This window comes from Ursus arctos, unplaced genomic scaffold, assembly GCF_023065955.2.
Source record: "Ursus arctos isolate Adak ecotype North America unplaced genomic scaffold, UrsArc2.0 scaffold_14, whole genome shotgun sequence".
NCBI lineage: Eukaryota > Metazoa > Chordata > Mammalia > Carnivora > Ursidae > Ursus > Ursus arctos.
The window spans coordinates 42,782,735-43,754,975 of record NW_026622808.1 but is presented as its reverse complement, the minus strand read 5'-3'; the positions used below and the strand labels follow the sequence as shown (position 1 = coordinate 43,754,975).

The following is a 972,241-nucleotide window of genomic DNA, read 5'->3' as shown; positions in this document are numbered from 1 at the left end:
AAGTGAAAGGTTGTCGATAGCAGTGAATATATATACATATACACATACATATATACACAATGCGCATACATAATGGATATATAATATATATTTAAATATGTATTCTTAATTACATATATATTTAAACATCCACTTAATTTGATATCATATACACTTTCAGGAGTCAGAGAGAAGAGCGCACTAAACTTGAGTGGGTAGAGACTGCAGATCTGCTCTTTGGGGAGAATCCCTCTGGCCTAGGAGCGGGTATTTCCAGATTTCCAAATACGTAGCTAATGTCCTCTGATGTGACTGCAGAGGGGATTGGGAGGATTCTGGAAATCATGATAGGTTTGCACCACCGCCTGATTTCTCCTCTTGGCTGCAAAGCCGGCCGCCCTTGGCTTATGGGCGCCTCTCGTGTTCAAGGGTGAAAACCAGTCTGTGGGTGCATTGAGATTTGCAAACTAGTCCCCGAATGCAACGGGTGCTACAAAACCGCCGCCGGGTGCAGTGGGACGGGCGCTCGGCCACCCTGGCTGTGGGCGCCGCAGCCTCCCTGAGGACGCGGGCAGATGCAGACGGCTCTGGCCCATCTGTCCCTGGAGGCCCGGGCCCGAGACTGTGCTCGCGCGCTCCGTGCCGGTATCCGGAACCCGGGAGCTCTCCGGGCGCGCCCAGCCTCGCCTGGCCGGGGCATCGGGGGCTCTTTGTCTCCTGGCCGCACTAATCCTGCAAACCGCGCGCACCGAAGGCGGAGGCCCCCGAGCCTTGGACAAGCCCGCTCCTGGCAAGCCGGTCCGAATGTTTTCAATAAAATGCTTCCTGGGGGGGGGGTGGAAAAAAAGAGGATCGTAGAAAATTTTCTCTTCAGAAGTTCATCTATTTTCAGCGGTTACGCGTGGCACCATGTAAATCAGGTCCTAAATATGCCTTTAGAAAGAAGTAAGAAAGGGAGGGAGGGAGGGAGAGCGCTTCAACCATCAAGTTTGATTTGGGGTTTTTGGTTTGTTTTCCGAACAAGTTACGGAGGAGCGGGGAGAAAACATCGAATCTGCCCGGTGGGTGTTTCCCCAAGCCCAGCAGCCTCGAGCACGCCGCCTGCCCCCAAGCTGCTCAGCTCCCTGGGGAGATGGCAGGAGGCTGTATTGAGTATTGCAACCTAATACTCAGGTGAGAAAACAACAGTAATAATATTTAAAATAATAGTGCCTCTTGTCATCTAGAACCAGCAGATGCAAGCGACCAGGGCTGGAGCTGCCGCACCTTTTCTGTAGTGGAAATGCTCGCCTTTTCCCCTGGGTGACGCCAGCAGCGGTGCAATGTGAGCTTTTGCTCAAGAAAGGGTTTTTCCCCTGAGGTTGTCTACACCCCGGGAAGGCGTCTGCTAAGTAATTTGTCGTAAAGTGAGGGCGATTCCTGGCATTAAACAACAACAAAAAATTGAAACAAAAGTCATCATTACAGTGTTGGGGTTAGTGACCATAAAAAGGCCAGAGGGAGGGGGCAGGAGGAGAGGAGAGGCTGTAGCAGCGCCAGTCATATTTAATATGCTTCCCACAAGAGAAGCCCTTGCAAAATCAATAGACAGCCGCCAGCTGTGCTTAAACCTGCGATTTCAATTAAAACATTGCGCTCCAGTCCTTGGGGTTGAGCCTGGATCCCCAGTCAGTGGTGTGCGAGTGGCTTGGCACGGGTGTGGCGTCCCACGGCCGCAGATCCCGGAGGTCGCCGCGTGGGTCAGGCCCAGCGGAGCCGCGGAAGCGCCTGGCCTTGGCACCCTGCTCTGCAGCGTGGGAAGAGCCCAGGCCGCCGAGGGGCGGCAGACCTAACTCTGGCGGGGTTTCCCTACCGTGGCCGAGGTGTTGAGGACCAAGCGTGGGCCAGATGGGCCGAGGCGAAAGCGTCTGGCTTTCGGCTGAGGCGGCGGAACAAGAAGGGTCCGGAGCTGAGGCCTCCGGGCGGAGGAAGACCCCACGGCGGGTCCAGGCCTGGCAGACCAAGAGCAGTGGGCGGCCGTCCGCACCGTCCAAGTGCGGCTGACCGCCGTGGCCCTCAGTGTAGAAGGGCGGCTCCGAGCGGAGCGCGCGCTGAGGCCTAGTGGGCCTCGCCTGGGCCAAGACCGCGTGCCTCCCGGTGAGGCGGCTTGCTCGGTCCAGTTGCCCACCCAAGGCACCTGCGCCTCCAAAGTGGAGCTTGTGTACCAGTCCGGACTGGGGAGAGAGATGGGACTTCTCATACATCACCACAGTCTTGGCCCACTTCTAACCTTTGCTTTGAGGGACAGGACTTCTCTCAGAGCAGGAAGCTTTGGAAAACTTTATTTTCCATAGAAGGATTCACATCCCTGAAACACCTGCTTATCCCTGGAACCTCCTGTTGCCCTTCACCTGGAGTTATTTTGGGTCCCCCCCCCCATCGCTGAAAATGTGTAGGTAGAAAAAAAGTGACCCCTCATCTCACAGAACTCTGACATCAACTTCATAAAATTGTCAAATTTTCATTCCTATGGTTGTCCCTCTTTGTTTTGTTTTGTTTTAACATTTCAGCCTCAAAAAAAAAAAATGCTGCAAATGAGAATGAATTTGAAGGGTAGGGGGGGCAGCGAATGGAAATCTCAGCACTCCCTCCACCAAGCGCCACGTTTCCCTAGTCCTCTTTTATTCTGCCTGAAATCATCTCGTTTACAGAAAATATTTGTTTGCACTATTAGTTGGTACTGGAGTTAATTACTCAATGTGTTAACGTGAAGTAATATGTATAAAAGTAGGATCAGTGTTTATTGTGTGGGTGAGCTGTTGAGCAGTGCTTGAATAAACTGCAATTAGGGTTAGATAGAGATTAATTAACATGTGAGTGGCAAGGTGTAAAATAGTCTCCAACCCTCCACTTCAATATAATCTGCGGGCGAGGGAAGGAGAAGTTTGTGGAAGCTAATTAAATACTTTTATAAAAGCCCGTGTATTCACCCAACATTTGGAAAGAGAGGCACATTAGGGGCAACTTGTTTTTACCCAAATGTTTTCTTTCTGTGGAGGTAGCACTCCTTTGTGATGCCGGGGAGAGCGGGATGGCTTATGCAGTTACAAAAAGCGCTAGGGATGGCCAGGCAGGTTCACGGAAAGCCTTTGGAAGCCTTTCAGCCTGATGGAGCTTTCAAACCAGCAGATCTTTCGTGCTGCCGAGATCAACAATTACCCAATTTGGAAAGGGGGTTGGGGTGCAGTGCCGGTGACTGAACGAGACACGCAGGAAAGTCGGGATAGAATTTCGGGTTTTGAGCCCCTGCGGGTGTATTGATACTATTTCAATGTCAGGGTGAGTTGTTGGCTTGTTTCATGTTTGGTGGCGGTGGTGGTGGTGTGTGTGTGGGGGGTTGCTCTGTATTATTTTCACACTAACATAGGGATGGGGGTACACTGGGTCTGGAATTCTGCCTTTCTGAACATCTAAATTCAATGGGCTGTATATGGAAAAATTTTTTTTCAGCCGAGGAAGCTTCTTTCTAGCTTCAAAATCTGGCAGTTTGGGGAGAAGGGTTTTAGGGGGACAGACTCGTGCCTGCTGAATTGAGGGGCAGTAGAGGCGGTCTCCCAGCTTGGCAGGGTGAGAAAATCAACCCACTGAGGTCGCCTTCCAGGCCACTTTCCCTCGGAGACATCTCTTTGTTCCTTCCCCTTGCTTTCCAAGCACACTTTTCCTTCCCTCACCTGCCAGGTCAGTATCGGGTCTGAAATTGCCCGTCAGAGAGGGAGTGGGTAGTAGAGAGAAGTTCTGAAGGGGAAAAGGATGCTTTGCCTTCAGCTAAAACTAGACCTTTCCCATTCTTTCCCTGATGGTTTTCTGGGGTGTTTTGCAGCTGAGAGGCCTCGGGCAGGATACTCAGTTTCTCAAGACCTGTTCCTGAGTGAAAAAGGAAAGGGTTTCTTCCAGTAGCATTTTCTTGGGCTCCACAAGATCATGTATCTTTGGAGATAAAATTCACTATCAAAACCTCAACCCTGTTTGCTCATATTATACCCACCGTAATCCTCTTAAACTGTGGTTGCGGCTACAAAGCTCATGGTCTTGCAAAAGCCGGCTGGCAAGATATAATTGTCCTGCAAACAAAACTGTCCAAAAGTTTTTTAAAACCCCTGCACCCCCTCCTCCTTCCTAAACCTAATTCTCTCGCTCACTCTCTCTTGCTAGCCGTTCCCCCCCCCAACCCCCCATAAGAACCCTCAGCCTCGACCACTTTTGTTGTCGCCAAGAGCACCAGGCCTGTTGAAAGTGCTGGAGCGTCTTTGAGCAGTTTGTTGTGATACGCAGGTGGAATGGTCTGCAAACAGATGAATTCAGCCCCTCCAAACCGAGCGTGGAGCGCGCTGCTTTTGTGCGCCAGGCACAAAACGCTGAATTCCTCCGAACTTACTTGGGGCCTGTCTAGAAAAGGGCCTTTTCTTCCCTCTGCTTGTACCTCTGGCCACACTAAGTCTCTGCCCGCCCCCCTTCAAGCCCCCTCTCTCTCCCCTCTGATAATCCTTCTCTTTATTTTAGAAAAACACAAAACCCGGTTCCACGCGGTGCTTTAGTGGCTAAAAGTGAAAGAGCTGCCTTGGCAGAATTCAGCTCTATGAATCACTTCGGAAAATTGGTTCGACTGAATGGCCTTAGGAGGAAAAACGTTTTAATAGGATCCAGGGGAGGTTCTGCTGTTTCAATCTGCTCCTTAAACAGGTGGAGATTGGACCTTCTCAATTATACAAACAGTAAGTACCCATCAGCAGGGAGAGCTGCCCTCCGAATCCTCCCCGCACGCAGCCCTAAACCAGCAGCGGAGCCGGGCTTTGCCTCAGAAACCCGATCACAAATCAGCGATTCTGATCGATTAGGATCTCAAACAGTCCTCCAGCTTGCTGTGCAGTCTCCCCCAGCCGCGGGCGGGGAGTCGGCCAGAGAGGGGGAGGCGCACCCGCCGGGCGCCGAGGCCCCCGGGATCTGGGCGCGCGGCCTTGCTCTTCCGGACGCTACGGGGTCGTCCTTAGGCGGCGGGAGCTCTCTCCCGACCTCCGACGCCAGCCAAGGAGAGCTCGTTGTTTTTGCATAAATTAATATTTCCCCATTAACAAGTTCCCCCCTCCAAACGCGGCGCCCGCGTCCATGCGCCACATCCTAATGAGGTAATTATCATTTGCGCGTGTTCGGGGCTGGCGCCGGCTCCGTGGGTAAATGGCAGTTTATTAGCACGATGCCCAGCTCGGCTGCAGAGGGCTAAGGGATAGTTCAGCGACTAGACGGACACCCAGGGGCCCTTTGGGGCGGCGCGTGCAGGACCCTCTGCCCTCCCCGCGTCCCTCAAACCTATAGGCCCCCAAAGTTGTGAATCACGCACAGAACTCTGCCTGGGTTTGGGCTCCCCCCACCTTCTTTCCACCGGCAAAACCATCACGATTCCTCCCCCTCCCCCTCCCGTCTCTTCCCTCCTTCCCGATTCGCGAACCGCTCGCACTTTCCCGAGGGGAGCGCGGGCGCCAGTTGCCTCCTTTTAAAGTTTGAGGGGCGGTGGCGGCGGCGGCCGGCAGGCGCGGGGGAACACAGGGGCCGCTACGGGAGCCGCGCCGCCGCCCATGTCATTCCACTTCAAGTGACTTCATGTGATGTCAGCTGAATGTAAAAGACAGTGATCTCACGCGGAGGGGAAGATGTTTGCCATCAAAATGTGACAGAGGAGACACGCTGCATGGCTCGGAACGCATCTCCTTGGCGGTGGGGGAAAGAGGTAAATGCGAGGTGGCTCTCCCGGTCCTCTTTAACTTTGCCCCTTCACTGTCCAGCTCCCCGCACGCGTGGCGGAGGCCAGGGTCCAGGGAACGGCTCAGGGGGGGTTAATTTGAGGCTCTTTTCTTTCTTTCTTTTTTTCTCTCTCTCCTTTTCCTTTGTAAACCCTCCCCCTTCTTCCCCCTTTCAAAGTCTCAGGGCAGGGGCTGGTGGGTTCCTTTGCGCGCCGGGTTAATGGGCGGTAATTTGGTACCCTTGGGTGCACTTTGTTCTGCCCCTGTTCATTTGAATGCAAATGGGTGACCTGGACCCGACAAGGTGCTTATTAAATTGCGGTTTCCCTCCCTGCCTTTTCCGGAATGCAGACTTAGAGGAGAGAGGCTGCGCCCTGGCCCAGTCCGGCACGGCAAGGCTCGGCTCGGCGCGCCATGGCCAGCTCGGCTTCCCTGGAGACCATGGTGCCCCCGGCCTGCCCGCGCGCTGGAGCGTCGCCGGCCACTTCCAAGACGCTGGCCTTCTCCATCGAGCGCATCATGGCTAAGACGTCGGAGCCCCGTGCGCCCTTTGAGCCCCGGCCGGGGACGCTGGAGGCAGACGGCGGCCAGGGCAAGAAATTGCTCAACCTCTGCTCGCCGCTGCCCTGTATGATCCCCCTCCAGCCCCTAGGCTACGAGGTGCCGTCCAAGACGCTGCTCAGTTACTCGGAGCTCTGGAAAAGCAGCCTCCGGGCGGGCGGCGGTGGAGGAGGAGGAGGAGGAGGAGGCGGCGGCGGCGGTGGCGGGGGGGCCCCGGTGTGCGGCGCCAGCGGCTTGTGCAAAACCAACTGTGGCGTGTGCTGCAAGGCCGATCTGGGCCTGGCGCCGTCTGCGCTGCCGGCGGGCAGGGTCATCAAGCCGCAGGTCATCAACCAGGCGGTGGGGCTGCCGGCCAGCGGCTCGCTCTACTACTTCAACTACCTGGACTCTGCCGCGTACCCGCCGTCTGAGCTCCTCGGAGGCCACCTCTTCCCATCCGGCCTCCTCAATGCACAGGCCCCCGCCGCCCTGGCTGCACACCCCAAGCTCTTTTTGCTGGAGAACGCCAAGTTGGCCGGCCTGACCGCGGACAAGTTCCCCCATCCGGCCCCCTATGCCCATAAGGAGCGCTTGCCCGCGCCACTGGAGCAGGTGCTGAAGGAGAACTCGGCTCTGACCGCCGAGCGCGGCGGCGTCAAGGGCCACAGCAAGCTGCCCGGGGGCTCTGCGGACGGCAAGCCCAAAAACTTCACCTGCGAGGTGTGCGGCAAGGTGAGGCCCTGGGTCCTCGGGGGCTGGGAGGGACGAGCAGGGACGGCTGCTTTCCTGAGGCAGCCTGGACCGCCCCGTTCTCAAGTTCAGTATCTCCCCAGTAGCTATCTACTACTCACACTGGGGGGCCTAGTTGGGCCTCAGTTTCCCATTCTGTAAAATGGGGATGTCGTTGTCAGCGGCCACACGGGACTGGCGTGCGCAGTGGGTTGGGAAGCGTTTTGCGGAATGAAAAGGGCTCTGGTTTCTGAAGGGAGTGTTGGTTGGGGGATGTAGGCTGTGGCCTCCCAGTTTGATTCTAGTCTCTCTCGGACGGACACACCACAAGGCCCCCTCGTGTCCTTCCATAGGTGTTTAATGCTCACTATAACCTCACCCGCCACATGCCGGTCCACACCGGAGCCAGACCGTTCGTGTGCAAAGTCTGCGGCAAAGGCTTCCGCCAGGCCAGCACGCTCTGCAGACACAAAATTATCCACACCCAGGTACGTGGCCCCCGGGTCCAGTTCGGCCCGCGCGCAACACCCCGCGCCTGAGCGACGGTGTTGGGAGAGGATGGCAAGGGTTCCCCTTACCCCTCCCGGGGGCCCCGTATCCCTTCAAGTTACCCCTTCAAGGTGCCCCTGAGGTGGCCTCTCCTGGCCCGGGCCTTGGCCTCACTGTACGCGCGCCCCTTTCCGCAGGAAAAGCCGCATAAATGCAACCAGTGCGGCAAAGCCTTCAACCGCAGTTCCACGCTCAACACGCACATCCGCATCCACGCGGGCTACAAGCCCTTCGTCTGCGAATTTTGCGGCAAAGGCTTTCACCAAAAAGGTAATGTGCGGGGCGAGGCCCTCTCCTCACCTCTCACCTCGGGACTCGGCGGGTCACTGCGAGCGGGAAGGCAAAGAAGGATCCGCAGAGAGGGAGCGTGAGAGCTGCAAGCTCGGGCGCAGCATTTCTTTGGAATCGGGTTGTGACCGGTTTGGGTGGAAGCTCTCCGGGCCGGGTTAGTAGACCTTGCTGGAGTCAGGCTGATTGCACGGGGAGACTCCGAATTCGGAAGGTGGGAAGGAAGGAAGAGGCCGAGGGAGAGGAAGTAGGAGAAAGAGAGGCTATGGCCCTATAGAAAAAGCTTGCCTTTGTAGCCGGGACACCCCTTTCAGATGAAAAAAAAAAAAAAAAAAAATCGAGGCAAACTCCACCTCCTGGGAATAACAAGACTGGGGGAAACCCTTACTGTCCCCTGCACCTCCAGGCCCGGCGCCCGGCTTGGGTTTTCGGAGGCGCTTTTGGATCTCCAGGTGGTAGCCGGGGGTTCCAGAGGGAGTAACTTTTAAAATGAGAATATAAACAGAAAATGAGGGACGAAGCCCGGGCTCGTGCGAATTTCTTCCAGCGAGGCAGCAGTCGGGAGAAGGACCCGGTGCTTCTCTGGGCTGTGCAAAAGTTTCCCGGCCAGCCGAGCGCAGCGGGAGGGACGCGGCGCGGGCCAGTGCACCGGGTGGGGCAGGGGCGCGGGGCGGCTACGCGGGACTCGGCCCTCCGTGCTGTCGTGAGAGCCTTCGGCTTGACGCAGACGAAGTTTGACAACTTCTTCACTCGGAGAGGTCGCGCCCGCCTAGCCAAGCGTCGCCTTCTTTGCGTGGGCACCTGAGCCAACCCCGGGACGCTCGGGGGGGGGGGGGGCCATCCTACTTCATTCCCCCCCCCTCCTTTTTTGTTTTTGGTCTCCCGTAGGGAACTACAAGAACCACAAGCTGACCCACAGCGGCGAGAAGCAGTACAAATGCACCATCTGCAACAAGGCCTTCCACCAGGTCTACAACCTGACCTTCCACATGCACACCCACAACGACAAGAAGCCTTTCACGTGCGCCACTTGCGGCAAAGGGTTTTGCAGAAACTTTGACTTAAAGAAACACGTGCGCAAACTCCACGACAGCGTGGGGCCTGCTGCCCCCTCCACAAAGGACCTGACTCGGACAGTGCAGAGCTGAGAGCTACTGCCTCGCCCTCCCTTCCAGCCCCATCCAGCCCCAAAACAGATCACACGTATAAACTTATTTCTAAAATTAAAAGAAAATTAAAAAAAAAACTATAGCAGAGAGGCTAAAATCTATTTATCGAAACCAGCATATTTTTTGGAAAGCTAAACTGTTTCCTCGATGACTGGCAGCAAACGCGTGGCTCCCACCTTTGTGTATTCGGGAAACTTATTTAAACCCAGTGCGCTGAAACGCATTTCCTTCCAGGCCTCCGCTTCTCCTCGGGCGGCGGGTTTTCACCCCAGCCTGTCACGTGAACGCCCCGGAAGAGCGCGGCGCCCCCAGCCATCTTTATACAGCCATGTAAATCCTCCTGTACAAGCGAACTCGGAATATATACATGTCTAACACAATAAACAGAATCGCTAGTGCTCGTTTTCTTTCCCCCCTCTCCCCTCGCCGCCAGGTCAGCTCAGCAACCCCAAAGAATGAGAAGGAAATAGGCGTTTATAGCATTTCCCTGTCCAAATGCGGCTTCCTTTGGGGTGCTGGGGCCAGGGCGAAGCCAAATCGGTGTTCCTGCGGCGCTTGCATGTTAAGAGCCCCCCCACCCCCATACACACCCGGAGTGAGGGAGCAAAGGTCTATAGCGGCCTACACGTGGTGCCAAGTTTTTCTTTGGTGACTGTTCCGACGCTTGGGATTCTGGGTGTTGCCTTATTTGGGTGAGAAAATTAAAAAAAAAAAAAAGGAGGAGGAGGGGTTAAAAGTGGCTGGGTGTAGGAGAGCTGGTTTAGGTGCATCTTTCAGCAAATCGCCTTGCGGCGCGAGGGCAAACGGCCAGGGCAGTGCCCAGCCGGGGAGCTTCTGGGCATGTTCCCTTTTCTGGGAGACCTCAGGCGCGGGGGCAGGGAGACTCTTCCTCCCAGTTTTTTCTGGAGACAAGAGCTGGAGGCCAAGGGTCCGCAGCCCAGCCGGAGCTCTGGGGCTCCCTGGCCGGTGCTGTGGACCCGAGGCCAGCCTCCGGATGCTGTGCGCCCTGCCGCGGGAGGGCGCACCCGGACTCCGGGAGCTCGCAGCCGCCGCCTCCCGCGCCCTGATTACCGCGCAGTTAGCCCATTTTCTGAATAGCTATCTCCGCCGCCGAGCTCGCTGATGAAATGATCTCACGCTTGCTTCCTAAGTAATGACCCAAATTAAGAGAGAAAACAGAGACCCTTCAAACAGCATTACATTAATCATCTAATCATTCCCAGGAGGGGGTCGGCCGCCGCCGCCCCGTTTGATTCGAATCTGGATAATCAAGAGCTCAGATTACTGGCTCGGCGCGCCAGACCTCCCCCCACTCCACATACACACTCTTAATATTCGCGCCGCGATTCAGCCCACGTCTTCTGGAACAATGTTCCCCGGCGTGGGGAGAAACTGTGGCGCCGGCCCGGGGAGTGCGCTCCACGCAGCCTCGCCATTGCAAGGGCTAGGGCGGCGGCTGGCCGCCAATCCCACGCGGATTTCCACGGCAAGTGGAGGTTATTTGGAGGGAAAGATAGTTGATGCAAAAGGAAACTCCCTCGTAACTTTGAAAGTGACTTGAGTGCCGGTTATCCCAACACCCGGTATACAGTAGGAGCTCAGTGCTGCTCGCGCCAGGGGGCTTCCACGATCTTACACATTTCCCGAGGGCTTGCTCCATTCCAGGCACTCGACACACGTGCTTTCGAATGTTCACAACAACCCTCAAGCAGAGGGTGAGTTACCAACGAACAAAGAAATTGAGGTAGAGATAAGCCAACGGACATGCCTAGGGCCACAGGACTGGGTAAGGCTGGGATTCGAAATCCGGGAGGCTGTTAGGGAATCCAAACTGCCTTCAGTTCTCGTGGGTGGGGGATGAATCTCCAGGTTGGGACCCGCAGGAAGACGTTCGGCTGCTGCGTGGACGCTCTGTACGGGTTACAGCCAAAGGTTGAGTCCCGCCCCCCGCCCAATTTGCAGACCCATTGCGCAGGGGAGGAGAATTGTCGATTTTGTTTGCACAGAGGACGGCGACAGCTTCCTCAGGCTGTCGCGGGAGTATTTTTAGTACCTCCGATTCAGAAATAGGAACGTGTACATTAGAATTCCATTTCCTGAAAGGAGAGCGTCCTCGTTTTTGTAATCCCCCCCCCCCCCAAGTCTGGGAAGACGCAGTGAGGGGAGGGGGAACGAGGAAGCGGGGAGGAATTTAAATGTTAGCTCGTTCTGGCTGCAGTTCGCTGAGGAGAGATTGGGACCCAGAGGGATATGCAGATTTAACTCCGAAATCTCCATGGATGCCACAAACCCCAGGAAACCCCAGGATGGGCGAGGAGGACTTGGCGGCTAAGGATATAGAAATACCGCCTTGCTTTTCCCAGACATCAATCCCCAGGGGGATTGCGGGCTGGTTTGAGGAGTCAGCTTTCCCCCCTATGCTCGTACCAGGTTTTATTAGACCCTCCTTATACACACACACACACACATACACACACACACCCTCCCCCATTTTGGGAGATCCGGTGCCCTGTGACAGTCCTCTTAACCAAAATCCTTTCCTTCTTTCATTCCTGAAAGGATCCTTTGCAGATTCACTTCTTGGAGACCAGATAATGGGCAGGACAAGCCCACCTTCCTTTTAGGTAGTTTCAGAACTTTGGGCAAGGGGCAGACACCACAAAATTTAGTGCGAATCATCCACTTGGAGAATTGGGTTAAAAAGTTGGCCTGTATGTGGAAATCGTGATCAAGTTCTCTTCTTTCCCTTTAAGAAGAAAAGATTAAAAAAAAAAAAAAATAGATGGGGCACCCCATCCAGGGAAATCACTTCCTAACCTTCAAGGGAGAAAACTTTGAGAAATTCTTCTTTACTAAGTTTTCACAGGAGAAAGACTAAAAGTGCCGCCCATCTCATAAAACTGGAGAAATCTGTTTCCAGGTGACAGTTCTGAAGATGGTGTGCTTGCAAACAGGACAGCAAATGAAATCAAAGTAATGGGTGGAGCAGAGGCATTTCTCTCCCGGACTGCTCAAATCAGCAGTCAGGGGGAGGCAAGTAGCTGTGAGTCTGAGGTTCACCTGAGCAGAGCGTCTGGCATGCTCCAACCTCCTGGAGGTTGTTTCCGCAGAACCTGATTGTTACTTAACCTTCACACCAGCTCCATCAATCGCTGTCACCTGAAGAGGTGTTGTTTCACATCTGGCAGTAATTGCAGATAAACAGAGAATTCTCCTTTATCTATAGGGCTTGGCTCTGCTTTCCACAGGTTTGAAGTCACTCCTCCGGGTTTATGAGGTCTGCCTCAGGTGTGGGATTCAAGAAAGGATTCCTTCACCTGCAAAGGAGTACAAAGAGCAAAGGAACCTTCTGCCTGAGTGACTAAACACCTTTCACAGCCAGCGAAGGTTCTGAAGCCAACACTAAGCCTTTCAGTAACCATCTCAACTGAGATCCTTCTTAGCTATTCACCATGCATCGGAATTGATGGGTGAAAGGCTCTGTTTTCTGATTTCCCCCCTCTTAATATTAAACTGTTTGCATGACTTGTAGTTTGCAATATTAATAAATGACTTAAACAAGGTAGTCATCAGCTGCATATTAATATTCTAACCTTGATTAAATTGAAGAGGCCGCCCTTAAAAAATATTTTTAAAAAAATCAAATTGCGGGGGAGGGGAATCCTGTCACAGACACAAAAAAGACTCCAATTATCTTTTCCCCTTCAAGATGTTTGTTCTGTCCATGACTGCTCACACTTCAGCAATCTTGCCAGCAAGACTCAAAAAAAAAAAAAAAAAAAAAAACCCTCCTTCTTCCAAAGCCACAGCCTTGTACATAACAGATTGTACAGTCCTATTGCCTTAGGCGGGTTAGAGGTTCCTCTCTGCAAAGAGTGACACAGAGAAGTTGCCAGCATCCAGACACATTTTGGGGGGTACTGTACTCATTCTTGCCTTGGCTGCAGAAGTGGATCTATGTGGTCCCCATTTTGCTGTTTGGCTCCCAAGAGGATAGGAGGCTGCCTGAGCTCAGTTACAGCACCAAGGGATCCAGGTGTGCTGGTGGTGAAGGGGTTGGGGGAGGAGGAGGAGGGGGGAATGAGAGTCTGGGTGGGGGGCTGCTAAAGAGAGGACAGGAGTCTTGAGAAAACGCTGGGAAATAAACAACCTCAAGGCAGCTGCGTTGCCCTTTTCCCTGCACTTCCCTCTCAAACGTCTGAGCAACCAGTTTGCTCCTAGAAACATGTTAATTGCCAACGGAGCTCATTAAGGCATGCACATGCAAAACACAGCAAGAAAGATTAAATGGACAAAAGCGCAATAATGAACTGTCAACAATCGGGCCCATCTACGACCAGGATCACTCAAGAATGAGGCATTTAGAGGCAACAAAGGATTGTCTGGGACAGGAAGAAAAGACGACCTAGACTTTTGTTTAGTCAACACAATTGATTACAAATGAGAGATTAACAGGATAGCTTCAGATTTTTTAAAAAAGAGGCAGAAAAGAAAAGTCCAATTAAGTCCACCGAATGTTAACTACATTGCGTTCCATGCCTAGCCCCAAAGAAATTCTCATTAAACCATCCCTGGCGATCCCTTTTGGAAAGTAATTTGTCTCCCTGATGGAGCAGAGAAAGAGAATCGTGTAAAAGAAAGCGTTAGTTCTTGGCACAATGAGCTTAGGAGACACACTAGAAAGAGCCAAAGGGGGAGTTAATGAGCATCTGACAAACTGCTTGGATTCAGGCCTAGAGAACAGCGATGAAAAGATGAAATTGGCCAACAACTATTCTTTATATCAAACATAAAAAGGCCAATCTGAAATGGGGCTGCTCAAAACTGGTTGAAAGTACATAGCCCAAGAAAAGGGAGCTGCGGCCAGGCTCCTTGTTGGACACCGGACACAGAACTCAACGGGCCAGGAGCTAGGAAATACAGAAAGGTGGACTTTCCACCACAGAGCAAACTTCAGCCGCCGGCCCCGGGCTTTGAAGATGCTTGTCTGAAGCACTCCGTGCCTACCCCCTGCCCTCTGGATGTTTCTTTCGTGAGTGAAAAATGTATCAGGCTAGCCTTTAAGGGTTCCCTAAAAGTTCTGGTAATCTGGTAATTAGTCCCTGGCATTCACCAAACTACTTCTCTCTCTTCTAGAGTCATCGGCCCCCCAGAAGCACCATATGTCACCCGTTCACATTCAGTGCTTCCATGCTCCCTCCTGGTGACCATTGGAAACCCTCCCCACCAGGTGATGGCCTTCCTGATTTTGCAGAGTGTAGAGGTGGCGAGGAAATGGAGACACTGATCACACAGGGTTTTATGGAACTGGTTAGGAAGTTTTAAAACTGTTTCTTATCGTGGTTCATCTGGCTTTAAGAATCCACTTCATTTTAATGTTTCCTTTTTTGAACAAAGTAGGTCAATGGTATGTGTCTATATGAGACATATATTACATCTTAATTAAACATAAGCGTCCAGGCTTCCTAACAGCACAAGTGATTGGAGGTTCTTTCACACCGAGTGCCCAGAGCCAGGTAAACAGAATCTAGGAGTGAGATGGGTTTTCAGTTCAGTCCACCAGCTAAGGAGCACAGAACAAATTTTGTGGGTTGTTTTTTTTTAATGCCTTATTTATTCCATCTTTGACGTGGGACCAGTGCCATCTCAGATACTAGAGTGCAGCATTTAAATCTTGATTCTAGGTTTTGTATTCTTACTCTCAGATCCTCGGTAACAGCTATCACATTTTCTGAGGGCTTGGCTTGCACTTCAGGCTTTGCTCATGCTTCATGGAAAAAATATATTGGTGTCTAGAAGTAAAGAATGAGGAAGAAGAAGTATACCAATTCAAAATAAAAATAAAAACAGTCATCTAAGATTAAAGACTAGTTCTGGTTTTCAAAGTGCAGAGGTGTTATAAAATCTAGAAAGGTGCATTTCAGGAAAAGGGAGGAAATGAGACTTTTCTACTGCGGATGAACCAGAGACTGAAATAGTTCGTTCTTCAACCAAGGCATGACCTGACACACCATTGTCACTGTTTCTCTTCTCTCTTCGCTGTTTTTCAGTCCAAGGCCATATTTGGAGCTCCTTTTCCTCCAAGAGTTTCACTGTCCTCATTTTGCCCCCCAAAGTGGGTGGCGGTGGTGCATGCAAGCCTAGGGAATGATAACATATTATCTATAAGCAGAAAGTAGAGTCAACGGCGTCTGGCATCAAAGCAGCTGAGTTCAAATCCTAGCTAGCTCAGCCATTTTTTATCAGAAAAAATGACTTTGTCTCTGTTCACTCATGTGCAAAACAGGAATATTAGGTGTACCGAAACAAATATAACGTTTGATGTCAATTATACCTCAAAAAAGAGCGAGAGAAAGAGAGCGAGAACCTACCTCACAGGGTCAGTGTGAGGCTAACATGAGTTAACACGTATAGCTAGAACTTAGAACAGCACCTGGCACATACATCGTAAGTATTCTAGAAGTTAGTGATTATGATTACAAAAACTCCAGCGGTGAAACTGGAATATAGCACTTTATACAGAAACTTTACCTGTGTTACCTTGTTTTTTTCATTACATATGTATTAGGCAGGTTTTCTTAGCCCCACCTTAAAGAGGAGTGAAGGAAGTTGCTGAGAAGGTATGACTCCCTTTAGGTCACACAGTGGGACACAATGGCGTGCGGACTGCCTCAGGTGCTTCCGTCTGACTGTGCGGCCATGGTTGTAACAGGAACGTGCACAAGAATCACAAGTTTTTACTAAACATGCACCTGAACCCCATTTACTGAGATGCGGAGTCAATAGACCTGCTTTGTGGCCCAGGACCCTGTATTTTAACGTGAAGCAGTTGGTTTCCCAGACTACATTTTAAGAAACACTGTTTAGCATCGGTGTTCTTTCCACCTCACCATGATGCTGTCTTTGATAGAAAAAATAACACCATCAGCTTTTCATAATTTAATGAATACAGTTGATCATTCATTCCACAAATGTGACGTGAATTCCTCCAATGTGTCCAACCCTACGCGCGGGGTGCTGGAATTACAGGAAGAGAAGGGCAGAGCCTCTGTCCCAGAGTTTAGAGTTTATGAGAAGAATCACAGACAACAAAAATCCCCATACGAAACTTAGTTATGAAGATGAAATTGGGCATTCAATCCAGCCTGGGTTTGGGTGTGTAGTGGACATCTGTTATTTTTGCCTGCTGATCATCATTTCCCCGTCTGGTAACAACATCCAACATTTCCTTTGGAGACGTCACCCCTCCCCCATTCTCAGTCCATATGGTTAAGGTGGGGGCTAGTCCGTCCCTCCACGGTGGGCATGTGACCCAGGCCTGGCCAATCAGAGCTCAGTATCTTCCTGGCCGCAGTGAGTGGCTCAGGACTGGGCACCTGACCCAAATAGGGCCAATAAAAGTCCCACTCAGGACTTTTGCCAAAGGGGAAGCCTCTTCTCTGGGTTTCCTAGAAGGTTGGTCGTCAGTTTGGGGATGTGGTATAGGCATATTTGCTACAATGTTAACAAGAGACCGTCCGCTCCTGAGAGTGGAAAAGGCGGAGAGGGAGAGACCTTAAGAGTCCGCTCTAAAGACCTCCGTGGACCCCGGTGTGACTGAGGGCCGATGTGCACATGGACTTCATGGCTCTTTGCTCTAATACAGAGCTCTGCTCCCTCCCTAAGACTTCCGACTGCTACTGGGCAGAAGCAAGGGAAGTCTGAGATGCCACCGTAGGGGAAGTGGTGCCTGATTTGAGTCTTCGAAGACCAGGAGCTGCAGGCTATGGAGGAACGGAGGAAGAGCTGTCTCAGGCTGCCTGAGCGGAAGCCCAGAAGTTGAAGCAACGTGACGTGATGCAAGTAGGTGGTGTTTGGGATGGGGTTTGGAGATATGGTATGGTTTACTATTGGTAGGTGTGCCTCTGAAACCTAGTTCTGCCTCTGAGCAGCTGTGGGACTCTGGGCTGGAGGCTTGCCCTCTCTCAACCTCAGGTTTCTTGGCAAAGCGGGTTATTAGGAGTCGATGCAGTGGGGCAAGTCGAACACCTGATTCTGTTGCAGGCATTCAGGTGAGTGGTGCAGTTGTTATCACCCGAAGCGGAGGCACCTTAGGAGGGAGTGACCGGTTGGCATTCTGAATTGCCTGCATGGTTTAATGGAGTGGTCTGCGGGAGCGAGTGCTATCTTAGGGCAGAGATTTCCACCCTCGGACCCTGTCCGCATCTGCCTGGCTCCCGAAGCCTGCCCGTTTCTCAGGGAAGCAGGGTATGTTGAGGCAGGATTGTCCGCTTTGGAGTCACCGAGACCAGCTGATTTCGACCCTCACCAGCTGTGTGACTGTGGGTGCTTCCACATAACTTTCTGAGACCAAGCTGCTTCATCTTTAACGTTACCTTGGTTGTTAGAAGGATTTAAATGAGATAATATATGTAAAGTGCCAGGCACATTGTAAACGTTCCATAACTTATAGCTCTTTACTCTTACTACTGATGACTATTAGGATCATCACTGAAATAAATTTGAGATCCTTGGTCCGCAAAGCAAGTAGGACTGCAGTATTCTTTATTTTAACTCCAGTAGAGTTCACATACAGTGCTATATTAGTTTCAGGTGTATGACATAGCGTTTCCACAGTTCCATATATCACCTGGGGCTCATCCAAGACTGTGGTATTAACAAAAAAGTGTTTTGTGTGCTACAAGGGCGAGGACTGTCTGCTTTGTTCACTGCTGTGTGCAGAGAGCTTGGCACGTAGTAGGTGTACTAAAATTATAAGGTGGATATCCTCTCTTTCTCCTCCCCATGGGTTGGAAAGGTACCCTGCTCAGTCTAGGCAGACACGTGCACTCCATTGTGTACTGATTCTGTTATAAAACAACTATTTATGGAAGGCTGTGTGCCAGGCACTGTGGTGGGGAAAGAACTGTAAACAAGACAAAGTTCACCCTGGTAGATCTTTATCCAGCGGTGGAAGACCAATGACGGAGAAGCCAAGAGTCAGGAAATAATTTCAGATTACGTAAACACCAGGAAGGAAATAAAAGAGAGTGACATGATAGGACTTAATGTAGGAGAAGGCTGCTTGGAATAGGTGGTCGGCACCAGCCCCAGTGTGGGTACACACCTCTTGCACCCAGGAGCTACGAGAAGCATCCACAAAACTCAAGTTGGACCCTAGAATTAACCCATTTGTACTTTAAAAAAAAAAAAAAAAAAAAAAAAAAGCCTCTTCCCCACAGCTCCAAGTACCCATTGGTTGGTCCAGCTCAAATCTGCTTGGGACTCCAAAAAAGGGTTTTCCAAGGTATGCTACAGAAAAGAAAAAGCATCCCTGGGCAGTGGGTGCTATAGGCCATTGACCCACATACCATTTTTCCTACTGAATGGCATGGTAATTGATCAAAGTAAAAAAATTTATAGAAAGAGATACTGCTGCCATGTTTTTAAAGCCTGTGTTTCCCAGCCAAGTCTCCAGATGGAATCACCGAAGCAACACATCCTTGACTTAAATGTGACTGTTTAACAGTTATATTGGGTAGGCCATATTTTTCCACAAGGAGGTAGTTGCTTGTCTTAGGAACTTGAGACTCTTAACAGACTTTTGGGTGAGAGCTTTCCAGGATACCACTCTTTCTCTCACACTTCCTGAAGTCACAGGAGTCAGAGACCTAGCTATAGTGTCAGGAGAGGGGAACGATAGAGTGAAGTGTTATACAGCTCATGGAATGATGAGGTTTATAGGATGTCTTTGTGCCAATCACTGCCACTGTTGAACAGCTCATAAGCATAAAGATGGTTCATTTGTTTGTTTTTGCCAGACCATCATCCCCTTTCCCTTCTTCTGCTTATCAGCATTCTGATTTTGCTTTGAGGGAGCGGCCCTCTTCCACTGAGCACAGACCATTATAACTGTGAAGAAGGCTTCCCAAGCCACATCCACTGGCCAAGGGATAGACATGGGGCGTAAACCAGGTCATAGAGATGATTTCTTTAGAATTTGACCCTTGAGCAGAGGGATAAGATTACAGAAGGAGACTGTGAATCAGCCTGCTACTTACACACACCCTGAGTTGCCCTAATCCCTGCCCTTCCAAACCTGGTATTACAACTTTTTCTTTGTTTTATTAGGTCCCACATAACCTTCCAATGAATTAATTTTCCACATAAATTGGCTAGAGTTGTTTTCTGTGGCTTACAACCAAAGATGCTGACTAGTAATCTTCCCACCCATGACTCACCTTCTCCTTTTAGTCTTTAGAAACAGAACATCTGAAGTTAAAGATGAGATTTTTCTTGTCCAGCATTTTTATGGTCTACCTGAATTTCATCCTTTAGTTTCAAGAATCTTCCGAGTGGATATGGCCTACTTTGCTATATGAAACAATTTTGGAGGAAGAAAATCCTATAGCCCTACCTACACCCCACATTTCATATTCAGAATAAAAATAGAGTATTCAGGGTGAGGTGGGGCTGAGGCTGCCACAGGCAGTTCGGGGAAGAAACAACTTAGTACAACACAACAATGGTGAGGTGTAGGGTTATTTCGTGTAGAAAGACCTCTTGGGGGAGGTGGGGGAAGAGTGGAAGGGGTGGGGAGATGTTTGTCAAAAGATACAGGCTTCCGGGGCGCCTGGGTGGCACAGCGGTTGGGCGTCTGCCTTCGGCTCAGGGCGTGATCCTGACGTTATGGGATTGAGCCCCACATCGGGCTCCTCCACTATGAGCCTGCTTCTTCCTCTCCCATTCCCCCTGCTTGTGTTCCGTCTCTCACTGGCTGTCTCTATCTCTGTCAAATAAATAAATAAAATCTTTAAAAAAAAAAAAAGATACAGGCTTCCACTTAGAAGATGAATAAGCCCTGGGAATCTAATACACAGTGTTGTGAATATAGTTAATAGTGTATGTTATACGTGAAAGTTGCTAAGAGAATAGATTTTAAATGTTCCCACTCCCCCCCCCCCACTGGTACTTATGTGACGGGATGGGGGTGTTAGCTAAGGCTGTGGTGGTAATCCTATAGGAAAATATAAGGGTAGCACGTCGACACCTTGTATGCAATGTTACATGTCAATTACATCTCAGTAAAGCTGGGAAATAAAAATAGTCCCCCACCCCCACCCCCACCCCTGAAAAGGAAGGAAGAACACTCAAGATATGATCTGGTTCTTTTTTTCCAGCATTTCCATAATGTGGGAACAATTTGTTGAGTGTAGTACACAAAAAAAGAGGATGTCTCAACATAGACTTTAGGAAGAAAGTTGGCTGAGGTCAAGAAGTGAGATGGGAAGAAGGCTGGCTTTAATTTCTGGGGCTCTGAGCCTGGAAGAACACAAATCCTGAAACGTAGTGCACATTTGGGGCAAGAGGCATTATTATTTGTCCTTTTCCAAAAACAAATTAACATAATTTTACCACAAACCCACAGGTGGTCAATATAAATAGAAAATCAAGGTAACAAATAGAAAAAGATATGAGCTACAAGGGGTAGAGGACTGGCTTGGACAGACACCGAATCTTCTGGGAGCTAAGGCAAAAAGGGAACGATAGTGGTTTTTATTCTGCTGCTGTCTTCAAGAAACACCAGAAAACAAATAGAACAGCTTCCTTGATCAGATTTTCTTAGAGATTTTCCTTTCGAATTACCCCTTCAATCTTGAATCTTGTGAAGTCTGCGCTCACAAATCCACATATTGATCAAGTTGTTATAGGTTAGCATCAGTTGGGTTGTGACTGGAAGGTGACAGCCAATTCATTCATGGCACAGGGTTCATGGAAGAAGAAATGCGGGAAGCCAAAGCCCTCTGACTACTGTGGCTGGTTCATGAAAATGCATGGCTTCTAGTGCAAGTGTCCTCTCGGCCAGACTTTTTCTCTCCTATACATTTCTCATATGTTATACATCTACCATAAAATTTGCAGGTTTTCTCTGGGGAGGAGGGCAGAGCAGAGTTGGATGTCTTGAGCGAGCCAGAGTAAATGTGGGATTTGACTGTAGAGCTAAGATTAATTTGAAGAAGATGCACGGGGTCTCTACGGTTTTCTCTCAGATCTATAAAATTGACATAAGACCATTGACTATCTACTGCAAAGGAATATTGTGTTGGAAAAAGAATGTACTGATGTTTGCAATTGCACCCCTCAAGGGGTGCTTTGTAGGACACACAAGTGGCTGCTCTAAGCTTAAAGTACTCATCACATCACTTCTGGTTAGATCATGGGAAATCAATAGCTTTGCAAGGCAGTGTTATACATTCCATCCTCTGGGAAAATAAATGCCAAAGTGTCTGCTAGAGAGGAGAGATTTGGGAGACTTTCATTTCCCCATGAGTTTTTTTTGTTTTGTTTTTATGTTTTTTTTTTTTTTAAACTAGTGGCTCATTTCTTTTTCCATTTGAGCTTTCCCACTTCTGGTATTGTGTATATGCTGTTCTCTGTACTCAGCCCACGGAGTGGCCTCTATCTCACTCTCCTTGTGGCTGGTTCCTTCTCATCCTCCTAGCATGGCTTATTTCAGAAAGGCCTTTCTTGGGAAGGACGGGGTTCAATAACACAGACTGCGTCGCAACAGTAGGGGTGGGTTTGGTCTGCAAAGAGGCTTATCCTGGGAAAGAGCTTATGTCTCCCTCACTCCCCTCATTAACTTAGATGTTCTTCCTCTGTTCTTCCTGCTTACTCGCTGCCTGTTTCTTCCCTTCCTGGGAGTTGTGCAAGTCATGTATTTACTTGTTCCTTTCTTGTTTGCTCTCAAGTACACTGGAAGGACCACAGTCATGTTGTCATGTTGTCACGAGCATACGTCCAGGGCCTCGCTCCATGCCTAGCATGTTGTAGGCACCCATCACATCGTGGGGAGATGAAGTCACATACCTCCTCCTTGCAAACATCCTGTGGAGAATGAGATGCAGGGTTTGGATTGTGGTAGTCTCTGCTTGTAGGCTCTCACTCGGTGGAGAGCAGAAAACCAAGAGAATTTATATTCTACCATGAGAACTTGAATTTAGTTGGCATCTTCTATGTTCAGGGAATTTTATCAACATTATTTTTATTTCTCTAACCTGCAAGGCACATATCCTATCACTTGGGGGAGAGGAGGTTCTGGAAGGCTCCAGTTTGGCCCTGTTGTTAGTGGCTAAGCATGAGAAGCCACATCCAACTTTGCCTCTTCCGAGGAGCTCTCCTTCCTGCCTGGACGTGGCTAAGTTCTGTGCACCCTCAAGGTTTGGCTCAACACTACCTCCTTCTGCCAAATGCCCCATGTGAGTTGTCTGTCTTAAACTCTCACAGCTTTTTATCTATAGCTCTCTTATGATCCCTGTTTTCTACCTCAGGTCACGAATTTCTAATTCAGATCACTTTGCTTGGGCTTACCCATCCAGCCTGGTCTGGCTCCAGACTATGGCTATACTTGCCTCCTGAGTAACTCTCTCCTCCATGCTTTGGAGGCTAGTTATACCGGTTTTCTTTCTGTCCTTGCAACAGGCCACTACTTCCATTTCTTGGACTCTTGAGTGTGTGGTTCCCCCTCCTAACATATTCTTTCCTCCATGGTTCTATTTAGCTATCTCCTCGGCCTCCTCTAAGACTCTCCTCCAATATTGCCACCTCCAGGAAGTCTTCCTTGATGCCCGTACCCAAAGGAAGCCTCACGGTGCACTCGCCTCACCTGTCTATCTGTATACAAGGTCCTTGATGTGGTTTTCAGCATTATCACAACTGGCTGTGACTTCTGTGAACCAGCTGACTTGCTTTTTTTGGTCACTCGGATATAAGCTCCATGAGGGTGGGGACCATGTCTGTCATGTGCATCAGTATATACCCAGCACCCAAGTAGATGGCCTAACACAGTGCTTGGCCTACAGTAGGTGCTCAGTTGAATATTTGCTGAAAAACACGGGATCATGTTACTCCCCTGCTCACAGTTCTCTAACGCTTTACCATTTAGCGCTCAGAGGTTTAAAAAAAAAAAAAAAAAAAAAAGGCCTTATAGTGACCTACAAGCCTCCTTCCCCGATCTCCTTGAATTGATGTCTCTGAGCTCCTCTGCCTTCTTCCCCTCACTTACTCTACACTCCTCGATGTTTCTCACACATGCCGAGCAAGCTCCTGCCTCAGGACCTTTGCATTTGCTGTGCCTTCCTCTGGAACCCTCTTCCTCGTGGATCGTGGATCGTCCCTCTCTCCCTTCAGGTACTTGCTCAGGTCTTGCTCTATGAAGGAGGCCTTCCTCTACCAATCTGTTTGGAATGTGAAGCTTTCCCTTAGACGCCCACAGGCACACTTACTGTCACACATTCCCTCTGCCCCTTCTGTGCTGTATTTATTGTCTTATCTCCCCACCTACTAGAGTGTAAACTCCCATTAGGGTGGGATCTTTATATATTTTCTTTCACTGCTGCATCCCTGAATCCCAGAACAGACCCTAACACATAGTAGGTGCTCAGTAAATGGGAAATGAATGGCTGTCTTGCCGCATCTGATCTGCCCCATTGTTTTTCATTGCCCTCGGAGCAGCAAACCTTCATTGAGTCTCACTTCGAAGGGTGAATGACTGTCACTTAGATACTAAATATGGTCCCTTCTAAGAGTATACCAGACACATGTGAATTAACTGCAGCTCTTCAGCAAGCACTTGCAGGACTTTCAAGAGAACTACTACTGAAATAACACTGCCAAGCCTTAGCTTTTTGCTTTCTGCTGTCCTTGGTGAATCGGGCTAATTATTAATGAAACAAAATGTCTTTTCTTGCCATCTTTTGTCCCCAGTCACTGCTGACGTTTCTCATGGCTCCCCCTCTGCAGACTCCTGTTTCTTTTCTGGGTAGACCCTCTCTGGGCTAAGGAGCTGGCTTTCAGGGTGGGGCAGTTCTCGTAATCCTTGGGGTGTGTCTATACTTCTAGGTTTCTTTCTACTCTTAAAAGCGGAAACAAAAAAGCAATCAGAAGGCATTGAAGAGAATGGATTTATGAAGCGTTTTTCAACCTTATTCATCCAAAGCTAAATGTTGCTGTTCAAGTGTTACCTTAATTCGTATGGCTTTTTAATAACGGCAGGTCACAAGGTGTGGGATAGTGCCTGCTTCTTGCCAGCTGGGCTGTGTGGTTCTGCCATATTAAATAGAGTAGACTGAGTTTTTGTTTTTGTGTTAAGAAGCAGCCCCTCCTTTGAGTGCATTAAAGCTTTTCCTTTTGCAGAGATCGCAGGACACTTTGCTACCCCCAACCCCCCCCCTCCCCCAGCCCCAGCACCTGGGTGCTCTCTGCTGCAGTACGTTTCAGCCTCTGCCTCACGCTGGTTTCCTCCTCTGCCCACAAGCTTCCTGGGCACATAGTAGGGGTTCCAAAAAAGTTCATTGAAAAAAATGAATGAATGAATATAATTTGCTCTCCCCTTTCCCTTCCATTAGCAATTTGGTTTGCTAACTTTCACTTGACCCAAATGTGAATCACACTGGAGCTACTCTTCTTAGATAATTGGTAAAGAGAAAATGTCTCATTTCAACTTTTCAGGAAATTTAGACCAAAATCTTTGCAGGATCTGTACTCACCTAATCACCCTGTGTTTTTTTTTTTTTTTTTTTTTTTTAATAATTACATGCTTAGAGGGAAGCCTGATTAAGAAAACCCTTCTTTAGCTTATATTATAAAGTATGAAGCTAAAAAAAATTTTAAGGATTAAAAAGCCATGAATTTCTGTCAATACTCACCTTTTGTTAGATACAATGCCTCTTAAGCCAGATAATTTCTAAATCCTGCTCCAGAATTTGCTTCTGTTCTGTCGCACTTAGACTGATCAATTTTCAGAAGTTGTAGGAGAGAAAATAAATTCTGTCTCCAAATGATGTTTATAATCTCAAATCTAAATTAAAACATGTCGATTCCACAGCAATAGTCACTATGGAAATAGAAACATATAGGCCTCGATTCTAAATCAAGAGAGTGTTTAGCTGGGTGGTATATATTTTCCATCATGTTTTTGAAAAATCTGTTACAGTGTATGCATTTTCAAAGGCTTAGATTTGATAAGCTTCTAAGAAATAGTACATGTGTGGGTCACATTAAAATTAAATGTACTTTGTACATGTTTGAGATGTGGTTTATAATGTCCTGCCCCTATCAGTGAAAATCCTGTTAAGGTATTAGACTAGACTTATGGAATTAAAGAAAAAAATAAAACAAAAACCCGTTTGAAATAAGTCCGTGGAAGCCTCTATAGCAGGCAGATATGCCTACACATTATCTCCATTCAAATTCTTCTAAAATTCAAATGTTATATTAAGAATACTAACAAGTATAGAATGGATTTGAAAGAGTTTAAATAGAATTGCCACTCACATCTCAATTTACACCTAATTATCAAGCTTCATTTAGTTTTAGAAACTGTTTAAAAATATATTTGCTAGTTTAAAAAATTGTCAGCTTAAAAAAAACCCCATAGGTAATAATAGGAATAGTTTATTCTGAAGGTATATCGTACAAAAAAGACTTTAAGCTTATTTGAAAGTTTTAAAAAGTTGAAAAGCTTTTCCCCCTCTGTTCAGACAAATAAACAATATCTAGCCTTCGTCTTCTTCAACTTTTTTTCTAGTAATTAGAATGGTCCGTCAGCCGGGATCTGTGTGCCTACTAGGTGCTAGGCTATGTTCTAAATTCGAATACCACTTCTCAAATAATATAAAACAAACATATGCTGCAATCATTTTGCTTTAAATACCATAAGCCAAGCATATAACTCTTTTACATAAAATACATAATTATTCTTATTTTAAAATTACATAGCTCCTTTCTTTCAAGGAGCCCGTTTTTTTTTTTTTTTTTTTTTTTTTTTGAGTCAAAACCACTATCTTCACGTTACCCTCCTACAGTTAAGGGAAACCAAGCGCGACCTACCTTTTCTTGCACCAGGCATGCCTCTCTAAAAATTAAAAATGGAAAGGAGTGATTGTTTCCTTGCCCAGTGCTCTCTCATCAGTTGCAGAATGAGGGTGGCCTAGCCTTCCCCTCCCCACAAAAGGATCTGTTGTCAATACTCAATCTTCCTCCCCCCCCCCCCTTCTCTCTGCAAGATGAGATCAGCGTCTGCTTCTGCTTATATACCCTGTGCCTCAGTACCGTGTGATGAAATAGGTCAGGCCATCTCGTGTCTGCTCAGAACTTTAGCCGTTTGGACATCCTTTGAGGTGTGCAGCTTGTCTCTAATTAGCCAGAATTCTAAGATCCTTCTCTAGCAGCTGACACCTTAGAGTCGTGCCTCCAAACGTATTAGGGATAATGATGTGTGAAATTCGGATGTGTGAGAGTTCTTTTTTTCCCCTTGTTCTAATAGGGTTAACCGAGGCATCCGTTTTCTTGTCTACTTTTTTTGCCCTATTTGACTTTGCCCCATTTGCTAGAATACTCCTAGACTTCGAGAGTTGTGCCATTGGGGTTTTTCCTTGATACCATACCAACTGATATACTTACACTTTTTGTTGTTGTTTTTGAGGTGAAAAGACCAGCTGTTTTGGAGTCCCACAGGTCTGCTATTAGTTGAAGTTCACAATCTGCTTAACCAATAAAAACGGATATGATGTTTTGCCTGGAATTTTAAAAAGCTAATGTATCATTTAGAGCTCTTACTTTCAAGTTACATGTTAGGTGGCTTAACTGACAAGGAAATCGATCATTTCATATAATGAAGTCAGAAGTAGGAGCCTCAGGTCCATATTTGTGTGATTTTCTTAGATTGGCCCTCCCCTGTGTGAAGTCTCTTTTGAGGCTGGTGAAAAGATGCTGCAGGAGTCCCCGCCCCATGTGCAGGCCAGATGATGTCCAAGCGAACAGTCTTCTGTCTCTCAGGAGCAGGAAATTATTTCCCAGACACCCTCCTGGCTGACTTGCTGTCCTGTCTCATGGGTCAGAATTTTATCACAGAGTTCATTCCTAAACCAGTCGATGGCAAGAAGAAGGGGATTAGCTTGACCGGCTTAGATAAATTGGAGTGTAGCCCCTGAAACTACCTGTTAGGGTGGGGCAGCTTCCCTGAAGTACTTAGTCTTGGAGAGATGAGATATCCAAATAAAACCAAGTTGAGTCAAAAAGGAGGTCGGGGCCCCTGGGTGCTTCAGTCAGTTAAGTGTCTGACTCTTAGTTTCAGCTCAGGTCATGCTCTCAGGGTCCTGGGATTGAGCCCAGGGTCAGGCTGCCTGCTCAGGGGGGAGTCTGCTTGTCTCCCTCTCCTTCTGCCCCTCCCCCTGTTTGCACTTCTCTCTCTCTCTCTCTCTTTCAAATAAATAAATATTTTTAAAAAAATGAAAATAAAAAGGGGGTGGAGGAAGCAGTGACCGGAGTGCTAGAAAGCCAGCCTACAGTGTCTGCTACACATAAATTTGGGAAAGAAGGTAAGAAAGAGATTAGAAGGTCAGAGTGGCATTGTAGAGCTGAATGATGATTTCCCTCGGTCAGCAAAAGGAAGGTAGAGTGTGATATATACATCTTTTGGATCATAGGTGTTTTGTTTTGTTTTGTTTTTTAATCCACCTCTTAGCACAGTGAAAACACTGGGTACAGATAGACTTATTTAATGTTGGAAATTCCCACTTAGAACAAAAATAGAATTAGTCTTTTTTAAAAAAAATAGCAGCTTATACAATTAATTCGTTTTGTAAATTAGCAACTATAATTAACAACGGAACGCATTTAATAACCTCCGCGTCCAAAGTTCAAAATATTATCAATGGAGATAATTAATTAGCTGAAGTCATCTGAAATACTTTGTAATTTGTTTTCCTCTCAATTTGATTTGACATTTATATTAAACCCAGATTTTGAAAAAAAAATGTTTTTGATGGTACTTGGCATATCTTTGTACTACATTATGTGTTGCTGTAGAATTTACAAGATCAACATTTAGATGTCACCAGAGAGACATGTATCCTTGTACTGTGATAGACATTATCAGGCACTCCCAAAGTAGCAGCCGCTATTTACATTGAACTTAAATAGACAACTATGGAAATGTCAAGAAGCATTACATTTTTAGAAGTTGGAAACATTGAGGAGAATTAGGCTTTTCGTTTTTAATTTGCATTCAAGTGACCAAAAAGTGTCTTTTGTGTGAGAAGGATCCGTGCGGGCAGAGCAAAGACCAAGGTTGACCGCAATCTCAAGCCGTGCATCAGGCACCTTTTAGTGTATCATGAAATCAACATCCGGGTCATTACTAGCATTTTTCCCTTTCTATTGTTTAAATTAGAAATGAACAGAAAACATCAAACAGCATTATATACAGTAGGGGGAAAGAGTGGAGTGGATTAATTTCATTCGAACTTAATGTTTTTATTATGAAAAATTTCAAGCATATGCAGAAAGTAGAGAGAGTAGTAAACGGAACCCATATATACTCATCACCCAGATCCAACTATTATTAAATAGATTTGTGCCATATCTTTTTTTTTTTTTTGGCTGATATATTTTAAAGTGAATCCCAGACATTTCACTCCTGTATATTTTAGGATGTACTCTTAAAAAATTAGAGACCTCTTCTTATATTACCACAATGTAATTGTTATCAATCTCAATAAAATTAACACTTATTTAATATTATATAATATCCAGTCTCCAGAATATCAAAATATTCTACTTTACCTAAAGGACTCTTTTTAAAAATCTTTTTATAGTTGGTTTATTTGAAAATAAAACTTTTGTTTATGTGTCTGTATATGTATGGTGAAATAGATTTCTTAATATAGGTTATAATTAAAAATATTCTGGGAAGTCGTTGCTGAGAACATTGACAAGTTTTGTTGGAGACTTAGGAACAAACTTTTCTTCTTGTAAACAGGAAGTTTCTATAGATGCTTAGAGATCCCATAAGGTAAAAATTTCAGCAAGCAATTGCTAGTTTCCTCTAAGCAGAGCTGTAACAGTGCTGTTTTGTTGTTTTTTGTTTTTGTTTTCCCAGCTGAAGTAGGAGTTTTCTTACTTTATGAATACACAAGCCATTCGTTCTAAAGAGGCTATTGATTTGACTCTTTGTGGTACTTGATTACATAATACAGACTGAGGAAATGCAGCTTTAGGTTTGAGTCTCTCCTCAAGCAAATAGTGGATTTAGAACCTTGTTCTCTACTAAAAAAAGCATTATGTGGGATAATATGGCAATGTTTAAGGATGTGATATATTTAAGGTCCATCTTTCTTCAGGTTGACAAATTAGGGAATAGTACGAAATAAAGTTTTCTCAGCAACCATGTTCTCAAAGGTCCACTGAAATATCTGCATTCTACCTTTCCAGCCACAGGACCTTTGCATATGCGATTTCATTTCTTAAGAAGAATTAACTTCTTTACCCATTACTGCTTCTCCTGGTTTTTACTTTTCTTCCTTTAAATCTCCATCTCCCCTTTCCTAGCAAAGCCTTCTTTGACCTTCTTAAGTCATATTCCACCATTATGTGCTTAAACCACCATGGGCCACTCCTTTCTAGAACTTATTAGTGTTATAATTTTACATTTCTCTGTTGGAACGATTCATCTAATATCTCCTTACTTGCCTCGTCTGTGAGCTTCGCAAAAGTAGGGACTTTCCTTGCTTCTTCTTGTAGCCTTAACACCGAAAACAGTTGAACTCAACAGAAATTTGATGAATGAATGATGTGCTGACTGATGAACTAAATGCTTTTACCATAAAGCAGTTAAATATTCAGGCTGACAACATCTTTATAATTAAGCATCCTTTGTCTTTTTTTCAACTTAAGAGTTTTCCTGGAGTTTCAAAGAAGTGGGACATGGGCAATTTATTAGGTGCCAAAGTCAGTCTGTGTTGTTGTTGTTGTTGTTGTTTTTAAATGTCTAAGCTAATATAATGATATTAGCTGGACAACTTTTATAAATTAGGAGAGGAGTGTATAGATAATGACTATTTTTCAAGGCTTTACAAGAATGTAATGATTTCAGATACATTTAAAAATGTGTGAGGTCAATCTTGGCTACTGAGAACTTTCCCGTTGTTCTCAAAGCTATGATTTATGTTAGAGACATGAGTGAATGGTGTAGAATCATTGGCTAAAGTCCATGAGACTTAGCCCGGCCGGCAGGACTGTTCACAGTTTGCTCCAGGCAGCCTTTCTAGTCTCCATTTCTGCCACTTGTTGCTTCCGTCTTGATGCTCCAACAATACAGACGTATTTATTCTTCAGATACGCCTCTTTCATGCTTTCCTGCTGTTAGCTCTGTTCTGAGCACCAGCCCTATCACCTAGTTCTCTCTGTCAATTTCCTTATACTTTAAAATACATTTTCACATGAATTCCCTGTGAATTATTAAAGTGTTACCTATAAAGATATGGTCACCTTTGACAGTTGACTTGCTTCTGTGCCCTCCAGCATACACGTGCACAATACCTCCTTGTAAGGCCTATAGTAGTAACTCTGTGTGCTCCTATTTTTTTTTTTTTAAGATTTTATTTATTAGAGAGAGAGAGAGAGAGGACAAGTGGGGGGTGAGGAGCAAAGGGAGAAGGAGAAGCACACTCCCCACTGAGCAGGGAGCCCAACTTGGGCCTCAATCCCAGAACCCTGAGATCATGACCTGATCTGAAGGCTGATATTTAACCAACTGAGCCACCTAGGCATCCCTATGTGCTCAAATTTTTAATAGAAATGGTATATTGAATAATTCTGCATTTTGCCTGTTTCACTTAGAGTGTGTCTCTGAGAGGAGTACATATTATTACATGTAGATTTATCTCTTGCTAGTTAACTAGTGTGTATTATTCCATTGTATGAAAAGATAGTGGGGTTTTTATCCATTTCTCTACTGAGGATATGCACATTGTTCCTAATTTTTTTAGTACTACAAACTAGGTATTCTTTTATATGCATCATTGTCTAGCTGTGTGAATGTTTCTCTAGAATATAAATGGAAATGTTGGGCCACAGGGAATTCCCCATGGGAATTATGGGGGTTTATAGATAGTGTGAAATTGCCCTGCAACGTGGCTGCCCCAACTTACGCTCTCCCCAGCAGCATACAATGGGACATTTCCCCCTTCTCTTTACCAACACTTAATGATATTAAACGTTGTTACTTTTTTCTTCCTGATTTCCTGATTCTCGTTGATATTTCCTGATTATTTCTCCCTGATTTTGCTGTTGTTGAGATTTAACATTGTTTCTTGCCTTGCTTGGCTCTTGTCATTTCCTTTTCTGTGACTGTCTTGCTTCTGGCTACCCTCTCTGGTTGCTTCTTGTTTGGGTCCTGGTTCACGGCTGTGGCTCCTCTGCTCTCACGGTTTGGGACTCTCTGCTGGCATTTCCTCCTGTTTTTGAGCAGGGCTATATCAGTATTAACTTCTTTCTCTTTTAATTCAAAACATATTCATCAAGTGCCTGGTAGGTGCCAAGCACCATGATAGGGGCCGATGATGTGGTGACAAGATGGACTGTCTGCCGTCACGGAGCTTGCATTTCAGTGAGAGAAATAGACAACACAACAATAAATGGTACATAGTACAGTGTCACGTTGTTATGAAGACAACTCAAGTAAGATGAGAGAAGTTATGAGGCATGAGGGAGTGTGTTATTTTAGAGAAGGTGGTCAGGGAAGTCGTGTGAGCCAGAGACCTGAATGGAATGAGGATGAGAAGAGCCTTCCAAAGAGATGCCTTAGCAAGTGCGAAATCACTGAGGTAAGAGGGAAGAATGGGAAGAAAATTGGTGTAGCCGGAACTCAGAGGTCAAGGGGCGGAGTGTTAGGAACTGATGTTGAAGAGGTGGCCAGGGTCCAGATCATGAAGGACTTTGGAGGCCATGATAAAAATTCTTTATTTTATTTCCAGGGTAATGAGAAGCCTTGGAGGTTTGTGGGGAGAAGAGTATCATTTGGATTATTCTAGTTGCTTCTGGTGAAAAGAAGGACAAGCGTCAAGTGGGTATTGCCATAGTCCAGGCAAGGGTATCCAGGATCGTGGTGATTGAGGTGGTGAGGAACAGGTGCGGGTGAAGGTGAAGCCAGAATGACTTGTTGGTGGATTATATGTATGGTGGGTGGGGGAAGAGTTGGGTGATGCCAACATTTTGACCTGCACTACTGGAGGGGTAGTGATGGCCTTTACAAAGATGGAGGAGACTGGGCAGAGTAGGCTTGAAGGGAAGAAACCCAGGGTTCCATTTTGGACGTGTTAAATGTGAAGTGCTTGTTAGATATCCAAGTATTGAGTGGGCATTCAGCTCAGGGGAAAAATCAGAACTGAGAATATATATTTGGGAGTCGTGCCCTTCGGGGGGCCATATTTAACACCATGGACCACTTGCTATCAATGAGAGAATAGCTGGAAAGAGGAATAGTGTGAAAGATTGAGCTGAAGGCCACCCAATGTTGAGTCAGAGACTAGGAAGAGGAGCCAGCAGGCAGGAATTGTCGGGGTTCTGGAAACCAAGTGAAGACCCATTTCAAGAGTGAGGGAGTGCCTCATTGTGTCAGATGCTGCCAAAGGCTTGAGGAAGATGCATGCTTAGAGCAAACATTGGACATAGTGTGATAGAAGCGTGAGTGACCCTAGCTGGAGCAGTGTCCGTGGAGAGAGTTGAAGCAAATCGGAGGTGAGGAAGTGATTTGTATGAATGAGGGGCGCACACTTATATACTGCTACAGCCAGAGAACTGTCAGTATCGTGTCTCTGAGATCTCGAAGTTGCAAGTCTCTTGGCTAATTTCTACTCTTCTAGCAGATATACTTAAATGTAGCACTGGTTTCTTTCTCTGTCCGAGCCTCCCTACCTTCTACACTGTCCCCTGCCTCTCCCAGGCTGTGATAGATGTCCTATGTTGCCCTTTCTACAACACTCTACTTCACCTGTATGTGTATGGCTGACGACCCAAAGACAAGAGGCTCAGAGGCAGCTGCATTGTTTATCTCCTAATCCCTGGTCCCTTCCAGGTCTCAGGAACAAATATTTGTTGAATTTTATCTGACTTCTGGTTCAATTCTAAAAGGGAGAGTGAGGTAGATGGAAGCTTTGCTGTGGTTACAGGGGAGACTGAATTTGATGTAGGAGAGTTAATAAAGAAAATAAATTCTATTAGATGAGCAAACAACTACCTAATTGATGCAGAAATAGCATCATTTCTCGTGACATGGTTATTGCCAGTAAGAGCACAGCACTTCAAGGACCTGGGTGTGTGTGTGTGTGTGTGTGTGTTTAAAGTTAATTTTGAATGAAGGTTAATACAAAGGTCTGCTCAGAGCCTTTACCAGTGAGTGACAATGATTTTAATTCCATTTTGGACTCAACCTATTAAGTTTATGAAGTTAAAATACATGCTTTGTGAAAGCAGTGTTTCCTCTCAACCTAATTTTAACTGGTAATTACTTCTCTCTGGTTCCTCTGGAGAACCTGTTGGTGTGGCCCTGGAAGCAGGGGAGAAGCAGAAACTAAGAATGCTTGAGTGCCCAGGTGTAAGAGTGGATCCCCTGATGTGACTTTGACAGTCACTAATGTCACACTGCTTCCATTTCGCCGTCTATAATTTGATGATTAATAGTATTTGTCTGTAATGTACTTTTCCCATAAAACATGCTTTGTTATCACCAAGTATTAACATTGCCACCAGTGATTAGCAGGGTCCTCTGAGGAAAAACAAACCTTTGATTTCAGTATCCAACTTCTTTTTATTTTGTACTGTAAGAAAACCAATGCCAAGTTATTTCATCTGGCTAGCGGCCTGATGCTGTTTCATCTTTAATTAATGTTCTCATCAAATGTGCTTTAATTAAGAGTTTGGTCAAAATGCAAGTCCTAGTTTTAATATTCATCGAAAACTATTTATTGAGTGCCTAATATCTCCTAGCCATTGTGTTTGGACTTGGGATTTTTAAATGAACATACATCTTCGTACAACTCTGAGGACAAAACAATATTCTACTTGGCTCTTGTAAACTTTCACTTAACTTCTGAAGTATTCTGTTGGAAGTGAAATATGAAAATGTCAATTAACTACTTAACCTTAAAATTTCCCTCAAATTCAATAATTACAGTCTTTGCTGTTAAATATGAGAGTGGATTTTTAAAAATGCTTGTAGGGGCTCCTGGGCAGCTCAGAAGCTGGTTAAGCCTCTGACTTTGGCTCAGGTCAAGATCTAGGGTCCTGGGATCCACCCCAGCCTCAGGCTCCCCACTCAGCAGGGAGTCTGCTTATCTCTCTGCGCCTCCTCCTCTCAAGTGCGCTGACTCTCAAATAATCTAGAGAAAATGCTTATAAAGTTTCTGATGCTGGGAGTTGCTCATGCTCTTGGAAATTGTCTAGTTTAAAGCTGCTCAGTAAAATAGAGCACAAGTTTCATATGCAATTAGAATTTTCTAGTAGCTACTTTAGAAAAAGTAGAAACAAGTGAAATTAATTTTAATAATATATTTAATCCAATATATTAGAAATATTTCAATATATGATCAATACAGAAACTAAGAAGCTACGTTCTTTTGTTCATACTGTCTTTAAAATCCAATGTATATTTTATCCTCGTAGCATATCTCCATTTGGAAGATATGGAAATGCTTGATCTCTATTTAGATTTCATAAGACTTAGTTGAAAGAGTACATTCCCATACCCACCTTGTTCCAAACATACTTAGTTTTTCCAGCAATTGAAATTAGGTCCAATTAAGTTTCTCAGTTAAGCCAGCTCCATTTTAAGAGCTCAGTAGCCACAGAGGCTAGTAGCTGCCATATTTAGACAGTGCAGACCTAGAGCACTTCCACCATCATAGAAACATTGGTTTACTTCAACTCCCTGAGGAAATGGAGGGCAGTACAGACCTGGGACTAGAAACTTGTCTGTAAGGAGTTTGATAGGTATTAAATGATCTGGAATACCAACGTTTCAAAAGACCGGCGGTCCCATGAATTGGAATACATGGGGTGTAATGCAGTAACTCTTGATGGAGACGTTTTCTGGGAGGAATGAACCTGCTTATATATACTTGGTTGTCACACATAACGAGATTGAAGTGAAATTATGGAAGTTCTCAGGGTATGTTTAGTGAGGAATTTTTAAATTGTGGCAACATATGCATAACATGAAATAGGCCATTGTAACCTTTGTTAAGTGTAAATTTCGGTGGCATTAAGCACATCCACATTGTTGTAAAACCGTCATCACCATCCATCTCTGGAACTTATCTTCCCAAACTGAAACTCTGCTCGTTAAACTCTAACTCCCTAGCCCCTGGCAGCCACCATCCTACTCTCTGTCTCTGTGAATTTGATTACTCCACGTGCCTCCTATAAGTGGAATCAGAAATACTTGTCCTTTTCTGTCTGGATTAATCCAGTTAGCACAATGTCTTCAAGGTTCATCTGTGTTGCAGCATGGGTCAGAGTTTCCTTTTTAAGGGCTGGATAAGATTTCATTGTTTGCATATACCTCATTTTTTTTATTGAGGTAAAATTGACATATAACTTTTTGTAAGTTTAATATGTATCCTCTGTTGCTCTGATATATTTACATAGTGTAATATGATTACCACCATAGCTGTAGTAATAACTCTATCACTTCACATAATTATAATTTCTTTTTCTGTGAGAACATTTAAGATGTAGTCTCCTAGCAGTTTTGAAGCGTGTAATACAGTATTGTTGACTATAATCACTATGCTGTGTGTTAGATCCCCAGAACTTACCTTTCAGTTGAAGTTTGCAGTCTTAAACAATATCTCCCACTCCCCACCTCCTGCCCCAGACCCTGGTAACTACTGTCCTACTATTTCTAGGAGCTTGGCTTTTTTCCGACATGATATCATCTGTTTGTCTTTGGCTTATCTCACTAAACATAATGCCCTCAAAGTCCATCCACGTTGTCACAAATGAAAGAATTTCCTTCTTTCTTAGGGCTGAATAATTATTTAATTGTATGTGTGAATATATTCATATATATACATAAGTACATTTGTATACATGTGTGTATGAATATATATACACGTTTTCATGATCCATTCATCTGTTGAGGGACACTTGGGTTGTTTGAATGTCGTGGCTATTGTGAATAATGCTGCGGTGAACGTGGGAGTGCAGAAATCTTTTTGATAATCTTTTTTCAATTATTTTGGTTATATGCTCAGAAGTGGGATTGCTGGATGGGAACTCCTTACTATTTTCCATAGCGGCTGAACCACCTTACATTCCCATGAATAGTGTACTAGGGCTCCCTTTTCTTCACACCCTCTCCAACACTTGTTATTGCTTGCCTTCTTAACGATAGCCTAACAGGTGCGAGGTTAATACCTTGCAGTGGGTTTGATTTGCATTTGCCTTTTGATTACTGATGTTAAGCACCTTTTCATGCACCTGTTGGCCATATGGATGTCTTCTTTGGGAAAATGTCTATTCAATTCCTCTGCCTGTTGTTAAGTCAGATTGCCGTGTTGTTGTTATTCAGTTATATGAATCCTTTATATATTTTGGAGTTTAACCCCTTAACCAGTACGTGGTTTGCAAATATTTTCTTCCATTCTGTGTGTTGCCTTTTCATTTTGTTGGCCATTTCTTTTGCTGTGCAGAAGCTTTTTTTTTTTTTTTTTTTAAAGATTTTATTTATTTATTCAACAGAGATAGAGACAGCCAGCGAGAGAGGGAACACAAGCAGGGGGAGTGGGAGAGGAAGAAGCAGGCTCATAGCAGAGGAGCCTGATGTGGGGCTCGATCCCAGAACACAGGGATCACGCCCTGAGCCGAAGGCAGACGCTTAACCGCTGTGCCACCCAGGCGCCCCTGTGCAGAAGCTTTTTAGTTTGATGTAGTCCTACTTGTTGATTTTTGCTTTTGGTGTTCTATCTAAAAAAAATGTGGCCAAGATGCGAGCTTTTTCTGTGTTTTAATCTTAAGAGTTTTACCATGTCTGATCATAAATATAAGCCTTTCATCCATTTTGAGTAAATTTTTCTGAGTGGTGTACTATCAAAGTCCGATTTCATTTCCCTGAATATGATTATTCAGTTTTCCCAGCACCATTTGTTGAAGAGACTATCTTTTCCCTTTTGAGTTTTCTTGGCTCCATTGTCAAATATTAGTTGACCGTAAATTTGGGGGTTTATTTCTGGGTTGTCAGTTCTGTTCTGTTGGTCAATATGTCTGTTTTAGGCCAATACCATACTGTTTTAATTACTATAGGTTTGTAGTATAGTCTGAAATCAGGTTGTATGATACTTCTCTGGCTTTGTTCTTTCTTAGGATTGCTTTGGCTAGTCATGGCCTTCTGTGGTTCCATTCAAATTTTAGCGTTGTTTATTCTAGTTCTCGGGAAAATGACATTGGAATTTTGATAGAAATTGCTTTGAATCTGTAGATGGCTTGAGATACTTTGGACATTTTAACAATATTAGTTCTTCCAAACCATGAACATGAAGTCCATTTTTTGTGACTTCAGTTTCTTCCCTCAGTGTCTTGCAATTTTTATTGTTCAGATCTTTTGCTTCTTTGGTTAAGTTTATTCCTGTTTGATTATTTTTGATGCTATTGTGAATGGGATAATTTTCTTTATTTTTTAGATATGTCATTGTTACTGTGTAGAAATGCACCTGATTTCTGTATGTCAATTTAATACCCTGTAACTTCCCTGAATTTGTTGATTAGTTCCAACAGTTTTTTAAGGGTTGAGTCTTCAGGATTTTCTCTCTCTCTCTCTCTCTTTTTTTAAAGATTTTATTTATTTATTTGACAGAGAGAGGCAGTGAGAGAGGGAACACAAGCAGGGGGAGTAGGAGAGGGAGAAGCAGGCTTCCTGGTGAGCAGGGATCCCGGAACGCTGGGATCATGACCTGAGCTGAAGGCAGATGCTTAACGACTGAACCACCCAGGCGCCCTGACACTTCTACTTCTTCTTTTCCTATTTTGATGCCTTCTATTTTGTTCTCTTGCCAACTTGCCCTAGCTAGGGTTTGTGAGAGTGGACGTACTTGTCTTGTTCCTGTTCTTAGAGGAAAAGCTTTTAATCTTTGTCATCAAGTATGATGTTAGCTGTGGGTTTGTTGTATTTTGCCTTTATTATGTTGAATATGTTCTTCTATACCCAGTTTGTTAAGCGTTTTCATCATGAAAGGATGTTTTATTTTGCAAAATGCTTTTTCTGCATTTAGTGAGTTGATAATACGTTTTATCTTTCATTCTGTTAATGTGGTGTATCACGTTTATTGATTCATGTGTATCGAACCATCCTTTCAGCCCAGGGTTAATTTCATTTGCTCTTAATGTATGATAATTTTAATGTGTTCATTTGGTTTGCTAATATTTTGTTAAGAATTTTTACATCTGTATTCATCAGGGATAGTGGTCTATAGTTTTCTTGTGTATCTTTATCTGGTTTTGATATCAGAGAAATGCTGGCCTTATAAAATAAACCTGGGAGAGTTCCCTTCTCTTAGATTTTTGGGAAGAGTTGGAGAAGGATTGATATTTTTTAATGTGTGGTAGAATTCACCAGTGAAGAGATTTTAGAATACTGATTTAATTTTCTTAGTGATTACTGATTAAGATTTTCTATTTCTTTGTGATTCAGTCTTGGTAGGTTGTATTTCTAGGAATTTATCCATTTCTTCTAGTTTATCCAATTTATTGGCATGTAATTGTTCATAGTAATCTCTTATCCTGTATATTTCTGTATTATCAATTACAATGTCTCCTCTTGATTTCTGATTTTGAGTCTTCTCTCTTGTGTTCGTCTAACCAAAGTGGTGTCAATTTCATTTATCTATTGAAAAACACTTACTTTCATTTATCTTTTCTGTTGTTTTTCTGGTCTCTAATTTATTTATTCTCTGATCTTTGTTATTTCCTTTCTTCTGCTAACTTTGGGCTTAGTTTGTTTTCTTTCTAGTTCTTGAGGTTAGATTGAGATCTTTCTATTAATATATGCACTCATCACTATAAATGTCCCCCTAAGAACTACTGTTTCAGTATCCCATAGGTTTGGCTGTGTTATATTTCTGTTTTCATTGTTTTGAGATTTTTTAAATTTCCCCTTTGATTTTTCCTTTGGCAGACTGACTGTCCAGGAATGTGTTGTTTAGTTTCCATGTGATTGTAAATTGTCCAGCTTTTTCTTACTGATTCCTAATTTTGTCCCATTGTGGTCAGGAAAGATGCTTGATGTGATTTCAGTCTTCTTAAATTTGTTAAGACTTGTTTTGTGGCCTATCCTATGATCTATCCTGGAGAATGGTTAATGTGCTCTTGAGAATGTGCTCCTCTGCTGTTGGCTAGAATGTTCTATAAATGTCTGTTAGGTCTGTTTGGTCTAATGTATGATTCAGGTTCAAGGTTTCCTTGCTAATTTTCTGCCTAGATGATCTGTCCATTAGGGAAAGTGGAGTGTTGAAGTTCCTATTATTATTGTTGTCTGTTTCTCTTCTGATCGATTATTATGTGCTTAATATTTGTAGGTGCTCTGATGTTGGGTGCATATATATATATTCATGATATATTTTTCTTGATGAATTGACCCCTTTATTATATAATGACCTTTTTGTCTCTTAGTATTATTTTTGGCAGTAAGTCTATTTTGTCTGATGGAAGTATAGCTACCCCCACTTTCCTTTGTATACCGTATTGTGTTTATTCACTAAACCAGTAGTGTGCATTGGGTTCTTTCCATTTTTGGGCTATTGTGAATAATGCTGCTGTGAACACTCATGTAACAAATTATCTACTGAAGTAGTGAGGATTTCATACTTTATTACAAATCTATCCATTAAGCTTAGACAATGTCCAGATTAGTAGCAGGGAAAACGTTGCTTCATTGGAAAACCCCAACTCAAGATCTTTGAATGGGGGGGGGGGAGTCTTCTAGTCGTATTTTCTAAGAAACTATGAAATCTTTGTTTTCTTGCATTGAGAAGTTATTTTAGGTGTTCATACTATATTAGATCTTATCACCATCTAATATATTATGTATTACTTGTTCGTTTGTTTTAACCTGCCTTCAACCCTCTCTATCCACCACCCCCTCCAGAATGTAAATTCCAGAAGGACATGGATTTGAGGGGCAGTTTTGGGTCCCGCTGTATCTCTGGTGCGTAGAACTGTGCCTGCTACACAGTGGGCAGTCAGAGCTGTTGAATGCATGAATGAATGGTACTTAAATGTTACCTAACTTTATGTTTTCCTGGATAGCATTTTAAAAGGCTCTATATTTTGCTTCTTTTGTACGTCTCAGTATTATTGGTTTTCCTGGGGGTAGAGCATTCTAGTACAAAATGTCTGTGTTACAGACCTTATAAATGGTTGGAAACAAGGTACGAAAAAGGATTATGTTGTATTGGGAGAGGAAAGAAGATAGAGATGGATTGGACAAATTGTATACATGGAGTTCTGTCCCCCTCTAATTTGACTGTAGTGTCCCCAAAGTGATAACATGCAGAACATCAGAGACGCTTGTACATTGATAACCCAGATTTAGGAAGGAATAATAAAAAATCGTTTGACCATAACAGTGGAGGTTAAATAATCCAACTATCAGCAAAAACACAGAAACAAACTAAATCATCCCTTTCTTAAATGAGAACACTCCATTGTTTCAGTTCAATGCAACTATTTATTGATTTGTACTAGTCAGTCTAGATACTGCGTTAGCAGAGTCTCAGTCTCTGTCTTTGAGATACAAATTAGAGTTTTTAAAATAGCAGGAACTTTGCAACATTACTGTAGAGTAGGGAACCTGGTCCTTTTTCTCTTGTTAAGCAAGGAAACCTGACTCTGAGAGGTAAGATGATGTCCGGAAGTATTTTTTTAGCCTCTGTCTTTGTTGGAGTCCTTTTCCTTGTCTTGGATTTTAGTAAGGATATAATCTCAGATCCAGTTAGAAAAGGAGATCTCAATGCCAGGTGTCAAATTCACATATCAATCCTCTCCTTAATTGCTGAAGTTTGACACGTCCCTATGTTTGTCCCAGAAAACTCAAAACGTTCTTTTATTAGCAGTAGGGAATTAAATTTCCTATGGAGACAGATTAACTTCTAAATTATAAGAGAAACAAATAAAAACACCAAGATAAGTGGGGGAGGGGACTTCTTCAACTTAAAGCTTTCTCGAAGTAATTTCTCTTCCCCTTCTCCATATTTTCCACAGCTTGCTTGCTTTCTCTTTCTTTCTCCCTTCCTCCCTCCCTTCCTTTTTTTTTTTTTTTTCTTATGTTGGAACTCACTATCTATTTAGTACCTTCTGTGAAGAGTAAATTTTTAGTCAGGAACTCTTAAAAAATATCTTCGAATCCTCATTAAAGTGGAAGAGGTCAAGCAGACTGTTGAAATGAAGAGTGTTTTTTAAGCCATGCAGCTTTGGGCAATTCTAGAAACAGGGAGGGTGGAAACTCTTTAGAAAGATTTAAAACTTTTTTTTTTTTTAAGTTATTTTTTTTAAAAGTCTTTTTTAAAAAATATGAATTGGTTTAGAGAAAAAGGCTAACAATAAGGAAGGAAAAGGAAAGAATATATTTTGTGGATAAGCCCAGTGCATGGCCTTGTGCACCAGCTTTTATACTCTAAAGCCTACCTGGCAGGGCCTCATTCTTGTGATTGCAAACCCTGGTTTTTCAAACCCCCATCCCCCACCCCCAGGCTTGTCTCCAGTTATCTTAGAAGTGACAAACTAATCTCCAAGTAAGTTTAATTTTGATTCAAAAATACAATCACATATCCATCTTTTTTTTTTTTTTTCTTCCTAATGGCAAAGGGGATGAGGCAGAGAAGACCAAATTGTGAAGAAAGGTAAAGATTATTACAGCCCTCTAAGTCTTCAGTTGACAAGCGAAAACACCTTGTATGTAACGCAGAGGAAACACTGTCCATTTGACCTCGTTTTCATTCACACTGCTCCCAACGCCCAGGAAAGACCAGATGTCTGGTTCCTAGAGTATTGGGCTTTTCCCTAGTAAAATTTATTTTTTTGAAGTTTGGAGAAAAACTGCAGCTCCTTCTGACCTCGGTATTTTATGGTTTAATAATTTCATATACTAAAAGTGTTCCGGCATAAAATGAGCTTTGAGTATTTATGCATTTGCAATAATCCAAGAAAGGCTGTGCAAAGAAAATCTTGAAACGATCTTTATTTTGAAAATCTTGTTATTATAAAAAAACCAAAAACCACAAATTCGTAGTTTTCATGAATAGGAGGTACAGTGTAGCGTATGGTAAAGGCACTGAATTGGCGGGGGGCAGGGGGGCGTGGGTAGTATGAGTAGATGACCTTTCTTTTTCCTTGAATGATTCCTACTAAGAGCAATACAAAATATACATTAGATATGGTATTTCTTCCCTCCTTACAGAAAACAATAGTTGGAAATTCCTATGTAAAGCTAATCTGCCATGAGGAATATAAAGCCCTTTAATGGGGTATCTAGGTCCCTATGGAAATTTTTTTTAAACATACACCATGTGGTGCAATCTGTTACAGTCGACAAGGAGGGAAGGGGGGGAAAGCTCTGTGGGGGCCAGGAATAAAGTCATCTGTGGGAGTTTTTGAGGTATTCACTAGTAATGGGGGAAAGAGTACAGCTAAAACCTAGAAGTGACATCCCTTCTGCCCTAAGTCATAACCCAGGGTATATTAAATGTATGCTCTTTTTAGAAACTATTTAGCAAGTTAGTCAATTTAGGGGAGAAAAGAAACAACCTTTTCTGAGATGGTTAAATTGCTATTCATTTTGTATTTTAATCTAATCTACTGGTGATTTAATTTACAGAACTCAAAGCAAGTGTGCACTCAAATATTTGAGGATGTTAACGTATCAACCACTGTTTAATTTTGGAATGTGCCTACTTGCTTGACACAATATTTTACCATCTCAACAAATGTTTAGCCTTTTTTTTTCACTTGACTAAAGAGAAATAAGTTTCACATCACTTCATTCACCTTCTTATGTGCATATGCTGGGAAAGATTGGATGTTAAAAAAAAAAAAACTTCCTCATGTTCCTTTCTACTCCATCTAAATCTGTTTACCAATTCAAAGCTGCTAAAAAGCCCTGTATTCTCCTGCTAAATCAACTGGATGGCTAGAAACCAAACTGTGATGTAACAGGAAAAAAAAATTATCAATTTATTTTCATGTCAGAACATTCTTGAGAAGGTATAAATTGTTCTGGTCTCTATGCCAGTTTTCTTTTTTCTTCCTTTCTCTGTTTTTTTTTTTTTTTTTAAAGGCTTTCAGCTTTTAAGCCGATACTTTTTATAGTTATATAACAGTTCTAATATTTTGTGACATTTTGTATTGTGACACTATAGATGAAATTGTCATCGGACTGACACTCTGTGCTGTTTATTCCTTAATTACAACTGTTAACACTGTAGAGAAGTGTGCTAATCTGCCAGCGCGTATTATGAAAACAACGTTATTGTTACCCACACCAACACCCACTCAACAGGGTATTTCCAAGATGGTAGTTTAAAGGAACTTAACAGCACAATGGACGTTTCAATAGTTTTTTTTTTTTTAAAGCTCGTCCTACTGTCTTCATGTAAAAACACGCACCAGTTTGAAAATTTTAACCTCTTGAATTGCAATGAGCATGGACTCCCTTAGTAGCAGGAGCTGCCTCTATAATCAGAAAAATTTAAAAACATTTTTTTGAGTGCTCCAGCAGTGGAGGGCTGAGGAACCGCAAAGCTTTCTGACAGTTGTTTCAGAAGTAATGAAAACAGAAAGCAGAGGGAAGGGCAAGTTTAAAGATGAAAAGATGAGAGGAGTTACTTGCATTCACAGGGTTGGTAGTCCTTAAATAACCAAGTCAAAATCCAATAACCATTCTCAGCTCTAATAGGTGACCTTTTTCAGAACCAAGTCTGAGCTCCCCTGAAACTGGCCACTTCTTGAATGCTTTGTAGTTTAGTTGTTTCCTCCAGAACCTTCAGAGGTTTGATATCTATGAGGGACAAAATCCTATGAATCCACTGTCTAAGAAATACTATACTGAAGTAGTTAAGTGCCTCTGTTTTTTCCATTTGTTTAAAGAAACTGTAATGGCCAACAGCCACTTGGATCCTGTGCTGACCCCGATCCCCATAATAAAATAACCAAAACATTCTAGAAAATGTAAAATCAGGACCACCAGTATTCACTGTTCAGATGAGAATGACCGTAAATGATTAAAAAAAAAAAAGAAAGAAAAGACACACATAACACTTATTTAGCGACTTACTTAATGAACAGTCCACCTTTCAATATTAGCCCTTAACTCTCCATGGGTTTGGGAGAAAGCAGATTCATGACTCTGAAGTAATGGTAGGTCTCAAAGTGATAGAACCTGAGACTTGTCAGCAGATTCTCCTATCTTCACATCATCGAGGAGGTAATGGGACAATACGAACATATTCGATTCCTAAGGTGCCCGAAATGACCCTGCATATTCTTTAACATTCAGCTGTGCTAAACAGGTTTTTTTTGAAAAGAGTACGTGAAGAAGTTATCACTGCGCTTCATTCTGAACGGTATTTTCTGCTTCATTTTCATTTTCAACACCGATAGGATATGGTGCTCTTCCTAAAAGAAACTGTTCCCATTTGGGAATATATTCTTCTACTGATGCCCAGTAAAGAGTCTGGAAAAAAAACAACATCCAAAAGTAAAAAAGCATATCAAGCAATTGAACTTGGCTCTTCATAATAGTCTAAATGTTTATTCACTGAAGTGTGTGTGTGCGTGTACACACACACACATACACACATATACGTAGAATGCACTTCCTCTACAGAATATTTTATGTTAATTTTAGAAAGAAATCTGGCTACTTACTAGTGTTAATTTTCAAATTTCTCAGTAAAACCAGAGCCTGGCAGAATTACAGGTTTTGGGATTTTATTGTGATTTTACACGCCCTCTGGTGGCCAACCGTGTGATTATTACCAGTGGTATCATTACGGCTACAATCATTAAATGTTTTTGTTTACTCTTCCACATCCCATACCAAATAGATTACCCATACTAAAATTATTACAATGAAATGATTAGACAGGAACAACTGCTTTATAACTGACATAAAAAGATTTTACCTGGGATGAGATCAGGAACTGAAACATAACTAGTATGTTATAGTACAGGACTCAGGTAAATTGACTCCTTAATTGTATGGGGAAAAACACTTAAAATATGCATCCACTCTGTCTTTTAGAAGAGCACTCGATATGGTAAACTGTAATTTCTTCCCAGAGGTTTTTTTTTCTTCTTTTTTTTGTATACTGAGAAAATAATACCAATATCACGTAACGATTTTTAATTCCAGTAACTTGGAAGTTGAGACACTGTATTATTGGCCTGACTATATAAAGTCTACAAGCTATAAAAGCTCACACAAGATCACCATTTAATATCTACAAACTCTGATGGTTTTTTTGGGTGACTGCCCTAAAGAGGCCAAAGAAAAGTAAACTGCCCAAAGCTGTGTACCCTAGGAGGGCATCTGAGGTTGGATCATCACTATCAATCTCATTCTGGGGAATTCCGCCAAAGAATTACATAGCATTGTGAACACATAATGATTCACTCTGCACATTAAGAAGGAACAGGAGTTCTGAAAGTTGAAATTGTGAGTGGTTCTACATATCTATCCCTCTGTGCATGTGGTCTGAGAAGTAGCCTGACACACTTAAAATCGAGGTCATCCTGCTGTGCAAGACCAGCTAAGAAAAGTACCAGCCAAGGCCTGTGGTTGGAAGTTTCTCCACCATTCACGGCTGGATTAACCCCTATTGTGTGGGCCCCGTATAGGCAGAGTAAGGTATTGGAGAATTCAACAAAGGAAAAGACATGCCCAAGGCACAACTTTGTACCACAGTTCTTTCTATTCTTGATCACTGCCTTTTCTTATTACTCTAGATGACACAGAAAATTGAAGGGCAAATTCTCAGCCTTCAATTTGGAGTCTATTCACATCCCTGCTTAGGCAACAAGCAAAACTGTATTTGAAAAAGGTCATTAAGAATATAAAATGAAACTATTCTATATGTAGTAAATTTCCTTTCATCACAGATATATTCATATACCAAATAGGGTTTATTTTTGCCAACAGTCTTCCCAATCTGTTCTTGAACTGAGCAAAATAAAACAGACAAAAGCCACACTATACTGCATGATAATATGCATTTAAATAGCTTTGGTTGAAATTTGGTGAAGGGACTGAACTGCTAACATTAGCCAACAGGAAAGGCCCTTTGGTTAAGCATGCTGGCACCTTAAGATTTAGTGCATACTGTCTACTGTTTGTTACGGTTTAACAGGATAGGTGTTTCTAGATGAAAAGACACAGGATCTTTATAAAATTTTCACTTGATAAATTTTTAAAAATCAAGATATTCATCAACTACCTACTGTGTACAAAGCATAGCATTGTGGATATGTAAGGATCAATCAGACACATCTTTTACTGAATAAATAAATCTGGGAAACACACACATATAACCACAGATAATTTATAATACACTACTAACAGAATGGGGTCTCTTCCTATACATTTGTTCTGTAAGGTTCTCACCTCAAGAGAAACCACCTCTGGTGATGGAATTGGGTGAATCCTGGTCTGTAGAGACTTTTCTGCTGCTTCTATATCCTATAATAGGTATCAGCGTTTTAGAAACAAAATGTATTGACATAACACATACAAATGGCACCTGTAATAGCAATGTCTGTATCCTAAATCTCAACTCTTCTCTGGATATACAGTCTGAACTGAAGGAAGGGCATTGAAATAGGAGGACTGATCATTACTTAATTAACCAGTTTCAAATAGAGAAAGCAGCATTGCTTGTTTTAAAATAAAAAGGGGGAGGGCGCCTGTGTGGCTCGGGCAGTTAAGTGTCTGCCTTCCGCTCAGGTCATGATCCCAGAGCCCTGGGATCGAGCCCCACATCGGGCTCCTTGCTAAGCAGGGAGCCTGCTTCTCCCTCTCGTCCCTGCTTGTGCTCTCTCTCGCTATCTCTGTCACTATCTGTCTCCCAAATCAATAAAATCTTTAAAAAAAACCCAGTAAAATAAAAAGTGGGGGTGGGGTGGGTGGGAATTTGGAGGTCTTCGTTTTCATTTAAAATAGTAAATGCCAATAATTCTTGCAAAAAGGACTTTCTTCCAAAACTGCTCAGGACCCTAACTTAGCTCTAAAACCATTAAAAACAGCCGGATGGATAAAACGGTCAAATGCTCAGATACTAAAAACAGTCAGATAGTCAGCCCCACACTGAGCTAACCTTAAAAGTGAAGAGTTCTAGTCCAGATCATGCAAATGGTGTATTAATGTCACACATTTCATCTGTTCAGTATTCTATTTTTTAATTTTATACTTATGCAAATCCTCCACATATTCAAAAGAAAGTCAATGAGGTCCTTCAGTTCTTTGCGACAAGAGCCTTTTCACTGTACTCCAGATTCCTGGGACTCGATTCTGGGGCACTCTCGGTGGCCAGCTTTATGGCTGGGTCGTACATCATTCAGCTGATGACATTTAAGCCCTGTGCTTTAATCTGTAGTGTGACTTGCGGGTGTGTGCATTTTCTCTCACGGTTGTAGAAATGCAGGGGTAATTACACTTAATGCACACCCGGGTAAAGATGTAACCTTGATATGTGGATGAAGTACAGGCCCCGAAATGTAGGAGTCTCTAAGTTGTTCGTGAAACACTGAGTTCTGTTTCATTCTCCCCAAATTGGCACCTGTGTTGTCTTGTGCTTGCTTATGTTTGTCAAGTTCACAGAGGCCTTGGCTGGAGGCCATGTAAATTTTGTCTCTCCTTTGAGCTTAGTGAGTTGATCGAAAAGAGAAAGTTCTCTGATCCACGTAAAAGCATTGGAGCAATCTAAGTACAGGGCTGTTGGACAGACGGAGAGAGATGGAAAAGGACGTGGGAGTGGGGTGTGAAGAATCCAATGCTGAACAGGAGAAAAGAGCGAGCAGATGGCAGTGGCGGGAGCAAGGAATGGGTGTGAAATGTAAAAGGGAAAAACAGGAAATTCCCTAAAGGGACTCCCCAAAGTTGCACAACCATTAATGCACCTGCTGTCTCGAAGAAGGTGATTTGAAGGAGAAAACCATCAATTTAAGGATAAAAAGCCCATCTATTAGCAACGTCTATTCCCTACCAGAAGTTTATGGCCAAGACGCACACTAAAGCGCTTTTGATGCCAAATGCTACAACAGATAGCGAAGATTAACTCTTCTGTGATTGCGCTGAGATTTTACAAGGTCCTGGGAAAATTATTTCTTACTTTTATAAATCAAACAATAGACTCACAACCTCACTGAAACCATTATAAGAACAGTTGCAAATTTATTGTTGGTGGTAGATCTGGGTGCCACTAGCACCTGTAGACAAGATGATAAACACTTCTCTTAAAGAGCAGAAAATAAGGATATTGGATCTCTCCCCTAGAAGAGCGGATTTGTGGTGAAAGAGTAGATATGAGCAGGGATCTATGGCCTGGTAAAACAGGCCTATGGTTCGTAACTTGACTGTCATCTCTGCAGCCTGTCGACAAGGGATTATCACCCCTCCAGAGAACTTCTTTCATAAGTGAGATTTTTACTTTCTTAGATGTTTTGCTTACCTCTCTGACTCCTACACTTCTCTTTCTCCTTAACTGGCTCCTTTTTCTCTTCTTAATCCTAAGTGTGGGCTTTCTAAGATTTGTGACATCTGTCCTCCTCTTTTTACTTTCTCTCTCTCTAAGACTATCTCTTATCTAGCTTCAACTATTACTGTAAAGGGATAGATGATTTTTCTTCCCAGCCCTTATTTCTCAACCTAATAAAACTAAACTTCCCCTTATTCGTTCTAAGTGTGCTGAATGTACAATAGGGGGAATTCTACTCCCCCAGATACCTATGCTGTATCTTCTACCTTCAACTCTTCTTACTCCTTGACATTTAAAAATTCAAAGGTCTATAGATGATTCCTGAAGGATGTCTCCTCTAGCCTGTCCCTGACATTCTTAGTGCTGTGGTCTCATTATCACACTTACTTGCTCCACAAACATGTACTTGGACTATATCTCATTTTACCTTAACCACACATGGAATTCATTATTAAATATATCTTTACATAGATTAAAAAAAATAGAGACCCACTACACAGAGGATAAAGTATGAATTCCTTAGCCTGACTGAAAAATCTCTGCCTTCTGTAGCGGGTTATATCCCATTACTTCCAATTAAGAACCTTCTGTTTGACTATACGCTGCCAGAAGGTACGGACTGTGTCTTATACAACCTTTAAGCATCTGAGAATCTAACGAAGTGCAGGGTATGTACTAAACACTTAAATATTCATTATATAAATAAATGACTAAGGTGTCAAAAGTTTCCTGAGTATAAGTGAAAAACTGAAAAAAAAAAAAAAAAAGTACCCAGGGGGATAGGGGGATGGGGGGAGAAGAGGAAAAAAAGCAGATGAGGAGAGAGGCTAGACTTCCTGACCAGACCCTGTTATCTTGTCTTATAGATCTGCCACTAGACCATTTAAAAATTTCTACAGTTATAGATCAAATGAAAAAGCAATCCCTAAAAATTGAAAACAAAAGGAAACAAATCTGACTGCCATCTAGTTGGTGGCATAACCACATAGAGAAAAAGTACATCAGGTGGTCTTAGAACACAGTATTTTGATGGAGAATCTGTAATGAGATATACCCCAAGGACAAAAGGAATTGTGAAAAGTATCTGACTGAAAACCATACTCAGTAATCATATTGTTCCTGATAGTGCTGTCTATATCATGGGATAAAGTAAATGAGTAGTTACATTAGTATTGGAAAATTATTTAGGAACTGAGACTTTTGGATTGAGGGGAAAAAAGAGGTAAAAGATTGATGATTTTAAGTTAAAAGTCTTACAATCATGTAATCAAAATGGAATTATTGATATGAGCTCTTGATGAATTTTATCTTTAGAAAAAAGTTGTAATAAACATCCCTAGAGCCCAGATGAAGGGCTCTAAACATATATTCCCATCAAAAGGATCCAGGGCTCCTTGGAGCAATGGCCAATTCCAGGTCTAAGTGGCAAATGATGGCCTGGAAAATATCACAGCAGAAAGAAAGAAAACTATCAAAGACTGTTAAGATCATGTTAAAGGCATTCAGGAGCTAACAGGGGGCTCCCACTTGGTAAAAATGGACAATTTAAGCATCACTGGGATGGGTTGAGACATTTCAAATCACAGATGTATTTAAGAGCATCAGCATCTAATTGGTCACTTTTGGAGGATACTAGAGAACCAACCTATTATTTTTGAAAACTAAGTACAGAGAAAGAATCAAGCACTCATCATGCTTTTTCAAACTCTATGAAGTGTACTTCAGCGTAAGCAAATAATTGATGAGGGGATGTTTATCTTACAAATTATCAGCAACTGAATGAGAAGGAATAGAAGAATTTGAATATCACTTTTTGCAACCCTTAATGAACACATCTAGGCCATGATCATCAGTGACTGCTAACATTCCAGAAAGAGAGACGACGAGGCTTTACGAAGTGTTCCTCCCCAAAACACTGAACCCGAATCTGATCAGGCCGCTACGTCTGCACTGTTAATGCAGTATCCATTAGGCTCAGTGGCCGGTGAGCACTTGAAATGTGACAAGTCTGAGTTGAGAAGCACTGTAAATGTAAACTATACACTGAATTTTGAAGGCTCAGTGGGGGAAAAAATCATAAAATATTTATTAACTTTCAACAGCATTACATTTGAAATATGAAATTAATTTTAGTACATTTCATTTAATCTGTTTAACTTTATTAAAAGTGGCTGGCTCAGTTGGGAGGAGCATGGGATGCTTGATCTTGGGGTCATGAGTTCGAGCTCCACGCTGGGTATAGAGATTACTTAAATAGATAAAAACTTAAAAGTTGTTACTAGAAAATTTAAAATTATTTGTATTAGATTCCTGTTGCATAACACAACTTCTATCAATTTATGGGAATTACAGGGAACAGAGGAACATATTAAGTGATACCTCAGCAGTGTCATTAGCCATATCCTGAGTATGGGAAACTATAGGAAAAACGAGCCAATTCTTTCAACGAATAAATCAAAAGGGGGTTAAAAAAAAAAAAGGCAGAGGGAAATTTAGAGATTTGAGAGACCTATCAATCAATTATGTACTAGACTTTATTTGGATTCCGATTCAAACAAATGTAAAAACAGGTTAATCAGGGAGATCTGAATCCTGACTGAATATTTGAGGAATAATTGTTAATTTCTTAGATTGATCATGGTATTGCGATTGTACTTAAAATAGCCATTATCTTTGAGTGATAAACACTGATGAAAAAGACGTGATACTTACAGATGAACCAATGTGATGTCTGAAGATTAGCTTCAAATTAATTTGAGGGGCTGGGGGTGAAGGTGTAGATGAAACAAGATTGGGTGTGTTTTGAAAATTATTGAATCTGGGTGATAAGCACATGGAAGTACATTTTTCTATTCCCTCTTCTATGTAGGTTTGAAATATTTCGTAACAGTTAAACAAGTTTCCAGTTTGGATGGTGGTGTAAATGTTACTCTATGGCAGGATTCAGCAGCCTCTGTAAATGCATTGACTCGTGATTAGGAAAGGTAAACTATGAGCACAAAGTCATGTACTGGGATTTATTCCTTTCCCCCTCCCTAGACATGTCCCTTCCTCCCAACCCAGCAATATATATCTTCCTATAAAAATACAGTGAAGCCAGCCATGACTGGGTTGGATTTACTCTTTTAATCTGCTGAAGGGGCAATTTCTGGGATTGAAAAAAGAAGATCCGAAAGGATGAGATACAGGGTCAGTGGTTCAAGGAACCTTTGAGCATTCATTAAACTTGCTTTTCATTGAATTGGAGAAAGTGAGAAATGTGAGGAGGAAAGAGGAGAGACTTGGTCCTGTAAGTCATTGGCCCTGGGTGGGGGTGGGGGGGCTGCAGTCTGTTGAAGGCTGTAACTGCCAGCTGCCCCAAGAAGGCCTCCAGGACCCGCCTTAATGGAAGCACTCGGCGTGTCTCTGATCTGCTGTAGCACATTCCTGTTCTCACCCTGGAGTGTTCGTCCAACTTCCTCATGAGATGTTCGCTACCACAAAATTGCCTTTTTGTGTTAAACTAAATTTTGTTGGTGGGGATGGGGTGGGGAAAGAGGTTGAAGAGATGACAGTTTACATCATAGAAGTATTTATAGAAACAAAATTCTCTTTCTCTTCCAAATCTGTACCAATTATGTTTGTTTTTAAAAGGCAGACACATTTTATTTTATTCATAAGAGGGAAACTAGCAGAAACTAACAATCCATTATTGTCTGTGATATTTACTGACTAAACCCTCAATTTGGGTTTTCTTCATTACCTAAATTCATGTCCATTCTTTTTTTTTTTTTTTTAAAGATTTTATTTATTTATTCGACAGAGATAGAGACAGCCAGCGAGAGAGGGAACACAAGCAGGGGGAGTGGGAGAGGAAGAAGCAGGCTCCTAGTGGAAGAGCCTGATGTGGGGCTCGATCCCAGAACGCCGGGATCACGCCCTGAGCCAAAGGCAGATGCTTAACCGCTGCGCCACCCAGGCGCCCCTCATGTCCATTCTTTTACTATTATGCTTGAACCATTGGGATTAGTCTTTTTGTTATTGTTCCCATTTTTAAAACATTCTTTTATTTTTTCCAAATACATTTAGGGAAATTTTGTTGGGTTTGATGCAGGTTTTGGTGGGGTTATTTTTAAATCTAATAATAACACTGTGACTGATTTTAGAAAAATAAGTTTTCCCCGTCAGGATTAAGCCATAGATTTCCATTTAAATTTTAAATTTCCTGTTGAAGTGTAAGAATTATCTTTATACCAATCATGCATATTCCTTGTTAAGAGCATTCTCAAGTATTTTATAATTTCATTGCTAATGTGAATGTGATTTCGTATTTTCCAGTTACGTATGTAGGACTATTAGAGATTTTTGAATGGTTATGTTTTATCCATTAATTTTACTCAACTCATAATATACTAGTTTTAAACAACTTTGGCTTTTCTAAGTATATAGCCTTATTGATTAAAAATACTAGGGTTATATCTTACTTTCCAAAAATTAAAGCTCACTCCCTGTTAGTGTTTCTTATATGGGTCAGAGCATCTAAAAAAGGTCAAATAATGGATGGTATTAGAGCTTATGCTTATTTTGTTAATATCTTCGTAGGAATGTTTCCAAGTTTCAGTGGAACCATTTTAAAAGTGTATTCTATACCTAAGCACATATCCTGATGTAACTGAACCTGTTCTTGACAAGGGGTATTAGGAGTAGTCACTTTATGGTTTTCCTCATGTCTAAATTAGGAGATCAGTGCAGGTCAGTGGTTTTCACCATTCTTGAAAGAGAATAGAGCAGGCAAGGAGGGGCTGAAGGATGGGTCTTTGACCAAAGCAGGTCCACTTAGTTTTTATGCTAAACAAAAAACAAAAACAAAAAACTTAAAGCCTTAAGTGAAAATCTAATCTATGTGCTTTTTTAAGTTTCTCCCAACTGAAAATTCTGTGATCAAGTCCTATTTAGGTCACTTTCACAATAGCCTCCATGGTAGAGCCCTTAATAATTATTTCCAAAGTTTAAAACAAAATAAGAGGGAAAGCAGGATAAAAAAATTTGCATATACAAGTATTCAAAGTATGTTAAAAAAAAAAAAAAGGGAAGAGATTGCATGTCCAACAGCAAGCACCGTATCTGGGATACAAGAGCTCAGTAAATGCTTATTAAAAGACTAAAGGGAAATATACAAAAACATTAATTTCAAGCTGGGTGGGATGATGTGGAAAGTATGCTATTTCGTTTTCTTGGCTCTTTCCAGTTTTTTACAGTGAGAATATATTGCTTTTATAATCAGGGGAAAAAACACCATCTAAACTTGTTTCTAATGACGATGAAACTAGGTCCATTGTCTTCCTTCCAGATATGGCAATGATTTCTTAGCTATTCTCCTTAAATCTAATCTCCCCGTTCTGCAAATCACATTGCATCTAAATAGGAAATGAATCTTTCTTAAATACCCATATGCTTCTTATATAAGTCTCTATTTTTCTTTTGCTCAAATACTTTTAGTACTGTATTATCCCTACATATCAAGTCTCAACTTCTTCAGTAGGTCTTACAAAACATATCCAACCTTGTTTCCCGTGACTTTGCAAGCTAGTTAGCTCAGGATCCCCTGGACACTAACAGGGCCACCATTCTTCTGGTCTTGGTTCTTCTGTAAGAATGCAATGCAATATCTTGCTTTCTGCCTATTCAAACACAGCTCCAGCTTAGCCTCCCCTCTCAGACATGTTAGAATATTCTAGCTTTTGATGATTTTTTTTTATATGCACTCCCAAACTGCTAAGGATTCCGCATAATTTAATGTTCGATCAACTAAGGTCTCATGTTGTGTGTGATAACCTTATGTCATCAGTAAACCCTGTTAGCTATTTGATGTAAAGAACTATGAATTATTTTGTTAACTCCACTTTCTGCTTAGAACTAGCTCAGTTGTAAGGCCCCTCTGGGCATTCACCAAATACTTGCTCACTAAAAGGAAGATACTTGAAAAAATCCAAATAGTACCTGTACTTGTTGCAGGTGAGTAGCGATCAAGCCTTCAAGCCTTCTAATTTAGTTTTTCTGACTTTTCACAGCAAATTCCAGATTATCCTATATATTTCCATTTAAAAATAAATATTGCAAACACCATTGGGCAAGTAAGACATATGGCAACATAGAATGCTTTGGTAGCACTATGGCTGTGACTTAAATTACTGTGGATCAAACTGCCAGAAGCTGAGAAGATAACTGAATTTTCCTCTTCCTTTATCCTTTAGTGACTACATAAGATAACTATATCATGCCTATCGATGAAAATATTTAACAATAAAAAACTGAAAACACTGCTTTATAACTTAAATAATATAGCCTTACTCCCAAATGTTTTAGTCATAGGATCTCTTGGAAGCTTGAATGGAAGCAAACTTTAGGGTTTTAATTATGGATGAAGCCATACAATTCTGGAAGCAAAGTATAGCAAGCAGCCAAAAATGTTACACATATGATTTTACTCCAAATGGGCACATTGGCCAAATGGTGGGGCCCTGCGCAATCACATACTTTGACCACCTCCTCCATCACTATCAAGAGAGATCTGGGAAATCTGTTATCTTAGATATGAATTCTACGTGCTGACTGTGGCCCCAGTAGGGCAAAATCAAATTGTTCTTGTTTTTATGATGTTAAATAGTTTTGAGTTGGATCTAAAAACGTTATAGGTACTTCATGGGGTTTTAGGATCTCCCTATAAATAAAAGAAGATGGAAGATGGAAAGCTACATCTTGTATTTATTACTTCTTGCACAAGGTGACCTTTAAATTCCTTCTATGGTCACTGGTTCTTCTGGTTGATTAAAAACACTTAGGTTAAAAAAACTTCCATTTTTTTTTTTTTCATTTAAAAAAGAATCCATATGCAACTTCTCCAACTAACATGGGTTTAAAAACTAGATGGTACTTCACTAATTGTATTTATTACTCAAAACAAAGTTTATATATAAAAATTATGAAATTCACTTAAAACAATTTTTTGCAAAGGTGGGAAAAAATCTTTATACTCAAGTCATGGAAACTTACCATTAAAAGACTAAGGTTCCTTTTAAAAGCAGTCTCAGCTGCTTGCATCTGAGATGCCTTTTCCTTGTTTTCATCTATAAATTTATTCTCCATTTGTTGAAGTAACATTAATCTTTGTGATACTCTAGAAAAAAATGAAGATTATATAGTTTTTTTTTAAAGGGTACATTTTTTGCTTGACTAACATAGAAAATTTATTTCTTAATTGTACCTCACTTCAAGTTCAACCTATTTTGAAAACCAGTTACTATGTCAATTAATAAGACAGTGGAAAACTCAGATAGTTCAAAAAGTCTTAAATCTGGGTAAAATTATTCTTATTTTCATTAACATATCTATCGTAAGTACATGCTTCTGTTTTTTTAGCCTCTATGGTCTTTGCAATTATTTTAGAGTGTTAAAAACATGTTTTAATTTTTGGTGAAAATGCAAACTGTAATACATATCCCTTTGTACACATACTTATATATACCTCCCCACACACATACATTGATATAACTTGCTATACGAAACCTTCTGCTTAACACTTCAATACCCCTGAATCTCATGTTACACATTTAGAATTGCGCTAAACTTCCATATGTTTGAAGAAGCAATAAAAATATTTTTTTCCTCTTTTTCCAAGAGAAAGATGATGGTTCCATATATGAGTGAGAGGCTGTGTGTATGTATGCATATTCACAACAAGGTGAAACAGTAATTGAAGAAAGATGTAAAAAGTTGCAAGTAAATTGTCAAACTACTTTGTTATATATAATATACTTTAAAAATTTCTCATTGGTCAAATGCTCATTTTACAAGTTTTTTGGTCTTAAATGATTAACAAAATGTCAGACGATAAAAAATACATGTGGTATATATAACAGTCTAACCACTTTCCAGATAGTTGTGGAGATTCTTAAGAAATGCTATATTTCAGAGGGCTGTTCTTGAGGGTAGCATTAAAATTGAGTACTTTCAACATTTTTATAAGGGAAAGATCTTAGAAAGCCAAGGAAGAGGGCCTGGTAATTAAAGGAAAACATCAGAACCCGCAGAAAGAGGTAGAGACGGTTAATATCAAGTATAAGTGAAGGACTGGTTATGTAATTTGTAAGACCTAATGCAAAGTGAAAATGTGGGGCTCCTTGAAAAGAAAAAACTTAGGAATTTCATGACAGCAACATTAGAGCATTAAACCAAGTGCAGGGACTGTGAGTACACAGGTCACATACTCATGAAGCTTAACCTGGGTAGGAGGTGTACAGAAGTCCATGAAATATCAGTGAGGAAACTATAAAAAGGTGAGAAGGGTGAATTTATCTAGATAATAGTAATAATTGTAAAGAGAGAACATGACTATACCTTTTAATATTTGTTATTCTTAAGAGACAGTGACATTCCCTAACACCAAAATCTCTCAAGTGTCAGAAAATTTAAATGACGCACTTTCAGACTTTTTAAGTCTTCTGTGCTCACAATATTTCACTAACAAAGCCAGTACCATTTATTCATTTAGATAAGCCCTTTAAAAAAAAACTTACATTTCTTCATGTCTTTTAGAGAGGCGAATTTCTTGAGCAAACAAGGAAGTCATCTTTAGTCAAAGCTGCCTTATAAGCTTTCTGCTAAATAATAAAAACATTTAAAGTTACTTTAATGTCCTCAGCTTTATAGCAGTTGATTGTTTTATTACCTCAACCCATTGGTTCTCTCAGAAGAGAAAAATAAAAATTGAGATATAATGATGTGTAAAATGAAAGAATGCATTTAAGACCATTTTTACTTACGATGCACAGTTTTTCATGTGCCAGACGCATCCAAAAACACCATGAATCAGGTAAACTCAACATATTTCACATTTCCTCCTTTTACTTCCTCACACTTTAACCTTAATTTGAATTGAAAACAAACAAGCAGCTGGTACTAAGACTAGTAAACATTTTATTGAATCAACAGAAAGAAAAAAATCCACTCTGTAAAATTCAACACAGGAATATCATCCCTTATGCATGTGCACACACACATAGAAAGGCAAACAAGTATAAGAACCAACTGGAAACTCATGGTCTTTCCTTTATTGGAAGACTGCCCAGTTCTACCATCCCTTTTCCAAATAAAGTATTTTTCATGTATAACTGCGGGGGAAAGCCCAACTGGTCTATTCACCTTACCCTCGGTGCTCAGGACTCCCATTTGGGGAGTTTAGGAAAGCCCATTTTAATGGCATATGAGCAAACTCACCTTGACTGAAGAGCCTGGACCAATACAGATAAAGATCAAGTGGAGTGCTTTGAAAGCTCACAGTCTGAAGGTAAATCATCTGGTTGTGTGCAAAAGCTAAAGGTGACTGTCCTAAGGGAGAAAAAAAACAGGAATGAAATTCTTTTCCTGGAGCGAAGCACTGGCTTTCCTAAATTTTATTAATTAAACACTGTCGCTGATCTCTGAGTGTCCAGCGCTGATAGACTGAGCTCTTCCTTCAGGGCACATACATGGAGGTGTAGGGCACTGAGCCCAGCCAAGGGCAAGGAAACATTGCCCTGCCCTCAACGGGTTTCCTTCTAAAGAAACCAATGTCTTGCGTTCAGCACCGCGGACAGCAATCGCTCGCCGGTTTGCCCACAAGGATCTAGTTTCAGATACTTATCCTCTAAGATCACTACGGACCAATCGTCGCCGGCTTCCTCCCCCTTTCAAATGCAGAGTCGAATAAGCCTCGGAAAGTTAGTCCACGGTAACTTCTTTTCCGTAAGGCCCGCCATCAGCACTCCAGACAAACCCCAAGATAAATTCGGCCTTTCGAACCGAAGATTCGCACGGTCTCAGAGCCTTCAACCCTGCAACCACTGTAACTCCCTGCTTATACCCAGAGGACTCACGACCTTTCCTCATCACCCCAGTCATCTCCCTTTAACAACATCCTGTCCACCGACCCTGCGACCACTTGCGCTGCTCTCGGACAGTCAGGGAACCCACCGGCAGCCCGTTACTTGGTGGGACTTCACTCACCCAGTAGCACTTGGACCTTTTCCGTAAAGGCGGCTGCTACAGTGCGGACGCTGGGTCCCAACACAGGCCTGGGCGTGGTCACGCCACCATCTTTGCGCACGCATGACGAGGTGACGTAATCACGTCGCTATAAAAGGCGGGCCTCTGGCTCGAAAGGTGACGGTGCTGCGCTCAGGGGAGAGATCCCTGAAGGGGTGGTTCCGAGCACTGTGAAAACATTTGGTGGTAGCTCAGTTTTGAGGCCTTTTGAAATAAGACCTGAATATGCTTTAGAGAGGGAAGCTAGAATGTCACAGAGTATGGAGATGGGGAAAAATCTTTCAGAGTACTCCAAAGTATTTGAATGGTCTGCACAGTCCGTAAAAGCTCTTTGCTTTAAAGAGCTTCACCCAGTTGGTCAGGTGCAGAGCAGGAGCGTAGCCTCTGCCTGCACCCGCATAGGGACAGTAATATTGATCGTGGACGTTTTGAGGGGTTTGTGTGCAGGTCGCTGTGTTTAGGGGAATTACCTCAGCCCTTTCCCGACAACGCCTGGTGACGTAGGTACCATCATCCTCGTTCGACAGAGGAGCGAACAGGCTTGGCCGTTTATCATTTTGGAGCTTAAAGTCAGCAGAGCCTTGAGGAAATTTCCCACAGCCCTCAGGTCACACACTTGGGAATAATCCCTTTGTGCTGTAAAGTGCGTTCTTAAACCTTTTTTTCCCTTTGAAATAACTTGGCGAGACACGAAGTACTATCCTTAATTTCAGAGGCAGAAACTGGAATTCAAGGAGGTCAAGTTGTTTTCTTCCTACGGGTTACTGAGCTAGTAAAGGGCGAAGTGCTAGGACTCCAGTCCAGGTGTCTTTTATTTTTTAACTCCCAGAATATCTACATGAAACCCCTCTTCTGTTTTGGGATTCGGGCACTTCATGGTTCCTTTGCTTGGAATAGCCTTCCCCAGAAATGCACATAGACTGAGTGCCTCATCTTTCAATGCTACTTCCTGGAAGAAGCGTCCCTGGACCTTGAATATAAGATGGCAACTCCATTTCTTTTCTCTCTGTCCTCCTTCTCTTGCTTGGTTTTTCTCCAGAACACGCTGTTCCATACGTTTTACAATCACTTGTTCATGTGTTTATCAGTGCACCCCTACTAGAATTCGGACATCCTAAGAACAAGTATGATTTGCTGCTGTATCCTCAGCAACTAAAAAGGCCTTGAAATAATCCCAGATGGAAATTCCATCATCATTTAAGAGAGGTCTGTCTTCAGTTGATAGGGCCTTTGATTTGGCTGTTCCATGGTCTTCCTTAGTAAAGATGAAAAACAGACCTTTGAATGGCCTTGTGCTCTAGGAATGAAATAGAGCTTTTGCATAGTTACGAGGCATTCTTACCTCTTAGGTAAATTTACAAATAAGGATTTTTCTTGAATTGGTAATGGGTTGCATGAAGTAGAGAACCGAGAAGCTGTACATTAAAGCGTGTGTATGTTGTTTAAAACAAACTTTGTTCCCCTCCCTGTTCTATGTAAGTTTGCATAGTGACACAATTGGGACAAACCCAGCCCTTTTAACTTTGAATCTAGCTTCTTTAGGTCGTTGTCTGCCTTGGAGTGAATCAAGGAATACCTTGGAATTTTCTTGCAATTTTTAGGAGAAAGGTAATCAGGAATACCTCACAGACACTTAGAGATTATCTAGATAGACTGTGATAATACATCTTACAGCATCCCCAAAAAAGTATTTTCTACTTAAAGATCTGCTGTCATAGCTCCCATCTTCATGATAGCCCCCAGTTAATCTTTTCTGTGAGACACTTGAGAAGAAGTGTCTCTGGCAATTGCACAGTCTGTCAGTATACAGCTTCTCTATTTATTAGGTAAGTTTGGGTACTTTCTGGAGTGAGATATTCGCCGTCTACCATGCAGATCATTAGAACCTACTAAGTAATGCCTGGCTCATAAGGGGGCATTCTGTAAATGTACAGTGAGGTTGATATTTCCTAACCCTGGTTCTGTATGTTCGTCCACCAGCATGCTAAAATTGTCCCCTTAGCTTCATTATTTAGCGTTGTGCTCCTTAGTCATAAATTCTTTAAGGATGTATTTATTAAATATTTCTAAGATGTAGTCCCTTCCCTCAGGAGCATAGAGGAATCTTAAGGTATATACAAAAAGCTAGAGGATATTGGCTGACAACATAAAAATGACTAATATTCATCAAGTGCTCATTCTGTCCTAGGCACTGTGTGTGATTTACCACATCGAATCCTCATAACCCTGTGAGCAAGACAGGGTTGCTTGCTAGCTTACTTACTATCCCCATTTTTATAGCTGAGAAAACTGAGGCTTAGAGACATGACTTGTGATCACACTGTAAGTAAATGAGCCTTGGCTTGTTTGATGTTAGTATTGTATGTAATTACATACAGTATATTGAGAATGTGTAACTAAAAAGTGTCCTGCAGAGAAGAGGGTGCTAGAGAAGAAAGGAGAGAGCACCAAGAGCTGAAATAGTCTAGATAACATTTTGGAAGGCTGAGGTGAATTTTGAAAAGTGGGTGGAGTTTGGAGGTCTGCTTTTGTAATTGGGTGTATGAGGTGGCAAGATGGGCGTGAAGTCTTCTAAGTGAAGGAGGCATGTGTATGTACCGATGTGTGTGCGTGGTCATACCTCTGGGATGAGGGCCAGTGGAGAGGAAGCATTGAGAAGAATGTTTTCTCCTTATTTCCCCCAATTTTGAAGATTTCATTTCTGGTGTCAGAGACTTAGAAAACAGTTTTGACAGTAATAAAGAGGAGGTATTGGAGAAGGTGAGACTGGTAAGTAAAGAATAGAAAGGCTTGAGGGGCGCCTGGGTGGCTCAGTCATTAAGCGTCTGCCTTTGGCTCAGGGCGTGATCCCAGGGTCTTGGGATCGAGCCCCACATCGGGCTCCCTGATCTGCTGGGAGCCTGCTGCTTCCTCTCCCACTCCCCCTGCTTGTGTTCCCTCTCTCTCGCTGGCTGGCTCTCTCTCTGTCAAATAAATACAATCTTAAAAAAAAAAAAAAGAATAGAAAGGCTTGAGGATGAAAAAGGAAGGACAAGCTTTAAAGAGTAAGAAACAATTAAAAGAATCTCAGGATCCTTGACAGTTTCAAAGACTTGAAATTACTAACTGTAAATTCTGTTATGGTTTATACAGAGGCCTTCTTTTTATACTTCCTTTGGGTGTACTCTGGGTAGACAAATAATAAGAAAATGAAGAACTCATGCCTGAAATAGAGTTAGTTTTTTTTGTTTGTTTTGTTTTTTTTCTCGTTTCAGGAAATCCCAGATGAAATTTGGCAAAGTGAGTCCAATTGCTTGTATTTCTGCTTTTCTTCATTTTGAAATAGTCTCTACTCATAATATCTCTGAAATACTTTAAATTGGCCCTGGATGGATTTTGACCAAAGAGAATTTGCAACCAGATACTTCTTTAGGATCTTTTGTCAATGATTCAGCTACCAGTCTAGGTCCAATTAGTAAAACTCTGCAGTAGAGAAATCATTATCACAGCTGGTGCCTGCATTGTAGACAATCTTAGCTGAGAGAACAAGACTGTGCTGATAAAACTATGCTCATTCCTTGAGATTTCCAGTGAGAATTTGCATAAGCTTTTTCCTTGTTGGGAGAGCAAATTAAAAACCTCACTAGTTCTAAAATTCACTTGAGAACACATTAGAATTTTAAAATTGAAAGCACAAATGATAATTCTTAGCAAATCATTTGTATGTTGTATACATAGTAAATACATATATTTTCTCCTTCCCAAATTTCAGTAATTTAAAGCTCACACAATCCTTTTTTCTTAAACTGACACCGTTCCAGCTGTGTATAATTTAAAAGGCTTTTTTTTTTTTTAATCCTGGTTTCTTGATTTCCCAGCAGCTTTCAATTTACTCATTGGTCTCTGTAACTTTTTAGCTTTTCTTGAAGTAGGAATTTTCTCTTTCATAGCCCTCCTGCCTGTTTATTTTCTTCATGTTATTCCCCCTTTTTGCTCTTAGGATCCTGTAAACAACTTTATCAGTCCACTATTGAGTAAGCAATTAAGAATCTTTTTTTTTTTTTTTAAAGATTTTATTTATTCATTCGACAGAGATAGAGACAGCCAGCGAGAGAGGGAACACAAGCAGGGGGAGTGGGAGAGGAAGAAGCAGGCTCATATCAGAAGAGCCTGATGTGGGGCTCGATCCCAGATCGCCAGGATCACGCCCTGAGCCGAAGGCAGACGCTTAACCGCTGTGCCACCCAGGCGCCCCGCAATTAAGAATCTTCTTAATGCATACTTAACTACTTGGAGCATTGTATTCTGTAGTTTCCATCTTTTTGTGATACTCTGCGACTGTGTTTACTAAAAAAAAGTTTGAGGCTCTTTGCCCAGCCTCTTTTTCGTTTTCTTTTTTTTTTTTTTAAGATTTATTTATTTATTTATTTGACAGAGATAGAGAAAGCCAGCGTGAGAGGGAACACAAGCAGGGGGAGTGGGAGAGAAAGAAGCAGGCTTCCAACGGAGGAGCCTGCTGTGGGGCTCGATCCCACAACGCCGGGATCACGCCCTGAGCCGAAGGCAGACGCTTAACGACTGAGCCACCCAGGCGCCCCCCAGCCTCTTTTTTCATCATTATTGTTTGCTGTATGCATCCGCTTGAAAACTTATAATTTCCTTTGAGAGAAAAAAGGTTGCAGTTTTACCACATTGCAACTTCTTTGCTTCAGAATCTAAAAATATGTAAAGATACTGTCAGAAAATTCTGTTTTGGGGCGCCTGGGTGGCTCAGTCGTTAAGCGTCTGCCTCCAGCTCAGGGCGTGGTACCAGCGTTATGGGATTGAGCCCCGCATCGGGCTCCTCCGCTGGGAGCCTGCTTCTTCCTCTCCCACTCCCCCTGCTTGTGTTTCCTCTTTCGCTGGCTGTCTCTATCGTTGTCAAATAAATAAATAAATCTTAAAAAAAAAAAAAATTCTGTTTTGGATTAATGCATTTGGGACAATTTTTTAAAAATCACCCATATCCTTCATTTATGAGAACAGCATGAGACAATCTAGTTTTTTGAACATTTCATATGAATGCATTTCTTCTTTTGCTAGAGCACCACATCTTGCTTTCAAATCTGATTTTTTCCCTCAAGTATCCCTTTGGTATTGCTTTTCAGACTTTATGCTGTGTTGATTGTAGTGATGGTTTGTTCTTACAAACCTTGAATATGAATGTTACTTTTAATGTAAGAATATTGAAAACTTTAGTTAAATATACACTTGGGATTTGGCTGATTTTTATAATTGTATTTTTCAGAGGTTAACAACATGAAATAATTTCTGAACATATATATGGGTCTGCTTTTCTTGAGCTCTGAAAAAAAATACAAGTAGGAAGCCACAGAGAAAGATGGCAAATTAATTTCTTCAAGTTTTTAGTGTATTTCCCCAAGTCCAAATGTGTATTAAAGTACTAGTTTATACATTCAAAAGATGTTAGATTCAGTGTGAGCTTTAAGTTCTAGTCAACCTAAAATATTTTCAGCTGGTGAAAATATTAATGGTACTTTGAAAAATTGGATAAAGTTGTCCTTTACAGTTTTGTTGTCCGAATAGTACTTGTTTGATATGAAATAGAGATTAAACGTGTTGGCTTATATGCCTAAAATTTTGAAGAAAAGTAGTAGAAGGGAAAAGAAATGGATTCATTTTAACTCTAGATGGCAGTTAAACACAGCTAACAAAGACCAACTTGTTTGAAATACAGAAACACAAAAATAGTAAAACACACGCACATTCTGTTCTACCATCCAGTTAATTATATTCTCAAAATGATGTCTTGGATTGATATTACTAAACAAACATGTATAAGATGTAATTACACACAAGTGAAATAAATAGTGTAGGCCTGTAATTGCAAGATTTTTTTTCCCACTGGTAATATGGCATACACCTGTGCAATGGCTTATAGTGCCTGTGTTTTATTTTGTCATTTTTACTAACGTTTAATTCAGCGGTTTTATTTTATGTACAGTTATTTACCAATATCAATTCAAACCATATGCCATTGGGAAAACTATTACATATTTAATGTCTTGAAATGTTAAAATATAAGTAAAGCCTATTTTCATGAGGAAATGTGTTCTATATCAGTCCATTCCAAAAGCTGGCATAGATATCCCTGTGTGTACATTTGAGATTACATTTTATTTTACTCTATCTATTTTTACATATAAGTATTTAATTCACATTAGCTTGGTGCTTTTGCAGGGGTACTAAATTATGTTTCTTGTAGTGTTTATAAGAGAAAGCAAAAGCTTGGTAGATCATACTTTGCTCTCTTCTCATGGTCTCAGCTCTTTGAGTAGACGCTATGTTCTGTAAACTTGTGGAGCACAACTATCTCTGGTGTATGATAATGTTGATATGGTGACTGGTGAATAGAATAAAGAGGACTTAAAGTAGACCTAATTTGTCCCATCTGTCTTGTCAGGTGGCTTAGAAAAGGAAAAGATGTGGTATCATTTTTTAAAAAAAATGTTGTATTGCAGGTTTATATGAAACAACTAAATTCTTTTGAGAGGACTTATTTGATTGACTTTTGTTTCTTGTATTTAGCAATTTATGACCTGAGTCTATTTTCAAATAGTGGATTATGGCATAGGTGACAGCTGATATAGTTCCAAAACCTTGGCAGCCTTGCCCTCAGGGAGACAGGGGTGAAGTGCCTCTCAGCCACAAAGGTGTGGAGGTTCAGGGCAGCCTACTGGAAGCTGGACTTCCAACACCTCAGATCTTGGAATTAGCATTTGCCTTTTGAGTTAGTAGAATTAATGTTCAATAGGCTCTTCAAGAGAGATGACGACATTGTAGAGAGTTCTTATGCCCTTGGAGTTACTATCCTAGACTCCAAATTCTTATTAGCAGGTGTTGGTTCATAGTAGGGCCTTGATAAATGCTTGTCGGATATATTTAAGTTGACAAGGATAGTTTTTAAAAATTATTTTTATTTTATTTTTTAAAAAGATTTTATTTATTTGAGAGAGAGAGAGCACAAGCCTGGGAAGCAGCAGAGGGAGAGGGAGAAACAGACTTCCCACTGAGCGAGGCTCCATCTCAGGACCCCGGGATCATGAACTGAGCCAAAGGCAGCTGCTTAACCGATTGAGCCACCCAGGTGCCCCAGGACTTTTTTTTTTTTTTTTTTTTAAGCAACATAAAAACTGTCCCATGTTACTCAAAAACAGAAGGAAAAGAATTTATCCATTTATTTTTGGGAAGTTTCTACTAGAATTTTATAAAGATTAGTGTAATTGCTGCTTATCTCTAACAGACTGTTGCCTTGCATGGATGTGGAGTTGACAGAGCTTCTAATTTTTCAAGGGAAGATAGAAATTTGGATTTTCATGTGAAATCTTTTGCGTTTTCAGTGTTAGCAACTATTTCAAATAAAAAAACAACAAAAAATACAATAGCAAGCTGATGGTTTACAACCTTCAATGTATACCACTCTAATTTTTTAGCTCATTTAAAAAAAAAGATTTTATTTATTTGAGAGAGAGAGTGTGGACAAGCAGGGGGTGGGGCAGAGGGAGAGGGAGAAGCAGAGTGCCCACTGAGCAGGGAGCCTGATGTGGGGCTCGATCTCAGGACCCTGGGATCATGACCTGAGTCGCAGGCAGATGCTTAACTGACTGGGCCACTCAGGTGCCCCTCTTTTTTTTTTTTTTTTAAATAATATATAAGATTGATTGGCTGAAGTATTTTAGTTATGGTACAGTCCATTTGTACTTGCTTGAGGTTACACTAGTTATTTTTTTTTTAAGACTTTATTTATTTGACAGAGAGAGAGACAGCCAGCGAGAGAGGGAACACAAGCAGGGGGAGTGGGAGAGGAAGAAGCAGGCTCCCAGCGGAGGAGTCTGATGTGGGGCTCGATCCCAGAACGTCGGGATCACGCCCTGAGCCCAAGGCAGACGCTTAAGGACTGAGCCACCCAGGCGCCCTCCTACACTAGTTATTTTAAATTAAATTTTGGGGTCTTTCTGGAAGTCTTCAATTTCATGTCCACCATCAGACTCTTGAATATTATCTGTGGATATCTGTTCCCATTCTTTGCATTTTTATCCTTTCTAATTTCATTCTCAAAGAGTAACCTTAAATTTTGGGAGTGCTTTGCTGTAGTTACCATGTACCGCCTACTTTGGTCCAAAAATGCAAGTCCTGAAGAAATGTCTGATTGTCTCTTCATTAGTTTTTCTTTTCCTACCTTTTCCCTTTCTACAATCCTCTCTACAGTCTGATTTTTTTTTTCAAAACATAGAACTCATAACTCCCTTCCTCAAATCTTGTAGTGCCTTTCCATTGCCCTTAGAGTAAAATCCACACTCTTTTGCGCATAGTACAAGGTCCTGCTTGATCAGGTCCTGCTTACCTCCCTGACTTCCTTCTTACTAGGTTCCCCTCATTCACTCTGATCTTGCTGCTGCATACCAGGCTCAGCCCCATCTGAAGCAATGTTTACTCTGCCTGGAACATCTTACACAGAGCTTTATATGCTGTGTACATGTCACTTCCTGAGAGTGTCCTTTTTTGCCCACCTCATCAAAAATGATCTCTTTTCCCATCATTCTCTGTCCTCTTACATTTTTTTATAGTTTTTTTTTTTTAAGATTTTATTTATTTGACAGAGAGAGAGACAGTGAGAGAGGGAACACAAGCAAGGGGAGTGCAAGAGGGAGAAGCAGGCTTCCCACGGAGCAGGGAGCCCGATGCGGGGCTCAATCCCAGGACCTTGGGATCATGACCTGAGCCCAAGGCAGATGCTTAACGGCTGAGCCACCCAGGTGCCCCCTCCCCTTTTTTTTAATAGTTCTTACCTCTACCTGATACAAATTTGTGTGTGTGTGTGTGTGTGTGTGTGTGTGTCTGGTAAATTTGCTTGCATGTTTGTTGTCTTCCTCTTCCACTAGAATATAAATTTCATGAGGGCAGGAATCCAGTTCATCTTGCTGACTGCTGTACCTTCAATACCTAGAACAGCATCCCCTCCTATTCTCTTTAACAGATCTGTAAAATAAATAAGATCTAGGCAGCCACAGTAGTATTGAGAAGTGAAAGGAAAGGGGTACAGGGGCAAAGCTAGGAAGACACTGTAAGTTATGACTCCGATACCTCGTGTGCTGTACTTTTGACATATGTGCCCATCGTTGTAACCCATGGCCTCAGTAGCTTTTTTTCAGTTTTAGAAATTTGACTTTCTATGTTGTGTGATAGAATTTAAAAATGGTACGTTAAACATGCTTTGTAGAACTACATTCATGTAAATGACTTACTAAATCATAGTATGATTTTTTTGCGTGTGGATTACTATATGAATACAAAATCTAGTAGAAAGTTACCCTTTCTGAATCTATGCTGTAATGTTTACATTTGAGGGTCACAATAAAATCCTGGGGATGTGTTTCATGATATTTCAAATTGCTATCAGAGAATTTAGGATTCAGAGAAATAAAATTAAATCATCATTTATATGGTATTTTTCTTCGCATTGTATCTACTTAGTGTGTAGAAGTTCTTGGTGGAGAGGTAGTTCACCATAGACACCACATAGAGAATTTGTTAAATTTGGACATATTTTGGCACTGTTGAAATGATTTTCTTGTAGTTTTTGTTATAATTCTGTGTTGCACGTGAACTTTTTATCTATTTGTATGAGACAAGGATTCCTAAAAAAGATGATTTAGGAGATTAGCAGTTGAACTTCATTTATCTCCTGTGTTCCAATTTTATTTATTTCCCAAAGGTGTATAATTTTATGGTTCAGATGAAAATCTGACCGCTGTGAATGCTTTCAAATTCCTTTTAAGATCACCATTTTTGTTTTCATTCATAGTTTAAATACAGTCTGTTGAGAGTACTTATGTGAGTTTATGGAGAGTTCTGTGGGGGAAAAAACCTTATATAAATTTATTTTTCTACACACTTTGCTATACATTAATATATCCATATAAAATTTTCACCTTCATTAAAAGTAGACCACCTTTAAACAAAGTATGCAGGGAAAAGGAATATGAAAGTAGTAAACTCATCTTCCTATCCCAGACATCATAGAAATTTTAAACCAGTTGATGCTGTGAATTAGCCTAAAAAGTTTGACCTTCTTGACTGAAATGCACTGGATATTTGCCTTGATATGTGCTGGAGAGGCAGGGTGGAGAAATGGTGATATCGCTGAATTAGAGCACATGGATTCTAGCTCCAGATTTGCTACTTAAGAACTCAGTTTCATCATTGGCAAGAAAGGGAAAATATTAACTTTCTTTGTCTAATTCACAAGATACTCGTGAGGACCAAATGAAATAATGCATATGATAGTGCTTTCAGAAATGAAAGATACTGTGAAGTGTGAAGTTTTTACTTTTGGGGGCATTAATGATAGAGTAGATCTATTTTATTAGACTATTATTCTTTAGTATCATACGTAGTCTTGTTATGTGTGGTTAAAATCTTATCATAAATTGCTTAACTTGGAATGTGGTTCTATCTCATGGACTCATGATAGCAAGGCTCTGGTGTATCTTTGTTCCCATTTAGCTCATGAATATCCAGTTAGTATCTTTTCAGAGATAGTATTTTCTCTCGTCTCTGGGATAGCATGAGCTGTAAAGACTGAGAAATTTTAAGCTTATTTAGTAGGTGAATAAAGGTATTCATACATTTATTTAATATGCAAATAAAAGTAAATTTTCTTTGAGTAAATCTTGTAGTAGTGTCCTTATGTCATGTACGTTGCTTATTAGGCTTTGTGAACTAATTTTCCCATGCTCTTTAGACTCAGAATTACTGTGTGTTCATTTTTCACCCTGGAACTTATAAAAATTAATTCTCAAAAGTCACAATAAATAATTTAAACTTAATTTTAAAATGTTTTTAAATGTACAGAGTAAAGTTTCTCAGGAGAGTAGAATTGACAAATCTATTGGACTTTGAGGTATTTCCTAAAAGCACAAAATTGTAATACCATTTAATCCCCAGATGTATGAAAAAGATTCAGCTATTTCTGATTTAGTGTTAAAAAAGAGCCATACTGTTTGTATTTAAAATATGCAATCACTCCTAGGGCCACTTTTAGTAAAGTGAGCCTGGTCTAAAGCTGCATGAGAAAATTCAGGTCTATCTTTGAGAAGAGCTATGTTTTCAGGAAAATTATTTGAGTTAACTGGACTAACCAAGAAATGGTTTGTTATGTAGTCTTTGTTTGGCAGTAATGTTATTGATATACCTACATCTTCAGTGGCTCTCACCTTCAGGCAAAGTCAAGTCCAAACTCTTTAGCCTAATATTTAAGGTTTTCCATGGCATAGACTTCAACCTCCTTTTCCAAGCTCATCTCATTTTTTTAGATGAAAATTTTGTTTATTCAAGACTTACCCCAACATTCACATAAACTGAAGGTTTTTCATAACTTATTTTGTCACTCAGTATCTAGCCATCTTTTCAGGTTCCCCTTCAGCGTCATTTCCTTCTTAAACTTTTCCTCTGAATTGCCATGGCACTTGTTTATGTTAATACTCCTAGGCTGTTTTCCACCTAGTGATAAACTGTCATGTATTGTTATTTACCATTCAGATCTGTATATATTTTTGGTGTGTGTGTGTGTGTGTGTATAAGAGAGACTGCATACATTGTTTCTATGTTCTACCAGGCTTAGAATATGCAAGAAGTATATAAAACATGTTCAATAAATGTTAAAACTGTTATGGCGGTTGCTTTCCCTAGTTTCGTAGTTATTGGTTGAAGTCAGACTTAACATTTAAAAGATGGACTGACTGGGGTACCTGAGTGGCTCAGTCGGTTAAGTGTCGGACTCTTGGTTGTGGCTCAAGTTATGATCTCAAGGTGGTGGGACGGAGCCCTTGCTCAGCAGGGAGTCTGCTGGAGATTCTTTTTCCCCCTCTTCCTCTGCCCCTCCGCCCACCCCTGCACCTGCTCATGCATGCTCTCTCTGTCTCTCGCAAATAAATAAATAAACCTTTAAAGGAAAAATAAAATAAAAGATGGCCTGACCTCCGGTCCACCCCTACAGCATACTTTTTGAGCATGAGTATTCTCTATGTATAACATTACTTAATTCTGAAAAAACTCGGACAAAATATGAAAGATAATTTAGGAACATAAATAATCTTTAGTCATCATACATTGTCTTTATACAGCTCTCAGTTACTGAAAGCCCCCAGGTCATAGAGTCATAATTGAGAGGTTATCTACTCCTCAGCTTATAATGTTAAATGGACATGACTCTAGCCAATGCTTTTTGGCGGGTGTTGCCCATTTTATCTTTTTATGCTTGTTTCTCCTTTCAGGGTGAGATCTATCTCATGTCCTCATTCTTCACCCACCATCTTTAACTTCTCAGGAACAACTCCTGTGTAACAAGATGAAGAACAGATTTAGGACAAATTGTCAAAGCAAGAGTATAAGAACCAAGGGGTTCATCTTAAAACTTCAAGGTTAACTAATCAGAAATAGTTTCCAGGAGAAATCTGAGCACTGGATAGGAGTGAAGGAAGAGCATTCTAAGTGAGAGGAGTGACTAGCAAATGTCTAAATATAAGAATGAAACAGTGAGTCTTTGCATCAGTGAGTGAATAGAATGGACTTTGCTAAAATAGGGGTGTGAGTTTAAGAGGAGAAGAAATACAAGTTTGGATAAATGGTAGTAGTAAAGGGAGGAATGATGACATTAAAGCCAGGAATTAATGTCTGATGTGATACAGAAAGAAAGCGATTGAATGTTCCAAGGAAGATTGACAAGATTAAATTGGTTGGTTTTTAAAGGATATTAATTAAGAGTTTTGTTCTTGCATTCTCTAAAAATGTTTTTGAATACATTTGTTAAACATATTTTCTTTTATCTCTTTAGCACCATATCTCATGTGGCTTGCACGTAGCCTGCCTCATGCAAACTCAACAATGTACTTTGATTTCTTCAGATCTCAGCCAAAATGTTTTTTGAAGACGCACTGGTTATTCTCCAATAATGGATTTAATCTTACATTTTTTATTTCTTTTTCTCTTGTTGCATAATATGGATATAAATCTGGGTGTAGTTTTCTGTTTCTTTGGACTCTTTTAACAAAGCAACATAATCTTATTTTAATGGCAAAGGATAATTGTGATAATATAATAACAGTCTCTCTACTAATTTTAGCTCAGTTTTTAGTTGGTAGTTTTACATGGGGATTGTACTAACTTTTCCCCTAAAAAAAATACTTAGACAACTCCTAACTAGGATACCATTAAATCATATATGGTGAACATCATCAGGAAAATACATCTTCAGCAAGTGTTAACTTTCATTTGGAAAATAAAAACAGCCTGTAAGAGTATAGGTCTGGGGCACCTGGGTGGCTCAGTCAGTTACGCGTCTGCCTTTGGCTCAGGTCATGATCCCAGGGTCCTGGGATAGAGTCCTGCATTGGCCTCCCAGCTCAGTGGGGAGTCTGCTTCTCCCTTTCCCTCTGCTCCTCCCCCTGCTTGTGCTTTCTCCCTCTCTCTCTCTCAAATAAATAAATACAATCTTAAAAAAAAAAAAAGGATAGCTCTAAATAGAAAATAAGTTTTATCCATTTATATGAATAATTGTGAAAGAATAACTTATTCACTAGATATAGAAGTTGAGGTTCACAGGTTTTTTTTCTTTGTCACTCCACTGTTTTATGGCTTGAATCGTTTATGATAAGTCTGCTATAATTCTTACTCTCCTGGTGCATAGTGATTGCTGTGTAAATATTGGTTGAGTGCTGAAAGACGGTGGTGTGGTTGATTGCTAACAAATTAGTGGAGTTGAGGGGAAAGAACAAGGTATTTGGAGAACTTAGAGTTGTGGGATGCTTCTGCTGGAATCCCAGTTTACACAGGTTGAGAAAATGGAAGAAAAGAATGTATCTTGTCACTATAGACTGCTCCCAAGACGTTTTGTAATCAGAGGGAAACACCAAATGAGATGCTAGTCAAAGGATTCTTGGCATCAAGAGAAGGTTTTTCTAAGGTGGTGATAATAGAATGTATATATATGCCAAAATGAATGATTCAGTAGAGAGAGCAAGGTATCACCTGACTCAAGTTGCTAGGAAAACTAATGCACAAACGCAGTCCTTGAGAGGACAAGGATGGGCCATTTACAAGTCACGGAAGATGAAAGGGCTGTCTTATATAGGAGCGAGGACACCTTCTCTGCTGTAACGGGAGGTAGGTAAAGATCATGAGTTACAGATATAGGGAAGTCGATAAGATTTTAGTTTACTTATGCCTGAATTACTGGGTTAAGCAGCCCTAAGTTCTTTAAGGTTTTTTTTTGTTTTGTTTTTGTTTTTAATTGTAAACACAGTTGTCAGTGAAGGTGTTACAGTATACCATAAAGTGACTGTCTTTATTTTATTTGGACTGCCTTTGCGGTTTCATGGTGTTTATGGTTTATAAATAGAGAATATGATAGGGATAGGAAAAATAGATTACAGCTACTGCCAGCTGAGCGACCATTATTCATTTGCTCTGGTATACACCCTTCTTTAGGGATATGGGTTATCTATGAATCTAACCCAGAGAAATTTTAGAACATTGATCAAAAGGGGAGCTCTTGAGGGAGATGGCGGTGGGGTCAGGTGCCACAGCATTTTATGTTTTCCTCAGTACTACTTAGAATTTTAGGGGATCATTAGGCCCAAATCCTTTTTGAAAATAGCAGAATTCTCCTTCATCACCTTTTAAAAACCGTGAGATAATTTTTAAAAGCCAAGGGATAGCTTTGGAACTATATGTCCTGGATGCTTACATGCATACACCTGCCTGAGGCATTTAAAAAATAAGGGCAAGGATGCAAATAGATTTTTTTTTCTAGTAGAGAATATTTGATTATTGGTATGGTGAAAGCTTAAAAATTAAGAATCCTGGACAACCTGCTGGGAGGTTCTGACACAAAATGCAGTTCAAACATTCTTTCTTTTTATAATTTTATTTTAGAGAGCATGAGTGGGGAGCAGGGAAGGACAGAGAGAGAGGGAGAGAGAGATTCCTCAGCAGGCTCCACGCTCAGCCTGGAGCCCTACACAGGGCTCAATCTCACGACCCTGAGATTGGGAGCTGCAGCCAAGATTTGGAGGCTCAACTAACTGAGCTACCCAGGCACCGCTCTTTTTTTTTTTTTTTTTTCCCTAAAGATTGTTACTTTTTAAGTACACCCAATGTGGGGTTCAAACTTACAACGCCGAGATCAGGAGTTGGATTCTCTACCAACTAAGCTACCCAGGTGCCCCCAGTTTGAATATTCTTAAGCAATGTGAGAATTTACTCCCAATAAGAGGTGTCTTAATAAGTAGTGAGTATCAATAAATTGAGCTTAAGTTCACATGATTAATGTGCAGCCTTCCATGAAAAATGTTTCATACCTAGGATCCCATTATAACATCCCAATCTATACTATTTTTTAAATGACCAATTTTGAAACATTTTTAGGCTGTACGAGTTATGAAAATGTTAGCTATCAGAATATACATATATATTTTAAAGATTTAATTATTTTAGAGAGAGGCTGGTGGGGGAGGGGCAGAGATAGAGAATCTCAAGCAGATGCTGTGCTGAGCTCAGAGCCCGACAGGGGGCCTGATTTCATGACCCTGAGATCAGGACCAGCAGAAACCAAGAGTTGGATACTTAACCAGCTGTACCACCCAGGTGCCCCTATCAGAATATATATTTTAATGTATTGCTAAAGCACCAAAAGTTGTAATATTAAAAAAATCATAATTCATCCTGATGTGTCTTCCTTCAATAATCAACAAAGTTTTGGCAGAGGAAACAAGCTTATTTATGTAGGGTGATACTCTGAAATAATACTCAATACGCTTTAAGACTCTGTTACCAAATCAGGAAATGTCTCTAATTTATGGCCCTTTCTTCACAGTACAGTTGTCAGTGGCTAAAGAGGCCAACTGTGGTCTAGGGCGAGGGAAGATGAGGGTTGATAATGAGAGCGGTATATTGAAAGTAGCGAGAGCTATAGAAGATAAAAATTGGCTGAGGAAAAAGGAATGATCACTTTCATATGAGTTTATAGGGTTTGGAGTTGAGATAGGGCATTGTTGCTAGTGTAGAAATGTTCGTCTTTATCACAGTGCTATGGAGTAGTCTGTACTGGGGTTTGACAGCAACTAATATGTTGGAGTTTTCTCAAACTATGGAGCTTTTTCTAGAAGAAGTTCTTAGAATGCACTGAGAGATTTAAACCATTAGAAGAGAAATATTCAGCATATGGGGCACTGTGTACATGTGTTCATTCCCTGCTTCTGGCACTCTTGTTTCTGGACTGTAGGATACGTGGGCTACTCTCATTGTTCACGTTCATCTCCGCATCCCTCCCTTGGATCTGCTTGGAGGAGGTGCGCGTCCTCATCAGTGAAGGAAATTTCCCAGTATTACTATTTAATTGGGTAAGCTCAGGTTGTTGACATTTTGTTTCATGAGTGACAAATTCTGCTAAGCAATAAAAAAAAAAATAAAGCTAGGTGATAGGATCGTTATAATGGCTAATGTAATTTACCGTCCCAAGGGCTTTGCGTGCATCTCATTCACTCCTCACAGCAAGTCCTGGGAGGTAAACATTGATTTCTCTGTTGTACAGGTGAGGAAAATGGCATGTTGAGAAGTCAAGCAACTAGCCCCCAGTCACTGTCTGTCAGTGACAACCTTGACTGGACCCTTTGGCTGTTTGTAGTCCTTACTCTTTTTTTTTTTTTTTTAAGATTTTTAAAATTTATTCATTTGAGAGCGAGAGAGAGAGAGAGAGAGAGAGAGAGAGGGAGAGAGCACAATCAAGGAGAGGGGAGCGGCAGGCAAAGGGAGAGGGAGAATCAGGTTCCCCGTTGAGCAGGGAGCCCGATGTGGGCCTTGATCCCAGGACCCTGGGATTATGACCAGAGCAGAAGGCAGACGCTTAACCAATTGAGCTACCCATGCACCCCTATAGTCCTTATTCTTTAACATTTTTTTCCCCTGTGGGAAAATGCTAAGTTCCAGAGGCAAGTTTAATATAAAATAGAGTTGCGTGAGCAGTGTATAAGTTAGGGAGTCCGTGGTTACAGATTTTACTGCTTTGCTAACAGTGTTGCATAATTGTCTTTTGTACTCCATCTCTATGATAGAGCCAAATAAGTATTTTTGAGTAAACTGAAGAATGAGTTTTTAGGATTAAGTTGTAACTTTTGCCTCATCTGACTTGAAATGCCTCTGCCAACAACTTTACATTCTGTACAGGGTATAACTAACATGTGCCCTGTGATAGACATTGAGCAAATGCTTTTGGGATGAATTTTAACAGAATGCTAAATTTATTTAATCTACAATTTAGAATGTTCGCCTAAGCTTTGCAAGGCCCACTGGCTCTTGCCATGAAGTCTGACTTTATGCTTTGCAGAAGTAGAGTGTGGGGAAGGGAAGGAAGATAATTAGTTTATAGGCCAGGAACTATTCAAGTCAAATGCTTTTCAAATTACCATAAATCAGATAAAGTTAATTTCCTATTTTTCAATTTTTGAGCAACATAATGTCATCGTTAGGTTCAGATAAACTGCTAATTATCTTTCTTTCTTTTCTGATTATCGTTCTTGCCAAACTTCATAATCGCAAAAGCCAATTTTACCTTGCCAGTCCCCAACTTCTAGTTCTTATTTGCTAGTGCCTTTATGCTCTCTTACCAACACAGCCATAAATATAAAGCCAATGTCCTTAATCCCGTCTCTGAATCTAGGCATCGTTACTAGTAACTTGTTGCTAAATCTTAAAGTTCTTAACCATCTGAATTAAAAAAAATTTTTTTTTTAAAGATTTTATTTATTTATTTGACAGAGAGACAGAAAGCCAGCAAGAGAGGGAACACAAGCAGGGGGAGTGGGAGAGGAAGAAGCAGGCTCCCAGCGGAGCAGGAAGCCTGATGCGGGGCTCAATCCTTGGACCCTGGGATCACACCTTGAGCCGAAGGCAAACGCTTAACAACTGAGCCACCCAAGCGCCCCTTAAGGATCTGAATTTTAACTGTTAGAAAATGGGAGTTTTTGCAGTAGCTTTTTGCATTCTTGTTTCTTTACCCCATTCTTGGTAGCAGAAATGAGGCTTCTTTGTCTATTTCTATTCTGGACCGTAAAAATCATGTAGTAGAGAATTAATTTGGTTAACTATTTTGAACACTTATAACTGCTTCTGCATGGAGCCACCTTGGGTGGAATTAGAAATAATTAGGAACGTGGAAGCCCCCTTTGCCCATGCTGGTTTCTTAGCATTTTAATGATGGAAGATGACCTAAAAAATTCTTATGCAACTGCTCATAGAATCCAGGCAGGTTATTTAAATGGCTGACAGGGGGCAGACATAAGGTGACAGGAGAGATGGGGAGGACTCTGGTGAACTGGAGAGTACAAGCATCCCCTAAAAGGGGTAACCGTGATTCCTCTCCACCTTGTTAGTGCCAGGTGAGAACGTGAGCCTGCTGTGTTAACATTGTCCACATTTTTGAAAGGAGTTTCAAATCTGAATCTTAATGTGAAAGTGTCTATTTCTTAAGATGTTGGTAGGTAGCTAATGTGAATTTTTAAAATTATGGACCAAATACCATCTATCTGTGGATGAATACAATCTGTGGGCCATCAGTTTGTGCTGTGCTCTGTGATACAGAGTATTGAGTCTTTGTGGATGTAATCTGGGGAAGAGTAGTGTTTATCATCAGAGAGATTTGTTATTTTTTTTGCTGGAATTGGTCTAAGAGATAGAGATAGAATAGATTAGATCAATACTGTTTCTTAAATTCCCAGTTACTCAGGACAATGAAATGTAAGCTCTTCATCCCCGTGGAAAGAAAAACTGGGGCCCTGGCAGTAAGAATTGAACTCTTGATGCGAGCCTACTGAAAGTTCACAGAGAAGGGGCCCAAGCTGCAAAGTTTGAGACCCTCCCTGTTTGGAAATGTCAAAATTGCTTGTAAGTAGAAGCCATTGTAGTGGTCCTACATACATCTCATAGATTCTCCTGTCGTCTTGGCAGGATACATCCTTCATCCAGCATGATAAATAATTAAGAGGGAGAAGTGGCTATAAATCTAGTTGATAGACTGGAGAAATTAGTAATTCTGCTTATAACTTAGCAGGTTCATAATGTAAATAAGGTTTGAGTCCATAGGTAGGTAAAACTTTGTCATTCTTCATTCTTTAAAGATGGAAGAACTCAGAAAAGACATTTCTTTCTGGTTTGCTGCCTATGTAAAGATACTCTTAACATTACTTTTACTACCATGAAAACTAAGACAAAGAGTTGGCAGGTATAAATGTGATCTGTTAAGGGAGACTAGTAACCGAATTTTATTGGACATATTTTCATAGAAATGCTCAGCACTAATGAATACATCAAAAACCATACTTTATTTTATGTATAGCAATACAATTTACATATTAAATAACACTATAATAGAATGATTTGATATAGTTTTAAACAGAAGAAAAAAGGGAAAAATTTCAGGTTACAAAACCCCTCCCCCCTGAACAAATTAAAAAAAAAACAAAACCAAAAACCAACCACTTTTTTTCAAATGGGTCAATGTAACGAGTGTATTCAGTGACTAATTATGTCTAATTCCTATTGCACAAATGGTCGATGGAATTAAAGAAAACCCAATTTTCACAATCACTGCCTGAAAGAAATTACACAGGTTGGATCTTTTGGAATGCAAAGATGATTCTTGCTACTTCAATACACAGAAAGTTGAATTCACATATCCACCACAAAAAAACCCCCAAAAAACCAAACCAAACCGAACCGAACCAAAACAAAACAAAACAAAACTATGACGGAGTTGAAACTAGAAAAAAATTAGCTTTATATGAAAATATAAAATTCTATGATTATATACCATAGATACAAAGTTCCCAGAAGATGCTTATCCAAGCAACAAAATATTTACAGGTTTAATGATTTTAGCTATTTCAAAATGAAGTGAAAGAAACATGAATTAACATGAAGGCTGAGGTTTTTTTTTCTTTTTTCTTTTTTAGAAACAATGGCTGCTTGCTAGTTTCAAATGTCCTAACAAAAAAGGAGTCACTACCCCAAATGTTGGAGAGTTGCAACATTTTATAAAATTGGCTGTCTCCTTTTCTGGAGATGTTTATTTCTTAAAACTCAAGATATTTTTCTTGAAATTAATTATCCTCTGTAGAAAATGCTTCCCTTTGCAAATATTTAACAAAAATACTAAAAACAGTTTAACAGCTAAGACAAAGTAGAGGCCAAATACTATTACAATTCCTTCCTATTTGTAGCATGCCTTCTTTCTAGAGATAAGTTAAAGCCAGTACTGCATGTTAATGGCAACTAAGGGAAAGCGCAAAGGGGTAAGTGAAATTATAGCTGTTAAAAAAAAAAAAAGCAGGCATTTTCCCTTCATATAAAAATTCACTGGCACCATTTGAACATAAACTTCAGAACACAGGAGTCGAAAATGCATTTTCCAGTATAACTGCTAAATTCTTAAGACAAACTACAATTTTGATTATTATTTCTTAAATTGTGATGAGTTTGGGTTTATTTTTTGCTTAGAATTAGTAATATGTATCTTTGGTAAATTGGTATCTATACTTTAATTTTTAAATATAGTACATATGCATTTAAGAAAAATTTATAACAAGGCAGTTGTGCTGTGTCATTATAAAATAATTAAGGTTATTTGTTGATTTCGGTATATGTCACTCTGGGCTAAAATTTCCAACAGCCAGACCTTGAACACCATAACCTTCTTTGACCATGCTGGACTCTTCAACTTGAAATAGACTCTAAAAGCTCCAAGGCATAAAAATTTAGGAAAACCGGTTCAATTAATCTTATTCTTGGAATTCAGAAGTAATTTTTTTTTAACACACACACATATATAAAAGATGAAGTGGCTCTTGGATGCAAGCATTCTCCTGGTGGCAATACAGGTCCTCTCTGATGCCCACCATGGCCACTTGGTCTGATCACTGCAACTCAGTATTGTATGATGTGTGCATTTTGTTCACCTAGAGCTAAATCTATACACCCTATAAGCTTATTTTATAAGATAGCACATGTTAGTCTGCAATAGCTGTATCCCTTCCCCCTGAGTGCAAGTGGTAATAACCTTGTGTAGTTAAGCAGTGTGTTTATGTCTCAAAGAAAACACCATCTTTGAAACTCTGCCTCTGGAAAGATGGAAGAATATTAATGTCCATCACAAATGAAGAATACCATTCAGGATACGCTCTCTGGGGAAAGTGAGGAACTGCTGGATAGAACTGTCCTCGTTGAAGTGTGTTTGGACCACTTTGGCAAGACGGGCAGACAGCATTTGCTCAGATTTCAGTGTGTCAGGATGTGTAGACTAGTTTAAGACCACTGTGGACACATACTTAGAGAACTTCAAACCATCCTTTTAAATGTTTCTATTTACTAGCTATCTTTCTTTTATCATGACTATGATCCCTGTGTCAGGAATGGTCACAGAATTGCGTTGGAACCTATGCCTTTCCATGACTGGAGCCCGCTGTAAATAGCACAGAAGGAAACACCTGTGTTTTCCAACCAACATTCACTTGTAGAAGAAAAAATTACCAACGGACCAGGAGCCCCAAAAGTCCAATCTGTGCCAACTACTAAAAAGAGTTCACTCCTATCGATGTATAAATGAAGTGTAATCTGCTTAATGGACTGCAATGATCTGGCTCTTGCCATGATCTGAAACCTTGTCCTTCCTGCTTCCCCTCGGCCTCTGGCAGTGGTGGTGTTCCTGTGTTCGAGCTTGTTTCCTCCGGTGTTCAGTAGAGCTTCCTGGTATTACCTGTGATAGCAGAGGGGCTGCAGAGGTGTTGCTTTCCTCTAGCACATGCCATTCTGCAGACTGCTCACTTGCACACCTTTTCTTAAGCCTCACCTACACGGTTCATGAACAATGGACTGTTTTCCGTGTTGCAGAATTTCTGTGATGAAAACATGAGATTAACCCTGGCCGGTTACACAGTTCACGAAAACTCCATCAACCTGGCCTGTGCACTGGAATCCCCAAACTTGGGCCTGTAGCCTCTCCTTAGCAGCTTTGGTTCCACAGCACCACTCTGACAAACTTCACGGACAGCCAACTTAAGGTCAGCAGAACCTCAGCACTGGTCACCATTAATGTTCCAGAGCCTACCCGGATACTATGATAGTAGCCAGTATGGATTTTTTTGTTAAAGTTTATTGACATAAAAATTAACCAAAACCCTTTTCTTCGTGACAGGCCCAGTTCTGGTGATGATTTCACTTCTAACAGCAGTTATCCTTCAAATGCAAATACGCAACAGAAGAACAGATCTCAGTAGGAGCTTATTTTTCTAACTGAATTGAAATTTCTTATTAATGCTCCTAATTTCCCAATCATGTAGTTATGGCAGGGTAAATGGCTCCAGAGGCTAGATCAAATGACTTCCTTGGGTTGTGTGTCATGATTATCAGCCTCTCTGAGTGAAGTGTGTCTGTTCTTGGGGCTCTAGAACACAAAAGCACACAAAGCCATCTCCTCCTTTTACAATCTATTTGAGAATGTTGATCTCCCCTTAAGTGTCTGATATCCTCTCTCCGAATCAGACTTATTCACGTGTGGGAATCTATCCCAAGACTTTTGATAATCCAGCATTTTCACTTTTATCCTAAGTAGAAGAATATATGTAATTATGGGATTTATCAGGAAACATTTGGCAAAAAAGGGAAGAAAAGAATGTTAACTAGATAGGTAGTTTTTATTAGATAGCTATACGAGTAATAGGGATATTTTAGAGGACTAATTTCAAAACTACACACCTGCAGAAATTTTCATTATTCTACCTGCCATGAGGTGTGGTATTAGAAACCAAGAAGCATGAACGGAGAGTTACTAAAGAAGAAATAGGTGAGATGTGTAAAATATTGCCGTATCTCTACTGTAAAAGGTAGCCCTCCTTGGAGGGTGTAGCTATTTCAGAGGGTCAAGATGGAAATAACACACACCGTTCACATAGCTACTGTGAAAACCGTAATACAGAGATATCCTTTATTTTGACACAGTTGGGCATTTTTTTAGGCTATGAATATAACTTTAACTAATAAGTGATGTTCACATAAAGCTCTTAAAGCCTTCTAATTTCTTAATGGATACCTTCACCATCATAAATGGAACTGTTTCAAGGCCATGAGGTTGACAGACTATCTTAGTAGCTCTCAGGAACCTACTACTCCTTAAAAGAAAACAATGCCCATCCACTCCATTAAAATACAGAAGGCAGACAGTATGGAGCAGTGCCTGAAAAAAATAGGAGAGGACTGAGGAAAAGCTCAGCATTGCCTGCTAGGAGGGTGCAACTGCTTTAGCAATAATAATAATAATAATAAAATAATAAAACCAAGATCCACTGTCATAACAAAGACCTTCACTGTACTGAACTAAAAAAGTAGCATGTATGTTGTCATGGAATGTCACATCAGGGCTTGCTTTAGTATTAGATTATAGGCAGTAACACTGATCATATAGTGCAAACTAGGGAAAACTGCGTTTCACTGTGTGAAATGAACAGAGGTGCAAATGCTCAGTAGGATACCATTAAGACATAAAATGGCAAAAAATAAATATCAAAACTTTTATCAGTGTAAAAAAGTAACTGGGTTATTGTATAACCTAGAGTCTGGCAAAAAAGGCCTCAAAAAAGTTCTCAGTCTTCAGAAGTTTTACAAATTAAGCGCCCTTTCGGGATTCCAATCACACCAGAGATTCCATGCTCTCGGCAGGGTCTGATTCATCTGCAATGAGAACAGCACCATTTTTGTCCACTGTCATGGGACCATTTCCATTTTCTTTAGTGCTGACCAAGCTGAGCATTGCTTTATAGACAAACTGGTATTGTTCCTGAAAAACAAGAGGAAGATCATCTGAGACAAAGAAGAGCTGAGTCGTTTCATCTAAGGTAGCTAAGGTAGCAAGACCAATTAAAAACGTGATTGTAAAAAACAAGGATGTACGTTTATGCTAAGGAACTTTTAAACAATGACTTGGAGCCTTTATAATCAAGACCTATGCATTCGGCATGTCACTTTGATCGTTGTTAGTTTGGAACTAATTCTGTTGACAGTGGATTAAGATCATACAACATCTGTATGTTGTAACTGGAGAGTACCATAGTCTAGAAAGCGGAGTTTCTCTACCTCAGCATTACTGACGTTCTGAGGCAGACCATTCTTTGCTGGACAGATCTGTCTGATGCATTGCAAGAGGTTTAGCAGCATCTCTGGGCAGGTTCCAGGGCACTTTCCTACAACCAAAAAGTCTCTAGACATTGCCCAACATCCCCTGGGGGGCGAAACCATCCCCAGGTGACAACCAGTGCTCTCATTCAAGTGTGAGCCTGGGTTTCAGCTGATGACAGAACAGGTTTCACAAAGAAACAAAGTACTTACAATGTCTGTGAATACTCCAGGCCTCATAAGATTAATCATTTTTGCAACCTGGAAAACATCCACGGCATTTTCATTCTCCAGTTGCTGGGACAGGGTGGTCAGGGCACACAACATTCCTGCTGAAACTGCTCCATACCTTGGAGAGGAGGAAAAGAAAAAAAAAAAAAGATGCTATTTCAGACTTTCTAAGGGATTGAATTTTTGGAATGAAATTCATGTCATATATTTGCACAGAAGCTATGTAGACTGCACGGACATCTCTTCTTGAAATGAGTGAAATGCTGACCAGGGGGAGAGAGGTGGAGGCTAGCGTAAAGGTGACATTCGTTCATGAATGTGAAATCGCCCAGACTGGCTTATCAGATGCTCAACTTGCTATCCCAGAGGAAATGAGAGGTTCACTGTTAGACTGGGAATGGCTACAGAAGACATAATGTGGGGATGAGGTGGGGGACATCATAGGAAAAAAAATACGAGGGGCCTAACCCCAGGCTCCTGGATGAGTAGAGGTGGTGAAAGGATCTGAAAAAGATTTTTTTAACTGTCCCAAACAGCTAAATTGAAATTCCAGAATGGAACTCTAGGGCTCAAAGTGCAGTCTGAAAATTTTCAACATGAATTTCATATTAGGTAATTATTTTTGGCACTGAAGTGGAACTTTGCCAGTAAGAATACCTTCAATAAAAGTCTTGGAAAAAATATGGCACATACTCTTTCTCTCATACACACACACACACTTAGAAGGGTAGACTTCCTCATCAGGCTAGGTTGGCAACCCCATTTTTTCCAGGAACCTGTGGTGGCATATCAGTGATGAGAAAACAGAGGAATAAATGAATTGTTCCAGGTGGTGATGCTGGGAGAAATGAAACTAGAGTTTTATACCCTGTGCTCACTATTCTGTTAAACACTATCAAATGTGCAGTTTCAGCTTATTGTTACGTAAAATCAAACCACTACAGATGTCAAACATCTGTAATACAGAAAGCCCAGAGTCTCCAACGGGAGAGGTAACCTACGAAAGGGTAAAACTTGTTATACATTTAGGTCCAGCCGCCCAGAGTTTGGTGTGTCGGTACATTTTGGTCCAATTCATGACTCCGTGGGCTGCATGCATACTGGATGTACTCTCTTCCCTGCAGATGGGCACTTACGTTGTTCGTATCTTGTGTGCATCAGCAGAAGTACTGTGAGTAGGAGAACTAGGTCACAGATACACCCATCTTTAGTTTCAAAGATCCTGGATATTGCTCTCCTAGTGGTTGTTACCTGTTTCTCTCTCCCAGCATGGGAATACTTGCTTTTCATCATTTTTTAAAAAGATTTATTTATTTGAGAGAGAGACAGAAATATAGAGGGAGAAGCAGACTCCCCACTGAGTAGGGAGCCCGACTCGGGGCTTGATCCCAGGACCCCAAGATCATGGCCTGAGCCAAAGGCAGACACTTACTGGACCGAGCCACCCAGGTGCACCTCTCATCATTTTAAAGTAGACACGCTTCTGCGAATTTGATGGGTGAAAAATCATAGCTAATTTTGTTTTAATTTGCTTTTTCTCTATTACCAGGGAGGTGGGGAATCTTCTGGGTTTATGGCCCATCTCTGTAGTTCCTCTTCTGAAATTGTTTATTAATATACTTTGGCCATTTTTCTTAGCTTTGTCTCTTTTATTTGTAGGATAGGTTATAGATATTTTTTTCCAGCCTCTAGTTTCTCTTAACATGGTTTGTAGGCGTTTTTGTTAAACTGAAGTATAGTTTACACATAATCAAATTGATCAATCTTTTATTTTGAGCTTTATTGGAATCTTGAGAATGCTTTTTCTAACCCAGCATTCTAAGAAATTCTCCTACATTTTTCTGTATATTTTTACATTTCATTGTTTAATTCGTCTGAATCTTATTTTGATGTAAGGTAAAGGTCTCATTTTAGTTATTTTCCCCATGGATAACTACTTTTTAAAATTGGATAGTCTCATCTTTTCTCATTAACTTGAGCTTCCTTTGTATCATATGCTAAATCCTCATACATGCAGGTGTGTTTCTGATCTCTCTGGCCCTTTAATCTGTTTTTTGTGTTTCCCCATATTTGTCTTAATTCCCATAAGGTTTTGGTAAGTCTTGACATCTGAAAAAGCAAGTTTCTACAGTAGTCTTGGCTATCTCCACATTCATTGTTTCACTTTTCTTTTGTGCTTCAAACATTTTCATTTTCATTTGTATACTCATTTCCAAATACCTCTATCCCTCTATCACTGCCCATCCTGTTTTATATTAATTTTGAAACTGGATTGTCAAGAAATACAAGTTTTGTTGGGATTTTGGTTAGCTTGTGCCGAATACACACACACACACACACACACACACCCACACCGGTCTGAAGAAAGTAACATCTTTTTGAGTTTTTCTGTTCATGAACATGAGGTCTTTTCTCCCTTTGTTTAGGTCTTTTGTAGTTTTCAATTTTATTTTATAGTTTTCTTCATTGTCTTTGCCACTTTCATTTTAGGATAATTTGTAGGTGTTGGAGTTTGTTACTCCTCTAAGAATGGCCTCTCTTTATGACATCTTGCTTGGTTTTGGTTGATATATAGGAAATTTACTGATTTTCACATGGTGAACTTGTATCCAGCCATGCAGTTAAGTTCCTAGTAACTGGCGGATTCTCTAGGAAGTTGGCTACATTTTGTCTACCGATAATATCAGTTTTGTCTCTTCAACTTTCATATTTCTTACATCTTTTGCTTTTATTGCATTGGCTAGAACCTAATAGTTCTGCATTCTAACTGGTATTTGCAAGGAGGTATCATATTGTTTTCTTTAATGGTAAAGCTTCTAAGTTTTTAGTATTAAAAACGTTTGCTGTAGACTTCCAATAAATAACATTTATTAAGTTAAAGAAGAGGCTTTTGACTTTCAGTTTGCTAAGAGTGTTTTTTTTGGGGGGGGGGAGGGAGATCATGAGTGAGTGTGATTTTATTCTGCACTTTCCAACATCTATTGACTTTCCTAGAAATTCCTTTGTTAATGTCCTGCATTCACTTGAGAGAACAGTGGTAACATTTAACCACCTCTCTAAGCCCTAGGGTAAATCTTACTTTTTCATGATAAAAAATCCAACACACTGGATTTTATTTGACAGTATTTTACTTAGATTTTTACACCCATAATAAAATAAGTAGGACTGCCCTATACTTTTCCATTCTGGTGCCAGTGTTTTTTTTTTTTTTTTTTTTTTTTTTAATCATGGTTACATTAAATTTCCTCTGTGTTACTGTTCGAGGGTAGCCTGGTGAGGACTTGGTGGACCTTAACAATTTGGGAGCTCACCTGTTTATTCAGTTCTTCAACATTTATTAGTATAAAGACTTTCAAGTGTTTATTTCCTTTAAAATATTTCTATTTTTAACCTTTTATTATTAGAAAACATCAAATGTGGACAAGCACAGTCCCCTTCACGTAGCCATTACTCAGTTCCAGTGGTCATGGGCTCATGGCCAAACTTGTTTCACATCTACTTCCTCTCCCATATACGTTGCAGCATATCCCAAGTATTTTTTTAATTAATATTTTCATATAAGAATTAGAAGGATTTTTAAAAATATGTAAACACTGTCAAGCCTAAGTTAATAGTTATCAAATATTTTTAATGTAACTACAGATCAATGGTAGATCTTTTCCTTCCCAATGTTATTTTATGCCTTCCATAATTTTTTTCTTCACCATTTTCCAGAATTGTATGTTTTATGAGACTTTACCCATCCCTTTATTCACTTCTTAGAAAATCTCAGCCATTATTTCTTCTGTAGTCTCTTTTCTCAACATGGACATTGATCACCTCTCAGACATATGTTAGAACTCACCTAGCTTCTGTAATGGAGTTTGATTTCATTTCTGTCTATTCTACCACTAGCCCATCTCTTCTTTTTCCCATTTCTTAGACTCTCATTTGTTCCTGCTTAATAATAACATGTTTCTGATTCATGCCACAGTCTTCTTTTAGATCTCAGAGCATATATTTTTAAATTCTCTTATAACTGCTCTAGTAACTGATTCACTGTATTTTGTTGTTGTCGTTCTTGATTTGATCATATTGGCTTTCCTCACATTCTAAATTGTACGAGTATACCTTCTCATTTTAGCATAACTAGGTGTTTGTTTTTTTTAAATCATCTATACTTTTTTTTTCAGTAGGATAAAATCTAACCTTTGCTTACTCTGTTCTAGTGAAACTGGTAAGACTCAGGACCCTTTTCCCCCCACTTAATCTTTTTCTCAGAGCTATCCTATAGCCATTCAGATAGACAAGTCAGGTATTACATATTTTATTATTTTATTATATATTGTATACTCCCTGTAGGATGACACTGACCTTTCCTTGAATTGCCTTTCCTAGATTTTGCCACTCTTAAATAACTATCTAAACTAAAAGGAAGTACCTACACAGTAAGATTTCAAACATGACTAGAAACTAAGTCAAATTAGTCTACTATATGGATAATTTAAGTATCTTCTCCATACCAAGCATTATAATGAAAACAGGAGGGCCATTCTCAGAAGTTTAGGAATAAGTAGGAGCAAAGGATGATTGTCGAGTTTCATGGATTTGCACTTCAAACGACAAGGACTTGGTGAGAAAGTGATACAAGTAGTTTATAACCTAGATAAAACAAGAATAGTGTATAAATACACTGGCTTTGGTAGTTTGTTTGCCTTTCTCGAAGGGCCCATTGAAGGCAATGTTTATTTAGCGCAGTTAAGAAAAGAGCCAAATGTATTTTCGTCTTTCCTTGCCTGTGCCTCAAGAAAATAAAAGTACTTTAAGTTCCTGACGTAAGTCATGTTTTTAAGTGCTCTATGTTCATTTAAAAACATATTGGGGTTCCTTGTTTTGTCAGTGTATATACCTCTGCCCAATTAAGATACTTTTTACTGTTCCATATAATTACAATTATTCTACCTTTGCTTTTAAGAGGTTTTAAAAATCATAATCCGGAATGAAATTTAGAGTTATAACACTGTCACTATGAGGAAAGTGAAGCTTCCCTTAGAAATCATTATGGCACGAAGGAAAACAGAGTTAAAGCTTGAGTAATTCATCAGTCCAGGGGAATAAAAGCAACACAAAAGCCTTCCCCAGGATTTTAGGAAATTAAAACTCTGGATGTGAATGAGAAAATAAAGTACTTCAAAATATATTCAAAAATAAAGAATGAGAAAAAAATGCAGTCTGAAAAAATGAGTGAGATGAGTGCAGGAGTGCTTCTTGTGACAACCAGTGGGAGGCGGTGTTAAGCAGGATTCGATGATAGATCTGGATCTGACGACAGCAGGGCCGGCTTCCTGGCTTCAATCTGTGTAGTTGTGGACAGTCCTGCACTTAGTTTAATGCTGTGTTGTTGCCATCTGTATGTTATTTTTCACTGAAGTATAGCTGGCATACAATATTATATTAGTTTCGGGTGTATAACCTAGTGATTTGATAAGTATACATATTATGAAATATTCACCAAGATAAGTGTAGCGACCGAAGTTATTACAGTATTATTAACTATATTCCCTATGCTGTACTTTTTCATCCCTGTGATTTACTTATAACTGGAAGTTTGTACCTATAATCCCCTTCACCAGTTTTGCCCATCTCCCTGCTGCCCTCTGACAACCACCAGTACGTGCTGTGTATTTGAGTTTATTTATGCTTTTTAGATTCCACACAGATGTGAAATCATGTGGTATTTGTCTCTATAGGACTTATTTCACTTAGCCTAATACCCTCTAGTTCCACTCATGTGGTTGTAAATGATGAGAGTGCCTTCTTTTTTTTATGGCTGAGTAATATTCCATTGTATGTCTACACCACATCTTCTTTATCCACGCACCTATTTATGGACACTTAAGTTTCCTTCCATATTGTGGCTATTATAAATAATGCTACAGTAAACCTAGGGGTGCTTGCATCTTTTTCAATCAGTGCTTTTGTTTTCTTCTGATAAATACCCAGAAGTGGAATTACTGGATCACATGGTATTACTATTTCTATTCCCGTTACTTTTCTGAGGAACCACTGTATGGTTTTATCACCAATTTATATTCCCACAAACAGTGCACAAGGATTCCCTTTTCTTTACATTCTCACCACTCGTAACTTCCTCTTTTTGTATTAGCCATTCTGACTGGTGCGAGGTGACCTATCACTGGGGTTTTGATTTGCTTCTCCCTGATCATCAGTGGTACTTAGCACCTTTTCACGTGTCTGTTGGTCACCTCTGGATATCTTCTTCGGACGAAGTTTGATTCAGGTACTCTGCCCACTTTGAGGTTATTTATTTTTTTTAAGTTTTATGAGTTCTTCATATATTTTGGATATTAGCTCCTTGTCAGATATATCATTTGCCAATGTCTTCTCCTATTCAGGAGGCTGCCCTTTGTTTTGTTGGTTTCCTTCACTATGCAAAAGTCCTGTAGTTTGATGTAGTCTCAACTGTTTATTTGTGCTTTTGTTTCCTCTGCCTGAGGAGACAGATCCAGAAAAATAATGCTAAGGCTGACGTCCAAGTGATCACCGCCACTGTTTTCTTTTAGGACTTCTATGGTTTCGGGTTTCACATTTAGGTCTTTAATCCATTTTGGGTTTATTTTTGTGTATGGTGTAGGAAAGCGGTCCAGTTTTTGTTTTTTTTTTTGCCTTTTTATTTTTTGCATGTAGCTGTCTAGTTTTCCCAGCACCATTTATTGAAAAGATGGTCTTTCCCCGTTGTATATTATTGCCTTCTTTGTTGTAGATTACTTGATCATATAAGTGTGGGTTTATTTCTGGGCTCTTTATTCCGCTCCATTGATCTAGGTGTCTGTTTTTGCGTCAGTACCATACTGTTTTGATTACTACAGCTTTGTAGTATAGTTTGAAATCAGGGACTGTGATACCTCCAGCTTTGTTCTTCTTTCTCAAAATTGCTTTGGCTGTTAGTGGTGTTTTGTAGTTCCATGCAAATTTTAGGATTATTTGTTCTAATTCTGTGATACGAATTGCATTGAATCTATAAGTTTAGGTAGTATGGACATTTTAATAACTTAAATTTTAAGAATGGTATATTTTTCTATTTGTGTCATCTTTAGTCTCGAGTATAGGTCTTTCATCTTCTTGGTTAAGTTAATGCCTAGTTATTGTGTTCTTTTTGATGTGATTATAAATGAGATTGTGTTCTTGTTTTCTGCCACTTCCTTATTATTGTATAGAAACACAACAGATTTCTGTATATTGATTTTGTATCCAGCAACTTTACTAAATTCATTCATTCTGTGTGTAGTACCATCTGCAAATAGTGGCAGTTTTACCTCTTCCTTACCAATTTATATGCCTTATTATTTTTCTTGTCTTCTTATAGTGGCTTAGACTTTCCAGTACTTTGTTGAATAAAAATGGTGAGAGTGGACATCCTTTTTTTGTTCCTGATCTTAGAGAAAAAGTTTTTAGCTTATCATCATTGAGTATAATATTAGCTGTGTTTGTCATATATGGCCTTGATTATATATTAGGTATGTTCCCTGTAAACCCCTTCTGTTGAGAGTTTTTATCATCAAGAGTAGATGTTGAGTTTTGTCAAATGCTTTTTCTGAATCTGTTGCCATAATCATAATTTATATCCTTCGTTTTGTTAATGTGGTATATCGTGATTGATTTGTGGATGTCAAACCAACCTTACCATCCTCAGAATAAATCCCATCTGATCTGGAGATCAGAACTGAATTTAGTTTGCTAATATTTTGTTAAGGATTTTTGCATCTGTGTTTGTCAGAAATACTGCCTGTAATTTTCTCTTTTTTTGTGGTATCTTTGGTTTTGGTAGCAGGGTAATGGCCTCTTAGAATAAATTTAGAATGGTTCCTTCTTTTTTTGGGGGGGGGAATAGTTTGAGAACAGGTATTAACTCTATTTTAAATGTTTGGTAGAGGGGCACCTAGGTGGCTCAGTCAGTTAAGCATCGGATTTCTGATTTCAGCTCAGGTCGTGATCTCGGGGTGGTGGGATCAAGTCCATTGTTGGGCTTCATGCTCAGTGTGGAGATCTGCTTGTCCCTCTCCCTCTGCTCCTCCCCCCACTTGCTTTCTCTCTCTCTCAAAGAATATGTTTAGTAGAGTTCCCCTGTGAAGCCATCTGGTCCTGGACTTTTGTTTGTTAGGAGGTTTTCATTACAGGTTCAGTTTTGTTACTAGTAATTGGTTTGCTTAGATTTTCTACATCTAATTCAGCCTTGGAAGTTTTTTCTAAGAATTTTTCTATGTCTTCTAGGTTTGTCTCATTTGCTGGCTTATAATAGTAGTCTATAATCCTTTGTATATTTTTTTGGTGTTATAATTTCTCTTTCATTTCTACTGTTATTTGAGTCTGCTTTCTTTCTTGAGGAGTCTGGTTAAATGTTTCTCAGTCTTGCTTATCTTTTCAAAGAACCAGGTCTTGGTTTCATTGATCTTTTCTATAGTTTAAGTCTCCATTTATTTCCACTCTGATCTTTATTATTTCTTTCCTTCTACTAAATTTTGGCTTTGTTTGTTCTTTTTCTAGTTCCTCTAGGTTACTAAGGTTAGATTGAGATTTTTCAAGTTTGAGGTAGGCCTGTATTGCTATAAATTTTCTTCTTAAAACTGCTATTGCTGCATCTCAAAAGATTTTCAATCTCAAAGATTTTGTGTTCACATTTTCATTTGTCTCCAGGTATTTTTTGATTTCCCTTTTGGTTTCTTAACTCATCCTCCATATGTTTGTATTTTTTCGTTTTTTTCTTATAATTTAGGTTTATGCTGTTGTAGTCAGAAAAAATGTTTGATGTGATTTCAGTCTTTTTAAATTTATGGAGACTTGTTTTATGCCTAATATGTGATCTATCTTGGAGAATATTCCATATGCACTTGAAAAGAATGTGTATTCTGTTCTGGATGGAATGTTCTAGATGTATCTGGTCCAATGTGTTGTTCAAAGCCAATTTTCCTTTATTAATTTTCTGCCTGGATAATCTATTTTATTACTGTCAGTTTCCCCCTTTGTTAATATTTTAATATCTTTAGGTGCTCGTATGTTGGGTGCATAGATACTTTAATTGTATATCCTCTTGTTGGATTGATCTTTTTTTTTTTTTTTAATTTTTCAAAATTTATTTATTTGCGAGAGTGCGCACAAGCAGGGGTGGGTGCAGAGGGAGAAGCAGACTCCCTGCTCAGCAGGGAGCTCGAGGCAGGGCTCAAACCCAGAACCCTGAGGTCATGACCTGAACTGAAGGCAGATGTTTAACCTACTGAGCCACCCAGGCACCACTGATCCTTTTATCATTATGTAAAGCCCTTATCTCATTACATTGTTTTGAAGTCTCTTTTGTCTGATATAAATACTGCTACCCCAATTTTTTTCATTTCCATTTGCACAGAATATCTTTTTCCATCCCCTCAACTTCCAGGCTGTAAATTTGTTTGAGGCTGAAGTGAGTTTCTTATAGGCAGTGTCTGGACAGGGTTTTTGTTTGTTTTTTTGTTCCATTCATTCACCCTATGTCTTTTTTTTAAAAGATTTTATTTATTCATTTGACAGAGACAGCCAGCGAGAGAGGGAACACAAGCAGGGGGAGTGGGAGAGGAAGAAGCAGGCTCCCAGCGGAAGAGCCTGACGTGGGGCTTGATCCCAGAACTTCAGGATCATGCCCTGAGCCGAAGGCAGACGCTTAACGACTGAGCCACCCAGGTGCCCCCAACCTATGTCTTTTGACTGAACATTTAAACTACTTAAAATAATTACTGAGAGGTACGTACTTACTGCCATTTTGTTCATGGTTTTCTGGTTATTTATTTTTATAGTTCTATGTTCCTTCTTTTCTTGCTCTTTTCCCTGTGACTGATGACTTTCTTTAGTGTTATGTTTTCCTTTCTCTTTTTTATGTATCTGTTATAGGTTTGGGGTTTATGGTTTCTCTAAGGTTTGTATATAACACCCTTAGTGTACAGCAGTCGATTTTACGTTGGCGGTTGCTTCAGCTCAAACACATTCTAAAAGCTACTTTTACTTTACCCCTCCACCTTTCATGTACATGATGCTGCATGGTACATCTTTCTGTGAATCCCTAAACTAATTCTTTAGATAGAATTAATTTCACTGCTTTGGTCTCTTAACCTTTATACTAGCTTTACGACTGATCTACTACCTTTACTATGTATGTGAAATTTTTTTCATAATTTTCTTCTACTTACAGCCTTTCCTTTTTCACTTAAAGGGTCATCTTTAGCATTTCTTCTAAGGCCGGATTAGTGGTGATGATCTCTTCATTTCTGTTCGGTGAACTATCTCTTCTTCCATTCTGAATGTTAACTGGGTATAGTATTCTTGGTTATAGGTTTTTCCCTTTCTACACTTTGAATATATCAATCATGTCACTCTCTTCTGGCCTGCAAGTTTCTGCTGAAAAATCAGCTGAGAGCCTTAGGAGGCTTCCTTTCTAAGTAACTAGTGCTTCTCTCTTGACGCTTTTAAGATTCTCTATCTTTGTGACTATTATGTGTCTTGCTGTGGACTTCCCTTGGTTCATCTTGTTTGGGGGTCTCTGCTCCCTGGACTTGGATGTTTGTTTCCCTCCCCAGGTTAGGGAAGTTTTCTGCCCCCTTTCTCTCTCTCTTCTCCCTCTGGGACCCCTATAATGGGAATGTTAATATACATGCACATCCTGTGATTCCCACTAGTGTATTTTTCTTGTCAGTTATTGGTTCTTTTTGTATTTCTTATTTCTTTGTTGAGGTTCTGAGTTCGTCCACTCTTTTCTCAAGTCTGGTGAGCATCTTTATTCCTTTGAACAATTCTTAATTTTTGAACAAGAGTTCCTGCATTTTCATTTTACATGGGACCCCCACAAATTACATTAGCTGGTCCTGGCTCTGACACTTACTGTTTGTGTATACAGGCCCTATTCACTTCACACTGCCTATTTTCTCATGTGAGAAGAAGGGATCCTAAAATTACCCTCCTAAGTATAGTAATGTTGAAGTTCAAACGAAAAACAGAATTAGTTATTTGTGGGTATCTTTGCAGGTGATACAGAAGGCAGTCATATAGCTCTGCATCTCCTATGGCTTATCTCAGGATCAAATGAAAATAAAAGGTTATTGGTAATCCTCAAAGAGCTTTTGCTTATGTGGGCTATATGTATCAGTATTTACTTTACCAAAAATTGGAACTGAGATAATGTTAAACACAAAACCATGCAAGCACACATTATGGTAGCCATCAGAGTGAGAATGAACAAGGCAAATGGTATCTTTGCATTATTATGAAAATAGTTTTGACCTTTTAAATCCCCTGGAAGGGCCTCCTTCCCAACCCGCAGTCTTCAGGTCATACTTTGAGAACTGTTAACGGTATTAGCCTTCTAGGAGATCTAATAGGGTGATAGATATATCTCTAGAGGGAATAACATTAAATAGTTGCACAAGACACTGTTCTGTGAACATCTAGGCTTATGAGACTGTAAAAACTGTGCTTATCTTCCAAAATTCTTCTGTAGGAACGTAGTCCCTGCTTAAAAAATCGGACAGTAATGCTGATAGATGAATCTCTGAATACAGGATGCTGTAAACAAAGCAGTTTGTATTTGAAGACCAGCACAATCAGTTTACTTTTGGGTGTGGAATTTTATCTAGAAACTTCATCCATCTGGCACCCAGCTGAGAACCCGGAGAGTAGTTGTTAAGAGATCTCTGTGAAGACTCAATAAATAGCAACTCTTTGACTTGAGTGCAAGCAGTTAGGCCTTCTCTCCAGGCCTGCTCAATTCTACCTTCGACAGAGCTTAAGCATTTGTAAGTAGCAAAATAATGGTAAACAAAATGCAAGGCACGAGGCTCCCTGGAGAAAGCTCGTATTCAGGATACCGTACATACCCCTAATGTGTAGGTCGGTTTGAAGTACAATACCCACCGTGTGCCGGGCATTGAGCTTCACCCAGTGGAGACTGGGACAGATGTGTTACCTGTGCTGGTCTCAGCAAGGTGGGGGTGACAGTCCTGTGAACAAGTCGTTGCAATAGGATATGCTGCACAGGAACAGCATCGGTAAGAATGTGATGTTCGTTAGTATTTTAAATGATCACCTCAGGGAGGAGTTAGGAACAGTTCCAAAGAGAGTGACTTTTAAAGTGTTGACTGAAGGAGCCCTCTTTCAGGAAACAGTATTTGCAGGGGCAACGGGGCCTGCAGGAAGTCATTCAATGGAGGACTGCTTCGACCAGACCGTAAAGGAATTTGAAAAGTGTACCGAATGAAAGGGCGACATCAAGTAGACTCGTGGCCAGTGAAATGTGGAGGTGAGGGGGCATACCGAAAGGACTCTGGTATGTCTCTGGTTTGCACAACTCTGTGGCTGGGGACAGGCGGGGAAGATGAGTTTGGTTTTAATTTGTAGGCCATCAGGAAGGGATAGTAGGTCACATGGAAACCGAAAGCTAACTGGTGTTCAGAACACCACACTCCTTCTAGCAGTGTTAAAAAATTTCAAATTTGCTGGGGTCACGTGGAAAAATAACTTCTGTAGAATTGCCTATCTCTCCACCAGTGGATAAGGGAAGGAACATGTTTCGTGCTGATCTAGTTCAGAATTAATTTGCTCTTTTCTTATGTAGGCCTGAGAACAAGCGGCACTTGATTCATTTCAGGTGACATAGCACGCGGCAGAAAATAAAAATCACTGAATAAGACAACGTACCCCCAACACTGAATACAAACAAATCGAATAGTTCTTTTTAAATGGTTTCACAAGTTGCTAGTTTTTTTCTTTCCCACATCCCTTACCATGAAATATAAGTTTAGCTGCATTACGGAATTAAGCACAAAATAATAGCAAAATCAGTCACAGAACTGGGCGGCAGCATTAGATTTCAGTCTGAATGGGCAGAAGCTGGCAAAACCCAGAGGTATTTGGAAGGCTAATACAGATTAGTGGGGGAAAAACTATAGAAGCAGCCCTAATTTTATACTATAACTGCATACCCCAAATTTTCATAGACCAGTAATAGCTGCCCAGTTATTCTGATGCTGGCTATGCTATTTAAACACTGCTGGCAGGTGCCGTGTTTCTAGGCATCTCAGTGTATTTAACTAAAGCTTTGACTATAATGTTCCCCCCCCCCCACTAACCTTAATCTAATTAAGAGTCGGGCCAACATTTTGAAATAGTCATTATTTCCTAAAAAAGAACATAAAAATCTCTGGAAGCAGCCAATAATATGGCCATCTTCAAATACAAGGAAACCATGATTTGAGGTACAGGTGCTGACCCAAGCTGAAAGTCTGTGTTCACTTCATGTCACAGCATTAACTTAGAAAAAAAGACTTCACAATAAGCTTTACTTTCAAACTGACTAATCACTATGCTTCCAGAGTAGCTGCTAATTTAATGAACATAATGGATACACTGAGAATTTGCTGACCAAAGGAGCTCCCTTGGAAGTGAAACAGAAATGAGGATACAGGGGCGCCTGGGTGGCTTAGTCGGTTGAGCGTCTTACTCTTGGTTTTGGTCAGGTCGGAATCCAGCCCCACTTGGACTCCATGTTCAGGGGGGAATCTGCTTCTCTCCCTCTGCTCCCCCCTCCAAAATAAATAAATATGTTTTCTTTTTTTTAAAGAAATGATCTATAATTGGTGCCACATTAGCTAAAAGCTTGTGAGATTCTAAACAATCTGGGATTACACCACTAACTTACAGGTCAATCCCAGCCATGAAGCTTGACTCCAAACATCCACATACCATAAGGTTCATCTATGACTAAAGAGGAAAGTGTCTGGGTTTGAATACCATGTGGATGCCTAGAAGCTCTGACACCAGGAGCCAATGATTTGTTCTCTTTGAGAGTCCTATTCTTTAAACTTCAAAACACATTGTAAACTCTAAATTCATCATTAATAGTAACTTTTTCACCCCTAATCAACTAAACCATATTTAAAAAGTTTTCTTCTCTAATAAGTGTTTGCTGAAATTCACTGTAGGGATATAAAAATACATGTAACTATTAAGCTATTAATTAACTATTTACATGATCTATTTAATTAGTGTTTTGGAAACATAAAACCTCAGAAAGCTTGCAAGTCTACTTTTGTAGGCTGGTATAGTGCTTTGACCTTCCAGAACATACATTCCAGGAATACCTGAAGCCTGGGAAGGGCCTGACACATTACAATGCAAACAGATCTACAACAGGCCCCTGTACACAGTGGTCCCTGTACACAGTGGTACCACAGAATGGTCACGATCTTCCCTTTCCACTCCCTTAGCAATTCAACAAGAAAAATGTCTGAATTTTAGAATTGAGAAATAGATACATACTCATCATGAACAATGGTGGGGCCATCCCTTGTTAAGGCCTCTTCCTTGATGACATTGATAAGTTCGAAAGTACTGCTGATGGGGGCATCTGGGTTAGGCCATTTGGGACACTGGAAGTGCCGAACCTCTAGGACGTAGTCATCCTGTAACCAATGGAAGAAGTCATAGCCCATCCTTTATTTCCTGACACCTGTAATCTGGGGACTAGAACTTGCTCCTAAGAAAGTATGTATTAGAGATAACTGAAGAATGCCAAATACTAGGGAGGACTGCGTGCCCTTAAAAAATGACCAGGTCATGATAGTAGAATCCTATTTTGTTCAGGGAACAATAAAATTTTAAGAGACTTTATAGCCTATTCTATCTTATCTGTAAATTTAAAGGAAAAAAAGACAAAGGGTTAGATCATCACTTAAGTTATTAATATACAGTAGCTCCTCTCTTTTCCACTCCATAATGTTATTACACATCAAAATGTCATTTACTTAAAGTCTTACTATTATCATCTGTAACACACTGCAAGGTTTACATATCTGGTGGCAAAGAGAATACTGAGCTCTAGTATATTGTTTTCATAATTAGGTCAACAGACCTATTTGTATGCATGCTCAATCCGAGGAACTGTTACATTTCATCTACCCAGCTGGAAAAAGCAAATATTTGAAGGAAGGAAAAGGGAAGTGTACATATTTAAAATTAAGTCATACTCAAACGCCTGGGCTTGTCTCGAGGGTGGCAAGTGATCTTATTATTACTTAGAAAGATGATGCAGGGCCCAGGTAGGACTGTTACTGAGAAACAGAGATTTAAGTTACCTGTGTAGCTTCAAGGATAAAGTCATGGATGATAATTTGTTCTTCATTAGAGAGGCACAGTCTGTCTTTGCTGATAAGGGTGACGGTAAAAGCCTCACAGTTCATGGATTCTTCTCGACTTGGCCAGTATACGAACTCATCTTCTGCCTATGGGAACCCCCCCACAAAGAAAAAACTCCTCTGCAGTGCTGTCAAACATTTGTTTTTGAATTTTCTTGCAAATTGATATATAATGTTTGCCACCTCCCGTACCTCCCGAGTCACCATTTAATCATGCCCAGTTCACCAAGTTCAGTGGTGACTGTAAAATATACTTGATAGTAACCATTTCCTAGCACTTCCCACCTAGGTCACTGTAACAACCAAAAATGCTCCCTCTAGAGGTGATATATTAAAATTAATCGACCTAGATCTTTTTTTTTTTTCCTTATTATAATACATTCTAGAACATTTCTCAATTGGACTTAGTATATTATTTCACCCTTGCTTAAGCAACTAAGACATCCTGGTTTTTACTTCCTATGGATTATGAAAACAGTTCTACAGTTGATTAGGATTTTGTCAAGGAATTTCTTCAACATTATCTTAATTTTTACAATATACTAGTGAGGTAAGGGGTTTTTATCATCCATCTTTACCGAGGAGAACATCAAGGCTCAGAGAAGTCCATACGTTGTCTCAAATCACACTGCTACTAAACGGTAATGTGTGGGAAGAGGTTGAGTGTAAGTAAGCTTATGTTGGCCCGAAGTACAAAGTGCTCTTTCAAAGACAACTTAATCTATCCATGTTAGGCTTCAAATGGAGATTAACATAGAAAAAGGCTTTCAGCCTTGAATCCGGCAAGCTTTAAATGTTCATCTATTTTAGGATTAAAAATAAATATTCAGGCGGGGTACTTGAATTCCATCCCTGAAAACTGTGGAGACTTAAGAAAAAGGTAAGGGGTGCACAGATTGGAGATTTTGTGAGAAATACAATGATTAGAATAAGACCCCTGACCCTCACTGCTGTGCTTCTTTTTCTCATCAGTTCAAATGGCAAACTCTACTTTGCCTGGCATATTTACATTTCTACGGGCATTTTCCTGAAAATGCTTAGATACTACTAGTGAAGTCAGAAATAATTCTGAATAATGTTCAAAACAAAGAAGGTTTTGTTTAATCTTACATTGTTGCATCAGAAATGAGCCAACAGTCCAATAAGACTTATCACCCTTTCAAGTTTCAATATAGCTTATTGCCAAGTACATTTTTATTTTTAAAGCTCAGCATAAGGGGAAACAGATTAGCAATTGGGTTTAGTCTATACAAAAGAAGTCTGTAACTGTCAGGGGTTTTAATACATTTTGTCCAAGGAAATGGAAGTAAGAAAGACCCTTTTAATAGATATTAAAGATAGGTAATAATGGACAGGGCCTATACATTTAATCAATATGCACAGGTTAAGCTAGGATTTAGGATTGGATGTGATCCTGAATAAATTGATCTGGGCCTTAATTTTCATATCTGAAAAGTGGGAATGACAACATTACGTACCTCTAAGAAATTAACATGAATAGTAAATTATCAAATTGGCCTAATAACTGCCAAAGGGATTTTAATAATGGTGGAAGAAAGGCAAAAACAAGAACAAAAAACAAACCCCTTCTGAATACAGACAGCAAACTAGGGAATAACTGATCATCTTCAAAGACTATGAAAAATACATGCTGCTTCTTAATTCAGCAGGAACTCTGGTCTCGTGGTTATTTTGCTTACAAATGTATTTGTAGATCAAAGATGCCTGTACCTATAACAGTGCTTTCTGAACCAAGAACCAGTGACTTTGGGCTACTCACAGCATCATGGTCTTGACAAGTTATTGCAGTGATAAATAATAAAGCAAACAAAGAGAATCTACAGACATTTTTAGGAAAAGTGTTCACTAATAAACCTGACTTTCAACCCCAGAGCTGAGAATGCAGACATGCAGGATTCTAGCCAGGTCTCCCCCAGCCTGAGACACAGAGATGACCTGTTCCGGGGCATGTCAAGGTCCTCACTGTCTGCAGAGCTTGTATGGACTCAGGTGGTCCAGCCTGCCCCCTACAAATGAGCCTGTGGGTAGATGCTTTTGGTGACTGTCCCGTGTTAAGTGACAATAACAAAATACTGACTCATCCAGCAAATGAACGTTTTAACAACCCTAAGTGCCTCCAATTTCCACATGCCAAACAGAATAGACCCCTATTGCCAGCTAATTTGAAAATTTACACTCCAGTTTTTAGCTTAAGATTCTCAATTTTGTTGCCATTCTATCATACAGAAGCAGTCTTGGTATTCTGAAGCTGGAGCAAAATGCGACAAAGTGAAGAAGTTCCTACCGACTGGGCACACAGTCAAATGCATGTCATCAAGACTAGGGGTTCAATCACAGGCTGTTCTTTCTTGATTAAAAAATTCACTAATCTGATACTCAGGGAAGCAGCTCCTCATTGGTTTTTGTTTTTGTTTTGTGGGCTTACATGTCCTCATAATAACTTCTGAAGACCCAACTAATTCTGAAAGTTAAGCTCATCTTGATAAATTTGTTCACCCTTCTTTTATATAATCTCGAGACACAGGGGAGGAGAGAAAGGGGCCGTAGCTCCGTCAAGGTCTTAAAAGCACCTTTACATTGGAACAAAATAGCCTTTCTGTACCTCCTTCCCTGTAATGGATGTGCTCTGCCTATGGAATGGGGGAGAAAAAATGATACGTTATTAGTACTTTTGATATAAATGTGTTTTGGGAGAGGGCTGGGAAACCTTTCTCTGATGTGGGGGTGAGACGAATAGCATAGCAAAAAAATTAAAGGACAGGTCACTCAGGTTCAAATCCTGCCTCCAGTTATTTGTGTATATGCCCTTAGGCAAGTTACTTCCCTCAATTTTCTTAGCTATTAAATGAAATGATAATAGTCCCTGTGTCATAAAGTGGTGGAGAGGATTAAGTGAGTTAATTCATGTAAACACAGTTCCATACTTAAATGTTAGCTGCTATTTTGTTTTTCACAAGTGACACACGGAGACTGAGAGGTCAGGTTAAGGTCATATGTTAATGAGGTTACTCAAAGGCCCTTTTCCAAAACCTTCTGCCCTGCCACATACTGCATGAGAGAATCAAGTAAGGAGTGGAGAGGGACAGTAACTTTAAGAATACAAAAGGAACCTATTCAGACTTAAAGATAAGTCTAGATGGGGGGCGCCTGGGTGGCACAGCAGTTAAGCATCTGCCTTCGGCTCAGGGCGTGATCCCGGCGTTACGGGATCGAGCCCCACATCAGGCTCCTCCACTATGAGCCTGCTTCTTCCTCTCCCATTCCCCCTGCTTGTGTTCCCTCTCTCGCTGGCTGTCTCTATCTCTGTCGAATAAATAAATAAAATCTTAAAAAAAAAAAAAAAAAAAAAAAAGATAAGTCTAGATGCCCCTCCCTTGCACATACAGACAGTGGAGCCCTGTGGGAAGGTATCAAAATGATTTATGCTATGGCCTCACAGGCTCATTAATATATCGCAGATGTGCTTTGCTTACCAAGCTCTGGTTGTCTGGCAGCATGACAATGATCTGTGCGTTATGATCCCAAATCATTCGCCAGAAATCTTTCGTAGTATGTGGCAGAGGGTGCTGGGTTATAATAAATTCATTGCTCCTATAATAGCCCTTCAGTTAGGGAGATGGAAAAATCAGCAGTTAGAAACATTTTATTCTGACGTTGGTGGTAGTAAAACACGTTCCTGAGATAAGACAGCATTGTTCTGCCCCCACTTAAACCACTGAAAAAGGCAGTCCGTACATGTGCTAATTTTTAGATAAATACGCTAACACGTGCGGATCATTCCCTCTCCACGCACAAGTCCCTTTTAGTTGCCCCTGCTGCTTTTACTTCACAGCAATTTCAACATTTATTCCAACACTAGATGGGTGAAATTAACAAGAAAATTAATTCCTTAACACACACTTTTCTTTAAGTATTTCTGTACCCCCGCTGACTAGTAGGAGTCTTTTGTTAGAGGTCGCCAGATACAGAAATCGCTCTAATTTTTATATTACACATCGAGAAATTATTTGAAAAATGCAATCAGCTACATAGGTGGTATCTGCTCTTTAGCACCTTTTAGTTTAATTGAATTTATTTATAATTAACTGTTGACTCTCACCATGATATAAGAAGCATTAATGTAATCTGTTCCTTTCATTCCAGGCAACGGTGCAAGACCCACTCGGGCACGCTCGGCTATGGTATGGAAAAAAAAACACAAAAACACCACATTTGCCTTATAACACACACAGAACCAATAACGCTTCCTGAGGTTCACTTGGTGAGTAATCTATTTCCCTGGCTCCCCTTTCATTTTAAAACTCACCTATATTTTTAACTGAGCTAAAGTGTCAGCTAAGGCAGAATGTAAATGGAATTTTGCTGCACATTCCCAGAAGGGTAGAGGCATTACAGGAATAAAATCTTACTGTGAGAGAGGTTTTCACAGCAGATCACGAAGAGAACACTCTGTGCAGAGATGACAGAGGATTTCAGATAATTTTTGGCCCTGCTTGGATATTCTTACAATTATACCAACACATTGTACTTTTGCTCTTTTGCCATTCCCTTACCCATATTTTTTTCCCTGTAACGTGCTTAGAAAATGGTGGCCTTTGTCAGTAAAGAGACTCTCTCCGGTGACCACCCATGCTTGTGTCTACAGCTCACTCAGTACCCTCTGCTAGGTCCCGAGTTATTTATACAAAGGTTCCCATCTACCCCCAGTGCCTTGATCTCAACACCAGAATAATGGAATAATGCATTCCAGTTGTACAGATTAATCAGAGACTCTTCAGTGTTCTAGGGGTATTAATGCCACAGTGATCATGGCTTTACTTTATTTTTTTTTTAAGTTAAAATGTAGAAGTACCATAATTCTTGAATTTCGGGGTGAACGGAAGCTAGACTTCATGTCACACTGACACAACAGTTTGCTGGCACAGACAACCCCCCTCCTAGTTTGATCAAACTGCCTTCATCCGCCTGGCCTAACTATTCCCCTTGGTAGTTGCGGCCTCCTTACATAATACATAAAATTCAATGAAAAAATACTAACACACTCTATCAAGTCAAACTGATTTTAAGATCTTACACGGCACGACTGAAGAGTTTCGGTTCTTTTCTTTGTTACACTCTTTCTGAGCACTAAAGCACTCCACATACTTGGCATTACATTGTGTGACCAGCTGAAAGAAAAGCAACATTTTAGTTTTCATTCATTCACTAACCTTATTGTGATAATCGTTTTGTAATAGATGCAAGAATCAAGTCATTACTTTCTATACCTTAAATTGATACAATGTTACATATCAGTTACATCTCAGTAAAGCTGGGAAATAACAAAACAAAGTTATAATTGATAGCATTTGCTTGATCTGGCAAAAAAAAAAAAAAAGCCAGTCAGTAACTGGATTACTAAAGAGCAAAAACATTTTTCTATCCCAAAGAATATATTTTTGTGTTTCAGTAGTGGTTATTTCTGTCCCACTACTGTGGTTATATGTAAGCTTGTCTTATTTCTATCAGGCCGTAGGCTTCAGGCAACAGGTTCAATGTGGGCAGCAGATATTTTTTGAATTGGTCTGGACTTTTCTGTTGAAAATGTCACTACTTTTTGGCATTTGTCTTCCGTAACTTCTCACAGGCACATGAGTCAGGTGGGGCTACACTAGAAAAGACTGCTTTATGGTCACAGGAGCTAAGCGTACTTTCTTGACCATAACTGACTAGGTTCTCAGTACCTTTCTGTTGAACTAAACTAAACATTGTTCTAAGGCCACTCTAAGTAGCCCAGTAGTTTGGTTATTCTTCCTCTTCTTATATAGCTTGGTCGAATCCTGTTTTGTTTTTTTTTTTAGCAGGGAGAGGGTCCATTTTAACATGAGGGAACGACCTCCTCTGAACGCTTTACTACTGCTGTCCAGGGCCCTGGGTGTAGTTTTCAAGTTTTGGATCCTCGTTTTTTTTCCTTTTACTTAAGTTCTAAAGTGGTTAGTGCTTACCAAAGAACCAATTACCAGGTTTCCAATGGAATGAAGAGATTTCTCTTAAAAAATTCATCAAAATATGTGGAAACAAATATTGCAGAAATAGAAAAGGCAGAATTTAAGAAACGGTGGGTACTTAACTTTTTTTAAGAAGTAATTTTACATACTTAAAATGAGATACGATGTCCTCATTATTAATTACCTCAATGGTTTTTCGAATAGTTAGGATGTTATAAAAGGAGAGCTAGAAATTTAAGATCGTTATGGAACGAAAAACAGATTAATTTTGCTCGTTAATTTGCTTGGCAGTCTCAATGATTCAAATGATGGTTTCACAATCTATGGAAAGTTTTACCGTGAAAAGTACAACTGCACAAATTCACCTCATTCTATCTTGATACAAAATGAGAAATTACGTATGGAATAATAAAAAAAAATTTAAAAGACTAATGAGAGACTAGTTAGTAATGGGAGGAAAAGTATTTGAGGTTAGGATAAAGGACAGTTCTTACTGATCTTAATCAATTACTTTAATGTCCTTATAGTCTTTTTTTTTTTTTTAACCTTTCCCTCAGTTAATTCCATATAAAGCTTAACTGGCTTTAAACTCCTTCATGCCCTTATCCAAGCAAAAGAAGAATCCTTTTGGGGAAAGGTAGCTTCTCTCTGGTATTCCTTAGTAACTCTCTTTTAGTTTCTACATTATAGTCTTTCGAGTAGCTTATTAGTTAACATACTGTCCTAAAAATAAATCATTCTTAAGGATAAGATACGTTAGTTCAGAAAAAATACAGAGGCTATTTTTGGACTTATAATTAGGTCACTGTGGCCCGGGGGCCGATGGTGTTTACATTCAGATGAAGCCCTAAGTGGCTCAGAAGGAAATACAGCACCGTGCTCTCTACGTGAATCCCAACAGTTCATACACAGGTTGAAACTTACTTTATTTTCTTCTCGTTACATGTGAAGAATGGAAATGGTACTTCCTTTCAGTCTGTCCATTCATGCCAAAAAGATAGGACCCCCAAACTCAAGCCATTTCTTTACTCTTTTTTTACCCCAGAGGTTTATTCAGAGAACTACCTTGAATTGCTTCTCCAGCCGTGTCTTTCCTCCAACTCCTGGTATCAGGATGCTGTTGACATAGCTGTGCAGCTGATTAGAAGATACTTCAGTCTCCTTTCCTAGAATGGCTTCCAACAAGGCATCGTGGATGAAAATGTACTGCTCCTACAAGGGACGGAATGAGGAGAGCGGCTGAGGGGGTAGCCACCTCTCTCCGCGTCATGAAACCGACCTCAGATCAACTCTTCCCGCGGCGACTCCCCCGTGCACCCCTTCAAGCATTTACAGCGAGGTGGCTTGCTCTGACACTGACTGGTTTATCCCTCCTAACTTACTTTAGGGTCAGGACCGTGTTTCCCATACCATGCCCCCAACAGTAGGTTCAGTGCAGCAAGGCCGGGGAGACACGTGTCGAACGGAGGCTGTTAGAAGCATTCTACTTCTGAGGCCCGACGACACGTTGAATTCCCCACAGCGTCAAGCACAGCACCAGACACGGCTGCACCTGCTTCCGAAGTGTGGGTGAATTACTGAGAAACCACAGGTAAGATCCACGCAGAAACGGAAAACTGGGAGGCAAAGACTAGGATCGTGGTCAGCGCAGCTTCTGATACAAACCTGGACATCCCTTCAGGCCCTACGAGAATGAATTTTCTCCTCAGTACCATTCGACTTGCATTGAAAGCACGCGCCAGAATCTCTCGAGCGCGCCCGCAGCCGCTCCTCACCTCAGTCTGGACGAGGTAGTTACGCTGTGTCCTGATATGCTTCAGGAACCCCAGGACGTTGACTGTGCTTTTGTCTTTGATCTGCTGCAGCATGCTGTCTATGACAATGTAGGTGCCTGTCCTGCCCACGCCGGCGCTGCAAGAGAGGGCGACACTCAGCTGCTACCGCGGACCGGAAAGATGACCGTCTGGGTAGCGCATGAGCTTAGAAACCACCTGGTTGTTTAGATAACCGAGGAGAGTTGACACAGGTTATCCGTTGTGGACGGCATCCCAAAACTTCATTAGGACACTTCCCACGAGTCTTGAGGGGGAGCAAAGACAGCCTTTTTAGAAATACCACAGCAGCTGGAGTAAAATGTTGCATATGTATTTGCTTTCTCAGCCCCACTTGCGGCTCAAGCCAAGCATGTAAGTCAGGGACGCCAGGGACGGAGAGCGGCCCTTCTTGGCAGAGCCATCCCCCCACCGGAACCCCGTGTGCTGAGGCCCCCGGTAGGGAGTTTGCATCCTTGATGCCTAAGTTTGTGCCTGGTACTGGAGCTCCCATTATCCTTTCAGTAAGTCCCCTTTCTGCGCCCCTCCCTAGTCTGTTCAGTATTAACAAACTTCCCAGCTAAAGGGTGGCTTCCTTCAGTCAGCCCAGTATGGAATCAGAATAGGACGCCTGCAAAATCTGGCCTCTTCTATTCACACTTCCTCATTGTTAAAACACAAAACCAAAACAGAAAAACAACAGTCAGGAAGATGGGAGTTCTGCCGTACTGATGAACAAGAATCCCCCAACAGGTTCCCACCTCACATGGCTACTCCATGGATACCCCGGCTCGTTGACAGACTTTCATGTCTATTTTAGCGATTCCTCAATGGGTTTGCAAAAAAATGTACTTTTCATGAGGCTTTAAGCAGGAGATGGGTTCCAACATCTGCCAACGACTTGCTTTGTGATCACATGTTATGAACAGCAGCCCAGAAAAAACGCTTAGAAAATGCCACGCAGCTCTGGGACATAGCTCACAGGAGAGCGAGCATCTATTTGAATACCGAAGTTAAAAAAAAAAAGCCAAGAATGCAATTACAAATGAAAGATAATAAAAGTACTTTTAAACCACGTACTAAAGTTGTTTAAGGTAGTTAAGAAGGGAAAAAAGGCTTTCCCAGTGCTTTGAAAAAGGTCCTTCTTAGAGTATGGATCAACTAAAAAAATTAAAAATCTTTGCACTCCTACAATAAACTTTATTATTTGGAGGAGCCCTTTACAGAAAACCCATATGCAAAGCCTCAAACGCTCCAGTGCAGAAAGCCCTGAACTTGTGTTTAAGGTCAGACTTCTGTGTAATAGGAGTAGCTTCCAGATTCCCTATAAACAATTGGGGATTTTATTAATAATAGATGTTATAAAAACTGGAGATTCATTCTCCAAGAGCAGATTTTGTTGTAGCCCCTGAAATAGCGGATGATTTCTGAACGTTCTGAGAATGCAGTGATTTTACAGAACCCCAACAGGCCGTACTGGTCCCAGTTTTCAGCGGGAGACTCCGTTTCTAAATCAGACAGAGCAGGGCCCCAGCAGTCCACATCCCCCACTCTGCCCACTTCAGATGTTGGCTCCCAGGCACAAGAAGGAGAAAGATGCTGGCCCCACCTGCAGTGCACCAACACAGGGCCCATTTCTGGCGTCCGGGCTGCCGAGGATCTCCTCACGAAGGTCAGGACCGGGAGGGCGTACTCAGGAACCCCCATGTCAGGCCACTGAGTGTAGTGATACTGGATCACAACCCGTTCGTTCTGACGACCCTTGGGATTGCCCTTCTGACCCTGGGAGAAAGGCGGAGAGAGAGGTCTTTAAGCAGACAGTGGGCATTCTGGATTTAAAAAAAAAAAAAAAAAAAAAAAAGAACGTAGGAAACACGACCTTCCACTTCATGTGCCCTAAGTGAATGTTCCTGGCTAGGTACTTCCCCCTTGGTGGCCCTCTCATGCCAGGAGTGGAGATATCGTCTAGCTGGATGTGAAGTATCAGACGTCTCCGAGGAGAGAAAATGGTTTAAGATGTGGAACCATCTCAAGCACTTTGTAATTTGCCTACACAGCCTCCGTGTTCTGACTTCCTGCCCCGACTCCAGAAGGCCGTGGTCCTTTGCTCTCAGGTATCTGACTGTGGGCCCCGACTCCCATCCTTTCTCTGCTGCCTGGGTCAGACCTTCAGGAGCGTGTGTGCTGGCTGCTGCTGTGCGTCCTCCAGGAGGTGATTCTCAATCTCCAGCGTCAATAATAAATTCAGAAATTCAGAAATGAAATTTTCAGAGTACTTGTCCTGTAAGTGGCTGAGCTTTTTACATTTTAACCATTTTGGATGAAAAATTTCCCCCAATAGGAAACTTGCTATTGGAGGTTTTTCTTATAACCAATTAACCAATGAACTTATAAATATCTGAAAATTTCAATTTTTTTTTTCGATGACTCTAGGTCATTAATCAGCTAGAGCACGTAAGGTGTTCGGCCCTGGGCTGAAGAACCCTGATGGCTCTGATATCCAAACTCTTCCGTTAACTCTCATTTTCCTGTTTCTTCCTCTTTTTCAGTTACTACTTTTTCCTCTTGCATAAAACCCCTTAAAGTTCCTATATGACCTCTGTGCTCCAACTTGAGTGGTTTGTAAGGTAAGTGGGCAATGTTTAAATACCTGAAGGGTTCAGTGGGCTTTATACACATAAGCTGGTCATCGGTTACTTTAAGCCAGCTAACGGCTCTATTAGAACAGAAATACAGTGCAACTTGACTTTTATATACTTCTGCCATTCTCAGAAGAAAACTAAACATAGAAGAAGACTGTTAACCTTGGATCACAGATGGGTTTTGAAGCCAACGAAATTATATATAAAAATTTGAATAAATGTTAATTCTTCTGGGGCGGGGTGGGGGGGAGCTGTAGTTTTATCACATTCTCAAAGATGGCCAAGACTTAAAAAATATATATATATACCCATTGCTACAAACAACTGCCATTCCTAAGTCTCTCTAGAGCAATTACTTTATATTTTCTTAATGAACATCTACCTAGAGCTCCTAGTAGTGCTGTCATGGTCCATGAATCTTGATGGAACAGATTTTGAACAATAGAAACCGAGATAACTTGGAAGCAGCATTTTCCACAAGGTGTGGAAATTGGATGTTAACAGGTTTATAGGAAAGGGTAATGTTGAGTTGTATTAGGACACACTAGGCAAAAAAACTGAATGCATATTATGTAGCCTTCATTTTCCATACTTATTAAATAGCAGAATCTCCTTTTTGCAAGCATCTTGCAGGGTTAGCATTCCTTGGAACATGGTTTGGGAAAATAACTCTTGAAAACTGTCAGAAGGTTGCTACTGAAAAGCTAAATCCACAAACAGATGCTGTTCTAGTTGCTGGTCACCGAGACCTAGAACTACCCTTTTTTTTTTTTTTTTTAAATGAAGCCTTTACGAGGAGATTAAAGAATTTAATCAGGCCAGTTACATTCTATTATGTGCTCTGCCAGTATCTTCCACAGCATACATTGATGTCAATCAAAGGAGCTGTGAAAAAATGTTTTTTAAAAATACTTTTTTAAAGCCAAGTTGGTTCTGAGAATTGGCCTTGGTTGTACAGTAATTTTCATACAAGTTTAAAGAGAGATGCCCTGGCAGCCCACCCATATTCCTTCAATACCTTTTTCACTTTTGTATTTCTGACTGAAAAACGACGAACAGTGTAGCAGGCATGTACTTTTGTGCTCTTCAGTGTGACAATAATGTTTCCATACTCCTCACTATTCTCTGTTGGCCAATACTGATCACATTTTCGCTGCAAAAAGGAAAAAGTTGTCAGTTCCAACGGCAATTGATGCCACAATTGTACTGTTGGTAACGTGATTTCCAGCGTGTTTAGAACAGGTAGTACCATCATATAGTTGAACCGAAAAAGAAACACATGGCCTGATGGCTTAGAGGTGGACATGCCTCTGAAGAGGTTAATCTTGGGACACCTTTGGGCAAGATCGCTTGTGAAACGGGTCTCGTATTCATGACCACCTTTCAACAGACAACGTACTTTAAAGAGGGCCTCAGAAAGAAACCTGTATTTGGCCCGTAAGAAATACGGCTGGCTACGTGAGGAGGCTGGGCTGCCTTCCGAGTTGCAAGAGAGTCTCGTTACAGTGAAAACCTTCATTTTACCACTTGGGTCACCAAAGGTGACACAGGGACTCCACAGTCAAGGTGAAGCTGTAGCATTCCGAGCAATGAATTTGAGCCTTAGCCTTTTACTCCAGGCTAAATCCGCATCATAGAATGTAAACTCCTAATCTGTTAACTCTAAAATATTAATCGTCTTAAAAAAAGGTTCTCTTAATGATGGTCAAGGTGTTTTCAACAGTGTTTCCGCACCCCCCACCCAAACTATCAGTAGTTCCCCCACTACACTATGTTTCTTCCAACTTCCCTATTGTGCTTTCTGTCCTGTCTCTTAGAAGGTCCTTCTGTAACTCCACCCTCCTCCCTCCTTGTTCACAGCTCACCTCACGTATTAGCTCCTTTACAAAATCTCAGACCTGGAGGATGTATCCATCCCTTTACAGCATCCCCATTCAAACACTCTATTCATCCCCCTTGCCACATTTAATTCCGACTTGTAAGCGCTCAGCTCTTTCCCACCAGACCACAAGCGAGGTAGGGACAAGAGAGGAAGCTTTTCATCTCCTTAACTCTTTATACCTGGTCAAGTTCCTACCCTACAGCAGGTGCTCCATAAAGAGGTTTTGAATGAAGGTACATGATTTAAGATATTAAGCCAAGAGGCTCTTACTCTTCCTTTTTCCACAAGGTTCGTAATCATGATAATGATTCCAGTGTTTTGTTCCCAAATCATCCTCCAGAAATCTTCAAACGTAGACTTTAAAGGTCCCTGGGTGGCGATATAGGCTTTCGCTTTGTTGTAACCCTTCAAAGATGATACAGCACAAAGTAAGTTGAAAGCAATGCCACAGACCAGTTAATAATTCAAGTGCCTTCCACATTGAAGAGGCTGTGTTTTTAGGAAAAGCTCTGTGCAGTATTAAAACACGTTCAACAGTCTCTGTGGCACTCTTCGACAATGCGAAACAGGTTTATAAAAACATTTCTGACTTACATCGACATAGTTTGCATTAATGTAGTCGCTGTGCTTAGAGTCTTTTCCTGGTAAAGGTCTTAACTTCACCCTACTGTGATCATCTATAGAGGATAAAAAAAAAAAAAAAAGCAAAAACAAATGTGTAATTCAAACACTGCCAGCATTCTAAAGCAGAAAACAAGGCAAATAGGCAATGTGGCATCTCCCAGAGTGCCCCAAGAAAACTTTTGTCAGAACAAGAGCTAAAAATTCAAAGATACAGCAATGAAACCCATCTTAAAAACACAGGGACGTTTCTACATCATGCTCGGATGTGGGAATGCCGGAGAAATGCTAAATGAAGTCCTTATTAGTTCACGTAAAATGATCTCAAGTTGCAACCCTACAAAGTGTCCTTGTCCTGGATTTTAAAACCAAGGCCTTTGATTATCCATGGCTGTGTCTCTTTTCCATTAATACAAATGTACAAAGGTGACTGTTATATTAGGTTCAGAACAACACCTATTTGTTGAACATCTATTTTCGGGAGACTACTTTGCTAAATTCAGTTAGACTCCCTGCTACCCCAGTAGAACCTAAGTAACTGAAACCAGAGCTGTTCCTGAGAGTAATCTCATTGCAGGACTCTGGTAGGAATCTGGTCAATGACCAGATTTTAGGATCCACATAACCTCAGCTTATGATCACAAAAGGGGGAGTGGGATATAGGCCTCTTGTTGCCCAGCAAAGTGAGCTTGAATTTTTAGGACAGCAAATGAAATAAAAAGAAGTGAAGGTCACAATTTTATTTTCTCTAGCTAGGAACAGAATGGGCAAAAGTAAATGTACATTTCTGCTTATAATCATAAAAGGCCAGTTCAAGGAGAAGTCCAATGAGTGGTTTAGCCTAGACATTAATGACCTCAGACTATTTCTCAAGCACTTTTTGAAAGCCCTCTCCCTTCTTGTGACTGTGAATTGCGTTTGTTGTTCTGACAAACTCTCAGACTATACTTGCTATGCAGAGGGGCCACCTGCTAGAAATAGGCTCCAAATGACAATTTTCCTCCAAGTTATCTGAATACAAACCACTATGCCTTAGCTCAGTAGCACTATAATGCCTATTATTTTTCAGATTGACAAATAAGAATACATTTTCAAGTTGCAAAATTCATATTTAATCCAAAAGGTAGCAGCCTCTCTAAATAGATCAATACAGGAGGTGGTCCGGTAGCACCCATATATACTTGGAAGTTGTAATGGCTGTGTGAGAGAAGGAGACATTTTGTTGCCTGCACAGTAAGTTGTTTCAAGACATCTCCATCCCAATTTTTGCTATTCTAAGCCCTTAATATGGGGGTAGACCAAGATGACGGGTGATAATGCCCAGAATCTGACCAGGTGTCATGAACACCAGAATCCAACTTTCTGAACTTAGGAAAATAAAACCACATCTCATCTGAATTTGTGACAGTGAAACCATAAATGATGTGGTGAGAGTACAACCATATCAAACCACAGATGGTACACTTTCCAGGCAACACCATGACCCTTGGGCGTATCACGCAGACGCTGCTTTGATTTCCTCCCTCTTTTTTACCACATACTTTCAGCCAAGCACTGAGGTCACCAAAGTAAGGACTGCCACGGTGGAGAGAATGCTATGTGTGGATATACTCAAGGAACACATGTGTATGTATCCCTGCCTGACTTACATGGTTAGAAATGAGGTATATAGATGGACACATCCTTATATAATCTCAGCAAGGTGAGCCTTGACTGATTTGGCCAACAAATACTGTCAGAGTCCATCCATTCAAAGACTGGAGAGAAAAGTAAAGTTTGACTCTTCCTCGTTCCATTTGTTACCTCTTCATTCTCTCACATAAGTGGAACCAATACTCTTATTCAAAAATGACTTGTGGTCCTTTTAAAACTTTAGAGTTAGTAGTAAAACTCTATTAGTAGGTGACATTATCTTGTATATAAAAATTCTAAGGAATCCACAGAAAATAATTATTAGAATAAATGAGTTCAGCCAAGGTTGTAGGATACATGATCAATGTTAAAAAAAAAAAAAAATTGTATTTCTATACACAATGGAAGATCTCAAAATTAAGTAAACAATTCCATTTACCATAGCATCAAAAAGAATGCTTAAATTCAACCAAAGAAGTGTAACACAATGCAAACTATAAAACATCATTTAAAGAAATAAAAGATGACCTCATAAATGTGGGAAGACATCCCATCTTCATGGATGGAAGACAGTACTGTTAAGATTAATCCACAGAGTCAATGCAGTGCCTATCAAAATCCCAGCTACATCTTTTGCAGTAATAGAAAAGTTGATCCTAAAACTGATAAGGAAACACAAGGGGCCCAGAATAACCAAAACAATCTTGAAAAAGAAGAACAAAGTTGGAGCATTCACAGTTTCCAGAGTTCAAAATATACTACAAAGCTATACTCTGTCATTAAGATGAAGCAATACTGGTCTAAGGATAGACCTATAGATCAATGGAAGAGAACTGAGAGTCTAGAAATAAACCCTGACATTCGTGGTCAGTTGATTTTCAATAAGGGCACTAAGACAATTCAGTGGGGGAAAGAAGAGTCTTTTCTACAAATAGTGTAGGACAACTGGCTATCAACAGGCAAAAGAATACACTTCGACTCTGCCTCACATATATAAGAGTTATTTGGATAAAAGACCTAAATGTAAAAGCTAAAACCATAAAACTCTGACAAAAACAAAGGTGTAAATCTTCATGATCTTGGATTACGCAGTGGTTTCTTAGATATGACACCAAAACCACAGGCAACAAAAGAAAAATTATGTTTCACCAAAATTAAAATAATTTATGCTTCAAAGGACACCATCAAGAAAGTGAGAAGACCATGCACAGAATGGGAGAAAATATTTGTCAAATGTTTATCTGTATAAGGGATTCGTTTCCAGAATGTATAAAGAACTCCTACAACTCAGCAACAAAAAGATAAGTAATCTCATTTAAAAATGGGCAAAGAATCTGAATAGTTATTTTCCCAAAGAAGATCTACAAATGGCCAATAAATACATGAAAAGATGCTCAACATTACTAATCATTAGTGAAATGCAAATTAAAATGGCAATGAGATACCACTTCACACCCATTAGCAAAGCTATATATATATATATATATATATATATATATATATATATATATATATATATATATATGTCTATCTATAGAGGTAGATATATAAAAGTAACAAGTGTTGATGAGAATATGGACACTGGGACTCTCATATATTGCTCGCGGGAATGTAAAACAGTGCAGCCACTTTGGAAAACAGTATGGCAGTTCTTCAAAATGTTAAACATAGAGTTACCATATGACCTAGCTATTCTATTCCCAAGTATATATCCAAGAGAATTGAAAATATATGTCTGCACAAATGTTCATAGCAGCATTATTCATAATAGCCAAAAAGTCGAAACAACCCAAATGTCCGTCAAATGATGAATGAATAAACACAATGTGGCATATCCATACTGTGGAGTATTTTTCAGCCATAAAAAGGAATGAAATACCGATCTAAGAGACGACATGGATGCATCTTGAAAACATCATGCTAAGTGGAACAGACCCAGACACAAAAGGCCACATAGTCTAGGATTCCATTTATATGAAATGTTCAGAATAGGCAAATACATAGAAATAGAAAAGTAAGTGGTTTCTAGGGGTTAGGGAAAAGGAGGAATTGGGAATGACTGCTAATGGGTATGGGGTTTCTTGTTGGGGTGCTGAAAATGTTCTAAAATTAGGTAGTGGTGATGGTTGTACAACTGCGAATATACTAAAAAACACTGCAATTCAGTTTATATTTAAATTCCCATTTAAATATAAATTAACTTTAAATGGGTGAATTTCATATGGTATGTGATTTTTATCTCACTAAAGCATTATAAAAAGGTTTATCTACAGTAGCATTCAAATTTAAATGGTTCAATTTAATGCACTATAAAATTCTATGGAATGTGTTCCTTACCGTAGTGTATGCTAACCATAAACATGTGTGCCTCTGCCTTTAGTATCAAAGCATATATTATCTGCCAGTGACCCAAACCCCCAGTGTCTATAAGAAGCAGCACTATAGCCAGAAGAAGACTGTGTTCCTAGAGTATTCCCGTAAGGTTCTATAAGAAGAATGCTTACTTGTTTGCTTCCCAAACGCCAGAGTACTCCAGACCTTGGAAAGATGGTAGAAAGGACAAAATGCATGGGCCCCAAGGACTGGTGCCTCCATCCCTGAAGGTATAGCCCACTGAAGGTACACTACCTAGTCTTAGAAATTCAGTTTATTGATCCATTTTCAGTATTCTTTATTTTATTTAAAATCTTGGCTCTCCCCACTTAAAAGCAATGTCAAGAGAGCCACAGGACATTCAAACTTTGGTTCCCAGCGTCTGGTATGAAGCCACTTCACAAGAGAACCATGAAGCTCAGAACATTTCTTCCAACCACCTTATTCTTAGGTAGAGACCTGACAGCTTAATGAAAGACTCAGGGGGCTGTAAATGTCCCCACTTCTTCTTATCCACTGTTGAAGATGGGCTAACGAGAGGTTAACTGGTGAGTGTAATTCTCTCTTGGCATTCCTGATTGCTTGGCTTTCTGCTCATCCCCAGCATGAAGATTTAATTTCCTCACAGTTGAAGATAGTTTAAAGTTTATTACTTACATGCTAAAATGTTGATGTATCTGTTTTTGTGCTTGTTATCTGGATGATTGGAATGTTCTGCGGTGATGTTCATATCGGCAGTACAGCGCTGGACTTCCTGGTGAAAAAAAAAATCAAAATTTCAAAAATTTTAGACACACTTTCAATGTCTAGCAAGGGTGTAGGAAGAAAGGAACTATATATCCAAAAGCATGAAGTATTTACTTGCTCCCTAGCTGCGGCCTCCCCATTACCTCCCCAAACTCAACTTCAGAAATAATTGACATGTTCATGTAGGAAGGATGTGAAGAAGATAAAAGGATTTCCGTTTTTACTAATTCATCAATCATCTACTTCATTCCAGCCTGTGACCTAGGCATAGGGATTACAAAACATCGTATCTGTCTTTGAATATGTCACAGCCTGATGGGGTAGGAAAACATGCCAAGAGACAATGACAGTCAAATGTGGTTAATAGAAAAGAGTCCTCAAGAAACTATGGTGGGAGCACAGAGGAAGGCTTCAGGAAGATCATTTGAGTTTTAAAGGATGAACAAGAATTTTCCAGGCAAGAGTAGAATCTCCGCCATCATTTGCAATATGCTTATAGACCATATAGCTCCTTTTATAACTATCAGTGCAAGTTGATTACACTCCGTCCGGAAGTGACGCTACTGTATTAGCCCAGTGACCTGTCCTGTGTGGCCCAAATATATAGAGATTTGATGAATTATTTGTGAACTCCAGTTTCATTTAAATTCTCCTTTAGAAGGCAACTCTTCAGCTACCTTTGCCACGAATGTAAACATCATGCATTAGCGTAATACAAGGTTGCTGTAAAGTCAAATTTTTCTACGGTGTATGGTTCAAACCCAAGAAAGTACCGGAATTAACTAATAAGGGAAGTCATTAGCAGTGCACAGCTGCTACAAAGAGCAGGAGCAAGTGACAGAAAATTATCAGGAGAGAAATATTTTACACGTAACAGATGTAAGAGTTTAGGTGCATGTAGACTCCCCCCCCCCCCGCCAAGGAGGTGCATAGCAATTATGGATGCTTTCCATAACATTCACATTAGGAATAATGAAAACGAGGAACTGGTTGTCTTTTATATTCACAAAGTACTTCCCAGTGAGGGGTCCCTCTCTTCTCTCCATGGAGGAACCAACTCACTGTAATCAAATAATTTAAAGTCTAAAAACAAAGGGTCACAACCCATGCAAAGAGACCATACTCATGAACCCCTGATTCTTGGAAGTGGTATGTTCAATTTTTCATAATTGCAGACCTTCCCAGTTGTCCATTAAAAAAAGAAAGAAAAAAAAAATCCACAGGTATTAATTCAACACACCTCTTGGGGAAAGTGTGTGTTTCACAATTCTTACTCTTGTTATGTTTACTAAATGTGATAAACTCTATTTTCTCTTCTAAAATGGTTTATAACCTATGGTTTCACAAATGGTGGTTTAAAGGGGTTTCAGGCTGCCTTTGGTTCTTTTTTCTAAAGTGAGATAAAGGGTAGGCATCACGTGATGAGTCTGATATCTTAACATCTCCAAAAACATAAGCAATGCTACCTCTACTCAAAGTACGTGGGGGTACTGGCCTTTTAGAATTGCCTTGAACGCCTGAGGCATACACCTTTGAATAGTTTCAGGGGCAGAAATCCTTTGAAAACAGATTTGTATTCTGGAAGACATTAATTCAATCTATACATAAATTCCTGAAATAAGCTGACATCCTTTTGTTTCTGGGTTTTGAAGGTCATACTTTGGCATACTGGGTTGCTAAAGCATCTTGTGTTAAGAGATGATAGCTTTCCGTATTTTAGCTTGAGATTCACTTGGTTGATTTTTTTTCCCTATTGTGTGGATCTGACCACCCCAGCTATGGACTGAGCTCAGGCCTCTATTATAATATAATGCAATTGACCAAGAGTCCTTGGGAGCAGCTGTCTGCACTGTTTAGAGCAGTCATTCAATATGGCCAATCAAACTCTTTGTTATCTAAAACCGTGGGTCTGATCTGTTGCCTCTATTTCACTTTTCCAATTATATGAATGACAGAAAACAAAGAATAGTCATAAATAATGTTAAATCTGATTTTATGAGAACCCGAGGGGTTTGCCTAAGGCCTCCTGATTTTGTCTTGTGGATAATAATGTCATCTGTAATTCCTTGCAGAACTGTTTGCCTCATTTAGATGCTGGTAATATCATCTGATCCTGGAGTGGCTTTTCTCCATCAGGACTGGCATTTCAAAGTTAATGTGATTTTAATAGGTGTTAAAACCCTTCGAAGTGACACTGGCTGATGGAGTGTGTGTAGCCAAGTTACCTATTCGGCAGTCTGATAAACAGTGTAAGATTTAAGCTTGTTCGTATTTTACCGTCCATATAACAGAGTTGGAATTCTCAAAATGGGTATCCTGAGTATCGACAGGCACAAAACCACAGAAAAAAAGCCAAGTGAAAACAAGAGATTTAACAATAAAGTAAAACTTAAACAAAAACACCGCAAGTTGGTATATTCAGCACTCTGGGAGACCGAGGAGGCGAGATCGCCCGCTGCCTGGGGTCAATGAGTTGAGAAGTTATCGACAAGGCACGTGGAGACCTACTGTCCTACCATTCTGTGGCTTGATGTGAAATCATGATGGAATAAAAAATACATCTGCAAATCTTTCAGATTTCTCAGCTTCCCAAAGAAGTTGAGAAGAACCCACTTAGGACCAGGTGACCCAGTGTTAGAGCGAGTATATGGACACTTCCAGTGTGTGGGTTCAGGCAGCCTACAGCTGTGTTACGGGGACTGTGCTCCCAAAGGTGAGCACTTTAGGTCGTCACTATGGCCTGGTGCTCTGCCTCGTGGCTGACACACAGCTGGCCCTTGCTGGATACTGGTGACATGCCATCTTCCCGCTTCTGCTCAGGCTACCAACTGCAGCCACATCGAACGTCTTCAAATGCTGCTGCTTTGACCCTGTTACTCTCTTCCCCAGAAACCTCTAGTTAGAACCCAGATTCCCTAGCCAGGCTTTCAAGGTCCCACCTTATCTTCACCAGCTCCCTTCCCATTGCCAAACAGCTTTACTTCCGTGCCCTTTGAAAAGGCCATAGGATTTCCTGCAGTGGGTCTGTAAAATACAATTATTTTTCATACACTATTGTGAATTCTGGCTAGCTGTCTCTTCACTCTTCATAAAAACCTCAACTATGGTTTTCTTCATGCTAAGGGTTTAAAAATGTTCTTAAGACATTTCAGACCCTAAGTGGCATTTTGTCACAGGGACTCAGAGTTCTTTTCTGCCATCTTGCAGGCTGCCATCTCATGCAGCATGACCCTCCCCCCTCCCTGGGGTCTGGTGACACCCTATTATGAGTCGATGGCAACGATGGAACGCTGCATCTTGCATAAAGTGATTGTGGCCACGGATCCCTCGAGCACATGGGCTCAGGTGGACAAAGCTTTGTTCTCCTGATTTAAGACGAGCAACTGGCCCAAATTTGGCTCAGCTGGAGTTAATTGTAAGCGAGGCGATTCCCCCAAAGGATCTTGTCAAGGGGGTTGGACCTCTGGCCTCGTCTCCGCACTCAGCCTTCCAACTTGTGACGCTCCTGACCGCTGCCTATTAATTCTATCGACCCACACGGCCTCAGAGCCCTCTCCTTTGGAAAGATAACGCTAGCACTGTGCCTTTGGAAGCCTCCTGGATGAGGACTGAGGAGGCCGGGGAAGAGTGAGGTTCAAGTCAGCTCAGGTAGCCAAGGAAACAGAGTCATCGAACGCCATCCTGAGACAAGGATTGATGTTATTTCCAGTGACTGCAGAATCTGCTAGAGGTATAATGTTGCCAGCTCTTACCAGTCTCCAAAATTTATCTGACAAGGACAAAACGCTGGCTGCATCACCTCTAGCCAAAGACTCAAAATTACCAGTGAATCGTTTTTCTCATTCTCCTCCAAGCAGCAAAGTTCTGAACATATGACAGCTATTCACCAATTTTCTTTTTTTTCACTTCCATCCAAGATTTTAAAACAGGATGGGGCAAATAGAAATTCTGGTGAAATAATCAAAATGTATAGAAGCCTTTCTTCTTCTTTGCCCTCCTCCGGAACTTTCTATCCGTATTGAGCACGTGTTTTGCTTTGCCCACTCTGGTCTCCATCCCCCACCAGACTGAACTCCTTGAAGGCAAGGTCTCAAATTCAACTCTACACTTTGTATTATGTCCACAGAATAACAGGTACTCCGTAACTGTCAGATGAATTGCTTTTCTCAATTCTTAATGGCCACACATCAATTGTCAAATAGTATTTATAATTTTAAGATGAGTTCTTTGACTAACTTTAGGCCTCTATGCAGATGTTGTTTAAGATTTTTATAAGTCAGATTCTCAACTAGCTGGAAGGCTCTAGGCCATAAAGGTCATGGAGTGGGCTCTCAGTACTTTTAGTGGGTGGGGAGCTGTTTCCTCTCCTGCCCCCCCCCTTTTTTTGCCAAGGCAATTGTTGGCTTGTCAGCTGCGTGATCAGTTTTAGACAATCATTGGTAATCTTGGTATTTTTTTCTCCTTCTGACTCCAGGTCACTACAGGACACCACTTTAATGAGAGCGTGGAGGGTCTCGAGGTTACACATGTGGGCTTGAGTCTGTTGGCCTGGTCTTAAAAACCTAACTTCTGTCATTTCAAAACGGAGTCAACCAAAGCCTCAGTTTTCCCATGGAGGAAGTTTCCTCATCTGTAAAACGGGAACCATAGACTAGCACCCCGTCGTGGGGTAGTTCCGAGGAACAAGTGAAATAATCCACGTGCCCTGCTAATAAGTAAATGCTGGCCACCCTTCTTGCACTTAAAAAGATCTGGAAATCTGGGGTTGACTTTACTACTCTCCTACCATAATGAGGGTTCTGTTTTGTTTTCCTTTCCTTTTTTTTTTTTTTTAAAGATTTTTACTTATTTTTAAGTGATCTCTATATCCATCGTGGGGCTCAAACCTACAACCCTAAGATCAAGAGTCACACGCTCCACCGACCGAGCTGGCCAGGCGCCCCAGTTTTGTTTTTCTTTAAATCGCACAAAAATCTCTTTTCCTGACCTTTTTTAATAGCCTGTTCCTATCTTGTTTATAAAACAGCCTTAATAATTCCTTAAACAGCCTGCTACCAGTTATCCTTTTTAGCAGAGCTGCCGAAAACGAATACCACTACTGTTGTAAAATACTTCGAAATCTCCCTCAGTGAGAAGAGGACAGTATCTTAAGGACTTGTTCTGTTTCATTCCTCCCTTTACGTTGCTGCCTTATTGTTCTTTTCAGAAGACAGGACAGTCTTCCTATTCTGAATAGCTCTGACGTTCTACCTTCAGACCAGGAGGAACTGTGAAACGACAACCGCAGAACAAGGCCTCCCTTGTCCCTGCCCTCCTGCACCCCTCCCTTCACCACCAGCTAGTAAGACTTAAGCTATAAAAGTTCAATATAGGAGACAAAAGCTTCTAGCCACTTTTTTTTTTTTTAAGGATAGAAACAGGGTGCAGATGCCCAGAATTTGTTAACAGGCTTGATTTTGATGCAGCAAAGCCCATTTTAAGTCAGATCGAGTTTATAGAGGTGTAGCTGATTATTTTGAATAATTAAATGGTGTCAAAACCAGCTGTAATGAATAGCACCGGGGTCTCAAATCATAAATAATTGAGAAACTGGAGTTGCATTTGGTCATCCCGATCTAATTCTGTTCTCCAGAGGATAAATGTTTGTCCTGAATACCATCAACATTGTTAAATGCCTCAATATTCTTGCTCAGTCATCCAGCCAACAGTCAATTGAACTAAATCACTTCAACAGCACACACATTTGCTGTCCTCATGAATACAAAATGTTTGACTTTAAACCATGTTCTTCGTACTTGAATGGGCACCTCTTTTGGTAAGCATCTAATAGTCACATTAAATACCTGACATGTTTTTGTTTGTCCCATGATACATAGGACTTTGCCGAATAAATCAGAGGGTCCCTTCTCTCTCCCACCTCTGCTTTGGTTTGCTCAGAAAAACAAAAAACTAACAGAAAGACTTCCTTTCAAACCAGTTGTCAGAATTGCCTTTATGATGGCCTCTGGGGACTCTGAATTTGCACAGAGACGGGGGCTTTGGGTCCCGTGTTCATCTCTCCCTGTGCCTCCTTTCCATGACACCATTTAAGCCCTGAATCCCACTTTGTGAAAAGAGGTGGGCAGTTCAGCAGCACCATCGTCATTTCCATTTTAAAGGAAGAATGAGCGAGAGAAAGGCACCGACTCACCCACAAAGCTAGAAGACAGCTGAGCTGCCATGAAAACTTGGCCTCCTCGGCACAACTCTTGCTGCCAGAGATGTGCCTTAGTTAAGCGCCTCAGTGAAGAAAAGGGCAGTCTGTTTAATAGCTCCTCATTGACACCCTGTCACTGATGCACTGGCAGGGAACCCGGAGCTGGCAGGGCGGTGCGTGCTGCGCTCTACCTTGTTTCCTTTGCCACAGCTCTTAAAATCACAGGGCTGTGTTCACGCACGTCTTCTCCCCAAGGATTAATCATCACGAAAACCACCATCATCCGCCTTTGCAGGGGCTTACCAGGTAACCCGGCACTCTCAAGGACGGGCATCATTCCCTTTTCCCAACTTTGGGATGTCAGTGACAGGCGTGCCATTTCTAAGAACGAGGAAGCTGGGCCATCGGAAAGGAAGTGACTGGTCCAAGGAGAAGGAAGCACACTGCCTCCCACGGAGCCAGCTCCCCGTTCCCCAGACTGCAGATCTGCTGCCTTCTCTGCACTTTGTGCAGCCCAGACACACGGGCCCTACCACTGTCCCAGAGAGGATTACGATGAAGACAGAACCTGGGGGCTGGCCTCTCTTCCACCACTAAGTCTGTTCTTTTCTGGAAGCGCATGTGCAGGACATGGGCAACCCACCCCCTCTCACCTAGTCTTTTGGGGGAAAAGAAGTAGAAGTGTAAAGAAAAAAGAACACTCTCCAACTTTTTCCAGTATTTTTTTTTGTTATGCTTGAATGGATTCATTTCAAGTTTATAAAAATCCTTATAAAAGAAGAGTTGGGTTTCTGGAAATTAATTTCCAGTTTTGAAACATACCTCAAAATCCTCGGAGAACCCATGCTGGTTATTAGAATAGAGCTCACCAATGTGTTTAACAAACTGTTTGACAGGAATGGCTTCCATGTCATCTGTGGGGATAAAATGACATTCAGAGTCACACAGAATATACTTCAATAAAACAAGGGACACCGATAAGGGATTATTAAAGACAGACGTTTGACTTTTGTGGGGAGTGGAAGGACTGTATCACCCGAAGTAGATGTCCTTAAGAAAAGTCTCAGGATGTGTTCTACTTTTCTGTCTCACTAGGATTTTGAGTGCCTAGAAACTAGGTTAAATACAGTTGTTGTTTTTTTTTTTAAGTACCTAGGGAATTCATATATATATATTTTTTAATATTCAAGGCAATTTACATAGTTAAATTACCACATCATACTAATAACTGAAAGTCTGAACTTCCTAAGGGTACCTATTTGTCAAGAAATTTTATCACAACCTAAGATTTTTTTTTTTTCAATTGCTCTTCAGTGAGGTCCTGCTTGAACTTGGAGCAATGAAGTTCTATTTCCAGTCTCTGAAGTCGCAGCAATCTTTATACACAATTACAGGGAGATGCCATTGTACCAGCTGGCTTGGGTACAATGCCATCTATGTTTAAGTGTTCAAAATTTTAGTTCAAGACAGCTGTGTCTACACGATGCCAAATAATCAGTTTGACTGAATTAACTGGATTTTTTGGGTGTTGACAGACTAGGTATAGATTCAGGAAGACTCCACATTCCAACTTATTGTAGTGTTGTCACTTCAGAAGGATATTTGCAGTTCATGAGCCCAAAGTGTGTTTTGGGCGGATTTTTCCAGATCTGGTCCGATACTGGAGTACCGGCCACAAAACTGCCACACCCCACGAACTGGAGCTCCCCAACCGCCTTCCCTCGACCCTCCCCCGCAAATATTTCTTTAAAAATACTCTGCTGAATTTGAGATAAACAACAGACATGACATTTACTTTATTCAGAGTGAAAGATCTTTGGCAAACGCACAAACATCTAAACTGCCACAGATGCTTTTCTTAGCAAAGGGTATGAAGATCTGTATGTGTAAATGAGGTCCTACTTTGGCAAGAATGTTATAGATCCAGGCCTGACAATCTGATTTCTCTTCATCTGGTGACAGTTAACATTGACTATGTCATTCCTTCTCTACTTTCTTTCGAGAGAGCAAAGCTCTAGGGTGGCTTTTTGCATCTATTGACATTTTCAAACTTGAATCATTCTTAAGCGGAAAATAGCATCTCTTATACTTTGTTTAAGGAAGGTGACTTACATGTTCATAATCCAAACTGCTCAGCACAGAAATGTTACTGATCAAATACATGGCGCTCTGGAAGCACCAATTCTTTCTGTGTGGACAATTAAAGACCTAATCATTTTAATAGGCCACCTTATGAAAAAAATTGCCAAGTTATTTACAAATATTTCAGGATTGAAGATGTTCATGAATATGCAATCATTCTGCACGCCCGAGAAATCTATAGCTCCCATAATGATGTCACCAGCATTAACAAAGTAAGCGGAGCCAAAACGTTTCCCCAGAATATTGAGCAGAATGCACAGTTCAAGAAAAATTTCCAAAATTATCTGATCAACTTCGCCTACAATGTTTAGAAGTAAGCAAATCCTACAATCAAGATCAAGTGGCAAAGAAATGATCTGAAGTTGAGATAAGGGTTAATAGGTACAAAATCGGGAGTCTTGAAAAGATTAACCCAAAGAAACTCCTCTTTGGACAAGAGGCAAAATGAGCGAGATGGGACACAACCTACCCCCGCAAACACTTTAGTATACAGACTGCAGCATTTCGTTCCAGCTTATTTAGAAACCAAACACAACACTGTTTCCGAGCGGGACATCGTTAATACCGCAATAGGCCGAGGGCAACATTTATCCCATGATAACTTAGAATTTTAGAATTCCAATAAATTCATGGCGCATACAGACTCTAGTTCAAAATAAGAAAACACGTCAGCTTTAGAGATATTTTACTCTGCAAAGTCAAAAACCAAAAAAGGCAGAAAACATGGCATTTTAAAGGCCAAAGCCCACCTCGAGTCATTAAAAAAAAAAAAGGTTTTCAGGGTAACAATTTATTATTTATTTTTTTCAGCCAAGTGCCCAAGTATAATATCCCAGCTAATGCCATACATGTCCAGAAATCAGTCTGCCTGCTGTCCCCCCCGCTAGATGCTGGAAAAATCCAGCAGAGCTCAGTAGGATAATCATGGAAATATATGACTCACTAGTCTCTCCAATTAGCTTCTTGATCCAGGGAAGTCTAACCACACCCCTCTGGGTTTCCAGGCACCACCAGTAACATCATAAAACTACCAGACAGGCAGACAGACAGGCAGACAGACACACACATGCAGATGCACGCACATAAGCACGCGGTACGGACCGCTACCAGCAACCCAATAATACACTGTCTTTCAATCAAGATAAATGAAGCTGAAGGGTCACAAATCTTTTTTCTCAATATGAAGAAGAATATAAGGCTATGACTAATTAGAAGTCCTCATAGTTATTCCTCTTAAATAGTTCTTCATTAAATTTCTCGCAACATGAGCCAGATAATTATAAAATGACTGTAACTAGCAGAAGGCCAAACAATTAGGACCGTGTTGTAGACCTGATCTTGTCAGATTTTGTCTGGCAAGACCCCGTGGTGTTAGAGGACATCCACGTGAAAGATGGCATTTCACTTACATATCTGTTGCATTAACGGACACAGAGACCATCAGCAGCACTAACCACGGGCCAGGCACTCTCCACGCCCTTTAGGTGGATTACATCTACTCCAAACCTCCCAGTAACCCCGCGAGATGGGTACTATTTTCCTACTCATCTCATAGTTGAGAAAATAAGCTCAGAAGGATTAACCGAAGGCCAGACAATGGCAGAAGCTGGCCGCAGACCCAAGGTCAAGAGAGAATGGCCGTGGTCTGGGTCAGAGTGAATGGGAAACCACTGGATGAGGCATTTACCGAGCACCCAGGACTCAGCCAGGCATTAGGGAGATGGTCTCCGCCCAAGGGCACATTTGTGTTGCAGAAGCGATGAATATCAGCAGGAGTGAGCAAGGATTACATGGTGAAGATGCCAAGTGTCATGAAAAGGATGGATTTGATGACTCAGGTGAGAATAAATGTCACCAGTGTAGTGGTGATGAAGAAAAAAAAATGTGAGCTCGAATCAAAGGGAGAGGTTTTCACTAACTACAGGTTAGTGAGGGAGATGGTGAGGATATAATTGAAACGGTCTCAAGAGAGACTCCACAGAATGATAAGAGAATCACCATGTATTGCGCCCTTACTGGTCACCAGGGACCGTGCTAAATGCTTGCCATACATTCAGCTTTACCAGAACTAGGTGAACACTGCTCTCCTCACATGCCACACAAGGTAATGGAAGCAACATGTCCAAAGTGACCAATAACTCCGCAAGCAGAGGTGTGATCTGAAGCCCGGTGTGTACCGCACGGGAAGACCGTGCTGCTCCACAATGTGACCCCCGGCTCGTCTTCATTCTCCAAGTACAATTTCCAGGAAGAACAAGGAATGAAACAAGAGTATCTCGGTTAATTAAACAGAGTATCTTGGATAAAATGTTCCCGTTTAATTTTGTGCCAATATTTTTAGTTACAGAATTTTCAGATACCAAAGATTTAAATTAGGCAAAAATGAGAGTGCTGCTGTTATCCTTAAATCACCCCATTAGAAGAGGTTTGGTATAGTCAGTTGAGAATCAGCACCTTAAGAGTAAGATTGTTATTCCATGTTGTTATTTACACTTTGTTCCAAGATTTCAGCTCTCGGTGGTTGGAATTAAACTTCATATAAAAGAGGCCTTTTACTGTGGTCAGCAGCCTTACGAACCACTTCTGATGACGTCTGAAGTTAGTCTCTGGTTTGCAAGGTACCCAAAGAGGCACATTGAGAGAGGGTGAACATCTACTAAGAAGAAAGTACCAAAGACGAGAGATTCCATGGAGGTAAAAAAGAGCTCGAGATTATTCACGTTAAATAAAACATAATAAATAAAGAATAACGCATTGAACATAGAGAAAAGCTGCTTCCAGAATCTGGTTATGTCTCTGCTGTATTTGCAATTTGGAGCCGGGTAGAGGGAAATCACCCCTATATTGGTCTGTGGTTCTAACCTTGCCTGTGCTCACTTCACTTTCTCTTCCTCTTCAGGAATAACATAAACAGAAAGCGAAAACTTCACTTGCTTGTCTTTTTTGATATTAGAAAGGAAAAAATCAGCAGCCGAGGCTGTTGTTGAACATCATCCCCAGGGAGGTGCCGCAGAGGGCTCAGCCCATCATGCAGCTCCGTGGCTGGGTCTTCAGCCTGTCACTCAGTAAAACTGTCTAGCTGTCATTCTTGTTACTGATGGTAGAAAGCATCCCGTGTGCCAGGCATGTAGGGGCACTGGTGTAAGTGGAGAAGCCAGAGCCAGATGGCCTGGTGGTAGGACTTCACCCCTCTGTAATTCCCTTTCCTTATCTGTAAAATGGGAATGATAATGACTTTCATAGAGAGTTATGAAAAGTCAACAGATGACCGAAGCAGTTACAAGAGTGCTTGGCATTTAGTAAATGCTTGATAACTAGGATGTATTGTTGGGTGCTAATTGTGTGGCCTTATGATTTGGGGCTGTGATTACCCATTTTACAGATGGGGAGACTGGCTAAAGGAGACCCAAGAGCTTGGCCAAGGTCCATTATCACGTGGTGGGGCCAGGCTGACTCTGAAGCCTTGTGTCTTCCATTTTTTGGGACCTCTCTCTAGACCTTAAATTGAACACACGTGGTTAGAGAGGGCAGAAAACCACAATATTTAAAAAAAAAATAAATAAAAAGCATTTATTTGAGAGAGAGAGAGCACAGAGGGAAAGGGAGAAGCAATCTCCCTGCTGAGCAGAGAGCCTGATGTGGGGCTCAATCCCAGGACCCTGAGATCATGACCTGAGCTGAAGGCAGATGCTTTACTGACTGAGCCACCCAGGCGCCCCCAATAATGCTTTTTAAAGAAACTTTCTGACTTAAAAGGAATGAAAGATACACTTTGGCTTTAACAGTAAGCTTCAGTCAACCTAGAAAATTCACATTGGTATTCTGATCATGTTGATGATGTCAGGTAAAATGAAGTGTTGCACGGTTTACCTTCCTGCCAAGATGCTTAGTGCTGGGGTTGACTGGTTTAACGTCCGTTTAAGAAAGTATCCGTATCGGCAGGGTGCAGGTACATATATAATCACCATTACCAGCCCAGATGGCCTTCAGTCGCCTACTCTGCCACCAATCTCTGTGAAGTTCATTTAACCCATAGCAGTTCCCGCAACCCTATGCCAAATCCCAACCAGTTCTGTCCCTCAGCAGGGGAAACCTCTAAAGCCCCAACACAGTCCCTGGGTCAAGTCCCTCCTGCTCAGACCTTACACCCCTACTCCTCCAAGTCCCACAACTGGGCTGTTCACCACCCCTCTAATGGACAGACCTGGATTTCAGGAACTCAGTCCCTTCTTGCCTGCCCGCTCAGCTCCCAGAGGCCAAGTTCAGGCCTCTCTCTGCACTTGGTAAGACCTCTGTGTCCACTTAGGAAGATAAAGCAAACATGAAACGAAAGAACATTATTGGGATTTTCATTTCCGCATTAGGGCACAACAAATAGATTTTTGTCTAAATCAGACTCTTTGGATGCAAGGAGTGTTGTGGAGATTGGAACATTTTATTTCCTGCCATAAAAAGAAATCTCTTTTCATTTATGACACAATGAAGTCAATAAAGAAAAGGCTTCATTATAGTCAAAAGACCAATGAATCTCCTTTGGAGATAATCTCTGTATAAATAAAATATGCCAACAAGGTTGGTTTAATCCCAAGGGTTTTAAACTGCATGTTTAAAACCCCTTTATATGCTGGCACCCTGCTGAAGCCAGTGACCTTCAAATTATTAAGATGTATTTTAACTGCTGGAAAGGCATGAATCATTTCTGGATTTCCAAGCTCCCGGTTAGCAGCAACACTTTGTTTTGTAACGCTCTTATTAGCAAGTTAGATTCTCTAATTTCCACAAACAAAGCATTTCTAAGGACATTTGTGCCTGACAATATGCACATTTGGAAAAGCCCATACAACTTAGCCAATTATCAGGTTAATTTCATAAGCTAAGTTTTGATTTTAAAAAGCTGTAATATAATGAAAGTCTGAAAGAATACTACAATGCAGCGAAAATAGTCTGTAGATGGTGTATGTTCGTAACGCTGCAGTAACGCAATGAAAAGATTATTGAAGTGTGTCTTTTAAAATGAGTACCTCCTGATTGGAAACTCTAGGTTTTTAAAAGTACTTGCAGATGTGAAGAATAATGTGGATCTTAAAGGAACTGTGTGACCACTTCAGTATCTTAAAAACGTCACAGAAATAAGTATTACTTAGAAAGCATTACAGGGGACTGACCGCTAAGCTCCTGCAGTTAATTATGCTTCCCCCTCCCAGGGTAACAATGGAGAACCCATAACCATGCAACGTTCGGTTCTGAAGAACCTTTAGTGAAAAGTATTACGAGTCAGAGTCCCTTTTATTCTCCCGCACAAGTCAGAGTTCAAGTTACCAGGAAAACCAACCAACCAACTAACCACTGTTCCCATATATGGAGCAGATAGTCTAATTCCAAATTTTCCCAATGAAAGAATTGATGTCCCTTCTATAGTGATTGGAACGCAGCTTCAGAAGCACTTCTTTAATTTCTTTCACATTGGATAAATATTCTTGTGTTAGAAGAGTTCTTTCTAACGTAGCTAACCAACCTTGGCCATCATATTCACATCCTCTAGCATGTCTACTTTTTAGGTAAGTGCAGGTGAGATCAGGAAGAAGCAATGTCTTCATTCTGACAAGACTGTCTTTGCTATGTTAAATCAGGAGAACATACTGAAGATTTCAAGTCAATTAGTAAAATGAGTAACTTAGAATTCCTCAAAAATTCCTATAAATGGCTGTGTCTAAGGGACGAGTGATCAATTAACAAACCTCTCCTTAACCATTTGGGTATTTTATAATACTTCTTAAAAAGTTAGTGTAACTTACTGATTCTACTTATACTTTGGGATTTAAAGACCGGAGCTGTTTAATGAATTTCAACCACAGCAGAATCATCCAAAAGTTTCAACAGATTTGTGAATTTCTCCCTAAGTCATTTAAATCACATAGGCCTATTTTTGCACAGGGAATGGAAGTATAGGTGGGTAGAGCGTCTTTTTCTTCAAAAGTAAGAGAATAAAAAGGACTAGGGAACAGAGTAGAGATGAGTTTTTGATAAGGAAGAAACTTCAACAAAAGAATAACGAAACTATTCAGCGGGCTGTAAGAGAATTCAGCGGAGAGGCAAAAGGTCAGTGCTTGGTGGAAGGTCATCATCAAGAACTCGGGGGAAAAAACTACAGGGGATATTCACATGTATTTGAAATGCCTTGATTTAGAGAACGGATATCCAAATGAGGTGCCTGAAGTCTTGAGATATCAGAACTGTCAGAACAGCATGCCAAGGGGTGGCAGAGCCATTTCAAAGCATCTGTGCTTTGAAGCCACACAGAGAATTCCAGAGTTAGCTCCACCCCTCCCATCAGCTGGGTGAATTAATAGGGTCTCTGAGCCTCAGGTCCTGCAGCTGTAAGAGGAGGCTATCCACTGCACCTGTCTCTACAGGACCGACTGCAGTGAAAATAAACCATGTCGTCAGTAAACACTCAATACATATTGCATAACGTTTTCTAAAAAGAATGGTTAAATGTAAAGGAAGTTCTAGGAACAGAGCTTATTCCATATTCTAGTGATGACCCCAAAGCTCTATTTTACAACAGCGTGGTGCCTGAGTTTTCATTCTTACCCTGCTGCATCCATACATTTTTAACCAGTACAATGGTTCAGTTTACTAGAGTCGTTGTCTGGAAGTATCTTTCTTTTTAAACAATCAGTTATAGGAAATAAGGAGTTCAAGTGATAACAGTTGATAAATCGGAAGTCCAGTAGTCCTGTTATTAGGTTTTGAACAAGGATAAGATATAACTGAGGTTGGGTGCCTGGGTGGCTCAGTCGCTTAAGCACCTGCCTTTGGCTCAGGTCATGATCCTGGGGTCTTGGGATCGAGCCCTGCATCGGGCTCCCTGCTCAGCGGGGAGCCTGCTTCTCCTTCTGCTCCTCCCCCACCCCTGCCTGTGTGCGTGTGCGCACTTTCTCTCTCATGAATAAATAAATAAATATCTTAAAAAATATGTAACTGAGGCCTGGTGGGTAGAACAAGTACTCGATATGAACTCTGTAAATATCCTACTATTTTTGGAAATAAGAACAATGAGATAATTCCTAGGGTAAATCATTCAGAAGGACCCCAAGGAGGTCTCCACTAAGGAAAAGTTGGGGTGAAAGCTTTACCAGAGTGAAAATAACTCATGAATTTATTAAAAAGTGTTTCTCTTACATTGAATTTCTTATGCATGACATAGTTGGATGCTAATAACCAGAAGAAACCATAAGAATAGAGAGAATAGTGGATCACTGAAGTGCATCATAAATTAGAAAATATTTTACAAATGGGACTATTAAACAGGTCAGTGGGGGGTTTTGTTTCAGAAAAAGGGAGAGAGTGGGATTAAATTGAAAAATCTTTAAAGAAAGGTCATGGGGAGTAAGTTCTTCCCAGTTAAGGGTGAAATGAGTTGATGTGTCTTGGCAAGGGCCCCCCAAGAAGGCTGTGCCATCTGGGAACAGAGAGAGAGAGCAGCCTCGCTCTTGGTTTCTTTAGGTCCCTCACCGTCACACCGCACTGTAGCATTCCAACTACTTCATTTTTACAGTCGTGTCACGACTCCTCAAGGCTGCATTTGCTACGTCCAGTGAGGTACGACTGAACACAGATTTCTCAGTCAGTGGAGAATTTAAAGCAATTTTCTTCCCAAGTACTTACACTACCAGCAAGTATGAATTAGGAAAAACTCCCATTTCAAGAAATGCCTTTGGGTGGTGAGTACAGGAGTCCCCCCTCATCTGGGATTTTAGTTCCTTGCACTCAGCTGCGGTCTCCAGACGTATCATCAGAAGGACAACAGTAGCTGAGTGCTACGTCACATGCCTATGTCATTCCCCTCACTGCAGCTCACCACACAGGCGTTTTATCTCACACCATCACAAGAACGGTGAGGACAGTATAATAAGATGTTTTGAGAGAGACCACATAACTTTGATTACAACATATGGTTATAATTCTTCTTTTTTATTATTAGTTATTATTGTGACTCTCTTACTGTGCCTGATTTATAAATTAAACTTTCTCACAAGTATGTACGTAGAAAACACTCGAAAGCCTTTCTGGTCTGAAACACCTACCCAGAGGTGTGGCAAGGCAGGCACAACGGACTGGCATTTTCTCAGGATTCCAGTGAACTGAAAATCCTCAAGTCCAAGGGAAAGAGCAAGGCGCGGCGGGCCACCCCCAGTGAATGCGGGGCGATCCCAACCTGAGGACCGGGCAGATACTCGTTCTCCACAGCTGCTGGGGTGAGCGATACCGTGATTTCGGAAAGAACGCTTCAACAACTGACATTTCTGGCTCACAGTTTCCAAAATGCTTCTCATCTGAGTTTTAACACTGCCTCGAGTGCAGGTAAGATCGAACATCCTGTTCCTTTTACAGAGTTTGGGAACTAAGGCTCAGAGAGGTCAAGGCACTGACCAGAGGTTTCACGGCAGAGGCAGGGCGAGATCCTAGGTTTTCTTTTCTTCATTTTTTTTTTTTTTAAGATTTTATTTATTTATTCGACAGAGATAGAGACAGCCAGCGAGAGAGGGAACACAAGCAGGGGGAGCGGGAGAGGAAGAAGCAGGCTCACAGCGGAGGAGCCTGATGTGGGGCTCGATCCCATAACGCCGGGATCACGCCCTGAGCCGAAGGCAGACGCTTAACCGCTGTGCCACCCAGGCGCCCCGAGATCCTAGGTTTTCTGATTCCCAATCCAGTGGGAAAAGAAAATAAACACTGAAAGACAGCCCAAGTAGCAGCTCACCATCTAACCTTCTAAGATAGATTTCAGGTACCCAACAGCTTGTCTGTCAGAGGAGTCCGTTCAGAGGAGAGAGAAACTCCTAGGCATTTGCCAGAGGTCCACACGTTCTAGGGGATGCAAGAGGAAAATGATTCTACACACGTGCTGGTGCACGAATCCTGCGGATTCGACAAAACGACCTACTCCGCGCAAGTGGAAGACTGCGGACTCCTGTCTGCTTCGGCTCCTCTCAAAGGCAGGACTAGTTTCCTCCACCAAGACTCAAGGGTGAGGGTCAGGGAAGAACGGAGGGGAACACAAAACCTGTCCCGTCTGTCTGGGAATGGGTTAGCAGCCATGAAATGATCCAGTAGGAACGTACCCAGAGCCTCTCTGCTACCCCTCTTGCTTCTGTGTGACAAGCTTCCGTGAGAGAAGATGACCAGAACGGAGAACACGGGGCCAATTCCAGCAATCCCTAACGACTTCGCATAGACTGACACATAAAGGTCCCATGAACCCCCCAACTGTGACCGCACCTCGTGAAGGTTTTTACACAACAGAAGCATTCCGTGGCACCGAGAGAATGACTGTACCTCCGAGCTTCACAGATACAGCCTCTGAAGAACTTTAAGAAAGGTTCGCTGACGTGAATTCATTTGTTCCGAGAATTAAAGAACGCTAACTCTGTGCCGGTGTTATCCTAGGACTAAGGAGACATCCGCTTGCCTCTGTGAAGCTCTCTTTGTCGGAGGAGGAGACAGTAAACCAACAAGAACAATACATGGCGTATTAGACAGGGAAGACCTTTCTGGAGAATGAGGGGAGCTGCAGGTGTGTGGGACGCAGCACTAGGGGAAAAGGAGTGCCTCCATTTAGAAAAAAACAATGAATGTCAGGAGGGTGGACGTCAGAGATATCTAAAGATAGATATTTACCAGGACATCCAGAAACCCAGAGGAAGAAAGTTCAAACCTGGCAAAAAGGAAGGGATGCCAAACACACATGGTGGGAGCCACCTTCAATTCCCACACCCCCTCTCCTACAGCTAGGCGGCTGCCGAACTTCCCCATGTTTATGGCATTTGTAGGATTCACAACAGTGTCTTCCACCAGTCCCCACCCGAACACTAACCGAGTGTTTCATCTTTCACCTGAGGACCAATGAAATAAGCCCTGGACCAAGAGTGTAGCCCTAGACTTCCCCCACAAAATCCTAAGAAGCAAAACTTCCAACGCTAAGATAAAGTATTTGCAGGGTACGGAATCTTAGGAGACAATTCGAGAAAACCGCATTACAAATTGTGATTTAAAAAAAAAAAAAAGTAAGTGCAAATTGCCTATCAAAATGAAACCCGGTCCACGTGGATTGCAAATATCTATGCTTTCCCTTTTGTCTGCCATTACTTCCCTCCCTGCATGTGAGTCTATCCTGTATTAACTCCTAGTTATTTGTTCCTCTCAAAGAGGACTTCATCACACTGCAGATATGTAAAGGAGCAAAGATTTCATTAAACCCCCCTTAGTTAAGGATCTTTTAGGGCAAGCTTTCAAAGGCTAGGAAAATAATATTTTGTCATGGCTGTCACACAGAAGTACAAACAAAAGAGAAAAACAATTAGCCCATTGGAAAGAAGAGTGTGTCTTACTTACCCGGAATAGGAATAATAGGGATACTTTCATTGGGGACCACCCGAGGTGAACTGCTATCTTCCACATAGAAATGAGCTGTCTGAAAACATTTTCTGTGTAGGAAAGAGAAAAACATGCAAACAGTGAGACCACAGAAATACACTTGGAGTTCATTTTTCAATTCTTCCTTCACAGGTTTTACCAGCTTTAAATACCACACAGCACTGAGTGCGAGCCCGTGGAAAAGTAACATGATTTAAGAAGGACAACATTCCGTCTATTGGAAGAATCCCCAATAGCTAAGAATATTTATTTTTTTATTGCACCATACCTCTCCTGAGATTCAAAAGGGAAAAGCTTAGTAGTGAACCGCTCAAATCCACCAACACTTGGCATACACAGGGCAAAACTTGCTGCACAAACCGTTAGGAGGACCCCCCACAATATTTCTAAATTTGACCGGTTACAGAAGAGTAATAACTTGGTCTTCCAAACCTCCAGCACCAAGTTCAAAACCACACCTCAAACGCACTCATCAAACAGCCCCAAGTACACAATAGCATCACATTGTTAGTGCCCAGCAAAGGCCCCCGAAGCTACAGACAGCTCTTTAAGAGGGTCAGAGGGCTTGAAGGGGGCAAGCCCTCAAAACCCGAGGCCCTGGCCACACAACATCGGAAATAAGAACCTGACGCTCGCAGGTGTCCGCTGCCTGTTTTCTGCGGTATTTTACCTGGACTTCAGGCAAAGCAGGGAGCAAACACTGGTCATCATAGGACAGGCAGTGCACAGAAAAGCCATCAGCAGCTCACTCAGCCTCTGCCTACTGATGCTGGCTGGCCCTCGGCTTTCCAGCATCCACGTCACTGCTCATTGCGGCCCTAATGAGCTGCCGGAAGCACAGGCTGAATATTTAATGAGGCTGCTCAGCGTGAATGGCTATTGTGACCAGAGAAGGGTCCCTGTTCATCTGGCGGAGGGCCTTCACAATAGCTGGCCCTACTGCTGGGTCTTTTAGCCAAGCAGGCGGCATCCTTCTGGTGCTCGGTGTCCCTGGGATCCAGCCTGCTCCTCTGACGCCTCACACCAAGCCCCGATTACACACACTCCAGCCTTGCTCTTCCTGGGGGCTGCATTCCAACCGCTAGAGTCAGTCAACTTTTCTTCAGAGTTGTCTTTAATCGTTTAATCCAAAGTATCCTGGATGATTCTGCTGGGCACGGCATTTTTCTTTAAGCAGTGCCTGTTTCCAGACGGAAAGAAGCTCTAACCGATTGTACATTTGGGCACTGTTCTAGAAAGCAATCTGGACTGCTGCTCCATGCCATTAGGGGGTTCTGAACATAAGTCACTCCTACTCGGCACATGTCTTGCAGGACTGCTCTTGCAGAGGGCTGAAAATGATTTTTTTCCTCCTATGAACTGCCTGGCATTGGTAACATAAATAATAAAGCAAGTTTTCATCACTCATCGTTAGCTGCCTTTACCTAAATCTCGAAAGAACGTCCGTCAGTCCGACTTAAGCCACATGGATATGAAATGCACACAATGTTTTAGGGCTCTGATAATAACCGGATCTTCTACTGAATGTGAAGATGATGGAAATCCATGTGAAAAACACACACACATGATTTTCTTGTCTGAGGGAGTAGTTGCTTTCTGTTTCTAAATCAGTCATCAAGTTTGCTAATCTTGGATTCTTCTCTCCCTCAAATTGGCAGAGATTTCCAGAAAGTAGCATTCAAGTTAAAACACAGGTGACGGACTCCACAAATGAAGTAAAACCTTAACTGCCGAGTGTCGTAGCTAGGCAAAACCTGCTTTTGTTGAAATACTGGACCATTCAAGAACTTACTAACCCAAAGAAATGCGAACACTGAAACAAATGACATGCAACTCATCAGGTCAGACTTGAACTGGAAACACACACACACACCCCCCCGACAAGTAAGTCTCCTGTTATAAGACATAATTACTATACCCGTTAAATTTCTAATATATAAAACTACTAGTACAAAGAATTGCTATTGGCCAAGGTACTGTTCAAGTCAGGAGACTCAAAGGATAAACCATATTGTCGATTCTTTTTCTGGAAGAAGGCAGGCAGACTGTTCACTGTTACATGTGGAGCTAACGGCTCTGCATTCTCTTTGGGGGAAAAAAAAAAAAGGCGGTGTGTACCGAAGCACATCGCACCCCAGTGCCCCATGTGCTGCTGTTTGTAATGGATTTTCCCCGGAGCAAAATAACCCTGCGATTGTCAGAGAAAAGCACACCACTGCGGATGAAGGTCAGAAATCTGGGAGACACGGCTCTCCACATCTGCACCTTGGTGCATGTCCTACCTACTTTCCTCCCACGCGAGGACTCAGGTGGGCAACGACCTACAGAACTTTGGGGAAATACCTTCCCTTAGAATAAAGGTTTCAGTGGACTCAGCAACCACTGATTCAGCACCCGCCGCTCACAGAGCCTGCAGATAATGCCTTCTCTCTGCAATTGCCTGGAAGCTTCAAAGCCACTTCCTTAAGCCCAGAGAAGCATTCGAATTCCATACATAATACATGACGTCAGCAGAAAAATTAGGAAATACAAACGAACGAAAGGGAAAAGCAATCAATTAAAGTTACTCCAAATCCTCTGCCTAGTGATCATTACTATTAATATTTGGGGGGGCATATCCTTCCACACTTTTCCGCTTTTATTATTGTCCCTCGATCACGGGCGACGAGGGGGCCAGGGCGGTCTGACCAACAAGACAGACGAGGCGCCTCTGTTCTCATGGTGGAGATCTCCAACAGACAAGTCAACAAGCGATTTCGAATGCTCAAGGGCTATGAAGAAAGTAAGGCAGGCTGAGGTGCCCCTGGAGCGGAGACCGCCTGAAGAGGAGCAGCCCCGGGCAGGTGTCGCGGAGCAGCGCCCTGGGCAGGTCAAGCAGCTCGTTCAAGAGCAGAGTGAGCCTGCATGTTGTAGGAACTGAAAGGAAGCGTGAGGTGACAGCAGGGAAGGGCAGCAGGAGGAAAGGGTGGAGGGGTGGCCAAGAGCCAGATCATGGCAGCTCCAAGGCCATGACCTTCACTGGTATCTACGGGAGATGGGAAGCCGACCAAGGGCTTTCATCAGTGGAGAGGCACAGCCGGACTCGTCTCCTTCAAAACACTCATTCTGGCTGCTGTGTGATGAGCATGGGGATAGGGCAGCAAAAATGGAGCAAGGAGGTCCATCAGGGGCTACTGTGGTCTTCTCACGCACACACAGACAGGCTGTTTTCTTTTGTGTTTAACAAAGTCAAATCCTACTGTACCTAGCTCCCTTACAACACATAGGAACTGACGTACCCATTCATGCTGGCTCCCCCCCATTTTATGGATGTGTCACATGATTAGCTATTTAGCCCTTTAATCACTAATTACTGGAGGTCTGCTTTTTATTTTTTAAAAGATTTTATTTAATCATTTGAGAGAGAGGAGAGAAAAAGAGAAAAAAAGAAAGAGCACAAACAGGGGGAGGGGCAGAGGGAGAGGGAGAAGCAGACTCCTCACTGAGCAGGGAGCCTGACGCGGGGCTTGATCCCAGGACCCTGAGACCATGACCTGAGCTGAAGGCAGACGCTTACCCGACTGAGCCACTCGGGCGCCCCTGCAGGTCTGTGTGAGTGAGGGACTGACCCTGGTACTAGTTTGGTGTCCACTTTTCACTACCATTGACCATACTGAGGTGAACCCTTCTGTGTGCAAATTAGACATTGTGGGTTTAATACCTAAGAAAAGCAGCTGGTCCAGGGTCAATGTCACATGACATTGGGTCTGAACGAACTCCTTTCAGAGAAGTCCCACGAGAGGCTGTTTTTGGCCTTCAGCAATGCCCAGGGATAAACAAGTAAAGGCAGGGATTTTGAAAACGAGGGAAAAGAAACACAAGTTTTCATGCCTCTAAATGTTTCCACTGTGATGTGTTCAAAGAGGCAGGACTGTCTCTCATTTTGAGCTCAGGAGAATGGAGACAGAATTTCTGAAAATGCTCAACGGGTCACTGTGCATACAATTTCAAATGTCTGTCTAGGTCCGATTCTCTTTCAACTAAGTTACTCTAAAAATGCCTCCTTGAATGAAACAGATTCTGGATCATAAAGGGCCATTTTCTAAAATTGTTTCTTCACAATGAACATTTGTTTAGGCAAATACCTTAAAAAGAGAAGGAAAACAATAAAGTGGACCACATTTGGAAAGAAAAATACATTTACAAGTTTAAGTACCAATTACAGTCTGCTGGATCCCCACCATACACTTTATGTTCTTCTTCCCTTTCCCCCTTTTTTCCTTCCCTTCCCTGTTGTCCCCTGAACCCACCAATATGTCACCCTTAAGGAACGGAGAACAGATAAATTTTTTCCAGTGACCCTGACTGGCTTAGTAATGATCCAAATTAGGGAACTTTTGCTTCCCGTCATCTACCTTTGCCACATGGATTCTGTGGACATTCTGAGTGTCCCAATTTAGGTACAGCTCCATTTTGGAGGGTCCTGAAGTCAGTCTCTCTCTCTCTCTCTCTCTCTCTCTCTCTCACACACACACACACACACACACACACACGTCAGTAAGGTTTCAGTCGAGTGGTGGTTATCAACGAGCAGTACCTACGTTATCTCTTTGGTCTGGGGACTACGCTGGATGAATCCCACTCCTCATGATTCTAGCTGAGCAGTCCCAGGGTAGGGGAACGGGCCTGTGTCATCTGGAAAAATCCCCCCAAGGATGCTGGTGTGTGCGGCGTCTGGTTAAGCAGCACAGTGACACAGGGAAAGTGGCTCCAGAGAGTCTTCAGTACTCTAAGAAAGCCACTGAAGAAATAAAACAGTCTCAGATGGCACGTGCCATAAAAGTGACCATAAAAGTAAGCATCTAGAATTTACAGGGTCCCAGATGGGCTAAAAAACTGTAGTTGAGAATTCAAGGATGTTAACATAATCCTCTCAAATACAGAAAAAAATAAACTGCATCTCACATACTTAAATAAGAATTTGAAAGGTCTTCTGCTCTGCTTCTGTTGGAACCTAGGTTCTCGGAGAGAGGATGGCATTTCCTGAAGCTCGAGCACTGTGTTCTGCCGCCCGCGTCGGACAAGTGTCTTCTCAGCTCACAGATTTCTCAAGTGAAAGTTTTTCTCCTAAAACGACCCTTTCAGCCACCTTTGTGGACTGCTCTGCTTATCTGCCAGCCAATTAAATTGTACTTTCTGTCACGGAATTGGATTTGTATTTACTTATTAAGTAGCTCATGGATATTCTGACGTCCTTATCCCAAGTGTCCGCCACTTGAACAAAACCGAAAAACACTGAGTTAGACGGGTCCCTCAAACTCATCCCCATGAAGAAATAACAAGATAGAGTTACGTCAAACATTCAATGAATGCTTCTAGATAGGAGCAAGAAAGACACCCCAGTGGCCATGAGGTAATTTTTCCTCAGTTCCAGCTCAAGGGGTACGGGGACCAGAATGCAAACACGTGCTGGTCCCAGAGTTGGCTGCACTCCTTACGTGCCTCTCATAGAAAAACCGCCTCTCTGCACTGAACGACAGTCTACCGTTTAAACGTATACATTTTTCATAGAACACAGCTCCTAAGTCCAAGCCACGTGTTTCTCGTGCTTGACCGAAGATGGCCAACCTGTTAGACACCCATCCATCTCACGAAAAGTTCTAGTATAACACAATGCAAACATGCTTTCTGCATCACTCTCCATTCATTCATCCATTTTTAGAAAACTAATGTGGGCTCTTAAATGTTAAGACTTCTAGGAAAGGCCTGACTGGAAGTCAAGAGGATAATGGGTGATACCCTCTCTAGTAGCTCATCAAATTGATATGGATTCTGGCGAGCAGCTCCCTCGGTCTCCAGCCCAACCCCACGATCTGTGGTCCAGGCCCGTGCATGGATGGATTGGCCTAGCCTGTAAAACGCCCGTGGGCACAGTAAGCGGACAGTCATGAACATCTGGTCTTGGACTAAAATTTCTAAAAATAACTTCTCATTCCTTTAGGTAAGGGAGAGATTTTGAAGAGAGAAGCTTTTTCAAAAACCAAGGATTCTATGCCTGAGAGGAAGCACAGCGCATGTCATCAGGATGGTAAACATCGACCGGTATCAGCAAGCCATCAATGGTGCTTCTCCGAGCTCCCCCTACAGCACACATACTCCCAGCACCGGCAGGCCCCGGTGTTTAACTGGTTCTCTTGAGGGAGAGAGAGAGAGACAGACAGACAGACACACAAACACACTCCCCGACCGAAATACTTCATCAATAATTACTCAAGTTACAGAGACTTATTTAAATAAAATGCAGCAAATGAGGAAGATGAGGAAGAAACCTCTAGACTTGCCATTCTCCCTCCCCATCTCCTTCCAGGAATCAGACACACCCAGAATGACCAAAGTTCTACAAGGAGACTTTCCTTTATGTTGCTTCAGTTTTTTTTCCCCCAAATACTTGCATAGATAACATTTGCTATCTTCATTCTTACTTACATCTCCTTCTGCCCCTCTGACAAGACTCTGGGAATAACTGAGGTGATGGAGACTTTTCAAAAGCAAACTGCTAATCTTGAGTCCAGAAAGACTGAATATTGGAAAGGTCTAGAATGCCACTTAGCACCACCGTATATCGAAAAGGGTCCTCAAAAGGCAGCATCTCCAGCCCTGTTTACAGGACCAGAGGTTTCTGAGACGTACAGACATCTGGGTCAAAACGTACATCCTTTTGACAAGTGATGAGAGGTCCTATTGTTCTCATTCCGGGTCGCTGGCTTATTACCCCACTGCCGTCCACATCACCACAGCTGGGGCCCACGCAAGAGCAGATCACAGCACCACTGCTAGAGTCCCACCCAAACCTGGGATGACAAAACAACCAAACGATGTGTAGGGATCAGAAGCCCGGTCACTATCTTCCAATTAAGCTCAACGGTTTTATAATCGTATCAGGGTGCAAGGAGTTTGTCAGCAGTGTGCAGCTCAAAATGCTAACTGCAGACCAGAGCGGGCAGTTGGCTGAGCTGCTGGTGCATATTAATTAAGCAATCTTAACTGATTTATATACGCCCTCATTTAAATTTACAGTGCCATGCCTGCTAATAATCCCATTTATTTTCATGCTGTTGAGTACAGAAATCACATTAATATTTACTTTTGTGAACGGATCTGTTGTAGTAAACCACGTATGAATAAGAACCACTGATAAATAGGAAGTTGAGAACATTCACATGCCTTTAAGGAAGATGACTGAGAGCTGTGTGAAAAAGATGTGGATTGATTTATTAGAGCAAAATGTTTCTAGAAATTGAAACAACAAAGACAACAATAGAAGGAAAAGCCTGTGGGCGTTGTTAGGCTTTTCCTCAAAGAGGAGTGCCTGCTTGAAATAACTCAGGGGTCCCACTTGGAAAAGAGCCCACTCTAAGTTCTGAGTTGAGATTTTTTTCAGATGCAACCACTCACTGTTCAGCTTCCTTCACTGTATGTGAAATGATTCTGTTTGTACAACTCAGTTTATACTTGTATTATCTTTCCAGGAAGGAATCTTCTAGAAAGAAGAATTCAGAATTGCACTGCTCATTTTCATAGTCTCCAAACCTTGTAAAAGGCACATGTGATCTGACAAATATCAAAGTACTCTTGGGAATAATCAAATGACATATTTCACATCAGGGCAATTCTGGAAATCCTGGCACATATGGTTGTCATACCTTGGATAAATACAGCCTGTCAGATGTGAGGAGGAGATGAAGGGAAGAAGGAAAGAGGAAAAGGGAAACCAAACCACGAAGATGGATGAGGTGTGAGAGAGGATACGTGTATTAAACAAGGAGAAAAGGTTTCAAAATATTTTGGATCTCACATGGTCAGGAGAGATGGCCCATTCGACTCTTGTTACAGCTGCAAGTGACAAAAATCTGATTTCTGCAGCGAGAATTTCACTGGAGGATACAAAGTGCCTGCAATTAGCATCTAAGGAATGCGGGAGGAAATTAAATTATGTACACTTAAGTGGTTTCAGCACAATACACTTGCATGCTAAATATTAAGTTTGCCAAGCAATCCTCGGAGAGTCCTAGGAATGACTAAAATACTGCTGATGCTTTCCAGGAGATAAGACAGCAGAGGTCATTTCATAAACCACATTTTGATCGAACGAGATCACCTGAACAGGGCAGATTTTACGTCGTGGCTGGCTGTAAGCAGCTGAGCTCTAGACAGCACTTCCCACTCCTCCGAGCTCTTACCCAGGAAAGAAGGCTTCAAGTTGGGGGCTTTGAGGTAGCTGTCCCACAGTTAGAATGCCGGCCTGGAATGTTCTGAGTTCTGGACTGAGGCTTAGGGGACTCTTCACTTCCTCAGATGGAGTCGGTTAATGGGGACATGATGGTCCAACTCCTTTTGGGCAGGAGGTGGGAAATGAAAACTCACATTTTATTCACTGCACATGATTCAACATCTGTGACATGTTCTCGTAAACCCTTTTTGCAGACTATTTCATTAACAGTCCGTCAGACTTCAGCTGGAAGAGTGTTATTTTAAGCATCTAGTGAGGTATGACACGTCTTTTCACTAAACACCCCTACGGCAGTACTTTTTAAATACCTGGGACCATCTCGGAAAGAGAAAAGTTGATTCAGACATCACACTATCAACCAGGTCAAATTCCAAACTATCTAAGAATTTAACATTAAAATTTGAAACCATGAAAGTACTAAAATAAGTCATCTCAGAATGGAGAAAGACTTCCTAATAAGGACTCAAAATCTGGAAACCAAAAAAGAAAAGTTTATGGATAAACGTGATTCTATGAGGTCGAAGAAAGAGCAGGAATATAGTTCGCAGACAAACCACAGATTAAAAAAAAAAAAATTTTTTTTCCTAAAGATTTTATTTATTTATTCGACAGAGATAGAGACAGCCAGCGAGAGAGGGAACACAAGCAGGGGGAGTGGGAGAGGAAGAAGCAGGCTCATAGCGGAGGAGCCTGATGTGGGGCTCGATCCCATAATGCCGGGATCACGCCCTGAGCCGAAGGCAGACGCTTAACCGCTGTGCCACCCAGGCGCCCCGGAAAAAAATGTCTGCACCCCTTATTGCCGACCGTAATCTCTCTCAATTAGAAAAAGGCCAACCAGTGCAAAGGAAAAACGAGCAAAAGACCAACAGTTTAGAGCAAAAGAAACCCAAAGGACACAAACATGAAAGATGCCCTGCCTCACTCATGATAAGAGAAAACACATTCCAACTCTACTAACACACCACTGTTCTCCACCCATGAGGTCGGAAAAATCACCCCCATTTGACAACACACCGTGCTGGGGAAGGCGTAGGGAAAGGGGCTCACGTGTTGCCAACAGAAGCCGCCCGAGGTACAGGCACCGGGGAGGGCAATTTGGCGCCATCCGTCAAAATTACAGATGCCTGTCGCTCCTGACACAGCCCGTCTCCTGACTCTACCCTAAGACAGACTTCTCCACTTGCGCAACGACATCACGGTATTCACCTTGGTATTGCTTATAATAACAGAAGACTAGGAACAACCAAAATGACAGCCGTGCAGGAGTGGGGAAATAAATCCGGACAACTATACGAAGGAACAGTGTCTTCTGTAAAAATAGAATGAGGAAACCACAGATGCAGCGAAAAATCAAGTTGAGCGAAACAAGTGAGGTGCAGCATGGTGTACGCAGTGTCGTGCTGGGTGAGAGATGGGGGGACAGAGGTCCCTACTTGCTTACACACCCCGCCCCCAGTGTCTGGAGGAAGAGATAGCAAACCCGCAGTGGTGGTTACCCGTTTGTGAGGTCAGGAGTCAGGTGGGCAGGTGACCAGATGGACGTATGCAGATCAGATGGAGGGGCATACAGAATATTAAGCTCTTTGGTTTTCAACTGTGTTAAGTGTTACCTATTCAAAATTTATTTATTTTTATTTTTTTAAAAGATTTTATTTATTTGACAGAGAGAGACAGCCAGCGAGAGAGGGAACACAGCAGGGGGAGTGGGAGAGGAAGAAGCAGGCTCCCAGCGGTGGAGCCGGATGTGGGGCTCGATCCCAGAACGCTGGGATCACGCCCTGAGCCGAAGGCAGACGCCCAACGACTGAGCCACCCAGGTGCTCCACCTATTCAAAATTTAAATCAACTACTTTTTTTAATTAAATACTTGGGTCTGATTTTTTTTTTTTCTTCTTTGTTCTGGGGGGATAATCAGCTGTCACTTTCTGCAGCCACTGTCCTGCTGTCCCGGGTTCTGTCCGCCCTCAGACAGGCCTCCTCCTCCCCCCACCGTGGGTGGGGACTGTTCAAGGCAAGTGAGGTCAGACCACATGGGCAAATGGATATTACCCTGGGGTTTATGTGCATAGACTTTGCAACTGTTTGGAGGGTTGCTATTTGGGCAGCTTTTTGGGCTCTTCTGATTCCCTGCCACATTTTGGATGGGATGCAGACCAGGAGAGGAAATGAGAGTGGATAAAAAGAGGCCGAGGCAGGAGATGAGAGGCTGACGGCCCTGCTTCCCTGATGGATATGCAGCCTGGTAGAGGAGGGAGGGGGCCCTGTTCTCTGGGAGGCTTTTTATAGAGCAGCAGAGGACAGAACTGGGTCAGGAGGCTGCTGCCAACGCTCCTGGGATAAAGAAGGAGGGAGGAGAGGGGAGAGGGGGCTGGTGGTCTTCAGCACACACAGCCTCGGAGGAAGGAGGAACTGTAGGCTCTGGGAGAACAGAGTATGGCAGGGCAGCCAGCGGAAGGAACAGGGTAGATCTGAGCCCCCTGAGGACAGGATCTCTATCTGGTCCACTCTTCATCATGGATTGATTAGCGGAGCCCACCAAGCAGTGAGGAGAAGGGGCACTTCTCAGGACTCAGACTACCATGGTCTGTCCCAACTCAGCCACCCGAGCAGGGGAGCCCAGACAAGGAACTTCTCCGAGTCTCTGTCTCCCCATCCTCTGGATGTGGGAATGTATCACATACACTAAACACTTCACAGGCATCACCTATTTGCTCTTCACAACAACCCCATGGAAGAGAACTGTCATTGGACCTACTCTTGGATGATGACATCAAGGCTCAGAGGGCTGTGTTCAGTTGCTTAAGGTCACACAGCCGGGAAGGGGCAGAGCCACCATGAGGACCTGTCTCTCCCTGAGCCAAGGGCTGTCTGCTTTGCTCCTACATTATCAACGAAGTAAAATAAGGGCTCATAATCAGGTGGATTCTAGAAACACTTGTGCTTCCCAAGGTGGAGCTCAACTTCTAGATCTAAATGAAAGTCACTGTGCCCCCCCCAAGCTTCCGGCACTAAAATACATCTAGAATAAGCCCGCTCCCACACGGCAGGAGGAACATAAGTTAGATTAACCACAGGCCACCTGGCTACGGCATCACGTCTGCAGGGAGCGTAGACCTCAGAGGGGCACCATCTGTGCCGTGTCCGTGAGGTGACCCACTTTTTAACGTGTTACAGTCAGAAACACATTATACTTATAACAGACTGGGCATGAATATTAAGCATTTACATGATGTCGAAGGTACTCTCTAAGCTTAGAACTTGGAATCTAAAGCTATACAGGGGGGGTTCAATTTCAGTTTTCACCACTGGAGTTTTGGAAACGGATTAGAACATTGCAGACTTCACTAAGTAAAAAGTTCGTAGAAAAAATAATTACATTCCTGGTATCAGCAGTTACCCCTTTTTCCCGACAAGGCCCAAACCGCACCATATCACTTAAGAGACATCATAGAATTTCTCATTCATCTTCCACAATTGCTGTACTCTACCTTCTCAGATCTCATAAACGTACCTGCTTAGAGTCGATGGGTATCTAAAATTCCATCTCAATAACCTGACTTATCCTCAACCAAGGGAGGCCAATCATTCCATGTAAAACTTCTAAGGTAAACAGTATAAATTGGATCATTGAAAGTAATAACAAATTACTCACAACCCAATATTAGTGAATTATCCTAATTGGCAATATTAAAATATTAATTACCAGATTAATATTAAGTAGAGTTTGCCCAGAAAAGCCTTATAAAAATATTATCAAAAGGCTCATGTACGGTGATTAAGATTGCATCATCAGGACTTCTAAAGGTTTACTGTAAATCATTCCAGGACAATTTTTCCCCAGTATTCAAGCTATCTAGAATGTGTATGCTTTCATTTTTAAAAAATTTCACTCTTATGGGAAAACACATGCTTTTCCCCCACTTGCTCACTTTTCTCTTCCTTTCCTACTGTTCTTCCTCAGTTTATTTATACATTGAGGTTTCTTTCTTTCGTTCTTCCTTTTTTTTTTTTTTTTTAAAGATTTTATCTATTTGACAGAGAGAGAGACAGTCAGCGAGAGGGAACACAGGCAGGGGGAGTGGGAGAGGAAGAAGCAGGCTCCCAGCAGAGGAGCCCGATGTGGGACTCGATCCCAGGACCCTGGGATCACGCCCTGAGCTGAAGGCAGATGCTTAGCGACTGAGCCACCCAGGCGCCCCTATACATTGAGGTTTCTAAAAGGTATTTTTCACTTGTAAGGTTAAATGCATGCTTTTTTTTTTTTTTTAAGCTCTGAAACATGCAAACATCTGAAATTTTGGAAAGATTAATGGATGCAACAAACACACCAACACAGAACATTCCAGTATGTCCCCTTCTAGAAACAAAAGCGCCCCCCAAAACCGCCAAATAAAGCAAAGCAAGCACACACGGGACATACCTTCGTTGCTACCAGCTACCCGCAAGCTGTGCTGGGATTTGCATTTCTTACTTCCGGGAGTTGGGGTAAGACAGGTAAGTTGCAGCAGTGTGCTGTCTAGAGGACTTTCATCCCCAGGGCAACAAAACAAAAATCCAGCAAGCCAGGCCCGGCCAAAGAGGCACCCCCCTTACGCCTGACCGCCCCTCACCTGCTCCCCTTCTCTCCTCTCTCCCCAGAAGAAGGCACTTCACGGAAACGTCTGGGAAAGCCCTTGGACTTTATTTTGTTACACCCTCTAAACAGACAAAAAACAAAAGAGAACAGGTATAGAAGACAGTACTTTCAATTGGCCACCAAGAGTTCCACACGAATCCCACCCTCCCACCTAACACAGACATACCCATCATCGGTCCCAATTTGGGGCATCTGCAAAAGAGAAAGCTTACACACAAAGGGGACTGGGTTTTTTCCAGGATTTTTTTGTGCATAGTTAAGAAAGAGGACATGGGAACTTTGTTCTTAAAAGCGTTCGTTATAGGTTAGAAACCCGTATGACTCCTGGTGGTAATGGTAGGTAAGGGTTATCTCCATCCAGTCATGATTGGGTTTTCCCATTCGCATATCTAACCTTCCACCTTTGATGTGATGCTCTGGCAAATGCGACCATTTAAAACACCATTGAAGTCAACAGAACTCAGCAGGAATGTCCTGGGGATCATCTGAACCTCCCCTCCGTCGCAAATGTATGTGAATGTGGTGCCCTTAGACCAATCGGGGTTTTGTCTTTTCCCCACGCATGCCTCTCATCTCCGGACACTTCCCTGATTCACAACCCAGACCCGGGAATTGGTGGGAGAGACACCTCAGAGAAGCAGTCGAGTTACTTCTATGTACGACGTCTGATGTTCAGTTTCCCCTTAACACTTAATGATGGCAGCATCTGAGTCTTGTTTCTAGCTTTTGAGACATACTTTTTTGTCCCACAGAACACTGGAAAAGTCTTTACTTAATTATATTTAATCCCTTAACGATGTAGGCTATAGGATTTCACACTGGAATGATTCCTATTCTTTCCAAACTCTGTTGATAGAACAGCAAAGGCAAACTCGCTTGTAGCAAAGTTTTCTTTCTTTGGAAGCTCCGCTGAACCCGCTCAGAACTCTGAATTCACGTGTGGGATTCCAAAGGACGCTGGAGAGCTTCTGATTGACCTGGTAGTTTTTACTCTGGGATGAATGAACATCTTTGAATTCTCAACTGTTCGGTTACTCTTCTCTTTTAATACCACCTTTCACTTACTTTGATAACTATTAGCCTCTATACTGGGTAAAAGCGATTGGCACAGGAACCGCAATTTGGAGAAGCCGCAAGTTGGGAATATGATTAAAATGCGTGTGTGGGTCAGGGTGGGGGGCAGGGAGCGCGCTGTAATTCAGAACTCCCTGTCTCCCTCTACTGAGTACATTCTGGAACTACAACAACTGTCCTCAAAACATCACCAGCGTACTCGGTGCAGCGATAAACATTAATCTGAAGAAATCACGAGCGTATTGGAGTGTTTTTGCAAATCTTCATAGAAACTTGAAATTTGCAGCTTCCTACAATATTTAGACTTCTTCTCAACCCTTAGCCCTACTCTGAATTCTGCCAGATTCACTCTTTCGGGAATTTTGGAGCGGAGCCGGCTATCTCCGCAGCTTTTCCTCACACACAATCACAGCCGCTTCAAACTACCACCCGTAAACTGACAACACTTCGCGGAGAAGCAAATGCCATAAAACCAATAACTAATATCTTGAATAATGGAGGGGGCCACCTGAGCAAGCCCACAGGACAGACGCAACAGCCCTGGGAGAGAGGACACGTAATCGTGAGCAATGCCAAGACAGGTGCTGGTTAGGTAGCAGACTCAACACAGGAGTTTCCCTTTCCTGAAAAGTCAGTTTGCTTTAAAAACTGCACACATCCATTTCCTCCTTCACAGAAGCAATCCCTCAAGTATCATGGAGGATGTTTAAATGACAACCTTCAGCAGCGAATCTCTCCCTGCTTTTGTCTAATGACTACGTGTTAGCCTGTTCCAAGAGCTTCGACTGGCATCTCAGGGCCAACTCGACAGCAGGGGGCCGGTTACTATAACAACTGACAGTTCTTGTGAATTCTGAAAGGTCCCCGAGTAGCCATTTGGGAAACGGTTATTGAGCAAAAAGTTGCCTGGGATCGGCAGCATTCGCGGTCACGTGACCCGGATCCCCAGCACACAGCTGCAGGGAGAAAGGAGACACAGTGCCCATGCCTCAGGGAACAGCTGGGGACCTCCGAAGGCTCCCCACCCCCACGCCTTTGAGCAGCTCAGAGCACAGACAGCTTAGTACCACCGTGTCGTCAACTCAAGCCCTCCAGGGCAAGCCCTATCTTGGCATCATGCAACACGCTTTAGCTCTACCCATGGCTTGACACGTTGTCAGGATTTGAAGAGTGGAATTGTAAAAATTATTCCTAATGATTAAAAAAAACCTTGAAATATGGCCACAGATACAAGGTTCCAGAAAGGCATGAGGGATATGGGCGGTCACCAGTTTTAAAAGAAAAAGTGATGCCTGGAACACTAGGGGTCCGGTGAGCAGTCTGTGTGCAGAAGAGATAAAGGTGATGGCGCAAAGCTACCACAACGTGTGAGCTAGAAACCTGGATTTTTCTAGACTTGAGTAAAGTATACAAACCTACTTTTTGTTCCCATTCCCTTCTGCACACAAGCCACGTTAAGAGCACGCTGGACAAACCCAGTGCCTTTGTACAGGCCGAATCCCCTAGGAAAGAATCGGATTCTACCCACAAAAGCGGACTTTGTTTTGCAGGGACGAAGGGCAGCTTGAGAGCATCTTCCCTCCGGCAATACTGATCATGCAATGACCGAGGACTTCGCTGTCAGCTCGGACACAGAGCTCTGCCTGGAGCGTGTGTGGCTTTTCTCTGTTCTGTGAAAATCACAGCTCAACCTCCTCTCCTCCAAGGAGCCTTCCCAATGAGCTCGATCTCATTCCCACCCCACCCTGGCAGTGGTCAGAGCCCATTCCAGAACACAGTCTCCCTAAGTCATGACTGCAACTCAGGGGAACCCCAAATGCAGGGGCCAGCCAGGGGGCTGCAGGGAGGGCAGAGACGGACAGGCTGGTTAACTGGTGCCCTTCTCCCCCAAAAGACGTCCTCGTGGTTAACCCAGCCCACTAATATCCCAGGAGAGCACGACAACAATGTTACCACCTCATCCAATTTATCACGAGAACCCAGACAGCTGGGGTTTTAAGTAAAATCTGCCTATTTTCTAAACAATCCAGACGTTTTAAAACAGTTTATCAGCTCAACAAAACAGGTCTGGGACCTGCATTTGGGATTACCTTTCTTTACCTGCTCATCTCCCCCATTAGCCTACAAGCTGCCTGAAGACAGGAACTCGGTCTCCTTGCCTGGCACAAACGAGATGCTTTAAAAACATCTTTGAATGAACAAGCAACTAAGGAAAGAATAAACAGACCAGCCATAAAGGGTCCCAGGTCAACAACACAAAACCCTAGATTTGAATACTTCTAAGACATACCAGCTCTGTGATCCTGGGCAGTCATTCCTGTTCTGGAAGAAGGTGATGCAGTCCTGACCCTTTAGCTACCACCCAGGCCGGCTAGGAGGATTAAATAGAACGTTCGCTTTGTATCAATTCAGTAGTTACTGGTTATTGTGATGAGTGTTTGCCCTTTGCTATCTGTTCACGGTCACATGCACGGGAGAAAGCACTCAGTGGCATCTGTCTCCGTTGTGACTTCCCTGGGATGGCGGGGGACAAAGACTTAGACTGAATGCAGTCGTCGGGGAGTAAAGTTGGAAGTGCTGGCTGCTAGAGCAGATGCGTGGAGAGCCTGTGCCTGGGCTCACAGCAGCTCTGTCACTGCCGCTTCTGTGGGAACCCAGGAGGGATCCGTGTTCCACGGGGGACACATGCTCAGCCACTCCTTGAGCAGGAAGAGGGGTATCACCACATGCCCATATTCGACATTCACATGTATGTTTTCTGGAGCTTTCACTGTACCAACATACTCCCCCTGCCCCCAAATTTGGGGTTTGCATCCCCTCCAATTTATTACACTGTCTCCCACTGAACATCCAGGGAAGCAAAAAAAAAAAAAAAAAAAAAAAAAAAAAAAAGGCAGTATACACAAAACTCACTTGTTTTGGTGAATCGCATTCTTAATGAGGAGATGCCAGCACATGGCTAAATTTCTCCAAGTGTAAAGGTGGGAGTAAGAGAGACCTTTTTTCTCTCTGCCAAGGAGGGGAAATTGGTGTTGACTGATCTGCCACAGAATTTACAGATGGCTCAGTCATGTGCTGAGGGGGGACATAAATTTCTCATTTCAGATCGTGAAACCCTTCCAATACCGAACTAACACACCTGGGTCAGATGTTACAATAACCACTCAGAGTTTCCCACTTTCTGCTCCAGAGTCCATGTAATTAACTCAGCCCTATCTGAAACTGAGAATTAAAGCTGCTCGGGGGATGGGGGTGGGGAGCGCCTGGGTCGCTCAGTTGGTTAAGCATCTGCCTTCGGTTCAGGTCATGATCTCAGGGTCCTGGGATTGAGTCCCACATTGGGCTCCCTGCTCAGTGGGGAGCCTGCTTCTCCCTCTGCCTGCTGCTCCCCCTGCTTGTGCTCTTTCTGTGTCAAATAAATAAATAAAATCTTAAAAAAAAAAAAAAGCTGCTCTGTTTCTGGAAAGTTCTTCAAGCCAGGATTATGGTCACTAAGATGCTCAATTTGTCATGAAGGTACTATAGCACTGATTAGCTGGAATAAGACATAATATACAGGTTATCTGATTCAGCATCAAAACTTAAACCCCTGAAATTATAGTTGGCCCTGCAGAGTTTTCTTCCGCATGATTTTGGCAAATGCAAACCATAGAATTTTTTTAAACAAACGTGCTATCAAAACAGGCCGTGAAGGGAAGTAAATGCCTCCAGACATGCTACTCCTCATTTAGGCAAAATAAGGTAAAGATTAAGAAAGTGGCTGGGTTCAAATTCAGCATCCACCAAAGATTAACATGTGATGCGGGCATGTCCCCTGATTTCCCCAAGCCTTGTTTTCTGATCTGCAAAATGCAGTAATTCCTAGGATCTGAATGCTGATTAGGCGACAATGTCATCTGCTAAGCACACACGCAGTATGGTGAAGATTCCAGAAAAGATTCTTGGCTACAAAGGCCTTAAGATAAACGAAGTCATTTTAGGTGTGAAATTTTACTCAGAAAAAAAGAGCTACCTTCAAAGCAATGTTCCTCCAGATTCCAGGAAAAATTTTTTTAAATGACTTGTCAATACTCCCAATTCTCAGTGGACGCTGCTGTCCTGCTCGCACTAGCTAAACTACGCTTCAGAACAAGTTAATACACAAGCTGATGCCCAGGCAGTGACTGGGCCGCCCGCACGAGCTCCTTGCCAGCCTCGACCTCAAGTTATGCTAATCAGAAAGAAACCTTCCAGAATCTTCCTCTTCTTTCTGAGTGGCAGCAGCTGTGTGGCTCCCGGTCTTTTCAGGAACGTCAGCACATGGGTGCCATGTAAACAGCTTGTCTTGGTAAGACGGGATCTGGAGCTCTTGGAATGCATTTTCTGACTGGTAGTAATTCAAAAGGTGCATTTTGTTTTCATCCTGAGTGGTAAGGCCAGGATGGCGCACTTCGAAAACCATTCGATTTATGGCCTCTCCCTCATCTCTATAGACTCTTACAGCTCTGAACTGTCGCAGGGTTGAGATGGATTACAATATCTAAACAGCACACACAGGGCACTCTTTGCAAAAGATACAAACCGGGACTATGGATTTTTCATTGATTTTATCTTTTTAGCTGCCCTACCACCCCGACCCTTGCTCCAAAACATTCTGCATGTATTTCCGGCTAGCTTCATGGTAACTTCTGCATGGTTAGGATTTCGGTCCCTGCAGCCCCTCAAAGCCGACCTTGCAAGGAGCACTTAAGAACTGTAACCTCCTCCCTGTAACATCTGAGCTCACCGATACTCAAGAAGAAGTTTCTTCCGCAGATCCATTTTGCTGCCTGTAAAGATGCTGCTCAAACAGTCCCCAGTGGGCCTCTACGAATCTTCTAGTCGGGGAATGGGGGGGAAGAGGTCCCTACCGTATTTTCTAGTTTGGGCCAGATGTGAAGTAATGAGACTCCTCTACGGATGGACCTGCAAAGGTGTTCCTTTAAGGAAACCTACTTTTGCTAAATGATGCCAGTGGTCTGCGTTCTTAAGGGTACTTCCAGCCACTCAAGGAATACCTGTGTGCTCTCCACCTTAGCATGTGTCCTTGGGGCCGTGTGACCATCTCTGGCCCACAGTGAGCAAGTGGTACTGAGGGATTCCACTTCTGGGTCGTGCGGTTGAGAACGAAGCGCCTCCTTGATTTTCGACCCCTGCGGCAGCCATTTGGGAGACACGGGTCCCAGAAAGAAGCTGCAGGTGCACGAGGGCTGCCCAGCTCTAGCAGACTCCCCACAGTGACAAAGAAACTTCGTGTGGTGAGGCCACTGCTGGATGTTGGGGTGCGTCTGCAGCAGCTAATGCAGCCCGATCCTCGGTGACTGAGGCTGACCACTGGGCTTCAAAGCGGGGTGGGTGCTGGGTCAGTCATGTCTCTAACCTATTTAGGGATGTTCCTCTGGAATGGCCTCGAGGCCCACTGGGAGCATCGCTGGAACCCATTTCATTAACCTGTCCTTTTTTGGCCCAAAGTGGTTCTTCTCAGTTGGTTCACCTATATTTATGCTATAGTTAGCTCCGAACACGTGACTTTCAGCTATTTCTAGGATAAATACTTGGCACTACTGATGGTCAAAAGAATGAACTCTAGAAGGAACTTCCAAAAGCTATTTTTAAGCAATGTTTGGAGCAAGGACACATGACTGGCAAGTGTGCAGCTATACACGGGTTACATTTCGGGGACAGCGCTCGTTTAGGGCTGTAAATCTGAGGTTATCGAAGAACAAATTTGCAGGCACACCAGGACCCAAAATTAAAATGTGATTTTCCCCTAACGTCAGGGATAACCCAGCGATCACTGCTTACCACCTGCCAGGCCCTGGGATCACCCTTTCCCGTAGCAGACACCTACTCCTCATGGGAGCCCGGCGGGCACATTTCTTCACTGTTTTGCAGCTGGAGAAGCTGAAGGTGGTGAAGTCGGTTTGTCAAAGACCCAGTTTCTCCGTCCTTTTCCCCCCGGCACCTCTCCTAAGGGGCCATTTTTAAAGTTTCTATTTTAATTCCAGGGAGGGAACGGAATGCAGGGTTCTCTGTTTCAGGCGTTCACTACAGGGATCCAACACTTCCGCACGGCGCCCGGTGCTCACCTCGACGCCACACTTCCTGAGGGGCCTTCATACACCGCTTCCCAGTCACTGCCCCCCCGTAAAACTGTCCCACCAGTAACATGCGTGCGACATACCTGTGCTTTACCTATAAAAGAAGTTTTGCTTTTGCTTTACCTCCCAAGTACCCATTCGCACCCCTTTGGGAAGAACTCACCCCTGCTAACGACACTTGCTCTGAAGCCATGGGTAGTGACGGTGGGGCTGGCCCGGGCTGCCCCCTCACCTCTACACAGCACCGCCTTTTTCTCCTCTTGTCTTTCTGTAGCATGGTTCCTGTATGCCTTTCCATCATGCTTGGGGTAAGCTTCATTTCCCTTTAGGCGGCACCCAGGACCTTCAGGATCTGGCTCTTGCTGTCTCCACGGGTCCCTGCTTATGAGCGGCCCGATTCTCTCCAGCCCCTTGCCTGTACACCCTCTTCGCTCGTGTCCAGCTGCTTGCTCTCCAAGCCCCAGCTGGGGCATCAGCCCTCCAAGCAGCTTTCCCCTGATCCTGCCCCTACCTTTGTGCTAGCAAAGCAGCTTGGATTTCATCCTCCAAACATCCTCTATACTCGATTTTATGTACTCGTCTGCCTCCCCCAGGGGGCTGCAAGGACCTTGGGAGAAAGGAGCTTATCCCCCAAATCCCCAGGCCCAGCGTGATGGGTGGCAGGTGCGAAAGAAGCAGCACATGAACAGAGGAAGTTGCACGTGGGTCCCGCACCCAAGCAACAGAAGAAACAGCTTTATCATTTCTTCAACAACACAACACTTGTCGACTGCTGTAGGCACTCTGATAATCCTGCAGCTGGGATGGAACTGGAAGGGGCCCCCAATTTTCCATGCATTCATGGCACCCGAGTCCTCACTAAGAATCCGAGGCTGACCAGGCTGAGCTCAGGTGCCTACCTTGTTTCTTTCCTACTACTCGCACGGGTCATTCTCTGCTATCCAAGTCTGAATTCTCTTTTCTCAGCAGAAATCCCTCTCCTCCTCATTCTAATTTCCCAGCTTTTTTTTTGGAGCTGGTGCTGGCTGCTTCTGTCTGCCTGACACCTGCATTCGGTCACCTTTCTGGGTTTTGAGGGTCCTCTGGGAAAATATCCCTTGTCCAGTTTCAGTGCATGGGGATTGCGATGGCAAAGACCTCACTTCTGGGCTCCAGAGTTAATCGAAGAGCCAGGCCTGACCAAAGTCTTTAATACCTCTGCTCCAGAAGGTTCTAGGGGTGAATCAATGACCTGAGTCTGTCCTAAGAAACACCATCTGGGGGATTTAAATGGAACTGTTATGGAAGAGAAATTCCCTCTCTGCTGGGATGGGAGGATGTAGGTCTGACATGGGCCAGAGGCCACCATGTGGAAACAGAGGGCCGCAGAGAAAAGCCAACACAGGGACAACAGACCCCGGAGACGAAGAGGGAGACAAACACAGGAACACAACACGAGCCCTGCTGTCCTCATTCCATTTCTCCCGTCTAGCTGGGCCTGATGCTCCAAAGTGTTCCGCTCCATGAATCAGCCGATTTTCCCCTCCTTGTGCTTAAGGCACTTTGAAAGAGATTGTTGTAAATTCCAACACAGTGGATGCGATCACTGCACACTGCTTAGTCCAGAGTGGGCCTTCAACAAACATCTGGTCCTTTACCTTCCCTGGTCACAGCTAGCAGGGGAGGCTCACAGGAAGGCGGTGGCACAACAGGCCCACTAATCCCACCTCCGGTTGACTTTGCTGAACGTCGGTCATGCTCAGCTTTCACAGTATGGAGGGGGGAGACCGGCATCTTGGTGCTTCAAAAAGGTTATGGATTCTAGAGTGAAGAAGTCCTATGTTCAAAACCAGGGTCCGTCACTTTCTACAGCACCTCCAGGAGCTTCTAGTCCCTTGTTCTTAAATGGGATAATAGTACCTGTCCTAAGGTTTACTCGGACAATCACAGGAGATGGTGGTACCTGAGCACTTGGCCTGGTGCCCGGCACTTAAAAAGAGACTCAGGAAACATTAGCAAGCATGAACATCCTCGCACAAGGGGACACTGGTGGAGAAAAAGAAATCCGAGAGCTCAGGTTTCATTTCTACTGTTTCACAAATTCATTTGATGGCAGGACTCTCAACACACTCAGGAGCCAGGAGAGCTGCAAAGGGTCAGCCCTCGGTTGCAGAAATGGCCTCCACAGTGAGCTGTTTGAACCCCCAGGTGCCTGGCCTGCCCCCAAGGACACAATCCAGAAGGTTCTGATCTGCCTCAATGCTCTACGTATGTCAAGTCTGTCTGGCAATCATCTGTTCTCGCTGTGCCTCAAAAGGCAGAAGAGCACTGAGGTCCTAGCTTCAAAACCACACCGCCAACGGGACATGCACGTCTCTTCTGCACTTAGCGATTTTCTGTGAGCCCCCCAATGCCTCCTCCTTGCACATTAATAAGAAACAAAAAAGTTGGACAGAAATAGTCCTTATCTCCTCTCGGCCGTTCTCCTGCTTAGCCAGCTCATCTGTCCTAATGCTAATTTTAAGCTCCTTCATCTGTAACAGTGTTCCTCCTATTCCCTTCTGCGGGCTGGCAGGAAGAGTCTAGTGAACGCTCGTGTGCACAGGTCACTACGTTCAAACTTCTGGTTACTTTAAATCAAGCTCTGAGTACATACCAACTGGTAGGTATATCTAACCATCATAGATTTTAAACACATCAAGTATTATTCAAGACATTTTCAGACGAACCATGAGAGACTGTGGGCTCTGGGAAACAAACTGAGGGTTTTAGAGGGGAGGGGGTGGGGGGATGGGCTGGCCCGGTGACGGGTAGTAAGGAGGGCGCGTGTTGCACGGAGCACTGGGTGTTACACGCAGACAAGGAAGCACGGGACACTTCATCAAGAACTAATGATGTGCTTGTATGGTGACTAACAACTAAAAACAAAACATTTTCTATTCAAACCGAGTTTTTCAAAAGTATATGCAGTTGTCATTTTCTAATAGGAAAACACATCTCGAATGGAAGGTCTCAAAGTTCTCTTTACTGTTTTCCACAGGCCCTCCCTCTGTGTAGCCTGTAGTGTCAACACCCATGTTCTGGCCGGCCTGGTCTCCACGGACACCGGGCCACACAGCCCTTGCTCCCAGCGAGCTGTCTGGGGGGGCGGGGGGGCGGTGGGGAGGCAGAGGACCAAGCTGGGCCCGTCAGAAACAGTCCTGAGGTTTTTGCTACGACTGCTTAGGGCAGGAACTGGTTCACACCAGGGCTGCTTAGCAACAGTGTCCGGTCTGGGGGCAGCTGCGCACCCTCTCTGCTCCTCCGTGCGGAGGGTCTGCCACTAAAACCACACGCACGCACGCACGCACGGTACTGAGCAGAGCCAAGAGAGGAGTGTGCAGACCTTGTTAGTTCCGTGTGCTCAGCTAAACCCAGGTCAGGCAGCTTCCCATTTTCCAGTGGGCTCCAGACCAGCATTTGTTTGCAAACCACTTTGTTCTAGGGAAGGCACAACAGGGAGGTGACTCACCCCCAAACACCAAGATTTTCATGATCTAGCTGGCCTGCTGTATTCACACAGCTACAGGGGCCATCAGACACCTGGGGAGGCCAGAGATGAACCCTTCCCTATTCCCTGGTTCTACTGAATGGAGAATGGGCCCAGGGACCCACAGCCTTTCTGCCAGCAGATCCCGTCAATCCCACCTTCAAAATATGTCTAAATCCAACCGATTCCTACTGCCTGCACTGCTGCCCCCTCATCACCTCCTCTGGACTCGTCCAGTCCAGCTCCCCTTGCTCTGCTGCTGCCCTATCCTCTTCGGGCTTTTCGCAACACAACAGCTAGGTGAACCAGAAGTCAGATCACAACACACTTCTGTAGCAAACCCTACTTATCTCGGGGTGAAAAGCGATATATGCACAGCAGCCCACGAGGCTGTACAGGACATGACTCCCTGCTACCCCATCTCTTCCTGATCCTCTCTCCTACCCCTCTCCCCAATGCTCACGTGCTCCAGCCACACTGACCTTTTCACTATTCCTGAAACGTGCCGGGCACACTCCTACCTCAGGGCCTTTGCACATGTGGTTTCCTCTGCTTGTCACCTGCCCCCAGTGGAGCCCATCTGACTCCCTCCTGCTTTAGGTCTTTGCTCAAATATCACTTGCCACTTAGGTTGAATATTCCGAGTAGTTAAGGAAGCTCTAAGTCCCAGACGGCCCCTCCCCTTTCCAGATTTAGTTTTCTCCATTACACACTTACCATCACTTTAAGTATCACATATCTTACTTATGGGCTTTGTTTATTGCTGGTCTCCCCCACTAAAAAGTAAGCTCCAGGAGGTAAGACTGCCTGGAACATAATAGGAGTCAAAATTAACTGAGTGAATGGCAAGAAGAAAGCATGGGATGGGGATAGGACACTTGTTCACCATGGAGGAAGCTCGTTCAAGGGCAGAAGCGTCCCACAGTAGTCGGAGAGGTAAAGGTAGCCAGGCCAACCAAGAGGTCCAGCCTGCCTCATTCAGTTAGGCTGCCTCAGAGAATGCAGCTGGAAAACAGAACTTTTAAACAGAAGCTGCAAACAGGCTTCCCAGGAGGAACAGTGAGAACCAGTTCAAGGGCAATGATAATTCAGGGAGGACTTAAAAATCAGCTGTATCTATATTACGTGTATTAAATGCCACATAATGTGCTAAATGTTTCCCTATCATCTGATTTTCAGCAAAAGGCTTTCACAGACATCTTAAAGTCAAGAAGGGTCATTATGCAGACACAACAAAGTGAAACATGGCCCCAGAGAAGGTGGAAATGCTGGGAAAGTTATACACTCATTTTGCAGGTTCAGAAACGAAAGCTTCAGGTGGGAATGGGATTTGAATCCGGCAAGTACCAATGCTGGGGTCTGAACCTGGATGTCCCGGATCCCCAAGCAAAATCTCCTTCGGCACGCCATCTCAGGAGCTCCTCCATCATGGCTCTCGCCTACCAGCTGCTTCCAGATAAAGCAGATCCCCCAGGTGGTGACCCTAGACCCACTCCAGCTGCCTCAGCTTTACGAATGAGAGGCCCCACCCCGGGCAGCCTGCTTACAGCAGGACCTAGCCCCCCCCTCCCCCCTATTAGGTGCAGCCTGGCTTACTCACCTCCAGTAAACTAGCACAGCAATGAGAAGGATGAGGCACACGAAGGTCAAGGCTGATACCACAATCAGAGGGATGATCCACTCCATCCTCCCTGGAGAAGGACGGCTTATCATTCCAGAGGTGTTCTTTTCTGCTGCAAAGAGAAACCGTGGCAGTTAGAGGACAGGGGCCAGTGGAGAGGGGGAGCGGGGGGCCGGAGGAAGACACAGAGCTCCGTCCCAGTTTGGGGTGGTTTCCCGAGGACTGAGCTGCCTGCTCTGGCTGCCCTAGGACAAGAGGGGCCATCGGCGGTGGGCGCCATCTCCCACCGAGTCCCCACCCAAGCGAGGCTTATTCCCTAATTGCCAGGGGGCTGGACGCACAGATACAGGGCAAGATGTTCTCCCAGAGAGCTGCACAGAGAGAGATATCAGCTTCACTCCAAGAACAGTATGACCCGGGGCAGGTTTTGGATACACTGAAGAAATGGGCTCAAGTCTGAATGCAAAAATCACACTTGCGTCTGGAAAGGGACTGGAGCGGTGGGAGGTGGCTGGGAGCTGCTCAGGTTCGCCAGCGCCAAGGCCGGAGGGAGGGCAGGAGGGCTTTTGCTAAGATAACCAGCTGGGACAGCAACGGTTCTATTCCTCGCCTGCTTAGCACCCAGTTCTGTTTGGGGAAAGCACCTCTCCCTAAAAGATAAAGCCGTAGTGGGACAATCATCCAGACGGGGCTCCCAGTCTCCCGGGCAAGGGTGGGGCTGGGCAGGGGACTCCAGGTAGGGCAGCAGCTCTCCCCCCCGGAGTCCCAGCCAGCCACTCAGACTCCATTACAGCACAGTCCACCGGGAGCACCGAGATGCTTCCGCCCAGCAGTTCCCACCCGCCGGACTCCGGAGAGCCTGCGTCTCCAGCTTTCCCTCTTATCCCATTCCTCCCCACCCCCATCCTTCTAAAAGTTCAAAGACAACCGGAGCGAGGAAGCCATGCCTCGCTCTGCTCCCAGCACACGTCCGCCTCTAAAGAGCAGCCAGTCTACAGGTTCACAGGCAAGTCTGAAGCGACCCGGGATTCTCTCTGGTCCGCAGGTACCTCTTACCCAAGCAGCTCTTTCCTCTGGCTCTCGCAGGCCCCGAGGAGCGTCCCAAGTCCCCAGGAGCCTCCGGAAGGAACCTACTCTCCTTTATACCACGCGGAAGATGCCTGGAAATCTCCAGGTGGTGCAGATGAGGCTCCTATGGATGCCGAGCGGGGCTGGGAAGGGCAGGGGTGCTCACGGACAATCATGGGAGGCAGGTGGCGAGAAAGCGAAGGTTAGATGTGAGCGAGGGGAGAAGCCCCGGGAAGAGCCTACAGCTGGCTGCAGGCTGCCTTGCGCTCAGCAAAAACGAGGCCAGCGCTCCGCCAGCCCAGAGTGTCCCTCTGCAGGGCGGCTTCCACACGGGGCTCATCAGACTGGGTTTCCAAGGCGGAGAAGATGGGCTGACCAGGAAGGAAATAATTGGCCCTGGGAGCGGATTTGTAAAGAGGCAAGACTCCTGAGTAATGAAGAAGCGTGTTACAGAGCTTTTCACCGGCTTCTTCCAGCTTCCTTTGATCACCTCTGTTGTTTCACGCACAGTCCGGGCATCCCACGGGGCCAGACGGAGGCCAGCTCACGGGTAAGGAGATAGAGGCAGGCAGGCAGGCACACTCTGATGAGACACCATTAACACAGCACTTCACGGTTTATAAAGTATCTTCCTAACCGTGCCAGCCCATTGCTCCTGACCTCTTGCTCCACAGTTTCTCATTAGATGGCTATTTGCCAAGTCCCTAGTGTGTGCCCGACACGGTGCTAGGGGATGGGGAGGCGGCAGGACGTCAGGCAGAGACAGCCCTGTGCTGGGGGGTGGGAATCACTGGAAGGGAAGAGGCAGACGCTAGAACAAGGAGTTAGGATAGGATGAATGGGATGCCACGGATACAGCCCAAGGGCTACGCACAGCGGGAAGAGCTGTCCTAGCCTAGCGGTTCTGGAGGCGGCTCCTTGACACAGGTACCTGGAGGGTGAAGGGGAGTCAGCCAGGCTGAGTGCAGGGGAAGAAGTGTGTTCTGGACAGAGAGCATGAGAAAGGGGGGACCAAGATGGAGTAGGGGAGGCCACATCTGCCAGGGCCCTGTAAGCTGAAGTAGAAGAGGTTCTAGTCCCAAGAGCGCTGGAAGCTGAGGCTTAAGAGATCAGATGTACAATTCTTCCCCTTGACCTAATGTTTTAATAGCAAAGCTCTAGAAGAAGCAGTTACAAATGAGAATAATCGTGCTGGGCTCCAGCAGGGGGCAGCCCAGCCAGGCAGCTATCCGGCTGATGGCTGGGAAGGGCTGAAGGACTGGAAGGTCCTGTTAATGGAAACTATGGCAGGAGCACTGACATTACGGGCTACATGTCCAGTGAATTCGGTACCCACCCTGCGAGGCATTGGCATACTGGGGGACTCCCAATGTCTTATTTTTCTCCCTGTCTTTTTTTTTTTAAGATTTTATTTATTTATTTGACAGTGAGAGAAAGTGAGAGGGAACACAAGCAAGGGGAATGTGAGAGGGAGAAGCAGACTTCCCGCCGAGCAGGGAGCCCGAAGTGGGGCTCGATCCCAGGACCCTGGGATCATGACCTGAGCCGAAGGCAGACGCTTAACAGCTGAGCCACCCAGGCGCCCCTCTCCCTGTCTCTTGACAGAAGAGGATTCTTGCCTATCTACTAACATGGTAGATGGGCAGGGGCAGAGGCAGAATGCAAACTCCAGGCCCTACTCATCCCGAAGCACTGGAAAGGACCCTTGGCCAGAGGAGCCCCTCACACCCATCTCTCTAAACTGTCACTGGAAACACCAGCTCTAGACTATCTCTGCCATCCGAAAACCAGCAAACAGCGGCCATTCCAGCATGTCTGGGACTTAGGAGTCACGGTCTAGTTGTGAGGGTCAATGGCATATTCCATGGCCCCAGAAATCCCATGTGTCGGCCGTTACGTCTGTCCCTCTCTGGGCCCCCACAAGGCGAGGGTGCAGGTTTTCATTAGATTCTCGGGGAGCCTCCGGTCTCACTTGCCAGAGGACAGCATGGTGTGCAGATGGGTCTGGAAGCCGTGGTGCGCCCGGGGCCGGGCTCGGGGCGACCTCAGCGTATGCATGACTGAGGCATTTCTCTAACATTTCCCAGTGCTCGTGGGCGACCTTGGTTTTGAAGGGGTGGACAAGTGACCCTCCATCAGCAACACCTTGAGGCATGACAGACCTAAGAAAACACGGTTCCACCAGGCACTGGCTTTGCCCGGGGCTTCGCCCGAGGCCAGGCAAAAATACGAGCGCTGCTGGATGTCCACCTGACGCATGACAAAGTAGATTTCATCGTTGCGTTCCCGGTCCTGCTTTGACTTCATGGTACTAGGAGCCTGGAATGTCATCGCGTCTGCACACGACCACGTGAATGCTGCTCCTGTCCCTCTCCTGAGGAATTCCGTGCTGCTCTCAGGGACAACGAGGCCTCCCATTATCTCCTGCGGCTCCCCACCCCTTGTGTTCCAGGAACACCCATCCAACCAGTGACCATGCTGGGCCACGGTGGGTCCCCCTTCTTGGCCTTTGTCCCTGTCACCCCACTGCCAGGAATGCCATTCCCACCCTGTCCCCAGAAGCGCCCATCGACCCCCCCAATCCTGGTTCGGGGCTGCTTTCTCCGTAGCAAGGCTTCAGGCTGTGCTATCTCTGGAGGGCTGAGTCAAGTTCAGATCACAGGTTCAAATCCTGGCTCTGCCACTTTCTATGTGACTTTCAACCAATAACCTGAATCAGTTGGGCCTGGAGTTCTTCCTCTATAAAAAACCCTGCTTCATAGGGATGGTGGGAAAATTCAATGGAAAGATGTGCCTGGCGCTGAGTGGTGCTGGTACCTACTCTTGTGCTCACCCACACCCTCACCGTGCACTCCCCTCACTGTACACGTCACACTCAATTATACCTGCTCTTTCATTTGCTACAAGGGTCCCCAAAGGGAGGGCTGACTCTCATTTGTACACGGAAGCACAGTAGTGAAGCCCTGTCTCCTACTAGCTCTGCAACCCTGGGCAAATTACTTAACCTCTCTGTGTATTCTTTTCCTGCTCTGTAAATGGAGACAATAATATTGCCTATTACCCTGTGGCGTGTGTGGATTCAACGAACTAGTACCTATAAGACACTCTGAATGTTGCCCAGTAGCCACTGGACAGCTGTTCACATCATCGATGGGGGTGATCACCATCCCCATTCACCCTCTCTGTCGTCAACACCCCAGCAGCACAAGGCAGATGCTGAGTGTGACCGCCCTGTACTATCTGAGACCATAAGTGGCAATCACACAGGAGCTCAGACGAGCGGGGCACGAGCACTCTGCCTGTGCGGGGGCAGAACCTCATAGCTGGCCCTGAGACCACACGCACCCCACTTCTTGCTGTCCTTCAGAAACGCCCGTCCTGCTGCCCGACTCAGTCTGGGGCCCGGCAGGCCCTCGGAGGAGCAAGTGTGATACAACGGTGAACTGCCAGGAACTACTAGGCACATGTAACATGCTGCCTGGGCTGGGTATACACTCGCCTGCTCCTGGACCTTCAGTCCCCCGACAATCCTCCCCATGCGAAGGCCTCCAGAGACTGGAACATACTATGAACTATTCGGTACAACCAACATCATGCACTTCAGGGCCAAGCAGACCGGATGACAAATTCTGGCTCAGGCCCTGCTGGCTGTGTGGCTTTGGGTAAGTGACTGCCCATCTCTGAGCCCCTGGTCCCTCCTTTACCAAAGGGAGACATGATGATGCTCACCTCTCAGGGGACTTATAAGGAGTAAATGAGATCATCCACGGTGAAGAAGATTGTGCAAATTACGGCCACGTAACTTACAGAACCAGATGCAAAAATGAAACCAGGGGGCCTCCTGTTCACAAGCTATTAAAGAGTCTCAAGATGGGGACAGCAGAGCGTGGAGGCCAGCACAGGGCCTTCTGAGCACAGGTCCCACTCTTCTGAAGCTGGCCTGAGCAGTATTAAGCACAGTGCCTGACACCGACGAGGCACCCAGAGAGTCCATTCTTCTCTTCCTTCCAATGGAACCAGGCACCGGTGCCACCAGTGTGGTACAATGAGCACTCCCGATTGTTGGGAGCAGCTCCCTTTCATTCAGAGCTTCACTTGTAACCCAGCTGCCTCCTGGGAGAACTTGGCTGCCCAGTTCCCGGAGGGCGTGCTCCCCTCCCCGATGCCCAAATCCTGACACCAGAGTAAGTCCAGGACCTTTGAGTTAATGGAGCTTTTCCTCTCATCTCCATCTCTGATTGTCCAGATGGTCTGGTTTTCCCAGCAGAGCGAGCTTTCGATTCCTGCCCGCCATGGGTTGTGTGAACTGGCAGCCCACACGTGCGCCTGGCTTGGCACCCCTCCCCCACTAATTATTATTAGATTGTGAGGTAGCTGCCAACATTAATAGGCAATAGAGTTCACATAAACCAACAATGGAATCGCCAACCAGCAATGTTTGGAGTTGGCAAGGCTGGCCTGAATTCCCACACGGCAAACATCAGCTGGAACCCAGCAGCATACTCTGCTCTGACAGGGCATGTGTCCCTTGTTTGCCACAGTCCTCGCTGCTCCCTAATGTCACCCACCAGACCTACCGTCCTCACCCCTGACCCTGCTGGCAGCTCACTCTAGCCCATCTAATTCCAGGCTGCTGGGGGGCACTCTGACCCAAGGAATGAGCAGAACAAAATGGACTTGGGTCCCTTTTCCATACTCTTTCCACAGCTGCATCTCCTTGGTCCATGTGTGCCAGGATGAAATGGGATGGGGGTAACAACTTACACCCACCTCTCCCTCCACCCCCACGGCTGCGATAAAGGGCTGCTGGGAAGGTAAGAAGAGGGAGGCCAGCCAGAGCTGGGACTCAGAAAATGAGCCTCCTTCTGAAACGTCTTCCAGATAAAACTTAGAGCAAGATGCGAACTAACCTGCTCTGAGCATTCGCAGGAGAGAAGCAAGGATGAATGACCTTCCCCACATCCCCTCCTCCTCCCAGCTTTTCTTTCAGCATCCAACAGAATCTGAGTAAAGTGCCTCCATTCTGCTTTAAAAAAAAAAAATTAAAAAAAAAAAGAAAAGAAAAACAGTTTTCAGTGGCATATGTCATCACTGAATTAATGCTGTTTGCCTTTTACTGGCTTGGCTCTCATCCCAGTAGAAGCAAATAAAAACGGAGTACAATGTACTAGAAATGCTACAAGCAGTGATGTATCAGATGGATGCATCTGAAACGCTTCCTACCGCACGGTGAGGACCCAGCTTCTGCTGCAGGACAACAACCCCTACGCCGTCAAGACTAAAATGGGCCTGCATGCAAGAGACCACTCTCGGGAGTAGGAGAAAGCGGCACGCTTTCACTGTTCAGGAAAGATCGAGAGAAGGACACACGCCGGGTTCAACTGCGGGCAACTTGACGACATTTGTTCTGAGTAACACCACTCCTTAAAAACCACCCACAAACCGTGAATTAAGACGGCTGCTTAAAAAAAAAAAAAAAAACACACCACCACCCAAAAAACTGTGGTTAAAAAACACGTAAAACTTACCGTCCTCACCGTTTCTAAGGGGCGGTTCAGTCGCGTCAAGTGTATTCACGCTGTTGGGTAACCAATCTCCAGACCCTGTCTTTCACCAGCAAAATGGAAAGTCTATACTCGTTAAACCATAACCCGTCTCCCCACAGCCTCTGCCAACGACCTTTCTCCCTCTGCCTCCATGACTTTGACGATTCTAGGCGCCTCATGCAAGTGGAATCCTGTTTTTGTCTTTCTATGACTGGCTTATTTCACAAGCATCACGTCCTCAAGGTTCATCCGTGTTGCGGCGTGTATCGGAATGTTCTTCCTTCCCGAGGCTGAATGACATCCCACTGTATGTACGGACCACATCTTATTCATCCGTTCAGCTGTTTGGGTAACAACCCACACGTGCATCCCTCGGCTGCTGGAAATAATGCCGCTATGAACGTGAACGCACAAGTATCTCTTCGAGACCCTGCTTTCAATTCTTTTGGGGAGACACCCAGCAGTGGGATGGCTGGATCATATGGTAGTTCTATTTTTAGTGTTTTAAGGAACCACCATATTGTTTTCTACAGCGGCTGTACCATCTTACATTCCCACCAACAGTGCGCGAGCGTTCCAAATGCCCTACATCTTCGCCAACGTTTGTTATTTTCTGTTTGCTTTTGTCATTTGCATGGTAGCCCCCCAAGCAGGTGGGAAGTGAGAAGGTGGCTGGCTTTTCACAGGGCCACAAAATTTGCCTTTATTTTTCTGGCGTCCCGGCATTACCTAAAGCATGGTGGCAGAGACCCGACTGTCAGTTACAAACATGTATATTCTCCTGCAAGGGGCCACGGGCTCTGGGCTCCCATTACGGTGCCTGAGCTGGATTGGAGCATCGTGTGTTTTCATTTATATTACCACCTGGAGTTCCTGGGAATAAGCACTCCTTATCCCTTCACGGAGAGCTCCCCTCATCACACTCAGACAATCAAACAGTCTGCCGTGTCTACTTCAAGTAGGCGTCAGGAAACTGAAGGTGTTTGATAAATCCCAATTTCATTCTAAGCCCTATAAATATGCTGGTCCTGACTGCCACCATAGACACTTGGTTGCAACATCGTGTGGCTTGGCCATCAGCGGGGACAGAGCCTGTACACTGTCTTACGTCAAATACATACGACAACCTGAACGCCTGACCCCAGCCTTCACGGAATGTTCTGCTTGTTCTCAGTGGGGTCTGGTTTCCCATACCAAGAGATACAGACTCTGTCCTAGTTCAAAGATCACTTAGTGGGTGGGGGGGAAGGAAACTTCCAAGGGCCCAGACACTTTCTCAGCAGACACTAAACCACGCCAGCACTGAACAACTCCTTCGAGCCACTCCCAGCCGATGCTTTCTGACCCTCCCAGGAAGAGGACAGCCAAGAACAGGGACAGGCGGGATAATCTAAAAAACACCTCCAAAAAAGGGAACCTGACCCACAAAACTAGCCCCTGGCTGCCAACTGCTTTGGAGAGTCCAAATGCCTGCCATAATTTATTTTACATACAGCACCTACGTTTCCCTCCACCTCCACACACTCTGGCTGAGTATCCCATTCATGATTTCTGCCGTCTTCACGAACCTGTCCTAGCACTTATTTCTGTCCAAGTGAACTTGGAAAAGGAAACTTTATATTAACAGGATAAATCCGAGTTTCTCAAGCACAGCGCCGCTGACACTTGGGACCAGGCTGGTCTTGGTTGTGGGGGGCTAGTCTGTGCTCAACAGCATCCCTGGTTTCTACCCAACTAGTTGCCAGGAGCAGCCCCTCCCCAGGCACGGCCACCAGAAATGTCTCCAGATATTGCCGAATGCCCTTGGGGAGAGGGGGACAAATTCCTCTCTGGCTGAGAACCTGTGCCAAAAGCGGAAAACTATTTTTTCTAAAGCACACATTCAAATAGTCACTTGATAAGTAACATGTCATCTGAAATCTCGTCTTGTGTTGCCCGCTCGGGGAATAAGCCCAAAGCAGAAGGACAGCAGCACCGTGGGGGGAGGACACCCCTGGACTCTGCAGTCGGGGCGTGTGTTGGAGCCCTGTGTTGCCCGGACATGTTTCTTAGCTTTCTGAGTCTTGGTTCCCTCACTGGCCAAAGACAACAAGGACAGCACAGCCTGAACAGGGGTGCTATTGGACTACAGACACACAGCTGGGCTTTTAGCACAGGCAACACCAGCACGGAACAAATGTTACCCAGTACTGCTATTGTTTCCACAATCAAAGGTTTTCAAGGTGGGTTCCTCAGAGCTCGAGGGTTTCAAAGGGGTACCTTAGGGTTTGCCAAAGGAGTGGGGTGGCGGAGCTTAGCGCCCTCCACTGTGGCTCAAAGCAGAACAGCAGGGGCGCCTGGGTGGCTCAGCAGGTTAAACGACCAACTCTTGGTTTCAGCTCGGTCATGGTCTCAGGGTCGTGGGATCGAGCCCCATGTCGGGCTCTGTGCTGAGCTCAGAGTCCATTTGTGACTCTCTCTCCCTCTCCTTCTGCCCCTCTCCCCGGTCTCTCTCTCTCCCTCTGAAATAAATAAATCTTAAAAAACAAAAAAACACCAGAACAGGAGGCCCCATGAACTGACTCTGACCATTCTTAGCTCAGGTCCAAACAAAAGGAGGCCGGGAGACTGTGGTAGGCTGAGCCCAGAACTGGACCATCCTGTAAGCACCTGACTCAGGGCTGACGGAAAGGAGCAGCTGTAAGCACTCAGGGAAGGAGTGTTTATATACTGGGATTCTGAGCAGGATTCAGTCTGAGAAAGGACTTTCCCTGATTTGAGAAAATGAAAACGGAAAACTGTAGCACTAAATGATTGTTTTAGAGACCATGCCCACCCTGAAATGCTTCCGCTAGGGTCTGCGGTCGTGCATACCACCCCAAGAACATGTTATTGTATCAACTGGCTCCTGGGGGTGCCTGCACCATGTGCTGCCTGTGGCTCCTAAGAGAGGGGCCAGGGCGGATTTCCATGTGCCACACGCCCCGTCGAGGGCTTCACACTAGCAGATGTTAGCAAACAGACACAGTGGCTGCATGGAGGCCTCTCATCCTTCCCATCGGCTTCCAGAGCAGCTGGAACTATCGCAATCAACTCTACAGTCAAGGCCAAGTACCAGTGGTTCCTACCTCCCCGGCCCAGGGATGTGTTTAGTTTGGCATACGTGAAAACAAAACAAAAAACGAAAGAAAGAAAAAAGAGAAAATGTTTTAAAAATTGGGATTCATTTAAAAATTGGGAGATGCTGCACAGACTTGGGTTTCTGCCTCGCGAGGCATCTTCAGTGGCTACAATCAGGGGAACTGAGTGAGGCTGTCCTCTTTAGAAAAGACACGTGCATCTGGTTTGCTGTGGTCCTCAGTCCTCCCTAATGTCCATCACATGGCCCTCTTCTCTCAGTGACACCACCTGTCTGCTTTCTGTAGTTCGCTGCTTCTCCCACAGGAGGACTCCTTCCTTGTGGATTACTACTACGCACGAGACTTAAAAAGAGGTTACCAAACATCAAGGAATTTAAAACAAGCCTTTTGGAGATGCTGGTCAAAACATAACATAGTCTATAACTTTAAACATGAATGCTTGTTTCAAAGAGACTAAATATAGGGGCGCCTGGGTGACTAAGTATCCGACTCTTGATTTCGGCTCAGGTCATGGTCTTGGAGTCCTGGGGACTGAGCCCCATGTCGGGCTCTGTGCTCAGTGGGGAGTTTGCTTGAGATTCTCTCTCTCCCTCTGCCCCTCAATACCTTCTCTCCCTCTTAAAAAAAAAAAAAGGCTAAACATTGATTGTTTACTTACTGTGAAGAAAACGAAATGAGATTTAAAGAAACGTACATGCAAAGTCTTTAAAATAACCCACCAGCAGCATGAAGGCTTTATTTAAAAAGTAAATGCCAAGCTGGAGGAGGCAGATGGGGAAAGGCTAGAAGGGCTGGAAGCGAAGCGAGGCGGTGGGGATCACGGACTGATGTGGGGTTGGGGAATTTTACCCTCGAGTCACTCATATCCCTCCTTAACTAACAAGCACACACGTATTTCGCTTAACCCAGGGGTCGGCACGCGCTGCCTCGCAGATCAAACCAGGCCCACTGTCTGGTTTTATATGCAGCGTTTTGCTGGAACTCAACCACATTCGCTCACTTACATATTACTTTGGCTGCTTTTGTGCTACCTGGCGGGGCTGGCAAGTTTCGGCAAGTCTCGGCAGAGCCCGATGGCCCACAAGGCTTTGAGACATGAACCTTCACACTAGATGAACGTGGTGAGGGAGTCGCTCTGGTTTACCAGTTTGGGGATAGAGCACAGTTGCCGGGGGGCATTTTGAATGCCAGCTAACTGGGGACCAGAGTCCTGGCATGCTCCTTAATGTCCACGGAGGAGTACAAAAGAAAGACCCACTAGGGGCCTCCTCACGGTCACCATTGTGATTTTGTGGCCTTTGGGCTGCAGACAGCTCCTCCTTCCTTGTGACTGACAGCAAGGGTGACTCCCATTTATCTGCACCCCCGTCTGCACCGAGAGCTCTTGTTATCCCCACTTTACAGATGAGAACGCTGAGCAGAGACCGCCTGAGGAAGCAGAGTGAGTAAGGGGCAGTGGCTACGGGGGTGACCTGACTCTAGGAGCAACTGTGCCAAGATGGCACACGTGGATGCCTGACGGTTGAAGCTGGAGACCCACACGCCCTGGGCTGCAAATCCCCAGGGTTCACTGAGTGTTTCCCTTTCCCTGGAATCGACTCCAATCCCAGTGACTCACTGCCTCCCACCTGGAACAGGCCCAGGTCCCGCACTGCACTCTAGTCTTGCGAGGTATGAACACTCCCAACCTAAGCTCCCAACAGCCACCTTTGTCAGAAGTAGGGGCAAAGAAGTGTTTCGGAGGAACAGGCTAGAAGACCACCTTACCAGAGTCTGAGTCCACAATCAGAGCCGCTCAAGCTTGAAACTCAATCTCGACAAGGTCTACCACTGGTCTTTGGAGAACCACCACAGGTCCAAGCCATCACAGCCATCACCTCCTCACTGGGCTTCTTGTGTCCACTCCTGCCTCCCCTGTATAATCTCCACAAAGAGGCCCGAGTGGTCTTTGAAAAAGGCTAATCAGATGAGCGAGTCTCCCGCTGAAATCCACCACTGGTTTTCCATTTCAGTTAGAATCAAATCCTCAGCATGGATGACGAGCCCCCTCCTGGTCTGAGCACTGCCCTCCTGGGAACTCACCCCCATCCCCCCTCCCGACTCTCTAGGGTCCACACACACTGGCCTTGGGATCGCTCCTCAGCCACTCCAAATGAATCCCCACCTTGGGTCTCTGGACCTGCTATTCCTTCTGCAGCCTAGAATACTCTTCCAAGGATCTCCACGTGGCTGGCTACCTCCTCACCACTTGGGTCTCTGCTCAAATGCCATTCCTTGACCACTCGATGCCACACTGCCCCCCTCCCCAACCATAACGCTTCCCACCACTCGTGCACGGGAATATCCTGAAGCTCCCCCACAAGAACATAAACCCCCGGAGAACGGGAGCCTGCCTTGATCTGTGTTCTATTCCCCATGCTTTGTGCGGTGCCTAGTGCGCGGTGGGTACTCCATAAATATTTCTTTAGCATCTTCAAATACAAGAAATCCTACTGTCTCACAGTAATTCCTAGAGGAAATGTCACCGTTCATGTTGCATGGCTTCAAACAGCTTTATAAGCGGCCCGATATTTCCTTCACTCAACTCCACAGAAAGCTACTCTACACCTTTCCCCAAAACCAGGACAGACTGAGCAACACCCATAGGAAACCCAAATTTCAAAAAACGAGTCCATACCAGCTTTAAGGAGGAACGTAATTCAAAACATGAAAATTTATTCTAAGTTGTATCTTAACATACGAGATCTCAGCTTTAGATGAATTTTAATGTTTACAAGTGCAAAAGCAAATAAATATTTACCAGTTGCTTTTTTTTTTTTTTGCACTCTTATAACTCCACAACAGCTTAGATGCAAAAAAAATTGTTGCTAAACATCTTGTAGTCTGGCAAAAAGAAGAATTTCTTATTAAGAAAACCCCTCACAACAATAACAACCCCTCACGCTCACGGCTGCCTCGCAGAGACTCTCAGGATGGTTCGCTAGGATCTGAGCGCAGGAGAGAGGGACGGATCAGCATGGGTCAGAGTGACGGGGACCCCTTCCCGGCGGAGGCCAGACCAGCCACGCCCTGGTCTCGCCATCCATACGCTGGGTAATGCATACAGCACACGGGGCTCTGGGACAGCAGCCCCCTTGCTCGGGCGAGGACGGGGGCTAACACCAGCTCTCCCCATTCTGGAGCACCTCCTACGTTTGGTTTCAGTGTGCAGGTCGCTCCCCCAGGTCGGCCGACGTTCGTGAAGATGGGTCTGCCCTCGTCACGATTCTCTTCATCAGTACCCTGCTGCTCTCCTGTTACCGCGCACCGTGTTCAAAGTCATCAGCTGGGTTCCCGGTTAGCCAGCCCACCTGCTCGCTCGCTGGCTACCGCCCTGCTTCCCGGCTTCCCAGAGGGCGCACTAGCTCAGGGTCCCCAGCGCTATGTCCTTTAGGTGGCAAGCCTCAAGACGCAGGGGCTGTGCTCCCCGGCGTGGCACCCGCCGTGCCCAGCACCGAACAGTCCCTACACACAGGCGCCGAGCGAGTGAATAAGGAATGAGATCTTAATGAAGAGATTTCTTAAGATCGATGTCCTCTTTTGTTCATTTGCTTCACTGTGTAGTTTACTTATTTTTAAAGATTTTATTTACTTATGTGAGAGAGAGAGAGAATGAGCACAAGCAGGGGGAATGGCAGAGGGAGAGGGAGAAACAGACTGTCTGCTGAGCAGGGAGCCCAAGGCAGGGCTCCATCCCCGGACCCCCAGATCATGACCTGAGCCGAAGGCAGCTGCTTAACCAACTGAGCCACCCAGGCGCCCCTCACTGTGTAGTTTAAATCCTTAGAGTTATTCTGAGGCGAGTAGATTTTGTCAGGAAACAAATACCACAGCGGATCTTATTCCAAGGACAATATAGGAGGTTATTCTTATTAGAATAAGATAGACAGATACACGCACATGCACCTTTTACGCCAGGGACATACACAATTTCTAGGAATATTAAGCACTTTCTGGAGTCTCATCTCCCGTCCCATTGTTTTAAAGGGCGAGCCGGCTCACGGCGGCATGGAGAGCCTCAGACGAGGACTGGGCCACTTACCTGGATTAACAGTGATAAATTTGCTATCCTCGGAAAATCGGTCCCCTCGGGACACGGGCTTTTTCGATGGCATCTGGGGCCTCCTGGGATCACTCCCTTCGAAATGCTCCTCTGTGACTGTGGGGGGCACTTGGGTGGAGGTGACCGAGCCGGAGTCCAGGCCAGGGCGGGCATCCCTCGCGTCATCGGGCCGGTCCGTGGGGACAGCAGTGCGGTCCTGCCCAGGCCCGGGCAGAGTCTGATGCCCACCCTCCTCGGCAGTCCTGTTGGGAGATGAGGGGGTGGGGGTGGGCTCGTCCTGCCTCGGCTCCTGGGCAGCGTGGGTCACCCCGCTCTTCTTCTTCTCAGAGTCCTTCTCCCCCTCGTCCTCGTGCTCCCGCTCGCCGTCCTCACTCTCGCTCTTCTCATCCTTCTCCCCTTCCTCGGTGCCCTCGCTGTCCTTGGTCGGTGCTGAGTCGCCGTCGGGGCCCGGGGAAGCCAAGGCCTCTGTGGTGGCCAGGACGGGCCTGACGGCCTGCTTGCTGGCGGAGGCGGCCGTGGGCAGGCGCGTGGGCCACACGGTGCTGGGGAAGGAGGGGATGCCGCCGCCACTGAACCCCAGGCCGGCCAGGAGCGTGCTGGTGACCACTGAGGCCACGGTCGCCTGGCTGCCGCTGGAGGAGGGGCCCATCCCAGTCGCCATGGAGACAAACGAGAAGGGGATGCCGGAGGATGTCCAGGTAGAAGACCCCGAGCTGATGGGGGCCATGTCGGCCGACGAGGCGGGAGACGCCGTGGGCTTCAAAGGGTCACCCGGGAAGGGGGTGGGGGGGGGACAGAAGAGAAAGCGAGTGGCGTCAGTCATCAGGATTGGGAAACAGGCCCTGGTTATGACCCTTAATGGGTTTTACTAATCTTTCATTTTCCTCCCAGGCTTTCTCAAAGAATGGTGCCAAAGCCAACACGAGGTGACCACCTCTGGTCTTCATGCTTTTACAATTACTTTGAGTGCATTAAAAATTTTAACTAGCATATCAAACCCAACTTTTCACCGCTACTGCTTAGGAGGAAGCCAAGTGTCAAAAAAAAAAAAAAGTAAGTACCATTAAAGCTGGCGTAGAAACAATATCAACTAAGTAATAAACTGGCAACACTGGATGGTTGAACGATCCTGGGGTGACACTGGAAGAGACAGGGGCCCTTACTTTTTCATATACCAGTGGCCCTCGTGGAGAGCATACGGCAATTAGGTCTAGAACAGGCCTCCGGAGGGGCCACCCATGTCTGCAGCCGCAGGGTCAGAAGCAGGAGCCACACTCAACACCGCACACTTTGGGAACTGACTGACAGCCGCCACAACTTCCGGAGTCTCTGGGTCTATCCACGGTGAGATCTATGCCCATGTATACGCCAACAGGAAGAATTCCACTTAACTGTGTGCCGGGCCTTCCCACCCTAGCCCGGAGGCATGCAGGATCATCACCCCATTTTACAGGTCAGGAAACCGAGGCACAGAGATGTTAAGGGCTGGAGAGAAGGCTGCCTGTGTGTGAGCCTCAGCTCATTCTTCCCACCATACTAAACTGGGGCTTATGTGTGGGAGCCACATATGGTACCTTGGGGAAAACAAGAAATGTTGCTCCAAGTTATCCACTTAATTTTAGTTCTTCTAACCTGGTATACAGAATCCAGAGTTCCATCCCATCACTTCAATGGTTCAAAACAACACAGCCAGAACAACTTTGATTTTATAACATTATCACCATATTGTAGTTGGGAAACTTTGTAGTTTAAGAACGGTCGAGTTAGCAAATGTTAGGTGTTGAAGTTGGTCAATGAAATGCCAAATGCCACATAAGATAAGGCACCCAAGACAGAGAAGTCAGACGGTCCGGGCTTGAGTTGACAACCCTATCTGGGGGATGCTGAGTACATTACTTTTAACTCACTAGGCCTCAGTTTCCTCATCCGTAAAATGGGAACAATAGTAACATCAATCTTGTGGGATGTTGCCAGGAGTAAATAAAATAATCAAATAATCTGTGCTTAAAACCCAGGAAATGCCTGTAAATTTTAGGCAACTACTGTTACCCCAATACTGTGATTAATATTACGATTGTTAGTTACACTAGAAATGGCAAAGCTTAGATATTAATTGAGGCCCCAGCAATTTGCAAATCCACATAATGTTGGGAAATGACAGCCTTTGAACTTTAGCATACGTCCAATGAAGGGCTTGAAAGAGACCTTTTCCACTCCTTTGCGAGTACTCCTACACTGTATGATCCCACAGATGATAAATAATTTAAAATCTGGAGAGTTTTTACCTTGATAAGAATTACACAGTATAACGCAACTGCTTTAACTCTGTTGCACAGCTACATTTCATAACATATTGAATTATAAACAGTGAGAAATGTAATTGTTTCTGTATTTTCACCTCTTCAAGAGCAGTTTAACAACATCATACTGCCACCTGGTGGTGACAGTTTTAACTGCATGTGAATTAACCACAGGCCACGACAAAGCAATTACCATCTGCTACTTACCACTCCTGTTTTAACAATTCTGGTCCCTTGGAATATTCGAGTAGTATTAGCTGAAATAAAGAAATTACACTGTAAGCAATATACCTTTTTTGTTGTTCCAACAAAACTTTAAGCTTTACATATAATTTCTGCATGTCCCGAGATAGTATTCCTATGCCAACTTTTCCCAACTATTTAAAAATGTAAAACCCTTCTTAGCTCGTGAATCATTTAAAAACTTTAAGAATACTATATAGTTTGCTGGCTCTTGTCTTAAGCTATTAGTTCAATTTTTTTTTCAATTTTTATGCTTTTCTGTTTTGAAGTGCACACTTACATAAACAAATATACAAATCTTTTTTTTTTTTTAAGATTTTATTTATTTATTTGACAGAGATAGAGACAGCCAGCGAGAGAGGGAACACAAGCAGGGGGAGTGGGAGAGGAAGAAGCAGGCTCCCAGCAGAGGAGCCTGATGTGGGGTTCGATCCCATAACGCCGGGATCATGCTCTGAGCCGAAGGCAGACGCTTAATGACTGAGACACCCAGGTGCCCCTAAATATACAAATCTTAAGTGTATGGTCCCATTAATTTTCTCTGTAAAGACCTGTGTGACTACCAGCCGAACCGAGACACAGAGGGATGTTCTCCAGGACCCCAGCAGGTGTGCATACGTCGCACTCAATACCTACCCCACCTTTCTGAAAGGTAACCACAATTCTGACCTCTGTTAGAGTTTTCTCCATCTTTGAACTTCACAGAAGTGGAGTCATAATATTCCACCGTTCTTATTTCTTATCTTTCTTTAAAGTTCATTATTTTTTTAGTAATCTCTACCCCCAATATGGGGCTTGAACTCACCACCCTGAGATCAAAAGCCACATGCTCTTCTGATCGAGCCACCCCCCTACCTATTATGTTTTTGTTTATAATTTCTTATATTATCCATTCCGTCATTATAATATGAATCCTGAATTTACTATAGTTTACCTTAAATTAGCACATTGACCACTTGCTAAAAACCCAAGAACTGTATAATAATTTAACTCTATTTGCCTGCCTCACCTTTTCTGTATTGTCATCCATTTTATTTCTACTTAAGTTTTGAAACTCTGTAAGATATCATTGCTCTAAATGGTCAAATTCTTATATGATCCACATAATACTCGTTCTGGTGTTAGCTCCTTCTTGCAGTTTTCCTTGGCCATATGCTAGTATTGTAAACAGTATAACTGAAAAAACAAGTTTAATTATGGCAAAATGCACAGAACATAAAACTTACCGTCTTAAGTACTTTGAAGTGTGCAGCTCAGTAGTGTTAAGTATATTTTCGTTGTGGTGCAACCAATCTCCAGAACTTTTTCATCTTTCAAAATGGAAACTCTGTACCCATTAAGCAATAATCTCCCATCTCCCCCTTTCCCCCACTCCTTCTATATGTTTGACTCCTGCAGCTACTGCATGGAGGTGGGACCACACATAACTGTCTTTATGTGACTGGCTTATTTCATTTCACATAATGTCTTCGAGGTTCATGCATGCTGGACCATGTGTCAGAATTTCCTTCCTTGTCAAGGCTGAATAATGTCCCGTTGTATGCATACACCACATTTGTTTATGCACTGTCAGTAGACATTTCAGTTGCTTCGCTATTGTGAATAATGGGAAACAGTATCATAAAAAAAACAACAACTGCCTCTTTGTGGTTATCTCAAAAACCAGTAGTTATATAAACTAAAAGTTTACTTCCTATACATACATGGCACTGAAAAATCAGCAAAAAAAAAAAAAAAAAAAAGGCTAAATGCCAAAACAAATAATATGTGTACCTGTTGTAAGTTTTTACCCAAACCAGACGTGGCAATGACTGACATAGTTTTTTGTTTGGCCTGCAAGCTTTTTTAAAAACTGAATTTGTTGCAACAGCCTTCAACCTAAAAATCCCAATTTCCTGCTTATCCTGAAAAAAATCACAATATTCGGTAAAACCAAACTCTCCTTCCTGCTGGGGCTGCGCGTCCCTCACTTCCTTTTGGTGGACGTAGGATCTCCAGCTTCCCCTTGATAACCCTCCCCTCCTCTGTCCAGGCTCCCTGCGCGGCCCCAGGGGCATGCGAGTCTGCAATGATATGATGAAATGAAATGAAATGAAATGAAATGAAATGAAATGAAATGAAATGTTCATTTTGCACAGCTGTGAAGTCCATTGTGTGAAGAGACGGACGTGGAGAGGAGACCTATCTAGACGTCAGTGCAACCAGGTCTAACACAGCAGCCTTGGAAGCGAATAGCTCTTGCCTGGGACTAACTTAGCTGGTTCAAGCCAGGGTGACTACGACGTTTCTCTAGGACCGTTCGGATCCAAAGCACTGAACCTGGCGCCCATGGGCCTAATGGGATCCAGGGACGGGGGAAGAAAGACATCTGCCTTCCCACTAAGCTCTCACGGACAGGTAGTGCTTCCTTCCACCATGAAAAGCAGGCCACAAATTTCGGCCACCTGCTAGCAGAACCTGTGACTTGGTCTCCGACCTATCAGATGTTCTTTTTTTTTTTTTTAAAGATTTTATTCATTTATTCGACAGAGATAGAGACAGCCAGTGAGAGAGGGAACACAGCAGGGGAGTGGGAGAGGAAGAAGCAGGCTCATAGCGGAGGAGCCTGATGTGGGGCTCGATCCCATAACGCCGGGATCACGCCCTGAGCCGAAGGCAGACGCTTAACCGCTGCGCCACCCAGGCGCCCCTGAGTCAGATGTTCTTATACGGCTTTAGAACTGCCATAGTTATCTGGAGTGTCATTTATGTCCGTCACTACTCAGAAATCACAGTAGCCAACAGACCCACTGCTTGTCACTCAATGCTTTAATTAAGAAAAAAAAAAAAAGCATCTATGACTACATTCCAAATTTGTTTGTTTAAAATATTTTGACAACTGTGTTTGGATGTAATTGGTTCCCTTTTCTATATATTTTGCTTATGTATTTTAAGCCATGCGGAGAGAGGATCCGTTGGCTTCAGGCTGCCTGATGGGTCCGTCCGTGGCTCAGAGAGAAAGCTGCAGGACCGCAATTTTCCAAGACTGTTCAGAACTGCAGACAGGCTTTGAACATGCAATCAATGTTTTCATCTGTTTTGTTGAGTTACTGGGGGTACAGGGTAATATTTACTCTTTAGGGGTGGTCTGTTGCTGTGTTTAAATGACTGGGCTTTAGAATAAGAAATTCAGACCTCGCTTAGTAGCCAAGTGATTTTTTTTTTTCCCAAGTTACTTGACTGCCTAGAAAATCACTTCTCCATCTGTAAAATAACACACACATTACAAGCTGTCATGGGGTCAGTCAAATGCCATAACTTATGGGTAAACGCTCTGTAACTGTGAGCCATTCGGCAGATATCACTTACTATTATTACTGTTATTACATTTACCACACCGAGGCAAATAGGTAACATTTATTATGTTATACAGAACATAGTGTTATATTTACTGTAATGTAAAGAGTCCACCTGGCTTTCTCATGCTCCCAAACCAGATGTAAATTTCATCACTGGGAAACCCAATTATTCTCAGCAAGACTTTGGTGACATTCTCTACGCTTTTTTCCTTTCCCTTTTAAGACTGAAGTCCTAATCGTTGATCAGTGTTGGGACACTGGGCCCTACTGCTCAAAAATGCATACCTGGCTCCCAACGAGAGGTGTGCTAGCCTCCCCAAAGGTCTAGTTGGTACACCCCCGTCTGGCTGCTCCAGGCAAGACGTGAAAGCCACCTCGGGGAGGATGGAGGATCAGGCCCCTTGGTCAACATACAGGGACAAACACCAACACATAAAATGAGTCAACTCACCTCCACCTCTGAACAAAGTGAGTCCGTACACAAAGGAGACACTGGCCATTTCCAACAAGTCTCTGTGATCAGACATTTTAAACATCCCATGCTTGGAATTTATAGCTGACAAGGCCTTTTTGAATTACATTACATTACAAACATTTAATTCTTCAAAGTCCACGCGGAAGCCAGCAAGCTCGGGGGCCTATTAATCAGGAAAGGCAGCTCTGCAGAGCCCAGGTTCTCGGCTGGAGCACACGGGAGGCCTATTCATGATTTATGTGTCCGAAGTTCCAGGGCCCCGGCCTCAGCAAGCTCCCACTGCGGCCTCCCATTCTCTCTCCTCTGGGCTGGCACAGACCTGGCCTTGGCCCCATGGACCCTCTTCGACGCAGGCAGAGCCGCCAAGACACTCAGGGCACAGGTGGACGCGGCGAGCCTGATTTATGTGTGCAAAAAATTCAGCCACGCTCATTTCAATTAGTTTAAATGGAAGGGTGACATAATGTGAACATGAGCAAAGAACAGTTAAAGGCCAGACTGTAAAGCTAGAAGGGATCCCTAGAGGGAATCTAAGGCTGGAGGACTTCTGGCCCTGGGTTCAGCATTTATTATTTTTTGGATCAAACCGAACGCTCAGGGGATATTTATAGTTGGTACCAGGTGCTAATTACTTAACACGCTTCATCGCGTGTCATGGCACGAGGCCCCTGTGAGGTGGGTACTGTCACTAATACCAGTTTTCAGATTGGGACACTGTAGCTCGGAGAAGCTTATAAATATTCTCTGAGTCCCACTGAGGCCGAGTGGCAGCCGGACTCAAGCCACGGTGGGGCGGTAGCTCTGGACCAGCACTTCTGTCCTCACTGGGCAGCCAGTTACCTGCGCCATCTGGTTAGAACTCAGACTCCCAGCCCCACCCTTAGAGATGCTGAGGGAGTCGTTCTGGGAGGGGCCCAGAAATGGGCATTTCTCATAGGCTTCGAGATGATGCGATGCTGCTGGTCCACAGACTATGGGGTTCATGGGGCCCCCGAAGTTGTATGCAAAATTCTGGCATTTTTTAGGGAAAAGGTCCAATGCCCTCATCAGATACGTGACTCAAAAAGATGAAGAACCACTGGTTTGGTGTGGAGGTTTCTCTGCAATTGGGGATCCCGGAAGGAAAGGACCTTATCAGAGAGGCCCTCCGACTGGCAGCATAGGGCCCCGTGCCTTGGCCCTCCCCTCCTTGCTGGTTGTGATGTATGTCCCCAAACCAAGTCAGCGAACTGTGGTCCACAGGCTGGCTGCCTATTTTTGTAAGTAAAGTTTCAGTGGAACTGGGGCTGGGATATGGCTGGGACAGGTGAGACAGAGTGGATCCTATCTTTATTTAGAATTTAGGTATTTTCAAGGACCTCAGGTCATGACCTCGGGGTCCTGGGATTGAGCCACATGCTTCTCCCTCTCCCCCTGTCTGCTGCTCCCACTGCTTGGCTCTCTCTCTCTCCGTCAAATAAATAAATAAAATCTTTAAAAAAAAAAAAGAATGGGTATTTTGTCCACAAACTTTTTTTTTTTTTTTTACTGATTTTGCTTCTAAAATTTTTTCATTAAAATATAGCATATCTTGATGACTGAGTTTTTTGATGCTCTTTAAAGTTTTGCACCAAAGTAAATGCCTCTCTTGCCTCCCCGTCCTGGCCCTGGAAATTTCTACTAGACCCTGTATCACAGGTACATGGATCTATTTCTCAAAGGATCCTATAAGCAGGGCTCACGTCTGTGCCGTATGTTTGGGTTCTAGTTCTGAAGAGAACAGCTAACTGAATCAGGCTAGAAGTCCAAAGACGATATTCTACGACATGACTGGGAGGTGATTTTGTGATGACCGTGTTAGACAAATACTTGGTTTCCTGAAGTTGGAAAAATAGCGATAGTCAAACAATAACACTTTGCTCTTCTCCCCCCTCTTCTGGCCTATGATACCCCCAACCTAAAAGGCCTAAATCCCTGAGGCGCTTCAGGTGGGATTTAAAACCCCACCCTAATTCTTAGGCCAGCCTTATTTTTCTTTGTCCAAGTCCCTTAACAGGAAAAAAGATAAAGCAGCATAAAGAAGGAGGAGCACAGGGGCATTTGGGGCCAGAAAGAAGGGAACCAGCCTTACCTTGAAAGAGCATCGTCTGGCTGAAGTCACTGCGCATGTCATTCCGACACACGGCCTGGACTCGGAACAGGTAAAGGCTATCAGGTGACACGTGGCTAATGGTGGCTTTCTGCAGGTGAAGAAAGAAAAGGCAGTGAGTTGGTTTTGAAGGTCACTGCACGCTTTACCTTCTAAAGCCGAACCTAAAATCAGCTTAAGTATTCCTTTTAGGTTTTTGGGTCCCATGGCCAAGCCTGAGAGCCATGATGCTTCCCTACTGACCAAAGGCTCCCTTTGAAAGGGAAGGAAGTTCAGATACAACTGGCTGGGAGTCTGTTTTCAACAGTGATATGTGCAGGGTAAAAGATTTAACAAAATCGTCTCGACTCATTGTCAACTGTGGCTTGGAACATGTTTCTAGCCTTCTTACTACTCACCAAGCTTGGACTTCTTCCTTAACGACCATACCTTTCGTATAGTTATAAACTATCATTACTGATCCAAGACAGCCTCTAGAATTACCAAGTATACTGAATTTTCAGAACCATGCTGAGTTCTTAATATCAGTAACAAAATCTTGGTGTGTAGGTTTCTTTGCAGTTCAAAGGCCTCATTGTACTTTGACTGATGGATAATATGGCGCATGATGCCAGAAGAGATCACCTGACTAGAGGCCAGATGTCACGAGATCTACCTGTGTCACACCACTCACTAGAGGCGTGATTCCAAGTCAATTGCTCACTGTCTTTTGGCCTCTGCTAGCTTCAACTGTTAAATGGAAAGAGCAGAAGCAGCCTCACAGGGTTCTTGTGAGTGCTCCGTGACACAGGCCATGCAAAGCTTGTCCACAGGTATTCCACACCACACAAGAGAAAGAATGCCCCTGGTCTAACACAGAGGTCAGCAAGCTACAGCCCACAGGCCAAATCCAGCCCACTACCTGTTTTCATAAATAAAGTTTTATTAGCACACAGCCACACCCATTCATTTACATGGCAACTGTGGAAGCTTTCACCCCACAATGGCAGAGTTAAGTAGCTGCCATAAAGACCTTATGGCCTTGAAAGCCCCCAGATTTTGCTATCTGGCTCTTTCTAGAAAATGCTTTGCCACTCCCTGGTCAAGAGTCACCAGCCAAATCCAGATCCCCACTCCTCAAAGTTTTATTCCAAGAGCCTCTGAAAAGGAGAAAATGGAAAATTCCTAAAAAGCAGGCAGCCCTTGCTTCCTGAAACAACACACAACAAAAGCAACTGATTTTCAAAGACTTCCCAATGGATGAAATGTCCTGTCACTGAAACGTATATTCTGCGCCAAGTATGGAAAGCAGCTCTGGGAGCTTAACCGCTGAGTGGGTTTCCCCGACACGACTAGTGAAACGCTCTGAACAGGTGTGCCCATGTGACGGACTACACCGGCTGCTGTGGCCTCACGAATGGCTCCCCAGGGGCAGCACTGGGTTGGGGTCATGTTACTCCACGTTTTTTTCTTTTGGAAAAGGCAGGTAAAAGCACCTGCCCCACAGGTGTGCAGCGAGGCCTCGAGAAAGGACACAAGCTGGAAAAGGCTTCACAAATGTTAAGTGTTACTTTCAGGCTTCTGAGGCATTGCCACCGTTAAGTTAGAGAACAGCTTTGTCGCCACTAAGTCAGCACTCCTGACTTCTTGAGGAATTAAGGAAATTCATTTTGTGTGTCCCCGAAGAAAATAACGACCCTTAGAAAATTCTGATAAAAAAGAACTTGCTGTCAAGGCATGTTTTTCTCGCCATCTCTCCCTTTCTCTGAAACTAATTTATGCCTCATTCTCTAAACCTCTGACCCCTGCTCTGTCTTCGTTCGGAGCAAAATCTTTGGTCCATCAATGCAAGGGTTTATTAGAATTCACTCCCAGCCGGTATCTATTTATCTTTGTGTGTTTAATTATTTTCCACTTAGAACAAGAAACCGCATAAGCACCTAGACGGTTTCTGCTGATTAATGCAAGTCATCTTTACTCCAGAAACAGAAAAATCCCTTATGGACATCCAGTGGCGACAAGAGAAAGGTTAAAACACATCATAACCTTGGGTGCCTTTCAATAGATTTCTCTCTGATTTCATGAAGCTCATCCTTCCCTAATGTGACCCAGATAACAATGTCTAGTGGGGAAATTGAAAATATAAATGGAAATGAAGTAAAGGAATCTTCATCTAAAAGAATATGAAAAGTATTATTCCATAACTGATTGAATGGGCCCTGGGGACTCTGTATCGGGAAGAAAAAAAGGGATACTCGTCATTAAGAGCCCCACTTGGTGCTATTGCATTTTCATGCACACATACAATTCTAGTTTCATTATGCCAGAGCCTTTTTTTGATTAACAATAAGTACAAAGGCTTTCAAACCCAAATGTGTCACTTTGAGTTTCTGGGCAAAGACTTCAAGCCTCATGCTTGTTGGGAGCGTTTGCTTTTCCAGCGGAGAAGACAACATCTGCAAACATCTGTTCGGAAGGGCCCCGTTGGGTGTTGCCCACTACGCATTTATGTGAATGTTCACATGAGAAGCTGACTTGGGCGTGGAGAGCTCAAAGTGACGGCAGATATTCTAGGGTCTGAGAGCCTGAGAACGGTGGTTAAAAATCACATGGTCACAGGGGTCCCGAGTGGAATGGTCATGTATAAGGCTGGTCAAATCTGACAGAAGGAGTGGTGGGGGCAGTGGACAGCTGCCTGGTGAAGGGGAGGAAGAGGAGGAAGGAGAATTCTAGTATTAATAGCCTGCCTTTATCTAGCACTTACTACATGCTAGGACCTGTCCTGCGTTTGCATAGCTCATTTAATATTTACAGGAATCAGATCCTCTAAAAAGCGCTTCATGGATGCTTTGTGGTTTTTCCAATGAAAGAACAAGCAGTCCATTTTGAAGAGTCTGATTACAAAGAAATGACCTAGCTTTTCCTGGTGGTGTCCTTAGGAAGCGTTAAGGGTGCACCGCGCCCCGTCAACCCGGGGCCCCATCTACCGCCTGCAGCCACCGCACGGCGAAGCCCAGCCCGGGCCCGCGGGCGCCCTCCGCAGGCGGCAGGAGGCTGTGCTGACACAGAGAAGGGACCCCCGGCACGCTTCGTGCTCGGCACAGAGACACGGCAGGGGGCCCGTCTCCCAACTACGAGGGCAGTTCTGACCACAACAAGAAGCTTTTACCAAGTCCTTGTCGCTGTCCTTCGTGAACGTCTTCTCCTTCTCGTCCTCGTTCTTGGTCCAGCTGTAGGAGATCATGTAGTTCATGATGGGCGGGTGGTAGATGGTCTCCGGCTGGCTCCACGACACCTGCAGCGCCGTCTGGTTCAGAGGCTGCACCTTCATGTGGATGGGCGGGGAGCTGCAAACTGAAGACAGCACACCACGCTCAGAGACGCCCGGCACAGCACGCGAGTCCGTCCCCCGCCCCGGAGCCCTTAAACACGCCAACCTCAGAACGCTGGCGTAGGAGCACAGGAAACCGCCGTAGTCCTCCTACCGAGGTTCGCCTACTGCGAACAGCGTGCACCTCTGCGTTCTCCCCCCCCCCCACAGTTGTTTTCCTGCAAAATCACGGAAAGCAAGTCGCACACATGCTGACACCTCACTGCTTAATACTCGGGCCTGCATCTCTTCGGAATAAGGCCTTTCTCTTCTATAACTGCATTGTGCTGCACACACTTGCACCCCGCTCCCCGAATTCACATGCTGACACCTCCTCCCTAATGTCATGGCATTTGGAGGTGGGGCCTTTGGGCGCCAACTGGGTCATGAGGGTGTAGGGCTCATTATGAAGGGCATTCCTGTTTTTAGAAAAGAGACCCCAGAGAACTCCCTCGCCCCTTTACCGTCGGAAAAGACAGCCGCCTATGGGCCAGGAAGCGGGGCTCTCACCAGACCTCAAATCTGCCCGTGTCTTATCTTGGACTTGCTGGCCTCTGGGACCGTGAGAAAAAAGATTTCTGTCGTTTATAAACCACTCAGGCTATGGCATTTTGCTGTATCAGCCTGAGCTAAGACAATAACCATAACAGCGTTATCATACCTAAGAAAATAAACAGTAATTCAATAATACAACCTGAGGGGCGCCCGGGTGGCGCAGTAGCTTAAGCGACCACTCTTGATTTCTGGTCAGGTCATGATCTCAGGGTCAGCAGATCAAGCCCTGAGCTGGGCTCCCTGCTCAGCAGGGAGTCTGATTGAGATTTCTCTCCCTTTCCCTCTGCCCTCCCCCGCCCCCGCTCTAAGTAAATAAATAAATCTTTAAAAAAATAATATTATCTGATACATAGTCCATATTCGAATTTCCCTAATGGTGTGCAATAATTATTTCTAGCCATTTCTCCCCAATCTCATGTTCTATTTAGTTGTCACAACGCCTTAGCCTCTTCAAATCTATTAGAGTCCCCTGGCTTTTTTCCCATGGTGACTTGTTTGGAAAAGCCAGGCCATTTGATTTGTGGGATATTCCAACAAACTAAAATTGTAGATGAAAATTTTCTGTAAATAGTTCAGAGTATAAACAAATATAATTTAGAATGAGATTTTAAAGAATTTTAAAGCAAAGACACAAAAACAGGGATGGTTTCCCTCTGGACTAGCAGTACCTCGTGTAATTACCCTCATGTGGGGCATGAGGAAAGCCAGGCCAATTCTCCTTTTCACTCCTTGTGGCTGGCAGGTTTGAAGGGACAGGTAGTTCTCCATCTATCTCCAGACAAGCCCGTTCAAGGGTTGACACTATCAAGCTGGCCTTTAATAGTGTGACAATTTAGGCCTTCAAATGTGTTCTTCCCCAGTGGCCACCATTCCTGCCTCCAGGGGCTCTCAGAGTCTACAGCAGGGTCTCTGAGCCTCAGCATCACTGACGTTGGGCCAGACAATCCTTTGTTCTTGGGGGGCTGTCCTGTCACTCCAGGATGTTTAGCAGGGTCCCTGCTCTCTACCCAGTAGATGCCAGGAGCACTCCCTGCCCCAGTGATGACAATCAAGAAGGTCCCTGCATCATGCCAGATGTCCTCTGGAAGGCCGGTTGCCCCCAGCTGAAAACCACTGGTCTAGAGGGGCAGATGGGAATTCAGTGAAGAATGACACTTGCTGCTGGTATTACACGCCTGGACGGAATGGATGGACATGAGGAGAGGCACGCAGTGTTTTCCAAGCACATCACGGGAGGATCTGACTCAGGCTTTGCCAATGACTCCCATGAGGAAGGCGCACCTGCCTGAGAGCTGACCTGTGAGTGGAGACGAAAGGGGTGGGAGTCAGGGGAGGACGGGAGGGCAGGTCAAGGGACTACAGCAAGGAAAAGGCCTGAAGGGCCAGAAGGAAGCCAGCAGGGATAGATCCAGGCCCGGAGAACCAGGCAAGAGGCAAGCAGTGACTTGTGCACCTGGCGTGAGAGGCCTCACACCCCAGATGCAAAATCTGGTCTTTATTCTATGAGCACTGAGAAACCACTAGAAAGATCTGAACCAGAGAACGATGCAAGCAGGTTTGCACTTTTCAAGATCGCTTCAGCTTCTACCTCCAGGTAGAAGAACGTGGAGGAGGCAGGAGTGAAGGAGGGAGGTGGGAAAGAGGTGCTGCAGGGGGCTGGCCCTGCAGACCAGAGAGCAGGTACTAGAACAGTGGGTTCTAGAGCAAACACAGGTGAAACAGAGAGGCTGGATGATGTGCTGGACTAAGTACGGTGTGAGGGAGAGGCGGGCAGTGAAGACCACACTCAGGTTTGGGGTGCAGGTGAGCCACACTGGAGGACTTGGGTCAGGGACTGTGGCTGGGTTCTGGCATCTCCCAGAAGATCAATTACACGGCAAGCAGCCCACTGCGAGCCAGACTCCCGTATTTTCTAACCCAGAGCCCCAAGTCCAAGGCTGCCCAGCATAGCAGGACGGCTTTCCTGCCAGAGAAGCACGGGCCCAGCCTGAAGGACCTGGCTGCTGGAGACAAGAAGAGATTGATTTTGACAGGGAGGCATCCTTTTGCTCTTCAACTGCTAAATCACGCTTCAGCCGAAGAGATTTGCTTTGTGTGACTGAGACAGGAAGGCAGGGATAAATTAATGAGGCATTCCCACTGTCCCGCAGAACCCCGGGAGGCATCGTGCTGCTGCCCTGCAAATGCCACCGGGGCAGGGACGTCAGAACAAGGAATCTGAAGGGAGGCTTCCAGCGAGACAAGGGGGCATGCAGTGACAACATGGGGACACTAGGTGGCACTAACATACCGCTTTTAAATACCCCAACTTAAGTGGCTGGTAGTTTCTCAAGACCCAGCATGGGGGCAAGAATCAGGAAAAGATCTACACCCCATCTTTCCAGGTGCCAATAATGAACCGAGGAGATTCATATATTGGAAAGCTTCCATCCCTCACAATGACAACCGTGTCAGATTTCCTGATTTCTACCTCTCTTCTCACCTCCTACCATGTTCTTATTTCATCTCCCGTATTCTGAAGACATCACTCCTCTTCTCCAATTAGTGGTGAGCGGCATGGGGATACATATATCTTCAAGTTCCATCATAACCACATAAATAATTCTATCACCCACAGGCAGATGCACCCATTCTTATTTATTCTTTGAAATTAAAATAGCTCAGTTTTCCTTTTGATTAAGATGATTCAGGTTAATGTGTTTAAAAAGAAACCCAAGTAATACAAAAAAAGAAGAGAGCCTAAAAAAAAAAAAAAAAAAAATCACCCCAAATCCCAGAATCTAGAGATAACCATTGTTCACCTTCTGGTGATCTCATATCCAGGTATCTCTCTGCACACATGTAAAAGCACACACATACAATTTGATGTAAATGGGATATGGTTTTACATTATAGTTGTTATGCTGTTGTTGTGTTTTACCCAGTAAATCATGAAAATATTTGCTTGTCAATAAAGAGAAGTTGGCATCACTGTTTTGAATGAAGGTATAGAGGTACAGAACTCCACTGTCTCAATGAACTAGAAACAAATATATACATATATATTTATATTTAAAATCAAAGCCATTTACTTGGAACTAGCACTTAACTTTTTAAATGCTGAGATTCTCATTTTGGAGAATCTGTGGATCACATGACAACTAGGGAGAATCTCTGTCCCATAGGACCTTTGTAAAAAAAAAAACATTGTTTACTTTTATTTGAGTAGAACTGACATACCATGTTACCTTGTTTCAGGTATGTAACAATGTACTAGAAAATACTGAGTGAAGCTCGCGAAAGAGGCGGGTCTGGCCTCTAAGGAGACCATCTACTGGGACTGAAATTCAGTAACTGAGGGGTCTCCAAAGGTCCACGCTGGTCCCAGACCACACACTCAGTCTCTGACGTGCAAAACCAGCTCAGGCAATATGTATAGGAATGAGCACGGTTGCACACCTGTAAAACTTTATTCATGGACACTGCGTTCCGATTTCATATGATTTTCTTTTTTCTGTTTACTTGCACAGCTACTATTTAGATATCAAGTCATCTGTATCAGTCACTTTTTATTCAATTTATTTAAACTTAAAAAATAGTTCACACATGGATTTTCATGTGTTGGGAAATCTTCCACCCCCTGAACTGTTTAAAATAAAACAATTGTTCCTGGCTCGTGGGGGTACCAAAGGTTGTGGCCAGGTTGGTTCAAGGGTCAGTGGTCTGCTGATCCCTAAAGATAAAGGGAGGCCCGACTTTTATCTGAAGCACGTTTATCACCTGCATTTGCATTCTCAGCACGGGATTGTGCTAAGAATCCTAGTTTTGCTAAGAACTTGAGAGGCCCGCCCCTCCACAGAGCTGAGACTCTTCCGAGCACTTACTACCGTGTGGAATTATATTACTGACTTCGCTGATTAGCTGTAATAGATCTACCTCCCCAGTAGAATGCAAGCTCCATGAGGCTGGCACCTTTTCTGTCCTGTCTGCCACACTATGCCTGCTGCTTACAGCAGAGCCTGGCAGAGAGCGGGCCCTCGGTAATAGCGGCTGAAGGAACTGCACACTGGGGGGATGGAGTAAGGGCCTGATTCCCGGGATGCACATGTCCTGGGTGCCATCACCCCCTCCATGCCCGCCATTTTCCTCCACTCTTCTCTCTGGCCAGCAACCCCCCCACCCCGACCCGGCCTCCTGGAAGATCTGGATTCAGCCTCATGCTTCCCCTCGGCCGTCTCTGTGCTCCCAGAGCTCCCCACCTCAACCTGCCCATCACGCGTGTCCCCATCGGCAGCCCACCTCTCCGTCTCTGTGACGGGGCTGTAGGCGCCTCCAGGGCAAGGGGCCACACTCTACATCACTCGTGCCCTCAGTGGGCCCTCAAATTTCATTCACGGAACGAGGGAAGGTATTCTGCGCTTCAGTCAGGACCACTGATAAAGTTCCCATTTACAGAATTCGTGCCACACAATCCATCCCCGGGGTCACCTTCAGGAGCCTCAAGTCTGGGTGAAGACCCTGTCCCCCGGTCTTTAACTCACAGCTTCGTCAAGGGGATGTTCAGTCTATGGAGGTGACAAAACTCCCAGTATGCTCAGTGGCTGGGGGAGGTGAGGTGACCAGATGCCCTCCAAACAACAGGCAAATAAGCAGACAGCACATTACTGTGCTCTGTATTTCCAAGTTTTGCTTGCTTTTTCAGTGATGGAAACTCTTTCCCCAAAACCTCCTTTAACGTGCAAAATATAAAACAGAGCATTAAAGAATCTTATGGAAGAGTTTGGAAAAGCTGGTATAATAAAGCATGAGCTTTGGAGCCAGACTCCTACACACCCTTGTGTTCTCATCTATAAAATGGGTGGCTGATACCTGGCAAAACCCTCCCCACAGCTCCTCAAAGGGTGAGGATTATAGAGAATAGTGGAGCAGAACAAGGATCTGTGAGGCTCAGGCCCAGGGGCAAATACAGGGAGAAGCCACTGGGGCTAGACAGTGTTTTTAAAAATTGGCATATTTTACATACACTGCTGGATTTTTAAATTGGGCCTGCATCTATACCAAGCAGCCGAGCAGCCTCCCCTTCAGAGTGGGGGAGGTGCTCACTTTTGCCATAGTCCCTACCACTCCCCATTGCCTCTCTCTGCTCAGCCCACATCACCCACAGCTGTCCGCCCCCCAAGGCCAGCTGAGTTTTCCGCTGGTCTAAAACGAGCACCAGGAGCCCAGTCCTAGGCATCCAACAGGTGCCCAGGACCCCTGACGATGGCCATTGCAAGCTGCACCAAACCCCGGGAGCGGGCCAGTCATCTTTTACACAAAATCGAAGCCTTTTAACCATGTGTGAGTGCCATACCTGGCTCGCTAAACAAATAGTCCCCTCTGAGGTGTTCCTGACATCAGCCTTCCCCTTCTCAGCGGCCTGATTACGTTCTCACTGGTGTCTGATTGCTTTCCGAAGGCATCTCAGACGATGCTCGGTGCCAGCTCCGAGAATTTCTGCCTTCATTCTGAACCACCTTTAATTATGAGCCCAGACTTCGTTAAATAATGAAGAGGCTTCTAGCAGGGCACCCAGGGTCCTCTGATTCTAAATCAATGTCAAGGATATTTTCTCAGTGGTTCTTAGAAAATGGTCGTCTCCCCCCAGCCCCACCCCTACCCCTCTTCCTTCTGGGTGGTAGATAAACTGATGTGACAGGCTCTGTTCCAAAGTCTGTGGTAACTTGCAAGTGCCTTCAACTATTGAAGGGTCTCCTCCCTGCACCCCGCAGCCCGAGTTTCACAGGAGAGGCAACGGGCTGATTCCTGATCGGGGTCAAGGGGCCAGCACTCTCCAACAGAGCAACTTGGCGCAGATTCACGATTTCACAATGCTTTCAACAGAAATCACCCTGTGCCTGGGCCAGGGGGGCCGGGGAACGGGGACTCTGTGACATCATCTACCACACAGGGTGGGCGTCCAAGGGCCCTGCCTGGCAGGGAGAGGGGGCAGGAAGTAATAGTATCTCCTCTTGGAGCAGAAGGGACGCACTCAAGTGGCCCGGAGCCACGGAGCCTCGCCTCAGACAGCTTAAATGCCTGTCACTTCCTTATCTTCCCGGCTCAGCTCAAGAACCCTTGAACATAAGACTCCTGTAGGGGAAATTTCCAAAGAAATGGCCTCAGGGAAGGATTTTTCTTTTTGAAGGGCTGAATCAAAGAGGCCTAGGTAAACACAAAATCCCCCAAAGCAGACCACGTAGGACTTCAAACCTGGAATCCCAGTGCTCTGGGGTGTCACCTCCCCCACCCCCAGCCAAGAGCTCACAAAAGGGAAGCCGCACAGGGACGGTGACAGAACTGGGAAGGAGGCCCTCAAAGGCGGGCCTCAGCTCCGGCATTTTGGGTTTTTATGACATCCGAATAATGTCCGTTTGGAGCTGCCGGCTGCCCAGCACATGCCAAGGGCCAGGCTCGGTGCACTCATCTCAGATAATCCACGCACGCATAACTAAATCCGAGAGGTGGGTTCAATTATTCTCCCCATTAAAGATGATGAGGACATGGGGTTCAGAGAGCCCAAGTCACTGGCTGGGCCAATGACTCAGAGAGGGAGGAGGGTTCTGAACCAGAACCCAGTCTGTTGCTCTTTGAAACCAGAGTGGGTGGCGGGCGAGCCACGGGAAGGTCATGAGCATTCTAGTCACATCCATCTCCCACATGGGCTTTCCTATCTGCAAGATGGTGATAAAAATGTCAGGGGTGCTACTCAGGTTTCAAAGGTGAAACCGGCCCCACACAGGCACTAGGCATCGCTACTTCAGCCTCCTTCTGCCCTCGGCCTGCCCCATCCTGTCTGTTCTCAATGAGACAGGAGAGTGTGAGGTCTCTCAACAATTTCCACAGCAGCCTCCAAGTCCTTCGAGGCCCTGGATGGATGGAGCCCTATCACCATTCTCCTCATCAGAAATGCAGTCTCAGCTTGCGGTCCCCCAAACCATCCTGGGGATGCTGGAAATATGGGGGTGGTGCAGGGCAACCGCCCCCAAGGCCTTTACTCCGTGCCGTTCGCGCTGGCGTTGCGATAGTAACATGTCCTGTCTGATGAGCCTGGCCCTGGGCTGAGTTAGTGCATTTCACAAACCGCGGCACGAGATCCTCTCTGTAATTCTCTCGGGCTCCTGGCTCCATCATTACCCCTGTTTTAGAGTCAGAGACCCAGGAGGGTCATCCATTCACTTTTTCACTTTGGAGGCAGACTTCTGCTTTGGTTCTGGACGTACCAGCTGTATGGTGTTGGATAAAACATGGGGTAAAACTTTCAGGATAAATAATGAAATGCACAAGCACATTCTGACTGACGTATAGGAAGTGTGCTATAAAGAGTTGCTATTGTTAAATATTTATTGAGCACCTACTAGGTACCAGAACACTGACCAGGAACTAGGGATAAGCGGGGGGGGGGGGGGGACGGACGACACAAATTGACATGGTCCTTGACCTCCTGGAGATTACAGCCCAGAGAGAGAAACACAACCACTTAATCCTCCTAAAACACAGTTCTTAACTTAGGGCTTCTTAGGGGCTCTAGATAGAATCCACAGAAATCTGTGAACATGGATGGGGAAAAAATATACTTTTATTTCCACTGATCTCTAACTAAAATTTAGCATTGCCTTAAATTTCAAATGCTAGCAACAAAAGTGCAAGCAGTAATTAGCAGGACCTACGAGACATCAGCAAAAGAAATCATAGATATATTCCTGTTAGATTACGGTTGTTGCCAAGATCTCAAATTTTTCTTCATGTTCATTATTATTTCAAAATTACAATGGTTATTAGACCTGCTGCTAGATTTTATAATTTAATGCCTTCATCAAGAAGCAGATAAATTACTATATTACAATTAAAAATTTTTTTGGTAATATCTAAGGATAATTAGCTTCCTTGGTAATCTATTTTACTTTATTTTATGCATCTAAAAACCATCAATATGAAAAGAAGTCTGTGGGATTCACCAGAGGCCTGCAGGGGTCCATAGCATCCAAAATGTTAAATACTCCCAGCGCTAAGGATTCTGTAATTACAAAAATATTAGTTATTCTGTACCAAGGTTTTTTTTTGTTTTTTTTTTTTAAGATTTTATTTGAGAGAGAGAGTGTGAGAGAGAGCGTGTGTGCACAAGCAGGGGGGCACAGAGGGAGAAGCAGACTCCCCGCTGAGCAGGGAGCCCTACCTGGGGCTCGATCCCAGAACCCTGAGGATCACAACCTGAGCTGAAGGAAGATGCTTAACTGACTGAGCCACCCAGGCGCCCCTGTACAAGGTTTAATGAGGGACCCTGACCCAGGTCTGGGGGTTGGTTAGGAAAGATTTACTGAGCTGAGTGATGTCTGACCTGACATCTGAACAAGAGGAAGGTTTATCAAGTGAACAGGAAGAAAGGAGGCTTAGATATGTCCGACAGAAGAAACCCAGCTTGTGCAAAGGCCCTGCGGCTGGAAAATTGGAAAGAAAACTAGATTGGCTGGCAAGCAGAGAATGAGGAGAAAGGGTCCAAGACCAGGTCTAAAAGCCAGTAGGTGTTGGAGCCAGGGTCCATCCCTGGGTGGGTCTTACTCAAGGCCAGCCTTTGCTGGACAGCCACTTTCTCATGATGGGAGAGACTCTGGTGCACGGTGGCCCCACGTTCTGCCAAGCACAAGAACAACTGTTTTTGGGTTTTAAATCGATGGTGTCTTAACTAACGCAAAGGGCATCTGGTTATGGGTAACAGAAAACATACACGTTCATCTCTGCCCTGGTTCCTGGCACAGAGCTCCTAAAACCCCTGCAATTGTCTGAGTGGTAAGAGCACAAGGAGAATCTCTTGTTCTAGTGTTTGCTTCTGACCCCATCCCCGACAGAGGGCTTCTGAAACCCTTGTAAATCTCTAAGTGATAACAGGCTAACTCCACAGGGACAGAAACTCCTACACTGGGGAGCCTCCCAGACCTCGCCCTCTGTTCCTCTTCATCTGGCTGTTCATCTGTGTTCTTTATCACATGCTTTGATAGATTGGTGAGCGTAATTATGTGTTTCCCCAAGCGAGGCACTCTAGCAAATTAATCAAACCCGAAGAGGGGGTTGTGGGAACCTCTGATTTGTAGCCAAGTCGGACAGAAGACTTTGGTAAGCTGGGGACCTATTATTACTTGTGAAGCAGGGTGGGCACAATCTTTTGGGACTGAGCCCCTAATCTTGGGATCTGATGCTCTATCTCCAGGGAAATAGCATCAGAACTGAGTTAAGTTTGTAGGACACCCAGCTGGTGTCACAGAATTGCTTGGTGGGGACTCCCCTTCCCATTTGGTAACCAGAAATGCCCAAAGTAAGGTAATTAGCGTAAAAGTAAAGAACTGGGGTTTCCCTACGCAGGAGGAACTGTAAGTTTTTCTAATCTATCTGTGGATTTTTTTCTACACCACCCAATGGCATCCCCTCCATTCCCATGAACAGGCCCTGGTGTGCGATCAGTTTCTCAGCCAACAACTGAGGATTAGAGGCTCTGTGTGGCAATTACCATGGAAGACAGCAAATCTGAAAGCGTTCTTATCCCATCAGCTGTCTCTGCCATGAATGTGTCAGAGCCCCACGCTCAGAACACAGCCGCGGTGGCAGCAGCCAGCGTCCGGGAAGCTGCAGCAGAAATTCACTTCTCCAGTCCTCCAAGCGTGTGGTTCTGACTTTCCCACATTATGCTCTTCCTGACTTCTCCTACCTCCTTGGAGTCTTTTTTTTCTATGTGAGAGCCCTCTTCCTCTGAGAGTTAAAGGCCATGGGAGGTGTCCATGTCCTGTGCAGGAAAGAGCATTGTTCGGCTTGGCGCTCGGGGAGGTGGCAAAGTTCAGAATGATGCATATTCCCAGCTCCACTTGACAACAGCTGCTTCTCGGACACTGGGTGGTAGACTGGACTCCCCGGACTGTGAGGCCCTCTTCCCTCCCTTTCAAGTTGAAGACGCCGTGATTTCCTGCCAAAAGGGCAAAGTGGACCCATCCCACTTTAAGTGAGCACAGCACCCTTTCCAGACAGAACTTCTATCTTCTTCCTCTGCCTTGCTCTGGGCACGGGCTCCAAAAGGAGGTCTGTACCAGGCACCAGGGGCAGGGCTAGGGTCAACAGAAGCCCAGTGCCCTCGTGCGGGAGCTGGGTTTTCTCTGGCTGGGTCTCCTATTTGCCACCACTGAAATGATGTTATGGCCTCGCTGATTACCAAGAAATGCCCCGGTCACCTAGAGTTCTGCGGCTGCCCTCAGCCACGTGAGAGTTCTTACCTAAACACCACCGAACACCTAAGATCCCATGCGCTGCCTTTATAAGTGATTCCAATAGCCATGTCAAGAGATCAACTAATGGGGGTGCCTGGGTGGCACAGCGGTTAAGCGTCTGCCTTCGGCTCAGGGCGTGATCCCAGCGTTATGGGATCGAGCCCCACATCAGGCTCCTCCGCTCTGAGCCTGCTTCTTCCTCTCCCACTCCCCCTGCTTGTGTTCCCTCTCTCGCTGGCTGTCTCTATCTCTGTCGAATAAATAAATAAAATCTTAAAAAAAAAAAAAAGAGATCAACTAATGACCCATGCTGATAGGTTTAGCCATTGATTCTAGATGATTATGATTCGATAGGTCAGGGTGCCCATATTTTTTCAATTTGGTTCTTACAATAATTTTTCTCTTACAAATAGGTACCCCCAAGGCTGGGTATCTACGAGGTTTGAAAGGGGTTTCTTGGCTTCTGCCCAACAGTCACCTTGTTAGCTTTAAATCTCTGCCTTTTGGGTGCCTGGGTGGCTCAGTCTGTTAAGCATCTGACTTTGCTTCAGGTCATGATCCCAGGGTCCTGGGATCGAGACCCACATGGGGCTCCCTGCTCAGCGGGGAGTCTGCTTCTCCCTCTCCCTCTGCTCGTGCTCTATCTCTCTCAAATAAAATCTATAAAAAAAAAAAAAAAGAAAATTAAACCTCTGACTCTTGCTTGGCATCTTCCTCTTATCTGATCTCAGTCATGGCTCAGGGTATGAGATCCACTGTTTGGATTCCAACCTCGTTTCGACCCCCAGATGCGGCGTCTGCACCAACTGGCCGTTTGGTTAGGTTGGCCCTCGATGGGATGGTTCCAGCGTCTCTGGTACCTGGGGACCGGACTCCAGTAGCCACTCCTGGGCCTGGCCAAGAGGACCCAAGAGGAGAGCAGGAAGCCTGCCACTTGCAAGGAGAGACCAGGCTATGAACAGGTAGCGCCCCTGGTGGACCCCAGTGGCAAATACCTGCTCAGCACACAGGAAGGACTGAGCCCCCTTGGTCTCTTGGCTGCCCCCGGCTTATCGATCCACATGCCCTGAGGAGGCACATGGGCTTCTAGCTCGTTGCTGGAACCATCGGTTTTAAGTGGTCAGTACACTCCTCACTGAGAAGGCTCCTCTCTTCTGGGCAGGCTTCGCTGGTGCCAGCCCACGAGCATAGAAACCGCAGGGCTCCTCGCACTCGATGATACCTATTATCGTTTAGTGTCAGACGTGTAGACAGCACCTTTTCAACACAGGCAGAGATCTGAAATGGGAGAGCCACAATGCTCATTTCAAGCGCTCAGACCATTGCTTTGCAATCACAAAGCCACGGAAGAGAGGGCCCAGGAGGGAAGCCCACAGCCACGAGGACCGTTGGCTGTGCTGGGAAGGCAAGAGAAAAAGATGCTTCCAGAGGATTCAACACAGGCTCCCCCTATTGTGCCTTTATAGACGGGTCTTTGATTATCAGGCCCCAGGGATGGGGGAGGTGAGGGGTTTCTTGTGGCTTGAGAAAGCCAAGGGTTCGGCACACGTTCCTTGTACCTGAAGAAAAACAGCCTCAACTAAAGCATGTTTGTTTGCAGAATAATCAGCAGGAAGAACGGGGAAGATAAACAGTCTGTCTCCCAGCTACATGCCTCCAGTGACTCCATGGAGATGCGCGTGAATGTCTCGGAGCCCTGTGCTTCACGGGCCGTGAATGCTGGCAAGCTAGGGAGAGGGGATGTGGGTCACTCTGGGAGGAAGGATGCTGTTGGCCTTTATTAATTTCTAGATTATTGTTCACCAGCTCCACCGTGTCCACACAAACAAACCCGATGTCAGGGAAGATTTTTCTAGAGAGCAAAGAAAAGCTGAAGCCGTAGGAGGGTTGCTAAGTCGGCCCTGAACATTGAACTTTGCCTATCTGCCTGGGGACAGCAAGGATTAAGTAATTAGGTAATATTTATAAAGTGTGACAACGACAGACGGCCCCTGGTGTCCGTTACCGATATCCGCTCAACAGCTCTCAAGCCATAACACAGTTCTGCCAGGAAGCATCCTGACACTGGTGCCTACGCCATGTTAAGTGTCCATTCTCTGCTTTTCAGTAGATAGGCTGGCTGTTCCCTAGGTCAGAGGAAAGCCCTCTCACCATGGTTTTCTGAGATGAACACTTCCACCTAAGTAGTTTATGCTCAAAGTAGAAGATGGCTTCCCAAATCTCGGGAGCCCCTCCGATGTCGGGGACTGGGAATGGTATGGAATCCTACTCTAAATGTCTAGCTATGCTCCTCCCATAAGAGGAGCCAGTCTGGCCTAGATCATAAATGCCCCAACTGTGCCAACTCTTGAGGCAAGAATCCTTTAACTTCTGGCCACCTGGCATGTATGGATTAGTTTAATCCATCCAACCATCCCTCCCTCCTTCCCACCCACCCCTCCTCCCATCCATCCATCCATCCATCCATCCATCCATCCATCCTCCCACCCCTCCTCCCATCCATCCATCCATCCATCCATCCATCCATCCATCCTCCCACCCCTCCTCCCATCCATCCATCCATCCATCCATCCATCCATCCATCCATCCTCCCACCCCTCCTCCCATCCATCCATCCATCCATCCATCCATCCATCCATCCTCCCACCCCTCCTCCCATCCATCCATCCATCCATCCATCCATCCATCCATCCTCGCATTCATCCATCTAGTTAAATATTCACTGAGGAGCTAACAGTGAGCATTGTACCCTCTCCCCAACAAAAAAGAAATAAAAAGACAGTCTCACCTTTCATGGAGTTTATGGGGTGGTGGGAGAGCTAGACATTAGGGGGAAAAACAACTGGACATAAAATTCCCACTGTGAGAAGTGTAACCAAAGTCCTGGCACCCCAACACAAGCAGTAGGCCAAGGAGTTAAGAAACTTCCGTGGGGAAGGTACCCTAGAGCAGAGCTATGAAGGATGAGGAGGGGTAGATGAGGCACAGAGGTGAGGCAATGGCTTTCTAGGCAGAGGGTACAGCCTGCTGGGACTGGGGGTGCAGGTGAACTGACATGCAGGATGTCAAGGGAAGTGAAGTTCAAGATGGGGCTGGGGAGGGGGCCTGGGCACCACATAAGGATTGTGGATTTCACTGGAAAGGCTCATATTTCTACCAGGAAGAGAGCCTGGTCCCCTTATTCTGAAATGTGTTCTCCAGTGATCATGTCACATAGAATAGTTTATTCTGAGCACACAAAGCAGCCACTGTGGACTTACTGACAAGAAAGTATCATTATTTGCGGAGAACTTTCCATGTCCCAGGCTCTGTACTCTTTGCGCGAACAATGACTATATACCCCCTATGTCCTAGGTGCTGTGTCAGGCGCTGTTGATCCAAGGATTCACAAGACCCTCAGCCTAGGAGGCCCCAGCGTGCAGATCAAGGGGGTGCACTGGCCCTCCCAGGGAATGACCCTGTGATCAAAGCCTCAGTAGCCTGTGCCCTGAGCACCCAAGATAACCCTCCAAATGTAAGCCAAGCAGATAAAGACTGAGCCCAATGATTTCTTTTCAGATGATAAGCTCAGATCTTTAGGAAGAATACCCAATCCCCATAAGTATGTTTATTTTTGAAGCTCTTTTGTTCAGAGAAGGCGTAATACACTGTGTTGTTCAAGCCACCTAATGACATTTAAAACAAAGACATCCTGCTTGTAGATGCATTTGGAAGCTGGCAGTCCCATGGAAAATAGAAAGAATGTTGCATTTGGACATAAGAAAACCTTGGTTCACATCTCAGCCCTCCCATTTTCTGGCTGAGAGGCTCTGAGTCTCAGACTCCTCCCATCTGTTAAAGAGAAACAGTAATGCTATGTTTCTCTTTTTGCTCACCCCCGCCCAGCCTCCAACCAAATGATGAGTAAAATCCCAGAGGCTCTATTCCAAACTCCATCCCTAATGGATTGTGTCTACCTCTACCAGGATCGCCATCATGCAACCACTGTCACCCTGCAGGGAATATTTCTATCAGCCATGTCCTAGTCTTGTAAGTTCCAACCCAAGTCCTCTGCAAACATTTTTCACGTAACAGAGAGACGGGTTTAAAAACCTGTTCAGATCATTCCACAGCCCTTCTTAAAATCCTCCAAAGGCTTCCCACTGCCAAAAGAATACCAAGAAAAGTCTTTTCCAGACATGATAGTAACCCATCTCTCCAAGCTGGTCCCCATGCCTCAGAGCCTTTGCTCTAAGAATTTTACAGGGCTGGCTCCTTATCACCTCTTGCCCTACTCAGGGAAGATCTCTTCCCCACGCCTTCACCACCTCTACTACGCTTAGAATACTGCCTGACTGGATCTTCAGAACACTGAAGCTTCATCATTGTCAGTTGACTTGTTTGTGTCTTTCTCCCCACTGAAACACAAACTCCACGATGAGGGACTCTTCCCCCTTGTTACCTTTATTGCTAGCGCCTAGAACTTGTTCATAGTAGATGCTCAACAAATATTTGGTAAAGAAAAAGTGAAACGAAAAGTGGTAGAGGTGGTTTTCGGGATTAAAGAAGACATACGACCAGACGAGGCCAACACAGCATCTGGCACATAACACCCCCCACACAGCCTGTCTAACCCCACTGGTGCTTTAGGCCAGCTCCCCAACAGCGCCTGAAGATGTCTCACATGTGAAAAGAAATTCACGGACTACAAAACATGAAGCAAGAGGAGTGAATGTTGCATTAAATATCTACGAAATATCAGCTTCATGTCAACCAATCAAAGGCAAGTTATACCAGCTCTTTACATATTTACATAAAGTTACCATAATCAGAGGATGCCTGAACAGGTAAAAATGTTTGATACAGCAATGGCATGACCTTCAAAAGAATGAGAACCTAGGATGCTGGAGAATCCTAAAAACAACCCGACTTTTTGGTCTTCTTTTTTACTCACTCACAAGGTTAAAAAGTAATGGCTAGTTGACCATTATTTTTAAAAGAAGGGGGGTTGAAAACACTCTCTGGGGGCTGTGTTAAAAGTGTTTTTTTTTTCTTAGCACTTTTCTGTGCTGGAAGTTTCTGAAAGTAACAGGATAACTTTTTGGAAGAGTTTCTGGGAGGACAGCTGCCTACAAAGGAATTAAGTGCTCTTATCAGAGCTTCTTTTAATAAGATAAAGTAGTTCAAGCTCATTAATCTGGTGAGTAGAAATGATTAAACTGAAAATAGAACAACATTAATGTTTTCTCCCAAAATAGCGAAAAACCATGAATTTAAATGTCAAACTCTTTTTAAAAGCAATCATGGATTTACTTCTTTGTTTGCTAATTTGGGTGGGAAATGAGATGCTCTTTCTCAATGTGTTCTGATTTAAAATAGGCTAGTTACTTAGACATTCTCACACAGTGGTACATGTTCTTAAAAACCTGCTTTTAACCAAAACAGGAAGCAATCTTTACCATTGAAAATGTAGCTGAAAAAGAGATCCCTCCATCAGCAGAAGCAAAGACCGTCCTTCAAAAAACACGGCATGACTTAGGAGGCCGGAGGGGCACACGGGCAACCCAGTGTCCTCACTGTTTCCTTTGCTTTTATTATATTATGCAGTGCCACTTTAATTAAGCCATCAAATCAAATTATCAGATCAAGTGGTTTTGATTCCACTGTGGTTTGAACAGGTTTCGTTAAATTAATAAACCATATGTTTCATGTTGTTGGAAGGAAAGTTATTTTTCCTCCGTTCACTGTTCCAAAAGTCTTCACAATAGACAGTATTCAGCACTTAATCACCAAATGCTCTTCCATGTGCCCGGGATGTGTTGCAGAATAACTGAAATGACAGCCCATTAAATCCTAAAGTCTGTCCAAGTTATTTACCGACAAAGGGCAGAGTGGCAAATTGGATGTCCCTTGAACAATCCACGGAGCCTAAATATTGTTTCCATTTACTGGAACTAAAGCTTTATATTTCTTATGGATGACATCCATTATAAGTCTTTCTGCAGCAACAATACAATATTAAGATGACTTTTCCCCCCTTTCCTTTGGTGTTGTACATGGCCATGTGTCTAGTGCTGGCACTGAAAGGCTTGATTCTGTTTTCTCTATTCCAGTATGTCCAATCATCCTGACAGAAGGGCAAGATGGGGGCACATTAACTCAGGCATTCCTCACTGTGCTGCTCAATGAACACCAGTTAACGATCACAGCCAAGGGAACCAGGGAGGTGCGGGGCTGTAATCAGTCCACCGAGGCTCTGCTTCCACGTCTGCTGTGAAAGACGACCAGGTATTAAGGTGAACTGGTAAGTGGCTGGGTACTGAGTTAATAAATATCTAACTGGTCCTAAGGTCTTGTGGTGGAATGGAAAAGTGGAACCAACCAAGGCTTCACGGTCATGGTCACCGCCATCTTGAAGACAGAAAATATTTACCTTAAACTGAGCCTATAATTGAGTTTCTCCATCTGACTTTGAGCCATCCCCTCCAGCACCAGTTGGTAAATGTGGCCCGCGGCCTATATTTGTGAGTAAGGTGTTTTTCCACACCTATTTTCCACACCTATTCCCTTGTATATTGTCCACGACTGCCTTCATGCCAGAGTGGCAGAGCGGAGTGAATAGTTGTGACAAGAGACTAAGTGCTCACTATCTGGTCCTCAACAAAGAAAGTTTATTGCCTCTTTCCTTATATAATTAATTTATTTTTCTTTCTTCTATAACAATAGCACAATAAATGCAGAGCTCCATGATCAACACTGTAGCTCTCTTAGGCACTGAAAATTTCCAATAACGATCAGATAGAGAATGCCAATCAGACGGGCTTCGTTTTTTTGAATTACCTGAAGATTATAGGTCACCATCCTTCTCTTTCAAATCTTTTGTGCAGAAGACCGGAGGAGAAAAAGGGACTCTTTCTTTCTATTGGTACTCTTTATTGCATAAATGTCTAAGGTCAATAATCTATGCCCTCTAGTCTGCCTGCCTGATTGCCAGCATTTGTGACTGGCTTTTGGCCCATTGTGCCATGGAATCACCTGCATTTTCTTGGGGTAGAAAAAGGAGGAGCATTTGGTAGACCATGATTCCATGAAATGTGCATTTAAAAACAAACAGGGACATCGTCGGTGATTAAGGAAATGCAAGTCAATACTACTTCACCTCCACTGGGATGGCTAAAATTAAAGACATATAGCAAGTGCTGGTGAGGATGTGGAGAAACCCCATACACTGCTGATGGGAATGCAAACTGGTGCAATGGCTTGGGCAAACAGGTGGGTGGTTCCTCAAAACTGGAAAAATTGGAATTACCATGTGACTCAGCAGTTCTACTCCTAGGTATACATCTGAGAGAACTGAAAACATATGTCCACACAAAAACTCAAACATGAATGTTCATGGCAGTATTACTGACAGCAGCCACAAAGTGGAAAAAATTCAAACATCAATTGATAAGCAGATAAACATTATATGGTATATCCATACAATGACGTATTATTTGGCCATCCAATGAAGAATTCTGAGATCTACTCCAGTATGGATGAAACTTGAAAATATTATGCCAAAATACTATGCTGAAAGAAGCCAGATACAAAAAGGCATATATTATATGATTCCATTTCTATGAAGAATCTAGAATAGGTAAATCCATTGACACAGAGTTGCCTAGGGCTAGGAAAGCGGCAGGGATGGGAGAAAGAAAGGGAGGAAGGAGTGAGTGACTGCTCATGGGGATGGACTTTCTTTTGGGGGGTGAAAACATTGTTCTGGAAGTAGGTCGCAGGGAAGACCGCACAACTTCGTGAATATGCTCAATTTCACTGAAGCGCACACTTTAAAAAAAATGAACTTTATGCATGTGAATGAAATCTCGATAAAGCTGTTATTAAAAAAATAAATAGGGATGCTAGCACACAATAAAAAGGAATGATGGACGCTACAACATGGATTGATCTTAAAATCCTAATGTCACGTGACAGATAAAAGCCGATCAGAGTGGCCTGCTGTTGAGGGTAGGAGAAAGAATTGAAAGAACTTTCTGGGGTGATGAAAATGTTCTAAAACTGGGTTATATATAACTATAAACAGAACTATAACTCTAAATTTATTATTATTATTATTTTTTAAAAGATTTTATTTATTTGGCAGAGAGAGAGACAGCCAGCGAGAGAGGGAACACAAGCAGGGGGAGTGGGAGAGGAAGAAGCAGGCTCCCAGCGGAGGAGCCTGACGTGGGGCTCGATCCCATAACGCCGGGATCGCGCCCTGAGCCGAAGGCAGACGCTTAATGACTGCGCCAGCCAGGCGCCCCTATAACTCTAAATTTATTAAAATGATTGAAGTGTACATTGATAATAGCTGTATTTTATGATATGCACATTATGCCATAAAAAAACCAGGAAAGCCTGACCGACTGCTGGCAAGTGTCACATAGTACATACAGTCACCCTGGGAAACTGCTGAGCGGAATCCAACCAAATCTGAGCATCTATGTGTACTCCAGGCGGCCGCCACTGTACCCCTAGGTTCCTACCCAGTAGACGTGTCCAGATGCTCATCAAAAAGCATGGTCAAGAATTTTCATCATCACCAAAATGTGGAAGTCATCCATACATTTATGTATACTGAAGTGGATAAATAAATGCAGGTGGGGTCTCACGATGAAATTCAGCAGTACGAACACACCACCAACGACATGCAGCAGAGATGTGACCCTCAAAACCAGGGTAGAGTGAAAAAAGCAAGATGCAAAAAAGGACAGAGTGGATAATTCTATTTCTGTGAAACTGAACAAAAGGCAAAGCTAATTCACGCTCACGGCTACCCTCGGGAACAGACAGCTACTGGGAAGAGGGAGATGGAGGTGCTCCTGGGAAGCCCGTGATGCTAGGTCTCTTGACCTGGGGGGTTTGCTACTCAAGTCTGTTTGGGGGGTGAAAACGCATCAGTGGTGCATGTACACTTTTCCGTATGTTACAATCCAGCAATATGCTTAAAACACAAATAGAACTGGACCTACATCCTTCTCTGCTTCTAAAAAGATCACAAAACATTTCAGTATTCACACATTTTAGGAGTCAGCATTACGCACCATGATAATTGCAACAAAACCTTGTAGAATGAAGAACTGATTCCTTATATTTCAGGAAGGGTGAATGGCTCTGCTCAAATTCAGAGAAAGTCCATTCAGTAAAAGATCCTGCCCCCTATGACAATTTAACGCGACAGAAACCATTATCTTCTCTAACTTTTTGGGGTAATAAGCGCCATGCATTCCCTCTGCACAGCTGATGTATTATATACTCAGCCCATCTTCCAGGAAAGAACTTTGTGACCGTCATAACCTCAGCATTCTGAGCTACCAGATCTTGCATTCACTTGTGATATGAATTCATCATCCCCCACACATCTTCTGTATTCACCTCTCACAAAATACTCAATCCCTAAGAGATTCTTCTTTTCCCAAGCCAGTTCTCTTGGGAGAAAGCTTTCGAGCTTGGTCGTTCTCTTTATTTTTAGCTTGGTGAGAAAACAAAATTAGCCCAAGCGAGGTCTGCTATGCCAGCCAACCTAAGACATTTCCCAGGTTTGCGTGCTTCTTAACCCACCCATTGTTCCCAGCTGACAAATGACGCCCTTGACAAAGGGTCGGCTCCAAATTACTTGAATCTCAAGCGTTTCTTGATGGCATCTGGCCAGACTACTTCTCTCACCATCTTCAGACAAAACCACACAGACAGGAAGGAAATGATCACATTCTTAAGCTCCTTTTCCTCTTCTGTTAACTTTTCAGATATATGAGCCTGGAAAATGGGCTCGTTCTTATCATCAAAGTGCACATCAGTGCAGTTGTTTGTGGAATATAGTCGCATCCCTCCTGTTCCTACGAAGGTCATGTGCCAGTAAATTGGTCCTTTTTACTGGGGGTGGGGGCACTCTTGAAAACAAAACATCCCTGTGTAACTTACCCCCTAAAATACCACAGTCTGTGTCCAGTGTTGATTAATGACACAAGCCCTTCCCATATTACCCAAGCTCACAGTTTCTGAGAGGAGAGCACTGGCTTAGGAAAGAACCATCTCTTCACACCCAAAGAAAACTCCTTCTTATTCCTTCCTCCCTTCCAAGTACTGGAATTTCCTTAAAAAAAGATTTCATTTATTTATTTGAGAGAGAGAGAGAATGAAGCGGGGGGGGGAGCAAAAGCAGGGGGAGCAGCAGGGGGAGATGCAGGGCTCGATCCCAGGACCCTGGGATCATGACCTGAGCCAAAAGCAGGTTAACCGACTGAGCCACCCAGGTGCCCCCAAGTACTGGAATTTTGATCAGCCTTATTCTCTAAGTGTTTGCCAAGCTCGAAGCCACAATGAGGGCAAATTACAGAGCCTGAAGTTAAGCTGTGAGGGTAGAATCCGATTTTCTAGTTTCCGGGGACAGAAATTTATGTTCAGTTCACATGAGAATGTAGAAATGGAAAAAGATTAAGATACCTGAAAATAGTAAACTCATGTTTAGTGGGTATGGAAATCAAACTGTTAAATAATGGTTTAAAAAAGGCCACGTGGTTGTCTGGTAGGGGGTGGAGGGCCGGAGCCAGAGGTCTTGCCTGGTACAGAGGAGGTCAGTAAGGAGGTAAGGGCGTGCTGCAGGGTGGAGTGCTGGGGGGCAAGTCGAAGGTGCGGGTGCCTGAAGTCAGAGACAGCATCCCGATCCCAAGGGCAGGGGCTGGAGGGGCAGGTGCAAGGTAAGACACCCAAGAGCTTCTTTTAGACATCCCCCTTTAGTGTTGATGTTACAAGGTGAAAATACCAGCAGAATGACTGACATATTACCAGTCAAAAGGGCAATTCTGAACATATCTATTTAACTGAAGTTATTCCCACAACTGCTTCTATTTATCATCCAGACAAGTCTCTTTTAGCAGAGAAACATATGCTCTTAACACCAAGTTCCAACTCTTGGCTGGTTTGGAACTCCTTTTAATTTAAAGTAATTGATGATAAGGCATCTTCCTCAGGCAAGGGCACTTAATCCAAATATACCTTTAGAGGCTTCTGTCCCCAGTGGGTTTTCTAAGAAGTCTGTCATGTCGTGGTTCCAGGCGTCGCGAACCGCAGACTTGGACACCACCCTGCCATTCAGACCTTGCTGCGGTCGGAAGTTATTTCTCAGATACTCCACCGACTTGACGTGGTCTTGCTGCTCCGTGGTGAAGATGGAGTAAAAAGCCTCGAGCTGAACAGAGAACCAGAGAGGGGAGGGGAAGAAGACCAAGAATGAGAAAAGCGATGCGGTACAACACGGGCAGGGTACGTGTAAGTGTGTGTGTGTGACAAGGACACAAAATGGTGGGACGCGCCCAAGGCCCAGGCTGACAAACCCAGCAGGACACAGGCTGCCTGCTGGAACCACTGTGCACGGGCTTATCTGGCTGCGGTTTCTGTCCTGCTGGCGAGTCGGGAGAACATTCCGCCAGGGGAGGCCTGTACAGAACTCTTCTAGTTTGTGTCTCAGAAGAGAGTTCCCGTCTTTCTGCTCTGGCCCCCGGCAAGACCGTTAGTCTTCTGGGAAGGAGCACGAGGTTATGGTGCAACTGGCAGGCTCCGCAGCCAGACTACGTGGATGGAAATTCTAGCTCCGAGGCTCACCCGCTCTGTGGCCCCGAGGAAGCTGCTTCCCTGCTCTGAGCCTCAACGGTTCCTCAGTACAAGAGTGATAATTATGGCAGCACCCACCCCGATAGGGTTTGCGCCGGGACTCAATGAGATAATCCATGGGCAGCGCCTAAAACAGTCCCTCGCCCAGAAGAGCTCCGTCAGAACTCGTGAGTCAGTCCTTACTAAGCACCTTCTTACGTACGTGCTAGGGGTTCGGCTGAGCAAAGTGGCAAAGGCAGAAAGCTGCTGCGTGCATGGCTTGTGAGGTAGACTGCCCAATGTCCACACTTCCCAGATGGGTAATCAGTCAAACCATCAAAGCATCAGTAACTCAGTCTCTGTCAACATCATAGATACTTTATACAAAACAGATATAATACTAGTAGCTATCTTATAAAGTCACTGGAGAGATTAAAATATACCTAAATTATTTAGCAGCCGTTAAGTCCATGGTAAAGATTAGCTGCTATCATTATGATTCGTATTATTAAAAAACACTTGCCACCAAGATCACAGACCAAACGTTTACAGAAAAGCAAAGAAAAAAAAAATCAGGACTCTAAGATCATATTTCCATTATTAAAAAGGACTCTCTGTGGCCCTCAATCTTCTGCTCATTAAAAAAACACACACACACGGAGTAATGTTTAATATAAGAGAAATGAAGCTGAGGCTGGATGCCAGAGACCTGTTCTCAGTGGATCACAAAGTTATTCTGGTCACCAAAGAAATAAAATTAATCCAAAATGCCTAGCCATGGAAAATACTAACTCCTTGAAGTGGGAGATGAAAATGGAATGAAAAAGAAATGGAATCAACTCTTTCTGGCCCATTTGGCTCCTTGAGTACCCAATCAGCATGCTTTCTGCAGCAGAGAATCATAAAGTGAATGATGTCAGATGCTTCCCAAGTAGTCACTGGGTGGCCGCCCTAGGCTTTCGGGGGCCAGAGGGTGGCCAAAACCAATGTTAAATACACAGGAATATTACTACGCTCTCCCTTCCTTCCCTCCTCCCTCCCTCTTTCTTCTTTTCTTTCTTCCTTTTCTTTCTCTCTCCCCTTCCTCCCTCCTTTTCTTTTCTCTTTCTTCTTTCTTTCTTTCTTTCTTTCTTTCTTTCTTTCTTTCTTTCTTTCTTTCTCCCTCTCTCTCTCTCTCTCTTTCTTTCAAGTAGGCTCCACATTCAATGTGCAGCTTGGACTCCTGACCCTCAGATCAAGAGTCAGACGCTCTACCAACTGAACCAGCCAGGCACCCCCAACCTGGGTTTCTGGATGGTCATCTTGAACCCTGGAACTAACCCCAGTGTTTCTCAGCCTGCTGGATCTGAAACTCCCTCCCTTTGCACGAGAAAGCAATGAACGTGCACAGTGATCACAGCCAAGACAAATCATTTAAGCACCTCAGTTCACCTATCATTCCACCTCCCCTCCAATTCTCCTGCAAATGTAAAGTGATAACAAACCAGGAAAACTTTCCTGCTTTTTCCTGAAGGTAATAGAGCCAGAATGACCGCTCAACCAGCCTAAAAGCAAAGGTAATCTGGTCCTGTGGTGTTACTGCAATTCCCCACCAGTGGCGTAACTTCTAACAACTCCTATGGCGGCTATTCGAAATTGCCTTCCTTCCCATTCTTCCTTGCGGTGTTCCTTCTTCCTTTATCGTGAAGAGAGAAAGGCAATACAAGCAGAAAAATTAAGAAAATTGGACTCTTTCCTCTGCCAAACGTGACCCACTCAGATGGAGATAATTGGAGGTATTGAAGAAACCCAAGCTCCTCAACCTGACAACGTGAACTCACTTGACAGGACGACCCTACTCGGAACCGAACACATCATACAGGAGAGAAGGTTTCAGAGTTTCCTTACAGAAAATAAATTCTTAAAATTACATGGAAGGAATGAACAAAGACTCTCTGGAGACCGTCTAGGGAAAGATCAACCGAAGTGATTACAGAGACAGGGGCTAAATCCCGTGTGGAAAGCTTAAGGGAAGTGGGAAGTGTTTAGCCTGAAGAAAAGGCAAGCTAGGAGTAATTTGATTAAAGGCCCTCGTATGTGGAAGATGCTGACCAGCTCTTCTCCATGTCCAGAGAAGGCCGAAAAGAGGAAATTGGTTTAAATTAAAGCCTTAGAGACGAGAGTTATATAGGAAGAATTCCTTAACTTTCAGGGTGATTTTTTTTTTTCTTGTAGACGGCCAGGCTGCTATACATAGCAAGTTAGACCGGAAATTTTCTGGAAGAGCAGCCATCTGTCCTGAGATAGTTTAATCTCTGAGATGCCAGAAAAGGATGGCCTTGGAGACTGTCTCGGCAATCCGACTCTAAGGTTTGTTTATTCTCTAGAAGACTTGCTTCTTTCACAGCTAGCATTTAGTTCTCCTAAAAAGTTTATTTCTGATGCCTCAGGAAAGAATTAGTCATATAACTGTAAAAAGAGGCAGGTTCTGAATTTAACACAAAAATGCTTTTGCTTAAATTGCTCTTACAGCTTAATGACATGCTATGGCTTAAAAGCTCGGCTGCTTCCTTGTCATTAACTCAACTTGCCCAGAGATTTCCAAGGAAGGATGTGACGGTTCTCAGAGTGAACTGGTGACCTGGATGATATTATATTGTCAGCTGGATCATAGCTTCGCTTGACAGTCATACAAAAGAGGAAAAGGAGGTCAAGCTTAGCAGACTCATCAAACGTCCTTCGGTAGGTTGGCAGCATTCACTAAAACCTTGTCATTCCTCTAAGCTGAATGAAAATTACCAGAGGTCTCTCTCGTTGGTACCTCGCATGTTTGGCCATTGAGTGGAAACCACCATGATCCCTGGATTGGCCAGGGGAGTCTACGTTTTCACTTTGGCAGGTGAACAGTGATACTCTGGCTGAGAAATCCACTGATAAATCATTACCTACTACTTCCCATTGTCCCTTGATCCTTACCCTGGCCTTGTAACTACGTTCGATAAAGGTGAACCCGACCACCACCCAGACCTCTACTTTTTGATTCCAAGGGATGTCATTTATAAAGACTACAATGAGGAGGTGCCCCCTAGAGTTGTGCGGCATGGCAGCACCGCCTAACTCTGCAGCCCCAGGACAAACTGTCAGCCCTTCTAGGTCTGCTTAACAGCCACACAGAGATTTTCTTAAAATGTACAGGATGCCATCACGCCTCTGTTCAAAAACTTTCAAGGGCCTCCAGTTCTAATGGTGGGGCCCTAAGGATCTGGCCTGTGCCTAATTCTCCAACCTCAGAACTCTTACTCTTGCTACCTGGGTTCAAAACCCTGTTTTCAATCCCCACTTACTAAATGTGTGACCTTGGTCAAAGTATCTGATGTTTCCTGTGCTTCAGTTTTCTTAATTGTACAACGGAGATAACATTAATACCTACCCCATGTGGTTTTTTTCCCACTATTAAATGAGTTACTATATATGAATGTGTTTGGGATAATTCCTGGCACACAGTAGATATTCACTAAGCATTATGAACATTACTATTATTATTCTTATTTTATGAGGACTGTGGCAACTATGACTATATTATAAACTTCCAGCAACTGTTTCTTCCTCCTTTCCTCCTTGGAATGTGTACTTATCAAATGCATTCTGTGACAGGTACTTTGTTACGGTATTCACAAACATTCCTTTGGTTTCTAACGTGTTTTAGTTTAACGTAGTAACAGAAGTAACATTGTTAACACTATTATATCATTAACACTAGCAGCTAATAGTTATTGAGTGTTTATTATGTACAAGGCATTGTGATGAGAGTGTTATGTGCTTTCCTTACTTCCTCACAGAAGTCTCATAAAGTTAGTGGTATTATCATATCATTATCATTATTTGTGACTGATGAGGAAACTGGGCTTAGAGACTTTACATGACCGGCCTAAGATCACAGAGGAAACAAGAATTGAAGTGACTGGGGTGCTTGGTTGAGCGTCCTACTCTTGGTTTCGGCTCAGGTCGTGATCTTGGGGTCGTGGAATTAAGCACCCCCCATCAGCTTCTGAGCTCAGCTCTGAGTCTGCTTGGGATTCTAACTCTACCTCTCTCTCTGCCCCTCCCCCTGCTCATGCGCACTACCCTCCCCCCCCCCTCTCTGTTGAAGTGAGGATTAAAAACCTAGGACTGTATGACTGTCATGCTCTCAGCCACTTCATGTCACATGCATAATAGGCCTGTAGCATTATTCAGGAAAAGAGTAACATTGCAGTGGAGTTACTGAATGGATAATAGAAGTCCCCAAAGAGTTCCTCCTAGCTGACCCTGAAAGACCACTCATGCAGGGCACCCACCATTGGCAACATAAATCTATTTGCACTTTTCTGCACTCTGGACAGAAACAGCTTATGGCTCAATGCAGAAGGAACCGGGAACCAGGAACAAGATGGCGGGCACAAGGAGGAAAAGCTATGTACCACACAAAGCCTGCACTTATTCACCTATTCTTTTCCAGAGGCAAGTAGTAAACACACTTGGATTTATCTTTACTTTAACATAACTAATGAAGTCTTTATCATTTAGTAAAAATAAATGAAAGCTTTTATTTCTATAATGTAAAATTGACTTTTTAACTTCTGAAGTGAACATGTAAAACAATTCTTTCTTTCATCCCTGCTTGGGGAGTTGTAATTGCATTTTAACTGGTGCTGCTTCAAGAACAATTTTAACCTTGAATTGCAAATGTGTTGGCTGGAAGTGTATATAAATCATTTCAACTTAGTTTTTATTATAAAAATATTACAGAGAATAATTAGTTTTTAATCTGTCGGTTCAAATCAAAGGGAAGTTGAAATCTATTCATGTTATTGCGTGCAGCAAGAGCTCTCATCCACGAGATGCGGGGAAGGGACCATCATGGCTCAAGGGGAAAAATGAGAGAAAATCAAAAGTAATATAATTATGAACCATTAAAAGGCTGATGTGCACAATGTGTTATAGGATGGGCATATAATGGCCTTTAAACAAAACCAGAGTCCATTATAAACATCATAATAAATGCCGGGGTAAGCATTAAGAACTGAAATGTCACACCTAAGGTCACGGGGACACTTCAACTTCACCACACATTTGAGGGGTGACAGGGCAGGCCCTGTTGTGTTGCCTCATTATTAAACAAAAGTGATGGAATATTAAATTCCCAATAGCCTGGAGCATCCAAAGTTTTACTTATTGAACCATGGCTGTAAAAATAAAATGCAAGAACAGCTAGCTAACTACAAGGACATGTCCCTCCTGCAGCATAGACAGTTTTGCATGAGGACAATTATAGAAAGGCCTTCTACAGAAAGAAACGAATTTAACCATAATTACCACCAAAGAGCTGTTGGGATTAATAATGACACCGTAACCCCACCATTTAAAAAATCCTCTCTATTCACATGCACTGTGCATTATGAGGTGTTGGAATAGGAGCCTTCTGAATTATGGGATTCATTAGTTGTTTTGGCCTTGAGATAAACGTGACGGCTGCAACAGCCAGGAGCCAAATATAGCTGTTCCACCAGAAATGTGGTGAGCTCCCTATGTCGAAATGATAATAACTTGGATATACTGGGTTAAATCAAATATAATATTAAAATGAGCTTCACCTGTTTCTCTTTACATTTCTTAATATGGCTACTAGAAAATTATGTATGTGGCTTATGTTTTATTTCTACCAGACAGAGCTACCCTAGAGCCTTGGTGATCATTTAATAATAGCAACAAAAAAAATCCACCTAATATGTCCTGCACATGCCCTGAGGTGCCAGGCACTCGTCTAGGCATGCCACACACATTCTATCATTTAATCTTTATAATGACTCCATGAAATGGGTGTATTCTTAACATCTCCATTTTACAGATGAAAACTGAGGCACAGCGTAAGCAGTAGGGTCGCTCAATCATTTGGCTGAAAAACGGAGCCAAGAATGAAACCCAGGCAGTTTGGCTCTGAATAGAACATGGTCTTAATTCAAAAGAGTTTCTCTGCTCTTTATGATAGAGATAACATTGGTTTAAGAAAAAAAAAAAGTATTGCAAATAAACCTTTCCTAACCACTCCAGCTTATTGTTAGGAAAAAAAATTAAATATCCCAAAGCAAACAAACTAGACATCTTCATATTTATTTATTGCTTTTTTGATAGAGCCTCCAAGAAGCACTTAAACAAAATTCACACTAGGAAAAATTATAGGCAGTATCATATTTTAAACTACAGGAGGCAAACAGTCCTGGAAAGGGAAGGCTGGGATAGTTTCCAATGGCCAACGGACCATCATTTGAGAGCCACTGTTCTAGAATAAAACGCATCCCTGTATACTGGACTCAAATGATCACGTTCTCTGATTGATCAGGAACACAACACAGGCACCATCTCAGTGCGCTAGTTTTGCTCCTCTGACCTTGGAAACAAGCACTGAGAGTGCCGCCATTTTGTTTGGATGATACAGTCACGACATGATGTTTGTCTACTATTCACAGCAGATGTTTAGTGGAACCCACCACCTAAGCCACGCTGACTGCTGGCCAACCAAGCCAACATGTGACTCCATTAGCAACTGTATTTAGATTAGGATTATCACCGGGCCAGAGTCAGAGCTCACTGGCTACAGGGCTGGTTTGAATGTCCAAGGAGACTCACAAAAGAGGCAAAGTAAGCAGTTGTTCCTATCTGGAAGGCTTCAAAGAAATCCACATCATACAAGCCATCATACAAGTGCTACCCACACATTCTCGTTTTCACTGCTTACAGGCACCCACACGGTATAAGGGGGAAGAGAACAGAGGAAACAGTCTTTGGAGAAAGAGAAGGACGAGGAACTAGGAATGTTTTCTTTCTGACAGCAGCAGACATGGGATTCTGTCTACTTGCTTTTCCGCATTGGCTGTCTGCCTTTCTGAAATGAACATTCTGTGCTAACTTCCGAAAGAATGTTGGCAGGGTCAGGGTGGGAAGGTCTGAAGTGATAATACTTGGATGGCTAATGGTTTCCCTTCTGAGCACTGACACCACTGTGACCTCCACGCAGTGTGCCAGCAAGGATCCCGCTTGGCCACGTGAAAATGAGCTGTTGTTCCTCCCTTGGGAGAGACAGAAAGAGCGAGGGATAGGTGAAGCTGTGTCTGATAAAAGTATTATCTAAGGATGGTTTATAGTAAAGAAACTGGGAAGCCAATATGATTAATTGATTTCTTCACTATTTCCTTGAAACAAAACTACCTACAGACAAGTCATATACTGCAAGTCACAGAGAAGAAATCTTCCATTACTACGTCTCTCCGAGTGTTTGAGTGGCAGGGAGTGAAGGGTAAATAGATGTTAACTAAGCATTTTCTAAGACGCCCAATTACCCAATGTCAAAATGCTTCTAATTGACAAACACTTGACAAGACATCCAAGCCTACAACTCTGCCTCTTGTTTGGACCCACAAAATATTTGAAATTCTAATAAAACCCAGTACTACACAATTATTACTCTTCGCCTCTCCCCTTCACAGAGTGTCCTACAAAAAAAAGTGGCCAGACTTGTATTTCTTAGCCTCATTATCTCAAGCCTTTATATCTTTGAAGACAAAAGCATCTATATTAATGGACAAAAAGCATCTCTTTTCAAAGTCCCCTGCCCCAACCCTGGGGATATAAATATTTGGACTGCAATTTTACTTTATTCTAATGAAACAATGCTGGCTTCACCCTTAGGAAGAAAACTCGTTTCCTATTTCATTATCTTCTTAAAGCTGGCAGATCCTGTTCGGCAACCAAATTGCTAGTACTTCTTTTGTCATCAGAGAAGAATTAAAGGAAAAAAAATTTCTCGAAGTAGAATGTTTGCCAACAGCAGTGAGGCCAGGTCTGTCTGGCCTAACTTAGTGGGACAACGTGTCTCAAAACAACCTGCTCCATTTACCCTCAGAGCGGCAACAATGGATGACTTAGGAAGCTACCTGGTCCCTCTGCTGACTTATTTAAGGATGGACACGTGACCCAAGGCCAGCCAAGCTGTTGGCTGACCAACATCTATTCAGATCTATCTTCTTGAATATTTGAAATAGGACCCTCACTATCGTCAGTTGGTAGCTGGCTCTTGAAAGGTCACCTGGTACCAGGGCAACCATATTCGGCCAGGTAACCAAAACGAAACAAACTGGGAGAAGGCACGAGAATTTTGCAAAAATACAGAACCACAGAACGATGGCAGAAACTCCAAGATTTAAGAGCCTGCATGGCCCCTGAGAGAGAGGGTGGGTGCTTTGCTTCCCAGTTACAGTTCGGGTTACGACGGCTCCATCTCAGGATGCTTCGCCCACTGTTTCCTTAAAATACTCCCTTACCTGAGCTACCTTGATGTGACTTTCTGTTTCTTAACTCCAGAACAGACCTGACCAGGACACCATCCAACCCTACTCCCCCCACTCCCTGTTCTGAACTCTCTGCCTTTCTTAGGAAAATCTTTGAACTATCCCCATCACAGCCAGATCCATAATCTTGCTGCCTGTGTCTTCAGTTATATACCGATGCTATCACAGAACTCTAGAACTTCCCCTGGCCCACGACAACATCCCTTTTCCTACCTGTCACACTCTGGGAAGCCATTTCCATGAGGAGCTCTGATAAGAACCTTCCATTTTTAGACAGTCCTGCTTAATGACTCAAATCCCCTTTCTTACAGTCCTACCCACTGTTGCTGACTGCGCTTTCTGAAACTAGGGAGAAGAAAGACACTCTTCTACTTCAGCACATGCTGCATTACGATGACTAATATATCGCCTCTTGAAATTTTCTCCTTCCATCTATTATCCCCCATGAGGTGATTTCGAGGCTCCCCACCCCTTCCTACTCCCACTCACTCAGTGGCTCCTCTTCCTCTGACAGAGGCCCCAACCCCATCTCCATTTCACCAAGTTCTAAATCCACCCTCCTAGGAAACCAGCCCAGGCCACACTCAGAGAGAAGCAGTTTGGTGTAATGGTGAGCAACATGGGTTTTGGAATCAGACAACCTGGGCTTGGTTTCTGGCCTCAACAGTCATCAGCCATGAATTGTTGGGGATCACTAAACTGGCCATATGTAAAGTGCTTAGCACACAGAAAGAGCTCAATGGTATTTACTCTTTCATTTCGTCGTGTACACAAATGTCTCCCTTTTCTGGACTTCGGGTAGGTTTAATGGTTCAGAGCGTGATCTTTGGGAACCAGACACTATGGCTTAGTAACCGGTTGTGTGAACCTGGGCAAGTTAGTTCACTTCTGTATCTCTTCTCTGTAAAAGGAGGTACAAAGAGGACTGCTGTTCGTGAGGATTAAATGGGTGAACACATATGAAGAGCTCAGCAGAGTTTCTGGCACAAGCTGTCATCATCACAGAGGACAGCTCTTCTCTCCTCAAGATCGAATACCTATGTAACACCTGGTCTCATACCTGCAATTCTCCTCAGCCAGTTAATTTGTGACTGAGAAAACATGCGACAATTCTTGGGTTCAAAAACGTGTTTGTTGGAAAGACAGAAGGAATTGATGGGGAACAAAGGATCAAAAAACAAAACAAAACAAAACAAAACATCTTTACGGGTGTGTCGCGGCCATGTTAAATGGTTAAGTCAACGCAAAACGAGTGAACACTGAGGGCCCACGTGGGGCTGAATAGCTACCTGATGGTAAGAGATGGGGACAGGCCTCCGGAAGACGATCCACTCCACAATTTCGCTACACGGTGGGGTGGTCAGAGAGCCCGTGTACCGGTAATAGCTCCCCAGCGATGCAGGCAGGAGGTCCCGGAGGACGAAAGGATCCAGAAAGGTCTCCTTCTCTGTGTGGAGGAAGAAGGAAAAGAAAGGCACAATGATGCTAAGTCATATTATGCTGCAGACACACACGCAAACCCCCAGCATGCTGGTGCCGCATCACAAGCCTTCTGTTTGTTTACGTCCTGAGAAGCACTGGCATTTGGTGGTGGGAGGGCCACGGCAAACAAAGCAGTGCTTCCCGGGGGGTGTTCGGGGGCACCACGGTGCCTTGTATCTTATGAAAAACGGGTTCCATGAAGAGCGCCCCTGGGCAACCTGCGGTCCCTCCTTCTCCTCCACTCCCCCAGGGAACAGACAAAACACGAGCATAGTCAAGTCTCTGAGAAGTCCTGCAGAAAAGAAATGGACTTGATTTTATGTAACCCACCCCTTCCCAATCTTGCTCTGCCAATCGAACCCTTCCCCATCTGATACTTAGGAACTAACAGTCAGTGGCATAAACGCTGGGAGACCCACGAGAGACTTGGCGTGAAAAGAAAACTGTCAGCCAACGGTAAAGTTCAATTCTGAAGTTGGTTACATCTGATTAAGGTTTCACCCAGCACCTCTCCTTATCAAAGTGAAACCTAACCAACATACAGCCCAGAGCTTATAAAATGGGGCCCTGAAAATAGGCTGCTTTTTTTTACAAAAGCAGAGGGGTCTTTCCTTAAGTAGAAAGAATGATATTTCAACCAAGACCTAAAAATGATACCTGACAAAAACTCTATGAGGAAAACAAGGTGTGGAAGGGGTTAGTGCCTGCCCAAGGTCACATAGCTCCTAAGTGTCAAAGCTGGGATTCAAACCCAGGCATCCTGACACCAGAGCTTGCACAGCCCTGACTCAACCAATGAAAAAGATGAAGTTAACTTCAGTCAATATTGAAGGGTGGGGGCAGAAGAGGAGAAGAGCATGTGGAGCTGTGGGAACAGCATGTGTGAAGGTCCTGAGGCAGGAAGAAACAGTGCAACAGAGTTTAGGGGCACTGTATTATAGTTCTCCCAATCAGGCTCAGTACATCATCCAGCTTCTTTCCCAAAACAGAGAAGGCTCTCCTCTCTCTCTGGGTCTCCAAAGGTCTAGCCCTGAATTTAAGTCTGGGATCCCTTCCTTATCCCTTTTCAGGATGTAATAAAGCTATTGTAGTCCTGTTCATGGTTTGCCTTGGCTCCCTGATGGCCTCCACCAAGGCCCAAGGACATCCTTGGGGGGACCTCAGGGCTCCAGGTCACTTCCTTGACACATCTGTGCCTACAGGAGTAGTCCTTCCAGGCTCCCACCCCCTCCTTCCTCTTCTTCCATGCAGAACAACCAGTACAGGTCTTTGGGTAAATGTGTATCGACGGACTCGAGAGATCTTTGGAACTGGGGGATATGCAAAAACACCAACAGAAATCAACTCTTTTTAAAATAATTAAAATGGCAATTTTTTGGGGGGAGAGATTAACTGAATAAAACTTAACATTTATTTAGCTTTATTACTATATGCCACACTATTTTAAGGGTTTACATGTTACAAACATTTAAGCAGTACTTATTGTATGTGCCCGGCCTTGTTCTTAGAGGTTTATAAAGATTAATTTATTTAATTCTTAAAATAGCCCCATGAAGTCATCCTATTATTATCACCAATTTACAGAGCTCGAATGCACAACCAGGTAGTTGAGAGTAGAATCCAGGCTTTCACTATTTAACCACCACTATATGCTTTTTCAAGTTAACAGCACTTTGGAGCGTGTACTTTTAATACTCCCATTTTGCAGATGTGGAAATCAAGGCACAGAGAATTTAAATGACCAAGCCAAAGATCGCTAGGGACTGGGGAAAGAGAAGTAGTTATTCATGGGGCTCAGAAACCTTGGCCGATTCTCATACGGGTTTTCAATTCTATATTTTTAAGGAAAGATTAAATATTAACTAATAAATGCCAAAGTCTTCAAATTATAAGGTTCTATAACCAAAATGACAAAAGCAGGTTCTGTTTGGACAAAAGGCTGGAAATCACCGAATTGCCCCTCCGCCCACTGGCAAGTGTGGGTTTTAATTTGAACCTGGTTACCAGTAACCTAATGATGGGGTAAATCTCTGCTGGCGTGCTTGGCTGCGACTGGGTTGGCTGGGAGCAGGAAAAATGTTGGCCTTTGCTCGCTGCTTTTGTGTTTCCTGAGCTACGTAAACAGCCAACACAAGGCCCCAAGCAACAGAGGGAGCAGAGGGCCTGGCATCACAAACCACAAAATCACCATCTTCATTTTTCCCTCACGTTGTAGGTGAACTTGGCGTCGCACCCCAGCATGCGAACCTGCCTTAGGATCGAGGGCTCCAGGCTGAATGACGGGGAACTCCAGAGAGTTTTCCCCTGGGAGCCTGATCCAACATCAGGGCTGCAGGGAAGCACGCTGTAGGCAGAGAGGTCGTGACAAGACCGCGCCCGCAAGCCCGCAGTGGCAAAGCCCGCATCTAGAGCAGCCACTGGAGGAAGAGGCCTCGGCTTTTAGGAACATAAAAAGATAAAGCGGAAACACCTGCCCCACCAATCTGAGGTGACTGGATCTCACCAGGGCACTTGGTTTCGGCACTCCTGTAAGTTCTTGTACGGGCTTATGAATTCGGCAGGGACTACTGAGAATTGCAGCAGTGACCACTGCTACAAAGGCAGAAGGGCTTTTTTTTTTTGGTCCTTGACCAACCCAAGGGCTTCAGACGTAGGTTCTGGCTTTAAGCGATTAGCAGGTCCAATCAGACAGGTGGCAGGGCGGGTAGACATGGGGTGGACAGAGAAGGAAGCTTTGCTGCTTGTTGGTCCCGCCACAGTCACTGCCATTGGGTTGGAATTCTGAGACCTGGAAGGGGCTTAGACCACCCTAGTTCAGTGGCTTTGGGAGCCAAGCAACCCTTTATTCAAACAAAATCTTACAAAGGAGGCAGCCAACTGAAACAGCTCAAACACAGCCACCGCAGCTGAAGGCGAGCTGGGAACCTAGGGACACCGGAAACCACCAATTTAGTCCAATTCTTTAATTTTACTGCTGGGAAAATGGAAGACTAGAGAGGAGGCCAAAAACTTGAGAACACAGAAACTCAGATGGGGTCCTTTCTTCAAGAATCCACTTAAGATCTGGAAGAGTAAGCCTGGGGCAGGGAGGACCACCTAGGGGCAGGAGCTGATAACTGAAATCCACCCATCGCCTTCATCAGCACCTCATTTCTCCATCCCTACAGAAGTTGGGGAAGAGAGCAGATTCTCGGACCCCAGGGTTCAAATCTCAACTCCTCCACCTGTAAGCTCTGTGATCTTAGTTACCGAAGCTTCCCAGGCTGTTGAGAGCTTGAAACAGAGTAAGAGCATCTCATAAATGATAGATACTATTCTTATTCTAATTCTTATTGTACTATTATCACTATTATTACTTTTCTAAACTACCAAGGCCTAGCCACCTACACCTTGCATAGCTATACACTTCCTCTAAGGCTTCAACGTATGTTGTTTTTTTTTTAAAGCTGGATTACTAGTGCCTTCAAAGTGCATCACGTCTGCCATATTCTCCATCAACCTGAGCAACATAGGTTAGAATTTTCCTTGCCAAAGTTCTAGTAAGAGCTTAGGAACCAACTGATATTTAACAGCTGTGCGACTTTAGAGAAAGGTCTCAAGCTCTCTGAGCTACTTCCCTTATCTGTAAAATGGGAATTCTGAGAGTATTTACCCCTCAGGAAGGCTGTGAAAATTAAGCAAGCTCATAAATGTAAGGGGCTTAGCAGAGTGCCTTGGGAGCCCTGATTTATCAAGGCAAGCACTTGGCTGAGAGCAGACCAGCTCATTTTGTGTTTTAAGCCAGGGATTGGCAAATGTTTTCTGTAAAGTGCCAGATAGTAAATATTTTATGTTTCGCAGGCCAAGAGGCAAAATCAAAGATGTTATAGGAGTACTTATATTAACAAACACATTTCCACAACCTTATTAACGATATTCAAAATGCTAATAACAACGGAGGACAATTTAAAATATATACATCTACTAGGAGAAGAATAGAATTCTTTTGGGGGGGGGGATAACATTTCATTTAATTAGAGTCTGAATGTAAAAACCTTTCTTAGGTCAAGGGTCATACACCAGGAGTCAGTGAAATGGATTTAGCCATCAGGCCACATTTTCCCCTACCCTTTTTTTTTTTCTTTTTTTTAAAAGATTATTTATTTTAGAAAGAAACCATGAGCGGGGGGCAGGGGGGGGAGGGGGTAGAGGCAGAGAGAGAATCTTGAAGCAGACCCTGGTGAGCTGGGCTCCATCCCAGGACCCTGAGATCATGACCTGAGCTGAAATCATGAGTGGGCCACTTAACCAAATGAGCCACCCAGGCACCCCTTCCCTGCCGTTTTTTAAAGCAACTGTTTGGGGGCGCCTGAGTGGTACAGTCGTTAAGTGTCTGCCTTTGGCTCAGGGTGTGATCCCAGCGTTCTGGGATCAAACCCCACATTACGCTCCTCTGCTGGGAGCCTGCTTCTTCCTCTCCTACTCCCCCTGCTTGTGTTTCCTCTCTCGCTGGCTGTCTCTCTGTGAAGTAAATAAAACCTTAAAAAAAAAAGCAACTGTTTGGGGGCGCCAGTGTTAGAAAGTTACCATGAGGGACATGTGGGTGGCTCAGTCAGTTAAATGTCTGCCTTCAGCTCAGGTCATGATCCTGGGATCCTGGGGTCAAGCCCTCTGACACTCCCCCCTGCTTTTACACTCGTTCGCTCGCTCTTTCTCAAATAAATAAATAATCTTAAAAAAAAAAAAAAAAAGAAAGTCACCATGATAGCCAGAGCTACAACTGGGGTGTGTGTTGGGGGGGTAACTTTACATGTTATGGGGCCTCTACCACTGATGAACATTTCTTTTGTGAACACACATTACAGAATTAACTCTTGAGTTTTCTTTTCTTTCTTTCTTTTTTTTTTTTTAAAGATTTTATTTATTTATTTGAGAGAGAGAGAGAGAGAGAGAGGCAGCGAGACAGGGAACACAAGCAGGGGGAGTGGGAGAGGGAGAAGCAGGCTTCCTGCTGAGCAGGGAGCCTGATGCGGGGCTTGATCCCAGGACGCTGGGATCATGACCTGAGCCGAAGGCAGACGCTTAACAACTGAGCCACCCAGGCGCCCCTCCTCTTTGAGTTTTCTAGTTCAAAACGAACATCAATTTTTACTCATCTTTCTGAAAATCCCTTTTCCTGCTCATTCCCACAGGCCGTGTTCCACTGACGAAGGGGGTGATCGCAATGCTTAGTTGTAAATTAGAAATAATTTTAGAGACAGTAGCCCTCGACTTCTGGCACTGGCCACAAAGCCCACATAAGCCACGGGGCGCTCAACGGGCTGGACCCAAGACGGGGACTTCCTGAGTACAGCCACTGGAAAGAAGGAAGAAGGCACTTTCTTGGTGAGAACGTCAACTCCTGCTGAGAAAATCTTCATAAATGCAGGCATTATAAAGCGGAGGGTAGTGCTAGAAACAGGCCCCTGGGATTTGAATCCTAACAGGTGTACTTAAAGGTCTCACCTAAGACAAGTTGTTGAATCTCTCCTGTAACTGTATCCTCATCTGCAAAATGGGATTATGATAGCATCGAGCTCCTAAGCAAGTTAGATGAATAAATGAGTAGTAAGTGCGTTAACGTGAGTTAAGGGCTCGGGAGAGTGTCTGGCACAGGATAAGCACATATAAGTGCTTGTTCAACGGCTCTTGTTCAAAAAGGGCAGTTTGACTCTGAACCCGTCCTGATCGGGGCACGCTGCCTCCAACTTTTATCCAAATTAGTAATTTGAATTCAAAACATTCCTATCCCAGCCACTTACCTAGTTGAGAAAAATATTGGAAACACTCTATTTATACCACCATTCATTCCATTAAACCATAATAAGCAGGTTCTGTGCATTACTAGATAAAAGAATTGAAAGGGAATGAATCTCATATTCCACTTTCAAGGATCCCAGTGCTGTATGCAGACAATATTATATTTTAATAATTAATTGTTCATCAAAGAAAAAGATGAAGAACAGGGATGCTAAATTCAAAGTTATTCAAATTGCAAAAATGAATAATGTATGACTTTTATATTAAATACACACTGTATTAAGTAGTCTACATTTCACCCAACTCTGTCTTTCATTTTTAAGCATTTTGCACGACAATATGAATAATCAGTTAGGGGAGGTTTATTTAGAAAAAGAAATACCTTATTTGAATGCAAACGGAGTATATCCGAAGATGATTAAATTTTTCTTATCAATTAGGAAATTTTGTATGAGGGCTTTAAAGTCATGGTCAACCATTAAACCCAGCACAGCCCAGTTATCCTTTCAGTTTCCTTTCAACATTAAATTATATCTGGCTCGATTCTGTTCAATTCCTTATTTCTGATAGCAGTGCCAGGAGGCAATCTTTAATTAAAGAAAATTTGAAAGATTCAAACATGCATAATTGGATTAAAAATGTGATCATTAAAACATTAGATGATAATCATCTGATTGATTGCATTTTTCAGTGTGTTAATAACCTAATATTTTCAATGCTTTGGTTGTATAGGAAGAAAGAAAGCCCTTTGTAAGATACGATGAACAATCAAAATATAGATGAGACCTATGCAGTAACCAAGAATCATGGAATTATACTGAAAACAAACACAATTGCACATACCCCAATGAACAAAGTATTACACTGGAAAGTGTATGGGGCAGAATGTGGCGGTCCCCAGGGAAAGAACATCTGTGCCCCACCCCCACCCCCAAAAGCAGTCAACCAATTTTAGGGAAGTGGGTAAGATAAACAAATAAAAGAAAGCCCAAGCTTCTGTTTAGTTCCTTCGGGATTTCCCAAAACTTTTTATAAGGAAAAGCTATTACATTTTCCTTAACCACTTAAAAGCACTGGGGTACGACTGGTTTTCTGCTTTGTCTTGGAGGGTAGGGAGAGAGTAACATTGGACAAAACTGGGTCACAGGTCACTCTAAATGGGGGAAGAAGATTCCTAGCAGCACTGCTCAAAGCTAATGTTCATGCACATCACCTGGGGAGCTTGTTAAAATGTAGATTCTGATCAGTAAGTCTGGGGTGGGGCTGAGAGTCTGCATTTTTAATAATGCTGGGCATATTAGAGTAGCCAGTTTCTGTAAGGACTGTATAAATGGGCCCCACACTGTTTGCAGCCTCATCCACTGCTACTTTCTTACTCTTAGGTACAGCCACACTGGTCTCTTTGCTGTCCCATGATCACATTACCCCAGGGCCTTTGCACTGGCTCTTCGCTCTGCCTGAAACATTTCTTCACTGCTCTGTTCATGGCTGGTTTTAGACCAAATGCCTTTCAGCTGCTAACAAATTAGACATATTTGAATGACACATTTCTCAATGAGGTCTCTCCTGACTACATTCTGAAAACAGCAATTTTAAGAGCAGGCTCATTGAGAAGGAAGCATCTGATTAAAAACCCAAAGGCAGAAAAGTGAGCCGTGCGGCAACCTTGAGAGAACATTTCAGCAGAGCGAAAAGCTAGTGCAAAGGGATTCTGCCTGGTGTGTGGCTGGAGTGAAGTGAGCAAGAGGGAAGATAGAAATAAAAGTTCAAGAGCCCCAACTCTGATGGGCTCTAAGAGGAAAAAAAAATCAGCTACTGGTTAAAGTACAATCTGGAATTCAGCTAAAAATTGTGAAGATGTCAAAACACTAGAACAAAGAGTCAGCAGCTTGGGGTTAAGTCTGGATCGGCCATGAATGGGCCGTATGATCTGGGAGGAGCTTTGGGTGTGATGAGCTCATGACTAAAGGGTCTCCTGACCACAGGAACAGAAAATGGAGGTCATGATGGAAAGAGAGAGCCTGAGGGCCGGAATCCAGGGAATTTGGGAGCGTGGCTTCTGGAAGCCATCACAGAGGTCAGAAAGCATTAGATTATAATTAAGATGGTGACAGAAGCCTCCCAGAAGGAGCCAAGGAATTAATTTTATGATCTAAATACAAGCAATGAGGGGCACCTGGGTGGCTCAGTCAGTTTAGCATCTGACTCTTGATTTCAGCTCAGGTCATGATCTCAGGGCTGTGAGGTCAAGCCCCGTAAGATTCTCTCACCCTCTCCCTCTACGCATTACCCCTGCCCCCTTGCTTGTGTTCTCTCTCTCTCTAAAAATACATACATACATACAAGCAATGATACCGGCTCTATGTAACTGGATGTTGGCTGTCAGGAAGGAATGGGAAAGATGGACCAGTGGAATTGGGCCTGGCCCATTTTCAAGGTGTAGCTATTTACAAGGCTTCATGATAGATGATTTTAAGGAACAAGCCTACAGTTCCAATGAGGGGATCCTGGGAAAAGTCCCCCAAGAATCACAAAGCACACCAGGGTTCCAAAGAGTTACAGAAGACATTGGTTCCATTTCATTTCACAAACGAGGAAAATGAGGTCCAAAGTGGAAACGGGACCGATCAGGAGTGAATCTGGGCCTCAGATGCCCAGCCAGCACTGCGCTCTTTCTAGCACCCCACTCTGGGTCCCAGGGCTCCAAGTCCCTCACTTGCCCTGATGTAAACACCAGGAGGTGAAAACTCACGGAAGACTATGAACTCTTCTAGCTTTTGCAAACATTAATCCTGACACTGCGCAGCTCAAATCCCCCAGCAGCTTCTCACTTCACTTGGAATAAAATCCAAACTCCTCACCGCGGCCACGGGGCCCTACAAGATCTGTCTACCTCTGCAGCCCTTCACTCTGCTCTCACCCTTGCTGACCACCCACCTGTGTCCTCACCTTGCTCTTCCCTCGGCTTAGAGGGCGGCTCCCCATCGCCACTCCGTAGGGGCGATTCCTTTTCACCCTGCGGGGACTCAGATCAAATGTCCTCTCCTGAGAGCCCACCCCGAACACCCCATCCTGTATGTTCCTGCCGTCATTAACTCTATCACACCTAGTTCATTTCCTTCCCAACGTGTGTCTACTCATTACTGTCTGTGTCCCTCAAGAGCCTGACTGTTGTACAAGGGCAGAGACCCTGCCTTTCTCATTCACTCCATACACCCAGCAACTAAACCACTGCCTGGACCATAGTAGGTTCCTAATAGTTATATGAACAGAGAATGAAGGAACAAACAAGCATGGTAGTTGGGGTATTCTAAATAACCCAAAAATCCTGGATATTGTATTTCTTTCATATCTAAGTCACTAGTGATTGTAAGATGCATCATTATTTCAAATACCATTACTAAGCGCAACACGTTGCTAATTAGACAATGACATGATATCAAATGTAAGGTGCATCCTGACTTTAGAGTTGTTAAAATATGAAGAAATGAAAAAAACCGCAACTGTGTGTGATGAGGGATATTAACTAGACTTGGTGTGGTGATCACTTCACAATATATACATCTATCATACCATTATGTTATATACCTGAACTAATGTAATGTCATATCATAAACATATGACAAAAAATTGATGAAGAAATGAGAGTCATAGAATTGAGGACATTAAGATACTGACATGATGTGTTCAACAAGATTCACATTAAAGGACCCCATCATCCTTACGAGTCTACGAGAAGCTGGGTCACGGCCTATTTCATGGGACCACAGGGAAGAGTGCTCATAGGGCCAGGTAGCAGCACTGACTCCTACCTGTTCACACTGATCAGGTTCTCTAGCCTCAGTTTACCCTTCAATGACCTGAACCCCGAGACTGCATTCCATAGTACAGGACGTTCTGCAGTCCACCTCTTTTTTACCAGCGCACATTCATGGCGTGTGAACGCAGGGTTGAGCGCTGCTGCAGGTTTTCTCGAACGAGGCCTCCCAACTTCGTGAAGTGGGTATCAACATCCTGATGAGGGCCGATAGCTTGCTCACGGTCACGGCTGTACAGACCTCAGTCTCCTCACAGGCTGTGTAACTGGTGGGTAGCGGTCCCCTTTCTTTAGCAGGCAGGAGGCTCCTTTAGAGCAAGACCGCAGCATCTGCCTATACCCCAGGACACAACACAGTGCCTTAAAGAGTAGGTCCTTCATACGTGGCTGAAAAAAATGGGTCAAAATAAGTCACTAAGTAACTCGACGTCAGAAGTGGCCCAGGGGCCAAATCTAGCCTCATAGCTGTTTTTGTAAATGAAGTTTTATTGGAACACAGCCACGGCTATTTGTATACAAATCGTCTATGCCTGCTTCCAGGTTACAACTGCACAACTGAGTGGCCACAGCACGGCATGTACGGCCAGCAATGCCTAAAATATTTGCCATCGATCCCTTTACAGAGAAAGCTTGCTGACCTGTTCCTATATGAGAAGTAGGACGTTTAGAAGGGATGGCAACAGCAACCCCATTCGAGAATTAATGGGGCAAACTACATGGGGCTGTAGAGGTGTGGACTTTATTTTTGCTTCTGAAACATTCCCCCCCAGTGGGCAGAGAATTAAATTCTTACCCTTCGGCTTTTTTGACAGGCACAGTCCAGAGAAAATCCTAGAGGCCCGTATTATGACATGAACACCTAGTGTTATTCCAGGTTCTGAGCAAGGGTAGCTTGACTAGGAGACAGCCTACCTGACTAAATGGATTCTTGTACTCAAGCACCCAGAGAGGCGCTCCAAGGTCGTGGAACAGCCATTCCACCCTGGTTCAAGGACATCTAGGCTCCTTGAGTTTACTGGTCTTTTTAGTTGGTCAAATACGGCATTTTGATTTAAGGTTGACATTTGAATGAAACATACGTTGTCATTAATATTTCCAAAGAAATATAAAGTGTTGACAAAAAATTGTCAACAATTAAGGAAACGAACATGACACTTACATTATACAGATTCATATAGGGACAAAAACCCAGTGTTGTCACCAAAGAGTTCCACTGCTGTCTCTCTCCTTATAGGGTGGCCATAACTGTGACAGGGTATGTACAGTCTTTTAGCTCCCTACTGATGCTCAATCAATGCCCTAATTCACAGAGGAGAAACTGAGGCTCACAAGAATGAGATGGTTTTGACAATAATCAGGAAGCTAGTCAATGCTGGACACAGAAACTGGCCCAGCAGAGCTGGTAAGAGAATGGATTTCAGAATCTAATACAACTGGGTTCAAATTATTGTTCCACTCCGTGAGCTGGGACAAATTAGCCAATCTCTCTGAATCTCGGTTTACCCCTCTGTAACACAGGATTAAGAATTTCTACATCACTGTGCTACTGGCTAGGATTAATTAAGATTATATATACAGAATATCAGGGCGAGACTAGGTCCACAGCCAAGCATTAACAGATGAAAGGCCACTGCTTCTTCGTTTCCCACACTTTCTGATTCCTTGCCCCTGACCCTTTCCCCTGATCTCAAAGGGACTGGTTACTCCAACTCACTTGGTGACCACTGTCTTCCTCGTTTCATTTTATTTTGTGTGACTCAACTAACTCAAGCAACACACATTCTATTTCAACACCCAGGTAGTGATGGCGGCAATACTCAGGGGTCCACCATCACTTCCTGTCACCACATGGCCTCTCCCAGATGCACGTCAACAAAGAAAAACAGGAATGGGGATGGTGGTGGTGAAGGTGGGAGTGAGAGCAGCTGACGCTGAGTGTTGACCGCGTGCTAGGCTCAAGGAGGTATGAGAAGTCACTGCCTCCTGGGGACAAACCAATAAGTTTGGCATTGTTATTACCTCAGTAGACAGTAGAGAAAACAGTCACAAAAAGCTGAAGTGATTTGCGCAGGCTATACGACTAGGCCCGAGCAGAACTGGTATTCACCCCAGAGCCTTCACCCTTGGCCATGACACCACAGCGCCTCTCCCACACCAAGGTGACATGGGTAGAGCAAGGTGACAAAATCATACAAAGTAGCCCCAGGTACTTCAGCGAGCACCTTGCAGTAGATGACAGGAGACAGTTTCATCTCTCTCTTTGCTCTCCACATCCCATGGAAACAACCAGGAAAAGGGCATTTCCTCGGGCTCCCGTGATCCTGTTCAAATGATCAAACACTGACAAAGAAGGCTGGCCAAATGACGACTGCCTCAAATTCAAATCCGACCTGAAGGGAATCACTTTTGAAGTCTTTTTCTGTCTTACCATTATTGTTCACAACACTAGGGGTGATAAAATAGGAGCCTCCCAGCATCCCATTTCCTGGCTTTGGCTAAGAAAAGAAATGCAAATGGCCCACATCTATGGCGGTGGTTCTGACACACTGAGGTCCAGGAAACTGTGGAAATGGCTTAAGTGTGCCTGTTTCTCGAAGATTGGAGATCAAAAGTGTTCAGATAAGCATCTGCCCTTCCTGGATCCATAACAGATGTGAGCCAATTAGCCAAGACCAGAGTACTGCATATTTATAGCACACTTCAGGAAAGTCCACGTAATTAAATGCCGGAGACATAAACTTCAAACGGGAAATTTTGTCGCGTGTTAAGATGTTCAAAACTATCAGTGGGGCTGCTCAACAATATAGCATCGAGCTTCCCATTCAAAAGGGAGAAAATAATTTGATTTCTTTCTTTGAGGTAAACATTAAAACACAGCCCTCCTTAATTCAGTTGAAACACATTCGGATTGGCTGGTGATTTGGGCAAGATCAAAAGTGAAGCCCATCTCTGTAAATCTATCAAATGGAAGGTAGGTAATGGCCCGAGTAGGTATTTACATTGTCCCGACATGAACACACCACTGGGAGGGGGCAACTCTCCTACCAGAGCTGCTGTAACTGCTCCCGCTTAGGCATGGCGGGGTTGACAATTTTCCGTAAAGGGCCAGAGGGTAAGCATTTAGGCTTTGCAGGCCAGACAGTGTCTCTGTTACAGCTACTCAACTCTACTATCATGGTGATGTCATAGACAATATGTCAAAAAATGAGTGTGGCTGTGTTTCAATAAAACTTTATTTACAAAAGTGGGCAGCAGGCCAGATTTGGCTCACAGATCGTACTTGCCGGCCGCCGATGTAGAGGACAGTGGACACATGCCAGGCGCCCTTCCTTTTCGGTTCTTCCCCTATTCTAATATGTTTAGCATTAATACCTACAGGACAGGTACTTCCCTTATCCCCATTTTACAAGGTGGAATGCCAGGATTCAAAACCAAGACAGCTGGAATTCTGAAGCACTGTTCCAGATCCTTCCAGAATCCAATGTTCCCAAGGGTCACATACCATTTCTTTAAAAATATTCCATAACACAGACTTTTCAAAAAACTCATTTCAAAGTTCTAATTGCTTATTCATATGAACACAAGAGATTACTTTGCAGGTGAAGAATATATTAGCCTTTTTAATCTTCAGCAACAAGAATGGGAAGGCCAAAAAAATAAAAAAATAAAAAAAGGGGGGGGATTCTCACGATATTAAAATTTCCCTAAAGTCAGGGAAAAGCTTGTTCACCATTTTACCCTCAACGCCTTGACCAGCACTTATCAGGCCTTCTACGGATGGGACAATGGTTAGACCCTATGATTAAAAAGGCTTCAAGTTCACATATACAAAACAGGCAAGAACCCCCAAAACATATCAATGCATCTCTGCCCCATCTTCTTGCTGCTGGATTGTCACGACACAGACTATTTCTGCCTAATAGTTTAATTTTCCCCCAAAGTCCCTTGTTCTGGGATTTGCCCTTTTCTTCCAAAGTTTAAGCAATATACTTTTCAGGAACTTGAACCACTTAGCCTCAGAGAAAGAGAGTTTATGTCCAGACCTCAGACCCCTGGGATAATCACAATGGCGCTAGAGTGGCTATGACAGACTATGGTCCTGTTAAGTACTTCTTCACTTGCCGCTTTCACAGTCTACGTGATGAACCTGAGTCGAGGCTGAGAGAGGCAGGTGGTGTGACCCTGGCAAAGAGCAGAGCAGGAGATGGTCTGGGAGTCATGAGAGCCAGTCTCAAGTCATGAAGACCTTGGTTCAAGCCACCCAGCCAATGCTGGCTTTGCTTGCCCTTCTATATAACGGGGGGCATGAGAGCTGTGTCTCAGAGGCTTTCTGGGGGACTCAGTCGTGCCTGCTGGGCTAATGAGACCCTTGCCTGCTGCAGAGACAGCGTGCACTGGCACAGCAGCAGTGGGGAGCCTTTGTGTTTAGACCTGAGACCCGATTACCCACCCCCTTTGTTTCTGATTTCCTGTTTCTCAATTCCAAAAGGAGTTATTGGCTCTCAAAGTCATCTCTCAGTGATAGAATCCCAAGGCAGCCGCAGTTCTTTTTTTGGCCTGCAATCAATTTGTAGAGAAACAAACAGCCTGTCAGGGGTACTTATGGTGAAGTTTTTTTTTTTAAAAAAGTGCTGTCGCTCCCCCTCTTTGCTTGTTGTAAGACCCCTTGGTACTTGATGTGTCCCAGAGGAAAGCACTGTCAGGATCTCTTACTTTCTAAAGCTAACGACTCTCCTTGATTGTGAAATTTAACACACATGCAGCAAGGTGCACAAGACATAAATAGATAGCATAAATATACTGGTGACAGATCATCCTAAAATGGACCCCGGAGTGACCAGAACAGAAGCCCTTGCCACCCTCCCTGGGCGGGTGCCTCATCACATTCCCAGCCTGACTCAAGAAGTGACCACCAACCTCTTTTTAAAAGTAATCATGACTTTGCTTTTCCTCAAGTGTTACCCCCTGCACCTGCACCCCTAAACAATATAGGCTGTTTCCTCATTCCATGCATTCCATGCATTCTTCAGACTCTCACTTCACCTTGTGGTTCTCAGGTGCGCTCAGGTTGTAGACAGGCACAAGATTCCACCCCTTTCCATCAGGGTGAAATCGTCTCTTGGAGGACTGCATGGTGTTTCTCCAGCTTGCTGAGGACAGGCATGTGAGGCATGTCTAGGTTTGGGCAGCCGGGAAAAACAATGCCACTCACATCTTGTACATGTCTCACGGTGCACTTTCATCTGCGTTCTCTAGGGGACATACACGGGAGCTGGTGTATTGAATCAACTTGGCTGGATACCACCAAACTGTTTCCAGAAAAGTATGAGAGTTCCTGGCATTCTGAGCCTTGCCGACACCGGACTCTGTCAGGATTTTTAATATTTGACTATGTGATGCCTGCTCCCGATTACGTGTGAGCTTTGGGAATGTATTATCTTTGAGAAGTCAATGTGTAATACACGTGGGCTATTCTTTCATTTACATACAGTCGAAAGCACAAATCTAAGGGGACAGTGTGGTGAATTTTTATATTATACCTACGTCATCATCCTCCTGATCAAGACATATAATACTTTAATCATCCAAGGAAATTCCCTCATACTTCATCTCATTTACTAGACCCCTCCATCTCAGTATACTGGCTTTTATCACCAAAGAATTAGTTTTGTCTGTTCTTGAACTTTACAGAAATGGAATCATGCAGTAGGTGCTCTTCTGCTTTCACGGAAATCAAGGAGCTCATTATTTCTCATTGCCACATAATATTCCACTGTCTGGTCATTCTAAATTTGCATATCTAGGCTCCCACTAGTGGACATTTGGGCCGTTTCCACTTTGGGGCTAATATAAGCAAAGCTCCCATGGACAAGTGTTTCTGTGGACGTTCCTCTTGGATACACACCCGCATGTGGACTTGCCAGCTCAGAGGGTAAGGCACACGTGCGACTTTGGCAGAAATGGCCACATGGCATTCAGAGAGGCTGCACCCTCTGCACCCCCACAGCAGCTGTCCCAAAGTGCCAAGGGTGCCATGACCCGGGCTGTTTTCTTTTTAAATAGTGCATGTGCTGAGTGATGCATCAGTAGTTGTGTAAGACAAAGCCTGTCCACGGTTTTAGAAGAAATGCAGATTGCTCCAGGTCCGGAGTCTTTCAGGTGATTCTTGATTATAGCAACCTCAATCCTCGCAAGTGGACTATGGAAAAGACACATCAGCTCCTACCACCGCACAGAAATGTTCGGTCAGGTAGTCACTTAAGTTCGCAAATTTCCTTTATTTCGTCCCTTTCTGCCAAATGTGTGGATTCAACTCTGGCTTTGTCCATAGATTTGGTGAGTTGATGAATATCCCAGGGCAGGGGAGAAAATGGGTGTAAAACACCCCAGAAATGAACCCAGTGAATAAACCAGTCAGTTGGGGAAGCTATTCTGCAAAGAAAGTTTTGATCCTGTCACAGCCCCAACTTCCATCACTGAAAAACTTGCAAGAACCTCGTTTTGTGACTTTCTTTAATTGAGGGGTGTTCCCAGGTGATAATTTATTTGTACTTTCACTGACAAGAACCTGGGGAGGGAGGACAGGGGGATGAGCCCGTCTGGCTCTGGTCTGGCTCTGGACGGTGTCTGAGGCAATTTCTAACTGTCCCCCTCACATTTCCTCTGGAGGAGGAAGGTACCGTCCTGCTCACTAAGGTGATACATTCAGTGGAAGATGATGGTGAGTGGGGTGATGGGAAAACATAGAGAGTCAAAACCCAACAACCAAGCAATTGCTACTAGAAAGTTTCCTTGCAAAAATAAAACTTGGTCTCTCTTAGGTGACTGACAAGAGGGAATGATGAGGGTTTTGAAGCATTTTCGCAGTATTGCAGAATATATACAAAACAGCCCGCTAGATTTTCTTTGGGTGATATTATAAAAAGAAGAATGGAAAATCAGGTAATCCGAAAATGCAAAAGGAAAAAAAATACTTTTTAACTGACATAGGATATAATGTACACTTCTGAGCATTGGTCAATTGGGTAAAACTAGTTGTAAGGGACGGTTGTGTTTCTATACCAATTCACATACAAGTTGGTTTGGGTTTTTTTTCCCCCCTTAAATGGGTTTAAAAAAACACACACACAGAACTAGACTAGGTTTTTCAGAACCAATATTTCTATCAGGTGTGGCTTCTCTTAAATGCCGGTTCCTGAATATAAAAAGGACTGTAAATGACCGAGTCAATGCTGTGACTTGGATTCAATTTCTCCCTAAATCTTTCCTCCCTGGTGGATATTGGTGGGAGTGTGTAAATAAAACAGCTGATCAGATACATGTTAGTGCTTCCATCTATTGCTCAATGGAGAGACGAGACCAGAATCAACGGCAATCACATCTCTCCATTCTATTTATATTTTTTCATGGCTCTCAAGTTTGTAAAAATCACAATTTACATAGGAACGTGAACACATAAGAAACAACACTTCACGTTTGCCAAGAGGTTTCTAGATCTCTCTCGCCAGCCGTAAAGAAGCAATGCTGCCGAGCACAGAGCCTCACAGATGCTACATGCACTTCCACCACCAGCCACACCAGCGACCTCCACCGACCTCCAGCGACAGTGGCGCGGCTTGAAACCTTGGCTGCCCGCTTCTTCGCCTGCACGGTCTCTATGCACCTTGAGGTCTCAGTGGTCACTTTGCCTGAAATGCCTGCTGAAGAGCCCCAAGTCTGAGTTAAGCCTGCTGCTCCCCACTCTTTAACACTATGACAATGCTCAACTGTATGGTCCCCAGAGACTTTATAAATGCAAGGCGGGCAGGTCTACGTCTGCTCTGCAGGCCCTGCCTAGTTTCGTGGTGTGCCTCGGTTAGGCACTTAATAACTGCACGAAAGGACCAAGAACCTAAGGACCTGTGAGCACTTTAAGAGTGAGAGGACCAAGGCAAAACCTCTTTGGAAATGGGATTAGGAAGGAAGATGTGAACCTCCGTGCCAGCCAAGGGAGGTACATGCCCGACTCTTCCTTCCAGGGTCAAACTGCCATGAGGAGCCTCGTTAGCTGCCCACTGATAGCTGCTGTCCCTTCAGGGCTGAGCGGTGCTCTCACGGAGGCCGGTCTTGATGGGACGCTCTAGCCGGTGAGTCCACATGGCAGGGGAACCCAACACAGGACGCCTCTCACAGGCAGTCTTGGCTCTGAGGTGCTTCAATGGCCTGGCCAAGAATTTGAGAGCTGCCTTCAGGCAGTCCTCCTAGATTCCCTCCCTATTCGGAGATATCAGACCTGTACTGTGGTGCCGACACTGTCCCCACCTGGCCCTGCTTCTTCCTCTCCTCTTTAGCCCTCCTCCCACCCCCCGCCAACAAATTCACCTGCACCAAAAATGCTACCTTGCTGTTTGCTTCACGGGGTCCCTGACAACCAAATGCCAAGTACGACTGGCGGAGGTGACCAGACTTCTCACTGTCATTTCAGCTGAAAGAATATATAAGATTCTTCCTATTAAAAAGAAACAACTTTCACTTAATGAGGAATTAATATTCTAAGATATGACTCCCAGAGCTGAAGAAATAAAACCAATTCTGGACTGTTACAGAAATCCATATTGATTTTTCCTTTTTCACACATTTCTATCATCATTTCCAAGCCAGAGATTCTGTGAAGGGCACGATTATTTATGTCCCATCAAATTAACAGATCATTCAAATCCCTCACAGGACCTTCAACTTGAAAATGCTTCTAGTTCCAACAAAGGCTGTTTTAGCCATTTCGAATGTTCACTCTCTGTTGGAAGAACGACAAAAGAGAGGAGCGCTATCACAATGGAAGTCAGCAACAGCCTGAGAACTGGTGGCGGGGAGAAAGTCAGGTTTCCAAGATGTACTCTTACTCCTTTCTCTTCCTAGTCAAAGCAAAACTCAAGTGGCCTTTGGTTCCTCCTCCTCTTCTCCCAGTTTTATATTTTGATGTTTTCACTTATTTGTAGGTTTACCTAACTCACTGACTTGGCTAACATTTACTGAGCATCTGTTATTTGCCACACACGCAGGGGGTCTTGCCCTCAGGAAGCTGACACTTTAGTAGGTAATACATGAGTAAATAAAAATAAAGTTATTTCAGATACTTTTAAGTGTCCAAAGAAAGGAACCTAGGGAGCCATGGGGCTGGGAAGCGGGTGGGGCATTTGATAGGATAATTAAGAAAGAACTTTGTGAGGAGGCACAAATCTGAACTGAACCTGAAATAATAAAGGGAGACACCCTTGTGATGAGCTAAGGCAAGAACTTTCTGGACAGAAGCAGCAGAAACAGCAAATACAAAAGCTGGGAGTGATGGCACTCCAGGCAGTCTGGAGGAAAAGAGAGGTGGCACCTCACCTCACCTCACCTCCCTTCCAGACACCTCCCTGCGTCTCTCAATCACACACAGGGGGCCTGCCACACTTTGGCTGCATAAATAAGTAAACTCTGTTTTGCAGGGAATTATTTCTGGTAGGTGTCCTCTGACTTCTCCATTAGGAAGTAGTGTTGAAACCACATCCCAGGCATCTCTGCCACCCTCCCAGCGCCAGGTAAACATAGAAGGGTGTACACAGAACAGCCTCTGAGAGGGTAATTGTGGATAATGAGCAAGGATAATACGATTATGCCAGCACGGAGCCCATGAAGCAAATGATGACTACACAGCGAGTTTACAGAGATTTGGGGATCTGGGAGCTAACAGAAGCTTCTGCTTCCCTTTAACATATGGAATCTCCTTCATTTACCATTGTGGAAATAAGAACACACAGATCTACTTAAATGCCATAGCTGGTAGAGTGCTTCCTCTCTGACCGAAGAATAGGGACCTGTTTCGAAGATTCTAGACCTCTCTCCATGGTGTGTTTGTCTTAAAACAGGACGAAAAGTCCGGGGGCAAGGAAGATCTATTCATCATTTACTACATTTCAAACCCCCAAACTCAGTCGATCCTATGAATTTCTGGAAGGAGTTTCATCGATAGAGTACCCAAGGGGATCTTCTGGGAGAGGAGCTCAGAATGCACAACACGTTGCCCCATTTCGAGGCTGCCCAGAGGACAAGGTGAACGCCCCTACTGCCCCAAACCACCACCACCGTTACCAACAGCAAAACACAGACGTGCAATGCAGAAGCAGTTTTGGCAAAGGTGCTCTGTTCTCTGCAGGAACCGCCACACAGCCTAATCCCAGCTCCGTGCGAGGGCTTTGCCTGAGACACACAAACTGAAATTGAGAAGAAGCCGTGGGAACTTGCCACCACGAAAACCTCTAGGCGGGTGTCTTTGGCCACACTATTTTCCTGCTCTCACTCGGTTTGTTATTGTTACCTGCTGCACGACTGAATGGTTCTAAGAGCAGGACAATTAATCCCAAATCCTACTTGCTTCAACTGCACACTGACAACTGCTTTTAGTTTTCCTGAGAGAAATGGGGGAAGGTGTCTGTTAAGCTCTGCAGAGTTGGCTAATGTCGAAAGACAATCCTCCCAGAAAGGTGTGAAGATGTTTTATCACAGCTGTGGAGATGAAGGGGAGATTTATTATGGTTACTAATGCTACTTCTGTCAATGTCTTTGGAATTCTAATTAGATTATTAAAACTTTGCAAATCATTACATTACCTCGAAGACTCCACACCTCCCTGCGACAAGGGTACTTTTGAAATTAGAGGATCCTGATGTCATAGGTAATGATGCATCGCCGATAATAAAGTTGCAGGGAAATTCCTCCAATAAAAACCAGTTGGGAAAGACAGAACCCATTTATCTTACTTTCTCTCCCAGTTTTACGTTTGAGGATAAGACGTCTGCTACACAGACCACGGCCTAGCTTTTTCCATGCTAGGAGCTGATGATGCTTGCTCACACGCAGCAAAGTTTAATGCCTTGTCACAGCTACTTAAATTTTTTTCCCTAAATCTGAGAGGCAAATCAAGAAATTTATTAATGCAAAGATACTTGAAAGAAGACTATTTTTAAGAGAGACATGAGACAGTGGCAGGTTCAGCGCATACCAATGGTACATCTTAGGGTGCTTTGATTTATAACATACGCATTCAGAGTGGTACCTGAAGAGAAACAAATTGCTTACTGTGAACCCAGATCCATTTGCAGGTAATAAACGGGCGTGCTCTTTACCCATCAAATGATGGCTCTAATGCCCTTCAACATCACTGGATGAGGAATGGGTGTCACCCTCTGTCCTCTGCAAGATAACCCCATTCCTTTAGGTGGAGACCTTAGCTCTTCACATCCCAGTAAAAAGAAGCGTACATGGCTTACTTACCATGATGGACGACACCCTTCAACCCATGGATAATAGGATCCAGTGCGGAATTGTCCCTTGGACTGACCTACATGTAAAGGAAACATGATTGGTTAAATCTATGCTGGCATCAGACACAACACCCTCAGTTTAATCTTCTGAAGAGAAGGGGGGAAAATAGATGTTATCTAGCAGGCTGTGTAGGTCTTACATAGACCACGGCTCTCACCAAACACAGAAGATTTATGACATCATAAAATCGAGTGAGGAAGTCTAAATCAAAAGAAAGAAACTTCTCAGAATACATTAGAACGGGAGAGAAATACCACAGTCCCAGTAAAACCTTAAAAAGCAACTGCAAGACTTCCCTCTTGCTTTTGTTTTATTAAAAGTACACCCGGATCTGCTAAAAAGTCATTGAAAGTCATCAAAGAGTAATCCATCATTGACTGAGTATTTCAATACCTTCTTGTGATGTGTTTTTTTTCTCTCCTTTTTAGAAAATGGATCTGTGCCCTGCCAGCCTCCTCTCCTTTCTAAGGCTCCCAGTCTCCTGTGCTTTACCACAAACTGTAAGAGGAATTTCTTTTTTTTTTTTTTTTAAAGATTTTATTTATTTATTTGACAGAGATAGAGACAGCCAGCGAGAGAGGGAACACAAGCAGGGGGAGTGGGAGAGGAAGAAGCAGGGTCCCAGCAGAGGAGCCTGATGTGGGGCTCGATCCCGCAACGCCGGGATCACACCCTGAGCCGAAGGCAGACGCTTAACCGCTGTGCCACCCAGGCGCCCCTGTAAGAGGAATTTCTAAGAGTCAGAGAAAGAGAGGAGAGGACAGGACAGGAGGGGAGCCTGAAAAGACAGTATCTCCTAACTTCATTTCCACCTGGGGTTTTTAATTCCCCCCAAAGTCAACCCTCTTACCCATTCTCTCCCTAACGTTCTGATATTAGTCAGCACTAATTCTCATTCTTGCCCCTTCTAGAAGACTACAATTCTACCAGCATACTGTAATTTTGGTCTTGAGGTATTTTCTTTTAGACACGTTATTGAAATATTTACAAATGAAATGAAATGATGTCTAGATTTTCTCCAAAATAATCCAGGAATGGATAGCCGTTTGGGAAGTGAGCAGGGAATGGATGCAGCAAGACCGGCACTCAATCAATCATTTATGACCTTAAATGATGAGTACTGAGTGAATCTTGATATAATTTTTTCTACTTTTGTGGATGACTAACTTTTCTCAAATAGTTTTCCAAAATCCATTCTCTGTGGCCAGCATATCTTCTGAATTCTTTCTAGGAGTGATATTTATATTTAATCCACTTTTTTTTTTTTTTTAAGATTTTAGTTATTTATTTGACAGAGAGGGAGAAAGCACAAGCAGGGGGAGGAACAAAGGGAGAGGAGCAAGGGGAGAGGGAGAAGGAGGCTCCCCGCTGAGCAGAGAGCCTGATGAGGGACTCGATCCCAGGACCCCAGGACCATGACCTGAGTCGAGGGCAGATGCTTAACCAACTGAGCCACCCAGGCGCCCCTATTTAATACATTTCTAACATAATGAAGATATTGAGATATTGGTGAACCTTTTTTTTTTTTTTTAAGATTTTATTTATTTATTAACACAAGCAGGGGGAGTGGGAGAGGAAGAAGCAGGCTCCCAGCGGAGGAGCCTGATGCAGGGCTCGATCCCAGAACGCTGGGATCACGCCCTGAGCCAAAGGCAGACGCTTAATGACCGCGCCACTCAGGCGCCCCACTGGTGAACCTTTCAACGTGTAGCAAGACCTAACCTGATGTCTCCTAGTTAATTCAGGGCCATCTTAGGTGAAAATTTTAAGGTAACTAAAAATTTTCCACATTCCTTCCCCCCCCCTCACAAATCATCCATTGGGTAGCTGCTCCTAGTTTGCTCTCAGACAATACCCATACTTCACACATGAGTAGTAGTTCTCATCTGGAGGCAGACTTTACCTATCTCCCCGCTCCTCACCCCCACCCAGGGGACATCGGGCCATTCTGCAGGCATTGTTGGTTGTCACAAGTAGGGTTGAAGAGGGAGGCACTACTAGCATCACGTGGGTAGAGGCAGGGCTGCTGCTAAAAATTCCATTATGTTCAGAATAGCACAGAATAGCACACCCCACAGAAAGAAATTACCTGGCCCAAGGTGTCAATGGGGCAAAAGTTGAGGTTGAGAAATTCAGGTTACATGCTCTATGAGGTAACGGTGATTACCTATTAATGTCTCGAGCCCTGAGTTATGACTAAACTCAAACACTGGTGTCATTATGTATGGTGTTCTGTTTACAGACTAATAAAGTGAGGTGAAATTTGGTACTACATCGTAAACACTACAGGCACTTAAAAAAGGATCAGTGAATAGGAACCGAGTGAGTATCAGATCACGGAGGGGGAATTCTGGGAGTTGGCATTAGCGTACCTCCAAACTGCCTGACAGGAAGCCCTAGCCAGGGCTTTAACATGCTGGTTGAGCACAGAACATTCTTGAAAGGCAAACATTCACAAAAAATACACCAAAATGAAACATTCATATTTACCAAAGCAAATACTTATCAACATTTTAAAAACTTGGTCAAAAACGGAATCACAACTCAAGAATGCAAGATAAGTGAGTCCACCAGTAAATGTGGCCAAGTTTCAAAAGTGAAAGAATAAAATAAGAGCTGAGAGAAATATCCCATATCAAACTGAAGTTAGAGACAAAAATGTGATCTTCCTTCTCCCTTCTCCAGATTCAGTCTGGCAGAGAAGTTTATGCCAATTCAACTATCTGTAGTCATTCTCACACCTGCAGGAAATGGCGAAAGGGCCACAAACTCCCGCCAGCCCTGTCACACACACCTTTGTGATTTGAGTTGGCCACGCCTCCCATCAAGAGTGTCTATCAGTGGCACCCTCTTTGAAACTGGGCTTCGGCACATGACTTGCTTTGGCCAATGGGACATTAGCAAACGTGATGTAGGGAGCAACTTCCACAGGGCTTGCCTGCCAGACGTTTATCCTCTCTTGTTACTCTTTGAAATCCTGAGACCACCAGCTGAAGAATCCCAGGCTAGTCTCCTGGAGGGTGAGATGACATGGAGCAGACAGGCAGTCCCAGCTGAGGCCATTCTACACTCACCAGCCTGCCAACTGTCAGACAGGACAGTGAGTCTGTCCCAGACCACCAACCTCAGATGGACTACCCGAGGTCTGCAGAGACCACCCGAGCTGGTCCCAACCAGACCTGACCAGTTAACCTACAGAATCATAAGGCAATAAAATAATTGTTGTGCTAGCTAAGTTGGATTGTTTATTACAGCACAAAATTTAACTGTTAGAGTTTCTATGAGTGTGTGTGGAACTGGAGGATTGGGCACAGACTATGAGGTCAATGATTTTCTGAACCAATACACTTTGTTTATGATTTGTTATAAAGGTTTCTCGGTGAGATTCCACATACCAAGACACGGCATTTGCCGTCAACCCAATTAACTCGTGTTTCTCGAAAATCATGTTACCCCTCCTCTACCAGGGCAATATTTCACAGATACTTTAATTTTCAATCCCAACTGTGTGTGTGGGGGGTGTTTTGTAGTTAGGGGGACCCTTTAATGCATTCAGTCTTATTCGATGATGAGAAAACTCAAAGAAAATGTTCCTAACCCCCCATGACTTACGCCCACCGATAACATTTGCAGCTCACGCAAGAGGAAAATAACCAGGTGACCTACTCCAGGTTTACTCTCTGACCACTTCTGGCTACAGTATCTGTGTGTCTGATTACTCAGGTCTGGTCTCATTCAAGCTCAAGGGCGTGACCCCAGACTCTAAGCAATCCCATACATGAAAATACCTTCTACAATGCCCATTCACCTCCACAGCGCCCCCATTGCTAGTTTCCATGGCTGGAGTTGAGAAGATGGATCAGGAGAAGGGGAGAAAATAACGGAGATTACTGGCTTGTCCAAGTAACTTACTAATAAGACCGTGCTTACTCTCCAGTCTGTGTCTGGGTTCCAAAACTCAGGGTGGGAATCCAAATAGCATGCTAATAAGTGGGTTTGTTCCAGTAAAGGCACAACCCTAACTGAAATAATCCCTTCCATTTACTGTTTCAATCAATTTGCCACTTAAAGAAAAAAATTCATGAACATAAGCTAAGTAATTTGGACAGCTCTGAAATATGCCTACAGTGAAGAAGACTGTGTGAGCAACCCGTATTTACATTCTGGTCTCCATCCAGAGCAGAGAGGGCCAAGGGGTGGGGGAAAATGAAATTTTGAGTCAGGGATGAACCCTTAGAGCGTTAGTGTCCTCACCTGTAAAATGGGGATACGATTTCATAAGCTGTCCTGAGGATTACATGAGCAAAGCTTGGAGTGTCATGCTGAATCCAAATGCAACATTCAAGAGGGATGGAGGGCACTGGCAACAACCTGACCCAAACAGTCACATTTAAATGAATGTCAAACAACAGCAATTTCATCCCTGAACTTCTCCATGTACTTGGCTCTAAAAGTAATACCTACTTGAGCTCACATTTCAAAAGATCCAAATTTATGTTTTATTTGACATCCACTCAATTTCATAATACGCTGCTCCTTTTAAAGCCACATGAGGAGGTTTCCTGGCTCTTGAAATTTGCCACCTTCCACTCCGAGATCAAAGGAGTTGTGCAGTAATACTGAGAAGGTGGCAATTGCACAAATGAGCTTAAAATGGCCTCGAAGAAATGGAATCCCCCCCCCCCCCCCGCGGTTTGTGCTCTCACAGCAAAACTTAGCTCCTGGTCCTTCCATTTCCGAGCAGCTTTCGTGGCATTAGTCATTTTCAAAAGAACGGCATGCCCGCGACAGAGGGCTCTGAATTAAAGCCTTTAAGTTGTCCTTAGATATAACGCACCACACAAAGACTGCTATTAGCAATACAGGAAACCGTGACACGTAGGTTTGGGCAAAAGGCCAAATTCATAGGAATGCCTGATGAAATCTAATCTTCCTAACATTCTCTTTCCAAAAAATAGACCATGTTAAGGACTTGAACCAACTCTCAGATTCATGACCGCGTTGTCAATAATCTCTAGAGCTGTGTCTGGAATCCAGGCCCTCTGGAGGACCTGTGGTCTCTCCTGCTGGAAGCAAGAAGAAACGGAAGCAGAGAGGCCCCAGCAGACTGCCCGTGCCTGCGTTCGGATATCCGCCGCCATCCACGTTTCCAGTCCACCGTGCCATTTGGCCCTTGCCCTGGATCCTGATAACCTTCCATCTATCAAGTCCTGGCCATCTGCTAACTAGGATGGCCAAGACAACCTACTTGCCTTGAATCTGACATCGCCAGCTGCTCCTTTAGTCCTATAAATGTCACATCCAGCCAATATCCTCTTGAGGGAATAAGGATTTATGCCTGCTGGGAGTGAATGGCTAGACCATGAAACCATGCCTGCGAGGGAAAGTGACAAACAGCAGGACCAGAGACTCCACATGGCCTTGCTGAACTGCAGGGGACGATGATCCATCCCCTCCGGGGGTTAGTGGGGAACTGTGTCCTCTGATCAGGACAAGGGCAGGCCCTTCTCATGAGATCTGATTTCAGATCTGATTCTCCTCTTCCTCCCACGGCTCTTACCTAAAGAGCCACGTAGCAAGGATGCCTCAGTTTCTTCCGTTCTGACCTCAACACCTTGGTTACCGCTCATCACATTTTGATTCAAGTTGCTGTCAAGAGCTTCTTGGCTCAAACTATTTGTAACCTGGCCATGTTCACAAACTGCATTTCGGCTAGGACTGACCCAGAGATAGAACAAAGACCAGATTTCTTTATGAATAAAGCAAACACGGTCAATAATTTAGGAAATGTGTCTATGTTCAAGGAGACAAGCATAGCAGCAAACCACTAACCTCCTGATCCACACTGAAAACATTGTTCTTCTCTTGACTTTTTTATAAATACTCATAAACATGGCTTTTCTTCATGTACAGCCTACAAGCCTCAGTTTCTGATGGGAGAAATTTCTTTTTTTCCCTTTTGACATCCCCACGATGTTTTCTATTGTCTCCCGACTGTCGCTGCTTCCATGGGATTAGAGAAGGCAGAATCAGAGGTCTTGGTGCATTTAGTGTCCCAAATTGGCATGGAATAAAGTCAGAGAGAAAACAGAGACCCAATCCAGAATGAGGCATGGCAAAGGAAAAAGGAGCTCTGTGAAGCTATAGGGACTTTCATGGAAGTCCCTATAGGGATTTTAGTCTCCTAGCAAGCTAAAGGCAAGTCACCAAGAATGGACTCCTGGCCAGGAGGCTTGGTTTAACTTTGAATAATAGGTTTCCAGAATCATACTTCAAGCCTAATCTCACAGATACGCAGAACATCACAGATGCATCTCACAAGAGAGGCAAGAGCTCCTGTATGTGTCGGGGAGGGGGGAGAAGGGTATGGCCCCATATCATCATCTATTTCCCGGCACTTGACAGCACACCCTCTTGGGACTGGTTTCCATCAACAGATGAGAAAACTCCGAATTCCTCAGCCACGGGAAGGGACTAATATGAAAAGGCAACACAATTATAAATGCTAATAGGCTTCACCCTCCCCCCTTCAAATGGAGCTGGAGCATTGACACAGCTTACTTACTGTTAATTCATAATATTAGTGGAAACCAGTCAATTCACAAGTTATTCATCTCCGGAGAATTGAGATGCATGGACAGAGAAGGCCATGGAGGAAATGAATTTAATGCTCTTGGTCTACTTCAACTGACCTTCTCTATCCCTCTGCTCCCACCACTCTTGCTCACCAGAGTATTTACCACTTAATTGTCAGACTTGGCTTGGAGGAGTCTATTACTGGAAAAACCAACCCAGCAGGGTGACAGCGAGGCCCAGTAGCAAATGTGCACTAGTGCGGATCTTGCCAGCAGCAGCCTTGCCTATTGTCAACACAGGCGATTTCTTCTTTTCATGAGTATCAAACTGTCCCAGACTGAGTAGACAATGCCATTTCCTCTGGCTTTGGACACACTCAAAAACTCAATTTCAAAGCCAAGGCAGGAGAGAGAGAGAGAGAGAGAGAGAGAGAGAGAGAGAGAGAGGGAGAAAATGGGCAGGCTGGGGCACCTGACAAATGGAACTTCCACGTGGTGATTTTTGTCCTTCTTTGTCTTTTTAATGCATTGTGTTTCAGAGCCAAGAAGGTTGTGGGGAAGCCTTTACAGCAGTTCCAAACAGAGACGCAGAACCTGCCTGTCCCACCCCTGCCAGACTTCTCAAAGTAAAGGTTGCTCTTGAACTGCAAAAAGGCAAAAAAGAAATTCCAACCTAGCAAAGTAGGACTGAGAGACTTAGGCTAGAGTGTAAACCATTTCACACAGATATTGTTATGATTTTTGAATTTAAGGGGAAAAAAAAAGGGCATGCAATCTGGGGAAGCCTGGGGCAACAGAAGCTTATTTCAGGTTCAGTGACTTGCCTGCAAGTTTCTCTCGATTCAGTGTGGCAGTGCTGGACAACTTGGCCTTTCTCTTGTTAATAATTCCGCCATGCACCGAAAAGCCCCAACAATATCAAAGTCTTGGAGGAGAAAGCAGAGCGGACTGCTTCCATAGGGAGCAAGTGGCTTCAACCAAAACACAGTACATGTGAACTCTCACCCTTGCTTTCTCATTCCCCAGAAGCAAAAAGCTGCTCAGGGCAGTCCATTTACAAAAGACTCTGAATCCAAAAAGCACTGTGTGGGGACTGCTTTAGATCCCTACCATGTGTGCAGCAAGAAAAATATAAAAGATGAGGCATATTGGATCAAAGGGGTCACCAGACTGATCCTTCTCTTGAAAACATTCCTCTTTAGAAGTGGGTTAAGGTCATCACGTTGGAAATAAATGAAGCATCCACATGGCAGTATGAGAGATGGGGGAAGACTCTGTAAATACCATGTAGCTATTATATATAAAATATTAAAATGACATTGCTCATCTTATAGTTGTATAAAGAGGTGATGGGGGGGAAATGGAATGATGCCCTTGGCCTAAATGGTAAGAACCCAGGTCTTATACTCATTCATTCAATAAATATGTCCCACGTGCCAACTGCATGCTGTGGTGGGCTGTCACTAAGATGGCCCTCAACGATCCCCAACTCCAGGTTTTTAGGCCCCTGTGTAATCTCCTCCCTTTGAGGATGGGCTGGATCTAGCAGCTTCCTTTTAACAAGCAGTATGTCGCCAAGCCAAAGAGGCACCCCTTCGATGATTAGGTTATAAGAGATTCTAACCTCCATCTTGTCTCACTGTGTTTACTTGGCTTACGCACTTTGGTGAAGTAAACGGCCGTGCTAAAGCAGCCCATATCGTGTGGAACTGAAGGTGGTCTCTGGGCAACAGCCAGAGGGAAACTGAGGGCCTCAGTCAAACAGCCCTCGAGAAAGTGTCTCCTTCCCCAGTTGAGCTTTCAGATGAGACCTCAACAGTGGCTGATACTTTGATTGCAGCCTGGTGAGAAACCATGAAGCAGAGGGTCCACAGAAACCATGAGATGGTAAATGTGTGTGGTTTCAGCTAAGCTTGTGGTCATCTGTTACGCAGAAGTAGATACCCACATGCTGAGAACTGGGTGCTGAGATATGGCACGGAAAAAATCACAGACCTCCTCTTCACAGACCTGACAGTCTAGTGCGTGTTCCCACAGGGAGACGAGGGTGCTGGCCTCCCTAAACAATCCACACACCACCACTTTCCTTACACGGCTGCATCAGCTCTTCAAGGCAGTCCCCACCCCTCTAAGTAGGCTCTTGCCTCTCACAGACCTGAAGTGCCATGTTATATCACAGCTTCTAGAGTTTGAGGGGAAGTGATATGTTTAGAATCCAAGTTCCAACCAGGAAAATTTGGCAAAAATAGTGAACAAACCCCAAATGGAACAAACAGACATCCATAATCCATTCTGGGACAAAGCGTTTTCAGTAGCTTTTATGTTTTGAACAAACATAGGAAACCGATAAATTGCAGCAGCAAACTCGAGGCTCTCTCAGAGAAAGATGTCCCTGGGCAAGGTGCACGGCGAAAGGCACCGGCGTGAGCAGCTGCTGCTTCTGAGTCACAGCAGCCAAGCTAAGTACAGACTCATTACACACTCCACCTTTCCTCTTTTGTTTGGAAGGGGCATTTCTACTCTGCCTCCTTTTGAGCACTGAATGACTGCTCCCATGGTATAGCCTCTGAAGACTAAGTATCAATCTACTCTTTCCAAGCAATACCTCATGGGGCATTCCCCATTCCAAACCACACACTTACATGAAGGCTTTGGTGTCCGATACTGCGAGTGGGACCTTATGTCATCACTGTCCTCAGAAATCAATCCATTCGCTCATCGAAACATCCCATGTTGTCCACCAACCAACCCATGAAAATTGTTTTCAGGATACTATCATTAAAGTTGGAGCATCTGATTTAAGAGCCTTCGTTAAGCAATGTTTTGGGGGATACAAAAAAATTAATTAAGTGTACAAATGTCTTCAAATCTAAAATTACGAAAATTCCTTTCAAGTACATGATAGTCTGCAGGAGGGCCAGCCCCATCTCAAGGAGGACACAGATTAATGCTAACTGAACACTTCAGCTTTGTATTGAAAATGCACCTGAGTTCAACAGAGGATAAAATTAAATTGCAACGAGGAAAGACAAAATCTTTCCCAGCAGGCCTTGATTGATAGAATGTGTTATTTGTAGCAGAACAAAATGGAAAACCAGAAAGTTTGTTCCCAGCAATCATTGTCTCACTGGGCCAACTTTCTCTCCTTTGAGAAAATAATATGATTTCTTCATAGAGCATGTAGTCTACTTATTTAGGCAACAGTGTTCAAGATCTTCCAATTCTTCCAGCAGCTCACTTGAAAAATACGGACCCAGTAGGGGAGGTATAGGTAATATTTAACCAGGAAGAGGTTTATCTTGTGAAAACTGTCATTGATAATGACCTGAGAATAAGTCACTTCTTGGAAAACAATGAGCCGCATCTCCTGTGACGAACTCTCTGAAGCTTGCGTGTCTAAGACTAGCACAGGGGATAAGCAGAGTTTTTGAAACCAGGTTGGTAGACCCAGGTTCAAAACGCTGCTCTTCCATTTGACAGCTGGTGATCATGTGAAAGTTAATTACAGTCTCACTGTGCCTCAGTTTCCTCATCTGTAAAAAAATGATTACTGTCCCCTAACCCCACAGGTTGTTAAGAGGATTAAATGACTGTTCAGCATGGTGCCTAACATACCCAGGTTTATATAAAAGTAGCCACAGCCACTTTTTCCCCAAAGGGGCAGGCCTGCCCTGCTGGTAGCCAGCCAGGCATACACAAACACGCACAGAGATACAAGTACAATTACTTCTGCTTACAGACAGACCAATAGTATCAGGATTCCAAGCTAAATCCAGCCAAGCACAAGCTCCCCGACCCCCACTCCCACCCCAATCTTTCATTTCAGTAACATGATGACATCTTTCTTCCGCCCAGTAGACCAGGAATTATTTCCCACCCAACCCAGGGATTACTTTCTTTCCGCACCCATGTGGGTATGATGACATCATAAAGTCCAGAAGATTCTACCTCCTAAACATATCTTGAATCCAAAGCCATACACCACGTCTCTCCAGCTCCTCTATTCTGCTCCCTAGTCCACCATCACTCTGAACCTAAATGACCTTCAACAGACTTACCTAACTGGCTTCCCTACTTTCTCTACTGTACCTCCAAGAACTCTGCATCACCTTTAATCAGCTTTAAAAGAACAAGAAAAACAAACAACAACAATGATGAAACACTGTTCTGACTGGCCTGAGGGGGGATCTGGGCATCTGGATGTTTGAAAGCTCCCTAGGTGATTCTGACAGTGAGAACCACGGGGTTAGCATGATCCTTCAAAAGGTAAATCTATGTAATCACAACACACGCCCGCTTAGCAGTTCTCCAGGATCTGGGCCAAGGCCCTCTGTAGATTCATACTGCCATGATTCCCATGTGTCACTACAGTCCAGCCATGCCAACCTCCATCCTTCTTCTTCCTCAGATACTCTTGGGTCTTCTCATGTTGGCCCTGGTCCTGTCCCCTCTGTCTAGAATGCTCCTCAATCAGATCCTTTCAGGGTGGGTTCTCCCTCTTCAGATCTCAGCTACAAGAGGCTCTCCCCCATCACCCCAAACAAACTGGCCCATCCCAAGTTATCTGCTAACTCCTCACGCTCTTGTTCCTCCCTAGCACCAGTCTCTGCCTATCACTACCTGAAGCTCAGAGGGCAGCCCAGGTGGTTGGTCCACTGAGGAAATCCAGGCTGGTGGGGGGGGGGCGGTCCTCAAAGTTTAAGCAAAGTCAGAGGTCCTCATCCCCTCCAGTGTCACCAGGTGACCCCTGTAATGGATCCTCCGTCACAGGAGGACGTGCTTAAACACCTGCCTTCCTGGTCTGCTGACAGCTTCCTGAAGGAAGGGCTCATCCTTTATTTAATTTGATTTTCTATTCCCAGCTCCATCCACCTGAGTACTGGCACAGAGCAGACACTAACAAACGTTTGCTTTCTAGAAAGAACGACAGGTAGCTAAAAGGAGGCAAAAAGGGGGAAAGAAATAAGAGAGAGAGAAAAAAGATAAGACAAAATTTTAGCCAAGAAATCTGGGATTTATGTCCAAAGAATCTGATTCCAGTCCTGGCTGTGTATTGGCTGTGGGACCTGAGTTCCATGACTGATGCCTCTGGGCAAGTGGACAATGATTCGCACCTCCCGGGGTGGGGGTGGGCCTGCAAGTGCAGAATGAAACGATGTGAATGACAACAGGCATCACATTCCACAGCGTGCAGACCAGGGGACTATTACCATGAGGTGAGCTTTGGTTTTATTTTCTTCCAAATTCACAACTGAAAAGTAGTGTGGTTGATAAAGGAAGACTTTGGAAGGAAAGGAGAGAGCAAAATAAACAAGTAAACAGACTAAAATAATTATTAACAAAGACTCTTAAAGCAAATTTCCTTTTTCTTTTTTTTTTAAATTTGTTCCTAATTGGTTAAATACATTGTCTTCAAAGTCACATTGCCTTGGTTCAAGTCAACATTTCATCACTGATGAGGTGTGACAGGGGTCAGCAAACTACGGTCATTGAGAAAGTTGTACCCACTAACTGTTTTGTAGATAAAGTTTTATTGGAACACATCTAAGCCCACTGGTTTACATATTGTCTGTGGCTACTTTCTGGCTACAATGAAAGTTGAGCAGCAAAGCCAAAAATACTATCTGACCTTTCTAGAGAAAGTTTGCCAGTTCTGGCTTCAGGTACACAAATTACCTCACTTCCCTAAGCCTCAGTGTCCTCAGTCTATGAAATGGAGATACTAACCATATGTCCCTCATAGGGCTGTTGAGAAAGTTAAGTGAGATAATCCACATAAAATACTTTAACACAGTGTCAGGCATATGTATGAAGAATTTGATAAGTTTTGAATAGTAAATATTTTTGTTAAATTATCAGTGCTAAACTCTCCAATCGACCAACTACCTGCTTATTCATTAATTGACTCATTAACTTACACAAATCAACAAAGATTGTGGCGTCTGCCTGGCTCAGTCAGTACAGTCTGTGAATGTTAATCACAAGGTCATGAGTTCAAGCCTCACGTTGGATGTAGAGCCTACTTAAAAGAAATCAAATTAAATCAACAAATACTTACAAAGCACCTAATAAGTGCCAACAATTGAAGTAGGATCTCTTTTGCTGCAGCTATATCTATTATGTACAAAAGCAAACGAAACACAAGAATATGAAAGTTTTCTGTCCATAATGTTCTCAAAGCCTATGAGCTATGCAACAATGACATGAATAGGTGGTATAGTATTGGTACTGTGTCAACCAGACTTTGAGCTTTGTTTTGTTTGAAGAGGTATAAGAGGAAGCCAATGGCCTCTTCCGTGTTAAAACTTCAAAAAAATCATTTGGGGAATGGCTGATTGATTGATGGTTGTTACAAAGAGTCCAACTGCAGAGCAGGGAGGTTTCCAATGACAGCACAAAAACTGCCCAAGTTTTATGGCCCAGGAAATGAACTGTGTCCATCTGTAAACGTCACATGAAAATCTCCTAAAATCCAGGAACAGTTTTTGGCAGGTGCTGTGCTATTCAGACCTTAATATCATGGCAAAAGCAATTCAAAATGCTAACAGTGCACCGGGAAACGCGAGAGTTGCTTTAGAATGTTCAATGTGTGAAGTCCAATACTGCTTGCTATATGAGGCGCAGAGCAATCATTCTCTTGGTAGAAGAATACAGAGAACGAGCCACATAAAGTGGTTTGTCAGCTGACAGGGAGGGTCCCCTTTTAGTTCCCAAACTTTCTTATAATTTTGGATAAAACCTTTATAAAATGTATTGGATGCTTTAATAAGAGGTTTTATTAACCATCAACTCTAAGATGCAGAGGTCTTTAGATTAAAATGGCCCTCCCATGGACACTGAAGCCCCAGATGAAATGTGTGGTGTGATTTACTTTTTATCTGGATTTTAAATTGAGATACAACATGAACAATAAAGCACACAAATCTTAGGTGTACAGCTGTAGGACTTTTCATAGATGCACGCACCCACGCCATCTCAGTGCAGACGAAGACAGCATTCCCAGGATCCCAGCAGGCTCCCTTATGACCCCCCACCAGTCCGTACCCCCCATATTCCATATACAGAGAGAATAGAATCATTCAGTCTCTCGTGTCACCTGCTTTCACTCATGGCAGTATCAATGAGATTCATCCACGTTCCACGTGGCAATAGCTGTGTTCTTTTTTATTACTGTAGAGAATACGATCATATGAATATATCATGATTTATTCATCCAACATTTGCCATTTCAGTGGAAAATTATGTCTCTTTCTGTCCTATAAACCATGACCAATTTGATGTAGTTTATGGGAAGGTTTTTGGCCAATAAAGCACCTGAGAGTGGGGTACAAACATCCTGGGAAAGCAGGCAGCACAGCTATGATACTGAATTTGAACTGTATTCATACGGCACCAAAGGCATGGCTGATAACTATGACAGACTGACCATCTGTCCCAGGACCAGGGGAGTCAGCAGAACATCATGGTCAAGTGCAAGGTCTCTGAGAGTTGGGCAGATCCTCAGGTTTCAGTTCTGGATATCAGGCTGACTTTGGGCAAGTCATTTAACCTCATTGCAATTCTGTTCTCTCAACGTCAAAATAAACACAGCTTTAATAACCTCTTAGGGCTATCATGAGAACTGATGCTATAATCCACTTATGGATTAAGCACCCTCAAATACTATTATCACTGTACCATAGTGATACAATATATAAAATGCATTTGGAAAAGTTGTACACAAACTCTGGCTAATTAAAAACATCATAGTAAGCTTATTTTTGTACTAACCCTCCCACTTACATTCTCTCCCACTATGAGAATGTGTCTTGGATCAGTCAATACTGTGCTTGGTGCACTTGTGCTCTCTAATTAAGTTGAAATTCTTAGATAATAAAGAGAAATTAATAATACTTGAAGCACACATACAAGTGACATATGAAATCTCTTCTTTGGGCTGAGCTGTCAAAGAGCAAACATGAGTTTCAGAGTCTTTCCTCCATGATCGATCATTTTTCACAGAGCAGTAACCCACCTGCTTATATACCCAACCCCTTGAAAATCTGTTGTATAACTCAAAACTAAAGAACACAATTTTAGTCGGGAGTCTGTGTCAGAGATAAACATTCTTTTTAAACTCCTGAGGGAAAGGAAGAATTTTCATTTGTGATTTTTAGTCCTTTGCATTAGTGTTGGCAAGATAAACCTACAGGAGGTTAACTATGAATTTGAGATCCTCTGAATACCACCTCCCATGAAACCGAAGGGAGATTAAAATTCTGTCTGGTTGGAAGTCAGGCCACTGGGGTACAGAAGAGGCGGGAAGCACATGATAAGAGACAAACGTGATCATGGCCTGGAAATCTATATTTTCCTGATGGCTTGAAAATCTATAAGCTTTCACCGTGCCTCTGTAGAACTGAAGCGTTTAGTCGGATCCCATTTTAGCAAGCTTATAACCACTACTACTAGACTAAGAGTATAAACTGCTGTATTTGTTTTGGATTAAAAAATTGGTTAATTTTAAATTAACTTCGTATGTGTAGAGCTCAACATTTTTTTGTTGTTGTTTCCTACTGCCCTTCTAATACCCTTTCAACAGTTGAAATGGGTGACGTCATTAGGCTACTACAGATAGAAGAAAGCAGGAATGAGACTGAATAATAGCACAAAAACTTTGTACGTTAAAATAATGACTTCCCAGATCAAAAATGCCCTGGGTTGATGAGAAAGTTGTCAAGTAGGTGTTGGCATACTTGGTTCGAGTAGTATCATCTGTGACAGCCTAACAACATTAATAGTGGGCATACTCATTGACCCAGGAAATCTACTAAGAATTTATAAAAGAAAACTTGGATAGGTGGGTAAGGGCCCAGACAAGTGACTATAACACTTTGGTGCTGCTTGTTACAGGGAAAATTGGAAACAACTAAAAAAAAAAAATCTATCAATAGCTAACTGGTTAAATCATGGTATCAGTGTAACAATATAAAGTGGTTAAAACAGGACACAGAAAATCTAGATCTACCAATATCAAGACATGGCCATGACACCCTACTAGGGTCAAAACCACTTTATAGGAAAGTTTCATCCTACTTAGGTGACAAAGATTTATAAATGCTTTTAAAACTCCTGACTGCTGGGGTGCCTGGATGGCTCAGTCTGCTAAGCATCTGCCTTCAGCTCAGGTCATGATCCCAGGGGCCTGGGATAGAGCCCCACATCAGGCTCCCTGCTCAGTGGGGAGTCTGCTTCTCCCTCTGCCTCTCCCCTCTGCTTGTGCTCTCTCTCTAGCTCACTCTCTCTCACAAATAAATAAATAAAATCTTAAAAAAAAAAAAGAATTTAAAAGTCCTGACTGCAGATGGAATAAACATCAGCAGTTCTCTTCAGAAGGTGGGATCAAGGACATCCCAGTTTTCCTTTCTCCTTAATGGGCTCTGCCCTCAAGCTGTTTGAAATTTGTACAACATGATTATTTTTAGAATCAGAAAAAAATTTAATTTGCCTTTTGAGAAAACAGTGCATTCAAATGCTGATCTATATATATCAATTTTGATAAATTTGTATGTAGATCGAATATTCACATGATAAAAAAATTAATTCATATATGCCTATCTTAAAGCAAGTGTTTTGGCAAAGACAACCCAGGGCAAGTGAGGCCAAAAGTGTTGCCTTGGCTTCCAACAGGTGGCTGTCTTTCTGATGCACCGTCCAGAGGTTGTCAAACCAGAGCCCCAAATCCCAAACCACTTCTGTTGAATCCCCTCCTCCTCCCGTGGGGACCTGGATGGGGACAGAAAATGCCCCTAAATGAACATCTCCATGGACCTGAACAAGCCCTGCCTCATCCTGACCTGGGCGAGGAAAACAAAGAAATATTTGGCTAAGCTAAGCATAAGCAGCTGTTTTCCCAAACAGGCGCAGAGTGAAATCCACTCCGAGACAGGAATCATTGTTTTTATCCCGTGAATCGTGAGGCCCGTGATTCTCTCTACTGGGATCGGATTTCAAGTGACCTGCTCTGCGCTGAAGGGCAGGTGCTCTGCACTGAGGAAACACACCCCAGAATAAAGCTGGAGGGACATCACAGCACAAGGGTGGAAAAGAAGACACGTGATGCCCAGCCTTTCTGTGAGCTGCTGGGTTGTTTTTTTTGTTTTTTTTTTTAAGATTTTATTTTATTTATTCGACAGAGATAGAGACAGCCAGGGAGAGAGGGAACACAAGCAGGGGGAGTGGGAGAGGAAGAAGCAGGCTCATAGCGGAGGAGCCTGATGTGGGGCTCGATCCCGTAACGCTGGGATCACGCCCTGAGCCGAAGGCAGACGCTTAACCGCTGTGCCACCCAGGCGCCCCGAGTTGCTGGGTTTTGTTTCCATTCCTCAAGGATCCCTCTTTGCACATGTGAACACACACATACACACACACACACACACACACACACACACACACACACGTAAGGGACGTGGCAATGTTTCTGGCTTAACCTGGTATCCATCAGGATCTCTTCCATTTCACCAGCAGCACCTCTGCAAACCTAGTTCAAAATGATTTCGGTCACTGCCTCTATCACGCCCAGGTAGGCTCTACAGAGGACCATCCCAAATGCGGGCCACCATCTATGCTTCCTCAAATTAGGAACAGTTAGTATCCAGCCGGAGGGGGTAATGCCCCACATACTACACCGTTTGCTTTACGTTCATTATTTCACGTTGCCCACGACAAACCTATGACATAAGAACAAGTAATCATGCTCATGAAACAGATTTGGCAACTAAGGCTTTAAGACAACCCGTGGTTTGTCAATGTTATAGCCGGAAAGTGGTAGGGCTCCAACTGGAGGCCATTGCCTTTATCATAATTCCTATACTTCAAATGCATGGTTCCCCTTCCAGGCCCCATGACCATTTATCGTGTCCTTCTAATTCTTAGGGATGGCAGGAGCCACCAAAAAAAAATTTTTTAAAGCCATACAGGTACACACACACACACACACAAAGGTGGGTGAAGGCTTTGAAGACAGATACTCAAAAACAACAGCCAGATTCCCTAATGAGTGTAGAGAAAACAATATTTTGGTGGGGCAATCGATACTTAAAGGAAGAAAGGATCCAGCGTAGACAAAATTTCAGGAATACCTTGTTAGAAAATGACAGGTCCCTTTTATTTTAGGACTTGTCAGAGAACCTTTGTTATGCTAAACTGCACTGTCAGTGTCTAAGAGAAGGAGGATATTCTAGACTAGGTAGCATTTTCCAGGACTCGGCCAAGGTCGAGCATCTGCCAGGACCAGTGCTCCTCAAGGCCTGTGCTGGCAAAGGCTGGCCTAGCACATTCCAGAGCACTGGCTTCACCAACAGTTCAGCGTTCCGGACACCGAGGTATTGCTTGTCCGTGTGATCTAACGTCTCCGCATGAACTGCACAGAGAAGGGGACACCTTATTCCGTACAGGACACATGTATGAAGGGACACCAGACTCTCAGACTGGCTCTAGGAGTTTTGTCTGTGTAAAGGTTCCAAAAGTTGAATGGGTTCCCATGGAGTCCTACAATCTCCAAACTACTGACATTCCAGGAAGCACTCCTGCCTCAGCCTCCACAGCCGGCTTCCAGTAATTTACACAGTAAAAGAGGTAACTCCTCGAGTCCCAAAGTGTGCATAGTCAGACACCATTTCAAAGACCTGGTGTCATAAACTATTTTCATTGATTACAGAGGAACCACCAGTTTGCAGCCCTTGAAATTCCTACCAGCACGTACTGAGTATGTAGGGAAAATGGAAAATAATTGAAAAGACAAATGAACGCCCATGCGCTTAGAAATGTGAGCGGGTTGTACAGAACAGAATACTGTGCTCTGCCACATTACTTAGTCTGGAAATATGAAGCAATACAAATGCTAATGGGCCTGTATGCTGCCTTGAAAACTCTTACTGCACTGTTGGTTGACTCTCCACACGCCCCGGGCCCGTCTCCCTGACGAGCTTGCAAGGCCAGGCCAGGGTACCACTCCTTTTTTAGCATCTCCTCCGGTGCCAAGCATGCCGACACTTCTGGATAAATCTCTGCTGAGTGGATAAATGCCTTCATGTTATGGAGGCATAAAGGGTATTTACTTATTTTGTACTCAAAGCGGAATGCTGATGGGCACATTCAGCACCTGATTATGGGCTGTCTGATGTAATCCATACTAAAATAAAATCAGTTATTAAGCACATTGAAGAATATAGAGTGTTGGTCATGAGCTGGCAGTTCAGTACCAATTAATTCGTTTTGCAGGTGGCTTTTCTCTTGCCCCTTCTCGTTCGGTCAGGGTCCGGTTAGGGGACAGAAGCCTCATCAGTAATTTGAACAGGGAAAATTTAATATGAAGAATGGCTAATGAGTCAAAGGTGGTTAACTACCAAAAAGCTTTAAAAAAAAAAAAGAAAAAAGAAGAAGGTTCTAACGGTAATAAGAGAAGCAAATGCAACCAGTACCTTCTCAAGAACCTCCTAGTCTTAAATGCTTCTCGAGGCAAGTAAACTAACACATGTCCAAAGGCAAATAAAATCAAAGGAGGCTTTCTAGGGGCTCTGGGTGGCTCAAGCATTTGGGTGTCCGACTACTGGTTTTGGCTCTGGTGGTGGGAATCGAGCCCCACGCTGGGCTCTGCATCCAGCATGGAGTCTGCTTGGGATTTTCTCTCTCCCTCTCCCTTCCCACCCCCCCCAATATAAACAAACAAACAAAACATAAATGAAATCTTAAAAAATGAAAACAAAAAACATCTATGCGATGTCTGTATTAGGAAATCCTTGCTCTCCTATAGACACTGCGGTTTTAGAGTTGTTGATTTTAGTTGTCCATATTAGAAATGCATTTGCAGCAAGATAGTTAATACCAATCTTGAATACCCTCAAATTTTAGTTCCTGGGAAAAAAAGTCATGTCAAAGTCTAATAAAACTATGACAGTAATTAACCCAAATCATACACCAGAACATTACTATAGCTATTTGGCCACCACAGCTAATACAGATGCCCCAGAAATACAATGAATTTTCCCACCGACAATGACTAAAGCATGCTGTTTGTCTTGGTGAAACTTCAGCCATAAATATCTGTGGGCAATCATTTCATTCCCCCAACTGCACAGTAACAATGAAGTTCCCACATCTACTAATAAAAAATATCGGGGCTCGAAATGCCAAAGTGACCACCCTTCCTGCACTAAGGTGTTTTCTACTGTCAATTGCAGGAATTTAAAAAATACTCGGGCAAACTAGGAAAAAAAAAAAAAAAACAATCGAAATCAGAGTTTTTTCTATCATGCACATGTAAACAATGTTAATATTTCGGTGTGTAGACTTCTAGTCTTTATTCAATGCAATCTCCAATCATTGTTATCATTGACATTATTACAGGTCACATTTATTATGGGCTAAATATTGGGCTAAGGACTTTACATGAATGAGCCCACTGATTTTCACAATGACTCTATGTGATTGAGAAACTGAAGTCAGAGTCTTAGGTGCCCCCAACATTTTCCTGTTTCTCAAATGTGTGAAAAGTACATGTACAAAAATAGCTTCATTTTTTCTGGTTATTAAATATTCTTCAACATCACTTTTTTTTTTTTTTTTAATTTTAGAGAAAGAGAGAGAGTGTGTGTGTGCAAGCCGGGAGAGGAGCAGAGGGGGAGGGAGACGGAGGGGAAAGAATCTCAACTACACTCCAAGCTGAGCACAGAGTCCAACACGAGGCTTGATCTTACCACCCCGAGATCATGACCTGAGCCAAACCAGAGATCAGATGCTCAACCCACCGAGCCACCCAGGCGCCCGCCAACGTCATTTTTAGTGTCTGTGTATGATTCCACTGCATAGAGACAGACCACAACGTATGTAACTCATCTCATCATCAGACACAGAGATTATATTCAATTTTTCACTGTTTTCTTTTAAAGTTCAAATGAACATCTTTACAGCTATGTGCATATGCATGTTAATCTCCTTAGGATAAACTTCTAGAAGTTGTGAAAACTGTGTAAAGCTACAATTTTGGACTCATGGTCACACATGGCACTGCAGATAGTTCCAGATTTCACTCCCACAGAGCATGGGAAGGCCTTCTCCCGATGAAGTGTTTAAGTGAATTCTGTTCCTCACCAAAAGCAACCTGATGAGGAAACAGAATTATGCTCAAGCCCACTATTTTATATGGTCCTTAATACCATAAACGCCAACACCAGTCCACATTTCTCCACTGGACACTGCAATTGCTATGAGATAATCTAATAGTGTCTGGGGGCATACCAGGTATTTCATCCTAATTTACTAAGTGAACGACTGACTATACAAGTGAATAAAGCCAAAATCATTGCCGAGAGAAGGACAATTTCCCGATAACAAAGACAAGGAACTGAAAGCTCTTCTCAGTATCATTAAGAGTTGCTACTTAATTTTGGCTATCGGAGAGGGATTCTGGAATATCCAAAGCTGCAGGATTTCATGCCCAAATCTCATTTTTGGCTCACAAAACAAGACAATAACTGCACATCATGGGAGCAGGACAGGACATACATTAAACAATGCACATATACGATCATTTCACCAGGATGCTGTTCCTGCGTCGATGCGTTGGGTGGCACAGCCCCAGAACAATGTCCTAGGTCCTTCTGCCATTTGTTTAAAAAAAAAAAAAAATCCCTGGAAGGTTCCACACTATGGTTGCCATAAAGTGCATTATGTGTTTGGATAGAAAGCAGAGCAAGTAGGGCTCCCTCCCACGTAGCAGAAAGTGTGGGCTGGAGCACAGTGTGTGACCTGAAGTGGAGGACATCATACAAAAGATAACTTGAGCGACATAAATAAGCCACAAAGCTTCATATTCAAAACCAGCCAAGGCTCATTCTCTGCTGGTTTGGCCAGAGAAGAGCAGCCCTGATGAATCAGTATTAGCAGTTAGAGTTGGAAAGCTCTGTTATCATCTGGGAATCTCAGAATGGACTGATGGTGACATTCAAGCGACAGTAAGTAGCTAAACTTATATGCAGACACAGACATGTGTATCCATGTCGTTCTCTCTCTCTTCCCCATCTTTCTCGATATATGTCAGAACAGAAAGTATTAGGAGGCCAACAGAAAGACAGCTGATCCCAGAGAAAATTTAAGCATATTCCTCATCTCTTTTGTCCTCTGTCAAAAAACCCTGTCATGTCAAGAGGTCAAAATGATCAGTTCTCCTATTTCTGCAGTCCCCACCAGAAGGTCAGCTCGGCAACAAGTCGGGGGTAGGTCTTTGCTGGTGGATCACTTTAGGTTGGATAGTTCAGCTGACTTGAAATGGCATGCACATCGGATAAGACATCACCTAGGGAAACAATTCCAGCTTACTCTCTTTACCAAAGCATAGTTCTAAGCAGTTACACTGGAGAATAAAATCTATACCTAAAATTCTAGAACCCGAACTAACAACCTTGGCTAATCACAGGGGTGGCATAATGTTGACTGTGCTTTTATCTCATTGATGATTTTATTGCACAGAGTCCTGCACCTCACGGTGGGAAAGTCAAGCAAGAGAAAACATGAGTCAAGTTATGAGCAACTCCTGTGAAATGCAAGCTGCTTAACCATTTGGGTCTAACTACAAAATCACATCAAAACTGCATAAGCTCCTGAGACCCCAGTACACGCCTCAGCTAGTGGGGCTTCCAGGTTGCCCACGTCCTCTGCCTTGTCCCTGGACACTATCTCAGTCTGTATGCCTAGATTCTCCAGTGACAGGTGTCGTCAAAATGCAGACACAGATACTCTGCCACCTGGCCTGGGATCGCTGCTTTTATTCACCATCTGTCACCAAATGACACCAGAATGAAAAGAAGGAGAAAGCATCATAGGCTTTGATGGAACGAAGAATTGAGGAGATGGAACGAACTGGCAGGGGAGGGAGGGAGTAATCAAATATTCCTTTCTAAGGTTGGCCTTTCTAGGTATATCTCAGACTGTGGGAAGAGGGAAGATGTTGTTTTTTTTTTGTGTGTGTGTGAAAATAGGACTGGAATCTGAGGTGTTTGAAATGGATGACTCTTACTTTACTCTTTCAGAGGAATTACATGCACACATGTGGCAAGAGAAGGCAAAGCTCCGCTTAGCTCTGTAAGTGGCGGTGACCTGGTGAGAGCTGAGTGACACAAAATTTCATTAAGACTGTGACGTAATGGACATCTACCCAGGACACTTAAGAACCTAAAGGACTGGCTTCCTCAGGTTTTAACAGAGTCCAGGCATGCTACAGGAAGATACAGTCTTTGGGTTCAGTGCTCAGAAGCTAGAAATACAAAGTGAAGGAAATTTGATCCGAAATAGCTGAGAAACAAGATTTATGAGAAAATCTCTACGAAAAAGGGATTTTATAGGACCAAAAATTATGAGGGAAAGAAGGGAAGCAGGAAACGACAAAAGGTGGGCCAGTAAGAAATAACACAAAGCGACGTGCCCGGCTGGCTCAGTCAGTGGAGCATGCGACTCTTGCTCTCCGGGCCGCGGGTTCGAGCCCTACATCGCGTGTACAGTGTACCATAAAATAAAATCTTAAAAAAAAATAACAGAAAGCATCTGATTTATCTCTTAATGTTTAATACCAAGATTGAGAAATGGGGAAAAAAAATGCCACTAGGATAATCTTGAGCAACAAGCTAAAAAAAAAGTCTTCCCAAACTGTGTCAATCATACTAAGTCTTTAATTAAGATGACGGCATGAGTGCAAGAGAAATTACTGGTGAGTGTGATGTCACACAATCAATTTGCACATCTCAGCACAACGCTGTTTCTTTTCCTACATGATGCTCCTGGTTATGAAAGAGCACAGCTCACAAATCAGAAGGACAATTATTCCTGCATTACAGCTACTGGCCTCCCGGAACCCTCCAGGGGTTTCCTCTCGGAAGCACTGATGAAAAAACAGATTTCCTAACAACAAATGTTATAGAAATTCCTACTCAAAACGGACACCTATTCTATTCTACGCACATCTGAGCGCCTACCCTGCACTAGACACCAGACCAGGTACTGCGAATGCAGAAACGGGTCCGAGAACAGGATCCTCTCAGCAAGTTTACATTTGAGAACAGAGGGTGAGCCTGAATCCTGCTGTAAAACAGTGCTATGAATATGATAATAAAAGACGGGCATTTAGGAACAAATACATTTTAAATGGAAAAAAAGGTGAACGATAATGAAAACCTGGGAGATAGTCATCCTCCACGATACTTTTTTTAAAAAGGAGACTTTTGGGGGCCTGGGTGGCTCAGTTAGTTGGGCAACTGAATCTTGGTTTCGGCTCAGGTCATGATCTCGGGGTCCTGGGATCCAGCCCTGAGCCGGGCTCTGCACTCAATGGTGAGACTGCTTCTCTGCCTCTGTCTCCTCCTCTCTCTGCCCCTCCCCCCCATTTACATGCTCTCTCTCTAAAATAAAAAAATAAATCTTTAAAAATATAAAAAAAATCAATAAAAAGGAAAATCCCCCCTCCTCATATCAGGAGAGATACTGAAAAATAATAACGCCTACCTTTTGTGGATGGTGAAACGGGCACAGTTACATCCTTGGTAGGAGCACACAGGGCTCCGTTCAGAAGACTATTTGAAACTGAGTATGAAGAGCTTTCAAAAAGCTCATTCTCTTGACTATAGGGTTCCATGTCTAGGACATGGTTTGTAATCGAAGAAATCAATCTGCAGGGTAGGTTTGGGCCAGACTCAAACACGGATTTTAGGCACAGGGAAATAGAGGTCCACTGTCAAGTTCCAGGCAAGGATCATGAGGAAGGAAAAGTGCTACCAGTCTCGAGGGAACAGGCAGGCTGGCCTGGAGGGCTGAGAGTCTGAAGTCCAAGGCAACTCTTCAGATACTTGCACAAAAGTCCATGCGTAAGAGAGTAAGGGCTTATACAAGGCTTACAGCTCAAAAGCCATACTTACCCATATCAAACCTACTAATGTGATTACTGTAAGATTAGCTGAGTTGAAAAAAACCAGTCAAATTATTCTTTGGCATGGTTAAGCCTTGTATGCAAACAATATGATAGACTGTCAGAATTTTTCACATTTCAACTGTTTGTTTTGGCATTTTATAGACTAAAGTTCTATGTAACTTCCCTGAAAATTTCCCTTTCAAACGACATTTGTTGCGTCTCATGATGCAATGGAATCACCAGGAGAGTAGTTAGGTGTCTGATTCCTTTTTTTGATGATGACAATGTTTCGACATGAACAAAACTGGGAAGAGTAATGTACTCCTATGTGCCCATCACTCCCCTTCAGGACCAATCTTCTTTTGTCTGTATCCTCACACTTCTCCAATTATGTTGAAGCATATCTTCAACCAATGTTTTATTGGTAGCTATCTTCATACGCATTTTTAAAAGACAGGGACTCTTTCAAATGTCTTTGAAGAGATTCCTTTAGCATTTTGGCTACGACTTGATTATTGCAAATTATAGTTTATAAAGACAAACACTGAAAATACGGTTTAGCAGAGGGGCACCTGGGGGGCTCAGTCCGTTAAGCATCCGACTCTTGATTTCGGCTCAGGTCATGATCTCAGGGTTGTGGAACTGAGCCCCACATGGGGCTCTGCACTGAGCGTGGAGTCTGCTTGGGATTCTTTCTCTACCTCTGCTCCTTCCCCCTGGCTCGCGCACCTGCACACTCACTCTCTCATAAATAAATAAATAGGTTCAGAAGAAAGTCAAGTAAAAAACAAAAGAATCCTGATTCTATTTTTTACCAGCAAAAGACAAAGACCAAAAAAAAAAGGACTGCATTTGAAATAGCATAAACAACCCATCTGTCCATAGTTTAATGGAAACAGTGCACCATTTGAAAATGCTTCCCATTATTTATTCCATGAAGTCTTTACTAGTATTTGTTCCATGGATAAACTGCCCATGCATTTAGCCAAATCAACTAAAAATTACGAGATGGGATCTGAGGGATCCAGAACTCAGGTCATATATTCTCCCATGCCTCCGGGATTTTTGCATAGAACGGCAATGCAGAAAAATGTCCGGGCAAATTTGCAATGTGTCCAAACCCACTCAAGTGTATGGCATATCATGGTAGAGGCAGCCCGGCCACTGTGGTCTGACTGCACAGAAACTGGAAGACACAGAAATGACAGCGTAGGGGTGGGTTGTCACTCAGCGACAGGAAATTCTGGAAAGTGTAAAGAAGGCTCCCCTTCATTCATTTATTAAATTGCATTATGTCCTAATAACAAAATAGCACACACTCTTTAGAAGATACAAAAACACTACAATGAGATTAAGCCATCCAAATTCCCACCACGCAGGTCACCAGAGCTGGAAACTGGGTCCCATGCCCTTCCAAATTTCCCATACACACATGCCTATGTGCAGGTATATGGAAGAGATCACTTGTGACAAACACTACAGTGGGAAGACCAACTAGAGTGGTTTGAGTTCAGAGGTTCAAATCCGCCCTCCTTCACTTATTAGCTGTGTGACCCAACATCTGGAATCCAGTTTCCTCATCTAAAAAATGACCAAGAGTACTTCCCTCGTAAGTACCAGGACTAGTTACCTCAAAGTGATGTGATGTCTGTCAAGTGCCTAGATGAGCACCTCATAATACATTCCGTATGTGTGTTGGTTCTTCTTAAGTGCTTTGTTTAGTCACGGTAATGCTATTTTATCAATAATAGTATTATTTAATAATGTGGTTTTTGTCACTTATGTCATTCAAAGTCTCCATAAGGCGGAACTTTTAATGGCTACATAATATTCCAACTTCAGGATGGGCCTGATTTATATCATCACGCCCAAAATACTGGGCGTATGGACTTGTTCACGATCATAAATAATTTTAACTATCATAAATAATAGTGTGATGAACACTTTTGTGCCCAAACCTTGCCCACCATTGGAATGCCTTTCTCAGGATTAAGTTTCAGGCCTAAAATACCATTTCGAAAGACTAATGTAAGTAGGGATAGGTGGTAAAGAATCACCCCCGCCATGATTCCACACTGAGGGTTGTTTCAGCCAATAGCTGTGGTGAAATGGTTTTGAAAACCCTACACGAACTCGACTGTGGATTCTGGCGCTTTCCTCTGAGTCACAAGTCCAAGCAAATCCTCTTAGATAGTTCTATCCCAGACAGGGATCCCAACTCCAGCACCGATGGTGAGAATTTCTAAATGTGGAATTTTAGGAGTATATCAGAAAACACAGCCTATGTATGCACGCTGAGGGCTGTCAGAGGCACTTCCTGTCTCAAACAACACTAAACTCTACATTCTAAAAGTTCCTCATCTCAGAATTTGCCCAGTGCCAATGAGATACGCACTTTTGTTTCTAAGACATTCTACATGTTCAGTGCCTCCTCCCTACAGTCAGAAGACACTCTGTGGCTGCAACCCTTTCAGTGCATGGGTTCGATTCAGTCCTATCACCTGTTAACAGTGAGTTCGAGGCATGGAAGGTTAGGAACCATTAAACCTTGCTGCCTTCCTGGGTGTAAATATAAAATTACTTACCATGCCTTTCAGAATATTCACTGAACCTGTCACCCACGAAACCTAAGAGAAGGCCAACAGTTGTAGACACATCAGCTTTCCTGGAAGGAAGTAAAGAGTACGGGCACAATAGCTAGTGCCAGCCAGTTCCAGCTTTGTGATCTAGGGCACGTCACTTAGCCTCTGATTTTTCTTTCTCCAAGTCGGTTAGGAAAAATCGCCAGAAAAGAAGCGAGGGCCAGATGGGAGGTAGGGCTGTGGATTTCATCTTACAATGCCTTATTTGCGTACTTGTTGATCAAACAATGTGAGTAAAGGCAGTCGATGAATTGTCAAGCCCTATAGAAAGGTAAAATGATATTAAAATATTTGTTCTAGTTCTTTTATCGATTAGTTACATAATCTCTCAAACGTTTAGGACCCATAAAGAAGATAATGTCTAATTAGGTTAGTAAATCTCTAAGGTAGCGACCGTTCAAACCTGGTAAAGTATGATGGTGGTAATTATTAGTCTGAGATATTTACTGCCTGCTTTAATGAATGAAGTTAATTTCCTAGCATTATACTACGCTTTAAAATTTTTTTTTTTTTACTGAAAATACTTTTGAGAATCCCAAATGCCTCCTCTTCCAGAGAGTGCTTTTTGAGATAATGATGTTTGGCCATGCTTGTCATTCCACTTAACAATATTTCTAAAAACATAAATAATATACTTTGTGTTCTTTATAAAATAATACAAAATTGGAAGAGGACTGGAAGAGGAAAATCAACACCATTTCTCTGTATTAAAAATACATAATTTAATTTAACTCACGTTTCAAAATGGAAAGACTAATGCAGGATAGAAATTCCATGGAAGAGATCCTTGAGAAAGGTCTAGTTTTTAAGGATTTTCTGACCATATTAGTTCATACTTATTCTTTATTAAATACATAATTCATTATCATTTTCATTATTATTTAATACACAAAACAGTGAATTTAACTTTTGGACTACTGCCGGCAGGGGGGGGGGGCGGCCGGTTTCTGAAAAGTCTATATCCTGAGCATTTAGGATACAGAGGGTCCAAAGGTCTGAGTGAAGTTATTTCATACAAGGGATACCATCTAGAACTCAGTTTTCTGAACAGATCCCTACTACGCTATGGGATTTTCTAATTTGGGGGAGGGCTGCAGAGGACTTCCCTTTCGCCCCTAAAGAGGCGTGCCCCCAAATTCACATTCATATACTAGCAACATGAGCATGTCAAAAATGCAGCATTACTCCCGACAGTGTTAATTTATTTATGTGGAAATGCTTGCTCAGACCAGGAGTCCTTTAAAGGACACTAGGTGCTGTTGTGGGGTTTATTTAGGTTTGCATTTGCTGGAACAGTCACAGGTCTGGAGTAATATCGCCTTTGGCAGAACATCCTGAACTGTATTTAATAGGAGTCATATTCTCACTTTGCAGCAGGAAGATTACACGAACAAGATCTAAAGGAACTGGGAAGGCCATCCTTTACCAAGTCATTTTATACCATTAGGTTTTACAACCAATATCTCCTTTATAGTACTAAGTGGAACAAGGCAATCAGTTACAAAGAGAATCTGAGTTTGCCCTTTGCTTAAATGCATGATAACAGTAACGACGGGCTAGGGGCTTCTTTGTGCTTCTGACAGTAGGTTCCTGATGGTGTCATCTTAAGCCAGCTTAGCCCCATAATTTCACTTTTCAGATGGATGGCTTTTTGCTTTGTGTTTTGAAGATGAGCTGGGAAACTGCGTATGTTTCAAAATCCTGTGCCATAAAACAGACCTAAATGGAAGGTCTTTTAAACTGTAAATTGTAACAGAGTATAAGTGTGATTGGCATTAAAGGCCACTGTAACTAGGGACCATCCACCTAATTTGGCCTTTTATTGTGATAATTATAATCAGGTTTCAGTCCAGTCATCAATCTGTCCTGAAACAGAGGGTGGAGAGAGAAAGTGCTATTACGAATGACGACTATCATTTTTATATATTAGACATCTAAGAACTATTTGCAAAACACACAACCGAATTCCCCCGCAAAAGGTTCGATCTGTGGGTTTCCAGGTTTTGCAAAGCGGCTGCAAAATTAACTTTCATAGCGGAAAGCAGTTGGTTGAATTTGCAATGACAACACCCCGGTAAAATGCACCTATGAACCGATAATCACAATCACGGCCCTGTCCGGCTCTCCACAATTAAAATGGAAGCTGAAGAAGACAGAAGGCCCATTCAGTACACTCGTACAATGTCCATAAAACAAGTAAGAAATAAACACAACAGGAGAAAACATCAAATGCAAAAAGCAGTGAAATTACCAGTATCAAAACCACAATGAGGATGTTTCTACAAGCCCGATCGTGAGCAGCATTTGCAAACCCCTCTGACCTGCTTTCTCACCCCAGACGTGTTATTTTCATTAGTCACCACGTTGCTTCAAATGCATTCTCCTAGAGCCTGAAACTAATTTTCTTCCTCCTCCATAAGAACATAAAATTCCTGCAATCTGGGTAATAGAAAGAGATCATTTTTCCCCAGGTTCCAGCTACCACCATCTCTTTTCTTTATGACAAACGGATGACAGCAAATCCTCCTAGGCTTCTCTCCAGCTTAAAGCTCACCACGGCATCCCTGATCGGCTCCAAAATGCTAACCAAGTGGGTCCCCTGTCCGGGCCAGTTTTTTGATGGCTCCTGGATAAAAGTCCAGAGTTGATGGCCTTCAAGGCTCCGTGGGGTCCAGCTCCAGCCCTAGCACCTTCCTGTAGGTCCACGGGCACCCTGTTCTCCCACACTGGAGTCATCACACATGCTGTTCCCTGGGACCTGAGAACTTCTTGAGGCCTGTCATGTGCTCTCAAAGCTCTGACTCCCTCTTTCCTTCGCTGGACTTCACACAAGCTGAATTATGCCTCCACTGGCACATTTCATGAGTATCTATTCCTCTAACAGACTATGATTTCTACAAGGGCAAAGACCACATGGTGATGTCTTTACCAGGGTAGCCCTTGTGCCTGTCAGAGAGACTGGCATACACTTGGCTACAAGAAATATTTGGTGATGGGGCGCCTGGGTGGCTCAGTCGTTAAGCGTCTGCCTTCAGCTCAGGGCATGATCCCAGAGTCCTGGGATCGAGCCCCACATCAGGCTTCTCAGCTGGGAGTCTGCTTCTTCCTCTCCCACTCCCCCTGCTTGTGTTCCCTCTCTCGCTGGCTGTCTCTCTCTCTCTGTCAAACAAATAAATAAAATCTTAAAAAAAAAAAGAGAAATATTTGTTGAATGAAAACTGAAAGGAGACAGATAATTCTATACAGAGAAGCTGGAAAGACCGAGATACTAAGAGTGTTCCTTCGCGGAGGATGCAGAATGGTCCACGATCTGCTGGACTCGGGGTGTAGAGTCCACTATGGTCATTTGTAAGCAGAAGCATATCGGAAGTCCTCAGGCGGCATCCAGACCAAATCGTAAAAATCTTTTTAGACATCTTTCTCTGGCTCGCTGAAGGCCACACAGGGCATGTAGCTTTGACACTGCTGACGACTGATAGCATCACCGCCTAACAGAGGCCCCTCTGACACCAAGACCGTGTCGGCTTCACAGCTTGTGACAGTAAATACTGCTCTCACTTTGCTTTATGGCCCAAGAATTTTTAAATGAAGCTTTTACAACAGGGATGTAATTGAAGGCACAGTACTTTGCTGGGTGTCCGGGCCGATTTTACACATTTGCCTGACAGAAAAACACTGCCACATTTCATGATTTATAAAGCGAAAGGAGGGGAAATTATTACGTTGGGGCGTCGGCAGATAAAGGCACGGAAAGTACATTATCATTCAGATGGGCAAAGTCCGCTCGTGGACAGAAGTGCTTCCCTGCAGCAGGTCACAGCCTTCCTCGCCTGGAAGCATCAAACAATGCCTGGTGTTGGCAGAACACAGCTAAGACGTGAGCGGAACTGCTTCTGGGCTTCTGCAAAGTTTCATCAGCAGCGGAGAGGCTCAGTCAACGGAGAACCCCCGAGACCTCCTGGCCCCATGGGTTCGTGAGGCTCGGCATGGGCCCTGGATGGCCTCAGCAGGGACATGGGTCATGGGGGGCCTGGCTCTGGTACTGAGAAGTCTAGCAGGGGCTGCCGGAGCTTGGAACTTTTCAGATCCAAAATCTTTCACGGAAGCAACGGGACTGAGGGAGCTGCATGGCACCAACCATAAAAATCCAATTTTGGTGGGCTTGAAGCTAGGTTCCAGAGGTAGCTAACTAAAATCACGTGCTTTGGAGGCAGGCTGGTGGAAAACACAAAGCTCTCACCACCTCAGCATCATCCAAATTTTACAAGAGCTGCTGGCAGGAGAAGCGGTTCAAAAATACAGGTTTCCCCAATGAAGACTTTCCCTTTAGGTCCTAACTGGGTCAGGTCCTGAGAACAGCCACCAGGACATCCACCCCAGGTCTACACTCCTGGGGAGAAGCGGGCTATGGAGTTTACGGGATGGTAGGAAGCGGCATAATATTGAGGTTGAGAAGAGAGGAAGAGCCTCCAGTGTAAGGAAGCCAGGGGTTCAAATCCCACCATCTTCCAGTCCTGTGACTTCAGGTCAATCATCAAATATGGCTGTTCCTTGGTTTCCTCATTTGTGAGGCAGGCATAGATGTTCCTACTGTACACACTTGGGGCATCGAAGAAGGTAACAGGTACAGACCGGCCGGCAGAAACATAAAACTCTCCTCCGCAATATTATTATTCGTCAGAGAAGGAGCAGAAGGACAAAAAGGGGAGGTACAGACTTGCTCTCTGTCTCTCCCACATTCCCTCCAGGACTCACCAGAAGTGGAAATTTGTACTAACACGCATTGATTCACAAGTACCGGGAAGCTCTCCCTTTCCCTTCCAACTTCCTACTCTCAGCTGCCCTCCACAGGCTCCTCCCCAAGGGAAGGGCGGTCCTCCCTCCTCAATGCTGGGCCACTCCAGGAAAAGCAAGCACCGCCCTCTCCCTTGGAGCTATCCTAATGCCCCAGCCATCCGCAAGCCAGAGGGGATGCCCATGTTTCTAGCCTCCAGCACTAAGCAAACTAGCCGGCTAAGACAAGACCCCCCAGTCCTAAGCCCTGGCTGCCAGGTTAGTGAGCCGGTCTGGCCTTACTCTGCTCAGCCTCTCCAGGGGCAGAGGCAGCTAGACTCATGTGAGCGCCAGTCCCCCTCCTATCGCTGCATCTGCCTTATCACCGAACAACTCTCACACTTGCTCTTCCTTCCGACCCAAACTAGGAGGAGGCACAAATGACCAGGCTCCTCTACACCTCTGAGAATTTTATGGCTTCGGATAAATACAACAAGGCAGAGTCACCAACAGAGGGCGGCCTTTCCCGAAACCGTTCCTTGGAACACGAGAACAGAATCCACGTGGGACTGGTGTTACTCTGAGAAGTGGAGCAAAGGAGGCTCAGCAGGGTCTCAGCAGTTCTCAACAGAAAACGAGACCCCGCAGAGTAGGGCCTAAAGGAATCATCACCTGCTACGCAGAGGGCTGTCTGGACAGGAGTGGGGGTGGAGGCCCCGAGAGGCAGGCGCTGGCTGTGCCGGTAGATCTCAGCCTGCCCTGCATGTAAGAATCACGAGAAGCTGTTACAGATACGGACGCTCAGGCCACCTCCCAGACCAACGACATCGAAGTCCCAGGAGAGGGACGCAGATGTCAGGTTACTTAACACTTGCCCAGCGATCCCACCACACAGCCACTGCGAAGGACAACGGTCCACGCCCTTTCGGCCCATGAAGTCTAGAGAAGAAGAGAAAAACCCCACAGATAACATGTCACAAACCCTGTTGAGGTGAGCACGCCTTGCCTCTGCCACACATTGCAGGCCAACCACTCCACCGTCCACTAACTGTGACTGCATCAATAACAATGCATTTTTACCATTGCATCAATAACAATGCCTGCTGTTGCTTCAATGACCACGAAAGCTAACATGGACTGAGGACTGCCTATGTACGGGGCACACAGTCATTTCACCCGTGTAAACTACTACAACCCTCGCAACAACCCTTCAAAATAGGTCTCTTATTGGCTCCATTCTCCAGATGAGAAAACCGAGGGACAGAAACGCTGATAAGTGAACCTGACTGAAGTTCACTGCTACTTCTGGGTAGAACTGGGATTTAATCAACCATCCGGACCTGAGAATCCATGTCCTTTATCAAGCAGACTCTCAAGTGATGTTTCTTGCTTTCATTCAATATCTTTACGGTCATCATTGAGAATATTAACACCAAACAAGCAAAGGTCCTTGTCTTAGGGAGCTTGCAGGTGTGTGGATATGTGCATGCTTCTCTGTGCGCACGTGTGTGTGTGTGTGTGTTCATGTGTGTTGAGGGAGAGAGAGAGAGCACAGAGTAATCTCCTCGACAACAGGGACCATGCTTTATTCAGTCCTCTGGACACTGTGCTGACCGCCGTATATGGGACACCATCGTGACTCCATGACATTGCAAAGGGAATTCACAAAGAAGCAAGAGAAGGGCCACAAGAGAGAAGGAGAGAGGGACATGTGTTCGGGGTTATCTCATTCCCCTTTGATGAGGGGAAACAGCCACAATCAACAAAATGCAGAAGGGAACGCACTTCCTACTCACAACGCTCATCTTCAGTGCGCATCAAACACAAGGACGAATGAAATGAATTGCCACCACGGGCAATAACTCACATGCCATAGTATTTAAAAATTGGTAACGATCACATCATTATTTCTGGCAGTGTCTCTAACCAAGCAGACACTAATAGGGGAATCTCACAAACGAGGATACATTTCCAGCGCAAATAAGGCCACATAAAGGCTGCCTGGTTTACAACTTTGACACTGGAGAGAAACTCACTACCAGGAATTAAGCAGTCACTGGGGGCCAGTGGAAAACCTGATGAGGCCCTTTTACTTCCAAATGGCCTCCCCACCATCTGCAGGCATCCAGGGCCATGTCGTATGTTGCTTGTCTCTCTCTCAGATGACTGGAGGCTCCAATTAAATAACTATTTATTTCACCAGCCAAGGTGTTATATAACTAATTACTTTAGCTCCTCTTGAAAGTAGTAAGAGAGACGTGTCGCTGCTCCTTAAGGAGATCTGAATTTGGTTACCTCCTCTTGAATTAGTGAGTGACAGCACCAACAACAACCCCGGAGACTTCAGAATCTTGTCTCCCAGCCAAGGCCATCCAAGAACTGAAACGCCCCCCACCAAAATGCAAGTACGCTGGCAGGAGGCACACAGCTGAGGCCCCGAGAGCAACAGGTTTATTTGAATGTTATCGGTTCTGGGCCAGGTATGCAAAAATAACAGTTTGAAGTGTTCCTTTTTATTTTAGCAGGTCAACTCTAGTCATTACTAATTGCCACCATCATCGTTACTATTTAACCAATTGTATAGAGTGCTTCAAAGTCTGAGCCATGGTGCTTTCATATATATGATCTCATCTGAAGTTCTCAACAAACCCATCCGTTATCAATATTTCCATTTGATGGACAAAAGAAATTGAGGCAGCGAGGGAATAAACAGATTTGTCTAGAGGAACGTGCCAGTCAGAATTGGAGCATACTTAAGCTTTTCACACCAAAACCCCAACCTTGTTCAGCGGTTTTCCTAGATGCTGATTTCGTCATCAAAGGGAATCTAAGCATCTGCGGAAGGTTCTGGAATGGCAGCCTCCTTCTCAGAGGGCTGTTAGGAGCACTGAGTGGGATAATGTATGTAGAATGCTTGACAGAATTGGCAGAGGGCCTGACACATGACCAGAGTCCATAACTATCACCTATTTTAAAAAATTATTGTTTATATTCAAAGAGAATCAGAAACTGGAAATCTCTTTCTAGAAGACTTGTGATTTTATCTGTCGGAACTGTTTTAGTGGGATGAGGACATCTATACAACGTAAAATAGAGAAGAACCAAAGCTTTAGGTTGCTTGCCATTAAAAAAGGGGGAGGGCTAGTCAGCCTCCCAAGTTCAGATGTGGCCCTAAATATTCATTTCCTTTCCTGAAAGATTGAGGAATTGGCTTTGTGTTAGTTAGCTGCTTGTATTTCTGAGACATCTGGCGCTAAACCCTATAACTGGTTGTTTTTTTTAAAAAAATAGAACCAGTGCCTGGCAGCCACCTTTGCAGAGTACCTAAAAATAGAAATAATTCATGAAACCCCATTGGAATGGTGCTCAAGGATGCCAAGCTACCAGGGAAAACATTGCAGAGAGTCGAGTAAGGCCTTAGTAATAGAATCTAGAAGTTCTAGGACCTGAGTTATCTAGAGTCAGAACTGGGTATCATTTCAGAGAGATATAATTTTATTTCATACATGTGGTGCAAACGAATTTTCTGGTAGTGCGATTTTAAGAGTACTCCTCACCAAACCCATTTACATGATATATAAAAGTTGTCTGTTAGAACCAAAGGACGGATATCAAATGAATACTACATAAAATCGGTTGATAATACTCAATTGATATACTCAGATTAAGCAATTCTTCTCATTCAATGTTGTCTATAGGGCTGATGTGCTTAATTAATGCTTTCTTCAGCATCAGTCTTGGCTTACCTCAACTTTGGACAAACCCAAATTCCAGGTAAGCAAGCTCTAAGTTAATTAGTGCTATCATATTATTTTGTATACAGCTACTTGGAATTTGCATGCACATCAAAATCATGTAATTTCATACATAGTCAGAAAACACAAAGGCTAAGAAAAACAGAATCTGCTTTACAAATGTGTCCAGATGAGTCAATATAGAGGTATGTTTCCCAGATCTCACAAAGAAATCCCAAAACAGGGGGAGGATCCAACGCTAATAATTTTCTCACAAGACATGTGGGCAGTCTTAACGAAGAAAGGAGGTGAGCCCCAACTATTGTGCCTTTTACTCTATCCCGTTTGGACACTTACTTGTTACAAGTTAAAAGGCAGGAAGGATAAAATATTTCTATTTTGGAAGTTCTCCCCCACTGTCTCTGTCTCCTAATCCCTCACAAACCAAAGGAGTTGCATTCCTGAAAAATACCATAGTTAGCCAGTCTTACCAAGATCACGGTGTCAGAGGAAAGGGGGTTACTTGGAAAATCATACAAAGTCTCACACAGATGGGTGAAATTCAGTTTCTTACTGGTTTGTTATCACATCCTGTAAAAATGGTTGAATGGACTTCCACTACATAGCAAGGATCTATGCAAACTGGTCTGTCTTAAAACACCACCCAAATGGTATGCGACATGTGCTCTGAGAGTATGAGTCAGAGGCACCTTCCAGAAATAGGCTCTGGGCTTCAGATGGGTACAGACATACCATGTGTATCAAGAGGCTACAGACAGAGAAAACAAACAGTAGTTTCAATGTAACCCCTAAACACAAAAGAAAATCGCAAGCTTCTCCTATGGGCATGCCCGTGTTGCAGCCCACAGGTGAGTTGCATCGAGATTCATACAGTTAAAGATGGTTAATCATTCCTCTGGGACGATGCCGAGATGCACAGAGAGTAACGAGATTTTCGGAGACAATAACAAACCTCTAAAATAAAAGCGACATTAATAGTTTTAGAATCCTGCCCTGGGAAATTATTTCTACAAAGCCGTGGGACCAAGGTAGCGCTGTGATTTGCAGAGAAAGATTCTCCTATAACCCCCACAAGGGAGTGCCACTGATCTTTGAGGTTTTCAAACCAGCTCCCACTGATTTCAAGGTCAAAGGCATTTGCACATGCTCTTACCTTTGTTTACTTTTCTATGTCTGAGGAACTGTCTTATCAAATTGGTGTTCCTTTCACAAACCATTGTAGTATCTGGGAATAAATACCCACATGGGCTCTTTAATTTAAAGGGGCATAGGTGAGCCTGGAATACTGGGGCTGACTTAAAACAGGGCCGATTTAAATATTGTGGCATGTAAATCTTCATACCTTGTCTTTAAATCCCAGGGTATTCAACCTTGGTTGACCAGGGACTGGGGACTTCTCAGGCATGACATTTTTAGTTATTCCTATGGCCATCAACGCGCAGAGTAATGCAAACAGCTCCCCCATCCGCTGAGATTACAACACTGAAGTGTCCTCAAACACTTACTTGATAACCATGGAGCGGGGTTTCTCAATCTCAGCACTGACATTTTGGGCCGGATACTGTTCTGCTGGAAGGGGCTGTCCTGTGCATCGCAGGACGTTGGGTAAGTGTTCCTTGTCTCTATCCATTAGATGTTAGTGGCATTCAAGTATGACAATCAAGTGTCTCCAGACATAGCCACAAGGCAAAACCCGCCCCTCCCCCCCAGAAGAACCACTGTCATTAAAAAAGTTAATAAGTGACTATTTAAATCTTTACCCCATCCACTTATCTAACTACACCAATCATTCAATACTCCTTATACCTTTTTATAAAAAGGAGGAAGCAAAAAAAAAAAAAAAAAGCTGTCATCAAATGCATAAAATAATTATAGGCATAGAGCTGAAGAGAATTTAGAATAGGATCAAAGGTTTTCATTATGGGCAGAAAGAGTTAAGAACACAGTTTTAAGTCACAAAATAATAGCTCTTCAGGTACCAACAAAATTAAGAGAGGCCCTGAAGCACTTCTATACACGTGATAATAACTGGAACCAATGATATCGACTTCTTTCTCTACCCTTTTGAACAGAACATCAACTCCTCTGATTTAGTATTCCACTAAGAACACAGACCCTGGAGACGGGCTGTTGCTGTTGAAATACTGGATCTAACATCTACTGGCCTGTGTAGTCTTGCGAAATTGATGTTGAAAAGAAGCTCCAGGCCTCAAGCTTCTACATCTGTAAAATGGGTATAATAATACCTTGAGGGGTCCCAGTAAAGGTTAAATAAGAGAATATCGAATATAGGCACTTTATTTCGGCATTTTACATGAATTAAGTCCACAATAGGTATTAACGTTGATTAGCAGTATTTGTATTCTATTTATTTGTTTTAAAGATTTATTTATTTTAGTGAAAGAGTACGTATGCACATGCGGGAAGCAGGGGGAGGGACAGAGGGAGAGAATCTCAAGCAGACTCCTTGCTGAGTGCAGAGCCTGACATGGGTGGGGCTCAATCTTACAACCCTGAGATCACGAACTGAGGCAAACGAAGAGTCTGACACTTAACTGACTGAGCCAGCCAGGCGCCCCTGTATTCTATTTAAAAGCACCTTTTCAATGAGGGGAGGAAGAGGAAAACGAATGGCCACTTGCTTCTCTCCCTGGGATGCAAAGTGCTTTATCTGTATCTCCCAAAAGGTGTAGTCAGTCAAAGCGTCGACGAGATCACACTCCAGGAAGAGAAGGCTAGGAACAATGAGAACTGGATCAGGAGTCATGCAGCTAGTATTCTCTTGTCTCGGTCGATGCCAAAGAGGTAGAAGGTCCTGGTCAACCTCTTAACCCCTCAGAGCTAGGTCTCTGAATTGTCCTGTTTGGTGGATCGCTGTAGAGTTCCTAATATTTTCTCTCAGACTGTGACAATCAGATTCTATGACTTCTCTGTTAGAACAAATGGCCCAAAGAACTAAATTCTAAACTAAATGACAGATTCTAAAATATTTTCACTTAGTGATACACAGAGGCAAAGTACTTGGTAACCATCCTTGAAGTGCAATGATTTAATTAAAGAAGATTTTCACACGGTCTTTTTCAAAGTCTCTTAATTATGTGATGCTTTGCCAATTATTAAATTGTCCTCCGTAATGTCCGCTAAGAGGGAATTTGAATTACAGGCCATTTGCAGACAAGAGATGTACTGAAAACACCTGATAGGCTATAAATTCAATGTTGTACACCCACAAATCTACTCCAGAATTGCATCCGAACATTAAAAATGACTCCAGCCTTCACTTAATAGTAAGTCCTATGAAATCAATTAGCTGTTAAAATAGTTTAATTGGAACATATGTATTTTAATTTGTGTGTGTGTATAAAAAAAGTCTTCCTAATCAACCCAAAACATTCTGAAATTACACTTCTAGGTAATGTAGTGAAAGAAGTGAACTTATAACTGGATAAAAGCAAGGATGTGGAAAATGTGAGAAGGATGATATTCAAACAGCAGCAACTGGCAAGGAATAAATTAAGAATCATATCAGTGTACTGCAATTATCCTGAAAAGCAGTCTAAGAAGGAAGTTTTACAACTCACCACCACTCGCTGACTCAAACTCACAAGTTCTCCCACTAAAGCATAGTTACTGGCTTTTGGGGTGGGTGTTGGTAGATGGGTATAATTAGTAATTTCTTTTCTCTTTTAGTTCCTTCCCTCCCCCGCTTCCTCCTCCTTTCTCTCTCTGCGTTCCTTCCTTCCTTCCTTCATCTGTCCTTCCTTTTCTTTCTTTCTATGCAGTAGGGGCCCTTGTTTCACATTCCCAAACAGGAATGGTCAAAAGTAAAAACATTAGAACTACCTATAGCAATGATAGCACATGTATTCTTCATTTAAAAAAGGAAAAGTCTCCTAGGGGATGGTTAAAAAAAATAAAAAGATCGATTTAGGTCACCATGCATAAAAGGGAGGATTTATACTTTCACAGTGGTGTTTTGCTTTGTAGAAAGATGGAGGAAAGAAAAAAAAATGCAGAAAGGAGAGCCCTGTTCTAAAATTCACAAATAGGAACTTCATACTTTAAAACGAAATATTTACCATTTTGAAAATGTGCACAAGATATAATTGCTGTATTTTTTCCTTGATATTTCATCCCCCTTACCTGACCTGCCTTTCCTATTCCAATAAAATGATGATACCATTGAAGGAAGGCTTCAGATGCCAACTCTTTTCAGAACCTCCAGTTCCCCAATTACTTTGTGGGCAGGCTAGGGTTCTGAGGATACACTGACAATTTTCATAGAGAGAGGCACAGAGAAGGTGCTTAATAAATATTGCAGAATGAACAAATGAGTTAGCAAATGAGCACATGAATAAATAAATGAGAAAATATTACATTTTGTTCAGTTAGAGAAAATGAAGGAGAAAAAGGGGGACAGAGGAAGAAAAACACGGAATAGCAAGAGCATGAGAAAGCAAAGAAACATACGTATAGGTGCCCTGAAACACACAGAAACTAACCCATCAGCTATCACAAAGAGACCCCAGAAGGATATAAATAAGAAACAACCAGAGGCAAGACAGAAAGAAATACAGCAAAATAATCTGCAAAAGCCTCTCCATCGACCATCTGAGATAAAAGTATTTTGGTAGGAAACTTTATTTATTTTTTATTTTTTTAAAGATATATTTATTTATTTGAAAGAGAGAGAGAGAGAGAATCTCAAGCAGATTCCCTGTAGAATGGGGAGCCTGACACAGGGCTTGATCTCACAACCCTGAGATCATGACCTGAGCCGAAATCAAGAGTAGGACTCTCAACTGACTGAGCCACCCAGGCGCCCTAGTAGGAAACTTCATAAAAAACATTCTCTGGTACAGATATATCCCCATATTCTTGGCACTGAAACACTCCTTTGAGGCCTCTGAATGTACTACTACTTCAAGATTTATAAAGCCCTGGGGCTCCTGGGTGGCTCAGCTGTAGTGTCTGCCTTCGGCCCAGGGCCTGATCCCAGGGTCCTGGGATTGAGCCCCGCATCAGGCTCCCTGCTCTGCTGGGAGTCTGCTTCTTCCTCTCCCACTCCCCCTGCTTGTGTTCCCTCTCTCGCTGTCTGTCTGTCAAATAAATAAATAAAATCTTAAAAAAAAAAAAAAGATTTATAAAGCGCTGTTGCCTTTTCACAACCACAGGCATAAAGGGAGAAAAATATTCCTTTGTTGGCATGTTAGACCCAATGGAGCCCCGTTACCATCCTCGGTGAATCAGGAGACTCGTAGCCTTCACGTTCATGTCCTTGACCATCTCAAGAGATGGTCTTCAACTTCTATATGACCACAGCCCCTTTTAGGTGAAGCTTACACAACCACTAGCCATGCTCATCCACTGCCCAGATGACTGACGTTGTGGTAGGACCCTGAGAGGTTTCCTATAACTTAGCCCTACTCAGTATATATTTCCTAAAGAGTAACTAAGGTCAAGACTGATAGAAGGGCAAGGGCAAGGTGGGTGGTAGGGACACACAGAAGAGGAACAAGACATGGACCTCAGCCTCAAAGAGTTTCCGTTCTAATATTCTCAGGTCCCTCACCTCCCTGTACCTGATACACCTTAGCTGACAGGCTATCAGGCTGTTCCTCTCCATTCAAGATGATGTAGCCTAAGTATGTCTCCACTGAACTCAGGTATTGGCACAACCAAGCCACGGTGTTAGTCACTTGCAAGAGATGCAGTGATGAGTAAGCGTAGACTCCCAGTCCTCAATGATCTCACACTACGAAGGCAGAAGCAGGCAAGTAAAGTAACAGCTTTAATGCACGATGGGATGCTCACAGAACAGCAGGTTAAAGGAAGGACGAATCCCATCTACCTGCAGTGGAGGGGGGAGGGAAGGTGGAATGCAGGGAAGTGGAGAAAAAGCCTTCCTCGCCAGCCCTAGATAGATGAGTCATCAAGAACTCCTCCTGCCTTCTCAAGGTCTATAAATAATCCTAGGTGCTGCCATTTCATTTAATTACTAAGCCTCTCCAGATGGAGAAAAATAATTAAGCAGTCTGTACCACCGACATGATATAAAGAATGGGTTAGCAACTTGTGAAACATTTGAGTTTTGAAGTTTGCTTTCGACTCTGAAGTGAGGGCAGAAGTGAAAAGGGGGCAACCACTGAGCCGGAGGTGTTAGAGAAAACCAAGCGATCGCGGTCATATTCTGGGCAGAAATTTAAACAGAAATAGAAAAAAAAAAAAAAATACCGGGACAAGGGGCCTCAACGTTGCCAGGAGGAGCGAAACTGAAACATCAAATGAAGAAACCTTATTGAAGAGCAGTTGTCAAAAAGAAACACTTTAAGACAATCTGTAAATAAATCAGGATGCAATTTATTTATTTCTTAAATGTACAAGGCATATGCCATTGACTGGGCCGCCGGATGCAGACGTAATAAAAATTTTATATCCTGGCGTCTGATGCAAAGATTCAGAAGAGACTCTACCCAGAAAGGTCTACCAAGGAGGCTGGCGAGAACATCACATGAGAAAAGTTTCTAAATGTAGCTGCTCTTCAAAAATCATGCATTTATAATTCCATAGTTCAAGGGAATCAGGAAATATAAATAAAATTTTAGGCATTCCCACAATGACTACTAGGTAGTAAAACAAAGGAGATGTCCCCCTCACATCACGATTAATTCAGCAATAATCATGTGCTTTTTGAAAAAACACAATCATCAAACCCGTAAACCCACAGTCAACACAACTGCGAAAAGCTGGGGGATACCAACTTTGTAGAAGCATCAGATGGAAAGCCAGGAAGAGGTTTGCACACGAAGAAGCCACGTGGATTCTGACGGGAAATGGAGGGGAAGTGTTCAACAAGGAACAGTGAAGCAACAGCGGTAGAAAGAAAAACCAGTTCAGATGGTGATGATGGAAGACTTCTTGGTCTAAAAACATACAGGCCTACTTAAGGAAAGGTCATTCTGAGTACCTGGTATTCTCGACTCAATAAACTTAAGCGGAGCCAATCAAATCCTTTTGTGTGTTGTTTTCAAAGCAAAGCATCCTTCCACAAATTACCCAATCATTCCCCTGTCATTTTAGCTCTCCTGTCAATGTAAGTTTTTCATATTTCTTTCTTTAAACAGATAAGCTAGGTAGAGTATTATCAGAATAACAGAATATTCTTAAACAGGATTTTAATGGCATTTGGTATTTTACATTTTTACAGGAATTCAAATCAGGCTAACCGCAGAGAATAGTAGAGATTTCTACTTCAACAAAGAGAACACAATTATTTTAATTTCTGTATTTCTATAAATTAGCTACAAAAGCACTTACTCTCTTTAGTGGTTTAACAACAGATATATCCATCCCTTGCCCATTCTATTTTAATTGATTTGCTTTAAAAATCCTTTAAAATCAACCTTCCCGCTTGCCGTTCTCCTAGATCTTCTAGAGGGCTGCTGACCCAAAGATGTGTGTGAACTAGAATAAAGGTGGTCTTTTCTCTAGACACATTACTCGCCAGTGGCTATGAAGTGAGTGCACCTTCTAGAATTGTGTAGCCTCACATGTGCAAGAGCATCCGCGGATGCCGTGATTCATTATTTTCCCTACATGGAAGCGGTCCTTCCTTCCTGCAATGGTGTTTCTACAAAGCACTCGGGGGAGACCTGGCTCACCATCTTTCGGCATTGATGTCGGGGATGCTGGGTGGCTTGCTCAGTCGGTTAGGTGTCCTACTCTTGATTTTGGCTCAGGTCAGGAACTCAGGGTCATGTGATCAAGCCCCAAGTCAGCTTCATGACGGGCATGGAGCCTGCTTAAGATTCTCTCTTTCCTCTGCCCCTGTCTCCCTCCCCCACTCAGCCCCTGTCTCCCCCTCCCCACCTGCCCCCCTCACTTGCTCTCTCTCTCTTAAAAAAAAAAAAAAAAAGTCAGCCACCATTTAAACTACTGGTGCTCAGGTTAGGGGTCATGATCTTAAGATCATGTTGACATGAAGGCATGAAGATTGTGCTGCAATGGGAATGAATGCTCCCTCCGAAGTAGACAGACAGCCCCTATTCAGGTCTTGATCAGGACATTTTACGTAACAGCTTCCATATTTAACTGAGAAAAGAACAGTAAACACTATGTAGGTTCAACAGTCATGCCTGTGAGGTACAAGAGAACCACCTGCAGGCAACCTCTAATCTAGTTCCTTGGTCAACCATGTGCCCACTTGACTTGTTTCAGTGCTTTGGAAACATTAAGAACTTTATAATATCCAATCACAGCAAAGGCAGCGGGAGAGCTGAAATTAGGCAGAATAACAGGCACATAATGGGGAAGAAAAAAGAAACAAAGATATTGAAAATTAAAGGTGTGAGAAAATTATTCTAGGGTACGGAGTAAGTTAACATCAAGACAAAAACATCTACATGGAACTCAGCCTTGCCTAGACATGCGCTTGTCATTCACGTCATGTCACTCTGGATAATTAATATGTGGGTTTATAAGCACCAAGTCAGCATACAGCCTCTTTACAAATGTAAGGGTTTCTCCACTCACCTCTTTCTAGCCATTATCACATGCAATTCTGACAGTGAGGTCCTTGTGGGCAGGAGCTGATTGCATTTATTATATTTAATGTAGCAACTAGTGCCCTTCCTGGCACTGAATCAGTGCTGAATAGATGATAAATACTTCTTCAATACCAAAATGCAAGATACCAGGTTTGAATCTGAAAATATATATAAAGATTTATCTGACTACTTGGGGGAAGAAATTTAACATTCTTATAGGAAGACGCAAACTACAGAGATCTCAAAGTATGGAATGTTACTAGACTGCCAAATTAAAATAACAGTAAGACCGTCTTCCTCTCCATTGCGTGACATAGTGTGAACAAAGATGTATAAATGCATATGTGGACTTAGAAGGAAAAGAAAAAAAGAAGCAGCTCAACACAGCTGGTATCTAAAAAAAAAAAAATTCTGTTCTATTTTACGTTATCTACCTTCTATGTTGTGTATATAGGGCAGCAAGCCAAAATTTTTAGAAGGACTCATCAGATGAAATGTATCTTTGTGTGTGCACTAGTAGTCATTTCCTAGAAATACTTTAAAAATTTAAAACCTACATTTCACACTGAGGTGTTTTGCTGGTTTGTACACCAATGGGCTTTGCCTGCTTAAGACTCTAACTGGTCTTACATTTCACAAGAGTTTATAGAGCTGGAAACACAGAAACCTTCTGGTAGCATATACTGTGAACTGGTTCTTCCAGGACTCACAGCAACATTTTTAAAATTTGTTTTTCTCTAAGAAAGGTGACCTAGACAGTAGGACCGATTGGGCTGGGCATGGGGTGGGCAGGACAGGAGGAGAGGGTAGATTTGATGGTGCAGCTACACGAGTAGAGGAATAGCTACAAGAAAAGCAGGATGCCAAGAGAACAATCACAGAAAACAAGGGATTAACCACAGAAGTGGGCACTGTTTAAGAATGACTCAAGTGACCTCAGTATTGCATAAGGCAAACCAATCATGGTTTAGATGCAGAAGGGGTACAGACAGAACCCAAGGAAACTGCCCACAAGGCAGTGCCCAAAACAGACTTCTGTTGATGCAAAGAAGATATATAGGTCTCCATCCCATAGATAAAGAACTGCATGGATATAGATACAGACTTTATTGGGCATTGAACAAATGTCTACTATGTGCCAGAGCCCATGTTAGGGGCTTCATTTAATGACTACTTAAAATCTTACAATCTTGGTGGTGTAGACAGAAGTTGCTATTCCCATTTCACAGGTAAGAATACTGAGGTTGGAAAGTTTAAATTACTCCATCACCACTATGCAGTATTAAGTAGAAGAGATGGGACTCAAAAGCAAATAGTTTTGACGTTAGTGAGTGAGTTTTTAAAACACTATGTTCAACTGATTTATGAACGTAATCAAGGAAAAGAGATGTGTGAAAGAACAATGGGGAGATCAACCAAATACATAAACAGAGAACTTACAAAATATCAGACCATGAGCCATGGTAAGAAATATGTTTTATAACATGATCAAGTACATACCCACTATACTTCTCCACATAAAAGTAACTAAAAAAAAGTTCTGCAAAAATATTTACCCTTACTATGAGTAATACACTCTGATATTTTCCGATTATTTTTTCTATTCTATCATTATTGTAAAAGTGCTGGCAGGATTTACTGAAATTATTTCACGGCCCACTAGTAGGTCAGAACCCACGGTTCGAAAACCAGTGCCATAACCAATCCTAATGACCACCACTCTTACTGTTTCTGAGGTTTGGGTAGAATATTGGGTTTTTCAATTTTTCATATATAATCTTCCATTTGAACTTTTATCCATGAAAGGAAAGGGGGGAGAGGTAGTTAAGAGGAAGAGAGGGCGGTGGATAGAATTGTCCATCATGGGTCACACACTAAGAAGAGTAGTGAAATTAACATACTCCAAACAAACATGGCTCCATCTCAAAGACAAAGAAGCCTGCCCCAAAAGGCAGAGTATCAAAGACCCATGGTGGAGAAGATTCTGATGTCTTAAATATTCCTTTGAGTTGTCAGAAAGACATCATTGTCCAACAATGACTCACTGATGAAAGAACAAGGCTCCATAGTCTTCAGGCGAATTTTGAGACTGAAAGACAAGTCACATGCCACTGCTCAGGTTACTTTCTGGCCAAAAAAGCACCAGGTCTCCTCTCAGTTACTATTGCAAGACAGTCGATGGTCGACACTACTTTAATTTGATGTGACTTCTTAAAAAGCGTGGACAGTATTATCCCATGGAAGGATACAAGGTTTGGCTTCTACCTATAGAAACCAACACATGAACCAGAAGAAACGCTCACTACAAACACAACGAAAAGGAGAAAGAAAGGATGGCAGTTCATAAATATATTAGCTTGGAAATGGTCTCAGTGAAAACTTTAGTTACCATGGGGACTTCTGGGAGGGAAAGAAAAGGGGTCTCTTCAGGGAAGTGACTGATGCTATTTATTAATCTACTTGTAAGTAATGTCAAATTTTAAAGTTGCTCCGAAGACAATCACCTTTTTTTTGCATCAGCCTTTTAATATGCTGAAGGAACCTGTTCAAAACGCTTCAGTAGTGAAGTAACTTAGATGATAAATGTGTTCTTCAATCTGTGCACCAGTCAAGTAGCAATAAAATCAGAATAATTCATGCAAAAATTTTCATTATATTTCTAAACATACTTATTTACATTTTAAATCACACATTAGACAATATGAAATATCTTTCATTTAGACAGGTGTGAACTAGAAAACAGATGCATTCATTAAACATAGAACAATTCAGCGAATTAAAAAAAAAAATACTCGGAGAACTCTCTGGTTGAAGTACTTGCGCCACCATTAACTTACTTGAAAAAATATGGCCATGGCTCCGATTATTCTGTTTTCAGAAATCGCGGTTTGAAAGCTGTCAAAGTCATCTGGATTATAAAAGAAAATCTGCATCTGTAAAAGAACAATTAAAATATGTATTAGGAAAAACTTCAAGCCTACACAAAAGTAGACAGACTAGTACGAGGGACCCAGATTCTTCACTTCCTAAGATTTGGCCAAATGTATTCATCTATCTGTATTTTTCCTCTGCTAAAGTATTTAAGGGCAAACCCCAGACATCATATCATTTTGCCCCTACAAACCACACAATCACACATCTTCTCAAATAACCAGAGTGCCTTCATGCTACCCAAAATAAACAACGGTGTCACCTTCTGATTGCCTGATATTCATGTCACGGTGAAAGTTCCCTATTATGAAGCAAGATTTTAATGGAGTAAAATATCTTGAAGTGAAAAAAAAAACTAAGCCTGTGAGATTCAGTTCATATGCTTAAATTATAAATACTTAAATGGACACATCTTTATAAGCGACACTCTTTCGGAGGAATTTGAAGGGGTCAATAGCCCAAATGGAGTATTTCAGTGAATCCACAAGAAATTTAATGGTAATAATAATGATAATAATAATTCATTTTCCAGCTTGCAAAACTGTACCATTCATTATTCCACTTAATTCATCGAACAACCCCTGTGAAGACAGGGCAGAAATGACTACCCTCAGTTACAGATGAAGAAACGGTGCTTCACAGAAAGTTGATGTTAACTTGGCTAAGACTGAACATCCGAGGAAAACTATAAAATCCAGGTGCTCTCATTGCAACCTTAAATACTTCTCTTACACTTGGGTAGAGTTTCTTACTCAAAAAGCAGAATATAGACAAAATCAACTTAACATCATTATATGACCTTAATGCTTGAATAGTCTTTGATATTTAGTACAATGTAGAGAACAACAATGGACCATGGAATGTTCTCAAAAGAAGACATATATAATAAAAATAACAGATTTGGGTTTCTACTCTAGCTTCTTCATTTACTTGCCTGTGAGACCGCAGACAAACAAGCCTATTTCAATGTATCAGCTTCTTCATGTACAAAATCAAGTATTTATTTACCTTTGGTGGTATGGAGGTCAAACGACTCATTGTGGTATACAGAATGGAGTAGCGTCATGCCTCCACTTTATCCGTGCTCAGCAAATCACTATCATCATCATCATCATCATCATCATCATCATCATCATCATCACTATCACCACCACCATCATAATTTAAGGTTAACATTTGCCAGACACCTTAAAATTTCTAATAAGACTGTGATTCCACTCAGTCTTCTGGAAGGATCCTACCCCTTACAGAAAATCAGATCTCCTCTATCATCCATTACATCATCCCTATTTCCCAAATGACATGATGCTGGTCTCCACAACAAACCGAACCACCACACCCCAGAGGGAGTCTGGAGATAGGACACTGAAGGATAAATTCCCAGAGAGGAAAGCTAAGTCAGAAAAACTAGCTGCAGTATAGGTCAAAGGTTAAACAGAGCTGAATTACTTGAGCCATCAAGAATAAGGTGACACTTCTATTCTGAAGGGTAAAATCAGGTGGCCCAATCAGGATACTTTCTAGGAAAAGTCAGGCACCCAAGTGGATGAAAGAAGGATGGGCAGATTCCTTTGAAGGACTTCCTTTCTTACAGTGAATTATTTTTCTTACACTGTGAATTCTTACCGATTCAGGCAGCCTCTTACAAATGTGTTGCCTTTAGGTTTGGACAGGTTTAGACATCATGCATTTACATTGACAAAAATCCACTCAATGAGGTGCAGATTAAAAGAGTTTAATACTTAGGTGAATTGCTTTGGGTACAATGCTACGAATGCAAGAAAGAAAACTCCACACAAGTATATTCAGAAAATACACTTCAGTTTCCTTTTCAAACTCAGGCCCTCAAATTAAGAAGGTTCACAGAAGTTTTTCTTACTCCACAGTCCACGAGCAGGGGTGGCACTGTTTAATGCATCACCTGAATAGTGTGTGATACAAAATACTTTAAGACCTCTTCAAGGGCATTGTCATTTACGACCGGGTGAGGAAATTCATTTTCAGAAAATGTCTTTGAGTCATGGCTCCACCCAGCAGGATAATAAAATGTCTCATAAAGAGAACAGTAGCAGAAGTCTGAAATATCAATTTTCCTTGCTTTTTCTCTCAAGGTGTAGTCTACTTCATTAAGTTAACTTTTGAAGCTATCTGAAATATGAAGAGTAAGAAGTGGATGGAGTTTTTTTTTGCTGAGTGAACTGGACTTTAAATCACTTTGTTGTTATTGTTGACGAGACGAATTGGGGCAGAAGCTGGAAAACTGTTTCCCAAAACCATCTTTGGGAGGTGTTGGGGTCGCTACTAAATGTTGTCGGTAGCTCACTGGCTTTCTGTATCTGCTCTCAAAAGCCATACCCAGAGTCTTCCCTCTAGCATCACCGTGTTCTCCCTAATAAAGCAAATCTCAGTCATGCTTACTTTGTGTATTGGTCTTCCTCCTGAAGAATCAGGAAGGAAAAGATCAGGAAAATCTGGCAATAGAGAGATCTATGAACTTCCACACAGCCTTTACCAGCATCCCTGATTATTTACATTTTATCCCATTTGCATCCTCTCTCTCTCTCTCTCTGCGCACAGAGATACAGAATTTCTTTTTATGAATCACCGCGTAGTAAGTGGGAGAAAATATGCCCCTTTACCGCTAAATACTTGAGTGTATAATTTCTAAGAATCAGGAAAGTCTCTTATATAAACACAGTATAATTATTCAAATTAGCAAATTTCACATTGATACAATACTATTATCTCATTCACAATCCATTTCGAATTTTGGCAAATGCCCAAATAAAGTCCATTACAGTCATTATTCTGGTTCTTAGTCCAGGAATACAACTTAGGATCAAACTCTGCATTTCAGTGTTACGTCTCTTTATACCGACCCCTCCTGCCCCCATTCTCATCTGGGACAGTTACTCAGTTTTTCTTTATTTGACCAGTGTGAAGTGTGCAGGTCAGCTGTTAGGTAGAATCAGGGTCTGTCTCACGGTTTCTCACGATCGGATTCAGGTGACGCATTTGGGGCAGGTTTCTACAGGAATGCCATCGCCTTCTGGGCGCACCATATCGGGAAGCGCATCCTGTGGATTTCTCCCAATATAAGGGGTGCTTAACTTGATCATATGTTAAGTTGCTGTCTGGCAGGCTTCTCCACCATAAAATCATTAATTTTCCTTTTATAATTAGAAAGTACTCTGTAGGGAGCTACTTGAGATTACATAAATACATTGTTTGTCATCTAATGTTCGTCCGTTAGTATCCACTGAAGGTTTTCTGACTGCACTATCCCTTCCATATGCATGAATGGATTCTAGTGTAAGCAATAGCTTTCCCTTCTTCACAGTTTATTTATTCATTCATTCACTTATTTAAACCACATGAACTCATTTATGTTGTTTCATTCAATGGGTTATAATCCATTACCATTATTTATTTTAATGTACAAACTGTCTCACTAGGAGACCTTTTGCACAGTAGGAAACCCTCCAAATGGATTCCTCTGTCATTTTGCTAGGTCCCCATCATTTTATACTTTTTAGCATCTCCTTATTAGCTGACACAGATGTTCTAGACTCATCTTGTATTTTTCCTGCTCCAGCCTTAACACTGGTCAAAACTCGGGTGAGTTCTGGTTCCTTTTAACAAGGAATGGTATTTAAAGACATTATATCCTTAAATCAGTATTTTCCAAACATGTTTGAGATTAGAACATTTGGTTCTTCAAGAAAATTATACTGCTTAAGGCTCAGTGACTCTATTCCAACCAGAACCTTCCTTGCAAGGGAAGGAAAGCTGGACCAACTTTGTATAAATGGATGTCGCTCTACCACGCCGAGCGCCATGAGACATGGAAGTCTCCTCAATCACCGATCTCCTTCAAAGTCATGAACAAGCCTCACAGACCTGGGTGGATCATTTGATTCTACCTTGTGGAATGGCTGGACTGGAAAAACATCCAGCATTTCTCTAGCCAGATCAGGGTGATAGACAAGATAGAGTATCACATGGCCTAACCTGACATTTGTAAAATAGAATTTTACAAAGAGAAAAAGCCCTACCAGTGACCAGGAGGCATATGCCAAAATATAGATATGGGAAGTGCCTGAATGAATAGCAACACCTGCAAGTAATGGGAGCGGGATGAAATGGATAGTGCGAGCACAAGGTTGACAAGGTCAATGCTCTATTGTTGAAGGGTACTAGCATGATGCATACAGAGTCACAACAAAATGCCCACTTACTTCCCCTTTCTCTTGCCTTGAGCCATTTTCCCCCCTCGTACTTAAAATGACTCTAGGTGCAATTTGATATAAAAACTATCTTTATGCCTGGTTTCCAACTTGAATCACTAGTGTTAAGCTGAATGAACGCAAAGCAACAAATCTGAAAACTAGACCTTCTACATTTTTATTAATGTTATTTTCCAGACATCTAGGGAGTGCTTACTGTATGCAAGGTACTGTATTATCATTCATGAATACTCACTGAGGTAGGTACCACCGTGATCCTCATTTTATAGCCAAAGAAATCCAGGATTTCCAAAATTTACAAAGCAGTTAAGGAATGGTAGGGGGGGACTGTCATAGGAACTTAATCTTTCCAATCCTAGAGTTCAGGTCTTAATTACTGGGCTTCCCTATAATGGACAAGTGTATTTGCTTACTACCCATTACATATAAGGTACTATGACAGACGAAGACACAGTTTGTGCTTAGAAAGATTGAAATATCAATAAAGAGGGACGGCTGGGTGGCTCAGCTAGTTAAGCATCTGCCTTTGGCTCAGGTCATGATCCCAGGACTCATGAGTCCCGAATTGGGCTCCTTGCTTGGCGGGGAGTCTGCTTCCTCTCCTCCCTCTGCCCCTCCCCCTCTGCTCGTGCTCTGTCTCTGTCAAATAAATAAAATCTTCAAAACAAAAAAAGAAAAGAAAAGAAATATCAACAATGAGAGAAGGCTAATTCTTTTTTTTTGAATGCCAAAGTTAGAGTTGTAGGTAAATGTACCAGAAAAAAAATACGGCAATGAATGGCTCTTGGACAAGTGAGGCATATAGTAAATGAATGCTAAAATAATGTGGGTGATGGGTTAGAAAGGACATTTCCTTGAAGGTGGACTTTCTATCATCTTATGTTACAGTTATGCATAAGTCAGCTCTCACATCTCCATGATAATGGAGGCAAGAGGCAATGACCCCAACATGAGTGGAAAAATCCAACAGTGACTTCTTTGGTGATTTAGAAAACTCTACATTTTAATTTCAAACAACTGGTATTTCTACAACATGCATCCCCCACATACCTACATGCCCAAGCAAAAAAATGATAACTTAAGTAAGGAAACAGCATGCAGACAGTTCAGAGGAAAGGCAATCTGCTGAGACGTGCCCTAGACATTGCCAGATACTGTTGGTCATCTTCAGTGGAGTGGAAGTACACACACAGGAACAGCTACAGGAGAACAACAGACGGAGAGGAAACGTAAACGGGACAAGATAAAGACGGTAACAGGAAAGGCAACAGCGAAATTAAAAACGACAGGAGGTGGCAGCTAGCAGGACCAAGGAGGTGAAATGTACTTTTCTGATCATGCTCGGCACCAACCTGGAGTAGGCCAGCTGAGAACACGGTGGAGGACTAGAGACACGTGCCCAAGTATCAAAGCGTGCAGTAAAGGAAAGCAAAATTCCACACGCAGTTAATGATCTGCTGGGTCCACTTGCTGGATCACTTGGAGAGGATGATGTCAGAATTGAAACTGTTGCATAATAACTTCTTAATCTAACTTGATTTGTAGAGTGTGCTGTACCTTAACTGCCACGATGCCAGGTCATACTCAACACCGCACGCCCTACTTCTTTATCCTGCCATTGCCATCAGACAGGAAGATCGATGCAGGCAGGAAGGACATCTGCTGAGTCAAAGCTAGGTCTTTAAGAGCACTGTTCATTGTAAACTGCAGTAATTTGTTTTTGGCGTGAATAACACAGGTGGGGCTCTGGGTGGCTGGAAGCAAGGACAAATGATAAATCCAGAAACAATATAATGAGTTTCTTTCTATATATAGGAATAACTAACTAAATGAGTAGCAAGGAGGGACCAGAATACCAAGAGAATGAATAGATTTAAATCACTGGAAGATTTTCTCAGGGAAGTGCAAATATACGCCACAATCACTAGGAAACGCTAAGTGGTCCCAGGTATGGTTCTGCTAGAGATTATATTACTTTCTCTTCAATCAAAAGAAATTCAAACCATTTTCTACCCAAGTAAGTAGCCTGAAATTCTGATACTTTAACAAAAGAAAATCTAGTCATGTAAATTATGGAAAGCATGATAAATACGTGCTATATATAGTATATAGAAGTAGAGAAACACAAACACTCTGAATTCAGAACCATTATAGGGGCATTTTGTTTTCTATCAATGAACAGTTTTTACCCCCAATTACTTTTTAAAAGGGTCATTATTATATTTTTACCCTCGTGATTGTTAATTTTATGTCAATTTGTCTAGGCTGTGTTGCCCAGCTGTTTGGTTAAACATTATAGATGTTGCTATAAAGGTATTTTTTAGATGTGATTAATATTTAAATCTGTAGACTCTGCATAAAGCAGATTACCCTCCATAATGCGGTGGGTCTCATCCAATCAGGTGAAAGTATGAAGTGTCCCTAAGAGGAAGGAACGGTTTCTGCAGGTTCTAACACAGAAATGCTGCCTGCGTTTCTGGCCTTTAGACTTAAGAAAACAAAATCAACTCTTGGAATTTCCAGCCTGTTCTGCACATTTTGGACTTGACTGCCCCCACAACTGAATGAGACACGTACCCTCAAAGGTCAGGACCGATTTTAAGCATCTACGTAAATACAGGTATATGTGACTACGTATCACATTCTAAATCCATTCTGCGAACCAGTCACTTTTGCAGCTTCCTTAAGCTCTGAGCTCTAGCATCTTCATTCAGTTCTAACAGGGCTCTCCCCTGGAGAATAGAGCCTCTGTTAAAACATAGTCCACACTCTCGTGGCTTACAGCAAGGTGGCCATGAAGTTGGCGGACAACATGACCATGGATGACATAAATGGAGATCCAAGAGCTTGGGCTCTGAAGTCAGACCTGACTCAAATATTGAAGACACTTGATAGCTCCAAGGCTCAGTGTCCCCTTCTGTCCAACAGGGGTATTACTTACCCCATCACATCCATTAAGCACATGCTTTGGTAAAGTAAGAACACATTAAGCACCTCCCATGTTTTATTATTACATATCTTTATTACTTTACGCCCAGAAGGAATATATGAATTAAGATGAAGATGAATTGTTTCCACAGGCCAGCCAACAACCCAGTGAGTCATGCCATAAGGTACAGCAAAGAAATGTGTGTGTAGGCTTCACCCAGCCTTCACTGGAAGACTATTTCTAGAAGAACTGTGCTCCAAAGAACAGCAGGTGTTCAGCACCTTTGTAGGCAAGGTAGCATTTAAATAAACATTCTGAAACATTTGCTTTATACAATATCATTAATCATGGAGTACGCTAATCCTTAATTATTTCCTTTTTTTTTTTTTCCCCTTACTTTCCCTGTAACATGGAATTATCTTCAACTACTTTACAGCAGGAATCCCCATTTCTGGAGCAGAAGAATGCAAAGTGCGCACTAGGGCTATGACTCATATACACTGAGGTGCTGGGATGATTTCTGGGATTCCTTTAAAAAGTCTCTGTGTGTTACCTGTTTGTGCCATTCTAAATCTATTCATCAGTTGATCTTTAGAATTTCTGGTTCGATGATGCATCTGATTAGTCACATAAATATTTAACCTTTGTATTTTGCCCTTGGTAAGGAACTATTCAGGCTCTGGCTTACAGTATTAAATTGAGTTTTTCAGGGATTTACTACGCCTGATACACGAGTTATTTCTTACAGTTCAGCCTAAGTTCGGACACAAAGGAGGTGGGTTCAACATCTGCCTGTATGCTGGCCAGCTACCCTTTCCATGTCCTCAGGAAAGGGAGAGGTAAGCTACAGCTCTCCCACCGAATTAGCTGTGTGACCCGGTGGAAATCAGTCGCCCTCTCTGAGTCTTAAGATCCCCATGAGTAAACGGAGGATAAGACATGCACCACTGGATTACAGTGAGCATTAAACAAAACAAGTCAAGGAAAGCACCTCCCACAACGTCTGCCATCCTGTAGACCCCAAATGATTCACACGTCTTTAACAATTAGTTAACAGGAAAAAAAACTGGAAAGAAGTTAGTGAAAGGATTATTTGCAATCACCCCAAACTGGAAACCAAACACTAATCATTAATGGAACTGATAAACAAATTGTGAGAGTCACACTGTGGAATATGCACTATAATTACGGGTAACAATATAGACGTATCTCACAAACAATGCTGAGCCAAATAAGGCAGCAGAAAGAAAGAAAGAAAGAAAGAAAGAAAGAAAGGAAGAAAAAAGAATTAAAATTAGAAAAGAAAAAAAAAAAGAAGTTCACCATGTGATTCTATTGAAATGGAAGTACAAAAAGTAGGAAAAATTCATGCAGTTAGAAGCCCACACAGTGGTTACCCATGGGGGCAGTAAGTGGAAAAGGATTTGGGGGGCTGCTAATGAGTGCTCTTTCTTGATCTCAGGGATGGTTTTCATACAAGAGTATGAAGATTCATTAACCTGTATTATTATTATTTGTTCATTTTCCTCTTTGTATATGATATTTCAATACCAAATAAAATTCAGGAAATGCTGTGCTTTTGAAACTGGGATAAACAAAAGCATAATGCCACCTAATAAGGAGAGCAGGGAGGAGTTTGCATCCCTGTGTGGGACCCATTCTCCCTCATGGAGGCCACTCCAAATCTGAGGGTGAGGCTAAAGGTAATGTATCTGCTGGACAGAGCAAGTTAAGGGGACCTTCCCTGAGCGTGCAGAATCAGGCCAGCCTAGGACCGCCTAACAACTGCCTGCACCAAGCATCACTTCTTCCCCACCCGTTCCCTCAAGGCAGACATGACCGAGGAAGCCCAGAGGTAGCATGTCCATAAAACATTCCAAGAGCCACTTAAATGTTTCAATTCGTATAATACTTTACATCAATTAATTCTTTTCATCCTTACCATTATTTTTTGCGGTACTAGGTCTTGTCTGAGTAGTAATAAAGCTGGGATTCAAACCCAAGCACGTGATTGCAGAACCCACACATTTAAAATTCTCTCTATAAAACATCTGGATCAGAATTCCCACTAGCAATAAGGAGTACCTAACAGTTATCTCCAGGATCCTCGCACAAAGTTTCCAGAGAAGTGGTTCTCAACCATGGGTGACTTTGGACTCCAGGGGACATGGCCGTGGCTAGAGTCATGCTGGGTCTCAGTACCGGAAGGGGTCCTACAAGCATTTAGTGGATACAGGCCAGGCATGTTGCTATACACCCTACAATGCATAGGACAGCCCCGGAAAGCAAAGAATTATCCTGCCCAAAATGTCAATAGTGCTGAGGTGTAGACACCTTGTCTATACTCACTGTCACATGAAACCTGGCCAATGGAATTGGTAAAGCATTTTGTTTTTCTTTCTTCCCTCTTCCCACTACTACTGATCTCTAAAGGGGGAAAAACAAGGCCATTGTCATGGGGCCCAAAGACTGGGAGAGCAGTTTTACCCCCATGCATAAACCAGTAAGTTCAAACCACTTTCACCTATTCTTGGAGTTACTGTAATAACTTTCTTTTCTATTAAAACAACCTTCCCTTGCCTGCGTAACTACATTACACATAAGGCTGATTCTGAAATGCAGTGGAGCTTAACACCTTGGACGCCGTGGAGGGGGAGGCGACGCCTAGGTGCATCTGGAACTCATTTGTATTTCAAAAACACGAAAATAACCACCACAGTGTTTGTGCTCTTTGTAATATGAAACTTTTTAGAAATTGCTTTGTACTTGGTAGTAACAGCCACATGATTCACCATGAAATGAAGTCTGGAAAATCATTTTGGATAAATGGACCTATAAATTCAATAGAATTTCCATGACAACATAGACTGCAGCACTCAACCACAAATAAAAGGTTATAAATCATTCAAAACCAACTAGGAATCAGCAATACGGCTCTCGTTTTGAAATATAAGAAACCTGAAATATAGTTTATTTGTTACTTACTCACCCAAAGTTCCCATTATAGTTCTTTCCTCACTTTCTGATACTGTATTTTCTACCCTGTAATAGTTGTTGGGAAAATGATTATGCAAAGAATTTGCAATTAAGCTAAATAAAATTAACACAGGTATAGCGCTGGTGGTATTCCTCCCTTTCTCCTAGCCAGAACCCTGCAAGAAAGCTCACGCACAAAGAAAAGTTATGCAGTTTTATCCAGAAAACTGCAATTTGCCCTACATAGCTAATGCCACCAGATCAGGATATCTGTAAGAAAAAGGTTCGTGCAAAACATTTCTGAGAACACACACGCAAGACAACCTGGATGCTTCCTTAATGCTTCGGAGTTCTATAAATAAAAATCAAATCCTCTAGTGTTTTGGGGACAATCCCCACATTGAAGGATTTTTTTAGATTAGCTGGGTCAATCCAGTTAGAACATCTGTTTTATTAAACAGCTCTCTGTTCCTCGGGTTACCTGTTTAACTCTGATGGAGAGTCCCTTCTGATGGACTCTCCTGGATACAGGATGCTGGGACCTCTCCCCGTGGGAGATGCCGGCCCCAGGACCAAGCACGTAGCAGGCAGTCACGCAATGACTGTGGAGTAAGTGAAAGGACATTATTTCTGACACTGGAGGAAATGCACTGCACTGCTCCATTCACAGCCTCTCCGAACCCTGAGTCTCCCCAATACCCAGCACCTTTGGGGAGATGACTGGTAGAGCAGGGAAAACAAATTTATGGAGCTATGGCTTTGGCTTCCAGAAGGGCTGCCTGAAATGCGGCCAAAAGATGGATATGTGTGCACTGGACAGTGTCTTTCATTTTCCATCAGATGAACTCTGCCGGTTTCATCTGCTACCATGTGCTGATATCTTCAAGATACATTTTCAGCCCTGATTTCACATGGTCTACGGCTTTGTCAAAATCTTCAAGGGCTCTGCAAGCTAGAAAGGTTAAGAATCAGGGCTACGGGGGAAAAAAAAAAATTGAACATGCCCTCCATGAGCACAAAATCCTTTCCCTAGGACAGATACCTAGAAGCAGTTCAAACCATCCTCTGAAAATTGTACACACCTTTTAGATTCTAGTCAACAAGGTGCGAGAATACCAATCTTCCTACACCACTGCTAACACTGGATTTATGAATCCTTCTTATTTTTTATTTTTTATACATTGGATGAACACATCTGTTCTTATTTTTAATTTTCTCAATAACTAATAAGAATAAGGATCTTTACTCATTTTTTCTAATGATTTTCCTTTTTACCATTTAGGAAGGCTCTTTAATAAGAAAATTATGACTTTGCCACAAGTGTTGCAAATACAAAGGCAAACATATTTGCACCACCATTTTTGGTATCAGGGGAGTAAAACGGATATGCATAGTAAATAGGAGAAGTGGTAAAATGAACTCTGGAGGGGAGAACAGAAGTTGACCAATAGGCAATGACACTGAACGTCCTCAAAGATATATTGTTAACGGAGAAAGTCAAGATGCAAAATAAATAACATTTGACTTAAAAAACACCATAAATCAAAATACTTTTCTTGTGTATGTATCTGCACAGACGTACAGAATCAGGAAAGTGGGGGGGGGCAAGGCTCTGGAAAATAACACAAACCAATAACCGCGGTTTTCTCTAGGGAGGGGGCTCGGATTGGTTTGGGGCCAAGAAAGATGGTTTGTTTCATCACAACTGTTTAATATACTTGGTGGCTCTAATTAATCGCACATCCAGGGGGAAAGTCTTTTTTAAAATGAGAGAGAGGGGAAAAAAAAGAAAAATCGAAAAGGAAAAGAACAAAACCAAAATCCCCACCACTGCTGCAGAGGAAGAAGGTGAAGCTAATGGATCAGTCTGGGGACCCAACTCAAAAAACCAGCCTTATCAGCAAAGTGCTCCAAAGGAATGAATCTATCAGCCCCTAGTGACAGACAGCACAACATCACACAGGCTGTGATCCTGCTTTATCCCTGATATCACTTTGCCACGATTCACTCCTCATTTATTTCTGCCTGCAATGAAACATACAACCATTCAAGCTAACACTCCAAAACAGAGAGGGGGAAAAAAGAAAGAAAAAAATGGAACTCTGGTTTCTGATCCACACTATTCAATCTAGTCACTCTGTTGAAAAACAGATTTATGGAGATGAATAGCTTCCCACCTACTTAGCCATAAAATTATAGTGTGCACCTAGTAAACACAAAATACCAATTCTCTCAGACCACATCTTTGGTCAGAAAGACACCAGCAAATTAGGGAGCAAAACAAGGTTGCCCAAAGCCAGGCGGAGTACCAGCTTTGCTGATGTACTTTTTGGGTACGACCTGGAAGGGATGATTTTGGGAGAGGCTTTTTTTTTTTGGATGATTTTTGGGAGAGGTTGACAGCCTTAGTGGCGAAGACAGAGCTCAGAGCTCTGCCACCAACATCACAGTGATTATAGACCAAAATATTCTTGGCTGACTGATCTTCCTTTCTATGAATTCCCCAGAATACAATTTTAGATGAGTTTGGAAAGAATCCTGCTGTTAACACCTGTATTTCAGCACCCAGATTCTACCATTAACATTTTAATACACTTGCTTTATCAAGCAACCGTCCATTCCTCTATCCATCCATTTAGTCAGGTACACGTTTTCGAGGCAAAAACCCACCGTCATTCTCCAACAGTCAGCCATTGTCAAACTAGTAACCTCAACATTAAGAGAAAGCCAAGCAATATATTCCAAGCTTTGGGTCCAAGCCAGAGGACGCCTTGCTGGTTTGCAAGGGGGTTAATAATGCTATTAATGAGAACATCTTGAGATTCTGATAGCTACATCTCAGCAGGGAACTGTTAATAATTAGGAATAAAGACAGAGTTTAAGGGAGGGGATAAAAACAACAAAATATCAAAGCCATGGTTTTATGAAGCCAAGAATCTACAGGAGACAGTGTCAGCCAATAATGTTATTGGTTGGCTCCATTCATGTCCCTGGTTAGCGGACATTAGAACACATCCAGACAGACTATACGTTAAATGTAACTGTGCTCACACACTTGTTTGTTTTCCTTGTCTTGAACCTCTAACATGTAATGGAACAGTGAACACACTCAGAAGTCTACCCAGGAAACCTGGTCCATTATCTCCAGAGCCATGCTCACAGAAACCCTAGCCCAAAATCTTCACGAAGAAGGTGTTCTAAATCAAGAGCAGCTGAAGTCGCTGTCTCGTCTGCGATTTAGACAGTGTCACAGATGTTACGAGGGAGATGCATGGAGTTCAAGAAGTATTATTTATGATATCAAGATACTGTAGACAAGTTCACTGTCAATCAGTGGGAGAATGACTAAATCAGGATGCATCCAAGCTATGGAATATTATGCAGCTACTAAAATGAATGATGTCAATTCTGTATCTGATACGCAAGGACGCCCACGATATATTATTGAGTTAAACAGGCAACTTATGGTACATCGATTGTCTCATTTTTCAAGTAAAGGGAAACAAATACCAAAACATACACAGGGATGGAAAAAATCCTGGAACAATCTATGAGAAATTTAATTGTGGTTACCTCTGAGAACTGAAAATGTAGGTAAGTACGAAACAGTGGCTTCCATTCTGACTCTGTGTTCAGTACTATTTAAAGATTTGTCAATGAGAATTTCTTCTGTAGATATTTGAAATAATAAGTAAAAGACAACAACCACAAAGAAAGACTAAAGAGGAAACCAAACAGCACACGGATGGCAAGATTTATCAAACTTTACTAAGTACTGACATACATACAGAATAGGGCCCATCATAAGTGCACTCACGGGCAATCCTGACCACATTTCAGAGGAAGCACCCCCGTGTAAACCTTCTGGCCCTCCAGAAACCTTGTGTGCTCCCACTGGGTCACCACCTGCAACCAAGAGTAACCATGTCCTGACTTCCAACAGCAGACATTCATTTTTCCGAATTTCCTTTTAAGGGCATTCTATGCATGAGATTCTATGATGCTTTAAAGTTAATCCTCTCAGATCAGGCAAAGTCCGTATTTTTACAAGGCTGACAACTGTGAGATCAGTCAGTGCTTGTTTTATGGATGACGGGAGTTGGGTGGAATGGTAACAGAGTCTTCAGAGGCAACTTTTAGTAGATCCATTTTGAAGACGACTGCCCATAGGTGGATGGCATGAGGTCTGAGGAACAAGAATTTGAGAGCCTCCCACTCCAAAAAATCAGAAACTATACTTCACAAAAGGAAGGGGATTTTATCTGTGTGGCCTCACTGTGAGAGGTACTGCTGTCACCCCATTTTAAAGGCTGGGAACGGGAGATTTAGAAAAGTGAAGGGATTGCTTCAGGAACAGCCAGTGAGCAGCTGGGGACCCAGACTTGCTCCTCCTCAACAGATCAGATACCTGGGGATGTGGTATACCCCATGGGGCCAACCAGACGACTAATCCTGGAGGATTATTCACTTTGGCCCATCAAGAGTGGAGCCCCTTTGGTGCGATGATCACTCATGGCCAAAGGGCAAGACACACCCAGCAGACAGCATAATGCAGTTCGGAGCAGGAATGAGCCTTTGCCTTGAGATCAGAGCTCAACTTCAGAGGGTCCTATCACAGGGATTCTGCTTTCTTTCTTCAGGGTCCCTGGACCTAGTTTGTCTTAATAACAGTTTGGGCTAGAATTCAAACTCTCTCCAATCTGCTAGATGCTTTCAGTAACTCTGCAATCAACTTGGTCACTACCCCCTACGAGGCACCAACGGTACCTGGGCATGGACTGCAGCCCAGTATAGATACCTTGCCCACAGACTCAGCACACAAACTTCCCAGGGCCATAAATGCAGGGCAAGAACAAGGACCAGCAGAATCTATTGGAGATATTACTTGGATACAATGTGGGAGAGGAGGCAGGCTTTAGAATAAAAAAACAGACACATCTAAACTGAACACCCAAACATCACTGTGCTGTCAAGCTCCCTTCCCACCCTAAGGCAACTTCTGCTCACTTCCAAAGTTACTAAAGGAGAGGTCAGGAATGGAGTCCTTCTACACAGGGCACAGAAAGACGCATAGCTAATGGGAAGAACGATGGCCAGGTAAGCACAATTTTCTGTGCTGCTTTCTGAACTGCACAGAGAAAGGCTGGATCAATGAAGATCTGCATGCTAGGAGAAACACATCTGCACATTCACTGTGAGCTTTCCAAAGGGGTCATGGGTAGGGGTTATATTTTTATTCAGAGTATTGTATTCCATCTTAACATAGCCCTATGTCCTGGGCTAAAGGTTGGAGTATTGGGCTTTATTATTTCTTCAAATGCCTACACCTCAAGTATTTTTAACATGCTGGCTCAATAATTCCTTCCCACAGATCCCCCCACGTGATCGTCTATTTGTGCCTCACGGAGATGCCCTGTTTTTCGTTCCTAGTCTGGGTGTACGGGGTAGTGTGGAACACAGAGCTCTCTGAGTTTTCTGTGTCTTAAACAGCACATGAGGACCCCTTGGGAGTTCTCAGGCATTACCCTTCTGGAATGTTAACTGCAGAGCAGATGGATTTTTTTTTCTTTTTTGAAAAGCATCCTATTGGGCTTTTCCAGGCCATCAACACAGTGGCTCTCGAAGCCGCAAACCTGTCCGGGTACGGCTTTGGCGGAGCTATCTTTGTTAGTTGGCATTCCTTGCAGGAGAGCGCTGAGTTCATTCTCCAGTTTTGTGAGCTGTTACCAGGGTACACAACCACTGTAATGGTTGGGGCCAAGAGAAAATGCACCGGCTGATGGAGAGGCCTGATAACATCTAGGGTGTAACACCCAGCACATCTTGGGAAATGGTGTCCTGTGGGTGTCCCAGCAAAGTGACCCACAAAGAAGCATTTCTCTGAAAAGAAGAGCAATACTCCATCTTCTTGAGCAGTAGAAAACAGTGTGGACTGTAGGTTGAAGGATGTGGGTGAGCTTTAGGTCAGAATTTCCTGACGATTTGCTCCAGTGTCCGGCTGAGAATGACCACGGCTTCTTACCATAAGGACCAGGGTAAAAGACCTCACAAATGTCCTGCAGGTGTAACCAGGGTAAACCCCTCCCTTTCCCTAAGACAGAAGGCCCATTAAAGCCCTGATCTCGGGGTGCCTGGGTGGCGCAGTCGTTAAGCGTTTGCCTTCGGCTCAGGGCGTGATCCTGGCGTTCTGGGATCAAGCCCCACATCGGGCTCCTCCACTGGGAGGCTGCTTCTTCTTCTCCCACTCCCCCTGCTTGTGTTCCCTCTCTCGCTGGCTGTCTCTGTCTAATAAATAAACAAATAAATCTTTAAAAAAAAAAAAAAGAAAGAAAAAGAAAAACCTGATCTCAATGGCAGGTATCTCCGAAAGTAGAAACACTAACTTCTGGTCTGCCATTAGTCATTTGCTTTTTTCTGGAAACATGGATAACCCCTTAACGTTCAAATAAAAGATCTTTCCATGGGGCTCCTGAAAGCTCAGTCTTTAAGCATCTGGCTTCGGCTCAGGTCATGATCCCAGGGTCATAGGACTGAGCCCTGCACTGGGCTCCCTGCTCAGAGGGAAGTCTGGTTCTCCCTCTCCCATTCCCCCTGCTTGTGTTCCTTCTCTCGCTGTCTCTATGTCAAATAAATAAATAAAATCTTTTTTAAAAATTAAAAAAAACCCAAAACATCTTTCCTATTATCTCACATTTATTTCAAAATCACTACCTTGCTTTGAAAAAAAAAAAAAAAAAAAAGAAATGACATTGTTCTGAGAGCACACAACGTGCTTTGGGTCTTTACCTCTCTTTACCTCTATTGTCCTCCTTCTCCTGCCCACAGACACCATGAAGCTTCAGGTAAATTCAGCAAGGATGGCTTGTCTTCCTCCCTCTCTCCACTGGCAACCACCTAAATAAACATGAAGTCTAGGCAGAGCAAAGCAAGCGCCAGGCCACATGCTACTCCTCCCTCTCGAAACCAGGGATTCTCAAACGGAGGTGATGTCGCTCCTCAGGAAACATTTGGCAACGTCTGCAGACATTTCAGGTGTCACAACTGTGGCAGGGGTGCCATCGGCATATAGGTAGAGGCTTAGGATGCTCGTAAACACCCTACAATGCACATGACCCAACAGAGAATGATCCAGCCCAAAATGTCATTGTCAAGGTTGAGATGCTCTGTTCTCTTTAGACTAACAGGCAATGTGACTCATTTGTTCTCTGCACACAGAACGAAGCACTTAACATATCTGAGTGGAGATCAAAGCCCTCCAAGTCCATGAGAACTGGATTTAACACTTCTTACCAGGACACATTCCCAGGTCAATCCTGTCTGGACAAGATGTTCATACCATGATGTTTGCTAACTGACTGCTGAATTCAGAAGTGCACGATGTATTTGGATATGAATGCATTTCCCAAATGTTTGAGGCACAGTTGCTAGAGCCTTGGGCTATGGAGTCACATGGACTTGAATGTGAATTCTATCTCTTCTGGTTTCTAGCTGTGTGAGCTTATACAATGCTATGGTTTGTGTCCCCTGAAAAAGATGCTGAGGGTCTAACCAGGAGGACCCGGGAATGTGACCTGATTTGGAAACAGGGTCTCTGCAAATGATGAAGTTAAGATGAGCTCATTAGAGTGGGCTCTAATGCAATATACTCTGATCTTATAAAAAAGGAGAAATTTGGGCACAAAGACACACACAGTGAGAATGTCATTCGTAGACGAAGGCCAGAGACTGCCAGCAAAGCAGCAGAAGGGGAGAGACTAGCACAGGACAGATTCTCTTTCACAGCTGTCCGAAGACACCAACATGGCCAACATCTTGACCTGGACCTTTCTGCCTCCAGGAATGAAGAACAGAAAATTTCTGTTGTTTTAAGCTCTCTCTTGTTGATGGTACTTGTTAGGGCAGCCCTAGAAGACTAGCACAGGGGACTACACTCTCGGGTTTCTAGAGCTGTTATGTGGTACTAAACAGGGTAGCGTCTAGATCTAAGGCTGCTGCGAGATGCAGGGAGACGCAAAGGGACACCGAGAAGCCGCGCCACCCACACTCCTGCCATTGGATGGGCAAGCAGCAGCCTCCGTCCTGTTAGCCTGCCTCGCCTCAACGACATTAGCCATGATAGCTCTACTTCTGTAGCGCCTTCACCCTTTTTTAAAGCACATTTTGCAATTCTAATCCAAAATTTAAAAAGAACGGTGTCATCCTTAAACTGAGTGTAATGCTATAATCACAGTCCTATATTAATTACTCTCTTAAATCTTGCAATGCGGTAAAAGCACGGACTCGATCCCACTAATACTTGAAGCATAATTGGGCCTTAATTACAATATTAACCACAATAGCAATCTGTGATGGGAGTGTATCAATTCAGAACAACCGGAAGCAGGAAAGCCTGAGAGCTAATTCTACCCAGAAAACTCCCACTCATCATCTTCCAAGATTACAGATGCAGTTACCCGCTACGGGAAGTTTTTCCTGACCAGGGAGCCCTCAATCCCCTACCTGCTTCCCCACAGAACCCAGGGGCACGGACCACTTTCTGCTCCCAATATAGGCTATCGTTCGGCCTTTATAACTTGTCAATAAACTTACTTGGCAACATACATGCATCTCCTGTGTAAGTGCCATATATGTAGAAACCACATCTTTTTCATCTCTGAATGCCTTGTCACACGCTGCCACATGCTTAATAAATGAAGGACTACACAGTTCTGTGAAGACTATGACATGTGATTTTTGGGGGGGGCGCCTGGGTGGGGCAGTCGGTTGAGCGTCTGACTCTTGATTTTGGCTCAGGTCAGGATCTCAGGGTCCTGAGATTGAGCCCCCATCCTGTTCCCTGCTCAGCGGGGAGTCTGCTCGAGAGTCTCTCCCCCTCTGCTCTGCCCCCTGCTTATGCACTCACTTGCGCTCTCTGTAAAAATCGATAAAATATTTTTAAAAAGACTACAGTATTATTTTTTAAAGGTTCAAACACAATAGAGATCCCCATTTTTGTTTCCATTTTCATAAACTTGGAAGGATTCAAATATCCCAAAAAGACCTAGGCAGCTGCCCCAATCTCCACTGTTAACTTTGGCTCTTCCTCCCTACACGGTCTTGCCTAGCAGACAGGTGACCTCGAGAGACACTCAGAAGAACCACTGACTTTCTTGATTCTCTTCATCGAATTACCACGCTTCTCTCCCGGGAAGGCCAACCCACTGCCAAGGAACAGCAAGCCGGTGGGACCCAGTGATCCTCACAAATGCGTCTGCAGATACTAACACCTTAACAAACAGGTGACAAGTATATTAAAGGCAACTGGAGAGAAAGAAGACCAAAGGAAGGATAGAACTGTAATCCAAAATAGTAGCTAACTCGTAAGAGATGCCTGAGTACTAAAGAAGGCCTGCTGCAAAATTCCGATAGGACTTTTCCTGGTTCAGAGCTATAGATGCCACAGGAGTTTTAGTATCCCTAGAATAATATTCTAATACACTAAGAACTGGGATATCAGCAGTGATTAATTTTGGTCATAAACGGGCAAAAGGGGACAGGAGAGGACCCAAGTCAGCACAGTGATGGCTTTGGGGTGAAGAGAGGTTCCTGAATGGAAAGGGGCCCCAGGGAGACATCAAGGGGGATAGAAATATTCCATATCTTGATCTGGATGGGGGTTACATGGGTGTACATGCCTGTAAAATCCATCAAGCTGTACACTTACTACCTAAAAACTTTACTATTGGCATGCTATACTCAATAGAAAGTTTCAGAACTCCAGCCCCGAATGAACAGCAGGCTTGGCAGAGCTAGGAAGCCAAATTACCTAACCACCAGTTTGAGCCTTCTGACCCTTTAAAAGCCTTGGGAGTGAAAGAGAATCGGAGAGAGAAGGGGTGTCTATATTTTAGTTTACATTTGGATGAGAAGGAATCTCAGAACGGAGACCATTCCCTGAAGACCCGGAAGGCCCTGAATATAACTTTCTGCATACTTTTATCCCCACCACCACAGGTGTGAACCAGATGTCATGCTTATCTTTCCTACAGCAAACAAATCCATGCCTTCAGAATATTAAGCACTAGCTAGAGAAATTTCAAACATATTAAAAGCAAGGCAGTGAAGTTCAAAATACAGATAATCGCTTACAAATTACTGATTTCCTTTGGAGAGTGATTACATTTATAAATATGAATACAGTCTATATTAAACCAAGAAAAATGACACTCAAATATCTGTCAAGAGTTTGATGCACCCTTAGGGGAAAAAAAATTTTTTTTTTTTTTTAAGCCAGAGAACACGCCCTAGCGCATCCTTTTGTCAGACGGCATTGAAGCTGGAAAAGCAAACGGATTTAAGAGACTCTGATCTGAAGGACAGTTTAAAAATTAATGTGCGGCCTGAGCTGAGCTCCCTGGCTACTCTGGGTATCTCCCTCTTTCCCATCAACAAAGCAATATGCAAATGAATCTGACTGAGCGAAGGCCATTTATTAACATGTAAATACGGATGAGGTTTCCTTACGGCTTAGCTCTAACACTAAATGGCAGTTTATTTTTGATTCTTCTCTTTTGTCTTTTTAAAGTCAAGCAATAAGGAAATGAAAGACTAGCCAAATATACCATCAAAGGGGAGCCAGAGCTCCAAGGATGGTCGTTTATTTCTTTTTTTTTTACAGAGCACTGGTCTCTATATTTTTAAGATCATGGGCCTACCCCACTGGTACAAATTTTTCTGTGCACATGCATTCCCACTCTTTTTGTTCACTGATAAATGATACACCTGTAATCCCGTACTAAATAATACAGCACGTTCATTCTAAAACACACACAAAAGTAGAAATAAAAAATGAATACCGGAGGGTTGAAATAAACATGATTTCAAAATATAATGCTCATTCTTACATTAATATTTGGTAAATTCACAAAATGTAACTTTAGGTGAGGCTGATGATGGCTAATGACAAGGGACAGAGAAGCACATATCAAATTATCTTGATAACCTATCGTTTCCTTGTCTGAGCCAATTAGAGCCTAATTAATTTTTACCCAGAAGATGGCTGACAGCGAGCATGTTGATGAAGCCATTTATCTATTTTGGGAATGGCGGTTTAGTTACAAACATAATATTAACACATAGATGCACTTATACAGGGATACATAAAATGCAATTGACTACAATATGCTGAAAGCAATTGAAAGCTCATGCATTTTGGCACACCTTTCTTTCCACTGGATATCTGCCACAGAAGACATGACCACCTAGCACATAGACCACGTGAGGGCGCCAGCTGCCATGTATATATCCAATATTAATACAGCTTTCTTTTAAAAAACATAAAAATAACATTCTAGCAAATACTCTTCTCGGAGCCCCAGTGGTTCAAGGGTATGCAGCTCACTTCAGAGAATAATTTTATCATGTATCAGAATTCCCCTGAGTAGCTTAAAAAAATATAGATTCCTAAGCCTAAAATCAGAAATTCCTTTAGGGGTCCTGGAATCTGGAAAGTTTAACTCCAAATCAGGTATTCTATGCCCTTAGCTTTGAGAAATTCCAACTCGGTTTGCATATATGATAGAAAATAATCTGTAAATGACTAATAGAAAGACATTTTTTTCTGCACTTAGAACACTCCTTTCTATCACAGTAGTTAGTTCCTCATCAGGAAGCCTGTGGAGGGGGCACCTGGGTGGCACAGCGGTTAAGCGTCTGCCTTTGGCTCAGGGCGTGATCCCGGCATTATGGGATCGAGCCCCACATCAGGCTCCTCTGCTGGGAGCCTGCTTCTTCCTCTCCCACTCCCCCTGCTTGTGTTCCCTCTCTCGCTGGCTGTCTCTATCTCTGTTGAATAAATGAATAAATCTTAAAAAAAAAAAAAAAAAGAAGGAAGCCTGTGGAAAGAGCACATTTCTGGGCTCCTGTGCCAGAAATTCTGATCTAGCGAGTCCAGAGGAGCTGTGCCCATGGCAGCCAGCTTTGGACACTAGTAGCCTAGTGTGTCTCCAATCCAAACTGGGATCGATTTGGTAGTGAAACTTGCCGCTACCTTCTATACCTTGCTCACAGATGACATGTAATTGTTTGTAGGATTAATGGTCCCAATGGAAAGAACGGCGGCCTGATGTCATAGAGTCAGGACACCCGGAGGTGAGCATGAGTTCTGCCCGAAGTAGCCTTATGTACCGCCTCTGGGACACCTGGAGGTTTGACCCTCACCTCTGACAACCAAGCTGTGGTTTTCTTTGGATAGCGATTCCCTCCCCACTCTTAGAAGAAAAGTTTCCTATGGAGCCTTGGATTGATGGAAATGTGATCCGTTCAGAGGAAGACAAAATTCAATACAAAATTTCCTAGAAGTATTTAAGGAAGAATTCTCTTTTCTATGAGATTTGAACCTAGGACGACATTAGCTGGAGTACAGGCACCCCCAAGAAGACTGCCTGCTTGGGAAGACGAGCCAGACCATAGAGAGAGATACTTTAAAAACATTTTTTAAAAAAGATTTTATTTATTCATTTGTCAGAGAGAGAGAGAGAGAGAGAGAGAGCACACACGCAGGGGGAGCAGCAGAGGGAGAGGGAGCCTGATGTGGGGCTCGAACCCAGAACCTTGGGATCATGGACCTGAGCCGAAGGCAGATGCTTAACCCACTGAGCCACTCAGGTGCCCCACAGAGAGAGATTCCTGATAACTTGTCTTTATGGTCATAAACTGATCCTACCCCTGGACTTTGCACTTAAGTGAGCCGCTAAATTCCCAGATTTTTCTTAAGGCTTCTGTAGTTCCCAATCAAAACGATGGTAACACAACTTTGCAAGCCATTATTATCCCCGTTTGTTAATTTTCTTCCGTAAAAAAAAAAAAAAATCAAAGCCACCGGGTTGTCTCTCAAGCAGCTGCCAACTCTGTATTTCTATTATTTTCCATACAAGTCAAGAATCACTGTATCTTATTTTTCTTCATATAATAGATTTATTGTGTTTTACCTGTTGTACCTCTTTTAATAATTTCCCTATTTAGATCTTATCCTTCTTCTGATAGTACTGATGTCCACTAAAACACTGAACAAGCTTAATTTTTCAGTCCGTTGTCAGCTTTAAAAAAAACTCCTTGGTGTCAATTTAATCACACATTCAGTTATTTCTAATATTTTCCTACTTTAACACCATTCTTGATGTGTTTCAACGTCCAAGAGAAACAAGATAAATTCTACAGAAAGTCACGTGAAAATTACTTCCCAACACCACTGTACTTCAGCCAACAAATTTTAGCTTTCCTCAGGATTTATCTCAACAGCTCAGGAATATTTTTCTTCTCTGCTTTGAATTCCTTTTGACTTACCATGCAAGCTGAGTACTGCAGAGTTCATAAAGGGTTCTACATCTAAGTTTCCCTAGAAGTTTTCCCATCAACCCGTCATGGTATTGCGAACCCATGCAAGTTCAAGACCAAATTACCTCCTGGCATCTTTCGCTACTTATCTAGCAAAGATAAGCAAAAACCTACAAAACCAGTTGATGATTTTAATGGGCGCAAGACAGTGAAAATCGTGCATATCACTTAGAAACTTACTGAGCAAAGATGCATTTGATCATGTGCAACAGCGAGCATCTTCAAAGTAAACTCATTAAACATGCACTGCCATGTAAATACCTCAAATGGGAAAGACATTTTTTACCAGACTGAGACATTCAAAATTACTTCTGAACAAACTCTTCTCTACTCAGTATATCAAATGACTAAGCACCTCATTAATTTATTTGGAAATGGAGAAATTCTATAAACTAAAATGCATTTTCAAGGCACAAAGAAGCATGCATATGGGCACCTGGGTGGCACAGCTGGACAGACGTCCAACTCTTGGCTTCAGCTCGGGTCATGATCTCAGGATCGTGAGATTGAGGGGGTCGGGCTCCACACTCAGTGTGGAGTCGCCTGGAGTTTCTCTACCTCTCCCATCCCTTCTGCTCATCCACCCCCACGCACTCCCTCGAAAAATTCAATAAATCTTAAAAAAAAAAAAAAAAAGGCATGTATAATCTGGAGCATAGCCTTATAAACGCAAACATGCTGTTCACATTACTGTCTTCCCTCCTTATTCATGGTTTTGCTTTCCATGGTTTCAGTTACCTGTGGTCAACCCTAGTCCAAAGCAGAGGATCTTTGTTCTGATGTATCATCAGAAGGTCAGTAGTAGCCTAGCACTAGGTCACAACGCCTGTGTCATTCATCTTACTTCATCTCATCACATAGGCATTTTATCATCTCCCATCAAGACACAAAGAAGAAAGAGTACAGTACCATTAGATATTCTGAGAGAAAGAAACCGCATTCACATAACTTTTTTTTACAGTATATTGTTATAACTTCTATTTTATTGTTGTGGTTAATCTTTGTGCCTAGTTTATGAATTAAACTTTATAGGTATGTATATATAGGAAAAAAACTTAGTATATAAAAATGTTCAGTACGATCCATGGTTTCAGACATCCAGAGGGTCTTGGAATGTACCCTCCAGGAACAAGGGGGGACTACTCTATATAAATCTCAAATCGAGAGGAAGTCAATCAATAGTGAGTTAGAAGTATACAAAAGAGGTCCAATGAGAGAGTCTTCTTTTCCTAGATCCTGTTTTTTAAAAAGTTACTTTTCAGGATCTTCTCTTTCTCACACTGTTTTTCAAGGTTATCAACTTCAAATTTGTGTCAAAGTCATTTCTCCTTTTTTCTGTTTCCTCATTCAGTGCATAAAAATTCAGTTCTACATTGTATCCCTCTGAAAAGGGGAGAGACAGGCAGTGGGCCACTTGTTCAAGCTTATCTTAAACTTCCTTTACTCAGGCCTTTAATTAAATGAAAGTTATGTGCCTTCACTGGACCAATTTTTGAATTATACATATCTCTGGCTTTGTTCCTTGCGAGAGGGGAAACAGAACGTGTTCACCTTTACAGATCAAATAAAATGTGATGACACAGCAATTATGTAATGCTGGTAACTTGCAAGATTGTCGATGGAGAATAGAGGACCACAACAGTTCCCTTCAATTTCAGTCTGCATGTGCTCCAGGGGCTCCCAGGGACTCAGAGAGACTGGGTGGTAAATTTAAAAGGTGGTAAGAAGACACACATTTACAAAAGTTACCCTTCCTGTTGATAACATTACAGTGTTTTCCTACCACTCAACTTTATAAGAGGTGATAAAAAGCTACTGTAGTTTTCCGCTGAACAGACAGAAGGATTTACTTCTACCTATTATGTCTACACTTAGTGGTCACAAAATACACATCTCAGGAGAACTAGACTGTTCTGTCCCCCATACCCCCAACCCCCTAAGAGTCATAGGCAGGTAACAGTAAAGTTATAAATTGCCAAACGAGCAGGTTACAACACCCATTACTCACCTGCACCTGACTAGATTTGGGGTTTTTTTTGGCTTATGTGTAGACGCTGCCTCATGTGGGTGTGTTTTCCCTAATCCTGGGAAAGAGCAACATTCATTGTCACCTTCTTTTCTTTCTTTTTTAGAGCAGGCTTTTTTAACATCAGTATATAATTCACCCTCTTTTCTCCATAAAACAACATTATTATGTTAACATGTTATATTAAATATGAAACACTCAGAGGCAGCTTGCAGAGGTAATTGTCTTACTTTCAGCAGGCTTCTAAGAAAAGCGAGTTTCACTTCCCAATATGAAATATAGTAATTAATGGAGTGTCAGGTTGCTAATGCACATTGACAAAAATATGAGTGAAATTAGCTATGCATCCCACTGTTGTAACTGCAGACTGGAGCTCAAGAACTGTGCTGGCTTTTTTTTTTTTTTTTTTTTTTTGCATTCCTGTAAGTCTCAACCTGAAATCTGTTTTAAGAAGGCAGGGGAGGGAGTGGTAAGGAGAGGAAAAGTCAAGCTTAATGTACTGATGAACTCAAAGGCCTCTGCTAGAATGATTTATATCTGGGACAAAGGGGTCCTACCATCCTGACGCATGTGCTATCTCTGAGGAAGCCAACACTGACATCCAGCATGAAAGAGAGAGGGAAATGCATATTATATAAGGTGACAGCTGAATGGGGTAGAAAAAACTTGAACTTCATGCAAGTCTGAAACTGTGAGCAAGGCATTCAGGGATACTATGTAAATAATAGGAAGCTGGGCATGTGAAACAAGAAATCCAAATAAATCCCTGCATTCAGCACGAGGCAATGAGACAGAAGTCGATGGGGTTGTGTCAGACAGTGTATTTTAAACAGAAAAGAGTAGGATTTAATTTCGAGATGAAGATGCAAATCCAGCAGATAGGGGTTTTAATTCTGGGCTCCGATTATCCTCTCCAAGCCCCACTTATATCATCCATAATACGGGATGGTAATATTACCTACTTAGCACATTTATGAGAATTAAATGCCATGATGTTCATAATTAGCTCAGCACACAATCCCGCACCCAGTAAGTGCCGAATAAAGTGTGGTGGTTCTTATGAGCATATTTTCCCAGTGCACACAGCAGGTCTACAACATCCTACAAGGAGGGGTCGAAACGAGCCCAATAACTAACCAATATCTACTACTAAACTCAAAGATGATCTTCCCAAAAGATTTTTTCAATATTCTTCCTCCGAATGAAATCACACAAAAGATTTTTTTTCCCTTTGAGGTGTAGCTGACACAGACAGAGATTTTTGGGAAATCTGTGACTAGTGAGGAAATGTAACTCGTTCAGATTGAGGTGATACATGAATTCTGAGAGTCTGATTTTTTTTTTTTTTTTAAATCAGCACATAATGGCAAGAGACAGAAAGCTCCCCCAGGCTGAACTCGGGAAGAAAGAGTTGAACTTGAATCAAAGGTAGCAAATAGGTTTAATGTAGCATGCGCATGCTGACTAATTGTGGTGGCTGCTTGGCTCCAATCTTCCAGAAGGATTAGGAAATCCTATTAAACTCAGGGGAAAGGATTCTATGATCAGGTAGTGAGGTCTAGCATGGGCTCAGGAGCTATACACAGAAGGCACTTACAATTCTTCCATCACATAGTGCTGTTATCCTTCTGAAAGAGAAAAGGTCAGTGGAAGGTGGACAGTCACATGGAAGAGAGAAAAACCGAAGAAATCCTGCAGGGTATACCCCGGCATGTACCTTCAAACCATAGATAGAGCAGAGGAGACGCAAATGCACAAGGACATCTTTTGGAGGAAAGAGCAACATGAACCGATCTTAAGTTCTGCCCCAACACCACTCTCACCCGACAGGTGATAACTGGCCTTCTGCAGAAGGTCTGTCATGGAAGGTGCCCTGGTGAGGTAACTGAAGCATCCCGTAGTTGATAGATAAGGCCTTCAATAACAACAGCGGGAGGCAAAGGCTGCTTTATGCAACCATCTCAGATGGGGAAGGGGAGGAAACAGAGAACCTCTCAGATCAGCCACCTAATGAAGAACCCAAGACTGTGGTGGTCCAGCTGGAACCCTGTCCCTGAGATGCCCTGGCTGGACAGTCACTCAGTCTTTGGCCCTACTCCTTTGTCTCACTTTGCCCAACTACAGTGTAACTCAGTCTCATTTCAAAAATAGCATCTACTGCTAGGTACTTACCCAAAGGATACAAACGTAGGGATTCAAAGGGGCACCTGCGCCCCAGTGTTTATATCGACAACAGCCAAATTAGGGCAAGGGCCCGGATGTCCATCGACAGATGAATGGATAAAGAAGATGTGATACGCACACATGCACACACACACACAATATGGAATACTACTCAGACATCAAAAAAATGAAATCTTGCCATTTGCAACAATATGGGTGGAACCAGAGGGTATTATGCTAAGTGAAGTAAGTCAATCAGAGAAAGGCAATTATATGACGTCATTCATATGTGGCATTTAAGAAACAAAACAGAGGATCATTAGGGGAAGGGACGGAAAAATAAAATGAGATGAAATAAGGGAAGGAGACAAACCATAAGAGAACTATAGGAAAGAAACTTGAGGTTGCTGGAGGGGCGGTGGGTGGGGGGATGGGGTAACTGGGTGTTGGGCATTAAGGAGGACACGTGATGTAATGAGCACTGGGTGTTATATGCAATTGATGAGTCACTGAACTCTACCTCTGAAACTAGTAAGACACTATATGTTAATTAACTGAATTTAAATGAAATAAATTTTTTTAAAAAACAGCATCTATTGGTGGTGGCTTAATTGGTTGGGAAACCGACTCTTGATTTCAGCTCAGGTCACGATCTCAGGGTCATGAGATTGAACCCCATGTTGGGCTCTGTGCTCAGAGGGGAGTCTACTTGAGATTCCCTCTCTCTCTTCCTCTGCCCGCTTCCCCACACCCCCTCTCTAAAATAAATAAATAAATAAATAAATAAATAAATAAATAAATAAATCTTCTAAAAAAATGGCAACTATGAATTAATGCAAAGCTTGCACTGTAAAAGATAAAGCTTGAGTACATTTTTCAATGGAACTTCACTAGGTTTAGGGGTAGGGAGGAGCTCAGAACCATGAGTTATACAGGTCATGACCTAATAAGAGAAAATTAACATATTTTATTCAAGATAGTGACTGGGGAACATTGGTAAGTGCTGAGTGACTGTCCCCACTCTCCATGTACTAAAGTGTTACAATTCATGACTAAGGGCCCTTGACAGGGTAGAGAGAACGGTAGCTTTCAGAGATGTGCCATCTACCTACACGCGCCATTTATATGCTTTCTGACTTACAGAGATTCAAATCTAAAAACTGGACAAAATGAGGTTGGACGCTACATAATTCTTGTCCTTTGAAGAATTAAAAGGAATAAAAAAGTCCAGTGAGGAGAAAAATGTATCAGTTTCCTTTTCTGTTTCTTGGCTGAGGGCTGTCGGCTAACCCGACACCAGCCTTCGAGCCTCCAAGTGGGTAAATTTAAATTTCCTTCAGATAAATGTTTTCCCAAATGAGAAAATGCTATTTTTAATGAAACCAAATAGCCTTAATTGGTTGTGATGGGAAGTAAACTCAGAGATAAACACTGCATAAATAATTCAAGGCTTTCCATCTGGGGAAACTTCTTCCTGAATTGGATAAGGAATATGCGACCTAAGACAGAGTTTGCATCATTTGAAAGCTAACATTCAAACACACGGCTAAGAATCAAGGTAGCATTCTGGGACAACTCTTGAGGATTTCACGAAATGGCTGCCCTCATCCCCAACACCACCCCCTCCCCATTCTTGAGATGAAAGCAAATTAAAACACTCATCCGGGTTACACTCTTTTATCCTCTCCTCTACCACCATGCTGTTTAATTTAAAATAAATTACTTTGCTCAGCCTTGATTAAAAGGATGGGTAAGAAATGGTCCCAAGTTTCCAGGACATACATAATAAAATCCATTAAGTATTAAGGGCTATAATAAACATACAGGAAAAAGTAAATAAGAATACAGAAGGGTAATTAATTCCAATGGGTGACGAGGGAAAGCTTAATGGAAGAGCTGGCATTTGGGTTGAGCAATGACATATCTGAGACTAGAAGGATATTAACAATAATGACAATATGGCTGCATAATATATGCTATTGATTATTTTTATTTTTTATGAATAGCCACAGCTAAGATTTCTGAAGTATTTACTGTGTGGCTGGCCCTGAACTAACTGCTCTAAATGCCACAGCTCCTTTCATCCTACAATAATCACCAAAGAGAAGCACCACTATGAACGTTAAAGATGGGGAAACTGAGCACAGAGAGGTTATGTGACTTGCTCCCTACTGCACAGCAACTAAGCAGCAAAGGTGAGAATCTGCATTCACAATCAGATTCCGGCCATCCTGCCTCCGAAAAGGGGCAGCATTTGAAATGTGATAGTCACTCTGACAGGTTGCAAAGAGAAAGCCGAAGGAGAGAAAGAGGGACTCGTGGCTGGATAAGAGGGTGTTGGCTCCATTATCCCTGGGAACGGAGTACCCCCGCAAATGTCTTACCCAAGTAAAGTGAAAATTCCCACCTCAATCTTACATGTTGCTTCTAGCTCTTTATACACATTAACTCTGCACGCTAGCCCACCATGATTTTCAACAAGCTGCCCTGTTTTCTAACGGGCTCTGACAGAGATTTCAAAACTGCATTTCGCTGATAATTTTGTTTTCTCTTTCATGTATTTTCTAACAAAATCATACCACCCCTTGGATGCAAGTGGGGTCTTTTTTTACTTTTTTGGAACCCATGAGAGGCTATCATGATCCCGATAATAAAACTGGCAGAACCTTAGAAGTAAAACTAAGCCCTGACGTAAGCTTGTTTTTCTACACCTAAATCAAGATGTCCTAAATTCTACACACACACGAGTCCCCTAAGTTGCTGAATTTTCAACAGAGGGCCAAAAAAGACCTTTTAAAGCACAGGACAATCTTATCTGTCCTTTAAAAATAAAACAAAACCACTTTCCTTCCCTGTTGTGTTTCTTTATGCTCTCCTTCAAAGGGCTCTGTAGTGACTGCGTAAGAGGACAAACTCTAATTGCATTATCCCAAGGCAGATATAAAAATTCTTTAATAAAATAAACACCACCACATTAAAATCATTCTGGAATAGGCAGAAAAGTCATTTGGTGATAATTGAATGTTGATTTAAAAAGTCTTGATGTGTGCTGCTGGAGAGAGAAAATAGGATATGAAAATAAACAATATTGCATTTTGGAAGGCAAAATGCTGGAGGTGTACCTACAGCGTTGATTCTACAAAATAAATATAGAAGCCTAATGAAAAAACATATTGGGCTTCCTTGTATTTGTCGAGATAATCTTATATGATCAAATTAAACAGAGTAGGAAAATGAGTTTTGCTTTTCCTTATGCCTTCTGTCTGCTAAAAATGAAAATTTCAAACTGATGAACTTATTACCCTCATTACCCTAATAACCTCCTTGACACATGTTGCTCAATGACCAAAAAAAAAAAAAAGGTATACCCTCAAGAGTATCTTCCAATTGGAAATTTATTTTTATTTTTACTACATCCTGGTTAACTGTATGTGAGTAAAGGATTTGACCCTTTTACAATGTGGGCCTACGATAAAAGGTAACAACCTTAACTCTTTATCCTATGCTCCTTAAATGGTTCAGAGACACAAACATGGCATGAATTCATTCAAGGAGGCAACTAATATTTACCTAGCACCTTCCTTGTACCAAGCCCAACGCTGAATGCTGAGTATACAGGGATGAATGAGGGCACAACAGTTCCCATCTCCAGGAAGCTCATGGTCTCAAAAGAAAGACAAGGAGGAAACAAGCACACCGTGACAGAGCCTATGAAAGGAGAAGGTGACCCAAGAACACTGAGGAGAGGCACCCGAAAAGGCAGTTGGAGGTCTAAAGTTCTCTAGAAGAAAGCAGCTAAGCTGAGATGCAGAGGAAAATTAACAGCGAAGATTGGCCACACGGGGTGGGAGAGCAGGGGAAGAAAATTTCAGGCAAAGAAATATCAGCCTTGAGGGCCAGGAATCCAGAAAGAGAGCATGAGGTCTGGACTGTCAGATGATCAGAGAGTTTAAACACAGCAAGAGTTTCAGCCTAAGAAGGATGTACTGTAGAAATCACAGGTCTTTAAAACATGGACGTAAACCATCATGGGACTTGTGCTGAAGCCACGTGGCCACTTGGATCCCACCTTCAAAGCCCAGGCTTACTCCACATCGATCCCTGGGCAGGGCTTTAGAAGGGGCCATGTTAGTGTTGGAAACAGTGTTCATATCTCTGCTTCCGTAAGTGAAGGGGAAGCTCCAAGACAAATGTGCCCATCGCTGAGCTTAGCCTAGGAGCCCCAGAAGTAACTGGCATGGCAGCCAGGTCAGACCGTCAGGAACTCTCTGAGGGTCAGTACACAAAGCAATCAGGAGCTGAGGCAGGTCTGGATTCTGACCTCAGCATGCCATTTCTCGCGTTAAAGCCCTAGGTCAACTAAAATCTGCCCATTAAGAGGGATGATATGATAGGGAATTAAGAAGAAGGTTACATGAGATAAGGCAGGGAAAGTACTTAGTGCTGTGACTATCACATGGTAACAGTAAACACAAGGGCGCCATCGTCAAAATCCTTATGACCACCTCCCTCATCATCACGCCCAATCACCACAAATACCTCCATCACCAAAATCACCAGCATCACCATCACCACCACCACCACATCTGGGCAAAAGGTCTAATGGAAGATTTTGCAGGCAGAAATGAGAAATTCCTTTTAGCTCACCACTTTAATCCAGGAGAACCTCCCAGAATGCCAGATGTGGGGGGCGGGGAGGCCAACAGGTGATATCTAAGGACAGTGGGGAAAATCTGGATATTCCAAGTAAGGGGTCATAAATTTATCTGAAGGGAGAAATTTTGGAGAATTCCCTTGTATTACAAAGGGTAAGGAATCTAAGAACAACCTCAATCTTTTGTCAATTTCAAACTGAGAGTCCTTTGTGTTTCTAGAATTCACGTATGGTATCATCTCAACCTTCCGACCACAATGGCTCACACACGGGAAACTATGCCGGTGCTGGTCAAATGCTGTATGAGAAGAAACCACCTTTTGTGTCCTGGACTTATCAAATTTGGCATCCCAGTAGGCTTCTAAGTCTCCAAGTCAGTCCTTCTCTGAAACAATGCTGCAAAGAAGGAACTCTACTGTTTCACTGCACACATACACAAAAATACAACAGCGGTACATATTTCATGAATACTTAATACAGTGTGGGTGCTGCACGGAAAACTTCCATATACATTAGCTCGTTTAATCCTCATGACAATCATGAGAATCAGATATTACTATCTACATCTTACAGAGGAAGAAAATGATCTAATGAAAGGTTAAGTATCTTAATCCAGACTGTTAACAGGCAGGGAAAGTACTTAGCACTGTGACTATCACATGGTAATAGTAAACACAAGGGTGCTGTCATCATCATCAAAATCCTTATGACCACCTCCCTCATCATCACGCCCAATCACCACAAATACCTCCATCACCAAAATCACCAGCATCACCATCACCACCACCACCACATCTGGGCAAAAGGTCTAATGGAAGATTTTGCAGGCAGAAATGAGAAATTCCTTTTAGCTCACCACTTTAATCCAGGAGAATCTCCCAGAATGCCAGATGTGGGGGTGGCCGGGCCTCGAAGCTCAGTCTGCCACCCATCATCACCTCTGCCTAATCTCTCCATCTGCCCCCTGCAACATGTCAGCCCCCAGCTTAGCCTGAGCGAGCCACCTGATCAGAGTCAGCCAGATTATCGAAGGTACTGTACATGCCGAGGGCACACGGTGGCTTTAAGGACGATAAACCGCAGAGGCCTCGGATGGAGTGCTCTCAGGACACAAATCAAGGGGTGCACTCATTCCTACCCGATGTCGCTGACCAAGCTCTGAATTCCTGAACTTCGCAGCCCTATGTTCCCCTTTAAAACTCTACTCGTGGGAACCATGTACAACTTCAGATAAAACTCAGTGAAGACAAATTGACTTATCCGTAATGTCTCAGAGAGCTTCCATGGGAAACAAAATTATATGTCTTAATCATTACCCACAACACATTCCCTGTAGATGCTCAATGCTGGATAAATATATTTCTTCAATTGTGCCTTTGTGTCTGGTATCTTACAAGACATTAAAACTGATATTTGGGGGAAAATTGTCTCCAATTTGTGAAACTTGGAATCTACTTTGGTGTATGAAATATAAATATGCTCAGAAAATGAAAACGCTTTCTTCTTATGTTCATTAGGAGGAGTCTTTCAAAATTTAGAGGCAATCCTCATGTTATATTTTATACACAGATGCACCAAGCAGCTATAAAAGCAACTTTTTAAATATTAAACGCTTGGAACTGGTTGTCGGCTGGAAAAGTAACTACCTATAAAAAATACTTAACACTGAAAACCATCAGAAACCAACGATTTCTTATTAAATCTATTTAATGTCAAGAGTGTCTCACTGAGTGGAATAACTTTTTAAAATATTTAACACATGGAGTCACTTGGAGTCTGAGAAGGTATTTTTTATTAAACATACTTAATGATTAGCCCTGCTCTAATGCTGGGGGGAAAAAGGCAAGTGCTGTAACTGTTACAAAGCTAAGATGCCGAGTATCTACAGCTGTGCTGGCAGCAGACAGGACTCCGTATCAAGCATATTTAAGGATCACCAGCTGGACAAGTCCCTACAAAGACCATCACCCCAAACATATTCTGTAATCAATTTAACACACAGCCACATTTGTTTCTATCATCCCCGAAATTAATTTCTTGGAATGGTAAATAACAGTTCTGTACATAGACTCTCTTGCGATCTACCCCAAAATTGATCCGAAGTTCAAATCTGCATTGATTATGATTTGCCTTGAGAGAAGGAAAATGTGGGACAAACACCGAAGTATGTGGAAAACCTTCTATGCTTTCACATGGCTATTACTCATCTTGTTTCCACGACTTCATTAAAGGAAAAGAGATTTTCCCCCCATTGCATAAAAACACTGATTCTTTATGGTAAGGAAGTTTCCAGAAGTTTCCAGAAGTTTCTTACTAGCTTAAAAAATTTTGTTTTACATAAGGTGTACACATAAACACTTCTACTTTTTTATTAAAAAATATATCTCTCAATCTAGACCTAGATCTATCTATAGATAGACAGATGTATCCCCATCCATGTGCCTTTGCCTCATTTCAGCTGTGACAATTCTGGTGCCGAAGTATTAAAGCACAATTATTGACTGGATAAATTATAACACATTTAGTCAACTGCTCTACAAAGACTACACCACCGTCCTACAAACTTCAATATCAGTGTGTTTTTCCACCTTTGAAGGTAGTCCTGGATCAGCACCTAGGGTCTGTGTGGTGAGGCAGATTTCTGGAGAAAGAACAAGAATCTCTTTCCTGTTAAAAATTACACATCTGGGGACAGATTGTTTCTTTTAATCTCCAAGCCAAACCAACAGAGTTTTATCTCTATTTAGCAAGTCAAGAAAGAGGCTAAGAAAGGGTAAGCTGGAAGGACAGAGATCTCCCGTCTTTTGACTTCATCCTCTCTCTTTATTGTTCCAACACATCAAGGCTCAGTGCTATCCACCGAATGGCTGTGTCCCTTCAAATTCTTATGTTGAAGCCATAACTACCACTGTGACAGTTTTTGGAGATGGAGGCTTTGGGAAATAATTAAGAGTATAGGGCCGTCATGATGGGATTAGCGCCCTTACACAAAAACAGCCCAGAGCTTGTTTTCTCTGTCCCAGGTCAGAAAGAAGGGGTCATGGGAGCACAAGGCAAGATGCCTGCTGCCTACTAAGTCAAGAGAAGAGGCCTCAAAATGGAACCTACCTTCCAGGCTCCTTAATCTTAGCCTGCCAGCCTCCAGAACTGTGAGAAATAAATTTCTGTTGTTGAACCCTCTCAGTCACTGGTGTTTTGTTATGGCAGCCCAGGCTAATACACTCAGCCACAGCTGAAAGTTCCTAGATGGACTGGAAATTTGACTAGAGATGAACAGTCTGACTTGAGCACATGAGAACAAGTCTGTGTAACTGGAGCATCAAGACCAGAGGTTCTCACATGGAGGCCATCTTGCCCCAGGAAGAACATTAAGCAGTATCTGTCCAAATGTGGGAGGAGGTGCTCTGGGCGACTAATGAGAAGAGGCCAGAGATGCTACTGAACATCCTACAAAGCACAGGACGGCCCCCACAACACAGAATTATCCAGCCCCAAATTCGAGCAGTGTTGAGTTCGGGAACCCCTGTTCTGGTGCACTCCCTGGCATATATTACATCTTCAATAAACACTGTTGCATGAGTATGTGAATAAATGCAACCAATACTTAGAGAGCACCTTCTCTGCCAGGCAGGCCAGTGGCTACAAGAAAAACCAGGCACTGGTCCCTCTGCAGGTGCGTTCCTATTCCTGAACTTCCCGGGAGCACCAGGGAAGTGGTAGGTAGGGGTGACCTACTTTATCAATAGGCATAAACTCTCCAGGTGAGAAAGGAGATATCCAAGCATAGAGGGCACATGGATAAGGAGAGACAGATTAAAGTCAAGCGTGAGAACTGGAGATGCTCGCTTACACCATCAAGAGACACACTCCATCAGCCCTATAACCTGGCACCAAGTGAACATAAAGGACGTAATGGATATAACTGGGTGTATTCTTGCATGACCCCTGGGGCCAGACTGACTGGGTGTCCACCCGACCCCTTCACTTAACCAGCTGTGTGGAATAGAATCGCTAAATTAGCAACATGTGGCCTCCGTTTCCACATCTGTAGACTGAGGACCTAAAAAAGCCCTTCTCTAATAAGGTGATTGTGAGATTAGATAATGCCCAGAAAGATTATTATCATTAAATAATTACCGTTATTGGCATCTGTACTGCAGGGAACACTCTATGTGTGGTACTGAGGGTGGTGGGGAGGGGTGGCAATTAAGCGTGAGTTATCCGAGGGCAGAGCTATGCACATGCGTGCGCCGTCCCACAGCCGCAACAAAGAGGAATGGAGAGTGCCCCGGAGGCCCTGATGATTTGCTCACGGCCATTTAATCAGAGGATAGTACAAATTACCTGGCATTTGTCTTCTGGCTTGTTCTGAAGCACACCGCCTCAGCTACTGCTTTTCTTGCTGTTTATTTACATGTTTCTTTTTGGACCAAAATCTCCGTAAAATCGCTCTGGGGACATTTTTATCTTTTCCCTTCCTACGAAGTTGCATATATAAGTGAGCCATTAGAACTGAATCAGGTCAGTGAATCACAGTGAACGCCAATAAAAGTGAGGCAAAAGCACGCCTGACGCCAACACCCGCCATTTGTTTAACTCTTGAATGGATCTCAGGACACACTAGAAGCAACACACACAGATGTCACATTCTGAAGTCTCCCTGTTTCATCCAGTTCCCCTTGAAGTGAGGAGTGACAGGAGGGCTGGCCGCTGTCCTCAAATATTGCCGGGGGCTTGGATAGAAGGAAAGAGGACTTAGAAGTTGGAAAGAAAAACAAGAAAGGATTTTTAGTTTCCAGCAACCCAGGATTTAATATTCCCCAACACGGATTTTTCCCCACCTAATCCGGAATTCCTTGTGAGAGCTCTGAGATCTCCCAGGTCAGACTCACCTCCCTCGAGGCTTTACTTAAATGTCACTTTCTTCATGAGGCCTATGAAGCTGTCACCCCTGATCCCCAACAAATCCTGGATCAACTGATTTCGCTTAATGTACACTCTTTTTCCCAGAGCACTTTTCACCTTCTAACATATGATACTTTACCATGTTTTTTGGTCTGCCTGCCCCTTGTTGGAATGTAAGTTCCTTGATGATAAGAATTCTTGTCTACTCACTGATATATCCCAGGTGAGCAGACAGCGTCCAGAGCACACAGAAAGCACATCACAATACGTGGGATGCAGCACTGAATTAAGAGAACATCGATGCTTCACCCCTAAAGCCTAGGGTTAGAAATGAACAGCGTTCCCACCAACTGCCGGACAGGAACCTACGATGGTGTGAGATGTACACGGTCTCCAGAGAGAACAGCTACTCTCAGCAAGCACTGCATTTCAAACGAGGGATTCTGCATTGGATGCACCCGCCAACTTTCCACCTAGAAGCTTATAGCTCCTCCATTAGAGAATGATAAATGTCATTGTCATCATCAGAAATTTTCTGTGGTTTTCAATATGCTGGCTTTTACGCTGAAAGCCAGAGCATTAATAACGCAATGGAGGGGGTAGGATTATAAGTCTATGTCAGTGGCAAGGTTTCACATGTGTCACTTTGCAATAATAAAGGACTTCAGAGAGAGTGCTGGGGACGAGGCAGAACAGAACTACTTGCTTTTTTTTTTTTTTTTTTTAAACAGAGGATCGTGAAGACAGGACCAAAAGCAAATAAATGAGAAAAATGAGGGCAAACTCAATTAATCATTCCCCCTACTGACATTTTAATGCATTATTGTTATAATTACTCTGAAATGTCCTGGAAGAATCTACACCTTCTCACCCCACCCCGTCTATTTGTCAGGGCATGAAAGCTGAACTACAACCCTTTTCATTGGCTTTAATGTTTCAAGGAACTACCTCCCTGTTTCCAGGTACTGCAAAGGTTTTTTTTTGAAATATCAGCCTTGACTGATGACCAGGGATCATGTCACTCTCTTCTAGCTTTGACTTGTAGGTGGAGAAGAGAAAACAGTCTTCAAAATGCAGGGTCTGAATACAGTGCCGTTTTCAAGGTCCAAGCAGAGCTTTGATGTTCAGATTTCAACTTTAAATCTGCCCCAGGGTTTTGCTGTTCTGATCCAGTGGCACTAACTTAGTCAGAGGCTGGGGGTCTGCCTTGGAGGAGCCCACAATGTAGGGTTCCTGTCCTGCCTCGGAACGCTTAATATCCTCATCCATCACCCGAATCAATACGAAGCAGTCCCGCTCTCCAAAACAGAGCCAGGGTCGAGGACAGCCACACAGATTAAGTTAATTTAAAAGTAATAGAGTCAGATCGCTCCCATTACATTTATCCAACCAGCATCTCCAGCGACTGGCTGCTGTGGGGGCCAAGCCCACTGCAGACGATCATCCAGAAAACCCAGCAAAGCCACAGTGTTGATTTTATTTATTTTTAAATCATTCATAGTTTTCTTCTGCTGGGACGGATACCTTTAAACTTTCTTTGGGGGGAGGGAGTGCTGCCGAAATTCCCGTCTCTTGATCCCGTGACTAGCCTGGTCACTATCGGAAGAAAGCAATCTACACTTGCTGCTCAGAAGCTTCATGGATGTCCACCGCGAAGTACGTGTAACCGACAAACGAGGAAGTTCAGCCAACAGAGGTTTGAAAGACATCCTAGCACGAGACTCCGCACTCCGCTTCGAGCAGCTGCCCTTCAACAGACTCCACCATCAGAGCTCAGAGAGGACGCCACTCCAGGGTCGGAACAGCATCATCACCACCCTCTGCACTTCCTAGCTAGGTGACCTGGGCTGGTGACTTAACTTCTTTGTATCTCAGTTTCCTCTTGTGATGTGCATGAAGACAGTACTGACATCAGAAGGTTCCCGTGAGAATTCAAACGATCCATATGCTTGGCACACAATGAGCACTCGATAAACATTGTGAGAATCCTCCGTTAACAAGAATGGTCACTGGAAACCTCAAGAGTGGTCAAAGTGGTGGTGTTACCAAATTCTCTCCTTTCTTCCCTCCCTCCCTAATTTGCATTCACTCAAAAGTGCAGGGGACAATAAGAATAGAGGACAGGGACGCTAGAGCTCAGCAAGGAAGACTTCATCCCAAAGTGACATGTGCACTGAGACTATATAAAAAGGGGAGAAGTCCGTTCAGAAGTAGGGCAACCCAAGAGAGTAGGTCCAGCCAAGAGAGTAGGTCCAAAGGTCCTGGGGCAGGAAAGGCAACTGTTTAACCTTTAAATGGTTAAAGGAAAAGGGTCACTGAAACGAGTGGAGAAAGAAAGGGAAAGAGTATTCCCAGTGGTGGCCAGGGGTGGGAGGCAGGAGTGGGGGTCATGCACATATAATACTTTTATAGGATGTCTATGCCAGCATGTCACAGGCAAATTGAACATCCAATGTGAGATTAAAACAAGATGAACTCATTGCGTCTCTATCTTAGAACTAGGTCGGTCATTCAACCATTTCAATATTATCTTGCAGGAGCGAATTTATAGATAAGCCTGTGCAAATTCTGCCATCTGATTCCCTTTAGCATTAATAGTTCTGCCTGACAAAGCCATCTGCACCGGCCTCACACTCCACTCTAACTCTCTTATACATGAAGAGGCGTCATGATTTTTCACTGATCTGAAATTAAAATTTCCAGCCATAAAAAATATATTTAGATCCAAGGCTACATGTCACTTCTGAAATCTTGTCATTTAAATCACGTTAGGCGTTGAATGAGATATAGGTGAAATTTAACTTTCACTGCATTTTAGTCTCGATCATGGCAAATTTATAACCCAGGAGTAAATCTTGCTGTCAAGGAAAATGTCTTCACTAAATCAGATTTGTTGCTTCCCTCCTTCCTTCAATACTTCTCTAAAATTGGAATGCTTTTCAATAAAATTCAGTGGTTCCGTTCCTTCCTGGCCACAAAGGGTCTATGGGCACCGCCAGGTTAGCTGCTGGAAACTTCAGAATCTCCTCTAATAGCGTATTCAGTATTCGGGTTTGTTCAGCAAATGGGGTATTGAATATTTCTATTTAAATCCATCTTGATTAAATCTAAAGCAACTGCTTGGGGAATGGTCACCAATCAGTTTTCTCGTAGCTGAATTCCATCACAGCTCTTATCCCCATGTGGCTTTGAAGGGAACACCTGACACTGTTGGCTCGTCTTTCTCAAACAAGTGTGTCCCCTGCCCTTGTGAATGCAAGTTTTCCTTTGACTTCTGGGACTTTGGTCTTCTCAGCAGAGTCCTCCTCCCCCAGGTGTCTCCTAAAGGCTGGTGTCACTCATGGCTCATGACAACTTATTTTCACTCAACCACACTGTCTCCGGTCACTTTCATCAGCACTAAGGCATTAATTTGTGCAACCATGAGAACACTTATTGAATCTTTATTGCCAGTTCTGACTTGTCTCCTGAGTGGCAGATGCATCTAACCAATCGGTTTCTGAGACACCTCCCCTTGTTTGTCTAAAACAGAACGAATCTCAGGATCCAGTTGTGTAAACCAAAACCCTTAACATCATCTCTCTGTCTGCTCTCCACAACCCGCATCAAGCCTCGTCAATCTCATTTCCTAAATACCCCTCAAAGCAGTCCACTTCTTTCCCTGGCCCTCGTCTCCAGTCAGAGCTAGGTAAGTAACCGTCACCACTTACCTGTGTTACTCTGGGCGCCTCCAAGGTGACCTCAGACTGCAGGCCTCCTCCATCCATTCCACCATCCTCCCCATAGTCCCGGTCACTACCTAACAGAGAACTCTGATCACCTTGCTCTCTCCTTCTTCATGACATTTTAGGGCTTCTCATTTCCCTTAGGATAGAATACAAACTCATTACCGCCCACATCTCCAGTCTCCTCTCTTACACTTTCACTCTGTCCATGAGCTGTCCTGGACTTTTTTCCTCAAATGTGCCATTCTCTCCCTAATCTCTGGGTCCTGACGTGTTGTCCCCTTTGCCCGAAACCCACGGTTCCCCTGGCTCCCCCATCCAACTCTTCCATATTCTTCAGGTTTCACAGAGTCTGTAACTCCTCTCAGGAAGTCATCCCTGAGGTTCCAGGCTAGATAAACCACTCATCTTGCTTTTCTTCCCACAGCCTGCAGGTCACCTGTTGTCCTTTGACTGCAATGAGGGCACTGGTTCCACTCTGTTCACCGAGCACAGAGACTGGCATAGAGTCAGTGCTCTATACACCTTTGTCAACTGTTACAGAGGCGGTGGGGGTCAGTCTACATTCCTACCCCGTTCCAGAGGTGAGTCAGCCTTCATCCTGAATGAAGTCAATGACAAGTTCCTGTCTCATTCAGACTGTTGCACCACTAATCCCATTAGAGACACTCATGTCATATCCTTGGATTTGTCTGCAACTCAACAGTCTTCATTTCTTACTGTTCGCTGTTCATTAACTGTTCGTGAGCACATCTTGCATCCCAAACTGGACCTTCTGATTTATGAAACCCCCACCACTCCCAGATCTACGCCTTAGTACTTACTTGAAAGTCCACTGATGGATCAGTGATGGCATTTCCAGTAAAAGCCTGATTCCCTTTACCCGTAATTACGAAACATGCTGCAGCTGACTAATACCCATTTAACCACAATTTTACAATAAATCCCTAGGCTGAAAGTTTTAATTTATAGAAATGTTGCACCATCTATTAAAAAATACTAATTAGTCTTATGTATATTTTGTCCTCCTACCTGCCTCGAATTCCCTAAAGCACTATTTCAATTAGACCGTTTTTACAAGCAACTCATCTATGATGATTTTGACAGTCTGACATGAGGGTTACTGTATAAATATCAGTAACAACAAAAACATTTTTAATAAACTAAACTTTTTTTTTGGTAATGTGCCAGAACAGACATGGATAAAAGAAATGCAGAAAATGACTGAAGTTTTAAAGAAGGGAAAAATGTCTCCGTCGTTCTAGAACTGTGTGTATACACAGCACGTGTATCTATATCAAAGTTAAACCTGTGTTTGGACACACACGATTTCACTAAAAGCCTCATGTAATTTAAAACTTGAATAACTCAGAATATCCAAATGATAGAGGCAAATTGTAAACAATATATTTACGCATCTAACCCATATCCTCTAAGAGAACGTAAGGATAATCATGAAAGCAATTTATGAAGTCATTCAAGCAGAGCCAGAAAACTCAAGTTGGAAAATCAGATGGGACAAAGTCTTGTGACAGGTGGAAGGTGGCCAGGCAAGAGGAAATGCACCGTGTTATTTTAGGAACGTGACTCTTGCATGGTATTCATAACTCACATTTTCTCATCACCTATAATACAAAGTTTAAAGTAAATGCAAGGGCTTATGAAGGAAGACCTGATCTCACCGAATAAATAAGAACAGATCTATCTGTGTGCATGCATTTCCCCGTTTTCCTCCCCCCTTTTTGTGCCATCAGAATAGGAAATGCTGTCTGGGATAAAAGGGAGTTTGAAGGTCACCCACATTATAGTCAACTTGCCTTGGATTTTAATTTATGTGTTTTTTAAATGTGGACAGCATCCAGATGGTAAGTTTTCCAACGGAGATGGATAAATTAATAAATAAATAACCCAGGCATCCCTTCAGAGGACATGCTGCTATTCTGACTTGTTCATAAATAATACCTAGTGTTTTAGCTGTTTTTGAGGGCGTGCTAGGAATGTGAATGGTAGCTAGGACACCCCTGGTCACCTTTAGATAATGAGCCCGCCTTTAAACAACAGACACCTTTCTCTTTTGTTCTAGGAGGCAAATTTGAAGCATGTGAAAATGGAAGAATGAAGTAATAAGCAAGGTCTCCAGATTAACTCTAACTCAGACCTGTGTCAGTCATGCTTGCTAAGCCGTGTCTAGATGATACATGCAGAGTTCTTGCAAGACCATCACTTGAGATCTGATGCTGGCCCGGATACCCATAGTCTTTCAGAGGTAAAAATGAAAAAGTTCTTAGTGTGCAAGACAAGGGACATTTTAGGGACTCTGCAGGCCCCCTTTTCTCTGGAAACATCCACACAGAGGACCACAGGATAGGCCCATGCCTGCCATATTGCTCTTACTCCATGGCCATAGCCAACTGGACCAGGCATGAACTGCCTGAGCCAACTGGACCAATCAGTTTATCTTTCCTGGGTCTTAGGTCTTAGGCCCAAGGGACCGTCAGCACCAACCCATAATCTATGAACTCAAGAAGGCTCAGGAACCAGTATGTATCACAATGACTGAGAGAACCTATTTACATCAGAAGATACAAAGGAAGAAACCAGAAAGATAGAAATGGGGTATGTAAAATAAATAAACAAATTAATTAACTAATTAATTAATTATGTCCACTTTCTAGTCCCTTTCTTGCCACAGTGGTGCTTTTGTACTCCATGAGACACTCCTATATATTTATGATCAACTATTCTTGTGTGTGTCAGCTGACCAGAATGGATTTCTGTTCTGTCATGAATATAAACAAAGCCACAGCATATGACAATTTTCTGATTTCAAATTGTGACATGACTTCCTTTTTTGATGGCTACCCGGCAATAAAACATAATATGGCGTCAGGTTTGACTACAAATAGTAAGGTCTGTGCATATTTGGAAATGCAATCATAATACCTCAGCACTCCTGTTCCTCTGTTTGAACTAAATAATTTTCTTCTGACTGAATTAACAACAGGATTTAATGAAACCACATATTTCATAATGTGGTTGGTCATGCATTTCAGTTTTGTTTGGAACCAGAATCACTTCTCTCCCAGAATATGACAGATTAAACTATTAAAAATGTATAGGCAGTAATTAGTTTATCACTGCCAGAAACACAAGAATATTTTCTAGTATAATACGGATGTCATCAGAAAAAGATCACTTTGAAAGAACTCTTCTATTAAAAAAAAAAAGGCATAACTTTCAACAGGATATTAAAAGGGTATCGTTAAAAGTGCTTCTCTTTTCAATGGAGGACTCCTTTTCTCTCCTTCAGAACAAAGAACCATGCAGATTCTGATTTCCAGTAAGCCACTGACTTATCCTTTCAGTAATTAATGGATGCTTTGATACTAAGGAATCCTAAAGAACATTTTTCAAGCCTTAAATGCAGGGTGAGCTGATTCACACATAGCACATCTAAAAAGATCTGGGGAATAAATAATCACGAGTTGCAAACACTTGCCCGGAGCATTTGGGTACCAACCAGATTTCCAACAAGGGATGTGATTTTTTATTATAACAAGGAAAATTACTTACTGAAACACAAAAATGTGCCTCTCTTCTAACCCCTGGCCTTGTCCTATAGACATACACACACACATTCCCCAGGCACTCATTTAGCAAATCCTTACCAAAAAAAAAAAAAAAAAATCACATTGGCTGTGGGGCACATTTTTTTTGACAGATTCGGAAATCTGTGCTCACGAAGAAAGTTTATTTCTTTGGCGAGGCCTCTGACTATGTTAAAATCAGATTAAGCTAGCCTACAGGTAAATTTTTGTCAGTTGCTTGGCTTAAAATATGAATTGGCACTTGAAAATACTTGGAGACATTAGATTTAGCACGGTAGAGAGGCTTTTTCAGGTAAGGAACAAATTATTTTTAAGCAGGAGTTTGCTCTCAGTGAGGATCCTGCACATCTAAGACTCTGTCTGCTGAATGGGGATCTGAGGAGCTGATTTACTGGGACACAAGCCCACTGGGTGCAAACTGTACCTCCCAGGACAGGGGTGGGGCTGGACAGCTGTGGCTCTGAGGGGAGGCTGTCAGCCACCTTTTATGACCAGAAGCAGAAAAAAGCAGAGGCAGTGAAAGCCATTTTAAGGGACTGTTCCGGGGACAGTCAGGGCACTGGATGGTATACAGAGAGATGTCCTCACCCTCACAATGCTCTCCGGAGCCAGATCTGCCCAGAAGGTAGGTCTTCTCTGCCCTATTAATTAGTGATTTTTAAAAATCTTTTGGAGAAAACCCACTTTGGATTAATATAATGAGCTCCATCCCCAACTGACCCTATTAAATAGCTCCTAGGGGGGAAAACACTATGATAAAAGGAAAAAAAACACCCTAGAATTTAAATTTTCCTAAAGAGAATACAATACCCATGCCGACTCTCAATGACTGCTGTGCATGAGTCTTGTTTCGACTCAGTAGTAGGAATAAGAAGAGCCGATAATAGTAACAATCATTGTCAGGTACTTGTCTGTATGCTGGGCACGCTGCCAAGTACCGTCAACACATACTTGTTCTGTTTGATACAATCATCTTCTATGTATTTTCGTTCCCATTTTTAAGATGAGAAAACGGAGACTTGCAGAAGTCAAGCTGTGTGTCCAGGTCACACAGGCAGGAGCGAACGGGCTGTCATTCACACTCACGTCCACGTCTGAGTTCAAAGCTTTGGAGCTTATTTACCACATTGTTCTCTGTGTCTCTGAGATGAGCAGAAAGGGGGTGCTGGTGGAAACCATAACTCCACCGAGGGACAAAAAGATACCTGCACGATAAGGACTTGTCTAGGAAGTAAAACACATGGGCGAGTAGTTAATGTGAAAAAAAAAATTGAATGTCAAAAATAACTCATTTTCAATCTTTTAAGTATGAGGTTTCTGAAACCTCTGTATCCGAGAAAGACTACGGCTAATCAAAGGCCAACGTTTAACACAGTCATCATCAAACCCTTGTATGTGATAAAAGCTGCTTCAGCCCTAACGGATCAATTCCATTATGGCTATTTATGCAGTGACGCTAGTAAATCTATGAGAAATAAACCGGCCTCACTTACATCATTGATTACCAAGTCTGAAGACAGATAGCATTGCATTCTTTAATGCATGGGTTGCAAAATCATTTTTTTCTTTAATAACATGCTCTATTGAAAAAGAAATCATTTAAGCATCATGACAATACAGCATTGCAATTTCTATTAACCTTTTTGAAAAACCTGTGATTATAAATAAATCAGTAAAATATGAGAAAGGATATAAAAATGGTTTGCCTTTTAAAAGCCAATACTTAAGGAAGACAATGCTTGAGGTTTTCTCTTATAACTCAGATAAAAATTAATTAGGTTATCACTGAAAATTCTACATAGCCTATCCCGACTATTTTTTTCCAAGCAGATTGGTTTTATTGTGCCTTTACGCTAAAACATTGATAATTTTTACATTGTTCAAAAGAGGGTGGTTCTGAAACTTGATTTTTAAGGATGGGTAGATACTAAAGGGAAAAAATATTAGAATAATTGAGGTCATATAAAAAGAATTCAAATGGGAAAGAAATTACTCCAGAATGGTTATGTTTTACATTTGTCAAGAAAACAAAAATCTTGGCTCCCTTTTGAAGTCCTAGTAACTTAAATCTCAATTAAAAAATAATAGATGAAAATTTGGTTACTGTAATAAAGGAAAAATAGTCACCAAAAGAACTAGAAAAAAGAAGAGGTTTTCCATCATACCGAATTGAGAATTCCTAAAAAATAATTGTAGGTAGAAGCACACATACACCACACACTGTCAGAGCGCTTCCCAGTGCTTCTGCCAAGGTCACACAACTAGATTCTCGAAGGCCGAAGCAAAACGTAAAGCAAAGTTCCCCACGATAACATTAGTACATCTGCATCAAGAATATGAACGTTGCTATATATATGCATTCAGACCTATAATTTTTTTTACAATACGCTCTTCTCCTAAGTGCAGAGGTGGGTAGTGACAGCTACGACACCACATATTAAAAATTTTTAGTGTTGCATCCCACTCCCTGTTACAGCGTCTAACTCTGGCTTCACTGCCCACATACACAAACCTTCTGGTCTAACTCCCAGCCTATTACATAAACATCTCTTCCTAACGGGGGTCACAAGCATGACTTTCACACTGCAGGAAGGTCACTCTCGTACTAATGAACAACAAGAAAGTGCTTTAAGTGTAGGTCTTAATGACAAAGGTAGCAACCCGCTCTTCAAGACTGATAATTATTGAAAATGTGGTAAATAACTGATACTGGCAAATAGGAAAATCTCCTGTCAAGACAGACAGACACAGACACAGACAGACACAGACAGACAGACAGACAGACACACACACACACACACACACACACCAAAGTCTAATTCATGATCCTAAGCCCAGTAATAAGAATTCTAAAGCATTTATCAGACCTACTGAGTTTAAATTCATTCATTAATTGATCAACTTTTATCAGATAACGCAGTAGGGGTTCAAGAAGACCTGCCTCCAAAAACGTTTACCTTCTTTCTTCAAATACCCACTTGATATAAAGGTAGCAAGCAGTGAAATGCCGAAAAGATTCCAGAGATGTGAGTAAAGTGGAAAATCCACACACAGCTAATGAAACTCAGCTCAACTCTGATCTGAGTCCACCTTCCGTTCCACCCGCTGACATACAGGGGGTGCAGCCTATCTCAGTCTAATGGAATGGGAAATCAAAAGCGGTCTGTCACAGTAACACAGCCAAATACACTTGTGACATTGCCTGGAATTCAAAAAGGTGTATGTTCTATAACTTTCTTCTAGCAAACACACCACAAAGATAAAGTAGTGGATTTTCATTATAGCTATTGCCAAAATAAATTACATCAAGGAAAGATGGAGACATGGGGGATCAGTAACAGTGTCTTAAAAAAATTTTTTTTTTGAAGATTTTATTTATTTATTTGATAGACAGTGAGCGAGAGTACAAGTGGGGAGTGGCAGGCAGAGGGAGAAGCAGACTCCCTGTTGAGCAAGGAGCCTGATGCAGGACTCCATCCCAGGACCCTGGGATCACGACCAGAGCCGAAGGCAGACACTTGACCAGCTGAGCCACCCAGGCATCCCAGTAAGTGTTTTGATAGAAAAAGAAATTCATTAATGACTACCACCAGGTTCAGCTAAACCAAAGTACTGAATTAAGGCACAAAGCATTTGGAAAACGATGAAAGTAAATGTCTAGAAAGAGTTGACAGGTACCACTAAACAGACTCTCATAGTAACCTTATTTCATTTGTCTTTTCAATAATGACCACACTCCGACTTCGCTGAACCTCTTCATGCCTGAAAAGACAATTATGATATGTCCTAAGATAAGTTTTTCATTGAGGATTCAAGTATTCCTCAATATAAGTGAGGTTAATAACACTGTCATTGAAGGATTATCACACAGTATTTTGTAATATTTTTTTAAAAGATTTATTCATTTATTTGAGAAAGAGAGCCCTCGTGCTTTGGAGGGAGGAGCAGAGGGAGAAAAAACTCAAGTAGACTCCAAACTGAGCGTGGAGCCCAATGGAGCTCAATCTCACAACCCTGAGATCACAACCTGAGTCAGACGCTTAACCGAGTGCGCCCCCCAGTATCTCGTAAACTTATCTGTATTTTTTGATAAACCTTACATTTATCCAGGTTCTAATATGTCCTAAAATACAATAATATCCGGGGCCTTCCTTAATGTTTACCAAAGACCAGGAAAGTAAATTTTAACTTCTTCATATGCAAGACTTGGCATTGCCAAAGTTGTCCCTGGGATCTCAAAACAGTCTCTCTGGGTTTCCATATCAGTTAAAAAAGGAAGATTTTCACACCATCTAAAATTCAGAAATTTTAGTTATTTTTAGTAACCGTGCCTAGAAATGACTGTTTTGTTTACGGATTGTGTGTTTTTTGTGTATTTATCCAAGGATGATGGAGAGGAAAGTAATACGTATTCAAAAACAATACTTGGAGAAATGCATTAACAATCAGAAACATTCCAAACCAGATGGAGCCCTTCCTAATAACTAAAGAAAAATGGCTGAATACAGGGTGCCTGGTTGGGTCAGTGGGAAAATCACGTGACTTTTGATCTTAAGAGTAGTGAGTTCGAGCCCCACATTGGAGGTAGAGATTACTAAAAAATAAATGAAGTTTAAAAAGAAAAAAACAAGAAAAAGAAAAATGGCTGGAGAAATCCCAGCAAGAAGATATAAGGAAAACTGAGAGACCAGAGGTGGGGGGAGGAGGGGTCTTTGGCTAAAATTTCCAAGTGGCTGCACACTGGGAAAATGTACATTTGTATTAGCACTAACGGACAGTTCAGGTGAATGTCATCATAAATGACTTTGATCAATTCCATCTTTAGCAGAGGAAAAGTTCTGATTTCCGGACGGACTATGAAGGTAAAAACCTTAACATCTGCTTGCTAATATATTCATATCTGAGATTGATTCAGGGTTGTGTGTAAATATAACACAGAGGTATAATTTACTAAATAGAAAACAGGCATTGTTACTGTTCCTTTCTGTTTTATTAAACTATTTAGAAAAGGTAATTTAACCACAAATATGTAGCAGTAATGTTAAGCTGCAGTCTTTTGAGGTCAAATTTAATTAATTAGTGGAGTATCTTCCTAAGTAATGAGATCATTTTGTTTTGAATTTACTTATCATATTATTTTAATAAACATACAATAAGAAGGCTGAAGAACAATTTAAAAAAAGGCCAAGAAAAATAAGAGACTTCAGATAAACAATATATTACCAAGCAATCAATTACCTATTTTTATGAACAAAATAATAGCTTTTATTTCTGCAGAAATAATAGTTCTACAGAAAAGCCACTTAACAGCTTATGTGTAAAATGCCTTTGAAAAGCTAGTGCCACTAGGTTTGTTATCTTAAGCAGTTGCTGGGGTGAATTTCAGACCCAAAAAGTGTATCATTCTAGCTCTTAGCAAATCGATTTACTAATCCACCCAAGACTCTATCAATCCTGAAGCCAATCTTTCTTCCTATCACCAAAAACCAGGGTTCCATCCCCATTCATAAGATCATTAGACACGTCAAATAAATTGGAGGTCCTATTCAAATCCCAACTCCCTGCCAGTTTTCATCTCCACCTCCATCGTTCACACTGTAAGCTACTTAAATTGAACAAAGCCTGTTGGGCAAGACCTGCTGAACTTTCCACCCTCTCCTGAGCCAACGGAAGGTGACAAGCATTGTGCCTGCCAGTCAGTATGTCATAACAAAATGCCCATCCATACTGATTCCGGTGTGCCAGGGGCTGGCCCTGGGACCAGATTTCACTAAAAGATAGAGACGTCTTATGAGCTAGTTCTTGTGAACCTGAGCTCCAAGGCTCCTTACATGTCTAAATTAACTATGATAGAGAGTAGCAGATGCATTCCTTTATTTTACAAGAAATTTAAATAGGTCACCTGCAAAATACAAGGTTCTGTGCTTGGCAGTGAGGTTAAGGAAATTAACAAGAGAGTGATGGTTCATGCCCACTGACACTGGTAGAATAGACACGTACATCAGCCTTCACTGTGAGCCTTCAGGACTCTAGAAAATTCACAAGAGTACTAATGAGGGTATGAATAAAATTTTATGTAAACTTTATATATTCTGTACATTAGAAAGTAGAAGACTAATTAGTCCTGTAGAAAATAAAAATCTGTTCCTTTCTCTCCAGATTCTTTACTATTTTGGAGGGGGATTCAGGGGAGCACAGAAAACAATACCAGAGTCTAAATGAAGCCCTTAATCCAAGAAAAAAGAAAAACAAAAAGGAAAGAAAAGACACCTAAATTTCAGGAAGTTTATTAGCCCCATATTAGGAACTTACATCTGGTGGGGGAGAGTAATTACTATTACAGACAGTTTCAGAATTTGTATACAAATCCACCAAATTATATTATCATATAATACCGAAGTTTGTATAGCACGCTGAACATTTTTTTTTTTTTAATGAGGTGGAGGGTGGGGAGGGGCAGAGGGAGAGGGAGAGAGAGAGAGAGAATCTTAAGCAGACTCCCCGCCTAGCATGGAGCCTGATGTGGGGCTCAATCTCAAGATCCTGAGATGATGACCCAAGCTGAAATCAAGAGTCGGACGCTTAACCACCCAGGCACCCCGCATCCTGAACATTCTTAATTCATGAAGGTAAAGGCAGACACGGTGAACTGTAACACAAAAAACCTTAGCTCTGAGATTAAACACCCTGGATATGAACCCTTAATTGATCACCAATTCTAGCCCAACAGTAAACTGTGAAAGCCAAGACAGTGTATTTTTTTTTTCCCAAGACAGTGTATTTTACATAAAGGATGTAGTACACAGATGAATACAGAGATTATGGCTTTTTCAAACAGAGATTTCCAGCTTCTTTTGGAAAAAGCTGGACGTTCTGACTAATGTTGGCTTATATTCCCAAACGTCAACAATCCAAAAAGCATTTTTAGATAATTCCCACCTTTCACCTCATGTCATATGGCTGGTCCCCAGAGAACCTCAGTTTATCCCAAATGCACGCTCTACAGAGCTGTGATGGTTGTAACAGGGAGAAATGGAAACACCCAAAATGTCCACCAATGAGGCATTGCTAGAATAAATTATGTCACACCCACACGACAGACAAAAATTAATCAACCACTCTGTGATACTCAACTAGGCACTTTATAAATATTGTAAGTTTAGGTCCTCCAAAAACTCTCATGAGGTAGACATTAGTATTAAATGTCAGTTTACAGATAAAGGAACAGGTTAAATAGAAGCCCAAAGCCACACAGCTCATAAGTGGCAGTGATGAGATTTGAACTAGTGATCTGGCTCAGGGTCTCAGTGACGCAGCATTTAAGTATCATGATGCAGACAGCTACTTACTGACAACAGAAGACTTCCATCATCTAGTAAGTGGGGATGAGCCTATGAAACTGTGTGCATTCTATAGGCACGAAGTATATGCCTATAAAACTGGCATTTCTAAAAAGGATTATGTATTTGCAAGATAAACATGTCCTTTCTTCTTAGCTCATGTATTGTTTGAATTATTTTATAATGAACATATATTACTTCGATAATCAAAAGACTATGAAACTATTTGCACTTTGAGAAAAAAATTACGTTTTATGTTTTCAGGGGCTGCCTTTGTACCTGCTTCTGCTTAGAAAAAATAAGGTCTCTGAAATGACATTAAATTACTCATTGTCTTGTTATTTTCTTCCCTGATCTTAAAGTAAAATCTGTTGATTCTGAAAAATTTGTAGAATGCAGCAAGGTTCAAGTAAGAAAATTAGATCTCCTTTTTTGAAGGAGTGAAGAATCTTTCAAAATATGGAAAATATTCATAAAACGTGAGTGGAACAGGCTATGATTCACTTCGATACTGACTATAGTTGTATCTTCCCCCCTCCAGCCTCTGCCAAATATTGGAAGTAAATAGTTCAAAACGGTAGCAGGGATCATTCCGTGATCACTTGAACATGGCATCTAATCTCAGACCACCGAACTCCTGAAAATTCAGTGTGAGGCTCTGAGATTTCGTTCACGATGACTCTCTTACCTCAATTTTCTTTCCTGACAAGAGATACCAGTTCCTAACCGATGTTTTTATGGAAAAGATGTTTCTAACACGTGATGATTAAATGATGCAATGTCTACAGAGGTCTCTAAGTACACACAGTGGGGACCTTTTGAAGACCTACCTATCTTTATTACCCCAGGAGTCGTTTTGATAGAAGAACTATCAAGATGGGGAACTATCTTTTACTTCTCCACACCTAATGCAGGAGGTTCCCAGAGGGACTGAGGGAATACGATTTTGAAAATCTCTTCTGAATGATGTGGCCAGGGTGCTACGCCCCAGCTGTAACCCGTTTCTTCCGCAGAGTTTGCTTCTATAGGTCCTGGTTCCACTTTGTGCCCCCAAAGACTAAGGGGATTCCTTCTTCCACGAGAGTCCCTTTGAAAATCTCAAGACCCGCTATCACATTCTATCTGCACACCGCGGTTCATGCCAAGCATCTGCTCTCCAGATGAGGCAGGTTCGAGCACCGGCATCCATCAGTCCCGTGTGTCTTCCAGATCTGATGCTTCCTCTTCCCAGTCCGCACCCTCGTTCCCACGGTATCTGGGGCCTCCTTCTTCCCAGGTTAGTGGCTCATCCAGCCCACTGGGTCCCTCAGAGTCTACTTCCGACCCATCTTACTCCAAATGAGGAGTGGATCAGATAAGTTTTATTAATGTGTTCAACAGAGATAAAACTTTTATACTTTGTTCTTTCCCTCACGTTAGCATTTAAGAGGCAACAATGCCTTAACTCAAACGGGGGAACTTCAGGCACCCTGGACACTGACTTAGCCTCAATCCTTTAAAGAGACTGGTCTGGGATACCTGAGTAGCTCAGAGAGTTAAGCATCTGGCTTTGGTTCAGATCATGATCCCAGGGTCCTGGGATCGAGTCCCCCATCTGGCTTCTTGCTCAGCAGGGAGCCTGCTGCTTCTCCCTCTGCCTCTGCTGCTCCCCCCCTTGTGTGTGTTCGTGCTCTCTCTCTCTGACACAAATGAATAAATAAAAACCTTTAAAAAAAATAAAGAGACTGGTCTACAGGAAAGAGGGGTCCATTTCCCAGAGTCTACAAATCATCTAATATTTGGCTCCAAATCTAGTTCCTGCGCAAATCATGGGATTCTAGTTTTTTTTTTTTTAAGATTTTATTTATTTATAGACAGCCAGCGAGAGAGGGAACACAAGCAGGGGGAGTGGGAGAGGAAGAAGCAGGCTCACAGCAGAAGAGCCTGATGTGGGGCTCGAACCCATAACGCCGGGATCACGCCCTGAGCCAAAGGCAGACGCTTAACCGCTGTGCCACCCAGGCGCCCCATGGGATGCTGGTAAACACTGCAACTCTGAGCATGGTGGAGAGGCATGGTGTTCATACATGAGCATTTTATCCGAACATGGAAAAGCAGACTGATAACGACTGTTTCTGTTTTGTTTTGTTTCCATGCACCAGTAGTAAGGAATGAGTGAAAATTACATAAATTTGATTTTAGAAAAATTGCTTGATTTTGAAGTAACTTCTAGTTAAGATTCACCCTGCTGGTCTCTTAGGTGTCATGAAGTCAAGGGGCTTGTTTGTTTTCTTCCCTATGAAATTCCCAAATGCTTATCGCAATGCCGGCTTCTCAATGACTACAGAGGCAGGCACTGGACTGGGATGGGGTGAGGTTGGGCCAGAGGACAGGCAGCTGGCAACCTCATAAACTTTTCTGTATAGGCACTGGACAACCTTCTAGTGAATGAATCGGCACAGAAATGCAGTGCATAACTCTCAGGGCTCCTGCCTTAGCTCATGAATGAAACTGATAATCTCAATCTAAAACTCCCAAAGGCACGCCTTTTAACTCTGCTACAGTAATTGCTCATGTACATATTAGCAGCTCTCAAAAACCTGGACCTCACTGACTAATTGGAACAATCTGTCTTGATATGCAGATGTAATGGTTGTTAATAGAAGAGCTACACTCTGGAAGAACAGACCTTAAAAAGATCATTTTTGTGAGCTGCACGACTAACCCTCAGCCTCACAGCGTGAGGCAACAGGATGAATGTGTTTATCTGGGAGTAACTAATTTATTTGGGCCTTTCACATCCTTAATACGAGAGGTAGTTTTAGGGGAGGATTTGCTTCTTTAAACGTCCTTTTTATGAATGAATTACATGTTTTTCTTCTCAGGATTTAGAGCTCCTTACCCTTTAAAACCACTGAGACAAGAAGATGAAGAGACAATACGAGAATGCTGGGTTCTTAATACATATCACTGCTTACTCTATTATGGGACTGTATCCACAGCAGCAGACACTTCGCAGTGAACAAGACAGACAGGGCCCCCTCCCCCCCCAGAAGCTGACATGCAGCGTATGGGGGTGGGGTGAGGGAGGCCAGTTAATAAACAAGTAAACAAATCAATAAGTAATTTCAAAAAGTGACGGGTGCTATGGAGAAAATGAAGCTGGGTAATAAGAAACAGAGGGACTGAGCTGAGAGGAGAGAGCGTGGAATGTCCTGATGGGTAGGATTCAGAAAGGAATGAGCCACAAGAAGGGACAGTGGGGGAGAGAACATTCCAGACCCAGTGAAAATGAGGTGGGGAGGTGGAGGGGTGGGAGGGGTAGGAGCCACATGTGGTAAGGCCTTGTAGGGAAAAGTAGGATTTGGGGATTTCTCCAACATGTGACCGGAAACCACTGGAAGATTTTTTTAAACAAAGCAAAAATGTAACGCAATGCGAGTGTCTTGAAGAACACTCTGGTTACTAGATAAGGACTGGATGGTGGGGGGCAAGAGAGAGCTCTCGGGAATCTGTAGCAACGGTCAAAGGCGGACACGGTGATGGCCCGAACCAGGGTGAAAACAGTAGCAAAGAAAAGAAACAGATGAATTGAGGATGTGCTGTGCAATGTAAGTAGAGATCCGGACACAACACCAGCAGCTAACACCAAGCGAGCTCTTAGCTTGTGCCGGGTCCTGCTCGAAACACTGGCGTCTCTCAACTCAAAGTAAGACTCCGAAAAGGGGCTTTGTTTTATTATTACTGTGTTTCATCAATTCACTAGGGGACATTCTTCTTTTTTCTAAGATTTATTTATTTATTTGAGGGGGAGGGAGGGGCAGAGGGACAGAATCCTGAAGCAGACTTCCCTCTGAGCACAGAGCCCAATGTGGGACTCGATCCCAGGACCCATGATACCATGACCTGAGCCAACACCAGGAGTCAGACTCTCAACCAACTGAGCCACCCAGCTGCCCTGACATTCTTCTTCAGTGTACAAGAGATAGTATGTAATCAAAACTGCTCCATAATCCATATAACACAAATAAAATTTGAATATTACATAATCAACAATTTAAAAGAATTTTAAAAAATGAAACAAAGTGCTATAAAATATTACAGACTGGTCAGTGATCCATGCTTTTTTATCCTAAACTTGCTTTTTTTTTTTATACAGGAAATATAAAATTTATCACTAGGGATAAGCATCCCTATCTTATCTCTCTTGATTAGCATGTATGTCCCTCAAAATAATCAGAATTCAACCTCTTCTCTGTATATCTCTAGCACAGGCCACCATCACCTCTCTTGAAATATAATCACCTTCTGACTTCAGTGTCCACAGGTGTTTCCTATGGTCAAGTGCAGCCAGAAGGATCCTTCTGAAACATAAGGCAGATAATGTCCACTCTCTGCTGAGGACATTCCAAGGGCTTTCCATCTCGCCTGGAGTAAAAGCCACAGAGCTGCCCATGGTCTACCAGGACTCATATCATCGGGACCCCAACTATTTTGCTGACTGCACTCCTATCACTCTGCCCTTTGCTTGCTCAAACGTTCAGGGCAGGCTTCTGCCTCAGGGCCTTAGCACCTACTGAAATAAAAGCCGCTTGAGGCCAGGGCATTCTTTGTCCTACACAGAGAAGGCTCTATTTATCAACTGAATGAAGACTGTTGATAATTCAGAAATGAAAGAAGAGTGTAAGAATGTAATTTAAACATTTTATATAACATCAAGGCATGGAAAAGAGCTCCCCACTGAACTATGTTGGGGGTATTTCCCCCATGCAGGCAATTCTCTCATCATTAGCCTCTCAGGATATTACCAACCAAAAAAAAAAAAAAAAAAAAAAGAGAGAGAGAGAGAGAAAGAAAAAGAGCTCCATGGTCAACTGAGTTTGGGAGATTCCTAGTTAAATGAAAATTGAGTAAGTTCTTCTGCTGGAGTATTTGTTAATAATTTTACTTTGTTAGTCCATGATCAAGCTATAAGAGAAAGGTATAGTAGGCAGCATTTCTATCTATACCTGACCATAGATACTTTTTGTGCAGAGTATTTAGGCCAACTAACAGAATCCAGAAAATGTACCAGGGGCTGCTACATATGGTTATGATGTTTTAGCCCACATTTACCCTGCCAATAAATAAATTTGAATAAATAAGGTGATCACAAGCAGAGACAGAGACTAGAGCAAATGTAAAGGCAGAAACAGGCTGAGAAATGGAAGGAGGTAGTGGGATGCCTTCTTCCACCCCTAGCTTCCCTGATCAGGGAATGGTGAACACTGAGGCATATAGTAAGAAGACTCCCAGAAATACTGAACTTTATAAACCAATGCAGTAAAGGTTTTAATAGGGAGATTCGGAAATCAAAGCTCTATCTATCTAGTAAAAGCTGGGACTTAGGAGTCATTTTACTATTAACCCAAATATCTTTCATATATTAACCTGAGTTTTAAAGCCCTGTCTTCTAAGATCTCCTCAAACATTCAAGAGATGAAGTTTGTATTTTTAAGTAAAATTAGGTTTTGGTGAATTTGCCCAGCTGGTCTCACTGTATCGTAGTAAATGTGCCCAAAGCTAGATCTGTGCTCAACACAGCGCCGGGCCACGCAACCGGGGAGGGAAGCTTCAGGAGTTTCCTCTCCCTTCTATTAAAGGGTGGGGTGGGGAGGAACTATGAAATTCTACCCTGGGGATTTAAAGGGGAAATAGACTTTCTTTCAATCCTGACTTCTTTCTATTCCTTATAAATCTTCCTCACTGCTCTTTCTGAGTGGCGGCATTAAAGAACTTGCTAAAGGCTTTAGATTTAAGATGGCTTGAAACCTTCCTGCTCAAATTTTGACAGGACGGGGGAAAAAATGCAGGGGTGGCGGGGGGAGGTGTCTCCGAGCCTTACGCCCATAAATCCGCCTGACCCTGAATTTACAATCCATCGGATCCTGGCCGCCTGAGGTCTCTACCTTTGGTGCACAAAGGTCTCCCTGAGCCAGTTTTATTTGTGTGCCTCAGCTTGGAAATAGATTCTGAGAAGAACAGTGTTCAAAGCCCCGGGAACAAACGTTGTAAAAATAAATAAATAAGGGGAAATACTGAAAGCTTATAAAGAAAAAAAACCCTGCATCACATCTAGGTGAATATTTTCAACAACCAGGTCAGATTGCAACGCAATGCTAAACCGTGTATGTTGTTTGGTTGGGAAAGAAAAAAAAAAAAAGTGAAAATTACCACAAATTCGGCATAAAGATTCCTCCTGAAGACTTTGTTAGTCCTTTGGCTAGTTTATCATCTGAAGTCCATGAGTGCAGCCTGGAGCCCTACGCCTGCACGTTTCAGGTACGCTCTGTGGCACCCGGCGTTTGAAAATTGGCCAGTCTGAATTGAGATGAGCTGTTAGCGTACAATACACACCGGACTGCAAAGACAGTTCCAAAGAAAAAGATGTAAAATAGCTCAGGAATAACTGCTTTATACTGATCACGTGCTGAAGTAGTAATATTTTGATGTATTAGGGTAACAATAATAGACTGCTAAAATCAATTGAAATTTAATTGATTTTATAACAATTATTATTATGGACCACAAATTGTATAAAATAAATTATTCAAATCAAGTAAAATCACTAGTTCCTTTTTACCTCTTTATTTTTTTTAAAGATTTTATTTATTTATTTATCTTTGAGAGAGAGAGCACGGAAGCATGCTTGCATGAGTAGGGGGGAGGGGGAGGGAGAAGCTGACTCCCCACTGAGCAGGGAGCCTGACAGGTCTCCATCCCAGGATCCCGGGATCATGACCTGAGCCGGAGGCAAACGCTTAACCAACTGAGCCACCCAGGCGCCATCTTTTTACCTCTTTTAATGTGGCTACCAAAAATTAAAAAGTATAATGAATGGCTCAGACTATATTTTCTATCAGTGCTGTTCTACGTGATCAAAAATAGACAGAAGTGGCCGATCCAGACAAAATGTGTAGTTCTCCTACAGATACCTCCAGGCAAAGAGCTGATAGCAATTCCAACTTCCCTCACCTCTCCCCTCTGTAGGTTTTACTACTGGTTCAGCCACTCCAAACATATGAAGCCCTTTGATTTTTTTTTCCCTTCCTGTTATCCAATAAAGAGCAGTTAAGATTCCAACAAAATTATTTCTACCGCATCAGTGATTCTAAAAACAACCTAAAGCAATGACAAGAGAAACAAGGAAAGACTTATCAAATAAAAAGAATGCTGGTTAGGATTTTGTAGACACTGAAGGCTAGATTCTCAAGTACTAACAGTAAATCTCAGCCAAGCCACTTACTTTTGCAGAAGCTCAGCTGTCCCATCCTTAGGGTACCCCTCTCATAAGGTAGGTGAGAAAATTAAATGAGGTAACATCTAGAATGTTCCTGACACAGGTAATGCTTATTAGATGGTGTCTATAGTATCGTCATTATAATCACAACCACCAGCACCACCTCCAACACCATCACCACCTCCAACACCGTCACTACCACCTCTCCACCTTCTTTTTGGTTGTCTGAGGGCTCCCCTCAAGTTTCTAGACAGAAATGATCTCCAATTTAACTGGGTTTTCTTTTTACACTGTCATCTGCTTTTCTGTGATTCTCAGTAAAATCCAAGCCGCTATCAACCCACCACATGTCAGTGACACACCATCAAACATCCCCGAGCCAAGTTCACATCTAAGGAAGACTCTGTGTGATGAGCACTGAGGGACATTGTGGAGGCCAGGGGCCCAGGCGGCTTCTGCCTCGGTCGGTTCTCCGGCTTCCTACAACCAGGCAGTACTTCTCCACTGAGCATACGCTAAGTACTAGGGCCCCTTCATATGTTCTCCTTAATTAACCCAGGACATACACATAAAAGATCAGCCAGATGGAAATCAAGTATTTCACTAGCAAAGGATGAAACATTCTGCTCTAAAATGGAATCTTTATTTCAGTAAAGTCACTGATTAAATTTTAGCCAAGTCCCTCACCATTTAATGGAAGTCACCACAGAGAAAAACACGACTGGACCCACCACAAAGCAACAAACACCAGATAACCAGGGACAGCGTCCGTGACACTTCTGGTGTTCATTAGGACTAAGGACAAGGAAAACAGGCAGTGCCTGGAACACACCCACAAAGGACTCTCTAGGAACAAAGCAATTGTTCAGAGAAAACTGCAATAATTCCAGGAATTTCAGTAAAGTACAAAGCAGGGTGAAAGAAACAGCATCATGTGGCAAAACTTATTTTTAATAGAAAATATCTCAATCTTCCTCTATTTTATTTTGAAGTTTTATTTATTTAAGGATCTCTACACCCAATGTGGGGCTCAAACTCACAACCCTGAGATCAAGAGTTGTGTGCTGTACTGACTGAGCCAGCCAGGTGCCCCTCAATCTCCCTTAAGGACAGCTCTCTCTAATGACAGACAAAACAAGACACTATCAAGTTTAAAACAACAACTGTTTTGTGAACAAGCCAAATTGGTTTTACAGTTTTCAAGATAAGTGAAATTAAAATCATCATTGGTGTCTTCTGGAAACATTTATTTGAATGGGATTCCATTTCTTTCCTTCTTTCTTTCTTTTTCTTTCTTTTTTTTTTTTTTAAGATTTATTTATTTTAGAGAGAGAGAACAAGCAGGAGGGGTAGAGGGAGAGAGAATGCCAAGCAGACTCCACTCCAAGCATGGAGCACCATGTGGTGCTCGATCTCATCACCCTAAGACCATGAGCAGAGCTGAAACCAAGAGTCAGATGCTTAACCAACTGTGCCACCCAGGTGCCCATCCGTTTCTTACAAGGAATAAGGAATAGAGCAGGACAGGTAAAAGTTATAAATCTCATTTCCAAAAGAGTGATACTGCTAACTTAAACTGAGGAGAGAGCGGGACATGGGCTAATCCCAGTCTGGACAAAAACTGAGTTAAATAAAGGGAAACATTTTTTCAGTGGCGAAGAAGCCTTTAGTATTGGCCAACATATAAAATACATCTTCAGGAAGGCATTTTGTGTCTACATTTATTTCCAGCAGAAAAGAAGGAATCCATAAAGGAGTGCTAGCCAACCTGAACATTTAGTCCGTGCTCCAGAATATCAGACTACAGAAGCCAGGGGTCGATACGGGAGCTCAGCCTCTGGCGGACTGGCCCATGCCTGAGTTGTGTTGTAGCCTGCCATGCTTGCACGAGTGTGGAGAGTGACGCTGGGGAGGCCTCTGTGTGTGCACGACTGCATGAGCTCCCCTGGGAGGAGGAAGGCAGATGCAAGGCACCAGGAACAGAATCTAGGGGTCCGACAGAAAGATAAGTGTCTAAGCAGAATGTAACAGAAACATTCGAAGAACCAAGATCCATTTCATAAAATGAAAGGCGTTAACCTCAGCCTGACTCTAGGCAGGAAGATAGGAGCTGGGCGGACAGGAGGGAAGACAGGAGCAGGTCAAAGTAACCCGCCCACAGACATGGATATGGAAGACAACTGCAGGCCTAAGCAGAATGTTAAAACGGGCAAGAATCAGAGAGCAAGGTCAGCCTTAAAGAAGTAAATCCTTGCCCCCTGAACAAAACTTAACTCTAAGAATGCCGTTACACCACCACTGGATAGTTCCTGCATACGCTGGGCCCACCAGGGAGACAAATAATCCAATGTGTTTGTGTCATAGTTGCAACTAACCCATGTTCTCAGGAAGCTAAACCAGTGGAGCCATGCTACGGATCCAGTTTTTTTTTTTTTTTTTTAAAGATTTTATTTATTTATTTGACAGAGAGAGAGACAGCCAGAGAGAGAGGGAACACAAGCAGGGAGAGGAAGAAGCAGGCTTCCCGCGGAGGAGCCTGACGTGGGGCTCGATCCCAGAGCACTGGTATCACACCCTGAGCCGAAGGCAGACACTTAACTACTGAACCACCCAGGCGCCCCTACGGATCCGGTTTTTAAAACACGGGTCCATTAATTCTTCATCACTAATGATGAAATCTCAAAGGCTTTCAAGACAAAAGGTGTTTTGTTATTATTGTTATTTACGATTTGCAGGAGAAAACTAATTTGGTGGTAAAACCTGATGTGAAGAGAGGTTAAGCCGTTTAGAATACTGAGATTTCCCACTTAGCATGAATATTCACCTGCATGTTGCAGGATTATTGATGCATTCAAGGACTAAAGTGTCAGACCCCACTATGTGTCCTTGGTAATATGTATAGCATATGCACCATAATACCTTTCCAGAAAAAATCCTGAATTCTGAAACTTCTGGCCTCATGAGTTTCAGCTAAGGGCTTGCAGGCCTGTACCATATGGTAATGTGTACATGGTGTATATTAGGGAAAATGCCTTTGCTTCTATTCACTTGCTAGGATGCTCTAAGCAGAGCTGAAATGAACCAGCTGTGAATTTCACTGGAAAGGGCGCACACAATCAATTTGGATCATTTAAGCTTATTGAAGACTTCAACTCATAAAGTACCAATAAGTCTGAATCAACAACTCCTGCTATCTCTTATTGTAATAAACAAGATTTTAATTACCTTAGACAACAAGTATGCAATGAACCTCCACTTTAATCTCCAGCTTTTATCTGGAGATTTCCCTTTGCATTAACTCCAACTTTAGTTAATAGCGGAAACACCGCATGATTCAATCCTATTAGTGTTACATGAACCTTTGTTTAAGTTACCAATCACAGAACAGGGACTAAGCAGGGGCAGAGAGAAAACTTAGGATATTGTAGAAGCTGCCATAGACAACTGTAGTCGCAGAGGTAAGGTAAAGGTGAATAGCCATGGAAGAACTAGAACAGGACACAGAACTGTTTTAATCACTGGAATGTTCTGAGCCTTTTCACATTAAGGATACTTAATCACATCTAAAAAATCCTTTTTGCCATGCAGAGTAATAAATATATTCACAGGATTCAGGGATGAGTATGTGGACATTTTGGGGGGGGGGCACTATCCTGCTTATTAAAACCCCCAATGATCTCTCTTTATTCCTTCAACTTACCAAGTGGCTCCTGCCTCAGGGCCTTTGCATGTCCCCGTCCTATGGGCAGACTAGAACTCACCTCCTCCACCTTGATAAATATAACTTAATAAATATATGCTAGAGGTCTTCCATATCTCATGACAAAATATTCCTCTCCTTCAGAGACAGTATTACAACCAAAATAACACAGCTATATTTATGTGACTGTTCGCTCAATTTCCATGTCATTACCAGAGTGAAAGTACCTTAAAGGTGGGGGCACTGTCTTTCTGGCTCATCTTTATAACCCAACACCTATATGACAGTAGGTACTCATGAAAAATTTGCCATTTGGCAAGGAATAAAGCTGCATCATAGGAGGAGAGGGCCTCTGAGGATGCAAATTGGGTCTAAACTCCTAAGCATGGCATTGTAATCTAATTCTGACTTTGTTTCCTAACTTACACTGAGCTGTAAAGAAAGCCAGCTATTGGAGGCCTCTTATTTTGTTTTTATAAGGCCATTTATTTTTCTATTAGACGGGATGTTTTTATGTGTAGGAACTCCAAGAACAAGTCCAGGATCCCAGCCAGGAAAATGTGGGGAGGTCTGATCCCTGGATGTGTACGAAGTTGTTATAGGTGACCTCAAGGAATTCCCGGGAAGGAGCAAAACCTACAAAGTTGGGTCTGTTGCAACTGACCCTTGGGGAGCAGGTCCAGATTCTTGCAGGGCACACACTTACAAGTCAGCCTGCAGACCTGGAGCACTGAGGCAGCTGCTGAAATCAACACCCAAGGTCACGACTTTACCTCAAGTGAGACCTCAAGGAAGCAAGACCAGCAATGCTCTTACCCATCAGGAGAGGTACATTTCCTCTCTGAAATCCACAAGAAGATGGAACAACTTCTCAAGCGGGAGTCCTCAGGATTCAAGCGTACTTCAAGTGATGCCACGCAGATAAAGGAAGACTCGATTCCAACGAAACGCGCCGCATTCTCTACTCCACAGTCTCACAACTGCGACGTTTTGGGCAGGATAATTCTTGGTCTGGGGGCTGTCCTAGGAGTTGGATGTTGAACAGCATCCCTGGCCTCTACTCACTGGATTCTAGGAGCATACCACTGTCCCTACTAATGACAACCAAAGATGTCCCCCGACAATGCATCATGTCCCCACCGGCGAGGAACTCTCTCTGGTTGGGAACCAGCGCTGTGTTCTACCAGACTCTGCAATCTTCAACCACAACTCTTCTCTGACTCTGTATACAAGACAGCTTAATAATGTCCCCAATGCTGATAAATGACCCCATGATACATTACAATTTTCTTACTTTCATTTCTTTAAAAGATATATTTTTTAGAGAGAGAGAGAGAGAGCAAGAGAGAGTGAGCATGAGCTGGGGGAGAGGGTAGAGGGAGAAGGAAGAGAAAGAATCTCAAGCAGACTCTGTGTTCAGCATGCAGCCAGAGTCGGGGCTCAATCCCACGACACTGAGATCATCACCTGAGCCAAAATCAAGAGTCAGAGGCTCAACCGACTGATCCACCCAGGTGCCCCTTACTTTCATTTTAATTTCTTAGAAAACAACATAGTTACATGGGATGAAAGAAACCAAGTCTGAGGTGTTCAAACTGTAAGAACATCAGGGAGATCTCCTGTTGATAAAGAGCTCAAATAAAGCAATTTAACATAAAGTATTACAGACATGTTTTGGGCAAAGGTGAGCAACTTTTCCTCGCATATTTTAAAGTTAAATTTGATCCCATTACCTTTGATCTCTGAAATTCCAAGTTCCTCCAAATACATCCACTAAGTAATTCAACATGTTTATCACATTAAAACAACAACAACAACAACAAAGCTACAAACCAGATGGGCCTCGATGAAGAACCCAATTAACACAGGCAGCCTTACCATCTGACATTACTTAAAAGAAATAAATTCAAACTTGGTTGAACAATAGGTCTGTGCATTGTAGCTGCCATTTCTAATTAGCTTCTGAATTTCAGAGCACTCTTCAAGTAAAAGAAAACTGAAATAGTCACTTAAAGTAGTAACTGTTTAAAAGAATATGCATCTAGTCTCTGCATTTTTCCAAATATGAATGGAATAAGAGGAGACAGGCCCGTCACCACATTAAGGGATGTAATGAAGAATGAGGCAGAAGTGCCCAGTTCCCAACTCTAGAGCTCTTCTTTACCAAGGCAACTGCCAGAATAAGTTTTCAATCTTTCAAAGCACAGATCTTTTGTTTGAACAACACTAGATGAACAAATGGCAGCCAAATTCTGAGAGAAAGAGGCTTTTGCGAAAAACCAGCTGGACACAAACTATCCCTTTCCACTCACACTGCCAATGGGAACGAGTCAGCAAGAACAGAAGGAAAACCCGAAACGTTTAAAAAGATGATACAATTTTGCTTCTAGGAATCAAGTTTTCCGAGTACCAATAAAACTAAGATCTCTAAGAAGTAATTCATTCAGTACAAAAGGAGGAGGAGGAGAGCCCATTAGCAAAAACCCTACCTAGGAGACCTTTAATTAGTATAACTAGTACAAAAAAGTCCCACAGATAAAAGAATCTTAATACCGGGAATTTGTTAGCTGGACAAGAAAAAAATGTGAAGCATTTTCTCAGAATAGTTATCTCTGGTTTCTCCAGCAATCACAGATAAGAAACAAATTTATATATGAATACAAGCATCTCTCAACAAAGAAATACTACTGATTTCCTCATCTTATAGGGATTCTTCACTTATGCTTCAAGGACGCCTAAATGGTCCATAAATGGGCTTGAGGAGCTAGGCTGAATGATGAAACCCTATAAACTATGTGCAAATCTGTGTGCACATCCTGTATTTCCCCTATTGGAGGGGATCTCAACTATTCCTCAGATAATCAAAGTAGGTCAGGACTTCATGGGAGTTATAAAACACTGAGTTGCGGTTCCATGTTGGAGTCCAATCATAGGCTTGACTGCACACCTATTTGGTTCTTCCTCAGATCTTTAACTCTTACCACGTGGAGAGCCAAACCTAATAGACCTCTGTGCCCCAGTTAAGAGAGTAGGCAGGTGCTGCCGCTGATGAAAGGTAAAAAGAAGGTTAGCAATGGAAAGAGTGTGCTGCCCCCACCCAACATTAAGGAAGGAGTTTGGATCCTTGCTTTCTCTCTCCCTCCCTCCCTTCCTCACCAAAAAAATACAAACCATCTACTGTACCCACAACTTTCTTCTCTCTAGCAGCATGGGTCTTTGAGAAAACTGACAGAGGAAAGACAAAATGTCACCATTGATCCCAGCAATGTTAACTGAGAGTCATACCACCAATGGCCGCAGCCTCTTTCTCGACAGCTGGCAGGAGAAAACAAACCTTACAACAGCTTCCCCACTGAGAGAAGGTTCTGAGATGCCTCTTCATATATCAACTAACTTTTCTCTCTTCTAAAGGGTGGAAACAGTCACCTGAGTTTTCATACAGAATTTCACCTTTAGAAAGTGGGACTTCAGAAACAGAATAAAGAAATTGTGTCAAATGAAACAAATGGTTGAAAATCCTTGGCTAGGAGTGAGTCTACTCAAACCATGATGCCCCCGACTTCCCCGTGCATCTCCAGTCAAAGATGAGAAGCTCCAGGGGGAATATACACCTGTCAAGCTATATATAAACGATTTCCAGAGACAAAGGTATGGACGGTACAAGTTTGATTTGCAAAGTCCCTGGGGGTAAAGACAAAGCATCTCATTGATGTGAAAACCCAAAGCGGGACGACACTTGACATCTCGACCTGTTCTCACCTCCACAGGAAACCGCCTCCCGTTGATGCTGTGTTCTGAGCCCGCAGAACCATTGCTGTGTCCCCAGTGAAATTCCACCTTCTCGGCTTTGAATCTGCCAGGCAGGCCAGCACCGCTGACAAAATAGTCGTCCTTTAGCAGGATGGCAACTGTATAAAATGGAAGGGAAGGAGAACAAAGTGAGTCTCTACGCAAAACTTGAGCGACTTCCTCCGTTGCTTCAAATAAAGTTCAGGATTACATGATGTGAATTATTTCCTCACGTTCCTGTTTAAAAAACAAGTCAAAAACACTAGTTTGAATAAATTAGCACAATCTAGCTGCAGAATGTTCTCAAGCTCCTGTTCACTCTAAATCATGAAAAGTCTCAGGGAATGATCTCAGAATTTCTTATCCATTTCACAGATGGAAAAAAAAAAAAAAAGAAGAAGAAGGAAAGAATGGAGACGGTCACAGAGTGAGATGCTCTGAATCACGGTCTCCCGAGTCCACTCGATGACCAAAACTCTCTGGAGAGGGAGATTTTTCTTTTTGTAAGCACTGACTCCTGGGGCTACCCCAGGGTTCAAGGTCTGGAATGAGAAGGGAAAAACATATGATAAGCCAGACGTGAGAGGCACGTTTCTTTGATTAGAAAGCTCAGGCAAAGATATCAGGAAATAAAATTTGCAGGTTCTTCCACTTTTAAGGGAATGTCAGTGGGTGTATGGCCAAGGTGGGGGTTGCATTCATGGTTTTTTGAAAACGGTACCCAGGAAAATGCTGGCAAAGTTTTATTCATTAGGTCATTCAAATAATTGCAGATAACTAGATTTAATAGTTTTTTTTATTCCATGTATAGGAAAATTTTACTTAGCCCATCCAAAAAGAACATCTAAGAATTCCAAAACATAGGAAACCTTCATCAATTTAAACCCTAACTTTCAAAAACATTCCCCTCCTGAAACACAGGAAAGAGAAATTGAGAACAAATAACTTGGATTTATACTAGCATAACGATTATTTTCCCCAAAGGAACGTAGTGTCCAATGCATGCCAAACAGATTTTATTTTATAAGTGACATACTCCTTTTTTTGTTTGTTGGTTTTCTAAAGTGAACTCACGCATTCATTCAACAAACACTTACTGGCTGCTAAATATGGGTAAGATGTCAACCACTATACTTCATGGTTTGTGATCAACAGCCAAATTTGTGTAAACCACAGAAAAGCTCATGTATCGTCATTGTCTCTTCTTCCTAAAGAGATCCCAGTTGGAGCTTTAGAGAGAAATCCTGCATGAAAATTAGGTCTCCATAAAAGATAGGGACTCGGCTAATGACCCATTTCTAAAACAGTGCAATTAGTTTCAGTACTCCTCCAAATAAAGGAGGCATTAAAAGCAAGTAAAGGAACCCTGCTTGTATAAATCCCTTTTTATTGCATTCCAAAGACAGTTTTTCTCCAATTTCTGAAAAAAAATACAGTGAATGTTCAATTAGTGGGACGGCGAATTAAGAGATGAAACCAAGTCAAAGCAGGTGTTTCCTGTGCCGATTAAACATGCTATGGGCCTGTTTCACCTTTGCTGTGTGCGAGGCATGTTTTAGAAGGGGCTGGCAAACGTTTTCTGTGAAGGGCAAGATAGTAGCTATTTAAGGCTCTGTGGGCCGTAGGATCCCAGTTGCAACAACCCAACCTAGTCTCTGTAGCACAGAGGCAGCCACACACAAAATGTAAATGAATGCTCCAATAAACTTTATCCAAACTAAAATATGGATATAATTTTCATATGTCATGGAATCTTATTCTCCCTTTTGATTTCTTTTTTCAACCATTAAGAACACAGAAACACGCAGGGGTTATCATTTGGAGATCCCTAAAACACTGTACGATATTTTATAAGATATATCAAAGCAATTGTATGCCTTTAGTTCTAAAGCCAAAATACCTATGAATTAGCTCAGTAGTGTCTTAAATACTGTTGATTACTCTCATCCTGTTATAAATTCTATACATAACATTTTGCATCCAAAGGATGAAGGCAAAGCATTTTGAGCGCATCTGTTACAATACACCCAGGGACTCAGCGGCATCTTATAAATATTTGATTCTCCCTAAATCATTAATGTCTCTGTCAGGGGTCATTTTACTTGTTTTATATGAATAATTAAAAGCATAATTAGGGAACTGTACAATCTGAAACATTAATCTTATTTTTCATTTTACTGTATTCCTCACTAGAGCATACAGCACGCTCCGTGTTCGTACTCCCCCTTCTGAACGTGGCTTCTATTTTTGTTTACCTACAAAATCGGGAAGTGAGAACTTTCTCAGCTCTCACAGAACCATTTTCTGATGCCCACTGAGGACACGGAGCTGTTTGGAAACAAACTAAAGGTACTTCCTACAGAACACAGAATACATTAAGAGCCAAGAGCTCAGAAGATGGACAGACCTGGGCTGGAAGCCAGTCCGGCTACTTCAGAGCAGTGTGACCTTGGGCAGGTTACCTGACTTCTCTGTGCCTCGGTCTCCACTCCTGTTCACATGGCACTAACAGGGTCTAAGAGGCAAGGCTGTTTTGATGCCTGAAGGAAATCACACAGGGAAAGCCCGGAACAAAGCGAGGCCAGAAAGCCAGCAAGCGCACGTCTGGTGCAGACGCCCGTCAGACTGCTCTGCGGAGGATGGACGGGGCTGATGTACAGCACAGCGGCGCCCACACAGCTGTGACTCTCCTTTCTCAGACAGAGTTCTGTTTCGTTTTGTTTTTTAAGATTTTATTTGTTTGAGAGAGAGAGAAAGCGTGCGCACAGGGAGGGGGAGGGGTTGGGGGAAGGGCAGAGGGAGGAGCAGACTCCCCGCTGAGCAGGGAGCCAGACAGATTTGGGGCTCCATCCCAGGACCTGAGCCAAAGGCGGACGCTTAACCGACTGAGCCACCCAGGCGCCCCTTGAGTTCCATTTTATTTTATTTTTTAATTTTTTAAAGATTTTTTTATTTATCTGACAGAGATAGAGACAGCCAGCGAGAGAGGGAACACAAGCAGGGGGAGTGGGAGAGGAAGAAGCAGACTCCCAGTGGAGGAGCCCGATGTGGGGCTCGATGTGGGGCTCGATCCCAGGACCCCGGGATCACGTCCTGCGCCGAAGGCAGACGCTTAACGACTGAGCCACCCAGGTGCCCCTTGAGTTCCATTTTAAAGCAATATTGACTTCCCCACAAAATAAAGTGTCCTAGGACAGGGACCACGGCAATACTTGAGAGAGATCCTAAGTGCCGAGTAGATGCTTTGAATTCATTACAACACAGACTAAAAAGGTATTTCCTCTTCTTGATTATTTCTATGCTTTGGTCATATCAAGGGGAAAAAAAAAATCTCAGTTCGGTGTAATATGCTCTCCACACTTCCCTGATTATTCATTCATTTCCCCCTTGTACCCAAGAGTAAGTATTATGCTGAATTTAATAACTTTGGTGATTTGATTTGTTTTCACAGATCACAGACATACAAGCTTATATTAGTCTATCCATGTCCAACAGCACGGGTCTTCCCATTAAGGTGCTGGTAAAAAGTTTTCCTTTATAATCAATTCCTTTAATTAAAATAAAGAGGGCCAGTTGAAAGAAAAAACAGTAAGTAGACAATACCATAATGATAATAAAGGGGCTCCTCGGTGGCCCAGTCACTTGAGCATCCCACTCCTGATCTCAGCTCAGGTCTTGAGCTCAGGGTTGTGAGTTCAAGCCCTGCACTGGGCTCCACGCTGGGAGTCATGAGTTTTAATTTCAATTTTAAAACAACAGAAGTAAGTTGAATCTGGATGAGGAGAAAATTAGGAAGTTAGCAAGCAACAGCTAAAGAATGGAGACTGATAGGAAAGGAGGGGCAAGCAGGAAAGGTACATGGGAGTGGACCTTCTAGAACAAGGCCCTCTGGTTGTGAAACTGCTACTGTGGAGTGGGATAGAATGACAGCAGAATGACAGAGGGAGTGGAAGGAGCTGAGGCTTCAAATTCGGAGTTTCTTAACCTAGAGTTCATAGTCCATGGCAGGAGCCATCCATGGGCTTCGGGGGCTACACCCTCCTGAGACAGGAAGAAAGATGCTGAGCATGGGTGCAGAGATGAAGCCAGACTCTGGAGCCAGTCGAGGCTGAATCTGACTACTACCATCTGTCAGACTCCAATGGTGGGAAAGGCATTATACTTCTTGCTGCCCCGTTCCCATAAAACTGGCATAATACAACAGGAGCATCACAGGTTTGCTAGGACATCACAGAAATGACAAATGAAGAGTGCTTACAACAGTAATTGCTATATGACATTACAGCATAAAGATGACATTGTATAATTGCATAAGTGTTGTTTATAAAGGTTATTATCCTAGGGAGAGGAGCCCTAGTTTTTACAGATTCCCCCTGTGTCTGACGCTCCCCCAAATGTGACAATACCTCAGGCTGTGCACAGGGGGAGGGGACGGGTGGGAGTCAAACGACGGATAAGGAATCAGATTTTTCCTCCGAGCTCGAAGGGATAACTGAGTACCTGGCATTCACGGCACTGTTTGCAGGACATCCACCCACTGTTTATAAATTAAACTCGACATGTCTCTATGATGCTGGGCTAAAGCAAATGTTCACACCAAAATCTGAGTAAACAGCAGTAGGTGCCAAAAGTTAAATAAAAATGGATGGGAGGGAAACTAGCTGCTTGCTATCTTACTTCCTCTACTCCCAACCAGTTTTTAACACTATAAAATGAGAAAAGACCACCATGACTGGATCTTAATGGTGGCACCCCTACCCTTACCCCCAGACCACCCTCAATACAGCTGTCCATTAGGGAATGCTTTGGGCCCTTGGTAAGAGGGAAATGTTCTGGTCTGGAAGTCAAGAAACATGAGCTCGAACACTGGCACCTATTTCTTTAAGCATTTACCAACTTATTACTGGGGAAGAAAAGGTTAGTAAATCAGGCACAGTTCTCGCCTTCGTGGAGGGTACAGTTGGTGGGAAAGACAGGTCCTGGCAACCAAATGGACAGCAGAAGCAGCCCAGCAGGTGGGACAGGTGGAAACAGGTGAGAATCCAAGCCCAGACAGGAGAAGAGGACTGGTGATATTACATGAACTAAGAATTAAAGGAATAACCTTGGGAAGTGCTGACAAGAGGGGAGCACATCCAGACAAAAGAAGCTCATGCAAAGATCCTGTGGTAGTGGGAGTAAGTAAGAGGAAGCCAGGGTGGTTGGTGCCTAAACAGCAGGGTGTGACACAGAAGTTGGGGAATGAGGCAGGGACAGTGATCAATCTGTCTTTATCCCCAGGAGAAATGGAAAGTCCTTGATATGGCTGAAAGTGAGAACAAGAAAGAAAGAGGATGAGACAGAAAGACAGACATGATCAGATTTGGTAAATAAAATTATTCTGGCTACTAAGTGAAGAAGGCCTGGGAAGAAAGCAACACTAGTTGGTAGGAACAAAAGCTGGGAGGTTACTGCAGTCATCTGCTAATGAGGGACTGGACACGTTAAGTTGGAACAGCCTCAGATATTGAAGAGCATTCAAGTCATGGGATTATCCTGGGTCTCAAGTAACGCACTGCTAAACTGAGCAAGACAAAGTGGGTAAGTTGACCCTTTAATCATACAAGATATGACAGATGTCAATCGAGCAGAGAGTCCTGTGCCCTAAAAAAGAAAGCCTTCAAAAATGACCCCCCAAATTAAAAATTGACTTAAGCCTACCTGTGTAAAATAGCACTGGTTTCCCCATTATCATTGGTTATGTGATTGGTATGTAATTGGCTTCCATCTACCCCAAAACTAGTTTCTACCACCACGGCACAGGGGCTGGGGCTGTGGGATTCAGAGAAAAGAAATGGAGCTGAGCAGACATGAAACAGCTTGTAGTGTATCTAGCTGAAGACAGACCCAGTGAAATAGCTCTGACTCGAATTCCGGGCTTCAGGGAAGACTGAACAGTAACAGCATGAAAGAACGCAAGAATTTGGACCTCTGAAATAGGAAACATGTTATTTATTTTTTAAGTTTTTATTTTAATTGCAGTTAGTTAACATACAGCATCATATTAGTTTCAGGTGTACAATATATTGATTCGACAATTCCATACATTACTCAGTGTTCATCGTACGTGTACTCTTAATCCCCTTCACCAATTTAACCCATCCCCTACCCTCCACCCCTCTGGTAACCATCAATTTGTTCTCAAGAGTCTGTTTCTTGATTTCTCTTTCTTTTCATTTGTTTTCTTAAATTCCAAAATTGAGTGAGATCCTATGGTATCCGTCTTTCTCTGACTTGTTTTATTTAGCCTTATAGTCTCTAGCTCTACCTGTGTTTGTTAAAATGGTAAGATTTCGGGGCGCCTGGGTGGCACAGCGGTTAAGCATCTGCCTTCAGCTCAGGGCGTGATCCTGGCGTTCTGGGATCGAGCCCCACATCAGGCTCCTCCGCTATGAGCCTGCTTCTTCCTCTCCCACTCCCCCTGCTTGTGTTCCCTCTCTCGCTGGCTGTCTCTATCTCTGTCGAATAAATAAATAAAATCTTTTAAAAAAAAAAAAGGTAAGATTTCATTCCTTTTTATGGCTCAATAGTATTCCACTGTATACATCTACCACCTTACCACCTCTTCTTTATCCATTCATCTATCGATGGACACTTGGGCTGCTTCCATACTTTGCCCATTGTAATCTACCTTATTTTAGTAATTTAACAACAATTTCCTGAATCCATGGATGCCAGACACTGCGGCATATGCAGACAAACAGGAAAGAATGCAGGCAAAGAAAAAAAAACCACACAGTGAACAGATACAAAGTGGGAAAATGGAAGTAAATGAACGCATGATGACAAATGCCTTTACTCTTCGTCCTTGGTGTGGAAGGAAAGAAGAAGTCGTGAAACACCAAAAAGCCCTCCAAATAGTTAAAATTCACAGGAGCCCATGGCTTATTAACATACATCAGAAGCACCATCTCAGTCTTAAATTCTGATCATTTAGCTAGAAGCTAATGCTAGGAACAGCAAGATTATCTTGAAATGTTCTTGATGAATGCATTATCTTTTCATTCTACAAAAATGAAAGAAAGGGAAATAACTTTAGATGAAATCAAATGAGAAGTGGCACAGTAGACAGTTACAGCTCCTCAGGAAGAAAAAGAGAGATGCTATCTGTCTTGTAAAGATATTTTAGACAACTTTCGAGAAGTGGGCTACGTACAACTAACTTGCTCTATTGATTATGCTGGATTGGATATATGGCACTCTCAGGGGTTAAGACAGATACGAACATTAAAACTGCTTTATGGGAAAGTTACTGTCTGTATGTAATAGGCTGCTTTAAATATTAACTTTCTATATTCATATTTTAATATCCAAAAGACAGTCTATTTTACAGATAAGTGACCTGTAAATTTCCATCACAAAAAATAAATACTCTCTACTGAATTTATTTTCTGGAAGAACAAAATTCAAGAAAGGATTTTTGGAGAAAAAAAAACATGTGTTGGTTAAAAATGAATGGAGAAGGGAAAGGGAGTGTTTTCTTCATCTAGGCATCCAAGATAAATATAAAATGAAGAACTGGAACAAAGAAAGACCGTGTGGCTTATGTGGGGCTTTTCTTTAATTAACCCTTTAATTTTCCTGGTGATTATAGATTTACGGGCAATTGTAAGAGATAAGACAATGGTCCCGTGTCCCCTTTGACCAGTTCCTCAAAAGGGTAACATCTTGCAAAACCACAGTTCAATGATACACGTGTTTTGTATTTAAAAAAAAAATTTTTCTGGAATGCCAACAGATTACTCAGAAGCAAATGTTACACTTTAATAATAGAAAACAACCACAGAGAAGTATTGTGTTTTTCCTCTATTATATTAGCAAATACACAGAAGAGCAATTTAAAAAATGGATTTACTTCAAAGTATGGGTTCTTACACCCATGAACACACACCGTAATACTTGTCAAGGCTCCTAAAAAAGCACTTAAGCCTGGGGCTCATTTTCGGAGAAGGCTGCAAAAGGGGTCAGGACCTGGGTATTTTTAAAAAGCCCTTCAGGGAGTTTGGATGTTTCCTTCTGGTTGACTCTCTGATTTTAGGTCAACTGGGGAACTTTGGGTTTTCTGGGCCAGGCTTCTGGGGTGTAGGGAGCTTTTCTTGCAGATTTACTAGGAGTAGTGAAGAACTTGGCCTCTGATTTTTGGGAGTCTGGTGTGGGTCCTTTTTCCCCAATGAAGAATTTCTGTCTTTCTCTCCCTCTTCTTTGATTCTTGGCTTCTTCCTGGGCCTTTACCTAGGGTCTTGGGCTCTTCAGCTTCTGAGGTCGCCAAACCTGGGAAGGCCTTTCTCTTCCCATGAGCTCAGTTGGAACCAGGACTGAATTTTGGAGACTTTCCTGTGGCATGTTTTTGCATGCTGCTGGTACCAGCAGAGGGATTTCATCTTTGGACTTTTCTGGCACTTGGCGCTTTTCCTCTGGTGGCAACTTTCTCCTCACACTCTGAGGTCTCTTCTTTCCTCAGCCGAGATTCCTTTGCTGGAACACCACTAGATGTAGGTCAACCTCATCTTTACTTAGGGCTGATGATATGTGTGTTTTTCTAAACTGATGGTAGCCAGGTTCCCTATCGATACTATTCACCGGGGGTAGTATCGATCCTCACCCTTAATTTAGACCCAGCACCCTGCATTATATGTATACTGCTGTTCAGTTGAATTTATAGGATCCATGCATAATAGACAAAGCAACTGAATCTTCATTTCTCCAAAATACCGGAAAATTCATGAATTCCTTTGGCATTTTAAGAACTACAGAATGAAAGAAGTTTCTAGGTTTGTGCTTATTTAAAAAAAAGAAAGAAAGAAAACGAAGAAGAAAAACAACACAGTGATTTCTGCACCCAAGTTTCTAAACCACCATACACTGAAACTTAGGAGAACAGAAAAACCATTCCAAGTTCTTGTTTAAAACTGCACATACGTGGTTGTCACTTTTTAGAAAACGGTCCTGGAGAATCATCTTAGATTATTTGAGATATAGTCTCTCCAGGATGATGTCACGAATTTACAGTAAGTATAGTTTGAGAAGTAACGGGGATTTATTTCTGCTTCTCAGAAAGGTGTGCTTCTTCTGAAATTTCTGAGACAGACGTGCTCACATTCGGACGGCTGCGCTCTAAGCCCAGGTGCACACCCTCACAGATACGCAACAAGTTGCGGATCACTCCAGGAAGTCAGCACAGTGACAGAGATTGATAATCAGCTCCTGGAAGACCAAGGTCATGAATCAACTTGCATCGAGTGAACCCCACACTCATCTAAAACCTGTCATTGGAGATACCAAGCTGAAAGCTGTCACTGAAACGTGTTATCTTTGCAGAAGGCTGTCAAGCGTCGCAAGTCACGTAGAGAACTGCATCGGAGGGCCCAGAGAATTGCCTTTGGCAGGCTTCCGGAATGTGGCACTGAGGTGGCACTCAGCTCTGAGATCTGATTACACCCAGTATGGCAACGCTCCTGTCCACCACATTCAGATCGTCGGGGGAGTTAATATTCCCATCATGGTTCTCCAAAGGATGCTCACATTGGAAATATAAAGCAGGACCACTGGTGGAGAGACTCTGAATTGTAACAATAAATGTACAATCTACGCTGGAGAACAGAGGAAGTGGTGAAAAAGTGTGTACAGATGACCCCACCAGTCACACATTTTTCCGAGCAGCTACCCGGATGGACGACTCAAGGTACAGGAGAGGGTAGCCTGCGATGAGGCAAGAAGGAGAACTGATTACGAAAACACTACGATGAAGAGCCCAAAGTCAGGAATCATGGTGCTGACTGAGCGAGAAGCAATTCTATGAACAAACCAGGCCAATCCAAAGCAATCAGCCATGAACAATCTCAGATAAATGTTTGTTTGGAGAAAGAAAATGGATCCTCCCAAAGTAGTCCATGCAGGCACTAGGTTAAAAGAAAAGGGAACTCTGAGGCACAGCTGGTTGAGTACCAACTCTTGGTGTCAGCTCAGGTCTAATCTCGAGGTTGTGAGATCAAACCCCACATTCAGCTCCACACTCAAAGTGGAGTCTGCTTGGGTTTCTCTCCCCCTCTCCCCCTGCACCCCTCCCCCTACTGTTCCAGGCTCTGGGAGCTCTCTAGCTCTTTCTAAAATAAATAAATAAATAAATAAATAAATAAATAAATAAATAAATAAATAATTTTAAAGCACACACACAAAAAAAAAGAAAGAAAGAAAGGGAAAAGGAAAAAGAAAAAGAAAAAGGCAGCTCTGTGACCCATAATAAGAATGAAACCAAAGGGCTGACAGTGAAGTCATTTCAGCCCAGTGTGGGGGCTGTGGCCAGCCAAGGCTCTTGAAAGGCAATACTAAGAGTGGTTTGTAGTGACATCCTTGGTTACAAAGGGATCATTTCAAAAAAGAGAGAAAGAGAGCAAGTTTGTTTTAATGGGTTAGAGTTGTAAGAGTTAAAAAATAAGATATGAAAAATATATTTAGTACCGATAAAAACCCAGGTAGCACGAGGCACAGATATAACATAACACCCCTGTGTTTATTTTCAGATCAGACAGTGGAGCACAGCAAGGCACTAATTCTATGGACAATCCGAAACTGATAATTGCGTAGTGAGTGATTAAGAGGGAGGCAGCTCTTTGTTTCAGCAAAGGTGAAAATATGATGTTCTATATTCATAAATTTCAAAAGAAAAGTGAGGGTGATGGGAGTAAAGAAAAGCAGAAGAATCAAGTTGCCGGCCTGATCTATACAAGGACGAGAATGTGTTCCTCCGTGCTCTAACATAATAGGAAGTATTAAAGCAAAAACTCGAGGATGTAAGAATTTCACTTCCACCTGTGCATTTGGCACAGAGCTGTCCAACAGAACTTTCTGCAATGATAGATGGCACTCTATCTGCTCTGCCTCCCTATGGTAACTACTGGCCATACGTGGCTACCAAGCATTTGAAATGCGGCTAGTACAATACTACCCATGATCTACAAATTCAATGAAATCCCTATCAAAATTCTAAGGGCATTTTTCAAAAAAAAAAAACAAAAAACAGTAAAAACATTCCTAAAACTTCTACAGAACCACAAAAGACCCTGAAGAGTCAAAGGAGTCCTGAGAAAGAAGAATGAAGCTGGAGGCATTTCAAAGTATGCTACAAAGCTATAGTAACCAAAACAGGGTGATAGTGGCATAAAAACAGACACAGACCAATGAACAGAATCTAGAGCCCAGAAATAAATCCACACATATACAATATACAATCAGCAAATATTTGACGAGAGCCAAGAACACTCAATGGGGAAGGGTAGTCTGTCTCTTCCATAAATGGTGCTGGGAAAGCTAACTATTCACATGCAGAAGAATGAAGTTGGACTCCTACCTTACATCACTCCCCAAAATTAACTTGAAATGAATTAAAGACTTAAATGTGTGACCTGAAACCATAAAACTCCTAGAAGAAAACATGGGGTAAAAGCTCCTAGATATTGGTCTTAGCAATGGTTTTTTGGACACCCAAAGCACAAGCAACACAAGCAAAAACAAACAAGTGAGACCATATTGAACTAAAAAGCTTCTTTCTCCACAACAAAACAAACGATTTAAAAAATGGAAAGGCAAAAAATATTTGCAAACTATACATATGATAAAGATTTTAATGCCCAAAATACATAAAGAACTCATGCAACGTAGGAACAAAAAACAACAAAAACCCACTGTGAAATCCAAAAAACAAAACAACTAAATAACCCTGGTTAAAAGTTGGCAAAAGACCACAGGCATTTTTCCAAAGACACATGAAGAGCCAACAGGTACATGGGAGGTGCTCCAGGTCACAAAGCATCAGGGAAACGCAAATCAAAACCACAATGAGATACCACCTCACACCTGTGAGAATGGCTATTATCAAGAAGACAAAAGATAAAAAGTATTAGTAAGGACGTGGAGAAAAGGGAACCCTTGTACACTGTTGGTGGAAATGGAAATTGATGCAGCTGCTACAGAAGAGAATAGGGCAGTTCCTCAAAACACGAAAAACACAACTACCATAGGATCCAGCAGTTCTACTTCTGGGTATGTATCCAAAGGAAATGACATCACTATCTTGAGGAGACAGGTGCACCCCCATGTTCACGCCACCATTATTCACAATAGCCGAGATACAGAACAACCTCAGTGCCCGTTGACTGATGACCAGACAAAGAAAATATATATTGGAATATTAGTCAGCCATAAAAAAGAAAGAAATCCTGCCATTCGTGATGACCTGGTGGACCTTAAAGGCATCATACTCAGTTAAGTAAGTCAGACAAAGACGAATACTCTATGTTCTCACTTACATGTGGAATCTAAAAAGGCCGAACTTATAGAAACAGAGTAGAATGGTAGCTGCCAGGGGCTGAAGCAGCAGTAAATGGGAAGACAGGATCAAAGGATATAAAGCTCCATTTTAAGAGAAGTAAGTTCTGGGGATGTCCATCATGGGGACTAGAATCACGACACCTTATCGCATACTTCAAAGCTGCTAAGAAAGTATGTCTTAAATGTTCTCACCAAAAGATAGGGAGGGAGGGAGGCCTTAGGGAGGGAGAAAGGAGGAAACCGAGGATGTGAAGTGATGGGAGTGTTAACCAACTTAATTATGGTAATCACTTGGCAATATAAACATGTCTCAAATAATCACATTATATATATTAAACTTACCTATGTTAAATACAAGTCAAGCGACCTCCCCCCCAAAAAACCCGCACAAAGATCTGAATGTGTATCTTCTGCTTTCAAACATTGCACATAAATGACCTAACAAAGTCGGGGGGAGAAAAACCAAAAAAGATATGTGGCGATTACAACTGAGGGAGTTAACGTTAATCTTACTTACTGACTTAATGGTTAAATTTTAATAGCCCCATGGGGCTAGTGGCCACCATAATGGGTAGAGCAGATTTCTGAAAGTCCATTCTATATACGCTTTACATATATGGATTTGCTAAATCCTTACAACCCTATGAGGCTGATATTATTTTATTATGCACCGTTATTGTATTTCTAAAATCTGAGGCACAGAGTGGTTAAGTAATTTGCCCCAAAATCACACAGCTCCTAGAGCAAGTGGCTGCTTCTCGAACCAAGACTGATTCCAAAACTCTCACTCAGCTATATGTTCCTCATAGCAACATGCACTACTTAAGGAGCAAATCATGCGTAAGGTAAATACTAGAGACATCCAAAAATATTTCGCATTGATTTGCTGACTAGTAAAAAAGTCATTGTCTACCTGTTTTCCCTGTGTTTTTCATCCAGGTTTTGTTAGAAGACTCATTGTCGAAGCCTTCAAGTTGCAGTTCCTGGTACTCTTCGCCGACCCGTGCATGCTGGTCTAAAATGTCTATGGGAGACTGGTGACGACCCCCACAGCTGACACTAGACGTGACCCAGTGCTCAGGACCATAGGCACCTGTTAAAAGAAAACAATACTTCAATCCTCATGACTCAAGGGTTAGGGATGGAATGAACAGGACATAGGAAGCCAACCACTGATCTCTGAAAGTACATTCCCCCCACATTTCCACTCCCAAAATGTCAGTCCGTTGAAAACTATGGATCCAAGCCATTTGCTTGATAGGGCGATAAGATTTAAGAAAAGACATGTTCCTTAAGATAGTTCTGCTTCTTGATTTGTAATCAAACATTTGCTACTTTATCCATAATCAGATTAAGAAAGCTGAACAGAAGGGCTGTCAGAGTTGTTCACATTTTTAAAAAATTCTAAGTAAGTCTTCCAAAATAAGCAAGGCATTTATTCACAAGAAAACACCTTCCTCTGTTCAGCATGTTTTGCTATCACCAATGCTATACCCAAACACGACTTTCTTATTAGCTGCTAGGCGTCTGTGAGCTGGAAAAAGAAAAAATTGAAAATTAAAGGCAACATAACATGGTACGAGAGTCATTACAAATAATGGGGCAATGAGGCAGGGTTTTCCTTTGGTTAATCGTGGAAGATTTTTCAGTTTGGCCAGAATTTGTAAATGTGTGTCTTCAGGCACACCTCACCTTTCCAATCCCTCCTTGGCAGAGGAGATGGGGGTATAAAGGTACCTTTAGACTGAATGCAGTTCTCATATAAACACAGGCTTTTGGGGGATATATGAAGCAGGAATAAAAGAGAATGCAACAGTAGTGCAGAACCCTACCGGGTAACAAGCAGGCCTTGGCAGAGAAAACAGACTGCACCCACCTGTCTGCACTACTGGGACATGAAATAATCTGAGGGTCATGTCTATTAAGTTGATAACAGGCTCCGAGATTTTTCTGCACCCACCCTTTAACCTTCTTGACATGACAAAGCAGGAGTGGTCCGTTGAAAGGAAACACACTTTGCTAGAGAGACTAACATGTATCTCTTTTTAAGAATTTGATATGAAATAAGTATAAACTTTACAATTTTTAGGTTTCCCAACTAATAAAGTATAATGTGTGTATATACATATATGTACCTATAGAGCCCTAGATTTTATAGCTTTAGATTTCTTCACATAACAGATAGAAGAAGATGAATGGCCAAAGTGACCTGAAGAGATCAACCCAGCAACAAGCAGTACCTCACTCTATACCTAGCCTTGTGTGATGGAGGAATAGAGACCCTGTAAGTCTCCCTGCTGCTGAATCAAAGCCCACACACCTGTGCCCAACCCAAGGCTATGCTCGCACAGGCCATGAATGTCCCCAACGCCCTAACCCTATACAGCTCATAGCAGATGTGAACAATGGTCCCATGAAAAAATAGACAACCACAGAACATCTTTTCAGTCATGGAAATGGAAGCGTCAAGGCTGCAAAGGCAACTGATGTGACCCCCTAAAAATGATGCATATTCTTACTGTCTATCTGGCAAATAACCTGGCTTTCTTCCATGCCTGGGTCATTTTCCCTAATTCTCATCCCAAACAGTAAGATAAAAGAGACTATCAGAAAGAACACGCTCACTGCTTGGCAAAGATTTAGCAACCTCAGGGTACTTTTCAAAATCATTTACAAGTGTCATAAGGCTTTCTAGAAAAAGTTCACATCACCATTTTCTTGACTGTAAGACTCCTTACTGAAAGAAGAAACATCGAGGGCTTTTCACTCATGTTTCTTCACCTCTTGGTCAAATTCCCTAAGACTCTGATGAGTCATAAAGGAACAGAGTGTGCATTTGCATATATTCTAGGCAAACTTTATTTTCATCTTGCATCATTACATGTGAAGGAAAAAAGGAGCGAAAAAGGGACATAGGGAACGGCTCCATTTTTCCTGTCCATTCTTTAAATGTTCTTCCAGATAAAGTGATTGTTGATGTGTCTCATGAGCCTGTATGTTCAAATGATGGAAACTAATGTTTTATATTATTTTTTAAAAGATTTTTGTTTATTTGTCAGATAGAGAGAGAACGTGTGCATGAACAGGGGGAGTGGCAGGCAGAGGCAGAGGGAGAAGCAGGCTCCCCGCTTAGCAGGGGGCCCGATGTGGGACTCAATCCCAGGACTCCAGGATTATGACCTGAGCCAAAGGCAGATGTTTAACCCACTGAGCCGCCCAGGCGTCCCAAGATTTTTTTTATTTATTTGACAGAGAGAGAGCGAGAGCGCGAGCGCACAGAGACAAGCAGGGGGAGCCGCAGGGCTGGGCTCCATTCCAGGACTCTGGCATTATGACCTGAGCCAAAGGCAGGTGCTTAATCGACTGAGCCACCAAGGCACCCCTGGTAACTACTGTTTTAATATCGTGTCTGTGTGTGTGTGTGTGTGTGTGTGTGTGTGTGTAATGACTTTTAGAAACTCACTGGTATGATAAAATTATACTCAATGGGGAAAAAATGCACAGTAAAATAAATCCAAGCATGTATGACTCCAAAGAAATAAGAGTGCAAGCTGTCATTTGTAAAAACACAGACACCTCGTAATTATCCTACTAATAAAGAAAAGTACTCTGCAACCTCTGCAAAGTACTTTCCATTCATATTATTTCTCAAAACCTTCTAGACATGGGTGAAATATAATTTAGCACTCTATACAAATATAATCAGGGTTCGTACCAGTGGGATTCATTTATTCACTGGTAACAATCTGAAGATTTCAGCCAACTACATGCTTGCTTTCACACTTCTACCCAATGTACATTCAAGCGCAATTTTAATTGAAACTGATCTTCCACTTCAGATTTTAAATTAATTTTTCTTTGGAGTGCTTCATGCTCCAGACACCCTTGCCTTGCAAAAACCCCTATGTCATTAGTGGAGGAAATAGAACACTTTTCCAAGCTTGGAGGTATTGATTACCTATTCTCACATAGAAGCACCACCGCCATTCCACACTGTATAAATCTCTTCAGTGTTAAGACACTTTATAAAGCGCTGAGAATTATATCATTAATCATTTGCAGCTGTACAACCTCACAGTATTGAATACTTTGTTTTTCAGAAGTTTGAATAAATGCTTTTAAGTAAAAAACATGACACAAAATAAAGACCGTGGTTAACTTAAACCTAGTTTTGGGGAGAAAACCAATCAGCAAGAAGCCTTCCGCCCTCAGGTAGGACATTACCCGTCTAAAATAAGAAGAAAAGTCTTTTGCTCTTGTTTCCCCTTACTGATTCTTTCTTAGAATGAGCAGAAGATGTGCAACTGGCAGCTGGACCCATTTTCAACGTTCACCAACATGGCGACCTACTATACAAGGCTACCTTCTCAAAAGGGGCAGGGTGGCGTGGGAGGGTAGAAACCACGGGGCAGTTGGGCTGCCAAAAGTAATTTACCATTCACCTGTTGAGAGTCTTGTGGGAATGAGATCTTAATGGAGACACACCGCCAACATATATGCAGCAAGAGAATCTAACAGTGGCAGTCGAATCTTACTCAACCCGTGATGAATGAAAAGTACTGTCTTCTTAGTGACTTCCATGAATGCATTTAAAATTCCTGCCTAAAGGTTTGATGTCATCGTAAATACACACTTGTTGGGGAGGTTTCCATGAGGCATGCACAAGGGTCATGTACCATCCTGGCAATGGGCGCCTGTGTTCCTTGGGACATCCTATCACTAATGTAATTTGTCGTTTATTCTTTAATGTCTGTCTTCCTCATTAGTTTAGGACTCTCTGAGAATAGGTTCCTTCTCTGTCTTGTTCAGCATTATTCCTATGCCTAGCACAGGGCCCTACCTACGGTGTGCTAATATATATTTTGGGGCACAAATACATGAATTAGAAGACGAAATTAAGGGGTGCCTCAGTGGCAGTCGTTAAGTGTCTGCCTTCGGCTCAGGGATTGTTCCCGGTGTTCTGGGATCAAGCCCCACATCAGGCTCCTCCGCTAGGAGCCTGCTTCTTTTCTCCCACTCTCCCTGCTTGTGTTCCCTCTCTTGCTGGCTGTCTCTCTCTGTCAAATAAATAAATAAAGTCTTAAAAAAAAAAAAAGACGAGATTAAAGAATTGCATAGTTGTGTCTTCTACTGACACTACGGTACTATTTTGGTTTTAATTTTATACTTCTGCCTGCTGACTTCTTACTAAGTCTTCCTGACTCCTTTGGTCTCAAAAGTCAGGATGTCAACCTCCTTCATTTCATCACTAATAGGTTAAATTAGTCTGAATGCGGAGAAGGTAAAATAGGCTAGAGATATAGAATGTGGATGATGGAATTTGTGTGCAAATTTAACAAGCCCTCCAAAGGCAATTAAAGTTTTTTAAAGAAAGGAATGTGACAGAACTTGGCTTTCAATGCCCTTAGTGAAGCATGATTATTTTTAAGGCTCTTATTTTTTCTATGCTTTAACAGAGTTCTCTATTGAAAGAAGGTCAGTTAAAGAGCAAAAACAGTCTTGTTAATCAGTTCATCACTATAGACATTTTTTTTAAAGATTTTATTTATTTACTTGACAGCGAGACAGACAGCAGCGAGAGAGGGAACACAAGCAGGGGGAGTGGGAGGAAGAAGCAGGCTCCCAGCAGAGGAGCCCGATGCAGGGCTCGATCCCAGGACTCTGGGATCACACCCTGAGCCAAAGGCAGATGCTTAACAACTGAGCTACCCAGGCGCCCCAACCGTAGACATTTAAATATGGACTTGACACCTGCTTAGTAACAGGCACACTTGCTATGAAATGGGTGCCAGCAGGTGGAGCTGCCACGGTTTCCCTGGGGTTCCCTCGGACAACTGAAGCTGCTGGAGGCTCAGTTTGCTCATCTGTACAATGGGGAAAAGTTAGCGGTGCCCACATCAAAGGCTAGTTTTGAGGATTATATCAGATAAGCAATGGAAAGTACTTTAAGAAGTGCCCAACAATGGGGCGCCTGGGTGGTTCAGTCAGTTACGCATCTGCCTTCACCTAAGGTCATGACTTGGGATCTTGGGATCAAGTTCCACATTGGGCTCTCTGCTCAGTGGGGAGTCTGTTTCTCCCTCTCACTCTCCCTTTGTTCTCTCTCTCTCTCTCAAATAAATAAATAAATAAAATCTTAAAAAAAAAAAAGATGCGCCCAACAATGAAAACTCAGTAAATGGTGGCTATTCCTACTGCCACTGCTTTTGTGTCATAAAAACGTGCAGCAGGCCCTCAAGAACTTGACTACCTAATGAAGGAAACAAATGTGCAGTCCACTCAAGGGCTCAGGTAGGTGGATGCAAGCATTTTGTGATACACAGAGAGAGAGGAGGGCAGGACTTTGAAGGTGACATTTCAGGAGAGTCACTCCTTGAAATGCTGAGAAGTGTACTGGGGCCTGGTGCTTCTCACTTTGGAGAATGAGAGTCGAAAGCACAGCTGATCCTCCAGGAAGTGGAGCTTAATCCCATCACCAGCTGGACTCAGTGCCTAGCTTTCAAAGAACAGACAAGGCAAAGGGAAAAAGCAACTTCCCAGGGGAGAAGCCTGGTAATCCCACCTTCACCAGGAGGTGACAGTTACCATCACCTGTGATGCCATGGACCATCATGCACATCTTGACAGATGTGGCAATAAGAAGGGTGCATCACCTCTGTGGGGTTCTTTCTAAAAATAAATCGTCTCTGTCTCATCATGAAGAAAACATCAAACAAACCCAAACTGAGGAACATTCTATGAAACACTTGGCTGATCCTCAAAAATGTCAAGGTCATGACCAACCAGGAAAGACTGAAAATTGGTCATAAAACAATGAAGACTAAGGAATGGTGACCAAAAAAAAAAAAAAAAAAAACAACCAAAAAACAAAAAAAAGCATGGTGGTATTCTAGATTGAGTAGCAGAGCCAAACATGGAAATGAGTGGGAAAACTCATGAGCTCTGAATGAAGTTGAGTCCGTTCATGGTAATACACCCATGTTTGTTTTCTGGTTGTTCTCTGTCTGTACAGTCATTTTCCTGTGGTTACTCCGAATGAAGAAATAGTTATGAAACTGCTCGGAAGGCAAATAAAATCTAAGTTTTGTGAATATCCAGATTTTATTGGATTTACTGTTATGCATTTGGGGGCAGGTCTATGGCAAAACAGAAAAAGGTGATGCGCACTGGTTTATAGATAATGCTGGGATTGTTGTCCTAAGCTCTTTGCACGAATTTCTACTGAGCAAAACCAAAGGAAGAGAGAGACTGGCTTGAAGAAAACACAGCAAGCTTGTGGGTGATATTTCATTATTTACCATTATATAAAAACATTATAAAGTTGGAGAAATTCACCTTTAAAAACTGTAGTTAAGGAAGAACATTATTAGCTTAATTTACGGCTCATTTGTGCATTAAAAGAACCCACTTCTACCTCCCTGGTGTACCATTAACAAGTCACTGTATTTTTCTCATTTTGAGATGCTACAATTCAGTAGACTAGCATCAGGAAGACGTATTTCTACAGTAAGGTGAATAAATCACACAACTGGAGTTTAATTCCAACTGGCCTGTTTAAGGCAGACAGAATTCCCCAAGTGAAAACAATAGCAAATACTGTAAATCTGGGCTCACATCTGAGATCCCACTTTAAATCCAGGGTCTCTTTAAGGCAGATTTAACCCAAAGAATTTGGTCAATATACATAAATTTTGGACCAAAACTAAGTTATTGTGTTCAAAGAAAATACAAATAAAAATCTCAGAGAAACATCTAATTTTGACCCCTACTTCCAGCAATATTATTTGAAAAGTCCAATATGAACAGATACAAATGTTTAGCAATAAGACTTTTCAACAATTTAAGTAAACCATCTCATTTATTTTATTTTTTTAAGATTTTACTTATTTATTTGAGAAAAAGAGAGAGAGCGCGCAAGTGAGCACCAGCAGGGGGGAGGGGCAGATGGAGAGGGAGAAGCAGACTCCCTGCTGAGCAAGGAGCCCTAGTCCCAGGACCCTGGGATCAGGACCCAAGCGGAAGGCAGATGCTTAACCAACTGAGCCCCAGGCGCCCTAAACCATTCTCATTTAATTATAGTTCATTATTAATACCTGACTTCAAGAAGAGATAAAAATGCTATTTTTCGAGCATACAAATCATACTTTTACCTAAAAGTGAGGAATTTCAAATATCTATCTAGGATTTGTGTTCCAAACTATGATTTCTTTAAATACCTAAGAGATTCTTTGCAGAAAATAAGCATACACCTTGAATTTATTTTACCATAATACATCCGAATAACGGTTTCTGTTCACTAATGAAAAGCCATTAAAAATAATGAATTCTGTCTAAATCTAATTAAAAACAAAACTAATACACATGTTATGTGCTGTTTCTAGTCAAATATGTTTATTAATGCCTCCCTCAAGGAACTTATATTAAAAGTATTACCTGAATCCACGCTTATTACCCTGCATCTTGTTGTCTACTTTTAACCAACAGCAACAGTCCAAAAATATTAGTATTCATTTTTTTAACCTAATATTATAATTAATGCTTTTTCTCCCAAATCTAAAACACATCTTAAAACTATTCCATTTTTTAATGAAAAAGCTTTATGGGATTTAGCTTGAGATTCTTTTGCATTCTCCACTACCAGGAACTTAATTACCTTCTGTGCGTTTATTGCCGTATATATGAAACAAGGAAAAAGTGCTAAAAAGCATTCATACTGCTGATCTCCAGTGTTTCCATTTTTTATGTATGTATAATTATGAAGTTGTTAGATGTTATTCACAGGAGTATTCTAATTTTTAAACCACTTAAGAAAAAATAAATTTTCCTTCCAGATAATAAAATAGTTGGGCGAATTTTTTGTTTTTCAATTTTAGGTATAAAAACTTCATTCCTCCATTTCACATCAATGGTGCGCTTTTAAGGTAATATCAGTAACTAACCACAACACCAGAAATAGTATCAGACAATAACATGAGACATGGGAACTACTTTATACTTTTTTTAATATCAACTATTATTCATTTTATTTCGCAAGATCTCTATCTTAGTTAGGACTAGATGTTAAAAGTGGAAAACAGCACAAATCTCTCAATTGAAGGTCCCTGATTCTTTCTTTCTTTCTTCTTTCTTTTCTTTCTCCTTCCTTCCTTCCTTCCTTCCTTCCTTCCTTCCTTCCTTCCTTCCTTCCTTCAAGATTTTTATTTATATGACAGACACAGTGAGAGAGGGAACACAGCAGGGGGAGAGGGAGAAGCAGACTCCCAGCTGAGCAGGGAGCCTGATGCGGGTCTTGATCCCAGGACCCTGGGATCATTACTTGAGCCAAAGGCAGACACTTAACGACTGAGCCACCCAGGCGCCCCTGAAGGTCCCTGATTCTAATCCTGATGCTGAAGATCTCTCTGGAGCCTATTATATTGTCCTTAAAAATGAGAGTATTGTGGGACACCTGGGGGGCTCAGTCAGTTAAGCATCTGCCTTAGGCTCAGGTCATGATTCCAGGGTCCTGAGATTGAGCTGTCATTGGGCTCCCTGCTCAGCTGGGAGTCTGCTTCTCCTTCTCCCACTCTCTCTCTCTCACTCTCCCTAATAGATAAATAAAATCTTAAAAAAAAAAAAAATGAGGGTATTACCTAGAGTAAGGATTCCAGTAATGACTACCTGGGAGTTCTGAGCCACAGAACTCAAGCTGAGTAGAGGCTCAAAGGGATTGGGTGATTGATTAGTGATGTCTGCATGAGTATGTGGGAGGACAGCAATAAAGCAGGCGTGACGCAGGCGTGCAATTCACAGACTAGAGCATTCTGGTCCTTCAAAGACGAAGTCTGTAACGATGCATGCTTAGACATACCTGGGATATAAAAAATTGTATCTTTCACGTGGAATCTACCCTCATCCAAACATGCAGTCAAAATTCCTACTAATAACTGAGATCGTTTATTCACTCAAAATCTAACAAATACTGTTTAAAGTTGGGCCAGCTTCATTTCTGCTTCTCGTAGATACAACAAGGAATTGGTTACAAAAAGCATCTGAGCTATTAACAACAACAACAACATCACAGTTCTTACTGTCAATGCAAACACCTCAAGTGTTTATCAGCTCCAGGTAAGTCTGCTCCAGAGGTGAAGCTTCCAACCCTCAGATCAACTCCATCTTCAAGAAATCAACACTCTTCACGTGACAAATACCTGTTCTTTGAGAATTCTGATCGCCTCCCACAGAACTTAATATAAATATCCAAGGATGAAAATGGCCATGTGGCGTAGTGGAAGGAGTGCTGGGTAATAAGACTAGCCATTTGAGTTCTAAATCAAAGATGGCCAATAAGTTTTAACTCGCGTGTTAGCTCCAAATGACTGTATGATTACTTATCAGTATAGGACGGATCAGTTAGCAATGCTTGTCAAGAGCACCAGAGAAGCAGGTGGTGACAGCCCTGCCACAAAATTGCTCTTTTCATTCCAGTCTCAACTCTGGAAGGTGGACTTGAATGTGGCAGCGGTCGAGTCTTAAATTACTCAATTTCCTTACACACAAATTACAAGATTGTATCGGATTATTGCTAAAACTTCATAAGAGTTCTACATTCACAAGAACACTTCCTGTAACACCTGGAAGAATGAAGGAGGCACAGAAAGTATTTGTTAATAGCCTAGCCAAAATTCACCCTTACTGTATACATTCCTGCAAGTGGACCACAGGGATGTGATGAGTATTAAATAGTTATTACACATACAGCATGTCCCACAGTACTTGTATCTGTTCAATAAACACGATTTTGCATACTTTCTTCTGGAAGCTACATTCAAACCCCAAATTACGGAAAGCCTGACCCTGTTTCTGGCTCTGGAAATAATGCCTAATTGGTATTTGGCCATCAGTTTAATTTCATCCTCCTTAACAAGTAATTGGCTTGGGAAAGGGTGTTAACCCAAGACTAAGCCAATTAGCACATGGGATTTCCCTGATCAGAGGGAACATTTTAGGTTGGTATGACTCAAAACAAGGCTCCAGACTTTTGCTCAGACCCTGAGGAAAACCTACCCTCCTCCCAGAATGTGAATGAACACGAGGAAGGGAGCGGACAGAACTTCAACCAAAGGAATCAACCAGAGGCCAAAGCTGGCAAGTACAAACAGGAGGAAAAAGAGGAAGGGAGGGAGGGAGAGGGAAGAGAAGGAGAAGGTTGGGGAAGGGGAGGGGAGGGGAGGGGAGGGGAGGGGAGGGGAGGGGAGGGAAGGGAAGGGAAGGGAAGGGAAGGGAAGGGAAGGGAAGGGAAGGAGGTAGGAAGCAAGCCTGATCAAACCATTCTTGAAATTTTAATTTCACTCCTAGACTTTTCGCTTTTATACGTTTTTATATTACATCAGCTCGAGTAGGCTTTCTGCTATTTTTGACTAAAAAATACAGGATATAGTCAGAATATTTGTTCACAAAGACCAACAATTAAATTATTCAATGCATTTGCTACATTCATCACTGAGGCAAAAATGTCTAATTATAAAGATAAAAATCAGAAATACATGCTGGAGGGACTCCATATAAGGATAGCATCTCCTGACTCCCCGGCCTCCCTGTGTCTCTAGCTATCCTCTTTCCCTGTAGGAGAGGGATAAACTTCAGTGAGGGTCTAAAAGATCTCATTTAGACGAAAGGAAAGTGAACAAACTCTGAAGTCCCTTGCTGTAAATTCTTACTCTTGGTAACGGAGGGGTCAGGGGTAAGAATCTCTGAAAGCCTTCATTGGAACAGCTGCCTCTCACCAAAGGCTTCTGCCTCAGACACAAGCCACAGTACAAGTCATCAGGTAGGGAAGACGACCGGGGTGACCATGCTTTATTCCTACAGGTCGCAGCCACATCCCACCAAGGAGACAAAACTGACAGCTGAGGTCTGGCTCAGACAAGGCTGGGGTTTCCTGTCTTGGGCTGGAGGGCCTTTTTCTCACCATGACTCTCTAATGCCAGCGTCACACTCCACATGCTCAGGAGAAATCCCAATCACCAGTAGGAAGAGGGAAACCTTCCCAGAGTTTGGGAGGGCTAAGAGACTATGTGACAACCCACCAACATAAAGGCTGAGAGGAAAAGAACAAGAAATTAAAAACAGTTTTATGAGGCACTCACTCAACAGCTGAAGGGCCTGGTGTGGAGGGGGTGTGCGGGATTGGGAGGCGCTTTGGAGGGGGCAGACAGGATGATTAACACACTTCCTGTGGCAACTATAAAAGGAGGAATGTATGCTCTAAATGTATTAACTATTAAATGCTATCTGGGGGGATGTCTAGACATAAAGCGACACATTTATGAGGTAAAGCCAAACAACATGACAGATCCTGAGTCTCTGTCACACTGTGAACAGTTTGCTGTAACTTGTACTTTTCTCTAGTTCAATAAATTTATAGTGTAAGTAACTTCCAATGAAGGGGATGGAGAAGGAAAATCGGAGGGATTCAGCAGACGTGACAGTGACAAAAAGAACATCAATAACTCCACTTCCCCTCCTCAGAGGAGTCCTCGCTAACCTAGCCATCTGAATTAGCACTCCCATCCACATTCCATTTCCCTGACCTTGTTCACTGCTCTTCCTTGTACATAGTCCATGAGAAAATAAGCTCCATGATGTCAGACACTTGTCTGTTTTGTTCATAAGGTACACAGAAGATAATAAATAAATATCTGCTTAAAAGGTGTAGGATTAGGTTGAGGCATTCACCAAAACCTCAGCGATCAAGTGAAATAACTTTTTAATGTAATATTGTAAAGTTAAAAATGTATGCCAGGCATTACAATGACAAGTTTTATTTTATCTTCTTTGATCCTTTCAACAACTTGTGTCAAGTTATGTGCTAGTTTCCCCCATTTCAAAGATAAAGAAATTGAGGCCCAGGCGCTAGGAAACTTACCCTCACATAGTTAAGTGACAGACCAAAGAGTCAATTCCAGATCTATGGGACTAACCTATATACTACAAGGGTTTGCAAAGTATAGCATGCAGGCCAAATCTGGCCCGTGGGTTATTTTTGTAAATAAAGTTTTATTGGAAGATAGCCATAGTCATTCATTATATATTAACTATAGCTACTTTTGTGCTATGAAACCAGAGTGGAATAGCTGTGAAAGGGACAACAAAACCTAAAACATGTGCCATCTAACCTTCTGTTTATAAGATGAAAGAATTGGAAATAATAAAAATATCAATCAATGGAGACTTGCTAAGGAAACTATAGCCATTACTTAATACTATTCAATGGTTCAAAAGCAGATCATCTTACTCTCAAGATAAATTCCAAATGGATCCAAGGTTTAAACACTTAAAATAAAGAAGTAAAAGCATAAGAACCAGTTCTGGGGAAATCTGGAGTAGGAAAAACGTTTCTACATATCATGTATAACCCCGAAGTCAGAAAAGACTGATAAAATCTAATATATTCAATATTTAATTTTCTGATTGCAGAAAACACCATAAGAAACATCAAAAGATGAATAATCATCAAAAACATTTGCAATTCATACCACAAAAGGGAAAATTCTTTAGTATATACCTTCTTTAGAACACTGAGATTCTAGAAGTCAATAGCCCCAAAATCCATATAAAAATGGGAAAAGGCTATGAACCAATAGTTCAAAAAAAGGAAATACAAATGCACCCTAAATGCAGGAAAAGTTGCTGTGCCTCATTAAGAATGAGAAATACAAATTAAAATTTTATAGATGCATTCTTTCACCTGCTAGATTAGTAAACATCAAGATGTTTGATTACACACTGTTAGCAAGGATGTATACAAATCAGCACTTCCATTTATGGCTACTGAAAGATTGACACACTCTTTCTCAAAATCTGGCAATAAAAATTAACGAATGTGCACTCCTCCTTTGACCCTGGTGTTATTTCTACAGATATATTTGCATTTGTACAAGGTTAAGGTTAGTCAAGGCAGCATTGTTGGTACTTTCCAAGACTGTAGACAAGATAAACATCCATCACCAAAGGGCTAGTTAACTAAACTAAGGGCAATCAACTGCAATGAATAGTGTGGAATGGGAGACGACAAAGAAGAAAAAGAGAGCTCTTTAAGCTGAAATGGTAAAACTTCCAAGTTACCTCTTTTTTCTTTTTTAAAGGTAAACTCTATCCCAAAGGAACTCAGGACCCCAGAGATCAGGAGTCAGATGCTCTACCAACTGAGCCAGGCAGGTGGCCCCCAAGTTACTTTTTTTTAGTGAAAAAACTGATATACATTATAATCATGCTACGATTTTCATTTAAAAATGAAAAGGCCATATACATATTTTTTATATGTACATAAAATGCCTTCAGAACCATATTTAAGAAACCATAACACTAGTAAATGAAGAGGAAAAGGGATGGGAGATTTTTTACTTCTTCCTCCTTTATGATTGAGGAAGATATTTATTTTGAGAATACATATAGTACTTCTGTAATTGACAGCAACGACAAAACACTTATTTAAAAAAAAACTGAACATACACATCTGAGATCTAGACCTCCAAATATTCTCAATGGACTCTGGAATTCCTGAGGTCTTAATATATTATGGGATGCACTCTGAATAGGGGTAATGTTGCCCCACTGGGAGGAAGTTTGTTCTTGGGGGCAAAATGTTACTCTAAGCTTTATAGCAAAGATATACATCGAATCCATAATCATATATACAGTCTACCTATGTTATTAAAATTTCATGGGCTAGGTATGACTAGGGACAGAAATGTCTAAAAAGGCTGCCTGGAGGAGGGGGCAATAAAAGAAAACAAGGCTGAGAAAAAAAAGTACTATGCAATTATGTGGGCAAAAAAGATCCTTGGATCTTTGCCCTATGATTGTTAAGTCAGATCCTTATTAAAGCAGATATTCTATTTTAACCTTAAAATGAGACAACTATAAAAAGAGCCAATATTACTGAGAAGTCATTATGTTCCTCACCGTTATATGCAGTGGCTATCGCAAGCCTTGAAGTTGTGATTTGAACAACAGTCTGTACAATTTCTCCATATGGCCACACTCCCTGTTGCTTCTCTTCTATATATTTAATTTCCACCCACCATTCCCACCTCTCGGGAGCAGGGGAGATCCTGATTTTGTCATCTAATCTCAGAACTGTGCCTCCCGTCAGGATTCCATTCGCCAACTTAATAAATCCATCTCTTCCGTCAAGTTGTTGATAAAAATACTCAAAAGGCCAGAGCCAAAGATAGAACTTTCCATCATTACAGTGGTGCATTATCCAAAATTCCCTGGGAAGAGTTTTTCAATCTACTATGAATCCTCATTTCTCCATCTCAACTCTGAGAATATCAAGAGACAGTCTGTCAAGACTCCCTCCGAAATCCAGATAACCACCCCCATGTTGGTCGTACCTGAAAATCTAGTAATGTTTTCAACACACGGCAGAGCTTAAAACAGGGAGTAGCAAGGAACCTCCCTTGCAGAACATTAGAACATCTGAGGGCAGGACACGCTTGAACTTCCTCGCCCTTGTTACCCCCATCTGGCAGTGCAGGCACTGGATAAATAAGGATGCAGGACACGAACAGGGCATACGAGGGGAATATTAAAAAGAGCAAATCAGGAAACACACCAAAATGGTCAGCTCTCTTGTTTTTTATTCTGTCAAAAATGTGTGATCAAAACAAAATGTTTGATGGGGAATTTAATAAATCTTGAGAATCACTATTATATTTTAGGAATGAAATTGATCACTGAAGAAGAATAAACAAATGCAATTGCGAGAGTTATAGAGGCAGGTTAACTATATTGACAGCAAAGGCTGTGGTCACCATAAAAAAAAAAAGCATCCTACAGAAAAATACCAACAATGTTATTTGTAAGTCCACTGTAACTTCATCTCAGGATTTAAGTGGCAAGATGTGGCAGCCCACTGATGGCTCTGGTGATGATGGGAACAGTGGTCCCAAATGCTGAATCAAAGACAAATGCTGGGCTTGGTGCACCAGAGAAGTTCAAGAAAAATAAAATTCACATTCCTGAGCCTCCAATATCAGCACCTTCAAGGGTGGGGGGGGGGGTGTCAAAGAAACTCTTTTGAGAACAGTGAAAACAGCCACAAACAGTCCTAAGACATGACACTGAGTGCTGTTTCCAGACATTGTGCTAAGTTCTTTACAAGAATCATCTCACTTCATCCTCAAATCCACCATCAGCTGTAAACCCCACTCTTACCCTATCATACAGATATGCACGTGATGGTGACAGCGGTCCAAGACCACTTCCTGGTAAAAGCAGCTTTTAACCTCCCTCTTCACACCCATTCTTTATATATATATAGCTTAATACTTACAGGTCAGTGACAATGGCCCAAAGTCCCTGGATTATTTTACTCATTCCTGGCAATACTATTCCCATTTTATGGATGAAGATAGTACGCCTAGAAAGGTTATTTTGTTTGGTATTTAGATCACACGATTAAGCAGAAAGGGGAAGCAGTATTCAAACTCAGGCACTTAGCTCCAGGGACTCCCCTCACCCTTTAAAGATCCTGCTATAGTAATATTTAAATGGGTAGAGACTTCTGGGCAGTTCTGATGTAAACCAAACCTGGAGGTCAATTTCAGCTTGGGTTGCATGGCTAGAGCCAAAAAGCTGCTCCACAAAAGGACTGACTGTCTCGGTCAAGGCCACAGACTGGGGAGAAGAGCCTATTGGTAACCTGGACCTTGGTTCCTCAAAATCAGCGAATAAAATAATTATCAACATCAAATGTATTAACATTTTCAATAACACCATGTGTTTCTAGTTGGAGCACAAAGCTAAGTAGGCAGATAAAGGTGAATGGAGGAAGCAAGGGCTTTTGTTGTCTACAGACGGCCATTCACAGGACAGAAGGTCCCACAATTACCACACTACATACCACTAATACTGCAGAATTAAGATGGATGGAAAAACTGAGGGGAAAAATCACATCTACAACTCATTAAAATCACACATCCTTTTGTATTGAGAAGGTCTTCCCTACTTAAGATAACAAAAGATCTAACAATATTTTAAAACAATATTAACCCACTTTAAAGAAAACAGTGGCGAGGTATCACTGTGAATAACTGTATTTCGACGAAAAGAAAAAGCTCTGCTTGAGGTGTGGCTGGTGGTGTTGGTTCTGTAATCCTTCCACTAGTTAAGTATCAATACCATGAGGTATACTAAAAGCGACAATTAAGAAAACAAAGCACAATTTTACAGTTATACGGTGGGACTCCTATATCTGGGACTCTTCAAAGAAAAGAAGAGAAATTAAGCACTGTTTAGATAATACAACAAAGAGTCTTATTTGGCAAGATGCAGAAACAGGATTAAAAAGAAACTGAAGTGACTAAGCAGGAGACAGACCATACATTTTCCCTCTGGGTTCGAGAACTACAGCCCTGCATGAGGCAAGTATATGTCAATGCCTGTCCACCATATTGATGAACTTAGCTGGAATTTTTTTTAGTTTAGGCACTCACATCCCAGAGAAAATGCTTAGTGATTTCCAAAACAGTAGGAACCTGGTTGTGAAAAACAAGCTCTCTAATTAGCAAATTAGAAGTCCCTTCCTTGCAGATAAAACTGCGAATGCAGACAAAGCCTCAATATAAAATAATCTTATTCAGGAGATGCTGGGCAAAGAGGAGGAAACATGCTCTCGTCAGCTTTCATTCTCTTTGTAGCCTTAGTACTCAACTGTAGGCCCACTCTTTACGGGGGGAATTTAGACCTTTTGGGTATCGAGGTAAGAGAGGTTGTTTTCATTTATTAGCATTAAAAATTCTCCCCAAAGTGCTCCAAAAACACCTAACTCAGAAAAACAAGAGGGAAAAAGGAGTTGATTAGGAATAGATATTTCTTTAAGCAGTAGGTTCTTAACCATGCTTATGGGGTCATATGAATGGACCTCTAAACCACCGTGATTCTGAGCAAACTTAAAGTCATGGACTTAATGTTTTACTCTGCATTTGCTTTACAACAGGCCAAACTAGGGCTGCCTAGTTTACCTGGAATGGGTAAGATTCTAGGTAAACCGGGTAAGATTCTAAAGAGAAGTAATTGGTAGGACACCAAGAGAAATCAAGCTACTCCCCTGACTGTTCGTACTCTATCAAAATCAGTAATGAGTAAAACTTAACACCCATATTGCTTTTGACCGGAAGTCCTCATTTGCCCAAAAAGTCCTAAGCCCCCAAGGTCATGCATGCGCCTTCTGAGACTAGGGGTGGAAAAAGGAATCAGCAGTACCTTCAGCCTCACACTTCTCTGCACGCTTGGAAGGCAGCTGTGGTTGAGTGCAGGTGTTGATTCCAATCCCACAAGATAGGCTCGGGCAAAAGCTACTAGCCCATGGGGACATCGGGTCACAAAACCCCAGTCTTAAATCCATCTGTCTACTCCACATCTTTACGAGTGACTAGTGCGCATCTCAGATTTCACGTGTGCAAACCTGAAGTCCCAGATCTTTCTTCCATCCTGAACTTCACACAGTGTGGTCTTCACCATCTTACTGGCATCCTTCGAGTACTCAGGACAAAAATCTTGGTGTCAACCCTCACACCTTCTTTATGTTATTCCTCAGATACAGGAGCAAATTCTAGGATCTACCTTCACAGCAGGTCCAGAAGCTGACCTCTTCCACCTGCTCCCACTCGGGCCCACGCTGCCATCATCTCTCCTATGGATCACTACCACTGTCCACCCCTAACTCCCTGACTCTCCCTCCCTTCCTTCAGTCTGTTATCAAAACAGCAGCCAATGATCTTGTTAAAACATAAGCCATCGACTTAAAAACCTCCAAAAGCATCCTTCCTCATTTCGAGAAAAAGCCAAAGCCTTGAAAAATTGTGTACAAGGCGTTACATATCTGCTTCCTGACCCCAATTACCTCCCTGATCACAGTTCCTACTTCTGTCCGTATTGATCCCACCATGGAAGCCAGATGGGCCTCCTTGCTGTTCCTGAACATGTCCAGCATTTGCCTGCTGTCCTCTCTGCCAATCCAGCGTAACAAGTAACCCTTCACCTCCCCAAGATCCTTCCTCACCTGTCACTTTTTCAAGGAGACCTGCTTCACCACTCAAATTACATCCTTAGCTCAATGTGCTTTCTTCCTTTTATTTTTTCCTCCAAAGCCCTCACCTGCTAATATTTTAAATACTTGTTTTGTACATTGCCTGCTATCTACTCATCGCCCCCACTGGAATGCAAACTCTATAAGGGCAGGGGTCTTCCTCTTACATGTACTGTATACATACAAAGGTCAGGAAATATTCTAGCAAACATAAACAGCAATGTGGTTTCAGTTTAAAACAGAGAGGGTTTTAAACAACTTTACTGAGGTATAAGATATATGCTTAAATTCGACCATTTCAAGCATACAATTCAATGATTTTTAGTCAATTTATTGAGTTATACAACCATCAACACATTCCAGTTTCAGAACACTTCCATTTACATCAAATGATTTGGAGAGAAATTTGTAACTGGAAAGTACCTACATTACATCTCCTCCCTTGTATTACAAGGCAATGAAACTTCTAGGAAAAGAGTTTTTAATAAAAGTAACTTGGTCATGGACCACTGTTACTCATCATTTTATGATTTCCTTTTGTTTCAAGATGCAAGCATCTTTTTAGTTTATACACAGTATCCAGCACCGTGAGATCAATGGAAATAACAGAGGAGTAGAATGTGAATTGTGTTCTTTTACCAGAAACACTGGGTAACATACACAGGAAATCAATATACAAATATGGAGTTCCCGGCACTGTCACCACCAAATGTGGAAAAGATTTTCTCCTCTTGATATAGTACCAGTGGGACCAAGTTCCTCATCAATGGGCTCTCATTCAAATACAACCAACTGTGTCCTTCCATGACAGCGGACCTATAACTAGCAACCTTCACTTTTGGAAACCAAAAGCTCCTTGAAACTACCACCCCAGCACAGTAATAAACTAACCAGAGGAGAGAGAATAAATAAAAAGTTAATCAACATCACATAGTTACCCTTAGGGTTTTAGAATGTTTTAGGAAATGTAGCCAAAGGGGCAGGTATAATTTCCCATACATGAGCTAACTTGGGTCTAATTCATTTACTGGGGTTCCTCCCCCTCACCGGCCGCCGCAGACCTACCAAGTTCAAAGCCAAGATATAAATATCACTTTAAGATTCAGATTCAGATCCTAAAATTTTTGCTGAGAGTTCAAAATAAATTCTGATCATCCAACTTAAAAAATCACAATTGAGATACCACTAGTAATCTACAGTTACTATTGATTATATCAAATAAGCCCTTCTAATCCCAAAGGTGTTTTTCCCTTACATATTTATGGAAAATTTGTTACACATTAACACATAGAATTTCAAAGCAAAACACACAGTGTGTCTGTCCTTTCAAGTGTTACCTATAATTTGCAGGCACAGATGTTAAGTCAGCTTTAAAAGTAGCAAACTTTAACAACAAATTTGAAAATAAGGAGACTGTGTTTTCTTCAGACCTCACTAGATATTTCTGTTCTCTGCATTTCTTTGTTGGTAATTTTTTAAAAACAAGGACGAAAAGAAAACACCTTAAGTCTGGTCCTCTTAACCCAAAAACTGCTGGCAGATGACGAAGATGCTAAAATCATTCTTTCCTTTCCCTCCTGAGAGATGAAGTCTCTCAGCATCATCCGAAAGTCCCCCAGATCCCCTATACTAGCGAATCAAAGTAACCTGAATTGACATTATAAACACAAACACCTCGAAGATACACCTCACATCGTTCCAAAAGCTGGCATTTCATTAACTTGTTCAAGAATATTTACGAACAGAGGGGTGCCTGGGTAGCTCAGTCAATTAAGCATCTGCCTTTAGGTCAGGTCGTGATCCTGGGGTCCTGGGACTGAGCTGGCGTAGGCTCCATGCTCAGGTGGGAGTCTGCTTCTTCCCCTCCGTCTGCCCTCCCCCCACTCGTGTGCTCTCTCTTTCCTCTCTCTCTAATAAATAAGTAAAATCTTTTTAAAAAGAAATACTTATGACTGAGGTCAAATGAACAATTATCCACGCTAAAAAGCAATGATAGGAATCTATGGCTGGAGACAGGCTGACCTCAAAATTATCCCAAACTTACTTTGAAATGTAATCCCCCAAAACAAGCTCGCTGGTGTCATATTAATTTGCACACCCATGTAAATACATCTACCCGACAGATAGAACTGAGAAGCACATGGGTTTGTACATCTCCCCACTGCAGCTTTCCAAGGGGAAAAATATTCTGTAACTTTCCTCCCCCACGGCAGCCAGAAGACACGCTAGGCCAGGTGGTTTGCTCCCTAGGTTGGCTATGTGCAGCTGCAAGACGCCGTGTGTTTTAGTCCCGGATGGCCCGGACGGCCAGATGTGCTCACCAGGGGCCACAAAGCACGTGAAGCACGTGCAAGATGGAGGGAATGAAGGGCACCGAGTCTGCAGTGCATCTGTGGAAAAAAACCTCATTCTAAACAGTGTGGTTTGCAGAGCCCAGACCCGCGTCCCCTCTTCATTTTATTCCCTGATCACACAGCACTCACCGCCTTGCCCAGGTCCTGCCCCTCTCCTTCCTCATCTTCTTCAGTACTTTTTCTGAGAAAGACAACTTGCACCACACAATTCAGTATTGAACTACTGTGTGCCCAACTGTTAGCTTCTATTTCACGTATTTAATTAAAATTCCCCAAGAAGAGGAATTAATTCACTCACCACATATCGATAATCATTTGTTACTCTTACTCTGCATTCACTGACGCAAATATTCATTCGAGGTTTTCTCCAGGGCTCATTGTTACCAAGCTCTGGGTTCTGGGTGCGCTGGAATGCTGTTGAGGGATAAGGTTCTGTGCCACAATGGAGAGCACATTTCCTGCGCACACAACCGTCGCCAGTCTTGCTGTGGTCGTCGCTACCGACCGTTAGTGACCCATTCACTGAACCAGGCAATGGGCCTGCATTATTGCATTTCACTCCTCATCCTGCCCAGTGTCCAATATGGTATTACAGTCCCATTATATAGACGTGCAGACGGATGCATGAAGGAGTTAAGTCACACGGAGTGGGAATACAAATTCTGATAAATCTGAGACTCATCTGTACTCTTTATCGTAATCATACTTGACATCAACTTTGAATAAAACGTGCAGAGAACAGACACCATGTCTCAGAAGAATGTAAGAGTTTATATCAAAGCAAGCTACAAGAATAATGACCCTACAAATGTTCTTTAAGGTGGACCAACTGTGTTACCATTTATTTTCTTTGTCTAATTCCCCTGAAAGAACAGCCTCAATCCCAGAAAGTACAACAGCAATCATCACCCTTTACCATACCCTTCCTCGACACCTGTGTAACAGGTGAGGAAAGCAAAATTGAGGGGCCTTACATGAATAACCCAAAGCCAACTCAGAAATAGCAGCACCTTGACTTTACCATGTTCATAATTTCTATCACACAAATATTCCCACACAGGAAACCACTAGTGATTTCCACAACCACGAGGGCAGAAGTGCTCTCAGTGCCAGAGGCACTACAATGTAGCACAAATATTTTGGGGAGAAGTCTCACAATACATATTGTGTTAGCAAGTTTCAAATTGAAACCCACGGAGTCTATACGTGGGAATCAAAGGACTCAAGAAAACCCAGTTTAGTAAAGAAAGACAGCTATGCGTACCTACGCTTCCTATCCTTATTCTTAATGACAAAAAGGAAGAACCAACTGCCTGTCCCAAAATGAGAGAGCATCCCCACCTGGTGGAATATAACATACTCTGAAACAGAGGAAATGATTATGACTAGGGAAACGATGATGACAAGCAGGAAAAGTAGGATATGAAGTCAAATATCTACTATGATTGTAACAATGGCTAAAACCATAAAGGTTTGACAAAATAAGATTCTTCACCTTTAAGGGTTCAGATCTTTTTTTTTTTTTTTAAGATTTTATTTATTTATTTGACAGAGAGAGACAGCGAGAGGGAACATAAGCAGGGGGAGTGGGAGAGGGAGAAGCAGGCTTCCTGCCGAGCAGGGAGCCCGATGCGGGGCTGGATCCCAGGACCCTGAGATCACGACCTGAGCTGAAGGCAGACGCTTAATGGCTGAGCCACCCAGGTGCCCCATGAGTTCATATCATTTAATAGTGAAATGCAGTACTTGTTTATGATCAAAACGGTATCACCAACTTAGCTCAATGTCAGAAGAAATTACTTCATGGAAGAATCAAATGTTATGGGAATTTCTCCATGTTTGGACTCACCTTCCAATAAAACAGGCTTGATATATTTTAACATACATATTTCCCACTCCTAGCTTTCCACGGAAGACCATGATCTTATATCTAAAGTCAGTCAAACACCACTTGTATTATTACTGAAAATACTTCATTTACATGCCCACTAGAGAAAATCTAAAAGCCATTTGTATATACAGAAATACATATGTATTCACAAAACGCATATAATCTTTCATTTATAAATACATCATTAAAAACACCCATTTGCTTTGACCCAAAAATTCCACTTCAAAGAATGTTTCCCTCCAACAATAATCAGGGATACAGAAGCTTTTTTTTTTTTTTTTTTTTAAGTAGACTTTACACCCAACGTGGAGCTTGAACTCACGACCCCAAGATCAAGAGTCCCATGCTCCACCAACCAGGCTGGCCAGGCACCGCTTTACAAGGTGTCTTAACCAACGTGGAAAGCATTTATTTAAATTAGCTAAATTTATAATCCGTGTTGGGTGACAGTCATGTGCACGAAATCTGGAAGAATGTCACTCACTTCTAATCAGAAGGCCATGATTATCAAATATTATGTCATTAGCCCTTTTCTGCCTTTAACTGCACACCTTTCCTTCCTAGTAAGGGGATGAATTTAGACATCGAGAATGCAGCGAATACAACACTGAGGGTTTTGATGCATCACTAACATTTGAAATGAGCCTTGAGACCATTCCTATGGTGGGATAATATTTCTTACTACTTCTGACAAGTAGAGCAGAGATTACGGAGTTGGAAAAGCTGAGATGAATTAGAAGTCTTGCTGATAAAATGAGTAATAATAAGGTTTTTCTAATGGAGGTTTTTAACGCTCCATTCTGCCTCGTTTGTTAGAAAGGCTTTAGAGTTCAATGTGAGAGACAATCAGCAGCTCCCTCCAGACAGGCCCATCTCCCTACCAGGAATATGGATACAGGTCAGCCCTGTGACACCTGCAGTAGGCCTTATGTCTGGTCTAATAATGACCCAGGTCAGGCCTAGGATCAGGATCACGTGTGAATTACAGCAGAGTAACGTGTTCAAGGAATACCTTCTTGGCCCCCCCTTCTAGGTTGACTTTTGTCAGAGGCTTTGGGAAACCCCGTTGCTTTCCTTTTAGTACCACTGCTCCTAGTTTCATTCATTCACTTGGAAGATTTGGGGCCTATAGTGTTTGTGACAATTCCTACTTCCCACCAGAACCAAGAATACATTTCATGGCCTCTCCAAGAAATAGCCAGGAGAGAACATTGGCTGCAGACCTTCCCCAACGTCATGTAAATAAACATACAAGCTAAGTAAAGGCCAAGTGCTCGCTATACCCACGCTGCTGGAAGATAAATCCTGCTGGCTCCAACTTCCACCCACACTCTAGTGGCTGAATCTTATACAGAATTGTAAAGCCACCTGTCCATTTTGCTCCCTGTTGTCCCCACTGAGCATAGCAGAAGTATCTGGCATATCATAGGCACCCAGAAAATCTTTCTTGAATGAGTAAAATGAAAAACAAACTGACAAATGAATGGGAACTGAGCCAGTGGCTCTAATCATCTTAACACATTTTTTGCATGAAACTGATGTGGCCTTATGAATGCTGAATCCCTGTCCTATAACGCCACTGGTGCCACGAGAAGTCAACCTCTCATCAGTGCACCTACTTAAAACAATGGTTTGGTTCACAGGCTAAACATGCCATCAGAACAAGGCCATACGTGGCCTTCTTGACATTCCCCATTTCCTACTCATCAAAATGACTCATTAACAGCCCAATTTCGGGTGTCTCAAGTAATGTCTCATTCTCCGATTGTGGGGGGCTGCCTGCTTGCAGCACTGCCCGCTGTGCACACAGGTAATTAACTTGCAGTGCTCCACTGGCTCTGACACATTCCATGGCATTGAACATTTCACCAGCAGGTAGTTAAGCATGCAAGCTGCTTCCCAAGTTAAACTCCATAACCAAATATCAGATGTAAGTGTCAGTCAATACGGAAGACCTTGTTGACACACAAGGCACATGTCAGGTGCGGAGGCATGGTACCTATGGTTAAATCTCATTCCTTTGAACTCCATTAACTCGGATTCTGTGGTCACGCAGAGTTAGAATAAAGACTGGCTTTTTTGCTAGGAAAGGTTTGCTTTGTGAGCCCTGAAAATACAACAGTATGGATCAGGTTGCACTAGGTGAGAAGTTCAACAAGGAAAGAAGACGCGCAGAGCCTAGAGATAAAGACCATGAATTTTAGAGCCAGACCACTGGATCTCCCCTTCGCCACTTGGTGGGGAAGTGACCCTGAACAAGTTTCCTAAACTCTCTGCACTTCACTCTCCTTGTTTGTAAAATGGGGATAATAATTGTAGGTACCTCGTAGCACTAGAACGAGGCGGAGTGCTTAATATGGTGTCTTGCAAAGAGTGAGGATACTAACCAACTATTAAGTATCAGCTATTAATTCTCTAAGCGTTATTATTACATCATACTGAACACACAGTAGGCCCAGGAGATGACTGAGCATACCAAAATCTCTAGGTTTTTTTTAAAGGAACCCAATTACAAAGAACTTGTCCATTTTCTACTCATGAATACGAGTCCCTCATAAAAGCTTTAACTTAACATCATATTTATCCTGAATTCTTTACTAAAGACACTATTATTTCATTTTGGCTGGATTTCTTTCTTTTTTTTTTTTTTAAAGGCTGAATAATTCAAACACACCTAATCTACACTACATTTTCTTCTAAAATTCTAGGTCGGTGAGACGGTAGGTGATCAAATGACAACAGCGTGGGCTGGAACTACCCAGCGACTCATCAAAAAGGCTTTAAAAAAGCAGCGAGAACAAAGCCTCGAGCTCAGGTGACCACGCGTGTAAAGCCGTGACACAACAAGGACGGACAAAGGAACTGTAATAAAGAGTGGAGAAAGGGGGCCGAGGCAATAAAGACAAGAGGAAATTCACATGAATGGAGAATTATTGGCTTTATAGGCGCCTGGAGAAACACAGAACAGGTCATATCACTTTCCTTGTAGTGAATGGCAGTTTAGCAATTTGGAACTCAACAACGTTGGATACGGGGTTTTGATCTCCAACTAACATTTTGCTATGACAGAGACAGTGGGGGAGGGTGTTCAACTCATAATCCCACAATAAATAAAGACATATGATAATACGGGCCAGAAGTGGACACTATGGTGGGGGGGGCGCGAACTGCTCAAGAAAATCCTCAAATGTACAAAGGGGCTCTTGCCCATGACACTTCCCACCTCACTCACCATTTTATACCTCAGTGGCGATGACTGATTAATTTCATCCTCTCAAAGTCATGGTTTATGTTATAAAGCCATCCTGCCAATATCTTTGGGAAAATCTCCAAACCACTTTAGCGATTATAGGATAAAATGGTTCTCTCTGTCCCATCAACTTAGTTTTATATTCCTGAAAAGATAACACATTAACCATTGTGGTCTACACCTCCTGAAACAGGTTCCATGTGATATTTGCAATTTCGTTTATATTAATAAAGCTTGCTTTCCAGCTTTTTATACATTCCCCGGAAGCATTCAATGAGCTGCTGTACTGTGATTAAAGTACTGTGTAGGATGCCATTTGAAAGAATAAGTGAAATCACAAAATCCACCTATTCATATGCTGGCTTCTTGTCTCTTCTCTTCATCTCCAAATTAGAAGAAAGCACCATAAAAGCACGACTAGTCGGGATAGCTCTGTGTTGTTCCAGTCTCTAGAAGAGTGCCTGACACATATGAAGCCCTCAAAAGCCATTAACTGAAAGTGTGAGTCATATTGGATTTACGCTATGCACATAACAGATTAACGTATGAATTAACAAATACATGGCTTATTGATTAATCAATAATAAGTTCACAGTTTTGACTATACTTCTGAATGTGTTCATTCTTCAGAAAAGCCAGATAGACGTGATTGCAAATGAACCTGGAAGCTAAGGACACGCTCACTTAACCCTCACCACTGCTCTCTGAGCTGGGATGAATTATACCCATTTCACAGATGAGGAAAGCAGTGTTCAGAGAGGCTGAAGATGTTCACTCAAACCACACAGTTTCAGGAGCAAAGCTGAGATTCTGCAACAAGGCAAACCTGATTCTAAACCCCAGTTTTCTGGTGTACATTGAAGAGCTGATTCCCTTATACCCTAAGGAATAAAATTACTACATTCCCTTCAGACAGTCTATTATCCTTGATCTTGTCTTGAGAGTCAACACAGCTGTCAACAGTCCTCCGCAATGGTAAACACACTCTTCAAGACCTACCCCTCTCACTGTGTATTTCTCCCTTAGACTTAGAGACACTTAGGGGACTTCAAAGCTTAAGGTATCAGATCTGTTTAAAGCAGAACATAAATCAACAGACATATAAACCAACTCTAAAATCCATACCGGTCCCCAGCCATAAATGCCTGTAGGTACCAGGAAGGTCGTTTAACTCAGAGTCGAGCCGGGGGCATGATGACAGGGAAGGGTGGGGACTGTGGAGAACGTCAAAGCACAAGCTGACAAAGAGCTTCTCCAACACCCCAGGCAAGCACCACCGCAGAGGCTTGAGAAAGGCCGCTGCCCCCACCTCACAGCCTCTACCTTTAGAAACCCTGGAATGGGATCTGGAGGGTGAGTTTCTTAGACGATCCCAGGTGCTGCCGCTGCTGCTGGTCCAGAGACCACACTTAGAAAACGACTGGGCTAAGGACAGCAGCTTCGCTCTCGACGCCACCGTCGAAACGAAGAAATGTAGATCCAGAGAAACCTTACCGGTTTTTTGAACCAGGCTGGGTTTTTCCCATTCTATTTTTACTTTTCAAGTAGCATGCCAATCAAACGGAAGCAGACTTCAAGGGGAGCGTGTCCAACCCCTGAAGAACGATGCACCTAAACTTTACTATTTCGGGGCCAAAGCAAAGCGTTAAGCCTCATTTAACCCAAGAAAACAGAACACAATCTGACGTGGGCGACAAAGTGAAGTAAAGTGGTTTATTTCTGTGGTGCTTTGTTAGGCAAATTTTAGAATTTTAAGATGCCCGTCTGTACGTAAGCCATAAGGTATCACCACTGCCGAGGGAAAACCACACACACGCCTGGCCCCACGCCCAACCCCTAAAGATGTCATTTGGAAACAATAAGGAAAGCTCAATTCGAAGCAATGAATAATAAAGGAATCCGTGTGTACGGATGTTTATCTCGCCCAAAATACTGCTTGTGCGTAGAAGTACCACCTTTCCCCCTTCCTGGCCTCCTTCCAGGTAACATTTGTAGCACCTTTTAAAGGTCTCCCGGAGGCATGAAGATAAGGGCAGTGATGACAAAGTTTTATAAAACACCTCACTGTCTGCCTTTGTGTTGAGAACACATAGCATCTTTTTTTTTTTTTTTAAGTAGGCTCTATGCACAACGTGGGGCTTGAACTCACAACCCTGAGATTAAGAGGTGCACGATGTATTGACTGAGCCAGCCAGGCACCCTGAGAACACAGAGCACCTTAATGAATCCTTCTTGGATCCCCGCTCAAGAGATAATACTATTATCCCGATTTTACAAATGAAAAACAGAGGCTAATGGATCACGTAACTTCTCCAAGATGACACAGCTGTTTGGTGAAAGGGCAAGAACTTGAACCTAGTCCTGTAGGTGTGTGAGTTTTTACCCACACCCCTGGAAGCCCTTTCAATTCCTCGTAAGAATTTTAGAAGCTGGGGGCGCCTGGGCGGCTCAGTCGTTAAGCGTCTGCCTTCAGCTCAGGGCGTGATCCCAGAGTCCTAGGATCGAGCCCCACATCAGGCTCCTCCGCTGGGAGCCTGCTTCTTCCTCTCCCACTCCCCATGCCTGTGTTCCCTCTCTCGCTGGCTGTCCTCTCTCTCTGTCAAATAAATAAATAAAAATCTTAAAAAAAAAAAAAAAAGAATTTTAGAAGCTGGGTACCTGAGTAGAGAAAACACTAGGTGGAACACAGGGGTGGGCGATACCTCGCACGTCCCACTATAAAGCTGTGATTTCTTAATATCATAATTAACAGGCCAAAACCCATCTCATCCTCGAATACAGAAGGGAGGGGAAGAAAACTCTTAGCTTGCTCATCAAGAAACTAAAGCAAGAATAAAAAAGCAAACACCTCTGTCATATCTGGACAATTAGTCCTGCATCTGGGAAGCAAAAACAATGGCTGTGGTCAGCTGTCAAGCAGAGTATATTAAATTTCTGGTTCCTGAGACAGATCCCATTGATCTATCTTACTTAGACTCAGTCTCGAGAGTTGACTTCATAACTTAAGTTTATGACTTGATCAAATGATGCAGAAAAACAACCCCAAAAGCTAAATGATTATATTATGCACATTATGGAGCGCTATGTTCATGGCAGGACAGCTGACTGCACAAACAGGGAATTTATCACCCTGATACAGATGGCCTCACGCGGGGTTCAGTTTCAGTCGCTCCAGAGGAGGCTCTGCTGCATCTCCGGGAAATGCATGGCAGCCCAACCACTGCATGTTAAAGAGGCATTTATGGGGCTCCTACTGTATACCGAGCACTAGGATTCAAGGGGGACAAGGCAGAGGCGGCCTAAGGCTACAGAGGCTTGCATTCCAGGGGGTGAGAAGGGCAGTAAAGAAGCAAAAAAGTACAAACATATTCAAATGCACCGAAGGAAAAGACTATGAAATGAGTGAATGCGCAGTAAAACTTTCAGGGGGGCTCCCCGTAATACAGGGCCTCTGGAGCGGGTGACATTTTAGTGGAGCCCTGATGGATACATAAAAGAGAGGGAAGGGCAGTCTGGGCACACGAACCAGTAAGAATGGAGCCTGCAGTGTAGAAGAAAAGGACAAGGAGAACGCAAGGAGCTGGGGAACAGGACGGGGCTCAGTCCAAGCACATACGAAATGAAGGGAATGGATAAATCTCAAAAAGCATAAATGAAAGACAAGATCGTTCTGGGCTCCAGTGGTTCAGGAAGAGAAAAAGAAACCTGTCTCTTGGGTCTGAGAGACACAACTACAGTCTCCAACAAATTCCCACCTTTGCCGAAAGCAACTTTATGCAGATTTCCCTTCTTGCTACCCGATAATCCTTGACCAATACAAGGAGAGGTCAGAGGGTATTTAGTCTAGAAAATCAGACTATCTCCAATTTCACAAGTAATTATCAAGTGCATATTCTCTGTTCTGCAAAGCGAAGCAAAGATGAATAAGACTCCGTTCCTGTCTCAGAAGGCTTTGCCATGCAGTAGGGAGGCAATCATAAAGGCAAGTTAAGCAAGGCCGACTCATAAAAGAACACAACAAAGGAAAAACCTGTAATGAGGGAAGCATACAAAACAGGGTGATCAATTCAAACTAGGAGAAGCAAGGACGGCTTCATAGGAGAGGCAGCATTAACAACCCTTGACCCTCATCTGTCCTCAAATGCAAGCAGTATCACTAAATTGCTTTTATTTCAACTGATTCAAGAAAATTCCTTGAAGAGTTAAAACCAGCCCAACAACATGCAGAAATTAACTAATAACAAGGTCTACAATGGTTTACTTGGGGTAATGGAAAGTGTATCCAACAAAGAGACAAAACACATAAACTTCATTAAGGCAGATCCTCCAAGCTAGATACCGAAAGCAAAGTACAAGAGGCACAGATTATTAACTGGCTGCAGACATCTGCTTTCAGATTAAGAGAGGGGTGTCCAAACCACCTAAGTGCCATTGTTTCACCCCAAAGACCCTATCTGAGACTTGCAGGTGGGCTGACTCAATAGCGTGAAACTTACTGCTGAAAAGTTCATTAAATTGGCATTGCATGAAAATAGGGATCTTTACACAGATGCCAAGGGAAAATACTAGATTGCCTGCAAAAGACAAAATAAAGTTCTTTTGACCAGTCACTCCAGGAATCTGTGGAATGAATTTCTCCCACCTCCCCATAGAGAAGCCACTGAATGATACCTACATGAAGAGAGAAGACAAGGCATCCCATTGCAAGCATAATGATTACCTAATTGTTCTCAGGGATGGGAAAGAATTGGCAATTACCTATACCAGAAGACCTACGTTTAGCGATTACATGTTTGCAAGCTCTCCGTAAAAAATGCTGCATCCGAGTCAATAAATCTGTGGAGTGCATTATACAGCACAGTGCATCATTCACCTAGAACTGCAGAGCCCAAGAAGAGAGCAGATGGCAAGTGAGAAAGAAATATTGATCACAATGAATAATTTTTACTAAAAAGCATATAAAAACTGGATTTTAAAATATTTCAAAATAATTTATTCACTGTGGTCTCACTGTTTTACATTTCTGTTTATAAATATTTACAATGCACTACCTTCATAAAATAATTATTATTCAGTGTTCACAGTAAAGAGAACGGCATCGGAGACTGACTGTATGACTACACTAATCTGTGTGACAATATTTTAATTTAGCATTAATTCTCAACTCTTCCCAGTTAAACATACACGGCTTTATTTGTTCTGTTTCAGGTGATATTTATAGACAAGCAACATGCAACCGAGTATAAGTTTTTATTTGTAGTGATTTAGTGATACAAGGGAGAGAGTTCAAGTTAATATTCCTATGGAATGCTAACAAGGTCTCGACCCAACTTCCTATATACCTTAAACCAGTCAACAGAATAAAAGAAGCAAATCAGAGAATTGGGTATGGACACAGAGCAATTTTATTAATGAATGTTTAAACAGAGTACGAAGCACATGGAGGTACTATTCCAGGACAAAGAGAGATGGTTAAATCACCAATGACTAAAAGTCCTTCCTGGAGGTCACATAACCAGTCCGATCAGAAATGTGATTACAGAGGTGCCTGGGTGGCTCAGTCAGGCAAGTGTCCCACCCAGGATTTTGGCTCAGGTCATGATCTCAGGGTTGTGGGAGCGAGCCCCATGTTGGGCTCCATGCTCAGAGGGGAGTCTGCTTGAGATTCTTTGTCTCTCTCGGCCCCCCCCCCCCCCAGCTCACGGGCTCTCCTTCTCTCTCAAATAAATCGATTGATCGATAGATCAATAGACAGATAAAATCTTTAAAAAAACAAGTCACGACATCCTGCAATGGGTTCTGAAAAGAAAGACAGGCCACTGTACTCTACCACCACTGACCAGTAAAAAATCTCAACACACAGATACGTAAGTTTTAGTGTATTTCTCACTTTAACATACCAGTAACAATGCTCTTTTGCCCTTTGGTTATTTGCTTTCAGTTTCCCTACATTCAACCTCTAGTTTTAGTGTCTGGTACATCCGTGGAGTTGAATGTTGAGATGATTTTTAAAACAGGAATTGGTAAATGATCAGTCTTTCCAGATCTCTCTAAACTAACCAGATTGTGACCTATTGGGTCCTCGTAAAATATCTTTGCAACGAAGAGCAGGGCAGAGGGGCAATGATACGCAGAAAGTCTGACCAAAAGTTGCAATAAGAAGGCTGAGATGATTGTGCACAAAACTGGAGTAGTAGTATCAGTAATAGTAACTTCTTCTATTACTCTCCTTCCCTGGAGAACAAATGCGTGAGTACGCGGTAAGCATGTGCGTGCGTGCGGTGCATATGAGAGCTGACTTACGGTGATATATGCAATGTAAATAATTAATGGAACAAAAATTAAAAATAATTCCTCATGGCACTGTTTGGAGGATGGGAATCCCATATCTGTCGAAAATGAAGACATACAACACAACCTAAGACAGAAAATCCCATCTTTAATAAATACATTTCGTGAGTTCACACGCTCTTTCATCTTCAGGTTAAACGAAGGGATGAGTATTTGTTCCTTTCTCCAGAAATAATGAACATGGCAACTGTCTCTGAAATTGAAATTCTTTTCTCTAATGAGCGTAACATGTTATGTTGTGTTACCTAATTGGGGAGTGAAGAAGTAAAATAAGAATCCCGTGACCTTCCACAGTGATAGGAAACAAAGCCTTTTTATTTTATTTCAGACAATATTAAAATCATCTATTGTTAAAAAAGAACTTCTCGAGTACATTTCTATGTACACATAGATACCTGCATGCCCGTGAGTGCTAGGATTTCAGCGGAACTAAAACATAATATAAATCTTTAACTCTTCAGGGTAACCCAATATGGTAATCACCAAGCACATGCCCCTGCCCAAGTAAACTTAAGACAAGGATATTTTTAATAATGGGTAACTAACTGTGGGGGAATTGGACATTCAGTTACAACTGAGCGGGCAGATTTCTAGCCAGATACCTATATCGCAGGGAGAGCATACATATAAACAGACTTAAGCCATAGTTGTACTTTTAAGCCATTTTATTCCTACCGCCTAATTCACATACATTTATGCAGATGTTCATAAATTTTTCCTAAGTTCAAAATGAGACAGCATAGTATTGCAGGTTATAAATATTATTTTAAAATTAAAAACAATTTGAACATTACCCTCGTCATTAGCTAATGGCTTTTATCTTCCTCTGGGACAATAAAAGCATTAAAATTCAATTTGTACAACATTAACTTCTCATAAAAAAATGGCCATTAACATTTCCCAGTTTAAAAACATCTAATATCTATCAGGTCACAAATAATAAAGATTTGGGTCTCATAGAGGAAGATGTGAAAAAGACTGAAGTAGGAAAATAATAATAAAAAATTCAACGATATGAGATATATACACAGGTCCAGAACAGTCAGTAATTCTTATCCATCATGTTTTCAGCCAAAACCACAGCTTACATCCAAGAACTAAGATGGGGGTTAATGTTAGATTAATTGCTGGGAGATGCCAGTATGCATGGTCATTAGATTGAAATAAAATAATACTATGATTCTAACAGTGTATCACAAGCTGATTCGATTAGACCATTATTAGGGAAGTTTCCCAGGATATGCTGGTGTTGTTCAATCAAACTCTGATGCCTGCACACCTTTTAACTGAATTGATTTCTCTTCAAGCATCTCCTCTCCCATCTGATTTGTTAAGTCTTCCATTCCACATCTCATTGAGATGTTGTCCCCTGCACATCTCCTGATCTTTCTACTTTATATGCTGCGGCATTCCCATAATTTCGCCACGAAATATTCCCAGTGAGTCACTGCTACCCCCTAGCTCAAGAAAAAGTAATGCATGTAGTTTGGGATTGCGTAAGGGATAAAGGAAAACATCTTATGAGTGTCAGTATCTGAAAAATCATCTTCAATTCTCCCCTTTGCTTCTCTTGAGTCCAGTCTCCCCTCTCCAATCTTGCCTGCCCAAAGTGTGCCATTTTTCAGGGTTATAAGAAACATCTCCCCCATGAATCTCTGAAGGTCCCTATTGCTTACTTCATTAAATAGAGAAGCTCTGCAAGACAACCTTGCCTTTATCTATCATTTTATCATATACGGTCCATCAAGGTGATGGAAACATATGGTATTTATAGCTTTTACCAGCCCTAAGAGTCAGGGATTCTATAATTCAACACCCTTGCTTGCCCAGCCTCTCTCAACACTGTAAACACACATGTGCAAATTGACCACTGCTATTTTCCCCCACACATCGTCATTACAGATTATATACAGTGACCCTCAAACCAGAGAAGCTCAGCAGGGAACTATGCACGCACTCACACCGGGGCAGAGGACCAGCACATTTGGTGGAGGGTGGGAAGTTAGGCAAGGATGGGATTTAGGTGCTAAAGTCAGCACAAAATGAAACCAAGTAGAATATCATCAAAACTACCCTCCAAAATCCTTTAGAGAGACAACCGGAAGGCCAGTCAGCCTGTCCTCTACCCAGCATTCCAACCCATCTCTCTTTGTCTGGGGAGCACTCAATGGCGTAGCTGGCTTACAACTTGACCTTGGGTAGGAAACAGACTTATCTTGAACTTCAGGATTGCATGCAGTAAGTCACCATATGAAGAGGCTGCAGCATATGGGAGACCAGTGGAACTACATGCAGTATTTAAACGCATGAGTCTTTGTTTCTTTTCCCCTTACTCAGTGTAGTTGAATACGATGAGTTAAAAGAGTGTAAGGTACATCTCCACAGTCCTTCTACACTGGAGGAGAAAGTTCAGCAGTGAGCCTTGGGGCTAGAAATTATGTTAATTAGAAGAGCAGCAGCAGGGAAGGCACCCTGCCTGTGAGAAGAACCTCCCCTCCCCAACAGAAAGACCACAACAATCGCGTTTATTACACTGCTTAATTGCCACTGCAATACCAACATTAATTTACGAGGGAGCCCTTAGGTAAACCTGCAAACATGCTGCCTGGCATCCAGAAGGGTTCACATCCCTACAGAAGCACTGCTATAGGGGTTCTTCTATAGGTTTGGGTTTTAGAGCAGTTCGAGGTTCACAGCAAAACTGGGAGGGACGTATGGAGAGTTCCTATATATCCCTGGTCCCCACACATGCATAGGCTCTCCCATTCTCAACATCCTGTACCAGATTGGTGCATTTGTTACAACTGATGAACCAACCTACAGTGATACATCAATATCACCCCAAAGTCCACAGTCTACCTCAGGGTTCACACTTGGTGTCGTATAGTTGAAGAGTTCGGACAAATGTATAATAACAAGTATCCACCATCGTAGTATCACACAGAGTATTTTCATCGCCCAAAAATCCTCTGTGCTCTGTCATTCATTCCTTCCCCAGCCACCAACCCCTGGTGACCCCTGATTGATACTGTAATTTTTATTTTATTTATTTATTTGAGAGGGAGAGAGAGAGAGAGAGAGACAGCATGCAGCAGGGAGGGGCAGAGGGAAACAAAGAATCTTAAGCAGATTCCACACTCAACGTGGAGCCTGACATGGGGCTCAATTTCATGACGCTGAGATCATGACCTGAGCCAAAATCAAGATTTAGAGGCTCAACGGACTGAGTCGCCCAGGCACCCTGATCTAGACTATGCTTTTAACTGTCTCCATAGTTTTGCCTTCTCCAGAATGTCGTATAGATGGACTCATACAGTAGGTAGCCTTCTTAGATCATGCCAGATTTTTAAATACTAAAGTCAAAGTCAACAACAGCAAGGCATACCCTCAATTCCTTTTCTAACCATTCCTTTCACCTGCATACCTACACTAGCACCTCCTTCCTCTCTCTCCCTTTTGTCCCCTCTCTCTCTCTCTCTTTTTTTTTATACCCCTCACAAGTAATCCTTAACAATCAAACAAAGGTGGTGCAGGGTGTGGGGAGAAGGAGTAAGGCTCTGACCTACCTGGGGGTGGTGATGTAAGCTGAGTCCTGATGCATGAGTTAGAGTTTAACAAGTGACAGTAGAAAGGCAAAACTGGACATGGGGGCAGAGGGAAGGAGTTTCAGGAAGAATCAGCTGCAGGTGTAAGTGTTGCAGGGACTGTGGGCTTGAGCTGGGCCACAGGAGACAGGCACAGAGAGATCATGAAGAAAAGCCTTGCTGAGGGTGCCTGGGTGGTACCCAACTCTTGATTTCGGCTCAGGTCATGATCTCAGGATCCTTGGATTGAGCCCTGAGTCAGGCTCCCATGCTCAGTGGGGAGTCTGCTTGGGATTCTCTCTCTTCCTCTGCCTCTGCCTCTCTCTCTCGCTCTCTCTAGTAAATAAATGTGAAAAAAAAAAAAAAAGAAAGGAAGGAAGAAAGAGAGAGAGAAAGGCAGGAAGGCAGGAAGAGAGAAAGAAAGGAAGGAAGGAAGGAAGGAAGGCAGGAAGGCAGGAAGAGAGAAAGAAAGGAAGGAAGGAAGGCAGGAAGGCAGGCAGGCAGGCAGGCAGGCAGGAAGGAAGGAAGGGGCGAGCAATCAGGCCGGCCACTGCTGGATCCCGGAGGGTATCTTCAGACTGACGGAAAGCCACAAAGGGTGTCAACATGAAGGTAATACAGTCACGTTTCCATGTAAAGGATACTCCAGATTTCTGTGCAAAACACAGTGGGGGTCACAAGAAAGAAAACCTGGAGAGATGCCCGAAGGCTTCTAAGTCATCCAGGCCAGAGATTATATATAGACTTTGAGCAATGAGGAAAACGGATTCCAGAGACACTCAGGGGTAAAACTGACACATGTTAGCTAAAGGTTAATGAAGACAGAGGGAGAAAGGAAGCCCAGGTTTGAGGTTGATGCGAATAGACTTATGGTTCTGCCATTCCTTGGGACAGGAAGGACTGGAAGGGAGCAGGTTGAAGGTAAAGAAGCAGAAGGGGGGCAAATACCAAGCTCAGTTTTAAGGTGTCCTGAGGAAGAGGTAGGCTATACAGGCCTTAAGATCAAAGAGGAGATCTCAGCCAGAAATATCAATTTGAGAGTGCTCTTGGAATAAATGGTAATTTAAGCCATTATAAGGTTGCCTGGGGAGACAGAACACAGAGTAAGAAGAGAAAGAACCTCCGTCTGGATCCTTAGAGGAATTCCAACAGTTAAACGAATTTAATCACTGACAATGATTCGACCCTCTTATCATTCAGAGCCTTGATGTGGTTAAAATGATGGCTTGTCACTCCCAGATCCCAAAACTGAAAAGAATTCCCCTTCACTGCTCAAAGCAAAACTGCCCACAGAAAGTCGACAGTCCTGGCTGAGAGGCCAGATGCCAAGATGGTCCTGGGAGGTCAGTGGTGGCTTCCTGGGGCCCTGGGGTGGCAGTCCTTCTGAAGGCTCCTGAGCATGACCTGCCCCCACTTCTGAGGTCTGAGCAAGGATGAGACTCTGAGTCTACCATTTTTACTTTGGTTGGAGTTATTTGTTAATACAGTGAGACAAGGAGGACTGCATGAAAACCACTCTCTCAGCAGCAGAGCACAGGCTTTACGCACTTCGTAAAAACCGGTCCTTAGTAAACCGTTGCCCAGAAGAGAGCCTTGCCCATTTATTCCCCTACAAGCACTTTCTGTAGCCGGCCTCAGAGATGGTCAGTGAAATGGGCATGGGAGACACACAGGAAAATTCAGTGAGTTCTCTGCTCTCAGGAAGACCAAAGAGGGCAGATTGGGATGCATCCCGCTGCTGAATGATCCAGATCTAAACATGTGAAGAATTCCCACCACTATACAAAGACGAAGAATGTTGCTGAAAAGGCTGCCTGAGGAAAATAGGCAACCTTGATGTGACATCTATAATAGTAAGTGAAAGGACAGATTTCCAAAATAGCACAAAGACATAGTCTAAATAGGTTAAAGAAACACGTACGACAAGCAAATTTTGAAAAGGCAGAATTGTTATGAAACCAAGAACACTAAAAGCCACAGCTGGAGGAGATACCTGGTCCAATAAGAACACTTCCTAAGTTGTTAGAGACGAGGCCCCACAGAAAACACTGGACAGCCCAGATTAGAACTGGCTGTCACTTCCAATTCTAGTAACTAGGAGAATGTGCTCAAATGGGAGGGGAGAAGACTCTTTTCCAATAGAAACGATAAGATCATAACAGACTGAAAAGACTGAAGCATTCCTAAATTCCGCATGGTACGTATTATCACATCTGACGATTACTGTCTTTAAGAACTATGGAACAATCCACAGCCTCTTACGCTACGAAAGAAAACGATTTTTTATCCAGTTCCAAGTTCCTACGATGCACAGACAGTGAGCTGGAAGGGAAAGATGGCATGGCTTGGAGACTCTGGGGTTCATCTCCACAGGAAGTACTTGTCCACACCACAGGACAAAGGATTATTGCAAACCCACCTGATTCATCCCAGGACATTCTAGTCTTTCACCTGAAAATGTTTATGAATATAGCATGCCACGTAGCACCTGAGCTCTCTTTCCAGTTTTGACTCCTTGTATTAATAATTTAAACCTAAGATTCTAAAAACACCCAATTTCACAATTCCTGGGGCAGGCACAAATATGGTGAAGGAATTACGAGGACTGAGTCGGTTCAGGTACGAATCAAGATTTCCTCGGTGAATGAAGATTTTTTCATCCAACTACCAGAGACGCAGAAAGAAAATGCACCCTGGCCCTAACACAACCATAGCAAACGAACCGTTAGTCAATGATTTTTTTTTTAAGATTTTAATTTCTTGAGAGAGACAGGGAAAGGGAACGAGGGGGGTGGGGAGGAGCAGAGGGAGAAGGAGACAAGCAGACTCCTCCCTGAGCCTGACACGGGGCTCAATCCCAGGACCCTGAGATCATGACCTGAGCAGAAATCAAGTGTTGGACACTTAACTAACTGAGCCACCCAGGCACCCCTCAATGATTTTTTAAAATATTAATAAAAACCATTTAACATGATTGCTACTCCTAAAGTTCTTGAGGCTTCAATCTGACAAGAGACACCAAGAATTACTTACCCGCTCAATCCTACCATTTCCACTTTTTCATTGAGCATATACTTTACTGAATACCCACTATGTGAAAAAAGAAACAACAACAACAAAAAAAACCCCACAAGATATAACTTCTGCAAGACTCAAACTCCCCAAAGCTCCCGCATGGAAAAACACCACGGGAGGCATAATTTCCATAACAGAGATATAAGCAAAATCACATGGGCACGAGAGGTAACAAGATGGCAGCCGCTGGGGTGGTAGAGAGGTGGGAGCAAAGTGAATGTCAGCAAGGACAGAACGATTCAGTGTAAGCGTGGGAACTATCCACAGCAGCTGCTCCAGAAAGAACTTTGCAATCCATGTGAAGTAATTTAAGACTTTATCTTAGTGACCATGCAAAGCTATTCAGGGAATCCCTAGAGGCAGGGTCCTGCCCACCTTTGCAAGGTTTAACCAGATGATTTGAGATATTCAAGGCAGTCGTTAAAAACCAAAGGCTTAGAAATGTCCCGGGTTTCATTGCCCAAGTTGCCATTTACCAGCTGTGGAAACTTAGCCCCTCAACCTCCCTCTGTCATAAATTCCTCATGTGTAAAATTAGGACACTGTTGGTTCCCAGGAAGGGTGAGCTCTACAAAAGGTAAGCTACAAAAGGCCCCTGTGAGGCGAGTGGCACATAGTTAATGCCACACAAAGTCTCACCTGAATGATGGTTTCTCCCCCACCAACACTCAGACCCTGGTTCTCCTCCACATATCTGATTTCTGATGCTACTATTCTTAATCAGACAGCCTGTACCAGATCCTCTCCTTTATATTCCCCCTCAAAAAATAGTGCCAGAATCCTCATTCTGTTTCCATCAACAAGAAAAACTGTATTATTTTTATTTCTACATTTGCTCACTTAATCCCATTTTTTCCTCCATTACAGAAAGCTGTAGCACACCTGTTGTTGTCATTGTTTGTAAAGTCATCAGGTCATGCTCTGAACAACAGAGATCGGGGGGGGGGGGTGGAATCAGGCCACTGGTGAGGCCATTTTAGTGGCTCAGTCGGTTAAGGGTCTGCCTTTGGCTCAGGTCATGATCCCAGTGACCTGGGATGGAGCCCCGCATTGGGCTCCCTGCTCAGTGGGGAGTCTGCGTGTCCCTCTGCCCCTCCCCCTTTGTGTGCAAGCACTGGCTCTCTCTCTCTCAAATAAATAAATAAAATCTTAAAAAATAATCTACCACATGTTAGAGTCCTGTGGCATTATTTTGCTTATATTTTTCATTAAGTACCTTTGCTTTTTCTTTGGCGTGCTAGCAAGTTGAGCTCTGTTACTGAAAGTGAGGAAGAAATGCCTTTCTCTTTCCCTGACAGCTATATTCCCACTGTGACAAAGATAATCATAGACATTAACAGTGGTAACGAGCTATTAGATCATCGACTCGGTGCTTCTTCGAGGGCAGGCAAAGCATCTAAAATAACACAGTATCACGACTGCATCCTCAAAGGTAAATACATTAACTCTCAGTCCCAATTAACAAAAAGGCTCTTTACACACATACGCTAAATCCCTCTGCGCTTTAGAAAATACTCCAGGTACCCGCCCTTAGTCTCCACTTGAGGGGTATTCAAACCTCTCTCTATCCTTTCTCTCCTTTTCTCTAATACACCCAATTTCCACTTCCCTTGATTATTTGTGGCATTCCAGAACCAGTCAAACCCTCTGCCCTTCATTGTATCTATAGCAACCATCACTCCGTATTTGGAGAACGTACTCCATTCTTGACCCCTCCAACAATAGCATGAAAATGTAATAAGCTCCAAGAGGAAAGGGATTTGGGGAGTTTTTGTGCACTGCTGGAACTCCCAACACCTAAAACAATCCCTAGCCATAAGGGGTGTCCAACAGTTCCTTGTTGAAAAGGTGAGTGAATGAGTGACTAATCAGACCACAATTTCCTTCCTGATCCCTTTAGAATAGGTGTTGTCCCTGCCTAGCCTGCATCAATTCCTCTCCTTCTGATGACACACTCAGATTTCCCTTGGGAGAACTATCTCCTCGATCCATACTCCATCTTTCTGAAAAAGGCAAGCAAGGTGTCAGGACCTCCTCTGAAAAAGAAGGCAGGCAGAAATCCAGAACTAGCCATTAGACATATTTCTCTCTCTGGATGCAGAGACTGACTGGTCCCAGGATAAGACTTTTGCAGGAAATGTTGGGGAAAGGCGTTTTTATTCCGTCAGTATTGAAAGCCATAAGGATGTTTTAAGCCTGTGGATGCTAGAGTCCTTTACAAGGAAAGGACCCACATGCAAAGGAAGCCAACCCAGGCAGAGGCACACAGACCCAGTCAAGCTGGAACCCGGAACCAGGACCAGGCCGTTCAGTTACTCCTGTCTATAAATTCCCATTTTTGCTACAGTCCAGTTTGTCCTGGATTTTGTTGCATGCTCTTGAACAAGTCCTCATGGAGATATGCACCTCCTGACCTTCGTCGGGGCAACCCCCATCCGACGATTTCCCAAATGTCACTGGCATTTGTCCCTAGACCACCTCACCTGCTTGTACTTGCTGTCAATCTGGCATTCCCATGTTGTTGAGCCACGGGTCTGAAACCACTGCTGCTAAAATCAGTCCACCCCTGGGTCACATATGTTACATTCAGGGATGAATCAAGGACTGGCTGCTCCATTGTAAGGCAGCTTCATGTACTGCGGTGGATGTTTTGAACAACTGTCTATATACATTGAGGAGATGCTCATTACACAGGCCAAATACAAAATTGACCTTGGTCCACAAAAGTTTATCTCCTTTCCAAGCCCACAAATTAGCATGGGATCAAAAGCCCAAATGCTGACATAATTAAGCCGGACTAATTGTCACCACTAATAAAAGCAATGTCACCCTGGACAGTCCACTTTGGTGATTTTTTAGCCTTTTCTCTAAAGGACTAAATCTCTGCGGGAAACCTCTGAAACCCTTCCTGAATTAACCAGAGCACACGTCCCCCAAGAAGGGATCTGAGCAGAACAGTCTTCCCTGTATTAGGAGCTGTCATTTCTCATCATACCATGTCTAAATTTGTTCAAATGTTTTCACTAATTTTCAATAATTTAGTAAAAATGTTCTAGAAGAGGTAAGATACCGAAAGGAACTCTAATGTAAGAACGAGCTCATGTCCTACAGATTTCGCGTGCTTGAAAAGGTCTTTCAGAGTGGAAAGTAAACAGATGTCTTCAAATTTTTGCAACAGAAAAGAGCAGTGCCAAAACAGCTCATCGACGCAGTACGCCATGCTAATTACTGAGCCTAGGTATTTCTGGCCTCTCATTTACAAAATCAAGACGGAGCTAATTCCATTCCATGGCAGTGAAATGTCCCTGGACTCGCCGTACCTGTGGATAAGCAACTCATCTGGATAAAACATGCACGCTACAACCCAAGCGGGCAAAGAGAACACCTCTGAAGGGGAGAGAGCGGGCCCACTACCAAACAGTCCCAGAGAAAAGCGTGGGACTTCATTCTTCTTAATTATAACCTAAGTCTTTATGAAATCATCTCTGAATTAAAATCCTTCTCTCTTCCCCATTCCAAACCTCTCAGGCAAGGCAGGAATTAACATTTTTATTTATCAATGTTAAAAAAAATGTATGTTGGGGCGCCTGGGTGGCTCAGTCCTTTGGGCATCTGCCTTTGGCTCAGGTCATGATCCCAGAAGTCCTGAGATTGAGCCCCACATCAGGCTCCCTGCTTTGCGGGGAATCTGCCTCTTCCTCTCCCTCTGACTCTCCCCCTGCTTGTGCTCTCTCCCCCCCACCTCTCTCTCTCTCAAATAAATGAAATCTTTTTAAAAAACGTATGTTGTTCTCAGCTTCTGCCACTTGTAGCGTTATTCTCAGAGCACAGCCTGGATCACAGGTCTGATAGACAAATTTGAAACTTCTTATCCCATGAGATTTTTATTTCCTGCTAGTGAGGGGAGAGCCGACCTTGGGATTGGATGTGGAAGACAGAAAATACTCATCCCCAGCCCTGACTTAAGGACGTTCCAGCAAGATAGGTTTTTACTTTTGTGCTATTTGAATATTCAAGAACTGAATCACACGTCCTGTAGTCACGGTAATAATTTATAAGTTTGATACAAGGGGTAAGACAATACTGAAAATATAATGAATGAATGAATTCTATCAATCAAAAAACTTGGCGAGGCAGAGGGGAGCTCATTTCGACAGTGATGTTTACTAACCACACAGGTTGGGCAAGCTACTTCGCATCTCTGTGCTTCATTTCTCCCTCCTCCGAGACAGGAAGAGCAATCATGTCTACCGCTGGGCTCACCTTCATGGTCACTGTCGGTTTTAATTTTCTATTCAGGGCTCTCAGGACAGTGCCTGGGTATGCATTAAGCGCTCAATAGACAGTAGCCCCTGTTAGCTTTATTAATTTAGCAAGATGACCTGAATAGAGCAAACAAATGTATGTTTCCAGCATGAGGTCATAGTTTCCCTGAGAATTCTGTAGATGAATCTTCAGTGGTTCCGGTAAATTCATGCAATCTCCTAGATGTGCTCCAATGTAAAGTTTTCCTTCTAGAACTTTCAGGGTCCGCTGCATCCGATGTTTCCACAGACGTTTGTCAAAGTATAAAAAAATTCCTGGTACTTTGCTTACAATTTGACAAAGACTGTATAGCTTAAAACATGAGCAGATATTCTGTTCTACAGTGGGTCTCAAGCTTTGCCCCTTTGCTCTCCACTGCAGACATATTTCACAGAAGAGCCAGGTGAAGAAAAGAGGAGAAACATACACACTCCGTGGAAGTCTTCAGGACATACATTGTAGCTTAAATATAATTCCCTTCTTTCTTAGCAACCACTGCAGTCTGTAAGATACATCTCAGGGAACACTTTACAAAATACCTTTAACACCAAAGGGAATTTCCGCTAAGGAGCAGGGGTGGGTCTGGAGGAAGCCACCTGGCCAATGATGCCATTTTGTCTGGGTCCCAAAAGGTTTTAATTCAGCAGCTAAAATCACATAGATAAATGCTAATCATGTAAGTTAAAAAAAAAAAAATTTTAACCAGACCCAGTCTATTGTTGGTAACAGCACATTCCAGAGGAAAAGATTATAGATTAAAATTGAAAATATTTTTTTCCAGGATTGTACTTTGGGAAGTCATCACAACCATTCCCCGATAAATTTAAAGGGCTCAAAATCAGTTGATTTTTGTGTACCATGATGCTGGCCCTTTGGAAAAGAGAGATTGAGTCTTTCATAAAGCCACAGAGTTCTTCAAACTGGGAGGCACGTAAATTCACCTTAATCTGGTCTCCAGACTTGCACTGCAGCCAGCCTGTTGTGAGCTGAGAACAGAGCCGGGGGAAACGATGGCTGAAGAGTCTGCTCATCTACTATCCGATGCCACCCACACACCGGGAAGACTCACTCCTGCCACTCATGACTACAGGAGGTCATCAGTTGTAAGAAGCGCCCCAACGACAGGGACACTGATACAGAAAAACCGTGCATCATAAACACAGTTGCCCTTGACCCAGGGTGTTTTGTTCCCCAGCGGACATCTGGACAATGTCTAAAGAGATGTGACTATCGCAACTGCAAAGCAATGCTCCTGGCATCTCGAGGGCAGAGGCCGAGGATGCTGCTGAACCGCCGAGAATGCACAGGACAGCACCCACCAAATGTCACTAGCGCTGGGGTTGAGGAACCCGGAGACTACTGATGAAATATGGCTGTTTTGTTTGCTGCTGTTTCCCACGCATACAGCACTTGCTCAATATATATTAAATGAAAAGATAAAATGACTTTTAGTGTAAGGGAACTGAAGGAAGTATAAAGAGATAACCCCAGATTTGACACTACCAGTGAAACTCCTGCTTCTTCATTTTCTCTGTGTCTACATTTGGGACTGGTGATGATCTCTACCCCATCAGCTAAACATCAGCTATCTTATCCTGCCGAGAGCACGAGTCTGCTCATTTCATTCATGCTTTGTTCACAGGGACTCACGCTAAGTAACTGGTAGGAAAAAAATTCCCAAATATCCCATCAAAATATTTTAGGGCAAAATGATGATAGTGGTTAAGTCAATGACATGATTAAAAACTACCCTTCATTAGGGGCGCCTGGGTGGCACAGCGGTTAAGCGTCTGCCTTCGGCTCAGGGCGTGATCCTGGCGTTATGGGATCGAGCCCCACATCAGGCTCCTCCGCTATGAGCCTGCTTCTTCCTCTCCCACTCCCCCTGCTTGTGTTCCCTCTCTCGCTGGCTGTCTCTATCTCCGTCAAATAAATAAATAAAATCTTTAAAAAAATAAAATAAAAAATAAATAAATAAAAACTACCTTTCATTAAAAATTTATTGATAAGGTACCTGACTGGCTCAGTGGGTACAGCATGCAACTCTAGATCTCGGGGTTGTGAGTTCAAGGCCCGTATTGGGCGTAGAGATTACTTATAAATAAAATCTTGGGGGCACCTGGGTGGCTCAGTCCATCGGGCATCCAACTTTTGATTTCAGCTCAGGTCATGATCTCAGGGTCCTGGAATGAGCCCAGCATCAGGCTCCCCACTCACTGTGGAGTCCGCTTGTCTCCCTCTCCCTCTTCTCCTCCCCCCACTACAATAAATGAGTAAATCTTTTAAAAAAAATAAATTAAAAAAGAGAAATTTAGTAATTGCTCTGTGTTCTTCAGTATTGCATAAGCAATGTAAACTGAAAGGATAAGAACTATAATAGGTATTTTTATTAGCATTTACATATCAGTATTTTTTAAAAAAGCAGACTTAGAACAATAAGATGATATGACTAGGATAGGGTTAAGCCTAAAACCCTGTAACTCCATCCCCTAACTCAGTGCTCTTCGCACTATGAATTATCATTTTTAGTGTATCTTTTTTTTTTTACATGGGGATTTTTCAGCATCTGGTGCCTCAACATCAGGAAAAAACTTGAAATGAAAACACAATTGCTTACACACAAATCACTTGAACTTCGAAATGATCTGTCAGCGTAGCTGGAATATTTGGTGTCGCAAAGCAAAGTCAACATTCCGCATCTGGCCCACAGATCTGCTACCAGCCACATGACGAAGGTCTGTGCACACCACTCTCCACATTCCAATTGTGAATACTGCCCTTTTTACTACTGGCAAACAATATTCTGGAAGTCTGAAGTGTCTACTTGAAGGAGATTGCACTTACTTCCACAATCATTCATGAAGAAAGCTTGCTCCAAGTATTATAAGAAAGTCACCCTTTTCTATACCCTGGGACAGTTTTAAAAAAAAAAAAGATACTTAATGGAGGAAGAAGTAATGTTTTCTTGATTATTTTCAACATAATGGTAATAAAAACTGACTACATCTTTGCTTCAAGATTTGGTGAAACAGGGATAAAAATAACCGAGAACTACCTAGGTCTCGGGGTGAGGCCTAGCTCTTCTAATTAATAGCTGTGTTAGTTGAGGCTAGGTCACAAACCTCTCTGAGTCTCAATTTCTTCATCTCTCAAAAAAAAAAAAATCTAGCTCAAAGATTGGCTGGGAAAATGTAATGACATATGTGAACATACCTAGCACAGTACTTAGCATAAAATGGGCAATAAATATTTGTTAGGCTGGATTTTGGTCCCCAAATTAAAGTCTATAAACTAAAAGGGATCAAAGGGGCCAAGTAGTAAACTTAACTTGACTCCATAAGGTCAAGGGAAATCCTGGCTGATCTTGGCCTAATTTTTGTTTTCCCTTATTTAATAGTTATATGAAGGTAACAGGTACTTCACTTCTTAGTTCTATTTGGAAAACAACAGCATGTGGGTGGGGCGACAAATAGCAATGAACACTGGGCCTCTGAGTTACAAGGCAGTAGGGACAGATGGGGACCAGGCTAATGCAAGAGCATACATCCAGGTAAAGAGAACAATACCGACTTTGCTCGGGCTAATTTTTGTCATGATGTAAAATGTTCTGATTTTTTCGGAAAAAGAAAAAAATCTATGGTTTTACATGCTAGATAGCATATCAAACATTTCGTTAAAAACAAAGTGTAAATCAACAAAGTATGAGCCAAACTGTTTAAGAACCATATACAGCCAAGACGGGCAATTTAAAAACGGTTGTAAAAGACAGAAAAAAACAAGAACGAGAAGCAGGGAGAGGCTGGTGGCTAAACGTAAGCAGTCAATTCACCACTAAGTCATATTCTATGGTACCCAGTGATTCACTGGCATCTTGATCACTTGGCCTCATGAGAAAACCCCTCGAGAGAATCCTAAAGATGTGAATCACCTATGAATGAAGCACTTGGGACATCACAGGACAATGGTTCCTACAGAAGCATCACTGGCTCTCATCTCTGACCAGCACAAGTTTGTGAAATAGGACTTTTCTTTCCTATTTAGAATGCACAGGGCTGTCAATTAATTTGCCGAAGAAGTGCCGATGCTGGTCTTGGGATTAGAATGTCAATCTGTCCAGCCTCAAGTACAGAATTGTGTCCATCAGACCACCATCTGTTTGACCACCATATAATAAGCACCTATGGAATCCATAGGACTCCATAAAAACCAAAATAAAATTTGGTCTTTCCCTGAAAAGAAAATGCAATATCCTACAGACGTAACAAAACTGGAAATAATCACATGACATGTAAATAAGCATACACCAAGTCAGATGCAGAAACAATCAGGACCGAAAACAGCAACTAACCAGTAAAGTGAGAAAACATGTCAAAACTGCTTTGAAAGTATTCTCTAAGAATTGAGATCAGAGGTTCTGAAGTCCGGCATTAATCAAATTTCTTCATTCATGCATGGATGTCACTTACAGCTGGTGCCCCAATAACCTACCTCCTGCATGATTATTTCCTCCCTATTTTCCCTTAAAATGACTTGTTTAAAATTTAAAGGAGGTGCAGAGGAATTAAGTCACACCAGCACCGCAAAAACAAGTGGGTGATGAAGACAAGACGTGGACCCAGTCCAGACTTCTCTTCATTCAATTCAAAAGGTCTCTGGCATTTTCTTTTGCTTTACCTCCCCATCTACCATGGGGGGACACACAGCAAACGCACTACGGTCAGGAGGCAGCTCATGGAGCCTGCATACACGATTCTAGGGGCAGAAACTCCGCCTCTTCACAAAAAGGCAAGCTAGAGTGTTCTATTTAGCTTTCCCAAATCGAGAATTATTATTTCCTAAATAATAAAAAGTCTGCATTATCTGGGCCCTTGAATGAAGTTAAACATGGCTCTCTCAATGTGGCAAAGCTAGGTCAACATTCTGCATCTGGCCTTCCAATCTGCTACCAGCCACATGAAAACAAACTCAAACACACCTCTCAAACCATCGTATGTACTATTAATAACAACCAGAAGTCCATGACTTCCGAAATGGGAATATGGATTATTTTGTGGTGCCTTACTCCTTTCAGATGCCTACACCTCAAAGAAAAAAAATCTTAGAAAGTCTTAGGCAATTTCTCTTGTGTTTGCTTGGCATTTTGCTATGACAATAGATTTAGCAATATATCTTCACCCTGCAATTTCATTAAGCATTGGCTTTTTCTTTAGGTTCAATCGCTTATGGCTTTTTATGAGCTCTGCACATATTTACTCAATTTTGCTCTGTAAGCATCCTCTTCTTAAACTTATCGGAGGTAAGGAGCTTGTTCGACATCTGCTTATGGTGTAAACGTCAACCTGAAAGCAAGTTATTCCACGAAGCTTCGTGATCCGTGCATGAGTAAATATAGAGCTGCTTTGCATCAGGAAACGATGTTTTATTGTTAGACGTTTCCTTAATTTGTGTAAAAATTACTCCCAAATGCCCTGCAAGTGTGATGACCTGTTCGGTCTAACCTACACAGCATGCAAACACTTGCCGTTTTGAGCACTGCAGCTGTACCAACGTCTGGGGCGCCAAGAGCGTCAGTAATTTCCACAAGTTCTAATTGAAATGACACATTTACACTCAACTTCAGCGGGCCATTTCAAGTAATCATCATTGATGAATGAATTTACTTTCCATTCATACATAGATAATAGGGAATTAAAAGCCACTTTTTATAAAAGTTTTCATGCCCAAAGCCACCCTCTGGACACAACAACAGTTGGATCAAAATGTTAACCAATGCTAATAGTTCTTTTCATTCCCGAAGATCTACCTGTTTGCATTTTCTTTCTTTTTTTTAAGATTTTATTTATTTATTCGACAGAGATACAGACAGCCAGCGAGACAGGGAACACAAGCAGGGGGAGTGGGAGAGGAAGAAGCAGGCTCATAGTGGAGGAGCCTGATGTGGGGCTCGATCCCATAACGCCGGGATCACGCCCTGAGCCGAAGGCAGACGCTTAACCGCTGTGCCACCCAGGTGCCCCTACCTGTTTGCATTTTCTAGCTAAATAGGCCATGATAATAAAAATTATCGTTCTCCCTTTTGAATTCCATTTTGTGTGACGTATAGAGCAACGGCACATATTTCATCTGACCACATCCCAAATGACAAACTAGTAACAGCTTTGATGGGCAGGTGCCTCGGACGGGGTGTTAGAAAACGCCACTAATGTAAGTAAAACACTTGCACACTTCCTGTTCCATTCATCACAGAACACCGAAGACTGCATCGCTTTCTCTTCTCTACTGGTATTTACAGATACCACCAAAACAACAAAAACAGAACTTAATTCGTAATACATCTCAATTTACATAGAAGTCCAGAGAAATGTATGAGGCATACCGAAATCCCTTTTCCAAATCAGAAAGTCTCTGATTTTCAGGATAAGATGATGCATTAGCTCTCTTGAAACTGATTTTTCAAAGTTTATGACCATACAAAATGTGTATGCACCATACCATATGGTTTCTCAGGTAAATCTGGAAAATAACTTAAAACTAAAAAGACCACCTGGCTCAGCTGGTTAATCACCTGCCTTTGGCTCAGGTCACCAGGATCGATCCCTGCATCGGGCTCCCTGCTCAGCGGAGAACCTACTTCTCCCTCTGCCCCTCACCCTGCTTGTGCTCTCTCTCTCTCTCTCTTTCAAATAAATAAATAAATAATCTTAAAAAAAAAAAAGAAAAGAAAGGAAAAAGACAGGACAAGAGGGAAAAGCTGCCCAGGCGAAAGAAAAAAAACAAAGAAGAAGAAGAAAAAAAAAAAAAAAGAAGAAGAAGAAAAACCCCATCACATTAAAGCTTTGTTAAAATGAATCATTCAGATTTGGTTAACTACGGAGAAAAAGACATTTAGATTAAAAGGAACAGTATTTTTAAAACCTTTCCTAAGATAAGACAGATCACTTCAAATGCAGTCTTAGAACAGTGGGAAACCTTAAGTCCAGACAGAAGGAAAAGGTGGTACTATAGTTTTAAATTCCAATAAAAGTACTCATGGCAAAATTCTCTTCTAAGATAAATTCACAGAAGGGGGGGAAAAAAACCCAAGATCAAATGCAGGATTGTTTTTCCTTTTCATTTACAGCTTAAAAGCTTCTTGGCAGCACCAGTGATCTGTCAGGAAGGGTGAAAAATTGTGCTTAATAGATAATTTTAAGACTTTACTCAAAAAGATGTTAATAAATATAGTGGGGCTGGGACTTGGAAGCGGCACCAGCAGTTCGATGAGCACAATGTTCTCCTTTTGCCGTCACCTGTTATAAATCTAAAAATGTGATCACTCTGACTGCATGTTTCTTGCCTCTAAAATAAGCAGGGAGCTGTGAAAATGTCTCCAAGTTTCCAGGCCTCAAAGAAGAGAACAGAGAACCCATGAAGGGAAATTTCTTCAGCTGCCTTTATCAAAGACGAGTTGCTTTTACATTTTTTAGCATTTGCTCTGAATAATAGAAATACGATCAGCTTGAAATCCTCAATGACAAGAAGGGCATTTTCAAATGGCTTCTATGACGTTGGATCTGATAACCAGTTTCTAAGGGTGGTCTGGCCTGGACTCCGGGTTTGGTTCACAGGACGGCTGCTCATAATGTCCATGATGTGAGATGTGGCAGCCAAGCCTTGCATCCGCGCCCTCGGTATTCAAAAGGACAGCGTGTGACGGTGCTGAGCCCCAGGGTAAAAATGGAATGGCCGGGGACTCTTCATCAAAAGGAACTGGCAGGAAGGCAATCTGGCATAGTCAGTCCCATACTTGCTGACTCCCAAGAACGCAGTTCCTTTCGCAGATCAGGGGTCCTCCAAAACTTGGGACTTTCAATGAAAGTCTTTTGCAATTGAAATATCCAGAGTGCCTTTCTTGTTTTTAATTCTACATCTCACCTAAGCGACAGGAGGCAACAATGCGCTGTCTTTAGAGAAGGTTCCTATTTTAGTTCAGAACACCCCAAGGAATGTCTAAAAAGAAAGCCTGGGGCTGTCTGGCCACTTGATTCACAAGATACCTGTGAGGCTAAAAGCAAGAATTTCGTAGGCGTACTTCACTTTTCTGAACTTCTTCAAGGATCCGGTTTTGCTTCTACACCAAGCATACCTTAGAGTGGCTTTTTTAAGGAGGTGCTTGTGCGGTGGTTGTTTTTTGTAAAGTAAAATCGCAGAAGGTATTCCCTCCTGATTCTCTCCACGGGTCAGGTGTAACAACACATGATCTCCACGTCCAGAACTCAAGGCTCTGAGATATAACCCCGAGCCCTCGCAGTGTTAGAAAGCACTCCAGTGGGGTTACCCCCATTTTGTGGCAGACATGTAAAGGAAAAGCGAAACAACATGATTTGAGCCACGTAGCTGCAGTGGAAATCGGTCCCTCTCAACACACAGCTCTCCATTCTGGGCGTCACCGTATCTCCAACAGATTGGGCTCGGTTCTGTTTTGACTGGTGTGTGCGTGCACGCTCATATGTGCACACTCGGGAGGGTGAAGGGAGTCTCTGTGACTATTTTCTGGCTTTCATTTATTAGTTACTTAATGTACACTAAACTATAATGACAGCCATGGGATACCTTGGTAAAAGCTGAGTCACAAGTGAATACGGTAGAGCTTAATGATGGCTCAAGAGCCTGAGGTCTGCAATCAGACCTCCCAGTGCTGAATCTCACCACTGAAAAGGAAAAATGGGCAAGTTAACTTGCCTCATTTAGCGTCAGTTGTCTTGAGGAGGGTGGAAAGGGTACCTACTCCAAAGGGTTATTTATTCTAAATGAATTGCTTAGAACAGTGCTCTGGTCCAACCCAGGGTTAAGTGAAAGTGGCCAATATTAATATAATTTTAAGACATCTATCTTTAATATAAATAGCACCTGCTTGGATTTGAGACATCTTGCAAATATGTAGAAAATACAACGCTTTTCTCCAAAAGGTAGGAGCATTGAGAATGAGGGTAAGGGGAAAAAAAGATGAAATTAGCAGCAAGCCAGAGGTCAAAACCCTTCTTCCAGCGTCTAGAGAAGGATAAGGAAAGTTCATCCCTCCTACTTGCTGTGAAATGTACTGAATGTGTATTTTTGGAGGGGTAGCATGTGTGGGTGGGGATATATGCACACGCTTGTCTTGGCCACTTCTGTGCCACACAGAAAGAAGCTGCAGTCAAAAGTTTGGAGAAGACAGGGTGTCCATCAAAAGCACATGAAGCAGAGTGCTTTCTGTCCATCTGTTACTTGCAAAACTGAGAAGCTGCGCTCCATTCTGTAGATCACACTTTTAAATGAGAAATGAGCAAAACTGGAATGTGCTTGGAGGTGAGAGACAAGTATGGGGGAAGGACCTCAGCTTACAAAAATGTGCAACAGTAAAAAGAAATGTGGGTGCTGGGCCTGGGGGGGTGTGGGGGGAGACAGGGAGAACTATACTTGGCAGCTATCTTGAAACCAACTAAAGGTACATACACGGGATGAGGAATGGGGTTGTTCGGTAAACCCTTAGAATAGGAAGAAGAACAATGAAAGATTTGTGGGGAACTCCACGCTCAGGTTGCAAAGATGAGATGGTCTCCATTTCATCCATTCATTCAAATCATACATGTCACACAACAGTGATGTGTCAGCCACTGATCTGAGCACCAGGGACATGACATTCAACAGGATAAACACGTTCCTCACAGTGAGAGGAACATTAGTAACAGAACCCCTAAGTTTTACCCAAATGGCTACACACACTGAAGACATTTCCCAACCCCCCTTGCAGCTAGGTGTGCACATGGGAATAAGCTGCGACCAATAGGACAAGAATAGGAGCAGAATAGACAATTCAAAGTACTTGCTCTTAAAGGGAATGGGACATACCTTCCACTTCCCTTTCACACCTTCCTGGCCAGAGGACAGATAAGATGGCAAGAACTGGGGTGCCCACCGGAGATCACCAGACATACTGTGTCGGGCAGAGTAACAAGATAGAAGCAGCCTGGGTCTCTGAGGGTGTCGTCATATCAACGCTAAATTGCTTGAGTGCACTATCACTTGAGAACCAAATTCACTATATTGTTTAAGCCACGGTTACACGGGCCATTGTCATAGCAGCCAAATAGGATAATACGATGTCTAGATGATATAAACACACATGTCCAGAAAAGATACTTGGATTTTGTGAATGGTAGATTAATACCATTCCCTTGCTTTCCTCAAATTCATATTCCACCACGTCACATTTACAAAAGACCTACATTAGCACCTGTTTTTGCTACACGAAAAACATTAGAAGATTTTCCCTTTTACCAAAAGAGGTGAAAAGCAAAAACAGCGTCCGAAGTTTGTGTTGCAGCAAACCCCTATAAAGGCAGCACACACCCCGTGCAGCCACAGCGGCCCCACCAAGCTCTCCCCGAGCTACACGCAGCCTCTCGGCATCAAGCTGCCATAGCCCTGAATTGTGTCTGTGAGCATGTGTGCTTTATCTCGATTTCTTCTTTGTATCCGTTCACAAGATGTATCGTAAGGTATCAGAAAAGCCCAAAAGGGGTTATTTTGGGGGTCTGGGAATGCTCAAAAATTTTTCGATATAAATTAATGGTAATTACTGCTTCATTTTATGCCATTCTGGCTTATGAAAGGTTTCATAGGAACTTTCTCATTTCAGAAAGCGGGGGAGGACTGTACTGCAAAGGGGGCATTCTGACATATATCAGAATATGCACTGCCAGTCATTCTAATTCTCATTCACATATAAAAATATGTAAGTATATATACACACATCTACATACATGCATGTAGAGAACTTAGTATGATGAGAGCTGTGTTTCAGACTGACACCTTACTTTTTACTCTAACTAAGATATATAACTTGGATACATTCCCCCGCACCACTAAGAATCAAAACACCCAGTAGAACAAGCTAAATGTTCTCACAAAGCAAGGTAATTATAACTGCATCCATAAAATATTCAGGCATGAAAACGCAGGTGCAGGAATGAAAGACGAGGCCCCAGCCCAATCCGCACATGGCTCGCTTGCAGAGAGGAAATTTGCTTTCCCTGGGCTTGATGGCACAGTTATCTAATGGAGTGAATTTCTACAGTGGAGACTATTTTCAAACTAGCTGATCTACTGATTACATGTTTGATATGAATGCCCAAGAAAGAAAAGACTGGCATCATTGAGGAGACAGGAGGGAAAGCTGTTGGATTATCTTATCATGTCCTTTTGCTACTGGTGAGATACAGTCTGAAAATGTAGAGAAACAACAGGATTAAAAGAGCAGCAGAGGTCACCACTGTCAATGGGAATCATACTTTGATAATCTCAGATATTCTTTTCCAAAAGTTTATTGCTACCCAGTTAAGCAAGGAATGACGTAGCAGGAATCAATTAAATCAATAAGTGGAAACTATTGCTAACAATCAACATTTCAGTTATCACTTATAATCACCAGACATTATAAGTAAAGTGCACTTTGTGTAGAATCTCATTTTATCTCCTCAACAACCCTGAGCTGTGAACTGACCATTGGTTATCATGGCCATTTTACAGATGGGGAAACTGAGGCCTACAGTTTATTCACAACAAATTCAATGAGTGCTTACAGGGTACCCTGTACAATTACTAATTAAAAATATAAAAGAGTAAAAAAAAGATAAGGTCTCTGCCTCCATAGACTGACATTCTAACTACAGAGAACACAAACTTGTATCCCGGCAACATTCTTAAAGGCCATTAAGTTTTTAAAACCTTATTGTTACTCTTCTAACTTGAAAAGAGAATGCACCCTTCCATGCAGACTTAGGCTCCAACATTCCCTACTCTCTTATGCCTTCCCTGGTTTACATATTAATAATCCCTGCCTGGCTTCCTGCAGATATTTGCTTTTGGGACCCCAATCACAGAATTATAGCAGAGGCTCTGCTCGAACAGTTTTGCTGGTCTGACCACAAATTCTTGGCCATATGGGTTTCATAACTGGCAGTCCCCTCTCCAGACCAGCATCACCATTCTGGACTTTCACTCCTTTAGCTAAAAGTAAAGTAGCAAGTATGTGGAGGGGTGGTAATTGCTTTTTCCTAGCTCCCATCTTGACCAAGTGACTTGTGGCTCTCAGGGACGGCCTGCCTCTCAAGAGATCCTGAGGCATGCTACGCCCAAAAAATCTGCAAGGGAAAGCCAGTGAAGATCAAAGAAACAGTGAGACAAGTGCATTGTCTCTAACTACCTGACCAGGATTTCCAAGGTGGTGGTGGTGGTTATGAGTTTTGGGTTCAAAGCATGTGCATTCAAATCCCAGCCCTTTCTCTTCCTGTGCAACTTTGCCAAGTCTCATGACCTCTCTGGGCCTCCTCAGTTGTAGAATGAGAATGTAACACACTGCAATGTTAAAGACTTGCTGTGATGAGGCAACTGAAACCTGCCTTGCACACAGTAAGAACTCAGCAAATGATGGTATTACATGTTTTTGTATTTGACCCTTTTAAAGGCTAATGCCAAAAGCACTTGGTCAGCTTATGCTGGGAAGCTCATAATACGTTTAACTATTCATATTTTCCCACATCTTCCTCCTAGCTAAGATGCCTGAGGCTGCCAGAAATAATCACACTATTTGAGATCCTATGTTTATGCAACAGAAACGAAATGGAATTTTATGGTCTGCTGTGTTCAACACCAATGTGCACATTGGGATAATTCCATGCAGTGCTGTGTAACAAGAATTTATGCAATATCCAACCAAAGGATGCAGCTCCCAGGCCAACAAATCTTTACCAAGCTATCAGCTTAAGAAGGAAGCAAGCCAGCCCCACATCTGCCGACCTCCCATCACATGCTTTCGGGGGAGCACTGAATTGACCTGGAGAGTAAGCAAACGGATTTTGGAGGGGGAAATACCTTCCACAGAAAATATGTTTCAAATCATAAAAAGGAAGTGAAAAAATGAAAATACAAATGAGGAATAATTACTATATTGGGGGTAAGATAGTTTTGTTGGGTGATCAGAAAGGAAGACAACAAAGAAGAGCAGTGTTTCAAGGGTAATCTTTAAAAACATGCAGCCCCAAGGGCTCACTCTGGAGAGGAGAACAGGACCGCCATGTTGTTCACAAAGGTGGGAGTTTGCTATGAGAGCCATTCGACAACCCCCACGGATTGAACCCTGACAAATATTAGGATGACCACCACTCTTGAACAACGTACTGGCATTGTTTGGGTTTTGTTTTTATTTTTCCGATAGGGGTATATTTTCTTTTCTTTTAATCTACCGCAAAGTTAAGAGCCTTGACTCCATTGCTAGTTTGCTATCCTCAAAAATATAATCAAGGTGGATCATAAACCGAATACCTGCCTGGGCTGAGGGAAATGAGGACACATCATGGTCAGAGGTAGCTGGGAAGGCCAGGAGAGGGAGGGCTTGTCCCTTGAGCAATAACCCTCTGGGGCCAGGCACACATAGTGTCTTTCCAGAAGATCCAGTGAGTTTAGCTTACCTCCAGAGGTGGCATGGAGGGCAAGGCAGTCACAACTGAGTTAAGAAAGGAATAAAAATGACTGTAGACGCGCCATCGCCCCGTGGTATAAAATGGAAAAGAAAATCAATTTGTCTGTGCTGAACGATATTTTATTTATCGAATACTGTCAAGCAGAATTCCAGAAAAATGGATGTCTACTCCTTTAGACATCCAAATTACAACAATCTAAATAATTTGGGGTAGAAAAATTAGTCATCCATTCAATAAACATTTACTGAGTGCTCACTCCATGGGGCGGGTGGTGGCAGAGCATGGGGGATAGTGGATAAGGAATGACAAGTTCAAGACAAGTTCTTCCCTCTAAGAATTTACCTTCAAGACACAGCAGGGTCAAAAATAATTCTAAAGCAACTGAAACAAGATAACTTGGAATTAGCCACAACTAGGAATGAGCCTTCCAGTAGAGACACTGGGAGTGACAATGAGCTCATCAAGGCCAGAGCCAGGAGCAGAGAACCAAGGGCAGGTGAGAACACTGCATGATGAAGCAGCAGGGAGTACAGCTGAAGCACGAGGAGGAAGGGACAGGCCAGTGGAAGATGAAGAGTGGCCAGTGGGGGCCGATCGTGTGGTCCCTTGGGCACAGGGAGGTTATGGGTCCTTACTAAGCAATGGATTACAGCTGCACAGCCTTCTTTTAGGATCTCCTTCGTAGCGATTCAACAGCACAATAACCAACTTTATTTCTTAAACTATTATCTAATTCTGAGACACCCAGAGAGAATGCCCAGGAAGATGACTGGCTCCACAAAAAAAAAGAAAAAATAAAGAAAGGAACCACAAGCTACTATACTTTCGGAGTGTTGAGGTCTTTTGTTTTACCAATAATGTTCAGTATTCTCCCTCCTTTTCTGCTTCTAATTTTTCCCTAACCAACTGATGAGGAAAATAGTTCTTAATAGTAAGTAAAAAAGAAAGAGGTACCATGAAAATTCCAGCCCCAAACCCCAAAGTGAACTGATGTGATGATTCTCCTTGGGCTGTTAACTTCTTAGCACTTCCGGATCAGAGAGAGAGAGAGAGAGAGACAGAGACAGAGAACGAGAACACACACAAGAGGGCGCAACAACTCCGATCTTCAGAAAATCACCAAGATTCCTCCAAATGGAACTTGTTGGGACTAATTCTCTGGTATCCCTGGGTCACCCTTGAAAGTAAAAACTTGCACAAAATACAGAAACTAATTTACATAAACATAAATCTTTTATATTCAAATCTTCCTAAAAACACACACATCGCTACAGTCAAGATGGCTGTCACCATCACGGTTTGTGTGGCTGTATTTACAGACACAGTGTAGGTACCTCCATCTTTATCTTCCTCTATAAATACTTACACTGGCAATTGTCAACCTGATCATGAAGAATTAAAAGCAATTTGCAGAGCAAAGAAATACCACATTCTCTGTTATTCTATCACTAAGTATGTCAATATCCAAGTTCCAAGCACAAGAAAGGGCATTACTGATAACTTTAATTAAAACCTGATATTTCATTACTGACAATTCAGTGCCTTTTATTTAATAGAAATGGGTATACACGAATCTGTATTCACAGGATACACACAGAGAAAATAAAAATCAAGAAGCGGAAACTATACACACGAAAACTTTAATGCAGTTCAAGGTCAAAAGGATGTCACTTTGCAAAGAATCCACACAGAGCTCTGCCTACTCAAACACGGCAAGCTGAAGGGAGAGAGCAGGCCTTAAATGCCTGTAATGGGTCTGAGGTGTGGTGCTCAGTGTGTCCAAACAATCCCTGCTTCATTCTTCAAGTGCATTTCTGTTCATCTCAGGTCACAACTAAAATGAATCTAACAATTCCATTCATCGTCTTTTGGGCAGTGATCCACAATGAAAAACCCACATCGAAGGACATTTGACTCAATTAAGGGGCTTTTCTCAAAGGAAGCTCACGATGAAAAGCATATGGAACCAGAATGAGCTATTCATTTTACAATTAAATGTTGAGGTCCAGTCTAGGAAAGGAATCTCAGGACTGTATATGGGATCATTCAAAAATCACTGAACGGAAAAAGAAAATCACTAAAGAAAAAGTCAGTCCTGTAAAGCAATGCGGTTTTTAAAAACTTAAATGTAATTCTTCAAAAAACTAGAATTTTATAATGTGAAATAGTACTTCCGCCTTCATTCCCAAAGAGAGAAAAACCTCTAGGAAACAATTTGGCTCAGAAGGCTCAGGCTTGTTAATTTAAAACACAATGCTTTTTGCATGTGATAAATGGCTGAAACATTTTTGACATGTTTTTGGTGATGTCTTAAATGTCACATTAAATAACAAAAAGCTCAGGGGCAGAACCTTTGGTTTTGGTTACGCTATTCCAAGGTTTCTCAACAGCAGCACTACTGACGCCTTCTCACCATGTAATTCATTGATGTGGGATCTGTCCTGTGCATTGTAGGATCGCTGGCAGTATCCTTGGCCTTCACTCACCAGATGCCAGCAGCGACATCCTTCCCTGTTGTGACAACCACAAATGTCTCCACACATTGCCAAATGTCACCCCCTACCAGGGGGTAGGAGGTGAAAGTAAATCACCTTTAGTTGAGAGCCACCGTTCTACTCCAATCTCACTGTTTGATAGAGAAATGACATTTTATTACACATCCAGAGACTGTCACAACGTAGTCGATACCTTTATATAAACCTATCAAGCCTGAAAAGAGATTAGACATTTTCAACCTCTTTATCGCCAACATCTTTGTAATTTCAAAAATAAATCTAAAACTTTTAAAAAATAGAAATAAGAACTAAAATGGAAAAAAAAAAATTAAACCACCAGTGCTGTGGTCTTCTCCGAGTCACATTATCACGGGGTGGAAAAGCTCCCAAACAGCATTCTATCATGTAAAAGCAACTTATTCTAGGAAATGTTGGTCCCATCCATGAGAGTAAGTCAATCCCTCTACGTGCAGTCTGACGACTGCTATGATTTCTCTTTCGGTAAATTCATGTAATTTCCTCTTCCCAGAAGAAATTAAGGGATACAAAATGGACACGGAGGCAAAAGAACAAGTGTGATTTGGAAAATGTGACTGGGTTTCAGGCCCCATCCACTCGAGATGGAAAATGGTCACATTCTGTGTGGCTGGCAAACACATTCACGTTGCCTCACTGTTTCGCCAGCTCTCGTGCTGAGGCTGTCTTCTTCAGGAGGCGAGACCAGGGATCTCGTGTGTTGTCATACCTTCAAGGTGTCCAGGGCATGTTCCCAGGCACAGAGAAGGGGGACAAAGAACCACTGGGGGGGTGACTTAAACAATTAGGTGTAAGCTATCAGAGCAAGCTCCAAAGGCCAGGCAGCCCTGCTTTGAACCCCGCTGACAAATGACGAGACTGTATGTCAGTCACTTAACCTCTCACTCCATACTCCTTATAGCAGAAGGATGGCATGGCGGGTAATCTATCATCCGGCTAATTTATCTTCCTCCACACCTTCATGGAAAACTCTCCTTCACACTCAGATGGGTGGCCAACACAGACAAAACACCCAAGTTACAGATGGCTTCCTGACAACCCCTTTCCCAACACCCCCTCCCCAACACACCCCTCCCTCTTTAAGAAAAGTATACTTCACCTGGAGAGAGGGAAAATGTCCAACTTCACCAAACAAACACTTATGAAATCTTTACAGAGGAATCTTATCTCCAGTTTCTATTAAATATTAAGCTACCACCGTTACAACAGAAAGATAATCCGATTTATAAACCATAGAAGTGACACAACTTTAAAGGAGGCCTCAATTTTATAAAGCAAGAAAATCCTATAGTGAGCTTTTAAAGCTTACAGACAAACCACACCAAATACAGCCCCAGGGTTATTTTGTCCCGGTCATGCTTAAAAGGCATCATTTTGCAGACTCAGATGGTTAGCAGCAAACCACAGTGAGTTCCCAAATGAAATCATGCACTTCTCAGAACCCAGCCAGCATGGCCGCATAAATGGGATAGAGGGCTTCTGGCCGACACTCGTGGCCAAGTTCATCCTGTTTCAACAGTACAGGATATAACTATCCTCCAAACAGCCAAGTGGGAGACCTGCCCAGCTGGCAGGAACAGTCTTCAATAGGCCTCTCCCCATATTTAGCTCACGACAGCACACCAGTTAATGAAATGCCAAGGGACAGTTGAGAGCTCTGCCTTAGAATGCACTGCAAGTCTTACAAAGATGACCACAGGCTAAGTAAGACCTGTTGGCTGGGACCGAAAGATGTACCATGAGACCAGCCACATTTCCAGTTAGTCAGGCTTTTATTTCCTGGGGAAGCCCTCAGCACTCTGAGCAGAATACAGCTGGAAGAAAAAACAATCTTCATGCTTTGGAAGCTAATGTGCCTACCAATGGAAAAGATCAAATGAACAAGAACAAAAAATAGAAATAGAATTCTGAAATGGAATTTGGTTGCTTAACTGTGGAGTTTCCTGTAGTCCAAAATAGAATCCAGACACTTGACAGTCATAGGCACTCATGCAGTTGCCCACAATGAATGATGGAGAATCGTATACAAAATAAATACAAGAAAACGCCACATCACCTACATGCACTCTCACACGGGTAAAACAATAATGTGTTTTTAAAAGATTTATTAATTTATTTTAGAGAGAGAGTGTGCATGGATGCGAGTGAGGGGAGGGAGAGAGAGAATCCCAAGCAGACTCCCTGCTGAGCAGGGAGCCTGACTCGGGGTTCAATCCCATGACCCACGTGATCATGACCTGAGCCGAAATCACAAGTTGGACATCCAATTGACCTAGCCACTCAGGCGCCCCAAAAGAAAGATGTTTAATAGACCGCTTTATTCCCCGGACTTGGTGTTTTCTTTTGTTTCAATCTCCTAATACCATGAACACAGCTAGGACTTGCTGGGGGAAAAAAGGAATGAGATGGATCCTCTAAACAACTGTGGTTCACTCTGAACACTCAGCACCATAAAATGTACTAAGATTTTATATGTTAAATATTACGAACTGGAATTATAATGGCATCATATCAATAGGAGTCAAGGTGGCCTACCAACCATTCAATACACTCTTTCTCCAATCTCAGTTTAACCATCCTTAAAATGGCCCTTTAGACCAGCACTTCCCAAATTTATTGTTTCTGCCAATCACCTGAGGATCCTGTTAAAATGCAGATTCGGTTCTGATTCACTAGTTCTGGATGAGGTGCGAGGTTCTTCAGTTCTAATAAGCTTCCAGGTGATGCGACGTCCCAGGTCAGAGGATCAAGCTGAGAGTAGCCAGGATTTCAGTTCCTATGGAAACACGGTGGGCTACCTCACCACCAGTCTTCCCCTCTCTTCTGACTCAAATAACCCTGATTTCACTGGAACAGCAGCACACTCAACCCAAGGGTTGAGGTCATGCTCAAGCCAGCTAGTGCTGGAAATCCCAGGCCTCTCTGCTAGATCCCGGCATAGGGGTGGGAAGATGATCCAGCATTGGCCAATGATTTGTAAGGGGATGTCAGCTGAACTTCCTGTGATGAAAAACTTGTTTTCCTTCCTCCCTTAATTCCTGCTTTGGCCTCTGCCATGGGAGGCTGGGCGCTAAGAGGCTGAGGGAGCCATCTTGAAATTACCGCTGTTTTCATAAATAAAGTTATACCTGACACCACTGTATCCATTTGTTCACTGCTTATGGTTGCTTCTGTGCTACCATGTACAGACGAGTATCAGCAGCAGAGACCTGGCTCCCAAAGCCTAAACATATTTACTACCTGGCCCTTCTCAGAAGAACTTTGCTGACCCTTGGCCTAGATCATTAAAGCACCTGTCCATATGCTTTATTCATCCTCCACTTCACCTTGACAGCGCTTCCAAACCTAGTAATTACTGCTTCAATAGCTGTCTTCCTTTTGGACAGTAAACTCCTTCGCCATCTTGCTTATTACCAGATGCCACTCCTTAGCGCAGTACCAGCCATAGAGGAGACACTCAACGAGTGATGGAAACTGTAATCAAACCCATACTTTTTAATCAAGATGTTTCGAAGTTTCCTTTCCTTCTCTGACTCTTCAGTGTAAGGCATTTACAGTACGCGAAAAATCACAGTTCTTCATATAGCCTCCTATTAATAACAATAACCCGCTCTTTGTCCTTTACAAACTCCGTTTCCTTTCTCTTAGACTGCTTACAGGCAGGACAGAATGGAGTTTCCAAATCTGGACTCGCCTTATCCAGAGGCAGGACACCCTGAGACCTGGAAATCCAGGTCAGAATCTGCATGATCCCCAGACCCTGGGCAAATGCGCAGCAGACAGCCCGTTTTGCAGCCAACTTGAGTCCACAGCAGAGAGAACACACAGGAACGGGCAGCCTTTTATAAGCCCAATAGGAAACATAAATTTTGAATAAAGGAAGTAAAGGAAAAAGAAGTAGAAGATCGGGGATGATAAAAGCCCCAACTTCCTACCGCATATGAGCTACTACAGGATATCTTAAAGAGACCTCTAAACATTTCATAAAACTGTCTTATAGCAAAATAGTATGACGGAAATAGATGCTTACTAGTTATTTTCAAAGATGAAGAGTTTCCTTGATAAAACTTATAGTCCATATATCCCCTCCATGCTATTTCATAGCGTAACACAATGATGAAACAAAAACACAGACCATGGAATCTGAACGTGGCTGGAATTCCTGCTTGGGGACTTATATAAATCATCTTACCTTTCTTTCCTTTCTTTCTTTCTTTCTTTCTTTCTTTCTTTCTTTCTTTCTTTCTTTCTTTCTTTTTTTTTTTTAAGATTTATTTATTTTTGAGAGCGTAAGAGTGTGCGTGCATGGGGGGGGCAGAGGGAAAGAATCTCAAGCAGACTCCCCACTGAGCATGGAGTCCGACACAGGGCTCAAACCCAGAACCCCGAGACCATGACCTGAGTTGAAATCAAGAATTGGATCCTCGGGGCGCCTGGGTGGCACAGCGGTTAGGCGCCTGCCTTCGGCTCAGGGCGTGATCCCGGCGTTATGGGATCGAGCCCCACGTCAGGCTCTTCCACTATGAGCCTGCTTCTTCCTCTCCCACTCCCCCTGCTTGTGTTCCCTCTCTCGCTGGCTGTCTCTATCTCTGTCTAATAAATAAATAAAATCTTAAAAAAAAAAAAAGAATTGGATCCTCAACCGACTGAGCCACCCAAGCGCCCTTCATTTGACCTTTTAAGCCTCAGCTTCTAATCCATTAAATAGGAATAACACGAATACCTCTCTTGCACATTTGTCAGGTGAATACTTAATTAGATGATAAGATATTCTTGTTGCAGTTTCATTTTTAAAGCAAAAATATGGAAAATCATCCCATACGTTACCTAACAACTCTGCCCTTTTTAAAATTTAATTGCCTTTCCCTACATGATATTTTTTCTAAGTAATCTCTACACCCAACATGGGGCTTGAACTCACGACCCTGAGATCAAAAGCCACATGCTCTACCAAGTGAGCCCGTCAGGCGCCACTCCCTATACACTATTTTGACACCAAACCCTTTGTTTTCTATGAGAACCTCCTCCATCCTGTATTATTTGCTTGTTCCTGAAAAAGATATTACAAGCAGTCTATAAGCTGAACCTTACCAATCTATTGCAGGCTTGTCTGAATATTCCTCCTCAAGGGAACATGAATAAGAAACAGACAATTGCACTACGAGGCCTCTCCTTTTGGGAAAACACCAACGACTTCACTTAGCACGTGAGAAATACGTGAGAACAGCAAATATCATGTATCTTTAAGTCCGCCGTTAGTACTATTCTAAAGCCGTTACATAGCTCAGGGCCTCCCCCTACACACCAATAAAACAGAAGTTAAGTTTTGTGATGACTGGGGGAAAGAGACAAGTAGTTTAAAGGGCTCAAATGACATGATATGTAAGCATTAATGAACTTCATCAATTTTAATCAGTTCTTACTAGGCTCTACGCACTAGGAAAACAACAGGGTTCGAAGGGTTAAGTTCTAACAGAGGAATATGACAACAATGGCCGGTGGGATCATTTTTCTGAAGAAAATTAAAGGAAGTTGGGAGAAAGGAATAGAACGTGACAGAAGTACTGTTTTACAGAGGCTTGTCTGTAGGTCTCCCTGGGAAAGTGAAGTTTGAAGAGAGACCAGAATGGAGTGAAGGAGCAAGTTACATATGGGGGGGGGGGGGGGCAGAGGTGGAAGGGGGAGAGGGAAGCATGTTCCAGATGGGAAACAGTAAGGGCAGGCCCCCAAACCTGTTCCAAAGGAAGACAATCCTTGGGTCCTACAACAATCTCTCTCTCACACACACACACACACTCTCTCTCTCTCTCTCACAACAGGAGTATGTGACGAAGGATGTAGAACATTTCCAGACATGGCCTCCCACAGGCACAGCATTGGAAATACTCTGGAAAGCACATCTGACAAGGGAGGAGGGTTTGTTCTAGGACTGAGATGTGTGGACATGTCCAGGCATGCATTATCTCCATATGGAGGGAAACCTCTCTTCATCAAGGGAACATTGCCCTCTCTCGCAACAGAGATCATCACACCTCCTGAGACTACCCCATGGCTGGAACGTAGTTGAGTTTCACACTAACCGCACCTCCTGTTATAGGTGAGAATCAAGAGAATTTCCCAACAGGTGCCTAGGATGCCAGTAGCACCAGGTGACGATTTTTCTTCTTCTCATGGGTAACTAACACGATTAACATAGACAGAGAGGACTGGTGACTGCTCTTAAGGCAGGTCCCGGGAGATGACTGTACCCCTGTGCTAAGGACAGGCTGCAGAGGGAAGAGGGATGGGTGAAGGGAAGAAGGGATAACACCTTTTCATCCAATTTCTGAAGCACTTTTATTTAAAAAGTGCAGCTTTCATACACCAGGTGGATAGCTAGTGTACAAATAACAAGTGAGGCATACTACAAGTGTTAAGAGTGTATTTGAGCAGAAGTCCATTCGAATGGGGACACACCAAACCGGAAGTGGTTAGGAGCAATCCATTAACAGGAGCTGGGGAAAGACTTATAGAGACAAGGAGGAAGTAAGGAAGGAAATTACTGATTGGCTATAGCTTCCAGCCTCATTGGCTGCTTGTGACTGGTTGTCCTTTGGTGTCAATTTCATAACCTTGAGGCATTTATAGGCTTAAGATATGGTTTGTGATGTAGGCCACCATGACATTAGCGCCACCTCAGTCTAACAGCCTCCTTGTTTAATTAACTTAATAGTAGGTTAGTGGACAACTAGGTCCATCGACAAATGAATCTGGATATTGTCTGGCTTTTTTTTTTTTTAACGATTTTATTTATTTGTTTGACAGAGAACACAAGCAGGGGGAAGAGCAGACGGAGAGGGAGAAGTAGGCTGCCCACCGAGCCAGGAGCCCGACGCAGGGATCGATCCCAGCACCCTGGGAGCATGACCTGAGCCAAAGGCAGACGCTTAACCATCTGAGCCACCCAGGCGCCCCTGGATATTGTCTGGCTTTTTATTTGCTTTCTATTTGTTGCAACATAAACAGAGAGTAACCCTTTGACCATTCTCTAGATGTTCTCCTACTACTGTCACATTCTTAACTTTGGAGAGGCCCCAAACACTCCCCCATTCCACCATGCAGGATCAACTGCATTTGCGTCACCAGCACTCCACACAGCACTTGGAACGGAGCAGGAGACAAGCAATTATCTGACGACTACCCTCCACGCAAAAGCAACACTCCCTTTGCAGCTGGAAAGCTGTGCCGACTGAGGACAGCACTAAGTCTAGATCACGTGTGGGCCTTCAAACACAGGCCGTCACAAGAATTACAAGCACCAATGCCTTGACCTTTGGGAGCATTTCCACCACTGGGAACCAAGTTAAAAACCAACTCACCTCCTACTGTGTGGGAGCAGACTACAGAGATTCTCTGGTTCCATTCGTACAACCAGTGAATTCCCAAGAAGCCATGAACAGCATTTACAGACGGATAAAAGGATATTTACAGAACCAGGCTTTCCCCAGGAAATGAGGTAGCCTTTTTGACTCACAGTGTAAAAGAAATCAATGAGGATCAGTTGGCTAGCTATATAAAACGTATGTTAGACAAAAGGAAGGAGAGGCAGAGAGAGATGGTTTAAATCACCACCATATTCAGTGCATGGCAAGGGCATTTCCTGCCCCTGGCCCCCAATCCATTCATGCTGTCTAATCCAAATCCCATCCTTTCAAAACCTTAAAGGGGCAGAGGAAACTGCTCCAGGCACCTTCCTCATCCATGTGATTTCTGTGCTTACAGCTGAAATAAACAGTCAACATTTACGGGTTTCACTAAATGCAAATAGCATTTACATACTGTCTCCTACCCTCACTACTATTTGTACGGGGGGCGACGTGACACTCATTTATAGATGAGGTTCGGAAAAATTAATAGGTGTGTCTCTGGTTGATGTGTCACACAACTAGGAAATGACGCAGCTGAATGTCAGATCCACGTCTGGAACGCGGTGCTATTTCCAGAGCACCATGAGCCACCTCAGAGTCATTAAAACTCAATTAAAAAAAAATATATATATATCCATTCAATAATTGTTTTCCCCCCTAATTTATAAACCCGACCAGTCTAAACGTATCTGTGTCCTTATGACATCAGTTAGGAACAACTCATTGTTTCTTTCTGAGTTAATCTCCCCAAAATGTCTCACTTTCATATTCACATCAAAACTACTGCTCGCAAACCCACCCCACCACATCTAGAAACCACCATTCATCCTGGACTCAGTGCAGGGACTTTTTGTTCAGCATCATTCTTGGATGATCTCCACCATGCGCCTCTGCCCCCTTTCTCCCCCTCTTCTCACTTTTTACTGGCCAAGTTATGGAAGCGGGGAGGGGGCAGGCGGAGGGTGGCAAGAATTTCATCAACTGCTTCCTACTGCAAACTTCTATTTTACTGATCTCTGCAGGGCGTGGTCTGTTCCTTGCAGGATGTTACCACCGCTTCATCAACGCCTGTTTGGGTTCTTTCCTTTGATCTGAGAAGCAATCATAACTCAACGTCCCTTGTTAGCAGGACTCGTAACCAAGATTTGAAGAGGAGTGTGTTGAGCTCTAAGGAGTCTCCAAATCCCGACACACCAAAAGAAAACGTGCATGAGACAGGTGTGTTACCGAACTTCATACATGGCTCGCACCAAGGCAGGGCATCATTTTAGCAAGATGCTAAGGACCTGCAAGACGATGAGTTAGACACGGAGGAACTGCCAGCAACGTGGCATGTTCATTGCTTAAACACTCCATTTCATTCCAAGGTACCAAAACGATAATAGACTTTATTCTAATTGGATTGTCTGCAATGAGCCAATTTAAGTGCTAAATGCTGCGAATTATTCAGCCTGACATAGCAATGCACTGATGTGAGCCGCTGCAGGGCAGGAGGCTTGTGGAAAGTGTGAGTTCCCGAAGCATAATGAGGAGCTGAGAGTCTAACTTGGCAGACCTCCACTGCACAGATTCATATTGTCTCAACAGCTGCGGGGGACACAAAAAGCATTGGCTGCCACCTTGACCCAAAATGCATCTGCCGTCAGCCAGTATAGCTGATTCTGTAGGATTCGAGCTCCGGCGTCACTGGGATGAAGACAGGTCGAAGGCTTAATAGGAGAATGGCTCAGAACACAAGAAAATATTATCCACAAGAATGGGCATCATTCACCATTATGGTGTGGTTCCATTATTTTGACACTTTCAGAATGTTGTAATATTTAAACTTATAAAGGCACAGGCTGGAGTTTTATAAACAGTGATTAAAAGCTTGGGATCTGGAAGGGAAATGATCTAGCACCCCCAGTTAAATGACCCCATGGCGAGTCATGTAATGTTCTTATACCCCAGTTTCTTCATTTTAAAAAAGGGCATGATAACAGTACCTAATTGTCACGTGACTGGTATGAGGATTAAATATACATAGGAATTGTGAACATGTATGGAGCTCAATCCAAGTTACAAGTTAAGTAATTAAAAACATATAATGATTAAAATGTGTGTGTATAAAATAAAAATAATATGCACTTATTAGTTCTTTTCCAGAACAGATTAAAAGAGAAATGAGTAAACAAGCATCTATAGAGCCCTATCTTTCACCTAAATTGTCATTATCTCATATCAGACATAAAAAAGGACCTTATTTGAAAGTGAGATTTGTTTTGCCATGGCTTCACCTCTAGAAATCATTTATAAGAAAAACCCAGGAGGTCAGACAGATGGTCTCTTGGGTGCCATCTAGCACTAAAATTAGGATTTTCAAAATTAATTTATGACTATGGTAATCCTGTTACTGAAATAATTTTAATAGTGCCCTATTTCTGGACTGAAGTATACCTTCAATAAATATTATGGCTTTATAGATACAGCCAAAAATAAGTCTAGAATGCTGTGAAAAACTCAATTTACAAATGCCAACAAAATAAACTACAGAGCCAACTTTTAATGGCTCAAGAGGAGAATGTTCCTTCAGCTTCCTGACTGAAGGGTGAGTTAAAATTTCTCCCATGTCCCATGTCAAATATAATGGTCTCCATTTGGGCTGAAGGGTTAAAGGGTCATAATATTCATGTCTGACTTCACGGTGTTGAGTATATTTTCTATTCATAAGAATTAACAACAGTTGAATCATTTACTTGGTGACTCCTCCCTCATAAGTGCTAATTCACACAGGCCCAGAGGTATTAATTCCGGAACGGGCTGGAATTGTTAAAATTTTAAAAATTGTGTCCACTTAAATTATTTTGTAAGTAACAGATGATCATTGTCAAGGAGTCAAACAATACAGTCTTATTTGGTGAAACAAAATGCACTCCTTATCTTCTTCCCAACCCATACCCTCGTCCTCTTCAGAGGGGACGGAAGGATGCCTTAGGCTTATGTATACCCTGCCAGTTCTTTTTCTCTAATGTATATATCCAGGGAATCAGGTCTGCTCTGTAGAATCAATAGTTTATTTCCTTGGAAATAAGTTAGAAAGCAGATTAAGCTAATGAAACAAGGCAGAGATTTCACTCTAGAAAGGAAAAACGAATGTCATTTCAGAATACCACCTTCATCCATAAAGACAACCACCATTCAGACTTACTTAGGAAGAATACTTTCAGATGCTTAATTGTGGAACAGGAAAACAAGGGGATGGGTAAATATCCCCCTCCTACACTGCCGTCTTCATAGCAGGAAAGAGACAGAGACAGTGATGACTACCAGATGGCAAGGAATTGCCAAATATGGCTGAGAGTCCCCAGCACACTTCTCTAAAAACGAGCAGAGAGCAGAAACCCAAAGTTCCCAAGAGGACATTGATTTAAACTGAATCTTAAAGAGGAAGACTCACCTCTAAGAATATCAAGGAACTTTGTGTCTTACACCAACATGGAATCAAAAGGAAGAAATGGTATGTCAAGTGACATGAATCCTTTCCAACACAGGAAAAGTGGGTCAAAGAATTCAAGAAGCCAGAGGCCAGTGGAATCTTTACCATGACCATCATCTGATTTGTGATCGCGACATCAATTATGGGAACATCTGCCTAAAGTCCTTTCCCACTGAAGATAGATGCTGGACGGGAGCTCCAAAGGAGAAGAAAAGAACTCCATGACCCACCGTTTCTCTTCAGATGGGAAATAAACCAGATCCTTTGTGATTTCACTGTGAAATAAACTCAGGCTGAAAAAGGGGGGAAGTTCTTTTGTTAAGAGTACAGACACAAAAGAAAACTCTTTAGTAAACTTCTACTCATCTCTGAGACCCAAGCTCTTCTCTAAGAGAATGCCTCTCAATTTACAGAGCTTTGAAAAACTAGACATTCCCACAGATGAGAAGCAAGCCCCAGAAAGAACTAAAAACTAGGGAGTATTCCCTCAGGTTAGTAACATAATGGCATACACTCATTTGAACTTAAATGGACAGAGTAATGCTGATCCAGCCAAGGGTGCTGATTTATTAAGGAATACACCATAAATGGGGGGAGGGGAGGCCCACAACACTGGATATCCCTTCATGAAGATCAGAAAAGCAAGACTATAAAAGAACAAAAGAAAAGAAAGTCACATAGAAACACAAAACCTAGAAAACGCTTAGCAACTACTAAGCTCACACATCCATCATGGTAAAATGCAAATGTACCAGCAGAGATGGCTACCACCTCACAGAGAGTGTCTGTGATTTGGGAAAAGGTACCCCAGCTCTGGAATGCAGCCACCGCATGCCCTTGGCTAGCACTCTGGCACTGTGAACATCCTGCTCGGCCGTCCACTGCAGCCCTTCCCATGAAAACACGTGTGCTATTTTCAGCATGAGAAAAACCAGTGAAGAGAAAAGAAATTGGAACAAAAAGAAGTATTTTTAAATAGCGAAAAAAATAACACCTAAACATCAAGCTCGGACTTGCTTCGAGTTCACACAGTCCTTTTCCTCCCCATAAACCAAACTACCCTTCATCAAACCACTCTTGAAATAATTCTAGACTCTGCATAATTTAAATGCTTTAGAAGAAACCCCGAACTGCACAGAGAATAAAGAAATGCCAGCCTCCCAATCTGAGCTCCCAATTGACAAGAATAAGGGGAATTAAATATCAAAACTATGCAGATTATTCAAGTATATCAAACAAAAACGCAAAGGATCAAAAAAAAAAAAAACAGGCATGAAAGTTTTTGGAAAAGACTGCCAGTGTTCTGTGCACAAGAATCAATCATAATGACAAATTCTGATGGATTTTTTTTGCCTCTTTTTTTTTTTTTTTGGTACATTAAAGGGTAATTGAGTCACGCTTAAGTGAAGTTTTGCAGTTTGAGTTCAATACACAAAGCCTAATTCCAAATGATGCTGGGACACCGCAGAATATAAATCCATAAATAACTTTGAAATTTAAAAGGGAACCAAGAAAACACACTCTCCATGCCATGCACGCCTATCTTTTTGGTGGAATATTTCCCACCCACACAAAGAGAAGTGTTACTGCTTTGGCTTGGTTTTAGCAGCGCTCAGGGGCCAAAACGACATTTAAATGGGAATTACTTATAAAGGAGGGGTAATTCTAAAGCTGACTCTATTTTGTTGCATATTCTCTTAGAGTAATAAAGAATATTCTTAGAAGCCAATCCTGTAAGGTTCAAACACTATTCCCAAAAACAGTCAACAGGAAGGCAAGATCCTGACTACTTGCTCCTTATGCTACTCACAAGAAGAAAAGATGTGATTACACTAGGAGGACATCAAAAGATACGCTCTTGACAATTTAAGCAGAGGAAATTGAAGGCGTAAATCATGGCGGTGAAAAATGCACAGATTTACTGGCAGAGAAAGAAACGCAAATTGAAACAACTTTAAAGTTACACTTCAGAGCTATTAAAATACAATGAAATTATAAAACTCAATTTTGGTGGAGCTCCAGGTAAACAGGTAAACCCTGCCTAGCAATGAAACCAACTTCAATCTTTCTAAACAATCTAGCAGCCTTTAATAAGAGCTGCTCAAAACCAGTAATTCCAAAGAAATAACTGGGGGGAAAAGAGAAATTAATTTATACCACGAAATATTATATTTCATTATAAAGTAATGAAATTGAAAACAATCTAATGCTTCAAAATAAGGGGACAATTATACAAACCATGACATAGCAGCTCAGTATATAATGATACTTAAGCTAATAACATGCACACACACAAGCCTATTAAAAATAAACCTGGAGGGGCGCCTGGGTGGCACAGCGGTTAAGTGTCTGCCTTCGGCTCAGGGCGTGATCCCGGTGTTATGGGATCGAGCCCCACATCAGGCTCCTCCGCTATGAGCCTGCTTCTTCCTCTCCCACTCCCCCTGCTTGTGTTCCCTCTCTCACTGGTTGTCTCTATCTCTGTCAAATAAATAAATAAATAAAATCTTTTTAAAAAAATTAAAAAAAAAACCTGGAGACAATGTTAACAGAGAGAAATGTATTTAAATGTATCTATTCAATCAACAAGAAAAATGCAATTAAATATATTCATGCACTAAATGTAAAAGGCAGAATCAAAGGTAGGTCCCGACTGACTCATCAATCTAAACGTTTAGCAAAAATGCGATGCAAAACCAAAGTGACAGAATTAGCATTTAACGTACACTTTTATCCTTCTGTCGACAAACACTAATTCTGCTTCTATACCTTCAGTGCTAACTAGATGCTTGAGATACAGTACAGACAAACAGACACATTGGTACTGACCTCATGGAGTTCCCAAGAGAAATGCTTTTGCCCCCACCCTTTTGCTTTTAAAACAAAAAATGTATTAAATACCGTAAGTAGAGCAGGAGTTGCAAAGAAAGAAGTAGAGGTGGCCATGAGGCCATTAAGAGACCTAACGTAGTGTGAAGAAGATCGGGGAGGCTTTACTGAAGATGCCATGGGAAGCTCCAGGAAAAGGGGGACAGCCACAGGAGCAGCCTGGACTGAGCCAGAGAAGGCCCGGGAAAGGTGAGGAAGAAGTCTTTTGTGGCTGGAACACAGCACAGGGGAGGACCAGAGTCAAGGATGAAATCACAGGTGGGCCTGGAGGCCCAGCTGATTCAGACCTTGATCCTCAAAGCCAAGAGAAGCCACCGAAGGTCTAAAGCAAAGCAATGACCAGAAAGCGTTTGCTCTAGTTTGCTGGACTGCACTGCAGGGAGGCAGGAGTTCAGGAGCAAACAGCAGGTGGGGAACAACTGCACAGGGACAAGCAAGTCTGGAGGTTGTTAAAAAGGTGAAAGGAAATGCAAGGAGTAAGCTAAGATGGCAGCTCACCGTCCTAGAGTCTGCCCCAAGTACAGCAGAATGATTTCATGCAAACTTCTCCAACATAGCTCAGAAAACACAGGAACTACCACGAGAAAAGAAAGGGAAATGCAATCTTCAAAACAGAAACCGGGGGCGACTGGGTAGCTCAGTCGGTTAAGCGACTGCCTTCGCCCAGGTCGTGAGCCCTACGTCAGGCTCCCTGCTTAGCAGGGAGTCTGCTTCTCTCTTTGCCCCTCACCCTGCTTGTGCTCTCTCACTCTCTCTCTCTCAAATGAATAAATACAACCTTAAACACACAATTTAAAAAAAAAATTAAATTAAAAATTAACAACAACAGGGGCGCCTGTGTGGCACAGTGGTTAAGCGTCTGCCTTCGGCTCAGGGCATGATCCCGGCGTTCTGGGATCAAGCCCCACATCAGGCTCCTCCGCTGGGAGCCTGCTTCTTCCTCTCCCACTCCCCCTGCTTGTGTTCCCTCTCTCGCTGGCTGTCTCTATCTCTGTCGAATAAATAAATAAAATCTTAAAAAAAAAAAATTAACAACAACAACACCCCAGAAACTGATTTGAACAGGTCATTTCCAGAAGGGGAAAATCTAATGGTTAGATATACAAAGTGACACTCAACTTAAGTAGCAAGAAACAAAAGCAAAATTAAAAGAGTCCGTTACCATTCTATACCCACTGGATCGGCAAGATTAGACTACCAGGCAATGCGAATTATCGGTAAGGTCATGGGAATCCCATACACAAACGCTGGGGATGTGAAATGGTGCAGCCATTCTAGGAGGTGATGGAACAGACAGGTAAAATTCATGAATTGCCAAACTCACTCTATTTGTAAACTTCAAAATGGACGCAGGGATGGAGGGATGATGTACGCAAATGTACAAACACGCACGCACGTGTAGAATCATCTGTACACACACATACACGCACAGCTTTATATATCAAGATCCACAGAGCAACAGGTATGAAGATGCTTATGGTAGCACTGTCATGAAAGCAACAGGTTACACACAGCCAAGGTGTCCTTCCCTCTGGGAATGGAAAGTGGAATGGGATGGATGGATTCATGGAATACTACACAGCCATCAAAACTAATGAACGAGATGTACATTAAAAAATGTGGGTAGACTTTCAAAGATGGTGTTGATTAAAATGACAATAATAGAGGGGCGCCTGGGTGGCACAGCGGTTAAGCGTCTGCCTTCGGCTCAGGGAGTGATCCCGGCGTCATGGGATCGAGCCCCACATCAGGCTCTTCTGCTATGAGCCTGCTTCTTCCTCTCCCACTCCCCCTGCTTGCGTTCCCTCTCTCGCTGGCTGTCTCTATCTCTGTCAAATAAATAAATAAAATCTTTAAAAAAAAATGACAATAATAGAATGAGTTCTATAGCACAAAAAGAGTTAAAAATACTGCTAGTGAAAATCTTTGGGGGGAAAAAGAATGGAATCAGACTGAAGGAGGAAAATAATGAAAGAAGATAAAACAAAGCATCGGGGGCCACTTCACAAACCAAGGATGATAATATGCCGCAGATGATACCTTCTGAATCTTATGCCCAAATCTCAAAAATAAAATTTTTAAATGATTTGGAAACAAACTGTAATCTTTAGCAGTGATAAAAGCTTCACTTGATACTTTAAAGTAGACAAGTCTCGTGACAGCAATATTCGCAATTACATTTTTCACGAGTCTTACCAATTCTAGTTGTGTTGTAGTTTGTTGTTGTCAATGATCGTGCCACCTCTCCATTTAAACTGCACGGTCCTAAAGATCTAAAAACCTGAGTTAACAGAGATTCATATTAGCAGGCTGGAAAGGGCACACTTAGTCTGAGAACAGCATCTTTACCTTCCAGGAAATACATACGTAGGTTGTATCACTTGCTTGACCTCTGATAACAGGACACCTGGAATCCTCTGAATTTTCCACTAAAGAGAATGTGGACTCCCAAGTGCTCAAAAACTTATCACGACATTGGCCAAGAAATGAAGCCAAGAATAGCGTTGCTATTTAAAGTACGTGATTATCAAAAGGGGTGGGAAAACCCATTTCATTTCTACTCTTAGAAAACACAAAAGCCTTTTTAGTCTTTCTGAGAAAAGGTGGCATTATTTAGTGAAAGAGCAAGTCAATGAAAGCAACACCGGGAAATTGCACTTGGGACAGGCAGGGCAATGTTTTAGACCCACATCGGCTTCCCCGTCATGTCCAACAAATTCAGAGACCTGAGACCCTTCTGTGTAAGCAGAAGCCCCGGAAATGATTTAAGTCGGCACTGAGAGCAACATAATTAATGCTCTTTCTCTTAATGTCAGTATTATTCATTTTTATGTAGATCGGTGGTAACTTCTGCCACACCAACAGATTCTCATTATGTCTGCTTAAGCACATAAAATCAAATTAATTCATGTTTGCATTCTTCCTATCTGCCCTTAATTCCTGCAGAGAAGAAACAGAAGCAGAAGCTTCCAGGGTTTATTACTGTGCTGAGTCACTAAATTATACAGGATTGAACTGTGGATCCTAAATTACTCAAAACTCTAACCATGTCCCCCAAAGTTTACATGTGTAACTGGGGCCCAAGGCAGCCAGTGGCCTCCCAACCTTGATTTCAGAAAGCCGATTCGAAACCATACCTGGGTCTCTTTTCAAAACTTACAAAGGAAACAAGTCCTTCAGTTTTACCACAATTGAGAAAGAAATTCCACTGACAGTCTGCCTTCAGATAACATCAGAATAACTCAGGAGCTTCCTGGGCAGACAGCGACCACTTGTATCCTCTTAATTACAGGAGCTTCGATGTGCACTTTTCTGATGCTTTTACTATGGTGCTACAGGTCCAGGAGGCTAAGGTGTTGGAGTAACCCTCCAAACCAGAAATAGAAATTCCTGGAATAAAGAATTTTTCTGTACTTCCCTTCAGCATTGGGCTTTGCCCATAAAAAGACCTTCAATATAGATACTCTCATTCAAAAATGACAAAGTTCATGTTGACATGACTGATGGAGGCAGGTTGCAGAGCTGTGTTGAAAAGACCCGGGGTGGGGTGGGGTGGATATCTGGGCTCTGCGAGGAAGACTGATCCACTGGCGATGTCTTCCATGAGCACAGCGAGAGATGAAATGCCCGGAGATCCAGATTGAAGGCTTTCCAATCACTGAGTTTTAAACTAGTCTTAGGTTTGAGTCACCCTTAAGCTTTTTGTAGTAACAGTACAAACCAGGCATACTTCATAATGAATACTTATTAGAAGACGTCATTAACGTAAAAAAGAAAAGAGGGAAACCAGAAAGGTGGCAGGACCCATAGCAAAGGGTGGCAATGTTAGCCCCAACAAAACTGCTCAAGAAAATGCTCTGCGATTTCAAACTTCATGTGTTTAAGTCGTCCAAATCAGAAGTGCAATAATTTCACTCATTGGTTCAAGTAATTCTGCTTTCTATTAAGGAAGGAAAAAAAAAGAGCTCTTTCTCAAAGACAAAGCGGAACGCTTTTCATAATGTTTTAGCCAGGAGCAACAGCAGTCAGAACTTTAAAAACCTAATTCAAATATGTTAGCATTCTACAACAGGAACACAAAACTATAGTTTTTAAACCCCAGGTCTTGAAATGTTTTCCTCAAATAGGCTTTCACTTTCTCCATGGCAGGAAAGAATCCCTCTAACTTTAATGAGGACACATGCAATCGTGGAACTAAATGAAAGTGTAAAAATAAGGCTAAATACGTTCACAGCTCTCTAAAATGAAACACGCTGATGAAAAAATTAAAATCCACGTGATTCGTGCGGAAGAACAGATTTTTGCCAAGACACAAAGGACCTTCCTCCTGAAGACACGATGAATGTGAGTGTTACAATATTAAGTACGCTCCATGTTTTCTGGAGGAGAAATATTTGGAAAGTCAAAGGGACAGAGATGAAGAGCGAAGAAATACTTGGGCTCTTATTTTAACTTGCATGGACTCAGTTGAAAGTTTTCTAGTATTATCTCTGTTTATTCCACCAGAGTAAGACTGAATATCCTACAAAGTTGGACAAACATCTGAATGGGCTTGACTGATTTCAGAAGCTGTGTCTTGAACGTGTGGGTCTTTCACACGTTTGAGTCCTGGGGGTTTGTCTTCAGTGTCCAACAAAGAAATGGGTAAACTAGAAAACTGTGTCAAGCCACTGCTAAAAACTGAGCTACTGAGAAGAGGAAAGTTGAGTCCAGAAAATGAAGTTTGGATAGCAAACAAAGAATCCTGGGGATTGAAGGAAGTGTCAAAAGATGGTAAGGGAGGTGATCCTCAAGGACTTAACCAGCCACTGGATATGGTCTTCGCAGATTCTAATGCGACTCCTGGAAAGTGCGTGGCCAGACCACTGAAAGGAGGGGAAATGAAGCTTGGAGTCCTGGGTTCACCACATCCCGGCTCTGTGATCATAAACCGGCCTCCTATACCACTCGAAACCTCAGTTTACCCCCACGGAAGCCTGGGTGCCCTGTCTAGCTCTCACGGAATAACTAACATAGATGTGAGTGTAATATCAGCACAGTCAGGTGATCAGAACAACCTTCTAATTATTACATCTGTAATTCTGCTTTCTATAGTTCTCGACAGTGTGGCCATCTTTTGAGCAGGGAGGAGCCAGTTTCTTAAAAAAGCAGTTCCTTTGAGGTCTTCTATGTGCTGATAAAAAGCCCTTCCTTCATCAAAGTGCTAGAACAGGCAGACAGCAGGAGCCAAATGTACAATTTTCCATCCATTTACAACTTTGCTCTTGAGCATCAAAAAGAAAGCCTTTCTGATTAAAATCAAAGATCACTTTATCCTTTGGTCCTATTTAACAATTTACTTTCCGGGGTTGAAAACCCAGTATAAAATTACTTGGTTGATTTGTGGCAGCTGAAAAAAGAATGTACGTGTGAAATGCCAATACACATATTGAAATGCCAACGGGATGGATAGATATATATATATAATATATATATACATATACATATCTATCTCATGCCTTTTACAGACTGGATTTACACCTTTTTAAGCCACCGAGGGAATGGCTTTTTAAGAAAGACTACAATAAAATCCGAGTAACACTCTCAACGAAGTGAAAAACCCAGCTGTATGCGTGGGGCTTATGTAAGAGTGAGAAAGCTGACCACAAAACCAAGTAGATAGGAGCCGGAGGCTTGTGGGCATCTGAGAGGGAAAGCTTTCCATCCCATAAGGGAGGCAGTCTATAGTCACACCGTAAGCAGTAAAATACTGTATCACAGGAACTCTCAAAGGATCCCAGGCGGCTGCATCGGCATTGCCCGCATTTGCTCGGGCCTGTAGGGAGATGGTTAGTCAAATGACATTAAAAAAAAAACAACAAAAAAACAAAAAACAAAACAAAAAAAAACCCAGAGCAGCAGAAACCACTGGCCCTGCTTCAGAGGCAGAAAACAGAGGGTGTTTGCACTTCTTTCTCTTGGCACACAATTCTTCCTTTTCATGACTTTCACAGTCTCTTGAGTCCCAAGGGCGGGGGGTGGGGGAGGCTAGCTCCTTCTGGATGGAGGCTTAGCATCACAGCAGGGCCCAGTTTCAAGTGGTGGGTACTGGCAAGTCTGAAGCGGATGAAGGGCCCCACAGCTGCACTTGGGTGTTGAAATGAGGAAGAACAGGATGAAGTTATGCCAAAGCGGAGGCACAGAGCAGCACAGGCGGGATCTGTCCTGAGGGTAGAAAAAAATACCCAGAGCTCCTCAGATCCTCTCAGCCCCAGCAGGAGAGACCGAACACCCAGATGTGAAAAAGACTATTTACAGAAGCGTCTCTTCCTGCCAATACCTGAATGACATCCATCTTTCTGGCTGACAGGTTTAAGTCGGTCCAGAAATGTGAGAAGATAGAACAGATACATACAAAAGGAAAGAGGTGGGGAGAGCCTTCAGATTTCCATGACATGCTTCCTTGTAAGGAAAATATACACAGAATTGAGTAAGTGCAGGACTGCCATGGGACCCAACTAGAAGGCCCTGGACTTCATTTGTTTGAAACAGAGAGTATCCATGTGTGGAATTCGGTGTGACGTGCTGATAGGCATTCATAAAAGCTATTCTTGTTCGCTAGGCTTCCTTCGGGAACCTCCATTCCTAGGGCTACAGGACCGCGTGGGCGGAGGCCAGCAGAAGCGAATGCAGAGGAGCCCTGGGCGGGAAAGGTCCGAGACCATAAATTCTGTTCAGATGGAAGGGTTAGGAGAGGCACCAGGCAAGAGGTAATGCCAAGCTGCATGTCCATGGCTGAGGGCAGGAAATGCCAGGGGGAGAGAAGACTCAGCACGGGAAGACGCAGGAGGTGAGGCATGGCAGGACTTGAGCGATCTGAGAGCAGCGATCTGCTCAGCCAGCACGCAAGGCGCACAGCAAATGCTGGAGGGTAATGAAACTGTAAGGAGTCTGGCAGATCTCGTATGCGTACATGCTATGCAGTCAACCCAACGACATGGCCAAGAAAAGCAGGTCTTGCTGGTGGGAAAGAGAGCGGAGCACTCGGGGGCAACGGTGCTGGTTACGGAGGCGGCGGGTCCCTCATTATGTCTACGAGTAGAATACCAGCTCCGCCAGCACTAGGGCTCATGTCTCCTTGTTCACGGATATACCCCAGACACAAAAAACAAGGTCAGATACATATTATGCGCTCCGAAGAGATTTACCAATTGAGGAGGAAGAAAACAGCACTGGGAGAGACAAGTAAGGGAAGAGACTTAATGATTACTGAGTGCTCACTATGTGTTTGGACACCATTCCCATATCACGGGTCTTAAGTGCTACGGTTCTCACACATGTTTGCGGTGATTGCTTCCGTATTTTCAATTCACATCTTCATCTCTCTGAAAGCAGGAGAGATCCTATAATTGATGGCATCCTTAGCAATATGTCATGGTTAAATTAGTAATGAAATTTATTCCTTAGCGGTACATAAGAGAGTAGTAAGTTTCATACACAATGGGGAGATAAAAGTGCTATTAATCATCTGCTTGATGGAATGAAGTCTTAGGCATCTCAAGATCCAGGTGATGGAGACTAGGGCTCCATGAAGTTCAGTTTGTCCTCTTGGGCCCAGATGCACCTGTATCTAAGCACGCTCCAATGCCTGATGCCACTCAGCTCAGCACTCCTAACATCCACATCACACTCTCCGGATGTTCTCCTACCTGATGCTTTCCCCACAAGCCAGCAGACAGACTCTCTGAGGCCACCCTGACAGCCATGCCATCCCTCTTCGACCTCAATCCACGCAGGAGACAGAGAAGAGAAAGGCTCTCTCTCTGCAGGCTTATAAAGCAAGCCAGCTGGTCAACATGGGGTATACCACAGGATGGGTGAGACAGGGTAAATCCACACTGGGTGATAATCTCTCCTACCAAGCTGGTAGGAAAATACCTTCTCAACCAGTCTGTTCTTTATTGCCATGTTTCCTTACAAGATAAAAATCTTCATTGAGAAAAAAAGGGGGGGGCATAAAAATAGGCAATCATAGGGGCGCCTGGGTGGCGCAGTTGTTAAGCATCTGCCTTGGGCTCAGGGTGTGATCCCAGCATTCTGAGATCGAGCCCCACATCAGGCTCCTCTGCTGGAAGCCTGTTCTTCCTCTCCCACTCCCTCTGCTTGTGTTCCCTCTCGCTGGCTGTCTCTCTGTGTCAAATAAATAAATAAAATCTTTAAAAAAAAAATAGGCAATCATAACTATGAGGTAATAGTATTTTAATATGTCTGTTTTGTTAAACAGATTCCTTTTGCTTTTTAATAGTGCAAGTATCTGGCAATGGTATCAATGTTTAAAAAAAAAAAAAGAAAGAAAAGAAAAAGGCATTCTACAAAAGTGAATCCTTGGGGCACCCGAGTGGCTCCATCTTGATTTTGGCTCAGGTCACAATCTCAAGGGTTGTGAGATCGAGCCCCATGTCAGGCTCCACACCAGCTGTGGAGCCTGCTTAACATTCTCTCTCCCTCTCCCTTTGCCCGCCTCTCTCTCTCTCTCTCTCTCTCTCAATAAAATTAAAATTGAATCCTCAATTTGTCTAAAATAGGATGGTTCTGACCCCAGGAGCAGGTGGTCACCCTCGGAGAGCAACTGGCAAATTGGCTGATCTCAGACACAGTGTGAAAAGGCTCTAAGACTCCTGGACTGAAGATTCTGGGATGCTATTAACACTTACTGTAGTCTCAACGGACAGTGCAAAAGGAGACCACGTCTCTGTGGGTTGAAGGATCTCCAGCTGAAACTGGGGAGCAAATAAATTTGTGTGGATATCATGCAGATTCACCTTCTGAGTGATAGCACCCAAGGGAGCTAGAGCACCACATTCAAAGCTTTTCTTACCTTATTTCCAACTCTACCTGATCTCAATGTATATCACCCAGAGTGAGTAACTGACAAACTATCCTATCATCAACAGTCAATACAAACACCCATTGATGAAGACAACACTTTCCTGTCATCTGCAGTCAATACAGACATCCAGTAACATTTTGCAAAACAAAAATTTTAAAGGGAGGTGGCATTCCAATTTAACTTTCTTTCCCATTGCCTTATAAAACCACACTGCAAATAACCACGTATGATTATCACTCTGTGTGCTTTTAGGCGTACCAAAAACTACAAACGTTCACTGGAATGGACACAAAATATAATTGAAGAGAAAATCCCATGAAAGGTAAGCAATACATACAGATGCATTTATTGGTTTCTGGGTTTAACAATGTTTAAATGCAGACTACTCCAACCTCTGAGATCCACATTCATTCACCTGGCTCGCCTTCTATTTCTACAAGGCATGACTGCATTTATCAGGAGATAGAATGCTCAACTGTGTGGGGCGGGACCCAAACTAAGAGTACGCTGATTTCCACTGAGCTTCCCGGCACAACTATGAGATAATTGCTATTAGCATCCCCAGACTAAAGATAAGGCAACAAAGGGGCACCTGGGTGGCTCTGTCAGTTAAGCAGCTGACTCATGATTTCAGCTCAGGTCAGGACCTCAGGGTTGCGGGACTGAGCATTGCATTGAGCTCCACACTCAACATGGAGTCGGCTTGAGGATCTCTACCTCCCTCTGCCCCTCCCCCCTCTCGTGCTTGTGCATGCGCGCACGCTCGCTCTCTTTCTCCCAAATAAATAAATAAATAAATAAAATCTTAAAAAAAAAATAAAGATAAGGTAACAGAGGTTAAGTGAGTTCAGATCCCTTGCCTAAGGCCACAAAAGGTCCAGGACTTGTACTTGGCCAGTCCAATTCCAGAACAATTACTCTATATGACCATCTACATCTTTTTTTAACTACAAAACATGAATATGGTAACAAGTGCCTAAACTACAACGTTCCGAATTTCCATGGACTCTCCCCTTGAACCTCATTTTTGTTCCCACCTCAACAACACTGCCACCGATTTTTGAGGAGAAAAATGAGTTTATAATCCATAAATCCCAAGCCTACATCACATATCTCTGCATTAATGGGCCTCCTTTTGTCTCATCCTTGGAGAAAGGGTGGTTTGGCAACTGCACGGTGGCAGATCTGAAGAGGCACAGATTCGGGAACTCCTGTGGGGATGCCTGAATGACAGGAGAGCACGCTTTGCATCGGGGGACGGGGCGGAGAGAGGCTTCGCCAACTGTGCAGGTGTGCATCAATTTACAGCCTCTAGCAGATCCACAGACGTGTCTGTGACAGGAGGAGCAGGCCTCTAATTGAGAGCCTGGGGGAGGGAGGACGAACAACACAGCAGCAATGGTCAAAGTCATTTATTTTTCTAATTAAATTCTCAAATTGGTGGGAGTAGCCTATCAAAAACAGAAAACAAACCGGATGGGCAAATGTGGATTTTAGAGGCTAGCATCAGCATTATTTTTAAACGATGATACAGATAAAAAGAAGACATTACCACCTTGTGTTGTTTCCTTGTTGCCTCCAACTTTGGGTTCTGGACATCATGATACCATGTCATCTGATACTTATAATTTGAGCTGATGCGCTCAACAAGACTATTTGTGTTTAAAACTGTGTTTGAAAATTACATTTCTTTAAAAAGGCATTTATAGAGCAATTTCTAGCTGCAAAGTGCTTTCCAGTTTTGTTGTTTTTTTTTTTAAGTAATTCTGAACGACAACCATGTAAAGTGGGTCAGAGTTTTTATCCCTTATGCCTCCTCTTTTCTTTTTTTTTTGAAGTAAGCTCTGTGCCCAAAGCGGGGCTCAACCTCATGACCCTGAGATCAAGAGTCACTTGCTTTACTGACTGAACCAGCCAGGCGCCCCATATGCTTCCTCTTTCAAAAGACTGAGTCAAGGAAGGTACAGAAAGGTTAAGTGTTTTACCGGGGTTGCACACCGAATTGGTAGCAGCATCTAAAAAGCAACTACAGCTGTGGTACCTCACGTGGTGACTTCATCCCCTTGGATCTCATTTCCCTTTCAACTCCGTTTCAGAATTTACTGGGATCTTTGTCTCAAAGAATCCATACAGATTCCCGGGCCCTCCTCCAAACCCACTGACAAATCCACAAAACAGGTCCTGAAAATCTGTTCACGGAACTGGGCTCCCCCGATGAGTCTGCAGGGCCATCGAGTTTGGGACCTGCTACTGGCGGGTCTTCTGGAAGCCTCCCCCCCATTTCCCTGCAGGTAGGACTAGAACACACCAAACCAGAAACTGACAAGTCTCCTGTAGGAAGGTGCTTTAACAAGCCATTAGATATGACTTTCAATTCACAAGTTTTTGTCATGTTCACTCTCAAAAGCAATGGTTTTGGGCATTTTCGCCTTTTCCCGGAAAAAAATTCCCCTTCAGTTCCTTTTACCTAATAATAGTAGCAATTCCATATCAGCATTCATTCTACAACCACCATTTTTCTTCCCTGCTAGAATTATCCACGCATTCCATGTCCAGCAACACCATGACCAGAACTAGCCAGCGTTGATGAAGAACGCACAAGGTTCCTAAGGACTGAGCAGTGATTGTTTTATATTATTTCATTTTATCTACCTGAGAGATGTTCCCATTTCATAGATTAAAGAAACACACACACACACACACACACACACACACACAAAAGGTTGAACAGATCAGGACCTACTAATTCCCAGAACTCAGGTTCAAGCTAGATTAATCCAACCCCAGAATCAATACAATAATTTTCTACTTTTCTCAGTTTTTTTAAAAAGTTCATTTTGTGGCTCTTTATTCCCCTGTATTTAATCACTTTGCAGCACAGAAACTATCAAGAGAAGACCCTCTCACCATATAAAGTCCTTCCCCATAAGCTTTGGCCAATCCAAAAGAGAATCATTTAAAAAATCATATACTAAGGAGTGAAAATACCTGCAAATAACAATGCAATGTGGTATGTCTCACCTATTTCCACTGCCAAATCAGAAAAGTTATATTTAAGTATGAACTCAGATGATTGAAATGTATGAACTAACAGTACTAATCCAACTTTTCTGGCCTGGACTATCTGAAGCATAATTTGTAGACACATAACAAGAGAAACAAAGATAAAGACAGAACAAGAGGAAGACAGAGAAATAAAATGGGCATGAGAACAAACAATGAAGTGAGCGCACCTCTGTGTAATGCTTAAAAAGATGTAGGCTTCCTGACTCCTTCCATAAACCCAATGTCATGAAAATAAAATGTGAAGTTGAAGAATTAAAAAAAAAAAAAGACATAGGCATATAATCCTCCGTATCAACAAGCTATATAAGAAAAATCATTTGATCATACCAATTGCTACAGAAAAAGCATCTGACAAAATCCAATATTCATTCATGATCAAAATTCTCAGGAACTTAAAATAGAAAAGAATTACCCCAATGTGAAAAAGGCATCTACAAAACAGCATCTACTGGAGAACCTGAGGGGCTCAGTCAGTTAAGCCTCTGCCTTCGGCTCAGGTCTTGATCCCAAGGTCCAAGGATCAAGCCCCAGTTTGGGCTCCCTGCTCAGCAGGGAGTCTGCTTCTCACTCTCCCTACCCCGCCCTCCCCACCCCTGCTGGTGTGCATTCACACTCATGCTCTCTCTCTCTCTCTCTCTTAAGTAAATAAAATCTTTAGAAAAAAATTTTAAAAAAGAAATAGCATCTACAGAAAAACCTAGATCTTACATAATGATGGAGGACTAAATGAATTCCCCTAAGATCAAGAACTACATGTTTGCTCTCATCACTCTTATTCAACAGAGTACTAGAAGCGCTAGCCACTAAAATAAGGCGTGAAAATGAAGTAAAGGCATACAGGAAAAGGAAAACAAGAAACGAAACTATTTCTCTTTCAGATGTCACAACTATCTACACAGAAAATCCCAAGGAATCTATCAAAAGAAACCATCTTAGAACTAACAAGTGAGTTCAGCAAAGTCACAGAACAAAACACGAGCACCAAAAAATAGATCCCATTTGTATAAATAACAATGAACAGAAATGAAAATGATACCATTTACAAATATCTCCAAAGAAAATTAAATACTTAGGTATACACTAAACAAAACACATACGTGATCTGTATGCTGAAAATTTCAATGATGTCGAAAGAAATCAAGGCAGACCTACATAAACAGACACACGGTGTTCACGGACTGTATGACACAACACAGTAAAAACGTCAGTGCTCCACAAACTAATCTATATTGTTAATGAAATTCCTATAAAAATCCCAGCTAACTTTCTGTAGACATAAAATACCTTATTACAAAATGTATATGGAAAGGCACAAGCCCTACAATAGCTAAAACAATCTTGACAAAGAAGACTAAAGGGGGAAGAATCACTCTGCCTGATATTAAGACTTACTATGCAAGTCACAATAATCAAGACAGTGTGGAGGGATAGACACATAAATCAATGGAATGGAAGGAAGAATCCAGAAAGAGACCCACAGAAATATGCTCAACTCTCTTTAATGAAGATTTAAAATTAATAAAGACAGGGTAGGTAGCCTTTCCAACAGATGGTGCTGGAATAGCTAGACATCCATGGGGGAAAAGAAAATGAACACTGACCTAAACCTCATACTTCATACAAAACTTATCATGCGCTTAAATACAAAATGTAAAACACTAGAACTTTTAAGAAAAAAAAAAAAAACAGGAGAAAATCCTTGGGATCCAAGGCTGAGCACAGGGTTCTTGGACTTGAAATGAAAAGCATCATCTGTTAAGAAAAGGCTGATAAACTGAAGCTAATCCAAACTTCAAACGTGTGCTCTGTGAAAGCCCATATGAAAAGGATAAAAAGACAAGTTACAGAGTGGGAAAAACATTCACAAATCAAAAATCCAACAAAGGACTAGCATTTAGCATACATAAAGTACTCTCAAAATTCAGAAGTCAAAAGAAAATAAAGTCCAATTAGAAGAGAAAATGGCCAGCAGACATGAAAAGATGATGTACTGAAGACAATATACAGATGGAAAATAAGCATATGAAAAGATATCATTAGCCCTCAGGAAAATGCAAATTAAAAGCACAGTGAGATTATCTCTACACACCTACCAGAAAGGGTGAGATTAAAAAAAAAAAAAAAAAACAGTGACAATACAAAAACGAGCTTGAATGCAGAGAAAAGAGATCACTCATACAATGCAGCGCCAACGGAAAATGCTATAGGGTCTCTCTGGAAAACCATTTGCCAGTTTCTTATAAAACTTCACAGGTAACCACCACATAAACCAACAATTATACTCTTGGACATTTATCCCAGGGAAATGAAAATTAGGTTCCCACAAAAAGCTGTATGCGAATGTTCACAGCAGTTTTATTTGTAATAGCCAAAACCACAGTCAGCCCAGATACCCTTCAACAGGTGGAAGGTTAAACATCAGCACACACATACTTGGGAGTACTACTCTACCATAAAAAGAGACAAACCACCGACACATATAATTTAGATGAATCCCCTGAATTTACCCTGAGTGAAAAAAGCCAATCCCTAAAGATTACATACTATAAGATTCCACTGATTTAACATTTTTGAAGTGGCCATCTTTTTTAGAAATGGAGAGATTAGGAGTTTCCAGGAGTTGGGGATGGAGGTCAGAAGGAGGTGAGTATGGTCGTAGAAGGGAATTTTGACAGGTCTTTATGGTGTCAGAGCTATTCAGTTCTCTCGGCTGTGATTGTGGATACCCGGACCTACACAGCTGATGAAACTGTACAGAACATAATACACACACACGAGAAAGTATACATTAACCTCTGGACATCTGAATGAGATCAATCGATTGTATCAATGTCAATATCCTGTAACATACTATAGTTTTGTAAGATGTTACCCTGGGGGCAAACTGGGCAAAGTACACAAGAGATTTCTCTGTATTATTTTGTATAACTGCCATGTGAATCTAAAATCTCAATAAAAATTTAAATCAACAGGAAAAAAAAAAAAAAAAAGACATAGGCTGCTGACCAGGACAGATATATTGCTCAAGTGTGGGGATCCTAAAAGATAAATGGATTCGCTTTTAAATGTATCAAAGGCAAGCCTAAAGTAGTGGGGGTTTTTTAATTGTTTCATTTTGTTTCTCCAAAATAGTGTTTTGAAAAGCAAAGGACACCTTTTTATGTGAAGGCTTTGCCTTCCCAATTGAGAGTTTGATAGAACACACCAAATACAGAATACCAGCAGAACTCACCCAGAGAACGAACTCTTGCTTATCTGCAGCAGCAAGAGGTAAGTCACACATAAAATCTAAATTGCATCACTAAACCCCAAACTTCATTTTTATCAATTGTTCTAGCCCCTATTCGTAATAAAACTTTCCCTTAAATTGCTACCAAGAAGCCCAACAAACAGGCATTTGGGAACACAAAACTTGACTTCCTAAAATAAAATGCCTTCCTGGTGATATTTTCAAAGTCAAAAGGGAGCCTCCCCTGTCTTAAGATATGTGGATAATTGCTCCTCAGTTTATAAGGTCAAAATCCTACACATTTATATGCACGGCATGCGATTTTACAAGCTGGAAAACCTGGAGCAAATCATTAGCTGAACTGTAAACTTAATCACTGGCAAGATAGGCCAGCAGATCAAAGGAAGATTAAAAGGACAGGGAGAAAAGCATTTAAATATCCACAAAGGTACTATGCTCGTTGCTAAGTAGGAAGGAAGCATGGCTGGCTTGTAGAAAAGGATGTCAGTATCATCTCTCTGTGACCACTTCCTCTAAAGGATGGTCCAAGAACTAACCCACATCAATCACTTTGCAGATTCCTCAGCTCCTACCCAGACCTACTAAGACAGAGTATGCTTAAGAAAGAAAGAAAGAAAGAAAGAAAGAAAGAAAGAAAGAAAGAAAGAAAGAAAGAAAGAAAGAAAGAAAGAAGCCACTGTGAACAAAATATCAAGTGACTTTATACACACCAAAATCTTAGAACCCATGACGAAATAATTCCTTGCTTACAATTTATTGTTCTCTTCATCATACAGAGTAGTCTAGAGACATTTTGGTTGTTACAAATGGGGGCTACACTATTGGCCTCTGGTGGGTAGAGACCAGGGATACTGCTAAACATCCTACAATAGACAGGACAGGCCCCGTAACACAGAATTATTGGGCCCAACACGTCGGTCACGCTGAGGTTGAAGGTTACCGACAGAGAAGAAAGACCTGTGTTGGGTTGAACAAGAAGAATAGTCAACGGAATAAAAACATGTGGGAACAAACTTAATAACTGTGAGCTACTAAAGGGAACTGAACCCTCCAAGGTCAAAGGAAGATCTTACTCCCTTCATCCTCTTAAGTCTGGTTCATCCCAAGAAAGAAGATTTTCTTTGTGATCACTAGGCTTTAAGACCATCAATTCAGGATCCACAAAGTCGAGGTCGGAATCCCAGTTTTGCCACTTAATATCTGTGACATTCAACTAGGTAATTACCTTTGGTAAGTCTCAGTTTATTGTCTGGGGGGGGGTTCATGACTGCTCTTCCCTCTAAGAGCTGTTAGGAAAACGAAAATACGTAAGATACGGCTGTCTCAGAGACTCAGCAGAGATCTCGGACAAGAAATGTGTTTTGTTACTGTTAATGGACCTTCTCCCATTCTCACCCCATCTACTATTTCTCAGCTGCCAATGGAGTGAACCACTTCTGATCCTACATCTTTCTCGGGTTGAGTTTGGTTACTTTTAAATTGATCTCTTCTCCTGCAGCACGAGATAAGAGCAGGCCATTTCTAATTAATCTGTACACTAGGTGGCAGCTGCTTTCTCTGTGGATGACCTGGCCAGCATCTTTACCGGCCACTTCCCTCACTCCACGAATACTCATACAAAGGATAACTTAACTAGGCAGAAACCACCTTTCCCATTACGTAAGCAGTAGTTCACAAGGCTAACACCAAAGAAATGTAGGCAGATATATGCCCTAAGAGTTGTTTGTATAACAAAATGTTTTTTTGGGCCCCTCGTCACACAAACCACATTTCAGCTCAGGAATCTAAGTCTGGCCAACAAATTTCTATTACACACACTGAGAGCCTGGCTATGTTGGGTACTAGAAATAAAACAGTGAACTAACAGACATGGCTCCTTCAAGGTTTAGAGGGAAATGTTTGCACCTAAAGACTCCAAAACACACTCAGGCAACTAATTAGATATAGGAAAACCTTTCTGTTAAAGGGAATATTATCAAATCTGCAAATGGGTCTTTGTAGGGGGCATCAAGCCAGAGGCAGCTGAAGTACAGTGGTCAAGAACCCAAACACCATTTGGCTTTCCCAACCACAATCGATGTAACCGACTGCACTTTGTGTCTTAGTGGCTCAGAATATTAATAACAATAAAACAGTATATACCTCGTGGGGGTCTCATGAAGATTAAATGAGTTATGACATACAATGCAGTCCAACAGGACCTGGTACTCAATTAATAGTGCTTTTATGATCCTCACTAGTAAAGGAATTTGAAAGTCACAACCTCGCATCTTATAGTTCTGGATTCTTCAACGTGTCTACCTTAACATCTCTCAACAGCTTGCAGACTCATTTTCTCCAAATACGCTACCTCCGAAAACCTTGAAAGACCTTGATAAGTTCTTCCATTTTCCGCACTCAGAGCACTCCAATGAGAGCTCCCTCCCCAGCGGCACACGGCTCCCAGCAGCAGTCACCTGCACTTCATCAGTCCTTGCAGATAATGATGTGCCACCGATCAAGATAACGGTCCAAATGCAATCACATCTGTTACATCCCTGTTAGAAACTGTTAGAAACTGGGAATGGAGGCTTTGAGCACATCAAGTTTGATTCTTATTCTGTATTATACCTTCTCCTTAGCTGTTAGCCAGCCCAGACCCTTAAGACCACCTTGTTTAACACTGCACAAAGTATGCCTGGTTTATTATTTCAGTAACTGATACATGTAGATATTGATAACCCATTAGAAAAGTCCAGGTACGTACCTCAGCATTACACTCACACCGTGTGGGTTGGAAACCTAGTTTCTACTACTTGAACTTTAGTTGGATGGATTAGAGAGCGTCCCTTAAGCTGAGATATGCTTTCTCATCTAAAAAATGGAGATTTACAATACTACTAACGATGTCACAAAGCTCTGGAGAATACTGAATGAAAATCATTCTTAAAAATCGCACAATGCATAGCACATTATCGGCACTCAGTAGATTTTAAGCTACTATTACTTTCCTAGTGACAGCCATGAAATTATTTTTAAAATCAGCTAAATCCATTTACACTGAAAAAGAATTACCAGTTTGTGTTAACAATTGAGAGAAATCACACAAATGTTCTTCGAAAAGTGCCAACTTCCAGAAGGACTGCCACTTGTGGGGGTGAACATCTTGCATCAACTATTGCTGACAAAGTGAGACAATGATCATAATAAGTTAAAGGGTCAAACAAGCTGTAGTAAGTACCTGTTGTATAACAAATCACACTGACCTGTCCTAGAACCATCCCTTTAAGAACTTAGATGGTACACCATTTTCTATGGTAAAACCAACCTCTGGCTATCTCTCCTGTTCTCAGTGACTCCATGTACTCTCCAGAAGGTAAATGTCTACATAAGAACATTTTATGACCTAGAATTTTATTTTCTGAATTGTGTATCTGTCCACTATTAGGTGAACGTCAGGTTGACTCACCAAAAAAATGGCTGACTGAAAGGATTTTTTAAGTCTACTGAGCTATGCTTCCACTGGAATACAAAAATTAAATGGTTTCCACATTGACAACCACCATATAGACTCATGTCATTCAGAGGATTCAGAAACAGGTCTCTCAGAGACTAGATCTGAGCCAGGTGACCACAAATGCAGGGTGGGATGGAGGACGAGGAAGGTCCCGACGATATTAAGTTTAAAAATTTTTAAACAGATAAAGCAGACACCTGAAACCAACACTTCCTACCCACGAAAACACTGAAATTTCAAGAGCCAGTGTAATGATTTTAAACTGCTCAAGGTTTGTAAAAGTACATTACTAATTCTAAAGCAAAGAGCAAATTTTGACACTGGTGAAAAGTAACAGGGTAAACACTGTGGGGACATACCCCATTTTCTCTCATACTGACATAAGCAAACTCTGACTGCAATAGGGCTCACGTCAGGGTTAGATGTAAAAAGCCAATTTGTATACCAAATACCCTTTCTCAAACTTGAAAGTTGGAAAAGGAGACTTGATTTCAACCCTCTGCATGTTGAGAAGAAGAGATGAAATGTAGTAACACTGCCTTCAAGGAATGCCTGTAATTTCATTGCTGCTAAAGCTTCCAGATGTCTTAGTTTGAAGACTACAAAGCTATTGAGTTAGGACCTGAAAAGAAAATTGACAAAACCTGACTATGACAAGGGAAAGAAGAAGGAGGAGGAGGAGGAGAAGGAAGGAAGGAGGAGGAGGAGGAGGAGGAGGAGGAGGAGGAGGAGGAGGAGGAGGAGAGGAAGACAAAGAAAGAAAAACCAAAATACCTACCAATACTTCCATCACCCATCACCTTGTGTGGGAAAATGCAGGCTAATACAAAAGACTAACATAGGTATTCACTGCGATGGGAGAAAAGGAAAACCCAACACTTGAAATGATAAGATCCTTTGCTAAATTGTTCCTGTAGTTAAATTTGACAATCCAGTTAACCTTAAATACCAAGCTATGGATTATCTTCCATCCAATAAATACCTTAAGGATAATAATTGAGTCTGCTTTTCAGTTTGAACTTCAGACTGCAAAATGAATCATACTCTGCTACCAAAAAGAATGCAACAGCTGTCCCCATATCCCCTGCAGAAAAGCTTAAGTGGGAAAAACTGAAAATATCTTTCTTCAATAAGTATGAGAATAGTTATGTGCAAAATCTCATGATTTGGCTGTCCCTTAGCAGAACACTTGCTAAATCATCTCCATGTGGCTGACAGAGAACCCCCCCAATCCTCAGTTTCTCTGACATTGATTTTTGTTTGCAGGTATGGCTCTGTATTATAAGGCTCCATTTTTAATTAAATCCAGATTATGGATATGGGCCTGCCACTGAAGTGACAAGGGAAATAAGCTAAATATTAAAATAACAAGAAGGAAATACACATGAAATCACATCTGCAGTTCATTATGGAAATAGTTTAGCTGGGCATGACTGATTTCTGGGGCAGAGCGTGATGCCATCCCCTTAAGAATCATCCACTTATTAGAAGATTCCATTTTAAGACGATATTAATTAACTTTAAGTAGACCATAATGTCTAAACCAGCTAACAATTCAAATATATACACCAGAAATAAGAACCACAGCCTTTTGTGTGAGCAATGTGAAAATACTGATAGAACAAAGCAACATTATAATGGTTAAAATTTTCACACACTGGGGTGTATAAATATTCCACTACTGTGTTAAAATTTAACTTTTCTAATCAAGTTAGACATAATAGGGACATGTTCAAATGACACAGGAATTAGCTTGAAGGGATCCCACTAGCCAAAGCTTGGACAATCAATTAGAGCACCAAAATAAGGATTTTAGCCACTGAATAAAAGCAAGAACAGATGAGTTCTCATGATATACATCAATGAGTTAATAAACAAGTAATTTGGGGAGAGAAGAAAGTACTTCCTTCCAGTAGAATGCCAACTAATGTGGAGAAATAACTGTAAAGGAATCACAGAGTTAGAAAAGCACCTTTTGGCAATTGTCACAGTATCACCAACAATGACCAATGGATGTTAAAACTAGTGGGTAAAGGTCTGATGAAAAAAGGTCAAATTTACCCAGATACACAGTATCATTCAACAAATCATTTATGAATAATAACCTGAGAATATAATAGCTTCACAGTTGAAAAAGCTGGTGGGTACCAGATTTAATCTTCAGTTTTAAAAAATATCACTTGAGGGGGCGCCTGGGTGGCTCAGTCAGTGACACGTCTGACTTCAGCTCGGGTTGGTCGGGGTCCTGGGATTGAGCCCTGTGTCTGGCTCCATGCTCAGCAGAGAGTCATCTTGTCCCTCTGCTCCTCCCCCCCATGCTCTCTCTCTCTTCTCTCTCAAATAAATTAATACAATCTTTAAAAACATATATATCACCTGACATCCACTGCTTCCCAATTTGATGCACTGAGAAAAACACAGTATCACCTATGATTATTCCAGCCGAAAATGCATGACCTAAATCTAACCATAAGGAAATATCAGAGAAACCTAATTTGAGGAACAGTTTGCAAACAAACAAACAAACAAAAAAACCCCAAACACACAAAAAACAAAACAACAAAAAAGCTCAAAAAACTAGCCTCTTCTCAAGATGCCAATTTCAGAAAATGCACAGACATGCTGAGGAACTGCTCCAGAGTAAAGGACATTAAAAGAACATTACGGCGGATGCGCTGCACGATCCTGGATTGGAGAGAAATCTGCCATAAAGGACATAATAAAGACAACTTGTGAAATCTGAATATGGAGTGTGGATTCAGATAACAGTATCACACCAACATGCCATTTCCTGATTCAGACAATTTACTTTCGTTATGTACAAAAATCTTCTTTTTCTCAGGATATAGTGAAATATTTATTTATAAGTTACTGGGCATAATGTTTGAAACTTTATAAAATAAATACACTGAAAAAATGACTTAAAATGGAGGCATCTGGATTAAAGACACATAGATAGTTTTGTACTGTTTTCTCAACTGTTTTAAGTTTGAAAATACAGAGTTTTCCAAAAAACTCTTAAGGGTGTAGGGAAAGACACGAATAATTTACTCAGTCACGAAACCACATATTTGAGCATCATCTGTATCTCAGGCTCTGTTCTTCAAAAAAAAAAAAAAAAATATCTCCCTTATTTGATATCACCTTAATCCATTTTGGTATTCTGCAGAACTCTCTGACTGAACCTATAACATTGTTCCTATGACAAATCAGATTGAGTAACGTTCCTCTAATATCTTTGCATTTCCAGGAATGTTACCTCAGCAGTATTTAGATAAGTGTTGTATTAATTTTTGTTGAAGAGTAAAGAATATATGCAGAGATACTCCGAGGTCCTCTTTTTGGCCCTAAATAAATATGGATGATTTAACTGTCAGCCTTCCCCACCCCCCACCTTTGTTTAGCTTACTGAAAGCCATCATCCGTAATTAAAGCTTGTAATATACAGTTTGGAATTTGCACAACAGTAGTCCAACCATACCATGTGATTACTGTCCAAAGCCACCACACAGCAAACAAAAGGTTAAAACAGCAACTCACATCCAAAGTTCCAAGAATTTCATTAATTTGGTAAATAACATTCCCTTATGGTATGCGTACGTTTATTTTTTCCTAGCCTTAAGAAATCTGAATACACTTCTCCACTGGGGACATGACTGTAAATAGTGCATTGGGAAATCTCTAAGTGAGAAAATCTTCAAAGTTTTGCTGGACTCTTTATTCTTAGCATGTGTTTTTCACTGTGTCTAGAGGTCTTGTTAAAATTGGTTTAATGGCTGTTGGTTCGGGTGAAGAAACGACAGCCAGGGGGTTCGCAATCACAGCAGAGTCTCGTCCCATAGATTTGTTTTCGACTTTCCTTCCTCTCCTCAGGAAGGACTGAATTTGTTTTACTAGGCTGAAATGAGTATTTAATGATGGCACTTAAAACTAAGATGCTAAGGTTATTTATATTTTAAAAATAGTATTTACAGATAATGTTTAAGTGGAAGACAATCAGAAAATTGGAACTGGAGAGTTTTTCCTCTTATTAGCAGAGCACACAAGATGCTTCATTGCTTTGCTTGATCGCCCATGAACACGAGCACTGTTGGACTTCATCCCTAATCAAAACTTCACTTAAAAAAAAAAAAAGAAAGAAAAGTCCAGTTCTCTTGCTGATCAATTCCCCAACAGCAGAAAAACGCCACAACACCAGAGTCTGTGAAGCAAACATGTAATCAATTGTTTACACTCAATTAAGCAGAAAATAAAACCCTTCTATTTGGAAGAAGATTACCTATGAAACACAAATCTGCAGAGAAACATAAAATGCAAGCGTAGTTAAGGTAACTCCAAATGATCCTGGGTCATGACTAACTAGGAAGTATTTCCCCAGTAACATGTCTAGGGTCAAATAACCCTTCCCATCGGCTTCCCCATTACCTAATTCAAGCATTCTACCTTCCCCTCTGACTTGCGCGTGTTGTAAGCTATAGGTGGGCTCTAGCAGGCACACCAGACAAGCTGCAGAATAACCAACATGAGATGTCAATGTCCTTGAACACTCTCCTAATTACTCCAGGTCACCCATCTTTGCAATGGTTTCCGTGTGATCTCAAATCACAATATTCAGTAAAACGAAAACATCACTCCCCACAAAAAGGAATAAAAAATACAGATAAATTAGTGAACTATTAGGTAGCCATTCAACATAACATTAAGATTTGGAAATCAAACCGGAAATGCTTACTTTTATGCGTACCCTCAAATGGCCTGGGAGGAAAGGATTCCATACTCCATCCCTTATAAAAGGTCAATAACGATTTCTCCATCTCAATCACTTCATCCAGGTCTCTCCCGAGGAGGGAGATGGACTTTCTGATTTGGAACAACTGAAAGGAGGACCACGTAGATATAGTGAAGTAACTTATAGGTTTTCTAGGGATAGCGTGTCTATAATAAGTTCTCTCTCTCTCGCTCGCTCGCTCGCTCTCACTGGTATGCGACCTGTACCTGCAGGGTGGTCTTCTAGTTGTCTACTGCCTTAGACCTACCTTGCATGCCCCATCTCCCCACGGATAGGCCCCAAAACTTAGACTCAAGAAAAAGTATAAAGATGGCCCACTTGTAGATCCAAGAAGTGCTGTGTAATTCAGCATTACCAATGATGAAATGGATAGTTTGATCTGACACTTGGTTTTTCTCTCAATTAATGGACACTCACTGGGGGATGGGGGAGAGGCAAGAACAAAGCAGGATAATAAAATTGCACACGCAAGAGTTTCTGCATCAACCAATTTGAATATGCACATACAGAAAAAGAAACTAGAAAAGAACATACCAATAACACCTAGTTCTTGGAGGAGAATGGGTAATAAATTTTGCTTCTGTAGGCTTAAGTGTGTTTTCCAAATATCCCACAGTATTCAAAAGAATTCCACACAGGTGAGTTTCGGGGAGTTTTTTGGGGTTTTTTGAAACAGAACAGCAAAAGTGAGATTTACCGGCAAAACTCAGGACAAATTTTGCCCAGTGTCTGATTCTAAGCAAAACTGTCACAGTTGGGGCACCTGGGTGGCACAGCGGTTAGACGTCTGCCTTCGGCTCAGGGCGTGATCCCGGCGTTATGGGATCGAGCCCCACATCAGGCTCCTCCGCTATGAGCCTGCTTCTTCTTCTCCCACTCCCCCTGCCTGTGTTCCCTCTCTCGCTGGCTGTCTCTATCTCTGTCAAATAAATAAATAAAACCTTTAAAAAAATTTTTTTTAATTAAAAAAAAAAAAACTGTCACAGTTTACCGTTAGATGATCTATGAAATTCACAAATTGGTTGAAAAGACAGCAAAAACTCCACCTCTACACCTCATCTACTTGTATTTTCATAAAAGAGCATGGTTTTCAAATTGGCAGAGTAAAATAAATGACATTTTGCTCTAGCCGACAATGAAAGCAAACGCCACACGTCAACATTATTTACTGACTACAAAGGCAGGACAGACCTATATACGGCTCTGGGCATAAGAGCAGGTATTCTGATGAAACCTGAAGCATCCCACTTTCCCAGGCTTTAACCATGCTTTTCCTCTGGGGTTTTCTTTTGCTAGGGGCATTTTAAATCTGTCAGGAACCAAATTTGGAGATCACTTCCCTCGAGTTTAGTAGAAGTGGCGTATGAAAACCTTGAAGCCCCATGTAGCCTTGTATAGACACCTGCTTCTTCAACTCAAAAAGAGAGGAGGACCTTCAAAGATGTAAAGTTCATGCCTTTAAAGAGAATTCCAACTTTCCCACGAAAACCCTCTGAATTATTATTCCAATAATATTTGGACACTCCTCACGTCTTCAAACATATCAAGGTATCGTTAGTCCTAAGGCCTTTGGGTAAACTGTTCTCTCTGCCGGAAACAACACCCTACTTCAACAACCAAGAAAATCTCAAGTCTTCACACTTTTTTGTGGTTCGGCTTAAATACAATCCTGAAAAGATCTTCTGCAACCTCGACTCAAGGCAGATCAACTGTCTCAAACTTTCTCTCCTCCAGAGGGCTTTATACAATTTCTAACCAGTTAACGCATCTGTTTCTTACCTTTTGCAGACTACACCGCCCGCTAGACTAGGCTCTGAGCTCCTGAGGGCAGCCCAACATCTCAGATAACCTCAATACTCATTACAGCAAGCTGGCACACTGTGTGCTTCATACAAAGTGAATGGTACCAACTTTAACTCAGTTAATAAATCCCTATTCTGTCTCCTACAGCATTTGACTGCAGTAACATTGATAGAAGCTTAGTGACCATATAGGTAAGTTTCAAAAGGGAAGTCAGGAGGAAAAAATGGGAAACTCCCAAAACAATGTATTAGAGGTGAGAGGAGGGAAAGGGCTACAAATGCCCCAAAGATAGCACATGTTTTTTATTGTCTTCTACCATTTTAATCACCAAAAACTTGTAAGTAAAGACAAGACTGTAACTAAAGTGGGAGCGCCTGGGTGCCTTAGTTGGTTAAGTGTCTGTCTTCGGTTCAGGCCATGATCCTGAGGTCCCAGGATCGAGCCCCACATCAGGCTTCTTGCTCAGAGGGGAGTCAGCTTCTCCCTCTGCCTCTGCTGCTCCCCCTGTTTGTGCTCTCTCACTCACTCTGTTAAATAAATAAATAAAATCTTTTAAAAATAATATAACTAAGGTGGAAGAAGGTGGTCAAAAGGTAAAGATTTCCAGTTATAGGAGAAGTAAGTCCTAGGGCCGTCATGTACAACATGATGACTGAAGGTAACACTGCTGTATGCTCTACACGAAGCTGTTAAGAGCCTACATCCTGAAGGCAAGGAAAATAATATACCTCTGGATGTTTTTGTGGACCTATATGAGATGGATGTTAACTAAACCTAACGTGGTAACCACGGCATGCTATGCGTAAGACAAATCATCACGTTGTACAGCCTACTCTTAGAGCTGTTTGTCAATTATATCTCAGTAAAACTGGGAAACTACATACATACATACCTGCATACTAGAACGGCAAGGAAAAAAAAGGAATATAACAAGTGAAGTATTTCAACCCATTAAAAACTATTCCAAACTTGATGACGTGCATTTTTATATTAATCTTACTGCTGGCCCTGTTTTAGATCCTGACCCTCAAAGACACTGGTTTTTGTCCCCATGGATTTCTTACGAATTCTTCCATATCCCATGAGCTACCTTAATTCCTTTTCTGGAACACAGTGAGTTTTGATTTACTAAATGCGGAATATCACTTTAGAAGTATTCTAAAAGGATATTCTACAGACGTAGTGAAGAGAAGGGCCATATGCACCCCAATGTTCATAGCAGCAATGTCCACAATAGCTAAATCGTGGAAGGAGCCGAGATGCCCTTCAACAGATGACTGGATTAAGAAGCTGTGGTCCATTTATATAATGGAATATTACTCAGCTATCAGAAAGAACGAGTGCTCAACATTTGCTGCAACATGGACGGCACTGGAGGAGATAATGCTAAGTGAAATAAGTCAAGCAGAGAAAGACAACTATCATATGATTTCTCTCATCTATGGAACATAAGAACTAGGAAGATCGGTAGGGGAAGAAAGGGATAAAGAAAGGGGGGGTAATCAGAAGGGGGAATGAACCATGAGAGACTATGGACTATGAGAAACAAACTGAGGGCCTCAGAGGGGAGGGGGGTGGGGGAATGGGATAGACCGGTGATGGGTAGTAAGGAGGGCACGTATTGCATGGTGCACTGGGTGTTATATGCAACTAATGAATCATCGAGCTTTATATTTGAAACCGGGGATATACTGTATGGTGACTAACATAATATAATAAAAAATCATTAATTAAATAAAAAATAATAAAATAAAAGGATATTCTTGTAGGAGAGATTATGCTGCCCGGAGAAATCAGGAAAAGATTTCCAGATGATAGGACTTTAGTGCTTTGCAGGCCTTGTGGAATGGGCCAGAATGCCCCAGGTGGAGAACTACAGGGAAGGGCAGAAGGAACGAGGAACAGAAGGATCCTCGCTGGTACACAAGAGAGGCAAAGAACCTGACAGAGGAATGAGCGCAGAAAGAAGTTGAGGGATTGTTTGATTAGAAGACAGGAACATAGTTCAGCATGTCAATTTTACAACATATTTCTTTTTCCTCCCAAGGTTTTATTACCTTGACAGTGACAATTTTAAAAAATTTTAAATCCCCAAGAAGGATATACAACCCCACAGCCCAGCCTCAAATGCTATCCATATAGACTGCCATGGCGCTGAACTGTTGCTGACCACCTACAGACAGCAGCAGCCTTGAGAAATTCAGAACATTGGAGGTGAAGGTTATAAAATGACTTCTGTCTTCTAAGAGGAAGAATGGCATCAGGGTGACCATTAAGCATCTCCTAGAATCGTCCAGTCAAAATGGAAGAGCCTCGAGAGGGCAGCAGATGATATGCAAAAGGGAGGGTAAGTTCTGAAAGAGATTGTGGAAGAAGAACCGAGGAGACCAGGACACTCAAGTAATAGCAAACATCGGCTGTGTGTCTACTTTCTTTAGGGTCATGCGTGAGAGAGAAACAGACAAAAAGGGGCCCTTGGGTGGCTCAGTCAGTTAAGCGACTGAGTCTTGATTTTGGCTCAGGTCATGATCTCAGGGTTGTGAGAATGAAACCCAAGCTCAGCAGGGAGTCTGCTTGGGAGTCTCTCTCTCCCTCTCCTTCTGTTCTTCCCTATGCTCGTGATCTCTACCTCTAAAATACATAAATAAAATATTTTTTTAAAAAAAATGGAAAAAAGCAAGTACAAAAACTGGTGCTCAGGAATACACCATCTAGCAGGGACGACAGAGAAATGAACAGGTGACTGCAACACAGTGTAACAAGGATTCTGACAGAGGTAAACCTAGAGTGCCCTGAATCCAGAGAAGAACACTCTAAAAATTAAGATGTCAACTAGTATGAGGAATAAGATATTTAGATGCATAAATCTATGACTTATGAATTTTGACATTCAGGGGAGTGTGTGGGACTTCTAACCTTTTCTGGAAAAATACAGTTAAGTGAAATTGCACACTGCTCAAAAGTACCTCATTCTAACTGCGTCACCGAGATAGGACCAAGCCAAATCCACACGACCAAGAGCAACAGCCAATCTATCCAATGCAATTAGGAGTAACTCCATAGTAAGTGCATTAATGGAACTTCAAAGTATGTCACATCAGAACGGCACAGTTTCCAGGATATTCTGGTTACCCAAAGGGTATAAACCTATTTTAACCACCCCAATCTTTCAGAAGGTAAATCCATCTGAGTAAACCATTCAGTTCAGGGGAGACAGCTTTCCAACTAGTGGCTGGCATTGGATACACAGCCCATGCAGTTCACTGACCCACAATTTATGAGTTACTCTGATGCTCTTTAATTACGTTTCAAAATCCCAAATGATTTTTCCATTTGGAAAACTGCTCCCAGCTTATGTTCTCAGGAAATTAAAGATTTGGCAAGTACCTTATTGAGAAGGACAGAAGGACATTCCCAGTACTAACGCCATGTAACAAAGTTAATCAAACGTGGAAAGCCCATCCCACAAAGCTCTTACCCCCTGCGTGAGACTTCAAGAGGAAAGCAACGGCTCTGTTATATCTTGTGTGTTTAGATGTGCAGTGATTGAGGATGGGGCTGGGAGGCTATAAGAGTGTAGTTCACAGGAGTGGGTACCACGAAAGGTGATTAACGCTCTGAAATAAACATGTATTTCAAAGGAGTTACAGGAACGTTCAGAATAGCCTGCACGAAACAACTGCAGAAACAAACACACTAACAAGCCATCCAATCTATTGTGATGTTCAGACTCTGTCTCTAAGTTCTATACTGCTGCATACTTTGTCTACATTTACTTTCATGAGTCCTGTGAGAAAGGTATTCATAAAATCCACTTTACAAATAAATCATGGAGGAGTTAAATACATAATTCCCTAAAGTTGATGCATCATCACGAAAACCTGGTAAATACTCTTTGATGTGTACTGAAGACTAAAAAGACATAGCGAAACTAAAGTAGAGCCAGTGGTTTTTGACCAGGGCCAATCTGGACACCCCTGCCACCCCCTGGACATCTGCAATGTCTAGAAACATTATGGATTGTCACAACATGGGGAGGGACGTGATCCTGGCGTCTACTGGATAGAAACCGGCAATGCTGCTAAACATTCCACAACGTACAGGCCACTCCATACACACATCAGTGATTTACACAGCCCAAAACGTCATGGAGCCAAATTCGAGAAACGCTATTGTAGAGGAATGTAGATTTCAATGATTATCAAAGCCAGTGATTTTCCACATGTGTCCCATGGTCCTTAAGTGGCCTATCAGGAACTATTTAAGGAAGGAAAAGGAAACTAAGAGGACAGGGCTGAGACGAAGATTCTCACTTCATGTCTACATATTGGAGGTAGGGGGTAAGGAGGCGTGTTATGAAAGATTATTTGAGTGAAGTGTTCTGTACCTAAAAATAATAAATCTAGCCTACTCTATATTTCTAAAAAAAATAACTAGAACTTTCCTTTGAAGAAAGGAGAGATCACATTTACGATCATTGATTTCCTCCTTATTCTGCTTATGAACATCTCAAATAGCCAGAAAAATCCCACTATAAAATGATATGATAAGGACATAAATGATATGATACAAATGTGAATAAGATAACAAATGAATTAAACAGGCAAAATGGAGACAGTAGGGAGTGATCGGGACTATGGCAAAAAAAGATAGCATGCTTTGTCAAACACAGCCAGTGGCTACACAGTGTAACCTGTTGCAATGAAAGAAACATTGACCCAGTGGAAATCTCTTGGTATAGAGACCGAAAATCTCTCTTACTCCAACTTGCACCTGCTGGCCACCATCTGAATGGTAACTAAAATGTCACCGTGTCCCGAGGGCAACTAATAGCAACCTCTAACATGGACCTTCCTTCTTTCCTCATGCATATCCCAAGATTCTTGGCTAAAACATCATTCAATCACTCCCTCATTCTTCTAGCTCTTCCACACATTACATGGTTTCAGACCTTCTCACCACGCCATATGTCAGTCTGTGAATGCATTTGAAAATAGCAATTCTAGGAAAGGTGGTGGGGAGGAAATAAACAGTCTAAACAAATTTTATATCTATCAATTTGATAGTTAATTTGTCTGCAAGTAACCAGACTCTCAGTTTCTTACCAACTGCTATTTTTCCAGAACGTCAGCTCTGCCTGGTATTGGTAAGCAGTCATTAAATATTTGGTGAGTAAGTGAATTAAGTTACGCATTTGCCTGATGTGACTATTCTTTTAATAGGGCCAAAGATTGTGGAGTTCTTTTTCACACTACAATGCAGCAAAGATGCATAGAAAACAATCTGTCACTGGAACCATCACTGGGTCAGTTTTCATATGACCACATAACAAACCAAATTCAGAAAAAGAGCAATGTGCTGCAGTGGAAACAACCACCGGTTCACTCTTCTCCAACCTCAAGCAAAAAATGAATTCCAGGGGCGCCTGCGTGGCTCAGTCGTTAAATGTCTGCCTTTGGCTCAGGTCATGATCCCAGGGTCCTGGGACTGAGCCCCGCATCAGGCTCCCTGCTCCGCTGGGAGCCTGCTTCTTCCTCTCCCACTCCCCCTGCTTGTGTTCCCTCTCTCGCTGTCTCTCTTTGTCAAATAAATAAAATCTTTTTAAAAAAAATTAAAAATTAAGGGGCGCCTGGGTGGCACAGCGGTTAAGCGTCTGCCTTCGGCTCAGGGCATGATCCCGGCGTTATGGGATCGAGCCCCACATCAGGCTCCTCTGCTGTGAGCCTGCTTCTTCCTCTCCCACTCTCCCTGCTTGTGTTTCCTCTCTCGCTGGCTGTCTCTATCTCTGTCAAATAAATAAATAAAATCTTTAAAAAAAAATTAAAAATTAAAAAAAAATGAATATCAGTTTGTCTCATTATAATGTAAAGACTTACAAAGTACCCCATAAGATTATATATCCGGTACAAGGAGAAGAAAATACACCCGAAAATACATTAAGAAGCCAAGGATGTCCACTCTCACCAGTTCTATTCAACACTGTACCGGAGTTTCTAGCCAGAGCAATTAAGCAAGAAAAAGAAACAAAAGTCACCCAGATTGGAAATGAATAAGTAATACTATCTCCACTTGCAGATGACATGATCTTATATATAGAAAATCCTAAAGACAACCACCAAAAACTGAACAGAGTTAATAAATGAATTCAGCAAACTTACAGGACTACAAGACACAGATCGATATACAGAACTCAGTGGTTTTTCTATGCGCTAGCAATGAACAATCCGAAGGTGAAATTAAGGAAACAATTCCATTTAAAACAACATCAAAAAGAATAAGACAAATGGGGTGCACACGTGTGCATATGCATGTGTGTTTTCGGTTCTCAGACGTATATGAAAATCTGCTAGATTTGTGATTTTAATAAAATTGTTGAGGAATTTGAAAAAAATGACAAGGAAAACAAAAAAAGAGTAAGAGACTTAGAAATATATTCTATAAAAGAAGTAAAAGACTTCTATACTAAAAACTACAAAGCATCATGGAAATAAAGACCTAAATAAACAAGACATCCCATGTTCATGTATCAGAAGACTTAAAATTGCCCTAGTAGTCAATTGGAACGGATCCTGAAGACACAGAGATATGCAGCCTAGAAGCCTTATCTAGCTTTCCATTGCCTCATTAATCATCACCCAAGTCGTTAGACCGTCCAGTGAAGTAAACTGTCTCATCCTAGAGCTCACACTTCCCAGTTATTTTTGTAAGGAATTTTTTAGAACTTGGGTTTACTTCTTACCAAAAAAAGAAAATGAAGTGAATTCCACAGGCTTTAATCCAGGTGGAACCTATGTTGGGTTGATTCTTAATGATGGCTGCTTTTCAGTCTTTTATAAAACTTTTGATATTCTTTCTTGTACTCTATGGAAGGTCAAAAACACCAAGGAATTCTAGTACACACAAGTTAGTGACCCTGAAGACTAGCATTCACTACTGGTGAAACCACATCACTTGATACACCTACAAACTATGAAAGCACAGGACAATATCCTGCTCTCCAACCCCAGAGCTGTCAGGACTCCACTGTGTTTTACAAACCTGGGGAAAAGTCAAGTCACAACCAAAACAGGCATGCAAACGAAGAAAACTGGTATTCCCGTTTTGTATTTCTTGCCATGACTCAGCGATAAACAATTAAGGGAAAATCCAAACCAAGCGATGAAGGAATTAAATCCTACGGATGCCCATTTGCTACCCAAGTCACTGAACAAGGAAGACTCTGCTGGGCAAATGGGCTTGTCAGGTCTCCAGAAATTAATTTCTTTCCATGTGATTGGGCAAATTCCCCAATAGTCATAAAAGGCTCCATCAATAAAACTGAAAATGTTAAGTGATTCGGTGAGTTTTGGTGATAAAGGCCAGAATATGAGCAACAATTCAGATACCCTGACAATTCCAGTGAAAATTATCTCCTACACAAAGTCCCAAATTTAACAACAGAGATCTCAGGAAGTACTTCTCTCACTTAATAAGCCTTGGCAGCATTTCAAAATTAAATATTCTATTGTGCAAGGAGCTAATTATGTTAAGATTAAACCCAAAGAATGATAGGGACACTGACTGTACTCTCCGTAATTACGCCAGCCTTCTATATTCAAGAACACAACTTGTTCTTCCTAATTTTGAAAGGTGTCACCACGAACACAATAAATTCCACAACATGAACAGCTTGTTTGGAGTTTAAATATTTGGGAACCAAAGAGATATTTTCCTCCCCCAGCTAGTATTCACTTTACCTTTTCTCCCTGTTTTTGCCATCATTTTCATTTATATCAGTCCCAATGCCTCAGAAATGCCTATGGAAACATATTAGCATCCCACACACGTTTTTGACGTGCAGCTAAACCATGACCGCCTATTCTACCAAGACCTGCGCCCAACTCCTGAAGTTCATTCTCCTTAGTGTATTTTTATGAACCACTCAAATATGATAAATTTCTGAGAACTGTTTACTCAGCTGTTTCCCCCTCCCTTCTGGTCTCCTGATAAACTACAGAAGAACCGAATCTAGGCACCTGTGTGGCTTCTCTGTGGTTTACTTATTAACCCCTTACCGAGGGCCTAAGCATGTATAGTAGAATATAAAAACACAAAATTAACTTCTGAAGGCCAGGCCAGAATTCGCACACACTTCTCTCCTGCTCGATAGCATCCGCCTTCTCAGTACTTAGGAATAAATATGCAAACACAAAGTCACACTTCTGAGCTCCCTGCAGGTCCACACTGGTCTAAAAATTCAATAAAAGCTGGAAACCACAGATTTAAACATGACTTTGCTTCTTTGCAGATTAAATGTAAAATGTTATTATATTTGGACCCAGACATTTGGTGTCTAGGAAGTTACACTGTACATACAAAATAATTAAAAAGGAAAGCAAAGATTGCAGAAGGCAAAAAGACTCCACACTCTCTTTCTGGTACAAAAATATGGGCCTGAATTAAAAGCTACGTAAAAAAAAAAAAAAAAAAAAAAAAGGAATGCAGAGAGAAGAGATGTTTAAACATTTGGTGAATGAAATCTGGAAGACAGATGAAATTACCATAAATAAGTAGATGAATGAATACATTATGGGGGATCCAAAAAATAATATTTTATAGCAGATAAGGTAGAAATACATATACCTAAGAAAGCCCTGAGTTACAGCACGATCTCATTCTGCTTAATAGATATTTCATAGACTTAGGCACTTGGTGAACTAGAAATTCTGGAAATGTCTGCACCTAACTTTTCACAATGGAAGGTGGCACAGAGATAATCTCAGGGGAAGTGGAGAAAGCAACTGAGAATAATACTCATCTCTGCTTTATATTATTTAAATGTTTACAGTGAGCCTAATTACTTTCATGAGAGTTTTTTAAATGCCAAGTACTAACCTGAAAAAGTTTAACGTATCCTCTCAATTTAAAAAATAAATTTGCCACTTAATATTTGCAACCGATACTTTCATGGTTTTATAATTCATAAAATACCTTTGCAAACTATTTATGTTAAGTGCTATTTAAATTGCTACCTGGATGAGGGAAGAACAGAACCTGTTTAACATAGTTTGGTTACACATACTAATTACTGCTTCTTTAAAAACACAAATTTGTACTGAAAAAACTTTTAGAATTACAGAAAAGTTCCAAAAACAGCAGTTTCCATATACCTCTTGCTCAGCTTCCCCAAATGCTAACATCTTACGTAACCAAAGTACAATGATCCAAACCAGGAAGTTAATATTGGCCTGATACTATTATCGGAACAACAGACATTATTTCAGTTGTACCAGGTTTTCCCTTAATGTCTTTTTCTAGTTCCCAACGCCATACTGCACTGAGTTCTTTCTCCTTACCGCCTCCTGTCTGTGACAGTTCATCAGTCTTCCTGATCTTGACAAAAGTGTCCTCGTTAGTTAGTGTAGAAAGTTTCTTTTTTTTAAAGATTTTATTTATTCATTTGAGAGAGAGAGAGACAGCCAGCGAGAGAGGGAACACAAGCAGGGGAGTGGGAGAGGAAGAAGCAGGCTTCCAGCAGAGGAGCCTGATGCGGGGCTCGATCCCAGAACGCCGGGATCACACCCTGAGCCAAAGGCAAACACTTAATGACTGAGCCACCCAGGTGCCCCGACTGTAGAAAGTTTCTCAATTTGGGGTGTCTGATGTCATCCCAAGACTGGTATGAGATTATGCATTTTTCGGCAAGAAGGCCATGTAAGTAATGTTCTATTCTTCTTAATTACTGATTCTAATTGTAAAAAATCTCTTTTATTGACATAAGGTTAACAAAAACGAAAAATTGGGGGAGGGGCGCCTGAGTGGCTCAGTCACTTCAGCTTCGGACTCGGACTCGGTTTCGGCTCAGGTCATAATCTCAGGGTTGTGAGATGCAGCCCCACATGGGGCTCTATGCTCAGCAGGGAATCTGCTGGAGATTCTCTTTCTCCCTCTCCTGCTGCCCCTCCCCCCACTCACACGCGCTCTCTTGCTCTTTCTCTCTCTTAAATAAATAACATCTTTAATAAACCAAAAAATTTTAAGCATTACTTATAATGCTTTTAGTCGAACATGATTAAGACTTTTTAAAGTAGGGATTGGATTTCAATTATAAGGTCTCCCCACTGCCAGTTACGTCTCTCATCTTGAGTTCTTTTTTTTTTTTTTGGAAGATTTTATTTATTTATTTGAGAGAGAGAGAGAGACAGCCAGCGAGAGAGGGAACACAAGCAGGGGCAGTGGGAGAGGAAGAAGCAGGCTTCCAGTGGAGGAGCCTGATGCGGGGCTCGATCCCTTAACGCCGGGATCACGCCCTGAGCCGAAGGCAGACCCTTAACAACTGAGCCACCCAGGCGCCCCTCTCACCTTGGGTTCTTATCAAAGTGGGTCAAAAATGAAATAGAATCTGGCCTCTCCTTCATCTTGATGCTAGGCCGAGGGTAGAAGTGAAAACAAATTCAGCCGTCTCTGTAAGGTTTGTTCTCCAGTTACATCCCTGTGAGAAACGATGGCACTTTTCAAAGTAAGAATAGAAGGACCTCAGCAAAGGCATGAAGCCAGGCCACACAATCTGTGCATCCGTGTGTGTGCGTGTGCGTGTGTGCAGCGGAGGCACAGCTCCAAGCAGACAGCCCTCCATCTGAGACATGTCTGAATCACTAGCTCTCCAAATCCCAAAATATAAACACAGAGCAAACAGCTCTTTCAAGCCACTAGGTAACCTTCATTTTGAACAATTCCCAGTTCCCTTTGCACAGAAAGAGTTTACGGATTCATCAAGGAGCCTGTATAATTCACATTAAAAACATGATTTCTTTAAAAAAGGATCCTCTCTCTCTCAAAGCCTCTGCCTTGCAGATGGGGTTCAAGTGCTTCTGATTCGACCCCCCACGGTGCCAGGGCCCCTCCTGAAATGGCTCCTGAATGGCATCAATAGGAAGTACTTGAGTGTCAGTTGCTGAGCCAGAATGCAGCCAAAAGAAGGTTCCAGCCTCTATTAACACTCGATATTCTAAGCAGGTCTGCGCTTTGACATACGATTTCTACCCTCTGAAAAGGGAAGAAAATGAGAAGAGGGATCAAAAGACAGAGCAAAACAGATTTCTCAAGATCATTATCTACTCCAAATCTCCCTTTTTCAGATAAGTGCGCGTGGCAGAGGGAAAAGAGGGAGAAGCATTTCTAAATGAAGCAGTTCTCTATTCGGGCTTATCCTGGACACCTGTTGGGAGTCCTAAGCTGGGTGTGGGGACCGCGGGGTGGGGGGGGGCGGGACACGTTGCTTAACAGGTTTGCTCCTCCCCTGGCCTGCTTTGTCTTTGGCTTACCATCAGTATTTGATGCCAGATTTATTCCATGCTGCAACAACACTCATGTGATAAGGCCCCAAAACATCCCCGGTGGCCCTCAGTTTACAACTCTCATTAGGCCCAGGGCAGAGATTCACAACCTAACCACAACTGAGTTTAGGGCTGGAGAATTCTTTGTTGTGGGGCCTGTCCTGTGCAATATAGGGTATGTCACAGCAGCGGCAGCCCTGGTCTCCGTGCACCAGATGCAAAAAGCCACCACCCCACCCCACCCCCCCGCAAGTCCTAACAGTCAAAATTGTCTTCAGACCGGGCACCTGGGTGGCTCAGTCGGTTAATCGTCTGCCTTCAGCTCAGGTCATGATCTCCGGTCCCGGGATCGAGTCCCACATCCAGCTCCCCTGCTCAGCGGGGAGTCTGCTTCTCCCTCTCCCTCTGCCCCTCCCCTCCGCTTCTTCTCTCTCTCAATTAAATAAATAAAATCTTCTTAAAAAAAATTTGTCTTCAGACATTATCAAATGTCTACTGGGGGCACAACCACCCCTGCTGGAGAACTCGGCACATAATCAAGTCCTACAAACTTAAAGGGAGTGTGTCTGTGTGGGTTGCATCCCCGACACTGGAAACACGTGCACGACTAGAGAAGAAACACATATGATGAACCACGGTCAACGTGCAGATCATGAACTTCCCCACGCTGGCTGATGGAATCCGGCAAAGGCTGCCAGGCCAACCCCACATCGCAGGGCATGGAACAGACAGAGGGGCAGCAGTTATTTCTTAGAGTGCCCAGGGAGAGCACAAGCTGCAGAGACAAGCTGAGTAGTGGGGAACCGGCGAGGCTCAGCGCTATCTATGGGCTCTGAGTTCACGGGGCTGTGACAGAGTGTCACGCAGAGCCTCTGTTCTCCGGCCCTGCCACTGCCTTGTGCGGGTCTTTTCCCACACAAACTGTAATAAGAAAAACAGCGAACATTTGCTCTCAAACACGGTCGAGTGTTTGAATCAACAGAAATAACCCCATTCACTGCCTCCGACTCCGCTGGACATGGTTTTATAGACAGGCAGCAGGGCGGAAGGCTGGCTCTCGGCCTCAGACCCCACAGCTGGGAGGGGCAGGAGCAGAGACGGACACCCAGAGGGCGGGCTCAGCACCCTGCTCGCTCAGCTCCTCATACACGCCGCCTTCTCAACACTGGAGAGCCCACGTGGGGGGAAAAATGTCTTCATGGTAAGCGGACAATGAGGTTAAAAAAAACCACCCCCGGGGCGCCTGGGTGGCACAGTGGTTAAGCGTCTGCCTTCGGCTCAGGGCGTGAACCTGGCGTTCTGGGATCGAGCCCCACATCAGGCTCCTCCGCTGGGAGCCTGCTTCTTCCTCTCCCACTCCCCCTGCTTGTGTTCCCTCTCTCGCTGGCTGTCTCTCTGTCAAATAAATAAATAAAATCTTTAAAAAAAAAAAAAAAACCCACCCCAACACGAAAAATTCCCACATTCACACAAAACACTTTGTTTTGTGCCACACATTACCATTATTTCCCTCCAGAACTTTACCTAGTGACCCAACCATTAAGGGACAGAGGCAGGACTCAAATCCACTGTCCATCTAACCACCAACGTCCATACGTTCAACCCCTCGGGTCATCTTCTGCCATGCCTCTTTTTATAACATAAAAATAAATGCCCAAGGCAACCCATGACCCCTCCTATGACGTTGGTTCTCTTTTTTCTACCAGCTATCTAAAATTAAGAAACATTTCAAATACGCAGAAACAATATGACCGACAGCCCTATAGCCCACCACCATTATTTAACAAGATTTAATGCTTTGCCCTTCTTGCTTTCGATCTCCTTTAATATTAAAGAGAGGAAATGTTACAGTAAAGCTGAAAATGTGCCTACGTTGATAAACTGTTCCTGCTTATTCATTTCAGCAGCGACATGGTCCCCCAAGGGATGAATAGACCACATGTATTTACTTCCTGCCTGGTGAAAATCATGTTAGGTTTGAGCCCGTGTTTCCCTCTCACAAACTGCGCTGTTATGAAGATTCTTGTACGTGTCGCCCAGGCTACGTGTATCAAGAGTTTTCTTCCTTAAACTACCAACAGAATGACCTGATCATAAAGCATATACATCTTCCACTTTACTGAACGGCTTCCCCAAATGGCTGCATCAATTTTCACCCATCCAATGAGTCTTCTAAGGAAGGAGAGGGGGTGACAATCACATTTTGTAACTCTATTATTTCATTTGTCAACTCTTCATCATTCCCGTGATGGGTGAGTCTGAGCCAAATCCGACTCCTCAGATTTTCTAATGATGGCTCTCAAATGAGGAAGAGAATGTCAAGGAATGCGTCTTCCATCCCAGACCTCGTTGTTTTGCCAGGTTATTGTTCTCCTGCCATGACTTCTGGATTCTTCTGGGAACCCAGCCTGGTCACACAGAAGTCTCACATACAAACGGGCCCAGAGACTGTTCACCTCTCCACAAGAGCACACTGGTGCAGCTCACTGAGGCAGACGCCTGGAAAGGCTCCCCAGGAGAAATTACGAGAACCCTTTCTCTCTATGTGATGATACACCTCACAGATAGCCAAGGGGTGAGGGAATTATGGTCATGCTGAGTGAGCATTTACTAAGGGCCAGGCAAAGCAAACACTGCCTGCATTATCAAGCCATCCCAGAGCTAAGCGTGATCCCCATTTCATAGATGGGGGCTCAGGTAAGGAATTTACCCGAGATCACAAAGCTGGCTGGCTGCAGAGCCAAACACTGGCAAAGCAACTCATCCTAACTCTAGAACCAACATCCTTATTGCACTTCAAATACCAGCTACGTTAGAGAGACTGCCCTTTACTACCCGTGTATATGCTGCTTTCCACGGGAACTGTATTTGTTTGGCCCAATCCTCTCCATAACAAGACATTTTAAAAGTGTTTCCCTTTACTGAGGTTTATCCAGTAAATGGAATATATGAGAAAAGCTCTGTTATCCTAAAATCAGCTGTTCCTGCGTCGGCTGAATAGAGCAAGTGGGTATTTTCAGCTGAGAGCTTTGAGCTTGGCTTCTGAAATGTTGGGCAAGAACACCCAGCTTTAAAACACAGATCTCTGGATCCTTAATGCCTCTGGCCTTTAAAGTTAAACAGGCTTGCTGAGAGGCGGACAGAGAGAGAAAGAGAGAAAGATAGAGAGCGCCATTTATCTCCTTCAAAAGAGAAGGCAAACAGGCGCTGTTGCTTGGGAGCTGTGATTCCAAAAGGCCTCGGTTGATTTCTAGAACCCGCTGCCCTGACTACCAAAGCTACTACCCCGGAATCAATGGAAAGTGGGACGCAAGATGAATTCTAAAATAGAAGGCTAGAGAGAAACAAGTCTTTCTCCTTTTCCCCCGTGCAAACTTGTCACTTTCAAGGTAACTAACCTGAAACCCAGTGGCTCTGAACAGAACAGTCAGATCCTGGCAGAAGAGATAAAATAATTTTTTTAACACATCAACAAATCTTTCTTCTTTTCACGGAAGTTACTACAGATTCCGTCAAACAATCCATCCCGTGATCCAATTGCCCCCAGAGGAGAAATTTTTTCTATTAGAATCAAATACCCAGTGGAGAGTCAGCATTTTTATGCTTTTTAACAATAAAAGGGAACGCGGGGAAAGTGGAGTGCTGGAAGGAACCTTCAAGATACGCCACTTACTGCCCCTTCATTCTAGAAACAAGGAAACTGAAGCAGAGAGACTGACAGTCTAAAAAAAAAGTAATCTCAGTTTTCCCCAAAACCCGTGATTTGCATCTTCTTTCACAACTACATTCCACTGCTAATTTCCCAAAAAAAAAAAAGAAAGAAAAAGAAAAATTTAAGTCATAATCGTTAGTGGAGCTTTCCATACATGATCTAATTTATTTCTCAAATGGGAGCCTAACACGACCTAGTTATTATTGTTATGACTGCCTCTATTTTAACCAACATTTCAATGGAACTTTGTGGTTTATACAGCACTTTTGCAGATTTTATATCAGATGATTCATCTGATACTCAAAATAAGGAGGTAAGAATCCTTTTTCCTACTTTACCATGGAAAATTTAGCATCAGCAAAGTGCATTGTGAATAAAAACTATTTATATGTGTTCCCATCAAAAGACAAGAAAACAATGATGTTTATACAATAGCATAAATGCTTTCTTTTCTAAAATGATGGAAACGATAATGCAGGGCATTTTGTATTTCACATGTACTCTTGCTTGGATGATTTTAAATCATAATATTATATTTTCATTAACTAAGACAATATGCATCATCACTGTTTACGCCCTCATTTAAAAAGACACTTGAAATATTTTCAGAATTATGTCTTTAAGTGTTTTATTTTTAAAGCCCTAATACGCACATATCTAGAATAAAACTCCTTCACAATGGCTCTTCAGCACTCTCAAATACAAACATGCCAGTGCCCTCCAAAGTCCCCTCATAAATAACACTTACATATCGAAGAGAAATAAAAATCCATACACAAATATAGTATTGACACTTAAGTTCACAGCAGTTTTATTCACTATAGCCTCAGGCCAGAAACAACCCAAATGCCCATCCACAGAAGAGATAAATAAATGGTAATACAAACATACAATGACATAGAACACAGCAAGAAGAGGGACCAAATCACCGGTACACGCAACAGCACAGACAAATCTCACAGATAGATGGGAGAGAAAAATCCAGGCACATGGACGTACCTATCATACAATTCCATTTATAGGAAGATCGAGAACAAGCGACATTTATCAGTGGTCCCAGAAGTAGAACGGCGATTGCCTCTGAGAGAGGGCAGTTTACAGATAAGGAAGATGTGCAAGGGAATCGTTATAAGGTGCTAGAAATATTCTCGGTACCCACGTGGGTAGTAGTTATGTGCATTTCAGCATATGTCTCATTGAGCAGAGTGCAGGTGAGTGCACTTTACCCACATATGTGCTAACCCGTCATAAAAAAAGTAACAAAACTAATTTGCAGAAGCATGCGGTAAGTGGCATAGTATTTTTACATGACCTGATTGATCCCTCGGACAAGGGACAGCGTTAACGAGTCTGAGCTCAGGGAAGGAATAGCCCCTGAAAAGCCAGAAAGAGCTCTGTAAATAGTTGAAACATTTATTTGATCAACATACTCCTTGATGTATACAAAGGCTAATAAATAGGCACATGTGTGTTTTTAGTCCATAACATTAATAAGTGAGAGTCTATCCATTAATTAGCATTTCAATAATTACAAGTCAAAAGAAAAGGCAGATTGAATGTTTTGTTTAATAGTTATCAATCTATTAAAGACCTATTTTAGTTCCTATGTAGTATCATTATTCTTTCAAATAATAGAGCCTTTCCTATCCTGTTATTTGGTCCTTGAAATAGCCCTTAAAAAAATACTATTAGCCACATTTTCTTAGGAGAAAGGGGAATGGTCAAATGAGTTGATGAACGGGCCAATACATCCTTTGCAAAATACACAGAGGTTCAACAAAGAGACCTTAGAATTGGGTAGTAAGGGTTCAAATCTTACCCCTGGCACTATTAGCTATACATTCTTGGATAAGTTACTTCATTCCTCTAAGCCAGAACTGAGCAAACTAGAGTCTGCAAGCCAAATACAGCCCCCCTCGTTCATTTATATATGTCTCATTGCTACATTTGTGCCAGAGAAGCAGTCGAGAAACTGCGGCGGAAACCATAGGGCCATGAAGCCTGAAATACAGTCATGCATCCCTTATTCACAAGGCGTACGTTGCAATCCCCTCGCAAATGCCTGAAACCATAGACAGTACCAAACCCTGTATATACTATGCTTCTTTTTCCTACACGTACCTACGATGCAGTTGAATTAAAAAATTAGGCACAGTAAGAGATTCACAACAATAATAATAAAATAGAACCATTATAACAATACACGGTAATAAAAGTTATGTGAATATGGTCTCTTTCTCTCTAACAAAAGATATCATTGCAGTAGATTCACCCTTCTTCTTGCGAGGATGTGAGATGATAAAACGCCTATGGGATAAGATGATTTGAAACCACAGAGAAGGGGGGGAACTACTGTATTTGCCATCTGGCCCTTTCCAGGGAAGGTTTACTCATCCCTGCTCATTAAGCAGGGGTGATGTCGAGGAGGAGGGGTGGAGGACCAGGAGGAGCATGGGGTCACGGGGGCACCAGGGATAGAAAAAGGAGAAGAGTGTCACAAGGGCGTTCAGGTGACAAAATCAAGAACAGTGCCCATGGCCCTGGAGCACACCACAGATAACTCTGTTATGTTCGCAGGTCAACACATTAAAGAATCTACTGGCACACTGTGAAAAGCGTGCAGCCGCCTGACTGAAAAGCAAATGTTCATTCGGGGTTTTGACTTTTATTTTTAGTCACAGAGCCGAAATACTGAAACCTGCTTTAATTTCTCACAAAGGTCTGCCTACAGACTGACCACAAGATGTTCATTTTGTTCCATGCCACCTGCTCAATAGGACCACACCCAGGGATTTGTGCGAGGACATCCCTAAGTCAAAACAGAAAATAAATTCTGAATTACATGGAGATGCTTCAAAGTGGGAGACCCGTATGTAGAGAGCTCTGAGCGCTGTCCATCGTCTAAACCCAGTCGCTCATGGACCACACATTGCCTGACGTGGAACTGACAGATAAGCTAGGACTAGGGACCACGCACAGATACCTGGGAGCAAAACTAAAATTCAGGGTAGGTGAAATCCTCACCATCCGCAAAGCAGGGAGGCCACACAGGAGACCAGACCTGCTCTACCAAAAAAGATCCTGGAACAGGTCTTAGTTACCAACCCAAAGACCAGAGATCCCATGATGCTGCTGAAATCTTAAAAAAAAAAGCCTAAGTGAGTTATCAAAGACAACCTTGTTATAAATGTGCATGTTGAATTAAATATGAGGCTATTTCAGGTACGAAGAGTGATGCCCAAAGGAGTCCAAAATACTCAATACGAAAACTAGACAGCCTGGCCCTAGAAAGTGCGAAAGCTTTAAGGAACAGTATTTGACACTGACCCTGGACTGTTTGCCTTCGTCGTGCTTACTCAAACAAAAAATCCATCCCTTCACAAACAATGTTCTGCTACAAATTAGCCTCAGGGCAATTCTATAAGCCAACTCTGTTCACGGTGCCCATCAAAACCTTCAACAGCAAACTCACACGAGAAACATTTAACAGAAGGAGCGGGGAGTCTGAAATGGGGAGATGCGCAGGGAAAGAGAGAGGGAGTCAAGAGAGGGCATGAAGGCCGAGGCCCCGGGGGGGAAGTGTGCAGCACATCGAGGGACCGCAGAGAGGCCAGGGCGCCGGGGCAGAAAGGTAGGAAATGAAGTCAGATAAGCACGGGCGAGATTATATAAGGCCTTTCTTCTGGAACTCGGGATTCTGGAATCTATTCTGAGAGGCAAGGAACCACAAGAGGATTCTGAACAAAGAACGGACATAAAAGCTCACCCTCTCTGATCCCAGGACTCTTCCACCAAGAGAGAAGATGGAACACAATCCAGCGCACAGCGTTTTTCTGCGGATGACAGGATGTAACATTTTATATATTTTTAAAGATTTTATTTATTTGACAGAGAGCAGCAGGGGGTTGGGGGGAGGAGCAAAGGGAGAGGGAGAAGGAGGCCAATGCCGGGCTTGACCCCAGGACCCCAGGATCACGACCCAAGCTGAAGGCAGATGCTTCAGTGACTGAGCCACGCAGGCGTCCCAAGACGTAACATTTTAAAAGCCCAGTCCGGCGCGTGGCACAAACCCAGATCTTAAGACATGCCCCTTCTCTTCTCCTTTGTACTTCTTCACTTCGTGTAGGGAGACATCAAGGGCAGAGCGAGGAAGACGGAGTGAAACGGGCGATGGGACGCACACGGGCCTACCTCACCAACCTACTAGTGAAGCCGCGTCTCCAGGGCAGCCACAGAGGAAGCGAACCACACCGGCGTCTCATGCTCCGGGCTGCCTGGAGAAAGGTGCTCAGGCCAGCGCCATCCCAAGCCCCCAGGCTCTCCGCAGCGCTCAAACTTGATAACCCAAACGGAGGCCGCAGGCTGAGGCTCACCGCTGGGGTCCACACAGCTCTGGGCTTCCCTCACCTTACAAAAGGTGGGCAGCATTTGTTTCTGCCCCAACAGTTGCATTTATAGTTCCCTAAGGAAAGACCTAGGTCCTTAACACCTGGAACTCCCTCACAACCTGGCACAAGATGGGTACTCAGGAATCCCCAAGCAAGGGAGGGAGAGAGAGCTACAGAGAGGAGTCCCACAGAGCATTCCCCGACCCAGCTTCTGTCACCAACCAAAACACGTGACCTTGAACACACGTCACTTTACTTCCCTGGGCCTCCATTCCCCTATTTTTAAATATGAATTCAAGAGTCATGAAAAGATCAAAAGAATACTGGGTGCAAAGAGCTTAGTTATGGCTCATAGAAAAGCAATGAATTGCTGAAGTTATTATTATGAAACACAAAGAGGAGAAAGAAGAGAAGGGGAAAGACTGGAATTTTGGAAAGGTTACCAGCCCCATTATAGACACAGGGCCCCTTAACTAACCAGCTACCCAGCAGGGACCCACTTCCCTGGGCTTTTTGCTTCCATTAATTACCCATTTAACCATTCTCACTTCAGGCAACCACGGAGCTCAATGGGGGCCGCTGCTTTGCCTCCACATGCAGTCACTCCTTGGCCATGGAGGAAGGCTGCAGGCTGAGGGAGGCAGGAGGTAGGAGGCCATGCCAGGCACCCGGTGGGGGCGCCATCAACGCCTGCTGTTGCTGAATCACAGTGACAAGAAAACCCTGCTCAGCTCCAGAAGGAACTTCTGGGGCCAGGAGGCCATCTGGTAGAGCTTCCTTCCCAATCCTGGGCAATCTGAGGAAGGACTACTGCTGGCTCAAAGGCTGACACTCTTCACAGCCAGTAAGAAGCTTTCACTCTCCCGTCTAGCCCTCCCTGGAACTCCGGCCCTAGCACTCCGGTGATATCTCTTCCATACACACCCAAGTCTCCACCAGGACAAAGGAGCAACCTGTTCCAGAGGGGAAAACTTCGAATAAATGTCATTTTGACAGAAGGAACTATGCCCACCTCTCTCCCCCAACTCCCAGCCAGGTGCTTTAAGATGGGGACATGCTCCGCCTTTCTCCGTCTGGTCCTCAGTCACAGCCCCAACCTCACACCACCCTGGACAGGGGGGGTCAGTCAGAAGCTTTCCAGATCCCAACCGACGTGATTTTCTGCTCCTCCGTGAGGCCGGAGTTAAGGGAAATGATCACGGTGACATGTGAACAGCAGTGTGTGTTACCGTGGGGAAATGAAGAGCTTTTCTACATGTGCATCAAGACTGGGGATAGGGAAATACAGGTATTCCACAGGCAGTGTAGAATGACACAACGATATCCAAGGAAAGTAACCGGAGGCAGTGTCCCTAAAGAGGAGACATAGGAAAGTCAGCCCATCTCCGGATGCAGTGGAGATGGCGTTTGCACGCGTTACTTGGACCAGAGGAGTTTTCCTGGTTCATTCACAACGGACGCAATCTTGGCACTATCCTTACGTTGGCCCATTCGAAAGAGTTAAAGGTTATACCCATATACAACCCAGAGCGGCTGTGAGCAGCAAAGGAAGCCTGTATCAGCAACGACTTAACTGCAGCCTTGTGGTGGCAACAGCCTGCAGGATGATAATTAGATGTCAGTGCCCTTTGAACAACTGCCGAATCCCGGCATTTCCTAGAAGAATCCAGATAAAGCCAGCAGAAAATAACCCGGCTACAACACCCCAGGCCTTCTGTGGCCGCCGAGGCTACATGGCCCTCAGAGGCAATACATTCTATCCTTGCGGCGATGGGCCCGGAAACCTCGGACAGGGGCCTGGGATGCACATGCAGGAAGAAAGGACTCAGTCAGTGAGAAGGCGGCGGGCTCTGCCATGCTCACGTCGTGGAAGCAGCTTGCTGCCACCTGCCCTGTCAGCATGGGGGGTGCCCAAGTCCAAAACAGGATGATTTTATTAGCTCAGGTATGAGGCCATCTGTATTAGGACATCGCTCCTACCCCCACCTACTCCACAGCGGAGAATAACAGTCAAGAAGGACCCACAGTCAGTACAAACTCGAGTACAGGGGAGAGAGGGCCTGGGTTTGAATCTTGGCTTCACCGCTTATAAGACAGGTGCTTTGGACTGAGACGCCTAGCGCTCAGTTTTTTCAGCTAGAAGATGCTTGGGGGGGGGGGGCTGTATTTTCCTCATGGGACTTTCAGGGAATCAAATGAGATGATCCAACAGTGCAGCTCTCTCACTGGTAGCTGCTGTGACTATTATTGTCATTGTCACTATTGCCATGCATGGATACAGCTGACGTGGATAGAGTGGGGAACAGACACCAAATGGCAACTTTCTAATCTGCATCCTATCTGCCCCCACAAATACCCTGGCCATATACACAAAGCAACTCCCCAGTCTCCCTCAGAACAAAAGTACCATCATCCCCACTGATCAGCAAACATGACCTCTGGTCTCTGGACACCCAGATGCAACTTGATGCTTGAGCATGGAACAGGGCATGGAACAAAACAGAAAATGCTCTCCGCGTGGGTGAACGAGGGAACGGCTGTGTGCGCCTGTTTGACAGTGGCATGCTGACAGGGAGGACCCTTTGAAGACACCGACATCTCACAACAGAGCTTCCGCAGAACCACTAAATAGCAGTAGAACACTCCGGTAAAAATGAGAAAACAGTTGCTACACAGTATGAGGAGCTGGATCCCGTGGTCCTCCCTGCCTCCTTCTGAGTGATTTCCTAAACTGTGGTCTCCTCTCAATTTCCAAAGCACAGATGTTGAAGAGGAAACCTTAAAATGCCCGGGTTATAAAATGCTCCGGGTGGCTGGTGAACCAGTTTAAAGACGTCAGTGGCAGCCAGAGGATGACGGCGACAAGGTGAAAAATTAAGAGCCGAAACAAATTCTGTTCACCATGCAGAGCTGAACTTGACAGTTTATTAGAGAAAGATAAAGTGACAAGCAAATGACTCTGGTTTCCTAATACTCCTGGGATTTGCCTTAATTCTCCCAGAATCCTTGAGATGCTCAGCTTAGCTATTTTGCTTACAACTGGGCTGAGAACCTCTACACCCAGCAATCAGGGGAATGGGGCGGGGGGCGGCAAGTGCACTATTCACTTGCCAATATGGCTGACAAAGATGGCCATCTTTACAGATCGGTGTCACAGGACGAAGCCCCCATGTGTCTGTGAGAAGAACACCTTTGTCTCCTGGGGTATTGGACAAAATTCTAGGTAAATAAATAAAGGAGGGAAATGATAGAATAGGTCTTAATTCGGTGGCAAGAATTCTACGATCCCAGGTAACATTTATTGATCGTTATCAATGGCAGGTGCAAAGGGATTATCATAGGGATTATTTATTTTGTTTTCATAAAAATCCCATGTGGTAAGTAACTCTACCATCCCCATTTTACAAATGAGAAGAACTGGGGATTCAGAGAAGGTAAGTGACTTACCTAAAGTTCCCTAACTTAGGAGAGGGTGAACGCTCAGATTCCAACCCAGGGCTATGTGGTTCCACTGCTGTCTTCCTTAACCAGCATGAACCCAACCTTAGGCAGCTTGTTCAGACTTGGCACTGATAAATGAATTCGCTAAGTACATGAGGCAACTCTGAGGTTCCTTCTAGGTAATTCTCTTAACTGCTGAATTCTCTTTTAATCAAAGTGGGGGGAAAGTTGAATTGTACACTCACTACACACGTAAAACTGGCCTTTCCTTTCACTAATTTAAATGATATGTTGAGAATTGAATGATGACCTGGCGAGGGGGTGGGGGTAGAAACAAAATCATGCAAGGCTTGCAAAGAACAGGAGGGAGGCAAGCCCTCTCCCAGGAACCTGGGGTCATGCTGCCCAAGAAAACATGGAGAGTCCAAGCCTCCAAGATGAAAAACTGGGATAAACAGCCTCACACAAGTAGGCAGAGAAGGTAAGTAAAGATGGGGATGTCCCTCACCCATTACAAATTCCTGCCCTGTAGACACCTGTCACTCCACAGGAATACCATGAAAAAGAACCTGAGAATTAAGTCTATGCTACAGGGACCTGCAGTTAAACACACACTCTCATTTGCTCCCAAAGTATTAAGCAATGAAATTCCCCCCTGATCTTTTTCCTATATGTTACAATGAAAATGTTCAAATATACACCAACATTGAAAGAATTTTCTAGTGAACACCTACATGCCCACCACCTAAATGCTTGCATTGACATCACCAAGGCAGACCTTGCAGATGAGACAGGTGAAACCATGCTCACTCAAGCAGAGGATGGAGGAAGGTGATTCCATGGTACAAGTCCACTGTTCCCCAAGTAATGTGAAGCACCCCGCCTGGCCCTAAGCACCAGAAGCCAAATGAGACTGGCTTGTTCCTTTCATGAAACAGGCAGTTCCTGAGTCTATGCAAGAAGTTGCATGTAACCCCCTGTCTCATCAATCCCAGGTCAGATAAAGGCGGCAGGTCTTAAACTTTATACTCCCAGATTTTGTTGACTGCTACAACTGCAGGGGACTTTGGGGGTCATCAAGTGAAATCAAATCTTTTACTTTACAGTGGAGACAGTTAAGACCCTGAGAGGTTAAATATCAGGCCCTGGGTCACATATTAGGAGACACCTTAGAACTTTCCAGTAAACCACCTTGAGTCTTTGCGGAAATACAAAATGAGCTGAGGTCAGGCAGAAACTAAGGAAACAGGAAGGAAATCCCTTGAAATAGATTTTTTCTGAGCAGGCCCACAATGTGAAGCCCAGATAAGTATAAGGTAACTGTATTCTACCACTCTTTTAAGTCTGGGAAACACCCACATAACCAATAACTCCAATAATTAGTATAAGACTCTAATTAGACCCTAATATGAATTATGATTCCTTGGGCAAAGTTCAAGGGAGGCCATCATTCTAGGCGATGACATCAAGAAGTTTCAGCACATTTATTACATGATGGTACACCTTTAAAGGGCATTTACCCCTTCAACCTCTGCTGGTGTCCTATCTTCATTCTGCCCCAATAAAACTCTCTCCATCTAATTTCACAACTCATACCGCATGTCTCAAACAGCAGTGCACCCCACCATCAGGATACATGGCAGAAAAGTTAAATAACACAATCAAAGCCCCGGGCATCCACGTGCACTAACTGCCCTCTGAGGCAATGAGAGCAGAGGAGTGCCGCAGTCTACAGAAAGAACTCCAACCTGATCGCGTATGCCAACACATGCCCTCCCTCGCCCATCTCTGACTAATTAACACCACGCTAGGCCTTCCTATAAGGCTTGTGAAAACCACTGTGACTGATCTCAGCTCACCTGGAGCTGAAAATTACTTTGCCAATAGCAGAGAACAATACTTTCCCTCATAAACAACAACAAAGACAAGCCTCTTTGGTGGCCTCTGCATCATGTTCTTTTATGTGGAGCATTTCTCCAAAGCTTTGAAGACAAAGGACAGGCCTCCACTAACAGCCAATGATGGCAGCCAGTAAAAGGAAGACAGCTTTTTCTGCCCTCAAGGACTTCCTCCTACAATGATATCTTTGATCGATGTCTTTGCGGGATTTTGTTTTGGGCCCCCAGTTTGACAAAAGCTTCAAGGAGAGATGTCTGTGCCATTTTTTTTTTTTAACTTAGAAAATAAAAAAAAAAGCTACTCAGTGGACACTCTGGAGAACAACAATTATAGCAAAAAACCTGCCTCTGACACCTTATGTCACTGAAACTACCATAGGAAAGCTTGCTTCCTAACAGATTGTCTTAAAACAACAGTCCATATTTTTTTTTAAATTGGCATTAAAAACAAGCCACTTATTGATATATTCAACAAGCTGGATGACTCACTAGAAAATCAGAGATGAGTAGAAAAAAGCCAATTCCAAAATGTCACTGATTGTATGATTCCATTCATATGGCATTTTGAAATGACAAAATTCTAGAAACGGAGTGGTTGCTGGCGACAGGGGTTAGTTAGGGGCAGGGCTGGGAAGCTGAGGGGAGGGTAGGTAGGGATAAACAAGGGCAACACAAGGGATCCATCTGGTGTGGGAACTGTTCACTGTGGTTGTGGATACGTGAACCTATATAGGCGATAACACTGTATAGAACATTACATGTGCGCACACACACACACACACACACACACACACAAATGAGTCCAAGAAGTCTGGGCAAACCTGAGTAAGACAGGCACATTGTATCAATGTCAACAGCCTCGTTGGGATATGACCCTACAATTCTGCAAAAATGTTACTTACTAGAGGAAACAGTTCCCCGGTTACAACTACATGTAAAGCATCGGTTATTTGAAATATTTTAATTTTAAAAAATCAGCTATACATCTCTGCTGTAAGAGGAGAAGCCATTTTTCCCCCTAATGGCAGACAGGAATCATCTGAGTCAGTGACAGCTGAAAGGATAAGTCCAATTGTCAACGAGACGGGTTATGACGACTGGGGGGCACATTAAAATCTAGGGAAAAGATTTCCTTCTCAGTATAGCACTCTTCCCAACTGTTTCAATTTCACATCCTGCCTTGAGGCAGAACGTGTCACTCAGAGAGGTACAGAGAATATTTTCTCCTCTGTATCTCAACATCTTTAGTAACATGACAAAGCAATCACGCACGATTTTACGGACTGATGTACAAACCAATATCCTTTAGTGTTCTTCCAGAGTTTACTAAATTTTAAAGGGAAATGCTAGTTACAAATGATGTGCTCTATTGAACAGAACTGAGGACACGAGACAAGATAAATCATTCGGTTCAGGTCATTAGTTCTGCATCTATTCAATATGCTTGCCATTCACCAGCCTGGCCATTCTTATATTTTCTTGCTTATTCAAAACAAAACAAAACAAAACAAAACACAAAAGTCTTGACCAGTTCAGTGGCTGACAGATCAAACTCCTCAGGGACTGGCTGCTATAAGTACGGACTAACTTCCACAGCCTCAAGCAGAAGCTGTCCTTTTGTCTGTTGTACACGGGGCTCCCATATGATTTTACTTGAACAAAGTTTCCATACCTAAAAGGAGGAGGAAGCCGGGGACAGAGGTATGGGAAGAAATAAGATTTTATTCCCTGCCATTTGCAAAAAACAGATGGACAGAGAGCATATTCTGCTAAGTGAAAAAAGTTAGATGGAGAAAGACAAATACCGTATGATTTCACTTATATGTGAAATCCAAAAAAATAAAAAACAAAACAAGACAAAGCAAAGAAACAAAAAAACAGAAATAGATGCACAAAAACAGAAAATAAAATGTTCGTTGCCATAGAGAAGGTAGGTGGGAGGATGACTTAAATAGGTGAAGAGTGTAAACAGGTACAAACTTCCAGTTATAAACAATGAAGTCATAAAGATGAAAAGTACAGCATAAGAAATATAGTCAATAATATTAAAATAACATTGTATAGTGACAAGTGGGAACTACACCTACCACGGTGAGCATATCGTAATGTACATAACTGTCGAATCACTATGTGCTACACCTGAAACTAATATAATATTGTATGTCAACTTTACTTCAATAAATAATAAAAAAAAATCTTTAAAGATCAATGTATAGGTCTGTCGGTGTTAGCATCATCCAAACATTCATTTCAAAGTTCCCCATAAAATTTTCACCTAATGCTACAAACACATATTGATGACTATTGTTAAAGCCATTGTTTCTTTAGGGGTTAATAAATGGTGATTTTTTACTTTCATGATGGCTCTGTTTTTTTCCTTGCTGTGACATTCTATGATTTTTAGATAAAGGGTAATTTAAAATCAGACCTGGGTTTGAATCTCAGCTCTGTGATTCAATAACACTGTGATGTGAGCTACTTAATAATCCTCCCTCAGACTCAACTTCCTCATTCCTACAAAATTATTATATGGATTACAGTAAGAAAATGTCCCTTAGGTCTTAGACAATGCATGGCACATAGCAGGTATGTAATAAATGATCAATAATATTCTAATGATTAAAAAAATCCAAGCACCTTTAAATATTTTAAAACATGAATACTAAAATGTACTTAAAATAGGATTACTTTGAAAAAGATTATCACTCTTTTTGAAAGTCTCCACTAGATTAATCTTTATTCCATTCAAAGTTTCTAAGAACCAACTGCAAAACACCTCAAAGGACACAATCATAATAATGCAAATATTCATTCAGAGAATTTCATCTCCATATTCTAATTTTCTCATCACAACATGGATACACATAACACTGGAAGTGTTGTTTACTAAAACAGGAAACGGGCCGTGTTTATTTTTAAATTTATCAGTGTACAATTTATTAAAAAGAGCTTAAAATGAACTAGTCTACCATGCTAGATATAAGTACCATCGTTATAATCTTTAAAATTCAATGTATAGTCTTCCCCAATTATACACAAAGACACCATTATAAAAAGTTTAGGGTATTTTACTAGTAAAGCAGGCACTGGGCTGCACTAATTTGAGCTCCCTGCAGCTCTGCATCTCAGGCCCTGTTTTCAACAGAAGCCATATCTACTAGTGAGCTTCCTCATTAAAGTATTCACAGAGAGTGAAAATTCATTTACCTGTTAAAAAAAAATATACACGGAACACCACTATCCTAGGAAAAAAATTTTTAAAAACGTCTTTTTCTGTACTGCACTGAGAAGATAATTGACACATCAAAGTTAATTTGGTTTAGTCCCATGATGATATGATCTTTCTATTATAAACACTAGAGTGATTATAGGTTTGTTTTTTACACTAAGTGGCAAATTTGTACTCATTTTTAAGAATAAAATTGGCTGGAGAAGCACTGTGACAATAGAACATCCTTTCAAAAGAAATAAGATAAAAGAAGTTGGCAATGTGGTTAATAGAAATGGACTGAAAAACATTCGCTCAGGAAACGATGTCCTCCATCCACTTTCGGAAGTAGCTTCTGGTAGTAGTGCGCCACCTATTGTTGCAAAATGAGCTTCTATATTTGTGGTTTTTTCCTAGCCAGTACTATGGTGAAGCCAAGTGTCCTACTGTTTTTCTAAAGATAATGAGTTTATTTTCCTTCATGTTTTCCTGTCATTTCTAACACCTGAAATACAAATGGACCAGAGAAAATAAGCTTTTTAAATAATTATTACAACCCAATTAAAGCATGCATGAGTTTAAGCCAGTGGATCTCAAACAGCGGAGATTTCGCCCCCAAGGTTTTTGGCAAGGCCTGGAGAAATTCACAGCTGTCAGGACGGCAGTGCGGGGCTGCGGGTTTCTCGTGGGTCGAGGCCAGGGATGCTGTTAAACACCCTGCAAAGCACAGAACAAACCCTCACAATGAAGAATTATCCAGCCCCAAAGTCCACAGTGCTGAGGGTGAGACAGCTGTGTTTAACCACAGCCAGTGTCATTTCTTCTAGAGGAAAAAGAAGGTCTTATTTGATTGCAGGAAAAAATGAATAAGCCAATTCCACAAACATATCATTCAAGAGTAATATACTAATTAAAAGTGCATAAAGTTAGGAATGATATCAGCCTTGCCAAGATGAGTAAAAAAGACACCAGTAACAGCACCAATTAGCAACTTTAAATTCAACCACTTAAGAAAACTTCAAGCAAATATTGGCTACCTAATCTCAAAGGCTTGTAACACATTAAGACCTGAACTTGAGTTTGTGACGGGTCCCCAGGCTGACTCTTGCAACCCTTTAAGTATCTGGTTAAACTCGAGAATTGTCCCCATCAGCAGAGGACACTGGGGCACGGGTGAGACATGACACAGGTAACACCACTAGTCAGCCCTCTTCTTCTACTCATGGCAGATACCAGATACCACACCATAATGAGTCCGAGTTTCAGATTCCTTCTCACATGGTGCTCCAGCGCGTGGGACCGGCCCGGAGAGGTTGTCTATCTGGTATTCATACAGACTAGGATTTCAGCAGGGGTGGGTTCAAGTCTTGCCTTGGCCAATGGAGGGCTGTATGGACTTAAGCAAGTCACTTGACCTCTCTGAGTCTATTTCCTTCACATTAGACCTTACAGGGGGCTTTCAATTTTAACTCCAAGCAAGATGTCACAATATGAGATTTTTTGGAGTAATGAGGTATTATTCATAGCTCAACTGCAAACTGCCAAATACTAAATGTCTGAGGCTCTGTGGTGGGAATGAAGAAGAGATACTAGACACACACAGGAGAAGGAGAATAGGGTGAGAACTGACTAGAAAAAAGAAATGGCCAACAAACAAAGGTCATTTTATGTTTAAAAGATAAGGAAACAGCGTGCAATAGCACAAAAAATCCACTAGAATTAAATCCCTAACACTGAAAGTGAGTAAGAGCATCACAGAGCAGTACTGTGTCTGACTTAAGATAAATGACCTAACCTCTCTCTGAGGGTCAGTGTCCTAATATACAAAAGGGGCTAATTCTACCTGCCTGGCCCTCCTCACGGGAGTTCCTCCAGATTAATTACTAAATCTTCAAAGGGCTCCCAAGAGTAGCATGACCGAGTAATTTATGGACTGTCCACACTACAAAATACTACAGAGCTGCAGAGTAACTCAGTCGAAGCTGTTTGCACCGATGTGGAGAGATATCCACAAAGTATGTTCGAAAAAAGGCAGTTGCTGAGGAACGCATTCAGCATAACCCCATATTCATAAGGAATAAGAAAATGAATCAAAGATATGTGAATATGTGTGTGCGTGCAATGAGAAAAAGTGGAGAAGGATACACCCTAAGATGTTGAGCACCGAGGCTGGGGTGGTAAAAAGAAGCATAAAATTGTGGGTTAGACTGTGGGCTTTGCTTCAACATAACTCATCCTTTTGGCTTGTTCTTACGCTATCTATAGCTTGAAAAGTTAAATCTTATATTTTTAATATCCTGCAAAAATCCTTGGTCTTAGGAAGTGGATGAGAGGTTGCCAGAAGCTGGGAAGTGGGAAGCTGAGAATGATTGCTTAATGGGTATGGAGTTTCCATTTGGGGTGATGACAAAGTTCTGGAAGTAGGTAATGGTACTGGTTGCATTATACTGTGAATGTACTAAATGCCACTGGACTGTACAATTTTTGACGGTTCAAATGGCGAATTTTATGTTATGTGTATTTTACAATTAACATCATTCCTGGTCTTTTTTTTTAAACAGTTTTTTAAAAGATTTATTTATTCATTTATTTGAGAGACAGCGAGCTAACGAGCAGGGAGGGGGGAGTTGGGAGGGCAGAAAGAGGGAGAAGCAGACTCCCCACTGAGCAGGGAACCCAACTCAGGGTGTGATCCCAGGAGCCCAGGATCATGACCTGAGCCAAAGGAGACACTTAACCAACTGAGTCATCCAGGCACCCCAACATCATTCACGGTCTTAATGTTCTACATGAGTAGAAGAGATTGAGACCATCACACTTGACCACGATCACTAACACCTACGCCAGCAGACTTGGGGCAATAAAGCCAACAGTGGTAGGAAGAAAGGAAAGGAACTCTGAAAGTTCCTCCAGGGGTAGGAAGAGCTATGCCTAGGGGTGCCCGGAGGGGTTTACAGATATTTGCTTCTCCCTAATTCATGGGAAACCCAATCCCAGGTTCCATAACACCCTGATCTCCAGCAGGTGTCTCTCCCTAAGCTTTCTTGGTTTAATGTCTATCACCCCCCAAGGTCTTCCGGGACGCCCAGCAAGACCTGTTCATACAATCCGAGGCTCTCAACCACAGCAAGCTTCCTATTATGAAGCCTGAAGCAGTATTCAAACCACGAACATGAGTAATAAAAGTAAGAAATTATTATAATTATATAAGTGCTTTACTTTAAAAAGGTCTACCTTACCATCGTATTTTATGTTCCCTAAGGAGTAAAACATTATAGAACTATAAAGTCTACTTTCACATAAACTTTTTAAAGCTATTTCAAGTCTTTTTTCAAACGGAGTTTTGAAGTTTTACCCGAAGACCAAAATATAGAAAGTAAAATTCTGTTAAGACTCCAAGAAGCCAGAGAATTCTAGAATACACTTGGAAAAACCATCAGACTTGGGCAAAGATCCTGTTCTTTTAGAAGGGGTATGACAGCATCTCTATCTAAACCATGAAAGCATAGAGGGGATTAATTACAGAAGATTTAGCCTTGTAAATTACAATGAGATGATCACAAAACCCGTGGTTTTCAGAGAACCACTTGGGAAAAAACTCCTACAGGAAATAAAAGGGCAGAGATGAACTATGAGAAGAGTTAAGGTTGCCTGGCTGTGAAAGCTTTAAATCCTACTACTACTGGGGCGCCTGGGTGGCACAGCGGTTAAGCGCCTGCCTTCGGCTCAGGGCGTGATCCCGGCGTTATGGGATCGAGTCCCACATCAGGCTCTTCCGCTATGAGCCTGCTTCTTCCTCTTCCACTCCCCCTGCTTGTGTTCCCTCTCTCGCTGGCTGTCTCTATCTCTGTCAAATAAATAAATAAAATCTTAAAAAAAAAAAAGAAAAAGCATTGCATGGAAATGTTCTTTACATTTGCATGCTTTAAAAAAGAAAAATAAATAAATAAATAAATCCTACTACTACTGTCACTCCCTACCTGATCATGCCTTCAGGTCAGCAGCTGCCGTGTTAGAGAGCTTAGAGATCTTTTTAGGGCCCTGACCGCAAGTCTGGGCACAAAACAGGCAAAAAAATGCTCAGCACCAAACATGAAAATTGTTCAGTAACTGTGCTCTCCTTCCAATGCAATGACAGTAAGAACAATCTAAATCACAGCCAGCTTAGACCTCTATAACCAGCAGCTCTCCAGCTTTACTAGAAAAAGTAATGCAAATATCTGATTGAGTCAGTTAAGGGAGAAAGAAGCTAGAACAGATAGAGTTTGGAATCTCAAATTTAGAAGTGTAACATGCAGATACACTGGTCACATTATCTGGTAAACCAGACGTATAAAGTACCCCTCTGGATAGCAGAGTCGACACTGTTTTTCTCTACACACCCCACGTCACAGATTGTTAGGGTGTGTGGTTCTCCAGAGCGGTGTTCTTACCTGACACCTGGTGTAAACCTCAGGTAAGTACTATCCACCCAGATGGCTTACAGGACAGAAAAAGACCTGTTTGAGTCTTATCAATTTCCCTCCATAGCAAAGCTCTCGAGAAGTCTGCAAATTCCTACTGCTATCCATATATTCGAGTGCACTCAGCACAGTCTTCCCAATAGGCAAGGTTAAAAAAAAAAAAAGTGTGCGTGTATCTACACATATTTACACATGCATATATACGTACAGACCAATACATAGGTTCACCTTTTTGTTGTTGTTGTTTTTCAAGAGGCACAGATCTTAATTGGGGGAAAAAAAAAACCCTCCATGTTTTGAAATGGAGGGTAGGTTGGGGTAGGGGAAATGGAGTTAAACAGAAGGGACAGAGGAAGGTCTCTGCCTACCTTCCCCTGTCACCGTCTCACGACAGACAGACTGAAGTAGGTAAAATCAGACCCATTTTGTGAAGGAAGGAAGCAACCCCCGTTAGAATCCTACTTCTGGGCAAAATTTCCCTTTAACGATATACACAGTTTAGTATTTATACTCTAGATTTTTCTACATGTTTTGTTTTACCTGCCGGTTTTCTTAGCTCATGAAGACAGACGTCATGTGTGAGACATCTTCCCGCACATCTCCCCTGCTGCCTGGCACAGTGCTTGGCCTCTAGTAGTTCAGATGCTCAACAAATACTTGTTCTGGAAGGTGTGGTTTAGGAACTTGGTGCCGAGTCCTGCTATTGGGTCAGTATCCTACGGAAGTATTTGACTGATGGAACCTTTTTCCTTCCCACTGCCCGGATTGTATATTGCCTTCAGGTGCCAAATAAATGCTCATATTTATTTTTCAAAAAATCAGACCCATTTTATAGATGAGAAAACCAAAATGAAACAAATCCACCTCAAAGTGTCTTAAAGAAAACAAAACAAAGGGGCAAAGGAGTTAATTGGCTCACACACCTGGAATGTCTAGGGGTACACCTTGCGTCTATGGGCACAGTGCTACTAAATACAGAATCCAAGTGCCTCATCGCAGAGCACTCCCTCCCCTCTCCCTGCAACTCAGTTCCTCTTTCCAGTGCTGGCTTTGATCTCAAGCAGCCCTTCTTCCCCTCCTGACGAGTCACCAGTAGCTCCTAGCTTCTGTTCCTATCAGCACAAAAGCCTCAGCATAGAAAGGTCTTTGGGTCATGGCAGTTTGAGGAAAAGTATAGAACTGAGTTTCCTTAGATGGGCTTGGGCCACACGTCCATCTCTGATCCAGTCAAAGCAATCATCAGACCGTGAAGGTCCAGGCCCGGGTCACATAGCCATGCCTCGAGCCCAGAGGGGGGGAACAGCTCACTCCAGAACCCATCAGCTTGGAGAAAGGAAAGAAGGGCACACGTATTTCCCCAAAACCTTTTAGGTGAGGACTTTCCTGGCACCCTACACTGGTTATCAAGCGCCCTGTAGCAAAATCCCCCCAAACTCCGTAGCTTAAAACATCCATCAACATTCACGACCTGTCATAGTCTCCACAGGTCAGTATTAGCAAGGGCTGAGCTGGCTGGTTTTGGCTCAAGATTTCTAATGAGACTGCAGAGAAGAAGGCAGCGGGGCCTGTAGTTTACCTGAGGCTTAACCTCAACTGGAGGTCCCATCTCCCAAGTGCTTCAGCCACATGGCCGGCAAAATGGTGCTAGTTGTTAGCGAGAGACCCACTTCTTCCCCAGCGCCTCACGACATGGTGGCCAGCTTGTTCCAAAGGAAAGCATGAGGCTTTTCGGGCCCAGTCTTCTAAGGGATAAAACAGTGAACGAAACTTTAAAACTCCCCACCTTTTATGACTTACATTCTATTGTGGGATGTGCATGATGAGTAAGATCAATGAATAAAATAATTCAAAAGGTGTTAGGTTCCAAGGGGTAAAAGTTAAAGCAGAAATAGGAGAAAGCTGAAATTTTAGATAAGGTGTAGGCCAGTCTTAAAATGGCCCCCAGTGATCCTCACTTCCTGGGACTCACACCCTTTGCTGACATGTTCCCCCAAAGAATCCGAGGTAGTTTGTGGGACCAGTAGATGGTGGCACAGATGACTGTGTGTGACTTGTAGGAGTTAGAAGTCCCCTCACCTGTCTGGGACTCAACAGTGCTCGTAAGGAGCAACGTACTTGTACCTAAGAACTCATCTCAATAATTATAACATCACTGAAGCTAGAGGCTGACAATATATGAGCGTGTTTTTAAAACCGTGCAAGTAACAACATAAGAATTGTGGAAGTGGGTACATCTAAACCTAGACCTGCATCTTAATGTCAGATTCTGTTTTTAAGTTGTTATCCTAGGTACCAGGCCCATCTTATAATCACTGTACAACATGCTGGAAACGTAACCCACCATGACAGATTCTCAAGAAAGGTCAGCGTAATCCTCATTACAACTTTAGAACTGACCATGAAGAGAGAAAGACCTCTTGGAAAAGCACGATGAACAACAAGCAAAGTGCCTCCTTTACAAAGATGATGTTTAGGGAAGGGCAGAGGCAGAGAGAGAAAACGAGTATCCAGTTTGTCCTTAAACATCTTCGAAAGAGGGCAAACACAGCTGGTTTTGTTCAATTCTCTAAAAGCAAATCCCCAAATCATCAGAAATATTTTCCCACCAACCAAAAATACAGGTCCAAATGTACTGACACTGCGTTTGTATTGGTTATTGCATAATAAACGACCTCAAAATCCAGTAAGTTGAAGCCACTGACATTCATTACATCCTAGTTTCTAAGGGTCGGCCATCTACATAATCACAACCTAAAACATTAGAAAATGATGTAGCTCCAATTTAAAATGACTCCTTCGTCACCACACCTTCTCATTTTTTGACATTCAAAACGATGCTATTGAAGGCAAAAGAAGAAAGAACCGATTGTGCCAGCCATTTGAGAACCCTCATCAGAATACATTTCTATCATTATAAATAAGTAACCACGAACCCATCAAGAATAGTCTTATAATCCCGAGCCTCTTGATGCCAGTTCTTGGGCATCTGAAAATTCAAATGTGTTTTATGTCCACTTCACCTTCATCTAATTGTTCTTTGAAAATGGATACTTTAATTCAAACAACCAGTTCCCCCACCATGGCAGTAAACAGGCACTACATGTGAAACCCAAACTTTGAAAATAGTGGGTATTAATAAAATAGGCTTTGAAATATATTGGTAAAATTTATTCAATGGCAGGAGATACTATGTGTCTTCTAACAGCCCAGCTCTGTGTTCTGCCACCTGCTAAAAGCAACTGGATTTCCTTTTGCGTTTCCATGTTTTCCCCACTAGATCTTTTCAAGCAAGGTATTCACCATACCCTAGACTAGCCCCATGATATAACCAAGAGACTTTAGACACACTAGTGAAAGCAAGCATGGGGCAGATTCATCCCTGAAGCTAATCCTTTCTGAGCTGGGTTTTTCAGCTTTCCCAGAGTGTTCCCCAGCTCCCCTATCTTTCTGCAATAAAGTCCATCTTTCCTTAAGCTAAGCTAGAGTAGCCTTTTGTTGTCTGTGACACTGATACACCGGAAGTTAATTTTTATATTCTTTGTGAATTCAGTGCTGGTGTCATACAACCAGGGCACTCTACTCTCAGTGAGCAGACAGAAGAGGGGTCGTTGTTGTTAGCATGCTGACAAGCCCACCAAACGTGGCACCAAGCTCATCGGTTGCAGTAAGCGCTCAGGAACCTAGCACAGTTGCTCCCTCTTATCCATGGTTTCAGCTACCCGTGGTCAGGTGCAGTCAGAAGCTGATGATCCTCCTTCTGACGTGCATCAGAAGGTCAGGGGCACCTGGTGGCTCAGTCAGTTGGGTGTCTGCCTTCAGCTCAGGTCATGATCCTGGGGTTCTGGGATCGAGCCCCGCACCGTCTCCCTGCTCAGCAGGGAGTCTGCTTCTCCCTCTCCCGCACCCCCCGACCCCTGCTCATGCTCTCTCACTTGCTCTCTCGCTCTCTATCTCAAATAAATAAATAAAATCTTACAAGAAAAAAATAAGTCAACAGTAGCTACGTCACAATGCCTACATCATTCACCTCACTTCATGTCATCACATAGGCATTTTATCATCTTATCATGATGCAAGAAGGGTGAGGACAGTACATTAAAATATTTAGAGAGAGAAACCACATTCATGTAACCTTTATTACAGTATATTGTTATAACTGTTCTATTTTATTGTTGTTGTTATGAATCTCTTACTGTGGCTAATTTATAAGTTAAACTTTATCATAGGTATGTATGTATGTATTCATGTATAGGAAAAAAAGATAGTACTACCCATGGTTTCAAGCATCCACTGGGGGTCTTGGAACATATCCCAGAATATCAGACATTGAACAGGGAAGCAAAACTGAGATCTACCTTTAACTATATCCTTTTTCACATAAAGGCATGTTTTGCTTTGCAAAAAGCATCCCTAAAATTTGATTAAATATGCCACTCTCATTTTTGCACTCTTAAAATTTTTAACGTGCCTACCATAAACAATAGCACAAGTGTATAAGGAGGTATGTAGACAGATGTCCAGTCAAGTACAATTCTTAATGTCAATAAAATATAAACAAGCTAAACATCTAGTAACGGAAACGTAAGTAAATACACGCTAATGTGGACAACATATGCAAGACACAAACAGGGCAGTAGATGTTTAAAAGCATAATATTGCATGGTGCACTGGGTGTTATACACAACTAATGAATCATCGAACTTTACGTCAAAAACCAGGGATGTACTGTATGGTGACTAACATAATAAAAAAACATTAAAAAAAAGTATAATATTTAGGGGCATCTGGGTGGCTCACTGGTTGAGTGTCTGACTCGGTTTCGGCTCAGGTCATGATGCCGGGGTCCTGGGATCGAGCCCTACATCGGTCTCCATGCTCAGTGGGGAGTCTGGTTGAAGATTCTCTCCCTTTGTCCCTCCCCCTGCTCACGCTCTGTCTCTCACTTTCTCAAATATTTAAAAAGTATAATATTTATAGACACATATACACACAAATATATATACCTTCTATACTTACAAATTAGGAAAAAAAGGACATAAATATTTCCCAAGGAGATATGAAGACCCACATATACACATTAAAGGCATACTAGTAGCTAATATACACACAAAACCAGTGATATCTTTCATTTGAGAGGAAGAAAGAAAAGGGTCTGGTATTAAGGAACAAATGAGAGATTGACGTTTGCACGAAACATTTCGATTTTTTTTCCTATAAGAATATAATCAGTTATTGCTTATAATAATTTAAAATTCACCATAAAAATACAGTAGCCTAAAAAACTTCAATTCAGCTGAAGTCAATTTGGCTATCCGGAACTTTGTAGAAACAGACCCAAAATATCAAAGGAGTTCCAACGGTTACGGAAAGAGGACTCCGTGCCCAAGGATTGGGGTAAACTCGTTGAGCACCCCAATTCTTTCAGATCCACCATGGGTACACCTGGGATTTGTTCTATGAATAGTTTTGGCTACTGTTCTTTGACAAGGAAAATGCAACGTCTAAATGGCAGTCACTTTTTGATTACCGGGTAGACTTCTCTCACATATCATCCCCTATCTCATTAAGCTCGCCACATTCGCTCCAGTCACAATTAGCTGGACCCAGGCTTTGGGTAGCCACGGGAAATCCTGTTGTCATCACTTAACAGTGCAGTACCCTATTTGACTTCAAAGCCATTTTCCAAGGAAAGCTTTCAAATAGCTTCAATCATATAGCGCTCTTTTGCCTCAACGAGACGTATCTTTTTGCTGCATTTCCAGTTTATAAAATAAAGCCCGATAAAATTACTCATGAATTTCCCATGCAGCAGTTTCCAGTAATTTATTCAGGTAAGAAACGCGTAAATGAAACCATCCACCGTGATGCTGATTTGAAAGCACTAATTGTGGCAGTGGTTTTATAAAGAATGTTATCTATTTCCATCCTGTACAAATTTAGGAGAAACTGTGGTTTCCTGTTCCAGGGTGTTGTCCAAAAACGACTCCACAGAAGTCTGCAAAAATAATCCTTGGCGTTTTTGTTTCAAGAGGAATACTTGGAGTGTTTCCCACTGAGAAAGGAAATGGGCTTGTCCTGACTGCAAAAGGCCCCGTGTGCTCCCAAGACTGCAAGAACAAACACAGTTTAGGTTTTAACAATGTTTCATGAAACCACTCTTCCACACGCTCTCTTGGAGGGGGTCTGTACCATGATGCCTGATAAGCTTCCACTGTTCTCCAGCCAGTCGATCTGGTTAGTTGATTTCCTCAACCTCAGTTTCCTTGCCTTCATTACAAAACGAGGGTTACACCTGACTCTCTATAAGATTTAGCGCAAGGATGAAAATGAATGCATTGTGCTTAACAGAATGCCTGGCACACAGTAGGGCACAACAATGGTTTTATTTATAACATACATGTAAATATTTTTTTTCATAAAGAGGATTAAGTACAAAACAACTCAAGAAACACTATACTGAGCTATTTAAGGAGGAACAGTAACTTATGTTCTATATTCATTATTGCAATGACTTCAGCTTAACAAAACCCTAAATGAATAAAAACAGTCTGAAATAACAATTCTAATATGAAAAGATAACTTTTCAAGATCATATTAGTTGCTATAAAAGGTATATTAAAGATACTCTAAAGCATAAACCCGCTTTTAAAAGAACACCCTTAACTTAAACAGGTAAAAAAAAAAAAAAAAAAAAAAAAGGCAAATATTCCTCCGGCATTTCCCCTTCAATTCTGACTCACGGAAGGCCACCTTTGCCAACAGAAGTATTTCAGGGCACTGAGGTCAGGTGAACAAACTGTCCTCACTTGACCGAGGACCCTAAGAGCCTGACCAGCATTCAAGGTACAACCTCTTGAAAAGAGGACAAAGAACGCAGAAAGGACGGTGACTTCGCCCCATCAGGGGTCACCAGGGCAAACCGCAGTCCCCATCCAGGAGGAGGGGCCTCCACGCCAGGGAGGTTTTAGGGTCTAGTCCAGGGCTGAGAGGCTTTCCCCTGCCAGCCGGGTGACCTGAGCCACTCCCAGACAGGTTCTCTGGCATCCGCACTAGGGCCAAAGGAAAGGCTGCACACGAGTTTCGTCATATGTCCTCGGCCACGGCCGGGAACGGCCGGGAACGGGGGAGGTTCTGCGACCCTGGTACATCACGAAGCAGTTACAAAACGACAGTGGCAATCCCTCAGCAGCCTGGGTATTTGCAGCTTGCGGTGGGGGGCAAGGAGTCCTTGCAAACACTTTTATGTAGCCTGAAGAAGAAAACAAGGGGGAAAGACAGGGCTGGATACAAAGGGAAGCTCTATATATAGAACGTAATTATGTAAGAGTGTAACGGTGGAAGCAGAAGCAGAGATTCATCCTGCACATGAGACAAGGGTGTCTTGGCTTCTTTCTCCATCTCCGCCAGAACAGGAAGTCCTCCTGAATATTTGGCTGTCTGACCAGCCCAGTTTCCAAGGGAGAGTTTTCGGGGTTTTTTTTTTTTTGTTTTTTTTTTTTTAATCCTTGATGAGTTTTGCCCTGGATTTCAGGACAAAGAACATACTTCATAAAACCCATTCAATCTTTTGTACTTTAAGCTTAAACTCTTAAGCGCTGTGAACAGCCTGGAATCTCCCAAAGAGTACTGTCCAAGCGAACTTTCTGCAACGAGAGCAACATTCTCTATCTTCACCTCCCAATACAAGAGCCACAACCCACATGGGGCTTTGAAACATAGCTAGGGAGACTCTGTGCATTCCTCTGCTCGGGCTGCGTAACAAAGTATCACAAACAAGGTGGCCTAAGAAATTGAAATTGACTGTCTCAGGGTTCTGGAGGCTACAGGTCCAGGGATCAAGGTGTAGGGACGGTTGGTTCCTTCTAAGGGCTGTGAAAAGACTCTGTCCCGTGCCTCTCTCTCCCAATGTTTAGTGGTTTGCTGGGCACCTTTGGCTTTCCTTGGCTTGTAGAGGCATCACGCTGGTCCCTTTGCATCCACACGGCATTCCCCCCGTGTGTGTATCCGTGTCCCAATTTCCCCTTTTCATAAGGACCCTAGTCAACTGGGTTAGGGGTTCATCCTACTCCAGTATGTTCTCATCTTAACTAAGTATATCTACGATGACCCTATTTCCAATTAGGATTATATTCTCAGGTAGTGGAGTCTAGGACTTCAATATACAACTTCTGAGAGAATGAGATTTAAACCAAAGAACTGAGGAACTTAGTTTTAATCGTGTTTCATTCTAATTAATTTGAATTTAAATGGCCACAAGTGGCTAGCAGCTACGATATTGGACAACAGAGCCCCAAAATATTTTATCTAAATTCAGAGAGGCTAATTACTTGTACTTTTTTCAAGGTCAAAGAGCCTCTAAGTCAGGGTGAATCAGAATGTGGAATATTTTTACTCCAAAGCCTATGCTTTGAGCTGATCCAACAGCTGTTTCCATTACAATTTAACTTCTGTAACTCTCCTGGGATAAGCAACAGTCACATGGATGACTATACTCCTAGCTGCCTCTTCTGGGGAGACAATTCATCGCTCAGATATTAATTGCTATTATAGGGATTAATTACTTGCTATTGTAGCTTTAGGTCTTAACAATGTAACAATAATTATCTCTTAAATAGTACATGCATAAATAATAAAATATGGCAATTCAAGTTTTTATAGCATTTATCAGATATTATACACTGAAGTGAGTGCTTTATACAGATATCCTCCAGTCCTGGCATTAATTACTCTTATTATCCCTATTTAATAGATGAGCAGACTGAGGCTTTCAAAGGTTAAGCAATTGGCTCCAGGTTGCAGTGCAAATGAATGGTCCCCAACTGGCATCTTTCAGGATTCCAAAACTCTCTCCCTAAACCATTCTGCCATTTGATTTCATATAACTTATCAATATATATGCTTATGTGCCAGTAATATAATGGAAAATACTACACGATAGGATAGCAAGTTTCTCACAGCCTCCAAAGGGGTTCACCTTGGAAAGAGCCCATGCCATGTGCCACAGAGAACCAAAACATGTTCTTTTCTAATCTTCCACAATACACATCCTTGTGTTCCTAGAAGATATTTCTGGTGAGGAAGGTTTCGCTCAAGTAATGGCTTTGCATGAGAGTTTAAGGATGAAGTATGCGATTTTAAAAAACATCATGGCTTTTCATGGGGAAAATTGAAACGTTATTTCAAGTCCCCAGATAATAAGATCAATAGACAACTTCCCAGTGGAGGCATTTGCCTTTGACTAACTAAAGCAACAGTCTCTGCAGTGCGCCTCAAGAGGCCACCCCACAGTTTAATCGTCCTCACTGCTAGGCTTTTTTGTCCTCATCTATAGCTTAAAATTCTTTCTGTTAAATTTCAACATGGTAACCACAAGCTGCTCTCCCAAATAATCGACCTCTCTCAACGTTTTGCACCCACCAAAACCCCTTGATCAGTAACTGTTAATTCATGGAGCTCCTACCAGTTACCTACAAGGTGCCTTTCAAATCACTATTGCTTTGAAAACACAAAAAAAGAATATGAAACGATCTCCACCCACAAGATGCTTAAAATGGGTTGCCGGGGAAAGGGTGACAAACCGAAAAAGAAACACAATGCCAAAATGAATGGATCAATTTCCCCTTTATTCATAAACAATCATGTGAGAAATGGATACTGAGTACTTACTGTGTGACAAGCACTATAACAAGATTAGGGACAGAGCAACAAATAAGTCAGACACAGCCTTACCCTAGTTTACGGAGACTTAAAAACCTTTCAACATCACCCTATTTATTGTAGTTTTATCTCCAAACTATCAAGCCATTTAATATCCTTTTTAAGTTACACGAATAATATAGTTCCAGAAACCAGGGTTGCCAGATTTAGCAAATAAAATACAGATGACCAGTTAAAATCTGAACCTCAGATAAGGGACAAATAATTTTTAGTGTAAAGTATGTCCTATATTTCATCTGGCAAACCTAACATATTGTTTGGCCAGCAATATTAGGTTGCAAAATAAATACAAAATACCGATTTCTACACCAGAGTTCTCATAGTTAATAAGCTCAGGCAGATTACCATGCAACACTTCTCATCTTTGAGTGTGGAATGTGAAACACAACACGACAGTTGTTGTGAATGGCACCCCGCGGCTGAACAAAAAATGGAAGACCTAGCTAAAATTTTGTTTATGAGGTTGCAGTTTCTGGTTTTATTTGATAAGCGCAGTTACAGGAAACAATGCAGCGTTGAAGAGGGGGAAGAGATAAATAAGTCTGTCTTTGAGTATGCTATCACACCCTGTCCCGCATTTAATCCAAAAAAGTCAAGGTTAGAAATCCGTCCCTCCACACATCTATCAATACTACGTGCATCCATCACTCGGGAGCAGTACAATTTCTTACTGTTTCTAGAGAGAACGCCACACTCCTGGAAGGCAGTGCATTAACGCCAGCATATGCACATGCATACCTAGGCATAAACACACTCACACATTCTCTCACCAGCCTGGTGAGCAGCGTTCCTAGGCTCAGCTCTTCAATCTTGACCCTAGTCAGTACCAGAAATACCCCAAGGCAGGATGGTCCAAATCTACCTTCACTACCCATGGCCCTTGTATTCCATAGCCAGAGAGGCAAAATCCTGAGGGCCCACATTTAAGCAACCCGATGTATATTTAGCATGTTCAGGGCACTAACATGCTGCAGGAGAGTTGTCTTCTGCTACAACGAAACCTGTTTCCTTTTCTTCCTGATGACACATAAATTTCCCAAACTCCCTCACTGCAGCACAGGAGCGGATAAAAGAAATCATATAACTCAATGGAATGTGGCGAAGTCACGTGCGCCACTTCTAGGCCTGACCTATACTATGCTCCCAAGCTTGATGGGGATTCAGAGCTACAAACAGAAGGAGCCTGGGTCTGTGACTGACAACCTGGACCTGCATTCACATGAGTTTAATGCAAATTTTCTTATTCTGTTGAACCACTGAGATTTGAGAACCTATTATAACCACTAGCATTATTAATATATGCCCAAGCCTTTGCAATGCAAATAGAAATCCTAATTATATTTAATGAAATGAAATTTAATGAAATCTCTCCACAATTCTGTCACTCTAACCTGAAATATAACACGTCTCTACTTTAGAGGGAAAAAAAAAAAGTCTCTTTTATCTCAGTTTCATAGTGACTCATTCTGGAAAAAAAAAAAATCCAGTTTCGCTACACATGTCAATTTAAATTTTCATCTGTCATGTTACCACCACTATTTGGAAGTTAAGTCTACAGTTCGTCTTGAACAAGAATCACCAGAAAGAATCTGCAAGAAGGAAAATAAATATCAAGGATTTGCATGATAAGAAAAAGCACACTCTACACTGTGGTACTGCCAAACAATAGATAAAGATAAATAAAATATATGTGCAGGGCCTAAAAACAGACCCATGTACAAATGGAAATTAAGAAGGATGTAAAGAATATAGGATAGTACCTACCCTCAGAGAGCATTTGGAGACAACTCACAGGGGAAATTAACCAAAATGCTTAGGTGAAGAAGCTAAAATGCTGATTGGACTGGACTGTAAGGTATCTTAATAATTTTAGCAGTTCCCAAATTCTTCAGTTCTTCCCAAGTCCAAGAGGTATATCCCTGAGGCAATCTTCCTCCCTTCTTTATTACCATACCAAAAATATTTACTTTATTGGCCGGATTCCACTGACTAGTAAAGATTTTTCCTTTAAAACGTGAAACCTTAGCTCAAATCCTTCCCTAACTGTTGTTAAGTGAAATACGTTATTAGCTGATGCCAACACCTGATACCCAAGGTACTCTAGCAGAAAATCTCTTTAAAAATTGAATGTTTCATTAAAAAAATAAAGTTCTCCAGGTTATCAATTCCGTTTCACTTAGAATACTGCAAAACGCAGGCACAGTAAAATAATACTGTGGTTTACGCTCATGTCATAGATCAGGGAATTTATATTTGTAGCTACTAAGGAATACCTTTCCAAGCCCTCCTCTCAGGCATAACTTCAAAGAGGAAGGGAGGAGGTCTAACTACCTCTCATTTTCATTTTAACTCAACTTATGTGATGTACAATTTACATAAAATAAAATCCACTCGTTGTTAAGTGTACAATTTGACTATTTAACAAACTAATATAATTATACAACCAGCATCACGATCGAGTTACAGAACATTTCCGTAACCCCGGCATAAACCCTCATGCCCCCTGCAGTCAATTTTCTCCCTGGCACCTGTAGACAACACATCTGATTTTCATCATTATATAGTTTTATTCTCCTAAAATTTTGTAGAAATGGAATCATACATGCCGTCATCTTTTAGGTCTGGCTTCTTGGAGATGCACCCATGTTGTTGCATGTATTCGTGGTACATTTCTTTCTACATTCTCTACAGCTGAATCTCCTATATGGATGTACCATGTATTGTTGACCTACTCACCAGTTAATGGACATTTGAGATGACAGTGTCGGCGTACAAGTTTTTGGTGGACCGCACTGTTCTGATTACTGTAGATTTACAGTAAGTCTTGAAATCAGATAGTTTCAGTCCTCCAACTCTTCTTTTTTAGATTATGTTCAGCTAGTTATGTCCTGTGTATTTCCAATAAATATTAGAATCAGGTTGCCAATTTCTATCAAAAGGCACGGTGATTATTTTGATTAAGTCTGCCTAGAATCTGTATGTCAACATCTAGCTGTAATCGTAAAGAGATTCCCATGTGTAGGTTCCCAGGCTCTGTCCATGGCTGGCATAGAGTAAGGGTAGTTCTGGGCATCCCAGAAGGCTGGACTCTTCTCTTTCAGTTCTCACTGCTGGTCCAAGCCTTCCACAGGACTCCTGCACTCCCCAACTACACAGCCCTTGACTTTAACTTAGGGGGCAGCCCACACTCCCTCCTTGGTTCCACCAAAAATGATTCACCCCCAACTGCACCTCAGGAAGCTCCCTTAACGCTCTAGGTTCTCTGCCTCCAACACCTGGAAATATCTTCTCAGGGAGATCATGCCACCTACTAGGCTAGTCTTACACTGAGGCAGTGAGCAGGACTACAAGGTCCTACCATAGTGAGCCCCCTTCACCATGTGGCACATCCATTTATGGTCCTTTCTGTACACAATTACCTGTAACCAAGCAAATTCACCAATCTACAGTACTCTTTTTGTCCTTTACCTTTAGTTAATTTCACTTAGTAAAATGCCAGGGGATGGAATGCCTAATTGTTCCTTTTTGATGTCATTTCCTAGGCATGAAAACATTTCTCAGGGTCAACAGGGTGGGGGAAGGGGGGCTGAGTTTAATCACATCTTCTCTGACTTGACAGTCAAGGATTCAATAGAAAGGTTTAAAAAGAGTCCACCTTGTACCTCCGGTTAGTTCAATGCCCCATTAGTCCGAGTAATGACTTTATACCTACAGGACAAAGATTTTTTTTCCTCCTTTTAAAAGAAAAGAAAAAAAGAAAAAACCTCACAAAACTAAAATCAGTGTAAAGAAAGCAAGAGGCTCTTAATTTCTCCATCTGGAGTGTGCACTGGAAGTCCTCACTTTAATTCATGTCTTTTCAACAACCATCTGAGTTGGAAAGCCAAATAAACGGTATTTCTCCCCTCACTATAACAACCTTAACTACATATAAACCACCTCTTTAACATTCTTTGATTTAACTTCTATAAGAGTCACAATATATGAGATGACACTTTTTTTTTCCATTTATGCTGTACTTGGCAAAATAATCAGTGGATGGATAAAAGGTATTATGGGAAAACAACAGAGATACCTATGTGAAAATAACCGTATCTTGTGTGTTTGCTTAGCTCCATTATTGTCTTTCTCAACACTAATCCTCCCTCCTCCAATGAAATAAAACACATCCTCTGTCCCATTCATCCATACCCAAAAAGTGCCTCCCCAGGATTAGGCCCTCAGGGATTCTTTGGTGAATAAAAGAGTATGTATCCCATGCTTAAATCAACATGACCACAGCAAAAAATAGTTTCACAATTCACACTTCGACATCATTTCTAATAAACCCCAAATCGTCCTCATTACACACTTATTAACTGCTTATTAAATCACTTAGTTTAAGAGATGAAAGCGTTTTTTCGTTGTTGCCTTAGACGATACGATACATCCTCCCAAATCATAATTCAATATGTAAGACATTCACTTTTTATATAATTTGAGCTTAGAACCCTCAATATTCAAACTTCAAAGATTCAGTAACTGGAAGAATACAGATCAAAATGGTTTCTGGATATTTAGACAGAGAATTCACAAAGAATGTTCTTAAGAAAGTTAATTATCTTCCGTCACAAAATTAAAAGCAACCTAAATGACTACAACAAAATCATATCAATTAAGACGCAATCACACAAATTCACATGGGTTAGCCATTATAAGTACTGAGACCTTACTACTACTGGGGAGTGCTTATGATATCAAGGGAAAAATGCAGGCACACGTCTAAATATATATATGCATATAAATTGTTAAGTGTATATATAAATATATGTGCGCTATATTCCCTAAATTCTAAGACTCCATGAATTCTGAAATACACAGTCATTTTAATAGCAGCTTTTTTGGAGGAAAAAGAAATAGCACCACATAAAATACACACAGCTCTAAGATGCATTAGGTTTACAAAATAAACCAAATGTGCGAGGAGGGTGAGTTTTATTATGAAAAAAATGCTGTGGAATAGGTAGGGGTACGAGGGTGAGAGCTGAGACAGTACCCAGCCAGAGAAGAGCATTGGAATAAAACCCACAAAGTGTCAAAAGCGACTCTTTTTCCTTCATGTAATTAATTGTTATTTTTACTTCTCTAAGTTTTTCTTTACTTTCCAGCTTCTCTATATTGAGCACACATTGCCTCTATAATTTTAAAAATAAACTTCATCAAAAGATATTTTTACAGCATTTTTTTCAAGCCAGAAAAGTCATGTTGCTAGGTAAAGTTGTGTTAGGCAAATTGCTATCTTTTCCTTTTAAGCCCCAACTCTTATCAAGCTCGGTTTCAAACATCTCTGGCTGAAGCTCTTGGAGCTGGTGCATTCCCCCTCTTCTGGCAGCTGGAGAATATTTACTGTTTTATGTTAGTTTATTTCTGCATTTATCTTCCTGGCTGACCTGGGTCTTCCAGGAGCTGGAAGACATTTTTTAAAGACACAGAACATCTTCGTGTCCACTGCTGTCTGTGCACCTGAAATTACTTCCATTCTCCAGAGGCCAAACTTCAGATCTATCTAACAGTAAATACATTTCAGGCGTCATCAACTCAAGAGGTATTTAACGGAGTAAACGAATCAAATAAGCTTTTTCTGCCACCAATAAAAATGATAATTTCTTGTGAAACAAGCATCCTTATGTCTTTCCTCAGTGATGTTTCTTACTACAATTCAGCTTTTTTAAACCCATCAATGAAAGATATTTATTATCTTACAGAAGATTTACCTTGTTGGGTTTAGATCTGCTTACATTAAAAATTCTCTGGTAGTAACATATTTATCAGAAACCTGCATACTTCTCTCAATCCTTATGGAATTCCTAAAGCACTCTGTTCCCAGACATTTTAATTAATATGTGCTAACTTCACACTATTGTTCACTTAAAGACCAGCCCATTAAGCATGAAAGGCTTAGATTTTTATATAGTTCCTTTTTAAATGCAATCTTTCAGAATTCTGGAAACAAAGACACTAATAACATGCTATCAATTTTATTTACAGAAACACAAGACAAGAACTAATTCCAAATGACAGTTTTAGCAGGAGAAAGCAAATGGAAAAGAAAAAGCTCAGGGAGAAGAGTAAGATATACCCCTTTTCTCACTTTCTGACCAGTCATTTGACAACGCATATTATGGTGTTACTGAAATAAAACTTAAGTCAATTTTTAAAAAGATTTTCCAGCTTGGTATTTGGTTCAAAAGGTTCAGTCCACACCAGCAAATTGAAGTACCTCACTTACTTAAGGGATCACCTTTACTTAAGGGGTGTGTGTGGCCCCAACTGCTACGAAGAGTTTTAAAGGAAAAAGCCTTTCACCATGCGGGCCAGAACACATCTGAGGCACTCGGTTGTCTCATGGAAGGCCAGGCCTCCAAAGCAGTTAAACTGACTGAATCAAGATCATCGACAACTCAAGGGCGTGCTGAAATTTACTAAAAGGTTAAATCTGGCAATGTTATTTTCTAATTAAATCTAAAAGGGATCTTACAAAGAAAAAAAAAGTACATATACCTGGGTGGCCTAAGTTTACAGTCAGGCCAAACCTCTAGAATTAATCATTTAATACAAAGAACAAGTCGTCTTCAACTGATCTGAGGTAGGCCACCCAACAGCAAAAGCTTTCCAAGTTAACGGCATCTCACATACTAAGCTGAAGACAATGGTTGTGATATCTTCATTTATTGTGGATTTCTGACCTCTTGGCCCAGTTCCCACCCATTTACCAAATCTGCGATTTCAGGCCAGTCATTTAACCGTGCCTGGTGTTAAGAACTTAACTGTGTCCCCTCCAAAATTTGTATGTTCAAGGCCTAATGCCTAAAGTGATGGTATTCGGAGAGGGGATTTAAAGAGGTAATAAAGAATAAATGAGGTCATGTGGGTGGAGCCCTAATCCAGCAGGACTGGTGTTCCTGTAAGAGGACACACAGAGGCAAGAACACAGGAGGACATAGGGAGTCGATGGCAGTCAGCAAGCCAAGGAGAGAGGCTTCAGGAGAAACCAAACCTGCCCACCCCCTAATCTTCAACTTCCAGCCCCTCTAACTATGAGAAAACAGGATCTGCTGTTTAAGCCAACCGCTCCGTGGTATTTGGGTATGGCCGCCCTAGCATGCTAATGCACCTAGCTGCAGTTCCCTCACCGATTTGTGATGATCCCTCAAAATCAAACCCTGAAAGCATCTCCACATTGAAAACTGAAAAGACATTAAGCAAGGTGCGTGGAAGATATTAAGAGCATAGTAAATAGCAGCGGCCATACTTTGTATCATTATCCCTAAATGAAGCTGGCAGGCAGGAGAAATGAAAAGGTAGTGGCCTATTCTAGAATTGAGCCTATCACCCTTGCATACCAACCAACACCAGATCCCAGAATATCACAATGCAAACCACATTCACTTCAACCATTTATTTCCTAGCACTTACTATGTGCTATGTGCTCAGAAAACAATGGTAGGTGAGGGGTGCCCATACCAGCGAGGATGAAACAGACAAGAGGTACACACTCTAATAAAGGCATACACAAAGAAAAGGGGCTTGGAAAGAAGAAAAGAGACTGGGAAGGTCTCACTCATGAATGGTCCCCAGCCACAGCTCTAAGAACAATGCCTGAAAACGCCCAAAGAGTCATGAACTTGCAGTGGGCCTCGGAATCTCTGTATTTTCATCAAATGCTCCACAGTAATCCTGATAGAGAGCCAGGTTAGAGAGCCACTGACATAGCCTTCAAGATGCCAATAGGTCAGACCATCAAAGACTTGAATGGTGGCAATGCCACGATCCAACTGAGAAAGACAATGGACTCCATGGTGGAACACTAGAGGCAAGAAGGGCTGAGCAGCAGCTGATGTAATAACCTAAACCCTTTCTTCCAAGAGAGCCCCAAGGTAGAGTCAAGGAATACAAGTGCCATAAGCACAACACCTGCCCTGCCAATGCAAGAGACCTGGAAAGTACCAACCTTGACAGCATAATTCTGAATACAAGTGTACATAACTTTGGGGCACCTGGATAGCTCAGTCGGTTAAGTATCTGCCTTCAGCTCAGGTCATGATCCCAGGGCCCTGGGATCACATCCTGCATCAGGCTCCCTGCTCAGCAGGGAGTCTGCTTCTCCCTCTCCCTCTGCTGTTCCCCCTGCCTGTGAGCTCTCTCTCTCTCTCTGTCAAATAAATAAATAAAATCTTAAAAAAAAAATCTTTAAATCTTTAATCATAACCTGACCCTTAGGATACTGGACCTTAGGTGTATTTCTGTATTTAACTGGGTTAAAAATGAGGGAAAAGTAGAGTCGAAAGGAATGTCAGTGTAAGACAAAGCCCAAAATATGAAAGAAAAAAAAAAAAGTCTAAAAGTTAAGCCTTAACATTGGCTTAGAATGACAGTCTGAAATAAAATCCAAGTGTCTAAGCACTGGGCCCTGGATTCCCGATATGTCCATTCTGAAAAACTTTCAGGATGAGAAACCAAAAAGCAGCATCACACATTAGAACCAGATTTTTAAATAATTTCAGCTCAACAATAAAGAACATTCTGTACTATAAACTGTCCCCCCTATCAGGGAGAATAATTTGTGAGAAAGAAATCTTCTTAAGGTCAAAAAGAAATCATCATGAACAAACTTGACAATAAAAATATTCCAGATGATTCCAAGACCAATTTTTATCATAGCTCATTCCAACTATTATAACCACAGGAGTTTTTTTGTTTTTTTGGTGAAGAAATGACTTGCGAGAAGAAAATATGTCAAAAGCAGAGGCTACAACAAATAATTTCTTTTCAAGGCAAATGTCTTTTTTGACAAACAAGCTAAAAGAAAGAATATAAGAATAAGCTATCTGTAATGTTTATTTGCCAAAAAAAACCCCAAAAAACAAAAACCTTCAGAAGTCCTAAAGCTGACCTTCACTTCATTAATCATATGAAGCCACAGCATAGCATCTAATTGAAGCAAAAATGTAGATGAGAAATAAAGAAAACCCATAACCTTGTGGATAATAATACCTAATACTTAGAGTTCTCCTTTTATAGATGTGCTTCCCTGACACTTCAATACTGAAGGAATGAGGAATCGGGGAGAAGAGGCAGGGGATAAAGGGACATACTGGGTACACAGGTTCGGTACAAGCTTGCAAGGTCTCTTTCTATGAGGTGCAGAATACCCGCAAATACCGTCTCAAGCGTAAAATCTAAATTTCTGAAATAACCTAGATTAAACCAGGAAAAGCTGGTAACAATCTCTTGTGATTTCTTTTGCTAGTTTCTAAGTAGAGTTGCTCTATTAAAAGTATGCATGCTTAATTTTGATAGATGGAGCAAACTGCCCTGCAAAATGATGGGTATTAAAGTATATGCCCTACAGAATATTTGGGGACTTGCGTGGAATTTATTTAAACCTTTCAATCAAGAGATTCCACCTACATTTCAGCCAATTCCGCTTCATCTGTAAATAAAAAGAAGCAGGAAAATAAAGAAAAGAATACCAACGTTCTCATCCCAGGGAATTAATCTGAGTTTTGGTTTTGTTAGCTGTAAAATGAAGTTAACGATACCCCCACCCCACGCTGTAGGAGCACTGGGAAAACAGGCGACATAAGGTGAAGTGAGGGTCTGATACCCTGAGGACAGCATCCCAGGTGGTTAACAGTGCCAGGAAGCCTGGGTTCAAGTCCAGACCAGTCTCTAACCAGCTGTGCGAGCCTGTGCCAAATGCTTCACCTCCCTATGCCTCAAGATTCCCGCCAAAAATGAGACTGTAACAATACCTACCTCAGAGGATCGTTAGGTGAATCAAATGAGTTTATAGGCAAAGGATTTTGAGCAGCGCCTGGCACATATAACATTTGGGGGAAAAACGATAGTCATTATTTCAGGCAGCAAATTCAATATTCCAAACCCTATCTCCAAATCCAATAATTTTGAAAGTGGAGCTTCCATCGCCATGTCAAAACTAAAAGCACAGCTGTGGAGAGAATACGCCTGCTACAGTGACATGGAAATGGGAATTCATTTGCATAGAGTTGTGCATGCAAAACACCTCCGTCTTGTTAGGCTGAACAACATGATTACACTTACTCTGCCAGATATAATTTCTTGATTGACTCTTTCTGGGATATCTTATAAGATACAAATATATAAATCAATGTATAAATGAAATTCTTCATCTGGAGATACTTTGTAAAATATTAAATCTTTTTTTTAAAACAAATATGCCACCTAGAATAGTTATAAACAATTAAGATGTGAGTGTATCCTCTTTTCTCTCTCAAGTAATTCTTCTAGTTTTCTTGTCTGAAGCACTTACAAAACTTTTACCACTATTAACTTCCGACACAGGGATGTATATATACGTATGTACATACTGTTCGAACCAACAATGCCTATTAAAAACCTATCTCCTTTTCTCCGTGGGGGGAAAAGTCTCAAAAATATCATCTCCCATAACAGAGAGAAGCCAAAAAATACCCCAAATTGGGTAGCACTTTGTCTCGGCATCCATGACCACTGGCATTATGCCAACGCATCCATTCCTGAAATTCCCAAGTCATTAATGGGGGGAAACACTTACACACGGAGCAATCAGATTAGCCTAGTAAAAGATAATGGATGGATAGAGCCACGGGAGAGAATGATGGCTTGGGTCCAATTCCACTCTCACCTGTGTTGAGCATCAGGCAAAGGGAGTGATATGGACAGAAAAGAGGGGTCACCTAAAATAAAAGTTAAGAAGGTTCATTCTGTTCACGATATATTTATAATAGGTAAAAATTACCCAATAGCTCCAAGCAAGTTATAGGAGTTAAAATCGCTCACTTCACTGCTTTGCTTTTTAGTAGCTTATTCCTTCGCTTCAGCATCACTGGGTATTTTTTCCTCACGAAGTTTGTGAGACAGATGTTTCTACTCATGATTAATATGTTTCAAGGAAAAGGTCTGGCAATTAGTAGCTAGGAATATTCTGAGCTACGCGCCGACTGAACCCTCCACAGAAACATCCTAGGTACATGGTGGGACCTCAGCTTTCAGCACACGGCCACGAGAAATACAATTCGTAGCTAAATAAATGCCCATCACACTCCTGATAAGCCTTAAAAACTTGAAAATACTAGACTATGTGAGGTAAGGCGTCAGACATTTGAACCAGAACATTTGCTACTCAAACATTCTCTTTAGGTCCTAAAACTGAAAGAAAGCCACGGCATAAAATTAAGCACAAATTTCACTTTGGCTCCACAGATCATGATGTGCTGTTAGCTCCCAAGGAAGAGCACCACCGGTTTTAAACCATGTAGACAAATTGGGGCGCCTGGGTGGCACAGCGGTTAAGCGTCTGCCTTCGGCTCAGGGCGTGATCCCGGCGTTCTGGGATCGAGCCCCACATCAGGCTCCTCCGCTGGAAGCCTGCTTCTTCCTCTCCCACTGCCCCTGCTTGCGTTCCCTCTCTCGCTGGCTGTCTCTATGTCTGTCGAACAAATAAATAAAATCTTTAAAAAAAAAAAAAAACCACGTAGACAAAGATGAGGAGAAAACTGTCAACGTATCTATCAAGGATCAGCAAACCTAGAGAGAGCCTAACGTCGGCTTTCCATCGTTTAAAACACACACACACGCGCGCTTAATATTAACATATATGTTTTCTTTTCTGTTTATGGTTGGAGTAAAATCATGCAATCAAATTAAGCATTACCAACCTCGAAAGCAATAGCATTATGAGAGAGTCACCGCTCACAACGGACAATTCCAAAGCATAGCAGTCTCAAAACTCACACAGTGACGCTTCCAAAAATACAGGAATTCTGCTTTGCTGCACAGGTTTCCAGAACGGGCAGCATTCCCAGGGTTAGGCCAGATGACATCACAGCATTTCTCAGAGCCGGCTTTTAAATACGTTTTTCAGTGAACAAATCTGACCAGCCTTTGGTGTGAATTTAACTTTTAGGGTCAAACACTGTGTGTGCAGCCAAGGTGCCAGCTTCACACGGCAGTACTACACTCATCCCGTGCAAAGGGTTTTGTCCGCTTTTCTGTAAGACAGGCAACCACGGGGAGGCTACGAGAACCCCATGGCATTAACCAAAATAAATCAAACGAAGGGGTCTTCCCCAGCTACACGCTAAACCAACAGAACCAAGCACACCACGAGCAAGACAACTTTTTACTTCCCATTCAGGAGCCTGACAGACTGGCTAATTAAGTGATTTTCTGGGCTGCAGGCCTCTCACTTGAAGGGTGGTAGAAATTTCCAGTGGGAATAAAAGGAAGCCCTGCCACACAGAAACAGAGCAGCACCAAAACCCTGCAAGAGTCATCAACGGTGGGAATAGACTCTTCTTGAGGATTACTACCCTCTCTCCCCGACACCACTGTCAGGTGATCTGATTCAAGGCCTAGTGAGTCACATCTGAGAGCGAGATGGAGAGAGAAGGGGAGGAAGAAAAACAGAGAGGCAGCAGGGAGGGTCAGACAATATTTACTTTTGAAGTAGTTAACCCACGAAGGCTTTCCTCTGGAATGATCCTTTAAGCCGGAGTATTTCCCTGGTGGTGTCGTTGAAGGCAGTGATGGGCTAAGTGAGGCATGATGAATAGCCCCCAGCCTGCACCAGTGGCGACACGGGCCCGTTTGGCTCTGGCCACGGAAACAGAAAGGTCATTCATTACCCAGTGTGAACAAACAGACTGCACGGTTGTGATAAATAACGGTCATTATTGAACTACAATGCTCTCTGGGAATTCCTCAACACTTCCCTGACATTAATGTACTATTCATGGAGGGCTCGGCGAGGCGCTCTCAATATTATTTAGTGCTTCATGTTTTATGTGGGATACCATAGAGACATTTACTTCTCCTTTGTTGGGATACATGTCTCTGAACAAACACCAAGTATCTTTTCTTCTCATGCTGCATACCTCCTTGCTCAAATGTGCGAGCATGCAAACACACACACACTCTCTCTCTCACACACACACACACATACCACGTGCAAAGGATGTGTATCTGTATCAAAGCCAGCAGATACTAACCAACGTTAATCCTGTAAGTATTGGAGAAATGGTCTGGGCTTTGACCTCTTCTGAGCAGAGGCTCAGTCACATACGTAACTGCACTATACCTATGACCAAGAGAATAACAGAGGAAATATAAAAGATATTGGCCCAAAGAAAGTCCTCAGGGAAATGAAAACCACAGCTCACCTTTTTTCACATCATCTTTGCCACTGTGCCTTCACACAAGCTGCTGTCACTGTAGGCAAGACTTGTCACTCTCACCCACACACACACGGAAGTCCTCACCAAGCCAACTCCTGCTGGCTCAAGTCCAATACCACCCTATCTGAAGCCTTTCCAACATATCCCACCCCAACCACGTCACGCTTAGTCACTCCCTCCTCGGGGTTCACACAGTAGCCCCTTGAGAGGCTAGATGAAGCACCTGCTGGAAGGCATGGCAATTATCAGCCACAGGTCCCTGCTTTCATTCACTCATTATTAGTGTTGACCATGTGCCAGCACCGTGCACATGCAAGGGTCAGGCCATGTACAAAACAGACTTTGTCCACCTTGTTCCCAGTCCCGTTGCATTCTCCCCATGGAGCAGCAAGGACTTAGGACTTCATGTGCACATTTCCAGATGCTGCTTGCTATGTCCAACACACTGGAGCAGTACAACACATGTGCTGCTAGATGAAAGGATGGACAGATGGACAGACAGAGATTAAATATCTTTCCAATTGTGTCACCCAGGTTTGATTACTGCATATGGCAAAGTGACTTATCCCTTTGCAAGCCCAGGATTTTAAACTTTTAAAATGTGAATGATGATTATTTTGTTTCATAGTAAAGCTTGGAATATAAAATCCATGTGACATGACTTGATATACTAAGAAGAAAGGGCATGTAGAAGAATAAAACCACACGATGAGCTACAAAAATGTAGCAATGACTCAGTACTAAGAGCAAAACAAAAACTAATTATTATACATGGGACAAAAGCAGATAACGCATAACTGACTTGATCCAAGGGTCATGAGTTGATTTAAGGAAAAGATTTAAGGAAAAATATATGATAATGGTAAAAAAAGTACCTAATATTTCCAAATAAATGGAGACTAAGTATGTCTCCTCAAGTAGTACACATGAGCTAATGTGCTATCTCATTATCTCTCAATATAGATATTTTTAAGGTACTATATAGTGAGCACAGCATGTACTCTACTCTTGACATAATTCTACATAGTAGATAATATCTCTTTAGGCCTCTGAACTAGCTATACAGGGGTGCCTGGGTGGCTCAGCGGGTTAAGTGTCTGGCTTTGGCTCAGGTCATGATCCCACGGTCCTGGGATCGAGCCCCACGTTGGGCTCCCTGCTCAGCAGGTAGCCTGCTTCTCCCTCTCCTCTGTCCCTCCCCCCGCCTGTGCTCTCTCTGTCTCAAGTAAATAAATAAAATCTTTTTTTAAAAAGCTAACTATATGAAGATAGGACTACCAGTGACAACTTGTATTTTAGAATAGAAGATCTTTGTATTTTATCTACTTGATATAATATTTGTATCATTTTGGTGATTATATAATCTAATTCTGGGAAACAGGTACATAACAGAGGATGATCGATCCTTCTAGATAGATATATGCATATACACACACACACACACACACACACACACACAAACATACGTACGTAAGTACATACATATACACATAAATATGCAAAGAAACTACCCCTATAGCCAGGGGCATTTCCATGTACTGAAAGGCAAATCAAGGATGTCATAGGGTGCCAAGAAGCCATGGGAAGAATGTCTACAGTGGTTCGATGGCACCCAAAAATGTCTACCCTTTGATCCGCGAGTAAACCTTGTATCTCCAGATTCTGTCCTCCTCCCATTTGACGTGGGCTGTTACGGTGGGGTGCAGAGGGAGAAGTTGTAGCCCAACTAAGAACAAAGTATAAAAAGATCACAGTGGGAAGTAGGAATCAAAACGTGTATTAAATTATATTAGGGACTAAAAACAGAAGTCTTATTTTTATCTCTTATTTCTCAGGGTAAACTAGGTTATGCTCCCTAAACAAACAGTCCTCCAAAACAGAAATTTCAAACAACAAGACGGTTTCTTGCTCACGCTGCAAATGTACCGTCTAGGAGATGAGGTTCCTCTCCGTCACTCAGGTACCCAGGCTGAGAAGCTCTACCCTCACACTTCCCTGGCTGCAGAGGCCAGAAAAGGGTACACAGCAAAGCATGCACTCACTCTTAAGGCTTCCACCCAAAGAGAACACTACTCACACCCACTCACATCCCAGATGCCTGGTCCAAGACTCGGAGCCGCACTCAGCTTGGCCAGGCGGCGTGATACTACACGTACCTAGACATAGAGTTAAAAAATATTCTTTGAAGCACAGTCACTACTACTTGTCACCAAATGATTTCAGGACAGGTTAGGTTTGGCCACCATAAGACTCATTAAAAACAACAGAATAAAACTTTGCCTTTTCAGAAAATTTTGCATTTGAGCATTGTGTCTAAAGGACGTTAGACCAACAGTACTTAACAGATGGAACACAGAGGAGTCACTCATCTTTGCCTACACACACACACACAAAAAACACACACAAAAGGTGATACAGAGTGGTGGAATAAACAAGTGGTAGGGTAAGAAGCAAGTATTTTTATCACCATAAAAAAAAAAAATACTTAACTCCAGGCTGCTACTTACACAAACATTAAACATCCACCCATTCCTACATTTTTAACAAGGTAGCGGCCGCCAAAAGTAGAAACGGGGAAACTATATAGACATCAGATTTTTAAGTTCTGAAAGATGTGGAGAAACGGACTGAGTGACCCCAAGATTACTGTCAAAAACTTTTGTGGGTGTGGGAGGGTCAGGTGAAAGGACACATGCATTTCCCATGATCCCCAGTGGCCTGCATTAATCACCAATAACCTCCATGTCATTATCCTGTCAGATCTGCTTAGCATCACTGCCCATTAGTCTCCTGGCGCCTCCCTGATTTGAATGTATTTGCATTGTTACTCACCATATGCAACACACCATGGGGAAGAGGGGGCCCTTTGACAGAAAAGGGATGAATGTTTTACTCATATAGACTCTAACTCTCCAGGAGAGAAACAAATGAAGAGGCTTCTGCAGGCCACGCCACCCAAAAACCACACTCATAGATTTTAAAAGAAAAAAAAAATTTTAGTTTTCAGGAAAGATCTGTATCCTCTCAAAACTATAGAGCTAGTTGTTAATGAGAATAATGGCCAGGAAATTTTTGAGTACTCTCTGTACCATGCACATTGCTAAATAATTTACATGAATTATTTCTACGACTCTTAACAAAACTGTTACTATTATCTCCATTTTATTAACAAGACCACGGAATTAGCAATGATAGCACTGGCATCAAATCTGGTCTCACTCCCAACTTTGTGAAATTTAGCTACCACATAATATTATCTCTTATTTAAAAATATTTTTAACTGTAATATACGTTATAAAGTCACCAAGTCAATACATATGGAATACTAAAATATCCACATTTAGTATATTCTGGTCTTTACTGTATATATCTATATATCTATAGGTCTTAATCAGAAGCAAACTTATCTCTTAAATGACCTCCAGTACACGCTTACATATTGATTCCGTGTTCAATATGACCAGTCCTCTACATGAAGCATTTAATTTACTGGGCTTCAAAATAACACCTAGGAAGACAGTAAGCCCACTCACTGGGTTTCTCTTAACTGGTTGATCCCTAAAAGCGCTGAGACACATTGATGTATAATGCATTTGAGTTCTGCCAAACAATCCAGAAGGTCTCTGCAGACCATGTAAATATCAGTGGTAGGCTTTGTGCTGCATCTTCAGCGCTCTGATCCTTCTCACAAATCATGCTCCGAGCAGACAGAGGAGCTGGGGTTAGAAGGCAATCTCTTCTCTCTACTCTGGAATACCTCCCTTAGCCTTGCCATTCCAACTCTCCGGGCCACACCTCATGAAAGCAACTAGATGTCAAGCCCCGTTCCTCCACCCTCCGAGGCTCTCTCTTAAGTGGGTGCTTAAACCTAAGGAAGCCAGGTGGACCTTGCAGGGGTTATGGACGTGAGAAGCAGCATAGTTAAGGTGTTTTGGCTTACCTTGTGCAGAATTTTCCTGAATGTAGAGAAATCACAACTTTACTTAAGCTTCTCACTGAGACTAAAAGTTCTCAACAGTGGAATGAACTTCAAGGGGAGTCACCTTCAAGGGAAATTTGGGTTTGCTTCTATATAACTACCCTACCTGAACAGCCTGGTCGTAGAAGGCTCATGGGGTGTGTGGGTAAAAGCTGCTTCCTGTCTTAGGAAGTATAATCTTACCAGCCAAGGAAGCAAACAAATGAAAATGCAGCCTGGCTTCCCAGGCAGAATGAACATGGTCATCTATAAATATGACAAATGTTTTCTACAGAAAATTCCAGAAATACTTAAAAATAACTCAACAGGAATATTTAGTCTGGCTTGTGAAACTATTTAAAACACTGAAATAGATCATCAGTAAATCAGACAAATTCAAGAATTAAAGATGGTTTTCCATTGTCCCACTTTATTAATTTCTAATTGCATTATGAATCCATGTGACTTTTATCTCCATGAAGAACAGGGTTTTGGGGGAAGGGGTGGTTCTATTTTGTAGCATCTTAGTATCTAATCTGCAAGATAAAAGTAATATAAACAACCATAATAATCTTTAAGTTTTCTACTACTTCTGCTAAGTTAAAATCCATCCCATTTTAATTGCACAGATTTCATATTCCAAAAGTGCACTGCAGTTAAGTTCTACTTACTCCTTTGCATTAAATAATGATTTTGCTAATTAACAGACCTTGTGCAACTGGTACGTTAACTCCAGCTCTGTCAATCTCTTAAAGCAACCAAACTTTCAGGAGCAAAGAGCACAGAATGGGATGGGGTGGATGGTGGAAGATATTCAACCTGAGGGAATCAAATGCCTCAAGAACTCCTGACTGGGAAATATAACACAAAGAGTAACACAGGAATGTTGACCCTCGAGAATGGACCCTCCCTTGTTCTTTTCCCCGTGAAGAGAAACGACGCATAGGTGTTCTCAAACACTCTCAGCCATGTAAAGGATCTAAAATAAATATTGCCTTCCCCATGTCCCTTTTGGAGGAAGGTCTGAGAACACAGTCGGAAGAAATTCTCCTCCTGTGTACGGCTGGGAGAGTCAAGATTGCTACACCACAGACCAGCAACTATTTTAGCACCAAAAATACCCTATTAATGGCCATTTTCACATTGGAAAATTCCTCATTGCTTAAACTGGAAAGAAAATCTCTGGGCTATTAGAATTTTTATAAATATAACACTCTCAAGGATGTAGCTCCTTTCCTTCAAGTGCCTGATTTATTTTTCTGGTCTATTTGGTTTTTCCACACAGGAAGGATCCCTGGGAGAACAGAAAAGATTTTTTTCTTTCCTTTCCTACAGAAGGTCGCTGTTCTACGTTCATTAGCAGAGCTGGCCGTGAGTGCTTCCATTGGTGAATTATTGCAAATAAAGTTCAGGGACAACATTAACATGTTACTCCTCATTAACGGAAAAGTTAAGTCTGAAGTCAAGGACAAGAAAAAAAACTTCCCTAAACATCAAGCCAACATTCCCCACAGACCAGGATTATTTTCAGGCTCCCTATTCTCTTTTCCAATTATCACATGAAACTCAACCATTACTTTCTTCATAGTAGGGATGTGGCTGGAAAGTGAAGAGGCGAACAGTAAGAAACAGGCAAGGAAGTCAAAGAAACAGTACTGAAAAGACCAGAATGTTGCCTTAGAGAAGCTATTCCAAAAACAAACTCACTGAGCAGAGTTATAATGTTTCCCAGTCAGTAAACAGAGATTCTTTTCTTGGCTCTGCCATTGATAGAAACGAAGTGCTGAGGGAAGTTACTTAACCTGTCTGGGCCACAGTTACCTAACCCCTGAGAGAAGGAGTGCGACACATTACTACAATGTGTGGGGAGGCAGTTAAATTATGGGGTCACAGTCCCACACTGACTGGCGAGGCCAGCCCAGTGCAAGGCTTCTGGCTACTCATCTTTTATAGATGGAAGTAGCGGTGGTTACCTCAAAAAGCTGCCCCGATAATCCTGCGGTGTAATGCTACAGAAGCCTTACCGTGCTTCCTGGGAGAATGTTCTCTACCCTTAACATCAGGAGTACAATCCTCACGTATTTGTTATTCATATTCATAGCTTATCACTCATCACACCCTACTGGACATACCTCTTTAACTTTTCTGTCTCTTCCCTCTTCTTATGCCTCTTTTTTTGTACCCTTAGGGTCCTCCTAACTTTCCCTCTTTGGCTTTTCTTTTTTTTTAAGATTTTATTTATTCGACAGAGATAGAGACAGCCAGCGAGAGAGGGAACACAAGCAGGGGGAGTGGGAGAAGAAGAAGCAGGCTCATAGCGGAGGAGCCTGACGTGGGGCTCGATCCCGTAACGCCGGGATCACGCCCTGAGCCGAAGGCAGACGCTTAACCGCTGTGCCACCCAGGTGCCCCTTCCTCTTTGGCTTTTGACCCATAACAAGTCACTTATCATGTAAGCCTTGGTTTTCTGGCATCCAAAATTGAAAGAAATATGATGTACCATAAAGGATTCAATAATGTAAAACAATGCAAAATTTCTCAGGTTTTCTATCAATTTGAGGAGAGCATACAAAATGAGAACTGACTGAGAACAAATACGATTTTGTTATTATTATTATTACTGTTTATATTAGTGAAAAAGTTAAGATTCTTAAGACTGAGAAGTAGCTGTCAACAGCCGGAATACATCTACACTGAGATGAACAGTCTAACAGACAAAGGGAGTAAGAAACACACCCTTTAAAAGTTCTAAGGAAAGCAGCATTTGAAATGCTTGGTATACAAAAAGAAATAAGCCCGTAACAGTTCACAGTGAATCCAAAAAAAAAAAAAAAAACCAACAACACCCCATGTCTTACAAAGGCGTTAGAGGTAACAAGTCAAGTTCTCCAAGGGGCCAGGAACACTAGGAAATCTCACATACGATTTCCCACTACCCTAACAGGAAGCGCGAAAAAGGAACCCCTGAAGATGAACACTGTAGCTGTTACTTGAACGATCCCCCGCGACCCCGAGCCTCAATTTACTCAACAGCAAAACTCGCTCTTTCCATTTTGATGACCACAGTGATTCCACACCAATAATTACTGTTTGATTTTCTATCACCAAGAGGACAAAAGGAACACAAGACTGAAAAATAAAAAGAGATACCTCCCATGGTGATGGTTAACTTTATGTGTCAACCTGACGGCCCAAGTATTTGGCAGAACATTATTTCCGGGTGTGTCTAAATGAGATTAGCATTTAAATCAGACCGAGTAAAGCAGAGGGCCTGCCCCAAAGTGAGTGTCAGCCAGTCTGTGGAGGGTCTGACTAGCACAACAAGGCTGAGGAATAAACAAGTCCAGCTCTGCCCGACTGATGACTCTGACACTGGTCGTCTTAGGCCTTCTGACTCAGAACTTATACCACCGGCCCTCCTGGGTCTCATGGGATTTTTCAGCCTCCATCATCACATAAGCCCATTCAATAGAACAAATCTCTATTTTTATTTGCTTGGCTTGTTTTATTTTGATTTATTTATATCCTACTGGTTCTGTTCTCTGGAGAACTCCATTACATCTACTAAAATCTCGAGTTATTCAGTATCCCGTGTTCACTAATTGGTCACTCAAACTTTTTTTTTTAATTTATTCTTTTTCTTCGTTAGTAATAAAAATCAGGGGCGCCTGGGTGGCTCAGTCAGTTAAGTGTCTGTCTTTGGCTCAGGACATGATTCCAGGGTCCCGGATCAAGTCCCGTGTCTGCTTCTCCCTCTCCCGCTGTCTCCTCCCCCCTGCTCATGCTCTCTTTCTCTATCTCTCTCTCTCAAATAAATAAAATCTTTTTTAGAAAATTAAGAAATAAAGATAACATAAAACACAAAATATGAACTGCGAATTCCTAAAAATCCAGTATCCACATTACCGTTTTTTCTATTTTACAATGTGTTTGATTCAGGATCCCAAAACTGTCCAAACATTAAGATAAATCAATGTATTCCTAAATCTATGGGTTCCCCCTTTTGTACTGTTAAGTTTCCCATGGTCTGGATTTTGCCAGTTTTGCTCTTTACACCCCCGTGGTGTGATTTAACATGTTACCCTATTATTTTCCGTAAATTTATAGATAGACCTAGAAGCTTGATCCAACTAAAGCTCCATGTCTCTTTGGCAAAACAACTTCACAGGCAGTGTTGTTCCATAAAGGAAGTACGTCATGTCTAGGAGTCCCCTTATTTGTAACGCACTCCACATATTATTGCCTGGATCCATAAATGGATTCAGGGTAGTCAAACTAGATCATCACTGATGCAATCTTCCCCGAACCCACTGGACACTAAAATCATGATGATCTCAAGGTAGAACTGTGGCTCTATTACCTGAAATACTTCTGTAAAGAGAAAGATCCTACATCAACCATTTAGTTACTCACTTCTCCATGTTTTAAGCTTCTCTAAAGCTTATTCTCTACTAAATTCTCCAGGAAGAACTTATAGAAATAATATTCCCTGATTTCTAGCACATTGACAATAATTTGTCTCCTGGTTGATATCTGAAGATCAGTTTGGCTGGTTATAAATTTCATGGCTCACATTTTTTTTTCATGATTATCTTAAATATGATACTCCATCGTTTTTTGTTTTTTTTTTTTTTTTTTGACAAAAAACGTTGCTGTCAAAAAAAAGTCTCATGAGAATCTGATTTTCTTTCCCTTACAGTAATAAAGTTTTTTTGGCCTGGATGTTCAAACGTTGTTTTTTTTTTTTCCCCTTCATTAAGGATCATACTTGCACTATACTATGTATCTCAGTAATGATCTGAGATGATTTTATGAGGGACCAAGTGGGCTTTTCAACAGCTAAAAGGAGTCTTCTTTCAATAAGGTTTTCTTATTCTTTTTGCTGTTGAACTTCAGTGTCCTTGAACAGGACTCCTCTTATACATATTTGGTTCTCTTCTGGATAGCTTCTGGATAACTTCTCTGGAAATCTTTTTCATTCCCATACTTTTGATCATTAAAATGGTCCACCTCCTCTGCTTGTGTCTAAGCATTAACAATTGCATTTATTTGCTCTTGCATTTTTTCTATTACTCTTAATTTCCAAAACTATTGTTTTATTTCTACTTTTGCCTGAATTCTGCTGTCTCTCTTTTCAAATTTTCATCTCCGACTTTCTCTAATACTGATGTATAAGAAAGCCTCTTTCATATACCCCCCCCATCATGTTCTCAGTATTTCTGTCTCATTTTAAAATGTCAGGTATACAGTTGTCAACTCTTGTGAGTACCGTTCCTTCCTTACTCTTCAATTATAATAAATGTGTACAGAGTTTAACTGCAATCCTCTTGCTGTTTCTTATTTAAAATAAATATTCCCCAACTTTGTGGGGAGGAGAGTTGATAGTTGAGATTCTCTTGTTCAAAAGTCTGGTTCTGCTGCTTTTACTGTTCCTACCGAGCAATTCTAAAAACTGACCTACCTTCACGGGTCTGTCTTTTCAGCTCTGACACATTTATCTGAGCCTCTCTTCCCTTGACCCTCTCTGCCCCATCTTGATCAGTCTGGGTTCTACTCCCACTACATGCTTCTGGATGCTGAGTTTTACCTTGGAAGGGACATCCAGTGTGTTCGATTATAAAACAATCGTGCCCAGACATCACCAGACCTTGCTACATCATCGCCGGCTGCTTGCCCTCACCCAGGAACCAGACACCTGTGGAACCGCTCTGGTTTGGGAGGCACATTCTCTCTGGGCCCGCTATATGTTCCAGGGAATCTGTGGCTGATTTGGGGAGCTCAGATCTTCCCTCACTTCCATCTAGGGCCATCTCTACACAGGTCTTGAGCTGTCCAGTGGTTGGTCTCATCCACACATATTCTGAGAATAACGGGGATACCTTGTTAACCTGGTTTTATTGCAGATTATTTGTGGGTTTTGTAGTTTAGCTTTCCCATTGTTCTATTTTTTATTTTCATGGAGAAATCTGAGATTTAAAAACTATCACCACTGGCGGTCTCTTCCCAGAATTCACTGCAAACTCAAGTTATAACGAGTCTACACCAAACCATCAGTTACACTTCTTATATTACTTATAAATATATTAATAGGTACATACAAATATTTCAAACTACCCTCAAATCAAATAGTCCCACCTACCAATGTTTTCTGTAAAATCTTTCAAGCACTGTTTTTATTGTTTTTCATGGAATAATTTTAGAGATTTAAATGAAAAGGGTTTAGCAATACTTCTTTCTTACATTATTGTTAGCTCTTTGTAAACATATCATAAAATATATACATACAAAGAGAATTGATTAATGAAACCCTCATGTACTTACCAATAAGCTTTCTACCACTACACTTAAATTAATTTTATTAATAAATTATCTCCCCCAAAAGGCTCTATTTCCATTTGGATTTACAAGTGAAACTGTTTTGATTAGCACAGCAAGGTGTCAACTGAGTCCAGCAAAGCCTTCAAATCCCTTCACTCCTACCTCCCCCATCATCCCCAGCCAACCTTCATCCTGTCTCCCAACGGCCACTGCAAAAACTGCCATCTATGGCCCTCCTCAAACTGTTTTTTAATAATGTTATAAACAATCTGAATATCTGTAGACATGGGGAGCTTTCAGGGAAGAGGATGTCCAAGGAGTCCTTTGGCCCCCAAAAGTTATAACACAGAGCTATAATCTGTGTAGTAGTTACATGGGATGCAGTCAATACCAGTAAAGCCGGAACTGGATAGTAGTTAAGATGAGACACAGTTGACAGTCCACCACTTGCTGTGGGTTTCTGAATTCTGTTCGGGAATACCAAGACACCAAAGAACAGCAAGGTAAAATCCCTACCCACAACTAAGTTGCTTTGCTATTTGAATCTCACCTCCCTGGGCCTCAATTTCCACATCTGGAGCTTGACTAGATGGTCTTGAAGTTATCCTTCAGATTTCATAACAAACGTCAAAGAGCTGATTCAACAGGCAAGGAACATTCAGCAGACCAAAGGCATCCATTCTTGCTATTAAAAAAATCTTCATTTGCAGTGATATTCTCAGGGGTTAAAACAAGTTAGTAACCACTGCTTTTATGAAATAAAATAGCCTACGACTAAATAAAACTAAAATAATGAGAGGTCCATTCTAGAATTCTCCAACTCTAGTTACTTTTCTTTCTTTTTTTTTTTCTTAAAGATTTTATTTATTTATTCGACAGAGAGAGACAGCCAGTGAGAGAGGGAACACAAGCGGGGGGAGTGGGAGAGGAAGAAGCAGGCTCCCAGCGGAGCAGGGAGCCCGATGCGGGCTCGATCCCAGGACCCTGGGATCATGCCCTGAGCTGAAGGCAGATGCTTAAGGACTGAGCCACCCAGACGCCCCTCTAGTTACTTTTCTAAGCCAAATCGTGAACCTGATCTGCTTTGTGCACCGTTGTAGCCCAGTGCCTATAACAGTGCCAGCATGTAACACGAGCTTTATAAATATTTGTTGGATGGATGCATGGGCCTCCCTTAACCTAATAAACAGTCACGGTATCTTTCACCTTGCTTGGTAATGACTGACACCGTAGAGCAATATGGTTCTCAATAAGCACTGGCAACAGAGAATGGATAAACTATTTTTGCTCGGTAAAACAATGAAACCCCATCATCTGGGTCCCTACAATCTTGCCAATATAAGCTCGTATTCTCCTATTAGCTCAAATGAGAGATGACACTGGGAAATGGTGATCCCCCTTGTAATGTATGCCATCTCTAGGCTGCATTGGAAAAAAAGATTACAGCCAGCAAAATGAAACAATGGGATTTCTTTTAATAATAAACAAAACTAAATCTGAGAAAGCGGCAGCCGTTAATAACCAAACTAGCAGGCAGGTCACATAGAACTGAGTCTGAGGTGGCCCTCCGGGGGAAAAAAGTACCAGAATTGGAGTTAGGCGGATAGGAGTTTGAATTCCATTTCTACTTTGGCCACCCTAAGCCTCAGCATCTTTATTTATAAAATGGGGCTAAAAACTATAGTTGCTTGAGACAGTTGCTGCCCAGAGTAAATGAGACCAGATACGCAAAGCACGCAGCAACCTACTCAGCACAAAGCAGTCATGTAATGAAACCTATTTTCTCAAGCCCCTCCCTGTCATCCTAGGTAAATAAAAACAAAAGAGAAGGGGCGCCCAGGTGGCTCAGTCAGTTGAGTGACCAACTCTTGATCTCAGCTCAGGTCTTGATCCCGGGGTCACGAGTTCAAGCCCTGTGTTGAACCCCATGCTGGGCTTGGAGTCTCCTTAGAAGAAAAGAGAGAGAGAGAGAGAGAGGTAGAACACAGGAGAGATACCCTACAAGGGCGCCTAAGTTTTTACATATGTTCTTTCTCCTTTTGCTTATCCATAAAGACCAGACAGAGTCAGGTAGCTAAATGCTAAGTTAGAGAATTTTAAGCAGCCTTCCAGGTAACGCACAATTCCCTGAGGTCTGAGAAGACTTTAAGAGCAGATCTTAAATGATAAAACAAATGAACAAACAAGTGGAAAACAGATACGAGATGACCAGACTGAGGGCAAAGTACAGCCAGTCAAACCCCAGGAAGCAAGTTACCACCCAACATAGCTCTCCGGGTCAATCTCAGATGTGTTCTCTGTTAACAACATGCAAAGTCTGTCCTTGGATCTGTTCCTTTACACACGAGGTGGAATAGTGTAATGGCTACTGACTACAAGCTCCTAAGCAAGACGGTTCCAGAATGTATCCGAGGGCCATGACTACGATGGGCTGGTTATCACCTGGGCTGGTTATCACCGGGAACAGTTAGGGAATCCACTCTACAACCAGAGGGCCCAAGTTCAAAGCCCACCACCACCAACAAACTGGGACTTTGGACAAGTCCCTTAACTTTCTCCACCTGAATTTCTTCATCTGCAAAAATAATCGGTCGTAAGATTTACATAAGGACTAAGGTGACAACTAAAAGGCAATTAGAAGAACGCCGGGCACGTATTACATACAACACTACATCAATGTTTGGGGCACAAAGAAACCACTCTCCCTCTTTTGTCAGATGAGAATTTTAACAGCCCCTTCACTGTAAGATTGTTGGGATAATTTGAACAGGATAGCAAGCCAGGAATCCAGTTTACATTCAAAAAATGACTATTAATACTGCAACTACAATTCAACTATTACTATTATATTAAAGGCATCCAGAACTCTTCAAATTCTGATGGCTGATAAACAAACCACTACAATCACACACACACACGCATGCACAAATGCACACACACACACACACAACAGCAGATTTCAGTTATTTTCCTCACCTAAAACCTTGGACACCATAACTCTGCCATTAAATTGACCCCCACCTAATACCTCATGCTAGATTTTTACTATGTTTTACCTCACTGACCTGTCCTAGTTTCTCAAGACCCTGATCATTGCTTAACAATAATGGATGGAAACCTATTTAAGGTAATCTAAGCTATTATCCATTGCAAGTAACAGAACTGCTTATAGGATTTAAAATTTAAATGTCTCCATTAGGCATGGGGGCATTTAAGATCCTAAAACAGGTATACACATTTAAATGAATCCAGCATCCTCAACCAGTAGGTGTCCATTAAATATTCATCAAACCAGCACAACAGTTGTTCACGCCATTTTTTTTTAATCTGCCAAAATGCTCTCAAATACTTCCCATACTCCCATTCACAACACCCGATTTAATTCGGGGCTGGCCCAACGAGGACTACCCAGGTCTACCATGGGTAGGTATCAGGGGGGTCCTAAGAGCACAGCTACTTACACAGGCCTACACATATGGTTAGAATAATCCTCAGCTCCTACTGCAGAAAGCAGCTAACCAAGCCACTGTGCGGGAACTTCGGAAATTTAACCTGACAAATCTGAAATAAATCTGACTTGATATTGGTGCGTTTTCGCTGTATTGTAAAATGTACATATCCATTTTGAATAATCTCCAACCTTGTGTGAAAGATGATTGCGTACAAAAGGAAAATTGATCATGCCCTGAAATGAAGGTGGAGAATAAATATTTGTTGAGTGGCTGACAGATGAATTGACACAGGTGAACGAATGAATAAATGTCAGGACCACCGCTCACTTACCTTTGAGACAGTAAACCTAAAATTATGGTTAGGACACACTTTAAAAACAAAAACAAAACTAAACTAAAGCTACCAAAAAGAAGTTGCCAGAAAAATCGGTTCTTTGCAGCAAGGATGTGCTATATCAGGGTACAAGCAACTCTTTACCCTGCAAAAGCACACGTATTTCAAAACCTGTTATATCCTAGCAATATTACCTCCCGAGACACTGAGGATAAACTCATGGTTTTCCCCCACTGCGTCCTCAAGCACATTTTGAAATAAAAGCTTCTTTTGAAGACCGGGCCTACAAATAAATTAAATTATTTCTGTTATGTCACAACTAATGGAGAGAAAGCGCAGAGCTCAAGATGAACAATAACCTGAACCGTTAGATCTGATTTGTAACCTAATGATATTCTGGCACTAGCAGGGAAACAAAACAAAGCCTGAGTGATAATAGCAGGCAAGGTGTGCTGTCAGCACTCTTCAGGGAGTTTTTATGTTTTGAGCCTCTGGGAATTTGGAAAAGGTCCACTGGTACTGTTTTTTCCTTCTGTGACTGACACAGCCGATTACACCTTTAAATTAAGTCTAATAATGCCTATTGCCATTATTAATCAGAATATGCAAGCCGAAGTTGTGTTTTGTGAAAAAGCATATCATTTTACAATACGGAAAGCAGGCACGATTGAACAGGGCACTTCCCTGGAATTCAGCTTTGGTCAAAGGGAGGACAGATGATGTGCTCCTGGGAGCCACGGATTCATTTCCCACACTGCTGACCACTCTAGCTCCTCAGTTCTCTGGACGAAGAGCAGATACGTAAGTCCATGCGGCAGCTGGATAGGTCGGATTTCTGCTACAGAAACACCGTGACGGGGAAAAAAAAAAAAGGTAAAAGCATTTTGATGGTGGATAACAAGAAGGGTTTAGTGTCTCACCGGGGTTCAGGTGTGCTCGATGGCCGAGCAGAAGCCGCAGGTTGGGGCCAGGAGGCTGCCCACACATCTCTCTCATTCTGGGACCAGAAGCTGCCAGGGAACCTGGGACATGCTATTCTCACAGCAGGTGGCGGGGCAGAAAGGCCAAGTCAACCATGCAAGCACGTTCAAGGCCTCTACACACACACTTCCACTACATTTCCACAGATCAAGAAGAACTACAAGGCCCAGGCCAAAGTCAATGGGGCAGGAAGGTGTCCGCCCACTGGAAGCAGAGCAGCGTTCCGAAGCCAAGGGGGCTGCAGGGCAATTATAGGGAGGGTATACCTCACCGGCCCTCCTGCTGAGTCTCCCAATCCCCACCACGGGTAAGTGACAGGCTAACAGGGACTGTCGCTGGCCAGTGGAGTGGCCACAGTGCAGACAATGGAATTTCTATACAGATGGAGCTGAAAGGAGAAATCTGCCCAGAAGAGGTGGGAGTGGGGGTGGCAGCCACACCGGAACTCGTCTTCTAGCTGGGCGTGTGTAACAAGCACGTTGCTGTTTTTATGAAGGTCACATGCCTTAGAGGAGATGGAGGCTAATGGAGAACACTGGCGGGGGTGGTTTTAACAATGTTAAATAAGGCCCCCCTTGGCACTGCCGCTGCACATGACAATGTCCCAAAAAAGAAACCATTCCCTTAGCCCTACTATTTGGTTCTTGTCCATTCCTCTCTACTCTTTCCTTACTTGGGAATCTCGGGGGTTCTTTGCAACCTTCCAAGCAAATGATTCCCAAATCAATACTTCCGGCCTTGTAGTCTGTCTTTTTTTTTTTTTTTTTTAAGATTTTATTTATTTATTTGAGAGTGAGAAAGAGAGTGAGAGAGCGAGCACGAGCTTGGGGGAGAGGGACAAGCAGGCTCCCCACCAAGCAGGGAGCTCAATGTGGGGCTCGATCCCAGGACCCTGAGATCATGACCTGAGCCGAAAGCAGAGGCTTAACCGACTGAACCACCCAGGCACCCTTCCCGCCTTGGAGTCTAATCCTAAATTTCTCTCGCCTATGGATCACTTCTTCCTGGAAGTGATCACTTGCACCTGGAACTCATGTTGGGTCTACAACTGAATTTAACAGCTTTTTACACACACCTTTACCTCTTCCTCTGTTTTCTGTGGCGGGGGATTTTTCTTATTTTTTCTTGTGCCTCCTATTGAATACACTCTGGGCTCCAACATGCCATTATGCTCCCAGTGACAGATATTGCTGGTTGCCTGGCCATCCTCCAAGTGCCATTCCCATTACACACAGAGAGCCATCTTCCAGCTACAGAGACACAACAGGCTGACCACGTTTCCAGACACACGCATCTACGAAATGGGCCTGGGAGCCAATCCCAAGCAAACTTGGGTAGATCCAAGGTAATGTGTGCAAAGACGCTTCTGGAAAAGGTCTAATTCCCTGATAGAAAGAACGGTATGGAGAGAAACTTCTTTTTCTACTATTCCCTGAGGCATCGTACTGAAATCAGGAGAAGAGACACCTTCAATGTCTGTGCACCTGATCAAAAAGCTTCCATGGCTCCCACCTGTCAAGCGAATAAACCCCAAACTCCTTAGCTCAGTATTAAAATGTCTTCATCATGTGGTACACATTTATATTGCCAGCTGATGTCTTTCTAGTCCCCTTCATACCAGCAGAGAATAATGACACACTAGCCCCTGGTATTTGGGTGCTCACAACGTGCCAAATATCCCGTTAGGCAAATTACATGTAGCATTCACTCACTCCATGCAGCCCTATGAGCTCAGTGTCATCGCACCCATTTCATAAAAGATAACAGGACCAGAATTCGTATGTCAGTTTCTCTCCATGAAGCGCCGTGCTTTTCAACCATTATTTCTTGGGTATCCCGTATGTGCCAGACACTATTTTACTCCACATCCTTTCCTCTTCCAGTGAGTTCTTCTCTCTGTCCCACTCCGTTAGGCTCTTCCCTCTAGGCTCAGCTCAAAAAGCCACTTCACGAGGGATGCGATGCTTCCTATCACGCAGCAGAAAGTCCTAAGCAAACACCTTTTCCTCTGAAAAACTGGCAAATCATTTTCCCTTCTTCCCTCATAGCCTTCAGTCCTTCCCTGCTTGTACTATGGTAATTTAATTACACCTTATGCCAAATTTGAGGCTGCGAGCTCTTGACTAAGGTAAGATCTGTCACTCATTCATTTTGTAACTTCCCCGCCCCCTGTGACAACGATACGAGACAACAGTTACTGAGCCTCTGCAACATGGAAGACGGTGAGCCAACACTTTGCACACTCCTTCAGTCTGTCTACTTTGTGAATTCTGTTACCCTCGCTTTACAGGTTACACAACAAAGTGTGGCAAGATGAAGTCACCTGTCTAAGGTAGCGTACCTCATAGATGGCAAAGCCAGATTCACATCCAAGAGGTCCCGGAAGTAATAATAAAAAAATGTTTAATGTTCTATTACACCTCAGTTTTCATCAACTAAAATACAAAAGGTCTAACTCTAAAGCATTTGGACCAAAAGGCTCCATTAGGAGTGGACCCAAGTTTAAAAGCCATATTCACTGCCAGATCTGAACAACAAGCTTGGTTTTGAGAATAACCTTCACTGGGATACCCTGGCCAATTTCTGTGTGGGAGGGCAAGCGAGGGAGGAGTTGAATTCAGTATTATCTAGGCCAGTGGATCTGTGCCCAATGGATGACATGTCCCAAAGATTTTAGGCCTAACTCGAAATCTTCGTGTGTTTTATGAAAAGGATGGTCTATCTTACGTAATTAAATCTGCTTTAAGATCCAAAATCACATTATGGAATTTAACGAACATATTCAAAGAAGTCAATTCCTGCCTGGGAAGGTTACGATGAGGTTGATAACCTATTTTAGGGGTTCCCAAACTGGATGAAGGGACAACTTGCATAAGAATTATCTGGGGTGCTTGAAAAAAACAGATTTTGCAGTTATGGAATAGGGATGGGAGCCATTTACAAAGGTCCCTGGAGTTTCGGATGAAGTGCAAGATTTGAGAACCCCTGGATTCCAGTCCATTGCCTATCTCAACTGCTAACACTTCTGTAACTCACCAGTTTAAAAATAACCATGAAAAAAAAAAAATCAATGGATTTTGTCATCATTTCTGGCCTTTGTCTCCAACAACTACAATTGTGAAAAGGTCCAGACTGTGAATGTTATGTCTCCTACGTATTTGGTTACATTCACACAAAGGCCTGAAGAACCCATTCGATGAGTTTCGGCAGCGTCTACTGAGAGTTCTGTTTATGAAATGATATCAGGACGGTACCCAAGTAGGATGACATATACTCGGGAAGCAGGAGGCACATTCTGAGGAAAGCAGCTTGCCTTTCAATAATCTGATAAACAGGCGTTAACAGAAGCACGGCAAGTGCTGGGTGCCTGAGCCCGGGTGCCTTCGTTGAACCATATGTCAGAGTGCTCCTAGCTCTACATGAGATCAAAAATGCCGCCTCTCAGATAAAGTCAGTCTCTGAGCTTCTTGCTGGAACAAGAGGGAAACAAAGGGCTCTGCTAAGAAGAAATGTATAAATAGTCTCCATGTGCAGCTCAGAATTTGAAAGGGGAAGTATCATCCTGATAACATTCAATCATAAATGCATACACACACACACACACACACACACACACACACACACACTTGATTCTGTTAACAACATGGTATTTACCCGTGTATATATTCTCCCTCTCTCTCTCTCTCTCTCTCACACACACACATCCCTTGTTTCCTGGCAGTCTTAGACTATTTCAACTTGACTCCATATCGGCTAAAAAATTAATTAAAACATAAAATAGTGCACAATGAGTGAATAAAATAAAGCTGACTACTGGAATTTAAACTGATCAAGACACAGACCAGACCACAACGAAAAGATATTCATCAGCGCCTAAATGATGAAAGGAGAACAGAGAGAGCGTGAAAGAATAACACACAGCTCTCGAGGTCAAATCTAAGTTTTGATAATGTCGCTGGCATAGCATACCCTTCTGTCCCAGGGACAGAGCACAGGCAAACCTGAGCAGTGACAAGTAACTTTAATTAAACTCTCCATCTGCTTATAAGCTTGATAAACTTCAAAACGTACTTGCTCACCAAGTCAGGGTCTCTCCAAGCGGTAATCCTTTCTTATTAATCTTTGACAAACTATTAAATTCCCCATTTTTCCCCTGACCAATGGTACAATGCCCTCTCTCCCTATGATTTACAAGTAGTCTCAGAAATTAGAAAGTGATGTACAGCTCGTGCGATTCATTTTAATAGGAATCTGAATGGCTTCTCTTTCCCTTTTTCAAAATACAATATCCTGGATTGTCCTCTCCATGCATGTGATAAATAACACGGGCACAGAAAATGAAGAATTTTTAAACGGCAAGATAAAAGGCATGATTTTATATTCTCTGTTTATGAAAGGCCTGCTCTCTGGAGTGATAAAAGCTTCAGTCCTGCTGTGTTTCCACCTGCAAAACTCCTATTAAATCTAATAGAACTTAGAGGGGTACACAAGCCGCCGAGGCTGAAACCTAATTTCCATCGCGGTTCATTTGATTTCCTAAAATTACATCAACAGCAAAATCAGATAGATGGTGGATGCTGGTTTTATGAGGCTTCTAATAGGTAAAACTCTATTTTAGTATTTAAAGAATAATTACCACTCTGTGAGATTCAGCCTATCAGAACCTATTTTGTCACTTCCTTTTCCTTCGTTTGCCCACAGACATAACCAGCACCACCCCACTAAGCACTCTATCACATTTCTAATTTAAGAAGAAAAAAGGATTTTCTTTAAGATGCGCTGCAAATTCGGAAGCGTAAAAATCACAAGAATTTCCACGACTCAGAAATCAAAAGGACTTAATCATTAAATTCAATTTTCCACTAGTTGCATCTAAAATGAGTCACAGAGTGGACAGGGTGGATGTATCTAGAACTTGGATGAGGTGGACTGGTGAAGCAAGGTCTTTAACCCATCCACTGCAAACACCCTCCGAATACTCCAGGAGACATGGCCGAGATGCACTTACACCAACAGACGAGTGGGTTCACGGACTTTACAAACCCAACTCTGTTTCTTGTCAACACCATTATTGCCCACAAAGTCCATTCTAAGATTATTCAATCCAGCATGCTTGGTATAATTGGATCCTCTCTCTCTCTCTCTTTCTCTCTCTCTCCCTCCCTCTCGCCCTCTCTCCCTCCCTCCCTCCACTCTGAAAGACCAAAATCAGAGTGCTCAAGCATCATCTATCTCAGACCCATCTCATGAAGCTCAGGCTAAAATCAGTGCACGAGCTCTGGCAGAGACCTGGGCATACAGAACCGTGTGTAGAGCCCTTGATACCTGTCAATTCAAAAGAAATCAGCTCCAAAGGCCTGGCCCAGAACCTTAGCCATCATTGGACCAAATTTTGTCACCGTGTCCTAAAATCTGCAAAAAAGGCCCGTGTGTTCTTTTTTAAATGGCAAAGAGAAAATGTGATCGACAGCTTAATAGAAAACACAATCCACAATATAAAAATAAAAGGTCACGTCATACTTTGCAAAGCACAAGATTTGTAAATTCATTTCTCCTCCCTCTTGCCCCCCTATCCAGCATCTACCCTTCATAAGGAATCACATTTAGTGAAAAATATGAGTTTTTCTCTGGTAAGAATGACTAAAAAGCACTCCTTTCTTTTCCTCTCATCAAAAAGTAAATACACCATGAGATTTAATTGCAGTTTACACCGTCATGCATCCCAGCGGGTTGGCCCATCTGGGGGATGAATCTCTGACACCCTTTAGCTTAGACTTCACAATCTTCTGGGCTCTGTTAATTACCCTAACCCAGAAAATGGTCCTCTGAGGGAATATCATCAGTGGGTCACTCATACCACAGGGCCACTTTGATATTTTTTTCTTTCCTTTTTGCAGGAAGAGTAGGCCTGGGATTTTCTTGGAGACAATTTATTATGACTATAGTTGGTGGCTTTTCGTTTGTTGGCATGTTTTTAAAAACAAAAGAAAGAAACACACAGGCCACAGCTCAATCCTAGAAAGCATCCTTTATACCTGGATTTCTCAACTTCAACACCGCTGACATTTGTAAGCAGATAATTCCTTGTTGGTGGGAGGCGGTCCTCTACATTGTAGGATGTTTTAATAGCATCCCCGGCCTCTATTCATTAGATGTTGGTAGCTCCAGTCCCATTGCAACAACCAAAGGAGTCTCCAGACATTACCAAATGGCCCCTTGAAGATAAAACTGTCCCCAGGTGAAAACCACTGCTTTAGAGCAAAAGAAAGTCCCTTTACAATTACGAAGGGCGGTCCTGGCTTTGTTGGCCAAGGAATGTTGCACGTCTGTCCAGCTTCCGTGAGTTTCCAGGGCCTGTGTCCCCATCACCAATGAAGCTGGGAGCCAAGATCACCAGCAAATCTATCAATAGACCTTTATTTCAAAGAATCTGTCAAACCCTTCATAATGTGCTACCATAAAACTAAAGCCCAAAAAGGGAAAATGCCTGTGTCTGCAAAGAAGGGAGGAGAGTTAGCATTGATACATCAGGAAAGGGGGAAACCTTATGCTTCAGAACTGCTGCTTTGGCAAATGCCTGATTCTCTGAGACCTATTTTTAAAACTTGGGGTGGTGGGGGGAGTGGGCAAGGAAGCAAAGAAACAGAAAAGTCAAAGTATGTTTATAACATCTTTTCATCTTTTTGACATATCAATGAAGTTTTTTTTTTTTTTTTTGAGAGAGAGAGAGAGGGAAAAAAAGTAACTCCCGCAGTAAAAATAAAAAATGAGCATATGAGGAAGTAAAGCTAACCATCAGCACTTTTACTCTCTCTTTAAACAGAAAGACACTGATGAGACAGATTTATTTTAACCCCTTGGTAGGACAGGTTGCCAAATTCGGTCTACCACAAGGTACCACTGGGATAAAGAAGATTCCAGTACCATTAGGGAAAAGCAAACGAAGTCTGGCAGTTTGAAAGCTAAAACCTGAGATGACCTTCCTTGCCCCGAAAATTGGGTTATTCAGGTGACAGAGCTCACACCCCAGGGGAGAGGGTGCCAATTTAGTTCTAACCATTAGCACCAGATTGCCCCCCAAAGTCCACGTCTTTCTAACAAAAGAAGAAAGGCGGTCTGGGCCGTTAAGTCTTTATGCATCAAACATCAAACTACAACGGGAATCTGAAACTAATCCAAAAATACCTTTAACAGAGAGTTGCCCCGGGGTAATTACCACTGCTCCCCTCTCTTGTGTGTAAGATGCTCCAAGAGCACGCTGACGTTACTCACAGGAAACTCATGGGCGTGTAAGTGACCGAACGCTTTTTCCCAGGGGCCTTGGAAACGGTTATTTTTCTTTACTTCAAACCTACCTTCCAATCTTTCTCCGCGAACGAACGTGGTCTTGTTTGCACTAAGCATTTTTCAGAATTTCTCGCTGAACCGTAAATCAACTCCCAGGGAAAGGTAGTGATTAATACAACAAATGGACCTAGCCACAGTAGATTTCTCACACCTGACAGCTATGTCTTGGAGGAAGGAGTACAAAACACCAGGCGCTGCAACTTTTAACTTTCCAAATGCCTGGCAATTATTCCAACAGACCCAGAAGTAGGTATTTTTGAATCTCTTGAGGGAGGAACGACCTGAGAGCTGGCAGGGTGGCATGTCGCCCAGGGACGGGGCCTAGCTGACCACCACTCACACTCCAGCACTGAATTCTTAGAGAACAGCAAGGTTCAAGAAGCGGCAAGAAAAATTCGTTCAGCAGAGTCTCATCGAGCGTGCTATAAAGCACGAACACAAGTTGAAAAGGTATTGTGAGTTGCCGTCTGCTCAGAGAAATGCTTCAGGCGGACCTAGAACCGCAGTCTCCTACGAGAGCGGCTACTAGCCACATGTGGTCAAGGAGGCACTCGAAATGTGGTTTAGTCAGAATTGCGATGTGTCACGGTGCAGAACACATGCTGGATTGCAAAGCCCTAGCAGGAAAAAGGGAACATAACATATCTCACTAACAATTTTCTTTGTTGATTACACACTGACATGATAATATTTTGGAGATGTTGCGTTGAACATACTATTAAATTTAACTTTGCGTGTTTCCTTTTTACTTTTTTAATGTAACCACTGAAAAAATTTCAATTATGTATGTGACTGACATTTACGGTTTACATGGTATTTCTAATGGACAGCTCTGTTCTAGAACAGGAGTCTGCAAACGTTCTGTAAGGGCCTCATAGTAAATATTTCAGGCTCTGTCTCAGTATAAAGAAGCCATGGAAAATATGTAAGCAAATATGGGTGGCTGTGTTCCAACACCATTTTCTTTACAAAACAGGCAGAAAGATGAGAATTTGGCCTGTGAGCTCTAGCTTGTCTACCTGGGGTCTCGACCATTAACAGTTCCCTATGAAGAGGAAGATGAATACACTAGGGTCCTGTGATACGAATTCAGCCTGCAAATACGTTTTTGTATCCAGCATGGGTTTTGAGCAAATCTGAACTTGAATGCCTTTAGACTACGCCAAGGGGGTTCCAGCTCCCACCATTCCCTCCCCTCCACCATCACTCCCCAAGTCTGGCCTCCACACAGTAGCCATGCGCAGTTAGCATTCCCGAGGTAAAACTGGGGTTATAACAAAAGAGCTGGACAGTCATCCAAACAGATAACAGGTGTTTCTATCAGGAGCTGATGAGTTAGTTGACCATACGACTTACCACCCAACAAAATCAACTTTGAGAATGAACACAGGCATAACTGATAATTACATCTGGATAACAGGCTTCCATCAGAATGTATACAGTTATGTTACTGATAAAAGAAGCAAGGCCTGTAATTAAAATACTGGTCAACTTTCTCCAAAATGCAGACATAAACAAAGAAGGGAATGTTCAGCGCCATTTCCTCTGTAGCACGTCGTGTTACTATTAAACACACCCACCTAACCCATCTAACAGGGCTGGCCTGCCTTACTGTCTATGCAATGAACACTGTAGTGGGCTTCACCTCTTTGGTCAGCTTCCCAAGCTTTATTTCACCATCTCTGGGTAACAAGCCTGGATTCAGTCTGGGAGGTCATGCCTTCCCTATCCAAATCAAGAACTAATGATTTTTAACAAGTTCCACCTAGGGGCACGTGGGTGACTCAGTGGGTTAAGTGTCCAGCTCTTGGTTTCAGCTCAGGTCATGATCTCGGGGTCCTGAGATTGAGCCCCTCGGCAGGCTCCGCAATCAGCAGGGGGTCTGCATGAGAGTCTCTCCCCCTCCGTCTCCCTCTGCCCCTCCCCAGCTCATGCGCAGGCGCGCATGCACACACACGCTCTCTGTCTCTGTCACTCTCTCCTTCTCTCTCTCTAAAATAAATACATGTTTAGAAACAAATCAAAGTAAAAAAATTTTTTTTAAATAAAAATTCCACCCAAGCTGGGTAATGAATACACAGGGGCATATTACACTATTCTCTCTACTTTTGCATATTACTGATCATTTCCATAATTTAAAAAATGTTTTTTAAGGTTCCACTCAGACTTCAGAGTTGTAACATGAACCTCAATTAGCTTAAGATAACCAGTTGCACAAATAATGGAGCTGGGAGGCACCTGACACAGTCTGGAACACTGAGCCACCCTTACTCACTTGGGAGTGCTCTTGCTCCCCAACCACGCTTCCCACTTCCTGCGCTGCCAGGATAATGCTGTTGCGGGGGGGGGGGGGGGGGGGCAGAACCCAGAGCCCGAAATAAACCCCATCCCTGAGCATAGTCTTAGGCTGCTGGAGCCGACCACAACAGAGTACAACACAAACTTTATTCTTTTCCTTTACTGTTGAAACCAACTTGAGTTGAGTTTCTGCAGCTTGCACCTGACATAGGTTATTCTTAGAATCATCACCTTCTTTTGCCCAGACTGCCCTCCCCTTTCTTCCCTCCCCCTCTTCTCTTTTCTCTTCTCTCTGTGTGAGTGTAAAAATACACACCCCACACACACAAATACAGATAGCCTCCAGGTACACACCACTGGGGAGTAATCATGAAAATATGTGTGCTTCTGAAGCAAAAATAAGCAGTCAGAAGCCATTTCCCACCTCGCAAGCACTCCCCTGAGCTGCCAGTGCATCTGTTTTGTGGAAGCAGCTGGTTACAGAGTTTTTACCTCCCCGGGAAGTCACTTCCCACAGGGACGCTGAAACGGGCGGTGCTGGATCGGGGCGGCACCTGAGCAACACTGCAAACCAAGCTTTTAACAGACAGATATCTGCTTCCCGCCCCACTCCTTCCTCAAGGGAACCGTTCAGAGTGAGGTCCCCAGCCCAGGTCACTCTCCTTGCCCCACTCCTATCACCTCTGGAAAACTCACTTTCTTCTTCAGCCTGCAACACCGACCTGAGAGGCAGGAGACGGCACCAGGACGCCCTCACGGGGAGCTCAGGCTTCAGAGGCAACACGACATCCTCCCCAGAAGGAGCAACCTCTAGAGTGGCCAAGATGCCAAGAGGCCACCCTGAGAATGTCCCCAGGTCTCCCTGCCTACGGCTCTTCTAAGAAAAACTCTTTATCCTCTGCCAGGGTTCAGGAGAGGTTTAAACCATACGGTTCCGTGTTTGATCGTTCTGATTGTTGAAATCGGCGCTGGAGCAGCAGGACATCTGTCTTCAACTCACCTGGAAGCCCTCCCACCTTCCACAAAGATGGCTCTATGGAAAAAACCCCAACAAATGCATTTAAAACCAATAGTACATGTCCCCCCCCCACTCCCAGACACACACATACACACACAAACTAGTCTGTTTACTACATAATCTCAACAATATTTATTAAGCGGTTACAATTTGCCGGGCATTGGGCTAAGCATTGCATAGATCATTTCATTTAGTGTTCACTATATTCCCATTGTCCGCCCCCTATTACACAGGAGGAAACTGAGGCACGGACAGTTTAAGTAACTTCTCTAGGGAGCAAAGCTAGGAAGTTAATAGAGCTGGAATTCACACCCCGGCTGGTCTGGCTTCAGTGCCCACACTCAAATGTGTGTAGTGTACATACCATCTCCCAAATGGAGAACTATCCTATCTCAAATTAGGAATTCGATTTCTCGCTAACACTTACTGTTCTGGAGAGGAAACGTTAGGTCATGCTCTCAAGGGAAAGACAGCATAACTCCCTACTCCTTAGGTATGGCTGCTCATAGTCAATTTCCTCCAAAGGATACACTGTGGGAAAGCAGGGGGTGAAGTAAAGAAACCTAAAAACACCCCAGGCAAGCCAGGTGATCAAGGTCAACATCAACAGGCATAAATCGTGTCGATAGCATGTGCCTTCGGATAGAATTCGGTGAAAATGCCGCTTTACTTCTGTTTGCTTCTACCCAGAAACATATAATCCCAGAGTGTAGTCATGAGAAAAACAATCAGACAAACCCAAATTGAAGGATATTCTACAAAGTATCTAAGGAATCCTCCCCTCCTGTCAAGATCATCAAAAACCATGCAAAGTCTAAGAAATCATCACAATCCAGATGAACTTAAGGAAACGAATGTAATGTGGTATCCTGGATGGGACCCTGGAACAGAACAGAACATTAGGCAAAAACGAAGGAAATTTGAGTAGATGTGAACTTTAATAACAATGTATCAACTTTGGCTCATGAGTTGTGACAAATGGTACCAAACTAATGGAAGAGGTCCATAATAGGGGACACTGGATATGGGGGCTGTGGGAACTTTCTGTCCTATCTCTGCAATTGCTCCATAAATCTAAAACTATGTAACATCAGTGGTTTACCGTAAAATATGTTTTTGTCTCTAATAAGTTGGAGGAAAGGTGTGAGAGATCAAAGAAGCCCTCAGTTTCCAGTTCTAGCAATGAAGGGAACCGTGCTCAGGATCGGAAGGCTGGCCCCAACCCTGTAAAGCTCTGCCTCTCAACAGGCACCCCAAAAGTCGTCACGCTTCTAGTCTGTTCCACAGACTGCTTCATTATCTAGTTGCTACTCAACCATAAAAGCAGATTATTTAATTCCCACTCTTCAGCTATCTGAGCTATCAGACTGGCTATTTTTTTTCAGCCAACTATTAACTGAAAACATTTACAAAACAAAACAAAACAAAACAAAACTGAAAACACTTATTAAAAAAAAAACCCACAAGAAAACAAAAAACAAAAACCAAAAAAAAACCTTCATTAAGGGCCCCTTCCAATGCAAAGGTAAAAATGAAAAGACTCAAAATCATAAAAAGGTTTTTAAAAAAAAAAAAAAAAAGGCAACTACCACAGCACTTGGAGTGCCTTAGGATGGTGGTAAAGAAAACGATTTTTAAAAAGCAATGTGACTGAAATGTTTATTCTTTTCTGGGAAATGATTTGTACAGAAGCCTCAGAGGAAGAACAGTAAGTTGGAAAGGATTCTGGCCAGCACTACGCTGACTGCTACGTTGATCTTATTTTCAACACCCGAAGAATTCTTCTTAACCTATCAAAAGAGCTCTTCCTCAGGGGCACCTGGGTGGCTCAGTCATTAAGCCTCTGCCTTTGGCTCCGGGCGTGATCCAGGAGTCCTGGGATCGAGCCCCGGAGCCTGCTTCTTCCTCTCCCACTCCCCCTGCTTGTGTTCCCTCTCTCACCGGCTGTCTCTTTCTCTGTCAAATAAACAAACACAATCTTAATAAAAAAAAAAAAAAAAAAAAGAGCTCTTCCTCATTTAATATCTTGGTGAGAACTTATGGGGGTGAGGGGGCAGTAGAAAATATTGAGTTGAGATTTACAGTTACAGCTATATTCATTACTTTCCACAGTCATCTTTCCTAGATCCCCGCTACCAAACTCTTTAAATGTCCCGAACAGGGGGCGCCTGGGTGGCTCTGACAGTTAAGCATCTGACTTCAGCTCAGGTCATAATCTCAGGGTCCTGGGATCAAGCCAGAGTTGGGCTCAGCAGGGAGTCTGCTTGTCCCTCTCCCTCTGTCCCTCCCACAACTCGTGCTCGGTCTCTCTCTCTCTCTCTCAAATAAATAAATAAAATGATGGATAGATAAATTTTTTAAAAAGCCCTAGACAATGCTGAGCAAGGCGAACCTTTGTGGAAAAAGTTTATTCTTTTGAGAAGTAATTCATGCAATCATCTGTATGTAAATACAGACAAATATTTTAAGAAGAAAGAAAGTATGGGGCCGGACTACCCCAGAGGAAGTACTCTATGTTTGGATTCAGTAGACAGTCTCAGAATCCGACTTCTCTTATTTTATGCTAGGAAGAAAATTCCACAGCCCATTTTTCCCTTCTTCTCTTTTTTCTTTTTCTTCTCATCTTCCTTCTTCCCTCACTCATCCTCTCTCCTGCTTTCTGACACTGACAATTGGAGCTGCGGTGCACGGGCCCCAGGAGTGGAAATACAGGGCACTGGTTAAGATGCCTCCTCCACACATCGCTCCCAGGGGGCAGTACGCAACGATTCTAACATCTGCCCACCGACCCAAGGCTTGGCTTCACAGCTCTGAACGCAGAGCTCCAAGGAGCCACTGGCCATTGATGGCACCGGACAGGAAACCTGTTTGACAACCCAGAAAACCAAAACCTCAATTTACAAAGGAGGGCAGAGAGAGGTGAGAGGGCTAACACTTCACTGGCTGAGACTAGAAGGGAAAGAACCCACCCAGCCTCCCAGTTCCCAGCTTCTGCTTCCACAAGAATTTGCCTTTCTCATGGTGATGTGGTTTGTGAAGGAGGAAAAAAGATAAGGAAACAAACATTTCATATACACCTAACACAGACACACCTCCCCTAATTACCTGATTTCATGAAGGTGAAGACACCGCTGATTATAAGACTTGTCCCAATATCAGGGATGTTCAAATGTGAAAAAGACAACAACACCCAATAACCATTTTCAAACACACTAAATGAAAATTACATTCTGATTTCAGAGATGTTAAAATGTGAAGAAGAAAAAAAAAAAGAAGAAAAAACAAAAACATCTCAGCATCAGTGAGATCTACGCTATCATGTAATGCTCAGGGGACGCCCCTAACAGGGTAAGCATCCTCCCTGCATTTCAGACGAAACGGAAACGAGGTGCCAAGAGCTGGTGATGGACATGCAAGCCGCTGGGAACCGCGGGAAGGTTCACATGATCCTCCACCTTCAATAAACCTGATAGAAACCACGCTCCCGTTCTATCCATCCTTGCTATCGGTCACTTGGTTTCTTATTTCCAGGCACATAAAGATGGGTCCAAAAATTAGCCCTTCACCTGGGAGAGAACAACACCTAAAACATATGGATGGAGTAAACGTGTTCACGATGTGCCACCTGGCCCCATGTGAAGCCGGAGGAGGTGACGGAGAAACGGAATCCTTGCAATGGGGTTAAGTCACAGAGACGGAAACAATCAACAGGTTAATAGCAGCAGCACAAAGAAGGTGATGGATTAAGTTTAAGACTGCTCTCAAGGGGCCACGCCTAAGAATCCACATTTAGAGAGAGGGGATTCAGCCATGAAAAAAAAAGCAGAGGGAACAATGCACACAAGGGTCCAAAGGTTTGGTCCTTTCTAAGCAACTACACTGCTTCATTCTCCCCAAGGAACCAAGTTCTGCCTGTTCAGGCTCTAGGACCAGGACCGGCAGCTCTTTTCTCTCCAGGCTGCTGGATTTAATGACTCATCGTCAATTACCTCAAGGGCCAGAGCCATTAATTATTACAGTCCTCTTTTGTTTGGAGTCATTTAGGAGGAAAAACTATCAATAATCTTTGCTTTGGGACTGCTTTCTACAATCTTCTTTTTCTATTTCTGCAGCTAAGATTAAAGGGCCACAGATGCTCCGGAAAACCTAACTCGAGTTACCCGAGTGTAGACTACAGGATTAATAATACCAGCCAACGGACTCCAGGGCCATCACTCTCTTTAATCTTGCTCAATGGTTAACATTTGGGAAACGCTCCCTTGTCTCCCAGAGACATTACTTTCAGTTATAAGCTATGAGGACGTCCCCCCTGGTTATCAAATTTAATGTGATGATTATTAAAGAGAATTTGCTAATATTAATGCCCACTTTCAACTTGAGGGCCTGAGCTACAAATGTCTCCTCATTTTGGCTGGTGGGGAACAGGCCAAGGACGAAATCTGAATAAAGTTAAGGAGAAATCTGCTGCTGTTCAATTATTTAATATGTCATGGAAGACAGAGGTAGTGACTCATTATGTACCCAAAGGTAGTGTTTAAAAAAAAAAAAAAAGACAATAGGGCCAAAATGAAACCACCTGTGCTAAGCTCCCTGCCAGCAAACCAAGCCTTAATATCTAACCTAATTCACTTTCAGCCTCTCCCAAGGGGTGGAATTTTAAACCAATCAGTCTGGAATTTCCTGGTCAGCACTAGTGAGGTAATCAGTCCGATAAGATCCCCTGCCTTCCCCTAAAGAAAGGTAACTTTGCCTAAAACAATCCAGTCTTGTAACTTCCTTGTCCCGCCCTCCTTCTGTCTATAAAAACCTTCAATTTGTACAGCCTCGGGGAGCTCCTGCTACATGGGATGCTGCCCAATTCATGAATCATTTAATAAAGCCAATTAGATCCTCCAATTTACTCAGCTGAATTTTGTTTTTAACAGTATGATTGCACACAAAGCCACTATGAACATTTACTATTCAGAGACTTCTGGGATGGGGGGCAGGAGAACACGAATCAATAGCCTTAGTAATGATGATGATAATGGTTGATAGCTTGAGCACTTATCAGCTAGGCATCTGTGCTTTACCAATTACCTCTCAACACTTTGAAGGTAGATACTGATTCCGTCTATTTTTTTTTTTTACAGATGAAAAAAACCTGTAAGATTTAGTGATGTTAAGTACTCATGACCTTCACAGTCTGTACTCTGAAGGCCTACACCACAAGGAAATGCAATTCAGAGGCTCAGTCCATTAGCAATTGGACTCAGAGCACCAAGACTGAAAATCCCAGCTCCACTACTTATGAGTTTTATGACCTAGGAAAGCCAGTTAACCACTCTCGGCCTCAGTTCCCGTGTCTGTAAAATGGGACCTTCACAGGGATTGAGGTATACAGTTGGCTGAAGGATTCAATGAGACACCTGGCAGGGTGTCAGGAATATACGAGGCATAGAGTGAAGGTTGGTCACTGATGCTACTCAAACCACTGCTTTCCTTCTCGATTTTACAACATCATTAACTATTAACTTATTTTAGCCATTCATATTATAATCAAATGAGTCCACACACCCATCGTTAATACAACACGAAGCAGAAATTACAGAGCATAAAACACACCCGATTCCTTTCTCATTCCCACAGAGAAGCAAGCGTGAGCCCTTCCCCAGGGAAAGTCCTGTTGTAAACCAATCCAAAGAGTAAAAACACCAGTGTTTAGATATGCTCCAGACACAACAAAAACCTTCATTATAACCTGATGAATTTAAACTCATTTCTCAAAGTACATAACCTGTAGATGATGGTTAAAATGCAGAAGGGGAACTGGCTCCATGTTTGAAAGGCGTTTACATATTCAACTTGCAGGCAGCAATCTGCTCTGGTATAACAAAGCATGCTATCACTGACGTCTTACATTTCAATTTTCTTTACACCCAAACAACAAAATATTTAAACAGTTAACATCTGCTCAAAGACCTAGGAGACGAAAGACTTCAGAAAGCATAGGCAGTGTGTTGACTGCAGAAAAAGTCAAATTACAGAGGGGCCAGATTTTTGAAGGCCTGACCTATTGTGTCAGAAAAGGGGAGCCAAATGCCAGAAAATGTATGGAGGGAAAAACTGAAACCATAAACAATCTGAGAAAATTTAAACGAACAGATGGCAATAGGAAAATAAAGACAAGGAGAATTTTTAAAAAACAGTAAATCTAACATATCCTTAAAAAAAAAAAAAAAGATACCCTAAACACAAGTCCATCATCATAAAGCAAAATACATTATATTCTGAGTTTTAAAAAGTAAAATGGGGGTGGGGGTCGTATCAGGGGAAAGTAGTAAAAAATAAATATAGGATGCAGATAAAAAGCATTTATCCAAAATCATCTTCTGTGCTCAGAGAGTGCGGAGGCACCTGAACACACTAAAAACAAAGTGAGCCTCCAGCATTAAGCAGATACACCAAAAACTGCGTCATTACCCACTCTGGGGGATGTCACCTCCTCCACGGCCATCGGTTGAGTCCAACGAGCTCTCTGGTGGGAACAGCTTCAACATGCCATGGAAAAACATCAGTTCTGCTCTAACCGAATAATCAAAAAGCTGTTTATTTCTGTGTGGCAGGAAGAAACAGAGAGCAGATGATTTGCACAATTCTTTCTTTACAACCTAACCAAACCAGGAATTAACTTTAGTCCTTTTAGCTAAAGGGAAACCGGCATGGGGGCAGGGGGCCCGGGGGCAGTGACCATAGCGAAGACAAGTGGACAGCATCCAGAAAGCAGTACCTAAACTCCTGTTGATCAGCAGGTTAAGGCCCTGTGCTAAGAACAATAGCTTCTGCTTGTTACTGAATCAGTGACTTTTTGTGCCCCTCTTCCCCTTGGGTATTACTTGGGTACCTTTTCCTTGAAAGGGTCATAAATCTAGCCCTTTTCCAAGATAAGAAAAAAGGAATTAAATGACCTGGGATTAAATAATTGGAAAGTTTAAGTAAGGCATGAGGCTTCAGGTATGGCTGGTTCCAGAGGCAACAAGAGGTGTCATCATGGCTTTGATTTCTCTTTCTAATCCTCAGATCAAGAAAGTTGTCCTCACAAAGCCAAAACCTAAAACACACTCTCCTTTGGATGAGAGACACATCCAAAAGAAGAGAAACTCTCTGGGTGCACCTGGCTGGCTAAGTTGCTAGAGCATGCAACTCTTGACCTGAGGACAGTGAGTTCAAGCCCCACGTTGGGTATAGAGCCTACTAGACAGACAGACAGACAGATAGATAGATAGATAGATAGATAGATAGATAGATAGATAGAAAGAAAGGAAGAAAAGAAAGAAAGAGAGACTCTGTTTGCGAGGGGTCCACCTAGCAAACTAAAGGAAGACACTCACGAGGCCTGCCTGGGACGTACAACCAGTCTTCAAATCACTACTATGGCTATGTACTCTGATAACCCTGGGTGTGACATCCCCATCCATGTGAAAGCCACCCGTCTAGGCAACTGGCCAGCACCAGCTCTGATCACTGGGATGGACAACCCTGTAGGCACTGTGTAGATTGGGGTGCAGAGAGCACCTGGGGAAGGGATGAGCTGGACCAAGAGGGACGATTCTTGAGAGGCCTTCAGTACTCTCACACCCGCCCAATCCAGGAGACGATTTCCTCCACATGCTTATATTTCTTGGGCCACCCTCCAAGCCTCTATTCAGCCAGTGAATGGTAAGCTGTGGCCTGGGAGAAGAAAAGAGAGAGGAAAACGCTCCACGGGAAAAAGAATTAAAGAAGATGTGAAAAGCACACCTTAGATTCGAACACAGATTCCTGAATTCCTCGGGGGGAAGAGGCCCAGAACAGAGAAAGGCAGTGTGTGCCAACATGAAGCCCCTAAAGGTAGTGTCATGGGTGAAAGCAAGCCATAAAGTCTCCGGTGCTGGGGAAGGCAAAGGGCTGGGCATGCCTGTGCTCGCCAGCTCCCCCTTTGGTTACGCTGTACCAACAGTAAGACTACAGACCCTCTCGCCTCTCCTATTGGTCCTAAACAGTCTGTATGCTCTGAGCGCACAGCAACCCAAGCAGAAAGCTGAGCTTTAGTAACTGAAGTATTCTAGCCTTTAGAACTCAGGATCCAGCTTCTTATTCACGAAGATGCATTAAATACGTACCTTTCTGCCTTCTTCTCTTAAAGCTCTGCAAACCATTCACAAAACCAGAAAAGTGAGATGAGATTACAACTAATTCATCAATACATAGTTCCTCCTAACCCAAAAGAGTACCTTAAACAACACCCGACTCTAGCATGGACACTTGTGGTGTGGAGACTAATCACTGAGAAAGGATTACAAATACAGTTATTATAAATAGAGCAGTCCCGGGCATCTAGAACTGTTCCAAGTACCTGCCCCATCTCTGCCTCAAGCAGATCACCTACATAATGGGATCATTTCAGTTCCTCAAGACAACTGATGACATTGAATCAAAGGCGGGAATGACATGTCTCAAGGAACTGATCTTTACAATAAGAAATAATCTCCCAGCCTCTGTGGGAGCAAGCCTGCATTGCAAATCTAAGAAACAAGACATTCTAAGTAGGTAAATGTTCTTGGTAAATGTTCTTTTTGTCCTGACCACTGAGAAATGGCTTCCCAAAACTATCCTCAAAGCCTGAGAGCTAACAGCTCTGGATTAATTATATATAAATATATGTAGAGAAGTAAAGTCAAATAATAAAAGTTACATCATACTTCTTCCCCTGTTTCATGAATAATTTACCAACATGGCAATAACTGATTGGATTGCTGTTGTTTTAAACTGATGACCCACGCCTCATCTTAGCACAGTAAGAGGAAAAAAGTGGTGTTGATTTATAATTCGTTTCAAGCAAGAATTCCTTTGGTAATATACAACAGATCAAGAGATCAGATTTTACATATACTCAATCTTATTGATATACAAAGACTTATCTACCAATCAATCATTGTACCTACCAATGGCATAGATGAATGGCTTCTTCAGGCATACTTTACCAGATAAAATAATTAAATCACAAAGTGAATAATTGAATTTCAGGGAAAAAAAATTACCAAAAAAAAAAAAATTCAGACAAGTCAAAGAACTTTAGAGATGGAAGGGATTCTGGGGCTGAGCAGTTGTCTTGGTGAATAAATAGCTAGAAAGATTCTGCACCACTACTTGGGTCACATGTGGATGTAGCCAAAGCAGACCTGGAAAATCTTACCCAAAATATTATATCCGTATTTTAATCCATGAAGGTCAGTCACACATCAATAACAATTCTGTTCTCTGTGGTAATTCTTATCTAGCTCTCAAAGTTCAAATAAAGCCACTATTGATGTTTGCAGTAAAATAGCATCTGATCTGCGTTTTGTCATAAAGTTTGATTTTAATCTAAACCACTGGACTAAAAACTTTTTCACTCCAATGCCAAGTTCATAATAGGCTCTCAGGGTAGCTATGAAGACAAGGTGGGGGGGGGGGGGGGGCAAGCAACTGTAGGAGATGAGGACTTTCTAAATTAATAGAAAAGCAGTCAGGCCTCAGGGCTCCCCCTATGCAGGTGTGAGATGGGGAGAGGGCAGCAACCCCCTGTCCTCCACTGGCCGTGACAGTCATGGCTACGTGCTCACACCGGTCACTGCGTGCATGCACACAGGTGCAGCCCGTGAACTCTGCAATCTCAGGGTAGGCACCATCCATCTGAGTAAATGCAGCAAATGAAAAACCCACTAGCCATGCTGACCCTGATGGTACCGGGAAAATGAAGTCTTATATAACCCGCTGTACAAAGTCTCAACTAGGACAGCACATGCCAGTTGCAAAAAAAACCTCACTTAAACTCACTTTATGCACAAAATTCCCTCCCCCAGATGAAAGAACTACTTTTCTAGCATTATCTTTACCTCACCTTACTTAAAATAGAAGCCTAAAATAATAACCAACTCATATGGAACACAATATATCCAATGTAATATGTTATCTCCATCTGTGAACAAATTTACATTACCATAATCTAAACATTTAGGATTTTTGAGCTCTCTGCCCTTTTCAAATTAAATACTTATGTAAATGAAGACATGGTGATTTTCAGATACACGGGGTCCTGAAAAGAAGGAAAATCATCCATATAAAATTTTAAGTGAAAAACGCAAAGAGGTCTTGTGAAGGAGGAATGTGGTATTCTATTTGTCTTCCCCTGGTTCCAGTACCACTCACTTCATGCTTAACTCTTCTAACACTGGTAACACCCTACTCAGAGTGACCCATCTCTGGTCTCCCTAACCAGGAGGAGGTTTAGTCAGGACAAGGAGTATGTCTTGATCACCTCTACATTGTAAAGCAGACAGACATACCAGTGCTCAAGCCATACACCTGTTATATTGAACGTACAAGGAGTGTAAGGCCCAGCATCCAAACACAAGTGATAAGAAAGACCCACGCAAAGTAACAAAGAATGGTATCGATGATTGCGTCCCAAAGTGAGAATCTGTCAGCCAAGACAGGGGGCTGAGTCTCAGCGAGAGCCTTCATCTAGATCAGGGGTCAGTAAACCAGGTCTCTTTTTCTAAATACGGTTTTCCTGGAACACAGCCCTGACCATTCATTTAGGTATTGTTTACAAGTACGTGCACGCAGCAGAACTGGACAGACCAACAGGGGACTCCATGCCCTACGAGGCCGGAAGTGTTGACGATGTGGCTCTTCACAGAAAAAGCGGGTGACCCCTGGTCTAGCACAACATGTAGTTAGAATTCCAGTCGTCTGTAGACTTGAGATGAAAAAAAGAAATTAGTTTTATTCTCAATCACCTCACACTGGTTGCTGAATTTTAGCACTTAGCACTTCCTTCAATTTATGTAAGTCGGGTAACCATAGTACGATGAGCGGCACTTGAGAGTTTATCATCATCAGAAATCACTCACCTCACAGTTTCCTCAAAACACCACAGGCATTCATGACGACTTCAATGTGAGGAGAGTTGTTAGACCTGCTACTAGAATCTTGTTGTGTCATGCGTTAATAAAACGGTTACGTAAGAGCAAGTCACAAATGTTAAGAAACTCTCTCAACAATGACTTCCCTCTGTGATCCTATGGACTCGGACGCATGCAGTTAAAATAGTGAGGATAAACACAGTCGTCCTCGGCACCTGAACTTCTTTCTCACCCCCAGGAGAAATGGTAGGTCTTTGTCTTGATACTGAGCCTGTCCCATGCAGTCCAGCCAGATGCTGAAAATAGCACTCTGAACCATGGGAATACATTGCTATTAAACTGGGAAAGGAAAAGAAGTTGGCCAACGTGGCTAATTTTGAGGACAGAGGAAGAAGCAAGCAGCAGGAGGCTCTCAAACTCGGAGCTACTATCTTTAGATATTCTGCCTATTGCGACAGAACCTTTTTTTTTTTTTTTTTTTTTCATTCAAACCCACATGTTGGCAGTTTCCCCCACATCAGGCGCCATCTTCAAGAATGTACAGCAGTGGAGATAGAATCCTTGGGGAATCAACGGCCTAATTTTAGGACTTTGAACAGGACTCCACTGGGTAACGAGGGGTATTACTACGGTCATCGTGGGCACAAGTGCCTACCTAAAAAGGCAATTCTCCTAATAAACGGAAATAGCTTTACAGCCCATCAAGTCAATAAATCGGCCTTTTAAGAAGTTTCTAAGAACAAATTGATTTTAACAACTCCATAGGAACCATTGTGATATAATTGTGTCCATCACACCAAAATTAAAGGCTTCTAATAAGGAATGAACATTAAGGTCCAGAAGAGGCAAAGGGAGACATTTATGGTCCATGGGGTCAGTGATCAAGCAATTATGAGCTCTCCAGAAGGCCCTAATAAAGCAGACCATGGCGATTCGGTTACTGCCTGTATGAGTAAAAAGTCCTGTGTTAAGGAGGGGCCTTTTACTTCACAGATCACAGAAAATCGGAACAGGAACACCACCACTCCCAACCTTCACGGTTTCAGAACACCAGTGAGGTAACCCATCCACCGAAACCAAACAAGGGAAAGTTTTTTCCGAACTGAGACAGTGTGATTCTACCAAAGCTGCCTTAGGTCCACTCAAGAACAAGGCAGACAGAGAGACGAATCATCCCATTTAAATAATTCCACGTAGGGAGCTTTTCGTGTTTCTGGGTTCTTTCCAAAATAATTTCCTCAACTTTAATCATCAACCAGAAATACAAATGGACACTGAAAAGCCACTATGAATTACGCATCGCTGGGATTCGCTCTTCACCACCACCTTATTAGAGGTGGGATGGGAAGCAACACACTTGAATGTTAAACTCAACAAGCTACTCGATTCTTAGGTTAAAGAATTTACTCCCCCCCCCCCCCACCTTTCCCTCACAAACCAACCAGCTCTTAGGAAAAAAATTAGAGATTCTTTCAGTCTATGTTATAAAACACATTTGAAGAAGCACATTAGATCACCTACTATTTTCCTTTTGGGGAAATATGTTAAAAACTGACACTGTACTTTGCTTAGAAAAACCAGCAGTGAAACATGGAAAACCATAGTGGTAATTCAGAAAGAACGCAGAACACATCTATTTTTTTCCCCCGTCACTTAAGCACAGGTGCAGTGTGTATGGCTTCTAGTCCTACAGAGACATTTCAATGATACCACGCTAATTTTCTTGAGTTTAGGATACTCTGAATCTACGTGATCGAATCAGAGAATCATCTTTTTAAAACATATTAGTTCCATAACTTGATAGATATATGTCACTTCTAGTGTTTAAAAAATTATTAGACAAATATAATAGTAAAAGGACCACAAAGGTAAAAGCAGGCATTTCCTCCAAAAATACCATTCCTGCCTTGACCCTACCAAACGATACACACCCGTCTTTATAATGGATTTCTTCCGTCTTTTCCAGATTTTCCCTACCTTAACTCTCCAGCCACTCTTGAATTCCTACAACAGTAGGGAAACCAGCCTAGTTGTTTCAAAATTTTTTTTCAAGCTCTCCAAAGGTGAAGGACTACATCTAGTGACCAAATGATAATGAAATAATGCCATCCGGGGCTCAGCTCTCAAGTGAACCCACAGCTAAACACTGGCTGAGCTAAGCTTTGCCGTATCGCGGGCCTTCTTGGTCAGGAGGTGAGCCTCAGCTACAGTCTGTGTTCTTTTCTCACTTTAAAAGCAAGGAACAAACAAGGAAGAAGAAAAGGAACAAAATGAATTTTTTAGAAGCTAAAATAAAGTGCCAATTGCCCGAGGCAAATCTTCCTCTTTTAATTTCTGAGCAACTACTCTGACAGGCACGGCTGATAAAACCACCCCCTCCACCTCCTTCAGATAACAAGGGAAAATAGGCTTTTTTTTTTTTTTTTTTTAATTCCACAGTGAATGGGGGGGGAAAAGCAAGATACACACATGATTTGGGGAACCTAGAGATGACGTTCATGGAAGGTGGCATTTATTTATAAATCTAATTAGTAGTCGTCCCTTTCGGTTTAGGGAAGGGCTACAAGGAAAAGGCTAATGGGTGGCCAGAATCCGGAGGAAGGGTTCTTTACAGGAGAGGGGGAAAGTACAGAAATCAAAGGAAGGGAAGGGGTTGCAGAGTACTGAACCCTGCTCTGTGTGTGTGTGTGTGTGTGTGTGTGTGTGTGTGTGTGTACACAACGGACTGTTCACTAGGATATTATCATCATAACCCTACGCATATGTTCGAACCTGTTCACATGACTTCTAATGAAATCTCTACGGTTATCTATGCATATCTGGATATACACGCTGAATCCCAAGAAGACTGGTCCATGAGTGGCCAGCATGCTTTCAACTTGCTGTGTAACCTTCTATATTCCCCATTTCATTTTCTTCCGGAAGCACATCTGTTTATCAAGTGTGCACTATCACCTGAAGCCAGGTCTACACCAACACCACAGAGCAAGACTGACACAACTTATAAAGCTAATTTAACACCCAAAATACTGTTTTAGCCAGAAACATGCAGCTAATGAAAGTCTAAGGATTTGGGAAGGACTTTACTTAGCTTGAATTATCTGGATAATGACATTGATTTTTGCCAAAGTAAATTCATTCTTAATTGGTAAAGCTAATTATATAAATATATACCTCTTCTACAATTTTCTAGATTATTCACTCCAAAGGGTTTCTCGTTTGATTTTGCTAGGTAAGTGCTGAATTCTGCACTTCGTTTTACATTTGTATAAACAAAACCCTGGTGTGGACATGACCTAAAAAAGCACGTATATCTCCTGCATTGTCCTCCCTCTAATTACAACGTTCTGAAAACCAAATACGGCAGAGGTTAATGTGCAGAACCCATACTTAATTCACAAACATGGCTTGGAAAAATGGTTAGCCGGCGCCTGTGAGAAGCACAGCCATGAAAATTTCTGTCGCGCTTCTGCATGTAATTAGCCCCTTTTTTTCCCCTCAGCTATTTATAAATGCATAAATATACCTGCGCTCTACGTAACGATGACAGACAGTGACAACATATTGATATACAGTGCCACTTCGTAGTTGGAAATGAATATTTCATTAGCTGAGTTATCACTGCTGGGTTACGACCTTCAACTCTCTAATTTTAAATTCATCCGTTTTCAGACTATTAAGCTGTTCTTCAGCACCCCACAGAAATTACAGATGGAGAGGTAAATTTTCAAGATAATTTTTAATTCCAAAAAAGGTCAAGGATATGCATACTAAATTCTTTAAAAGAATTGTATCTCATAATGAGAGCAGACGGGTCATTTTGGTTGTTAATGATATTTGCTTCTACATGTAGAAAGGGAAAGGCAGAAGAAACAGATCACGATCGCTAAATGAAATTATCAAGCTCCTAGCTTCCCAGTACCGGGCACAAGAAACTTACAAAGGTCACCTAGAAGATCGACCAGCTCCACTAGCCGGTGCCTCACAGAAGCTGACAGTCACAGAGCTTCGAACACAGCCTCGATGTCCCCATCCACAGAACCCCATCCAGGAACGAACTCTAGGATTCCATTTACACGCACACACTCTCTCTCTCTCTCTTTTTCAACCACACACTCTCTCTGTATCCCTCTTTCACACTTTCTCTCTCCATCTCTTTCACACACACACTCTCTCCCTCTCATACACATCACTCTGTCTCCCTATCTCACACACATACACACACTCCCTCTTTCTCTCTTTCTCTCACACATACACTCTCTCTCCCTCTTTTACATACACACTCTCTCTCTCCCTTTCTCATACACGTACTCTCTCTCTCGACACACTCCCTTTCCCTTTCACACACAGACACATATACACTCTCTCTCCCTCTCTCTCTCTCTCTCTCTCACACACACACACACACTTTCTCTTTCACACAATCTCTTTCACACACACGCACACACACACACTCTCTTCCTCCCTCTCTCTCTCTCCCCTTCTCTGTCTCTGTCTCTCTCCCTCACACACACAAACACACTTCTGAGTTTAAAAATACATCCTTGTGCAGCCCAGTCGGCACCACCCCCACCCCCACCCCCGGGCAGCTGTGCAGTTCGGGTTTGCCACCGAGAATAGGGTGACAGTCTCCTGTGAGTGAGGCGCTCCTTACAACTTCCCAAGCAGTTTCTGGCTCACCCCAACACTCTAAATTCACACTGTACACCACCCCTAGCCTTTTTGGGGTTCCTCCTCCCTTATCAGCTCCTAAAGAATTGGCATTTCTCAGGGGGCTTTGCTCTATAAACTCTCCTTCAGCCATCTCAGCAAATCCCAAATCTTCATGCCACCCTAATCTTCAGGCTCAAACAGCCAGTGACTCGCTGGACTCTTCCAGCAAGATATCCTCTGGGGGCGCCTGGGTAGCACAGTCGTTAAGCATCTGCCTTCGGCTCAGGGCGTGATCCCGGCATTCCGGGATCGAGTCCCACATCGGGCTCCTCCACTGGGAGCCTGCTTCTTCCTCTCCCACTCCCCCTGCTGTGTTCCCTCTCTCGCTGGCTGTCTCTCTGTCACATAAATAAATAAAATCTTAAAAAAAAAAAAAAAAAAGATATCCTCTGACACCTCAGATTAACTCAGTCAATCCCTGGCATGGATTGTTCTCATGGCTCTCCATGTCAAATTCCAAAATGTGGCACACAGGCTCTCCATGAGGAAGCCCTTGCTTGGCAATGCAGGCTCATCGATCTCCACTCCCTGCCCTCAAGTTCCTTCAGGGCTCACGATATGCCTGGGGCTGCCTGGCAAGGAGCAAGGCCAGTCTGTTCACCACACCTTGTTCACACTCTGCTCACTGCATCAAACAGGCTGCCACCAGCTCCACCCAACCCAAAAATCTCAATCTCTATCCTCAACACATACCACCTTCCTCTGCCAGATGGACTCAACGGATTATGATTCAGCACAAGTGCCACCCCCTCCCAAAAACCCTTCCCTGTCCACCCTACCACACCTCAGGATAGATTATAGCTAGGTCCCACAACCAAATATACGCTTGCCTATTACTGCAGTCACCACATGGGAGTATTATATGAATTGTCACCTGTATCTCTCCTACCTTAACTACAATGAACACCCTTTAAGTGCTTTAAGTACCCAGGAGAGTGTTTAACACAAAGTGGATAATCAATAAATATCCTTTAAAATGTAAATTACAAAATGAAATAAACAACCACACTCACGTAATTATTGCCTTGGAAGAAAGAGCAGACCCTGGACATAGCCTTCAGCTTAAATATGAATTGGCAAGAGAGGGCTCCACAATGCCCCAGTTCAACTAGATTGCATATTCCTCTTAAACAATCTATGGCCCTTGTCTCTCTAGACCACTGTCTCAGTTAACACCACTAGCCTCCTTAAAACTTCACAGTTTCGGGCTCACCCAATACTCTTGTTCCGCCACACACCAAACTTCTTTGCACACATCACGCTTTTAAATCAATGACTGGTGAAATGATTTGTCTCCTGTCTGTTTTTCATACCAACCATAGGCAGGGTTCATCAGCCAGGCTGATAGTTCACACTCGATTTATTGACTGATTTAACACATGACTCCACTGATGAATAAAGCACTGTCCTCGTCTATTATTAAATTAGCACTGACTGTTTGTCAAATTAGCCTAGTGATACCTGGAAAATAAACATCTGACATTGAAGAGATGGTAAATGAGGCATATTTCTTTCATTTAAAGTAAGTTTTAATGAATGCCAAAGGAAGAGGGAACCACAGTGCCTGGCTTCCCAATCTCGTAAGGAGCCTACACAAAATAACTGCCTATTGCAGATGGAATTATACTCACTCAGTGAAGTAGCAGACGTTCTGGCCAATTTAAATCCCATTTATTAAGAAAAATGAGAATAATTAATGATTTAATAAATTCGCTAATTTAAATAATTGATATCCTCATAATAATCCCACTGAAAATCAACGGTTTGCCTTTATCTAGAAGTGGAGGGTGTTAGCATGCTGACAAGAAGTCTACCATGGTCATGGACAAGATTTCTGCATAGAGTGGTCAGAATGTGGGAAGAGGTAACATGAACCAAATTCCCTGTTTCACATAACACACAGTATTTCTCATGAGTTTAAAAAGAAAAAAAAAAAGAATAGATTTGAAACATTGATCACTCAAAGGACAATCATCAAACCAAAGATACACAGTTTTCTCCTACCATTTAATCCCTAGGAAAGCAGACCCTATATGCATATGTATATACCCAGTCACCCTTCAGTGTTTTAACTGAAAAGTGCACACAAATCAACCTATTTTATATGAAACATTTGCAATTTCATTTCACTGACTCTTCTACTCCTAAAGGTTTATGAACTTTTTAAATGTAGGTGGGAGGAGGGAATCAATCATGAATTTCCCAACAGATACAAAGACAGGGAATCCTTCCTCCTACAGAGGTCATCACTGAGCAGAAATTTCTCCCCAAACCTGTTTAACTTCTCCATCTCCCCTCAACCTTTTGGCAGACACTCAGAAGTCTTCTGAAATTAGCTAACATAGCTAAAGAGACCCGAGTCTGATACTCTAAGAGCTACATAATTACAAAAATACTTCCCCTTTCCCTCTCGAGGCACGTTCTGGGAGAGAGGTGAGCTAATCGATGTTTTTGTTAACAAAATCCCATTAACTTATAATATCACACCATTGAGTAGGTCACCCTCTAAAACAAACAGGATGGACACAGGCACACATTTTAATTTCATAGATCTTTTATCTCCGTATTTAAAGCTAATTGGCAAGAGCGCCTAAGAATTAAGTTTTCAACTAGTTAATGAAGGGAAAACAAATTCTCAGATCATGGATGCAAATTCAACCGTCTCACGGGGCCAGGCAGATAATATAGATGGCAGAGCACAAGAGATTACAGAGCAGCAGGAACTGACTGGAAGGAAGCATGGCCTTCATACAGGAATGCGGGCTCAGCATCGCCAGACCGCCTGATTTTACAGTTTCAGTTAGAATGTGTGCACTGTGCATTTAATTTAAGGAAGATATTAATATTGGCCTTTTAAATTGAAATCCCTAATGTTTAAAAGTTGGAAATTAATTCAAAGACATACAAATAAAATATTTGCTGACCAAATCAGAGACGAATCTAATTTGCCTCTGATATAGTCTAATGAAGGAAATTTGCAAAAGTTTCATTAAGCATTCCCAAAATTTTCACTGAGGGCCTGCCTCAATGCCTTGAATGTCCCCCACTCAATATTTTGCTATTTTCCAGCTTCATAAAATGGTCCTTCGTACTTAAAAAAAAAAAAAAAAAAAAAAGGCAGCATCTGATTGTCATAGTCCAGAGCTGCTAATTAAATAACTGATCTCAAGTAAATCGTCATCACGTGATTACATTTTATGTAACAGCTCTGACTTTGTCTTATTCCCAGAGACATACTTAGATTTCCTATGTGACTTCCCTGTCTGGTAATGAAGTTCTGTGGACATTGAGTTGTTAGATCAACTTTTCCTAATGTAGAGTATCTTAGTTTGGGGTTCCCCAGGAACAGATCCAGAGACAAAGATTCAAGTACCAATACTTCACTTGGGAGGTGACCCAAGAAACAACAGGGGAGGGGGAAGGACGCAGGGAAGTACTACCCAACTCTGATCAACCAATGGCTGACAGCTGTTGGCAAGGGGTGTGAATTTCCCCTGGCTCTTCCCAACTGCCCCTCGCAGGTTCCTGTAGCTCCAAAGAGCCCTCGAGCAAAAATTTACAGATGCCAGCACATAGGAGAAGAGGAAATAGGGGCAGAATACAAACAGCTTATAACCTATCTCAACTTCTTGGCATACCCTAGTGATAATGAGCAAGGGCTCAAATAAGAAGGTAAGAAATCAATGTTCCTCAGGCTGAAAGGTGTGGTGGGATGTGTGCTCTCGGATCTGGCTCGCATCTACCTGCCTACAAAAGCCCCTTCACTAACCTACACCCCTAACCTCTCCTGTCTCCATCTCCACTGCCTGTGGGGGCTACGAACAAAAGGTTCATCCTAGAGAGATATTTTAGTCTAGTGTCTTCGGGGACAAGTCGTCTGTGATGTGTACCATGCCAAGCACCAGGCCTTCAGTCCACAACACCCACATGTGCAATTAGGAAGGCAATTAGGAGCAATCACACACTTCTGGCCAATTACCGCCTCTCGCAGGGGGGCTCACTCTTAAAATGAGACCTGCAGGCGAAACCTACTTGTGCAGCATTATGTCCTCTATGTTTGTCTCTCCAAGGATTCATCAGATGTTCCCCCAGTTTACTTTGCTTCAAGCACTCCCACGAGAATACAGAACCCTGTGCAGTTTCTTAATGGATTTTAATGTATGGCCAAAAGAAGGGTATCTCAAAATAGCAGTGTAACTGACCACGGTGTTCCGTAATTTCGCAGAGGGACTAAAATTCTACAAACTCCCCTTCCTCAAAATATGTTGAGTGTGTGTGTCTCTACGTAACTCTTCTTGAAATGTTGCTCACCTTTAATGATTTCTCATGATCTCCAGGATTCTGTGTTCTTTCTACATCCTACAATATTCTGTAGCCTCTTGACTCCTGCCTTCCCCTTTCCCTCCCTCTGGGACCTCATCTCACAGGACTTCCATCTCTTTCTTACCTCACTCCAAGCTCCATGATCTCCTGTCAGATGTCAGAGCAAGCCAAGCACTTTTCCTACCACATGTTCTTTGTTCCTAAAACAGACCCCGCTGGCTTTTATCTAACCCGGAGGCATTCATTTCTTCACGGCTAAAACAGGTCAGTTTTATCTATTGATATTCACCAATTTCTTGCCTGACTGCCCCACGAAGATGGGTGTCATGAAACCCGGGACCAAAAGGGTCACGTTCTCCAATGGAGCCATTGTACCTGGCTTCCACCAAAGCACCAAGTGGTCGCTATATAAATAAACGAATGGATGTAAGTTTCCTGGGCGCCTTCCACATGGCAGGTATTACGGTAGGCACTGGAGAGTCAATGATAAGCTAAATACACCTGATGCCTGAAAACCTTGGGAATTTAAGCATCAGGACTCTTGGCTGTTCTAGTCCTGCCCCCAATTCAACAGTTTTAGCTGCAAACAACCCTTGGCTTAGACCACCTTCATCTATGTGTCCCCAATTCTCTGTTTCTCCTGACAGTAGCACACTTACTATCCTGCTTGAACGAGTGCTAGCATCTTGCTGGTCTCTCTACACTACTGTGAGAGCCTCCCGAGACCTAGAATTAACGAACTCTCTTGGTATCACCAGGGCCTAAAAATTGTCTTGTCACCTAACAGGTGCTTTAAAAAGATTGCTGAAATGAAAGAGGAAAAGACTCTGATTAAAACAGTTCTTTCTCTGCTTGCACTGTACAATACAGCAGCCACTAGCCACACATGGCTATTTAAATTGAAATTAAATAAAATTTAAATTCAATCCCTCATCCACACTAGCCATATTTCAAATGTTCAATGGCCACATTTGGTTATTGGCCACCGTGTTAGGAAGCATAGAACAGAACATCTCCATCATCGTGAAGAACTCTCTTGGACGGCGCTGGTATGGATCTTTACAAAATAAAGCTACCAAGTAAACACTTTATTATTTATTGACTAGAAGAAATGTTATTTCTGTGTTCTCCAGAGACACGTAATTCAATAAAATACTTCAAATATTTACTTAGGAACTTCTCTGTGTGCAATACCAGGTTAGGCCCAACTGAGATTCAGAGAGGCATGAAACACAAAGTTCGCCCCTCAAGAATCTTAAAAGGCAAAAGCGCATCAGTCAGTGGTTAGCTAAACTTCAGCGCAGACATAACAAATAAGGAAGTCACAGAAGCATACAATAATTAATTCAAATTCGGAGGATGGAGCAACATGAAAAATCTGGCAACATTTCGGCAAAGAAGTGGTTTCTGAAATACGTCTTGAAGACGGGGAGGATTTTCACAGGCAACAAGAGACCATCCCAGATTCAAAATCTGTGTAAATTAGGATTCAGCTGCGGGAAATATGAGAGAATGTTCAGGAATAACAAATGTCCCTGGTGCTGCAGTAGAAGTCTAAGAGAGTGTGGCAAATATAATTGCAACTGGAGATCAGGGAGAAAGTGGAGCCTCCATGAAAGGGAAAGCTTTTCTTGTGTAGAAAACACAGAGCTGCCCTAGCAAGGCCCACGCGTAGAAGGCTTACTACCAATGGGAGCTTCCCCCAGTCTTCTGAGGCTGACCAACCAGTCCGATCAAGAGAAAATAATTAACAGACATGAACTGGTATGTTCCATAACCATATCGAGTGATCAGTGGGATTTCTACCCATGTTTGGCAAAGGGGAAAGCGCCTGTGCTGATATCCACGTGCTCAATAAAATTAAATTTAAAATTCCAACAATAATGGGAACTTGGGGCTCCAAAAACTCATCCACCTTTGAAGGCAGCAAGTCAGCCTCAGGGCTCTCCTTCACCCAAAGAAGAAAATGGCAAAACGCTTCTGAATTGGAGAGTCATTCCAGTCCCTTATCAAACAGTACCACTTTGCCACCGAATCACTGCCATGACAAAGGGAAAAACCTGGAGATGTGAACATGTCAGACCAACCTAATCTACTGATCCCAGAACCTTCAACCCTCAGTCAAGATCTTCACTGTTTGTCAAGGTATTTTTAAGTCTGTCAAGCATTTGATAAGACTTGGTTTATCTTTTTTATCAACTAAATTATCAAAAGCAAGATTTCCTTTATGCAGTAAGCATTTGTCTTGCAACATTATTTTAGTACTATTAAAAAGATACACCCATATTCAAGGAATAAGGCAGGCCGTGTTGCTATGTGAGCATTCCTACAGCCTTGCAAGTTTAAAATGCTGAAAGAATTTTCTTTAAAAGATAAAATGTCACACTCAATCGCAAGCTGGTTAAAATTATTCCTGAGGCTGGGGGCTGAGGAGAGGGCTCCTACTGGGGAATTAAGAATTATAGAAAGTACAGGAAAGGGGGCCAACTTGGAACTGGATGGAGCAGGTGTTCTGAAAGAATAAATTCTCCATTTTAGGGAATGGGTCAAACCCAGTAATCCCTGGGCCACTTGGACATTCATTTCAATCTCATTTTAACCATTAACCTTTGCTAGGGTTGTGTTTTCATGGGAACCCGAGAAGCTGATCCATAGCCACACGTGGACAGAAAGTGGGGCTCAGATACCAGGGGACAAGTGCCCTTCCCTCTCCACGGCCTGCATGCACTGATCCTGTCACATTCCTCCTGAGTCGATTATATTGGTGCTCATTATGAAACAACATTTTTAACTTTGAAATCTCCCAAGAGAATGGTCAAGACATATCTAGTCTCACACACAAAAAACAAAGTGGAACAGATTTGATATTTGCATCAAACTGAGACCGCCAGAATCCGCGTGCCCTGATGTCCGCTGGCGCTGCTCTGGTTAGGACTCCTTATGCAACAGCTCCGGTACCAACTGTCACATTACTTATATAAAAAGCCAAACTTCCAAGGGCCAGGAAACAAATTCCAAATGGGGTATTTATATCCGTACTATCTTCTGCAAAAAGGATTAGCTGAAGCATACAAATGAATAGCTACACAGTCTGGTCCTAGGCACACGTTCCCAGTGTACCAGCCGGAGGAGCGTGAAGATCTCTCACTATGGAGACCCCTTGGTCACCAAACTCATATAAACTTTGCCCCAGTGAATTAACTGGGTTTTGGTTTGTTTGGGGTTTTTTTGTTTGTTTGTTTGTTTGTTTTAATCTTCCTTGTGTCAAGCTTTGTTATGTTCTGTATGGTCAAATTTTGGGAAGGACTGCAATCTCTTAGATACTATCAAAGCCTTCAATGGATGGACAAGTAGGCAGGCAGAAGCTTTGAAGTATTTTTACACATGGAACAAATTTTTATTACCCACATGATATGTTCTAGCCCCTTTTCTAGGATCTCAGGATACAGAAGTGAGCAGAAAGCAAGTTACTTAACCCTAAGTTCCTTGATTTTCACACCTATAAATAACACTAATAACCATACCCTCATCTCAGAATTGATGGGAGAAATTTAAAGACATTAGTCACTTGAAATACCTTTATACAAAAGAAATGTTCAATAAAGTATTACTTATCAACTAACCATCATCCATCCCCAAAATGTTTGATTTTGGCCACATGTATCAAACTCCCAAGCTACAGTGTCCCTGTAACTTTCCACCACACAGGAGTCCTTTACTACTTTGCTATCACTGGTCAATAGTTAGGTATCAATGCGTCCTCTTCCTCCCCTTTTCTTCAGCTCAAAAAATAGTTCTCAAACCTATAAACAATATATAACAGGGCAAGCAAACCACTGGATCTGGTAAATTCTGGTAAATTTCCATCTCCTAAGTCTCTAATTTTAAGTAGTTGTTAGATATGGTATTTGCCACTTCTTTTCAGAATACTTTCCACAGGACAACATTTGTCCAGAAATCCTTCCAAGGATTTTATAGAATAAATTTCCCCCAACACAACCCTATCGTACCCTACCCTACACCAGCCTCAACATGCATATTTATTAAGACATGCACCTGCGTATTTTAAATTTCAGCTCAGCAAACCAACATCCAATGTTTTAAATGTTGTCTTTGGCTATAAAAGCAATTCTTTCACAGTTGACCAATTCACTTATTTTCAGTCTATATATAATGGAGTTGTTCCATTCATTTCTCCCATTCTTTGTGATAGAGAAATAATCAGATCTGAAAAGCCCTGTACTAAAGTGCATGGGAAAAAGTGACTCCATATCCTTGATCTCGCACCCTTATTTTTGATGATCTCTCTAACAAAAAGAAAAGCACAAGCATGTAAGGATGAATTCTGAAGCCCCTCAGGAGTGTCCAAAAAGCTGGACACAATGCAAAAGCCCATTATTAAGAAAATGTTTGAGTGACTTATGGTACATCTAAATCTATATTATGGAATGAAATGAGGTTATTAAAAAAACACGGACCTTTATGTATTGACTCAGATGAAAATCTACTCTACATTGTTAGGAGAATAATGTTAGCAAGAAAAGCAAATGGTTTAAAAAAAGAAAAATGCTGTGTGTGTGAACAAGGATTAGAGTAGTTACCACAGTTTTCTTATCTGCCCAACCCTACTATGGTTCAGCAAAGGAAAAAGGGTGGGGGGTGCCTGGGTGGCTCAGTTGGTTAAGCGACCAACTGTGTTGATTTCCGTTCAGGTCATGATCTCGGGATTGTGAGACTGAGCCCCAAGTTGGGTTCCCCACTGAGTTTGGAGCTTGCTTAAGATTGTCTCTCTCCCCCTCCCCTCCCTGCTCCCAAGCACGCACAGGCATGCACACTTTCTCTCTGAGAACAAAAAACCAAAAAGCAAAAACAGAGGAGGACGGGGAGGAGGAGGGAATATCATTTTAACATTGTTCCCAAAGTTCACTGTTATAGGAGCACATTAAGCCAAAGTATGAAAAATGAGTTGTGTAGGTCCGACAATTATTTTTGGTATTGGATTTATATCTCATCTCCATGGTAATTAAATGGAAAAACAAAGTAAGTTACAAGAGAAGCCAACAGATTAGAGTAATAACCCTCAGCATCCTAATGATCTTTAAATGTTGAGTTGACACATAGACAGACGTCACACCTAAAAGACAGCTTGTATGGTCCCAATGAAACTCAAGACAACTACCAGAATACGAAATTAACATGCCTTTCAAATTACGTAGAAAGTTAAAAAAGAAAAAAAAAAAAAAAAGACAGATAAAGTGCTCAAGTTTCCACAACCCCTTTTTTCTCCCCTCTTAGGTATGAAAGCAAACCTGGGCTTGAACAAAGAGTTTGGCTGATTTTCCAGCCTCCAGTCAACATCATAAGAACTAAAAGCTTCATTATGATCAAGTGTCAAAGTTTCATCAGAAACTATTTTCTCTTTCTTCTGATTTTTTTAAAGGCACTGTACGGTGTAAAAGAGGTAAGAGTCCACTTTTCCTTTCACTAAACTTGACTCCCTCCACCTCACCAGCCTCCCCAAACATGAAACACAAAAAGTTGGTCAAAGAAAGGAGTCCATGGCAAATGTGAGATGCAGCTGCCCCGGGAGAGAAACACGAGTCAGAGGTAGGGATAGCTTCTCTAGATCCAGTGGGAGGTAAAGAGGGAGGAGGGAAAAGTCTGCCAAACAGAATTTAAAAGCCCAGGACACAAGGGTAGAAAGTAAAAGAAGGTGTGACGAAGGGTACCATCACCCATGCCAAGGGGGGAAAAACATTCCTTGGCAGGCAAAAGAAAAGTTTACAAAGCTTGCTTTCTGCTCTGAAATGTAAAAGGCCAACTTTTAATTGCTTTAAAATACAAATTTGAAAATAATATTACGAGTTATTAAGCTATAATTCTAGATAAAATTCTAACCCGGATAAATGCAATTTCCATTTTTAAAAAGATCTCAAATCACAGCTCATTTTAAATGCTTTATGAAGCCATTTCCACAGAAATTAGAGATGATCTGAATGAAACAAGATTAAATGTTGGGTGGGCGGGGGGAGTGTATGCAAAGTTAAGAAAATCATTCAAAGAATTAATCCTCCCCACTCCCAGACATAATATATAAATATATAGTGATATGGTATGTCTGCATATGTGTATATATATTCTGCAGGCTGACTTATTCAGATAATTAACATTATGGCCTTGTCTACTGTTTTGACTTAATTCAGGCAGCATCTTTAATTCTTCAGACAAGCAAATGCAGGACGAAGTGCTAGAGCTATAATCCTCCTAAGGAAGACAATGTCTAAAAACACACCCAATCATTCATCCCTAAATACTAATCTTAAACTGTAAGTTGTACAAATCAGAGGCAAACACATATCCCATTAACAAGGCAACTTCTTACTGCTCTTCATCTTCCATCTGAGTCACAATCAACTTCATCCACGCTCTCCAGGGCTGACACAGCACAAATCAAGAAGAAATAAAATCCATGCCACCACATTTGTTATAACAAATGCGAAGACACACTTAAAATCGCCCACTTGCAATAAGGAACCTTTGACAGTTACCTAAATAAATTTGTCAGGCCAAGATCATGGCCAACTTTACCATCTAATAATCTTCACCACTGCACACTATTACTACCGATTATCATCATATCTTCCATGCTCTATAGCAGCGACTCTCAACCAAGAGCGATTTTGCTTTGCCTGCCCCCCCAAGGGACATGTGGCAATAACTGGAAACATGTTTCGAGTTCGTGATTGGGGGATGTACTAGTTTTCACACTCAGGAAAAACAAAAGTACAATGAGAGAATCAGGGCCCTCTTCTTTCTCTCCATCCCCACTTCTTTTCCCTCTCTTTCCCCATACTACCCATCCTGCCTTCCTAAAATTTAATATCCAAACTTAATCTTCCCGGGCATCTTCACAGCTAAGGCCCAATTATGTGTAGTCTGGTTTGACAATAGCCTTTAATTCCATATTATTGTAAATTCCCTTCTTAGGGGGTTTATTCCTTTCATCTACCCATTTGTTGGTAACAATTCTATTATTCCCAAATTCAATACAAAATAAAACCATCCCACAATACCATATATCATCACCCTCTTAAAGAAGGTATTATACAAAACACATGTCCATAAATCTAAATGTAGTCATTTCTTGTAAATATTTTCATTTATGGTGACTTGAATACATATTTTTATCACACTCAACTAAATGGCATTTCGTCCCCCGAGGAATTCTCTTATACACGAATATTCCATTTCCACTAAGTAAGGAAGAGAGTGAGAAATATTTCTGCTGTACATGGGAATGGTTTTTCCTTTGAATAGCGCATATAGATCTCTGCACTTCATAGCGGATGTGTGAATCACGTGAAACTCATCCTTTCCAACTGAAATTCCCCTATAACCATACTCTAGAGTACCAGCATGGCCCTTTCAAAGCTCTTAGGCAATAATGATGGCAGAAGACACGGATCCAGCTCCCGAGAACCAATCTCCTACCTAACCTACACACACTATGCCCCCACACACCCTTCCCCTCTCCTCTGAGTACACGGTGAAGGTCAAGTGTCCAAGAGTGGGATATTAAAGTTTCTGGTAAGTCCTGCAATAAAGAAACCAACATTGCCATGTCTCCCCAAGCAATTCCCCATCTTCCTTGGCCACAGGACCTTCCTGCCATAGAAAGTCTTTTAACAGCCCACTGATTTCATGTTCCAGGCACAAACTACGGAAACAACCCTGAGCAACCACCGCTATTTATTAGCCCCCTGACGAGGACTTCTTACCCTGAGACTCAGTACTGAAGTAAATACAGAGATACTCCAACAATTCTGTTCTAAAGAGAATCTTCTTTCCGCTCACAGAAACTCTACTTCCAGAGGCTAATGCCAAGAAATCAGTAAAATTGTTTAAATCTTTAAGTAACAGTTAAAATGGCTATAAAAGTCTCCCAATGTCTAAAATTAATTCCTGTAGTAAACGTCCCTACCAAAAAAAGGCATACATCACACCTGTGAGTTACAGAGATATAAATTCACAATTCGTTGTGATAAATGGTAGGACTAGTGTCTTTTTTGATGAATAACTCACTCTCTGAATCAAATTCCAAGACCATAAACATGGATTCTAATAACCATATTTATGACTAGTATTTTACAGACAAAAATCTGAAATCAATTAATATATGTCTAATTATTATATTTCCTGTCCTCCCAATGCATAAATCTATTCTGTTCTGTAATGGGAGCTCAAAATCAAGTATCAAATATTCATCTGAACTTGTATTTTAAGCATTCAACAACCCACTGAAGTGTCTTTGAACCCTGGAAGTCTGTATTTTCCACTTTTTATATGATAGCTGTACCTAATTTATTAAAGTAACTGAAACCACCTAAATGCCAAGCAATTAATATGAAAGAATACTTTAAATGCTCTTAATATCCTGTAAAATACATTCTGCAAAGGGCAGTGCTCAGTGAAGCAACCTTTAGACAAATTACTTAAATGAGAATCTATACATTTTGGGTTGTCTACCTGAGGAAAATTAGGAGAAATTATTTACTACAGTGAAATTATTATGTATTTGAATAAGCCACTAGAAGACAGAGTAAAAGAACACACTGTAGCTTTCTTTTTTTTTTTTTTTTTAAAGATTTTATTTATTTATTTGACAGAGATAGAGACAGCCAGCGAGAGAGGGAACACAGGCAGGGGGAGTGGGAGAGGAAGAAGCAGGCTCATAGCGGAGGAGCCTGATGTGGGGCTCGATCCCATAGCGCCGGGATCACGCCCTGAGCCGAAGGCAGACGCTTAACCGCTGTGCCACCCAGGCACCCCACACTGTAGCTTTCTTACCACTAAAAAATACTTATTAAAAAATGGATTGGGGGGGGGGAGTGGTAATTATTCTAAGTCACATATTTGAAAATTGAGTAGCTGTTTTAGATCCAGAATTTTTAATTAGGAAACTATATTTTAATATAATAAATGTGTTAAATAATACATTCGTGATAGGAACATACTTTCCTTTTTATAACACCAGAAATTTAAAATCCCGAATCCATTCCTTTTCATATGCACATGGGCACCAAGGCAATGTGGAATCAATCAGACATGTTAGACTCAAAATCTAAGAGAAAAAAATTAAAAGAAAAAAATACTCCAAAAATAAAGTCTCTTGTCAACATCAATGACTGAGGAAAGTCCTTTGGAATTAGTTGGGGATGTGAGAAAGAATACAAGGTGGCGGAAAAGAAGCTAAAATAATTCCAAAATTTCTTTGGGCAGAGAAGTGCTTCTCACCATCAACAGGCCTCTGGACTTGAGCTTCCGTTTGTGGGGACTAAGGGAACCGTCACAACACATGCCCGAACATAATCTGAATAGATGTGTCAATCCTTTAATAAGGTGTTACCATTCCAATTTAAAGAAAGAAGATTTAGGGGCGCCTGGGTGGCTCAGTCAGTTAAGCGTTGAAGTCTTGATTTAAGCTCAGGTCAGGATCTCAGGGTCAGGAGATGGGCCCTGCGTTGGGCTCTGAGCTCAGCAAGGAGTCTGCTGGAGATTTTGTCTGCCTCCCCCAGCTCCCTCCCCTCCAAGGGCGCTGGCTAGCTCTCTCTAAAATAAATAAATAAATCTTTTTAAAAATGCCTATATAAAGAAAGAATATTTCTGGGCCAGCCTGCCACGAGAGTGATCCCACAGCTTTTCAAACTCTCAATAGACCTACCATAGCAGTATCAGGATAAATACATTAGACCTTGGTATATTTAACCTTCAGTGTCACTAACATTAATCATTCATTTCTGAAAGAGAAAGGAGAAAAAACTTTGAGCTCCTGGGGTCAGCGACCATATAAATCTGTCTTTAGATCTAAACATTCACAAGAGGGCTCGGGACAAAGCACATAACAGCCATCTGCTCTGTAGAAAAGTCCAGGGCACCACGACTTGGCTAGATGAATATACCCGCATTTACATGCCCCCCCACGATATGATTATTGTTTAATCCACCCACAGACAATGAGGAATCCATGGCCATTATTATAACGTTATTATAACTCGTACCACATATTAAACTGCTGACACTTGACAAAATGCCGGCTCATGGTGACCTGCCAGTCATCCTTCGTAGTTCTATTTTCCTTTCCATTCCCTCTGTGAGAAGTGATCTCTTAAGCACATGTGCTATGCTCTGCCCAGCTAGGAAGTGACTTGTCAAGTTTCACCCGGGATAACTATAAATTTTCTCCTGGCACTTGATCAGCGACTCTGGAGGATGCTTCATGGATGGCAATCCTAAGACAGTTATTAGTTCATGGCAGCCCCTTAGATCAAAGGGTTGACACATGGAGTAGTCACCAAGGACCTCAAAAATAACACAATAATAATAAAAGCAATCTCACCACCTCTTGACTGCAATGCGGCCATCATTCATTGCCTTCACGTGACATGACAGGTGGGCTTTTCACCACGACCAGGGTTGTGATTCATCGCTTTATAATTTCATGCACAGACGCCTAGAAGGGTCAACCTGCCAAGCTTTCCATTCCTCCTCTCCAATCGCCAAAGAGGACTGAACACCAGGCCGCTCACTGGAGTCCGTAATGGCTTCGCCAGCCGTCATGACTCGGCCTGTTGCATTCTTGCCACAGAAAGCTGGCGCAACTGTCCACATTTGAGCATGTGGATCAATACCGAACGAGAAAGGTGGAATTCTCATCACATCATGGCAACAGACTGTGTAAAAGCAATGAGCTCTGGCGAGCCCCTCGCACAGGGTCTCTCAACCTTGACACTATTGACGATTTGGGGCCAGATCATTCTTTGTTGGGGAGGCTGTTCTGGGCAGTGTAAGGCATTGTACAGCAACCTGGGCAGATCAAGATTCTAGAACATGGCCCAAGTGAAATTAGCTCAGTGATTTTTGGTCCAACATTTAACCGTTTTGAGTTCCACTGTCTCCTTTCCTTGTCTCGCCTAGAATGCCTGCCCCACAGATCCCCCAAGGCTCAGTGTCTCATTATATTCAGGTATCTCCTCAAATACCACCTCATCGGAGAAGCCTTCTCTAGCTTCTCCTTTTGAAATAGTACCACTCTGCCCTTCATCACTCTCGATGGCCTCGCTTGGCTTTTTTATAGCATTATTTGATGGGATTACTTATTATTTTGTATGTGCTTCCCCGTCAGCCTCCACCAGGTAGGAATGGCATTCTATTCTGTTCTCTGTTGTAGCCCGAGTGCCTAGAACTCAGCCTGTCTCCTAGCCAGTGTTTGATAAATACTCTTTCAGTGAACAGCTCAATGAATTGAAGACTAGAGGGAGGAAGACACACACTCACTCACTCACCAAAAGTTCCTGATTTCTTTAGCCAAATATATAGAGTCTCAGCAAAAATAATGCTTAGGTCCTGGGGTACCTGCTTGGCTCGGCCGTTAAGCATCTGCCTTCAGCTCAGGTTGTGATTCCAAGGTCCCGGGATCAAGCCCCGCATCAGGCTCCTTGCTCAATGGGGAGTCTGCTTCTCCCTCTCCCCCTGCCTGCTGCTCCCCCTACTTGTGCTCTCTGTCAAATAAATAAATAAAATCTTTAAAAAAAAATTAAAATAATGCTTAGGTCCTAAAAAAGTACAGCTCCCCAAGACCACCAAAGGGAAGGGGGGCCTACATGGGGCCTTTCTGGATTTGAGAAGCATAGACACTTGGAGTATACGCAAATTTTTTCAGAAAGATCTTAAATCAACATCTACACCTAATGCTTTTCATTTAAGAGAATGTTTGCAAATATCAGGTTGTCCCACTTCCAAACTTAGTTCCAGTGGCTGGGGAAGGCGGGCTGGTGCACAGACAGGCAGGTGTCACTGTTCAGGAGAGGTTTCCAACTTGCTCCCTAGGAAGCCACTTCCCAAGTTTTGCCTTTCTGCAAAAAATGGCATTATCTCAGAGGGCTGGTTTTTGCATCAATTAAGACAGAACAATATGCCCAGTGCCTGAGACAGTCTGCACTCAATAAATGTACCTGCTGGTTTCTCTGTAATGTCTAAATCTCTGAACAGCACTGTCCAATACAGCTTTCTGCAAGAATGGAAAACTTCTATATTTTGCCTACTGAGAACCTGAAATCTCACTGTCATTTTTATCTAATTTATTTAATTAATTTAAATGTAAATAGCCATGTACGGACAGTGGTGAGAGAACTGGAGAGGGCGACCTTGAATACTGTAAAGCCCCCGAAATTGGGGAAATTTTATTATTTTATGTGCAACCATGCCGGGCTTCTAAAATCACACTTTCACTTCAAAAGTAAAGAAATTTCTTTCCTGTCATTTCTTCCCTTATTTAGCGAAACACTGTTCCTTAGCTTTTGAGATCTGGAAAAGATAATGAAGGTAGCAGGGACCATGGGCCGTTGGCCATCCAACAACCAGCCATTCCTCCCTAGACCCTCGGGTAAATCCTGATGGGTCTAAGTCAATCCTGTTCATTCCCTGTCTCTTGCCAGTGATTGGATTAAGCATGACCATGTGATCCAGTTCTAACCAATGAGAGAGAAGGGCTGATTGGCTGGGGGTGGGGTGCCTGGAAGAAGAACATTTCACTTGTGCTTGAATAGGAACACCGGGAAGGGGTACTTTCTCTTCTTTCTCCGGACTTCGTACCTCAGCTTGTGACTTCTGGGGCTACTGAAGCCGTACGAAAGCCATGAGCAAATTGACTCTAAGAAACAAGCCCACGGATGGTAAAATATAAACAACATGGAGTATACTTTAAAGATGGCAGAGTACAAAGATACTGTCTGGAGGTGGCCTGCCTCTAGAGGGCTATGTTAAATCATAAATTGCCTTTATTATTGAGCCAGAGAGGCAGGAGGTCTTTGCCAGAGGTTAAAACATGGTAAGGGATGCAGACATGTTCCCGGTTAGGACTTCTGTGTGAATATGGGAGAAAAAATCCTGGTAATACTGCCAGCAGCCAGGAGTACTCGGAAGACGAAGGAAAGCAAATCTTGACAGTTCTTTCTGGCACAGCAGGTATGCGGTCCAATTGGCCATGAGTGTTGAAACTTCCTTTTCGCACCCTAGTGGATGGCGAGAGAAAGGGCAGTCTTTACAGGAAAACGATGTTACAAGGTAGCTCATTAAGAGGTGGTGTAAGAATGTAAAAGCCACAGGACCTTCAAAAAGTGTCAAAATCATTCCCCAAGAGGAGAGTGTGGACTATGTACTTCACAACAGTGAGGAGAAAATACCGCCATTATCACAGTGAGTCCCAGAAACAGAAACATGCTACAAATGGCTCCTCTCATCTTCGCAGATACTACTCAAACAGCCTAGAAGAAGCTCATGTTTTATTTTCCTGCTAAAATTTCTCAACAACCAATCAATACCAAATGTACTAATGGCATGCACGCCTGCTAGAAGAAAGAACATTGTCCTAACACTTGGAACTAGGGTAAGGGTGGGACAGAGAAAAATGGGTTCCAGGGGGGAAGGAGGCCAATAATAATTGGGGCAGAGCAACTAAATGTTACCTTTGGGAGTAGGAAATTTTCATGCAGCTTCTAGAAGGAGCTTGTTTTGCTCCCAGAAAATGGGCCTTCCAAATGGGAGAACGTAGATCTACATAAACAGGAAATCTGGATCAACGGGCTTCCCAAGCCCAGAGAAGATGTCAAGGTTAACTGAATTCACTAGTGGGCTAAAGAGCATAAAACATACCCTACCACACCCCACCCTCTTACTCTGAAATTCCATCTATTTAAAATATTTAACAAATCAGAGGCAATAACCAGTAATAAGTGATGGTGGAGGATGGGTCCACTGTTTGATCCTGGGAAGGTCTCAAAATGGGAGGAGTGGCCAAGAGGTGAAGGAGTGGTCAAGAAGCCAGGGAGGGGAAATTCAGGGGGCTTAGCCCACTTTGTATTTAAAGATTTTTAATAATCTATATGGCTGTACTAGAACCAAGACATACAGTGAGCCACACTTTATCAATTGGGCCACTAAATATCTTCCTTACTTTTTAAGCCACTTCATGGAAACTCCAGACCCTTTGATTTTTCGTATCACAGATATAGTTTGATTGTATAGCATGCAATAAGGCTTTCAATTCTTCTGTGATAGTAACAATATCTCCTTGAGAAGAAGATTTATTTTGCCATATTGCAACACCAAGTGTACAAATGCTAAGTTTAAATTTTTCTTTAAACTGGCTCAGTTTTTATAAAATCTTAAATATATATAATTAACAGGAAATTTAACAAACCAGAATGGAAAACTAGCATGGCCTGCTAGATATGAAGGGTACCAGAAAATAATAAAAGCCACAAGATCAAATTCTAAAATATTCTCCCAGCTAAAGGCTCTGGGCAAGACCTGTCTCTGTTAAAAAGAGATACTGGCAAGTGACTGAAGTATTAAAGACCTATTAGCTCCATGCTGTGAGTTTTTACTTGATAAACAACTCAAAAAGAAATGACTTTATTATGTTAAAAGTCAGGTTCTTATACTGCAGGTAAAGTCATTTCTCATATGACATAAAATCACATTCAGTACTCCACTCAGGGAAAACATTATTTATTACACACTATAGTTTTCTTAATGAAAAATAAGGATTCCTAACGTTACTACAAAGTATTTCTCAAGAAGGCAAGGTTCTATGATACATCCATTACCACTAAGTAAAGCCTTAGTCACATGATAGAAAATGGGGTTACCATAAATGAAATAGAAGACAGGTTAAATTTTAATAGCAAAAAAGACAACCAAGAAGATTCACTACCTTTAATGCTGTTGATTTGAAGTAGGGTTACGGGAGATTACCAGCTGAAAGGTGGAGGTGAGATTAATTTCAGGATCACTTAACAAACCATTGAAGGCTAACATCACCACTTTCCACTGTCATCAGACTGAAAGAACACTCAAGGTGGACTGACCACAACTGGACTATGTAAGACTTGTGCTCAGGTACAAGATTAATTACACTTGACCTTGTGGACTGAGTTCCCTTCTGCATTTAAATAAACAGGGAGAATATTCAATCTTTAAGCACATATTAGACACTCATACCAGCTATGTACGAGCAGTAATAACAGTTCACAATTCACAAGACAGCTTTCCCTTTTATATTGCCACCAGGCCCACCCCAGCAAGAGAACAGACAACAGGATAAAGAACAGGAGTGCAGTTCAACTTAATAATTTCAACCCAGGGAAGGCCAGTAAAGTGTTACTCATCGTGATACACATCAATGACATTTTATTTGCCAAAAAAAATTCATGTAACATTGCTTAACAATATCCAAAGGGAAAGACAGAATATTTCCCTGTTTTATAGAGTCAGGGTAGTGGCTTTTATGAACCAAATCACATATAATAAATGAGTACATAGTGTCAGGTTAGAAAAAAGATGAGTAGCCTTTAAGTAAATCACACAGCACATTCAGATAATTGCTTTCCAATTTTTTTAAGGCACGTATAAAGCTAGGTATATCTTCTCTCTGAAATTTTAAAATAATAATGTTCTTCCACTAACCCACACTCCCCCCACCCCTGCCCCCAACGAGCTAGTTTCAAAGGAGAGAACATCATCCTTTCAAATTTGAAACCAGGAAAAAAGATACTTGACTTTGATCCATCACAGATATGAAAAATAGGTACTTATAGATAATTCTGTATGCCTTCTCTAGACACTAAATTTATAGATTATTGAATATTAAGATTTATGTTGTATCAAAGCAAATATTGACCTTATCTCTGCCTGGGTCAATATTTACTGCTTTGCTTAATAAATCTTGATGTTCATTTTCAAACTGAGTCAATATCAGTTCATTAATTTCTGCATGGTTCATATCAGCATTTTCTAAAATTTGAAATGCCAGTGAAATGCTTCACCTAAAAAGTCTGAATACAGCCAATTAAAAAGACAAAAGGGCTTGTGCTTCCCTTCTGGCTTTCCTTTTAGTTTTTCCTTTCTTCCTCTCTCCTCAAAACTGTCAAAGAAAACTGCCTAAATTTAATACAATCCAGCCACCTATCCTAAAATAAAAGGTTACTTTAGGAAATATTATGAATGTACTGGTATAAGAAATTAAAATATTCTAGATATAATTCTGTAAGATATTAAAGTATTATAGATATAAATGTAAAAAAGACAGAATTCCCTCATTTCTCAATAATAATCACAATTAGCGTCTGTGTATAGTCTCCAGGCCTCTCAGCTCCATTAATAAGACTCTGCTAACCACATTATTTTAATATGCCTTATACCTATCTCATTTTGGTGGATGTTTAGTATGAATTTCATCGTAAGGATATGCTACAATTACCCAATTACCCAAGTCCCTACTTACGGTGACTTAGGCTGTTACACACAACGTCACGCTTGTGTGTTTAGAAACACACAAGTGTTTCTAAAAGACAAATTCCCAGAAACAGAAGTGCTGAATCAAAGACTATCAATATTTAACATTTTCACAGATATTGCCAAAGAGCCCTCCAAAAAGACTCTACCAACCTGTTCCTTTCAGAGTCCATTTAAAATCCAAACTCTCAGGTTTCCTGTTAGCTGCATTTGAAATGTCCCATCATAGCAACAATTGAAATGGTTATCACTGATACATATTACTTGGTACCAGCACAGCATTGAACAATAAATACTTCATCTTCCTAAGATGCTTTTCCAAGGGTCATGAGGACCCTAAGGAATTTATTGATGTCCTCTTAGAGCATACAATAGCATCCATTAACTTTGCAAATACTTGTGAAACCATCTCCAGAGAGAAGACACCAAAACCTTTAGAAATCAGGTGGCAAACATTAGAAGAAAGTTAAAACAAAAAGAAGGAAGGAAGGAAGGAAGGAAGGAAGGAAGGAAGGAGGAGAGGGGGAGAGAGAGAGAAAGAAAAAAGAAAGAAAGAAAGAAAGAGAGAGAGAGAGAGAGAGAGAGAGAGAAAGAAAGAAAGAAAGAAAGAAAGAAAGAAAGAAAGAAAGAAAGAAAGAAAGAAAGAAAGAAAGACATCTCTAAGTTACGAGAACAGTTTCTTTCAAACGGGAGGGGGCAGGGGAAGCCAAACTCCGCCAAGTATTGAAAAATGCTCAAGGTATCTTAAGCATATGGCAACACATTTTTCTCTTTTATACATAAAGTCCTGATTAGTGTGTGACCATATGTGTTTTTTCTCACCCTATCCAGCCCTGTAATCACAGATCATGTGTAAAAGAAAAAAGGGGACCTATAGGAAGAAACTGTTCTACAATGTGTTCCCTACCTTGAGGTCCTCCTTATTCCAAAACATTTAAGAAAAAACAGGGAAATACCAAGAGTAATTACAGAAAAAGTTTCCGTTCAAGGAGGAGAAAGTTTAAGAGTGTAAGAAATATGGACAAAACACTATACCGTATCTTAATAGGTTCAAATCCAAAATGTTTACCTTCACAACCAACCCACCACTCCTCTTTACTCATTTTAAAATTAAATGCAATGCCATCTTCAATCATCCCCAGGATCATCCTAGACGATTTATTCTGCGTTCCCTTCCACATACTAATGGTAACGAATTCCCATGAACTCTCTCCTTTTAGCTCTCAATCTCTGATGACACAACATCATCATTTTTCATCCTGCCTTCTTCCCCCAATGACCGATCCTTAACCCTACAACCAAAGGTCTTACTCAAATATAAAACCAACTTAGTCCATTTCCACCATGAAACCCTTAAATGCCTCCCTATCACTCACAGAGATGTTCTAGATCACTAGTAGAATACTGTGAAGACCCTTCATGGTCCAACATGCTGCATTACTCCCTCAACTTTCTCCACCCTACCATATGCTCTAGACTTACTGAGCTCCTCTGAGTTCCCCAGTCACTGCCAGATCATTTCACGGCTCAAGGCCTCCACACATCCCAGCAAACACCTGCCCATCTTTAACGGCTGGGATCTGGCAGCAGCAATTTGGGGAGCTTCTCTGACCCCTCCCATTATAGTACAACATCTGGCATAGAGCAAGCAATTAATAAATGTGTTCAATGAATTAATAAGTGTGTTCAATGAATAAGTATCTTCTTATAACAGTAAATAGAGTAATAAGGAATTATAGAGAAGAGAAAAATCAATTGTAAAAAAATAAAGGGAGACTATCAGGGAGAAAGGGATCAGGCCAGGCATCAGTGGGGACTTAACTTCGAGCTGGGACTTGGGAGGATGAATCTCAAGACTGATTCTTCCCCAACAGTATGGTTCCATCAAATCAGAAACTCTACTGCAAATGCAGTGTCTCTAGGGAAATGATTCCCTTAAGAAACTTCACAGGAGGCATTAGGAGGAGAGCAAATAATACAATATTAATATCAAACTCTGAGGTTCTACAGTGGCTTCCATTGTTCTAAGGACAAAGGCAGACTTCTGCAGGCATGTATATTTGGCTTTGCCCTTTATAGACATGATTAAAAATAAGCATGGAAATGATATTTTAGGAATTTAATTATATCTTAAGTTCACCAGGGGAGCTGATTACTTAAAAGGATCCAGGGGTGAAACCTTTTGTAAATCACCCACTGCTTTTATCTGAATTTCATGGCAGGATCCCCTTAGTGAGTTCTCAAGCCAAGACTCTGACATGAGTTCATTTATCTGTACATCCATTCACCCACTTGAAAAATATGCACTGAATATGCACAAAATGAGATACTCTGACACACAGCAGGGGGGAAAAAAAGCACAAGGAATTATAAACTATAGTCCTTGTCCTCAAGGATTGGACATGTAGCCGGGGAAATGAAACATACACCCACACGCACCACATACACACACATGTGCGCATTATAAAGCCAGATGTTTACATGAATAATGTAGTGGGGTGGCATATAATTAAGAGCCAAATGGGTAATACGTACTCCACTCCAGAGTGGAGGCCAAGCATTCCACCAGGAGCTTACATAAGTTACCTCTAATCCTCAAAGCCATCCAGCAAGGTATGTCCCTCTTTTTATCTCCATTTTACAGCTGAGTAAGTCATCAAGCCCGGGACAATTAAAAGGGACCTTGGATGTCTCCTCCTACAATGTCCTGGTCACAGCTGGAATGCCTCTTAGAATAATCCTGCTTGGCCTCTACTCAGCACAACACCAGACACTTCTTACAGGGAATTCTGATCATTACACGTCTCAATTTTGGATTCCTCTAACAATGACAATTGTTCCCCCTTGTATTGATTCATAGAATCTTTCTATACAGAAGGAACATGAGATATTGATTATTCGAAATGCAGAAAACCAAAAGGGGGAAGTAAAAAAAGGGTGGGAGGAAAAATCACAAGCCGTTTTTATTCCAAGTTTCTCAGGGGGAGGAGAAGAAACAGATAGCTTTATAAAAATGCCTCCAATTTCCCCTTGAACTTGCTCCAGATTTGTTTCTCATTTCCCTTTCCGGGAACAATGACCTACCTAGCATTTGTTACTTTTTGTGTAATAATTACAGAAGTTCTGGGCAAATTCCAAAATTCATGAGCTGTCATCACTTCAAGTAACACAGAAAAATACCTGTGTCTTAGTCCAGTGAAACTAACAGAAAAATTGTTTTAAGATTTCCAGTGAGAAACTCTTATTCAATCTATTGGGTTTTGTTTTGTTTTTTTTCCAGTATAATTCTGTATGAAATATATAAAGAGGTCCTCCCCTTTTTTCCCTGTCTTGGAATAAGGAAAATAAGCCCAAAGACATAAAGTAATCTTGAAATCACAAAGCTATTATTAACAGTTAGCGATAATAATATCTTACATTTATGTTCCACTTCCTGTCTCTTATGCATGATACTTTCACACTGAACTCAGATATTATGACCCCCTTTTTTACAGTAGACAAAATGAAGAACCAGAGAGATAGCCAATCTTCAGATGATCCCAATGGGACGAGAGCACATATTTCCAGGCTCCTCAATAAACAGTCCTCGACGCTAAAGCTGAAGCTGTTCGCAATGGCATTGTCTAAGAAGCCTACAGAAGTAACGATTTTAGCACCTCAAATATAATGAGGATGTGTGCATTATCCAAAGTGATACAAACTGAAATAACGGGGTTAGTCCTAATGTAAAAGTTACACTAATATTAATGAACTACTGTCTTGACAATATCCTAACAAGCTATCCACAACTCAAAAACTTCTGCACTTTCCTCAAGTGACTGGGGGCGGGGGGCGGAGGATGCCAGCGGGATAACTGGGGTCAGCATCAGGCGCCAAACCCCACCCACACAAAGGCAACCTAATGAGCAGGACACAGTAACAGAGGGGCAGGGGGACCCGGAACCGCCAACACCCACCCATCTCCCTGATCCATTTCCTGAAGCACATCCCACTCCACTCATATCTTTGTTCCTCCCAAGTCCCTTCCAAAAGCAGGATCACCCAACTCACTCTGAATGCTAACTAGGAGACTTGCTGAGGACACTCCAGCTCTGGAGAAAATGCAAGGGAGGGGGAAAAAAAACAGACATTTTCCAAATCTCTGAACAGTTCTGTTTATGAGTCAGGCTAACATCTGCTCAAACACCCAAGCGATCTCAACGTGAGCAAGAATTGGTAAATCTTTTCTCTAAAGAGCCAGATAAAAATATTCTAGGCTTTTTGGTCGAACAGTCTGTAGCAACTACTCAACCCCAGCACAACAGCAGCCCTAGACGATACCCGGAAGAATGGGCATGGTTGTGTTTCAACAAAACTTTATTCACAAAAACAGCCATGGTTGGTAAGGTTTGCCAAGCTCTGAATGTGAGGATAGCTTGTTTAAACCCTCATTCCCAAATACCAAATGGTGAGTTCTTAGGAATCGTAAGTGACAAAATTCAGCGTACTTAGCTCTCAAGATAACATAGTGCCCACGCACTGTCCATCACAGTTACCCACTGAGAATCCCCAGGACATCAACAGCAGTGAAAGTAATAATAGTACCTAAAACAGCAGGAATATCAGGCACTCGATGCAAGAGACTGTGTTACATTTTTCACACATATCACCTCATCGCATCCTCAAAACAACTCTATGAGGGAAGTGCAGTTAATTATCCCACCTCAAAGATGGAGAGCCTGAATCTCGAAAGAATTAAACGTCCTCCCAACGTCCTAAAGATGCTACGAGATAAAACACATTTGAACCACAGTCCATATGATTTCAAAATTCATACACACACTATACCCCCAAAGCACCAACAGTATCTTCGGAGGAACTAAGACAAATCTGTGAATGAGAGGCAGGAAATTAAAATCTGGACCATTAAACCCATCTTTCAGAAATGCCCTGCTTCACTTTTGCTAAATTTAAAAACAATTCCCTCTACAAACAACGAGCTTTCGGCAACCCCCCTTTCCAAGTAGCACTTACGCCTAGAGGTGTAAGTACCTGCAGCTAAAAGCCGACATCTGGTTTCAAGGCCTTGGTCTTAGTCAAAAGTGACAGGCAACAACTCCTTCCTGCCCTGTCTTTGTCTGTTGGCCAAATGCTAAGGAATGTCTCTGATGCACCCTAGGTCTTGCTGACACGAGAATCGCTATTCCACCACGTTGGTGTGAAGCAACCACTGACACTGTGGAACTTTCAGGAAGAACTGTTGAAAGCATGAGGACTATGTACCATCAACTGATACCTGTCTCATTCTTTCCTTCTCCTTTTACGCTTTATCTTCTCCATTTCATCCTTAAGCAAGTGACTTCACTGGTTCTTCCAAACCAGTCTATATCCTTCTGGGGGATTCCTCATATGACCGTCTCATCCCATGCAGAAAAAAAATCAACTAGGAGAATGGCTGACAAACTCTATAGCTTGTGGCCCCTATCGCACGGGCCACCTGTTTTAATACAGCCTGTGAAGAATGGTTTCTGTATTTTGAAATGATTGAGGAAAAAGAAGTCAAAAAGAAGTATAGTATTTTCTGACACATGAAAATTACATACAATTCAAATTTCAGTGTTCATAAATACATTTTTATGGAAACCCAGCCAGTTCATCTACCATTATCGATGGCTGCCTTTGCACATACTGGCAAAGTTGAGTAATTGCAAGAGAAACCACACACCCTACAAAAGCCTAAGATATTTACTGTCTGGGTTTTTACAGAAAGAGGGTGCCAAAGCCTACAGCTGAACCATTAGCCCTTCCACCTATTGAGACAGTTCCCAAATCCATTCCAGAAATGCATTCCAGAAATGCAAAATGGAGACTCATTAAGCCCACTCAAGTTAAGGGTATCAACAATTGCTCCATTCCAAAGACTGCAATACTAATGTCCATTCTTAACTGAGTAATGGGAAAAGTTTTAGGACTTCCATTTCTTCACTGTCATTTGCAATTGGAGATGCTGATGGGATATAACTTTCAATTTCCTGACTAACAGCATCGTTATTCTAAATGGATGAACTGTAAATAGCAGGCCACTTTACGTCTCTCCTAACTGATATCAGAGCCACAGAGCACAAAATGATAAATTTTCTTCAGGTTTCTTGGCAAGAAGCTATATATATATATATGTAATTCTGGCCTTCATCTCAAAATTCCCTTCATTTATCAGAAATGGTGACAATAAGGCTCTAATTAGATAATTCTAATCCCAAGGAGTTGGGTGTGATGGAAGACTTCAGAATCACTATCTGTTCCTTGCAAAACAAAACAGATAGGCTATTCTCCCTGTAGGGGCAGGAGATTTATCAATAGACAAAAGGATGCAAAAAGCCAATAGATAAGGTGTAATTAAAGATCAAGCCTATAAATTTTACACTGACATAAATTTAACAAGATTTGCAGGTGGAAATTCAGGATTTAAAACCAGAGCATCATTATGAAAATAATGTCTCTCAATTCTATATGCAATGACATTGCATAAACACAGATTTATTATTAATACTAATACCCCGTGCCTTCAAGCCTTTTCAGACAAATTATTTGAATTATTTAGTGCCAAAGTAATTTCCAAAGTGGTCTATCTTCCTCCACCATTCCTCCTTAATTAGCTACAATACATTTTCCATATATATTGGAGCATCAAAATCTCTTTTAGAAATAATAATCCACCTATCATATTTTTGGTAGTTGTTGGGAACATAATCCAGAAACATCTGTATATTCTTGTAGGCCTTCATTTTCCCCCCTCAGAAAGTAAGAAAATTATTTGCAATGTAATAGTCAACGAAGCTTTAACAATGCTCTCAGTCTTCACTGGCTGGAAGGCTAAAAGTTTAAAAGCAAAAATGAAAAGAACTGCAGAATACCACAGAGGGCAGAAATATAGTCAACTAACGAGATCTGATTTGAAAATAAAGTTGTATTTTTTATATTAAATTTAGCAGACATTTAGCAGCTGAAGACTAGCCTTGTATTTTCTGCTTTCTGAAATCACAGGCACTGAAAAGACAGAAAACAAAAGGATGGATCTTTTGGGAAATTACAAGTTTGGTACGATCACTCATTAACAAGTAAAGTTCAGAAGTAAATGCAAATGGAGGGGGGAAAGCAGGTTAGGAAAACAGGGGGGAGAGAAATTAAGTACTTATAACCTTGAGGAAAAAACAGGCTTGAGTGTCTCAACTTTTAGCAAACTACAAAAGGTCTGAACAAACAGGTTCGGCGTGAAAGCGATTCGAAGAGTACTTTCTCATGAGCTTAATGGGATGGTCACTGGCCGCTGTGGGAGCCCGCCCGGACCACATCCACTCACCCGAGTAGGCCCAGTACGGGTCGCCTGAAGCCTTGCGCCTGCGGATCTGGGCTGAGCTGCCGTGTCTGTTCTCGTGCAGGGCCCCGACGTAGCCTTCCGTCAAGGCTGGAAGAGAGGGAGAGCACAGTGAGTAGAAGTCTTCACTCCACTGGACAGGGGAAGGGTGTCAAATACACCACCGGTGACTTCCCAGAAGCACACACTTCGGGGATAACGGAAGAGACCCTCCTGATTGTACAGAAAAACATCTCTAGGATAACCTAGCAAGACTACCAGGATTAATATTAATACTAACAGCAGCTTTACAATGAGCCTTTGGACCACCAAGCACGGTGCACTAAGCATTTGATATATACTATCTTACATAATTGCAGAACACTACCAGGCAACAGACCCAGTGGTCACAATAGATAGATAAGCAAACCGAACCTTCGAGAAGTTAAGTAACTTTAACTTGCCCAAGGCCATAAAACTAGTAGTAGAAGACTTGGAACCTGAGGTCTTTGTTCCTACTACATGTATAAGCCTATGTATTTGCTGCAAAAGGCCTCTGAGCCTTATCTGATCCTTCTAGAGCAAGGCGTCATTCCATGTCTTTTACAGGTGGAGGAATTAAGGCTCAGAGACACTAAGTAACTGGTCCTGGGTAACACAGGCAAGCAGGCAGCACATCAGAGAACCGAACACAAGCATGCCTACATCAAAGCCAGTGCCTCACTTCCCACGGTGAGTACCAGTCCTCACATCCTTTGGAGCCCAAACAGTCACCTGTTACAACACCTGAAGATGTGAAACACTGAAACCCACAAGGCCGACAATGCTCAGAAAAGAAACTCTAATGATGTATTTTTTGAAAACTCATAATGAATCCCATCTTCTCCGCCATTATAGAGAGCTTCCATCTGCCTGCCAAGTGTTCAAAGTCCTCCCCTCCCAGCCAATTCATGAATGTAAATTTCTTTTCTTGTGAGCCCACACCCGAATGCACTGACTTGTAAGAAGACAAATACCACAGGTGCCCAGAATCCAAAATGAAATGGAATTACACTTCAAACAATACATCCCAGCTGTCTATGTTAATATTTAAATGCACCCAAACAAAATCAAGTGTGCTTTTAAAAAGCAGGGGAAAATGGTTAGGGGAACTGTAGATTCAATTTAGGATTAAGATGGCACCAGGAAAACAGTACATTCTCCATTCTGAATTAGTCCAAGTAATGATAATGATGTCACCATGATGGCAAATTAGGAAACGTGTAAAGTACAGATAGTCCCCAACTTATGATGGACCGTCCTAGCAATTTTTCATCTTTACAGTGGCACAAAGATGATATGCATTCTGGGTGCCTGAGTGGTTCAGTCGGTTAAGCGTCTGCCTTCAGCTCAGGTCATGATCCCAGGGTCTTGGGATCGAGCCCCGTGTCGGGCTCCCTGCTCAGCAGGGAGTCTGCTTCTCCCTCTCCCCTTGCTCATCCCCCCATTCATACACGCTCTCTCTCTCTTTCTCTGTCAAATAAATAAAATCTTTTTTAAAAATGACACACATTCAGTGGGAACCGAATCTTGAATCTGGATTTGGATCCTTCCCCTGGGCTGGTCGTATGTAGAGTAATGATGGGCAGCAGAGACCCCAGCTCCCAGTCAGCCCCACGGTCATAAGGATCAACAACCAACCCACTTAAAACCATCTGCACCCCTACAGCCCATCCTGTTTTTCACATTCCATACAAACTCAGTGAATTACAGGAGATATTCAACACTGTATTATAACCTAGGCTTTGTGTTAGATGACTTTCCCAACCGCAGGCTAATATAAGTGTTTTGAGCATATTAAGGCAGGTCAGGCTAAGCTATGACATTCAGTAGGTTGGGGACATTAAATACATTTTCACCGTAAGATATTTTCAACTTACAATGAGTTTATCAGTACGTAACCCCATCATAAGTGGAGGAAGATCTGAGTTTTATGCTTGCATGGCACTCCAAAGACTGGCTTTAAAAGAAAAAATGCTTGAACTAAGAACAAAGATATTCCATAGACATGGGACCCTTAGAGGGAAACAGGGATCTTGTAAAATTCAAACACACATCTAAAAGTAAACCTGGCATCATTTATGTCTGCTTTTTGGTCATTTTTAAAGTATAACTTTATAAAGGTTTAGGTGACCACCATCCAGTCCATCCTACAGTCTGGCAGAAGAGCCATGCAGAGCTCCAAGAAGTTGACCATTCTAAGCTTCTAGGGATCAAAAATAAAATTTTCCATCTCCTACACTCCTAATCTATTTTTTCCCTCCACTAAAGCATGCTACATAAATAATTGTTCGGCTTATTTATTGTCTGTGCATGTGGGAAACTTCTTTATGTATCTGTTTAACGTGCTTCTTAGAGCTAGTTCACTCTAAATCATTATTCCCAAATAATCCTTCCTCTATCAAGGTAACGAGTAAAGCACTGTCTTGAACAAGGAAAGGGGACTTCCATTAGGGTACATGGTTGAGCCTCAATTTCCTTGCCTGTTAAATGGAGCTACAAGTAGCAGCAACTTCACAGCATTGTTATAAAAACAACACAAGACACTGGGAGCACAGCAACTAACTCAGCAGTGGGCATGGAGTGTTTTAAAAATACCTATTAGAGCAGAAATTTGCTGCAGAGACTCCATTTTTTGTAATCATCATACTCCACACCCCACCTACCCTGAAGTCATACAGTGCATAGCCATGTCCTGTTGGACCATCCCTGCCAGCTCCAGGGGTGGGCCTTGTTTGGCTTAAGCTAGCCAATCATTGTAAACCACGCCCCTGGTGCCAGTGACCTGGTTGGCAATGGAGACGTCAGCCAGAGATTCTTCTTTCTTCCTGCCAGTGTTTGGACAGAATCCTGAAGCCTCAGGAGCCTGGCTGGGGTCAAGCAGAAGATCGGCAGAGGAGTTCAAAAATGAAACCACGCCACAGGAAGCAAAATCTATAGGTCAATTCTGTTGACAAAATTGAAGCCCATGACAGAGGTAATTCAAAAGTGATCCTGTGGGATGCTTTACATTTACACGAACCAATAACTTGCCAAAGCTCCCTTTTTGTTCCTTGTACGGAAAAGATCCCCAAATGGCACTCAAGGTGACCTTGGTGACCTTCAAATGAGGCAATTCTACACCTGATCGTCAGTTTCTCATTAAAGGACACTGTTGGACTAGGGCTCTAATTCTCAACCTGAATGCTTTAAAAATAAAATAAAACAAAACAAAAGCAAAACACACAAACGAAAACAAAAAAATCTATGCCCTGGACCCTACCACCAGAGATTCACATTCGATTGACCTGGGGTGGAACCACGGATATAGGATACAAGTACTTTAAAAAAAAATATTTTTTCTTTTTGTTCGGGTGATTCTATTTTGAAGCCAAAGATAAAAACCACAAACTTCCTTGCTGAGCTCCGCCCCAGGTCCCATTCAACTTTGACATTCTCAATTCACCCTCACAGGCTGGAACCTGACAGGCTAAGTTAACCCTGGGAAAAGGCTGGCCAGGCAGAGATGCACTGCCTGCTGTAGAAATCACACCAATATGGCATCAATCTCAGAATTAGCTAAATCTGAACTGAACCAGAACACTCACAAATAAAAGTAAAGGAGGAATGGAGTTATCCTCAAGGATATTCATTTATACCCTTTACAAAAGATGTTATCTAGACTCACAATCTCCACAACCAGTCCCCCATTTTTTTTCCTGAAAAGGCGGTGCTTTTCATTTTCCGGAAGCCTTGAGAACACCAGGGTAGGGAACAAAAGAGGACAAAGGCTGCCAGCACCATCTCTCACTGGAGAGGCTTTCGTGTGGGCAGCTGTGTTACCCATCCTACTGGAAAAGCAGAGCAGCGGAGTCCAGAGCTCCGTGAGGTAAGCGTGAAAACCTCCAAGTCCTTAGACTACAACTGTCATCAGTCTTTAACTAGACTTGACAGAGGCCATGGGTTTTCAGGTCCCACACTTGCCAGCTTCCCAAGACCCCTACACCTTTTTCAGTGGAAAAAGCAAACGTACAAAGATATATCCAATTCAAGAAACAAGGGAGGCAAACATCAGAACTCCTCGGACACTGCAACATCACGGGACCCATGGCCCAAAGGGCAGTTACGTTCCCAGCCGTCCGTACGCAGCGTACTGTGGCATTCGGGGTCTCAGCGGAGTGGCAGAACTATCTAAAGAAAGTTCACTTGGGACAAAAGCAAGAGGCATGGTTTGGGTGGACACAGACCAACGGACAAGAGGTAACAGAGAGCAGGGCCATCCCAAGGAAGGTGGGTTAAACCCTGTCTTCATCACACCCCCCAAAGTACTGAGGTACGGTGTGGGCTGCAAAACGCAGGTGAAGAATGCATAAAAAACCCTGCTTCTGAAGGACATGCTGCATGGCCTATGAGGAGCTCTAAGCTCCCTGGAGATAAGAAGCGTCTCCACCTACCAGCCATGAGGGCGTCTGGAATATGGCAGGTATTCAATAATCCGTGAATGAATATATATATACACATGAACAACATAAAAGCTGATTGAGTCTGTGTTGGGGTAAGAGTGTGCGCATGTAAATGTGTGTTTATATAAGCCACAAGCAAAACCGCGACCTTCTCCCCACTGTCTCACTTTCTAGTCACTGCCCACCCATCACAACGGCAAACGTCTAGAACGTGAAGCTGTTAGGAATGATCCCCAAGTACCTCATAAGCAACCGTTTAGAGAGGCAACTCAGAAATGAACAGGGAAGCAAAGGACTTTTATCACCCTGGCACCAGATTTCTTTGAGACACATCAACTATCCATTAAAGATGACTACGTTTGGTTTTCCCTTTTACTCCATCTAGATCAGTAATGTGTGATTTCTTTTTCCCTAAGAACATAATCATGTATGAATGGCACTTGCATAATTTAAAAAACAAAAATTTTAGTCCCCTCCTCAAATGTATTTTAATCATATAATAAGGTATTTTTTTAAAAAAACAACTTTTAGAAATTACTTGAACTGCAGTCAAAAAAAATGTATATTGAGTATATTAAGCAACATAATATTTTATTGGCAAGGAGCAGAGATTTGCAAAATGAAACAATCTGTGGTTCCCAAGGAAAGATACAGACTCAGCATACCAAATTCAATCAATTTTAATACTCTTTGTACTCTTCTAAACTCTAACAGCCAACCAACAGCAGCATGGCAATGATATGGTAAGGCTATGAATCATGCTATTGATTTTCAATATCTTCTGTGCAGAAAATTAAATTATGCAAATGCATGCCTTTACGGATCCTTACCTTCATATGAAATTGCATACTTGCTTATGTCAGCAACTTAATTACACAATTAAAAATGGAGCATGCTTAAGAAAATATGTATTTTCATTCTTCGGAATAGACCGTAAGTATAAATCTGCCTGTGGTTATCGTGGGACTAACAAGAGGGAGGAATCGCTGTCCTGCAAACATATATTCTATCAAGTTCTACAGCACCAAGCCTCCTATGGTTAATGGAGCTGAAGTCATCTGTCAGCAGAAAGCTCAGGAGGGCTTTTAGTGTTGTGATGATGCCTCAAGGAATTGGGATCAGAGTGATGGAACAAGGGTAGAAGACACAAAGGACGTCCAATAATGCACAACGCTACAGACTCCACCTCAAAAGAGGTCGCCTCCAGTGTGACTTTAACCAGCTCACCAACACACACACACACACACACACACACACACACCCCTAACACACCTAGGCATCAAACCAGGGCAGGAACATCAAACCAGGGCAGCCTTCGAGGGTCTAAATGGTATAATAATAAAATGAGTTAAGAAAGTTAACACCCAGGGGCGCCTGGGTGGCACAGCGGTTAAGCGTCTGCCTTCGGCTCAGGGCGTGATCCCGGCGTTATGGGATCGAGCCCCACATCAGGCTCCTCTGCTATGAGCCTGCTTCTTCCTCTCCCACTCCCCCTGCTTGTGTTCCCTCTCTCGCTGGCTGTCTCTATCTCTGTCAAATAAATAAATAAAAATCTTTAAAAAAAAAAAGAAAGAAAGAAAGTTAACACCCAGCTACTCCCATCATCCAGGAGAATTTGAGCCTCTCAATTTTGACAGGATGAAAGTGAAGATTTCGAAACCAATAGCATTAACTAGCCAATGACGCTTACGCCTCTCTCAGCAGGAGGAAGCTTAAGACAGGTTGGTTGCTATGCAGAGAGCAAAATGAGTGACAGGTATTTTCATCAGGGAGATTTCATAAATTCTACCACCTCTCAGAACTTCTCCGGAGCCTACCTCATTTCCAGCCAGAAGCAAAAAAAAGATAAAAATGTTTCCAGACCCAAAGGCCCAATCCTTCGCTATAAAAATATCCTAAGAGTTACCTACCACGGAAGATATCAACAGAACTGTTTCCTATGTGCATGATTTAATTTCCTAGAGCCACCGGACATAGTTTATAACAATAAATGTTTGTATTCTGGGAATATAAAAGCAGATGTGTATCCCATCTGCCTTCCCTGTATCTTCGGGAGGATTCTGTGTAATCTTGACTCTCAGTGTTTTACAGAAATTTTGACTTGGGGGAAATAAAGAAGGAGTTTCAAGCTGTCTGAACTCTACTGTGTTAATCGGCAGGTTGAACATTTTTCTTACGAAGAGACCAGCCCCTCTAAACATGACATTAAATAACATTCTCGACATAGCATCTTTTCTTAGGCTCTACTTTTGGAGAAAAGGGTCACTGACTCTATGTGGGATAACACTAAATGTAGTTACGTAATGATGGAAAATATTTTTCTTCCAAAACAGCAAATGTGTGAACTGAAACTACAGAGTACAACTATTGGCTTGTTTTTTGGACAAAGGTGGTACGTTCACATATGCATTTGTGTATCTGAAAATGAGTGCAAGTCTGAGATGCCCACCAAGAAAGGGAGACACACGGTCACTATGCATTTCAACACACCCACAGCATTCCTTCACATTACTGTTTTCACCTGGCCGCATGGAACCAACAACGTCTACTTGATCCGAGCTACGTCATGATCCCCTACAAGTGAAAGTAGTTGTATGCTGGAGGTGAAACCAGAGTAAGTTTATGATGAGAACAGGCCAGAGCTGCATCTGTTACATGGTCTCACACATCTTGTACCCAAAGCAAAGTAGTACAGTGACATGTGACGGTATTTCCACGCAACTCTATGTCCAGCTCTAGGTCATTCCAAAGGACTTAGAAGCCTAGAAGAATGGGTCAGCTTCCATCCAAAATTGAAAACATCAGAACAAAGACATTCCAGTTCCCTAGTGCCAGAATGAAAATTACTTAAGATGATGGATGAATGGCTCTGATATAGAGTCCTAGTTCTCTGCCAGAGTCACTGCCGAAAATAAGCCCACTAAAAATAAGTACAGGCACTCACATTTTCACATCCAGAATGCGTATTTCCAGAATGGCAGACAAGCAGTTAAGCGGGCTGTTTATATCTATTATAACTGCTCATACAACAAACAAATTAAAGATCCCTCAAGGATGGCAAAATCTCTAACAAGCATAATTTTCTCTGAATTTTAAAGAGCACTTAAGAACATTAAATCCCACACAATAGTCTAAAATGAATAAATCTTTATCTTTTTTGTGCCTACAATGGGCAAAAGTATCAAATCATAGTTAAAGTAATTAAATATTCTGATCAGCCTCTCATCTCCTTTGTGCCTGTATTCCAATTACTCGTAGTAAAAATGTACTTAGTGAGTGTCCCAAAAAGTAGAATCAAGAAGTACATTCCTTTGTAACTACCGCATTGCAAATGGTCCCTCCAGTTGTTTGTGATACTGAGCTAACCTCAAACACAATAGAGTATATTACAGTAGATTACCTATTTTATCATATTCAAATGATATTCATCATCTAAAGTGATAAAGAGACCTAATATAGAGCCATGACTTTTTTTTTTTTTTTAAGTAAAACAGATTGCAATTCAAGGCAAAGAGGAATCACATAGCAATGTAGTATCCTAGGGGAAAAAAGAACACAACATAGGTTGTAAAAATGAGTGTTCAAGTCAAGTAGAGAAGCAAAAGACGGAACTTCTCTTTGTCATTTTACTCTAAAATAACACTGATGACAAAAGATAGAATCTATTTTTTTAATCAGACATGACAAAAAAGAGTCAAAACATAAATACATCTAACTATGTCCTAGCTTAAAAACTTCAGAAATAAAAATAGATGCTTCCCAACAAGTCCAAGAAGAGGTACACTTAGAAAACAGATCTATAAGGGACTCATTAGACATTTGTCATAAAAATCTGAAATATACTACGGTTCACGCTTCCTCAGTCACCCTTCTAAAACAGAACTGGGCTTCTGGCTTCAAATATTCTGTAACATCAGAATGAAGTAAATCAACCAAGTCTTCCAATCCCACTTTAACACTGTTTGGTTCTCCAAGAATCAAGTCTCTTGATTTTATAAGATTATCAAGAAACGAGGCTTAGTCATAGGTAGGGTTGTGGCGATGTCAAGTGACACAAATCTGTACTGCCAATTTTGCAACTGTGCCAGGACTTTGAAGCCTTAATGATCAACAAAACCGGCAAAAACAAATCAAATATTTCACCCTGGTGGCCACGATGTTGAATATAGCCATCGACCAATCCCTCCAGACATTCTGTTTCACCTGTGGTATAGTATAATATGGTATGGTGTGTGGGGGGGGGTGTTTAATTGGTGGCCAGCATGGGAAAATCTGGAGAGAATCCCAAAATCTGTAATTTTTTTAATGGGATCTGGACTTTGATTGCAACAATATGCTATGTGAATAGCAAGTAGCTCTTTCAAGAAGAATCATAACCCCACCCAGTCCTACCTTATCATTTATATTTCCTATCTAGTCCCTATGCCATCTGAGCTTACCACCCATGGTCCCACCCAATGAGAAATTATTCACTAACTCACTAATTGCTTATAAGGCCAACATTATAAAAGTAACACCAATACAATGGCTTGGGTAATTCTTCCAATAATCTTGCGGCTTAGGAACAATGACTCAGAAACGATATATAACTTGTCCAAGAACACAAAGCCCTGAACCAGATACCACTCTCAAACCTACACAATTAACACTGTACTACAACTATACTCACGAACTTGAATTTTAGGACTCATAAAAATATCTGTGAGCTAACAGCTACTACACCTGTTTAAAAGTGGGAAAAAACGGAAAAAAACTTCTACGTGTGCCTCGGAAAACCAAAAACATAGTAATTTTTTTTAAAGGCAAGTTTATGGTTTGTTTTTTTTTTTTTTTTTTTTTAAAGATTTTATTTATTTATTTGACAGAGAGAGAGACAGCCAGCGAGAGAGGGAACACAAGCAGGGGGAGTGGGAGAGGAAGAAGCAGGCTCATAGCGGAGGAGCCCGATGTGGGGCTCGATCCCAGAACGCCGGGATCACGCCCTGAGCCGAAGGCAGACGCTTAACCGCTGTGCCACCCAGGCGCCCCAAGTTTATGGTTTTTTAAAGGTTTTATTTATTTATTTGTCAGAGAAAGAGAGAGAGAGAACAAGCAGGGGCAGCGGCCTGCAGAGGGAGAAGCAGGCTCTCCGCTGAGCAAGGAGCCCTGATGCGGGACTTGGTCATGACCTGAGCCAAAGGTTTAACCAACTGAGCCACCCAGGCGTCCTTAAAGACATAGTAATTTTTGTTATTTTTTTTAACGTAAACTCTACACCCACTGTGGGGCCTGAACTCGTAACCCCGAGATCAAGAGTTACATGCTCTTCTGCTTGAGCCAGCCAGGCAACTCTAAAAACATAATAAATTCAAAAGAAAGAAGTTGTCTAGGCTACTCTTCCCACCATTACTGGCAATTGTCTAAGATAAAAACATGTTCCGATAATACAAACAGAAAAATACAGTGATTTTTCTAACATGATGTGGAGAATATCCGATTACAATTACATAAACATTGGTCATTGTCTATAAAAAAGAAAGTCTCTTCTAGTCAAGCACAAATAAATATTAAGTTACAACTTGAGTTAGGGAAACAAAGTGATACAGATTACTAAATTCTCTTCATTCATATTTTCTTTTGTTTAAAATCTGTCATTGTGACTACCTAATAAATGTTTATCCTTGAGAAATAAACGATAAACTTCATAACTTGGGTCTTTGATATAGTTGAGTCATTTATACACACACAGTCCCTATGAAATATCGAATGAAAAATATTGAAGGAAATGGGTATTTTTTTACAGAACAAAAAGGACAAAGAAAGCTGATTTAAATATTACTGGCGCCTATTTCCAAACCATGGCACATCTACCAACCCTAGGAAAATGTGCGCAGTGACAAAAATACGCACCACAATAATACACAACCACGGGAGATTGTAGAAAACACATCACAGGCGCAAGCCCTAAGTGCTGGGCTTGCGGATCAAATACAGAGGGCACTCCAACCACGACACTCTTCTGCTCAAGACACCAGTCATGGTGGAGACAGATCTGACTAGCTTAGTAAACCCAGAAATCTGTGACTTCTAGGGCCATGTTAAAGATACCACTTGAATCCTAGCCAGCCTGGATCTTCAGAGGCCAATAGCTATCTATTGCCCAGAGCTTTGTGCTTCTGGTCAGCAAAGTACCTAGTCTATCTTCACACTTACTCTGTTTAAATTGTTCTTCACTCCTCTGGCTAAAAAGAGAATTTCTCAGGAGTTTGGTAAGATGTAGGCAAATATTCATGTTCTTTCCATGGCAGGTTGCTACATCAAGACATTCAACAGTATATACCCTACATTGCTCCTGCCCTCTTGAAGTTTCCAGTTCACGCGGCGGAAGGGGGGGGGTCAAAAAATACACACATTCTAATTGATATGCATGGTGAAACAAATATGAGAGTTAAATGAAACACACACGGTACAAATCAGAGAGAGTACAAGTAGAGAAGGAATGTACTTAGAGTAGTCAAGGAAGGAGATTTAGCTGAAGGCATTGGCAAGATGGGAGGAAAGAGTCCGAGGTAGAGGAACAGCAAGTATGAGGATGTTGAGGCAGAAAACAGTATGGGGATAACAGGCCAACCTGGCCGAAGCTTGGTGAGCTGGCTGGGGGAGAGAAAAGAGGTTGAGGATAAAGAAGGGCAGGATCCTGCAAGACCATAATGGACTCTGAAATGAGCTTGCGAAGGCACCCAAGGACACCAAGGGGTCAGCCAATTAGGTCTGATAGTGCTTTAAAAGAAAGCAAGTTTTATTGAAATGTTAATAGTTTTTAGTATATTTACAGAGTTGTGCAATCATTACCATAATCTAATTTTAGGACATTTTTATCAATGTATGCTTTGAAAAGGTGACTGTGATGTGCACGGAACCGACTGGAGGGAGGCAGGCAAGAGCAAAACACAGTGCCTCATCACCCGGACCCCCAGGGTGAGCAAGACAAATCATTCATTAATTGTGTACTTGCACCTGCGGGCAGGGAGCCTGTGCTCCTGGAGGTAACATTTTGGAGAGCAAACCATGGCCTAATATTTACAGCAATCTGGCCAAAAGCCTACTCAACTCGCTTTTAGTTTTATTTTGCTAATATTTTCTATCGTTTCTTCTTCGCCTTTTCCATCTAAATTAGGATCTGCACTAATGTGATCAAGTAATTAATTGCTTATACATGTCAATAAAAACAGGTAACAGTTAATGAGAAGCAAGCCAGATACAAATGTTTACAAACAAAATGAGGAAAAGAAAGCAAGATGCTCATTATCGCTATATTTTCTTTTGGAGCTATATACTGCATAAAATTATACCCTCAATATCACAAAAGAAAAATAACCACCTCCCTATGTGATACCCTGGAGAAGTACACAGTATATCACCATAGATTTCAGAAGAAACTTAGGTGGGTTATTTTTTTTTTAAGGACAATTTTATTATTGCTTAAACATGGACACATGCACGGCTTTAAACCCAATCTGACTTCTATTTCCCCAAACAATTCTTTTTTTTTTTTTTTAAGATTTTATTTATTTATTCGACAGAGATAGAGACAGCCAGCAAGAGAGGGAACCAAGCAGGGGGAGTGGGAGAGGAAGAAGCAGGCTCACAGCAGAGGAGCCTGATGTGGGGCTCGATCCCATAACGCCGGGATCACGCCCTGAGCCGAAGGCAGACGCTTAACTGCTGTGCCACCCAGGCGCCCCTCCCCAAACAATTCTTAAAAGAAACCTCTCTCTCCCACCAGTTAGGTGTGAGTGATGGAAAAGTGACCCAAGTAAAGGATAATTAATAAATTCAATCTACGGTAATTCATCTCTGCACAATGACAAAGATTTTTGTCTTAGCAACTCTTCAGGATTGTCTATAAACACGAAAATGTATTCAGGGAAAAATACGCTTTGTGGCAGGTCAGGACATAGATTACCACATACATACCTCTCTCTCTGTTGTTCGAGTCCATAAGACAACTTCTCCCTTCTAAAACACTGAGAAACAGGCCTCCCATAGGCTTTATTTGATTTAATCAATTAGACTGGATCCTGAAATTTAAAAGTAAAAAGTATGGGGCATCTGGGTGGCTCAGTTGGTTAAGTGGCTAACTGTTGATTTCAGCTCAGGTCATGATCTCAGGATCCTGGGACTGAGCCCTGCATCTGGCTCCACGCTCAGTGAGGAGTCTGCTTCAAGATTCTCTCTCTCTCTCTCTCTCTCTCTCTCCCTCTGCCCCTCCCTTCCCCGTTCATTCTCTCTCTCTCAAATAAATAAATAAATCTTTTTCTCAAAAAGGTAAAAAAATAATCCAAGGAATTTAATGTTGCTGGTCAGAACATCCCAGGGCTACAAGTTCATTTTTGTTCTCTCTATTTTTATTAGGTGTTAGTTTTGCTTCCTTTCCAGCAAGAATGAGGTTTGCTTTGCTCTCTTCAATTGCACAAAGAAATCATCAGAAGAAATATCGTGCATTCTGCTTGCTTGAAGAGGAGTTATTAACTTGAAATAACACAATGCAAGTCTCAACGAAAATAATTTGAAAGGGCTATTACAATCTTAAATAAAATGATTTAATTAAAAATTCCAACCACATAAAAATTGTCACCAGATCACATCAAGACGGCTAAAGCATTTCTAAGTCTGCTTTAACTAGCTTTAAAAGCAGTTGCTTAAATTAATTATATGGGGGGAAATTTTTTCCCTTTTTTGGAAAAGAAGCTATTTAACCAAAAGTCCTTTTCTGGTGAACAAATGGCAGCTATTAAATAAGTACAGTTTGTTTCTTTTTTCTTTTTGGTTGTGTTTTTTCCAAAGCTTTCTATGACTGACCAATGATACCACAAGATCCATCTAAAGAGTCAAATGGAGAAACAGTGTTATGACTTCACCAAGCTCAACTCTAAAATAGAAAGTTTCAATTCAATATCGCTTTTTTCCCCCTCGGTATCTATTTGTATACAAGGAGCTGAATGAAATCAATTGCAAGGAGACTTTTCCACTCTGAATTTAAATCCTTTTATGCTTCTGCAATACAGTCAACCAAACTGGTGCTGGGAAGGAGAAGAGAAGGGCAGTTTCCCATTTTAATAAAAATAAATAAATATAATGATGTCAAAAGGAAATTCTGTATCTTTGGAGGCTTTCCTATTAGGCAAAACTGAATGAAACAAACCGTTCCTCTAATTTTCAGAAAACAGATAAGGAGGATGGAGCATAAGCAACAGAAAACTCTGGAACAAACCGGTATGACACATGTACCCAAACTACAGGACTGCAGATCACAGAAATCCTGAGTGAATTCTGGAAAACAAACACTCCTTTCAATATTACTTACAAAGGTTTATTAATCACATTTGCTCTTCAATATTGCCTCTGTATAACCAGTGAGTGAGTACTGAGAGACAAGGATGGTGTTAGAAGCTGCTGGAAACCCCAGGTTCTCCTTTTGTGCCAGGTCCACATTCAGGTTAATCCATTCTTTGTTACTTACCACTATAGAACCAGAAAAGTTGCAGATTTCAGGTGTTTCAGAAATCATACATGATATTTGAGGCTTATTCGGGGATCATTGTTTCTGAAACAGAGACGATACTCCGTGAAATGCATTCAGGACTTTTCCCTTCCCTCTGTGAGGTGTGGGGTGGAGGGTCCTTGAAGAGAGATGCTCTGACCAGAGTTCTTTTAAAATATTTTCCCCCAAAGTAAAGAAATGCTCAATCCCAGGACAGAACAGTGGACGGAATGGGGAAATGAGGCTAACGATATCGTGGCAGAAACAAAAATCTTTAACATATGTTTCAGGAAGAAGAAAGGATTTTTTTTTTTTTAAACCTTATCTCGATGTCAGAGAAACCCATTCATTCCTAAAATTTCCCCTGTATTGCTTTAGTTTCTAAAATTAAGATAATTAGTGGAGATGCGGAAGATAGCTATTACTTCTGTAGCACCTACTATATGCTGTAAGGCACTGTGCCAAGCTCCTCGGCGGAATTATCTCATTTAATCACCAGAACGTGGAGGGGTCAATCCTCCCAGCATCCCCCTTCCCAGAGGCACAGAAAGGCAAGGTACATCACCCAAGTCACATTACATGGTCCATGCAAAAGGAATTCAAACCCAGACACTCTGAATGCACAGAGGACAGAAAAACTGAGACTCCCCTATAAAGTCTGGGGGGCTGCAACATGGAAAGGGATCCTGCATATTTAGGTTCTTTTTAAGATTTTATTTATTTACTTACTTACTTATTTTACAGAGAGGGAAGGAGGGAGGAAGGGAGCGCACGCGCTCAAGCATGCTCGGGAGCAGGGGAGGGGCAGAGGGAGAGTGTATCTCTCAAGCAGATTCAGCCCTAGTGCGCAGCAGGACAAGGAGTTCAAGTTCACAACCCTGAGATCAAGACCTGAGCCGAAATCAAGGAAATCAAGAGTGTGACGCTGAACCGACTGAGCCACTCAGGTGCCCCACATATGGGTTCTTTTAAGAAAACAGTACAAAGACCCAAACATAAAACACTTAACACAGAACCTTTTGCACTGATACAAAGTGACCTCTGAAACCATACTCTCCCGGACAAATCTAAAATCTCATTTTACATCCTCTGTCTCCGGGACCCCTCTTTGTTAGTTAGATGCCCCAACCCTGCGTCCCAGAAGAAACAATGTGGTTTGGTTTGGTTTTGGGGTTTTTTGACTGTCCTTTTAAGAGATTTCACACTGAAAGAATACCCACTATAAAAACTTTCTAGTTGCAACTAAAAATACTATAATAAAAGTGATAATTCCTCAAAATTATTATGAGGCTTGCAAAGAGAATTCTAACACTACAGCCTACACAGGAAGGCATTACGCTAACACCAACTAACGGCTGAGAAAACAATTCACTTTCTCTAAAACAGAAAAAAAAAGAATGTTCTATGCAGGCATATGTTCACATTTTAACGGAGACGGTGGGAATTAGAAGAAGTGTTTCCAATACAGTAGCCACCAGCCACACAGAGCTACCCTGAACTGTGCTGTAAAGATAAAATACACTAGAATTTCAACACAGTATAAGAAGAAATGATTGCAAAATATCCCGTCATTCTTTTTCATTTTAATTCATGTTCAAATGATATTTTGGATATATTAGATAAAATAAATCTGCTCCATCTAAGAAGTCCAAAAAGTGTTGTTTTAAAGATTTCAATAGTATGGTGACAGCCAGCTGTAAGTCCCTTTTGCTCCTATGCCAAGAACAAAATGTGACCTGGAACACTTTAGTGAAACCCTCCTTCTTCCTTCTATCCACCACCTTCCCCCCACACGATAAAAATTCAACTTCATTTTCATTCTTCTATTGAAGCGACTATTAATTCAGTTGGGGGTGGAGTGGGGGGAGGACTTTCATAGAGACATACGGTCCAATGGTCTCTTCATTGCTTTGGCAATGGAAACAGAAGGTCATAAATGCATCGGGAGGTCTAATGGCTTGGCATTGAGCACTGCAGGAACATCGCAGTATTTGGCATGCAGGCCATTCTATGTCACAGAAGGAACTAAGTTTTGAGGACATACAGATCTACAAAGAGAACGATTTCATTTTAAACACCACTCTTGCTGGAAAACATAACCAAATGAATCACCACGTTCCACTTGGAAATACAGTTTCCGTTCTTACAATGACCATGAACATTTTCCAGGTAACATGATTTTAGGACCTTCCCCAATATCTCACACCCAAAAGCAAACTTTCGAAGAAGCCGAGGCATTCCCGGGAGTGCCCAATTCACCACATAACCGCTGATCTTGGGGTCAGCTAACCCTGTGCCCACCTCTTTAAAAGAGAACAGGATGTCCCTTTGGGCCATCTGCCCTTAATGCCTAAATCACTGGTTTAAATGTCGGTGCGAGAATATACCCCGAAGGACCTGATCCTCTTGGTCTCCAGTAAGCCTCCAGAATAAACTTTTACACAAATTCCTTTTGGGATCAGATGGAGGTGGTCAACAAACCGCATTCTGAACAACACTAACCTGCTCAGCTTTTCAATACTATAAATCCACCGCTAATGCAGAACACGGAAAAGGAAACTCTTTTACAAAATAACTAGAAAAATATTCTTTAACAAAGCCTTCGAAAGAGACCTGTCTGCAGAAAGCCTGGCCTTTTGCATTTCTTTCTGCTCTTGGTTTTGAAGGTCATGAGACTCACAACAGATGTGGCCTGGTTTGAACCATAAAGGTCTGCATGGCGCATAACAGTTAGTGTAAAAGCACCACGGCTGAGCCACTGTGGCTTCAACAGTTGGTGGGCTCCAGCCCAGCAGGGCAAGCCCCCAGCTCTGCCAAAACAGAAGGCATCCCTTGCAGGCAAGCTGCCCAAGAGGAGAACCAGAAACTTATCTGCCCCGTGGTGACGGAAAACCCATTTCATCAAAGAAATTACTGCAGACCTAAAGACGACCCATCTAAACATATCTAAGTAGCACAATAAGATCCACCCCACCGTCATTTTCCTGAAGCAAATGAAATACTGAACCATTACTTCGTTGGCAAAAATCTTGGAAGCCTGAAGCAGATCAATAATCATATTATCACATATCTAGGCATTTCCACAATGAAGTCTGTTTTTAATAGCATTTATCGCTTCTCCTGATTAGAAAAGCAATAAATATCCGTTGTGTAAGCACATTAGGCAAAGTACATTAATGAGCAGAGTACATTAAAAAGATAAGACAGCAAATAAAATGCATAAACAAGAAAATAAAAATGACCATAAAAAATGACCACTGTTAAAATTCTGGTGTATTTCCCTCCTCTGTTTCAATAATCAATAGGATTATTTTTTTAAATGCACAGTAATCTTTTTTTTTTCAAAAAAGAGTGTTTAAACAAACAACAAACAAACAAGAGTCCATGTTAAGGACAGCATAGATGGACCTAGAGGGTATAATGCTGAGTGAAACAAATCAAAGATAAATACCATACGATTTCCCCTATATGTGGAATATAAAAAACAAAATGAACACACACAAAAAATAAAGACTCTTAAATACAGAGAACAAACTGGTGGTCGTCAGAGGGGAGGTACGTGGGGGGACAGATGAAATAGACGAAGGGGATTAAGAAGTACAAACTTCCAGTTATAAAATAAGTAAGTCATGCAGGTAAAAAATACAGTCAATAATACTGTAATAATGTTATATGGTGACCACACTTACGATGAGCATCGAGTACTGTACAGAATTGTCGAATCAATATGCTGTACACCTGAAGCTAATAACACTATGTCAATTATACTTTAATGAAGAAAAGAAAAAAAATACTGTTAAACCTTATATCTCCCAAAGTGGAAGAATATGTACACGTAAAGTCCATTTCCATAAAAATTAAAAGTACCACCACAAACAGGTCCTGCCACTTTGCCCTAACCAACTATCTTGTCTATAGAAGCAGGAGACTGGAGAAATGATTAACCACTTCGGTCACTTCAAGCTCGGACATGGTCCAACGTGAACAACTTGACCTTTCTTATTGAACAATCTACATCGACCAAGAGCGAACTTGGCAAACTGGTGCCCCACTATACGGAGCCCATACACATGACACGTTATGCCAATCAGTTGCCAACATTTACAAAGGAAATACATAGGACAATCCAGACTTTAGTCTTCTCTTGCAACAATTTTAATATAAAGCTGTACTGAACCATAGAGCAACAACCGGCTCGAGACGTAGGGCTGCAGTCACCTTCACCTAGTGTGAACTCTGCCACCATACCTGCTGATCGCAAATCTTTCCCCAGCTGGGATGCCGGGTATTACGTGCCAGTTGTCCCTGCTCCGAAGCTTGATCTTGTAAAACCCTTCAGTTATTTACAGCATGCCTCTCCGGTCCTTTTACGCACGGCGCTTTGCAATCCTTTAGAGAACCTTTAGTATGTAAAGTAACAAGATACAAGTATCTATGTTTGTAGGCATCATTTTTACCTTTAAGCCTATCATCTCTGCAGTACTGCTACAAGATAAGCACCATCATCCACCCCACTTTAGAGGACCAAAAAACAGGCGTAGAGGTTGAGGGATATGCTCAAGGTCACATAGGTAAGACAAGGCAGAGCTGTGTCCAAGCCTAGGGCAGCAAAGTAATTTAAATTGTTCGGGAATCTGCCCATTCTTTTGCCAGCACACTCAGTAAATAGGAGAAGCATAAATGCATTCTACCAGGATGAAAGAAAGAAGTGACGCTGGAGGTGAGAATGGAAGTGCAAAATGCCAACAGAAAAGGAGGAAAACAATGAAAAATATCACCGAGTTCAAGGGTAAGCTTGGAAAGTGCGTTACCAGGCAGACCAGCCATCAACACTAGCCAAAAGCACAACCGTAAAGTAGGTAAAACCCAAGCATTGTCGGTTTTTCTGAAGCTTCACAAAATGCTGATGTGAAAAATTACCCAAAACATAGAATAAGGAGAATAAAGAGAATGCAGAAGTCCCTTTCGATGTCACATTGCAACTGAATTCAACAAACTCACCCAAAATAATTAAAGTAACTAGGGGAATGTACCCTTGTTCAACTTGCTGTTCACTATCAGTCAAGGCCGGACTTGGTGAAGTTACACATTAACCTGGAGATTTCTATGCAGTTCAAAAAAAAAAAAAAGCAAAAGAATTGGTTTATGGTTTTGTAACTCTGTGGGAGATTAACCATTGTTGGAGCTAACCTAGCAACCATGGTCTGACATTCTTCATTAACTAAAAATACCCACGTCCTCCAACTGCTCTTGCAACCAGCATTACCATGGTATTGTCTGTCTCATTAATGATTTGAATTTGATATGTATTAACTCCGTTCGTGAAAGAGTCATGTTTTTAACTGCTGAAAGTTAAGATTTGACACTGCAATAATGTAAACAACCTGGGCCCCACGCCTATCCCCCTCGTCTTTTCCATTTCCAAACTAGTACGCTCAGAAACACGCCACGGAACGTCAAATTAAATTCTATAGCTTAACATAGCACAAACTCAGGGAACAGACAATCTAATAGAGAAGATTTCTGGAGATGCAAATATACAATAATAATGACCCAGATGGTGAAACTTTAGGCATCAGAACAGGTGATTCAGAGGCACTGAAAAAGATGTAATTCAGCCACCAGTCTTGAATGGATTAAAAAATGGTCTTGCAGACATCGTCAATATCCTAAGTAGGAAAATGTCTACTCACAAATATGTTTAGCAATATGTTGGTGTTCTCCATTTAATGGTAGTATATTTCCATTATAAAAACTGAGCTTTTAATAATATATCCCCCAAAAGTTATTCATCCATTTTTCTAGATACTAACAACCAAATCCTTTATATTTCAACCATTAATCCACGCATTATCTCTACCCATGGTGAAAAACATCCCACCAAATCAGAAATGCAGCTCTCCTCAGATTTATGTTACAAGGTCATAAAGTATACTGAATCACCGGAAATACTTAAACTGGAGAGGTTCGGTTAAGTATGTGGGGAAGGCTTATCCTCTCCCACCCACCCCAGCCAGAGTCATCAACTTCTGGCTCTTCTCCAGAAAAATTCCACAGTACCTTATTTGGTACCAGTAAGCAGAAACCCACCATTGCGTTGCCACCATGTGCCTATCCTAAACCCAGGGTAGATATCACTCAAATTTCACAAGAGTATCCTGTTGAGCTAGACCTCATCTTCTCAGTCCTGCTTAAAACTGGATTCCAGAAAAAGAATTAAGTAAACAGTATTATAATAGACATCACCAATCCATTGGAATTGACCCTAAGAATAAAATGTGCCATGTGAAAGTGCAGACTTTTTTTTTTTTAAGTTTGCTTATGTTTTTAGTAATCTCTACACCCAACATAGGGCTTCACTCACAACCCTGAGCTCAAGAGTCACATACTCTTCTGACTCAGCCAGCCAGGCACCCCGAAAGTGCAAACTTCTTGAAGGGCATTGAAGTTATTTACATTGAACACAGTGATTGGTCCAAGCAACAACACAGCGGGAGATGGGCAGAGCATCAAGTCTTTAAAAGAGAATGCCATGAAAAGAGAAGAACAGAAAGTGCAGAATTACTCTACCCCATCGTAAAACTGGTTACACAGCTACGTCATCAAGACTGTGTGGACTTAGCAGACACACGGACGCACAGAACATAGAGAGTCGAGAAAAAGACCTGCACAGCATAGACAACTGATTTTTGACAAAAGTGCAAAAGGAATTCAATTGGAAGAAGGAGAGCTTTTTTTAAATCAAATGGCGCTCTATAGAGCAATTGAATATCCTTAGGCAAAATAAAAAGAATCTTGACCTAAACCTGATACCTTATTACAAATATTAACTCAAAATGGATCATAAATTTTAATGTAAAATGTAAAACCATAAAACTTTTAGGAGATTGAACAGGAAAAAAATCTTCCAGACCGGGGCTCAGTGAAGAGTTCTTGGAAGTAACACCAAAAGCATGATCCAGAGGGGAAGAAATGAGTAAATCACATTTCATCAAAAACAAGAAGTTCTGCCCTGTAAAGGGCCTTGTTGAGAAGATGAGGGGAGAGGCTACAGACTGAGAAAAATATTTGCAGGCCACATATCCGACAGGAAACTACTATCCACACTATATGGAGAACTCGCAAAACTCAACAGTAAAAAAACAAACAATCCAATGAGAAAGTGAGCAATGGACATGAGGAGACATTTCAGCAGAGAGGATGGCAAATAAGTACGAGAAAGGATATTCAGCACCATCAGTCACTAGGAAAATGCAAATTGCGACACCAATGAGCTCTCACTGCACATGTAGCAGAATGCCTAAATTAAAAAACAGTGGCACCCACCAAAATCTGGTAGGAATGCAGAAAAGCTAGATCGCTCATACACTGAGGGTGGGCCCATGGGATGGTACAGGTATTCTGGAAAATTGTTTCTTAAAATAAACAAAACAAAAAGAAAAAAACCACATGCATTGACTATATGACCCAGCAATTGTACTGCCCAGTATTTTTCCCAGAAAAGTGAAAACTAATGCCCCTTCAAAAAATTGTACATAACTATTAATAACTGACTTTGTTTTGAAGCAGGGGAAGAAAATGAAACGCCCCCCAGAAGGTAAACAGTTCTACAAACTGTGGAGTGCCCATGCCATGAAATACCTCTAAAATAAGGCTGAATAACTATGGTGAAAACAACAACCTGGGTGGAGGTCAGGGACATTATGCTGAGTAAAGAAAAGCCAACTAAGCACCTGACCATTAGGGAAATGCAAATCAAAATTACAATCAGATATCACTTCACATCTGTTGGAATGGTTATTACAAAACAAAAAAAACAAAAACCCAAGAAATAACAAGTGTTGGTGAGGCTGTGGAACAGAGGGAACCCTTGTGCACTGTTGGTAGGAATGGAAAACAAGATGGAGGTTCCTCAAAAAATTAAAAACAGAACTACCATATGATCCAGCAATTCTACTTCTAGGTATTCACCTGGGAAAAAAAAAAAAAAAAGAAAGAAAGAAAAGAAAACACTGATTTGAGAAGAATTATGCATGCCTTTGTTCACTGCAACATTATTTACAATAGCGAAGATATGGAAGCAGCCCCAACAGATGAACGGATGAAGAAGATGTGATCTAGAGACACAATGGAAAATTACTCGGACATAAAAAGAATGAAATCTTGCCATTTGCCACAATACAGATGGACCTAGAGGGCATTACGCTGGTGAAATAAGTCACACAGAGAAACACAAATAACATACGACTTCAGTTACCTGTGGAATCTAAAAAACAAAATAAAACACAGACTCAGGGTTGGGGGGAGAATTGGATGAAAACAGGGGAAGGGGATTAAGAGGTACAATCTTCCAGTTACAAGATAAGTAAGACACGGAGATGTAATATACGGCATGGGGGATATAGTCAATAATACTGTCACAACTTTGTATGGTGAGAGATGGTAACCAGACGTACTGTGGTGACCATTTCATAATGTATATAAAATGGAATCACTATGTCGCATACCTGAAACGAATATATTATTGTATGTCAATTATTCTTTTAAAGAAGGGGGGGAGGTTAACCTCAAAAGGTCACATACTTTATGATCCTATGTCTGTAACATTTTCAAAATGACAAAATTATACAGACATAAAATAGATTTGTAGATGCCAGGAACTGGGGATGGCGGAGGAAGGAAGAACATATGATTATAAAGGGGTAGAATGAAGGAAATCTTTGTGGTGATGGAATCATTCTGTATCATTTTTTTTTTTTTTTTACATTTATTGAAATACAGTTGACAACCAGTGTTTACTAGCTTCAGGTGTAAACATAGTGGTTCGAGGAGCACCTGGGTGGCTCAGCTGGTTAAAGTGTCCGACTCTTGATTTTGGCTCAGGACATGATCTCGGGGTCCTGAGATGGAGCCCTGCGTAGGGCTCTGCACTAAACATAGAGACTGCTTAAGATGCTTTCTCCCTCTGCCCTTCCACGCCCTCCCACCCACCGCTTGTGGCTCTCTCTCTCTCTCAAAAAAACCAAAACAAATACATAGTGATTCAACAATGCCATACACAATGCTCACCACAATAAGGAATCATTCTGGATCTTGATTTCAGCGATGGGTGTACCAATCTACGCGTTAGAGTCAAGTTACAACACATTGATTTGACAATTCTTTAGGCAATGCTCACCACGGTAAGGAACCATTCTGTATCTTGATTCCAGTCATGGGTACACCAATCTACACATGTGATTAAATGGCATAAAACTCTACACACACACTGTACCATGTCAAACTCCTGGTTTTGATACTGGGCTATAATTACATAAAACGGAACCCATGGAGGAAACTGGGTAAAGAATACATGGGACCTCTCTGTCTTGCATTTGAACCTTCCTGTCAATCTAGAATTATTTCAAAATTAAAAGTCAAAAAAAGAGAATATTTTAGACAGTCGAACAAGGGCCATAATTTTTGCTTTCCACCCAACCCATTTGGATAACTTCACATGGAAATAAGGAAGACATACCAGGAGAAATGTGTGTTTACAGACAATAAGACCATGAGTGTTTTCCCTTTTCTTGTTTTCCCCCGAATTTACAGACACATCCCATTTACTATAGTCATGGGGGGGGGGGGCGGGACAGGGGACACAGCAGATGAAGTTTAGCAACTCCTTAGAAAGATATCCCCACAGATAATCTGATCATGAAAATTAATGATGTGACAGAGAAAAAGTGGAAAAGCCACCATTATTTTAAATTTGCAATTTCCTGTTGATCATCTGATAAAATACTTGGGAAATAAAACAAAAGTATGTTAACACACATTACCAGGCCTTTGAACAATGTACCAATTAAAGAACAGATTATATCATTTCTAAAACAAAGACCTTTCCTGAAAAGAAAGGAAAGAGAGCAAAAACATAGTCCTAAATATTTGGCCTAGGCTGAACACCAAATAGTTCTAACCCAGGGACAACTGACAAAACCAGCTCCTTTAATCATCACATCTGCGCACTCCCACAAACCCCTTCCCCAAACAATCCTTTACGTTCCATTCCTCTCCCTCAACCCATCCAAATTAAAACGTTACTGTCATACTCCAAATGCGGGCTGGCACTTTTTATACAGCTCTTAAGAACAGAAAATAAAACATGTATTCATATATTCACGATTAAATAACTATGTATTAAGCATCTGTGTGCCAGACAGGATACTAAATCTTAAAAAAAGCAGCAATCTGTTTTAAGTTTCAAGGTTTCATCAAAATAAACAGAATTAATGTTAAAATATTCACCATTATTAATCACCCAATGATACTAACAGTTCCCCCTATGAAGTTGTTATCATTATAACTCAAGGGAAAACAGGACTATGAATTTGATATTGACTTTCATATTTCAAGTAGTTGCTTAGAATTGGAAATGTTTAGAGGAGACTTCTGCAAACAGGGCTCCAAAGCACAATTCTAATTCCAGCAAGTGGGTCGGATGCCCAGCCCGTCCCTGTTCCCAGCCTTACCTGCCCTGCTTCCTCCTCCAGTGCAGAACCCACAGTCAGTCCCAAATCCCCCTCCACCACTCAGCTGTGAGCCTCAAAAAGCTGCCTCAATTCATGCACCAGGTAAGAAGCCCAAACGGGTCTAACTAACCTAACCCCCTTTCTGCTCATCCGGATGTGATAGTTCGCGTAGCTCCAGCTTGCGACCCTGAGCAGAGCCGCTCTGAGGACAAATCTGTGGCACAGATGACAGAGCAGAGAGTTGGAAACAACCTGAGTTCTCAGTGGAGTGGCTGGCCACTGACACACGGAAATCTAATACCTTGGGATCTCTAGCATGGACACTACCATTTCTTTTTCCTCCTCACTCAAAGCTGGGTCTCTCCTCACTTGCAGCTGAGAACATCAGAAGTAATACAAGGCAGTCCTTGTAAGTCTTGCTTATAAGGCAGTCTACCCAGTGTGTGGGTTTTAAGAAAATCAAGCCCCCTGGGCACTTCCTGACTTAGGGAAATATACAGGGCATGGCACTATGAAAACCATAACACAAAACTTGTCCTCAAATATAATGCTCATCTTCTTAATTTTTAATGATTGCATAATATCCTGTCATAGAGATAATCAAGCCCAGCATCCGAAGAAAATGGTGACATGTGTGAGCTAAAAATGGTACCTCTTCTGGATACTTCTCTGGCCATCTGCCAAGATAAAGGCCCAGTAACTTTGCTCATCAATTGTATAGTGCCTCTGTAGTGAAGGGCACATCCTTGAGTTTCTAGACATCTCTACAACTGGAGACAGTTCCAACCCAGTGGCTTAAGCGGAAGCCACTGCATCCTTAAATTCATTATCGAATTTCAAACAGTTAGCAGTACAATCAAATCTGACGACCCTCTATTACTTAAAGCACTAAAACCATTCAAGTTACAGTTCTAATGTGGGCATCCAACTGGAACAGTAACCAATTCTTCATAAGTCCCAGCTAGTGGCCAGTGACCAGGAACAGAAATGTACAATAATTCCAGCTAGGAAAGAATCAAGACTAAAGGGTAAAATTCAGTGCAAATGTATTATGCTTGGCTGAATTTACAATGTAGTTGAAAGGCAAGAAGAAGTTAAATAATCCTGTAAGACAATCACCAGAGAGATGTCTGATTAAGTGCCTAGCAAACAGAATAGACAATAAATTAAAATTACGAACAAGAAGAGTAGACTTAAAGAGATCACCGGTAAAATACTTAAATAATCAAGGCCAACACAGCAGAAACAAGTGACAAATCTAATTGGCTAAGTTATAGCGGCCAGTGTCTTGCAACCGGATACTTGAAAAGCCTCTAATTGCATTTCCCAATGACTGGGATTAATCCACAAAAGGAGGTTGGCTTTAGACATCTAGCTACATTGGCTGCGCAGGTTTCTCTTCCAATATCATTTTAATTCGCTCAACCAGTGTTTGCTTCATGCATGAGCTGTGGATACAGCAACTGACAAAGGCCCTACCATCGAGACCTCATCTGTGATGTCAGATCTCGGGGTGGTGGGAGCCCTTGAAGTGAAAAACAGTGACTAGAAGGAGACATGACAGGTCCTTCTGAAGTGCTGGTGACATCCTGTCTCTTGACCTGGAGACCAGTTACAAGGGTGTATTCAGGCTGTAATCATTCATTGAGCCGTTCACTATAATGTCTGCACTTTTCCACGTGCGTGTTTCCACTCCATCACAATGAACAAGAAATCCCTCTGCCATCGTGGTGCTTTACATTCCAAAGGGTGTAGGGGTGCAGAGAAGGAAAACTGAACGAGCTAAATTAAAGTAAGACACAGAACGCCCAAGCATACAGCATGTGCTCAGCTGAAAGAACGAATCAGGGAGCACAGCTAGAACAAGTCGGGAATGGGCTATCATCTGAGACAGTGGCCAGAGACAGCCTTACAAAAACACGACCTCTGAGCACAGACCCACAGGCAGTCAAGAACAAGCCACGGCAGCCTCTGGGAAAAGTACATGCCAGGCCAAGGGAAAAGCAATTACAAAACACTGAGGCAGGTGTGTGTCTGGGAAGGGTGAGGAACAGCGAGAAGGCCAGGATGGCTACGGCGGAGTGAGTGAGGGGCAGAGGTCAGGGAAGAGGGCATGGGGCCGGACGATCCTGAAGGAAATGTTGCTTGAGAACAGGGATGTCCATCAGGAGGAGCAAGATCCGTGCTAACAATTTCAAAATACTCTGCTTGCTGCCGATCCCAGATACGCACAAATGCTTTTGTTTTTAAAAATACAGATCAACTTTCATAGTGAGAGTACTGCGCACATTAGCGTGCTTACCAGAAACCCAGAGGCCCCCATTTAGAAGCAGTTCATTAGGCCCACTTATTTATCCACTTAGTTGACAAATGAGAGTCAGAGAGCCAACACCAAAACACATGTTCTCTGATGCCGAGTTTCTATTTTTTTCCCCCACTATAATTCCTTCCGTAATTAAGCGAAGTGCTGGCTTTTAGTGTTCTTTGATGGAGTTATTCCTCAAGTATTTATAGAAGCCCTACTATGTGTCCAGCAGAAATAAATGGTAAGGTGGAAGGGGCTAGCCCTCTAAGTTAACAAGCCCCTTGATTCAAGGAGTTGAGAGTTGTCAGCAGAGGAACAGGGACATGGAAGATGTATATGACTCTGAGCTTGAGGCATGAAGGAAGGCTTCCTGGAGGAAGTGGTAGCCAAGGGGAGCCCAAAAAAACAAAAGGCTTGGTGTAAGAGAGTCCGGAGAAATAACACAGCACATGGCTTGGCACAAAGTAAGCGATCAACCTAAATGCTGACAGTACTACCTGGACCACCACACAACATCAAAACCCCGACTCTTACCAGCCCACGTAGTGCTGGAGAACTACACCGTGGATTACCCAGGCATTTTCCTCCAAATGGCTGATAACTGGTATTACTTCCAAGGAACAGAATCTCTAATTCTGATTCCCCTGCTTTGGAACCTGTGATCCTTTAAGGCAGTGATTAGTTTGGCCTCGTCTAGAAAAAGAGTCTGCAATATAAATTAAAGGGAAAAGGAGGAACCGGTTGAGGAAACCAGTTAGATACATTTCAGACAGATAAGTCAACAAGCGAGTCATGTGCCAGGCAAGACGGGCTCACGCAGTGGCCAGGGAGATGTCTCAGAGCAGGATTTCTGACATTAGGGGCAGGACAACTTGCCGTGGGGGGGGGGTGGAGGTAGGTGTTGGGAGTGGGGGCTGTCCTATACGCTCCAGGATGAACATAGCAGCACTGCTGGCCTCTCTACCCGCTAGATACCTCCCCCAGAGACGTGACAGCATCTCAAGACATTGCCAAATCTCCTCTTCCCAGCAAAACACCCCCCCACAACCAGCTGAGAAACACTGCAGTAGAGAGGAAACCACAGACCTTTTGTAGTGTGGGAAGGAATACTAGGGAGGGTAGAAGCAAGGAAAGAGAGGACGTGCTGTACCTCCTGACCCATGACGCTTCTGCATCATTCTGTAAAGAACCAGAAAAGTGACGATCAAACAAACTCAGCCCAACGGCAGCCCCACTTTCCTAAGCCTGACGCACACATGGACTCAACTCAGAGACAAGACTTCAGATCTGAGGTAATGAACACTTCCCTGCCACAAGGAGGAAACAGGGTAAGAGGCTGCGAAGAGGAAAACAGAAGGAAGAAATCAAAACAGGACAGGCAGGCCACCCACCAGATTTGTTCTATCTCATGCCACTGCCCTTTCTCTTCCACTACCGAGACAGCCACCAAAGACACGACCTCAGGCTGCATGACGGAAGACAGGAGGCATGGAGGCCCAGAGGAGCCTACAGAGAGCAGGGCCCACGCTCTGACGATGCCACTCCCCAGATGCTTTGGTGGGAAAAGGCTCTGCACCTCAGTCAGGCCCGTAGCCTCTGGTCAAGGCCCCGGGCTGCAGGTGCTTGGTAAATGCCTGAAAATATTGGGGTCTTTTGTTCTAAGGAAAGAAATAGACCCCAGGGCCACTCCTCCATTACATCTTCATGTACACAATAGACAGATTCCTTCCTAAAGATTTCCGCAATTCATACGCTACTGCCCCTTTTCTCTCTCCCTGGTAGGATTTTACGGTTCAGTAGCAGGAAAAGCAACACAATGTCTCATATATGGAATCCTTGCTGTTTGAGAAAGCTTTTGCCGGAGCCAAAGTGAAAACCTTGCCTAAAATGAGGCTAAGGGATTTTCATGGCTTTTAGTAAGCCAGGTGATGGCCGGTACAGTACCATTCATGAAGGATCATTAGGGACAATTTATGAAGCCAACAAAGCTATAACCAAGTCGGAATTCAATGTTGATTGTTTATCCCCTTTCAACTTAAGACCCACACTTCAAATTCACTGTATGCATCACAATTCAATGACTGCTCGAAGCCAACAGCGTTGGAATCCATGCTTCTATTACAAGTGGGAAAGGACATGAAGGGACAGGGCACTAAGCCAAAAGGTTATCACAACCATGCTGCAAAATCTGACTCCCCTTAGTGAGCTCATCAAGCTGTCCTATTGAGTGTCTGGGCCACTTCAGTGCTCTCTGCTTCCAGAAGGCCAAAGAAAAGCTACTAAGTCAAGGGAGCTTCAGTGCTGCTATTCGGGGCACACCAAATTTCCCTGATTTATTTCAAAGCAACAGAGACACTAGCAAAATTTCCACCTTCCTGCTTCCCCCCAACCCCAATAATGAATATAAAACAGTCCTGGATTTTAAAACTAAAGAACAATATCGAACATCATACCATTTTAACTCACTCAAGTAAAAAATGCACAAAAGTGGATATGTCCCATGGGTTCAGGCCTTCCTCAGCATGCAGTACAAATCTACCCGGCATTTTTCACTTCACTTCTATGTGCTATCACAGTGTGCGAGAGCAAAACGTGGTTAAGGATAATAAGTAATGTCATTAACAGATTCTGTCCTGAATAAAACAGGTCAGCAGTAAGAGAAGGAACTTGAGTTTCCAAAATGTTATGGTTTTCTGAGTCTTACTTTTTATAAATTGTGTCTGGGTCAAACCGGAGCTAATATATTCTAACACCTACAAGAAAACACCAACCATAGGGACACCTGAGAGGCACAACTAGGTTAAGCGTCCAACTCTTGCTTTCAGCTCAGGTCTGATCTCAGGGTCATGAGATCAGGCCCTGTGTTGGGCTCCACACTCAGTGTAGAGTCTCCTTGGGTTTCTCTCTCCCTTTGCCTCTCTCTTGGATAAATAAATCTTTTTTAAAAAAAAAAAAAAAAAAAAGAGGAGGAGGAGGAGGAGGAGGAGAAGAAGAAGAAGAAGAAGAAGAAGAAGAAGAAGAAGAAGAAGAAGGGGAGGAGGAGGAGGAGGAGGAGGAGGAGGAGGAGGAGGAGGAGGAGGAGGAGGAGGAAGAGGAAGAGAAAACAAACCATTCCTTACAGTAACACCTACTGTAAAAGTAAAGTATCAATTTATGGCTTGTGGGAAAACAGAAGAGTGACTTTGATTTCCCACCAGCAAGCTCTGGTTCTCTTGCTTTTGGCCCTCAGAATTTGGGCCTTGGTTTCCCCATCTGTCAAATGGGGATAATAACAGTACATACTTCATAGGGTCATGGTCAGGATTATGCATCGCATTTAGGAAGCACTTACTGGTAACCATTACTATTATTACTATTCTTTCCTTTAGGCATTCAGAGATTAATCAGAAGAGGCATAGAAAAACTTTTTACAGCACGTGATTCCAAAAATATTTATGAAAAGTAGGCAAGAGCACCAATACATCTCTTGCGATAAGGGCTAGGAGGGTGTAACAAAGAAATAAGTCACCAAAATAGGTTATGGAGTCAATGTCCCTGGGAATTCTTATAAAAAGATTGGGCAAATATTTTTACAAGAGGGTTTAAACACAGGTTTGTCTTTTAGCCCCTAAAAGACTGTGACAACAGGACATTCTGTAATCCTGTAAGAGTAGATGGTGAGGACATACATAGGAAAGTAATAAACACAGTATTTTCTTTATGAGAAGGAACAATAATTTGTTTATATATCCAAGGGTTCCTGACATAAATAATAATAATCCAAAATGCTTATAAAATATACTGCTCTCCCATAGGGTAGATGATCTCATGTCTTGCTTTGCTTTTGTAATAAGAAATTGAGTTCCCTCCTCTAGTTGAGACATATCCTTGATGAACACCAAGCCTCACTGTCGTACTAAGATATCAGGACTCTCCGGGTAAATTATTCATAAAGAAAAACCATAAAATTACCACGAAATAGCACTTCAGAGGCAGAAACATACATCCGCGGGGTTCAAGATGACATGAGACCCTCAGACTTGAGACATCAGCCCCACTTCTGGGGAAAAAGCAAATGAGGCATTCCCTAAAGAGTTATCATGGGGAGAGGAGTGGCAGGTGGGAGGGCAGCAAAGACTCCAGAGCCGAATCTGCAGCTTCTCGAGGCTTCTGGGCTCTCTCACCTCAGGGAGGACCCTCTCCAGCTCTCATGTCACGATGTCCCTCTAGTCTCCAGCTCACTGCCCGGTACATGGCAGGCAGGCAGTAAGGATCTGGATCACTCTGCAGACTCATCAACCCAGAAACAGCACTCCCTTCTCAACGGTGGAGAATTAGACACCAAAAAGGGGGGAAAAAAGACCTTTGGTGGGGAACTAGCATTCACTCTATTCCATTTCTTATTTTGAGAGCATCCAGTGGTATGATCACGTGTTGTCACCGTCATCGTTGTCTTCTTTTTTAAGAGACTGTATTCTTAAGTAATCTCTATACCCAACATGGGGCTCGAACTCACGACCCCGCCATCAAGAGTCTCTCACTCTACTGACTGACCCAGCCGGGCGCCTCCTCTGTCATCTTCTTCTATGTAGTTCCCTTTTATTTCTTTTTTGGTGCTCAGCATCCATCCCACATCCTCCCCGCAGCGTCCATTCCTTTTTGGAAAAGCATGCTTCCTTCACTAAAGGCCGTTAAACAGCCCAGATGTGTGTGTTCCCATTACAGAAACTGGAAGCCAAGGGGTCAGGACGTTTGCATCTATGCCTCGCCAACTGGACACCCTGCTCTCAGGCCACCACTGAAACACAAATGAGCTCCTTAAGGAGGAAAGACAAGGCTGGGGGGTTACGGTTCCTTGAGGCAGGAGAAGCACCTCTTTCCAGACTCCCCCGTTTCCCAGCCTCCGGGTATTTTTTTGTTCCTTGCCTATGACCTTCCCTATTGTGTGAGCTCCTGATAACCTTCCAGAGTACTTCAGTTGACTTAACTTGCCCAGATTTGGTTTCTGTTGTTTGCAAACAAACAAAAAGTCTCAAATAACCCTTGCAAATAAATGATAAACTTATCAGGCTTAGTGGTGCCTCTGAAAGCCCCCGTCATAGAAAATGCCAAAACAGTAGCTAAAACAAGATAAACGTTGACTTCTCTTACTATTAATCAAGTTCAAAGTTAGGGAGGTCTGGGGACATTCCACAGTAACAAGGCTCATGTGGCACCTTTGAATAAATTAGGAAAAGGTAGCCCTCAGGCTGAAAGCAGACCTGTGAATACAAGACTTAGTAAGCACATGATCTTTTTGTAGAAAGCAAAAGGCCCAACATCTCTCCAGATACACACCTTGGGGAGCAGAGCCTGTATTGAATTTCAGCCCCTCGATCAACTACTCAGCCAGAGATCTTTCTGCAAGAAATAATATGCACACCCATACACACACACACACACACACATATATATAGTGCTACCCAGATGTCGTTCATCTTGTGGCTCTACCATTTTCTGTATGTAATACCAACCTCATGGTCCTAGGTAACTGCTCAAGATCCAGCCATTACATCCACATTCCAGCTAAACAAGAAGGAGACATAATGAAGGAATGTCCCTTTCCCTTCAAGGAAACTTTCTGGACATTGCGCACCATTTTCACTTATATCCCATCGCCAAAATTTAAATCACACATAACCACAGAAGCTAAAAGCTGGACTTTTATTCCATGCAGGTTTGTGTCTACCTAGAAAAACTGAGCTCCTATTGTTGAGAAGGAAGAGAAGAAAATCAGCAGTCCCTAGTCCATTACCCAAGGGTCAGTTGATACACTGATATATGACAAAAGGTAGGCTGCGGCCTCTCCTTGAGGTTTTTCTGAAGTGACACAGTTGATATCTCACAAAATATATTAACAGTTATAGTGCTTGTACTTTAGAAAACCAGAAAGAACTTACTAGAAAGGATTTTAGAGATCATTCAGTTCAAATCTCTCATTTGAATATTAATGTTTCATGACATATACCACTTTGCCCAGATATATAACATTGTATTTTTAAAATATGGCATTATCATTCATTTGTAACCTACCAATCCTTTGTTAATTATTACAACAAATGCTTTAAAGCCTTTTTAACATTTAAATCACCCATGCAATTAGCACACTGACTAATAACAAATGGAAATGGGCACATAACTTTTGCAGGCCATTTAGTAAGAGCGCAGATGCCTCATTGCCACATAATAGATAAGGTGACCACCTTCTACAGACCAAAAATTGGGGCACACAGCCTACACATGCACAGGGATGATGGTAACCACTACTGAAAGCTGAGACCAGCATGTAGAATCCGGGGCTCCACTTCACGACGAGTATTACTAACTTTCAGACAAATTATATCATACTGCATCAGGGGAGGTGGGGATAAGAACAGGTATAACCTGACAAGAAGCTCGATGAGGATGGGTTCCTTAATCTGTCTCATTCTCTACTATTCCCGCTTGTCTAGCAAAACACCTGGTAGCTACAGGGACTTAAAAAATACCATGGCTTCAAAAACTCTGATAGGAACTTAAAGATCCAAACCCAAAGACGTGTCCTATGAATTTTCAAGACAATGGAGAATCCAAACAGAACCAACAAACAACAACAAAATACCTGTATAATGAAAGCAGGGGCATTGGGGTGTCAGACAGGAATTCCTGAAGGTGGTAAATGCAATTCATATGCTGCTGCCTACAAATCCCCCAGAACATCAACGATACCATTCCCTCGCCTAGTCTCATCACGTAATAAATTGTCAACACATGACCGATGATAATGTCACATGCTGAAGCCGACGTATATGATTTCCCCTTGCATGTTTTGGTACTTTGGGTACGTATGTAAATGTGCATAAACAAAACAAGGCATCCCTCTGAGTAGGAAAGCAAGGACTAGCTAGATGCTTAGGAGCTCAGCAATTCTCTAGTGCTTTTTTTCCTTTAAAAAAGAAATCTCTGAAGCCACTGTGATTAAAATATTAGCATCTGTTCAATGTGCGTGTCTGGTGTATTTTCTGTATGTGAAATTTTTCCATAATTCAAATTTCAAAAAATAATTATGACAGTTAAACTAGAATCAAAAGCTTTTTCTAAGAAACGAACATTCGTAACAATTTACCTAACGAGCCAATTTTTTCCCAGGGTAACAGGTTTCTAAGTTTGAAGAGAAAGACAGGATTCACATGTGGTTGCCATGGAGGAGGGTGAAGTTGGGATGGTAAGAGAGTAATGGGGACACTGTATCACGAATAAGGGTCTAAATGATCTGGGGCTACTTACTAGCCAAGTGACCTGGATGGGAAATTACCTCTCACAGCTCTTAACATCTTAGCTCTCCATCTACCTGATTTTGAAATGGAGATACTATTATCTAACCCCGTAGGACTCTTTTAAGAGGTTAGCACAGGGGTTGGCATACAGTAAGTTATCAATAATTGATATCAATTATTATCATTTAAAGAAGAAACAGGTTTAAATATATATTCAATCACATGAAGGATGAAAATATTTAGGAGGAAAAAGTGCAGTTCTGAAGTACTAGCTACCTATTTCCACCCAGCTTTTGCCACCGTATTTTAAATTTTGTCATTCTCCACAGAGGAGCTCTTTTAATGCACAATTTTGTCATTCTACAAACCCACACTCAGGCTTCGAGGGGCTGTTCTGTCAGCAACTGGACTGAGACCTTCTTGCAGGTCTCATTTCTCCTCCATTTCTCCTCCTCATTTTCCTCACTCAGTCAAGGCTTCTAGTGCATTCCCAGGAACGGCAGTATCAGGCCCCTTGGGAGACTGCTAAAAATGCCATTCCTCCGGTCCCACTGCAGACATCAGGGTTAGGGCCCAGGAATGTGTGTTGGAAAAGCGTCCACACAATTCTGACCCATGCTGATGTTTGAGAACCACCAGCCTACCTGCCTGTCCCATGTGAGCACAAACGTTCCTTTTCGGCCTTAGGTGGTTGACTTAATAGTCGAGAGCAGGCGTTGCGAAATTTTTCCGAAAAGGGCTAAATAAGACACATCTTAAGTTTTGTGGGCCAAGAGGCAAAAATCAAGGTTACGTAGGTATTTCTGTAATACCTTAAAAGGCAACCATTTAAAAATGTCAAAACTATTCCTAGCCGGTGGGCTGTGCAGAAGCAGGTGGTGGGTCACATTTGCGGACCCCTAGTCAAGAGTTTGGACTCAGGCATACTTCTGTCGCATGCATTTTCCGGTTTATCCTTTTATTGGCTGTATCCCCAACACGTAGGCTGCTTCCTATGAACCTGAGTGCGCCCATCTGCAAAGTGGAGATAATAGGAGCTCTGATTCCGTGGGGCTGTGGGAAGGACTAAAACACGGAACGGACTTCCGGCACAAAAAGCCCCAGCCCTACACACACACCGCCCGCAAGTAACCTAGCTGCTAGCGGCTGCTTTGTTTTAACCGCGGCCTTACTCCTAGTGTTTACTTCCTTCTGACAGACCTAGAATCCACACTTGCCAGACCGGGTTGACAATTTCTAAATTTATACTAAACAGGATAATTATTATATTAATATATATTATAATACTTATATATAATATATAATAATAATAAATATATAATATAAAATATATAAATATTATAATTATAATAATTATCCTGTTTAGGATAATTAGAAAATTAGAAATTTGTGATTTGTGTTCTCAGGGCCAGTCACCTCAAAGACGGTTTGGAAATAGCCATATGAAAAAGAACACGTTCCCAAACCATGGCTTGAGGAAACCCAAACCGGCGTTTTCCATTCAGAATTAAATCTTTACACACTATTCAACTTAAGTAACAGCCAGCTCATGAGGAAAGATCTAATGAGCAAAGGTTTCCGTGAGTTAAAGCAGTGACCCGTTGGTGACTAAAAGTGTCCCTTGGCTTCTGCAGCCACTGCTGGAGGCAGGTCACTGCTCAAGTGAGGACTTGAAACCACAACGCGCCCCTCGCCCGTACAGAAGACAGACAATATTCAGGTCACCCCATCGTAGTGACTCAGTATTTTTTAATGGACTTAGATCACCAACTGGCTGGAATATACAGACTGAGGATAGGCTTTGCATTCACTGTTGATGGAAGTAACACAAAGTCACAGAGCATAGTCAGGAGAAAAAAATATACGTTAAAATTAAAATTAAAAATACCCTTAATACCAATTAAAGTTCTCCGTATTTAACCAAAGGTAAAAAGGCACATGTGAAAGCAGATGCAGATACTAAGTCTTGTTTTTACTGCAGCATTATTTGTAGCAGCACACAACCAGGAACAGGTCTATAAACTACGGCAAAGCTCTATTATGGAGTACTATGCGGCCATGAACAAGGACGAGAGCATTCTTGACGAATCACCTTGCAGCTCTCCAAGATATATGAAAAAAAAAAGTAGGTTGTCTGACAATGCTCATACAGGTGACTCTTGAACAACACAGGGTTTACCCCCCACTGACCCCCCCACTACACAGTCAAAAATCTGCCTGTAATTTGACTCCCTAGAAACTTTACTAATAGCCTTCTACTGACCAAAAGCCTTACCCATAACTAGTCACTTAACATGTATTTTGTATGTTATATGTATTATATACTATATTCTTATCATAAAGTAAGTTAGGGAGAAGAAAACATTATTAAGAAAATAATAAAGGGGACATGTGGGGGGCTCAGTCAGTTAAGCGTCTGCCTTCAACTCAGGTCCTGATCCCAGGGTCCTGGGATCAAGCCCCATGTCAAAAATCTCTGGTCAGCAGGGAGTCTGCTTCTCCCTCTGCCTGCCTCTCTCCCTGCTTGTGCTCCCTCTCTCTCTGACAAATAAATAAATAAAATCTTTAAAAAAATAAAAGAAGAAAATCATATGGAAGAGAAAACACATGTATAGACCTGTGGTGTAATCATCACAAAAGATCCACATTTAGTGGACCCATGCAGTTCAAACCCATGTTGTTCTGTTCGGGGGTCAACGGTGTATCATTCACGTAATATGAAAATTAGATATTTTCTATATGTAAAGGCACAAAATTCATTGCATTTATCTTTCAAAGGGGTCTGGAATTAGGGGGGCTGGTCAAGTGTGTTTCTGTATTGTTACAAATTTTAAACTGCAATGTATTCGTATATTGTTTTCTAACTAAAAAAAAATTAAACATATTAACACACTGGCAGAATAAGATAAAAATCAAAGAAAGAAATCGACCAAATGTACTTGCAACACTCATTCTTCAAAGCCAGAAATGAGGGGCTCCCTTCAGGGACAGCTTTACAGATACTGGGGTTGCCTAAGTATTAGTAAAAGAAACCAGTCAGGGCCTTGATGCAGATCGAAGATGCAGGTCATACCGGGCACTTACTCCATGGGACAACTTCCAGCGGCATCCTGGGCACTCTCCCAGGTTTTTTTTTGTTTTTTTTTTTAACAGAGCTGTTTTTTTCTTTAATGACAGGTAGCCCCCAAGTCTAAATGCTCCCTTTAAGCCTCAGTGCCCACAGCATTTCGGCACGTCGGTGAATCGCAAGCATTGCATCTTGTCTGCATTAATAAGGGATCGCATTCTGCACTTTTCAACAGCCGTCCCTCTCCAGACCTGGGGGGCCAGGGGGAGACACTGGGGACTCGCTGTCTTACAACACAGCTGCCCATGAGGGCACACAGAAACAACAGGAAACAGAAAGCAGAAGAGACGTACGACATCTTGGGAGTGGGAATAAGCTTGGATACTGTTGCACTCTTGTCAGCCATTTAGCAGAAGGTCAAAGGGAAAGAAAAGGGGGGAGAGGAGTGCAGGAAAAATGAGCGAAATGCCCTCAGGAGGGCACCTCAAATATCAGGGGCACCACAGCCTCTGCCCAACCACCAGTCCCCACCAGGGCTGGCAAATGTGTGAAAGCACCGCTCACTAAATCAGCCATCATTCAACACAATGCACCAAGTCTCTCCTACACGCAGTAAAACAATAGAGCGGCCTGCGATGACCTCTTCCCCTGGCCCTGGAGAAAGAAGGGAAAAGGAGGACTGTAGGCTACACCTTCCAGAACCCCCAATTTATTCCACATAAACGACTTCTCTTTATTCCATGGTCACGTTCTTCCTATTTCTTTGGGGACAAAACATCTTTTCTTTTATGCAATGATAGTGACAGTAAATGGTTTCTTCTTCTATTTTGTCTTTACACATCCTTAATGGACAAATGTAAAGGTCAGCTACTTGACATCAGCCCTCAAATTTTACTTTAAACCAGTCCACAAAATCCAAAGCCGGAAACCAAACAACATCCTAGAACAAAGAAAGGGAGGAGAAAGAAAGTATCAGAATCTACCTACCCCCTCTCTTCCAACCTCCAACTCCCTCCCGACCCAGCAAACCCACCAGACACAGCTACTGCATTTCCTAGCAGCCAAGGGCCTTCTCAGCAGGGTCACGGCCCATCCCAGGCATCCTCACCAACGCAACGCCCACCCCCAGGGGCCCCACACACCACTTCTTAGTTGGTACCTCTGGGGTGTGTGGTCATTAACGGGTGAGGAGAGAATACCCAGGGCTTGTGTCTCAGCTACCCAAAGCCCTTCCTGCATGGGTCTTTTATCACCGTCCGCTAAGCTCACCCACGGCCCGGCACCTGTGCCCACACCCGCAGCAGGCCAGCGCTCTCGGGCCCGGCTTTATCATCAGTTAGCAGATCTGCTCTGAGCAAGGACCAGGAGAACAGAGCCTGTTCGCAGGAAGCTGGGCTGCAAATGGGCAGGTAACAGAAATTGTCACAGCACAGCGGCCAGAGGCAGGAGGCAGGCGAGAGCGACGATTCTTTACGACGCAGGTGGTTATTAATCCTACCTGAATGAATGCAGTTCATCTCAGAGAGCACATCAATAATTCAGTAAGCAGGGAACAACACAGACTTTTGTGACCTGGGTTTTGTTAGTAGCTTGTTTTTGTTTCTACCAGTGGGGCATCAGGTAGGGAATTATGGCTTATTGAAAAAAGGTTTTCTTTTTTTCCTTAAGATTTTATTTATTTACTTGAGAGAGGGGGAGAGAGCACAAGCAGGGGGAGCAGCAGAGGGAGAGGGAGCAGACTCACCACTGAGCAGGGAGCCCGGATGCGGGACTCGATCCCAAGACCCTGAGATCATGACCTGAGCTGAAGACAGACACCTAACTGACTGAGCCACCCAGGCGCCCCCCAAAAAGTTTTTCTTTAAGGCAGCAGTCACCAAGATTTTTCCTACAGCATTTAGAAAATCGAATTTAACATAAGGCCAGTGGTTCTCAAGGGGGAGAGGGCGGGCGGAGGATATTACCTCCTTCAAGATATTTGGCAATGCCTAGAGACATTTTTGGTTGCTACAAGGGGAGGAATGTAGTGGGATGAGGCCAAGGATGCTGCTAACCACCCTACAATGCCCAGGACGGTCACCCCAAAACAGTGAATGACCTGCTCCAAAGTGTCAAAGGGAGCCAAGGCTGAGTAACTGCCTTGACTCATTTCAAACTCCAAAAATTCCCAAAGGTGGGGACAGTTATTATGTATACTCTTTTCACATAAGGACAAACAAGACACGCAGAGTTAACTCACTGACCCATACAGATCGAAGACTCCCATCTGGTCTACCTCTGTCTACCTCCAGAACTCCCCATTATACTAGCTGCCTTCGCAGACAACCAATTCTTGCCCCTCCTCTCCAGCAGCTCTTCACCATATCAGAACTTGTTCCGCCTGTCCCCTGACCCTAAATCCTAGGAGGGTGGGGCTGGAGTCTGACTCACTTTTCCATCGTCACAGCACAAGGCTGCCTCAGAGTTAAGACGGTACTTCACGTGTGACCAACTCTGCATCCAGCTCACTTTTGTTATGGGGTGACCATGGGGTATCATTTTCATTTTGACTATGACAGTATCTACCAGCATCCAAACAATAAACCTAACGCAATAAAAGATTTCTCCCGCAAAAAGCAGAGAGGTAAACTTGCATCTAATATTAGAACTGTAAATACCCTTATAAACCAAGAAATCCTGAGGAAATATGCATGAACAAGCCTATTATGAAATTTGACACAAATCCTTATTTGTTTCTCAAAGGAGAGAATCATGCTTCAGATTACCACAGGGATCGGAGAGACGAAGAAAAGGTTAAGAAACCAGGATGCAATCCTATACGTCCCCTTTTAAAATTGAACAAATTAAGGTATGAGAGAAAATGGCTTTCCCAAGGCCACACAACCAATTAACACAAGGGGAGCACAGAAAAAAATGTCAACTCCCCCAAGCTCTGGAACATTTTAGAAGCACTATTTCTGGTTTCTGAATTTGGATCCCTCAACCTTTGTTACCCAGACTTGGTATTAAATAAAACAAAGCCAAAATAGAAAAAGTGCCAGCCTAGTTAAACATAGTTACTCTCAACCCCAATCTTAGGGAATCTGACATTACTGTAACTGAAACTTCCTCATAACCTTTTAGACCAGCAATCCTGAAAAAAATGCATTCTTCTGGCATTCTTTATTTCTACAAAAAGGCATAAGTCTAAAAACAAACTGAAATGGTGGGCAGTTTCATGGTCTGGCGCCTGTGTGAGGCAAACACAAGTTGCAAAGAAAATCTTGTGATACAGTGACCTATAATAAGAAATGTATGTTTGGTCTTCCCCCCCAGTTCCCAACACCGAGCTCCTGAAACCCTTGGGATTTCCTAAATGTGAACAGCTATAAAGATGAACGAGCCCCCTTCAAACACACCTGAGTTGATGTTAATCAGGTGACTTTTAGAAAGCCACAATAAAAACCTCCGAAGCACAGGGTGGGGAGAGCTTTCAGGTTTGAACTAGAACACATCCACGGGCCAGGAGGGTGACACACCCCAAAGCTTCACTTGGACAGAAACTCCTGTGCTGGGGACCCTTCCAGACTTTGCCCTATTTATCTCTTCATCTGGCTATTCATTTACATTCTTTCCGATACCTTTTGTAATAAACCAGTAATCTAGTAAGTAAACAGCTTTCCCAAGTTCTGAGTCATTTTAGCAAATGACTGGATCTGAGGAAGGAACTGTGGGTACCTCTGATTTGTAACCAAGCTGGACAGAAGTTCTGGGTAACCTGGGGACCCATCATGCAACTGTCATCTGAGGAGTGTGTGTGTGTGTGTGTCTGTCTGTCTGTGTGTGTGTGTGTGTGTGTGTAGGAAGGGAATGGGGAGGACACTCAATCCCGTGGGATTAAGCCCTTAACCTCTGAGATCTGAGGCTACCTCCAAGTACGCCGGATTAAACTGTAAAATGCCCAGTGTCTGCAAAGAACTGGAGAATTGCTCAGTGTGGAAAAAACAGCACACATCTGATGTCCAAGGTTTGTGACTGAGAAGGTGGTAGTCACACTGAACAGAGGAGGAAACAGATTTTTCTTTTCAGATCTCTAAGTACCAATTCAGAGAACTTTCTCCAAAAAACTTGCAACGTCATCACCTGAGATTTCTAAACTACAGGCAGCAGGCAAAGGGTCGTGGTAAAGTACCAATACCCCAAGGATAAAGGACCAGGGTTCAAATTCAAGCTCTGTACCTCCCTCAGGAGTCCCTGACGGTAGGGTCCCAAGGGAATTGCAGACAAATGCGCACTAACAGGCAAATACCAGAATGCTCTTTACGGTTGATTACTACGAGCCTAAAACTAGGAAGAGCCCAAAGGTCTACCAATAGGAAAAGGGGTCAACTGGGATATATTCATATAATCAAGGAAAACCAAGGAACCCACACAACATCGTGAACAAATCCCACATTGTTTTGCAAAAGAAGTTACAAACACAAGAGTCCGTACTGTGTGGTGTTGTTTATTTGAAATTCTACAACAGGCGAAAGTAGGTGTGATGGGGAAAAAAAGTATGTGTGGTGAGTGAAATCACATTAATGGACACATTGTTGAGTAAGAAGAATAACTGGTGTGGCCAGAATGCTGGAAATGGTCTGACTCTTGGTCTAGAAGGCGATCACTCAGGTGAAAACAGTAACACCCCTATGGAAATGTATCTAGCCACACACTTAAGATTTATGCATGCATATACATTAAATATGAGACTTTAATAAAATTATATTGTTTAAATTTTAATATATCACAAATACATTTATTAAATATGCTTATTAATATCAATTAAATTACATCTTAATAGGTAAACTAATTTGTATATTAACTTACGTTCTCAATAAAACTACCAAAACACTTGTAATCATGTAAAGAAAAGTAAAAAGATAGAATTCTAACTCTGCCCCGTACTAGGTGAGATACTGAAGGTCAGATACTTAACTTCCTGGGCCTCAAATTTCTCTTCAGGAAGAGAAATGGAAAGAATAGCCCATCTTCTCACCAAGTTCTGGTAAAAACAGTGAACAAGGTAAGGACAGGCTGAATCTTACCATGATGCCTCAAAACACATAGGCTGCTATGATTTCTCTCGTGCACACTAGGAGGGTAAGTCTTCAAGCCGCTTTTTTTTTTTTTTTTTTAAGATTTTATTTATGTATTTGACAGGGAGACGGCCAGCGAGAAAGGGAACACAGGCAGGGGAAGTGGGAGAGGAAGAAGCAGGCTCCCAGCGGAGGAGCCTGATGTGGGGCTAGATCCCATAACTCCGGGATCACGCCCTGAGCCCACGGCAGACGCTTAAGGACTGAGCCACCCAGGCGCCCCTCAAGCCACTTCTGTACTGCTCTTCATCGCCCTATCAGAGAGGTAAGGACCAGCCACCGGGGGTGAGCTCCGGCTGTTTTCACCCCCACCTCTTGGCGCACAAAACTACACACCGACAGAACAAATACGTTCTTCCCATCATAGCATGCAACTAGAGATGCAGCAGGAATAAGGCAATGCGGCGTGGGGCCTCCTCGGACTCAGCCCCACCAGACGTCTGGAAACGAACCCGCTCGTCCAGCTGCCTCCTGCCTCCCGCCTCCTGCCGCCAAGGTGCCGCGGAGGCGCTGTCACGTACCTTGTTAGCAGTGGGTGCAGATGCGAGAAGCATCACACTGCTATTCTGCATGTTCTGACAAGACCACGAGGAAGCACGGTCCCCAAAGAATCAGAGCGCCCAGCATGCAGCCTGATTAATCACCAGAGGAAAAAGCCCATATGGCGCGATGGGGGAGTGCTCGGTGCACACGCAGGAAGAAACATGCAGCCAGCAGTAAACAGACCAAGGGGCCGGCGAGGGGGGCAGTGGGGGAGGGGGAGAAGAGCACCTACTAAATCTCCCACGACACGTTTCCAGAACACCAGGAGCCTTACCCTGCTCCACCGTGCTCACTCCGTTGCTAATGGCTGGGGTTCCCTATAGGGGAGAAGGGCCTTTCCACCTCGGGTGGAGGCAAAGCCTACAAGGGGTAGCATTCGCCACGGGGATGCAGATTTGTTTCCATCAGACTTGTGAGGATGTTTTACTTGTATTTCCTGCGGAGCAGAAAAGCATGCAATTTAAGATTCACAGGGGCACAAGGGGGATCCATGTAACAGATGTCATAAGTGGGGAAGGGGGGGGTGAGCACAGAAGGAAAGGGACAGAGCCAAACAGGAGTCTGGGAAAATAAGGATATTTATCCTCTTCCATGCAGAAACCCCAAGATCTGCGCGTCCTTGAACAAGGTAGGATTGTTTCGTTGCCGTTTTTTTTCTTTCTTTTTTCTTTTTTTTTGAGAAGCCCCAGCATTCACCCGCCAAAGGCAGTCAAGTTCACTTCACCACCTTCCAGATACACACTCGTCTCCTCAGCGAAGTATCACTGTGGTAAGAGGTAAATTAAACCGAAATATGTTATCATGTGTAATAAAAGTAGGCAACCAGGGAATTCATTGAGCCCAATTTAGTTATAAATTTCCCTTAAAGTTAAGCTAAATATACAGAAAAGGCAATTAGGTACAAGCTTTTAGCACTGTGCTGAATTACTTTAATATTCATTTCTATCTAGTCGGGGCTACACAAAATCTTGACGTTGCACATTCTCGGCTTATTTGCAGTTTTATCCCCCAATCTATTTGCTCGCCAGTATCTATGAACAAAACAGATCTACATAAAGTAATTCTGCCTCTCTTTATGAGGAAAATCACACATCTATGGGTTTATATTGGGATCTCACAGTATGGTTTTAGCAATGCGTGAGTCAACTTATTTCTTGGTTGAAAAGTCAAGTTCCGTCAGCCAATGGAAACCCTTGGGGGGAAAGGGACTATATACAAAGGAAATAGGACACTTGGGTATGAAAAATCCAAAGGTATTCAGAGCCACCTGTTCACTAAATAATGATCAATTCCAAGAAGGCCACGGGGACACCTTCTCCCCCCCCCCCCAAATAATCCAGAGCTCCAAGTATCTTTGCCCGAGAGTTCAAGGGCCCTTGACACTAAAGTAGGAGACATTTGTTCTTCAAAATCCTGCAAAGTTACTTCAAAAGCGGCCACTCTAGGGTTGAGTCTCTTTTTGCATTTAACCTTATTTTCTAGGGCTTTTTCAAGTGTTTCAATTTTATGCAAATCAGTCTTTCAGGTTTCTTTGTCATCAGAAGCATTTTCCCGGTTCTGAAGCTCCCTTCTTTTGTTCCCCTTTACTCCAATGAATTCCGACTCTCTCCTGGCTTTTGTTTCTCTGCAGTAAAACTCGATTGCAATGCAGCAGCAGACAGTTTAAGCTAAGGTGACAATCATTTCAGAAAATAAAGCAAACCTGCTTTCATAAACTCTTACCACATGACTAAATAGGCCTCCCGCCGTGGGGGGAAGGGAAGAACAGCGCAACCTTCACTTTTAACTCAGAGTAAGATGACAAAGGAACTTGGAAGTGGAAGGTAGAAGCAGCCGGTACTTAGAGGGCAGTACCTCATTCAGTCTCCCTTACTGATGTCTGCAAGACAAGGATTCTCAAAGTGTGGGCCAGGCACCCCTGGGGGTCCCCAAGATGCTTTCACGGGATAAAGTAGGAGTTTCCCAGAGACTCCATGACTTGAAACATCTCAACAGACTGAATGCAAAAGCAGTTAGGAAAATCCAGCTGTTTTCTGTGGAGTCAAACATTAAAGAGTTTTGGGGGGGTAGGGCGCCTGGGTAGCGCAGTCGTTAAAGCGTCTGCCTTCGGCTCAGGGCGTGATCCCGGCGTTCCTCCCCTGGGAGCCCTCTTCCTCTCTCACTCCCCTGCTGTGTTCCCTCTCTCGCTGGCTGTCTGTCACATAAATAAATAAAATCTTTAAAAAAAAAAAAAAAAAGAGTTTTTGGGGGGGTAAAAAAGGTAAAGCTACGCCATTCTTCCCACTAACATTTCTTGTTTGGGAAAATAGTTATTTTTCATTAAAATGTTATTCGTGTTAACATGCTATGATTTTATTACTTTTATTTTTAGTGATTTAATGGTTTTTTAAATATTTGTTTAAAACTTTAATAGGGCAAATATTCACAGACATAAACCCACATAAACAAAAGCTATTAGGGGTCCTCCCTCATGTTTAAAAGGGTAAAGGATACCCAAGATTTAAAGGTTTGAGAACCGCTACTATAGAAATGGGATCAGCAGATTATATCCCACGGGCAGAATCCAACCTGCCTGGTTTTGTAAGGTTTTATTGGCACACACCCATGTTTTATGCACCACGTATGTGCTACATCCAGCCTGTTTTTATAAATGGCTTTATTAATAAAATTTTACTGAAACACAGTTATATTCCATTTGTTTTCGTATCAGCCATGGCTGCTTTCCTGCTACAGGGGCACAGTTGAGCAGTTGTCACAGAGATAGTATGACCTGCAAAGACTAAAATATTCACCATCTGGCCTTTTATAGAAAAAGATGATAATCAGTCTTAACTGGCCATCTCCCACGCACCAGACATGTGCTAGGTAGGAGCACTTTACATGGCTCAATTCAATCTTCCCAGTTGACTCCAGGAGGACAACTCCACCCCACCCCACTGTACAGAGGAAAAGTCAAAGATTCCGGGGCTTTTGGGCACAAGGCTTTCTCGGTGGAGCAGGCAATATGTAAACCCAAGTGTGACTCAAGGATCAGCCATGACCTGTTAGAAGCAAGAAAAATAAACATGGTCACTTTTCAAAAGACCTCCAGGAAAATTAAAAAAAAAAAAAAAAAAACCTTCTAGTAAAACTCAGCAAAGGTATTTTTCTGTTGAAGAGAACACAGGACTCCAGTTGTTTCCACAACTAGCTAGTTCTCGGGTTAATTCCCTACTCATCTGTACACACACTATAGTGCCTAGCTAGTGTAGACATACAAGGAGGTGTCTTTGTGCAACCCATCTGCAAAAAGTCTTACTAAACGAAAGATAGGATTACATTAGAAATGAGTGTGTGCTTTTTCTGTGTATCAAGTGCATCTCAATGAAGTTGGAAGGAGGACAAGGTGAAGGGGGAAGGAAGAGGATGGTTAGGAGGGAGGGGGAGAAGGAGGAAGAGAAGAAGAACAAGAAGTAGTAGTGATAATAATGGGGATCCTTTTATCCTTCCTGATCTCTGAGAAAAAGCTTCAACATTAGCCACTGAGTATGTGATGCCTGCTGTAGATTTTTGGTAGGTACTATTTATTAGGTTAATAAAAGTTCCATCTACCACTAAAAAGAAAGAAAGAAAACGAAACAAGAAATGAGCCTGTGGTTAGGGTTTCCTAAATGGCTATGCACTTAAGATGTCAATTTGTGGCCCTTTACAATAACAACAAGAAATACTTAAGACGACCACATAAGCATTAGAGGGAATTTATGGGTACTACACTGTGAAAAGCACCACTGATGAGGTTTGTTCTCATGGCAACACCCTCAAAGTCTTAGTTTTAAGAACCTGAATTTACATTCCAATCAGTTCAGTCTCATATTGATGGTGTCACAGAATGTTCTCAAAAACCTTTCCTTAAGTCTCTGTCTTGCACCATCCCCCTTGCCAAAATGCACACTCATTCACTCCTTCTCTGTAACGTTCTCGATCTAGGCATGTATTTGTTTAAAAATTAATGTATATTTAATGTAGTAGTGTTTTATTAATCTCAAAATTGACTCTGTATCATATAATCAATAGCATCTTTGATTATTACCATTAGTGTTAAGCTGGCAGAAACAATAATATTAAAACAAAACAAATAGAAAAGTACTTTCCAAATTATACCACTGCTCCCTGGAAGAAGTCACACTGGCCATAGAACTAACTCATCATACCTTTAATAGAAATGTGGACTTTTTTTTTTTTTAAGATTTTATTTATTCATCTTGAGAGACAGAGCATGAGAGACAGCATGGGGGGGGGAAGGGGCAGAGGGAGAAGCAGGCTCCCCACTGAGCAGGGAGCCCAATGTGGGGCTGGATCCCAGGATCCTGAGATCATGACCTGAGGCAAAGGCAGACGCTCAAATGACTGCGCCACCCCCGCGCCCCAAAATATCAGACTTTAAAAGAATCTCTTCAATAGTCAGGAGTCAAAAACAAAAACAAAAAACAAACAAACAAAAAAAACAAAACCAATCAAATCAAACTCTGAAATCTCAAAGTCATGCTTAAAATGTAGGGGGAACATGGGGCCCCACAAGACACTGCATGTCAAGGATGGCAAGAGAACAGAGAGAACCTTCAGTCAAAGGAACTTATTCTCAAAGCAAGAAAACTGAGACCCAGAAACTAAATTAAGTAGCACAGCCTTTGATGTAAGTGGGTCCACCCAGTCCAATGCTCTTGGGACATCAGGGAGGCTCATACCAATATAGGAATCTTTATTTTTAAATGGTGAAGACATGGGAGTACTCTATAACAAAACTTCTAATAGTTCAAAAGAGTATACAAGTGAAAAGTTGAGGTCCCTCCCCAGTTCGCAGAAGTTACCTTCGAAATAGCTCTTCCACATTCTTTGGGTAATTGTGTGTCCATGTGCAAATGATTAAGACAGACAAAAAGAGAACAAGAATGTTCCTTTCACCCACCCCTCATTGGGGAAAAAACTTAAATAGAATATCATACAAATCCCGTGTTTAGTCTTTTTTCACTCAGTATCTAAATCAGAAATTATTCCTACTGAATATATACAGTGCACACCTGTATGTGCATGGGGGGTGCAAGGTGGGCAGGGGCGTGGGAAGGGGCAGAGAGAGAGGGAGAGAGAGTCTTAAGCTGGTTCCATGCCCAGGGCAGAGCCCACTGTGGGGCTCGATTTCACAACTCTGGGATCATGACCTGAGTGACATCAAGAGTCATCACCCAACCGACTGAGCCACCCAAGTGCCCCGCATTTTTTACCTCTTTTTTTATGAAAGGCTACATAGTGCACCACTGTGCAAATATGTCACAAGTAAGAAATCTAATTATGCATATTGAGGGGGTTTCGAGTTTCTGGCTATACCCAATAACTGCTGCATTTACCATCCCTATACCTAAATCTTGGTACAGACATGCAAGTTTCTCCACCGGACAAACTCCCATAAGTAGGAATGAGAGTGAAAAGGTATGTATTTTTTCCTTGGAAATTTAAAGATTACCTTCCAACAATTTCTGAACCAAGCGTGCATTCCCACTAACGTGGTTGTAGTGGGCAGTAGTAGATAGTACCTTTATCCATACCCTTACCAATCTGAGGCTTTATCAAACATATTCATCTCTGCCAATCAATAGAAAATAAATGTTCTCTCACTATGTTTTTAATATGTAATGGACTTTATAAAACCTATTCCCATAATGGCTCCTTACTAGCTATAATCCTTTCTAAATTATTATTATTGAAGACCTAGAGAGTAAAAAAGATCATGTTAATCAGTCTTGGCCCTTTTGAGTGTAATATTTACTGCTTTGAAAAGAAATCCTTGGTGCATGTGATATCTTGGAGTCCTTAACCCATTGGTCAATTCTGGATCAGAAAAGATGAGAAAAAGTGAACTCAGAGAAAAAAAAAAAGAACTGGAATAAATGAGTCTAACCAGTCAACAGAAAGATGGAGGTAAAGGTGTGTGTGTGTGTGTGTGTGTGTGTGTGTGTGTGTAAAATGTTATATTAACTGACTGAGATAAAGTATAAATGCCTCACACCTTCTTACTGCTTCATTCCGTTCTCTCCAGCTTTTTCCACATTCTAAATAGTATTCATATTAATTACTAAAAGCAATATTTATGTGATTGGACTGATAAGTTAGAAGGTAATGGTTAAACAGTATGTTAGGATTCGACTTCAGTAGAAAGGCAGAAAAATTTCTTGTTCCTTTATATACTAGTTTGGAAAAGGAGGGACTGCAGGAAAACACAGCCTACCATACTGGTAGGAGTGAGGAACTGCAAAGTGAAGGCTGGAGTAAGGACCGTGCAAAATGGTATCTACACCAAGCAGTTCGACGCTTATTTTTTAATTGGTCACTGAAGCTTTCTTAAGGTGTAACTGACATATAAAACTGTAAGATATTTAAAGTGTACATCATGGTGATTTGATGTACATATACATTGTAAAAAAAAAAAAAATTCCCCACATCTAGTTGATTTGACACATCACTTCACATATTTTTCTCTTTCTGGGGAGAGTATGAAAACATTTAAGTTCTACTCTCTTAGCAAATTTCAATGCTACAATACAGTGTTATCAACTATGGTCACCACGGTTTACATTAGATCCTCACACCTTATTCATGCTACAGCTGAAAGTGTGTACCCTTTTACCAACCTCTCCCTACTTACTAGCTATAATCTTAATGCCTTTGAAAGACTCACAATCCTCATGAATTGGCCTCTTGCCTACCATCTTATCCCAGTTTTGTCTCTTTTATGTCCTCAGCCACTCCCTAAGGAGCTGGCATTTTTACACCCACATGTCTTAACACACACTCTTCCCTCTACCTAAAATGTTGTTCCTTCTTTCTGTAATGTCCATGCTGACCTTCAAGCCCAACTGGGTCACCCCCTACTCAACTCAAACACCACTTACTTTTCAAAGTCTTGCCTCTCTCATCTCCTCTCCACAAAGGAGCCCAGAGTCAGATTCCGTTGTGTCATCTTCCTCTCCCCTCTCTATCCCCCAACACACACACCTTTCAGTATCTTTGTTCTACAGCAGATTAGATCTTTTGCCTCTTTTCTTGGGAATATCTGAACATACCTTCCTAGGGCTAGGACTCAACCCTCTTTTGGTCCTCATTAGCACTAAGTCTAGCCACCTAACGAGCAGCAATGTCTGCTCAATCTACTGGATCCTGGCCGACAGACAATACAGAGCTGGACGTGCATTCAGTTGTGACACATTGCCAGGGCATTCAACCGTAAGAGTTCCGAATACATTAGCAAAAAGGAATACAGTGCCAAGTGTGAGACCATCTCATGGGTAATAAGTAGAAGCATTTGAATATTCCCTTACATAAAATATATTATTTCCCATCACAAAACCTAATGGAAACATAAAAATCATTTATTCCAACAAATTTGGGACAGGTATTAAATTCAGAGTTTCTCACATATTAATCATTTATACATCTTGCTAAATAGTTGGACGTTAATATGATGCCTACCTCTCCATAAAACTGAATTGTCTGAGATAATGAATGGGCAAATTGCGTTTTTAATATTCTTCCATTGTTAATCTTTTTTTCATTTTTATTCCAAGGAATAGCAACCAATTAATAAAAATTCTTACTCTTATATCCAATTGCTATAAAAACAACTGTTCATAAAAGAGCTGGGAAGATGTTGAATAAAATGTACAACATACTAAAAAGTTTTATAGGTGCTTACGTAGAAATGGCTAACTTTTGCCATCAATTTTTCACTTCTGATCATTTCCACAGTATAATACGGAGTAATAGCAGGAGACAGCCCTCACACAACGTGTGCCGCAAAGCGTAGTCAGGTCAGTTTTGTACACCGTTTCACGCACTTCATACACACGTCAACTGTGTGGAGTCAGGAAATTTTGTTGGCCCGTTTTGTGGCTGGATACCATGAGCTGGGCTTAATGCAAGGACGCACTACCACCCCGCGGTGCAAGGGAGACTCGAATACTGGTTTGCCCAATTCCTCGGGGCATGCTCTTTATCGCTACCCAAACCTCAACGCTGTGTCTCACAAAAGTTGCTCACGTCCAGGGCTCCTGGGTGGCTCAGTAGGTTGGCTCTCTCTTTCTCCAAAATAAATAAATAAATCTTTAAGAAAAAAATAAAAGTTGCTAATGTCCATGGTAAATTTTTAAAAATATTATTTGTGATTTATGTGCAATACCACACGCTTCATCAAGCCATTAACTGGCACCACGTATACGGAAGGGCACCTGAATCCTTAAAGAGGAGACACCATATAGCATTATAAGAAAAATCTTTTTTTTTTTTTTTTGTTAGAGAGAGAGCGCGAGCTCACTCGAGCACATGCACAGGGTTGGGCAGGGGCGGGAAATGGAGGGGGAGAGAGAGAATCCCAAGCTCGCTCCACGCTCAGTAAAGAGGCTGACATGGGGCTCAATCGCACGACCCTAAGATCATGACCCAAGCCAAAATCAAGAGTTAGACACAACCAACTGAGCCACTGAGGCACCCCAAAAACTCATTATTTTTCATATATGACAGTTTGGCAGTGGAATATACAGAAAGAATATATGTAAATATAGCCCGGAATGCTCATCCTTCACCCTACTTACCTACTTACTCTCCATAACCTAAAATGAACTATCTTCAACCTGCATGTGATGTAACATCCCCTTTCCCTGCCCCCATCACTAAGTTCTTTAGGAGTCAGTGTTCAAATGTAAGTCTTCTTTATTTAATGTAACTCCACTGTATCCACCAGCCTTTCAAAAAGCCCCATTTGCCCTTCAGAGATTAAAATTTAACTGAAATATTTGATGTTATATCCTGTCCTTGGTGGAAACCCAAATGGTGACCTCAGGCAAAGTACTGTCTGCATTAATCTCGTTGGGATATTTTCCAAAATTTGTATGCCCATATTGTATAAAGGCACCCTCATTATGAGGTTAGGACACACACAGGTCCAAACAAAGCACAATGGTCACCCTTTGTCTCCTCTCTCCAGCGTGGCCTCATGCCCCTTGAAGGCACACAGTTTGGTTGATAGCTTTACAGTCCTTTTTCTGAGTGATTACACATACATACACAGAGATACACATACATATTAGCCTGGTTCTTCCACTTCCTTAAAAAACACCAACAGAATTTTACCACACACTGTCCTGCAACTTGCTTTTATCACCCAACAACATATTAAACATTTTTCCATGTCAGTATACACAGGCTAACGTCATTTGAGGGTGCCTAATATTCCACACTTCTAGTGTGCCACATTTTATTTAACCATTCCTCTGTCGACAGATAATGTGATTATCTTTTGTCCATGTAAAAACACCGCAATTCCCTCCAAAAAATCAATCATTGCTAAGCAGTTTCATCTGAGAGATGTGAAGAAATACTAACGTACCTTTCAAGGAAGACAGCACTGTGATCTGAAACTGCCAAGCATTGAGTGTATCATCTATTAATTATCTTAAAAAAACAAAAAACAAAAAACCACTCTCTAGCAAAAGCCTGAGACAAGCTCAAAAGCCAACAGAGGGCTGCTGTTGTTCAAAGAGCTTTGTTTCTGGTCAAATACTTAGAAGGGCATTTCAAAGAGAACAGGAGTCAACTACCAAAAACCATGTGAGTGAATGGATTTCTTAGGATGTGGAATCTATAAATGGCACAATGCCGGCCTTAATGTGTGCTGACGGGGAGGGAGAATGAATTTATCCCTTCCTGGACCTGCAGGGCAAACACACCCCGAGTGTTTAGGGTCCCAGGCTTTCCCTGGTTGTATGCATGCTGGTTCAACCTGTCCCCGCTTCCTATGCACACTTTGCATGTATCAGGGTCTAAGAGATGGAAAGCAAGTCAGACAGTATCCTGAAACAGCTGCTGTATGTAACACATGTCCCAGTCAAGCACAGGGACAATTAAGCATTTGCCTTTTGTCCTAGAGAGAATCAAGAACAACTGCTCAAAAAGGGATCTGACCGTGACCCTTAGGAAGTCTCTGTCCTGTCACACTTGCTCCATTCTTGGGTTTAGTGTCCTTGAAGAACCGTGAAGCCTCCACTCCTCCAAGAAGTGAGAGCAATCACCCCAGCCCCAGCATCTGCATCCCAAGCCATCTGCTACCAACAATGAGGGCTGGTGAAGTTGTCACAACAAGTCAGGTCCACTGCCTGGTTGGGGCTAATGCCAGAACAAAGTCTGGCAAAGCTCCCCCGTCACCAAACCCAGGGAATAGCTTGGACAGTGCCCAGAAGGGGGTGGGGGGAGAAAAACAGAAGAACAATAGTACTGGAAACAATTGTATGGGAAGAACAATGAGACTTGCTAGAAGGTATGCTCCTTGCCCAACTGACGGTTTTTCCACAGATGTGCTTTCATTACAGAGCACTTAAAGAGGAACATGGTTTCTAACTACTAAAGCTTAGTAGCTGGAGAATTTTCAAAACACAAACTGAGATTCCCAAAACCCTTCCAGTGGAGGAAGCTGGCTAAATCCTTGATGTCTCTGATCAACTAATTTCAACGATGGGAAAAGCACACTCTAAAATGAGATGGACTTCTTTTTGTTATCATTATGACTGAATGCTACAATGTTCTCCATTTCTTGAGAAAATGTACTCACCATAGATAAATAGAAAGACTAGAATTTCGAATGCTACTGTCACCTACACTACACTACTTCTGAGAGAAGCAGATCTGATGCAAATCGATGCTTGCAATTCCTATCTGCCCTTGCCACTTCAGATTTGGCTTCTGAATTTCCACGGACACCATGGTGTTCGGCCTCCTATAAGGGAGATCAAGTCTTCCAAACCGGGCAGCCTCATCAACCTCTCACTGTGTCTCACTCAGTTTCAGCTGTTCTCGAAGAGAGTTGTAACTTCTTTCTTTATTTAGGGTGGTCTCCCTAGGCCCCTTCAATGTGAACTTTATATACGCCACACAGTCCACATTTTAAGTCAAACCATCAAAAATATGTACCAAGTCTTGTTGAAAATCCCTGTAGAGTTAAGATCCAGTAAACAAACGATCGTGCGTGTGTGTGTGCGCGCGCGCACATACAAGGGTAAATGTACACCTATCCAGATCCTCCTGGGTGGGGTTACGTCCTGATAAACTCACCATACGCTGAAATATTGTTGTCAAGAATGTACTGAATACCCCTAACCTACCAAACATCACCACTCAGCCTCGCCTACCTTAGGGTCGAATCATCTAACCCAAAGCCTAGTTTATAAACAAAGTGTTGGACCTCTCGTGTAATGTACTGAGTACCGTACAGCACAGTTGTACAAACGGCATAGTCGTGTGGGTACAGAATGGCTGTAAGTGTGAGCTGTTGACCCTCATGACCACGGGGGGCTGCCTGGAAGCCGGGCTGCTGCTGCCCTGCGTCAGAGAGAGGATCTTACACACATCGCCAGCCCGGGAAAAGATTCAGATTCAAAATTCGAAGTATGGTTTCTACTGAATGTATATTCTTTTGCACCACGGTAAAGCTGAAAGAGCTGAAGCTGAACCACCCAAGGTTTAAACTCTTCACTACATATGGGAACAGAGGAGCAGTTACATGAATATTCCCCCCACACGGCATTCCAGTCACCAAATCACTTCCGGCGGGCATGCGGGATCTTTGTTACAGCAGCTCCAAAGGCGAACTGAAAAATATTCTCCTTGAGCTAACGGTAAAATATAATTTTCATTCCTTGTCCATGAAACCCAGAGTGCTGGATTATTTTGGCAAAAGGGAGTCCTCAGACAGAAGCCAGGACGCCTGAGTTAACGTCTGATTCACCGGCATGAGCTCCTTCAACAGCTGCAGGTCCGTCGCCACACCTCGACCTCTGCGTCTCCAAGAAGTGAAAGCTTACAGCAGACAGGTCCCTGACCACTGAGTCCAGGACCTTGGCAGATCAGTCACGGTCAAGCCACCCTATCTAAGATTCTGCCACTGACAAGCCTCACGCAACAAGATAACCTAGAAAAGGAAAGCGGGGATACGGCAACGTGTACCATTTACTAGGCAGTGACCCAGAAACAGGACAGGACACAGAATTTCAAGTAGCAGCTGACAAGGGCACTGAAGTTAAATCTTGCGAGCGTTAAGTATTAAGTCCTTTGGTACAGAACACACAAGGTTGGGAGGGGACGAGGGGACACTGGCTCCTTTCTTTTACTGAGTTGCAGTGCATCTCCTCAGTAAGGAGCCAGATTAGACTGCTCCAACCCACCCAAGAGCCTTCCAGCTAATCACCGACAAAGCTCAGGACCTGCTTTCACAGCTGGTGGTCCCTGCTTCTCTTGAAAGATGGCGGCGGCCCAGGAAAGGGGGCCTCCGCCGAGCCCATGCTCCATCTAGCTGTGATTCCTCCAGCTCTGGTAACAAATGCCTGGAACCTGAATGTAGGCTGCCACCTGGGGGGCTGCTCCCTAGGCTGGTCAGCACACAGCCCTTTTTAGGACACAATTTTCCAGGGCAACACTGGTCTAAACCCCAGTCCCTGCCTAATCCCCTGTAAATAATATAAATCTGGCTGAAACATGGATTACTCCAGGGGAGGCCTCTGTCTTTCTCCCTCTCTCTCTCTCTCTCTCTCTCTCTCTCTCGGTCTTTCTCCGGAGACAACATCCCCACCTGGCAACACATCTTCCTTGACAACCACCTCAATGGGCCCGAGATAGAGAAGATGATGTCAGCCACAGCTCGGGAAGGGCAGACACCCTCGGAAGAAGGGGCTCAGTGGGCACGTCTACCATGTAATTATCGCAGAATTGTACTTACATGATTTCTGCTAAGAAGCAGCTTGCAAAGACCAGGTACCCAACTCCACTTCAGGAAGCTCGTCGGAGCTTCCCACACCCCTATCAACATAATGGCATGTGATTAAACTGTCTTATTCTGTTAGCCCGTTAGCAGACATGAAAACAAAAAAAGTCATAATCCTACCATAAAGCTGTCGTATTTTGAGGGCTATTTAACAAATTGATTTCCCAAAAAGAAGCAGGTATTGCGGCACATTTTACGCCACCCCCACAAATGTTTCTCTAAGTGAATGCAAATTGGCCTCTGAAGACTTTGTCTAATGTGTTAATAAAAAGATTTCTATGACCAGCGAAGCTAAAAAGTCCTACTTAAGAAATAATTCACGCTTTCCTAACTTCACATTCTTTTTCATACTTTTATATCAATATGAAACTTAACAGTTTCATTTTCTTTTCATTGCAAATCACTTTGTTTGGGGGGTGGGGAAGAACATCAACCAGTAACTTCCAAAAGGATCCCAGAGCCAGAGTTAGTCAGGTCAGACCAGGTCCCCTCATGTCCAGCCCCAGAATCCAGGCACGGCCTTGCCAAATACATGCGGATGGGGGACTCCCCCTCACTGCCCGGAAGAATTAGTAATGGTTGTTACATGAATGAATGTTGGCTGTCACTCTGAACACAGCTCACACAGCTGCAGATGTGCCCTCCGCCACAAAACTGGGTCACTGGGTGACCTGGCAAATGGCTAAGTACCAATTTGAGGTGCCACTGAAAGCCCCCTGAAGCAAACTCCAGATAAGCCAGAAAATAAGATTTTCAAGTGGAACTATCCCCAACATCTCCTCCAAATTTAGTGAAAATCTCCCTGGTGTTTCCTCTCAACAGGAAATAAACAGGTATTTTGCATTTCATTTCAATGTCTATACTGTCTAACTGGTAAACTTTCTATGATCTCTTCTCCCTGGTCCGAATGGCCAATGCTTAATTCGTTCTTAGTTGGTCGGTTTGGGGTCATTTCCTTATTGAATTTTCTGAATTGATAACACATGCATATATTTTAAAAGTTAAAGTCAAAGTTACAAAAAGCTGTACGATAGAGACGATACCTTATTTCCCTCACCTCCTCCACAAACCTCCCAAGGCCACATCTATTACCGCGAAACTAGTGAGCCTCCTGCACGAGTCCCAGAAAAAGTAGCCAGATCTAGATACCGTTGTTGTGCACCTTGCCTTCCCCCCCTAATTAACCAGATATCCCGGGAAATAGAGATACACAGACAAACATATGCATCAGTTCAGATAGAGTTGTTGCACTGATTGTAACAGCTGCACATATGCCATTATCTAGCATACCATAATTTATTAAAACAGACCCTATTAATGGGCTGTCAGGTTGTTCCCAATTGCTTCCAAATCCAAAAGCTGCTACAATGAATAACCTTGACATAAGTCATTTGGCATTTCTGGAAGTTCATCTGCAGAATACTCACCTGGGGGCAGAGTCGCAGGATCAAAGGTTATGCGCATGTGTCATTATGGCAGACGTAGCCTAATACTTTCATAGAAGCGGTAACAATTTCAAGCCCCCAGTAGCGGCAGCTAAGGCTCCCCAACCCCCTACAGCCTTACCAACTATTTACAGCACGGGCCAGTTCTAAAGGCCATCAGCCCCCGCACAGAAAACAATGAGAGGTCTCAGGGCACTGGTGTGGGCCAAATCCTCCTTCCATTCCTTCCCCTAGCTCCCAACTCCACCTGTCCCACAGTCACAGAGCAGTCAGGATCATAGGCTTGGTGGGCAGAAAGAGCTCTAAAGGTCCATCTCTGCCACTCCTGAGCTGAATGACCCTGGAGAGTCTGAACAACTAAGTTCCCGAAAGTTCAGTTTCCTCATCCATAAAGTGGACATACATACGTGCATCTTCCCATTCAATACTCCCCGCGCCAGAATGTAGGAAGGTTTAAGAGAGATAACTACAGTGCACGACCCCCGGGGATGTTTAGCACACGTTTGCAATGACCACATTCTAATTCACAATCCATCAAGAGGTAAGCACTCTTTCCAAGGCCAAATGAGGGATCGTGGCAATGCGAGACCTCACACTGTCATACGCCAGGCTGCCAGGAAAGGCCCTCTTCCATACCTGTGGGTCTGCTGACAGCCACTTATACAGGTAAGGGTCACAACCTGGGCAGGGGGAACAACTCAGATCTCCTTTCAGGAAAGAACTTGCTGCTCAGCTGCAAGGAAACTTCAGAATCCAAGCAGCTTGGGGCCAAGACGATGCTCTTCCCAAGCCTCTCCCAGGCAAGGGCTGTAAAGAGTTCAGAGGTACTGGGGACTAGATGTTTCGCCCAAAGCCTAACTCCTGTAATGGGCAACCTTTGCTTCAGAGCTTTCCCAGGGGGTTGGCTGAGACTGTGACAGACCTGCAACATGTTCTGAGGTTCTCCCTGTCCAATCCTGCCTCCCCCCACCCTTTATCGGTCACAGGCATTAACCCCCAATAAGCCCCTTGTATCCTTAACGCCGTGTCTACATCCCTCTTAAACTCATGCGGATAGACCGCCCGGTCAGGATCATCAAGAGAATTCTTAATCTTAACCAAACCCTCCTCATCTCCCTCATCAGACTTTCCTTTCTAACCAAGCCATCCTGCTCTCCACAAATCTTGGTGGAACCCGTGTCCATCAATGCTCGTTTACACCTGGCAGTTTCCCCATCTTGCATACTTTCTGCCTGCATCAATAACTTCAAATTCTCGACTTAATAAGACCAGGCACTTTGCCCAACTCTCCCCAGGCACTGTCCCAATTAATCCTTAGAACTGTGGCCTTATGGGGTAGGCAGGTACTCTTGTATTTAAGAGAGAACGAAAGAGAAAGGGCAGAGCCAGACCCAGGGAGAAGATCCGTCTCCAGGAGACTAAAGTCAAACAGTTGGTCCCAAGGTCAGTCAATGGCAGTCAATGGCAGGACAGCAGCTCACACCCAGATGCCTCCAGTGGCAGATATCATCATCATGTTCACCACACACCATATTGGTTCTTTTAAAATCTGGTTCCCAAACGAAACTACTCCAGGGAGCCTTCTCCAATCAACTGAAAACTGAAATCCACAAGTCCCTTGGAATCATACAGGCAAATTTTAATCTATATTAATCCACATTTCTTGACTCTTGGTTTTGAAATTGCTCTAATTGATTTCACACGGTCCGGTTTTGGCTCCCAATCTAAGCTGTAAACACCCCCAGGATCCGAAGCCCCCACTTCTATGACTTTTGTGTCTCCCACAGCACTCAGTGTGAGACTTCCCACAATAACAACCACACCAGGTTTGGGAGCTCCTGTGACATGTTGACAGAGCCCCTCTGGGCTTGGACGTGTTCCTTTTGTTTCTCCCAATATCACTGGAGTGTGGCAATTACTGGCTCAGAGAAAACCCACACTAATATGACTGCATTTCTGAAGGGCTGTAAATGCTCCGAACAAGATTCTCAAAGGAAACACTGAACGTATGCTCACCTTGAAAAGTCCCGGAAGGACACACACAGCCACATACCTGCATCCAGACAGCACATTGTGGAGAAGAGCTAGTCACAGTGTCCCAACAGGGAAACTGCAGGAAAAATACCTCCCCCTACCATCATTACACACACACACACACACACACACACACACACACTCACTCACGTGTGACTGCCTCCCAACCACGGCAGCATTTCTGTTGGAGTTGCTTTTAAAAAACACAGAAAACATCATCTCCGGTCACTTCAGGAAACAAAGGAGAAAACAGTGACAAATGGAGGCATGACTTTCTCCTAGCTATTCTGTCTCCGGGGAACCTCAAACCAGTGCGCAACTACGAGAGCATGTTATGTCATGCTTGCTGGTACCACAGGGAGGCTTCATCTGAACCAGGGATGGAGTTACGCATTTCTCAATGTTACCAATATAACAACACATTCTAATCACAGCCTCGAGATAATAATCACGTAATTTCTACTTTGGGCATAAAGGCTATTATTAAATGCCTAGACTCAAATGGGAAGTCTCCTTTATAACTAAATTTACCATGTTTTTAAGATGTGGGTTTATTTGCTCTAAGCCTAATGCCAAACTGTAGCCAGTGTTTTTCAAGAAGGCTTCCAAAATTCAAGCGAGGGTTAAGTGGTAAGTCGAGAGAGGGCTCAAACAGCGCGAGGCGAGCGAACTAAATTTAACAGACGGCAGAAGGGAACACTGTGTCCTGCGAAGAGGAAAACAATTCAAAGGGATTTCCAGTTTAGTTTGGCTACAGAAACCATGGTTTTAGAAAAGGCCACAAATTCAAAAGTGCTCCTGAGACAGCCAAGTAACCCCAGGGATAAAGAAGCCGTTAAGTGTCATTTGCAGAGGAGAATTTGGGTATTTGGTTAACCAAATAGTATGGGAACCACACATTTCCTAAAAGGGAAAAAAAATATATCCTTGACTTGGAATTGAAAATTATAGTTCCGCGGAGAATTGACTACTAATTCTAGCCCAACCCATAGCAACAGCTGTTACCACTGCTTCACTGACTTGTAACCCATTCAGAAAACTGCCCCGCACCACGGATGCGGGTCTCACTCGTCTGCAGCCTTACCCAGGGTCCCCAGGTTGGGGCTGCGGTCAATGACCAGCCCAGCTGTCTGCAGTCTCTATGGCCTGACTTTTGCAATACTGGCTGCAAGGAGCAATTCGACGTGACAGAAAATAAAAACACCTTGATGGGTCCATAGTGACTCCCTTTCCAGCCCAGGTCTGACATCCCTGTAATTAGTCAGCAAGACACCCTGAGCTTTGTTAGACCTTAAAAACAAATCCATTTATCTGCCATAGAGGAGCTAGTCGTACCACATGTTAAATTAAGGAAGGAGGGGAGCGAGGGGGCGGGGGGGGGGGGCTTTCCACGTAAAGACAATTTGGCTAATAGATCACATATGTTCAGCTTTGTCTTCCTCTTGCCTATTTCTGGTTTTAAATTTTATTACCCTGGGGCATTTGCACCAAACAGAACCTTCTTCGTTGCTTAGGAATTAATCCGCCCCTGCTGTTTAGTCCTCATTTGAGTCATAATCCTCTGTTCGTGACATCACAATTAGCCACTTGTGGTGATGATTATAATGTCATGAACAAAGGATTATGACTTGGAGTTAGAAACAAAACAGCAGGAGTGCTGAGTGCGGGCAAAGCAGTTCCTCTTTTCAAATAACCATACCCAGGAATCAAGAATTGAAGGGTGGGAAAGGACGGCTGGACGGGGAACTCTCTAACTGGAAGAAACCCATGACTTGACAAGAAACTCTAAGAGAACTGAACCAGTAGCTTCTCCTGCTGATAAATACGGAACATGTACCAGCTACATGTGTCCTCCCAGCCCACTTTAAAAACAAACAAACAAACAAAAAACTGAGATTAACTAATACAATGAGCTCCTGTTAAGATCCTTCCCCCATACCCATTCTTATCAACATTTAGCACATCTGCTTTCTAATTCTCTCATAGAATTTTTTCCTCAACTATTTGTGAGCAAGTTGCAAGCATCATGCCCCTCCCACTCCATGCTCTTCTGTGATTTTTTTAAAGATTTTATTTTTAAGTCATCTCTACACCCAACGTGGGGCTCGAACTTACAACCCCAAGATCAAAAGACACACACTCCAGCGACTGAGCCAGTGAGGCGCCCCATCCCTCCTTCAGCAAATTTCTTAAGAACAAGGACATTCTCTTACATAACTACAGTACAATAATCAAATTCAGAAAAGTTAGCATTGCTGTAATATGATCTAATTTACAGTCCATATTTGAATTTCACCAATTATGCCACTAATCTCTTTTATATCATTTGTTTTCCTTACTAGTTCACTTTTCAATAACCAAGAAAATGAAGCCAAACATCGTTTTTCAACTCTTCTCAATAGTTAACAAGCTTAGTAACCCCAAATTCAGGATTGAAAGAGTTTAAATCTGAAGAAAAATCATAACGGCTATCATTTATTTGGTGCTTACTAATGTTCTCTTACTCAGCATTTTACAGGAATTGTCTCAAACCTCATAGAAACTCCATGGGGCGTGAGTCCTTATAATCCACATTTCTTATAAGAGGAATGAAAAAGCATCTCCCGAGAACAAAGCATACATTGAAAAATACGTCAAGGTGAAACAAACCACCCAGAGTTCTCCCTACGACAATGCTTCTCTAAAGAGCTGAATTCAAGCTGGTCCCAGCAAGCATTCTGACACGAATAGATTACTGAGATCCAGTCAACCTTCAGGACAAACTAGGAGCAGATCAATACTGCACTGTAAATGAAGACTGTAATTAAGAATGCACATTGCAGGGTCACGGCTGATTATAATGTTTCAGTATTTGATCATTACAGAATATTCCAATACATGCCTTGCCCCGTGAGCAAGTTCTATGGTTGGTTGTGCAGTGGGCAGTTTCTATGGCATTATTAACTGCCTATTTAACAGATCCAGGAATGCCATTTATTCTAAATACAGAGTGAAGGTTTTAAATGCCAGAAAAGAAGCTTTTCACAAGCTAAAAGCTTTTAGGATGGGATGGACCTTAAATCGCCTATTTCACAAAGACAGAAACGGCTCCAGGGAAGCTTGGACATTATTACATTTTTCTTTTTAGGAGAACATAAAGATGTAAGATTAACTCAACCTGACTCAAACCCAAAGCCGTTCATCTAAACTAGTTGTGGAAAGGAACAAAAATGCATGACCTAAAAGCCATGACCGCATTTGAAAATCATGATTTCTAAACCACTCTCATTTCCCATTAAATACATCCCATGTTGCACTTGACACATGCCATGTACAGATTTCCATCACCCAGCAAGTTATGCTGAACACACCAAACACCAGCTGGATGCCAAAAATTACTCTCTTGCACCCTGCATCCCTACTACCCCAGTCATCCCACCCAGCACCCTCTATGGGAACTTTAAGATTAGAAGTAGACATGGAAAAGTTTGTTCACCCATATATCCCATACGAGGGGCTGGTATCTCGCCCCGTTTTCCCCCTTTTTTTCCCCTTTATTGCCTATTTTGGCTTTGGTTTTGTTTTTTGAAAGAAAGAATGAAAACCTTTCTTCAAAAGTGGCCAATGGGGCTCCTGGGTGGCTCAGTCGGTTGGGCGTCTGCCTCCTTGCTCAGCGGGGAGCCTGCCTCCCTCTCTGCCCCTCTCCCCTGCTCGTGCACTCTCTCTTGCTCTCTCTCAAATAAATAAATAAAATCTTTAAAAAAAAAAAAAGTGGCCAATGGATTACCCACCATATATTTTGCCTGTCCCACAGTGTTTATTATAAAGCTGAATAACTGCCAACTTTTAAAAATTGGGACATTCACCTAACAGTCCAGATCTCCAGCTTGAGACTTGACACTCAACTGGGACAAGAGTGTGGACACATCCACTCAAAGCACCACTGGTGGATCAGAGCACCAGCCACCCCCGAGGTGAGGACCTGTCACTCACTATATCCCTCCCAACGTACTTCAATCACCTCCACTCATTCCTAAGGTGACCTCATAATTAACGGTCTAAAATGGGACACTTCTGAGAGTGAAGGGGAGCACTGTGACTAATCGCGCTGGGACAAGCTGGTGTCAATGGGACATACAGTCACCCTGGTGGGGTTACCGACATTGGCTCCAGCTTCCAATCTCTGCAGCACGTTTGTCTTTGTTCTTTTCTAACCCAAATGCTTCGGTTTGCTGTGTTCATCAGTTTTGCTTTGGGAGTGAGAGGCTGGAAAATTTTAATGTCTAATTAGTAAATTGCTTAAGGGGACAACTGAAATTGAGAAAGAGAAAAAGTTCCAGGAGCAGGACAGTTGAGAAAAAGTGGGACAAGTTAAAGGGGGCAAAATGTCACGGATTTTACTTCTCCTGGGGAAAATCCTGAACTTCTCATCGAATTCCATTAAACTGTGCCAACCTCTGATCATCAGAGGCTTTAGTAGCTGGAATCTAATGAGACCTTGAGATCATACTGTTAAGGTTCTGAGAGTGCTCACCAGAGTCACTCTGGCCTGGCAGGTGGTAGGGGCCCTAAATTTCTAGTACCATTTAAAGAAAAACTACAAGTTCCTCTGAAACTGAGCAACTACTCAAAAACCTAGCAGGCATTCTGTCCTCCTGATGAGCTGTCAAGATCTCCTTTCATAATGAACCCAAGACACAGCTGGGCTCCTTGCCAAATGTGGTGGCCATTAGTTTGAAAACAGTTTGAAATCCTCAAGCTTTGGAGTCATATAATCAAAATCAATTAATGTACCATTTGGGACTCTATATACATTCATCCCTGAGGCTGCAAGCTTTCCAAACTATCCAGTTTGACTATGGCACAGTCTTGCAATGTTTCTGTCTTTCCAATCACATCAAGCTAGCGTCTTCATGAATATCTCTCCTTCTCCTACTCATATAAATTTAACTTAGGGATGACTGTCTCACTTAAGAAAAAAACAAAAACAAAAACAAAATCATTCTTCCAGAAAAGTTTATGAGGAAGAAAAAAAAATGATCAACACAGAGATCCTTAATAAGGGTGGGCATTTAGAGGCATCCCAAATTTAGGGGTGGGAATACAATGAAAAAGAACATGCTGGGTGCTACCGTGGACATTTACTTTTAGAGAACAAAAAGAAAGTTTCAGTCCAACAGAAAGTGGACGAGTTTGGGGGTTGTTTTTAATAGTTATCAAAATGGGATGTGGTTATAATGGGATTGCGAAAGAACTCAGATAATGCTGTTCTGGAAACGTGGAATGCCAAGCTAAGAAACCTGGATGCCAGGATAGAAATTCACTTTAGACTCTAAACTACTCAACATTTTATCATGGAGGTGGCCATCTTGTCTGGGATGCTCCAAGCTGGAGAGGTCAAATATTTGAAGACAGAGGGAAAAACTACAATGGAATTCACTTCTTTCCAATTAAAAAGGGAGATGAGAGGAGTGCCTGGGTGGCTCAGTCGGTTGAGCACCCAAATCTTGATTTCAGCTCAGGTCATGATCTCGGGGTCCTGGGATAGAGGTCCGGGTCAGACTCCATACTCAGTGGGGAGTCTGCCTGCTTGAGATTCTCTCCCTCTCCCTCCGCCCCTCCCCCTGCTCTAGCTCTCTCAAATAAATCTTTTTCTTTTTCTTTTTTTTTTTTTTTTAATGGGAGATGATGGGCACCTGGGTGCCTCAGTTGGTTAAGCATCTGCCTTTGGCTCAGGTCGTGATCTCTGGGTCCTGGGATTGAGTCCCTCATCAGGCTCCTTGCTTAATGGAGAGCCTGCTTCTCCCTCTCCATCCCCCCCCCCATGCTCTCTCTCACTATCTCTGTCTCTCTCTCAAATAAATAAAATCTTTCAAAAAAGAAAAAGGGGGGAATGAGAGAAAAAACCATCCATCGTACCTGATGATTCCAATCCCACCTGGCTCCTCCTCCCTAGTCTTGAACACCCACTTCCTGTATTCAGACAACTTTATCTAAAATGACCAGACCACTATGCAGACCTTTTAAAACACATGTTGAGGATTTCTTCCCCGGGCCAAACATAAATATCCCTTCCTTCAGTTTTTAAAATTCATCAGGCTACCCCTTCAGATATTCCATATCGTTTCTTCAGCTGCTGGTTTCAAGTGTCTTTCAAAGAGACAACCATTTTACCTTCATCCTTCATATGCCTTGGCATGGGGGAGGGCATCTGCACCCACGCCTCTGGCTTGCTCATGAGGCTGCGACGCGAAGCTGCTGAGGGGGGCCCTCATCCCTGCAACAGCCCCCTGCTTACTGCCTGGCCTGCACCCTGGGACCAATGATGATAAAGCATCCTAATCTACTCAACATCGAGACTGCTCGGGCTGTGCACACATGTTCTGCTTCCAAACGAGAGGTCAATACCTCTGCATATTGAACTTCCCAAAAAGATTTCATAAATTCTAATCCCTAAGAAAGATCTGTATGGAAGCTACCTTTCAAAACTCTACTAGTCGCTTCCCTCTCCCATCCCCAGGCCGCAGCCCATAAATCCAAACACTCTTTATTAATGACTCATGTTCCAGGTCTTCCACATCAAAGGGGGCTGCCAATTTTCAGCAATTGCTAACTTAAAAAACATACATATGAAATAAACAAGCCACTTTACCACTCTGGGACCCCACACATTAGCAATGTGGCTTATTCCAAATCAAATTAAGAGAGTTGAAAATGGAAAGTCAGTAAAATTTAGCTACCAAGGCATAGCTAGAAAAGAAACTTTTAGGCACATAACCAATGGGCAGATTTTAATCCCAGGCCTATATTCTAATGTTTTCCATCTCCATACATTATAATTATTAAGTAAATAGACATCTACCAAAAATTCACACTGATCCATTTGGATCTTGATCCAAGCTTCCAAATGGGTTGACTACAGTGTCCAAAACAATCTGGCCATGTGCTCCTCTGAGCACACTTATCTCTGTAGGGCTCATTTCCACACTTGTAAAATGGAGAGAATAAAAGAAACGACCTCCCAAGACTGCTCTAAATATTCAGTTGCATCAAGTGGGTACCAGGTATTACACAGAAACTGCCCTATACTTAAGCTCACGTAAGAGATAGTGATTGATATTAAATTAACCCAAAATTAACCTAAGCAAATTAATTTGAGGCTCACAGAACAGACTAATACTCCTCACTCAGGATTCTCAATCTAACTAACTATAGAATCAGATAAGAAAGAAACTGCTGGTCTACGATCACACGGTTACCCAGTCTCTATTCTGTCTGGCCCCACTGCCCCCTGGGCAGGGGAAGGTCTAGAACAGCCCTCAGCTGAGAAATGGGAATTAGTAGATTAAACGACACAAAGATGACAGACCATGTGTGAACTATGCAATCCCCATGTACTCAAAAGATGTCTTCAGAAATGTCAAGGGAAATTGCATCATGAGTTAAAATACGTCAAGGCACCAAGACATCAGGCAATAAAAATTATTTGTGGACTTGTGTGTGTGTGTGTGTGTGTGTGTGTGTGTGTGTAACTATAAAATTCATCTGTTTACAACTATGCATTCAGAGAATGTACTGATTTCACAAACTTTACTAACTGCTAAATAAAGATTTCTGGATCTCCTGTCTTCAGTAATTCAAGATTCCTTTTTGAGTAATGAAAAACAAATAAAATTTAACCAATAAATTCTTAAGAAAATGATCAAACAAGTTTGCATCCATTTGCAAGAATGGTCTAAAAAACTGAGATCTAACCTCAAGGCAATGGTGAAATCATGACTATGCAACCAGTTACGGTGCATGCTACAATCATGAGGCTTGTAGGATTGATGAAAGCAATGTTCATCCATAGACCTGAGGAGATATTTAGGACTAAATGACACATGCAGGTACAAATTTTTTATTAAGGGAAATTTAAAATGTATGCAAAAGCAAGAGTACAGTGAACCCTTATGTACCCATTACCCAGCAGCTAAAAGTATTCAAAATGTGTGGTGAAACCCTGTTTCAGTTGAAACACCAGCCTTACCCTCACTTCTCCCCAGAATTATTTGGAAGCCAACAGTGGACACCACATCAATCATGATATTCTATCAAGCGGGTAAAAAGACAATATAAGACTGCCTATAAAACATACTGCTGTCTGGGCGCCTGGGTGGCTCCATCGGTGAAGCATCTGCCTTCAGCTCAGGTCATGATCTCAGGGTCCTGCGGTCGAGCCCCATGTGGGGCACGCTGCTCAGCCGGGAGTCTGCTTCTCCCTCTGTCCCTCCCTCCTGCTGGTGCTTTCTCTCTCTCAAGTAAATAAATAATATCTTAAAAAAAAAAAAAGACATACTGCTGTAAAAGAAAAAAAAAAAAAGCAAAAAGTATATACCTACCATGAAAAATACATACTCAACGGTACCAGCAATACCTGTGGGCGATCAGACTATATATAGCTAAGTTTCTGGCTGATGTGCTTTTCATCAACTACTTCTGCAATGAACCAGACATATATTACTCACATTATAAAGACAAATTAAACTCATATTCATCCTGTCCTTAAGAATATGTTAGTACTAAAAATGAAACAATCTCCAGATTCATTTCCACTAATATCCACATTTACTGCCAAATCTTTTCTCTGTTTTCTAGATTTTCCTAAACTTTATCCATCTAGGCTGGTCTCCTCCCTCCCAAAAAATGATCCAAGCCAGCAATGTAAAGTTAATATAAGAGAAATTACACACACACACACACACGCACGCACACACAGAAGTCAAGTCCGTATAAAGAACATTGCTGGCTATACATCACGTGCCAGTTTTTACTAGAAAAGAAATCATTATTCAAAAAATGTTAAGAGTTGATGCAAATTTATAGGGCAACAGTGCTGAGTGACAGACATCTGTGGTTGGGTAATGCTAGGCTGTTTCTTGCTTTGTTGATTCAACAATCAGCACTGAATGTCTTCTGTTCTAATTTATTTTAACTTCTGCTTAATTAAATGCATAAAAGAACTAATGTGTTGGATTTGGGGATTTAAAATGACTTTCACCCAGCTGTTTTTAAATGCACTAGGAAATTTCTTGAATATAATTGTTCTTTTAGAGGCAAAAAAAAGCAGACTGTAACCATGACATTCACACAGAGGGGAATTATCACCTAGTGACACTAGCTGACAACTTCTAAACAGTTAATTCCCATTCAGAGTTTGAAAGACATTCCAGGACTTCTCCAGCTACCTCATAAGGTGCTATAAAAATTGCAAAAAGGAAAGGTCACGATAAAGTTATTTTAAATTCATTTTTAACCACAAGCAGGTGCTCAGTAACATTTGCTAAATAAACAGAATCCAGAAGTACATCAAACCTTTTGGGGGAATTAAGGGATCTTCTCCTCCTACCCCCACCCCCAATTTTTGGAAAAAAAAAAAAAAATACAGTGTGGGATTCCAATTTGGCTTTAAATACATCAGGTAATAGTAAAATCCAAAAATGAGAGAGGGAGGAAATGGAGATCAGTATCCAGATCTTTCTACTCAAGTCGACATTTGCATGTCTATCTCAGAGATGCTCAATGGGTTTTTCTCATGCACAAAATCATGTTTCTTTTTCCTACTACATCTTTTTTTTAAAAGATTTATTTATTTATTTGAGAGAGAATATAGGAGCCAGTGGAAGGGTGAAGAGCAGAGAGAAAGGGAGACAAGCAGAATCCCCACTCAGGGCTCAATCCCAGGACCCTGAGATCACGACCTGAGCTGAAATCAAGAGTCAGAAGCTTAAGGAACTGAGCCATCCAGGCGCCCCTCCTACTACATCTTAACCTAAGGAATTTACGTGCTGCTTACTCCCAACCTCCCATCCAATCAAGTGTTGCTCAGAGTTCATATTTAAATAGAAGAACATGTAGGGATAGATTTTATAATCAGTCTGATGCTTCATGCCGAGTTCGCACTCAATAATAGCACCGAATTACAGTAACATCTATGATACAGTACCCTCAATTTGCAGACCAAAAGATCACAACGGGAGGCCAACTTTGTGAAGACTCAATCTGGTATTTTATCCCAAGGGACCACTCAGGTTCTTGGTTATTTACCCAAAAAAAAAAAAAAAAACACCATGAGCCAGAGGTGTGGCAAGAACCTTAGGCAACCTGTTAATCCACAGAAATTTCAAGGACTTTCAGAAAGCACAAAACACTGGTTTACCTGCAGGGACAACTTTTGTGTTACTTGCAGAGATAACATAACTTTTTAGACTCCAAAATATGAGGAACTGTAAGGAACAGTTTCTCTGCAAAGCATTCACTTCACCCCATGTCGGGGGAAATCCTTAGACCCGAAGCAGAATAATTAAACCACAATCCATCATGTTTTCAATTGAATCATGTTCTCAAACCGATCCCAACATAAGCATTGCCTACCCTGGCTGGATTCTTCTAGCTTTACAAAGTTTCTACTTCACACCTCCCCCAAGTTAGAACAAGCCTGCAGAGGGCTGGGATTTCAAGGACCACAACACAAACACGCACAAAAAGCCAAATCCCTCCATGTTGTAAAAACGTGTACCAATATGAATACCTCCGACCGGGACTCAGAAAAATACCAGTGGGGCTGAAAGAGATTTTAAACACTCTGCCTCCCAGACCTAGGCCCCTTCTGGAAGGTTTGTATTTTGTGTCAGAAAGGTTAATGAGTTTAGTGGCTCTCCTCTAGGCCCAGCTTTGGAATTACACCATATGCCAAGCAGAGATAAGCATGTAAGAGATGTGGAGCTGATCAATATGGCGGCAGATAATACCACTTTGAACACCGATTACAACTCCATAGTGCTTTGTAACATAATTTAAACAAATGTAACAAAATGGACTCCTACCAGGCAAGATGCTCTTAAAAACAACTCAGGTGTGTCTGAAAGCCACAGTGACATTTTGAGACCCCTGGGAACTCGTTAAGTCTCTGACATCTTTAGATGACACTTACTGGCCTGAAAGAGGTAACAAATTTTCATAAAGAACCCGACTTCAGGATAAGTCAACCCCCTGCGGGGTCTGCCCAAGTTTCTCAACATTAGCCACTAACCTACATACTGAGTCCCAATGCAACTCAATCCAATGAGATTCAACTAAAGAAAAGCTTAACTCTTACAGAGCACTTACTGCATACCAAGCCCAGTGTTGAACTTTTCACCACCTTCCCAAGACCCTATGTTTGAGGCAGGTATTTCGTCCCATCGGTGGGACATGGGAGAGTGCTATGGTCTGAATGTGTGTGTGTCCCCCACCCCCAAATTCTTATGTTGAAACCCTAACCCCCACAGTGAGATAATGTAGTAAGAGGTGGGGCTGCTGGGAGGTGATGAGGTCAGGAGGGCAGAACCCTCATGACTGAGATTAGTGCCCTTAAAAAAGAGATCCTGAGCGCTGGCTCTTCCCTTCCACCATGTGAAAACTCCATGAGACACTATGAACCAGAAAGTGGTTCAGAGACCTCATTCAGACTCTGCATCTGCTCACACCTTGATCTTGTACTCCCTGGCTTCCAGAACTGGGAGAAATTAATTTGTTTATAGGCCATCCAGGTTCTGGTATTTTTGTTAGAGCAGCCTAAAGGGACTAAAACACAAACTAATACTCAAAGAGGTTGAATAAAGTTGTCCAACGTCAAACAGCCAGTGAGTCAGGGTTTGGCCAGAAATCTAGGTCAGCTGGACTCCAAAACTGAGGCTGTAACCTATCGAGCATCCTCTTCCCCAAAAGCAGCAGCCCCATCTCACGGCCTACGCTGAAGTCTACCTTCATTCATGGAGCGCTTCCTCCCAGTCCCACCTGCCACCTGCTCCTATGGCCCACCCCGACGTCGGTGATGCCAGGGCGTGCCACGATCCCTTCTCTGTCTGTGCTGCTGTCTCCCGCAGGACTGATTTCTGTGGCAGTGGAGGACACAGGCCTCAAACACTAATGTGCATCCTACAGAACGTGAAGATAAACCTGCACCATGTGGTTCCAACCAGGAAATTCCTTGCTTCAACGAAGAAAAAGGGAAAACATTCCATCATTCAACAATATACTGTAGGTCCCAGCGTCAACTAGTAAAATCGGCTATGGGAACTAGACATCAAACTGTAATTAACCATGGGGGTGAGTCTGTGAAGGGCAGAAGGAAGGACAGGCGCAGGCGCTATTAGCCACGGGCACGCAGCAGATTGGGGCGATGCTGTCATCGCTGTGGGCGGGCTCAACATTCCTTCTGGGCCCTTCCCACCGAGGCCGGCATCTCTGCAGGCCACACTGCAATCGGTCCTTCTGACCCAATTCTGGGTCTCAGTGAGCAACTCTATGCCACAAAAACCATCCATCAATCCCACAGGAAATGAAGCACTGAAAATCCATGAAATGAACACTCCTGCTGGTACTTTTTGTTCTGATTATACAAGCCTGGTCCCCTCTTAACCTAAAAAGCAAAATTTTATTTTTTTTTAATTTTTTTAAAGATTGTATTTATTTGAGAATGAGAGAGACAGAACAAGCAGTAGGGAGGGGCACAGGGAGAGAGAGGGAGAGAAGCAGGCTCCCTGATCAACAGGGAGTCCGACGTGGGGCTCGATCCCAGGACCCAGAGATCATGACCTGAGCCAAAGGCAGATGCTTAATCGATCGAGACACCCTGGCACCCCTAAAAAATCAAAATTTTAAATAACCAATCCTAGGGAGTTGCCAGCAGCCTTCACTCAGGAGTACGCAGAAGAACACGTCAATAAAAAAGATGCAATGCACAGTATTAGTTTAAGCAGGGGACAAAACTATAATTATAAAGCATCTCTGTATTAACTAACGTTCAATGTAATAAGTGAGCCTAAAAAAAAAAACTAGGCCACCACTGATTTAATATACACCAAGTATTCTGTGAATTAGGTGTACCCAAAAAGCTTTATGTTGCAGCCCACTGTAATTTCAGATAAAGAGGAACCTATGTGGTGGAGGGAATCCTCCTAGGAAATGACAGCCTAGCGTAACATATCTTTAGTCTAAAATAATATCACCTCATGAAAACCCTGGGAAGTCACATTTGTTGTGATTTTACTCCAAGAGTTCATTAAACTTCAGGAAATTCTACAATCTTCAGCAGAGAGTAATACAAAGTAACCTTTAAAAAAAAAAAAGTGATAAAACCATAAAACCAATTAAAGCGCTATACATTCCCTCTAATACTTTTTGTAAAATTTGTATAATTTCTGATTTGACAAAAGGAATTCATTTCTTGTTTTCTATCCCCACCCCCTCCCCCCAACATGCTGCCAATTGCTTTCTACAAAAACGAGCCTGTCAAGGGTGTCTCGGTGGCTCAGCTGGTCAAGCCTCTGACTCTTGATTGTGGCTCAGGTTGTGATCTCAGAATCGTGAGATCGAGACCGCATCAGGCTCTGTGCTGGGCATGGAACCTGCTTGGGATTCTCTCTCCCTCTGACCCTCCCCACTCACCTCCCCCACCCCCGGTCACACTCTCTCTCTCTCTCTAAAAAAGGCGGGGAGCCGTCAGTTTCTATTCTGAAGCTGTTAAAGAAAAGCAGGAAGAAGAATGGAACCTTTCAGAGGGCTATTTCCAAATAGCCACTTTGTAGCATAACACACCCACGCTCATTTTCCATCTCTGCACACCTTAATTGCACACTCACTGACAAATGTCCCTCTATCTACTTTGCTATGCTGTCTCCAATTTTTCATGCATTTAACTTTATCTGGTCCTCTCCCCTCCCAAAAAGAATAGCTGAGAATGCCCTGAGGAAGAGGGGTGTCCCAGAAATGTCTTAACATCCACTATAACACTACGACACCAAATACTTGGGCTCTCGATGTAGGAGATGAATGTTAACTAAATCATACTTGAAAGTCTGCGGAATTATGATTATTTTTTTTTTCCTACGCAAGCTTTCTGCACGACACATGTGGATGAAAATGGTCCTGGCAGGGGTGGGCCAAACGGTAAGCATTTTAGGGTTGGCAGCCATATGCTTGTTGCCACCACCTAACTCTACCATGTTAGCAAGAAAATAGCCAAAGACAAAGTCAACAAACAGACATGGCTGTATTCCAATGAATCTTTTTTAATAAAAATACACGGTGGGCCACATGCTTGCTTACTGGACTATGGTGTGCCGTGCCCTGGTCTTGTGGATGGAGTCTTAGAATCAGCAAAAATGAGGTTAAAAAGGAGTAGCCAGGCTGCCACTTATTAGCTGGATAACTCTGGGCAAGTCACTTCTTTGTTTTGGTTTCCTTGTTTGTAAAAGCAGAGCGCGCTACAGTCATGACAGGACCTACCTCATAGGATTGTTCTGTGGAGCATGTGACATTAATATAGGGAACACGCTTAGAACCGTAGCTGGCACGTGTTAAGTAGCATACGTTGGCTATGAGCGTGATTTTTAATATGACTAATATCATTATCCAACAACCAGCACCAAATATTTATATTTTCATTTCTAGTATGCTTATGTCAAAAACGCCAGACTTTACAGGAAAAATCAGGAAGATATTTTCTCCCCATCTCTATGTCAATGCTTCTGCACCTTAGAAACAGAAATTTTTAGAGATCCGTAGAGGTTAAAAGGTTAAATCAAATACATTAACCTGTGCGATCCGAATTCAGCTTGTTGCGAACACTTTTAAGTTTTGAGCTCATTTGTGATTCTCTTAGGATTCGAGTTCTTCTATTATGATCGGTGGTCTCAGGAGACCATTCTGCTATTGTTTTCAAGTCTATCCTGAAGTGATTAACGCTGGTTTAAGCCAAGAGCTGGGCTTAACATTTTCTTTAAAGATTTATTTATTTGAGAGAGAGCGAGGGAGAGATGGAGAGCAAGAGAAAAAGAGAGTGCACGCAGGGGGAGAGGCAGAGGGAAAGAATCTCCCCGACAGGGGGCTCAATCTCACGACCCAAGATCACAACCTGAGCCAAAATCAAGAGTCTGCTGCTCAACAGACTGAGCCACCCAGGCGCCCCACGGCGCGGCTTAAATTTTAAAAGAACCATTTAAATCACCCAATTCAATGAATGAGTAAAAAAAGGGGGGGCGGGAGGGAAAGACACTATCATTATATAATTTTTTTATTAAGTATCAGAGATAATATTAATTTGAAGTCATTCCTTCATTCCACGTACCATTCAACAGCATTTTCAATCAAAGGAAAAATCTAACATTAGGCTTTAAGTACCTTTTTTATCAGTGGTGAGGGAGCAAACGTGTCTGGAGGCACCCTTGGTGTCACAGGTAGGAGGGGGAGGGGGGTGGAGGCTAGTGGCATCAGGGATGCTGCTAAACATCCCACAGTGGACACGAGAGACCCCACAACAAAGCATCATCCAGTCCAAACCAGCAGCAGTGCTAAGGCTGTGCTGACTGCCTTAAACTTAAAAGAGAACCAGTAACTGGGAAACCACCAGCCAGCTACACGGTGTGTATCATTTGATCTCAGCTCCCAATGCCTCTGCAAGGCTGTTTTCCTCTGGGCGCACAGGCTCACCCAGGAAAAGATGGCGCACAGGCTCACCCAGGAAAAGATGGCGCAGAGGCTCGGCGGCCTCCTCCAGGGCCCACAGCCTCCAAGTATCAGCAGAGAACTGAACACAAGCTCGTCAGGGTTACCACATACCCTCCCCAGGAGCGGAAATTCTCTGGCTAATGAAGACTGGTGGGTTTAACTTAAGGGAAATAAGATACCCAAAGTCCTGAACTGCTATCAAAAGTGAGTCCCTGTCTCCGTCAGGCCCAGAAGTAATTCAGACAGATAGCAGGAGAGGAGAAATCTCATCACCTTCCCACCGGTAAGGAGCCTTCCCAGCTCTGCAGCAGCGCCCTTGATCCTGACCAGCCAGCCTGAGAGGAACAGGGGTTTTATTGAGCACCGGGGAGTTTATTACACTCTGCAGCTCTTTCTCCTTTATAGGATTTTCTGCCCAAATTCAATAGCCCCCAGCATTCTGGAGAGGTTAACATCATTCTTTATTTACCAAGTAAGATACCACAGCCACCTGTCTCTGGTTCGCAGTGTAATTAGCCATTTTGTATGGCCAAAAAAAAAAAAAAAGTAAGTCTCTAAGAGCCAGACTTCTAGTCCTTTCCAATTGCAGGACTTCTCAAATTCACATATAAATTGTCCACTGAATGAGCTTCATCTGCACATTTCATTTTTGGAAAATCTTTCATTTATATACATAAGCGTATATAGGCAAATACTGCAGAAGGTCAACGTATTTTTTGGATCCTCATTTTGTACCTCTTCTAGTTCTCAAGTTCTGGATGGTAGAAAGGTAGGACTCACATGATCAAGATTACCACCCCACCTACCACACAGGATTTCCTCTCTTCACAATTCCACCCCCAACCACAGCGCAGCAATACGAAACAGAACAGAACAAAAACAGACATTAAATCTGAATTTCCCCATAAGAGTCCCCACTCAAACAGGAGAGGTATTGATAGTAGCACTAACATTTCTCAGAAAACTCCATTTGTTAGAAGTACCAAACACACGCAAAAGTGCACACACACACACACACACACACAATAGGGTATAACCCTTCAGACAGAAAATTCCTATTCAGTATCTTCTCGAGCCCTTTTTAACCCCCAAACTATCACTGCTTAATATTATTTACCATACAAAGGCAGCAGTGTTTTTACTGAATATATGGATTTATACTAGGTCACTTTATTGAAACCATCTTAGTGAAAGAAATAATGTGGAGGCACTCTTGGGACAGAAGAAGACCTACGAAGAGTGATGATGGCCCATCTGTATCCAGAGCCCTGCTCAAGGCCACCCCAGAGAGTCCCAGGAATAGGGCTTCCTTCTGGGTAACTCCAACTCAGGACTGCAACGTTAACTTCTTGGAAAGCAGAGGGGAGTGACATCAGCTAGACTCCAAGGAGCATGTGGAGTGGGAACTCGGTGACACTCCACGTGGTATGATCCAGACACGAAGCCAACTCCAACAGTCCACTTTCCGAATTCATCACCAACCACTGAAGGCACTGAATTACCCAGACTAATCCCACCAAAACAGAAAGAACATGACCAAACTTCACATTCATTCTTCGAGGATTTCACAAAATACGTGCTCACCTCCTCTAGGCCAGGCAATTTAGGACGCTGACGATCTCCAGCCCTTACCCTATCCCTGTAAGATAGGGGTTATTTATCTACATTACAAAACAGGATACTGAGACTCAAAAAAGATTGTCATCTGCTCACAAATCACACGATGATGCTCATTCATTCACTCAACAAACATCGACTGAAAACCTTCCATGTTCTACGACTCCTTCAGAAGAGAACGACACACCCTGGCCTTTGTGGAGACGACAATCAGTGGCAAAGCCCGATTTCGTACAAAACTTAGTAGAATGCCAATGCCCTGGCTCTTTCCGACCGTTTTGAAAACTAAGTAAATGAGTCACGACAGACTTGGAGATTAATCAGAAGCCAATGTCTGTATTCCCATCCACAGCACCTGCTTTGCCCTCCCTTGCTCACCTGCACTCCTGCACACTGACAGTCATAGGAACCAAGTCACCATCAAGAAGTGTTGGTTGGGAAGTCTTTAAAAATTGCTACTGTAACAGACCTTCCTTATGTGTGCAAAGTACCCATTCTAACCCCACAACATTCCCCTTTCTGCTCCTAGAAAGACCTTTCCCAGGGCGTCCCCCGTAGTTGGTCCCAATGCAAAAGGTATGCCAAGGAGAGGAATTTGCTTAGGGATTCAGTGACGATTAATGGCTATTTATTAGCTATCTAGTATTGGTAACAAATTACCCCACAGCTGCTTCGAACAACACTGTCTCATAGTTTCTGTGGGTCAGGGATTCTAGAGCAGTTGAGCCAAGAATTCAGGCACAGGTTCCCTAATGAGGCTTCACTCAATGTTATCAGATGGGCTAGAGTCATCTGAGTATCTGACTTGGAATGGAAGATACACTTCCAAGCTCACTCACATGACTTTCAGTAGATGGCCTCCGTTCCTCACCATGTAGGCCTCTCCTAAGGGCTACCTGAGTGTCCTTACAACATGGCAGGTGGATTCCCCCAGACTAAGTGACCCAAGGGAGGAAGTCTCTTCAGACACCTACTTGCTTAAGTCATTGTCACTTTAATCTTATTCTGTCCATTAGAAATGAGTCACTGAGTCCCGCCCCCCCTTCTCAGTAAAAGAGCTCTATCAGCAGCTCCAGCTCCCAAAAGGAGAATCAAAGAATTTCTGGGCATACTTTAAGATGACGGTGACCTTATAATCCCATTCAAGTAGGAGGAAGGTTCCCTTCTATGCAAATCTAGGCATAGAAGGGAAGTTTAGATGGTTTCTTTTTTTCCCCCCTCAAGGTTTCACCCACTGGGGTCTTTATTCATGAGGACCTTCCAGAACCCTCCATACTGCCACTCAGGCACAGCTCCCAGAGCCCCGGAGGCGGGTTTCCCGCATTCTCCTGGTGGAAGGGTGTCACACTTTGGTGTCAGCTCTCTAGGCTCTCATCTCCAGGACAATCCAAGTAAACAACTTCTCTCCTTTTCTCTCGGCTCCAGACACAGGCTACGACTCCGGGGTAGGTCCTGCATCCTCTCTGTGGGGGGGAGTTCCTGGATCTCCAGTGGGCTTGGCCCCCAGAACAGGTTGGGGCTGAGGGGAAGGACTGCCGGGAACCACCATTTACTACGAACTGCTGTCCCCCCTCTTGCTAGTACATCCTTGGCTCCCGGACGGCTTGCTTGAACGAGGGTAGACTGATGCCTTCCACACAAGTCACACAAGTCCGCACCTGCGCCTTCCCCACGGAGGCCCCGCCCCGCTGCTGCTGGAGCTCCCCAAGGACAAGGTACAGGGAGTCCACCTGGGCTCGGAAGGGCTCCACCCACTTGGTAGAGACCGGGTACTTGGCGGACACAGGTGCCTGGATGACTACGTGAGCCCTCGGGGTCACTCAGGATTGGCCCTGTCACAGAGGCACAGCCTGCCGATGGTCTCAGCGCACCCCCTCGGGAACGTGGCGGCATCGACTTCCCAGGGGAAGCAAAAGACCCCGGGTTAGGGCAGCAGCCCAGACAGCTGAGGTGGATTTTTGGAGATTCCTGTCTCCCCACCCCATGCAAACATGTGACGCGGGAGGGGCCAGTACCAGGAGCCCCTCGCTTTTCCCATTGGAGCAACTCGTGCCCTTCCTCCAGGGGTCCCTCCGCTGGGGGCCGCTCCAGGGTTCCCCTGGAGGAAAGCGGTTGGTCTGCTCACCAGATCTGGGTGAGCTACACCAATGTGTGTATGATAATAAGAAAAGAAAACCATACTGGATGAGGTGTTAGGCCTGGTTTTTATTAAAATTTAAATTATCAATATTTGGAAAGAAACTGTAAGGGACTGGTGTTTTGGTTTGGTTTGTTTTGTTTTGTTTTGACAGACCAGAGTTCTTAAATCAGTATTCTCTTTTCCACAATCACATTTCAAAACCAGCTCATAGGTGCTGGGATTTGATGCATCTAGGGCTGCAGTCTTTACATAAAAATGTTAGTAGCGATGCACAAATGAGTATCTACCCTTATTCGCTCTGCAGGGGGAAAAAAAGCAAGGTAGTTTTAAAACAAAGTACTCCATCCACTGGAAAATAAAAGGGGTTGGATTTATAAACAAAAACGAACTAAACTCATTCTTTAATTTCTAGTGTTTCTGATATTTATAGCATGATAAAATGTCTCAGCCTAGAAAGACTCATTCACCAAAGATGCCATAATTCTAAGAAATATTCAGTTGCATAAATGCTTACATATTCTAAACTGCCTCAGGCAGCCAGATAAATAAGATATACACCAGCACAAGAAAGAGCATATAGAAACTAGGGGGGAAATAAGATATTCACCAAAGTCAAGATTTGCTACTCCTCCATCCAGAAATAACTTTTTTTTTTTTTTTAAAAAAAAGGGCAAACTTTCATAAAAATAGTAAGACTTCAGACTTGAGTAGTCTTGGCAATCGGTAAGGCCAGCTACCTCTTTTTTTAAAATGAGGAGGAAAATATTCAAATATGTTTCATGACTTGTTCCCTGTGTCCAATAATTATCACCACCGTCAACACGTGAACACTGTCTTGCTGCTCTGGAGGCTCCCCTGAATGGACCCGTTTAAAATTCTCCTACCAACACCATGAAGCAGGTAGGACTACTGCCCCAACCTTAATGAGGAGCAACTGAAGCTCCTCCCACTAGTGAGGCAGACGTCAGGCCGTCCAGGTTCAGAGTACAGGCGATCCTCTCCTGCTCTAGTCTACGTTCTGTAAGGCTGCTCACATCCTACACACGAAGCCTCTCTCCACCAGTGCGTGGGCAGGCTCTGGGTTCAGATCTACCTCCCAGGCCAAAAAGAAACTTAGCTCAGCACCTCTGCACTGCCTTTAGGAATCACGATGAACTTCCACCGGCACGAAAATCCCCTAAACGATCCTGTCAGACAGGCTGACATTATTCATCTGCTTCACGTTTCCAGAATTTCGTTCTTTCTCATAGTATGTTCATGGTTTCTGCCATATCCGAGCCACGCCCTCTATATATGAATTCACTCTTATTTTAAAAACCAACTCCATTCTTTCAATTATGCTAACATTATGTTTAAAGGAAACTTCACATTCCATCCAGGAATGAAAAATAGTATCATTTGGTTTACGTAAATAGGCTACCGAAAATCATAAGTCAATCCAGACACTTTGCCAGTGAGCCTAGACTCGACTTCAAATCCTTCTCAACATGGTGATCCAAGCAGTCTCAATCTATGAGTCACCCATGACACTCAAAATTAAATCTACTGTCCATCCCACATTGAATCTAATCTACTTTTGGACAGAGGAAGAACTTGACGCTCAACGTTTAAAAAAAAAAAAAGTATCTGCCTAAACTTTCTAGGGTAGCGAATGCTCAGAATCAGAATTCAGACTCCCATTTTGTAGCTGTCTTTCCTGCTACATCCTACTGCCTGGAGAGACTATCTGCGAAGGCTTTTTCACTGAAAGAACATACACGGCACCATCAAACCATCTTCCTCTCCAATGAAGCAGAATAGAGTCCGTCAAGAGCTACCGAAAATTGAACTAGAAAATATTGAACTGAGCGGTGCTGTTTGGACTTGCACAATCACAGCCTTTGTCGATGAAAGCAAACATACATTTTATATGCCTCTGTGAAGGCCTGAGAACAACTAATCAAACTGACAGCTGTGGAACTCAAAAAATAAAAACCAGCATCCTGTCTTTGATGTTCATCAGGCCACAGCTCAGGACCCTTAAAAGCAGGAATCAGCAAGTCTTTAAGGCTGCAGGAGCCCCAGGGTGCCCCTGCCAGGCCTCGGGCACCATCAGAGAAAGGAGAACAAGGAACAGGGGCAGGAGAAAACACAGCAGAGCTCACGCTCCCGAGCAGAAGGCCGTCAGCAGCAATTCTCAAAGACATCCTCCAAAGCAAGCCACGGGAACGAATGTCTCATTCTTGGTCTGAAAACAGACTCAAAAGTCAAGTGCCAAGGGCAGGATGGGCGGAATCCATGATGTCTAAAACATACACTGAGTTCTTAATTAAAGATGATCTCTTCCAGGCTGCAGCAAAGAAATATGGGCCAGGGTGCACAAGATAATGACCATGAGACTCCAGTACACAGACTCTAGTAAACTCACTCTTTCATTCTACAAATATTTCATCTCTAAGGTGCTGGCTGCTGGAATAGAGCAGTTAAAAAAAAAAAAAAAAGAATCAAACCCCTGACTCTCAAACAGCATCCTAGTTGGGGAAATACACAATAAACCCTTATCGTAGTGATAAGTGATAAAAAAGAAAACAAAATTTGAAAGCACATGTGTGATGCAGGTAGGGGGCTTAGGTAGGCATTTGACTCATATTTCGAAGATGGAGAAATGAGCTCATACTGTCGTCTAACTTTGCTGAGGTCACACAAAATAGTTACTGGCGAAGCTAGCTTCCTGGCTGGAGGGCCAATCCAAGCTTAGTCATGACGGCACACTGCCTCCTGTAACCCTGGGCCTACTTCTAGGACCTCACCTCTTGGGACATCTTCTCATCGGGACATCTGGATGCACAAAGTCCAGGTGCAATGTGACCAGCCACTGGTACCTGCCTGGTCCAGGCTAGAACATTCCTATTCTGGCAGCTTTTGCAGTCCCTGAAAATTAGGTCCTCTTTCCCTCCCATCCTGGGGCCTGGAGCTCTTACACTTCCCAAACGTCTTCTTCACAGAGCTGTCTGCCCATGGGGGGAGCACCCGGAGTACGTACTCAGGCAAGCACAGTAAGCAGCATTCCAGTGCGTCCTCACGTCACCAACAGCAGCGAGGCCAGGCCGAGCGGACCCCAGCTGCTCAGCAGCCCACTTCTCGACAAGCACAGCACGGGCCTCTTCCCTGCGGATGCCTGTGATCGACCCACCTAAGGGCAGGGAGGACGGCACAGTGCTCAGCGGCCACGTGCACGGCACTCCTGGAGAAGGAGAATCCAACTGCTCACTGCGAACAGCCGCTTTAAAGCCTCCTGTATTCATTTCCTTTGTAATCAACTGGTTCCATTTTGAGCTGAGAGAGCTGGAGGACTGGGGAAGGGCACATTCAAGAAACCCTAGGGCGGGGGCGCCTGGGTGGCTCAGTCGGTTGAGCGTGGTCTCTTGATTTTGGCTCAGGTCATGCTCTCACGGGTCACGGGATCCAGCAACTCAATAGGCTCCACCCCCAGGGGGGAGTCTGCTTGGGATTCTCTCTCTCGTCTCCCCCTGCCCCTCCCCTCAACCTGGTTTGCACTCTCTCTCTCAAAACAAACAAATCGAAAACAAGCAAAACAAAGATACATGCAACGATTTATCTGCAAGCATGTAAGCTTCACGAGGCCAGGGATGTCTTATTCACTGTTCTTCCCTTCCCCCCCACCAAGAATAAATGCTCCTTTATTGACATGATAGAGGCCTCTTTTTTTTTTTTTTTTTAAGATTTTATTTGTCTATTTGAGGGGGAGAGAGAGAAGGGAGGGGAGGGAGCACAAGCAAGGAGAGGGGCTGAGGGAGCAGCAGATTCCTGCTGACCCAACATGAGACTCGATCCCAGGCCCCCGGAATGATGACCTGAGCAACCCAGGCGCCCCTTTGTTCATTGTTCTATCCTGCGTGCCTAAGTATACAATGGGTTGTAAATAGTATCTGGGGAAAACGTTGTTTACGACAGCCAAAAAAGCAAAAACAAGGTAAAGTCTATGAAACCAGAAAGCAAAGATCAGGAAATAAAGGAAAATATCTTCAATATTCCAGAATTCTAAACATGACCCAGCCAAGCCATCCTCTACCTTGTGAACAGTCAGCTCTTATTGACTCACATTTAAACCAGGCACTGTAGAAGCATCTCAATTCCACCTTTGCTAATCACTGAGACGAGGCCAATTCGGTGTCACCTCATCTTTGGCATCAGGTGAGGGATGCTCAGGAAAACACAAACTCAAAAGAAAGGAAACCCTTTCATGAAAAAGATGACATCAACACTCAAGAGTGAAATAGCCAGACTGTGTAGCCATGCATGAGCACAGATCAACCTGATTGTACCCTTAAGAAAAACTGAGTTAACTGACATTTCTTCTTGAATAAGATGGGTGTGTTTTTTTTAAGATTTTTATTTATTTATTTGAGAGAGAGAGAGAGAGAGACCACAGAGAGAGAGGGACAAGCAGACCCCTGCTGAGCAGGGAGCCCAATGCAGGGCTCCATCCCAGGACCCCGAGATCATGACCTGAGCGGAAGGCAGACACTTAACCGACTGAGCCACCCAGATGACCCTTAACTAAGATGTTTCAATAACAATATTTGTTCGATCTGTATTTTTAGGCACATACTGCCTGCCAACCACTGCTCTAGGAACATGTAATACAGGCATACCTCAGACATATGGCAGGTTCCATTCCAGACACTGCAATAAAGCAAAAACCACAACAAAGTGAGCCAAATTAATTTTTGATTACCCAACACATATAAAAATTAGTAGTGCCATAAGTGGGCAACAGCACTATGACTAAGGGAACAACGTATATACACCTTAACTAAAAAATACTTAATTGCTAAAAAATCTGAACTTTCAACAAGGTGTCATCTTTTTGCTGGTGCAGGGTCTTGCTCGAGCTTGATGCCTGCTGACTGATCAGGGTGGTGGTTGCTGAAGACTGGGGTGCTGTGGCAATTTCTTAAAATAACAAGATAAAACCACCTTAAAATAATAAAGTTGCTGCACTGACTGACTCTTCCTTTCACCAAAGATTTCTCCGTAGCATGTGATGCTGTTGGATAAACATTTTATCCACAGAACTTCTTTCAAAATTGGAGTTGATGCTCTCAAACCCTGCCACTGCTTCATTATCAACTAAGTTTATGTAATATTCTAAATCCTTGTGTCACTTCAACAATCATCACAGCATCTTCACAAGGAGTAGATGCCATCTCAAGAAACCACTTTCTTCGCTCATCCACAAGAAGTACCCTTTGTCTGTTAAAGTTTTATCGTCAGATCGCAGCAATTCACTTCCATCTTCAGGCTCCACTTCTAATTCTGGTTCTCTTACAGTTTCCACCTCATCTGCAGTTACTTCCTTCACTGAAGTCTGAACCCCTCAAAGTCCTCCGTGAAGGATTAGAATCAATTTCTTCCAAACTCCTGTTCATGTTGATACTTTGACCTCTTTCCATTAAATCACAAATGTTCTTAATGGCCTCTCGATGGTGAATCTTTTCCAGAAGATTTTCAATTTACTTCGCGGAGAGCTATCACTTGTCTATGGCAGCAACAGCCTCAGAAACGTGTTTTTTTGGTTTTTTAAGCAGGCTCCACACCCAATGTGGGGCTTGAACTTATGACCTCAAGATCAAGAGTCCCATGCTCTATGGAGTCACTTGGGAGCCAGCCAGGTGCCCCTTATTTCTTAAAAGACTGGAAAGTCAAAAGTACACCTTGATCCACAGGCTACAGAATGGAGGCTGTGTTCGCAGACATGGAAACAACATTAATCTTGTGTACATCTCTATCAGAGCTCTTGGATGATCAAATGTATTGTCAATAAGCAGTAAGATTTTGAAAGGAATCTTTTTTTCTAAGCGGGTCTCAACAGTGAGCTTAAAATAGTCAGTAAATCATGTCAATAAACCAATATGCTGTCATCCAGGCTTTCTTGTTTCATATACAGAGCACACACAGAGTCGAATTAGCGTAATTCTTAAAGGCCCTAGGACTTTCGGAATGGTAAATGGGCACTGACTTCAACTTAAAAGTCGGCAGCTGCATTAGCCCTGGACAAGAAGTCAGCCTGTTCTTTGAAGCTTTGAAGCCAGGCATTGACTTCTCCTCTCTCGCTATGAAAGTCCTAAATGGCATCTTCTTCCCATAAAAGATGGTTTAGTGCAGCCACAACTGTGTTAATCATCTGAGCCAGCTTATCCATCAGCACCTGCTGCTTCCCCTCGCACGTTACAGAGACGGTGTCTTTCCTTAAACCTCACGAACCCACTCTGCTAGCTTCAAGCTTTTCTCCTGCAGCTTCCCTCACCTGTCTCAGCCTTCACAGACTTGAAGAGAGTTAGGGCCTTGCTCTGGATTAGGCTTTGGCTAAAGGGAATGCTGTGGCTGGTCTGATCTTTTATCCAGATCACTGAAATCTTCTCCATATCAGCAAGGCTGTTATCATTCGTGTGATCACTGGACAAGCATCTTTAATTTCCGACTGAACTTGTCTTCCGACAAGAACTTTTCCTTTGCATTCGCACCTTGGCTGTTTGGCGCAAAAAGCCTAGCTTTTGACCTATCTTGGCTTTTGACATGCCATTCTCATTAAGCTGAATCATTTCTAGCTTTTGATTTAAAAGAAGAGACATGGTAGGGGCACCTGGCTGGCACAGTCAATTAAGTGTCTGACTCTTGGTTTCAGTGCAGGTCGTGATCTCCGGGTTGTGAGATCAAGTCCCACGTTAGGCTCCACACTCACCATGGAGTCAGCTTAAGACTCTCTCTCCCTCTCCATCTGTCCCCTCCCCTCTAAAATTAATAAATAAATCTTTAAAAAAAAAAGAGAGAGAGAGACATGCAAATGTTCCTTTCACTTGAATACTTAGAGGCCATTGTCGGGTTATTAATTGTAGGGTTAAGGTCCTAATTTCAATATTGCTGTGTCTCTGGGAATAGGGAGGCCCAAGGAGAGGGAACGAGATGGGGGAACAGCCCGAAGGTGGAGCAATTCACCATCTTATATGCGCATGGCTCATGGTGCCCCAAAATAATTACAGGAGTAACATCAAAGATCACTGATTACAGATGGTAGCTGTGCTTGTGGTGAGCACAGCAAAATGTACAGACTTGCCAAACACCTAGATTATACACTACCGCAATGTGACCGAGACACAAAGTGAACAAATGCTGTTGGAAACATGGCACCCACCACAGACCTGCTGGACTCGGGGAGGCCAGAAACCGTCAATTTGTAAAACAACACAGTATCTGCAAAGTGCAAGAAAGCAAAGAGCAATAAAATGAGGTGTGCCTGTGTAAGAATGAATAAAAGGGATACAGCCCTTGTCTCTCTTACCTTGCTCTCCAGAGTAAAAGGAGGTCACAAACAGGTCAACGAACAAATACAAGGTGCAACCTGCAAATGTGGTTGACTGCTGGGAAGACAGCAATCATTGATGACGTAAGGAGAAGCAGGGGAAGGAGCGAATACCTATTTTCTGCCATCGCGAGGCAGCGCTGGACACACGTGCAACTCTGGACAGACATGGCAGGGGACTCAGAGACGCCACCGCCCCGCCTGCAGGATGACTTGCTAGGCACACAGGGTCCCTTCTGTCCCCGCATCTCAGCAAACTGACAAGAAAGCATGGGACAAACCCTCCTTTGCAAGAGCTTCAAACTACGCAAACCCGGGGCCAGGTGCAAGAAGCCAGGACAGAATGGTCAACAGACCAGAAAGACATTATAAACGTACATTCACCTAACACTGGAGCCCTCGAATAAATGAAGGAAAAACTGACAATTCCACCTACGCCTACCTCCTGAGCATACTGGTAAGACTTGAGAATGCATGACAAGGATCTGGCATCTGGTAGCATACAACAGAGACTCAGAAAGTGGTTCGAAAGGCCGTCTAAAGGCAGGAGGGAACGAGAGCAGCCTCCATTCTCCTGAGTAAGCACCACACCCCAGACCCTAAACCGCTGCTGCTCACCCAGCTGATCCACTTCTGTCAACAACTCCAGGAGGCACGAGAGTAAACTGAGGCCCAAAGAGATTAAGTAATTTGCCGAGGTCAAATACTCAAGAAAGGCACGAAATCTCACACCCTCTTAACACCTCCCCTGGGCTGGGCTTTGCGTGAGGCCAGCCATGAAAACCAGCACAAGAAAGACACCATTCAGTCAACATTCTGTGTAACATTAAATTCCTTAATTAGCTTTACATGTTCCTTGACCGTTCCCCCAGTGAACAAAGCACACACATGCTGTTTCTAGTATATTCTGGCTCACGCTGATTTTGCTAGAAAACTGGAAACAGCCTGAGCCAAGGTTAATTCTAATCTCACAAGCAGATTCTAGAGCATTCTGTTCAGAGAGGCTAAGTCTTTATGCTGGGAAGAGGTGGTCCAGATGAGCAAAGGAAGTTGGAAGGGGAGCCAACACATACGAGCAAACAGCAGAGCACAGTGAATCTCAACAGGACAAAGCAGAGATATGTACAACGACTTCGCTGTCAGACTGCCGCAAGACTGGCGACACCATCAGGGCAGGGCTCTGTGGGGCTCATCTGTTCTACCCTGGGTACCTGAAACAGGAAGGCATGGCACAGAGCACATTATAAATAAATACTTGGGGAATAAATCAAAGTAGTATTAGGAACAGGGGAAAAAAAAAACCCTGAAAACAAATTAAATGTCTAACATCAAAATTATAGAAAAATAGATATTGTTCCATTAATTAAAGATGACTACTGCAGCTGCTAAAAAGAATGAGGAATGGGGACACCTGGGTGGCTCAGTCATTAAGCGTCTGCCTTCGGCTCAGGTCATGATCCCAGGGTCCTGGGATTGAGTCCCACAACAGGCTCCTTGCTCAGCAGGAAGCCTGCTTCTCCCTCTGCCTGCCACTCCCCCTGCTTGTGTTCCCTCTCTCGCTGTCTCTGTCAAATGAATAAAGAAAATTAAAAAAAAAAAAAAAAAAGGATGAGGAATAGCAGACAAGGTGTACTGTCCATTACGAACCATGCTGGAGAAGGGGAACGAAAAAGCTGGGAAATGTTCACAATACAAAGGGAAAAAGCAAATCATGGGCGGTATATCTACCTCCCCCTCTATATGTACTATGTCTTTCCTACACGTAAGATGTATAGACCAAAAACTACAAGAATGAAGAACAAAATATCAAGTCAGCATTATCTCTGGATTACAAGACGATTTTCTCAATGATCTTCCCTTTTTTGCTTGTAAGTACTTTTTAAAAATTCCCTTTCCCAGAGCATCTGAGTGGCTGGCTCAGTCATTTAAGCGTCTGCCTTCAGCTCAGGTCATGATCTCAGGGTCCTGGGATCCAGCCCCTCATCGGGCTCCCTGCTCAGCAGGAGGCCTGCTTCTCCCTCTCCCTCTGCTGCTCCCCCTGCTTGTGCTCTGTCAAATAAAGAAATAAAATCTTTTTTAAAAATTGCCATCTTACATGTATTTATAAAATGTTCTACAATAAATACAAATGTGCTGCTTGACATAATTCCCCCCTTCCTGACATGGGTGGTTGTGTTGTAAATCTCCTCTCCTTTGACAGCAAGATTCTGCAGCTGCCAACATAGGCTTCTGACCTTTTACCCAATGACAAATAGCTGGCAGTTACTTTAGAAGAGTGGTTCTCAAATCGGGGGAATTTGCCCCCAGAGGACTTTCGGCAACGTCTGCAGATACTTTGAGTTGTCTCACCTTGGGGGCGGGAGTGTGAGCAGCATCCTTTCAGCAGAGACCAGGGATTTTGCTAAACATCGTACAATGCACAGGGCAACCCCCCCCCAACACAGAATTAGCTGCCCCCCGAATATCAACAATGCTGAGGTTGAGAAACCCTCCTTTCAAGTATGAGGGTGGGGAGCCCAAATGCTTATCCGAAACACAAATAAGAGAAGATTATTAACAGTACTTAAAATGTTTTGTACCAAAGGAGCAAATTTCCGGAAAGACAAGAGATGGGGATAGGATCCCCTAATCCTCGCACTGTCCGTGGCACAGAGGGGGGCTTAGCAAGTGTGCCATCTCTTGGGAACTCAGAGCTGCACCGTGGAGGAAATTCCAACAGCAAAGTGAGACGCGGAGAGACTTAAAGATGAGCTCTGCCAATGGCTAACAGATCAGGCACCTGCAAAGTGAGGACTCTAGTGCCATGTATTTAATGCTTGTATGACTTGCACGGGACAACATGTCTGTATCTTTTCACACTGCCCAAGATACACGAGAGCCACAGGATTAAGAGGTGAACTGTTAAGCACAATGTACATACCAAAAAAACTTCCAACAAACGTACATGGAAATTGCTTGGCTTTAAGCTCAATGCCAATGAATCCAGGGAAGGGCAATTCCCATAGGGACCAGTTATCATCTCCTGGAGAAAGGTGCATGCCATGAACTAAGCCTAACCCTCCGGCTGCATCAGGTTTGCTCAGGACACCCTCTTACCAGTCCATCAGTAACTGCATAAGAACAAAAATAAAGGGCAGGTACTGTCTACCACCAATAGTTTGTGTGGAAATTCTAAAGAAAGATTAACAGGACAAAATAGAAATAACTTTTTACAAATAAAAATCCAAAGGGGGTAAGATTACCTCTGATGAGACTGGAAATCAGTTCACAAGATCTTAATCAACTAAACCCTACCAAGACACCAGATGGTCTGTGAAGTATTTTGGGATTTTTATCTTATAGCCAACACACCCATCTGGTAGCATATAGAAATGATGTTTTTCCTTTAAAAAAAAAAAAACCTGAGAGTGTCCAAATACACCGTTGTAATTGAGGTTGATAAACAGGGTTATAAAAGTGTAGCAGTGAAGAAAGAAATATAAACACACACACAGATAAATGTATAATTTATCTGAGCCATTAGAGTCAGCAGAATCATATAAACTTTTTACTAGACAACTCCACAGCAAAAAATATAGGTTCAAGTTGCTGAATCATTGTTCAGATGTAAATAGGATTCCTAAAACTTTTATTGGTAGTTAAAATTCATTTATAACATAAAGTAAACAAGAAAAGCAAGCCATAAAGCCAAACAGTGGTGAAAGCCCTTCCAAATGCAAACATCTGACAAAGGAGCTCATTTGCAATTCAAGAGTTAAAAGAACACAAAGCAGCCGAAAATGATCGCATTAATAAATCTTAAAATAAAACTTGACTGCGTTTGATGATGAAATGTTTATTTAATTTGATTAAGTGTTCACACTCGTGCTCAGAAACACTCATTCCACAGAAAAGCACACTGCCGGTGAGAAACACATGGGCTCAAACACAAAACTTCCTTCCTCAGTCATCACCCCAAGCGAGGTCCCACAGTCCTCTTCGTGGAAACAGCGGATGCATCCAACGGTTGGATAACAGTGCATCCTATTAAATCAGGTGCCAAATATCCTTTCTCCTGGCCAGGGCTCAATCATTCATGAGCTCTGTTCTGGCTGCTTCTCAGCAGTTTTGTGCAGAGCTCTCCACTCTGCTCTTCGAACATGAGTCTCATTCCACAAGAATCTTGTATTACACATTCCCGCTAATGTTCCCGGGAACATGGCAATGGCCAATTCCGTAATACTTCGCTGGCATTCAACGTTTTCAGGATTACGGTATATGTAGCCTCCACCCTTGGCTTCCTTGATTCCCTTTTGTAACTCCTTTGCATCAAAAGATCATTTCTCGACAGCAGGACAGAGCTGTGCTTTTCATATTTTTACTATGTTATCACTGCATTTCTACAGGGAAAACCACAATTACCAGGCATCATAACCCCTGGTGATTCTAAGTTTTATTTTTCCTTTTCAGAAGAAAAGAAGGGAGATTTAAGGACAGAGAAGTCGAAAGAGAGCGAGACTGAGAGCGAGATGTCCCTTATTAGGGTTAGTAGTAAACCCCAGTGTTTATTACAACCTCCTGGCTACTCTCTGTAAAGGGTGTTTTCTTTACAGCCTGCTCTTGGCAAGACAGAACACAGCACGCTGGCTGAAATAACGGGCTTAGGGACATAATAAAGCAGAGCCCAAACCCCAAACCCAGGCTCCACCAGCCCCATCACCAGCCATGTGGTCTTGAGTAAAAAATTGTCAGTTCGCTTATGTGTGAAATAGAGCAATGGACATCTGAGAGCAGTCAAGATACAAAGAACCTTGCACTACACTTCACACAATAACCTGGTTGTTATTGTGATCAAGCCCAAAGTATTCACTAGGCTTTTTTCGGCTTTGGTAGTAAACTCACATGTGACCGCTCCTGGACATCACTACCTTATATTAAACCCGTATGCATTTCTTCGCTTGTGGGCTTGAGGACAGTTCAAGGAAAAGACATCTTTTATTTTCTCATGTAACTAAATAATTGCTTCAACAAAGATCAGAGTCTTGAACGTGGAGATTCACTACTCAACCCACCCACTACCACCATTACTCTTCTTCCGATTTGGAGTTTGAAATATACAAGGAGCACAGGAAAACATTTTCTTGGGAAACATTCCAGCAATATGCCATTATTCTTCCAATACAGGGTAACAGAACCAAACAGAACATTTTCTACCCCTTCTCTTTGCAAGAAGCAGATTCCAGATGGCAGCCAAATGAGTGTCAGGCGTGTGTGCTCTGCAGGAGAAGCAGAGGATGTACAGGCATTCCCTTGGTGCATTAGCCTGGAGTCACCCCAATCAAACACCCTGCAGTTAGCCACTGGCACAAAATAAAAGGCTTTTTGTGTCAGAACAGAAGAATTTAGGTATTTCAAGATGTGTGTTCTGGGAGAAAATTTCTCTTCTACCACAGGAGTATTTAAGAGGATTTCATTCTTTCCTTGAATACTCTTGCCATTCCTCTTAGTGAATGTGTGTACCCTGACAGGGGGCAAGCTAAATGGCTTACATCTGGATCCTTGGAGCCTACGACTGTGCCTGAAACTCATGAAGGCATGTAAGGAAGAAACAGCTGGGTTCCCTGGGGATGCCAGGAAATCCTTAGAGGTGAGGTTCTGTTAAGTTCAGCTAAGATATAGTTATGAGGGTTTGGACATGAACAGATCTGCACGGGTAATAAATTTACAGCCACATGAATGTGCTGGGTTATTTTAATCTCAGAAAGTCTTCATCTCCAGTGTGGTTCACGAGACCCCGCGATAGTTTCCTTTACCACTTGCACTGTTAAAATATTCTCAGGTGACCATGCAACAGGATCCACTTAGTCCAACATTAAGCCCCCACTTACCAGGAAGCTGTGGAAAGCCTTGGACTTCTGGTATGTCAAAAGCCAGGAGGGCAAATATAATCCAAAGCAATAGAGGATTCATGATGGGTGCAAGACAGTGTCAATAGGTGGGCAGGCTGTAATGGGCTTTAAAAATGCCATCTTGAGAAATGAGATACTTTATAAGGAAACATCTGAAGGCGTTGAGCGAATCAAACATTCATGGTGCTTTAGAAAGGCAGTCGAGAGAGGTGGTTAACAGTACTAGCTCCAAAGACAGAGTTTAAATTGCAGGATCTGCCTCTTCATGTCCTGGGCGAACTTGAACAAGTTAATTACATGCTCTGTGACTCAGTTTCCCTCTCAAGAGAAAACCATGGTATCGGCCTTCCTTGAGCAGTTGTTAGGAGGATGAAGGTAGATAATATGCATATGGTGCTTAGTATAATATTTGGCAGGTAAGAGAGCTGCAATTATTGTTTTAGCAAAATTAACCCAGATAATGATTTGAAAGAGGATAAAACAGAACATAGGAGAACTCTTCCAACACTGCTAATACAAATTGTCATGCCTCCAGCTAAGGAAAATAGTCTGGCGGCTTCCTATAAAATGAAACATGCGCTTACCACATGACCCCGCAATTGCTCTCCTGGGTGTTTATCTCAGAGAGATGAAAACTTAGGTTCAATCCAAAACCTGGACGTGAATGTTTGTAGCACTTTATTTGTAGTACCCCCAGACTGTGAAACCCCAGAAGTCCTTCAACAGATAAGCTGTTTAACAAACCAAACTACATCCATCCCACGGAGTACTACTTAGCAACAAAAAGGGACCAGCAGCTTGGACGGGTCCGGGGAATTAGGCTGAGCAAAGAAAGCCAACCCCAAAAGGTCACAAGGTTAAATAACAATGAATTAATGATAGTCAGGGGTTAGGGATGGGGTCAGTGTAGCTACAAAGGGGTAGCATGGGGGACCGCTGTGGCGATGGAACAGTCCTGTATCTTGACTGTGGTGGTGCTTACGTGAATCTACACGTATGATCAAAATGCCCAGAAATACACACACAGGCATACCACGGACACAACTGAGTGTGTGCAAAACTGGAGAGAACAGAACAAGGTCTGCGAATGTGACAATGACAGCCTCTAGTTTTAATATCATACGTAAATTATAAAGAATGTACCATTAGGGGAGACTGAGTAAAGGGTACACAGGAACCCTGTTGGGGGGGGGGTTGTTTCAAGTGGAAGGATTTCTGGATGTGCAACTCCAGAAGAGTTTTAGACGAAGAGCATAAGTTAAGAATTAATATTGCAGATAATTAGGAGTGAGCCGTATTTTACCCTGAAATCTCTCTGGAAGTAGGAGCAGCCCCTATCTGTGTCTGTATAAAGCAGGTGCGATTTTACGGCCCCTCCACACAGTAAATAGGACTAAGGAGTCTGCAAGAAGGAATAAGCCTCCTGGAAGCAAGAAAAATAAACCAATTTTGCCCAATCTAAGGAAAAGAATTTGTTGTGCGTATGAGGCAGCTTGGCTCCCAGGATCACTGGGTAGGCTCGATCAGGGACTGGCAAACTATACTCAAATCCATACATACTGCCCATGGCTACTTCCACACTACAACGGCAGAGGGGAGTCGTTCCAAAAAAGACTGTACATCCCACAGAGCCTGAAATATTTACTATCAGAAAAAAACATGCCTACCTCTGGGCTACATAACCAAGCTCAGGAGCCAAGCCAGTTAAGGCAAAGAGGCCCCTCCAACGGGCACCGCTGCCTGTCAATGGGACGTTGTAGCTGCTGCCCAAATGCCTCTTCCTCTGTCCCTAAGTCTTGGCAATGCCAGCGAGAGATCCAAGGTCCGAGGCAGACGCATGTAATCGGTGGAGTCCAGGTCACATGCCCCCATATTAGCTGCAAGGGAAGCTGGAAACCTGACCGTCAGACAAGCTCTGCCTCCTGCATGACTCAGAGCAGACAAGGCCCCAACCCAGCAAGGGGTTTCGGACAGCGGACAGCCAAACACACTGGACGCAACTGGTATGTGTAGTGTGGACAAAGCCATCAACCACAACCCAACTGGGTAGTTTTTATTTCCTGTGGTTCAACCCAAACACTGGGTTTTCTGCCAATCTGACCAATAAGAGGTGTTAATCGTTGTCAATATTTGCTAAACCCAGGCTCTCATTTGCTTACTTCCATCTTCAGTTTTCCCTTATATCACTTAAAGCATATTTTTATCCCTGGCCTAGAAATGCTTCAATTTTTTTTTTTTTTTTAATGCTCTTAGTTGGGTAGGAGGAAAGGTAATACCCAAGTTCAGGAATCTCTTCAATTGTGTGCGTTGATGAAGCTAATTTTAAAAGACAATGCAAACCAGGCAACCCTAATATTCTAACAAGTCCCTAGCAGCAAATGGGTTCTGTCAATCATAAAGCAACACCTTCCTCTCTCATCGTATTGACTTGAAGACACATGAGTATCTTGCCTGTTCCAGCAATCTAAAGCTTACAGGTAATGAGAGATCAAAGGAAGAGAGGGCAGTATTTTCACTGATCATCTCATTAAAAATAGCTCCTTGGTTTTTATACGGTTCCATAAATGTTAGGTATCATGGAACATATTCCTAGCACGCTGGCTTGCATTCAGGATTTCTAACTCGGCGTTCTTTTCCAGTTAACCAAAGCCAAACTATTACCCACTGGGATGGAGTTGGAACAACTAATGAAGTACTGATGGGCTATGAGGAGACAAATAGGAGACGCATGTCCTAGCGCTGAAGCTAAATCTGCCAAAATCCAAGTAGAAGGTTCCTTCAAAAATAGAGTCATCTCCCCAAATACACCAAAAACCCACTGGCCTTCAGAATCACTCCTGAATTCCCTTCAACATCTTTTAGCTCTTCCCTGAGATGATTCTTAGTTCTTGCATCTCATAATGAAAAACTCTAGTTGCGTATTGGCTATCCCCTCTTTGCAACGGAATTTCTACTGACAGGAAGTCACGTCAATTTCATGGGCAGGTTTCACAATGAACAAAAAATAAAACCAAGGCTTGTGGGAGATGATGTTTGAAACCGAGAGCTCAAAAGTTAACTTCAGCACATCTGCCAAAAATGATTTTCCAGGGCTGCACAGAGGCCTGACATAGTAGGTGACACCTCTTTATCAGCTCCAAGAACTCCAGGGCACATAATTAGCACCCAATTAGTTATTAATAACTTAATATTCACACATCTGCTGAAACTCCGTAGGTGTGCGGTATCATTTAAATGTGATCGTGATTGCCCCCGTTAGGGTAGGTGCTGTACACATAATGGATTGAATTCCCAGAGTCTGTGAGGGAAAAAACTGGAAGCCTCGTCTGTTCTTTTCTGGGGGGTGTAAATGGTCAACTCAAACCAAAGGGTAGCCCAGTGGATCTGGAAGAGTTAAATGAACCCCAGCTAGCATATCAGGAATCATTATTTATAAAGCCATTATTACACACCAGGCACTGCTCTCATCACTGTAAACATATGTATTACTTCATTTTTATTTCACTGACTCCTCACAGCCCCCCTGTGAGGTAGGTTCAATGACCGTCCACCATTTTACAAATGCGGAAATGGAAGGCACAAGTTCACATCATCTGCAAAAGATCACAAAACTATGCGGGGCACGGCTAGGACGCAACCTCAGTCCTGTCTGCATTACAGAGCCTTTGCTTTTAACCATGAGGCTAGAGTTAATCACTCTTCTCTAAGGCCTGCGCAAAAAAACCCTCCACATCAGGATGACACAACGCTAAGCAGGGGTCCTGAGCACTTCCGTTCCCTCAGCTGCCTTCACAGAAGGCCTCGGTGGGACTCTTGTTTTCATCCTGAGTGCTGTCTGTCAAATGAGATGAGCGACTTCATTTCTAGCTTTTAAAATTTGGCTCCTATTTTTGTTATCTAAAGGCACAAAAAGACCTTTCCTACCACTCCCGATCTCCCCACCTCCAAAACCCAACATCTCACTCTTTGGTTACCGAAGTCCCCTCATCCAGAGAGAAGAAACCCACAAGCTCCTGTGTGGAATTTGCAAACCCAGTGAATTTCAAGGATGGTGTAGTCTTTCACTGCCAGGGTGAGGAAAAGAGAAAAATAGGACACAGAGATGAGGGCAGACTTCTGATCACAAAATATGCTTCTACGAGATCTCTGAACAACCCTAGCAGCTGGCCACACCCAAGCTACCCAACCCAAAGCATTTCCAAACACTAGTGCGGGCACTACCACGTTCTTCTCCCAAATCTGTCCTGAACGCCAATGCTGCAAGGTCATCTGGCAGCTCCTGCATTTCCAGTGCTCCAAGGCTTACCAAGGAAATTTCCCCTTCAGACTAATAAATGTCAAAGCACAGGCAGGCCTCCTTGTTTTTAACTTGATAAAATGCTGAATATTCATTTTATTTTACAGTCGTTACAAGGCCCTACCTAAGTAATAAAGATGGTATCTTCTTTCCAAGCTCCAATGAGAATATGGCATCTTTCAAAGATCTAGGGAACAACAGGCAGTTGTGTGAACATTCATGGACATCCTGACAAGTTTATGAAATGGGAAGGATATTGAAAATATGAGGCTTACTATTCTCAAAGAAAGCGAAGAACATTTCATATGCAAGTGTGCAAGCAAAAGCTATCCAAAACACTAGGGACAAATACTGCCTTAGATTCTGAGGAATTTATTTTAGGAAAGTAGGCCAAGTGTTGGGAATTAGTTAGAAGGATTTTCATCACAGCACTCATTATAATATCCAAAATTATAAGCACCATTTATTTAACAATAAGGAAATAGTTAAATAAAATCATGGTATAAGCATTAAACAGAACATTTCTCGATGGTCTATTCTAAAGGTTTTAGAAGAGTAATGGCCTAGAAAAGGCAAAATGAACAGTTCAATGAAAAGGACAGATTACAACAGAATACAATTTTCTTCAAAAAAAAAAAAATCTGAGTATATGCACAAATACACCAAGGTATTCAAAGTAACTAAACCAAAGGCATATATATTTTATCTGTGTTTATTACAATGAACACATGTGGCTTTTATATTAGGAAAAGCTTTTCTGGAGACACCTTACCATATCTCCCTTTTTTATTTCTAAGCCTGGAAAATTTCCAACAAACATGAATATAAATAGAAGCCGCACTCCCACATTCAGTGCCCAGCCTCACAGGACTCTGAACCCATGGCCAATACTGTTCCATGATGCCCACTTGCATTCCCTCCTTGCATATTACCCAAAACTTTAAATATCTATAAAATAGAAGCTCTTTATAAAAAAAAAAAAAATCCATAAAACTGGGGCACCTGAGAAGCTTGGTCGGGTAAGCCTCCGACTCTTGATCTCAGCTCAGGCCTTGATCCTAGGGTTGAGTTCAAGTCTCGTGTTGAGCTCCTCGCTGGGCGTGGAGCCTACTTTAAAAAAAAAAATCCATAAAACTATCATGACCCCTAAGCAATTTAAAAATATTTCCCTAATACTCTACCATTTCCAATCTGGGTTATAATTTCCAAATGCCTAGTTAATTCACTTGAATCGGGATCCAGATAAGGTCCATACGAAGCTTGACAAGTATGTCTTTTAAAAATCTTTAATCTAGGGGTGCCTGAGTGGCTCAAATGATTAAGCACCTGCCTTCAGCTCAGATCATGATCTCCAGGCCCAAGGATCAAGCCCTGCATCGGGCTTCTTGTTCACGCTCTGCGAGGAGTCTGCTTAATATTCTCTCTCCCTCTCCCTCTGTCCCTCCCCACACAAAAAATAAATAAATCTTTTTTTTTTTTTAAATCCAGATCTTTGGTCAGTCTGGAATTTGCCTTCTGTAGACCCCTGGTGCCATTTACCATGGTTTTCAGTCCTCCGTAACTCCTTTTTTTTTTTTTTAACATTTCATTTATTTATGTGACAGAGAGACAGCCAGCGAGAGAGGGAACACAGCAGGGAAGTGGGAGAGGAAGAAGCAGGCTCCCAGCAGAGGAGCCTGATGTGGGACTCGATCCGGGAACGCCAGGATCACGCCCTGAGCCGAAGGCAGACGCTTAATGACTGCGCTACCCAGGCGCCCCCTCCGTAACTCCTTTAAACTTGGACACCTGGACAGACTTACGTAGGGTTCTGGTTTTGGTTTTTTTTGGAAGGTGGGGGTGGAAGGTAGAGGGAAGCAGGAGGTTGCAAGACTATTATTTCCCAAGATGTAATGTGTTCTACCACCAGAAGCTCATAAAACCTGGCTGTCTTTTTGCGATATGACCAAGTGCTGATGCCCACGCCTAGATTCGGCAATTCATTAGTGGCTGCAAAACGGCAATCCTCCCAAGTGGTCCACGGCTTTGCCTTCATGTTAGCTACAGTGATTTCATAAGGGAAAAACCTTCACTCATCGATTACCTGGTTACTCAGTATCAAAAGCTATTCTGAATTTTTAAAACACATACGTAATTATAGACCTAAGCCTCCACTACACAGAGAATAACCAAAAGCCACAGCAAAAGCCTCCTTATTTTCCAGCCAGATCCGGAGCTAAAGGAGCACCCCAAGGTCGGGAGGGGTGCACTTGGTACACAGTGCAGCAAAGCCATCGCACTGGGGTCTGCAGAGAGCTCAGGCCTCCCTCTACTCAGCAGTGCCCTTGGCACGGGCACACCTGTCCTGGGAGTGATGGGCCACCTCTCTGCCTGCACCCAGGAAGGAGCTCCAGAACTTGGAACCAGAACATTCCTCGATTGCATTCCCAGCACCATCAGAGGGCCTCCAGCCCCGAAGAAGGCATCAGTGAACCGAACTGAAGATTATCCCCCCAGGATGGCCAAGGAGAGTCCTCACACGAGACATTAAAGCAGAGAGAACTGACAAACTGTGCACAAGAAAAATGGAATCAACAGTCTGAACTCAATTTAACGATGGCTTTACAAATTGGAAGGCTGACGGCCCGAGGCGGAGAAAGGCACACACCACAGCACGGGGTCAGGGTCTGTGGCTGGTGGGCAGCTCTGTGGCTGTGAAAAACAGCCAGAAGAGCCGATTTAATAACTCAGGGTCGGCACTTGGGCTTCTACCTGGGCCTTTGATTTTTATAAACTAACAATCCAGGCGAGCGGGGAACGTGAAAACAAGTCGTCAGGTAAGCCCTGCAAAGGCCCTGCTGGTCACCACGCCAAATTTCCCTCCTGGGTTTCCAGATGGGGAGGCTGGGCGTGACCTCCCTCCTGCCAGCAAGGTCTCCTCAGAAGGCATTCATTAGCTAAATGTGCACCAGCCCACAGGAGAGAGACCTGGGCCATTAAATATAAATGCAAAACAAAATTAGACCCGTCCATCCTAAATCTCAGATCTTTACAGCAGGAAAGGTTTACTTTCCAGCTTTTAATTTTTCTAAAAGTCAGAGCACTGAAATTTCAGCTCATGACCATGCATCTAGATTTGGGCCCCACCCCTCCCCCAACCAACCAAAGAAATCACTTTTTGCTTCTTAATCCCTGTCAGACTTCATGACGCATCTGCTGACACTCCTAAACCTGGATTAAGTTCCTATGTAAGTACTAATGGCCCATCTTTTTAAACAGAACCACAAGCCCATCTGCAGTGGGACAAAACACAAAAGCTGACAAGCCTTAAATGAATTGGAAACACTTCCCTAAATGAGAGTCAGAACTAACTCAGTGATTTTTCCTCTAAAAATATATTAATAAAGAAAGCAAGAAGAAGTAAGCCTTTGTAAAATTTTTCTCCTCCAGATTAATAAAAATAATCACTGCCTAACTAACAAACTACTCACGCTGGAGCTGCAGTCCACAGGATAACCGTGTGCTGGGGCTTCCGGCTCTCCTACGGTTTCCAATTTGTCCCACTTAAGTAAGCGCCCACTGACGCAAGGGTTTTCAGCTGTTTCTCTAGCTGCTGAATCCCTCAAAGCCAAGAACAATGATTCATGACAGGTGTCCTCTATATATTTGAAGGAGGTGGAAAGGGAGAAAGAAGAAAGGAATTCCACTCATTTCCATAGAACCAAGTAACTCAGAGCTAACAGGGTACTCCAAGGAGATGACCAAAGAGTTCAGCTTCAGATTCTTCTCTGTGACTATGCCTCTAATTGCACATAATCAGAAAGCAACCTGCTTGGACTCCCTCCAGCCAAAGTTGGCAGAGCTCTCCCCTGAGTGCCCCCACATCTCCATGCTAAGCTCTTCAGAAACCCCCAAACGGGGTGGGGGGAAGGGCTAGCCCAGTGATGGGTATTAAGGAGGGCACGTATTGCATGGAGCACTGGGTGTTATACGCAAACAATGAATCACGTAACACTACATCAAAAACTAAGGATGTACTGTATGATCACTAACATAACATAATAAAAAAAATTTTTTTTAAATAGAAAAAATAAAAAAGAAAGAAAAAGAAACCCCTGAACAGTGAGGGACTCCATGCAATCCATCAACCTCTCCTCTGATCTGCAAAGACCTTCCCACTTAAAGCAATCAAGGAAAAGAAACTCCAAAGGCGGGCGCCTTGTTTGTTTCAGATCCATTATATTCTGCAAGTGAACTAAGAAGAAACCAGACAAGACATGAAATATCCAAAAGCGAAAGGACCTTGAATAAATCATTACAATGCCTTTAAAATAACTACAGTTTGTGTTAGACTTCATTTCCTTAAAACCTGAAAGCCCATCGTGCAGGATGAATGAAGAGGCAGGGTGTTTACTGGTAGAACCAGGCTCTGGATCAAATAGCTCAGACAGGTGCTAGCCACAGGAATATAAACAGGTAACGTCTCCTTGGAGACTCATTGGTCTCATCTGTTAAATGGAATGATAATAGTAGCTCCCTTTGGAAATTGTATGGGAATTAAATACGGTAACGTGCAAAAAGTACTTGGCACAGGTCTGACCTTTCATGTATGTTCTACAAGCTGTGTTCATGAGGAGGAAGTGAATGATGAAGAGGACGATGAGGACGACGGTGACACTGGTGCTGATGATGGTGAACGTATATCACACACTGGAGAGAAAGCCCACTGTAGGGCTGGAAATAGCCATGTCACATAGCCCAGGTTCTACTCTGAGTTCTCAAGAGGGTAGCTTTCATTTTGGGGAAGTGACAAGATAGTGATGGCTCTCCCTTGCCCACCAACCACATCACAGCTTCACTTCCTCCCCTAAAGCTGCTATGAATTTTCATGTTCCCATAAAGTTCAACCAAAAAGGAGGCTGTCAGTCGTGGACGGTGGGCGGGACTCTGAGAGCAGACAGAGTGAGGGAACCGTCTGTATGGCCAGAGGGTGGTTCAGAGTTTAAAGTAGAACACACTGAGAGTCTCCAGTGGAACGCAAACCCAGTTAAAGACAGGGTACCCCCCCCACGCCTACCCGGTGCCTAGTACGTGCCAAGTTTTTATTAAACAAAAAACTGAAGGAGGCAACAGAAGACCAATACATCACCTCATTCCCTGGAAAGCAACAGGGCAGCTCCTGAGACCGCTGAGCATCCAACATTCTGCATTTATGTTTCTATCAGAGAGAAGAAATCTAGAGCCTTAGAGGTTACAGTAATAGTGACCCCTGACCCCCCAAAAGAGAGAAGTCTATCTCCTCATGCCCAGAACTTGTGACTGTTACCTCATATGGTCAAAGAGTAAATACTACCTTACAAACAAAGGGTGTGATGAAGTTAGGGTTCTGGCAGTAGATACTGACCCTAGATGAACCAGGTGAGCCCTAAATCCACTGGCAAGTGTCCTTAGAAGGGCGAGGCCAAGGGGACATCTGACAGGCAGAAGAGGTGGAGACAGTTGGACCACAGAGATGGAGTCACAGGTCCAGCTATACTGACAGCCATGGGAAGGAAGAAGAAGAAAAGAACAGACTGTCCTTTTAAGCTGAAGTCTTGCTGCGGCAGCCCTAGGAAACTAAGATCGTTTCCTCACTCACAAGTTTAAGGACACATCCAAGGAACACACTCGAGTCATCATCTCCTCCTTCTTCAGGGGTCCAAAAGCCACAAAGAGAAGCATGCAGGTGCCAGGTAAGAAGCCATGTCAGAAAGCGACACAGCAACAGTGCACTTCAAGGCCGTTGGGGCAGGGCAAGAACGCAAGGACGGCAGAGCACAACCAGCAGGCATTTAAGAAAAACATGGATGTCGGCTCTAAGGAAGACTGCCTAGTACTTTAAGTTAATAAAGCAAACATATACTTAAGTTATATATACATACACATACGTAATTTTTAAAAAATTATCTGCAAACTTGCAAGCAAACAAAACCTCGGAAGATAGCATCCTACGGTCTGATCTAGAACTTCGTGAATCTGCAAAGCGCAACCTCCTGGAGACCTTCAGAGCCCCTCACTTGCTACCAGTGGGCTCCTCTGAGGCAAGGTTTCTCAAACGCAGTTGGAAGAACACTACAGTCTTCTCAAAAGTCCACAAGCTCAAGATTCCTTTTTTTTCCTTCTATGATAAACTAAAAATAAAATATTCCCATTTATGAACACCAAACCCGGCAAGAGCCCTGATAACTGGTAATCAAAAGGCACGTTCATGCAACAAAACTTAAGTGTCTTGTATCTGTGGGGCTCGGACAAATTCACAGGGTTCTGGCAAGAAGTTTCTTCCTTTGATAAGAGTGATACATAAATCTGAGAAACACTGCTCTATGGTATGGTCCTGACATTTTGCTCAACGTAACAGAAAAAAAAAACAAAAACAAAACCTACACACAAATATTGACTTAAATATCCTTCATCTTGAATACAAAACACATCAGGTATCAGTTCCACTGCAGCATCTGAAGAGAATTAGCAATAAGATGCTTCTCTTCCCTCAGCCCTTTCAGTTTTTCTAAGGCCGCAAAGGGCGAGGCTACCTGGATATCACCAGAGAGTAACTTGGTACCACACCTTGGAAACAGTGGCTGGGAGCTCCTGGTGGGCTCAGTCGGTGGAGCGTGCGACTCTTAATCTCCGGGTTGTGAGTTCGAGCCCCACGTTGGGCGGAGAGCTTGCTTACAAATAAAATCTTTAAAAAAAGAAAATAACGGGGGCGCCTGAGTGGCACAGCGGTTGGGCGTCTGCCTTTGGCTCAGGGCATGATCCCGGCGTTATGGGATCGAGCCCCACATCAGGCTCCTCTGCTATGAGCCTGCTTCTTTCTCTCCCACTCCCCCTGCTTGTGTTCCCTCTCTCGCTGGCTGTCTCTATCTCTGTCAAATAAATAAATAAAATTAAAAAAAAAAGAAAAAGAAAATAACGGTGGAAGGTCTGACAAATGGAAGGCCAACACACGCCCTTTTAAAAAAGCAAGCAGACATGTTTTCTTTCAACGATGTCCTTAGAATTCCACAAGACTGAGTCACAGCTCCAGGTGATAAACTGAATCCAATTACCACGCAGCGATAACACACAGTTCTCTTCACGAGATTATTCCAGTCTGAATGAATAATAATGCACAGCCTTGAATGAGAAGATGGCTATCCTCACTTATGCCCATCACAGGGGCAGGGCTATGTGCCTGGGCAGTTTTCTCTGGATGGTGACCTGCAGCCCTTGAAGATGTGAGTGACATCTTTGTGGCGTGTGACCAACAATGAGAAACTCACAGGCAAAAGTGCTGAGGATGAGGCAGTGCAGAACCTGGTCAACTCCTAAGGAATCTAAAGTCCCACAGGTGTGTGCTCCGATATCACCAACAGCTTCATTTCCTTCAGAAACCGAAACGGGACCAAGGCTCCGAAGGACCAGGAGGCGCTCGACCTGACGTGTGGTAGCTCTAGCTTTGGCATTGAGAAAGTCACAGAAAATTCTCTGGCTCCCATTTTCTTCCTTGAAATACAGCCCTCACCAGGGTGCCTGGCACCCGATCAGGACTCTGTGTGGATTCCTTCGTTCAGCCCTCTCCACGACCTCGGGAAGTAAATCTCCTCTGATCCTCATTTTCCAGAGAACATTAACCAAGCTTCCTGTAACTTGCCCAAGGTCATCCTGGTTATAAGGGATGCAAGGGCCAGAATTCAAATTCTGGTCTGCGCTGGAACATGAAACAATTGCCTAACCTAACTAGAGATAAGACATGGCATAGATCACCCCGTCATACCAGAACACTTTGGTGCCGGCAGAAATGTTTTTTTAAATGTTTTTATAACTTAAAAATACTTCCTATTAACATAAAAGTGTGTTAGTCCCCAACCTGTGCACAGACCAGGGGCTGGAAGGAGGTGGCCCTGTCTCCTCCACAGTCACAGGCCACGTGGCAGAGAAGCCCCTCTGTACCGAAGAGCATTTGGATCTCTGATTTCAGGGAAGACAGAGAGTGGAGATTTAATCACCTGGCACAGTGCACAAGGCTAGAATGAACAGATCACACAGAAGATCAAAGAACCCAAATTTCAAACATCCAGCAAGGTGAAACCAGACTAAAACCCACAATACGAGATTTTACCATGTGAAATAGAAGACTCAGACGAACCAACAAGTAAATACAATGCAGGACCGGGGAGAGACCAGACTGTTCTGTCCAAAGTAATTCGGAACAAACGTTCATACCAGCATTACTCATAAGAGCCAAAAAAATGGAAACTACTCAAATGTCCATTGGGTGATGAATGCATAAACATAATGCGGTATATTCATAAGTGGACTATTATTTGTCCATAAAAAGGAATGCAGTTCTGATACATACGAAATGAATGAACCTTGAAAGCATTATGCTCAGTGAAAGAAGCCAATCACAAAAGGTCACATGTCATGTGGTTTCATTTCTATGAAGTGTCCAGAATGGGCAAATTGATACAAAGGGTAAGCAGATTAGTAATGGCTAGGACTAGGAGGGAAAACTGGGAGGTTTCTGCTAACAGTCTGTGGGTTTCTTTGGAGGGTGCTGAAAATGTTCTAAAACTGATTGTTGTAATGGTTGCACGACTGTGAATATTAGATGGGTGAACTGATGGTATATGAAGTTATCTCAATAAAGCTGTTCCCAAAACAACAAAAAAACATCTGGAGCATTTAGTTGTCTGTGTGTTTAAACAGAGATAGCAGGGGCACCTGGATGGCTCAGTCAGTGAAGCATCTGACTCGTGATTTCAGCTCAGGTCATGATCTTAGGGTCGTGAGATGAAGCCCGACGTCAGGTTCCATGTTTGGCAGGGAGTCTACTTGAGATTCTCTCCCTCACCCTCTGCCCCCCACCCCCGTGCACACTCCTGCACGCTCTCTCTTTCTCTTTGAAGTAATAAAGAAATCAATCTTTTAAGAAATAAACAGTGATAGCAATAGAAATATCCCCAGAAATTCTACACCACTTTGCTTTCAAGAAAGACCTGCATTTGTACCTATTTTCACCAACCAAAAGAAATTTGAAGGGGATTTTTGCTTTTATAGAAAAAGGTGAAAAGCAAAAATTGTGTCTGTTGTCTGTTTTGCAGCAAGCCTTACAGAGGCAGTACGTACCCTGAGCAGCAAGAGTGGCCCCACCAAGCTCCTCCCTGAACGCACTCGGCATCTCAGCATCAAGCCACCACAGCTTTGAACTGTGTCTATGAGCATCTGTGCTTTATCTTGATGTATTCTGTGCATCCGTAAGCAAGTTATGTCCTCAGGTATCAGAAAAACCTAAAACAGGTTATTTTTTGGGTTTGGGAATGCTCAAAAATTTTTTCACATAAGTTAATGGTAATTGCTTCTTGGCTTTACGCCATCTCGGCTTACAAAAGAGTCCGATGAAAGAAACACTCTACTTTGGGATAGTGGGAGAATCCTGTACGCTATAATTCTAGGAAAACAATCTGACCTATAAGTTGGCTCAAAATAAGGAAGAATAATGAAAAAGTTTGCCAACATGAAGTAGTAAGCGCTTCAGTGCTGGAAGCGTTCAAGCAGAGACCACCTGGCTTTACGGGGAAGAACACAACCAAAGGGATTTTTTTCATTTATAGGCTGAAAGCTCCAAGAAGCTCTCGCTAAATACTAAAATTCTAATATCTGCCATGGATGACACTTAAGTAACTGAAGAATTAATCACTGAATTTGGATATGTTTGAGAACACAAAATAGGGCGGCAGGCTGCCTGCAATCAAATCCATTCTCCGTACCATTTCGTAATATGGCCTTAGGGAAGCAATCAGCCCGAAATTCAGCTTTTTATTTTCTATAATGGAGTTAATAATAATAACATAAATCAATACTTTATAGACTAATTGGTAAGAATTCAACAGCAAAATGATGAGGCCCTTTCTCATAAGATCTCAGTGAATTTTTAGCCATATGAGTCAAAGGCATACCATATCAGCATTTTTAGTAACACTACATGGACAATAATAGAAAAACTTCTAACTAAAACTAAAATACTATCCAGTAGCATTCACTGATTAAAAAGGGTAGGGGCGCCTGGGTGGCTCAGTCGTTAAGCATCTGCCTTCGGCTCAGGGCATGATCCCGGTGTTGTGGGATCGAGCCCCACATCAGGCTCCTCCGCTGGAAGCCTGCTTCCTCCTCTCCCACTCCCCCTGCTTGTGTTCCCTACCTGGCTGGCTGTCTCTCTGTCAAATAAATAAATAAAATCTTTAAAAAAATAAAAATAGGGGCGCCTGGGTGGCACAACGGTTAGGCGTCTGCCTTTGGCTCAGGGCGTGATCCTGGCGTTATGGGATCAAGCCCCACATCAGGCTCCTCCGCTATGAGCCTGCTTCTTCCTCTCCCACTCCCCCTGCTTGTGTTCCCTCTCTCGCTGGCTGTCTCTGTCTCTGTTGAATAAATAAATAAAATCTTTTAAAAAAATAAATAAATAAAAATAAAAAAAATAAAAAAATAAAAATAAAAAGGGCAGACTCTCTGCAAAACAGAGATCCCAGCATGTATGTTGTTTTCCAATAAATATCCAAGAGGTCTAAGAAACACTAGTGCTACTTTAATAACTTAATGAAGGTACGGGGCAATATCGGACAGTAAGACACTCCTAACAAAAAACTAATATGCTTCAAACTACTGAACTTGCTAAATGAACACAATATGAGTTTATGGATATCCTACCTTACCCTTATTCTTACAGTTGACAGCTTGTTTTCACACCAACTCACTTTGCTGGATGTTATTTTAACATCAAGAATAGAAGTCCCATGCCACCAAATCACGCTCGTAATATGGCTGTTTGACAGGCTCCAACGAGTAGAAGTTAAGTCTTTATTACATGCTTAGGAAGTCCATATGTGTGTTTTACAAGGTCTCAGCTCTCCTTCGAACCTTGTCTATTATAAATACAGGCTTTAGGTATATTCTCACTTTGAGATCACTTACACCGTTGACTATTTGCAGGGCAAACCAGTGCAATCAAACACTAAAGCTTCGAGGAGATTAGAGAACTGCCAAGGTCGGAACTATATCAACAGCTCGAAATCAGCTCATTCAACACTGCTCTGACAGTATTACACCCGCAAAACAAACATGGCAGCAGTGTGCACGGCAGGTACGGCACCACGGGCCAGCACGCTATGCCTGCGACTTACAGGGAGACGTCCTCTCAGACAGTTCACCCTGCGACCAACGCTGCCCGGGCAGTTCGGGAACTCACGGAAGGAAAGGGGGAAACTCCCAAACCTCTGCTGCAAGTCAACAAGAAAACTTTTGTCTTGCAATCTGTGCTTTAAAAAGAAAAATGCTAGGGCACACCTGGGTGGCTCAGTCCGTTAAGCATCTGCCTTTGGCTCAGGTCATGATCCCAGGGTCCTGGGATTGAATCCCACATGGGGCTTCCTGCTCGGCGGGTAGTCTGATTCTCCCCCTCCTCCCTGATCTATGCTCTCGCTTGCTCTCTCTTTTTCTCTCTCTCTCTCTCAAATAAATAAATAAACAAAATCTTAAAAAAAAAAAAAAGAAAAAGAAAATGCTAGTCTAAACGTTTAGTTTTCCACAGAAAAATCACTTGACAAAACCCAACACCCTTTCATAGTAAAAACACTCAACAAACAGGAAAAAAAGGGAACTTACTCGACCTGATAAAGGGCATCCACAAAAACCCCAAAGCTATCACCATCAATGCTATAGGACTACGTCTTCCCACTACATTCAAGAATAGTGTGAGGGTGTCTGGTCACCACTTCTCTTCTAAGGACCACTTCGGTTCACTTCTACACTGGAGGTTCCAACCAGGGTAATTAAGCAAGAAAAAAGAAATAAAAGGCATGCAGATTTGAAAAGAAAAAGTAAAACTATCTCTATTTGCAGAGGGCACGATCTTGTATATAGAAAATTCTAAGGAATCCACCAAAAAACCCCATCAGAGCTAATAATTCAACAAAGCTGAAGTTCAGCAAGGTTGCAGGATACAAAATAAATACACAAAAATCAATCGTATTGCTGTACATTAGCAATGAACAATCCAAAAATGCAATTAAAATCTGTGTTTCACATCAACCTTGTCCCAAAAAAAATCCCAGATTCCCAATCTACTCGCAGGGAATTATAGTCATTCCGAGGATGTCCATTTGTGGCTCTTGGAAGACTATCTCAATCATACCTTAAGCACTTAAAAGACTCATTTGTTCATTTAATATACACTTATCAAGTACTTCCTATATCGATACCAGGCACTAGGGAAATAGCAGTGAACAAAAATTCCCTACCGCCTCCCTCCATGAAACTCACATTGTAGAGGGAATACAACACAACAGATGAACAAAAAAAATTGTAATTTCCGGTAGCGCTAACCGTCTTAACAAATGTAACACAGAGAAGAGAGATGGAGGCTGATGGGAAGGTGGGGTGTGCCTTAGATGCAGAGGTCAAGGAAGTCTCTGAGGAGGTAATAGTCTAACAATGAACCAAATCAAGAAGGGGCACAGGGTGGGGGGTTAGTTTCTGTGTCGTTTCCTTTTTTTTTTTTTTAATATTTATTTATTAAGTGATCTCTAGAACTGGCATAAGACTCTAACTCACAACCCCAAGATCAAGAGTTGTAGGCTCTTCTTACTGCGCCAGCCAACTGCCCTAGTTTCTGTGTAATTTCCTCACAACTGCAGAGGCATGTATAAGAATTCTGGGATGAAGGGGCACCTGGGTGGCACAGTGGTTGGGCGTCTGCCTTCGGCTCAGGGCGTGATCCCGGCGTTATGGGGTCGAGCCCCACATGGGGCTCCTCCGCTATGAGCCTGCTTCTTCCTCTCCCACTCCCCCTGCTTGTGTTCCCTCTCTCGCTGGCTGTCTCTATCTCTGTCGAATAAATAAATAAAATCTTAAAAAAAAAAAAAAAGAATTCTGGTATGAAAACAGGAGTGTTGTGTTCTTAAATCAGCCAGTGTGCAGGGCAAGCAAGGGGGCTTATCCAAGGCCAGTCCCTGCAGGGGAAGACAGGGCTCCAACCATACAATACCTTGCAGGCATGGTCCAGAGTAAAAGCTTTACCCTGGTATGTTTTGGGAATCCGCTGGGCAGGGAAAGGAGGAGGAATGAAGGGAAGTGATACGAGGTGATCACTCTGCTTCTCTGTGGAATAAATGGTCAGGAACGCTGACCTCAAACACATGGTTGCGTAATCACTGCTGTGTGACCCTCAGTATGCCACCCTACCTCTCTGAACCAATATCTACTATAGCTCAGCTGCCCCCTAGATGATACATTTGAAAGCTCTTTGCAAACTGAAATTTGCTGCTGAATGTACAGCAACATTATCATTCTTCCTGAGGCCTTCCCTAATCTCCTAAAACAGAAGTAATTTCTTTCTCTAGAAAAAAGGAGCACTTTATCGGTCTACCTCCTTTAATACCTACCACTTTCTATTCGGTATTATAAGCATTATCTGTGTATCTTATCACTTCTTCTAGACACGAGATGCAAACCTCACCTCTGCAGACCTGGTCACTCCCTATTTACGGGCTCCCACTGCCCCCACTGCAGGCCACAGTCAGAGTATCTACATCATTTTATTGCAATTGATTATCGACATGTCCATCTTTGTCACTAGACTATAAATTCCTTTGAAAAGAGGGTCCATATCTTGTTCGTATCTGTACTTCCAGTGCCTACATCACTGAAAAAGAGGAAGCTTTTCATGTGTTTGAAATTTCCCTTTTTCCTACTGATCAAGAGTCCCCTCAACACGTGAGTAAAATAAACATCCTTACAGAATTCGAACTATTTATGAAAACAAAGACCTTAAAAACGTTGGCGACATGGATTTGCATATAACAAATGTAATTTTTAGAAAATAATACACTCACCTAACAAGCCTGGGAGGATCTTTACATCTGGCAAAAAGCTGCTAACATTTTGTTTGTTTTAACTACAATTTCTAGGCAGTAAAACCAGAACTCTTAGTTTGGATTTCTCAACACAATATTAACAGTTCTTACCCCCAAAGAGTCTCAAGATTTGACTTAAGTTAATCTTCCAAGATACATTTTCCCTTTTACTGACAAATAATGTGTAAATTGAAGATATACAACTTGTTAATTTTTTACATTTATAGATTGTACTATGATTGCCATTGTAGCGATAATTAACACCTCTACCACATTACTTAATTATTCTTCTTTCAGTGGTTGGAATAATTAAGTTCTAGTCTCTTAGCAAGTTTGTTAATTATAATACAACATCGTCTATATTCACGGTAGTGTGCATTAGGTCTCTAGGGCTTATTTACTATACAGGGGACGTTTGTACCCTTAAACCTCTGCCTTACCCCTCCACCCCTCCCCTCATGCTCTAGTAGCCACCATTTTACTCTGTTTTTACGAGTTTGGCTTATTTATTTCAATTTTTTTATACTTGGGGCGCCTGGGTGGCGCAGTCGTTAAGCATCTGCCTTCGGCTCAGGGCATGATCCCAGAGTCCTGGGATCAAGCCCCACATCAGGCTCCTCCGCTGGGAGTCTGCTTCTTCCTCTCCCACTCCCCCTGCCTATGTTCCCTCTCTCGCTGGCTGTCTCTCTGTTAAATAAATAAATAAATAAATAAAATCTAAAAAATAAAAAATAAAATAAAATAAATTTTTATACTACAAAATGCGAAATTATTTTACTGAAGTACACTAATGAATTAATTTGATTACATCAGGGGGCAATTATTTTAAATCTAATGGTTCCTATAAAATGGGAATGCCTAAAATCCAAGTCTAATTCCTATCATGTGCTATCCTCTTTCCCAAAATAACACAAATTAAAATTAGTTTTTGTATTTTTGATAAACACGTAAAAGTACCTATAAACTCAAAGCAGAAGACACAGAAATGTGAAGTTCCTTTTCTCATTCGAAGTTCAAAGTCGGCTTCTCTATTTCCTCCTGTCCGTCCGAAAGAACTGGTTACAGAGACTGGAGGGGTAGACGAAAACCTGTGTATTTCTGTAGGCTCTTCTGACCCTCTGTGCTGTGTGGGAATCAGTTTCATACCCAAGATTACTAGTCTATCACTCTTTCCGCTGAAAACGTATCAGCAACTTGTTCTGAGGCATCAACAGCAGTCTAGAGCAAGCTGCCCATTTAACATGTTTCTATGTCTGCTGACAGATGAGCGGTTCTCAAAGTGTGGTCCAGGCCAGCAGCATCAACATCAACAGGGACCTTGTTGGACATGCAGATTCGGGGGCCCCACCAGAGACCTACTGAGTCAGAACCTCTGGTGGGTGGGGCTCAGCAGTCTCTGTTTTAAAGAGTCCTGGATGGGGGCGCCTGGGTGACTCAGTCAATGAAGCATCTGCCTTTTGCTCAGGGTCATGATCTCAGGGTCCTGGGATCAAGCCCCACGTGGGGCTCCCTGCTCAGCAGGGAGTCTGCTACTCCCTCTGCCCCACCCCCTGTTTGTGCTCTCTCTGGCTCTCTCTCAAATAAATAAAATTTAAAAAAATAAAAATAAAAAGAGTCCTGGATAATTCTGATGTGCGAAGTTTGAGAACTACTGTGCTATGCAGTTTTAAAAATAGCCTCTCTGCAGAACTTACACAGTTTAAGGAAAATAACTGTGAAAACATTTATGTGTCAGTGAAGCCATATGCAAGATACAAGGGCCACAAAAGGGGGGGAAACCTGTTTTTTTGAGATCAGGAACGGCTTCACGTTGGAGGCTACACTTCAATTAAAACATCAAGAGTACGAGTTTAGAAAAAAAACAAGTGCAACAGGCATTCTGGATAGAAAGAAACAGAATCGGAAGATTTGAACCCAGACCCTAATCAGGCACATATTCTGTGGTGGTTGATGTTTTACACCTTCTATAGAATCCATGGCTCTTGATCTGGTTGGCAGAACTTCATGGTTAAGTCCCTACCCACTTTGAAGGATACACGGAAATGTCTAGAAAACAAAGCCGGGAAGCCAGACTCTGTAAGACAGCAGTATGATATCGTGGCTAAAGGTCTGAATCAGAGAAAGAACTGGCACACATGTTAACTTTTAGGTACTCGCTATACTTAATACTTGTGTATAAATATTTGTGTCCACAGACAAGTTGCTGATTTAATTTTCTATGTAAGGGGAGGTAATAGTACCCATGCTATAAAGGCTACTGTATGTCAGGATGAGCAACTGAGATAAAGCATTTGGGAATTTTTAGATTCCACATTTAAGTGATATCATATAGGGGGGTGCCCGGGTAGCTCAGTCGGTTAGGGGTCTGATTCTTGATTTCCACTCAAGTCATCAAGCCCTGAGTTCTCTCTCTCCCTCGCCCTCTGCCACTCCCCCCACTCTTCACTCACACTCTCGCTCTATTGAATGAATGAATAAATAAATAAAAAACATCATATAGTACTTGTTCCTTCTCTGATGTAACTCATTTAGCACGGTCCCTCCATGTTGTTGCAAATGACAGGATGTCCTCCTCCCTCATCGAGATACATTCTCTAAGGGTTTGACAATTATCATACTACTTCGGGGAAAGTACACGAATTCTTCTTTCTACCCTTGTTGTCAAAGAAACTTGAGATGATAAATATTTTGAACCATGTGAAACCGCGAACACTGCAAAGCATGTCAACTGAACTGGAAAATTCCTTCAACGGAGCCAGTCTTTAAAAGGATCCCCCAAAGAGCTCTCCAAAGGAAGACAGTTAATTTTTTTTTTTTCTGATTGGGGTGGACAAGAAAATATCTCTAACTTAGAAAAAACTCACTATTCATAAAAAAGCATGGAATGCTCAAGTATTATTAATCAGGTATTTCATAGTTTAGTACCAAAAACACTGAGGAAAACATGGGAATGTTTTATTCCTATGTGGCTCTCATATTCATATAAAAAGGCAGAAAACCGGAATAGCAGAATTCGTTCGGATTAAATGAGTTAGCTCAAGTTCACTACCTTAGAATGAAGGTCACGCCAACCTCCTCATCCCAAAATCTGCTCTGGCCAACAACTCCGTAAAAAAGGTCCGGAATAAGGTCCAGGAAGCAAGCCTACACTTCTCTCCCCATCATTTTATTTCCCACCAATAAGATCATCCATTTAAAGCACACATCTAGCTGACCAATTCCCACTGCCCTGTGGCCAAGAAATACCACTTAAATGCACGCCTCAGTCACCAGCCCCTACTCAGCATCTTTGGGCACATTACCGCAGCCCGAGTAACTTCTCCAATCCTATGATTTACTGTCCATTACTTGAAATTGCTGTTCTCCATCCACCTTCTAACCGTTTTCCAACGTTTCGCTCCTGGCACAGCGCTCCTCAGCAGCCTGATGGAACAGCTCCTGAAGAGAAAATGAGCCCAGAGCAAAAGACGAGCACACTTGCGACGCTAGTGAACTTGGAGAACCTCCAGGTCAACGGCGACCCACCATTTAGCATTACTTCACAAACTCCATGTGCCTTGAAAAGAATCCACAGTAAACTATTGCCCTTTTCATCTCCTTCTTACGAGAGACCACAAAAGCAATGACAGCTGCAAGCTTTAGGATATTGCCTTCCTGTCGATGCACGAGGTTGGTAAGCAACTTTATTCACAAAGCTCTCTCTGTATGACATCACGGAGACCTTTCACCTTTGAGGTTAAAACAAAGCAGCAATATAGACGAAGAGCTGAAGGAGCCATTTCACAGTAACCAAACTACCACTGTCTGTCTGTCTGTCCTTCCTGTGCCCCTCTTTCATCCAGAAAATAAGTGAGCTACAGATCTAATTTAGGCAATCTTGAAGTCCGTGCATGCACCCAAGGTGAACTACACAGTCACAAACGCTCATCTCCCAGGGTCCCTCCTCCTGCCCCTCAGCTTCCCATGTGGAGTCCATAAGAAGCAACATCATGGTGAAAATAAATAGTCATTGTCTCAATGAAAAACTGTCCTCATTACCTACACCCTGGAGAATGCATATGGCGTGTTGGTTACAAACACAACTTTGCACAGACCTGGGTGCATTAACCAACAAAGATGCTTAGGCACCATGAGACCCAAATCAAGCTATCCAAGCTCTCTGAGCTTCCTTCCTTCCTCATAAAATATAAGCGATTCCTACCTTGCAGAAATGTTGGATGAAATAAAGTAGACATTTCTTCAGGACCATGAAGCACAGGGTCAGAGCTGGATCAATGGTCGCTGTTCTCCCCTCCCTCACCCCATCTCCAAACTGCTTCCACTTAATCACACCTTTTCCCCAGATCCAAATAATTTACCATCACATGGGCCTGGCAACACTGGAAGTGGATAGGGCAGCGCTGCTAGAAAAAGCGAAAGTTAGGAGGCAGATGGGAAGGAGCAGGGGACAGTTTATGTTCCAGTTAGACAAAAGAGCAAGAGAATGTAAACTCTGGGTAGCTCTGTTCCTCAGTGGACACTCCAGAAAAATATTCATAGCATGAAAAGAAAATGCAGAAGTGGAAGTCACGCCCCACAACTGAGATCGGTGATAAATCTGTCCATAAATCCTGGCTTATCTCTACTATCTGCACTGGAGGGCTAAGGTATGACCCAAAAAAACCGTGGCAGTGTTCCATTGTAGCTGGTGTTCTCTTCACACAGGAATGTTTGACCAAAGGGCAGAAAGATTTTCCTTTGGCTTAGTTTACAATGAAGCTGGAAAACATTAAACCGCACCTCATTTGACCTTAATAAACCCAGGACACGGGAGAACAGATTTACTCATTTCTCCCAAGTTCTCCCATTGGATTCTTTCATATTTTAAACTTCTTTTAATGACTTTCCACTGCGTTCAGCAAATAAAGAATCCTCCCATTGATAATTAAACACCTGCTAATTCCTACAAAGGCATTCTAAAATAAAAAAAGTGTAGAGTCTGATGAATAAAACATCCCCTTTATTCCACAGGGCTGAGTTCAAATAAAGGAAAATGGGTCATTAAAAAAAAAACTGTCAATTCTTTAAGGCTTGGTTCCTGCAAGTCAGTGACCATATTTATATTTAGATTACTCTGAGGTGAAAGGTTACATATTAAAATATTTATTGCTCTAAGAATACTTAAAAAGAAGTAGGTCTGGTAAAGTCAGCAGTCATCATGGAGAGTAGAAAACAGGTAGGTTATTATTACATTTTAATTTTCTATTGAAATTTTCAAACATTCAACAATAAAGATTAGATTTCCCACATAAATATCTCCTGCCTTCAAAAATTACCAGACAGGAAAAATCTTTATTTTATCATATATGAAAAATCTTATTTTTTTCCCCAACTCAAGCTGGATTAACTTTAAAGTAACTCCCGGCATCATGATTTTCCATAACTAACTCAGTATCTATCACTAAAAGATAAGGACTCTTTTTAAATATAATTCCATAACTGCCACCTTGTCCATACCCAAAAAGTAACGATAATGCCGTGAGTCAGAGAATCAGTACTCAAATCTCCCCATCTCAAAAGAAAGAAAAAAAAAGTTTAATGTTGATTTCATCAAATCAGTATCCAAAATCCACACTGTGCATTTGGTTGATAGGCCTCTTTAATCCTTTTTAATCTAAAGGTTCTTTTCTGGCTCTTTAAACCATTCAATACATTTGTCGAATAAATGAAGTCACGTGAAGTATAGACTTCCTCTCGTTCTGGGTTTTGCTGATTGCATGCCACGTGTGTCCTTTTCCATTGTCCTCTATCCCCAGCATCCGGTCACGAGGCTTGATCTGACTCAAATTATTACTCGTTTTTCCAAGAAAACATCATAGGTGGTGAGACAGGCCACATAAATTAAACTGGATGACAACTTAATCATTTGCCAACCCGACTTCCTCTCCTCCAGGCATTTACCGCTAACTATGTTTGGAGGTGGGCATCTAGGAAGGATACAAGCAGCACCAGCTAAAGAGTGGTCGTCTTCCGGGGTGCCTGGGTGGCTCAGTCGGTTAAGCGTCTGCCTTCGACTCAGGTCATGATCCCAGGATCCTGGGATCGACCCCTACATAGGGCTCCCTGCTCAGCAGGGAGTCTGCTTCTCCTTCTCCGTCTGACTGCCTCTCCCTCTTGTGCTCTCTCCCTTACTCTTTCTCAAATAAATAAATAAAATCTTTACAAAAAAAAAAAAAAGAGTGGTCATCTTCCTTCCTGGGCGGAGCTCCTAACTCTGAGAAGGTTAATAACTTGGTGGGTGCAGAGAAAACTAATCCCAATATCATCTTTGATCTCACATGGAAACATCCCAATTCTTTGGCACACGTAACTTTTGAACACTCCAAACGAAAAAGACCACATTCGAGTCACCCACCCATTCCACAATCTGCCAATATGGAAAATGCAACCCCTTATGTCTTATGCTACATAAAAAAATGGAATTCAAGCTACAAAATCCCTTTTTAATGGCACACCAGCAGGCAAATATAGATTTTCAAGCAATAAGCAATCTCTACTATCACTGTTAAGGGAGGGGGGGAAAAACAGCCTTTCTTTTTTGCTGCTGTCAGTATGGACGATTAGAGGGTAGAAAAATGCATTTTTAGTTTTTAAAAAAGCTTTATCGGGAAACAGGCCACCATAAAGCAATTCATCTATAAAGCAATAAGGGATGTCATCAATTTTACCTTACACTTGAATCACACTCTTGATTCCTATCCGGCTGTATTTCAATTATGCCTTTTATTTGAAGACAAGTCCCTACAAATACATAATGCTGCTTAAAAGTGATCTTCAAAAAAAAAAAAAAAACCCAATCGGGATAGGAAAGTTATTTATTTCATACATACACTACTTTACTTCACTCAGGAGGTAACAGTCTCCATGCCTGAAATATTTGGAAAGAAAAAGGAGCTGTAAGAACACTGCATTAACATTTTCTCTTCCAGATTTAAACAGTTGAAAAAAGTCTCCAACGGTAGAAACTTCAGCATTTTTTTTAACGTTTATAACCCGAATGTGATTTAAACAAATCCCACCCTACGGAGCCCGCATTGGAGGCTGAGATGTTGAGAAGCATTGGTACAGATACTTTAAATAGCCTGAGATCGTATGTTCCGGGCACACCGTGGGAGGACACTCCAGGCCATCACCGTCCTGTGAATCACCAAGAGCACCCAGTGACCCATAACGTGTAGGACGGTGACCACACTGATACTTCATTCTAAAGAATTCTGGAGAGTACGAAATAACAAATAGCAGACTCTTCTTAGTCATGGGCTTGAAAGCTACCCAAGTGAAGACCCCCAACCAAGAGGGCCATCAGAGCTGATAGTCACTGCCCTCCAATCACAACAAAGGGCCCTTTCACAAGCCCTTACTAATTCTAGAATCTAAAAATAAAAATTAAAAGTACTTTACAAAACAGGACACTTTGGGGGGGACAGAGGCAATTCTTCAGAGAGAAGTATTTGATAATTTTATAAAGAATTTCCATAATGAGAAAAAGACTGAAAGACTAAAACTTCATTCGTAATAGGTTACATATGTATGTACCGTGACTGGTTAAACCATGTCCCCCCCAAAAAGGATATGTTGCAGTCCGAACCTCCAGTACCTCAGAATGGGGCCTTATTTGGACATAGGGTCTTTACAAAGGTAATTAAGTTACAATGAGGCCATTAAAGTGGGTCCTAATCCAATATGATGGTGTTCTTACAAAAAAGGGAACATTTGGACACACAAACACATATAAAGAGAAAATGATATGAAGACACAGAGAGAAGATAACCATCAAGGAGAAAGGCCTGGAACAGACCCTTCCCTCACAGCCCTCAGAAAGAACCAACCCTGCCAGACACCCTGATCTAGCACTTCTGATCTCCAGTGCTGCAAAATGATTTCTGTTGTTCGAACCACCCAGCTGGTGGTACTTTGTTACAGCAATCTTAGGAAAGGAATGTATGTATATGTGATATGTATATAACACCAGATAATAGTAACAACCATTTCAAAAGAAAAGTAGCATGATGGTAAGTACTTTGTTGCACCTGTTGCCATTAAATCAGTACAATGACCCCCACAACTCAGAGTACTAGTATCCTCATTTTGCAGATAGGGAATCTGAACTTTGGGATCAGGAATTGCATTCTGATGCTGCTATCAGAGACCCATTACAGGGGCTTAAACACATAAGGGTTGATTTCTTTCATCTAACAAGAAATCTGGAGGTAAGTGGCTGCAGGCAGACAGCAGCTCAAAGATGCCCCGTCTCTGCAATTCCCTTGACCTTTCCCTCATGGTCTCAAAATGGCTGCTGTAGCTCCTAGCCATCACATCTGTATCCCACATCTGAAATGCAAAATGTGAAAAATTTAAAAAAATAATAATAAAAAATAAAAAGCATACTTCCCACTGGAATAAATCCCTTCAGAACAGTTTTCCTGGAAGCCCCTAAACACAACTTCTACTTGTAACTCATCAAACACCCTTATTTGCAGCATTGGAAGTTAGGCAATGTATTTTTGTTTTGCTATCCCCAATAATACAAGGATTCAGTTAGAAGGAAGGATGGAATAGATCTCGATTAAACAAATCCACCAGAGGCTCAAAGAGGTTCAAAACGTGCCCAAGTTCATAGCTATGAAATGGGAGAGTTGACATTTAAATCCAGTCTCATCTGAATCCCAATCCCATACATGGAACCACCATATTATACTATACCCTCGGCAAACCCAAAACTTTCTGAAGGGTGATCCTGACTGAAAAAGAGTTGGAGAAGGTTTGGCCTCTCAAGGGGTGCTCCTGAGCTCAGTGGCTTCTCCCCTTGGGTTTCTAGGTAAATTGAGCACCTCTGAGCACCCCAGGAAGCATCAGGCCAACAGAGCCTCTGATGTGCTTCCAAAAGAGCATTTTCTGAGGAAATTCTAGAGGATGCATTTGGTGCTTGGCAATAAGATTTAAGAATAGACTTACACTGCCTGCTACTATCCCCTCGGGTATTTGTTTGTGCAAGTGATATTTATAATCCTCAAACAGGTGAAGGCTTTCACAGGTAGTCATTTACTTGGCTTCTACAAACAGCAACTGGAAGTTTTCTTCAAGTTGTCTTTAATTGCTCCTTTCCAATTATAGAAGGCCTATATTTATAGGCAGCCGCTCTACTTCATTGTCAATACTTTGTCTCTGCTAATCGAAAGAGATTTTCTTCCCCAATGTTAGGTGGCATCACAGGGGACTCAAATTCTCTAGCCTGATGCAAAGGTGACAAACACCAGCTTAAACAACCACAGGTGTAGCACCCGCTAACCATATCACTCACTCATCAGGGCTTTCGTGAGGAATCCAGAGCCCCTCAAGGTCCTTCGCCACCGTCTCTAGGTGATAATCCCCCCCACTTTCCTCTGCATTTTCCATGCAGGTTCCCTGTCCTCCCCAGCCAAGCAAAGCAGAATCTCAGGGAAGGATCTGATTCTTAAGTGAAATGTCATCCCTAAAACCAAGACATGGTAGAGGCCAACTCATTCTAACACCAGTTAGCCACTGGCTCCCACTATCCTGGTTCCTGCCCGTTGCAAGTTGGCTATCCCATTTTTCCTTGGTCCTGAAAATAAACCTATAATACCCTTCCAAAGCCAAATTTTGACTTAAGTCAGTGAGAATCTATCACATTGCTAACAATTAAGGAAACCCTCTTGCATCAGTGTGATACGCATGTGAGATATTTCCCTGATATTAAGACACACAGTTGGAAATTAAGTCTTTCCTTCAGCTTTCAGGAGGTCATGCCTGGAATTCCAGAAGAGGAAAATAAGGATATTATTACTTTTAGTAAAAGTAGCAAAATAACAATCTCCCTGTATTGCATTCAGGATGCAAATGTGCCTTTCTAAAGACAACTTGCTAGAAAGGAAGTGATTGAGGCACTTAATCTGATTCATTAAGAGGCAGTCTGCTAACTGGAAATAACCAAAATATATTACCTTTCATCTTTGCTCAGTAATCCACACAATTTATCCTTCTGGCCTATTAAGGTAAGACTGTTACAGAATGAGCGAAATCAGAAAACAGATTCTAAAAGACATGAAAAGTTTTACTCTGCTCGGTTACAGGATTTACAATGATTTGCATAATAAATCAGAGAAAAACACGTTCAGGTACAAGAGCCAAGTAATTTACAAGATTCCTAAGTCCCTGTTGTTTAGTAAAATTAGATCTTTACCTGCAGTGTCTGAAATTCCAACAACATAATCTTTCAAATCAAAATGGGTGGCAGGTCCTAAAATACGCACTGCAATCTGTCACTTAAAAATAATAGCCAAAAAACAAAAAAAAATTATCATCCAAAGTGACTGACAACACAGAACTGCAGAAGTGTACCAACTTCTGTTTGGCACTAATTACAATTAGCAAAATCTCATTTCTGAAATTCTTCCCACTCCCCCTTCCTCCTCCACCTTCCCTAATTCCAACCAAAGTCTTCTGAGTCAACCCAAAGTTAAGTCTTCTGATTCAGCACAAAAATGCCTTTTTTACTTGACAACTAAGAATTAGTTCTTTGATGACTCACTCAGCATGGTGCTGGACAGTAAGGCAAGAAAAGGCAACCAACCACAGAAGATTTAAGACTTGGTTTCCATCCTCCAGAAACCAAATATGCTTGGGGGAAAAGGCAAGTGAAAGGACACCTAAGTGAATGATCATGTAACTGGGCCGGGCAAATATTGTCACTGTGGTGTCTAAGAGCTCTGAGGTTAGGGAAACCAGTGTTGGCCAGACCAAGTGAAGACTTTCAAGAAATACTTTCAAGAATTGGGGCGCCTGGGTGGCTCAGTCGGTTAAGCATCTGACTCTTGCCTTCAGCTCAGGTCATGAGCTCAGGGTCGTGACATCAAGGCCCGTGTCAGGCTCCACGCTAGACATGGAACCTGCTTAAGATTCTCCCTCTCCCTCTTCTTTTCTCTCCCTTTCCCTCTCTCTCCCCCTCTCTAAATAAATAAATAAATTGAATAAATAAATAAATAATTTTAAAAAATAAATACTTTCAAAAATTCCAAGAAGGGGGCATCTGGCTGGTTCAGTTGGTGGAACATGCTTGGGGACTCTTGATCTTGGGTTTGTAAATTTGAGCCCCACATTGTGTATAGAGATTATTTAAAAATAAAATCTTAAGGGGTAACTGGGTGGCATAGTTGGTTAAGCATCTGCCTTCAGCTCAGGTCATGATCTCAGCGCCCGACCCCAAGTCAGGCTCCCTGCTCAGCAGGGAGTCTGCTTCTCCCTCTCCCTGACCCCCTCCCCCTGCTCAGGCTCTCTGTCTGTCTTTCTTTCTCAAATTAAATAAATAAAACATTTTTCTTTAAAATTTAAAAAATAAAATCTTAAAAAAAAAAGAAAGAAAAGAATTTCAAGGACAGGGACTGCTGAGAGAATAATCACATCATAACGAAATGGGCATTTACCTGATGCCAAGCCCTGTGAAGGCTCACAGGCACCCTCCTTAACCCTATAGACAACTACATGGGTCAGCAATGATCCTTACTGCACAGATGGGAAAACAGAGGATCACAGGAATTCATCAAGATCACCTAAGCAGTACAGTTCGGAGTAAGGCATAAATCTATTGATGCTTTCATTCACTCATTCAAACACTATAATTATTCTAACTTCAACCCTCATACAGAGAGAAGACCTCAGAAGAAAACATCTATATATGGAAAAGAATGTGTCCCAGTTTCTCCGGCACAAAAAAAAGAAAAGAAAGAAGGGGAGGAGGGAAGGAGGGAAAAAACAAGAAAAAAAAAAAAATAACTGAGATAAATCAGAAAGCAAACTTCGAAGGCAGAGCATCCAAATAAAACAGGAGAGGTCAGCTTTCGTGGACTTAATTCTAGTCCGTCCTACACTCTGCACCCAGGGAGGAAAACCACTTCTGAATGCCTAGTATCAATCCAGTCCCACCTGCAGCTTCCATCACAAAATCATAGTCAAGGTTCAAGATTAAGACACTTCCATGGAAAGGACAGCCCAAAGTTCTCTATGACCTGACAATGTCACCTAAGGCAACATTAGCACCTGTCACCTCCAGCAGTGAGCATGCAAGGGCGGCACAACCTGGTTCCTTAGGGACAAGAGAAAAAAAAATAATAATAATCGTCTATCATAGTTCACGGCTCCCATTTCTTTATGTTTTATAATTTAGATAATATTTTAGTATAAGACCACATATACAAAATCGACGAAACAGACCTATATTGGGGGCATGGGTCCAATTTTTTTCTTGATAAGACAGTGAATAAGATCAGTGAAGACCACTGATCTACACATTTATTAAAAGGGAAACCTGTTACCTTCCAGTCCCCTCACAATAGCCAAACTAAATGACAGAACTTTGAAACCCCTCCATTAACTAGAGGGGGGGAAAAAAACAGCAGCAACAAAAACTCAAGTTGCATTTTAGTCTCTCTTTGATGCCTAGCTGATTCTGGGCACAAACAATGGCTGACCATTACAAATCTATGGGGCCACCTCATTACGAGTTCATACTGCAACCAAATCCCATTTTCCCTCTGCAAATTCAATTCACATCAATAGCCCTATATATCACTGGCTACTGCTGTTGGCTGCCTGATTTTGAAACATAAAATTTTTTTTGAAAGATTACTGCCAACACATAATAGGCAAACTGCAATTTCAATTCCCTACACATGTGCTTGAAGGAGGGGGGGCCATACAAGCCACAAAATGTAAATGAAGCCTGTTGTTATCAGCTGTTTATAAGCCCCATGACGTCTTTCTCCCTTATTCCTCCAGTCACGTAAGGCAGGAAAAAAAAAAAACATCAAAAGTGCCACCATTCAAGAAAGTCTTTTTATTATTCTACTCAATCCTGGTTCCCTGGTCTCTTAGTTTTCTGAGGTGTGTACGCAAAATGCCACAAAATTCAGCAGTGGGGGCTGTGCACAGCCAATTTTCGTTAGGCAGAATCCAGGGTGAGGGCGGGACACAACGGTGTGATGGTGCTTATGACGTTGCTTTCATCACCAGCTTGTTAGGCATCCATCACTAACAAGAGCCAACAGTGAAGGGCGCCATCTCCTCCAACAAGGCCGACCTCCCAGGTGGGACCGAGCAACCCACTTTCACCAAAGCCCATGGAGCAAACCCACTACCTGTCCTGTTGCAAACTTCTGCCTCTTACCTAACACATTGCTCACCTTTGACTTCCCTACTGTATTCTTCCAGAAAACACAATTGTTTTACCAATTCGTGTTTACTAACATACACTACCCACCAGTGCTGTAATGGGAGGATAAAACACAACGAGATCCACGGCGAGTCCATGCCCATCTTTACCGTGGGAGACAAAGGGAGGCGTGATGAGCTCACTGTTTGTGGCTGGCTCTGTCAACAGCCTCACTATTGACATTCTGCACCAGATAATTCTTTCCTGTGGGAGGCTGTCCTGTGCCCAGTAGGATGTTAGCAGCATCCCTGACCTCCACTACCAACAACAGTGGCACCACCTCCCAGTCCTGACAATCAGAAATGTTTCCAGACATTGCCAAATGTCCCCTGAAGGGAGAGAAGGGGCAAAACTAGGAACCCCTGGTTGCAAACCACTGGTCTACTGGGTCTATGTGCCCATCAACCAGCAGAAATTGTTTATATGTGGTTCCTATAAGCTGGGAACAACATGCATAAACCCACTGAACACCTAGGCAATACTCTTATGCCCATAAACCTTTCTGGGACACCGAACAAAATCAACGTAGCCTACCAAACAGAAGCAGGTATGCTAAGGGACTAATTTTGACCATTAAAAGTCTACTGATAGGCAGAAGTACTGTTTTTATTTAAAAACAAAAAAAACAAAAAACAAAAAAAACAACTGTCCCTCGATTATTGCACTGGCTGAAGGACTATTCAGAGACCACCACCTGAACAATATCTGTCATGGGTTTTCTATATTCACCAGCAGAAAGCCTCCAGAAAGTTCAGCTTCATGGCCCAAAATTTTTCATTTACTCAACTGTCAAGAAACCCTCAAGAAAAATTTCTTCAGAGTCAAACCCCCCAACAGAAGATGGATGGATATGCTATGGTATTTAGTTTAACGGCAATAAAGAGATGAAAGGTTTTTTTTCTTCTCCCTGAACAACCACTGCTGAACTTCGGCAAACCAACACTGAAAAAGACAATTTTTATTTAACAGTTAAAGAAACCAGCTTCCAAAAGCTCAACTGCCATCTGCAATTATAATCAGGCCTAATTTAGAATACCCCACCATGTTTTAGTCTTAATTAAAAATGGCACATCCTTGCAAGGGAATGCAATGTGAATTCACAATTCAGTGTGAGAGGGGACACACGCACGCATCTGATGCTGGAGTGCTGGCTTGGGAGACTTGACTGTTTCACCAGTTTCCTAATGGATGTAACTTCAGTATAAACTTTGTTTAACTTTCATATTTTAAATTAGAAAGGCATGTGGATTATGTTAAGACAATTTGCCAGAAATACAAATGGATTTTTTAAGCCTGCCATCTTTCACGCGGCACATGGCTGATCCTGTATTCCAGCCACTATTATCTTTACTCTACATAAAAGGCATAATGCTTCCGTGTAATATTTCCACTGATGCAAAATAGTTTTCCACCACACGAAATAATAAGATTTACCAAGTACCACTTGGCCTCTTTGTAAGCTTAATAATTAGTTCTCATAATGTGTCCCTGCACATTTATAATTCAGTGTAATTTTTATATTACAATTCCTTCATACGGTCTCCAGCACAATCAGCCCTCTGCCTACAGAACATTACTGCAGACATTATCCAAAAACCACCATACAAACCCCCGGTGTCACTCAAAGCCATTTAAAGTAAGATAAATACAGAGAAGACAGAGAACGGAGGACCTAAGAACAACACAGGCACACCTTTAACCTGTAGGATGAAAGAGAAGTTGTTCTCACGTCTATCCACTATGCGGTGACTCCTTGTAAAAATCTAACCTCTTCCAAAATGTGTGAGCGTTCGATTCCGGCTTCCCTGCTGGAGCAGAGCCTCTGGCGAAGAAGGCAAGAGGGGGGTGGAAAGCTGTAAACAATAAGTGTGCGTCCCGTGAAAGCCTGTAAAATTAAGCCTCTCTCAGTTGGACAATTAGCTTTATGTAGCTAATCAGGAAGAAAGAAATGAAGGCCATCTGGTTCTTGGAAGAAGTTGTGTATCTGATTAACACTATCTTCTGGAAAGTAAACTTCCTTCGTACACGACGGCAGGAGAAAGCAAGAGAGGAACACCCTTTTACATGGCCTATACACCCTGATAAAACTACATGCTGATCAAGCCCCGATTTTATCCAGAAGCAACAGAAGAGTGATTACATGTCGACACCCTAATTGGACCGACCTCATTTGATTTCTAGCTCTGCCACTTATTGATGGGTTAGCCTCTGGCAGACAATCTGACCTCTCCCTCGTAGACAGGATAATTGACCCCTCGACCCAGGTCCTTTGCCAGTCAACTTTGCAGTTCCTTCCACGGTGGACTTCTCTGTCTCTTGGGGCTTGGCCATGCGACTTGGCTTGGGTTGGTAGCTTACCTTCAAGAGTGAATTTATTACAAGAATATGCGACTGTCACTCAAATACCAGGAGCAGGGATACATCCAGCCTCAGACACAAACTAGAATCAGGCACTCAATCCGTCTGTGAAGACTCCAACAGTCTTCTTCCTCCATCCCCTCCGTCCATCTACTTTATTCCTTCTTACTGAACCAAGCTTTCTCTGTCTTGCGGTGCCAATGGCAGGAAGTCAACTACCAGTAGCACCCTTTCTCAAACCTCCTTGGTTCAACACAGCAGCATCCCGGCGAGAGCAGCAACAGCACCTAAGTCCCAAGGTAGGTAAGGAGCCCACCAACAACCAGTCCAGCGTAGTCAGGGGTAGTGTCATCAGCACCGCCACATAAAATGTGGCTACTTCATGTACAGCACAAGTCAATCAAGAGACGTGAAATGCAGCCTACACGCGCCCCTTGCCACATGAGATGCCCTGGCATGGGGCTACTCTCTGCCAAGGGGAGGAGGTCCCATTTTCTTTGCATAAAAGCACCATCTGTACAGAAGTATGGTGAAGAGGGCATCTGTACCTGGAGGGGGAGAAGGGCTAGGCATGGAGTGCTGGTATCTCAGAGTTGAGCAGAGTGTCTATACGGAAGAGTGGCCCAACATGGCATAACTGAATAAGGAAATGTACTTAAGATAATAGGAACCAGCGTACTCACTGTCAAGAGAAAGGAGTTACAAATACAGAAAGGAGAAAATAAAGTTGAACCATGTGTTGTTGAAATGGATTTGGAGGTAGTGAACTTGTGATTTTTAATACAGAAAAAAATACAGATGTCCATGTGTGTATATATATATACACACATGTACATATATATAATCCCTTGATGTGAAAGGGTCTGGAAGCTGTAACATCTCACAAGCAATGAACACGTCTAATGACCAGATCTTGGTTTCTAAATGCCATTCTCCTCTAAAAGGAATCTGAGCTCCATAGGTCCTCAGCAATGTAGCCAAATCCAGGCCTGGGACCAGCAAAGCACAAGATGAACCTGGAACTTCTTGTTCCAAAAAGTAAGCAACAACTCAAGTAATGGTGGCAACACACATCAAAGGACACGGGAATCAGCTGGAAGGAACTCCCGCTATCTAAATGTGGGGAGAATTTGAGCTTCAAAATAATGGTAACATGATAACCTGCTAAATAAATAGAAATCCATGAGTCCAAAACTGGTATGATAAATAAGCAAGTTGAAAGTTTAGGAAGGGTCTTACAGTATCCATCCACAAAATACTACAAAGGAGAGAAAAAAAAAGAGTAACTTTACAGTAAAGGAGTCTGGCACATGCTGCCTTTATCAAGCGATCCAAACGAACACCCCAGCAATGGACGTATGGAAATCACGGGCCGCCTGATAAGATACAAAGAAAGGAACAGGGTTTCACTTCCATTGATATTTCCGCCCTGACACATATCCTGAATGTTAATTGTGAGGCAGCCTCAGACAAACCCAAATGGATGGACAATGTACAAAATAATTGGCTTGTTATCTCCAAAATTATCAAGGTCATAAAAGTCCAGGGAAGCCTGAGAAGCTGTTCCAGAAACCAAGGAGACTAACAACTAGCCCATGACCCCAGATGGCTCCTTATTCCATTGGGACAATCCCAGCCAATTCGAATGGGGCCTGAGGATGAGATGGGAGTATGGTATCAAAGGCAATGTCCTGATCTTGATGGGTGGATTGTGACAGGATAGGAGAAAGTCCTTGTTTAGGAAATACGCATACAGAAAACACACAGAGGTGTTCAGAGGTGACAGGGCACCAGGTTGGCAAGGAATGCAACCTGGTTCGGGGGTGGGGGGAGCTCTTGTATTTGTTGTTGCTATTTTTTCTATGATTTAAAAAAAAGCTCTTCTGGGGCGCCTGGGTGGCACAGCGGTTAAGCGTCTGCCTTCGGCTCAGGGCGTGATCCCGGCGTTATGGGATCGAGTCCCACGTCAGGCTCCTCCGCTGGGAGCCTGCTTCTTCCTCTCCCACTCCCCCTGCTTGTGTTCCCTCTCTCGCTGGCTGTCTCTATCTCTGTCTAATAAATAAATAAAATCTTTTTAAAAAATAAATAAATAAATAAAGCTCTTCTAACCTGTAATGGGTAGAGTGCAAGGTGGCGATGGAAGGGGTGGGCTTTTCAGAAGCTGGATGGCAACGGTCACTCAGAAAGGACATTTCCGTTGGGATGGACCAGAGAGGAAACTACCACACAAAACTCCAACAGGAAAAGATAATAATTATGATGCTAATTTTAGAACAAGGCAGTGCCATCACCTGACTCTTACATGGTGCTTACCAAGTGCAAAGCAATGGTCTAAATTCTTTCCATATTTTCACTCACTTATGCCTCACGACTTTACCTAGGATTATTATGAAGCATAATCAACGAGAATTATTATTACATTCAACTTAAAGATGAGCGAACTGAGACACAGAAAGGCTTTAGTAATTACATGGGTCACAAGGCTGGGTAGTAATACAACCAGGATTTGAACCTACCAGTCTGGCTCCAGGGTCTAGACTCCGCTACTAGGACATCAGGAATATCCCAAGCGAGTAACTGCAGGAGATGCTGAGGTCGGATGGAGCAGGACCACTAGGTGAGAGTCTGGATTTTGCCGCGTGTACTGAATGGGAAGATGTTACTGAAAGCAGGGAGACACTTAAAAAAGGCTCGTCGTTGTATTTTAACTCCGGCAGGACAGTGGCCTCGACAAAGTCAGGAAAAGAAGAGATGGAGAACACTGGCCAGAAGAGAGTCAAGATTTAAAATCTGGAGGACTTGGGTGATTGTTCTAGGAGGCCAGGCCAGGAGACCACCTTTTAAATAAAACTGTATTCACCATCCAAATTCCTTGGATAGATCAGACTGCATGCGGAGAGGTCACAGTATACTGCTGGTAGTTTTCTGTTCTGGTCAACTCACAATTCTTTTTTCTTTCTTTCTTTTTTAAAAGCAGAGAGAGAGCAAGAGCTCATCCCGACCCTCTTCTATTCCAGGGCCTTTAGTCACCCAATAACAGTTCATGTTTTACTGAGACAACACCATGTACAACTGAAGCAACCATTTCCCCAGAAAATAAACAACGTCCAGATCATTCTGATTTCATAGCTTTCCCTCTACACAAAGAGACTCTCTCTCCCACCGATTAAGTCATTTGTTCTCCCTGAACCTCATCAAAGATTGTACCTGGCACTGTAATTGGGAGGGTTTTAAATAGATAATTTAACCTTGAGAGGATGTTCATTTGACTCAACACATCCTTCCAATCTAAGAAACACACAAATTCTCTTTCACTTCAGCATGTCTTTCTTTCATTGTGACAGCAGTGCCGAGAAATTCATTTCAAGGAGCTAATTGAGCCACAAGGGAATATTAATACCTAAATATTGAAGCAATCCTGATGCTCTGCTTAAAGGGAAGACGGATTTGCTAGATGAAAGGTTCCAAAATGTCTCTGGTCTATGCCTTTAAAAAAAAAAAAAAAAGCCAAGTCTTTAGCATATTTTCATCTCTCTGCATTAAGTCAGAAAGTAAAAGGTACAGTTTATTTCTCTTTTAAAAAAAAAAAGAAAGCTCTTTGCTTTCTACTGCCAGTAACTGCATCTGCTAGAATGCTGCTAGGTTTCTGAGTGTCCTGGTCTAAAGGTTGTGATTTTCTTCACTTTTGAATATGGAGGAATAAATGCTCTTTCAAGTCTTTGACAGTCTAAGTGTACCCCCAACTCTGCAGTGCAGACTATGGCTACAGAAACAGCATTTCACACCGCAGGTCGGAAATTATACAGGGGTGAGCAGGACACCGAGGAATGGAGGGGACACAGCTGACCTGTTCTTTGTCATCCTCTCGTTAACGGCAAAGTCTGTTCCATCAAACGATTACGAGTACCAAAAAAATTAATTCCAGGAACCAGAGAATTCAGAACGAGTAATAGGATCCCATTCCCCCGAAGCTGATATCATCAAATTCTCTCACATGATTTACAACCTGGCAATCTATCTCCTTCCATTGATTATCCTGCTATTATGGGATATAACTGCTCTCTGCCCATTCCAAGAACTCTAAAGTGTTGCACAGAGAATACACTAATGCACCTTTAATGCAGAGAAGACAGAAGGGGAAAAAAAAAACACCTAAGGAACAAAATAGGCTGGAGAATGCATAAAGCCCAAGTTCCTTTCAAAAGCAGTGGAGACGTTAACAGCTTTTCAGGGAGGCAATCAAGCCATTCAAGCCTAGCAGCTACCAAGGCTTGGGGCATTAACATTTCTAATTGGAAACAGGCCCCGTGCTACACTGAACGGGAAGCCGGATGCACCTCACTTTGGGCAAAGGCTATCCAAGGAAACAGCATGTGAACCTGATCAAATTGTGGAGTCACCACCAATGTTCCAGGAAGATGCTTCCGATTCCAAGACGCTGGCCAGACAAGCTTAGTCAATGACAGTCTTCTCTGCTGCTCGGATTACATCATATGATCTACCAAAACCTTCATGGCAGGGTTGGCAAACTCCAATCCATGGCCTCTTTCTGTATGGTCTTCAAGCTAAGAATGGTTTTTATATTTAAAAAAAAAATGGTTTTTATATTTTTAAATGGTGGGGCGGATCCAAAGAAAAATATCTTGTGACACATTAAAAATACATGAAATTGAAATTTCCTCGTCCATAAATACAGTCTCATTGGCACACAGCCATGCCATTTCCTGACGTATGGTCTAACCTCTTCAGAGCTCTAACACAACCGAGATATATGGCGTGCAAAACCAGACGTCTACTAGCTGGCTCTTTACAGAGAAAGTTTGGCTATCCCTGCCTTCATTCATCCACAAATGTTAGGAAAACAGCTCCAAATAAATTGAAGGCCCATGAAAAACACAGTTACTAATAAATGAAAAATTTCTTTACCTTCTAAATACGTTCCCTTCTCAGAAAACTCAGCAGAAATGACACAACATACGTACATCAAGTGCCCAGAAAGGCTCTCGACTTTGCTGCTGTGGTAGCCAAGATGGCGGTCAGAAACAAAGCAGGAAAAAGATGGAAAAAAAATTAAAAAGATGAAGGCACTGTGTCGTATTTGGCCACTTTACATACATGATTCCATTTGATCTCAGACCCACGTTCTGAGGAATGGTTACCCCCCTTTCACAGATGAAGATACTGAGCCCCACAGAGCTTGCTTGTCCAACATCCTCACAAGGTCCTCACGAGGTCACAGGTCCTCACAAGGTCACGGCAGTACGTGTTGTCTTCAGAGCCCTGGCCCAGGTTTCACTGGCTCGACACCCCATACTTTGAACGATTTCAAAATTATCAGGACTCCTGATCAAATACTCTATTGCCTTTGCAATTCGGAAAAAGAGAAGGAGACAGTAGAGAATAAATAACATTTGAGGGGAGGAGAGAACTACCTACCTTTGAAAAGAACGGTCATTTAACAGAGAAATATTTGTCTTCTTAAACGCTGCATGCTTTAGTGCGGGGCTCTTAAGCGACACTCGGTTCCTGTTCTTACTATCACTCTGAGTACAGCCAAATCCATCCAGGCAAACACGCTATATAATCTCTTTATCCATCTGCTATGAAGACTGCTGGCTACAGCCCAGCATCCTTGCCCCATGGAGACTCCTTCCCCCATGCTTACCTCCTAGGGCAATTTTTTTATATCCAGCAATAAATCACTTGTAATCTCAGAGACACTGACACTACATCTACCAAATGAGTCAGGTCTTCCAAAATCTCTTAACAAAGCCTGATGCTACAGCCAGGCATAGTATCACAGATTTTATTACCATTATCGTGACGCTGTCTAGGAGCGAAAACACACAGCACTTAGAGTGTGTCAGGCACTGTTCCAAGCACTTTAAAAGGCCCCATGCATTAAATTGTTAATCCCAACATCCTTACAAGGTCGGCACTATAATTACTTTTATTTTATAGATCAGGAAATTGAGGCACAAAGAAATCCAGCAATTTGCCAAGGACCCATAGCCAGTAGGTGGCAGAGCTGGGATTCAAACCCAAACAGCGCGGCATCAGAGTTCACACTGCTTACCAACCACATTACTCACTGCCTCTCCATGCTAGATCAAATGAAAATTAGATAAAGAAAAATAAAAATAAATGTGACTATCAACTATGCATGAGCAAGCTTATCTGTACTACTAACAGCAGAAAGGTAGTCTTTAATTTTTAACAACTGGAAAAAGGTTGGGAAGAATAATCTGCATAAACCGACGGAACTAAGAAAACATCTTAAAATACAATGTTATTTCTTATTAAATGAAGAAGGGGGCAGAAGAGAAGAAAAAATAACATCTGGAACATTTAGAGATAGTGGGGTACTTCCAGTCGATTTACATTCAGAGTAAAGGTCAGGCAGGGTCCCCTTTCTGTTTTGTACTCTTCTAGGAGCCTGAAACTTGGTGAATTATACAAAACACCGCTCAGCCTTTCCTTGAAGGGTGAGGCTCTTTCCATAATGAAGGTGTATCAACCTGAAGAACAACGTTCCTAAACGGTAAAGGTCACAGTTTAGTTATGATTAATCCTTCTCTAACCCTCTAAAGAAACCAAAGGCCTCAGTCTCATGTTCAGGATGAATGTGACCACAAACCATTGACAGCAAATGCATGGTCTGCTTACCACTCTGAGCGCCAGGGGCTGATGTAATTGATGAGGTTTCTCTTCCCCATGGAGACCATCCTTCTCAACAGAAAGATGGAGTATTATCCTAGATAATATTCCAAGGGGGCAACAGCAAGGGATCAGAGTAAAGACATAAGAAGAAATCCTTCCACCATCTAGCACTAAAGCAGTGACAGCCCGGCCGGGCATCAGGAAAGGCGTTCTTTATCACCAGTAGTTCATGGGGTCTACAAATGGCCTGGGGCCTCTCCCCTGGTCTGCGTCTCAGGTCAACTCATGCTGCTTTAACCAAGAAAGAATTTATTCTCTCAAACAAAAGGAAGTCCAGTGGAAGGGCCGGCTTCATAAAGGGCTGGTTGATTCAGCTCTTCAAGGACGTCAACAAGAATCCAGGTTCTTCCCTTCCCGCCCAGGTTGGTCCTCAACTTTGACTTCATCCTCAGGCGGACAGCAAGCAGCTGCAGTGGTGGGTGGCTCATCCCGAAAGCACCCAGGCCAAGCAGAGACCGCAGCTTCCCTGGCTTCAAGGGAAGATGCAGCTTTCCATGGGAGAGCCCAGCAGACACATCTTCCCCTTCCACTGGACAGAGTCAGATCACATGGCCAATCCTGAACCAATCACTAGGAAAGGATGGAAACCAAATAAACCCAACCCTGGACCTAGGGTTTGGTCTTTTCCCAGCTACAAGGGTCCACGGAGGAGAGGTGGGCCCTGTCCAAAACTGAGGCTCTGTGAGGAAGAAGGAAATGGATCCTGCAAGACATCAAACAGTATCCACAAGCAGGCCTTCTGACCTGGGCAAGATGCACACCCAGCGAAAACCGGCCGCCCAGAAGACAAGCCCAACCAAAAGGTAATTACTTCAGCCTTCACGGTGTAATAAAATCTAAAGTCATTAGAAAAATTTTAAATCAGAAGTAATTCAGTGAAATTTAAGATCCCTCGTTTCTCTTGAAATATTGGAATGTCCTACCACTGGCTCAAATCCCCTCAGGGCAACAATCAAACTGAAAAGAGCTGGTCCTGTAGAAAAGGCAAGGTGTGTCCACTTCTCCAGAGCCCCGCCACTCCCTCTGGCTCTCCTCACTCCTCTCCCTTAGCTTCCAGAGCCCAGAGGGCATTTATCTGAGTTTGCAACCTCCACATCAGCCATCCCAGAAACCCAACGGGAGAAAGTGAGCCCTCAAACTGATAAAACCCAGCAAGAGGAAGGTCCTCTAGGCCTCTTCACAGAGAATTCAATTCCAAGGAGAAGCAGGGGGAAAGGCAGGTTAGTAATAAAAAATTTCTAGCCACATTCTTAGATCCCCCTCCCCCCCCCAAAAAAAAGTCATACAATATTGAAAGAGTTTGCGAAGCTGCCTTTTTGTGGTAAAGGCAAATCCTATAAAATGAGAGCATCAGAGTGATCCCGCTCAGTGCTGTCTGAGTTTTAGTGCGTTTGATGCAGCTGGCGAGCACTGGGCCCCAGGCACTTCGGTTTTAATGAATTCCAAAGAACATAGTTGGATCCGACTTCTTGAATTCATGTGCCATTTTCTCAGGACAATATTCATAAGTCTTTAAAGGAGACTCGTGTCAAGAAGACAAGAGGAGTTACACTAAAATGAAAACCTCCCGGGGACTGCCACTTACCCAAAGCTTTTATTGCTTTACAGGTGGCTGTCCACACCACCTCTGTTTCACCAGCTATGGTATTAAGCGAGGAGGGTTAAGGAATACCAGTTATACCAAAGATGACCCCTGACAGTATACCAAAGATGATCCATTATGCTGTATCTATCACTCCGGGTATCTGTTATTTTCACCTGACAATGCTCCCACTCTCTTCCTCTGGCAAAGCCCCCTCTTTCCTAACAGAAAACCACTGCAAGAGCCCAATGTAGGGCTTCTATTCCTACCTCAGTCACACGGTGTGGGGACATGATCTGAGCTTGTCCGGTTACTGGTCTAGCCAAATGTGACCCAAGTCTTGATAATAAAGAGTAAGACATGATGTCTAGACTCAGGAAAAGTTTCTTTCCCCAGAAATAAGGAGATTATATCATATAAGTCTGCAGGTGTTAGGGGAGTGAACGTGGCTATCTATCAACATCAAAAGAGATACAAGATGAGGCTATTAGAAGGGGGTGGGGGAGGCTGATAACATGGTTTGAAAGCCTGGATCCAGCCATTCCTGAACCCACCACTACTACACCCTTGTACTGTGGCACTGGTAAGTTCTGCTTGGGCTACTTTGTGTTGATTTCTCTTCCTTCCAAATGAAAATGCAATTTTTTGAAATTAAGAATATTTTAGTAATAGAAAACAGAGGTATTGGAGATGAAGCCAGAGAACTGGGGCTCTATACGAAGAATCTGCATAGCTTTATACTAATCACAAGGTTAATCCTACAAAGCCAGTCACAGTCTGAACACTCAGTGAACTCGAACTCTCATTTGTTTATGAACTATGTGGACATATTTAGCTTAGGTAAGGGAGGGAATATGTGCAAATCACACGGGTCCAGACCCAAAACAGTGGAGAAGTCCTTGCCTGTATCTGGTAAAAGAATTCCAAGATGGCCTGTGACCAACGCCCTTGTGTTGGGTCCTGTGTAATCCCCTTCCTTTGAGTAGGAGTGAAAACTATGGTTTTCTTCTAGCCATTACAAACGGCAAAAGGAAAGGGGACTTTGTAGGTTAATGCTCCTTATCAGTTAACTTCAGTTGAATGAATAGGGGAATTTATCCTGTGTGGGCCTGACCTAATCAGGTGAGTTTTTGAGAGACTAGAAGCAGCAGAGTCACTCTCCTATTGGCCTTGAGGAAGCAAACATCCCTGTTGTGGAGATGGCCACACAGCAGGCAAAGGCAAGCAGCTTTCAGAAGATAAGGCCTCAGTCCTACAACACAAAGAGCTGAATTCTGCCAACCCTCTGCAAGCCTGAAGTTGGAAAAGGACCCTGAGCCTCACAGGAGACCACAGCCCTGGCCCACGTCCTTGATGTCAGCCAGAGCAGAGGACCCAACTAATTCCCAGATTCATGTTCCATGGTTACCGCAAGATAGTAAGTTTGTGTTGTTTGAAGTCACTGAGTTTATGGTGATTTATTACAGCACAACAGAAAACAAAATACACCAGGCAGGCTGAGAGTTGTCTGCAACTATGGAAATGGCAGACACAGAGGACCTTGTGACCTTTTAAGAAGCTTGGTCATGAAGGAATCTAAAGCCTTCTAGTTCTGAGAGCTGAGTTGTTAGTAACTATTTACAAGTCATAACCCATCCCTTAGCACAATCCTGGGCACATCATTAGGGCTCTCTCAGTACTTACTGACTCAATGAGAAAATAAATACACACATGTCTAACACCACAGTCAACAAGAAGGTTCAGGAATGGCATGTGCCCATGTATCAGATGTGAGCTTTGCTGAAAGACAACATGGTAGAACCCAACAAGAAGGATCTCTGGTCCAGAGAGACCTGGGCTCCTATCTCAGCCATCCCCTTTATCAGCTCTGCGCTCCTGGCCAGTGAACAAAATTCACTTTATCACCCTATAGTTCATTTTCTCCTCTATACAGACTATAACAACTCAAAAATTTGGCATCAGGATTAAATTAGGTAATTCATAGATGAAGGCATCAGGCTTGGTGCCTGATTCTGCAAAGAGTTTATAAAACATTTGCTCTTCCTTCTCTCTCTTACTACGCCACAATGAACCCTCCATGTGGATTTGGCACAGCTAACAGGGCTCTGGGGAATAAGACTCATGACACGTCAGCTGACTAAAGGCAGTGGTATTTGGATTCAAATACCTAATATGCTATCTAGGACAATTGCTCCAATTTGCCCAGAGCCAAATTCCTAACCTGTTCAATGGAAATAATGCTACTTACACTACAGGGAGGCTGAGAGGGTTCACTGAGAACACATGCGGGGGGGGGGGGGGGGGGGCGACACACACTTAGTACGTAGTATGCCACTAAGCTATTATACATGTGGGCTCTTACATTTATTTTTATTTGAGCCGGCAAATGCAAGGTGTCCCAATAGGAAATATAAGACCATTGGAGTCTGTTAGGGGTTCAATTGTGTCCCTGCAAAACATTATGTTAAAGTCCCAACCTCTAGCACTTCAAAATGTGACCTTATTAGGAAATAGGGTCATTGCTGATGTAATGAGAGATGAGGTCACACTGGAACGGGATGGGCCTTTAGTCCAATATGACTGGTGCCCTTATAATAAGGAACAAGAGGCAGAGAAGGAAGATGGCCATGTGAAGACACACACAGGCATAGGGAGAAGGCCACGTGAATGAAGATGAGGCAGAGAGCAGAGTGATGCGCCAGCCCACAAGCCAAGGAACACCAAGGACCGTCAGCCAGGACCAGAAACTAGGATGTGGCAAGGAATAGTCTCCATGAGAGGCGCCAAAAAGGCACCAACCCAGATGACCCCATGACCTCGGACTCCTAGTCTCTAGAACTATGGGGCAATAGTTTTCCGCCGTTGTAAACCATCTAGTTTGCAGTATTTCTGCTGGCAGTCGTGGCGAAGGAACATGAGGGACGGCCCCAGTCAGTGGTGCATTTGCAAATATTTTGCCATCCTGCTCTGGGACGGAGGTTGATCTGTGCCATTTGTTGATTTCCGTGGTTCCAGCTTATTTCAAATTACCAATGTGACATCACTAAATGTGAGGTAGGAAAGGGACGGCCGAAGCACACCGTCCAGCATTTCTACACGCACATACAACAGACCTAAGCTCCTATCCTAAGACCACGGATAACAGAAAGATGTATTAACGTAACTAGGAAGTGAGGAGCTCAGGGTATTTGTTACTTCTAAATATAACTGAATCGTAAGTTTACATAATTTTATGCTTAACAAGATTATGCTTAATAAGCAGCTCACGAAATTCCTGGGAATGCACCAATCCATTCTCACCAGCCTGCACAAGCAGCTCCCCGACCCCAGGAAGGGGTGCACACCACAGAAGAGAAGCACACGATGCATAAACCCTCCACCCTCCCAGATCTAAACTACTCCTGGCCCTGGGAGTACGGCCATCAAAACAGAGCCCCTCTGCAGAAGCAGGGTCACGCCTGTCACATGGTAATAGACAGTGTTCGGTTAATTAAGCAGGTTTCAGTGCAGCTAAAACCCTCGGCCTATTTTCTCCCTGATCCCATAAAGCATTTGTGGCAGTCTGGTTTTTAACCAATACAGAAGTAATTTGAAATCAATTTCCCCTCTCCTTGATGAACAACGGACTATTTAGTGTGACCCACAGAGAAAAGGAGAAGCCCATATCCATGAGCCCAGTGCACTCCACAAATTCCAACCCAAAGCCAGATGCTTAGCCGGTACCACCCTGAGGAAGCTGGTCTTACTCCCCTCGGAATGGTGTCGCCAACCCCAGGCTTGGGTGTCTGACCCTCTCTCTACAAGGGAGCAGGAGCCATATTTTATCCTTCTTATTCAACCAACACATGTATAACGAGCAACAGCTCTCACGCTCACACGCTTGCTCTCTCACACTCGCTCTCTCAAATAAATAAAACCTTTAAAAACAAACCAAAAAAACCTTTCTTTTTATATTTTTTTTCTTTTGCCAAAACAAGCAAACAAAAACCCATCTGACCAAACTTTCATCTAATGAGCGATTACCACCTGGGGTAGTGAAGAGGCTAAGTTCAAAAGTCAGTGCACACGGTTTTCATAAGAGTCCAAATTACCCTTGACAAATCCCTTGCATGACTCAAAAAGTACAGTGTATGTTTTATGTCATGAGACAATACAGGTATTGTGTAACGCCAACAGCTGCCATCCACTGAGCTTCATTAAAGTAAATTCAACTCTTCATGCAGGTGACTGGGATTTATTACGTTTTCCATACCCAGAAGAAAACAGAAGATGAGCTTAAGATTCTAAGGTGTTCCTGCTCCTCGACGGAGTCTGCTCGATTTTATTCTATTATAAAATCTCAACCAGCTTCACAAACATGATTACATTTGTTTGCTGGGGGAAGGAACATAACTATGTGAAAGGACCTAGAAAAAACTGTAAGGTGCAGTAGGTGTTTACTAATTTTGAATCTGCAGGTTGCAGACTTGAAACCGCTCTTGAAATTTTAGAAACACACAAAACCAGCCATCAAATCCATCTGTTATGAACTGAATTCTGTCCCTCAAAGTCACAGATCTATCCTAACCCCAGTACCCAACCTCCAGTACCTTGGAATATGACCTTAGTTAGAATTAGGGTCATCACAGAAGTAATTAGTTAAGATGCAGTCATCAGGGTGAACCTTAACCCAATACAACTAGTGCCCCTATAAAAAAGGGGAAGTTCGCACCCAGACACACACCCAGGAAAAACACATGAACATAAAAGCAGAGATCAAACTGACACTTCTATGAGCCAAGGAACATCAAAGATTGTCAGCAAACCATAAGAAGCCAGGAGAGAGGCATGAAGGAGATTCTCCCTCCCAGCCTCAGAAGGAACCAATCCTGTCCACCTTGATCTTGGACTTGTAGCCTTCAGAATTGTGAGCCAATACATTTCTGCTGTTTAAGCTACCCGGACTGTGGCACCTTGTCCTGGCAGCCCTAGCAAGCTAACACAACATACAAGCTCACATTTTCTCCTCTGGACCCAGTATACACCACTGCACCCATGCTCGTGGGCCCCGGTCTCATGACTCTAATTGGCATTACAATTTTACTCATGCCTGAGTTTTATGAATGTGCCTGATATGTCTTCCTTCTGTCATCAACTAATAATAAACCCCAAAAACAGGAGATAGGGAGGGGGCAGCATAAGATGACCAACTGCAGGTCCTGGTTCACAGATAAGAAAAGAAGTCTTCAAGGTAAAAAAGAGACACTAGCTGAACTGCCTCACTCAAGCATGAAAAACTGTTCTCCTCAATTGCTCTACTCTGTTGGCCCACTCCTTCTCTTCCCATGGTGAATAAAAACACCCAAGGGGAAATGCGGACCCATTCATCAACATTCCTAGCCAGACAGTGAGCGACTTAATGGCTTTATCGATTTCTTGTTTTGCCTTACATTATGTGTTACGTTGGCTCAAGCAGTCCAGACAAGAAGAATCAAGATGGTGTTGGCAAAAAGGCGTTATTTCATGTTAAGCTTGTTACCACTGAGACCAGTCAACCCTGAACAGAAGTAGCCGAGTTTCAAAACAAGCATGTGCGAAATTTCTATTCATGCCATGCCAATAGCTCCTTCCCATGGCCAGTGCCCCTGGTTTCAAAGCCCTATCTTAGCTGGTAAAGAAAAGCAAACTGTAGCAACAACCGTGCCCTTTAAGTGGATTTTTCATGCTAGGATAATGTTTTGTTTTGTTTTATACTCCAAGATAATGGTTCCAAATGCTTTAAGGGGATAAATTTCATATTAGTAAAATGACTCTAATTACAACTAACACAAACCACTCTGTCTCTCCATTTTCACATAAGTATCAATACGAGGCAAAATAAAATGATTAAATGACTCATGAAATCTGTCAAAGAAATACAGGATCTTCAATGTCCTTGCAAATTTATCCATTATAACTGATCATTAAACATGTTAGATGCAAACAATACACACCCTGTTAAAACAAATTTATTAAGGTTAGGACAATGACTTCACACCAAACTCAACATGGTAAAAAGATTAAATCAAACCCTTGAATGATCGCCGGGCGGCCTTGGACAATGTGGTCAGTTGGCAGTATCCTATAGCTAACAGATCAGCAAAGTGAAATTTGACATTCTATGTTCCGTACCATTTTCTTCAATCCCGTATAGAGTTACGAGAGGTTTGGTTAAATACAATAAAAACCTCGAGTAAATTATTCGATCCTGAAAAGCAGTTCAGACTCTAAACTCACATGTGTGCAATTATCATGTCTGCTCATCATTCTATCTTCCAAGGAAGAAAACAACCAGGTACTAGTAACTCAGAGACATGAACGTCAAACCCATTCCACCACTAAATCCCTGTGACCCTCAATGGGTCTGACTCCCCAGACCTCAGTATTCTCATCAGGAATGACAGGGGGCTGGACTCCATCAAAAACAAATACCTCATTCTAAAACCTAAAGTGGCAAGAAGAGTGTTGTGTACGGCCCCCCAATTATCTGTCAAATAAATGAGGCATTCTGTGTGTTTCATACTCTGTGCTTCAACAAGAAGAATGCAATTTGAAGAATGGATTCTATGCTTAAAAAACAAAATCTGAAAAACCGCTGGTAAAATTTGGCCTGGTTTTTGTTTGGGTTTTTTTGTTTTGGTTTTTGGTTTTTTTGCCCAAAATAATCCTGTTACCTGTAGAAATGAATTAATTATGTATGTGGTTTCACACTCACACAAGTAATGTGAACTTAAAGTACAATTCCACTTACTTCTAAGGAAAGCGTAGATATCCAGTGTTTTCATATATAAAGGAAAAACAACGTTGAGAGCAATTTTAGGAGGTCCAAGAATAAGATGACCTCAGATAAATTTTTGCTTTAACCTAACCATTTCAAAATAAGCAATTTCTGAAGAATAATTCTGTCTGAAGATATCTTTTTTTGAGAGAGAGAGAGAGTGAGAGTGTGTGAGCGAGTGGGGAGAGGGGGACAGACGCAGAGGGAGAGAACCTTAAGCAGGCTCCACACCCAGCACAGAGCCTGACAGGGGGCTCGATCTCACAGCCCTGAGATCCCGACCTGAGCCAAAATCGAGCGTCTGATGCTCAACCGACTGAGCCACCCAGGCGCCCCTGTCTGAAGATAGCTTTTGGCCAGACTTACAAAAAGGGAGCTAAAAGGCGTACATTTTCCATACCTGCTGGAGCTAAACGAAATAAATTGCAATATTCACATTTTTTTCCAAAACAAATTGTCCTCCTGTCTAAACAGGCTTTACCTTAAAAGTGAGCTATGGGGGCACCTGGGTGGCTCAGTCAGTCAGAGTCTGATTCTTGGTTTCGGCTCAGGGATCACGGGCTCGTGGGCTCGAGCCCCTCCACGCTCAGCACAGAGTCTGCTCATCCCTCTCCCTCTGCTCTTCCTCCGGCTCGCTCTCTCTCTCTCAAATAAATAAAAAAATTTTTTTTAAGTGAGCTACGTATAAATTAAATGGGGAAAAAAGCTTTCTTTTCAAAACTATTTGCAATTTTTCAAGTTCTGCTACAGAATAAAATGGTACCAACACTTCAGTCTGTAGGTGCCTCAAACGTCATTTAAACAGAAGTATAAGAAGAAATACAACATTTAAGTTTTCTAATCCTTCACCCTCATTTGAACATGAGCTCGAGTTCTTGCCCTTTATATAAACCAGCTACCCAAACCTCTAAAACTGATAAAGTCTAAGAGCCAGATGGAGTCAGGAACAGAAATTGAGACACGATCCCACCCAGAGCTTCCCAGCTGTGTGTAGACAAATGGCAAATGGTATTCCACCGACTCCCTCCTGAACGTGACATTATTTCATTCAGTAGACGAGTCAAGGCCTAAACCAAATACCCTGACACCTTCCCTGACACAGGCATAAGAAATACCCCTCGACCCAAGTTCTGACCTCGAGCCCTTTTGCGAGAACTGCCACGATGTCGACACGTCTTGCAGAGCACGCAAACTGGGAGGACGCGCTCCCAGCTGTTCCAGAAAAGACACCTTGGAGTCTCCGTAGTTTTACTTCGGATAACTTCTTCGAGCAGTGAAGTCACACTATACCATCAGACTTTCCTCCCCGTCTGCAAACGATGTGAGTACAATTAATAAACCTATTATAATGTGAATAGGACTGTGCGGAGCCTACCATCCAGCTATGATGGAAAGGAACGGTTTCCTCCGCCAACACAGATGGCCAAGCGCCTCCATCCAGGGTACAAAGGAAACACCCCACGTCTTGCTCGGCTCTGTCCAGGGAGGTGGGGGATTATCACTGCTCTGTGTGCACAGGCACATGCCGCATGACCAGATGGAAACCAAACGCCGCACGCTGTCGTCTGTGTTTTCGCTAAATGACAAACATCTGTAAACAAAAAGACAGGCTTTCTCGCTTTTCATCTGGATTATGAAAAACTCCTTCATTTTCCCACAACAGATTAAGAATGGTTAAAAGAAAAAAAAAGTGCACTAATTGTAACAACTCCCTGTCAATTCAGACCTTAGCTATGCTTAGATCAGGCCAATTTTGTTGTAACATCGTGTTTCTTCCTGTAAGCTACTTCCCCAAACACACTGCAGATTTTTCTGTCATGCTTTATTGATAAGAGTCAGGCTTGAGAGCAGGGCTGCCAGACGATTAGCATAGCGTACGGTACGGACATGCGGGGGGCTTCTGGACGCTGGCTCCTCGGGCACCACGAACCGAATGCGAGATTTGAGGCTTAAACTGCTGTACCAAGGACCTGGCACAAAGTCGATACTTGATAAACATTTGCCAAACGGAGTAACACTCTACCTCACGACCACAGACCATCATCAGGTCTTGGGTGTGCTTCAACAGAAATAATTGATTTGGACGGCGGCGGCAAGGGGGTGGAAGGGGCGCACAGGCCGCCCTCGGAAGCCGGTCTTGTCCTCCAAATAAGCTGCATTTGCAATCGCTGCCTCTCTTCTGCTTGGACTCCCAGTGTCTGATAGCTACAATTAAGGCTTGACCTACTTTACTCGAGCCTATCAGCACGTCAGCCACCAAGTCAATGCATACTCGGTCCGCTCAGAATGGCAGAAATGTCCACGTAACTGAGAGCCCGCAGCTGCACCCCGCACGGGCAGAGATGCAGAGCTCTGCGCTGTAATCCCCCGGTCCCCTCCTCCCAGAGGAGCATTTTCATCCTCTCTTTGTGTTTAAATCCATTTTGGTCCAGGGCATCCTGATTAGCCCATGCTGGGGAGAAAACAGGCTTCCAAAGACTTGTTGATTCCATCCCAGTACTCAGGAACAGACTGGATACTCGGTGAAGAGCCATGCCTAGTACATAGTTCAGACTCTGGTTTCAAAATTATATTTTTTTAAAAAAGTAATTTTATCAATCAATACACATTCATTACATGCCACAGTGAACACCCTGAGATGCATTTCATTTTTTTTTTAAGCACAGCTGTCCATCCACTGCCTACATTGCTGATAAAGCTCTAAATGGTTAAGCGGAAAAAAGAGAATTTGTTTGCTGTGATAATACACAGATCTGTGTATCTTTCCAATTGCCTTCAAGGTTGAAAGAAATGAGGTCTTGATGAGTACCAGCTAGCTATTAATTAGATTTAGTAGCAACAAAATATTACTTTTCAAGCACTTTAAAGAACTGAGAACAGCTACAGAGCTCAGCAGAATTTTTCTTTCTGTGTTTTGGTTTCCCTGGCCCCTTTTCTAATTCCTTCCCTCATTAAAAATGCCTCAATCTGAAAGGAAACGAAGAGAACAAGAGATGATGAGTAAATGCAAGTGATTATTATAAAAACCTCATTCATCTCTCTCCAATTTTCAAAACCCAGTTCATTCTGTTTGGCTAAGAAAAGGAGAACTGTATACAACAGCTTACTTTTAAGGAACAGACTTAAAATCTTACGCAGTAATTCCCACCCGCGCTACCACAGCTGTTTTGACTATGAGCAAAATTTGGATCACCTTTGTCCTTTCATAATCTCATTATTTTTACCTAGTTAACAAAGAAAATGCTGATTCCTGGGCTGAAGGGAAAGTAGAGGGCTCCCAGAAAGCAATTCAGCCCAGTGGGGCCCTTCTTGACTTAAAGTTTTAGGGTTCCAAAGGTATCTGTCCGGATGGGGAACAGAGGTGCCTGGTGTGTACATGAGGAAAAGCTAGCCCAGAGGGGATGCATGGCTGTGGCCAAGGTGCCCTGACTTGTCCCAGCCCGTCCCAGCCCGTCCCAGCCTCTCACATATTCAGGTGCACAGGAGTCACCTGGGGAATCTTATTAACAATAGATCCAGAGTGGGGTCTGAGATTCTAAGACTCCACATTTCTAACAAGTTCCCAGGCGAGACTGATGCTGCCGGTCGGAAGATGACACTTTGAATGCTAAGATATAGAATACCCCAGCAGAACAAATGCCCTAGGTCTGTTCAGAACCCGGTTGTGTTTGCATGCCCAGCATCCACGGTGGGGCTGAAGAGAACCAAGCGGACTTCAGGGAGGTGGAGGATGAGTTCCCTTTTTTCCCTCTCCAGCTTTCTTGGGGTACAGCTGACAAAGAGAAGGTGATTTTCAAAGAAGTGTATCAAGTTCGGCAGGTCCACCCCCTTCCTCCCCTCTGGAAAAATTTCTTACCATTACTACTAAAAAAACTAACTTGAAATCATTTCGTTTAGGTATAAGCTTTATTTTATTTTTTTAAAGATTTATTTTATTTATTTGAGAGAGTGAGCGGGGGGCGGGGGGGGGTGGGCAGGGGAAGAGTCCCAAACAGACTCTGCGCTGAGCATGGAGCCCAACTTGGGACTCGATCTCATGACCCCAAGATCACAACCTGAGCCCAAACTAAGAGACAGACACTCAACTGACTGAGCCACCCCGGCGCCCAAGTTTATATAAAAGCAAAAATGGAACGCCACAACATCCACATGCTTTCGCACAGTTTAAGTTCCAGAGAAAGGAAAGATTCTGTCAACAGGTGTTTTTTCCCCTCAGTTATGTTTTTTTAATGTCTCTTACTGAGGAAACTCCAGGTAGTTTCTCCTCTTTCGGGTTCATCCAACATTTTCCATATGCTCATTTATTTACATGTCAGTTTCTAGCCTGTAAGTGCTCCAAAGGCAAGACCACAACTTAGTTATCCTTTCTAGTCCTGGCACCAAACTCAATTAATTGGGACAAAGTAGAGAATTAACAATTAGCACCTAGGAAGGGTCAGGCACTGCATATGGCCCTTCATATCCACTGTCTTTGGGAATCTCCTCTTTGAGGAATGATTCGCAAGGATCCTCACAAAACCCAGGTAAGGAGCAGACTAACTTAGTTTTCCAGGACATCCTCGCCTTATTTTTTTTTTTTTAAGATTTTATTTATTTATCTGACAGAGAGACAGCCAGTGAGTAAGGGAACACAAGCAGGTGGAGTGGGAGAGGAAGAAGCAGGCTCCCAGCGGAGGAGCCCGATGAGGGGCTTGATCCCAGGACACTGGGATCACGCCCTAAGCTGAAGGCAGACGCTTAATGACTGAGCCACCCAGGTGCCCCAGGGCATCCTCGACTTAATGCTAAAAGGGTCAGTGGTATGTGAAAACTACCTGGTGACAAGGTAGTAGGAACAGGGGAGGGCAGTGAGGAGTGTAGGAAGAACTAGGGAGGACCTGCAGAGGACGGGTATTGAACTGGGAAGTGAATGCATGATGTGCTCCTATTTTGAAATATTCACAGAAGCACCATGATATAGTTGGGGGGGGGGCATAGCCTTTGGAACTCGGTAGACAGATTTGGTTTGAATCTTGGTTCGAGGCTTACCTAGCCAAGTTAGACTGCTCTGCACCTGTCACTCCACAACAAACCAAGGGAAGAAAACCCATAGTGGGGCCTGTGACATAGTACGTGGGATATCCTTGTTTGTCTACACCTGGCCTGCAAATGTCATAGCAAGCTCATCCTCCTGCCCTCTCAACCTCCAAAAAAAAAAAAAGAAGAAAAGAAAAGAAAAAGCAATTTACACAAGTACCAAGACTCAGTAACCCAGCTAGGGAAAACTGAATCACAGCCTCGGGTGTCCAGGGCCTGAAGGGGGCACAGGCTAGCTAAGACTCCTGTTTCTATGCCCCAGCAGTTCTGTCTATACTGACCCTAAACAAATACAGGCAATGTGCACCAGGAGGAGCATATAAAGGTTGTTCTCTGCCAAGTAACCCTTACGACCATCAGCTGGAGAAGCTCCCACCCTGTGCCGTGGAGTCTGAATGGTGGAATACTACACTGCAGGGAAAAGGACTAAGGCAGTGAAAAAAGGCAGTAGAGGATACAGTATACTGTTTGTGTTAAAATAATCTATGTGTTTGTATAAATATATATGTAAATCTATGAAAATAGCTTCACACTCTGGGGAGGCAGAATGAGGAGAAGTAGTCAACAGATTTAAGCTTTAGCTGAAACGTTCTAAGAAAAAAATATATTCATATATGATATGCAATTTTTTCACTGAAGAAAAAAATGCCGGGGGTGTCTACCCCAGTAGTAGGTGACCCCTTGCTTCCGGCCCATCGTCTCTATCAGAAACAGAGGGTATCCTCCTAAGAAGGCACATGCCCATGGAACAGAGAGACGAGGTCTAGGCATTCCCAAAGCACCATGCAGCCACAGGGACCACTCACCAGGATACTCGGAACACCTTTGGTCCAACACCTTCGTGGCTTCTAGCCTCGGCTCATATTCCTAACTCCTCAACGTCTTGCCTAGATTTCCTAAGGCCATGGCACTCTTGCTCTAGCCCAGCTTGAAGTGGCCATTTTCAATAACTCTGATCCAATAAGTGCGCCTGACCACACCTCCCATATTCCACTTTCAGTTTCCAGGCTGGGTTTCAGCATCGTTTGTCCATCTATCTCCTTCAACCCTTTACTAAGCAGCCACCAGGCACCCAGCATGCCAAACACACGGCCATGGGCAAGGCCCACCTAATCGTACAGACCCGTCTAGCGGCCTGGGCTACCCACACTGACCCCCATCCACCCCAGCAATCACCCGACTTCTAAGTCCAGAATGACCTTGAACTACCAAAAGCCACAATGCAAAAGAGTTGCTTTCAAGCTCCAGCCGCTTCACTTACCAGGTTTATAAAGGTTTATAACTGGGGGCAAATTTTTCTCCTGGGAGCTTCACAGTTTCTCATTTAGGGATGGAGATGATATTTTAGAAAGAAATGTTAGCAGACCCCCACCTCATGGGGCTGGGATAAAGATTAATACATGCACAGCTCTAAGCTCAAGACCTCGCACTTATCACTCAGCAAGTGGTCGTTTCATTAATAACGTGGTGTCAGAGTGGAGAAGTTGGCAAACTTATTCTTTAACAGGCCATATAGTAAGTAGTTTGGGCATGTTGGTCACCATAGAGTGCTCTGCTGTTTGTAAAACACTGAGTAGCTGTGTTCCAATAAAACTTTATTTGTGAACCTTATACTCTAATGACATGATTTTCACCTGTCTTCAGTAATTATCTCTCTTAATCTTTTCAACAATAATGTAAAACATTCTTTTTTCTTAAAAGATTTAATTTATTTATTAGACACAGAGAGAGAGAGAGAGAGCACAAGCAGGGGAAGGGGCAGAGGGAGAGAGAAAGAGAATCTCAAGTAGACTCCACACCCAGCACAGAGCCAGTCACGGGGCTCACTCTCTCGACGTGAGATCATGACCTCAGCCAAAATCAAGAATGGGACACCTAACCAACTGAGCCACACAAGCACCCCTTACTGTAAAACATTCTTAAGCTCACTGGCTGTACACAAACAGGCAGTAGGGTCAGATCTGGTCCCAGGCTACGGTTTGCGGACCCCTGTGTCAGAGGAAATCCTACAACCTACAGAGACCAAGAAATCCCAGCCTATGACGCAACTGATTTTTCCTCCCGGTAGAGAGCCAACCGTACCTGCTGTTGGCAGAAGTCTCCAGCACTGGGCTACTTGAAGAAAAACAACCGAGTATCTGTGTATTCACACACATGTATGTACTGGAGAGTATGTATGTGTGTACATGTATGAATATGGACATAAATATCCATTTATCCCTCATAATTTGTACTTTGGGAATGTTTTATGATACCTAACATCAGTATAATAGTACATCCATGCTACGGAATGAATTCTGTTCCCCAAAATTCATACGTTGAAGGCCTAAGCCGCAATGTGATAGCGCTTGGAGGCGGGGCATTTGGTAGGTCATTAGGTCATGAAGGTGGAACCTCCATGATGGGAGGAGTGCCCTTATGAAAAGAAGCCAAAGACAGCTCTCTCACCGGGGTGCTCTCTCTCTTCCTCTGCCATGTTCACACAGCAAGAAGATGGCCACCTGCCAGCCAGGAATAGAATCCTCATCTAGAACCAGATCACCCAGCACCTGGATCTTGCACTCCCTAGCTTCCAGAACTGTGAGAAATAAATTCTGTTGTTTAAGCCACATAGTCTGTGATATTTTGTTACAGCGGCCCAAGATGAGTAACAGAATCTATGATTTAGAGAAATATGTACATTAGGAGCATATGTTCAAAACTTTCTGCCCCCAGGGAGGGTATCAGATCAAAAAGAGCTGAGGCATGACGCTGGGGAGTGGGGGAGAAGAGCTGAGGCAAGTTCTACATGTTTCTTCTCAGAAGTGGGGTATCCCGCTGCAAGAAAGAACAAATAGTAACAGGAATCTAATCATGAGTAAACCTCACATAAAATCAGTGGGAGAGAGATTTTACAAAGTAAGTGGCCTATACTCTTCAAAGGGCAAGGTCATGAAACACAAAGAAAGTTTGAGATTTAAGAAGACTACAGAGACAGGACAACCCCATGCAATATGTGATCAAGTATTTGGATCCTGAACCAGGAAAAAATTAGGGGGAAAAAAAAAAAGGCAAGGAAAAAAAACCTTAAAATGTGTTGTTTGTATATAAAGGACATTAGTGGGATAATGGACTAAATTCGAGTGAGGTCAATAGATAAGATAATAGAACTGTCTCTACGTTAATTTTCTGCTGTTGATCATTGTGTTATGCTTATATAAAATCAAGATGGTGTCAGATGTCACCACAGGACCTGAATTTCTGCCCTGGGTTAAGGAAAAAAGAAGCAAAATTCTCCCCGAACCCCCTAGCACCAACCCTTTCAGTGGCCTAGTCACAGGCAACCTCTCTGCCCTTGGCACACACCAAGTGTCACAGGACTGGAAGCAGCAGGACATACCTGGGCCCAGACATACCTGGACGGAGACCTACCAAGGTGATACTCACCCCACAAATGGTAAGAATTAAACATGAGTAGAAAAAGGTTGCCCAGTCTGTCCCTTGATGCCCTGTCTTTTCACATCAACACTGGTGAAAGAATCCAAGTAGAACCTGTCCAGAAAAAGAAGATACCCCACCCCTGTCCCCCACCCTCCGCCAAGACAAATGTCAAATCCAGCCCACAGAGATGATCTCACAGCCGCTCCCATCCCTGTGTTCCCAGTCTGCTGAGTCTGGCCTCATCACCATGGCCAGTTCCTTCCTGGGAAGCCAGCCTCTCTGAAGAGTAGCAACTTTTAATGCCGTTGGCCCTGCAGACAAGATGTTAGAAACTGTTGATTCAAACGAATGGACAGAACAGCAGAGTTTAGTTTCCTATCCGTGAGCTGTGGCCATAGCAGAAGACAAGATCTAAAACCATCCCCAATGCCCCTGCACTGAGAAGGAGCCCGCGGGTTGCTATATCATCCTCACACACCACAGTCCGATCCCAAAACCCTGACATGAAAATGACCTGCTAATTGGGTCCCCAGTGCCTCCATCATAAACAGATATTACAACTGGCAGGGTAATTAGCAAGTTTCTGCTGCCAAGACAACCACCTTTTCTCCCCCCACCGATGAAGAAGCTGTCCTCCCCGACCTTAAGTTTCAAATCCTAGATATTTTCAGGCGGAAAGGTCTGCTCAATCAGAGGAATCTACCTCCTAATGAAAGCAATTAAAGGAGCAGTTAATTTCAAATCCATATTAGCAAAGCAAAATAAATAAATAAATAGGAAGGAAATTCCATAAAAAGCAAGACATATTAATAATTTTCCTTTGTCTCAATCACCCAGAAAATGCATGCTAGGGATCAAAAGCCCAGTAAGGGTCTCAATTTTCATCTTCTGTGATTACTGATTTAAGGTTCCTACAGGCAGGCAGCAGTACCTGGCATATAGTAGGTCCCTAACAAATGACACAGGTTTGGGAGAAAAGAAGGCTTCCAAGGGTCTTCCGTCGTTGACCACAGGAGATCTTGGATCATCCCTCCTCTCCCAAGAATTAAGTTTTATGCTGAATAAAAGATGTTTTAATATCTTTCACGATATGATTCTAATATTGCTTTTTTTTTTTTTTTAAACGTTCCAACAACCCACCAGTTATGACTGGGTGTTAGGGTTACAGATGATGATATTCTCCTCTATGTGCTTTTATGAATTCCCCTATTTTCTACAATGAACATTTGTTACACTTCAATAGAAAACATTCCCAGAACCAGGGAGATTAAAGTAACATTCCCATTCAAATGCAAAGAGCAGTCTTCAAACTCCAAAGGTGCTGGAAATCAGCTGGGGGTCTTGCTGCAGAGCAAATTCCCGCTCCATCAGTCCAGGGCAGGGCTGAGGTCCTGCATTTCCAACAAGCTCTCCTGGGATCCCTAGACAAATCCAACAGCGTTTGATTGCCAAGGATCTACAAAACACCATCACAAGTCAGATGCCAACCATCCCAGTTGTAAAAAGAGGAGGAGGACAACAAGGCCTACATCAAAGCAGAGCAACATGGGCAACGTCTTGAAAAATTAATGCGTTTGGGGCCCCGGCCAGAAAGAGGAAAGCGACACGAAACAAAACTCAACTTTACTTGAAGGTAGTGTTCTGCTGGAACGAAGTGCTTGTCTTTGTAGTTAAAAACAAAATGAAATTGCTTCTTATTGATTTTAATCTAGGTTGGAACGTTTGCTATCCAATAATGCCAGCACAGAAAACTGTGAGCAGGGACAAGATACGGTAAGAGCGAGCTCTGGAGGCCATCAAACACTCTGCTGACCTCTGGTCTAAGCGGTAGTTACAACATGACAGGGTGAGGTGCCGGCAACACACACGCCCAGACTCATCGCTCTGCACTCATCTCATTCTCCAGGGCCTCTTACCGTTATGGACTCTTTTTATTATTTTTTTTTTAATTCCGCCTCTAACTGTTGTTCAATTAAGTTTTACTCGTTTCCTTACAGATCCTTAGGATTCTCATTTACAAATAAAATCAAGAGAAGCAGTTAAGGCTAAGTGTTATCAGCATGTCTCCTCGAGAGAAGCTGTCCCTAGCACCAAAATAAAACGCTTCAAATTCCTGGAGATAAAAAGCTCAAAATGAATGAACTCAAAAAACCAAACAGAGGAATGAAACCATTATTAAAGGACTATTGCAGTCAGGCAGGGGAGACCGTTCTTGTCCTTCTCAATACACCTGGTTACCAACCCCTTTATGTATTTCCAGCTGATACCGGTGCCCTTTGATTGAAAAGGACCAAAATCAACCCTTGGTTAACATAGGCAGAAAAAAGAATGTATTGAAAGGATTTGGGACATCTCAAAGAATTCAATCAACAGCCAAACAATCCAGCTTCTGAAAGGGCAAGGATCAGGGCAGCTCTGGGAATTCAGACAGCAGGAATGAAGAAAGATGTCAGTATTCGTGTTTCACTTGTCTTAATCCTCCAATTCCAGGAAGAAAACGTATGTCCATGACTGGCCTCGCCCGGGTTTTGTGGCACCCTCAAACGGAGATGGATAGAGCCCACTGATCAGCAGAAGGTCCTGGAGAGATCAATACCCCAAGAGTAGCAAGGATGCTCAGAGCAAAACAGGCGAAGGGATGCTGGGCAGGCAAAATCAAGAGTGCTCTGATAATACTGACCATAGCCGTGTGTTTGCAGGGGACAGGGCCTTACTTATATTCTCATTTAATTCTAACATCAACTTTATGGGATCATGACCATTATCCCATCTTATGGATGAGGAAACTGGGGACTAAGCACACCAAGCTAGCCCATCACAAAGCAAGACAACAGGACAATCTCATTGTACAAGACCACTGTGATAAAGTCTCTCCCTATACAATTTTACGGACTGCACAATCAAGTCTGAGTGCCTCAGCCTGGCAGTCAGGGGCCAGCCAATGCATCCAACATGGGCTCCCATGCCTCTCAAACCTCTGCAGGGTCCATGTGCAAGCAGACAGTCACTCATGGCTTTATGCCATGAGGAAAGCAGCTAAGATAAAGGCGGACATGGGTCCGCGTCCCAGAATGGCATGACTCTGCTCCTGGAATACGCCCATTTACCCATGAGTCAACCCACCTTAACAGGATCATTCCTGTCTCTGCTCACTAGCTCCCCCTCCTTCATGTGCACATATAAAATACCAGCCAGCCTTTCACAGGTTTATAGAGCACCCCCTCCCAGGAAGGTATCTTTCTCATCTCTACTGCTCCTGAACACTTAGGGACTGAATCAGTATTTCACCATTTTATCATATCTTCAGCCCCAACCACCCAGGCAAACTGTTTTATGGGCCTTTACATTATTTCCCCAATTCACACACATTTCTAGAACCCCCATAACACGAAGCAAAGTACTATACGCGAGGGCGTTTCCACTATTACTAGATTTGAATCCATGACCTTCCTTGCCATAATGTACAAGAGGATACCCTCCCTTTGTAGGAACAAACCATGACATCTCACTGGACAACTCAGACATTCATTTTGGGCTACAGACTGTAAATAGTGAAGTCCAGAAGTCAACAGCCTCATCCATAAGTGAACCTGGTCATCCTTCCCCTCCCAGCATCTCAACAGACACAAGAGCATATGGTTAAATTCAACATTGATCCCACTCTTGTCGAACACAGGCAAAGGCTCCCTGAATTCAAATTACACTGCCTTCTAGCTGCATTCACTACCCTGGCTAAATTGTTCAAGTTCTCATCCTCTCCATGCCACCCCTGGGGGAGCAGTATCTATCCCAAGAGCCATGCTGACATGAGAAATGTACTGAAAACAACTTACCACTTTGGCCACTCATATCGCTATCCTTGTAATTTGTATCATTTAGAGATTATATAAATATTTATTTATTTATTTATTTATTTATTTGGCTAGCATTCCTGGCCAAAAAACTTAAGGATATAGCAACTGCCAAAATGAAGCGGCGACTCTAGGTTCTCTCATTTACTACTTGCCCCTCTTGGCCACTGCTTCTCCCTCTCACTTTCCAGGAGTCACGTACTCTCAAACTGGCCAGCACAAATCTAACATCACAGGCGACAAAGAGCCCGATAGCTATGTGCAGGCTGCACTCAAAAGGACTCAAACACAGAGTTTGGGAACAGAGGAAAAACAATGTTGCAAACCCTTTTGCTGAAAGGAGGGCTTCAGTTGTAGGGGAAAGACAACTGATCTGACCTTGCATCTCACCCTTGAGCTTTCACGCTTGCCATCTGATTCGCTAGTGTCTGGAACTAATTAACAGGTGTGGCAAGAAAGAAAGAAGAAAACAAACCTTGGCAACTTTCTCCCAGGGAATTGATGGCTTTAGATTTACAACAGCTCCTCCAGGAAAGAACGAACACAGAGAACTCAGTGAGATGGGTTCATTATTCAAAGAGTGTCCACCTACCTATTCCGCCTTTAGAAGTATCCACCGCCAAGGAAGTAAAGTTAAAAATGCACCCCCAATTACCTGGTTGCTTTCTTGGCTATAGATGATGCCAAAAATATTGACAGAAATACCTGAGTGGACTGAGCCCCAAAGCCTTAGAAAAGTCAGAACGAGAACGTCTGCTGGCTACGCTCTGAGACTAAGATAGCAAGAAAGGAATCAAAAATATTTTCCCTCCATCAAAGACATTACTTCTCTGGAACTACTCGGAAACCTCCAGAAACCTGTACAAATCACACAGTACCTTGCAAACATGCCTTCTGTGGATGAAAGGTATAATTATATCCTGTTATCCAAGGTAATTTACCAAGAGCTCCTGAAAGGTTTCTATAGCCAAAAGAAAATAATAATCTTTAAGTCCTCCGACTTTATTCTTGGCCACAGGAATAAAACACACTTACCCAGTAAGGCTTTTTTCCTTATTTTTATTAACATACATATCACTTATTGAGTTTAAAATGCATTCTAGCATTTCATCAACATTAGTCAGAAGTCAGAATACACACAAAGACTTGGCCCCATTCCGTGTATCCCTATGTTGGCCAAGTGCGAAAGAATTAAGACATCTGTCCAAGTTAGCCTTCAGTCCTCGCTCACCTGGCCTTTTGCCTTTTCAGAATGAACCCAGAGTTCAACCCACTGAGTGCAATTCACAAGAAGTGCAAAGCCAATTATCTATTAATAGAAGCACTGTGTTGTTAGGAAAAAGATTTCTGGCTTTGGAGTCAGAGACTTGGATCCCCACCTTCAAAGTTATCTGATGCTGGGCAAGTTTCTTAACTAAGCAAAATTTCTGTTTGCACACTTGGGAAATACAAGGATTTCGAATAGGGTATATCTGGCCCCTAGCATGGCCCACCTGCTCATAGTAGGTGCTCAACCAACAGTGGTTAATGTTAGCCATGCCACACTCTAAAAACACCTGGAGAAGGAGTAATAGCCAAATTTCCAGATACCCTCACTCTCCCCTGCAAGAATGGCTTGGGAGGGAGGTGTTCTTCCTAGAAATCACGGCTTAGAGCAGAAAACACTACTCAGGAGTATAAAACTCCCAGACCTTGTCAAAGGCCAGGAGGGAAGCAAATGATAGGAGCAGAAGATACAGGTGATCACACGAAACCTAAAAAGGGAGGTGCCCTGATAACTTGGCAACAGAAACACTCAAGCTCTGTGTGGACAGAAAGGTCTGGAGGACCATTTTCCTTTACAAGTCACTCTGAAATCTGGCTATGCCAAAGAGAACAAGAAAATCCTCCGAAAACTCCTTTTCTTCCCCTTCCCACGTGGGCAGGCACGGCTGCTCTCACCACCCCTCCCCTGCGTTTCCAGGGCAGACTCAGGGTGGGGCCTGAGGACCCACTAATGCTCCTTCAACACCCTAACTTGAGGACTTCAACATCCTTGTTTTTCCCTCGTCAAACAACTTACAACTGAAAGCCAGATTCTTATCACCTACACCAAACAAGGGGCATGTTGTCCACCCTGTCAAATATCCCGAGAAGGAGACATTCCCAACCAGAACCTGAAAAACCATTAAATAAGGATGGGTCTTCCCAGCCAACTAGCCACTTCCTTCCACCATCGCCACCCCGGCCCAAGTTCTTAACCTGCAGATGCGCACGACACACAGGACCCAATGCTAGAAACCCTTCTAGGCGGACCTGAGCTGTCCAAGAAAAGGGTGTTCATCTCTCCCATTTTCCCCATCTCGCACTTCATAATTAAGCAGCAGCCTGGCAAGTTCAGAAATATGTGCTCTGCTTGGAAGAGCCTCCTATTTTCATATTCTGTTGGAGAAAGAAACCAAACATCTTAAGAGGAGTACGGACGGCTCCACCCTCTATAAATGCACCTGCCCCATCCACTGGATCCACAGCTGTGTTAACACTTGGACCAATGCTGATAACCTGCAGTCCAGCGCCTGGATCTGGTATGAACTTGGTTATTAACTAGAGATGGGAACTTGGGCCTCACTAAAACCGAGTACACAAGAGAACAAAATCAAGGGCCCAGGATGCTGCGTGAGGATTGGATCTGCAGCCTCCTCCCACCAGGAAGTAGGGGACAGGCACTGGGCTGGATTAGCACTCTTGACAACGAGCGTCCACAAGCAGCTTGCAATGTCGGAAGATCTCCGAGATCCATGCTGCCTTTCAAATTGCTGAGCGTGGAGCTCAGTCAGAATGCTCAAGGTCTTCCACGCTGTCCTGGGTGTCCAAGGCAGCAGAGACTGGTATTTTAATAACACCCAAGTCGCTCTGCAACCCTCCACAGATCCCACAATGCATCACCAACTGGAACCAGAAGAGGGAGAAATCAAAGCCAGGAGCTCTGCCAGATGCCCACCCAGGAGCTAGCAAGATAACAATAATGGCTATTATTTTCAAATGCCTACAATTTGCCAGGCCTGTGGCGATTGCCTTACACGGCTTTCATTTAGTCTTTCAACAACCTCACGGAGCAGGGACTGTTACCCCATTTCACAGATGGGCAGACAAGCCCACATGGCTAAATGACCTCAACTCTCTATCCTGATACCCAGACTAGCGCTTGCTAGTGACAGTGCCTTCCAGGAGGCAAGCCCTTCCACCAATGACAGGAGTCTCCTGGCCCTATGTGTTAAGGAGGTACGGAAGGGGAAGAGGGGATTTGTCCCATGGGGCTCCCACTGGGAAAAGCTCTTCTGGAAGGCAAGATAAGGCTGGAAAGAGCACTCTCGACCCGTGCTACCAGATAAAACTACAATACAAGCCAGGAATGCGAACCACGTGTCATTTTAAGTTTATGGTAGTCACATCACATGAAACAGTAAAAAGAAACAGGTGATATAAATTTTAATAATATATTCCACTTAACCCAATATATTGAAAATATTATCGTTTCAATAGACAATCAATGTAAAATTTTAATGAGCTATTTTACATACTTTTTCCATAGGTCTTTGAAACCCAATGTGCATTTTACACTTAAAGCACGTCTCAGGGGCGCCTGGGTGGCTCAGTTGGTTAAATCAGTGTTCGCCTTCGGCTCAGGTCATGATCTCAGGGTCTGGGCTGGAGCCCCACATCGGGGCTCCCTGCTCAGCGGGGTGTCTGCTTCTCCCTCTGCCCCTGCCCCTGGCCCCTCCACTCATGCTCTGTCTCTCACTTTCTCTCGCTCTCAAATAAATAAATAAAATCTTAAAAAAAAAAAAAAAAAAGCACATCTCAATTCAGACAAGCCACATCTCGGGTGTTCAATAGCTGCATGTGGCTAGTGGCTACTGTATCAGACAAAGGGGACCTTGAGGGGGAAAATTCATATCCAAGGAACAAATACAGGATGACGTGACGTCATCCAAGTACTTGGTGTATTACCAAATACCAAAAAGTTATCTGATGTCAGCTCCACAAAAGAATTCCTTTCACCTTCTATCCCTGCTCTCTAATTTCGGTAGCAAAAATAACCCTGATCAGGAGACCACTCAAATTTTGAGAAACAAGCTACCTAAAGGTAACAATGAATTTATTCAGAGTAAACACAAGACACTTTACCAGATATAAACAACAGGGGAAAAGAATCCATTTAGTCAGTCACACTTTTAAAGACTGCTGTCACCAAGCCCATACTTAACACTTACTTAAATAGCTAAGAATTCAGAAAGGTGTCACTTTGGAATACAAACAGTCCTACAGGAGCCTTAATCTGATGCAAAACCTCTGGGCTTTGAAGCAAGGAAAAATAAGCAACTCATTTTAAGTCCCTAAACCTGCATTAGTAAGCTCACCAATTAGAATATGATGTAACTACCACAAAGACACTGGATTTTTTTTTCCCCTGAATAAATGAATGTGAGTCAAATATAAGCCAAAATCAACGTCATGGATCAGGAAACCTTTGCACGTGACACCTGCTATTGATACCTGCTCTTTCAAGTTAATTTCAAAATAGCTCCATGGCCTAAAAATTGCCCCTATAGCAGCAAGAATATAAAAGCCCCTTGGAAGTGCTTTTCCTTATGCTATTTTCTAAGGCTGGCTAAATGTCGCAGAACAGCAGAGCAATGGGACAAAAGTCCTCTCCCAGGCCAACTCCTGACAAAGAATTTCAGGACCCAGTTCAGGTGTTAGCAGGAAAGAGCTCTGGGATCAATAAGCAATGTCCGTCAAGGCCAGGGCAATGAGGACCTTCACCTCAAATGCCAATCTCCAATCCCTGTGTAGAAAAACTGCAAAATAACACAGGAGCAAGAAGGAGACACACACACATGAACACACATAGGCTACAGACCTGCACGGACTATTTCCACCTGTATGCACCCAGGTGGTAGGACGGGCCCCACGTTAATAGACACATGTACACTCTACCCACCCAGAGAATTTCAGCAATGAGATACTAAGGGTAACTGTAAACCTGCTCCTTCAAGCTGGGGGCATACAGGGCAAAAGGAAACCTAAGAGCCATCTTTGGTAAATCTCTGTCAACAGAAAATGCTGCTGAGTAGCACATGCCCCTTCATTTATCTACCGCGTACTCTGTTAGCCGAGAAGGAACAGGACACCATCCAGAAAGCCAAGCTCAAACTCTGATTCGGCCGTTTCATTAACTGTAGGATGTCCGCTCCCTCTGAGTGCCAGATCTCCCACCTCTGCATGGGGCTGCAGGGCATTAACTAAGAGCCTATGGATGCAAGCATTTCTTACAAATTGTATTTAAAACAGCTAGGCACCCTTTATAATGCCCTGTGTAACCTAATGCTTTTCTGGTGCTTGGCACTCACGGTCTCATTTGCATCCTCAAAAGGACTGTAGGAGGTTAAGACTCCCACTTATTTTATAGATGTAATTTAAGTCACTGGCCCAAATAAGTACAGCACAAAGTTAGGATTCTCTAAGTTGGGCCAGTTACTTATTAAGTTGATGGACAGACCTGAGCAATTCAAAAACCAAGAGTTTGCCAGTGGCCTGTTTCCCCAGAATCCCCCTGTCTCATCTCATTTCCTCAAAATTGTTAAGGTCTCAAGGCATGTTAAGAATTATTTCTGCAGACTCTTTGGTTTCTCTGGTCAGAGTGCTTACCATTCTACCCCCCCATTCTCCAGAAATCAATTTTTCCCCCACTTGGCATCCGAGTGAAGGCAGAATCCTCAAGAACCAGCATCCCCCCCCCGCCTTTGCCTCTGTTACTGAAAAGCTTCTCTTTTCAAAAAGCACATCCTAAAAAGGATTGAGAAAGAACTCTAATCCAGCGTTTACCCACCCTCTATCACATGAAATAATTTCAGCAGCTTCTGCACAAGCTGATCCATCGAGAAAATGAGGGGCTGATGCCCAAACTGTCAAGTGATTTCCCTTACCCTCCACATGGCCTTTGCACACATGTAAGCAGAGAAAATGACTAGTTCTAGAAGAGAAAATGAATGGATGGAAGAAGAAGAAAATAGGGTGGGCATCGACTAGCCATGTGTTCTAGAAAACTTAGCTTCTGTCTAAGCACATCTGGAATCACCATGCTACACCAGCGAGCATCTGTCTCAGCAAGGCCATCCGACAAGGTGGTCAACCAATACTGGTGAAGCAAAAATGATCAGTTCAGGCAAGCCCTCTTCCTAGACCAGCCTGCCCAAAGCCATGGCAAGGCAAAAGACCACCATTCATCTTCAGGCTCTGTGGTCGGCTCGAGCAAGCTCTGCTGCCCTCTAGATACCTCATGTCACTAGGACTAGAACAACCCACGCAGATGTGAGAACGCCCGACTCCTCCTGAATCCACCCTTTCCAGTCAAGGGTACTACGGACATAAACGCACACCACTTCACAGAAGGTAGCCTAAGTTATTCCACAGAGAAGAAAAAAAAACTGTAATCATCAAAAACATAACCCTGCTGCCCCTTAAGACATCTGACTCTAATTAGAATATATTTTGTTTCCAACAAAAGATACCTCGGAGGCCAGCAATAGAAAGTGCAAATTTAGCTTCTCTTTCTTTAAAAGATGGACTTCCAACACCATGACAATATACACACTCTGAATTCTCTCAAGGAAGAGATTAACCTTGGCTATCGTATCTCTAATGAGGATGCAATATACAAATGTGAGATTTCTGGAAGCCACACACAATGATAGCAATGTGTTGTAAAATGTTCTCTAAGTGTTTTAGGGAGCATTCATTCTATCGGTCCTCAAATAGGACTAACACCACCTCGATACTGAGGACAGAGCAGATGGAAGCAGGAATGACATCCTGGCCTCAAGAGCGAACGGTCCACTTAGCCTCTAAATCATACACGAGGAACTCATGTGAATATACCATATATTAGAATGGCCACTTAAGGAAATGCGCTGGAAGGAGGGCGAAGGAATCACCCCCTCAAATCCTCCATCTGCCTATATGCCAAAAGCTGGCCACTCTACTTTATTCAAAGGTCAGGTTCTCATATGTTGTTATGGGAAAAATTAAGATGGGCTATTTCTATCATACATTAATCCATGCATGGGTATCATATGCAAAAAAAAATTATGGCTCAGGGATGTTATGTGAAAAAATTAAGATATTTGGCAAGGGACCCACTAAAATGACATCTGTACTATTAATGGACTCGGATCCTTCTATATCGGTCACGATGCTCTTTTATCACCTCTACCCTCCACCACCACCGTCCCCTCCCTGGATAGTTGGGTAACAAGAAAGTGACCAAGACAGCTAGTTCTTAAATCAAATGATACATTTTTCAAAACAACTTTTTTTAAAATTGAGTAAGCCAACAGCAATTTAGATCAGCAAGAGAAGTCACCATATTACTGTGAAAGATCCCAGCGGCCAGCCGTTTACAGAGCAAAAAAGGACACAACCAGCAGAGCTGAGCTCCAGCTTTCACAGGCCAGACTGGTAGGAATGAAGTCATCCCATCAGCCAGGGATGGTCTTCCTTGCAGTAACACGTACGCACACATTTACATTTACACAGAACCAACCTAGAGAATACAAAACCTCAAACAAGCAGCAACAAAAAAAATCCTTCCCTCAAACAGAAACTTAGAAATCTCCTACACGCAGATGCCAACACCTCCAGGGACCAGCTGAGCATTGTAAATAACCTCTGTGGGCCAGGTGAGTGCCCCATCTCAGGGGGCAGCCACTGTTGAATTCAAGCTTACTGCTGTTGCCAAGCAAAGACATGGGCCCTAGGCTGCAGTACCTTCCCATTTTTCAGGAGTAACCCAGACTTCTATGGGAAGCCACCACGAAGACAGGAGTTTCGGTCAACACTCCCCCCCCCAGTGCCTAGAACAGTGCCTGGCACACTGTAAGTTCTCAGGATACACTTGTGGATGGCATGAATGCAAAATGCCCCAATTTTTAATTTCATTTTTTTCTTTTCAACACACTATGGCCAAAACAGTATGGCCAGATGCCCCCTGCAGAACTCCAGATAACCCGAATGACTGTCCTGTCTCCTTCCATTTCTCTTTCCCAGAGTAAGATCCAGAACTAGCTGTGTTCTCCTTTTAGACAAAGAATCCTGCCCCCGGGGCGCCTGGGTAGCGCAGTCGTTAAAGCGTCTGCCTTCGGCTCAGGGCGTGATCCCGGCGTTCGGGGATCGAGTCCCACATCGGGCTCCTCCGCTAGGAGCCTGCTTCTTCCTCTCCCACTCCCCCTGCTGTGTTCCCTCTCTCGCTGGCTGTCTCTGTCAAATAAATAAATAAAATCTTTAAAAAAAAAAAAAAAAAAAAAAGAATCCTGCCCCCCACCCCAATCACAAATCACGTTAGTTTTAAAGGCCATACATAACTTGATTGGCATGAACAAGCCTGCATTTTTTTACCTGGACTCCTGGAGAAATAAGGTTTAATGTTTAAAAACAAAAAATAGCTTATAGGCATTCCATTAACCAAGATCCACTCACCACCTTGTTTGCTACTCCCTCGGGACCGTCTGTCGCAAGGTTAGCAACATAATCAAAGGGTTCATAGAGCCTTAGGAAGCAAGCTCTCAGAGGGAAGTTAACAAGAAGTACACCTCAGAAATCACAATATAATATGCAGTGAGCATTTGACTTGCATACTGCAGAAAGGCCAGGACCTCCCAGACTGCCCGGCCTGGCATCGACAATCCCTAAAATTCCAGACGAATTCAGAAGCCATTTAGTTAAAGGTGTAGGAAAAAAACCCAAAGAAACAGAGGGTCTTGCCTAGATCCCACAGCTGGTTTGGCTGGCTCCAGTGGCTAGTTCTAAACTGCAGAGGAAAAATCCGGAACCCAAACCATGTCTTGCCCCCAGGTACAACTCCCTGGGACCTTGTCCTGCAGTCAAAAAAGGACACAACCAGGACAGCTGAGCTCCAGAGCCTGCAGCCCACACTTAAATGATATATGGCAGAATAATAAGACCACAGTGTTATAACATAACCATATTCAACGCCCCAAACAAAAGTTCTCAAATTATAGTCTACACTGGATCGCTCTGAAGAGGAATCAAAAAAACTTACCGCCAACAAACTCACTCTGTCCACAGCTATTATCACCTTATTGAGAAGCTAAAGAAATTTGCTGAAAGGTCATCTCTTCAAAGAAACCAAATAAAGTCCTATCCTAATTGCATTATTTCCTTATTTATGTGTGACAAATACAGGAAGACACCTTTACTTCACCCAGTGTTTATGGTCCTTGCTTTTAGGGGAAAAGTAGGAGGGCAAAATATACCGGGCTGGGTCTGTCTCTTAATTGGCCTCCTATGTAATTTGGAAAAACAGTTTGCAAACAAACAGCAACCAGTCTGAAACTCAAAATTACCCGGAGAGAGGATTAGAGAGACATATTCTAGCCACCCCCCACTTACTCCGGGGTGACACCGTAGAGGAACGACGACTTCGTTCGGCTGTAGTTACTTCATCCTAAAGCAGAGATGCTGTTTCCACTTCCAAGTAGATGAAAGGTACATAAAAAGCTTGGGCACAGGGACTCCTGAGTGGCTCAGTTGGTTAAATGTCTGCCTTCACTCAAGTCAAGATTCCGGGGTCATGGGACCAAGGCCCACACTGGGCTCCCTCAGCGGGGAGTCTGCTCTCCCTCTGCCCATCCCCCTGCTCATGCTCCCTCCCTCCCTTACTCGCTCTCTCTCAAATAAATAAATAAATAAAATCTTAAAAAAAAAAAAAAAGCGTAGGCACAGTGCCTAGATAATGGCAAGCACTTGGTGAGTGTAGGCTAGTATAATCATTGTTCCCATTTTACAGATTTAAAAACTGAGGCCCATTTGCCCAAGGTAACACTGCTGTCATAGAACAAGAATTTTAACCTAGGCCTTTGGGGTCCTAGAGTGGTTCCTGAAGAAGAGATATGTATACCTCGGCCTGGAGGACCACCAACACCACTCAACCCCACTTCCACAAGATGCTGGGTAATTCGCCCAAGGCAGCCCAACCACCTGGTTCCACAACCAAGAGCACACCTAGCTCTCAGCCTCCAAGCTTGCTGAATGGAAACACTTCAGGAAAAGTGATTAAAAAAAAAGAAGAAGAAGAGAAATCATTTATAAATAACAACTGCTTTGTAAATAAATCCTTTCGACAATGCGTGACTAACTTCACTCTTGCAAAAAGTCAATGACATTTCCTCACTAATCTGGCCTCTGCTTTCACATTTGGTAAATTGTTTACGGCTGTGTCCTCTATCCAAACTATTCCAAATTGATGCATTTATCTGATTTAAGTGTACTGTGGAGTTTACAAGGCTGCAGTGGGGTGAGAATTCAACTACCTCTTGGATTCATACAACCAGTGGGAATTCCTCAAAAGTATACCCATTGCAGCATCAATCGACAAACCTGTCTCGCTCTCCTCGTTAGAAAAATACTATCGCAGACCCAAAAATAAGACCAGTTGTCCTATTTTCTTACATGGAAGTGTTACATATTCCATGAACTATGCTTTCGTGTCTTCTTTTAGTTGCTAAATTTTAGCAGCCAACTGTGTCACTTTGCCACAGCCCCAAAATAGCTAAGTCGAGTGGCTGAAAATCGCATTTTGTTGTTTGGCCAGAAAACCATCATGCTGCCTTCAGTTTGCAAAAAACGGATTCGAGGGCAGCAGCTATGCATGGTGTGGGGCTCTCTCCTGCGTGCTCTGCAGGGCTGAGCCCATGAGGACAAGGAGACAGGGACGGGACTGTGCCCAAGGGCCACACAAGTACAAAATAAAAGCAATACCCAAGTGGTACGATTTGCTTCCCATCAGCAGCACAAAATTAAAAGCCAGAAATGACAGTAACAGGCAGACCCATCCTCCTGGGTTACAACACAGTCTAGAAGGCCTGAGAAGAATCGGCATCCCAGGGTGCAGGACCAAGCAGCTCTTTCTGCAAAGGATAACGCCACACGTGGCTCTTGGGAGATTCACACGGTATCTTTTAAACCTGTGGAAAACATTTTTCCCATTTAAAGCTGGGGACACGGAGAGTGTGATGTGAGTGAGGAGGTCTCTCAGACTTCGTTGAGGCTTTCTCATTGCTTTAAACATCAAAAACTACCCATTTCACTAATTTTACATGGGATAGCCTCCTGTTAGTCCTTCTAACTCCTCGTCCTCAATAGCAAAGCCAGGTCCAAAACGCATCGCACAAATTTATATAAATACTTTTTAAATGTTTTTGTTTTTTCATACAGTTGTCATTTTCAGTTCTACTCTCCTCTTCCCATACACTCCTACCCAGATCTCTTTAGTACACACAAAACAAAAATGGCTAATGTACTGAGTACTGTTGACCATGCAAAGTTCTCAGTCCTTTAGCACGTGTTCTTGCTCAAAATGCACACCTTAGGAGTCAGGTACTATTGCTGTGTCATTTCACAGAGAAGGAGAAAAGGAAAAGACAGGCACAGAGAGGTTAAGTAACTAGTCTAAGGCAGCACAGCTAGTAATGGGAGAGGCAAGCTGGCTGCGAGACCACAGTCTGACATACTTCAATATATTCAGTACAACTCTCCATAGCTACCTGGTTTAAAAACAAAAACAGAAAGTAGTAACAAGTTCCAGGCTCCTACAAGACTTCTCCTTGCTATATGCAGACACACCAGTACGGTGACCCTCAAGAGAACCAAAGTTCTCCCTCAGTGTGAAAGCTGCCTCCCACCCCCAGGACAGCGGGAACACCACCCAGTTCAGCCGGAGGGGCTTCAAAAAGAGAAGCCGGCCACATCTCCAACCTGATCTGTTGTCACTCCTCCACGTAGCCCTGAAAGCACTTTTTACAGTGTTTTTGAAAAAGAAGCATATCAAGCACTATACTCATAAAATCTTTGAACCTGCAGAGGCCTGGCAAACCATCTCACACAGGTTATGTATTTTTTTTCTGTCAAAACACCAAAGACTCTGCTACAAATGAGACCAGGTAAACGGGCCCCTCCAATCACAGGTGTCCCTGTAGGAGCAGACACTGGCACAGGGAGCCCTCTAGCTACCTCAGGCAATCTTGCACAGCCATTTCTCACAAACCTCCCCATCCTCTTCGGAATGGGAGCGAGCCACAAACATATCTGCTATAGATTTCAATCAGCAGACCTTCCTCAAAATGAAATTCACCTACATTACTTGCAGATTTATTTTTTTAAAGAGACATTAACAATTCCGTGGTCTTGGAACTTGGGAGACAAAGAGGAATTGTAGGAAAAAGCAGGAAGAGATAAATAAGGGTTTTTAAAACACATGTCCTTTTCGGAGTGATTTTTTTTTTTTTTTTTTTTTTTTGGTTAGGATTCCTCGTAAACACAACCCTGCCCTCCGGGCCCCCAAAAAAGTCAAAACAAAGACACAGATAACCCTTTACCTTACAAATGTGCCTCTGATCTTTTAAGTGCACAGAACATTGCCAGAGTCCAGCGTTCAGTTCTTTACAAGCAAGATGGTCACTCCCATTTCTCAGGCAGAGAACCCAAAGCACCTGATCTTTTTAATCATTTGCAAATAATTAGTGAGGACTTAATGGGTGCCCAAGCAACCTCATTCTGGAACAAACTCCACAAGCAACTCCCTCGGCCTGGTGGGGGCAGGCTCTTCTCAACGGAACATTTCCTTCTTCCCCCGAAGCCCTGCGCAGTATGTACAAGCTTTCAGGCATCAAGCTCTGGCGGGAGCCGGGCACACTTCCCGGGCCACCTCCATATTATTAGATACACAGGCCTTTCATTCTCTACACATACAGCCAAAAATGTAGTTTCAGTGATTACCACTTACCGCCTGAGAGTGGTCAACCTGTACCAAAGCACATCAAGGGCTTATGGGGGGGTAAGGGGGAAGAGAATCAAGAATTTCTGAGATAACTTCAGGTAACTTCGGAAGTGGTGCTTTATGAAATGCAACCACATGGAAGATGTACTCCAAGATGAAAATGTTAATCATAATTTTTCTTTTTCTTGCAATTCACAATGCACACCCATCTTATAATCTTGACCTGCTTAGAAACATCACTGCATTGTCCTGCATGCTGTGCAAGTAAAATGTTGAGTGAAAATTCAGATTTAAAAAAAAAATTTTTTTCACCATAAAAGGAAAGCGGTAAAGCAACAAAGCATTAGCAACATCTGCTGTCTTCACCTAGGTAAGGCTAATATTGAGTGTCCAGACTATCCTTTTGGTTAAGAAGTTTCCAGAAAAACAAGGAAGGGAGTAAGGTGGGGGGGGGGGGTCTGCAGTAACACCTGCATGGGGCATTTTTAATGACCTTACATGAATGGCAAGAAAGTCCATTCCAACTGGTGCACCAATGTGTAACTAATTATACTACATTAACTTGGGAGTTTTTCAGAACACAAAAAGGAATGTGAAAGGGGTTTCATTTGGCTTTGCTGTCCCTGCACTGCTTCACATAAACAACATAATCTTTTACTCGGTGAAAACAAGTCCATAATTAAGGGGAGATGCTTCACTATTGGATAGTTCTCTTTCTCATTTCAGCCAGCCTTTCCTTAACCTTTCTGTCTCCCCCAACAGCAACTTCCCCCTTCTAAAGAGTCCTGATACGCCTATTTGTATTAATGTTCTAACTACATCAACTCTGTAAGAGGAACGCTGTTTAGACAGAAACAGGAAAGAATGTATGCCACAAAACTGTGTCAGAGGGACCAAGTTTCAAGACTGGACAAAGATTCTTTGTCCATGGAACAGGACATCTCAAGTGGGGGTTGTCCATGGAACAGGACATCTCAAGTGGGGGTTAGGACAAGGGGGACATGCCTGATTTCTCACTCCATCCCTAAAGAGTAAGACTGCTGACTTTCAAACATTACTTCTGCATTTTTCTAAGAAGGCCATAAAGGATGTCCATCAGGAATAAGCATGTACATGCAAATGCACCAGGAGACGGCGGAAAGAGATTCACCAGACATCAATCATGGATCCTCCGGTTCTGACACATCCAAAGTACACAGCAGAGCTTATCCATCTGAAGTGTTTCCAACGGCAGCCACCTAGATGTAATGTAATTATGGTACAAACATATCAGAATCAAAGAGAACGTTTCAACTCTGAGGGCGGAAAGAGAGAAGAAATCAATAAAAAAAATTTTCTTTTACGTTTCTGCTGAATAGCTTACAAATGTAAAATACATAAAATGTTAACCCTCTCAAGTACCACATTTTCTATCCTGCTGCAGGCACTTAGACTCTCTATGATTAGATATCTATGCCAAATGCTTAGATGAAGTATGTCTAAGATTTGCTTTAAAATAATGAGGTGTTAGGGAGGATGGTGGGGTACAGAAAAGATTGAGTTCATAATTGCTGTAACTGAATGGGGGGATCCATAGGGATCCATTATATTTTCCTATTTTCATAAATCTTTCTGTAACAGAGTAGAAAAAGAACGTACGGTGTATGTTTGATGACACTTCTGCTCTGAAAGTGGAAATACCACTTTAAACACTAACCGAGATGCGGGTCCCACACCTGCCATAGACTGATGTTGTTGGGAGACTAAAAGCCACTGTTTCCGACCAGCTGGGGAAAGATCCACGGCAGGGCTGTTTCCAAAACCCTCCCAAATTTCAGCTACCCTGTATCCTGAACAAGAGCTGAGAACAAATCTAACTGGAAAGTTGGTCATTCTGAGAGGAAACAAGCCAAACAGCAAGGGATCTGGGATAAGACCTCACAGGGAGGACCCTAATCCAACACCAGAAGCATCTTTATCCGTCGTGCCAACCACATAAACGCTTCCGAGGTTACGGAGGGCAAGAAGGGGGGTCCCAAAGCGAACGCGGGCCCGCACCGGGATCCGAGCGGGCCAGGAGCAGCAGCGCCCCGCGGAGGCCGCCTCCTCGCTCCAAGGCGCACTCGCAGCCCCCGAGCCTCGGAGCCCAGCCGCGTGCGCCCCATCCCCGCTCCCACCGCGGCCCCGCCGCACCCACAAGGCCGAGCCGGACCAGTGGAGGTGGTAGGAGCCCCACCAGTGGCTCAGGGGCGCCCCCTGAGGTCCAGCGGCGTCGCGGCACCTTCGAAAAACGGAAAGCCGGCGTCTCCCACGGCTCTGACATTTTAACTTTGCCTGGTTCCAAAGGCTGCTCGCTGCACCCTCTCCAGAGGCACTTTTCCAAACCACAGCCCCTCTTCCCCGCGCCTCACACCACTGCCCCCTTCCCTTCCCGACACCCTTAGGCTCCGGGGCGAGGGAATGTGCTATTTACCTCGCAGCGTGGGCACGAAAAGAAAATGTGGAAGATGAAAACTGTCCAAGCCCCACGAAGGCGGCATCATTGGAGGTCCCATTTTGGATTTCGAGCTTCCTGAGACATCAGGAAAAAGAAAACCACGGCCAACCCACTGGCTGCATACCCGAGCTAGGGAGAACGCCAGACGTGGAATTAGAAATTCCTCTTATTTCGCAAGGCTGCTCTCCTGCTGCCTCCCACTGCCCCCGTTAAAGCGTGACCCTTACAAAGCTCGACCCCACTGTGCACCTGAGCCCACTCAGCCTGCAAGTCCACGGCAAAGAAAGTCTAGAAGGAGCAGATGGGGAACACAAATCCTGAGCAACAGCCTTTTAAGGGAGAGAGGGCATTTTTTAAGGGGAAATGTCCACACCGCCCCCAGCCCCGTGGAGGCAGGACCCTGGCAGGCAAACCGCAGGCCTCGGGGTTAGTGTGGACACACGTCCTCGCTAGCCATCCGAGCTGGGTCTCTTGGCAGTGGCAGGAGCTCCCTGCGGTTCCGGGGGCAGGGGGACGCGCAGAGGGGAAAGGGGGTGCCGTAGAAAAGGCTGTGCTTTGCCTCTCTGCTCCTCGAGGCCACCCCTGTGCCTGCAAAAGGGACACTCGCTGCCACTCCCCGAGCAGGTCCCCGAGGGCAGCGAGAGCGCCCGCACCCTGTTGCAGGGCGCACGATGGAGCTGGGGGACCCGCTGCACCAAAACCTTGCGCTCAGGCCGCTCGGGGACAGGCGGCCGTGACCAGAGAGAGCAGAAACATCACGGCACGTTCCTTTTTTTCTTCGTTCAGATAACCCCCACCTCTGGGTAGCCAAGGGCTAATGCATGAGAGGACAGAAAAACGGGGGGGTTCTCTATCCTTAGGACAGCGAGATAAAAAAGCGAATCGCCCCCTTCTTCCCACCCGTTCCCCTGCTAGGGCAGAGGACTTGGCCTCCACCCCCGGGGAGGGAGCCGAACAGACTCAAAGGAGCTCCGGGGTGTAGCTGTAGCCGGTGGGGAGGGGGAGGATTGGGGGGGGCGCAAGAGCGGCGAGGGAGGCGGATGGCCTCTGCCCTGCAGGAGGGGAGAGGAAAGAGGGTCGGCCAGTGGAGGGCTGGAAGTGGAGGGTCGCCGAGCCGCACACGGCTACGTGTGGTGATTTATTATCGTCACCAATGGCCAATACTGTTCCCGTCTTAACCCGGTCAGAAAGGAGCGGGTCTAGGTCGGCCAGCCGCGAACAGCCTGCAAAAGGGCAAAGATGAAGGTAGGCAGGGCGCACGAGACAGGAAAAAATCCGCCCCGGCGCGAATAGCAACCCAGCCTCCGACCACCCCCGCCCCCGGCGCCCCTACTGGAGCAACCCCGCGGAGCAGAGTTGCAGGGTAAAGGGGCCGCGGGGGCCGGGGCTAGGGGAGCCGCGATCTCCCTAAACCGCCTGCTCCCAGCCCTCCCACCGCTCCCGGGCCCCCGCACCCGTGAAGGCTGCCTCGCTCCAGTACCGAAGCGCAGCCCGCGCCCCGGCCCCGAGCGGGGGTCGCCCCTAGCCCCGGACACGAGAACGCAAGCTGCTCCCAACATCCCCAGTCCTCCACGGTCAGGCTCCAGCTTCCATTCTCCTAACACCCTCTCCAAAGGGTCGGGAAGCAGCAAATCAAGTCCCTCTCCTTCCGAGCTCCTTCAATCCTCTCGGGGGCGAGGGGCGCACCCTGGGCCCCCCAAACCCACAGAGGCATCCTCCCCTGGCCCCAGTCTCCTCAACAACCCCAGAGCTCTAGCTCTCCCGAACGGTGACGGATCAGCAAAGCGAGATTTTCTTTCCACTCGGGCTCCCCCAGACCCTCCCAACCTGAGCGAGAGCAGACCCTTACCGCCCCTGTCCCCCTTTTTCGGCCAGCTTCTGCTTCCACCCTCACCAACCAGCAGCCTCCCTAATAGCCGCCAGAACCAGCCGAGCGGATCCCTCTCTCCTCCCCGTGTGCCCGGCCCCCCTTCACCCTCTCTGGGGTCCCCGGGACGGGCGCCCGAGCTCCGTGCCGCGGCGACAACTCCGCATCCCCCGCGCGCGCCGGCCAGGGCCGGGTCCCCTCAGCGGCCGGCACTCACCGGGGAAGCACACGACATAATGGAGCACGGAACTGGTGATTTTCAGGAACAAAATCCACCAACACGGTTCCAGTAACCTCCGCATGTCCGAAAACGCACATCGAAAAGAGGAAGGCAGGGGGGTAAACTTGTTGAATAAGTTCTTGCCTCCGTGTGAGCCTCCGCTAAGCCCTGGCTCTTCCCCTGCTCGCCCGCTCTACGGGCCCCCCGCGCTCGGCGGCCCGAGTCCCCCTGGAATCCGGGAAGCCGCCGAGCGCCCCCCGGAAAAATCTCAAAAAGTGACCGGGAACGCGGAGCCACGCTGGGGACGATCCTCGGCGGAGAAGGGCTGCTTTCCGTTCAAAAAAGAGCAAGCCGAGCGAGCAGGGCGAGTAATCGGCAGGCGGCGACGATGCCCGGGGCCCGGGGCAGGCAGGGACCGCAGGCGGCAGCGGCGAGCAGCCGAAGATCCCCAACTTGAGTCGGCGGCTCAGCGCAGCCCGAGAGCCGGCGGGCGGCGGCGGGGCTGAGCGCGGCGCGGCGTCTTCGGGCTTCAGGCAGGCAGCTCCTTCCAGGGCCCGGGGAAGGAAGGAGGCATGTTTGCGAGCGGGGAAGGGGAGGGGAGAGGCAGGGGGAGCGAAGAGACCCCCAAAATAGAAACGGCCGGAGGAAACGGAGGAAAACACAAAGGATCTCAGAGGGGCGCTGGGGCGAGGGCGCCTTCAGTCCATGCTCCTGAAAGTTGTGGCTCCAGCGCAGGCTGGGGAGGAACGAGGAGCGCGGGGCTGGAAACTGGCCATGCCTCCATACAGGAAGTAACATGTGAGCATGGATCCTGGCAGAGACTTTAAAGCCGGCGAGCGAGCGAGCAGGGGGCGCGCGGCGGCGGGCGCGGCGGCGCGCGAACGGTGGCGCGCGGCGGACACGGGGGCGCGCAGCCGGGTCTGCGGGCGGCGGGAGCGCGCTCACCACGCTCTTAAAGCAGCCGCGCTCGGCTCCCGCCTCAGAGGGGGTCTCAAAGCCGGGTTTTCTCCGCGCCGGGCCCGCAATGTTGCGGGCTCGGCTGAGGCAATTTGGGGGCTGGGGACGGCTCTGGCCCGGTCCCGGAGAGAAGGAGAGCGGTCGCCTTCTTGAGCTGGCGAGTCTTTGCCAGATTCCAGTTCTGGGAGCTCTTAAAGACGCCGAGCTTTGCGCGGACTTGAAGAGAGGTCTCCCCTCAGTCCGCGTTGCTCGCAGATCCTGGGCCTGTGGGGATGGGGGCTTGGTTCGGGTCTAAGGAGCGGAGGGGGACGGCCAGCTGCCTTCCTTTTTTGGACGAGGGGGTTTCCTGTTCAGCTCCAGCGCTCTAGCAGCGCCGCAGCGGGGCGCGCCCTGCTCAGTCCCGGCTCGCGCCCCCAGCCCGGCACATTCCCCCGCCTGGAAACAAAGCCGAGAGGCCTGTGCTCTCGGGCTGCGTTGGGATTTAATTTTTTTTTTTTTTTCTTTCAGGCTTCCATTGGCCGAGTCCGCGGCTGGGGAAGGGGGGTGGGGAGGGATATCGATCCTAGGCTTGCAAAATCCAGCCCTTCCGAACCCCACACCCTCTTTCCCCTCGCCACGATGGATCGGTGGCGGAGTTTTTCCAACTCGCAGCTCCGCGGGAGGAGGGAAGGTTCCCGCGCTCCGGCTGGGTGGTGGGGAGAGCGCAGGAAGTAAGCCTCTCACCCCCGGCTGGGTGAAAGCAGCGCCGCGGGGCAGGACCGATTTCCCGGCAGCTACCCCGGGGAGCGGCCGCTTCTTTAGCAATCCGGGAGAGGCGTCCGGGGGAAATGGGAGGACTGGGCTTATCTGTAATGAGTTTTGTCCCTTGGCTCTCGGTGAGAAGATCTTTATCGCTTTAGACTTCTAAGCGCCCGATTTTCTCTTCTTACACGGGCGCTAGAAGTGGGGGAGGCGGGCTTTTGATTAAACGTGTAACTGAGCCAGGGTAATTTGCCATTTGTAATTTTTGCCTAATTTTTCTGCCTCTGTTTAAAAGCCATTCTGACACATGTTTTTAACGTGCCCCTGCTGCTTCATCCCACTACGTAGCGTCCCCCACCACCCAAACATCCCAACCGGATGCTAGGTTTTCAAATAATGTACAGATGTTCCGAGATCGTCCTGCAAGATGTGATTAGGGAAGCAGTTTCACACCCACACTTCCAAAAGAAAAACCTTTGAAAAGTTACCTTTGGGATTACAAACTAATAAAAGCCAGGAAGTTCCCGGGGAGGGCCCGCGCTCTATCTTTAGCTGAACAGGGGTGAACACCCACCCTCAGTGTGGGTAATGAGTTTGTTTGCTTTGGAATTCGGTCCTTCCTGGTTTTGCTGGAATCCTGACTCCCCCATAAATGCTTGAGGGTCAGTTTTCTTGGGAGTGTTGTATTTAAGGCATATCCCTTTGTCAGTAGGAGCTTTGAGAGAGGTTAAAATGACCCCTGCGTGTCTGGCTACCTTACTAAAGAGTGAATGAGAAAATCCGTGTAATTTGAATCAGAACAGAACACACCTGGGTGGACATCCCCAGGTGAGTTTCCTCCTTTGCAAAATGTACATAATAAAAACTGCCATTTGTGGAAAGCCTGCTACCTACCAGGCACTGGTAGGAATTCTTTCTGCAAAGTGTTCATTCAACAAATTCATTGAGCACTGAACTGTGCAGGGCATAGTAGGAACACACCCATGAAGGAAAAAAGGCAAGGCCTGTGACCTTCCAAAGTACGGGGTACATTCTCTCATGGAATCCTTACAAGAGTTCTGCCAGCGGTCGGGATTATTTTCCCTCTTTTATCGACAAACAGGATCAGAGGAGTAAAATAATGGATCCCCAGCTAGTGAGTAGTAGAGCTGGGGTTCTGAGGCCTGTATGCCTCCCCAGATTTGCAAAGGCAAAGAATGATGGTTTGTGGAGACACTGAAATGTGAGTGGCAGAAATGGCTTAGGAGTGGAGGAAAGTTCACAAGGGCTTGGAGAGTAAATTACCACTACCCTTACGATATAGGATGCCCAACTGTAAAAATTAATGTTGAATTAAATCCAGGCTGGTGACTGTCCTGGGGCCCTAGGATGAAGTTTTGCAAACTGGTTTTGAAAGCACCCTCCCACAACCCAGGCCTTACCAGGCCTCTTAATAAAACAGAAGTTTAAATGCCAAACAGGATGCCTTTTCATTCATTCTACGACCAATTACAGAACAGCTCATACATACCAGACACTGTATCAAGTGTTGGCAGCACAGAATGACCAGGCAGTGAACCTGACAATGCGCCCACCTGATGATTACAACCCACCCCCCAGGAGGGGGGGCACAATATGGTGAGCACCTCAGGAGAGTTGGTGTGAGGGGCCCTGGGAGTGCCACGGAAGGAAGAGATACCGTGATGAGAGGATAAGAAGGCGACAAAGAGAGAGGGCTGGTATTGGTAATAAATTACCCCCAAACGTAGCAGCTTCAAACAGTACATGTTTATTATCTCATAGATCTGTAGGTCCAAAGTTGGGGTGCAGCATAACTGGGTCTTCTGCTCAGGGTCTCCCTAGACTCAAATCATGATGTCTGCCAAGCATTCTCATCTGCGGCTCAGGGTCCTCCTCACAGCTCCTTCAGATTATTGACAGAATTCAGTTCTTTGTGAAAAGAGATCCCTCTTTTCTTTCTGGTTGTTGGCGAGGGGTAGATCTCAGCGAGAGATGGTCTTCAGGTCCAAGCCACGAAGCCCTCTCACAAAATGGCCGCTCACTTCTGCCAACAGAGAATCTACCACAGGCAGCTATGTAGTAACCATCCCCTCATTTTGGGCATAAAATAGAACCTAATGAAGGGAGTAACTCTCCCATCACATTTCATAGGTCTAACCCACTTTCAGAAGTGGGGGTTATACACCAAGGGGTAGGAATCTTGGGGACCATCTTAGGGTTCTGCCTACCATAGTGCTGGTGATCTATTTTGAGTATAGACTGATAGTTACAGGTGATCGCTCTCAAGCCAGTCTAGTCTGATGGGACTTACATAGGTTTGACCACAGGCAACTTAACCACCTTGTGCCTCGGTTTCCTCATTTGTAAAGAGAAATAACTGCACCTCTTCTAAATTGAGAAGATTAAAAGGAGTTAAAAAGAGTGAAGTATTTAGAGCAGTGTGGAGCTCCTAAAAAGCTTTAATAAATGTAAGCTATTACTGTTATCTGCTCAACAATCTTATGCAAGAGAGGGTGGACATGTTACTTTCTGCCTGCTCAACTTCCATGTCTTTTCTTCCAGTAATAGCACCCCGGTTTTCCTTTGTACTAATCTGTACAGATTGGTCCTTCTTGGTCCTTCTTGGTCGTTCTTCCTCCACTGCTACCCTCTGCCTTTCTACCTCACTGGTTCAGCATGGACACATGTCCCAGCCTTGACCATTTGGAGCAGCTCACCCTCCTGACCTGAATGGGTTAGTAACAGCCACGTGTTTCCACTTGGTCCAATGAATGTCAGACTTCCTCCTGGGTTTGCCAAGTTTGATGACCTTAAGCCTCAACAAGAAAGCGGGGCTCCACTTGGGAAGAGCCTGCTTGAGAATGAAGCTGATACCCAGAGGAAAACAGAGCGGAGAGGGGGAAGCCAACAGTCCTCTGATTCAATCACTTGAGTCCTTGAATTAAGTTCTACGGGAAGCCAGACCAAACCCCTGGACTTTTCAGTTACTTGGGCTGATAAGTTCCTTTTCTTCCTTGTGCCTCTTTGAGTTGAGTTTTTATTAGATTGAAACTAAAAACTTGAAACCTGGAACTGATTGCAAAAGATCAGTAAAATACCCACATTTTACAAAGAAAGAAGCAGGAGCTCTTAGAAGTAAGTGATTTAGCCAAGGTGATTGAGATAGTAAACAAAAGACTCAGATCTACTGTATCAATCATTTATTGTTATGTAACAAATCGCTGGAAAAACGTAGTAACTTGAAACAACAACCTTTTCTTTTTGACTCTTGATTTTGTAGGCCAACAATTTATGCTCGGCTAGGCAGTACTTCCGCTAGTCGTGTCTGAGGTCACTCATGCAGCTCTAGCACCAGCTGCTAGAGCCTCGACTGGGTCTGCCTGTTCCAAGATGGCCTCACTCACATGCCGGGCAATTAGTGCCGTTGGCTGGGGCACCTCAGTTCTCATCCACTGACCATTCCAGCAGCCAGTCTCAGACTTATTCAAAAAATGGTCTCAGGCTAGTAGGAATGAGAGTGGAGGCTATATAAAGTGTCTTGGAATCTAGACTCACCAGTGGCATCACATCACTTCCATTGCATTTTATTGGTCAAAGCAAGTCTAAAAGCTCCAGGTCAGGGAGAGGGAGAAATAGACTCTAGTTCTTATGGCGAGGAGCAGCAAACTCTCATTGGGGTACGAAAACAAGGACGAGAGAAATGGTGGCCTTTGCAAACAATCTATCTACTGTTAAAACTAGGTGATACCTGTAGGTTGAATTGTGTCCTGCCCAAAAAAGAAATGTTGAAGTCTTATCCCTGAGTACCTAATTCTTAGTACCTCGGAGTATGACGTGACTTGGAAACAGGGTCTCTACAGAGGTAAGTGAAAACGAGGTCATTCGAGTGGACCCTAATCCAATAAATTGGTATCCTTACAAAAAGGAGAAATAAGGACATGGGCACAGACACAGGCAAGTACAGAGGGAAGACAATGAGCAAACGTATGGGAACTAGATGGCCCTGTGACTGAAATGGCACATTTATAAGCCAAGGAATGCCAAGGATTGATGGCAAACACCAGAAACTGGGAAGGGGCAAGGAAGACTTTCCCTACATGTTTCATGGGGAGCATGGCCCAGGCAACACTGATTTTGGACTTCTGGCATCCAGAACGGTGCAGCAATGAATACCTGCTGTTTTAAGCTACAGTTTCTAGTACTCTGTTAGAGCAGCTCCAGGACGCTGCACAGAAGCCATTGACCTTTGCCCCTTAGGTGGTTTTCGTGGATAGACAAACCACACTTGTGACTATGTTTTCAACCTCACAAGTGAATCCTGGCAAAACAGTAACAACAGAAAACCTCTTCTAGTCATTCTGTCTTCAAATTCGGGTGTGATGTTTATTTTAGGGTAAAAGAAATAAAGACAACAAACTATGTTTATTCTGAAAAAAAAAAGTAAAAAAGAAAAACCTTGAAGACCTCTAATAACAATGATACTTGTCATTAAGTAACGCCCTATATTCAGTGGCCTAAAGAGAATGAACAAGTAGTGGCACTATTTTATACACTATTTCAAAGTAGGATTAAGCAGCGCCTGGGTGGCTCAGTCAGTTAAGCATCTGCCTTCGGCTCAGGTCATGATCCCAGGATCCTGGGATGGAGTCCCCCACTAGGGTCCCTGCTCAGCAGGGAGTCTGCTTCTCCCCATCCCTCTGGCCCCCCTTCGCTCATTCTCTCTCTCTCACACAAATAAATAAATAAAATATTAAAAAATGATAAAAATAAAAGTAGGATTAAATACTATCAGCAAAAATGACTGATAAAGCTGTTTTGGTTACAAGTAAGAGAGACACCAAATGACCCAATTGGAGCAAAGAAAGGAAGTTATTGATTTACATCACTGGTGGTGGGAAGTTTAAGGCTTTGGGGAGAACTGTATCCAGGGTCTCCAATGATGGCCCCAAATTCCCTCTGGAGCCCTAATGGCTCTACTTACCTTTCCTTTGACTTTCTTGTCTGGCTCCTGGTGATACCTGGTCTCAAAGAGAGATCTTTCCCAATCCCCACATTGACTCCCCAGAATGTATTTTGATTGCCCTTCCTTGAGCCCTATGCCTCTGCCTGGACTAGGGTTACAGACTGACAAACCTGGTGGTAGAGGAAAGTCCTACTTTTGATTTTTGGCACATCAGAAGAATAAGGAAAAGGAGAAGAATAGGCAGCAAAAAAGTAGCTATCATCTCATTTAAGCCTTGACAACAGTCTTCTAAGGTGGGAACTATTACTATTCCTGTTTTAAAGAAGTAAAAACTAAGACATCAAAAGGTTGGGTAGTTTGAAGTGACACTACCAAGGACTGCAAAGTAAGGCAAGGCCCAGTTGTTGGCTCAGAAAGTAAGTCTTGAAGCCTAGTTACCAGACCTAAATGCTAAAGTCAAACTCAGAATCATAGTAACATTCACAAACATCGTAGGTCCAGAGTAATCAGAGATGGTGATAACAATTCATGCACAAAAATCTTTATCACAGTATTTCCAGCTAAAAATTGGAAAAAAGTAAATTTTCAACAATAGGAGATCAATTAAATAATTGTATAGCTATCTATTGGAATATTATGCTCTGTTTACAATGATACTTTTGAAAGTGAACGTGTTAAAACATAAAATTGTTTTCATAGACTTAATATTTTCCACAATTGCAGAAAATAAGGGGACTTCAAATAAATATGAAATATGTGAAACCAATGGATTTAAGTTTCTGTTTAGGATTTTGTTAGTAAGGAAGATCCTAAATTTTTCTGAAGGGGCTGTTTTTTCTGTATATACAATGTGTCAGCAACCTAACCCCCTAAAAAAGCAAACAACAAAAAAGGAAGATAGAAAGAGGGAAGAAGGGAAGAAGGGAAGGAAGGAAGGAAGGAGAGAGAGAAAGCAAGAAAGAAAGAAAGAAAGAAAGAAAGAAAGAAAGAAAGAAAGAAAATTCACATGCAAAATATTCCTTGATAATACTGAATGCTGGGGGTGCCTGGGTGGCTCAGTCGTTAAGCATCTGCCTTGGGCTCAGGGCGTGATCCCGGGGTCCGGGGATCAAGCCCCACATCAGGCTCTTATGCTGGGAGCCTGCTTCTTCCTCTCCCACTCCCCCTGCTTGTGTTCCCTCTCTTGCTGGCTGTCTCTCTGTGTCAAATAAATAAATAAAGTCTTTAAAAAAATAAAATAAAATAAAAATTTAAAAAAATACTAAATGCTGGTAAAAATGCAGTGAAGTGGGTACTACTAGGCTGTCAGTGAAACACGATTTGATATAAATGTCCTGAAAAAATATTACTCAATATGTATCATGAACCTCAAAAATATTTATATCTTTTGGCCCCAGAAATTTAACTTTTAGTACTCTCTTAAAAACATAGATAAAGTGGGCATCTGGCTGGCTCAGTTGGAAGGGTACGTGACTCTTGATCTTGGGGGTGATGAATTCGAGCCCCACATTGGGTGTAGAGATTACTAAAAAATAAATAAATAAACTTTTAAAACAGAGATAAACAGTGTCAACTATACTTGAATTAAAATATATATATATATAAAATACAATACCTAAACAAAAAATAAATAATAAATAAAATAATAGAGACATATTCATGAAGGATTATGGGACAGTATTGTCCCTCATTAGGAAAAAAGAGTAAAAAGAGAGAGAGATAATCAGAATGAAAATCTCTCAAAAATGTTTATAAAGGTATTCTTGCAATAATCTTTATAACAAGAAATTACACATAAAAACAATTGAAACACATATCATCAATATAATAGATTACTGCATAGGAATTTGAATGATGTTTATGAGGACATGGGAAAAATGTTTGCTTTGTAAGGTAAAAATGGGAACATGAATACATAGTCTTAGCTTAGCTTTATAAAAAATAAGTATATAGAGGTGCCTGGGTGGCTCAGTTGGTTAAGTGTCTGCCTTTGGCTCAGATCATGATCCCAGAGTCCTGGGATGGAATCCCTGCATTAGGCTCTCTGCTCAGCGGGGAGTCTGCTTCTCCCTCTGCACCGCCCCCACCAGCTCATGCATGCACTCTTTGTCTCTCCTTCTCTCTGTCTCTCTGGAATAAATAAATAAAATCTTAAAAAAAATATATATATATATACATATGTTATTGGAAGAAAATACACGAAAATATTTTAAATTATTATTTCAGGATGATTAAATTACCAGTGATTTTTATTTTGTTCTTTATATTTCTTACACATCTAAACTTTTCTACAATAAACTTATTTTAAAAAACAGAGACAGGACACCTAGGTGGCTCAGTCATTTGAGCATACAACTCTTGAATCTATTCAAGGATCTCAGGGTCGTGAGATCAAGCTCCATGTTGGGCTCCCTGCTGCGCAAGGAGCCTGCTTAAGATTCTCTCTCCCTCTCCCTCTGCTCCTCTCCAGTTCCCTCTCTTAAAACAACAACAACAACAACAACAACACATTTATGGTGATATCGACATCATGGTGACATAAGACATCCCTTGTTTTTATCCCTCCCCCCACCCCCAACAACAAAACCTTGACATTCATCCACAAAAAAGCACTTGAGGGAGCTAGGGGATCAAGCACCATTCATGAATTGGCCCAGAAGGAGTTGCCCACCCATGCATCAGGCAATAAGCAGTCAGACCTCAGGCTCAGCTGAGGACCCAAAAGTGACTGCAAACTGACTCTAGCTCCTCTTGGCCATAATCTGAGAGCCCATGAAAACATTGTCTTAAACAATCACTTGTGGACCAGAGAGCCTTTGAGGAAGTTCAGGTTTCCAGAGAAGTTCCGGTACACCACCACAAGAGAGGGGAAAAAAAAAATGAATTTAGACATATTAGAATGGGTATTTAGTTAAGACCAGAGGAGGGGACTGCTACTTTAAAGTGCAAACACAACAGTGCAAAACTTCAAGGAATATGAAAAATCAAGGTAACATGAGGATCACAATACTCTTCCAGTAATCAAACCCACAAACATGAAAAACAGTAGGAGACTTCGCAGTGGATAGATCACCTACACAGGAAATCAAGGAACTATTGGACTTGAACTATCCTTTAGACAAAATGGGCAAGCAAACATATACAGAATATTCCATTGAACAGCAGAAGAATACATATTATTCTCAAGTGTGCCTTGATCATCTTCCAAGATAGAGCATGTGATAGGTCACAAAACAAGTCTTAGCAAATTTAAGATTAAAATCACACCAAATATCTTTTATGACCACAATGGTACGAAACTAGAAATCAGTAATAGGAGGAAAGCTGGAAAATTCACAAATATATGGAAATAAAACAACACACTTCTGAACAACAAATGGGTCCAAGAAGAAAGAAAAAGGGAAATCTTAAAATATCTTGAAAAAAAAATTTAAAAAAAGGAAATATAACTTGCCAAAACCTATAGGATGCTGCAAACACAGCACCAAGAGGGACGTTTACAGTGATAGACTGCAAAAACGGTTTTTCAACAAGAAATACCTCAAATAAACAACATAACTTTATAACTCAAGGAATAGAAATAGATGAAATAAATGAAATAGAAACCAGAAAAACAATAGAAACAATCAATGAAAGAGCTGTTTGTTTGTTTTTAAGATTTTATTTATTTATTTGACAGAGATAGAGACAGCCAGCGAGAGAGGGAAGACAAGCAAGGGGAGTGGGAGAGGAAGAAGCAGGCTCATAGCAGAGGAGCCTGATGTGGGGCTCGATCCCATAACGCCGGGATCACGCCCTGAGCCGAAGGCAGACGCTTAACCGCTGTGCCACCCAGGCGCCCCGAAAGAGCTGGTTTTTTGAAGAGGTGAACAAAATTGACAAACCTTTAGTTAGACTAACTAAGAAAAAAGAAGAAAGACTCAAACAAATAAAATCAGACATGAAAGAGACATACAAAGGACACTACAGACACACAAAGGATCGTAAGAGGCCACTGTGAACAGTGGTATGACAACAAATTGAATAACCTGGAAGAAATGGATAACTTCCTAGAAACATACAACCTACCAAGATTGAATCATAAACACATAGAAAATATGAACAGACCAGTAACACGTAAGGAGATTCAACCAGTAATCAAAAACCTCCCAACAACGAAAAGTCCAGGACCAGACAGTTTTCCTGGTGATTTCTATCAACATCTAAAGAAGCATTAACACCAATCATTCTCAAACACTTCCCAAAAAATGAGGAGAAGGGAACACTCCCAAACTTATTTATAAAGCCAGCATTTCCCTGATACCAAAGTCAGATAAGGACACCACAAAAAGAGAAAACTATAGGCCAATATCCCTGATGAATGTAAATTCAAAAACTCTCAATAAAATAATGACAAACACATAAAAAGAATTATATTGCATGATCAATTGAGGTTTATCCCTGGGATACAAGGACAGTCAATATACACAAATCAACAAATGTGATATACCACATTAACAGCATGAAAGATAAAATTAGATGATCATCTCCATAGATGCACAAAAAGCATTTGACAAAATATAACATCCTTTCATGTGAAAACATTCAACAAATCGGGCATAGAAAGAATAAACGTCGACATATAAAGGCCATGTATGATAACACCACAGCTAACATCATATTCAACAGTGAAAGACTGAAAGCTTTTCTTCTAAGATCAGGAATAAGATAAGAGTTCACATTCTCACCACTCCCATTCAACATAGGATATCTGGAAGACCTAGCCAGAGCAATCATGAGAAAGAAATAAAAGAAAGACAAATACCATACGATTTCACTCATATGTGGCATTTAAGAAACAAAACAAATAAGCAAAGAAAAAAAGAAAGAGGGGCACCTGGGTGGCTCAGCTGTTAAGCATCTGCCTTCGGCTCAGGTCGTGATCCCAGGGTCCAGGGATCAAGCCCTGCATCGGGCTCCCTGCTCTGCTGCCAAATAAATAAATAAAATAAATAAATAAATAAATAAATAAAATCTTATAAATAAATAAAATCTTAAAAATAAATAAATAAATCTTATTTAATAAATAAATAAAAATAAATAAATAAATAAAATAAATAATTATATTTATTATCTGTCAAATAAATAAATAAAATCTTAAAAAAGAAAGAAAGAAAGAACGAAAGAAAGACCAAGAAATAGACTCTTAACTATAGAGAACAAACTGATGGTTACCAGAGGGGAGGGGAATAAGGGAGTGGGTGAAATAGGTGATGGGGATTAAGGAATGCACTTGTGGTGATGAGCACTGGGTGATGCATGGAATTGTTGAATCACTATATTGTACACCTGAAACTAATATATCACTGTATGTTAAATATACTGGAATTTAAAAGAAAAAAGAAAAAGAAAAGGCATCCAAGTTAGAAATGAAAGAGTAAAATTGTCTTTGTTCACAGACAAGATCTTATATATAGAAAATTCTAAACACTACACCCAAAAACTAGTTCAGTAAAGTTGCAGCATTCAAAATTAATATACAGAAATTAATTGTGTTTCTGGGGTGCCTGGGTGGCTCAGCCATTAAGCGTTTGCCTTCAGCTCAGTTCATGATCCCAGGGTCCTGGGTTTGAGCCCCTCATTGGGCTCCCTGCTTCTCCCTCTCACACTCCCCTTGCTTGTGTTCCCTCTCTAGCTGTCTCTGTCAAATAAATAAATAAAATCTTAAAAAAAAAAGAAATTAATTGTGTTTCTGTACACACACTATGAAATATCTGAAAGAGAAATAAAACAATCTCATTCACAATAGCATAAAAAAAAACAATAGAATACTTGGGAATGAACTTAACCAAGGAGATGAAAGATCTGTACACTGAAAACTACAAGACCTTGATGAAAGAAACTGAAGAAAATACAAATAAATGGAAAGATATCTTGTATTCATGGATCAGAAGAATTAATATTGTTAAAATGTCTATACTCTCTAAAATAAGCTGTAGATTCAATGCAATCCCTATCAAATTCTAAATACTGATAAGTGAATTTAGCAACGTTCTAGGATACAAAATTAGCCTACAAAAATAACTTGTATGTCTACCTATAGGCAGTGATTAATAGGAAACTGAAAATCAAAAAACTCATTTACAATACATCCCCAAAAATGAAATGCTTAGGTATAAATCTAACAAAACATGTGCAGGATCATTATACTGAAAACTACAAAATACTGATGAAAGAAATCAAAGTAAAGCTAAATATATGAGAGATATACCATATCCATGGATTGGGACATTCATTAAAAGTTACAATATCAACTTTTGATAAATCTATAGATGTAATGCATTTCTAGTCAAAATCCTAGGAGAACTTCTTCTTGATACAGACAAGCTGATTCTAAATGTATTGGGGGGAAAAAACAGACCAAGCAATTATGAAAAAGAAAGATAAAGTTGGAAGCCTCACATATTACATGGTTGTAAGACATACTATAAAGCTACATTAAGTCAATATAGTGTTGGTGGAGGTATAGACACATAACAATGAAATAGAAAAGAAAACTCAGAAATAGACCCACACAAATATGGCCAATTGATTTTTACCAAAGTGCAAAGGCAATTTAATATAATAAGGAATTTTTCCCAACAAATGATATTAGAACAACTGGACATTCATTGCAAAAAAATAATCCTCGGCCTATGCCTCATATCTTACCCAAAAATTAACCCAAAATGGATCATAAATCTATATTTAAAACATAAAACAATTTAAAAATTTAGAAGTCATAGGAGAAAATCTTTGTGATCTTGGGTTAGACAAAGTGTTCAATGATATATCAAAAGCACAATCCATAAAAGGAAAAAATCAATAAATATGACTTCAGCAAAGTAAATAATTTTCCTCTACAAAAGACACTGTTAAGAGACTGAAAAGACAAGCTACAGATTCAGAGGAAATATTTGCAAATCACATATCCAACAAATAACTTGTATCTAAAATATTTAAAGAACTCTCAACATTCAACAATAAGAAAACAAGTAAAAATGGGCCAAAGGTATAAACAGACACTTCACTAAAGAGGATATATGGATGACAAACACATGAAAAGTTGTCCAACATCATAATCTATTATAAATATAAAAATTAAATCATAGTACGTTATCACTGCATACCTATTAGAATGGCTTTTTAAAAAAGTCTAACAATACCAAATGCTAAGTAAGATACAGGGCAAATAGAACTCTCATTCATTGCTGGTGGGGATATAAAATGGAAAATATTATAAAGTTTAACATATGTTTACTATAGGACCTAGCGATTCCACTTCAGGTTATTTACCCAAGTGAAATGCAACTTATGTTTGCACAAACCCCTATGCATTTGAATGTTTACAGCAGCTGTATTCATAATCACCAGAACCTGGAAACAACGCAAGTGCCCTCAATGGGAGAATGAATATGCCAAATTGTGGGGCATCTGGACAATAGAAAACTACTCATCGATATAAAGGTATGAACTATTAATACCTGCTACACCGTAGATGAATTTTGAAGGCATTATCCCAAGTATAAGCAGCCAGTCTCGAAATTTATATTTGTATGGTTCCATTTATGTACCATTCTGGAAAAGACAAAACTATAAGGATAGAGAACAGATAATAATTGCCAGGGTGAGGAAGGTTTGACTCTAAAGGGGCAGCATGAGGGAGACAATGTTTGAGGTGATGGAATTGTTTGTACCCTAATTGTGATGGTAGTTACACATAGTCATGTGCATGTGTTAAAACTCACAGAACTAGGCACCAAAAAGTCAGTCAATTTTATTGTACGTAAATTTTATTTTATTTTATTTTTTTAAAAGATTTTGTTTCTTTATTTGAAAGAGAGAGAATGGGAGGGAGAGGGAGAGACAATGTGAATCAGATTCCTCACTGAGCGTGATGTGGGGTTTGATCCTACAACCTCTAGATCGTGACCTGAACCGAAACCAAGAGTCAGACGCTCAACCAGCTGAGCCACCCAGGCACCCTTATTGTATGTAAATTTTAAAGACAATGTTTTAAAATGCTGGTTCAGGTAACACTGAAGTTTAGGAATAGCCGAATTCAGGGACTTAAACAATGCCAGCGAGTATTAGCTTCTCTCCAATTCTGTGTCTCTTACTCTAGGCTAGATTTATTTTAAGCCTGGCTTTTACTTGGATGGGACTGACTCATTGCACCAACTTGGGTCATGAGTCCATCTTGGCATCGTGGATGCCACCCATCACCCAGAGAAATGGAAGATGCTGATTGGCTGGGCCTGGGTCATCTGCCCACCCCGCCTGAGGATCAAACTGATTCAATCTACAGGGACAGATTGTGGGAGACGTTGTTGCTCCAAGAAAAATCAAGTTGCTGTTACTAGGATAAAAAGAATATATGCCAGACAGGCGGAAACAACGGACGTCTCTGGCTTCTACCTGGTATTAATACTGAATTATATTACACTCTGTTGACTGTGATATTTTACCTCTAAACAGTAAATTCTTTGCAAACAAAGATGCCTTTTTTTTAAGTTTCCAACACCATTCCCATTTTTTCCCACATAGTAGGTGATCAATAGTATTAATAGCATGCGTGAATGATAGAACAAGTGATAACGAAGTGTATATGAGTACGCTTACAAAACTATACATTGGTGTATACATCAAAAGCCTATAAAGGCACATTATTTCATGTCTCTCTGCAACCGCATTAATAGCCACGTTTCCGTTCAATCTCGCTTCTCTCTGCTGAGGTTTTAACACGTACAGCTCAGTTTTCCAACAACGGCAAATCAATCATTACATCATCATCCATCATGTCTGAGCTCTCAGTAATGAAGGTGTCTTTCTTTCCACATTAGCAATTTGGGTGGGCAAAAGAGCCATAAAGATGTATGACAGAAGACTGGTGAATTGGATTAAACAAGGTTAACCAAGATTCCATTTTCTGGGTCCCTTTTTGCTGCAGAAATTTTGTTGATCCACAGAATGAAGGGGCCAATTGTTTGGAAGTTTTTCTTTACACTCTCAGAGGAAAATTGTACCGAAATCATTGTTTCCTCTGTTACTGGAATAGCAGTGAGCCAGAGAAAGCAACCCAAAACAATGACTGGTTTATTTTGAAGTTACTAAAGGAAATACTTTGTTTACCTAAAGTCATGATTTATAGTAGCTGTGGGGTCCCGGTTAATTGTTCTGAAGCATCACCATTGAGGTGCGCTCATTGCCAAAGCCAGCCAGGCCCCCGTATCTCCCTGGACACCTTCTACTCTCCTAGGCCTCAGAATGTCCCATCCACGCTGTCTTTTTTTTTTTTTTTTAAGATTTATTTATTTATTAGAGAAAGAGAGAGCACATGGGGGGAGGGGCGGAGAAAGAATCTCCAGCAGACTTCCCGCTGAGTGTGGAGCCTGATTTGGGGTTCTATCCCACCACCCGGAGATTACGACGTGAGCCGAAAACTAAGAGTTGGATGCTTCACCCACTGTGCTGCTCAGCCGCCCCCCATCCACACTGCCTTTCGTCTGTTTCTGAGGCTTCTCAGTGAATTCGTACTGCAGGGTCTTCGCAGTGGCCCTTCCCTGTAGCTCCGTTTCTTAGCCTGGGCGCCATGCGCATTAGGTCCTGGTAATTCCCAGCTGAGGGGGCGGTCCTGTGCGCTAAAGGGTGTTTAGCAGCATCCTTGGCCTCTTACCCAGCGGATGCCGGTAGCACTCCTCCATCCCGCTAGATGAGAAGACTAAAAATGTCTCCAGATGGGGCGTCTGGGTGGCACAGCGGTTAAGCGTCTGCCTTCGGCTCAGGGCGTGATCCCGGGGCTATGGGATCGAGCCCCACATCGGGCTCCTCCACTATGAGCCTGCTTCTTCCTCTTCCACTCCCCCTGCTTGTGTTCCCTCTCTCGCTGGCTGTCTCTATCCTGTCGAATAAATAAAATCTTTTTTAAAAAAAAATGTCTCCAGACACTGCCGTTACCCCTGGGGGGAGGGGCAAAATCACCCCGGGCTGTGATCACTGCTCTGCTGCACTTACTTCTTTCAGGTGTTGGTGAGGCCATATTGTTTTCATCCCTCTGAACTCAGCTTCAGGGAGGCTTTCCCTGACCACCCCAGCCAACTGGTCACTTCCTATCACAACACGCTGTCCCCTTCCTGGTAAACTATCACATCCCGTCTGGGCATGGTCCTGTTGTTTCATTCCCTCATTGCCTCCCCTCCATTGGATTATGAGTCTCACACAGACAGGAGCTCACCTATCTGCATGTCTCACTGCTGGGTCCCCAGAACCTGGACTAGAATGTGCACATAACTAGGGCTCAATGCATACAATCCAACATGTTGGGGTCATGAACACCAGGTCATGAACATCTTCAGACTGGCCCTACCTTTCCTTTTTTTTTAAGATTTTTATTTTATTTATTTATTCGACAGAGATAGAGACAGCCAGCGAGAGAGGGAGAGGAAGAAGCAGGCTCATAGCGGAGGAGCCTGATGTGGGGCTCGATCCCACAACGCCGGGATCACGCCCTGAGCCGAAGGCAGACGCTTAACCGCTGTGCCACCCAGGCGCCCCTGGCCCTACCTTTCCTGCTCAGCCCCTCTCCTCATAGCATTTCTGAAGTCTAAATGTCTTCTGCCTCATTTTTTAGATGCCAGTATCCTCAACATACAGTGTTATATTAGTTTCAGGGTTACCATATAGTGATTCAGCAAGTCTACACCGTACTCAGTGCTCATCACAGTTAAGTGAACTCTTTATTCTCATGCCTTATGTCACCCCCGCCTCCGTAACCAGAAGTTTGTTCTCTATAGTTAAGATTCTGCTTTTTTATTTGTCTCTTCTTTTCTTTGTTCATTTGTTTTGTTTCTTAAATTCCACATATGAGTGAAATCATATGGTATTTGTCTTTGTCTGACTGATTTATTCTACTTAGCATTCCATGCTCTGATCCATTCTTCTGCCTCCTTTTTATCCAAAGTTATTCTTACCAGACTCGAAGATCTGACTTAAATGTCACTTCCCTCTACAGGCTCCGAATGTCTGTGGCACAGGCCCCATTTCTTACTCTCGAGGTCACTCCCAAGTTAGTGCTCCTTCTCTGTCTCTTTCTCTCTCTCTCTCCCTCCTCTTCTCTTTCATTCATTCCTCGAGCACCTTTTGTGTACCAGACCTTGCTTAGACCCAGAGTCCTTATAGTCCTTGCCGAGGAGACAGACAGTAGGCAACTAATTAAAATGATAAGACAATGGATAATACTTGCATTGTGAGCCCAGGGTACAAGGACCTGGGAAGGCTTTGAAAAACGTCTTTCACATCGTGCTCATATGCTAGGTGCTCACATATGTAAATTTCTCTCCCTTTCTCGATTTTCAGGTCCTTCAAGACAGAGACTTTATGTTTTCATTATTTTCATCTCTGTAGGTGCCCTCCCTAGCACTCAACATGGTGTTTTTAATACAGCAAACACCCAATAATTGCTTACTGAATCACTGAATAAATAGTTGCTTTTAAAATACTGATATGGAGAATATCTTTTTCCCCCTTTAATTTGAATAGAAAATGCATTTTCAGTCACTTTACTTAGCATAAGAACATCTCTACTGGGAAACAAATAAAAAGTCTTCTAATTTATTTGATCCCTCAAAAGACATAACGGGAACTTGAAATTGAGAGGAAAGCAGGTGCTTGAACGAGGAGTATAGAGAAAGAAACAGACAAATATTGAAAATAATTCAGATAGAAGAGGGCTGTTGAACTGGAAAAGTATTAATGCTGTTAATCAATTTCCACTGTGTACCGTTAAGACTCAGAACAATGCTGAAAGCACCTGGAAGGCACATTTGTGAAGTCAGGAAGCCATAGCAAACAGGTTGCTTTTTGGTTTTTGGCTTTTTTTGGGTTTTTTGTCTGTCAACTTTGGAACATGGAATAAATATAAGCTTTTTAAAAAAATGCAAAAAGGAAGTGCTTTTGGTTTAGTTTACAGAGTCATGTGATTTATAGACTTCCAAATTGTTCCATATGGCTAAAAATAGAGGATCTGAACTTGTAGTTCATAAGTTATGTTAACAGGAGAGTTTCCTTCTCAACCTCAGGATAGACACAGTTCTTCCTGGCGTGTGTTCTGAGTGCTGAAAGTCGGCAGGGAGAACCCGCTGAGGTTCAGACATGGGGGCAAGCCAGGCAGATGGTGAGAAAAGAGAGTTTTCATTTCAACACAGTCACAGAAGCACGTGGTGCTGGCTGTGATTTACGACGACATAAAGACAATTAATCCAGAGCGCTGGGGGAAGCAAAGTGGGAGGGAAACGATCAGAGGTAATGAGGGTTAGAAGTGAGGAGACAGGTCATGGATAACCTCGAATTCTGCTTTGCCAAGCAGAAAGTCTGGCACCAAGCAGGGGAATACGGATGCTGGCCTCAGAATACTTATTTAAAATGCCCTGATCTGTCAGTTTTTAACAAAGGATGGGCTAGATGGCCAAACATCCCCAGAAACAATCTAGCATCCAATGGGAAAAGAACCTAAGATCTCTGGGAAACAAACTGAGGGCTTCAGAGGGGAGAGGGGTGGGGGACTGGGATAGGCCGGTGATGGGTAGTAAGGAGGGCACAGACTGCATGGTGCACTGGGTGTTATACACAAATAATGGATCATGGAACTTTACATCAAAAACTAAGGATATACTGTATGGTGACTAACATAACATAATAAAAAATTATTATAAAAAAAATCCAAAAACCTAAGGTCTCTAAAGAGACTCCACATCCACCTAGATCCCCTGGGCCCTTCACATCAGCCAGTAACGAGGCCCTGTTTCCTGTGCACTGGCATGGGATGGGCTAAAGATAGGCTCTATTAGCCCAACTTTGTGGGTGAGGAAAAAGGCTCAGAGAGCTGAAGTGACTTGCTGAAAGCCACACAGCTAGTAGTTGCAAAAAGAGAATTCGAAGGCAGTTCTTTCTGGCTCTGTAGGCGTATTGTTCATCTGTGTGCTTGCCGCTCAAATGGTGGTCCCAGCAGCGGCGGCATCGCTTGGGGGTTCAATAGGCGTGAAGGACCCGAGACAGAATCCAGACCTGCAAAATCAGAACCTGCATTTTAACACAATCCTCAGATGATTCATATGCTCTTGAAAATCTAAGAAGCACCATCCGTCCTTGCTCTCTCAATCCTTGCCATACATTTGACTCACGGCGGGGGGCGGGGGGACTTTAAAACCAAAGCTACCAAGGCCCACCCAGAACAATTATCAGATTCTCTGGGGGTAGAGTTGGCTCTTGGTAGTATTTCTGGCTCCTTGGGAGGCTCTAATTCTTAGCCCGCGGCTGTTTGCTGTTTAGGGCAGAGTGAGAAGCAGGTGGAGTGCTTGCCTTTTTTCAAGCCTGAGTTTGTTGAATCTGATGGTCCCCCCCACCCCAAGCTTTTAAAACTCCTGATGTGCAGGCCATCCTCCCGTACCAACCAAATCAGAAGCTCTCGGGGAGGGACTCTGGCCTCTGTAGTCGTTAAAGCGCCCAGGTGCTTCCCCCGTGGAGCCAGGGTGAAAACCTCCTGCTCCCGTTAGAATTTCTGGGACCTGAATCTCATCCATTCTAGAAGCCTAAATGCTAGTTTGCAGTAAATAGAAGGAACAGAAGAACAAGCGAAAAAATGCCATGGGGAAGCAATAAGTCAAATCAAGAAGTGACAACCCAGTTTCTCTAACAAACATAGCAAAGGCGTTAAAAAAGGAGAAGACATCCAATATTCTACTTTCTCTATTTTGGGGAACAGATGCTTACTTTTTTAAAAATAATAATAAGGGTTTTTTTTTTTTTTAATCTTTGGGGGGTGAAGCCCGAGAATCTGCATTTTAACCCTGTCTACAGCAGATCCTGGTGACTGACTAAACCTTGAGGTCTCCTGCTCTGTAGCGGGGAATTCACTGTGTCCCAAGGCTCTGTGGGATAGCACGGAAGTGGGATAGCATTTGGGTCCTGGTACGCTTTTGCTGGGGTTATCTACACTTGCACTGCCCAGTGTAGAAAGAACTTGTTCTGTAGAGTGTAAATACATACCCGATTTCAAAGACTTAGTATAGGGGAAAAAGTAAAATATCTCATGAATGCTTTTCATATTGATTATATGGTAAAATATTTTAGATATATAGGGTTCAATAAAATCTATTAAAACTAATTTCTGTATCTTTTTTTGTAAGATGGCTCCTAGATGGTTTTAAATTACGTTTGTGGCTCGTATTATATTTCTAATATTTCTATTTAACAGTCTAGCCCTAGGGCTTTGCTACTTAAAATGTGGTCCACTGACCCACCAGCAGCAACATTGTCTTCTGGGAGCTTATTAGAAATGTAGACTTGAAGGGTGCCTGGGTGACTCAGTCAGTTTAGCGTCTGAGTCTTGGTTTTGGCTCAGGTCAGGATCTCGGGGTGGTGGGATTGAGCCCCAAGTCAGGCTCTGCATTCAGTGCAGAGCCTGCTTGAGATTCTCTCTCCCTCTCTCTCTTCCCCTCCCTGCTCGTGCACGTGCGTGCCCGCACGCGTGCTCTCTTTCGTGCTCTCTCTCTCAAATGAATCAATTAAAAAATCCTAAAAAAAAGAAAGAAAGAAAGGTAGACAAGCCCCGTCTAGGACTCAGTCAGTATTTGCATTTGACCAAGATCCTTCAGTCCCTGCCTGACCTTCAGGCTGTCATTTCTTTCTTTCCTCCTTCCTTCTTTTCTTCTTACCTTCTTTCCTTCTTTCCTTCCTTCCTTCCTTCCTTCCTTCCTTCCTTCCTTCTTAAATATTTTTATTTATTTATTTGGCTGAGAGAGCGCAAGACAGCACAAGCAAGGGGAGTGGCAGAGGGAGAGGGAGAAGCAGATGCCTTGCTGAGCAGCCCCCCCGCCCCCCAAACGAGGGGCTCAATCCCAGGACCCTGGGATCATGACCTGAGCCAAAGGCAGATGGTTAACCAACTGAGCCACCCAGGTGCCCCCAGGCTGTCATTTCTTGAGTTTTTTGCACTGTCTGCAACCCTGTGGCTCAAAGAGGGCCCAACAAACTCATCGGTCCACTCCCCAGCTCCGGACAGCATTGCCCTCAGATTTTCTACATCATCACCGCTATCTTCAAGTTACCCGTCTTTCTGTGCAGAGCCAGGAGACAGAAGATTCCTCGTTTAACTTCCTTCCTACCGTTTACGTCTTTCGATCTCTAGCTCTTGTTCTCAATCCCTGCAGAACACCCGTTACTATTTGTCTTTTTCCCTCAATACTTCCTCTTCCAGGCCTTCTTCAGATTTTGTCTCCCTGTTCTCATCTAATTCCAACCATGTCTCCTAGGACCCATTTCCAGGCTCTTCCCATCATGGTCACCCCCCTTTTCAGAGGCATGCCATCCCGTTCAAAGGAATTCACTAAGTGCTAGGATGTCACCAGCCTGTTCTTTATGGTAAGTCTGAAAATGGCAAGTGCCAGGCAGGTCATTTTGAGAGAGGACTTTATTAATGTTCCTGTCTTTGGGAGGTCAGACAAAGGAAAAAAAGAGTCGGGAGGGGCTGAACTCCTCCGAGACCAAACAGCAAACCGTGAAGTGCTTTCACCTGGGATGGAGTGGGTCCGGCCGAGCAAGGAGAAGGTGCAAGAAGTTAATGATTCTAATTTTTGCTTTCATTAGCCTAAGTCACAAGCTTAGAAAAAGTCACCAAGTCCAACTACCCCAATTTCTTCCAGTCAGTTGGAGACAATGTTACTCTTCTACCCCACAGAGGATTTTTATTTTATTTTTATTTATTTAAAGATTTTCTTTTTAAGTAATCTCTACACGCAACACGGGTCTTGAACTTCCTAACCCCGAGATCAAGAATCGAGTGCTCCACCGACTGAGTCAGCCAGGCGCCCCTCCCACCGAGGATTTTTAAAGACTGGAATAAAAACAAAATCAGCACCCTTAAAACACCAAAAGACACACCAGTTTCCTTGTTCATGAACCACACTACTTCCAGTGTGGGCCATGACAACTATTCCCCGGTCTGGGATTTCTACGCGCACTTTATTGGTCAAATGGATAATACCTCCATTTTGAAAAGCTAAATAGTTCTTTAAGCAAGTCGTCATTCTAGAACACCTCACTGATCTAAACCAGCTCGTAAAATCCATTACATTGATTTACTGACTCAAGGACCCTCACTTCCACAAGTGAAATGAGCAATTTAATACTCAACAGAGAGCCCCTTCGTGACAAAGAGAAAATTTGAGTGCTATTACGCCCGTATTAAGGCTAGAGATAGTCAGTAGTGGAAATCTTTGGAAACTGGAAACAAATTCATTTTTATTGAAGGGATCTCATTGAGAAAGCGGTCCTATAAAATTCCTAGTGCTTTTTGTTTTTCCTCCAATTTCAAAAACTTCCCTCATCTCCCAAGGCTCTTCTTAGCTCTGCTCAAAATGAACTCAGGCCTCTGAAAGCTAAGCATTATCACCACCATGTAATGTTTTTCTGCAAAAAAAGCATTGAAACAGTTACATTTCTTCCACAGCGTGATAAAATTCCTTGCACTTAACATTTATATTTTACCCTTTAAAAATTAACCATATTCTGCATTTCCAAAACACTTTACTTCTACTAATTAATATCACAGTTGGGAAAGTGACTTTTTATTCTTTTCTCCAGGCAAACAAGCTGAGAGTTTAAGTGATTTACCCTTTCTAAGAGGAGGTCATGGCCAGAATTCCAGGATTTAAACCTGTACAAAGACCATTATGGCAATTTTTCAAGGATTTAACAAATACCCACGTGGTGATGTTAAAGTATCTTTGAAGAAAGCAGCTGTTGGCCCAAATTGAGGTCTACAAGGAACCCTGTGGATTTTAAGGGTGAGGAAGAGCTATACGCGATGGGTCGACTTCTCTTGCAGGAGGCAGCCGTATGGAAGGCAAGTGGCTGACACTTCTTGAGCCTGACAATATGCTTAGCACTTCTCTTGTATGATCTTATCATCTAACACGTTGAAGTGTGTATCTTATTATCTCCATTTTACAAATAAAAAATAAAAACCTTAGAGAGATTTAATAACTTGTCTAAGATCAAAGGCTAAAATTTGAACCAAGAATCTGAAGCTAAAAACTCGAGTTCTAACCAATCCCCTCCGGATGTTAACGCTGTGCTTCTGTCTACAGAAGTCATTCACCTTCTCAAACCAAAAAGCCACACCCACGCTGCTTCCTTTCTAGGATGTTAGTCATGATTTCTTATTTAAATTTGAAAGCCTAGTAGATTAAGTTTTACTGACTTTGAAGTTCACATTATTAGAGCAAGACATACTACATCATTATTTCTACTTCTCAGTTGTAATCTGCATCTTAGAATAAATAGGGATGCCTGGTGGGCTCAGTCAGTTAAGTGTCTGCCTTCGGCTCGGGTCATGATGCCAGGGGTCCGGGGTCGAGTCCCCCGTTGGGCTCCCTGCTCAGCAGGGAGGCTGCTTCTCCCTGCTGCTCCCCCTGGTTGTGCTCTCTCTCTCTGACAAAAAAACAAAAACAAAAACCCAAAACCAACCAAACAAAAAAACTGCAACCAGAATAATTTGGGAATAAAATGAATGACAAGGGCCTTGATCAATTAAGAGTACAGACAACTCTTCTTTTTATTTATTTATTTAAGTAAACTCTATACCCAACGTGGGGCTCGAACTCATGACCCCAAAATCAAGACTAGCGTGCTCTATGGCTGAGCCAGCCAGGTGCCCTGATAGCTCTTATTTTTATTTTGTTTTATTTTATTTTTTAAGATTGATTTATTTACTTAATTATTTGAAAGAGAGAGAAACTGAACAGGGGGAGGGGCAGAAGGAGAGGGAGAGAGAAAAGCAGACTCCCCCCCCACCCCTGCCGGGGAGCCCAAGGCCTTGGTACAAGGTCTCATAACCCTGAGATCCTGACCTGAGCTGAAACCAAGAGCCTGAGGCTTAACCGATTGAGCCACCCAGGTGCCCCGTGACAGCACTTATTTTTAAAATCACCAAAAGCAACAAGCTGAGTTTGGGGCATATCTGTATCTCAATACTTTTATTTCTATTTCTATCTATTTTTTTTAAAAATACCAGAATTGCTCTATTTTCAGTAAGAGGAGAGGGGGAAAAAGTTATCCAGGGTATTTCATACTTGATTATAAGTCCATTTTCTTTAAATACAGACAGTTCCAGTTTCCTCCACTATCCCTTTTTTTCGCTCTATTTCTCAAAGATCTTTGTTTTAAGCCTTAAAAAATTACTCACATCATTCTAAAATATGCTGTTAGTATGCAAGTTCGTCAGTAACACTAAGGTAAGAGTAGAGCTTCTGGGAATAGTTTCATCTATTTGATATTTACATGTGAAGGTCTCATCGTTCAACTCTTAGTTAAAGCGTTACTTTATTATTTAGACCGTATTTATTACTTCCTTAGTTTTGCTCACATCATCCCGAAATCAACAGGATTTTGTTTTTTTATGAAAAGTTTAGGCATTGTAAAATGGCAAACTTTGGTTGAACTAGGCTCACTGAAGTTTTCCCCCCTCATAATATTTTGTTCTGGAAGTTTTACATGCATGTATGCATGTCCCGCCTTCTCTGGAAAAATCCTAAGTTCTGGATATACTGAGACCATATTCACCCTGACAACTTGGTAGCGAGTGCCTCATAAGATAACCTGAGGCAGAACCTTCCAGTTAAGCCACTTCTGAATCCCTGACTCATGGAAACTGTAAGATAATAAATGCTTCTTTTCTTAAGCCACTAAGTGTTAGGGTAATTTGTTCTACAGCAGTAGAAACCTAGTACGGGCTTCAAATTAATCTGAGTAAATTTGGTTGTTTATAATTTGTATGTTATTTTCCGCGGATATTGATAACCTCCAATAATTAGGGTAAGTGAGAGCTCTAGTTCTTCCTGACACTATTACCGCATGAAAAAACAATGTCAAGTGTCGGATCTAATTCTGCTCTGCAAACAAGCAGACACAAAACAATCACGTCTCTCGTCTCATGAACTCCGTGAAGTCCTTGTCTTTGTCATTTTAGGCTCTTTGGTAGCATTGGGCATAAAAGGTTCCTTTCAAGGCAAATGTGACCATGTTGCAATGGCAGGATCTACCAACCTTCTAGTTGAATCAGGTGGAAGAATCCTCTAGTAAGTCGAGATGACACAGAACTGAACTGAATTATCTACTTCAGGTGTCACTCAGGAGGCGTTAGGCTTCTGGGCTCCCCGGATAATTATACCTCATCCATGCCAGAATGAAGATGCCGCACGGAATTGCCTGCCAACCTCACATCATTTCGCACATGGAAACTTATTTTTAACATCTTTTATGCTAATTAATAAAACTTCTGGTGCAGTTTCAGATGGAGATATTTGAAGCTTTTGGGGAAGGGGTTTTCTCTGGTGTGTTGATTTCCTGATTAAGATCCTTTCGACGCTGGGGCGCCTGGGTGGCACAGCGGTTAAGCGTCTGCCTTCGGCTCAGGGTGTGATCCCGGCGTTCTGGGATCGAGCCCCACATCGGGCTCTTCAGCTATGAGCCTGCTTCTTCCTCTCCCACTCCCCCTGCTTGTGTTCCCTCTCTCGCTGGCTGTCTCTATCTCTGTCACATAAATAAATAAAATCTTAAAAAAAAAAAAAGATCCTTTCGACGCTGACTGAACGGAGATCCTTGATTAGGGCATTTTGACTGCGAGTTCACCACACCTAGACGGTGGTGAGCGCACAGAACGCATCTGTCTTAACGTCTCCCTTTTTTCCCCCTTAAGTCACTTTCCCAAGCTCACGTAACTGTTGTTAGAGTCAGGATTTGAAATGACAATTTGTTTTATTCTGAAGTTCATCCTCTGTGTAATGTCTTTTTTTATTCAGTGTATTTAAACTAAAAAGAAAAAGAAAGTTCACCCGTTTCTCCCATCCTCCCACCTCCCACACCGACCTCTGGCAACCACCAATCTGTTCTCTGTATCTATTAGCTTTTTAAACATGTTTATTGATTGATTCTACATATAAGTGAGGTCATTTGGTATTTGTCTGTGTCTCCCTTATTTCACTTCACATAGTGCCCTTAATGTCCATCCACCTTGTTGCAAATGGCAAGATTTCATTTTTTTATGACCGAATAATACTCCTTTGTGTGTATACGTACCACATTTCCTTATCCGTTCATCCACTGACGGACATTTAGGATGTTTCCGTATCTTGGCTATCGTAAATAATGCTGCAGTGAGCATGGGGCGCAGATATCTTTTCAAGTTAGCGTTCTTGTTTTCTTTGAATATATACCAAGAAGTGGACTTGCTGGTTCATATGATAGTTATATTTTTAATGTTTTGAGGAAATTCCAGACTGTTTTCCACAGTGGCTTCACCAACTTACAACAGTGCACAAGGGTTCCCTTCTCTCCACATCCTTGCCAGCACTTGTTATTTCTTGCCTTGTTGATAATAGCTATTCTAACAGAGGTGAGGTGGTAGCTCATTGTGGTTTTGGTCTGCATTTCCCTGACGACTAATGATGCAAGGTGTCTTTTTGCGTACCTGTTGGCCATCTGTATGTTTTTGGAAAAATGTCTTCGGATTTTCTGTCCATCTTTAAATTAGATTGCTTGTTTGGGTTTTTGTTGTTGTTGTTTGTTTTCGTTCGTGTTTTTTTTGCTAATGCTTTGTATGACTTCTTTATACATTTTGGATATTAGTCCCTTATCAGATACATCTGATTTGCAAATATTTCCTCCCATTCTACAGGTTGCCTTTTGAATTTGTGGATGGTTTCCTTTGTTGTGCAGAAGTTTGTTAATTTGTTGTGGTCCCACTTGTTAATTTTTGCTTTTGGCATCAGATTTAAAAAATCAATCGCCAAGACCTATGTCAAGGGGCTTTCCACCTATCTTTTCTTCTAGGAGTTTTATGGCTTTAGGTCTTACATTCAAGTCTTTAAGCCTTTTTGAGTTTCTTCTTCTTATTTTTTGTGTGGTGTAAGACAATGGTTTTCTTTTGTTGCCAAGACCTTATTGCTCAGGTTTACCAACCTCTTGGCAACACGGTAGACTTTTGCTGATCCTGTTAGATTACTCCCCCATTGTTCCTATGAGGAGAGAGTTTGCCTCACTGAGTCCATGAGATAGGGACACAAACTAAACTGAGTCCCTACCAGAGGGAAAGAAAGGTAGTGGGGTGGAAAAAGAAGGATTGGTAAAATATGGACTTGCCACCTCCATTCTGAATGCATTCCTCATTTCTAAATTATGCCTCATTTCTAGCATCATCCATTTCTGAGGAAATCCAATTTATAAACAATGCTGGGGACCACATATTCTTAGATGAAAAAGGAAACCATATGGCACAGTATGATATCCGGAACGCTGTGAGTGTTCCCGCTGGTCTTGGGCTGCTGGTGAAAGTGGGGGAGTTTGTCTCCAATAGTCCACATGGCCGAGGCTTGGTTATCAATGCAGAAATGATAGAATGGCCCATGTTTGTGTGTGCCAAGCAGGTCTCGGGAAGAATAGAGACAGAAGCCAGGAGCAACTATTGAGTCTTTCAAGAAGGAATAGGTATCTGGGGGTTTTCTCAGTGTTCCCCTTTCCTTTCCTTTTTTTTTTTTTTAAAGATTTTATTTATTTATTTATTCGACAGAGATAGAGACAGCCAGTGAGAGAGGGAACACAAGCAGGGGGAGTGGGAGAGGAAGAAGCAGGCTCATAGCGGAGGAGCCTGATGTGGGACTCGATCCCAGAACGCTGGGATCACGCCCTGGGCCGAAGGCGGATGCTTAACCGCTGTGCCACCCAGGCGCCTTCTTTTCTTTTCTTTTCTTTTCTTTCTTTTCTTTTCTTTCCTTTTCTTTTCTTTTCTTTTCTTTTCTTTCTCTCTCTTTTTTTTTTTTTTGTAAAGAATATATGTTTGCAGTATTCATTCTGTGTTTTAGGTAAAGGTGTTTCATTTCACTATGTATGGGGTTTATTTTGTTTTTTTTTTTTTTTTTCTATTGAAGTCTAGTTGACACACAACATTGCATTAGTTTCAGGTGTACAACACAGTGATTCAACAAGTCTCGACCTTCTGCTGTGCTCACCACACATGTAGCCATCCTCCGTCACCACACAGTGCTATTACAGTGCCATCCGTCTACACTCCCGATGCTCTCGGTGCTGCTTGCTTCTCTCTCCAGGTAGGAGGCTGTCTCCTGTGCCCTGTGTCCGTGGGACTTCCTTCCTGATCTCTGAGTCTGTTATTCAAAATTCCTCTTCCCCCTAAAAGCTGGCCCCAAATCCGGGCTCATATCCTTTCACTCTACCGTGTCTCTGTTGACACATTTTGAAACAAGTTATAGACAATATAAAAATAAGAGATGTTGTGTGAGAAAACAACAATCAATGATAGCCTCCAAATTAACCACCAGGCAAGGTACCTCAGATGGTACTTAACTGAAAGGCTCACAAACCAAATTAAGATGTTCAAATCGTATGGCTTATTGAAGCAATTTAAAATACACATTGCAGGGGTGCCTGGGTGGCTCAGTCCGTTAAGCATCCGGCTCTTTGTTTCGGCTCAGATCATGATCTCAGGGTCTTGAGATCAAGCCCCTGGTCAGCTCTGCACTCAGCAAGGAGTCTGCTTAAGATTTTGCTCCCTCTCCCTGCTCATGCTTTCTCTCTTCTCTCTCTATCCCTCTCTCTTTCTCTCTCTCTCTCTCAAATAAATAGATAAATCGTAAGACAAAATAAGACACACATTGCAAAGCTAGGAAGAAGAAATGGGATAAGTCAACATATTGAACATAGGGTACCAAAGAGTTGAAAGGCCCACTCTATTTGAATTCTGGAGATGTTTGCATATTCTCTCTCTCTCTGTCTCTGTCTCTCTGTCACATCAGTCTTCCCAGCGATGGTGTGTTTACAAGGACAAGAAGTGAGGTTTGAGCAAGGCACCTAACAGACATAAGTTCCCTGCAATCATAAAACACACTTGCTCTGCTGGAAACACACACCCTGTCACACACCACCGGTCAACATCCGTAGCTTGCCAAAAAGCCAGATGAGCAGCCATCACTGCTTCCTGGGCAGAAACCCTGGTGTCAGGAGGAGTGTCAACAACAGGAGCCAATTTAAGCCCTGATAGATAGAATATTGCACGATTCATGGACTTGGAGGCAACCGTTGCATTAATGTCATTTCTCTACACGACATCTTCTTAAAAAATCTTGTTTTTAAAGTGTGTAGCAGAAATATTCAGTGCCTCTTGTTTTGTCCATCCCTTCCTGTCTATGTTGGCACATGTGTTCCTCTACTTAGTTTACCCATGTCTCATGTGACTCATAAGCTCCTTGCTTCATTGTTTAGTTTCATCTCCTTTCCCTATTTGCTTCTCTTATTTTCCATCGCAGAAGTGAATAATCTTAAATAACACAGCAAACACACATTACAAGAGATTACCATAGAATTAAGAGATTTCGAAAAAAAATATTGGTTTTAGAAATGATGATGGACCCTATTATACAAAATTCATTTAGCTTATCTGTCTTTGGAAATAGCCAAGGGAAAAATTTTTCGTTGGTGGTTTGTTTATCTAGGGATTTTACCTCTAAAAAGAGAGGGCTTTCAGGAAATCGGACATTGCAGAATTAAATTCTAAGTGGGTTTGTGAAAATGAAAATTGGAAATGGCTAATTCAATTAATTTCTCTTCATGCCATCGGTGAGACAGAAACTCTGAGCATCATATCAGATGCAAGAAATCAAGTGAAGCAGGACTCGGGAAACCAAGTGGCTTTCCCAGAATTCAGCTTCGAGAACTATAAAAATAGTTTGGGTTGAGTTGTGTCGACAAGCTCAGCAGCAAGACCTCTGGTTCGTTTATGAGGTCCGTCCCTGCCATAGAGCACATTCCACAAGGGGGAGCCGATTTGCCTAAATGAGTGAGTTACTTCACTTCATAAATCACTCTGCTGGTAATTCACCTGTTTTCCTTGAAACTCGGAGTTCTTTCAGCCACCTCTGACAATTCTGAATTGAATTAAAAAAAAAAAAAAAAGCTCCCTTGGAGTGAAAGGAAACAGTAAGAGTGGAAAGCAGTTACAAATAGGTTTTACGATTACAGAATCTTATATATAGGTCCCCAGGACAAGATTCAACTGGGCAGTTTATTGAAATGCACATTTCTGGGCTTTACCCCAGACCTAAACTATTGAATTAAAATCTCAAGGGCCAGGGTCAGGAATCTGCATTTTTAACAAGCTGCAAAAGAGCTTCTTCTCACACTCAATTTTGATCAACAGAACTAGGGAATTGTTTTAATGACACTCTCAAGGATGGATAATCTTGTTTGGATTTGTGTAGAAGTTAAAGTTCTTTCTTGTAAGTTTGCCCCTTTGCAATTAAAGACACAAGAGTGCAGCTGAATTGCAATGAATAATTTTTCCATCCTTATTAATAAGGATGATGAGACAGTGGACCAATTTTTTAAAAACCTCATCATATGACACCTGGAGAATATCTGGAATGCTGGGATGTATTTGGGTTTTGATAACCCATTTCAGTTGAGCTCGAATGGCAGAAGAAGTAGGAACCTGATTTCCTTTAGAGTAGGATTCACTCCTCCGAACTCAAAGCCTAATGGTTTTTAAAAGACCTGAGATTATTTCCAAATTGAGATCGGCTCTCCTTAAATGCCAAGTTCACCCTTATTCTCCTTGCTATCTCTTCCGCTCCCATTTGCCTCATTCATACTTGACCCTTCACCAAATCACCAACATATTTGGGCTTTAGAATCCTCATCTGTGAAGTGGGAATAATGAGAGAGCATACGAACCGCTGTTTTCATGAAGATTAACAAGAGCCACTGAAACACCCCTCTGATTTGCAGTCTTGAATTTCCTTCTTACGCTGTAGCCACGGACGGTGCCACTCGTCCTCATCAATGTCCAGGCAGTTGGCCAAAAGCTGTTTTTTGAGAGAAAATGGTAGGTAAGAACCAATAACCTTTCACTTATCTGTTTGTCTGAAGGGGTCATATGTATTCCAGAAATTCGTCCATGTAATATGTATTTCAATGGCTCTCTAAGCATTGAAATTATATCTGCTTTCAGGGTAGGGTTTTCCAAACTATACAGTGCTTACAGCACTTTTTAAACACAAATTTTAGATCTATTCTTAGACAATCTGATTTAAGATGTCTGGGAGAAGAGGGTGCTGGCATCAGAATTTTCAATGAGAATCCCCATGGGAGCCCTAAGACTGGGTCAGGTTGGGAGTGTTGCCTGAGGGCGTTGCTGTCCCTTATTAATCACAGCACTGATTTCTGCTGTAAAAATACCTGGCTGTTTTCTTCTGATACAAACTGGTTTGAATGGAATTGGCCAGCCGGGGGGCTGACTTTTATTTCACTGTGACCCCTACTTGGGTGACCTCCTTCTTGTGTATTTTCTCAGCTGAGAAAATGAAGATAAGGCGGCTCCATGCAAGGGTGTGAAGAGGTTGAGCCAAGAGCAGGTGTTTAATCACAAAAGCATTCATATTGCAACAAGTGCTTTTCGCGCGTCCATTGGAGGTCACTCAGAGCACCCGCTCAGAAGGAGCACTTCCTTCCGCTTCTGATTCTGCTGGCCATTCTTCTCTGTGGATGGTCCTACCGTTCCAGAATTGAGCCACATTATGTGACGTTAGGGTGGGTTGAGGGAGTCCCACCCACTGGGCTCACTGTCACCCTCACTATGTCAGCTCATTGCTTGAGCGGAATAATGGCCCGTAGGTAACCTGCATGCTGGACTTGGTGTTGAACTTTTCTCATGTTCTTTGTTGTTAGATGACCTTGGTGAAATGATTTGGGGAACCACATTGGTCTTCTGCAGGTCACATCCCAGGCTCATTTGGCAGGTGGCAGCTCTGGGCACTGTTCCCACCAGCACTCATTCTCGAGCTTGGTCTCAGAGACTCGACATTGCCTGCCGGGCATTGCAAAGGACACACTGACCTTTTCGGAACTGATGGAGGGTGGCGGCAGAAATGGCACTTGGGCCTGGACAGGCCTGGGTTCCAGCGGCACTTCTGTGAGCTTGTGCGTGCGTCAGGGAAGTTTCCAAGCCTCATGGAACATCCTCACCTGTGAACGAGGGGCGGAGAGCCTCCTTCACAAGGCTCTGAAGATTGAGTAATACAAGGCATGCAAAGCACCTGGAAGCCTGCCCAGCTAGTGGGGAAAAAAACAAACATTCAGTTGCTTTTACCATGACCAAGTTTATCAATTCTTAGATGCACATAATTTTTTCACATTTTTAGCCTCCTCAGAAGTGAGGGTGGGTCTTATGGCTGGTGTCACGCCACAGTTTAACTGGTAGGGCTTTTTCTTCACTGCATATTAAGAAGTGTCATGTTCTGGGGCGCCCGGGTGGCTCAGTGGTTAAGTGTCTGCCTTCGGCTCAGGTCATGATCTCAGGGTCCTGGGAATGGAGCCTTGCTCAGCAGGGAGCCTCCTTCTCCCTCTCCCTCTGCCTGCTGCTCCCCTGGCTTGTGCTCTCCCTCTTTCTCTCTGTCAAATAAATAAATAAAATCTTTAAAAAAACACATAAAGAAGCAGCATGCTCTACGATTGATGTTTCAGGTTGGACGGAAAATGGCAGCAGCCATCATTGTTACGATAGTACTTGGATTGTGTACCACAGGACCATGCGTATTTTCTGATGAAACCACTTAGCAATGTGTAGCTCATTTCAAAGACTTTGGAATCACGGCTGGCCAATGAATTTTGCCTTTCTTTCATCTATTCGGTGAATCTGCAAAATGACCTGGAATACCTGATTGTGGGTGCCTGCTTGGAGAGAACACGATCCATGCACTCAAGTGCTGAAGTTTCTCTCCCAAGAAAGCTCACTGTTCTCTGCCTGCAGGGACCGGGTTCAAGGTCTTTCTTGGGACTCAGGACTGTAGTGTGACATCTGATCCCTTCTTGTTCCTTCCAGCAAGAGGCCAATAAATGCATGGATGAGACAGAGTTGTTAATGGACCCCTGTGGAGAAGGAGGAAATAGGTAATCCGTTGTGGCAAGACTGGTCATCACACGGGCCGCAGTTGTGCTCACCTGGAAACTCAAAGTGCCCCGAGGCACGTGTGCGGCTCCTGTCAGTCCTGTCTAGAATCTGCTCCTCCTGGAGGTAACTATGTTGATGTTCTCGGTCCCGCAGTTAGAAGAGTCTGCCTTCGTCAAGCACTTCCTTATCTCATCTCCTCCTACATTGTCTCCTGAAGCACCTCCGGGATCTCGCTTAACTCTTCCAATTGCCGAATGACACAGGATGTAGTGGAATGAGCATTACATGGAGCAGGGGCAGAGATCTGTGTTCAAATCCTGCCTTTCCCACTTACTAGCTATGTCGCTTTGGAGAACTTACTCAACCTCTCTGGGTCTCAGATTCCTATCTTTAAAATAAAGTGAAAATAATACTCGCCTCGGAGAATCAACAGGAGGATTAAACATCATTATCCCTGAATGTTTTCTAAGTACCGTGCCTGCATGCCGTCAGCATGTAATGAAGTTTTCCCCAAAGTGGTTACTGCTATTTCCCCAGTACCCTGAATGCTGCTTGACACATAATAGGTGCTTAATAAAGTCAATCTCTCAGGATGAGAGAGACAGAGAGAAAGAACTAAAGGAGGCAGTACATCAGTCCACCAATAAGAATGAGGGACCTCCTCTGAAGCAGGAAGCCTGTGCTGGGAACTGCGGGGGAGGGGAGGGTGGGGGAGGGGGGGTGCAGGCGAACAATCGTAACAGTTTGCATTGAGGTAGTCTTTTATAGCTTCCAAAGTACATCCATCCATATGTTTTCATTTAAACCTCCCAACAAACCCAAGACAGAAAGGGTATTCTTATTAGTAGCTCCCAGGGAATCTGAGGTGCAGAGGATTTAAGGAGCGTGGGAGCATCTAAGCAACCCCACAAATCGAGGAAAATGATTATAGAGCGGAGCTTGTGGGTTTAGCTATAGGAGGTCCTCAGTAAACTTTCGGAGAGCGTGTTCATTAGAGTGGTGGAGACAGGTGCTGGATCTCCGGGATGAAGAAAGCTACGGATAGAGAGGAAATAAGAATCCATCTCTTGGCAGCAAAGCCCGGGAGAGAAATGGGATGTAAGCAGCATCAAGAAATCGCTTTTTCAGAGTAAGAGTGACCTGTGTATGGTTATCCTTTGGAAATGACTTGTTCAGGCTGATTTCTGATGACCCAAACTCAGAAAGGGATAAATCGTGAAGGATCGCTATGAGAAGGGATTGTCTGCTTTGCAGAAAAATTCTCAGTGGACTGGGAGAGAAAAAATCCAAGGGATCAGTAAACACAGGAAGATCTACTCAGTCTCCCTTATAATAAAAAAAGCGCTAGTTACAGTAAGAATGAGGTACAGTTTTTTTTTTCCAATGAGATTGACCTAGATGAAGCAGTTTGATAATATGGAGAAGAGTTGAGACAGTGGGAATGAGGGGACTATCACACACTACTGTTGGGGATGGAAGCTGGTGTATTTTTTTAGGGAATACTTTTTGAGATGTCTACCAAAATTAAAATGCACATACTCTTTCTTTTTTTTTAGAGTTTTTATATAAATTCAAGTTAGTTAACATATATGGTACGTACATACTCTTTCACCCATCAATTTCACTTGGAAATTACCCTATAGATATGCTTGTTTATATGCATAAAGATGTTCATTGGAGCAGTGCTGTGTGTGTGTGTGTGTGTGTGTGTGAGAGAGAGAGAGAGAGAGAAGACATCACCTAAATTTCCATAAGGAGAGGAATATTTATGCAGATCATAGATGCCTGGTACATCCATTCAGCAACTGCGAGGGACTCTACTTCGTAACATGGAGTAGGGTCCATCATGTATTGATAAAAGAAAAAAAAGGAGCAAATATTTTATAAAATCATGCTGGAATATGTAGCAAAAGTGGCTGGGAGACAAGAAAGGGTTGAAAGTGGTTAATTGGGTGAAGTGAGAGAGACGAGTGATTTTACCTTTCATATTATTTTCCTCTCTGCTGTGTGTGGATTTGTTTTAAACCATGAAGAATGCATTATATTTAAAATAAAATCCTGATTTGAAAAATGCCCCACAAGGTCCCTCTGGGTCTCCTGGTACACTAAAAAAAAAATGCCATTTATAAAAATTTTATTTATTCACTCTTTTCTGGAACACATCTACTGCATTAAGGTACACCAATACAGTTAAATGACCCATTGCCAATGGCTTTCAATAAGGGCTTTCTTCTCCACTGGCCATTTCCTCTGCTTGGAGACTAACCAACAGCCAGGGAGTTAGAATCCTCCAACTGAAGTGATTAGAATCTTTTTAATGCTCACAGTACAACTAGGTTCATCTGAAATGAGTCTATGATTACAAAAGATTGAGGGCTCTATCTCAATTTGGATTCACAGATGGAGTTTCCCAAACCTTACTGATCATAATAACCTCTGTGGTGGGTTTTTGTTTGTTTATTTGTTTGTTTGTTTTTAAAGATGGACTCTTATCGTTTCTCCTCCATTCTGACCTAATAAGTCAAGGTTGGTGTCCTGAATCCCTTTTTCTCTTTTTTTTCTTAATTCTCAAAAGCCAGGTTAGTGAACTCCTATCTTGCACTGTGTCTCTTTTCTTTCTTAGAAATTACTATGCGACGTGCAAGTTATTCTCTCTAGAACGGGTGTTCCTATTTATTGGCTCAGTAACTGGGAACATGTCTACAATCACCAGAAGTTTATTGACATGCAGAAGGAGTGCACGTGTGAAGACGGTGTTCCTTAAGCTTCTCCAGTACAGGGTTTCAGCTACAGAGAACGCTGCCTTAGAAGATCACAGCGAGGACATCTGTTGAGTGAAGAGGGTGGGAGGCGGGACTGATGAGAGCTGTTTGAAGCAGTACTTTCTAACAGTCTAAAGAAACAAAGAACTTCTCGAGGCAGTCTGGGTGGATGTAGGGGCCATTGCTGAAATTGTTTCCTCTAACACCTACCTTTTGCCAAAGCTTTGCTTATGGTTCACTTCATAGAGATGGACATCAGCCTTGAAGAAATTCAGCTTGGGCATGAATGCACATATCTTTTCCCCTCCAAACTATGTCACCTAAAACGTTATCTGGAGGTTGGTTCGAATTGAGCTTGGCTTTAAGAGAACTGCCTATCAAGACTTTTGATTTGTCTCCCCCTCCACCAAACCCCACCCTCATAGAGACTGAATCCGATTTTCTTTGGCTCACATTCATTTAAAATAAAAATTGTGCTTTCATGCTGAAAAAATTGTGCTGACCCTGCCTGTTTCTCTAGATTCGTCTTTCACTGCCCCCACCGTTCCTGCATCCTTAGCTCTGACCTGAACTGTTTGCCTGTCCACAAATGCACCAAGCTTCTCTATACACTGCGCCTTTATCCATTGCTGTTCTTTTGTTCTTCTTTGTCTTTTTGGTTTGGCTAACTCCTTCCCTTCAACTCCAAATTCAGCCTCTCTGCACCCCTCTGATCTCATCATCAGTAATTATCATTTTACTCTCTAAAAATTCTATTTCTCTGTTTGCCTTTACACAGAAGATCTCTGGACAATGTATTAAAAATCAATAACAATTGGGCAATTGAAGGGCTGGGAGACAGGGGTGGGAGGCTTCATTGTACATACACTTTTTGTTCCTTTTGAACTTTTGTACTATGTAAATTTATACCTATTCCAATCAATGAAATTCAAATTTAAAAACAATGACAAATCTCAGCTGCAGAAGAGATTCTATTCTATACTCTTCTCAGATTAACATATTTTAGGCATATTTCCAAATCTGTCTCCTTTAAAAAAATCTTTATTTTTAATTTCACAAGTAATATGTAAATTCTCTCCATTATAAATGCCAATGCAAATTAGTCTTTCTGCTACCAGCCTTCTCTAACATGATACTCTTGTAATTTCCATTCTGGTCTTAAATATGTTTTAAGTTGAATATTAAAAAACAAAAAACAACCTCTGGGGTGTGTTACAAACCTAAAGAGGGTGAATTATTTGCAAAACGTGGACTCGAGGCACTTTTAAATTAATAATGTTGGGTTTTGCCGGAAGGGTTCATTAGGGTGACCAGCTGTCCCACTGTCTCCAGAACTGAAAAGGTTTCCAGGATGCTGGGCTTTCAGTGCTAAACCTGGGGAAGCCCTTTCAGAGAGGGATGCCTGATCAGTTACAGTGGACACTGGCCAATGAGAAGGGAGGCTTGAAGTAAAAAGCCATACTGGGTGCTGGTGCATGCAACTGATTAGCAGCTCTGGTTTTATAGCTCTTACCTCAAATTTCCAGAAGCATTGTTCCTCAACTCGATGACATTTATAAAAGACCTTAAATTCTACTTTAACTTTCATAATGAAATAAGTGACATAAAGAAGGAATTTCTATGACATTTGATGCTGTTATGTTCTTAACTGAAGCTGGGAGATTTATCACCTTTAATGGTGCATGCAAAGTAAATTTTATTTTTAACTCTAGATTCAAAAAGAAAATATACCATTCTGACAGGTTTTTTTTTTCTGAAATAGGCAGAGGTTTCCTAAGTCCAGAATCACTGAATACAATTGTATAGTAGGGTAGAAATAAGTAATTAAAAAGTAAATTAGCAGATGAAAATAATGAGTTTGTGAGTAGGAGAGGCAGCAAGGCCTATAAAAAGTACTCAAGCTGAGAAGAAAGTGAAGAAGATTAATTTCAGTTAGAAGTTGATGTAGAGAGCTCATGCCATTTTCAACCTAAAATGGAAATGCATGCTGAATAAGGCTGTGCTAGACTTTATTGACCACTAATCTATTGACCAGTAATCTACACAAGAGTGACACTGAGCAAATAAGTGTGGTAGAGCAAAATAAAGAAGTTTTTCAAAATAAATATCCTTTAACAGTAGTAAGCTAATTAGTTAAAATAACAAACAACTCCCAAAAGCAAGCCTATGAAGAAGTTTTCCTCTTTGATGCTTTTTTTCTCCTATTCACAATTTCATTTCCTCATTTCAGGAACCTACAAATAAAGGAAGCAATTTCATATATTCTGCGGATCTTTGCAAAAAGATGAAAGCTACAGACTAGAGGCTTTGTACACAGACGGGTTAGATAGATCACACAGAACATTTTAAAATGGTTTACTTGGCCATTTCTGATGGTTTGGGGTAACCAGAGTAGGAATTCTTTAGCTAGAAACCTTTCTGGGAGAACAAAACCATCTAAATTTAGCAACTGTCTGCAAAGTTTTGGGTTCGTATACCTGTGTGTGTTTTCCTGCAGAAGAAATCCTCAATTTTCTTTGAATTTTTAGAGAGTTCTGTCACCTCGATAGTGGACAAGGGCAGGTTGCCCCAAGAAGGGCCACTTTGGCATGAAGATTATTTTGTGTTAAAAAGCAATCAAAACCCAGCAGATTCAGGAAAAGCTCTTTACCTCTCCCCTCAATCACCACCAAAGGTTTTAGATAGAGAAACCGCTGCAGGAAGAGAGCTATCACTAAGGATAACTGCATTATGATAGGAAGTAGGTGTGGGAAACTGGGAGAAATCTAGCAAAACTTGTTTGATCAAAGTCCTCTATGTCCCATTGTTTCTAAGTGGCCCAGCAAACATTTATTTACCATTTACTCTTTTTCATCTTCCTTTGAATTGCATTCTTTCCCTTTGAAGTCTCAGACCCCAAGACCCCTTTCCTTAGTTCAGAATGACATATACGTCATTATGCCTGACCGTCTTTGGAGTTTCCGTGTTTGTGTGGTTTCACTGTGTGCACACTATTAAATTTGATTTTCTCCTGTTAATCTGTCTCATGTCAATTTGCTTCTTAGTCCAGCAAGAAGGATCCTGAAAGGAACAGGAAATTCCTGTCCCCCCAAACCCCCCAAAATGTTTAGTGTAAATTGAAGTGCTATAGAAAGTTCTCCATCTCTATCTCTGCCTCTCTCTAATCTTTTGGCAAAAGGGCTTTCTGTTTGCTTTACTTGAAAAAGGCTGAAAATCCAACTCTATAAGCAGAGAAGGGACACTATTCTTATTCTTTACCCATTGGTGACATAGATAAAATATACCCTACAAATAAGTAGATAGATAGACCCACATACAGATGGCTTGTTGATTGCTGGGAATAGTTTGGCAAATTTGCATAGGGGTTAAGAAATCTTCAGGGAGGAAAGATATCTAGATCCCAGTACTTTTCTTTTCCAGTTTAATACAGTACTTCTAATGAACTAGGAAAGGCCCTGAGGATGAAGGCCTGCCGCCTGGGAAAAAAAAAAAAAGGAAGTCCTCTTCAAAGATGAAAGCAACCTTCAGTAAGAGTGAAGTCTGAACTGGTAATTCAGACTCTATGTGATGTTAGAAAAAATATCCAAAACTTAAAAATAAGGAAGAGCTTGCTCAGTGTTCTTGAATGTAGTATTGGGTTGACTTTCTATCGTCAAGGCCATTTTATGACTCATGGGAGAGATAGGTTACTTGCAGGTTTTTGTCTGATAGGGCTTAGCCAGGTGAAATTAAATTCTGTCTGGTGAAATAGATAATCGTAAAGGTTATACTTAATGATCCTGTTGGACATTAACTAAAATCGAGGTAAAATTCATAAGACATAAAGTTAACCATGGCTATTTCAAAGTGTACAATTCAGTGGCGTTTAGTACATTCAGAATGTTTTGCAATTATCACCTCTATCTATCGAAAACATTTTCATCACCCCAAAAGGAACTCTGCACCCATTAAGCAGTTACTCCCCATTCCACCATACTCTGAGCTCTGGCAGCCATATATCTGCTCTCTACTTTATGGATTTGCTTATTTGGGATGTTTCATATACTTGGAATCATATAGTCTATGGCTTTTTGTGTCTGGAATCTTGGCGTAATGTTTTTGAGGTTCATCCGTGTTGTAGCATGTATCAGTACTTTTTATGGCCAAATATCATTTTTATGGCCAAATATCATTCCACTGTATAGATATACCACATTTGGTCTGTCCATTCATCGGTCGATGGCCCTTTGATTTATTTCCAAGTTTTGGCTATTGTGAGCAGTGATACTATGACCATTCTTATGCAAGTATTTGTTTCAATATTTGTTTTTAATTCTTTTGGGTATATACCTAGAGGTGGAATTGCTGGGTCATACAGTAAATTTATGTTTAACATTTTAATGAAGTGCCAAACTGGAGTCCATAATGGCTACACCATTTGCATTCCTAACAGCAACATATAAAAGTTCTAATTCCTCTACCTCCTTGTCAACACTTACTTTCCATATTTGTTTGGTTTTTGGGGTTTCTGTTGTTGTTGCTATGGCCAACCCAGTGGGTGTGATCTCATTGTGGTTTTGATTTGCATTTCCTTAATGTCTAATGACATTGAACATCTTTTCATGTACTTGCTGGCCATTTGTAGATCTTCTTTGGAGAAGTGTCTATTCAAGTCCTTTGCCCATTTTTAAATCGGGTCATTTGTCTTTTCATTGTTGTATTATAGGTATTCCTTATATATTATGGATATTAAATAACCTTTATCAGATATGCAATCTGCAAATGTTTTCTCCCATTCTGTGCTTTGTCTTCTCACTCTTTTGATAAAGTCTAATTTATCTATTTTGTCTTTTGTTGCTTGTGCTTTTTGCATCATATTTAAGAAATCACTTCCAAATCCAAGGTCATGAAGATTTACTCCTATGTTTTCTGCTAAGTTTTATAGTTTTAGTCTTTTGGTCTTTGATCCATTCTGAGTTAACTTTTTTGAACATAAACTCTATGCCCAATGTGAGGCTCAAACTCATAACCCTGGATCAAGAGTTGCATGCTTTACTGACTGAGGCAGTCAGGTGCCCAGTTTTCTGTTAATTTTTGTATATGGTATGAGTTAAGGGTCCAACTTCATTCTTTTGCACATGGATAACAAGTTGTCCCAGAACCATTTGTTGACGAGACTGTTCTTTGTTCATGGAATGATCTTGTCCTACTTATCAAAAATGAATTGACTATAGATGTATGGGTTTATTTCTGGACTCTGTTCAATTCCATATCTATCTATCATCTATCTATCATCTATCTATCTATCATCTATCTATCTATCTATCTATCTATCTATCTATCTATCATCTATCTAATCTTCATGCCAGTCCCACACTTTTTTTGTTACAATGTTTCCTTGTTCACGTACTTAAAATCTCTGCTCTAACACTGACCATCCTCTTAGCTATGCCAAAGATGTGGACAACACCCGACCTCTTTTCTTTGTCCACATTTTCTGTTCAACCCCTGAACAGACCCCTCTATATCCCAAGGCAAAGAAACAGAAGTACAGAAGTAGGTGACTCCAAGGTGGGGTTCCCAGCTGACTGATGGGCTTAGACTTTTTTCCATCTTTCAGCTCTTTGATCCACAGTGTATCAGCAACGATTGAACTAGTCCTTCAAGGTTACAAGATGGCTGCTGCAGTAGCAAAAAAGCAACATTGTCCAAAAGCAGGAAGGGAGAAAGAGATTTCTCTCATTCATTTCTCTCTTTATCCAAAGAAATTTCCCCTTCAAGTCCCATTGGGCAGGACGGGGTCACATCACCACACCCTAATGTCAAGGAGGCTCAGAAATTGAGTATTGGGATTTTCAGCTTCCCTGGGAACACGAGGAAGGCTCTGCTGGCAAGAAATCAGGGTAGGAAAATCGCTGTTAGGTTGCCAACCAAAAGTGCCTACTTTCAAACACAATGGTAATACCACTTTCCGTTATACACATCTATCTTCACATGCTAAATGACCATGCTTGAGCAGGCTGGCATATCTTGTTAGGAGAAAATGAATTTGCCTAAAGATGCTACAGGCTGCTAGCAAATCCTTGTGTGACTCACTGACCACCCCATCAAACTGAGTCCTGATTCAATGTTTCTGTGTCTTCCTCCTTTGGGCTTCTGGAGAATTCCTGATCCCCTCATAGGCAATCTAATTTAATTAATCTCATAAAGGACAGCACAGAAGAAGGCTGCTATTGTGCTGCAGTGCTCTGGAGGTAGCTTTGTGTTTGCTTAGTTTTTTTTAAGTTTGATTAAAAATCCAATAAAACAAACAAGTTACAATGTATAATTATCATTAATCTCAGAGAAGATTATTTTCATGCACTTATGAAAAAAAATACTCCAGTAAGCTTACCCAGCCTTGCGTTATAGAGGCAAATTCACTGAGGAGCTCCTCTTTGTCTCACTTCAAGGTTCTGCTCTTTCCCAATATTAGAAAATTTAACCTTTTTTTTTTTTAACATACTTTCCACTTTTTTGATCAGTTGTTTTTTGCTCAGACTTAAAAAAATATTGTTTAGTAATGCACTTTGGTTGTCAAAGAAGACACAAATAATATACACTCTAGAAAGTAAAAAGTGAAAGTGCCCCTCTCATCCCTGCCCCCTACCCCCCAGCCAATTTCCTATCCTGAAATACCCTTCCTCAGAGCTGTCCACAGTTAACAGTTTCATTCCGGATCTAGGCTGATACAAATGAACATAGGTGGCTATGGACTTGGGCATTTCTTAAAAACCTTATTACATGTTTTTTCCAACTTTTTTTTTCATTTAACCATATATTCTAGTTAACTTTCCATATGCTTATGCATAGATTTATTTAATTTATTTTATCATATTGTATTCCATATAATGTACCTTTTGCAATTTTCAAAACAGTTTCATCTCCTCACTCCCCCTTTTTTCCCCTAGAAAATAGATCCTGTTGACTACAAGTTTAATGACTCTTTAAAGAGTTTTTAAAACAGCTCTAATAAAGTTTAGGAGTACTAATGTCTTGATAAAACACAACCTTCTCCAGCATGGAATTGGGTAGAAGAAGACTCTATTTATGATTTTATAATGATGATGATTATGATAACTCCTACTCATGTTTATACACTTTAAGATAATTTTCTATAAAGGATCTCATTTAAACTCCATCTAATGATAATTTTTTTCTGGAAATGCTTGCAGATTCTCCTGATAACACTGTTTTTATTGTAATAAAGCCTTACAGTATGAGCTGGGAACAGCATGATAACGCTATTATTACTACCCACACAATTATTATTTAATAAAGATGAAAATTAATAGCTCCAACATTACTTCATGCCCAGTCTTACATATCTTTGAATGTAGGCCTCTTGCTATATCCTGCTGTTTCTTACTTCTCAGCTTCAAAATACTGAGAAAAAATTGACAGAATTAAAGAGAGAAAGGCAATTCCACAATTATAGTGCTGGATTTTAATATTACATCACAAGAATTGATAGAAAAACTAGACCAAAAAAATTAGTAAAGATGTGGAAAACTTGAACAACACGATCAACCACCTTGACCTGACTGATATTTATGTTACTATAGCAGGAACTAAAGAATACATATTCTTTAAAGGGCTCATGATACATTCATAAAAATAAACCATAAGCAAGGTCATAAAACAAGTATCAATAAATTTAAAGTTTGTTTTCTGACTGCAGAGGAATTAAATTAAAAATTAATAACAACACAATATTTAGAAAAACCTTCAATACTTAGAAATTAAACAACTACTTCTAAATAATTCATGAAGCAAAAGAATCACAGGGAAAATTAGAAAATATTTTGAACCATATGATAAAGAACACACAACCTGTCAGAATTCGTGGGAAGGAAAGATAAAGCTTTAAATACTTATATCAATGACCAAACATTGTATATTTACAAGAAACTAGAATAAGAGCAAAGTAAACTTCAATAATAAGAAGAAAAAAATCAGGATAAGAGCAGATCAATGAGGGGCGCCTGGTGACTCAGTCAGATAGGCACCTGCCTTCGGCTCAGGTCATGATCCCAGGATCCTAGGATCAAGTTCAGGGCTCCCTGCTCAGTGAGGAGTCTGCTCCCACTCCCTCTGCTCCTTCCCTGCACCACCCCTCAGCTCGCTCTCAATATCTCTCTTTCAAGTAAATAAACAAAATCTTAAAAAAAAAAAAAAAAAGAGGAGCAGATCAATGAGATAAACAATAAGGGAAATTAACCAATCAAAAAGTTGGTCTTTGAAATGATCAACAAAATTCACAAACCTCTAGCTAGGAAGGATCAAGGGAAAAACAAAATACAAATTACCAATATCAGAAATTAAATAGGTGTTTTTTTGTTACAGATCCTATAGGCATTAAAAGGACAATTTAATGTTATAAACTTTATGTCAACATTCAACAAGCTGGATGAAACTGACAAATTTCTTAAAATATACAACTTACCTAACCAATACAAGATGAAACAGAAAATGTCAATAGCTCCATATCTATTAAAAATTAAATACATTATCAAAAATCTTCCCACAAATAAAATGCCCTCTAGGCACAGATGGTTTCACTGGTGAAATCTACCAAACATGCAAGGAAGATATCAAACCACTATTACACCGTCTTTATTAAGAAACAGAGGAGAGAATACTTCCTCACTCATTTTATGAGGCCAGCGTAACCCTAACACCCAAACTCAGATGCACTGATACAAAACATAGAAGCATTGATACAAAAATTCTTAGCAAAAAATTAGCAAATCAGATGCAACAATATAAAAAGGAGAGATTTCATGACTAAGTAGCATTTATTCCAGGCATGCAAGATTGGTTTAACATTAAAACCCAACTGATGTCTCTTTTTTCTTGCCAGACCTGATATCCTCCATTTCTGCCAAGAGGTACAAAGGCACATGAAGTAGAGCCTTGCTGGAGAGCCTCAACTACATCAGGTGGCCTGGTTCAGGAAGCTTCTTTGTCCCCCAAGGGCTCAAAGCTTTCCTCCCTTGTTCAAAGACAACAAGGCAGTTAGGATCTCCCCAACAGGAAGATCCTACTACATCCCTCCCTCACCAGGAGACATCTGGTAGCCTGGCCTGGGGAAACCTCTTTTGTCCTATCAGACAGCACCAGAGGAACCAGATAAACCAAGCAAATAAAAATAATGTCACAAATTCTCTGACAATTAAACTGCCGTTGAAACTATAACCCACAAATGTGATCCAAGACCCACACACTAAACCTAATTAAGGTGACTGACTGCCAAAATAAAATTTACATAGGACCCATAGTGTCCTAATAAAATAGACAAAATGTGCTGAATACAATTGAAAATCACCTGAAATATCAGAACTAAGAATATCACAATGAGAAATAATAATCGACACCAACATTATTGAGATAAATTGGATTTTTAAATCATCCATTATAAAAAAGATTTCAACCATCAATTACAAATTCTCCTGAAACAAGTGAAAATGAAAAAAAAAAAAAAAAGGAAATCTCAATAGAAAAAAATAGAAACTCTAAAAAATCAAAATGGGAATCCCAGAACTAAAAAAAAAAAAAAAACCAAAAATTTTAAAAACTTGTTAGTTAGGGTCAAGAGTGGAGCAGAAATGAGAGAACAGAATTAGTAAACTTGAGGACAGAACAATAAGATTCACTGAATGATGACAAATACAGCATTTGTATCATCAGAGGCCCAGAAGGAGAAAGGGAATAGAAGACAGAAAAAGCATTTGAAGAAATAAAGGTTAAAAACTTTTCAAATTTGGTAAAAGATACAAATATACAGATCCAAGAAGCTGAGCAATCTCAAATATGATAAACCCAAAGAAATTCATTCCAAGATACATATAATTAAACTTTGAAAAATGAAGATATAGGAAAAAATCTTGAAAGTAGCTGGTCAGAAAATAATGTTTTATATAGAGAAAGACACCAATTTGAATGATAGCAGATTTCTCATCTGAAACCATGGAGACCAGAAGGAAGTGCCACATTATTTTTGAGATGCTGAAAGAAAACAACTGTCAACCATGAATTCTAGATCTGTTGAAGCTATCATTCCTGATTAATGGGGAAATAATAATATTCTCAGTCAAAGGAAAACAAAACAAATTTGCGACTTGCAGATCTACCCTTCAAGACTAGCTGAAGGAATTTCTTCAAATGGAGTATCAAGAAGGAAGAAGGGGGCGCCTGGGTGGCTCAGTCGTTAAGCATCTGCCTTCTGCTCAGTGCGTGATCCCAGGGTCCTAGGATCAAGCCCCGCATCAGGCTCCTCTGGTGGGAGCCTGCTTCTTCCACTCCCACTCCCCCTGCTTGTGTTCCCTCTCTCACTGGCTGTCTCTCTCTCTCTGTCAAATAAATAAATAAAATCTTAAAAAAAAAAAAAAAAAAAAGAAGGAAGAAGGATGAATGGACAAAGCAGGAATATGGATACACACACAAGACTATTCTTCTCATCACACCACTTGACGTCCAAATCAGTGATATTTAAAAGTGGGGGAAATAGAATATTCTAAATGAATTAAGATTTCTACACTCAAAAAGTAAAATGATGATACCAATAAATGTTATATGTCACATATCTATGTTAAAATACCCAGAGTAACCATAATGAAAACTATAATAGGTATGAATTAAAAAATACTGTAAATAAGGCAGGATTGAATCATAAAAAATTTTCAAGTAATGCACAGGAAATCAAAACAAGATAAACACAGAAATGAGATTTAGAGGAAACCTAAAGAAATAATAAAAAAGGCAGACTTCTGTGATGTAAATGATCTAAATACATCGATAAAAAGACAGATTGGTAGAGTGTATAAGACCCAACTATAAGAAACTAACTTCAGGATGAAAGTAAGAAGAATAAAAAAGTTTTATCATGCAAACAATCAATAGTGGCAGGAGTGTATATTATCTGATAAGGTAGATTTCAGAGAAAGAAAATTACTAGATTCAACGAGGGCATACATAATGATAAATGAATGAATCCACCAAGAAGATGTAAGCATCCTCAGGGTGTATGCACCAAACAACAGAGGCTCAGACTATGTGGAATAAAAACTGATAGAGTTGAAAGGAGAAATAGACATATCCACAATTATATCCCCTCTTGGCACATGTTACACATGCTTTTTTTTTTTTTTTTTTTTAAGAGAGAGAGCAGAGGGGCAGAGGAAGAAGGAGAAGGAGACAGAGAATCTCAAGCAGGCTCCATGCCCAGCTCAATCTCACAACTTCGAGATCATGACCTGAGCTGAAATCAAGAGTCAGATGCTTTACCAACTGAGCCACCCAGGTGTCCCACACATGCTATTTCAACAACATAATCAAATGACAGAATCTTGATATACATAGAATACTCTACCCCCAAACAGCAGAAGAGTCTATGGAACATTCACCAGGAGAGGCCATAACCTGGCCTTAAAAAAAAAAACACAAAAAAAACACCTCAACACATTTGAAAGAGTTGAAATCATATAGAGTGTAAATAATTTGTGACTCAAGAAGTCTCAAAAGAAAAAAAAAACCTAACTAAATGAAAATAAAAACAACAAAGCAGAGTGTATGGAATGAAGCTAAAGCAGTGCTGGGAGGGAAATTTATAGCACTAATATTTATACTAGAAATGAAGAAATGAAGAAAGATCTGAAATCAACAAACTTCATTCCTACCTCAAGTGATTAGAAAAAGAAGAGCAAAATAAACTTAGAGTAAGTGGATGGAAGGAAATAGGAAAGGAGCAGATATCAGTGAAATTGAACATAGAAAAATAATAGAGAAAATCAATGGAAAAAACCTCATCCTTTAAAAAAAGCAATAAAATGGATAAACCTTTGGTAAGACTGATAAAAATAAAAATACACAAGAAAGAGGGACACCTGGCTGCCTCAGTTTGTGGAACATGCAACTATTGATCTCAGGTTGTGATTTCAAGCCCCAGGTTGGTGTAGAGATTACTTAAAAAACAAAAGGTTTAAAAAAATATATATGGGGCACCTGCATGGTGCCAGTGGGCTAAGCATCTGACTCTTGGTTTCGGCTCAGGTTGTGATCTTGGGGTCATTAGATTGAGCCCCACCTCAGGCTCAGCAGGAGTCTGCTTGAGATTCTCTCTCACTCTCTCCTTCTGCCCCTCCCCACTACATGTGCTCATGTGCATGCACTCTCTCTCTCTCTCAAATAAATAAATAAATAAATAAATAAATAAATAAATCTTTTAAAAAATGTATATATATGAAAGAAATCCCCTATATTAGCAATGAAAAAGGGGATAACACTACAGATCCCACAGCGATTAAAAAGATAATAAAAATACTGTGAGCACATTTATCTTCACCAATTTGACAATTTAGAAGAAATGGACCAGTTCCTTAAAAACCACGAACTACCAAACTCAACCAATAGTTAATAACCCTATAAGCAGTAAAGCAATTGAGTTCATAGTTTAAAAGCTCCTGAAAAAGAAATCTCCAGGCCCAGATAGTTTCCATGGAAAACTCTATGAAACATTGAAGAGGAGTCAACACCAATTTCATACAATCTATTCCAGAAAGCAGAAGAGGAAACATCCCAATTCATTGTATGAGGCCAATATCACCCTGATACCAAAACCAGATAAACATAGTATAAAAAGGAAAACCACAAACCAGTATCTCTCACGAACTTAGATGTAAAAATTTTCAACAAAATGTTATCAAAACAAATCCAACAATATATATGGAAAAAAATTACATGCCATGACTAGTGGATTTATTCCTATTATGCAAGGTTGATTCAACATTTGAAAATTAATCAATATAATCTACCAGTATCAACAAACTGTAAGCAAAAAATTAAAATACGTGTTTATAATATATATAAAATATATTTATAATATATGTGAAGTGTATTTTTATATGTTAGCTGCAAACGAGAAAATAAAATTAAATTCCTTGTACAGTACTGTCCCCAAACACAACATACTTAAAATGTACCAATGATATCCAGAACTTTTACATTGAAAATACCGATGAGATTTTAAAGAAGAAGCAAGTGAATGGAGATATTTATACCATATTTACAGGTTATAAAACTAAATGTTGTTAAGGTCAATTCATTCCAAGTTGACCTACAGATTGAACAAAATCCCAATCTAAATTTCCATCCTCTTTTTCATAGAAATCAACAAACAGTCCTCAAAATTAAACGCAGATGCAAATGCTCTAGATTTGTCAACACAATAAAAAAAAAAAAAAACCACGACCAAGGCTGGAGGCCTCACTCTTCATTGGATAAGAGTGCTGCTCTGCTATTTCTATTATGGTATTCATCATGTTTTACTGTAATTATTGTTAATATAATGTATGCTCCTTGAGAATAGGGACGATGTCTTAATCATTTCTGTATTTTTTTTCATACTGTATCCAGCGTTATTAAGGATACTTTTCATAAACAGTCATGGTATTTCAAGCCGGCATGCGCAGACAATTATTAGCTATATACAACAACTTTCAAACTCCCCTCTTCAATGGACTACCAAAGTCAGAAAGCCGTTACAAAACCCGATGGAGTCTTCATGTGATGCTCTGAACAGGGGCTTGATGTTTCGCATTTAGCATATTGTTCAACAACTTCTCACAAACCAATCCTGACTTTCTGGGAATGAAATGAAGATGGCAGAATTATCCATCTGAAGGTCCACAAGGTAAAAAAGGAGCTCTTTTGAGGGATGCCATCTCCATGGTGATGCTGTAGACTCCAGATTGCCTGACATACTGGGAGCCATGTTTTGGGGTCAGGTTCCAACAGGTCTCTGGGTTTAAGAGAGTCAAGTCTAGGGTGAAGGCAGAGAGGGAGAAGAGGACATAAAAAATGAATTGTAGTGTTTTCTCACCGCAAGGCATTTGTGTCAAGGTGGCTAATGTGTGTCAACATCAAGGAGTCCCTCCTGGGAACTAAGAGGAAGTTTCTCAAAAGTAGAAGGGAAAAATGTTTCTCCCCTGTATCAATCTAGCTTTGGAGATATTCTATTAGTAACATATGTCCTTCCCCCAAAACAACTATGAAGTGTTCTGTATGATAACAACATAGCTTAAAAAATTTAAAACAAAATTCTGCATTTTTAGAGAACTTGATAAAAAATAGTATTTCACACTGTACAGTCACCGCAAGTACCCAGGTGTCAGGAATGCACACGCTTCACTTGGTATCACCAGCACCCTCGGCTTTCTGTGCCTGGGGTGTTTTGGCATCTCTGCTTACTGCAGGGTTATTCCCGTCCTTGCCAGCATCAGCTCTCCCCATTTCCCTTTGGGTACCTTATCTCCCTTCTTTGCAGAGGCCTTATTAGGCTTGGACTCAGGCTCTGGAGGAGCAGATTTAGCAGATAAACTTGCAGAACTTCGCCTTGGCTATACTACCTGGAGCATCCCCTTCAGCCTTTCTCTTGGGCATGGGGATGATGCGGGATGCAGGCGCTGGACGCCAGGATGCAGGGGTGTGGGCTTTGGTCAGGCGGGGGTCGTTCTGGCCTCTTCTTCACAGTGCTCCCATCATCTTTGTCTTAATCATCTTTTGTCCTAATACAGCATAGATGTTTTCAGTGAAATGTGTTGAACTGGTTAAAATAATGACCATTTTGTATTTATATGATTTTAATTTGAGAAAAAGGGAAGATGGGGCATGTAAATCACTCAGCATGTGGGCAGGAGTTCCTGGTGATAACATCAGAAATGTAGCCAGCTTTTTCTCTTTCCAAGAGCAAGGTCCAGAATCTTGGGACTCTGGGTTCCATTTAACACATGGGGAACTTCCCTGGATGTAATTCAGTGAGTATGGTTTTACATCAAGGAATTACCTGGAATCTGGCTTTAGGCAATCCCATCTTAATTATTCATGGCAAATATTGCTTGCCAATTTTCCTCTGTGTTTATATTGGCTCTGATGATTCTGAATACGTATCACTCAATTCTTCAAGGCAAAACAGGGAGCCCCTTTCAACATTTAAGGTGAACTCCTCAGTTCTAAGTAACATCAGCCAATGGATTTTATATCTTGCCAGTTCTCTAATACTTTATTCTTAATCCACAGCTCTGTGGAGTTTTACAAATCACTTTGATAAATCCCAAAGCCCATCCACTTTCTCTTCACAGAAGTTGCAAATTGGTATTGGTCCATGTTTGTGTATTTCCAACCATTCTTCCTACCCAAAATTGTTTGTTTGCAATGAGACTTGGTCCAGTTTAGTGTCCTTTGAGATTACCCATAATGGGTTTTGAAATTGTTTATTGTTTATCTTTGGGAAACTTCATAGCACACTATTGAAGTCATCCCAAAGCCTGTTTTTCTTTCCATTAGGTCATTAAGGACAGCACCAAATCCAGTATAAGAAGTAGCTTTTTCTGTCTATAATACACAAAGATGATCCTATTTGATTTCCTGGGGTTCTCATCCTCACATTTTCCGATCTAGAGTATTTAAACATTGTGAAGGTAATGCAAAACAAAGAATCTGTTCAGATAAATAGATCCAACGTTGTCTACTCTGAGTGTGGTTGTGGGGGACACAGACAAGGCATATGCTTTAAATGATCGGAGTCAATCTCACGGGTAGCATCTACAGGTTGGTGCCATAGTCTATAGGTAGCATCCAACCAGTCAATGTTTGCTGAACACCTGTAACATGCCACATTAAGTGCTATGAAGATTCCAAACACGAAAAAGATAAGGTTCCTAGACATATGTATGCAAATAAAGGAAAGAAATATATGATAAAGATCAATGGAAATGTATGAATTAACACTGTTGAAGCTGAAGGGTGAAAGAAACTTACAACTGGCTAGACTCTAGAAGATTTCATGGAGGAACATGGTCTTTGAACTGGGCCTTGAAGGATGAATAATGGTTCCATCAGGAAAGAAGAATATGCTGGGTGGATGAAATGGCACATGCAAAAGCCTAGAAATGAGAGAGTCAGAAAAGGACCAAATCCATCAGTCATGGACTTTGTGCATGGTCTCCTGGTCAGCAAAACTTCAGTTTGTCAGCTGTTTCATTCGTAATGGTGAAGCAGGAAATATATTTAACCAAAAGTCACCTCTGTACAGAAGCCACTTAGGGATTTCTTCTTGGAAGAGGTGGACTTTCTTTCAAAGAACAGTTTACTCAGTAGAATTAATCCAATGCAAAGATTTTGCCTTGCGTATTTGTCATATTGGGTGGATGTTTCCTGTCTGTTGAACAGGGTTGAGAGAACTGGTCTAAGCAGGGTCTTGTTAGGTTGGACCCAAAGGTGAAGAGCTATCCAAAAAATGGGGTTGATACAGCTTTGATGATTGGTGCTTGATACAAACATCAACTTTCAGAATCATAGCATTTCTTTAAAAAAAAAAGATTTTATTTATTCGTTTTAGAGAGTAGAGAGAGGGCTTGACTGGGGGGAGAGGCAGAGGGAGAGGGAGGGAGAGAATCCCAAGCAGACTCCATGCTGAGCGCAAAGCCCGATGTGGGGCTCTATCCCAGGACCCTGAGATCATGACCTGAGCTGAAATTGAGAGTCAGACCCTTAACCCACTGAACCACCCAGGCGCCCCCAAAATCATAGCATTTCTTAATGATGTGTAACTTAAGTTAATATTAACATTAGTTGCAAATTCTGTACTCACTCTTCAGACATGCCTTTGTACTCCCAAGAATGGGGAACAAATGTACCTGGATTGTTTTGAGTAAGAAGTAGATGGAAATATTAACATGTAATATTTATGGAGTACTAACTACACGCAAAGTCCTGAAATGAAAGATCACATACATCTTCTCAATCTTTATAACAGTACTCTGAAGTGGATAGTATCATCATTATTCCACAAGGAAATTCATGCACAGTTAAATAATTTGGCCAAGGTCCCATAGCCAAGAGGTAGAGAAGCCAGGATTTGAAACTAGGCAATATGGCTCTAGCATATATGCTCAACAGCTAGATACTAAACTGCTAAATGGGAATACTAATGGTATACCTCTCATAGCATCGTTACGATCATTTCATGAGTTCCTACGTGTAAAGTGCTTATCTCAATATCTGGTGTTTTAGTAAGTACTCAATAAACGATAAAAACTATTATTGGAATGTTAGGTTACTTGCCCAGAGTTGCTGGTGCTGGAGCACCATGCCTTCAACCCTTATAAAACTGTATAGATAATCTTGGCCTTACTATAATTGTCATCTTTTGTTGTTGTTTTATTTAATTTTTCTTTAGAAAGCTTCACTTATTGTAACATTTTCAGAGGGCGGTAGAAGTAAAGTGAGGTCCATGTTAAACACGTACAAATCTCATGTACATGGATGAGTTCTTTAATCACCGTGACTTGAGCATTAAAAACACATATGCTATTCCCATGTGTATCACAGCATTATTTTTACAGGCAAAAGGTGGAAGCCACTTAAGTGGCCACTGATGAATGAATGGCTAAACAAAATGTTAGGTATAGACACAATGGCATATCGTCCAGTCTTTAAAGGGAAGGAAATCCTATCACCTGCTACAATATGGGTGAAACTTGAGGATATTATGCTAAATGAAATAAGCCAGCCATCAAAGGACAAATACTGTATGATGCAATTTGTATGAGGTACCTAGATTTGTCCAGTTCAGAGAGACAGAAAGTAGAATGGTGGTTGCCAGGGGCTGGAGGGAAGGGGAAAGGAGGAGTTACCATTTCTTAGGTAGAGTTTTCGTTTTGCAAGACGAAAAAAGTTCGGGAGATGGATGATGGTGATGGTTGCACAGCAGTGTTTTTGTACTTGATGCCACTGAATTGTGCACTGAAAAATGGTTAAAATGGGGGGCTCCTGGGTGGCTCAGCCCGTTAAGCATCTTCCTTCAGCTCAGGTCATGGTCCAGGGGTCCTGAGATTGAGCCCCGCATCTTAATCATTGGGCTCCCTGCTCAGCTCCCTGCTTCTCCGTCTCCCTTTGTCCCTCCTTCCTCCCCCCCCTGCGCCCCCCTACTCCTGCTCGCATGTGCTCTCTCTCTCTCTAAAATAAATACATAAAATCTTTTAAAAAATGGTTAAAATGGTAAATTTTATGATCTGGGTATTTTATCACAGTTTTTAAAAAGCACATATACAGGCAAATTGGAATTCTATATATAAAATTTTCAATATTTCAACTCTATATATTCAATATATAGAGTCTATATTTCAATGCAAAGGCTTTCGTGGTCATCATAATAAAAATGAGGTATTTTTGAAAAACAGGTAGAAGTCATTTCCTTTCATACACATTGTGAATGCTACTCAATAAAAAGTTTTATTTTAAACATTGAAACATTAATTGGAACCTTCAATATTCTGCAGCTGAACACTGGGTTTCAATAATCCTCTTTGCTGTTTTTCTGATATTCTTATTTCTAAAACCTGATTCTCCTGGGGAATGCATTACTCTCTCTTATAGCACAATTTCTATAATTTAAATATTCAAAACTTTGAGGCCGTTCTGCGGTGGGAGGACACAGTAGGCAGAGATGCTATTATCTTGGGGATACCATATTATGAATAAATTGGATTCTTCATTCCCTTCTGGGAAAATAGATGGGAACTAATATGTTTTTGAGCACCCATCAGCATCCATGGTTTTTGCAGCCATGCTGGACACTCTGTATATGTTATTGCATTGAATTCTTATGGGACAGAGTTGAAACAACGTATTGAATCTTGAGAGATTACAAGTGCTTTCGTCCCCTCATTTCTAAAGAGGAAGGAGTCTTGCTGGTGCATTAGTCAAGGAGCTACGTTTATTATACAGGATCCGGGTGTTCCTAAATGAAAATCAAGGTGGAGAGACTCAGTTCATGTACATGCCTGGCACCTTGAGACTTGGTGCCAAATAATTCTTTGTTTTGGGGGCTGGCCTGTGCATTGTAGGATGTTTAGCAGTCCCTGCTTGAGAGTGGCAAATATATACGTCCATGGTTGAGGTTTGGAGGGGAGAGAGGAGCTAGGCTAAAGAGGTGGCAGAGCTGGGTGCTGCAGACAGTGTTGGGTGGTAGAGAGAGAGTGTTATTGGAGCTAATGCTACAGACAGAGAATGAGAGAAGCCCCAACAGGATTTTGAGAAATTATCTATCATCTATCATCTATCTATCTATCTATCTATCTATCTATCTATCTATCTATCTATCATCTATCTATTTATTTTATTTTAGAGAGAACGGGCGGGGAAGGGCAGCGGGAGAGGGAGAGAGAATTCCAAAGAGGCTCCACACTCAGCAGTGCAGAGCCCGACTCGGGGCTCAATCTCATGACCCTGAGATCATAACCTGAGCCAAAATCAAAAGTTGGATGCTTCACCGACTGAGCCACCCAGGTGCCCCAAGAAATTATCTATTAAGAACGAATACTCTCCTTCGTAATTTTCTTGAAAGTTTGAATTGAGATTTTTTTAACTCATGATTTTCTCTCTGGTTTTTGCTTCTTTGAATGTGATTGTGTGTTGAAACTGAACCACAGAGTAAGGGTTTGTGTAGATTTCATGTGGATGACACTTATAACCGTCTTTTGAATTTGCGTTTTCCCCATGTATATAAAAAGTAGGCCTGAGCTCTCCATAAGGTCAGATTGCACGGTGTGCCATTCTGCCTTCTCTCTTCCCTTTGCCTTCCCTAAAGGGAACATGCTTGTTTTCCTTAAAAACAATAGTACGAAAAGACAGTTCCTGTTCTTTTAAATGATGCCTTATCTGATATTCAGAGGTAATATAGTATCTGACCATTTTATGATTCAAAAAGGTCTGTCTGCCAGTTTATTACTATTACTCTAAAAATTACCATAAATTCAGTGGCCTAAAACAATACAAACTTATCATCCTACAGTTCTGGAGACCCATAATTGGTGGGCTAACATCCAATTTTTGGCTGGGCTGCATTCCTTCCGGAGACTTTGGGGGGAGCATCTGTTTCCTTGCCTTTCCAGCTTGTAGAAGTCACATACATCCTTGACCCTTGGCCCTGTATCACCTCAACCTGTTTCTTTCATTGTATCTTCTTTTTGTTCACCTGTGCTCCCCTCTTAATAAGCATACTTGTGATTACTTTGGGCCCACCTGAATAATTCAGGATAATCTCAAGATACTTAATAACATCTGCAAAGTCCCCATTGTCACATAGGGTAACATTTTCCCAGGTTCCAGGGATTAAGATGTAGACATCTTTGGGGGAGAGGGTGTGTCTTGTTTTGCCTCCCATAGCCAGAGTATAAACACAGGATGTGTGGTCTCATTCTAATAGCATGCTTGAATTGTTCCATCTTCACCTGATTTTTTTTAAACACTTGAAATTCTTAGGCTTAGCCAATATTTAATTTTCACATTAGAAAAGTGATAAGAATTACTCAAATTATAGTAATATTGATGGAGAAACCGATCGAGCTTTTAATACAAACTCAAATTCCTCTTTAACCTCATTCCTACTAGCTAATTACCAGTCCCGTCCAGAAGGACAAAGCAGCTTCAATGTTCTTCCTGAAATATACAACACATCCAACAGTTAAGCATGTGGGATAAATCCTCTTTCAACATTCAAAAGTGTCATGTGATCAGCCCAGTGCCTGGCACAGAGTAGTGTTTCACGAACGTTGGTTTAATCATTGAAAGACTGCATGATCACGTCAGGTTTTATTAATGTTGAAATATGTTGGGGCTGAAAGCTGTTACTTCGTTTGTTATTTTTTTGGGGGAAATGCGATTTGACCTGTGCCACCTGACTTCTGGCGAAGCTCAGGAGTTGGGTATATTAGTGTTGATGGCATTTCATTTCACCTCTCCTTGTTAATAGATTCAAACCAGTTTCTCAGAGGCCTTTTTACTCCCTTCCGTAGGTGCTTGATAAGGTGAAATTCCATGTGATTTAAAACTTGCTCCTTCTGGAGCAAGAGTATATAGTATATGAGTTAAGAGCATGGACTTGGCATCAGTTGGATGGCATGTTCAAATTCCACATTGGCCACTGGCTGAGAAGCTGTGTACCTGCCCTGTGCTTCGGTTTTCTCACCTGAGAACAATGATAATTGTTCCTCTCAAATCATAGGGTTATGGTGACGGTTCAGGGGGAATAATGTGAAATGCAGAGTCAGAGCCTGGCACACAGTGACCACTTAGTAAATGGGAGCTAATAATTGTCCAATTGAATTATTATCTATTAAGGGATACGATTGTAAAATAGACCTTCTGGCACGTTCCTGTGTCCATGACTATTTTGAGAGGATTTTGGAGGAAGAACCTATCTAGACAAGAAAATATGTCCCATCAACTTTTTGGAAAGAGGTAAGTGTAAATAGATAGGGAAATGAATACACACAAAATACTAACAAATAACAAAAAGGGAAGAGGTTCTGCCTGGTTCTCACACTTCACCAAAAGCTGATGGAATGAAAACAACAATCCGCTAACATTTTCTGAGCTCCTACTCTGTGTATTGCTTGGCGGTGACACATGGGAGATACAAGATATCCATGATGACATAGACTTTATCTTTACAATTTACCAGTGACCTCCTATATGCTTTATAAGCATTATCTCTAACCATCACGACCAGCCTATATCTGTGTCGTAACCCCCCCCCCCATTCCGTAGGAGAGGAAATGGAGGTAGTCCTAAGAGTTTACAGCTAAATACAGTGTGAACTCAAGTCTGCTCTGACTTCTCTGACCCACTTTCTGTCCATTCAAGTGTATGTGCTTTTCATCCTTTATCCCGAAGAGAATATCAATGCATGTAAACAAAAGTCATAACAGTAAGCACAAACTATGGGCACAGACAATAAATTGGTTCTGGGAGTTCACAGGAGGGGAACTGGAATAATCATGGAGAATGGGTCTGATCTGGGTCTTAAAAACAAGTAGTCATCAGAGACTAGGGAAACCAGTAGGGTTTTCCAAGTTAGCAAGATGGCCTAAGCCATTAAGAGATGAGAGGAGGCGTAACACAAGGAGGACGAAAGGTTTAATTTCTGTTTCCTGTTTGGTTGATTGGTAGTGGTTCTAGGTTGGGAACTCCGACCCAGAGTTATGCATTCACGTGAGAATTGCCTTTGTGACTGACTGCACAGTTCAAGTAAAATAGAGAGCAACTGGCAGAATATGGTTGGAAAGGTACTGGAACTGGCCTTAGGGTTTTTTAACCTCTTTCAGAAGGAAGGCTTTGAAGATGTGGAGTGAGTGATGAAAATCAAAACAGGGGATATGAAATGGCGCAGCTGATACGGAAAACAGTTTGGTGGTTTCTCCAAAAGTTAAAAGCAGAATTACCACATGATCCAACAGTTCTGCTCTTAGGTATGTACCCCCAAAGAATTGCAAACAAGTCTCCCCACAACAATTTGTACATGAACATTCATATCAGCATTCCTCTCAATAGCCAAAATGTGGAAACAGCCCAGATGTCCCTCCACTGATAAATGGATGAACAAACTGTGGGATAGCCATGCAGGGGAACAGTATTCAGCCAACAAGAGGAGCGAAGGGCTGATACATGCTACAACACAGATGAACCTCAAACACGCGAGGCTAAATGAAAGAAGCCAGACACAAAAGGCCACATATTCTAGGATTCGATGTCTATGAAAGGCCTATAATAGACAAATTCATAGAGACCGAAGGCAGATTAATGGCTATCAGGGACTGAAAGAAGGAGGGAGGAGAGACTGCATGCTTAATTTCCTTTTGAGGTGGTAAGAATGTTCTGGAACTAGATAGAGGTGGTGTTTGTTCAACATTGTGAATGTGCCAGATGCTACTGAATTGTAGACTTTAAAATGGTTAAAACGGTGAATTTTACAATATCGACATTTTACCCCAGTTAAGACAAGCAAACAAGCATGTGACGATCTTCTGAAATTCAGGACATGTCAATGTAAGGGGGGCTGGGGATACTTGTATATGCATCAGCTGAAACTCAGGGGTCTTAATCTAAGAAAATTCGATCTTAAAAAATTCAAGAATAATACCCTTCAGGGTTTTTTTCCCTATTAAAGTCAAATAAAATTAAATTTGATATTTTATTTAAAAGCCATCTGATTTTTAAAAATATCTGATTTCACTAAAGCTCTTCTATCCATCTATCTCATCTATTTACTAACAATTTGTTTACCTAAGTAGACAACCTTCTCTCTGCACATACTTAGAAAAAGTTCCATGATAATATTCACCTGATATATATAATAGGAATTTCTGGATGGTAGAATTTGGCAACATCAAAACAAGCTTCCCTCTTATTTTTCTGCATTGTTTGGATTCTTTATATTGAATGCATATAATTTCTAGGAACATCATTGTGTGATTTTTTTTTCTTAAACCAATCAGTTAGCCTGCAAGCAAACACAGAAGGCAGAGGCAAATAAGCCAAGCTGTAATGGCAATTAATTCTGAGGAAAATATGGTTGTTGTTTCTTTCTCTGTAGTTTTATTGGGGTACTTTCTCAATCCCCAAGGTAATATTTTAAAAATTTATAAAACTTAGAAACATTAAGAAAGTTTTCCAATGTGGAAAGCTGCTAGAGGTAGAGTCAACTGGGGGGTGGGGGGGGGGGGGGCGTCACGTTCAGATTTACTTGACTCCAAAAGTCAATTCTCAGCCTTGAGTGATACAGTCATAAGTGATACAGTTTACTTTTCAAGAATCCAACCTCAATGCATCATTTCCCGCCTGGATGCTAACTACTGATCGAGTCCTACATCTGGCCTTCAAAACGCCAAGCCTCCCGAGGAGGGGTATTGTCTGTGGCACCTCTCAAGAACGCGAAGAACTTGCTTTGTTTCCAGGAAGTTATCCGCCTACTCCCGAAATGCCCACGGATGGAGCATCTGCTGTGCACAGGGCACAAACGAGAGGCGTGGCGCGGCGGATCGGAGTCTGAAGTTACCCATGAATTAAGATGCCCAGGAGCCCACTGCAGAGACAGCTTTGCGGTCCTGAGACGTTCGTTTGCTTATTTATCCATTTACTCACCGATTATTGAGTTCCTGGGAGCTATAAAGGTTGATTCCTGATTGTCACTAATGTGCTCCTTAAAGACATTTTTGGTTGTAAGAAACAGAAACCACAGTAAACTAATAAAAAAGGGAAACTTTATGAGAGAAATGCTGGGTGGTTTTGCAGGTTTCCAAGAGGGCGGACCTTAGGCGCCGAGCGACAGCGGGGATGGGTTTTGGAGGTTTGGAGCAAATGCTCTGAGGACAGATTGTCAGACAGATTGTCGGAATCTTTGCTGTGACGTGAGCCCTCTGTTCTTGCACAATTTACTTAACCACTCATTGTGCTCCTCTGTAAAGTAACTACCAGAACAGCAGCTTCCTCATAGGTGGCCCTAAGCACCAAGCAGTCACGAGGGCGAAGTGCTGATCACAGTGCCTGCGACTTAGTAAGCACTCAGTCACTGTTAGTTTTTGAATTCTCCTTATTATAATAATATGTCACTGCAGACTCGATTTCTTAACTTTCCAGGCTCCATGGTTGAGGATGGCCACTCAATCCCAGCTTTAGGGAACAAATTAACTTGACACTCTCTTGGTTCCAAATCGACATTTTTAGAGAAGAAATTGCTTGGCTTGGTGGAATAGGCATCCATCCCTGATGGATGAACTGAATCCTGTGGGCGGGGACCTATTAACTAATCATGGCTGCCAGGAACCCAGTTTGTAACCAGGTGGATGGGGGAAAAGGGGGCAGGTGGTGGACACTGGCCAACCGAAGGAGCATAGAATACACCAAGGAAACCTCTAAATGCGCCACTTCTTAGTGGTGTTTAATAGAACAAGGGAAAGATGAAAAAAACAGAAACAAAACCAGAAAGCTAAACAGCAAAACGAAACAACGCCCCCCCCCCCCCAGTCTTTATCTGGGATGTCCAAAGAATATCTTTGAATTTTCATCTTTCTGCTCAAACACAAAACAAAGCAAAGCAAAGTAGTGTTCTTAGATTAAACATTTCATGATGGAGACTTTGCAAATTGCCATGGAGACAATGGAGGAAATTATGCACTGGCTCTTTTTTTTCTTCGCAGTCTATGCACAGGGATGGACTGAGGTATTAGCCTCAGCTCTTTTTTCCACGGTGAACTGAAGTGTTTTAACAAAATCTGCCACTCTATCAGCAATAATAGACTTCTCCACATGTTAATGTTAAAATCTTTTCATTGTAATGGATTCAACTTTACTAAACACCAGGCTACATTTTCTTGTCGAGGAAGATGCCCTACCCTGTCTAAGCTGTGACTCTTTCTGACATCTGGATAATTTTATTCGAGTCTGGTTTTTAAAGGGTGTTTATCTTCTAATCTCGTTCCAGTGTCCATTCATAATTAACCAGGTTGCAAGTATCTCTTATTTATAAACATTTGGTTATAAGTAACAGATAACCCATTTAGAGTAGTTTAAATAATAAGAGGGACTTACCAGCTTATTTAACTGAAAAGTGCAGTGGGATGGCAGGCTTCAGGTATAGATTGATCTAGGGGCTCACCGATGTCACTAGGAGACCTGTTTCTTTTTGTTTCTGTCTTCCTTACCATCAGTTTCATTTAAAGATTGGTATCTTTTATGGACACCAAAGGCTGGCATCAGGAATAGGGGTAACAGTGTTCTGTTTTAGCAGACAGGAGAAAGTTCTTTTGGTAGCTCCCACAGAAAAGAGAGGATTCTTCTTTCTCAGAATTCCTCCAAAAAGCCATTCACTCTGGCTAGAAGGAAACACTGATTGACATAAACCAGTCAGAGCCTACCCTTGGACTCTTTGGAGAATTTAATCCCAGCCAAACCTCATGCCTGAGAAGTTTGAGGTCCCATTAAAAAGGGTAAAGGCTTAGAGGGTATGCAGGGGTGACAACCAACAAAGGTTCTCTCCAAAATGTACCTTTTAATTTCATGGTCCACTCTTATGTTCCTCCCTAGATTGCCACGAAATACAATCTTTTTGGCAATTTTTGGTGAGTATAGCTAGATATCTGACTTTAGTGAGAGAACAATCATCCACCTTTTTATTATGGACTGCCTCAGAAATAAATGAAGAGGGTGGGCTCTGGCCTTTCCTATTGAAGGCATCCATCAGAAAGATGAAATTAGTTCTGATTTACTAAGGAAGTACCTTTATGTTAATGAAATACTCTGCAGATGTATTTTCATAGTATGAAGGGAATCATGCTGAGACATCTTGTTTGGGATTTAAAATAGTTCCAGCCTGACTACCAAACCCTGTTCCTGTTACAGAGCTACTACTAATTATTTAGGCACTGGTGAGCATTTATCAACAGCTAAATTTATGATGATGCTTGAATTACTTCAAGTTATATATAGTAGGGATGTCTGCAAAAAGGAGTGTTGAGGGGTGGGAAAATCATATAACGGAGGAAAAATCAACTTGGATGAAATTTGGAGGCTGACTATTTAAATCATGTGTTTTACAGCCTTCTTTGGTTCCCTTTGATCAAAGAAGGCAAATTTGAACATCCAGAATAGTGAAGCTGATAACCAGAGGAAAACGTTGGTATGCCAGATAATTATTCTCTTTATACTGCTTTTCCCTGGTGACCTCAATACTTACCAATACCTAACATTTTTCCTCTTCCCAATTTGTCTTGTAAAGCCTTTTGAGATCTTCTTGGGCTGAGTCCCATGGCATCCAGGGGAAGTCTAATATCATTCCTGGTAAGCTTCAATATTGATATAATGAAAGAAAGCTACTGGCTGTCATTTCTTGAGGAAATTAACAAGGAGAATCATATCACTTTGTTCTGTCCAAAATGTCTCCCGAAGCTTTTCTCACAGAAAGGAAAAAAAAAAAAAAAGGAAAAAGAAAAGGTTAGAAAAAAGTTAAGCAAATAGTTAGAACAAGTCGTTCTTTGTAGTATGCTTCTTATAATTGCTTTGTTCTCGAAGCTAGCCTTGGTTGCTCTCCTTAAAACTATCTATGATTTCTTATTCATTCACTAGAATACACAGAGTTTGTTGCAAATTGTTCTTTTTAAAATTTTTTGTATTTTCTGTTTTTTTAAAATATGATAATTAGGTGTACCTGTGTAATAGAGATGAAAGTTTTTAATTGTTATAGTTTTATGGATGAAAAGACACAGCCTTTAAATTATCCTGTCCTCCTTCATATTAGATTTTATTTATTTTTATTTTTTTAAAATATTTTATTTATTTTTCCATTTGAGAGAAAGAGAGTGAGTGGGGGGGGGCAAAGGGGGAGGAAGAGAGAGAATTTCAAGCAGATTCCATGCTGAATGGGGAGCCCAACGGGGGGCTCGATCTCACGACCCCGAGATCATGACCCGAGCAGAAATCAAGAGTCGGGCACAACCAACTGAGCCACCCAGGCACCCCCTCCTTTATATTAAATTTTATTCTGGAAGTGTTTTGTCATCACACAGTAGAATTTGGATTGCAAACCCAGGTGAAGCCTGGCTTGTAGTTACAAATTCTCAGGGGAGGTTTTTTTTTTTTTTCCCTGCCTTCATCAGACCTGTTTTATTCTGGTTGCTTTCAGTATGAGAGGTTTATTTCTCCTTGCTCCTTGCACTGAGGGTACAACCTGTCTGAGTTTCTACTTTATGTGACAACACCACATTAGCACCCCTCTGCACCCCCAACCTTAGCCCTCAGACACCCACTCTGAGCAGAGGTCAGCGCCAAAGTTCAAGTCCTTGAGTCTCAGAAGAATGTCTCCCAGGAACCATGCTTCTCTGTTCCTGGCCTCTGGAGAATCCTTCTTTCCAGCCTAGCCCAGCAAAGCACTTAAAGAGACGTTTTTATGTTTTTAATCCAGCTTTTTACTTGCTTCATTCGGTGGTGTTGTTTATCTAGTGTCTGCCCTGCTGACATGAAAGTCCTGAATTGCTTTCTAAAATGGTCTTTCAAAGGTTTGTTTACAAATAATATGACTCGTGGATATGTGAGGTCATACATTCAGGAAGACTTTCTGCACCTATCTTAAATCTCTTTTTATCTATTTTTAAAAACAAGATGGGGGCAGTTGGGTGGCTTAGTCAGTTGGGCATCTGACCCTTGATTTCGGCTCAGGTCATGGTCTCAGGATCATGAGATCTAGCCCTGAGTCAGGCTCTGTGCTCTCTCTTTCCCCCTACCTCTCTACCCCCGCTCATGCTTTCTCTCTCTCTCTTTCTCTCTCACTCTCCAAAAAAACAAAAACAAAAACAAAAAAAACCAAAAAGCAAAGACAATATCAGGTGACCTCCATAATCATCCCCAAAAAGCATTGTTGCAGTCAGTTTTGGTTCAGTAATTCATCCTCCAAATTAAGATATTTGAGCTCATGTGCTGTAATAAGAGACATGGTAAGGACTCAGATATAAGAAAAATCTCTTCTTTCTGGTGAATAAATGAGAAAATAGAAATTACTTTATGTTCATGAATATGTGGTGTTCTCACCCAAACACTCATAAGAATCCCCTACCTTCTGTACAGTTGGCCTGTGTAGGTCTTAGTCTCTACTCAAAGGCCTTTCGTGTCTTGAGGCTAGAGACTGTCCTACTTATTTCTGTGTCTCTTACCCCCGGTGTCATCGCTGGGCTTTGCAACCAGCCAGCTCAGGAAATGATTGAGTAAAAGGACCTTAGAAGTGTTTCTGTTTCCTGATGGTGCTCGTATGTTCTTGACTATTCACATGTTCCTCTTCATCACCTTTGGCCACAGCTGGAGTCAGACTCTCCATGCACGCAGGGAGTCACACGTTTCCCCTGTCACCTGTGGATAAGCCTGAGAGAAAACAGATGCACGTGGTAGTAGACACAGCGACCTTGGCCAACTGTAACTTTCCCCTTTCTGCCAAAAGAGTAGTTAGCTGTTGCCCTGCTCTGTGGAACCCCTGGATTGTCTCCTCCTTCGCATTCCTTCTTGCAGCCCCTGCTTCAGGGCCAGCTATACATTTGCAAGATCACTTCCGGAGGCCAGTAAGTCCCACCCTTACCTTTGCGTCTGGCTGAGGCCAATTAAAATGTTTGTGCGATGCTCGTTGTATTATTCTCTTTCCCAGCATTTAGCCTGGCCCACCGTTGTCACTCATGATTTAGGATACATGAATGAATCCACATTCATAAGGGAGAGAGAGAGACAGACAGACAGACCAATAGACAGAGTATTAGGCTCAAAAGTCCCGGCAATGACCTTGAAAAATTTTAGTCTCAATACCGTCATAGAATATCATATTGAGAACAAGCAAGCAGTTTTACTCTTGTCTTCATTAGGGCCGATAAAAGTAATAATAATGATAATAATAAGAAGCAGCAGCAACAGCAGTTGGCATGTGTCTCAGATTGGGTTCTCCAGAAACCAGACGCTAAGCTGGGTTTTGGGGTGCAGGGTGTTTATCAGAGATCAACGGTGTGAAAGGAAGGAGGAGAAAGCAGGACAGGGCAGAGGAAGAAGGCCCCCAAATTCTCAGCCAACCTGGTGGGGAATTCTGAGGTGAGGTGGAATCCTGCATTAGGCTGAAATAGCCAAGCTGCATACTTACACCCCTGTTACTCGTGAGGTGTGGGCTACCCCAGGAAGGGCATGACCTTGAATGTGGGGCTCTCTGCAGCTGAGGGAGAAGTGCCAGCTGCAACGTCTGCTTCCCGCACTCCCTGCAGCCTGACAGCGAGTTCTTCCCTGAAGGGGCCTGTGGTTGGCCCATCTCTGTGTTCACCATGGTCTATGTTATTGGATTTGATCAAGGCAACAGTTCTATACGCTGGATGCTGTTAATCTCACTTTTTATATGAAAAAACTGTGGTTTAGAGGGGTCATGTAACTTGACCAAGTAGTGGAGCCAGGGTATATAGCTAGATCTGCCTGACTCCCCGTAGCTGGGGCGTTATTACACTAGATTACATGAACCCAAGGACGGAGTATTTATTAGACTCTTAAATCCCAAGATTGGGAGAGGACCATCCATTTCCTTACTGAAGTCAAATTCTAAGACAAACTTTTCAGCAAGGACCCCTTATCCTACTATCTTCTTTCTCGTATAGCTTTTGCCCATGGAGACACAGATGGTTCATTAAAGTTGGGGGTTGAGAAGAAAAAGATGGTAAAAATAAATATGTCAAAATGAACTTTTAAAACAGACAATATGTATCCAAAATTCCATCAGAATGACACAGTTCCTAAAAGACATATTTCTGTTTATTCTTCATCATTCCAAAAATGCTCATTGAGCAGCAACTCTACACCATGCGTTACACTGTGTGTTGGCAAGAATATGGAGAACAAAAGGAACAAAGACCTGGCCCCATGGATCTTATTTTCTAGTTTGGAAGGTAGATGTTAAATAATTACAAGATGGATAATTTTTAAAAAGATTTTATTTATTTATTTGAGAGAGAGAGAGAGAACGCACAAGCAGAGGGAAGAGACAGGAGAGGGAGAAGCAGACTTCCCACTGAGCAGAGAGCCTGATGCGGGGCTCGATCCCAGGACCCCTGGATCTTGATCTGAGCAGAAGGCAGACGCTTAACAGCCTGAGCCACCCAGGTGCCCCCAAGATGGATAAATTTTGATTAAAATCCTAAATTTTTACCCTGTCCTGTGAGGCAGCACATGGTCTGGCCTTTTGCATGTCTCTTACCTTATCTGAAACTATTCTCCCTGCTCTTTCCAGCACAGCTGGTCATTGTACTTAGGGTCTTTACGTTGACTGCTTCCCGATGTTCTTGTTCCACATCATTGCTTGATGGATTCTTCTCATCATTTGGGTCTCAGCTCAGATGTCAATGCCTTAGAGAAACCTTCCTTTACCAAACTGTCCCATCACCTTTAGGTGTTCATCGCTATGCCAAGTTAGTTTGTTTATACAGCTTCATGAGAACAGAGGCCCTACTCATTTTATGTACGCTAATATCTCCAACACCTAGAAGAATGCCTGGTACATAGTAGGTGCAATACATTCTTAATTATTGAAGGAATAAATGAATGTTTCCATGACAGAGAAGTGCTATAAGCTATGAGAATCCTTAAAAGGGTCAACTATCAAATGAAGAAGTCGGGTAAATCCTGGACATGTTCTGGGCATGTGGTCCTTTTCTTCAAGTTGACTATGAACTTCTGAAAGGCAGGAAGCTTACTTTATATTTCTCTGAATCCTCTTCTGCCAGAGCATAACATAACATTTTATATTCTGAAGGTGCTCCCTAAACCAAAGCTACCCAACATTCAGAATCTGGAACAGATGCTCTGTAACTTCTGAGTCCCTCCATGGTTGAGTGTATTATATTTTATCCCAATTTTTTAGTTGCATATCTCTGTACCTCTCTTTTTAGTGGACCTCCCAGACTTTTATTCTTTTGTGTATCCCAGAGCCTAGCAGAGTGAATGAATGAACGAATGAATGAATGAGTGGCTTCTAAGATTACCTTTTCCCAGCTTCCATGCCGGGGAGGTCAGCCATCATTATACCATGTACATAGTGTGCAGAACCTAGGAGGTGCTTAATAAACACTTACTGAAAGAATGAATTCTGCACCCTGATGCAGCCTCGAGATTAAGTATCATGCATCTACAAGGAAAAGCTCATGGTGCTATTCCAGTGACAGTGGGGAATCCTGGGTTCTAGTTGGGTCCTGGTGCAGAGCTATTGAGCAACTCCAACCAGCCTCACACGCCTCTGCTTCTCATTTCCCCATCTGTGAGATTATGTGCCTAAGCTGAGGGCTGACCTGTCAAGTCATCCAGATTTCAGTTTTGGTTCTACCATTACTGGCACTTAAAAGCCTTGGGCAAATGCAATTACTCTCACTTCCAGCGTCCTCATCTCTACAGGGAGAAAAAGAAGAGTCCTAATCTTTTAAAGATGTTGCCAGAAATAGGGTACAAAATTTAAGGGGATGCCAAAAAACTCAGCAATCAAGCTAAATAATATTTTAATACCATATTTTTAAAAAGTCAAAATTAATGCAAAAAAATTCACACTGAACAAAATATCAACATTCTCAATGAAGACAGGATCTATAACAGTGCAGTGCCAAGCCATACTAGAGTCTGAGGCAAAAAGAGAAAAGGGTGAATGAGAACATGTTTGTAAGGTACTTAGTACAAAGCCTTTCACATAGGAAGCACACAAGAAATGTACACAAGTACTATTAAATTATCTCCAGGGTTTATTCCAGTTATATGATTGCTTAGCTACCAATCATCCCCACAATTTGGAGTCTTTTAAAAAATGGCAACTACTGACTTAATTTTATGCAAAAATTCTGTAGGTTTGGTGCAATGCCTACCATCCTTCTGTAAAAATGTAGAAATAGTACTAGGGAAAAAATAAAATGAACTACATTCTAAACTTTTTCTATGTGCGCTTAGGATACAGTTGAACACATTGAGCAATAAAAATAATTTCAGCACGAAGTTAAGTCTATATGCAGCCAGAATTACAGCCAGATTAAGCATAAATAACCGCTAATCCTTCACAAATCGTTGAAGTATCCATCCACCTACTCGCGAAACCCCGACTGAAGGCCTATTATGTTCGTCGCACCGAGCTAGATGCCGGACGTACAGCAATGATGAGAGAGGCACAGACCCGACGCTTGGTGCGCTCTAACAGGGGACATAAACCTGCCTGTAAACACAGGCAGTCCTTACCACACATCAAGGCTGTCTCTCAGGAAAAATGCTACTTACAGCACAAAGACCTGTAATGGGAAATTATTTCCATAGAATTATTATACAAAATCTAGATACACACTCAGAACTTTATCATTCAACACTTCTTATCCATTAACACTGACCTAAAACACATTTTAAAAACACTTAAAAGACATTATGTAAATACTGAAGAAATCATAAAAGGCCACATGCAAGTATTTGTACCTTAAAATGTTGCCGCTTGGCTTGGCGGAGGAATTACAGGGACACAGTGAGAGGCTGCACAGAATACCATGGCCGGAAAAAGTGTGTCCCTCACTGAGAGCAGTGACAGTGGGGAGGAGGAGAGAGGGGAATAAGGGTCGTCCAGAGACACCTCATATAACTCTCCACCTGTGTCAACTCCACAGCTGTACTGGGGAAGTGAGATGGGCCGAGAAGGAGCAGGTGCACGAAGGGCCAGGAACAGGTGTTGCCTCTTTGATATCCTTCTTAAAGACAATACAAAAGGAATAAAGATTCTACTGCTGGTTATGCCCAGTCCTAGAGTCGTGGGTTACAACTTGTAACATTTAGTTAGAACTGGTTAGATGCTTGTAATGAGATGGAGGTGGGGAGAGGCAAATGGGGCAGGGTCTCCCTAACAAATCTGGACAGCTGAGGCTCACCTCTCAGCCGTTCCCACTAAGCACGGGTGCTGTACCAGGGGCCATATCTTCCTAGTGAATTAAATTCTCCCTTTAGTTATACTGCCACCCAAGTTAATATGACCAGAGATACACAGAGAGGTGTCTCCTGTGCCTAGTATTCACCTTCACCCCTGGTTTCAAGGGCTGGCTTACGTACCCTAATTTTTATGCTTTTAACTCTCACATGAGCGACCTCTTATGTTTTGATGTTCACGATTGATTTTAAATCATGCCAGCAGAGATAATATGAACTAAATATGTGGTTGATTAGTTTTAAACTACACCTCAGGGACAGGTTCTCTCACTGGGGATATGCTCCAGAAAGGGCTGGTTTGCATTTATTCATAAGACCACAATCCAGATGAATTTAACCACAAGTGGTTCAACAATATTTATCCTTGACCAATACCAAAGGTCTTGTGAATAGCATATTAAATGTTAGCAGGGGCTTTCATTGGTAAAATGACTGGTGTTATGTAGATGGACTAAAAATTTTTAGAGACACTTACTTCACAATCTTACATAAACGGGACATAAAACTCCAGTGAGCCCTTTACCCTCCGACTTTTGGAATGGTGGCTTGATTCTAACATGGTCCTACCTCCATCCAATATATTAGGTGACTTTGGTTGCCTTATGCTGGCTAGGAGGCTAACTGAATCCTGCCTCAATAATGTTGTGTCTGTTTCAAGGGAATTTTTTATGCAAAGAATAGTTGAAATGCATAGAGCGGGAGAGGTGGGATGTCATTGAGCTTGGAAGTTATTTGAGGGTTCTTGTGCCTGCTTGCTGATAAGTCCTTATCTAATAAATTTGTGTGACAGAATTTGGTACTAGATTCACCTTTATTACAGCAAGGTTTGGGGGAGGCAGTTTCTGCTGACCTATCTCTAACCACGTCTTGAACAATTGCTTGCTAAACAACCATGTGCCCTCTGGGAACTTCAGTCTATAAGAAAACCTAGTGGTTTGTACTTAACCAGCCTGGCCCGAGTCAGTTCACACTGTCCTACTATATCCTTCCTAGCAAGAGATATATACGTCCCAGTGGAGAGTTTGTTCAGATGCCAATGGCTATCATAAAATACATCCTTTGTTCCCTTTCTTCCTGAATTTTCTCAGTAGAAGAATTGTTTAATTTCTGGAAAAACAAATACAAGAATGCATTAGGGGTTTGAGAATTTGAGCATTCAGATTTTAAGGCTTTTAGGTTTTTTCCAAGTCACATGGTTCCTTCTCTCCCAGTGAGAGCTGCTACCCAATGAATAACTTTGTAATGCAGTGATCGCAAAATATGTTGCAAATAAGTGCATGATGTGATTGTAAAAGGGGAACTGGAAGGGTCAGTTCCCAAAGCAGACACCTCTCATTGCAATTCTACAAAGTGAGTGCTGTGAAAAAGATGTGGAAATGTACATGGTATTTAGAGTAGAGAGTCATTACCTTGAGCTGAGGACTATGAGGAAGGGCTTCATGAATTACATGGCTTTTGAGTTGGTTCCTAAAGACTGGCAAAGTTTGGGATCTACACCTACATTTATCCCCCCTTGTTAAAAATAAAGGTAAGAGATACAGAGTTGTTAATGTGACTTCTTTTCAAAAGGACCATTCAATATAATAAGATACGAAATAGAGTGGCTGCTCATTTGTCTACGAGGGGAGAAAAGTCTCTTGTGGAAATCAAGATGGTGGGGAGAAACGTGGGTGGGATCATGGCCCGCTTGTTAAAGCTAGTGAACATAAAATCTGGTCAGCAACAGGGAATTAGATAATGCACGGGGGGGGGGGGGGGTAAAAGGCAATTAGTTACATCTTGGTATGGTGGGGTATTTCTGAAAAAATGGGATTTACTAATAAATAAGGAGGCATGTGCAATTAAGAAAGCTTTAGTAAGTAGCTGAGGCATTACACACTTTTTTTTTTCTGATCATCTCTAATAAGACTAAAGGAAAGGAGGGGCGCCTGGGTGGCACAGTGGTTTAGCGTCTGCCTTCGGCTCAGGGCGATCAATTCGGCTCAGGGCGTGATCCCGGCGTTATGGGATCGAGCCCCACATCGGGCTCCTCTGCTGGGAGCTTGCTTCTTCCTCTCCCACTCCCCCTGCTTGTGTTCCCTCTCTCGCTGGCTGTCTCTATCTCTGTCTAATAAATAAATAAAATCTTTAAAAAAAAAAAAAAGACTAAAGGAAAGGAGAAATCTACAAAATTAAGAAACTTTGCAACAGCCGTATAGCAAAGTGGCTCTTTCACTTACTTTTTGTGGGCATGTGAATTGATAAAAGGCTTTTTGGGAGAGGAACTTGGCGGTGTATCAGGTTAATCGCAGTAGCCAACAACTCCCAAATGATGGTGACTCACAACAACAAATGTTTATTTCTCATTCATGTGTGTGTTTGTGGTAGATCAGTTGGGACTCTGTCCCACATTGTCCCCACTAACAGGACTCAGGCTGGTGGAGCAGTCGCTATCCGGAATATTGCTGGTCACTGTGGCAGAAGATAAAGAAGGCTCTGGAAGGTTTGAAATTGGTAGTAAAATGGTGATGACATCTGTCCCTTGTGCTCATTTCTCAATTGGCCAAGTCACACGGCCTTTCTACCGGCAAGGGGACTGGAGGTGCAACCCTTCGAGACCTTGGATGGGAGAAAGCTGGAAATGTTCTGGGAGCTAAACAGAAGAGTCTACCTTGGGCTGTAACTATTAAAATAAAAAAATACCTATTGACACAGCAATTCCATTTTTGAAAAATTCATCCAAAGAAAATACTTCCATTAACACTCAAGCCTGTATGTTCAAGGACTTTCCTTCCAGCACTGATAACCTAAATAACCACCAATAGTGAAATGATTAAACAAATAATAGGATACCAATGCCTTGGAATGCTACAAAGTTATTTAAGAGAACAAGCTTAAGAATCAGAAAGATGTTCCAGATAAATTAAGCGATTAAAAAATTACAAAAGTTTATGCACAGAAAGGTACCATTTAACAATTATATATTATGTTAAAAAATTATGAGTGCATTTGCACAGAGGAATGATGACATAAGGGGTGTATCTTGAGCATTTATTATGGTTGGGCACTGTGCTAAGTGTTACATGCTTCGTAAGCATGATTTCCAGCTGAGGTGACAGGAATCATCACTCTTATTTTACAGACAGAGACCCTGAGCCTCAGAGAAGTTGAGTGACTTGTTTAAGGCCACACAGACAAGCAGTTCTGCAGCCTGAGTCCCAATGTGTCTGAGAATAACAGCTGCCTGCTAAGGGTGGAGGCATAGAAGGGAAGACTTTCACAGTCTACTTCAGAGAGTTGAAAGAGCTTCTATTTGTTTTTCCTACAGTAGTAAGCATGCATTCCTTTTGAAAAAAAAAATGAAAATAAGCATTTTCTGTAAAAACTTGGAGTGATGAAAACAAAGGCAAAAAATAGGAATTGCGTAGACGGGATGGTGATCGCCACGCATAAATAGAAGTTGAGGATCCTTGGGGAAAAGAATCTACCAATGTACCAACCCCCCATCCAAGTGTTTGAGTTTCAGGGGAGGTAGGAAGGAAATCTCATATCGAGCTGACTGAATGTCTACAACAAAGACAGGGAAGGAAGCTGGTGAGGGACGTTGCGAGCAGGGGTCTCTCAGCGAGGCAGAGTGGGCTGGCCCATGGCTGTGGAGTGTTTGTGACAGCCTCCTGGATGAATCTGCGAAGGCCATCTTGAAATTCTGCAAAAACTGAGCACGGTGGACCCCTGAAAACAAGCAGCAGGGTTCATATGGAATAACTCATAGCAGGCAATTTGACAGCCCTTTATAAATAGAATTATTAAGTTGGTGAATAAAAGAGGCAATGTTATCCTCTGCATTTGGAGCTCAGCAGGACTGTTTCAAGAATCCCTCTCATACCGTTTTCTCAAATGGGCTCGTGCTGGGGTCACGAGCGTGGATTCAGAGACAGGTAGAAAATAGTCATTTACACACTCGAGGAGGCAAAGACGCACGTACAGTGTTCATCAGAGTGCCGTGTACCATAGGAGAAAACTGGAAACGAACTAAATGTCACCAATTGGAGATTTGTTAAAAATATTTTGGACTATCCAGGGGCGCCTGGGTGGCTTAGTCGGTTAAGTGCTTGACTCTTGATTTGGGCTCAGGTCACGCATGACCTCAGGGTCATGAGATCCAGCCCCTGCATCAGGCTCTGCGTTCAGCATGTAGTCTGCTTGTCCCTCTCCCTCTGCTCCTCCCCCTGCTCTCTCTCTCTCTCTCTCAAATAAATAAATAAAATATTAAAAAAACTATTTTGGACTCTCCATGAAATGGACTATTATGTAGCTGTTTAAATCAGGGGTTGGCGATCTGTGGTGCTTGGGCCAAATCTACCTCGTAAGTGAAGAGTGATTTTTAATTAAATGGTTAAAAAAAATTAAAAGGAAAGAATATTTCACGACTCATGAGAATCATATGGAATTCGACTCTTGTATCCATAAATAAAGTTTTTTGGAACACAGCCACGCCTATTCATCAACGTATTGTCTGTCGCTGGCTGCTTTCACGCTGCGTTGGCAGAGACCATGTGGCCCGAAAAGCCTAAAATATTTACTATTGGGCCCTTTATAGAAAATGTTTCCGGACCCCTGCTCTGGAACAGATTGAATGAGAGTCTTAGGAGTAGCAGTGTCCTCTCCATCCGCTACCCTTCCTGAAGCATCTGTTTTTCCTTTTGACCGTGGCTTTCTGTGCTTTCTCTGACCGGGTTCACTTTTTATTTGCTTTGTTGTGTTTTCATTTGCTTAGCTCTCTCTTCGTTCCACAGCTGTTACAGATGAGTCATTATTCTGAAACCAAAAAAAGTTAGTTTTTTTGTATTAGTCCTGTAGTACCTAACCATGATTTTTTTTTTTTTTTCAGAAATCAAGCAGTATCTAAATATATGACGTAATCCATGTCAGTCTCTGTTGCCGGAATGCAAATTCCCCTACAGTAGTGACCACATCCTCCGTATATGCCCCAGCTCGTAGCACAGGGCCTGGCAAGGAGTAAGCACTCAATAATCACTTTTTTTTTTTTAAACATACAACGTTATATTCATTTCAGTTCTACAACATAGGGATTCCACAATTACATACATCAGGTAATGCTCACCGTGGTAAGTGTACTTACTGTCACCAAATAATGTTATCAACAATAGTATTGACTGTATTCCCTGTATTGTACTTCTTATCCTGGTGGCTTATTTATTTTATAACTGGAAGTTTGTACATCTTAATCCCCTTCGTCTATTTCACCCATGCCCCCCACTCCCTTTCCCTTTGGCAACCACCAGTTTGTTCTCTGTATTTATGAGTCTGTTTTTGTTTTTCTGTGGTTCATTTGTTTTGTTCTCAATAAAACTTTTTAATGCATTATTATATGAATGAATGAATTATTGCTATATATATGTATTCTATATCAATATATATGGGATCTTATGCAACATACATATAGGGGATCTGTAGTGTGCTTTTTTCTACATGATGATACAAGGGGTACATGAATACACTGAGATTATATTGACAGTTGGGTGAGAGAAAGCATTTTCCTTTATTTCTTGGAGACAGAAAACACACCCCTCTCCACGGGAGCCCAGGCCCTTGTAGTAACTTGCCTCTGAATGGCTCAGAGGGAGCCTCAGGCAGGTGGACGGGATCACAGTCATGAAGCGTTTAGTTCATCTGTTTTGGGGGCGACATACAGGCAGGGACAAGGGAGCACAGGTGTGGAACATTGCCCAGGTCCTCTTCCTCAGGAGAATAATCGCATTTTTGTTCCATGAGCACAAACCTTGTTGTTCTCCCTACTGCCCTTGCTCCCCACGTGTTTTTATCTCCTGGCTTGCAGTTCTGTCTTCCTCTTCTATCCTTTGCTTTTCCCAGCAGATACTCTGCATGTAGGCGAGTTAGTAACACTACCTTCCGAGTGAGCGGCATTGTGCATTATGTCTTTTTAGCCTTCGATTTATGGATTATGTTGGGCAAGTTTGACTACCCTTATTTTATAGATAAGGAAAGTGGGGCACAGAGAGGTTAAATAACTTGTCCACAGGGGGAGTCTGGCACCCAGAGCAGTGATCTAACCACTTTGCTAGGCTGTCTCTCCAGCACACACATTTCCCGTTCCAGCACCATCCTTCTTTGCTGATGGTCAGGGCTATACTCGTCTCTGTACTCTCAGTGCCTAGCACAGAGCCTGCACCCAGGAGCGGACACCTGGCAGCTAGTTGAAAAGATGAACTAGAAACAAATTTTATGAAGCTTTCCCAGTGTTATGTGCAGCTACTTTGGAAGCTCTTTCCAACAATGCTGGGCATACTTGGTTGGAACTTTTATGGAGGGTAACTTGGCAATACGCAGAAATGTTCTGTTTGGCAACAGTGATTTTACCTCTAGGAATTTGTCTTAAGGAAATAATCACAGATGTGTGTGTAAAAATGTATATGTAATGATGTTCATTGTAGTGTTATTTATAATAGTGAAAACTTGGCAATAATCTAAATGCTGAACCATCAAGAATTAAATAGAATATGATACATTTCTATGAGGGAACATTATGTATCCAGGAAAAAAGTAATCAAACTTAAGGGGAAAGTGGGGAGGGGAACATTACTCCAGAGGTGTATACAGAAAGTTTCAACTGTGTTTGTGATTATTTATTTCTTAAGCTGGGTGGTGGATATAGGGTGTTTGTGATATTATTTCTTATACCTCTTCCTATGTCTGAAATATTGAATAACTAACTGAAAAAAAATAAATTAAAAAAAATCATGTTTGGAATCTTAATGGTGTGGAAGAATGGTCATAAATATTGCACTTAAATAAACAGGTTGTAATAAATAATACTAGTAAAATCCCACCTTTCTTAATCAGTGAATATATCTAGGCATAAAAGGAGCACACTAAACTTTTAATCGTGTCTATCTTTGGGCATTGTGATTACAGGTGATTCCTATTTCTACAGTACAGCATTAGTTTTGTAAAAAAAGAAAAGAAGAAGAAGAAGTACTGCTTTTAATTTTCCAGTTCTAATCCACGGCTATTTTCTATTTGGTGTCTAACTTCCTGAGCAAGAAACTCTAGCATGATTTCCAATTTGTCCTTTTCTTTGTATTCACGCATACAGTTTTTGCTACTTCTCACTATTTTTTTTCCCTTCACATTTCCTTAATCTTTTGTCTCTAGTCATTCTCTGCAAGGCTTTCGACTTGAATTTTCACCATATGTCTAAAGCAGAGGCTCTTTGGGTTACCTGCACCCTGGTGCAGTGGTGTTGAAAACCCCTGTGTGTTTTCTTTTAAGCAATCTGAGTTTTATTTTTAAGCTCCTTGAGGACAGAGATCACAGGGCCGGGCAATAAATTACTTGTGAGGAGTCAAGGATGGTGATAAGCTGCAAATGGATTTTATAACTTCACACGAGTGAGGCATGTTGGGATACTCAAGACTTCCATCCAATCACATCAGAAAAGCTGTTAAATATTAATGGACCAGAGTCCCTCACTGAGGTGTGAAGGCGTGAAAAAGCCGAGTGTGCACAAGGGGATGAATTTGAGGAGGCAACCCCGACCGTCTTCTCTGGGTCTTCTCTCTGGGATTCACTCCGATCAACTTGATCCCAGTGCAGGATGGCAGTGCCAGGGCTAATGACCTTGGTCTGATGGGAAGGTGTTCTTGCTTCTTAAAGAAATTACAACTGGAAGAAAATCATCAAGGTGATGGGGGAGGCCACAAAAAGCGAAATGGTTTCCTGAAGAAAGAGAAACAGTGGAAGTCAAGTTCATTTGGAATGTTTCAGCATATGTTCTGAATTTGAAAACATTGTGCAGAAGGAAGGCAAGGAAACAAGATTTTTGCCGCATAGCTTAGGAAATGTGTGGGAAAGTGTTTGTAGCAGGAGGATTCAATTATAAGAACTTCCTGTCCTTCCCTTATGCCTGATCACTTTCCCTCCTAGACCAGAAAGAGTAGTTTATAAAGTTTCAGATGAATGGATTAACAAGCTCATGGAATAATCTTTGTGGGGGTCAATCTATTGCTTCCCATGGGCATGACTCAAAATCTTTGTGGTTGCAAGTGACAGAAACCCAATTCGAAAATAACTTAAGCTAAAGCAAACAGGACTTTATTGGCTGGCGTAATTGAATAGCCCAATGGTTAGTGTCACTTCAGTCATGGCTGGATTCAGGGTCTCACATAGGGACACCAAGGATCTGTCTTTTTTAGTCTCCACTTTCCTCTGAGTCAGTTGGATTCTTAAACTGGCCCTTCCCTGATGGTGGCAAAACTGGCCTGAATCTAAGTACCTTAACAAACTTAGCAGAAAGCACTTTCTTCCCAATGGCTCCAGCAAAAGTCTAGGTCTGAGTCTCACTGGTCTGGCTTGTGTCGCATATCCATCTCAGATCCATCACTGTGGCCGGTGAGACGGAATGTCCTGACTGGCCAGGCCTAAGATCTGTGCCCATCCCTAGAGCTAAGGAGGTGATGTCAGCCCCCCTGAAACTATGCAGACAGTGATAGAAAAATGGTCTCCCAGAGGCACCTGGGCTGCCATCCTCAGAGAAGGGGAATAATAATGGTGTTGTCCAATGGAAAGCCTCAGAAGTCCCCTCCCCCACCAGAAATCCATTCTTCCAAAGACCAAAATAACTCCAGCATCTACAACTAGTTTGTTAACAACACTACATAACACCAAAGTACACGAGACTGCCTTAGCTGGGAAAGAGGGTCATAGCCCTTATTCTGTTCTGCTGCAATTTGTTCTTCAATTACTAACTCTTTAGTCAGAAATCTGTGCCCAAAGGCTTATTATCATAGAAACTTTATTTGAGGGGACAATTAACATCTATTGTTATCATTGGAATGTCATCATTTTATCAGGAGTTGCTAATAATGGTGCTCTTTCGGTTTTCCATGATTTCCTATGGATCTTCCTATTGAAGTCAGTTCCCTGAGGTCATGGCCTCATCAACACATTACCAGGCAGCTAATTAGTGGCTTTTCAGATGTCTACTTGGCTCTACCAACTCTTCCTGTACTTTGGGCTAACAGAGTCCGCCAAGGTGCACAAATAAAGAAGAGCTAGCAATTCTGAGTTTGCTAGCCCGAGAACAGTATTTTGGAGCTCTCACAATCATGAACAGGGCCAGAAAACCCACAAAGAACCCCCTTATTATATGCAGAGACTACAAGCATGGTATGTAAAAAAGGGAGAATGAAGTACTGTGAAAATAGGGTCTCCTTATGTTTTTGAAAAGATTCAACAAGTTTACTCATGTGGGAATGATGGTTGGAGATAGCTAGTCCTGGTAACATATCCTTTCCCAGAATTGTTAAGTGGAGAACTACCGAAAATTAAGAGCGGTATTTCTCAAAGGCCTGGCCTCTGGATGTCTTGCATCCAAATTACCTGAGGTATCAAGGAATATCTCTTTGGTTGCCTGGGTCAGAAACTGACCAGCTAACTCCAGCAAAAAGGTGTTTGTTGAGAAGCTATTTAGGTAAGTAGGATGGGGGTTCATTGAATTGAGGGACGCGGTAAGTACTAAGGCAACTCCGTAGCCAAGAAGCAATAAGTGCACAATTACCTCGTGGCTAAGACAGGACATCATTGCTGCATTGTCTCCACTTGTTCTTTCACTCAAACTCAGTGTTGGGAGGGAGCATATGACTAGTTAGGCTTAGTTCACATGCCAAGTTCTTGGCCAAACCAACTGATGGGAAAGGGGTTTGGCTTCTGTGGAGGTGAGTGCCTGGAACTACCCACCCACCAAGATCAAGCCCAGCAGGAGAGAAGCAATTCCCCCAAGGAAACACTGGGTTGACTTTAGGTCAGGGAATGAATGGTGGGCAACTATAAAGTAACAATTGTCTCTCTACTAGGATGCTTGTTGAAAATCTAGATGCTGGGTTCAAAACCAATCTTATTGAATCAGAAGGTCAGAATGTGAAGCCCTGCCATTTCTGTTTTTAACAAGCTCCCCAGGTACACCAAAGGTGGATAACCACTGGACATTGTGGGCAAGGGTACGTGCATGTACACACATCTGAAAAAAGTGTAGCGATTGCTATAACATCAAATCAAATGGATGGGCAGAAAAGACTGGTACAGTTAGTAACCAAAAGTCTAAATATGGATTCCCCCTTCCCTTCAGAATTTGCTCGGGAGCATGAAGGACTTACTCTTGGCGAACATTTAAGGATTGCAGAAATTCCTTGAATATTTGGCATGCAATGCCTGCAATCAATCCATGATATTACAGAATAGACTCATTGAGGGTTAGGCTTGGAAGGAGTTTCCTATTCATTTACTATTCACTCACATCCACAACATTCATATTCAGTCATTGGAAAGGTAGTAGAGTTGAGTGCTTAGGAGTTTGGGTTTTGAAATCAGGCAGAACTGGGTTCAAATTTTATTCTGCCAGTTACTAGTTTGGTGATCACGGACAGATTACTTAACATCTCTATATTTCACTTTCCTTACATGTAAAATGAGACTAGTAATACCAATCTTGCATGGCTGTTCTGAGAATGAAAATGAGAATGCAGATGTAAATTCTTAGCACAGTTCCTGACACGAGGTCTCTGCTAGGGTAATAGCAGCTGCCACAGTTTCATAACGAATATTACATATTTGTGGATTTTCTACAGGGATAACCAACAGAAGGTGTCTACTCTTGAAGGGTCTAGGGAAAGAAAGAGAAGGTCACTTACGGTCTTGAAGGAACCCACCAGAATGAGAGAGGAAAACCTTTCATTGGTTTCTCTCCTTCCTTCGCTTCATCGGATCCTTCAGGGTCCTAGCATTGTTCCTCGAACTTCTGAGTATTGCTCCTCTCCAGCCTGGTAGTAATGGCACGTCCTTCATATTCACTAAAGGGAGCACCTCTAAGAAAGTCAGTTCTTTCTGTATTTTACATTGACCTCTCCTCTAAAAATATCTATTCTTTTGCTCTGTTTGAGCAAAGACTATATCCCACCAAAACTGACTAGGAGAGGAAAAGGAAGTATGAGGGTAGGAAAATCACCTCATGCCTCAGACAATTGAAAGGCATTCCTCTACCAGTGCAACACTGAAGAATGTACTAGTCACAGTGATGGGAATTGTGATTAGCTAATAAAAATAGTAGGGAAAAGAAAATTGGTACCAAGTGCTGAGAAGATGTGGAGTAACTAGAACTCACATACATTGCTGGTGGGAGGTAAAGTGGTACAACTTTGGAAGGTAGTTTGGCAGCTTCTCTCTCTCTCTCTTTTTTTTAAGATTTTATTTATTTGATAGAGAGAGAGAGAGAGCAAGATCGTGAGCAGAGAGAGGGAGAAGCAGACTCCCCGCTGAGCAGGGAGCCCAATGTGGAACTTGATCCCAGGACCCTGAGATCATGAGCCGAGCTGAAGGCAGACTCTTAACTGACTGATCCACCCAAGTGCCCTGTTTGGCAGTTTCTTAAAAAGATAAACACACTGGCCATTTGATCTAGCCAGTCTCTTCTAGGTATCTAGTCTGGAGAGATGAAAGTACACATCCACACAAACACATGTATAGGAATGGTTATTATGGATTTATTTATAACAGCTCAAAATTGGAAATGACCCAAATGTCCAATAACAGATAAATGGCTAAACAAATTGTGTTGTATCCATACAATGGAATACTACTCAGCAATAAAAAGGAGTGAACTATGGATACATAGAACACGGATAAATCTCAAAATAATTACATGAGTGAAAGAAGCCAGCCCTAAAGAGTACTTTTATACTCTTATGGTTCCATTTATATAAAATTGTCAAAAATGCAAACTTACAGAAAGCAGACCAGTGATTGCTTAGGAATGGGAGTCTAGAAAGGGATAAAGAGGCATAAGGAAACTTTTGAGGGCAATAGAAAAATTTGTATTTATTGCAGGGTTGGTTTGACAGGTGAACACACGTATCGAAATGGATCAAATTGTACATTTTAAACACAGGTAATTGAGCGTATTTCAGTTATATTCCAGTAAAGTTGTTGCTGTTGTCTTAATAAAAAGGAACATTGGATTAGGAATTGGGAAACAAGGGTGCCAGCCCTGGCTCCTATACTGAGTCTCTATGGGCCCTTTGACAAGTCCTTTTTAATTCTGTATGTCTTCATCCTTTCATTTTTAAATTGAAAGTGATAGATCAGTTTGTGTCCAAAGTCTTACTCAGTTGAAAAATTCTGATTGTTTAAAGGCCTTTTGGCCAATAGGTAAATCCATCAAGATATCACTTTCTTCAATTGATCTTTTAATGCTGCAGCAATTTTTAAACCAATTTACTGAATTCTCAGATCTCAAACACAACAGGCCAATGGAATGAACTTTTTCAAGATTTGAAAAGAGATCAATATACGCCTGAGGTCTTCATGTTAAGTCTGTTATCAGTACCTGCAGATTCATAAGCAATTCTCAGACGAGGGATGTGTGTTAACAATGATACTTAAGGGTGAGAATTACAAGAGAAATATGATCACATTTTCTTAACACCAGCTTAGAGACTGTAGAGTCACTATGCCAGCTCACACACTGTCTTCACTACAAAACCTGTCTCGTACTCTTCTGTGCAACTCACATGGCTCTTCTGGAATCCAGAAGTACTTTGCCTGCATTCTTATTTTACTGGTGTGATCTTAGGGAAATGATATAATTTCTCCATGCTTCTCATCTCTAAAATGCATGAGAGGAGACATTGCATGTAAAATATTTTAGAGTTCCTTGCAATGTTAATTGCAATGGTTCTAATCAACATCACCGGTGAATATACTCATTTAAGTACATGTATTGTTTCCTCGAGGCAAGCAGCAGTCACTGCTTCGGTTTCATCTTTGTGTCCCCTAAGACCAAGCACACAGTAGGTATTCAATGAATGTTGTTTGGATGAAGGCACAGATGATGAGTAATAGAAAATATAGGGACTCAGGATGTTAATTTCTTCATTGGACACACAGCCTCTGTATGAATCTTGCTGACTGCAAAGGAAATGTCACCAACTGTCAGAGATACAGCAACACATTGCTCAAGCATATGTGCCAGGAAAGCCAGAAACTTGTTATTGTATGTGTGAGAAATCCACAACCAACACAGTCAAAGAAACGCTCTTGGACTCTTCATTGGACTCCAACAATATATTTACGTTCATTTCATTCTTGCATGAGTTCACGGGGATCATTTATCATTGCCTGCCTTCGGAGCAAGGTCACAGGACAGAATTTTAACCCCAACTTGTTGGTTTCCCTCCCCCTGTGCTTTCTCATTTGTACTCTGAGGGTCTTTTTCTTCCCCCGTCTTGAGTCATTCATTTGGAAAACTGCAACAGAGACTTTAATACTGGCCCTAAGATTTAAATGCATGTTTTCAGGGTAAGTTTTTCTACTCTCCAGAACTAGATAAGTCCCTGGCTCAGGAAGAGGGGAGAGCATTTGGAGGTACCATTCAAACTGGAAGGTGACTCAGTTTCAAGGTCATTTTGGCTGCTATCCAGGGGAAAGCACCAACTGCCAGGAGCCAGCCTGTCTGCTACTGGGTCCATTTTGAAGTGATAGTAATAGGTGACCTAGAGACTCTGGATGGTTCTACTCAAACTTTCACCAAGCCATTGCTGTAGCCAACCTCCATGTTTCTACTCTAGGAGGCCCTTCCCACTCAAATAAAAAGTGTGACACATGGACCTATTATAGGCTGATAGTAGCACATTAGTAAAGCCTACATTGAGGTGGGACAGCACAGAACCTGCTAAAATTTACCGATGGCACCTCTTCTTTCTCAGTAGTGAGGAAAGCTCTAGAATGAGACTGTATGCATGGATTCTGAACTAACTCTACCGTTTTCTAGCTTTATGACTTTGGATACATTTTTCAACCCATGTTGTCATCCTTTCAATGACAATATTTTTGAGTTGTAAGCAACACAAACTGACTCTAACTTAAGCAAAAATAGTTTATGAGAAGGATATTAGGGACTCAAAGATTTGAAGACAGCACGCATGGGATGTTAGGAAGAAGGACACCCCGAGTGGTCTCCTGGTCATAGGAGTCTTGTCTGAATGCAGCCCCTTTCAGTCCCATTCTTTCTGCCTGTTCAAATTCCAGGAAGAAAGCACTTGCTTAGCCTAGAAACCTGGGTTACACCTTGAGCCTTGTCTAAAAATCGGAGCTGGAGAGTATCCCCTGGGAAGAAGAATTTCTCAAGAAGAATTGTGGATTTGGGGCAGTCCTCAAACAAACAAACAAAAAAATGCTCATTGTACTAATTTATGTGATTTTTGTGAGTATTAAAATGAGATAATGCAAGTCAAGCTCTTAGCACAGTGCTTCGAACAAGAGTAAACCATTCAATAAATAGTAGCTGCTACCATCCACTGGACTGTAGGCTCCATGATGTCCGATAGCACATCTGTGTTTGTCTGCCACTGCTGGGCAATATTAGTGAGTCACTAAATAGTTGTTGAATGAATGAATGGGTGAATATTATTAGTATGTGATCAATGTATTTCATTGTATATTTATAAAGTACACAGCATAGCTTTGGATAAAACCAGATGCAAAATGTGAAAAGTGACACTTAGCATTTCTCTTATTTTCTTTTAACAATCAGGAAATAGTTAAAGTAAAAGGTCCATATCCTTGACCCCTAAAGTAAACTCCACAATGATAATGACTGGATTTTTTAACATCAGTGCTTCCAGTTATCCCTGGGAGCATCTGGCTGGTCACTGCAGACGGTGATGTGCGGCACTGATTTGGTGACCACTGGATGGATCACATCCTAGAATGAGATGGAATCTGTTAAGTCATCTTAGCACCTTACCCTTTGTTAGAGGGTCATTATTGTTGTTTTTAATTATATGGAAGTCAGACCATGGTTGATGTGTTGATTCTTTATTGGGGACCTAATCTTGGTGATCTTTAGGTACTTGAGTTATGATTTTTAGGTACTTGAGATGTGATCTTTAATAATATTTAATTGTTGAGCTTATACTAAGGAAGATTTTTTGTGCCAATCACTTATGCATTATTTCATTCATCCAGCAAATATTTATGAGTGTCCACTTTGTGCCAGCGACAGTGCTAGGGGCCAGACAGTCACATGATGAACAAAAGTAAATGTACTCACAGGGTGCCTGGCTGGCTCAGTCAGTGGAACATGTGACTCTTGATCTCGGGGTGATGGGTTCGAGCCCCAGGTTAGGTGTCGGAGTTTACTTAAAAAATAATATTAAAATGATTTTTTAAAAAAGTAAACGTACTCAGGTCCACGTGGAACTAAGCATGTGATGTTTGACATGAATCAAATACTTACAAATATATATAAAACCATCTGTGGTGAGTGTTATTAAGGAGAGGTATGTGTTGTTCATAAAAGGGGATCTGGCTTTGTCTGGATATTAGGAAAGTCTTCTCTCACTAAGGGATTCCAGAGCTGAGAGCTGATGGATGGGTTGGCATTAAGTAGACAAAAAAGAGAGGGAGCAGAGTTCCAGGGAGCATGAGCTGAAAATACGAATGCTCTGAGGTCAGAAGGGACTTGCTGGAGGTGGGTAGAGGAAAGGCCAGTATAGCAGGAGGGCAGAGGAAAGGCCAGCATAGCAGGAGCGGTGAAGTGGGCAGTGCAGTCTGGATTGTGTCTGGAGACTTGGTCTTGTGCCAGATCACATAGGGTCTTGCAGGTTATGTTAAGGCGTTTGGTCAGCAATGGATTTGCACCATGGATGTGACCCAACAGCATTTGCACTTAAAAAGACAACTGAAGTGGTGGTTTGGGAAAAGGATTGGAGGGGCTGGAGTGATGGCAACACTCCAGCGTATTAATTGTGCTCAAAAGTCTGCAGAGACATGTCTTGGGTTGGTGTGTGTAGCAGATGACAACTGTGGTGAGAACTGTTCCACCAGGCATGTTGTCTCCCATCTATCACCAACATTTGGTAACTGACAACTCAAATACTGCTTAATGCTGGCCCTGCAGAGGCCTCATTAGCAAGTAGGAGTCTACAGCATCTTTCCAGTAGATCACGGGGACTTCCATAAAAAGAAACGTGAAAGAAAAAGACAGAAAACAGATGATACTTTAATTCTCTCTGCTCCAGCTAGGTTTAATCCCTCCAGCGTTCATTTAAAAAAATTATTTGCGACCGTTCTGTTGGTCTTCCATTCAATGTTCTTTTTCATTCATTGGCTCATCCAACAGTTTCATTCTTACCATGCCCACTCTTGCTCTAGGTGTTGGGGAACCGAAGATGAATAAGGAAGTCTCTTCCCTCCTTCAGAGAGAGCACATTGTAATAGGAGGGGACATTGAAATAGAAACAATGAACTAATATACCGTGAGGGGTTCTATGACAGACACATGGATACAACTGTGTGTGAGCCTCAGAAAGGAGTGGTGACTGCTCCTATATAGGTGACAGGGAAAGCTTTGCTGAGAAGGTCATTTTTGGCTTGGTTATAACAGCTGATACTTATAATTGAAGAAAAGGGAAATCCACTGTGTTAGAGGAAGAAATGTATTTTAAGTTAAATATTAAGTATAGAAGATGTATTTGGTCAGTGGGTATATAAATATATCATATATGTTTTAAATATAGGCTTGGAAATAATCTGTGTGTCACACTGGTTGAAATAGAATATTCCACCCCTGTGTTTGTCCAGTGTGGTGGTCACCAATCACCTACGGCTGTTTACATTTACATTAATTAAAACTAAAATCAGTTCCTCAGGAGCACTATCACATTTCGAAAGCTCCATAGCCACATGAGGCTAAATGGATACCATATTGGATAGTGCGGACATAGAATATTCCATCATTGCAGAAAGTGCTATTGGAAAGTGCTGTACTAACCTAATTGGATTTAGGGGACCATGAATTGATCAGAGGAGTTTTAGGAAGACTTCAGTAAGGGTTGGTAAGAGAAGAGGTTGCAGAGTGTTTAGATTCTCGTGACCACAAGAGATAAACCAGTTGGAGATAAGCCAAAGGAAGCAGAGGATTTGCCGGAGGCATTTCTGATTGTCTGTCTAAAGGGGTTTTCATCTCCCCTTAATGACATTATAAGAGGAAAAGTCACATGCAAATGAGATAAACAGGAACAGTGTGTGGTCTGGCTAATTTCACTGTGGAGGAAAATCAGGGAGAAATTTCGGAGGGTTGTATGTCAGAGGAGCAAGGGCGAAATGTCAGGGGGCAGCGAGGCTGTGGTAAACAGAATGGTTGAACCAAGCTCTGAATTTGAGAACTTACCAGCTATTGCAGACCTGGGGTGACTCTGCTGACATAGTCGCAGCCAGCAAAAATCAAGGAGGCAGTTGTAAACCCATGCTGCCTTGCCTGCGGACCTGGCAGCCTCTGCCCCGGAGGGAGGCTGGACTGGGCAAGACAGTAGCTCTCTTTCTCTGGGAATTGGCTGGGGTAACTAAGTTTTGTCAGCTTGTTTCTCAGGACGTCCTGCCTCTTGCTACCAACAAAGAGGGTTGCAGTCTCCCCAAAGGTGTTAATTTGGGCAGAAGAGAAAAACGTGGTTTGGATGTGCGTTAAAGCAGCAGGAAAAACTTATTTAAGGGCATGGAGGAGGAAAACGCAGGGCACGTTTGGGAAATAATCCTGTGACTGAAACCAAGAGCCTAGGAGGAAGGTAGTGGTATGTGGGGCGGGACCGCCCAGGGTCTCCGGAATACCGCGATAACAGGAGGCACAGTAGGAAAAGACTGTGATCTTTGGAGCTGGAGTTCTCCTACCTACCGGCTCTGAGAACCGGGGCAAGTTGTTATTTCTGTGCCTTAGATTCCTCATAATGACACCTTGGAAGTAGGAGTTTCCTACTAAAATGGGTAGCAACATTTTATTTTTTTATTTTTTATTTTTTTAAAGATTTTATTTATTTATTTGACAGAGATAGAGACAGCCAGCGAGAGAGGGAACACGAGCAGGGGGAGTGGGAGAGGAAGAAGCAGGCTCTCAGCGGAGGAGCCCGATATGGGGCTCGATCCCAGGACTCCGGGATCACGCCCTGAGCCGAAGGCAGACGCTTAACGACTGAGCCACCCAGGCGCCCCAGCAACATTTTAAATACTACAATTTGTAAGTGCCAAAAATTATAGCTTCTTTATTTCTGTAACTTATCTAAACAGCTCAAGTGCCCATTCCCTAAACCTTGCGTAGACATTGGGTTAGATCTTCAGTTCTGCTGCTCTTGAAGAGTCACCTTTCTTCCTCTCTCTCCTCAGCTGGTGCCTGTGTATAGGAATCACGTGTATTGTCATGGCCTGCCTGGATTGCTGGTCCACAAGGCTGGTTCCTCCAGGTGTTTGCTGGCCTCATGAACATGTCCTTGGTCCCACTTGGTAATTGCCACTAAAGCTCAGAGATGGGAAAGCTTTTCTTTCTTGGGTTTGTTTTCTTTGCTGTGTTTTCCTCCCTTCCCACGCTGCCGTGGGCATTCTTGCTGCAGATGCCCCGAATCTCAGCTCCATCCTGCATCTGAGCCCACACTCTGGTTGTCCAGCCTAGGCTCTACAGCAGTCACCTCTCATTGCACTGCTGACTCCCAACCTTCTTGGATTCCTCACTGGGTGCATGTGGAAACAGCTGGATTCCTCCCATGCCATTTCTGCTAAAAACGTGCCATGCTTCCTTTCCCTCCATTGTTACACATTTGTTAGAAGGACCCATAGGGTCCTTTCATAATTACAAGTACAAAGTAGGTCTCAAATCCCTGAGGCTTTTAGCTCCTATCTCAACGCTACTGACTTTTTCTTTACTGCCTTTCACTCAGCCCCACCCAAGCTCTTGACCCTGAAGGGAAGTCAGTACCCTTGTGCCTGACCTCTTTCTGGCCTCCTTTCTTCTTCCTGCACATTCTCCTCCAGACTCCCTTACCATACAAATACCCTCCACTTCCTGCCTGGGAAGCAGGGAAATTTCCTTATGTCATATCTTGATTTCCAGGTTCCTCTGGCTTATAAAAAATGTACATTCAAATCTTCAAGCTTTACTTTTGATATGTACGAGGGAGATTTTCGAATTGCTTTCTCTTTCTCAACTCAGTCTAGCTTCCAAAATCATTGTTTCACTGGTGTGTCATTGTCCTAAAGAGATGGTGATTAATAGAAATGCCAGCAGATGAAGTTGGAGGATGTAGGAATTTTAAATGGCAAAGGATATAGAAACAGACTGTTAGCTAGAGCGGAATTTGTCACTGCATTGTCTCAGAGGGATGGCTTCTTCGGTCCCTGAAGTTCTTCGTAGGGACCTACAGCAATGAGTGTTATTACCTGTGCTGAGTGAGGACTCTGCCAGGTATGAGAACAGTCTCCTTTGCCAATTTTTTTTTCTAAACTTCCCTAACCTATTTTCCTGCCTGCCTTTTTTTTTTTTTTTTAAACATACAGTATTATATTAGTTTCAGGTATATAATAGAGTGATTCAACACTTCCATACATCACCCCGTGCTCATCAGGACAAGTGCCCTCCTTCATCCCCATCCCCCCCCCCCCACCTCCCCTCTGCTAACCAATCCTGTGTTCTTTATAGTTAAGAGTCTGTTTCTTGATTTGGCACTCTCTCTCCTTTTTCCCTTCACTCATTTGATTTGTGCTGCCTGCCTTATCGGGAGCTCTGGCACAAAAGGGGTGCCACATATATTGGTGCAATACATTCCTGACTCCTTCCTTAGTGTTTGCTCTAACCTGAATGAATGGAAGGTCAATTCCCACAGGAACCCACCCATAGCCTCTAAGGTCCACTCCTGCAGCACAAGGCTCCAAACCTGAATTTCATGGTCATATCTGAGCAATACATTTTATTGTTTTAGCCCAGGGTTCCCAACCTTGGCATGATTCACATATTGGGCTGGATAGTCTTTGCTGTGGGGGGCTGTCCTGTGCCCTGTACGATGTTGAGCAGCATTCCTGGCCTCCACCCACTAGCTACTTCCCTTCCCAGTTGTGATGATCAAAAATGTCTCCAGAACTTTTTGTCCTTTTAGGGGACAAATCGTCCTGAGTTGGAAACCACTGCTCTACTGTGTATCTTCTCTACTCAGGAAAAATTGAAACCATTTACTCAATAGACAAAAAGCCACAGGGCACATTCTTGAAGAGAAATTTTTTAAAATCCTGATTTAATGATTTATAAAATATCATAATTGTTATGCTATTAAATGAATTGCTTATAAAATTCTCAGCATATAGGTTTTTCTAATGGTTATTATGAAGACTTTGGACCTAATCCAGTAGGAAAACAGTTTGCCATTGAAGATTTTTAAAACAGGGTCCTGACAATATCAGATTTATGTTTTAGAAGGTGTGTCTGGCCCTGTGGAGGCTTGATCCACCAAGGTAAGGTTGGGGACAGCAAGACTCTGACCAGAGTTTAGAAAGAGAATTTGACTTTCCCAACACTGATAGAAGAGTCTGGGCTAGATATGTATATATACTGGTTGGAGCTGAGATAATTAGCTGCAATCAGGGATGCATTCAGAAATTGTCTCTAGAAGACTGGGAGGCCAATGGCCGGATCCCTTGTCAAATGGGCTTTGTTGTGGAATGAGGTAGCATACAAGATTCTCACATAAAGAAGCCTTCTATTTTTAACCCCCTAGGTAAATTAGAGTCCAGTCATAAACATTTAAAATGTATTAATATTATAGAAATCTATTTCTCGGGGATGGCTTTCTGCAGATGTAGCAACATTATTTACAATGCCCAGAAGTGTCCTCTTTGTTAGAATGGAGTAACTCATTGGCAAAATCATTTTGAAAGTTTCCAGGTAGAAACGATGGATTGTTTGCATTCAGTTTTAGCACTGGTATCCTCTTCCATTTCATAATTTACCTGCATTAAAACAGAAGGCTTGTCTCCCAAGCATCCTAAACCATGCCTCCGTTTTGCTACCTTGTACATTTGGAATATGCCGCATTCTAGCGGATGAGAAATGGCCAAGGTTGCTGCAAAAATGAATTTAGAACTTGAATGGCACCTGGATCAGTAATCTGTCTTGGAAAGAGGGAGAAGCAAGCAGCTGAGTTCTGGAAAGAGCAGTAGTCTTTTCTACCAATTATGAGCTAAAAGTCATGCATGGTTATTTGTTTCCATTTTAAACTGGTAACGTTTATAAGACTAGCTGCTTATCAACCATCAGTGGTTGACAGATACAGAGCCATGCTTTGCTCTCATTAGCTTTTGCAGGTGTGGTTTTCAACAAAGGACAATTTCTGCACTTCTCTTCTCCTTTTGTATTGGGAAATTGGAGAGATTTTTTCCCCCTTCTGGGCTCTGCCATGTCTCTTTTCAACCTGTAATCTTTTTTACTCTCCCCTCATAATTAGAAAAATGAGCTTTTATGATAAATTTGTTCTTAAATTAACTTGAAGAATGTTCCCATACAGATTGCAATGTTAAATGTCTTCCTAAAAATCAATTAAGTCCTGAAAAGTTTTGGTGCACTGAGAGAAAGGGTTTAAAAAAAAAAAAACTCGAGCATTTTCTTCCAGAGTTGGATCTTTAGAGAACTCCCTCTTCCTTTACACTGTACATAACAAATCTCTTAGGTTTTGCTTATGCTGTACTGATTTGCCACTTTTGATTTTTTTAATTTAAGCCCAAACTAGCTACTGATATCCTGCTGCTCAAACAGTATATTTCCTCTGATTCAATGCCAGACGATCCCTCTCAATATAAAAGTCATGTCTATAATCCACTGGCAGGCCACCCAAAGTGGTCTTTTGATATTTTCGAGTTGTGTTATTGTACAGTTCCAGCCCCTGGCTTCATAAAACACAAGTTTCATAACAGTTGTAATTGCTAAGTCCATTTTTCTCATATACCAGGCCAAGGTTTTCTGGAACATGTTGCTTTTTCCAAATTAACGGGCTCCCTTTCTCCTCCAGCTCTCATGCTCTGACTCCCCTCCACATTGTACCCTCTGGTGGGGAATGTATTGGAAAATAACTCCAGTAAAATGATCTTTTTCTCAAGGAGAAAATAAGGCTCATCTCTGCTTAAAAAGAGAGCAGGACAGATGGCAGTTACATTCCAGAATGATTATGATGATGATGGTGATGATGGTGATGCTAATGTTGCTGCTGCTGTTAATAGGAACAGCTAATATTTGTTGAGGGCTTATCAAGTTCTGTGCTTGCTGCTAGGTGCTTTACATATACCCCGTTATTGGACCCTCACGATTGTACAAAGCACTGTTGCTGTTCCCATTTTACAGATAAGGGAAGCAAGACAAGTTATAAATCAATGATGATTGTAAATAAAGGGAAGAAACAAAAGTTGTTCTGGATGTTAAGGGCCAAAGGCAATATCTGTTGACACGGACTCATTTGTTTATTTAATAACATTTTAGTTGTTACCTATCTACCACGTCCTACACTGAGTGCTAAGCCATCACACTCTCTAAAGGAATCCTTAATGCGCCTAAGGGGATGATTATTTTAGATACTCACCAAAAACCTGCGATATATAGGAGTTCCCTGCTGACATCTAAATGAAGATTTGCCACATTGGAAGCTTGGTTGCTTCAAAGTCTAAAAGACCCAAGTTCTCCGTAGCATATTGAAGCAAGTAGGGAAGAAATTTCACCCTCTTACTAATAGTGTTTCATCTGTTTTTGAAAATTAAAAATAACTGCCAGTTATAATAAAGTATTTTAGATGTATTTAACATAAAAAGTGAAAATCCTTAGCTCCTTTTGTTAATTTCTATTGATGTGATTCATCTTTGTTTCTAAAACTATTTTTAATCTATTTATAAAAAGAATAATAGTGAACTCTGTTTTGCATACAAAGTTCATAGATTTTATGTGTTCTTCAAATTTTTTAAGAAAGGGTTTATCCAATCTTGAAATATTGGGATGAGTGGTTTACTGAACTATAAGTGGGGCAAAAATATATATAAATATACCTTACATAAGGATTAAACAAATGGAAACTATTTCCTGAGGGATTGTATAACACAAACACTTAAATCCCTTAGAAAAGGCTATGTCAAAGTGTATAAATGGCAGCTAAGGAAAACTGTCCTTTGAATTTGATGTCAAGGAGGCTATGCTCTCTTGAAGCTATTAATAAACTTCATTTGTTGAGCAAATACTATATGTAGGCACGGTGCTATGCAACTGTTTGAAATTACATATATACTTTCATCTAAGCTCTCTTGTCAATAGTGTTATGGAAATGGAAAACTGTATAATCAGAGATTAAGGGTTACTTCTTTTAGCCTTCGATATAAAATGAAAAAGGAAAGAAACACAGGTGTACTTATCAATATAGCTATAAGGATGTTCTTTGCAAAGTTGTTTTGAACAGCTGAAAATTGGAAATAATCCAAATATTCAACAACAGGGAATTTGTTGAATAAATAATTGTATTACACAGAATTCTCCAGAGAAACAGAACTAATAGGATATATATAGATATACTGAGGAGATTGATTATAGGAACTGGCTCACACAATTATGGAGACTGAGAAGTCCCATTATATATTGTCTGCAAACTGGAGACCCAGGAAACCTGGTGGTATAGTTTAGTCCAGGGCAGAGCATCTGAGAGCCAGGAGAACTGATGGTGTATCCTCCAATCCAAAAGGCCCAGAAACCAGGAGCTCTGGAGGATGGAGAAGCAGAACTCTAATGTCTGAGTCAAGAGAAGATAGATGTCTTAGCTTACAAAGAGAGAGAGAAAGAAAACAGGAAGATAGAAGATTTGAACAGACCAATCACCAGCAATGAACTTGAATCAGTAATCAAAAACCTCCATAAAACAGAAGATCAAGACCAGACAACTTCACACGTGAATTCTACCAACCATTTAAGAAGAGTTATACCCATTCTTCTCAAACTATTCAAAAAAATACAAAAGGAGGGAAAATTTCCAAATTCATTCTGTGAGGCTAGTATCACTCTGATACCAAAACCAAATAACAACACTATAAAAAAAGAGAACCACAGGGCAGTATCTCTCATGAATATAGATGTAAAAATCCCCAATATTAGCAAACCTAATCCAATAATATGTTAAAAGAATCATACACCACAATCAAATGGAATTTATTTTTAGGATCCTAGGGTGGTTTAATATTTGCAAAACAATAAACATGATACATCACAGCAATAAGAGAAAGGATAAAAACCATATGATCCATAAGCGTACTGTATTGTGTAAGACTAATGAACCACAGACGTGTACCCCCAAAACAAATAATACATTATATGTTAATTAAAAAAAAAGAAAAAACCCCCATATGATCATTTCAATATATGCAGGAAAAGTATTTGACAAAGTACAACATTCATTCATGATAAAAACCCTCCACAAAGTAGTTCTAGAGAGAACTTATCTCCAAATAAGAAAGACCTTATATGAAAAGCCCACAGCTAACATCATCTCAAAGGTGAAAAACAGCTTTTCCCCTAAGATCAGAAACAAGACAAGGATGTCCACGCTCATCACTTTTATTCAACATAGTACTGGAAGTCCTAGCCACAGCAATCAGACAACATAAAGAAATAAAAGGCATCTAAATTGGTAAGGAAGAAGTAAAATTTTCACTATTTGCAGATGAGGTGATACTATATATAGAAAACCCTAGGGATGCCTGAGTGGCTCAGTCGGTTAAGAATCTGCCTGAAGCTCAGGTCATGATCTCAGGATCCTGGGATCAAGCCCTGTGTTGGGCTCCCTGCTCAGCAGGGAGTCTGCTTCTCTCTCTCCCACTGCCCCTCCCTGCCCCCACTTGGGCTCTCTCTTTCTCCCTCAAATAAATAAATAAAATCCTAAAAAAAAAAAAAAAACAAAAACAAAAACACCCCTAAGATTCTACCAAAAACCACTAGAACTGATCAATGAATTCAGTAAAGTTGCAGGATACAAAATCAATGTACAGAAATCTGTTGCATACCTCTACACTAATAATGAAGCAGCAGAAAATGAAATTAAGAAAACAATCCCATTTACAATTGTACCAAAACCAATAAAATATCTAGGAATAAATTTAACCAAAGAGATGAAAGACCTGTACTCTGAAAACTATAAAAGACTGATGAAAGAAATTCAAGACAGTGCAAAGAAATGGAAAGATATTCCATGCTCATCGGTTGGAAGAACAAATATTGTTAACATGACTATACTACCCAAAGCAGTCTGCCGATTTAATGCAATCCCTATCAAAATGCCAACAGCATGTTTCACAGAACCAGAATAAACAATCCTAAAATTTGTATGGAACCATAAAAGACTTTGAATAGCCAAAGCAATCTTAAAAAAGAAAAATAAAACTGGAGGTATCATAATTTCAGATTTTAAGTTATATTATGAAGCTGTAGTAATTTAAACTACTGGCATAGTATGCTGGCATAAAAATAAATACATAGATCGATAGAATAGAACAGAAAACCCAGAAATAAACCCACAATTAAATAGTCAATCTTTGACACAGGAGGAATTAATATACAAAAGAAATATATGAAAAAAACAGGCTCTTCTACAAATGGTGTTGAGAAAACTGGACAGCCACATGCTAAAGAATGAAACTGGACCACCTTCTTATACCATTTACAAAAATAAACTCAAAATGGATTAAAGACCTAAATGTGAGACCTGAAACCATAAAAATCCTAGAAGAGAACACAGGCAGTAATCTCTCAGACACTGGCTGTAGCAACATTTTTCTAGATATGTCTCCTGAGGCAAGGGAAATAAAAGCAAAAATAAACTATTAGGATTACATCAAAATAAAAGTTTCTGCACAGTGAAGGAAATAAGCAACAAAACTAAAAGAGAGACTATTGAATAAGAGAAGATATTTGCAAATGACATATCAATAAAGGACTAGTATCCAAAGTATATAAAGACCTGATGCAACTCAGTACCCAAAAAACAAATAATCCAATTTAAAAATGGGCAGAAGACATAAACAGACATTTCTCCAACAAAGACAGATGGCCGACAGATGCATGAAAAGATATTCATGATCACTTACCATCAGGGAAATGCAAATCAAAACCACAATCAGATATCACCTCACACCTGTCAGAATGGCTAAAGTAAAAAACACAAGAGACAACAAGGCAAGGATGGTGAGAATGTGGAGAAAAAGGAACCCTCTTCCATTGTTGGTGGGAATGCAAATTGGTGCAGTCATTGTGGGAACTTTACGGAAGTTCCTCAAAAAATTAAAAATAGAACTACCCTATGATCCAGGAATTACATTACTGAGTATTTACCCCAAAAATATAAAATACTCATTCAAAGAGCTAAGTGCACCCCCATGTTTATTGCAGCATTTTTATAATAGCCAGACTATAGAAGCAGCTCAAGTGTCTATCAATAGATGAATGGATAAAGAGGTAATATATACACACACACACACACACACACACACACACATAATACATATAATATATGTTTAGTATATATACAATGGAATATTATTCAACCATAAAAAAGAATGAAATCTTATCATTTGCAACAACATGGTTGGAGCTAGAGTGTATAATGCTGAGCAAAATAAGCCAGTCAGAGAAAGACAAACACCATATATGGTATTTATATGTGGAATTTAAGAAACAAAACAAATGAACAAAGGAAAAAAAAGAGAGAGAGATAAACCAAGAAACAGACTCTTAACTATAGAAACAAACTGATGGTTGCCAGAGGGGAGATGGGTAGGGGGATTAAAGAGTGCACTTATCATGATGAAAAAAAAAAAAGACTAAAAAAGAGAGGGAGAGGGAAGAGAATTTGCCTTTCCTCTGCCTTTTGGTTATTTTTGGGCCTGCAAAGGATTGGGTGATGCTCCCCACATTGGTGAAGGTGGATCTTTTTCACTCAGTCTATTGATTCAAGTGCTAATCTCTTTTGGAAACACCCTCAGAGACACACCCAGAAATAATGTTTTACCAGCTATCTGGGCATCCCTCAGCCTAGTCAAGATGACACATAAAATTAATCATCACAGTGATAGCAAGTATAGTCATTAAAATGGCAATGAGGAAGAATAATGAAGACATGGGGAAATGCTCCCCAGCAAATTCCTAACATGGAATATAGTGAGATTCCATTTTTGAAAGTTTTATGTATGCATAGAAAATTGATTAGGAAAGCCATATTCTAAATGTTAGCAATGACAAAAATTAGTGTTAGCCATGGCTATCTTGGGTAGTAAAAATGATGGTGGTTTTCCATTCTTATTTCTCCTTACCTTTACTTTAAAAATATCCTACAATAAACATGTATTACTTTGGTAATTGGCAAAAATAAAAACTCAGCGTAGCCTGAATAGGTTAATGTTTGAAAAAATGGAGAATGACATTATACCATGTGACTTAACTGTTCCTTTGTCTTTTATTTCTTAGGTTCATTTTTGTGGACCCAATTGTTTTGGATTGAGATTTAGGTTTGACTAGGCAGATAAGCCTCGTGGTTTGCCCTGTGCTATAAATTTTTTGACCCATACATTACTCTGCTGTGGGGATATCAAAGCACTTCATAAATGCTTTCACTGTAATTATCTTCAGAGGCAGATGCTTCAATAACAGGCACCATTTTGGAAATTCTGTTCACAATTTATGAACTTGCAGAATTCCTGTGCCTTATCACTTCTGGAGTACAAGTGAAATACAAAAATAAATATAAAACAATTATGGTGAGGAGAATGACTAAATCACATGAAAAATAAAATTATCATTATTTTATTTGAACCTTGGAGAAACCTAATTTTGTTATAAAAGTGGGGAAATGCGTGCTTTTAACTATAAAAAAATTATGTTGGAATTACAACATAATGGCTGTTACAATCTCACTTTCTCTAATACGAATGTGCTAGGGTGGTAGAAAATTATAATGTGGATGTGGAAAGTGACTAGAAAATGCTACGGTTTACAGGGTTGGGGAGGCTGGGTGGGTGGCACCAGGACTGGAGACATAATTAACGGGCCCTGTGCAAAATGAAAGTGCAGGGCCCCTTGTTCAAAATGTATTAAGAATCTCAAGATTGTCATAATGCAGCATTAATCCAAGTGCAGAGTCCTTCTAAGCCGGCGGTGGGGCGGTGGGGAGTGGGGGAGCTTTGTGTGACTGCTCAGGTCTCAGGTCGCACACCCTTGAGGCCAGCCTATATGGCAAAGAGCTGGGAGACATAATACTAGGATTCTAGCCCAGTTCTGTCACTAACTATAGGACCAAGCCAGTCACTTATTCCATCAAAACTTTGTTTCTCATCTTTAAAATCAAAAGGATATTTTTTGGAAAACATTATGTTTAAGTAATAGAGGTTCAACTCCCATTAGGTTAAATGCTGGGGGCTCATGTAACAGTTTGGGGCTGGCACTGGCCTTGCTCTAGAGCATGAAACCGTGAACCTTTTCTGTAAATAGCCAGAGAGTAAATACTTTCAGCTTTGTCCATCTTATGATCTCTGTCACAACTGCTCAATTCTGAGGGGAGGCACAAGAGCCATAGATAAGATGTAGATGAATGAGCATGGCTGTTTTCTAATAAAACTTTATTTATGGGCACTATATATGAGTTTCATATAATTTTCATGTGTCACAAAATCTTCTTCCTTTGATTTTTTCCCCCCAATCATTTAAAAATGTAAAAGCTATATTTAACTCACAGGCCATATAAGAATAGGTGGAGGGCTGGATGTGACCTTTGGATGTTATTAGTTTGATGACTCATGTTCTAGACCCAGAAGGCATTGTCAAGTGCCTGTGTCAGTGTGTGTGTTTCTTTCTCACAGGGCTCTGTTCTTCTTTTGGTGTTGATCTCATTCTTTTCTACTATAGACTTCCTCCACATGGCCAGGTGAGTGGAGGTGGAATGGGGAGTGACATCAATGAGAACTCTAGCCTCACTACTCCGATTTGGTTACCTCAGAGGAAAGTCTGCCTCTTCTGTCTTCCAGTACCTACAACTATAATCCTGTCTGACGGGATTGACTTGGTTTATATGCTTATCATGGGTCAACCACTGTGGATAAATGGGGGGGATATTCTGATTAGTCAGCCAGGGCAAAGTCTTGCGGACATGTACTCCTGTAGCCGCTGTACACAGTGGATCCCATAAATTTTCCATCTCCATCAGACCCCCATGACTTTCCCATGCCCTTTCTCTTTCAAATTACCACTGCCAAACAGCTTGAGGGCATTCTCCACAGAATTGACTCCTTCCTCTCCCAATTACTTTTTAACCAGTGGTAATCTGGCCTCTCCACTCTTCCTCTGCCACTGAAGAGGCTTCCTTGGACACCAAGGATTACCAGTTTGCTATATCTCTGTCTTAAATTCTTAACCAGTTTGCCGGATTTTAAAGAGCTGAGCATGCCCTCCTGCTTGATGTCTCTTCTTGGCTTTCATAATTCTATAAGGACAGTGCATTGCAGTTTATGACAACTACATTATCTCACCTAATCCTTAGAGCAAACATGAATACAGAAAGGGCAGGTCTTGTTGTCCCCTCTTTAGAATGAAACTGACATTCAGAAATGTTAGATGACTTGTTCCAAACAGTTCCACATCCTTGATATCTGGCAAAGCTAGGACTTGAATGCTACTCTTTTAACAGGAAGTCTTCTTGCCCAATGTACATGCCAATCTCTTGCAGCAATCAGTACATCTTTTCCTTTTCCTCTAACTTCTTCTCAGTTTCCCTGGCTGGATCCTGTTCTTCCTCCCTTAGGGAATATGCAGGTGGTCATCAAGCATCTCTACCTTCTCCAGCTTCACTTCTTGGGCAATAATTCCCACTTGAGATGACTCTTACAAGGCTTTCCAGGTACCTCTTGTTGATATGAGCCATCACTCCCTCTGTACCTTGCCCTTCACAATTTTTTAATGTCTCCCTATGGCTTTAATCATATAAGGCCTCTTGTGTGCCTCACTTCCTGATGCAGAATATTTCAGTCACCCAGCTTACCTTCGTTTTCTGACTACAATGCTTTGTGCCTAAGAGATAAACATTTTTTTCATTAAAATGCAATTAAATTTAAAACCTTTTGTGTATCAAAAGACATTAACAACAGAGTAAAAAAGCAACCCTACAGAATGGAGAAAAATTGCAAATCATCTATCTGATAAGGGGTTAATATTCAGAATATGTAAAGAGCTCCTACAACACAACAACAAACCAAACAATCCAACTAAAAAATGGACAAAAGATTTGAATAGACATTTCCCTAAAGAAGATATATAAGTGGTGAATAAGCACGTGAAAAGATGCTCAACATAACTAATCATTAAAGGAATGCAAATCAAAATCACAATGAAATACCACTTCGTGCTCATTAGAATGGCTATTATAAAACAAAAACCAAAAAACAACCCAGAAAATAACAAGTGTTGATGAGGATGTGGAGAAATTGGAACCCTTATGCATTGCTGGTGGGAATGAAAAATGTTGCAGCCACTGTGGAAAACAGTAAGGATAGTTCCTCCAAAAATTTAACATAGAATTACCATATGATCCATTGATTTCGTATCTGGGCATATCCCCCAAAGAATTGAAAGCAGGGATTTGGATAAATATTTGTACACTGATATTCATAGCAGCATTATTCACAATAGCCAATAGGCAGGAACAACCTAAATGTCCACTGACAGGTGAATGGATAAACAAAATGAGGTATGTATATACACACCGTCAGATACTATTCAGCCTTAAAAAAAGGGAAGAAATTCTGATACATGGTACAAAAATTCTGATACATGGTATAAAAATTCTGATACATGGTACAAAATGAATGAGCCTTAAAGGCATTATATCAAGTGAATAATCCAGACACAAAAGAACAATCATTGTTTATTTCCACTTATATGAGATACATAGGATAATCAATTTCAGAAAGTAGAATAGTGGTTATCACGGCCTAGGGGGAGGAATAATGGGAAATTATCGCTAAATAGGCACAGAGTTTCAGTTTGGGAGGATGAAAAAGTTCTGGAGCTGGATGGTAAGCGTTGTACAACACTGTGAATATACCTAAGGCCACTGAATTATACACTTAAAAATGGTTATAATGGTAAATTTTATGTTATGTGTATTTTACCACCAAAAAAAAAAAAAAATGAAAACAGATGCAATTGAACCAAAATGCATTGAAGTGGACATCTTTAATGTTCTGGTCAGTCCCTTATAGCAATGCTGGAACGTAGTGGTTAAGTACCCTCATTCCAGACCCAGACAGCCAGCCATAAGATTGAACCTTAGCCTCATCACTTGCGAATTGTGTGACCTTGGGCCAGGTACTTACTTCACTGTGCCTCACTCTCCCTAGCTGTGGAATCAACGTGGTGAAGAACAGTAACATCCCCATGGGCAGTAAGAAGGATGAGATGAGAAATGCAGGAAGCTTAGCAAAGTGTCTGGACTACAGCAAGCCTTCTGTGAGCTGAAGCTCTTAGTGTGATTTCACATATTTTACATATGCTAAATAATCAGTACAATTTATGGAGTTTCTCAATGAGTTCTTTGCCTCCCGGGCTATCACGTGGGATGGAATCTCTGTGCAATCATCCATGTTCATGGACGTATGGAGTCTTAATATCTTCAGTTTGCTTTAGCCTCACTCCCCTGTCATCTGCCTAATGGACTCAGACCTGCAAAGGATGAGCGAGCTAGCCAGGTGAGGCTTGTCAGCCATCCTTGGCAGAGATCCATGACATGGATATAATCTAGCAACCATTTTCATACTGCACATTTTTGCCTAACACTGCGGTGCTGGTCCTCATAGGACTGTGTGTACATTGGGGCTAATGATATTTGGGGTGTGCTCTGTGATGTGATTAAGCCAGAGGCGACATGGGGTATTATTTAATTAGGACAGATGTGTCTCCATGCCCATGTAGGAGGCTGTTTCTTGTCTTGCTACACAATTCCACAGAGCGTATCTGAGGGCAGATTTCTCTTTGAACTCCTCGAGAGGTCTGTCCTCAGATAAGCATCACAGCCCTTGGAACATGAGCAGAAAGTAGGACCTTCTGAGATCATTAACTGGTGTGAGTTAAAAAAAAAAAAAGCTATGTCATGATATAATAGCAAAACGTAAAAGCTTGTCTTGAATATGAAGAAGACTATGGTGATTTGCCTTTACTCAGTAGGAATTTGGGCAAGTTTAAGCATTTTGAAGTCTACCTGTGTACTATCTATGAAGTATGGGATTACAACGTAAACGAATGAGATAAGTAAGATAGTTCAGGTAATGTTTAACCCACTTTTGAGAATTAGCTGTTTTTAAAGGATTTAACTGGGCCAGTTACAGGGAATTCTCCCCAATTCCTTTTTCTAGTCTAAATTTGTCTCATTCCTCTACCCCTACATCCCCACTCCCAATTTATTTTCTTCCACGTTATTTTATTATATGTGTTTGACCATTAGGCAGGAAAGCCTGTTCCTCTGTCTTCTAATGCCAGCCTATCATAAAACATTAACAGAATACTGAGTATGTGTCAGAACTGTATTAAATGCTGGCGACACAGAAAAGAGGCATGGCGGAAAATGACCTCAGGGGTTGAAAGCATGGACATTGGTGTTAGATGGACATGGATTTGCGTCCTGGCTCTGTCACTTGATGGTTGGGTCACTAGGCAAAGTTCTTTTTTTTTTTTTTTTTTAAAGATTTTATTCATTTATTCGACAGAGATAGAGACAGCCAGCGAGAGAGGGAACACAAGCAGGGGGAGTGGGAGAGGAAGAAGCAGGCTCACAGCGGAGGAGCCTGATGCGGGGCTCGATCCCATAACGCCGGGATCACGCCCTGAGCCGAAGGCAGACGCCTAACCGCTGTGCCACCCAGGCGCCCCGGGTCACTAGGCAAAGTTCTTAATCTCAGTGAGTCTCAGGTTTCTGATGTATAAAATGTAGAGAATTACAATATCTTCCCCAGAGAACTGTTACAGAAATCAAATGAAACAGCTATTTATAAAGCAGGTATTTCTAGTTGCAAGGGTCAGAAAAGGCAAAAAAAGAGGCTATAAGAGGCTATAATGACTCAGATAACAGAAAAGTCTAGAAGCAGATTTCAGGAATAGCTGAACCAGGAAACCTCATATCATCAGGATTCAGCTTCTTTTTCCATCTCTAGGTGTTGCTTTCTTCTGTGTTGGCCTCATTCGTAAGAGGCCTCTTCAGTTCTACATTATTATTCTTACAGTTAATCATTATGGAAGAAAGACCATCTCCCTCCCAATAGTTCCAGCCAAAGTGCAACCAATTCCCATTGGATCAACCTGGGCCAACCCTGACCAATGACTATAGTCAGGCAGATGGAATACTTTGAGAAGCCCAGACTGGATCACATGTCCACTGACCTAAACCAAATGAACTATAAGCGTGTGCGTGTGTGTTTAGGTATGGAGAGTGGAAGGAGTTCTTCAAAGTAAAATCTGGATGCTATTTCCAAAAGAACTAGTCAAAAAGTAGGTGTCCCCCTGAGCAGGTGAACATAGAGGCTGGCACATAGAAATCTTTATTATTGTTATAATGATAACCTTGAAAATAATTAAAATGAAAATACACTAAAATGAAATTACGAAATCGTGATTTGATGAAAATAATGAAAATGATTAAAACAAAAATAAAATGGGGAACAATCGGTTTCCCAACAGAGGATAGAGAGGATAAGCAGGGAATTAGAAGGGAGAGGGCTGTTACCGAAGGCAGACCAGCAGCATTTGGAGAAGATGCTAAGTGAAAATGACCGAAAATATTCCAGAACTGTTTGCTCCTTGACAGTTCCCGGGTATCATTGAATGATAGCACAGGCCAATGATTAATGCCCACAAAAAGGATCCTTTATGAAAAACGTTCTTTTATTATGTTAGGGATCCCTGACTATTTAGAAATATTTGGTTTCTAATTGGATAGGCTGGTCTATAAATTAATTGATCTCTAAGACAGCCAGATTTATGTTCGTCCTCTTGTGTTCCTTTGGTGTCCTCCCCAGCATTTTGCACAGATAAGGAGCTCAGTAAATACTTGTTGATTAATATAGGTGAAAAGAAGCAATTAAAGCACATTTACAAATGAGTCTCATTCACCAGTTAAAACTAGTCCTAACATAAGGTCCAGCACTTTGTTAGCCTTTTTTTTTTTTTTTCATTTCAGGGGCATGTACTAGAAAAACAACAACATTTATTTTATTTTCAAATATTTTCCGGTTTATATTTTACTAATTTAGACTGGCCTTACTCTCATTAATCCAAATTAGTGCCATTTTGTAGTACACACATTCTTGAACACTTATTCTTCTGTTCTCACACTATTTAGGCATAGTTTTCTTACTTTAGAGTTCCAAAAATGTGATTATTTCCAGCTCTTCCATTTTAAGCTCAGGTATATTTTAAATGCACCAAGATAAAGATAAATATCTTGCATATAAACCCTTAAAGACAGACACCTCAATTCCAGACTTTATTCTGTTTATAGCAAAAAAAAAAATCGGTATCAAATTCTCATTATTTATAATCCCATTATGTCCCTAAGACATTGAGTCAGGTAATGTTTTGGACTGACTGATTTTTTTCCCCCTTTTTCTCCTATTAATTCAGAAAGATCAGTTATCTTGGCTTCTGAAAAATGTGTTTCAAGATCTATTTCATTTAGGAAGATCATATAATAAACAGGAAGTATAAACAGCTTACCATCGAAAATGTTTTATTTTTGCAATGAACTTTTAATAAGTTCAACCCGTTGTTATCCATCCATCGTGCCTTAAGGAATATGTTCTGCCTGATTTATGATGCACAATTTTATCATTTTTCTAAGTTATAATCAATACCTAGAAGGTGCTCTGGTTAATTAGGAAGCATTTTATCATTTGACTTTGCATTTAAGAATCCTTAACCCATTTTTTTTTTCCTGTGCGTTTCTAGAGACTATGGCAAGTATTTTTGCGTTTTCACTCTTTTGGTGCTAATTCCTTTCTTTTCTACCTGACTATAGGCCCTGCTCTATTGCCTTGGAAAAATCTCCTTGACTAACATTTCCTATCACTTTACTCTCTGTCGATTGCACTTTATAGTGCTAGGGGTTCACCATAGAGATTAATCTAACACTTATTGGCTTAATTTGATCATGAGAGAGAAGTTACCCATATCAAACTAACTGGAGAAGTTGTGGAAAGAAAATACAAACATTTATGTATACATATTTAATACATATTTGTACATGCATTAAAAACTTTTAACTAACCAATCAGCTTGTCTAGGTAATCCACTTCTTTATTAAGAAATAAAGGAGTCAGTTTTCTTTAAATCATACCTCACATTATTTATGACCAATCCAGGAGACTGGAACATTTTTTTTTTCAGAGCACAAGTCTTTTTGGAAAAGGGTAGACCAGTTGGGTGATTCCTTACTTCAAATCATGTACTCAAGCATTGTGTTAATGGCAAGGATGGAGTTAAGGTCACCTAAATGTATAAGATTAGTTTTTTTTTTTTATTGAATTGGAAAAGTATCTACAAACATCTAGCTATGATACTGTTATTATTATAATTGTTATTTATTCAACATCATGCCTCCTTTATCAATTAGGAGAGAGGAGGGTACTGGTGGCTGAGAAATATTTTGACTATTTCTATATACTTATGTCATTTCCAGCCTTAACCTCTTCCACATGGCAAGTTTATGTTCAAGAGATTACAGAAGCAACATCACAATATGTATTGTTGAAGAATGTAACATTCATCACTCTCCATACAGTGATGTTACACTCTATATTAAATAATTACATTATAGTTTTTATGGGTGCCTAGAATGACCAGCTGGTTCTATTTTCTGGACCAAGCAAACACCCCATATAATAACCGTGTATAATACCTCCCCAGATGAGTGAACTGCCTATTTTGCAGGGAATGGTGTACTGGTCATCCAGGCCATGAAGATGAAGAAGAGGCTACTCCGACCAGTATCATCTTAGCTTTAGCTGGTGATGTTATCTGGACACAATTCTGTTACTCTTTAGAGCACACAATGAATTGGTTGACCCCTCTGATGCTGCTCAGATCATTTTTGTACAAGCTTGATTGCCAGGAGGATGTGAAACTAATAGAGGATTGGGTGCAAAATGATAAAATTAAAAACCAGCCAAAGGGTTTTGATTATCTAACATACTTATATAACCATTTTTGGTCTCATAGATTTTTAAGAACAGCGTTATTGAGGTCTAATTTTCTAACCATAAAATACACTCATTAAAAGTGTATAATCCAATGATTTTTAATCAATTTACAGTTGTGTGGCCATCACAACAATCTAATTTTTGAACATTTTTATAACTCCCCAAAGAAACCCTCATTTGCAGTCACTTCTTGTTTGCAACCCTACCCTCAGGCAACCATTAATCTACTCTTTCTGTTTCTTCAGATTTACCTTTTTTGAACATTTCACATAAATGGAATCGTACAGTACGTGGCCTTTTGTATTTGGCTTTTTTCACTCAGTCTAATATTTTTTGGGTTCATCCACATTGTAGCGTTTATTAATACTTAACTCATTTTTATAGTATTCTATTGTATCAACACACCACATTTTGTTTATCCATTTACTAGTTGATAGATACGTGAGTTGTTTCCACTTTTTAGCTATCATGAATAAGGCCATTATGCACATTTGTGTGCAAGCTATTACGTGGACATATGTTTTCAGTTCTGCTGGTTAGATACCTAGGAATGATTTTCCTGTGTTGCACAGTAAATTTATAATTAACATTTTAAGATATCACTGCTGGACTGTGCCTAAGATGAGGAGGTGGAGAGAGCCAGGTCCAGGCAAGAGGGAGGAGCTGATTCTGAGATGCAGAAATGAGAAAAGCCAGGTAGAGAAATTTTGGTTGTTTTCTTCTTTATTCTCTGGTTTGCAGAATGCTAAACTTTGTTTCCTCTTCTCGGATTTTGTGAGATAACTGTAGTATTACAATGAACCCCTGCCTCCCATTTTCACTCGAGCTACTTTGAGTCAGTTACTTTTTTTTTTTAACTTTATTTAAATTTAGTTAGTTAACATATAGTGTATCATTAGTTTCTAATGTGGAGTTCAATTATTCATCTGTTGTGTATGACATTACATGCCCTCATTACATCACGTGCCCTCCTTAATGCCCATCACCCAGTTACCCTATCCCCCACCAACCTCACCTCCCCAACCCTGTTTGTTTCCCATTTTGAGTAGGTTTCTACAGCTTATAATCAAAAGAACTTGAGGAAAGAGGCTATAAAGCTAACTCAATATCATTCTGTAAGCATTTTCACTTTTAAGTCCTTGCAAACAGGTCTTTCCAATTGACCATTATTATTTTTTTTTTAAAGATTTTATTTATTTATTTGACAGAGATAGAGACAGCCAGCGAGAGAGGGAACACAAGTAGGGGGAGTGGGAGAGGAAGAAGCAGGCTCATAGCAGACGAGCCCGATGTGGGGCTCGATCCCGGAACGTCGGGATCATGCGCTGAGCCGAAGGCAGACGCTTAACCGCTGTGCCACCCAGGCGCCCCCCAATTGACCATTATTTATTACTTTTTCTTTCTGTGGACTCACAGATAGTGTTTAATTATCCTTATTAGTAATGGTAAATAGTGAAATGTGTAAGCCAAATCACTAGATCACCTCCTCCTCCTCTCAAATTTCATAGCTGTCTTTGTTGTTGTTTTTAAGTAATCTATACAACCATCTTGGGGCTTGAACTCACAAACGTGAGATCAAGTTGTATGCTCTACCCACTGAACCAGCCAGGCACACCATCGAATTTCATAGCTCTCTTTGTAATGATTAAAAAACAATCCTCTGAATGTTTGTATCCTCTGAACATTTCACTATTATTCATTCAACAAACACTCGTTGACTGCCTGCTTATTTCAGACACTGTCCATAATCCTGGAAAGATGAGGTGAATAGGAGGTCCTTGCCCTCAGTGAGCTCTACCATGGGTGGTAGCCTAGAGTCACACTGAGTAACAGAGAAGGACTAAAAATGTATGTGGATAGTTCATAGAACAGATATAAGAAAAGGGATGATGGGACATGATGGTATTATTTCCCTTGTGAATGGTGCTCCAGTGAAGATGGCTTCCTGAGAGCTAACCCACAGCCAATCTGTTCCCAAGACCTGAGGAATAAATTATAGAAAAAATGAACAAAAGTATTCGCCTATCAAAACTGAACAGAGCAGCTTAACCAAAGCTAACAAAACCCCGGGAATGGGGGCTCTAGAGGAAAAAGAAAGAACAAAACAAAACAAAAATCCAACAAGAAAAAAAAAAAACCCTCCAAGATTCCAGAGAGAATGGGAAGATGGAAGTGTGTGAGGGGGGTGCCTAAACCCTTAATTCTGCCTGGGTCCCCAGAAGCCATTGAGTGCACAAAATCTGAGACTTCTCCTGGACACCCCAACCTGGAGACACAGACACCCTGAAAGTTCTCCTTGCCCTTGTTGGTCTCCTGACTAAAGCCCTTCGGAAACGGTGCTGGGAAGACAGCTGAATTGGATGTGACTGGCCGGGTTGCCTCCTTTAAGAAGTGCAAGTCCCAGGACTGGATGTGCGGGAGCCACTAGAAGTCTGACTGCACCCACTTCTGAGGTGGGGCGAACTCCTCTGTGGATACCGGTGAACCGATGAAGTGGGTTCGGGTAATTTCACCACAGAGAGGAGCACGCAGCTGAGGAATTTTTTTTTTTTTTTTTTTTTTTTTTTTTTGGAGAGTGAGAGCACGCGCCGGCGCCTGCGCCTCCAAGCGCCTGCGCAAGAGGGGGAGGAGCCAAAGAAGCGGGACGGAGAGAATCTTAAGCAGGCTCCCGGATCAGGGGGAGCCAGGGGTCTGGCCCTAGGATTAATCTCACTAGCCTGCGATCATGACGTGAGGTAAAATCAGGAGTCCGAGGCTCAACCGAGTGAGCCGCCCAGGCACCCCACACCTCAGGAATTCTAATGGCGGCCCTACATCAGTTCCCTGAGCGTCCTTGTGAAAATGGGGAGGCCTGCACTGTCTCCGCCTGGCACCCTCAGGCCAGAGCCTTGAGGGGAAAGCCTGGAAAACTATAAGGTGTGGGGCGGGGGCGGGGGACCATTGGAAAACTGGCGCAGTCTTCATCAAGAGAAGCGCTAATACCACGGGAGAATGGTGTCACAGAAGCCTGCCTGCCAAGTCAGACGGTGCCCAACCCTCTTGGACTTCCACGCACTTACTTCTGGTCAGGCCATGCCTGTGTCCTGGGAGAAGACAGACATACGGGTAGTTGAGCCCTCAGCGGAACTAACTGCCGCTCCCAGCTGGGTGACCTACTTTGTGAACTAGGCACGTGAACATAATCGTGATCCTTGAGGTTTCAGAAGCTCCAAAAGATTACGTCGTGCAGTGATCTGCCTACAACCCTATCAAAGATCTAGGAAATTCTGACGTACGAAAGAAGGTTCTGGAGTCACTTCTACCCTAACTTCAGGACCTGTTCGCGCCACAACTCAAGGATTTAAACCTGGAACTTCTGAATTTGCTGACCTGTTTGAGATGAGGTGAGAGGAAAAGGCTTTTAGTAAATGATGCTCCTTAATTTTTAGCGTGTTACTCACATAACCGCAAATGAATGGAATTGCAGTCTTTGGGCAGTTTAGCGATATTCTTTGAAGGAAGCTTGGCTCCTACCAGCGGACTATCACTCTAAAGACACTCTGGGAGCAATTACACACTCAGTAACCCCTTATTAAGTAGCAATTTTATCTAACCTTACTCATTTCCTTCTGAGTGCGACAAAGAAGGGAGAAACGAATGGAAACACAAGGAGAAGCTCCATTTGCTCTCCCGCCTTGGCCAGTGTGCGGAACCCACGGCGCTGAAATGTTCGGCGCTGCACCTGCAGAAGGTAGGGGAGGGGGATTTGTGTTCACATCTCCCACTTCATCACTACCCACACTTCAGTCCAAATTCCCAGTGCTGGCAGAGAAATGGGGAGGGGCGTGAGGGGAGGAACAACTTGCTGGCGCCCTCCACGTTTCAAGTGGCCAATGTGCATGCAGGTTCAGAGTTGGGGGGTCTTAACCTGAGGTTGGAAACAGCTGAGAAATAGCGTGACACAGTCTCTTGAGAAGGGGGTGATCAGCTATTTCTCTAGTCTCATTTCATCTTAATTCTTGATGGTAAGATTTTTTTTTTAATTGCCTGAAGAGACCTAAATTAATTTATGACAAATTATGCTTGTGTTACAGGTGCAGAAACAAATGCATACAGATAGTTAGGGAAATAAAATAGATCCAGAAGTAGAGGACCCCAGAATAATGCATTTAAAATATTTTTACTGGACTCTTTCTTTCCTGTGTAATGATTCCAGATTACCCAGTAACTAGCTTGTTTTCCTTTTTCCCCCTTCTGCTTTCTCTATTTCCCCTAGCCAGTGAAAAAAAATTAAAAATGTAAATAAAGACTATCTTAGGATCCCTCCCACTCCTCTTTAATTCTGGAATTTTTGCTACTATTCTCCTTGCCCTTAGTTCTCAAAGATTCTTAACCTAATAAATGGTATTTTTTTCTTGACGATTTAGGGGTACGGTCTTGGTAAAGACAAAACTGAATTTTAATTTTTTGACCTCTTTTCAGATCACTGTTTTAAGAGTCATTAGCTCAAGAGACAATATGATATCATGGAGCCAGGCTGCCTGTTCCTACCTGTCCCAGTGCTACTATTTACTTGGCAAATTTCTTAATCCCTCTGCCCCTGTTTTCACTTGTTCAAAACAGCGATGATAATAGTATCTATCTCCTAGGGTTACATGGAGGTGGAATCATCTTACATGTGGAGGGCACGTAGTAGGGCCTCACTAAAAATTAACAACAGGATTCATTCATTGTACCAACATTTCTTGAGGACCTGCTGGTGTAAGGAATTGTTACTTGCATGCTTAAAGATACAGAGACTGGGGCTCCTGGGTGGCTCAGTCAGTTAAGCATCTGACTCTTGATTTCAGCTCAGGTCATGATCTCAGGGTCGTGAGATTGAACCCTGAGGTGGGCTCTGCCCTGGGGGTGGAGCCTGCTTAAGGTTGTCTCTCTCCTCCTCTCTACCCTCTCTAAAAAAAATAAATAAAATACGGAGACCAAGAACCTGCTCTCAAGGAACTTTTTAAAAACTAAACAATACCTTGGGAATATTTCTTCATATTATCAAATGCCATTTTTAAAAACAGCCTCCATAGTAATCTGTAATTCACCTAATTACTGGAAAATTAGACTGTTGATGTTCCCCTTTTAGGTTTGTATGTAGCTAATGTAAACACTGTCAAAGCAATCATTCTTCTGTTACTTATATGTTTGCATGGTGTTCTGTCTTTTTAAAAATCTTCTCCAGGCGTGTTTTGATACATGTTGCCAATTCAGTGATGTGTACCCAATTTGATTTTTCAGTGGGTGTGGACTCTTCCAGATTATCACCTGTAGTCCCCTCCACTTTCTCCTTTGACTTTATTTTCTTTAAGACTTCATTAGAGGTCTCTCTTTTAAATTTAATGGGAGGGTTGTGGGAAGGAAATAGGCAGTTATCAGGGCTGGCTGGGAACAAAATAATCTGATTGGCACCCATCTCCTGATCCTGCCTCCATTTAAACTGTACAGGTGGGAATCACAGGCCCCACATCGCTAAAAGCTCAAAATATTCTAGCTTCCCTAGTTGAGAGAAACATTATGGTCACAGTTTCACAACTCAGCATCAAATCACACTTCTTGTTCATCTTGAAGCTTCACTTCTTGTTTATTTTCATGTGACTTTGCCGCTGGTTTGAGTAGCGAGGTCCCTGCCTCTGCCCCCTGCATATGAGTCCTTGCTTTGGTTCTCAGTTTAGCAGCAACCTTGCTTCCATGGTGATTCTGTCTTGTTCCCCAGGTTTAGCAGGGCCTGGTCCTCTACTATATCTCTGACCAATTATCTAGATTCTACTCCTACTCTTGGGTTTAACCTGACTATGTCTTTTGCATTGGGGGGTCAGTCTTGTCTCTAGGTCCCAATCAGCCCCTGTCTGGTGATTCTGCAAAATCCAAATCTGACATGAAATGAAAACAGCTGAATCACTTCTTATCTCCTTTCTCTGGTTATCTATTGGTGTGTCAGAAATCACCCTGAAACTTCGTGACTTAAAGCAATAATAGTAATTTCCTTACCTTTCGTCGTTTCTTTCTTTTTTTTTTTTTTAATTTTATTTATTTGTGAGAGAGAGAAAGAGAGATAACCAGCAGTGGGGAAGGGAGAAATAGACTCCCTGCTGAGCTGGGGCTCGATTCCAGGACCCTGGAGGTGAAGGCAGACACTTAACTGACTGAGCCACCCAGGTGCTCCCCTTTCATTGTTTCTTTGGGTCAGTAATTTGAGAATGGCACGACTGGCCTGTTTTGGCTGGGGGTGTCTCATGCAGTCAGAGGTGGCTGAAGCTGGAGCAGCTGCGGGCCAGCCAGCCATTTCTCTCTATGTAGTATCAAGTCCCTCTACGCAGTCTCTGAAGTGATGAGGTTGGACTTCCTCACCACATGGCATCCCCAGGGCAGTGGGAGTGCATACACGGTAGCTCAGGGCTCTAACTGGAGCGTTCTGGGGAAAAGGGCAGAAATGAAATTTTGTAATCTACTCTTCAATTAACATTGTGTCTGCCATATTCTCTTGGTTGAAATAGTCACAAAAGCCAACTTACGTTCCAAGGCAGGGAATTAGACTCCATCTCTTCATGAGAAATGTGCCATCTTTGGAAAAGATGATCGACCACATCCCTCCACCACATCCTCTTCTCTATTTTCCTTCCAACATAACACACTAAGTTTTTCAGGGAAGTGGATAGGTAAAAACAGAGACTCCTTCTGTGTCATCTTTTCTGGTGAAGTAGTGCCTGCTCACCTATAAAATCAGACTGAACCCTCCTGCATCCTCTGTGAAGCCTTCCTCAGCTCTCCATAACATTATCTCCTCTTCTGAGCTATAAAATACTGAACATAGAAATAGTGCCTTATATTTGACAAATCACAGTGCTAAATACTCCACCTTGTATCTTTATTCAAATGTTACTGGTGTATGGGTTTCCCCTCCTTATGAGCAGGAATCCTGTATTATGAATCTCAGTATTCCCTCCCTCCTTCCCACCACACTGGCATTGAGACCCAGTGTAGTTCTTCGTGGATGTCTATTGGGTGAAAAGAAATGAATGAGTAAATGAATGAATGAATGAAACAAAGAAAAGACAAAACCGAGGCATAGGAGTTGTGCTGAGAAACATAATTCACCAATAACTTGGGCTTAGAAATGCCTGCCTTTAAAATTGCTCTGGGTTCAGAGGTCCTGTTTTTGGTGGGCAGTGGCTTAGTTGCAAAGTTCTAAATTCCCCCAAAATAGGAGTTCACTGGAGATACCTGTTATTTACTCATCCTCCCTTCAGCGGACTGTCCTGAATTCTATGCTTAGCAGACCAGTTAAAAGCAGAGTTGTTGACAGACCAGAGTGCAAGTTAAAGGTCTGGGATACATCATTAGATATATGGTCTCCTAGGAATTAGATCTTCCTGCAGTAGGTGGAATTTGTAACACTCTGGCCTCTAGAACCATATGGTTGTATTTAGAGATGCCAACAGAAATAAATACTTAACTTCTAGTGCAAGATTCTCTTTCGCTGGCCCTTTCCACAGCCATAGTGATGTTTCCTCGGCAAAATTCCTAGCACAAAATTAACATTTGGTTAAAATCATTTCACTAGCTTGTTAGTGATAATTTCATCCTGTGTATGGAATGGGTTGATCAAGGGGTATCCTTGCTGAGGGTCTGTGACCGTAGGCTAATCCTTCAGGTGGGCAAGGGGCAGGCTCTCTACCAAATGACTCTGGACTCTTAGCTACAGCTGATTAGACTGGGCTGATCCCTCACTGAAGACAACCACTCAGGATAACGCCTTGCAAGATGGCCTGTCTTTATGAGATCTGCTCTAAACAGAAAGGAAACAAAAGAAACTCCATTAGCAACAAACAATTGGAAAGTAAAATTACAAAAAAATGCTATTTATGACAGCATCAGAAAAAATGAAATCCTTAGGCATAAACTTGACCAAAGATATTCCAGACCTGTACACTGAAAACTGCAGAACATTGCTGAGAGGAGCTGGAGAGGATATAAATAAAAGGCATGAATTGAATGACTCATTGTTAAAGCACTGATTTTCCCTAAATGAAACTATACAGTCTATGTAATCCCAATTAAAATTCCAATAGACTTTTTTGTTAAAGAGCCAAAATAATAATAATAATAATAAATAATCATAATCATAACTTTGTAAAAAAGGAATTGGGTGATTAATATTACCAGATGTTATAAGACTTACTTATAGTCTTATAGTAATCAAGACAGTGTGGTATTGGTGCCAAGATAGACAAATAGATCAATGGAACAGAATACAGAGTCCAGAAATTGACCCCCACATATTTAGTCAACAGTTTTTTTAAAAGAAAATATTTATTTATTTATTTATTTTTAGGGAGAGAGAGAGAGTGGATGCACATGAGCATGGGGAGGGGAGAAAGGGGGAGAGGGAGAGAGAGAGAGAAACTCAAGCAGTCAGACACTTAACCGACTGTGCCACCTAGGCGCCCCAATCAAAAGAATTTTTTTTGACAGAGGCCATTCCAAAGGCAGTTCAACGGAAAAATAATAGTTTTCCCAACAAAGTGTGCTGGAATGATTGTATATCTGTATGCAACGAAGTGAACCCCAATCCATACCTCACACTCTAGACCCAAATTGACTCAAAGTGATCCATAGATTTAAATGTAAACCCCCAAACCATAACACTTCTATAAGAAAACAGGAGGAAATCTTTGTGACCTTGAGTTAGACAGATGTTTTATATATAATATCAAAAGCACAAACCATAATAAAGTTAATAAATTGGACTTCATCAATTAAAATATTCTGGAGCACCTGGGTGGCTCACTCCGTTAAGCATCTGCCTTCAGCTCAAGTCATGATCTCAGGGTCCTGGAATGGAGCCCTGCATCTGGCTCCCTGCTCAGCAGGGAGCCTGCTTCTCCCTCTCCTTTTGTATCCCCCTTCCCAGCTCGTGCTCTCTCTCAAATAAATAAATAAATAAAATATTTTAAAAAATTAAATTTTTCTGCTATTTTAAAATGCAGTTAAAAGAATGAGAAAGTAAGCCACCAACTGGGAGCAAATATTTGCAAATCATATACATGAGGAAAATTTTGTATCTAGAATATACAAAGAATTCTTAAAACGCAGTAAGAAAAACAAACAACCTAATAAAAAAGTGGGCTAAGATTTGAACAGACACTCCACCTAAGATATATGGATGGCAAATTAAACACACAAAAAGATGCTGGCCATTATTATTTATTAAAGAAAAGCAAATTAAAGCCACAAGTAAATGCTTTACATCACACCTATTAGAATGGCTGAAGTTAAAAAGATGGACATACCATCATGGGACAGCTGAAACTCTCATACACTGCTGCAGGCATGTCAAATGGCACAACCACTTTGGAAAACAGTTTGGCAGTTTAAAAAAAACCCTTAAATATGCAGTTAGTATAAGACCATCCATGCTACTCCTAGTTTTTTTTTACCCAATCACAGTGAAAACATAGGTCTATACAGGAACTTGTACACAAATGTTCACAGCAGCTTTATTCATAATAGCTAAAAACTAAAAAAAAAAAAAGTCCAAATATCCATTAACAGGTAAATGGATAAACAAATTGTGGCATATATGGTGGAATACAGCTTAGTAGACTATTGGGGCACCTGGGTGGCTCAGTCAGTTTAGTGTCTGACTCTTGGTTTCAGCTCAGATCATGATTTTGGGGTTGTGAGATTGAACCCCCCATTGGACTCCACGCTCACGGGGAGTCTGCTTGAGATGCTCTTCCTCTGCCCCTCCCCCCACTTTTGTGTGCATGCACACAGACTCGTGTGTGTGCAGGCACGCGTCCTCTCTCTCAAATAAATAAATCTTTAAAAAAAAAAAAGACCTCCGATGTCATGGATGAATCTCAAAATCAGCATGCTGAGCCGAAGAAACCAAAGAAAAGGATCATACATACTGTATGATCCTTTTTATTAAAAATTCTACAAAATATGACCTGATCTATAGTGACATAAAGCATATCAGCAATCTTGCTGAAGATTGAGGGTGGGAGTGGAGAGGGGCAGGGAAGAAGATTAAGAAGGGGTTTAGGAAATTTTGGGGTGACAGATAGGTTTACTCTTGATCCTGGTGAATTTGTGGGTGTAAACATATGTCAAAACTTATACTCTGAATTTTAAATGTCAATTATAAATAACAAAGCTAAATAAGGAAAGAGGAAGGGAAGGGAAGAAGGAAGGGGGTGTAGAAGAGGGACAAAGTGAGAAAGGAAAAAAGGAAGGAAAAAGAAAGAGAAGCAAACCAAGGGTGGCTGTCATGCTAACGGCAGCCTCTAGGAGGCGACCTCTTCAGGCTCCCATTGAGGAAACCATAAGATACACAGGTGGCTAAGAGCATTGGAACCTGAAGACGGTTAGTCAGACCTACTGTTTGTTCTGAGACTCCTGTCTCCCTCACTGCTACATGTATCCCTACAATCTTCTCAAATTAGTAGCAATAGCTTTCCTGCAACCTAAAGGGAGTGGATGTCAGGTATTGAGTCAGCTTCACCACTGCCACATAAACTTGAGTTTAGTTTTTATTGAGGGTTTTTTTTTTTTTTTAAGTTGTTATTTCTCCTAGTCTCTTCTTAATTAAGCTGCATCTTTGTCTTTTTAACTTGTGTAGCCAGTTTCCACACTGGGGTATTTGACTCCTCCTTCTGAGTTTGCAGGTCAGCCTGTAATTAGGGAGAGAGACAGAGAGACAGATGGTGACAGAGAGAGAGAGAGAGACAGAGACAGAGAGATTGGCACCCTGTCTTCCTGTGGTTGGATGTTATGTTCATACTCCAAAACTGGTGGTTCTCCCACCGTGTTTACTTGCTATTGGGGAGGACTGGTAGCAGCAGACTGAGAGCTCTTGGAGAGCAGGGACTTCAATTTTATTTATCGTTGTGTTTAGCAGAGTGACTACCATAGGTAAATGCTCAATAAATGTTTATTGAATGGATATTTGACATTGAGAGAGAAATTGCCTCATGTTAGGTCACAGGGAAAGTTTCCATCCTGTTTCTCTCTAGAAGGGCCCTTTTTGTAATGGTCAAAAGCATTTAGAACTATTTCACTTGATGTTCTTTCGTTCATTCATTCCACAAATATTTATTGAGCACTGACTATGTTCCAGGGTCATTCCGGGGACCATTCGAGATAGAGCTATGAACAAATACGAAAAAGCTCTGCCTTTATGGTGTTTACCTTTTCGTTGGGGAGAGACAAAATAAATAAGACAAATAAGTAAAATATATAGTGTGTTAGATTGGTGCTAAGGAAAAAAAAATAAGTTCGCATAAATGTAACAAGTCTTTCCCTAGGCTCAGCGGGATGCTGTGTCTGAGAAGATTTCTGGAAATCTGTTTCTTTTTATCTGTTGGCTTTTTCCCCCTCTCCTTGGCTTCAACATCCAGCCGGTAGTCGCCCGGTGACAAGATGGCTGCTGAATTTACAACTTCTCTATTGAGAAGCCCTAGGGAAAAGGGAGATGTCTTCTCTAGTGGTTCCAACAGCTGTCTTGACATTGGATCTCGTTGCTCTAGCTTGGATCGCATGGAAGTGGGAATCTGCTGATTGCTCAGGCAGGTATCTGCCCTGGGGTAGAGCTGGGGAAGTGAGACGTGGCGACCCGAACCCCAGATACTGAAGGGTGGGAGTGGGAGGTTTCCATCAAAAGGAAACATGTGTTATTATCAGCAAAGGGAGCATAGATGCCAGACAGGCAGTAACAACAGATAACTGCCATCCCAACCCTTGCTTGGGGAAGAGAGGCTTCTGACTAAGGCTCACGAAGCATCTGCCCTGCGTGAAAGGATAAAACAGCCACAGGTCAGAACCACAGGTGGCTCTTGGTCTTGGTGTGAACCACCACCCTGCTGGACATCCACCTGAGCATGTCTGGAGACCACCCTTGTGTACAGACCCGCCATTCTAAAAGTCCTTAATCCTCAGGACCTCGAAGAAGTACGTTGCCAGGTAATGCGGTTTAAACTTAGGTATATCCATGGGGCGCCTGGGTGGCTCAGTTGGTTAAGTGTCTGCCTTTGGCTCAGGTCATGATCTCTGGGTCCTGGGATCGAGCCCCATGTCGGGCTTTCTGCTCAGCGGGGAGCCTGCTTCTCCCTTTCCCAATGCTTGCTGCTCCCCTGCTTGTGCTCTCTCTCTGTCTGTGAAATAAATAAATAAAATGTTTAAAACAATAAACAAACTTAGGTATATCCAAGGGAAGGGATGCGGGTTGTAATTGTAGAGCCTTGATGTCAGAGATGCACTGTTTATGATGGATTCCCTATTGAATCTACTCCAGGACAACTTCCAAATTGTAAAGTAACTAGTGTTCAAGAGATGAGAGGGCTGGAGTCTCATCATCCTTCTGGGTTTCTGTTCCAGAAGGGCAGGAGAGTACAGTGGTGAGGGACATGGTTGAGAATCTGAGAGATCTAGGTTAAAAGCATAGTTCTGTCACTTCTATTGACCTTGAATAAGTTGGTTTGCTTTCATGCTTCTGTTTTCTTGTTTATAAAGTGGGTTGATCCTAATACCTGCATCAGTTGGTCCTTGAATTAATACATATAAAGCCTTTGTTGTTGTTATAATCACCACCATGTGTCACCCCACAGTCAGGGATAGTCCACGTGGCATAATTTGGGCATGGTAGGTAGCATATACCCCAAAACTTCTCCCTCACAAACCTGCCTTGGGATATTAAGTTTCTATGTTTTTTCAAACCTTTGGTTTAAGAAAAAGTTTTTTTTTTTTTTTAAGATTTTATTTATTTATTTGACAGAGAGAGACAGCCAGCGAGAGAGGGAACACAAGCAGGGGGAGTGGGAGAGGAAGAAGCAAGCTCCCAGTGGAGCAGGGAGCCCGATGCAGGGCTCGATCCCAGGACCGTGGGATCATGCCCCGAGCTGAAGGCAGACGCTTAACGACTGAGCCACCCAAGCGCCCAGAAAAGTTTGTTTTTGGTTTAAGGAGGAGTTTATGACATATTCTGGAAGTTTTAAAGTTCCAAGGATGTACTTCAAGGACCAGTAGGGACGGGAGGGGGTGCTGGAAGTGGATAGTCCTCAGGCCCCTCCCCCACTACCTTCAGCAAAGGAATTTTACTTACATCTATTTTACATACTGACTTCCATAAGAATTTCTTTGAAGAAGAGTTCTGTGGTTGAAGAAAAAATTCAGAAATGGCCATGTCAAAGCATCAGAGCCCCCTGCTAGAACATCATTATGTCAGCTGGAAAGGGTGAGGGATTGAGGATGTTTTGCTCAAAGAAGAAAAACCACAGGAGGAATGGTGATGATTCTTTATGTATCAAAGTGTCACCATGTGGGTCCAGAGAATCAAGAAGAGATCGATTTCAGTTTGGTGGATAGAAAAAATGTTCAAAATCATTAGCCATCAGGGAAATTCAAATCAAAACCACACTGAGATACCACCTTATGCCAGTTAGAATGGCAAAAATTGACAAGGCAAGAAACAACAATTGTTGGAGAGGATGTGGAGAAAGGGGATCCCTCCTACATTGTTGGTGGGAATGCAAGTTGGTACAGCCACTCTGGAAAACAGTGTGGAGGTCCCTTAAAAAGTTAAAAATTGAGCTACCCTATGACCCAGCCATTGCACTACTGGCTATTTACCCCAAAGATAACAGACGTAGTGAAGAGAAGGGCCATATGCACCCCAATGTTCATAGCAGCAATGTCCACAATAGCTAAATCGTGGAAGGAGCCAAGATGCCCTTCAACAGATGACTGGATTAAGAAGTTGTAGTCCATATATACAATGGAATATTACTCAGCTATCAGAAAGAACGAATTCTCAACATTTGCTTCAACATGGATGGCACTGGAGGAGATAATGCTAAGTGAAATAAGTCAAGCAGAGAAAGACAATTATCATATGGTTTCACTCATCTATGGAACATAAGAACTAGGATGATCGGTAGGGGAAGAAAGGGATAAAGAAAGGGGGGGTAACCAGAAGGGGGAATGAAACATGAGAGACTATGGACTCTGAGAAACAAACTGAGGGCCTCAGGGGGGTGGGGGAATGGGATAGACCAGTGATGGGTAGTAAGGAGGGCACGTATTGCATGGTGCACTGGGTGTTATACGCGACTAATGAATCATCGAACTTTACATCGGAAACTGGGGATGTACTGTATGGTGACTAACATAATATAATAAAAAATCATTAAAAAAAAAAGAAAGAAAGAGGAGGACATTTCTAGCAATTCAGGCTCTTCTTCCACAATTCATTTATGGAGCAGTGGTACACTGCAGTCCCCGGAGATGTCCCAGCAAAGGCTTTAGGCTGTCAGGGACAATACCAAGGGGATTCCTCAAGAGGAGAATGATGGACTGTGACTGCCAAGCTCATATCCCAAATGTAAAGTCTGTGATTCTGAATAACACAGCAAGCTATTAATATGTTACACTCCATGAACTTCTTGGTGAAATTTTATCACCTATTTAGATTCTAAGAGTATAGCTTTAAAAGAATGTGCCATGAGACAGTGGCATTTTGAACTAATTTTAGATTACAGAAAAGTTTTTAAAATAGTCCAGAAAGTTTGATTATCCCTCACCCTGCTTCTTCTAATGTTAATATCTTATAATCACAATGCAACAGTCTGAACCAGGAAATTAACATTGCTATGATAGCATTAACCACAGTAAAGACCTTATTTGAATTCCGTCAGTTCTTCCCCTAAAGCCTTTTGTCCAACAGTGAATGGCCTGTGTCTTATTATTTACAATATATCTAGTTATTTGATCAGTGTTAGTAGAAACTACTTAAGGCGGGGTTTTTTAAAAGTTTTTATTTAAATACCAGTTAGTTAACATACAATGTAATATTAGTTTCAGGTGTACAATTTCGTGATTCAGCACTTACATACAATACCTGGTGCTCCTCACAAGTGCCCTCCTTAATCCCCGTCGCCTATTTAACCCATCCTCCCACCCACCTCCACTCTGGTGACCATCAGCTCATTTTCTATAGTTAAGAGTCTGTTTCTTGGTTTGCCTCTATCTTCTTTTTCTCCTATGATCATTTGTTTTGTTTCTTAAATTCCACATAGGAGTGAAATCATATGGTATTTGTTTTTCTCTGACTGACTTATTTCACTTAGCATAATACTCTCTCACTCCATTTTTTAATGCTGAATAGTAGTCTAGGGTGTGTGTGTGTGTGTATACCACATCTTTATCCATTCATCAGTCGATGGACATTTGGGCTCTTTCCATAATTTGGCTATTGTTGATAATGCTGCTGTAAACATTGGGGTGCATGTATTCCTTTGAATCAGTATTTTTGTATTTTTTGGGTGAATACCTAGTAGTACAATTGCTGGATCACAAGATAGCTCCATTTTTTAACTTTTTGAGGAACCTCCATACTGTTTTCCAGAGTGGCTGCACCTGTTTGCATTTCCACCAACAGTGTAAGAGGGTTTTCCTTTCTCTACATCCTCCACCAACACTTGTTGTTTCTTATGTGGTTAGTTTTAGTCATTCTGACTGGTGTGAGGTGATATCTCATTATAGTTTTGACTTGTATTTCCTGATGATGAGTGATGTTGAGCATCTTTTATGTGTCTGTTGGCCATCTGTATGTCTTCTTTGGAGAAATGTCTATTCATGTCTTCTGCTCATTTTTTAACTGGATTATTTGTTTTTTGGGTTTTGAGTTTTATAAGGTCTTTATAGATTTTGAATACTAACCCTTTATCAGACTTTTGCAAGTATCTCCTCCCATTCCATAGGTTGCCTTTTAGTTTTCTTGATTGTTTCCTTCACTGTACAGAAGCTTTTTACCTTGATGAAGTCCCAATAGTTTATTTTTGCTTTTGTTTCCCTTGCCTCAGGAGGCATATCTAGAAAAATGTTGCTACAGCTGATGTCAAATATGTTACTGCCTATGTCCTCCTCTAAGTTGTTAATGGTTTCCTGTCTCACATTTAGGTCTTTAATCCATTTTGAATTTATATTTGCGTATGGTGTAATAAAGTAGTCCAGTTTCATTCTTTTGCATGTAGCTGTCCAGTTTTCCCAACACCATTTGTTGAAGAGACTGTCTTTTTTTCCATTGGATATTCTTTCCTGCTTTGTTGAAGATTAATTGAGCGTATAATTGTGGGTTCATTTCTGGGTTTTCTGTTCTATTCCATTGACCTAGGTGTCTGTTTTTGTGCCAGTACTATACTGTCTTGATCACGGTTGCTTTGTAATATAACTTGAAGTCTGGAATTGTGATGCCTCCAGCTTTGCTTTTCTTTTTCAAGGTTGCTTTGACTATTCGTGGTCTTTTGTGGTTCCATACAAATTTTAGGCTTGTTTATTCTAGCTTTGTGAAAAATGCTGTTGGCATTTTGATAGAGGTTACATTAAATGTGTAGATTGCTTTGAGTAGTATAGACATTTTAACAATATTTGTTCTTCAGACCCATAAACATGGAATGACTTTCCATTTCTTTGTGTCATCTTCAGTTTCTTTCATCAGTGTTTTATAGTTTTCAGAGTACAGATTTTTACCTCTTTGATTAGGTTTATTCCTAGGTATCTTATGGTTTTTGGTGCAATTGTAAATGGGATTGATTCCTTAGCTTCTCTTTCCACTGTTTTATTATTCATATATAGAAATGCAACAGATTTCTGTACGTTGATTTTGTAACCTGCAACTTTCCTGAATTCGTATATCAGTTCTAGAAACTCTTTGGTGAAGTCCTTTGGGTTTTCTGTATAGAGCATCATGCTGTCTGGAATTAGTGAAAGTTTTGCTTCTTTCTTGCCAATTTGAATGCCTTTTATTTATTTTTATTATCTGATTGCTGATGGCTCGGACTTCTAGTACTATGTTAAATCACAGTGGTCAGAATGGACATCCCCGTCTTTTTCTTGATCGTAGAGGGAAAACTCTCCGTTTTTCTGCATTGAGGATGATGTTAGCTGTAGGTTTTCCACATATGGCCTTTATTATGTTGATATCTCTTCCCTCAAACCCTACTTTGTTGAGGCTTTTCACATGTATAGATGTTGTACTTTGTTAAATGCTTTTTCTGCATCTATTGAGAGGATCATATGGTTCTTATCCTTTTTTTTTTTATTAATGTGATATATCACATTGATTGGTTTGTGACTATTGAACCACCCTTGCAACCCAGGAATAAATCCCACTTGATCATGGTGAATGATTCTTTTAATGTATCATTGGATTCAATTTGCTAGTATTTTATTGAGAGTTTTTGCATTCATGTTCATCAGGGATATTGGCCTGTCGTTCTCTTTTTTAGTGGAGTCTTTGTCTGGTTTTGGTATCAGGGTAAATGCAGGCCTCATAGAATGAATTTGGATGTTTTCCTTCCATTTCTGTTTTTGGAATAGTTTGAGAAGCATAGGTATTGACTCTTCTTTAAATGTTTGGTAGAATTCACCTACAAAGCCATCTGGCCCTGGAAGATTTTTGATTACTGATTCAATTTCTTTACTGGTTATTGGTCTGTTCATTACTGATTCAATTTCTTTACTGGTTATTGGTCTGTTCAAGTTTTCTATTTCTTTCTGTTTCAGTTTTGGTAGTTTATATGTTTCTAGGCATTTATCCATTTCTTCCAGGTTGTCCAATTTGTTGGCATATAGTTTTGTATTATATTCTCTTGTAATTGTATTTCTGTGGTGTTTGGTTGTTATTTCTCCTTTCTCATTTGTGATTTTATTTATTTGGGTCCTTTTTCTTTTCTTTTTGATAATTCTAGCTAGGGTTTTATCAATTTTATTAATTTTTTCAAAAAACCAGCTTCTGGTTTCATTGATCTCTTCTATTGGTTTTTTTAGTTTTTATGTTATTTATTTCTGCTCTGATCTTTAGTATTTCCCTTTTTCTGTTGGCTTTACGCTTCATTTGTTATTCTTTTCCTAGTTCCTTTAGGTATAAGGTTTGGTGGTTTAATTGAGGTTTTTTCTTACTTCTTAAGGTAGGCCTGTATTGCTATATACTTCCCTCTTAGGACTGCTTCTGCTGCATTCCAAAGGTTTTGGACCATTGTGTTTTTATTTTCATGTGTTTCCATGTATTTTTTTATTTCTTCTTTGATTTGCTGGTTGGCCCATTCATTGTTAGGTAGCATGTTGTTTAACCTCCATGTATTTGTGGTCTTTCCAAATTTTTTCTTGTAGTTGTCTCCAAGTTTCATAGCATTGTGGTCAGAAAATATGCATGATATGATCTCAGTCTTTTTCTACTTGTTGAGGCCTGTTTTGTGACCTAGTATGTGGTCTATTCTGGAGAATGTCCCATGTGCACTTGGAAAGAATGTGTAGTCTGCTGCTTTAGGGTAGAATGTTCTGCATATATCTGTTAAGTCCGTCTGGTCCAGTGTGTCATTCAAAGCCATTGTTTCTTTGTTGATTTTCTGCTTAGATGATCTGTTCATTGATATAAATGGGGGTGTTAAAGTCTGCTACTATTATTGTATTATCACTTAGTTCCTTTATGTTTGTTATGGATTTGCTTTATATATTTGAATGCTCCCATGTCAGGGGCATAAATATTTACAATTGTTAGATCTTCTTTATGGATTGTCCCCTTTATTATGATATAATGGCCTTCTTCATCTCTTGTTATAGTCTTTGGTTTAAAGTCCAGTTTGTCCAATGTAAGTATCGCTACTCTACCTTTCTTTCAATGCCCATTTGCATGATCAGTGTTTCTCCATTTCTTTACTTTCAATCTGCAGCTGTCTTTAGGTCTAAAATGAGTGTCTTGTAGGCAGCATATAGATGCGTCTTTTTTTTTCTTTTTATCCATTCTGACACCCTATGTCTTTTGATTGGAGAGTTTAGTCCTTTTATAGTCATAGTAATTATTGATAAATATGCATCTGCCTTCAGACAAGTGTATTCTTAATAATATGACAATTGACGAATATGCATCTGCCTTCAGACAAGTGTATTCTTAATAATATGCTACATTTGTAAGGCAGTTTACTATGTGTTATTCCTCTCTATTTCTTTGCTCATAACAATATTTATTGTTTTATTACTTGTTTTGTTTCTGGAAATTTTCTCTGTTCCTTTCTTGTTCTCATCACTTTTGGTCTTTCCTTTCCACTCGAAGGGTCTCTTTAGTATTGCTTGCAGGGCTGGTCTAGTGGTCACAAACTCCTTTAGTTTTTGTTTGTCTGGGAAACTCTTTATCTCTCCTTCTATTCTGAATTTTAGCTTTGCTTGATATAGTATTCTTGGCTGCAGATTTTTCCCATTCAGCACATTGAATATATCATACCATTTTCTTTTGGCTTGCCAAATTTCTGTTGGAAAATCTGCAGTTATCCTTCTGGGTCTTCCCTTGTAAGTTAGGGACCCTGGAGTCATGACCTGAGCTGAAGGCAGCTGCTTAACTGACTGAGCCAGGTGCCCCAAGTTAGGGACTTCTTTTGTCTTGTTGCTTTTAAGACTTTTTCTTTATTGCTATGTTTTGTAAATTTAATTACAGTATGTCTTGGTGTTGGCCTGCTTCTGTGGATTTTGATGGGAGTTCTCTGTACCTCCTGTATCTGGATGTCTATTTTTCTTCCCCAGATTAGGGAATTTTTCCGCTATTATTTCTTGAAATAAATTTTCTGCCCCCCTTTCTCTCTTTTCTTCTTCTGGGTGGGTCTCCTATAATACTTAAAGTGGTTTTAAAATTATTAACCCATATTCTTGAGAGAAACACATCTGGTGACTTGCTTATGGCTCTATTATCCAATAGCCATAGTTCATCTTCCTCCTCTTAAGGAAATCCCCTTGATAGTGTCCCATCTTGAGGAATGCTTGGCATGAATATTTTTTCAGAACTATGTTCAACAGATACGTACTTAGCACCTATGTAAAGGTGTGTGTCAGACACCAGTGATAAAAAAATAATAGCTATGACCTTGCCTTCTGGAAACTTGTAATCTAGAGACAGAGAAGTGAGTTAGAAGGGTGCAGAGTGGATCCAGAGGGGCAAGTTGGAAGGTATTGGCTCAATCCACAAGGCAAATGGAGACATTTGCAGAGAAGGGTGGTCAGCTAGGAAGATACCCAAGGAGGGGTCCTCTCAACTTCCTAGCTTATTGTCAGTTTGCCCACCCACTGTCCTTGGCCCATCTTTTAGTTGGAAGCTTTGGCAGACATTTGTTATTTTCTGGGCCAGCCTCCATTATTTTTATTATTATTTTTCCCCTAGCAACAATACCTGCATCAATGCCTATCCCCCTGTATGGTTGGAGTGGGATTCTGTCTTGCAAGGCTGAGCATATGACACAGGCCTGAGTTAATCAACATGCACAGTCCTGCTGGCTATGGTGGTTGGTCCAAAACTGAACGCATGGCTTGGTTAGAACCTAAGAGACACAATGAGTCTTTTGCTAAGAATGCAGGCAGAGAGAAAGGAGGAGCTGCTGCTCCCATCTTGCCATCAGGAGAGATACCTTGAGCATGAAAATAAAACCAATTTACAGAAAACCAGACAACCTCTAGTACAAAAATGAAACCAATTTGGATTCTGTTCCAAAGGCTGACTTAAATGGGCAAGGTTCCTATACCTTCTGACTTTGGGTTTGGTGAGTGGGGAAATTTACAGAAAATTTGTAATTCACAGTTTACAGAAAACCAGTCCAGCTGTGCCTGAAGGTAGCACCACCTTTGAACTTTACAGTTAAGAAAGCTATTGAATTAAATTTTTGCTTACATTGTTTTGAGTTGGATTTTCTGTCACTTATACCAAAAAGAGTCCTGATGTAGAAAGTGACCTCTCACATTAGTTATTTTTTCTAGATAATAATTTTAATGCAAATCTGAATTTAAAAACAAATATTAGCCAGTGTCATCATTATTAAAGGTTATCCCTTGTATCCTATACTTTATACTGTACCCCTTGAAAGAACAGTGTTAGTTATATTCTGCATGTCATAGAAGCAATTCACATGGTAATCAGCTGTAAATGTAATAATAGGGTAGTTGAGATTTGTGTTTTAAAACACATTCTTGCACAATTACTTCCCCCATTAAATTCATAGAGAAAGCTGAGGCTGGAAATCAAGATTGATATCACATATCTGCTAAGTGGCTGGCTGGGTAGAAAATGAAAATCGTGCAGAAATTTAAAATCCACTATTTGAGTGAATTGACAAAATAGTAAAATTCCAATTGATCTAATTCCCAGTGGCTGGTGCTTTTATAATTTTTCTTAACAAAAACTATGATTTGGGAATTATGGAGCTCTCTCTAAATCATTGATCAGCTGCTCTTGTTTAAATGCCTCCATTTCAATATATTTCTTACATTTCAGCTAATTGAATTTTAGAATGCAAGGAGCATTTTAAAGAACATGACTTTAAAATTAAGAATTAAAAAGTCAACTCTTAACCTTGTTTTTACTTAGGAATTTAGAACCTGGTTTCTCCCAAGACATAATAAGAAGGCTTTTTTGGGGTTTTTTGGTAATAGCTTTATTGAGATATAATTCACATGCCATAAAATCCACCCTTATAAAGAGTTCAATTCATTGGCTTTCAGCATATTCACACAGTTGTGCAGCCATCACCACTATCTAATTCAAAAACGTTTTAATATCCCCATAAAGCAACCCAGTACCCATTAGCAGTCATCCACCCCTTCTCAGTGTGTCCCCTGGTGGTCACTCATCTACTTTCTATTTTTATGGATTTGCCTATCTTGATTTTTCCTATAAATAGAATCATGAGCTATGTGGCCTTTTGTGACTGGCTTCTTTCCCTTAGCATGATGTTTTCAAGATTCACCCATGTTGTAGAATAGGGAGTTTTGGCCTGAGCTTTCAAGGAACAATAACAATGTCGATGTTGGCAAGATGCTGGTCTCCCTGCATACTTTACCCATCCATTTTCCACACCACAGCCAGAGTGATTTCCACCTGCATCAGTTGATGACCCTTCCATCTGCTCTCAACACAGCCCAACATGCCTGGTTGCCCTGGCCTCCCCCATACCCCCAGCTCCATTAAGCTCTACTCTTCTCTTCACTCAGTCCCTGACATGCTCCCTCTAGCCAAGGGCATCTACTTATGCTGTCCCCTCCACCTTCAGCCACTCTTCTTCTGTCTGTTTTGGTTAATTCCTTAGATTTCTTCTTCAGGTCTCAATTCAAGTGTCACTTCCTCAAGTTGAGATCATGTTCCTTAATCACTTTACTTCATAGCATTTATTTATTCAGTTGCTAATTATACTCCCATAAGTGTGACATTTCATTAATTTTTTATCTCCATTTACTAGACCATACACTTTCAGAGAAAAGAGATCATGTCTGTGTGGCTCATTTTTAAAAGTCCATAATTCCCGGCCCGTAGGAGGTACTTCCTTTCATTCACAGAATTTTTTAAATGTTTTAGTATAATTTTCATGTTTGGTGTGTTTATGAATAGTAGACTACTTTACATGTTGCAAAGTCTGTCACCCAGGGTATTGGATTGACCTTTGCCTGACCAGGCTGTGTAACATAGTTCACTACTCTTCATTTAATGTTGACCACACTGGTCTATAACAGTAAATTAGAATCATGTGGAGAGCAAATAAAATGGGGAGTAAATATAAAAAAAACTCCCCCCTAAATTCTTTTGGATTAAAATAATCCTCTCTTGGGGTGCCTGGTTGGCTCAGTTGGTGCATCTTGCAACTCTAGATCTCAAGGCTATGAGTTCAAGCCCCATGTTGGGTGTAGAGCTTACTTGAAGAAAGAAAAATAATACAGTAAAACGATCCTCTCTCCTCTCCTCCTTCTCTCCCTTCTTCCTTTTCTCATAGCTAGAGAAGAATATCATTCAAATTAAAATTATGTTTTATATTATATTCTAAAAAAACAAACCTACATTTTTATAGAATAATAAATGACATGATCTCATCTTTTTACAAGATAATTATGTTCGAAAAACCTAAAAGTTTAACATACAGCTGATTTAAATGCCTTTGTGTGTATATGTATGTATGTATGTATTTAGAGATTCATCCATCTATTTTAGAGAGAGGGAGAGTGTGAGCAGGGGGAGGGGCAGAGGGAGAGGGAGAGAAGCAGACTCCCTGCTGGGCTCAGAGGCTGATGCAGGGCTTGATCCCACCATCCTCAGATCAAGACCCAATTTGAAATCAAAAGTTGAACACTCAACCAACTGAGTCACCCAAGTGCCCCTTAAGTGCCTTTAAAAACATATGATAAACTATGGCAGATTTACTCTTACAAATGATAATTGATACCCCAAGGGACCAAATGAAATGTTATGGGAATTCCTGCTATTACAGGTGTTATGAAATCAAAATATATATTGAACATCAGTCTATACTTGTGCTTCTGAATTGGGGCTGATTTTTCTTCCCTTCCCCTCCCGGGGATATTTGACAATGTTTATAGACATTTTGGTTGTCACAGAGACTAGGAACTACTGGTGTGTCTATAGGTAGAGGCCAGTGATGCTTCTAAATATCTTATAATGCTCAGGACAGCTCCTACAACAAGGAATTATCTGGCCCAAGTGTCAGTAGTGCCAAGCTTGAGAAACTCTGGTCTATATAAAATAAGTGTTTTGTGATGTTATTAAAATAAAACTAAATGGTCATCTGTTCTTTTGTTAATTAACAGTTTGTGGAAATTCTTGAATAATAAAGTATATCTTCCTTTGTTCACTCAACCAACATTTCTTTAGCACCTACTTTGTGCCAGGGACTGGGGTAGATGCTACAGATACATGGTTTAAAATATATGGCATTCATCGTTCAAGTGGTTACAGACAGAAAGACAGACAGAATTTGCTATTTAATATATATGGAAAAGTATAAGAGAGCAGTGTACTCAAGGTGCTCTGGTCACACATATGAAAAACACTTTGTTTTGCTTGGGATAGAGAGGCTTCGTGGAGGACATGCCCACCTGGAATATATCCTGAAGGTTCATAAGTTAGGCAGAAGCAGGACATTCCTGGTAGAGGACTAGCAGAGCTGAGGAAAAGAAGTGTGACCCAGGATCTGCAATCCACTGATGTTAGTAGTTTAGTGTTGAAGGCAAGGAGAGGCAAGAGATAAGGCTGAAGGGATGGGTAGGGCAGGTAATGAGGGTGGGATGTATGGATTGAAGGACTGGAGGGGAGGGAGGCAAGGCAGAATTGTACGCAGCAGGGCAACATATCTGATTTGCATTTTATATAAATAACTCTAGCTATCCTGAAAGTGATGGATTTCAGGGGTCAAGACTGGATGCCAGGGGACTAATTAGTAAGTGATTGCAGTGGTGCAGGTAAGAGATAATGAGTGCTTGGACTCAAGCACAGCCCAAGAAGGCTGGAAGGAGGGCTTGAAATGAGAGATATTAATGAGACAGAATCAGCCAGGTGGTGAAAAGGAGCCCTCAAGGGAGAAATCCCAGTTTTCTTGCTTGGATGTCTCTGGGCAGGATGGGGATAGAGAAGGAATAACCAGGATAGAAAGTTAGAGGGCACTAATTATTATGTAATATGTAAATATATATCTGTGTATGTGTGTAACCTTATCTTAACTTGACTACGTCTGCAAATGTATTTCCAAATAAGGTCACATTCTCAGATTCTGGGGGTTAAGACGTCAAAATATCTTTCTGAGGAACACAAGTCAACCCATAACTATATGCTTTGCTTTTAATTATTTTTTTCAAGATTTATTTATTTTAGAGAGAGTGAAAAAGAGAATGTGTGGGTATGAGTGGGGAGAGGGGCAGAGGGAGAGGAAGAGAATCCTCAAGCAGACTCCCCACTGAGCACAGAGCCAGGGCTCCACCCTGATATCATGACCTGAGCAAAAACCAAGAGTTGGATGCTCAACTGACTGAGCCACCCAGGCACTTTGATTTTAATTATTTTTAAATATTAACAGGGTTATACAGGCTTAGGGCTGGTGAATCCTAATTCAGTGACTGGTGTCTTTGTAAAATAAGGAAAATTTGGACACAGACACATGGAGAAGGGAATGCCATGTAAAGACAGAGACACACAGGGAGATGCCATGTGATAACAGAGGTAGAGATTGGAGCGATGAGTCTACAGGCCAAAGAACGCCAAGGATTTCCAGCAAGGACTGGAAGCTAGGAAGAGGGCAAGGAAAAGTTCCTCCCTCAGAGTCTCCAAAAAGGAACCAACCCTACTGACACCTCGATCTTGGACTTTTAGTGTACAGAACTATGAGAGAATAAATTTCTGTGATTTAGCCCATTTAGTTTGTAGTACTTTATTAGAGAAGTCCTTGGAAACTAATACACATTTCCATGGTTAGGATATTTAAAAATAAGAAAAAGAAAGAGTAAATTATTGGTAAGAACACCCCCCCCCATTTTATCAGATATTAGGGAAATCTGTCTACATCAGCCCATACAGACCTACATTCTTTTAAGGTGCTGACCATTAGGAATACCAATGTTTGGCAGTTGGGGAGAAAAGGAAAAGAAGAAATAGAGAGATGGGCAGAAGGAGAATTGGTCAAGAGTAGTATCTCAGAAAGTGAAAGTTTTAAGACCTGAGTAGTCAACTGGGTCCGATAGTGAATTAGACCCAGGATATTCAAGACTGAAAAGTATTTTGGTTTTTGACCCCGTGGAAGTCTTAGATAATCAACTTAACCACACTTGAGTGGCGCTAGAGTAGCAGAAGCTAATATTAAGTAAAAGATCCCCATCCTCCAGGTGTTCTTTCTCTAAGCCAGGACAAAATAATGGACAGGATAAGTATTTGTGCAGGATAATATGTAAGTGAGCGAGAGGTACAAGGTAGAATTGAGATAGGGAATAATTGGTTGAAAAGATATAAAAAGGCAATATTAAACTTTAGCATGGCTTTAGAAGTCAATGCAAATATGTACTCACCTTGGGGTCTGACTGAAGAGATGTCAGGATATAAGACTTTTAGACTGGAGCATTCTGCCTTTCATAACATTGTCTGCTGTCAGGGTCAAGACCCATGTTTTATAGCTATGTACATATGCCTTCCTAACATCAAGCACTTGTTATCTTCCAGCTACTCTGTCCAAAGCATTTAATTCCCTCAACCACCCTCCGAGGTGGGGCCTTTCAGGGTCTTCATTTTACAAATCAGGAAACTAAGGGCCACATAGTTTGTTTTTTCTAAGGTCACTCAGAAAGGAGAGGTGCTAGAATACGAATCCCAGCTCATGTGACTCCAGAACCCAGGCTCTAACCACCAGCCTAGGAGGGAGAGGAGATGGTATTCCCCTGTCATCCTTTAGGAGTGAATTGCTGATAGCTAGGACCAAGTCTAGTTGCATTGTGTCCCCTTAAACAGTATTACCCAATCAGGCTGAATTGATGGGGATATTGAGGAGCAAGAAAACCTCTTGGCCAGATTTGTTCAACTATAGGCCCGGCAAGAGTCAGTAGAGGCTTCCTGAAATATTGTCAAATTAAAATGTGTGTCTTATTATATACTACTATTTACCATTCTCATTACCTCCAAACGTGGAAGGCATCTGCAGAACAACTAAGTTTGGTTCTAAGACCCAGTGTAGAGGACAGACTCTAAGCCATGTTTGTCTAGGACATGAACTTGGTGAGTAGGGTTGTGGAGATCAGGACCCAGTGGGCGCTGGAGCAGGGACACCCCCCCCCCATGCAGTGGTGCCCTCCACTGTATAAGCCGAGATGAAATGCTTTATAGGTGACTGTTTTTCTTTAAAAAATGTGCACTATCCATGTTATGTATGTTTGTATGCCTATAAACATATACATAATAATATATATCCACATATACATATGTGTATATGTGCATGTGTGTAATTTCAAGCATACACAAAAGGAAAGAGAACAAAATAACAAGCGTTTATATCACAGATGGTATGTGAAATGTCTAGCGGGCACCAGTCATCTGTCAGAAGAATGTTCACCATAAACAAGTGAGCAGGCCATCCTGATAAGCACAGCTGACCCACTGCTCTTCCCCCTTTGCTCCTAAAGAAATGCTTCAGTTCAGTATAATAGAAGAGTACATTTTGAGATGGAGCTAGTGTTTTCACAAAGCAACATTTTTATATAAGAATTTTTGAAAACAAATTTTTATAAGATTTCTTTGCTTGGTATAAAATTTGCATTTAATAAATGCTATCCATTTATATTTCTAATAAGGTATGGAATAAGTAATACATATATTAGTTTTAAATTAAATAGAAACATGGGCTCTGTCTACACAGGGCAATTTCTAGTCATTGCATTGTCTCACCTATAATGTTCCTATTCCCCTTCTCTTAATTTTTGATCTTCTACAGGCCAGAAAGAGGGTTACGTAAGAGAAAGAGTTAAGAAGGGGTTAAGAAATTAAGAACCAGTGTTTTTTTGCACATAGTCATTGGGGTCACCTTTTGTGGTTATCCCCAGTGCTGGCAAGTCAGAAGTAGTTTGTCTGGAAATCCCTACTTCAATACAGCAGAACAAAGGCGTTTATTGCTAATTTTTCTGGTAGAATATTTATAAGGGAAAGCCGACTCCCAAGTGAAGAGAGTGTGTTCCTATCCCTCATAATACATACTCGTTACTTCATTTTTCCAGCTCTTGTGAGTCACAAGATATGGCCATAATGTGAGGAATACTTCTCTCTGGATCCACGAGTCCTATCATAAAATAGTAGTGGCAAGAGCGTTAGATAAATCTTGGAGATAATGAAACCTGTCTTACCTACCTCACAGGTTTCTTGAGAGGATAAAATGAAATAATGAATGTGAGCGTGTTTTCAAAAAGCAGAAAGTGCTGTAAAGTTCAGGGCAGTATTTTTTGGTGCCTTGGTTGCAAAGTTGTTTTGTATCCCATTCCTTGTTTATCAGCTGTTCCCCACATATATGCATGTGATAAAAGCATCCCTCTTCCTTATCTTTTATGCTCAAGTAATTAGAAGATGTTTTTGGGGGCACCTGGGTGGCTCAGTTGGTTAAGTGTCTGCCTAGGGCTCAGGTCACGATCCCAGGGTCTTGGGATAGAGTCCCACATTGGGTTCCCTGTTCAGTGGGGAGCCTGCTTCTCCCTCTCTCTCTGCCTCCCTCTCCTTCTCCCTCTGCCTGCTGCTCCCCCTGCTTGCCTCTCTTTCTCTTTGTGCCAAATAAATAAATAAATAAATAAATAAATAAATAAATCTTTTAAAAAAAAGAAATTAGAAGATTTTTTTTATTCCTTTATGAAGGTAATATCACTTAGATTTTCACGAAATTCTCAATTCCTCATTTATTGATTCTGCACTGCCCATGATGAGTTTAAGATAAGTATATAGCTCATTCTCTGAGGCCTAGTAATCTTAGAACACATCTAAACAGCACAAATGAAAGGATCTCTCTGGGAGTAACATCTCCAGTCCAATTTGAACATCTATGGATCAATCTGTTGATAAATTAATGCTGTGATATACCAGTGTGTTATGTCACCCTCATGGATAATAATATACCCACATTTAATTTATAGTTGTCTTCCTTTTTTTTTTTTTTCTGAAATGGAGGCCATAAAGATTTCAGACTCCCCATTTGAATGTGTCCTGTTAGTCTTTCTTCTAAGACATCATTAATTTTTTTTTTTTAGCCTAGCCAGTAATTTCTTTAACTCCAATAACTATCCATTTATAGCAGGAGAGATTGGAGAAATAAGATAATAATACATACTCAAATGTTTTTCATTTTCTAACCATGTATAACTTTTTGTAAATAAAACCAAAGACATGAAACTAGAAATAAACTGAAATGTAGGCTGTATATATTTGTGTCTGAATGCTACTCGGGTAAGGAATGTGTCCCCAGATGAAAGCAGTGTGAGTCATTTCAAGTCTAATAGCTTCATATTATCATAAAATTGCATTGATGTATTTGTAAAAATCCATGAAGAATTCTGTAAGGAACTTTTGATCTTGGAAGGATCCAGGGGTAGAGATGCAGACTGAAGAGGGAATATTTGTGTTTTTTTATGCAGTGGATTTTGCAACATAGTCACATTTAATTTGCTAATAAAAGATGTATCAGATTTTTAGACTAAATTAATAAGGATGAAATTTGATTTTTTTTAAAGATTTTATTTATTTATTTGACAGAGACAGCCAGCGAGAGAGGGAACATAGCAGGGGGAGTGGGAGAGGAAGAAGCAGGCTCCCAGCAGAGGATCCCGATGTGGGACACGATCCCGGAATGCCAGGATCACGCCCTGAGCTGAAGGCAGGCGCTTTAATGACTGTGCTACCCAGGCGCCCCATAAGGATGAAATTTGAAGACAAAAATAATGATGTTTTCCTGCATGGAATGTTAGAACTGAAAGGGACTTAGCATCTAGTCTAGGTATAGATCTTTCTACAGCCCACTTGCATTGCTAATAGTCCCTGTATTTCTTCTTGCTAAGCTTCTAGTTGCCCTCAGAATCCTTCTCAACACAGCTTTCCAAGCAGCCATTATCAGGTAATTAGAGGTGACATATAAGTGAAATTCTTTATCAGTCCTCCTATAGAGCATTTCAAATAATCATCTTTAATTTCCTTCAAATACGTCACAATATTTCTTATACTCACTATTATATTGCAGACAAGCATACACACAAATGGAAAAGATCTGAATGTCACCCTCAAAGAACTTACAGTTTAGAGAAGGAAAAGTGACATTAACAGGTGATAAAATACAATGTACTAAGAGCCAAGAGGGAGGTACACATGGGCCATGCAGTGGAGGGCCCCAACATAGGGATGGACTTGACATTCTTCCTAAGAAATGATGCCTGTCTTTACCTTGAATAACAAGCAAGAGTTATCCAGACAAAGCTGAGATGTTCTAGGACAGCAGTTCTCAAACTTTTTTGTCTCCAATCCTTTTATGTTTTTGAAAGTTATTGAGGATTACTCAAAAAGTAAAACATAGAATTTTATATGCTCCAGAAATTCCACTTCCAAGTATATGCTCAAAGGAATTGAGTATTGTCTCAAACAGATATTTGTACAACAATGTTCATAGCAATATTATTTATAAAAAAATCATCCATCAACAGATGAATAGATAAATAAGATGTGGTATATACACACAATGGAATATTAGTCTTAAAAAAGGGCACTTGGTTGGCTCAGTAGGTTAAACCTCTGCCTTCGGCTCAGGTCATGATCCCAGGGTCTTGGGATTGAGCCCCACGTCGGGCTCCCTGCTCAGTGAGGAGCCTGCTTCTTCCTCTCCCTCTGCCCCCTCTCCTTCTCCCTCTGCCTGCAGCTTCCCCTGTGTGGTTCTCTCTCTCTCTGTCAAAGAAATAAATAAAATCTTTTAAAAAATAGGAATGAGTTTCTGACACCTGCTACAACACAGATGAACCTTGAAAACCTTATGCTGAGTGAAATAAGCCTGAACACAAAAAAAGAAGAAATACTGTATGATTCTACCTATATGGGGTACCTAAAATAGGAAAATCACAGAGACAGAAGGAAGAACAGAGGTTACCAGGAGCTGGAGGGCAGTGGGAATGGGGAGTTTTTATTTAATGGATACAGAAATTATTGGGATGATAAGAAAGTTCTGGAAACTGGCACTCTCTCTGCAACTTTCATACCTTGCTACTGGGAGTGCAACAGTGCACAATTCCATTAGAAAGCAGCTTAGAAGTTTCCTTAAAATTTAAACATATATCTGACCCAAATTTTCTCAGCCTCAGCACTTGGATAGTTTGGTCCAGTTGGTTCTTTGCTGTGGATGCTGTCCTCTGTATTGTAGGATGTCTAGCTGTATCCCTGGCCTCCACTCACTAGAAGCATCTCCCCAATCATGACAAAAATGTCCCCAGACATTGCCAAAATTGCCCCCAGCTGAGAACCATTTACCTACTCTATGACCCAGCCATTGCACAACTAGTTATCTACTCAAGAGAAATGAAAACATGTGTCCAAAAAGAGACTAGTGGGGGTGCCCGGCTGGTTCAGTTGGTAGGGCATGCAACTCTTGATCTCAGGGTTGTGAGCTTGAGTCCCACCGTGTAGAGATTACTTAAAAAAAAGAGAGAGAGAGAGACTAGTGCACAAAAGTTCACATCATGTTTATTCTGAATAACAACAGGAATGGAAACAACCCAAATATCCTTTAAGAAGTAAATGGATAAACAAATTGTAATATATTCATACAATGGACTAATTCGTGTATTTTCTTCTCTGTTCCCACCCTTCAGCCTACTTAATCCCCTGCCTCTGTGAAATCTTCTTGAGAAAAGAGATGACTTATTTTGTTCATCACTATATGCACAGTGCCAGCAGGGCGTGGAACATAGCAAACACTTACTAATTACTTAACTGGAGGAACGAATGGAAGTTGCAGCTGATTTTATGGCTTTCTTTAATCTGTCTCCTTCAGGCCTTTACATGTATTTCTAATAGTAGCTCAGAAAATCTGCAGACCCCTGGCAATTCATAAGGTCAAAAGAATTTTCATTATAATACTAAAATGTTATTTGCCGACTTCACTGTATTGAGATTTGCACTAATGGTGCAAAAGCAAGGGTGGAAAAACTGTTAGTGCCTTAGCATGCATCAAGGCAGTGCACCAAACTGTCCTTGACATTGTATTCCTCACTGTCATGCAATCACAGTTAAAGAAAAAAAAAACCCAGCTTCACTTAAGAATGTCTTTTTTGAAAAAGTATGAATGATTAGTTTTTGTTAAACCTCCACTCCTGAATAGGAGTCTTTTTTTTTTTTTTTAAAGATTTTATTTATTTATTTGTCAGAGAGAGACAGCCAGCGAGAGAGGGAACCCAGGCAGGGGGAGTGGGAGAGGGAGAAGACTTAATGCCTGAGCTACCCAGGTGCCCCTGAATATGAGTCTTTTTAATATTCTGTAAGACAAAATGGGGGAAATTTGCATAAAGTACTTATTTATGCTGCATAACAAAGTTCAATGTCTGTGTCTAGGCTGGGGAACATTTGGGTGATGTCTTGAGTTGCAAGCTGAGCTAGGTGTTTTTCTCCTAGAACAAACTATGGTTATTTAGACTTAGGTGTTTGGCAGACATTCTGTCAAAATTTTTCTCAAGAATGAACAATGTGAGCCTGTCTTTTCAGAACAACTGACAGATTTGTTGCCAATGATAAAGCTTGAGTTTTCAAGCAAAAAAAAATTAGGATTTTGGAAAAACTCCCTTATGAATAATGTTTTTTAAATCTAAGAAATCTTTGCCTACCTCAAAAACCTTGTGAAAGTATTCTACGTTTTTTCCCTAGAAGTATCAAATTTAGTTTTATGTTTAGGTCTGTGTTTCATTTCAAGTAAACTTTTCTGTATAATGTGACATAGAGGTTGAGTTTCATTTTTCTTCATTCAATATACATTTAATTCAGCATCATTTATTGAAAAAAACCTGTTCCTTCCCCAGTGAATAATCTTGTAACTTTTGTCTTAACTACTGTAGGTTTATAGTAAACCTTGAAATCAAGTGATAGGACTCTTTCTTTCTTTTTTTTTTTTTTAAAGATTTTATTTATTTATTTGACAGGGACAGCCAGCAGAGAGGGAACACAAGCAAGGGGAGTGGGAGAGGAAGAAGCAGGCTCCTAGCGGAGGAGCCCGATGTGGGGCTCGATCCCAGAACGCTGGGATCACGCCCTGAGCTGAAGGCAGACGCTTAACGACTGCGCCACCCAGGCGCCTCAGGACTCTTTCAATTTAGTTTTTCTATTTTTGATTGTTTTGGTTATCCTAACCCCTTTGAAATTCCAAATAAATTTTAGAATTACTTTTGTCGATTTCTGTAAGAAAAATCCCAAGGAAATTCTGCTTGGGATTGTTGAATTTGCAGATCCGTTTGAAGAGAACTGACATTTTCATAATATTGAATCTTCTAATTGTGGTATGCCTCTTCATTTATTTATGACTTCTTTAATTTCTCTTGGCAATATCGTGTTGTTTTCAGTGGACAAGTTGTACTGTTTTCCCACTTAAACTCATTCCTGAGTGTTTATGGTTTTTTATGCTATTAGAAACGGTATGTTAAGTTTTAATTTTCTAATTGCTGCTAATATAGAGAAATACAACTGATTTTTGTGTATTGACCATACATCCTACAATCTCACTAAATTCACTTATTAATGCTACTAGTTTTAAAATAATAGATTGTTTTTCATTTTCCATGTGGAAAGCCAAATCATTTGTGAATAAATACTATTTTACTTTTATGCTTTACATTGGTGCTCACTTATTGGGCTACTCAAATTTTTATATTTTTTCTCTGTAAGTTTTTAGAAGTTGTGTTTTTAAAACAATTGTTCATTTCCTATAACTTGTCAATATTATGGACATAAAATTGCTAGTCCTCATTATCCTCTTAATGTCTGTAGTATCTGTTGTGATACCTTTCATTTATTCCTGATATTCATAATTTCTGGGCTTTTTTTCTTTTTGGCCAGTCTTGCTCAGGGTTTATCAATTTGATCAATCTCTTCAAAGAGCCAATTTTCTTTTTTCGTCCATTTTTTATATTATTTTGTATTATTTTGGGTGACCTATGTCATTAATTTCTTCTCTTATCATTACTGTTTTCTTCCTTCTATTTACTTTGCAATAATAATTTACTTAGAATCATATTCTTTAGTTTACAAATCTTTGCTCTTTTCTTTATATTTTATTGTAGAGCTGGCATGGCTTGCTGATAGACCGGATGTGGGGCATGAGAGAAAGAGGTAATCAAGGTTGACTCTAAGGATTGAGGCCTAAGCATCTAGGTGATTTGGTAGTGTTGTGTGCCGTGGTGGGGAATGCTTAGGTAGTAGTATGTTTAATATAGGAAGTCAAGAAGTTAGGTCTGAACGTTTAAGTTATATTGTTGAGTGTGTATTATGAAAGTCAAGGGATGACTCTCTGGCATCGTAAAAGAAGTTTATTGTTCAAATGTTTTCTTGCTAGACTATCCATATGAAGTAGAAAAATAAGAGTTTGAATAAGGAAGTATTCACTAAATAGAACACCATCAGAAGAGAGTTCATCATGTGGTCTTCTGACTTCTGTTTGATTTTAAGTGCAAGAGTTTGACATTTAAAAAAAAATGCGTAATGTGATTCACTGCCCAATTAAGTGTCAAAGGTTTGTTTGGAGAGGAAATTAAGGGTATATGACATGTGTTACCAGTTATGTTAAAGGTCAGTAGTGAAACTGTGCTTCACCTACCAATGGCCACTGTATGGTTCTATTACTGGAACAGCATCAGAAAAATAAAATAGTGACCAAAATACAAATAGTGGAAATAGTCATAGGTATGGGTAGTTCTCTGTCTCCAGGATGTGATGATGGTCTTTATATGGAAAAATCTAGTAGCTTATCGGTCAGCTCATCCACTTGTCTATTAGAATATATGTGAGATAAGATGGCGAACTTTAACACCCTGTTGTTTTTTGGAAGTGGGTACAAGTCCAATTAAATATTTTAAAAATTTAATTAGTCTATTAAATTTTTGCCACTGGTTTAGAAAAAGTGAAGTACAGTGAAAATTTCCTTTTCACCCATTTCACACTTGGATTCAGTTTTCTCCCACCCCTGCTCACCAGAAACCACAAATTTTCAGGTATCTTTCTAGAGTGTTTTATGCACATACAAGCAAATATTGATATATATTTATCTTCTTTCTTTTTAATAAAATAGTATATTATGCATAATGTTCTATATACCTTGCTTTCTCACTTAAAAATGCATTCTGGAATTTTTTTTTAGTTGTGTATTATTCTCATCTATAGATGTACCATGTACCATAATTTATATAACCAATCTTCTATTGATGGGCATTTAGATTTTTAAAAAAATATTTTGCTGTTAAAATTAATGCTGTAGTGAATACCCTTGCACTTCAATTATTTATTTGCAGGGAAAATGTCCTACAGGTGGAATTGGTAGATCAAATGGTATTTACATTTGTAAGGTGTTAGATATTGCTTAACTGTCCTCTATTGGGAAGCCCAGATATTCCAAAAGTATTGATTTCTCAAATCCTATATAGTGTTCAACTTGCTGAAAGAAATTTTCTTCTTTGGACTAGAAGAAAGAAGAAGAGAGATAACATTTTTTTTGGAAACTTTTTTCATAAGCAACTTAAACAACTCTTAATGAAACAAAGAAAGGGTATAAAAGAAAAGAAAAATCATTTAAGGTCCTACCACCACATATCATGTGTTATTCTGGTTATTTATGTAAGTGAATTCTCCTCACCACTCCGTGGCATTGATTTCATTTTTCCTGTCCCAAGATGAAACACTAAGGTCCAGAAAGTTTAAATATTTCACCCAAAGTTGCGATAATGGTTGTTCAACAGAATTCAGAAGCGTTTTTCTTCTTTCTTAAGAGGATATGCCTGTAACTGGGGAGATTCTATTTTTTATCATGATCAAACTCCATATGCCCTTTGATGGTAAATCCATCTTCTCCCTGATTCTTGTGTTAGGATGAACTGCTAGGAAAATATATGCTGACCGTTGAGTTCTGATTCACCCCAAACCTGATTGAACTATGAAACTCGTTGTCAGGAGATGTCACAGAGTTAAACTCTCTAGGATAGATTTTTTCATAGTTCTGTAGAATATCTTATCTAATAATAGCATTTGCAGTTATACAGTCTAAGACAAGGCAATCAGACCCTTTGCTTACGGATATAAATTAATTGCTGGCAGAAGTCAGTGAAGAGAAAGAGTGTAAGTTTTGACTAGAGTCCAGTGACCAAAGAGTCTTAATACAGGCAGGCCACTGATTTCTGGGTGACCTGAGGCAAGATATTTAACTGTGACTGTTTTAGCACTCTATCTGTAAAAAGGGGGGGTCATTATTGATAAAAATCACTAACAATGTACTGGGCATAAAATTAGTCATGATTTCTGATGCAGCATGAAATGTGAACTGGGTAAGAGAACAGACTTTGCAGCCAGACAGACCTGGGTTTCAACCTCTTCCTGCTTTTTACTGGGTGTGTGACTTTGAGAATTTTATTAATTTTTCTAAGCCTCCTTTTCTTTATTTGCAAATGAGGATATTAGTAGTACCTGCCGTCTAGGGTTGTTGTAAAAATTAAATGAGGTCACATGGATAAAATATTTAGCATAAGACCTGGAACATAATAAGTACTCATTAAATGGTAGCTGTTGTTGTTGTTGTTGTTGTTATTATTATTTCATGTTACTGCTTATTTCTACCCTGAGATCTCTGTAGCACTGGCTGTTGGGGCAGATTTCTATAATGTGTGAACCAATTTTGTGTGCTTAATATGGCTTTATGCTCAGCTAAATCAAAACATAGAGGTAGAGCTCTACTTGACCTTGTAGGCGATTAGCTTTTGCCTTTTCATGCGTGAGATTTGATTATCTTTATCATTGTCTTAGCTTGTGTTACCTACATATCATAAAATTATCCCAACCTTTTAATGTCCTGTCACAAACATTTATCTTTTTGACCTTCAATGGAATTGTGTAAGATTGCCTGCTCTTGAATGCATCTATCTCATGTAATGTGAAATTACCAGGGTTTAAATTTAATATTTACAACATGGTCACTTGGATGCCATGAGTTTTGATTCATCCTTGCCACTAGATGGCATCATAATAGAACACATTCATTATAGTTATTATCCTTTACTGTCTAGCAAAACATGCCATAGAAATAGAAGCTGTGGAGGAGCCTTCGTACTTGAAACTGAAGTTGAGAGGTTTGAAACAAGGACATTTGTAAGTGGATTTAGTGTTTGAACGTCATGTGGCTGGGGTTCCTCCAAAAGCATACCCTGACAAAAATACTTGTGTGCATGTTTATTTGAGAGGTGATGTTGGAGCAGGAATGAGGGAGTAGGAAGAATGAGATTGGAAATGAGAAAAAGGAGAAGCATAAGGGTGATGTTTTGAGACTGCCATTGTGGACAACAGAGCTTCATTTTACCGAAACATCCTAAGAAACACATAGGATGCCTCTCAGAATTGACTACACAATGATTAGGAGGCAGGAATGTTTATCCATTAACTCTTGCTCATTGGTCAACATTGCTCCCTGCTCTTTCCCTGCACATATGTAAGGTCCAAGAAAACTCCTGCTAGTATCCAAGACAACCATGGGGAAGAAAATAGAAATACTGTGTGGGCTACAGGTGAGATGCTATCAGGTGAAGCAAATCCAGTTTTGCATGGAATTATCTATTCTGACCTGGTTAAAATCAGATGTAAGGCTAGGCGGATGTGACTCAGGGCACCAGATGTGTCTGCTGCAGCTACCTAATAAATCATGTACTCTGTAAATTCTTCCATTTGAAATAAACAGAGAATCCTAATGAACCATCTGCAACTCGAAATCCTTGGGGACTACCCAGTAGGTATTCTGGCAAATGTTTAGTGAATAGAAATATTAATGATTACTTTATGAAATTCACAGGAAGATCTCTTGCCCTTTATAGCCTAGTATGAAAGGCCTAAATCTTGCCCTTTTTATAATTTATAAATCTTGCCTGTACGTAACTCCGTATGGAAGGATTCCCAAACCATTTATCTTTGTGTACTAGGACATAGTAGTGGGAAGTATTTGTTGTTATAGGAACAGGAAGAGTTTGCTAATAGGAAAACATCGGGTGGGGTAGTTTATAGGGATGGAATTGTATTGAACTGGGAGTTAGAGGAGTTCAGGATCTATCTGTGATGTTGGATAAATCATTCAGGTCACCCTAAATTAACTTTTGGGACCTCAGTGTCTTTACCTGTAAAAGGAATATATGGCTGAGTTCAGTCATTTTAAGGTTTCTTCTAGTCCTAAGAGATTATGAAAATTACATATGTAGAAAACCAGTTGACTTTTGTAAATGAGTGCATCATATTCATATCCATGTTTATGTTTTCACATATGATAACTTTTTAGACACTTGGAAGTGATTATCTACTTGAACATGTGGAAATCGCCTTGATCTTTTAAATTTATAAACTTCTTTTTCTGATTCCAGAATGATGTATCAGATATTCAAGTAAATAGAAGAAATACTAATTCTGAGACATGCACAAATAATATATATGAAATCTGTGTGTGTGTATGTGTGTGTGTGTGTGTGTGTGTGTGTTAATGGTGGCAGTAAGGTTTATTAAGCTGTGTCTTAGTGTAAGCACTGGGGCTTGCCCATGGTGCTCTTAATGTATAAAGCCCAGACACTCTGCCAATTCTTTTTGAACAATGACACTAGAAAATTGACAGCTAAGCAGACATTGTACAAAAGCCCATCATTTATCATCTATGTGTGGCCAATTTCCCGCTGCCAGACACAACACCTTCCTCATTTGGAATTTGATGATGAGACTTCACTTCATCAACTTTGGCCACCATGTTCTTATTGTGGGTCAGTAAAGAAGGAAACTTGCCAGGCTCATTCAGGCCTCGGCCCAGGATTCATGGGATCTGCTTGACCAGATATTCCAACACCAAAAAGGCATCGTACTTCTTGACGTACATCATACTTGATGAATTTGTTATTCTTGTTGAGGTTCTTCGATGTTTCAATGTCCACGTGGGAGATATCCACAGCTTGGCCTTATCATAGTGCTGCTGGTCCCCCACAACACACACAGAGAACTTGGGGCAGGGAGTGAACTTAAGCCTGATGGTGCCCAAGAAGCATTTGTCATTCTGAGCATCATAGTTCTTCAAGTTGATCTGCTACTCCATGGTGTCCAAAAACTTCTGGTGCTTCCACTGGTTCCTGTGTGGGACTCCTGCACTGCCTTGTAAAGGGTGTCACAGGAGACTTTGCTCCTCACTGTGCCTCATGCTGCAGTAACTGCAAAAGAGCAAAATCTCTCTCTCTTTTTATTTTTTTATTTTTTATTTTTTGGTCATTTGGCATTCTTTTATACATAATTAATGACTATTTTAATGGAGGCCAGAAGAAAGATAAAAGAACTTTTAGAGGTAGGATAATCATATCATTTATTGCATAGTGGACACTTTTGAGAGTGAAAGAGGGCAAAAATGATTGTTGTTTCAGAATAAGAGCCATAAATCAGAAGCATCCCAGATACTAAACTGGATTATAGTATCACTCTACTTAAAGGTTGATTTCAACTTTGTTACTGGTTGAGCAATAGGAAGGTAGATTAAAACCTAATTCTCTAGTATTAGAATAACCTCCCCACTGAGCAAAACTATAAAATCTCAATAAAATTCAAAATAATAACTGTTTGAAGCCATCAGACAATAATCAAAGTGTCCAAAACTTGAAGGGCCAGCATCTCAAGAAGATGGGGGAAAAGCATAAGGTGAGTCCTACATTTACTGATGCTTTTGCTTTTGGAACATTTGTTAATTTCCCTTGTGGGGAATAGAGCTTGAAGAGAAAGCAGAGACCTAGAGCTTGCAGCAATATCGCTAGGATAGGGAACCACAAATTTAACTTCAGGGCTATTAATGTAGCCGAGACTTATGAGGCCAAGATCCTGAAGAAACAGGAATTTCAGAGAAGCGATCTGGAATTCTCTATACAATTTCCCTTCAAATTAAGGGAAAGGTGAAACAAATCTAAGTTTGCTTTGAATTATCTATTCTAACCTAAAATCAGACATAAGGCTAATTCCTAAGCTTGAGCATGAGTGGAGTGAGAGCCTAAGAAACCCAGAAAAAAGTAGTTGCTAAGCAGTTAAAAAGCTAATCAGAGCTTTTGGCAGCCTCACTGCTAAGGAGAGACAAAAATTTTAATTTAGAACCTGCCAAGGAGAAGAGATCTCAGTAAATTCCCCAGGTTTTAAAAATAGACCTCTGAAATATCATGGCTGGTGATAGGGATAAATCAGTAATAGATCAGCCCTCACAAAGTCTTTTTTTATTTTTTATTTTTTATTAAGTAGGCTTCACGCCTAGCATGGAGCCCAGTGCAGGGCTTGAATTCACGACCCTGAGATCAAGACCTGAGCTGAGATCAAGAGTCAGATGCTTAACTGGATGGCCCACCTAAGCACCCCAGCCCTCACAAAGTCTTAAAAGTAGCCTCCAATTATTCCAGTTTTAATTGGATCAAAATTTCCTGCCTGTTAGGCGAAGAAAGTAAAATATTCTCTGGATAACTATAACATCATCTATAGTCTCTGTAATCATTCATGCCTAATGTCAACATTCGGTCCAAAATCACTGGCTATTCCAGGAAACAGGACCAAATGACAAAAACCTATGAAAAAAACCCTGACAATAGAAATAGGTCTGTTAGCAATGCAATATCAGGGTTAACAGAGATATAATTTAGAAATAGCATGGTTAACATGTTAAATAAATGAAGTAAAATAATAGAGAATGTCACCATGAAATTAAAATCTAGAAGTATAACTAAATAAAAGTTCTAGAGCAGAAAGAATTAAGAAGTCAAAAAATGAGTTTAACTGCAGATTAAACACAGCAGAATAGAGAGTTAATGAGCTGAAAGTAGGTAGGTAGAAAATATTGCTTGAAGTGCAGAGAGGAAAAATAAATAGAAAATAAAGATAAGAGCATAGAGCCCACATAAAACTTTGTAAAAATATCTAATGTATAAGAGGGGAAAATGAAGCAGAAGAAATATTGAAGATACAATGGCCAAATAATTTTCAAAACTAATGAAAGATATCAAACTCCAGATTCATGAAGCCTTATAAACCCCAAACAGAATAAATACAAAATATCACTGGAAAAAATGATGACGCCTATAAAGAGAAAATCTAAATCATATTCCAAGAAAAAATAGGTGAATGTCCTCTAAAAGAGCAACAATAAACTGACGACCTTTCAAAAAAAATGATGAAAAAATAAAACAACAAAATCAGAAAGGGAGACAAACCATAAGAGACTCTTAATCATAGGAAACAAACCGAGGTTTGCTGGAGGGGAGGTGGGGGGATGGGGTAACTGGGTGATGGACATTAAGGAGTAGCACTGGGCATTATATAAGAATAATGAATCACTGAACTCTCCCTCTGAAACTAATAATACATTATATGTTAATTAATTGAATTTAAATTAAAAAAAATGATGAAAGCTAGCAGATAACCAATGATATATATATAAACACCAGGAAGAAAATAATTGCTAAAGAAGAATTCTGTGTCTGGTGAAAAAACCTTTCAAAAATGAGGGTGAAATAAAGACACTTTCGTTCAAATAAACATGGAGAGAAATCATTGCTAGAAAGCCCATACTAAGATAGGCACTAAGGGAAAGTCTTTGCAGAAAGTTAATGATCTTAGGGGTGCCTGGCAGGCTCAGTCAGTTAAGTGTCTGCCTTCAGCTCAGGTCATGGTCCCAGGGTCCTAGGATGGAGCCCCGCATCGGGCTCCCCGCTCAGTGGAGAGTCTGCTTCTCTCTCTGCCTCTCCGCCTGGCTTGTGTGCTCTCTCTCTCTCAAGTAAATAAATAAAATCTTAAAAAAAAAAAAAAAGAAAGTTAATGATCTTAGCATGGAAATGCAGGAAGGAATGAAGAGCAGCAGAAAAGATAGATATATGGATAACTCCGAATATATACTGACTCTTTAAGTCAATAATAAGGTCTAGTGGGTTTAAACAATATGCAGAATTGGGGTGCCTGGTGGCACAGTTGGTTAAATGTTGGACTCGTGGTTTCAGCTCAGTTCATAATCTCAGGGTTGTGGGATTGAGCCCCGTGTGGGCCTCTATGCTCAGCATGGAGTCTGCTTAAGACTCCCTCCAGGGAGTGAGTTAAGATGGGGGAGTACTAGGGGGACCCTGAGCTTGCCTTGTCCCTCAAAAACTCTCTCTCCTTCTCTCTCTCTGCGCCTCCCCAGCTAAAATAAATAAATAATTTAAAAAATAAACAATATGCAGAATTAAAGTACCTGACAGCAGTAGTACAAAAGGCAGAAAAAGAGTAATGGGAATTAAGGTGTGAGATTATCAGGGAAGTGGTACAATTACTAATTTAAGGTAGATTATTAAGTTCTGAATGTATGTTGCAATAGTTAAGGTAAATACTAAATGAACAAAAAAAATCTATAACAATCTAATAAAAGGGAGAAAATGGAATGGTTAAATAATTGATCAATCAGGGGCGCCTGGGTGGCACAGCGGTTAAGCGTCTGCCTTCGGCTCAGGGCGTGATCCCAGCATTATGGGATCGAGCCCCACATCAGGCTCCTCCGCTATGAGCCTGCTTCTTCCTCTCCCACTCCCCCTGCTTGTGTTCCCTCTCTCTCTGTCTCTATCTCTATCGAATAAATAAATAAAATCTTAAAAAAAATAATTGATTAATCAAGCAGAATGCAAGAAAGGAGGAAAAAAGAACAAGAAGATCAGATACATGAAAAATAGTAATGTGGCAGATTTAAATTCAAATATATTAGTACAGACATTCTCTGATTTATGATGACTTGACAGGACTTTTTGGGTGTGAAAGCAATCTGACTTCTGTAGAAATTGTACTTCAAATTCTGAATTTTGATGTTTTCCTAAGCTAGTGATATGCAGGCTGGTGCTGTCTTATGTTGCTGGGAGTGGCAGCCCTGGCACTCAGCCACAGATTCATGAAGGTAAACAAACAATACACTTACAACCATTCTGTACTCAGACAGTCATTCTGTTTTTCACTTTCAGTAGAGTATTCAATAAATCACATGAGATATTCAACACTTTATTGTAGACTAGGCTTTGTGTTAGATGATTTTGTCCAACTGTAGGCCAGTGTAAATGTTCTGAACATGTTTAAGGTAGGCTACGATGTTTGATGGGTTAGGTGAATCAAATGCATTTTCAGCTTATGATATTTTCAACTTACAATGGATTTATCAGGATGCAACCCCATTATAAGTTTGAGGAAGATCTGTAATTATATTACATGTGAATGGGTAAAATATTTCAATTAAAAACAAGGATTGTCAGACTGGATTTAAAGAAACAACTCCACTATATACTGCTTATAAGAGATATGCCTTAAACATAAAGACACAGAAAAGCTGAAATGAAAAAATGGAAAATGATACAGTATGTAAATGCTAACCATAGAAAGATGGTTTATCTGTACCAGTAGTAGACAGATTTTGAGGTTGTTGCAAAAACTATTACTAGAGATAAAAAGAGTCATTTTATAATGATTAATGGGACAATTCAACAGGAGGATATACCAATTTTAAATTTATGTGCACTTAATGACATAGACTCCAACATATAAAAACAAAAACAGATATGAATAAAAGGAGAAGTAGACAAATCCATAATTATCATAGTGAGAGATTTTAACACCTTTCTCAAACAAAAAATTTAGTAGATATAGAATATTTGAGCAATACAGTTAACAAACTTGCCTGTGTGTGTATGTGTGTGTTGTATAACATTGCACTCAACAAATGCAAAATATATACATTCTTTTTCACGGCACATGGAATATTTATTAAAGTAAACCATTCTCTGAGTCATAAAGTAAGTGTTGACAAATGTCAGATTATTCTTTCCAAAATCCGCAGTCTCTATCCAATCATAAGAAAACAATAGGCAAATTCAAATTGAGGGACATTCTACAAAATACCTGACTGATAACCTCTCAAAACCGTCGAGGTCATGAAAAATAAGAAAACTAAGAAACTCTTATAGACCAGAGGAGACTAATGAGACATAATGAGTAAATGCAATGTGCTAGCTGGGTCTGGATTATGGAAAGGAAAAAGAACATTATAGTGGAAAAAATGGAGACATCCAAATAAAGCCTGAAGTTTAGTTAATAAAAATGTACCAGTGTGGGTTTCTAAGCTTTAACAAATGCACCATGGTAAGGTAAAAGGTTAGCACCAGGTGAAAGTAGGTGAGGGGTACGTTGGAAGTCCTTGCATTATCTTTACAACTTTGCTGTAAGTCTAAAATTATCTCCCCAAATTTATTAAAAGTAAAAAACAAAAATGGATAACTCAAAACAAAAATTGGCAAAAACCTGAGGGATTTTAAAAAATGATATGCAAATGTCCAATACAGATAAGAAAAGATGATCAGTTTAATCAGTCATGAGAAAAATGCAGAAGAAAACAGTGCATTATCACTACATATCCTCCAACAAGACAGAGAATACCAAAATAGGTGAGGATGTTGAGTGACTGGAGCTCTATATGCTGCTGGTGGGAATGTAAACTGATTAAATCTTTTTTGTTTGTTTGTTTTTTGGCAACGTTAACTAAAACTAAACATATGCCTACCCTACCACCCAGCAATTCTGCACTATATGCACATATATGCTGAAAAACATGGGCAAGAATGTTCAGTCACTTTATTCATAATAGCCCCAAACAGAAATGTCTATAGATTGATAATTTGCGACACATGCATACAATGGAATATGGTATATGTATGAAAGAAATATGAACTACCATTTCAAACAAAAATATAGTTGCATCTCACAGACTTAATCCTAAAGGGGAAATCCATACTTCATGATTCCATTTATTTAAAGTTCGAAAGTAGATGAATTTAATCAGGGTGATGCAGGTCAGTAGTGGTTTCCTGTGGGGGTAGTAATGACTGAGGGGGCAAGAGAGAACCTTCTGTGGTGCTGGTGGTGTTCTAAATCTCAGTCGCACTGGTGGTTACAGGAGTGTGTTTACTTGGTCAAAATTCATCGACCAGTGTCCTTAAGATTTGTGTACTTAACTATATGAATATTATATATCAGTAAAAAGTAAAAAACACAAATCTCCTGGAAACTTGAATTTCAATATTAAAACATTTTTACCATGCTCTGTAATCCAAACTGTAGCATAATGTTTTAGGCAAAGATTCTATAATGTTTAGAAATTGAAAATCCAGAGGGCACCTGGATGGCTCAGTTGTTAAGTGTCTGCCTTTGGCTCAGGGCGTGATCCCAGGGTTCTGGGATCGAGCCCCATGTCGGGCTCCCTGCTCAGCAGGAAGCCTTCTTCTCCCCCTCCCTCTGCTTGTGTTCCCTCTCTCACTGTGTCTCTCTTTGGCAAATAAATAAAATCTTAAAAAAAAAAAAAAGAAATGGAAAGTCCAACTATTATTCAAAGATAGTGGAAGGAAACAGTATAGTATCAATTCTTGGGTGCATGTGTATAACCTTTAAAAAAATCGAACAGATATGGAGAATGCTCTTAGTGAAAAATGTCTGCACAATACTTTGATAACTAATCCATTGATCTGTGCTTTGGGATTTATTTTATTCACCACCTAAATGGATCCAGGGAGACCAGGTACAGTTATTGTACCAATTAAGATCAAATTAGGCAACAGATTCTCCTAATGTTCTAATATTTTGAAGTGTAGAGAGAACCGTTTGAATGCCTAATACTGCATTTACAGAGTTTGGAGACCTTATGATCAAAGCGAGTTAAGGTTAATATTCATGGAAGATTTAACAAAGAGAAAATATGAAGGCAAATCAATATCCCTAAGAGGAGACTGAGAAATAAAGAGAACATGACAGCAGGAGGTTTTAGAGCTCTGGGGCTTCCTCTTTTAAAATAATAATTTAATATTAGCAAGCTAGAGTGTTTGAGCATTTACTTTGTGTTAGACAGTGTGGTTAGTTTCTCTCTCTATATGGATATCATATGGATGGATATTTTATATATATATATAATCTTTTTAAAAAATTCTCACAACTCTGTAAGCTACTCTTGCTATCTTTCCATTTCACAAATGAAGAAACTGAGGCTTAGAGACTCTAGATTAAGTTACTTGACGAAGGACACCTTGTTTGTAGGTGATAGGGCCACGATGCAAACAGGTGTGGTGCGCTCTTGCGCCCATGCTTTTATTCACTGTTGTTCATAGCAGTATCTCACAGTGTAAGCCCTGTGCCACCTGAATGAAATCCCAGGGGACACTTGTCAAATAGCAATTCCCAGAAGCCCAAAGTGGGCAGAATCTCTGAAATGGGAGGTTGTGAGTCTCAATTTTTCTTAAGAGTTTGAGAACCACTCCTCTTTGCTCTAATGACCATGAATAGAAGTGGGACATTTTATCCATATCTGACCTCTCCAGTTTACATAATTATCAAATAATAGAAGGGGACAATGCTCCTTGAGTGTATACATGCCATTGTAGTCTCCTACAATCCCTTTTCCATTTACTTTGATTTCATCAGGGATTTTTAAGGGAATAGATCCAGTTTCCAATTTCAGGCTGTTCATGTGTTGAATATACACAAAAGGAACTTCGAGTTTGTTTAAATAAATGTTTATGAGTCCCAAGAAAAGTATATGCTTATTGATTCTTTTCACTACGTTTTAAATGTTAAGTTGAAGCAATAATTTCATCAAAAGGAATATTATCCTGCCTACACAGTTTTCTATATTGGACCCCTTGAGACTGGTGGAAATACCCAAAAATGGTATGGCATGTGTTTTTTCAGTATAAGATACAAGACAAAAAGTGATGTGGAAATGATCACATAATATGTAACAGTTACTTCTGTCAGTCTTAAAAAAAATATATTTTAGCATGTTTCCTTCTCTAAAGCCTCACTTTCTTGAAAAAATGAGATGGGTAAAAGGTTAAGTAGAGGTTGCTAAAGCTTAAGCCTTGCATTTTTCTTCCAAGTTTTTGGAAAAAATATATAATATCGTGTTGGGAAATTTCTTGTTGTTACAGGCAAAGAAAATCATAGTAAATAATTAAGAATCTTAGTCCTTAGGAGTCTGAGACGCAGCCAGACCTGGGTTTGAGGCAACCTCTGCCACCTAGTATTGTGATCTTGGGCAAGTTCCTTACCGCTGCCCTTTGTCTCCTTGTCTTTCAGTGTGATGAGTAGTAGTCCTATTTCATGGGACAGAGAGTTAAATGAAGTAATGTATGTACAAAGTATAGCACAGTGCCTGGCATCCAGCAAGTATGCAGCAACATTAGCTTTTATTGTAATTGTTAGTGTCCATTTGTTCCATGAGACCTACGAAAGAAAATATGAAATATACTATTACAGTTTCATCAGTTAGGGAACTGAAGAAATTTAAAAAATTTTTAAAAACCCAGCAAGCAAGCATTTGATAACATTTCTAGCCGTGTGTGATTTTAAGAGCCCCCCTGTGCCGGATGCACGCTGCCCGAAACAAGTTCCTCATTGTTTCCTACGTTCTGTGCTGTGGCGGTTTCTTCCTGGACCCAGAGTCCTTTTCTGAACATTAGCAACTCCATTATGCCACACAGAGATGAGATTTGAGAAAGGAAAATAAAGTTGTCTCGTGATATGGAGGGCAAAGCTGATAGACACTAGTTAGCTTGTCAACAGTCTGTTTTCTGAGGATCTCTTAGTTCCATTGCTAAATGCAGAATGACCGTAGCGATATTTTCCTCTCATAAAAACAGTTTGCCCCCTTATACAAACAATGTGTGCTGAGTACAGAAAAATTGAACAAAAGGGAAAGGTAAAAATATGAAAACAAATAATTAGAAATTACTTAAAGAAAAACACAGTTAACATTTTGGATTGTTGCATTATAGATTCCCCCCCTCCTATGTATTTCTTTCTTTTTTTAAAAAAGATTTTATTTATTTATGTGACAGCCAGCCAGCAAGAGAGGGAACACAGCAGGGGAGTGGGAGAGGAAGAAGCAGGCTCCCAGCGGAGGAGCCCTATATGGGACTTGATTCCGGAATGCCTGGATCACGCCCTGAGCCGAAGGCAGACGCTTAACAACTGCACTACCCAGGCGCCCCCTTCCTATGTATTTCTTGTTAACAAATAAAACTGTATATAGAGTTTGTATTGTCCTTTTTCTCTAAGGTAGTATCACATATATTTCCCATCATTGACTATTTTTCCATCTTAGCTACTTTGTATTAGCATTTTTAAATGTGTAAGGGAATTAGAAAAGTCTAACACCCAAGAGTGATTTTATTGTCTTTTGACTTAATATTTAAATTTATTTATTGATTCATTTGATCACATGATATTTATGATGTGCCTACTGTGTCCAGATGACTAGTTTCGGACTTTTTGTGGTCAGAGACTCTGGTCTTGTTCACCCCCATCCCTAGTGTGTGGAGCTGTGCCTGCCGTGTGGAGATGCTCAGTAGATATTGTTGAATGAATGATTATTCAGTGCACACTTACTAGTATTTCTACTAGCTTTCACCCCAACAAGGGGTTGCAGTATTTTAAAAAATAAGCTGCATCACTGTCCTGAATGTGTCTCTTAGCCAATTCTGGGATTGGATTCTGAGGTGAGGGGAACTTGATTCAGTGGATAGTTTCTTTTTGTTTCAAGGTTCAGGGAAGAGGACATTCTGAGATCCAGACTCAACTTCCTTTATGGTCTTTGACTGTAGAAAGAGGCTCTTTGCACATGCGATTTATGTATGTATGTGTGTGTGTTTTTCCAAAAATGTACTCTCAAAGAAGTTCTTCACATACATATTTATTCTTCGAACCGAAGCCTATGTGCATTTGGTCTGCTGAGACCTCTCAACGGACTTCCATAACCCCCACTTGCTCCCCCATCAGCCTTCCTAATACTTCTCGAACACAGTGCCCTCATCGCAAGGTACTCAATATGTAAACTCAGGTTGGAGCAAGGCAGAAACTCGGGGTTTCCAATCTGAAAGGGTAATTTCCTCTCTAAGGTTTAAGATTAAAAAATGATTGGGGCTGAGGGAAAAGGTCTGGCCTCTAAGAAAAATGACTTTTTCCCTTGTGATCTTTTCTCTTTGAAGGTGAGTTAAGAGTAGGAATCGGCTGGGGGTGTGTGTGGTGAGAGCAGTTCGGAGAAGGGGACCCAATCCCAGATAAGATCAATTCACATACATCATGATTACCTAGAAATCTCTACAGCAGCAGGTAAAGGGTGCATTATGGACTCGGGCAATATTTTTGATTCTCTTGGCCTCATTTCTGTGCTTGTAAAATGTGTCTATTAGCCGTGACTTTTATGTTTGTGCCACGGGGATGGACATAACTTGTAATGTTTCTTCGTTAGCTCAGTATTAACATTATGTTTTCAGGGCTGAATCCAGAAAGAGGAATACCAGCTCTCCTGGTATAAACAGAGGTTTGGGGAAATGGCCTGCTAGCCACTGGGTTACTGTTACTAATATTTAAGACTTTTTTTTTTTTTTTAAGATTTTTTTTTTTTTTAATTTATTCGATAGAGATAGAGACAGCCAGCGAGAGAGGGAACACAAGCAGGGGGAGTGGGAGAGGAAGAAGCAGGCTCATAGCAGAGGAGCCTGATGTGGGGCTCCATCCCAGAATGCCGGGATCACGCCCTGAACAGAAGGCAGACGCTCAACCGCTGTGCCACCCAGGCGCCCCTAATATTTAAAACTTTTAAACATATTTTACCATAGTACTACGCCCACATGGTTTAAAAAGCTATTGGTACAGAAAGGCTTAACAGGAAATGCAATTGTCCCCTGGTCCATCCCTCCCCACCACCAGAGGGAGACTCTTTTAACCATTTGTGTTTTCAGGGGATTACTTCAGTACCTCTAAATGTTTTTCATTTCCTATTACTTTTTAGTTTATTTACTTGGGATTCTCGACTGCCGACTCCTCAGAAAGACTGCTAGAAAACCTTGTTTATCAAGCAAATTTAAGTTTATTAGATTTACTACTGTAGGAAGATCACTTTCCCAGAATCTTACTAGAGTCTCAGAAAGGGAAGATCAGAGAAGGCTATGTATAAAGTTTTGGGTGATTTAAGGCAAGTCTTGCGAGTCTTGCAAGGCAGAAATTGATTGGAATTGGGCTGAGTTGGGGGATACTAATTTTAGATTGGTGGACACGAGATGATACTTCGAAGCAAATGTTAATGAGCAAGCTGTTAGTCTTGGTAAGTAAGCTACGTAGTTAGTTTGGTCTTATCTACCAGTAGCAGGTATTCTCTGGAGTAAGGAACTAAGTTATTTATAGTTTGGTTCCAGTACTGTTCAGCGCCGAAACAGAAAGCGGGTTTTGGTCTGGGTTCTTAGGTGTTGAGTAACTTCCTGCTATGATATATGAAGATTGAGTAGGTTATTTACATCAACATCCCCCCACCATTCCTCAGAACTGGTTCCTCCAATGTCCTCTATTCCTCTACTCCTTCAAACTAGAAACATAAACTTGTTTTTGTTCCATCACCAGATAGCATCTCTTCATCATCCCTCTTCATGCCCCCTCCCCCCCCAACTTTGTACTAAGAATTTGCTCAATGATTCTTGGTTTCAAGGAAACAGGTATTTTTTTTAGTTTGCCAAATTAAATTGCATCTAACTTAGACCTCAACAATCTAGTTGGCATGAAGTCTACTCAGCATTATTTTGGCCTCTCTTCCTCTCAGTGCTGGAAAATGGTCCTAGGGACTTATGAGTGTCTGGGAAGACCAGTTAGTGGTGACTGTCTGTTTCTCCCTCACCTGGATTCATTTGAGGGAGTGGAATTCTCTTATTTTTATTTTATTTTATTTTATTTTATTTTATTTTATTTTATTTTATTTATTTATTTATTTATTTATTTATTTTTGAGGGAGAGGAATTCTGAAGGCACCCCTCTTCCCTTTTATCCATGACAGACCTGGATACTGGGACTTCATACCATCTTTCAAGACCTTTAAGCCTGGTGCTGAGTCCCCTAGAGCCCCTCATACTTATCCCACTTAAGATCTTGTCATCCTATAAGCTCTGTGTGGGAATGGGGCACAGGTGTTCATCTTCATTGAGCCTTTCCATTTCCCTGGCTTTAGGGGATTCCAGCTTTCTAAGGGGTCAGACTACTTAACTTCCCTTCAAATTTTTAAAACCTCTATCTATGCCACACCAGGTTCTAGCTCTCTAATGGATGTAGCAGTTAAAATAATGGGCTCTGCCCAGGTTGAAATCATTACTCTTTCCAGAGCTATCTATGTCTTGGAGCTCTCTAAACCTCTAAACCTAGCTAATGGCAATGATAACAAATCCACTGTATAGGGTTATGGTGATGATGAAATAATTTAATTGTTGTAAAGCCTGCTTTGCACCATGCCTGGTACTTACTAAACCTTCAGTAAATGTCAGCTATTATTATAATTATCATTATATTGCTCTGTGATTGGAAGGTTATTAAAAACAAAATCTTTAACTCTCCCCTGGGGCAAGGGAAGCTGAGTTGTTTGGGATATAAAGCCTTGGCTCCACTTTAGGGAGGTGAGGAGAAAAATACCATGAAAGTTAGAGACAGATTATCTCTCAGCTGTGTACTCTGTCACATCAGAAGTCTTGGTTTTAAGATAGTACAGGGCTTCCTTAGACCAGGGATTGGCAAACTAGGTTTGTGGGCCCCTCGCCTGATTTTATAAATAAAGTTTCATTGAACATAACCATACCCATTTGCCTAAGTTGTGTTGTTGCTTGAAAGCAGTCATAGATTATATAAATGTATGGCTGACAAGCCTGAAATACTTAGTATCTGTCTCTTGAGGAAAAAGTTTGCCAGTCCTAGACTGGCTTTTTCTGTCCTAGACCATTTAGGTTGTCTTAGGATTCAAGTTAAAGCACATTAAAATAAACCCTCTCACTCTTTTTTTTTTTAATAATTTTTATTTTGTTCTATTAGTCACCATACAGTACATCCCCAGTTTTTGATGTAAAGTTCCATGATTCATTACTTGCGTATAACACCCAGTGCACCATGCAATATGTGCCCTCCTTAATACCCATCACCGGCCTATCCCAATCCCCTCTGAAGCCCTCAGTTTGTTTCCCAGAGTCCACAGTCTCTCATGGTTCATTCCCCCTTCTGTTTACCCCCCCTTCCTTCTTCCCTTTCTTCTCCTATGATCTTCCTACTTTTTATGTTCCATAAATGAGTGAAACCATATGATAATTGTCTTTCTCTGCTTGACTTACTTTGCTTAGCATTATCTCCTCCAGTCCCATCCATGTTGCTGCAAATGTTGGGTATTTGTTCTTTCTGATGGCTGAGTAATATTCCATTGTATATATGGACCACATCTTCTTAATCCAGTCATCTGTTGAAGGGCATCTCAGCTCCTTCCACAATTTAGCTATTGTGGACAATGCTGATATGAACATTGGGGTGCATATGGCCCTTCTCTTCACTACGTCTGTATCTTTGGGGTAAATACCCAGTAGTGCAATTGCTGGATCATAGGGTAGCTCAATTTTTAACTTTTTAAGGGACCTCCACACTGTTTTCCAAAGTGGCTGTACCAGCTTGCATTCCCACCAACAGTGTAAGAGGGATCCCCTTTCTCCATATCCTCTCCAACATTTGTTGTTTCATGTATTGTCCATTTTTTGCCATTCTAACTGGTGTAAGGTGGTATCTCAAGGTGGTTGTCATTTGAATTTTCCTGATAAACCCTCTGAATCTTCACCCACAACTAGTGTGGCAGTCAGGGCAACTAATCTAACCTGGCAATGCTCAGCCTTCAAACAGAAGGAGGACATTGACAGGTTCTTCGTGTTCTCTAAAGAGAACTAAAGTGCTAAAGAGAAATAACTGGAGCTTCCCAAAGACCTTCTCCATGTGCTGTGGTGGGCCTCCCGAAAGTTTCTTCTGATTCTGCCCTTAGACACAGATAAGAAGAACCCAAGTTTTAAAGGACCCCACATATGACAAATACCCAAGCACAAAGATTATTTTTCTTTTCGCTCTTGTAAGAAACTTGAGTAAACAATTGAGTGATCAGCAACTAAAGAAGAATGGCCTTTGAACCTATTTGGGACCTCACACCTTGAGAATGTAAGACTGTGGGCTTACAACTATGCGGGTGGGGGATAGGGAGAGAAAACCACAGCCTTTGTGCTTTTGTTTCAATTGGGTCACCCTCACCAGATGTCTAGACAGACTCAGTTACTCAAATAACTGGGTACTATAGTTTTAGGGGTTTTTAAGACAGCTTTTGGAGATACAGTCACATACCACACAATTCATTTAATGTGTACAATCCAATAGTTTTTGGTATGCTACCGTCACCACAATCAATTTTAGAACATGTTCATCACACCAAAACCAAATCCATACCTGTTAGCAGTCATTCCCCATTTTCTTCCAACCCCCTCAGCCCTAGGCCATCAGTATTTTCATTTCTGTCCCTAGAGATTTGCCTATTCTAGATATTTAATATAAATGGAATCATTTAATATGTGGTATTTTGTGGCTGACTTCTTTCACCTAGCACACTGTTTTCAAGGTTCATCTGTGTTGTAGCATGTACTAGTGCTTCATTCCTTTTTATTTGACAATAAAAAGTTCATTCATCAGTTCATGGACATTTGGGTTGTTTCCACTTTGTGGCTACTAAGAATAATATTGCTGTGAGCACTCATATACAAGTTTTTGTGTGGGCGTGTATTATCACTTACTCATGGCTATCTAAACGTGCATTTGCCAGGCAATATGATAATTCTTGTGTTTTTAAGTTTTTGAAGAAATGCCAAACTGTTTTTCCAAAGTGGCTGCACCATTTCACATTCACACCAGAAATGGATGAGGGTTCTGATTTTTTCCCATCCTTGCCAACACACATTTTTGTCATGTCTTTTTGGTTATAGCCGTTTTAGTGGGTGTGAAGTGAAATCTCATTATGACTTTGATTTACATTTCCCTAATGAGTTATGATGTTGAGCATTTGTTCATGTATTTATTGGCCATTTGTATACCTTCTTTGGAGAAATGTCTATTCAAAAGATCCTTGGCCCCAAATTGGGTTATTTGTCTTTTTTACACCTGAGTTGTGAGAGTTCTCTGTATAGTCTGGATACAATTCCCTGTCAGATATATGATTTGCAAATGTTTTTTCCCATTCTGTGGGTTGTCTTTTCATTTTGTTGAAGGCATCCTTTGAAGCACAAAATGTCTTAATTTTTGATGAAGTCTAATTTGTCTATTTTTATTTTCTCATTTGTGCTTTTGGTGTTGTATCTAAGAAGACTTTGCCTAACCCAATATTTACTCCTACCTTTTAAGAGTTTTTTAGTTTTGGGGCGCCTGGGTGGGTCAGTTGGTTAAGCATCTGCCTTCATCTCAGGTCATGATCCCAGGGTCCTGGGATCGAGTCCTGCATTGGGCTTCCTGCTTAGTGGCAAGTCTGCTTCTTCCTCTCTCTCTGCCCCTCCCCCCGTATGTGTGCACTGTCTCTCTCTCTCTCCCACTCTGTCTCTCAATTAAAAAATAAAAATCTTCAAAAAACAGAGGTTTTTTAGTTTTATCTCTTAAGTTTAGGTCTATAATTCACTTTAAGTCACATTTTCTTTTCTTTTCTTTTCTTTTTTTTTTTTTTAAGTCACATTTTCTATATGGTAGAGATCCAACCTCTTCTTTTGTTTGTGGATATCCCAACACCATTTGTTGAAAAAAAAAATACTGTTTCCCTCATTAAATTGTCTTGGCCCTTTTGTGGAAAATCAATTGACTATAAATGTGAGGTTATGTTTCTAGATTTTTAATTCTATTTTATTGATCTATCTGTCTACCCTTATGGATATACACCACACTGCCTTGATTACTGATTACTGGAGCTTTGTAGTTTTTTTTTTTTTAATTAGGAAGTATGAGTCTTCTAAGTTGACTCTTCTTTTTTCAAGGTTTTTTGGCTATTCTGGATCCCTTGCATTGCCATGTGAATTATAGGATCAGTTTGTCAATTTCTCCTAAAAAGCCAGCTGAAATTTTGACTTATATTGTGTTAATCTGTTGATTGATTTGGGAAGTATTGCCATCTTAACAATATTAAGTCTTCTAATCTGAACATGGGATGTCTTTCCATTTATTTAGGTTTTACTTAATTAAAAAATGTATTTATAGTTTTCCGAGTATACATTTTTCCATTTATTTTTTAAAGTTATGCCTAAGGCTTTGAATGACACACTGGACCAGATGGACTTTACAGATTTATACAGAGCATTCCATCTAGAAGTCACAGAATACACATGCTTTTTGAGTGCATGTGAAACATTCTCCAGAATAGATCACATACTGAGTCACAGATCAGGTCTCAATGGGTACCAAAAGATTGGGATTATTCCCTGAATATTTTCAGAATGCTTTGAAACTTGAACTCAAGAGGAAATTTGGAAGTAACTCAAATACTTGGAGGTTAAAGAGCTTCCTACTAAAGAGTGAATGGGTCAACCAGGAAATTAAAGAAGAATAAAAAAAAATTGATGGAAACAAATGAAAATGAAAACAAAACTGTTCAAAAACCTTTGGAATGCAGCAAAGGCAGTCCTAAGAGGGAAGTACGTAGCAATACAAGCCTTTCTCAAGAAACAAGAGAAGTCTCAAATACACAACCTAACCATACACCTAAAGTAGCTGGAGAAAGAACAGCAAATAAAGCCTAAACCAAGCAGGAGATGAGAATTAGTAAAGATTTGAGCAGAAATCAATGAAATGAAAACCAAAAGAATAGTAGAACAGGTCAATGAAACCAGGAGCTGGTTCTTTGAAAGAATTAATAAAATTAATAACCCCCTAGCCAGACTTATCAAAAAGAAAAGAGAAAGGACCCAAATTAATAAAATCATGAATGAAAGGGGAGAGATCATGACCAACACCAAGGAAATACAAACAATTATAAGAACATATTATGAGGAACTATATACCAATGAATTAGGCAATCTGGTCGAAATGGATGCATTCCTAGAAACATATAAACTACCAGAACTGAAACAGGAAGAAATAAAAAACCTGAACAGACATATAACCAGAAATGAAATTGAAGCAGTAATAAAAAATTTCCCAACAAACAAGAGTCCAGGGCCAGATGGATTCCCAGGGGAATTCTACCAAACATTTAAAGAAGAATTAATACCTATTCTTCTGAAGCTGTTTCAAAAAACAGAAATGGAAGAAAAACTTCCAAACTCATTCTAAGAGGCCAGACTTACCTTGATCCCAAAACCAGACAAAGATCTTACCAAAAAGTAGAATTACAGATCAATATCCCTGATGAACATGTGGGTGCCAAAATTCTCACCAAGATACTAGCCAATAGGATCCAATAGTACATTAAAAGGATTATTCACCACAACCAAGTGGGATTTATTCCTGGGCTGCAGGAGTGGTTCAACATCCACAAGCCAATCAATGTGATACACCACATTAATAAAAGGAAGGAAAAGAACCACACGACCCTCTCAATTAATGCAGAAAAAGCATTAAATACAGCATCCTTTCTTGATTAAAACTCTCCACAGTGTAAGGACAGAGGGAACATCCCTCAATTTCATAAAAGCAATCTATGAAAAGCCCATAGTGAATATCATTCTCAATGGGGAAAAACTGAGAGCTTTTCCTCTAAGGTCAGGAACATGAGAGGGATGTCCACGCTCACCACTGTTGTTCAACATAGTACTAGAAGTCCTAGCCTCAGTAATCAGACAACAAAAAGAAATAAAATGCATTCAAATTGGCAAAGAAGAAGTCAAACTCTCACTCTTCACAGATGACATGATGTTTTATGTGGAAAACCCCAAAGACTCCACCCCAAAATTGCTAGAACTCATACAGGAATTCAGCAATGCGGCAGGTGCACAGAAATCAGTTGCGTAAGATACCTAGGAATAAACCTAACCAAAGAGGTAAAGGATCTCTACTCTAAAAACTACAGAACATTTATGAATGAAATTGACGTAGACACAAAGAAATGGAAAAATATTCCATGTTCATGGATTGGAAGAACAAATATTGTTAAAATGTCTATGCTACCCAGACCAATCTACACATTCAATGCAGTCTCTATGAAAATACCATCAACTTTTTTCACAGAGCTGGAGCAAATAATCCTAAAATTTGTATGGAACCAGAAAAGACCCTGAATAGCCAGAGGATGTTAAAAAAAGAAAACCAAAGCTGGTAGCATCACAATTCTGGGCTTCAAGCTGTATTACAAAGCGGTAATCATCAAGAGATAGTATTGTACTGGCACAAAAAAGGATACATGGATCAGTGGAACAGCATAGAGAACCCAGAAATGGACTCTTAACTCTATGGTCAACTAATCTTCAACAAAGCAGGAAAGAATAGCCAATGAAAAAAAGAGTCTCTCAACAAATGGTGTTGGGAAAATTGGACAGCCACATGTAGAAGAATGAAACTGGACCATTTTCTTATACCATACACAAAGATAAACTCAAAATAGGTGAAAGACCTAAATGTGAGACAGGAATCCATCAAAATCCTAGAGGAGAACATAGGCAGCAACTTCTTTGACCTCAGCTGCAGCAACTTCTTGCTAGACATGTCTCCGGAGGCAAGGGAAACAAAAGCAAAAATGAACTATTGGGACTTCATCAAGATAAAAAGCTTCTGCACGGCAAAGGAAGCAGTCAACAAAACGAAAACTCCCAACCTGCAGAATGGGAGAAGATATTTGCAAATGACATATCACATACAGGGCTAGTATCCAAGATCTGTAAAGAGCTTATCCAACTCAACACCCAACAAATAATCCAGTCAAGAAATGGGCAGAAGACACGAACAGACATTTATCCAAAGAAGACATACAGATGGCCAAAGGACACATGAAAAAATGCTTAACATCCCTTGGCATCAGGGAAATACAAATCAAAGCCACAATGAGATACCAACCTCACATGAGTCAGAATGGGTAAAATTGACAAGTCAGTAAATGATAAATGTTGGCGAGGGTGTAGAGAAAGGGGAACCCTCTTACACTGCTGGTGGGAATGCAAGCTAGTTCAGCCACTCTGGAAAACAATATGGAGATTCCTCAAGAAGTTAAAAATAGAGCTGCCCTGTGACCCAGCAATTGCACTACTGGGTATTTATCCCAAAGATACAAATGTAGTGATCTGAAGGGGTACCTGTACCCCAATGTTTATAGCAGCAAGGTCCACAACAGCCAAACTGTGGAGGGAGCCCAGATGTCCATCGACAGATGAATGGATGAAGAAGATGTGGTATTTATATACAATGGAATATTACTGGTCCATCAAATAGGATGAAATCTTACCATTTACTTCGATATGGATGGAACTGGAGGGTACTCTGCTGAATGAAATAAGTCAGTCAGAGAAAGACTATTATCATATGGTTTCACTTATATGTGGAGTGTAAGAAATAGTGCAGAGGATCATAGGGGAAGGGAGGGAAAACCAAATGGGAAGAAATCAGAGAGGGAGACAAACCATGAGAGACTCTTAACTATGGGAAACAAACTGAGGGTTGCTGGGGGTGGGAGGACGGTAACTAGGTGACAGGCTTAAGGAGCACACCTGATATAATGAGCACTCGGTGCTATGTGCAACTGATGAATTACTGAACTCTACATCTGAAACTAATGATGTACTCTATGTTGGCTAATTGAATTTAAATTTAAAAAAAGTTAAGGCTAAGTATTTTATTCTTTTTGATGCTACTGTGAATGGAATTGTTTTCTTAATTTTGATTTTGGGTTGCTCATGGCTAGTGTCTAGAAATACAAATAACTTTTTGTATATTGGTCTTCTATCCTGCAACCTTGCTGAACTCAATCATGGGTTCTAATAGTTTTTTAGTCCAATCACCCCTCAGAAGGCTTGGCCTGAGTTCGGGTCTACCTTTCACCCTGTCCAGCCCAGCATTCCTGTGCAACTGTGGGGCTATAGTTTTAGGTGTAACAGGCTTTTAACATCAGGCTGGAGGGCTATTCCTAGACATTGGGCTACAGAACCATGGGTGAGTTGCTGGCTGGGAGCTAGGTTGATTTATAGCTTCTAAATATTTCAGCATACTATATGGTCTCCATTTGTACTTTTCTTCCTGGATCCCACATATCACAGGGATGGGCTTGTTTTCTGTCTATAGCTCTACTGTCTTACCACTCCCACCACTAGCCACTTGCCTCTAGTCTAATGCATAATATTCTATTATTAGAATATTCATTCTCTCTGGTTAAGGCATTATTCCTTTACGACTCCCCTTTATCAGGGACCGATTGTTGAAACGAGGCTGGAGGACTGACCACTTGTCAGGCACAGTGCAAAGTAAATGTGATTAAACGAGGAATGTGTCTTTTTAAGGGGAAGGAGGAGGAATCATGATCAGGGTAGCTATAATGCCTGTCCCTCTTTAAATGGAAGAAATGAAAGGTAAACTTCGTTTCTTAAAATCTTAATTGAAGAGAAATCTAGGATTTTCTCCAAAATGATTTTTTCCCTACCCATTTTATTTTCCTTTTTTTATTATTTTTATGGTATATTAAATTGAACCATTTACTTGCAGTGTGCTAGTTAAGACAATTTCCTTAGCATTTGCTGAATGATTTGGCAGGCTAGACATCCTAGAGCTAAATTGTAAAATCCGATTAAAACCTAGTCATATAAAAATAAAAGATGCTGCCTGGTGCACTCCATGACACGTTATGGTGAGGTCTCATCACATTACAATAACAAATGCCAAAAAGAAATGACTACTGTGTAAAAGAATATGACGAAGAAAAAGGAGTATATTAGTGATGCAGCCAACTGCATTTAATTAAATCCCATGTCCAAATTAGTTCCCTGATTGGCATGTAAAAAGAAAACATGTTTACTATGATAGTTCAAGTAGCACAGTTGTTGTTTTAGCATGCAGGCCTTTTAGCCTCTCTCTCTCTCTCTCTCTCTCTCTCTTTCTTTCTCTCTCATCAAGTTTCTTGCCACCTCAAGGATGAAGTAGGTATTCCTGAAGGCTCTCATCACTCAGGTGGAGAAGCGTGTTCACATGGGTAAGTAGTTTGTTCAGGTCACAAGCTAGTAAAGAACAAAGCTAGAATCAAGTGAGGTCATTATTCAGAGGGATATAGCTTACTTTTGTACTACCAGTGTTATAAAACCTTAAATTTTATAAGATACATCTAGTACTTTAATGGAGCCACCCTTCCAATGTCAAAGATTAAATTTCTTTGGCTCCATTAAAGTACTAGATGTTCCTTTCTTTTTTTTTTTTTTTTAAAGATTTTATTTATTTATTTGACAGAGATAGAGACAGCCAGCGAGAGAGGGAACACAAGCAGGGGGAGTGGGAGAGGAAGAAGCAGGCTCATAGCAGAGGAGCCTGATGCGGGGCTCGATCCCATAACGCCGGGATCACGCTCTGAGCTGAAGGCAGACGCTTAACCGCTATGCCACCCAGGCGCCCCTGGTGATCTCCTTTCTGACTTATTGTCCAACAGTCAGTACTAGCCTAATGCTTGGTCACAATGCCTGTGTCATTCACTTCATTTTATCTCATCACGTTGGCATTTTATCATCTCACATCATCACAAGGGTTAGTACATTCTAATAAAATATTTTGAGAGAGGGAGACCACATTCATATAACTTTTATTACAGAATATTGTTATAATTGTTCTATTTTATTATTATTGTTAATCTCCTACTGTGCCTAATTTATAAATTAAACTGTATCATAGGCACACATGTATGTATTGGGAAAAAAAACAGTATAGAGTTGACCCTTGAACAACATGGGGTTAGGGGCACCAACCCCCTGCACAGTTGAAAATCTGCCTAAACTTTTGACTCCCCCAAAACTTAACTAATAGTGGGGAGCCTGGGTGGCTCAGTCAGTTAAGCATCTGACTCTTGATTTTGGCTCAGGTCATGATCTCAGGGTTGTACGATCAAGCCCCATGTCGGGCTCTATGCTCAGTGCGGAGTCTGATTATCCCTTTCCCTCTGTCCCTCCCTCCCCACACTCTCTCTCACTCACTCTCTCTCAAATAAATAAATAAGTAAAATCTTAAAAAAAAAAAACAAACAACCTTAACTAATAGCCTACTGTTAGACTGGAAGGCTTAACTGATGAACAGTTATTAACACATATTTTGTGTATATATGTACTATATACTATATTCTTAAAATAAAGGAAGCTAGAGAAAAGGAACTGTTAAGAAAATCATATGGGAGAGAAAATATACTTACAGTGCTGCACTGTATCAAAAAACAAAAAACCCTGTATATAAGTGGATTTATGCAGTTCAAACCCGTGTTGATCAAGGGTCAACTCTGTTGAGGGTTTGGTACTATCCACGGTTTCAGGCATCCACTGAGGGCCTTAGAATGTATCCCCCACAGATAAGGGGGGGACTACTGTATTTAGAATGGAATGGTGAAATGGTGTGAATCCTTGGGACTCATTTGTACAGCGGTTGTCTGCCTATAAGGAAGAAAATGGCTGGATGCCATTATACCATAGATAGAGCCCATTTTTACTTCAATAGGAAGGTGTTTGAAGATCAATTTTTGTACTTAGTATCGTTATGATATGTACAATGTTGTGTAAAAACCTAATGGATTTTAAAGTATTTTTAGAATTTGGACTTAATTATAATTTTCCAGAAATGGTTTAAAGCCCCCTTTGTCAATATGCTAAGTTAGCATATTAGAATATGAAAATAAATTTTCAGTTGTAATATTGCCTCCATCTTTTGGTCATGGAAGAAGCAAAGTCAATTTTTGAGAAATAATAGTTCATTCCATAAAGAGCTGAAAGTAGAAAATTAGAATGTTGTTACAAAAAAAAAACCCCACTGGGGTGCCTGGGTGGCTCAGTTGGTTAAGCCACTAACTCTTGATTTCAGCTCAGGTCATAATCTTAGGGTCCTAGGATTGGTCCCTTCGTTGGGCTCCATACTCAGCACAGAGTCTGCTTAACCCTCTCCCTCTGCTCCTCTTCCTGTTCTCTCTCTCTCTCTCTCTCAAATAGATAAAATCTTTAAAAAAGCAAAAAAACAAAACCACCCAAAGCCCAACTTCAAAAAGACCACTTTTCTGTAGATTTATGTATTAACTATCTTTAGCTGTGTATAAATTACATAAACTTAGCTCAAAACAACAAATACTTTTTATCGCATAGTTTCTATATGACAGGAATCCAGGTGTGGATTGGGTGGGTAACTGACTTAGGGTCTCTCACAAGATTACATGGCCAAGGTTGACCATAGTCATCTATAGCGTCAACTAAGGCTGGAGAATCTACTTTCAGGCTCACTCATATATTTGGTGGCAGGATCCAATTGCTCATGGGACATTGGACTAAGGGCCTCAGTTCCTCACTGGAAGATGGCCAGAGGTCTCCTCAGTTCCTGGCAACCTATACCCTTTAACAGGGAAGCTCAAACCTTGGCAGCCAGCTTCCATCAGAAAGAGCAAGTGAGAGAGCTAGAAGACAAGTAGGAAATCTGAGTCATGTTGTAACCTAATCTCAGAAGTGGCATTCCATCACCTCTTTATTACAAGTAGGTGACTATATCCAGCCAACCCTCACGGAGAGGGACTTTGCACAAGGCTATGCCTACCAAGAGGTGGTAAAAATACAATCGAATTTTTTTCAGATTACAAAAGTGATACATACAGAAAAAAATTTACCCATTGAGGGGCACCTGGGTATCACAGTTGTTTAAGTATCCAACTCTTGGTTTCAGCTCAAGTCATGATCTCGTGGTTGTGAGATTGAGCCCCGTGTCAGGCTCCATACAGAGTGTGGAGTCTGCTTCAGATTCTCTCTACCACTCCATCCCCCTGTACTCCCCCTGCCTCCTGCTCGCTTGCATGCTCTCTCAAGTAAATAAATACAATCGTAAAAAAAATTTACTCATTGAGAAACATCATGCATTGATAATGTATTTATCGAGTGCCTACTACGTGCCAGGCATGGGCAAAACAACACAAGGAAGTTTGCCTGCCTTCCTGTCGCTTATATTCTGGAGAGCCTAAAGCATTTACAAGCTTACTGCAGGTCTGGGTACACAAGAAAGCTCTCAAAGATGTTAGTTATTTTTATTTTTGCAGAGTAGACATCCTGTCACAGAAATAAAGCCAAGCTACCCAGTCTGTGGCATCTCTAATTCTATTGTAGACAGATATGATTTGCTTAACCAGAGCAGAAATGGCCTTTCTTTCACTTATGCTTGAAAGAGGCAATTCATAATGGTTTGCAACACTACACGCTTGTAACTGACTTTCTTGCATTTGTGTTTTTAAAGTGGCCTTTGCAAAAAAAGAAAGAAAAAAAAAAACCAAGCCAAAAAAAAAAATCCCTACAACAAAAACCACTAAAGAGTCCCATAGAAGTAGCTGTGCTGGTAGTTTTCCTGGAGCGTCCCGATGACCACCCTATCCTTTTGTGCTGCTTGTGCCGAGTTGACCTAACTATCTTCCAGCTCTGAATTAGTTTAATTGCTTCTTTTCTGGATGCATCTTTTCAGTCTCTCAGTGTGCTTTTAAAAATGGGCTTCTTGAACTGCAAACAAGATTTCAAATGTGTGCCTGGTTATGCCAGTATTCTGCAGTTGCTTTCTGTAATTAATATTCCAAATCTCAAAAACTGTCTCAAGATTTTAATTGACTTTTGTCACCTCCATCTCATTCAAGTACTGTGCTGGCCATTCTTGTACATTATTAATAAACCACGAGTATGGTGCTTTTTCTCCCCCTGCCTAATGTTTAGTTCTTCCTTGAACTTTGCTTTGAATGACAATTGAAGGATAATTTATTGTACTGGGCTTCCAACCAGCATAGTCAGCTATAGTTTGCTGTACTAATTAGGAAAAAACTGTCAATCAAAGCAGTTACTCGCTTGTGAGAGCAGACATAGCTTATTTGTCCTGTACATAGATTCCTTCATATAGTATCTAACTAACCAACCCCCTACACCACCGAGAGAAGTATCCTAACAAATCAGAGTTATAAAATATTTTTATAAAAACATTGATTTAATCTCCCAGGTTTAGAAATACAGTTCTAAAATATATTTTCCAAATGTAGTAAAAGGATAAAAATTGTGATGAATACAGTAGTTGTTCATTAAAATGGATTCCTTGAAAGCATTTTTTAAAATACTTGGCTGAAGTTCTTCTGTTCGTCATTTTCTGTTATTAATGCCACAGATTCTGCCGAATTAAATTTACCCTAGACCCTTTCCAAGAAATTGCACATGAGTTTCCACCAAATTAATATCATTGGTGCAGTGGTCGTCGTCCATTCGAAGCCTGTTGGCTTTCTCTGTGGATGGATCTACCCATGAGACTTCTAGATATAGAACATCTATTCATAGCAATGTTGACTTTTCCCTGTTCAAACAGAGCATTTTTTAATGCTCTTTGTAATTTCATATACCCATCTGAAAGTGGTAGCATAGCCAACTTCTACTCAGATCACCTAGGCACATGAAAACCACTGTACATGCAGTTGCGTTCACTAATGAATGAAAAGAAAACACATCATGAAGAAGGATCACTGAAGGAGACACACCTAATACCTCTAGGGTTATTTTCCCCTCAGTTATCAGAACACTGGAGTCTAAAGATAGCGTAATCACAAGAACAAATATTGGGGGTTTGTTATCTTTCAAGCTAGGTGGTGATAGCCAGAGGAAAGTGGATGGATTTTCAGGAAATCACCTGAATGTTTTGGGTATGCCAGGCTGGTCATCTTCCTCCTCCAGCACATGCTGAGCCACCCAATAATGATATTTTCCTGGGGCCTCTGACATACTTCCTGTGTTCTTGCCATTATCCCATCCTTCTGTTAGGGATTCTCAACTCCAGATCCGAGGCACTTCTAAAATAACTATTCCTCCTTGTGCCAGTTGTGTACCTGCTGCCCTCCAGACCTGCTCCCTGTCTCCCTCTGCTCTGTTTGGAGTCCAAATTGCCGACCCCTGCAGATGATATTTCCCCAACTCCCCTGACAAGTGACTTCTGGCTGAGTTTGGCCACTGGGAGGCACTGGAAGGGGCCTGGAGGGAAGAAGGAGGGGATAAGCCAATGTATTTCTCTCTTTCTACCTGGGGTGGAGATGACAGTCCATCACTGGCTGTATCTCCTGTATGGTTCCTGCTCTCTGTGGGATACCTCTTCCCTCTTTGGTCCAATGTACCAGTGAGCAGCTCCAGCTTTTGGCCTCTGGTAACACCATGTGCTCTCTTTGTGCCACCTGTCCTCAGGTAGCAGCTGCTTTCTGCTATTGCAAATCTTGGGGTGGCTTCACTGTTCTCTGTTTAGCTTTTCAGCTCATCTAACCTCTTGTAACTAGTTGTCTGTACTTTTTTTTTTTTTTTTTTCCAAACTACCTGACATGAAGACTTCTGCTTCTGGGAAGATGGAGAAAAATACTTTACCGTATTTCTACTCTAAGTAAAAGCTCTAGAAATAAAGTAATGTAATGTAATATAATAATTATATGATGTATATTATAAATATGAATTACATATCATATAATTATTATTATGGTATAGCCTATTATATTACAAATTTAAAGCAAATATAAGAAGACTATGAAACGTAGAGAGAAGACAGACTGGCTGGGGACCTCGGGACCCAAATAACAACATGGCAGTGAGTCCCCTTGGGTTTTCTTTTTTCTTTCATATGTCCCAGATGCCTGCTGAAGAAACTGGCAGGTCCAAACCACTGATGCAGATCAAATGAGCCACAGCAAAAGCCTGCTTTCTTTAATGGAAGGACCAGGAAAAAGGCAGCCTCGCAAGACAGAAGACTTTTAGAAAACAATGGCTGTAAATAAAAGATTTTGCCCACCCTAATCTCTGTCTGCACCGATGGCGTGAGGAGCCAAGCCCCAACCTTGCCAGGCTATAACTAGGTGCCGCGCACAGAGAGCATCAAAATACAGGAGACGTGAAATGATCGAGCTGAAAGATGAAGTGGACAAACCCACAATTACACCTGAAACCTTAGTTGTTGGAGTAGCTACACAGAAAATCAGTAAGCATATAGAAGAACTCAAAACCACCGACCACCAGAATCGAACCGACATTCATAGAACATGCCACTCAGCTAGAGAAGAATATGCACAGGTAGTGAGTGCCCATGGTACATATGCGAAGGTAAGCCACATTTTGGGCCATAAAACAAACTTCAACAAATTTAGAACCGGAACCGTACAGAGCATGTTCTTCAACCACAAAGGATTCAGGCTAGAAACCAATATCAGAAAGGTAACAGAAAAATCTCCCAACACTTGAAAACTAAACAGCATACTTCTAACTACTCCATGGGCCAAAAGGGAAGTCACAAGGGAAATTAAAAATAAAAAACAGGGATGCCTGGGTGTTAAACAGTTAAGTATCTGCCTTCAGCTCAGGTCATGATCCTGGGGTCCTGGAATCGAGCCCTGCATTGGGCTTCCAGCTCAGTGGGGAGCCTGCTTCTCCCTCTTCCTCTGCCCCTCTCCCTCCCCTACTCATTCTCTCTCTCTCTCAAATAAGTAAATAAAACCTTTAACAAAAAAGAGCAAACAACATTGCACCAAATGAAAGACTTCATGTTGAATTTATGGGACATAGCAAAAGCAGTGCTGAGAGGAAAATTTATAGCATTAATGCTTGTATTGGGAAGGAAGAAGGTCTCAAACCTGTAATCTAAGCTCTCATTTCAAGAGCCAGGATTGAAGAGCACTCAGTAAAGGGACTGTTGGTAAAGGTTAGGGCAAGGTTAAAGGAAACTAATAAGGAATGGTGAAGCATCCCAAGTGTAACGGTGGGAGAAAGTTCACCCCTTAATGCCTGAAGACACAAGAAAAGGGAGTTTCTACAGAAACCTGGTGGGAACTACAGCTTTAGGATAAGGTGTCCTAGAAGGAGCTTGGCATTTGCTAGAGTAACACAGCCACTGTCAACTTGTGGGAAGGGAGACAAGGAAATAAATACCCTGCTTTCTTGCTGTCCTCTGATCTTCACTGAGCCCAGAAGAAAGCCAGAGCAAAAGGAAGACTTGGTCCGCCAGTGCCTTCCAGAGCATAGAATAGGGTAGACAATGATGACGGTTGGGTCTAGAGGAACAAATGGAGAATATTGGTACAGTTTCTTTCAAGGTTATTCGATAACTTCAACTATAAGCCAAGTATTTTCTGGAAAATTCTCTAAACTACTTTGATAAGTAAGGGAGGTATTTGTTATCAAACATGTTAGGGATTTGAATAGAGATGTTAGATTTTAAAGAGTTTGAGCAACGTGAAAATAATTGCCTCATGTATTATATATCTACCATCCCCCCCAACCCCTTCCCCCATATATCATCAATAGTCTATGAAGAAAATACTGCTAAGCAATGATAGACATTAGCTTGGACCTGGCAGTGTCATCAGTAGACTAATGTTTGTCAGCTCTTCCCTTTTCTCACTGGGTGACCTTGGGCAAGTTACTTGACCTCTCTGAGCTTCTGTTTACTCATCTACAAAACAGGTGAGATAATATCTACTTCCAAGAATAGTTGTGTAGCTAAGAGAATTAAATGAAAGATGCATGTGCAGGCACCTGCTAGGAACTCAATACATTTTGATTGAATTTGAATCACAAATCCCAAATTAGTGGCTTCAAAATTCACGAAGGAAGGCCACAAGTTAGAATTAAGAGTGAATTTTTAAAAAGAGAAGAAAATCTGTGTTTAGACTGTTAATGTCATCTATCACTCAGTCAACAATTATGATAATATGATCAGCAAACTGTTCTGTATTGATGGATTTTCACCACATTTTGATTACAAATGAGAAATCTTACCCGGATTCAGCTCATATTAGGAATTCAATGAATTCTTAATTATCTGATAAGATGAAAAAAAAAAACCACCCAAGTCATCGGTATAGGATGCTGGTTACATCAGGAGTCTGTGCTCCACTCTCTAGTCAAAGGTGAGCGTCATTGGCAAGTGTCAGCTGTGGGGAAGCCTGAGGTGCATCTCTTTGCAGCCCTTCAAACAGGTTGCTGTGGTAACGTTGACAATCACAAATTCTTAATAGAGACTACTGAGGGCGTGAGGGAAAAATAAATACTGCAGGTAGAGTTTTGATTCAGAAATAGTTTAATTCCTGCAGTATTTGCCAGCTTTCCTTTTCAGTTGCAAGCTCAGATTTGGTTATATAAACGTTTATCAATTTTAGCAATCTTTGTTTCTATTAATTATCTTTTTATTGGCATACTTGTCAAGAACAAGCCAGCTGTACGATTCTAATAGGCAGGTGTATTTTATACATGAGAATTACCCTGCTGGGTCAGAGCCACACTCTTTGTAACTTGCCTGTGACAGAAGTCCCTAGAATCCTATCAATTGCTTTTCCTTCCAAAGTAATTTTAAGACACCCAAGGCTCTGGTTCTACCAGATTTTTTTTAAAAACAAAGAAATGAGACGTAAGGGATTGTCTAAATTTGGATGGTCAAAATTTTTAGCAGCAGAACGTGGCCCCTCTGCATACACACATACACACAATCTTGTGCAATCCATCGTATAATTATAAGCACCATGAGAGCAGGCGCCTCATTAGTCTGTGTGCTCTCTATCCCGAGCGCCTGGAACAGTGGCTGCCACATAGACAATATAGTTTTCTATGTTGTTTAAAGCAGGGGTCAGCACATGTTTTCTAGAAAGGACCAGGTAATAAGTATTTTAGGCTCTGTGGGCCATGTAATCTTTGCCACAACCACTCAACTCAGCTGTTGTAGCAAAAGTAGGCGTAGACACCATGGGTGTGGCTGTTCCAATAAACTTTCCAATAAAACAATATTGACAAAAACAGGCAAAGGGGGACGCCTGGGTGGCTCAGTCCGTTAAGCATCCACCTTTGGCTCAGGTCATGATCCCAGAGTCCTGGGATCAAGTCCCGCATTGGGCTCCTTGTTCAGGCGGGGAGCCGGCTTCTCCCTCCGCCTGCCTCTCCCCCTGCTTGCGTGCTCTCTCTCTGACAAATAAATGAATAAAATTAAAATTAAAAAAAAAAAGGCAAAGGACCAGATTCGGCCCCTGGGCTGTAGTTTACCAACCCAGTCTGCCAACCTCTAGTTGAGAGCATGGCAGTGCAGCTGGACCGCCTGGCTGTTTATCGTGGCACTGACACTGATTAGGTGCATGCCTTGTTACTCCGTCCTTCCCAGGAGGAGTTGTTACATTCTCCGCAACTCAGTTGTATCACCTGTGAAAGGGGGGTAATAATAGAGTCTTTCTGCTCTTGTCAGGTTTCATGAGTAAATATGTGTGAAGCTTTAGGACAAGGAAACTGTCTTGTTTGTCAGTATTCATTTTATTATCATTAGCTGAATGGACATGGAAAAGACAAGTCTGTCTTTAAGAGTAGAAAACACAAGTATGTCTTTAAATATGTAGCATTTTAGGTTCTTTAAAGATAGCCAGTGACAAGCTGGGGAACACCAAATGTGAGGTCGTGGATTTTTGGGTAACAGTTAACAGTATTCTATTGGTCCCAGCATCCTAGTTATTTTGATCTGGTTGTGCAGTTTTAGGAAGAGCCTAATAATGGTTTTAAATGGTGATGGTGATGTAATCATCTCGTCATGCAATCCTAGGAGACCCTTCAAATAAGCAAAGTTGGCAAAGGAATTTCAAATCTCAGGTTTGTATAAAAAAATGCATTAATCCAGCACAAATTAATACATTGGATGTAAATTTGAAATATGATGTATTTGTGTGTGCATATTGGATTTTTTTACATCTTATTTTAAAATATATATGTATATTTATACACACATAATACCGTATAGATGTACCTATGTATGTATAAATATATTTGTGCATATTGTTATTCTATGTGTAGATTCTCTGGAGGCCTTCATGGAATCCTCACATTCTAGCCGGCTGGTCCTGTGGGAAGCTATGCCGGGTGGTGGGCGCTATAGTTGGGATTTGCTCCCGTGCCCCTTGCCCTCCTCTAACCCCTGTTTTAAATATGCATCAGCAGCACTTCTTGCGCCATCTTAGTATGCGTCCTTGGCCTCCAGCTGCGGTGGCATCAAATCCAAGCTCCCACCCTTGCCTAAAAGGCCCTGTGAGATCTGGGTTCTGTCTGATTCTCAGCTGTACCTTGCACCTGGCTTCTCACTGTGCGTTAGCCCCTGTCAGACAGCTGAGGAACTTTGGTCTCTTCCTGGCTCTTCAGCATGTCTGACTCCTGCCTCCCCTGCTCCTTTACTCTCGTTTGCACTCCCTTGGCTCAAGCCTCTCTCCCGGCCCCTGCCAGGCTGGCTCTTCCTCAGCCTGACACCTCAGTAAGGGTCACCTGTATGGAGGTGATCACCCTGTATAAGGTCGTGCTCCGCCCACCCCCATTCACTTTATCCCATCACTCAGTCTACTTTCTTCATAGCATTCATCGTGATCTCTGGTTATCTTGCTGTTCCCTCCATTGCTGTCTTTCTCCCTCAGTGGGATGGCAGCTCCATGAGAGCAGGGACTTGACCATCTTGTTGACCCCTTCTGCCTAGTGCAGTGCCTGGTGCAGACTAGATCAGCATTTGTAGGATAAATGCCTCCAGGCAGGGCTTGCTCCAGTATTTGCAGGACCCAGTGCAAGATGCAAATGCAGGTCCCCTTGTTCAGAAGTTAGTAAGAATTTCAAGGTGGCAACAGGAGAGCCTTGAACAAAGTACTAGTCCTTCCAAAAATTGCAGGCTCCAGAAGCTGACCCTACCTCCAGGCAAGTTACTTAATCTCTCCAGACTCAAATTCCTCCTTTGTAAAATAGTAGAGACTGAAGAACCCCCTCACTAGGTGCTTGTGAGCATTTAACGAGATACAGGAACATGGGGCCTAGCAGCCACGCCCTGCCCACCATCATCTCTTGTACACGGCAAAATTGTAATTAATTATCAGCCTCGTCCAAGTAAGGCGAAGCCCCCGCAGCTCTGATTTTCTGGCATCCCTCTTTTCTGAATAATCTCCTTAGCAACTCTTCCAAATGACTAACCCAACTCTATCAAACGGGATGGGGATGTGGGTGTTGCTTGCAAATTATTTTGACACATTAAAGGTATGGACCGACAGCATATTTGGTTTGCTGAAAGGAATGTGTCAAATGGAGTTAGGCTGTTATGAAAACTCGTTTGACAACAGGTAAATCATGTCACCCTTCTGAGCCCACCAGTGACACTGGAATGATAAATGATTCTGCCACCCACCTTTCCGACAAGAGTGAGGCGAGTGTGAATTGGATTAAGAGGAAGCCAGTCGAACACTTTGATTTTCTTGGAAAGAGGGGGCATGCAGGCACTTCTTGCTAGAGTGTGTGCATATTGTCAGACATCCTGTTTACTTAGTCTGCGTGGCTGTGGTTACCGTGTGCATTGTGTAATAAATCAATTGCACCTTGAATGGATACTGTTCACAGACTCTCACATTTTGATTTATTTTCATGGTATAGCCAGCGATTCAAGTTAGTTTAGAAATGCAGAGAGGAAAAGCAGCATGTCTTTTACATTTATATTGTGGTCTCCGGGGTGCTTCGCTGCAGTGTGGATTGTGAGATGTGGGCCGACTCCCCAGGAGGGAGCCTTAGTTCATTTGCTGGGGGGAGCTCCTTCCTGGGGAGGATCTGGACTCTCTGATTTTATCAGTGGTTTCTCTTTGCTGGCGGAGACTAAAATGAAGTGGAAAAATAACATCTGTGAAGCATATATTATGTATCTGGCACTCCACCTTCCCTTGCTCTGAGAGATTGTACAGTATGAAAGTATATACTCTGATCTGGCAATTATACCTCAATAAAGCTGGGGAGAGAAAAGAAAAAGGAATAAAAAGAGTATATGCTTGGGACACCTGGGTGGCTCAGTCGGTTAAGCGTCTGCCTTCGGTTATGCTCCGAATCAGACAAGTGACTTAACCTCTCCAATCTTAGTTTTCCCATCTGTAAAATGGAGTGTGTTGGATATCTTCTCTCTGTCCCTCCATATCTGCTCTCCGCCCTTTCTACCCTCATTTCTGCTCCAAGAGGCGAGCTGTATGAATGCCATCAGCAGGCTATGACACCCTGTGCTTTCTGTTCGGGCTGGCCAACAGGAGCTCCTACCATAGCTGGGAGGAGAACGAGGGTGGGGTATTTATTTCCCAGTTCCCGTGCTGGGAATTTGCCTTGGTTAACTGTGCTCTTAGCCAAATGTCATGGCTTCTCTCAGGTTGCTGAGACCATACCTTTATAACTCGCTCTCGCTCAGCTTGGGACAACTCGTCCCTCCCCTTGTCCTCTTAGGCCTAAGGGTAGTGACAGTTGAGCTGCTCCTATTCTTAGGTCACTGCAGGCTCCCTAGTAGTTCCCTACACCCACCCTTTAAAAATAGCCTTTTTGCAGATAAGTCTTCCTCCAAGGCTTTAACTTGAGTGTGCTATTTGTTTTCTGTTAGACTCCTGATTGATAGGTGGGGATAATCAGATTAGCTACCTCATGCTGTTGGAATTTACATATACATGGAGCTTCTGGGACAGTATCTAGCATTATCTGAGGTTTAGGTCAAGTGACTTGACTGAGGTCACAAGTGTGATTCACCTTTCCCCATCTCATCCATTCCAGACCTCAACTGGGAATCTCCCGGCGTTGGGGAAAGCTGATCCTGCCTTGGGAATCAGCCAACGACTTCAGCTAAACCAGTCAGCACATTCCAAGCTCCTTTGGGTCAGGATTAGTTTAAGTGCAGGTACTTGACTTAATCCAGTTCAATCTGGGTGGCCGTCAGGACTTCTGTTGGAAATTTCTGGAGTACAGGTGTACTGAGAGGCCAAGCATTGGTGTGGTTACAGTAGACCTCGCTGGGAGAAGAATTTGATCACTGACCTGGTTTCACATTGCCACTGCTTTGTGATGATAATAAGAGACCCACTTTTGTTGGTTTTATTGTTACTTTAAAATTCTCTGCGTTCCCATGCCCCCCATTGCCTGCACCATGGTAGACCAGTCGCTCCCTGCTCCCTGCCCTTTGTACATCAGCGTACAGACACTGTGTGTTCCAGGTGTGAGGTGGACCCACGTAACGCTGCTGTCGGAAACCAGTCTGAGGGTGAAGCTGTTAGAAGTAGTGGAGAGCCTAGAAGGCAGTGGAAACAAAATTGGAGCCCTGCTCAGACCACATTCAAACCCCTCCCTGTCTCTGGACTTTTTCAATTATGCCAACCAATAATTTTCTCATTGTTGAGATTTATTTTTTATTTTTATTTTTTAAATATTTTATTTATTTGACAGAGAGAAACACAGCCAGCGAGAGAGGGAACACAAGCAGGGGGAGTGGGAGAGGAAGAAGCAGGCTCCCAGCGGAGGAGCCTAATGTGGGGTTCGATCCCATAACGCCGGGATCACACCCTGAGCTGAAGGCAGATGCTTAACGCCTGAGCCACCCAGGCGCCCCCATTGTTGAGATTTAAAAAAAAAAAAAATCAAAGCATAATCACTGATATGCCTAGGTGGTTATTTGGATTTGAAACCAAGTCTTCCTGGCTCTGGAGCTTGACAATATTTTCATCTGTTCTTCCTCATCATTTGACTTTTATAGATCAAACTACACCTCATTTTCCTTCAGATGAGGTTTTTCACGATTCACTTTATTATGTGAGTTTTAGGGTGAAGGCTGAGCCTGTGCTGGTGTCTCACCTGGTCCTCTTTCTGACCATGGGCAAGTCATTCTCCCTCAAAGTCTCTGCTTTTCCATCTGTAAGGGAGGAGGCTGGACACCATGTGTCCTCTTGCATCGAACATTCCATGAGCAACCACGCATGTGATGAAAACCAATCTCAGAGTTGGTACAGCCTGCTTGGTCAGAGGCTAATGTAGGTCTGTGGCAATTAATAATACAAATGAAACAACCCTGCTCATTACTATAGAAACGTGGGCCATTTTTTCCACCTTACATTAATTTCCCTGAATTCAAGCTTCTTGAAATAGTTATGCTCCACGTCGTAGCAGTTTAGTACATACTGTCTTAGAATATTCCTGAATCACCTCCCACGTGAAAGTCTCAACTTGTGGACAAGATCCACTCTAGTGGTTTCAAGTGCTGCTACATCTAATCCCCATCCCAGACCTGTCACCTCCGTGGCCCTTAGGCACCTCCAAAGCCACTTGTCTACAGCTGAACCTTTTTTCCTCCTCCCGCTTCTGTCCTTCCTGTGTATTCCTTATTTCAAATCGCTATCATCTGCCCAGTTGGCCTAACCAGAAACCACGAATGTTCCCTCATGCTCACTCAGTCTTGTTAACATTTCTTTAAATCTTGAATTAGTTTTCTAGAGCTGCCATAATAAATGACCACAAACTGGGTGGCTTAAACAACCAAAATTTATTTTCTCACATTCCACGAGTTCAGAAGTCTAAAAATCAAGGTATCAGAAACGTTGACAATATTGTACTGCACACTTCCGTCTCCATGGAGTCGGAGTACGTCACCCTCCCTGTACGTGGACGTGATCACCTGCCCGGAAGTTCTCTGAACCCCACACTATTTGGATTTCTATGAGAGCTTCATCACATGGGCATTATGGATCATTAACTCCATTTTCAGCCCCTTTCCCTTCTCTGGAAGATGGGGGCATGGGGCTGAAAATTCTAAGCTTCTCATCATAGCTTGGGTCTTTCTGGTGACCAGCCGCCATCCAGGAGCCCCACCCAGAGTCACCTCACTAGAACCAAAAGATGCTCCTATTACCCAGGAAATTAAAAGCATTTAGGAGTTCTGTGCTAGGAACCAGGGGCAGAGACTGAGAGAGAGAGAGAGAGAGAGATGTATTCATTCTTTATTATTTCACATTACTGTATTGTAATAATCTATTTATTTGTCTGTCTCTTCTTCAGGTCCTCAGAGGAAGGGATCAGGTCTTTCTTTTTATGCCCAGTGCCTTGCACAATGTTGGGCACTTAGTAGATGTTAAATATATGGATGAATGAAGGCTGAAAGGATCATGGGAAAACATAATGCCAAGCACCTAGGAGAAGAAAGCAAAATTGTCTTGAATCAGGTGTACACGGGCCACGTTCCATCCTTTGTTACTCATGTGATTATAAAAACTGTATGTAATCAAAGCTGGATGTGAGACTTTGAAGCAGATTAGTCATTCATTATTTAACAAACATTTATCAATTGATTACAATATATTTTTTGAGGGCTGGGTCCCTTTTTAATTCACATTTGCATTCTTAATGCAATGTCTGGCAGTTAAAATGTACATAATTTTTTTTTCTCTATGAAATTGGACAAAGGCACAAATCAGTGCTATGGGCTTTCAGAGGAAGGTGAGGACTAAGAAAAGAACCACAGAGGAAGTGGCATCAGAGCTGGATACATAGTGACCAGGGGGCTGGGACTCTAGCAGCAAAGTCAGCATGGAAAGGCATAAAAAGTGGTGTCTAGTCCTGCTGATGGACTTAAAGAAGAACAACAAAGTTAAAAATACGAGATGAGTCAGATCGTGGAACTCTTAGAATGACAAACCATCTGGTGCTCTCTCGGTCTGATTACCTGTAGCGGAGGGTACTTCTTGCCTCCCCAATGTCTGTTCTCCCCTTCCTTTTAGTAACAGGACCTTGATGTTGAGTTGGGCAAGTTTTACAGTGTCCTTTGCAGCCTGGCATGCCCATGTGAGTAAGTTCTGGTCAATGAGATATGAACAAAAGGGTCTCATGGGACTCTAGGAAGTCTAAATAGACTTTAAATAAAGTGGTGGGTGTGCTCTTGCTTGCCCTTTCCTGCATCCTGCCGCTGGAATGAGGATCTACCGGCAGGAATCAAACTGCTCTGTCAGACCAGGAGGCTGGGGCTGCCTTCTAGGCATCTCCTTGAGGATGGATAGGAGGAGCCTGGACCTGGATGACTTCTTAGAGCTGCCGGACCAGTCCTCAAATGACTTCCTCCTATGGGAGAAATCTCCTACATGAAATAAGCTTGTTTTCCTTTAAGGCAGTGTTACTTGGGGGGTTCCTGTTTTATATGGCTGAACCTAATTCTAATTGATGCATCACCCAACATAAGTGTTATGAGTGTAGAGGAACCAAGATGAATTTTCCAGAGACTTAATTTTTACTCCTGGACACATTCCCCATGTCTGGCTGTCTTCCCTTTTCAAAACTGTGACAACATGTACATCTTTTTTGTTGTTGTTGTTTATTGAAGTGTAGTTACACACAATGTTGCATTAGTTTCAGGTGTACAACATCGTGATTCGACAAGTCTAGACCTTATGCTCTGCTCACAAATGTAGCTACCGTCTGTCACTATACAATGCTATTACAGTACTGTCCACTGTATTTTCTTTTTTTTTTTTTAAAGATTTTATTTATTTATTTGACAGAGATAGAGACAGCCAGCGAGAGAGGGAACACAAGCAGGGGGAGTGGGAGAGGAAGAAGCAGGCTCATAGCAGAGGAGCCTGATGTGGGGCTTGATCCCAGAACGCCGGGATCACGCCCTGAGCCGAAGGCAGACACTTAACCGCTGTGCCACCCAGGCGCCCCTGTCCACTGTATTTTCTATGCTGTGATGTGTACATCTTCTTGAGGGTCCTCTCTCCCTAGGACTGGTTGTGGAATGGGACCAAGAGTCCCCAGCCTGCCCCACTCCTTTGCTGCCCCTGAAAATAGGCACAAGGTCCCTCTTTATTGTAAGGATATTCGTAGATAACCACTATGGGGAAACCAGCCGGGAAGTAACAAAGGGGGCAGTTGTAAGTGGCCTAATACTCCTTTCAGAGCTTCAACACATGTTAATAGTCCCCATTTCATTGAAAGTCATTAGGAAATGTATTAGTTATTTATTGCTGCATAATGAATTACCCTAAAACCGAGCAGTTTACAACAATACTTGTTTATAATTTCATGGTTTCTCTGGGTTGGGAATAGAGGCACGGATTAGGGGGGAGCTCCTGGTTCAGCTTTGTCATGAGGGTGCAGGCCATGTGTGGCTGGGGCTGCAGTCATTTCAAGGCTCCTATGGGGGATGCAAGAATCCATTTCCAAGTTTACTTATATGGCTGATAGTAAGCTTCTAAAGTTCTATTTCTAAGTTCCCTTTTTAGGTTGCTGGCAGGCCCTAGTTTTTCTCCATCTGGGCCTCTCTGTAGGCTGCCTGATTATTCACATGATGTGACAGTGGTCATCTGAGAGAGAGAGAAAGAGAGAGCACCAGAAAGAGACAAATTCCAAAGACACACAGCCTTTTTCTAATTTAGTCTTAGAAGGGACATCCCATCACTTCTGTAGTATTCTATTTATTAAAAGCAAACCAATAAGTCTGGCCAACAATCATGGGAAGGATTATACAGAGTGTGATTATCAGGAGGTGGAATTGTTGAGGGAAATTCACTTATCTTTCTGCTCCATTCTTTAATACCTGAAGGTCATAGCTCTTCAGACATTCTCAGTTCCTAAGAAGGTTCCTTTTCTGATCTGGTGAACCCAATGGTATGCATATGCATTCATTCAACAAATATCCACTGAACACCAACGTGCTAGGGACTGGGGATAGCCTGGTCAGGATAATGGACGTGGTCACCGCCCTCAAGTTCAGGGGAATGCCTCGGATGCCACAGCATATAGGAACTCATTATATTTTGTTTCCCTACCAATCTGAGCAACTCCAGGTAATCACACATTTTGTCTTTGTACCTCCAGCCTTAATCATCCATCTGCGTGTGTCATTAAGGGGCTTCTAGACTCAAGTGACTGATTAGAAACTTTTCTTCCAGCCTGACACCTCCCACCAGGAATGTAGTGGTAAGGGTTGGTAGGGAGGCAACTTTCTGGAAAAGGCTTGGATTTTAATCTCGGCTTCACCCCTTACTGATTAAATGCTGTTGTATACTCCATTTCTCTAAACGTCTGGGTGGCTCAGTCGGTTAAGCGTCTGCCTTCTGTCCTCGGCTCAGGTCATGATCTCAGAGTCCTGGGATAGAGCCCATACTGGCGCTCCATGCTCAGTGGGGGGTCTGCTTCTCCCTCTCCCTCTGCCCCTCCAACTCATGTACACACATGGGTGTTCTCTCTCACTCTCTCTCAAATAAATAAAATCTTAAAAAAAAAAACTTATTTTACTTTTTAATGAAATGGGAACAAAAATACTGTCTACTCATAGGGTTGTTATGCGGGTTATATAAGAAAATGTTTGCAGAGTACTTGGCTGTCTGTCGCATGGTAGGCAGTACAAGGACGTTAGTGATGCTGAATCATTACTTTGCGATTAATTTTACTACCGTGATCCATTTGGAAGTAGCAATCATCATAGGAAAGGAATGCGTCCCTGGATAATTCAGTTCATCAAGTCCTGTTTGAGCTACCTCAGATCCTCTTGCCACACGCAGGGCTGGGTATAAATAAATTAACTAATGAAGAAAAAGGGCTATATATTTTAACTTGTTATAACTGTAATCCTTTTTGCAATTGGGAAATAATCTTTTGGTAAATAGAGAAGGTGGAACATGTTCAGAATAATGGCACTCCTTTGAAATGGTCAAATATTTAGCATGCCTTGATACCAGCAATAGTCAGCCTTCAGGGCGCTCAGAGTACACCCTTCCCTTGTGGCATGCATTCCGGCTTCTAAATGTATGCCTAGCCTTTCCAGGGCTTCTTGCTTTAAATGTATTCGGAGTTTTCACACATGCTCACACGTCGGGAATGATGAACAGCAGTTTTAAGAACACATCGTAGAAATGCCAATTTCCAGATGGATTTGTTTTGCTACAAAGTTAGTTAACACTTGATTCATGAAATAGTGGGTGCAGAGGAGATGTAGTGTGAGTACTTATACCCACGTAAGGTGAGACCTGCCAAGGTATGGGTGGCCAAAAAGAACCAAGAAAACTGAAGCAAGCATTCAGATTATCTTCTGAAGGTAACTCATTAAAGCTTAGGAGAGAAAGGGAAAGGAAACAAACGGACAAAAAGTGTGCAAGCTGGTGGGCAAACGTTAACCCTTTTTAGCAATGAAGGTGTAAAATAAAGCTGTGATTTGGTTCTGCGACTGCTTGTTTTTTCCCAAATGGTTAAGTGTATAGTAAAACAAGAGCCTTAAATCTATTAGACAATCTCTTTTCCTTCCCTTTCCTTTTCTTCTTTTTTAATTTTTTTTTCTTTTTTTTAAAGTACCATCTCTTGGGAAAGGCATGATCCAAGCACACAGGAAAGGATTTAGAGGGAATCCTGATCTAGCAGACTCTTTCTGTGTTTAGACGTGCTCTAGTTTAAGCCCTGAAAATGTGGGTATATAGTTGCTCTTCCCAAATATAGAATGAATTTCCCTGTGAGATGCTCAGTAAGAAATGTTGGAATAATAAATGGATGATGGCTGGTAGTCAGACATTCTCTGCCTCTTCTAAATTGCTCTGTGCTCCATTTCTGTCTTTTTTTTAAGCCCTTCTTTTAATATATTTTTTTTTCGTTTTCAGTTGTCAAAAAATAGTATACACTTCGGGTGGAAAATACAGACAACCCAAAAAGTTAAAAGAAAGTAAACAACCACTCATACCACCAAATGATAAGCGTTGTCCATATTTCGGTAAATATTTTTTTTTCTCCACTGTACAAACCAATACAAAAACATTTTTTCCTTTCCTCTTTAAAAAACAAAGTCACACCATAGATAACATTTACTTAGCTGCTTTTTTTTTTGCTTAGTAGTATATTATCAACAGTTTACCAAGTTCTTAAATATTTTCTCCAACATCCTTTTTAAAATGGCTATAAACTGATGAGGTTGGGGGATATAGGTGAGGTTCAGTGGGGTGGAGTCGGGAGCCGACCACCAAGAAAGAATTCTTGAGACGTCTTTGGTGCAAAATGGTGGTTTATTAAAGCACGGGGACAGGACCCACGGGCAGAAAGAGCTGCTGTCCCGGGTTGTGAGGGGTGGCTGATTATATACTATGAGGTTGGTGGAAGGTAAGGAAAAAGGGAGGTTGAGAAAGGACTTTCGTATGTTAAAGAAGACTCACAGGATACCCGAGGCCTTGCCATTGTCACGTTAAGGTTGTTTACCCCTCTAGTAAGGCATTAACATGAAGACGGTTGGGAACTTGCTGAAGGCTGCAGATTATAAAGACATTTAATAGTATTTACATTCCCTTCTGGAAGCTAGGTTATTGATAGAAACGCTTTGTTCTTGTAGACTGCTAAAAAGTTTGTAAACTGAGGGAGACTCAAGTCTTGCAGGATTGTGATCTCTATAGGTTAACTATTTCTTTTTCCTTTAGGGCAGCCAGGAGTGCCTGAGGAATGCCACATACATCCCATGGAGGGTGGGGCTGCAGGGTGTCAGTTTCTGCTTTGTACTCAGCTTGCCTTCTCTTCCCTCATCATAAACTATTCCATCATTATTAATAGGTACTGTTAAAAAACAAAGTATCATTCCTCACTCCCTATTTAAAACTTTTTTTCCCCACTACAATAATGTTTCCATGGAATCCCTGCAGGTGACTTTTTCACACATCTGTGATTATTTTCTGAATGTCTTCCTTATTTAAACTTGTATATGCACACATCATTTCTCCTATTAACCAAACTTCCTGAGATCAACATTCAGGTTAATCCATCTTTGTTTTCCTCGGAGTTCTTTAAAATGAGGAGGAACGCTTATCAAATGAAATAATTTCTTGATATGAATTCTTCCTTAATGGAACGAAAAGATAGCAAGATAGGAAAAGAGGTCACGTTAGCCAAGTTATGGCTGACTTGGGATAGTGGCCTATGCCTCACTCTTCTGTCCCCGTGGATCCCTGCTCCTCTCTGCCCCAGCTTTCTGAGTCAAAAACATCTGGCTGCATTTTAAATTGATTCACACAATTTATTTCACCAGCCTCTAGGCCCCAAACTGTTTGTACATATGCATCAGCGTCTCTGGTGGTAGTCAATGGGGGCTGTGCCTATGCACGGAAGAATGTAATCTGCCCTTGAGTCATTATGTTAAAATGATTCCCCCACGTAAAATTGTTTAGTGTGAAGTAGGATTGTTTGCATTCCATTTACTCTTTAGTTTCTTAATTAGAGTGACCTCCAGCTTCAATCCACCAACTGTTGGATTTTATTATATCTTTCCAGGAATCCCTCCTGTAATAAGGTTAACTTTAAATACTGCATTTCCTCGAGGATGACATAAAATTCACTCTCCTTTAGAGAAAATAAATCCAAGTCTTTAATAAATGACTCCAGACAGAATTCTAGGAATATTGGAGTCATGTAATTTTGGAGGCTCTTCCCTTTGTTGCTGCATATAAATAGTGCTTTCAGCAGACCTGCCTACCTTCTAGGAGACCCTGGGTGTTAGGGCCTGTTTCTAGAGGAAATCAGGACCCCTTTTACTTGATAAGGGCTAAAGAGACCTTTTTAATGTTATTTCTTTTGAGTCCAGAAATCACTGTGTGACCCTTCCTTTCTATAGATTTCCTATAAAAGAAAACCGAAACACATTAGCAGGTCAGATGTTTGGGAACCGTATTATATGGGCTGATAAAAGCACTCGGTCTTTATATTTCTGCCTCTGAATTAAGATCCACTGGCCCCTTCCTCAGTATCCAAGTGTACTACATGATAAAGTGGTAAGGCCCTGGGATGCAGTGGCCAAAACAATGATCACGACTCTTTCCTACCCCCATGCTCATATTTTCTGAAGGTCAGATAGCTTCTACTTTCTAACTGACGTCTGTAGCTCCCACCAGGTCTTTGGTCTTTAGTTGACTGTCGAGGACTTCACTGCTCTCCTGACTTCAGATGTGCCCTCTCTCTTTTTCCTTGATATCTCCCTTTACTTATCTGTAAGCACTAGTTTCTTCCCCCACTGCCATCATGGAAACTGACGATTTCAGGGGTGACCCTCCCAGATTCTGAAGTCCTACACAAACAGAGGCATCGCCATGTTTTGTGTGATGTGGCCTTGCCTACCCTTCACCCTCCGCCGTTCCTTCTACTTAACTTTGACATTTCAAGTTTTGTCGGCCAAGTAAGAATTCACTGAACATTTAAGCAAAGAGGCATTTATTTGGGCAATTAGAATTTCAATTTGGGAGACAGAGATTCAGGTAGAAACCTGACCTGTGTTTCCAGGAAGACGAAGAAGGGTCAGGGTTATAAAGCGGAAACGTTCTGGAATGCAGTTCTCAACTAGGCTCGAAAGCAAAACAGGAGCAGGAACCCGGTTAACTGGAGTTGGTTGAGTCGATATGCAAACGAGGGATGGAAACTTTGTCAGGTTGCATCTGCTCCTTTCCAAATGAAGATGGCCAACGACTCAGGTGTCATGGTGCGTAGGGGCTTAAGTCCAGGCTGAGGGCTTGTAGCTGGCAAAAAGTTCATGGTTCTTCCACGGAAGACAGACATAAATTTCCCTTCCCTTGTGGCCTCCTGACCCTGTTTTCAAAAAGACTCTCTTCACCAGGCTTGTTTGATCCATTTTGAAATCTTCTTTTATCGCCCTGAGGGGCAGGGGCCTCTGTGTGTGCCCCTCCCTCTGCCTGCAGTGCTCTTTCCCACCTCTCCCAGCACTGGTTCTCTCTCACACTTTTGGACTCAGCCTACCTGTCATCCCTTTGGAGAGGCCTTCCTAGACCACCCCATGTGATGTTCTACACATTTAATCATCCTGAGGCATAGGTACCAACTACTCAGAACAGACTCCAGTATTAACAAATAGTTTCCTTGTCCTGGGGCTAACCAGGTGAACACCAGCTCTTACTGACCCACCCGGTTTTTTGATTCACAGCAATGTTACAATCTGTAAATATTCGTTTGTGTATTTGCTCTTTCTGTGTATATTTCCCTGTTAGGATGTAGTTTCCATGGGAGCAAGAATTTTTCTGTCTTTGTCACTATCAGAGAGGAAAGACTTTTTCTCTATCCTCTTAAGTTCTGCTTTTGAGGGCCTGTGAATTAAACTGACAAAGAGAAAAGACAGATTTTTATTCACTTACAGATATGAGAGTTAACAGAAAAATGTGACTCACAAGATAGACAGAGGCTCATATATCCATTTGATAGGGGGAAGGGGAGGGGGAGAAAAGGCTTTTATGGGAAGAACAAATGAATTTCTTTAGGAAAAACAAACGGGCTTTTGGGCTTTTAGGAGAACAAAATGGAAGATAAGAAAGTTAGTGGTTTGTTTGTTTATTTAAATGTTTGTTTATGCAGGTGCAAGTACTCCTCTCTCTTTTCTTTCTGGCCAGTAAACAACTACCCCAAGAGGAAATTTATGGCAGTTTCACTCTCAGTTTTGCCTCTGGGAGTAAAGGTGCTCCAAAGAGGAGATTTATGACAGGCTCATTCCCAGAAATTTCTGTCTTTAGTTAGAAAAGGGAAGCTTTGAAAGGATTATTTCTGGATTTGTTGAAACTCTATTTTTTTTGTCTGTTTAAGAGAGAGTGCGCGTGGGGGTGGGAGGACAGAGGGAGAGGAAGAGAGAGAGAATCCAGGCAGACTCCCTGCTGAGTGTGGAGCCTGGCACGGGGCTCAATCTCATGACTGAGATCATGACCTGAGCCGAAATCGAGAGTCAGACCCTTAACCGACTGAGCCACCCAGGTGCCCTGTGATTCTTTGATGTTTTTAGTTCAACACAGTCTTCACTTCAACTCCAAGGGTCTGAGTGGGTCTGCACATGACCTAGCATCTTGCGCTGTGCCTTAGTAGGTACTCTATAAATACCTTGTTGAAACATGAATAAATGAAATGGTGAAAAGAGTGCTCATCATTTGCTCATGGTGACCCATAATTAATTGTGTTTGCTTGATCCAGGGGTGTGTGTGTGTGTGTGTGTGTGTGTGTGTGTGTGTGGTGGTAAGGGTGGTGGTGGTGTTGTCTATGTGAAACCTCAAAAAAAATATTCATAATGCCCTAGAGAAAATGGATTCCTTAATTTTATAATTTAAAATAAATGTTTCTTTTGTTGGAAAGTTGGTAAATCCCATGACATGATACAGGTGTAGGTTGTAGGTAAGATTCTTGATGATGTGGGCTTTCTCTGGTATTTTCTTTTTGTCTTGCAGGATGAGATAAGCATGGGCAGCTACTGACAGTGAGGGCTCTGAGAATTCTCTAAGGGACACTGAGAGTGATACCTTTACTGGTGGGAGGTTGGGTATGTGGACGAGGGAGGTCTTTTCAAGAGCTGTGTGGAATGGGCCAACTGGGCAGCTTTTCTCCAGGGCCCTGTCTCTATTTAAAGGGTTAATAAATATGATGGCAGCTGGCAGGCATTATCTAGTAGAATAAGATTTTTAAAACTTTCTTTTCTTTAATGGAAAATGTCAAGCATACAGAGAGTAGAGAGATTATTATCATGCACCCAGATACATTGTCACCCAGCTTTAACAATTATTTACATTTGGATCATCTTGTTTCATCTCCAACCCAACCCCAATTCTGTTACGCCCCTCCACCCCTCCCCTCACCAGATTATTTTAAAGTAAATCTCAGGGGCACCTGGGTGGTGCAGTCAGTTAAGCTCTGCCTTGGGCTCAGGTCATGATCCCAGGGTTTTGGGATCCAGCCCTGAGTTGGGCTCCTTGCTCAGTGGGGAGTCTCCTTCTCCCTTTGCCCCTGGAACTCATGTGTTCTCTCTCTCTCTCTCTCTCTCTCAAATAAATAAACAAAATCTTAAAAAAAAAAAATAAAGTAAATCTCAGCATATTCTTTCATCTATTAATACTCGTATCTTATTTCTAACAGATAAGCACACATTTAAAGAAAGTTATGATTGGGGCACCTGGGTGGCTCAGTCTTTTAAGCATCTACTTTTGGCTCGGGTCATGATCCCAAAGTCCTGGGATAGAGCCCCATATCGGGTTCCCTGCTCAGAGGGGTGTCTGCTTCTCCCTCTACCCCTTCCCACTGCTTGTGCTCACACGCTCTCTCTCTCTCAAATAAATAAATAAAGAAAATCTTTTTTAAAAAAAGAAAATTGTGATTATATTTTTGATGGGTTTGTTGGTTTGCTATTTGTTTTTTTATTGTGATAAAATAACACAAACTTTACCATTTTAATCATTTTTAAGTGTGTAATTCAATAGTATTAAATACATTCATATTGTTATGCAACCACTGTCCATCTCTAGAACTTTCTCATCGCCCCAACCTGAAACTTTGTACCTGTTAAACAATAACTCAGCATTCTCTAATCCCCAGCCCCTGGCAAACGCTGCTCTGCTTTTTGTCTGTGTGAATTTTGATTCCTCTAGATACCTCATATAAGTGGAATCATAACAATATTCATCCTTTGTGATTGGCTTATTTTACTTAGCATTTCTTTGAGTTTCAGCCACTGCAGCATGCATCAGAATTTCCTTCCTTTTGAAGGCTGAATAACATTCCATTGTGTGTTTATACTGCATTTTATTTGTCCATTCATCCTTTGACGATCACTGGATTGCTTCTACTTTTTGGCTATTGTGAGTAATTCTGTGTTCAATTCTTTTAGGTACATCCCTAGAAGTGGAATTGCTAGATCTTATTGTGATTCTATGTTTAATTTTGAGGTGAGCACACAATTTAAAAAACACCACCAGTTCTATTGCACAGCTAAAATTTTAACAATAATTCCTTAATGGCAGAAGCTTTTCTTTTGATTATGCAAGACTCTATACTATAGTGGTTAACAGCTGAGTTATCATATCTGGCTACCTGGGACCTCAGGTAGGTCACTGAAATATCCTGTGCCTCTGTTTCCTCCTTGGTAAAATGTGGAAAATAGGTTAAACAAGCTAATATACATAAAGCACTACAGACAAGTGCCTATCCATTGTACGTGCAGTCATACATGTTGACTCTACGATATGCATATCAGGTACCAGAGCTGCCCATGAGAACTCTCATGTAAGTCTGATTCTTGTTCTATGTAGATAGTCCAGAACTGAATCCCAGATATGAGAGCCCAAAATTTGTAGGAAAAGGACTATAAAACTAGGCACACACAAAAACTATGTAAAATTTGGTATGAAATTTATTTAAAATCAGAGAAAAGGATCACAGCAAATGATCAGAGTCTTGGAGATTTAAGTTTCTTTCTTCTGAGTCATCCAAAATGCTTACAGGGAATCCTTGCTGGTTTCAGTCTGGCTCCCCTTTTCACTTAGGGTTGTTGTGAGGTTTGAATGAGTTATTATATGTCATGTGCTTAGAACAGTGCCTGGCATAGGGTATGTGGTCTATGAAAGTAAATTATGATGTTTTTTTCGGAAAGAGGAATATTGGAAGAGGAAGAGGAAGAGGGAAATTTGGGGGAGAAAGTGGTCAGCCCAGTTTGGGGCAGGAGTTTGCAATGCCTTTGAGAGATCTGAGAAATGATATCAGATGGTGCTCAGTAAGTGTTTGATGATGGTAATGATGACAATGATGATGATGACGACGATGATGACGGTGACGGCGGCAACAACAGCCTTAGAACGGGCAGACCGCCTGGACTCTCTGAGTATGAAGGTCAGGAGTACTACTTACCTGATTTCACTTCAGGGAGGGAATGAATTTAGCAGGTAGGGAGGTGGATTCTAATCTGAGGGCTTCCAAATGCCAGAAGGTGGGGGTCTGTAGTATGGGACAGCCTCCATCCATGCTAGCATTCCTTCCTCCCTAGGCCTTAGCTCAGCTTCTTTGGATAAGAGTCCTCTGGTTTCTCAGCCTGAGGGTAAAATCCTGGGGTCAGAAGGTAATGGCAGTAGGATGAGACCTAGCTTTGTTTGTTTAGGGATGGGGGAACTGGGAGAGAAGCATGGGAGCCACTGTTGCTTTGTCAACCAAGTGCTGTACCACTGCAGCAGGATTGGGAAGGGGTGGGGTGAAAGAGGGACCTGAAGGAAATAGTCTTCCCAAAGATAATTTCAGTCGACCCCTTTTCCTTCCTGGCCTCTGCTGATTCTGGCCGTATTGAGTATAGTTTCTAAGCCATGTTTCTCCTTCCTCCTACGGAGTCTCCTCCTACACATCCTGCAGCTACTTCCCTGCTCCCTCTCCTTCATCTACCAAAAGCTTTCCACCCTCTACCCATCCATCAGTTGTCCCGGTGACTTATTCATTGATGGCTGCCCTCCTTTGGTGCTTGTCTTGGTTATGGGTTCATTCTTTTACTATCATTTATTGGGTCTTGGCAGGGAGAGATGATGAATGCTTATGGTCAACACTGTTTCCAGTGGATGCATTTCTGCAGATGTCTAAAAATACTTAGCACTTGAATATTCCTCTTCTAAGAAAACAATCTATTCTCTGGTGTCAGAAGTGAAGGGCAAGGCTATACTGTTTGTAAAGAATTATCCAAATCAAGTATAAGCAGTGACAGTTGTCCAGGGCATGTTTCTGTTATCATTACATTCACTTCGCTGCTGTTTTTGTTTATGGCTTTCGCTAACAGGGGTGCTGATTCCAGCATCGCTCAGGCCACTGAAGATATTTTCAGTTTGTTCTCTGCCTACTGATCTCTGCCAGCTTAAGACAAAGTTTCCTCTCTTTTAAGTCAGTTGATTAAAAATGCCCACGTTTTCCAAAAGCATGGTTACCAGTTTGGCTTCCTGCTTCTACCACTCAGTTTTAGAATGATTGAGAACCTGGAATAGACTCCAATCATTCCCAGCCAATATAGCAACACCGTATGGAAGTGACATAACTGTCCTCCAACCGTGGGAACGACCACAAGAAGCTAGCACACTCTAGTCCCCAAAGCCACTCACTTCCTTTACTTGGAAGGCAATAAGCACCATGAACAGACACTCTATAGGCACACAATGTAGGTGAAGCCCAGGGCTGACTGAAAACCATTGCTTTTGTGGGATAGTTTCTCTAGAATTCTCTTAGCTTTAGTTAAACGTACTGGGGAGTGTTTCTTCCTGGCCTTGTGTATTTTTTTTGCATTTTAAAAAGCAGAAGGAAAAAAGGAGGAGGAAGCCTAATGAGGAATAAATAATGAAAAGGGGTGAAAAAAAATCTTTGTTTGTAAATGTATCAGACCTTATAAACTTGTATAATCCACGGATCATTTCCTGGTAGACTGTTATGGTTCCAAAAGAGCCATTGTGCTAATGTAGCAGCTGATGATCTTATACAGAGACTCTGCATACTAAATGCCCTTATGAAATTGGGAATGAAATATGGGAACCTAACATGGCCAATAACCATTTTTAAAAATAATGAAGTACTCTACCACCTCACTCTTCCATCAGCCCCCACCAGAATCACGAAGAGCTGAGTCAATGTAATGAACTAATTGCCTGAGAATGTAATTAAAAAAAAAAAAAAGAACTCTGTATGTGTAGCAGGAAAAAACAAAACCAAAATAGGGCTCACATTTTGGAGCCTAAAACATATTTTTGCACTCGGGTAAAATGAATGAGCCTGTGCCACATTTCATTTCAGTCGCTCCTATTTAAGTCTTAGAAATTAAATCGTAGATGCCCTGGGTTTTAGAGAAGGGATGGAGGTGGGGACCTGCCTTTGCCAAGGCACTTTGGGCCTAAGTAGCAATACTCTGCTTGGTCATGCTGGAGAATAGACTGCCAATTGTGCCAAATTATATGATGCTTTTGAGATGTGCACAAATAGCCCATTACACTTTTCACAGCGTTCCTTCATTAAGCTTACAGAATTGTTTCTTTATGTTTTCTTCATAATAGCTTCAGAAAGGTCAAGAATTGCTTCCTTGACTTTCTGATGCCCTTCAGGGAATTATGCTGTTAACCATTTGTGGCTTCTGCTCCTCCAAGCTGACATTTGCTCTAAGGTTTCCCATTGGTTGTGTCAAGTTGTTGAGACTGGTCTCCTCCTTCCTCCAACACACACACACACACACACACACACACACACACACACGGAGCCCTCAGCTCGGGACAGGTAATAGAAGGAGGATCATGGAATCCCTGCCAGTTGAGATTTTGCTTGACTTCCTATTAGAGGTTATGTTCAGCTCTGGCGACATTTGGAAAGTAGCAGTGAGTGGTGGTTTGAGAGTGAATGAAACAACCTTAGTTCAAATCCAGATCTTCTGGATTCTTCTAAGCTGGGTGACCTGGGGCAAGTCATCTCAGTTTTCCAGGACTCAATGTCCAAATGTGTAAAACTTGGGGGATAAGAGTAGTACCACCTCTGATGGTGCTTTCCTGGCATAAAGTAAGCATTAAAATGTTGATTTGAAACAAAAACCAGTAGCCTTAGAAGCCTGCTGAGAGGAAATAAGCCTTGACTGGCAGCCTATATACAAACCTCAATTACCAACTGGATGGCTCACATCCAATCCTCACACAGATCTGTAAGGAGGCAGAAGCATTTATCAAATGCCTTCTATATGACAAGGGCTTACCTAAGCTTCTCATTTAATTCTTTACACATTCCTGTAAAACAGGTACTGTTACTGCCATATTAAGCATGAAGACACGGATACTCAGGGCTGGAGAGAATGGCTGCTGCTTATTGAGTGTTTACTATGTACCAGGCAGTCTCCTGTACACCTTCATCTGTTTTCTTGTCAATGGACGTTTCAGTCATTTCCATTTTGTTGGTATTGCAGAGAGTGCTTCATGGGCCTTCGTGAATATGTCTTCATGGGCACACGAACAGGATGTTCTCCTAGGGAGCTCACACCCAGGAGTAGAACTGCTGGCTTGAAGGTATGTGAATGTTCAATTTTCCAGGTAATAGGAAATTATTTCTCAAAGGGGCTATAATAATTTATACTCCCACCAGAGCATGTCAGCCTTCCTGTTGAACCACATCCTCCCTTGCACTTGGTATTCTTATTTTTCCTAAGCTAATGGGTATAAAATGCTGTTTTGGCCTTGATCTAGGCTTCTCTGGTTGTTAATGAGGTTGATCATCTCTTTTTATATTAATCTCTGTTTCTGTGCATTCTCTGTTCCTGTCTTTTCTATTTAATTGTTTTCTTTCTCTTATTGATGTGTATAAGTTCTTAATAATTTTTTCATAATAATCTGTTGGTGGTTGCGATAGTTAATTTTATCTATCAACCTGACTGGGCTAAACAATGCCCAGGTTGCTGGTAAAATATTATTTCTGGGTATGTCTGTAATGGTGTTTCTGGAATTGATAAACATCTGGGTTTATAGACTGAGTAGAGATCATTCTCCCAGGGTGGGTGGGCATCATCCAATCCTTTGGGGACCTGAGGAGAACAAAAAGGTGGAGAAAGGGTGAATTTGCTCTCTGCTTGAGTTGGGACATCCGTCTTTTCTTGCCCTCAGACATCTGTGCTCCTGGTTCTCAAGCCTCAGGCTCAGACTAATTATGTCACCTGCTTTTCTGAGTCTCTAGCTGGCAGAGGGCAAATTGTGGTACTGCTCAGCCTCCATAATCATGTGAGCCAATTACTATAATCAGTCTCCTCATACAGATATCATCTCTTTCCTATTGGAGAACCCTGACTAATACAGTGGTTGTATCATTGCAGATATTTTCTCCCTACTTATGACTTGCCTTTTTCAGCTACTTTAGGGTGTTCTTAGCATAAGTTCTTAGTTTTAATGGGGTTGAATTTATCAGCCTTTTTTTTTTTTCAACGATTAGCGCGCTTTGTATCTTGTTAATAATTTCAATCCTCTCTATTTCCTTCTGGCATTTAAGTCTTTACTTTATCTGTAATTGACTTTTGAGTATGATTGAGATAGGGACCCGAAATCATATTTCTCTATTATGGGCAACTAGTTTTTACCAGCTCAACTTATTGAATTATCTCTCCCCTCTCCCAGCCTCCCCCCACTCTGCCATATTCTCTCTCTCATGTATCAAATTTCCATATGTATTTCTGGGCTTTCTATTCTGTTCCATTGGTCAGTTTGTCTATTCCTGAACCAATACGCATGGTTACTACGACTTTATAATAAATCTCTATGTTGTGGAACTATATCCACTCTTTTTCTTCTTCTTATAACATTAGTGAGTATCCATCTTAGAAGATTAAAAAGTACAAAAAATTCCAGAGAAATTAAAATGTACGTATAATTTCATCACTCAGATGCAACTGCTAACATTCGGTGTATATTTTTCTATTATATACAATACACACTCATATGAAAATATACACAAATACATATATTTTATGTATATGCATTTACACCCACATTCATTCTTTATCAAATGTAAAATAAACACTGATTGCTTCCTGTAGTTGAGGCTCCATGTTGAAAGCTCTATTGTTGCCAAAGCTGAGAGAGTATTTAGGGAATACGATAATGTTTAAGATACTAATAATAATGTTAGAAGGAAATTTGTTTTAAATTTGGCAGTTAATATGATTCCTGTTTGGGTACCTTAGTCCAGGAAAGCGTTTATTTGGAATCCCTAAGCTTTATTATTGCCCTAAACTAAGAAAATAAATCTCTCTCCATCCCTAAGGTAACACACTTATCCTCCAAAGCAAACAACTATCTGCTTGTTTAATAAAACAAGAAAACATGGTGTATTACATTTTTAAAGAGCTATACCTTGACCTTAAAATCAGACTTGTGTTTGAGTCCTCCATCTGCCACTATTACCTTTTTGACCTTGGATAAGTCACAGAACTTCTGTGGTTTCAGTTTCTTCATCTTTAAAATGATGATGATATCTATCTTGCAGAATTGCCAGGAGTGTTAATGTATTTTTTAAAAGCCTCATAAAATGCTTGCCAATATTTGCTTTTGAATTTTTAATCACTTATTATTTTATTACAAAAGTAATATGAGCTTCTTGTAAAATTTTTGACAAGCACGTAAAGGTACACTGTGGAAACTAAAAGTCTCTTCCCTCTGAATATAACCTGTTCTCCCTCTCCCCCTGCCTGTCCCCCACCTGCCCCCACCAACCCCCCATTGATTTCACTCTTCTGAAAACAAACAAACAAACAAACAAACAAACAAACAAACAAACAGCATTAAATTCTCAGGACATGTGATTAGTAAGAACATTCTAAGATTCCATAAAAGACAAAAATCCTTGAGATCCTATATAAACATCACATAACAGGCAAGCTAAAAATGTCCAGAATGTGTTGTTCCTTTAAGATAGCTTTTATTTTAAAGTTTTTCTGTTTTCTAACAACTTGGAAACAAACAAGTAAAAATACTCAAATTAAGAAGGTGATTAGAGGCTGTTTGAAAACTAACAGTGAACATTTGATTATGGGTATTTATTGTTTTTATAATTCTTATTAAAATGATAGTGCATTCTTATGAAATGTCAAATAATTGTGAGGTGTATAAAGTAAAAAATGGAATTCCCTCTTCATACCCTCCCAATCCCACTCCCCAGAAACAACCATTGGGCACACTTTTGATGTCTTAACTTTCATATTCTTGACCCACCAGACTCGAAAATGTCTCAGCTTAATCACATAGCTTTGCTCGTTTCATGACTGTATTAATTTTGCTTTGGTTAGCTTGGGCATTTCATATATTCATTCCTTTATTAAACATGTAGTAGGTCCTTTTCTAGGCCACGTCCCAAGCAAGGTGCTGGAGACTACTGAAGTGTTGGGCCCGGCACTCTCGTCCCTAATAGATAATTATAGCATTGTGTCATAAGTGCTTTATTATTGTCAGTTAGTGCAGGATGCTGTGGGACCGTAAGGGAGGGATACCAGATGCAGGCTCCCTGGAGGAAGTGATCTTTTAGTTGAGAGCTGAAAGCTGTATTGACATTAGGCTGTTGCAAGGATCAGAGCTTTGGGGATGCAAGCACATTGGATGTTGGTGAGAAGCTAGAAGGAAGAGCACAGCTGTATAGAAGTGAGAGCTGAAGACGTCAGAGAGAGATGGATGAAGCGGGAAGGTAGAAGAAAGGGGTTCAATCATGAAGAGCTTGTATGCACACAGGGCAATAGGACCCATAAAAGGATCACAAGGAAGAGGGTGACAGAGCCATGTTTGTGTTTTACAAGTTTCCATCTGCCTGCGGTGGGGAGGAAAAAGTTGGGGGGGGGTGCGGTGAGCCAAGCGGCAGGGCAATAGGAGGCAGAGTAATAACCTGAGTGAGAAATACTGGTGGTCTGGAGTAAGCAAATGACTGTAGGGGTGGGGGAAGGAGAGATATTCAAGAGAGGTGGTCTTCTTCATTCAAGGAGAGTTGATACCTGGAAGAGATCACTGAAAGTAAAGCCATTTAATGCAGGGACCAATTTTTCAAGTGAATGGTAAGGATAAAAGATTGAGACTCTAACTTGAAAAATTAAACTAAAATTAATTTTTAAATCTCTACTTTAATATAACAAGTAATTATTTTTCATAATTATGAACTAATCTTTAAGATTAAAAAAAATCCCATGATTTTAGGAGACATAATTTTCAACACACATTGACAAAGTGACACCTTTCACTTCATTTTAAGTTTTGTGGCAAGTTCATAATAAACATCATTTGGGGGGAAATATTTGCTCTTTGCCAATTTTCCCAGGGGTATCTTCTTTTCATATTCAGATCATTTTCTTTTTGTAGTGCTATTATGTCATCCCCTTATGGTTTTAAACATTGAAATATAACTGACATATAACACTATTTTAGTTTCAGGTATACAACAGATGACTCCATGTTTGTATATATTGCAAAATGATCACCACAATAAATCTAGTTAACATCTGTTACCGTACATAGTTATACTTTTTTTTCTTGTGATGAGAACTTTTGAGATCTACTCTTAGCAACTTTCAAATATCAATATAGTTTATTGTCATCATGTTGTATATTATATCCCAATGACTTACCTATTTTATAACTGGAAGTTTCTACCTTCTGACCCCCTTCACCCCATTTTGCATATTTTTTTCAGCTCTTAACTGTTTTTAACTGGGCCAATTTGTCATTTGCCAAAGACTTTGCCTATGTTGGAGCACTTCTCCCAGATCACTTTTATTGACCTCATGAAACTTTGTATCCTTTAGAAGACTTTCAATTTGTCTTAGCAGTTGATTTGCTCTTTGTTTATTTAAAAGTAAGCTCCATCCACAATGTGGGGCTTGAACTCACAACCCCCAGATCAAGAGTTGCATGCTCTACTGAGCCAGCCAGGCGCCCCAACAGTTGATCTGTTTTGAATTCATAGTTTAATATGGGTATTTGCAATTGACAAGAAATTCTTGAATCAAGGATATTATTTATATTATAAATGGTAAATTTTTTGATAAATATTTTTGTGTTATGATGACTTATACTTTTCTGTGCAACTTGTTGCCTAGGGGAGTTGGGTAATGAGAAAACCTTGTAATTAACTGTCGCCTACTCACCAGGATCATGTCCCAACAGGGAAATGTGGAACAAAGTTCTCCCTACGGAGAAGCAAAACAGATAAAGTCTTCATCTTCTAGGACTAAATCCTTTGTGTACATCAAAGATGCAACAGAGGAGAACATGAAATGCCTTCTTCAAATTTCTCTTCCATACTTGCACAGCTGAAAGTATTTTCTCAGCAGTGCTCACATCAAAGGCCATGAGATTTGCTTGAAGGATCTCTGTCACTCTCTGGAAGAAAGCCCATATCTCATTACCAATAAGAGAGCATCATCTTACCCACTGATGTTTTCTGAAGGAAAAAAAAAACTTTTTCTTCTTCTTCGATGGGAACATAATGTTCTCTCCACCCACTCCCCATCCTCCCTCTCCATCAAAGGATCCAAGGAGATCCTGAATTATGTTAATGTCTCCATCCTTATAAAGATTTAATTTACTGGGCTCTGTGCATTGATCCTGAGTGTACACCAGAATCTTTTGATTGATGATGCACTGATTATCAAACTATCTAATTCTCTCCCTTCCTCCTTTCCTCCTGATTTTCTTTCATAATTATGTACTGAGTACCACTGTGTGTCAGACACTGTACTGTGTGCTCGGGCTCCAACACAGACATTATCCTAATACAATGGGAAGCATCGTAGGGGAGTGACCGGATCCAGTTTATGTTGATTGGCAGTATTGCCCTCACTCTGAATCTTTATTCCTGCCTTTTAAGGCATGACTTGTAAGGAAGCAGTGGTTTTCACAGAAGAGCCTATGGGATGCCAGCGCTGGCCAGACATTTTATTCCATCTTTGCTATTTGACTTCTCATTTACTGTCCTTTGTTTGATAGGGATCTTTGTGAATGACAGCGGTTCCCAGGAGCTCAGATTGGAGTCACAGAAGTGACTCTGAAAACCTGGTCCTGTGTGTATGGTCCCAGCCACTTGGGAGGCACCATGGCCTGTATATGCCTGGGAAAGTCTCAGGGGATTTTTTTTTTTTTTTTTAATCACACCATCTCACATTCTTTTTCCAAAAGCAGTCCTCGATACCCAGAGTTTTTCAACCCTCTCCTCTGCTCATCATTTTCCCTCTTCTTTCTTATCTTCTCTAGGCCACAGGTGTGCCAGCCCAGCATTTTCTGCTCCTGAGTTTTCCCCTTCCTCCCACGTATACATCTTTATTTCTTTAGGAAAGCAGTTCAGCTCTGACCTGGATGCTCCAATCTTGCATCCCCACAGCCAGCACTTAACAACATGTTCCTCAAGTCAGTTAAAAAACCAAACCAAACCACAAACCATTGCACTATAGACAGTGACCTTGTGGACAGCCAAAAAGAGATGCTCCAGTTTGCAACCTCGTCCCTAGTGTCTCCCTTTTCCTTCCTTCCTTCCTTCCTTCCTTCCTTCCTTCCTTCCTTCCTTCCTTCCTTCCTTCCTCCCACTCATTCACTGATATTGTGAGGCGCTATCAATTCTCCCAATATCCTGAAACAAGGCTTGGGTGCAGGGAGTTTATGTGGGAAGTGATCTTAGGGAGCAGGAGTGAGGAATGGGGAGAGTGAGCTGGGAAGGACAAAAAGCCAGTAAAGATACACTACTGAGACAGTTATTGCTGTGGACACTGGAGGCTGACTCTTGAGGGGACTCTCTGAGAAACAGTGTAGAATGCCCCTCAGAGCTGTCCTCCTGAAGGACAAATGGTGGGACATTCATCCACCAACTCTCATCCCCCTCTGACTGAGGGTCAGACTTTAGGGCCGCCACACCCCAATCTTCTGAGCTAAGCCCCTGCAGAGGGAGGCCGTCAGCAGGCTTGGGGCTGCCCACCACAGCTGCACTGGAGTCAGAGAGAGGCTGACAGCCTTGAGCCTGGGGCTCCACCAGCAACTGTTCCAGTTAGCATTCATCACAAGGGTGCTGTCCTCATTCCTTCCTGCTTGGTTTCTCACACAGATTAACAAACTCTGTCAGGAAAAGGAGAGTTTCTTCATCTTTGTTTCCAGGGTACCCAGCAGTGCCACGCTACTCACAGGATCCGTTCAGGTCTCATTTCCTGAATGAATGCATTAACTAAAGAACAATGGCCTGAAACCAGAAACCTGAGTTCTAGTCCCCCCCGGGTCACTAATTCCCATGTGACCTTGAATATATCAAAACCTTGCATTCAGGGGTCTGGTTTCTTAGGAATTTAAAAATCTGTGTTTAAAGAGTCTCAACATCCAAGCCTTATTGGAAAAGGAGAAAATTTCCCATTAGTGACTGACCTGAGAATAGAATATCGTTCTCTAACTTCCTGGCTCTCCTTCAGTCTGGATTTAGACCCCTCTGAGGTGTAAAGATGAACACTGTTGAAGCAGTAAGGGTATGTCATAGAGTTAGTTACCAGAAAAACATTTTGTTTTCTGCATGGCACATGGCTCAGAAAACCTTCACTAACACTCTCATGTGAAGAGTGATAGAATGCTAATTTCCCACAGATTCATTATCACCATGAAATGGAATTTTGGAACACATCAGAGGTAAGTATAATGTGCAAATGTAGAATTCAACAATTCAAGTTTTAGCTGCCTCATGTTTTTTATACCTCTGTCAACAGGACACTCATTAAAGGCTTTTTTCCATTATCCTACTTGAGAAGAAAGCTGAAGAGAATATTATAATACTAAGGATGGAAAGATGTTCTTTCAGTTAACCCTTTATGAAGGGAGCCCATCTGTATATTTGTTTTTCATTATTTTTCGCCTGATCACAAATACTTACTGTGCTTGGTACTGTCCAAGGTCTTGGATACCATCTTCACAAAAACCATATTTAGTCTCTCCTCTTGTGGAGCTTATCGTCTAGTAGGGAAAGACTATATTCATTATTTAAAATGAGTGTCAAACTACATTCTGAAATAAACACTTCTGGGAAGGAAATGTGGTTTAACTAGAGCAAAATACAATGCAAAGCTTATGGTCTGGGATGTTAAAGAAAGTTTCCCCCCAAAAGTGGGATTTAAGTAGAAAGCTGAAGAATGAGTAAGAAAGTGAAAGGCAGGACAGCATGTGCAAAGGCCCAGTGGCAAGAACAATAGGATGCCTTGGAAGAACTGAAAAAAGGCCAGGGGAATTGGCTTATCCAGAAGGGGGGAGAAGTGTAGCGTCAGTGAGGCTGGAGAGGTGAGCACAAGCCAGACTAGGTGGGCTTCCCGGGCAGGCTAACCATTCTGGTCTAAGCGATGGGAAGCTTTTATACAGTTTCAGCAAAACCTGGTGGCATGATTGGATCTGCATACTTTTACAAGGCCCTTTGTTTTCATATCCTTTTGTATTTTCTATAATTAGATGAGTGGTTTGAACAAAAACATTTGTTTTTGCCTGAATTATGCTGATAATTGTACACACACACACACACACACACACACACACAGTGTTTCTCCAAAAAATGTCAGTCTGATTTGCTTCAGTATTATCAATATCTCTCCTCGTCATTTGGGTAACATTTAGTTTGTACTTCTGGGTGTTGACTACACTTACCTGATAACTAAATTCCATGCTGGGGTGTCATGGGGAATACATAGAGAGTCCTATCCCCACATATTAAGTGTGCAAGTGAAATTGCCCTTCACTGTTGGAAAGGGTGAGAACAACAGCCATTGCATCAACAGGATGGGTCCAAAACGAATTGACTGGTGGTATTTGCAGAGCCTCCCTAAACTATGTCTATAACATCCATTACCTTCCCCAAATTTCTTAGCCTATCCAAAAATGGATTAAGTTGCTTTGACAGGCTCTATTTTTTATGAACCTCTTTGGCTATTACTTACTATGTTATTTTCCTCAAGGTGCTCATGGACTGATTTATTATTTCATTTAAGGTTTTGACTGGTAGTTTGGATACGCTAACTAGCCCACCTTTTCCCGGATCTGCTTTTGGCTGCTTTATCTCCAGCACTAAATCAGTCCGCTTAAATTTTTCTGGTACATAAGTCTCCACGACAAACACTAGTATTGGAGGTACGTCCTGCCTTAGCTGGTTCGTTGAATATGTTCAAATGAATCTCATCCAGCTCTGCTGATTTATAAATATTTAAATTGTTTAAGTATTCTTTTACCTGCCTCTTATTAATTCTGTTTCTTGATATTCCCAGAGACTCATTAATATTTATCTTATGGAGCTCCTGCTTCCTCCATTCTTGTGTTAAAGGCAGAGACAAAATAGTGGTTCCATATTCGCTCTTCTTTGCATCTTTTATAATATGTTCTCACTCCTGGTTTAGCAAAAGTAGCCTTTGTTTTCTTGGGTGTAATGTCCCATTGTATTTTTAGAAGGCTTTGCCATATTTTCTTGCTTCTTTTGCTTCTCTAATTCTGTTTTTCAGCCATCTCCTGGAGTTATATTTTCTTCATACTGGGTGTTCTTTTCCCTGAACTCTACGCGCAATTGGATTTTTGATTTTTTTTTCTTCCAACAGGAAACATTTATGCTTGAAACCTTCCTATATCAGAATATGCTTGTTGGTTACATAATAGCACCCACCAGCCACTTGTGTGTTCTTTTTCTAGAGGATGTACTTAAATGCCCACACCCATGTTTTTCATTCCAGTGGATTCATACAAGTAGTAATCATTTAGTTCCTGAAGGATGGTTGGATGTAGTCCATTAATTTCGGAGCATGTCCAGAAAATTGACCTGAAACAAACAGTGAGTGAATATGTGAAACCAAGACAAGGGATTTCCAGTTATAAGTAAAAAAAAAAAAAAATAAAATAAAAAGAAGCCAAGTTCAGGAATATACCCCATCAGAATGTCTTCAAAAGTGTACATACTGTTTACAACAATTGAAAAAAAAAAGGGGGGGTTTTCCTAGAATAGGCCCAACTGAAGTGGATAGAAGTCAGAACAGTGATTACCTCTGGGGGTAAGAATTGGTTGAAAAGGGCCTGACGATGCTGGAAGTGATCTGTATTTTGATGTGGATAGTGAGCACATGGATGTGTACATAGGTATGATGTAGAAATTGATCAAGCTTGTACACTTGTGGCTTGTGCACTTAAAATTAACAGACTTTCCTGCGTGTTAAACCCCAGTTAAAAAGTAAAACAAAACAAAACAAAACAATGAAAGTTTTTACAAAGCCAGTTGCTAAAAAAGCTGTAATAAATACTTGTGTTAGCTATGTACTATATCTGAAGCTATCTGAAATGTTATTTTAAAAATTTGATATGTGCCCACGTAGATTTGTTTTCGAACACACTTACCTGTTCAGTAGGCTGGCAGAATGAGAATCACCATGGCTACAATCTCCTGAGTGCCTGCCGTGTGACAGGCATTGTACCCACAGCTCAGTATAGGGAAGGTGATATTATTCCCATTTTCCAGATGAGGACATGGAACCAGAAAGAGCTTAAGTAGTTGCCAAAGAGCATGTAGATAAAGAGAAGAAATTAGAGACTTAAACTCAGATTTCCAAAACTCTTCAGCCTATGTACTTACTCCCACTCTGTGTGGCACCCACGCATCCTAGATGGTTATGAGTTAGTATTTTTATTAGTCTTTTTTACTACAGGCAATGTATATCTGCTGTGTGTAGCTTTTAAATATCACTATCTCTTGTTTTAGGAAGTAAGTATTGTAGATACACTGAAATGAGTTATAAATAATATTAGCTGACATTGATTTGGTGTCTAGAGTGTGCCCAGTCTTATCCCAAAGCATCACCTAATTTAATAAGCACAGGAAGTCTGTGAGATTCAAAGTATTTATTTCCCCCATTTTATCAATGAGGATGCTAGGACTCAGGGTGAAAGATCAGATAGCTAATAAGTTTCAATCTGTGGTAGTGCAATTTCAGAGCACACACCCTTTACCAGTCCATTATATTGCATATTAATGATTCTTGAATGTAACTGAAGGAAGAAATAGACTGATCAATTTTTTAAAATCTGAAAACAATTTACAAGAACAATAGACATGGGTAGAAGGAATATTTGTCAGATTTGCATTCATTATTAAGATGAATTTGAGAAGCAATATTGGTTTATTGGATCTTTCCGTTGTTTGGAAAGCTTATGAACTTGAGTTCAGCTGTTGCAGGCTATTAGGCATTTTGGTGAGAGGTCACAGAATTGATGTCAGTGCTTATGGGAGTGGCTGAAAGCCAAGGTTCTCTGCTCTGCCACTCGTCTGTCTATGGACTCGTCATTTAAGAATACAGGTCTGAGATACCTAGTACTTTCCCTTGACTTGTTTTAATGACCATTTCTGTCACTTCTTAAGCTGTCTTGGATTATTTCACTTGAGTTCTGTTATTCTACAGGTGTTTTCTTATGTGCAATAAAATCTATTTCTGTAGTTAGTGTCAGATATTATCTCTATGGAGACTTATGTAGAAGCAGTTGGTCCCTAAAGAATTTTTGTACAATTTCATACACTGTCAGATTATCATATTCTCTTGTTACCCAATTACCGCATCTTTTGTTTTTTTTTTTTTTTTTTTGCCATTTCTCTCCCAGCAGATTTTGAAGCTTTCATCATAAAAGACTTCCTAACCCTTCTTTTTATTTTGAACAGAAAAGGTCAAGTGTAGCACAATGACCAAGTTTATACTCTAGATTGTTAACATTTTGCCACATTTGCTTTTTAAAAATCTCTCTATATGCACATATGTGCATAAATGGGCATGCACCTGTATGTGTGCATATGGTACATCATACAATGATTATACAAAGGACATTAACCTTAATTTAAGACCATTATCTAATACTCTGCCTATATTCAAATTTCTCCGAGTATCTCAGTAATGTCCTTTATAATTGTTTTTTTTTTTTTCCCATTCCAGGATTCAATTGAGGATCCCACATTTTATTCAGTTACCGTGTCTCTTTGCTTTCTTTAATCTAGAACAGTTACTCAGACTTTTTAGTGTTTCATGAATAAAGATCTCTGTTACAAACATCTTCATATTGCCTTCCAAGTTTCAGGCACAAGGTTCTAGGTACAACCACTCATCAAATTCCTGATTTGTTTCATGGATTATTCCACGGAGCCCTGCTAAGGTAAAATATTAAAGTAATTCTTATGGGGGCCCTTGGGTGGCTCAGTCAGTTAAGCCTGCTTCAGATTCTCTCTCCATCTTTCTCCTGCTCACTCTCTCTCTCTCAAAAATAAATAAATAAATAAATAATATTTTAAAAAATAAAATAAAATAGGGAAGCCTGGATGGTTCAGTACGTTAATTGTCTGCCTTTGGCTCAGGTCATGATCTCAGGGTCCTGGGATCGAGCCCCTCATAGGGCTCCCTGCTCAGTGGGAAGCCTGCTTTCCTTCTCCCCTTCCACCACTCATGCTCTCTGTCATTATCTCTCTCTCTCTATCTCAGATAAATAAATAAAATCTTTAAAAAAAATAAAATAATTCTTATGCATTTTGGAAAAGATGGAAATAATTTAAAAATATACCTTAGGATGTCAATGTTGTTGAAGTTGTTCGTCCAGTAAACATGTTAGCTCAACTGAAGGACACAGAGAAGAGACAGCTTCATTCTCAGCCTTTAAGAAACTCAGTTTCTAATCGCAGATGGATGTAAAATCCCTTTTCAGGAACAGATGATTTTGGTGTTTCGTGCCAGCCTGAGTTTTAGAAAGAAAGCAAAGTTCCAACCAGCCCCTTTATTGCTAAAGTCTGCTGAACGGTTGGAAGCCAGGGACACCACAAATGGCATGCTGAGGAGGAAAAGAAATTGAAATGCAAAGCGTGACTAATAATAAAATATTATTCTTCCCAAAGTTACCGTTGTGAACATTTCTATCACCATCATATGCAATTTCCTTTGATAGTGGGATGAGCCTCTAAGGAAGCAAGTTGGGGCTTCTTGCAAAGCAAAGAAATTAGCAATTGTTCAATGACTAAAAGGACAGTTGTGTGAGAAGTTGCCATAACAACATGATGAGGCTGTCCCTGTGGCTTAATTTCAGTCACATTGAATTGGTCTAGATGTCATGTTTTAAAATATGAGTCAATATTTTAGGGATTTTGAAGAGAAGATGTAAATACTAATTGTATGGACTGAGTTCTCTTCTGAATGCAAGCCTGCCAGTGGGAGAGCTTCCAATTTACTGTCCTCATTTCTCTATCAAATAGAAGTATTTTTCTACGAAGCAGAGCTGAAATGCTCTTTCTTGAAATCTACTTGCACTGCACAGAGAATGCTGTAAACTATCACGCGTGGTACACGTTGCCACCTTCTCTCCAGCATTTCATGGAAAATGGGGACATCCGGGGACATGGCGAGGTTTGGCATGTCTGGATCTTTGTGGTTTGGAGAGTACATTCTGCTGAACCTGGGACTTTGAATGCTTAGCACTTACTTATTTGTTAATAACTGCATATGAAGGCAGTCTTCTATAATATCTGAAAAGCCTGGGCTCTGGAGTCAGATTGCCCAGATTGTAACTCTGCCTTTGCCACCTGCTAGTTTGGGGACCTTGGGCAAGTATAGAACTACTCTAATTCTCCAGTTCCTCATCTGTAAAATGGATATAATACTAATCCTCTCATCTGTAAAATGGTAACATAAGAATTTTTTGTTTGTTTTTCATATGTTTACCTCATCCATCCATAGAGATGAGTGTATTTCCTGGCAGGGAGTAAGAACTCTGTAATAGTATCACTATTGTTTTGTTACTTCCATCATTGTTGTTGTTGGCTTTTTTGCTATTATTAGCACCAATTAGGTGTCACTCATTAGGCGGTAGAAAGGCTTCAAAGCTGAACCATAAATCCCAGCATTGAAATGATCGTCTCAATCCTGGGGAAGCGACGTATGACTTGAGTAGTCAGGCAAGAAAGGGCTGAAGAAACTGCTGGATGAGGCCACCTGTGGAGCATCCTTCCCTGAGGCTCCAAATAGGACCCCCATGCGATGGAAGGAACCTGTGAGCCTGTGCCACAGCAGGGTTCACGTGGGCATCCCCATGTTCCAGCATGGCTCTGCAGGGCTGCGCTTCCTGCTAAGTGATATTTACCAACTTACCTGGCTTCTCTGGGTGATAAATGCATCACCAGTTGAGTACTTTACACTTGTTTCCAGTTTGTAAACCAAGCTGCTGTAGCTGGCATGACACTCCACCTACAATCCCATGGATGGAATGAGTAATTGCATTTCTGAATTTTCTTAAATCTTTGCTTAAGTTTTCTCATCCTGCCAGAGTGAATTCAGTTTTACCCTTGGCCATTATGGGGATGATTTTCTACCCCATATTCCCTCCCCCCCACCCTCCACCAAGGGCGGGTCTTACGTGGCCCCAAAGAAAGCATGGCGTATCATTCTCTGATGCTGCATGACCTGCTCAGGTTTGGCTCACTAGAAGCAGGACAGGGGTGGAAACTGGGAGCCTAGCTTTCAGCCTGCTTAAGCACCCCAGAGTAATTCCCTCTGAGATCTTGGTGACCCCAGAGTGCTGCGATGGTTGGGCCGTTGGTCCCAGCTACTCAGAACATTCCCAGCATTTGTCTTCTTCCCCATCTTCCCTGAGAAATGCCTCCCTCCCTCCTCCTACAACCTTTAAAGGGACTCCTCTCTCTCCACCAGCTCTAGAAAATGCACTAATAATCAGTTCAGTGACTGGGTTTCCACATAAGACAGGAATTGCTGCTGACTTCGGATCTCCCCCAAGGCAGGGAAGCCCAAAGTCTGCTGTCTGAGATGAGAATCACAAAAAATATAGGAAGAACCGGAAGAAGTAAATACCATCCCCAAATTACCCTGCAATTTTCCATCAGATCGAGTAGCTTCATTCATTTGCTTGATTTCCTGAGTGCCCACTCTGTGCCAGGCAATGCATTGGGCACTGGGGCACGGGAGTGAACTAGGCACTGATCCTGTCTTCAGGGACCATCTAGAAGCACAACAGCAGGACACCCTGGGCTGGGTCCAAATCCCACAGGTGCTGGAGACTGGAGCCCGCTGCCACTGCCAACTTGGCCATATTATTATTTAACATTGATGAAACTCACGGTTGCTTTTATTTCTTTGGACGCCACTGGTGGAGGCAAAGCTTGTGAAGACAACCATTTGGAAAGTCACCAAAGGTTGTTATCAGGACTTTATTGAACTGGGCATTCCCAGCTGAGGTATGCCACTTTTGAAAGGTGTCACTGACTGATTTTCACCGCCGCTTGACAGGAGTCCAGATTTCCTTAGAGTTTTCTTGGAGAATCTAGAAAATGGAGGCCAATTATTAACCAACATTTTGCTTCTCACCTAGAGGCCCCTGAAGTACATCTTGCTGGTGCTGAATTATGTTTGAATGACTTTTTGCCCCTTTCTGGTTCATCTAGCACAGTTTTGTTTCTCCAGCAAGAGTTTGAGCTTCTTGAGAGCATAGCACACCTTGTTTGCACTTACATAAATACTTAAGGAGGAGAACTATTTGCGTTCGTTTACAAGTTTAGACTTCAGGTGATTGCAATTTTTATACCCTTCCAGGTACAGTATACCATGTCATACATGTTACATTTTGCTCCCTTGATGATCTGTATTGCCTCTTTTGGCTGTTTATACCTAAATTGCCTTTCTGTGCCCGAATGATGATTTCATTTTACTTTTCAGTAACTATTCAAGGAAATATATAAGGAAGTGACTTAACACAGTTGGCATGCATTAGATGGCTTGCCTGGGGTTTTTAAGTGGGAATGCAGAAGAGAGAGAGGTAGGGAACAAACCAGCAACAATCCTCAGCTTGTCATTTTCTATTTATTTGTAGCCTCACTGGCACACAGTTTATTTGTAGCACACAACTGATAGGTGTTTGGTAAGTAATGAAGGAAAACAGGGATGCAGTCTACTACAGTGTATGAGAACATGGGCTTTGGATTCTATGGACCTGACTATGAGTCATTATTCTGCCCTTTCCTTGGTGGGTGATTTTAGGCTGGTCACTGTACCTCTTTGGTCCTCAGCTTCCACATCTGTGAAATGACAGTATATTACTGTCTGCTTCAAAGGTTGCTAGGAGGGTGAAATCAGGTAGTGCATGGAAAGTGTCTAGTACTCAATCATTATTATGCTTTGGGATGTCTTTATCCACGTCTCTTGGACATTTCACAAGGTTTCCAGAGCAAAGCTATGGAATGCTAGAACATTCACCATGGACTTGATGCTTTGGAGCACTTAAGGAGATATTTAAACCAGCTGATTAAAAGAAAAAAGAGCTTGGTTAATGTGCATAATATTAACCTCTCAGCCCTTTCCTCCTCTTGCCCTGATATATGAAGGTGAAGCAGATGAGTTTGCCCTCTAGCTTTCTTCCATGTATTTTTTTTATTATCCTATGGTATATTTTGTGATTTCTTCTTCTACCCTACTCATGATGGTTAATTTTATGTGTCAACTTGACTAGGCCACAGTACCCAAGTATTTGGTCAAATGGTAATCTAGATGTTGCTGTGAAGTTGTTTTTTAGATGAGAGTAGCATTTAAATCAGTGGACATTCAATAAAGCAGATTACCCTCCCTGATGTGAGTGGGCCTTAACCAAGCAGCTGAAGATCTTGAGAAAAAAACGACTGACCTCTGATGGAATTCTGCTTCTAGACTGGACTCAAGCTATAACATCACCTCTTCCCTGGGTCTCCAGCCTGCCTGCCTACCCTGCACATTTTTGACTTGCCATTCCCCCAAATCACAGGAGCCAATTTCCTAGAATAAATTTCTCTATATGCATCCTATTGGTTCTCTTTCTCTTAAGATCCCACCTCCACCCCTACCTATTTTTAAGTCCGATTCCAACTAGGCAGGCTTTTTATATGTCAGAGGGAAGGGAAGAGACAGGACACGAGTGTGGCTTGTATTCCACACTCCTCCAAATATGGCCATATATCTGCACCCATGCAACTGAATCTTTGCTTTGCTTTCAGAGCTCTCTGTGATGCTTGATCATTCAAGATGACAGATTCTCGAGGGAAGATGAAGTTCAGTACACTTTCCTTCATAAGGCATTCTAGTAAGAATTTCCAGGATACAGGCTGGAGAAAAAGATTTTCCAGTTAATTAGATTAACCAGAATGTGTCATTCCTGAAGCAATCTGATTAATCCATCCCTTAATGTATTTTGAAGAATATTCACAAGAGACTTTGAGAATATTTAAAGGAAATTCTTTTTTTTTTTTTTTTTTTTTTTAAGATTTTTATTTATTTATTCGACAGAGATAGAGACAGCCAGCGAGAGAGGGAACACAAGCAGGGGGAGTGGGAGAGGAAGAAGCAGGCTTCTAGCAGAGGAGCCTGATGTGGGGCTCGATCCCATAACGCCGGGATCACGCCCTGAGCCGAAGGCAGACGCTTAACCGCTGTGCCACCCAGGCGCCCCTAAAGGAAATTCTAATTTTGAAATCACAAAAGCTAAGCAACAAACAAATTTTTCAATATGGCCCTGTTTATTCAGTCTTCTAAAAATCTGGCCAATTTTTTCCATTTCAGATTTTACTCTTATAGCACTAATTTATCACTTGCTTTTAGACTAATTTTCCAACTGGCTTTCTGCACAATGATTTAAGCTATATTAGAATAGCTTGCATTTCAAGGTAGGTTTAAAATTTTCTTCAGAGGCAACATTTGTGATTGGGTAAGCTTGTTGAACTTTTATGCATCTCAACAATCCAACGCCTACTTACTTGGGTTTCATATGGTGTGGTTAGCACTTTGACTAACATATTTCCTAACTGCTTAAAAAATTATGAGTTTTTGATATCTAACATATTAAAATGGGATTCATTTTGCATTAAGTTAATGTAGCTTAATAGACTATGATATTTGCTGAGGGGGGGGGAAAGAAATCCTGACCATCTTTTAATTTTTTCTGAGCTGTGCATGGAGTTTCAATAAAATACTTTGAAATTTACCTGGGGAAAACACTCTTACAGCCTGCATTTATGTTTGGGAAGTTTAGCAGGGTATTGCTGAATTTAGTGTGCCATGATGACTACTCTTACTTATTATTGACTTTCATCAGTATTTTCTGCATGGGCTCTCCTGGGAATGGGTCTTCAGGTTTTAGATGCAAATGGGATGAAGCTAATATCTGCTTGACTGGTGGCTTATGTGTAGAGTTGAAAGAAATGCTGGCTGATGTATGTTACAATCACGGAGGCAGCCGTGGTGAAACGCAAGTGGGGGAGTGAGGAAGATTATGTTTCAGGTTGAACAGAAACAACTCAGTGAGGAGCTACTCAAGTGAATATAGGTTTTCCTCCAAGATAGAACTACGATCAAGGAGAAACAAAAGATGCCGCACTTCT

The 972,241-nt window shown here is 42.2% G+C and overlaps 3 protein-coding genes and 2 pseudogenes across 10 annotated transcripts; 1 reads left to right on the top strand and 4 right to left on the bottom strand.

Annotated features, from left to right (window-relative positions):
- Positions 1-6,167: 6,167 nt before the first annotated feature.
- FEZF2 (FEZ family zinc finger 2) lies at positions 6,168-9,407 on the top strand. The gene is made up of 4 exons (XM_026500367.4): positions 6,168-7,025; positions 7,376-7,510; positions 7,709-7,841; positions 8,748-9,407. Exons 1-4 carry the CDS (start codon positions 6,168-6,170, stop codon positions 9,005-9,007), a joined length of 1,386 nt encoding a protein of 461 aa, XP_026356152.2. The 3' UTR covers positions 9,008-9,407.
- Positions 9,408-42,062: 32,655 nt separating this feature from the next.
- Positions 42,063-58,712, bottom strand: CEP15 (centrosomal protein 15). 2 transcript variants are annotated; one of them, XM_026501157.4, is made up of 6 exons: positions 58,609-58,712; positions 57,841-57,951; positions 57,141-57,221; positions 55,618-55,741; positions 46,497-46,571; positions 42,063-44,567 (listed from the first exon to the last, which is right to left on the bottom strand). In XM_026501157.4, the coding sequence occupies exons 3-6, from the start codon at positions 57,191-57,193 to the stop codon at positions 44,436-44,438; spliced, it is 384 nt and encodes a 127-aa protein (XP_026356942.1). In that variant the 5' UTR covers positions 57,194-57,221; positions 57,841-57,951; positions 58,609-58,712; the 3' UTR covers positions 42,063-44,435. The 2 variants fall into 2 exon arrangements, with proteins under 2 accessions (XP_026356942.1, XP_026356941.1); XM_026501156.4 differs by having other exon boundaries at positions 57,141-57,224; positions 58,609-58,704.
- A 19,331-nt stretch (positions 58,713-78,043) lies between these two features.
- PTPRG (protein tyrosine phosphatase receptor type G) lies at positions 78,044-760,039 on the bottom strand. Of its 7 annotated transcripts, none has more exons than XM_026501151.4 (30): positions 759,196-760,039; positions 588,877-588,981; positions 366,084-366,263; positions 352,775-352,923; positions 286,017-286,112; positions 238,903-238,969; positions 217,823-217,980; positions 207,577-207,769; positions 185,534-185,718; positions 182,368-182,476; positions 176,409-176,458; positions 173,881-174,658; positions 160,046-160,178; positions 147,719-147,805; positions 134,795-134,886; positions 123,077-123,168; positions 115,969-116,065; positions 111,280-111,362; positions 110,956-111,090; positions 109,822-109,956; positions 107,771-107,943; positions 106,126-106,261; positions 105,416-105,562; positions 103,438-103,531; positions 102,463-102,539; positions 101,837-101,965; positions 98,283-98,429; positions 97,468-97,610; positions 83,116-83,251; positions 78,044-82,567 (listed from the first exon to the last, which is right to left on the bottom strand). In XM_026501151.4, exons 1-30 carry the CDS (start codon positions 759,278-759,280, stop codon positions 82,421-82,423), a joined length of 4,338 nt encoding a protein of 1,445 aa, XP_026356936.2. In that variant the 5' UTR covers positions 759,281-760,039; the 3' UTR covers positions 78,044-82,420. The 7 variants fall into 7 exon arrangements, with proteins under 7 accessions (XP_026356936.2, XP_026356937.2, XP_048082631.1 ...); XM_026501152.4 differs by having other exon boundaries at positions 160,046-160,175; XM_048226674.2 differs by lacking the exon at positions 759,196-760,039 and adding an exon at positions 757,088-758,527.
- A 49,812-nt stretch (positions 760,040-809,851) lies between these two features.
- LOC113256545 (non-histone chromosomal protein HMG-17-like) lies at positions 809,852-810,106 on the bottom strand (annotated as a pseudogene).
- Positions 810,107-903,247: 93,141 nt separating this feature from the next.
- LOC113256624 (60S ribosomal protein L10a-like) overlaps positions 903,248-972,241 on the bottom strand; it is a 109,055-nt pseudogene continuing 40,061 nt past the window's right edge.

Bases quoted from the DNA above. Each gene is read 5' to 3' on its own strand.
- FEZF2 (XM_026500367.4), top strand. From the start codon at position 6,168: ATGGCCAGCTCGGCTTCCCTGGAGACCATGGTGCCCCCGGCCTGCCCG. The intron at 7,026-7,375 runs GTGAGGCCCTGG...GTCCTTCCATAG, and splicing joins CCTGCGAGGTGTGCGGCAAG to GTGTTTAATGCTCACTATAA. The intron at 7,511-7,708 runs GTACGTGGCCCC...CCCTTTCCGCAG, and splicing joins ACAAAATTATCCACACCCAG to GAAAAGCCGCATAAATGCAA.
- PTPRG (XM_026501151.4), bottom strand. From the start codon at position 759,280: ATGCGGAGGTTACTGGAACCGTGTTGGTGGATTTTGTTCCTGAAAATC. The intron at 123,169-134,794 runs GTAAGTAAGACA...TTATCCCCACAG, and splicing joins CCCTATTATTCCTATTCCGG to ATGACATGGAAGCCATTCCT. The intron at 107,944-109,821 runs GTATTGAAGGAA...CCTTTCTCCCAG, and splicing joins GAAATACAAAAGTGAAAAAG to GGTCAGAAGGGCAATCCCAA.
- CEP15 (XM_026501157.4), bottom strand. From the start codon at position 57,193: ATGACTTCCTTGTTTGCTCAAGAAATTCGCCTCTCTAAAAGACATGAA. The intron at 55,742-57,140 runs GTAAGTTTTTTT...ATTTTTTTCTAG, and splicing joins TCTAAAAGACATGAAGAAAT to AGTATCACAAAGATTAATGT. The intron at 44,568-46,496 runs GTGAGAACCTTA...TTTTTTTTCCAG, and splicing joins CAGAGGTGGTTTCTCTTGAG to ACTCTTTACTGGGCATCAGT.